A 1,125,499-nucleotide genomic window follows, 5' to 3' on the forward strand; every position below is an offset into this window, starting at 1 on the left:
CAGGAAGGAGTAACCCAGCTCTGGGCAACGCACCAACGATTCATACTCTGCTCACAGCGTGCTCATGGCTGAGTAGTCCCAACAGCCCACTGAACACTTAATTTCTCTCTTCATTGCTGCTCCTTCCTTCCACCCTGGCTCCTGGACAACGCTGCTTTTCCCCCACCTCTGTGTGACCTGACTTCACCTCTTGCTGCCACATCTCTCTGGCTTGCCCTCTGCCACAGCACTGACCCCACAGCAAGCAGCCATTCTTCTTTCCACCTCCCTTTCTCACCCAACAATGTGTATCCCACCCATCTTGCTATCTCATTTCAGGTTCTCCCTCTGTCTCCATCATTTTTGAGTAGATATCCATGCCTTTTCATACCTTTTCTGAAGTAGCAAGTGATATCTCCAAACTTACAAACATGGAAATTTGATGCTATCCCACTGCATTTCTTTGCAGGGTCATAGCCTGGACAGATCCTATGGCTGGGCAGTACAGATGGACTCCCCTGTGTCTAGTCTTCATACTACTTCTAGTAAGATAACCAGTCCATTACTTAGTTTGATTCTCCCAGAGGGACTACAAGAGCCATTAAAGTCTGGGGCTCCGTCGTTAGATGCACAACTGCAAGCAAAGTGGGACCAAGAAATCAACTCTAACTTACATTCATTCCCTCTCTGCCTCTGTACCTTCATTTACACATTCATAACCACAGCCGTTGCCCTCCGCTCCCCACTGCTTGGGCCAGCCTGTGCCCAGAGGCTACGAACAGCCACTTGGCATTTAGAAGCATTTGTGTAGGTAATATAGCTGCTTTCCCTTCGCCCAAGTCTGCGATGGGGTTTTTTTGAGAAGCACCAAGTGAACCGAAGCTTTAAAACATTTATTAGTCTCTGATGAAAATAGCAACACCTAAATGTTTGATAATTTTATTTTTAGATAGATGCCCTTTTTTTTTCCTCTCTGCTAATGCATACGTGTGTAAGGGAAGGACTTTGGTCAACAGCCTGATGTGCTCTTCTGCTACAGAGTTGTCTGGGATGCAGTTCTCAGCTCATTTGCTGATGTTTGGCAGTTCCTGACAAATCAAGGCAAGTGTGCCCAAGAAGTGAGAAAACAAGGCAGTGAAAATCAAGGAAATGCCATTTCTGTCTGTTTTATTTAGTTACTGGAAAATCACTGGCCCAGCATGCGGTTGAGAAGCGTGTTATATGTGTGCTGGCATATACCCGAGCCTGGCACCCTTCTGTTTGCAGCAGATTCCTTAAGGTTTGTTCTCAGTTGGCTTTTTTGTGACCAAAGCAAGGAAAGGGTAGATTTGTCCCAGATCAGCCACTCTCCAGCCTCAACCAAAGGAGGAGATAAGCATAAGGCAGGTCTTTATGCACCTGGAAAATTGGTCATGCAAGTAAATCAGCAAGTTAGGGGTAGGAAGGCAGAGAAGCAATGGGTTCATGTCTCAGGCCAGGCAGGGACACAGCTGTGGAGGCAGATGACACCAAAGCTTGTCCTCATGCCAAGAGGATCCTCCTGGTACCGTTGGGTAGCCAAGGCATCTGCACGTCACTGGGAGTGTTTTGGACACCACTGGGGCATTCCTGCCGTGTGCTGTTCCCATGTATCCAAGAAGCAGCATGGAGGCAGGGAAGAACACAGGATGTTTCTTGGTTTGTACGGCCTCTGACCGGGCACTGAGCAATCCCCACTGCCTCTGGGCAACAGGCTCGACAAAGGTGCTGGTACAGAAGAGAAAGACTGGGGATTACTGGTGGGTACCTGAGAACATTTCCCTCCTCTGTAGTGCAAAGGCATGTTTTCTTCCTTACCTAGCTAGAGTGTACAACAGAGGGACAGAAATGCCCCCACCAACTCCTGGGCCATCTCTTACCACGGTCATATTAGTGGGTACAGAAACAACAAACTCTCATCCTGGCCATATTAGCCAACCACTGGGTTCTACAGCTTCTCTGGTAAAACCAGTGATATTCAGGTGGTTGGTGACATGCTTGTAGCTGGACTAGCCCAGCTGACCGAGATGATTTGCAAGCTGTGCTGTAACTTGGATAGGTTACAGAAAAAGGGGTGGCACGTGTGCTGTCAGCATGAAGTGAAGGTAATAAGCGTACCTTACGGAGTGGTAAGGGTTGTGCAGGTAAGACGACTAGATGCTGGGTGGTTTTACTGACGTGGCCTCAACAGAGCGGAAAATGCCTCCTCCATGCAAAGCAGCAGCTTGTCGTTTGCTTTCTCGGGGTTACGCTGCTTACCGTGCAGCTCTGGTGGCTGCTGGGGCCGAAGGGGCATCCCAGAGGTGTCTCCTCTCCTCGGGCAAACTCAGGGAAAGCCCTTGGTGTGGTCACGAGGTGTCTGCAGTGCAGCAGTGTGGCAACACACCCGGGACACTGGCTGAAGTGTAATTTCATTGAAGGAGTCGTTTCTGGGGAAAAAAGTCAATATGGGGGCATGTTGAGCCATTTCACTTACCAGCTCACTTATCTCTTTCCAGCTTTTTGGAACAAATCCTTCTCCCTCACACAAGAGTGAATTTGAATTTACTCTTCAGAAACTTGTAGGTTCTCATTATTTTACATTTGAGAGATGTTTTCCATACTAATACTACAAAACCTGCCAGATCATTCCCTACTTCTCCTTACAGGGCAGAACTAGTGGTGCTGTCCACAAGACACGTTCGCTTGACACCTCCCACTGTAGATGCTCTTTGCGGTTGCTTAGAGCTGTCAAACTGATGAGCTGAAATTTTCTATGTCGTGGGCCAATCTCATGTGGTTTCTGGCCTTTCTGACCATGGGAGCACTTGAAACTTCGCGACGTTGAGAATTTTCTGTCTTTTATCCCAGGACATCGGGGTCTGAAGAGCCTCCTGATGCACAGGCAATCTATTTGGCCCCTTATGGACAGGATGTGTGCAGTACAGTAGAACATGTAGAGGGACATACAGGGAAACTGCAAGACTCCAGAATGCAGTTTTGGTCCTCTTTCCCTAGTTTTTGGAAGTAGGTTCCCATACAGGTAGAGAGATCCTGAAGGCAGTTGGTGGCCATTCCTTCTCAGGGAAGGAAGGAGTTTCCCAAAGGGCAGGTTATCATGTTCTTTAGTGGTTATGCTACCCTTCTTGAAGACAAGGATTAAATAGGATGATCTCTTGAACTGACCTAAAAGAGGAATTGCTTTTTCTCTAAAATGCACTCATTAGGCCATTAGCTGAGGATCGCTTCTGAAATACCAGTTAGTGGAAGTCTACTTCCTATAACAGGACCATACCCAAGACAGTAATTGAAGATGCCAGACTCAGGACTAGCAAGGAGGTCTTGAATCATTAAATCCAGGTGGTGCTATCAAAGGCAGTGTGTCACAGATGGCCTTTATCCGTCATGCTTTGCACATGGAGACACCCACGGCAGTGCTCTCCTCTCTCCTAACGTTGGCAATCGTCCTGCTTTGAACAGGAGGTTGGACTAGGTCCCTTCCAACCAACGCTTCTGTGATTCTGCTACCAGAATATATGCCCAAAAGAGTATACATGTTCTGAGTGATTCTGAACAGCAAGCAAAGTGGGAGATGCAAGACTCTGTTTCAGTGAAATATCCCTGCTACCTGCCCAAAAAGCAAATAAGAACATCGGTTCAGCTCAGCTGGTTCCAAAACTTTTAAAAACAAAAACTTATGGCAGGTCTAGAAAATAAGGGAAAGGTGGTAAAACAGTTCATTTGAAAATATAAGATGGTTCAGATTTCAGTTCTTCCAGGTCTCCCCAGCAAGCAGATTGCCCAGTGATGAAACCAGGATAGTTTTAAACAAAAGGCATGAGTGAAGCCACCCACTGTGAAGACAGTAAACCCAAGATTACTCAAATTAAAAAGGAGATAAACACTGCTGACCTGCATTCAGGCAAGCTACCCATCTGCAGAGAGCTGGGAAGTCTCTTTGGAAAGCAAAGACAGAAGCAGATTCGGTGTCATGGTGAAGCCTGCAGACTAGGACTTTATTAATGGTGAGAAATTATTGATAGCGCAGCCTCTTCGTACGGTCCCAGAGTTCTCTCCTCTATCAAAGATTATTCCAGTGACTGTTTTGCCATTGTTACTAATCGCTTGAAATTAGGTCCATGACATCATGTGGCAGTGAAGAGAAAAGCATATCACCAAACAAATGAGAATCCTTGAAGTGCTTGAAGTTGCTTCTTATCTTCACGGTTTGGATAACCTTTTGTGTAATAACCAACAATTTTAAATCTCTTGGTCATATCACCTCCTCAAAGAGATGGAAGACACTCTTTGAAATTACAGACCAGACTTCATACACACAAGAACTGATGTGGTGTCACACAGTAACAAAGAGCTAATGTCTCTTTGATAAAGCTGTCTTCACTGAGTTGGATTTTCTTGCTATGGTGTCAGGAATAGTTGATGAGACAGACGTGTTATTAAGTGGTAAAAATAAACAGATGGAAGAGACAAGTGAGAGATTTCAGCTATGACTTTCCAGAATGTTTCAGCAAAGAATAACCTCCTAATTTCCATTCCCTACCAGAGATTAAAAATATGAGATGCTTCCCCAAGTGTTGCATGGCCACAGATCCTGTGCACCAGTGGGGCACCCGCTGTAATGCTGGACCACGAGTCCCTTGGGCCAACAGCTTGTCCCTGCCTGACCAGGGGCCCATGAGATGGGACAGTTTGTGGGCCTGGAGAAGGGGTGATGGTCCTGACCCGATGCTACTCTGGATGCAAAGTCATCATCGTGGAGAGCATCGATGCCTGTCCACATGTGTGCTAAATGCCTTGGTTCCTGCTGGGCATCATGACCTGTTTTTGAGACCCCAGCCTCTATAGCCTTCCTCTTTCCTCACTCTCCCTCCCCCATCCACAGTGATCTCTTTTCTCAGATTTCTTTTTGCCTTACCCCCTCCTGCTGTGGAGGACGCAGCAGTCTGGCCAGGGCTGTGCCAGCACCCTGCCTGACCAGGGGAAGGACAGAAGATGACGGGCAGGCTGAAGATGTTTCATCCCCTGGGACTACTGCAATGGTCGGAGCGTCAGCGCCTGCACAGATGTGACGATGAAACAGTGTGAAGTGACAACGTTGTGAGAGTGGAGGAGCCTGCCTTTGCATCTGGGGTCCTTGACACAGCAGGGCATGACAGAAACTCCTCTTTTCTGTAGAGTCAATAGAAAAGAGGTGTTGCTCCCAGACCTCGCTCACCTGATGGACAGGACAATACATTACTTGAAAAGTAGAGGGCAGCTTCTGCTGTGTCACTGCAGCCATCTCCCGCCTGCCTGCCTTATTCTTCTGTGTTGCTTAATATCAATTATAAAATATTAAATCAGATAAATACCTTTGACCTTTCTGGATGATAAGAAAAGACATTGTTCTGCCTCCTAAAATGCCGATGTTTTCACTGGAAATGCTAATGGGATTATGTAAAGGTTATTTCAGCCTCCTCTCAAGTTTGGAGATGTGGCAAAACAATCATGATGCCCTTTGTTTATGCCTTTTTAATGACTGCTTTTACCTCCAGGTATCTGAGGCCTCTGCACCTTCTCAGGTGCTCACTAGGGAAACTTCCTGGGGAATATAAATGTGTCTGTGCTGTCACATTAGAGATCTGGAGGAGAGCCGGTGTGGTGAAGAGCTCTGGGAATCTGGCAAGGATCTTGCTTTACAGGAGAAAAGACATCCTGGGTATCTTCCTTGGAGGAGTCTGGGGTTGCAATCCAGGATAAGGCCTGCCTAAAGCTGGTGTCAAAGGACTCCAGGACATGCCTGAGAGGAGTCTTGGGTGGGTCCTGGAGCAAAAATCTTCCTTTACATGAGAAAAGACAACCCAGGAAGCTTCCTTGGGGGAGTCTAGTGCTGCTACCTGAGATCTCAGGTCCCTAAAGCAGAGTTGGAAGATACTGGGAGATGCCTGGGAGGAGTGTGGTGTGGATCTTGGAGGTAAACACATTCCCCAAAATTTAAAAAATATTTTAGGTGGCTTTCTTGGAGGAGTCTGGGGGTTGCTACCCAGGGTAAGGCTTGCCTAAAGCTGGGTTCAAAGGACTCCAGGACATGCCTGAGAGGAGCCTTGGGTGGGTCCTGGAGCAAAAACCTTGCTTTACAGGAGAAAACACATCCTGGGTATCTTCCTTGGAGGAGTCTGGGGCTGCTTCCTGGGATCTCATGTCCCTAAATCAAAGGACAGAAGAGAGCAGGAGATGCCTGGGAGTAGCCCTGGGTGGATCCTAGAGGTGAGATCTTGGGAGGTTTTGTGGTGTGAGTGTTGGGGAGCGTGCACACGTGGGCCCGACCTGCTCCTGCGGCATGTCTGCGCCGCCCCAGTGCACCCGCGGGGCTCTGTCTTCAGGTTTCCTTTCTTCGAGGCATCTGTGAGTCTGGGCCAGAATGTACGCGTGAGCGCGTGCAGTTCTCCTGATGAGCCGGTTGTGTGCGCGCGGTCCCTGCTTGCAGCCCCCAGGAGTTTCGCTGCGCCCTGCAGAAGTGATGAGCTGAGTAAGAAGCATAGTTCATGGGCCAGAGAAAGCTACAGAAATAACCATGATGCTCCACTTGCTCTGTGCTCTGGGAAGGTACTTCCAAAAGCATGTTTTCCTCTAATTTTTGGTTGTTATGGAGTTTTTGCCCAGGCCTTTGATTTTCACTAAGTCATTCCCTTGTGTCCCAAAACAGCCCCAGTGCTGTGCATGGGGCTGACGATGGCCTGACATAACCTCACTGCTTTCCAGAGGAAAGCAGAGCACCTAGGTAGACTGTCGTAATTTCTAACACCAGAAATATCAGTAAAGAATTGGTTCTCAGTGGGGAACCCCCCAACGTCCCCACCTCCACACGGACTGATAAATGCTTTTTTTTCAACTGGTACTGTCATGAGTCACAGACATCCTAGGCATCAGAATCACAGAATCATGGACTGGTTTGGGTTGGAAGGGATCTTTTAAAGATCATCTAGTCCAACAGGGACATCTTTCACCAGATCAGGTTGCTCAAAGCCCCGTCCAACCTGATCTTGAACATTTCCAGTGACGGGGCATCCATAACATCGCTGGGCAACCTCTTCTCATGTCTCACCACCATCATGCTAAAAAATTTCTTCCTTATATCCAATCTCAATCCACCCTCTTTCAGTTTAACACTGTTGCCCCTTGTCTAGTCACTACAGGTCTGGGTAAAAAAGTCATTATCCATCTTTCTTATAAGCCCCATTTATATATTGAAAGGATGCAGCCTGAGCAAGGTCTGTGAGCAGTCTTGCTTCAAGCAGGAGGTTGGCCTGGGGACCTCCAGGGGGTCCTTCTACCCTACGTCCTTCTAGAAGTCTATAAAAATTGCTGTGGAATTCTGTTTAGCTTCAGTCTTCTGCCTTTTCATGCTCTCCTGAGGTTTGTTTTTGATGAGGAAAAGATAAAACCAGAAATGTGGCCAACACAAGGACACTCGTCCCCGCTGAAGCTTCACATTGTCCTGAGTCATTTGCCCCCTTGGTGGCAGAGGACAGATGTGTGTGTAGACACGCTGGGGGCTGCCCAGAGTAGTAGGATGGGGATTCACATCTTTCCTAAAAAAATTCTTTTATAACCCTGGGAGAGGGAAATGGTATCTTGGGAATGATTTTTCTAAGCATAGCTTGATTGTGTTACAAGATTAAGTAATTTGAGAGGAACGGGAGGTGGTTCCTGGAGAGCAGAGGGGCACCCTAGCTAGGACAGCTGAGATTACATCTTTCACAGCTAATGGAGAGAGAAAAAGAGAAGGCAAGTTGTCACTGCCTTTTGAATGCAAAAGCATTTAGCCAAGAGCAGGGGCAGACAAAGGTGGTGCATCCCTGGTTTGGTGGAGATACAAATTACAAAACCTGTTACTGAAAGTTCTATTTCTCTTTTTCAAAGTTATTTTGTAGGTCTCCCTGGAGGATCACGCTTGAGAGGTCAGAGACAGGGCAGAGCAACTGCTTTGGGAGGACAGTGCTCTCATTGCTGATGGGGGGGGTTTCTCATGCACGTTGGCTATGCAAATTCATATTTTAGGTTTGGTTTTCTCACCCAGTTTCAGTGAGAGCGTTTGAATCCTCCCAGACTGGAGGATTTCACAGCGTGAGATGCACACAGTGGTTTGAGCATACCGTGGTGGGCAGTGGTCTTGGCCATGTCTGCAGGCCAGGATTCGCACATGGTGCTCTAGCACGGCATGCTCCCCGCGAGCTTGTTTTGGATGATCACTTCGGTAGCTTTTGAAGGGTGAAGAGGGAAAAGACTTGAGAGGATGGTTGCTTTTCCTATGTAAGTGGCATCTGTGCAATGTTTTTCTGGAGAGCTCACAGTCAAAGGTGCTATGGGATGAGCTGTGGAGGTTCAACAGAGGAGCTTGGCTTTTTTCCTCCCAGCAGTATCAGCTGGTCTAACGAGATTTATGCACTCTCTCTACAGCCCTTGCCAAGTTACACCCTTAGACCTCTGTTGCTACTGCTAAATTGATACCTTCATTTGCTACACTCTTCTCCAAAGTCCTACTGCTGCTGAGTTACTCTCATTCTTTCACTTTCTATATGTCTTTCAGGAGACTCCCTGGCATCTGTGCTAGAGAAAATCTGAAATTTAATACTAACACAATATTTTCAGTTTGGGGATCATCTTTGCCAGTGCACTGCTGGCTTAACAGAGCCAGTGGATTCCCTCCCGAGACTGCTGATACCCACTGCAGCCTCATGGGTGCCCATCTGCACTCACCCACCACGTCAACATCACTGATGGGGCTCCCCATGACACTGGCTGCACTGGGTCAGGTGCCCACAGTCTCCCTCTCCTGCAAGCCAGGGAGACACTGTACCCCCACTCTGGTGGCCAAAATCACAAGAAGCAGCAAGATGACCTACCGCTGTAACCATGGACCCAGCTCCAGACAGCTGCCTGGAGCAGCACTGTGGGCAGGGAACAGCCCCAGCCTGGGCTCACATTTCGGAGGATTTTGGATACAGAGATCTCTTCAGCTCTTTTGTGCATGTAAGCCTTGAATGAAGTGTCTGCTGCTTGTGAAATGGTAATGTCAAAGCTAATAGGTGAGATCTGATCTGGAGGGCCCAGTCTTGGCACTGATTTGGGACAATCCTGCTGAGGATGCAGTGGAGAGTGCCAAGAAGCATGCTGAAAAGTACAATCAATCTGGGAGGACAAATGGAAGGATCTTGGGCAGAAGAGAATATTTATGGAAAGCGTAAGATCAATCCTTCTAAGTGGTCTGCAGACTGCGTCTATCAGACTCTGGAGTTTCTCAGGTGATGGATGCTTATCACTCAGCGAGACAAAGCAAAAGCCTAATTAATGACCTTCCCTTTGACATCAGCCCAGTCAACCCAACTTCTCCAGCAGGAAATTAGGAAATGTGTTGCAAACTGCAGCAGTTTCCTTAAGGCAGTTTAAGCAGCTGGATCAGGACTATCTCAGACACAGAAGGTCCCTGTGCAGTTGGCAGAAGCGCAGCTCTTCCTGAAGTACTTGTGTGATGTGTGTCCTTCTCTGCTGGCCCTGGCTCTGCAGGGTCTGGCTCCAGAGCCGGGGTCTAAGCCTGTCTGTAGAGCAATGCAGTCAGGGTCTGGCTCCAGAGCCAGGGTCTAAGTCTGTCTGTAGAGCAATGCAGTCAGGGTCTGGCTCCAGAGCCAGGCTCTAAGCCTGTCTGTAGAGCAATGCAGTCAGGGTCTGGCTCCAGAGCCAGGCTCTAAGCCTGTCTGTAGAGCAATGCAGTCAGGGTCTGGCTCCAGAGCCAGGGTCTAAGCCTGTCTGTAGAGCAATGCAGTCAGGCTCTGGCTCCAGAGCCGGGGTCTAAGCCTGTCTGTAGAGCAATGCATTGCTCTTGCTCTCTGCCCTGGGAAGGCTGGTGGCCACTGAAGAGAAGCCTGGCTCTGAAAAGAGACCACCATCCAGTCCAGAGCCATGACACCATGCTTTGAGTGCAAGCATGTTTCGGGCATGATGTGCAGGTGCTGGTCCTGAACATGGGATCTGCAAGATCAAACCTTCTCTTGGAAAAGCACCTTAAAGTTGGGGGTTTGTAGGGGGTGGCGATAGCGGTGGCGTTAGAGAGCAACATGCTGATGCTCAGGAAGGACTCTGTCGAGCTTGGGCAGCATTGCCCTGGGGAAAGGGGATACAGGAATGGAAAGAACGGTTCACCAGAAACCCCTCGAGCCCAGTACATTGCCTCTAGCAATGGGACATGCCGAGGTGCTCCGGGAGAAGACAAGAGAAACCTGCTGCCTCCCACACAGGCCAATTTCTTTATTGCTCATTTCCTTCCTACCCCAAAGCTGTAGGTTATAATTTTACCCTGTCTATCCCATTGTAATTTTACTCTTTGTCTTCATCAGTGCTTTAACGAGCCCTACTCAGCCCTTTCATAGGAAGAGGTTTTTTAATCCACAATGCAATACGGCTGCTTATTCATTCCTGGCTCCTCTCCACTATTTTCTCTCACAGGAAACGCTTCTGCTTCCCAGTAGGGTGCAATAAGAGCGCTTAGCACATCTCTCTGCTGCACTGGTATGAGTCAATGCGAGTTCAACCTTTGGAAAATTGTTTCTTGAAGGCCAGAGACATTTGTTTGTCCTATACTTAAACGTCTTTCACTGACACATCAGAGCAACCACAGCCCATCACTTAGCATCCTGAGTGACAGCCCAGCGTAACCGAGGGCCCAATGAATGTCTAACAGGATAAAAAAGAACATGAAAATACCCTAATGTCCACAGTTAATGGGGTCAAAGGAGGCCTACTACGGAAAACGTCATTTTCAGATTACTTTTGACTGTGCTAGTACAGTGCTTTCTTACCATCACAGTCCCTGTTAGTGTTTTTAAGGCATAAAAAAAATTTCCTCCATAACAAATCTTACAATTATTTTTTTTTGAAAAGCCTGTTTGTCACAGTCCCTTATAGTTTCCTATCTTTCTTCATCTTCCTCCCAAAGCTTGGTTTGAACAAAATGTATTCAGTGTCCTGCACCTCTTATGAGGTGCTGTCCTGATACATGGTGTTACTTTTTTCCTCTCTCCACACCCCACTCATCTTTACAGAAAAATAATCAGATGAGATATCTTCTACTGTTAACCAAAACAATAAAAACATTAGTGCCTTTTTGTGCCAGAACCCTCCCATATTTTGTTGACTTGTAACCCAAATTTGCCAAGAGGGCACAAGCCTAAGAACCCTTGGCTTTGCAGCCCCTTCCCAAGGAGACGGGACAGTCGCAGGCCCTGCCGACAGCACTGCAGTTCCCGTGTCAGCGTGCAGGCTGCCACTCCTCAGTCACAGCCTGCCTCTGTGTTCAGGAGCTAGATCTTTTTTCCAGAGACATATGAGTGTGAAGGCAATTTATTACCAAAGGCAGAGTGGAGACCAGTTCTGCCTGCTCAGTGATATGATGCAGTGAAAGCCTTGGGACACACAGGACACACCACCAGTTGTCTCAGTTAAAGCCAGGTTTGAATTTAAGGACAAAGCAAGGTGAGAGAGGAAGGAATGATATAGTGTATAAATTCCCAAAGTCCTTCTCTCTCTAGGTATTAAAAACCAAAGGTCTGAAGAAGAGAGAGAAAGTCACTGGCAAGCAAAGATCAGCTTCTGGGAAACAGATTTTGCAACTAAAACTGCTTCTTGGGAGCTGCAGCACTGAGAGGTGTTGCTGAAGGCTGTGACCTCTCCAGGGGAGTAATTACTGCTGCTTAATACCAGCCTTCTCCTCCAGCTTTTTCTCAGTAAGGCCTACAGAGAAACACTGAACTATGTCCTATGTGGTATCAGTATGGGCTGCCCCAAGGAGAACTGGCTCTGCCCGTGCCACCTAACGTGGGACAGGTGATGCAGAAACTAAAGGCGATACAGGAGCCAAAGACAATGCAGAAATGAGAGACAATGCAGGAGGGAGAGAGGCTGCAGGAGGGAGAGAAGATGCAGGAGGGAAAGGAAGTTCAAGAGACAGAGGCGACGTAGGAGGCAGAGGTGATGCAGGAGGCAGAGGCACACGTGTGCCAGGCAGCACAAGCAGAGGGGTGAGGAAGAAAGCAAGATATGCTGCAGCTGCAGCAACTTGTCTGCATTTATCCCCCTTCTGCATAAACGTGGGATAGGTGAGCAGATGTGGGGGGCTCTGCCCTCACGTGTGAGATAATGTGAGACACAGAGATGAAGTAAGAGATTTACGTTGCTGAAATCCAAGCCAGATTGAAACTTCAGCAGTTTTTTTCCAAGATGGTGATCTTTCATTTGACTGAGAGCTTGGTGAAAGGAGTAACCAGGCAGTGAGAGACAGCAGAGTGCCGGGGAGCTCAGGGGAGACACCGGGGAGCTCAGGGGAGACACCGGGGAGACTCCCCACAGGTGCAAACCAGGTCCTAATGCAAACGCATGAGCCAAATCACATTCTGTGTTTCCGAGGGACTGTGCAGCCGTTCTGGTGTTCTGAACGGGTGACACGGAGCTGGCCCACTTTCTAGAAAGCAGAGTCAAGCACCAGGTTTTGGCTGTCTTACCCCCAGCGTCAGCGTGGCTGTGCAGTCAAGTTGTGTCCCTGGGAGAAGCGCGAAGTGAGCTGAATGAGTTGCACAGCAATTTAATATTTCCTGCTACAACAGAGACTATCCTGGCAAAGTGAACAGTCCATTTTAATATGTGAACTTAAATAATGGTGTGATAACAAATATTTGGAGACTAATGCTGTGATGAACAGAATTCATACATAAAATTTCCAGTGTAAAGGTTCAGCTGCGTTTATTGTGCTGAGAGAGAAAAAAGTAACATGCAACTCTGAAAACAAAAATCCACGGAGTTTTTAAGCTTCAAATGAGTGAAAAGATTTGGTTAATACTTTCCAGGGAAAAAAAAACAAAAACAAAACAAACAAAAAGAAAATATGATGTGGTGGAGATCAAACATGCAGGATTTTTTTCCTCATCTGTGGGATTCCTAGGAACTCGCAATGTTTGGAAAGCAAGAAGAAAAATCCTTTGGTTGCTAGCTATCCTCTTGTCCCTGGCTGTGAAGAAAAGCCTCCAGCCCAGATTGGGTACAGTTTAAAATCCGGCCATGCTCCTCAGCACGGGCTGTGGGACAAAGCCTCAACATGTGCCACTCTGCCTGGGGCTGGAACCGCCCAGCCTGCCGCCCAGCTGCAGATTAAATAGCTCAGATGCCTCACAGTCCCCTGCAACCTTTCCACTGCGCCCCAGGGAGGATCAGCAAGTCTCCTGTGAGCACCTGGGGAAGTGCCTGAGATCATTTCAATGCCAAGTAGCACAAAGATGGGTGCTCAAGTATGTATGGGCCAGGACAGAAATGGCACGGTCGGTGGGGCTGCGCACAAGACGCCCTCATTTCTGAGCTATTTTACTGTAGCACTGAAATTAGCTTCTGTACATGATTTCAGTCTTCGCATTTTACATATGAAAACTCTCCAGCCACTGGATGATGCCAGAAGTGTCAGATTCACTTCAATGCATTTTCAGAGAAAGCAAAAATCCTACACCTCGTTTCGGGGCTACACTGCACTTAATCCTTGTTAACACCTGGAAACATTCATACTTTCTCCTAAATGCCTCCCCGAGCTTTATGGGATAGTTCACTTGCAGTGCAATTTCATCTACTCATCTCTTCTTTCCTACCTTACCTTCAAACATGGTCGTGTTGACTGCCTGTTCCTCCTGTTGGGGGGGGAAAAAAAAAAAAAGGGAGTTTATTATAACCAAAGGCTATTGTAACATACAGACACATGCTCTGCTTCTCCAACAGATCCATCTCAGGAGGGTAAGGATGGAGCAGAAGGGCAGACTGCTATGGTTTCTGGAGGTATCTCTGGTGTAAACGTTTTACTATTAATTTTAATTGGAGAAAGTAATTGAAGAAAAGGTTTTATGCAGAAAGCCCAGGCTGGGACTGAGCCTGTCCACACTGCACCGCCCGTTCAGTGTGTTGGCCAAACTATGGGACAACACAACGGCTGAGCCAAGCCCACAGCATCCTGCTTGCCCCTCAGCTATGCCTGCAGCACAGGCCGACCTTGCGCCAGCATCTTGCCTGACTATCTCTCTTTTTAAGAATGCGCAAAGCAAGCGTTCTTGTTCTCCGTGAGGCTTTTCAAGATGCAGCTGCACTGAAATTGCTTGGAGGGTGCTACAGGTAGTTTAGGACAGAGAATCCTTGCAGAATTATTCTTCTAGCAGTTTTCTCAAGGTTTGGTTAAACTTTCTAGCAAAGTTCAGGAGAGTTTCCAGGAGCAACGTGGGCTGTGGCTTGATGCTGCTGGTCTTTCTGCCCCCGCAGCTCTCCCTCTGGCTGGCTCCCACCCGGGAGCCAACTACCCCAGTCTTCAATTTTGCCCAGCCCACTTGTGGGACTCTGTATAAGCTGATGAGGGAAGTCATGCAGTTTAATTTCTTCACTGAAGAGGTTTATAAAGCCTGGATCAGTTCTCTCTGGTTCACAGAGCCACAGTGACCCCCAGCCAGCCCAGTCCCAAGGCCAGGCCCGGGGCTGCAGTCACATGAAACGTTCCTTCAGCAGAACCATTTTGAGAAGGTTCTCTCGCCATAGCCTGGAGCGTGGGAGTGAGCCCATCCCCAGAGCCAGCTGGAGAAGAAGGGGGTCACTGTGAGGCCGGCTCACATGCGGCAGTCAGGTGCAGAGCCCCACAAGCGGTGGCGTTAGCGCTGCTCAGGCGAAGCAACACGAAGCCCAGGGCTTTGCGGCGTCTCCACTGCCAGCACAGAGTATTGCACAAAGCATCCCCGATTGCCCAGAGCACTGGAGCCTCGTGGGTGAAGAAAACTGGCTGGCTGGAAGTTATTCTCCGAGTAGTAAAATGGGTTTGCTACTGCGCTGGCGAAAGCCGATAGAGAAAACGTGCATCCTTGCCATTCCAGCAGGCTTTGACTACAACCTCCCCGCAAGGAATCAGTCTACCTCATCATGTCTCCAACTCTGCTGAATGTGAAGCAGAAGCATGGCAGGGCATGAAACAGTTCTTCTCTAGCAGGATTTTGCCAAATTAGGGTTCTTATTCCTATTCCCAAACTCGCTGGGATACACAGCTTTGTTCTCTTTGATTTGACGCAGGAATTTAAGATCAGGTCTCCATCACTGCAAGCGAGTACCACGACCACCGACTACCAGCTGCCTTGAGCACGGACGTGGAGTAAAGGCAAGTTTTTCCTGTTGATGGGGGATCAGTGGTTGTGCAGAGGGATCTTCTCGTCAAGAAGCAAAAAGGGGGAAAAAGATCTGTTTGGGGCAATGCAGAGGGCATGCCCTGGGAGTCAAAAAGCCAGAGTGAAAAGTGTAAATGGTTTTAAATGTATACAGATGACATCTGTGTAATTAATTACCCTGATTTAAGTTACACTGAGGGGTTTTTTTTTTGTGTGTGTAGATAACGCCAAAGGCTAAGCTGTTATCTTAGAGGAATGTTTGTGTCTGGAGATTCATTCTCACCCTGCCAATAATAAACCTTCCCCGGAGTTTCTGAAACATTAATTATCATTTTGTAACGTGCAAGTTTTGCAACCAGCTCAAGGTAATTCTCTGTAACACTGAGCTCTGACAGAAACAAATTAATCGCTGATTTGAAAACTGACAGTTGCCTAGGCATGAGCACTCAAGACTTTATTATGTTTGTTATGTATAAATAAAATGGGTCTCACCGTACTTGCCAGCCCGCCTGCCTACATACACCCTCCGCCATAGCTAGCACCTGGGAAGACCCAGTTTGCCCCAGCTAAAAAGCAAGCTCCAACAATCCCAAGCAGAAGGAAGAATTAAAAGTGAAGATCTCAGATGCAGCTGGACATTGCTGGAGAGTATTTCATCCAGGGGCCTCCAGGGCACAGGGGTTCCCACCGACACTGCTCCCCGCTCCGGCCTCGGCGTGTCCCAAGTGCAGGGGGCTGCTTTGTAACAGCATCTCCTTTAGATCCATGGCTTTTTTCTCTTCCACATCAAATCCTTTAGCTCAGATCACGAAACAAGCCTAAAGGGACAAATTTAAACCTAAAAAAAAAAAAAAAAAAAAAGGAGGAAGATTTTTTATTTCCAGATTTGTGAAGTTACCACATTGGACTAAAAATAAGAGAGAAATGTGATTTTTAGATCATACAGAAGAATATAGATTCTCCTTAGCCCTTTTCGTGTCTCTGCTGTATTGAGAAGGGGAATGCAGCTTCCCACCCAGCCACTCTAGGGCTGCCTCTCCTCCTTGGCCATCTGGGATGGAGCTAAATTCCCATTGGCATTATATCTCTTAATTAGCACAATCCTTCAAATTACGGTGGCTTTCCTGCAAGCCACAACTTGTTCAGGACTGTGGCAGATCTTTATAACTTGTGTAAGAAACATCAGCTCTCTTACTAGATACAACTTACAGCTGCTGAACAGCTTCTCAGAGAGATGTGCTAAAAATACAGGTGGTAACATTTGCAATATTGAAAGTGTTTTCTTAACTTCCTTTGCCCTTTTCTTGGTCTCAAGGGACTGGCTATCACCTCCAAAAGGAGAAAGGTGATCACAGCAAGTCAGAAATGAAGAAAGTGAAGCTATAAGTGTCAATAAAAAAAAAAGAGAAGAAATATTTTGCCCATGGGAGTGATGACAAGGAAAAAAAATGATTTAACGAGATGAGAAACAAATGTGGTATGAACAATGCTGTACCTCCAGTACCAGGTGTAGATGGTAAAAATGTCATGTCACAGGAAAGACAAACTCAAGAAAGACTTGTCTTCTATTACAGTGCGAGGGTGACTTATTCACAGCTGAACACAAAATGCTTCACAGAGCAGTTGAGGTCAGAAGATCCCTCCAGAGGTCATCTGGTCCAGCCTCAAGTAGGACCACCTAGAGCCCAGGAAATCCAGACAGCTTGTGAATCCCTCCAAGGATGGAGACTCCATAACCTTCCTGGGCAACCTGTGCCAGCGCTCGGTCACTCTCACAGTGAAAAAGGGTTTCCTGGTGTTCAGAGGGAACCTTCTGTGTTTCAGTTTGTGGCCACAGGCTCTGGACCTGGCTCTGGGCACCACTGGAAAGAGCCTGGCTCCGTCCTCTTCGCACCCTCCCTTCAGTTATTTACATGAGGAGATGCCCCTGAGCCTTCTCTTCCCCCGGACGGACAGTCCCAGCACTGACAGCCTTCCCTCACGCTTCCTTCTTCACCTTGGCGGCCCTTGGCCGGGCTCTCCGGGCTCTCTGATGGCGGTGAGCCAAGCACAGGATGGCATCGCCGCCGCTTCCAAATCCGTCACCGGCTGTGGAAAACGTTAAGCACAAACCACAATTACGTTTTTTTTTTTTTTTTTTAAACTGTAGGACTTGATAGCAGGCACCTGGGAATTTTATCAGCTAAGGAAGATGCTGAGCAATTAGCAGTCAATAAATACGAACGGTCTACCTCAGCTCCGGGAGCAAAAATGTGAGGGCATTTGTGAAAAGGAAGTGGCTGTTCCAGGTCACTCGTAGGGAAAATCACATCGGTGCTGATACGGGACACAACGAGCAAGCGGTAAAGAGGCACGAAGAGCCGCGAGCGCCTTTCTAGAAGACATGTTTGGGTGAGAAAACGTTAAAAAAGAAGCGCGGCACTTCCTAAGGCGGCGGGGCCCGCGGGACAGGCCCGTGAGGCGCCTCCTGCCAGGGCGGCAGGAGCCAGCCCTGAGGGGGAGGTGGGCACCGGCGCACACGCCCGGGCCGCCGCGGAGCCGCCGCGGGCGGGGGAGGCCGCGGCCGGGGCCCGGCGGGGCGGGGAGGCCGCGCCAGAGGCTCCAGGGGCCGCCGCGGGCCCGGCGCGGCGTTGGGAGGTGGGGGGGGGGCGGGGGGCGGTCCGCCGTGCCCCGGCCCGGCCCCGCCCCGCCCCCGGCCCCGCCCGCCGCCGCCATGTTGCGGCCGTTGGTGCCCGGTGCGGGGTGAGGCCTGCGCGGGGCCCCGGCGGCGGCGGGGCCCTCGGAGGAGCCGCCTGCGTGGGTGAGTGCCGCCCGGCCGGCCGGGCCTGGCCGCGCCGGGGCCCGCCCCTCCCGCTCGCCCTCCGCCCTCCCCGCGCCCTCCCGCCGGCCGGGCGGGTGCTGCCGCCCCGCGGGCAGGGCGGGCGGCCCCGCCACCGGCAGCCGGAGCCCCGCGCTCCCGCCCGCCCTGCCCGCCGCACCGGCTCTTCCGGCCCGCGGGGCGCCCGCCGCCGGCCCCCCCCCCCCCCCCCCCCCACCGCCGCCCTCCACCGGGCCCCGGCGGCGGCCCCGGGCACGGCTCCGGCTGCCGGCCCCGGCCCCCGCGGCGGCTCGGCCCGGCCCGGCCCAGCCCGGCCCGGCGGCGCCGGGACAAACTAACTTCAGCGGGGCTCGCCCACGTGCGGCCGGGGGCGGCGGGGCCGGGCCGGGCTGTCAGCGCGGGGCGAGGGGGCGGCGGGCCGGGGAGGCCCCCGGGCCTTTGTCTCGGGTGGGTCGCGCGTGGGGACGGCGTGGGCTGGGGGGGAGGGGGCGGCGGGGCTGCCACGGGCTGGGCCACCCCGGAGCCCCCGCACCCGCTCGCACCGTTCATCCGGGGCGCGCCGCGTTCCCGCACGGGCTTCCTGAAACTTTAACGGGTGTTAAAGCACTGGGTCCCGTCCGCCGTTTGAAGCCCCCGGTTTAATGCTCCACCGGCCGCGGTTTCCCCGTTCCCGTGCCCTCCCCGCAGCCCTGACAGCCGCTGCTCCCCTCGCTGCCGTGCCCGCTGCCGGTTGGGGTGCGCTCCCTCGGCCCCCCCCCGACACCCCCGAGCCTCCCCCGGGCAGGGGATCCCTGCCTGCCTCCTGCCTGCGCCCCTCCAGGACATGCCTGCCTCCTCTGCGCCCGTGAGAGCAGCCCTTGGCAGATGTTGTCCCTTGTACCGCACTCTTGTTTTGCAGGTTTACCAATATTTATTATTATTATTTTCCTTTATTATTTAACTTTGGTGTAACTGCGTGTTCATGCTTTCCTATTAGGTGGCAATCTTGAACCTTCTCCTTGAACAGCATGGTACGTGCTGGTTTGAAAGCTGCAGAGGAGCTGCTGCAGACCTCTGGAAGCCCCCAGGAATAGCGCTGCTCGCCAAAGGTTTGTCTGGTGCGTGTGTGGGACGCTGGGCCTGTGGTGCCTCTGCCTGGCTGCAGAGTTTTGAAGCTTAGCCGCAGCAGAAGGCCCTGGGCTTTCACATACTGCCTCAAGCGAGTTCACAGGGTTTTTTTGGATGGTTTGGAGTCTTCTAGGTTCCCTGGCTCATGGAAAAACGTCCTCTGGTGAGGTTGGTTTTGCGCATTGAAATACATGCGTTCTACTCTGTAAGTCCTTCTCTGCTTATTTTATTCACCTCTTCTATTGCTTTGCAAATCTCAACCCTATGTTTTCGTAGGCAAGTAGAGAGGAAAATTGGAGTCCGAGCTTGGGTTCCAAGGCAAGTCCTTTGCACAGGAAGGATGGAGTAAGGATGAAGGTCTTTATTTTCAGCTCTTCATGCAAGCTAGTTTCCAGGAGGCTTTGACATAATTTCCTTTAATACACTTTTTCTGTTTGTTATCTGAGAACAGAAATAAATGGTGTTCAGTCAAAATTTTAAATTTGTGTCATTTAAAAATCACTTCTATTGGCAAGATGCTTGGTCTTCTCTAGAATCTGGGTCCAATTTTGCTTTATTTTGAGAAATTGTAGCTTCGCGTATGACACGTTTAAGATGCAATTTTGTGGAGAAATACTTGAGTAGAGACTTGTGCTCTCATAATAGCAAAGAGCATAAACTAGTCTTTTATAGAACTCAAAGATGTACATGAAAGCTTCTGAAAATGCAAGGTTTCTTTCAAGAACAGCGTATTTTGTAATGCTGCAGATACCCTGGATTTATTTGGTCTTGTATTTTAAAACACTGCTGCCTCCGAAAATGTGGATAGGTGTTCAAGAGTGAGAACGGAAGAGTCAAGAGCGATTGGCAAGCTCATCTTTCTCTATATAAAACTTGAGCATTCCAAGTTGTGGATGAAATGTCTTCCTTGTGTGCCAGAAATTTTGGGAGCCGAGTAGTGCCTAGCTCTCTCCCAGCTGGCACAAGTTTTCCCACCCAAAGGAAGAGGAAGTTTCGGGTCCACGCTCTTTGCCAACTGCAGTAATCTGCGATGTTTCAGAAGCCCTTATCAAGTGCTGTGGCGATGTGAAGCGTATGGATAATCTTCTGGGCTTCCAGGGACTTAATGTGCAGCTGCTCTACCTTGCTGAGGGATGTGATTGTAAATTATTGTACAGCCCTCTGTGGACATTCATATTTGTGGTTTAATTTAAGAACAGGAACAAGTTTAAGCTAAACCACAGCGAGCCACTCTTCAACCGAGTAAATCTCCATGGAGTGTTTTGCAGGAGGTTAACCAAAACAACACCTCTAGGGCTTGTCTGTAGGCACGGCTGAACTGAAGCTCAAAGACCAGTACATCCTCTTGTTCTGTGCTGAAGTGATTTCTCCTGGCCCAGCTCTGTAAATTGTGCCCTATATCAGCAGTCTGGCAGGAGGGGTTGCGCTTTGCTTGGTTTTAACGTGACACTTGACAAACTTTTAAACTCAATTTGTAAAGGATGAAAGCAGCCTTAAATTGGTGGCCTTCTAGGAAGGTATCAGACAGCTTCTTTCTCTCCCTCTGCCTTGTCCCAGGGTGGTCCTCTCTGCCCGCACCTCTGCTCCCAGCTCTTCCCTCTGCTCCCGGGCTCTTGCCATCCTCTCCCTCGCTGGCCGCTGGCTTAGGCAGCGCTGATGCAGCCCAAGTCAAGTGAGCGTGGCAGGACTTACCTTGCCCGTGGGTGCTCCTTGCTGAGTAGGAACCGGTGCTCTGCTAGTTGAGTTGATGCTCTTTGGCTTTTTTTTCCCCTCCCCTGCATACAGCATGCATCAGTTCACATAAATTTGGGGTTTAAATAGAACATGTATTAAAAGAATGGCTTATTAAATATTTGGGAAGTCTATATATTGAACCAACGTGAAAATATTTTTTGATTAAATGGGAAAACCGGTATCCCTGACAGTAATGAGCACAAATGTTCAAGTAATTCTGTGCTGTCAGTTTTCATTATGCATCTCATCAGAGCTTGATTATTGCTGTCGTAGGTCTCCGTGGTGAGCGTCTAAGTCCCCACTTCCCTTCTGGAGGGCTTATAAAGAGAGAGCTGGCTGGAAACATCATTTCTTGTTACAATTTGGATATGATCCTTTATTCTGTCTTTGGGCAGTTTTGCCTCACATTGTTACCTAATTAAGGATTGCCCCTGTTTCAAATAAACCCTGCTTGGTTTACCATGCTTTGAGCTGTTGTATTGAAATATTTACTGAAGACTTCTATTATTTAAATTGCTCTGGGTAGGGAGTCATCTCACTTTTCAGGCCTGTTTCTCTTGGGTCACCTGTTTACTCCTGACTCTTTTCCTTGAAGAAGGACTGAATTCTTCAGATGTGACAACCTGTTGATAAATTGGCAGCGATTGTTGCCTATTAGCTCTAAAAAAACCCCAAAGAAACCCTGTACTAATGTACTTTTGAATCTTCTGTTGAGGCTCGTGACAACAGCTGTTTTTGGAGTACGATGCATCTGACAGGTTGTCCCCCTGCATGAGCTTGGTGTCATTTAAAAGGTTGTGTTTGAACCAGCTTTGTTCTTGGGGGACCCTGGGAGAAGGGGATGCTGTCTCCCACCATGTTGCTCGAAGCACCAGGAGCAGCTCGGCCCACAACCTGGAGAGCGTGGGTTGTGTTGCAGGGCAGGAGTGAACCACTCCTGTCCCTTGTCACCTGCCCCTGCCAGCTCAAACAGGATGGGACCTGAGCTTCTGCTGATTCTCCAGGGGCAACTAGGGCAGGAGAGGTCCCTTCCCCGTGATGCACTGCAAAATGGCACAGTTGTGTTGAAAGCTGTGTTGAAAAAGCTGGGTTAATATCTTTGCGTATAAACAGGCAATAGTTAAAATGGAAGCTGAAGTGTCTGCTGCGGATGTTTCTTACCTTCCTACCCTGCTGCATTAGCATTTTGGGCAGTTGTGGGTTTTGTCACATAAGATGTTTATGCAAATGAGTCTTACAAAGTTTGTCCTTGGGGGAGATGTACCTGACAAAGTATCTTTTTGCTTTTAATTGTAGCTTTCATCATGGGGGACATGAAAACCCCAGACTTTGATGACCTCTTGGCTGCTTTTGACATCCCTGATCCAACTAGCCTTGATGCCAAGGAGACCATCCCATCAACTGGGGAGGAGAATGAGAATCACCTGAAGTCATCGGGAATCTGCATAGATGAGAATGTGTCCTTATCCCACTCTTTGCCTCCCTCCGATGCTCCTGTTGTGAGTGTGATTGTGAAGAACACGAGTCGTCAGGAGTCCTTTGAAGCAGAAAAGGAGGGGAATCACCTCGGGACTGGTCTGCTACACAATGGGTTTCGTGGGTCCGATCTGCCATCGGAGGCTCACGCTTTAGTGCACAATTATGGCAAGTTTGAGTCAACTTTTATTAATGGTGACAGCTCAAGAAGTTACTCTGATAAACTGGACCAGTCCAAGTCGGAGCCTTTGCCAACATTTAGTCAGTTTAGCCCGATTTCCAGCCCTGAACCAGAGGACGCGTTCAAAGAGAACAGTATTGGTGATAAACCCAAACATGCCCAAACTCCGTATTTTCCACCGCCTTCAGTGTATATACCGACAGGAGCTTCAGTACTGGATCATCTTAGGAAGGTACCAGAGCCCGAATTAAGCATGTTTGATCAATACTGTAAAAAGGAACAAAAGATGGAAATCCACTGCCAGCCGGAGAATAGGCTGGAAATGAGCAGGAGAGAACAAGACAAAGCAGCAGAGAGGTTTGTGGATTCAAGCAAGGACTTGGTAGATACCAATAGCTTTCTGGGAGAAGGCTTGGTGTTTGGAGACCTCCCTCACAACAATTTAGGAGAAAGTAAGGGGTCTGTGCCCGAGCTGAACATGTCTTCATCGGTACCTCCTCGCCAGAGGTTAAAGCCAGCTCATTCAAAGTTGTCATCCTGCGTGGCGGCACTAGTAGCTCTTCAGGCCAAAAAGGTTGCGTGTATTCCAAAAGGCGATCAGCCAAATCTTACCAAGGAACCTGGTCCTTTCAAAGATGGGACGAAGGGAAGTCCAAAAATGCCCAAGTCGCCAAAGAGTCCCCGAAGCCCCTTAGAGGTGGTAAGGAAGGCCAGCAAGCAGCCTGAGAGTCCTCGAAGCGTGTGCAGCGACAGCAGTGGGAAAGGCTCTCCTTCCATGGCAGCTGGCTCTCCGCCAGCTATTCCCAAAGTTAGAATAAAGACTATCAAGACATCCTCTGGTGAAATTAAAAGAACTGTAACTAGGATTTTGCCAGAAAACGATGAGTTGGGCAAATCTTCGGAAGAGTCGCCTGTGGAAACCTCATCTGCTGAAGAGTTTATCAAATCTTTCCCATCACCTGACACTAGTGCGGTTATGGAAAGCGAGGCTAGCAAGAATTCAACCAAAAATGGGGCTGCTGTGGCTATCCAGCTGTCAAACGTAACAAGTCCTTACGCGGACGGTATGAAAGCAGATATTGTTGCAAACAGCACGTGTGCCGTGTCCTTATCTCCGCTGCCAAACTGCAGCGGCGGTGCCATAAAAGTAGGTGTGAAGAGACAGCAGCAGGGTATCGTGGTGCAGCCGTCCAACGTGACCAGCTCCAGCCTTCTTCCCAAAGCCGTGCACTTGGCAAATCTCAACTTAGTCCCGCACAGCGTTGCTGCTTCTGTCACGGCGAAGTCATCTGCACAGAGGCAGAATCAGCCTCAGGTGACACAGATGTCTGTGCCGCTGGTGCACCAAGTCAAGAAAGCTGCTCCCGTCGTCGTGGAGGCGTTTAATAAAGTACTACACAGTGCCAATCCAGTGCCAATATATACTCCAAACCTTAGCCCTCCGCCTGACACCAGTATTAATTTACCTGCCTCTGGGTATTGTTGCCTGGAATGTGGGGACTCGTTTGCCTTAGAGAAAAGCCTGACTCAACACTATAGTAGACGAAGTGTTCATATTGAAGTCATGTGCACTCAGTGTTCAACTATGCTACTTTTTTTTAATAAGTGTAGCTTGCTTAAACATGCAAGAGATCATAAGAGCAAAGGATTTATCATGCAGTGTTCTCAGCTGCTAATGAAACCAATTTCCTTAGACCAAATGTTTTCACCTTCTCCTACAAGCTCTTCAGCCTCTCTGGCTCCTCAGACTTTGCACTCGCCCTCTCCTTCACGCAAGCCCAGTGCTGCTTCAGGAGGTGGGGTAGGAATTTCTGCTAGCACTCAGCCAGCCTTGCCTCTCTATACAGACCCATTGAGACTAATCCGTCATGGACTTAAGTGTTTAGAGTGTAACAAGCAGGCGCAGGATTACGTTGCTTTAGCAGCTCATTACCAGAGAACCTCAGAAGATAACGAGAGACTGGTAAGTCGTCATTTTAATGTTATTAGTTAAATCTGAGTTTAAAGAGATTGTCCTCCAGGGGGGAAAAATAGGCATCGTAGTGGCAAATGAATCTCTTTGCCTTAAAAAGTGTTTGTGGGGAGGATTTGGGACAAGCATGAGCCCAGATGTGTGCGGGTGAAGAGATGTTCAGTGTTGTTTGCTTGCCCTCTTGTTTACCTTTTGCCAACAAAAAAAGGTTAGTAAGGAGACACTGGAGATCCTAGAGCATTGAAGGAAGGTGTTGGAGATCAAAGATCACTTGGATGAGGCGTGCAAGAGTGCTGTAGGGGAGGACCAGCGCAGCATTACCTGAAACAGGTTTTTGTGCTCTAAGCGTGGTTAGAGGAGATCTGACACAATTTAATTTTATCTTTCCTAGAACTTGTGCCAGAATTTTCCATGTAACACTTTGAACATTGGGTGCTGTTTTTACTGTTAGTGTGATAAAGTGTATATTGGGACAGGACTGGCTGAGAGGGAAGCAGTGCAGTATGTGGGGTGGAAGGCTATTTTTGGCTATTTTTGCCCTTTGGGTGGGAGAGGGACGAGTCAGTGCCATGTTTCCATAGGAGGGCTGAAGAATCTTGTTAGTGGCTTCCTGTCTTGCTCCAGTGCTTGCCCTGCTTGGATCTCCACTGCCTTCGCAGATCTCCCTCGTAGGTGCAGACAGGGGAGTCTGAATCCCCTTTGAAACCCCAGCTTAGGTTTCTGCTGCTGAAGAGGAGGAGATGCTCTTCGTTGGGTGCCAAGACCATATGCTTTGTTTATGTTTTTTATTTTTGAAGATACGGTCAATCCTGTTTAAGTATAAATCAACATGAAGTCGAACAGGAGGAGGAATCCTTATCTTGTTAGATGAGGTGAAAGCTTTCCACGTTGGTCTGGCTGCCAGCAGAGCTGGCAGGCTCCCAGGGCAGTCTCCTCCATAAGCTCCACGAACGAGGACTCCATGCCAACATGAGACGTTTGGGGAGATGACTGCCAGTCTCTGCCATGGCCATTGTAGTACCTGCACGCTCCAGAGCCTCCCTTTGCTTGTTAAATGGCTTGCAGGAGTATTGAGGTTGCTGTGGTGCAGTTTAGATGCTTTGTTAACTTTCTCTTAAATTCATCATCAGCAAAAAAAAAAAAAAAATAGATTATGCCTGAATGGTTTTTATGTCATGAAAAATGGTGAGGCCAGAAGGGATCAGCGCAGCCACGTAATCATGTTTCTTGCCTGAGGCAGACCAGTGAGCACTGCACTCTGTCAACACTGTAACTTATTTTTCAAGTATAATACATTTTTAGAAAATGTCAGCAGTCTGGAATTAAAACCTTCAGGTGAAAGGGGTACAGTGAGTGCTCCAAAGTGAGCTAAAATGTTAATCAGCTGCATTAAAAATGTATTTCCTATTTTTGTTGTGGGATTATCAATTCAAGAGCTCCTTAAAGAGAGAAGAAATGTCTGATAGTAAATATTTTTAGCTTGTAATGAAATAATTTATTCTGTACCTTAACCAAGAAAAGAGTTTAAGCCTCTTGCTTCAAGTTATGTCTGCTAGATGTGAGATTATTTTTGTATTTTTCTGAATAGAAGCATTGGAAAAACAGGAAAAAGAGGCAACATTAGAGCTTGTAAAACCACGTCCTCCCTGTTTGATCTTCCCATGTTTGTACTCAATGGGATGCATGCATTGCTCTGGGAGTCCTTTTCCACTGTATCTGCTGTCCTCCAGACTGCCCCGTGGTGCTCCATGCTGTTCCTGGAACATCTGTTTCAGCAAAGCTATTACATTTCTAAAGGAAATAAAGAGTTTGTGCCCATATGCCTGTAATTGTGTGCCTCCAGATTTAGCAGTAGCTAATGGAAACCATCCCTCTGCCTTCTAGCAGTACCCAGGGTATTTGGTGTCACTGGGCTGAGCGGCAAAAGGATGGGTGAAATCCAGTGGTCTCACGGGGTCCCTGCACAGATGGGTGCCGCAGTCCAAGGGAGAGGGCGTGCGTTGGAGTGTCTTGACATCGCGTGTCTCACTTGAGTAGCACACTGTGTAGCTCCCATCAGTAACGAGGCATGAGAAGCTGCAGGTTTTACATATCAGGGGCGTTACTGAACGCGAGTCTGATGTTAAGCATGGTGTGAGAAGGAGGTAGGTAAGGCTGTTGGAGTATGCATCATAAGCTCCTGAACAGGAAAACATCAACCGGCCGAACCCATTCTGAGAAGGTGCTGGTGGTATCCCTGACTTTGCATTAATGAAGCTAATTTCTTGGGTAGCTATTTCTATTTTGATGACAAAAAAGAGGAATGTTGGTAGAAGCTGGAGATGATCGAGTGATTTCACAAACCCTTTCTTAGGTGGTAGAAGCAGTTGAAAACTGGTTTCCATCTCCAGAGTTGACCAGGTCACTCATTTTTTTGGGGCAGTGATAGAAATGGCATTGCTGAGGAAGGCATTGATGTAACACACCTGTATGCAAAATTTGAGTCTTTCAGCGCCCCCAGTAATGGATCAAAACCACTGTGTCCACACAGCAAAAGGTGTTGATTTATATACTGGTATTTCTTATTTAAAAAAAGGGCACACGACCAGTAGCTGTGTACCTGTGCTTGATCCAGAGCGTGCTGCTGCTGCAGGACAGTCTGCCAGGATGCAGGGGTGGTATTAACAGTTGTGAGCAAGCTCAGACATGAACCATATCCCCAGATCTCAAGAGACTAATTATCTACTATTTATCATAATTTTGCACATTTGAGCAAAAACCAGTGTGTATTTCTTCCTCCGTACCTGATGTTTTTCTCACTGTACTGAAATACCGGTTTAGAAGCAACTGTATGGGGGGGGGGGGGGGGGGGAGAGATTGTTATAATTTCTTAAAGCTAACAAAAAATTGCACTCTAGTATTTTGGAAAATTTTTTTTAGTTTTTAATTTCTTACCCAATCCCAGAATTCAGACACAAAACTCTTTGCCATGCCTCCTTGAGAAAGTATGGGGTATCTTGATATTTTCTATATAAAGCTATGGCTTGACTTATGCCTTTTAAAGAGCCTCGAGAAGTAGCAGGGCAGGTCCCCACTGTATTATGGCCTAAACCTTATAATTTGTGACTATTCAGGTGCCTGGTACCAGGTTGTCCCAAAAAAGAGAGTTCTTGGGAAGGATAGGTGGATGTATAAGGGAAAGAGCATCTTTGGCTGGACCCGAAGGGTAAAATGATTTATCTGCAGCACCTGGATTTGTACTAGAAGAGGGAGACCCCTGACCTATGGAAGATAAGCTAGGTGGATTTTTGGTCTTAGAAGCTCTTCTGTTAAATGACATCAAATCTGGATTATTAACCATGAAATGCACATCTAACATGACCATAAGTTGAGAAACCGAGCAGGCTTTGAAGCGCTCAGTTACAGTGCTTTTAATTCAAACACCTTTTTAGACCTGATATGGAAGGGGTATGTCGCCTTGTTAAGAAGGAAGGGTTGTTCCAACAGGGTTGATGAAGGAAAGAAAGAGCAGGAAAAAGACTTATTTTTCAATATGATGTTTTCAGCTGTCCAGAAGCTGAAGAACAAGAAAACTGTGGTAAGAGGCAGGAATGATTGCATGGGAGAGGGGGAACAACCTAAGCTGACTGCTTCATGAGAAAATTTATCCTTAAGACTTTTCACTTTAGTTGGAATTTCTTACCATGACTTTGTGAATTACTTTGACATCTTCATGTTTCCCGTAGCTGTTTAAAAGGTGATTGTTGGTTTTGGTTTGTTTGTTCCAGTTGGTGGCTTGGGAAATACTTGGTCTTAAATTTCTGAATGGCCTTGGGTAAAGTCCATATTAATAGGACAGATAACGGGTAAATAACTTTCCTAGGTGTGGCCAAAATTAGAATGACGTGGCTGGGTCACAGTTGTTTTGGAGGAAGGAAGGAAGATACGGATGTGGTGTGGACAGCAGGGAAAGGAGGAGATTTGGAGCAAGTGAGAGGAAGAGATGGGAATGATACTGTGGTTGAGAAGGTAGAGTGGAAAGACCTATGGAAAAATGATTGAGATCTTGACCATAATATTACATTTTAGATTTGTGGCAGCTCCATGATTGCACTTGTTCAAAGTACAGCAGGGAAATCCTACCTGGATTATTTTTGTATTATTTTTATATAGAATATGCATAAGATGAAGACTGTTAATCTCAGCCAAATACCACGGTGGGATCTCTGTGGTTTACAGTGAGGATACAGGCTTTGCAAATTGTGAGCTAATGCACTTCAGAAATAGAAAGAACTGGATTTACTGGTTGTATGTTTTGAGTCGATCCTCCTAATGGATCACAGTTACTTTGGGTTTTTTTTTTTTTTAGAGACTAGTGAGGCCAATTTTGCAATTTTTGCAAGCTTGTGAATCACGTTGCTCGATGGGATCTGTTTACTGTGTTTTGATCACAGAACTGCAAGAGGAAAGCAGTATGTGAATTTGCATATCTGGTAGGTTGGATTTTGTTCAGACCAAAAGGTGTGTTGCATATAGGTATTGTCCAGATGTTCAGAAGGTAGTAGCAGATGTTCCGTGTAACTTCAGGTCTGTTTGGTTTGACTACAGTGGTTCTAGAGCAAGATTTTTTTGGGGGGGGGGAGGATAATTAAATAGATGTAGTTTATGCCAAATTAATCTGCTATACATCTTCTGTAATTCTTTTTGGAGTAGAGAAATGAGTAGATCCTAATCTCCTTGATGTTCAATGAGCTGGTTGTTAGAGTGCCATGTGGGGAATGGCTGTACTGGAGAAGTTGAATTGTGAGGTTGGAGCAGAACCAGGTAAAAGGGAGGTAACTGCAACTGGGAACAGGTTGCTTGTAAGACCTCCCAAGGGATGTCTTTAGCATACCTCTGCAGTTAATGTGTATATTAAGGACCTTGGAGGATGAATGTGTAGATAAAATTTGATGAACCAGCAGAGTAAGAAATCATGGAAGATTGGGAATGTTTTACAGGAGGACCTAGATGATCTTGGAGACCAAGTAGGAATGGGATGAAGCAACTGAAAAGCAGGATGCATGTGGTCACAAGAAGACTCTGAATGGCCAAGAAGACTCGTGCAGGGGATTTACGTTAACCTGCAGTACTAGCCAGGGTTGCATTAATACTCCCTGTGACTGCTAGAAATAACCAGGCTGGAGAAGTGTATTTTATTTATCAGGTATAAACTGGAGTAAGTGAGGGAAGAATAACCAGAGGAATGGAAAGGTGATCTTGTGAGGGGAAATTAAAAAACCTTGATGAGTTTAGCTTGGTGAAGACCTGGTAAATTAGGGTGGGTCTCTTTCAGTACTGAAGTAGACACAGTATTAAGGTGAGGATTGTAGCACTTTTTTTTCCACCAGAAGCTAGATCTGCAAAAGAAGTGTTTCCTGTACTTGCAGGGATTGCCCTGGATAGTTGGTCAGCATCAGACAGATTTTTGTGGCCTTTTCAGGGCTGGGCTCAAGTTACAGGAGATGGACAAAACCCATGCAGCTCCTGGTGCTTTTCCTTAAAGAGTGAGAGTGGATACACTTTGTATCTGCTGTGATGTTTATAGAAAAGAGCTTTTTAAATTTAGGGGCAACAATGATGCGAGAACAGACTGAAATAGATTTACACCAAAAATTAGAGGGCGGTCTGTAATCATCAGAGGAGTGAATTCTGGAAGAGGTTTGCAGCAGAAGTAATGAACAAAAGACACAAACTGGTTTTGAGATGGAGCTTATTTGTTTTTTTTTGGTAAGGCCAGACTAACGCACAGTAACATGTGCAAGAATTCAGAGTACTTCCTGACCCTCTTGGGCATAATTGTCCATCTACTGGTAACCAGAGATGTTTCATACTATTTTTTTTTTTTCCTTTTTTGACTTGACCACCCAAAATGCACCAAGGTAGCTAGGAACTTGAATAAAATACAAAATGTAAACTAAGGACCTCTAAATTTTCTTGCACCTTTGTGCCTTTGTTCTCTCCTCTCTCTTTTTCTTCTGTCATCCTTTATTTGTCCAATAAGAATTTTTCAATGAGTGGTGACGTATCCTGTTTATGCACCACCTACACTGGAGTTATTTAAAAGGAATTTTATTGCTGCCTTTTCTTTTTCTTCTTCCTTCCCCCTCTTAAATCAATGCTTTATAATTTATTGGCTAAAACTTGCCAGAAGCTAGTAGGACCACATGCTGTACTGGTAATTTCCCAGCAGCAAAGTAGCAAGCAAGAAAGACAGCAGCCATATCTTTACTGTTTTTTCTCTTCCTTCTCCCTGCCCTCCTCCCTTCCCTGCATGTTTTAATTTAGAAAACAAGAGGATTGAAAATCAACAAAAATTCCCTTGTCCCCATAAAGCACTGCTTTCTCCCTCTCCAAAACCAAGCGTGATTAATACAGTTCTTAGGTACTAGCAAGGACAGATTTTGTTTTATATGGAAATTTTCCCCCTGGATTTTGTAGAAGCAAAAGGGATGGAGGATGCTATGATGAAAGCATGTTGAGGGAATGGAGCTCCAGGCAGGGATTGCTGAGAGCGCAGACAAAGAGATGAGTGGCAGGATAGGAGCTAGAGCCTGCACCCTGAGGCCAAAACAGAGCATCTGGATGATGAGGAGGAGAGGCTAGGGAGGAAGAAAAGATAGGGTGTGGCTCCATAGTTTAAATCAGTGTGTGATCTGCTGCCACACCAGGCAACGACAATCCCACCCTTTCCTCCTCCCCCACCCACTCCTGCTCACCAGGCCCTGGTGGTCCTGCAGCCCCCGGGGGACTGGGACCAGTGGAGGAAGAGGGGAGTGAGCATGGGTGCACACTGGGGACGAGCATGGGTGCAAATTGGGGGCCAAGATATGGCTGAGAGCAAGGAGGGGACAGCTAGAGACAAAGGCAGAGTCTGTCTCAGGTAGGGTGAAAACTGAGGCTGGAAGCTGGTGTCTTCTAACACCAAGAGGAAGGCTCCTGCTCCCCTGTTCCTCTTCCTTGTGAGCACCAGTGATGCTGCCAAGGGCAACCTGGAGAATATCAGAGTTGACTGCAGAGCTCTGGGGGTGATGGGCAGGACCATGAGAGCCCAGGTAGTAGTCTGCTCAGTCCTGCCTGTGAGGGGAAACGGTGTGAGGAGGAGGTGGCCCTCTGAAGTGTCTAACGCTCATGCATGCAGCATGGGGAATAAACACAAGGAACTGGAGATCTGTGTGCTGTCATGGGACTCTGATCTTTTTGGCATCACAGCGAGGAGGTGGGAGGGCTCACATGACTGGAGTGTTGTGATGGAGGGACACAGGCTGTCTGGGAAGGACAGGCCAGGAAGACAAGGAGGGGGAGTTGTCCTTTATGTGAGGCAGCAGCTGGAGTGCCTGGAGCTCTGCCTGGGGGTGGGTGAGCAGCCCCCCGAGAGCTTATGGGTCAGGATGAAAGAGGTGGCCAGTGTGGGTGACATTGCAGTAGGTGTCTGCTATAGGCCACCTGACCAGGAAGAACAGGTGGAAGAGGCTGCCTGCAGACAGTTGGAAGCGGCCTCACATCCACAGACCCTGGTCCTCATGGGGGAGTTCAACCAGCCTGATAGGTGCTAGTGGGACATCCCAGCAGGGTGTAAACAGTCCAGGAGGTTCCTGGGCAGCATTGATAACAACTTCCTGAGCCAAGTGGTAGGGAAGCCAGTGAGGGGAGGTGCTCTGCTGGACCTCATACTTACCAACAAGGAAGGGCTCACTGGGGATGTGAAGGTCAAAGGCAGCCTTGGTAGAGTTCAGGGTCCTGAGGACAAAAATCAATATCACAGTACTGGACTTCAGGAGAGTAGACTTTGCTGGCCTCTTTAGGGATCTCCTTGAAGTAGTCCTGTGGGATAAGGCCCTGGAGGGAAGAGAAGTTCAAGAAGGGAGGTTGATATTCAAGGGCCATCTCCTTCAGGCTCAAGAGTGGTCCATCCCAACAAACAGCAAGTCATCCAAAAATGCCACGATGCCTGCATGGATGAACAAGGAGCTCTTGGCAAAAGTCAAACTTAAAAAAGGAGTGTACAGAAGGTGGAAACAGGGACAAGTAATCTGGGAGGAATGTGGAGGCACTATCTGAGTATACAGGGATGATGTAGAAAAGCCAAAGACTACCTGGAATTGAATCTGGTAAAGGACGTCAAAGGCAACAAGAGTTTAAGTAGATAAGTAGCAAAAGAAAGATTAAGGAAAATGTGGGCCCACTGCTGAATGGGGCAGGGGCCCTGGTGATGCAGGATGTGGAAGAGGCTGAGGTACTGAACACCACTTTTACCTCAGTCTTTACTAGTAAGACTGGCCTTCAGGAATCTAAGGACTTGGAGACCAGCAGGAAGGTCTGGAGCAAGATGTGTCCTTGGTAGAAGATGATCAGGTTAGGGAATACTTAACCTGGACATACACAAGTCCATGGATCCTCATGAGATACACCCATGAATGCAGAGGGGGCTGGCAGTGAGGCCACTCTTGATAATCTCTGAATGATTATGGTGATTAAGAGGTACCTGAGAACTGGAGGAAAGCAAATGTCACTCCTGTCTTTGAAAAGGGACTAGAAGGAGGATCCAGGGAAGTACAGGCTGCTCAGCTTCACCTTGTTCCCTGGGGGGGGGAGAAGAAGCAGCTAATCCTGGGAGCCATTTCCAGGCTTTTGAAAAACATGAAGGTGATCAGGTGTCCTGGTTTGAGCCCAGAGGGAAACTGAGCACCATGCAGCCATTCACTCACCCCTTCCCCCCGCCAGTGCTGGGAAGGAGAAAAATGAATCAAAAGTCTCAGGAATGGAGATAAAGACAGAGCAGGGTGGCTCACCCATTATGGTCACAGGCAAAAGCCAGGCTCCTTAGGGAAGAAAAAAGAACATCACTGTAATTCAAACACTAACAACAACAACACTTAACAGACGGAATGGGACAGTGAGAAGTGTTACCATTAAAAACACCTCCCCCCATCCCTCCCTTCTTCCCAGGCTCAGTTTTGTTCCCAATATTTCTATCTCCTCCCTCGGTGGGGCAGGGGATGGGGGGTGCAGTTAGTCTGCTACTTCTTCCTGCAAGGGAGAGGGGGAAGCACCCTTCTGCATTCTTCCCCCTGCTCCACGTGCCATCCCTCTCACAGGAGACAGTCCTCCACAAACTCTGCTGAGTCCTCCTGACAGGATGCATTCTCCACAGGATGCTCTGGCGTGCATCACCTCCATGTGTTGCAGTCCTCAGTGCCAAACTACAACAGCAGGGGCTGCTTCTTCCTACAGAGTCCTGGGGGTCCTCCGCAGGCAAATCTTTGTTCCTCTGGTGACCTCCGTGGTGGCAGGGGTGGCAGCCCTGCCATCTCACCACAGGGTACAGGGGGATTCTCCGCTCTGGTGCACCCCCCTTCCTCCTCCTTCCTTCCAGTGATCTCAGTGTTCACATAGGTGCCCTTTTTGTAACTCCTGCTCACAAATCCCAACCCCTTCTCAGGTTCCCCTTCTTAAAAATGGTATGGCAGAGGTGCAGCCACTGTTGCTAATTGGCTTGGCCTTGGCCAGAGGTGGGTCTCTTGTGAGCTTTCAAGAAGCTTCTTACAGGGGCCACCACTACAGCCCCCTCCCCTGCTACCAAAAACCCCATCCCACAAACCCAGCACATCAGATCACCAAGGGGAGGTCATGCTTGACCAAGCCAATAACGTTCTATGATGAAAGGATTGCCTTGGTAGATGAGGGTGGAGCAGTGGCTATTGTCTGCCTTGCCTCTGGTAAGGCTTTTGATGCTGTCTTCCATATGATCCTCACAGAGAAGCTGATGAAGTATGGGCTGGATGAGCAGACAGTGAGGTGGATTGAAAACTGGCTGAATGGTTGGGCCTGGAGGGTGGTGATCTGTGGTGTGAAGTCTAGTTGGAGGCCAGTAACTAATGGAGTACCCCAGGAGTCAATACTGGGTCCAGTCCCATTCAATATCTTCTTTAATGATCTGGATAACGGGGCAGAGTGTACCCTCAGTGATTTTGCAGATGATGCAAAACTGGGAGGAGTGGCTGATAAGACAGAGGGTCATGCTGACACCCAGAGTGACCTTGACAGGCTGGAGAAATGGGCCAACAGGATCCTCACAAAGTTTAACAAGGAGAAGTACAAGGTCCTTCCCGTGGGGAGGAGAAACCCCATGCACCAGTATATGCTGGGGGCAGCCGTGCTGGAAAGCAGGTTTGCAGGAAAGGCCCTTGGGGTCCTGGTGGACACCAGGCTGACCATGAGGCAGCAATATGCCCCCGCTGCAAGGAGGACCCTTGGTGTCCTGGCTTCATTAGGGGGAGCATTGCCAGCAGGTCAAGGGACATAATCCTTCCCCTTTACTCAGCACTGGTGAGGCCACAGCTGGAGAGCTGTGTCCTTTGCTGGGTTCCCCAGTACGAGAGAGTCATGGGCATACTGGAGATGGTCCAGCAAAGGGCCACAAAGATGATGAAAGAGCTGGACCATGTCACATTTGAGGAAAGGCTGAGAAAGCTGGAACTGTTCATCCCGGGGAAGAGAAGGCTCAGGGGCATCTCCTCAATGTCTATACATAACTGAAGGGAGGGTGCAAAGAGGACGGAGCCAGGCTCTTTCCAGTGGTGACCAGAGCCTGTGGCCACAAACTGAAACACAGAAGGTTCCCTCTGAACACCAGGAAACCCTTTTTCACTGTGAGGGTGACCGAGCGCTGGCACAGGTAGCCCAGGAAGGTTGTGGAGTCTCCATCCTTGGAGGGATTCACAAGCTGGACAAGCTTGGAGGGATTCATGTTCCTGGACAACTAGCTGGGGGGTTGGACCAGATGACCTCTGGAGCTCCTTTCCAATGTCAACCATTCTGTGACTGCCCCTTGGGTGGCAGGCACTCATTAGATTGGCATAAATCAGTCATGAAATCCCATGAAGCAAGAACCCACTGGTAATGGTGGGGCCTGGGAGAGGCTGTTGGGAGGGGTGAGTGGAGGAGTTTATATCTTCCTTCTGGAGCGGGAGCTGAAATCTTTTAGTGTTGTTTAGCAAATAAACAATTGGTCAAGTAAGAAGAGAATCAGTGAAAAGGCAAAGTGATGGGTGATGATCATAGCAAAATGGCATTTGAACGACTGTGGTACTGTCTTTGCTGGGATGCAAGGCACAAAGAAGTGCAGGGTGAGAAAAAGAGGCAGAGGTGGGAAGCTGTGAGATGGGCATCACCATTGACATGGGCAGAAACCAACCCTGCAGGGTGGAGGGAAGACCAGAGGGCTTTAACGTTGCCATCATAAGAAAGGAGAGGGGACATGTACTGTGTAGCCTTAGGGGCTACACCAGTGACTTGAAAGTGGGGATGTGAAAATGTGATGCAATCCAGTAAGTGATCATTTTAGCAACTGGGAGTTCAGATTTCAAGTTGCAATGCAAGAGGCAAAGAGGTTTGTTGATGGGTGTGGTGGGTTGACCTTGACTGGCCACCAGGTGCCCACCCAGCTGCTCTCACTCCCCCTCCTCAGTAGGCCCAGGGGAGAAAATAGGACAAAAAGCTTATGGGTTGAGATAAGGACAGGGAGATCACCAGTTACCATTGAGGCAAAACAGACTTGACTTGGGGAAATTAATTTAAATTATTGCCAACGAATTGTAGCAGAGTAGGATAATGAGAAATAAAAAGAAAGCTATATACACCTCCTCCCTCCCTTCTTCCTGGGCTCAACTTCACTCCTGACTCTTCTACCTCCTCCCCGCAAGTGGCACAGGGGAAGGGGGGTTGTGGTCAGTTTATAACACTTCATCTCTGCTGCTTCTTCCTCCTCACATTCTTCTCCTGCTCCAGCATGGAATCCCTCCCACAGGAGACCATCCTCCATGAACTGCTCCCGCGTGGGTCCTCTCCATGGGGTGCACTCCTTCAGGCACAGGCTGCTCCAGTGTGGGTCCCCCATGGGGCCACAGGACCTGCCAGAAAACCTGCTCCAGCGTGGGCTCCTCTCTCCATGGGGTCACGGGTCCTGCCAGGAGCCTGCTCCAGCGTGGGCTCCTCTCTCCATGGGGTCACAGGTCCTGCCAGGAGCCTGGTCCAGTGTGGGCTCCTCTCTCCATGGGGTCACGGGTCCTGCCAGGAGCCTGCTCCAGCGTGGGCTCCTCTCTCCATGGGGTCACGGGTCCTGCCAGGAGCCTGGTCCAATGTGGGCTCCTCTCTCCATGGGGTCACAGGACCTGCCAGGAGCCTGCTCCTGCGTGGGCTCTCCACTGGCTGCAGCCTCCTCCAGGGCACATCTGCTGTGGCCCTCCATGGGTTAGAGGGGGCCAACCTGTGTCACCATGGTATTGATGAGTCCGCAGGGGAACCTCTACTCGGCACCTGGAGCACCTCCTTCTTCACCAACCTTGGTGTTCGCAGGGCTGTTTCTCTCACGTCTTCTCACTCCTCTCCCAGCTGCTGCACAACACTTTTTACACTTTCTTCAATAAGTTGTCACAGAGTGCTACCCTCCCCACTGATGGGCTCAGCTTTGGCCAGCGGCAGGTCCATCTCGGAGTTGGCTGGAGCTGGCCCTGTCCCACACGGGTGCAGCTCGTTGTGACTTCTCACAGAGGCCACCCCTGCTACCAAAACCTTGCCATTTAAACCCAATACAGTGGCTCAGAAGGAAAGACGTGGAAACTGAAATTCTTGAGATTACAGCTGAGATCATAAAGGCAAAAGAGCTACAGACTGAGAAAACTGAGAATTAAGCTTATTTGATGCAGCATTGTCTAAGATCTGTGATGCTAGGGTATTTTTCCATTGCAATTCCACTTTGTTTACTAAAACTGTCAAGTTTCTAGGTCTACACTGACAGTTTAACCAGGGATTTTTCCACATACACAAAAATGTATTTTGTGTTTATTGAACAGCCTTGCTTTCCAGGGAATAATGTTTTAGTCCAATGCCTTATTTTATTGAAGCTTAAGCACCCTGGTGTCTTGGGATGATTTAGATGTTGGTCTTGGTGAAGGTCTGAGGAGGATGCTAGGTTTTGGAGTGTTGGGCAGTGAGCGAGGTGCAGGAATACAAATGAGAGTGAACAAGGTCAACAGGAGGAGGTGGGGTGCAGTGATGAGGCTGAGGATGAATAGATGTGATGGGGACAGGGGGAGTAAGCTGGGGGTAGCAGAAGAGTGGATGGATGGATGGATGGATGGATGGATGGATGGATGGATGGATGGATGGGTGGGTGGGTGGGTGGGTGGGTGGAAGAAGCTTTGTGTTGAAGGGTGTCTTGTGGTCATGGCCTTTAGGCTGAAGGCCAAGCAGACTCCCTCAGTGGCTTTGGCTCCTTAGGCTGACATCTTAAAATAGGCAACTATAACCAAAGAAATAAGAACATCTTTGCTGTGCTTGGGTATGACATTGTAAGAGTGTATAGGAGTTAATTAGGATAAAGTGTCTATGTTAGGGCCAGACTTGACACATGTTCTGTCACTAAAGCTTGAACACACTGGTTTTAGGGTATCGGTTGGGTTCTAGATTTTTCTTCTTCAAATTAATAATCCTGAGTTTTTGTTGTAGTGGGTTTTTATCTATAAATTGAACATGCTAATGGAATAATGCCTATTTTCTAAAGAGAGCCTGGGGAGGAGTGTAGTTTAGTTATCATGATGGCAGCAAAAGAAATTCTGTTTGCCACTTTTCCTCATCCTGGTAAAATTTTGTGTAGCAGCATTGTAAGCTGTATGGTTGAAATAAACCAAGTCAAAAATAATCCTCCAAGCATCTGGATCTTGACTGTAGCATGGCCCAGCAGTTGTACTGGTGGGAGGTGGGGAAGGGGAGCACGGAGTTGCAGAGATGAAGGTGTTCAGACCAGCTGCTACATGTGGGAGCATCTACACTGAAGGATGCAGGTTGCTGGCATCTATCCCAGTGAGGCAGTAAGTGAAAGCTAATGTGAAGTTAAAGGTTAACTTTAAGTAGTAATTTGCTGCTTTTTTTTTTTTTTTTTTTTAAATAGCAGAAGCATCCTGCTAATATCTAACTGCCTGCAGTCCTTTGGCTGCAGAAGTATCAGCTGCCCATGCAGCCCTGCCTAAAGTAGAAAAATTAAAGCTTGCAAAAGGCTGGATTTGGGAAGGACTGGGGCTTTGGGCAGTGGGGGATCTTTGGTTTGAATATGTAAAGGACAAGCGTTCTTTAAAACATTTACATTCCAAAAATATCATTTTTGTTCCCCTCTAACTGTTTCACTTTGAGTCCTTAGTAATTTATTTTTTTTAATTTAGAGATCGTTAGGCTTATGAATTTTTTTCACTTTCATAGCCCTGATCCCACGGCTTAGGGTGGGTGCAGCCCCATGTTTTTATCTGAAGCTACATAATGATCATATCAAGGCAGACTCTTGTAGTCTGGGGGTGTCTCTCAAATAAACATGAACTTTATCAACATCTCCATAACAGCAAAGAAACTCTAAACCCAATGTAAAGTTTCTTTGCTTGTGCTGAAGCCAGTTCCCTTTCCCCTTGCACATTGTGAGTAAGTGAAAGCGAAGAGTTTTGTGTCCCGAGTTAATCTTTCTGTGGTGCATTGGTGGGGATTGTGCCCTTGCTGCTCTCAGGATTTATCTGAGCAAGAAAATTGGCCACAGGAATTTTGCAGTGATGCTTGCATGTGAGAAGATGGGAGCTTGCTCTGACTCTCTGTTTTGGGTTGCTTTGCACTGCTGGTGGTTAGAAGAAAACATGCTCGTGAACGGATCAAATCTGACGCCAAGCTGTGGAGTCAATCCTGTCAGTGAAACAGAAAGGTTAATGGTGCTGCCTCTACACAGGCACTTCCCAGAGCAAAACTGTGTGTTAACTATAAATTTCCTGATTTGCAAACACCTCTGTGGCCACAGGGTTGGGTTTAATAGACGAACTTTTTTTGGAGCGGTATGTTTTTTCAACCTTCACTCTACTTCAGCGAGTATTTAAATTTTTTTTCCCCTTCTGAAGAAGCTAATAAGTAAAAATGGGAATAAAATCAAGTATTCTGAAGTGGCTGAGCTTCTGAGCATTTGTGTGTGTGTGAATGTGACTTCTGGAAGAAGAGCCCAAATGAAATGTGGCAGGCAAACTGGAATTAAAGAAAACTTGTAATAAATAACTCTTGATTAAAGTGTAGGTTATGGGAGTATATGAAAAACACAGACATTACACAACTCAAAATCATATCCTGGTAACATGCTTTAGAAATAACTAATGAATGTCTCAAACTGCTGCCAGACTTCTTTGAAAAGTCATGGAAAACTAGGAGAGAGATAAAAATGTGACATCTGGAACCAAGTTACAATTTCTCATACAGAGCAGAGGAGTTGCAAAAGAAAAAGCCGCTCCGTCTCCAAGATCAAGCCTTCGGTGGGGGAGACCACACGCGGCTGCCTGTTTGCTCCTGACAAATGCGGCGGCTCTCGGCATAACGTGGACGAGCAGCCCCTCCTGTAATACCCCTGGGCACGATTTCTGGCCTTGCATCTTCAGCAGGTGTTAAGAAAAGGATGAGCGTGAGCATAAAGATGCCAGTTATATTTTTTTACCGCCACTGAACCCTTTTCAGCTCTACTATATTCCGTGTTTGATTCAGTGGAAAAATACAACCTGCCATTTTATCACCCAGTCGCTCAGTCCTGTATTGTCTTTTTGCAGTTCCTCGTGGTCAGCCCTTATCTGTAACGTGCTGAGTTACTGGGTTACGATCATCAATCTTTGCCATTTCACTGCTTGTTTCCCTTTCCCAGATACTATTTTGAAGAGCCCAAATCCCAGCAGACCTTCTTCTGTCAAAGAACCAACTGTTTATTCCTTTCTATCCAAGCAAAAACCTTCCTCTCTTATGCTGTGTTTCCTTAAAATCCTTTAGTGAAGGGTGTCGCAAAACCATTTTGGAAATCCAGGTAGCCTGACCCATCTGCAGGTCAGATCTTCCTTATCTACACGCTGGTTGACTCCTCTGGAGAGCTCGGATGGGTTCATGAAGCAGGAAAAGAGTTGCCTTTTCCCAAGTCCAGAAGTAATGCTGGTTAAAGATGACAGTTTTCCTTATTCTTACTAATTTATCTTTGTGACTCACTGCTCTTCGTTTTGTCTGTTTACTCCCTGACTTCTTGACTCTTCCCACAAGACAATCTGAACTCAGAGACTTGGGCTGTGTTTTTGTCCCCTCCCTGCAGAGCGTGGTGGGAATCCTTCCAGCTTCTTCCCTGGCATCTGCAGACGCAATAAATTCATTTAGCCTTATCCTCGCCGAGTCTTGCTTTTTATTCCCATATTGTGTGTACGCGCTCTTTGGCAGGCTTCCTGCTCTTGTGGAGCCTGAAGAAGATAACCACTAGTTTTGATGCTTCTTGCTAGCTGTCCCCCAAACTTTTCCGGCTGATCTTAGCATTTTTGGACCCTGCTGAGCCAAAAAGAGGAAGGTGATGGGAGCTCACTGCTCCTCTGCTGTAGCCTGCACATCCCCAGGCAGTAGTGCCCAGGCATGGAGCCCATTAAATATCGGGTGATTTTGTCATGTTTTAGATCCAGCACAAGCGCACACAGCAGTGAAAATTCAGGTTTTTAACATGTGCTGATTGCCAGGGTGCCTTTGGGGGCAGTGGGTATGGCGTGCTGGGGAGGAAGAGGTCAGCCCCAAACTGCCTCTTTGCAGACTTAAAATCAAAACTAAATTGGCTTTGACAAGATAGGATCTGGAGAGAAAATGTTTCTCACTAAGCTGTGAGGGCAAAGGTGCTTTCAACTTGTGGTTGTGCTGAGTCTGCCTTAAATACTAGGTGGGATCAAAGCGAGAGGAGTCCTATTTGAACAATGCCAAGAAGTTAAAACTTCCCATTGCAAATCGAAACCCGGTTAGAGAAAAATGCCATAAAACACAATAAAACTGTCCTGAACATTAATTTCTTCTTGCAGGTCTTATTTGGAGATTTGAGAGAGCTTTGGAGAATTTAAGGTCCAGCTCAGCTCCTTGGAGAGAGTCCTGGGGGCTTTTCTATTTCCCATTCCCATTTCTATTTCACGGCTCAGACCATGGCTCATTAGCGCTGTTTTTCTTGGCTGAAATTAGGGGGCTTCTCCAGCATTTGGGGAAGGGCTGGAATACTCTTGAGGTTATTTGAATTGCATTTGGGTGCATACATGGGGGTCCTAAAATGCAGTTTTTTTCACCCGTTTCTCTCTTTTCTGGGGAAACCTTTTCTCCTCTAAACTTAAGCTGCAAAATATCTCAGATCATGTGTCCGAGGCTTTTGACGTGTTTGGCAATTTCTGCGTTTTCCTCCTTCGAGAGCCTAATTTTTTTATTCCCCTCTCCCCACATGAACCTTTTCAGGTTTGACATAGCTTTGCATGTTATTATAAATGATGCTTTCTATTACCTCCAGTGGTTTTGACAGTTCCCTGATGGATGTTATGTAGTAGAGCATCACAGAGATACTTCATGAAATAGCAATGATACAGAAAATGGAGTTGGCCCTTAATTTTTTTTTTTTTTTTTTTGGTCAGATTTAGAGGCTTCTGTCCTGGGTTTCTACCCTGGTTGCCAGCAGTGAAGTCTGCAGGACTAGGTTTGGTCCATCTGTGTGGGCACATGCTGTCTTAAAAGCTTTGTTTGACTATGTAGATGCACCCTCTGGTACAACCTCTGACCATCTTGTGAGCCCGGTAACCTTCTTTAACCCTAGTGGAAGAAATGAAGTAGTTAAACTACCTGATTTGATAATCCATAATTGTCTGCTTGCTTTAGTTCATTGTTAAGATAGAGTTTGGAGCAGAGGAGTAATTTTGCATGGGTTTATTAATGACAGAAGAGAGTTTGAGCCCTCAGAGGGCTCAAGGCTGGAGGGCTCATATCTACTCCAGCTCTACTCCTTCTTAGGTTTCAAGCAATTTGCATCCTACAAAGGATGAGTAGTTGCTCCTGGGCTTTGAAGGAATACAGAAGAGTCGGGACACCTGTGAAAGGGAGCAGAAGTTTGACAGCTGCTGAAACTGGGACAATACGTCCACATAAAAAACTTTACATGTCAAGTAAATGATGCTTCTGCAAAGCAGTATTGAGAGTGAGTGTGGCCCTTGTAAGGGTAGGGAAGAGAAATGCATTTCATAAAGAGTACAGAAACAGGGAGGGAAAGAGTCTTTGCCTAATTTCTAGTTATCAAGGAGTTTCTGTAAGGGTGTCATAGCACACGTGGTTTGTGGTTTTTGAAAGTTCAGATTTCATCTGGTCCAAAGAAATTTTGCAAGAGACACAACTATGGCTTTGGTGGGGAAGGACTGTACTGTGTTCAGCAGTAAGGGTTTCGAGTCGGGTTGTAACGGAGTTTTTCCTGCTTTTTTGGGGTGATTTTGGTGCAGGGTGGGGCCTCTCTGAGAAAAGTGCTTTCCTTCTCAAGTGCCTTAATGTGAAAATGAAAGCACTGACCAAAGAGAACATCTTCAGAGGTAAGAGATGAAAGATTTTAGGGTGAAAAAAAGAAATAAACCACATAGGACATGGTTTAAGAATGGATACTGTCCTTGGGGATTATGGAAGTTGTTAGGGTTGTTGTGGAAAAAGATGATAAGGAGGTTAGCTGAAGAGCTTCGTAGAGTTAATGGTAATACTGGAGAAATGTGCTGGGGCTTTCTCTAAACCTGAAAGTTTTCTAGGGAGAATTAGGGGGGGAAGAAAGCAAACAAAGAATAAGTAATTAACGTAACCTTTCTTTCATCAGACGTGTCAAGTGTGCCAGATGATGCTGCCCAACCAGTGCAGCTACTGTGCTCACCAGAGGATCCACGCTCACAAGTCTCCCTACTGCTGTCCAGAGTGCGGAGCTGTCTGCCGCTCTGCCTATTTCCAAACTCACGTCAAGGAGAACTGCCTGCATTACTCCCGCAAAGTTGGCTTCAGGTTTGTGCAGGGTCTGTGCCGAGATGGCGAGGATGGTAACCCCATGGCCGGTGTGGCCGAGGCAGGGAAACTGGGATTTAGATCTTTGGAAATGCGTCTGCCTTACAGCAGAAACGAAAGAGGATGTAGCCCGGGCCTGGCGTGGTTTTCTGCATGACAAAACACATTTGAAATGGGGAATTACTAAATGGATTTAAGAGGAGGTTTCTGAGAGCAGAAATGATTTTGAGGCAGCTTTAAGCTGAAGGACACTTGTGTTGAATTCAAGTTGCAAACAGGCATCTCTGGATTGATATTTACAGCAAATGGATTGCAGATCTTAATCTTCCAAATCTCTTTAAGGTTTGAACTTATATTTATGTCAGTTATAATGGACTGGGGGATGTGTGCCATCGTGAGACGCTCATAGATTATTTTCTTGTATGCCCCTACAACTCTCCAAACACTTCTCGTGAACTGAGACAGATGCAGAAAGGCTCCCAAGGTTCTGGATGTGGTGGTGTGTATGTGCATGCCTTGTCTTTTCTCCAACCAAACTGATTGCTTTAATAAAAGACATTGTTTTCCCTACAAGCCTTTCCTCCTTGGCATGTTTAGATCACCTCAGCTGCGGCACAGCCCTTAAGGCACGGATGATTTGCTTGGGAGATGAGAATAGGTGACTTCTTATGATTCCTTAAAGTTATGTTTTTTTCTCCAATTGATACTTTGAAATTTAAAATGAATAGGGCAGTTTCTGCTCTTGGAGCTGTTCTTTTAAGATGTCTGCAAATTCAGGAAGCCTCCACTGTGTGGTTTGTTCTGAAATCACACTTAGGTTTTCAAGGGCTTTTTCTTTCAACCATGAAGACAAGAGACACATAACAAACCAATTCTGAATTTAATTATATACAGATAAGGTTTTTTTATGTGGGATCTGATTTGAGGGAGCACAGCCCACAACAAAGAATTAATTCCGTTGCAAATTAAATGGCTGTGATACTCAGGCTGTTTGAAAATGAGTTCATGTGAGAGAAGGAGGAAAGCTGCTAAAAAAATATTTTCCCTGAGACGGAAAAACGGGAATGGAGTAGATGTCAGAAAACTAACCACGGGTTTGGTGCAGTTCTTTGGACTTCACTGGCACCTGAGAATCCCAAATGCAGCAGAACTTCATCACGCAGAGCCGCTTGTGCAGCATCCCCATCCTCATCGATTCCTTGATCAATAACGTGTCACAGGGTTACGCTGGCCTGAGCTGCGTTATATAGGAAGCTCAGTCTTTTAGCAGTGATCCAGTGCAAGTCCTTTCTCCTCTGTCTCCAACTGATGGGCTCACAGTGTACAACGGAGCTTGGTCCTGACTCTTTAAGTGTATGACCTGGCATTTTTTAAAAACATTATTCGTTCCAGATGTATTACAGTAATATCTTTATGATGCCTTAATCCTTGTCAGCAACGAGAGCTTCCATCCGTCTACAGATGTCATTAGCAAGTATCTGCTTTCCGTGCCAGGGGCATTAATGAAGATCTAAACCAAGACAGAGCTCAAGAATGATACGTACGGATTTTTTAGCTTTACCTGGCTTCTCTAGAAGCTAAATTTCTTTAACTTCTCCTCTAAATGGCATCTGCTCAAGCTCATCTGTGAAAACTGAGTCCACCAGACAGGTGAACTTCTGGCTGCGCTATCCTTGTTATCCTGCCTGGCTCTGCTGTGGGGTTGATGCCATTGGCATTGTTGAAAACAGAAGAAAAAAATCTTAGTTGCAGAACTGTATCTAGATAATCCATGGCATCTGCCCTGTGGTCACGTAGCGACTTTACTTCTTTTCTTTCACTTTTGTTACTTGCAGAGCTGAAAAGCTGACGAGTTCTTTTAAATCCTTCCCAGGATCAGCTTGACTTGCTGCTTCTCACTATATCCCTGTTTTTCTTGAATTTCTGATGCACAACTTTGGTTTTGTTTTTGTGACCAGTCCTTATCCTGTCTCCTTTTCTGGTAATACCCCAGCACATTCAATTAAGTTTGGAGTAAGATTGTTTTATTTGGGTTTTAGTCACGGCTAGTGGTTGCACTGAAAATGAGAAAGGTCTTCTGTAGTTAAAAATGAAAATCAACAGGCCTGTCCTAAAGGCTCCTTTCCACTTGGCTCCAAGTGTCACCTCCCCACCTTTTCCAAGCACCTTCCAGCTGTTCTCACTGATTTAGGACTTGTTTTCCTGCTCAGTGCCATCTGGAGAGTTGAGAGGCTGGAAGGTGAAGGCACAGGAAGCGTTCAGAGGGTTAAGGCAACATCTTCTAGCTTTATCTTCTCTCACAGGATGCTTTCCAAGACTTTTACGCCACCCCTCCTTGCCCTGAGGCTATCCAAGAGTCTTCTCTTGTAAGTTATTCCCCCATGCTGGGGAGATGATAGCAGAATTTACAATTTGCAGAAATTACGTGGCAGTGCTCTGACATCTTCCATCCACTTTGTTCTGCTAATTAGTTTACTTTATCAAGCTTTGTCCTTCTGGCACTGGGATTCTTGATTACAAAGTGTCTGTTGTTTAAACTTCCATTTACTGTAAATTAAATAAACTTGTGATCATTTGACCCTGAGTTACTACTTAGTTCATCCCTAATTCTAAATGAAGTACTTACCAAAACCGAGTGTAATGCAGAACCACCCCTTGTTAGCCCAGGGAGTGTTTGTGGAAGAAGCCCATCAGATATTCCTGGATGTCCCAGCCAGATCTTACTGTCAGGATTAGCATTTGTTCTTCCATTTATACTCGGGGAATGTATTCTTCCATAATAACACAGTTCCTGGTGTTACTATTCTAGAAGGTCTCTCTCCCTTTCTCACGTGAATGAGGATCAGGCAGAGCTACCCAAGCAGAATGTTTTCATGCTTCCCCAAAGATGACGCCAGCTGTTGTCACTGCTTCCCTCTCTAAATTTAAGAAAACAGCATTTCTGTGTATATTCTGAGGAGAGAGGGTTTGGCTCCTTTGGGCTGGCTTCTGTCTAATGATCTTTTGAAGTGTAACTTCAAAGCGTGGGCTTGTTTCCTAAACGCTGTTGGGAGGCTCGTTTGGAGGGGAGGATAATCTAGTGGCTTGTTTGTTTTTGATACGGGTTTGGAGCTCTTCCAGTTGCTCGATAGCTGGGGTCCATCTGCGACGGCAGAGCCCGTGCCGCAGCGCTGCCAAACGCACAAACCCTAATAGCACCGCAGGCCAACGGCAGATACCACAATGAAGGAAAAAATATATTTATAAGGCAGCTTAACTCCAGGCTCGCTGGCAGAAGTTATCCCTTGTATCTCCCTCATCCTACTAGCACAAGCGTTGGCCCCCTGGACAACCCAGCTGAGCTCCTCCACTGTAACAGTCCGTACGGGCAGCGCTGGCTTAAGCGGAGATCTGCCGTTAGTCATTTTGATTGAATCTTCTTAGGAGAGGCTATTCTGGTCCCGGATCAGCACAGGTGCTCCTGTGGGGATGGTAACCCCATGGCCGGTGTGGCCGAGGCAGGCGAGGGCAGGTGCCTGCGTCCTCACGTGCCCTCGTAGTGTCGGTGTGCGGCTGCTCTTGGAGCACAGCAGGCGGGTGGGTTCTCGGGAGAAGTATTAAAGTTAAATATAGAAGGCTGCCAGTTGTTGCCATCGTGGGGGAGTATCGGGCAAGGCGTATCACAAGTGTGTGTTAGGAGGAGGGGCAGGCTGGGACTGACGGAGGGATCCTGGCTCTCCCCCTGGCCCCAGCTCTATGTTTTCAGCTGCCGAGAAGAATCCTTTGACTCCATGTGCAACCTCTGCTTCTTTCTCTCTCTCCTCCTGGAGCATCCACCCGGCTCCCAGACAAGCACTTCCCAGGCAACACCTGTGTCTTAATGATTTTAATGAGCTTAATCAGTTCCTTGGGTGTTTCTGTTGCTGTTTTCAGTATCTTTGCTGTTGCTGTCATTATTTTCTAGTGCTTAGTGGAGTATAAGAAGCAGTTGTATAGGGTTACTGAAGATCTCCTAGCTGAATATTCTTTTTATTTTGTATTGGGGACTAACTGGTATTTATGCTGCTTATTGCTACCTAGACATCTCCTCAGATACTTTTACTTTAGTTCTTCACTTGTTCCTGTGGTGGAATTGGCTTTCACAGATGCAGGGCTGGCATTTTGCTGAACCACATCTTCCTTTATTCTTTCTCTGTTGTTTTAGTCTCTGAAAGCCTCTTTTATAGATCTTGTGTGCTTGTTGCCAACATCTGCCCAGAGAGGTTGTGGCTGCCCCCTCCCTGTAAGGGTTCAAGGCCAGGTTGGACGGGGCTTTGGGCAACCTGGGCTAGTGGAAGGTGGCCCTGCCCATGGCAGGGGATTGGAGCTGGATGATCTTTAAGGTCCCCTCCAACACAAACCATTCTGTGATTTGTTGATTCTGTGCAGTTGTGAGAACTGCCCAGCTTGTGAATTCCTGTATCATATTCCTCCTTGACTCTTCCATGTTGCTCCTGAAGAGACTAAATGAGGACCTGCGGTAGCGTGGTGCTTGCCTCCATCTGCGCCGCTTTGCGCGTGTGTTGGAAGCAACGCTGTGGCTGTAACTCGGCTCTTTGTGCACCCCCCAGGTGCATCCATTGTGGAGTTGTCTTCATGACCCTCGCCATGCTCAAAGTGCACGTCCACGAGAAACACTGCGAAGTCTTCCACAAGTGTTCTTTTTGCCCAATGGCCTTCAAGTCGGCCGACAGCACCACGGCTCACATGACCAGCCAGCACCCAGCAGAGTCTCACAAGACTACTCAGTAAGTATTTTGGGTTTATCTCTTCTTCTCCTTCGCAGGGTAGCTCCAGGATTCCCCCTTTCCCTCCCAATTTTTTTGTGGTTTTGGTTTCTGTCCTCGTATGAGAAGATCTGCTGGCAGGGGTCTGTTCCTAGCCGCAGCGTGTTCTCCTTGGTATGAACACAGTCTCCTGGGTAGGAGGAGAGGAGTTTGGGCAGGGAAGAGCTGAACATCCATGAAAGGAACTTAATTGTTGCCTCTTTGTCCGGCAGGACCCACAGTGGCACCTCTTGGTAGATGGCTTCAGGGCCACTGCTGCCTCTGGAACTCAAAAGGAAGAGGAGAGTTACACCATGCAGCATTGCCCCCAAAAATCACTAGAGAGACACCTCCTGTTTTTTCAACTCTGTAGCTTTCCCCTCCAAGACTTGAGCTAGTGCTGAAAATGTGTGCTTTAAGGGAGGAACTATGGAAGGTGGGATTGAAAGTAATGTGTAGCTAGCTAGTATACTTCGAGTTTGTTCCCATCTGTCTGCACTTACCGACACACATGCGTAGGTAGTTATGCATACGCACAGAAGTAAACTTATTTTTAGAAAGCTGTGGTATGTGCCTGAGGCATTTTGTTGTTCTTCCCAGTTGAGTTAATGGTCAGTTGTCCGCGTGGGTGTGTGTTGACAATGCACTGAGAGGGTAGCCCTCCTCGGAAGCCCATCCCTTTCTGAAGTTGCTGAGATAATTTTTTCCACTGTCTTCTTAAGATAACTAATCAAGAGACACTGAGTTTACTTTTTTAAATTGTTCCAGGGTGATCTACAAATGCTCTTGCGAGACGGTCTTTAACAAGAAGAAGCTGCTCCAAGAGCACTTCCAGCAGAACACCAACAAGTTGTTAGTGGGAGTGTTTAAGTGCCCACAGTGTCAGCTGGTGTATATGCAGAAGCAGCAGTTAATGCAGCACGTTAAGGTAGGTAACTCCCACCACTTACTGATACGACGTCCTGTGTTTTGAGTTCATCGAAAGTTTACATCAACTGTGTGAGGAAATTGGTTGAAGAAGTGGAAAGTTCTTGAGGAATGTATTAGCAGAAAAGTAGACTACAATGATTTACAGTATTATCTGGAAACATGAGTGGAGCATTTTGTGGTAGCTGGTAATAATGCAGGCAGTTACTCTCATCTATATTTAATTTAACCTGATGACAAAGGCTTGTTTTCTACAAAATCTTTCTGGGTTTTAACTGTTCTATATGAAACCCAAGGGAGTGATTAAACCAGGGTGGGAGCTTTATCTTTGGTTGGGGGACAGGGAGAAGTGTTCTCTGCTCTGTTACTCAATTTATATAACAAAAGCGGAATGTCCCTCTTTTGGGTGCTCACGTAGAGAGCTTTGGCCCCTTTGCAGCTGCCTGGGAGAGAGGCTGCATGGCATTTAACCTCCACTTGCCTGCAGAACCACACCAGATTGCAGAGGGGCGTGACAGAGACAGGAGTGATTGCCCTGGAGGTACCAGCCTTTGGGAGGTGGGGCCCCTCTCTTGGGTGTGTCCATGCTGGCACCACTCAGGCTGCTCCAGAAGAGGGTCTGAAATGGATAGTTGTGTGCAACCCCAAAACTTGGTGGAAATGGTGGTCTGGAGAGTGCTTTGAACCTGCCCTCCCTCAGTAATGCTCACGTTGCATTAAGCACTGCAATAATCTCACTGTCATTCATTGCTTACATCCATTTGATGGTGGTTTCTAGCAGGATGTGTGTGAGGACTTGCAGATCTGTTTATCCCATAAATGTGTGAGCACCTCAATTTTCTGTTGTTTTAGTCAGTGTGTTTCTATGTACAGTGTCTAACAACACTGCCACGGAAATCCTCTCAGATTTCTTGATAGCATTCTGAAGAAAGAGCTTGCAAAGTCTTATTTTCCTTTGATTAGAGAAAAAAGTGACATTTTTTTTTTAATCAGTGGCTTTATTTTGTTTATACTTACACTTAAAAAGCAAGAAGATTCATCAGCTCACTCCAAAAAGCAAAACCCATTCAAAATTACTTTTTTGCTCCCCCCCCCCATGCCTTTAACTTGCAAATCTGGAAATGCTTTGCATGCAATAATGAATTAAATTTTGAAGCCCTCCTGTGAAGTTGATGATTGCTAATCTTCCTGTATTATAGCTAGGAAAATAGAGTTGAGATTAAGGCTGGGACCTTCAAAGAGGCATTCAACCCCAATGCTAAAAGCAGGGCTTGAGTTGAGTTACACAATTTGTTGTAGCTCATTTGCAAATCCCACCCTCCAGGGACCTGCCTGCAGCAGTTTGTGCACCAGCACCCTGACATCTTTGCAACAAAACTTTTGTCTTTTAACAGCCAGGCTGTATTTGGCCATCAACAAGTCTTTGAGATGGTAATTAAAGAAGGCTCCTCTCCTATCAGATCCTGCTCCTTTATGGAATACAGAGTTTCCAGGAGGTGCTGTCTAATGTGTCCCTACATGAAAAATAAAGAAACAGTGTGCCTTATCATCTTTCTTGGCTTTCCGTTGTTAAAGCGTAAGAGTAGGAGTTAGGAGGTAGAGTAGGAGTTAGGAGGTCTGGTTCCTGTTAGTGATTCTGCAGAGAAGTCAGTTCATTTTTCTGTGCTCCTTCTTTTTCCCCCCCAGTGGTGTAATAACAGGAGAAATGGAGTAATGGATACTAATGTACTCTTTGCTCAGAAAACACTCTTGAGATTCCCAGATGGGGGAAAGGTGAACTGTTGGTGTTACCTTAAATAGCTGGCAGTGCTGTGGAGCAGCTGTCACTGCCCGGCCACTGCGTGGAAGAGCTTCTGCTGACATCAGCTGCATCAGGTGCAGAGCACACAGGCTTCTCAGATCAGACCTTGTGTTTTGAAGTTTGTTTGGTGTCTAACCCAAAGACTTCCAAAGGCCTGGGGCCTTCGTGTGTTGAAACTTTACCCGTTATTAATTACTGTGCACAATTAAACCTCTAAATTATCCTTTTGTGTGGATGAACTGTTGTTGTTCCTAGGGGAGTTTCTTGAGGTTTCTTTGGTATGTTGCTATTTTACTTGCTTTTGCTTTCCCACAGCTCTTCATTTCTGGATTATTTTCCTTATGTTCAATTTTCTTTGTTAAAATAACTTTTTGGGGGACTTTGGATTTTGGCCTGTTGAACAGCCAAAGAGCCTGGAGACGTATTCCTTGTAAGGCTGGTTTCTGGCTCTGTGCTTGCTTTTATGTGTCAGGAGCAAAGTTTTGAACCGTGAAAATGTAAATAGCAATAGACGGTGTGGAATTGAAGAAGGTAGGGCTGGAGAAACTGAGAGGTTGTCTCTTCCCATCCCTTGAGCAAAGATAAAGCAGCTTTGGAGCCCCCAAGATAATAGCAAACCTTTCATTCAGAGCTTACCAAATCTCGGTGTTTTTAGAGCTTAGGCTCTTGTAATAATGACAATTAACATTTCTCTTCCATTACATATTCCCTGTTTAACCAGAGTTCTCAGAGCTCACCCAGAATGTTAAAGAGGCAGCACCAAGGAGGTGCTGTTGTCATGCAGGAAACATAAATAAAAGCTTCATGTTTCTTGGGAAAATCTCTTGCTGGGGAAAGCACTGCAGCCAGCTTCAAGGGGAAATGGGAAGATGTGGGACCAAGCCATCAACATACTGTTTTGGGGGTGGGGAGCTTAAACTGCTTATTTAAATAATAGATGTTATTTATTTATAAATAAAGGTGTATAATACAAATTACATATAAATGTAATGTGTGATTCCATTATTATTGTTATCCAGGGTGTTCATGGAGTCCCCCAAAATCCTGAGGAGCTCTCCAACTTTCGACAGAAATCTGAGAAGGCATCAAGGAACCAGGTTCATATCCCACCAAAGGAGCTGTCGGTAGCCAACGGGACTTCCCACTCCCCTCTGCTGAGGAAGGACATGAGGGTGGAAGGACACAATCCCGAATCCAAGTCCAGACTGAGAAGAACTGGTTGGACTTGCAAGGAATGTTCACAGTGGATCCCCGATCGGGAAACCTATGTGTCCCACATGAAGAGAAGTCATGGAAGGGTAAGGACTCAGGTGAAACTCTTCGACTAGGTAACAAGATCTTTTTAGCAAAAGAGTCTGATAATCATTAATATTTGGGGCAAAAAGAAACCGAGAATCTATTTGACAGCTCACTGAGGAGTAAGCTCAGGGCCCGAACAAAAAAAAATGATGTAGCTGTTGTAAGCACACTTTCTGTCCTTGATCATACTCTACAACCTGCGTACCTCATCCTCTTTGCTGTTCCTTCTCCCCCTGCATCTAATGTCAGGCTGCTTCTTCGGCTCATCTGGGTAAGTGAATGGAAAGTCGTGTCTTCTCCAGTTGCTGGTTCAACACTCTGATCTAAACTATCTACACTCAGAATTACAGAGGGACATACAGTTCCTCTGCATGATGTACAGCATGCTTGGTAGATATCACTACATCTAACTGGGGAAGAGTAACAGACTTGCAGTGCGCAGAGCAATCGTTATAAGAACTGTAAATCTCAGTTTGGTTGGTTTCATCCAGCTCAAGCCTTGTGTTGTCTTGACCTACTTCTGTCAAGCTAATCCTTTCTCTTTGGCAGAACATAGGCCAAGATGCGTGCAGCCAGATTTCTTAGTACTTTGGCATCAGGACTTCTTGTTTGGTATAGTGAGTCACCCTTCTCGAGTCCCATGAGCAGAGGCTGTGGAAATCTGGATCATAGTCTGTGATTCCTTCTAGCTTGACTTGGGGAGTGCTGGATTGTCCTACTTGATAAGTATCAAGAGAAGAACATGGGGGCAGGGTGAGAATGCTGGAATTTCCCATTTGAATTCTATAGAAGTACGAAATTTGCCAAATATTTAAGTTCAATACATATATATATATTCATTAAACAATTCTAAGAAGATTTTAAATGGATTGCATGCAGATTATGCGAAGGACTGTAGGAAAAGGAGGAGGCTAGTTACGGGGCAGAGTTGCGTAGGGGGATGTGGATATCATACACGGATAACAAGTGGGACTCTGTGATGCTCTTTAACATCTTGCCCTTTTATTGTGCGGAATTATGAGGAGAGAGAATGGTAAGTGGACTTGTACTTCACCCTAGGGTCCTGCCTTCTTATGTGTGGCAGAAGGGGCCTTCCACTGAATTAATTCTGCAGAGGGTCCTGTAGTGAAATGAGCCCACAGAAGAAGCACCTAATGCAATTCCTATTTAAAAAAACCAAAAAACAAGCATGTGCTTTAACTAGTCCTGGTTTTTATAAGCTGGTATTAGCCAACTGTTGGTCTGAGTATGAGTGGGATCCCAAAGTCTCGGTGATCTTTATCAGTGGAAGAGGGGTTTTTTGCACCTGAGAGGTAAGGTCCAGATGAAGAGCATGGAAATGTTAGAATCCAGTCAGTGCCTTCCATCTCCCTGTTATTAAAAGATATTTCTGTTCTTCTGCTAGTCTATGAAGAGATATCCCTGTCGACAGTGTGAACGCTCATTTAATGCCTCCAACAGTCTGCGCAGACACATCCGCAATAATCACGACACAGCAAAGAAAGTTTATACTTGCTGGTACGTACTGAATGCCACTTTTCAAATTTGTTTTCAACGACAGGCTAATCCTTTGAGTTTGGAAGCCCTTTGTAATAGATCGTGTCTGCTCCTATCTACTCCAGGCTATAAGTTACTGAGGGAGAGTGAGAAGAAGAATATGTTAAACATGAGAGACTTGGTGGCTAAAATAAGTCCTTGCTTTTGACTGCACAATGCCCTTTGGAAACTTAGGGTAAGGTTTGATTTGAGATCTGCAGGTGCAAAATGAGAATTATATTGCGCACCCTTGTGGAACAGCCAATAAAATATTGGGCCAGTCTTTCGCTGCTTCGTGGTTGGTGTAATCGTGCATCGCTCTTGGGCCTTCCCCATGAAAAAATGGTACAAAAGGTGTGTAAAATCCTAATGAACCAGGGCACTTGATCTTGCCACCACTTTACACAGGCAGAACTGACTGCACAAGCCGCAGGGCAATGGAGAATTAAGCCTGCTGGATTTGCTTGGGAAGATGCACCTCAAAGTTGGAAAATGGATGAGGAGACTTCAGAGGAGCTTTGTGAATCAGCAGTGAATGAAAATCATTGCTGGTGAACATAATTCAACTGTGAATACAGTCTCAGTTCAGGACAAAGCCCAGTGCTTACAAAAGTGACTCCACAACCGCTGCGTCTCATCTGCTGTTGCAGAATAAGTTGTACACTGAGCAACCATGCAGACTTGCTTCCTGTCTCCTTCTGAGGCATCCTTCTGAAACAGAATTAAAGCACATTTGTGTTGGAAAGGAAGTTTGCAGTGATGTAGGTTGGGAGATTTTTTTTATTTAACTAAAATTTTGGTATAATGGAAGTGTTTCTGAAGCGTGTGCTGTCACTTTACTGCACTTAAGTTACTAAAAGCCTGTCTTGAAGAGTACCTCCCTCATGTACTTTATTTCCTTGGACTGCCTAGTAAGCCACAAGAGCTTTCAGTAAATGGATAAAGTATTGGCATCACCATGGGGGCCTGATAGGAATACATTCCTGATGCATTTTTCGGCCAGGACTTCTAAACTTTCCATTTCTTGTAACTGTGCTCTGTCTTGGAACCTCTGAAGATGAAATGTTGGCTCCCAGCATGTTTCATTCTGCTTGAAGTTTGTGGGTGATGGTCTTTGGAGTTACGTGATGGTCTTTGCAGTCAGGATATACCTGATTTGTATATATCTATTCTCTCTGGATCAGTTGTTTTCAAAGTGGAGTATATCAGAATCAAAATGAACATAAGGCCTAGCTGGGAAGAAGGATTTGTGTAGAAATACTTAACAACCTGGGAGGTGCCAGCCTACTGTACGCATGAGCTTGTACAGGCCCTGGAGTCCCCTTTTTCTATTACTTTTCAGAACAACACACAGTTGTGGATCCACAGTTTCACCCAAGAGTCCATCATCATGCCATGTTTACAGCAGAGAAGACAGCTAGAAATTCAAGTGAATTGTGGTTGTGTTTAATTCTCAAGCTTGTAGTTGCTCTTTTCAAAATCTGTTGATGAAGTCTTAATTGGACAGTGGTTGTGCTTTCTTTAATCATCGTAGTGGGAGACTTACTGAAATCACAGCACTCTTCAAATTAAACTTCTTCCTTGAAATATTTGTCCCGACATCTCCAACAGCTGCTCTTTGTTGGATCCAAGGCCTTCTGTTCAGTCTCCCCTTTGATCCCTCTTAGTTTGTCCAGAGTGCTGTTCCAAAAATCTCCTCCATGACTGCTTGCAAATCCTCCCATCCCTTTGAATTCCTCCTCGCCTCCGTTCTGCGCTCTGTAAGGCGTTACACGTCTGCTGCTCCTTTTCTTTTCCCTTGGTTGCTGGTATCTGTTTTCCTTCTTCCCACCAGGCAGTTTGTATCAGTCTCACCTATTACTCCCTTCAGGGGTTTTGACGCCTTAACTTCATGTCACCCTCTTCTCCTGCCTTTCCATGTGAAGCATGAGTAAAGTTTGTCATTGTCCTGACAGCTGAGTATTTTTGTGACTAGTATGCTGTCTGGTAGGTGATCCTCCCTCTGGCTTCTGACATTTCAAGCTGCAATTTCCCCTTCGCCCCCTGCCCTGCTTAGGTCTCTGCCTTCTGTTAAATCTGTAGGGAGAAACCAGTGATGGAGGACTTGCTTGAACACCCTCCTGCCAAGCTTGTCACTGGAGTAATTCAGGTTAGGAAAACATCTTTCCCTGCTCACATGAAAAGAGTTCTAAATTAGGACAAATTGCAAAGTATTCTGATGTTTTGTGTATTTTCTTTCATAATTCACTTGGTTATTGTTATGAGAACTTGCTCTTATTTTCCAAGTCTTAAGTACAAACTGTCTGGAACGCTTGATTTTCAACATGTTTATTTTTGATAAATGCCACTTAATAACCTCTCATCTTTCCTCCATGAGGGAGAAAAATTCCATCATTATTAAATATTGATTTATCATCTAAGTGGTTCCTGTTAAAAACCAGAAGTATTCAATGAGCACATCTGCATTTTCACATCATTACTGACTGTTTAATTTCCATCTAGTTACTGGAAGATCAGTAGGAATCTTCTCTCCTTTTAAAAGATGTCTTTGTTGCCCAAAGACACTTCTGTTCCTTTTTATCCCTTGCTGCCTACATTTCAACTGCAATTTGTGCATTTCAGAGAAGTCCAGTGTTACTCGCCTCATTGCTCGGGGGGATGTGTAGCTGATGGACCTTCCCTGTGTCGCGCTGGCAGGCAGCAGCAGAGTACAAAGTCAGTCTTGGGTGTCCCAGTTGCTAGCGGAGACCTCTGTGTGCCTCACCACGCTGCACGGGGTGCTGCGTGTGTCTGCAGGACCTGGTGCTTATTTCCAGTAGCCCTTAGTCATCTGGGGGGCACAGCGCCTTCACATCTCCTTTTGAAATGGCAGTACTGCTCTCTGGCAGCTCTTGATTCCTACCAAATTTTAACAGGAATGAGGCATTCACGAGCGCTTCTGCCTCGGTTATTGTTATTAAAGTTGAAATTGCAGCAGTTTTGTAAGAATTTTAAGCATGTTATGATACACGTGGTCCTGTGGATGTGATGGAACACTGGGTGCAGATCCCGGTTCTGCTGCAGGCCTCCTCGGAGTTACGCAGTCCTGAGGTCCCTCTGTGTATAGGTCTGTCTCTCATCTGAGAGTCATTTTTCTCCCATGCGTTTTCCACCTGGATTATTTATTTTGTACTTGTGTAGCATGTATCGTGCTGGGCCTGATCTCCACTAGTCCCTGTATTTATTTAGTGCTGTACTGTAAGACGTGCCCTACTTTCATTCACATTCCTGCTTACTGTGGTAAATTCTAAACTGTTCTAGATTTCTCTCTGGAGTGATGTTTTATTATTAAAACGATGATTTGCTGCATATTTTGGTAATCTAATAGTAAATTACTCCCCAGCTTCTGTCTCCAATGACACCTATTGGTTTGGCACCTAGCGAAGAGCTGTTCAGATGGAAACGGAACAGCTGGGCATTTCCTCTAATAAATTTTCTTCCTTTTTTTATTTCCAAGGTACTGCACAGATGAAAATCAGACATTTCCTCAGCCGTTCATGCTGGAGAATCACATCAGCCTTATGCACGGCATCAAAAACCCAGACTTATCCCAGATGGCCAAAGCAAAAGCTCCAGAGAGAGACACAGCAGAAGTAACCGATATATTTTCATTGAAAAATAAATGTACCTGGCGAGTAGTTGTTCACTTGGGGTGTTATGGGGTGTTCGCTGCCTTGCAGCAGTCAAGCCCTCTCGTCCCCATGGCAGATTTCCTTCCCCTCCTCTCAACTCCATCCAGTTTGCGTCTCTCTGGCAGCGTCAGGATAAGAACTGAAAGCGCAGCTGAGCTGCAGCAGCACCAGGGCAGCGTATCTTGCGTTTTTCAAGATACTCTTGAGCGTGTGGTCCCGTGTTTTACTGGCATTTTTTCAGTCTACTTTGTAACCAGGTCTAATTTAGGTTTGTTATTACCCTTGTTTTCCCCTGCCACTCTGTTCATGAGCCTGGCACATTTCTCCTCTTTCTCCCTTGTTTTTTCTGCTAGTGGCAAAAGATTCCTTTTTGGTTTTAAAATACTTCTTAGATCCACTGCCTACAAGAACTGCATTCTTCCTAAGCAGGACTGTGTAATTTTTTTCAGCAAATGTAATTGTTCAACCAATTTAATTTGGCTTGGTTTGGAGTGGAAGGTTGGCTGATGGGGCTTCTTTGCTCCATTTACTTTAAAAATAGACATAGTTTTTCCATATCACTGCAATTTATCATTCATCTGTACCCTAGCATTGAGGGATCGCAGGCAAGACTGACTCCTCTGTGTTTATGCTGTAAGGAAACCTGGGGTAACTCACAAGTGGCTGGTGGCTGCTTCCCCCAAGCAGAGCTGATGTGCCAGGGCACCCGGCTAAACGGGGTTAGATGGTGGCTTCACGTGGCTCCAGCTGGGTCTGCAAATACAAGCCTGTAAGCTGTATCCTAAATCCAGAGTGCTCAGTGTTGCTGGATAAGGAGGTAACAAAATCACATGAAGGGACATAGGCAAGTGAGCCATCCTCATGGGAGGAGAAGCACGCTGCGGGATTGTAAGACAGAGGGGATGAGTTAATGAGAGATGCCATGAAGAAAAAGCCTGAGTGGAGGGGAGAATGTTGAGAGTTAAATCTGAGATGCATTGTCTGGGCTAATGGCCATCCCCTTGTCCCTCAGCTGTCCCTGCTCTGGGGGCTCCTTCCCACACCAGCTCCACGTTTCTGCCCAGCCAACCCCTCGCAGGATGGCAGTTGAGATCCTGCATGTTGGGGCGAGGCGTTTGGGTACTGGTAGGAAAGGCAGTGCAAGAGAAGTGCCTAGGCATGGCTTTGGTTAGTTTGCATCACAATGCTGACGTGGATTCGCCCTGAGGTGTCTTCAGAGAGGTGTGTGGAATTTAGCACTTATTCTGGGCTCGAACAGTAAAGTAACTTTTTAATCTTATTTTTTTTAAGGCAAAATCTCCAAAGAGGATGGCAACGGATGAGCTGGGTCAGGCAGAGGCCGCTGCGGGTTCAGACACGCCGCCAGCCAAAAAACTGAGAGCGCACTGGAAATGCGCTAAATGCGGATTTGCGACAGACATCAGTACTGAGTTTCAGGAACACATACCTCGGCACAAGACAGACAGCTCCACCTACCAGTGCTTGTTCTGTGGCTTGTGCTACACCTCTCACATCTCTCTGAACAGACACCTCTTCATTGTTCATAAAGTAAAAGATGAGGAGGAGGAGGAAGAGGAGGAAGAGGAGGAGGAGGAAGACGAAAGGCAGAAATTACAAAGGATGAGTGAGAACGGACACGAGGGGTACAATGGTGACATGAACACTACGGCGGAAGAAGAAAACCTGAAATGCAAAGAGTGCAAAAGTGACTCAGCTCTTTGTGAACACAGTCAGACGTGTGGCATGGAGGGTCCCGGTAGCACCTCGCAGAACAATCATTCAAAGTCTCTTAAGACTTAAAAACAAAAAAACCCTTTAGGTTGGTCGGGGTTTTTTTGTTGGGGGGTTTTTACTCCAAATACAGGGTGGGGATGGGGCGAATCTTTGAAATACTCTGTTGATTTCTTGGGATGGACATTGCTTTCCGTTAACTTCTATTTGTAAGGGAAATTTAAAAAAAAAAAAACAAACCCTGCCATTGCATCCTAAGCACTAACTCTCTGCCAGACCAGAGAGGTGAAAAGGGAAAGCAGGGCGAAAATCCTCGCTGGAGCTTGTCCAACTCCTGAGGATCAAGGAGCACTTTCTGCAGCTGCAGTTTCCTTAAGATGAGCTCTCTTCCTTTGAGTGTGCACTGCCTCAGCCTCTGCCCGGAGCCCAGCCTTGCCTTCCCTGTCTTGCTTTCTTTCTCCTTCTATTTATGGCTTCTTTTTTCTCTTCCCATCCTGCCTTTGTTTTACTCATTTTAATTCATAACGCTGTCTCAGCAAAACACGCTTGTCAGGACCGTGCTGGCCGATCTGGGATCTTCTGCGTTACACGGGACGGGTTCAAGCTGTAAGTTGTGCTGATTTTTCTTTAATTGCCTGAATAACAACCTTATTTTCCAAAAGGCAATTTAATGAAATGTCTTGGACCTGAATCATCCTGTAAGAGAATTTTGTAGCTGCTGTCCTCTGGGGTGAGCACAGCTCAAAGTCACGTGCGGTGTGAGGGAGGTGCCCCTCGGGGGCTCGCTGGCTGCGCTTCCCGCCGCCGTCCCGCCTCGGTGGCTCATCCCGGCCGGGAGCTTGGGCAAGGCCGGCTGGTGGCAGGTTGGCACCATCCCCAGACGGGGAGAACGTGCCCCTGCCCGTGCACCAGCTGGAGCGGGGCCGTCGGCCGGGCGCCAGGGCTCCCTGCCCAGCTGCCTCGGCGCGGCCCGCGGAGGCGCTGGCAGGAGCGGGAACCCCCGTCCCGCCGCGGCCAGGGCTGAGCTCCTCCGCTGGCGCTGCTCCCGTCGCAGCTCGCCGTGACCCGTCGCCAGGGAGACGTTTCTTTCCGTGTAGTCATATTGACTCTCACCCTTCTCACTCGTTCCCCCATCACACATGCGCTTCGTGTAATATAATTATGTCCTATACCATTATTTTTTTTTATTCTGTTGAGCCAGAACCCTGCTCGTTATTGTTTACTATGACAATGTTTAAATAATTTAAGAACTATTTATCTTACTGCATTCGGATCGCTCACCTTCTTGTCTCGGCGTGTTTTGATACGAACAGTTTGGACTCTTTGTATTTTTTGATACGGTGTACGTTAGCCTAGGGGATGTTTTACCAGGTAGCCTACGTAGAGTTAAGGATAGCAGGGGGCACTCCCGAGCCATCACGTATCTATTTAACCCGCAGCGGCGTCTGTGCCTTGCTATGATGTTTACTTCCAAGTATTGCAAATAAAAGCATCCAAGGGGCCTGCCTGGGCGTCGTTCTTGGCCGGGGCCGCCATGGCGGGCGGGGCGCGGCCGGAAGCGGCGGTGACGCGCCGGAAGCGGAAGCGGGGCCGGGCGGGCGGAGGGGCCGCCGCGGTCGGGGCCGGCGATGCTGTCGCTGGACTTTCTGGACGATGTGAGGCGCATGAACAAGCGGCAGGTGCCGAACCGAGGCGGGGCGGGGGGCGGGGGGCGGATCGGAGCGGAGCGGATCGGGCCGGGTCTGCCCTGCCCGGCCCCGGGCCGCGGGGCCTGACCGCCCCCCTTCCCCCCCCCCCAGCTGTACTACCAGGTGCTGAACTTCGGCATGATCGTCTCGTCCGCCCTCATGATCTGGAAGGGGCTGATGGTGGTGACGGGCAGCGAGAGCCCCATCGTGGTGGTGCTGAGGTAAATCCCGCGGGGGGTGGGGAGGGAGGGGGGGGGGGCGGTGTGTGCAGACCGGAGCTGGTTCAGCGCTGGCGCCGCGGGGTGAGGCCCTGGGTGGGGGCTGCAGAGCCGCGGGCCCGGCCCGCAAAGGAGGGGGGTTACCGGGGGAATGGGGCGGCTGGAGGCTCCCTGGGAACAGGAGCCAGCAGTGTGCCCAGGTGGCCAAGAAGGCCAATGGCATCCTGGCTTGTGTCAGCCATAGCGTGGCCAGCAGGGACAGGGAAGGGATCTTACCCCTGTGCTCGGCATTGGTGAGGCCGCCCCTCGATGAGTGGGACCAGTTTTGGGCCCCTCACTCCAAAAAGGCCATTGAATGACTCGAGCGTGTCCAGAGAAGGGCAACGGAGCTGGTGCAGGGTCTGGAGCACAGGTCTGATGGGGAGCGGCTGAGGGAACTGGGGGGGTTTAGTCTGGAGAAGAGGAGGCTGAGGGGAGACCTCCTGGCCCTCTCCAACTCCCTGAAAGGAGGGTGCAGAGAGGGGGGATGAGTCTCTTGAGCCAAGGAACCAGCGGCAGGCCAAGAGGGAATGGCCTCAAGCTGCGCCAGGGCAGGGTCAGACTGGCTCTTAGGAAGGATTTCTTTGCAGAAGGGGTTGTTGGGCGTTGGAATGGGCTGCCCAGGGCAGGGGGGGAGTCCCCATCCCTGGAGGGGTTGAAGAGTCGGGTTGACCCAGCGCTGAGGGATCTGGTGGAGTTGAGAACGGTCAGGGTGAGGTTCATGGTTGAACTGGAGGAGCTTCAAGGGCTTTTCCAACCCAGATGATTCTGGGATTCTGTGAACGCGTGTTCTTGTGTGGTGCCGAGGGAAGGGGAAGCAGGTCTGGCAGCCTCAGGTAAAAGTAGCATCTTGCCCTAATGCTCCTGTCAGCTGGCTGGGTTGTACGGTAGAGAGGTGGGTCTGAGGAGGGGGAAAGTGGAGGAAGGACTTCAAAGAAATATGGCAAGAGCACAACCAGGTGTTTCTGGATCATACCAAAACTCCTGGAGGAATGCTCAGCGGTGTGGGTGAAAGGGCCTTGAAAAAGGAAGGTCTTGAAGCAGGGGGTGATGAGCCTGTTGCTTGAGGGGGATTTTCCCTGTATGAAAGCAATGTCTGTGGCAGAGCTCGTCTTCTCATCAGGGCTAATGGCACTTCCTGTAGTAGAAGTTGTGGTAGCAGAACATCGCGGCACACTGGTACCTCCCCGTGCCTGTCTGCGCATCTTGCTGCTGCTACAGAGATAGTTGAAGTATGTGGCGAGTCTTGGTTAGCAAAAAGGAAGTTGAAATCTTTGAGACGCCTGGGAATAAACTCATATAGTGAGAAGCTGTTGAGTTCTTTAAATGGGGGCTGGCTTGCTGAAATTCCCAGTGAGCTTTATTATGTGTTACATTACGTCCTGAAAAGCATCCACTAACTCTTCTTTCACAGCTGCTTGGTTTTTTCCTGGCCTTCTAGTAAGCTGTGACATGGCAGGGAAAAGAGGAGCCTTAGCTGTACTCTTTGGTACGAGCATTACCACTGTGTGACGGGCTATGTTTTAGGTGTTGCATGTTGCCCTCGCAGAAGTGCTGTGCAGTAGCTGCTCCCACCCTCCTCCTGCCTGGGACAAAGTCCCGTGGCTGAAGTTCCTGGGCAGCCGTCGGATGCTGGCGTGGATATTGCACAGGAGTTTGTTCTGTGGCCATGCTGGCCTTTCTAATTACCACACGCCATCTAACAAACTCCCTCCTGATGGCTCTGTGAAGTACAGGGGAGATGTTTCACGCTGTTCCTCCCAGTGAGTAAGACAGAGGCCATTAGGTCACATCAACGTGATCTTCTGTTCTGAATAGCAGCTTCTGCTCTGTCTCAAGATAAAACACGAATATAGCCGGTACTTAAAGTTCATCGCTGTGTTTTGTACTGCATTACTCGTTTGGAATTAAGAAGGTTAAGTATTTTGTAACAATTGCCATTTACAAGACAGGAGAAGAATAACTTGAATAGCAGTGCCTGAAATGAAATCATTAAGCAAAGCGATGAATCACAATAACAAATTTTTAGCACACCCGTCTGTCTGTTCCAGATGGGAATACAAGAGCCTGTATGTTTTCAGTGCTTTGTTCATGAGGATGATCTATCTACCTGCAAAAACTAAAAATGAATTAAATCTAAAAAGCTTCCCACCGCTGCAGTGCTGCCACTGTAGCCCTACCGATGAAGAGCTCGGAAGTTGAGAAGATGCTGCTTGTCATCAGGTTTGTTGTTCTTAAGAAAGCAGAATGCTGTCCCCATTTCGTGTGCTTTTAACCCCGGCTGCTGGCAGCGCTCTGTTCCCAGCTAATCTAAACTGCTGGTAGTGTGGTGATTGAAAATCTGACTGAATAGAGGTTAGACACCTGCCTGGTTTCCAGGGTGGTTTTCTTAGGAGCTCTTCATTGAGGTTCTTGTGAGATTTTTCTTAAAGGACTATAAACTCCAAAAAGCTGATTCTGAGTGTTTAAACACTGTTCAATTGCTCTTCTCTTTTTCAGTGGAAGCATGGAGCCTGCGTTTCACAGAGGAGATCTTCTGTTCCTCACAAACCGAATTGAAGATCCAATCAGAGTGGGAGAAATTGTGGTCTTTAGGATAGAAGGAAGGGAAATTCCTATAGTCCATCGTGTCCTGAAGATTCATGAGAAGTATGTCAAGAATTTGAGGGGTTGTACTGCAGATGTTTAGCTAAATTGTATTTTTCCCCGTCTCCTTGGGTAAATGAATGGGTGGGATGTCAGTAACAGATATCCAGGTGCTGCAGGATTTTCAGACGTGGGAATTTCAGACAGACAGAATCTGCCCTCCTTGGTTTACTTGTAAATACCATCCAGCAGAATGCACAAGCTGGGGAGTCTGTGCCAGCATCCTGGACTCCCCGTGTCACTTCGTGTCTCCTGTGCCATCGTTTCCATCCCACGCAGCTGTGTTACGTTGCTGTGTTCTCCTCTCTAGGTGTGGCTGCATTTGTGTGTGTGAAGTGACTCTTGTTTGTGGAGGTAGAACTTATGGAAGAAGGGTATTTTTTGTGTAGTGTGCATTATTTTAAAGCTTGTCTTTATGGTCCTGGTTCCTGCTCTCATGCAGAGGCAGGGTGTTTCTTCTCTTCTCTGTAGAAAGTTTTGTGTTATACTCGGAGTCTCTGTATGTGCTGTGCCCTCCGTGTACTGTTCATTCTCTAAACATTTAGCAGGTTGTGTGTCTGCAGGAATGAAGCGCAGTCACTCTGGATTGGTTGCTGAACAGGGCTTAGTTTCCCAAGCAAGGCTTCCTCTGCAGCTGTGAGCCTTCCTGTTTTGTGGACAGAACTGTGACTGCTCCAGGCTGGTCTGTGGTGATATGAGCCAGCCCCGTGAGGCTTCTGAGTGAGAACTAAGTCTTGAACTGAATCACTGGTTCTTCAGGTCAGCTCCGAGAGGGCAAGCGGTTGGATGGGGTCCTAGCATCTGTTTCTGCTGAGTATGAATGAAGTGGAGCTCTACCAGCACCCAGAGATCGGTTCCGAGGTTAGGTGAATCTATGTAGAGGTGGCATTTGAGGATTGCTGTAGTCAAGTGAGGTCGGTGGCATAGAGAGGGTCCCTTCCCCTAAGCGTTTGTAGCAGCCACAGCTGTTGGGACACAGACCGTTTGTCTGGCCCAATGCCAAGGCCGACCAGCTTTGTGCACAGAAATAGTCCAGAGGAAGTCCTGGCTATGAGAGGGTGGCACCTCTCCCAGCAGGCAGAGCAGATTGTTTGCTGTTCAGATTTATTACGCACCCAAAACTTTTAACAGTGTCAGTTTTCAAAGTACTGTTCTTTGATGCCACTAATTTAAAAATAAGATCAGTACACTTGACAAATTTGATATCTCACTTTTGCATGGGCACTTTCTGTGATGTCTTGGGAACTCTTTTAAGTGAAACATCACTTTCCTCCTCCCCTATTGCATGCTAAAGGCTCCAGTGCTGCTGTTTGGGCTGATTATTGAAGAGGCAAGAAAGGTCAGGGTCTTCTCTCTCTGCTCTCAGCCAGTGCATGGGAAGGAGAAGCAGAAATGTGTGTTCTGTGTGGCAGTTCATCTCCAGATATCACCCACCCCTCGTTTTTAGCCTGGCTCTATCTCAGTACTAGGTATTAAGGTAGCCAGCGCTTTTTTCTTAAAAAAAAAAAAAGTAACAAGACCACAGTGCCAACCCTAGATTCTGTGAAGTAGAGTCATTCTCCGGTATTTTAGGTTCCATTCAAATAAAATGACCAAACACAAACCTGATCTTTATGTTAGGAGAGATAAAACTGAAAAATCCATACCGTGACCTGAAGCTGTGCGCTGAAGGCAGGACTCGAGTATCAGTTGCTTCTTTCACTCTTCTTTAAAGAATATTTTTCTGGTACAGTTTTGGAATGAAAGAGTGTCTTCTGAATGGTTGGAGTTTCCCATTTCTTCATGTAGTTATGGACTGAATATGAAAACTGTGAAAAGTCTGTGAAAGCTGACAGCAGTGTCAAAATGAAGGAAAACAGAAACTGTGACTTTTTGGCAGCTCAGGTCCCAGTTCACATCAGTATTGTTTCAATGACAAGATGGTTTTTACTTGCTAGCCCTTTCTTCTTTGTTCAGAGCAAAATTGAGTTCACTCTTTGTCACTAAACACGAAGCCTGTGGTCAAAATTTACTTAGTGGTTTTGGTGCAGGACAACCAGACCAGATTTCATTCACCTTTCAGACAGCAGAGCAACTGTGCTGTGGGCTTCTCGCACCGCTTCGTGATAGAGCGTTGAATCTGCTCAATGCGATGGTGTGCTCCTACTCCATCACTCTTCAGAGCTGAAACTACATTATCTGCACCTTTGGGTATCTTCATCTTTATCCAGACTGTATCTCTAAGCTCCTAGAGTGTTTGTTTTCCCACACTATGACCCAAATGTCCTTTGAAGAAAGATCTTTTTTTCCCCTTTGTTTCCTTCCAAGCTTCTTCTGTCAAGTAACACGCGGTGGTGTTCAGGCACGGTGAGTACAGCATGAGCTCTGAGGACCTCCCGCCTGCTTTCCCCAGTTGCATCTGATCTGTCGTTTCTGTGAGGAAGCAGCGAGCGCTCTCCCGCTCAGCATCTGCCTTCAGACGCCGCAGGGAGGTGACGGTGGCCGACCGGTCCCTCCGGAGTGGCACCAACTGCTGCTTGGAATTCTGCGGGCGCTGCTGGCTGCCCCGCGAGCTGGATGGCAACGACTGGGAAAGGATGTGGAACGTGGTGTAGAAGCTAGGCCATAACAGCAGCTGTTTCCAGGTCATAGCAAAGGTTCATCTGCTCTGGGACCCTGTTTCTGGCAAGCGAACTAATTCATCTAAGCATGAATTAAACACTAGAGAGAGTATGTAGCAATAATTCCTCTGCTTTCTGCAAATCGCGCTTTCAAGCACAAAGTCACAGTTCTTTATTAATAGCCTCCTTTTTCTTTTTTACGTGGAGTATCTGGTCACTTTTTGAACTGGTACAAATTTTTGGCATCCAAAATATCCTTCCAGAGAGACGTGATTCAGTTTGCACTGTTGTTAGTTCTGCATAGCACCTTCCCTGTCTTGTTTTAACCTGTTACCTCTGAGTTTCATTTGATGCCTTCTAGGTTTGGTGTTGGAAGAGGCAGTGAAAAGCGGTTTGATTGTTGCTGTCTGCGTCATTTGTATTGAACTACCATCATATCTCCCATCAGTTCTGTCTTTTCCAGGCTGAAGAGTCCTGGTCTGTTGTTTCTTGTATGGAAGTGGTTCCAGACCTTGTTATCCGTTTCTGAACCTTTGCCAGTTCTTCTCTCCATTTCAAAAAAGGATGTAGGGGGTTCAGAACTGCAGAGATCATTCAAGATGTAGGCACATCGTGAGTTCATGCAGTATCATAATGGTATTGTTTGTTTTGTTCTGTCCCCCTTTCCTAATAATCTCTAAGTTCCAGCTTGCTTCTGACCACTACTGAGTAGAACTGTATGCTTTAACCCCCCAGTCTCCTTCTGGGTGGTAGTACAGAGCCCAGAACCCACCGTTTGTGTGTGAAGCAAGAGAAGCGTCAACATGAGAGAGGTTAAAAGCAAAGAGGCAATAGCTGCACCTTCGCTAGAGGTGGCTCATCCTGCTGGTTCTGTTCTTAAACTCTGCCAGAAAGCTTGGCTGGGGCCAGAATTCATTCTTTTGTTGGCAGTTATTTCCCAAACTGTCCGCTTTCCTCTCCATTTGACAGTTTCCCTTTTTCATCCTGCTTGAACATGTAGGACACGATTGCTTCTTAATATCTTTGTGTTAGTCTCCACACGCTTGTTCTAGAACAGCTTTTGATAAGTTCTTTTTCTCTGACTTACCAGGCTCTCTTGTCTTTCCAGGCAAAACGGTGACATCAAATTTTTGACAAAGGGAGACAATAACGCGGTTGATGACAGAGGGCTGTACAAACGAGGGCAGCACTGGTTGGAGAAAAAGGATGTAGTAGGACGAGCAAGAGGGTAAGTGGAGTTGAAAAAGATGTGGCTTCCGCACTGCCCTCCCCCATTGCCATCTGTTAATCCCCACCTCCTCTTGAACTCTCCCTGCTGGGTTTTTGTGACCTGCCTGAAAGCATTTCAAAAGGTACTGTGGAGAGTTAAAAACCAGAGGTAGTTCAGTTCTTAACTTGGCTTAAGCAAAGGTATCAAGCTGTGAGCTGCGTCCCGAGATTTTGCTGGTGGATGGACACCGGTGCAAAGGCAGTGCACGCTCAGGCGTGATCAGAATTTTCATGGAAATGACTCTGCAAGGCAGAGTCTTTGCAGGCAGGCGAGATCTGAGCAAGGCAGAGGCTGAAACACGCTCTAGGACTGGTTGTCACTCAGCCCCCACTGCCGTGGCTTCCCTGCTTGGGAGGAGAAGCCCTGGGTCTGCTGGCTGTAGCCATCAGCATGCTTGAGTGGCCCTCCCTCTGTACAAGTGCCAGGGCAGTGCTGCTCCCGTATGTGCCCTTGAATACTGTTTGTTTTAATAAAACCTTTATTCTTGTAGATTTGTGCCCTATATTGGAATAGTGACTATCTTAATGAACGATTATCCAAAATTTAAGGTAAGAGCTCTTCCATTTTCTGCCTGCTTCTCCCACCCCAGCTAAAATGATTTCATGAGAACTTTATATGCACAGGCAGAACCGTTTGGCCTGTGTGTTTGCTGTCGTTACTGCAGCTTTAGATGTGAATGTGCGCTCTTGGGCCTTGTCTTCTTTCTCTTACAGTATGCAGTCCTCTTTTTACTGGGTTTATTTGTGCTGGTCCATCGAGAGTAGCCTCTTGCACTGAAGTACGAGATGAAGGTGCCATGGATTTTTTTAGAGGAACGTTTTTGGTAGATGATGGTCCGATGTGCCAGGAGGAAGAAGAAAACATGCATTTCAAAGCTTCTTGCCAGTTTGGGTTTGTTTTGTTTTTTTACTGCGTAAGGGCAAATGTTTGTCACAGTATTTCCAATGGTTTGTCACATTTTAGCATTTTTAGTGACTTTTTATATTAAAAATTTAAGCCAAACTGTTCAGTGTTTGTATTTTGAAGCTGAGCTTCCTCTTGAAGTGCCTACAGGACTGTGTCCTCTAAGTCTGTGCCTCCGCTGGGCAAGCGTGACCTCTCCCTGTTCTGGCTGAACTGTCAAATGGTGAGCTGTGGAGGTGGTGTTTTTTCCGATAGAACTGGAATAAAGATTTTGCATCTTGCCCGATACGAGCCCTGCCACGTTCTTCGTTACTGCCCTGCAGAGTGCAGCCTCGTTGCCCAGTTTTCCTTAGGGGGTACCTGGGCTTTGCTGGTGCAAAACTCCTAGAACCTGTCCTCTCTCTACAGAACAATAGCAGCTGCTCCTCTCCTTTGTTTTTGGAGAGTAAGCAGTCCTGAGCTGTAGATCTGTTCAATATTTCTATGTTTCTGTAAATAACACTGAAATAATCTGCTTAAAGGCTACAGGGTGTTTTGGGCAGAAGATGGCAAAGGATTACTTTGTGCATAAGCTGTCATTGCGGCACTAGGTAACCAAAGATTTGAGATGAGAAATACCCCTAGCTGTTTGGCAGGGACATCTAGTAGGATGCAATAGTAAATTTTTTTTATTTTTGGAAACAGGGTTTAGGTCTCTGATGATCCCTGCAGCTGGGCGCATCTTACAGCTCACCTGAAAGCTACAGAAAGGCTGAGCCCCCATGGCCCTGAGGTCTGAAAGAAGAATCCACTTCATAGAATCATGGAATGGTTTGTGTTGGAAGGGACCTTAAAGATCATCCAGTTCCAACCCCCCTGCCATGGGCAGGGCCACCTTCCACTAGCCCAGGTTGCCCAAAGCCCCGTCCAACCTGGCCTTGAACCCTTCCAGGGAGGGGGCAGCCACAGCTTCTCTGGGAAACCTGTGCCAGTGTCTCACCACCCTCACAGGGAAGCATTCCTTCCCAATAGCTAATCTAAATCTACCCTCTTTCAGTTTAAAACTCTTACCCCTTGTCCTGTCACTACACTCCCCGATTGAGTCCCCATCCTGCAGTCCAGGGCAGTGAGCTTGCTGGGTGCCCTCTGTGCTGTCCTAAGGACCTTCAACTCCCCCATTTCATGGTCACCGCAGCCAAGGCTGCCCTTGAGCTTCACACTCTCCCTTGTTGGTGAGAATAAGGACCAGCACAGCCCCTCTCCTCATTGGCTTTTCTATCACTTGGAGGAGGAAGTTACCATCAACGCATTCCTGACCCTCTGGGATTGCTTGTGCCCTGCTGTGCTGTCCCTCCAACAGATATTGGTGTGGTTGAAGCCCCCCATGATGACCACGGCTGGTGAATATGGGGCTGCTCCTCTCTGTAGAGGGCCTTCAGTCTTCCTGGTTGGGTGGCTGGTAGCAGACCCCCACTATAATGTTTCCTGTTCCTGCCCTCCCTTTAATCCCGACCTGTGAGCCCTCGGTCGGCTCCTCACCCATCCCCAGGCAGAGCTCCCTGCACTCCAGCTGGTCACTGACACAGAGGGTGACCCCTGCTCCTCGTCTCCCCTGCCTGTCCTTCCCAAAGAGCCTGTGTCCTTCTACCCCAACACTCCAATCGTAGGAGCTGTCCCACCACATCTCCGTGATGCCAGTAAGATCGTAGCCCTGCGGGTGTGTGCACATCTCTACCTCCTCATGTTTATTCTCCGTGCTACGTGCATGTGCATGGAGGCATTGAAGTTGGGCTGTGATGGAGCTGACTCTCTAGCTGGAATTCCTTTGTGCTGCTCCTCAGGTGCTCTCCTGCTGCCCTGGGACCCCTCTCCGGGCTCTGGGCATCTATTGTTGCCACTGGTATCAAGCTGGTAGGGGTAGGATGGATTGCGGTTCCCTTCCCACAGCAACTTCAGTGTAAATCCCTCTTCACCAGCTTGGCAAGCCCGTGGCTGAAGATGCTCCTCCCCTTCTCTGACAGATGGGCCCCACCAGCCCCCAGCAGACTGGGTTTCTCAAAGCGAGTCCCATGGTCTAAGTAGCTGAACCCCGGCTGTGGCACCAGTCCCGTAACCAGCTGTTGATCTGCTGGATTCAACTGGCCCTTTCAGAGCCCTCACCTTTGACCTGGAGGACTCATGAAAAAGCTACCTGTGCTCCAGAGTCCCTTACTGCCACTGCCAGGGCTCTGGAATCATAGAATGATAGAATCATAAACTGGCAATGCTTCCTGATACTCCTCAGAGGGCTCCTGGCTGCATTGTTGCTGCCCACGTGAAACAGCAGCAGTGGGTAACAGTCAGTGGACTGCCCAGGCTCGGCAGCCCCTTGGGGACGTCCCTGACAGCAGCCCCTGGGAAGAGCACAGCTCGCTCTCGAGTGCGGCAGGTCAGCAGGTGGGTGGGTGCCTCTGCACCTCTCGGAAGAGTTGCCTACTGCTGTCACCCTTTGCCTTTTCTTGGTTGTGCTGGTTGTTACAGGGGAGCAGACCGGGCTGCGTTACTCAGCTCCAGCGTCAATCCTGATGGGACGGGTCTTTCCTCTTCAGTCTGCAAAGCACCGTTGTCCTGGTTTGAGCCCAGAGGGCAACTGAGCCCCACGCAGCCGCTTGCTCCCCCCCTTCCCCCCCAGTGCTGGGAAGGAGAAAGTGAAACAAATGGCTCAGGAATGGAGATGAGGATAGGGAGAGATGACTCACCCATCATGGTCATGGGCAGAAGGTGGACTCCTTAGGGGAAGAAAGGAACATAAATTTAATTTGGACACTAACAGCAACACTTAACAGAGCAGGACAGTGAGAAGCATTGCCACATCTTGAAAACACCTTCCCCCGTCCCGCCCTTCTTTCCAGGCTCCGTTTTGTTCCCAATATCTGCACCTCCTCTCCCGTGCCTGCGGTGCAGGGGGCAGGGAATGGGGGGATGTGGTCAGTCCCACCACTTCTTCCTCCTCGGGCTGGGCGGGGAACTCCTCTCATTCTTCCCTGCTCCAGCGTGGTTCCCCTCTCACAGGAGACAGTTCTCCACGAACCCTCTGTGACGTGAGTCTGTCCCATGGGCCGCAGGTTTCCCGAGCTGTTCCGGCGTGGGTCACCCCTGCGTGTTTCAGTCCTCCCAGTGCCGAACTACAGCAGCGGGGGCTTCTTCCCACAGAGTCCCGACCTCCTTCAGGTGCAGCCGCCCGCTCCAGCGCGGGGTCCTCCATGTGCTCCACTGGTGACCTCATGGTTAGCAGTGGGGGGTGGCCCTGCCGTCTCACCACAGGGGAGTCTCTTCTCCAGCAGAGCTTCCCCCCCTTCTCCTTCTTTGTTCCACTGCCCTCGGTGTTCACACATGTTCTTCTCACAGCTCCTTCTTACAACCCCAACTCCTCCTCCCAGGTTCCCCTTCTTAAATACGTTATCACAGAGGCTCAGCCACCGTCACTAATTGGCTCGGAGGTGGGTCCGACTTGGAGCCGGGGGAGCTCTGAGAAGGTCCTCACACCCCTCCCCTGCTACCAAAACCCCACCCCACACACAAACCCAGCGCAGCGGCAGAGCGGTTCTGCAAGGGCACCTCAGGCTTCGCGGGGAGTCTCCCTCCTGCATGTCTCTGCTGTTGTGAGATTCCATTCCTCTGCATTGTTGCCCCCCCTCCCCTCTGCGTGTGCCGGGGGGGAGTTTCTGGCTGTGTGCCCATGGGCTGTGGGTCCACTGCAGGCTGGGCTTGGAACCAGCTCTCTGACTCCTCCTCAGCCTTCTCACCTCCCCCGGCAGCTCAGCCGCCCGGGCACACCTTTCGCAGGCAGGTCTGCTGCCTGCCCCTGCCTAAAGAGAAAGGTCTGGGCATCTCCCGCAGCCTGGGGCCTGCACCGCAGCCTCTCCCCTCAGCAGCTCCGTCTGTGCAGAGGCATTGGCCACCGCTGGGGTGCTGGTGCAGACCCCAGCCAGAGCTGCAGCCTTTGCTCTCAGCGAGCGCCCGCCGTCCTGCCCGCAGGGTCAGGCAGGGTGAGAGCCCTCGGCCTGTGTGGATGGCACAGAACAGTGCCCTGGTGCTGGGTTATGCGAACTTCAAGCCTCTCCACTCAGCCAGTGCATTGTCCCTCCTTCCAAGAGCTGCCCTCCCACACAAACTGCCACACTGTGCCTTGTTTGCCCACCCTGGCCGCTGGCCATCCCTGGGGCTGCCCTTTGTGGGCGCAAGGGTGGCCACCATGACTTCTGGCCCTGCCCGCACCTTGTCAGCTTTGACTCTCATGAGAGCTGCCGGCTCCTGGTGGGTTCCCCAGCTCAGGAAACCTCCCCTCGCCCGCCGCGATCCCCCTCCGCTGCAGGACGGGCCTGCACTGGAGCTGGTCACCTTGGCAGCCTCGACTTGTCACCACATGCAGCAGCTTTTTTTCTAGGCTCCTCATTGGGGATAGTGATCCTGCTTGTGTAGGTGTGGTGGCAGAGGAGAGCCCAAGGAAGAGGTGCAAGGCAGAGACTCTGCAGTTACCAGCTTTGACATAAATTTGTGCCACCTGCACTGAGTGACCAGTATAACTCACCTCCGTGGTGTCTGTGCTGACTCCTGACAACGTTTGATGTCCCCTTGGCTGGGGCAGACCTTCACAAGAGCTGTCAGTGGTGCCGTTGCTGCCTCCATCCGAGGCTGCCTGACCCCTCTCCTGCAGCTCCCCTTGCTAGGACAGCTTCCCCCTGGCAGTGGGAGCCCATCTCCTCCCTGTCTTGTGCTCTCCTTTCAATCTTGCAAAACCTACAGACAATTCAAAGCTACTGTGTGTTACTCCAGGTGCATTTCACCACATCCTCTATTCCCTCTTCTTCACGGCTGCTCAGAGATTCCACAGCGACGGGGATCATTCAAGATGAGTGCTGCCATGCACACAGCTTGTGTGGGTAGAAGTGGTCAGGAAAGACAAGGACAAAACCCAACGGGGTGTTACGGTCTGTTTTCAGTTTCTTGCATATGTACCTCTTCAGGCTGCTCAGGCCTGTCCCGTCTATGGAGGTGAATTGTGCTCTTCGTTTTGTCCATGGGACCATTCTGCTTAATGCTCAGTAGCTGGGCTGACCTGCGGTATCCCAACACAAGCTGGTTTAACTGGGAGGTTTGTGCCCTGGGTAGGATGAAGCAAAAAATCATGTTATGTTTGGGGCACTGCAAAGAGTCTCTGAACAGGTCCAGCCCATAACACTGAGGCTTGGGCCTGTGGCTCTCTGAGTAATCATAACTTAGTAATAGAAAATGGTAATAAAATCCCTATCTCCCACTCCCAGTGCTGGAGCCCTTGTGAAGAGAATTTGGACACAGAGTTTCTCCAAAATGCTTGAGTCACGGATGAGATGTTTTGTCAAAAACCAAAGCGGGGCAGCAGTGAGGGAACACGAAATCTCTCCCTGAGAGCTGTCACCATGGAGCACTTTCCGGAGGACTTGGAGCAGCGTGTCTGCCTTTGCAGGTCGCGCTGAGGCTGAGTCTCTGTTCCCAGCTTTGCATTTAGCTTAAACTGGTTTTGTGCATAAATTGGTTTTTAACTTGGGCTCACATAAAGGGCTGAGTTGAGCTCTTCTGAAATCTGCTAATCAACACCTCCCAGGGAAAACTCGCGGAAAGTGCTGCTGTTGCTGTTCTCCAAGTCCTCTCACTTTCACACCCTTTGCAAAAATCTGAGCAAGCAGAAGCCGTTGTGTTACTGTCGCTGTGTTAATTTAACAAAAAAGGCTAAAATACAAAGGATTTATGATTATAGAGCAAGGGTTAGCTCTTAAAGAGCATCTGCTGAAACCCCAGTTCTGACAGAAAAGAAATGGTCATTCTGAGATGTTTGGCAGGAAGACCCGCCCGTCCTGCCCGTGGCAGCAGTGCCCACCAGCACTGGTGCTGGCGGCAGGTGTCGGCAGCCGGCGCGGCCGAGGACACACGCTCCCTGCCAACGTGGGTGCAAACCCACGCTGGGGCACTTGCAGGAAGGTGTGCTTTTCCCAGCCGTGCCCTCACATGATGCTACGTGAAGTAATTGAGCGGGAAGCGCTTAAAAAAATGCCAAGCGGTTGCACTAAAGGGTGGGATGAAGCCCGCTGCAGCCCAGCTTCAGTGGGTTGCTCTCTCCGGCGTTTGCAGATGCTTTAGGAACAGAGGCAATTGCCCTGAATCAGGGGCTGCGGTGTGAGATTTGGGAATTCATCTCTAGTGCCTGTGTTCTGCCTATTTTCAGCTCAGCGTAGCTGAGAACGTGGTTCTGTGTTATCTGCAGTCGTGAAATGAGGTGTTGGCTCTAATTAGAGCGAGGATAAATAAGCAGTTAATCCACTCACAGCTCGATCACCCGCCACCTCCCGCACTGCCTCCCACATCCCCTCCCGCATCCCTGTAACTGCCACAGTGGGAAGAGAGGGTGCTGGGCACAAGCTGGAAGCTGAGAACGTGGGGGCAGGATGACAATGAGTTGTTGCTGTCTCTGTCCCCGCCAGACTTATTCTGCTTTGCTGAGCAGAAAAGCTACAGAGCGTGCAGGATCTCTGGTTCAGCTGGGTGCTAATGCTGAAATGTTTGGTGAGCACTGCTGTGCTCCCACAGAGCCAGGGGTTTTGCTGTTAGAACTTGATGTGTCTTTGGTTTTTATTTCAGTTTTCTTCTTCTTTTTTTTTTTTTTTTTTTAAAAGGTGAAGCTGTCTGGCCAGCTCCAGCAAAGCCTTTGAGACTTGAGGCTTAGGAAAGTTGGAAATCTTTGTGTCACAACAGGAATGGGATTTGTTTGTAAAGTATGTGGGTGTTGAAAGGTCTGGTTTATAAAGGAAAAAAAAAAGAAGAAAGAAATCTGGCAGGGCTAAAATTGCTTCGGTCTCTGTTGTGGTTACAGCCAAACAGAGCAGGTTTTCTGGTAGGCAATTGCATTGCTTAATTACTGTTCAATCACATCCGCAGCTCAGGGCACGGATTCCTTCATCGGCAGGAGCTGCTTCACAGAGCAAAGCGATGCTGGGCTGCTTCTGATCGTTGTTAGAATTTTGTTGGATGACTCTTTTTTTCATATCGAAGCTAAATGCATAAGCAAAAGCACGATGGGTGGGAGGTGAGCTGTGAGGAGTAATGTGCTGGAAGTTGAAGCTCCTTGAGACAAAGGCTGTCTTTGCGTGTTTACGATGCTTGAATGCATGGTTGTCGGTTAATCAGTGATAAGCATCCAGATCTGACACTGCCTATTGCTTAGCAGTGGTTTCTAGGGCTTGGGTTTGTAAGTTGACCGGGTGCATGATTCCTATAATGAGACTGGGTAATCTCATGGTAGTTTTCCTGCCCTTAAAATCAGACCGGTCAACCTTATTTTTTCCAAGGAGAATCTGCAAGGTGAAGTCTTGTCCCTGCGTGGTCAGAAGACCACTTCCTGCTGGAGAAACGCATGAATGCAAACCCGGCGTGCAGCTCCCAAATGGGCCAAGAGGAGATGAGTGTTGGCTTAGTCAAAGCAAGTCACCTGGGGATCACGCCTGTGCTGGAGCAGGGGGAAGGCAAAGCAGATGTTCACGTACCGCAGGCTGGAGACCCACACGGTGCCAGTGACTCGGTGGCTGAATCAGATGAGGAATGTCCTGGTTCCAGTCCTCAGACTGCAGGGTGCACCTGGGTGATGCCAGAAGGGCACAGCCTTCACAGTGCCCGTCAGTGCCCGTCTCATTGCTGGCTGCTGGGAGAAGAGAAACAGCACCTACAATGTGTTTCGAGCCAATTGAATTGCTTCCTGCCCCTTTGACCTTCTCCCCTCCCCTTGTCACCTGGACCCTGGTGCTCCAGCTTGTGCAGCCGTCAGGAAGCCACAGGTCTCTGCAGAGAGAGCTCCGCCAGCCTGACGCGTGTTGGAGGCAGGAGGGGCACAGTGGCTTTCCTGGCAAACCTGCCGTGTTGTGTTGGATCCACTCAGCCGTAACTGGGGGGCTTCACTGCTGGTTGATAGTCTGCCCGGCAGTGAGGAACCCCTCTTCATGGTAGCAGCTTTTCTGCTGCTGTGTGCTCATCCCTGCTTAGTTTCTGTAAGAAACGCACCAGCTCTTTCATACAGAGTCCTGCTTCCCTGTGGAGCAGGGCCTGCCTACATGCTGAGTCCTGCTGCTTGAGCACATCGTGTGTTAAACCTGCTCCTGCCGATGGGGCAATTCATACACGTGTTCAGTTCCAGCAGCTCCTGTGAACGCTTGATCTAGCAGAGCTCCCTAAATCTTGGGGGAAATCAAATATCTCCACAGAGAAGAACACTCTGAATAGGGATGGACTAGAAATGCACCCTCTGTGATCCAGGACGGAGCAGACACACTCTCTGTCTCTTGCTCCCTCTGCCCAGCTCCTCAACTCTTCACTTTTTTGCTCCTTCTGCTTAATAATTTAAAAACCCTTCCTGGAGCTCTCTCTGCCAAGCAACTTGGTATCACCTTTCTTTTCCAATCTCTCCTTGCCCTGTAGAAACTATCCTTGCAAGGGTTTAAGTTCCCAGAGAGACAGAAGTAAAGATAATGTGCAGAAAATGAACTTCAATTTAATTTCTCTGAACCTCAATTCACTCAAACTGGGATGTCAGATTTCTGCCATGTAATTCTGGTCGGGACACTTCTGAGCCAGGCCTGGATTTGCCTGAAAGAAAACAAGATTTTGTTTTCTAAGTCTTCTTGCAGAGCAGTTATTTGTACTATGTCCAGTGGGCATGGGGCGAGTGGGAAACCTCAGGGAAAAACCACAACTCATTTATGGCTTAAATGAAAATTGAAAAAGAGTTGAAAACAAGATGTGTGAGATTTCAAGTTTTATCTTTTATAAACAACAGTTGTTGCCTGTGGACGAATGAATGTAACAGAGGGATTTAATCTTTGTAAACAAGAGACAAATGTATCAAAATAGACCCTCAGGCATATGGTAGGACTTTTAAATTTGACCTGGCTTTGGAGAAGCGGTGGAGAAGAGGCTGAAACAACTTATCTGCTACTAAGAGTTTTATTGGCACCGGGAGCTCTGTGAGAGACGAATAGGGGTATTTCAGACCTTTGCTCTTTGTATTTGTTTTTTATTAGAGGCATCGGTTGTGAGCACACATTTGCCAGCCCGGGTGGATATTTGCAGGGCCTGGGAGCGCCTGCACTGTGCTCCTGGAGCTCTGCGGGTCGGGGTCTCTCCCAGGCCAGCCCTCTGGGTCAATGCCAAGGTATCAAAGCGGAATTCAACAGAGAGGAAACAAAACGGACCCTGCTTTGAATGCTGTGAACCACGGTATTTCCAGGTCAGTCTGTTTTGTTTGTTCATTATTAGCTCAGCGTTAGCAAGGCCCTCTTAGCTGTGAAGTTTTTAGATACATTTATTTTGCATAGTTATAGCAAGGTCTTCCTGGTGAAATCTTGCTTTGTCTTTAGGTACATTTGGAGGATTTGCTAATAGTGCCCATTTCACAGGTCCGCTACTACTCGTATTAGCTCTACAGGGACAAGAGCTGCTCTTTGACAAGGAACAGGGCACCCCAGGTGTCCTGTTCTGCCATCAGCTCCTGGGCAGCAGCAGTGGAAGAACCTGCAGAAGAGATCAGTGACAAGACATCAACAACCCTCCAGGCCTGGGTGGAGCTGCCCACAGGCTCCAAAGGGACGCAAACCTGAAAGTGGTGACCTATTTGCCATGGCAAGCACCCGTTCTGTCAAGCCCACCGTGGCACCAAGGGGCAGAACGGTGCCTGAGGTGGAGACGCAGGGATCTGCAGGCTATAAACCAGACCTGTGGACTAGAAAGGAGCAGGGCTGCTTTAAAGAGTAGACTTGGAGCTTGTTGAAGGAGTTAAGGAGGTGTATGGGCAAGGGGAGCCCGCTGGGATCATCCCCCTGGATTTCCCAAACGTGTTTGGCAAGGTCCCTCAGCAAAGGCTCCTAAAGAAAGGAATCAGCCCTGGGATAGGAGGTGAGGTCCTTACAGGGAGAAATCATTTGCTAAAAGGTAAGGAACAAAAGGTAGGAGGCAACAATCTCTGCAGCAGAAAACACCGGGAAGCTGTGCAGGGACTGCATTCAGCATATTCAAAAATGATCCGCAAAAGCAGGCTAATATTGAAGTTTACTGCTGATACAAAGGATTGTGTGGATGAAGGCCAACTGTGGAAAGAGATTGGGCAATAAAAAAGATGAAATTCAAATGTACATAAATACAAAATGGTGCACAGGGGGAAAAAACAATTTTAACTCTATTTATAAAGCAACGGGTTCCGAGTTGAGTGTTACCATCTGGAACATCAGGGTTATAACGGATTGTGCTATGAAAATGTCAGTTTGGTGGTCAGTAGCCATCAAGAAAATAAATCGCGTGCAAGAATTACTAGGCAAAAACAGAGCAAAACAGACAATCGCTGCTTCCTCCAACTGGAGGCATCGGGGGAAACCAATGGGGCAAGCTAAGGATCCCTGGAGCTTTGCAGCTGATTTGGGTGAGAAGGGACGGTTCCTGGAGAGCGCGGATCTGTGCAGGGCTGCGGAGAGGTGGCTGCCGGCTGCGCTCACCCAGCCCCAGAGGGTTAATCCCACCGGGAGAGGGGATGGTTAGCTCTGTACAGACGCCTGCTCTGCCTGGAGGATGTAACCATTTATCAGAAGCGCAGCGTTGCTGAGTCACCTCTGCCTTTCCCAGGCTCCATCGCGAGGCCTTTGCAGGAAGCTGGTGGCTGACCGGCCCATCTGCTGCACCACACGCGGAAGCCGGTGCGCTGACCTTTGCCAGCAAACTCAATTTCTAAAATGGAATTTGTAATGCCTTTTTTGACGTATAAGCTGGGAAGCTTACCAGCTTCCTTTGGTGGCTGGTAACAGTTGGGAAAGTGAACCTGTGCTGAGCTGGAGAGAGCAACCAGTGGAGGAGAAGTGCAGTGACAATTCCTGCCCTGAATTCTGGAGGTCTCAGCAGGCACCAGACCAAAGCTGTCACATCAGCAGGCTCCAGCCTCCTCTGCCACCCAGCGCTGGCTCCCCCCTGCTTGGCAGATGGGTGTGCAGGCGCTGGGGGGCCCAGCCCTGCGTGCTGAAGTTGGAGGAAGGCAGAGGCAGAAAATCCGTCACCAACCCTGCCGGGCTGGTGACTGGGGATTGGAGTTCAGGTTGTGGTGCCTCTACCAGGAAGGGTCTGGGTGCCAGTTATTTTTCCCAAATTAGGAACAAGATGACCTTTTTGCGAAGAAGATACAGACTAAGAAATCCAGAGAAAACACGGTCTTTTGTTGCAGCCGCCTCTCAGGCTGCATTTGTTCGGACTCAGGGTGACAAGGGCAGCTCTCTTGCCTTCCCAGGGATGGAGGAATTTGGCCGCAGTGTGATCTGCCTGCTCTGGCTCTGTAGGACCGAGCTGCAGTCCTTGTCCCAGGTGCAGTGAAACACCCTCTGGACTGACCCCGCTTGCCTGCCCAGGGGCTGCTCAGCAACCACACCATGTTCACCAGAAAACTCACTTGGCTGTAATTACGCCACTGAAGAGGGTGAGCTGTGCTGAGCCTCCTGCTCAGGATCCATCCGTTGGTGTCTGGGACTAGTGTTTAATGAGACTGCTGCAGGGGATGAAATCGGTGTTCTCAAAGCCCTGCCTGGATTACAGCTGTGCAGTTTCCTTTAGCACCGATGCTGCTGCTCAGCGAGCGGTGAGCTCACGTACCTTTCACCAGTTGTTTTCCATAAAAACCCCACTGGCTGCCCTGAACTTCCAGCTTCCACCAAGTCCCTGAGCAGCTATTCCATTGCTCTTCCCAGGTTTGAAATCAGGGGTATGGGCTCAGACCTCCCACACATGCCCCATCTGGCCAAGCCAGCAATTAATCCAGCGTCCCCTCAGTTTCCAAGCACTTATAATGACACTGCAACAGGGCAGGAGCTCCCTGTTTTCCTTTTCCCAGCCTTTCCCAAGCCTGCCTTGCAGTCCCTCACCAGTACCACTGGGATCAGAATTACCTGTTCCTCCTCTTGAAGGCTGACTGAGGTAACCCGTGCAGCCTGCAGCCACCAGCTGGAAAAGAAGAAAGATGTGTGTCAGACCGTTTGTGTATCTAGTTAAAATCAGATCAGCACAAAAGTCTTCGCCCTGTTTGAAACGCTGTGCTGGTTCCCGCTGCTTGTCCCCCTCCCCAGGTCTGTCTGCCCCTCTTCAGTTAATCTCTGAGGAGCACTGTGCTGCCCTGAAGGAGCAGGATTTAACCCCCGTCATGCTTTGCTAGGTGCTGTAATTGCCCGGGGCTCTTTTCTCTGCCCTCTCTGTAATTGGTAACACTTTATCCCTGGCTTCATCCTCCATAATCCTACAGGTAACCCCTCCTCTCGCTCTTCCCTGCCTCTGGCTGCCTGTGTCCAAGGACACAGAGTCTATAGCCAGCACCAGGAAGCCAGCACCAGGACAGGCAGAGTTTGGACCCTGTCACAGAGAGAGGTTCCTCCCCAGCAGCACGCTGCAGCTGCCCGAACGAAGCCCTGGCATTTCTGGGAGAAAAGCAGCAGACAAGTTTGCCTGTGCCGTGGAGCCAGCAGCTCCAAAGCACCTGTGGAGGAATGCAGCTCAGCTTCCCAGATAATGCCCCTTCCCCAGCAAGAGGAGAAACCAGACTCATCTGTGCCAGTGCTGGGCAGTCACAAGCTCTTCCTTCACACCCAGCACCCTCCCTGGACCTCACATCCTCCTCCTCCTGCTGCTATCCTGACTACATCCCAAGCCTTCTCCAGGCACCCCAAATTTCCAGCACTTTCATCACCATGAGTGAATTTAAAACGGTTTTGAAAAAAAGGCTTGAGATGATGTCAGTCCATTTCAAGCCATGTTTTATCAGTACACAGCGACAGCGCAGCACGTTGGAGAAGGGACACGGGCTGCAAGAGGAAATAGATAAGAATATGTGTGTGTGTGTGTGTGTGTGTGTGTGTGTGCGTGCAGCTGGACCGGCTGACTTGATGGAGGAGATGAAGGTGACACGATGTGAGCGTGAGGGTCAGGGCCTCAGTGCTGCAAATGCCACGTCCGTGGTGGGCACGCCCAACAAGGCCATCTCCTCCAAAGACGAGCAGAGACGTGGGCCCAGCACTGCCCTGCTCGGCAGCGCTGCCGAACACAGCCAGGGAAGGAGCGTGGTGAGAAAGAGGAGCGAGATTCCCCGTTGCAGCCCAGGACCTCCGGCACCTGTAGGCACAAAGCTAGTGGAGGCAGCCACCCCCCTGATGGTGGTGGACCACCTAGAAGGCAATATTTCCTCGTCGGCCACACCAGTCACCACCGCACACCTCCCAGACGGTACGGGAGCACGTGCTGACCAGCCAGTGGCCACCCGAGGGGACGCACACACAGTTTGGAAGGATGCATGTCTGACTCAGGAGTTCTTTTTTAATTTCTTTCCTTCCCATAACCTTAGAGCAGTGTTGAATCTCCTCTAGCCCTTTTCTGTTGAACAGCGGTAAATGCTGAGGAGGGCATTGCTAATAAATCTGCCCTGTGCCAGTTCCCAGGAGAACTGGGTCATCTCAGTGGTTTCCTCCCCCACCAGCCAGCACCTCCTTGCAAAGTTATGGAGCTGTAAATCTGGCAGAAGCTGTCAGGGCCCTGAGGACACTAACAGGCCTTAATGGGTCTCACCTGGGGACTCCACCCTCCACCCCCATGAGCCCAGAGATGCGTTTAAGCTCAGCCCCAAGCCTTTAGTCTGTCATTGATTGATGTTGTAGGAGCATTGGTTTCCAGTGCCTGGCTGTGGACTGATGTGACCTGATATCAGACCAGTCTTATCACTACAGACCTGTCTGGACTGTGTCTGACCCTGGTTACCCCCACCAGACCTCATCCTGACCTGCAGCTTGTCCTGGGACCTGCCTCATCATGAACACGCTTGATGGGCTGGACTCTCTCTGAACTTGGTCACCATCTCTGAGTCTGTTCTGCTTACCTCTCAGGTACTGTGGCTCTTGAGAGAGCTGCATTGTTGGCCACCTGATCCTGGCTGGTCCCTAACCCTTCAGACCTGCTTCCTGGTAGTGGTCTGTGTATACAACATAAAATAGAGATAATTCAAAGCCCACCATGCTGGGCACGATTTCTGGGCACTCTTACTCATCTTTTCTTTAGCATTTCAGACACACAGGCCTGTCCTGCTGCAGTCCAATCCCTGAGAGCACCCCAGTATAAATGTGGAACCTGGAGGAGCCTGAAAGCCCCTATGGGATGCAGGCAGGTGATGAGAAGAAATAGAGCACAACCTGTGTCTCGGGGCCCTCAGATTAAATGCTTCCAGTTTTACATGGACTTTACTTCACTCAATCCCTGGGCATAAGAAGTTTGTGTCCCATGCCCCCACTATCTCTGTCTCTGGTATGGCTGGACATAGCTCCATCCCATTAATGGAAAAGGAAGAACTGATGGGGAATGTGATAATTGGTGGCAGGTTTGAGTGTAGTGATGGGGAAATAGTGGTCTGCAAGATCCTCAAGAGTGAAAAAGTGAGTAGTGATTCACAGACTGGTCTTCACCCTACAGGGAGCTGGTAACCTATCAGGGGTCCTGTGGGAGGCCACTCTGAAGAGTAAAAGAGCTCAGCAGAGCTGGCAGGTCTCTAAGGACAGGATCTTCCAAGTCCATCCCAATAATCAGGTACACAAGTAGAGGTACTGGGAGATGGGTTTGGCTAAACTGGGAATGAAACTCATGACTTGCTCCAGTGCGAAAAGGCGGTATGAAGGAGGTGGAAGCATGGACAGGCCATGAAGGAGAAATTTGGAAATGTTATCTGGGTTTGTAGGAACAACATTAGGAAAGCCAAAGCCCAGTTTGTTGAGATGTGCAAGGAACATCAGATCTTCTGTAACTATAGTTATACAAGTATTACTTTAGATATGGAAGATCTGATGTTCCTTGCACATCTCAACAAACTCCTTTAGTTGTAGAAGGCTGAAGAAGCGTTCACAAAGGCACCGCTGCAAATGATCGTTGACACAAAGCTGAGGGACTCCAATGCCTTTGCCTCAGTCTTCACCAACAAGGTTTCCCAGGCCACGTACCTGGAGGCAGGGTTCAAAAAGAGCAACCGGCTGTTGATGAGGGTCAGGGTGATTATTACTTGGAGAGCTGGGCCCATAACAATCTGCGAGCCCAGAGAGGCTGTGTCCAAGGGCGTTGGCTGATGTCCTTGCAAGGCCATGTGCAGCACCATGGGGGATGTTCTCAGGCAGAGGCAGAAGCAGGAGGTGGTGGTGGCCAAGAAGGCCAATGGCATCCTGGCTTGTGGCAGCAATAGCGTGGCCAGCAGGGACAGGGAAGGGATCTCACCCCTGTGCTCGGCACTGGTGAGGCCGCCCCTCGATGAGTGGGTTCAGTTTTGGGCCCCTCACTCCAAAAAGGCCATTGAATGACTCGAGCGTGTCCAGAGAAGGGCAACGGAGCTGGTGCAGGGTCTGGAGCACAGGTCTGATGGGGAGCGGCTGAGGGAACTGGGGGGGTTTAGTCTGGAGAAGAGGAGGCTGAGGGGAGACCTCATGGCCCTCTACAACTGCCTGAAAGGAGGGTGCAGAGAGGGGGGATGAGTCTCTTGAGCCAAGGAACCAGCGGCAGGCCAAGAGGGAATGGCCTCAAGCTGTGCCAGGGCAGGGTCAGACTGGCTCTTAGGAAGGATTTCTTTGCAGAAGGGGCTGTTGGGCGTTGGAATGGGCTGCCCAGGGCAGGGGGGGAGTCCCCATCCCTGGAGGGGTTGAAGAGTCGGGTTGACCCAGCGCTGAGGGATCTGGTGGAGTTGGGAACGGTCAGGGTGAGGTTCATGGTTGGGCTGGAGGAGCTTCAAGGGCTTTTCCAACCCAGATGATTCAGCGACAGGCAGCCCGGGCTGAGGGGGGCAAACCCTCCCCCATCGCCTCCCGTGATGGCGACCGCTGGGCGAGCGCAGAGCCCCGGGGTGGGGCGGCCCGTCCCGGGCGGAGGGAGCAGCGCGGGGCGCGGGCTGAGGGCGGGGGGGCTGAGGGGCGCGGGGGGGGGGGGGCGGGACGGGCCTTGGCCCCGCCCCCGCGGGCTATAAGGCGGGCGGTGGCGGCGGCGCGAGCGGGTCCCGCCGGGGCGGCCATGGCGGCGCTGCGCTGCCTCCTGCTGCTGCTGTGCGGCGCCGCGCTGGGGCCCGCCGTCCACCTCGACTTCGCCGAGCACCGCAGCCAGGCGGCCAAGATCAAGGTCAATCCCCGCGGCAACCTCTGGGCCACAGGTACCGGGGGAGGGGGGGACGGGGACGCGGCCGTGGGAGCGGGGCAGCGCAGGGCACGGCTCCCCGCGCCCCCGGCCCCTCCTCGGCACCCCCCGGCCTGCGGGGCAGGAGGAGAGCGGGGCAGGGCTGAGGCGACCTCCGCCCCTTGGTGACGGCTCCAGCATCTCCTCAGGCCCGGAGATCCCGGGGAAGTTTCCCCAAAGTCCCGTGCAGGACCTGGCATCTCCGGGTTTCTCCTCACTTTGTTGTACTCGGGTGGTTCAGGCGTGAGGTTCGCTCGGTGCGGCTCGTCGGCTGGTGTTGGCGTGAGGCGGCAGGTGACAGCCGCAGCCCCTGCCTCCCCCCCGGGGCTCGTGCGGACACACAAGGGCGTTGTGTTGCAGGTCACTTCATGGGGAAGAAGAGTGTCACGGGCTCCCCACACCTGGCGTCGCCGGAGGAGCCTGCGGTGCCGATGGTCTTCGGTCCTTCTCTCAGAGCCTTGCTGGAGGACATGATGGAACTGCTTACCCGTGAGCTCCTGAAAATCCTCTTGCGAGAGAGACTTTTGGATGAGAACCAAGGAAAATATGACCTCACTGACCAGGTGAATATTGACTAAGATGGAGGGAGATGCTCAGAGCAGGGAGGTGGTGGAGATGTTAATCTGCATCAGCCAACCTTGCTGGAGGCAGGAGCATCCGCATGGCTGCTAGAGGTGTATTCCCCCCCTTTCTGCTCCTTAAACTGCTTCTTTAAAACCATCCATAAAGGAGCAGAGGAGAAGTCTCCCTAGGCTTGTGTCTGGCTGGACAGTGGCTAATAGTCCCAAATACTTGGGAAGGGTGTGAGGACAAGCAAGGGATGCTGCGATGGAGCTGTGGCAGTGGTGATCTCCAGCCCAGGGATTGTTAGGAAGCATCTGGGTCTCCCTTGGCCAGATGCAGAAGAGGATGGCTGGCTACTGTGGCTGCAGTGAAAAAATGTCCCCTTTCCCAGCCACTCCAGGGCCAGGGAAATCCTTTCTCCCCTCTATTTCTGTAGAGAGAGGCCAAGAGGGACACAGCCCCGTGTGTGAAGGGGAAGGGAGGCTGTTCTGCAGAGGTCTTGGGCTTCTGATGCCCCCATCTTGGGTCTGTCATTGTGGTCGGGATCCCTCATCACTGAGGAGCGCGTAGCTTTGTTAGCGTGCCTTGCAGAGGGGGGGTGGGCGTTGTACTGCTGCAGAGCGGGTCTCGGGGAGCAGGCAGGAGCTCTGGTACTCCTGTTGTGCATCAGCAGATCCTCACGGTGTGGGTTTTGCCTCAGACCTCACCCAACTCTTGGTGGAAAACCTGCTCCTGGGAGCCATGCGCACACACAGATCCTCACACGGGACGTGGAGATGGAATTGCTTGGTCCGTGTGGCTCTGCTTGTCTGTTGCCTCATGCATGTTTCCCTGGTGTCTCGCCCTTTCTAGTCCCTGCAGGAAGTAACTGAGAGCCTAAAAGGGGTGAAATCCTCTTAGGCGGGTCCTACATGTGCTATCCCACCAAGCTGCTGTACTTGAGGAGCTATCGAGTCACGCTGCAACAGCTTCTATTATCCAGATTTAGGCAGTGCTTGCTCCCATTCTTTGCTTTTTTGGGGAAGCACAGGTGGAGCAGAGTTGCAGGGATGTGAGCCTGAGTGGCACTGATTGTTCAAGCACCTTCTTGACTTGGTTTCAGCAGACTAAGGTAAATTGAGGCTTTCCTAGAGAGCTGGTCCCGTCGGGAGAGAGGGCTTTCCACCATGAAGATACAGCTGGGCACGGCTGAAGACACCAGCTCACCCTGCTCCCCTTAAGATGCTGTGTGCTGTGACTGATGCACTGCTGCAGCTTTTGCTTCTTGGATGCAGCTGAAAGGGAGGAGAGGGCTGTGAAGGTTCTGAACCCTTTTCCCTCCTCCCTGAGCAGTCTTTGAGGAGAAGGGCATTTGCTGCATTACCTGCCTGAGATGATGGGAGAGCTGGTGGATGTGCTGCCCTGCCTCGTCCGCTGTGTTCGTGAGTGTGTGGTGTGAATGTGATCAAGTGATCCCTGTGGCTCTCCTCTGTCAGGTGAGTCGCACGGTCACTGCTCGCACTGCAGATGTGCTTGGGCAGAGGCTGCCCCGAGCACTGGTGCTGTCTTAGGCTGCCAGCTGGGTGCCGGTGCCCTGCCGACCCTGTCGGTGCCCATTCCCAGTGCTCAAAGGGTGGCACCCAGCACTGGACATCAGCCTTTGGCGTGTGTGTGCTGGCTATCAGCTCCACTGCAGGAGGGCGATTTGGCTGACAGTCAGGCAGATGCTGGCAGCTGCCTGCCTCCCTGCCCCGATGCCTCTCCAGCAGGAGCTGGGATGCCCTGCACAACTTAGGTGCCTCATGTGCAGCTGGTTCCTACCCCTCACCTTCTCCCCCCGAAGCCTCTCACCTCTCCTTGGCCAGTCCCCTGCTGTGCCAGCTGTCCTCTTGGTGGCAGCGGAGACCTTGCTGGGTGACGGGTCTGGTTCTGCTCTTCTGGCACCTCTGAGCACCTCATTAGAATCCACTCCTGCCTTCCTGCTCCTTTCTTCCACACCTGTCCCCCAGGGCATCCTTGCCTCTGAGCTGCTGGTTGATATTACAGGACTACTTCTCGCTGGTGCCTTTGAGTGCTGTGTTACACTTTTCTGTGGGACCTTACTTTTCTTGCTCTTGCTGGTGACACGGTGCCAGTGCAAATTCCTGCCGCCCTGACAGCTTTCTCCCTCAGTGTGACTGTTGTTGGACACCTGGGGTCAGCAGCCAGCCTGTGCTTGAGCTGATCTGTTCACCACCTACCTAACAAGCTCTTTAAAAGCTCTGCTCTGTGAAACTCTGTCCCCTGCTCAGGATCTGTCACTTGGATCTCAACTTGGTTTAGAAAAACACAGATGCTTCTCCCTTCCTCTGGCCCCCTGGTCAGCAAGGCAGGAGTTCATGCACTCTTTAAGTGTTGCTTTGCTCCAGCACATGTGCTGTGCTTCGTGGCAGGATAAGTATCGAGGGAACGTGGCTTTTATTGGGAAAACCCAATGGACGTTTCCTTTTCTGAGGGTGTCACTGATCATTCACAAACAGGTTCTTCCTTTCTGTGGGGCCCCTCTAAGCATTAAATAAATCCCAGGGCTTAGTCTTTTTGCTTGCTCTCCCTTCACATGGGTTAGCCCTGCCTGCTGCTGTTGCGTTTTGTCTCCAGATGTTTCTCATCCCTTTGCAAAACGGGAGCCCACATGCTGCTCTGTGCTTGTGATGGCAGAAGTTGCACGGAGCAGAATGGGTTTGCAAATGGGGATTTCTGTTTTGTCTTTTTAACCACGTGGCGGGCAGGGCTTGGCTCTCAGCACGCTGGGGCTTCATAGTGCCACCCTGTTGTTGTGTGTGACAAGGATTTGGCTGGCAGAGGAGGGTTGTCCCCATCCCTTGTCATCTTGGGTGTGTGGCAGCATTTCTCCAGGAGACAGGGTGAGACCATGTGTGTGGAGTGGATGGCTCCAGGGGTGTGGGGAGAGCCCTTCTGTGGGCAGGCAGATGCTGCCCTGCGTGGCCCTGGGACCTCTGGGCAGTATGCAATCCCACAGAATCCCTCCGTAACTCTTCCCTGCTTAGTTTTGTGTCTCTCTTTGCCTTCTCGCATAGCTCTCTGCTGAATCAGGCCCTGAGGCTGCTCTTGTTCCTCAACCCAGTGGCTGCTGTCTCAGTGGGCTGGTGAAGTTTGCCTCTGATGTCTGTCAGCTGTGGTCCAGCTGTTGGAGCACAGGATGGGAGGCAGGAGCCAAGCTCCCAGCTCTTTCCTTCTCATGTGCTGTCCCAAGCCACCCTGGAAAGTGCCATCATGGTCCAGCATGGGACATTTGTCTGGTCCTCTGCCCCGTGGTACCCAGCAGGGGATGGTGGAGGCTGTGTGTGGGACCCAGTGTCTCACTGTTATGCCTTTTCTTGTAGGAGACAGGGCTTTTAACAAAGGTGCTGGAGAAGTATTTTTCAAGCTGAAGAGACACAGCTGCGGAGGACGAGGTCTGCAGGCTCGGCCATGCATGGCAAACGGAGGAGAGCATCGTTCTTGTGGGTTCCTGTAGCAACATCACTTTTATTTATTCTTTCTGTAATATTGTTAATAGTGATCGCTTGTATGAAAAGCAGAGCCTCCCTGTATATTTCCTGTATGTTTTTTCTGTTTTCTTCATGTCTGATGTGCCCCTGTGAATAAAACTGGCTCTTTGCACACACTAGCTCCGACTTTTCTCTGGGGGTGTGAAGGCAGGAACCCCAGGGCTGGTGCAGAAAGAATGGGGAGTGGGAGCAGCATGGTGGGGGATGGAGATGAGCTCCTGGCTCTCAGCAGCCGGGGGGGATTGGATTCAGTCTCTGCAGCCTCTGCTCACTGGAGGAGACCCAAACTGCTGTGTGACAAAATTATAAGCTCACACAAAATTACCACCCACTACTGGAGCATATTAATAAAAGCATATTGCTCATGGCGTTGCTGGGATTTCTAGTTCAAGTAGGGTCCCTGCCTTGTGAGACCCCAGGGTTTGCTACAGGCTCATTAGCCTTGGCTGGACCTTCTGCTGTCCCTCAGGTGCAGGTGCTGACCATTAAACACTCAGCCTCTCCATGTGCGTGCTTTGGGATGATCACTTGGTGCACCTGCCCCTTGTGCACCTGGTTAAGCACTCCCATGGGCAGGGGTGTAGCCCTGGGGTCCTCCATTGTGCAGGACAGCTGGGGAAGGGGACAAGTGGAGGCTGCCCAAAATGGGCGGTGGAGCACAGCCCCGTGATCTGCAGGCTCTGGTTCTACACCTGAAAGTGCTACACCCTATGTCCCACAGCCACCCCTGGGGTGCCCCTGGCAGCAGATCCCAGAGTGATCCCATAAATGAAACCATGAGCTTTCCTTGCCACACTTCTGATCCCAGATTCAACCTTTGAGCTTCTGCAGGGAGGAGAGTCCATCTCCCAAGAGTGACAGGAGCACAGAGCCATGTCACACCAGGCCAAGGGACATTCCAGCACCTGAACATGCCGATGACCAGCAGAGGGGAGAAAGCCATGGTAGGAGACCTTCCCACCTTGCTCCCTCTCAACACCCGTGTGCGCTGTGATCAGCTGGATGACCTGCTCAGCCTGGTGGCAGAACTTAAAGAAGAGGTTGAAAGATTAAGAAGTATTAGGGAGTGTGAAAGGGAAATTGATTGGTGGAGTAGCACCTTAGCACCCCTGAAGCAACGGGAGTTAATGGAGGCTCCAAAAGAGGTACATGATCCCTCACCCTCCTGCTACCAGGCAGAAGGAGGGGACCTAAGAGATGGGGGAGGCTGGAAACAGGTCCCTGCTCAGGGAGGCAGGAAAATCCCCTCCCGACCTCCCTCACCTTCTGTGGTGCCCCTTCACAACAGATACGGGGCCCTGGAACTTTTGAATGAAGCAGAGAAGGATGAAGAAAATGAGTCAAACAAGGAAGAAGATCAAGGTCCACCAAGGCCAGGCTGCTCTAGACCAGGTATTAAAACCAATTCTAAAAGGAACCCCAGAAGGGTCATTGTAGTGGGTGACTCCATTCTGAGGGGTGTCGAAGGCCCCATATGCAGATTGGACCCACTTCACAGGGAAGTTGCTGCCTCCCTGGGGCCCGGGTCAAGGACCTCACGGCAAAACTCCCCGCTCTAGTGAGACCCAAGGACTACCACCCGCTCTTGATTTTTCAGGTAGGTAGCAACAATATTACCAGGAGAAGTCCTAAAGCGATGAAGAGAGATTTCAGGGCCTTGGGCAAACTGGTTAAGGGGTCGGGGGCACAAATTGTGTTCTCCTCCATCCCTTCAATTGTGGGGATGGATGAGGAAGATTACAGGAGAACTCAACAGATGAACTTGTGGCTCTGAGACTGGTGTTACCGGCGGGCTTTGGATTGTTCAGTCACGGGTTAGTACACTGGACACCAGAGCTTTTGGCATCAGATGGGATGTACCTGTCCCAGAGGGGGAAAGGATCTTGGGGCAGGAGTGAGCTGGGTCAGTGAGAGCTTTCAACTAGATTTGAAGGGGGAAAGGGGCAAAACTGGAACTCCCAGACATAAGCCCCAGGGTAGATTACCAGAGTTTGTGGGCTGGTGTGCCAGCAACAACCCTCACCCTGCCGTCTCAGTGGAGGCAAGGGATGGAGACATGCAGCACAACAAATATGCAAGGGATATTGATGGATCAGTAACCATGGTAACACCTGTGAAAGGTCAGGCTGGAATTAGGACCTTAAATGCAAAAAGGTGCTGGGAGCATCAGCCCATCTGAAGTGCGTGTATACTAATGCACACAGCACGGGTAACAAACAGGAGGAGCTTGAAGCCGTGATGCAACAGGAAAATTATGATGTTGTGGCTATCACAGAAACATGGTGGGATGTCTCCCATGACTGGAGTGTGCCAGCTGATGGCTACAAGCTCTTTCGGAGGGATAGACAAGGCAGGAGAGGTGGGGGGGTGGCGCTGTATGTTAGGGACTGTTAGGATTGCTTTGAGTACAAGTGTAGTGAAGAAAGGGTGGAGTGTCTTTGCGTTAGAATCAGGGGGAAGGACAACAGGGCAGATGTCGCTGTGGGAGTCTACTATAGGCCACCCACCCAGGACAGAGAGGTGGATTCTATAGGCACTTAGGAGAAATCTCACAATCTCTTGCCCTTGTTCTTGTGGGAGACTTTAACTTCCCAGACATCTGCTGGGAATACAACACAGCAGAGTGGAACCAGTCCCAGAGATTCCTGGAATGTGTGGCAGATAACTTCCTGACACAGCTGGTGAGGGAACTGACCAGAGAAGGTGTCCTGCTGGATCTCCTCTTTATGAACAGAGAAGCACTGGTGGATGATGTGGCGGTTGGAGGCCGACTAGGGCACAGCGATCATGAAATAATAGAGTTCTCTATTCTTAGAGAGGCCAGGAGAGGGGGCAGCAGAACTGACATCCTGGACTTCCAAAGGGCTGACTTTGTCTTGTTTAGGCAACTGCTTCACAGAATCCCTTGTGAGATAGTCCTGAAGGGTACAGAGGTCCAGGAAGGCTGGGCACTCTTTAAGAAGTAAGTGTTTATGGCTCAGGAGCAGGCGGTCCCCAGGTGCTGTAAGAGAAGCCGGCGACAGAGAAGACCACCCTGGCTGAACAGGGAGCTTTGGCTGCAACTCGGGGAGAAAAGGAGAGTTTACAGCCTTTGGAAGAAGGGGCTAGACACTCAGTGATTACAAAGATGCTGTGAGGCTATGCAGGGCAGAAATCAGGAGGTCTAAAGCCCAGCTAGAAATTAATCTGGCTTCAGCAATCAAGGATAACAAGAAATGTTTCTGTAAGTATGTCAACAGCAAAGAAAGACCAGGGAGAGTCTCCATCCCCTGCTAGATGCAGGAGGAAACATAGTGATGAGTGATGAGGAAAAGGCTGAGGTGCTTAATGCCTTCTTCGCCTCAGTCTCTAATAACAAGACTAGTTGTATTGAGGGAATCCAGCCCCCTCAGCCAGAAGACAGAGGCTGGGAGAAAAACCCCCCTGCAATCCAGGAGAGTCAGTGACCTACTGCATCACATAGACACACACAAGTCTATGGGACCGGATGGGATACACCCGAGGGTGCTGAAGGAGCTGGCTGGGGTGCTCGCCAAGCTGCTTTCCATCATTTCCCAGCAGTCCTGGCTGACCGGGGAGGTCCCGACAGATTGGAAATTGGCCAATGTGACGCCCATAGATAAGAAGGGTCGGAAGGATGATCTGGGAAATTACAGGCCTGTCAGCTTGACATCGGTGCTGACGGAGCAGCTCATCCTGAGTACCATCACACAACACGTGCGGGACAACCAGATGATCAGGCCCAGTCAGCATGGGTTTATGAAAGGCAGGTCCTGCTTGACAAACCTGATCTTCTACGACAGGGCGACCTGTTTATTGGATGAGGGAAAGCCTGTGGATGTTGTCTACCTTGACTTTAGTAAGGCCTTCGACACCGTTTCCCACAGCATTCTCCTGGTAAAACTGGCTGCTCGAGGATTGGATGATCGCACACTTTGCTGGATAAAAACTGGCTGGATGGCCGGGCCCAAAGAGTTGTGGTGAACGGAGTTAAATCCAGGTGGCGGCCGGTCACGAGTGGTGTCCCCCAGGGCTCGGTTTTGGGGCCACTCCTGTTTAACATCTTTCTTGATGATCTAGACGAGGGGATCGAGTGCACCCTCAGTAAGTTTGCAGACGACACCAAGTTGGGTGGGAGTGTTGATCTGCTCGAGGGTAGGGAGGCTCTGCAGAGAGACCTGGACAGGCTGGAGAGATGGGCTAAGGCCAACTGTAGGAGTTTCAATAAGGCCAAATGCCGGGTGCTACCCTTGGGCCACAACAACCCCCAGCAGCGCTACAGGCTTGGGGAGGAGTGGCTGGAGAGCTGCCAGTCAGAGAGGGACCTGGGGGTGTTGATTGACAGCCGGCTGAACAGGAGCCAGCAGTGTGCCCAGGTGGCCAAGAAGGCCAATGGCATCCTGGCTTATATCAGCACCAGCATGGCCAGCAGGGACAGGGAAGGGATCTTACCCCTGGACTCGGCACTGGTGAGGCCACACCTTGATGATGTCTGTGTTCAGTTTTGGGCCCCTCACTCCAAAAAGGCCATTGAATGACTCGAGCGTGTCCAGAGAAGGGCAACGGAGCTGGTGCAGGGTCTGGAGCACAGGTCTGATGGGGAGCGGCTGAGGGAACTGGGGGGGTTTAGTCTGGAGAAGAGGAGGCTGAGGGGAGACCTCCTGGCCCTCTGCAACTCCCTGAAAGGAGGGTGCAGAGAGGGGGGATGAGTCTCTTGAGCCAAGGAACCAGCGGCAGGACAAGAGGGAATGGCCTCAAGCTGCGCCAGGGCAGGGTCAGACTGGCTCTTAGGAAGGATTTCTTTGCAGAAGGGGTTGTTGGGCGTTGGAATGGGCTGCCCAGGGCAGGGGGGGAGTCCCCATCCCTGGAGGGGTTGAAGAGTCGGGTTGACCCAGCGCTGAGGGATCTGGTGGAGTTGGGAATGGTCAGGGTGAGGTTCATGGTTGAACTGGAGGATCTTCAAGGTATTTTTCCAACCAAGATGATTCTGTGATTCTATCACTTCAAGGATGACTTGGAGCCCAGATGGTGTTTATGAACGCATTGCTCCTGCAGGAACTTACTCATGAGCAGGGGAAAGGCAGTGGCAGCCCTAAACCTTTTTCTGGGGAGCTGCAGGAGAGAATGGCTGGTCTCCATCCCAGGGCAGATGTGGGACACACAGGCACAGATGCCCTGGCCCACTCCCATTATGTCACAGTGCTGCCTCCTGCCCAGCCCCAGGCCTGGGGATGCTTCTCAGAAGATGTCACAGGATGTCACTGGATGTCTCATGTCAGGTGAGAGCTGAAGCCACCAGTGTAGGGGAGAGCTGGGGACATCACAGGATCCCCAGGTCCTGCTTGGGGCTGGCTGTCAACTCTGGGAGGTGAAAAAGAGATAGGTGCTGCAGAAATGTCATGTGGTGGTGTCACCACTCCTTCTCTGAGCTTAACCTTGGGGTGCAGACCCTGTTGTGGGCACAACCAGCATTCACACTGCTCATGTTTGCAAAAAATGAGCCTGCAGGTTATTTGACCCCCAGATCACCTTTTATTAGCTGTAGCAAAGTCTTGGCTTAAAACTGATTATAAGCAAGAAAAATAATGACATAGCGTATCATGTCTGACACTGGAGCAGACCAGATGCCTCTCAGCCGGCAGTGTGATGGACTGGCAGCCTAATGGGATTCTTGATCTGATGTCATGTCATGGGGCCACCAGCTCACGTCCCACCCAGGCAAGCTCATGGGAGGGGGAGCAGGTTCCTGAACATCACAGCAGAAACCTGTCGTGAGATGCCTGGGTGAGATCCTCATTGTCCCACTCACCCAGCAAGAACCTGTCAACTGCTTGTCTGTCTGTCCCTCATCGTTACCTTATGGGTCGAGATAAAGATGGGGACGTCACTTGGTAATTACTGTCATGGGCTAAACAGACTTGACTCAAGGAATGTAACGTCATTTATTGTCAATTAATATAAAATAAATATTTGAGTACTGATTCAGGTTTTGGAAAAAAACAAAAACCCCAAGCATTTTCACACCCGGGGAAAGCACCTCTCCTCCCCTTTGCCAGGCTCAACATCGCTCCCAGCACCTCTCCTCCTCCTCCTCATTATCACTGCAGGTTACACTCAGTCCCCTTGGTGAAGCGGCAGGGGGATGCGGTCAGGTCATAGTGGTTTCCTCTCTGCTGCTCCTTCCTTCTTGCTTTTTCCCTGTGTTCCGCTGTGACTGCTCAATACGCACGTCTTCCTCTGGGGGTGTACCTGCTCTGTCATGGGCTCATCCACAGGCCGCAGTCCCTTTGGGGTTGTATATGCTCCAGCATGGGTCCTCCATGGGCAGCAGTCCATTGGAGGGGTGCCTGCTCCACCATGCAGCACCACTTCATCCTCCTCCTCTGAACTGCTATGTAGATCGCTGGAGAATTGTTGGGCCACCAAGCCACGTGTAGCTAAGAAGCAAGGTGCCCAGCACCTGCCTTGGACACCATCCTAGAAGCATAGGCTAACTCAGGGTGGAGAGAACCTCAGCAGACCTCTAGTCAAGCCATCTGCTCAAAGCAGAGTCAGCTCTGGGGTCAAACCAGGTTACTCAGGGCTTTGTTCCATCAGGTCTTGAAAACCTCCAGGTATGAAGGCTGAGTGACCTGCTCCATTGCTTGACTGGTCCAATGTTTCTCCTTCTCCCACACAAGCAACCACTCAAGCCCAAAACCCCCAATCCCACTTCAATTCAAATCACAAACTGAGAAAGTCAGAAAACTTTTGAGGAATGCCATTTTTGGGTAATTTGCCTGCTCAGTCCTGGCATCTGCCTTTCTAACATTTATCTGCTAGTGCATAGCATGCACAGTCTCTCAGCACAATGCCCTATCACTCATCAGGTCATATTCTTTGGGGGTTTCCAGGACCAAAGCTTTGTGTCCAGGTTAGGGAACGGAGCAAATTCTTCGTTTTTATTTTTCCAGCTCTGTGTTTTTTCCCCTTGCTGCTCTGGTTCAAGACTGCCCCTCCATGCCGCTGCTTGGACTCAAGAACTTGCTCACAGCAGAGCTTGCTGCTTCTGCACACCACAAGCAGAGATGCACGAGGCTACTGACGCAACTGAGGTCACTGGGACAACTTCCCTGGGGTGCACAGCCCACCGCAGAGCAGAACTGCAGCACAGACCCTCAGAAACTGTGACAGCTGGGACATCTGTGACAGCATGGACATCTGCAATCGTAGCTGGTCTCCTGGACTTCCTCCCACAACCTGTGGCCATGTATGACCCCATGGATGGCAAAAGGCTGTGAAGTGAGATAAATGGAGACAAACCACCTTCACCACTGCCATTTGTTTCTGTTTAGTTGTAGGACTGCCCCATGAAGAGGCGCTGGCTCAGAGGGATGTTTGTGAAAGTCCACTGCCACCACTTGGTGTCATTGGTGTCCCAGGCTTAGTGCAGTGCTCATGCTCATTCACACAGGACTGGCTCTCCTGCTACGCCCTCAGCAAAGACATCAGGCCCCAGGTTGGTGTGCTTCTTTCTCCAAGGTGTCTTGAGACCTCTCTTTCATAGGAGACCAACAAACCAGGCAATGAGGAAGGGAGAGAAAAAGGCAGAAAGGAAATCAGGTTGCCGTCAGGAAGCAAAACAATCTTGGTCTCCTAAACACCTTTGCCATCCCCCGTGCTCCTCCAGGGAAAGATCTTGTCCTGATATGAACAGCAAAACTTGACCTGACCAAGGTAAACCCAACCAGTACAGAGGCTGAGACAGCCTGAGGAAGCAGGTATCCAGAGCATGGCATCCCTATTGTCTTGAAAATGATTTCCAGGTCGCAGGGAGCAGGGCATCCTAGTGCAGAGGAGCCAAGGTTAAATGCAGTGTAGGGTTGCAAACCATCTGGATGCTCCATCATGGATGCAGAGGCCTTTTCTTCATGACAGGACCCAACAGCTCACTGCAAAGCACTGGCAGCATGGAGACTCTCTGGCAGTGTGGGAAGGATACCAATGACGCAAGGAGGATCTCATGTAATGGCAAACGGCAGACAGAAAGGATGTGCATTCTGAATCCAGCACTGGTGCCTTCAGAATAGGCCAGCCCCATCACAGGTGTTGAGCTTTCCTTGTCCAGCCTTTCCTTGTTCAGCCCTAGGGACTGAGAATGGGATCTCCTGGGAGCTGAAGAGAAGGGAGATCTAAGCCATGTACCAACTTCCCTCCTTCTCTCCTGTCCCAAGCATGGCAGAGGCACTTTGCAAAACATAGATATGGGACCATGTGGTGAACCATTTCATTGCATCAGGTCTTTGGCTTCCAGCTGAGGCCCCCAAAAAGGGAGCCAGCTAAATATGCAGGAACATGATCTGGTAGACAGTAAGAGACCTGACAGAGATCTGGAACCTCCATGGAAACCCCAGCAGTTCAGAAAATGGCTCCATCTCATCCTGGAGCTGGCAACAGCTTCTCAGTTTCACTTGGAAATGAGAGGGAGCCAGACTCCCCTGGTCACACCACACAGACCTTGTCATTCAGCCTGTTCCCACTGCTCCAGTCTTTATGGGAAACTCTTCTCCTTTGACCCTCTTTCTCAGCCCAGAAGATGCCTTTTGGAGTATGACATGATGCCAGTGTTGCTTGTCCCAAGCTAGATCTTCTCACAAGGGATGTTCTCACACTGGCCCAAGCAAATGCCTTGTTCTAGACTTGGGTGCATAAGCAACTACAACAAGGACATCATGGAACATGGTGTCTTGAAATCCTGCGATTTATCCTGCTGTGAATAACCCAGGGAAAGAGGTACAAGTGCTTGACTGTGTTGGGAGAATCATGGTTCTCTGCCTGCCCAGCCTGGGAGGACTCAGTGCTGTGCCTGACCCAAGGTTCCCTGTGTGACCTGCTCAGAAGGAGATATTCTTAGAGTGTGTGTGCACCAAATGCTGCTGCTTGAGGCTAGAGAGACAGATCATCCCAGCTACAGACCCACAAAGCCTTTTTTATGGGCTTCCTTTGCAGCACCTGTTCCTGGCAAACATGAGATGTTGGTCTTCAGTGGATTAAAATAGTTCTAGAGCAACAGGGACTAAACCAGCCATGGGGCTAGATGAGATTTCTTTTTCTATGACACTTTTTTTTCTACGACGATTTTTTTTCTATGACAGGGTGACCTGCTTATTGGATGAGGGAAAGCCTGTGGATGTTGTCTACCTTGACTTCAGTAAGGCCTTTGACACCATTTCCCACAGCATTCTCCTGGCAAAACTGGCTGCTTGAGGCTTGGACGGTCACACGCTTTGCTGGGTAAAAAACTGGCTGGATGGCCGGGCCCAAAGAGTTGTGGAGAATGGAGGTAAATCCAGTTGGCGGCCGGTCACGAGTGGTGTCCCCCAGGGCTCGGTTTTGGGGCCACTCCTGTTTAACATCTTTCTTGATGATCTAGACGAGGGGATCGAGTGCACCCTCAGTAAGTTTGCAGACGACACCAAGTTGGGTGGGAGTGTTGATCTGCTCGAGGGTAGGGAGGCTCTGCAGAGAGACCTGGACAGGCTGGAGCGATGGGCTGAGGCCAACTGGAGGAGCTTCACTAAGGCCAAATGCCGGGTGCTGCACTTGGGCCACAACAACCCCCAGCAGCGCTACAGGCTTGGGGAGGAGTGGCTGGAGAGCTGCCTGGCAGAGAGGGATCTGGGGGTGTTGATTGACAGCCGGCTGAACAGGAGCCAGCAGTGTGCCCAGGTGGCCAAGAAGGCCAATGGCATCCTGGCTTATATCAGCACCAGCATGGCCAGCAGGGACAGGGAAGGGATCTTACCCCTGGACTCGGCACTGGTGAGGCCACACCTTGATGTCTGTGTTCAGTTTTGGGCCCCTCACTCCAAAAAGGCCATTGAATGACTCGAGCGTGTCCAGAGAAGGGCAACGGAGCTGGTGCAGGGTCTGGAGCACAGGTCTGATGGGGAGCGGCTGAGGGAACTGGGGGGGTTTAGTCTGGAGAAGAGGAGGCTGAGGGGAGACCTCCTGGCCCTCTCCAACTCCCTGAAAGGAGGGTGCAGAGAGGGGGGATGAGTCTCTTGAGCCAAGGAACCAGCGGCAGGCCAAGAGGGAATGGCCTCAAGCTGCGCCAGGGCAGGGTCAGACTGGCTCTTAGGAAGGATTTCTTTGCAGAAGGGGTTGTTGGGCGTTGGAATGGGCTGCCCAGGGCAGGGGGGGAGTCCCCATCCCTGGAGGGGTTGAAGAGTCGGGTTGACATAGCGCTTAGGGATCTGGTGTAGTTGGGATCTGTCAGTGCTAGGTTAATGGTTGAACTGGATGATCTTCAAGGTCCTTTCCAACCTAGATGATTCTGTTCTGTTCTGTTCTGTTCTGTTCTGTTCTGTTCTGTTCTGAGAGCCCCCCTGTGACAGAACCCTCTACACGGAACTCCAAAAATCATCAGGGTGACAGCATGCAGGGAGGGGCAGTCTAGCACAACCTCACTTCCATTTTCTATTGGTTATGACACCTTTTTAAACTCCATATGGTGCTGAGAACCAGCCAAGGACTGTAATAGGAATAAGATATTAATATATTAATTGGTTCTTCAAGCTCGTGGTGTATAACATATAGTGAGCAGGCTAAATGTGACATAGCACGGGGAAATTGCTTTGCACTGGTAACAGCTCCTGCAGCACATGCTCCCACTGCGCTGCAGAGAGGAAGGTGCCATAAAGCAGCTGCTGCCAACCTTTGAACTCCCTGTACAAATCTGAGACTGTGCCAGGAGTTGTAGAGCTGGCAGAACTGCTGTGTAATTGATGGCTTTTATAAAATGATGTAGATCCGTACTGCAACACCGAGGTGTTTTCCCTGTGTGGGAAGCCAATCAAAGCAGTAATTCAGGCAAGTCCCCTTCCTGAAGCAGTAAGTGAGGTGGATACAGTAAGACCCCGTCCACTCCAGGTAGGATCTAGAAAGAGTGAGCTTAGGACACTTCTTTCTTTCCACTTCCAGCTCTCAGTGGTCTTGGCATCCCCCATCCTCTGATGTGCCAGGGAGGACCTTTGTCTCCAGGAGGAAATCTGTACCCGTTCCGGGTATTTTCAAGCCAAAACCTGTTGCACAAACTGGTCCAGGGTGGTGGCACAGATGAGGGAGCCACCAGCCTGCGTCATGCCCTCAGGGAGCAGCTCCAGCATGGAGTGGAGGGCAGCAACCTGCTCCAGGACCTGGATGCAAATGCCATGGGAAGGGAAGGGCTAAGACAGCTCCCAGCAGAGCAGGAGGGCTCATGGGAATACATATCTGGGACTTGGGCCAAGGTAGACTCTGTTCTTCTTGCCCGGGAACATCCAGGTGGCAGTGCTAGACCTCAGAGACCATGTCCTTTCATGAAGGGCCAGTTTCCCAGCTTCCTCACCTGCCATGTACCCTTTCTCTGGACGAATGGGAGACACATGCCATGAAAGGTTTTAGGGAACCAGCTCTGCTGGGAGGTCTGTGAGACTATGGTGGGAGGAACAGGGCCACCAGATTTGTATAAATGTTAGTGGGAGAACCCCTGAAGGCCTCTAGTTCAACCTCTCATGGCAGGACTGTCACCAACTGCTAGACACTATCCCAAGGTGATGCTTGGTGGGACAGGACCACTGGGTGGGAAGAACTCTGCACCCCAAACCACAAGCCCTTGTGACACCCAAAGCTGGTAGAGAACATCCACAGGAGACTCAGCCAACCTCAGATCTGCCTTGGATATCTTCCACCATAATGTTCGTCCTCCTGTTCCAAGATCTGCAAGCTCAGCCCCAGCAGAAGGTGGTCCAAGTCCAAGTGGGGTGACTCTGAGTTTATAAGAGGTCCTTGGAGGCTCTGGGACAGCAAGGGGGTCTTTCAAGATCAAAACCAGTTGGAAGGTGGTTCCACAAGCCCTACAAAAATCTGCGCTAGTTCCAGCTGGATTGAACCATTTGTTGCACATAACCTAAGGCAACCCCATCTCTGCTTGCACACTATCTTGACTCTATGAATTTTTTTTTTTTTTTAATATATTAAGCAAGCAGTTGATTGGAATTTCTCTTACGATATTTCTGCCCACGTGCTGCAAAGCAGCCCTCAGGTCTTTCCACTGCTTTTCAGACAGGTGCATGATTTCTTATTACACCACGTGCTTTCAACACTTTTGCCTGGATGGAAGAAACAGATATTCAAATGATCATCTGCCCACAGCCAGGATACAGGGTGCAGAGTGCTTCCATGTGCTCAGACACAGATCTGCATCACAGCCCAAGGTGGGGTAGCATGTTCTGTGCATAAATTTCAAGGCTGGCAGGGAAACACTAGACACAAGAGTTCCATGGAAAAATGTGTATCACTTTAATTAGGCCTCTAACAACAGGGATTATGAGAGAAAGCTTCGCTCTAAGCTGCAGCCTGGGATGAAAGCACTAATTACCACACAGTACATCATTAACAAGCCCCAGCAAAGTGTGGAAAAGCTCAACTTACTGATAGTTACGTCAAACTGGCAGGAATGGCTGTTATCTGCCGGCACAGGGTTCGCCAAGCTGTGATGACAAAATCCCTGATGAGGTGTGTCCCAAAGGCTAATGCACTTCCTGACACTCATGCTGGGGCAGCAGAGCACTGTCAGATGAGCGGGACCCTCAGGGATGAGGCTGGAGAGGCAATCTGGGAGCTGGCAACCCCCTTTGCTCTTTAGTGGAGTGGCAACATCTCTAACATACATGCAAGATGAGAAGTGATGTCCTCCTCTTCTCCGCTCTCCCAGGACATCAGGGTACCCTCTCAGACCCTCCCACACTCCCTCCCTTTATCCCTCTGCCCTAGCAGCTCTTGGAGAGCTGCAACACTGGGATCAGGGCAGCCTGGAAGGGCCACCCGGGGTCTGTGAAACAGAAGAGAAGGGCTGGACCTGCAGCCCCTCATCCAAGCTGGGCAATCCCAGCAAGGGGCATGATGCTTGGGAAGGAACAGGGACTGGCTCCAGCCCCAGCCCCACATCGGGGTGTCTCCTTCCCTACCACAGACACTGGTCTCAGTGTCCACAGAGTCAAACATGGGGTCTCTGGGCAGGATGGAGATATTCAGGAGGGAAATGGGGCAGCTGGGTTTCTGTCCCCCGGGTCTCTGAGAGCACATGGAAACCTGCAACAGCACTGACAGGAGCTGAAAGCCTGTTTGGGGCTGGGAGCAAAGGTGATGAAGCAGTCCCAAGTAAGATGCTCTTCCTGGCACGTGCCTCTGAAGGTCCAGGCCATAGGACACTTGTTCCTCTCCTACGAGATGGCTCTTGAAGGAGCAGAAGACTGAACACTCAACATGATTTCTGGAAAAGGACTTCCTTGAAGTGTGGCTGAAACCCCTCCTCTTTCAATTCCCACTAGGATGATGGGTGGCTCCTGCTGAGCTCTGCCTCCATCTCCTGGCAGCCCTTTCAGCTGATCCTGAGCTGTCTCCATTGTGAGATATGAAACCCAGCTCACTGGGCAGTGTAGTGGGCAGCAACACCTTCCCCTTCTCTTAAAATCTTGAAGTAACTTACAAGCAGAGCTGGAAAAATGATCCTTCTTGCAAATATATCTAGAATCAAACTGGCCACAGCACCATGAACCTCTCTGCTCAGCTAAGTGGAAACTGGCCAGAGGGAGTCCCTCCATCCTTCCTCCCGTCCCTCTCTGCAAGATGCTCCATCATGGGTCCTTCAGGTGTTGCAAAGGATCCTGAGCAAGGAGCTGCATCCAAGCATCAGGATGGGACACTGGACAGGCTCCGTCACAACAAAGCCCCAGCCTGACCCCAGCTGCACCGTCCTCCGTGCTGGGGACCAGGAGAGAGGAGCGATGGGGACAACCAGTGGGGCAGAGTGACAACTGGACACAAACACCATGTCTGTCCCAATGGCAGCAACGGGTCAGGCAGAAATCCTCTGAGCAAAGGGTGGCCTCTCGGGGCTCCAGTTCCATCCCCAAAACTGCCTCCCTGCCCGGGCATGTCCCCACGCCTTCCCCGCCTTGGTTCCCGGCACTGCAAGAGATGGAGGCTGATCCAACACTGTGTGGCTGCTTGTGCAAGAGGTGCTGCTCCCCTCGCCCCCACCTCCCTCCGGTGACCTGGATCGGGTGACTCATCTCTAATCTCCCCGTCCATCACTTGCAAGCGAGTGAAGCAGAAACTGCCCAATACAAGAGAGCTGCCCAAGCAAGGGCAGGGTGCTGACGATGGGAGCAGCGCCCTGAACGTGAGGCTGCAAGCTCCTGGTGAGTGAGAACAAGTCCCCAGACCTGTTCCCTGGAAACTGTCTGATGAACTACACACCTGTACTACCTGCAGAAATACCCAGAAAATTAAAAAGAGAGGGGAAAAATCCCAAACCCCTGTTATCATCATGGCCTCGGGCTTTCTGTAGCACCTCTTTGTGGATGCAGAGTGCTGGGTGAGGGGTAAATCCAGCAGTTTTCCCAGGTTTGCCACCCCACAACCCCATCAGCACCCCAGGGAAGTGGAGTATCCCACCACCACCATCACGCCCCGTTTCCATCACTGCTGGGGACAGATGAGGGAACCAGAGCAGCCCTGTGAGCTCCCACAATGTCCGTGTACACAAACACTGTGTTGCTGTTTTTAAACAACCCCTGGAGAGCGACTCAGTGTTCAGACTGGATAGCACCAGTCTGGGACTTGAGGGGAGATGGCAAAGTCTTTACCCAGAAATGCCTTTATTTCCTGCTGGGCATGAATTAAAACGTTTTTACCTCTCTTTGCCGTGGGGGTGGGAAGCACAGCTTTTCAGGGCACCCAGCCAGGCCATCCACTGGGATGCAGAAATACCTAGGGGATGGCAGTAGTTGTGGCAGCTTCAGAAGGAAGCCCCCAGATGTGGGTCAGGAGAGTGTTTCTGTCACACTGGGACCTCTCAGCATCAATTTAACCTTCTTCAGCCAACCAAAGTGCCAAAGATTGAGAGCAAACCCCAAAAGCTTGGATTACCATGTTCTCCACACCGTGACTCAGTAACCTGGGCAATTTTTCTCTGCATAACGGGGCTGGGAGCCCCTCAAGATCTGTGCCTCTCTGCTGGTCCCCCTCACCAGCCACTGTGTCACCTTGCCCAGTCACTGACAGGTGGGCCAAGACCTTCGCAGGGAACCTCCCTCAGGGGATGGAGTCAGGAGCAGGGTCAGCAGGGAGACCGCGCAGCCACAACCCACGCTAGATGACCTCAGCTGGATGCTTCACTGGGCAGCGCAGGTGAGAGCTTTGAAGCCCTCTTCTGCAATCCCCAGCAGGCTCCTGAGGAGCCTGGCAGCCCCAGGGTTTTCATGCCATAAGGAACAGCTGGACTTTTCACCGCTCTGCAGGAATAGTTGAGGAGAAGGCGGCAAAGCTCCACTGGGATCTCTCACCTCTGCAACACTGCACTGCATCGTGCCAGCCCGTAGCGCCCTTGCCTGCCCTGGGGCTCAGCAGGAGTGCCAGAGGAGGCCGATCAGCCGAGGGTAAGGCTGCACCATCCAGCCACCTCTGGAGGCGGGCACGGTAAAAAGCGCTGGGAGAAAGACAACCCTGACATGCTGGGCTGGCTTCTCGCTCACAGCCCAGGGAGGCAGCGCGGGAAGGGAGGCAGCATCCCGGATCACGCCGCAGCTCTGCACAGCAGCCAGCCCTCGGGACCAGCCACAGCGGAGGTAGGCTCAGCGTGGGGAAGGGGGCACGGGTGTTTCTGCAGCTGCTGCTGGGATGGTCCCCGCTCTCAGGGGATGCTGAGTAGCCCTTTCCTAGCAGGGAAGTATCTTGGCCAGTTGCTGTGGCAAAAAATCACGGCTGGCTTCCCAAGCGCGTTGCCTCCAGCGAGCTCCTGAGACAGAGTGTTGGCAGGTGGGGAGTGTCACCCTGCTATCAGGGACAGGCAGTTTCTGTCGCTTCTGGATCGCTCCTGTTTCCTTAGACAGCGAGGACTTACCTCTGTCTGGGGCTCAGCAAGGAGCAGTCCAACAGGGCGCAGCCCACCTTTGTGCGGTGAGTCAGCAAACACCCCGAGCACAACACCCGCGAGCAGGATCCAGGCTGTTTGATAAAGAGCTGAGCCAGGGAGGGTGAGAGCACAGGCAAGAGACCGGGGGTTGAGAACAGTCAGAGGAGGGGAGCGAGAGTTCCAGCGATGCATGCACATCTTTCTGTTGCATCTTGGGGACAATCTGAGCATTGCAGCGGGTGGCCTGGTGACTCCAAACCTGCTTTGCTCGGGGATGTACCCTAGGGAGATGGAGGGCTCCCATGGGAGATGCCTGAGCATACGCCCAGATGCGGGACTGCAATGTGCATGGGCACTGGGATACACGCACAGACGTGTCCGGGACAAGCAGCATGCTGGCAGGTGGGCAGGAGATGGCTCTGCAGAGAAGGCTGGATGGGGTGGAAATGCAGGGGTGATTTTCTCCCCAGTGTCTCTCTGGGTGCTGATTTTCAGCCTTCCTGGGCAGCAGGATGACGCTGTGGAATGGATCCTTCCCCTTCTACCCTGGTGCCAGTGAGTGCTTCCCCTTTGACACCACCCAGGCTGTCATCGTCTCTGTCGTCCTCTCCATATTGGCCACCTTCATCATCATCCTGCCGGGGATCCGGGGCAGGGGGGTAAGTGGAGAGGTTAGGGGACTTCAGCCCTCTGGTCCCTGTCCTGTGCATCCCACATGCCTCCTCCTTACCAGCCTCGACAACAGACTGGGGGGCAAACATGCCCACAGGTTCATGGCCAGGGCTCTGGGATCTCTAGCAAGCCATGGGGGTGAGCTCCAGCCTAACCCAGCATGTACCTCATGCTGGAGACAGCAAACTTCACCATCCCAAATTTACAAGGTGCCCAGATCTGAACTCAGCTGGATTTCGCTGTGAGCAAGCCCAAGTGATTTTGCAGGAGTGGAAAAACAGGGTGAGGCTCAAAGACCTCGTTCCACCTTCCTCAAAACCCCGATAAAAGAAAGAGGTGTGCACCATGCTTGCCCCAGCACTGCTCATGGGGCAGTGGCCAGCCAACCCTGCTGCAAGCCCACTGCTCACGTGCCGTGCGCTTGTCGCCTGCTTGGCTTTGCAGTGGGGCTGGCCAAGAGGCATCTCCCCTCCAGGGAACACACTGCAAACTCCTGGCCCCTGCTTTTGTCTCCAGCTATGGCCAGCTGCCAACATGTCCACTTGGATAAGTGTGGAAATTCCAGCTCAGAACTATTAAAGGGAGTGTCTCCATTCTCCTTCCCAGAAAGGGAACGGCACAGCTTTCCCAAATGGGCTGTTTTGACCTTCTTGCTCTGCCTGGATCCCCCTGCAGCCTCCCCCGCCCCATGGCAGAAATGCCTCAGCCATGTGTCCCCACCATGCCACCAGCCTGCAGAGCCCGTGGGGTGACTCCCCAGGGGAGGGACAGACCCATTTCTTACCAGTTGGCATTTCTAAATGTCATGCTTAGTGCTGAAGTCCCCATGCAAAGTCTGACTGAGACCTGTCCCCCCCTCCTCTGCTCACCCATTGCAGCAACTCTTCTGGTTCCTGAGGGTGGTGATGGGTCTCTTCGTGGGAGCAGTGGTCCTCAGTGAGTACCAGGATCCTGGATGGGAAGCTCAAGGATGCCCAAGACACAGGTGATGGAGGAGCAGGGCGAGGGAGAGTGAACAGACCAGCCAAGTGCCAAGTCCAGCCTGCAGGATGAGTTTATGGGGAAGGCCGACCCACATCTGTGTCTGGTACCTGGCTCCAGCAAGTTGTGGGCAGTGCAAGCACCCATCTGTCTCCTCTCTGAAGGCTGGAGGTCATACGCACAGACTACCTCCAGGGCAGTCACCAAAAGCCCACCGCCAACTGCCAGGGGACCTAGACAAATTGACAGGTTCTTAGAGGAGGACCAGTGCCTGGAGAGTTCCCACACATCAGTCCCACTGCCTCTAGGGCTAGGGACTGTGCTGGGTCTGGGGAGAAACCAACCCAAGTGCAGCTCTCAAGGACACGGGTCAGGATTGATGTTGGGGAAGGACATACAAGGCTTTTGCTCCATGGGTCTCACAAGCCAGTCCTTGCCCTTGGGATGGGGTAGACAATGCTCAGGCCGTGGTGACCATCATGGCAGATGCTTCCAGCACTGGATGTCTCACTGCCAGGCCATGACTAACCTTTGAAGTCTTCACAGCTGTACAGTTCACCAGGGACTGGGAGACAGGCTGGGTGACAGCAAAGACCTCCTACAAGTCCTTCAGTCATGCCGTGGTGAACGTGAATGTTGGGCTGCACATTGGCCTGGCAGGAGTGAACGTCACACTGGTGGGTGAGTGCATATCTCAACGGGAGGGGATTGGGTCCAAGTTTGGCAGCCGTGCACCCGGGTACTGGGGCTGTGGGCCCTCAAGCCCCCACACCAGGAAGTCTTGGAGCTGCCTCCAAGGCTGAGAAAGGTCCTTAGTCTTCATCATCTGTCAGGAAACCCAGTGAATCAGGTCAATGAGACCATCAACTACAATGAGCACTTTGCCTGGAGCTTCAAGGCAGACTACGACCGCAGCTATGGTGAAGGCCTGGAGAAGGGGCTGCCCAGCCCCATCCTCTATGTGGCGGAGAAGTTCACCACACAAAGCCCCTGCAGCATGCACATGCAGTACCGCATCTCCAGCCACTACACGTCCCTCACACTGTGGTAAGTTAGAGCAGGAGGCCAGCCCTATCTCTGCTCAGTGGGGAGGTGTAAAGAACCAGGTGGAGCAGAGGGAGCTTGATGGAGCCACCCTCTTCCCTGTAAGGCCATGCCAAAGCCTTGACTGGTCTCTGCCACCCACCCTTCTGCAGAACCAGGGATGCTCATGCTTACTGGCCTGCCCATCTCCCCAGAATCTTATTCTGTCTTCTCTGCCCTGAATTGCAAAACTGCAGTTGGAGAAAAATTATTCTTCATTTAAAGGAAAGGAGAGGCAACTGTGTGGGGCTTATGGTGCAAGGTCCTTTCCCAAGCGAGATGCAGACCCCCAATAAGACCAGCCACGGCAGGGTTCCTCTTGCATGCCAAAGAGGGCAGAAGACCTGCTGGTGGGGAGCAGGAGGGACCATCAAGATGGTGCTCAGAGGCTGTCTTGTGGTGTAAATCTGAGAGCCCTTGTGTGAGCTGTGATCGTGGAGTCTCAGAGCATCCCCATATGTCGCTGAGGTCATGGGAAAGACACTGCAGGGAAGAGTGAGTTTTGTGACTTCCCCTACTGATGTAGGTTCCAGGTCCCTGCTCATATCTCCTTTTTTATTTTCAGGAAAAATAACTAGCGCTGCCCAAACATTCCTGCTATTGAGAAGGAGTATTTCAAGGCAGGGATGTTGATGTAAACTTATTTTTTGTTATTATTCTTGGAATAAGAACAATTTGTTATGCTCATCTCCCCAGTGAGCTAAACCCAAACCCCATGCACAGGGTAGGGCTGGCAGCTGGGTCCACTCCAGGTGCTGAATCAGATGTGGGCACGGCTCATTGTGCAGTTCTCCAAACAAAGGTCTCCTTTGTTGCCATTCTCCCTTTGAACAGGTGGGAAGTGCCTGGGAACAGTTGTGGAGGACCATGAGAGTCAGCAAAAGAGTTAATTTGGAGGGACCTCCAGAGGTTACTACTGCAGTCCCCCACCCAGAGCAGGGCTGATGTCAAAGCTGTATCAAAGTGCTCGGGACTTTGTGAAGTTCAACACTGAATATCCCCAGGAGTGGAGATCCCTCTCCACCACTGCAGGACCTGCCCCACAGCTCCACTGTTCTTGCAGTTACAGAATTGTTTGGGTTGGAAGGGACATCCTGAGATCAGCCTGTCCAGCTAGAGCTCAAGCAAGGCCAGCTAGAGCAGGTTGCCCAGGGCTGCATCCCTCCATCAGGATGTGGAGAGGAGACCCTGAGAACAGGTTCCAAGCTTGGTTTTGTGGTCCTTTCACAGGATGGCCTTTTGCACGTGGCTCATTTCCATCCTATTGTTCTCCATGCCCATCCTGCTCTACGGTGGCTGCATGCTCCTGCTCACTGCCGTGCTGATGCTCTCCTCACTGCTCTTCTTCACTGCGAGGAACACTCTGAAGTGTCCCATCCTGTTTGGCCCAGCTTCCCTGAACACAGACTATGGTGGATCCTTTTGGCTGACATTAGCAACAGGTGAGTGCTCAGCTTGCTCCTGGGGCTTTTTTTCTCTATTCCTGCAGTGATGATCCTCAGTGATGCCCCAACAGCACCTCATCCCCTCTGTCTTCATGGCTGGTCACAGAAACCGTATTTTTTTCAATGACATACAGGAATTTAGCATAGCATCATCGAGACTGGGGGAAAAAGAGCTGAGCATCCAGGAGATCTGAATGGCCAAAGTTATCTGTGTGGAGGTGTGTCCAGAGGAGTGTCATGAAAGTAATGAATCACAGAGTCAGGGCAAGACCTGACCTGGAAGGACCCTCGGGGGTGTCTCTCCGAGCCCTTGCCCAGAGCAGGACTAACCTCAAAGCCACATCAGCCTTGTTCCGTCTGGTTGTGGATGTCCCCATGGCTAGAGATTCCCTCTTCCTTTCAGGACCTGTCCCACAGCTGTCCCACTCATGGGCAGCAATTATTTCTTTTTATCAAGCTGGAAGTTTCCTTGTTACAACTGTGCACCTCCAAGAAGAGACTGGCTCTTTTTCAGTAGCAGAAGATGGCAATTAGTTCCCCTATAGAATCCTCATTTTCCAGCTAAACAAGCCCAGCTCCTCCAGCCTTTACCCTCACATAGTGGGCTCCAGCCCCAATCTCTTGGCAATCTGCCCCAGTTCATTGACTCCTCTTTTGTACTGGGAAGCCCAAACGGATGGCAGAGTCCAGGTGTGGAAAGGGAAATAACACCTTCCCTTGACCTCCTGGGTGATGCCATGTGCCATTGGCCTCCAACCCCAGATCCGGGTCTGGATGGGGCTGGGACACAGCGGGCAGGAGGTGATAACGGGTGTCCCCACACTGTGTGTTGCAGGGCTGCTGTGCCTGCTGCTGGGTCTGGGCGTCATCATCCTGAACTCCACGCAGCCAGAGAAGCTGAAGCTTGTCTTTAACCTGGACGAGGGAAAGGAAGAAGAAGAGGAGAGGTGGGACAAGTCCTGCCTGCCAGCCGAGCCCAGCTCCTCTGCACAGGATGTGCTGATGGTCCCCCTGGGCGAGCTTTGTGAGGTGACAGCCACCCAGCTGTAAGGTGCTGGGAGGAGGCAGAGCAAAGCTTGAGGACACCCCTCCTGAATTCATGCTCCAGCCCAACCCCACCAGGAGCCCAGGTGGGAAGAGACATGACAAGAACCAGGTAACAAGAATATCCAAGTCTGGAAAGGTGTCTCAAATATGACAGTTTGCCCTCTTTTTTTTTTTTTTTTTTTTTCTTTCTGTTATTTTACTCACCAGAAGCTGTAAGAGCTTTTGGGGTGAGGAAAATCCATTGCCCCATCCTTGGCTGTCTGGTTACAGGTGCTGGGCTACTGCCTTTCCCCTGAGTCCACCCCCAACAAACCCTGAGTCCTCCCTAAAACACAGAGATTAAACCAGAACAAGCTGGAGAGAAACCAAATAACCACAGACGCATAGATATGAACCAAAGGAGAAGTAGACCCCCCACAGTGGCACCTCCACCCTGAAGGCCACCGAGAAGTCCCCTCTGCCCAGGGATGCATTTCTCATCAGCAACCAGGGAGAGCGAGTGGAGCTGTGCTCACCATGGTGCCCTGTATCCAGCACCTCTTCTTGGTCTGGGATACAGACCGAGTTGGCAAGGAAGCCCATGATTTAGTAGGATACTGGAGGTACCAGATCTTGGAGGCCTCCTGTATTTCAGACCCGTCTTGACACCCCACAGCTCAAGTTCAATGTAAGTCTGAGATGTCCTGGGCTGTACATTGGGCTCAAAACTGCACAGTCAGAGAGTTGGCTGGCAGGCTCCTGCTTCTTACAGTGCTTATAAAATCCCCAAACCACAGCTACCAGCCTGTGAGTTATTGGTGCTCTCACAGCCCTCTGAAAGAAAGACAAAACATTTCAGTGGGAGGGGAGGAGAAGATGGGAATGGAGGTGCTACCGTGCCCCAAAGAGAGGCTGTAATCAATTAGCAAGAGGTGAGCATCACACCCGGTCTGGGAGTCTTGGCTTCCTCCTGCTCAGCCGAGGAAACGCATGTGTCATGGGGCACGTAATGCTGACATCCTGCACACCCAAGGTGGGTGCAGCCGCCCACTCCGGGCTGCTAACAGCTAGCAGGTACCTTGCCCGTGCAGGGAGGGAGAGGAGGGAGTGCATTTCAGGTTTGCACCACTTTAACTCTGTGCGGGTTTTGTGACTTTTCTTTTTCTGTTTTGTGCTCACTTATTTTCCCCTCTATCTCAATAAAATAAGTTGGACCTGGTCTTTCTGTTGTCTGCTGATAGAGGCATCCCTCTGAGGGCTGTCAGGCTGGGGATGCTCAGAGGCAGAGGACCTCTTTTGTGGTCCTGTATGTGCTGTCTGAGCATGGCTAGTCAGCCCAGGGCAATAAAGGCAAGTAAACACACAGTAAATAGGGTATTGGAGCATCCCCAGGCAAATGAGCGGGGGGGATATGGGAGGACATTAGCTCCTGGAGTAACCCTGGGCATGTGGAACGCTTGATGGGAGCAATCCCCAGCCCAGCAGAGAGGTTTGCAGAGGGACCACCACAGCTCAGGCCCTCTGGGGAGGGGATGCTCAGACATGGCATCTTGCCCCATCCCACTCTGAATGGAAGAGCCTTCCGTGAGGACCTAGAGGACCCAACAGGCATTTAAAAACAGGTTGGAGCTGAACTCCTTGGGCTTGGGTGACCTCAGCGAGGATGTTCCCAATGGCATCTACCAGGAGATACTTCAGCCTACGGATGGACTAGGTCCCAGGTGCAACGAACCCCTTTTATTTACTGAATTGAAATTCAGATCTCATAAACCTCTGCCTTTCCCTGGTGTGTTCCCCCCTGCAGCCCAGCCTGGGGGGCAGGGGAGTGGGCAGCTCTGCTGCCTGCTAGATGGCATGGTGGCTGCATGCCCTGGTGAAATGACTGCCTCCAGGCATGGAGACCACGGTCCTCGCAGAGCCCCAGGCTGTGCTCTTCGAGACGCTTACGGTGTTTGCTCCATTGCTGGCACTGACTCTCTGGTTAGATGCCAGATTCCCTGGACAATGTGAGGCCAGAAAAAACCTGGGCTGAGAGCCAGGGACTTAATGGCAATTATTTTACATCTTGTTGCCCAACAACAGTCCCGTCCAGCCAGGAAACTGAGCTGGGAGCTGTGGTGGAGAGAGGAGGTAGGACCTGCAGCAGCACAACCCAGGGGCCATACAACCACAGCTCTTATAATGCTCTTATAGTGCATGCGAAGAAGCTGCTATGACAACATGTGAGGCAAAATAATCATCCCTGAGCAATGACCCTCCTGTGTGCACCTCCCTATGGTGGCAAGGGAAGAAGTCCTCCACCTGCAAGTCTCCTTGCAGGTGACCAGCCCCCGTGACACAGCCGGCCCCTGTTGTCCTGACTCCCTGCTCTGCATGAGATGCAATGAGTGTAGGGGTCTCTGCATGCCTCATCGTGTCATTGCCACTGCTCAGCTGGCCCCACACAAGGTCTGCTGCAGAAATCCCGTGTTTGCTAGGAAGTGGGCGAGACACACAGAGATCTGGTGTCTCTGTGCTTCAGATGGATTGAATTTTGTTTATGTCTTGTTTATTTGGGTTCACGCCCCTGTGTGCCTGATGCAACAGGCCAAAGTTTTTCTTCTGATGAGGATGCTGTTGGAGGGGGAATCATGCCTAAAAGCAGGTGAAAAGGCTGGAGAGTTCCAGATGTGGTGGCAGAAAGGATGGGAAACCCCCAAACCTCCTGTGTTTTCAGGCCATGGGATCTGTCCCACACCAGCCCAAATAACCTGTGGCTGGTTGTAGCATCTTCCCATGATCCCTCCAGACCTGACATGTCTGGATGCAGGAAAGGCTCGAGAAAGGATCCTCCATTTCCTGATGGAGTTTTGTTGGCTTAATCTTATGGCTTTTGTCCTGCTGCTCAGCTAGTCAAAGCCCTTTTGAGGCTCTCTTACATCCCTACAGCACGCTGTTCCCCATGACAAGGGTTTCTCAGTGACTCACCTTGACACATGCCAGCGAGCCCCATCCTTCCTTGGGGGCACCTCTGCCAGGGCAGCTTCCCCCGTGGGAAGGATGCTGCTGGTGGGGCTGGTGGGGCCTCGCAAGCAGATATGCCTCACAACCCCTTCTTAAGAAACCAGCCCCCCAGAATGCCCAAAGTGTTTCAAAGGAGTGGGTTTTTTAAATAAAGTTTTATTGAAAATAATAATACTTGTGCATACTAAATCACATTAGTGCAACACAAATATCATGTGAAAGAAATAAGTAACTTAACAGTGAGAGACTTTTCTCAGAAAGAAAAGAGCCAACATACTGAAATTATGTCCTTTACAATTAATTGGACTGAAGCTGCCCAGGTCTCCAGCATTCAGATATGGCTCCTTGTGCCAGCCCATGGAGACTTCATCAGGCCAGTGGGTTTGGTGCCAGAGCCCATCTTTGTTTTGTAATAATGGAACTTGACACACTTCATTTCTCACCTTGGACGGGTCTGACTTCTGGCCTTGGGCTTGCGTTTTGTGGTGAGCCCAGCCAGCCCAAGTGTGCTCCAGATGGATAGGGGTAACTTCATTCTTCCCTCTCCTTCCTTTCTTGTGGCATCTTTTTGGCCCTCACTAAGTTACAAGTTTAAAAGTGCCAGGGAGGGTGTGGTGATATGATTATTTTCAAACTTCATTGTACATTTACTCAGTTTATTTCTGGAGTGGCTTTTTTACTCTAGCTTGTGCAGCGTCCAGCCTGATGGAGTCTGGGTCTGAGCCCGGCTTTTCTAGGTACACCTCAAGGTCTACACTAAACCTCAGTGCTTGGGAAAGAAATGAGTGGGTTTAATCACTTTTGGATTAATGGATGTTCCCTGTGAGAAATCTCACCAGTGAGCTCAGTTTCTGGTGTGGGAGCTGGCCATCACTGCACTGAACTGTGCCAGGGCACGGAGCAGGAAGGGCATTTCTCCTGGGACAGAGATCCCCAGGTGGGTCACTGGAGCTGTGAGCTGCTCCAATTGCAGCCTGCCAGCTCTCTGCAAAGCCTGCCTTTTTCCAGAGGGCATGGTCAGGGAGATATGGTCTGCAAAGGTACTTCTCAGCAAGTACCCATCCCAACGTGGACTCGTGCACTCTTCAAAGGCAGTTGGACGGGGAAATGGGTCTCTGGGCACATCAAGAAGGATTCATGTTCTGCCCTTTCAGGTCCACCTTCGGGAAGGAGTGGGAAAACCTTTATTCTAGATGCTGTTGGGGTTGAGTTTAGAGGGCTGAGAAGGAGACAGTCCTTCATTCACAAAATGAGGGTTGATGTACACTTCAGTCATTTCCTGGTACTCCTCTGCTTTGTCCTCGCGGAGATCAAAGAAAGTTTTCAGTAGGTCCAAGTTGAAGTAGTGCAGTGCAACAACAGTGATCCCAGCCACAAAACAGAGCAAGCCTGGAAGACAACGTGCTCTCTGAGAGCATTCCTGTAAACACCAGCACACTTCCCACCCAGCACCACTCCCCAGATGGCCCCCTGACAGGAGACAATGCCTTCTCTACTCTATGAGGTGGCTTCAGCTGCTGTGTTGAGCATCTCAAAACACAGGCATGGGTCTTAAAACGCAAGCAAGTGATCCCCATCTTGCATTACTGCACCTCAGGGACTAAAAATCCCTCCACCACCCTTGAGATGGGGATGGTGTTCCCCCTTCTGCCAGTCCTCTCCACATCTCTACAAATTACGTGCTTTGCCGCGGCACAGGCCGGGGCTCTGGTGGGCTGCACTCCCTGTGCTCTCTCACCTCCATTTCTGGGGGGAAAACGCTGGGACTCTTGCACACCCAGAGGGACAAAGTAGTGTGGCCCAGTGTAGTGTCCTTACCAATTGCTAGTGTGAGCCAGAAAGATCCTCCATAGCCTGTGCGCAGGGTTGCAATCCCAAACTGAATCGGGCACATCGGGGAGTTCCTCACAGTGGAGAATGAGAGCAATGAAAAGATCATGAAGGCCCCTGTCACCAGGAGCATGTAGCCTCCATAGACTAGGACAGGCATGGAGAAGAGCATGTTGGAGATCAGCCAAGTGCAAAAGGCCACCCTGGAGACAAGAGAAGATGAACAGATGAGTTGTGCTAGTGCCATAGAATAGGATGCTCTATACGAGGATTTCCATGAGGGAGGAGAAATTTGGACTCCAGGTTGCATTGTATGAGGCCAAGAAGTGATCCCTAGCCTCGCAGGATGAGCAGGCGGATGTGCAATGCTTACACTGCTGCATCCAGAAGGTAGCAGCCCAGATTTCCTCTTTCCATTGCTCAGCCCATAGACCATACCAGCCTCAAGGAGGCCATGGCAGCCCACTCAGTGTATCTAGACCATCTCAGCTCCCTGCCCTTCTATGTGTGGGGCAGTGCAGACCCCAGAGAGCAGCACACAGGACTGGGATAATTCCAGAAGCGGGCATAAGTCATTAACAGCAGCTCTGGACTTGGTTGAGGAGCGGGGTGACAGGGGAAGCCTTCAGCTATGGCCAGGAGCTCTTGCTCCATGGCAGTGGCAGGCCCCTTTCCTAGCTTCTGCATCCCTGCTGTCAAACCCAGAGCAGGGGGAATAGCACTGCAATGACCCTTGCTCCCCACAACCCATGGTAGAGGGGACTGTCTCCTGACAGCTGTGGACCAGCTCTCCCTTGGCCCAAGTGAGCAGCAACATGTCGTTGCTCAGCAGATCCTGTTAAAGAGTCGAGATCGACCCCACAATAACGGCGTCATCAGCTTTTCCTCATCTGGTCCCACTCCCAGACATTAAATACCCTCCCAGATGGGGATGGAAGAGTTCTGCACGTGTCCATGGACCTCTCTGGGCCACCAAGGACAGCAGCTCCAACTCCCTCAGTGCGGATGGAGCCCTGCCATCATCACTGCATCACGGCAAGGATCTGCACCGCGTTCCCCTCTCCTGTGCCCAGCCCTGGTGGAGTTGACCAGAACCAGGACTTCCTATCTGCTCACCCCAAGGTACCTACGGGGCCACTGGTTTGACTGCAGACCCCTCCATGCACATGGCTTTCCTCCTGGCAGCATGCAATCACCATCCATCTCAGAAGAGCCCTTCCCACATCCTTGCATCTCTCCTGCCCTGCACCAGGAGAGGAGGCTCACCAGAGAGTGGCCGATGCGTAGTGGCTGGAGATGCGGTACTGCCTGTGCACGCCGCAGGGGCTTTGCTTGGTGAACTTCTCCGCCACATAGAGGATGGGGCTGGGCAGGCCCCTCTCCAGCCCTTCGCTGTAGCTGTGGTCGTAGTCTGCACCGAACCTCCAGGCAAAGTGCTCGTTGTAGTTGATGGTCTCGTTGATCTGACTCACCGGGTTTCCTGCCAGAGGGAGAAGACCAAGGTCCTGCTGTGTCCCAGCAGCCTGGGTGTTTCCAGCCAGGAGCACAGGCACCCCAGGGGCAGCAGGGTCCCCGGAGTCTCCATGCAGACCGAGGCCACCCACAGGGCTCTTGGAGACCTCCAGGGGCCATGGCCACTCCAGAGCTCCAGACAGGGATATCAGACTCACCCATGAGCGTGACGTTCACCCCCCCCAGGCCGACATGCAGCCCGATGTCCGCCTTCACCAGGGCACAGCTGAAGGACTTGTAGGAGGTGTTTGCCTTCACCCATCCGGTCTCCCAGTCCCCTGTGAACTGGACAGCTGCCAGCAAAAGTAAAGCTGGGGTTAAAGAGGGGCTGGTCTCAGGCTTTGCTGTGCTCAAGGTGGGGATCACAGGCAAGGGAGTGTAAGGAGGGCAGGAGAGCTGACTCAGCTACCAGGATGTGCCTCAACCAGCTCCCACGCCCTGGCAGAGCTCATGTCCTCCCCTTGCTGAGCATCCACTCCCTCGATTTGGGAGCAGGGGAGCTCAGATCCCTCCTCGGACACCCTCTCCAGGACTTCACTGCAAGCTCCCCACCACGGCAAGCACCGCAGCCCCTGGGGACGGGGCTTGGAAATGAGCCCATTCCTCAGCCTTGGGAACAGGGGTGAGTTTCATTCCAAATATTAAGCTCCCTAGATTGCACTATTTGTGAATAGTGAAGATTGCTGTCAAATGGAGGTGGTGAAGAGCGAGCTCTGACAGTCATTTCAGCCGGGGGAAAAAGAAAAATTTGAAGCATTTCTGGTGTATGTTTTTTAGAACAAAGTATCCTTTTCTGAAACACTTTCACCTTGCAATGGGCTTAATTTTCCAGCACTGAAATGAGCTGAAAGGGAAGGTGATGATTTAATCTCAGGCTGAACAAGAAAACCTGCCCCAAAATAAGTTCAGCTGCTGAATCAACTTGTGAGGGCACTGATCCAGTAGCAGCTCTGCAGGAACGTTTTCTAGCTGCAGGGTCGAGTGTGCCCTGCTGCTGCCAGACAGAAATCCTGATGTTGGCTTTAAAACAAGTAATTCCTCGTGTGTGCCCAAGCAGTACCCGGCTGCATCTTCGTAGCGAGGGCGGCGCTGGATGGCTCTCCAGCGCTGAGCCGGTTAAAGCTGTGGAGCAAGCCCTGACCTCCACCCTCTGCCATCTCCAGCCTGGCACCGTGTTTCTGTGCAGCTCTGGTGGCATCTCCCAGTGCCTGGACATCCCCAGGTGGAGGGTGACCACCGCATGCCGGGCTGGTCCATGTGTCAGCCAGCAGAGTCCCACGGCCTGGCTACCTACTTCTATTGCCTGGTCAAACTGGGAGCTGAATCATTTAGGTTGTGCTTCATCATCCCTCTCCAAGCAGTCTTGTAACCTGCCCTGTCCTCCACAGCAGGAGAGTTTCTTTGATTTAGGGTGCTCTCCCCATCTGGTATCTTCTTTCCCCTCAGTACATCTTTGGCTTACATGTCCTGTCACCCTCTCCGAGTTGGAAATCCCACAGTCTGGTTTCCACCACCATTTATTACAGAAGATTTCCTGGTTTCTACTAAATCAAATCCTCTCCTTCACCTCCTCCTGCCTTGCTCCTTGGAAGGTCTTTACACCCCCGCCCCAGTCTCTGTCTTGCTTGTGTTTTATTTCAACCTGCTCTCTCCCCATCACTACAAGGCTCCTCTCGTCCTCCAAACACACCTGGTCACAGTCTGAGCTGCCCAGTCCTGCTCCCTCAGCAGCGGGCAGCTCAGCGGGGCTTGCACGGTGTGGAAAAATAACGGTGAGGAGGATTGCAAACGTGCTCAAGTGACTTGTAGCTGTGGTGTAAAAAGCCACATATATCATACTAATTGTTGTTTAGCCTCATGAGCTGGAGCAGTAGAGAACCTGCATTTAGATAACACAGGCCTGTGATAGATTTAGAGGTTCCTGCCCTGCTGTGGGAAAGATCAAAGCACAGCGGTGAACTACACCCGCATGAATCCCTGAAATACAGGTGAGAACAGCAGGTTTGATGATCCTCTCGACCGAGCTCTGCAGTGCCCGCGGTCCCACTTGTGTGCTTCTGCCCGGGTGCTGCTTTGGGGATCCCTTGGCTCACGAGGTAACAAAAATAAATTTACTCTGTGGTTGTATTTGTGGTTTCGTGGTTGTTCCTGTGTCCCGCCCGTGTTGGCTCACACACACGGTCAGAGGACATGGGGCTGTGCAGCCCACCGGAGCTGGGCTGTTGGATCTCTACGGTGTAGTTGCAGCCAGCAAAGCTCCCCCTTGATTCAGAAGTGACCTTGGGCACCTTCGGGTGCTTTCACAGCCCCTGCGCCAGGGGTGCGGAAGCCCTCTTGGGAAGCTGTGTGCTTTGCAGAGCAGGGTAGACACTGCAAACCGCCTTGGCCAGGCCACGGGTGTGACCACCAGTTTGTGTCTCCCGGACACATACCCTGCCCCAGGGTTTAATCCTGCCCCCAGACCCACCCTCCAAGGGCTGCGCAGCACTTACCAACGATCACCACTCCCACGACAAGGCTGAGGAGAACCCGGAGAGTCCAGTACAGCCTCTGTGGGGAGAGAGGTGGGATATCAGGCAGGGAAGAACAGCCCTGACTGCCCTTCTGCCTCACCCCAAACCAGCCAGGAGTGTCCCAGCATCCAAAACGTGGGGAGCAGATGCTTATCCCTAGGGAGAGGGGTCACGCACCACCCGTCCACGGATGCCTGGAATGATGAGCAGGAAGCTGCAAGCGAATGTTAGGAAGACCACAATCACTATGATGGTGCTGACATCGAACACGAAGGCCTTCCTCTGCTGCGGGTAGAAGGGGTAGACGCTGTCAAAGAGAGTCATCCTGCACCTCCAGGAGCCTGCGGGAGAGAGGCAGTCACAGCGGGGACCCTGCACTGCCCTGCCCAGCTGCCTCGAGCCTGTGCTGGCCAGCCCCAGCTCAGCTCTGCAGTAACCAGCTGTGGGAGGTCCACCTCAAAACTTCCCAGAGGGACAAGGAAATGTGGCAGTGCAAGGAAATGGGCAGGGTGAAATACTGCCCAGCAGAGAAACACACCGCCCAAAAGCCCTCAGTGGAGGAGAGGAGGTGCCTGGGGCAGGGCTCTACCGGCCTGGAGGGATTGTGGCAGCCTGGGGAACCACCAGCCGCTGTCCTGCTGCAGCTCGAGGAGCAGCCCAAGTGCAGAAACCTGTTGAGCAGCTCCTCCCCAGACAGAGCCGGGTCTTTCCCTCCAGCAGATGCAGTCAGAGCTTTCCGCTTTGTGGCACACCCTTAGAGGAAGTCCATGAGCGGGCAAACACCGGCAGAGGCAGCCTTCCTCCAAAATGACAAGGAACCACTGAGAACACCAGTTTCACACTACCAGAATCACCCCCAGCCAGGAGCCACCATTACCGAGCAGGACAGAGCCCACCATCCCCATTTCCACCCCTCTCCTCAAAGAGAATTGTCCCCAGGAGTTGCAAAGCGCAGTCTGGGAAGGGAGGACTCTTCTTGCGCTTGGTCCAGAGGGGCCAGAAGCAACCAGCGGAGTTGGGAGGTGGGTCCAAGGAGCGCACGAACATCAGGAGCACAGCTCAAGGCTAAAGGACATTGAGTTACATGAGACAATGAAGTGTGTAATTCCCATAGATGGCTTCAAACTCCCACCGACACTTTAGTTCTAGCGGTTACAGAACTTCCCCATTCCTGGGTTAGATCTTTTCTACCAAAACTGATTACATGCTTAGTCCTTTTATTTTCCTTATTTAATAGCATCTCTGCATGTAACTACCGCAGGAAGCCTCCTAAAGTCAGGGAATGCCAGAGCTAATATGACTAAAAACCAAATACAATTTCATTCTGCCCCTGCATGGAGGAGTTGATTTTATTCTCATTTTCTGAAAACAGTATTAATCACATTTTTAGGTAAGATCCAACCCAGAACAATGCAGCCACAAAAAAGTGGGTTCCATATCCCTAGAAGTGGGTTAGAATTACAATAAGTATAATAAAACAGTTTACCTGGGCAGCTGAAATCACTTTTGAATGCATAAAGTGATATTTGGTTTCAGAATAATTCTCTGTCCAGTTCATTACAGCAAACAGTTTATCAGAGACTGTGAGTTTTTACAACTGGCTCACAACTGATCTGGACCTGACCTTATCTTGACTCTCTGCTCCAGACTAACAGAGTGATCATGTTTTGGGCTATTTTTCTGTGACTGTTTCGGGCTATTTCCCTGGAAAGCCAAGCCCAGGGAAGGGCAGCCCTCAAGCGCCGCTCCTGCTATGATTACCTGGCAAGCAGGAGCTGTAACGGATTCCCAACGCTACAATGTTGGCCTGAAGTCCAGTTGTGGGGTCCCCAGCCCAGCAAACATGCCCACAAAACAGTCTGAGCAGCTCTAAGAAGAAATAAATGAACAGTTTACCCTAGGACAAGTTAAATCTTGATCTCTTGAATTCCACTGGTTTCATTTTTTTGCCCAAATTTCTTACGAGATGCAATGAGGGAAGGAATGATTTTCAAGTCTGTATTCACTGAAACACAACTCTGCAGCTTAAACCAGATCAACAGTACATAACAATTGGAGACCCAGAACGTGCTGCCTTGTTAAACCTAAATTTAACTTTCAAACAGCATCAAGGGATGTTTGCATTTCCTCTACACTTTGCAACTTCTGGGAATAGTTTTATACAGAATTTCCAGAGCCACAGCTCTTTCTGTTGCTGTCCTCCCGATCTTTCCTGCTTGATTACCCCACACAGAAGACCAGCTCCTTGGCATTTCTGCAGCTTTGAAGTGGAAAACTGGTGCCTGTAGCTCAGGGAGGGAGAAACTGAAGTTGTTGCCCCTTGGAACGCACCCTGCGTGCAGAGGCATGGCTGTGGGCCTGGAGTCCCCGTGTGTGGAGAGGGAAAACACTAGAGACATCTTCAAGGAAGGATCAGTAATTTAGCAGAAATGGACAACTTATCGTTTTTTTTAAATATTCCGGACTGACACAGGAGAAAAGTGAAGGACGCAGAAAGTTTGCCCAAACCCCAGCAGTTTCTCCTTACAGACCCCCCCCTTTTTCCTGCCCCAGAATGTATAAAGCTGGAAATGACCTTTTGGAAGGGCCCAGCCCAACCCTCCCGGCAGCAGCAACCTGAGATGGGGCTGCTCAGGGCCGCAGGTCGGTATTTTCCATTGAAACAAGGGAAATCCTGTTCCCTGGAAACCGAACGAGCAGAGCTGAAATGCAGGGATGGGGAGGACTCCCTGCATTTTCCTCCCCCCCCTCCCGCCCCGGAAGATGGGGTAGGGCTGAACTGAAGATGGGGATGCATCGTGTCCCCCCCGCCCTCGCCGGGTCCCCTCCAGCGGGGGGGCGGGGGGGCCTTTCCCATCTACCTACCTCCCTCCCTCGCTACCCGGGGTGGCGGTGTCGGCAGCGGCGGGGCTCGGGCGGCTCCGTCCCGCACCGCGCTCTTATAGGCGGTGTCGGGCGCGGGGCCGTATGTAAGTGCCGGCGCCGCCCGCCCCCCCCGCACTGCCCGGCCCCGCCGCGCAGGTGAGCGCCGCTACCGCGGACACCCGCGTGTCCCCCGGGGGGGGGGGGGGCTGCGGGACCGGGGCCACGCGTGTCCCTCCTCCCCGCGCGTGGGGAATTGGGGGTCGGGCTCCGCGCGGGGGGGGGGCTGCGCCCGGCTGGTCCTGCCTGGGGGACAAGCGGGAGGGGACCACGCGTGGGGGGACGGGAGAGGTCGGGCCACTGGTTTCTTTACCTGCGTGATGGTCAGGGTGAGGCCGTGTGTCCCCGCACCGGCACGGGAACCAGGGTGCTGGGCTGCTTGTCACCCTGCCTGCCCGGGGGACAGGGCGCAGGGTGAGGTGGGGGTGCACGTCCCCATCTGCCACTGGTGTCCCTGCCTGCTTGGGGCACACACCTGCCTGCGGCACTGGGAGGTTGGGGCCACCCGTGTCCCTGCCTGCGTGGAGGACTAGAGGGTCTGAGTGATGGGTGAGGGCAGGGCGGGATGGGGTCATGGGATGTCTGGGTTCGGTTTTGGGCCCCTCACTCCAAAAAGGCCGTTGAATGACTCGAGCGTGTCCAGAGAAGGGCAACGAAGCTGGTGCAGGGTCTGGAGCACAGGTCTGATGGGGAGCGGCTGAGGGAACTGGGGGGGTTTAGTGTGGAGAAGAGGAGGCTGAGGGGAGACCTCATGGCCCTCTGCAACTCCCTGAAAGGAGGGTGCAGAGAGGGGGGATGAGTCTCTTGAGCCAAGGAACCAGCGGCAGGCCAAGAGGGAATGGCCTCAAGCTGCGCCAGGGCAGGGTCAGACTGGCTCTTAGGAAGGATTTCTTTGCAGAAGGGGTTGTTGGGCGTTGGAATGGGCTGCCCAGGGCAGGGGGGGAGTCCCCATCCCTGGAGGGGTTGAAGAGTCGGGTTGACCCCGCGCTGAGGGATCTGGTGGAGTTGGGAACGGTCAGGGTGAGGTTCATGGTTGGACTGGAGGAGCTTCAGGGTCTTTTCCAAACGAGGTGATTCTGTGATTCTGTGTCCTCACCTGCAGGGTGCGATGGAGTCACGCACATCCCTGCCTGTGGGGGAGCGGCGCCACAGAACAGAGCGGGCTGGGACTGTGCATGTCCCTGCCTGCATGGGCACAGGACACCGCGGGGACAGGCAGGGACCCCCTATGTCCCACCACGGGAGGGAGTCCCTGCTGAGCACTGTGGTGGCACTGGGGCATCTGGCCCCAGGGGTGTTCCCAGGTGGGAAAGCTGGAGACACCGGCTGGTCCCTGTGTGCGTGTTGTCCATAGCGTCTGCACAGGTTTGGGATTTTCTGGATGACATCCAAGGCTGGGGAGATGCAGCCTGTTCTGAAACCCCAGGGCTTGCTGGCTGGCGGGGCAGGTGGCAGTCCCCCAGTCTGTCCCACCAGCACTGGGGAGAGCTAGAAATAAGCTGTGACTAACAAGGACCATAGGGATTAGGCTCCAGGCTTCTCAAATGCCTTGAAACTGTTCTCTATTGCTATGGTCACACTAAGTGCTGCGGGGGGGCTGCCGCTCTCTCAGGATGCTGATGTGTCCCACAGTTCCAGCTGACATGTGACTCTGAGGAGAGCTCAGAGCTCACCTTAGGGGAGCCAAATCTGCTGAGATCCGGTGGAGCGGATGATCCTCACGCTGGGGAAGCCATGTGCTTGCACTCTCTGCCGCACAGTTTTTGGAGGGGTGTGAAACTCCAGGCCTTGATAGGGCACAGGGATCCTCTCTGATGGGAGAAGTCAAGGCTGGGGAAGCAGATGCTTGATTTCCCTAGGTGCAGAGGGAGGGAATGACTTTCCAAAGGTGGCACAGGGAATCTGTGGAAAAGCAGAGACTGGAGGGCTCATCAGACCTTACAAAATTCCCGGAAAGCTTGACAAGTCTGTGGAACTAATCCAAGTTTGCAAAGCTTTCCTCAGCAAGCTGCACCGTGGGCTTCCAAGGTCATTCTGGTTTCACTATGCCAAGGAACCCATCCGGGTGGTTTGCAGGATTTGGGAGGCAGGTGTGAGAGTAGGGGGCTCTTTCTGGAGAAGGCTGGCAACTGATCCTCAACACATGAGAGAGCACACTGGGGTGTGTGAAGCTGGAGCTCTCACCTGAAGCATGGGAAAGGAGCTTGTGGGACAGCTGAGTGCCACTCATGAGATGCCCATCTTCCTTGGGCATGAGGTCTCTAACCCAGATGTGCATGTTCCTCTTCTTGAGTGCACCCTGTAAGGACTGCTGTGACTCAGCCTTGCCTGTGAGGAGGTTCCCAGCAATAGCTGGAGAATGTTTGATAGTCAGGGGAGAAATGGTGTCAATGTCTTCTTATGCCTTTACAGACCAAGTTCTGCCAGGGAGAGCTGCTCCTGGGGACAGGAAATAATTTTTGAGGTTTGATGGAGAAAGACAAACTGCTAATGTGCCCAGTAACTTGTAGGAAGACATAAAGGCAGTGTAGAGGCATGAAAGAGAAGTTCCATGTTGGTGGATAAGGCCCTCAGAAGTCTGTGGTCCAACCTACTGCTTAGAGCAGGACAATCACTGCCACTGTATCACGCTGGCCATGGTTGAGGCTGGAAAGCCTCCAGACACCCCCCACAGCCTTGGATTGACTAGGTGGGCTTTCAGTGCTGGGCTATGGAGAGATGAAAAGTGCCTGAGAACTGGCATGGGTCAAGAACAGTTCCCATATCTGAGGAAATGGGAGGTTTGCTCAGCGACAGAAGGAAGTTTAAAACACATTTTCTGCTGGAGCCCAGTGGAAAGACCCAAGGGGAAGGGGGAGACATGCTGTGCTGTGACTGTGGGGATGTGCTTTGAGCCTTGGCTTTGCCCCATGTTTCCTGAATGATTTTGGTAAATCTTCTGCGGCACCTTCAGGCCTCAATGCAGCTCTGTACAGTCAGCAGGAGCTTAATCCAGCTGTGTCTGTGGGGACTCCCTCCCTGCAGTGTGGGAGGTCATGTGGACCTCTGTGCACAAGCAAACCACAACTGCTGCAGGCTGCTCAGGGTGTCTCCAGCCACGCAGCCCTCCACATTGGTTTCAGCAGCAAACAAGGCTGTTCCCATGGGGAGAGTCTCATGTGGTGATGGTGACCAGGCTCTGCCACTCCTGGCAGAGGTCCTAGGCATCTCCATGCTTCACCAGTTGGCCAAACTTTGGCGTTCCTCCTATGGGATGGGGCTCAGGGAGCCTCTGGTTCCCACCAGCTGCACCACCCAAATCTCATGTCCCCAAGACCATGCTCAGCAGAGGGCTGTGGGATGGAAGAGGTCTGGGGCCCCTTCCACGGGGACGTGCTCCAGGAGGATAGGGGTGGCACTGGGTGCCCAGGAACACCGCCCGATGCTGCTCTCAGCAGCTCTGAGGCTTTCAGCAGCCCCAGCTCCCACGCGCATGGAGGTGAGGCCAGATGCAATCAGTGCAGAGGTATTTCAACAGTGATTTATCGTTAAATCCATTTTATGGAAAGCTAACAAAGCAGTTTGCCTCTAATAACATTTGTAAAATCTATATTATGGAAAGCTAACAAAGCAGTTTGCCTGTCATAACTTTTTGTGAGATGTAGAGTGCAGGTGAGCTGCTGTGATGGAGGAGGAACGTGGAAATGTCACTTCTTGAGAAACAGCTTGCTTTCTAATGCAAAAGGCCAAAAGTACAGAAATCTCTGGTGGAAGGGAGTTGCTCACAACTTGGCAATCGGTTTTATGAATGCAATTAATGTGAGCACAAACAACAATATTTAAATCTCAAACCACTTCATTTGCCAAGTGCATAGCGTATCCAGTGACTCACATTTTACAGTTTGCGCTGCTGGTAGTTATAAGTGAAAAATCCCCACTGCAATTCCCAGTAAATAAAAAATAAAACCTACAGAGCTGCTGGCAATGTGTAAGCCTTTCTGAAACCGTAATTTCTTTAAGTTTTGATTAAAACAATGAAAAAAAGAAACTAAAAGCATCACTTTGGCTTGTGCCAGAGTGATGTAGGAAAAGCTGAAACCTGCGCATCGCCACATCTCTTGACAACACAGCTCCTTGGAAACAGTGCTGGTCTGGATACACACCCACAGTGCTTGGAACAAGGGACAAAGAGACACATTTAGTGGAAAAGCCCATCTTGGGGTTAAATCCAAGTTTGGCATTCCTGTGCATGGAAAGCCAGCGGCAGCACTGCAGCATTTATGTAGCCTTCACTGTTCATGGCTGGGAATCCCTCTCTTCAGTCAGGTGTTGGCTGGGGTTTTAAAGGTTCAGGTCCCACGGATGAAATTTGCTCTGGATCCAGGACCTTTGTGGAAAGTGAGATGGTAAAGCATCATGAGAAAGGCTGGTCATGAAGGAATGCCATCGAGTTGGCCCAGAGGTGACCAAGAGGTCCTGACCTGCAGCACTAGCACACTTTGGGATGCCTGACTGCATGCTGAGGCTGTTCCCATCGTGTTCCCAGCTGGGTTTTGCTTGGGAGGGACAACGCGCGAGCGGAGGAATTGCCAGCTGAAATGGGTCTGTTTCTGTAACAAAGAGCGTGTTTCTCTAACGGAGCTGGCACAGCTTAACGTCTGCCTGCCGTGGGTGATGAGTTGTGAACCTACGGCTGGGGAACCCCAAGGCAGGGGCACTGGTCCTGCTCCAGCTGAAAGGTCTTCTCCAGCCAGTTGGCACCTACTGGCAGAGCCTTCCCAGGGTGATGGGGTACCGCCTGCCCCCCGCCACCCTCCCACGGCCCAAACCAGGAGATACTGGTGATGGAGGATGAGGGCAGCGGGGTTTTACCAGGCAGCAGAAACCACAAGAGGGAGCTGAGATGATGGTCTGTGCCTGTTCCCAGCCTCCACGAGCAGCCCAGCTCCAGCTCCCTCCTTCTCCTCTCTGCTTGCAGGTCGCTGCTTCCGAAGACCCAGTGGCTGATGCAACCCGCAGAGATGATGTTGAGTTTGACTGAGGTTCTGCTGGTGACGTGGACCTTGGGGAGTAAGTATGGTTTCAGGGAAGGGGGTCCAGGGGGAGATCCTGGATAGTTTCTGCCCCTCAGAGGAATTTCCTCTAACTCATGGGGCATCATATCAGTGATGGGTGTGATTCAGTTTGCAATGAGATAAGAAAAAAAATGGAACAAAAGGTTGAATTTGAAAAGTCTGCAGGTTGGGAGACTCAGCTATTTATATGAACTGGAGGTTCTTGCTAGTATTATAATAAAAGCAATAAAAATTAACACAAAGTATACTTACTGACAAAGTCTGATGCTGATACACAATGCATGGAGCAGAGCATAACTCCAGTGTCAAGGCCTTTTCTGGACTCACACAGATATTGTGGGGGTCGAAAGCAAGGAGAGACTTCTTCTGATACAATGAGAGAGAAGGAGAAAATGAAAATCCTTTGGGAGTAGACTGGTGGGGGCCAGAAATTGATTTGGGGACATCAGGATCAGAAGCATGAATTTTTAATTTTAGACATTGCTTATCCCTCAAAAGGAGCGCAAAACTTGTCTAAAAAACTGTTTGCATATAAAGTTCCAGAAAGAATACAGGAAAATATCACAATATAAATATAATTCTGTAATGGAGATGCTTGTTTCATACATTTTCTCTTTTGCTGCTCACCAAGTGGGTTCGGTCTCTTCCAGGAGCCCAGGGGAGCATCTCCTGGGAGGTCCAGCGCTACGACGGCTGGTACAACAACCTGCTGCACCACAGCTGCGGCTCGGTGGGTGAGTGCCAGGCCTGGGGATGGGGATGGTGAGACGGGGCGAGCTGGCACTTTGGCACCTGGCTCACTTTACAACCCTCTCTGACTTGAGCCTGAACCAGGCAGGTGACCAGGCAATGCCACCTCCCGTGGCTCTGAGAAGTGGCTGTTTGCACTCAAGGTAGCTCCCCAGAGGCACCTAAGAGCCCCGTTAGATCAGTCTGGAGGGGTCAAGCAGCCCAGCTTTGTCTCCCATGTCCTGGCCTTGCCACTTTTACCTGCTGCCCAAGGACCATCTGCAGGTTGTGCTGGTGTTGGATCAGACCCAGAGCAGAACTGTGCCTTTGCAGTGCCATTCAAAATACCCAAGGTAGGGAGGGCCCAGCTCTTCCCAGCAGGCATTTCACTGATGGACAGGGATCCCAGAGCTGGGAAAAGGCATCTTTAGCCAAAATCAGCATGCAGTTCAAGCAGCATTCAACATAAGGCAGAGACAGAAGAGTTCATGGTCCAGGCATGCTGGACCTACTCCTTTTCCGGTCTGCAGAGGACAGATATTGCGCTGTCGGGCTGCTGTGCAGCATGTACTGGTCTGTACTGGGAGAGGCATGTGGGATTTCCCTGTGCCAGTGGTGACCTGCTTTCTTATGCCTACAACCAGCCCATGGGCCCACCCCCAGGAGATGTCCCCGAGCCAGGGACCAGGGCAGATCAGACAGGATCTTATCTAAAATATTAAAGATTATGAATCCTCCTATTTCCTGCAGCCCAGATCAGTCACCTACATGGTGACACACAGTGTGGTGGCAATTACACATCTTCCTCCGATTCCGAATGGCTCTCCAACATGACACGTGTGTCACCAGCCCTTTGGTTACACCAAAGCCTGTCAGGGACATCCAGTGGGTCCCTGGCAGACAATATCTCCCTCTTCCAGCACAGACAGATCAGATGTTAACATCTGGAAAATAAGAGGAAACTAAGCCTATAATTCAGGATCTCCCCTAGCTCTGGAGAGCTCCAGCAAATGAAGCCCACCACACTGGTGAAGAGCCTTTTGAAACAAGCTCACTCATCACTGAGAAATGACCTCCCACCTCCAGGCTTTTCAGTTATGGGACAGGCAGTGGGTGCAAAGTCAGGGTGTTTCTCCCTTGTGTCTCTGCCTCTCTGGCTGTTCCCTCTCCTGTTTCCTGCGGTGCTGGCAATCACCATGTTTGTGTAGGATTGCATAGTCAACATGGGCATCTTAACATCACCTCAGTTACCCACTGGAGCACACCACCCCAGACCTCCAGCAGGCAACGGGGAGGCACATGGACCAGAGAAGGACAACAGGAAGGGAACATGCCCATGGAGGATCCCTCCTAGTTTTACGAGGACTGATCCCAGTGTTGCAAGAAGTTTTGGGTGTTGGTACCAAAACTTGCATATTCTTGGCCACTATAAGCATCTATGCCATCCTCTTGCTCTCTTTTGGGACCCTCACACCCCACTATTGCTGTGTCTCCTGTCTGTTGGGTGTTGCTGGACCTCTGTCCTGTTGCTTTGGTGCTGCAGGTGCCAGGCTGCTGCGTCTCCTGCCAGCCAACTACGCGGACGGGGTCTACCAGGCGCTGCAGGAGCCCCGCGTGCCCAACGCTCGCCAGCTCAGCAACGCCGTGGCACGTGGACCCTCCGGGCTGCCCTCCCGCAGGAACACAACCGTGCTGGCTGTCTTCTTCGGTAAGAGCTGGGGCCTGGCACTGGGTGGAAAAATGTTGGTTTGAGTGGAAAATGTTGGTTTCTCACACTCCAAGGCCATGCGTTGAAGCACTCCTCAGCCACTGCTTCATATCAGACCCACACCTGAAAGATAAAGCCTTGAGTATTGCCATACCAAAGTACTGTCCAGACAAGAGAGATTGCATGAATTTTCAGTGACCTTTGGCAGTTGCCCCAAATGCTGATATTTGTCATTTGGGAACTTCCTCATTTGTTTTAGCGGTAGTTACCCTGTTGCAAAATGCCTGACAGATGCGATAAGAGCCGTGCCATGAGTGATTGCTGGGCAAAACTGCTGCAAGTCAGAGCAGTTTTTGCTGTCGCTCAGGAGCCTGGCAGGGTCTTGGATCTCCAAGCCCAGGGATGTCTGTCTCTGGGAAACACCCTTGGCTCATTGAGAAAACGGGCTGAACTTGTCAAAGTGGAGACAATTAGCTCCCCATACAGCTTAAGGTTCATACACATCCCCAGACACACAAACCAGGGTGCTCAGCCCCAAGATGGACCACAGGAGGGGCAGACACTAGTGCAGTATTTTTTAGCTTCTCCCTGGAGGCAGTTTTTCCCATCACATCAAAGCTCAAATGGGCCAACAGCAATGGCAACCACCAGGCTCAGCATCAGTAGCAACCCTTGGCCTTGAAGGCCACAGGCAAGGAGGAGCTCAGGGAAATAGTGGCTAAATGCAGAGCCTTGCTCCTGGTGAAGTGGTGGCCAGCTGATGGTCCAGCTGCCGGTACTCTCTGAACACTCACTGGCTGAGTTTCTCCACCCTGGTCCCTGAATGACCCTACCCTACTCATGAGGTCTGGCCAGAACCCCTGTTCCTGTGGACTGGAGCTCAGCACATCTGGGCTCCACCCCGAAGTGACTTTTTCAAAGTCATAGAGCAAACCAGCAGTGAAGACAGGAAGGAAACCACTCTCACTGCACAGGCTGGTCCCCTCAGCCCACCATAACATCCTGCTCCAGGTGCTGGTGGCAGTCCTGCCAGCTGCTGACCATGCTTGGGTCTTTGGCAGGTTTCCACGTGCTCTTGGACATCCTGGGGACAGAGAAACCTGGCTGCCCCGCCGAGTTCCTGAACATCCGCATCCCATCTGGAGACCCTGTGTTTGACCCTGCAGGCACTGGAGACGTGGTCCTGCCCTTCCAGCGCATCCACTGGGCAGCGGAGACGGGGCAGAGCCCCAACAGCCCCCGGGAACAGGTAGGTAGTGTTTCCTTTGCTCTTTGCCTTTCAGATAAATTCCTCTTCACCCAACATTGGGGTCTGTAGCAGCCAAGATAGTGTTTGCAAAAATAATAGGGGAGGAGCACCGTTTCCTTAAAAATTATACATCTCTCAAGTGTTTGAACCAACTGCAGATGAACCCAAAGCACAACCTCCAAGGTACTTACTGGTTCACACAGAGCAACATTTGTGGTTGCTCAAGGTCAGTGCTCTTCTTGGCCAAAGAAAATGTAATGACTCTAGATCTGCCTGTGTCATCTATTTTAATGCAAATTTTAGGATCTTGCATGGTTTATGGAGGGCAGAAGAGGAAAAGGTGAAGCAGGAGCAATTCACAGTCTTCCTTGGCTGCCAAAGTTTTTATCACTTCAGTCAAAATGAGCAGAGATAGGGCTGGTGAAACAAGTGATAACTGGAGCCTCTTTAGTGCAAGTGTAATGGATGTCCATAACCGACTTATACAATTGTGCCGCTCTAGAAGGTCAGGAATTACGACACATTTTTTTAGGCACCAACTCTTATCTTTAATAATGTATCACAAAACCGAACTGGTACTGTTATAAAGTTGTAAAGCTTCATTGACTTTCAGTCATTTTGAAAAAAATCCCTATTTTCCCCCAGTTTCTCTGAATTCTGCTGTGCTGAGGCTGGATGTGTTCCCAAGCCCATGTGCTGTTTCTTTCGTGCTGGAAAGCTTCCCAATCAAAATTGCTGCAGCAAAATACCCCCCTGAGCCTTTCACGTGACAAACCACGATGAGACCAGATTAACAAGTCATGGTTTTAGCAGCGTTTCAAACCTTAGAGAAATGAAAACTCCAGTGAGTTTTTGGACTAAAAAGGTGGTTTTCATGAAAACATTTGGCAGGGGAGATATTCAAGATGCTGCCAGGGCAGTGGGACTCCCTGCTCTGAGGACAGGACTCCCCAGAGGGGACAGCTCCAGTGTTTCCAGTTTCCCCAGAGATAGGTTTAGTCCCCTTCCAGCTTGGTCATGCCCACGTAGGAATTCACAGATGTCTGCTTCTGGGCATAACTGAAAATAATTGGGAAAAGAAACCCAAAATGTACTTTTGAAAAACCTGTACCTGGTCTTTTCCTGTACTTGGCACTAATTCCTGCAGTTTGCATAGAGATTGTTGGTGTATATATTTGCATCCTGATAGCTCTTGTTAAAACAGGGGATGGGGTGGCTGCTTTACAAGACCAAAAGGGACAGGTTGGGGCTTTTCACGCCTTTTTTTTTTTGCACCTTTCTGCTGAGACCCCAGTGCCAGTTAATGCCTGTTCCCTGTGCCTGCCCTAGACCAACGAAGTGACGGGCTGGCTGGACGGCAGCTCCATCTACGGCCCCTCGCACTCCTGGAGCGATGCCCTGAGGAGCTTCTCGGGGGGACAGCTGGCATCGGGGCCTGGCGGGCGCCTGCCAAGGGAGACAGATGGGAGGGTCCCCATGTGGAAGGCACTGGATCCATCCACAGGACAGGGCGGTCCCCAGGGAATCTACGGTAATGGTGGCATCCTCAATGGGTTTTCACCTGCTTGGCTCCATCCCTGACCATGAGCAGGAGAAGCAGGAGGTCCCTAGACCTGAGCCCAGAGGGGGCCACAGGAAAGGGCAGTGGGATGTGGTGGGTCAGGCATCCCGTGGGAGAACAGGCAGTTTCCCAACCCAAGGGGGTGGAAGACGTGAGACCCAGCGAAGACTTCCCAGCAAAGACAGGTGCCACATCCCCAGGAGGCAACGGGTCATTTCCCAGTCATCATGCAGAGACCAGCTGCTGGACCCTCTGATCTAAGGTGATCTCCTCTGGGGAAAGGGTCTGCTGCCAGTAAAAACCTGCTCATCTTGCTTTGAATTCCTCACCTACCCAACCACTGGTCTGTGCTGGGGGCCCGGTGTGCTTCTCACTAGCTCACACTGCCTGTCTCCCTGGGGAGGAAGGAAGGGAAAGGGGACGAGGGGATGCTGGGATGCAGGCACAGGGCTGGGTGTGCTCCTCCAGCCACAGGCAAAGCTAGACCCAGTGGTGGCATCCCCCACTGATGGTCCTGGTGGCTCTTGCAGACCTGGGGAGCGCCTGGGGGAACGAGAACCTCTTCCTGCAGGCTGAGAGCATCGCCTGGTTTCGGTACCACAACTACCTGGCTGCGGCACTGGCTCAGGCACACCCGACCTGGTCTGATGAGGACATCTTCCAGCATGCACGTAAGCGGGTCATCGCCACTTTCCAGGTGAGAGATGGGAACCCCAAGTCTCTGCCGGGACCTCTGACACCACAGGGCCAGTGTTGGCCCTGACCCAGCTTCCCTGTGCCCTAGAGCATCGTGCTGTACGAGTGGCTGCCGACCCTGCTGGGGACACGCATCCCGGAGTACAAAGGTGAGGGGCACGGCAGATGAGGGTGTGCAGGGAGCAGGGGTGGGGGGACCAGGGGAGCCAGGGGATGGGGCAGGAGGGGGACCTCAGTCCCCTTTCCCTCCAGCCTGGCTGCTGGACCATAGCTGCTGCCCCACAGGTTACCAGCAGCACCTGGACCCCAGCCTCTCACCAGAGTTCGTGGTGGCTGCAGGGCAATTTCTGGCCACCATGTTGCCGCCAGGCATTTACAAGAGGTAGGAGCAACACATCTGGAGCAGTGCTATGCCAGGGAAGGGGATGCCCAAGCTCGGGTGGTGGCCGGGGACAGTCCCTCTCCCTTCGCCGCATCCTGCCCCTCACTGGGACAGCCAAGCCCTGCCAGCTCCAGGCAGTCCTGACTGGGAGCTGTGGGTCCAGCTCTTCTCTGCTGTTCCAGAGGCCCCAAGTGCCAGTTCCAGAAAGTACCTGGCCCCAGCGGTTCATTCCCAGCGGTGCGGCTCTGCAACAGCTACTGGAGCAGACAGGTATGGGGAAGGGAATGCAGGGTCCTGAGGGCTGGCCAGGGGGGTTTCATTCCTCGCTTTATGTTATAGAGGACCCCACAGGGGTGTGAAAGGGGAATTGGGTGCAGAGCATGACAGCCAACCAAGGCAGGTGAGGTCCTCCCCATCCAGATATCCCCAGACGCTGCCTTCAGCTGCAGCAGGCTCAGACCTCAAGGTTGAGCTTACATAAAGAAAATGAGCCTGGAAGAAGTCCCTGGTCCCCTTATGGCTAGGGTCTGGACACCTATGGGCACCAGTTCAGGGGTGTGGGGCTGCCTCATGTCCTCAGTCCTGGGAGGAATCACCTATTCTTGCCATCTCCCCTCAGAGCACTGGGCTGAAGCAGGCAGAGGCTGTGGATGTGGACAACCTCCTGCTGGGGATGACCTCACAGATTGCAGAGCAGGAGGACAACATTGTGGTCGAAGATCTCCAAGGTCTGCACTTCCTTGCACGTCAGTGGGGAACCCTGTCTCCGGGGCTGCACAGGGGCCAAGGTGGGGAGGGAGGTCCCATCACCACCACCACCAGCACCCAACCACATGCTCAGACCAGCTTCAACCTTGTTAATGGAGATGCAGAGAAGCTGTAGGGCATGTTAAGCATGTCCGTGGGACTGTCCTGGCAAGGGCATAGAGATGATTTCCATGTTCAACATGGCCCATGGCAGAGGGATGAGGCCAGCCCAGCAGCTACTACAGTAGATGTTGCTCCTCCAGCTCTGCCTTGCCATCACCAGAGCTTTGAATCCACCCACAGATTACTGGTATGGGCCCCTGAAGTACTCCCGCACCGACTATGTGGCCAGCTGGCTTCAGCGTGGGCGAGACCTTGGCTTGCCAACCTATAACCAAGCCCGGGAGCGATTTGGGTTGGATCCTCTCCAGAACTGGTCAGACCTAGCCCCACACCTGGAGCAACAGGTAACAGGGAACTGGTCTAGGCACAGCAAATGTGTGTGTCAAAGGATGTTGGGGCAGTTCAGGCAGTTACTGGCTTCTCCAGCAACACAGGAAGAGGGACATCAGTGTGCATCCCGCCCTAGCTTATTTTCATGCCTGCAGGGCTGCTGCATTGGGTTAACTGTGTAATTACATGGCATGAATATCCTGCCCCAGTGTTGAGCTCCCATGCTGCAGGGTGCTCTGCTCCTCCTGGAGCTGAGATGCTCTGGGAGTAATGTTTAGTTGCTCAAGACCAAGCCATGAGCTCAAGGCTGTGTGGGGCCGAGCATCCTCCCAGCCCATGGATGTGTGATGCCTGGAAAATGCACATTCCTCACTCCTCCTGAAGCTTGCCAAGACTTTCTGATGCCCTGGCAGAATTTCCTCTGCTCACATGTGTGCTGTGGGGATTTCTGGCCAGGTTCTGGAGAAGATCGCTGCCCTGTATGCCAACAACACGGCAGGGCTGGAGCTGCTCCCTGGAGGCATGCTGGAGACTGACAGCTCCCTCTTCAGTGTCATCATCCTGGACCAGTTTGTGCGCCTGCGTGATGGCGACAGGTTTTGGTTTGAAAACACCAAGAATGGGTAAATGCCTCTTCCCCACCTGGCAGGCTGCTCACTGCTCTGCAAGTCCCAGTAAAACACAGAAACTGGGGCTGAAGAAAATAACATCCTTCAGCTTCCTCAGTTCCTAAAATGGTGCAGGGAGTGCAGCCCTCCTGCTGCTGGCCAGTGACACCTGGGGCCACCACTTGGCCCCACGTCTTTTTCCCCAGGCTGTTCACAGTGGAGGAAACCAGGGAGATCCGTAACACCACCTTCCACGATGTCCTGGCTGCCGTCACCTACGCAGACCCCACGGACCTCCAACCCCACGTATTCGTCTGGAGTGAGGGTGAGTGCTTCATGCAACAGCAGGGCGCAGGGAGCAAACAGCACCAGCAAGTTAGGGAGGAAAGCAGACCCATCTCAGTGACACAGCCAGTGACTCAGTGACACAGGGCTGGCAGTTTCTCAAGCCTGACACCTGCTATGCCTCTAAGCCAGCAAAATGTGTGCAAAATTCAGGGGTTGTTTGTAAGCAAGGTGGGCAGTGCTGATGTTGAAAGTGGGTTGAAGTCCAGGCATATGGAAGTCCTGGGGAGAGCTCAGGGCTTGTCTCCCAGCATGTTTTGGTTTCCCAGCAGGCTAAGGAGCAGCCTAGTCCTGTGCTGATATGCACCCCTCACCCTGGTGCCCTCCTGTGCTCTCCCTGAAATGAGCTTTCCTCTCCCTGCCAAGACCCAGAAAGAGTACTGCTGCCTTGCTCAGGGTGAGGTGTGGCCAAACACAGCACTATGCCTTTTCCTCTTGGGATCTTGCCACACTCTTCCCATTTACGGAAAGCATTTTATTTGGTGCATGTTCCAGCCCTTGCAAGGTGTTTTTGTTCCCTTGGCATACGCTCCATGCAATTGCACCAGGAGGACTCCCTGGGTTTGCATCATCCTGATGAACAGAGGCTCTAAGCCCCAATTTGCCATGGCCTGGGGTGCTTCTTGCTCAGCCCCTCCCATCGGGAGAGGTGATAGTGCTGAACTGCCAGAGCGCTGGAGTCCAGTTCTGCGCTTGGTTTGCTGTGGCAGGCAGAGGTTCAATCAAAAACCAAGGATTTTCCCCTAAGATCTGGAGTTTAACTTGAGCATCCCAGTTTTGCAGCGCTCCCTGGGTCACTCATCAGTGACCCACCAGCATCTTAATGCAGATGTTCCTGGGGACGATGGAGGTGAGATGGGTAAAAGGTCCATGACACCCACAGCCCATCTCCCCCCACGCAGGGGATCCATGCCCCCAGCCCCAGCAGCTGACAGCTCAACACCTGCCCAGCTGCACGCCCATGATGGTGCTGGACTACTTTGAAGGCAGCGGCGCAGGCTTCGGGATCATCATCGTTGTCCTCTGCTGTCTTCCTTTAGGTTTGCCACTCTATTTCTTTACCCATCTCCTCTTCTACCAGGGAAAGGGGCTGAATGCCCATGGACCAAGCACCTCCCAGCTGCTGAGTCTTGGTCACCCCCAAGGTCCTTGGGCACCAGGAGGGGGCAGGGCTTTCATGGAGCAGCCCTGCTTTAAATAAATCCATGCAGCATTGAATTGGGGGCGATGGGGAAGAAATAAACCCGTCTGCCCAGTCGCACAGGTGATGCTGCCAAAGTGGGAAGGAGTTTTGTGATACCTCATGCCTCCTTCTCCCATGTATCCCCAGTGACTCTGTTTGTTGCCTGGATTGTTGCCGTTTTCCGCAAGAGAGATTTCAAGAAGCTGCAGAAGAAGCAGAGCACCAGTGTGCGGAGAGAGGTGACCGGCGAGGCGATACACGGTGAGGTGGCACTGTCAGTCCTGCGATGGTGTCTGGTGATGCTGCTGGAGTCAGGGCACATACCGAGGCAGGGCTGGGCTTGAAGCTTATATCCAGGCTGGATGTAAGGAGAAACTGTTTCCCCAGGAGGATAGTCAAGCAGTGGAGCAGATAGCCCAGAGAGGTTGTGCAGTCTCCATCCTATCCAAGACCTGACCAGATAAAGCCTTGAGCAGACTGGCCTGACCCTGTAGCTGGTCCTACTTTGAGCAGGAGGTTGGGCAAGATACCCTTCCAACCCGAGTCATCCTATGACCCTCTAATTCCAACCCTCTCCAGTTCACACCTTACCCGAAGGAAACCTATGTAGGGCAATTGCACCAGTAGCTCCAGGACAGGGACTGTATCTCCTTGCTCTGGACACTGGAAAAATCCTACCTCCCTGCTCCATGGTCTGTACTCCTCTTGTCCCCATGCATTTGAGCTCTGAAGCTGGGAGATCATCGTTTTTCCCTTAACGTGTGTCTGGTCCTGAAATCACTCCCAAACTGCATCTCAGTGAAGGAGGTGCTGGGATGAATAGGAGCCCAGGTGTGCCTTTCCAGCTGAGTCCTGTGCTCTCACCCATCAGCCATGGAGTGGCACGGTCCCAAGACAGACAGCTCTCCCGTCTACATTCAGCTCCAAGCTGACAAAGTGCTCAAAGTGCTGGATGGGAGAGGGTCTGTTCTCCGGAGCATCAGCCTGAAAGCCCATCAAAGGGTGGAGGTGATCCTCTCCAGCAACAAAGGGAACAAAGCTCTGCTCCTGAAGAGCCCCAAAGAGTATGACCTGGTGAGTACCATGATGCCTGGGGTATGATACCTTCCCCTGGACCCTCCACAGTCCTCTGCCGCTGGTCACATACACCCTGCACCAGTCAGTCCTGGGCACTGGGAGCAGTGTAGGTCCCCGGAGGGTGGCTGTGGCCTCCTGAGAACCACCAGGTCCAGCTCATACCATGGAGCGACCACTGTGGTGAAGAGCAGAAGCACTTACGTCCCGTCTGAGCCTCTGCTGCTCACAGCCATTTGGTGGGGTCTTTTGCAGGTGCTGCTTTTCAGCGAGGAGGCAGAGAGGAGCAGCTTCATTGGGAAGCTGAGAGGCTACTTGGAGGAGAGCAGCCTTGATCTGCATATATCTGAGATGAAGGAGCAGAGCCTGATGAAATGGGCAGTCACCCAGGAGCAAAGAAAACAAATTCTGGAGACTTTCTTCAGGCACCTGTTTGCTCAGGTACATAGAGGTGTGGCAGGCTCTGATGCATGGAGGAAGGTATTTCTGTATTGATTAAGCAACGAATGTTGCTGCCATTGCTTTCCGTAAGAGCTGGTGAGCCATGCACAAGGAAGCTGCCCATACTTTCAGGACCAAGGGACATTTTCCCTTGCAGAAGACAAAGTTCTGCTGTGGTGATACAAGCGTCTAAAGTTGCAAAGAGACTTTTGGATGATGAAACTGAGGTCTCCATAGTGGTCACTGGTGTTTAGTGTGTAGAAGAGACAGAGGACTTCCCCACTGTGTAGGAGAGACATGGGACTTTCTCATTCACATTGTGTAGGAGAGACACGGGACTTCCCCATGGTATCTGCCATGAGTTTTGTGCCAGGGGAGCCGCCGGTCTTTGTGCAATAGGTCAGGCAAGTGAGCACCAGCCTTCTGCTCTGCCAGCACTCATGGGATTTCTTTTGTGGGACACAACCTGCAGGTGCTGGAAATCGACAGGTCCAATGCTGGAGAGCTCAACTTTGAATCTTCACAGAAGGCAAAGGAGTCTCTAACATGTGAACTGAGCAGGGCTGAGTTTGCCGAGGCCCTGGGGCTCAAAGCCCACTCCATGTTTGTGGACTCCATGTTCTCACTGGCCGACAAAGACGGCAATGGCTACATCTCCTTCCGGGAATTCCTGGACATCTTGGTGGTCTTCATGAAAGGTGGGAGCTGGAACTGGTTAGTGTCTTCATCTGTTGCCCTCAGTCCTGTTTCTAGGCTCTGGCAACGCCACCAGCAGAGTGAAGGACAAGATCCATCCAGCAGGTCAATCCGTAGACACTCCTACAGATTAAAATTCCTTTCACTTAGGACAGCTTCAACTTGAGTTATGGGGCAGTGACAATATAATTATATTTCCTGAAAGACTGTTCACGAGGGGAGCTATCTTTTGTCACGGTAGACAAGTCTGCCCTGTTTCCTGAACGGACGATGCATCCTGTCCTTGAGAGGTCACAGTAACTGTATCTGATTTCATATCTGATCCTCTCTAAATGACCACTGGAAAGGTGGATTCATAGATGGAGGTGGTGAACGTCAGATTCAATCAAAGCAGCTCCCAGAAGAATCATTCCTGTGTAAAAGCACATTTTGAGTTTGTAAAATAACGCACGAGAAAGAATGTGTATCTACCCGATTTTTCACCTTGCACTTGAGAAAGTCAAGTGGGAGGGCAGCACACTATTCACATTTAGTTGCTATTCAAGCGGTGATCAGCAGTGTGCTTTCAGTCTTTTCAGAGCTGAGTGAGGCTTCACTGTTGCAGGTCCAGACTCTCAAAGACAATGTTTGACAGCATCTTTGTTGATGAAAATAGGATCTTGTTCTTACTTCGCCTCTCTTCCTCCCCATCAGGGTCCCCGGAGGAGAAGTCCAAGGTGATGTTCAGGATGTATGACATAGATGAGAATGGGTTCCTCTCCAAGGAGGAGTTTCTGAGGATGCTCAGGTACTTTTCCTCACCTCTCTAGACGTTTTCACAATGTCTGTAAACACAGATGTGTTCAAAAGCAGCTCCCAGTTTCTATGCTTCAGTCCCCAGGTGTGTTATGTGAGAGCCTGTGAACTCAACACTCACAACCCATTTTCTCTCATGAAACTGGTCTGGGGCTCTGCTCTGTGTTATTTGAAGGACTCAATCTGTTGTCCTCTGAAGTTCCCATCTCCCCTTCTTGCTCCAGGTCCTTCATTGAGATCTCCAACAACTGCCTGTCAAGAGACCAGGCAGAGCAGGTGACCGAGTCCATGTTTCGGGCCTCAGGGTTTCAGGACAGGGATGAGCTGACATGGGAGGATTTCCACTACATGCTGCGGGACCATGACAGTGAGCTTCGTCTCACCCAGCTCTGCATCAAAGGTCAGTGGGCAGGAGCACGGGGTGACCCCAGGCCCTGCAGGGCTGGAGGCGATGGGCAGCACCCAATACGTAGCTCCCACATCTTGTCCCATCAATCTCTCCAACCCAACTGCAGTAATGGGACATCAGCTGTCGCTCCATGCGTGACAACTTTGGGTCAGCTCAGTCTTTTCCCACCACACTCCTGCCCAGGGGAGGTGCCTAAACCTTGTCCACTGCATCTCATACACACTGAATGGCTGTTTGTCCTTTTGGCTCCTCAAAGGTGTCCCCGAGGTGCTCAAGCAAAACCTGCACAACCGTGTCTCCTTCATAAAAAAGAAAGAGCTGAAAGGGTAAGCTCTCCTCCTTAGTCTTGCTGCTGCTCCTGTTTCTTCTTCTCCTGCCCCGATGCACATCCATTCTTCACCTCAGTCCCTCCAAGAAAAGCTCCTACTAGGTGTTCACACGCGCAGTGCTGAGGGAGGGCGATGACGGTGCTGGGACATGCCTGTTAGCAAGTTGGACGGTGCCGAGGGGCTGTTGCCCTCCTCTCCTGGCACCCAGGCAGGCAGAGCAGAGGAACCGCCTCCTGCAGAGCCCCTGTTGCATCCACCATGTGGGGATGGGAGTCCTGTCTTGGTTTTCAGAGGGGCAGATAATCTTGGGGTGAATCCAGCCTGTGTGCCATGCAACTAAAGTTAATGCAAGCAGGCTTGCAGGAAAGAGCTGGACACCTTCTCAGCTGAGCCCGAGATGGAAAGTGGGGAAAATTTTGGCAAGCCCTTCCTGCAAGTATATCTTTGAGCTAGACATAACTCTATTTCCAACAGAACCATCTCAGAGGAGGAGAAAGACCCAAACCTGGACACCACGAGCCATTACGTGGAGCGAGAAGGGCAGGAGCTGAGGAAGAGACCAGGCAGAAAGTCAGTATGCCCTCTCTCCAGACGTGCTTCTTGGGTTTGGGCTCAGCCTGTCTGATGTTTCTCATGTCTCTGTGTCAGACTGGGCACCCATCCAGTCAAACAGCACTGCTGCAAGGAGCCAGCACCCCCATGATGGGGTGCAACGTAGGGAGGGGATGAGAGGCTGTCCCTGCAGGAGATGCCCCAGCGCAGGCAGGCACGTGACAGCCTCTCACTGGCCGAGGAGCTACGGGAACAGCCCTGTCTTGGTGGGGACCGTGCTGTAGCTGAGGCTGGGTGATGTGCATCTATATAAAAAAAAAAAAAATGAAGTGGCCAACTCCAGAACCTGGGATAGTGATTTTTAGAGTGTGTGCCTTGCCCGCAGCAAGGGCCTTTGCCTGGCAGGTCCTGCCTGTGCTCCTCTGCCCCTTGGGACACTGCTCGCTCACCCCTGGGCTGCCTGCAAGAGCTGCAGGAGAACACTCTGGTCCTCACTGCTGTGGCAGCAGCAAGTATTTCTACAAGGAAGTTGTTAAGTGGCTGTTACGGCCAGAATATCCTGATTTGCCTTAATAGCTCTAACGACCTTCCCCTACCCCAGGATCAGTTTGGAGGATTGAATATTACTATGTAAATTATCTTTTACGGTTCTTATCTATGGTTACATTTATGAGTCATTATCTGCACATTTGTTATCAGCTTTCAAAAGCGTGTAGACTGTGGGATGACCTGAGATCAACCACTGACACTGTGCTCTGCAGGTCACTGCTGTCACTGGTGTGCAGAGGTGGTCACAAGTACAGGGAGGAAGACCCAAATCTGGGCATCACGGCCATATCTGGCCTGCTAAACCTCAAAATGACCCCAGCCCTCCTGTATTTGCCAGGGTGAATCAGTACCAGCTGCATTTGTACACTGAAGCGCAACGGAAGAAGTACCAGCGGAACAAAGTTCAGCAGAAGATCCAGGAGTTCAAGCGCTTTGTTGAGAATTACCGGCGCCATATCGTCTGTGTGGTCCTCTTCTCTGCCATCACCGCCGGCGTGTTCGTGGAGCGAGCCTACTGTGAGTGCCCATCCTGCCCTGCTCCCCAGACGTGGAGGGTGCGTGGGCTTGCCTCCTCAACGCTGCTGGTTGCGTGGGGCATGCTGGGGTGTGAAAGGTCTTGGTACAGCTTTGGGCAACAATGTTGGTCCTGCTCTGGAATAACTGAGGTTGGAAGGGACCTCTGGAGGGGTCTGGTCCAATGCCCTGCTCAGAGCAAGGCCAATATCAAAGCTGAATCAGGCTGCTGGAGGCCTTGTCTGGAGAAGGTTTGAAGGGCTCCAAGGTTGGAGATCCCACTGTCTCGTTGGGCCTGTGCTAGTTTTTGACAGTCCTCCCTGTGAAGAGTTTTTATTTTACATAAAACGTGAATTTCCTTCAGTGAAACTCATGCTGTTGCCTCTCATCCTTTCACTGTGCATCTCTGAGAAAGAGTTTGGCTCTTTCCCCTCTGTAACCCATTAAGTGGTTGCACACAGCCACAAGGTCTTCCCTCACCCATCTCCTCCAGCCTGAACAAGCCCATTTCCCTCAGCCTTTCCTCTACATGACATGCTCTAGCTTCCACCCATCCTGGTGGCCTCCACTGGACTCATTCCAGTTTGTTGATGCCTCTCATATTGGGATGCCCAACTGAGGACACAGTACCAAGGTGCAGTTTCACAGTGCCTGACAGAGGAGGACAATCCCCTCCCTTGACCTCCAAGAACACCATGTCACCCAGCAGCTCTGGGAGGGTCTGACACAGAGAATCCTGCCTCTGTCCCCACACAGCCCCATCCCTCGTGACCTTTTCTTGGTGCAGCCACACAGATAGCTGTTCCCTTGTTGCAGGAAGGGTCATGGCCCTCAGCGCTGGGCACGTTGACACCCTCTCCACTCTCTCTCCCCAGACTATGCCTTCGCATCCCCCAGCACTGGAATCGCACAGACCACCTTTGTGGGGATCATCATCTCCCGGGGATCAGCTGCCAGCATCTCCTTCATGTACTCCTACATCCTGCTTACCATGTGCCGCAACCTCATCACCGTCCTGCGGGAGACCTTCCTCAATCACTACATCCCCTTCGATGCTGCCGTGGACTTCCACCGCTGGGTTGCCATGGCAGCCCTGATTTTCTCAGGTAGGTGAGCTGCTGGGGCATGTGCTGCCAAGCAGGAGGACCAGCCCGTCATGGCACAGCAGGACCAGGCAGAAGCTTGAAGACCTGTATGGAGCCTGCAGACATAGAGACTTTGCACCAGAGAAGAGGAGGAATTGTGGGGTCCCTGGGAGCATCAGCAGCGTCTGCTGCATCTCCATCCACAGCAACAGTGATGCATTTCTCTCCCGGTTTCTGTCTCTTACAGTGCTCCACACTGCAGGTCACATAGTGAATGTATACATCTTCTCAGTCACGCCTCTCAGCGTGTTGTCCTGCCTCTTTCCCAGTGTCTTTGTGAATGATGGGTAGGTGCAACTTATAGCACAGTTCAGAGAGAGTGTCCTGGGCACAGACAGGAATGAAAGTGGAAACCAGGAGTTTGGTCTGGCTGCTCCATGGTGCAATCTCTTGTCCCTCTTCAGGTCACAACTCCCACAGAAGTATTACTGGTGGTTCTTCCAGACTATTCCAGGTGAGACCACCTGCATGCCTGTGCGCAGGACGGGCAGCCCTCTGCCCAGCCCAGGTGGAGCCTCTGTGAGGCTGCCCTGATGCCACCAGACCTCCTAACCCCTTCTCTCACAGGCATGACAGGAGTGCTGCTGCTCGTGATCCTGGCCGTGATGTATGTGTTTGCTACCCACCACTTCCGACACGTCAGCTTCCAGGGCTTCTGGATCACCCACCACCTCTACGTGCTGCTCTATGTCCTGGTAAAGCATTTGAGCTGGGATGGAGGGGTGGTGCCGATGCACTGCAAGCCTGTGGGTCAGAAATAGCTGGGGAGGTCCCACGGGAGGTGGTGGCTCCAATCCTGGCTCCCCACTGCTGCTGAGCTCCCACCAGAGCAGCCACAGGGGGATGGCTTGCCGTGCTGAGCACTGTGCTGATGAGGGCTGCTCCCTGCCCAGGTCATCATCCACGGCAGCTATGCGCTGATCCAGCAGCCCCGCTTCTACATCTACTTCATCATCCCGGCTCTCATCTACAGTGCGGATAAGCTGCTCAGCCTGAGCAGGAAGAAGGTGGAGATCAGCGTGGTGAAAGCCGAGCTCCTGCCCTCAGGTACCACAACACCCCTGGCCACACATCACCAGCTCAGCCCAGGTTCTTCGCAAGAGCATCGGGGGCTGCAGCAATGAAGTCCCCATCCCCATTCATTCCCCCCAAGGTGTCACCCACCTCCAGTTCCAGCGGCCGCAGGACTTTGACTACAAGTCCGGGCAGTGGGTGCGCATCGCCTGCGTGGCCCTGGGCACCACTGAGTACCACCCCTTCACCCTGACCTCGGCACCACATGAGGACACGCTGAGCCTGCACATCCGGGCCGTGGGGCCCTGGACCACCCGCCTGCGGGAGCTCTACTCCCCAGAGAGCCTGGCCCTCATCGGCAAGCTGCCCAAGGTGAGCCCTGTGCTGCTCCTCTGGATACAGGGACCGCCAAGCCCCAGAACATCTCAGCAATGGACTGTGCCCAGCCCGATGTGCTTCTCCAGCCTTGAAGGCAGCCAGGACCTGGGCACGTGGAGGCAGGAGATGTTCTGCTGATGGCTGGCTCCCTTTCAGCTCTATCTGGACGGCCCCTTCGGGGAAGGCCACCAGGAGTGGAACAAGTTCGAGGTGTCAGTGCTGGTGGGAGGAGGCATCGGTGTGACGCCCTTCGCATCCATCCTCAAGGACCTGGTCTTCAAGTCATCCATAAGCTCCAAGCTGCTCTGTAAGAAGGTAAGAGGAAGCATCTGAGAGACAAGAGCCCTCCTGAGATGCCTCCTGCTGCTGCTGGCCTCTTTGGGAGTAAAATCCTCTATGAGCCATCTGGGAAGGAGCCCCATGGACATGCATAAGGGTGCTGGCTGCACTCTGAACTTCATCCCCATGTGCCACAGATCTACTTCATCTGGGTGACACGCACGCAGCGGCAGTTTGAGTGGCTGGCAGACATCATCCGTGAGGTGGAGGAGGCAGACAGGAATGATTTAGTCTCCGTGCACATCTACATCACACAGCTGGCTGAGAAGTTCGATCTGCGTACCACCATGCTGGTGAGCCTGGCCACCCGCCGGGGAGGCTGCCACGCTGCGCTGGGCCATGCTGGGCCATCTGACGTGCACTCATCTCTCTTCCAGTACATCTGCGAGCGACACTTCCAGAAGGTGCTGAATAAGAGCCTGTTCACAGGGCTGCGCTCCATCACCCATTTTGGGCGTCCTCCCTTCGTACCCTTCTTCGACTCACTGCAGGAGGTGCACCCCGAGGTCAGTGCCTGGCTGGGGACAGGAGGAGAGGCACCCAGCAACCAGTGTGGAGGACTGGTCCCAGCCTGTCCTCGAGGCCCTGGAGACCTTGGTGGCATCCATACCAAGGGCAGGGCAGAAGGGGCATGAACCCCACTTTCCCTCCGGAGCCAGGATGAGCTGCAAGAGTCAGCAACACCCCACACCAGCCAAATACCCCCGGTACCGCAACACCCCGGTGGCAGCCACTGCCCGGAGCTGGTAGAGACGCTGGGGGATCCCATCCTTTCTCCATGGCCCCACCAGCTCCATGGGGAAGTGACAACCTCCCCAAAAGCCTCCTCAGCCTGGGACAGGCTGCTCAGCCAGCATCTGTGCCCAAAGCTACTGGAGGGCAAGGGTCCAAGGGGGGCTGGGCTAGGGGGGGCGGGGGGGAAAAGCTGGTACTGCTGGGTTTGACCCCTTTGGCTCCCTCCTTCCCCAGGTGCAGAAGATCGGGGTGTTCAGCTGTGGCCCACCTGGGATGACAAAGAGCGTGGAAAAGGCTTGTCAGCAACTGAACAAGAAAGACCAGACCTACTTTGCCCATCACTATGAGAATTTCTGACCCTACCCCGTGCCGTTTCACCCCTGGGCTGCAGCCTTCACGGGAAATGCGTGTGCAGCCCCAGCACCTGCACAGCAATGCTTCGTGTGGTCACGGGCCTGGGCTCCCACCACTACCGTTGGGCTGGCATGTCCCAATCCAGAAAACCCAGTGTTCGAGTTAAGCCTGGCTCTACCACCTTAATCCTGCAAGACAGAGCTCGTGCTCTGCTGAGTAGCTTGGGGAACGTCTCTGAAGAGCTTTGGGGAACAGCTTGGTGCCTGCACAACCTGAATTCACAGCACTTTGCCCCAAGACCCAGGTGGCACGCTTATGGGGTGAGGAGCCAGAGACTCCCCACCATCCCTCTCCTTGAAACAGGCTCAGCTTTCCTAACGCACTCATTTGTGTCTGCTTGTTAGCACTCCAAGCCTTCCCGGGTTTGCATCGGGCCTTAGTTGTGTTTGCATTGGCTTCTTTCATCAGCGTCACCATTCTTCGGTCATGGATCATTTGTGCTTGGTTTAACTAATGCCTGGCTTTGCATTGCTGGGCTGCTGCTCTCGCAGACTGTGATTTGAGTTTAAATAAAGCTGACTGAAGTTTTAAAACACTTTCTTGCCTCCTGTAGCTGGGTCTCGGGTACCTGGAGACTTGCAATACTGGTGGCAGAGTGCTGGCCTTGCTCCTCTTACAGAGTATTTACACCAGCCCCCAGGAAATGGGTTAAACAGGAGTGAGCTTCCCCTACGCTGGCAATGTACATGAGGTGGAGAAGGGGTTGCAGATCTGAGCCCAGGCACAGCCCCCCAGACTGTGTCCTACCAGACCCATCACCCCCAGCAACACCCCCCCAGTGGCAATGCCCCCAGCAAGACGTGGCACGGAAGCAAATTACAGCTGAGGAGCCCAAAGAGGCTTGAGTCGTGGGAATAGTTTCAGCCCTTGGGCTGTTAAACAAGCCCCCCTGGACCACAGGGAGTAGGTCTCCATTTCCCAGTAACAGCAGGGTCTTGCAATTGCCAGCAGCCCCCCAGCCATGCCCATAGGCCTTCCCCCAGCACTGGAGTCGGGGGCCAGGAGAGCCCCAGGGCTCAGCAAGAAGCCCCAGCTCACCCCCACGGCCGAAGGCTGGGCAGCCTTCCCCTCCCGTGGCCATCCCACCCCCTTCAGCACAGTGCACTTCAGCAGTTCCTGGATGGGCTCTGCTACCACCACATCTGATTACGGGGCCAGGCTCCCGGGCAGGTTTCACGCCGACACATTAACAACCTGGTTTACTCTGAGCAGTACTCTGCTTCTCTTTCTGGCTATGGAAAGTTCCCCTGGGTTATGTCTTAGCCCTGTAAAATACAGCATGGCCTTGCAGGCTTCTACCTCTGCCAAGATTAACTTGGCCACCTCTGCAATAAATACAAGCTTAAGATTTGCAAGCGGTTGGGTTGTTTAAGGTTCCACGGTCCTGTCACCACCAAGCTCACCCACAGCCTGCCAAGACCCAGCAGTGCAACGGCCCAGGGGTCTGCACAGTCCCCAGGGCCCAAAGTCACAGACCCCTTCAAACCACCCACCCAACACTTTAACGGACACAGACACATCAAGTAGGTGACATTTACTGAGAAAAGTTCAGTACCAGCCCAAGAAAGGGACTGACCTCTCAGTACGAAAATTAACATGACTGTAATCAGACCAGATTTTGTTATCTGCAACCTGCTACCTCGTTAGTACCTCATTCATGGCTCACAAACTCAGCAGGAAGGCCAGATATCCCCAAAAAATTACGATTCATTTGCAGTGGCAAAACCTTTGAGTGATGCTGTCCCCTTACTTCTCACCTGTGCTCCCCTCCATGCTAAAAGCGAGCTGTGCCCCAAAACAGCAGCCCCTCCGTGGGAGCGACATGAGGACAGGGTTCCCTGCGGTCCCAGCCACAGACAGGGCAGTTTCCCTGGGAGCACGCAGCAGCCTGCCCTGCGGTGGTCCTTCCGCCCCACTGGGAGCTGCTGGGGGGTCCCAGCTGGCCCCCAGACTAGCTTCTTCAGAAAAGCTCTGAGCTTTGGGTCCGCAGTGTGCTATTTGCAAAGAGCATGGAGAGAATTATCTGAATATGTAGATGCTTCCAGTAGAGGTGGGCTGGCCAGGCTTTGTTCCACAGGCTGTTACAGTCCCTGAGGGAGCGTGCCTGAGGGAAGGTGCGACTGGAGGGCTGAGTGTTCACCTAGAGCCACCCCACAGCCAGGGACTGCCACGCGGGAAGAGCTGCGGCAAGCAGAGCCCTGGGGCAGTGCTGGGGCAGGAAGGTGGAGTGCCAGCACCTCCATCCTCCCTTGCAGCTGGTGACACCCTCCCCCAAATCCCACGGCCACGCAGGCAGCTCTGCCTGGTGTGTGCATAGACACCCGGGTTCTTCTGCGTGTGGGGCCAGCCGGAGACGAGCCAGCTGTGTGAACCATCTCTAACCAAACAGCAATGTTTTGATTCAAACTATTCCCTATTGGTTCTCCATTTGTAGTTAATACCTGTTAATACTCTAATGGTGTATCCCTCAGTGCCACTCACCCTCATTATTGTTTGATTTTCTAGCTCTATTAGAAAGTGGTGCCTGCATAAGGTGACTGTGTAAACATGCAACAGCCATACATCAGCCTCCTGTGGCCTCACGCTTCACACCTCAGGCAGGCGGTGTAACGGGCGAGAGAGCCAGGCACTGCTGCATCTCAGGGGCTGTGGTCGCTGGGGTCACACTTCAGCATGACTTTGACCCCCTCACCCCTCTTGGTGGTCTCGAACGCCTCAAGAGCCTTTTCCAGGGGGAAGCGGTGCGTAACCAAGGGCTTGACATTGATCCGCTTGGATGCGAGCAGAGCAATTGCCACAGGCCACCTGCAAGGGAAACGGAGAGCGGGAGATGAGAGCAGTCACCAGTTTGGAGCCTCAAGGAAAGAGCACGGAGGAGCCTGGTTTCACTACAGTCATTTCCTTAGCCCAGGCAACCAAGGGGACTTTTGCCCACAAACAATCTTCTGGAGGGGGAACCTCAAGCACCAGGCATGGGAGATGCGACAACCCAACTGCTTTGGGCTGTCGAGCACCAAGGCAGGCACTGCTATACACATCAGTTAGTTGGCTGTGCTTCACCTGCAGAAGGCTGAGTAACAATCACAGGAAACAACTGTCCTTTTGAAGCAGCAAATGAAAAACAAAACTGCCACGCGCCGTTCTACTCTCGCCCGGCCTCCCTGCTTGCAGACTGATCACTGGTGGAGTTCAAACTCACAGACTCGGTGCAGGGAGAAGAAAAAGCCTCAGCCAGCTTCCAGTCTCTTTGGCAGAGACTCACTCATTTTGATTGCCTTGCTGCTCCATCTGAATGGGCCAAATTAGACTGATGGGGATACAAAGGGATGCAGCAGCTAATCCAATTCCCAAACTGCCTACTTAAAGACATTTCTCCTTTTAAGAAGGAGCTTGACTACATCTCATAAATTCTTCCTGGAAAACAATCTCTACAGACCGAGCAAAGATTCTTGCTCCACTAGCAGGAAACTACAGCTCTGAGAAGAGCAGGAACCAGGCTGTAAAGGTGCAGTGCTGGGTCTCAAGCCTTGTCCAAGGAGTACAGACCACAGAGAGGACAGCTGAGCTTCTCCTGCCTTCGGGGTAAGGCCAGCTTTCAGCACACTCACAGACCTGCCTGTCCACGAGCCATGCAGGTCAGCTCTCTGTAGAGAGCACATACACCCTCAGCCTGGCTCCAGATATATCTTCAGCTCCAGCAAAATGATGAAAACTAAACAAGGCTCTTGCTCATCCCAGCAGCCGCTGATCTCCAACAAAACTGACAATGTGATTTCCTTCCATGACGAGCAAGGAGAGCAGAGCTGGGCAGAGCTTGGCATAGGATGTAGCACTTGGGATTTTGACTCTTTGCTCAGAATTAAGATTCCCCATATCCTGTGCCTCAAAATGGACAATATAGCAGTTAGGAAGGCGGATGCCAGGAGGCAGTCAGCTTCTCACAAAGCAGTGTGCAGGGTCAGGGCCAGGCCATGCCGCTGCTTAAGAGATCTCCCAGCACAAAGGGTGGAAGCAGATAAAAGCTGTGTGTTCCTCCCTGCCATGCCGTGAGTCAGCACACTTGTGGACAAGCCAGTCTTTCCCAAAACACCCCAGCACCTGGACTTTCCCTTCTACAGGGCATAAGAGTTGAAGGCACAAATGTTAATTATGATTTTTCTTTCCATTTTGGCCTGCTTGCTTGCAGCAGAGTAAGGGTTTATTGTATCTCTTCCTTTCTTTGCACCAAATGCTGCATGAAATGGGACAGTGGGACAACCCAGCTGGGCTACTTTGTTGTTGTCAAGTTTGCACTGCAGGGCTCATCCAGGATCAAGGCATGAAACGCAGGACACATGGGTCAGACTGTCTGCACTGCAGCACTGGCATTTTGGAGTCACATAAGGTTTAACGAACTGTAAGGAAAACCAGACTTTTCCACGTCCTCTTTCCTTGTGGAAACCAAGAATTTCTTAAGGACAGACTCGGAGACACATCAGCCCATGCTGTACAAGACTCACGTGTTGCAGTAACGGAATATCCCCCGGATATCCACCTCCCGCACGGCGGCGTTCACGATGGGCACAGTGACCATGTCGGGCCCCAGCCCCACCAGCACCAAGGTCCCACCAGAACGAGTGGCCTGGAGAACAAACACATAAATATGTTCTATTTTGCAAATTACGGTCACCAGAGCCTGTGCAGCAGTCTGTAAAAACCATAAAGCCATACTTTACACACCAGGGCATGGCGGAGAAGCCAGGGGAGAGGCAGACTGCTGTCAGGAGCCCGTAAGTGTGAAACACACAATAAACAAGGCTTAAAAAGCAATCTTTCAAAAATCTCTGAAGGATTTTAGTATCTAAATCTCATTCTGAAAAATGATCGGCGCTTATGAGTACAAAAAGTACTTTTGGATTTCAATGGGAGAGATTTAAAACTAAGAGCCTGACACTCCACTGGAATTTCTCTTTTTGCAGCTTGTCCCGTTTGTCTTCTGTCCTTTCATTGTGAAACTCTGCACTACCTTCTGTTAAGTAGTTCATGACAGCAAAACATCCCCCCCTTAACTGCTTTCTTCACCTGTTAGAATTAATTTTCTTAATTATTCTCCTTATTTGGTCATAACTTCACCTTAATGGAAGATGCTGTCCTACTTGTACCAGCTCCCTGACACTGCTGTGTAGCCACGCCTGGGTTTTGGAGTCTTAATCTATTCTCTTGGTAAGTGGTAAAGCACCTGAGCATCAAATCAGACAATTATCCCCACGCTGCCTGCAAAGATGTTAACTCTTTAATTGTCTCTCTTAGTTTGTCATCTGACAAGCACCTTCTCTCCCTCACACCAAGCCCACTGAAATGAAGCACTATGGGAGTGAAAGAGCTGCCACTCACTGCGGCGTCCCAGAAACAGAAAAGCCAATGCCATCACTGCTCTACCCTGGGGATGAGTGATACTCACATAGATGCCAGCCTGGATGCAGGCTTGCACTCCTGTACACTCCACAGTTATCTCAGGCATGCAGCCAAGCAGACTTTCCACTTTGGAGGCCACCTCCTGTGGGGTCTCATTCTTCACCTGAATGGTGAAATCTGCCCCCATCTCCTTGGCTTTTTGCAGGCGAGAGGCAGATAAATCTGGGGAAAGACAAAACGAGTCAAGAACTGGAGCATTATGTGAAGCAGAAGGGGAGAAAGAACCTGAGTCTGCAATCTGCTTCCTACCCCCACCTGACATCTCAACAGAGCCACCTTGTTTGGTGGCCAGCTGTCAACTTCCCAGGAGAGAAGACAACACTTGTTACATGGTAGGACAATGTGGGAAACTGCAGCCTGCTAGTACCTTCTCAAGAATGTACGTAGACCACCCAAACCAAAGGGCTTCCCATCCCTGATGCCAGTGGGCCACCATCAAGGAGTCCCAATGGAAGCACAGATGTCTGGGGTCTGAACACGTGTTCACAGGGCAGCGCACAACCAGGAGAGCAACAGGTCTCTGTTCCCTCCCTCATATTCACACAGTGTTCGGAGAGGAGGCAGGGAGGAGACTGGATCACTTTTCTGGGTAGGCAGAGAAGGATGAGCGATGAGGACAACTTAAAGACACAGGAGATGCCAAAGGCTTTCCAGCTGCAGAAGAGGGTGTGCTTCACAGAATCACAGAATCATCTTGGTTGGAAAAGACCCTGAAGCTCCTCCAGTCCAACCATGAACCTCACCCTGACCGTTCCCAACTCCACCAGATCCCTCAGCGCTGGGTCAACCCGACTCTTCAACCCCTCCAGGGATGGGGACTCCCCCCCTGCCCTGGGCAGCCCATTCCAACGCCCAACAACCCCTTCTGCAAAGAAATCCTTCCTAAGAGCCAGTCTGACCCTGCCCTGGCGCAGCTTGAAGCCATTCCTTCTTGGCCTGCCGCTGGTTCCTTGGCTCAAGAGACTCATCCCCCCTCTCTGCACCCTCCTTTCAGGGAGTTGCAGAGGGCCATGAGGTCTCCCCTCAGCCTCCTCTTCTCCAGACTAAACCCCCCCAGTTCCCTCAGCCGCTCCCCATCAGACCTGTGCTCCAGACCCTGCACCAGCTCCGTTGCCCTTCTCTGGACACGCTCGAGTCATTCAATGGCCTTTTTGGAGTGAGGGGCACAAAACTGAACCCACTCATCGAGGGGCGGCCTCACCAGTGCCAAGCACTGGGGTAAGATCCCTTCCCTGTCCCTGCTGGCCACACTAGTGCTGATACAAGCCAGGATGCCATTGGCCTCCTTGGCCACCTGGGCACACTGCTGGCTCCTGTTCAGCCGGCTGTCAATCAACACCCCCAGGTCCCTCTCTGACTGGCAGCTCTCCAGCCACTCCTCCCCAAGCCTGTAGCGCTGCTGGGGGTTGTTATGGCCGAAGTGCAGAACCTGGCATTTGGCCTTATTGAAACTCCTCCAGTTGGCCTCAGCCCATCGCTCCAGCCTGGCCAGGTCTCTCTGTAGATCTCTCAAAGAGGTTAAAAGCATAAACTCACAGATGAAATCCACACCATGCAAAGCAATGTCTGAGTGAAGGAACAGCTGCCACTGCTAGACTTGAGAGGTGTCTTCTAAGACCATCAGTCTGTAGATCTCTGTTTCTCTTTGGTACTGCAGGAACACCAAGTGTATGCCAAGACAAACTAGAAGGCCAAGCTTAACTCCAAAGGGCAGGCACATCGATGCTGCAGTCAGGAACCAGAGCAGGAACAGCCATGGCCCAGCACTGGTGCGCTGCTGTCCCAACGCTGCAGAGCAGAAGAACCTCAGTGCAGGCAAAGACAAAAGGCAGCAGGAGGGAAGGACAGACAGGACAGTGCTGAGCTACAGCACTGTTTGAACAGTTTGAACAGCACCGTTGTGCCTTACCAAAGCTGCCACTGTCTAAGCCTGCACTACCCAGTGTCTCTCTGGCAATGACTCTTTCACGAAACAGCTTCACCAACTCATGCAGGACCTTAATCCACTAGTGAAAATGGACTGTAAAAAACCAAGTTATACACTCACTCAGCAAGTTAACTTAGGGATGGGCCTACAATGAGGCAAAAAAGCACCACTCACTTTTGCATTTTCCTTCCCTGGCTCTCAAGATTATTTCCTATTGCTCACACCCTCAAGGATACCTCTCAAAGGGCACTAGGCAGAGGCAAGGTTGCTCTGACCTTGCTCCCTGAAGGCCCAAAAATCACGTGGCTATGGACAGCACAGCACCAAGAAGCCTTTCTGACAGGAGACATCAGGCTCAGAGGATCGTTAAAGCGGCCAACTGACTTCTAATGGTACCAGATGAGAGCAGATCATGAGCTCTCTGAGGGCTTCCTCAATGAACCACCAGCAGATGCTTTCAGCTGAGTGAACTGCAGAATGCATTAGTTGTCAACACTAAGTGCGTCCCTGCTGTTACAGACCTCTCCCACCCTTTTACCCTCCTTGTAACAGCACTTGGAGGCTGCTGAGCATCTCTCAAGCAGTTTCTTCACAGATGAATAAGCAAGCAAGCCCATAAAAAAAAGGGAGTGGATCTGGTAATATGGTGGATCTCAGATACTCCATTAACAGAGCAACAAAGCTGGTGATCATAAATGTCTGTGAGGGCATGGCTGTACTCTGGTACTCTGTCCAGAGGGATCATGGAATCATAGAATGGTTTGGGTTGGAAGAGACCTTGGAGGACATCATTCAATTCCAGCCCCCCTGCCATGGGCAGGGACACCTTCCACTAGCCCAGGTTGCTCAAAGCCCCGTCCAACCTGGCCTTGAACCCTTCCAGGGAGGGGGCAGCCACAGCTTCTCTGGGCAACCTGTGCCAGTGTCTCACCACCCTCACAGTCAAGAATTTCTTCCTTATATCTAACCTAGATCTACCCTCTTTCAGTTTAAATCCATTACCCCTCATCCCTCGTAGACTCCCTGATCAAGAGTCCCTCCCCTCTTTCCTGTAGCCCCTTTAAGTCCTGGGAGGCCACTCTAAGGTTTCCCTGGAGCCTTCTCTTCTCCAGCTGAACCCCCCAACTCTCCCAGCCTGTCCCCATAAGGGAGGTGCTCCAGCCCCCTGATCGTCTTCATGGCCTCCTCTGGACCTCCTCGAGTAGGTCTGTCTCCTTCTTATGTTGGTGGCCCCAGAGCTGGACCCAGCACTGCTGGGGGGTCTCATAAGAGCAGAGTAGAGGGGGAGAATCCCCCCCCTCGCCCTGCTGGCCATGCTTCTCTGGATGCAGCCCAGGACACGGTTGGCTTTCTGGGCTTCAAGCACACACTGCTGACACATATTCAGTTCTCCATCTACTAATATCCCTGAGTCCTTCTCCTTGGGGCTGCTCTCAATCCACTCATCACCCAGCCTGGATTTGTGCTTGGGATTGCCCCAATCCATGTGCACTTGGCCTTGCTGAACTTCATGAGGTTTGCATGGGCCCACCTCTTGACAGCGCTGTAACTACCTTCTGAAGATCCATAAAATGTTTTGTACTGTGGTGTGAGCTGCCCTGGCAGGTAGCCACACTGTCTCTTCTCTTCCATGTCTCCTGGAAGGAAGCCACCCATCCCTCTCCAGGCACCACTGGTGACCAGGACATATCTGGAGATAAGGAGGTGGACAGCAGAGAAGAATGGCATTTCCCAGGCAGAAACAACCTCTTTGCCTTACACTGGTCTACAGGGGCCCGTGTGCTGGCACTGGAAAAGACATCTGGATCAAAGGTGGAAACTGAGCTGTAACCAAGGTTTCCTAGAGCCAAAACTGAGGGGTGAGCAATGTCTCCTGCCAGAGGTCTGAGGCTTGAAGACTCAGAAAATGATGCCTTTGCCAGGGGCATGCTCCTCTCCAGGACACACAGCACACCCATCCACCACAAAGAGGAAAATACCCCTCTCACCAGGGCACAGTCTTCAGAGAAGTCAGAGATGGGGGTGGGGGAAAATATCAAGGGAAAAGAGAAAGAGGATGAGGCCAGTGCTCCAACATGAGCTGTTCTGATTCAGTCCCAGCGCTGGGAGGAAGCCAGGCCAGAGGAGCTACTCTGCCTGTCACACAGCAAATGTGACATTACCTACTGCCAGGGCAGGTGATGGACGTGCCCCCACCAGCAGCGGGAGGGCTCAGGATGCCGAGTGCGGGCACACCCACCAAGGTGAGCACCCAGGAGACCTGTGGTGGGAGTTTCAAGAAGGGATAAAAAAGGGTAATAAAATGCAGATGAAGGAGGAAAAGCCAAGGCTTAAAAGTAAGGGCAGCATCACCCTCAAGCCTCGATGTGGGCTCTTGTTCCTGTGGCATTAGTCATGTCTCTCCCTCCCCAGCTCTCAGCACTGGGCCTCAGGCTGCGTGTAGTCATGCTTGACCCTCTGCTAGCTGAGCTGCACTCAGAGACCTCCCATGCAGCAAGAGCGTGGGCATGGGCACTTCTGAGGCACCTGAAGTGCTAAGAAACACTCCTGCCTGGCATGGCTGATGTCTCCCAAATCTCAGTGTACAGCAAGGAGATCACAGGGGCTCAACAGTGCTCCCAGCAACGGACCAAACTCCCCATGAAGTTGGGGATTCAGCCATTTATAGTATCTGCCCAGTCACTAACACATTTCATACCGTCTCTTTGGCAGAAATGCACCCAGAGGCAGTGTCCTGGAGCAACAGGCCCTGCCACTCAGTGCATTTCAAAGCTGCCATAAAAATCACTCTCAGGCAGCAAAAAAACCTTTCCTATAGTTGGCCTCTGGCTCGCTGACCTGCTCGGGAAGGAAGCCCTCGTGTCAGAGGCATACAGGACACAGCAGCAATACGTCAGACTGGGTCAGGCTGTGATAACATCTTGGGACACCTGGCCTAAGTGAATCACTGCTAAGCACTTGCTGAAGCTGACAGACCTGCAGGTTATCAAATGAGAAGGTTACTGTATTGTTTAGAGCTCCAGACACTTGTGAGTCTTGAGAAGGACCAAGTCATTTGGATTTTAAACCTTACTGTGGCTGAACCCCACACAACCCTTGGAAAACAATTAAAGGGTTGCAGCTTGCCTCTAGTCAGAAACTTGTTTTCACTTCCCAGCCATTGGAGCTAATTAAAATTGTGGCTGCCAGACTAAGAGTAGCCTGTTCTCATATCTCTGCTCCCACGGAAGTTATCAAATTACACTTAAGCTTCTCGTGATGCTTTATGAGCCAACTTAACAGGCAAATATTCTTGAAGCTCTCACACTTTCTATGTTGATCTTCTTTCACAAAGGAGTTGAACTCTGTCCAGTTATTCATCTTCCTTGACCTTGACTTCCAGGGTTTCTGGAGGCACTGGTACCCAGGACTTCAGATTTAGATAGCACAAGGGGAATGGTTTCACTTAAGCAGGAATTCCTAAGTGTACTTTTAGTGACAGACAGAGTAAGGCAGACAGCCATATGAATACCCAGGCTGTCACTTCACTTGCTGGGGAATAAGGCTGCTTTTTCACATGCCTCTAAGGAGAAAAGCAGCTTTTCAGAGCAACAGCAATGTTTGCAGCAAGGCAGAAGGACAGGAGAAGGTTGCCCATAAATATCAATCACACCCACTCAGCAGCGGAGTGGAGAAAGCCACAGCCATTAGGAAGAGTAGGTGAGGACCCACAAAACAAACCGATCTGCTGCACCCAACTGCAGTCCATTAAATACATCAACCCCCGCCCCCACAAGGGAGAGCACTAGTCTGCCAGGAACAAAGCAATTCAGGGAGAAGAGCAAAGGTTATGAGAAGCACTAATACCTTTTATCAGGCAAGCTGCTGTATCTGGGAGGAAAGGCAAGCTTTGGCACACAGGCCTTTGGAAGGGCAGGGCTGAGCATTAGTCTCTAGCTACAGAGCCAGCTGCTCGCTGCCCAGGAGTCCAGGGAAGGGACCCAACCCCTCGGCAGAGACGTAACTTCCCAAAATTCATTGACTCCAGGTGTGCCAAAGACACTCAGTGCAGAAGCTGTAGCAGGTGAGCTCTCCCCAGGTCAGGAAAAAGCTCTTCTAGATGTTTCTATATTTGTGTGCAGCTTGTCAAAACAAACATAAACATTTAAAGCCTTAAGTGCTGCGCAGACAAAGCTCTTCACAGAAAAACACATCATAAAAACTCCAGGCAATGAATTCAAAGAAGCTGGTAGCAAAGTACAAGAGGGCCTTTGTGGGCAGACAGTTGCCTCATAGGTGTTGGCTCCTAAAGTCTATGCAAAAAGCAGTTCCTTGAGAAGGGCAGCAAAATCCCCAGCGGCAACGAGCCAAACTAAATCCATTCCTCAGCTCATGTCACGTACAACTACTCGACTAGGGACAGCACCTCCATGGGTGTCTCTGAGCATCTCAGCCAAACAGCTCTAAGGTGGCAGATGTCTACAAGTCAGGATCATTACCTAGGTCAAGATGTAAAGATAAGAAGGGGTTAATTCCATGTAGCCAAGTTTGCTGACCCTACAATCCAGGTACCAAGAACTTCCTATGGCCACCTGGAGCCCTGTGGCACATGCTACACAGACCTGCTTGCCAAAGGACCCCAGGAGCAGTCTACAGGCAAAGGCAACATCAGCTCCCAGTGTTACTGGAAAGAACACACCCAGGCAGGACTCGGGATGGGGCGGCAGGTTGAACCAGCTGCCCCAGCCCCACCAACCCCTGCCAGCTCACCAAGCCCTTCCCCACCCAAGGACCTGGTCACCCACCAGTCCCTGCACCAGCTCAGCCCAGCAGCAAGGTTCCTCATACGTGATTCAAGAGACAGAGCTGTTTTTCCTGCTATAGCAACCGTCATCCTCAGATGACAACACTGCAAAATCTGAGGCCTGGACTGATCATGTCCACCAAGCACACGCCTCCAGGGTGGGGTCATCAGAACAAAAAATGACCTGGACTCGGGAGCAAGTGGATTTAGGGAGGAGAAGGCAAGAATCTGCCTTTGGTTTTGACATGAGCTACTACTAAAGGATGTTTCTGCCAAGGCAAGAGGGCGGGACCTGAATTTTGTCTCTCAGTCTGAAGATGGAAACACAGTAATCAGAGAGGTCAAAAATACACCTGGCCTGAAGTGTGGGAGGTGGAGTAACAGCCTTCTGAAGGGTCCAGGTTGGGGCCTTGGCCCAAAACCACTGCAGCAACCTGTGTTCGTTGTCTAGTTGTACCTGTAACTGGTCCTCCCAGCCATCACCACTCAGAAGGATCAAAGAGTAGAGCAGGAGCTGGAAACACCACTTCCAGGCCCTGTTCAAACCCCAGGTGGAAATTTCAACCAGTGAACATCCTGAGGTTACTCCAGCTCTCCGGTCTATGTGTAGCAAGCTACACATAGAAAAGCCTGAACCTCTGAGGAGAGGTGGAGGGAGCTGGGTTGGGTTAGCATGGCAAAGAGAAGGGGGGATCGAATGACTGTCTGCAACAACCAGAAGAGCAGCTGCAAAGATGAAGAAGACTCATTTCAGTCTTGCAGACAAAGGCGAAATACTCATAAATGACAGTTTGTGAGTGGACCCCAGAAAAAGCCTCTTCATTAAGAAATGGTGCAATCCTGGAGAAGGTACCCAGAAAGGTGGGATACCCATCCTCACAGGCTTTCCAGATGCAGCTAGACAAAAACAAGGCTGCAAGGAGCAGCTGAACTAGAAATGTCCAGGACAGTTATGTAAGGAAGGCCCATTTCCGAAATGCAGGGACTCTGAAAAGGCCATTTCAGTCATTGTGGATAATTGGTGGAAAATGAACCCCCCAGCAGAACAGCAGAAAGAAGGACAGCAAAGGAGGATTGGAGAGGCACAATGTGGCTGCACCCAGAAAGGACTGTGCAACCACTGTGTCCAGGCCACCACCTAGCACTACAAGAGGAAGGAAAAAAACCTGTCCAGAGCAAACCTCCAAGAATAGCTCCAAACAGGGTGTAAAACAGGCCGTGTTGCCTGGTCTGCATGCCTAGGTGAAGACGAGAAGCAGATACCAAGCTCTGTAAGCACTACAGGGAAGATGAAACCTTATCCTCAAGGCTTGATCTATGAGCCAAAGGCAAAACACAAAGCTGAGGTCAGAAGAGCTCAAAACGCACAAAAACAGAAAAAAAAAGAAAAGAAAACAGTGATCAGAGGCACCAGGAGCAAGTGGAGCTTCTGCATCTTGGTGCTTTGTCATACAGATGCATTGCCCCTTCCTAAAAGACCTGTTCAAAGTCTGAAAAAGGTCTCTAGGCTTGATCCAAGGACCACTCATTAGCCTCTGGTTTATTCTTTTCCAAGCTACTCCACCTGCACAACTTGGCTGTGCAAGGAAGCAGAAGTCACTACCCTGGTCTGCTAACCTAGCAGAGAAGCACCAGTTGCAACCTGCATCTTCTTATAGATCCCAATAAACGGGATCAAAGTCTTGTCCTGGGGAATGAGGTGTTTATTAGGATTCCCTCCAGACAGGCGCACACTACTACTCCATTCATGAACAGACTTTCCATTGTGCTTGGGCTGCCTTCCCCAACAGGTACCTTGAAGGAATAATCTGGACCTAGTCAAAGTGTTGTATCGTGGAAAATAGGCACACTCTTAAGGATTAAAAGGACTCACCTGTAATTACCACAGCCGCTGCACCCATCATCTTAGCAACAAGCACGTTAACAAGGCCAATTGGTCCTGGGTACAAAGGGGAGAAAGAGAATATATACAACTGCCAGACAGCACCGGCCACAGGCTCTGAGCATGCCCAGAGCTCAGCTTTAGCTCCTAAAGGAGGCTCCGACTGCATTTCCAGGGGGGCAGTTCTGGGATCACGGCATAACCACAATCCCAGGGTAGTGAGACCAGCTGCTGAGAGAGCAGCTACTGCTACATGAGGGGCTCTGCAAGGAGAACACCCCCCCTCCCTCTGCTCCCTCAAGCAGACAGGCTCAGCATGCCCAGACACCGCACTTGGCATTTGGGCTGCTCCAAATGCAGCACAGGGCAAGGCCAGCCTCAATCTCCCCCTCGGCATCCCTGTAACTCTGCCACGGCCTAGAAGCACAGCTTGCACCCTGCCCAGCCCCCTCCATGCGACAGCAGGCAGAGAACCCAAGAACTGAGTATGTTCACTGTACCAGAGCCGGACACAAAGACTTTGCTTCCCAGAGTGACTCCCGCTCTTTTGCAGGCATGGATTCCCACGGAAAGGGGCTCGATAAGGGCTCCTTCTTCAAAGGTGACATTATCTGGAAGCCTGCAAGAACCAGACACAAGCAACAGTCACCGAAGAAGTTTATAAGGGTGATGAGGAAATCCACGACACTCGAAGACCAAACATGGGTCTAAATCACAGTGGCAAAATATACTCTCACCCTCGGTCTGAGAAATGCAGGGCTGGAACCCATTTCAAGAGGTTATACTGCCTCTTTCCCTCCTCTGAAGCAGCATCAAGGGCACCTAAACCATCTACCAGTGAGGTTTGCCCAAGCACCAAACATAGGGACCCACAAAACTCCCCACATCATCTCTCCAGTACTTGCTGAGTCAACCTGAAAACTCACTTTGCCACTCCTTCCCTTTGGAATGAACCCCACAGCCGTGTATGCGTCACCATGAAAGCTGCCCTGTGGCTGAGACCCACCCCTGAGCTCCCAGACCCCTCATCTAGGTTGAATCATTCAGCTCCACGCTTTTAGAAAACATCTTGCTGCCAATGGTGGTGTCACATAAAGCAAAAGCAGCCAGATCCAGGCCTCCCCATCATGCGCTGGATGTCCTCCCCTGATGCACCAAGTGTTTCAACCAGTGGACTGGTCCCAGCACGCACCCTCCTAGTAGTCAGGGAAAATGTGTTCCGTGGGTATCAAACAGCTTTTGGACAGAAACAGCACTGTAATGCAGCTAGTGTAAGTGATGGAAAAAAGCAGAGGGGGGTGAAACCCTTCTGAACTACTGACAGAAATAAATCTCAGCCCCACAATGCAGCCCTCCAGAAAACCACCAGCGTGGGCTCTCACACAGAGGGTGCTGGGAGCTGTGTCTGCGAGGACTGTCTTTCTGACAGCCCTAGGAAGCGCATGGTCACATCTCAGCCAAGGCAACACGAAGCCAAAGTAATGGAAATGACACTTGTGGGAAGACAGCGGTAAGATATCTGTATGTCCCTTAACTCCAGGAGGCATTAAAAGGCTGACTCCAGGAGTTCAGTTGTCTCAGAGTTTGGCATCACATCTGCTCCTACTGGGTCTGGGCACTGTCCCCGTCAATGGGGAGGGCAGCTCTGCAGCATGATCCACCTCCATCAAATTACACAGAGCCTGTTTGCCAGCAGAAGGACAGACAATATCTGCCCAAACATGCGAGAGCCCACGAAGCTCAGCCATCATCTTTTTTTAGCAAATCTGTGCTGGCAGAGCAACTTCATGCCAGGGAATCTGCTCTGCATCAGATGGCCACAGCATTGCTGATCTGAAACTGGGAGCAGGCTTTGCATTTCAAAGCTCTAAAAAAAATAAAACAAACCAAAAACTTAGCCAAAGTAATATTTACTCAAATTGGAGAAAAAAGCGAAACCCTGGAAGAAGACAGCTACAAACCAGTGACTTCCTCCCATGCAAAAACTTGTGGTGTTGTCAGAAAATGTTATTTTAACACACAGCAAATCAGTGACAGTGGGTCTGGACAGTGAGAAATGAGTCCCATCCAGACCAGCATTTCATCCTGACAGCAGCTGCTTGGGATCTGTTTTGAAAGAAGCTTCCTGCCTGAGGACTCTCATGAGAAGAGCATTTAAGTGCCTCCTTCCGACTGATGTGATCCTGAACACCTCCTCTGCAGACACCAAAGGTCAAGCCCAAGGACGTTCCTGCTCATGGAAGTACCAGCTCCATACAGACTGAGAAAGAACAAGCTCCACAGGTAGACCAATCTCAGGGGGCCCCTACCTTAGACTATTTTTAACTCTTTGTATAAATACACATATGTGGGTATAACTTGCAGAGGTTTATTTGGGTTTCTAGCGTATTTGCCACAGTACTTAAGCACAGACTTGCTTTTAAATGTGTCAGTCCTGCCACAATTAAGAACTCACTCAAGTTGGCTAACTGGATATGAAAACAGATGTGTAATGCTGGCAGCTTAGTGGGGCCAGAGTCACACAGAAAAGCAGCTTAGCAGAGACACTGCTTTCTGTTCCTGTTCTAGGAAGTAGGATGATTTTGTTTCAAATGACAGAGCAAGGTGTCAGCAGCCAATGTGGTGTTTCCTGAAAAGCAGCAATAAAGCTAGCTCAGCTCCAAGAATCAAAGACATTCAGGCACTGTCCTAAGAAGGCAAGGATATAAAAAGACAGCAGAAAAGAAACCAAGAGCAGGGAGCAAATGGGAAAAGGAAAATATTTAAAGAGTAAAACAGTGGTGACAGCCCAGGAAACATGCAAGAAATGTTTATTTATGTCTGGCACCAGAGGTGCTAAACTACACCTGCCTGACAAACCCTCTGCAAAGTGGCTGCCATCCAAGCCTCATGCATGTCATTTATGGATCAAAAAGCAATAAAATCTGTTGTGTTCAAGTAAAGAGTGCTCATTGCAATACTCAAAAGGGCCAAGAGGCAATTGCTTCAGCTAATCCCCCCCAGGGAGTATGTATTTGTCTGCAAAGGAAGCACCGACTAACTTGTAGCAGTAGCTGGCACTGTGCTTGTAGTAGCGGCACAAGTTCCCGTTATCGGGAGGTGTCGCACAGAAGAAGATGGTTGGAGACAGGTTATAGCGGCCAGTTTTACAGAACTCATCCATTTCTCTTGGGACGCCAGGCTCGATGGCCACTCGATCACCTGCCAGGGTGAAAGCAGACTGGGTTACTTGGGAAGAAGGTGGGCACACAGGTATGAGTAGCACCAAACAACCACGGAAGACAGCATGAAACCCTGGCACAAGAGAAGCATGAGGGACATCTGCTAACTGAGAAAGATCACGCTGCACACACCAGGCAAGCTCTTAACACTTCCTCTGCAGCAGCCTCATCACCAAGAGCTTCACAGTTACTTGAAAAGAGCTGGTGCTTCAGAGGCACAGACACAGAGCAGATGGAAGCTCAGTCACATACAAACCTCTCTCCAGCTGCCTTGCACTCAACCTTAGCAGATGAAAAGGCAGCCCTCACCCCAGGCAATCACACAGTGACCAGACTTTTTTCTGTAGTATCTGTAGTAATAGGAAGAGGAAATAATTAGGACAAAGCAGGTGAGCTCTGCTGGCCACCAAGCTGCAAGCTGGAAAGGGCTGTTCCTTGGGAAGGAAGCTTATGGTGCAGAAGCACACTCAGGAGTCAGGCAGGACTTATCAGGGAACACAGACATTTTGATGCTGTGATGGAGTAGCTTAGACTGCTGGAAGAACACATGCTGCAAGACAAAGAGTAATTATTTAATCGCAATAATGAGGTAGGAGGGACTGAAGAAAATAACTGCAATACAACTTGCACGTACGCAAGGGACACAAGACGGCCCATTTTATTTGGCGGATGAAGCCAATCAAAGCTGAAGCTCTCCACCAACAGGCTTTCAATCAGACACGGTGACAAGCAGGAGGATGGATTGTAATAAATAACCATCTAGCCCACTGCACAGCCTCTGATATGGCCAACGAGGGATGTCTGGGGGTGAGAGGAGCAGGACAAGGAGGACAAGCACATAGTGAATGTTCTCCCAGCCTCCCATTACATTCAGCTGTGGGGCCTCCCAAGCTGCATGTGGTTTCTTTGTATTCAGTAATCCTCAACAATTTCTCCTTACCTTCCACCATGTAAACTTTTAGCACCCACATTATCCTTTGCGAAGGAGGCCTGCAGGTCTGCTACAACTTAGGTGAGTGCTGCACTTGGCTGCTGCTGTCCCTTGCTCTTGTATCGGAGGAACCAGAGAACAGACAACCTTTATGTGCCCTCCCCCTGCCCTCCACGAGCCTTCAGACCTGTGTCACGTGTCCTGGAGTTGTCTCTCCAGCTCCTAGCTCAAGTTCCTAAGTTAGTTATTCGTCATAGTGATGTCGCTCCACATCTCATCATCTCCTTGTCCTCTGAAACTTATTCTTTTGTCTCCCTTTGGAATGGAGGAGACCAGAACTGCATGCAGAGCTCCAGATGTGCACTGATGGCCTCTGACTGAGTCTCTGTCCCTTTCGTAACACTATTTTTCACCATTACTGAGCCAACATTCCCATGCACTGTGTCAGAGCCAAAGGTCTCACTCTTCAGCAGTGATGGTCAGCCCATCATATTAGATATGAAGCTGGTTTTGTTTCTTCTGTCGTGGACATCACTTTATGTTTATCTGCATTGAATCTCACCTGCATCTTATTGCCCAGGCACCCTTAAGGTCTCTGTGTAACTCTTGCTAGCTCTCCCATGTCCTCTCCACTCTGCCTAAGTTGCTATCATCAGCAAACTTTGCAAAATTCACCACTTGGCGCATTTTCTAGGACATTCATGAGCACAGCAAACTGTAGAGGTCACACCATGGGGCCTGGTACAGCTGCTCCAATGACCTCTCTCCACTGCAGGAGGCCATTTACTCCTTCAAGAATACACATAGTGAAGAAACATTAACAGCAGGTTGCTGGCAAGAGCAACATACGTGGTTTCTGAAGCTTTATCTAGCGTCTTCAAAAGGCACCTTGTACAAGCATACACTGCTCTGCATTAAAATATCCCAGGACAAAGCATACTTAACAAATACCATAAACTGCAGTGGCCAAGCTGGGTGATTAACAGCAGCACAGTGACCCTCTGAAGAAGGAGGTCACACTGTGCAATTCACAGCTCAGAACATCAGATACATTTACCTAACAAAAAACCAGCCTGTTATCAACACACTCTCAGGAACTGCCTAGCAGGAAAACAAATAAAAAGAGAGTTTTGATTCCAATTACCTGGTTTCAGATGAGTCACCCCTGATCCCACTTTGACGACAGTCCCAGAAGCTTCATGCCCCAACACCATGGGGTCCTTCACGACAAAATCCCCGATTCGACCATGCTGCCAGTAGTGGACGTCAGACCCGCAGATCCCAACAGAATGCATCCGCAGGAGGACCTCTGCCAGAAAAGGACGAAAGGTTCCTTGTAGAAAAATGTATCTTCTCGGGCACTGGGAGAGCAACACGAGTCACCCCACAACAAAGGCCAAGCCAGCATTGAAACATCCCAATTTTCTAGTGTTAAATAAATGTACCAGAACTGCACATGCGTGCATTAGGATGGATGGCTTATTTGTGAGACATCTGCTGAAATACAAAACTATACAAGGATTTATAAATCAGGAAAGCTTAAAATATGATAAGACCCCTGTCAACAAAAGCTAATACAGTCTAAAAGGGGCGTGACTATTACTGGAGCAAGAATAAAAGAGCAAGTCCATTTAATTTTTCCTTCTCCCTCAGCTACAGTTTCAGCCCTGGCGAGTTTGTGAATCAAATTTCTATCAGCCCATATGCCTAGCCCATTAATACTCAGACCTGCAATAAGACCACCTGACATGTCCCAAGAGCTGTTTAATGTGAAATACATGAACCGATGAAACAGGAAGCAAAAAAAGTCAGATAAAGGAGCGTATCTGTAACTGCTCCAGCTCTTCAAGTGGAAATGCAGCATTCTCTGTTTCAGCCACAAATTCTTTTCTGGGTTGTTTTATACTTTCTCAGAAATATTTTATCTCTTTACAATATCAAGGAGCTACAAAAGAGAATGAGAAAAGAAAGATTAGTAAAGAAAGCAGACAGAAGCAGTCATCTCTAGACCTACCATTGGGACCTGGTTCCGGGACTGGACGGTTTTCCTATGGACAAAAAGAAAAAAAAAAAGGCATTCAGCTGCTTGTGCATAGCCGTGGGAATACCTTGTGGAAAGTCAGCCCAGGATAGCTCAGGTAAATCTGTAAGCAGATCAGGTTTTTGGTTCTGGCTGCTCACTAAGACATTGCTGAGGAATGAGGAGGGATATAAATGTGCAGTCCACGCTTCCTCCCTAAGCTCACCTCATTTTGCCTCCACAATGTGGGCATCCGTTACGAGTGAGCACACAGCCAGCTTGTAAATGCACTCTCCAAATTATTTTGCAGTAATTTCCCCTTCCCTGCCCAGACAAGAGCCACATATTAAACTTTGCTGCCCTGGAATGGCCTCAAGTTTCAGCTGAATCCTTCATCCCACTCACTGGCTGACAAAAAAAATTCACCTTCTGTAACCAGGAAGATTCTGAATCACCTATTTCTATAAAGCATTAATATTGTAGTGTTTATATTATTATTATAAAAAATAGGAAATATTTTTACTACATAATATTAACTCAAGGTATAAATAAATTGTAAACATTACTGTAAATCACATTTAAAGTCACATCCCTTTGTAACTGGCACGACACCTGGGATGAATGATAAAACCAGAATTATAAAAGCAGTCACTTGGCCCCAAGTCACCCTTCCACCCAAAAGTTCTGCAGGCCTTTTGCCTTCACTGAACTCCCTCAGCTCCCTCAAAAGACAAAGGAACAATTTTGTTGGGTTTTACAACATGAAGACAGCACAATACCCACCTAGCACCCACCTCTAGGATCATGTCTCTAAGAAAAGCCCCATGAAAGTAGTTAGTGCTAACAAAGAACTCTTCATAATCCATCTGTTGTTCAAATTTGCATGCATCTTAGACCCCTTTACCCACAGCCCAAAACTGGGCATAAGACCTTTCACCAGACCTCCTATTCACACAGTTCCTTTTCAAAAATTTGGTGCATATACGTTAGCAAGCTCACGGTTGGTTATTTCTCCTTGCAAGAGCATCTTCAGTTAGCAAGAAAATTGATCTCTGGATCTGAGAGATGAGCAGCTGTTTTATAGCAGTCCTCCACACAATGAGCTTCACCAGTTAAAAGCTGCTGTGTAACAACAAGCATGAGATTTTTCTGCCCCCCTGCTGCAGAGAAAGAGGGGTATCCCTTCCTGCTTTTGGGGAGCACGGTTGTGTGTTTTATCTAACTAAACACATCCTCAATCCCAGCATATTCTTCAACTCATACTTTGTACTTCACCAATCTAAACATCACAAAAAGAGAAATTCTGGATACAAATTCTCAAAGCGTTGGTCTGTTAAAATACTTGCTGAATAATCAGTGCTGTAAGTGGGCAGGACAGCCCAAATTCTGTTGACTGGAGTGCAAACCAAAGTATAACTCAAACTGTACTCAAAAAGTACCGGAATTTTCAATGTTCAGAACTGTATCTGCATTTTTTCTATGTGGGGTGTTTGTTTCGTCCCACTAAGGACACAGCCCAGAGCATTACTTTTAAAAGAAGTTGATCTAGATGTAACCTCTTATATAGAAAATGTCCAGTAAGCATGCAATCTGGTAACATGTCAGGGGTACAGACCACCTCAGCTATCTCAAAGGGACTGAACAGAACAGTCCATGGTGAGAAATAAAGCAAGCCAACTTCTAGCTGAAAATGTTTATGTGGCATTCCTCAGTCCAGAAAAAAAACTTTTTTTTTTCAGTAACAGTTGTGCCAAAAAACAGGTATCTCGGTGGAAAGTGAATCCTCCAGCCTGACCTGTAGAAAACAGGGAGCGACCAAACTGTAAGACCCCAAACTATTTCAGGATGCACGTTCTGCTCGCTCTTCATAGTTCACTGAGAGGTTCAGAGACAGCAAGTGGTGTAACTGAGAATGTGAAGTAAATGCAGCAAATGCTTTCTGTGAAAGGAGACATACAAAGAGAGGATATTGTGCATGCATAAAAAGCAATAAATCCTCAATGGGCAGCAAATGGGAGCCTGTGGCAACCCCCTCAGAGTCAACAAAAATTAAGCCAACACATTTTTGCATAACACAGGTCAGCTATTGAAGTCATGGTGACTCCCCGTAGGAAACATGTCCACACGAATCAAGAAGAGTGTGGGAATTATGAGGGAAGATGATCTCACCTCACTTTAGGTATCAGTAACGCAGATACCAAGCTCAGAATTCACTGCCTAGACTCCTCACGTGATCAGCGGGGCAGAGCAATGAGTGCCATTCACATCGTGGCAAAGAAACTTTGGAGAAGCCCAGGAGGATGGCACCCCAAAGGGCTACCAGAAAGGCCAGGGGAGCACGGACAACCACCTCCCATGACTCCAGCAGTAGGAATACGCCAAGAAAAACTCACACACCTGCGTGTAACCCAGTTCAGAGACCAGCAACACAGACGGGATGAAGCCAGTATCCACCCTCACAAGTCTCATACACCCTTCCAAATGACAGAGTTTTGGAAATGTGTTCTTGAAGTAGAGGGGCCATCTCAATTCTCACTCACAGTGGTGATGCCTTTTATTTCTAGTAAGTCAGGCTGCACGTGCTTCTACTGAAACTGCAGTCAGACCAAAGGTGGCTGGGAGCCACACAGGAATTACCCACACGAACACTGCTTAGCCTTTGGCACCTGTCACTTGAGCTGTGCAGGAATGGTAAAAAATCAACTGCCTCCCTGATAATCATCCCCCAAATGAGCTGCTGCAGGTATCTACAGTCTGCGTGTTTGTGAGAGCCAGAACTGTTTGTACAGAAAACTGCCTGTCAATGTTTGTCCATGTAAATTATCCATCCCCTATCTGGCACTTGCCAAACTGGCAAGCATGAATCTCCAGCAATGACTCAGCACCAGAACATCAAGCATTCGGAGTCAGAGATGCAGAATCAGTCTGAAAATAAAGGCGCCCCCCTCCAGCACCAGCACAGGCGCCGCCCGGGCGGCTGCTCCCTTGGCGCCCTCCTTCCCGCTTCTCACTTGGGCTCCCAGGAGCCCCACGAAGCAGCACCTCACCCCCCATTTCTGCCCCCCGGGAAGGCCTTGCTCACGGGACTGCCTACCGAACGGCACCGCTCCTGTCCGCCGCTCCCGTCCCCTCCTGCCCCCGACGAGGGGCTCAGGCAGCCCTTAGCCACGGGGCAGCCCCGGGCTTTGGGGCTCTCCACGCCCCGCTTGCCCCACGGCTCAGCCCCCCCCCGAGCACGGGGGCTGCCGCTGCCCTTCCCCGCTCCCAGCCCGGGGCCAGTTCAGCTCACTGCCCCGGCACCGATCGGGGGGACGGCGTGGGGACGGGACGCCCCCCGGTGCCGGGGACTCGGCCCCAGCGGGCTCCCGGCGCGGCGGGGCGGCCCGACCTGGCTCCCCCCTCCCGGGCCCGGGCCGCGCTGCGGGGCCGTCCCCGCCGCCATCCGGCCCGGCCGCCGCCGCCGCCCCCCAGCGCCGCCGAGCGCGGCCCCGCTCCCGGCCCCCTCCGCCCGGCCCCCCGCCGAGCCGAGCCGCGGCGGCCCGGGGGCGGCCCCGCTCCCCCCGGCCCGTACCAGGCGCAGGTCCCCGGCTCGGTGCACCACCACGGCCAGGTTCTGCCCCGGCGCCGCCATGGCTCGGCGCGGCTGGGCTCGGCGCGGCGCCCGGGTCCAAGGGCCAGCGGCGGGGCCTCCCGCGGTGGGGCCGCCCCTCTACCCTCGGCCGCCCTCCGCGCCGGGCCCGGCGCCGCCCCCGCGGCACGGAGCGGGCGGGCCCAGACCCCGGCCGCGGCCGCCGACCCCCGGCCCCGCTCCCAGCGCCAGGCCGCAGGCCCCGGCTCGGCTGGGCCTACGCCGCGGGGCACCCAGGGCCCGCCAGGCCGCAGCGTCAGGCCCCCACAGCCCCGGCCCCGGTGTTTCAGAGCGCAACTGGGTGCCACTGGGCGCTGTCCCCTCTCACAGCATGGCCACCCGTGCTGCTGCCTCGGTGCGAAATGGCGTGCGAAACCATCGCTGGTGTGAAGCCGGCGGCAACACGGCGCCGTGCACTTGGACTAAAGTTCAAGAAAATGCAGGCCCGTGGGCTTGCCTGGACCCAACTGGGCACGGCATTGTTGGAACGCAGGTATCTCAGCTGTGAGATTGGCGTGTTGGGAAAAAAAAAAAAAGATTTCAGGGATTCTGGGTTTCAGGGATAAGAGGTTTTCCACCCAAAAAGAGTTGGCAAAGATCTCGAGAAAATTGGTCCCCTAAGACCAGTCTGAATCACAGAATCTCACAGAATCATCTCAGTTGGAAAAGACCCTGAAGCTCCTCCAGTCCAACCACGAACCTCACCCTGACCGTTCCCAACTCCACCAGATCCCTCAGCGCTGGGTCAACCCGACTCTTCAACCCCTCCAGGGATGGGGACTCCCCCCCTGCCCTGGGCAGCCCATTCCAACGCCCAACAACCCCTTCTGCAAAGAAATCCTTCCTAAGAGCCAGTCTGACCCTGCCCTGGCGCAGCTTGAGGCCATTCCCTCTTGGCCTGCCGCTGGTTCTTTGGCTCAAGAGACTCATCCCCCCTCTCTGCACCCTCCTTTCAGGGAGTTGGAGAGGGCCAGGAGGTCTCCCCTCAGCCTCCTCTTCTCCAGACTAAACCCCCCCCGTTCCCTCAGCCGCTCCCCATCAGACCTGTGCTCCAGACCCTGCACCAGCTCCGTTGCCCTTCTCTGGACACGCTCGAGTCATTCAATGGCCTTTTTGGAGTGAGGGGCACAAAACTGAACCCACTCATCGAGGGGCGGCCTCACCAGTGCCAAGCACTGGGGTAAGATCCCTTCCCTGTCCCTGCTGGCCACGCTATGGCTGATACAAGCCAGGATGCCATTGGCCTTCTTGGCCACCTGGGCACACTGCTGGCTCCTGTTCAGCTGGCTGGCAATCAAGCCCCCCAGTCCCTCTCTGACTGGCAGCTCTCCAGCCACTCCTGAAATCTGAAAGCTTTCCGAGCCTGACTTCCTTGGAAAAAGAGAAAATGTACAGGATATGTCATGCAAAGTTGCCAGAACCAGCTAAAAATAGCCTGACTTCTAGTATTACTGCTTCCTGCTGCTTGCATGAATGGGAGTATCTATGAATTTCCTTTCCTTCTTGCAAAAACGTCTCACCTTCCAGGCAGACGAGGGCTGACGCATTTCTTTTCTCCCTATCAGGGTCATTCCCCATAATGCTTATCTGAGTCCAAGTCGGTGGCCGTGAGCCACCCCTGTGGTTACTCTGAGGGCAGGGGAAGTGTGTGCAAGGGAAGCTGTGATGAAACACCTTACTCAGTGTTTACACAGCAACACAATTCCTGCTGCATCCACTGCCTCGGTGGATGAAGCAGGAATATTTACATTTCTGCAAATTACGGAAAGACGGGGAATGGCTGTCTCTTCCCAGACATGCTTGTTTTCTCGAGGCACCCATTTGTGCCTCTCCTTTTTAGGACGTGTTTGCAGTCAGTCTCCAAACTTGACTTGCCACGCAAATTGTCAGTGCTGTTCTGTCTGCATTCCAGTGTGGAAGGCGCTGTGAAATCCCACATCTCTACCAGCAAGATGCAGGCTGGCCCTCTGGCTCCTTAAACCTGAAGAAAAGCTGGAGGCACGTACTGAGGGCTCTGCTGAACCTGGGGCTCTCGCTGTAATAGCAGGTCTTTTGCTCCCCAAGCGCATTGCAAGTGTTGAGGGGTCCCCTGGGAGCCGTCACAGGAGTCGTCTTCAGCTTCTGCATCACTAAATCTCAGTCTCTTCCCCAATATTGCTGATTTTCAGATAAAACCCTGAACAAATGGAGTTGCCTAGAATTAAGCATGTCCAGGGATGCCCGGGATGCTGGCGGATTCCCATGCAGCCTTGTCCCTCCTTTTCTCAAGGGAAATTTCTCACAGGGTCAATGTTTGCCTTGGATAATTTCACTCCATTTGAAACTACATCCGTTTCTTGGGGCACAGGTGCAGACTGCTGTTGCAAAAGCAGTGCTGGTTCCTTGCATGCTGCAGCGCACACTGAGATTTCCTCTGTGTGCATCAAACTGACCAGCCCAATGGCAGCAGGTGTGTCGGGCAAGCCAAAAAAACGTGTGTTTCAATTGCCACAGGCTTTATCTTGCTGCGAAACTGGCTTCTGTGCTGCTTTGATCTGCTTTTGCACACCAGAAGAACCCAGCCTCTGGCTGCTGCTGTGCCCAGAGTGTCACTGCCTCGACAGGGTGGGGTGGCAGATTTTAAGTGCTTTGGTTCTGTCATCTTTTCTTCCAGGAGGAACCGATGGTGCCGGCTCTTCTCAAGGCACAATGACGCCCTCAGCCAACACGGCCCTGTGGCCAGACAGCCTCTGCTCCTGCCCTGCAGCGAGATGGGGAGGAAGGTGGTTTTTTGCCAGCGTTTGGGCAGGCAAGTGGCTTTTTGTTGGGGCAGGAAAACTGGTTCCTTCAGCTCTTCTGCTCCTCCCTGCCATGACTCTCAGCACTGTGTCTTTGGTTTCCTCCCTTTCTCTTTCCCACTTTCCTTCCGGATCAGATCCACTTCACATTTTCCATCTGTGTTTTCTCTGCCAGTATTTGCTGCCTGGCAGCTAGCTCCAGCGCGCAGACTGGGTCTGCTCTTGCTTCAAGATCACAAAGACTTCGCCAGCTGCTACAAGTCCTCTGAGATCCTCATTTAAAAGGAGTTTTGAATCTCTTGCCATGGTCCGTTTCTCTTTGTTTGCCTTCAGCACTGCCTGGCAAGCTCTTTTGTCTGCCAACCAAAGAAAACTCTAAAGAAAACATACTTAGGACTTAGTTGCACGTTCATTTCTTTTTCACTTATGCTTATGGGCATCCACCTTTTACTGACCACAGAGGTCATTCACATCCCTTCAAGCACTCAAAAGCAGTGCTATAAAGATCGTGTCATTACCATAAGTTGACCTTGCAAAACAATCCTTATTGCCAGAACAGGTTCACTTTGCACTAGCTCAACAAAAATGTATGTTTGCCTTTTTAGTCAATGATCAGGATCATTGTTGCCTCGCTAGGTATGAAGATAAGTGCTTTGTTGACATGACTATAACTCAGTTCGCTTATAGCAGTCAAACTGGGCATGTATTTTCCTTGTTTGCAAGTTATGAAACACCTCTGTGGACCATCTCGGGTGAGGAGAGGGGTGGCATGACCTCAGGGGGACTCATCCCCATGTCATGGAGGAGGAACTCCCCCAAAACAAAGGGCAACATTGCAGGTCGCACACCCGCCACTTCCCCATGGAGGGTGAGGGCAGTGTTTTGGACCCCAGGCTCCTTGCAGTGGTCCCTCAGCAGTCCCACGGGGTGGGGCAGCCTCGGGTGTAGTGTCGGCTTGGGGGCCCTGTGTGGAGCAGCCAGATATCTGCTGTAAGCATCAGATGTCAGTACAAGACTCTACCTGGTCCAAAATGTAACCAAAGGGCTGAAGTCCCTGTAGCCTGAGCCCAGCCTCTCCACCTTCATGAGATCTCCATCTCCATGCACAGCTCAAGCAGGACTTACGTTGGAGGCAGCTACTTCTATTCCCCTCCCTCTTATTTACCCCATAAAGGACTTCCATGTTTGCCTGGGAGGTTTGTCACCCTCAACAGTGTCCCTCTGAAGCTTCTTGCACATGCCAGTGTAGCAATTCTATTTGTGACCAACTAGATCAAATGTTTTCTCTCAAATTTATGCAGAAAATTCTAAGACGCTGTCCAGACCTACCAGCACCTTTGACAACAGTTAGAAAAAGAAATCAATTAAAATTCAAATAAAATTTGAATAAATCAGTAAGAACTTCTTTCTCCCAAAGAGAGGAGAGGCCGTAACAGCACCTTGACCATGAAGCCATCGTCCTGTGACAGCCAAATCAAAGTGAGCACGAGTGTTAGGGCTGCGTAAGGGAGGTCACAGCCACCAAACCTAGATTCAGATTAAGTCTGCAAATGAAGTTCAGTAATCCTAAAGAAGAGCTGCAAGTGTGGGCAATTATATTCTGAAATAATAATACTGGGTTGTATTTTTAAATATTAACTCCCTGCAGAGACAAGCCCTCAGATAATATTATCTTGAGAGGATTTGTTCCCAAAAAAGAGCTTCTGTTGCTGAATGTGCCAACAGGGATGCAGCTCAAAATATCTATCAACAATCTTTATTTTTAAATATTCACTCATACCCCAAAAAACAGTTCCTTTGCTGTTTTGGGTTTTTGACTGCACGACCACAGAACTCACCCCTGCTCTTTGTCCTCTGAGCACTTGACAAGATGCTCCACTGGGAAGATAGATAGAGGAATATATTGTGATCCAACATTTCCAACCACCCAGCCAGCTCGTGAGGGCAGGAGGAGGTCCTGGGAGCCTTTGTGGCTGCTGCTTATAAATTTTTTCAAAATTGTTCTGTTCTGGGTCAATGTATGTATGTACATGACACCACTCTGCCTTTTCTATGAATGCCATGATTTGATCAGTCAAGTGTTTCCTAAACCTATTTGCATAATTCGAGTTTATAATTTCCTCAGTAGCCATCCTCGGTCGCTGACTTCCTTGTCCACACCTGCTTGCATTCTTGCATGGTTATAAGACATCACACTTCACATCATGCCAGGAATTAATATTTAATGTAATTCTCCCCAGAAGAGTACAGCTCGGGGAATCACGTGAAATGTCCCTGTGAGACAATCATTTAGTGATCGTGTGTCAGCTTTTTAAGAGTATGAAGGCTTGTGCATTCCCCCTTCCTGGGAGAGGTGGCTGTACCCTTCATGTCAACCACTCAGGTCTGTCCTGTCCCCAAGCCTGTGGCAGCACCAGAAGTCCAGTGGCTGAACAGCCCCTCCGCACACTGTGTTTATTCTCAGAAATACGGAGCTTACAAACCACCTCTTTTGCAAACGAACTTTGTCCAAACATCAGCAGCAGATCTGGAACGTGTGTTGTGTGGCTGATGCTGGGACATGTGTCCACCTTTTTTTTTTTTGTGTGTGTGTGTGTGTCCTTTCCTGGAATATCCCGAGCCCACATACACAGTATGTGTCACCCAAGAGGCTTGGAGGCTGCACAGGGGCAGGGTACAAGCTGCCATGTCATCACCCAAGGCAGTTTGGTGGAGTTCAGGGTTTCGAGGCAAGGGCCCCAATCCAGAGAAACTCTGCTTTACTCCGTGACTAACTCCCACTTTGCATGCCCAGAAACATTCCTCTTCATCCAGATTTGCTAAGCCGTCAGACCGTGGCAGAGCTCTATAACTTTACATAAGTGCCTAGTGATTAAAGCACTGGCTCAAGTACGAGTATAGAGGGGACTGAACCCAAGGCTGATGGGAGCAGAGAGTCCTGCTCCCGAGAGCCTGTAAGGACAAACTATTCTCCCAGACATCCACGGTTATAAAACAGCTTTACAAGCAGCAAGATCTTCTGGCTAATGTATTTTGAAGTGTCCCATACTACTTCCTTCCTCTGACGTTGCCACCCCAAGAGCAGGTAAGTCCCACCCTAACATATCCATGCAACAGCATCATTCTGTTATCAGCGTTGCTGTGCCCCCATCCACTTGCTCTGATCCCCTTCTGTTTGAAGTACAATTTTACTGCCTTTATGGCCACTTTTCACTCAAGGAACTGCCAAATCTCCTCTGGTAGCTACCTCTCCAGCCATACTCCATTTGTGGGAGCCAAGCACTAGTATCAGTTCCCATGGCTAGTAGTGTGCCTGCGTGTGCTCGTGGTGCACATTGGTGGACTATAATCAGATCTGCTTCTTGGTCCAAACCAGCAGAACATGGCACTTGTGCAGCAGGTGTTTAATCAGGAGGCTTGCCTGGATTAACCGTTAATGTTTGATCCCCATATGTCACAGTCATGCAGTGCCCTACTGAAATTCCTGCCTGAATTCAAATCTGGAATAAACCCTGCACAGGTGAGCAAAAGACACCAACAGTCATGTTTAAATGCCCCTAAGAGCCCAATGTCCTTTGCCTATATTCTCTCTCTAGCTGTGGCTAATCTGCAATGCATCACAGCAGCAAAATAAAACCCAACTCCCTGACCCTTTCTGGCCTTACTCATGGAATTAACACAAGATAAGTGGGACAAAGAAACGCAGTCATCAGAACCTATCACCATATAATCACAGACAGATTTAACCTACAAGGACCTACTGGGGGTCTCTCATCCATCTCCTGGCCAAAGCAGGGTTAACTTCAAAGCCACATCAGGTTGCTTAGGCCTTGTCCAGCCTGGTGATGATGTTCTCATGGTTGGTGATCCCTTTTCAAATTTTTGGGCCTGTCCCACAGCTGCACCATGCTTATGGTGAGCAATTTTTTCTTTCCCTGGAATGTCCCAGCTGCATTTTGAGCTGTTGCCTCATGTCATTTCTCTGGGCAGCTCTGAGAAAAGTCTGAGTCTGTCTTCTCTATATCCTCCCTCTAGGTAACTGAAGACAGCAAGTATATTCCCTAGAAACCTCTTCTCCCATGAGACAAGTCCAGCTTGTTTAGCATCTCCTCAAATACCATGTATTCCAGTCTCAGCCATCTTAGTGACCCTCCACTGGACTTTGCCATCGAACAACCTTTCCAACACCCCTCTGGAAGGATATACTCAAAGTCCTGCTTCCACGAACATGGGTGAAACCAAGTGGTCAGTGATGTTACTTCCCCTCCATTGCAGTGTCCCTTTCTCCATGTACCACCCTGAAGCTATCTATCTGCATAAACGTGATTATCTTGATCATGTTTTTGGTTTTTCATTTGTTTTTTCTGCTACTTCTCACACACCATTTACTCCAGAATGGTTTAAGACCCAGCCATGTGGTACTCACGTTCAACCCCAGAGAAATGGCTTGGTCCAGACTCACCAGTGCAGTCAACAGCCTGTGTTTTGGGTTTCTAGTATTTCTATTTTTCCATAGGTAAGGACCATGACTTTTGATGAAGGAAGGACAGAGAAGCTGCCTGGATGCTTTTCAGAGCTTTTCCCAAGTTCATGATATAACCCTCTCTGAAATCATCATTAAGTCCTCATGGGCAGCTGGGCCCTGGTAGATCCATGTGGGACAGATGAGGCCAGTTTGGGAGGAGCTGGGGGACCAGCTGAAAGAGCAGAAAGTTCCCTGTGAGTGAAGCAGAGAAATGGGACAACAGAGCACAAAACAAGTGGGGCTTGGTGAGAGATGCAGATCGGTAACTGGAGAAGGACTAGCTACAAGGAGGCCTGAAAGCAGAGAGGAGACCCTGGATCATGGTGTGATGGAGACAGGGACAGTAGCGAGGAGCAGCAACAGAGCTTGGATCATGCATAAGGAAGCTACTACATTCTCCGCACAGGAATCGGGCCATGGTGAAGGTCCTCAGCAGGGATCAATACTCCAAGATAGGCTCTAGGTGATATGAGGTTTTTGCACTTTGTCTCTCTCTTGTGCTGGGTCATTCCCCAGGGTGTGTTTCCTGGAAGGGCCTGGCCTTTTTTAGCACTAGCAGCACGTGGTGGGAGGCAGTTGTTTGCTTTGTTTTGTAGCCATATCTAATCCATGCCTGTACCATCCACCACTAAGTTCAATGCCAGCAGCATGAAGTTCTGTAGATCCACATGTCTTTAAACACATCTCAAATAACTAAGCGGAATGAATCATAAACCGCACTCTCTCAACAGATGAGGAAACACAGGGAAACAAAAACATCAAGTGCAGCAAGGAAGCTGGGTACTAGTTTGCTGCCCTACCCCTTGAGGTTTGTTTGGGAAGTTAATAAAAATGTGTTGACATTCTTTCTTGTTAAACAAGGTGATGTATTTACAATAAATTCAACCACCCAGGGGTAGAAATGAATGCTAGATCTCACAGGGGGTTCAGTAACTTCCTCTTCTCTGATGTGGCATGGACCCCATTTCTGAGACAGATGTGAGCATGTATTGGCCTCAGTGGAATCTTGGCCCTTGGATAGCATTAATAGCCTATATGGGCAAAAGAGGTTTGAGACTTTAACAGAAGCGTCTTCGGGTATCTCTGGGTAAATGTCCAGGGGAAAGATGCTGAGAGAAGAAACAAGCTCTGCACCACGAGCAGGTGAGATGAATGCAAGTGGTCCATGCTGTGAATGTCCCCAGGAGCAGGGACTCGGGTACAGTAGGAGCAGGGACAGGGTCCTGAATGTCTCCTAGGTCCAGGGGAGATTGGTCGTCAGCGGGGTAGGATGCCAGTGACATAAAAATCTACCCAGACAGCAGGAGCCCTGCTTGGGAAGTAAAACCCAAAGACAGATGGAAGACATATTGTGAGTCCAGTGATAGCCTAGATAACTGCAGCATCCAGGTTCCTCCTTCCTCTGGCAGCACTAGACGCCTGGAGAGCTTGCCCAGTGTCACCTAAAAGGCCTTGGACAGCACGGCAGTCCCTTGTTCAGTGGTCTTCCCAGGTACATAGACACCCTAGCAGTGAAGTCTCCCAGGAGGGTTTTCCTCCTTGTTTAATCTCATCCTGAGTACATAGAGGTGTGACATTCTTGTCCTTCTCTGCTCTCCTCCCAAGGAGGGAAAACATTAACCAAACATTACGTACAGTAACCATCAGGGTGGATTGTGGCAGTGCTAGTCTGTGCTCCAAGCCAGATGGATGTCAAGAGCAATGAGCACCTCGTGACATACATTGCTGCAGAAAGTAACCAGAGATTGCTCTAAAATTAAACAACCATGGGAAAACCCTGGTGCCACCTTATATCTGGCTGATTGCTGTACAGAACTCCAGTTCCTAAAGCATCAGAAGGACTTGGAGGAACCTCTCCTACTGATGAGGATATCAGGATTTTCCTTTCCAAAGGCTGTGGATCTTCTAACAACAGATGTTTATGTGGTTCTTGCTTGCTGGCCAAACTGGTGATGACTTGAGGAGCACCTCTGCCAAGGGGAGGGAGCAACCCAGGGAGATCACAAAATCATTGCCCACCCTGAAAGCTTCACCCACAGAGGAAACACAGTTCTCATTCAGTCCATTCTTGGCCATTCCCATTTACAAGCTTGGGGTGATATCCTAGGGACCGGAATGGCCTTTCCTGTATACCTTTTGTAAAAGTAATGCATTGTTTCTGCCACCTTCTAATGGAAACACCTTAGAAAAAGCCGGCATTAGGTGGAACAAGCGCATAACAAAGACAGTATGTGAGAGTTCAGCAGCTTCTCACCTCCAGAGGTGTCCAGAGAAGAACGTGGGAACACTAGGAACATCCCACCCTTCCAGATCTCACCCTTGGAGAAGTTCTTTCCAGTCAACCCTAAATGTCCTTCTTGGCAACCTCCCCTTCTTCTGCAAGGCCTCTCTTTCCTCTCAACTCTCTTGCCCCTTTGGGGTCTTGTACAGAGTGACAGGCAGCCCTGTTCCTTGCCTGCAAGGCTAACACCCACACAGTAAACATCTCTCTTTGCAATCACCCACTCCCTCATTCCCCACTCCTGCCAGACTTCTCCCTTGGCTTGCCCATTTGGTTCCTCCTGGTCTTGTCACCTACAGACATTGGGTAGGCTTCCTGTCTCTGAAAGAGGTAGGGAGTCCCCAGATCTCGGTGTCTCTTTTATGGTACTCAGCATGGCTGAGGGCTACAAAAAACCTATGCTGTTTCAGTCTCGGGTGGTTCTTTAGCAGTCTGTAAGGACCACTGATTAAATTTTCTCCAAGTGTTGTTCAACAGTGTAATTTCAGACAGTTTTGGAGTATCTCCAGTTTCTGGAAACCACCCTGACAAGATGTTCTGACATTCCTAGTGTTCCCAAGTTCTTCTCTGGACACCTTTGGAGATGAGAAGTTGCTGAACTCTCACATATTGTCTTTGTTATGCATTTGTTCCATCTCATGCCGACTTTTTTCTAAGGTATTTGTATTAGGAAGTGGAGGAGCCTATGCATTACTTTTATGAAAGGTATGTAGGATTTGCATGCTGACTCTCACTGTGAGCAGCAGGAATGATCTGGAGCATCCTTTTGGTGCCAGGTATCTGTCTGGTTGGAAAGGCACACTGAGCTTGGCATGACCAGCCTACTGTCCATGTACAAATGGCATTCCTTCAGAAATGGAAAACCACCTGCTGAAGGAGGAGACTGAGCTGAAAAGCTGGCTTGAGTTGCGCTGGGGAGAAAGCTTAGCACACCAACACTGGGAGTGGGCTGGAGTCTGTCGAGCCACAGGCCAGAGATGTTGGGCTAGAATACAAGGTAGCTCTTCTGCACCCACCTGAAGACCAGTGGGACTTCAGTTGATGAATGCTCAGCTTTGTTCAGGATGTGGACTACAGACTTTATCCCAGTGGTGGAACAAACTCATGGGCTGTGACTTCTCTGCTGCTGCATGGCTGAACTGACCTGCACGTGCATGGTGATACATCCTACTTCAAAACTTGCTCTGGAGACCAGTCTAACAGCTCATCTGCAAGGCTTCCCCCAAACAGTTCTCAGCCCTGTGCGATTTGCTTGTTGTAATTTTGCACATCATGTTCTTTTTGGAAAGCACTGACTGGTTGGCTCCTTCCCTGGGGAGCAGCTGAGCCTGATTTGGGAGAAAGCCTGGGAGTAATTGCCACAACAAGGAGATGGGAAGCTGCATCTCCAGAAGAAGCTACAAGGAGGAGCAGGGAGCAGGACTGGGGTGATGGGGAAGGACCAATGGCCTCACATAGAGTCAAACTCAAAGCCACGGAGCTGACTAAACTCAAGTCTGGAAGCAAGGACACCTTGAAGGACACAATGGCAGTGGAAAATTTTTATAAACTTCTTGTTTTTCTATTGCAGCCCTGCTACTTTGAGTTCCTTTTAGTTGAAAAGCGATCTGTTCTAGTTTATACCTGGGTTTGTTATGCGAGCAGTCTTTGTGGGGTGTTGGGAGTCTGAGATCCATGCCAAGGGTTTGGATGGCTCAGGGTTGCAACATGTCCTGGCAAGACATAGAAGCCTGGGGCTGAGAAAGAAACAGGAGGATGCCTTGAGAAAGGCTACATCAGCCTTGTTTGGTGGATTGGTGACACAGGATGGCGGCTACTCTTTTAACCCTTGGCAGATGGCCATCCTTTACATCCCTGGGCTAAGGTAGAAAGAGGCCAGGAAGGCATCAAGTCTGGCCCTAACTTGCAGACTATAGATAATTAATTGGTCTTTAGGATGCTGAGTACAGGCTGTTCATGCCCTTCTCTCCAACATACCAGTTGGCTTACATACGAAATGTCAGAGTTGACTCACTTCTGCATTTTTTTCTCTTCCAAAGCTGTGATTGAGTTGGAATTTACTGGTCCTACTAGAGAAGCTGTTTTGTAATTGAGTGCTAAGCCTGACTCTTGCGAGGAGGTGCAGTCCCACAGCTGAGTCCATCGCTTCTGCTTATCGCCATCACATCTGCGTGCCCCAGCAAAGCAACCAGCAGTCATTACCTATTCCTCACATGCATGTTGGTGGATACAGCTGTTAAAAATGTAATCATCACTAACACGCTGGCAGCTGCCTGTGAAGCCTGAGCCGCCGGATGTCTTTGTTTACCTGCTCACCACAAAACAAACTTGACGGAGCACTTCAGCTCTTGCCTACAGTTTGCATTGCCAACTCATTTTGGCAGAGCCACATCACTTCTTCCCAAGACCTCCTCATTTCTGCACACAGGTGTCCTTAGGATGTTGGCCATGACCACTTCTGCCAACAATTCAGGGGAGAGAATTTATTTTTCTGACATTTTTGTCATTATGGTTTTTCAAAAGACTGGTTAAGAGTGTGCTTTTGGTTCCTTTGAACCGGGTATTTGCGAGTGGCTCTGTGCATCTAGCACTGTGATAAGTAGCCTCAGAGGCAGGGAAAATAATTACATTAAAAACTTTTTAAATGCAATTAGCTCAACCCAGAAATGGAGCAGCAAGTATGACATCACTAATTTTTGTATTTTCAGGTGCAAACCTGTTTCCCTCAGTTATGCATTTCTCTGTGAGGTGTTTTAGAACTGCACAAAAGCCATAATGGTGGTAGAGAAAATGTAATTTTAGACTTGAGTACAGTATGATTCAAATCTCAGCCAAACCGAGCACACAGCCACATTCCGCTGTCCTCCAAAGCCTTCGTGATACTGGCAATGGCTCCTTCCACACACTAATTTTGTCAGTTAGCTTTAAAAGCCTACAACAAGCCTCTGAAGGTATTGTAGTTTGTGTTTTTCTAACGTTGTTCCCCCATCCCTGCCAGGAACCCATTTGGTAAGGATGCCTGAGTACCCATCACCAGCTGAGGGGTGGGAGAAGATTTCAACAGGACGATAAAGATGATTTCACAGATGTTTGTTACCACGGGACCCAGCATTCAACAGCACAACCTTTTGTTTTCTGTCCAGGAACTTTAGCAGAGTGTTTTATACACAGATGCTTCTTGCCTGAGCCTTGGGGCAATTCTCTAGTTAACAAACGGAGTTTGCTGTACCAGCAAGAAGTCCTGCAGGATTAGTGTGCTTAGCACATGTGGAGACTCTGTGTCCCAGGCACAGCCTGGAGCACTGCTGACACCCATGAGAGCACCTAGCTGAAGTCCACATTGACATGGACATAACCAGGACTGTGTGTCTTAGCTGGGAAACAGCTGACAGAGAAGGGCAACCATGTGATTTTGGAGGAGCAAGACCAGGGAGAACCTCAGGTTGCAGAAGAGTTGCTGGGTTGGAAGAAAATAATTTCTCAGAGCTGTGAATCAGCCCGGGGCCCTCCCTCACTGCTGGAATACTCCAAAAGATGTCAGCTGAGGAAGATGAGAGGATCCCAGTGTTGCTGCGGGTAAGGATGACTCAAAAGGAAAGGCATGGTGTGGCTCCATGGGTGGAGGAGGGTGCTCCCCTCCACGGAGGCAGGAGAGGTACTTTTTGTTGCTACTGTGAGCTGGGCTGAGTTACTTGTTGTTTTCATTGAACTGAAGCAGAAAAGTTGCTGTGAGACACCTAATGAGCAAGGTGGCAGCTGGGAGGCAGCACAAACCTAACAAATATCTGCCATGCCCCATCCCCGTCCAAGTGCTTAACCTCTGTCAGGTCCCACCTCCTCTAGTCCTACAGCTCTTCTAAAACCTCCTGCTCCTGCAGGTTGCCACCAGTTGGTACTGGGATGAACACCTCCAGGGCAGAGGTCTCCCTCTGGTGCTTGAGCCTCACCCAGGAGGGTTGGTTCTGGTCTGCTGGGGCAAGCAAGGAGCAATGAGAGCAAGGCAAGGGGCAGCGTGAGTCACAGAGATGTACTGAATTGCCCGCAGCAGTCTGAGAGTGCTCATCTGTGGCAAATGAAACCCAGTCCTTTAGTTTTGCATTTTTTTCACACTGGAAAATATCTAGAGTGGCCACTTCTGAGTAAGTCAAGCCTGACCTAGGTCCTGTGCAATGTGCCTGACTCACCAGCTCAGCTTCTGCTCTCTGCTGGAGATCTTTGTGCAGTTATTAAGAGAAATTTGATCTAAACACATAATGGCACAGAGAGGGCTTTTTGTCCTAAAATGAGGAAAATACATTCTGTGTGTTTGTTTTTTCTGTATTCATCTTCTTATAAGATTATTGTCAGCGACCTTATTTAGAACTAAATTGTTCCTGTAGCATTTCCCTACCAAAATACATGTTTTCCTGCACGACAGTTTGTCGTTTGTTAGCCTGAGCTTTGCTTCCAACGGCCTCAGTCACGTAAGCATCAATGCTGGTATAAAGTCTGTATTTGCTCTTCCTTAGAAGAACATTTTCAAAATTATTTAAAACAGCTGACCATTTCTCACCACAAAGAGTTAACACACATTTTAATAGTGACTAGAAATATCCACAGTAGCAGGAGATCCTAGAAAAGGAATAAAAGAATGGGGTGCGGGTGACAGAGAGAAGGGAAATGGAAATCTGTCAGAAATCCACGGGAGGGAGGGGTACAGAGAGGTGGGTTGGAACAGAGCAGGTTGGTTTTGCCCGTGTTTACTCTAAGGCTCCGCTTTAAGCAGCAGCGGGATTTCAGTGGGCAAGTCAGGACATCTCAAGGTACCTCTCTAAGTAGAAACATAGACTGTCAAATGCTTTCTTGACACCAGTTGCATTTCTGAGGAGTGTCTGCCCTTGAAATCTGTTCCCAGGTAATCATGGCTTGCTGGGTTGACATGGAGCAGGTTTCCCCGACATTGTTCCTCTGTTCTTTCCGGGATGGTTTTGTGGACCGTCTTGTCCAAGGAAGGGCATGTACCCCTGCTCCATTATCTCAGGAAGGCAGATTTCTTCTGTCCTAGTATCTCTCCTTCACCACAGGCTCTGGAGAAGGTGTTCCTCACTAGTTCTTGGCAGTGCTCTGTCACTTGGGTTTTCTCCTGCAACTGTCCCAAAACGCTGCCTCACATCCTCCCTTGTCCATGCAAGAAGGTTATACTGGGAGAAAGAAACATGAATTTAAATGGAAGTAGTTATAACAATATTGTATTCCACAGCCCACTGCAAGAAGCATTAGATGTGGTGGCTCGGGGATGTTTTTACCCTGAACAGCTCAGCCCAGCTCTCCTCTTCCTGATCTTTACTTTGACTTTGGCCATTTCCTCTCTGTCCTTTGGATCTGAAAATGCTTCAGATCTAACATTCATGCCTAAGACTTTGCCCAGAAATGAAAGGTCCACAGCTCTGACTATCCCCACTCAGAAAAAAGTGACAAAACCCACCTTGTTTTTTCCAGGGCTCACCCAACACTGTCCTCTGTGAGTGTCACCAGTGTTTGCTTCCACTTTCTCGTTCAGGAACCTCCTGTGCATCGAAGCTTTACTCTGAACCAATACACAAACACACACCTCTGGGAGATTGCCTTTCTCTTAACTACACCGTGTTTTCTTTAGACACCCAAGGTTTACTTACTGGCTTTGGATTTGTGTCTGTGGTTTTAATAATTTTTTTTAAGAATAAAAACATTTTAAAAAGCTGTTAGCTTCCACTTTTCTTTTATATAGTGCTTTTTTTAAGGGCAGTTGTGACATGAAGCAAACACCAAGAAGTGCTTAAACACTGAGAAATGCTTAAATCCTCTGGAAAACATTGACTGTATTCACTGGCTACAATAAATCTAATCCCTAAAACAATAGGTGTTTTTTTGTTCTGAGCTAGAAACTTACTTTTTTTAAAGCAAGAATCAGTTCATCCACACGTATTAAGTGATAAATGACTTCTTACTGAATGTGGCCAGAGACACGTGCTCAGCCAGAGTTATCCCCTCTCCCACTCAATGTACCCATAAATTGCAAGAATTGGAGAAAGTTTGAGGGTTGAGGGAACTCTGGAGATCTTGGTTCACCAGGTGTGCACTGAAGGTCTCCAAGGATGGAGATACCCCTCCACTTCTCTGTCCCCTGCCCAGCAGCTCCCCCTCTCTCAATGTGATCTTTTTCCCTTGTGTCTGACTGGAATTACCCCCCTTTCCCAGGTCCTGTTCCCCAGCCACAGGACCTCTCCATCAGAAATAAAAAATAATAACTTTAAACTGTTAAATGTTAAGAAAGGATTTTTAGCCTTAGTTAAAGACTAAAATACTTTTTAAGGTTCCACCACTAGAATTTTTTACATATACTGGTTATAAGCTTTGCTGTGTCTGTTTAATAAAACCAAATCCATCACATGAATTCAGCACATCTTCCCAAGAGATGCCCTTGTAACCTTTCAACCTGTAACAAGGGCAAATTTTTCAGAACTATCATTTTGTCAAGAAAAGAAACCAAGACAACAGACACAGTGGTCCCTGGGATTTCCAGGTAAACCTTTTTTTATAAATATTAAGAAAACAGATCCATGTCAAAGCGCTCAGTTCAAGCCAAGAAAGGCTCATTGTGAGACGCATCTGCAGAAATAGTTACTGCGTTTCAGAAAGGTACTGGGACAGCCAGGCTGATCCACAAAAGACAAATATTTCTCTCCAATTCCCCCAAACTGCCCCAAAAGAGGCAACGCACTTACAGGTGGTAACTTCCATGGAAAAGCAGTAGTTCCTTACTGATTCCCAACCCACGTCTAAGTGCCTACACCAGAGGGGTAACCCAAAAATATGGGTATTTAATTAAACTTTAATCAAATTTTACCCTATTTGGTCCTCATCAGCATTTTGCTGTGCTCAGGACACAAATCCAAGGGCTGGTTCAGGAACAGAGTGGTCATGAGCTGTGGTCAGTGATTTGTTTGGGAGGGGTTTTCTTGCAGAAACCAGCCCCTGGGATTGGAGGTGCTCTTGCTAATTAGTATCCCTGTAAGGACTCAGCTGTGGGGCACAGGGGGGTGGTGGTGAGGCTAATAAATGCATTTGTTTCTAGAGGTACAACTTGCTCTGCTTTCAAAGACGTGTTTGTGGGTGAGAGCAGTTAGCATAGCTGGAAAAAAATACGCCATTACAGCTGCAGAAGCACTGCTGAATATTGTAACCATGGCATCAGACCCTTTCTGAGCCTGGGATGTATTTCTGAGAGCATGGCAGCTGGAAACTAGGCCAGGTAACGAGTCCCATTCCCAAAGGCCTCAGCTGCTTCGTCTGTGAAGCCCTCATCATGACTGGTCTTCATTCATCCAGGAGTGAGCCTGAAAACCAGTAGGTTTTTGTTGAGTAGTTTGGCCTCACAAAGCGGTGGAGAACTTCTGCGGGGTGATGGGTTCCCAGCAGCCAGTCAGGGAGCCGAAGTGTGTTTCCCCAGGTGGAGGTGACACCTGCTTCCCAAACCCATGGGCATCTCTTGGACAGTGCAAAGGCCACATGCTCACACCCCTGTGCTGCAACGTCTTGGAAAGGAAGACCTATCCCAAGGAACCATTTCCACCCAGGTCCCACTGCCTACTATTTACCCCTGTTTTTTTCAGGAAGTGGTCCTCTAGCACAGAAGCCATATTTCCTCATTGCAGTCAGGTCTGGGTTTGGAAAGCAAAAATGCTGGCTGCAGGTGACTGGCAGGAAGGCAGGTGAAGGCACAAAGTTTCCTGCAGTGCAAGGATGTCTTATCAGGTTGTCTGTCAACCCATCAGGGGCCCTCTCGAGCCAAGCACGCGGAAACAGTGCTGATTGCTGTTGACTTTGTCCAGCAATGGCACCCGTGGCTCAGACTGTCTGCATTAGCAGAGCCTGTTCCCGAGGCAAGGTGCTGGGCTGAATTGGTTGGCATCCACTGCACCAACAGGCACCTTATAAAATGCTACATGTGGCCACCCACCACTGCAGAGACCTCCTGGGAGCACTGACAGATGAACCAGCCCCTGGCCCCTGGCAGGGAGGAGGTGGAAGCTACTTGGTCTTCCTGGAGCTGGGTAGCAATGTTGCTTGTTGCTGGGGGAAGCAGGGCATGTTCCAGCTCAGGTGGAAAACAGGGACACTATGGACAGCTGACAGCCTCTCCCAGCCATTGGCAGGATTCAGGCTCTTCTGCCAAAACCCCTCTAAGCTCACGCATTCCTTTCAGCTTTCTCTCCCAGAAGGCCATATGCAAGTCATAGGCACCCTCAGCAGGTCTGCCAACAACACCGAGCTGTGTGGTGCGGTCACATGCTGGAGGGAAGGGATGTGCCATCCAGAGGGACCTGGACAGGCTGGAGAAGTGGGTCTGTGCAAACCTCATGGAGTTCAGCAAGGCCAAGGGCAAGGTCCTGCCCATGGGTCGGGGCAATCCCAAGCACAAATACAGGCTGGGCCATGAGTAGATTGAGAGCAGCCGCAAGGAGAAAGACCTGGGGGTGTTGGTTGATGAGAAGCTCAACATGACCCAGCAATGTGCACTCACAGCCCAGAAAGCCAACTGTACCCTGGGCTGCATCAAGAGCAGTGTGGCCAGCAGGTTGAGGGAGGGGATTCTCCCCCTCTGCTCCGCTCTCATGAGACCCCCCCTGCAGTGCTGTGGGGCCCCCAACATAAGAAAGACATGGACCTGCTCAAGTGGGTCCAGAGGAGACCACAAAGATGCTCGGGGGACTGGAGCACCTCCCTTATGGGGACAGGCTGAGAGAGTTGGGGGGTTCAGCTGGAGAAGAGAAGGCACCAGGGACACCTTAGAGCAGCCTCCCAGGACTTAAAGAGGACTACAGGAAAGGTGGGGAGGGACTTTTTACAAGGGCGTGTAGTGACAGGACAAGGGTTAATGGCTTTATACTGAAAGAGGGAAGATCTAGGTTAGATATAAGGAAGAAATTCTTTACTGTGTGGATGATGAGACACTGGCACAGGTTGCCCAGAGGAGCTGTGGCTGCCCCCTCCCTGGAAGGGTTCAAGGCCAGGTTGGACGGGGCTTTGAGCAACCTGGGCTAGTGGAAGGTGTCCCTGCCCATGGCAGGGGGGTTGGAACTGGATGATCTTTAAGGTCCCTTCCAACCCAAACTGTCTTATGATTCTATGATGCGATAAAGTCATGGCCACTGCTGCTGGTAGTGAGAACTCACAGTAACCTGAAAGTCAACGACAACCCTAAGATGTTTTCTCCATGCAGGCCAACTCTGTACCACTTCCAGAGAAGCAGCAGCAAGAGCTGTGTGCACAGCTTTTTCCCTGCTGCCTTGGGGGAACATCCAGAAAATAACAAGTACTTCCAGCACTTGTTACCAGTATCCATGATTTCCAAGTTGCCAACAGCCAGTGACGTGGACTGAGACCTTGCTCCTCATGACCCCCCAGCACCAGTCCCTAAGGCTGGTAGGCCCCATAAGACCCTCTCAGATCAGACCCTGTCTGCTTTCTGGTGGGGCTGGCAGATCTCCTGAGAAACTCCAGCACACCCTGCGTGAGCTCAGTTGGTGGTGGACAGAGGACTGTCTGTGCTGTCTTTGACAGCAGAGAAGGGAGGACAGCAGGTACCCACCTCATCAAGAGAGCAGGAGGGGTGCCATGCTGTCACCCTTGAGCAACCAACCCAGTCCTCAGCAGGATGCCCAGGACAGCAAGAGGATGAAGGGCAGATGAAAATACATCGACCGTGGTGCGGCATGCCGTGAAAGTCAGCAGTGGATGCACCAGCCATTTGGCTTTGGCACATTGGCGCACGCTAGCATCCTCCCTTTTCCTGTTGAAACACCAGTCCTGGGCGAGCAGCACAGAGATTTGGCCCCCAGGAAGGTTCAGGAGTTCCCACTCACTCCTGTGACCCAGAGGAGGATGAAAGGAGTGAGTCAATCACAATGAAGCCCAGCGGATGAAGCCCACCAGGTGAAGCCCAGCGGATGGAGCCCACCAGCATGCTTGCTCTGCCGTGACTAGAGAGCATGGGAAATGGAGGGAAGGGGAGAGCTGTGGGTTCCCGTAGCAGGACAAACACCCTGGAGACTCCAATCCTTCTGCATCACAGAGGAAAAGTTGGGATTTCTCCTGTTTTGAGTGCCCCGAACCAAGGGAGCAGGACAGTTTGGATGTGTTTGGAGACACTTCTAGGTTTTTATCAGGGGCTGGTCTTTCCCTGCTTTCCCTGTCCCAGGGGCCTGGGTTGCTGCAGCTGTTTTTTTCCTCTTGGTCTCTTGTCCAGCAGCTGTACAGTCTGTGCCTGGCCGAGCTCTGCAAGTCCAGTGGTTTGCATCTGCTCCCTCCAGGCACTCCGACTTGCTCAGCCCTTCCCGAGCTAATCTCCTGGTGCCATCTGCCGTCAGACTCAACACCATCGTCGGGTGGTGGGGATGCTCCCGGCCATCTCCATCCTCAACCTCACTTGCAAAAAGAGCTGGACCAGGTAGCCCACTGCCAAGCTCGGGTGACCCCCGTTGCCCCGTGCCTAGTAAAGAGCTGAATGTGTCATTGATATGTCATCACATAAGACTATTATATTTTCTTCTTTTTTAGTTAAATGTGTAATACCAGAAGCTATGCATTGGGAGAGGCACCCAGAAGAGGGAGGTCTCCAGCCTCAGGGGTTTCCCAGGCTCAGGTGGACCAAGTCACAACTGGCCTGAGTCAGTGCTGGTGTCGGTCCCACCACAGTCACGCTGGGCTATGGACACTGCCCCTCCCCACCCCGGCAAGAGCACTGAGATTCAGTCTATTTTTGGTAACAGTGCTATAGCTGACCAGAAAAGTAAAAAGATTTTCCTCTGTTAATACAGAGTTTCTTTGTCTGAAGTACCTACACTCTCCCCATCCTGAGGAGGAGAGGAAGGTGCAAGACAAAATCTATGTGTGTTTTCTCCACTGTCCCAATCTGCAGCCTCCTGTTCAGCTCCTGTTTGGGAAAGTGTCCTGGTGGCGTGTGCTCAGGTCTCGGATGCCATCTCCTGGCTTTCCCTCTGTACTGTGCGTTGCGTTGACGCGCTGTGACTCCACACAGACCCGCAGGACCTTTCCCATCACACTGTCAGAAATAACAGGTTCAGAGCGGCTTTTATTCTTCGAGGATCTGGCCCAATCCCACGTTATTTTTGAATCAGGATGGTGGTAACTCCTCTAATAACCTCCATCAACCGCTTGCTATTACAATATTACAGGCTTCTGTGCAGGATCCCATCGCAGCAGCACCTTGACTCCCAAAGCCCCTCTGGGCTGTGATCCATCGCTTTGGGGGTGGGTCCTGCTACCTCTCACCTTTCACCAGCAGTTATTGTGCAGGGTGTATTTTTGTCTCTACAAACTTGTATGGCCCCTGTGCACCTGTGTTTTTCTGTGCTCGCTGTTTGGGGTATTGGGATGCCACTTCCAAGTCTCTACAGAATTTGTGCTGGGTTGGGGAATAATTTAACAAGTGGGTGATTGGCAGGGGGATAGAAAAATGTTATTTTTTCATATCCAAACCTGGCAGGTAAGCAAAACTCATGAGAGGGGGCACTGTGCAATAAGGAAATGCAAGATAAGGAGCAGACAGCTCCCTGCTTGGCCTCCATCATTTCCTAGCTCTTTCTGCCCTCCTGGTGATGTTTCTGGCCTGGGTAAGCCTACTTACACACCCGCCAGCCAAGCCTGCCTCTTCCAGAGTTGTGCTACCAAGTTCATCCATCATCAAGCAGCTTGGCCATTCGTTTTGTTTGGCCACATGCCACGGCTGGGCTGGGGCTCCACGGAGCTGGTACATGTGATGCTCCCTGCCTGCAGCGGACCTGCTCCTCATCCCCACGGGGCTGGACCATGCACATTTGCCAGTGAAATCCCAGCAACATTACGTGGGCTGCAGCTTCTCGGAAGTCATTTGGGAGCAGTAGCTGCTAAAGCCTGATGCAGCATGGATCCGGGGCTATCTGAGACATCTCCTCATGGCTGTGGCCGTTGGTGTCTGCCCAATGGACAAACAACCGGGAGGATATCAGTGGTCTTCAAAAAGGTCTTCAACCATGAAAGACTTCAGCCTCAGCTCGGAGGGATGCCTTGGGGAAAGGAGATGATGGCAGAGGCTCTTCTCCCTGCGCTGCCAGTGCAGACCAGCAGATGGAAGTTTCTGGGGTTTGCAGGAGCCATTTCCATCCTTTGCAAAGCCATTTGAATCGCTCTTCATCTTATTCGCCATAGAAACGAGCTGACGGCACCAGCTTACACAACCCACACAGCTGAGCTGCATCCGGGTACCCTTCAATCATCAGCCAAGGTGTGCAGAACCACGAGGAGAGCATCAGCGCCGCGAGGCACTCCCGGCCTCGGAGACAGGAGCTCTGCAGTCTCTTGCGACCAGCAGGCCCCTGGATGAATGCAGGTGTTAAATGACCTGCCTCCTTTCCTACGTCTCTGGTTTTAAGCAGGGACTGAGTTTTGCATCTGGCCTCCCTGAAGACGCCCTGGCCTGCTGCAAGCGTGTCTCATCAGTTCAAATGGGGGCCCAAGCCAGCTCCACAGCAGCTTGTCCAGTGCGGCCATGCCAAGAGGCCTTTTTGCAGCAGAACAGCTGGATTTTCTGTTTCCAAAGTGCTCCTTGCTGCAGTGTCTGGACCACACGCTGTGGCAGAGCACAGCACTTTCAGGAGAAAATGGTCCAAAAGCTCTCAGATTGATTTATTTTTTGTCCCACCTTCAAAACAAGGAACAGAGAGGGGGAGTTTCCAGTAAAATTTAAACCGAAAGTGTACCAAAACCAGCTTTTTTCCCTATTCCTTCTTCTTCCAGCCTGAATGCCACCTCGTCTCTTCTCTGGCCTCTTTGTCCTGTGGCCACTGCCTGACAGGTCCAGGCAGGGACCAAAGGACCTGGGTGCCAGCAACCTGCACCCTTTTTCCTGGCGATGCCATCGGGCTGTGCCCCATCCCGAGCCACCCACCATCCTGGAGCTCCATCCCACCCACAGACCGGGGACATTCCCCGTCCCCAAATCGCTGCCCAGAGAGCCTCCCCTTGAGTAGGGCACAAGTGGGAGCAGCCTGGGAGGGGCAGGGGCATTGCACTCCTGCACGAGCAGACACAGGCGGACAGAGGCAGCCAGTGCACACGTGTGTGCACACACACCTTCGTCATGCTCACACCAGCCAGGGAGGGGGACTCCCAGGGACCCTCGGAGCAGACGTGACCTACTTTAGCTCCGAGGCGAGCCGTGTTGCATGGGTCCCAGTGTAAAAGCTTAATAGAGCCGGGAGTAAATTATTCATTGCCTGGCCATGTTAATGCATGTGCTAAAGGCTTTTTTTTAAAAAAAAAAAAATATCTCCTCTATAATTTAAAGCCTTGCACGCTCCCATCACCAGGCCCTGACTGCTCTTCTGGGTGTTTCTGCTTAGGTGAGCAGAGCTGCAAGATGAGGACAGACCCGGCAGGGGAGAGCCAGCCTGGCAGGAGCTGGGATGGAGCGAGGCAGGAGCTGGGATGGAGCGAGGCAGGAGCGAGCTTTGCCTGGACCACGGGCGGGGGGATCCCGTGGGGAAGGGGCTGGCAGTGCTGCTCTGGCTCAGGCAGCCTGCGGCCCCGCAGCGAGTCACTTCCCGGAGCGGCAGAGCTCAGCAGAGTCCATTCCCAGGCACAGTGGCCAGCAGGGCTATTTTTAGACCTGCCTTTTGCTTTTTCTTGTTTTTTTTTTTTTTTTCCCCCTGCTCCTCGCCTTTGCTCAGTACTGCCCTTAAAGCCCTGTGGAGAGAGGAAAATACTGATCCCTGGGGTGGGAAGCTGTGTGGGAGGGCTTTAGGAGCACCCCATCACAGAGACTTGCTGAGCCGAGCCATGGGGAGCCCTTTGGCACATCAGGGAGATGGCCCAGGACACCCCGCTTGGATTTCAGCAAGCTGCCTCCAGTGCATCTGCAGGCAGCCCCTGCTGTATCATCTTGCCAGGAAAAGCAGCCCCTGCCCCAGGGCTGCAGCTCCCACAGCTGCTTTAGCAGGTACAGATAAGGCCACAAAAAAGATGTCGGCAGCCCCAGCCAGGGTGCCTGGCCCACGAGGAGGAGCTGGGCAGGCACTGGGCCACGGTGCAGCTGCAGAGGACGTTTGCCTTCTATGGACATCTCTCCTCGCTGCGCCGCTGGCAGGGAGAAAGGAGAGGCCCTCAGGCACTGCAGGCATGGGGGGGGGAACAAAAAAACACACCCAAAAAAGCTCATGGTTGCCCTCTTTGAGGCCTCCAGAAGGTTCAGCATCAACAGCCCCTTCAACACGTGCCAGTGCAGGCAAGGACTTGCCCTTCTCCTATGGGGAGGAGATGCCCTAACCCCACTCACGATCCTCAGCAGCGCCACAGCCCAGCCTGCAGGGCAGGGCTGGGAGGGTGGGGGTCACACCAAGCCCAAAGCATCCCAACCCAGCCCCAGAAAAACAACAAAACAAACACAACTGACCACAGAAAAAGAGTCACAGCAGCCTCTGAGTATATTTTTTTTTTTTGGTTGCATTTCATATATTATCCAGTTTCACATTCTCATAGGATCAGCAATTATATAGCAACTTACTCTCAAATCTTTTAATACAAGCGAGACAGCCATGGTCGCATAATACTTAAAGCACTTCAATACCAAGCAAAAAGATGCTAAAACAAAAATTGCACAATTTCTTGTTTACTATGCCTGACTGAATCATTGTTACAGAAGACAACCCTTCTCTTTCAAGCTTTTAACTAAACCTTAACTTATCTTACAGGATTACAATTTCTCTTTAATAATAATAATAATTAATTGCACACAACACACAAGAAATTCTTTATGATGCATAAATATTTCCTTATTACACATGGTACAAAAATACTCGTACTTTTTTTTTGTTCGGTATTCCCATAAGGATGGCTGATTATTTGGCAGGACTGGATGCTCTCCAATCAGAAGGATGTGGAAACAAAAAAAAGAGGTTAGATATTTTACAGTCGTTCTATATATAGTCTGAAGAAGAAGAAAAAAAATAATATTAACCCTGACTTTAAAACCGGAGAAGAATGGATGAGAACAGAAACCCAGTGCATCGTACTTGGAAAAAAAAAAAAAACAACAAACCATTTTTCAAATTTTTCTGGTTGTACTGGGAAGGGGAGGGCAGAGGTGGGAGAAGGGGTGAGACAAGGACAGTTAGTATTTCTCAAAGCCAAGTCTTCACCAAAGCAAGATGAAAACCTTGATGGATCAATCCATTGGGCCAAGACCTGTTGCTAACGGTTACACAAACGCTAGAACAAACAAACTTACATTCGCACATACACAAGTTAAGTGTTTTAATTCATGCCAGAAAACATGCAAAACCCATTGCCTTTCATTTCCTTCAGCCGAGCCTCCGGGGCAGGGCAAGCCCAGGGAAGCCCAGGACCAAGACCCCCCGGCTGGGCTTCGGCACAGCTGGACAGCAAAGCTCAGTCGGGGAGGATGTCCTGGGGATGGAGGGAGGGACGGAGGGATGGACGGAGGGATGGACGAGTGGAGGCAGCCCACGGCCTGTAGCGAGGGGCCGCAGCGGCTTCACAGTCCGGGGAGGGGGAAACACGCAGGGGGTGGCCGCAAACCAAACCAAGAGGAGTCGGAGCGATCATCCCTGGCACATCCCTCCGCGGAGAGGCCGGGAGGAGGAACACAAGCTGAGGAGAGACGCTGCAGGAGAGGAGCGGCAGTGAGCGGGGCTGGCTGGATCCACTTCCCAAACAGCACCCGCAGCCCCTTCCCCACCCCAGGGCTTGGTGGGTCTCCCTGCTCCCACCAAGGTGGATTCGGCCCCATCACCCATCCATGTCACCCAACTGCATCCTTGGGCGGATGCAGGGGGCTGAGCCCGAGCTTCCATCCCTCCTCCCCAAGGACCCAGCTCCGAGAGTGATTAATTACTTACTAACAAACTAACAAAACTGACGAGACTTCCATCCTTGCTGAGTAGCTTCAGAGGGAGGATACCAGCGCATCTGGAAAAGAAAGCCACACCAGAGGTCCATGATCCAGGGTTATTTCAACCAGAGCCCAAACCTTCAGCTCCTTCAGGCAAGGTCCACTGAGTAAAGATGTCTCCAGCATGGGAAAGGAGGCTCCAGGATGAGCCCTAAACACTATTCAGGTAGCATCCCAACCTGGGGCTGCACCTTGCTGGCACTAACCCACATGTCAGCCCCACAGTGGCCAGCTCTGCTGGCTCATGCAAGGACAGGCTCTGGGACCCAGCCAGGCCCTCCTTTAAGGAGCACAGCAGGATCCCCCACATCTAAGAAGGAAGCTAGCACCCCATTTCAGAGCTTGCCTCAACATCTCAAGTACTTTCTGCCTATTGGCATAACCAGAACACAGCCCCCAAATTCACACTCATGCCTGTCCCAGCTCACTACAACACCAGTCAAGCTAGGAAAGCTCCTCACCACCAAGCTATCTATGACATTTACCACTGCAGAAGTGTGCGCGAGGAGGGGCTGTTCCCCCCCAGCATGCTCCCATTCCCCCACACACCCCAAGTTTACATCTTTCCCCCTATTAAGGCTCAGGCAGGGCAGAGGAGGCTCACTTAGGGCATGCAGCACCCCAAGGTGGTGGCCACTCTGCCCTCAGCCAGCAAAAGGAGGCATCTCAAGAGCACATATTTAAACCACACAACCTCTACATGACACACATGGGGTAAGAACTGGCTCATCCACCACAGAAGAGACCCATTAAGTTTTCTAAGCCACAACCCAGCCATCAGAAGAGGCTCCAGGCAAATCACATCATGGGAAGTACTTGATAGAGCTGCAAACCAGCAAAACTTGAGGGCTTCCGCAGGTCACCGCTGCCACATCTACTGTTCAGGCATGCTCCTTGCCAAGGAGGGACTGCTGCATGGGGACCCAATGAGCAGACATGGGAACAGTGCCTGAACAGACACCTTCCAGCCTGTCAGTAGACACAGCAAGCTGGCAACATCCAGTAGAATAGCATCAGACATCCAGATGCTCCCATTTGGTCTGCAAGACTGGTATGTCAGACTGAGCTGAGTTACCAGCTTCGTGCCCAAGAACAGTGGGAGATGAGCCTGTGCACTTGACTGAGCACAGATCCAGCAGCAGGAACAGCTCACAGAGCTCAGTCCTGCTGCTGTTTGCAAAGGGAGGTGAAACACAACAGCTATCCCCACTCTCCTCCCTCCCCAGCTGGTGGGAGGAGAGCACAGCCTCAGCAAGGACAGGCATCAAGAGCAGCAGATATGTTCAGGGCTCCGGATACCAGCAGAACAGTGGACTTTAAGATGGGTAGAAGAGGCAGAAAACCCCTTAGATCCAGCGTGACCTGTTCCCCTTGCCAGACCATCCTGGCACGGTTGTCCCCTTGCCTGAACAAGTCTGACTAGACGCTCCCCTTCCAAGCACATGGACAACTCTAGGGCTAGAGGAAATAAACAGTATTCCCAGACCAGCTCCAAGCCCCATGCGTGTCTCTGTCCCACTAAGAGGGACCCTTGGTCGAGAACAGGCAGACTTTCTTGAATCAAGGTCCCAAGTCAGTTGGGCAAAGGAAAAGTTGCAGCCACAGCCAAAGCATCTGGTTTGGCAGAGGCTTTACAGCTCATCTAACCCCTCCGTGGCTGTGTCCTGCAAGGGCAATCCTGCCAGCCTCTAACAGGGCTCTTGCCAGAGTCAGGTCTCCCCTGCAGGCTGTAAGCATGCAAGAGACATCAAGAAAGCCACTCTAGATTGAGATGAGAGCTGGCAACGAGGGGGAAACAGGAGCTGACTATTTTCTAACTACCTATCAGGCAGCACACTGCCCAACTGATGCCCTGGATGACACGTGCAATGCGAGTCTTGCTGCAAAGTTACCCAGGAGTGGAGATGTAGACCTGTGTCCCCAACCCCAGCTGCAAGAGACCTCCAGAAGCTGCACACAGGTCTTCAGAAGAGACAGAGCTGAAGACCAGGACACCCAGAGCCTCAGTGACAGCCCTTGGATTACTCTCCAAGCTAGGCACATCCTCAGTGGGTCCCTTCAAACCCTACCCACTTTACCCCCGTAAGAAGCAGAAGTCTGACACCCAATGGAGGTGTAAAGCCAGAGGCTTTGCATTCAATCCTTCATGCAGAGACATGCAGCAAACTGCCAAGACCTTGACACAGCTGCGTCATTTCAGGAGCTGGAGGGGACAATAAGCACATGCCTCCCAGAAAGCACAACTGCCTGTGATAGCCGAGTCCTCCCTCCACCAGCACAAGGGCTGCAATGCCAGTAACTGAACAGCCCCAGGCATGAGCTCAGGGACCTCAAGTACCTCTTGTGATGGCTTCTACAGGGAGAAGCCCTACAAGAGTTTGCAGAGGTTCTGTCCTAGCAGGATCTTCTTCTCATCAGCTCAGATCTGCTGGATCCCAGGCTCCTGTTCAGGCACCAGCACCACACTTGAAGTAGCTGTAGCCAGGTTGGTCTCCTGAGCTGGTCAGACTCCTTGCCAGACACCTTCACAAGGCAAGTGGGTGCCACCAAGTCAGCTCCCAGCTGGCCCCATAGCTTGCTCCATGACACAGCAGCCAGCTGTATCCCAGTCAGCCCAGCCTTGGGCAGAGGGAATCGAAGGTGTGGACATTACCAAGACCCTCCTCCCCATTGAGGGGTCCCATCTAGTGCCACGATCAAAGGGCTTAGTGCCACATACACAATGCCATCACTTCTCAGTTGGCCTGTGAAAGGGACCCAGCTCAGCTGCATCCTTGCTCCCCAGCCTGAGGCCACCACACTGCTCTGGAGCTCAGTTATCTCCTTGCACTGACACAGGCCACGGAAGGCTCCCAGCCTGGTTCAGGCAGTGGCATCACTGACACCTTATAGTGCCACCACAGCAGCTGCCAGTGCAAGGACGGGGGTTACTTGTGTCCTAGGCCCTGTCACCGGGAGGTGCTTGCTCAGCAGAGCTACATCTCAGCAGCCAGCAGTCCTCCCTGGCCAGTGTCTCCCACTCCAGCACCCCTCCCCTCGACAGCTGGAAGTAGTTTCCTCCTGCCCAGCAGCAACAGGAAACTCCCCCTGCGTTCACAAGGCTGTGAGTGCTTAACCCCAAGAGCTGCCTCCATCCCACGCGGGGCTCACCCAAGCAGCACGGCTGTATGTGAGCAGGCACAGCATCTGTGCACATGCAAGATGGCCATCCTTCACCCTGCCCCCCAAGCCTGGTGGCTCTTCATCCCCTCCTCAGAGGGTCTGAGCCAGCTTCTGCCCCACATGCACACCCCACCCCAAGCCTGGCCAGAGCCTCCAGCACCTCCAGTTTCAACAGAAATCCTGCTTTTGTCACAAAACACACACTGTTCATAGCTCTGGCACTAATAAACCTCCACTTCTGATGGACCACCTCTCCTTGCCTTCCTGCTGTGGGTCTCCGATGCTCATACATGCCAACCCAAGCAGCCTGACTCACAGCGGCCCCACCTGCCAGTAGCACAGCCCTGCAGCCGGCGGGGCTCAGCCTGGAGGCTGGCAGGAGCTCCTGCTGATGCGATGATCCTGGGTACAAGCCAAGGCTCTGACATGCTGGCAGGGTGAGCAAATGACCTGCCAGATCTTTCAGCCCACAGAAAGATTAAGGGCTTGATGGCATGAGACAAGAACACCCCCTTACTAGGAGGGATGGTTCTGAAACCAGCAGAAAGCACTGGAAGAACCAGACCAGAGGCAGCAGCTAGCCAAGAGGACATGCTCTTTAGGACAGTGGCACCTGCCAAGGCAGTTTTCTCTTCACATCCCTCAAAGTGTCTCAGGCACCTTGTTTTGCCAGGGAGTAGAGAGGCTTCCGGAGCCATCTGGAAAAGTAGACCAGCACCGCAAGAGACTGTAGGGTTGTCCCAAGAGGACTGCAACCTGGCAGGCCAAGCCAGAGCACTTCCCTGTTGGGAGCAAATTTCTTCAAGGGCTTTTGGAAGATCCATCATCTCTCAAAATACTACATCTGTCAAGGAGGAAGCTGAGAAAGAGTGAATTGAGACATCCAACACTGGGCAAAGAAAGCAGAGCAAGGGAGGCTTTTACTGGAAGAGATGCAGTTGTTTCTGGAGCTGCATTAGCTCACAGTTGGAAAGGAGTCTGGCCACACCACTGCAAACATCTCCTGCTCACCAGCCCGTAGGGATGAGACAGACACCACCAGCCAACCTCATGCTGCCACATTCAACATCTGTCCCAGAAAACAGCTGGAGAAGAGAAATATGTGTCTCTGCCTGCCACCTTCCAGAGACCAGGTGAAAGATCCAGAAGTGAAGAGCCTCTCCCTTGCTGCAGCACAAGACCAGCACTATCTAAAAATCACAAAGCAATGATACATGGGGCAGATAAAGCCTCATCAGAACTTCACTCTCCTTGTCAAGTCCTCCACTGTCTCTCCCAGTTACCCTCAGAATTTAAGTTTCCAATCTTGCCTACCATCTCCTTCAGCAGGAAAAAGAAGAAGGGAGGACTGAATACACAGATCCATCCTCAAGCCACCTTTAGCTCCTCCAATAGACTGCTTTTCCTCCTCAGTTCCTTCTAGGGCTGCTTATCTTTGCTCTGCAGTTAGCCCCAGCATCTTGTGGAGCTCAGGACTTTCCCTACAACTGGCACGGACCCAGCCACCTCCCCAGGTACCAGAAAGGCTCCCTGTGCAGACAGGAACAGAGCACTCCACTGTGCTCCTGGGAGCTGGTAGGACCCCAACCAACACATCCAAGAGCTGCATCTAGTTACCAGCTGCTGACATGCAGAGCGGCATCTTCAGTTGCACTGCTGAGATAGCCTCACCCTGGCAAGCCATGAGCACTTCATGGCCACTGCTTCCCCTAGGCTGCGGGTCACTGGGTGCAAGCCTTGGGCAGACTACTTTGGTGGCCAGCAAGAGCTGCTCTGCTCCAGCTGGAAACACAGCTGATGTCAACATGACCCAGGGCAGGCAAGGACAGCCTGCAAAGGTGCACCCACAAGGCACCAACATCATCCATTAGTGCTCTCTGGACACATACTTCCAGCCTCAGCAGCAGGCACTTCACTCAAGCCACCCACTTCCAGGGTCCTTCAGGGGCTGGTTGAGGAGATGAGCATCCAAACGCTTGCATGCTGTGTAAGACCCAAGCAGCTCAGCCCACCACCAAGGAAACCTTGCTGCAGTCGAATCAAGCACACACATCTCCCCAGGCAGCTATGGTGAGGGAGAGCTGGAGGATCAGCACCTCTTACACCATGTTGAGGAACATGCAGAAGACAGGCGCTGATCCACCCTGTTGCTTAGGAGTGTTTTAACAGGCATCCGTCCAATGCCCTGTACCCCTCTGTGCCTTGAGGCAGCTTATGCTACAGCTCACAGAGACATACCCATCTCACAGACCGCAGCAAACAAGCATTTCTCCTTTTCCAAGAGTGGAAGTGAGCTGTGCTGCTTTCCTGTGGCTTGAGGTAGCCAAGGAGAGCTAGTGCTGGCCTCAGGTCAGGAAGCCACTTCTGATGGCAGCTCAGTCCATTTCACTCACCAGGTGTGATTTAGCAAGAATGGCTGCTCAGCAGGTACCTGGAGGAGCTAAGAGCATCTCCCACCTGCTTTTCTCTGGTCAGGAGGAAATGGCTGGCTTGGGGAGAGCTTGCTCAGGGCCGCTTGGCCAGCTATGCCAGCACTAAGTCACTGGAGTTTAAGATGACACCATAACCATGAAGGTCTTGAGTGCTTCACACCTCTGGGAAGCGTGAAGATTGCCCAGACAAAAATAACCCTGGCAAGTCCCACACAACAGCCCCAACAAACAGGCAACAAGTTACTGGGCACAGAAAATCCATCACTCTCTGCAGCCTCCCATCCCAGGGAGGGTCTATCACAGCTTAAGTGCCACAACATGAAGTTCAGGAGATTTTGCAGATGGAACCGTGAAGTAAGTCCAGAGGTCAGTGGTACACAAAGGCAGGATCCCCATTGTCCAGCAGATCCACCACAGAGGCCATTGCTTGGTGCTCCAGGGCTCAGCCAGGCTGGTGGCACCCAGATGCGCCCACCCAAACAGCAGCATCTCAACAAGAAGCAGTACTCAAGGAGCACAGCACCTGAGCCCATCACAGAATCATCTTGGTTGGAAAAAGACCCTGAAGATCCTCCAGTCCAACCCTTAACCTCACACTCCACCAGATCCCTCAGCGCTGGGTCAACCCAGAGAGACCCTTAGGAATGTCACCTGAAACATCCCAGCAGATCTTCCCTACACTCCCAGGTCCCTAGAGCCAGCACCAGATCACAGCCACTGGGATGCGCCCTATGTCCATCCGTAACAGCGGCCACCACTCAGCAGAACCAGCTTGCTCCTGGCTGAACTGGTGTTCAGGCAGCAAACAAGAGGGAAAGGGGTATTTTTGAGCACTGACATCTCTTTCCATCAATGGGCTCTGCCTCAACTCAGTGCTGGGAAGCCTCAGGGTCCTGCTGGGTTCTTGTACCACCACATAGCCATGATCCAGGACTGCTCCTTCCACCCACCACTTGCTTGGACAGGTCCCAGTTTCAGGTGCCCACCTCCACCATCTCCTCAAAGCCTCCAGACAAGGCTGCTGCCAGCAGCAGCAACATGGATGCTCTGAGGGCACCTTGGGCATCCCACCCCCAAAAGGACTGGCATCTGTGAGTTTTCAGTCCATGAGCTTCTCCCTGCCTTGGAAGCATCTACCACAGTCTCCTGGGCTCTGGGTACACAACACATCAGCCTAGTATCCTACAAGGACCCTGTGGTAACCACCACAAGCCTCACCCATGTTCTTATGAAACAATCCTGTATCCAGCCCCTGCTTTCCAGGGCGAGTCCTGCCCATAGCAGAGTCCTGCCTGCAGGGGTGCTGCCACAGCAGGAAGCAACTCTTCTCAGAAGAGCTCCAGGAACACTGATAGCCTCTGGTGTCTCCTACTGCCCCCTCAGAGCCTGGCTTAGAGGCACTCCAAAACAAGTGGTTTCCCATCAGAGACGCAATGCAGCCCGACTCCATCACACAGGCAATAGATTAAACTGGTCCAAGCAGAACAAGACAAGCTGTATCATTGTCTCTGTGCTTGTGTCAAGCTTCCCCCATCCTCCCAGGACACCAACTCTGCACATCTTTGCACCTCACAGTCTTCCAAGGGAAAAGGCAGCCCTGGGCCCCCATCTTTGCCTCTTTCCCCAACATCACTACCACAGAGGAAAAAAGTCTACCCAGAACCACTGCAAGGAGCAGCGAGCCAAGACTTGGTTCCTTCAGTTAGAGCTGGCCACAGCAACCATCCTCCCTGCCAACCAGTCCCAGGCCAGGCCATCTTCCCTCTTCCCAAGCTCCCAGTTTCCTACACCACTCCCACCTCTCCCAGGCTGCCGATTCCCATTGTTACAGCTCACAAGACTGTGTCCTGCCTGTGATTTCAGGTTGCAAGAGAGAAGCCAAGCTCCAGGTAGGAACTTGCTCCGTTTCCAGTAACTGGAGAGGAAAGAGGTGAGATTAGACCCATGATTAAGGGCAGGGTCTGTCCCGCTATGCAATTCTGTAACAAAGTGACCGGCAAGTGCTGTTGTCTAACGTGCCCACTAGAATTTAGTCGTGTGCTATCACTATCACGTCACTCACCTCCCCCACCGTGTGCCAGGAGTGAGGTCAAGGTGTATTTCTGGTTGCCCTCGAAGGGTCGTGGTTGGGGAGAAACCAGGTTTCTTTCACATCGAGCAGCAGGGTTGTCTATGCCCTGGCTCAACCAGGCTGCTCCCCTCCCACCAGCAGGACTTGGCTGAGCCTGGCTCAGCTGGGAGGAGCTGATGTAAGATGGTGCCATGCTGTGTGCGCCATGTCATGTGCTGCCGAGTTGGAGATGTGGGTTAGAAAGAAGGCCTGGTATCTCATTCCCCAGGCTCTGGTGGGTGGGTAGCGTGAGGCCCATGCACTGGGTTGCCAAGGAGATACGGGCTACAGAGATGGGCAGAAGCTTGCAAATCCCATGGTGCACCTTGGAGGAGAGATGGTTACCTTACCAGTCTTTCCAGACGTGGCTGCCATCATGCTTAACACTTCTAGGAATGGAGCTGTAGAACAGCCACTCCACTAGCTGCAATAAGGCATCACTAGGGCGTCCCATCTCCAGGGACAGCTCTGAGCTTCAGGGCTAGCCTGCGCTGGCATCATGGCTGGAGTTCACTAGGGACATCAAAGGAGGGATTTGAGAGAGGGTGGGAGGGAGGGAAGGCACATGGGACAATCTTAAAGTCAGGGGAGTCCCCCACAGGTAGAGGCTCTTAGCAGTGCAGGGTCACAGTCACATCCACAGCAGCCTGGTGCCTGCTGGGAACATCACCACGGCACGGCGGCTCGGCAGCGCCGGGAGCAGCAGCCATCAGTCTCATCTGTGAGCAGCTTACCAACGGCTCCCAGCGTGCGAGCCAAGGCCAGGCCAGTCTCACACCATCTCCTGCCCCTCGTCACTGCTGCCAACCCTCTGGGCAGCTCTTCAGGAGGTTGCATAGGTGCATCACAGAGGGCAGCCACCTCCTCTCCCGCTCGCTACCAGACTTGAACACAGAGCTGCGAGAGGACGAGCACTTCAGGTTTAAATCTTGTGACGAGCTCAGTTCAGCTACAGCCTCCAACTTCAAGCCTGCTTCAGGACTGATTGCTACAGAGCTGCTACAGCTCTGGCCATCCCCATGAACATCCTCCAGCACACACCAGTCTTGGGAGAAAGACCTGCAGCTGTCCTGGAGAATAACCCATGTGCCCACCACCCCACCAGCAAGGCAAACCAGCCCCTACCAGTGAGAGCAGAGGGCTTAGCACACCAAGACTAAGGTTACAGCTTTTAGCCCAGTTTGTGAGCAAAAATCATCTCACTGACTCACTCCACCCTGCCTCGGCTCTGCAAGGAAGAGGGCTCCAACCTAGAGACCGGGCAGCTCAGAGCTGCCAGCCTGTGTAATGTTTAACCTCATAAAACTTTATTGGTAACATATACTGTGCCAGAATGTCTCCCTACGAGGTCACTACCAGCTCAAGCTCAACACAGCAAGGAGCAGCTGTAACTGCTCGGCCAGCCCAGCTGCTCTTTAGAAGAGAGCTGGGTCTGGCCACGGGCCTCGAGGGGCTACACTGGCTCCCTAAGGCTTAGGGGCATGCCACCACTTATGGACCTCCTTGGGCAGGAAGTCCTACCTATACAGGGCACTCCCTGGAGTCTCAGGGTCATTCTTCAGGCCAGAAGACCTCTTTGAAAGCTAGTAGCTTGCCAACTGGAGGGCAGGAACTAAGACCCCAGAGGGAAAAAGATCTGGCTGAAGGCCTCCTTGATCCCCTCCACTTTAGGAGAGCAGCATTTTTCCTCCCCCAGTGTGCACCATGAAGTTTTGGTGTCCAACACTTACACTCAGGGTCCCCATACAGTCACTGATGATCATCCTTGAAGGAACTGCAGTAATGGTTTCACCTCCCCTCAACCACCTCAGCCAGGCCAGAGGGGTTTTTTTCTGGTCCTCCCTGCCAGGGGCAATTCAACTGGCAACAGCCTTTGGCTCCACCACCCTACACACAAGGGGCAGGGCAAGGGACACATCTGCTCTCCTGGGTTACCCAGAAACAGAGCACACTCCTGTAGTTGTGGGCACCATCAATAACTTCCAGAGAACACCAGCAAGCACAACCCTCCCAGTGAAGGACCAGCCCGGCTCTAGAGGCCCTTGGAAGAACAAGCCAGTGCCTGGTCCTGCCCTGGGCCCCACGTACTTCTTGCCTACCATGCAGGAGCTTCGGCCCTGCTCACCTGTAGAAGGGCAAAAGCAGCAGAGGCCTGCAGGTGTGTGAGGGGCAGGACAGGCAAGTCTACACAGGCCAGGAGCTTCATCCCCTCCGCTGCCTCCATACTGCATCTGGGAAACATGCTTTCAGGAAGCAAGAGGATGCCAAAGGGCCAACTGAGCTGACCATCAGACAGGTGGACAAGGTGAGGGGACATAGCTCTTCTTCCTCTCAGTTTAAACAGGGAAGAGTGGAACTAAACACCATTCTTGGCAGGGTAGAGAGCAGAGGTTAAGCCCCAATGCTCCGAGATCTAAGCCCAGAGTCCCACTGCCCTAGTCCCCCAGGGCACTACTACAGTAACAGAGATGGAAGTGGGTAGAGCACAGCTGGCTGGTAACACCAAGCAGGGCAGGGACAGGGGCTCCAGCTTCTCCTGTAAAAGTGCTCCAATCCAAGCACCTTAACCTGGAATTATGACACTACTCTGTTTTGGCTTTCCCTTTGCATTTCCATGGTCTCAGGGACTTCATGCTCAGCAGGGTTGTTGGTCTCAGTACACTAAAGCATTCTCGTTTCAGACTAGTACAGGCAGCTGGTTGCACCACCACCAGCATTTCCAGAGGCTCGTGACCCCCTCTAGCCTGCATTCAGGGTGGCTAAAATACCACTGTCCCATCAGAGCTCCTTGCTGTAGCAAGGCTCTGGTCCTGCAGGAGATGAGTGATATCCTTCTCCAGCTTCAAAAGGATTTGAGTCACTTAGCCCAAGGGGGACCCAGCTGAGTCCCTCAGCTTTAGCACCAAGCTAAGCCTATTGCCTTCACTGCGATTTCAGGGAAGAAATTTCATAGCTATTTTACTTCCTGGCAGGTAGCATTTCCTCCCAGCAGTCCCACAACACAGTTCTCTGGCCACAGGGACCAGCAAAGCCAGCCAGAAGTTGAGCCCTGACTTTCTCCCACCTGCCTGCCTCTTGCAGGGTCAGAAATCATCGCCCAGCTCTGACTGCTCTCAGCCACAGAGACATCTCCCCTGCGGTTTGCTCAGGGCTGGGCGCCCTCCATGCACTTCAGCCAGGAGGAGGCTTTGCCCAACAGCCAAGGTGCAGAGGCCAGGGTCAAACCAGCCAAGCAGAGACCCACAAGAGCAACACTGGGGCAGGGGAGAGAGGAGAGCCCGGTTCCTGGCACAGGGAGCGACTCACCTGAGCGTGAAGAGCAGCAGCTGCCGCGGCAGCCGCTGGGTACGTGAAGGCGGCGTGGGGGATGGCAGGGGTGAGCTCCGTGGTGTACAGTGGGTAGGGAGCCCATGCTTCTGGGGATGCTGGAATAAGAGCTGCTCCAGTCAGGTCATCTAGACAGGAGGGGACAAGGTGACAGCATCTCAGTAACTGGTCCCAACAGCCTGCTTCAGGGACAGGCTCTGGATTTCCAACCCCAAACTAAAGCTTTGCACTGCCACCTCAGTGAGGTATAAAATATAGCACCCCTGCAGCATCTCTGGCCAGCTGCTCCTCTGGCCTCCCAGCCTCACCAAGAGAGGCCAGGAACATGCTCCATCTCTGCTCGGTGCCTCACCCAGGCTTTGGGCAGGCACCCACACAGCACAGGGCTGGTGCCACGGGATGGCAGGACAGAAGACAGGGCTCTCAGCACCACGTTACAGCCTGCCCAGCAAGCCTCAGCGAGGCTGCTCCTCCCACCAGGCTACGCTGAGGCTGCATGGCACAGGACTCATCCTTTCTGCTTCACACCTAGGGATGGTTTAAAGGACTTATGGTATCACTAGAGCTACCAAAACCAGCTCTGCTCTCCCAACACTTCTACTGTTGGCCACAAGCCTTACCATACAGCTGTTGTTCTCCTGCACCCATAACATGCTGGCCTTCCTGCACAAGGCAGACTTTAGCCACAGCATATGTGGGCATGGTTTCCTTTCCACCCTGGCAGCATTCACAGGGTTGGGCATCTCCCAGGTTGGACCAGCCACAACCTCAAAGTCCCTCCCAGCATACTCACAGGGGTCCCGTGCAATGAAGTGTGCGCCCAAGGCAGGGTGGATATTCGTGGGGTTTGGCGTGGCCATCAGCTTGCTCTTGGCCATCTTTGTGTTGGCTTTAGCAAACTCTAACCGCAAAGTCTGGGGGTTCTCTGGGTCGAAGCGGATGCCCTGTCACAGAAAAAAGCACAGGAATCTCTCAGAGGTAAGGTTTCCAGTCCAAGCACAGGCTGTATCTGTTCATGGAGTAAAGCCCAACTGGAGAACCAAGGCCATCACGCTGCAGTCACATGCCCAGATTTTTGTCACCTCACTGCAACGCTCAGGCTCCCACATGATTGTATTTCTATGTTTAGCTGGCCTAGGACTACTGCTTCCAACATGAGGGACACAGTTTTGCTCCTTACATGCAGTTCACCAACCAGCATAGCAGTGGCTACCAACACTGGTCAAGAAAGCTGTGTCTGCTGGAGCTGGGATAGCTCCCATCTGTGCTGCTGCTACAGCTACTGCCAGCCTGGGCAGAGACACTAGCACATGCCCCAGTGCCCAGGGCAAGGGCTACAGCAGGGCAGAACCAGATCAGCGTGTCTTGCCACCTAGATCCCACTAACTTCTGCAGGCCCACACGGGATGGAGATTGTTTTGGGTGTGTCTGCCACGTTGACCATCCTCAAATCTTTCTTGAGCTGCAGCAGTTTGGAAACGCTGTGAGTGCGCTCAAGAGCCTGCAGCAGACAGCCTTGGCCCTACCAGGAAACAGCAGCATGGGAAGGCTGGTCTCCTTCCTTCCCAAAGAAAGTACCTGCTGGCTGCAGAGGTCCTGGCAGGCCAGAGTCCAGGACAAGGACCTGCTCTGCTGAACTGCCACACACTTTTCATCAGGGCATTTGGTAAGTGAGGCTTTAACAAGGCCACTAGCACCAAGCAAGTCCTACAGCCACATGACAGAGCAGCTTTGCAATGACCCTGCTTCACTACCCACGTACCCTGGTGAGTTCAACCTAGAGCCTCAAAAAAATGATGCTAAAAACAAGTTGAGCTCCACATGCCTCATTAAAGCATTACAGGGTGTCAGCTGGGTATTGCCCTATGCCTGTATATGCCTGGGAACCACCTATGCCCCCAACACCTCTCCTCATCTGTTTGCTAAGGGTTGGTTCCACAGAGAAGACCTGCCTGCTTCAGGCACTCCAAGCCAAGCTCAAGACAAGCTAGGATGAGCCCCCACCTCAGTGCAGACAGCAGGAAGAAAAGGCTAGCTCTGGCCACACATTGACACACATAGTCCACGCTCAGTTGAGTGAAGTGGAGGATCTCTCAGTCCAACTCTTCCCCATATGGGGAAAGCACTTAGTGGATAAGGAATAGGATTCACCACATGGATCCTGTTACAAGAGGCCAACTGTTGAGTAATGAGGTGCGTGCCAACTTCAGAGAAGTAGCTTTTCTTTTCCTGCACCCTCAGAGCAGTCTTCAGTGGTCAGAAGCTACACCTACACTAAACGTGAGACAGTTTGCGTTTATTTTCTCAGGGTGATGTCAGCCTTAAACAGCTCTCCTGCTTCCCTGGTGGGATGCCACAGGACCAGTTTCCATACTCGAGGGCACAGCTGAGACACCCTGACCCTTCCTATGCTATGGACAAGCCAAGCATCACTACCCTACAGCTCCAGTTCTAGCTACAGAGGGCATATGGCGCCCAGCCCTCCCCAAGGCCTCCCAGCACATCAAGTACTCACATTCAAGGCGTTCTTTGCTGCTTCAGCGCCAGCCCGGCTGTCAAAGGTCACAAAACCAACTGGCTAAAAGAAATAAAGCCAATTTCAGTTTGGAAACCTCTTCCAGCTCCTCAGACTACCCGGCCACTCCCTCTGCCCCAGAGAACTTACAGCAAGCAGCAGACCATTTACAGCTGCAGAGGGTCTTCAAGCAGAGCTTGAAGGGTCTTAGGTCATCGGCCCAAGATTCCTGCTCTGTCTCTGCTGCCACCACACCAAAATGCTTTGGCATTCCTACCCATGGGGGCACTGCTCACCCTGGTAGTCCCCAGCAAGGGTATCCCTTGCCCACAAAGGGGAACTACTGCTTTGATTAGGATGGGACTGGGGAAGGTTTCTGGCAGCAGAGGATTTGAGGCTGAAGCATCAGGTCTCACCCAGCCCATATGGCCCCGGGCAGCAATAAGAGATGCACGCTGAGAGCTTGGGGCCATCATGACTGTGGGGGTGAGCAGAGCCCAGCTGTACAGGTGGTGCTGAACACAGACAATTCTTTACAGAGTGAAATGGTATCCGTGCCCCCCTCCCCTCTCAGAATGTCTGGTTATCTAGCAAAAGCCAAAAATACCCAAGCTGGAAGGAGGTACCTGCTTTGAAGTTAGCTTGATCAGTGACCCTTCATAACCCTGCAGAAGGGAAGAAAGCAAGTCAGTGTCAGGTTCCTGAAGGAGCCGAGCTACAACCAAGACGTGACGTGACAGCTCCAGGAGCTCCTATAGCACCAAACCCTCCACAAAGCAGGGTTTGCAGCAGGAGTAGGTACATTAACATTTCTCTTCTTTCCCACCAAAAGAGAAGACTGGGACTAAGGGCAGAGCAGGTATCTTAGCTAGTCTATTCCAGCCCTTTGGGAAGAAATCCCATTTTCTAGCTCTTCATCAAGCTATTAAGATGAGCATCCTGCCTGGCTGGTGCCTAGAGAGCACAGAGCACCCTGTGCTAGAAGGGTGCAAGCAAAGGAACCCCACTTCCCCCAGGGTCAGCCTATGTGGTGATCTAGTGAAAGATGGACAGTTAGGGGATCAGGACACATCCTCGAGGAAGGGCTGGTCCAGTGCGGCAGCAGGGCTGACCAAGGAGCCTCCATCAAGCTTGGAGACAGTGTGATTTCAAGAGCAGCTCCAGGGGGTTTACCCGGCTGAGCACAAGCCATGGGATACCATGCTGGTTTCACACCAGGTTCCCCAAGCTTTCACAGAAGGCCTACATTCCCACTTCATCCTTGATTCCCCTGACAGAGATCTTTGCTGCAAGGTTGGCCACAAGACAACATCTTTCCCACCAAAGACCAGATTTGAAGACCTTCTTACCTTGAATGGCCGGAAGAGTAGGTAGAGCTCTCTGGGCTTGATATCCACAGGAAGGCCGCTGACAAACAGCGTCCGTACCTAGGAGAAAGGTCAATGAGGTCTACTGAAAGGAGATGCTTAGTACCAAAGCAGGACTACAGAGCAGCACAGTTCAGAAGCTAGGTGCAATAAGAGTAGGACACCTTGCATCAAAGGTGGCCTTGCAGGCACTAACCCTTCCCTACATTAGAGGAGCATTGTCCAGGATAAAATACACCCAGTCCTTTCCTCCCTGCCACAAGGGATTTAGACCTTTACAAAAATCCAGTCTCTAGCAGAATAGTCTGGGTTTATTAGGGCATGGACACCAGCCCCACAGTCTGACTGGACCTTGATGACTAAAACTTGAAAAGACTGCCAGAAGACCATCCACTGACAAAAGCACTAACACAGAGTTTGACATACATCAAAGGTCCAGACGAAACCAGTACAAAACCCAGTTGTCTCTCTAGCTCTTCCTACAGATCATACACCAGATCTCCTTTCCTTAGCCTGTGCTGACACTTTACTTCAGCCGCTGATTCAAAGATATCCCTCAGTTTTGAGAAATACCTCACTGCTATACTTCTGCAAAAGCCCCAGAACATCATTTGGAGGATGATTTTTTTGGGTCCATCCCAGTTCCTTCACCAACACACATCAGAACCTTCAGAAACTGCTCCCAAACCAGCTCTTACAGTGTTTATTCTGTTGTGCCCAGCCAAAAGCCAGCTGTGCTGCACCAAGTCCATGTGGGCTGCTGTTCTTTCCAAGCTGCAGAAGTCACATACCAAGTCCAAATGCACTCAGCAGGCATAAGCAAAAATACAGTACCAGAGGAAGATTTCAGTATCGTATGTTGAAATTATCTATAATAGTTCACATGAATAGCCAGGAAGAAGAAACAGTGCTGAAGGCTCATGGCCTTGCTCAACAGTCAGGCCATCATGGCCACCTTCTCCCTGCACTGAAAGACATTGGCCAGCAGCCTATTTCCATAGGAAGAAGCATGATGAAGCTGCCAAGACTCTTGTAAATCAACACAGCAGAGTTCACCAAGACACTAGTCATCATTGACAAGGACCAGGAGACCACAAGCACAGCTCAGCCAGCACCAACAGATAGGCGAGGGAGGACAGAAGACCACAGGAACGAGGTGGAGCTCTGCGTTCCTCGCTTTTCACTGCATGGGGATGCCACCCACTGAGCCAGTCCCAAACAAGCCACAAGGTCATGGGACAGCACTGACACCCAAATGCTCAGAACATCACCAAACCAATGACACCAGATGCTTCTGAGCTGCAAAACATGCAGCAGGACCAGGAGCCAGAGCCCATCTTCTGGCCTGTTTCTAGTCTGGAGTGACCCGATTACATTCGCAGTGCAGAAGCACTCTGTCCCCACATCTTAGTTTTTGCTCAGCTGTTTCCCCTTCCCCAGACAAAGTGGGTTGTATCTTGTTAAACCTTGTTTGCCACCAAAGTGAGCATCACACCCTTGCCCTTCTCCTGAGCTGGAGACAGTGGCCACCTGAAAACACAGGAGCATACACCAGAGCTTCTGCACTCTGTGGGCAGCCAGATTCAGACTCCTCCAAGCATGGAAGTTCCTCCTATTTACAGGAGAAAACACATACCTCCTTGAGCTCCTGTGCCCAAGGCAGTCCTGCCAGGGCAGAGAGATACCCTTCATATCAGCCTTAGTGGGCTGCTACCACCCCCCATTAGCATGCAGAGCCCTCCTCCAGTCTGGCATCTCTCAAGACTGCTGCAGAACACAACCACTGAGCATCCTTCCCATCCCCTCCCCTGATCCCCCGGTATGGATGGCCCTACTACACACCCCAGCTTTTGCTTTGCCCTGCCTAGGGAAGCAGGGTGCTATCTGGAGCACTTCAGAAACACTTTCCATGCCCAGGCTCGGTCCTGCATCTCCCCACCCAGCCCTTCATTTGATGCTTCGATGCATCACTCCAGGGCCACCTCATGCCCAGACAGAGCAGGCAGTGGCACCGTCTCCCGGCTTGCTGGCTGCCTTGAAGACTTCGGCGCTTGCGCTTCAGCATGAGCTACGTGAAGCACATGCCGTGCATTCCCAGAAGACACACGGCCATCTCTTGCAGGGGAGGACTGTGCAGAGTGTGGTGGCACACATGTGCCTCAGCCATGTGAAAGCACCATCCCTTTTCAATATTTCAGGATCTGAGTGTGCTCAGACCCCAGAATGGATGTTTCTTCCAAGCAGATAGAAATCTGCATCCCTGTTGGGTCTCTAAATGGTCCCATGATGTGTCGCTCAGTAAGTCCTTGCGACAGGCGTGACAGAATGGAAGATGCGCAGTTGCTCAGGGAAGGGGAAGTCAGATACTCAGAGCCCTTACAACAGCCTGAACAGAGCAACGCAGGTGCCTAGGAAAGCTCTTTGTCAGAAGTAACAAGCTCCTAATGCCAGCCCCATAAGTTGCTGTCAAGGACAGGAGCAAGATTCTCTCACAGGCCAAAAGCTTCCCTTGGCCTCCAGGTCCAGTCTGTCACCACACGCGGCATTGGGAAGTGGATCCCAGCCAACTCACAGCACTCACCAAGGGCTGGCATTGCCCCAGAGAAAGCCTGGGTAATCCCAAATGCCACCAGCTAACATCTTCAAACAAGGTTTCCCCAAGGGTCTCAAAACAGACTAAGGAAGGTCCCTGCTCAGAAGAGCTTGTTAGAAGCAACGAGACCAAGCAGTTGGTTTTCTGAGAGCTGTGCAGTTCAGCACATCCATAGATGATCTAGAAAAGGGTAAGGGGACAGTGAGATCAAGTTATTCAGGGAAGGGAGGGTGAGGCTGGTGAGAGACCTAAGCAATACATTTGAGGGACAGAGTGAGGGAGATCGCTTCTGAGACCAGATGTAGATATGGGATCAGCAGCAATTGGAAACCAAAGGAGATCTGGGTTGTCCCACAGGAGAAAAGCAGGAGGCTACTTGGTAGGCCAAGCACTGTGGGCAGCCCTGGTCCAGCCGCCTCCTCCTGCTCCCAAGAAGAGGAAGCTGTAGATGATGGCAACAGGCTCTGGAAAAGCCCCTTCCAGTGGATTAACTGAACTGGGACTTCGCAGTCACCCGTTTGCAGCTCAAGTCCTAGCGGCCTCTCAAACCCCGCAGGACCACCCAGGGCTGATGAATCCAGGCTTCCAGCCCTTGCACACACATGACAAGACAGGGTAGGCTTCTGCTTAAATATATCTGCCCTGCTTCAGCTCCCTGCCACCAAACACCAGATCCATGTAGATATTCAATCTCCTCACCAGAGCAGCTGGAAAAGCCACAGGACAAAAAAAGAAAAACATCTATCCAGGGCTAGATCAGGAACTGCCTGGGCCAAACTGCATGTTCAGCAGGAGCTCAGAGAAGACACAGCAGAAGCAGATCTCCAGGAATACCTTGTTCTTATGCTCGCTCCTAGCCACTTGACATGAGATACCAGGTGAGAGCAACCCCATCTCACCCAGGACAACTGACCTTGACTGGGAACACACGGAGAGAAGCAGGGCAGTGGGGCAGGGAGCAGCTCTTACCAAGGACAGCCCAGCGAGGTCACGCTGCTGGAGGACCTGCAGAAAACATGTTCCCTTCCCCATCCCTGCCCCCTCTGGGGATGTCCCCTGTCCAAACACCCAGCAGAGATGGAGGAGAGCCATGGAAAAGAGGATTTGTGCCAGGAGGGACAAGACCATCTAGGCCATCTCTTTCAGAGGGAGGATCCCAGCATAGCTTCCCACATAGAAGGAGAGAAGGACAAGGACAAACCCATGTAGTGCTCAAGTCCTTGGTGGCTCTAAAGCAGTCCTTACCAGCTCTGTCTCCCAGAAGAGGCACACACCTAGTGTGAGCACAGCCAGGTACTTAGCACCAAGGCTTTAAAGAAGCCAAGCAGCAACACCTGCCTCTTCCTACCACACCTCCAGCACTGCCAGGTGGTCAACATAGGTCTTGCAACATCCACATCACCTGGCCATTTCTGCTTTTAAATAAGAGCTCTTGAAAGGAAGACCCAAGCGGAGCCAGACACTGCCCTGCAGCCCAGCAAGGGTCAAGTTATGTCTGAAATATTAGATGCAAAGGTACGAATACCCACCTTCAGTGAGGCTGCTCCAGAGCTGGGCTTTTGTTAAGAGACTGTTCCAAATCCTCCCAGAAACCAGCAAGGCTGACCATTCCCTTCTGCAAGATCAGCCCTTTAGCTGTGTTATCCACAGCCCTGCTTTTGCACAGCTGTGGCCACTCCAGCCCCTGGGGCCACAGTCCCAGCACCTAGAGCACACAAGGCTTTACCACCAGCAGTTAGGAGACATCAGAGGACAGCAACAGCAGGAGCGTGCTCTAGTGTCTCACCCACACCGTGCCACCCCCTCTCTCCAGGAAGCCACCCCGAGCTACATGCCTTTTTTTCCTGGAGACAAGCCATCTCCCACTTGTTCACACCAAGTAGCCCACCAAGCCTTCTTTCTAAGCCACCAGCAGAAGGGAGCCCCGCATCATCCTGCTGAGGACAGGGACGAGCTCTGCCGCAGCATCCCAAAGGCAGTCCCTGCTCCAGGCAGCCACCCTCAGGTCCCAGCAGCTCAGGCACATGGGCTACAGCTCTTCCCATGGGAGAGCATCCCAGGGGTGCCTCTCAGGCAGCCGGGGCCACCAGCAGAGCCGCAGCAGGGATACAGAGCCTTGGCCCCGGCCACCGCGATGTGGCTAGGGCCACTTGACGCGAGGCCGCTGGAATGCAGCGAGGCTGCTGGCTGCCCTGGGAGCCGGGACTTATAAGGCACGGCAGCGAAAGGCAGGGAAGCAGGCTTGCAAAACAGGGCTGCAGGGAGGGAATCGCTTGGGAGCCCAGCCACAGGGCTTAAAAACAGGACAGCACCCTCATCTTGCTGCCCCATATGGGACATGGGGCTGTCGGGTTCCTGCCACTGCACCGGGTGGACCCAGCCCTAGGCCAATTTTGCTCCTCAGCACATCAAACTCCCAGGAAACATAGGGGAGGGGAAAACTAGGGATGAGAGATGGCTGGTCTGTGCTAGGGAGAGCTCGGCAGGGAAGCAGGGCAGCCTCAACACCATGGAGCGTGGCTCCCAAGGGGAAGGGGCTTGCTAACAGGGTCCTTCACCACTCCATGCCTCAGTTTCCCCCCCCCACCAGGAGGGCTCAATAGCACAGACACTACAAGAGCTGGCTGCCTGCTTCCACTTCCAGCAGTGGCAGAGCTCTGATGTCCTCAGGCAGCTCATGGGGCTGGCAGGCAGGGTAGTACTGAGCCCCAGTGCAGGATCAGACCAGGAGCTGCTCCAGCCAGGAAGCCCAGAGCAGCCACAGGTGCACGGGGCATCCCCCTCACACGTGAAAGATGTTCCCCGATCCCCAGAGGGGAAAGAGGGCCTTAAACCTCCCCCAGCACGTGAAGCTATTAGGGCTTCAGGCATTTCCCTCTGAAACCAGCCTTTTGCATGAAAGGCACCCAAGGATCAACATCCTGCTTACCCGGAGGGAAGGAAGGCAGGCTGACCACAAGCAAGCCCAAGTGCACAAGCATTTTGTCCCCAAGGCTGGGGTGTTTCACATGTGACGCTGCTTATAGCTGGACCAGCCCCTCCCCGACATTGCTCTTCCCCAAGTCAGGCAGGGGGATGTCAACGGAGCTCAGCCACCCCTGTGGTCAGGGCAGGAAGGCATGAGAGAGAGGGGGAAGCAAGGAGAGGCACCAGCCCCTGCCTGGGGGAGCAGGAAGCACATGGGAGCCGATAAGTCCAGGCACAACGGGGCAGCACCCAAGAATAGTCCACAGCCCCAGCAGAGGAAGCGCTGCTGGTGCAGCTCTGCAATGAAGACCCCCCCCTGCTCCCTGCCTGTCCCCTGTGTCTCTGCAGGATCTCAGAAAAGGATGGCACCCAGGTGGGCTTGGGCCACAGCAGAGGTTCAAAGCTGTTGAAAGATTGCAACTCTCAAGAGATTACTGTCCCAACGGGGCCATTCCCCAGCTCAGGGAGATGCTGGTTGAGCATCCTGAGGATGCCATCGCAGCCTTCCACCGTGCCAAGAGGTCTGCAGAGCTAGAGAAGACACACACAAGTGTCACAGCGCATGTGCAGAAGGATGCTCACATCCACGCTTGCACTACCCAGCCCGCTGCTCCAGAGACCCAGCAGCACATCTGCCACCCTCTGATGTTTAGGGACCTACAGGGACCTTTCGCCACTGGCTGGAGCCATGGACCTTACCCACAGGGCCAGCTCTCACACTGGATCAGTCTGCTGCTGACCAGCTCCTCCTGCCCACACCCAGGCATTTGTTCTCCTGGCAGGAGACACAGAGATGAGACAAGTTCCTGCCAGCCTCTGCCCTGAGCAGAGGACAGTAGTCTGGATGCAGGATCCTCACAAGGTAGGTTCTCATGTCCTCAGGTCCTTAAGCAAGTACATCTGTGTTTGCTTCGTCCCACCACAAGGCAGTTCCTGAGCACTTTTCAGTCCTATGCCTCCTCTGCCCACAGAGCCAGGACACACCCAGAGAGGCACATAGATCTCTTCTTAAATCAACCCGATTCGGGGCAGCACACTAATGGCCACGCCACAGCCCCATGGAGCATCCCTGGTATCTCCACAACCCAACAAGCAGCAAGTTGTCCACAAAACCCAAGTGATGGTGAGCTGAAAGTTCACAGCAGCTCTCCACTGTTGACAGCAGTTATTGGAGGGTCACCCCAATCACAGGGAGACCTCTGAGGACACCAGTAGGATGACAAGCACTCACAGGACTAAGCCACCATTGCATCAGTCCAGCTCTTGGCAAGACAGGGCCACTAGGCACTGGGGAGGGGCTGTGCTACCCAAAAAATGGACCAGAAATGCCAACCCTAACCAGCGTCTGCACCACAGGGCACTCTCCCCACAAGACCCCAGGCAGGCACCCAGCCCATACAATATAGAGGGCAAGGCAGAGGTAAGGCCACAAGCCCAGGAGAGCCTGGGGAGCAGGGCAGAGGGCGTAGCAGGAATGGATACGACACACAGCCCAAGCTTTAAGGCCCCCCACTAGAAACATGTCCCAGACAGCTCCCTACCAGCACCCTACTGCAAGCAGGGGAACCCCGGGAGGTGAAGTTTCCTTCCCTCCTCCAGTACCTCCCGGAGGAGCTGGGTGCTTTCTCCAAGGCCACAGTTTGCTCTGCACTTCAAGCCACTACTATAGGTCACCCAGGGGAGTCACACTTTCAGATCAACACCGGCCTCCTGCCCTTGAGAGCAGACAGGAGGGACACACATCCCCAGGCCAACATCTTCTGACACAACCACATACCAAGACCTGACCCCACACTAATGCAAGAACTCATCACAACATCCTTTGCAGCACAGGAGGGAATGCACCATCCCAAACTAGGAGGTGCAACAGTTCTGTAGCCTCTCCTGGGCTATGCAGCAGGGCTGGAGATCCTCTGCATGGGTAGGACTGCCCTAGTGGGTCCTCAGGTGTCCAGCAACCACAGCCTGCAGCCAGGCAAGCTCGGGCTCAGTGATCAAGGAGATCAATGGGCAAGGCCAGCACACGCAGTCCCATGCAACTGTCCTCTAGAGAAACCCACCCCAGCAGCCACTGGGCTGGCTGGAGGCAGGATCTCATAACTCTGCTCTGCCACTCTGCCCTACCACAGGATAACAACCGGCCAGTTGGGCTCAAGACTGTTCCTTCACACAGGGCACGCAGCAGAGGTCAGTATCTTGTCCTTGCTTGTGGGACAATGTGCAGGAGATGATGTTCACTAGACAGATGGACAGAGCAAACCTCAGCACCATCCTTGCTCCCATCTCCAAGCAAGAGCCAGTGGGTGAGCCCTGGAGCCAAAGAAAGCCTCCCCACCCCAGACACACCAAGAAGAGCCCAGACCTTGTGTAAGCCTCGAGCTCCACACTCACCTGCCATCCAGCCATCATCCGAAGCATCCCAACACCCCTCGCTGTTGGGCTGAACTAAGGAGGGCAGCAGGCCCTGGGACAGGCAGCCTCTCAACCATGCCACGACCCTGCGGTGCAGCGGTCAAAGTGTCTTTGCCAAGCCTGCGGCATCCACTTCTGCCATGCCAAGGGCAGGGTCACCTGGCACACATCTCCTCCTGGTGCTGGTACCACTGCCTGCCCCAGGGTCCCTCCTCACCAGACGTGTCAGGCTGGCTCAGGATCGCAGTTACACCCACACACCTCAGCACAGCCCAGGTTCAGCAGCTCCAGCACCAGGGCCACGTCCCACCACCCCTCCCTCACTGGGTCCAACTTCACAGCACTGGGCACACAGGAGGAGTTCAGTTTCAGCTACTCCACGTGGAACACGGGTCTTTTAAAGTGCAGATGAATTCTTTCCACTTACAGCCTCTACCACATGAGCCATCCTCACGGCTGTTGCTGCAGAATGTACTTTCCTGCTCCAGGGGTGGACTGTGATGTACAGGCAGCCCTGGGAACACGCTTTTGAGACTGCTCACCTCCAAATCTGAGAAGGCTACTGGGTCCCAGCTAGTGCCTGGCACTCCTGGAGAGAAGGTGCTGAGCACCTCGCTTCCACACTCATGCCCTGGTGAGGCTTCAAGCCAAAGCCTTTACTTCAGGCACATGGAGGTCCAAGACAGGCAGAAGCATAGCTCCATGATCCAATTGGCCATGCCAAATTATGAAGACTTTGCTAAGACTAGCAAGCCCAAAGGATCTTCTGGCTCCAGAAGCCTTCCGTACCAGTTCCAGCAAGAGTCATACTTGACTTCCTACAGTGCCAGTTTCTCTAGCAGAGGCGTGAGGAAGGACAAAGCCTGAACCACTTCTAGCTACCTTCCAGACATCTCCAAGGGCATCCTTCCTACTTTGGTGAGGGGAAAGCAGAGTCCCCTGCTAGCACGGGAGCCTTTGTGTTTGGCCCTTCATAACTTCTGCAGTCTCCACCAGAAAGCCCTTCATTTTGAGGCCAAGTAGGGAAAGCTCTGCTCAGCAACTCCTCAGATTAGCCAGGGAGGAAGGCTCATTTCTGAAGTGGGGTCTTGTTTACTAGGCCAGCTACAGAGCCAGGTAGCAGAAGAAAGAACAGCTACCCCATCATGGGGACTAGCTGAGATATTGATGCTCAAAGCAACTTAGACTCATGTCTAAGAAGCTTAGATTTGAAAGAGCAAGAAAAGAGAAGGAAGCTCCTTTACAGGGTATTTACAGAGGTACCAGGACATGAGGAGATAACGGGGACATTCCCACATCCCCCCCCCAGTAAGAACAACTCATTGATAGATGAAGAGGAGGTCTGGGAACACACCACTTCCCAGAACCTCTGCATGCATGGCGACTTCAGGGTATTTGCTCAGCCAACAATCTGTCACTAACAGAAAGCTGCATCTAACATTGAAGGGACTTACGATGCATGAGAACAGCTCTGAAGCACCATCCTGGTTCAGCCAGACCGAGTACAAGAAGATTAGCAAGTGGTGACCATAACTACTACACCCTCAAGTTCTTTGTAGCAAAGAGCAGCATTGCAGAGTCATTTGACTTCAGAAATTACATTAACCTTATTTGTTTCAAGTCAGAGAGCTAGAATCCATGCATGCAAGAGGTATCTAGGTCCACTCAAGCAGAGATTACAGAAATCAAGAGATGCCTGGCACCAGTCCATGGAGCGCTACAGACATCCAGCACGTAACACAAGCTGCTCACCAGTGGCATTCCCAGGCAGTTCTGGCAGCCCCAGCATGCAACAGCTACGAAAGGCCAGGGATGAAGGACTCACTACCAAGGAGGCTGTCTGGGAGCCGAGAGCCTTCTGCCTCCCCTAACAGAGCATCTTCTAATTCTAACGGGTAACACCGCAGCCTTTCCATGGACCAACAGGGAAGATGATCCTCTCCTAGCAGAGCTTAGCCAGGTAGCTTCTCCTGGCCCTCATCTGGGCTCTGCCTACCCAGCACAATGTTTCCATGATTTCCATGTTCAGCAGTCCATGATGCTCAAGCTCTACCACGACAGCAGCAGCCACCACCCATGGAGCTGCAAGCAGCCCTCAAGACCAGCCAAGGGAAGGGAAGGGGCCAAGAGAACACATGGGATAACCACAGATTTCAGCCTCCTGCTTTTGGCATCTAGACAGTCAACTCCAGATTTCCCCCCACAGGCCTACAACTTCCCAGTGACCTCCTGGGAGAGCAAGGATGAACTTCCAGAGCAGAAGCAACACTTCTGCACCAGTCACCTAAGGCAGCAGGGTGAACACACGGCACCCTTACTGCAATACAGCCACAAACACAACACGCTGTGTCTTGTGGTAAGCAAGGAAGTTCCTCTGGCTGCTGGAGGAAGCTCTGCCTGCAACAGGGGTGTGCAGCACCTAGGCAGCTGCCTGTCTCACACCACCCCTCAGGAGCGCCGAGACATATGCCGTCACACGGATTGGCGGCTGCCTGGAAAACTAAACAGAAGATAGCAGCAAGTGGGGAGGGATCGAGTTTGGGGAGGTGTCTGGTGAGGAACAGCAGGGACTGACATTAGGCCCTGTTTGTTTAACATTCCCGTTAACGACCTCGAGAGGAGCGAGAGGCATTCCTGTCCTCCGCATGTCACCAGCAGGAAGCGGCTGCGAGATCCAGGGGCTTGCAGATAAGATAAAGGGAAAGGCTGAATTTGGGAGCTTCGCCCCACCATATCTGGGGCACAGGCACACGGTGCCCTTCTGCAAACGCTTGGGGAGGCGGTGAAGGAGGCTCACAGGGGGGAAAACGGAGGAGTGTCTGCAGTGCCAGGATCTGGCGGTGTTATCCGTGCAGTTTGGGAAGATATTCCAGCACACCCTCCTGCTTGCGTTGGGACTGAAGGATTCCACTTCACACTAAACGTATTTATTGATCTGTATCAAGGGGAGCTCTGGGCAAGAATTTAGGTGGGCTGTGGGATCAAGCCTCCCAGACCATGCCAGGACCCTGAACACAAGGTCACTCAGCTTCTTCTGCAGTGAGGAATGGCTCCTGGTCAGCCAGGAGGATGCACAGGAAAAACAAGCTTTCAGAGGGTTCCTGCGGGCACGGAGCAGCCACCACAGAGCCCAACCAAGAGCTCATCACCCACAGCATTATTTATGATGGATCCTGGCAGAGAGAGGGCAACCCCACCAGGGATGGGGACACCCCCCCCACCAGTCCCAGCCCACCACCTCCCAGACACCCTCAGTCACCTCCAGGGTAGTCAGTCCTTTGTTGCACCCCTGGGCGCAGGGTGACAAATGCTCCTGGCAAGGCTGCCGACCATCTAGCAGGGTAGACTGAACTGTCCCCCTCCCTGCACCCACCCGGAGGCAGCGTGACGGAGAGCAGGGGCCGCTTCTGTTCAACCCTTGCCCAGTTTCCCAGGGATGCAATCTTTAACTCGGTTTTCCAGCCACCAACGATCACTCCAGGGAGGACTGGCCTCCCCAAAGGGCTGGGATTTCCAGGCTCTCGAAACACAACAACTGCCAGCACCCACTTCGCCAAAGTACCACCCTGCAGCAGGGAACGGGCCGGCTCTGCCCCAGCACCAAGAGCTCACCCAGCCACCACTGGCAAGGCACCAGCCCAGCCGGAGCAACGCCACTGGAATGTGCCAAGCGGCATCGACCTCGGCGAGCTTTGCAGGCCAGTGAATAATTGGATCAAGGAGCCGCATTGAGTCTTCTGCGCACGCGTGCACAGCCCACGAAACCCCCTGGTACCGAGCCTCCCCACACCGGGGAAGCGGCACAGGGCCCCAGGTGCTCTGTCTCTCTGCCCACCCACACCAGTGCCACCCAGTGAGGTTGGTGTCACCAGCAGCATCGCATCTACATCCCATCGCATCACCTAAACCCTGCTCCACACAGGGGAGAGAAACGTTACGGCCGCCGCCTGCCAATCCATTCCACCCCATTACCCGGGTCCCCCCACGCCGGGGCTGAAGACGAGCAGGTACGATGGCCCCAAGACAGCTGGTGCACGGGGACCGTGCAGCCCCGGTGGTGGCGGAGCAAGCCAGGCGCCATGTTGCGGCGGCACGAGCGCACGGCGCGCCGGAGAAGGGCGAGGGGAGGGGGCAGAGCACCTCCCTGGTCCCGAGGGCCAGGCGTGGAGGACTGCAGCAAAATGCTACCAAGGCCGAGCGTTTTCCAGTGCCCTCTCCAAGATGGAGGGTGGCTGGCGACCCATCGCGCCAACGCCTGCTCGAGGAGTACGATGAGAGAGGCGCTGTGCTAGCAGCGATGCTGCTGCCCAGCCAGCAGCTCCGACAGCTGGAGGGCAAACGTGCAAGGCTGCAAGCTCAGCTTCGGCATGTGGCTACGGACAAGTGACCCTTGCAAGCCCTCCCAGTGCAGAGTCCAGCAGCATCCAGGCTCTGGCTTGCAATGGCCATCGAGGGAAAGGGGACTGCTAGCAGGGCAGCTCACAGCCCCCCAGCCCGGCTGCCAGCACATGGGGAGCAGGGCAAGGTCTCCACCACCGCGGTCCAAGCGTGTCCCCAACATGGGCAGAGCGGTGCCAGGATGCAGGAGCCTGGTGCCCTCCGGCCGCAGGGGCTTGGGGACAGGACACCATGCCCACAGGCACTGGCTAGGCTGGAGGGAGGGGGAGACCTGCCGGTCCCCTGCCCCGCGGGGCTACAGGGACACTGGGCTGACGAGGGGGCTCCCAGCCGGCAGCCGGGGCTCGCCCTGCCCGGCCGCCAGCCCCGATCCAGCCCCTACCCCCTCCCCGGGATGGCCCGGGGGGCTCCAGCCCCGAGAGCCGCTCCCAGCACCCAGCCCGGGGGGCTCCAGCCCCGGCTCCCCAGCTGCCTCCGTACTCCAGCTCCCGCGGCCCCGCCTCAGCTCCCCAGCCCGGGGCGGCCCCGGCGTCCCGCCTCCGGTTCCCCGACGACCCGGGGGGTCCAACCCCGAGGCCGCCTCCTCGGTTCCCCGACCACGGCACTGCCCTGCGCTCCGTCCCCGGTTCCCCGACGCCCCGGTGCCGCATCCCCACCGCCCCATCGCCAGTCCCCCGACACCACCGTGCTCCACCGCCGGTGCCCCGACGCCCCGGTGCTCCATCCCCGCCGTGCCCCATCCCCGGTTTCCCGCCCGGTGCCCACCTCCTCCTCGACGTTGCCGCTGCCGTTGGTGTGCTCGGTGTCCTTGTTGAGGTTGCTCATGGTGGGGTGCCGGGGTAGGGGGGCGGACGGGGCGGGGGGTTGTGCGGTTGCTCCGGAGCTCCGCGGGACCGGGCCGGGAGCAGGGGGCCGGTGCGGGGCCGGTGCGCGGGGGGGCGGTGCGGGGCGGTGCGGGGCGGCGCTGCCCTCCCGGCTCACATGCGGCGTCCCGGGACCGCGCCGCTGTTAAGGGCCGGGGCTGGGGCCGGGGCCGGAGCGGGGCCGAGCGGAGCGCAACGAGCCGCAGCTGCGGGGCCGACGCGCCCCAGCCCCCGCCGCCGCTCCCGGTGCCGCCGCCGCCGCGCACCGAGCAGCGGGGCCGGGACCCGCCCGCCCCCGCCCCGCCCGCCCGGGGCCGCCCCCGGGCCGCCCGCCGCCAATCCCGGCCCGGCCCGCCCCCCCCGGGGGGGTGCGGGGCTTTTTTTTTTTGTTGTTGTTGTTGGGCTCGAGTTATTTTAATTTATTTTTTTTCCCCTCCTTTCCACGAAAAACTTTCTCAACTTTGATGAACTTTCGGGCTTCGACTTTCTTAAAGGGCCCGCCGGCCTCTCCGCCCGCAGCGGGGCCGGGCTGCGCCCTCCGGGGCATCGCCGGGGCGGGGGGAGGATGTGGCTGAAGCCCGCGGGGGTCCGAGCGCCCCGGGACCGCAGCCCCCCAGCCCTGGGACGGCAACTCTGTAACCCGCCGATGAAAGCCCCGAGCCCCAGGAACAGCCGCCCCGGGAGCTCGGGACATGGCTCCTTAACCCCGGGACGGCGGCCCTGAGACCCCAAATCCCCCCCAACAGCAGCCGCCGGTTCCCGGGGGCCAACAGCCCAATTCCTCCTGCCAGAGCAGCCCCAGGTCCCCGCAGAGAGCCGGTGGGTGCCCGGATCACAGCCCCCATCTCAGGCCCGAGAGGAGGAGCGGGGCTGAGGCGTGATGACCATCGTCTTGCCCGCGCTGCTGACTAACCATCCTCATCCTCACAAAGCAGGCAGGGAGGCTGGCGCAGGTTGGAGCCAGGCTCTGGCAAGGTTCCTGGCTCCCCGATGCAGCGGTGTGCCAGCCCCCCCAGAGATCCCGACCGTGCCCAGGGAGCAGCCCGACACATTCCCATCTCCGCTACGGCAGCCGCAGAGGATGAAGAGGGTCCTGCCTTCTTCCAGGCCTTCATGCGAAAGGGCAGCACACACGTGCAACGGGAGCAGAAAATGGGGTATATGTGGCTTGTTCCTGCACGCTGCATTCCTGTGCGAGGCAGATGTGTCCCCCCAAGGGTTCGGGGTCAACCTGACAACTGGGAGATGTTGAGGGGATCTGAGCCACGTCAGCTTAACCAGCACTGCTTGTACCCCGTCCTCGCTGCTTCCTCGGCGCTGGGGCTGAGTGAAAGTGAGGGGAAACATCAGCCCTACCCTGCCCCGGTGCTCCCGTAGCCCCCCCAGGCTGCAGATGCGACGTGTGCTCCCCGTCCTGGGCTCGCCAGGGTTAGCCCTGGCTGGCCACGCTCCAGCACACCCCTGGCCTGTGTGGTCCCAACTGCACTGAATGTCACTTCAAAATCAATCTGAGCCCACGACTGGCTCTGAGTGACCGTTTGCTTTCAGCAGGAGCTCGGGGATAACGTTTTGCTCACGTGCATGTTGTGAAGAGGTGTGAGCCTGGCCAGCGGCAATCACAGCTGATTTCTCCACTGACACCTGGGTTTACCGCCCTGTTCAAGCCCCAGCCTCTGACTTGCTTTGCCACCTGGTTATGCAGAGGCACCGCATGAAAATTTAACCCTAAACTCAGGTGTCCCCATGCACCAGCATCGCCCAGCGCAACCCAAGGAGCTCCGGGTCCAGCAGCATCACTGAGGTGGTTCCCATAGCCAAGCAAGTGCCTGCGCAGCCGGGTGGGTTCATCGCAGGAGGTGTGTTGGAGGGGAGGAAACGTCCTCTGGGAGCGTCGGCTTTGCATCGCCGTGCTGTCTGGGTTGGGGCTTTTAGCAGCAGCAGCAGCAGCAGCTGTTTGCATGTGGCACCGTGAGTTTGTGTATCAAGTTCTCATACTGACAGTGGCAAAACAACTATTTCTTTTTGTAAGGCTGTGTAACAAGCTGCTAAGACAGAGAGCCCAATCCCTGCAAGAGGGGAGGAAAAAAACCCACTTTTTAATTTAAAAAAAAATAAATTTGCTTATTTACAATGTTGTCCTACAGGCTGATTTTTTGAGAGACTTTTCACACAAAGAATACACCCAGCCCTGCCGCGCCATAGTGAGAGCCCCCCGTTCCACCCACAGAGCTCGGCATGGATGGATCCTCAGCAGAGCAGGGACTTTCTCCAGTCTTCAGCGATGCTGCGCTTCACCATAACCTCATCCCCAGGGTAAGGCTGCGCAGGAATAACTCCCAGGATAGCATTGCCTGCCGTGCCGAAAAGACTCGAAGCAAGCCTGCCCTGACGAAGACCAGGAATATTTGCTTCCTGTGCTCATTAAGCAAAAACCAGCATAACCTCACAGAGTTTTCTCGGTGTTTAGGGTTTGTTTTTTTTCACTTTCTACAGACTTTGAGTCAGGAGACACGGAGCCTGCGGCAAGCCGGGGACACAAAAGGGTGGAAGTCAGAAGCAGCAGCGCGTTTTCATCAGACCCCCAAGGAAGCCGCGCCGCACGCACACACGGAGGAAACATGCCGCCTCTTCCACAGCAGGAAAAACACCCGCTGCAGGCGGAAGAGCTGCTGCGTCCATCACGCTGAGGCAATGACAGCGGGTCCACCACATTGCTGCCAGACTGATGGCCCGTAACCTGTGGCTTATACTGTAGGCAAGTTCATCGTGTTGCTGTTGGGCAAGAGAGAAGCATCCTCCTTGCACGACCCCCCCTCAGAGCTGTATGTGGTGGCAGCACCCTCTGTCCCAGCATCTTGTGGATTGTAAGTCCCTTTGATGGCCCCAAAAACATCACACCCAGGCAGCCTCTCCCCTCCCAAAGCATCGCGGCAAAGCAGCACGTGCTTCAGCTCATGGAGCCCTTGGTGGTCCAACCAACTGCACAGGGAGGAGATGTTCCCTGCCCCCAGGAGCTTACAAGGGTGAACCAAAGGGGGGACAAATGAAGCAGTCACTGCTGCCAACTTGTGCAGGTGAGCCAGTCCGCCAGAAAACTGTGATATCTCTGCATTGGTTTTGGCTGAGGATTTTTTCTTTGGGTAGATCTCCACCTGCACGTGGAGATGCTCAGCTTTAACTCTGTGATCTGAGACCACATCAGAACCAGTGCAGGGCCAGGGTGACACTCTGGTTTGGACCATGCTTATCCAAGTTTTACAGCAATGTATTTTTACACCAACACTTTTCTCCCTGAGGCATCTACCACCCAACAGCATCCACCTCTGCAGTCTAGCCAATGTCTGCATCAGAGGCCCTGTCCTTGCCACACCACCTCCACCGAGATGCACTCGTTAGAAGAGCAGAGGTGATGCTGTGACTATCCAGCCTGCACCCACCAACCTCTCCCATATCAGAGTGAAGAAGCTGGCAGTGACACCAAATCCACACTGATGAAAAGCACCTAAGTGAGACCAGAAAGTTACTCTTATGCCCAAGACTGCATGGTCTCCTGCAGTCACTTGACCATGTGCTTCATTTGCAGTGTTGTGACCTTCTTAGCTTGCGTGCAGCAAGCATGGGATAACTCAGCAGCAATACCCACCTAAAACCAACTGTGCTGCTGCAAGCATGTGGCAGGGCTCAGAAAGCAGCTTGCTGGGGTGGCCTCTAAGCCACAAGCCCCATCCAGGTCATTGCCAGCTAGAAAACAGCATCCTCATCTTCAGAGCAACTTCCAGGTCTCCTTCATGCTACTTCACACGCAGGGACGGGCAGCACGCACAGGGTGATACCTGTCCCTGGCTGCCCTGCCAAGGTGCTCCATAAAAGCAGCTCTAACCACACCATCCTCTTTGTAAATGATGGGAACTGCAATGCCTCACCAAGAAAAAGGAGTAACAGCTGTGAGCTGCTCACAGCCATCAAGCAGGTTACTGAAGTACTTGAGAGAGAAACAGGTTGTAATCAGCTGAGAAATCAAGCTGGGACTTGAAACAACAGCCACCTGTAGCCAATCTTGTGTTTTCACACAGTTTCTCAGCTTAACATTTTCCAAGGGCTCTTTTGAACAAGCAGGTCACCAGCTCAGGAGGTAGGATAGCCAGGAGCAGGGTCTGGCCCCTCAGACGCTGGTTATAGGTGATAACAGAGGGATGTCTCAGCCCAGCTGGGCTCCTGCATCCTGTATCTGCTGCCCATTCGTTTTGTGATCCCAGGACTCATTCACCCATCTGTAGAGAGACAATGAATTTCATTTTGGGGATCATGGTGGTTGTCACAGGAGGTACCTTGGGTCCCTGCTATCCCCAAGCCCATCACAGGCTGTGCCACGCTTTGGATGAGCTGCTAGGTTGTTTTGTTGTTTCTCACTGCTTATCTGGGACAACAGCTGAGCCTTGGCGTTTGTCCCAGGGCAGAGAGGACACTCCTGTGCCACTTCCAACATGTCTGAGGTATGGTGAAGGGACAATTTCCTCTGCTCGCCACTGGCGCCAACTTCTCCTGTCCTTGCCTGGGAAGCCCCACATCTCCCTGGAGCACGTCAGCTAGCACTGCTCTGCTGCTCTCCTCCCTGCTGCCCCGGAGACACCCCTGTACACCCCTCCATCCGTCCCAGCTGCTATCGCCTCATGCCCTTAGTTTTTCTGGTTAATTATTTTGGACTGGGATTTGCAGTGCTGGCTGGAAAGAGGCCACTAACCATGGGACGTGGAGAAACCCTGATTTCCAAGCAATCAGTGCAGACCAGCTGACCTCACTGTGCCACGGGACTGGCTGACACTGCTGCGGCGAGTGATGGGCACGTGCAAGCTGGGTGCTGGTGTCACCTTAAATGAGTTCTCAGAAACCTTTCTGGTCACAGGCAGAAGGATTTAGGGCTGAAATGCTGCTTTTGGCGTGGATCAGCATCCAAACATCTGAAGACTTGTTATAGCATCACACAGCGATGGTGGGACCTCTGCAGTCCCATCCAACAGGCTGCAGGGCTGTCACCAGCACTGGATCAGGTTGGTCCTGCCTTGAAAACCCCCAAGGATGGAGCAACCCCCCCTCTCCAGGTGTCTATCCCAATGCTGCAGCACCCTGCAGGGAAGAAGTCTTCCCTAACACCCAACCAGACCCTCCCAAGCCACCACCTGTGGCTGTTGCTCCACGTTATATCATCTGCCACTATCAAGGGAAGTGTAGCTCCACCATCTTTGTAACTACCCCTCTAGTAAGCTGCTAGTACACCTTCTTTTGACCTCATTTTGGCCTGAGTAAGCCAGCCCAGGTCCTTGGTGACCCCTCTCTGGCCCTTCTGTGGTTCCCTCACCTCCCAGTCCCCATCTCTGCCTTACCCAGCCATTCCTCCAGGCCCCACAACCTCCTTTGCCCCCAAACAGCAGGGTTGGCACTTGGCCAAGGGCAGGGTGAAGAGCAGCTTCCAACCCCTTCCATGTGTTGGACCAAATGCCACGTGGCTACACCGGTCCTAAGCACCACAAAGGTTCAGGTGGTGGAGGGCTGCTCCTGCCCAGTCATACCATTCAGATTCCTGCTGGTCCCAGTTCTTCTGCTGTATTTAACTGTGATAGCTGCAGGACACGTCACTTCTCCTGGGAGAAGGGGATGGGCAGCCCTGCAGCATGTGCATGTTGTGTGCAGGTAGAGGCAAGGTCATCGTAAGAGGCTTGAGGACTCCAGAATAACAGGAGGATGCTTGAAGGCAGGAGAGCAGCAGGTCGCCCCATGTAATGGCTGGAGCAACCCCTCAGGACATGCTCTCCATGCCCCAAATCGATCAGCGAGGCTCTGCTGGCCCACTCCCCTCTGAAACCCATGACATCCCCAGGATTGGTTGAGTAGCACCGCTAAAGGGCAGAGGATGAAAGCTGTAGCAGGAAAATTGGCACTGGGGCCCACTGATATTTGGGTGCCGAATGACAGGATGCGAATAGCACCATCCCAGGGGCTGCGCAGGACTTCGGGCGGCCCAGTGGATGCTGGGCAGAGACAAGGAGCTGGGGAATGGCAGGGCTCATCCAACATCACATGCCTGGAGTAGCTGCTTTGAGGACGGCAGTGAGCGCTTTCAAACTTTAATTCCTTTTCGTACGTCACCACTCGTCTTCTCCAGCTCTGCCTTCCCCCAGGAGGATGAGCTGAAGTTAACCGAGAAAGACAGGGGCTCGGAGGTGTGCGCAAATGTTTGCTCAGACGCATCGGATCGCTGCAAAGCTGCTTTTATGGGCATTTCAGAGCGGCTCCTGGCAGCGCTGCTGGAGCTGAGCTCTGAGGACACTCACTGTGCCCCGTGACGTGAACCCACCAAGTGGGCTTCAGACCAAAAAGGAGCAGGGAGAGCTCGTGTTTACAAAATTTGAATAAAAAAATGCCGCCAAACAGAAAAGCCTGTTTGGAGCCAGGAGCAGGAACAATAAACCCAAACGCTTTCCTCTGATGGTTTGCAGATGCAGCGTGACGGCAGCCTCCCGGTGGAAAAAGCACTGCTGCATGGAGGGCTTCTGCCGTTCATTCACCTAGGAAATGAAGGCAGTACTTTAGTCTGCCCCAAAACTCTTCATTTTTTTGCCTTGAAGATGAAATATGAAGAAAAAAAGGGCAGTGCTCCTCCTTGATTGTGCAGTGCTTAAAAAATGCACTGTTATCTCTTTAGTTTCATAATTAATGTGTCATTTGCACTGGATTGGGCATATTAATTATGGGGGAATAAACCAGTGTGAATCTATTATACAGGCATTTGTTAAAGGCCCCAGAGCGAGCCCAACCCTTTGCATGGGGTGGCTGCAAGCCTGGCTCCAGCACTCATCCTGCACTGAACCACTGCCCAAGGGGCACCAAGACTTGGCCCTTAACGGAGGCAGAAACCCGGCTTTGCCGAGCGGGGGGCGAGGGCTGTCTCAGCGCCGGGTCCATGTGATACACAGACACGTTTGAGCACCAGGGCTCTCCCTCCGTGTCCATCTCCTGTAGCTCCCTTCACCACCATTCAGCCAGGAGAGCAACTGAAGCCACCATGGTGCTCTCGGGGGCCAAAATTCTCACCCATGTGGCAGCTGGGCCTCACCAATGATATGATCAGTGTGATGCCTTGTCCACAGAGCTGCCCAGGTTGCTGCCGTCCCACGCAGGCCCTAACGGATGGATTTCTGCAGTTGGATCCGTCCCTCCTCATTTGAGCCATAGTGGGAGCTGCCCCACAGGCAGAGGGACAGGCTCTCAGCTCTGTGGGGGGAAAGGCTCCCCCCAGCCCCACTATCACTGCCTCCGTCAGCAAGCGCAGCTCTGCTGATGCGCCTGGCACTCGGCACCGACAAAGTGGCACCGACGGTCTCCAGATCTGCCCTGGAGGCAGGGAGAAGGCACGGCGCACTGTGGCAAGCCCTTGCCGGGCCGGATCCTGCCCCTTCCCACCCTCTGTGGTTGTTTGACTGAGGTTTTGACAGGGTGCTCAGTGAGAATATCAGCTTCAGTGCCCATGGGGGTGGCTGGAGCAGGAGGGACGGGACAAGGCTTGACCTTGACAGAGGATTAGTGCCCTCGGTGTCCTGAGCCCTCATGTGTTGTCCTACCCTCAGGACCTGGCCCAGGCGCCTCTGGGTGTCAGCAAACCCAGGTTGCCCAAGCAAGGATCCCTCGGCCAGGTGCTATCAAGTGGGGGAGCCATGTCCCATCCTGCTCAGCAGACCCACCTCTGACCTCTCCAGACCAGGATCTCTTCATCCTCTGCTACATTATCTTCATGCCTAATTAACAGACATTATAGATCATATGAAGGGCAGAAATGCTCCCAAACTTTGCCATTAAGCATCTAGACAGTCAAGAAGGAGGTGGGCAGCTTCGAGCCCTGCCACGTGATACGTTCCCTGGTCATCCCAGAAAGCATTACCCGAACTCTCCCAAGAGAAAAGGCGTCCCATTTTCATGAAAGTTACTAATGTCCAGCCCTTCTACACACTGGAGACCTTGTCAAATAAAACAAAAGGACTTGTTGTGGAGGAATCCTTGGCAACTCGACCAACATACACATGACCTTCCGACTTGGAAAACAGATGGCCAAAAACCCAAGCGAGCAATCCCCCTGCACGTGGCATGGCTCAGCTCCCCTGCCGCCGCTGCTGCCGGCGACAGGCCGTGATGCACTGCGGTTCCCAAAGCCTCACGAAGCAAGCCAGGGAGCGAGAGGGGACGTGCGGGATGAGCATCGCTCCAGCCTGGATGCGGCACTTTCTCTGTGGCAGCCACAAGCCTGGAAAAGCCCTTCATTGGCTCATTTATCATGTCCTTCCCCAGGACACTCCCTGCTCCCACGGGGTTCCCTCAGCCAGCCCTCTGCACTGGGGGTACACGTGTCCATGGATGGCTTCGAGGGAAGGGGAGAAGACTCCTTGCAGCCTCCTTCCTCCTCTCTACTGTCCTCCCTGCTGTGCTGAGCACTGTGGAGGGCAGCCTGGGACACCTCCATCATCAGACCCTGCGGGCTACTGCCCAGCACGGGGGACGGCCCAGCCTACCAAGCATGGCATGGAGAAGACCTCCCATCTCCTCTGGTCAAGGAGGACCCATGCCCCAGTCCTGAGGATGACAAGTCCTGGCCAAGGGTGCAACCAGCTCTGTAAAAGCACTTTGAAGGCTGCTCCTCGGTCATGTGGATAACGAGAGGGATTAGCAAATCAGGGGAGGATGAGAGCTAAATGAAGCGTCGCTTTTCAAGAGGCTGCTCCATCCATCCTGCTTGTCTTTGGGCAGAGAAGGGGAGGCAGAGGGCAGCGGCGGTGGGCAGGCTGAGCTCGGCAGCGCAGCTCTTGGTCGCTCCTGCCCTCCTGGAGCTGGGGGTACAAAGCCAACGCTCCGCAGCAGCACCCTTCCCGGTGCTGTCCCCATGCAGGGCATGCTCACCACAGCTCAGCCGGGCAAAGCCAAGGAGCCTGCCCAACCTGCAGGGTTTTTGAGGGCTCCTTGACTTGGCCAGAGGCTGGGGTTTCTGATGGGCACAGTTAGTGGCCCATCCCCATCCCCAAGGCACCCCAAGTCTCACTCCTCAGAGTTTCAAGCCTTGGCAGCAAACCAAAGTAATATATCTTCCCAATTCTCAGTCCCAGAAATGCCAGACTTGTTTAAACTGGACTGTTTAGATGAATTTGTGTATGTTGGTATGTTGGACACCCAGCATGAAAGACTTCAGCTCATGATTAAAGTTTGGCAAAGCCCTAAAACCACAGAAAACAAAGAGTTTTATCATGGGAAGCACTGGTCCCTGGGATGAGCTATAATTACTTCTGCTCTGCTTCGACCACAGTGCATAAGCACCACGGACCAACGGCAGCAAGGGCCAGTTTTCCAGAGCCGGCCGTTGCAGAACGCTCCGGCTGATGAGACGGGAGGGGATGCGCTGTGGTGCAAAGTGCCCGTGTCCCCACGACTGACACGCTGAGCTCACACCCGCAGTCTAGACATTTTCCCCCAAATCCCAAATTCCTGCAAAACCTCACTGCATCACTGACCATCACCAGCACAAACTTCCCAGGAAAAATTCATTTTCAGGAAGGGAATATGGCCTGGAAAATTCCAGTCTCGGTGGGGAACGACATGCAAGGGGCTGGGATGGAAACTTTTTTGCAACCTTAATTATTTCACCCCAAACGCCGGCAGCCCAGGCAGCGCCTCTCGCCCTGTAATCTCATTAGTCTCCTTGGGAACGCCTACTCCACGAGACCCCCTCTTGCCCTCTTATCACTCCCCGTGCACGCCCGCTCCCCCCCAGGCACTGAAAAGAGCTCCCCATGAAGCTCAGGGCTCTGGTGAGCCCCCCACGCACACGCCCTGCCAGGCAGGTCCCGGGAATGCCTGATTTATAGTCTTATGCCTTGTTCTGTTTACGCCAGGAGAGTTATTTAAAACGAGGAAAGCGAGAGGAGCCCGGGTTTTGTTTAAAAGTCCAGCGAGGAGATTTGCCTTAAATAGTCAAGAGCTGAGATTGGAGGGGAGGCCGCCCAGCAGCCTGGACCTCCAGGGTGGGAGCAGAGCTGGCACCCGCGGGGGGAGCTGGCTGGCTGGAGGCGAGGTGGCAGGAGTTTCCCGCTTAACCCTGGGGAGTTAAACCACCGCACAGGATTGCTCACAGCCCTGGCTTCGCATGACCCCTGGCACCGGAGACACATTTCAACTCCACGACATGAAACACACGAAACGGCAGTCTCAGGAAAAGCAGCACTGGTCCTTGCAAGCCAGCGTTCACTCTGAACCCTAATGATGGCGACCCAAAAAGCCGCTCCATGTCCAGAATTGGTGCAGCCACCCCAAAGGAAGCCATCTGCAGCCTGGCACAGCCCCAGCTCTGAACCCTCCAAGCAGCCCCCCTCCAGTCCTCCTGGCCTCCTCCTTAGAGGCAAGGATAAATGTGAAGCCATGCTGATGTAAGAGCCTCCCACGGGGGCACAACACGAGCTTGGTGTGCTCGGTGCTGAGCACAGATCTGATTGCTCTCTATAAATACATCCGGGGTCAACACCAGGGATGGGGAAGAGCTATTTAAACTCAAGGGGGATGCTGGCAAAAACAAAAGGCTATATATAAACTTTCCATGAGCAACGCCAGGCTGAAGGGAAGGTTTTAACTCCTGGAGCAGGGAGGTGGAGAAAGAGCCTCCCAGGGAGTGGGGTGAGGCAATGGGATGGGGCCAGACATGTTTCTCTGTGTCCCCAGGGTGGGAAACCCCAGTTTCCTCCTGTTCCCCATCTCTGAGACCAGCAAAATCAGCGGAGGGGTCTTGGCACCACAGTGATAGCTCCCAATGCCGCTCCAGGCAGCACAGCAAAGGGCAAGAAGCTCTTCAGATATTTTTCCACTTTCTTGACTTATTTGGTCAAAATTGCTGACAAATTAATCAGAATAATGAGTAACTTGGGTGCCTCGAAGCACTCGGCAGCGGCGGTCGAACGCTGAAAGGCAGAGCTGTTGTGCAAAACCTGGCACCCTTTGCTAATCCCTGCGTCGCTGCTAAGGCCTGCGCCCTGAATCATCCCTGTTCCTCCTGCTCATCCCTGCACCCCCACTAGGTCCTGCACCCACTGTTAGTGCCCACATCACCTGCCAACCCCTCACCCTTGCACCCTGCTTCTCCACAAATCCCTGCACCTGCACTCCCCACCCACTGCACCCAAACCCACCCTGGGCAGCACCCAGTGGGACAGGCAGAGCTGCCCCCACCTGCTCCCGGTGTCCCCATTGGGTCCATCTCCTGTATCCCTGAACACCAAGAGTTGCTCGTGGGAATGGCAAGAAATGCTGTGTTTGGGAGGGGTTGTGGAAACCGCGGGGAGAAGAGGAGGAGAAGAGGGCTGGGGGGGGCAGGGGGCAAGCTGGTGTCACGGCCCCAGTGAGCAGGCAGGCTTGTGGGACACCAACCTGCCATTTTTTCAGCTTATCTCAGAGGGATCTGGCCCGGGGACATCACCAGCTCCTGCAGAACAGCAGTACCATTCACAGGGCGGGGGATGAAATATTCAGAGAGGTTTAGAGCAATTCGGCATCTCCCATGGAGCATGCTGATGAATATTTCAGAGGAACAGGCACCCGAAGGAGGGCTGGGAGCCAGCTGAGCGCTTCACCAAACAGTCACCCTGTGACCGCAGAGGCCACGGTGTGGGCTGGCAGGGATGCTGCTGGGGATCGACTGGGAGCATCAGCCCACGCCAGCAGAGATGCCCAACAGAGCTCTGGGACAGCCTGAAAACAGTCAGTTGGAGCGGTGACCGAGGAGGGTGACTCTCCAGGAGGTGTCTGGTGTCTTCCCACTCTGCTCCCAGTGATGCGACAGCAGTGAGGGCTTGTTCCCATACACGTGTCCACTCATCCATCAGCTGTCCTGCATCACTTCAGAGTTGCTTCCCAGCAAATGCCGAGACAGACCCCATCTTCCCAGTTCCAGTTGTCCCCTGTCTCACTCATCCCCTACAAGCAGTGTGGTTGATCTCTTCCAGCACCAGCCCATGGTGATCTGGTCCTCTCTAGGCTGTAAGAGGAGGAAGCCAACCACAGAGATGGGGCTCTAGCATGTGAAGTAGGGGCTCTAGCATGAGGCTCATAAACATTTGTTACCATAAATTAAAACAGAGCTGCCCACATCTGCCACGCTCCCAAATCCCCTAAGCCGCAGCCCCGATAGCAGCCCCACTGGCGCCAGTGTTGCAACGACCAGGGGAGTGTGCAAAGTCACGTCCTGGGTGAAAAGTTCAGGTCCGAGCTGAGGGAGCAGAGTAAAGGCTGCGGGGTTTGAGATGCAACACCCAGGGATGCACGGGCACCCCGCTGTCCCCAGTCCAGCATGGAGCTGCAAGCCAACACCTGACTCTTTGCTTCCAGCGAAGCCAGCACAGGGCAGGACTCCCAGTGGGCTGGGAAGGGGCTTTAATTCCTGCTACATCCCCTGGATGTGGCAGCGGTGGGTCTGGGAGCCGGTGGAGCAGGGACGTGGCCAGCTGATGGGGAAGTTTGGGTAGCAGTAAGGAAGGCAGCACGGCTGTCAGCGGTGCTGTGGAGGGCTGAGCTGGCACTGGGGCCACATTCCCCAGGGACAGATAAAGCTACCGTAAAAGGGGAGACCTGTCACTTGGGCTGGCCTGGCTTGTCTCAGCACAGTGGGGAGAGTAGTGAACACTCAGCAAGCGAGTGCCACCGCAGCTCCGATGGCTGAGGGCCACCTTATCAGCGGCATACCATGGCCCCTGGTGCTCCCTGAGCGATGCTGGGGAAGGCACCGACCCACCGGGGCACCTCTGAGCTGCCACAGCCCGATCCCCACCATGATGGCAACCTGCAGCCGCACGCCCCGCTGGAGCCGTCACATCCCATGAGGCTCCGCCAGCTGCCAAGCCCCCACTCCACACACTGTCCCCCCGCTGCTGTGGCCCTTCGGCAGGAAGCTTGGCTCGTGGGGGAGCCCAGAGTTTCCAGGGGTACAGCCCGTGCCTGGCTCCCTCCATAACCCACGGGAGTGGGGCAAAGGGAAGGCAGGAGAGGGCAGCCCCCTCCAAAAGAGCAAGAAAGGCAACCCTCAGCACTGCCAGCTCGGAGCGGGGGCTCGGCAGGAGCTGCAAGGGGGCCACCGACTGCAACAGCTTTTGCTTACGATGGGCAAAATGCTCCAGATCCATAAGCAGGAAGAGGCTCTTTTGGAGTGAACTGCAAAATATTGTCTTTGCACAGCTCAACTCCCCCGTCCGTGCCTTTTCCTTGAAGTCTCAGCAGCTCTCAGGGAGAAGGTTTCCTTCCTCCTTACCCCTCCGCGAACCACAACGTTCCTCCCCGCAGCCAATTAGTGAGCCGGGGTCGGGGGTCAAGGGGCTTCCCGAGTTCACGGCGCTAATCACTGAACCGCTGCCGAGCAGAGCCAGCGTCAAGTGGCACATACCCAGCAGCCCCCCATGGTCATCCCTGGGACACCCTGGGGACAACCAAGTCCCACCCCGCAAGGTCTCCGAATTTCCCCCTTCGTCACCAATTGCCGGGTCCCCTGCTCTGCACCCGGCTCCCTGCTTCATTCCTCCCTGACAGCCTCCAGCTGCCGTCCCGGCCCCCACACATCTCTCTGCAGAGCCATCGCGGCTTCATCCCACCACTGGCATGTTTGCAGGCCTGGAGGAGGAGCCCATGTCTCTCCAGCCCTGTCTTGGCACAGCCACACTAGCCCAGGCAGCCCTGCTCCGTGCCAGCCCCATCGCCAGCCCCCCACCAGCCACCTCCTTTTCCTCCACAAGCCACGCTGCAGCGGGCCGGTGGCCGCTATCAAATATTCATGGCAGTGCGTGGTAAATAAGCATTATGAATTTATGACTTGCTGAATTAAACAGGCTCCATCTCAGGCCGGCTGCCGCTCGGTGAGGCGGAATCAACAGCGGCGTTGCTGGCACATGCAGCATCAAAGCCGACCGCATTCAAACCCAAACCAAGCCCGGGTGTTGGGAATACCCAGAGCGCTGCAGCCCCAGAGAGCTTGCGCCAGGACTCCTTCCCCTCCTGCAAATCCTCACTGCCCTCTGCATTTCAGGTCTCCCCAAGGCAGCTGATGAGGCAAACTTCCCCCTCCATGGAGCCGCAGTACCTCGGAGTAGAAAGGAGCAAGTGAATCAAGGCTCAGGTTCACTGGTTTAAACAATATTTAGTCCAGCACTATGGTTACGTGACTAACTGGGTTAATTAATAACACGGCAAGTGTTTGCCCGATGTGGGAAAGAAGCACAAAATGATTCTGCTCAGCATGAAGAGGCCAACGAAAAGTTGCCCGCGAAAGCCCCAGGCAGCAGCACCAATGCAGGGAAGGGGCGATGCCCTGCTCTGTCGGAAGAGGCTGGTTTTCCACGGCTGATCCAACACGCTGGGTGCAAGGAGAGGGTGGCACGGCTTGACATCCAAGCCCGGTCTCCTCTCTGGGAGGTGTTCAGGTGGTCTTGTGAACATCTTCATGAGAAGGGAGGTGTAGGGACAGGATGGGGGGAAAGAGACAGGATAAGCACTGCAGAAGCGAGGCACCACCCAGCCTGGGCCAGGGGTGTAAATGCCAAAGGAAAAGCTGGGGGGTGGGATTTCCAGGATCGGCATGACAGGGAGCACAGGGAAATATATAAAAAGTGGAGTGAAAGGCTCCCTGCCAGCGCCACCTCCCAAGGGAGCACCATTCAGGGCTGCCCCTGTGTAAGGATCAAGTTCAGAGGGGGAAACATTTTTGCCCAAGCGAATATGGCACTTCACACCTCCCTGCTGCACCGCAGGGCCAGGAAGAGCATCCAGCTGGCACCACCACACACTGGCCATTCAGCAAGGCCAAGGACGTTACCAGCACCACGTCCCCTGTGACATGGCGGCAGGGTGTCACCGGGCCTGGCTGGTCCTCACACTTGGCAGATGGGACCCCCACCCCTGCTGTGAATAAAGCAAATGATCTTCTCATGGCTCCCTCCTGGTGCCAGGCTGGGGCTGGCTCCCTGGCACTGGGCGCATCCTCCAAGGAGCAGCACTGCCAGGCCCTGGCCTGCCACCACGAAGGCACCACCCTGGAATTGCAAACCACCCCGTGCTTGGGCAATCTGCTTCCCAAATCATGCCCAGCACATCTTCTCTTCCTCAAACCATAACTGAGCCACTGAGGAGGACTGCTAACGGGGGCTGGCTGGCTGGGGCTGTGTGGATCAGTGTGACCCCCTTCCCGCCCTCTCTTCCTGCCCCCACTGGGTGTTCAGGGCTTCCCGGAGGGGCTCTGCCACCCAACGACAGCAGGAGCCAGGCACGCTCCTGGCACGCTTGGCTCGTCGCTCAGCCAGCCAGAGCCAGCTGGGCTCTTTCACCGCCACTGAATTCATCCCTGAAGACCCCCTCCTCGGCGCGGTCGGTTCCCATCGCCGGGCGATGCTTCGCTCCCACCCCCGCGTTTCCCCCAACGTCCCCCCGCACCTCCCCCGCCAGGACAGGACGTTCCCACGTGGTCACACGTGCTCCGGGCGGGCTGGGAGAGGCCGCGTTCACACGGGACGGCAGCGTGGCCGGAACCCCTGAGGATGCTCCAGCCTGGCTGCCTCCGGCCCCTCGCTGCTAGGGAAGAGCCGGCGGGCCTCGGCCTGGCCCCAGGGGTGGGCCTTGCTGTGCCCACCACAAGCCAGGCCCACGCACTGCAGCGGCATCCGCTCCTCTCCCCAGCCAGGCCGGGTGCTGGCGGGCACGTCAGCCAGCTGAGGATGGGTTCAGTGGGTCTGCACCCTGCTCACACCACGAAGGTGTTCTGGGGACTGCCAGGGTGGGGGAAGCAGCGGGGCAAGGGGGTGAGATGGGCAGGGGTGAGGGAAGGGATGGAGAGCAAGCTGTGGGGAGAGCCCCCATGTCTGCCAGCCAGGGCAAAGCCATCACTTTTTTTTTTTCCGCTGCTTCCTAATTATATTTTCCATTAGCCCTTTTGGGAGAAATCATAAGTCCAGCAGTGGGGGAAACAAAACATGGTATAAACCCTCCCCACGGGGAGCCCAGCACGGTCCTGGTATCACCCCCAGACTCCCCCTGTCCTGGGACCGCAGTGGTTTTGGGGTGCCAAGGAGGAGGTTGCAGTGACCGTGACAAACACCGTGGCGTGAGTCCATGTGCCAGACCTGGGGATGACGCTGTGAGGTTAAGCCACATCACTCCCTCCCCACTGCTGACAGCCAGGAGTGGCCAGACGATGAACAGATCCCAGCTCCCTTGCTGGATTCAGACCCAGAGAAGCCCAGGGAGCTTGAACACTAATTTATCGAGCTTCTGAGGCCACATAAAAAGCTTATTCCTGTGTGGCTGAGCTATTTAAAATCAAAGATGTTTCTGACCCTGAGTTCGTCCAGAGAACAGAGTCCCAAGAGCTTGAAATCCCCGCCGGCACAACGTTAAGAGGATGCGAGGCTCAGAGTTTATGGTATTGCAAAGCACAACTTGTGCTCAGGAGAAAAACGCTCGTTGTGAAAGAGTGACCCCAACCGTCACATTGGAAGGAAACCTCTGCTGCATCTCAGCCGGTGCGACCGCCAGTGGGCGAGAGCCAACATCTCCATGGTAAAGTGTAAAACCACTGCGGGGAGACACAAGACAGCAACAAGTGACAGGGTGTCGCAGGTGACACTCCAGCAGGAGTTTGCCTGGCGGGGCGGGGGGGAGTGAAGGAGGCTGGTGAGAAGAACCTGGTTTTGCATTAAAACATTTGAAAATATATTCAAGCCCCCGAAATTTCAGGTGTTAGCAGGTGGGATTTAAATGCATCGATCTCTCCAATTCCACCGCCAGCAGCACTGAGACACACCACTCTTCCTGATGTCACCTTCCTGGGACCAGGAACCCTCCTCATCCACACCTGCCATCCGTGTCCCTACAAGGCCATGGGAAGATCACACAGGAGTTGACATAAACCCCATCAAATGGAGGAAAATGCAATCACTAGTGGGAATGTAGGGGACAGAGGACCAAGGCAGGGACAAAAGACCAGGTCATGGATGGGGTGACAAGTGACAGACAAGGGCTGCCTGGAGTTGGGGCGCAGAGGGAGCTGGGCGGCCGTAGGGTGAAGATGAGGCAGGGGTTTGGTCCCGGGGACCCCCCACCCTGCGCCGTTCCCCTCCGGCAGTAGGGCAGACAGGGTGCAGCCCCCTCAGCAACACTCACACCTGGATTCACTCCATCGCAGCCCAGTTTGGACACCTTCAGCGACCGACACAAGCTGGGGAATTACCAAGCAGACTGGGAGCGCTGCAAAATAATCAACTCACCAAGCACCTGGAAATGCACCCCACACCCCGGACGGCGTCGCGTGTGCGAGAGCACACCGCCATCCCGTGGCTGCACAGCCCGGGGGGCTGATGGAGAGGCACAACCACAGCTTCGGGACAGAAAGTTACTATTTTTTCACTGACATCGATAGAAATTTCTACCCAAAAACTCACTCTGCATTTTGCCTTTGCTTCACCCCCCTGTTGCTGTTCCCTTTGGCTACCAAGCAATTCCACACTCCTGTCTTGAATAAACCACCCTCCCTGCGTGCATCCAGCCCCGCTGCAACAGAAGTGAGCTGGAAACGCACCGAGCAAAACAGCCAGGTGGCTGAGCTGAATATCCCCTAAAAACACCACAGGGCCATGGGGGGAAGCAGGCCCAACAAGGCTGCGCTCGGGGAGAAGGACAGGGCACTGCTGTGCCCATGTTCCCAGGGCTCTTTCGGCAGGATTATGGCCCCAGCAAGTCCTGGGAGAGATCCGGGGGATGAGGAACTCCAAAACATGCCATTTTTCGATCAATTGAAATCAGAATTTGGCAAAGTTTTAAAAATGCTTAAAAAAAACGCTGGCAGAGCGGCACTTTAATATTACCCAAGTACTCAGAGGTTTTAGCATTCAGAAGAGGCTCCTCATTTAATAAAAAGGAGGAAAATATTAAAAGGCACATGAGACATTTCAGCTGGTCCATAATAACCTGCCCCTTTGCCCGGCTCCATGCAGCGCCCAGCGCCTGCTCCAACAGGGGGTACGGCTGGTGGGAGCGCCGGCTGAGATGGGAACAGGGTGAAGAAGGGTGCTGGGCACCCACACTTTGGTGAGGCGCACGTGGGGTGAGAGCATGGGAACACGCGCAGGGGATGCATCCACGCAGGACGCCGGCCGGCGAGGGGCCACGTGGCCGAGCTGGTGGCGCGTGTACCCTGCGCACCCCAGCTCCCCGTGTCGTTTGACGCTTCCTCGCCCAGCGGAGAGGAGGCAGCGTGCCACGGTGCTGCTCCTGGCCCCCGCAGTGGCTCAGCCTCCTGTCCTCAGGCCGGTTCCCACGACCCGCTGCACTTCCTGCGGCTGGCGGCCGCTGGCTGGCTCTGGGACGTGGTGGCGGAAGCGCTGCGATTCGGGTGGAAGGAGAGGCCGAAAGCCAGCCCCAGCCTGGGAACAGCCTCTGCACGGCGTTCCCCCTGGCCATGACACCCAGGGTGGGATCTGCTCACAGCCAGGAACCGCGTCTGCCTGCCACCCAGCTGGTCTGTGGATGCCCCAGGAGAGCAAGTCTCAGGAAATTTGGTCTCAGGTGATTTCTCCTCAATGTCCAGAGCAGGGCTGAGCCCCAAGCAGAGCTGTTATACGACATTTTGCAAAATGCCCAGGGTTGGCTCCAACCCAAAACCACTTCCTCTCACTCCAAAGGGCTGGCCGGGAGGCAGATGTCAGTGCTGCTGGTCTTGCAGTGGTTCCCATCCCTTCTTCCAGGGAGGAGGCATGGAGCAAGGATGCTTTCAGGCTCCTCCCTTGCACACAGCACCAGAGCTGCCAGTGGCATCTATCTCAGGTACATTGCATAGTACCCATCACACACATGGTGAGGCAGAGCCAACTGAAAACTCAAATCCAAAGGATCCCAGCGCCAGTTTTCCTTGGAGAGGCTTCACGAGTGCCCTCCACAGGACAGCATGCTCTCCTACCAGCTACTGTGGTCTGCAGTCAGGCTGCCATTGGGTGCAAGACCCTAAACCTATGGGTGAGCTCCAGCATCACGTGTACACTCAGCTTTTGGTACCTTACTTGGGAACACCCTCCATGCAGGTAGCTCGAGAAGCTTTTTATCAGTGTTTCAAGGGACTACAGTGGTCTGCTTATGAATCCCTTACTCGGCTGTTTGATGGGCATTTTCTCGAGCTCCTTCCTGCAAAACATTTAGACCTTTCCTGAGTTTGGGCTCACTTGGCAGCTGGAATGCCCCAGGGAGGGCAGGCTGCCCCTGTACACGAAGATACCAGCATTACAGCCCAGCTGTGTCCCTGGTTGGGGTCTCCTGAAGGAGAGAGGTCTCTGGAAATATTTTCAGCTGTGGGCTCTTGAAGAAAAAGGCACTGAGTTCTCAGGGACTCCTCTTGGTGGCCGACGCACCAGGATGAATCCAGCTGGAGTCACCTGCAACACAAAGGTGTTTCTGACACACATCACAAGCAAAGCTGTGCAGAGCCCAGGGAGGCCCTTTTCCTGTTTCCCCCTTGTTTCTTTCCTCTCTCCATTCTTCGTGCAAATCTGAGTTCAAATAACACTTCCCTGGAACAAGGAGAACTGCAAGGTAATCGGTATGAAAAAGTTTCACATCTGGACGTGTTCCGAGCTGACAAACCCTCACCCTATTTTCCATTGCTGTTATAACAATGCTGGAAAACACACCCTTGCAGCAAACCCACCAGTGAGCGCACTCACACGAAACAGGGCAGGTGCTGCCCGTCAGGCAGACACAGGCAGAGGAGCAGAGAATGTCACTTCAGGCACCCACGAACGCTCATGGGTGCTCTGTGAACAAAAGAAAAGTACTGGAGATCCTCCTCTCCCACCTTGTGGGTGCCGAAACCTTTCCAGCTGTGTTCCCTGCTCCCACGTGGGTGCACATCCCACCCAGCTTGCTACGGATGTGGAGTGACAAATCCCAAAAGGGTTTGCAGTCTTCTTTGCAAGATAAAAAATGAGCCATTCATCATCTATCTTAAAAGGAAATTGCACGAGAAACACAGACTTTACTTCCTTTCTACCAGTTTGCTACCAGTTACAGGTGATCTAAGACTGGAGCTTTTGAGTCTTTTATGAAGATAGTGCAGACCTTGGTCGTAAAGGAGCTCACATTTTTCTCATTCTTATCACAAACTGCCCTGCATCCACTAAGTTAAATTTTCAACTCCTCCAGAATCCAAGACGTTTCTCCCCCTCCACGTGTCCAAGCAGTGATTTCTGGGGTTGATTCAAATAAAGAATGTAATTTTACAAGAGTAAATTAAATTGCACCTAAAAAAACCCCCCAGAACACAGTAACACCAGGGAAAGGTGTATTTGGCGGGTTTGAAACAACCAATAGAAAGCAAAGGATTGCAAGTTTATATCATATGAAGCAATTTAGCTATCCATACTGTGAATAAATAATTGACCTGCACCATGTGGAAAAATACCCATTAGACCATAAAGCACAAATTTCTAGGAGACGAGCACCTATATATACATACATATACATACCACAAAACTGTCCAGAGAAGAGTTTTACCGGTATTTGGAAAATATAAAGGAGCTCACATCCAGAAAATCAGTAGCTGGAGGGTTAGCAGCACCCTGGTTTGCAGTTAACACGCTCCAGCTGCAGAGAGGAGCCAGAAACCATGCTTCGGCTCCCAGGCTGTGAGCAAGGCAGGCAGCTCTGTGAAAAAAACCTTCTTCCACCAGTTCTTTGCCTCCATTTGCAAATGATCTGGAGGGCTAACACCCAGCCAGCCTCAGCAGGGAGCCCCCAGCAATTTCACTGAGCCTGCAAATTCCTGTGGGGCCGCAAAAACATGAGCTTTATGAATCCAACTGCACAGGAACAGAAACACACCAAGCAGAAGCCTCACATGCACAGAAAACCACGAAAGAGAAGAATCCAAGCACGCAGGTTTGGGGTTTTTGCAGGGAGTGCACCCCCAAGCCCAGGCAGTGAAGTCCATGCTTGCATGTGTGACATGGAAAGAGAGGAACATTACCTTTTTCCAGAGGATGGGACAGAGGCAAGTTCAGCTTCTAGAAATAGCTGGATACCAGACCTCAACTGAAGCTCCTGAGCAATCCAGTGCATTAAAACAGGCCTGGACACATTATTATGGGGGGGTGTAGAATTGAGAAAAACAAAATTATTAAAGCAAATGGAGGAGGTGTTTTGCCTGGACAGGTCCTCGAGCTTCTCAGCTCTTTGTTTCCAACAGCTTCAAGAGGTGTCAGCAAACAAGGCACTCCACAGCCAGGAGCAAATCCTTGGTCCTGAACCACCTGCGCTGCCCTGGGGAAACTGGGCAGCATCCCTGAGACCTGTCCCCAAACACTAACACGCAGGCACCACTGGAGGACGGGACCAAAACCCGGGTGTCAGACCCACGGGACCCACTCCTAGGCTCAGTCTGCTTAAATCTGTGCTGCTAACATGATGGGAGAGCAAGTGCTGCCGGTGTCACCTCACCACTGCACACCCACTGCTTAGGGAGTTTTGAGACAGTGCTTTAAGGATCTCAGATCTGCAGGGACTCCAGATGTCCCTTCCTAGATTTCTTAGTTTATGGTATAGTCATAAGGCAAATGATACACAACAAGCTCCTCCAAGACACAATTCTGAATTCTTGTCATGTGAAATTTCTAAGAAGCCTTACTCAGATACTGAGAAATGCCATGAGCAGATGCAAGGCTTTAATTTTTAGATTGTCTTTGCAACGTGCGGTCAGCTTGTGGTCTTAAAAATGCAACTCCCAGATGCCTTTCGGATTTTTGGCTGGACTAGCGGTGGCTCCCATCATCATCATGCCTTTTCACGCCAACACACTGCTCAGACATCCTTTTCCACAACCTCATTTCCATTCATGGGAAGGTATCCTGAACCACCAAAACCACACAGAAAAGTAAAACCAGCTTCCAAGCAAGTCCTGTTGCACAGAGGCAGTAGACGGGCCTGATTTTGGCTAAGTTCAGGCAGCTCTATTAAAAACACCTCCAGCTCCATTCATCCCATCTTCACACAGCATCCAAGACAAGACACCTTGAAGGTACCTGTTTTTCTCCAGGGACAACAAGCAGAGCTGCCTGATCCTGGTTCACATGCAGATGACTAAAGAGAGGTAAAACGAAGCCTGCCATGCCTGTCTTAAATGAACAAGGGAGCAGAGATGTGCCAGAAAAGATGAGCTCATTGAAAAAATAACTGAAAGAGCTTTTATAAAAATCAATACAAAGACCTAGCTGGATTCAGATGTGCAACATGCCAGCAGCAAGACACCTCCTCACCACCTGTGTGCTTTCCTGTGTGGTCCTTTTTACCAATTTGTCCTCAGATTTTCCTCTTTTTTGTGTCTTGGTGCCACCCACCAGACCCTGCACTCAGAGGCTTTGGCTGTGTCCCGGCACGCAACCTACTCCATGAGCAGCCAAGGAAAAGAGCTCCAGGCACAAAGGAGCAAGGATCACGCAGAGAAGCAGCTTCCCTCAGGGGCAACAGAAGCAGGGAAACACAGGAGCATTTATTTTGACCAAGAAAGAGGTGACCTCCGGAGCTAACCTCTGCTGGGAGAGCGCTGCTCCCACAGGTGCGCGTTGCTGCCAGCTCTCGGCTGACACACGCTCAAGCTGGGAGCCACATGCCTGAACCTCACACCTACACGTTCCCATCTTTGCTTTAGGCTTTGTACTTCATGGCTTACTTTTTCCATAACGCCCCCGTTCCCAGGTTCTGTTATGCCAGGAGATCACGGGTGGAGGGACGCCTTTCTTCTAGTGTTTGCCAGTAAAACCCCTGCCTGCCTCTCCAGGGCAGCCCATCCCGACACTCTGTACTTGGAGGGACAGCAGGTTTGTTAGGGACTTGCTCTGGCATGTCTTTCACAGTAGCATCTCTCCCCATGCCCATCCCATCATCCCACAAGAGCCTTCTCTAGTGTCTGCAAAGCACTGGCGCTGGCCCAGAGCATCGGCCCAGAGGACCAGGCTCACCGGGGACACGCAAGCCCATCACAGACCCACCCTGTGGTGTCCCATCACCAGCTCTCATCCCCCTGACACCATCCAGCTCCTCATCCCACCCCAACACACCCCAAATTCATGCTGCATGAGAACACCTTTGAGCACATTCCACTGGCATGAAGAGGGACAATGCCTCCTCCTCAGAGCACAGCAGAGGGAAGTCATCACTTGCCATGATTTCTACATTTTTTTCTTCTGCCCACACCCTGGTTCAAGGCCTTGGACGTGCCAGTTATCACCCAAGCTAAGCTTGACGCTCTGCATGCTTTGAAACAAGACGTTCCTTGACCTGCTTTTCTCTCATCACTAATTCACACCTAGCAGATTTCCAACTCAGTTCATGCGTGAACTCTGTGCTGGCACCACTTAACAGCTAAATAACAAATTCTGACACAGCTCATTAAAAAAGAAAGCCATTGATGTTCAGCAACGTGCCTTAACTCTGACCCCCAGCTCCAGGCAGGCCTGCCAAGAAATCAACTTGTCCCATTGGAAATATAAAGGAACAGCAGCAAACTGTATCAGCGCAGCTTGGAAGGAACCTCTTCTTTTTCTTACAGATAGGAAGCAGATAGGAGACACGGGTTAGTGACACTAAACAGTTCAACAGTCTGAACAATTAAAATCCACCTCTGAATGGACACTTGCATGAAAACCTCAAGACATGATTCCAGCCTCGTGGCTGCACAGATGGACTGGCTTTAGGGAATTTATCCACGGCTCACCTAGAAACACAGGGAGCCAAAATCCCAGGAACACTCCTGGTGCTGCTGTGGTTGTAACACGATAGAGACATGTCGGCACAGGAAGACCAAACTGGCAGCTGAGCTGGGAGGACCAAGGTATGAAAACAAAATTCCCTGGCAGTGTTCGTTTTTATTTTTCCCCTAGCAAAATAAGATGCTCACGTTAAGAACAAAAAAAGAGCAGTCACAGAACAGGGGATGAAAAGGCTGCTGTCGAAAACATAATCACATTCCTGGATACACGTATAGCTCTACAAAGCTCTGAATGACACATTTCTAAAGATGTTTTTAAATAACTACTGGGTATTAATTACAAATAGCTACCAACCTTTTTCTATCCTCATTTTGAAACCTCTGTTTGGAAGTGTTTTCCACTAGGCAACACCTTTCAAACACAGCCAGTTACGCAGCGCTGCTGTAGGTACTGAGGAACTGCACCTGAGGCTCTGGCTGGACGTGGCAGCCATCGCGCACCCGACGCTGGCTGCGCTTCACTCCGACGGGAGGCACAGCGAGGGACAGGCGAGGTGCTCGCGGGGGGAACAGGCACAGGGAAGGGCAACAGCCCACCGCTTCCTGGGTACAGCCGCCTCTGCGATAGCGCCGTTCTCCTTATCTGAGTGGCCGCATCACTGTGAAGTCTGCGAGAGACCCTGTGACTGCATTGCCATGGAGCCAGCCGAGCGGGTGAACTCGCTTCTGGCCGTTTCTCACACGAGGCAAAGACAGCGCGGCCAGGACTGCAGCCAAGGAAGAGCACAGAGCAAAGGTTCAAGAGATGGCCTGTCCCATGGGGACCCTGCTCTCCTCCACAGCCCCCAACATCTGGGCAGCATCTCTGCTGTCAGTCCCGTGCGCAAGAAGGCTGTGACCGAGTGGTTGTCCTCCTGTCATCTTGTCCTTGCCTGCCTCCATCCAGCGCCTTCCATCTTGATGTCAGGCAGCTCCAGGACACTGGGGCTACCTGCCTAGCCCCAGCCCCAGCCCACAAGCAGTCACCAGCTCTGGGCGCAGATGAGCTCTGGGTCTCCATTCCCCAGTTGGGGAAAAACGTATCGCTTCTCTCTGTTGTTTGTCCTGATGTATTGTTTAAGAGCTATATAGTCCACAATTAATCACAATAATTAATGAGAATAATTAAGGAGATGCAACTACTGTTTGCAAGCCTCCAAAATAGAAAGGTTGCAAACGTCATCTGTTCCGCATCTAGAATTTGGGATAATTAATCCTGAAACACAGTGTGACAAACAGCTAAGCTATTGAGAGGTGCCTGTCCTACATCAGACTGGTTGTAGCAAAAAAACCCTGTACAAAAACATGGCCCAACAGCACTTTTCCTTGCCAAAACCCCAGGCAGGGCAATAAAACCATTTCCAGGCCAGGAGAGGACATAGCAGAAATGATTTTGAAAGGAACAACGCAGCGCTGGCAGAACTGGAGCACAGCAGAAACAATTAGTGCTCTGCTGGGCTGCCACTTGGGGTACCAGGCTAAAATCACACGCAGAGCTCTTGGAGCTGGGAAGCTGCCTGCAAATGGTTCTTATTTGAGAAATAAAAAAGGACAGAAGAGTGACAGTGCAACAGAGAGAAGGGTGGCAGTGCCCAGCAGAGCCTCACTGCTTATAGCAAGGGCAGCAAACGAGGGATGGCAGAAACACCCTCCCGTGCAGGTAAGAAAGAGTCCGAGCAGGGTCTTTCGTTGTGCTGTAAAACATCTGCCTAACTGGGAGGTGTGGGGCCTGCGGGTGCTTACCAGGGCTCAGGGAGGGCAGGGGCAGCATGGAGCTGCCAGAGCCCAACCATGCCCACAGCCTGCCCAGAATATCCCACAGCAGCTCCCTGCACGGGGAGCGGCCTCGCATGGCCAAGAAAGGCAAAAAAAGTACCCGCTGGACTCCGCTGGCAGCATCACCCCAACAAACGGTGACACTGTGACCTGGCTGTCATGCCCAGCCTCACACAGCATCTCCGCGCCACCCCAAAACTGCGGCGCAAGGGCACTTCTCACTGCCGAAACCCCAGGCAGGGCAGTAACGATGAGCCCTGGTTTCACTGAGCAGGATTAGTCCTCCCTCCTCAGCACACGGGGGACTGACACTGAGGCACAGAGCAAGCAACATGACAGGTGCTCCCAGGGTTCAGTGACGAGACAGGGAATGCCAGTGATAGGCTCTTTGGCTTCGAGCCCTTTGGCTATCAGGATGTCTCTCAGAGTACCCACCACCCTCCCCAACAGGGGCACGCGGGCAGACACCTGAACCAGCGGCACCTCAACAAAGCATTTGAGAGCTGCAAGCAGTGGCCAGAGACCTTGTGCTTTGCAAACTTCCCTCAGCACAGATGGGGACACAGAGCAACACGCAATAAAAAAGAAAAAAACTTTCCCGGGGGGATACAAAAATAATACCGTGTACATTCCAGCTTCCCGAACAACAATCGCCTGAGAAGCCAGCACTGTGGGAAAGTCTCAGCTCGCTTTTCCTGGGTATTATAAATAGAATTACGGCTGCAAGCAGGGCTTTAAACACGGAGGAAGGGGGAAAAGGCCATTTAACGGGCTCTGTTTGAACTCAGGCTCTGGCCAGCATCCAGCTTTCTGCAGAACAGCTGGTCACTTCCTGCTGAGCGAAGGCCAGCATCGCCGCACTGGGAACCAGGAAGCGCAGGCCAAGGGCTGCCTGTCAGATCCCACAGCCTGTGAGCCTGGCAGGGGCACTGCACCTTGGGCTGCCATTAAGTCACTCGGGAGCCTGCTCCGCTCCCACCTGCGGCCAGGCCTGTGTTCTCCCATGTGTTGCAAACACCAGCGGATGGAGAGTGTGAGACCAGGCAAGTAGGTGTGAGACTTCCCCAGAAGTCCAGCCTGCAGGGCTTGAATCCAAAGGGTTTTGAGAGCTTTCCCTTCCAGCTGCTTGGTTTCTGACCCCATGTGAAGGCTCAGCACCTACCAAGCTCAGTGGGGTGGAACCCCCCAGTTTACTCACGCTGCCTGGCTCTCCATGTGGGTGACTGCTGCTGCTTTTCCCTCACGGGTAAGGGAGCCGCTGCAGAGCGCTGGCACGGGCTGCTCCACATCCTGTTATCCACATATTCATTCCTCTCTTCCTTATTCTAGCTCCTGCTCATTCAGGTTATGGGCCTGCAGTTCCCCAGGACACCTTTTAAGCACTAGCATCATCCTTTAAGCAGGGTATCACACAGCAGAGCCCAGCAGTTCATTACTTAGTGTCGCTGCTCCCTGTCCTCTTCTCCCACCCCCTACAACAGGCGCCAAAACGCCCCTTCAGCCTGAGGGCCCCGGCCTCTTCCACTGGGACAAAACAACGCAGACGCGCTTCAGTTTCCCTCCCGGCCCTGGCCGCAGGCTGCCGGCCCCCTCCGGCGCGGTGCTGGCCATGAGGGGAGTGGGGCGGCCCGGCAGGGAGCGGCGCTGGCCGGGAGGGGAGCGGGGCGCTGCGCGGGCCCCTCAGGGAAGCGGCGCCCGGCCTGGGGAAGCGCGCGCAGCGACGCGCTGACGTCACGGGGCGAGACGGGGCAGCGCCGTGCGCCTGCGCGGGAGGGGGGGGCGTGGCGCGGCGCGCGCCTTTGTTTGGGGCGGTGGTTTCCCAGGGTGCCGCGCGCGGGGGGCGCGGGGGGGCGGGGCCGGGCGCGGGCCCGCGGGGTCAGTCGGAGCGCGGCGGCGAGCGAGGGCGGCGGCGCCGAGCGGAGCGGAGCGGCTGGACGGAGCGACCGACGGACAGAGCCGAGCCGGAGCGAAGCCGAGCCGAGGATGATAAACACCCAGGACAGGTGAGGGGACGGCGCGGTCCCCACCTCCCCCCCCTCCCTCCCCGCACTGCCAGGCCCCCCCCGCCGCGGCCTTCCTCGCTCCTCAGACCGGTGGTGGCCGGGCCTGGGGCGCGGGCGGGCGCTGAGGCGGTGGCAGCTCTCCGCCTTTCCCGAGTGAAAATCCCCCTCGGGGCGACGCTTGTCTGGGGGAGAGACCCCCGGGCGGGTGTCCTGGGTCTCGGGGGGTGGGGAGGCATCTCGGCAGCCAGTGTCTGAGCACCCTTTTGCTAATAAGCCTTCAGCGCCGCGGAGGGCTCGCCCCCTCCCTTCCCGCAGTCCCCACGCATCTCTAAGGAAAGGTGATTTTTCCTGGCAGGTTGGTTATCAGCAGACAGGAACTTACTCGATTTGTGGGTATTTTTCTCAGCTGGCCGTGTGTCTGTCCCTTGTTTAGAGTACCAAAAGCGTCGTTTCCAGAGCCTCTATCGTACCGTGTAGATAAGCACCCAGAGGATCTGTCTTGAACAGCCGTGTTTCTTGGCAGCTGGATGTATGGTAGATACTTGAGCTATTCTGTGCTCATCAGATGGTTATTTAGAAGTTGCTCCTCAAATCAGGTTCCTTAATATACGGCTTGCAACGGCTGGCAGTGTAACATCTTCTTATTATGGACTAAACACAACTGCATCTTCAGTTTGCAAAGGGACAAAAAAGAAAACAAACCAAAAAAACTTCATTTCTGTAATGTCAAGGGAGCTGCGTGGATCCTTCCATCTGGTCTAAGTTCAATGCAAATAAAACCACTGAAAAACAAGCGAGCGTGCAGCTTTTAGACCCCAAGGTGCTGGTTGTTGCCGTGGCCTGAAAGCAGTGCTGGCCTGGGGCTTCAGGTGTTGGAGAGCAGCTGTGATGGGGTTCAGAAGTTGCCAAGTTGTCCTTTGTGCTTCCCAGGGACAGGGCATGGGGTTGAGATCACTGGAAGCTTAGCAAGTTAAAATTATACCCGCTGGTTGAAAACGTACGCCTGCTTCCAGCTCCCGTTTCAGGCAGGACTTGGTCAGGAAGCTTTTGCTTGGGAGTTCCTTCAGGGAAGGGCCCTTGGTAATCTAAATGCGTCTTAATCTAAACCAAGCTGCTGGAAAACAGCTTCTCAAAAGAGAAGGGAGCACAGTCCTAATTTTTAAACTGTAAACAGGCCTCAGGGAGCAGAGTTGCAGTGGGCTGCTTGTGCGCAGATGCATGAAGGGATCAGACTGTTGGGTGCTTGCATGAACTTCTTCCCAGGGTGCTAACGCGCATCTGGAGGAAGCAAAACCTCTTTTAATCTGTGCCCCCCGCACGCACACACTGGTTGCTGCTGCGAAGTTTTGGGGGAGGATCGCAGTGGCGTGCAGGTCTGCGCTAGGCGAAGCGCCAGTGCCGCAGGCAGGGCTCAGCAGCTGAAGGGGTCTTGTGTTTTGACTTCTGCATGTGCCAGAGGAAGCAAAACTGGGAAATGTCTTGAACTGCTTTGCATGAAAACTACGGCCTTTTTTTTTTTTTTTTTTTTTTTTTCCCACAACTACACTTCATTATCCAGCTTCTTGATGCCTTGGCCGCAAGTTGGAGTGAGCTATCAATAGTACATTGTTGACTGTGGGGTGAGGGAGGAGGGAAGGGAATAACAAAGCTGCCAACAGCTTTCTGGGGGTGGGGAACAGCACAGCAAAGTGCTTTGTCATGCCTCTCGACATCCACTACTACTGAATACACACTGGTCCATTGATAGCCCCAGTCATGCTGTGAGGAGGGACTGTATTAACACAAAATGCCACTGAGCATGTGTGCAAAAGAGTTTGCCCTGAAACATCTTCAGTGCAACTGCTTAATATCTTTTCCTAGTGTGTTTAAACAGCCTTTTCTCCAAGCACTGCCTGCTGTAGGCCACGGCACACAGGAACGCTGCTGAAGAGCCCAGTCTAGTGAACCTGGAGGAGGAGGAAATATGTGAAGGAAGAATATTTGTGTTTCCTGTAGAAAGATTATTTTGGTATGAGGTGGCAAGCCAAGTTCTTTGCAAGTTCTGCCTGTGTCATAACTGCGTTTGTGAGTTATTTTTTGGCATACAGAAATGCCAAATTTCAGTAGGTTGTTTGCAGTCTGGTATATGTTCCAGCATACTGTATAGGCGGTTCAGGTGATTCTGATAGTACAGCTTGGTACTTGGTCGTTGGATACTTAAGCCTGTCTCCCTCGTGGAGGGGGATTAGAGGGGAAAAACACTGTCTCAGGAACAGCTCAAGAGAGAAGCTTTAGGACAGACAGTAAGTTGTTGATACACGGTCAGAGTCTGTCCATTAGAGCCTCGTTCCCGCTCCGTGTGCTTACTGAAAACCCTCACACTCACCTTTATTTCGGAGGTGTTTGCACTGGTGTGTTTCATGATGGGAACACTGAGGAACGACTGTTTTCTCTGCGTTGCTTTTGCAGGCTTTGTTAGAGGAATACTGCTGCTGTGCCGTGCCTCAGCAAAGAGCTTTTGTGGTACTGATAAAGGAAGTGATGCTCCAGAAGTAAAATAATTTGCTTTCATAAACTTCCTAAAAGCTAGAGCAGATATTAAAGCCTGCTTTCAAAGTGATCCTGAAAGACCACGTGTAGGGCATCCAAACAAACTTAGGAACTGCAAGGGAAACTTATTTTCTTGCTCTTAAAAGTAGATCCATTGGGTGAACTTGTAATTTTTAGGGTTGCAGTGAAGGACACTTGTATGATGTTTCATTTGCATGTGAAAATGTCAACTCAGACGTTGCAGAACATGTTGAAAATATCTGAAGAACCAGCCCTTTCACTCCTCCTCGTTTTGAAAATGTGAAACTTAAACCTCCTCCTTCTGGGTCCTGTTGATCTATTTGTAGATATTTGTCTATAGAAAATGTGTGCTCATCTGGTCATGCATTTCCAGCCATCTGCTATTGGCAGTCTTCCAGGCGTCCCTTATTAGCATGAGGTTGCTCAGCACTCTCTCCGGGTTCTTGGCTGCAAAGCCCCTCCTCCATTTCTAACAAAACACTGCCAGTTTCTGATATGACTTGGGCAGAGAGTGTTTTGATGTAAATGTCCGGGCACTAAAGCCCTGATAGCTGCCTCTGACATGCTGTGGAGGAGCAGGGAAATGAGTGGCTTGGGGTTATGAGGAGCTGTAGCATCCGAAACGTGATCCCTGCTAATGTAACCTGGTGTTCTCTCTCTTTTTCTTGCAGTAGTATTTTACCTTTGAGTAACTGTCCCCAGCTGCAGTGCTGCAGGCACATTGTTCCAGGGCCTCTGTGGTGCTCCTGATGCCCCTCACCCACTGTCGAAGATCCCCGGTGGGCGAGGGGGTAGCAGGGATCCTTCTCTTTCAGCTCTGATATATAAGGTGAGAAAGATCTGACATCTAAATAATAACCTGTACCCATGTTGCAACTGTGTTCGGTTCCTCTCAGTCTGATGGGAATAAATGCAAATAACTCCAAGGTAATAAGTGGGAGGACAGTTAATTTGTCAGTGACTCTGTTGGCAGACCGCTGGGCTGCACACAGTGCTCTCCTGCTTAAATATCACCTGCTTATTAAGAAACGAGGGACCTTTTCTCAGAGGTGTGCAGCAACTAATTCACTAGCCCTGTTCCCAGCGGCCTGTTTCAGCTATTGTATGCAGAGCCAGCGTTATCAAAACATGAAACAACTTCTTAAATGTCTTGCAAAAAGAGGAACCAGGAAGTAGAAAGGTGAAATGCAGAGAGAATGCTTGATAAGCTCCTTCCTGTGCCCTAGTCCGGAAGGTAAAGCTGTGGGGGCCTGGGAGCTGCCTGAACCACTGCACAGAGTAACTCCTGACTTCACAGAAGGGCAAGGCAGCCGTCCACCTCGCAGACCAGAACGTTTCTAGAACATGTGCACAGGGTGAGGCAAGATCAGGAAGGCTTTGTATTCGCAGACTTGCTTAGGAGCACGTGGATCTGTAGCTCTCGTTTTTTGGCCCTCTTCGTTCTACGGGACCTTTGCTTTCAGATGAGGAGACCTGGCTGTTCCTGGCTGTAGAGCAGTTGGCACTTGTACAGCTTTGTGTTGTGTTACGGTGGCACACATCTGTCTCCCTTCTGGGACAGGGGCTGCTTTTCCACGTGCCGGGGAGCAAAGTGCTATCAGATGAGGTAGCCTAAAATTTATGCTCAGCTTGCAAATTTGGCTGTTCAGACAGGGGTGTTGTCATAGGTGTTAGACTTGATTTTTAATTACCCTGTGGGAGGCACACAGACTTTGTGATGAAAAGATACAGGCCCTTTTGGGTCACAGCTACCAAAGCCTCCTCTTGAAATTCATGAGAGAGTTGCAGACCTCATGGCTGCTTTCAGAGGAGTTTTCTTTAATGGAGCCTTGGTGAATTTTTAGCACGTGCCTCGCCCACCCACCTTGTGAATAAATGTCAACCTCTGTAGACTCTTAATAATAATGTAACACCAGCTTAGTGCTATTGAGTTGAATTGTCACAGATGTTGGAGGGGTATGAAATCCAGAGAAGCAGCAGAGCACAACAGGCTTCCTGTCAGATAAAGAAGATACATAAATAGCTTCAAGAGGGCTCAGGACGAATAATGAATTCCCTCTGGGTGGGAGGGGATGACAAATAGGGGACTCTGCAACTTAAACTCCTGCAGGCCAGCTTTGCCAAGCCTTGCATATACATGAGGCGAGGTCCAAAGGCAGAAAATGGGCTCAGCGTGGAGGAGATGCTGGTGGAAAGAATCAGTTTGGAGACTTTGAAGTGTTTGATTTCGGTATGGCCTTGAATTTGCACAGAAGCTTTTGGCAGTGGTGTGTAGGCAGGGGCTGCTGCCTGTGGGGATGTCATTTAGATAGCTGCATCCCAGAAATAAGGATGTAATTTTTCCTGGCTTTATTGCTGACAAAACCTAGCAGAATCTGTCAGAAAATCAGTCCCTTCTGCAACATAGCTCATCCCAGACCAGAGTGGGCTGTGTTGCCCAGTGGTTTAAAGTCAAACCTTGGATGGGGGTTACTGGGACTCTCTGCACCCCTCAGTCACCCCTCAATCTAGCGGTGCTGTAGTTAGGCACCAGGCTGAGCTTTCAGCCAGCAAGCTTCAGCGTGACCTGGAAAGGCATCTGGACCCAAAAGCTTAAATCCTTTTCCAGCTGTATCAGCTGTTCTAGTTCAAGGGATGACCTTTCTGAACGAGCCTGCCTCCTTTGGAGCATACAGCGCTCATACACAACAGCGCTATAAATTAAGCAGCTGGGCCTCCGTATAGTTGTTGGTATTTTTGTGTTAAGAGACTTAATACTCGGCCCTTCCTCGGGGGAGCTTTACTTGAGCTGGGAATGCAGTAGTGATCGGCGTCGGTGCCGCACGGCCGGGATGGGCTTTGTGTGAACGGACGTGCTCTGGCTAGCAAACTTGGCAGGAAGCTGCAGGTGTAGCACATGCCAACAGTAGGCTGCTTACATGGGTTTCTCCAGTCCTGGCTGTGGTAGATCATAACATCCTTTCTCCTTACGCTGCCAGCACGTAGGGGCCTCCCCCCGTCCTTCTCGGGACATCTGAGGAGCGTGGCTGGGTTGGAAAATCTTGTGCTCGATGAATTGTAACCAAGTGGAAGCTGGTCCTTGCAGCTTTGCTTCACTGAAATGGAGCCGAGGGCTGGAGAGCCGGTGGTTTAGGCAGCTGTGTATAAAAGATAGTCTGGTGGGGTTGTTTCTTTGCCCACGGTAGCGTGGCGGGGGGATTTTGCAGGGGTGAACTAAAACCGAACATTTGTTGCGTAAACAGGATTTTGCTTTGAGCAGCTTCCAAAGAATTCTGGGCTGCTGCTTCACAGGAACAGCTTCTCTCCCCGGCATCTTGCTGTCTCTATTTTGATGCCTAGAAATAAAATATCAGCTACCCAAGACAGGCTGTGTAAACGTAATTCCCTCTGAACCGGGGGAACTGGTTCTGTTAATCCCTGCAGTTGTGCTGCCTTTGGTTCATGGACTGTCGCATTACGGGGCTTTTAAGTAGAAAAACCTTGTGAGGTTTGGAGTGCAGAGCATAACTTTTGGTGACAGAAGGGCTAAGCCAGAAGGCTCGGAAAGCTTTTCCCCTCCTATTGCAGGCTCCTGCCAGTCTTCCTGCACAAATGCATGTGTGTGCCTCCCCCTCCAATGTGTCAATCCCTGCCTGCTTTTCTCGACTTCCTCACCCTGTTTTTGTTTTCGTGAAGTATAAGAAAAGAAGCATCTGTGAGCTTCTCTTGAGAGAAGGATCTTTTCTGAAACAGAGACGCTTTCTGCACAGGAACAACAACTGTAAAAGGCTCCTATAAAGTCACTGGTGAAGGATGTGCATAGAATCCCCTTGGTTTTGGTTTTTTTTAAATACACCTCTGTAGCACAGAGCGCTCTCTAGGCTCAGATCTGACTCCTGCCGCGGTGGCTTTACCAGCAGCAGTCTGACTTCACTTGAAGAGCAGCTGTCAGTGGGTTTCTTGGTGCGCTTGGCTTAAAACTCGTAAAACCCAACAGCGGGCACAGCCACGAAAACTTCTTTCAAACTCATTGAATAAACTTATTTCCTACAGGATATTTATTGTGGCGAAGTGTAAACTTGTTTTTCAGCTAAGCTTTGAGGGCTTTAAACAAACGGCAGCTTCCTCTGCTGCCTCTGAAGCCAGGCAGTTCCTAATTTGCATGCGGCGTTACTTTGAGCCGGCGTTAACATATTCGATGGAGGCTTCTTTGTCACAACAAGAGGGATCTATTTTAATACATGTGGTAATAGGAATTAAAGCACTGGGACACAGGCTTGAGGAGCCTGGAAAGGTTCTCAGTGATGTTTTTGCTGAACCACTCACTGGTCTTTTTAGCAATGTTTACACCTTCGTAGCTCAAAACACCTGCAAGAAAATATCTGCTTGAAAAGCAGAGATACTGAGGAGTCTTCCACCCTCTTACTGGGCACTCTTGGCTGCTGATGTGTTTGTACTGCCCATCTTTTAAATGTTTCTTCACTGCAGATCCAAACTGGACTGAGTTTTCTTTGCTGTACTGGCTTGCTGTGTGTGTTACGGTCAGAGATGAGTATATGTCGCTACAAAGCATTTATTAAACCTTGTCTGGTGAGGTGCTTGTCCTTCTGCAGCAATGTCACTTGTTCCGTTGTCAGTCCAGCTGATCAACAGATCAAAGCTCCTAATGAGCTGCTGAATTAATCGCCCTGTTAAAATAAAATGCCTGGAGACTGGACAGTCGCTCACCTAATGCCCTGATGGAGTAAACCACCTCCCACCCCACCCGTTGGTGTTGTTTTGGGGGGGGCACATGGCTTTCCCAGGCACTGCCATGACTCGGGAACAGAGCAGACATGATTTCCAATATCTGCTTTACTTCTGCCCTTCAGAGCTCTGCAGGTCACTTTCTAAACGAGGGAGTCAGGATGCATGAGCCTGAAACCAAGCAGATGGGAACAGTTCAGCTTCCACTGCCATTGACAACGTTAACTCAGGAACCTAATGAATTTCTTCGTCGTTTCATTGGGGCTTTTTGCAGTGAAATGTGGAAATCATTACAGGGCAAGCCAACTGCCTGCAAAAATTGTCAGGAGAAGGAATGGAGTTTTAACCACGAAATTGTTTTCTAGGAACTGCTGAGCTTAATCTGAGGCGGTCTGCATGCTTGGCATTCTAGTTAGAGCAGTATTGGAGAGGGACGTGTACATTTGTGGTCTCTGGAAAAGACCTCCTTGCAATCTTCAGATCTGTGTAGCTTCTGTCTGTTGTGGAATTCTCCCTGCGCTGTGTATTTTCCTCCCTTCTACCAGGAGGCAAACCGTTTGCCAATACCAGTTGGTTGTAAAAACTGGGAAAGCAATTTGTGGTCATCCCTTAAACAAAAAGACTGTGTTGGGGATTGGGGAGACAACGAAATTGGTCAGACTGCAGCAGCAGATGCTCTACCAGCTTGTCGGTTCACGTTGCCTTCTTTGAAGGGTAGTTCACGAACCGCCCGTCAAAGATGTGGCTGGGATCTGCGGTGGATGAATGGACTCTCACTACCCAGAAATTTAATATAATGTAAATATGCAAAACTGCATTCCCTTGAACAGGAAAACATGACTAGAAAAATCACTCTGAGGTCTGAGCACTCACTGTGGCGTGTCCCTGAGCCAGTGAAAAGGGAAGGGGGAAAAATATAGTAAAACTATAATACCATTTATTTTGCATTTGCTCTCTCTAGTTATACTCCCCTGGCTGTTTTTATGTAGGACTTTACCTCTTTGTTCGTTATTTTTTGTATTGGGTTAGAATAAAAGCAAGGAATTACAGGTAGTTCAGAACAATAGCTCTTAACCACTTAAACACTTGTTTAGAGCGCTGAGACTCGAGTGTGAGTGTGCAGCTGACTGTGCATACTTTGACGAGCTGTGGTGAGTCTCGTGGTGGTGAATTTTAGTGATGGGCTGAAATTCTGGACACACACTGTCTGTAAGGGCTGCTCCTTTGTCAGGAGGGTGCTCCCATTGGAAACATAGTCCCTCTGCGTGCTCATTTAAGCACGATCTCTTACATTTTTGGCCTACAATCTCATGGATAGTTTTCTTTAACCCTAAAGCATGTTTCATGAGCTCTCCTCCCTCCCTTGCACAGGACGAGAAGATCACTGTTAACCAAGATGTCCCAGTGCACGAAGGGAAGCCTCATATTGTCCACTTCCAGTACAAGGTCACAGAGGTGAAGACCTCCTCCTGGGATGCAGTGCTCTCTAATCAGAGCCTCTTTGTGGAAATCCCTGATGGATTATTAGCTGATGGAAGCAAAGAAGGGTAAGTTCACGATCCCAGAGCTGTGTCCGTGGCTCCCCAGGGAGCAAGACTTTGCATACATGGGTGATGCTGTGTGTGTGGGGAGAATGGGCTGTATGTGTGGCAGCTGTGTCTGCTCCTGGTTTGTGTGTCTGAAGTATGTGCTTGCTCCCTTGCCTTCAGAGAACTGTATTCCTGTTAGTCTTCCATATATATATATATATTTTTTTTTTTTTCCCCCCCTGGTGATCATTTCAGATAGGTAACTGGTTTTTTGAGTCCCTATGCTAATGCAAAATAAGCAATAAATGAGCAGAGTGATTCTTTGCATACTTTGGTATGGAAAATCTACAAGCCTTTCTCTGATTTTTTTAAAATTTTTTTCTGCTGGCCACTTGGCAAGCATGTTTTGGCAGGCGTTTTCCTCTCTTTCAGGGGAGAAAAACCTCCATTATATTGATGTGCTCCTTCTCATCAGTAGGTGGATCTACTCTTGGAGCACTGCCACGCAGGCGCTGGGCTCTGCCAGAATCTCTGATTTTTCTCTGTTGGCAGAATACGGTAGTGTTTTGTCCAGACAGCTCTGCTCTGGGAAGTTTTGTGTAAACGCAGCTTCCAGAGCAGCTACTTCCTGCCAAGTGCTTTGCCAGAGATCTCCGCTGGCGGGGAGTGCTGTAGCGTAGATGTGGCTTTACTGGATTCCTCTGCAGAGCTCTCTGAAGTCCTCCTAAATCTCCAAGTAGGCTTCATCCATGACACAAGCTAATTAAGAAAAAAACCTCATTAGGCACCTTCAGTAAGTGCCAGTATTCTTGCTGTCTCACACTCTGAGTCCAGATAAGTGTGTGTGTAATTTCTTCAGTTGGCCCGTAAATCTTTTAGCTGTCCAAGTGCCTGCTCTCTTGGGAGTGGGTTCCTCTGGGAGGGTATTTATAACGCCTGTGTCATTGTGACTTAAAAGTGCAATTTTGTCAGATTATTTTTAGCTAGGTAAAACAGCCTAGTAGAGGCTATAATTAAAATAGTTCATTACCATATTAACAAAACCCTTGCAAATTTAATCTCCCTCGCTGCACTCTGGTCTCACTGACTGTTGAATTAGATGCTGGCTGAAGCCCTGTTTGTCACTGCTCTAGCAGCCTGCGTTGTAAATGGTTATGAGGCCAGCAGTGGCTCCGCCGTGCAGATCCCCGGGGCTCAGAGAAGGGTTAATGCAGCGCTGCTTCCATCAGGAGGTGGCAGAAATAATTTAGTCGGAAAGGCAGGAAGCGTGGGCTCGGGGTGCATCAGCTGTGCCATCCAGCTGATGTGTTCAGGAAACAGCTTTGCCTGTGCACTTGCTCCTTCAGTGGTGTTTTTCTCTTCTCTTCTCTTCTACCTGGCGTGAGCTCTTTCCTTTTTTCTTCCCCTTCCCATAAAGTGCAAAACTTACAGACCCCCTCGTGTACGTTGCCTGCAGAGGGGACGTAGCCTGGCTCCGAGCAGCTGCAGTATTCGGCTTCCTGCGTGCGAAGGCTCCTGTACAGATGGGCGGGTGCTGGGGCTGGGTGTTCGTGCACACCCGCACACGGGGGCCGAGGACAGTGCCTTGGTGTGAGCACAGCTCTTCCTCTGCAGGGCTGGATAGCGAGGCAGGAAGCCCATTGTTTCAGCACCCATTGTTCGCTGGAAGGGGTCTGTAAACAAGTAATCCTTCTGCCTGAAAACATCCAAACAATTGATAATGCTCAGAGGCTTCCTCAGGACAGGACTTCCTATAGCTGATGTTCTTTTTGTCTTCCTCCTCCTTGGCAGGTTATCAGCACTGTTGGAGTTTGCTGAAGAAAAAATGAAAGTAAACTACGTCTTTATTTGCTTCAGAAAAAGCAGAGAAGATAGAGGTGAGAACTGACCCCCGCTGTCAGGTTTGCTCCCTAGATCTAAGACAGTGCTGCTGAACAAAAATCTGGTAAACCCAAGGCAAGGCTCGGCAGGACGCTTCCTATTGCAGTAATTGTTACATGCATAATTCTCATGGTGCTCTTACAAATTAGAAATAGTTTCTTGTGGAGGAAATAAGCCCTTTCTTGAGACTAAGGGAGAGGGAGTATTTTGGTTTCTCCAGCAGATATGCTTTGCTGTCCTGCTGTTAAATTATTACCGGTACTCTCAAGCAGAAAGCTGCTTCTGGATTACTTGGAGTATTTTCTTGTCTAGAAATTGGTTAATACTTCCCCTTTGGTAAGGAGTGAAGGTCTCCATTTGGCACCAGGCTTCTGTCATTTGGAAAGAGAAACCAGGGAGTTGTTGTTACATGGGAAATGAACACTTGTAGCTTGTTGCCCTGATGCTCATCTGCTTTTTAAAGATCTCCTGGCACTGTTGCCCTTCCTAGACTTACAGGTAATCCTGACCCTGGCTATAGATGCTTATGGCTTAAGGGGGCTGCATTAGGGTCTAAAGATAGAAGTGCTGGATGAGTGGTTACAGCACGGAAGTTTGAGATTTGTGGTGAGGTACCAAGCTATGGATGTGTCACTTTAAATCTTACTAGACGCAGGCCATGGCAGGAGTAATTCAAACCTTAATTCTAATTTTACTCTGCTGCTTCACAAGCTGCACTGTCTTCTCTGAAACGAAGCACGTTATTAGAGCTAAGCTGTGCTGAGCCCAGGAAGATGTCATTCCATGTTAGGATGCCAAGACTAATTTTCAGATTAAGTTCTTGCTATAATGTCACCACTACCACAGGTTTGCATAGGTGACCTCTGCGGTGGCTGGTTATGGGAGACATCTCATACTGGGTTTTGTTTTCAAAAAACGGGCTATGCATTGCTCTTGGGCTTGGCTTATTTGTTTGAGTTCTGGAGTGCTCCAGATCCTGGGTCCTTGTCTACGCAGTTGAAACGCAGTGCTGTCTTGAAAATACCCAGGAGCTCCTCTGCACGACCCTTCCGTGGCTTGAAGTTGGTCGTCAGCGGGTGCTGTAGAGACGAGATGCTGCACCAGCGTTAACTCGTGGGCCACAGGGAAGCGATTGCTTTGGTAACAGGCGAGCATGCACCCAGTCACTGCATCGTATAACCTTGTCTGACTGAGACAAGGTGTGGGGGCGCTTCTGGCCTGACCCTGCTCTGAATTGCTGTGCATAACCCGTGGTGCCTTTCCTGGGGGGCGGCACCAAGCTGTGCTGAGCTGGCTGGAGTTTCCGCCGAGCTCCAGGTCCTCCTCATGGAGACAGCAAATGTCTACCTAGACCCTGAGTAAGTAAATTCCTGTTAGGTGCTGCCTGACTCATTTTCAGGGCTCAAAGGGTGCTGGGACCCACCAAAGTACAGAATAAAAACTTTGAGGGGCTGCGGGATGGCTGTGTGCATCCTGGGAAAGCGGGTCAGTGCGGCTGGTGCCAGTAGGTGACCAACCATGGCTGTTACTCGGAGGGGATGGAAGAGACGTTGCAGGATAAACATGGACAAACCTGCTCTGCTGCACAACTAAAATCCCCTTCGTGCTTAGGAGCAGCCGTGATGAATGCAGGAAGAGACAAAAGCTCCTATTCCAGAGGGCTGTCACGTTCAAATGGTTTCTTTCTGTGCAGGAAGCTCTGGATGCACTCGCAGAGGGTGTTCAGTGCACTTTGATATTTGTGGCTTCTAGGGTGGTGCAGGTAAAGAGGGTTATTGCTGGTGGTAACGGATTTCCTTCTCTTTGGTAGCTCCACTCCTGAAGACATTCAGCTTCTTGGGCTTTGAAATCGTGAGGCCTGGTCACCCCTCTGTCCCGTCGCGGCCAGACGTGATGTTCATGGTGTACCCCCTGGATCAGAACTCTTCCTCTGATGAAGAATAGCTGCAGCGGGGGACTCCAGTGTGACCTGAAAATGCTGTTGAGGGGAGAGAGGGTTACATCTCCTTTCTTGAGGAAAGGGAAAACAAGCTTCTGTTGGACTGAAACTGCATTTCTCATTGTTAGATTGGCCTGTGTATCCTCAGAGTTGACTATCTCATTGAAATGTGTTGCCTAGAGAACTATATATACACACATGTAATCACCAAATAGTAAATGGAAGATGTTTATGAACTGGCATAGGAGCTCTTTACGTGCAGCTGTGTGGTGTGGTAGCCTAGGGGCGCTCGGTGCCCGGGCCGTGCGTGGGGGAGCACAGCGGTAGATGCAGTATCAACTCCTTGACTTCTCTAAGCCCGTGTTGGTCCCTTCCCGATCGCCCGATGTGCGCTCAGCTGACAGACTACCTTTTGATTTTTCACTCAAGACTCTTAAGTAGAAGGCATGTTTTGGGTGTTAGGCACATGGAGGAGACGTGCTCGAGTTTAACCTTTTAACACTACATTAAACCCCCCCTGCGTCTCTGCTTTGGGGCGACCGATGCTGTTTTAACTGGTCTAACCTTTTTTTTTTTTTTAAAACTTCTTGCTCTTCCAGCTTTTGTTTTAAGCAGTCTTAACTCTGTTCAATGTTACCACTGCACTATCACAGCATTCAATAAAAGGGGCATTCAGATGAACTTCACACAGCTGGGGCTGCTTATTTGAAAGGAACAGAGCCTCTGGTGGGCCTCCTGTAGTGCTGCGATGGTTTCAGAGTGTTCGGAGCAAGACCTCTGCTCTGGGGGAGCGTTTCCTCACCTGCCTCTGGTGTGATGGTTGTGATGGGCCAAAGAGCCAGAAGAGCTCACGCCTTTATCCTCTGCCCCGGGACGGGTACAGACCAGGCCTGTGGCTGTCACTCTGTTCTTCCTCCTTGCCTTTCCAAAGAGATGATCTCACAACACCGAGCTAACGGCTGTATCCAAACCAAAGGGGGCTGCGTGTGGGGGCAGGCGTGGACGGCGGCTCCCCCGGTCCTGGGGGGATGCTCTCCCTGGCTGGGGCCTTCCCTGGGCTGGAGGGATGGGGCCACAGTGCCAGCGGTTGCTCCCGTTTCACCCCTGGCCCTTCTAAGGTTGGAGAATGAGGTTGTGCTCTTGTCTTTGTGCCATGTGGATGTAACCTGGCTGGCTTTTGTTGAAAGGCCAAACGAGAAGGGTGTATTTATAACCTGTGCCCCGGAGGAGTGCTGTGAGCTCTCTTCCTGGCCTGGCTGCTTGCGTGTGGAATTGTCCTTGTGTGCTTTGTTGTGCTCTCGCCCTTCTGTGGAGGATTTTGTTAAAAGCTGAAGCCGAGCCATTCCATAAACGTCATGGTCAGTGTTTTCTGTTTGGGAAGAGAGGTGGGGCTGGGATACAAGTTTGTGTGAATAAATCATCTTAAAGTTTGTGTCTCTTTTTCCCTCCTTCCCCTCCAATTAATGAAAGGGCTGCTGGCTCTGCTCCTCCTTCAGCAGGGCATCAACTCCTAAGTCTGCTTTAAAATCAGGGGCTGGGGTGTGCTGATGGGAACATCCCTGCCCTAGCTTTTACTGGGGGGCCGTCAGCCCCTCCAGCTCTGCAACAGGCACTGCCCTGCCTGTCCTTGCTCCAGGTGTGGTGTGAAGACAAAAGAGACTTTGCAGCTCTTCCCTGGTAGAACCAACGCTAATTTCTAGCTCTGGCTTTTGAAAGGCCAAGTTTTATCCCTTCTTGGGGCTGGGCTGCCTCCAGGGTGTTTCTGCACACTCCAGGGCCCTGCTGCCACCCCCTGGTGCTCTTCTGGCACATTCCTCATGGGATGTGGTGGGAACCACTTTGGTCCTTCCTTACTGGTAAAATTTAGTGGTGAAGTGCAAGGTTCTTATCATGGGAGCTTGGAGGGAGGATGATCTGAGCTCTACAGTTACGAGGCTGTGCTAGTGCCTGTGCTTTTCTGACAAGTGCCAAATATTTTCCTGCCCTGGCTTAAAGAAGCGTGGTCAAGTGTAGAGGTTTCAGATCACTGAGTGGCTTCAGAAACACCCCCCTGAAAATCTGAAAGGTGCTGCTGATTTCCCTGGGTGCTGCACAGGCCACCTTCAGTGCGAAGCTGGAGGAGCTGAGCTCTGCCCGGTGGCACACCAGGCCCCCAGCAGAGCGGGGCTGGCCCCTGGCAGGCTGTGGGGCAGCTGCCCCTTGCTGGGGGCCAGGGGTTCAAGGCTGGGGGGGTTCTGACCCCCGCTGTCAGGGCAGAGCTGGCGGCAGAGCGGAGGGGCCGCATCCAGGCGCGCAGGGCCTGTGAGCAAGAAGGGTGCTGGGGGGCAGGACCTGCTGCCCCGCTGGGCCACCCCACCACAGCCTCAGTGGCCACCGACCAGTGAGCCATCAGGAGCAGCACGTCTGCTTAAGTCCTCTCAGATGGCCCAGAAAGGGGGGGGGGGGGGGGGGGGGGGGATATGACCCTCTTCCCCCACCAAAAATCACTGGCCACAGCTTTTGGGGACAAAGGACCAGAATTCGGGGGAGCAGGAAGAAAAAGCCACCCTCACAGGTTTGTGATTGTCTCTTAAAAAGATTTATTCTCTCTCCTTGCCCAAATGTACAAAGGCAAGAAGAGTACAGTTTGTATATATATATATTTATATATATATATATAAAAAAACAAGGAACTTGGTAATAATGTACACTTTACAGAAGGGCAGAATCAGGAAGACTGAAATGAAACCCAACACAGCAACGTCAATGGAAACAAGAGCTATAAACACCAACGGTTTGAGGCCCTGGCCGGCCGCCCGCGGGGCCCGGTGGGCAGGGGCTGGGGAGGGGGACCCCAGGGGCAGGCACCCCCCGGGCAGGGGAGCAGCACCACTGCGGGGGGCCGGGGCGCCAGCCCCACGGGCAAGACCTGACCAGGAAAACCCAGAAAACATCAAACCTCAACTCTATTCTGCATAAACCGTTGTTTCATTTAACACCTAAAGGGAGACTCAACTGGGACCCAAGGTGGGGGGCAGCCCTCCCTGACCCCCTTCAACTGCCAGCAAGGCCTGTGGCACCCCCCCAGCACCCCCCGCCCAGCCCCGACACCCTCCTCTGCACCTCTGGAGCTGCCGGTGGGCCCCGGCTGTGCCGTGAGACGGGCTCTGCTGGACCGGCCGAGGCTGGAGGTAGGAGCAGCCAGCAGGACGCTCCGCCGTGGGTGGGAAGTGGGGCTCCCCCCTGTCACCCTGACCCCTCTGTCCCCAGCCTGGCAGCTGCACGGGGCTCCCTAACGGGCGCGGGGTGGGCTGAGCCACTGCTCGGCCTCGTCCCCCCCGTGTCCCCGAGGAGCATCGGGCCACATGGCCCCATCTCCTTGCAAAGACAACGAAGAGTGGAAGAAAAATGAGTCGAACAACGAGAGCAGGCTGGGGCCACCGCGCTGCTGGCACCCCAGCTGGGGCCAAGACCAGCGAACGCCTCCTCTCCAACTGGGTAAAGTGGGATGGGGGGGGCAGGGGGGGCAGGAATGGGGAAAGAAAACAAAACCCAAAACAACAGCTTTCAAACAATTGCTTTTTACAGTATGTACAGAGCCCGGCAGGCAGAGCATCCCGGTACAGCGGCCCCTCGGGGCCGGGGGCAACACGGACACACCCCCCCCCCCACACCCCCCCCCCAAGACCGACGGCCCTCCCGTACTCCCCGGCCGGGCGGAGGGGAGAGGGCCGGGGCAGCCCGGATGCTGCGGGGCCGAGGTAGAGCATCGGCCTGGGGAGAGCTGCTCTGGGGCTGGGGGAGCAGAGGACCAGAAAGCCCCTGTCCTCGGGCACTGGGGAGCAGCCGGGAGCGGGGACCAGCTTCCTCTGGGGCCTGGTGCCCCGAGCCCCGGCCTGAGGCTGAGGGGGGGACCAGCACAGCCCCAAGCACCTCTGGCAGAGCCCAAGTGCGCTTGTTCCTCGCTGGGCTCTGCCCACGGCCTGCGGAAGCCGCTTTAAAAGCAGAATGTGGATGCGAAGGGGAGCCACAGCCCTCACCGCCCCCCCTCCGAGCGGGATGCACTACCCCGAGGTTTGGGGAGCACCTGCCGGGGTGGGGGAGCAGAGGAAAGGCCGGGGGTTTGCAGAGTCACAGCTCAAAAACCAACTCAAAAGCCACGGGCATGAGCCCCAGGCAGGTCTGGCCCACGCAAGGCACCGGGGAGGAACCCTGGCAGCTGGCTGGGTGATGGGCACAGCCCCCAGTGCTGCGTCCGGCTGCCCCCAGCCCCCCGCGGGGCAGAGGCCGCTTTGCCAGGGCCAAGAGCGGCCCCCACCCCCCCCAACTCACCGCTCCGGCCATCGGCCACGTGCCAGCAGCTCCTGCCCACACAGGCCCAGAGCGGCGGGTGCCGTGGGGCGCAGGATCGGCCATGGGGCTCAGAGAGGGTGCTCCCCCACATGCAGCCCATCCCCGTGCCCCACAGCCCCCTCTGGCCAGGCTGACACCCACCCCCCAGGCTGGCGCCAGCCCCCCAGCACCCGCCTTGGCGCCGCGTGAGCCAGCCCTTCCTTTCCTGAGACTGCGGCTCCACGGCAGGCTCGGCCCTGCGCTTCGAGCCCCAGTGAGGAGCGGGCAGGAGGCAGCGTCCCTGCCTGCCCCCAGTCCCGTGGCGCTCAGCCCCATCGTGAAGCAGCAGCTCGCAGAGACATGGCGGGATCCCAAATCCATCAAGAAACCTCAGTGCTTCCGTTTCCTCTTCATATGCACCAGGCAGGCGAGTCACCTCCATCCCGAGCGCCGGTGCCCAGTAGAATAAATATTTCCGCAGGTACCAGCTCGCCCACTCACCAAAGGGGAGGGTGTAGAGGGGGGAGTCAGCGTGTGTCCGACGGGGTGGGGAGAAGACAGAGTCTGCCTCAGATCACGGCAGGAACGTCAAGCAGAACAATTAACACCATTCAACTGATGTCTAAAAGGAGTCTCCAGCACTTCCCCATGTGAGCCAGTCACATGTCTCGTACAGCCCAGGCGTCCCGGCGCGTCACGTCCTGCCACAACCCAAGGTCAAGTCAGCTCCCGCCAACGGCAGCCCCGTGAGCCAACCCCAAACCCTCTGCCCTCACGGCACCCATCCCAGCCAGCCCAGTTGCCCCCGGGTGACGAGGAGAGCCTTACCGTTCTCACCTCCGGGGAGGTGGGTATAGGGAGGGAGCGGAGCCTTGCTGGCTGGCAACGATGGCTGTGGAGGAGAGACCTGCGGAGGAGAAGCAGCGTCAGGAGCTGGAAAGCGCCTGATTCAGTCCAAGCAAAGGGCTCACGCTGCCCAAAGGTGGCTACAGCCCCTTCTGGGCTCCCCAAGCCCTGCCCGGGCCCCGGCTGGGCTCTCACCTGTTGCATAGGGCAGGTTGTACTGCGCCGGCAGCAGCGAGTACCCGAGGTGGTGGTGGTGGTGGTGCGTCGAGAGCAGGCGCTGAGACGGCGAGGTGCGGGGCCGCTCCGCACTCCTCTCCCCCCCGCCGGCTCCCCCAACGCTGCTGCAGCTCCCGCCGCCTCCCACCACCCCGCAGCCGCTGCGGTCCCGCTCCTGAGACGTCTTCTCGCTTATCTGGGGAGGAGAAAGCAGACGCATGCTGAGGGATGCTACCAGCTACCCGGGGGGTGCAGGGCAGCATCAGACCTGTGCCGGACGCTCGAGGCTGCCCCATCAGGATGATATCCCCCCCCCCCGCCTTTGTCCAAAGGCTCCCCACGACGCTGCTGGGAGATGACGGGCTGGCTGGTGACCAGCCCAAAAGCGGTGGGGAGGATGCAGGTCCTGTTTGAGGGCAGCTCTTTCCTCACTGTGCCAAAGCTCCACCTCCCAGCTCGGCCCAGGAGGAGCTCGTGACCCTACATGCTGCTGTGGGATGTGGACAGTCCCTGCAGCCCACCCACCAGCTCCAGGGCTGACGACAAGCGTCCCCCGGTCGCTGCAGGGCCTGGAGGAGTCCCAGTGCTTCTCTGGGCCAGCCCTGCCCACGGGTTCAGCTTGTCCATCCCAAAGGGGTTGTGTTGTAGGATTACTCCACGGCCCCGGGTCTCCTACAGCAGCAGGAATGGCAAAAACCCACGGCAGGCAGAGTTGCTCCAGGCTGGTTATAGGATCCAGGGACCGTCCCAAAGCTCATGCACAGAGCTGGGCAAAGCCAGCGCCTGCCTGACCCTCACCGTGGGTGATTTGCTCTTGTAGTGGCTGGCGTGCTGCTGCAGGATGTCCAGGGCCTTGGACTCTGAGCTGGATTTACAACTCACGCTGGGGCTGGCTCGGGACTTGTCGCTGTCGTCGCTCCCGGACGCCTTGCTCCCGTACGGGGAGAAGGAATAGCTGGAGGGTAGGTATGATCCTGGGGGACAGAAAAAGCAGTCAGGGCAAGAGGAGTCTTCAGGCGGCACAGTGGGAGCCCGCAGGGCCGCCACATGCGAGAGGATGTCCCCCAGCCGTCCCCGGCTCCGGGAGCAGGGACAGCCAGGGAAGGGATGTCCCCGAGAAGACCCCAGCTTCCTACCTGGGTAATTCTGCATCATGACGGTGGGCATGGCCCGGTAGCTGGGGTGGTTGGGGTCGTACGACTGGCTGTAGGAGTAGCCGTGCATGTAGGGGATGTAGGACTGATGCTGCGTGAGGGGTGAAGACACGGGGACGTGGACGCTGGGTCTGGGGTCCTTCCCCACCATGCGAGCCTCCTCAGTGGGGGTCAGTTTGCACTCGGAGCTGGTGCTCTCCTTCCCGTCGTCCTTGGATGTGGCTTCTTTGCTTCGATTTCTTTCTTCCTTCAACTTTCGGTCCCTCTCCTCTTTCCACCGCTCATCCTCTGTCTTGATGTCCGAGTACTTCGCCGGGTACACGTAGGTCCACATCCGGGGCTCAGCTTCCTGCAAGAACCAGCCAACTGTCAGAGCAGCTGCCTCCCCCCAGCCCCGCCTGTCCCAAACCCAGGCTGGATTTGGAGGAGACCAGCAAACCCCCACTCCCCTTCCCTGGGCTTTCCTTGGCCCGTCAGTGCCCTCCCAGCCCCATCCTTTTGCTGGCCCCAAGGGAACCTCACGGAGTCCCATCACAAGCAGAGGACAATGCATGTTCCCTGAGGTGATGGCCCCAGCAAACGCCTCCAGCAAAGCCACGGTGAGGGGCTTCCTCTAGGAGAAAGTCCTCTGCCGGGCTGGCGGGCAGCGCCGAGCCGTCATTACCTGTCTGTACCAGAGCACAGGGTCCACCTCCGCTTGCCGGCCACACTCGGAGCCAGCCTTTGTCTCAGTGGTCTCCTTCCCGAGGTGGCTGGCCTCACTCAGCTTCACCTTGAGCCCCTCGGCGACCTGGCTGCCAGACAGCTTGGATGAGTCCTCCAGCTTGGGGATGATGACGGATTTGGCCATGTCAGGACCTCCCTGCTCCTTGGCCTTGCTCAGCCCCGACTTGACAAGGTCCGTGAGGCTCGGGGCTTTGGTTAGCGTTGGGGGCATGGGTGGCTTTTGCTTCCACTCCTCTTTGAGTGCCGCCTCCCTCTCCTTCAAGCCCAGCTCTGCCTTCTTCTCCAGCCCTCGCTGCTGCTGCTGCTCCAGGCTCTGCCGCTGCTTCTGCTGCTCCTCGTACTGCTGGCGGTAGGCAGGGTTGGTGCTCAGCAGGTGAGCGTGGTAGCCCTGCTCATTGTAGCCGTAGGGGGGCACATAGGCGTACTGGTTGTAGTAGAGGGACTGCATGTACATGTTGGGACGCTGCTGGATGACCGAGGGCTGCTGGCTGGAGCCACCGAGCTCTGCCTTCTTCTCTTCGCAGCCTTCACTCTTCACCTTCACCTCTGGGTTCTCCTGCTCCTCATCCTTCTTCAGCTTCAAGGCCTGTGTCTCAGCCGTGGCCTGGCCGCCGGGGTTCAAGGGCCCCGGGCTTGCCTGGGGGTAGCCAGGGGAATAGTAGGTTTCAAAGCCTTGGTAGTAGGGAGACTCTTTGCTCTGTGGTTGCGGGGGGAAAAGAGCTTTTTTGGCGCCTTCCTTGACCAGCTGCTCCGGATCCTTCGCCTTCACGCTCTCCAGCTTGCCCTCCCCATCCTCCCCGGCGTCGGAGATGTCTGAGTAGGCCGGGCTGTTGGTCTTCACCGAGCTCGCCTCTGCCCCATTCTGGGTGACGACGTGCAGCGGGGTCATGGGTTGGGCTGCGTTGGTGTTCTCCAGCCTGCTGGCACCACCGATGGAGGGGCTTGGGGCGTTGTCAGTGAAGCTGTAGATCTTATCTGCCTCGGCCTTGATGCTGGCGAGCCGGCTCTGGTGGGGGTCAGATGAGCCGTTCAGCAGCCCCTCACCTTTCATCCCCAGGTCGCTCGATTCCCCCCGGAAAGGGCTCTTGCCTTCCTCCGCTCTGCAGGCTTTGCCAGGAGTCAAAGGGTTTTCTACCTCCTTGGGCTCCTTCTTCTTCTTGTCCTTTTTCTTCTTCTCCTTGGAAGGGGTGAGGGCAGGGTTGACTGCGAAGGGCTCTCCCATCACCGTAGGCTTAGGCTGGATGGGTTTGAGCTGAGGGCTGTTGGACATGGTCTGGACCACGGTGGTAGCGAGGCCCGTGGAGGAACCGGGGCTGGCTGTGGTGAGGGTGGCTGTCTGGAAGGTGTAGATCGGCTGGGGAGGGATGGCTGGCGCAATGGGTCTGGCAGACTTCAAGCTTTTGGAAGGGATCTTCTCCGGCTTAGCACCAGATGCCTTCTTTAACTTGTCCTTATCAACACATCGCTTCTCCAGAGAGTCAAAGCCATCGTTACTCGTCTCATCGGCCACCGAGGGACCATCCTCAGAGCCATCATTGGACAGAGCACCCGGGTCAGTGTCTCCTTCCCCACCCAGCTTCTTCTTGCAGGGGACCTTGGCGCTGAACTTGCTGGACGGGGAGGGACTGTGGGGCTCCATCAAGCGCACCTTGGGGGTGGCCGAGCGAGCCGGCGAGAGCGAGCCCTTCTGAGAGACGGCGGCACCGTTGCAGTTCCCGATGTCTGCGTGCAGGGAGGGCTCCTCACCATACTCGCTGTCCACATCTGCCTCCAGCTTGCTGTCGTCATCTGTGTGCGCGTGGGCCTGGTGGTACTTCAGCCCGTTGATGTGCTTGTACTTCTTGTTACAGTTGGGGTGGGGACAGTCGATGAGAATGGGAGAAGGGCAGTTTCGGTCGAGAACAGCCGGCTCCACCTTGACGGCGGCGGGCGGCACGGCTGCCGAGCCCATCGAGTTCGTGCGGATGCGTTTGCTGCCCTTGGAGTCCTCCGAGCTGGAGTTCAGCTCCATGTCGGAGAGAGGTTTGCTCTTCCGCTTGGTGACGGAGGAGGGACTGGCCTTCACGTCCTCTGCCGTGCCGCCGGGCGGCGTGCGGTGGTCCGAGGAGTTCTGGCTTCCCCGGCGCCCTTTGCTGTTGGCTCCTGCCCGGGTCTTGCTGCTGTTGCTGGTCCCTTTGCTGTCCGAGGCGGCAGCGGTCTCATTGACGGGCGTGTTGCTGTTGGGCCGCATGCGTTTGCCCCTGCCCCGGCCGTTGCGCATCTCCAGGTCACTGGTGGGAGAGTCGCAGAACCTGCCAGGAGGAGGACAAGGAAGTTTTAACGGAGAGGTGGCCGTGCCGGACTATGCCACCCCCCCTGCACGGTGGGGACCCCCTGCTTCCCCTCGCTATCAATCCTGCAGGCTCATCCCTCCAACTGACCAGTAAAGAGGGAGCAGAGAGCTCCGTTAGCAAACGCTCAACTGTCTCCAGGACAAGGGAGCCTGTGACCACGGGGGCAACGAGCCGCAGGAGCAGCTCGGTTGGGCAAGGAGGAGATGCCAACCTGCGCCAGGCAGCCCTGTGGGTGCAGGGCAAAGTGTGCTGGGTGCCACGGGGGCTGTATGTGGCTGGGTTTGCCCTCTGCACTGGGCAAAGGGGCTGAGACAGCGGTGCTGGCCCCCCCCGCCCGCTTACCGGGGAGGCGCCCAGTCGTGCTGCGTGCAGTCGAGCAGCGTCCCCACGTACGTCTTGTTCCTCCAGGTGACGTTGACCACCAGCATACCTGTAGGGTGAGGGGAGAGGGTCAGACAGTGCCAGGTATGACCCCACGGTGCCTCGCCCTGCCCTGGGCATCAGGGCAAAGGGGGATCTGCCCCTCGAGATAGGCAGGAGGAAGAGCTCAGCTCTAGGGCTGGATGAAGCGGTCTCAGGCTCTTGGGAGAGGTGAGACCCCAGCCTCTGGGTGGGAGTGCCACCAAGATGGGAGCTGGAGACCCCCAGCTCATCCCCTCTCTTGGCATGGCTCTGGCTGGTGTCCACCCAACCTCTCCTCCTTGAGCTGCTCAGGACTCTTCCCGATTTTCATAGGGATGCTAAAACCAGCAACCCCCGAAGGGCTGCAGGATTTGGGGAGGTCTGAAGATCCACACTGGTTCCACACGTGCTGGGGTAGGATAGGAAAGGTGATCTCTGGGCAGCGAGGGCTGGGAAACCCCAATGAAAACGCAGACAGCCCTCAGCAAGGCTGTGGACCCCAACAGGGAGCTGCAGACCCCCCAGCAGGGCTCTGACCCCCCATGCACGGCCATGAATCCCGTTGGCCTTCCCGAAAAGACTGTTACTGCCACTAGATGGCAAGCTGAGCCCAGCATCCCCGCGCAGGCGACCACCCCTGGCAGAAAAACCCAACCTTGGGGGAACAACCCTCATCCCCCTGCTTTGCTTCGCTGCCGCCCCCCCGGGACACCCCTCAGCCCTGTATCTCTGCCTGGAGAACCACCCACCGGGCCACATCTCCTCCCATCACGGAGCAAAGACGCTGAGCGTTTGGAAAGCCTGGGGGTTTCAGCTTTTTCACACCCATTCAAGAAGAGAAGCAGCCTGGCTCACACCCACGCCAAGGACCTTCAGCATCTCTTCTTAAAGGTGGAGGGATCTTTTGCAGCATCACTCAGCTTTGTGGATATTCCCTCCCCACCATGGACCACTCTGATTACTGCAGAACTAATGTGACCAGGAGCAGAGTCCGTTGTGCTGAGCACATTTATCTGAGCAAGGTAAAACTCAGGAGATAGGAAACTCGTTTGCAAGGGTTGATGAGCGTGGCGAGATATACAGCCACAGAGCCCGGGAGATGGATGGAGCTGAGGGAGCCCAGAGCAGCTGTGCCTGAAGCATGTTTATAAATCTCAGCCCGTATGCCCTGTTGTGCTGTGCCAGCAGCCAGCTGCAGGCCTCGAGGGGATAATATATGGAGCAGAGGTCCAACACATGGGTCTCCTTCAGAAAGAGAAATTAAATGCAGGTCTTCTCTTCCTCCTCCTCCTGGAAAATGTTGGGTGCTCCGGTGGGAGCAGGTCATGGGAAGACACAGTGCTGGCACACGGCTAAGAGCTACAGCTAGCTCATCCTGGTGAGCAGGAGAGGCTGGGTCCTGCCTCCAGAGGAAGGTGCTGGGGACCTGCCTTAACACGGACACGGCCAGGACACGATGCTGGAGACGACACGGGGTAGAAACAAGCAGTGAAACCAACTGCTGGGAGCCCACAGCCCCACACAGGGAGAGATCGGTGGGAAAGAAGGGGATGCTGATCCCAGGCATCCGAAGGAGGGCACGCGGAGGGGGGTCTTCTACCTCCATTCCTCCGAATGCAGCTTTTTCAGGCAGGCAGGAGCCTGTCCCCACCTCCCTTAAAACACAGGGAAGCTGCCAGCCCACCCAAACCCACCATCCCCAGGACACCTCGGCAGAGCTGCTGCAGGATGCTCTCAGGAGCTGCAGAAGGACCAAGCAGCTGCTGGGGGACCAGCAGCCCTAACCCAGACCCCGTCCCTCGCAGCAGCTCCCTCTGCCCTCCCTGTCGCACAGCCAGCGCCGGTTCAATCCCTCTTTGAAGCTGGCAAAGACCGTGTGCACCACTGGAAGTTAATTGCACGACAAGCCACCAGAGTCTCTTGTGCCTCCCGGGGCCAGTGTGTGATATTAGAAAGGACGTGCTGGCATTTTTTTTTTCTCCCCACCACCACGATCACAGGAGAGAGATGAAAGAGGAAGGGGAGAAGCAAGCCAGCACACAGCCGTCCCTCCCTTCCCTGTTGGAGCATCAACCCTCCAACACACACCAGCCTATATTTAACCCGCTGCAACCAATCATACCAAATCCCCTCCTAATCCTCCAACAATAACCCAGGACAATTTAAACCCCGGGGATAGATCCTAAGCAGCTTTTTTCACCCGCCGTGTCCCCCTCCCACGGCAGGATGACGAGCAGGCACGGGCAGGGCAAGGGCAGGCAGCGAGGAGGCAATGCCCTCACGTCCCCGAGGCAGGAGATGCTCACGCACAAAGAGCTGGCAGCGATGCTCTTGCAGGAGGAATCCCACTCGGGTAACTCCAGTCCCACCTGGTTTCATTTTTCACCTTTGAAGTTTTTAAGCAATCAATACCACCCGAATCTGGGTGCAAACCGCTCAGCATCCCAGCCACCAAGTGTTCACGCCACCGCAGAGTCGTACCCCAGCAGGAAAAATTAACGGTGGGTTGACAGTGCCAGATTGCCGTCTAGGAAGGCAACGTACAAGATAATCCTGTAAAAACGGATAAAGAGATGACGGGAGCAGGGGGATGCCAAAAGACACCACCTGGTTCTTGTAGGGGCCCTGCATGGGTGCTCTGTAGCAGCAGAGCTGAGGTTCAGTGGGTGCACCCAGCTGGTGGGGATGTGGGATGGACACGGACAACACTGCATGGAGTCCTCCATCCCAACACAGCCCGAAATTAGACCAGACGAAGCCTTTCTGATGGATAGTCCCTGATGGGGCACAGCAATTCCACGTCTGCTTGCAGACCAGGGCTGTAGGCACCAGAAGCCATCACACTGGGGAGAAACACGCCCCAGGTCCCTAAAGGCATGAAGCCCCCAAGTCCAACCAAGAACATCTCCAAACCCTACCGAGAAACCAGCGTGCCAGCCACCATGGTGAGCAGGGATGCTCTCAGACCCATGCATGACCACTTCACTGCAGGGCTCAACATCACCCAAACATGATGCTACTGAGCTGCCTCCAGCAAAGCCAGGCCCTCAAGCATTGTCGGGACTGCTAGAGTGCTTGGAGGAGCATCCCCAGCCTGTGGGGAGCAAGGAGATGTTGCCTTAGCGGCTGTCCTCTCCAACTGCAGAGCTCTGCTAGCCTTCCACTAACTTTGGGGTGCAGGGGACCTCTGCAAGGCAATGGGACAACAGCTGATGGCATTTCCCACCCCAGGAAGAGGTAGTTTGCCTGCAGGCCTGTAGATCACCTCAGATTCAAGGTTGGTGTAACCCCACATCCCAGCCAGTTTGCACTGGTCCTGCTCCAGGGCACCATCACACCTCCAGCACCTGGAGGCCTTCAGGGTCCTTCTTCCATGAATTCCTCCTCCAGCTGCATGACATTTGGGGTGCTCTGGCTTTGGGATGCCCCTCTTTCCATTAATTCCTCCTCCAGCTGCATCACCTTCTGGGAGGTCCCAGCTTTCACATGCATCTCTGCTCATGAATTGCTCCTCCAGCTACACCACCTTCAAGATGCCCCTTCTTCAAATCATTTCCCCTCCAGCTGCATTGCTTTTGGGATGCTCCAGCTTTGCCATAAGCCCTGCTCTTGTGGAGGAAGCCTGGCCTTTAGAACACAACACCCAAAGCTGTTGCATGGCTGTTGTGCAACAGCTTTGGCTGCTGCTGCCAGGAGAGCAGAGGACACCACAGGGCAGGGGAGGGCCAGCACAAGGGCCACCTCACCCAGCAAGGAGAGAGCACTCAGCAATCACCATCACAGGAAAAACCAAAGCGACTTGGGGAAAATTAATTTAATTTATTGCCAATCAAATCAGAGTAGGATAATGAGAAATAAAAAGAAAGCTATAAACACCTTCCCCTCACACCACACCCACCCTGCTTCTTCCCAGGCTCAACTTCACTCCTGATTTCTCCATCTCTGTCCCTCAGCAGTGCAGGGGGATGGGAAAGGGGGGTTGTGGTGAGTTCATCACACATTGTCTCTGCTGCTTCTTCCCCCTCACACTCTTCCCCTGCTCCAGTGTGGAGTCCCACCCACAGGAGACCATCCTCCATTAACAGCTCCAACGTGGGTCCTTACCCCGGGCTGCAGGTCTTCATGAACTGCTCCCGTGTGGGTCCTCTCCATGGGGTGCACTCCTTCAGGCACAGGCTGCTCCAGCGTGGGTCCCCCATGGGGCCACAGGACCTGCCAGAAAACCTGCTCCAGCGTGGGCTCCTCTCTCCATGGGGTCACAGGTCCTGCCAGCAGCCTGCTCCAGCGTGGGCTCCTCTCTCCATGGGGTCACGGGTCCTGCCAGGAGCCTGCTCCAGCGTGGGGTCATCCACAGGGCACCTCCCCCTGCTCTGGTGTGGGGTCCTCCCTGGCCTGCAGGTGCAGATCTGCTCCCCCGTGGACCTCCCTGGGCTGCAGGGGCACAGCCTGCCTCACCACGGTCTTCACCACGGGCTGCAGGGGAACCTCTGCTCCCATGCCTGGAGCACATCCTCCCCCTGCTTCTTCACTGACCTTGGTGTCTGCAGAGTTGTTTCTCTCACGTATCCTCACTCCTCTGTTCAGCTGCAGTCGCGCAGGTTTTTTCCCCTCTTAAACTTGTTATCACAGAGGCACTACCAGCGTTGCTGATGGGCTCAGCCTTGGCTAGTGGTGGGTTCATCTTGGAGCAGCTCTGTTGGACATGGGGGCAGCTTCTGCTGTCTTCTCACAGAGAAGCCTCCTCTACCAAAACCTTGCCATGCAAACCCAGCAGGGTCAGAGGGAGATAGGGTCATTCCGTTAAACCACGCAGGGATGGATGACTGTCCCCGGCCAAGGGACAGGAGGGCTACGAGAGAGGCCTCAGATGCTGGAGCACGGAAAAAGCAGCAGGAAAACCTTCAGCTTGGGTCACAGCACAGGACAAGGAGCCAGCCAGGGTGTGTCTGTGGGTCTCAGCGACCAAAGTGTCTGTGGGAAGTCACACCACTTGTCGCTGGTCCCATGGGATGGGCATTTAGTTCAGCAGGACCTGCTGAACACACAAAAACCCGCTGCCACGCTCCTGCCCAAACCCCGCAGCAAGTGTCCACCTTTGGTAACAGTGATGATGTGACTGTGAGCAAGGTCCTGACATCATCCTGCAAGAGGACGGCCCATCCCACTGCAACCCACACTGGCCAGCACCTGCGTGGGACTGGGGGCCACAGCTCCCTCTCCATGGCCTGAAGATGTCTCCAGGATTTTAGGGACCTTGGTGCCTCTCAAGGCTTGGCAGGGCGGGCAGAGCACAGTTCCAGCACCAAGCCCCCGGAGCCACCTGCAAACAGCCCAGACCTCCATCCTCATGTTCCCTGGAGAAGGGAGGCAGAGGAATCAAAACCAATTTAGCTCCCAGGAAAGCGTGGCAGAGCAGCTTGCAGCTTGAGAGCCTCCTTGTAAACAAGTCCTTTAATCCAGCGCTCAGCAGCTAAAGCAGAGCCCCAGCTGGTATTACCTGGGGCAGCTACAGACATGCCTTAGGGAGATGGACGTGAACAATAGTCCTGTTTGGAGCAGAATATTGCTTACCTACTGATAAAATACTCCGTACAAAGCTGACAGATGCTTTGAGAGCAGTAAGCAATGCATTAGCTCTCCTCCAGGTCCCCGCACTAAGCCAGCAGACATTAGACATGAAGTGGTGGCACTGGGGGAGCACCAGGAACGACGCACAATAAAACTTTGCTTCTCAACAGCAACACACAAGCAGCCATTGTGCTCGGGGGGTTTGCAGCCATTGGTGAAACAAATGGATGGGGAGGCTGCAAACACCAGCAGCCCAAAACACCTGCGACCCTCGTGGCACCAGAGACGAGATGCCCCGTCACCGAGTGGTGCCACATGATGCTCCCACCCAGAGCAAGCGGCTGGATTGCTGAAGATGAGAGCGGTCACAGCCACGTTGTCACAGCCTTAGAGGTTTCAGAGGAGCACATTGAGCCCGCACATCAGTTCAGCAACCTTGGAGGGGATTTACAACCCTTCATTACTTTGGGAAATGCCATTAAAGCAAACGAGAAATCCATATTCCCGCTCCTCACCCTTGCTGCATCAGCCTTAAAAACTCACCTCCTGTTTCTGGGTTCAAGTACACACAGCTAAGATGACTGGAGTGTAATTATAGGGATGGTGTAGCCCCGCTCTGAAGCCCCAAAGCCCACCCATAGGCAGTGCAATCTTGGCACATCCCCCTTTTAAAACATCCCCAGAGTCAAAAAGGCTGTTGGTAATGGCAAGGCAGCATGTTCAACATGCAAAACCATCAAATTTGGGGTCAGGCTTCCTCACGGTTACAGTAAAACCCTTCAGTCTTTGTCCTCACCTTCCAATCCTTCCCCATCCTCTCCCAATTTATTGCCTCTCTCCTGCTCCAAGCAAGGACACATCCACGCTGGCATCTGCAGACCCTGAGGACACTCACGCTCCATCACACCCCCAAGAGATGTTTACAAAAGTCCGATCCAAGCACCCAGAGTGTGCAAAGCTTGGCCATGGGCAACCTGCCGCCGCCATCCCAGCACAGAGCTGGAGGAAGGGACGCGGAGAAAGTTTGCTGCCATATTCTTGGTGCTGCCACACCACGATCCTCGTTGCTTGGAGGTTTTGCACATCAGATGCCAGCTTGTTCTGGCTGTGACCAGCACTGGTGTGGTGCTGGGACCCAGTCTGCTGGCTGCAAGCAGAGGTGAGGAGGTGACGTGCTCCAAGCTAGGTGATACCAGCTCCACTGAGGCGGGGTCAAGGATACCCAGCAGATAACAAGGCAGCGAACAAGAGCGATGCTTTCCAGTGTAATTAGATCAGTTAATAGTTCCTGCAGATCAAAATCACACCTAACAGAATTATGGGAACTGCCAAGACAGCTGCTCCCCACCAAAGGCGTTTCAATAAAACACATCCCTGCACAAGATGGGCTCGGCAAAGGGACGGCGTCACCAACACGGCCACAGGAGAGCGTGTACGACCAGTGCCCACCACCAGCAAGACCAGACCTCAGCCCAACACCAGCCTGGAGCAGCAGCGGAGCAGACGGACCAAAAGCCCGGAGCCAGATGTTTGGAGTCCACCAGGATGCCTTTGGCAGTGACCATGGTCTTGCAGCAGGTTTTCTAGTGCGGGGAGAGGACAAAGCTAGTGTTCAAGGCAAGAGGGACATTGTGGGGCGCCTCGAAGTTTCGTGCTCCCATCTCAGATGGGTCAGCTCCGGCTTGTCCTTCCGAGGTCACTCCAGCATTGCTGGACTTTGGCGTTGGGAGCCTTTCTCCCTGATTTTGCAGCCCCACAGCCAACCCAAAAGCCATTTTCTACAAAAAAGGAGCTCTGGTCGAAGAACCACATTGCCTTCCTCTACTCAACCCCTTCCAGAGGCATTCGAGGCAGACAGGCATCTCCAACAAGCCATGGGCTTCTTTAGGTTGAACAAGATGGTAAATAGCAACTGCCTGAGCCCAAATACACTTTTGCCGGCGTGTGCAGAGCAACACAGATGCCCTTGGCTCAGGGGCACAGGCCATTACCGTGCAGTTGGCAGAAGAGCAACTTGCAAAAAGGTCCACATCGGAGCAATGACTATGGGAGTCTAAGGGGTACATCCGACACAAATCCAATTTTCAAGAAGGTACCACGATGTCGAGAAGAGATGCCTGTCTCCTGAGAGGCTCGGTGGGAACCACTCACAATGCTGGCTGGTGGCAGGGGGCTCGCAGACACCCTGAAGTGCCCACAGCATCCCACTCAGGGAACTGGGACATAAGTGGGAGCAACCATAATTCTGCACCTCCCCATGCCAACTGCTCCCAGAGATTCAGGGATGACACCCCTGGGAAGAAAGCAGCTGCTGCAGTTGAGCCAGCAAGCTCCTCTCCACCACTGGAGAGAAAGCTTGATGCAAGCCAAAAGCTGCTCCTACTGCCCTGGGGTCTCTCTGAGTGGTCCCGAGAGGCTGCAGCATCACAAGGAGCAGGGGAAGAGATGTATTCCTCTGGGTGAGGGTGCCGAGATCCCTCTGGAGATCCTGGGGATAGCCTCCAGGCACACAGTCTGAAAGCACCTCATTCCGCTTTGCAGACATGCCCTTGGTGGAGCTTTCTCCACCATATCCTTCGGGCAAGGGGATACATTTCACAAGCTCCAGCTTTGGACAGCCAGGTCCAGCATCTCCTCCAGCATTGCCCTTGACTCTCACCATTAACAACAGGAAGGCAGGAGAGAGATGCCAGGCAGGAAATAGGGATGGTTTCACCCTGACCTTCCACTCGAGGACGAGAGATGCCACTACAACAGCAGCCAGCACACGCAGCAGACCAGAAGCAACCAAAGGTAACGGCAGGGCTTGTCTTCTGCTGGGCTGGCCGTAAAAGTCATTGCTCCCGACAGCGGCAACCAAGCAGCAGCCGGTGGAGAAGGATCTTTGCACGAGTTCATTGAATTACTGCAGACTAAAAATAGCCAGGCTGTGGGAAATGGTAGGGTGCCTCCGAGGCAGGCTTCAAAACGGTGGCTGTGGAAGTGAGGGGTAATGCAGACGGACAGGCAGATGGGCTGCAGAGCTTCACGGTGGGGTGAGGAGCAGGAGAAAAGGGAGGGGAAACCAGAAACTCCTCCCACATCACTGCCTCAACCGGGAATTGGGCAGGGGGAGGATGTTTTTGCGCTCTCTGCCTCTGGGATGCTCTGTTCATTCCTCCTCGTGCAGCCACGTGGGCTCCTCTGCCCACCATGAGCCTCTTCTCCTCATTTCCACACAAGAAACCAACCCTACAAGGTCCGAGCTCTCATCAGCTTTGCTGCTGCCCATGGGGGTCTCTAGCAGTCCTGGGATTTTCAGCAAACTCTGCAGCTCTGGGGTTTTTGGGCTGAGGGAAATCACACCAAAACGGCACACTGGTAGGGATAGGGAGGTGGTGGGGGTCTTAGCGTGCAGCCCAAGAAGTGAGGGGTGCTGATGTTCCTCTGCACTGCTGCATGTTCCAGCACTCAGCCTGGCCGTGCCTCAGTTTCCCTAGCTGAAGGTATTACATCTTGAGAAGTGATCAGGCTCTCTGCAGACACCAAACAAGCAGTGCCAGTGTGCTGGCAGCTCAGCAGAAGACCTTCCACAGGTTTCCTCTGAGCAGATCCCCCCTGAAGATCCCCCAGCCCTGGGGTGTGCAGAGCAGGGCTCCTAACACTCCTGCTTTGTGTTTCCTTGTCCCCACCTGCAAGCCTAGCTTGAAGGAGAGGATACTCAGGCCCGATTTTACAACATCTCCTGCCTTGGAGCAGCAGAAAAAAAAATGCTTTTCCTCTCTGTACCTGCACGTGCTGCTCTGTGTCCCTGGAAAAGATCTGTCTGCCTCAATCCAGGTAAGTTTTTCCATACAGAACAGACGGTGAAGCAGAGGGCAGAGGAGTGTGGAGGTCCCCATCCCAGGCTAGTACATCCCAGTCTCCTCCAGCACAGTCCATGCACTCCTCTCTTCCCAAACAGCTCAGGTCACGACGCTTTTCCCAACGGCAACAATTTCAGTGCTCACCACCTCCACATCAGGGTCATCACAGCACTCAGTCCTGCAGCAACCACAGTTTCAAAACCAGTTTCCCAGTAGGGAGAGGAAAGGCAAACTTGGCCCATTCCCATCTTCCCAAAGCATGGGGCGAGAAGGGAACCCTCCTGGTAGCAGCTCATGGGAATGCAGGTTTCAGCCCAAGCTTCTATCGGAGACAACGACGACAGTCGCAGTGAGGAGTGGCCCAGGGATAAAGGCGAACAGCTTCATTCTCTGCACACGACGGCGATGGAAGAGCAGGAACGGATGGTCCAAAAGGAGCTCCTGGGTACCCAGCGGAGATGAACCATGAACTGGCCTCCACCACCGCTGCTCCTTCTCACCTTTGTGCTTCTGGGCTCTGTTTCTGTTTCCAGACCCCAGCTGAAGCCAGACACAAATATTAGGAGCTCACCCCAAGCCTCCCGAAGCAGAAACCTCCAGCATCCCAACAAGGCTGGAGGGAAGGCCAGGTTCCAGCACTCACCATGGTCCACTGAGCCACCTATTCATCCCTGCATTACTTGGCAGAGCCCCAACAGCAACGAAAACCCATCAAAGGACCTGGGAAAGCTAACCAAGCTGTGCACAGATGAGACGAGCTCCAGCAGAAAAAAAAGATTCGATTGGCTTGGCAAGAGAGACGAGAGCCTGATCTCCCGCCGAGTCGATTTTGAAAGCTCCGCTGGGGTTTTTTAATCCAGCAGGAGATTTCTGCCGCCTCCCAGGGTTTGAGCGTTTTTGTGACAGACCTGCGGGTTGCCAAGCAGAAACGAAGTCAACTCCATCAAGTTCCCATGCAGGCTGGCACGGCCTTTCCTCTGGCACCTCCAGAAAAAGTTAGCTCTTGCAGAAAGGCAGAGAAATGGCAGCTTAGATTTTCACCCACTGTCTGGGCAAGGGGATACCACAATGCACCGGGCTGATGCAAGTTTCGGCCCATTACTCCCTTTGCTGGACAGATTAAGGGCTGCTCCCACACAGCTCCTCTGTCCTGACCACCCAGATGGTGGGGGGAAAGCCCAGCAGGTGCCAACAAGCAACACAGCAGGGACATGGGAAGGAAGGAATTGCTCCAAAATGACATTGCAGGAGAGCAAAAAGCTCTCTGGTGACACTTACCGTCCTCTGTTTCTTGCCAGACAATGCCCTCCAGGTTCACGCTGGTCCCAGGCTCGCAGGGGCCCAGGCACTCGGGCTCAGTGGCCAGGGCCACGTCGCAGGTGTTCACTCCCACCGAACGGGTGCGTACCATGATCTGCTCACAAGGCGACGAGATGTCGTTGTTGACAACGGGGACAAGGAGGTGCAATGGCAACACAGCAGGCGTAGAGACTGGAGACTCCATCTGTGGGGAAGGAGAAACATGCCGGTCACCGTCGGGAATAAGGAAGGAGAGCAAGTATCAACAGGCATCTACGTTCCTGGAGAACCTCAATCCCAAGGCTGACACCTTCTCAGTGCCTGTGCCAGCAGGCAGTTCGAGTCCCACACCCCATCAGAGGACAAGGATCTCGCAGATCTCTCCCACCCTGGCGTGCCCATACCCACGTAACCCTGAAGAGCCAGCACTTTGTAGTCATATAGATCACACCCAAAAGTCTCTCCACAGGAGACATCTGCTCTCCTGCTTGAAAGAGTTTGTGCCAAGTTCCTTCCCCGACGGCTTTTGCAGGTGTAATCATCCCCAGTGAGGATGCCTTTTGGCTATTGCTCAGATGTTAACGAAGTCAATGACTTTGGACCTGATGGCTCATTAGAAGAAAAAAAAAAATTACAGGCTTCTGCTCAACAGGCAGGACAGGACAAACAAGCAGCGGTCTCCCTCCAGCACCCATAAAAACCAACATCCTCCTCCTCCCAAATCTACACTGTGACCACCTGAAGACGCAGGCATTCAGATCAGGTCCCTCTTCCCTGTGCAAGTATCCACTTCAGAGCCTGATCTGGCTGATGGCTGAGCCAACTGCACCAGCCATCGTGCTCTCCTTGCGTGTGGAAACCACATCTCACAGCCAGAGCCAGGCTTGGAAAGCCAACAAGCCAACACGCCAAGTGAAACCGCGGCCAAGTCACCCTGCTGCTGACAAGCCAAGGTCCTTGGCCGCTCTGCCACGCTAGCAGATTACAGCAGTGTTAGAAGGATGGCTGACGGGCTCATTTTGCTGCTGGGAAGGGTAGGGTGGAGACCTCCCTGTCCTTCAGGGTTCATCAGCCAAGCCAGCTGCAGTCATCCCCTCGCCTTGGCTCACAAGGAGTTGCAGTAGTTTTGGGGCCAGCTGCTCATCCTCTGTTCAGACCTCCTCTCTTTAAGGTTTATAATCTTGATAAGATACTGAGCAACCTCAAAAGAGAAGCAGACTGAGGAAACTAATGAAATCATCAGTGAGCGCTGAGCTGGGTTTCGGTTTCAAGCAGGAGAAGATCCCTCTAGAGCATTCAGCACTACACTGAAAGAAGTCCTTCTGAGCCTCTGCTGAGGAGAGATGATCATAACCCTGGAGAGGCCAAGTTTGCTGGTCACCAAGAGTGGACATAAGACACCAGCCTGAGACCACTTCCAACCCCACTGCTCACTCTCCTCGGCCAATACTGCTGACAGCCACCAAACGGTCAGACTCCCACCCTGAACTACCATCCTGGTCCTGACCAGCTGCCAAAATTATCTGCTCCCTCTCTTGCCCACGTGCAAAATAAATAACTCCAGCAGAAGCTTGCATGTCCAACCTCACCTGCCCCATGCAATACGGTGCCCACAACCACAGCAAGTGGCTGAAGCATCCCATCTCCCCATCAACTCGTGACTCCACAAAGCCTCTCCACATCCTCAGTGACACAAACACCATCCACAAGTGGAGAAGGTCCAAGAGGCAAATCTCTAGGCAGAAGAGCAAAGAGAAGGACATCATATTCACCCTGCAGCTTCTGCCTGCTCCCACAGGGGTGGCTGCAAGCAGAGAACATGAACATGACCCCCTGTGGAAAAGAGATCTTCTGGCTCTGCCAGGGCAAGGGGAACTGCTCTTCCAGCAGGAGAACACAAAGCACGTGCTGCCTGTGTGCCTGCAGCCCTCTCCTTGTCCCCCTGCATTCGTCCTCTTTCTGGACAGCTCATCAGAGCACATCCACCCCACTGAGCACTAAAGATGGCTTGGAGGTCTCGAGCAGCAGTGGCTGAAGCACAAGGTCGCCTTTGCTGGCAGCACAAGTGCTCCACAGCTCTTTTCCCCAGGCACCGCCTCCAACCTCCCACCAGCAGGATCAGCATTCCCCCAGTGCCCATCCCCAGCTCTCCACTGCCACCCGCCTCCAAGGCTGCCCCACGGCCACATCCCATGGGATTTGAGAACGATGGGTTTGGCATTAAAAAACCCTGCAAGCCTGTCAGAGAGGAGGGCTGTACTCCTGCAGACAAATCACCCCCCCCAAAACACAGCAACATCATCCTGCGCATCTCAGCGGATCCAGGGCAAGAAAGATGCTCAAAGGAAGCATGAGGCTCCTTTGAAGGGCTCAAGAAAACAAACCGCTCCTCAACGCCACGTTTTGCAAACCAAAAGCAAGTCTCCAGCAGTGAAACAGCCAGAGAGGAACGAGGCAGGGCTGCCTGACTTTGGTGAGCAGCAGCAAAAGCCCAGGCAGTGACGGGGAGCACTTGCCCCCATCGCCCCGGGAGCAGCGGCTGCGTGTGCATGCCGAAGAACCTGTGGGTTTTGAAACCGTTCAGCTTCCCTCCACTTTGCGACAGAAACCACAGTGCAGCACAAGAGCGTTTAATTACAGTTCCAGCTCCGCTAATTATCGCCCGGTCACATTCGTAATCTGCATTATGCCACGGTGCATAATAAGCAGCTCGCTGAGATCTCTCTAATAAGCGAGGCGGCTTGATGGGATTTCATATTTCACCCTGCACTGGAACAAGCAGAGCCTCGTTTAGCAACCGTGGGGAGACAAGGCGTCTCTCCTGCTCCCCTGCCCAAAGCTCAAGAGCAAAATAAAAAGGCCCAGGGTGGCTCTCCAAGGGTGAGGGCAAGAACAGAGCTGCCTCACCAGCACACATCCGAAAAAAGCTGAAAGCCACGCCGGGGAAGAGACAGATAGATCAATCCCTGAATTCATCCCCCCCTGCCTGGGTCTTATCTCCCGGTGCCACAGCTTTTCATCCTGCTTTATCGAGCAAGGTCAGGAGATTCACCCGCTGGTGGCTGCAGGACGGCTGGGGGGAGCCGAGGCAGCCCTGGGTACCGCAGGGCGGCTCTGCCGGCCACGCTCACCCACAGCAGGCACCCAGCTCCCTCCACCAGGCCAGAAGCCAGGGGAGATGCTGGCACTGGGGCCGCTGGGCAGCACTCACACCCTCAAGCAGCAGCTTTCGCATCTCCTCCAGCTAGCAAGGCTGAGCAAGCGGAGATCTCCAGCTCCCCAAAGCAAGCCCTGCACCCTCCTGGCTTCCAGCTCCAACCCACGTCACCCCCCCGAGCAAATCACTTAACGCTTCTGGGCCCTAAATCCCCTTTGCAGAAAGAAAATTTGTTTCTCCTTCCTGGCCCGGTAGGCTCTAAGATTAAATGCTGGCAAGTGCAAACGCAGCTGCTACATGCTCGCTGCTGGAGGGAGCTTGTTATGTCTCCAGCAACCCCTCTGCAAGAGTTACATGGGGTGAAGCTTCCCTGTACCAGCGCTGGCCATCCACATCCGCCCGCCGCTGCCTCCCCTAATGAAAGCCCTTTGTGTTTCTCGCGGAGGCTTTCCCATCACGAGGAACGTGCTTTCACCACCGCCGAGGACAGAAGTGGAACGGAGCCAAGCCCAGGCGGCGGCGGCCAGCACAAGCGCTGCTCGATGGGGAAAAAGCAAATCCACCGAGAGTCCGGGGCGATGCCGACGGCGCCAGGCGATGCCGGTCCTGGGGAAAGGGCTCCAGGGGGGGATTACTAAAACCTACCCCCCGTCATAGCCCTCACTCGAAGGTGGGATGGGGTCCCACGTAAAGGGAAGCACGGCAGCGGGTGCCGACCTGGGGAGATGCACACAAAGCAGCTCCTGCCATCTTAGAGCTTGCCAGCGCGGCTTCGTTAACATCAGTCACCGTTAAAGGGACTTCACAGCAGCAATTAGCTAACAGGAGAAAGAGAAGAGGGCACAACAAACATAAAAACACTACTAATTTTGATGCCGGCCCCTAAAACACCCAGACCACCTACTCATATTTATAAGTATTTTGGTTTTCTGCCAATAACCAAAGTCAACCAGGTAAGAAAAGTGCATTTCTGAGCAATAAAAGCCATCAGGGATGCCAAAAACCCAGAGAAGAGCAACCAGCAGAGATATCTGTGGTGCGTCTGCAAGGACAGAGAGGGTGAGAACAACCACGTGGTGTAGAGCGCCCACAGAGGTACACCCCGTTTGTCAGCAAGGAGCTTGCAGTGGCCAGTGTGAAATAGCTGATACATCTGAGACAGTGCTAGGCTTCCAGTGTATCCCCACCTCAACGAGCTACGCAGTGCAGTGGCCCATTTTTCTCATCTAGAAGGGTCCTTGAACTCCTGCAAACACAGATAAACAACAAAAGCCAAGGAGAGGCCTCATTACTGGTCACAAACTCTTAGCTGCCGTGTGCCAGGGGGCAAAACATGGACCAAAGCTGCTCCATCACAGAAGTATTTCTCAAGGCTGCAGCCAACACTTCCCAAGTCACTGCACGGCTCAGCCCAACGTTTGGGAGCTTTGATGTCGTCACTCCTGTCCTGCTCGGTCACCACATCTTCAACAGCTTTACTTTTTCAGAGTAGGACCTGGGAACATGAGCTTCCAATTCCTTGAAGAGAGACAACCAGGGAGCACATCCATCCAGTTGATGACCATCTTTGGTGGGCATCTCCAAACCTCAGAACCACAGCACCCGCGGTGCCTCTCTCCCACCACTGGTGACCTCAGCAAGGATTTCAAAGAGGAACAGAAGTCTTCTCCAATCTGACCCCCAAAGCTGAGTATGCAGAGCCTGAAGACAAATCCCTTTGTTGGCACCAGTGCCCACCACGCCTACGATTCAATCTTGAATCTACTTGCAAGCATTGCTCAAGAAGCCCCACCAGACTCTCCCAGAGCTCCCAGTCATGTCCCCCAGTGACAACATCCTGATACACTGGAGGTACACCACCCCAGACAGCGTGGAGGAGGCTCCAGAAGACCCCCTCCCCAAGTAGCACAGGTGGCAATGAACCCTGACTGTTTGCTGACTGGATTTGCCTGGACCCCAGCAAGAAAGTAGCCAACAAGAGCTTCCAACGAACACCCACATGCAGGGAAATAATGGTGGCACAAGCATCAGGCCCAAGGATGGAACTGGGAATGTGGTTTGGGGCACCAATCGTGACACTGTTGCCTGTTGCTCTTCCCTCTTGCTAGCTGGAGGCTGAGGTTGCTGACATCAAGATGTGAAAAAAAAATAATAAATGTTTTAGAAGAAAGTTTCCCTTCTCTGGAAAAACGCCAGCTTAAATAAACGATTTCTACGGCCCATGGGAACAGACTCAGGGAGGACACTGAGTTTCTTAGTCGGCAAATGTGAGCCCACAGGACATCAGGGCAGCTGGTCCAAGAAAAAATGATCGTCATTTTCCAAGCCCTCTTTAGCAAGGAGCAGTAAATGCTGCAACGAGGAAGGATTAACGCCTCCACATGCCGCAGAGTGAAGCAGGCTCAGCACTGCGCTCCCCGAATTTGCGCTGCAAAGAGGACAAGTGAGCATGGGACCTTGTGGCCAGTGCCACCACCAGAAGAGCCAGGCAATTTGGATGGGAACTAAGGATTTTTGAGGAGCAGTGGCCCCAATTTCCCTCCTCAGATGATGCAGTTTGTCCTTGGGAGCCAGCAGGTAAAGCCAGCCCCAGGCTGCAGGGAGGGAGATGGTGAGTGCACGCCCAGATGGTCTGGACTGGCTATGCCACCCAGGCCTCTCACCGTCCCCCTGAAACCAAACCAGGAGAGGCCAATTCTCCCCCACGCTCCTTGGCAGTTGTCCCCGCTGCTTCTCGCCGTCTGCTCTCACCCTCCCCAGACACCTGCTTGAGATTCACGGCATCTCCCAGCCACGAGGTTGTTGATGGCACGGTGTGACAAGAAGGTTCTGCCTACAAAAGACTCCCTGCACATCCTCTCCGGGCCGTGCCAAGCACCCACATCCCAGCTCTAAGTTTCAGCTGTCCCCTGCATGAAGGGGCTTTGCCTCCATCCATGCAAACCCCTTCCCTGGCCAGCAAGTTCCCGCACAACAGCACGAGATGGTGGCCAAATGGTCAACACAACACAGCATGCCAGCTGGGGCCGGCGCACAAGTTTTAAACTCAGACTCATCTTTATCTGGCCATTTTGGGGAGGAGCTGGCTGGGGAAGTCTGCTCTGGCTGCACATGAGCAGGCCATAAGAACCAAAGCCTGGACGAGGACTCCTGCACGAGGCTCACAGCCCCACCACCTGCACCACTGGTCACAGTTAAGAGCCCATCTGGTAACGCCAGAGGTACAACCTCCCACTGTGCCAGTGATGAGGGACTGATCCAGACACCCAGGTGTGATCCACAGTCATAGGCGTATCAACCCTGGCCACACTGCTAGAGAAATGCAAATATTACCCAGCACGACCTCCAACGAGCTTTCTCTCACCAGCAGAGAGGGGAGTAAAATCCCTGCTTGAACACAACCAGTCTTATCTCAGTGCTTGCAGCATTTCGAGATCAAGAGGAGGCAGACACCACAGAGGCACAGTCTTGCATATTACCACGTCTTCAATAAAGCCAGGAATAGTATCCAAGACAGACGTGCTGGCACCAAGTCACCTGCTCCAACCACTTACAAGACTATCGGATCTGCACTAGGAAGGGAAAAAAAAAAAGGTGTCTCCGGTAGGAGAGAGGTAGCGAAGAGCAGCGATGAAAGGGGACAGTTGACATGAGCGAGACACATGGGAAAGCAGAAATCCAAGCTGGGATCTCCGTGCATAGGTGCCACCAGTCGATTGAGGACATGATGTTGGGGTCTCAGTTCACCTACTGCCAATATCCCACAGAGCAGCTCGCCTCCTTTATTGAACTAAAATGCGCAGCAGCTTGATTGGTGGTGAAAAGGGGAAAGATCCCATGCGGAACAGCACTAGGGATGTGTCTGGGTCAAGGGAGGGCAGAGACGGCTGGAAACACGGAGCCCGACCACAGACGGCTGCAAGCATCCTTCGCGTTGACCAGCCCAGCCTTTGGCCCCTTCTTCAGCACCACTGCTGCCATGCAGATGCTGCTCCTGGTCAACAGAATCATCCTCACCTCCGGCAGTCCTGTCTTCAGAGCTTTCTTCCTCAGACAGCAAGCAGCTTTGCACTGGGAACCTATGTTTCACATTAAGCCCCCCCATCCCATGCCGACCTTCCTGTCAACATGGCCAACACCACTGATGCGTGTTGACTTCTTACATTGCTGCTCTGCCTCCAGCAGGCCCTGCACTGCCGACACCACTCACATGTCCTTCAAGCCAGGATGCTAAGTGGAAGAACCACCATGGGGCAAAGTCTTCCTTTTATTTATTTTCTTTCCTCCAGACCCACCAAAATAACCACACAACTACACCAAAGCAGCAAAAGGATCCTTCCCCACCACGGGAGTCATAGCAGGCCCATTTCCTGGGGACCTTCTCAACCCCTGGTACAGCCCAGTTCTTCAGTACCTCCCTTCAGAGATGTGTATGTCATCTTCTTTTCGCTTTCTGGGCTGGAGGCCATCATCTGTTCCTCAGGAACTGGCTCCTCAGCAAGGTCCCAGCCCTGCACCCAACCCTCTTGCAGAACACAGCTCTTCAAGCCCCTGAAACCCCTCCCAACTTACAATGTCCATTTACACCAGGCTCTACCAGTTGCCATTCCCCGGCCACTGTCAACCAACCACCCCCACATTCATTTTCTGGTCTGTTCCCAGTAAAAGACGTTCATGTAGGACAACCAGAAGCAAGAGGACTACAGTGACAGTGAGGCAGACATATTTTCTGCTTTGGACCATGTGAAATTCATGCCCAAATCCAAGCGGTGCTCAAATGGCCACCGTTAACACTAGCACTCTTTGACCAGCACATTAGAGCAGGCAAAGGAGCAACATAAAAGGTTTCACGAGCACCTCAGTGCATCAATCTCCCGGAAGGAGGATATAAATCCAGGAGGCCTTTCACGAACCACTTGCCATGATGTGATGCAGCTCCAGCCACTGTTAAAAGCCTGCTGATAACCACTGGCTACATAAAACCCGGCCAAAGGATACGGAGGTTGCAAACATCCAAGCTAGAGACAACTTTAAAACCCAAAACCGCAAAGCAGGCAAGGGAAATCACATTAAAAAGCAGCAACTTTGTGGCAAGTTGCTTTAACCCTGACAACTCCCAGGTGGGCAACAAGACCTACGGGGTCTGACTTGTGCTACAGAGGCACCCTGGCTGGGACCCTGAGCACCAGGGCCACAGGTTCATCCAAGGAATGACCCATCGCCCAAGCAGCTCTAGGACAGAGCTTGGCATCTCCATTTAGGTAGATCAACAGGTCTGCCCTGCCAGTAAGCATGGGTAATCCTGTAACTCCCAGGAGACTATAAAGCAAGCAGTTAATCTAATCTCTGTTTTTAAGGAGAATGATCTTCTAATTGAACTGAAGTTCCTACTGCAAGGATTGCCACGGCTATGCCAGGTACACAGCAGCATGAGCCCTAGACAGCAGGTTCCCACCGCAGTTAGAGGTCCCCACGCAAACACCCTGGCCAGGTCCGTCTCGGAGGATACCCAACTCCTACACCACCTTCAAAGAGGTCAGCAAAACATGGTACTCCCAATATGCTGGGCACTATAAAAGAGCTGAAAACAGGCCCTCTGGAGATGAGGAGAAACCAAGAGTCACCAACAAACCAAGTACCACAAGCCAAGGTAGATGCTTGGTAGGTCAGGGCTGAGCGCAAGAAGGTGGTGCAGCAGCTCTGATGTCAGTTAGAAAATGGCACAACTCCACCTGCCTGGTTCAACCTTTTCTTCATTTTTTTCACCCTGTTTTTCTCCATTTCAATCTTTCAAGTCTAAACCTCTAACACCCGGATGCTGTGGCTGCTGGGCCCCCAGCAATTCACACCAGGGCATGGCCACACAAGTACACACACCTACATGCAACCTTGGAGCATTAATAATTAAATCATTTAATTAACAATGCCCATCCAGGCACAATGTCTTGCACAAATTTCTTATCTTTGGAAAGCTACAGTATATAAGTCAACCAGAGGGGAGACAGCTCAGGATTTACTAACAATTTCAGTATAAAATTAGTCTCTAGTAAATGTAGAAAGGAGATGGATCCAAGACTTGCAGCAAAAATGAGCCAGGCTCAGACGTGCCTCATCTAGGACGGGTTTTTTCTGCTTGCTGGGCACATGGTCCTGGGACCTTTCTCCCCATCCATCCCAGTAGCCAGAGCAACTGCACTGCTAGTGCCCATTCCCAGGTGAGAAGGGACAAAGCCCAGCCCACAAGCCACCGCAACCACTCTGCTGTTGCTGCCGAGCCAAAGGACCCACGATGGACAACACAACTGCGTGAAGATGCAGTTTTATTGCACTGCTAAAAAACCAATTTTTACATCTGGTAAAGCCCAAGAGATGATGTGAAAAAAGGCCCTCGTGTTTTCAGACAAGAGCCTAGAAAGAACAGATGGAGTGTGGGGTAAAGATGGGCTTGACTTGCAGGTGTATTCTCAGCCAAGCTGTAAATGTGACATGTGGACAGCTGTACTTTCCACAACAGCCAGAACTACAGCATCGGGTTGTGTCTCCCAACATCAAGGGCTGCAAGTGGGTCCAAAAGCAAGTGTCAGTCACACTTGGAGTCACCGTGCAAGAAATGCTTTGGGAGCACAGAGTTACAGACATACATAAATCACTCAAGCATTACCCCAAGGTGGTCCTTCCAGTGATCTAGAAGGGGATCATCTCCAAGATGCCACCTTAGCATCACTGAATGATGTGGGATGGAAGGGACCTTGAAAGATTATCTAGTCCAACCCCACCGCCATGGGCAGGGACATCTTTCACTAAATCAGGTTGCTCAAAGCCCCGTCCAACCTGACCTTGAACACTTCCAATGATGGGGCATCTACAACTTCTCTGGGCAACCTCTTCCACTGTCTCACCACCCTCATCATAAAAAATCTGTTACATCCAATCTAAATCTACCCTCTTGGTCTTCATCTGTGCAACATGGCCTAGAGGTTCCTCTAAACACAGAGATGGCACAGAGGTGCAAAGCAGTGTCACCGAGCTGGCTCGGCTATGCTTGTCCTATTTTCCATAACCAATGGAAAACCAGGTATTAATGATGTGATACCAGCTTGCAAGAGACCCAGAGGCAGAGCCAGGAGCAGCAAACAGTACTTCACTCAGCCACGTCTACACCAAACCGTCCTTGACTCTCAACTCCAATTCAGTTGGGGGACAGTATCAGAGAAGGGAGAATTTAATAGTTTTTCCCTGATGGCTCTTCTCAGAGCAGCGATTGCACTCAGCTCTGGATACCTCATGACTGAAAAGGACATAGACAAATTGGAGGAAGTTCAGAGAAAATAACGAGGCTGAAGGGACTGGTTTGGAAAAAGAGATTAAAAAAACTAAATATGGATGACTTGGTTCAGTGACAGCTATGTGGGGACAGTCATAATCTACAAACACATGGGGGATGAAAACAAAGCGAGAGAGAAGAATTATGCAAGGTGATGCAGGGGGTGACAGCAAGAAGGAGTGGGATGAATCAAGGATAGGAACATTTAAGAAGGACGCTGGCCACAGCTTCCTGACAGTGAAATTATTCTTAAACACACCAATATTTTCCAAGTGGGAAAATCCTTCATCCTTCCACTGCTCTCCTCCTTCCCCCTTTCCCATGTCCCTCCATCAGTCCCACAAGGCACCCACATCACTCCCCACGGCACCCCCTCAGCACCCAAGTGCTGCTGACACCCCCCCATGCCAGGCTCCAAATCGCCAGCGGTCACATTCATGGTACTCCCAAGGCACAGCAGCAGTGCTCATCCTTTCACAGAGAGCCAGTTTTGGACCTGCCCAAGTTCAGACGAGGCACCAACAAATCTCAGGCTGGCCAAATTTTAGCAGGGTTATCTTCTCTTGAGGTTCTTCCACATTGCAACCATAACAACAAGCATCGCTGTGATGAGAGCGCAGCTTCAGCACAGAAGTCCACCTCTATGGCCGAACTAGGAGGCCCATGGCCAAGCAGATAAGAAAAAAGTCCTTCTCTCATCGCATTGGTCTACCTACAAACGGCAGCTGGTGAGCTGGAGTATTTTCTAAGCAGTTCTTCTACACAAGAAACCCAATAGTCCATGGCTACAAACAACATTCGGTCCCAAAGGTTTTGTGGACTCTTGTCTCCAAGGCATGAGAAGCCACACTGCGCGCTCAGCGCTTGTACGTGTAAAATCTACTTGGGGAAGGGGTGGGAGGTCAGAAGACAACACAAGGTCGCTGCAAAGCGTGGTGCATCTCCTGAGCCACCCACACAGCTCCCGGAGGAGATCTAGCACTGAGAGAGCATCGCTTTGAGGGCACCAGGGGACCACACACAGCTTTGACACTTGCCTTGGTGTCACGCTGAGAAGTGTCACGTCTCATTCCCCTGTCCAGACCATGGGGTGCACGCAGCTATGGATCTGGGGGAAAAGAAGCAAATCCATTCACCGGGCACTGCATTTGGTGACGCCGCACCTCCACCACAGAAGTGGCAGCATTTTCCACACACATTGCAGCCCGGTATTCGTGGCTCCTGGAGAGGCTCAATTCCAGGGCGAGACACACGTATTTCAGAAGCGATAAGCAGCAAAGTCTAGGAGGAGTTTCAGATCTATTTATCCCTCAGGCAAGAGGAGACATCTTCCTTCCATCTATTTAATATTAAAGACCTATTTTGGTATGATTTTCACGTCCCAGCCCCTGCAGGCTGCACATTTAGGAAGCTGCCCGCTTGGCTCTCATCTCCTCCTCTTTGTAGGTTTTGCTCAAGTTGCCAGGAGAGATCCTGGTGGTTTCCTGACACAAAGCCAGCTCTGTCCAACAGCCTGATGGGGAGGTTACAGGAGGGGAGTGAGCAAGAAATAAGCCCAATCACATGATATACGAGGATGTGGGTGAGCAAGAGGAGGGTATCACCGTGCATGTCCCATACCACGTGGCCGCAGAGTAGGGACGAGCTGCCCTTTGGGGACTCACATCTGGAAGAGCAGCTCCCAGCGTCGTTGTCAAAGAAATGCCTCTGTCTTACTGGCACACAGGATGGAAACCTCACGCTAAAATGGGGGATGACAAGCATCTTCACCTTCTGTGCTGGGTCGCAACGACTGCATCTCCCTCCACTTCCCAAATCCCAGTAAATTTTTTCAAACGTGCTATTTTTAAAGCAGCACAAGCCAATACTCCTGTGCTGGCTGATACACACTGTGCTCTCCCCAGTCCCTCGAGCAATGGCTTGCACCCATGTCCATCAGCTGTCAGGAACACACAGACATCGGTGCCTGCGGGACGCAGCAGTTTCAACAGAAAGTGTTTCAAGCCAATTCCCAAGGTTTTCTTAATTATTGAAATCAAGCTGCTGTCTCTCTAACCCCCAAGCTGAACGGTGCCCAGTGGCACACACCGACCCCAAAGCAGCACAGCGTGTGCTTGTATTGCCATGAAATCTCTACTGATGAGTCGCAAGCGGAGGAGGTACGAGCTTTGCACGTGAACCCACCGGCTCCCATCACCTACCATCACTGTGGATTTTAATTCCAGCCTTGGAGATGAAAAGCAGCTCTCCCTTCTTCAGCTCAAATGCTTCTCGGTGCCTTTGGTCTGATCAAAAGCATTTGCCAGGAGGAGGGTGAGCTGAGCTAGGTTCTGCCCCAGAAACACAGGCTTTGATGCGCCAGGGGGAACATCCCACTCTGAGCCTGGCTTTGCCAATGAACCCTCCTGCAGCACAAGTCTCATTTGCACCCACTGGGATCGATAACCGCAGCTTTGCTCAGAGTTGCAGCATTCAACACTGCCCAATTTTAACACCCCGAGCACAACTGTGTCGAGCGAGGCACCTCTGCTCCCACCAACCTCCCTGTGCAGCAGGAGCGTAGCCCCAGGCACTCATCCCGGGTCCTGTTTCTCCTGCACTGCCCTTGACAAAAAAACACCCTTGTGTCAACTGCGGTGCCTTGCAAATCCCATGCCGTCGGCGCTGCCGCGAGCTGGTGCCCCGGATGCTGGACGCAGCTGCGCTGCGATGCCTGAAGGTCTCACCCGGCAGGTTTTGTGCTGACAACCGACAGCCGCCGGCAGTCGAGCAGCACAACCGCAGAGGATCGATCGCTCGCGGGGAAGCTGAGCAGTCGGGGAGAAGAGGAGACGAGCTAGACCATAACTCATCACCTGCAGGCTACCTACCAGCGGAGAGCGGTGGAGCCAGGCTGGGGGCTTTCAGCACATCTAAGGGAACAGAGCTTCGTGATTTGCATCACAGGACTATGCCGCCCGCAGACATGCTCCTCCTTGAGAGCACTTGATGTAAAAATAGAAAAATAGCTTCAAGTGGCTGCTTCATCAGCTCCTCTGGACCATAGCGAGGGGAAGAGCTTGTATCTGAAATCCAAATAAGCCCCCACCGAAGGGGGATGCCGACACCACCCAGGGCTGAAGCTTTCTTCCAGCCCAATTAAGCTCCAGGAAGGTTTTTAGCCTCCAACCTCACGTTTCTCAGGCTGCACGCAGGGATACCCACGGGTCACCGAATTCCTGCTAACGAGAAATCGCTCCCCTTCGCCACGAAACAAAGCACAACGCTTGTTTGCAAATGAGACAGAAAACAGTCGCCACCGAAAAAAACACCATCCGATGCCAGCAGCTGCTGCGCCTCCTTCCACCCAGCAGCACCTTTTGCACGCACGTGTGCAAAAATGAGATGCTGTGGCTGGTGGGCCCATGGACCAGGGCAGCAGCGGGGCTGAGAGCCAGCCAACGTTACGTTCAACCAACATGCTGGATTTTTAGCTAGCATCCCTAAAATAAAGCAAAGATGCTTTATCACACCATCTCTCTTGAAAGATAGACCCACTGTAAGCAAGCCCAGATCTTCACTGATTTTATTCCCCGCCCCATGGAAATTTCATTGATTCTTCAAATTAACAGCCAGCTAAGGCAGAGCAATTCAAATGTCGTGAAAAAGAGCGGAATAATAATAAATACATGTATTTTAGCACCAAGGACACCATGCTCGAGGCACCGCTGCCCCAAGCTTGGACACCCATCATTAAAAATTAACCATTCCCCTGGGGCTGAGAGTGATCACGTGCTCTCAGCCAACACAGGCAGCCCATGGAGGAGAACATGAATCCTGTTTGGAAAGACACAGCAGAGTTGTAAGCCAGAGCCTGGAGGTTTTTTTATGTCCAGCAAGGGGGGCATAAATAGAGGGAGCCCTTGGCAGGAACAGGGAGTGCCAACACTGCACCCCAGGCACCCCCGTTGGCCTGGGAAAGCAGCTGTGGGCTCAGCAAGGGAAGCCCATGGCGGCCACTGAGCACCCCAATGCCTGTACTCAGAGGCTCCCAGCAGCAGAGATCTCTTCCCGGGTAAAAAAAGTCAACAAGGAGCAAGCTCTGGGGCTAATTACCTGCTAGCTGCGTATTTCCACCTCCTTCATCCTCCCCCTCCTGCCACGAGAGGTGGGAAGGGATCAGGGAGCTCTTTATCTGCTCCCCAGGGCTTTCCACACCCAACAGTTGGCTTCGAGGAATGATTAAAAAGTTGTCTTGCCCAAGACATGCTCAAGGTTCACAGCTGGACTCCACCAAGGGTTCAGAGCTGGCCTGGAGCCCACAGGTGGGCAACATGTGCTGTTCGAGTCATCCTTCTGGTCACTTCTGTGAAAAGGATGTCCTTATTATACAGGGAACCCACTACCCTACAGCATCACATTTCCAGGCTCCTTGTGAAGTCAGTCCCACAGCGTTTCTTGGCCTTTGATTCCTAATTAGGGACTTTTTTTTCAAGTCAAGGTTCCTGGGGAGGAAAAAAACCCAAAATACAAAAGCAAGGCAAGTGGGATAAGGCAGGATACCAGAGTCCCTCCCAAAAACATCACTGTCACATGCCTGTCCTGGATCGGTGTCATGACTCAACGGCACCCCCTAAGAGAGGACTCCACATTACCAACGGGACAGTCTTCCAGACCCTACACTGGAAGCTACAGGACTACCACAACAGTTGACCAACAGCTCTACTTCAGCCTGAAGAAGCAGAAATGCATTTCTGCCTGTAATAAACCCATCTGACCTTTAATCACACCATCTCTCTTGAAAACACAGAGGTGGCGTGTCTGCACACACTTACCTACTCTTGCCTTGTACCTGATGGAAAGGAAAAACAGCTTTTTATTGACAATAATCCTATGAGACATTATTTGGATTGAGGGAGAAGGTCCCCAACGTGCCAACTAGCGGATCCAGGATGTCAGGGTGTGCTAATGGGCTGCTTGTCTGCAGATGGCAGGGCTGCCCCAGGCCAGGGCTATGAAGCAAGGCACTAGCCAGGGACACCCTGGGAGCGGGCAGGAAGGTGGGCACAAAGGCTAGAAGCAAGCAGATGGCTGTTTGTGGCAACCCCTGTGCCCAGAGTGGTGTGGGCAGCAAAAGCCCTCCTTGCTCTCACTACCCATCACTTTGGGTCTCTGCCAACATCTGCACCTGTCTGAATACCACCAAGTTCTTCTCTACAGCAGACATCGCGGCCGTGTGCCCTCAACAACATCACAGAGCTCATGCGGGGACAACCAAGGAGCTCCCCAAGAGCATCCAACACAATGTAGCCCAGTGGCACAACTCAAGGACACAGTCCCTGGCCAAGCCAACCCACTCCCACCAAGAAAGCAGAGACACATGGGCAAAAAAAGAGTTGGAAAGCAAAGTACAACAGTTCAGACAAGCCATGCTGGCCCAGATCTGAAGCCAGGAGTACCTCTGCTCAAGGGATCAAACGTGCACTGATGCAGAGGCTGCCAGGAAAGGAGAGGGGCATGGCCGATATGTCAGATCCCAGAGAAGTTTCTTGGCCATGGAGACTAAAGACAAAAAGGTGGTGTTTGAAGGGCAGTGCCTCAGAGAAGAAAGTTGATGGCTGCAGGGATGAAAGCCTTACCAAAGCTGCATGGGGACTAGGAAAGGACCAGGGGCTGGGAGGGCTCCAACAGGATTAAAGAGTTAAAACATGGTAAAAAGCCAAGAAAGTACTCCCTTCATGTGGAGGAACACCACCACAGACACAATGAAGAAGGGGATCTGAAGAACATCCTTGAATAAGCTAACAGTAGGAACACAAATAAGGATGTAAAAAAGCAAAAGTGACACACCAAAGCCAACAGGCAGCGCTGGAGGAGCAGCACCAACTTCCAGAAGGAGCAAGTGAAGAGACCAGAAGACATACAAGGTTTCAAAGACAGAGAGGAGAGCACCCAGTTGGAGACACATCAGAGGACACTGCCTTGGGCAGAGCTATGCAAGCAGGGAGAGATGTGGGATGAAGACTAGTAGAGAAAAAAAGCCTTTCTCCATTATATTAACAACGTCCCTTCCCACCCAGAGCGGAGCAAATGTCTTCTGTGCCCTCTCTGGCCTCCATACCACCAGCCTCTGCAGCTGCCGTCCTCAGAGATTACTGATCCAGGGTCCTTTCCTTTAGCTGAGCATCTCCCACGGTCCATAGCTGTCACTCCTCTTCCCTTGAAAGCCAAGAGACCGCAACTCATCAGTCATCTAGCTGTAGCTGCCGCACAAATGATCCCCAGCCCCACAAGATGTGCTACCAATCAGTCATCACCACCTCAGCCTGGCAGCTACGGGACAGCCTGGAGCAGAGGCACGAGGAAGAGCACGGCCAGCCCTGGCTCTGCCAGCAAGGCACTGACCCATGCAAACCTCATGCAAGGCATTAACTGAAGGCTACAGAAAGCCACTCTAGAGCTGGAAACACAAGACGCAGAGGAGTCCCTATTTATGCTGCCTTGGGAGTGTTTCCACCAGCTACTGCGGCTATGTCCTACTCTTCTACTAAAACCCACGCTGCCCAACCGCTCGCCCATTCTTCACGAGCGCCGCCTTGGCCCACCCAGCACTACGAGCTTTCCAGTCTGGATACAGCCACGCTGGGACAACCAGTGCCGTTAGTCCTCCTGGAGGCCAGGCCCAGCTTGGGGTTTCAGCTCCAGCATTTCACAACTGTACCAAGGCTGTGAGAGCACGTGCGCCACGGCTGGAGAGCAGGAGGATGCTCTGGAGCATGGAGATCACCCAAAGAAACCAACATGGAAGGCTCCCCACCTCCTGCTTCCCCCACATCGCTCTTCCTCAACCTGGGAGGCTTTGCCCAGCACTTGATCAAGCTGACAGCATTGCACTTGCAAACCAAACCCTGGTCCCCAAGCAAAGGAAAAAACACATTTGCCGTTTGACATCAGCTGCAAGAAGCCAGACGGTCTCTGCTCTAGCCTGTTCACATCCTCAGGAGCGTCAAGAGTCAAAGAGCCACCTTCTCAGACCAGGACAGACATCCCTGCTCCAGCACTAGCTCAGCCACTTCCCCGTCTCCGGGGACCACACGGCTGTGGCCCAACGCTGCGGGCATGAGCCAGCCAACGCGGGGACCTGAGTTGTTTTTCCAAGCCAGCAGCTCCCACCTCCTCGCACGCAGGCAGAGGAAGACCTCAGAGGAGAGAGGCGAGTGCAGAGGCTGCAGACACATCTTGTTTTAATTGCATCAGCAACCGCTAAGCAATTAATGGCAGGGAAGAGGAGGAGGAACAGGGCACTGGGAGAGAGAGAAAGGGATGCGGCAAGCAAGGGGAAACAATTTACTCTTTCCCCAAGGAGAGGGGCACTATTTACAGCTGCAGCTGCGGTAGCCTCACCCACTGCATCCCACTCCTTAGAGCATCTCTTGCGCTGCACCCAGACCACTAACGTGCCTTGCTTTGTGCTTTAAGCCCCAGCATCCTTTTCCTGAAGTCATCTCTTAGCCCCAAACAGAGGTCTGACCCCTCCATGTGCACAAATCCTCCTGCATGTCCCAAGAGCCACAACCATGGCAAAACCCCAGGCTGGCAAACACCACCAACAAGGTCAAGCAGGGACTGGAGATGGAGTCTCCCACCACCACGCTGGGGCTCTGGTCTGCAAAGGCGCCGGCTCCCACCCAAAGCACAGCCCAGTCCTTGTCATCATCCCCAGCCCATCCCACCGACCGCAGCAAGCAGGAGAGCAAAGCTCATCCCTGGGAGACATCGTCCTTCAAAGCCTCTGTGACTTGATCCCAGAGATCACAGCTCCCCAAACACAGCCTGGAAAGCAGAGGCGCTGGGACACCAGAAAAGCATCATCACCAAAAAGCAGCAAACCAAGTGCCAGGATCCGTGACCAGCTTTGATGCATCTTTAGCCACAAGAAGCAGATGCTTAAGGAAAAGGCTGAACACAGCAGCACTGACAGCTGGAGCAAAAACCTTGAAGGAAGGGGAAATCAAGCAGGAGCTGCTGGTCTGATCCCAGCTGGAAAAGCCTGCCCTGAAAGGAAGGCAGACAAATGAGGAAAGCATCCATGGGAATTGTCCACCAACCAGTTTGCAGCCTTCTCACCTAACACTCCTCTTCATCACGTCTGGCAGCCCAGCCCGGTACCACTGCCTGCTCCAGGATGGTAAAGTCAGGCAGCGGTGGTCCCCCGTGCTCAGCAGAGCGCAGGCAGGCTGGCAGCTCTGCTCGCCTCTGCTCCTGCTGTTGGAATAAAGCGCTACAGCAATTTTTTGCTCTGTTTAGTGAGTGTCAGGGGCTGCCAGCAATCGCAAAGCTCAGGGCCTGACCGTGCCCCCACCAAGCAATTCCTGCTGCGGTTCATCCAGAGACAGAAAACAGCTTTCGGCTCATTAACAAGCCTGTGCTGAGATCAGGGGATTCATTCCCCTCTGCTCCCTACAACAGACAGGACAGCCTGAGACACCCCAAAACTCAGCACTGGTAACTCATCAAGCACGGAGCCAAGCAAAGCCCCTGGCCAGATCCCAAGCCCTCCTCCTGCTTGTTAGCAAACCTGCTGGTGGCTTCAAAAATCCAACGAGCTGGGCTCCGAATTCAGGTACGTTTGGAGGAAAGGCACAAGGCGCTCCGTGCTGGAAAGCCACTGGCTCGAGCGGGGAGCTGGCAGGAAAGGCTCAGCTGGCAGCAGAGGCTTCTCTCCGAGGATACCCACGGGAACTGCCTGCTTGGCACCCCCAAAGGAGACACCATAACATTTCACTGCATTGATTTCACTGTTTCTAGAAAAAGGATCAGAAGCACAGACCCTATTTCCAGCAGGCAGTTGCTCCGGGGATGGTTCGTGACCGATCGCAGCAGATTAGTGGAGACCTGGTGCAGTTTAACCCCTACGAGCTGGAAAACTGACACACCCCAAGGCTGAGCGCCGGGCAACTACTCGAAATCCAAGCTTTGCTACAGCAAAACCATCCTTCACCCATCAATCCTTGGCTTTTAAAGATATAGGCTGTTGGTCGGGGTTGGGCAGCAGTCCCGGTGTCCGTAAGGAGACGTCCTCCCTGTCGCAAGGAGCGTAGGCAGAGGGGTGAGCCATGCCTCCAGCCTGCAGTTTAATCAGAGTTACTTTCTCTGCTCGTCCCTTGAGAAACCACGTTAAAAGAGGAGAGGGGACTGGAAGGGGAGCCTGCCCTGCCTCCTTGCCCCAGGCAGACTCCGATCGCAGGCAGCACAGCGAGGAGCGATCGGTAGCTTCACGGCGGATATTGAATTTGCCAAGAAGCAGGAGAGAGGCGCGAAGCACCGGCAGCAGCAGGCAGTGATTTATAAAGCTGACGTGCCTTTCCAGGTCACATATCGATAGGAGCCTCGCCTCCTCTGCGGGCGGGGAGCCAGGCCGATTATCTGTCATATGCTGCAAGACATGGTGCCAACAGCCAAGGCAAGATCACCCAGCTTGTTTGCAAAAAAAAAAAAAAAAAAAAAAGAAAAAAGAGAGAAAAAGAACCACGCAGATGCAGGCAACCGGCTTTTGTTCAAGCCCATGCTTGCCGGTGGTAGGTGAGCAAGCACATCAGCCTGCGTGAAAGCATGTAACGCCTGGAGGCTGATCCTCCCTTGAGCTCCTGGAAAGAGTGATGGCAACCAGCAGCAGGCAGGAGCATTGCTCATGGGAGCAGCTCTGCAGCTGCCCAACACCTGCCCGTGGGTGTTCTCCCACCTCGACTCACCCCAAATTCGGCCCCGGGGTTTTCATGGCATTACAGGCTTCGGAGGCAGAGCTGGCTGCTCCGTGAATCCTGCCGCTGGCACGACGCTGCCTGAACACGGAGCTACGAGGGCCCTTCTCCTGCGCTGCCGGGCGAGCAGCACACAACAAAACAGCCTGTGCAAACAGAGGGTTTTCACAGGCCCCTTCTCACAAGCCACATGGCTTTTGCAGTTAGCCCGTGCTAACAAGCACACTGTTGTGCTTTTTTTTAAAAATCAATTTTAAGAAATCGTTTTTTCAGAAATTCAAATTTAGTACGGTATTTCCTCCAAATCCCATTTCCTCTGCCAGACCCGAGGGATAAGCTGAGAACCACCTGCACCCAAATCAGCTGAGAGTCGCCAGGCTGAACCATCACAGCTTGAAGGACACAAGCTTCTGGAGCTGCTGGCTCCCAACGCCGTATTAACCTTTTTTTCCTTCCTTCTGTTTTACTGAGTAATCCCCAGACACAGCCACTCTGCGGCAAGATGTCATTTCATGTTCCTCTGGGAGTCTTGGAGACTTTCCTCCCCCTGGGATCAAGAGTGGGAAAGGTTTGCGGTGCTTGTTTGACAGCTCTGAAAAGCAAGTGCAATGCAAATCCCAACACTTCCAAAGTGTATTTCAGCCCATTTTAAGAGAGAAACCAAATTACTTGGGAGAGAAACTCAAGACATGCACGTTGAGGCTTTAAGAAGCACTCACCAATTCTTTGCTCCCTTGGGTTCCGCCAAATGCCTTACAGGATACTGATTTTCCTAGGAGAGGATATTCAGAGGGCATCCAAAAGAAAACAAGCAACAGCTGAAGCACCTAACCTCATCACGATGAAAATAGAGCCCAAAACAATGATACAACCTTGTGTTTTGAAGGAATAAACAAATCTGGAAGAGCCAAACTGTCAATGCACCATCATCATCGCTCAGAGTGAAACAGCTAACACAAAGATTTATGGGTTTGGTGAGCATGCCTACAGAAAAAGCTTTATTCTAGTTTTTTAGCCCATTTTGGCCCCACCAGCTGCGTGTGCAGCCCACACAGACCAGCGGCAAGGCCAACACCCACTGCCTGCAGGACAGGAGGCTCCTCGGAGAGGCGAGACCTCAGCCATGTTGAATTGAAGCAACAAATCTTCACCTGCAACTTCAAACAACATGACACACGAGGAACCTGTCATTAGATAATTAAGAACCTGAATATTTTTCCACCTATGATATATCACTGCAGGTCACGCACAAGAGCCACCCACTGTTCCACAGCGATGGTGGCCAAAAATGGGACCGGGAGCTGATGATCTGCGAACAAAAATAAAACCTTGGGATTGTGAGCCAGGCTCTGTCCCAGCCGAGCTTGCGTGCTAGAAGTTTAAGAAGGGGGTTGTTTGCTGACAGCTTAAAGGATTTAAGGGAAGGATTAAACATGGCTTTGCTGATGAGGGAACTGGTGGCAAACTCAGAGCAATCCCATGACCACAGGGAGAAGCTGGAAGAGGACAGGGAAAGGGGGGATGAGCCTATGATGGCAAAAACCACAGGAACAGTTTGCTCTGCATAGCGAACTCAACCAGGAGCTGCTCTTCCCAGCATTAACAACCTTCGTTTGCTGCCCGCTAAATACGGGACAGCCAGCTCCGGAGTGCCACCTTCACAGCGCTGGGGAACCAAAAGCACCCAGGTGCTGTACAAGCGAGAACACTGCAGACCTCAGTTGTGAGTAAAGGCACCCAAAAAGAAGAGTGGGGCCTGGGGGGGAAGGACATGGTGGCTGGAGTCCTGCTCTGGAGGTGGGGTAGGAGGGAAATCCTGCTACAGAGCAGCAGGCAGCAAGGAACTGTAGACTGGCAGCACCAGCTGATCCAGGAAAGCTTCACGTTTGTTGTTTAAGAGCTCCATGAAGTGTTTACAGCCAAATCAGGCTTATACACAGGTGGACATAGCAGATAAAAGCAGGAGGCAGCAGATCTGCTCCACATCAGCAGAGGAACGCGCAACTGGAGGGGTTTGTTCCAGCAAGCACAGGATGCTGGTCACCAGGAACATACGTAGACAGATCGATAGACTTGTCTGGCAAGCTGGAGCCCAGTGACAAGGGCATGCTCCAGCTGGGAGCAGCTAATCCACCCTCTCAACCCACTCCAGCTGCTCGGCAAACAAGCATGGTCCCCTTAAGAGAAAGCACAATCAGCACAGATTTAGCTGGAAGAGGGTGGGGATATTGCTGAGCTCCAAGCCATGGTCTGAACCTTATCTGCTGCTTTAATACCTATCAGTGTTGATACAGATTAAAGGATTAGTCAGGATTACTGAAGGCAACCCCCCTCGCCTCAGGCAGCGAGGATGGGCATGGGTGCGGTGCAGCTCTGGCATTCCCCTCTTGTGCCCACAGCCCTCTGTGCTGCGCCCTTGGGAGAGAAGGAGCCTACGGAAAGCATGGCGAGGAGGCTCCCCGTGAGCAACGGCAGCCTTGAGACATCAACCCATCCACAAGGGAGTGACACTGGGCTCTCTGGGAAGAAAACGAAGCCTCGCCAGCCAGAATCCCAGCAGGAGTCAGGTTTATTGTCCCTATGGTTGCCTACCAACACAGACCACATTCAGCAAGTCTTCATGGACCAGCAACACCACCAGAAGAAACCATCCCACCACACTCCATCCACAGCTGCCCATTCCTACGCTGGCCCAAAGCCCTCTTTCACCAACACAAGCATTTGTGCCGCACTGGGAAACCGCCTGGTTAAAACCTGCCTTTGATGTTGCTCAGCATAGCTTTCAGTGGGATCATTTCCCAGTTCCCCACATGGTTGCACAAACCCTTGAGCATCAGTGTGGGAAGAGGTGGCCAGGAGCAGGCAGGACACCTCCTGGTGTAGCAGCAAAGCTCCAATGACCACGCAAGTAGGCAGGAAAGTTCCTGCGCCCAAGCTTAGGCTGAACACGAACTGTGTGTGGGGAAGCTCTCCTCTGAGATCTCCCATCTTCTAAGAGATCATAACCAAATATCTGTTGTCTCCTGTAACCTGTCTGGGCTGAAAGCAGTTCAGGACAACAGGCAAAACTGGAGAATCCAAAGCAGAACAATATGCCAGCATTGCCTCTTGTTCCCATGCACCCCGCTCCCTTCTCCAGGCAGGAGCCATCAAGAGGAAGACCATGGCCGTGGTCTGCCCCTGGGCAGCGGGGAGCACGGCAGGACCTCACAGCTCAGCCAGTCATCCCGAACAACCTGACTCTTAAAGGAAAAAGGCGCAAGAAAATACAAACTTTCTTTTTGGGACTATTTAGCTGGTCAGCACAGCTGCGGTTTACCAAATGTCATAAAATGAAGCTTTGCTTGTCCAGGGCACTGGTTGCTACTCTTCACAGCCAGCTTAGGAGAGAGGAACATCTTGAGATGGCGGCAGGCTTTGGCGTGCGCCCACATCCTGACACTGCTGCTTTCACATGCGAGTTGGCCTTGGTGGGAGACCCTGCCAGTAAGGAACTACCGGGGCAGGTGAATCAGGTTGAGGTTGGGAGGGACCTCTGGGGGTCATCTGGTCCAACCCCCTGCTCGAGCAGATCGCCCTGCTCTAGGGAGTGTTCTACATAGCTGGCCTGCCTCCTTCACCAGTGACTCCCAATCCAACGCCTCCACAAAAAATCTGCATGCTGAGTGCCGTCGCAAGCATGGGAGGCTCTCAAAGCACCTTCCGTCCAAACGGCTTTGCAAGTCACATACTGCTGAGACCAAAGGGGAACCAAACCTGGCTCCTCCACTTCCCTTGTTTCCCCCAGAAGGGTAACAGGAAGGAACGGCAGAGGCGCTGAAGCAGTCAGCGACAAGAAGCCAGGCTTAGACACCGGGGCAAAGACCTGCAGAGTAAGAGACCGCTGTTCTGGAACGGTCACCTTCCAGAGCCAAGCTTAACTCCCCCAGGTAGCACACTCACATCCACGTGCCAGCATCCCACATTCCGCTGCGGTTCAAGGATGATCCTTTAGATCAAGCTGCAAGCCCAAGGCAGTCCCCCTATCCCCCCACAAAAAAGCAGCTCCTCTGCAAGGTAAAGCCCAGGCAGCTCTGCTCCAGCAGCCAGCTTCTTCCCAGAAAAATACCATCAGGCTGCAAACGGCCCAGAAAGGCACGTGAAGCCCCGACCAGATACTGCTAATGCGCTCATGAAAAACATACACAGATAAAAGACTCCTCTCCCACACACAGAGAGGGACCAAAATCTTCACCAAACGCTTCACTCAAAAATACACACAGCATGATCACCTCTCGGTAAGAAACAAGATGAAGAACTGCAGTATTGGACATTCATATAATATTTTAAAAAAGGCTAACGAGCAACCCTAAGCTGAGATTTTAATTTAGAAAAAGCAAGCAGCGTTCGCCCCACTGGGAACACACCAGCTGCAGAAGCTGCACCGGGCACCCGGGTGACCGCCTGCCAATAGCAATAAATCTGACACTGGAACAGTGTTACAGGCCGGCGCCAGGACAGGTCAATTAAGCCCCTACAAATTCTTGGCCCAGATGGAAGAGCGGCTGCTCTCAGCCCCACTGGGTTACAAGCCAGCTGGAAGCCTCCAGTGAGCCTCCAGAGCCAGGCTCCCCATCCTGCCCCACTCCCCATAACCCCGGGCAGGAGCCAGTGTGGCTCCTGGCCAGCACGGATGCGTTCAGCCATCCTGGGACTTCGAGGAGCTCTACGGGCAGAGCCACCAAGCCTGATGGTGCTTTCCAGAGTTCAGGCTTCTAGAGCCAAAAGAAGCCCCTGAGAAGGAACACGCTGTCCCACCGATATGACCTCCTCCAAGTTAGTATCAAAACTGTTTATGGAGTCCAGGCTATTAGTCGTGACTTTAATCCTCTGTTCACTGGCAGTGGTGTCATCCCCTGGTTGCACTCACCTTTCACTCCTGCTCCCTCCAAAGCCGCTGGTGTTTTAAAGGAACTCAAGCAGTGGCATGCTTAAGGCCTGGTTTTGCATATTACTCAACCGGACATGACAGCCACCATGCTCTCACCAGGAAAGTCCCACCTACAAAACATGAACCCTAAGGCTTTAGAGGATATGCCAGCCACCAGACAAGAGGTTCAGAAGAAAGTCCTCCTACAAGCATGCTTTTCTTAATAGGGCCTTAAGAGTTGTCTGTATTCAGTTAATTGTGAATTAACCAAGCTGACCCAATACAACCATCCTGGGTCCTTTGGGAGAGGCACGGTACAGCACAAAGCCAGGACTGGGTCCCGTGCAAGCCAGGGGAGCACATTAAGCTTCCTCCAGTACATCTAACTCTGTCCCCTACGAAGCAGATGGCATCAAAAACATATTTTGCTTCATGGCCACGCAACTTTGGAGAACACATGCCGCGTATACCTACAGGTCTCATCAAGGAAGAAGTGTAGCTCCTTTTTACTGCGCAAGTTGTCAAACAAAGTCAGAGCATACGGACGTGTGATTTTTAGCGAAAACACTGCCAGAAGGAGCATGACGAAGGGGGCAGAGTTAAGGCTGCTGCACTCAGCTTAGCTCTGCACTTCCCAGGTGCTGAGAGCCAAACACTCAACTCCAGTGCTGCACCAACCTACTTTTCAGATGGCTCTTCACACAATACCTTAAAGATCATCCATATCACGTTGTCACCATTGCATCCTCAACACCTAAAGCTATGCCAGCTATGGGGCTTGTTACACCAGCTTGTTGCAAATCAGATGTCAGCCTGAAGGAGCAAAACCAATTCATGGGGGGGACGAGGAAGATGGATGCGTGCATCAGCAGGTGCCAGGCTGCTCCCATCAACCCAACCACACGCATGCAGATCCCCCCTCTCAAGAATACGGTCACCTCAACCACAATTGCCTGAAATGTCCCTCACCACAACTGGATCATCTCACACAGCACATGACAAACTCAAACACTCTTGCAGAAAATTTGTAGTCCTATAACCCCCAGCAGGAACAACCAGCTGGAGCATTTGGGGGTTTCCTAGGGTTGTTCATTGTGCTCACCCACAAATTGTTTTATAGGAGAAAGTCTCGAGAGCAATGCTTAGTCTCAAAGATTATTTTTGGCAGCTTTATCAGAACAGTTCTCACTCCCTTAACCTCTTTCTTGGATGAAAGCACGTTTAGGAAAACAGTCCAGATGTTGGAATATCAGTAAAACAAAAAGCAATGGTACAACACAGTTTTGAAGAGCCCTTCACAAATAAACACAACTCTGGGGGGTTTATGCTCAGCAGCACCAGGCCCGCACTCATAAACCAAAACTACATGCTCACCTCGCCTGGAATCAGAAAGTAAACACTAGTTTGGATTACCCATCTGCAGCACATGACACAAGAACCGCTCCTGCAGCTCTCCTTCCCCTAAATGGTCAAGCTACTTGTACCACTCAATGGATTTTTAATCAAATTTTCCAAAATAACAGTTCACAGAAGGAGTTACAACTGAGCCAAAACCCAAAATGAGAAACTTGAGCTGAGATGTTATGGGAAACTCACCACCAGCTTAAGCAAGGGTCTAGAGAGCTGAGATTAATCTCCCATCACAGCAACAAGTTTGTCCAAGCAAGGAGACACCCCTCACACATGCCTCAGTTTGAACCTGGACATCACCCATGAGGGCTTTGAACGTCACAGCAGCATTTCTCACTCCCAACAGCATTTACCATTACCATCAACAACTTAGCACCACAGCATCATAGAATGGTTTGGGTTGGATGGGGCCCTAAAGATCATCCAGTTCCAACCCCCCTGCCATGGGCAGGGACACCTTCCACTAGCCCAGGTTGCCCAAAGCCCCGTCCAACCTGGCCTTGAACCCTTCCAGGGAGGGGGCAGCCACAGCTTCTCTGGGCAACCTGTGCCAGTGCCTCACCACCCTCATCATAAAAACATTTCTTCCTTATTTTCAATCTAAATCTACCCTCTTTCAGTTTAAAACTGTTGCTCCTTGTCCTGTTACCACAGATCTTGGTAAAAAGTCTCTCTCCATATTTCTCATAAACTCCCTTTATATACTGAAAAGCTCCAGTAAGGTCTCCCCAGAGCCTCTCCAACTGAACAACCCCAACTCTCTCAGCCTTTCTCTACAGGAGGTGTTCTAGCCCTCGGACCATTTTCACAGCCCTTCTCTGGACCTGCTCTAACAGGTCCGTAACCTTCTTGCACTGGGGACCTCAGAGCTGAACACAGTACTCCATGGGAGGTCTCATGGAAGCGGAATTGAGGGGGAGAATCACCTCCCTCCACCTGCCAGATACGCATCTTTGGATGCGGCCCAGGATATGACCGGCTTTCTGGGCTGCGAGTGCACACTGCCGCGTCACATCGCATTTGTCACCCACCAGTATCCCCAGGTCTTTCTCTGCAGGGCTGCTCCCAATCCATTCACCCCCCAGTCTGTAGCGATAGTGGAGATTGCCCCAATCAAGGTGCAGGGCCTCACACCTGGCCTTGTTGAACTTCATGAGGTTCACATGGGCCCACTCCTCGAGCCTGTCAAGGTCAACTTCTTGACAAAATCCAACTGTATCACACTACTGCCCCAATTTGCAAGGGCACTATTATATAAATTAAGCAACCTTCTCCTCCTGAGCCACGCTGGCCATCTCCAGCAGGTCTGGGACAACTTTCATCAACTGCTCCCAGAGGACTCTGCCTCATTTCCAGCTGACAGCAAGTCTCCAGCACATTGAAGGCAGCTTATTTTCTCCCTCCTCTCACCCAGCCCGGTGGGGCAGGAACACTAATGTGATCCCATTAAATGAGCCAGAAGAAACCCAACCCACTTGAGCATCAGCCCCATCTCTGCCCTTTCCATTCATCAGCAATCTCAGTGTGAAGCATGGCTGTCAGAAGATTTCTTGGGTTTCCTTAAGTTCTTCTGCCAAGTTCTGATTAAAATCCTCCTAAGTGGTTTTCTCTTTATTCAATTTCCTCGAACTGAGAAGTAAAGCGGACCCGAGAGCGGCACAGAGTGCTGGAGCTAATAGCCACTGACACAGTCAGGCCAACCGAGTCTCCCACACCTCAATGGGAAATTGAAAGCGATTCTCTTCCCATCTCTCATATCAGAACATCAGCTCCCAGAGGAGACTGGGTTTTAATGGCCTTACTCATTGGCAGGAGGCTGGAATCGCTCAGTTGATGTGGGCTGCCAAGACACCTCTCGCCAGGCGCTGCTTTAGTGCCACGTTTGAAATGGGTTGACCAGGGAGGATGGTTCCCAAAGGCTTTTGGGCAATGCACAACAGCAGAGCAGTGGGTAAGGAGCAAAGCACAGCACCATAACACAGGTCTCTATGCCCAGAAATGTTCAATTTACCAAAACCCCAGTCCCCGCCCCAACTCAACATGGTACCTTTCATTACAGTGGCTTCGAAGAGGAGACAACCTCTCATCACGGGCTCCTTGTGGTACCAGCTTGGGATCTGTACCAAATCAGGTCCCTGCCTTGCCCAGAAAGTCTGGCTGCTTTGGTGGCCTGGAGGATGAAGCCATTGGTTTCTTGCCCAGAAACAACAGGCACCTGCAAGTCTGGTCGCTCTTGTTCCTGTGGCCGAAGGCTGGAGACCATCGGGACACCGCGAAGATGTGGTGCATCTCACCCGTCCTTTTCTCCCAGCCAAGAGTGGCCAAGGAGAGCCCCTTCTGCAGCAAGGCAGATTCATTTGACCCTAAGGGCTCAAGCACACTGGGAGCATTGGATATGGAAGCAGTGCAATGGGAACCCCAAAACAGCCTCCGTTCACACAAAAAAAACCAGAACTGGATCTGGCACTGCCCTCTCCACCATGTCTTCCACCTTTGAAGGGCCCCACAGAGGGAGGTGCTCCTGCCAGGAGCCAAGGCACTACTGTTGAGTACACAGCCTGGAAATCCCCAAATTTCCATTTTTTTTTAACACCATGCACCTCCTCACGCCCTTGGGGGAACAGGTAAACACGGAACCTACTTACAGAGACCATGTGGACAGGACACAAGCTGGTCCAAGCTACCATTAGCTACCATTGAGTTATCTATCACGGAGAACACTGACAGCTCCTGTTTTCTTAGTCTGTAAGATGGAGCAGAGAGGAGCACAGGCTGTGAGCCCCTCAAAAGCAGGGCCTTTTCCTGGGTCGTGGCTCCTCCACAAACCAACCAGGCAGCGATTCAGCAAAGCCATGGCACATTCAGCCACCCTCACACTGAAGGGGGGTTTCATGTGCAGCCTTTGCTTTTTCGATGCAAGATCCAGTCCCTGCATAGCACGGCCTGAGAGCTGAACCACCCGCTCTCCCCACTAGCAAGGGGCTTTAACTCTTCCCCCAGGTCAGGGCAGCTAAGAAATGCTCTGCTCGTGGCCATAGGGTTTCTACCAAAAAGCTGGTTTCCTTCAAAGGGACATTCAAAGCTCAGCCTCTCCAGCTCCCTTCACCCTGTACACAAAGCAGAGTATTAATAGCCAGCCTGGAAGACCATAAAACACTAAATACCTAAAGAGTTCCTGTACCTTGAAATGTTAATGCTAAGCAAAAAAAGAAACCTTCCTGTTAACAAACTGCTCGGCTCTGTGATATATATACACAGTTGCCTTCCTCCCCTCCAAGCCACAGAACAGCAAACAGCACTTGAAACCCTAAAACGTCGCTCTACTTACAAGGCATCCTATAGATCTGTTCGTCTCCCCAACGCCCGGACGGGAGAGGCTTTGCCAGCACACGCCAGCTCTTCTTGATGACTTAGTTACCACCTCAAAGAGCTGACTGGCGCCCAGCCATCCTCCCCTTACAGGATCCTTTTCAGCCTTCGAAAGCAATCTCCCCCGGCCCCCAAGCACACGTGGCCCAGCCCCGGCTCTTTCCTGTTCTTCCAAGCCTCCCCTCCCCACTCGACTGCTGGAGCTCAGCTCTAGCACTGATGTCTCCCCCCTTCTCTCCCATGGCTTTGCTCCCTTCTCCTTACAAAGGGCCTCTCTCACCTATGCTGTGGCAGGTCAAAGGGACACGGGAGCGGAGACCTGGGGCTGTGTGTCCTGCCGGGGAGGGTGGGTCGGGATCCTAAGCTGGCAGGGCAGCACCAGCTGGAAATACTTGCTAGAGCTGGTATAGTCACATTAGCCACGGCTCTTGCCATGCACCGTGCTCAGCGTAGGACCACGAGGACGTTGCAGCCCCTTCGCCACACCACACTGGTGATGCGGCATCCTGGCACCGACGCCACCTTTAGCAGTACCGATTATTTCTGGGATGCCCTCTCCAGGGAACAAGCTCCTTTCAGACAACACACCTCATTCCTCCACTCGCCACCATCCACTGACAAGCTGCCAGGCAGATGCCGCTCTCCCTCCTCCAGCCTGGCCAGCAACAGGCTTGAACCCAGGACCAAGCCCCAGCTCTGGGGTCCTCTTTCAAGGGCTGAGCCCAGGGGTGGTGGCCACCAGCCCTATGGCATGCAGTTCACTCCAGAAGAAGCCACATCCATCTGTTAAACAGATGAGCAGGGCCGTTCCCAGCGCAGGAGGCAGCGTACCTGCATCCCAATGACTGCAGGGAGGGATTGGGGGGGCAGGCAGGGGGAGTCTGGGAACAGCATTCGTTTGCATAGCACCTGGGGAAAAAAATCACAACATTGCATTTACATAGCTAATTGGGGGAGCGAGCTTCCTGGAATTAAATTACTTTCTGGCTTGGGGGGAAAAAAAAAAAACCAAAACCCACACCACCACAAGCACAGGATTTGTAGCTGTAATGGTGCCTTCTCTACCCGGAGCTCTCAGGTGCTCTCCCCGACAGAGTCCATGCTCATGCCTAACAGGGGAGCATCCAATCCACGCGGAGGACACAGGAAACTGAGGCACGGAGACTCCAGTGTTCGCATCAAGAAAGGGCAGCCAAGAGCCCTGACTGGATGAAAAGCACTTTTGAGTTGTATCACATCCCATCCCCTTGATGGGACGTAAAATGTGGCGACCTCCATACTGCAACCAGAATTAAACCTTAAGCCTGCAAAGCAGGCGTGCCCTCTGCATTATTCATCACGACACGCTTCACAAGACCCCAAGTGAACAAGGGCCAGGCAATATTTTAAAATAAATCTAGACACTTACCGAGTTTTAAACCAATTTCAGTGTCAAGCACAGGGGAAACATCAGCAGATATAAGCAAGGGCCATTATCACTCCGTATAAAAGCTTTGTGGTTAACATCCTCCTGCAAAGGGATTTACCCCATCCACGGCGTGCTGGGATGGAGCCGGCACTGTTCAGCCAGCCGGGGACAAGGCTGGGGACACGGGAGGAGGAGAGATGGACAGCACGGGCACCACGTGTGCCCTGGGTTGAACGCTGATGGCCAAAGTTACCGCGAGCCCTGCAAGAGGCTGGCGGCCAGCAGAGCCCCTGACCTCTTACACCACAGCATCACCCCGGCAAAGTCCTCATCCCCAGCCCCAGGCAGCACCACCGCTGCCCGCGATCCTGTCCACCCCACCAGCACGGCGTGCCCACTCGCCCGCCCATGCCAGCCCGCAACCTGAGCTCACCCTAGAAAACCCTGAGCGCGTTTATTTACATCAGATCAGTTCCCTGATCTGGTCCGTGGGCAGGAATGAGTAACAGGGACAGGAATATCTCGAGCAGATGTTGTCACCAAATACAACATATCTTCAGGCTCCTGGTAGCTTTAAATCATTTCGGAGCCTGGCGATTTCTTTCCAGCCCTTGGCTGCTCTCTCCAGCTCTCCAACTCCAGCTGCTGGCTCAACATCTACGAGACCTGGGGTGGCTTTCCTCCTGTGGCCCAGTGAGGTCTCAAGTTCCAGGCACTGATCACCATGAGGTAGGAACGTCACAAGAAGTCACCCAAAAAAGTCCACTGCCATCACCAGCTGCCTTTTATCCTGCACAGGGATGGCGCCTGCCATCAGCTCTTAATATCTGGGTGCCCTCTTGCCCAGCCCATCTCTGAGGTTGCCTATACACAAGGACTCACAGGGAAGACAGAATTCACAGCTACACCCCAAAGAGCAACACAGCACCGTGCCTGCACAGCACACACTGGGAAAGCAGTGGCACAGAAGACACCATGCCTGCAGAAAACAGGGAAAAGGCGTCAAATCCCCAACAAGCCAGCCTTTAAAAACAGAGGAAGGGAAAAGCAGCCAGCGCTTTGCTCCACAGCCCTTTCCAGCAGCCTCCCTGGCTGCTGGCTGGAGGAGCAGCTTTGCTCATTAGCAGGTTATTCCTGGCACACTCCCCCTGCATCAGCTCCCCGGCAGGGCCGTGGGAGCAGCTCGCCGGGTTTTGAAGCCTTCGGGGTCGCACGGCACTCGAGACGCGCGAATTTTCCTTTAAAGAAATCTCACTCAGGCAGATAAATGGTGCTGGGTAACTGGGGTCATTAGGCTAATAAGCAGCCACCGCCAGCCTGGAAGCAAAGCAACAAACACCAGAGAGTCTACCCGAGGCAGTTAGCCTCAAAATCTGACCCATCTCAAGTAGTTACTGTCTCCATCGGAGAAGAAATCGGGTCCATGAGTCAGCAGGATCAATCACCCGCCGGCCTTTTCATCAAAATCTCTAATCAAAGCGTCGGGGGAGCGGATTTGCAGCTCGCTCACGCCAAGGAAGCAGTGCAAGGACCCCGTCGAGAAGAAGCCATCCCCCCTCTGCCAGCCTCCTCATTAGCGCATTGTCATTCTACTCTCGCGCTTCGGAAATGGGGAGATGTTTTCTCCGCTTTCCCAGCGCGGCTCCATTTCCTACCACCATGTCCTTGACGGGGAGCCACAGGTCCTGCTTCCCACTCTGGCAGAGACGGGGCTGCGTTTCGGCACGACAAGCTATTAAACAGGATACAGCAATGCTGATGGGTCAGGCATCAGAACTAACTCGCCCCTTAACTAGTCCTTCCTAACACTGCCAGCCAGGAAAGCAAACAGGGAGAGATGCAATTTTTCCTTTATAAAACCTTCAGAGGTGGGATCAGCTGAAACTCCCAGCCTGCTACATCTAGCGGTTATAAAAAAAAAAAAAAAAAGCCCACATATAAATAACCTCTCAGCAGGAGCCAAAACTCAAAGACTAACCCCATGGTTTTAAGTGAACGAGGCCAATTTCCTCCTTTGTAGCTCTTGACACATGTTGGCTGCGTGCCCCCTTCTTGCCTTGTTCCTAGAGCAGAAGGCTCCGGGCAGCGGGTCCGGGGACGATAAGGAAACGAGTGGTGTAATTCCCAAGGCCTCCCAACACAGGCCTGTCAGCAGCTCTGGAGGCGGCCGATTCCAGCATGGCTGGAGAAAAGAAACCACGGTGAGAGGAGCAGGCAAGAGCCAGTAGCTGCCTGCGACCCCCTGCCACTTCCTCGAGCTGCCAGTGTCGCTCTGGCTGCTGTTCCCCAAAAAGAGCCGAGCCCTGTGGAGCCAGGGGTGGGAAACAGCGCTGGGATGGCAGGAAAAAGGCTTCTGCCAAGGGTTTTCAGTATGAGCAGGTCCCTTACCCCAAGTGCTGGGCTTCCCACATGCCCTAAAAATCTCTGCAGAAAACGAAGGAAAAGGTTAACACCAGCTCTGAAGGGATGGATAGAGTGAGGTTTGGAGGGGCTGTAAAGCAAAAACAGTTTTCACCTGAATGCCTCCATTGGGAGTTTCTCTGCCCGAACTCTGGCCCCAAGACAAGGAAACTCACGATGGGCACTACCCATCATATCTGGGTCAAAATCACCAGCACATCTTTGAAGCACAAGGCTGGGACCAGCCCGCAACCCCCATCCTGGCTTTGCCCCACATCAAGCAACTGCTTCCCAAACCACCATCTCGAATGCAGATGAGCCCTCTTCATCCTCACCTCAATGGGGATCTCAGGGCAGAGCAGCTTGCGTTTTGCCAAAGCCTCGCATCAAATGTCTTGACATTTGGGGTGGGAAAAGCTGGTTTTTGGTGTGTTGAGTTTTTCTGCAAGCACAGAAAGCGCTCGGCACACAGGGCTCACACCCTCAGTGCAGCAGCTCCCCGCTCCCATGCCGTTCCTCGGGGAGCTCGGTGGTCAAACCACATTTGAACTGTTTTGTACAGGAACAAGGCACAAAGAGCTGCCAGCGGAGGGTGAGATCAAGTCCCAAAAGGAAGCTCAGCAACATCAATCAGCTGTGCTGCTGTACTGGTGCCACCATTAGCTCGCAAAGGAGAAGAGGACAAGCACTAAGGGACAGCAAGAAGCTGGCGATGGCTGGGATACCACCACAGAAGAGGCCACAGCAGAGCTGGAGCCCTTTATACCCACCAGCAGGATGATGTAAATCAGTAGCACAGGATTAGCAGCCACATCTCCAGGGTTAGTGGCCACATCTCCACAGCCATGTCCACAAGCAGGTTGGAGGCAAGCTCACGGTGGTCTCCACGCTCTACACAGAGCATCACTCTCTGAGGTGCAAAGCTGGAAGCAAATGTAATAGCCACCATACAGCAATGTCCCTAGGAGAGTCTATGGCCACCTCCTGTTGGGCTTGGACCTAGCAGAGCCCACCTCTCTGATCTCACCTCTTCAACCTGCAGTCATCCAAGCGCCCCTTCACCCCAACCCTCGCCACTCCATCCACCACCAAACCTCATCTCTCCCACTAAAAATTACTAAAAAAAAAAAAAAGGCAGCCATGCTTTGATTCCACATAAAGAATTCATGGGTGGGGGATGTTCTACATCCCAGTCAGGCTGGGACAGTCACAACTGCAGGAACAGTGCTAAAGATACCATGCAGGTCTGCCTCTCCGGGTTATGGGGAAGAAGGTCTGCACGGATGACAGCAAACTGCTGGACAGGACAGCAGCAGCAGGGAAGACCCAGGTATGTATTTTTGGAGAGTATTTCTTTTCTGGCAGCTGCTCCTTCCATCCACTACCATCTGACCTCCCAGCCACTGCTCAAGCACCACCCCCAACACCACACTGTCCTCCCACAGAACCCGAAGAATATTTTCACACCAGCTTTGGGGCCCATCCGCTGCCATGTCCCCCACCTTACAATGTCCCCTCACCATCAGGTCACCCATAGCAGGGGATCTCTGCTCGGAGCACAAGCAGGGCATAACCACCCTGTGCTTGGGGGGGAAAACTCAGGGCAAAAAACGCACCGGTGGCTTCTACCCCTTCTCCCACAGAGGGACACAACCAAATCCACCTTCCTCGCTGCCTGAAACCGCAGCGCACGTGACCCAGAGAGGCTTTTCAGGAGAGCCGAGTCTCCAGCGGCTTCTGTTTGCCTTTCTCTTGTTTGCAGCAGCGTCGCATCTGGACGCTCGTCAGAAAAGGAGGAAAAAAAAAAAAAAAAAATAAAACCGCCCTCCTCCTGCTGAACAACCTCTCAATCAAAACAAAGCCGGAGTGGCAGCCAAGAGCTGGGAGGCTCTTTTGTTTAATGCTTAACATCCCCCGGCCGGGCCAGCCCGCCCCAGCACGCCGAGGAGTGGGGTGCAGGGGCGATGGCACGGGCAGCGAGCCGGGGTGGAAGATGGCAAGGAAGCGCCCGCCGCCCCGGCGAACGGACCCCGGGGCCAGCTCGGCCACACGAAAGCAGCCAGTGGGGCAGACAGCGAAAACGGGCTTCCCAAGCCTGGCCGGCGCTTCTCCTCCGTGCACGGCCATTTTGCTGAGCATGGCTGGCTGCTCGCTGAGAGCAGCCGCTCCCTCCCCAACGTCGGTGCCTCCCCCCCACCAAACCCCAGCTCAGCTCTGGCCATCCCCACTGACCCGTGGCTTGCTGGCTACCGAGTCAGGGACAGACCTCATTGCTGGTCCACATGCTCTGGGCACAGGCTCATTTCTCTCCCTGCTGCAAGCTCTCACTCCTGTCCCCCCAAATATCTTTTGGGGCTCCAGCAGCACAGGCTGGTGCAAGGAGCTGCCCAGGCACCGAACCACAGCCCAAGGCAAACCTGTGCTGGGTGCTCAGTCCACCCCAGAGACCCTGAAAGGTCTCAGCACCGTTATCGCCAACAGGTTTCATCATGATCAGCCCCATCCCTGGTGAATTGATGACTCGTGTCCCAACACACCAGTGGCATCAGGTTCGAGGAGGGTCCATAACAAGCCAGGGCATGCTGCAACAGAAGGCTGGATACAGCCAAGATATGCACCTAGAAAAAGGGCATTTGGGATATTTGGTTCCCAAGGCTTCACCCCGGGAAGCAGCAACCAGAGGAGCCATGGGGTCACACCAGCAAAACACGTCCCCATCGAGCCCACGGGCCACGCGCACAGGCTCCGTCGCTGCGATGTCAGACATGGGAACAAGGGTGATCTTGCCTGTGGACACTGCGCCAGCTCGAGCACCGGCTGATGTGAAAGGGTGTCTGAAAAAACCCAAAGCAAAGCTCTTTCCTACATCCAGCAAGGAGTGGAGGGCTGCAAGCCCCTACAGTGAGATATTTAAAGAGCACAAAAGCAGAAGGAGGGGCAAACGGCAAGGTGACTGTGGCACTGAAGCGCCTCGTCAAGGAAAAATACTCGCTACTGAAGTGCTCTTTAATCCAGCCAAGGAGATACAACAAAACCTCCTGGCTGGAGGCTGACTGCTCAACGTGCACGTATGTACAGGGAGGTCATCTACCCCAGGCTGCAGCCAGCAGGGCTGGTGGGAGGGAGAGACGGTCTCTATTTCTTCATCCCCAGACGGAGACCAGCCTCCCTGCCCGAAACAGAAGCGGGAGCAGCACAGGGTTAAGCAAAGGACAAGCTGCTGGAGACCAAAGTCTGGGTTGAGTCACGTTGTGGTCGTTCCTGTTTCAGTCTGAGCAAGTTTCTCCCTTCCCAGGCAGGGTTTGTCCCCAGGCCTGCAGGACCCCGTCGCCTTCGTCCCACCGATGCACTACCCAGAGGAGCCGCCCTCCCACAGCCACCACTACCCCTGCTCTTTGCTTGCCCTTCAGACTCCACATGCCATTTCTGGGGCATCTCTGCAGCTTTCAGGAGACAGGAAGAGCTCAAAGCCATGCCCACCTCCATCTCATCCCCTCCAGCCTCCACTCTGCCCCAGCCATCAGCCCATCCTCAGGCTCTTCCTCCAGAAATAAAATTTCTTTCCCACCCCTCACCATGCAGACCCCTTTCTTCTCCTTGCCCACGGCTTTCTCGACCCAAAGGAAGCCATCTAGCTGCCCCCAGGAGGCTGACGAAACGCAGCCGATATTTCCTCCCGACCGCAAACGCAACATGTTTTCCTGCAGATCCAGACCTTAAATCACTTCTCAAAACAGGGCTTAACCCTCCAGGCCGAGCCTTCATCAATGTGGCTTGTATCTGAATCTGCACAAATAAAATGGCAGAACCGTCCTCATGGGGTATCTGTACAGAGATGACAGAATGGTTTGGGTTGGAGAGGACCTTAGAGACCATCTAATCCAACTCCTCTGCCATGGGCAGGGACATCTCCCACTAGATCAGGTTGCTGAAAGCCCCGTCCAACCTGGCCTTGAACACTTCCTATCATGGGGCATCCACAACATCTCTGAACCACCTGTTCCAATGTCTCACCACCCTCATCGTAAAACATTTCTTAATATGGTCAGTCTAAACCTACCCTCTTCCAGTTTAAAGCCATTGTCCCTGTCCTGTCACCACAGGCCCTGGTAAAAAGTCTGTCTCCATTTATCTTGTAAGCCCCCTTTATATATTGAAAGGCTGACACAGGGTCTTCCTGGAGCCGTCTCCTCTCCAGGCTGCACAACTGCACCTCCCTCAGCCTCTCCAGAGCAGAGGTGTTCCAGCCCTCGGACTATTTCATGGCCTTCCACCAGACCCACTCAAGCAGGTCTGTGTCCTTCTCATGCTGGGGACCCCAGAGCTGGACACAGTGCTCCAGGGGGGCCTCACCAGAGCAGAGCAGAGGGAGAGCATCACCTCCCTCAACCTGCTGGCCACACTTCTTTTTATGCAGCCCAGGATGCGATCGGCTTTCTAGGCTGTGAGTGCAGTGCCAGCTAATTTGTTCAATTTGTCACCCAGGTCCTTCTCTGCAGGGCTGCTCTCAATCCATTCCCCCTCTGTACTGATAGCAGGGATTGCCCTGACCCAGGTGCAGGGCCTTGCACATTGATCTTCATGAGGTTCACATGGACCCACTCCTCCAGCCTGCCAAGGTCCATGATGTTTGGGCCCCTGTCTTCATAATCCTCACCTCGCTTTGGCATTTCTACCTGCAGTGGGTTTCTTCAGCCGCATCAGTGAAAGAACTAAATCTTTAATAGTAAAAATACAGGGAAAGCCATGCAGGGTATGACCAAAGATCCCGCCAGCTCCCACGCTGGCTTTGACAGCGGCCAGCAGCAGATGGCTATGAAGGAACATAACAGCCAAGCATGTTGAGATATTTCCCAAACCAATTCCCAAGCTCCAACCATCCTCGGGCTTTTCCCAAGCCAAAATACGTTGCCCTGTACACCCCACTGATGGGCTCCTCCTCCACAAACCCACCCAGGTGCCCCAGAGCACTGGTGAACTTTCAGCATCCACAGCTTTTTGCAGCAGCATTCAAGTCCATCATTGAAAAGAGCATCTGCTCCTCTTCTGGATTCATTCACTCTGCTGCCAGAAAGGACAAGGAAACAACACGTTGTCTCCACATCACTTTGTAATTTTACAGGCTTCAGTTGCCTGCCCCAGGAGTCTTCCTCTGGAACGAGGGAAGCACCGACCTACTTAGCAGCTCTTCTCACAGTCATCCCATGGCTGACCATCCCCACCACCCTTCTTATATGCTCTATCTTTTTGTGTATGGGAAAAAAAAAAAAATCTCCAACATCTCACCGGTCTCAGCAACTCCCCCAACATCCCTTCCCAATGCCCAGCACCGTGATCCCCACACCAAAGTGACAACCTTCCTGGGGAGCCACTGGCCGCAAACACAGCGACACACACCCCGACACCCACCCAGCCGCCCTCCCAGCACCCCAGCACGTGTTGACAACAATCGGGCTGAGCCACCCCAAACACACCCGCTCACGATGCTCACCCTATGCACAGCAAACGTGCGGCTTCACAGGCACGGACCAGCGACACAACGCATGCACGAGTGCGGAGGAGCTTCTGCTCCAAGCACGAAGAACTCCACGCACTCCAAGTCTTCCCCCATCCGCCCACAGAAATCACATCAGCTGCTGCGATTACCAAGGAACAAGCTAACCGAGCTGCCGCTCCAGCGGCCGTATCCAGAAACGACTGCGCAGCCACCCAGAGCCAAACGTCACTTGGATGGACAGACAGCCATTTGTTGGCAGGCTTTTTGTGACCCCCAGGGACCTCAAAGAGCAGCTTCTCTGGCTCAGCATCACTGCTGCATGTTAGCGGAGGAGCCACACGTAAAAAAAATCACCCACAGCAACTCATCGGCCCGAGGCTGATCGTCACCACAAGTGGGACAAAGCCCACGTACCAACAGCAGACCAAGAAACGAGGCGGTAACTCCTGTCAACCCTGCACCTTGTGCTTGCCTGAGCACCCACACAGATCCCACATTTACCAACACGTTAAGGTCTCCTTCTCTGCATATGATGCAACCAGAGAGAAATAAATTCCTCCGGGAGCTGCAAGGAGCTTTGACACACAAGGTGAAGCCACCAGGAAGCAGAGCACAGCAGCCAAAAGGCACTGCCCTGTCCTGTTGGGAGCTGGAGCAGGCACAGGACCGGGACATAACCTTCACCGCCAGCCCAGGCTCCTTCCGCAGAGCAACAGGAGCCAGAGCGGCTTGGCCCTGCTCGGCACAGCTGAGCACTGAAGAAACCAAATCCCCAAGGGTACGATGGCACTCTGACGCACAGCGACTGCGGGCAATTTGCGGGTGCACAGTTCCCAGAAGCCAGGCACGGCTTGACTGGTGCCCTCCCATCACCACATCCAGACCCTGGGACGTCACACGGCCAAACCACCTTTCCCACCAGAACCAGGAGGCACCAGCCATACGTCAGTGCTGGCCCCCAACAGTCCAAGACACACAGTCCCACCGTAAGCTCCCGCTCCCTCGTCACCCACAGCGGCACGTCCCGGCACAGGAGCAACTGTCATAGCCACCTCCACCCACACCCCGACACTGTTCTTACCTTCTCCGACTTCACCTTTTTCAGCTGCCGACACTCACTTTCCCCATCCTCCAGCTCCGACTTAACTCCCAAGGGATTGAGCGCAGCTCCCGTGTCAATAGCTATACTCCCAAGCTGCTCGGCAGCAGCAGGCTCTGTCCCCTGGCCCCCATCATACTGTCCCACCCTCACTGCCAGGGCCAGGGGCTGCAGCACGCTGGGCTCCTTCTCCGCCGCAGCCCCTGCACCCTCACTCCTTTCCTTCTTGCTCTTGGATGAGCCACCCTCCTTCTCCTTCTTGGAGCCGGCCACGCTGCGAGATGCCTTGGCCGATTTCTCTGAGCCCTTGGGGGTGACGGCGGGCACCAAGCCACCCGAGTTCGCACCGTCCCCAGAGCGTCCTTGAGCCTCCTTCTTGCCACCAGCTCCCTCGCTGGGAGTGAACAAGGAGGTCCCCGGGGTTGGCTTGCCACTGTCCTTCACACTCTTGCTCCTTTTCGACTTGGATTTACCCTCCTTGCCCTGCGGGCCCGGCACCGGGCTCACAAACTTGATGTTATCCGGTAGGGTTGCCACTGCGTTGGGTGCCGGGAGCCCCACCTCTTTGGAGCCCGACATTTCCAATTTCTGCTGATCCTTCTCCAAATCAGCGTCCAGGTCAATGATGAGATTCCCTACACCAATGTCCCACTCATCCCCGCTGTCATACGTCTCAACCGGGTTTGCATCGATTCCTTTCCCTCCGGAAGCTCCGCTGCTCAAGGACATCTTAGAGTTAACGGCCCCTCACGGTTCAAGGCTCTTCCCTGCCTCCACGCCCTGGGGGTCACCTACGTCCTCGGGGGGCTTCCAGCGGTGGTCGGGGTCTGCCCAGGTGACGGCATCGCTGCTGGAAGGGAGAGCAAAGACAACAGGGTTACACAAGAAGAGCCCCGGAGCAGGCTGATCTGCCTTCACCGGCAGCCACACGTGCAGGCAGGAAAGGTCCTGGGCAGGGTGAAAGCGCCCAACCTCCCAAATCCCCCGTCACACGACGCAAGGCAGCATCCTCCTGCCACCCCCACCAGGCTGGGGGCTGCCCCTCAGCTGTCCCTGCAGCAGCAGCCATCTGGCACCAGTCCCTCGATCAATACCAGCCCTGGCAGGTCACGGCTCTCGGCTCCAACAAGACATTACTCACACGTTTCCCTGCTCGCCATTTCCCTCTGAATTATCGAGCGCTGCCCCTGGGAGGGAGGATTGATTCCTCTCCTGCTGATGCCACCCGGGGGGAGGGCTCCTCTCCACACCAGCCTCGCTGCAAGGGACGAGAGCCACTCCCCGGGGAAGTCAAGTGCCTCAGCGGGAAATAAATCCCAAGCTTCAGAGCGCCTGTGACACTTGGGACACGTCAGAGCGGTTGCCGAAGGCCAAATCGCAGCAGGAAGCGCAGGGTTTCCATCCCGCACCTCCAGGCAGCGCAACACGGCACCCGGCTTTAGGACGTTAAACCACCATCACCTCCAGCATGATGAGCTGCACAGCAGGCTTCGAATGATGGCAAACAGAGACACAGCGGCACAGGAACCCGGTCTTAACTGAGAAGAGGGGGGATCAGCCCTCCCTGGCCACGCTGTGGCCAACCCCAGCTAGCCCAAAATTTCTCCTCCCAACTTCTCAGCCCCTGGCTCTCCCTGTTCTCAGATGCATTGTACGCTGCCATGTCCCCAGAGGCAGCGACAGGGGGAGGAAAACAAACAACAACACAAAAAAAAAAAAAAAAACAGAAAAAAAAAAAAGAGACACCCACGCGAAACCTGAAAAAGCACCGGAGTCACTGGCTGAGATTAGCTCGTGGCAATTACACTGACGAGACATAATTAACACATGAAACAGCTTCTTCCCAGCAGCCACCCGGCCAGCTACTTGGCCCCAGCCGCCATCGCTTAAGAAAGCCTTGACCACCCATTTGGACGAAGCTCCTCTCCAGCAGCACTGTCCTCCCCTTGCCCGCCACCCTCTGGGCCTGACGGCTCCTGGTACTATTTAAGAGCAACACTTCAAAAACAGGTGACTTAAAGAGAAATGAGAAGGGAAGGGAAAAAAAAACAACCACCCCACACACGCACAAATTTCTTCAAACCCCAGCAGGCAGGAGCCTGGAAAGCAGCTTCATGGTGCGTTTCCAGAGATGCAAACACTGTAAAAATGCCAGGGATTCTTTCATCAGACAGGCTGCCGCAGCCAGACCATTTTCCATCTGCTCCCCACAGCATCCTCGGCTCTGTACAGCTAATAATCCGCTCTCTGACAGGTCATTACGGAGATTTTTAACCCCAGGAGCCGGGGGCTAGCATGCAAACTGGAAATGAAAAGCACTGACCTCTCATTTCAGCGGCAGAGAAAGTGCCGAATCAGGAGATCACTTTGTGCACAGGAGTCGCTAACAGCTTCCCAAAGCCGCCCTGCGCGTTTCTATCATCGCCGCCTCCTCTTCCTCCTCCTGACCCAGCACCCACTTCCCAGCACCAAACCGGGGCGTCCAGCCTGACCCCACCGACCTGCCTCTCCAGAGCCTCTCTCAGAACCACCGATGGGGCCAGCAATCAGCGGCGATCGGTAGCGACCATCTCATCTCTGCACGGCGCAGACCTCCCTGGCCAGCAAGCGTTGCTACCGCCAGCTCCCTTTGTGCCGTGGATCCTTTGTCCAGATGGGCAAAACCAGTAACAAGGTGGATAAACTAGATTTTTAGCTGGTAGCAGCCCCTTCCCTGCCCAAAGTTGAGGCACAGCGTCCAGTCACAACCCGCTGGACAGGGCTCGGGGACACGGCGCTGCTGCACAGGACCAACACACATGAGCTACCAGGAGAGGAGAAGGCTCAGCCTCCAACTCCAAGAGCTGCCCGCTCAAGGTTGGAGCACGTGAAGGGCCACGGCCAGCTCAGATCAGAGGGACACACAGACGAGGACCTGGCCCCGCAGTTGCAGGGAGGCAACGGACACTCCGCAGGGTTGTACTGTGACAGGCAGAGCATCACCCGCTCCACGCAACGCCTCCATGATGCTGGCTTGGCTGGCTCTCAGCTCACACTGGGGAACTCGCCTTGCTGTTTTCAGTGTGCATATATACATGCACACACACATATAAATAAATATTATTTATATATATGAAATAAGGAGAGCAGATGAGCAGGACTTTGGTCTGAAACTATGCAAACAGCGGCAGCGTTTGCCAATTCCTACCACAACAAAAGGAAGAAGGAGCCCAGAAGTCCGCTGGGTCCCTGGCGATTAGAGAGCCAGGAACAATCAAAGGGTTAGAAAACAACAGGAGAAAAAACATCCACCCAATGGAGGAGGCGTCGAGGGAGCCTGAGCTCTGCTAATGCAGAGGGAAGGGAACCGCAAACAGGACAGACGAGAACATGCTGGATTTGCAAGAGCAGACGAAAGGCACGTCGCGCCAAGAGTGAGACAGGGAGGTCGAGACGTGCCACCGCAGGAAGAGGGACCAGGGCAGCGACCGGCCCTTTCCAGCCCGGGGCTGCAGGACGCTGGTACACGTTCTGGGGGGGGTCCCCCGCATGTCAACCATTACACGTGGCTCTACAGCACCTCCTGAAGCTCAAACACCCCCTCCCTGAAACACCCATCTCAATTCCCCACGTCTCTTCTCCAGTGAGCCACACTCACTGGCTCAACCTCTGCAGCTGGAGGAGGGTTTTGGGTGCCTCTCCCAAGCAAGACACCCAGGGACCCCTGACCTGCCATACTGTGGCAGATGGGAACCCCTGGCTACTGCAGCCCATGGTCCAGAGGGGGAGGTCCCTTTCCCACCACCCGGTTTGCCCAAGCTGGAAAAGCGCCGGGTGCTATCCAGATCCTCCCCACTCTCCTGCCGGGGGGGTGTAACGCCACCACAAATCACAGCATCTCAGAAAACAGACCGAGGAGATTGATTCAGCTATAAACGTGTCCTTCCTCTTACCTCCTGCCATCGCGGGATTGATCCCCGCGCAACATGAAAAGCATGTGCTCACTTGTTGGCCTGGAGACCTGCCAACAAAGCGTTTTAAGAGCAGTCCTGGAGCGCAGATCCTACAAGGAGACAGCTTTCTGCTTGGGAATGCTGCACACACACAGCACCAGACATGAATAATTCAGCTCCATTAGGTGCCGAGACCTCTACAATCCGCATCTACGGGCTGGGACAGAGCCAACCATATTAAGAGACAAACCTGAAAGTTCACTTTCAGAGCTGCAAACACACCTAGAGAAAGCTATTCAAACAGAATAGCTCGCCTTCAAAAAAGGGAGCGAGGAAACCGCATGAGCCCCCGGCTCTTTGTGCTAAAACATGTGCAAGATGCTCGGCAGCAAACCCACCGAGCCCGCGCCTCTCCAGCTTTCTCTGCTGGTTACTGGAGGCCGAGAAACCAAAGCGGGGAAGGACTGAACGCCCAAGGGCGGCGAGATGCAGGAGAAAGTTCTTCTCCTGGCAGCAACCAGCCCACACATAGGGAGACTGTCTCATACCCATGTGCTCCAGCCTGCAGCGCTCCAGGATCAGCCTCTGGTGGCTTCCAGACATGACCGACTGCAATTTTCACCCTGATTAACTTTCAGGAATGCCCGCAAGAAGGAGCTGCAAAGACGACACGGTGGGGCGGGGGGGGGAAATCTCCAGGACACGGCGTTTCCTCTGGCAGGGTACAAGGCAGGGAGCAGAGGGTTTCAACGAGATGCTTGCGCAGGCTGGGAGCAACCCTGGGCAGCAAACAGACCCCTCTGCTCCCTCCCAGGGGGAGGCAAAGGCAGCACTGGCAGTCGGGGAGAGCATCCATGGAAGAGATGCTGGCCCCCCCAACTAGCCAAGACCCCGAAGGGCTCCCCACAAGCCCCCAGCCCCACTCTGCCAAGGCAGCGGCACGAGGGGCCGCAGTGCCGAGGCCCTTCCTCCCGCCACTGGCAGCCAGCCGACAGCTCTCCCCATACGCTGCCTCCGCACAAGATCCCTTTTTGTTTCCTTTTACGACTAAAGAAACTCGGGGCGGGGGGGGGGGGGGGGGAAACACGCCTGCCTTTCCCGAGCTGCCGCACTCGCTCCCCTACCACCGCATTTGTAATCCCCCAGCTGGGCTTGTTTGGGTTGGATTTTTGTTAAGTAACTCCCATGTCTTTTCTGCAGATTTCTTTTTAAGATGTTCCCCTCTCTCCCCGCCCCCTCTCTCTAGAGATGGGGGAGAAAAAAAAAAAAAAAAAAGAGGAAAAAAAGAGAAATGTTGAACGCGAGCCAGCTGGCACGCACAAGAGGAGACGGAGAAATCTGCACAAAGGAGCTTCCTCACTCACTTGCTGCTTTCAGCTCAAGAAATCACGCAGGGGAGGAGGGTTTGCTCTCCCCCATACATCAGTCAAGCCATAGCAGACAAAGGAGATTTACCATGACACCCTCCAGAACTGCCACCCAACGGGGGCAGGATCCCTCAATCGCCTTCACCCGGCAGGAGTCCGAGCTGTTGCAAAACACGCCGAAGCGCAGGGCTTCAAAACAAGCTGTTCAATGTGGAATTAAGCAAGATTTTGAATGGAGGAGCTGTGCTCCCGCCTCCTCGCTCACACAAGGCGCTGGGAGAACTTCGGTGGCTCTCGAGGCTGAGCGGGACGGCGCCGGCGAGCTGCCAGGAGGGAGAAGGCTGAACCCAATTTGAATAAAATGGAGCCACCCTTCTTTTTTTAATATGGAGGTGCACCCCGCCAAGACTACATCTTCCAGCATGCACTGCAGCTGGAGCGCCCGGAGAGACGTCGAGAAACTTATGCCGGGACTCCAAGTTTCCATAGGCTGAGGCTTGACACTGGAGATGAACCTGACACAGGGCAGCGCTCAAGTCATGAGTCATTTGTTGGCATTCTTGAGAAAAGCCTGAAATATTTCAGTCCAGGCATTACAAAAGCAGGACAGACGAGGTCACTGGAAGTGGCTGGAGATGGAGGAATATAGGAGAGGTGAGCAAAGACCTCTTCCGTGTAGGGATGGACAGGCAATCACCCTACCTGGAGCAAAGCTCAGGAGATTTAGCAGTCAAAACACCAACCTGCTACCAAATACACACTCAGGTGTCAACCACACATTCAACATCGGTCAAAAGATGCAGCTCAGATCAAAATTCAACCTCACATCCACCCCCATCCGCCCATGGCCTTAAAACACGACCTTTACAGCAACACTCAGCAAGGCTACTGCGCACAAAGAAGTCCAGCAAAACTGTCAATACAAGATAAGTGCGCTCTGTGCCAGATCTCAACCTGGCTGTGTTTGAAGAAAACACTTCACCAGATTAGCCAAGACCCAGTGTTAGCTTCTTATTGACACTTCTTTATCCTCAACACCAAAGAGGACTTGAGGAGAAGCTCCATCTAGGGCTGAAAAACCCAACGTTCTTGAACACAGCTCGATGGCAAAGCCACCCTCGCCAGACCCCCTCACTTCCCTCAACTCCCAACAAGCCAAACACGTCACCGATACACGAGGCACACAAAAAGGGGGAAAACAAAAAGGAGGAAATGTTTCCGGCCTTCCAGTATGTTGCGAAAGGGGGAAAACTAGAACAAGTTCCTCTTTAATCCTTCCATCACTCTTGGAAGTGTCATCACCAGAGTCCCAATTTTTCATGTGTTCGTGCCTCGAGAGCCCACAGTTCTTCAGATTTACAATTATTTGGTTTTAATGTCTCTCAGCCCTTGCATTTTTTCCAAGCTGCCTGCCTCTGCACTGAATAAAACACAACCCACATTTCCACCACCAATACACAAGGAAGTCCAGAGCTTCATATTTCAAGAAAACTAACAGCAAGAGAAGCATCACTCAAAAGCATGGTCCTCAGCTCAAGCAGGAGGCACATCAATACCTACAGACCCACATGAAGGCACCAAATGTCACTTTATTTCATTCCTGTGAAGGACAGCAGGCAGACATCACCCGGTACGCTTGCCTGCTCTCCACCGACTCGCACTGCTAGAGTCACTCCTCTGGTGGGAAGCTGAGCAAACACCACTGTTACACACAAGCACGAACGCATGTGTCAACACGATACAAGTCACAGAACTGTAGAGCAGACCAGGTTGGAAGAGACCTTGAAAGGTCACCTGGTCCAACCTTTTGTGGGAAAGGGAACCCAGATAAAGTTATCTACCACCCTGTCCAGTCGCATCTTGAAGATCTCCAGCGATGTAAACTCTACCAAGTCCCTGAGGAGGTTGTTTCAGTGAATGATTGTTCTCACCGTAAAAAATTTCTTTCTTATGTTGAAATTAAACCTCTCCCAGTGCAACTTGTATCCGTTGCCCCTTGACTTCTCCAGGTGGCTCCTCGTGAACAGAGCGCCTTCACCCTCTTTGTATTCGCCCTTTAAGTCCAGCGACTTGGCTGTGTGCGTGTCCCTCCTACGGAGAGCTGACGGACCTCCTGCGAGGCAGGAGCCAGGTTTGCAGGAAAGGTCACAGTGGTGGGATAAAGCAACATCACGGACTGGAGGAGCGTCAGGCACAGCTAGGGCAGACGAGAGCTGTGCCAGCACTTCATTACAGCTCTCACGGCACTGTCCTGTGCGAGGCACGTCTCCTTCCCAAGCCTCTGCCATGGAGATGAGCAGGTAGCAGCAAGGCTCAGGCTTGGCTCTTCCTCTGGACCATTGCCTGCTCATCCAAAAACACCAGGCTAGACTTCTTCCAGCAAGCATGACCTTGCAGACTTCAAAATCTCTGACAGCTGAAAATGGCCAAGAGCTTTCTCAGCAAGCCCAGCACTCAGATCCACATCCATAAACATAAACTAGTGCCCAGCACTCTTAACATTCAGCTGTGCTGGGAAAGAGGAATTGAAAAAACCCATGTGCATGGGAGAAAGAGCATTTGGTGGATAAAATAATGCAGCCAGCTTCCTTCCTGCAAGCTCAACTCTCAGATCTATCCTGAATTAGGGACGCCCAACCGGGATTTACCCCTCACCGTTGTGTCTGCACGCTGGAAGACACCACCGTGTAATTGCTGTGCCCAGACCTGCACATGACGGTTTAACAATAACTAGAAACACAGCCCCATCTTCACCCCAAACCTGCATCCCACGATCCCCACATGTCATCCTGCGTGACTGCAGGTGTCACAGCATCACCAGCACACGGCACCCAGCGGGGCCTGGCAGGCACAGGCAGGAGCGGAGAGGCATCACCGCGGGGTTCGGCTGTTGGAGGCTGACACATGGACCGTTGGCAGCTACACAGTGGCAAAAGCAAAAAGCAACCCTGTGAGCAATAACCAGCCAGGGTTAACTCAGAAGCGCTTCAGATGAGCGTAAGCTAGACAAGCCGGCGCGCTACAGCTCATCAGAGGCGCTGCCGGCAGCACCGGACACGGCCCCGGCACTCTCCTACCACCGCAAAGCCCATTCTTGTTGAACCCAGCCAGCCATGCTGCTACTGGCTGTTGCCAAAAATAACATTAAACACTCAAAATGGGACATCTGAGCAAATCTGTTTGGCACTGAGCTCTGCATCGCAATGCTTCCCACAGGGACAAACCTGGGGGCTGACTGTCCCTCAAGCAGAGAGCTGGTTTCCACCAGGGAAATGGAGCAGCTGTGTGGATTTAAACCCGGTCTGGTTACACCCTTGCTAACCCCAGTGCAGAAGTGAACTGATTTACAACAAGCTTAAAGTTATCTGAATCAGTGGCCCGTCCTCACACCCAGCCTAGAAGGGGGTAGAGAGCACATAACAATAACCAAAAAGGCTTACAAATTCCAGATAAAGCCTCGCGCAGGCTGGACGATTGCCAGCAGCCTGAGAAAGTCAGCAGTGAGAGGAAGCAGCAAGATGGATGTGACCAGGAAAGATCCCCGAAGCATCAGTCATGGAGATGAGAAGCAAGAAGAGCTGGTGAAGACCAAAGACAACCAACGGGCATAAATAACCACTGGCGTAAGTGCTGGAAAAAAAAGAGCTCACCCTTTTCCCCCTGCTTGCCCAACGCCATCAGCAGGGCTGCAGAAAGGCACCCGCAGTTCTGGCAGCAGGCTGAGCTCCTGGGCATTAGTGTGAGCAGAGCGGGCGCCTCCGAACCAGCCATGTGCACCTTTTCCTTACGGGGCTTTGGAGGCAGCGAGGCTCCTCGCCTCGCTCCCAGCCACCCTGGTATCCCTGCTGTCCCCCAGCCCCATGGTGGTCCCAGTCCAGTTGCAGCCACACGGTTTCCAGTGAGGATGACCCTCCACAGAGGTACAGCAGGACACAGAAACCACCAGCTGCGTGGCAGAAGCAGGGAGGGCTCCGTGCTGAAGTCAACGTCTTGTTTCTGTCTTCTCCACCTGAAGGAAGAGCGCCAGTGATCCCAGCTGAGGGATGCCCAGCTGAACAGCATCTCCCAGCCACAGCCCTGCCTCGACAGGAGAGTACCACACAGCAGCACAACTTGCAGAGGCCAGACAGACGGTCACTTGCTCGCTCCCAGGGAAGGGACAGCTTCTGGGCTTTATTTTTTCTTTTAGGAGAAGAGCACACAGGCAGCCTTGGCTGTTTCCCAGGCTTCAAAAGAGGACGAACATCTCTCGGCCGCTCCAAAAATGAAGGAGTAGCCACTTCACCTATTAATGCCTTTAATTCCCTTCATTCAATAACCAATTAGGGCACCTTGGCTACAGGAGCTAAGGCTTCATTTGCAGCAGAGGTCTGTACGTGCAGCTGTAATCTCTCTTGCTGTCAAACCATCAGCCTGGCAACACTTTGGGAAAAACCAACCAGACTGTGAAGTAAAGGAGGAGGGAAGGTGTACACAGACAGGGACAAATGCAAGTAGAACAAGTACCATGCCAAGAAATCCTTTTTTTTTTTTTTTTTCCCCTGGGAGGGATAATAAATAGGTGTATTTCACAGATTAATAAAGCACATTTGCAAAGCTATGATATACATCAGAAAGTTGCTAATTTACGCTAATGACCCATTGCAAATTGCCAAATTTTGTGAATTAGCCAGCATATAAAGGAATACAATAAAAACCAGCAAGAACCATGCATCAAAGTGTACTTGGCTTATTTTGGTAGTCGTAGTTCACTTCTAATTACTTGTGGTGATAGGTACAGAGGAAAGGTACAGATTAGACGTGAAACCCCAAAAAAATAAACAGAAAATCTTCAGGACAAGAAACTTCACCATGGCATCAGCTACTAAATCTTTGGGGAAGGAGCAGTAATTCTCCTGGAGATTAGTAAGACTCTACCTCTTCAATTGAATTGATGGCGGTTAACGTTAGCTAAGTCATTACACACCTCATTTTCACTCCTTTAAAAGCTGCAAAGCAGATTCCTCCCGAGCTGCCCTTTCCACCACTGGAGAAGCACCAGATAACTCCGAGCCAAATCTTTGGACTCACTTGAGTCACGAACCGTCTGTTTGATCAAAACCACAAATGGGCTCAGCAAATTTATTAAAATCATTCCCAAACCGCCTTGTTTTGTTATCAATACATCAGCGTCGCCACGCAAAGAGACGAGATGTCACACGTGATGTAGCACTGTACAAAGATATCATCAGAAGAGTGGCCGAGCGGGCCCAGGAACAGCTCTGAGGGAAAATCTGATGCCACAAAACCTTCCTGTGTCCGCGATGTGCTTGGGGAAGGAGCAGCATAAAGGGACAACATTAGCTTTCCTTTTTCTTTCTTTTCTTCCCCATAAACAAGGAAATTAACTGTAGAAATTGATCATTTAATGTTTAAATACAAAATATCAAGATTGTCCTGAAATCATCCTTATTCATGCACAAAAATGCCCCCGCATCCTTTGATACCCCCTCTCTACACACGCACCCCCCTCACACAACATCTGAGCTGACGCTTAAGCAGCTACGTCAGTTATTTTGTGCATGTGAAGGACACTCAGCTGCAGCAAAAGCAAAACAACCTCTTGGTTTCATCTCAAAAACTGATTTTTCACCAAAACCCAGAAGTGAAATAGGTGTTTGCTTTAAAGAAATTATATAATTTAAAAAAAAAAAATTAAAATTCACACAAGCAACTAGAGTCACAGAGCAAGTTTCGCAGACAGGCAGCCATTCCCTATTTTCTCTACAGTAGGATTGTCAGAGCAAAACCCTACTCCTTCCTCTGAAACACGTCACACCACAAGGCACCCATCCTCGTCAGCAGGAAAACGCATTTTCAATGCAACTGAGTGGCAAAAGAAGCCACATCCCAGTGGGATCTTTTTTTCTTCTCTCCTCCAAAACCAAGCAGCACCCCTTCCTCATCTGAGCCAACCTGGCATGGGGACGTGGAGCAGACCAGCTGCTGCCAGGGTGGCCAAAGCTCCAGTTCACTAGCTATGCGCAGTCACTGACGAGCTCCCAGGGCAGCCGCGTGCTCCGAGCCACCTTAGCTACCTACCCTTGATCTTACACAAGGCCCTTCACACCCAGATGAGCTCCCCAACATACCCCCTACATCCCCAAAACCCTGCTGGAGTCAGACGCCCTCATGCAATGGCTTCATCCTCCCTCCAGCCACTACCACCGCAGCACAAGCATCCAAATTATGACTTTCCCGAATAAGTGGGCAAGGGGAAGGGACCATACCCAGAGAGCCCACAAGCGCTTGACCTGTGCCCACAAAGCATCAGAAGAGACATCACAGAGAACTGCAGACAGCCCAGGCCACCTCCAGCTGCTTTGGGGACTTCAGTGCTTCCCAAAAAAAACCTCTCCACAAACCACCATCAGCTGCGAAGAAATACAGAGCGGGTTTGGGAACAGACCTGCGACTCTCACAACCCAGAGGTTGGGGAAACATCAGTCCGTATTCTGCAGCACGCCTGCAAAGATAAACACAGACCTCACCTTGAACTCGCTGGGAAGCCACCCCATCTCCTGCAGGCTACCTAAAGCCCATCCGCTCGGTGTGCAGAAGCAACCGAGCACGGTTAAACTGTCACCAGCCCCTGGCAAGGTCACCTGTGGCCTCACCTCCTTTCGGTAGGGAGCCAGCACGTGACGTGCTCCCTGCGAGCATCTGCCCGCTCGCTGCCTGCCCCCGGCAGGTCCCTGTCGCCGGCCAGAAGCAGCGGTGTCAACACTCAAAGGGCATAGCTGTGCACGCACGCTGTCACACATCCCCGAAACAACATACCTGGGACCATAAATACCATCTTATTTACATAATACTCTGGATAAAAGGGACAAAGAGGCTTATTGCATTACATCTGGGACTAGTATTGCATCAGCGCCCAGACGCCCTAATCCAAATCGGAGTCCTGCCATGCTGGGTGCAGCAGGTCGGCGGCAAGGTGCATCCTCACTCCCAGCCCACCCAAGGTTGACAGCAACACGATACAGCCCAGCTCTTCCCCTTCCCTTAACCAGCAAGCAGAGGAAGATCCCTTTTCAGGCAGCACGCCCCCAGGAAATACCAAATAAATCGCTATGAGGCACGACTGGTCCCTAACCACCTTTCTATTGTGGCTGAGCCTCAGGAATGTGATCCCAGAGGTGGGTCTCCAACCTCTGTCACGGTGGGGACACCGACTTTGTTTCAGTAGGGATGCCTGTGTGGAAGCGCTAGAAAGACGAGGCAGCTTCTGGTTTTCTTTCATTTATGCAATTAAAATTAAAAAGATATTGTAAATATAATCTGGAGGCAAATCTCGACTCAACGTGGCCCGGTTCTCAAAGAGAATAAACCAGACAGAGCAAACTCTGGTCCTTCCTTCTTGTTCATACATAATAAAGATACACAAGCTGTTAGGTAGCTCCAACACAGCGTGAGAACCCCTTAACTGCCTTTACACTTTGCAAGCCCTTTCTTCCTGAAAAAGGCAGGTTTTCAGCTAGCCTAACGATTTAAAGGGAAAAAGCTTTAGAGGCAGCAGAAGCAGACGCCATGCCTGCCGACGTCCAACAAGTCGGGTGCAGCGAGCGCGAGGGGACTTTGCAACCTTCCAAGTGCAGAGGGGGAGAGATTATTTGCAGTTGCCACCCAGCCCACAGCATGGAGCTACAGATGGACGAACGTCCCTTATTTGCAGCAGCTTCTCCCCCCCGCCCCCCCCAAAAAATAACACCATTTTCGGCACGCGCAGAGGACACCACGATAGGATAACACGTGTATTAAGAGACACCTACGTGTGTATACGTGCACACACCAGCCCCCCTGGCTAGCGAGCAGCCTAATGGCAACTCACACAGACCCTCCACTGGAAACCAAGTCCAAGTGCCCAGCTTGAAAAAAGGAAAAAAAAAAAATACCCCGTGTCCTGGCCATACTCAATTACAGATCATTACAATTTGCTTGATAATTAATTTCCTCTGGTGGCTCTAACTGGCTTGCAGCCCTTGTCCTGAACACAAGGCCAGTTTAGGTGAAACATTAAATCCTTGTCCTTTTGCACCACCGAGACGGCCGCGCTCCCGGTGCTGCGCACGTCTCCCTCCCTACCCCGCAGCCAGAGGAAAAAACCTTGCTGGATGAACGAGGGCATAAAAGGGCAAAGATTTTTGTTTCAAGACCAAAACGGCTTCAAAATAATAAATTATAAATTATTTCTGGTCAAGAGCTAATCAATAAAATAAGCTGACTGGATTTTTCGAGTGCTGTGCGTGTGCGGTCGTGTACTGCCAACAAAGAGCTAGAAATGTGCAGCATAATCCGATGCCGGAGTCATTGCACAAAGCGTGGAAATAGGTTTTCCTGAGGATGTCCAGGCGAGGAAGGCTGCAAGCACCCGCGCCGCCCCTGCGCGCGCCGGAGCCCGAAAGCCAGCCCTGATGCTGGCATCCTTAATTCTTCTGGAGGGGGGAGAAAGGGCCCGTGAGCTCTTTGGTGTGCGCCACAAAAAACGTGCGTGTCTAACACCTCCTCCAAGGGAAAGGGCCTTCCCAGAAAGGGGGGAAAAAAGGAAAGAGGGAGAAAAAAAAAAGAAAAAAAAAAAAAGGGCTGCTGGGAGATGGAGAGGAGCCAAGTCTGGCAGACCAGACCTGAACCTGTGACCTTCCCCGTGTACACAACGGGCGGGAGAGCTCCACGGCAGGAGCCGTCCTCCCGCACCCACCCGCAGCCTTTACGGGACGCCTCGCCTCGGCCACAGCCACGTTGTCACTGGCGGTGCCACCCCCGGGACCGGCCCCACGCACGAGCAGGGCCCCGAATCGGCCTCGTCCTGCGGCACCGGGTCATCGTCGCGCAGGGGCCCCGTGGGCCCTCTCCAAAGGGCGGCTGAGGGGGGCTGGGGCCCGGGCTCTCGCTCTTTGACCCCCCCAAAAAAGCACCCGGACAACTCGTGCTCGCTAAATGCCTTTGGGAAAATTTAAACCTTCTGTGGTTTGTGCTGAGAACCCCCCCCGCGAGGCGCCACAGCCCCCCAGGCCGGCACCCCGGAAGGGCTGGGCTGCGGCAATCAAAGGGGAACAGCCCTCCCGGGGCCCCTCCGCTCCCCGAATCCCCCAAACCCTCCCCTGAGACCCGGGGGGGTAAAACGGAGAGAGCCCCCACCCCGGGGACAGAGGTGCCCCCTCGGGAACCGCATCCCCGCGTCCTGCCACCACCCACGGCCCGGCCGCATCGCGTCCCCCCCAGCCCGGACCCTCACCCCAAAACCTGCCCGGACGGTGACCCCACACACGGGGGATCCCCCCCCCCCCGCTCCCCGCAGCCGTGCGGGCTCCATGACGCCCCCCCACGCTCCCGTGGCGTTGGGACACGCGGGGAAGCAGCTCCCAATCCCTCCATGGGGAGGGTTCCGCACCCCACACACACGGTGAACCCCCCAACACACAGCCCAGTGGGGAAAGGGGGGGGCACGGCTGGGGACGGGGGGGGGAACCCCGGCCCAACGGCCCCATGGGTGCCCCCGGGTCCCCTCCGGCCCCACAGCCGCGGAGAAGGTGACCCCCACGGTCGCAAGGGGTGACCCCGCACCCCGGGAGGGGGAGCACCCGACCCCCACAGAGCCCGACCTCCGAGGGCGGGGGTCACGGGAATCACACACCCTGTCCCAACGGTCACGGAGGGACGTCCCCGGAGCACGGCGACGGCGTCCAGCCGCGGGAGAGGGCCTAAACCGGGCGGGGGGCTCAAAGGCCGGGGGAGGGGAGGCGAGGGGATGTCCCGGCACCAACGGCCGCGGGGGAAGGCCCCGACAGTCACCGCGGGGGGAGCCCGGGCCACGCCGGTCGCGGGGGGGGGCGGTTGGAGGGAACGACGACCGGGGCCCAACGGTCACCGGGGGAGGGCCGGGGCCAGGCCCAACGGCCGCGGAGGCTCCCTAACCGACACCTCCCCCCCACACACACCCCCCACCCCCCCCCCGCCGCGACGCCGCGGGGCCGGGCCGGGCCCGCACTCACCCGGCTCCGCTCCCGTCCCGGGCGGCCCTAAGTCTCCTCCATGGGGCCGCCTGGCCGCTCCGCCGGCAGCTAGGGGCCGGCCGCCGGGGCCGCCATGCCACCCGCGCCTGTGGGCCGCGCCGCGCCGCACCGCGCAGGCCGCGCCGGTGTCCGCCTGGCGGGGCGGGGCGGGGCGGGGCGGGGCGGGCGCTCGGCTCGGCAAGGCTCGGCAAGGCTCGGCCAGGCTCGGCCAGGTTCGGCAAGGCTCGGCTCGGCAAGGCTCGGCTCGGCAGCCCGGAGCCGGAACCCCACCGGCAGCCGGAGCGGGGCGGCGCGGGCGCCAGGCAAAACCCGGAAGGCGGAGCGGGGAGCGGGAGGGCGGAGAGCGCCGCCCCCGGCCGGGCGGAAGAGCCGGCACAAAGCGGGCGCGGGGGCCCCGAAAACGCGGAGACCGGATCGCGAGCGGAGCCCGGAGCGGAGCCATTCCCCGCCCCAGCGGCACCTCGGAGAGGGGGGAAGGGCGCCCTTTCGGGGGGTTTTACACGCCGGGGGGGGGGCGTGTGAGCCCGGCACGGTGCCCTCATGGCTGCGCTATCGAGGGTGCAGCTCACGGAGCCGGCCCAGAACCCCTCAGGCTGGCTTCTGGGCTGGGTACTGCTCTGAAAGACCCGCCGGGAGCAGGCAGGAGGGGTTCACCACCCAGGTTCATCCACCCCAAAAACGCACAACACCGTGCCCCACGCAGTCATTTTTCCTCCCCAAACAGGTTTCTGGCACTGGACAGAAGGAGCATCTTCCTTCCCAAAAGCACCAGGATCCCCAGCCCTCCTCGTCCCAGGAGGTGGTACATCCCCCAAAACCCTCCTCTCCAGACCCCGAAGTCTCAGCGCCAGGCCCGCGCTGGCTGACCAGGAAATTCTGGCTCATCTCAGCAGAGGGTGGCCCAGCCTTGGCCCCAGGACACCCCAAAACCCGTCCAGCGCAGGAGCAGCTGTCCCTGAGCAAGGCGAACCGGCGCAGCAATCTGTGCCGATGGAAGATGGGGCGCACAATCCACATCAGCACCCGGCAGCGCCGAGCTCAGAGCTGGGCCGTGGTCCTGCAGCGGAAGTGATGGAGCAGGGACCACCACCTCCATCCGCCCACCCGGGCTCTGGCGTGGGACCCAGAGAGCTGCCACCGTCCCGGGGCAAGGCGGGTCTCCTCCTCCAGCATGGTCTCAGGAGAACACCAAAGGACACGCTGATTTCTTCCAATGCTTTTCACCCCCAAACAAGGACAATGCGAGACCCAAACCCCTGGTGAAGGAGGTGGGATGCCGTGAAGGGCTGGGTTTGGGTGCCATTACCCTGTTTCTCTGGATTTTGCGGCTGGGGCAGGTGGGAGGGGAGCCAGAAGAGGTTTAAAGCAGTAGGAAAAGAGGGATGAGAAGAGCATTCATTTAGCCCGAAAGAGATAAAGAAGAGAAATTCTTCCTTATCAAGATAAGAGAAACTGTGCTCGCATGGCACAAACCCAATGCTGGTGGGCCTAAAGACAACCTATATGAACAAATTCAGGTTGGTTTTTACTGAAATTTTTTAAAGGATTGGGTAAAAGGTATTCTGGGCATTTGGTGTTGATTTTCAGCACATCCCAGACTAGGAATGATGCTCTCAAGGGTGGGAAAACCAGCTTCTTCCCGGAATGCAGAACAGACCAGGTCAGTGCATCAGTCTGCTCGTTCCCTGGCAAAATCATAAATTATGTCATTAATACAGGAGGAACATAAGAACACTGCCGGGCAACATGGCTCCATCATAAACGATCTCAGCATCCCTCCCATGGCGTGTTTTGCCACGACCATGAGCGGTGCCCGTGACCCAGCCTGCCCAGGGCCGCTGGAGCCTCAGTGCCGGAGCCGCCAGCCCCACGGAACTCAACAGATTTTACTGATGACAGTGGAGAACGTGGAATCCTTGGGAATGGAACCTCAGGTGACATGCAATGTGAGCGATACAAAGGACAAGGAGTGACAAAGCAGCTGCCACTTGCATGGAGGTGGATGCAGGAAATGGATCTGGTTTAATATGAAGCCAAACCATGGGCTTGTGTTAACAGCCAGGCTTAGGTAGGGCGTGGGTGCCCCGTCCTGGGAAGCAGCACACTGAGATGGGGATTTGACAGGCAGGTCGTGAGCCCCATGCTCCCCTTGTCCCTCAGGGGTGGTACAAGATCCCACTCTGTCACAGCTTTGTCCGACGGTGCTGCGCTCCTGGGATAAGGAGCTGGAAACCCTGGGGCTGCAGCCAGGGTGCAACCCCTGGGTGCTGAGCACGTCCTCCCTGGGTGCTCGGTGTCCCGAGCATCCTGCTCATCCCAGACCATGCCGCTGAGGTGCAGGGCAGGGCAGCAGATACGCCAGTGGTGTTTTATGAAAGATGCCCGCCCTGTAACCAGATGCTCCTTCCCCGTGCACCCATTCTCTGCCCGGAAGAGCATCTCCCCCACCTTGGTCCCACAGCGGCTGCCTTGGACCGGCCGCTCAAGGGCCGAACCCTTCCACCCCTAGGAGAGATGCTCCAGGGAGCTGCAGGCAGCTCAAGCAAACCAACCCCAGTGTCCTGCCTCTCCCCACCGGCCACCACAGCCAAGTCCTCTCCTGCCGCCTCCTCCCCATGGCACCAGGACCCCGGGATGCCACCCCAAACCCCTTGTCCCTCTCCAGCTGTGCTCTTACGGGCATTGCAGACATCTCCCCTCGCTCTCGAGGCACATCCACCCAAGAGGAGGACCTCCATGATATGAGAAAGATGTGCAGGGAAGGCACCAGGAGTCCCAGCACACAGCTGATTAGAACCATACTGGTGGGACACAAGGGACAGGCTGGTGGATGGGGGGATGCAGCCAGAGGAGGGAGGAAGCAGCAGAAACCCACCTCCCTCTGCCACAGCAAAGAGCAGCTCCCATGCCAGCACCTCTGTGCCAAGCCCAGGCAGCTCAGAGCTGAAACACCCGCAAGGGTTTTCCAAAAGAGGAATGACACAGGTGGGCGTTGAATCCAGATCCACCATCTCCAGCATCTCAGAGATCCCACAGAGAGCAAAGGGAGCCAGAAGACAACTCGGGGGCAAACAGCAGTGCCAGTGGGATGATTTTCCAGTGCTGCAGCATCCAGTGGCTGAGTTTCAGGGGGTGCAGGCAGCTGGCACTAAGACTTCACACCCTCCTCCTCCTCTCTGATGGAGTAGTGACAGGAACTGAGGCAGAGGGCTGGGATAACCTGCAACCAGTGACTGCGCCAAGCAGCTGAGCTGGCAGCCCTGCTCTGCTGCCCGTTGCGTCCCCAGGGAGGAGGAGGAGGGATGCCAGCAGTGCTCAGGGGTTGCTCTGTCCCCTCTGGAGCAGGGTGGGCTCTGGGAAATGAGGAGGAGCACTCAGACCACGGGCGAGGCAGAGCCTGGAGCAACGTGGCACGAAAGGCTCACAGCCCAGTGAACACGAATGCGTAATGAGCAGAGACACAGCAATGTGGGGAGATGCTGAATATGAAGGATTAAAGAAAAAGGAGAAATTAATCTTATTCATAAGGCAGAGCGGGTTTTTAACTCATGCACACAGCTGCTGGAGGGGGAGGTCAGCTTTTGCAGGGTGGCTGCTGCTTTGATACAAATGAGGAGAGAGGGCGGTAAGGCCTGGCGCTTGCCGGCGGTGCCAGGAGCTGTAAGGGCGCGCTCCTGGGAGCACAGAGCCCCCCTCTCACCCCGAGTCCCCTGCTTCCCCCAGCACACGTGCAGCAGGGCTCAGGCTCTCCGGCTGGTGGGAGCCATCCTCCCCGGCCCCACGGTTTCTCACCCTTCTCCTGTGAGGCTGGCGCCGTGATGTGTCTGACCCCACCCAGCCAAAAGACCTCGAGGCACATTTTGGGGACGAGACGCTGCCAAAGCCAGGAGCTACCTCCTGGCTGCCGAGATGGAGGGAGCTGGGCTGGCCGCTGCTGCGAGCTCCCCTCGCCCATCCTGGGAGCTCACAGGAGATGTGGAGATGCCAGCACATAGCTGAATCCCATCCCATCAAGCTCCATCTCCCACCCACCCTTGTCCGCAGCACACGACTTCCCAGGAAGCTTGTTGGGCAAGAGCGCAGTGAAAACATGTCTCTTTTAATGCTGGAATACAATGGATAAAGCAATACCTAAAAGCACTCTGGGATCCGTCTTGCACTTGCTTTCCAGAGTCGAGGACCATCCTGGCACCCTTCGGTGGCAGTCGGGTGCTGCGTGGGAACGAGGCGCTGCTCCCCCGTGGCTCACCCCATCGCTTTCTGCTTCATTAACCCCTTCTTTGCTCCCTGATGGATCTTTACATCCAGCTTCCCTGTAAAGAGGGGATTAAAAAAAAAAACACAACACAACAAACCCTCATCACTCTTTATATTTAAATACTATTTGCAATGCAAATCAGCTGGAGGCAGCAAGGTCTCCTAGTTAGTGTGTTCCTGTCACATTCAATTATCGTGCTTGAGGAGCCAGGCGTTTCCAGCCACCGTGGCTTCCCTCTGCGGGCACGACACTGGGGAGCCAGGGGCAAGCATGCCCAACGCAGCATGGGAAAATTCAGCAAAAAGGAGAGTAAATTAACATCCAGCACTCACCCACCACTACCAAGGGGGACACCGATCCCTTTGCTCGCCCCCAGGATGTGTGTCAACACGTTTGAAGGAGGTGGGGGACCGTCAAGCACCATGCTGGGGATGTGTTTCTCCACAGCGTGGTGGAAAGTCGGGCTTGGGGACAATAAGCCCTCAGCCTGGGGATGATGGTGCAGCAGGACACACAATGCGATGGGGACCAACCACTCTGTGCTGCCAAGGGCCAGGGTGGTGGCCTCCAAGGCCACCAGCTGGGAGGGCCGTGCTGCCTTTGCCAGCAGGCAGCACCTCGGGGAGCCCAGGTGCCTGCAGCCGGCTGATCCAGCAGGACCCAGAGCAAATCCTGCCTCCCCTTGTCCTTCACAGCCCTCGGTGGCTTTGCTGCCAGCTCGGCTTTCCCACCTGGGAGAGAAGCAGGGCACCAGAACATGGGATTTGGGCAACTTCTGCAGAAGAAGCCAAAAGTCAGCATGGCCAGCAAGTTGGGAGGGCTGCCTCAGAGGAGCATCCCCATCCCCCTCTTCCTGCCATAAAAAAACAAGGATGCTCCTGCCTTCCCAGACAAAGCTCCTTCCTCCAAAAGGGAGAGGAAGAAAGGGAAGGTGATCTTAAGCAAGGCAGCACAGAAGAGCCACCCTCCTGGAGAGGCTCTGCCATCAGCCAGAGCCGGTCACCTCCTCTAATGCCACATCTCCCTGGGAACTCACCTCCCTGCTCCTGCTCCCCTGCATCCTCCCATCCTCAAAATTCCAGCCTCATGCTGTCTCTGTCTGTAGCTGGGACGGGGCTCCCATGCGTTGCAGAAGCCAGCAGCAAAAACTGCAGACCCTATTCTGCACTGGGCAGGGTGGCCTCAGTCCCTGGGGAGCATCCCCTGCGTCCCTCGGGAGGGACATAGGGGTCCACTGCAGTCACACCATCAGGAGAGGGGGCAAATGGGTCAGTTTGATCCCAAGGAGATGGACAGACAAAGCCCGTCCCAGCGAAATCCCAGTGAGGAGGATGGACCCAGAGTTGGTGGCACTTCAGCCGGGTGCCTCAGCACCATCCCTCTGGGGAATCAAGCCCAGCGTCACCCCAGGGGTGAAGCACAGCCCACATGGTCCCTGGAGAGCTGTGCTGCTCCAACCCAGCTGCAGCACACAGCAGATCTCATCCCTGGAGGGGACAAGATCCACCAGGCTCCAAACTGGTCCCCCTTTGGCCACTGCTCCAAAAAATGCCAGTAAAAAGCCCATGTGCTGCGAGAAGCAGGCGCTTGCCCAGAGAAAATGGCTCCAAACCAGCCAGAGGCCATTGCCTTCTCTTCAAACCAAGAAAACTTCTCAATTTCAGCTCAATGAAGAGTCTAACAATGCTTTTCCCAAGAGAGGCTTCGCTCAGGATATTCCACCAGGACAACACAGCCTCCCTGAAACCCATCCTCCTCCTTCAGCTTGAGTTCTGGGCCAGACTTGCTCCTGTCTGAGCTTGAGAGGGAAGTTCAATGCACCGAAACCGTAACATGTAAAAAAAAAAAAAAAATTGAGCAAGGGTTTGCAAATCACCATGCCATAGATCCGCGAACTGAAACGTGGCTACGGTCAGGTTGAAATTGGGAGCAGGAAGCAAACGTTGCTGATGTCTCGGTGCAGCATTTGCCAACCTGCAGCCCACGGGACACAAAAGGCCATCTGCAAAACTCTTCCACCATCACAAATGAGAAAATTAAAACTGAGGCCAAGCAAAAGGGCAAAATAGGTCATTACTTAGAGCATCTTTTTTCAGGGTGTTCACACCCTGAGCCGCAGACTTTGGAAGATGGTCTCCTACAAGGTCTGGAGATCTACCATCCCCTCTGCCTGTCCACGTGGGAGAAAACTCTCCCCACCTGCCTAAGGATGGGGAAGAAGCCCCCTCCTTGCAACGGCTGGAAACAGCAATGGGCACCCAACAAGGCTGAGCCAGCATGTCCAGAAGCAGCGTGTCGGACCACCATGTCACCAAGCCGTGGGGTTTTTGGCAGGAGAAAGGCAGTGAGCTCACACTCACTCCATGCTCTGGTCTCCCACCTCCCAGGCTGTGTCACCTCTAGGGCTGTAAGCTTCATATTTAACATGTCTGCCTGCTCCTCCTGGACCTCAAAAGTGATCAGGAGGCTCCTCTGCCCTATCAACTGGTAAACATAAAACATCACGTAGGTAACCTTTAGGAAAAGGCTAAAAACAAGGCAACAGCCCCAGGGTCCCCTTCTCTTTCCACTCAGTGATTTAAGGACTTCTGTCTTGCACTGCAACATGTACCTTTGCCCGCTCCTCCACGCTCTTCCAGCCATCGGCTGCTGAAGGGAAGATTCTGCACGATGCTCAAGGGAGGCTTCAGGGAAGCTTCACCCAGATTCAAGGAAATCTCCCGTGAGAACCACCACTGAGCTTTGTCCTCACGCGCTAAAACTAAGCAGGGATGTGTTTGGGGAGACCCATGCTCCCAGATGCAACACACAGGGCCCATCCCTTCCACACAAACAATAACCCTGGCAGCAAAAATAGAGCTATGTTACTTTTTTTTTTTTCTCCCATCCCCAGGCTGCTAGAAACAACTAATTTGCAATGGAGAAGCATTCGGATGTCATCGCGGCAAGGTCCATGCTGTCATCTGGCAAGGAAAACCACTCTGGCTTGGCTTCCCAACAAGACAAACTGGCATTTTGTCATGGCTTGAGCCAGGCTTCAAGAAGACCGGAGCAGCCGGTGAGCTCAGGTGGGGACATGAGCCGGCACCTTCCCCCTGCTCTGCTTCCAGCTTGGAGAATTAAGCTTTTGACTGCCTCAGATGTAATGCCAGCTCCTATTAAAACAGCGCCTTACCCCGATGAAAGGTCAAAGGCTTCCCTGCTCCTTCCCTAGGCTGTCACAAATATCACCCAGACGGACGATGTCCCCTCCAGGAGGGGAACGTGCAACTCCACAGCCTCCCTCACTGCTGCTCTCATGACAGCTCCTGTCGGGATGGAGGGCAGGAAAGGCAGGGCCAGCAGCAGGAGCGGGCAGCACAGGCAGCCGCCAGCACAGCCGGCTTCCTTCCAGGCTGTTAGACTGATCCTTCTCCAAGCAGGAAAGTGTCACAACACAAAGGAGACGATGTGACAGATGGGAGGGGACCAGCAGCACCTGCCCCCGGTGAGGCAGACGCGCAGCAGCCGGCCGCCCTGCACTCACACCGCATGGCAGCTTCCCCTTCAGCCACCATCGGCGGCCAGATGGAGGCAGATGTGGCCGTGAAGGGGCATGAGAGAGCCTGTACCAGAGCAAGGAAAGGTTAAAACAAGAGAAAAAAAAAAAAAAAAGAAAAGATGCAGCGGCTGCTCCAGCACGCAACAGCAACGGGGCTGTTCTACCGCAGCAAAGACGTTTGCAGCCTAAAGAACTCGGCACAGCCCTGCCTGCTCACCGGTGAGCTGGGAAAGACCCATCCCTGGGGGAGGACGGTGCCGCCAGCAAGATCCAAGTGCTGCAGCTCTCCAAGCATCGTCTGTCGCCATCGGCTGAACGCACCTCCCAGATGTTGCCACAAAAGGCAGGGAACAAACCAAATCGTTTTGCCCTGCTCAGGACCCCAGCAGGGCAGGAATATCCCCAACACCCAGGGAGAGAGTGAAGCCGTGGGAGAACGGTGCTTCTCTGAGCAGAGAGGGGGGAAAAAAAAAAACCTTCAAAAACAACAAAACAACCCTACACTGTGCTTCAAAAGCCCTTATTAACCAGTCCTGAGAAATCCTGCTGCTCCTGCGCCGCTAGATAACTACTCCCGGGGAACCACACTGCAAACGAGAAAGAAAACCCAGTCGTCAGCTCTGCTAAACAAACAGCCAAGACTATTTCTGCTTATGCTGCTTTTAGCCCGTCAAATTAATTTTTCACATCCCCTGAAAGCATGTACGGTGCCTTCCCCAGGCTGTGTGGTGGGGAGGCTGCTAATAAGGACGGAGCTGACTGCAGGCTCCCCAGCTGCTGCATCCCTCCTCCATCCTTTTTACAGCAGTGGGCAGGAATAACTGGCAGCCTGCGGAGGGGCTGGTGGCTCATAAAAGGGACTAACGATGCTGGCAAGTGGAGCGCGGACAGATGCTGCAGCGATTCCCTGCAAGCTCTGCCAGGACATCCCATCCTGCCGGCCTGTGGATGAAGAACATCCATCTGGCCCTGCAGCTCTTGCTGCTTCAAGCCCTCACTGTCCTCATGGGTGAGAGGGTAATTTTGAACCGCAGGCAAGGAGCTAGCACGGATCCGCCTGAGCGTCGCCGCACCGGCTCGTATCCTGACCCAGGCTGATGCCAGAAGCGGATCAGCTGCAGACACGAGCACTCTTTGACTCTCGAGTGTTTGCAGAGGCAGGAAGAGGCATGTATTTGGAAGGAAGCAACATCTGGGGAAAGGGGAACTGAAGACAAAAAAAATATTACAGATGTATTCAAGTCATTAAACAAACACCTACAGATCAAAGAGCACAGGGCAAAGGTTGCGAACTCATATGGCAAAGGCAGGCAGAGGTGGTGATGAGAGCAGGCACGAAAGGCCAAGGGGGGCATCTGTGGAAACTTTACTACTTACAGATTTTGGGTTTTCCTTTGATGGGAAACTTCACAATCATCTCCTGGGGATTAGTGCAGATAAAGACAAATGGAGACCCGGACTCCTGGCTCAGATCCGGATACTGCAAAACACAGACACACACACACAAAACAGAGTCAGACCGACTGCCGCGGGTGTGAAAAGAGCTCGGCGGTCAGGAGCAGGGAAATCATTATTTAAGAGATGGGTTATATCTAGGCTGTAGCAGCTCAGACTAAACCAGCTTGAGAACTTTTAATGAAAAAAACCCACAAACTTGCAGGTTTGGGTCTTAATCAGTGAGCCCCTCGCTAAGCCTCTTCTCACTGCACCTCTGCCAGTGCTTGCCCCCTTTTTGGACCTGCTCACCCAGCCGCTTTCCCGTGCACTCCCTAACCCTTGTCAGCCCCCTTTAGCACCAACCTGTGTCTTGCCACCTAAAAGGCATGGTTTCACTTGGCTTAAGCTGATCTAAAGTGGGGGGTGTCAATAGAGAGGTGGTCCGGGGCCCTGCCCTCCCAAGCTTGCCTGCTCACTGCCTGCTTTGCACTGGGGCAAGCATCGATTTTCAGCCAGATGCATTCCTGGATTCGACTGACTGGGGACGCAGTTACCCCGCTAAACCCCAACCAGTCACATGCAGCACACCAGCACCTCAACCCAAACAGCTTGACAAAACCAGTGAGATGATGACCACCCCTTCTACTGACGCAGCTGTCCCAGCTATGGATACATCCCCATCTCTTCCCCACAAAGCTCAGTTCAAACACAAGGGCTTTAAGATTTGGAGAGCGCGCACCGTCCTGCCGTGGGACACGGCAGCTCTTAAGATTCATCTGTGTCTAAAGGGTGAGCAGTAGAAAAAATGCTCGCAACACACCAAGTCAATGGCTCAGAGAAGCTGGCCGTGTCCATGCAGGGCTGGCTCCACACACGGAGTCTACAGAGAGATTTCACAGCGATAAAGACATGAGGGAATTTTATAGGAAGAGTATAAACAGATTGTTTCTCTCATTAACCATGGGGGGAAAAAAGAAGAAAAAAAAAAAAAAAAAACCACAGTGAGGGAAGTGCACTGAGGTCCTGTCTGGATGCAGCTCAGCCTCAGCACTGTTCAGAATTGAAACGCAAAGCAGTAATAAAAAATGTATATACCAACCATCACTTCAGATTCCCCATTAGCTGCAGACCTCGTGCTGACAGGCGCAGAGGCGAGGGCATGCCACAAAGGTGCTCCAGCCCAGGAAACCCTGTTCAAACAGACTGCGGAAGCAGTTTTCCTTCCATGGGAAAACTGCCGCCTTCTTTTTTTTTTTTTTCTCCCTCGCCTTCCTCGAGCAGATCCGTCAAGGCTGCTGTAGGGGACAGGATGCCAGACCAGATGGAGCAGCGTGTCCTGGCAAATCCCCCATTTGTTACTAACAAATGACTCCTAGGCTGAGTGTTTGAAAAGCTCTCACCGACCTGCCAAGATGAGTTTGGATTTGCCCTGGAACAGCTGGGCACAGAGAGGGAAGCAGGGAGCAACCCGCTCTCCCTGTGCTGTAGTGGGGTTTGGCAGCGTTGCCAGCGGTTAGGGGAGATTTACAGAAGCCCGACACTGGGATTGGATCAACTAGGGAAAGCGTTTCCAGCCCCTCTCATTTTACAACAGCGTGTAAGAGCTGTTCACTGAGCAAGAGAGCGATGTACGTGCACTTAGCTGCTCTGTACAACACCCGCGCTCGGGGAGGAAGAGCTGCACTGATCTGCATCGCACGCGGATGCCCTGCTGTACCGATCCGGGGTTGGACAGGTTTCTTCCTCTTTTATTTTTTGGCTGAGCCACGTTACTTGACTTGCTTCCACTGCTCCATGCCGATGCCAAGGATTTTCATTTCCCATCTGCAGGGAAGGAGGATCTTGGAAGGTTAGAAAAAGCCAATGTGAATATCCCCGGCCAACGCCTGGTGAGTGCGAAATGCTGGCGCCGCTTTACTGCTCTCGGCAATATGCGGGTGAGTGGTGGCCCCTCCGTAGCCAGAGGACCTGACATACCCAGCAGGTCTCACACTCACACGGCCTCCGAAGGTCACACCACGAAGCGGTAGGGCGTAAGCCACCCTCCAAACCTGGTCGCAGAGGTGGCCTATCCCCACTCTACTACATGTGGTTCAGCCACTGGCTTCTCCAGCCAGGTTGTGTGTCGGGGACCAGTGTGCCACAGAGGTCTTGCTGCCTGGAGTAGTGCTGCTTCCCAAATCTCCTCAGCCACCATCTCTGAGGTGGACCTGGACATCACCACGTCCCCCCTCACTCACCTCACAGCCCCCCTGCCAGGGAATACCACACAGGCTACCGTAACAGGCACCCTGGCATCAGCAGTGAAAGCAACAGCCAGGTTGGTTTCTCCACTGACAGCTTTCATCCAAAACCAGGATCAACCCTTCAGCTCCAAAAGCTTCCAGCTCAATCTGATCCCAAGGCCGAGGCGGATGCCACAGCTGCGACTTGGGTTTACGCTTTTACACCGCAGCCTTTCATTTTCACTCCCAGGGTACGTTTCTGAACGTGTGCCAAATCTGTTCGTGTCCTGCATTTTAAAAGCCTTGATCCTTCCTCTGGCATCTCACTCCCAGGAGGCAGGGAAGGAGCCCCTCATGAACCACTACATTTAAGGCTTGCTATTGTACCTACCCCGGAAACCTCTTATCCCATCCTGGTGAACAACAAAAGCAGAATATTCCTGGCTGCTGGAGCCGAGAAAAGCCGTAACCCTTTCCTCTGCCCAGGGACAGATGCTCCCAGGTGGAGAAGATGAGCTGAACTCCCACAAGATGCTGAGCTGGCCAGGCTCACCCTTTCCCCCGGCCCTTACACAAGTCAATTCAACTCATTCGTCCTGCAGAAATGTAGGCAGCTTTTGGGTAAATTCAGTTTTCTGCTGGGTTAATGAGCTGAACTGCTCAAAGAAGGGTCCAGCGAAGTGGGTGACTGGCAGGAGTGCGTGGCCGGGGGCTGGCAGGAACCGAGACTCCTCTTAGAGAGCAGCAAGAGGTTAGATGTGCCCGCTGCATCTCTTGAAACCACTGTCTGCAAACTGAAGGGAGAAACAACCAGATATGCTTTTGCCACACAACACTCAGTAGGACCAAGAGCACAGCCTCTCCCCAGTGCACCTGTAACTAGCTGCCGATATTTAATGTGTGCAGAAACCACCTCCATGGGCCTCATTCCCTAGAGGTCACTGGAGCTGTTACTATTTCCTACCCCCTAAACAGCACTTGCTCTCGACATCACGCACGCTCACCATGAGCGACGTCGCCCATAGACACCTACCAACTGTATCTATGCTATCTCACCTGGTCATCAGCAGGATCGAGACAGACAGAGTGGCTGAACGGCAGCACTCCTCTGCCTCTACAGCTCTTTCTGCAGCTTAGCTCAGCGCTAGCATATCGGCACCTACCTGCCCTGCGCCAGAGATGCCTCTCCTATTGGCAACGACTCAGCTGACTGACGCCCTCAGCGGAGACGCTGCCACCAAGACACCAAATACATTTGCCTCCGTGACATTTTCCAAAGCTGCCCAAGCGTCTAACAAGTAAAAAATGTTTCTGCTGTAAGAGGTCAGTCGAGTCATTCTCCAGTCTGCAATGCAGTAAGTTTAGGAGATGGAGAACAAATTTACTCCTAACTACTCCACCCCACAGACAGCAGCCACTGCCCATCAGCACTTCAGCAAACCTAAGACTTGTAGTAAAAGCCCGAAGGTCACCTCTAGTGTGCCAGAGAGAGAAGACAGAGCATATGCCCAGTAAGGAGGATCTGCAATAACAGTTTTTTAGCTAAAAGGTCAGCTTAGAGGGAAACCACACTCCCTCTCTACCAGAGACCAAGAATCAAACCCAGCCAGGAGTCTGATGGGGGAACGTTCCTTCTTAATTTCAACAGTACTCATTGTTATAATCTTGAGTGTGTAAATAAGACAGGTGCCAGTCCTCCAGACTTTGACACTGCCTCTAGTGGGAATCAACTCAACATTTAGGATAAGGTGGCTAAAAAGGCCCTCTACAACAAATACAGTCCAGAGGCTAGGTTGTCCCTCAAGAAGGAGAGAACCCACCCCCTCCAATCCTGCAGATGAGCAGGAAAGCTCAAAAGAGAGGGGTTATGCAATGTAACTACAGTGTAAAAAAAATGATTCAGCCTCCTTTCAGACCTTCTGCCACCTCGTAGCGGGCGTGCAACAAGGCAGTTGGGAGGACGGTGGGCTCCGTGGGCTGTGAACAGCCGGCACGGCTTACCAACTGCTGCTCGAGCCCACTGCTTTGCACAGTCAAAAACCCCACGTACACTCTTCTCCATACACCGGTGTCCGCGCAACCACCACCCTCCTCGCTTGTCCCATCTCTGCGACCACACAGGTTGGGCTTCAGTTTGCTGCTAACAGGTTTGTAAGATTCTATCTGTGAAGAGATTAGCAGGGGAAAGAAAAAAAAGCAGATCTCAAGGCAGCTTAATACATGCAGGAAGAGCTCGAGGTTAAATGTAGCGTCCGAGTACAAGCTGGAAGAGGGAGCTGAGCACTGGGCTCCTCCTAAAACTGGCCACCAGATTCACCCTCTTGCTGGAGTCAGCACTTTGAATATCTATTAAGCGGCTATCAAATGTCCCCAACGGCCACCCCAATCAAGCTGCAAGCAGGGATAATTGCTAATGAATGTTCCCTACACTTTGTTTTCGCCATCCCTCGTCTCCCATCACCAGCTCGTCACCACCAGAAATAGCAGCAGGGCTGCCAGCCTCCCCACTCTGCAGCCCACAGCAAAAGAGCAAAGGAGGGGACAAGCCAGCTTGGAGCCAGCAGACACCAACCCACCTTCTCTGACATTTGAGGGAAAAAAAAAAAATCCTGCTAATTTTTTTTTTCCCCACACCAATCTGTTAAAATAAAAAATTTTTTCCCTGATTTGGGTAAAGCCTGCAGTGGGATGCAGGGGCTGTGCTGGCTTGCCCAGCATCACTGGTAACAATGGGGGTTCGGGACCCTTAGCTCATCCCAATTCCATCTCAGCAGTGGAAAAAAAAAAAACCACAGAGAAGGGCTGTCCCGAGCCCCTCGATTTCTTCACCTCTCCCTGATGAGCTGCGTTTGCTTGAGCCCGAGAGTCGTGAACTGAACGCAGGGGAATCGAAAGAGCCGCAGGAAAATGTGCCAGGGGGGAGTCAAACCATCACTAACAAGATGAGCTCTGCTCCGGTGCATCTGAGGAAGGAACAAAGGCACCGCGTGCAACGGAGCATTGGCTCCGCGCAGCACAAAGCCAAAACGCTCCCCGGCAGCTTCGTTAGCGACATTTCAAGAGCATCTTTCGCTCTCATTAAGGTCTCCAGACACAAAAGAAGACATGAAAACGCAGCACAAGAGACCAAATGCTAAAGCCGGGTGGGAATAGCCCCGGCATTTTACACGTGCTGGCCTACAGAGCCCTGCAATGCAGCCTGAGCTCTCCTCCGCTCCTCTTGCCCATGGAGCACGCGAGCGCACGGCCCCAGCGCGCACCCCGGTTAGCTGGAGCGCGGCGGAGAATTGCACGCTGGAACCTGTAGTCCTTTGGCAGGTCACTGCCATCCTCTCCATCTTACAGCTGCCGGGGGGTGGCCTTGGGGCACTGGCACCACACAGTGAGGAGGTGGTTGAGATGTTCTGCAAGGTTAATAATGGAAAGGGTTGAATCATTTTCCTGGCGTGCCTCCGTGGTGAACAACAGGGGAAATACAGCTTGCTCTGCCAGGCAGCGCCGGGCCAGGACACCAGCTCCAGCCTTCATTTCCCTGCTGCTCTCCGAGAGCTTCGAAATAAAAGAGGCAGCACTGGAAAGCAACGCTGTCTGGAAAGAATAAAAGCAAGTGGAGCCCATGTGTTGGCAAGAGACCTCACCGTAAAATGCATTCAAAGGGAAAAAAAATAATCTTGGCGGAGATGGCGTCCCCTCCAAAAGAGCAGGGCTGCTGTAACCAGCAGTGGCCATAAATCAACTTTCCCCAGCAGGCAAAAACATGCACTGGGCTCTTCCCCAGGCGTTACGAGTAGTCCCTTGGCCATGTGCAAGGGAAAGGAGTGGGATGCGAGGCATCCCCCTGGGAGCTGGGCACAACTTCCTCACCCTGTTTTCTTGGTGATTTGTGGGAAAGGCGGATCCGCTCTTCTTTCATGCCTCATAAGCTTCATAGCTGTCAGACTAACGTAACAGGTAATTAACTACTAAACAGCCATTTTCTCCTCCTCTCCGGAGGGATCACCATCCAGCTAGAAAATGTTTCTTTAGTGGTTTGCAAAAGGGAAAAGAAAGTCGTTTCTGGCAAGTGACACAGGTGCCGCAGCCAAAGAGGGCATTCACAGCAATGCCTGCAACACAGACTCATGGATGCAGGAGAAATGGAGCCATCAAAAATGAGAGAGATTATGCTTATCCGGTTGTGGGTGCAGCAAACTCCCCGATCCCAGTTCGGGCGCCACCAGCAGTAACACTGGTTCCCGCCCACAGGTGCCCCATAGTCCTGCACAGGTACAGCTGCAGCCAGAGATTCGGTGCTTGAAGCTCAGTTGTAAGCTCTTTGGTCCGTCTGCAGGTTGGAGTTACTTAACATGAAGAGGAAAAAAACCAAACCCCATCCTTCTCACAGCCTGCAGGAGCAGCCTTCAGGAACCCGAGCTGCATCCGTCCTTGTCGTTTTTCCAAGGAGAGCGGTGTTGAAGCATCATTTCCCCGAAGTCTGTTGTTCTAACAGCGGTAGTCTCCACCGCCTCGTTACAAGGACATTCACTTTTGGGGATTACCTAGCCAATTTTCCCAACCCAGCCTTCACCCTGAAGTGCTCCAGGGCACATTCACCCAAAGGTGACACCCAGCTGGCAACAGGAGCCATCGCCTGAGCCAGGAGATCCAGGTTTGCCGCTGCTCTGTGTCACCTTCTCCTGACTCAGACCTCCAGTTCTGGAAAGAGCTTGCAGAGCACCAAGCACTTCACTTCGAGATTTGATCTCCCTCATGACACAGTCTTGTATCACACTTTCATCTGACAGCACATTTTCAAGCATCATCTTTTAAGGACCCATTCCCTCTGCTTTAGCACAGGCAAACCAGCCTTTGGCCCATGAGAAACAAAATTTTCCTAAACAGAAACCCCAAAGCAGATCCAACTTTCTAGAAATGCCAAATTTTCTAGCCTGAGGCAGAAACATCCAGTACTGCAACCTTGTGAACATGCACCCAAGGAACTCTACAGACTGCCCTTGGCCATGGAAGACCACATGGATGCAGAGAAGCCACTCCGCAGAGGCTGGGTTAGAAAAGACATACACATCAATGTTCAACCCAAATCAACAGAACAGGCAAAAAGAAAAAAAAGCAGGATCGCAAAGAAACACAAACAAAAGCCGGCAGCCAAACTTTTGTTTGAAAGCCTGTCAGGTCTAGACTGCAACGTGTGAGGAAGGAACAGCTCAAAACCACAGCTGCTAATGGTTATGGATTTGGCAATCAAAATGTCTTTGTTAAAAAAAAAAAAAAAAAAGTTAACTGCCTTACTATTGAGGTTACAAACCGCAGCCTTGATGCATTGTTGCAGTCAACATCCTCCCTGCTGCTTTTGAGAGCTTACATCTGCTGCTGGCAGATCATGTGCTGGCATAGGCTCCCTTCGCGAGGATGCGCAAGGAATTTTGCTAGCCTGCCTTCCTTTCCCCTTCTTCCCACAGCGATGCCTGTCAGTCCTTGCCTGCTCCGTCCCTCACATGCTTAGCTGGTACGCAACCAGATCCAGACGCAACAGGCTGGGATCGCCGCAGGATCCTTCCCCCAGCCGGTCGGATCCCTCCAGTGGGTGTTCTCCGCCTCCCAGCCTCGAGCCCAGCTCTCCTCGTGTTCCTACACCACAAGCTGTACTTTGATTCAAAGGGCAGTGGAAGCAATTAAAACATAGTAAGTAATAACAGGACTTTGAAATGTAGATTTAATATTCAAACTTGCGCTGGTGCACTCAGATTTTAAAAGGCTGAGCAGTCTGCCAGGGCTCCAGTCTGCAGGGAGACCTGGAGGAGTCAGCGGTGCCGGCAAACACTGGGCACACTGCACCCCCCCCCCCCCCCCCGCTCTCCCTGAACCGGCATCACAGGACCTACAGCCACCAACACCCTTCTGCAGCTCAAACCCCAGCCTGAGAAAACACCCGCCCATGGTAAACCCTACAAGAAGGGCTTGAGATGTTTACAGACTGCCTGACGACCGTCGAGGGGAAACTGGGTGGACTTGGAAAAATATTCGGTAGTGTACTAGGCTCAGCTGAAAGGGCCATTTTCATCCTCCTGTGCCAAGGGACAGCGGAGGCAGGACTAGCCTCAGCTGCAGCGCAGCCCCACCACCCGCGCTGCCGGACGAGACCTGGCACGGAGGAGGAAAGAGGCGATGGGGAGGAGGAGACGAGGGGAAACCAGGGCACCTGCTGCCGGCTCAAGCAGCTCACAGTGCCTGCACCCTGCTAGATACAGCCAGGCAGCTTCAACCAGCATCGTAAAGTCCTTTCATAAAGCAGAACTGCAAAGCAAAGGGGTAAAACAGCACAGCTGAGTGCAGCAGGTGACAGAGATCAGCTGAACTTTGAAGAAAACCTAACTTTGGTGAACACAGCCCTGCACAGATAAGGCATCCGCATCCCTGCCCTGGTTTACTTCAGCAGCCACCACTCCCCGCGCTGACCCTTGCTGCTACTCCCCGAGGAGGTGTGACGCCGGCAGCTGCTTCCAGCTATTGATTCAATTCCACCAACGTGATGGGATTTCTCACGGCCCAACGCGCGGCAGAACCAGAATACGCATCTGAGCGACCGGTCTGTTCAGGGTTATGAAATCCATGACACGCTGATGAAAGCTTAAGCAAGCATAGTCCTTGGGTGCTTGTACATCTACCGCGGTGGTTATATTCTGTAGCTGCCAGCTCCCCCGTCATTTGGGGTCACCACCTAAAGGGTGGTCATGGCTCAACCTGGTGGAGCTACAACCAGACAGCGAGGGTGTGGGGCACCTGAGCAGCAGCCAGGCTTGGGGTCAGTTTTATCTAACACTTGGTTTTAGGATTAAATAAAAACCAAACACCAAGAAGGCGGCAAGTATCAGTGACCACATCTGAAAGAAGAAAAAAAAAAACCAGATCACTGACTAGTTTGCTGAAATGGTAGCAGAGGCTAAGTCCACAGTCATCATTAATTAAGTCATATGCTTCAGCCTTGGCTTCGTTTTTTCCCCAGGGTCTAGGAAACCAGAGGAGAGGGCAAGCTAGCCTCTATCATTCGATTTCTTTGGCATGTTAATGCATTCCTAAATTAATCATCATCAAGTGACAATCTCTCCTTCATCTTAACAGACTGAGCAGTGGCCTCAGTAAACCTGCTGGCTTATGCAAGGCAGCTGGAGCCTTAGAAGAGTCTCTGATGAAAACCAAAGCACTTCGCATAAGGAAAAACTCCCCCATCTCTTACCGTCTATAATCCAAACCAGCTGCATGCCTGCTCTGCTCTGCTCCTAGAACCACGAACCAGGGGGGCTTTATGTGGTGAGAAACTGAATAAAGAGATGCATCACCCATAGGTCCCTGCAAGTCAGGCTAATGCCTAATACCATTTGATCTGGCATCAGGCTACACACAAAAGACAAATTCACCTTAGGAGAATTCAGGGACCTGTAAAGTTCAAAGGCCTTTCGTCGTTTGCAATCATTAACAGCCACCTAGATTGCTGCAGAAGGGAGTATATCTGATCTAGCCTTCAAAACCCTGCTAAAAATCATTCATCAGCAGAGGTGCAATAACTAAGCCTCAGGAATGAGAAGGCAAATATCCTGTTGGTGGGGGGTGAGCGAAGGTGCCAGGACAGCCACAGCACCACACAAACAAGCATTTGTCTCACTCAGAGCCTACATTAGGAAACCTTTACTTCAGGGAGAAGGTCCTCGTAAAAAGTCTCTACGTATTTATACTGTTCTTCGAAGTACACGTCAATGTATATGTTTGCATTTCTCCCTCTCATTAACTTCTTTCTTAGAAAAATATTACCAGCGGACTATTGTTCCTTTATTCGGAGATAATCTAAACAGGCACCTTCTGGAGTCTAAATATAGAAAATTTCTACCCTTCTTCTTCACTCCCATTTGAGAATTTAAAGCAAGTCCTGTATGCTTGGCACCTGAGTCTCATTTTTTTTGCTGTTATTTTCACAGGGGAGGGAAGAGGAGGACAAGAGATTAAAGGCAAATTTCCTGAGAGGGAAAGATGGAGCCTATTTAAATGATAGTTGCAATCTCGTGGCACAAAAATAGCTCAGACGTGTTCCCTTGTGCAGATTTAGGACACTAAGTGATCACCTAGAAATGAAAAATAAACACTTTACTCCCGTCAAACATAATTACCCAATATTTCAGCCCAAGATAATAGCTACATCTAGATATCGGCATGTGTGCGCGCTTGCATTCAAAATAAGTCCAAACACACCTATCAACTACTAAAATAGCAGCAGCGGAAATGTTCTTTTTCCAGTTAAAGTAATAGTCTCTCAGATCAAAGTCATTAGCAAAATGAACATGGACTTCAGAGCACATTAAAACAGCATAAATGTAAATAGTTCCCTGCTTGCTTTAGACTCTTGCCAAGCCCTGCCTGCACCATCCCATGTTTCCCCAGCGAGCGCTGCTGAAGTCACCGACACCTCATGCAGGAAAAGAAAGGCAACTCCTTTCTCTGTTCAAGGTGTCGGTGACGTCAACCCCGGAGCAAGGAAAAGCTGTCGTCAACGCTCAGATCTCCATGGGGGGAAAAAAAGTTTCCAGGTCACCTTTAGCGCCGAAAAGCGTAACAAAGGGATCATTCTGGTCTCAACCAAGGCTTTTTGGGTGGCTGCCATGAAGAGAAGGAAACGAGCCCAGAATGCGCTCTGAGGAGGTGCAAGATGTGCAAAGCTCAACTGGAAATACTGAGATTTAAGAGCCACACGGAGGGATCTCCTGGCACCGGCCAACCGCCCGGCCTCAGCAGCCGGGCTCAATTCAGAAAGCAGCTTTTGCTTCAGTCCCCTGTGAACAGAGCAGGTGACACTCGATACCTGGAGTGGACTTTCCTACCTGACAATAACTCGTGCTCCTAGAGCAGCTTCAATCCAAAGCTCACAGTAAAATTAGGTGTAAATAACCTCTGACAGGGAAGCACAGCTTTATTTTCCACATGGGAAAGAGACCCAAAGGACCAGATTTAACTAGTTCATGCAGTAAGTAGCACAACTGGGATTAGGGCAATGTCATCTGACGTGATGCTGATTTTAATCACAAGGACATCTCTTCTCTGCTCTTCCTCTGCTCCCTGCCAGCTACTGCGTACAAGATCCTGTTCTGTCATCACTTCTCACATGGCCCTGAAGATTTGCAAACCACGTCAACGTCAGTCAGTCTTCAGATACTGTACGTAGGGCAGAGCTGCACGACTGACCCCTCTGAAGGGGTTACGCAAGGCCAGACTTACGTGTCCGGTAATAACACGGATAAATAACCAGTCCCTAATAATAACGGGGGCAGGGACTTGGTCTGAGTCCACCGGTGTAGCATCCAGCGAAATGGGGCATTGTTACTTGATTTTGGTTTTTGAGCATGTGTAAAAAAAAAAAAAATTAAATGAGGATAACGATAGAAAAATACCAGCAGGGTGCCACTAACATCTTCATTAGAAACCTGAGAAAGGATGCAAACAGCAAGGAAATTAAATCTGCAGATGGTACTAAATAGGGAGTGGGTGACAGCATCAAAAGGACCGAGTAATAATAGAAAATTTTCAGTAGGGACAGACTGGGAAGAGTCTCCCCTGCCTCTGGGAACGAATGGGCACAAGAGTCAAAGCAAACTTCCGTTGCTGCTGAAAAAGGCAGGACCACCATCAAAAGATGATAGACAGGGAACTATTTCACCTTCAGGTGGTGGGTATAATCTGCAAATGTGGCTTGCCCTGCACTTGTGAAATTATTTCTTTCAGAAAATACAAAGCTTTAAATACGAGTTGGCGAAGAGGAGAGTTATGAGTCAAAGCACACCACCTGGAAAGAGCTCCATGGTGGCTTAATCTCCGAGAAGTCTCTGCTGCCGCATCACATTACCTTGCTTGCTAACCTATCACAGATCCTTAGGAAAATATTCAATGTTTTTTGCATGCCATAAGTGGCAAAAACACATCGTCTTCCTTTCGCTCTCTCCCTGAAGCTAGGAGGAGTCTTTGTACACTGAGAAATGGCTGGATTACACTGCTGACAAGTGGCTTTGGTGCTGGTTGTTGATGAACCTGGGCTGAATCATCAGTGTGAGCAACAGGGATTTCCTACTCCCAGCGAGATCCAACTCGGATTTCTGAGCTGGCGCTGCACACTTCTTCATCTTGCTAGCATTCGCAATTAAATTAATCTCAGCTTCCTTCAGATGCACTTACTGCTCATGATAGTCCACAACAACATACATTTCCTCATAAACCAACTTCAGAAAGATGCTCAGGTCTCTGTATTCAATCTTAACAAGCTAGGGAAATGAACGCTGCATAAAGCGATCCTGGGGAAAAAAAAATGGACAAAACCACTGTAAAAAGGCAACAAATTCAGAATTATAAATAGTTTATAATATGGGACCAGCAAAAAGCCAGTGAAATATAAGTGGGGAAGTGCCATGGCATTGAGAAGAGAGGTAAATCTCCCACCAGCAGGTCTGGTAACAGTGCTCCTGGAATACACTACTCTTCCTCCAGTGCCTCTGTGGCCAAGCAGTGCCAGCAATCTGGGAGGAATTTATAGAGAACATAGCTAATTGTGAGGCTCCTCTATGGGAAGATTAAATGCTAGTTACCTACAGCACACTCTCCAGATTGTAAGAAGCTGTCACAGCTGTTCTACCAATGCCTGAAGAACATATCCACAAAGAAAGGGAAGGAATTGTTAGAGTGAGAAAAGTACTTGTGAGAGACCTGGATGTATTGTTCCACCACTGTTACAGAGAGCAGAAGAAGGATGAGAATCTTCATTTAAGACCAAAGTGCAAATTAGTGGATGCTGCAGAAGAAAAACCCTACACTGGCCCCAGTGTCCTTTCCTCTTCTCTCTCCCAAGGCTTGCTCCCGTACAAGGCCAAATGCGCCTGCAGATTTCATTATATTCCAGTCCCAAAGCTCCCTCTGCTGCTCGTACGCCAACCTCTCCCACTTCCGCCCACGATGAAGAGACACAACCTCATCAGAAATACTCCCTTCGTCTCTAGTTTCTAGACATCTCTGCTAAAAAATCTCACAGGGTTGGGGAAAACCAGAAAAGCACTTCATGAGAAACAGCCCCCAGCGGCCAATGCCCCTCAAACTCTTCCTGGCAAGAAGATGCCCATCAGTCTGGTGTGTCCTCTTCCTCCATCCCAAGGAATCCGTTTAGTCTGTCTCACAAGATGGTCTCGGTTCACTATCAAGCCCTACGTGGTCTGGTGATTACCATCAGACCAAACCTGACTTGTACAAGGGGCAGTGGAGTGCACAGGCATGAAATGGTATCAGGAACAGCTGTGCCACGCTTCGTACTAAGTGCAGACTTTGTAAGTTAATAAAACACATCCCAAGGAAAGCTGCTGCTCTGGATTTTGGGCATGGAGTCAGTCACAGCATCACAGACTCAGACCTCAGCAGGTCTCTATTCCAACCTCCCGATCAAAGCAGGGTCAGCACTGAATTCAGGCGAGGTTGCTCATGACTTTGTCCTGTCGGGTCTTGGAAACCTTCATGGGTGGAGACTGCACAAGCCCTCTGGGCAATGCCTACTCCAGTGCTTGGCTGTCCTCATGGGTAATTTTTTTTCTTAAGTCACATCAACCATTCCCCTTTCAATTTATGACACTTGTCTCTCATCCTCCTGCCGTGTACGTCAGCAAAGAGCCTGGCTCTGTCTCTATAATCTCCTTGCAGGAAGTGGAAGGTCTCTCTTCTTCGCTGCCTCTCTTCAGAGGGCACATGCTCTAGTCCACAACCATCTCGGTGGCCTCCACTGGACTCCAGTTTATCAACATCCTTTTTGTGACCACAGTATTCCAGATGTGGCTTAACCAATGCTGAGCAAAGAGGAATAATCACTTCTGCTGGCCATACTGGGCCACCATGCCGCCAGTCCTCCTTGATGCCAGGCCTGACGTGCAGCTCGCTGGCTGCCAAGGTCCCCAGTGCCTCTTCAGCAGAGCTGCTCCCCAGCACTGACGTGGGGGGTGAGTCCACCCCAGGTGTGGGGTTTGGCATTGGGCCTTCAGGAGTATCACGCCAGCCCTTTCCTCCAGCCTGCCGAGTCTCCTCTGAATGGCAGCCCTGCCACAGAGCACAGCCACTGCTCCCCCCAAGAGCAGCATTCAGAAACAAACTGTGGGGCACTCCATCTCCCCCTCCAGGTCATTGCTAAACGTATTAAACAGGAGAAGTTCGAGGAAAAAGCCCTGAGGAGCACCACCTGTAACCAGCCTCCAAGGAGATTATGAGGCAACCACCACTGCACTTTGAAGCCCGATGACCCAGCCAGGTGTCAACACTAGAAGTCCACCAGACTATAATGACTCATCTTGAATACATGCATGCTGTAGGAGACCAGGCTAAAAGCCTTGCTAAATACAAAGTAAAAGATATTCACCACTCTAACTGTTAGATCATAGAAGGTAAACGGGTTAGTCAAGTGTGATTTTATCCCCAGGTAAATCCACACTGGCTCTTCCCAATGTCCTTCTCCTCCACATGCCCAAAACTGGCTTCCAGGAGGAATCGCTCTATGAATTTCCCAGTGACCAAAGGGGAGCTGACTGGCCTGAAGTATCCAGGATCATCCTTCCTTCCCTTTTTAAAGATGGATGTAATAGTCACCTTTCTACAGTTATCAGGGTTCTCTCCTGATCTCCATAACCTTTCCAAGGTCAGAGTGGCCTCACAAAGACATCTGCCAACACTCTCAGCACATTTGGATGCACACCATCAGCACCCATGGACTTGTATGGGTTGAGATTTCTCAAAAGACTCCTGACTCCCTTCACTACAGGTTGTCCCTCCCCTCCTTGAACTCTGCTTCTAGGCACAAGATCTCTGGGATATCTTGCTGGTGAAGCCTAAGGTGAAGAAGGCCTCAGTATCTCAAACTTATCTGTGTCCCTGGCCACCAAATCACCTGCCTCATTCAGAAAAAGGCCACTTAAACATCCCTGACTCCCTTGGGAGTCTTGATCCACCGTAATCTCCAGATGTCCCTCCCTCCCTATATCTAGGGGGTCTGGTAATCCTCTCTGTAGGGTCTCTGTGAAGACCCTGTGGCTCTCCTGTCCATCCTCTCTGGTGGGAGGGTGCTCACCTCCCACAGCTCCTTCTCCTGGTGACTCAGTGCCCCAGCCAGAGCACAACTCTCAGCAGTGAGGCTACTGTGTCCTCCAGCTCCAGGAAAAAGCACCAGCAGCTACAGATCTAGATGCCTCTGTCTGGGCCAAGCTGCCCTCTCTTATAGCAGGGTAGTTGATCCTGCTAGCACCACAGGGCCAGGGACAAGGTCCCATGGCACATCATCACCATTGCAGCAGAGTTTTCTATGTTTCCACGCTGTCTTGTGTTTCCAGGCCTCTTCATGTCTTCTGCCACACAAATCACTGCAATAACTGCAAAAAGCTGGCTGTGCTCAGGGAGTTGTTTACTGTACTCCTAAAGCAGCCAAACAGGTACTGGACCCTTCCTAATCCAGAGTCCTCCCTGAGATCAGCATAGTTATACCCAGAGGTAGCAAAAAATTGCTGCCTGGCTGGGAAAAACTTGGAGCAACTCTTTCTACTACAACCCCGTGAAGTTTCTTTAAGAGAAACAATCAGTGCTTTTGAAGCCACATTCAGGTAAGATGTAAGCTCCCAAGTTTGCCAAATAAGGATGAAATCCAGAAATGCAAGATTAATGCATTGTAGGTTCCTGTCTTCCACAGTCCAGCACAGCCACAGCATCCTGATGCACATCCATCAGCAAGGGAAGCAACGACTGTCATGAGCCCTTGCAGCATGGTCTCTCTAGCTAGTGCCGGTTTAATTAAACAGGCGTGAGTCCTTACTGAAAAGAGTTTCAGAGTATGTGAGAAACTAGTTTCAATCAAACTACCTCACTGCCAGAGAGGCTGATGGTGGATTTAGTCAGTATTAGTCCACTGCTCCCTTCCACCACTGCTGAAATGAGTTTTCTCAGTACGTTCTCCTTCTAGCTGTACAACACCGTGTAGCAGTTGTGTCTCTCAACACAGTTTAAAATCTCCATTCAATGTCTTCTCCAGAGCATCTCAGAGAGGCGGGTTACACCACTTTAAACCTCTGCTGGCTAATGTAAGCTTGTAAAAGTTTATTTGCTGTACTCACCTGCTCATTAAATTGTTTTTGCGATAAACAATCGGTCACATCCACGCAGCCTAGGAGGCATCCCGAGGGATAATCGCTTGGAAATTCCACATCTGCATCAAAAGAAATAACTCTTCAGGGAGCCCACATCTCCACACACATAGCTGGGCTCTTCTAACCCCCAGGTGCCCTTCCCTCTCCTCCATGCACTTCTACTTTTTGAGACACAAGAAAACATACAGCAATTTTAACACCCTGTTGTTTTTTCCAGCTCAGGATTTTCATCACGACAGGACTAAGTTTGGGAGATATAATTATATATACGCGTTTCCCTGCTTAGCTTCTGACAGAGGAACACATAGTGCAGGAAGAGCTCCCTGCCCTGATGCGGGAGCAGACAATCCTGCTGTATGATACTTAAGGTGGGTGACGTGCAGAAACACTGCACAAAGAGGTGTGCAGTGCAGCCACCAGCATCCTCCTACCCACAGGAGAGCATAACATCTTCTGGAGAACCTGCAGCTTTCCAATCCTGATTTCCACAAGGTCAGAATACATGAAAAGCCTTTAACATCACTGTAAACAGACTGAAGCACAAGTCACTTCACACGCACGCATGCACACACTCAATAGCTTGTTGCTTGAGCTAAGAATAAAATAGTCCTTTGCTGTCAAAAGCTATCACAGAAGTCAGGTACAATGCGACAGCATTTGTGCTTGGAGTACGTGACCAGCTAAAGGATGGAGTTAAAATCTGCCACCGTACCCGTTCAGCTGACGAAATGCAGAAAGGAAGAAGAGAATTTCAAGAACAGAAGGTTAAAAAGCGAAGCAGTAATAACTGCTCAGCAGAGAGGGCTTTCTGACACTGCTCATTACGTGGCTCAATGTACCAAATAATACAAAGATCCAAGGAGAGAAGTTCACCTTTTCGGAGCAGCATTCTGTAGGTGGTCTCCAGTTCAGAGATTTCCTGAGGGGAAGGTCTTTTAGCAGTAGCTGCAATCCATAACCGCCCTCTATGAGATGTGTACCAGGTCCTGCCCTCCACCCTAGAGAGCAGAGGAGAACTTAGGACTTAAATTTCAGCAGAAATCATCCACACAGACAGATTTTTCAATCGAATGTTTCGCTATGCAATTCCTGCTGCTAAGCTTCGCCCTGGCTATTTAAACTCAAGCAACGTGTCAGCACTACAGAGAAGAGGTGAGATGGGCAAGAAATAATGCCACAAGCCGAGCATGTCCTCACTGCTCTAGATCAACAGCAAAGAAGGACATCAATTCCCTGCAGTATGCCAGACATGGGCGTAGGACACTCTGCTCATACAATTCCCTTACGAGCTCAGAAAGTTACGCACAGTAAGCATGCAATCTAGGGAGCAATAACGGAGCACACATCTGTACCAAGTGGTCATTAGCTGCAGCTCTCGGGGATCCCAGAATGGGCACTAGGCATCAACGCTGCAGCTGTATCGCAGTGGCTGACAGCACCCCCAGACCACCTGGATGCAGAAGTCGGGCACATTAAGATTTACAGCATCTTTAGCTTGGGAAGTGAAAAAGCTTTGCTCTCTAAAATGAAAAATTATGTGAAGGAAAGGGGAAAAAAGGGCTAAAGAAGATTATTTGATCTATATTAATGGTAGGAAAGGTGAATTAACACGCCAGGGATGCTGGGCTGAAGGAGCCTCTCTTTGTAACCTGATTCCTAGCCCAGAAGGGGAAAGTAGTGGCACGGGTGTATGCATGTGGTTGTTTTTTTTAAACACAGCCTGGTGCCACTGTTGGCTTCTTTATGATGGACAAGACAACCAGAAGTACATATTTCACATTTTCAGCTTATTTGCCTTTCAAATTCCAGAAAGGTACACCCCAACTATAGTGTAGAAATCTCAGTCTCTCTCTAAATTTACCCACTATAAAGAAACTTATACCTTCCAGGTTAGCTACTCTCATGAAAAATGGATTCATCGGCTTCTCAAACCATCAGTACACTGGATGAGGAAGCATGGTTTCCAAACCTGGACCTATCGGTCACTGTAAAAAAGCAAGCGAGTCCACAGAGGTCCTCTGAGGAACACAACTTCCCATCCCACCTACGAAGCAAGAGCTGGTCAGGATACATCACAGTTCAAGCCACCCCTTTACCTTTTGATTCCTCTTATGAGCAAGGAAGCCCAAGGCTGGTGCATGCTGAGGCACCAACCATCATCTGAGATCTCCTGCAGCTCTCGATCCTGAATCCGCAGCCTGTTCCGCTCCAAGCCAGACTCATTTCCAGTGTCCATGGAATGGATGGCTTTCCTGTGCGGGAGCAAACCAGTTTGGTCCACCCACTTCAGTGATCAAAAGAAACAAGAAAACAGTTAGCACCTCTCTAGGAAACAACGCAAAGTGCAGATCCTATTTGAAGTTCTTCTTCGTGTAAGGCCAGAGGTACTACTCTTATTGGGATCACCCTTCCTTCCTTGCAAACTCACTGCGCTTACTTGCCACACTTTGGCAGTAGAAAAAGCAAGGTCGTGCTCCACTCTGTGCAGCTTTTCCTTTCTATGCATCACAGCTAAACTATGGATTTAAAGATTAAATCTATCTGCTGGTATCTCAGACCATTCACAGGAAGATACAATTTTCAAAGCATGTTCACAGCCATCAACTCCCAAAACGGGGAATCGTCCAACCTCCAAATGCTTAGTGTGCACCAAGAACACCACGATTAAAGTGGAATTACAGGGTAGAGATTATGCCCTTTGGAAACTGGAAATCTGGCAGAAAAGGCTTCACAGAAAGTGACCCAACCTTAGGCTGACTCTCAGAAATTCTTCCACATTCCTGAAAAGGAGGTAGGAGACTAAAACTCACATCAACAAAACCTACCAAGAGCAGGGAAGAGGGCAGGGTATTGGCAAACCTTCCCTGTCCCCAACTCAGATGGCTAATGAAGATCTCTCAGACCAGGGGAGGAAAGAGGAAATACAAATGGGCCAGAATTTACAATTCTTAAACTTAACTCTCCCAAAGTTAGTCATGGAATAAATCACTGAACCCATACTGACCAAAGGAGCAGGCTGAAGAAGACGGGGATTCACTAAAACACCAGAACTCAGAGTCATCTTTGCTTCCAGGCTCCCAGCTGGCTTGCTCAGTGTGCCACAATTAATGGCTTCGATGGTTTCATCCAGTCTGTAAGCACAAACAAGGGGCTTTAAAATTCCCTGCTTCCCCCTGGCAACATCTCCCTTCTTCCTGCACAAACGCTTCTGACCCAAAGCATTTTTCTACCACCTCCCCTAACTAAATGATTTCCTTGCTTGGTCTGATTTGTAGTTCGAACAGTCGCTCTTCTGTACCGCAGAAGCTCGGCTTGGTTTGAATTTGAGATGAACTGGTTCTGTTGAGATAGGTCTTCTACAGCATCTCTTTCCAGGGCAGCTTTATCTTTAACAGACATGCCAGCTATTGAAACCTCATGCAGGCCTCACTCAGCTGGGCTCAGGAGAGGGTCTCAGCAGAGCTGCGCTTAAAGAGATGATATGCTGCAAGCCAAAAAGACCCTCAAGGAAGAAAAGGACACAAAACTTGCATCCTAGTGTCAGAGGTGCCCTTCAAGGGATCGGCTTGCTCAGCTTTCCTTACGCTTGCTCTTCCAGGTTCAGCCAGACCACTATCCATAACGATTTTCACCTCCCTGCTCTCAGGCATGCCTTCGCGCCGCCAGTTCCCACTCACTTGCTGTGGTATTCAGCCATGCTGTTGTCTTCCTCCAGGATCTGCCTGCCAGCAAAGTCGATGGTGATTTTTTTAGCAAGCCGAGAGGCGTGACGCAGCTCCCGCAGTTCCTGCTCTCTCTTCTGGAGGGCTTCCCTTTCCTGCTTGGAGAGCCACTGGTTGGAGTCTGTGGCAAAGTAATCTGATTCATCATCAATGACCTGGGTTCGACGCACACTGGTGAGAAACAATCACAGTGGTAGAGGATGAGCACAGTGAGACAGTGACACAGCACTGCCTGCCCCACACCTGCCTTCCTCAAACCTGCCTTCCTACCGGCTCCTTTCTGCTCTCTCTAGAGTGCCAGACTGTCAGGGACACAAACCAAGGACATCCAAACAGGACCCATTTGAGGGGTTCACCCTGGTTCCACCAAATGCCAACCTTAAGGTGTCTGTAGCTACAGCCCAGGTTTTAGAAGGAACTCCCTAACATTTCTGTTCAAGGCAGCTTAGCCTGACAGATAATCTCACAGCCAGTATCTTACCTTGTCCTGTCAAATTCCAACAACTTGTCTTTGTGTTTCACAGCCATCTCCAGGCCTGCTTTAAGTCTAGCTTCTTGTCGAGGCAGTAAGTCTTTGCTTATGGCATCCAAATTCCCTGAACTTTCAGCACCTGAGATAGAAAACAAATCACAGCTCAGTAGTCAGTTGTTTAAAGCCCAGTCTCGGTGGGCCTGGCTGCAGAAATGCCCCCTAAACAAATGCCATTCCAGGAGCTAAAAGAAGAACTTTGCACCAAGATCAGCGCCTTTCCAAACCAGGTTCAAGTCCCAATTTTCCCCCTAGCCCCTTTCACAGACTCCTTCCTCCCAAGAGGAGGAAGCATTTAAATACCACAGTGACAACATCTAGGTAGTGTTTAGAGAGAAGGTCTTTGTCTTTGGTTCTCCTTCACCCTTCCCTAACAATCTGGGCAGTCTAAATTCTGCCCATCACCAGCCACAGGCCTTGAGTCCCCTCCTAAAAGCCAAATTCTCTCCTAAGTGTTGTCACCTCCACAAAGAGACTCCTGGTCATGACAGATCGCTGACAATTGCACTGACAATTGCACTGACAGAGCAAGCCTTCTGTCTGCTGCTGTATGAGCCTCTCGCAAATGAAATCCTCCCCCAACACACCTCAGCAGGTTTTTCAGACCAGTTGTTGTTAGTGATGGAGAAATCTATTCCCAGCAACGATCTCTTCTTTCCTACCATCTCTGGCAAGGGGCCAAAACCCAAACAAACAAACAAAAGGGAACCAAAAAAAAAAAAAAGTTTTCTTTTTCAGCTTTCACCTACACAGATAATGCACAAAGCAAGACCTGGCAGGGGCAGAAAGGAAGACCAATAAAATGGGTAAGAAAAGGGGATCCTGGAGTACATCAGGATCTCTACGGGAAGATTATAAACAGATCGAATCTGTGATCAGCTGTTATTCTCAAGGACTTACAGGACCTCCTGCCATCTCAGCAGCTCTAAAGAGAAGTTGACACTGAGACCCAGAGTAAATATTTCCCCAGCAAAGTGTATTTTTCAACCAAGAACACTGTGACCTTGGCTGTATTTCAGCTAAACTCAGACAAACATCCCCACAATGCACAGGTCTTCGCTGGGAGACTGGGTATTATTTCCTCTTGCTTTCCTTGGCTCTGTTCCTATTTTTAGCTCCCAAGATAAGTGTTAGACAAGAAGAGTCATTAGAAAATATTAACCACCACCTCTCTAGACCTAGCAAATCAGATAGCAGCACTTCATCTTCCACAGCACACATTCCACATGAGACTTATCCTAATTTTCAAGGACTGCTGCAATGGTCCAGTTCATGTGATGGATTCAGGAATGCCTAACGAGCAGCCTTGGGGCCTCTGGGTAAGGACATTACACACTGCCATTTGACACTCACAGTTATCACCTCTGTTGAAGTCCAGAAATGCTGCCGAGTGCTTGCAGAGAGGACACAAGGAGCCAACTTCCCAGCAATTCTTTTAATGCCCACCACAGACACCGTGCAGCAATGAGCACAAGTGGCTCAGTAAAGCCTGAAGTAAATAAAGTTCACAAATCGTCCTGGTAATTTACATCCCAGAGAAACATTCAGGTGTCAGCTCCTGAGAATTACCTTTAGACTTTGCCAGCAACATTTTATAATTTGGTCGAATGGACCTAGACAATTTACACACGAGGACACACACACTCTCATTCCTACACAACATCAAGGCAAGTGTAGGACAGTGAGGCAGAGGAAGGCTCCTGCTGCTGCATAACTGATTGGATTCATTATATTACAGGTACATAATTGCTACTGACCAGCCATGAGCTTCTTCAGCAACTTCTGGCTCTTGTTTGAGTCCCGTTGAAGAATGTCCTGTTCTTCTTTAGTGCACACCTAAGGGAAAAAAAGAAAATTAAGACTTAGGAAGGACGTCACAAGCTTGACCAGCTTCAGAGCTTTGGACAACAGCTCAGGGTAAGCCATTCAAAATGGCCAACATAGTCCACACCTCGTTCCCTTCAGTGCTATTTACACAGGGAGAATCCTAGTTCTTTGCTAAAAGCAATTCATGAGAAACATATAGCTTGGTCTTCCTTGGTTCTGTGGGTGGGCACACTGCTAGGTGATCTCAAAGGACAAGAAATGCACTCAGAACCTCCCCAAGCAGATGAACACACAGGTCCTCTATCTTGGTTGGCCACCTGGAGCTAAACAGATCTTTAAAAATAGCAACCAATCTGGTTTAAAACATTTTCTTTACCCCAACAATATTCCCCTCTCTCCTGAAGTTAACCTTACATAATCTGCTGTCATTAACTTGCCCCCTTTCTCCAAAAGGCACCCTTTCAACCAAACACAGGGTGTAACAGGTTCCCTAAATGATGCATACTGCACGAGTGTTGAAGAAAAGTCAGCACCCTGGCCCTGGCCACATCTCCCGTCCCTTACAAGGCTACCAGGGCTGGGCCCAGGATGGGGCTGAAGCCTTGCACACGTTTTGCACACTACAGTGATGCACAGGACAGCCACAGGTGACTGTCACAAATCAGGCAAGCTCTGAAGTGATGTAAATTATGAGGGAAACCTCTTCGCTCTCCGATGCAGCACATCATAAAAGAAACACAAAGTGACTTGAAGCCACAGCAGTTCTCCTTCCCCTAAAAGGAGATAGTACAGGTTCTTTCCTGCCCAGCTTTAGAGCTTGGAGAACTTTGCTAGAGGAACTTTGATCTGAGAGGCTGATTCAGCCCCGTGCCATTTCAAAGCCCTGAGCAAACTACGCCACATTCAAGCACAGCAAATAAAAACCACCTCGTTACTAACCAGAGCACCACAGAACAAGCAGGGTCCAGAGCCCTCCTGCTCGCAGACAATGCGCCCACAAACCAAGCAGTTGTTGATGAGCTTGTGCTTCTGGCCCAGGCACTCACAGGCATGACGCCCAGGGATCAAGACGGCCAGCTTGTCTTGCCCCTCCTTGGTATACAGGCTGACATATTTGGGCTTCTTCTTAGAGGAATTGCTACTGCTGCTGACTCCACTGCTGCTCTCCTGTGCCTGAGAAGCAAAAAAATAAACTGTATTCACAGTGCAATACCAGCGGCAGAGAGAAAGCACCCACCCTTGAACAGGCTGGGGAGACTCAGACAAGTGTTATTCTGCTTAACTGGAATGAAACTTGGACCAGACCCCAGATTCAATGGGAAGACAAGCTTTGGCCTGCCAGAAAAGGTCCAAGGAATCTAAACAAAGCAAGGACATAAGGATGTTGCTGATCCAGTTGATGTTGGCTGTCACTGAAAGGTAAAACTGCTTGGGTCTAGACAGCAGGTGTGCTGTCAGTCCTCCGGACCTGCAATATCAACTCACAGGTATTTAGCAGCTTTGACCAGCAGCTCAGCTACTCCCGGATTTATTTTCAAGGGCTGTTTAGATAATAGCAATGCCCTATTTGTGACCGTGAAGTTCTGTGCATGCCTATCCCCAGAAACAGAGCTGCTGGTGGCAGCAGGACCTCTTCATTCACAGCCAGTTCACCACCCAGCATTTTTTACATTTTCCACCTGGCACTGCCACCTGAGCAGAGGTTTTTCATGCACTGCGTGTTCAAGTATTCAGCTGTAATGTAAATTCTCCTCCTCATTTCATGACTTGGCATCAGTGATTCTGTGATTTGCCTCTCCGAGTTTCAATCAGGGACTGCATTTGATCAGGCTTTGGGTCAGGGACTAAGCTTTGGGTCAGGCTGAGGTAGAGAAACCCTGATCAGAAACAAAGCACGATATTTTAGATGATAGCTGGCTTAATAATCTAATAGTGGAGTTCTCTGTTTTCTCGCTCAGACCTTACACCTTGATCAAAGAAACAAAGGGTTCCTCCTCCCACCCGACATCTCCTGCAGGTACCGGATGAGAAGTGAATTGTTGAGAAGTTAATTGCAGGAATTAATTACAGCACAGAAATCATTCCAAGGGAACGGAACAAAGCCAACTGCTACCACTTCTCTGGCAATACTCAAAACCAGATGCTTTGGGAAGCACACACAACACACTCCAGGCACAAACCTGTCTCCTAACACTAGATGAGACTGGTTTCAGCCATGAACTGCACGCCAGCCATGACCGAGAAAGACTAGGACTTATTACCCTTATCTATTCCAGCAAGCAGCACTCCAACATAAACGCACTCTCTGGCCTTTAGCTGTCCTATCTGTGACACACTTGAAAATCCTCTTGCAGCGCAAGCACAGCTTTTCTTTGCCTCTCCTCTCCACAGTCTCTCTCAACAATAGAAGAGAGGATTTCTCAGAAACCCTTTCCCAGAAAGCCTGTTTTCATCCACCACAGAACAACTCGCTTTCTCTGCCTGCTGCACGCTAGAGAACCACCCCTGCTCCCTGACCCACACCTCAGCTAGCACTGCTTCTACGTCCCACATCCTCCCACGCTGCTTTTCGCAGTGACGGTCCATGCTGCGGCTTTAGGACACCTCTTGTCTTGACTCTTTCCACCTGCTCTCAATAGAAGCAGGCTACTGGTTTAGTGACAAGTGGATGCAGCATTTCCAGTTCCTCCAGTTCTGCCCAACTGGCTTTACTGTCACTGCCAGATCCAAACACTACTGCCATGAAAAAAACAAAACAAAACAAAAACAGATAAAGCAACCTTGGTTAAGGAAAGCTTGGCAGAGCTTCCTCAGGGTTTTTTAATTAAGTTAGAAGATAACTACAAGGAAATAGAACATTAGTGTCCATTTTTAACCCTCCAGTTCAAAAAATGTGGTTTTTTGTCTTACAAACAAAGACTTCTACAAACACTTTAAGTATTTGCAGCCTCCCCGCTACAAAAATTTCAATTTAAAAACATAAATTTAAGTTCCACTATTAATTCAGGTGCAACCGTGACTCTCAGGATTTGAATGTTGCTCAGTCAGGGTTGCACCTGGATAAATCATGGAATTTAATTTTGGGAGGGGCAACGTGCTCTGTGTTTACAGGATGAAGGACTCCACTGCAAGTCTAACGATGCAAGTCAAGTGCTGCACATCCACACACTTATTTCTGTGGAGCACACTCTTGCACTCAGACAGCAATAGAGCGTCTGCTGTATTCGATGCAACCTGGGACTGCAGCTGCACACCTGGATCCGTACCTAAGGAAGGACCTTGGGTTCCCAGCAAGTAGCTCTGAGGCAAAACCCACTACACCGGAAATAAAATCCAGAAATTCAGCCTAGGCAATTAACACTTAACAGCAAAGATCATCATATCTGATGCAATGACTGTGGGAAATGGTTCTGCTGCAAGAAGTTAGTTAACTATCACAGAGAAAGGCAACTGCTGCTTGACAATACCAGGATTTCTTGGTTTTTAGTGTTTCTATGCAGTTTCTTTCATTGCAGCTCAGGCTGTTTATGAATACTGCAAAACAACATCTCCACAAAAATCAGACATCTCAATTTCAACACTAAAGGTGCAGGAGTGGAGCTGAACAGCAGAGGGAACTGGCCAAACCATAGCTGCTGCTCAGTGGAAGGCACTCACTACAGCTCTCAGATTCCTCTGTCTAGGAAGCCCAAGGGTTCCTCTCTGAAGCAGCCTGAAATATTTCAGTTGCCAATTAAAGTTTTACTCAGCGTGACTGGGAAGTTTTAAATACAGCAAAAAGGAATGTTCTACCCACTTGGTAGCTTCCTCAATTCTTCAACCTTCACATCTCTGCTTTAAAGAATACTTTATATTACTAATTACAGCATCTACTTCCATCGTCCACTCTCTCATCTGGGCTTCTTTGAGGGGGATTAAAATCCATTTTGACATGATCACTACCAGATGACTATTTTACTCTCCGTTAACGAAATACAACACTCTCCACAAATATATACAATCGTTCTTCCCATCCTCATATTCTTTGCCCCACAGCAGTGAGACTCCCAGCAGGACACACAGGTTACAAGCCCAGCCTGTCCAAACCCACAGACAGCTTTGAACAGTCAACACACAGAAAGAGTTACCCCTCTCATGGCAACTGGGTAACCGTACAACCCGCTGACAGTGCGCCTGCAGTGTGGGACCCTCACCCACCCCAACACCTGCCAAAGTATTTGCTCCGGTTATAGCTTGTGGCTGCCACGCTGCATGCTATCTAGGAGTGCACAAAGACACACAAACGTGTATCTCACAGAAGCTGTGCTGTAGATAAGACAACAGGGGGTTCGCAGGGGGAGGCCAGCATTTCTTAGACCCTGTGACATAGCTGGGAAACACAAACATGCTTTCAGGTACATAGTTCCCTTCGTCAGGGCTCTGATAACAAAAGATTCGTTATTTCTGAGTGCTTATTCCCGCTTTCCAATCACATCTTTTGTTAGTTTGATATGACCTTTCCCCACGACGCAGGTTCAAAGCATGCCCTCAGCGCCCGCTGACACACAGCCTGCCCTCGCACACCAGGCACACTCACCTTGGCCAGGTCCAGGGGGGTTTTCACTTCCTCTACGTGTGCGCTTGGCTCAGCATACGCGGGTGTCTCCTGCTTGTTCCTTCCTTTGCGTTTACCCTTTTTTGCTTGGTCTCCAACCCGAGGCGCTTCTGAAGTCTCTGGAAGTGTGCGTAAGCAAAAAGAAAGGCTGGGTAACTACCAACAAGAGAAAGATGTCCCTGAACTCCTCTAGGTGAATGAAAACAGGCTTTACGCTGTCACGACGAACAGAAACAGGAACAGACATGGGCATTCGTCACACGTAATTGTTTACAACAGAATAACTGAGACAACCTAATTTGGGACTTTAATTCCTTCCTTGCCATACCACTCACCGTCCTTCTTCCGATATGCTGGCAAAGGCTCAGACAGCAGCTGGGAGGATTTCCGCCACCTGGCCAACAGTTCTTCCACAAACTGACTCTTCTTGCCATCAGTCCCCTGAATGAGGTCAACAACATACTCCCGGATCTCATCCTCATTTGTTATTGACAAGATGTACCTGCGAAAGGACAGGATAGAGAAAAATGGGTAAGGGGGCTTCTGTCCTGAGGAAACCTATCATCTAATCGCACACATATGCAATTTATCTCTCCTCTTCATATCAGGCTTCTACAGAGACTATGGTAAGAAATGGGCTTATAAGTCAGATTTTGAGACAGACACTTTGGGAAATCCCCTGTGGCTGTTTCAGTGAAAAAAACCACAAGGCAACTTATCTTTCTCCCCCTGTTCCAGCACAAAGTGACATCCCCCCTAACCCTTCTGCCAAACACTAAAAATTTCACCCCCCGAGACTCCAGTTCCCACCAAATCACACTAAAAAAATCTAACCATAAACCAACAAGCTCCTGCTTAAACATAAGGAGACAGCAGCGTGCCCTTCCTCACCTGCCCACGAGGACCCCACACCCCTCCCCGCCGCCTCGCGGCCCCCGGCCCCCTCACGAGGCGCCCACCTGTGGGACAACCCCGGGCGCAGATCGCCGGGTCCCCCGAGAGTGGCTTTGAAAGCACCATCTGCCCTGTGTGTTGGCCCGTGGGGCAGAGATGGACCCGGAGGCGACGCGAGGGGCCACCGCGGCCTGTCTCAGGGACCCGCTAGGCCCCGGCAGGGGGTACGGCCCCGTCCCACCCCCCCGCCCCGCTCACCTCACCACCTCCTCGCCCACATCCAGCCCGAAGTCTCCACGCAGGTGCTGGACGCACCAGGCCAGGAGCGGGCTGGGCGCCGCCATTTGCCGCGCGGGGGAAGGGAAGTGGCGCCGCACCGGCCCAACGCCGTGTGTGTGTCCCCGGGAACGCGGCCGCGGCGCCACCGTTCCGGGCCCCGGCTCTCCGCACGAGGAGAGCCTCATCCCTCAGAGCGCTCCTAACTCCTCGCAAACCTGACCGTACCTGCGGACTATTTAACAAGAGGGAAGCTTTCCTCACCCACAGGCAGATTCGCTGCCTCCCCGAATCTCTTCTCCACCAGCCCACGTCCCTGTGCCACAGCAGGTGGTCGCAGGGCTCTGCCAAAGCAACACCCAGCTCCGAATCCCGCTCCCGACCCTCGGCTCCCCGGTGGGACGCATCTGCGGAGCCAGCTCTGCTCTTGCTCGAAAGCTCTGCTGAAGGCAAAGGCCAGAAACTGTGTAAATTTGCATGAAAGAAAAAGTGCAGCTCACCAGTCTACATGGGCTTGTAGGGAGAGGAGGGAATATTTAGGGTTAGGCTTAAGGTGTGATAGTCTACTCTTGAAAAACCAAAACCACATCCCAAACAAAGTAAAAACATACTATTCTTAGCTCACGTTTCACATGTGCCAGCACCACAAGACAGAAGGGAATGGAGAATTAGGCCATCATTTAAAAAAAAGAAGCCAGCACTAAAAGCCTGATGAAGCAAACACACATTAGGATGAACATTAAAAGATAAAGAGAGCGATAACTGTTGGAAAGGGAGAGGATGTATTTGGGACCAACAGCCGCTGAGACATTGGACACGCTGGACAACTGATGGTGTGATTTCCTGCAAAAAATACGGCTCTGGCTGGGTGTCAGAGAGTGACAAAGCTGCCAGGCTAAAGCACAGCGAGGCCTCGACTGCCTGCACAGCTCCCGTCACATTCGCAGGGTGCAGCTGCCACCAAGGAGCCTCATACTGGGGAGTCTGTTGATTTAATTTGTCATAACGTGCTCTTTCGCTGAAATCGAGGGTGCCTGGCCTTCCTCCCCATGTGCTGCTTAGCTAAACCTTCATACAGCAAGACTTCACTTGCACGTCAGAGGGAGCTCCAGGCATAGGCTGGAGGCACGAGATCACAAACGGGCCCATCCCTGCACTGCCGGTGTCCGGGCTCCGTGCCTACCTGGGCTCCCGAGCTGCCTCTGTGTCCCTCCTGGCTTGCTGCCTTGTTCCCCGGGGACCTGGACCTTGCTCCCCAGGGACCTGGATTACTTTCTGGCACTGCCTGTCCATTGGTGTGTCACCACAGTGCTTGCCCAGTCCTGCAGTGCGTTTGATTCAGGAACAGATCTTGCTGGAAAAGACCACAAAGAAACATCATTTTTCAACCAGAGCAATTCTCCAACCCTGCTCCCTGTGACTTTACACTGAACCCACCTGAACTTACACTGGTGCAGGAAAAAAAAGTGTCTTGGACCAAAATGTGACATACTGCAGGTCTTTCCGTGCTCCAGCCATTGTGACTCACCCACATGGTTTTAAAAATGCTGTAGGTGGACAGCAAACCGTTGGGAGCCAAGGCTTCATCTCTGCTAGCACCTGGGAAGGGAACAAACTTCCCTCTCTCAGAAAGGCTTGGTGGTGTCGGCAGCGCTGCCCTCAGCTGAGCACAGCCATCACAACTTGCCACAGCAGGGAGCCGCATCACTCTTCCTCCTCTCCCCTCCAGGACTGCTGCGGTATCAACAGGGGGGAGTGCCAGTGCTGGGCTGTGGGTACCAGCCCCTGCAACGAGGTGGGCAGCAGCGAGGGAGCAGCGGGCAGCGAGAGCCCCGCTGCCATGGAGGGACCTGGGGGGTGTTGATTGCCAGCCGGCTGAACAGGAGCCAGCAGTGTGCCCAGGTGGCCAAGAAGGCCAATGGCATCCTGGCTTGTATCAGCCATAGCGTGACCAGCAGGGACAGGGAAGGGATCTTACCCCTGTGCTCGGCACTGGTGAGGCCGGACCTCGATGAGTGGGTCCAGTTTTGGGCCCCTCACTCCAAAAAGGCCATTGAATGACTCGAGCGTGTCCAGAGAAGGGCAACGGAGCTGGTGCAGGGTCTGGAGCACAGGTCTGATGGGGAGCGGCTGAGGGAACTGGGGGGGTTTAGTCTGGAGAAGAGGAGGCTGAGGGGAGACCTCCTGGCCCTCTCCAACTCCCTGGAAGGAGGATGCAGAGAGAGGGGATGAGTCTCTTGAGCCAAGGAACCAGTGCCAGGCCAAGAGGGAATGGCCTCAAGCTGCGCCAGGGGAGGTTTAGACTGGATATTAGGAAAAATTTCTTCACCAAAAAGGTTGACAGGGACTGGAACAGGCTGCCCAGGGAAGTGGTTGAGTCACCATCCCTGGAGGTATTTAAAAGATGCGATGCTTAGGGACGTGGTTTGGTGGTCAACTTGTCAATGTTAGGTTAACAGTTGGACTTGATGATCTTAAAGGTCTTTTCCAACCTGAACGATTCCATGATTCAATGTTCTTGGTCTATGTTAAAGTCAAAGGCATCCCTCATCAGCAGAACAAGTAGATATCCTTTGAACAAGGGTGTCCCGGAGCCATTAGACCTTGAAGATACAGTGCCATCTGAGAAAGCAAACTCAAGGTCCATGTATCCTTAGCTGAGCTACCCTCATCATAATACTAAAAATCATGCCTATAAGTCAAGAAGATCTTTGCCCAGGTGAAGACCCTTCCCCTGAGCATGCATAGTAGTAGAAGTATGGTGTCAGAACTGTTATAATTGTATGTAAATTTCTAACCAATCGTAGAGAGGATGGACTTGGAAAATCACTAACCCTGCAAGTTTTGTGTATAAATATAGCGCAAAATGTCACCTTAGTGGGCTTGGTTTGTGGGAAACCACTGAACATCTAGGCTTGCGCAACCCTAAAATAAATAAGCAATATCTCTCCCGAGTGTGTGATTATAGAACTATTGCACATCAGGTGACAAATCCACTTTTCAGACAACACCCTCACACCAGTCACCTCAGAGCTGCTCCCCTCAGCCCGCTCCCATCAGCTGCCACTGAGTGCCAGTGGCCATGGCTCCCTCGGGGTATCTGTCGTGGATGCACGGGGCCACTGAAGGCTGCACGGCCATGGGCCCCGCCCCAGCTCACCTCCCCAGGCTGGTCAGCCCTTCGGCCCCAGCACTGCTCCCCAGGAAGGAGGTGGCACACGGATATGCCGGGCCTCCCCTCCACAGAATCCCAGAATCATCTGGGTTGGAAAAGACCCTGAAGCTCCTCCAGTCCAACCATGAACCTCACCCTGACCGTTCCCAACTCCACCAGATCCCTCAGCGCTGGGTCAACCCGACTCTTCAACCCCTCCAGGGATGGGGACTCCCCCCCTGCCCTGGGCAGCCCATTCCAACGCCCAACAACCCCTTCTGCAAAGAAATACTTCCTAAGTATAAGGTCTAAACCTTCCCTGGAGCAGCTTGAGGACATTCCCTCTTGGCCTATCACTTGTTACTTGGTTCAAGAGACTCCTCCCCCCTCTCTGCACCCTCCTTTCAGGGAGTTGGAGAGGGCCAGGAGGTCTCCCCTCAGCCTCCTCTTCTCCAGACTAAACCCCCCCAGTTCCCTCAGCCGCTCCCCATCAGACCTGTGCTCCAGACCCTGCACCAGCTCCGTTGCCCTCCTCTGGACACACTCCAGCACCTCGATGTGTTTCTTGACCTAAGCTTAACACTGCTACATTGTTCTCAAAGTTTAACCTTCAACAAGGGGAGAGACCCGGAGGGGACCCGCGCTGAGGAGACACTGAGGTGCGGGCGGCGGCCCCGCCGGCCCTGAGGGGAGCGGCGCGGGCGGGCACGCGGGCGCCCCGTCGCGCTCCCATTGGCGGGCGCTGGCCAATCGCGTTTCGCCGCGGCCTCCCCGCGCGGGCCGGGCGGTGCCGGGGGCGGGATGGTGCGGACGAAGGCGGGGGGCGGCGGCTGCCGCAAAGGTGCGGGCCGGGCGGGGCTGGGCTGGGCTGAGGGGGAGATGGGGCTGGGAGGCTGCTCTGTGTGGCCGCCGCTCACCGCTTCGCTCTCCCCGCAGTGCTGGTCGCCCGCGCTCCCCGGAAGGTGCTGGGCTCCAGCAGCCTCAACGCGGGACCGTCGCCGGCCGCTAAGAAAGGTGAGAGCGGGGCGCGGCCGGGGCTCCCCTCCTCCTCCTCCTCCTCCTCCTGCGGCGGGGCTGACGGCCGCTCTCCCCGCAGGCGAGGCCCGCCGTGGCGGGGGGAACCCGGTGTGCGTGAGGCCTGTCCCCGCCTGGCAGAGGGGCATCGGCGAGTTCCTGCGGCTGCCGCAGGAGAACCGGGCGCCCGGCGGAGAGGCGGCGGGGAGCAGCGGCCTGGGCCCGGCCGCTAAAAAGTAGGTGTCAGCCCCCCGGGGCTCGGGGGCGGGTGGGGCAACCCCCGTTTGTCTCAGCCCCACCCGGGAACCGCCGGGGCTTTCTCAGGGGGGTATTTAGTCGTGGGTTTGCTCTCCACCGCGGAGACAGCGCTGCAAGGCCCCACAAACCCGAACTGCATCGAGGGGGGGGGTGAAGGAGGTGCAGAAGTGTCGTACCTTGGGGTAACGGACAGGGAAGGGGCGCTCGGTGCATCAGAGAGGCAAAATGCAACATGAACCTTTTCTGTACGCTTGAGGAGTTTCAGCGGTCGGCTGTAGCCCGGCTCTCCAGACACGCTGCCTGAACTTAATGTTCACTTCCTTCTAAAAAAAAAAAATAAATTAAAAAGCTGTTTGAGCTAAAACTGCCCGCAGAGCAGCAGCGATGCATGCAGCTGTCCTCACTGCTGTGGGTGCTCCGTGGCGTTACTTTCTGCCAGTCAGAGAGGGACCTCGGGGGGGTGATTGCCAGCCGTCTGAACAGGAGCCAGCAGTGTGCCCAGGTGGCCAAGAAGGCCAATGGCATCCTGGCTTGTATCAGCCATAGTGTGGCCAGCAGGGACAGGGAAGGGATCTTACCCCAGTGCTTGGCACTGGTGAGGCCACACCTTGATGATGTCTGTGTTCAGTTTTGGGCCCCTCACTCCAAAAAGGCCATTGAATGACTCGAGCGTGTCCAGAGAAGGGCAACGGAGCTGGTGCAGGGTCTGGAGCACAGGTCTGATGGGGAGCGGCTGAGGGAACTGGGGGGGTTTAGTCTGGAGAAGAGGAGGCTGAGGGGAGACCTCCTGGCCCTCTCCAACTCCCTGGAAGGAGGGTGCAGAGAGGGGGGATGAGTCTCTTGAGCCAAGGAACCAGCGGCAGGCCAAGAGGGAATGGCCTCAAGCTGCGCCAGGGCAGGGTCAGACTGGCTCTTAGGAAGGATTTCTTTGCAGAAGGGGTTGTTGGGCGTTGGAATGGGCTGCCCAGGGCAGGGGGGGAGTCCCCATCCCTGGAGGGGTTGAAGAGTCGGGTTGACCCAGCGCTGAGGGATCTGGTGGAGTTGGGAACGGTCAGGGTGAGGTTCATGGTTGGACTGGAGGATCTTCAAGGGCTTTCCAACCGAGATGATTCTGGGATTCTGCTTTAAAGCATGTGCTGGTGGTGTCAAGTGTGGTCTGTGGGGTGATGCTGAACAGCAGAATCCCTGGCACTTTCAAACCGTGCCGATTGCAGCATGCCTGGCTGCCTGCGAGGGGTGCGCTGAGGCCTGTCAGTGCCACCTTGGATGAAGCAAGTATGTGACTAGTTTTCCTCTGTGACTGCTTTGAAACTACAATTTCTTTTTGAAGGAGCAAGCAACCACTAAGAAGTTGATGGCATGTCTCTTAACCTTCGTATCTTCATTGAAATAGTGTTTCTCAGCAAATTCTGGTAAAACGCAGCATCTGTCTCCACTGCATCATGAGGGTTTTCTAAAAATGGGTGGAGTAATTGGTAGCTCAGGCAAATTCTCTGTGCTCAGACATACTTTTTTTGCGTGTGACACTGTGGTTGTCAGCTCTGTCTCAGAAAATCTTCGGAGACTGCTAGTGACTTCTGTACATCAGAAATTGAATTGCTCTACCAAGCTGACACTTCAAAGATTAACTTGTAGGCTGCGCTACTGACTAAAATTGTAGCAGTGTGAAACATTGCCTTACAGACACTCTGTTCTCCAATGCCAAGGGTGGTTTTTTTTTTCACCAAATATAGATAATCCTAAACTGTCTGGGGGGTACCTATAAGAATTACTCCTGCATTCTTGAAGGACAAGCAAACCAAGACTTTTAAACACACCCTACCTCCTGGAGAAACAAAAGACATGCACTCTAGTGCTGTAAAACTTTCATCTCTTCCATTTGGCATTTGGTTGAGTAAGGACCAGGCAGTGATAACCCTGCAGAGAACACACAGCATCATCATATAAAACAATTTACAGCTTCCCAGTATGTTTTGGAAGAAGCAAGAGTTGTACTTGCTTAACTGTGCAAGTGGGTTTTTTTCAGTCATGCGGCTAAGTTAGCCAGGTTGGAACTCGGGCATGAAACAAGAGTTAAATTTTCAGCTTCCGAGAGATGGTGTGGAACCTGCATGTGGCCCCCTGGGTTGAGAAGGAGGTGCAGAGAATGCCTGAGGATGTAGCGGTGTGTGATGTTTTCTGCACTGAAGTAGGCTTTCCCATTTGAAAGTTAGGTGTGTGCTCTTTAATCTGGGCTTCTAGCACTTAGGACTGATACAAGCTACTTTATCCTAATGTGTCAAGGTGCAGCCCGGGGCTAATTAAAGTCATTTAGGTCACCCAGCCTCCAAGAAAAGGGCTTTGTTAGACTTTCAAACAGGAGTTGTTTGAGTTCTGCTAACTCTTTTGAATTGATAATGGCTTTTACAGAGCTTGCCCCCTGCCACCAGATCCTGCAGAAGATGGCAAGTCCTCTGAAGAAGAGTAGACATGATCTGACTCCAACTTTAATGATAAACCACGTGTCTCCTATACTTGAGCTGGCTTTTGTATATTTGTATAGTTTTTTACAGTTTGCTATGCATTATGTTCAGCTCTTCTACAGAGTTTGAGAGACTGCAAGAGCATTGTGAAGAAATAAATACTTACTTTTTGAAGCTTAGCATTCGGTATAAATTACTGTTTTAACTTTTATCTTGGTTTCCTTGAGTTCCTCAGTGACTCCTGCGTACCGTGCAGCTGTTAGCTTTTGATTGCCTTGTGCTTGTCTGAGACTTGCGTGATCATGCTTGTTCTGCAGGATCCTCAGTTTTCTAATAGACTGAAGCATCTTGAAAATACATCCGTGTCATGTCTTTATTGAAGTAAAAGCTTTTAATGATGACCACTTTGCCCGAAGATGGGAAAGCTGGATTTGAAAAGACACTGGTGAGGTGGAAGGGCAGGTGTCACTTGCTACGATTTAGAGGTGAAGTTTAATTAAAGCAAACTGTGTTGTTCTAATGAATCAAGACCCTGAAAGCCTGGGGAGCAATAAACTGCTAAAAACAAAACTTGTTACTGTGAAGGGCCTGAGGCTGTCACACAACTTTTGGGGTAACTTATACGAAAGAGTGGGGTCTTGTGGAAAAGAAATGATGGGTCTTACTCTCAGGGGTTCTGCTTCTGCTCTTCCTTAGAAGCACCACAAATGATAAAGTATAGTTGAGCTGATGAAAAGGTGAGTGCACATGAGGAGAATTTAGAGGCAGCTGTAGAAGCTCAGCCTGGTGGGAAAGTGGTGAACACTGTCTAAAAGCCTCTTCCTAAAAACGCTACAAATAAGAAGGCGGGTTGTTACAGGAAAGCAGTTAAAGTTGTTTGAGAAGTAGCAAATGAAGATTTCTTTTTAACAGAAATTTTAAAAAAAAATGATGTAAATTAAGGGGAATGAGCTTGTGATGATGTGCTGTACAAACTACAGACTTCTTTGACATCCCACAAAATAACAAAAAAACTTGTTTTCTGATTATTTTTTAGTGAACTGAAGCACAGTGCTAGTAAGGTAACACACCGAACAGGCTGTTCTGTAAGTAGCTGCATAAGATCTTATCTGCGTTCTCTGTTGCAAACCATTGGGTACCCGTGTCAGACAGGAAAGGGCTCAGCTAGCACTCTGCTAGCAGGTGTTTTCTTGGTGCAGAGAGGCCAGGAAGATCGTAATGATCTTAGTAACTTCGTTAGTTATCTCAGCCTTTCTGGCAAAGGACAAATTCTCAGCATGCAGAAATGCTCTCCTACCCCTTCGTTAGCCTGAATGAAGTACTCCTGGTGCAGTTAAGGGCTCGTTTGTGTGAGGACAGGGGCTGGCATAGTTCTGATGCTCACACTGAGAGCAGGGGTGGGCATTCCCAAGTGGGGAATCCCAGCTATGGCAGAGTGGTGCCTGTGCTTCTTCAGGTCCTGCGGCTACAGAGGCACCGTGGGTGGCTCTTTCCTTTGCCATTTGACCTGCCAAACTAACTGTAGTCCTCAATCACAGTTTCTCCTCTAAAATTGCCTGGGAGCCAGCAAAACCTGCTGCACTTTTGTCAGAGCATCACATCACATCACCTGCATCAACTCCTGTGCTAGTTGAGTTCATCAGCCCCCTGAGAGACACGCAGCTGCAAGCTGGGAAAGGGAGAAGGACTAAGAGCTACTCTTGAAAAAATTAAATCAAGGCTGCTCTCCCAGGCCAATGGTCAAGGAACGCTGCTGGTGAAGACCTTAACAAAGAGTCTCTGGATCGCTCTGATGTATGTGTCATTAAAAAGTTGAAACCTGGTGGAGCAGGAACATAAGAGGCTGTGGAAGGATGCGGTGTGCACACTGTGCACAAAAGAAGCTCGGGGTCAAATAGTTGCTTATCCGGTACACATCCACCCTGCTGTAAAATCTCATAAAAGAGCAAAATTTGGTGTTAAGGAACTGCTTTTGCTCCTAATAAATAAGTATGCTTGCTCTGCACAAGTAAAAGAAAACCCTCATGTTTACATCAGGAACTGCAATCTTAAAGCTAAGGCCCAGATTTCTTTCATGTAGTGGTTTCTGGGCAAAATTCTTGAAAAGGTGTTTGCTTGGGTGCATTCCCATCCCAGTGGGAGAGTACCTCTGGGTGTGGGAGCGGGGATGCTGCGCTGGGGCAGCTGCTTTAGCTCCAGCCGTGCCCCTGCTGCTAACTTTTGAGCTCAGCTTTGTAGGAGAAGCTGTAACAGCATCCAGCTATTCTGAAAATGAGAAAAAAAACTCTTAAGAGGGAGAGAGTGCTAAAGTAAAAGAGGTCCAGGCAACTAGAAAATAAAATTTGTAGATAAGACCCCAAAGACTTGTAGAAGGTTTCCAGACCCAAAAGCTTGCCTGTTTTGTTTTTTTTTTTTTTTTCCCCAGCTATCATTGTTCTGATTAAAAAAAGTTCTTATTAAAACAGTGCTGTGTTTTGCGGGTCTGTAGGTGTTTGATTGCTTGGGGAGCTATACCTGCTCCATGCCACCCCAAATATATTGCTGAACAATTTGTGGCTACAAATGCTTTAATCCAGCAATATTCTTAATGGCAAAATTTAACATGGTAAAGAAGGGTCATGTATGGTGTTGAAAATAAACTTAAGACAAGGATAAACTGGTTGTATCACTGTACTCGGTGTAATATTGCACCACATAACAGAGGTTTTCCCCATGCCATGGGATTTCTAGAGTCTTAAGGCAAAAGGTATAGTCTGAAGAACCTCTTAAGGGGAACAATCAGCTGGAAATTCAGTCGGTTATTATTACTACAAAGCAGTTTCATTTTTTGGCTCATTTTTTAAATTTAAAAAATTATTTGCTAAGGATGCTATTTTGGTTAAATCTGTATGAATACCACAACTCCCTGATTTTTTTAAGGGGGGGGGGGGGCAAGAGGGGAATAGAAAACCAGTTAAAGCCCAGTGCTTGTGAATGACTTCTGTAACTAGGATTTTAAATTTAATTTATAAAATAGAGAACGGGAACAAGCTGCAACCTGCCAGCAAAAGTAAGACCCACCACTGTGACCCTGCACTGACCAATTTATTAATCTCAATTTACAAACACACTTGCAAGCATCCACTTAAAAAAAATTAAATACCCAGAGCTGACAATAGATGTCAGCAGCATCTCCAGCTACCAAACGCTGGACTGTGCCTGGGATCGGGGCAACACTCCTTCTGCCTTCTTCCAGTTTGTTTATTTAGGTAACATGCAGGGAATATATAAGGGTATGGATGAGGGACTGAAATTGCTTGTTATTTCCTGAGAGTCAGTGTTATCTTGCCAGGTAATGGTCTCCCCAGGAAAATGTCATCAGCAAAATCACCCACTGTTTCACTGGCTAAATCACTGTGGCTTGTTCAAACCCAGTGCTGGAGGGGCAGGGACAGGCAGTGAGGGAAACCTGTTCCCCTCAACAGATTTTTTTTTTTCCCCATCTTCAACATATGGAGTTTTCTGCAGACAGTCCAAAATAATTTTCTGACCCTTGACCTCGAGAATGACGCAGCCCTGAGAGCACTAATGAGTGTTAAACTGTCCTCAACAGCCTTGGCTGGGACCCCCACCCACACCTGAAAGGTTCAGGAGCATCTTCTGACCCAGGCTGGGGGCACCTGGACCTTTCCTGGGGGATGTTGGATGGACCTACTTTGCAAGCAGTTCATTGCTGGTCCCGACAACTTGATGGCTCTTGGTCTATCAAGCCAACCCAGGGCAGCAGAAGCAAGGTTTCTCTTCTGGGAAAAGGGCTGGTTCCCCACAGAATGGCCAAAACGCCCCTTCTCCCTCTGTGCTGGGGCTTGGACTGAGCTGCTGCTGGATGGGCAGTGATGTTGGGGGTTGGAAGGGGGAAAAGGGTGAGGGGTGGCTTGGGGGAAGAGCAGGCAAGGGGGATGTGGAGATGGGGTGACAGCACAGGGGCTTCACTGCTGGCATGACCAGCTGCGTGTCTCAGGAGGTGCTCCTGGGTGCTCCACAAACAACTGCAAAATGAGCACAAACAGGGTGTTTAGGAGAGGAGATGATAGTGTTTAGAAGATAAGAAATCCTAAGGGTCTAATATGTTCAATTTTAAATCTTAGGGGACAAAATGATCTTTGTCTGGGCAAGCTAGCGTGGTGGGATCGACCACATCCTTCTCCATCCCCATCACCTAAGGCTTTTCCCTCTTCACAGCATGGGCTAGTCACAAAGTCCTGCTGCTCCAGAGCGTTTTCAGGCTTTTCCCAGCAGAGTCCTTCTGCTCTCGTGTCCAAAACAGGACAGACCAAACGTTGGCTCCAGCTCGGCTGGGCTGGATCTCCTCCTCCTCTCCCACAGCCGGGGCCGCGCGGGGGGCAGCTGGCCGGCGGGGAGAGCAGATGTCCCTGCTACGGGGACGCAGGCGGGGGGGGAGAGGGAACAGGCCATCAGCTGTCGGGTTGTTGCCCTCTCGCCCTGCCGTGGGAAATCCAACGTGAAACCTCAGGGACCTCATCCCCCATATGAGGGGTTTTCATCTCTTTTTCTGACTTTCAAGGCTTTTCCTAAAAAAAGAGACTACTGTTACCAGACTCTGCTGCACCATGGTATGTATGATATCCCTTTAATGTTGCTGGCTTTTTTACTTCCCACTCCTTGAAATAAAGCCTCCCTGCTGTGGATGCTGCAGTTTTGAGTTGCTGCTTGCTTATGCTAAGGGAGTTGCACAGGATGCCCTCTTGCACAGGAGCGCTGTTAATTTCAGTAAACGCCAAGCCTGTTTGCATATATTCCTGCTCTGGATTGAATGATTACAGGGGTTGTTTCCGTCGGAAGAGAGAAGGACGAGACCCTGGAACCTTCTCGCTCTATGTGGTTGCTCCTTTGCTCTCACTCTCCTGCCAAAAAATGCTGTTTTAATCTTTGTTTTTTCTTTGACTTTCTCTTTGCATGCTCACAGCCAGCATTACCCAAAGGGATACGAGGTCCCCCCTGCCCACGCTGCTCCAGCGCTTGTGCTGGGGTGGTGCCTCCCTGTGCCTGATCCTGAACAGGAGCTTCATTGTCCTTCCTGCTGCCCCGGACAAAGGGGTATTGTCCTGCCCACCAGCTCCAGCCGTCCTCCCCAAGGCAACGAGCCGGTTCATCCCAACCGGAGATGCTGCAGCAGTTTCAAGAATAAAAGCAGGATGTTTCCTTTCTGTTAATAATAAGGTGCTTGGGAATCGGTCCGGCTTCTCACCTGTCTTGGTCGAGGATGAGGAGATGAGTATCGGTTGGTAAAACCTCCAGTGGGGCAGTTTTTGGGTCACTGCAAGCTCCCTTCACCCACATATGTCTTTCAACATGCGGGCCAGTCTTCTGATAAGCTCCCAGGGGATTATCACCGGGCTAATGAGAATCAGCATGTTCAATATGACTTACCAAAAGAATTACTCAGACTGAAATTGTTTGATGTTAAACAAATATTCAGAATTAAGATACTCGCGAATGGTTCAGAGCAGAAATGGGGAAAATTCGGATGATGGTAGAATTTCTGTGTGAACGATGAAGCGTATTTCAAAATGTAGGCAGGGATGCGGCTGCCCCTGAGCCCTCCGGGGATGTGTGTCCTGCCCCAAAATAACATAAGCTGCTTCATACCATCTTCTCCTTATGGCACTTGAAAAATGGGAGTGCTGAATCTTAAGGATGCAAAACTGGTTAATCCCCAGTGCCTCTTCCTTTTATCAAAGATGGGGTGACACTAATATTATTTTTTTTCATTAGTAATATCACAAAGAGACAAACAGTGCAAAATAAGCTCATCCCAGAGCAGAGGCTCGGGGTAGTGTTAGACGTGGTGATGCCACGACAGGCTGGATTAAGGCTTCTTTTTTTTTTTAATGTTAATATCGCTGACTTAAAACTTTTGTAAAACTGTTGTAACTGAGTTGGCAGACTGCACATATGTAATAGAAGAACGAGTAAGCAAAACACCAAAAATGAAGCATTAGCAAGTTTTACTAAACCTGGGATTTATTTTCTGCTTAATTATCACACCAGGGGAAAATTTACATGTCCAGCCTTGGGAATATGAGGTAGCGGGGAAAAGATATAATTTTAACACCTATGGATCTAAACAGATTTTCCAGGTGATTTTTCAAAATTCATCCTTGAATTGCCTTGTCCTTGGCAGGGGCCATGCGCTGACAACTTGTGACTGAGTGGCTAACGAGATGGTCCCACGGGCTCGGGGGCCGGCAAGCCGCAGGCTGGGGATGAAGGTTTTTCTCACGGTGTTTTTTTTTAACCATTTTCAAGGCGTATTGCAATTAAAAAGAAAATAATCTGGAAAATGTCAAGTTCTTTCCAGAGGCGGCCAGGGAGCATCCCAGCGACGATCCCTGGCGGGTTTTTGCTGCTGACCCGTCACGCTTCCTCCCAGCTACTGAAAGCTGGGGTATTATGGGCTTTTAGCAGGACTTGAGGTGTTTCAGGAGCCGCGTTTTCCGCCTGAAGTGCTTTGAATCACAGAATCATCTAGGTTGGAAGGAACCTTGAAGATCATCTAGTCCAACCGTTAATCATCTAGTCCAACGTTGCTCGTTACAAATAACCCTTGGAGGTGCTGCAGGCAGAGGAGATTCGAGGCAACAATCAGTTCATGGCTAAGTTTAAGATCTCTGTTTTATCACCTAGCTTTCTCTGTGTATTTTTCCCTTTTTATAAGCAGGTTTTCCCCTCTCAGTCGCGGCGGCTTTTTGCAGGGCGGGGAGGAGCGGGAGGCACCGGCGCTGCGGCGAGGCGGGCTGCTGAGCCCCAGGCACGGCCCTGCTGGCTGACTCCCCCGCCAGCCCCGGCGGGGCCCGCTCCTGCGGAGGGGCCGTGGCCTCTGCCCCGCCGAGGCCTGGCCGCCGCCGCGCCGGGCGCCGCTTCCGCCTGGCAACGGAACGCGGTTGCTAGGGCGAACCCGCCGTCGCGGCGACCCGGAAGCGGTTGCGGGCGGCGCGGGCGCGCTGCTGCCATAGGGCGGTGCTCGCTGAGGGGCGGGGCCAGGGGGGGAGCGCTTCCGGGTCGGGGCCCTCCCCGTCGAGCGCGGCGGAGGGAGGAGCCGCGGCGGGGCGCGGGGAGAGCAGTGGCGGGGCTCGGCCCGGCCCAGCCCAGCCCGGCCCAGCCCAACCCAGCCCAGCCCAGCTCCCTCGCTCGCTCGCCCGGGGAGCCCAGCGCCGCCGGAGCCAGGTACGGGCGCGGGGGGCGGCGGGGCCGCCGTGGCGGCGGGGCCTGGGCGGTGGCGGGGGCGGTCGCTTCGCTCCGCGGCGCGGCCCAGCCGCCTTCCCGGGGCCGCGCCTCCCGCGGTGGCGGAGGAGGAGGAGGCGGCTCCGCGGGGCTCGCTGCTTCAGCTCTCCCCAGCGGGAGGGGGAGCGGCCGCGGGTTTCCCGGTGTGAAAAGCTCCAGGCGGGTGGAGGAGCCGTGCGGGGCGGGGGGACAGACCGGCCACCCCCGGCGGCGAGGGAGGGCAGCGGCCGGCGCTGGGGGCCGCGAGGGGTTCCTCACAATGGCCCGAGAGACCCCTGAGGGAGCCCGGTTGTTGGCCGAGCTGAGCTCCAGGAGGTGCCTGGGGGGGTCCCGCTTCGCCCCGGGGCGTGGGTGAGGGGAACCGGCCCGGTGAGGGGTGCGGTGACCCTGCACCACCTCCGTCACGGGCGGCTTTCTCCCCTGCGTGTTGTCTGATAGCAGCGAATCCATCAGAAAGGTGGGCTTCGGAAGGGGTGGGCACACGTCAGGGGGTTCGTCCGGACAAGCCTCTCCCGTGGGCTGTGGGGCAGCGCACCTGCCGAAGGAGCAGCTGGAGGTGGCTTGGGACCTCTTTTTCTAAACCTGATTGTGTTCCCAGTTCTGAGGGAAACAAAGCACTCTGTGTGCCTGTAAGTGTATTTGCAACTTCTTTGTGTGAAAAAGTTGAGTATTTCACCTATATCTGGGAAATGAATATTCCTCCCCATGTCTGGGAAAGATATATATGTGCTCCTTGGCACGGTGTTAAACTTTACGGGCTGGGGTTCACTGTCTTGTCCAAATTGCTTGTGAAATTGTCGTCTGCTCTTCCCAATCTATTTCACTGCTGGTGACCGTCCTCTTTGGCCTTTCTCAACAGTGATTTGACTTTTCAGTTTGTAGCAAGTGTCCAAGCTTGCGGTCAGCCATTAATACCTGCTGCCTCCTGTGTCCTGACTTCATGTGAGATTTTCAAGCTTCCCCCTTTGTTGTTATCAGTCTCACAGTGGCCTGCTCGAAGTCACACTGTCATGGGTGTGATCTCAGACTTGATTTTTTTTTTTTTTTTTATCAGTGACCTAATGCATATGTGTAACGAGCTTATGCTGCCACTCCCCAAGTTCTTCAGGACTCGCCTTTTCCTTCTCTCGGCTCCCCAGCTACTGGCTTTGATTTTCCTAAATAAACCATCTTCTGTGCATCCCCAGTTTAATGCTGCGTTGGTAACTCAGACTCTGTCAACCCGCTGGGAGAGGACGATGGGTGAACTGAGAAGCATGAGCTTTGTTCCCATTGAGAAGCCCTTATCAAATATTAGCAGCGCTTTCCCACAGATGCATTCCAAAAAATACAAAGAGCGCCTTTGAGTTATGAGTTTGGGGAGATTGCTTTCTTCGGGCTGCGAAAGCCGTGGAGGATTCCTCGCTGCCTGCCAGTTGCTGAAGTTTTGGAAGTGTTGCCTATGCGGTGAAACTTTACTGATAGGAGAATTTGGGTTTTACTACGTTGCTGTTGTAGAGAGATGCCCAGAGTTGTCGTCTTCATGTGGAGGCTGACTGACACTAGGGCTCTTTGAGTCAGGGATGAGCTAGAGATGCTGCCAGTGATAAATATCAGCAAGAGTTCTTGTACAGGGAAGGTGACTGCCAGCAAGGTGTGACCAGATAAGGAAGAATCTGGAATTTAAATATCGTAGTGTTTAGGGAAAAAAAAAACAAACTATTTTTTAAAAAAAAAAATGCACTTAGAAAGCATGGAAGATGATGGTGAGAAATGGCCAGGCCAGTCTCAGTTCTCCACGTTAAGTACGTGCAGCCAGTGCAGTGGTACCCTGGTACAGTTGATATCGTAACCTTTTGGCAAAAATATTGCTGACTAATGAAATTTTAGACTATCTGGTAAAAGCAGTGCTTTACACTGATGCCTTGCATAAGTACCTAAACTTTGTTTAGATACAAGTGTTTCTTCAAACGTTGCCTGCCCTGAAATTGCATTTTCTGGACTCAGCAAAGTGTCCAGCTGGTGCCTTTTTTATTTTTGAACAGCTGTTGGGCTGCGAGAAAGACAAGGCACAGCTCTCCGCTTTATGAGTCTATAGCAGTGTATTTTCAACTGCTGGGCTAATGTCCTTGTTAGTTTAGGCCAATCTGGGCTTCTTGCTGTGTTTTTCGTGTGGAAAGCTCTTCTGTTATCCTCTGGCCATGACGGTTGGAAGCTTGCACCAGATTCTCACAATAACTTTATTTGTGGCTGGTACGTACCTATCTGTGTTTGTGCCAGTGCTGTCTCTTATAAAAACAGCTCTTCTCTCCTTCAGTGCTTTCAGAAAGCACGCAACTCTTGGCTTCTTATTTTCAAACCACACACACCAAGCTTGCAGTTGCTCTTTTCCAGGTTCTCTGTCGATCTCTTCTGTGTGCGTGTTTGCTTAAAGCTAATCCCTGAACGCCCCTGACTGGAGCAGGGCACAGAATGGCAGGGCAGGTCTTTCTGGGATGCTGTGTGGTGTCATAGGTAATTTCTTTGTGCCGGTATCCTTCAGGTCTGAATCAGATTGATGGCTCACAGGTCACAGTGACAAGCTAATACCTTGTGCGTCTTTTTGCTTGGATTAGAGAGCTTTCCACTTCATAGTACCATTTCTTGTGAAGTCTGAAGTGTATGACCTTGCCTCATTCCAGTCCATCTATATTAATCTTCTATAGGAGTTTTTATGCTGTTCCAGTTCTCTGTATCGACAACAATTTGACTTTCCATGGCAAAGTCGCTGATGGGAAAATATTCTGGTGGGATTGATCAAGCAGGCAGATTCACAGACCTCCACTGCGACCGGAGTTGTGAGCTGGGTGCGACCACAAGCGCAACCTAGTCCACAGCTTCCTTACTCTGAGATTGCCCCCTTTTTGTGGTTTTTAAACCAATTTCCAGCTCTTCTGAGGCAATCAGCTGCTGCGTATTTTCAGGTTAACAGATGAAATCCTGTATAATGCCTTAAAAAGTGCTACCAGATGAGACCAGGAATCCATCTGGCCCAGTACCCTGCTCACTAGTAACCAGTAGCAGATGCCTGGGGAGGGGAGTACACAAAATACAGCAGATCTAATCTGGGGAAATACTGCTTTGTTTTTCTCTCTCTAGCAGTTTACAATCTCCTTGAGCCAGGTGTTTGAATTTAGTAACCTTCACACTTCTCTTCCAGAGATTTGTCCTCTCACTTTGAACCATCGTGGTATTCGCTGCCTTGCACAGAGAGTCACAAAGCGGGACACTAAGTGTTAGGCTACTTGTTACGTGGCCTACAGATGAGGAAGAGACAGAAAACAAGAACTGGGGATGTCCAAAAAAACTAGAAAGAAACAAATTCAGGGCTCTGTTACAGCCCTGGTGTCCTGTTCCCCAGTGTTGGCTTAAGTTCAGTCTGTCGTATTTTTTTAACTTGAAGTTACGGTGGTTGTTCCTGATGTGCTGCACTTTGAATTGTATCACCCACTCATATCATGAGATTTTACTGCAATTCCTTAGAGTCATTGCTCTTATTTACTGATCATGTTGAATTATTCAGAGTAGCAAATGTTGTCATCTTAGTACTGCCTTCTCTTGCACAGCTCAATATAGTTGAGCAGAACAGAATCCTTTGGTGAGTCCCCTCCACTACAAAACTGACTGGTGATGCCTTTCTTCCCCCTTCCTTATCTTTTTTTTAACCAGTTATTTTTCCTTTTATCCTATAGAGGTTTGTTCTACAAGAGCTTTGAAGGATCTTGTCATGTAGTATACTTCATTGAAAAAATCAAGCATATCAGCTGCCTTTTCCTTGTTCACATGCTCTGTCTCCTGCAAAAGGAAGAAGGAAAAAAACCAACAAACAACACAACCTCCAACTGACTCCCAAGACATGACTTCATTTTATAAAATATAATTAGCCCTGGGTCCATTTAGTCCGTTCCTTAGGACAACTCTCATTTGCCCGCCATGGCTGCCTGATTTGTGGTTGCTCAGATGCCTCGGAATTGTTCTGTGAAAGCTGGTGCAAGTGTCTTTCAGGTGCCGTCGTGCAGCTTTAGCCAAGAAACTATGCACGGGACTTCCCCATCGTCCTCCTTCGTGACTTTGTGTGTAAAGTGAGGTTGTTGCTATCTCCTTGTCTTCTGAGTGGTCCTTTGCCACCCAAAGCCTTATTTGCTTGGTTTGCCTTACTGGGGTCAAGCAGGGAGAGTAGACATGGCCAAGCTCAGCACGCTGGATGTAAAACACAGTTTTAACTTTTGGGAGACGCTGTCTAATGCATGGTTTATTAGTGGGTTAAATAATCAACTTTTTACCTTTTTAATTTTTTAAAATAAAACCTTACAAATTTTTATTTCATTTCCTCCTTGGACATTTTGCCTTGCTATACTGACTGGATTGGCTTCTGCGACTTCTGTGGCACAGTCAGATTGCATGGTAGGGCCTCACACCAATACTCCAGCTGCCGTTCAAGGTGAGGGCAGGAATTGCTGCTTCTCTTATCCACTTCTGGGGAGGAGCCACTTTATGCTATTTAAGAACTTAGTCTTGGCATTATATATTGACCTGACACTTGTGCAGTTTATGCGGAAGCATTTGAAGTTTCTGTTTAATGCCATGTTTCCTGCTTTGTACAACCCTCTGGTGATAGTGTGACAGCCACTATTGCTGCTTGGGTGGCTGAGACTATATTTTTCTGGTTTAAGCTTGCAATTCTGATTTAAAGGGTTTTTCTTCCTGACACAATAAACTTAGATTAATCTTAGGTGGTGTGTACTAAAGAAGGCTTAGATCCTGTAAAAGCTTGCTTAGTGCTTGTATATTTTGAACGTCTCTTTGACTTGTCTGCCCTCCGCTGTGTTTTGAATGAACCCACTACAGTCATATTATCATTTTAAAAACAGACATTTGAGTTTCTCCATCTTACTTCTAGACCTCCAGCATTCATGTAGAAATACATTTGTGCCTTGGTTTTGTCTTTCCATCCTATTGTACTTGATTATTTTTTTTTCTAGCTTTCTTTTACATGGCTAATTCTTGTTCCATCTGTAGGGTTTTTGAGGAGATGAAGTTCTTATGAATCAGCTTATTGCCCCCAAAAGCTGCATCATCCTTAGATGCATGCTCCTCTATCTGCTGGCTTTCTGTGCTCTTGTTCTGAAGTGTCAGAGGAGCCTTTGATCTTGGTTGCAAGTGCCAGTGCTGTGTTGGTTAATTCAGTCCTCATTCTTGTACAGGCGTCAGAAACTTCTCAGTTTCTGATGAGTCCAAGCCTGAGTGTGGGAGCAATTCTTTGAGATGCTGTCACACAACTCTTGGTCATTGCCTTACTCTTCTCAACCTGAATTTTGCCTCCAGAAGCTTCCCTCTATCATTTGCTAGCTGTATCTTTGTGGACCACGGGCCGCAGCTCTTTCCCAATGTTATTTAGTAGTGTGTTTCTACACAAACAGGTAGTCACTGAAGTTATGTCCTTTGGAGTCCAGCAGAGTTCCTGGTTTTGATGAAATTATGGCAGTGGTCGCCTTGACCTGCAGAGAGAGCTGAGACAACTGAAGGCTTCAGTCAACAGTGGTAGAAATGCCAGTGTGGAAAGCATGGTCTGCAGGATGTAAAGGAATTGTCTCGAAGGAGGTGATTCTCCCCCTCTACTCTGCTCTTGTGAGACCACACCCAAAGCACTACATCCAGCTCTGGGTCCCCAGTGCGAGGAAGATGTGGACCTGTTAGAGCGGGTCCGGAGAAGGCCACAAAAATGGTCAGAGGGCTGGAACACCTCTGCTATGGAGAAAGGCTGAGAAAGTTGGGGCTGTGCAGCCTGGAGAAGAGAAGGCTCTGGGGAGACCTTTCAATACATAAAGGTGGCCTTTCAATACATAAAGGGGGCTTATAAAAAGATGTAGAGAGACTTTTTAACAAGGCATGTAGTGGTACGACAAGGGACAACAGTTTTAAGCTGAAAGAGGGCAGGTTTAGATTGGATAGAAGGAAGAAATGCTTTGTGATGAGGGTGGTGAGACATCGGAACAAGTTGTCCAGAGAAGCTGTGGATACCCCCTCCCTGGGAATGTTCAAGGCCAGGTTGGAGGGGGCTTTGAACAACCTGGTCTAGTGGAAGATGTCCCTGCCCATAGCAGGGGGGCTGGAACTAGATGGTCTTTGAAGTTCCAAGCCAAACCGTTCTGTGATTCTACAGAGAGGTAGAACCTCAGACTTGTGCCTGCTTCATCTCTGTATTGAATCCTCCTAGACCTTTCTTTTTTTACTCCTACTTTTTTAACTCCTTGCTAAAACACCTATTTGACTTCTGGTTCATCAGACACTACCTACCTTTTAAAAGACCACTTATTTCTACAAGTTGGCAAAACCCAATTGCAATCAGTGTGAGATTACCACCATTTTCTCCCGGCTTTTCGTACATATTCCTTCCCATAAGATCTATTTGGAGCAGCTCATCTTCTGAAATGAGTATGTGTCTGTTACCTGTCTGAATCCTCTGTTTTGGTTTGCTCGCCTGTGAGCAAATCTCTTCCGGATAATAACTTAATAGCCTGAAGAGTTGACAGCAATTCTACCCTGAAGATTAGCCTGACAGTTTCTGCTTTGTGGAAGACAATTGACTAGCTTGGATTTGCTACTCCTAGCATTTAATGTGGGAATTGGGGATATTCAGTGGTGAGATGGGAAAACACTTTTCCTGTCTGCCTCTGCTATCCTGCTCCTTTTTTTTTTTTTTTTTCCTCCTTATGATTATATTATGACATTCCTTTAGGCTGGGAGAATTGCGGCTGTTTACAAAGAAGTGAAGGTTTCTTTGCAGTCCTGAATCTGCTGTCTTTTTTTTCTGAAGCTGTCATGTTTCTATAGTCTTCTAAGATGAGTTGGCCATATTGCACATGGTACATTAGAGGAGGCCACATCATTTATTAAATATCCTGAGTAGCTGCTGTCTTATATATGTGTTTTAATGTTTATTGATGAGTTCATGCAGTTTGTGATGATGCTAAGAAAACTCTGGAATACCTGCTTTCTCTAGCACTACTCCTTTTTTCCAGCCCACAAGGAATTGCTTTGCTTCAGTTCTGAAGTTAGGTTATGTTGTAGGAGAAACCTACTTGAACTCTGTGAAGCCAACCAGTCTGAAGTATGTGTTTCTTGAAGCTATTTAAGTTGCAAAATACGATCACTTCCATCTTAGTGATTTGCTACGAAGCTCAGTTCATAATTTCACTTGTCTAACGTAGCAGAAAATCTTGGGTGCTTATGATGTTTTAATCTGCATGTATTTTTCCTTAAATACTTATCTTTGTCACATCTGTAATTAGGGTAATATTTTATTTGTAGAAATAACAAACCAAACTCGGAGTTCCTTTGCTAGCTGCTGTACATTAATTTCCGAGCTATAAGTCAGAGGATAGATTCAGATGCAGTTGTTTTTCTTCCTTCACATTAATGGAGAGCACACTACGGGAAAAACTAACTTGAAGGAAATCTGTCTGCATCTGTGTAGTCTTCCTCATAGCAAGGAGGGGCATGTGAATTGAGTTATTACTACTCTTGGATAAAATTCTTTAGGCGGGTTTCTGAAGAGTAGCAATTTCAAGCATCTCAGACTTAGGGGGTCTTCAGACTTTCAGTCCTTATGACTCAATTTCTTGTAGATCTGCTTATTTAGGTCTATTAAAACAAATGAGAGGAAGTCCTCTAAAATACAGCTTATAATACTGTTCCATTGACAGTGCCAGTTCTGGCAAGTGTAATGAAAGAATTTGGCTGCTCTTAAGTTTGGTACAAGCTGCTTAATTGTAAGTCCTGTAGTAACCCCATATTGGCTAGTCTGGCTGTCCTTAGGTACCTTGTAACTGTCTTTCTTTGTAACGTGCAAGGCTAGTTTCTACAGCTTGTTTTTATTTCCTAGATCTTAAAAGAACAAGTTTCAATGAACAAATGAAACTTAAGAAGCTGTAACATCTTATTTTAATGAAGCAGAGACCGCATACTTTGTAGTTGTCTCTTTTCAAGTCCAAGTTAGACTTCAAAGGTCTCACCTTTAGGAGGCTCATGAAGACTTGTTCTAGCTGTCACTTTTTGGCAGGGCTACAGTGACAAGTAACAACACTGGTTTGCACTGGGAGGGATTGAGGCAACATGTGCTTTATGTAACTTCTTTGATGGAAATAAACATTTCCAAAATACATGCTATGTGTGCATCCACCAGGTAGTGAGGTTCTTCCCCCACCCTGAAAAATGCTTGCTGCATGGTTGCAGTCCCATTTTGCTAGCCACAGACTACCTCAGCTGGCTTGGCATCAGTGCTAGGTTAGATGGTTTGAAGGCCCTTGGGTTCCCTGAATGATGATCCTGCAGCTGAGATCAGGCCTGCAGCCACTTCTGCATCTGATACTGCTTCCCAGCTGTCCCCTGTTTGGAAAGGTTTTGACAGGTTTCTAATTCTGAAAAAGCTCTATGCAGTGTTGGCAGCACTAAGGCTTCAGTTTTACTGGTGATAGATGCAACACCAGTGATGGTAAATCATAGTTAGGCTGTGCTCTGCTTCTGTGGGAAGAGTATCTCTGCTGAAATTTATGTTATTCAGTGGTTAAGATCCAAAGCTGGTATTAGGCTCCAAACCAATAAGCAGTCCTTTGTTTTTGTCTAGATTTACTGGATACAGCACTAGTACTCAGTGTTTTTTATAATTTCTAAATGTTAGTTATTGTGCGTGCCAGAGTGCCTTCACTTGTCAAGATCTATGATTGAGAGCCTGGTGTTTTGGAACCACTTGTTCTGTTCTTTTTGGTCTCTGCAGAAAACAGTGCTTCGGCATTAAGGAGACGATGTGATGGAAGAGAGGGGTTTGGGGGTAACTTGTTGGCTGCTGTGGTGATAGCTCAGGGTTTTAGCTCACAGCACAGAGGTGGAGGGACTTGAGGGTCTCTTGGCATCCTCCTGGCTGGGGTTGCTGCAGGGACAGGTTCGCCTGTAAGAGCAGCTATGTGCAGGGTGACCGCTGGAAGTTCAGGCAGCCTTCTGTGTTACCGTCTGTTTGCAGAGACTTGAGGGGATGGAGTGTGACTTACAGTTGTCTAGTTGGACCATATATACTCAACATCTAGTGCAAGAAACCCTGCGCTCATTTGGACTTGGTGCAGTCATTTTAGTAATCCTGTCTTTGTCTGCGTGATTGAGTTAACGCTCCTATTTGGGTTTCTTGCACCAAAATAGGTTCTTCGGGATCTCTGAAGACCTGCAGGGCTGAGGCAAATAGCGTCAATATTCCCAAGCAATGTTGATATTCCCCAGCGTTGTCTTGAAACCAAATTCTTTACCTTTTTTTTTTTTTTTCTCTACTGGTAGATTCTGTTGAGAGCTTGCAGGGATCCTGGATGTTGAGCGCTGTGGTCCTTCTGTGGGCTTGTGGCTGATACTGTTCCTGAGACCCAACACAGCTGAAGAATCTGAATCATCAGCATCTTTCTGGCTTGGAAAATTATTAAATGTTTGACAAAGCTGTTCACTGTGACACCTTTTGTAAACCAGGGCTTGTCTTCACAAACTGTTCAATCAGTCTCTGCTAACATTTACAAAAGCTTGGAATAATCCCTGTGTTCTCGTTGATCCGCTCTTCTATAGCATGTTATAGCTGTAGCATGAGGCGTGTTAGAGTAGGAAATATGCTTGCTAAGGAGGTGTTCTAAAATACATTTGTGCTGAAACCCCATCTGTTAAATCTTCTTGAGCTTCTCTCTTACTTTGACATTGAACGTAGTAATAGTTTACACCACTCGAGCAAACCAGCCTTAAAACAGTATCGCGGTGTCCTGGTGCTAGTTTTGTAACACGTCTCCTCTTTGATGAATTGAGATCGGGCTCCCTGTTAATAGCTTTGAGATCACTTGCAATTAAATGGAGTCAAGTCTTCTAAGCGATTTACCCTTGGACCCCTGCTCAACACCAGTGTCTGAGCTTCCCATAACTAACAGACTTGCCTGAGGCACAGGTGGCTAAATTTAGTCTTCTAGCAAGCTTGGTATGACCTTGCATTGCAAGGACTTTCTCTACTTCTATCTATATCAAAATGTAAAGGCTGCTTTTCTGTGGTGGACAGAGCTTTGAGGCTTGGTGATGCTGAGAAGCTTTTTGTGTTGGATTATCGGCTGACACTTCCAGTACCACTGTTGGCAGTGATTAACTCCATATCTGAATGCAGTTCAAAAGGTCTACAAGTGATCTACTGGTACAAAGCGGTCCTCACCGGTGGGTATTAGGGCTTCAAAGAAGACAGATGCAACTTGGTGCATAGAGCAGATTACTTGGTAATGAACATTTCTAATTGACAGCCACACTGAAGATTAGGGATTGAAAGCGGAAGTTGAATCAAAGTGGCTTCATACAGATGCAATTTCCTAACTGTGTGAATGGTAATGTTTGCCTTCGAGGTAAAATTAAGTTTATCTGTGCAAAATAGCGCTTTACTCCAGCTTCTGGGAGAAGTTTTTAGTGTGTGTGAGAGACAGCGCACAGAGGTGGACGGTTCTGGCATCTGCTTTATTGCGTGGGTTTGCCTCCTTGTGTGAAGTGAGACTTATCCTCCGTGTTCAACTTTAACAGCTTTTCGTTAAGGCTGCTTCTAATTAAATACATTATTCATCCTACGAGCATAATGAAGAAGATGCCTTCAATGTGTAATCAGGCTTCTGGAGCTCTTCTGCCATCCTTGAAAAACACCAGTCTTCTCTGAAGTTGGTAGCACACTACCAGCTGAATGGGGAAAGTTGCTGCTGGGAAGTCGAACAGGATTTTCAAGTGTCTGCTGTGCTTGCTTATGTTTCGGAGTGCAGTGAGTGGTGTGGTTTTTTTGGCTTGTGAAAGAAACTCTTTTGCAGGTGAGTGGGCAAAACCCTTATTGTTTGGCATGGACATGGCTTGGGACTGTCGGGATTTATCTCCCTGGCATTGACTTGGTTATTGTTGGCATGCTGGTCTCTTGCTTGCCACAGGTAGTATGCATTGTTATTTTATTTTTTGGAGGGCTGAAATATTAATCTGATTGAGGACTAGGGTCGTTGAGTAATACGCTGAGTGAATTTCAGTAGGTGAGTGTGTGACTACATCTGTTGCGTTACGTGTCTCTGGTTGTTGCATCTTCAGCAGAGTTGGAAAACATACAGAGAAGGACAGCTGAGTTGAAGGCAGAGGAGCAGCTGCCTATCCTAGGAAGTCTAAAATGGCTGAGGCTCTTAGCATTGGAAGGATTTCTTTTAAAAGTAGGCAACAAACTTTTGGATCTTGTTCTAGGAGTTTGTGGAAGCTGATGGTTTAGATGCATTCAAAAAGTGGTTAGACAAAAAAACAAGTCTGTAAAATGAATGTTGGTAGGACTAGGCAGTTGTGTCCATACTGTTGTCTGTAATCCAGTGGTTGGGGATGCTCAAGCAGGCTGCAGAAGCTTACTGCTCCCTGTAGCATCTGCCATCATTGTGGACAGAATAGCAGGAGAACACTTCTCATTTCAATTATTCCAACTTTGAGTCCCCTGCTTTTCCAGAATATTGGGGCAGCGTGGGGAGGCAGTACTTCTGAAGAGCTCTGGAAGATGGCTTGCAGATACTTATAGGAGGGGAAACCTCAAGCTGTTTCTCAGCATACTGTACATACCTACGGGTCTCCCATGCTGTACATAATCAAAGGAGATTTGCTGTACAACACACTGTAGTTTATGTGTAAAAGTGTTTCAAGGTGGGATAGGTAGAAACTGAAACCAGGTGAATAAAAAATTAGAAATAAGGGATGAAGAAAATAATTGAACATGAAGTTTTTGGTCCCTTTAAAAAGGAAAAAAATTCTTGAAATTCCACCTTTTTATGCAGAAAGTGGGAGGAGGTGATCATAAGGCTTCTCTTCAGCTTTCCTAGTGTGGGATCATGACCGGCAGGCAGCCGGGCGTTCCTTGCAGGCGGTGATCGGCTGATAGCCCAGAACGGGGCAGGGACAACGAGTGAAACATGCACATATTAATGTCCTTCTCTGTGTCATACTAATTACCTGAAGTATATATAGTGACGATTGCAACGCGTCCCTGGTACTGTTTTACCTGTGTTTGTGTCATGGCTGACCAACTGTGGATTGCTTTTTTAGCTTCGTAGCTTGCTGATCCATGCCTGCTAAAAATCTAGTTTTAATCAGAAATTGGACTGTTAAACCAATGGTCTTTTTAGCACTGTTGAGGAGCTGTTCATGTAGTTTTATACCTAAACATGAAACTTGGTGTTTTAATACCTTGCCTGGTATTGAAATGTCCTGTTGTGGAGTGTTAAAACCCTGTAAGGCTGTGGTGGTAAGTGCTGTGCCCAAAAGGGGGGGGGTTTAGTCCTGCCTTTCCTATAAACTGCTGCTGGTGCTCATCAAACCTGTTGCTGAGCTGCCCTAAGTCTCTAACCTGGCACAAAGCTTTCCAGGTATTGTTGGGTTGGTTTTCTTCTGGTGCTGTAATGAATTAGACTTATTCACAGATGGGTCTGATAAGTGCAGGCAGGGGAGAAACTGGCAAGAATTCCTGATGGGGATTGCTCCAGCTATTTGGTTGCTCCATCTTATGGAGAACACTCCTGGGTTTTCCTTCCAAGATACTGTTTCACCGTGGTGCAAGGTCTAGACTGCAAGCGTCTTCCCAACTTTTAGGGCACGTATGGATTTTTGGTCTCTCCTAAATAGGATTTGCACATGGGGGAGGAGAATCAAGAGAACTTCAAAGAACCTGAAGTCTACAAAACCTCTTGAGGAACAGCAGAGGCCTTGATGAATGGAGACTAGCCTGCTTTTCTTGGAAAGTGTCACTTCTCTTTGGAGGGCTAGTGGTGTCACCTGAGTATGTGGCAAGCTTTCTGAATCTGTCAGGTAGGGAAAAAGGATCCCAAATATCTGCGTTTGGGTTATTGGCTTGTGCTTAGTCTTGAGGAGGGGTTTCAGCTGAGCAGGCTATTCTAAAGAGCATTAAATTAAGAGTCTGTTAATGATTTAGTAAACCAATGTAGTAAGTGGGGGAGTGTTGAGCAAATAATCTCTGCTGGGAGAGGTGAGTGCTCTAACAGAGCTTGGTTACTTTTTTGTTCAGAAGCATATGTGAAGAACTGAAGAAGCTCATCTTCAGATGTGAATCAAAGGGATCTTGCAAGAAAACTCCTTGGACTAGATGGGATTCTTTTTTTAAAGTGTTACTGCATGATGATCCAGATTGGTATTGACACCTGGGAGTGTGAACTCTACTGTGTTTAAGGAGACAAATGTCACAGAATCACAGAATCATCTAGGTTGGAAAAGACCTTAAAGATCATCTAGTCCAACCATTAACCTCACACTGACCGTCCCATATGTTATTTGGGATGACTTCTTTTAGACTTGACTTAAGAGGAGTTTACCTCTCTTCCCAGAGGGACTGGGACTGGAAACATTTCTTGTGCAAATGCTAGAAGAATATCAACTGTGTGACTCATGTAACCCCTAAAGGGATCCTTGGAAAAGAAGAAAAAAAAATCCTAAATATGAGCAAAGCACACCATGACAGTAGTAATACGCAGCGTGTGATCCAAGTACTGTGCACTTTGGAGGAAGATGCACAGTGGGCGAGTGCTGTGTAGAGGTGCTGAAGATGGATTGTGATCACAGCGTTCCTTAAAGCCTCTTTTGATAAGATAGTGAGAGTTCAAAATCTCACTTTTAAATATTTATCATAACTATTTAATCAAGGCGGATGCTCTGTTTCGGTGGTCCTCTCTGAAGACGTGACACCCAAACTGTTACTCAGCACTGTTTTGTTGGGTACCCTCTGCTCTTGTTTCAGGGGAAGCTGAAAAGGAAGCTCCATTTCTTTGCAGTAAAAAAGAGTAAAAAGCAGATGTTTCACGTTAAGACGTGTGCTTGTTTTTCCCAGAGCTACATGCTATCTTTCTTCCAGGCTACTGTTTCTTGCAGTTTCTGCAGCTGTTGAGGGGGGGAAAGGTTAAATCATCTGGAAATGAAAAGTAAAATACTCCTTGGGTGGGCTTTCCCAGTTTGAGTTTCAAGCTTTGGAGGCTGTATCAAAGAGGTCAGGGTTTCAGGAGCGGAGGCTAGCATCAAAAAGATAAAATATAGTTATCTTTGTGAGCATCCTTGGCAGGGCCGTAACATCTCTGTGCACTCAGGCTTGAGATGTCATTGAACCACATAATATTGAATGATTGCTTGCTGCTGGAAACATGTAGTCTAGCTCCATGTTTGAAATACCTCAAGTAAGTATAGACAGTGAAAACTTCAGATATCATGAAATTTAATCTAGAGTAAGCAGGACTCTGTTCTGGATGAGTCAAAAGACTTGAATTTCATTTCATGATATTAACGTGTTGCGAGTAGACTATCTGAACTTGCCTGCGTGTTTTCTCTAAATTTTGTAGTCTCTTTGTGTTATTTGAGACACTGTTCTGTTCCCTTTCATCACAAAGATCGTTGGCATCAGTTTTGAAGTCTTCAATATTTTGCTGTTAACAAAATGTAGGCTTCCTGTTATGCATTAGAAGTACATGCGGGTTTCAGCAGCTTTCTGGGAATACCAAACCTTCACACACGCCGAGATCGCAGTCAGGCACACAGCTAGATAACTCAAAAAATGCTGTTTGCTGGCTTACTTTTGTAAATGCAAAATTGAGATCTAGACCTGCTTGCAGCATTCTCTTGCTACATTTGAAATGTGTGGGCTACTCGTGAGTTAAGGGAATTGAGAGATGTCAAATGGTTTTTGCAAGCAGCAGTACTTTTTTGTGGTTGTTTTTTTTTTTTTTAACCTAGGTGTCAGACGATAAATAGTGTTCTGAGCAGTGCCCAAGTACAGTGTCAGAATAAAAGCTGACTCTCTTTATCTCCAGTTGAGCAGAATGAATGTAGATGTCAGCTTTGGGGTGTATTCAGGGAGAGATTCGCAAATGACGGAGTCCAAGCGGGAGCTTTGCTTCTAGTGCAGTCGTTAAGGCATTCAGCTTCCTGTCCAACTCTCTCCCAGGTGTTGAATGTATTTGTTTTTGTCAAAAAGACAGCAAAATCTACCCAGCAAGGTATGACTTTTCCCCATTTGACACTGCTACTTTCCATGTTTTGAGGGCAGGCAGCCTTAATGTGTAGTTCAGGTTCTTTCTGCTTCACTGCTGCTCTGCTGTCCACTAGACATAGGTTTTAATACCTCCTGATAGCTGGCAAATAATACTGCTTATTTATTCACAGCTGATTGCCACATAATGCTGCTTATTTAGTCTGTGCAATCAAAGTTAGTCTCTTTCCTTTCTGACAAGAAGTGGTTATTTATATCTAGCTAACATTAAGGGGTCAGCAGTGGGTTAGGTCAGGCTAACAAAATCATCAGTGGTGGATGTGGGAAAAGGGTCCACTACTTCTGCTGTGAGATTCAGGGAGGATCAGGTGGAGCTAACAGCTCGGGTTCCAAAGAAGCAGGAGGATGTTTTTCAGGCAGTGAATAGTAGACTTGTTGAACTAGCCAAGGGCTATTGTGGCTACAAAAAGTTTGGGTGAGTTTGGAGAGGAACTGGACATCCTTGTGAAGAGGCTGCACCGAATATTCCTGAACACCCAGAAGCCCAAACTGACTTGGGAAGGCCCGCAAGTAAAACCCACTGGAGGTGGAAAAGTGCATGGAGAAGTTATGTATGCTTACCCTCTTCTTTCCCTTTCCCAGACATCAGCTTGTGGCTGCTATTTCAAGCTGGAGGTTAAGCTAGATGGGTCATATTCTTCGGTTGACCTCTTTGGCTCTCGGAGAACACGGCTGTGTGTTTTGCTGCTGTCCTTTGAGTGGTATCTGTTAATGATTTCTGTAAGCAACCAGAGCAGTAGGTGGATGGAGATGCAGGTGCTGTGTTCTAGCTGCTCTTGTCTGATTGAACTTAAACACAGGGACTCACTCCTTCCTCTTACTTCCATAAAACTTGCAGCTTAAGTTCTCTGGACTTCCTGAACTGTCATACTGGTATCTCACTGAACGTACTACCTGGGGAGTCTCTCAAAATGTTACTACCTCTTGAAATTTTGAAACTGTCTTAATATTTTGGGGTTTGGTTTTGCTGTTCAAAGTGTTCCAGGTTTTCTTTTCATAGCTCTGGCTAAAGGTCTGTGTGAGAGGAGAACAAAATACTGAGCTGTGAAATGAAACTGATGAACATGGTGTTTACCCTGAGATTGCATGCTTCTGTCCTTCAGAAAAATGATGCCCCCTAAGAGGGAACGCAAGCTTTTTTCTAGACAAGGCTTTTGAATGCTTATGTATTTGACTTGAAAGAGAAATATGTTTAAAGTTTTATGCCAAAACTGGCACTGTTGAGGCTTCCTGAATAGGCTTTCCTGCACAATAGAAACGGTCTACAGAGACCTTATTTTTTCCATACGGGTGTGGAATGCTTTGGTTGAAAACCTACTCGCCTGAACGTACACTGATCCAGGACTGATGGGTTGCTTTTCCAATAAGGCACTTGTTTCTGGAAACTACACATTCTGTGCACTGCTAAGCAAAGTTCTTGTTGCTTGAGCTCGACGTGAGTGCTGGAGCATTGTGTTTGCTCTTGAGGTTTTGTTCCATCATCTAATGCTGTTGGGAGCTGTCTTACCTTTTTTGTCATGCTGAACGGTCTGAAGACTTTGAAGTAGGGCAGTGTCCATTAGGTTGGAATTTTAATATTGTTCTCGTGCTTTAATTTGTTAAGACTGTGAATACCTCAAGCCCACAGGTGACAAGCTTTTTTTTAAGCACTACCCGGAGTTTTGTGCTGCTAACTGGTAACAAAATAATAATGAGCTGAAGTACAAAAGATCCAAAAACTGTGTACCAGCTTCCTAAGAGAACTCGTAAGGAATGGGTTTGTAGAGTCATCTTCCCTGCTGTGGCAGAAGCGATGCCCTCCTCTGGGAGCTGAAAAGTGTCTGTGGTATACCCCAAACTTTCAAGTGCTGCACCTCAGAAATTGCCTCTTGCTTCAGGCTGGCACAGATTTCCCCAGCCCCCAGTGGATATGAAAGACCTAGTTGTGTACTCTAAGGTAGCAAATATAATCTCTTCACAAACTGCCTTCAGGGACATTAGTTCTTACTCTGAAAAAGCTTCTCATCTGCTCCTTGCTTTGAAAAGTAATGCGGAAAAACATCTAGCAAGGCTTAAAGCTTCTGGTGTAGCCTTGTTCTCTCTCGGTGACAGTTGGAAGAGGTTTTGGGGGTCTGTGGGGCTTCTCCAGCCAATGTGATGGTGTTTATCTGAACTATCGTGGCCTCTGAGGGCTGAACAGAAATGCTTCTTGTTGGCAGTGTGCTGAGAGGAGGTGACTCTGCCGCGGTTATGTTGAGTGATGCAGAGGAGCATGTCCTGAATACAGGTGCGTGGGACCTGTGCCCAGCTCCACACCCCCAAATGCTTCACGTCCTTCTGGTTTTGGCACTCTGTAAAATAAATAACTCTTCTTCCTGCAGCAAGTCGTCCGGCAGGAAGCAGAGCATCCTCATCAAAGGATTCTACCTTACTTCTGTGTGGTCATACGAAGCCAAGGTCTATTAAGTTCAAGCTGAGATGTGTGTCTCCAAGCCTAAGGCCTAGCTAGTGCCATCAAGGAGATGTCACAGGAAATGGGCTCAGTGTCTGGAGGTGCTAATTAAACACAAAAAAAGTTTAACTATCTGTCAAAAGCTAGAAAGGGTCCCTCTTGCTGTTCATGGTTTCAGACTGTCTCTTTGATTGTCACTTTTCTTTCTGTAGCAGCTCTTTCAGCTGCCTTAGTCTTCCCTTCACAAAGGGACATGGTCCCCTGGGTTCTGCATAATGTTAGGCTTTGGACAGCGAGGCTGTCTGGAAAAGGAAAGACTGGAGCTTGTCACCATGATAAACTAGTGTTCCAACCAGGTCATCCGCATAGTCTCGCTTGTTAACCATTGCTTTTTGTTGCTGCGAGAGGTGGCTTTCTGTATCATGCCATGCTTGCAGCTAGATGAGGTTCCTGGCTTCTCAGCCGGGTTTAACGTGTGCTGCAGTCATGAGCTGAATCCTTTTGTTATTTTGGGCTCCTCTGTGCTTTGCTTAAGCAGTTTTGCTACTGGGCAGGATTTCTGGGTGAGCCCAGCACCATTGATGTATGGTCAGGGAAAAGATGGAAACTGAGCTCTGCCTTTTGAACCTCAGGTGCTCTCAAGACGCTGGAGTCCTATCTATGTGAACATGGGGAGACTTGTGTTTGCTGTGCTGCAGGTTGAAAGATCTGTTAGTAAATGTCTTGTTTGAGGTGGGGATGAGTTTTTGTCACCTGGCCTTGTCACTAGGTAGTGGCAGAGGCTGACCAGTGCAGAGGATTTTCTCATCTTACACTTTGACTCCTCTATAATGTGCCTGTCATCTTGTTCTTCGAGCAGAACATGAATAATATCTAACCCCTGATTTGAACCTGAACCTTAGGATAGCATGAGATGATTTATTTACTTTTATTCCTAAAGTAAATCATTGTACCATGGAGTGGGTTATAAATAGAATCTTCTGTTTAGCTTCCTTGTCCAGAGTTGCCACCTCTTATAAAGGTTGGTGTTTATGTAAAGAAACTGAGGCAGTTTCTGACCAATGAACCCAATTTGGAATTCTTACACACAACTTTTGTTTTTCCTTCTAAGTTTAACTGGGGCATGTTCAAAGTGTCAAAAGAGCAAGCCTCACTGGGTTAAAGGGTGTTCAGCACTTAAACATGTGGACTGTCATGTTAATGGGATACTTCTATTCTTTGCCCCAGAGTGCTTTTAGGGTTGTGATGTTAAGTAACTAAATAAAGCTGCAGTCCTTTTCCTGTGAATATAGGTGCTTGTGTTTTCCCTTTCTTGTAGGGCTTAGTTTGGTACAAGTTTGGCTGGTTCTTCCTGGCTGCAGCCTTTGACCCGGTCAAATAACTTGGGACAACTTCAGCATCAAGTAGAACAAAAGCTTGCCTTAAATGCTTTGCAATAAACTTAATATTGGGGGATATATCCAACTACCTAATGCCTTTTCATTTTAGAAGAATGGGTGTCACTCACCACTTGCATGCTGAAGCCACGGAGTGGTGGTGTGTGTTCCTCACCCCAGTGGTTGGCTTCATTCAAGAATTGTTGCTGGATAATTGTAGACAAGGATTAATTAATGACAGCTGTTGTGAGCTTGTGGAGACTTCTGAAGTCTCATACAATGCCATTGAGCAATCCTCCTAGCTTCTTGAGGACAGAAATCATGAATGACTTTGGAAGAGCACGTATGTGACTTGGACTGGACGGACAACAAGCTTACGAAAGTACAGGGCAGAGGTAGACCAAATTCCTGCGTGCTTCAGTCAAAGCAGCGTCTCTTGGCAGCGCAGTGATGGTGACTTCATTCGATCTTGCACTTGATGTTGGAGAAAGCAAAAATGCTCTCTGGTACAGGCTTTCCTTCTGTGGCCAGGCTAAAGAGTGACCATTTTTCCCCCCATGCGCTGACAGAACAAGCAGTTTGACAGGTTAGTGTGGACCCTTAAACTTCTAACCTTGCTGTAATAGTTAGGCAAATAAGGATAAAAGTGCTGGCTTAGGCATAGACTTTGAATGCCCATTAGACACTGGGGAGCCTGATCGCTTATAGCCCCTGTCAGAGCATCACGTGTAAGGGAGGGTCTAATGTGGTTTTTCAGTGTGTCAGAAGAACCTGTCTTCTAGATGACAGGCAGAGCTTCTCAGAACCTAAAGTTGCTTTTTAAAGTTTTAATTTTTGTTAGAACAATGCGTGTGTTTTCTTCTGAAGGAAGTTTAAATGCTCAAGTTTTGAATCCAAAACAGAACAGTGTGTCTCTGGTCACCCTGGGCAGTTTTCCAGGAATAGTTTCATTTTGGTTTGACTTTCACATCCCTGTTCCAGCACATGCCCCCTCAGAAATCCGTGTTTGGGCCCTGTGCTGCTCTATGGGCTGCGTGCTTTGGAGAGTGTTATTTAAGGGGCGAAAAAAGCACAAACCAAAAAAACCCTTGTGTTTACTTCTGACCAAAGTGCCTGGAGCGTCCCAGGGGATGGAGCCAGCCCGGGGGATGCTGCATCATGGGAGTTCAGGTTTGGGAACCTGTGGGGTTCCCCGAGGTGGGGAAACACTGATTACAAAAAACAAACCCCAAAGTTACTGAAGAACCAGAAACATCTATATTTTAAGAAAATGCTTAACACTTCAGATCTTCTGAACTAAAATTCATGTTATTGCATGGAAAGCTATTAGTTTGCCCTGACTAGGGGTAAGGAGAAATACTAGATTTTCCTATAAGAGAAGGTGTTTGGCTCTGTTTCATCCACAGTATACTTGGAAGCTGGTATATTAAACCAAAAACTGCAAACAATGTTGTTTGGGTTTTTTTTTTTTTGTAGAATAAAGCAAGATTAGAAGTTGCTGGTATGAACTGTTGCATTTCTAAAAATGTTGTTCTCTTCCAGATTCGCTACAGATATGACTGGCTGGCTTCTCTGCTGCTCCTGTGCCCCAGCACTTGCTACCCCATGACTTCAGATAACAAACATAAGTGAGTTACAAAACGTGTGGTGAGTATCACGTGCCTTTGATTTTTCTGGAGCATCTTAGCATGCAACTCAAATATTCCTTCCTAAAAAACCCCAAAACAACCATATATAAGTGAAGATGCTATAAAATCCTGTAACTTATAACCAGGGTACGTGAAATATCTGTGAAGCCTGTGGAAGGATGCTTGAAGACCCAAATGAATAAGAATTGAACAAGTCTCCTTATTTCCATTTTTTTTTTTCTCTCAATTTTGTCAGCATTTTTCACCTGAAGGAACTTCTCTGGGAACCTGCATCCCTTATCTACTCTTCCTGGTTTTATTTTTAGAAATACACATGTTGAGCTGAGAGGTAGGTAGCTGCAATGCTGCTTGTCAGTGATGAATATCTCCAACAAGGAAATTGGGTAGGATTAAAGTAGTCAGGGAGAGTCCAAAGTCTTTTATGGTGAACTGAAGCTTCTCTAAAAGTGCTTTAACTTTGTTACCGGGAGGAGGGTTGATGTGCTCTGTATGTAAGCGTTTGTTCCAGTGTGACAAGTAAAATATGGGCTGGGTTGCCTATTCTATTACAACTGACCTATGAAACGAGCAGAAAATTCAAAGCTGGAGGTGTTGGGAAGATTTTCCTCTCCAGAACAAAAAAATCAAAGGGTATAAGGTTTGTAGGTGAGAGTGTTTGACTGACTGCAGTGTGGATACATACCATGATTTCGTGAAACAGGCGATAGTGATGAAAATAAACAAAAAAGCAAGTGTTTTGATTTGATAAAAGTGATGACCTTGAGAGCAGTGCAAGCCTCTGCTTGGCAGGAGGGTTCTTTGGGTGTACATAATGAGTACTGCAGGAGTGAAACTGGCACTAAATTTTCCTTTCTGAACTTCTGAAAAAACATATATATATATAATGACAAACTATATTTCTGTTTGAACATAAGCCAGGGCAGACTAAGTGATACTGATTAAGTAGTTGAGGCGTTTAGTTTAAGGCCATAATTGTGTACCATCCTTTGGGAATACTGTTTCTACTTTTGAACAAAATGACATGACAAAACAAATTCTTTCTAAATTGTAATTTCCATTTTGCATTTTGTATGTAGAAAGCTTAATGAGCTCTTGCCTTTTGATAATTTCAGCTGGAGGGGGGGGCAGATGGATGGGCAATGGTTTCATCCTTTCAGTAGCTTCTAGCCTGGAGGAGAAATCTGTTTTCAATTTTGCTTGATATGGTGTATCAAATTATTTTGCAGTTTCATCCCCTAAAACTGGCTTATCATTTTTTGGTGCCAGTAGTAGGAGTACCATTAATTGTTTGAAAAGTCTTTAGTTTAAGCAATTCAGACTGGTGCAGTACAGTGCTTTTAATACCTTCGTATGAGTCCAACAGAGACTGTAGTCATCTGACTATGCTTCATTTTATATAGGTTTGTCTTAAAGATAAGCTCCTGAAGAGTCTGAAGCTTTGTTGATGTGATGTTATGGAGGGTTTCTTTTGTGACTGAAGTCACTGGCTTGTTTTTCTTCATCCTACCTCTAAGATGTCTGGGATCTTGGGAACTTTTTAATTAATCAGATCAACCCATTTCCATGGTGTTTGGGATCATAGCGTGCTTTTTCACTTGTGTGAAGGTTCTACCTGGTTCACAATGTCTAATTTTTTCCCCCCTTTGCTTTCTGTTCAGCCACTTACATGCAAGGATGTGGATTCTTAGCACAGACTGCTAGGCAGCATGAATGCTAAATGATACAACGAGGAGACCCATCAGGTCCTTTTTTTTTAATACAGTAGAAGTTGATAATGCATTACTGAAATTCTTTATCAATTCCGGGACACTGAAAAGTGCTTCTGTCTCAGCCATGGATCTTGCTCCCAAGCTGCCTATACTTGTATCCCATTTCTGCCTGCTTTTATCTTTCTGTATATTTAAAATTAATATTTAAAGAAGTTCTGGTTTTCCCATTTCATACCTTCTACTTGCCCATACTCCTCTACAAGCTAGCACCCTGACTCATGTCATTACTCGTTCAAGGAGCATTGACATCTTCATCTGAGTGTTCCCTGCCTCAGGATCCCCAAGCAGAGGTGTGCTGGCCTGTCGTCTTCTCAGCTCCGGTGAAGCCAGTGCCAGGTGCTTCCACTCCTGCCTTTGTGCTCTGGAAACAGGCATTGTCCATGTGAGTGAGGAGTTAGCTCTTGACTCTGCTGTGTCGACCTCCAGTGTGCTTGGTGAGCCGTGTCCAGCTTGAAAAATCTGACTTTAGGGGCAGATTTTTTCCTGGATGGTGTAAATGAACAAGAACATCAGCGGCTGCTGGTTAATTGGTTAAATTCCTGGCTTAAACAGCTGCTCACATGGTACATCTCCCCTGTGCTTACTAAGTGGTGTGTTGCAGTGGCTTTCTGCATAGTGGCAGATCCAGCACATAGCAGTATGGGATGGACCTGGACCAGTGGTAGCTTGCACAGGAGAATGCTGTGCTGACCAAACATTTGGGGTTGACTGCAGAGTGGAATTCTCCAGGTGGTGCTGAAGGAAGCTAGCTGGAACCAAAGTCTTGGAGCCTATGTCAAAAAAGAGGGAGACAGCGGTGAAAGCCGTAGGTGCCTCCGCTGGTTTTTGGCTGCGTATTGAGAGCAGTCCTGATGATGTGTGGTAGCTAAAATATCCTTCTGTATGCAAAGCTTTCTAGTTGTATTAGTCATCCATCAGGCTTCTGGATTATTTAAGTGCTGAAGCTCTCCTCAAAGAACAGCAATATCTATTTGTAGAAAGGTACATAATGTGAAGTGCAATTCCAGTATATTAGAGCTACGCTGCTTGTGATGTTCTTGGGAATGCTGCTTCTCCTGTTGTGGGACTTCATGGTCTGTAAAGCCCCTATCAAAGATCTGTAATCTTATAAGGCTTCTAGTTGGACTTAGGGACTTGAATGGTGATGCCATTAGAGCTTCTTCTCAACGTTTTTCCACAAAATCACTCCTCCTGTTCAGTGCAGTGTAGCACTAAACCCCGAGGAAAAGGGGACAGTGACCAAAAAGGTCTTCTGTAGCATTAAGGAAAAATATTCTTCCCTTAGGTATGGGGGGTGCCATAGCTCAAATAGTTAATGACCAAAGCCATGTTCTATAGCACTTTAACTTGTACTGACTTGATCCAAGTCTGAAAATGCCTAGAGCTGAACTGGTTCATTTTTAAGTTGTAATTCATCTGTGTCTGCTGTTTACGGAAAATCTTCAGGACAGCTGCTAGCTAGAAGGTTAATTACAGCATGATTATATTCTCATAAACTTAGAGAGAAGTCAAATCTTCGTGGCTTTTGTAATGTGTATGGATTAACTCCGTTGTATTCTAACCCAAAAATTAAACGTGGGGTTTCATGTAATGTTTGAGATTCATAGACTGGCAAAACGCTTGTTCTTGCTTATGCAGTCTGGCTTTTATGTAACTCATTATTTTTGCTCAAATGTTGCAGATAGTCTGTTTCCTCTAGCAACAGCCACCAGATGTTTAGCTGAACAAGACTTAATTCTTTAACATTGACCTGTAAGAAATGTGTGAAGGCGAACACGGGGGTGGAACAATTGTATGTCAGCATGATTTCCATTTCCTTACAAAAAACCCAGTGCAAGCCTTGCAGTTTCATTTGAGCAATGATGGATCTTTTTTTTTTTTCTTTTTTTTTGTGGTATGCTATGAGGCCTTCTCCATGGTTTTAATGTTTCCATGAATGTACTGTTGGGGGGGTGGTGGTGGTGGTGTTGGGATCAAGCTGACTTACAAGAATCAGCATTACTTGGGCAATTAGCACTTTATGGGCTAAGTTTATCTGGCAGATGTGCCACTGTGCTGATCCTGCTATGGATTCTGGTTGTCAGCTAGGCTTCTTACCTACCTGTAGGTCTTCTGTGAGCAACCCTTCTGCTTTGCTAGAATGACTCTATTTTGTATTTCCATGGGAAACCAACTCCTGTCTTGGTTTTTCAGCTGGGTGAAAACAGTGCTACTGGGGGACATGGAGTGAGTAGTCCTGATGGTGACTGCTAGGAAGTCCAAGCAGCTCTTGTCTCTGAATCATCCCCATTTTAGGGCTTCAAGTAGCACTGTCCTTCTAAGACTGCACAGGGACTCTTCTGCTAGGGGTGAATGGTCTGGTACCTGTTTTTTTGGGTCTGCAGAGACTAGATAAATCAAAATAGAGCTGTACCATTTCCCTTCCCCACAAGGACATGTTGCTCCAGATCCCATTGTGCTTCCCCTTGTTGTGCAGTTTGGACATGAAGGTGTGTGTACTGGACAGCCAAGGTGGCTGTAATGGTGGTCTCCTGGCAGGACCTTCAGTCAGTCTCTGAACAGCGTGGTTGGTGCAGGTATGATGCAGCTTTTAATCTGAATGCATGAAAAGCTGCACAGATAATCTTCAAGAATAAATTTATTGGTCTTTAACTGGGGTTACTGGTGATAGGTCTGTACTCAAGAAGTATGGATTGCGTAGAGACGTGTGGCTCTGCAAATGACTTCAAGGTTTCAGAGGTCAAAGTATCTGCTGGTTTAGGTTAGAGATGCTTCTGGTGGAAATAGTACTTACCTAGTGCTGGAAATGCTTTGGGACACAGTGCAGATGCTCCAGCCTTCACAGTTATGTTCGCCTTTTTTTTGGTGCTTTTTCAAAAGTTCTAGATGTCTTCCCACAAAATTATGACATTTCTTAAGCAGGAGGTATCTTGCATGTCCTTCTAGTAAGGTGTGAGACTGGCACTCAAAGTAGTATCTAAAACTCCTTTCCCTTTGTGCTGCTTGCATCAGGTTTGTATTTTCAATAATTTTCAAAACTAGTATGTGGGGTTAAGGTAAGACCTTGCTGAAGTGAGCTCATGGGCCACGTACTCACTGGCCACTGGCTGGGTTTTACTGCGTTTACTGGCTGTTGTCATCCTTGCACAACAAGTTGCATTTATTTCTCCTTTTTAAGTACATGCTAGATAATTCCTTTTCAAAATGCTACCAAATTATTTTGCTTACTAAATATCTGCCAGTTTTGAAATTCAGCGTTTCCTATCCTGTTTTCTCGTGGTGGGATGGGGGAGGGAGGCTGTGCTACATCCCAGTGTTTCAAAAACATGTGAGGGTGGAAGATGTGACTGCAGTTTCAGTGAAAGCTGTTGCTACTGCAGTTAACACAAATGAAAGCCTTTATGTTCTTGGCATTCTGCTAGTATACAAGATGAAAAGAGCTACTGAAAATTACCAAATAACAGGGGAAGCAGAACTCCTCAAGTGCATGCATTTATGTTGAGGTGTTAGAATAATCATAAATGTCCAGTGGTCTGCAAGATTCTTAGCTGTCCATCTAATGGAACAATTGTGTGTGACAACCTGCTGCTGCTGAAAAGGATGGTACCATCTACCTGTACCTTTCTTTGGGCTGTCTCTGAGGCTTTTTTAACCTCTTGGTAGGGATTCAGCTCAGGAACCTGATGGAAAGCTGTATAGTTCTGGAGTTGGCTCTCTGAGAGGTCATCAGAGCTGGTGAAATAGAGAGACTTCAGGGCGTTTGATGGATGGAGGAGCAGGAAGGTGCCTTTTAGGGTAGCTAGATGTTAAACAGGTTAAGCCATCTGATGTGTACGTACCAGGCATGGCTGTTCTGGTAACCTAGGGGCTACTCAGCTCTTTTAATCAGCTCATCTCTGTCTCCTTCAGCCCCTGGGAGGAACCTAAAGCTTTGATTCCCACTCTGTCCTTCCTTGTAGCTAGGACATGGGCAAAGTAGGAAGCTGGGAACAGGCAAGGTCAGAATGAGCTGCATGGGAGTAGGGAGGTGGTAGTACCCTCAGGCACTGCTCTGCTCTGCCTGGACCCATCTCTGGGGATACAAAGGATACATCTCTCCCTTCTACTACCCAGCACCAGAGTTGGGGGTACTTGGACTTGGTGCTTCCCGTTGCTTGCCTGTCTTGTACTTCCCGGGTTGTAGCACGCCAGTGTGCTGCTGGTACCGTTTGTGAAGCTGTCTTGTACCTTATGGGCACGGTGTTGCCCCTGCAGTTGAAGAGCTGTGACCCTGGCTGCCAACTCTGGGAGGCTCCTTTGGGCTGGAGCTTTGTCTTTGCTTAATTTCAGTTTTTAGCCTGTGTCAGCCTGGCTGCTAAACTAAGGCTGTTATAGTCTAGACTAATCGTGGTCTGTTACATCCCTGGGGATGGGGTGGAGGAGTCTGAACCTCTCTGTGATGTGGAAGCAGCGTTTCAGACTTGTGGGGTGCTGTAGAGGACTTGTGGAGCCTTTTGGGATTCATCTGAAGGTAGCTGCTAGGAAGAGCATGGGAAGTGGATGGAAGATGTTTCTGGGTTAAACTGATGGCTGTCTGAGAAAACAGCAAGAAGACCTTACTTCCCTTGGGTCATGAGAAATCTGGAGGTAAATGCTTAATTGTTTCACTTGTAAGGTTTCAGAGGTTTTTCTCATGACCTTGAACCCTCTTTCTTTGCTTCAGCACTTGCAGCTGATTGAATATTAAACATGTCACCGTGTATCTGAGCTACTATAAGATCAAAACCAGAAGCAGAGTACATATGGAGCTTTGACTCGCACCCAAACTCTGTGGTTGTGCTGTCGTAAATAGATCTGTGAAAGCTGTTTTTGAGCGGTGCATGGATGCTTAGTCTCACTGATTGCTTTCCTGGGAAGAAAAACACCACCAGGAAAACTAAAGCTTATGAGCTGGTATGATATGTATCACATCACCACATAGGTCAGGTATAAATTGCTTTCTTATATGTATACATGAATTGGAAAAATTCTCGTACAGTATAACTGACCTTTCCTTAAAACAACCTAAACCCCCCCTGCAAACATGCACCTACCACAGTGATCCCGGGAATAATTCCTGTAAAAGGCTGTAAAATCTTAATCCTTTTATTTTCTCAGCATGCGAGGTCAGCATGACCTCGGAGAGGTCAGAGGATATGTGGGTACTGTACCTATATTTGGTAGCATTTCAGGGGAAACCAGAAGGGTATGAGCAGTAACTAAGCTAACTCCTATGTGGTTGAATTAGTGATGAACAGCCCCCTAATGAGCAGTTGTTTGTTGGCTGCTGTAACTCAGATCAACTGCTCCTGGGAGTGGCATCTTTCCTTTCAGAAATCCTTTGGTGTGAGAGGTCCCGGATTGTACTCTGCTGCATTTGCCCGTGTGCCCTGTGGAAGAAGAGCAGATAAGCTTCAGAAAGGGGCTATCCTACTCGCTTCCTAGCCAGCTGACAGGTAATGGTAAGCAATTTCTAAAGGCAAACGCATACCTGGTTGCTGCCATCTTCTCTTCTGCAAGCAGAGTTGGAGTAAACCACTTTAGAGAGTGCAGGTAACGAAGCGAGGTCCCCTGGGGAGGTTGTGGCAGCTGTTGGACATCTGACTGGTACTTTATAGATGTGGTCAAGCAATGATCCATCACAAACAAGGGTTGCACTATATTTAGATAGGCTGTCCCCTGTTCATGTGCAGCTTCACCTTGTCCTGAGACACATTCTGCAGAGGGATGATGGCCAGGCCACCACGGTTGGAGTTTATTTTCCATTTTAATGTTGAGTTTTCAGATGCTGGGAAGTCCAATCCTTAGCATTTCCTTTAAAAGGCAGCAGATATCAGATTGTCCTCAGTGTCCTTCTCTCCTAAACTTCTTCTCCAGCTGAATAAGAATCAAATCTGTACAGTTTCTGTGACACAACAATATTCTTCCAGTTCTTGTTCTCTCACATACCAATGGAAATGCCACTTAAAAAAATGAAACCCTTTCTGATGTAGGTGTTGGCCACAGTGAAACTGTATCAAGTTTCACTTTTTCTGGGATGCTGTCTTTGGGGACATAGTGCTGGCCCTGTGAACAAGGATGCTGGTTAACCTCAGATGAAGGTTCCCATCTGAGGTAAAGATGATGAACCATCTTCAAAAAAGATGAGATACCTTGCTTGATGCAAGCTGCAGAGCACTGTTCTGTGAGCTGTGGGTACCAGAAGGCTACACAGATCCAGAAGGAAGGACAAGTTAATTCAAGTGGGGAAAATCAGTCCAGCGTCGTGGCGCTGGTATCACTGCAGGTCGTGAAATGGTCTTCAAGTCTTTAGCTCTGCTATAGAGCGTTGCTGTGTATTTGCTGTGCTCCTGTGGTCTTGGCTAGATGTTGCTACCAGCCACCTAAGATGGGGTATGGTGCCGAACGTGCCCTTTGTGCATCTTGGTGTGCTTGCTCATGCTCTGATTGTACCTGCACTTTCATGGCATGAATTTCTTCTGAAAAATCTGAAATGTCCTTGTGCCACCTGCCGGTTTTCACAGTCTGCCTGAGAAGACTAAGCTGGAAATAGCATGCATTTTCTTTTGCATGTGGTGATTCAAAGGGATATTTTGTAGCTGAATACAGAGCCATTTTCAGGTTTCAAACCACAAAAGATGACTCTTCAAAAGTGCCTGATGTACAGGCAAATACTGGGCATTGTATATAGATGCTATCAAGAGGTGCTGTCTTTCCTTGTGGAAGAACTGCCTTGTAGGCTGAAGAATTGGGCTTGGTTTTTCAGCTTTCTCAAGGTTATATTGTTTGCATGAAAGGAGAACAGGCACTGTAATGAAGTAATAAACCTTGAAAACATAGTTTTAAGATGGTGCCTAAAGGTGATCTGTAGCTGGAGGCAAGGCTTCAGTGAAGTATTCTTAGAGGCTCAGCCTTTGTTTAAGTGAAAGTTTGGCAGGGGGAAGGATTTGGGTGGGAGGTTGGTGCCTTTCAGAGGACAGAAAGGTGCTTGGTAGCGTGAGTACTCTGATTGTCCCATGGTGGTGAGTCTCTGCATGGGACAATAACCCCACTTCTTGTTTTAGATCATGATATTAAAACCGATAGGGTGGAATAAGGTGTCATCTCTCTGCTCAACAAGATTGGTGCTTGTGAAATAAATGCTAAAGCTCAGCATGAAGAAATCTGCCAGCCGTAACTAGTCCAAGGCCATGTGTTGCAGAGCAAAGGAATGTTATTATCAGGATATGCTTTCCTTGGCTACAAATCTCCATGAGTACCTGTGTTGCTTCTCTATTTTAAAAGATAAACTTAACTCTTAAGTCTAGATGAGTGTGAAAGTAGAACAAACAGCTTTCTCCTCCAGCTTCAGGAACCAAGGACTTGCTCTGATCATCACTTTTTGCTTACTGTTTGTTTCTTTGCTGGGTGTTGGCTTCAGTTTCTCCTCATTGGTAACCCAGGGGAAGCAATAAGGTGTCTTCTGATCTCTTTGCACCACGCTCATCTAAGTTACCTTAATCTTATCACGGACTTGTTTTGGTTCTTGTGAAATCTTTAGCCTTCTCTTTGTAGTGTCACTAATTTTTAAGTCATTATAGGATGGAAAATACAGTAGCACGGAGCTGCGCTTACTATAGCTGCTTCTGTCTTCGTCCTTCCTTAAACCTTCATTTATGTACTTGGTAGCCAGCTTCAGTTTGAAATATCTGCCAAGTACTCACTTTCACTTGTTGACTAGCAAGCAAGCTTATATGGTTACCAGGGTGTTTATTTTATACATGAAGAACAGCAAAGCTAGCTGGGTCTGTGTGCTTTGGAAGGAAGGTTGCACCCATCAGGACCTCTTAGCTGAAATACCCATGCTTTGCCCCAAGGTCTCTTGAATTCTGATCCTCTAGCAGAGGGAGTAAATGACTTCAAGAACAGCTCAGGAAATGTGGTTTCAGTGTTTGGATAATCCAGTATCTAATAAGACCCAAGTTGTGAAGCTTTTCACATGAACAGGATGAGCGACTCTTCTGTGTGCATTCTTTTGTGTTACACTGCATAACTGAGCTTGTGCTTCATTATTTTCCTCAGTGAGGGAACACGTGTGGATTGCTCTCCTCTGGCTTTATCATAATAGCTGGAGAAATTTAAGGTCTTTAAATTCTTTGTCGAATGGGATTGAAACACATGAATGGGTTAGAAGCTTGTGAAACAGGGATACCAACACAGCTAATGCCAACATGTAAGTCTAATTAGAAGGAATGGAGCAAGATATTTCTTTTTAACTACAAGACTTTACTCTTGTTCATACTAGGTGGTATTTATAGTTTTAATGGTATGTGCCTTGCCTTTCCTTCCTAACAGATTGCTGGACCGCAACTGGGTGGAAGATTTGTTTGTTTTGGCACAATATTTGCTTTACATAGGCATGTCTCAAGTTTACAGCAAACAGAGGAGCCAGGCCATGAACTGTGCAAAGTCCTTAACGCGAGGGAAAGAAGTAGGAAAAGTTGTTGTGTAAAATTATCTCTCTGAAATGGAAACATCTCCTCAGCTTATTTCCCCTGCTAGCTTGCATGCTGTTTCCTTAAGCTGACGTTGCTCCATCAAATGCAACGTGAGCTTGAACACTTGTGTCAGTGCTGCTTGTTCCTCCTGCTCTCAGTCATTGCTTGAAACTGAACGTGCTGCGGGTCGGGCATCCAGTATCCTTGGGTTGGGTGCTGAATAACTTCAGTGGGGATCCTCTTCTGGCACTGGGGAGTTCAGATCTGAATGGAAGTAATTCAATGGCCAGATGACCTGGCAAAAAGGTAGCTGAGGTGTTTGCTTACTACCAAAGTACTCTTTCTTGCCCTGAGAAATAAGTATCAGGTGGTGGGACGGTGCTGAGATGCACATAAGGGGTTATCGGTAGCAGTGACAGAGATTGGCGTGAATTAAATCCACTGCCATGACCTTAGCGCAGTGGTAGCACTGAATACATCTGGCTTTGATAATGAAAATAAACGTGCTGCGGAAGCTGGAGCTATTGTTTGCAGCTGAAAAATGGAGCTGCTTAGCAAGCTGCAGAGTCACCAGGTGGTCCTGCTGTGTGGGACTGGGTCTGGGCTCTTGGTCTGGGGACACTGTTGCTGCCTGCCTTCAGGCAGCCGTTTTGTGGAGGCAGAGGACTGTCTGTTTTTTTCTTGGCGTGCAGGGATTTTGTAGCTCGTCAGATGTTCTTGCTGGTGTTAACACTCTCTCACATCTTGGGCATCCTCTCCATCACCTGCCACAAAGGTGGGGTGATGTCTGGCCACCTGTATTTGTGAACCCACGTTCAGGATAAGAGTGTGGATGAGGAAGGGGTGGTGATGCCTTGTAACCAGACTGATCCTTTGCAAATTTAAATCGGGCCGATTACTGTGTACTGAAGGGGGGAAATTTGATGAGCTTGATGGTGTGTGAAGGCAAGGATGGGTACAGTCAAAAGAAACCTCCAGAGCTTATCTCAAGACTGTGAGAAACCAGAGAGTATCTGTTGCCATCTCTTACGCTGCTTGTGCCACCCAGACATGTCCCAGCGTACTGGATGGTTTTACACAGGATGCCACTGTGGAGAGACTGCCTCTCCTGATGCTTCTCTACGTGACGCAGTGCATGGACCTCATCTCGGCAAGCAGCGTGAGTGATTTTGACAAAGAAGCTGCATCTCGTGAAGCACGGGTAGAAAAATGACAGACATGGGACAGCGCTTGCTAATAAATCTGAAAAAAGCTAAACCACCCATCCAGCACGTGAAGATTTTTAGGGCACTGTCCACTTGCTACCTTCAGATTTGAGGAGAAAAACCCCACAAGACCAACCAACAACAGAAGCCTTCAATTATTACAATTTTTTTAATCCATGTAGCTTGCTCTCTGGAGTATCGATGGCTTCTGCTTGGCTTTACACTGCAGGCTGGTGATAGGGGCTACTTCCTTACCATAGCGAGGAAATGACTAGGCACAAACATTTACTTTCTGTGAACAAACGTGACTGTCTAACTGTGTATCTTGAGATTATTATGCCTAATTGCTCTGCTGAGGAAGTGCAGGTTTTCATGGAGTTTCTGATGTTTGTGTGGGTGTAGCCTATCTTGCCACTTGCGGGCACAGAACGAAACCAGTAACCAAGCCTGTATCCTGCACCACGGAGGAGGCAGCTCGTAGCTGCTAGCAAAAGGAGTGACCTTTGCTTTGTTTAGAAATAAATAAATAAAAATTCAAAAAGGCAAGAGACAGGATTATTTCATAAAACTATCACAGAGCTCCTAAGCATTTGTTGGCCTTCCTGTAAAGGGGGCTGTACTTCTCCAGCAGGTATTTTGCTTGGTCTGCATGTAATTCTTGGCGTTTTTCAGTTGTGTAGGCTATCCAGATCAATCTCTTCTGACAGCTGAACTGCTTCATAAGGACACACAGTTGGGAGGTCTGAAAAAAGGGAATCTTAAATCTCAGAGAGAAAGGAAAAGGTTGTTCTTTATATGCTATAACGATGCTAACCTGTAGTATAGGTGGGGGGGGTCTGACAGCTTGTTTTGGGGCTGTAGTACAGCTGCAGTGCTGACTTCAGGGGAGTTTTTATAATCTCGTAATGGGAAGGGAAGACAAATCACTGCAGCAGATTTCAGGCTTGGAGTGTAACAGTGCCTTAAATATTAAGCTCTGTCAGTTTTTAACGGAAGTGAGCTATACCAGTAAAAACCTTACCCTACAAAAAAGAGGGGTGGGAGAGAATGAGGCAATGGCAGGGAATCAGGGTGCTGGCAGCTGCTGCTGCCCCTTCTTGGTAGCAGCTTTGAGATTTGTTTGCTTAGGCTGAAGCAACGTATTTATTTAGCCCAAGCGAGTAGGATTTATTACTCAGGAGTCTTGGTTCTTACTTCTACAGCTACCTCGTGCTCTTTAACCTCTGCACGTGGTTGCAAGGTTTGTCATCCCTGTTTGACAGCAACTTGCCTCCAAATAAACAGCATGTTAAAGGCTGGGGGGAGGTTTCTCTCTGTTTATGGGTCTCTAGTACATAGTTTCCTCTTCGAGACATAGTTTAGTTGCGAGTAAAATATGTAGGTAATGTCAGTTGAATTCCTGCCAAATGTTTAATTATATGAAGTGACAGCATGGTCTGATCCTCTTGTCCCATGACTGCCTGAAAAGGTACTATCTTCAAGTAAGGAGAAGGTGAAGTTCAGGCATTAAAATGAAAACACGTATATATTAAATCACTAAGTGTAAAGTTTTCTTACGTTTCCTCTTAATACGCTACTTGTCTTTCTTTTAGCATCACCATTACTGTTTAATCTTTTTAAGAGATGCTGATACTCCAGCTCACCATCTCTTACATCACTGTGTTTCCATTTTATTAACCAGCTCTTACGAGGAGTTTCTGGTGATGAGCAACCTGGAGACAGGGGCCAAGTCAAGTCTGTTGGGCAACATCGAGAGTCTGTGGGACGGAGTCATGCGAACTTGGCAGGGTTGTCTGCTTCCCCATTTTCTGTGGGGCATATGGGCTTTACCTGCCAGTCCAGGTCTTACAGTTTAGCTACACAGACTTCACAGAGTATACTTGTGACTTTTACCCACGTAAATTTGTTCTTGGTCATGTTCCCTTATAGGTTTCTCTTTTTGTCCGCTCTTCATATGAAGCTGTGCAGTGGTAAACAACAACTTTTTCCATTTCTGTGGTGCTGAATACGTCCCCACAGTAGGACATGGATGTGCATAGTCTTACAGCCAAATTTGCTTTGGCTGATTGCTGGTATTCATCCCTGCAGGACATGCCTCAGCTGGGATCAATCTTGCCTGATTTATGGCATGTTGGCACTCAGTGCCTAAACCCTTGCACTGAATTAGGTACTTGCATAAAGCTCCCTTTCTGAAGGCACCTATTTCGGATGTACCTTCAGAATTTCCTTTTGTGTGGAAATGGTATTTTCTCTAAGGCTTTGCTGCTTTGTGTAGTGGACACTTGGACACTTAGGGCATCTTTACACCTGTATTCAGGGCTCAGTGCTGTGAGAGGCCAGACCAGTTTTCCTCTGTCTCCTGAGCCATCAGGTGCAAATGCTCAGCAGCATCAACATGATGTTTTCCACTGACAAGTTAGAGCACATGTTCTCTTCCCTGTCTAGCAGTCTGTTGATCTTTGCAGCTATGTACTGGACATGGTTTTATCTATAATTAATACCAAGCAGAGGGTGCACTGCCGCTTCAGACTGCTAGCAAGCATCATCCAGGTCTCTTAACCTGGTTTCAGAGGCTAAGGTCCTGAATCTGGCCAGTGGTGTCTGAAGCTCATTTTAGGAGCTGATATGAGCCTTGACAGAGGTTTAGTGTCCCTCTGATCTGAGGCAACTAAGAAACTGTTCTACTTGTCCTCAGCTTTTTGAGGCATCCTGGGTATTGGTTGGGACAGAGAAGAGGCAACCTCTTCCCATCAGGTAGCTGCAAGCCAAGTCTGGGGACCTGGACCTCTTCTCAAGTTGGGGTATAGAAAGCCTACATCTGAATCTCACTTCATTGCTGTTTTGTAATGACACTTCTTATTGATACTGGGTGGTACTCAACACGAATGTGTTCTTCCACAGGGGAAGCGCTTACCTGATGAGTGCCTGTGATCATCTTGACACATGGCCAAATGCTTCTTTGCACCTCTTTGAATTAGTCAGGGCTGCCTATCATCTCAAGGTGGGTTTCACTAACGCAGCTTCTACCTACCCCTTGCTATCAAGGGGTCTTCAGTTTTCTTTGAGTCTGTCTCCTCAAGTTCACGAGAAATCTTCTTCTAGTAAGAGGCTTTTCCCTGCTCCACGCACACACACACACAGTGTGAAAGCTCTGTTGGCTCTGAACTTGATACTTGCATTCCTTTGTGAAAGTAGAAAAAAGCACTTCATGGTTTGGATATTGCAAAGGGGGTTTTTTTGTGTTTAACCGCCAAATTTACCAGTCTTTTCAAGCTCTCTGAGCCTGTCTGCAATTCATCCTCCAGGCTGCTTTTCCTTGCCAGGCAGTGCACAGATAAAACAGTCGTAGACGGTTGAGGTGCATCTGTGTTAAATTATGCTATAAATCTGCAAAAGTGATGTTGCTGCCAGTAATCCAAGCCTGCTCCAGAGTCCAAGCCATGGTGGTGGTCTTGTCGAGGACTTTGCTCATCATTGATACCAGTAACTGCAAACTGCATCCATCAACCACCATGTGCACCTGAATCTGCCTGATGTGGGTTATTCCTTGAAGATGCACATGGCTGTCGAGAAGTCTTCTCTTCTCTTGGTGGGCTTTGCCCCTTTCTTCTTCAAATCCCTTGCCTGAAAGGAAGAGGGTGGTGGAGGTGTATCTGCAGCTTTCGTTTTGCTGTTAAGCAACCTGATATTTTAATGTGGAAAAAAATACAGGTATTTGTGATGCCTGGATATCAGAGAAGAGAACGTCTGCAGGGTTCTCATCCTGCCCTGGGTCTGTTGCAGACCCTTTGCTACTGCCAGGTTTTTTCTCATTTCCTCTGTAGCATCCTCATAAATATCTATTGCTGCTGGAACCTGGCCTTACGCAGCCTATTTTGCAAGCAGCAACGGTATCCTAAACGTCATTCTTTTTGCCAGTCTTTGAGAAGCCTTTCAAACTGGATTTTAAAACTGGGGTCGGTTACTGTAATATCAGGAGATGGATCTCCAAAACTTTGTTGGTGTCGTGGTTCCCTCCCGGGCGGCGGCACAGCAGGGGCTGCAGGACTCCTGGGGCTGCTGAGGATGCAGCGCTGGGGCTGGTGGTGTGCAGACAGCTGTGTGTGGGCTGAACACCTGCGTTGTTTGGAGGTGCTTGCTGCTGACAAATGGGGATTTGGCACTCTGTCAGGCTTTTAGGCAGAGGGATATGTGTCTGACTTCTGCAGCAAGCCTCAGAAGATAGAGGGGAGCTGATCTGGCAGTTGCTCTTCAGTCTTTTCTCTTCTCAGACTAAAAAAAAAAAAAAACCTAAAATATGCAGAGCTCAGGTTTCATTAGGGGATTTTTTTTTCACTTTATTCAAGTATTCAACTACTCATTTAGCTGTTCCAGCATAATCCAACTCTTCGTAAAAAGCACTAACCCTCTTTTTCTGACAAATTATGGTCTGTAGTGCTTTGTTACATACACAGGAATATGCATACATGGCTGCTGACGTGTGTTTGACTTGAACTTGAGTGGGGAAGAGAAGTCAATGAATCTAGCTTGCATCACATAAACCACTTCCCTGAAAAATGGTCTATTCTTTGTTTTGACTCTCTTCGTGTGGAAGAACTAAATTACTAACTAAATTACTTTTTCCCTCCCTAGCATTCTTGGCTTTCATGCTGAGCTTGTATAGAGGGTACTGAGAACAAAGTTCAGGAATGAATTTACAGAACGGGTGTTTGGATCGCTCTTGGTGAAATGATCAACCGAGACTCATTTGGAAAAGTAACTTGTGAACACGTTTAGTTGAGGATTATACAATTAATGTGTTTTAGCATGTTCACAAGGTCTCCAAGGAAAAGTCTTCATGGAAGTTCACTTCCCTAGGATGGAAAATGGTATGAGTTCATCTGGGTTCATCCCTTTCTGTAAAACATGTAATTGTAGGATGTCAACTTGACAGTCCTGTACATTCATGCGTAACAAATGAGTGTAGTGATCCGCAGTTGTCCATCCTTCTCCCTTCCCAGCAATTTAGACTTAAATACTGTTTGTATGCCTCATCTTGTAAGGCATTTTTTCCGCCTGTGAAGCGCTGAACAAAACTAACTGCACAAGCTGAAGATTAAATTGTTGGGTCAAATGATTCAACAGAAGCAACTTGTAATGTTTAAAAGGCATTGGTAGCCTTCAAGGTTGGAAAGAATCTCCCAAGTGTGGGACATCTGATGTGACATGCACCTGCTTGCCATAGTCTGCAGCCAGTTTTGTCAATGCTGTTACCAGCTTTAAACTGCAACAGAGAATTTTGACCTACTTTTTCAGTTTTTCTGTTGTTTTGCACAACATTGAGGACACTGAAACCAGGTCAGTCTAGTGCTGTTTGGGAAAGCACAGATAAATGCGGATCTCCTCTGTGTGGAGGTATTGCTGGGATACAGGCAGGTGGTTGAAATACACTCCCCTAATAGGAGGCTTATTGGAGGAGTATATCCTAGTAGAAGACCCTCTAGGTAACCAGAAAGCTCTTGAGTGGGAGAGAAAAAGGCAAAAAGAAAGTATATTTCTCATGGTTGAGTGGAGAAGGCCTTCAACCTCTGCATCCTCCCTTCCTACTAACTTGTGTAGATAGCTGAGCACCAGAGCAGGATCTTTTTCTAGGTCAGACCAAGATAGGATATTTAGTTATCTGTTGATTTTTCTCCTTAGGAACAGGGCAGATCTCATAACTCTCTTTTCTCATTAGTAGAACAGCAACTTTGCCAGAAGTGAGTAATGGGCTGGCTTTGGAAAAAGAAATTTTTGTTGGGACAGTTGGAAGGTAGCATTGGGCAAAAGCAGGACAAGAAGTGGAATGTCATGGAAGGGAAGAGATGAAGTGGTGGGATGAGAAGGCATGAAGGGACCTGAAGCCAATGGAGATGTGTGTTCACGTAGAAGAGAGCAAAGCTGTCAGTGGAAGGTTTACTAATCACTTTTTAATATAGGAAGGGCATTGATGCCTAGGAAGCTGTTAATGTATGCAGTGAAGCAGAGGACACAAACCCAGCTTGTTCCTCTAAACTTAAGGGTGTAAGCTAATAAAATGAGTTGGCAGATGCTGAGAACATGAGTGAACACATCATATATGTCGTGGTTTCAAAATATTCCTCGTTACCTGCATCCTGGCTGCTATACCCTTTCCAGAGGGTGAACCATTTGTCCCAATCTGTGGCAAAGCAAGCAAAGTTTTCTGCTGCTGAAGGCTTTACTTTTTACACAAAATGGGGGTGGAAGCTGGTGATCTCATATCCGTGTGTTTATAACATGTCAGTTGTGAGCCCTGGAGGATTTTATAGTCTTTGAAGTCATGTGGAAAGTAGCAGATCTTGTCTGGAAAGCACTCTCCAGATCAAGAGACTTACCAAAAATATTACACAGGCGTGTGGGGTGAATGTTGGAAAATCCAGTGAGAAGGCATGTGCCTTGTCCTAAAGCAATGATCTTGGAGTTGCTTTGAGTAATTGAGTTCCTGTTTCTGTAGAGAGCGGGATGAGATCACTCATCCCAACAGAAAATAGGGCTTTCTTGAAGGTCTGTTCTTAGAAGAAAAACAAGGAATTGTAGGGCTGAACTACTAGTGCTTGTTAGGGTGTTGATCCATCTGCCAAGCATTTGCAGTTTGATTTCTGGCATCTATTGACTCTTTTATGAATCAAAACCACACACAGACCTGGATCAGGTCTGCTTGATTTGATTTGAAGAAAGGGGGATTCATTTGAAATTTCAGTTTGGCCAGATTTTCTGAAATTGTGCCACAAACTAAGCCTTTGACAGCTCTTGTTCTTATCTTGGAAGGGTCTCCACAGTATCTCAAGTAGGCCAGAGGAATTTTCAGTGCAAGGGGAAGCGAGCTTTTCCTTTGAAGGGTAGGAATAAGGATCACTTTGGCTTCTTCACACCAGTCTCTTGTTTGTGTTGTCCTTTACTACTGCTGCTTTCAAACTTAAGGACTTCATTGAGAAAACTGGATGGCTGTGAGCAATGTCTCTGTGCCGTAACGAGTGCTTGGTAAGCAATAAACCTTCATTCACTCTAGACTGTGCTACTGATCACAACATGAACAGCAGCTGCCTTCAACACCACCTAGAAGCTGGTTTGTAGCTCTGCCACTGTGGTTTGATTGATGGAGGGAGGTCGTGATTTAGATCTTGGGTCCTAAGTGTTTTGAAGTGTGTAGGATAGAAAGTTGGGTGTTTTTACTTAGTTAACTGTGCTTTAAGTAATTTCCTTTCGAGCCTGTATCTTTCATTAAATAACTGTTCCTGTGTCTCCAACTATATTGTAGTGAAATGAATATTGGAATTGGACTGAGTCACCATTAGAAAAATATCTTCATGCAGCTTTGTTTAAATACAAGTAACTTTCAGGAACAATCTTGCTGAGTGGGTGGAAAGGTAGGAAGGAAAATCATTATGAAAAAGTTTGAATCGTGGCAGGAAATAGTTCTGGCATTCTGAGTTGTCTTTAAATATTAATATGACTGACTTCAAATTACAGTCTAGTCTTCATTCTTCTGCCACTTCACTTCCAAAGCCAAACACTTTGTTAGTTCTCAAAAGCCATATTTGGTGCCATATTTACTACAGTTGTTTTTAGTACGTAGTAACAATAGCGAAAGACCTTTTTGCGATTTGGTGTACTGATGGCTGGGATCTGCTTGTAGGGTTGGCTGTAATAAAGAGGTTATGAAACGCTTGGTTCATTCATTCATTGCTGATCTGAATTCCTGTTTGCAGGCAGCTTTCAGCTGAGAGAGAGGATGTTTAGTGTTTGCAGACTGTCAGGCGTGACCTTTCCATCCTTCTCCCTGGGGAGACCTTATACAGATGGGGAACGGGGGAAGGATGGAGGCGTAGTAACTTTATAACTGTTAACATCTTATTTCACTAGCCAGAAAATGTGTGGTGGAGCTCCGTACTTAATCTGCCTGAGAAGAATGGAGTTGCTTGTCCCATCTGAGATGCACTGAGCAAGATGTTGTGTCAAACCAAGCGGTATATTTCTGATGTTGGATCTGAAACTTGGCACACGGGGCTTGAGCAGAGTTCAGACTTCAGTCTGGAGGAGGAGGAAGCTGTATCAAGGCTCAGGAGGGCTTGTGCTCGCAAGAGGCTTGAGCAGCCCTTAGAGGAATGATGTACTTGTGGCATTGAGTACTGACGGAGGACCGCCTGCCCTGCAATCGCTGAAGATCAAGGCCAACTCATATCAACCATTTGAAACATGTTAAGTTGTGCGCCTTTACCCTTTGGTGGCTTTCCACCCCATTTTATCATAGCTGGTAAAACGCTTTTTATAATGATGGTGTCTGTGCCAGCAGGTAGCCAAACAACTTTGCAAAGATCTGCACCTAGGCATCAGGTTCTGCTGCAAAACAACCTCACTATCTGGATCCATCTACTCTACAGGTCAAAAGCTGGTAGTACTTCATGGCAGAAGGATGGTTAAATGGCTTCTGGAATCAGGCAGGAAAACGTTGTAGTGTGTTCTTAAAACAGCCTGTCTCTTCCCAGTCCACCTCATGTTCATCAGGGTTGTTTAGAAACTTTCTGGTGGTTTTAGCTTATATTGACTTTTCTTACGCTCTCCACTGGCCATGTTAGTGTTGGGTGAATGAGAGAAAAAAAAAAAACAACTGTTTGCAACTTCATAAAAATTATATCATTCTTCCTTCCTGTGCTGTAATAGGTCCCCATCACACAGATTTTGTGTCTTTTAGCCCTTCTTCCATGTAGTCCTTCATAGTATTATCTCCTCAGTCTTCAGAGCTGTGCTGCTCTTCCTGTCTCATACAATGCTGTGCATTGTTTTTTCCAAGTGTAAACTAGGCAGGGTTTGTGCTCTTGCTAGAGACTTCTTTCTGTAACCCTTTTGTGAGGTCTGTAGTTGTAGCCCATGGATTATCCAACCATGATGAAAATAATGATTTTGGTCTCCAGGGGAAACAAATCCTCCTCTCTGGCTTTGGTGGATCAACTGTGTTTTCCAAAGTGCTACTTTTTTTTATTCATAGAATTCCTCTCTTCTGCTTATCTTTCTTAGTGATCCAGCCCCAGAAGCACTCCATCATCATCCTCACATTTGATTTCTCTTCAGCAATAAACTTTCTTAGTGTCAATGACTGTCCTTTTTTTACGTTGTTTGTTTTGAAGCAAGTCTCTCCTCCCAGGACAGGTTGGGGTGGGGTCCAATCAAAGTGTCATTGCTTCTGCAAGCTGGTTTCACAAAGCAAATACAACTGTGCTTGCATCTACGCAGACGGCGTACTCACCCCCTCAGAATGAATGCTGCCGCTGAAAGTATGTTGGGATGTCTGTGATGAAAAACCAGTTCATCCTGTTTGCCTGTAGCGGATGCTTCCTGCTTATCCATATTCAGTTTTAAGTATTAAATCTTGAATTAATTTGAGCTACAATTAAAGCTTGGTAATACTAAATATTGAATTTCTTGTATGTGAACATCTCTGACTTTTCTGTCACTAGCTAGGCCAGCGGTGCTTAATCATGAATGTCATTTCACACATTATTTAGTACCACACAGGGAGCTTGACACATCAGCTTCTGGGTCGGTATGGCCAAACGGGTAGTATGGATGTGATACAGTGGTTCTCAGATGACCTGATGATTTTCAGACCCCCTGGATTTGATGCAAACGTGCTCTATGATGTTTTCTGCAGAGATCCACCTTTGTGTAGAGCTACGAGAATTCATCTGCTTTTCACTCTAGAAAAGAGGGCTGCTGAGTCAGGGGCTAGGTGAAATATCCTGTGGGTTGTAGCCTGTGCAACGTGAGCTCGGTTCTAAACATTAGTATAAACTTGTTAAAGATAGGTGGTTTTGTGGGATCGTTATGTTGCATGAAGCATCCATTCATGTGTATGTTCTTTACACTATTATTAGTTCCTCAGGGTCTTCCTAATACACTGTGGAGAGACACAGATCCTTCCTGTGAAGGTGTAGTCTGTTTAGAGTCCTGCAAACTCCCTGTCTGATATAGAAGCCTGCAATAATATATGAACAAAAGCAGTGGAAATTAATTGCAAAGTGGTGTTAAAGTTATACATTCTCTGTATTTAATCGTTGCTTTTTTTGCAGATGTATTTTTAAAAAAATATCTAGAGGGGAAGTTCAAGCTGGGGAGAACTGTGCCCTCTTTTGTGCAAACACACAGAACTGCAAATGGAAATGGATAGAAAGGTCAGAGTTGTGCTGAAGACTAGTTCAGTGTTCAGAAAGTGAAATTTCCAACTGGTAGCTACCTGCATTTTCTGGACCTGGTGTGAATGACTTCTGCCTTGTATACAGATGCCTTAGATCAAAACAAAAGTTTTCAGAAATGAAAGTATACCACAGTTGAAGGCTAGGGAAAGCGTGCTCATATTTCAAAAGGGCTAATGCTTTTGTTCCGTGCCACTGGTTTGTGGATAGGTAATAATTCTTGTCTTTTATTTTTGGATACCTGGGAGTAGGTAGGTTAGCTTCCCCTACAAATGTATTGCTACAGGAGGACTGAGCCAATTGCCTTAGTAACTTTTGAACCTGTGTAAATGTGGTTGTTTCTGAGCGTATCTGATAGTGTTCGATCACTGATGTCCTTCCACACTGACTTGTTTAGGTGGTTTCATTTAACACATCTCTGCTGACTTTGGAGGTATTTGTGAACTTCCATGCAAACATTGAAACTTCTGCGTGGATGCCTACGGCTGAAATACGACGCAAACCTTCTTTCTAAAATTATTCAGGCACTCTTTACATCTGAAAAATTACGAAGGCAACAGTGTCCCCTGAAGGAGTACAGTCCAGTACGTATAGGTCCTGGGATGTGGGGGATAGCTCCAGGTATGTTTATTGTAGTTCTTGCTTAAGAACTGCGCCACAAGCATCTCTGGAGTGTCCACATCTGCTGCCTAATACCGGTTCCCGATGCAACATCTGTACAGACAAAGCGTGCTGCGACCTTTCCCTTTATCCTGCTGATTGCTTGGGAAGTGAGGGGAAGCTCCCCCCCATCACTGGTGCCTCTGCACTGCCCCGTCAGGCCACCATGCTCTGTTGCTACAGAGTCTTCAGAGTTTCATGTCTGAGCGGTAGAATTTTTTCCTGACCGCAATGGGGCCGAGCTGAATCATCGGGCTGCACAACAATCTGGTATGAGTTCATGTCCTAGGAAAGGTCTCATGGTGAGATGTCAGTCTTCCTTGCGCTCCCTGGACTGCACTTGTGGAGCAAGAGCACCTGTGTCCGAACGGCTCCCACCTTTCTTTTTTGGGCTGGTCCCGTGGGCACAGAGGAACCTCTTGGCCTGCAGGGGTTGAGCAGCATCTATTTCTTGTCCTCTTTTGACAGAGTTGGCAGACTGACGCTTGTGAGATGCACCAGTGCGCTGTCTGGAGTAGCCCAGAGTTGCCGCCCTTGGGGTTACGGTGGTGACAAGTTTGGACATGCGGGAGGAAGGTGTACTTCAGTTTCTGTGGGAGAACTGTCAGGCTTTTGTTTGCCACTCATGAGTGCAGGCTGCTGGAGAAGATCTTGGCCCTTGAGTCCCTCACCCAATTCCAATAGAACGTCTGTTTTTATAAACCTCATTTTTTTGGCAACTGAATCACGTTAGCAACGTGAACTGTATGTTGATACAGCTTTCAGGAAATTCCTGGCTTTTTTTTAAATAATAAATCTTGCTTTGGCTACTAATTTTGGTCACTTCTGTAAGACAACAGTTTCAATTAGCAAATATATCTGAGGTCAACTTTAAAATACGTAAAATGAAGGAGAATTTGAATTTGTAAGTGCTTCAATATTTTCTTCCCTTGGCACCTTTGATTTGCCACTTTTTATTTTTTGTCTGGCTTTTGTGCAGTACTCAATGAATGTATGAAGTGAGAAGAAAACAGACTTTGCACTTCCCAGTCGCTTTAAAGATGGGACGTGATCTCCTTGCAGTTTCCACCTGATGTGCTGGTGTAACCGAAATTGCTTTTGTTAGTAAGTGCAGCGTGAGTCCTGATAACTCCAGTGGCAAGCAGTGGATGGGTAGCACTTACATCTCTCTGATGTCAGGGCTTTTTATCAGGAAATTGTTAAGAAAATGGTAAAGTTCCCATATAGCTTTCTTTGAGGCTACGAAAGCTCTGGATGTTGGTCCTGTTGTACGTTTCTTGCTTGTATTTTAAAATAATGATTTTTATTTCATTATATCCTTTTTCTTTTCCCCAGGTAAGAAACCAAAAGCAACCTGCCTTTATTGAGTTCTCAACAACATAATTGACCCCTTGGTACATTATCAAGATGCGTTAGGAAACTGGATACAGTGCCAAAAGAACCCCAAGCGTTTCCATGACTCTCTTGGACCCTGACTCGGATACTTTTGGATATATATTTCTATTCTAAGGAGAAGAGTGCGTACTCCAATTCCCTTCTGCCAGCTTGCTGGCAGAGATATTTCACTAAGATCATGGACCATCCTAATAGGGAAAAGGATGAAAGGCAGCGGACGACAAAAGGAATGCCGGGAAGGAGCGGGCACGGTTCTCGACCAAGTTCATCAGCGTCTTCTGGCGTTCTTATGGTGGGACCCAACTTCAGAGTTGGCAAGAAGATTGGGTGTGGGAACTTTGGAGAACTCAGACTAGGTAAGTAGTAACTGTTTTAGTGGCCTGCATTATCCAGATTAGCATTTCACCACTGGAATATAAATACATAAAAACTTACCCTGGCTTGAGAAACGCGCGTGCTTGTCTTGTTTCCCAAGCGTTGAGCTGCCTTACCTGAAGCTTCTGACTCAGAAGATGTAACTGTTAACATTATTTTTATTTGCATAAAGTCAAAGTGAATACACCGGAGAGGCCAAAGATGCAAATTTTGAACAATCCCAACAGTGAAGACTGTTCTCAGCACTGAATGTCTGGCCGAAGGTGAAAAAATCTTAACTGTCTGGATTGCTAAATCTCGCTCTCAATTTTTTGTTCATAAGCTAGGGCGCCCTATTAAAGTAATGGGTGAGACTCTTTCCCAGCACTCGGCGACATCTTCTCTATTCCATGTCCCTCACTAACCTCAGTGCCCTAGTTTCAGTCCCATCACCTGCTCCCTGATCTGTCCCATGTGTTTGACTCGCTGGCTGGCGAAGAGCGGGGTGTGCCCACTGGCCATCTGGCTGCTGCCTCTCAGCCACTGAACTGGCCCGGCAGCCCCTGATTTTTCGTGGTCCGTTGGTCTTCTAACCACATGTCTTGCAGCTGGTTGCCCAAACAGATGGCTACGCTAATGCATTGTTTGCTTAGGATGACTTAAGAGCCCAGTGCAATGTTCTGCAGTGCGTTGGGCTCTTAAGTCATCCTAAACAAACAATGGCTGTTTTATAAATGAGCTGGGGGAAGCAGCCGGTGTCTTTAATTACATGCCCCTGAGCTCCCTATACGTGGTTTTGGTGTGGTTGCTGTAGATCAGAAGCAGTACCTTGTGATGGTCTCGATCCTGACTTACTTAAAACAGTTGTATTTCTCCACTACTGCTGAATGAGTTGAACTGCTGTGGTAGTGAACTTGAGGGTGCTCAAAACAGGTTGGCTGACATAAATATCATTTGCCCCCAGATTGGTATGTATTTAGAATTGAAATTAAAATCATTTGTGAATCAGGCACAAGGGATGATAATCAATTGGGAAATTGCTTCAGGTAACCAAAGGGTTATAACACCTAACTAGTGATAGTATCTTTGTAGATCTGTGTAATCTTAGATTAATCTATGTAATTTCATTCTAAGGTTTGGTTACTGTATCTATATGATGTGCCACTAGTCAACAGTGTGAAGATAAACCAGCTTGCTTATAATCTGTCTCAGTAAACAAGTAGTTTGGTTTCAGCATTACATCAGATAAGTTATATTGATTTGCAGGAACAGAGATAATGCTCCAAAGGTGGAGAGAAACCAAGGGCAGGGACCAAAACTCCCACCTTCACGAACACGAGCACATGAGCGTAGTTGGCAGCTGAAGATAAGTTTGGATCCTTACAGTAACATAACATGAATAGCTGTATGGCATTTTCAAAGGCCTCCCGACAGCAAATGTCGTGATAGCAAGATCATGGAGATGTTGAATTGCTTTGTAATCCAAGCTCTTCTTTGAGGTTCAGCAGCTGTAGTGGATCCCTCCAGGTATACAGCTCTTGCACTTATTCAGCTGGTTCCCAAATGCTGATCCTGTTTCCATGGTGGTTCTTTTTCACATTTCAAAATTGTAGTGGTATTGGATTTCTGACTAATGTATTGTTTCGAAGCACAGGCTTTACACAAGAGATTTCACTGCTGAAAAGGTCAGTTTGTAGAGAAATTCAGTTTTAACTATGGAAACAGCAACACTTGTTAATTGAGGGCCTCTTTTTTTTTTTTTTTGGTACACTGGTAAATGTTTTGCTAATATTGGTTAATACAGCACGCTGTATTTGGGCAATGAGCCATATGTACTGATAACAGCAATTAGGTGTAAGGTCCTAATAGAAGCTGTATTATTGTTGCTTTTTGCCAGTCACTGTAGCTTTAAGAACTCCTGTTTGCTCAAATATCAGATATTTCTATTGCACAGATGTGATGCTAATTATCGCTGGGGGGAAGGAGAAGCAGCATGTCTGAAATACGAGCAAACAAGTCTCTGATAACAGTTTTGTCCTGAAAAGATGAATGGCATGCATGCCCTCTGCTTTTTGGCTTTTCTTATGTGGTTTTGGAGAAGTTAAGCACTAGTGAATGCTTTAAGTAACAGAGGAAGAACAAAGTCACGCACTGATAAACAAGGTGGAAAATATATTTTTTTTCCAATTCCCCAAAGAATTTATCTTTTTTTCAGGTGTTGTGTTTTCACTCTAAGCTGCTCTTGAATTGCACTCCAGTGCCAGACAGAGGACTGATTGTTCAGGGAGGAGATGGCATGTACGCACGGAAGCTGTTTTCTGCAAATATCAAGCTCACTGCTTAGGGTTGATCTTTCTTGCTGCAAATACAGATAGCCCCGGGGATATTACTCTTTTTGAAGCACGTGTGAGCAGCTCAGTTGGATTCCAGCCCGAAGAGGAGCTGAAATGGGAAGATGAACACAAAACTCAGCGTCTGGCCCAGAGTAATAAGATGAAACAGGGTTAACAGATTACTATTTCTTTGGACAGGTTGCAGATTGTGTTCTGTAAGAGTTTTGGTTTCCAAAGTGGCTGAACCCACTAGCAGGGGTATGGTACCAGCAAAGAGCAGGGGGTCTTGCTTGCTGTCCCTGGGCTGGACTCTGCATGCTTATGGGGTTTCATTGCCTTTCGTGCAGTGCCAAGCCCTGTCCTGCAGCTCCCAGTTACCTGCCAAGTCAATTCTCAAGCTGCCTTAGGAGCTGGAGCACGCCTGAAGTTTTATAGTGTGACTTCTGCCATGACGAGGTCCTACATCTTCACCCCAAGCTGATAGGAGAACCAGCATTACGTAAAACAGACTGAGAAACAGGCTCACTGAGCTGTAAAATCGTGTAATGTCAGTAGGTGCTCACTGCTCAGGAAGAATGGGATTTAACCTGTTAAAGCTAGTGCTGTGATAGCCACGGCTGTAAACTTCCCTGTAGAAAAGATATCGCCACCTGAGCCTACGTATTGTCTGCTTATATCAATTCATGGACTTACCTACTGGGTATTTCTCGTATTTACCTGAAATCCTGAACCATGAGCCATGTTAGAGATAAACAAGCCTCTTCAAATGTCTCATTTTTCCCATTTTGGCACCCTTATTTAGTCAAGCAATTAAATAAGTACTAATGTAAAATCATTCCAGTTTCAGTAGGTTGGAGGGTTTTCTAAAAGAAGCGTTAAGTTCTGGAGAGAGCAGGGCCTTATTTTAATGCAGAGCTGTAGACTGGAGTCCAAATCTTTCTGCTCTAATGCAAATATTATCTGGCATTTTAAAAACTGTGTTTATCATTTAAAAATGACAATTAATGCACCTTTTCTCCCTGCTTAGAGGGGAAAAAACCATGATAGGAGGGCTAGATCCTGTACGTTGCTTGTATCCTCCCTTTGTAGGCTACTTGAACAAAAGGGATTTTCGGAGAAGTCTGTGCTTTCACGTGCTACCCAAAGAAATTGCATAGTGTCCAGAAGTCAGCGTGATTGACACAGAGGTCTCACGAAGATTCAGTGCATCTCGGCAGTGAGCACAAGCCCCAAACTAGAAGAAAAGCTGCTTATTTGTATGTTGCCGAGTCACAGCAGGTTGATCAGATCTGGGGAGGTGTCTCCCAAAAATGAGAACCACCCAGCTGTGTCCCAGGCTGCAGTTTGAAGCCAGGAGCTCTGCTTTAAAACAAGTACAACAACAACAAAGATAATATCTGATATTGGGGCTAGTATTGTTTCTGCTTCCCAAATAACAAAATCATCATGTGAATACTGAACTAGAATCATGCTAGATGTAGAGGGTATGGGTAAGAGTAGATCCTGTGTAGGATCCACACTAGGAGCCCTTATTTGGAGACACGGGCTCTAGAAGGGACAGCAAATCTGGCACTACAAAATCGATGTGAACTCTGTTTCATCTGCCCATGGGATTTAGTCTCTGCAGATGCCATGCTGTCTGGGGGGAGCTCTGCTTGGTCTTTAGGAGGACTAGGTGGATGTTTGCTCCATTACCCAGCCCTGATCTGTCATCAGAATGGATCTTCTGTATAGTGACAAGCTAGAAGGAAGGGTCAAAGCATTTTTGATTTGTGTCGTTCATGAGAGGCTTGTACTTGTGCCTCTTAACTTTGACCTGTGGGAATAGTGCACGCGAGAGATTGATCCGTTTGAGCTCCTCTGCTGGCCTGCAATCTGTCTATATATTCGACACATCTTACTGCAAGGCCTTGAGAAATCCACTCTGTTAGGTTTCCCACGTGAATGCTGGTGACTTAATGCATCGCTTCTCATTTAGAATATGTAGTTCATAATTGTCAGTGGAACTACCCAAAACTGAGGCATGGACTTAATCACTGCTCCATCAAAAGCTTTGCCTGAACTTGAAAGGCTTTTGTTAACACACTTATATCATCTCAGCTGTATTACAGATCTTTTGTCGTACTAAGATAAGATGCAGCTTCTATTCATGGCTTATTTTACTGGGCAGATTCACTTTCTCCTGTGAGTAGTACTGCCTCTACTCTTCCATTTTAACATCAGTGCTATCTTGTAGAAAGAGGAAGAAGAAACCATTACATCTTGGACACTGTGATAGCAAAACCAAGGGGTAGATCTCAGTCTGGAGCAAGCCAATGGAGAGAGTCAGCACATCTTGTGCTGGAGCTTTAGGAAGCATTTGGAGTTCAGAAGCTGGACCCATTTGCACCCCCTTATGTTCAGAGTGTCCCCATAGTGCGTGCTCTGAAGGGGATGAACTGGAGGATTAATTAGTTCATTTACCTTTGGCTGCTGGCCTGATGTCTCAGGCTAGTGTTAAGCTAATCCCAGTTTTTTAACTGAGGAATTTAATTACCAAAATTGTCTTCTATCTAGACCTTAGCCTTATGAACCAGACCATAACAGAACCATAGAATCATAGAATATCAGGTTGGAAGGGACCTCAAGGATCATCTGGTCCAACCTTTCTTGGCAAAAGCATGGTCTAGACAAGCTGGCCCAGCACCCTGTCCAACTGAATCTTAAAAGTCTCCAGTGCTGGGGAATCCACCACTTCCCTGGGGAGATTACTCCCGTGGCTGATTGTTCTCATTGTGAAAACTTTTCCTCTTGTGTCCAATTGGAATCTCCCCAGGAGTAACTTGTACCCATTAGCCCTTGTCTTTTTTGTGTGACTCCTTGTAAAAAGGAGTCTTCATCTTCTTTGTAGCCCCCCTTTAAATACTGAAACATGGTGATAAGGTCTTCCTTAATCCTTCTTTTCTTAAGGCTGAACAAACTCAATTCTCTCAGCCTTTCTTCACATGACAGGCTTCCCAGTCGCTTGATCATCTTTGTGGCCATCTTCTGGACCTTCTCCAGCCTCTCCACATCTTGTTGTTGTCCACCAGGATGCCCAGGTCCCTTTCCATAGAGCTGCTCCCTAGCCAGGTAGATCCCAGCCTGTGCTGCACTCCTGGATCATGTTTTCCCAAGTGCACTTGTCCTTGAACTTCATAAGGTTCTTTTTAGCCAGCCTAGCCAGGTCTTCCAGCAAGGTGGGTCTCCCTTCCAAAGTGTCCACTTCCCCACTCAGTTTGGTATCACCAGCAAATTTTGTCAGGGTACACTTGATCCCATCATCCAGATCACTGATGAAGATATTAAACAGTGTTGGACCCAATATTGATCCCTGGGGGACCCCACTTGTGACAGGTTGCCAGTCTGAAAAGGAGCTATTTCCCACCACCCTCTGGGTGCGGCCTGTCAGCCGGCTCCCCACCCACCACACAGACCACTTGTCTAGACCATAATGCACCAATTTCTCCAGGAGGAAGCTGTGGAGAACCACGTCGACAGCCTTGGAGAAATCCGGGTTGACAATGTCCACTGCTCGCCCCACATCAGCTGAGCAGGTTACTTTGTCATGGAGAGCAATCAGGCTTGACAGGCACGATTGGCCCTTGGTGAATCTGTGCTGGCTTTTCCCAGGCATGTGCTTTGTTTGACTTGTGATAACTCCCAGGAGGATTCGTTCCATAACTTTCCCAGGGATTGAAGTAAAAGCAATGGGGCCTATAATTTCCTGGATCCTCCTTTAAGCCCTTCTTGTAGATGGGGGTGACATTAGTCGTCTTTCAGTCTTCTGGGACATCCCTCGATCTCCATGACTTCTCAAAGATTATGGAGAGCAGCCTCACGCCATCAGCCAGCTCTCTTTAACACCCTCGGGTGGACAACATTGGGGACTATCAATTTGTAGGGGTTAAGCTCCTCTAATAGGCTGGATTATGGCTCCACATATATGTAGGGTCTTTGCAATGTCCTCCTCTGCCTTGAGAGAAGCTTGGAAGAGCACTGTTTCCCCAATATTATCCTGCATTGGTGATAGAGCCCAAGCATTGCTAGAAGGTCTGTGGGTCATTGTTCCCTGGATGGATTTATGCCCCTGCACATTGAGCTCAAAAACTACCTTGAAATGGTGCATCTCCAAGATTGTGATGGAGGTCGTGGGATCTGTAGGGGATGGCGTTCCCATGCCTCCCTCCTTGGGTTTTTTGCTGTTTAAAGAATCAGACTTTCTCACGTATTTGGGCTGGAGCTTCCCTTAGCCTGGCTCAGTGTTCTCAAACTGAGCATCCTGATAGGAGCTCAGTCCCTACCAAGAGGTGGGGAAGAGGAAGTGTCAGTGGGTGAGCTACAGCTGGAGTTGCTGATATGACTTATTTGCTGGTAGCTAATACAGAGCAGATGCTATAAGTGTATTTAGGCTGCCTTCCCTTAATGTCCTTGCGTGTTCTCCCCCACCAGCCGTTAGATAGCATCAGGCTGGAGCCCTTATCCGTCTCAGAGGGTGAAGCAGTTTATCCTGCCACCTGCTTTTCCACTGATTTGGCCTTCCTGCTTTGAAGCCGCTTTCCAATGTCTGAGTGTGCCTGATGCAACTGCAAAACCTGCTTTCTACCCTTCGTTTCCAGCCTGGATATAATAGCTTTTATTAAAAGACCTGAAGAAATAGATTCAAGCAGCCCTGTGTTGTGAGGGTTAATGCTGAAGCTCAGCTTAACACAGCTGCTCGCATAAAACACTTCCTCTTAAGTATATTTAACCTCAGATTTAAATGCCTGCCCTGTGTTAAACAGCATTGCCAGTTACCGTTACAGGTTGAAGCTTTCCATAAATTTTTTTTTTGAATGTTAAAGCAATCCATTGTGTGGAGGACCTGGACTGGGAGTGCCAGATACAAAATTTGGAGGCCAGAGCTACACCAAGCAATGTAGCTGGGATGGTATCAAAAGAAGTTGAATGCAGAAAATATGAAGCTGTTATAAAGTAAAATAAATAAATGGGGCATTTCACCTGATAAATATTTCAGGATTTCAAGATGACTGTCTTCTCTCACATTTGTAATGTCTTTAATTTCATTGAGTCTTCCAGTGCTGTTGCTGCATGCAAAGGTGAATGCAAGGGATGACAGGGCATGTTTTATAATGGTGTCATGTAGACACGCTAATGCTGCCCGAACGTCTGCTTGCTCTGAAGTATGTCACTCCCCATCCTGGACTTTCTCAATAGCTGGTCTGTTCTAAGCATCAATATCTGTTACAGGAATTGGAAAGTAAAGGTATAATAGAGCTGGGCAAAGCTGACGCTACAAACAAGCGCTGATAACTTCCCGTATAGATTGCTATTGAATTTTGGAGCTAGGCAGTCACTCGGCGAAAGCAGGACTTGTGCTGTAGGGTGCTAGCAATGATGAACAAAGGAGGTCAGCACGTCCCTGTATAAAACCATGGGGAGCTTTGTGCAGTGGAGGCTGCCATCCTCAAATGATATAGTGGCACTAGAGGAGGTCAGAAAGGTAGCAGAGATGTCAGGATGATGGGACAGATGAGGTACAAGGACCAGCTGAGCATCCTTCCCCAGTGATATCTCTTCCAGGAGAGTTCGCTGTCAATCATGAGCAATGTGAAGAAGGTGAAGGGGGAGTGATTGCTCAAGTTACCTAGCAGAGGAACTGGAGGACACTGAATGATAACTGGCAGCTTCAGAACGCGGAGAGAGATGCTCCTTGACGCATGTAGCTGTGCATGTCTGCCACAGATCGCTAGGGAGGCCAAGAGCTTCGTCCAAACACCAGACAGGTTCCTGGAGAAAAAATTCACCTCCAGCTGTAGCACACACGGGTACCAGCGCTGGCTCAGAGTGGTGGAGCTGCAGTGTACTGGCAGCTGGCTCTTGCCCTTCGTGCTTGCCAGAGCTGGTATCAGATTAGGCACTGCTGCATGTTTTGGGGTCCTGATAATGGGGTTTGTTATTTTAGTGTATTTTTTAACATCGTTGGTACCATATTGCAACTGAGAGCTATTGGCCTTATTAGATTACGAGGATTGCCTTTGTGCTGCTGGCATACAGAAGGCATTTTATACATGCTGCCTGCCTGTTCATAGAGGAAGAAATAAAAGCTGTATGTTGGCACAAAGGTTATTTTCATATATCTCCTTGCAGTAGTCGCTGTGATAGGTAGCACAATTAAGCTAGTGAAACTCCCTATAGAGCATAGGATAAAATTGTTCTGTGTCCAGCAGATTCAAGACATTTCTGAAAGAAATGGTGCTCTGAATCTTCATTTTTTTGTTCCCCAGACTTTTTTTGGCATGGTGTGGATAGCAAAACCGAATGTGTCTGGGATACCTCCTCAAACACTTGCATTGAATAGAAGCGCTACCATAAAACATGATTACCTTATGCTGAATAGAAGATAGTGTTTGCCTGCCCCAGTGAACTGCTGCAACTTATTATTTTGAGGCTTACACTTTGTTAAATGAATGAACTTCGGTGGGGAATTGAGAAGAGACAGCTCTTTGCCATCAGTGACGCTCTTGTGCGTTGTATTTCTAGCTGCAAGTGTTGAATGGGGAACTAAAAGATGTTTTCTTTTTCCTTTGCAGGTAAAAATCTCTACACCAATGAATATGTAGCGATCAAACTGGTAAGTAGAAGCTTCAAAAATCAGACAAAAAGCAACTTTCTCACTTTGGGCTTAATGCTGCTCTCACCCTCAGCTAGAATAACTTATTTAAACTAAGATAAATTCTTGAGAACACTAAAAACAAGGAAGGAACCCCTCCCTCCACCTGCGGAACACTTTTAGTACCGAAGAGGTCTGTAGATGTCTTATACTAGCGTGTGAGCCTTGTTCCTCATTCCAGGCTGGCTGCCAGGTCCCAGGGAACAGCGGGGATTGCAGGGTTGCCGCCTCTTCCCACTCCCTGGGTTGAGCCTTTCTGTTCAGGACGCCATCGATTCTCCAGCCCCTCACCTCTCTCCGGATGGGCTGTTGTCAGAGCATTTGGTTAGAAGTGTGGCACTGTGCAGCCCGCTGCTTCACGGTTTTGGAGTTATGAGGCAGGAAAGAGGGTATTTTAATGGTTAAAATTCCCTTGGGGGAGAACTACACAGCTCGGTCTGGTACGATGCTGAGACTGCAGGTGCAACAGGCAAAACAAGATCCGATCCAGCGAAGGTCAGTCTTTCCTCTAGCTTACTTGGGTGACTGAGGATATATAACCACAGCACCTTCAGAACTGTTTTCTCCTTTTACATCCTAGGATGATAAAAATGAATCGTCTTACCAAAGCATTGCAGGAGTTGTGTTAAAAAACCCAAGCCCCAACAGAAGCGAACTTCAGAACTTACGCAAGCGGTTTCATTCACAGCTCTGGTGTTACAAGCCTTCCTACCAGTTACCAGGTTATTTTCTGCCCTTCAGTCCATGTAGCCCTCCCCAGGTGCACGCAATGACAGCTTCCATGTTTCTTATACCTGGACCAGCGAGTGGTCCAGATCAAAAGTTTTCTTCTGAAGACTGCTTCAGGGCATGAAGGCACTGTGGTCAATGGTGGTTTGAAGTAGGAGTCCAGACGATGGGGAAGCTCTCTAACTTGTAGCTCTTTCAGATTTATAAAATCATGGCCCAGTAGTTTGTGTTTATGCCTTAACTTTTCCTATCTGTAAACTAAGCCTTTCATTAGTCTCTTGGGGTTTTCAAATTTGATGTCTTCAGCTGATGTGCTCTTTTCTCACCAGTATGCTCTTTAATCACAGATCCAAACCCTAGAATCTGAAGTTAGAGTTGTAATGCTAATTTGATATTAGCAGCAAACACACCCGTTTGGCCAGCTGATGTTGTCTGCCAAAATGACAGGAGTCATTCAGATTACAGAAGATCAAGGTGGACTTGGTACATTAATTCTGATCACATTCAAGTGCCACAGATTTTATATCTCTAGTATTCTCCTTATATGATGCATAGTAGATGAAAAATAATTAGGGCTTTGCAGGAGGGCCTTGTTTTCAAGCCTGTTAGCAAATGTCAGAAGATATTGCCTAAAATAAACAAACACACACCTGCAATTGGAGTTTAGGATGTCCTTGATATAGATCCACATCAGGAAGGAGGTCTGGTGCTTGTTGAGGAGCTCACTTTTTAGACAGATCTGACAATAGAAAATGCACTGTGTACACAGATGAGGTATTTTATTGAATCGATAACGTTTCTGATTTGCTTTCAAAGATAATCCCACAAAGTTACAGCATCGGAAGGCCTAAGGAAGTAAATAATACAGGAAAAACACAGCTGTATTAGTCCAGAGAATGCTTGTTTCTCTCAAAACAGTGCCTGCAGTGACACCTCCCAGTAACCTGAAACCTTTCAATAGCCACACGGCAGAGCTGAACGGCGTTACCTTCATTGCTACCTTAACCTTACTTATTTTTTCCCGTCACGTTCTTTCTTTCTTCCTCCCCCCAAATATCTGAGTGTTAAAGCAGTTACTCTGCAACACGCTCTAGTTTTATTTGCCCTGCTGTGATTCATGATTAAAAATCTGCTCCTTCATCTTTGAAGGACTGGAATTGCCATCCAGGCATTCGCATAACTGCTCTGTGTTTGAGAAGTTTAATGATGGAGCGGTAGAAGAGATGGGGGTTTTTTGGTCTCCTAACCTTAGACCATATTCCCCAAGAGTAAGAATTACTCAGTTTTCTCAGCAGCAAATATGCTTCTCTGTACTTAAATATAATTTTCTTTATCCTTCAAATAATTTGCAGGCTAGTGGTAGAGTAGCTGTTTTTAGTGTACTTGAAGGCAACATTTTCTTTTATCTGCATTGTTAGACCAAGTCAAAACTTGAAGTCATTCTAGCTGTGTGAGATAGTCTTCTGCAACTGCAACCCTGCTGTCTCAGCTATTTGTGCCTCCTGTCAGGACGTTAAAGCTGGAAAATGAGAGAATTGTGTGATGGATGCCAAAGAGCTGATCAGAAAGTGCTGTGAAATTCAGTGCTAATGTCTCCTGGTTTCTTTTTGGGGGTGAGGGTTGGAAGATTGCTGGCAGTGGAGAATAGTGCCTGTGTTCTGACTTGTGTCGTGTCACCATTTAGCTCCTTGTCCTGCTCTTCAGCTGAACATTATTTGGTTAAGGGCACCTAGTTCATGGAGGAGTTTCTCTTCTGAAATGCCTTAGCCATATTTACTGGTTTAATTTTCTGAGGGTTTTTAATGCTGAATTGCACATAGTAGGTATTTCTTCCCTGCGTGAAACCAGCCTGTTGACATACAGATGTAGTCTGAGTGCAGGTACCAAGCTGCACCCTCTAGTAGTGATCATGATGCCGTTGGTTCAAGCTGTGGATTTTGTACGTTAGGCAGTAGCAATTCAGTTATTTTCACTACAAACACAACATCTGCCAGCATCCTTAAGCCTTTGGCCTACAGGACAACCATCTGTTCTGGTATGATCTTCTTGGAAGCTGCCACTACTTTGGCAAATGTCCAGAGCTCAGGCTCCAGCAGCTCCTGATGCAGAAGTGACTTGGGCTTACTTTCCCTGATTTTGTCACGAGCAGCCTCACGTTGTGATACGTTAATCCTTCTACCTTTATCCGAATAGTTTATTTGGATAAATAAACTATTCACTGAGCAGCCTGAGTTCCTGTTGCCCTAAATCCCTTTTCTGTGCAGGTGTCTAAAGACTCCCTCAAGCCACCATCAATTACCTTAATTTAAATGTGGCTTATATAACAGACTTGGTTTTGTGATGCTTTATATTTGCCTTCAGTACAGGTTCAGTTTTGCCTTCAGAATATTTTTCACCATTGTTTTCTAAGTAGTTGGTCATATTTGATTTTTGAAGCTTTCAAATATCAGGAAGTTGAGAAGCAACCGGGAACATTTTTCCCCTTGCTGACAAATGGATGAGATGACTTGAGCTGGTGATGAACAGCTTGGCTGGACGTTGAAATACCTGAATGCCTGTACAAAAATTGTTCTTGCAGCTTAAAAAGAAGTCTTTAATGTGGAGTTTATAGCAAATGTGGACATTAGTCTTACAGTACAGACCAGAGGTGAAACAAGACAAAGTGGATCAGTGTCCTCCCACACAGGCAGAAGAGCTATTCCACTGTATCGAAGATGTTGGCTCAAACTCTTGTCTACGTCCAAGATGTTCTTACTCCGACTCATAGGAACTGATGTGAAACACAAAATAACTTTTTTTGTGTTGATCTTGGGGGGCTCCTTTATGGGCAAACTTCTAGATAATGAGCTCATCAAATAGAGGGCTCTTTGGCAAGTTTTTGAAATTCAGACTAGTTTTGGTGCATGCTGCAATTTCCACGTAGTTTTGAGCGTGGAACGTTTCTTTTCTCAAAAGCAAGGAAATAAGCAACGTCCACATAACAATCAAGACCAGTATTAACTTCTATTTCAACGATGTCTGGGCAGTAGGTGAATCTGCATTACTGCCTGTCCCAAGTGCACAGTTTTATTGAGCGTAATTACTCAAGTCTCTTAATCCTCTCTACGTTAACTCTAGATTTTTAGAAGCTTTGTAATATTGCATGTTAACGCTTTTGTGGATCACAGGCATTAAGTTTTGTGCATAAAGTGCAGGTGAGTAACAGTTGAGAAATATAATGTGTGGGGTGCATTGCAGACTTAACCTTTTTTAAATTCTGTGTATAAAAATAGAATATTCTTCAGTGTGGTGAGGTATTTGAGTGACACCTGCTACTGAAGGGGGAGACTTCTTCCTGTGTTTTTACCAGGTATCTGGCTGCACTGTAGTGCTTGCAAGCAAGATTGTATGTTTATACAACTGTGGTCTGACTTAAAACACAGGTATATGACTCAACATTTTTCCAAAATATAGGCTAGTGACCAACAAAAATACCGTGGGCAACCACAGTCCACAAAGTGAACTTGAGACTGGATCCTTTGCAACCCTGACTTTCCTCCTACCAATGTCAAGGACCAGGAGCTTTGTTGAACAATTCTTGAATTTTACTGCCGTGAATGAGCTTTGTCTTTAAATGAGGAAGTTAATTCTCTTGCAGAGTGCAAGTCTTATTGCTTTTTGTTCTCTACTTATTTAAATGACGTCTAACGGTATAGTCTGTTGTTAGACCTTCAGTCTCGGGTGTTTTATCTTGAAACCTGAAGCATTATGTACAGTCATAAATCTTCAAGCATAGGATAGAACTTTTCTCAGTCAAACTGATTTTAACCAATTTTGTTTTTCTGTTTTAGGAACCAATAAAATCACGTGCACCACAGCTTCATTTAGAATACAGGTTTTATAAACAACTTGGAAGTGCAGGTGAGTAAACCCGCCTTAAGCTTATAGAAGGTTTGTGATTTCTTTATTAAGTCGAACATCACCATCATATTTGTTGTGCAACTCTTACTTGAACTTACTGATCTGGGCAAATTCTTTTATCGTCGCACAAGTTTTGAAAAAGGTTGGGTCAGAATAACATCATAATCATACTGGGTAATTATGTGGACCTAGAAACTGGAGTTAGTGAGGATTGACTAACGTGGGAAATACCTGTGTAAGTGTGTTTGTAAAACATAGGAACCTTTGATGGAGGGAAAGTTATGTATAGAATGACAGAGTTCAAAAAGGTGATATAGTCTTAAAATCTAGGAAACTGTGTAAGAAGCATAGAGCTTTTCTAATAAAAACCTGAAATACTGTTTTCATTGATACTTACACTCGTAAGAGTGTCCAAAAGCCCATGAGCTCAGTATCCTCTGTGTGACGGCAGTCTACAGCAAGTACGAGAAGAATATCACAGGGTAAGCTAAAGGTGGTTTTTAATTATTTTTTTATTTTTTCTGGCAAGCTCTCTGATTTCACTAATATGGGGCTTGAGCTTGTGTCTAATAGTGGATTTGGATTTTAGTTCCCTGCATTTACGGTTGCTTTTTAAATCTATGTAGACTTCTAGCATGTGCTGTTTCCCATGCCAAGGATTTCCCCAGCCTTGACTACCCACTGCATGAGGAAGTCTCTCTGAAGCAAAGACCTTCTCTGCTCCTTCTGTGCCTTGATCATATATTGACCTTGGGCTTTGGCAGTTTTCCTACGTTACTGTAAATTTTTTTACACGTCCTTCTGATTTTATTTTTCCTGTTTTCCCTGGATGGACCTAGCCTCTACTAGCAGAGGATATTACCAAAATGCTAAGTTGAGCAGAGTGGAAGATACATCTGCTCTGAGCTCATAATATGCCGTACCTGAGCAGTCGTCCTGCGTTTTTCCTTTTTGCTTGTTCTAACTAATTTTTCTGATAGGTTTCCTTAATTTTGTGTAGCACATCCTCTGGAGGCTGGGTGCTATTGCACTCTACGTTTTGTGGCTTTGCTCCTTACAGGATGCAAAATCTGGGATGTGGGAACCAAGTTAGTTGTCGCTACTGGAAACACTAAAATATTCTTGGGGTTTTTTTTTTTTGAACAGAACTTGTCCACTGAAATAAGGTGCTCTTTTCTCTGTATTTTGTATTCTGGCAATAGCATCTGGTACTGTGCACAAAGCTCCTGATAGGTTAATGTCATCACTTAACTCCAGTTACCCGTGCTTTTGAGACTTAAGGCATTTCTGCTGAAGCCTGTGTAGTAAATAAATCAAATGTAGGTTCACAGAATATGACACTTAATTCTGCCTCTCGTTCCCCACTTGAGTTCAGTTGGCGCTTGCCACCTCTGTGATAACCCAGAGAATGTCTCTCACCACACGTGAATGAATCCCAATCTGCTTTTTCTATACCCGTCAGCTTTCTACCACTCTTTAAAGGTGTTATTGAGGAATTTTAAGACTGATCAAATGTTGGGGGCTTGGCTTTGTTTTGGTTAGATTAAATATTTTAAACATTTTTTTCTCATGTTCCTAATGAATCTAAACTTTTCATCCTACAACACTTACCCACGCAGGGCATTTCTGCCCGGTCTGACACTGTGCACACTAATGGACGTATTTTTGAGTATGCTGCCATCAAACATGGAGATCCCGCCTTCCTGATTTCTCTTCCCCTCATTCTAGGGGAGGCCCGACTGTCATCTCAAGCCTTTTTGCCAGTATTTGTCAAGAGACTGATGAGAAGCCTCATGAACAACATGGCTTTTATTTCTGTCTCTGTGTGAGGCATGGCAAACCCCGCTCTGATAATCTGTTGAACGCTATTAGAAGCTCTTGTGCTGCAGTTTTGCTAAAACAACTGAAAATAGGCCAGGAGCTCGGGTGGAGGATGTGAGCCACATCTCTGGTTGCTTCATGAAACTTGGAAGCTGAACAAAATAAATTCTGGTGGAGTCAGACTGCCAGGACCAGGGAGCCTTAACTTGGTGTCTGCATGCCACGCTGAGAATTAGGAGAAGACCGTCTGTCTTAAAACAGATTGGTGCTAAATATGTGCTTACTTTGGGGAAATAGATGGGTCCGTTCTCAATGATGTTTTTAATGCCAGGCTCCCCTTAATGGTCCTTGCTTAAAAACTTCAACTGCTCAGACAGCCTTGAACTTCCAGTAAGCAGGACTTGTTATTTGAAATTATCATAGACTCGCCAAAAAGTGTCCAAACCCATGGTGTGTATGACTCAGATGAGAACAACAGTAGTGTTGCATGTGACATACTGTTCAATAAATTAGCCAATTAATCTTGCCAAATAACGTGGCTGACTGCAAACCTCCCACCGCTAGCCTAAAAAGTAAGACTGGTGAAAGCCTTGCTGTGACACTGCAGTAGCAGCGTGGTCCTCTTGTTAGTGCTGCGTTCAATTGCATGTACAACCAGATGGTCTCAGTGAGCAGCGCCTCTATGAGAAGTCAGAATTGTCACTGCCTGCAGCATTTGGAGAAAAATGGGGTTTTTTTCCTAATGAGAAGGATTTTAATGGTGATTTCCTTCTTCCTGGATGTTCAGAATAAAGAATTTTAAAGTATATTACTCTTGGATACTAATCATTGAAGAACTTCGGTTGGCAGGGACCATGGATCAAGTAGGAACCTTCTTGTAGGATGCCTTTGTGTGTGTCAAAAAGTGTATTTCATCTCTGGTATGTGACTGGATGTGTCCTCATGAGGTTAGGACTAGCATGCTAGCATAGCCAAGCCTGAAAGGAAGTATTTTGTGGCAGTTGACGTGCCAGAAGAATGGTCTTGGATGTTAAAGACTGCAGAAAGCTTGGTCATGACTTGCTTGCAACATACCAGATCAAAAAGCGTAACCTCCAAACTCGGGAGCTTAAAAAGACGTTTCATGCGTGTTTATCAAACCCTCTGTGGAAGCCCAACCAGTGTTGTTAAGGGAGCATGAAGTGCTCGATCACACTGGTGGGATAAGTGCTACTTCTGGAGAGAAATTTGCCACTAGCTCTGTAATGCCAGAGCCTGGTCCGGCAGTGTATTACACAGAATACTTCTAGAATAATTCTACAGTTCAGTGCCTGAAGGATGTATGTTGGTATTTATGACCTTCTTTACTTGTTGCCATCATCAAAAACTAGTGAAATCAGTCTTTTGGTTTTAAGCTCTTCAGTCTAGTGTTGCATTTTCCTTGGTGTAGTTGAACAGAGTAGCAAATAACCCAATAATCCATGGCTCTGCCAAAAGTTTATTCCTGGGATGAGCTTGTTTGAGATGTTCCCACGTGAACAGGGGAGGCAGCACGGTTGTGTGATAGCTGCCTCTTCCTTTTGCAGCTACTCTGTGGCTTCCTGTGGCACATGCTCTATCAGCATCGATGTTTAAAGACTTTCTGACAAGGCACCAAAGTTGCATGTTACCTCCCATCAGCACCAGCTTCTTTATCTGCCGCGTGATTCAGCTGAAGATCACTAGTCAGCTTGAATTAGCTGAGGAGAAGACTGGATTTCTTCTGTCTCCATACATCTTAAGACATTTCACACTAGATTAAGATATACTGGAGCAGTGGAAAGTTTGATAAAGGGATGTAAACTGTATGAACGAGGCTCTTTGTGGTGCTTCTCAGAATACCAGTGGATATATCAAACAGATTCTGAAGTAGCTAACCAAGATAGTCCTGGTCAGAAGAACCAACTAACAGGCATTTCTGATGCGCTTCTGCAAGAATTGATGCTATCTCTGATGTTTCAATGCCTCCCTGCAGTAAGAGAAACTAATAGCTCCCCTATAGTTTCCCACCTTGCCCCTCTAAATGCAGGGATGTTTGCTTATAGAAATGTGTTTTCATAATTCTTCCTTGAACTTTTCTACCCACCCAGAAGAAGAGGCAAGGACCTGCTGCACAGTGACCATCTGCTGGTTTCTTCTGTCTCACTGTGGAATTAAATATTTAATAACCTAAAATAGTGTATGACCACTTTACCTTAATGTAGTCAGTGAAACAAAAAAAAAAAGCTAACCGTAGGCATGGAGTCAAAGACCTGATGGTCAGTCCGTATGGTGTCTCAGGAAATGACAAGAACTCCTTTAGGTTTTAGGTAGTCTGGGATATGATCCGTTTACTGACCAGTTGGAGCAGTTTTAACAATCTCCATGCAAACTAGTTGTGTTACTGCCATCGATCCCGTAAGATGCCAGTGTCATACTGAACCGTTTCATGGTTCTCTTTGTTGTAAAATCCATGTGAGCATGCACGAACATCCTGACATCGAGGATTCATCCTGGCCTGGGCTGTCCCCAGGATCTTGCTTTACTAGAGGTGGCATAGTAAGTCCTGATTTTTTTTTTTTTTTTTTTTTTCTTGCTGGATAGCACCTACCTGTTTAGGAACACAAGTAGCAGGGGTTATCCAGAAGAAGTCAAGTGTGATGAGTATTCCCCAAAATTAGGCTCGTGCTCTATGGCCATCTTTGAGGACTGGCTGTTCCAGGTGTTCCCCTCCTCCTCAGGGCTGGTTTCCCCAGTTGCTGGTCTTCCTCTCGCTCTGAGGCTTAGTACAGCTACTTAAATCTGCTGCTTCCATACCTCAGCGACAAGAGGAGCTTCCCCTCCAACTTGATGCTTTTACATCTCCTAGGGCTGCCAGAAGCAGTTCAAGTCTCCAGCATGTTTCCAGTGTTGGATCAGTCACTTGAGCATATCATTTGTCTCCTGTACTTGAAGTTTGTGGAGTAAAGGCTTGGTTTCTTAGCATTCATAAAAAATCTGGAATAATCAGGCCCTACAGCTTTGCATGATGATGAGTGGAGGAGCTCCATCCTCACCGCTGGCTGACATTTGAGTGTCTGGTTCCCCATAAGTATTGGGGTGGAGAAGCTGGTCTTGCCAGAGCAAAACTGAGTTACGTTGACCATGGTCAAACAGACCCAGCTCCTAGCACCTGAGATGGTTGCATTTCCTGAGCAGTGTACAAAAAGGGGCCAAGCTTTTGCTTTGCTCAAACTGCCCCCTGCTCACCCAGCCGCATCCCAGGACCCTCCTACTTGGTTTGGGGTGAATAAAGCAGTTCACACAGCTTGCAGGAGCCCTGCCAGGCCTGCTGGGCCACCTTCAGCAGCTGGGTCGTGCTAGTGGCACATTAAGGTCTTAACAATTGCGTTGGCTTTGTCTTGTGAGCTCTTTTTGCTTATTGACCTGGTTTGAGGACCTTCAGCAGGAATGATTGTCTTGTTTTAAGGCTGATTCCAGATTCTCACCTTTCCTTCAAGTTAAACTCTCCTACAGACTTCACAGGGGAAACATCTCTTCCAGGGTTTCTATTGGGAACATCTTTTATCAGCAAGCAGTGCCTGTATTTCCCAGTCTCTGTTTCTCACTCCTCAGCAGCCTTTGACTTGAGCTGCTCTTTCCCATGTGTAATGTGGACATACAGGAGTACACGGCCATGCTTTTATCTTGGCCCATCCCATCATTTGTATTTTTGACTGCAATCTGCTGCAGCTCCTACACCTCCTTTTGCATACACTGGTATTTCCAACCAGCTAGTTTGGGTTGCACATGCACTGTTGGCTAACTGCTCTGATCAGGATCTGGGCTGGCACTGAGGGTTGTGTGCAGTGCTGCTCAAGCCTGTAGCGTGAAAGGTGGATCCTGCTGCTCTCAGCTCTAGTAGAAAACACTTTAAATGGATTTTAAATTTGTGAAGCCTTTTAAACTTAAGACACTGCCATGTGTCCTGCTGTAGGAACCTCTGTATCCTTACTCAGTGCCATAAGCACATCTCTCAGCTGCGAAGTGTTTAACATCCCTTTGCCAAAGGGAAGCTGAAGATGCTGTTCATGAACACTTCTAGAAAGCTGTTGTGTTCCAGGGAAGAGAAGTGTGACGGAGCTGTCTGCACGCCAGGGTGCTGGGCTGTCCTGTCTCCTGGACACGGCAGCAGAGCCCACGGAGCCCCTCCACATCACTTACTGGGTCCTGCTGGCACCTGCCTCTGCAGCCGTAAAGGTGATGCTTCTCCTCGTCCAGCTGCTGTCGTATCCGATGGAGCTCACACATCTGTGTCTGCAAAGCCTCCCAATGGAAATGCAAGCCAAATGCTGAGACTTTAAGGCGAGCTTTGTCCGAAAGCTGCTTTTCTCTCCAGCTATGCTGGTGGGAGGGGGAAAAAAAAAAACAAACGACTTATCTCTTTCTATAAGCCTTGTTTTGCTGGGAAGGTGAGGCAAACATGTCTGCTGCATTGATGTATACTTTCAAAGCTTTAACTGTGGGGTTTTTTTTCCCAAAGTATGTTTGTCCCCTGAACTCTAAGCCCTTTCTCGAGGTCAGGGAGCCCACTGCTGCATGACACTTACTGTATGACTCTGAGCCCAGTTCCCCTCTCTCAGGACATGACCATGGCTGAAAAACATCTCCACGCACTCAGGAAACTGCTCTTTAATCTTGTGCTTCCACGCAAATAAATAATTCACCATGGTCCTGGGAAGTATTGACTTTCCAGCAGTGACCAGTAGATGTACAGGAATTAATTTATTTTTTTTTGTTACTACATTTCAAAGCATTTCTGGCATCTCTCCCCTGTGGTTGTTAATGCCACAGGTAATGCCTTCCCTGTAAGCTTTGCCTTTGGAAGGTAGAATGGAGTACTGCTTATTTTCAGGTTTCTTTTGACTGCGTTGAGCTGATGATCAGGTTCCTGCATAGTGACAGCTTCTGCCTGTGCGCATGGTGTGAAGAAGTCATGCATTTTTGATTCAGTAGTAGTTTATTTTTATATCAGCTGGCAGATGAGTCACACCTTCCCCCACTCCTTCGCAGTCCCACCTTGGCACATGTGATTCATAGCAGTCCGGTGTCAACACGCATTGAGTTTCATACAATGGCTCTGCAGCCACTGCTCATCCCCAGGACAGGTGGGTGACATCGGCAAATGGATGTCAAACGTAACGAGCCTCTGTGGTGTCGTGGTGGAAAGCAGGAGAGGAGTCTGATATGCTGGAGAATCCCAGGAAATTGAGATGATCTCTGCTCTCCCCAGCCCACGCAATAGCTGAGTCATCGCAGAATATCCTGAGTCAGGGAGGGGTATGTCGTTACATATAGAATATAGATGGATTCTGTGGTTTTGTTTTAATTCTTGCTCTGTAAACAAGTTCACCTCTAATGAAGTATGGAGTCTGTGTGTTTACTTTTGGACCTCTTTCTGTTGCACAACTCACTGGAGTGAAGCAGTCTGTTTACTTGTCAGGAGGTAGGACCAAAGAAGATGAAGGTGGTATAAATAACCGAGCTTTTACATAGTCTAGTCAATATTTGCATATATATTTTTCAATGTAGCTGAGCTGTCAGCTACTCCATACTGTGTATTAAGTTAGCTTTTTGGGATTGCCTACATTGAGCACACTTTTCTCATTCTGTGTTACTCTTGCTTTACTCATGACCTGCTGCACGCTTTACGTACCGGCGTCCTTTATAAAGAAATTCTTTCCATGCAGGTTGCACAATGCTGTCATTCACGTAGCAATTAGGTAGGGGTCATTTGGGTAAGACTTGTTACACAGGTGGATGTAAACAAGTCACTGTGGTGGAGCATGCTGCCAATACCAGCTGTTTCACCAGGAACTCGCTGTGCGCAAAGCTTTTCCCCAAGGGAGCTGCAGTAACTCGAGGCCACATAAGTGAGGGTTAATGCAAGACGTCTACGCCCCTGCTTAATTACGGAGTGCGAACATACACATTAGCCATTGCTGTGGTCGCTTTAATCTTCAGAAATCTCATTCATATTTGCCACCTTGATGGAAACATTGGTGTGGCCAAGAGTTGAGCCAGCAGATCGCCCCACACGGCAAGGTGCTGATTTGGGGCAGGAGAGAGCTGCTGGGTGGGGATCGCCCCTCTGCACCCTGAAGTGGGCTCGTGCTGGCGTGTAGCTGACATGTGGCCATCACCTGAAGCACGTTTGTGTCCTGCTTCATTGTAGGGAAGGGTTTGTTCATAGCTGTCGCACTACGACGCTCTGGATGAGCACTGCAGCCTCCTCCTTTGAATTATTTGGAAATGCTTTAGACTGTAAGTGTTCAGTTACTGTAAGTATGACTTACCTGTGCAAGATGATACAAAACTAACATCCATTTTCACAGAAGGCAACCTTTGGGTCACATCTCGTGTTTAATCATTTCCCTACTTCAGATCCCTGCGATAGACCCTAGTGCTCATTTCAAGCCGTTGGGTTAATTTTCTGTCAGCGAGGAAAAACTTTTCTCCCTTCATTCTCAAATCTTGCAAAGAAACGTGCCGTTGGCGATAGGTTTGAGATGCCTCAGCAGGGAGACGTGGTTTCATTCATCTGAAAATGGCCTTTTTAAACAAAAAGTGCAACACATGTAGAGTTCCCTCATGCTCAGCTGCACCCTTAAAGAATGGTGATCAGCAGCTTCATTATAAAGTCAGGGTAGTCCAACGAACTTTTGAACTTGAGGGATCTCTGACTTCAGAGCTTTTGAATTGCAAAATAAAATGTAGTGGATTACTGTAACACACCCAGTAAAAGCCTGCCTGCTTTCAAAGCTGGCTTGCTGTTGATCTCTGGAGAATAATATTTTACTATTTAAAAATACTTGGGGTTTTTTTAATGTGGCAGTTCCCTTGTTAGGACGGGCTTCCTGAATGTGCACATTTCAGCATCTCTTTTAACATCAGAAGTTTTGACTTCCTTGGGCTAAATTTAGGCTTTGTCAATTGGAAGCTATCAGATGCTTTTAAAGCAAGGCCATTAATACTTGAATATGAGATTAGGGCAGTTTCCTTTTTATATTTCAAAAAGTCTTCATACATCTCTTACTCTTCCGGTATTCATTGCAGTAACCACAAATCAAAACCCAGCAACACCGGGCAGCGTGCAGAGGGGAATAGCAGGATGCTGGGAAGCTGAAAAATGCCTTTCCAGCAGATACTTCTCCTTGAAGTCTGACGTGCCGTGCTATGGTGGTTATAATTCTCTCACAGTTGGACTTATCTGAATCATCCCAGATGCCTTGTTGGGTTCTTCTGATAGCAATGTCTACTAAGAGCGGGTTGTGTGATGTGCTGCTGGCCCAGAGGCCAGAGGGACAGGCCATTTAATCATGAAGGTCTCTGTGCTGCTTCTGGGGTTTTCTAGTGAGCTGAAATCTCTCTCGTGCTTGCTAGCAGCCCGGGTTGTGCTTGGGACCTTGAGTGCCTCAGCCATTTGAGTGAGGAGGTGAAAATACTCAATGTTTGAGGATAACCTTTGGAATTTATATTTACAGTGAATGGAAAACCCAGTTTGGCAATTAGGGCCATGATAATTAATAAGGATGGAGCAACCGGTTAGCCTTGCTGTCCTGCTTGTCCCCCTTTCCTAGCCCTCCTATGAAAATTTTTTTAAGCTGTTGGGATGCTGCACTTAAAAACTAATTGAGGTCTAGAGCTATAAAAGTCAATTCCTTTTCTGGAGGGCTGATGTGTCGGGTGTTGAGTACTGCTTCAATTCAAACAAAGCTGACTCCCTTTTGGAAGGTGGGTGCCTGATTTAGTGAGATCCCTTTAATCTGTTTGTGCCCCCTAAGCACGGGGAGCATCCTGTGAATGCTGAAGATTTTTAAGGTGCTCCTCACCTTAAAGAGAGAAATATTTGAGCTGTGCCAGGGAGGTTTGATGCAGGTGAAGTTCTGGTAGGTAGGGCTGTCCACCTCCCAGACAGGCTGTTAAATGGGTTTGGAGTTTACATTTCTGAGCTGTGCTCTGCCTGCTATTCCAAAGCTTCTTCCCATCTCTAAAAGATAAGCCATAGACTCTGCCCCTGAACCTGTAATGAATCCAGCTATGCCAGAACTTTTCAGCAAGCTCTGCCCTGGGTGAAGCCTTGCAGTTTTGTAATAATTTTTCTGTCTGAAAGTGGCAGTTTTTTCTTCAAAACTCCATTCCTACCTGCTCATATTCAGCTATCTTAAGGCAAAACAAAGAGATGGTATCTGGACATTGTATCTTATGTAGTGCCTCTGAACTTCTGTTTTGCAGGAGGTTCTCCTGTGATAAGAGGGAGTGGGAGATTTTCCATCAGGCTGGAACGACTGTGTGGGTAACACTTTCCTACTAATCTGAAAAATCCCCTTTTCCCTCAAAAACTGCAGTAGTTACAGGACTGATGAATGCCAGTCTCTTGTTGTGGAGAGTTTACATGTGCTTGACTCAGCATCCATCACTTACTAGTTTGATGCTATTGCAGGAGCAAATGTCCACCTTGTGGCTTTTTAATGAGTCCTCCTGTTGGGTCCTGCACAGATGCTAAAGCAGCTTGGATGGCAGCACAAAGCATTCCTGCTATCAAGCCACCCTCCCAGTAAGACCAGCATGAGAGTTGTGGGGCCGAGCTGCACCCACAGCTCTGCAAGCAGGTCTCAGTACACCTGGAGGATGGCACGTAGGGTTGTGCTGCCAGAAATGCCAGCTGGATTGTCCCACCATGGTCTGGTGTGCAGAAGCTGGCCAGCTTCAGCTGCCTGAGCGTGGCCAAGCATCATCTTACTCCTGAGCACCCAAAGCAGAGGCCGCGTGTTTGATACCATTGTCTACTTTATCTGGCTAAATTGGACCAGTCTGATCTGTCATCCAAGACCCAATTGCTGTTGGATCAATGATGAATACTGCCTGTGCCTGCCAGTTTTGCCTTATGTTGCTGTGCCATCCTGGTTAGAATGACTCCTGGTCACTGCACAGAGATGTGGGTTGTAGCTGAGCTGTAATTCAAGCTGTCATATTCCCTCTGCATTGTCATCGTGGCAGTTTCACCCTATTTTGCAGCTGGCCAGCACACTGTAAGCTTAAAGTATCACTTAACTCGTGCTATAGATTTTTGGCGTGTGGATGGGGAGGAAGTAGGGAGCCGGTAAAAGCTCTGCCTCCAGCCGACAGTCTCCAATGGAGACGAGCTGATGAAGGGCAGGGGCCACCTGGGACTTGGTGTGATCAAATCAAAATGTTTCTCTGGACAGCAGAGGAGCGATTCAGCAGAAGTCTTATTCTTGCTGCTTTCTTAGCATTTTTCATCTGCCAAGAAGTAGCCTCTTCCTTGGCAGTGCTTCTGGAGTTAAATTTGTGTGCTGCTGAGCACTCTCCTGCAGCCGAGAAGTTCTGTTGATTTTTCTTAAGCTTCCTGTAGATTATACCTGTAATGTAATTAATGCGCATAACGTGTTCTCAAAAAAAAAAAAAAAGCGATCACAGAGCATACCCTTAGTCATCTCAACTTCTCTGTTACCTGCTTAAAATAGAGCAGCCAAAACCTGCTACTTAATTCCCTTCCAGCAGGCAGAGCTGGCCCAATGCAAGAACTGCACAGCCAAGGAAAGTTGAACGGGAAACAATTTCTCTTTGATATTAACCAGCAGAACCAAGTTGGCCATCACGGATGTGGTCTGGCTTTGCACTGACTGGCAAAACCCACCTGGCGCAGCGACCTGCCGCGTAGCAGAAGCAGGAGGCCACGTCTTCCTCGCGAGATGCGTCCCCCAGGAGCCGGGATCCCAGCTGCGGAGGCTGCCGATAGCGCCTGGCTGGTTGAGCAGCGTGGAGCTCCGCGCGCGGAGCGGCGTCTACCCTCAGACTGCGAAGCCGGGCTTGGAGGTGGAAAAGCAGCCTGAGGAGCTGGTTCATGATGTGGCTGCGTTTTAATTACGCAAGAGCTTTTTGGGTAAATCCCGTTGCTTTCAATAGGCTGCTCTAACCCCTCACTTAACCCTCAAGAAGTTAAAAAAACTGCAGTACCGCAGCTTCTCACAGCTTTCAGCAAAAACACAGGCTCTGCAGAGTGCACAAAGAAACCCAGAAAGCAAACCAGGAATAATTACATGAAACAAAACCTTTTGATATTTTCTTCTACCCTCGTGCTTGTATCACAGGTGTGGGTAAAGGTAGATAGTTAAGCTAGAACTTAAGCTACAACTTCCTGGAGTGGTTTAAAATAACTCTTCTAAAATGATAAAAAAAAAATAAACTAAAATTTAGACTGGCTGTTAGGAAGTATTTCTTTGCAGAAGGGGTTGTTGGGCGTTGGAATGGGCTGCCCAGGGCAGGGGGGGAGTCCCCATCCCTGGAGGGGTTGAAGAGTCGGGTTGACCCAGCGCTGAGGGACCTGGTGGAGTTGGGAACGGTCAGGGTGAGGTTCATGGTTGGACTGGAGGAGCTTCAAGGGCTTTTCCAACCGAGATGATTCTGGGATTCTGTGATACACTGTTTTGTTCTTTCTCTTAAGGTGTTGTCTTATGTGTCAGCTGCCATTGTCACTGGGACAAGAGATTGTTGTAAAGGGCGTGTTGATATAAAATCCAACAATAACGTGGAGATTTGAGTGCAGTCATTTCCCTTGAGCCCTAGAAATGTGAATATAGTCTCCCAAAACTTGCCAAAAAAGCAGTTTATTGTGTTGTGTTTTATTCTTTTGTCTTTGTCAATAATTGAAACAATTTCACTTGGTTGTAGTTTACTCACTACAGCTAAAAAAATTGCCTGTGAATGGGTGTTTCTGGGTAAATTTCCCAGATTTTAAAAGTCTTCCTGCAACTTTGCCTTTCCTGCTAGGACTGATTCTCCTCCCAGTCTTTTTTTATTTTTGTGACTACAAATGTGAACGTCCTCTTGGTACCCTCTCTGAAACTGCTTCTTTCTTTGTGTATGTGAAGAGTTGTTTAACAGTCAAGCCATGATATCAGGAAAACAGCTTGTACAACTCAAGGAAAATGAAATGCCACCCCGTTTTAATAACACAACGATCGTGAAAATTGTTTTTCTGCAACTGAAGTAAAAATCAAATGGTTTGGATTTTTACCAGCAGCAAGAACAAATATGTTCTTCCTTCTGTCCTTCCCATATCTGTTTTTCTTCTATTCCTTTTCCTGTACCTTTTTTTTGTAGATTCAAATACTAACAAGCTACTCAAAACACAGCAGGCATTCAATACATCCTGCATATCCTGAGAAGATGCCCAAAATATGTTGGGTTTCTGGAGTGAAGCTGGAGTCCTGGAGTCTGTGTGGAAGCCACGCTTCACTTGCAGACTCGTTGGAGGTAACAGTAGCTCTGTCTACTCATGACTTGTACACAACTGTTGTACGTTGTGTGCTGAGTGTCATCTCTTCCCATTAATAGCTTGGCTTGCTCTTCAGTCATCCAGGGAGAAGGTATTGATCCAACTTGTGACATTCTCCCTTGCTTTATTTCCAAGTACCTCTTGGTTTCAGAGAGCGTTTGAGCTGTGCCTCTTCCACATCCATCCAAGGGCAGGGGAAGCACCGTGCTCTGCCTCTCTTCTCCCTCTTGGCAGCCGCTCTGCACCCTTCTCACCTGCTGATGGGCTTAAGTGGAAAGTCCTGCTGCAGCTACTTCTGCTGGGCAGTGATGCTGGAGCATTTAGCATTTGCTAGAAGGGAGATGATTCATTGCCCAACCGAAACAGGAAAAAGATGTTGTGAAAAGCTGGCAGCGGAGAGCCAAGTGTCTGGCAGCAGTTGGAGCAAACGGAGCAGGAGGATGTTCAGGGGGAGCGTGAATAAGAGGAGCTCATAATGACGCTGTAAAGGGGCTGCTGAGATACCATCTGGAATAGGATGAGCAGTTACAGAGGAGATATCTAGATTAAATGGGACTGGGAGCAGAGAAAGCCAGCATAACGGCCGGTCAAGGTTTGAGGAGGTGGCTTATCTAGTGGCTGCTGTGGCAGCTTGCCCTGCTGCTTTCTGTGCTGGGCTTTGGGCAGGCGAGAGGAGCAGCTGGGACTGGTTCTTGCTAAGTGATGCTCTGCTGAGTGCCCCTTCTCCCAGAGGAGTCAAAGCCAACAGTGCCCCAGCTGCCTCCCAGGAGCATTGCGGGGAAGCGGGCAGGACGTGGTGGGATGCTGCCAGATGCTCTGGACAGGTCCAGCTGCTCTTCACCCTCTCCAGATGAGTGAGAGAGAACGAAAGATAAATCGTGGGCTCTCAAACCACAGTATCAAAGCTCAGGAGAGCAAGGAAATTATTCAGGAGCTTTACAGTCATCAACCAGGCTGAAAACAGTCATGATTCCCAAGCAGGTTTGTCATCTCCGTCATGTCTATCAGAGCGGTGGGAAGGGAGCTGCCGCAGCGCCTACCGTCCTCCGACTGCAGTCACTGCTGATTCACAGCGCTGCTCTAGCCCCGCGTCTGTACGTTGATGTTTTTGTGCGTGTGTTGGATCAGCTTACTATTTTTAGGTTGCTTCCCTAATCTGATGCCAGTTCAAGGTTTGTAAAGGCTTGAAGTGGTTGGCAAGATTGTGGCGGACCCTTGTGCCATCACCTCTATTTCCAGCTGCAACACCAGCCCCAAGTGAGTTGGTGCTAGAGTCGGAAATCGCCTTTTCTGCTCGTTTTTCTTCACATCCCAGCTGCTGGGTGTTTTCTTATAGCAAACAGGAGAAAATATTCTCAGTGACCCAAAATCTCTGTCCTTCCCCAAACTCCTCCAGTTAAGGTTGAAGGTGAAGGGCTGTATTGAAAAGCTTTTGCAGTCCTACTTTGAAATCAGACATCTCTGAAACGTGTGCAATCAAATATTTTAAAGACCTTTAGGATAACTTTATTCCAAGTAACAAGCCTACCTTAACTTTTCTCCCCTCTTTCTATTTTTGAAGCAGATTATTCAGAAACCTGAAGGTCAGAACAAGCTTTTTTAATTCCAGCTCATAGACATAACCTGTTAACCAACGTACTCAAGTAGATTTAAACCCACTATCACAGGGAGTGTTTTAAGAGGTTAAAAGATGAGATTTTGGCCCAGTCGATGTTGATAGCAAAGCTTCTATTTCAGCCAGGATTTTATTCCGATTTGAAAATTAAGAGAAGGGTGGATCCTCATTAGAGTAATCAGCTTAAATGGGTTGACTACTCTAAAGCAATTTGTTTAATTTGTTTGGAACATGTTTAATTTTAGCGATAGATGTTCAGCTCTTGCACAGTTGCTATTTATGCTGTTTATCGTGTAATTTTGTGTTCTGTGATTTGTAAAAATAAAGTTTCTGCTCTGAATAAGAATTTTGTGACAATCTACGTTCCATTCATCAGTGCTGCTTTAAAATCACACAGAACTTTTTGAGGACTAATGCTGCTGTGATGTTTCTGCATCCATTTCTGTGTTCTTGCTGCTCACGTAGAGTGTGTTTTTGCATCGAGCATCAGCTGTTTGTTTGACGTTGGGTTGCTCCCCGCTCCCCCTGTCTCTAGGTATCTAATTTGGGGATCCTCAGGTGCATTCCCCCACTGCAGTAGACCTCAGCTTTGAAGTCTACATGAAGAGAGGTTATGAAATTCTTCCGTAATTCTTCTTGAAATTGAAGATGTCAGCTTCTCTTTATTTGGCCACACCACATCTAAGGGCAGTGGAAACCGATCTCCCATGGGAGCAAAAAAAAAAAAAGGTGATTCAGAAGCTACCAGTATCGTTCACTTTTCACAAGTTGCAGTTGTCTCCTGGCAATTTGATGTACGGGCACTTGGCTTTTGTGCCTCCGCTGATGTAGGTGCCACGGGTAGCTTCCTGCACTTGCTACCTCGTCTCTTTTTGGGTGTATTTTGGGCTGCTTGCTGTTGCACCAGGTTTATTCATAGCCTCTCATGATGCTCATATACAGAGCATCAGTACGTATTCTCTGCCACAGCAGATGGTTTCCGCTTTCCATGCCTTCCACGTGGGGCAGATGCTGCAAAATCAGATTTCCCTTGGGCATAACCTTTGATTGGCATCTCTCTGCCGGTCGCCATTTCATAGCCGGTCCTGGAAATGGCTTTAGACTCTCTTGTATGACTTGTATGTCTGATGCCCGGACTAACGTGGCTTGTTGGAGTATGCTGGATGTCTGACGAGTTATTAGGGCCGTTAGTCATGCTGTAAAGCATGTGGCAGCAAGACAGCACCACTTGAATCAGTGAGGATGCTTGATCTTGCCATGGAAATTTGCTGAAAGGTGTAGTTTTTGGTGTTAATCCAGCTCAAATGAAGCTCTCTGGAAGAGCAGCAGTCCTGCTGTTTGTTACTCTTCCAGTTCTTGCATTTAAGCTTAAGCAAACGCCAAGCTTTTTTTGGGTTGATTTGACTTATTGCTCAGCCACATGAGCACAGGGAGGTATTGGGACAGGTGAGGATGGGACAGTCCCTTTTGGTGGCAGCCCGCAGGAGCAGTGAGAGTTTTAGCATCTTGGGAAACCTGAGGCCAGAGTCGTGTGGCTGCTCAGGAGTGTGGTGGAAGCAAAGTCTGAGTTTTTGGCTTTGATGTCTGCATTTGCTCTCGTTCCAGCCACGATGCTTTAATCTCTGAAATGCTATGCTAGATTTTCGCTGTGCTCAGCTTGAATTTTTTCCAAGGCATCACACTGCTGAAATAGCAGAATTTGCCTGTGGATTCCAGTGCAGTGATCAGTCTGTGTTTATTGGGGTGATAAACTTTCCACCAGAGCGAGGGTGGAGCAGGGCCTTTTACATATAGTCAAGCCAAATCGCTCAGCAGCAAGACCAAAGCTGTTAAGCAAATGGAGATTTCTGCTTGCAGCAGCCTCCACTATAATAGGCTGCTTTTTCTCCAAAGGAGAACCTGCACGTGTTGTGCCTGGGTTTTCTTCCCTTAATGTGGTGTTCTTGTTTAATGCCATGGAGCAATTCCTTGTTTATGTGCGGTTTTGTACATCAGTTGTGTTAAGCTGATCATGGTTTGTATTTCAAGTGTCGAGTTGTACCTTTGAATCTCAAGACGAGACCTCTGCTCTGCCTGTTGCTTTTCATCCTGTACTCTTGCAATCCAGAACTGCTCATCTAGGACAGACCGTTTCACAGCACCATGGCTTTGTTTGACCTTTTCAGTCCTCTGCCAACACAATTGCTCGCCATTAAAAACCTCAAGTTCGACTGCCCAGACAAAAGGTATTTTTTCCTCAATTAACCTCTTTTGTTGGCAATGTCCTTCTTAAGTATTTATAGATCTACTGGTGATATTTGTGGAGTTCCTGTGGTTCACCGTGGCAATGGACTCAGTGGCACCAGGACACATTGCTTGTTGCTGAAGTAGAGCCAAGCTACATCATGAATTATGCAGGCTGGCTGTGATTAAATAAAATTTTATGCAGATTTTCTTAGGCTGCCCTTTTTACTGTTCATAAGAAGAATGGGTCCAGAGATGCCTGTGCCTGAAGTTTGCAGAGAACCACCGTGAAATCATCTATCCTCATCTTCCTGCTTGGATCCTGCAGACAACAGGCATCCTTTAATATTTACATCAAGCTTACAACTTCTCTTTCAAGCTTTTCCCCTCGCTGAAAAGATGCTAAATGTTGACTTGTGTTCGAGTGAGCTGAGGGTGCATTACCCCGTGTCCCTCATAACTTTATTTCAGTAACTAATGTGGAGCTGAGGAGCCCTGGCTTGGGCTGGGAGGCTCCACAGGGCTTGTCAGCAATGCTCCCTTAGGTCCAGGATACATGATTGATGCAGCCTGGGTCTGAAAATTAGATATATGTTACAGCATTCTTATTCTAGCAAAGCCAGTAGGTAAGCTGTTGACTGCAGAGCTTGGCAGCTGAAAACCCTCAGAGAAAAATCGAACCCTAAAAATGTGCCTGAAACTAATAACGTCTTCTGTAGGCTGGCACTTAGGATGCTTTTTCTAATGTTCTTTGCTACGGCTTCACCTTGTAGGAGCTCCCACCAAGAGGAGAGCCTTCCTGAGGTTTAAAGTTGAGAAGAGTACTCCAAGCTCTTGGCTTGTAAGGCCTTGAGTGGGTAAAGCTAACTGAAGGAGTTGGGACCCCAGAGAGCACTAAATAGTTGTGTTGCTTTCTTCCCTACATGAAATCCCCATTTTTTGAGTCTGGCTGCAATTTATCTTCCTGGTTCTTAATGCCCAGTAGGAATTTAATTTTAATTGCAATGCTCTCTCTTTACCAAGTAAGACTGTAAATGTACTCCTTTCCCCTTGCTCTGGGAATGAGATTCTTCACCTTCCTTAAGAGCCTTTCTGCAATTTTATTCTCCTGTATACCTTAATTAGCACATTCCTAATCCGAGCGGTTTCCTTCCTGATTTGCACTTTTCAAGACTGTTATCCTGATGTAGAAATAGTGGTAGAAGTACTTACTGTACATATATCTTGAATTTATAATGGTCGCAGTTTTAAACTTTTCATTGAATATTCTGTTACTCTCTTCTTCTGTATTATTCTTCTATTATTCTGTAAAAAGTAGAGATGACGATCTTGGTATTAGAGGTAATTATGTAGGTAAGTCCTCGTCAGATTTTACTGAAAACTCAGCGGCTCACCATGAGTTACTTCAGGAGCTTTTGCCATTATTCAAGCATTCAGCACTAAGCTGATGGCATTAAATTATCATTTATGTTGATTTGGGGATATTTGAAAATGTTTTGGAGCTGCCTGGATCACATCCCATCATTGTTTGGCTTTCGGAATTGCTTCGGCATCAAACCATCCTGTTTTCTTAGAGGACTTAATTACTGTTAATGCTTCCTAAAACACGAAGCTCTGTTAGGAGCAGTAGCGTCCCAAGACCGGGTTGGGTAAATGTTTTACATAGGATGGAAAACTCTGGTTAGACTGGGAATTCCTGCAATACTCTGTAATATCTCATTAATGCATCCTGATGACTGATACCTAATATGATTCCCCAAGCATGTGAGTTAACGAGATTAAAACCACCCTACGGTAATCTTTGTCAAGCTGCATTTTGTTCTTTTTGAGTAATACATGGCAGCATAAATTCTGTAATATTTAAGCTTTAGTAATCTCAGCGCCAAGTTTATTGGATTGCTGGCAAGTTGATGACTGCCATTGGGCAGATTAACAAGGCTTTCCTAAATCTGTAGTAGGACATAAAGTTATTGTGTTGCTGACACACTCCAGCCTTAGTGTATCCCTGTTCTACTGCCTTGACCTGGGCTGGGTCAGGCTGCCTGAGCACCTCACGGAGCAGGTACAAAACCATGCAGTTACACAAGCAGTGTAATTCTGGTGTCTCGATAATTAGTGAAGTTTTTCTCTATTTTTAATATTATCTTTTCTGTAAATATAGGTGTGTGTGTATGTATTTACTTAAAACACACTGTAAAATTTGTAATCAGTGTTCTTTCAGGTCCCATGCTGTATAACTTACAGACCTCCATGTGACTTTGAAAAAAAAGCTGCATACACAGTAGTGCTCCCCACGGTGAGCCTTTACACTGAATAGCAGGATGTTGTATCTTTGTGTATTCAAGCAAAGATTTTGTTTTGACATAGGACAAATCCCCATATTTCAAAACAAAATCCCTTCCATTGTGTTTTGGAACTGCTTACAAGATGTAGACTGGAAATACATTTTTTTTTAAAAAAATGTTGCGCAGCTTGATACTGATGCTGGGACACTGAGTGCCTGTGCTAGATGCTGATTAGAAAAATTTGCAGTTAGCCCTGAACTGAATTCTTCCCTGTATGGGCTGGTCTGATTTTTCTTTTTGACTAAAAGGTAATTCAGGGACCGCTGTGCAGCTCAGCGAGTGTTCAGACACCGAGGCTGGGGTTTTTTCCCTTCTGGTGCCTTTCAGAAAGCTAATCCACGCAAAAAGCCACTGTCAGCTGAGTATAAATACTGTGTACTCTTGCTGAGAAATCTGTTGCTGAGTTGTTAGGTGGGAAGGGTAGGCTCTGGCTCCTACCAGTTGGGTGTTGAGAGTTTTGTGTGTGATTTACACACATATGCTTAATGACTATGATTGCTTGTATTTACATGGTGATGGGTCAAAACTTAAATATTTGCTCTTTTTTAAAATAAAACCTTTTTTTCCCCCCCTTTCTCATGAGTATAATGAGAGTAAACTTTGTGTAAGGTTGTGCTGAAAAACAATGGCTGTGTATTATCTTGGCTGAAAAAGCAGCCCTTTTTTGGACATGCCTCATTTTCTCCAAGCACTATGATCTTCCGAACTGCTCAGATGAGTGCCAGCCCATGTTTGGGGTTGTACTCTGCCTGGTGTTTAGTGCAACGTAGGGAACTCCGTGTCTTGTTCCCTAAGTCCAAGCATTTAAGCTGCCAAAGCTAGACGCTTTCATGTGGTCGTGTTATTGCTTTGAAATCCATTTGTCTATTCAAGGGTGTAGCTGAGCAAAGCCTGCACTGATTTGGCCTTTGGTTCATTCACAGTGCGTGCTGAAACTTATTTACTTGCTGGGCAAGATCAAACAGAAAGGACACTTGAGAGGTAAAAATAAAGGCTCTGCCCAGCGAAAGATGTACATGCAGGAGGAAGGGTATTAACATTGTCCTGTTGACTGATTTCAATTCTTTTTCATATTCTTCCAGCTGAAGGGCTTCCCCAGGTGTATTACTTTGGACCGTGTGGAAAGTACAACGCCATGGTACTAGAGCTGCTTGGTCCTAGCTTGGAAGATTTATTTGACCTCTGTGATAGGACGTTCACTTTGAAGACGGTATTAATGATAGCCATCCAGCTGGTGAGTAACAGCAGGCAGGGCTCTGCCCGGCCACCTCCACGATGCCAACTTGTGTTTGTGTCAGTTAGCTGAAGGATGGGGTTGGTACAGTGCAAGGTTCAGGAGTGTCTGTTGGTTGGAGGGAGAATCTCCTTCCATCACAGAATCACAGAATAGTTTGGGTTGGAAGGGACCTTCAAAGATCTAGTCCAACCCCCCTGGCATGGGCAGGGACATCTTTCACCAGATCAGGTTGCTCAAAGCCCCGTCCAACCTGACCTTGAACACTTGCAGTCATGGGGCATCCATAACATCTCTGGGCAACCTCTTCCAGTGTCTCACCACCCTCATCATGAAGAATTTCTTCCTTATGTCCAACTTAAACCTACCCTCTTTCAGTTTAAAAATGTTGCCCCTTGTTCTGTCCCTACAGACCTTGGCAAAAAGTCTCTCTCCATCTTTCTTATAAAAGAAATCTTCTCAGGTTTGAGAAAAACTCTTGGTTATGAAGGGAAGGTCAAATTATGCTGATGAGCAAACTTGCTCCTTGTGTAGCAGAACCGGTGAAGCTGGATTCCTATGGACTTGTGTCCTGTGTCCCCTACACGCCCCTGCCCCAGTATCTACCTCGGCTCCTTCCCTCTGTTTGGACATCCCCCAGAACATCTCATCTCTTACCTGCTCCATGGGACACAGGGAGCACAGCACCTTCCCACACTCCTACCAGTTTTACTGGTTCAGTGCTACCAGGCTGCTCATAGACTGAAACCTCTCAGAGCGATGGGAGCTGAGCTCTCCTTAGTCAAAATACCATCATTCCAGGTCTCTACCTTGGTTAAATTTGGTTAAAATTGACCAAGGGGTTTAAATGTCTAACAGTTGGAAAATAATAGACCTATGGGCAGCATCACAGAGCCCCTAATTTACCTGAAAAGGAAAGGAAACTAAGTTGAAAGCGGTAGCTTGGGTTTGTGTTAAAAGTGAACAACATGAAAACTGAACGTACTAAATATGGTAAGTGAATTTCCACAAGTCGGTAGGGCCAATCAGTTATCATTTTAGTTTGGCTTTCTGGTTTTCAACCTGTGGTCTGCAGATACCCAGGTGGCACAGTAGAGGTGGGACTGTATATTCACATTAACAAATCTGTGGGTAGAAGTGTTGAAGGAAAGAGAAGATGGTGAGGTAGTGAGGAACTCAATCCTTTCTAAATAACCTGAAGTTTGCCACAGCAGAATCTCAAATGGAAAATTGAGGTCACAGATGCAGAAGTTTGAACAGTGCCTGCCTGGTATTGGGTTCCTGAAGTTGTCCTGTGGCTGAGCGGTGTAGTTTTGTTGGCTTTGGGTGTTCCTTCGTCAGTGGAAAACCATTTTATAGTATTGCTTTTGATTAAATCAAGTGTGCAACAGATGGCAAAGCCTTGGATATAGCTTGTGTGACCTTTTGATTGTAAAGGTGTAAAATGTAAAGATGTAAATTTATTCCCATGTGACTGCTGGGGAAATCAAGATTGTCACAGCAGTGTCCGTCTGCCTTTTGCCAAGGTTGCAGATTAGCTCTGTACTTGGACGGTCTTCCCTGGCATCATCTGCTGATCTTGTGATCTCAGCCGGCCTGCCAACTCCTCTAGACACTGGTACCAGTTTGAAAAACAGATGCTTAGGGACACCAAAAGCAGTCACAAATGGAGGAGTTGGTGTTCTCCAAAAGCAGCAGGCAGTGCTACTCCTTTTTCCACGGGGAGATGTTTTAGGATCTTTCTAGTCTTCTCAGGAGGATTACATGAGTTACCAGCTTGGAGCATATACATTTAAGGAGACAGATTTAGCATCTTCAGGTGTGCCCCATCTCCTTCCCTGGGAGGTTTCCTGGGAAAAGGGCTCACCTGGCCTTTGGAGACGTGTTTTCGGAAGGGGCTGGCACTTACAGCTCAACTGAGTGAAAACCCTTCACTCAGCCACAAGGCTTTTGGGGAAATTGTCTTGGATTTATCGTAGTTCCTACACTAAATCATTGCAGTCGCTCCAGTGTGAGAGACACATCAGAGAAGGAAAGTCAGACTGTCAAATTCAGTGGGTTCGCCTCCATAAATAATGTTTTGCTCTTGCTTTTGACCAGCCCAGCCTTCTTAAGCTGCTGTAATTCTAACTGGTGTGAGGAGACGTAAGACTTCACTGCCAGAATCCAGTGCGTTGCATGAGCAGTGTTTCTCTCCTCTGATGCTTGACACGCCTGCTAACAAAGCCTGATATCCAGGGAGACTTCCAAAAATGTGAATGGCCTGATGCCACCCAGACAGCAGAGAGGAGCTTCCTGCTCCGATGTAGGGAGGGAAGGACAGCTCAGCACGTTGCAGAAAACTGCTACTCTGGTTTGGTTCTCACCAAAATGTCATCAAATTATATGTTTTTTAAGCCCAGGAAGACCACCCAAAGGTAAAGCAGTACTACTTGTGTGGGAGGCCCCTCTGCAGCGTGGAGCTCGGGGAGCATCCAGGAGATGACCCTGATGCTGGGAGTCACCTTTGCATTGCCTCTCCTGCCCTGGGCTTGATCCTCTCCAGAGGGGGGAGAAGGAAGCGTCTGCCATGGATGTCTCTGCACTTGGAGCAGCAACGCCGGCAGCCTGCGTGCCCTGAGCTGGTGGGATATTAAGTGTCCACCCCTTTGTCCCCTGGATCTTTCTCCCCTCACTTGCATGTAATGATCCACATGTCTTTAGAAGCATCCAGTCTCTTCTCTGACGTTTCCGTGGTTCCTTGCCGTTGCCTGCTGCAGGCTCAGCCCAACAGCAGCCAGCTGCTGCTTTCAAGGTCCCACTTAGCTGCCTTCTCCCCCCTCTCCCTCCTTAAGTCTGACCGCTGCTGCAGCACATCTCCAACACATCTACATGTGCTAAAACTAGGCAGGAACTTTGGATGCAGTGTGGTGGCACTTGATCTCCTTTTTTTGTGTCCAGTGGTCATTTTTTACCAGAGGCATCCCTGAAAGATGTTTTTTAATAAGCATACATGCTTGGCTGGTCTTACTTAGCTTGACAGGCAGCAGCATCTCAGGACTGGGGTGGATCCTTCAACTCTACAGACATTAGAAGAAAGAGAAGCCCTCTAGGAGAAACAAATATCATTGTTCTAAGGAGGGTCACTTGTGATTATGGGAATTTAAACGTGGTTTTGCATCAAGACTCTCCTGGCTGAGGGAGATAGAGACTGGACGATAATGAGACTTCAAGAAGGAGAACCTGTTTTGGAATCTTTTCAGATGAGATGACACAGTAGGAAGGTTTGCCTCGGCAGGGGGATGAGCCACACAGCCCTCAGGTTTGTTACTAGGCTTGCATGTTCTTCTGGTAAGCGTGACTTGTGTTCAGAGCTCTGGGAGCAGCTTATCAAACACAGCTTCTGTCGAATCAGAAACACTATTGCTCTGATGCACCATTTTATACCTCTTGGTGAAAACCTGCATTGAAGGAGTCCTCTGTTTTCCTTCCCTGGTAGAAGTTTTCCAGCTCCATCACTGCTGTAACTTGTGCATCTCCGATGCTTCACGTTGCTCTACTAAGAGCATCAAACTGGAACTGCTTCCTCCATCCTCCACGTGCAGCTGAATAGATCAAGTGGTTGATGTTCCTGAATGAAGCAAAGCTTGGCAGTTAAAAATGTGTTCACTGACATCAGTCCCTAAAGCCCATAAATCAAAAGTCGTCTTAGGGGTTTGCGGAGCTGACTTGGTGTTTGGGCTGGGGGAGAATGGGGTTTTATTCTAGCTTCAATTTTTCACTCTTGGCCAGGTCCAGCATGGGCAACGCTCATTGACAACTCAGTGTTGTCAGGATTAAATGTTGTTTTCACCCTTGCTTAAGTGCTTGCTGTCAGACACGAGGTCCGTTATGCGAGGCAGCATGCAAATACTTCTGGCTGCGATCTGGACCGAGTCATGGTGAGAAGTTTTTTGGCTGGTGACCGTCAAAATCATCTTGCATAAAAGACACCAAAGCAGCCTTTAAACAGGAGAAATTTTTTATCTTTGCTGATCTGTTCTATATTCAAACAGGTGATGTGTGGAATAGGGGCTCAAATTTACCAGGAGGGTCTAGAGATGGGATTGCTGTCAAGATCAGATCTTTAAGAGTTACCTTTTGGGGGGAAGAGGTTTTATTACACTTGCTTCCTTGGCAGGAGAAAAGAAAATAAAAGTGTGAGTTTCTTGGCATCTGGTTAATTGTCACAAATATCCTCTCATTCCTCAGCTGCAGCACAGGGGTCCTGCTGTGTGCCAGGGGATGCTCTCCCCTCCTAGGAGTTTCACTGACACCTGAAATGGAGATTTGTGGCTCTGAAGATGGACTCGGCAGGCCATGGCCATGGAAATCCTGCTCTAATGCTCAAACAGAGTCTCCCATCCGCCCCTAGTTTTCCCGTGCACTATGATAAAATACCATAGTCTGTTCTTACTCCTGTTAAAATAACAGAGCAGATGTTAACACCGCTTCACAGTCACTGTTTTTCCAGTGTAAAAGCAATTTCAATAGTTAGTCCCAGCTCCTTGCAGTGGTTTCTCTGTCCATAGAAGAATTAATGCACAGACATTAGAGCCTGTAGTTCAGACACAAAGGAGTGGGCACCGTGTCTCTGCATCCAGCACATTTCTGGAGTGGGAACTCCTCTTCTTCGTCTGTGCAGTGGGTTTGAGTCAGGCCAAGGTCATGCTGCACCAGTGCTGTTCATTTCTTCTTGGGCAGCAAGCCTGGAAGGGCAGCGCAGCACAGTCACCAGCTCCCCATCACTAGCAGCCACAAGCAGGGTGAGTGTCTTGTCAGGGTGAATAAAGCATGGAGGCTACTCCAGGAAATGTCTTTCTTGCTTGGAGTGCATCTTTCAGCCATCGTTGGCTGTGCACAGCTCTCCAGCAGCACATCAGGAAGCGTCCAGGCAGGTGGAAGTAAAGAAGAAGGAATATGAAAGACCCAGCAGTATCTGTGTGGGGGGGGGAAGCAAAAAAGGCAGGTAAATAAGTATCTCTAAGTGCTGCTGGAGTGTATCAGTTCATCGGACATCTCAGCTGTCCAAAGTTGTTGTCCAGGCCAATGCAACTCACTGTGAGTTTTTAAGGAACAAAAAAAATACGCTTTTTTCAGGTTGTGTAATTGCTGTTGACCATTTCAACAACTGAGCTTCTCTGGTAGCACAGACAAATCAAATGAGTCAGGCTCTGTTTGAAAGCTTGTTATGTGTGGAGAGGCAAGGAAATGCTTTGTTCCAGTTTTAAGGGTTGCATCTTAATTTGAATTGCCTCCCGACATACCTTTTTGTATTCCAACCTGCTGCTGTGTCCTGCAGGTGACTCAAAGCGTGAAGAATGGCTGAAGTGCAGAGCATCTGCTCTGTTCTGCATCATCCTGGAATTGATTAGAAATAATGGCTGTTCGCCGTGAAACCCATTTTCTCAGCGCATTGAAATAAATCACTACTCAGAGGGCAGGGGAACAGCAACACGTGCCGAAGAGCCTCTTAGCAAGTCCTGGTTTTTAAGACTGATTCACCTGCAGTCGGTTTTTCCTGTCTACTGCCCTCCCTGTACAGCATTTTTTATTTTATAAGGAGTGCTGCCCCCTCCTGCCTGTTACTTCTTTCTGAGTGGTGGAAATGCAGCAGGTTTTCTTTAAAAATAAGGGTATCTGATAAACCTCTGGGAGCGGGATGGGGTGATCACACACATACGGAGCTTTCAGGCAGGTGTAAATCCAAGATCTGAGGAGAAAGAGAGATCTGGGTTTGCCAGCTGAGAATGCATTTGGATTCAGAGCAAGAAACCGAAGAGCAGCCGGGGTCTATCAGCCCAACAGTGCTCGCGGTCGAAGGACTGACATGGGGCAGCTCTTCAGCGGGGGGTGAAGCTGGCTCAGTGATCCAGAGCTGCCCGGCCAGTACCGACCCAGTGCAGAGCTGCTCAGGAAGTGGGGGGGTCCCTGCAGGGAGCTGCCTGGGGGCGACCAGCCGGTGCCTCTCACGGGAGATGTCCCCCGGTTCTGATAGCATCACGGTGTGACGTCCACCACAACGGCGCGGCAGTGACCTCTGCGGACTGACGCTCGTTAGTGCAAATTTTGGAGTCTGCGAGAGCTTTGCAATGCTTTCTTAGTGTTGCGAGCCTGCATGCAGACGGGTAGATTCAAATGGCCTTTTCAAAGAAGCATCTTGTTTAAAAAAGCCACCATGCCCTACAGCGGGCAGGGCAGCTGCGGACCAGGACAGCCATAAATGGGAATTCACATGTTTTCATTTAAAAACCTAAAAAGGAAATGAAAAAGTAATAAATTAAATGAAGTTGTGAGTTATTTCCAAGTGGAATAATCTAATAAGTTAGGGACTCAAAGGAGAACTGCTTGGTGACCTATTCAAACTTCACCTGCAATATATTTAGTTTCAAAAGCAATATTAATGATGAGCATCTGAATAAGGTGCGTTGTTGGAGGGGAAATGTCCCTCCATCACCTTGGAAGTGGGGTTCCTGCCCTTTTACCTTCCCTTCTCAGTCATACTGCTGGAACAAAGTTGGTCAAAACCTGAGAGATATTCCAGCTATTCCTAGTTGACAGCCAATGAGATTATTATTTTTAGTCAGTATTGAGGATCATAAGGCTTCCGCCTGCCCAAAAATCCCCCTCCATGAAGAATCTGGCGTGTCTAAGACAACATATGGGTCGAGGGAGGAAGGTGGTAAGACACAGAGCAACAAGGGAAGGCTGTGGGCAAGGGAAGAGCTCTGGGTAACCAGTTTAGTATGTTTAAGATCAATACAAAAAGGCTGCCGCAATTCCCCGTGGCATCCTTCCAAGAGCTGTGTCCCAGTGGTAACGTTTCAGAAACAGCCTTTGCAATTTCTGTAGGAATAAAGTCAGGGAGCACAGTACAGTAGCCGCAGAAAGGAGGGGGTGACAAATTCCTCTTCCAACTCCGCATCGGAGGACATGACCCAGCTCCGATCATAACTGCTGCCTTAGTTCACTCCATCTGTTGTTGCGTTTCTCGTAGAGTAGCTGAAATCTGAGATGACACTGAGCCGAGGCTCGGTGATGGGCTAACAAAACCTTGCTGCTTTGCTAGCCAGGAGAACGCGGTAGCCGGTCTGCTCTCAAATAACTTTTGCCTCATCATTTTGCAGATATCTCGGATGGAGTACGTGCATTCGAAGAACCTCATCTACCGAGATGTCAAGCCAGAAAACTTCCTTATCGGCCGGCAAGGCAATAAGAAGGAGCATGTCATTCACATCATAGACTTTGGATTGGCGAAGGAGTACATTGACCCGGAAACCAAAAAACACATACCTTACAGGGAACACAAGAGCTTAACTGGAACGGCGAGATACATGTCCATCAACACGCATCTTGGCAAAGGTCTGTGTGGGTGGTGGGAGCTTGCCATGCCGAGCCCTGTAGACCTCCGATGGTAGCTTCTCTTACGGCTCTCTTTGCCCTTCGAGCTATTTGTAAACCTCCTAATGCCGTGGTGCTGTTTACAGTTGGCTCCTTTTTTTTTTCCCCTTTTGAGGAATTGAGACAGCTGAAATGTTGGAAGCCTCATAATTATAGTTTTTATTAGAAACTAAATAACTGGTAACAATCCTGCACTGATAACAGTCAAGTAGGCGGGTAGTAATCGCCGCACTAGATGGCGACCAAATAGATTTTTATAGCACAGCTCTGTACAGGTACCTTCCAGTTTCAGGTGTTAGAGTTGGATGTTCCCTGACCTAATAATTGGTAGGAGAAAATGAATGATTTAACTAATTTTAAGCCTGGCTTTCATCTCCTCTCCTCACTGCCTTCTTTCATACCAGAAGATTACATTTCTGTAGCTGAAAGGCAAAAAACCTTATTAAATGTTTATATTCACTTAAACTCATAAGCGCCTAAGATAATGGAGTATTCTTTGAGTAGCCTCCCAGCTATGAGATCAAGGCATTGCTGGCTTTTGTGTCTCTTGGAGAGCTTGCTGTCTTTGGGGAGTAAGGAGAGATGAGCCCAACTTCTAATTTTGGAAAACCTGGTGAAGACTCAGGAAGGGATGGAGGAATGAGAAGCTGCAGTGGGAGCAGGCTCGGGAACTGCTGGTGCTGGGGATGCTCTCTGTGGGTGGATGTGGAAAGAAGATCCACTTGTGTTTGAAGTACACCACATGCCTTCTTTAAGACCCTTTTCCCTGCAGGTTTTGCAGCCTATGCTGCAGCTCCTGTCGGGGAAGAGGTGATTCTGGGCAGGTATTTGAGGAGGGAAATGTTGGTTACTAGCGGGCGGGGCCCTGTACTGCCCAGAAGGGTTTCATGGGGCTGATGCTTTGCTGGTGAGGCCAGCCCAGGTGGGCTTGGTCCCTTCACTTCCCAGGACTAAGCAAAGTGAAGGAGTCTGATTGCAATTTTTCTGAAAGATGAGTGCGCTCAATCATCTTTCCAAGAAGTTCATCTGCATCGTTGCACTGAATTACCCAAGACATCCTCTTTTTCCTTTTTACAGCTGCATCAGGGCAACCCACAGGAACTGTCATCTCAATTTCCTTCTGAGGAAGTGTTCTCACCCCCAGCATCTTCTGAGGGTTAAATTTGCTGATGCTTTTGAAGGAGACTCATGCTGGGCAAAGCGCTGCCTTTTTCTGCTCTTGCAGATGATGCAGCATCAGGGACAGCTCACGCACAGTTTGTTGTGGCGTGTGGGCTGCATGACTAGATCTGCTCTGGATTGCAGCTTTAGAGCACGTTATCTGCCTGCAGGTGGAGGTTTGGAGGAGAGGAGGTCTCATCAAATTGGTCTGCAAGCTCGGTGAACCCAAGTCTGCATGAAGCAGCCTAGCAGAGCAGCAGTCCAGTGCTGTTGTGCTCCATATTTGTTGTTCTGTCTTACATCCTCCCTTGGGATTTTTTGATACATTTTGGTAGATTATTTTAAGGATGCTTTTTCCTTTGGCTTGAGGCCCCTTTTTCCCCCCTCATTTATAATCATAACATCTGCATGGCAACAGCAGCAAGTGTTTCACAAGGAAAAGCAGTGCTAGAAGGAGCTATTTTTGATCTGCTCTGATGTGATGAGCTGCAGAAGCAGTTGGGAAAGGATTGGCACTGTGCAACATGGTAGTTCCCTGCAGCTGGTTACAAGCGTCCCCTGCCTGTTCCTGCATAGTTTAGAGGAAATAACATATTCCAGCCCCACACAGCAGGTGCACTATGGGTGCTGGCAGTCCAGAGAAGAACTGGGGAACTGCTTTATTCCTCTGCAATTAATACTTCCACCTCTTACCCGGTCTACCTAAGACTGGGCAGTATGTCTTAGAGCTCCTGTGTTCTCATGCCTTCTAGCTGATCTTTGTCTATTTTATAGGTTTTTGTAACAGGTTCCAGGTATTTTTGCACAAGGTCAGAGCTACAGACAGCAAGTGAGCTTCTCTGTGATAACTTTATCTCAGAAATATGTGTGGCTGCTGATCAGATTTCAGATCCGTTTTTGCAGCTACAGCAATAATTTGTCATCTCTTCTGTTCTAGAGCAAAGTCGTCGAGACGACTTGGAAGCCCTCGGCCATATGTTTATGTATTTCCTCCGAGGCAGTCTGCCCTGGCAAGGATTGAAGGTAGGTTTGAGCTTTAGGTTTTGCCCTTTGCAACTTTGTCTGGTCTCTGCCCAAATGAGAATCTGGTGGGGGAAACATTTGCAAAATCCAGCCAGAAACGCTGTCCTTTCCTTTGTGTCCTTGAAGTCTAACGACAAGGCGTTAGTTTTACCTACAAGGAAGATTTTAAGATAGAAATATGTTACCTGTCACTTCAAGTTACCACTAGCTTAGCTGAATTGGTACGGGTCCGGAGAGAAGACCTAGCAGTGGCAGATGAGCAGCTGGGACAGGGACAGCAATGAGAGAGCTGTTGAGCTGTTGGAGCAGCTTTGCCCTAACATGAAGCTGCCCTGAGCTGGAGTGTGGCTGGGACACGGGGGTTGTTTATGAAATTCCAGTTTCAGCACACAGTCCCGCAGCTGCATCTGTGAAACGTGTTTTATAATGGGAGGAGGGTGATGGTTTTAGAGATGCAGATGGGCTTCAGCTTGAAAAACTGGTGTTCTGGCAGAAGTATTGAGCTTGGCTTTCCTCCAGTGACACTGGACACTCAGTGCTTAGAAGTTTATGAAATGTCATGTACAATGTGGAGGGCTACAAGCAACTGAGTTACGGCAACTGCAGCTAACATTCGTCAGCTGAATTAACTAGCAAGTTGTTTGCTGGCTCTGAGGCTGTCGGTAGCTGCATCTTCACTTCTCCATCACTTCCCTGATGATTAAGCTACTGTGTTCAACTTTGGAATTGCAGTGAGTGAAGGGATCGAATTTGATCGGATTAGGAGGTTTATTAATGACGACAGTAACTCCTGTTAGACCTGTTGGTACTGTTGGAAAAAGGAGACGAGCTTACGGGCTTGCACGCTGCTCGGCAGAGTGCTGCTGTGGTCAGGGGAGTGGCTTGTGTGATAGACCTTGTTAAACTGTTCTGTCACCATCTATCCAGAGTTAGTCTCAGCTTAGCCTTATCAGACATGTGACAGAAATGTTGGTGACAACTCAAAAGCAAAGAAAGGGTTTTTCAAGCATGAAAGTGATTGTGAAAGAAGTCAGAATCTCTCGGACTTTTAGATTCACACCTCTGTCAGTGTGTGTTATTCTATTACATGTTTTGTTTCTGGCTTAATTGAACTCTTCTGCTTTAAATTAATCCTGTATATTATTCTAGAGTAATTCCAGGTTTATTATTCTAGAGTAATTCCAGGTTTAGACAAAAATCTACAAAATTTCCTCAGTTCAGTGCTGAACTTGATAAGAATTAGTTGACTGCTCTTGAAGTTCTGCATTTTTTAAGCTCCAGAACAAACATATAGCTTGATCTAGAATATGGCATCTTCACTGTTCTGGGTTTCCTCAGCTTACACTTTTGGTCTATACTGTCGGTGCTCAAGTCTTGAGAGAACATCTTACAACGCTAATATGCTGCTGACAGGTCTAATTGTCATATTTTGAAATGGAGGCAATAAACCCCTTCTCATGGTGCTGACTGGAGCAGAATTCTCTGCTTCAAGAGGGATTTAGGTGGGAAATCTAACTGAAAATTGTTTCATTTTTCTTGATGACCAGTCAGTGTTTCTAAGTGATAGACACTTTGGGGGTGAAAGGAGAGGCAGTATGGGAGTAGCATGGGATTTGGGAGAAGTGTGACTGATGTAAACTAGTTATCTATGTGGTGCCATTCTATTACAGTAAACCCCAAATTGCCATTGCAATTTATCTGCTTTCACAGTTGTTTATGAAGGCATCTTGGTTGCCAATGACTCTCAGCCTAGGACAGGATGCTGATGTGCAATCATAATATATGCAGCTTTGTTTTCTTGTCCCATGAAAGGCTCACTGTACAGTCCTCAGGGCTGGGCTGGTAAGAAATTAGCTTTATAGACACTAACAAGTGTCCTTCATTCATGTACTGGAGATGTTTTGAATGTGTCCCCGGATATTCTTTGCCCATAGCACGTAAAATATATAGTGAGAATTACAACAGGGTAAGGCAGCATTCCTACTAGTGTAGCCTAGGATGCCGTTCAGTTACAAGTTAACATCTTCTGATACCACCCAGAATCGGTATTAAATACCTTGTTTTTCTTCCCATACAGCATGTCGTTTATCACATGGTTGAACTCTTTCTCCACAACTGTTTTGTCTTTGTGCGCTACAGGCTGACACCTTAAAAGAGAGGTATCAGAAGATTGGGGACACAAAGAGAAACACTCCGGTTGAAGTTCTCTGTGAGAACTTTCCAGGTAAAGCCCTGATGGGACCATTTGAGTGCAGTTGAACGTATCTTGTTGAATATGATGGTTCTGAGCTCCTCTGACGGAAAGTATTTGGATGATGTGTATCCATTATGTTGTTCCTCAAGCTGGCAGACAACTGGAGCTGCTGCTATAAATTAGTGGGGCTTGAGAGCTTGTGGCTGTGGGTTAAGATGAGCACAAGTCTTCTCATCAAGGAGGCTGCACAGTGCTCAAATGCCTCGTGTTCCTGCTTTGCTTCCTTCCAAAAGAGGGCCTTGTTATTTTCCCTCTCCCAAATGACCAAATGACCATGTTGGATCTACTGAGTGAATTCTTTCCCAAATGGAAGATTTTACAGGTGTTAAAACTGTAGGTGGCCAGCTTAGAAAATGAGATGATGTGTCTGTCATTGAATTCCACCTTCTGACAACAGTTTTAAGGAGAGTGTTATTGAAGATGTTTTTCTAGCTAAGCCCAGCACCTATTCTGCAGTTAAACAAAAGTCTGCCTTGGAGCTAGGAGAGCAGAGTATAAAGTTCAAGCCCTCCCCAGGTACCCTGTGGCCTTCACAGGGTGGTTTTGTGTTTTGTCTAGGAAGCAGGAATCCTGACGGCAGGGAGAGCACCCAGGTCCCCACGATTAGCCCCGTTCCTGTAGGAGCTGTTGTGTCACATGGCTCTTTCTCAGTGTGAGGAGCAGCAAGCCTAGAAGGGGATCGTAGTTCACTCAAGTCATGCTAATTCCCCCGATGTATTTGCATCCAAAATCCACCCAGTTCCAAGCAGAACAGATTGAGGTTGGCTGTTCTCATCTTTTTCACCAGTACTCCTTCCTCAGAGCTCGGTCACACCTGCAGGTCTGGGCTGAAGGGAGAAGAGAGACCTTATTTCTATTCCTTGCTCACCTGAAACCTGTTGGTCCTCCACCTTTCAGAGATACTAGCAGGAAGAGGGGATTACCTTTCTTCTCCATTTTTTTCCTCTTACCTCCATGTGACATGCAAGCTGCAAGCCACAGACAGAGTTAAGTATCGATAAGCAATGCTGTTCTTATTTTTGTTAGCTGAAGGCAAAAACCATGCTGGTTATACCAGCTGTACTGCAGTGCACAGACCCGCACCTCGTACTGAGCTCTGCTCAAACGTCCTACCTTGGCTTAGGTGTGAGCCAAGGGAGAGCTGGGAAGGGGCAGAGCATGAGTTACCCAGGGTTCAGTTCTCTGTGCATGCAAAGTACGACCCAGATGCAGGAAAGCAATTAATTAGCTTAACACTGTGTATGCCAGGTAAATTAATGATGTAGCCTCCCCTTTGAAGTCTTGTTTTGAATATTCAAGGCTATGACTGACGTACTGATGCTGGGCAGCACAGTGCTCTGGGCAGCCAGACCCTCGTTGTTGCTGGAGCTCGGGGGTGCCACGGGGTGCCCACCAACATCTGCTTTCCTCCCCAGATGAAGTTGCTGTGGCTGTTAAATGTCAGTGTGAGCAGATGTACTCATGAGCATCCTGTTGGCAGGTTCAGTGAGTTGGCATTTATTGCACAGTGTGTTTCAGTGTTTGTTTTTATATAAATGTATAGAATAAAACCAGCTGTGGAACTCAGATTTGAGGTGGAGCAGCAGCTCTCTGGAACAGAGGTGGAACTTCCATCTTTGCTTGAAAAGTGTGTAAATCGATGTGCATTGTGGACTATTACTAAAACCCACTACTTTTATAGGAAAAGCCAGAGGTAGCACCAGCAGCCCAGACAATTCTCTCACAGCGTGATGCTCAATGCTAAAACACAGACCTTGTTTATAACAACTCATTCAGAAGATTCAGAATAAAAGCTGACTATTATTATTAGACTTTGGGCAGGGCAGGAGAGCTCTGGAAAGCTGAGTGAGATTCATCCAGCAATAAAGGACTGTTGAGTAGGTCACTGAGGGTGAAGACATTTTGGATATTCTCAGCTTCTGCAATCCGCACAGCTCAGCTGAACTTAGCGGTGCCTGGACAACTCATGTCACTGGTGATCTGGCCCTCAGCCCAACTTTAAGCACCAACTTTGAGCCTAGTGCCATGGGAAAGCCTCATTGGAGTTAATTGGAAAGCATATTTCCAGTGTGTGTGTCAGCTCCGAGAGGCTTGTAAGTGATGGAGCTCATGCGTGAGCAGAACTGACGCTGCTGCTTTTTTCCCCTTTTCCAACAGAGGAGATGGCCACGTACCTCCGTTACGTTCGGCGATTAGACTTCTTTGAGAGACCAGACTACGATTATTTACGAACCATCTTCACAGAGCTGTTTGAAAAGAAAGGCTACACCTTTGACTACGCCTATGACTGGGTCGGGAGGCCAATTGTAAGTTGTCCCTGCGAAATGCAGTGCCTTGCCTTCCAGGTGCTTTTTGTTCCTGATAATCCCAATTAATACCAGTGAGTTTAGGATCAAATCTTTCACTCTGTTCTCTACCTAACGTGGGCTCAACACAGTGAGATGTCCTGACATTTTGTTCAGGGGGTTCTTGCAGTGCCTTGAAGTTTCCCTTCCCTTCCCACCTCTTCAGGCTTGCCCTGGTGGGGCATTAAAACCTGATTTTCCCACTTGTGTCCTCTAGTCTAGCACAGGATTTGAGACCAGTATCTAAAGACATCCATCTTAAAGCAGGAGAGCATACTTGCTACCTCAGCACTGAATGGTGGAAGACCTCTATAATGGTCGAGTTCTCATCGAGACTTAGGGGACATCTAGGCAGGGCTCTGATGGGTGCTCAGTGAATAGTAACAGTAAACTAGTTCTGACTCAGAAGATCTTGGGGCTTACACTACTCCAGAGGCTGAACCAGCTCTTTACAGCACGTGGCAGGGAGACGTGAGTAACCAAGCTCCGTTTAGCCGGTCCGTGACACCAGATGGACCATAATCGTGATCCTGTTGCATCACTGCTATTGTCAAAAGCCATTTAAACTCAAGAAGACCTTGGCCAAAAGAGTGTCATGGGGAAATCTGATAGAAAAGTCTAAAGCTCTTCTGCTGGCTGTCAGTGGTGTTTTGTGTCGTTCTGCTGATAACCTTCTTGCTGACGTCCAGTCACCACACACCAGCAGTGGCAAAGGCGTCTGTAAATTAATTGTCACTGGTGCCAGATCAAATGCATTTAGTGCTAAACTTGGTACTGTCAACGATGATTTACCGTCCCAACTATATTTAGCATTACCAACGTTTACTGTGCCCCAAACAGTTCATCTTCATAAGAAATCATTCCCTTTGTGAATCATGATTTTTCTCCTCATTTTTGTTTAATTACAAAGGCAATTGTTAAAAAGCACCTTGTAAGACAAGCATGCTATTGCTGACAACTGCAGTGGTTGCTATGGAGATTTTGATGTTGTGAGCAGGGATTATGACTTTGGTGAGAACAGAGCAGATGAAGCTTTAATTTTAACACATCCTGTTTCTATGCGAGCGTGATTTTTAAAAGTGGCAAGACAATGAGATGAGGAAAACAAATGGGTATATTTTCAGTTGTTAATAATCATATGTGAGGCACTTTAGGTGTGGTCTGACACCGATACAGATACCTAACTATATCTTTTTAATTTTATACAAGATGTTTGGTGCTGGTGTCCAGCATCAAATCGCATGTCCATCAAATCACGGGGATTTTATAGCCCTGGCTGTAATTTTCCTTGGTTATTGTCAGTACCTTTGGGCAGCATTTTGATATTTTCCTGCTTGTACCCGATGGGAGCCAGCCTGACAAGTTAGGTTTGTGTGTGCATGTGTTGAGAGAGAGAGCAGCATCCTCAGCATCGGCTTCATGCTAACGAATGCCTTGTTTTCCAGCCTACTCCAGTGGGATCTGTTCACGTAGATTCTGGGACATCTGCAGTAACGAGAGACAGCCACATCCATAGGGATCGGCCATCGCAGCAGGCCCTTCGCAATCAGGTGTGTTGCTCACAACCGCTTTGGCAGTGCCACGTTATTTGGCACCTCTCTGAATTCTTCTGGGACTGGAGAAGCAGAAGCCATGTGCCGTTAGAGGTGGCTGGGGCTGGTTCTTGACTTGGTCATGGCAAGCACAATTCCTGCTTAATTTAGAGACTGTGATTGGAGCAGAATTTTCTCAAAGCAACAGGTTGCTGAAATACTGTATCAGCCAGCACAATTCCTTGGGTTTGTGAACCAAGTGGAGTACAAATTGGAATGGGTCACTTTTCTGTAGTTTGTGGGTAAGCTGTTTAAGTCAGCTCTCCAGCCTGGTCAGACTACCTGACCTACCTGCCCAACAATGTTCTTTCGGGTGCTTTTACTCATAGCACATGGACCGTGGAGTAGACCAACAGGTTGTGGCGATGGCAGCCTGCCCCCAGGTGCCCTCTTCCCATGGAGCGTGCGGCTGCGATGAGGATGTGCACGTCCCACGTTCACACTATATATCCTTCTCGGGCCGTCCAGTTCGCAGCATGAGTGTTGCAGAGCGTAAAGGGCTGCCAGGGCAGGGTCCCTCGGAGGGGCTGGGCATCATGGTCCAGATGAACTGCCAGTTTTTGAATTTGAATTTCCTCATTTTTTTCCTTCCTAGTTGTAGTATTTTGTTGGTGTTTAGAGTTTGGATTTTCTGTATTAACAGAACTGATCAGAAGTTCAGTAGATCTCCAACTGCCGGCTCCTAGCTAGAGCTGTTGGTGCTCTTACTTCCCAGTGAGTGGTTCTGGGCTCGCTTTGCTCCTCTAACCGCTGTGTGCTGTTCTAGCTCCTTGTCTGCCGTCTCTGCTCCCACTCAGCTGGGTGCAGAATCGAGTGTGAGATGTAATAACCTGTCTGGGCTCGGCTTTCCTCATTCTGTGCAGCTGGGCTCTGAATGGTAGAGCAGCTAACGTAGACTAGAACACCCCTCAAGCCATCAGCTACAATCAGGATGAATACCCCTCGTTAGAAGTGTTGCTTGTAGGAAGCTGGATTGTTTGAAGCATGTGTGCAGTACTGTATTTATGCATGCTGATTAGTGTGGACTGGTTTGTGAGTACTAGTAAAATAATCTGCTTTAATATATTGCCTGATTAATGCATTAACCCCCGTTTTTTGGGTGGCAGTCTCTAGTTGTCTGCTTTGACAACAGACCTTCACGCTGTGTACGTATGAGGCATCTTGTTTCCTTGAACGGACAATGACGCCTGGCTTCATTTTCAAGCATGTTAGTTCACAAATTACAGTACATAGCCCAAAAATCCTGTCCTAGTCCCAAAATATGATGCAGGCAGCCTTCAGTCCTTGTTCTTCTGAGCCTCGCAGATAGTCTTGATGCTGTATTGCATAGCAGCTTTTGTCATTTTTTTCACCTAAACATTACTTAGGATACTGAATTATTATCCCATTATGCAGCGAAAATCAGTTTCTTCTCACCAAAACATAAACAACTCTCTTCCGAGGGATGTTCCTTTTAACTATTGAACAAACAATTTCTCTGAAGGAAAAAGTAGAAAAAATAAACGTCTAGAGCAGTGAATTGAAGGCAGAGTTTTGGGTCAAGTGACTGCCTTGATCTCCAGATTTAATTGTCTTCTTTTTGTTCCTGAGTGTAACAACTGCAGATTCTCTTTTATAATATTTGGGTTCCCAGTAAAGATGCTGATGAGAGAGTGATCTCCTTTTTGTAGTCTTTTCCTCTAGGAAGTGAAGATACTTAACTGTCAAAGATGGGTGAGCCCCTCCCCCTCTGTCTTTAGGTGCCAGTCTTGTCATTTGGTAGCTGGTAGGAAGGGGCTGAGTGTTAATGGGAACTTGATGCTCTCAGATTTCACGGGCATTGCTTCCTCAGTGTCACTGCTTGGGTTGCATTGGGCGGCTCAACTCAAGCCTACTTCAAAACTAGTTTATCACATACTTGGCTGTAGAGCTCAAAGAGAAAAATCTGTCTTGTGGCTACTGGAGCCTTTCCTAGAAATTGCTTCCAGGCTCCTAGGCAGGAGGTTGCTTCTCACGTTGATGTAGCATGGTACTACTTCATCGCCTGGGCTATGACCTGATGGCACAGTGCTTTGGAAGGAGCACTGCTCGAGATCTGTCTTCTACTAACTTAAATTCTCCAGTTGTTCATCATCTTGTGACTTGCAGCCATTAAAAAAAATATTCTAAGGGAAGTGCTTCTCCGTTGCCAGTCACCAAGTACAAAAAGTGTAAGCAGTGTCTTAGGCTGATGGGAGGAACATGTAGTAAGATTGAATAGGACAAGCCTGGACAAGACCACCTCTAAGGGAGATACTACCTATGAACTGGATTTGGTGGCTGCTTGGAGGGAGGAGCAGCACCATGGGTCACTCCGGGAGGGAGTCAGAGGTCACGTGCAAAGGTAACAATAGCAAATGTTGTATCAAATGCCAGGAGACTTTCTTTTTTTATTCTCCTACTTTTTGCTCATGCTCTAGTTGAGTGACAATTTACTAGTTAGTGTTGCAGTTCATTCAGAGGCTTCTGGAGTCTTTCTCTGCTTGCAGTCTTTTTTTTTTTTTTCTTTTCCTTTTTTTACAGTGGCACTGAGCCCTGTGGCTTCTTTTCCTCTGACCAGGGCTTGGACTCATCATCCATGGCTTCAGGGAGTAACACAACAAAGTAGTGCTGGGGAAAGGCAGGGCCTGTGCACCTCTCTTTGGTTAGCTACTTCAGCTTCACTGCTGATAACCTGGTGGTTATTCACTTGAGCCTCTTGTTTCCTGGTGAGGTCCGTGACGTCTCTGTTCAGCATCCCTCCTGCCAGCTGCGGGGACTCTGCTGCTCTGCCCTCTCTTCTTTCAAATTTGTGCTTCAGCTTTGAAACATTTGCTTAAATTTTTATACAGCATCTAGGGAAACACCTTTTAAAAGTGTCCCATCAGTCACTTCAGGCTTGGCTATGTCCTCTGCTGTTGGCCTGAGGCCAACACAGATCTACCTGTTTGTCCTACACCTCCCAGTTTTGGGAAGTGTTCCTCCAGCTGGTTGGTTGGGTTGAGGTGCTGAGATCCTTGTGGGTCCTAGGTGAATGCTGGATGTTTTGTCATGAAAGCTGGGTGACCTGTAAGGAGCTTCACATGCAAGTGCAAAATGGTTCTTCTAATAAAACAAGTACAATTCTAATAATTTAATTGCCTGAGGTTTGCATCTGTTGGGGATAAAGAAGAAACTGTTAGCAAAAGTTTCTTATCTACTTTTCTGCAGAAAACCAAAAAGCCACCAACCCTCTCTTCAGTCAAGCAGGTGTGGTGGATGTTTCCTTCTGCACTGTACAGGTGAATCAGTGTGTGGAACTGGCTTTTGGTAAAATAAAACGTGGCTTTGTTTTATGTCGCAAATTTGAGTTAAAAAAATATGTATTTTAGGGAGGTCGAACTTGTGTATCCAACTTGCTGCCATGCCAAGTGCTCTGGTGTGTGTGACCTGACAGACGTAGTTAAACATACTGTCAGTGTGTTTATTTCTGTGCTGAAACCCATGGAAATGAAGCCATGTAAAGAAATAACTTCCTGACTAGATCTGAGCTTTCTCTTCGTTTAGCAGCTAGAGGAGAAGAAATCCACTCCTGCAGTGGATTACTGCAGACACCGCTGAAGTAAAGTATGAGGTGCACTTGGTAAAGAGAAATTTTAGCCCAGCTAAAAGTTTAAAATGCCTTGCTTTTTGCAAAGACACTAACTCACTAACAAACACCCTTTTATTTCTTCCCCTCATTCACCTTTTGCCCTCTCTTCTATTTCTCTCGTGCTTCTGAACCTTGTGAGCAGGCGTCATCAGATCGCCGAGGGGAGTGGGAGATCCAGCCAAGCCGGCAGACAAATACCTCGTACTTGACATCTCATTTGGCTGCAGATCGGCACGGAGGATCAGTACAGGTACCTCTTCCTCCTGATGTGAGAATTTGTGTTAAATCCCCTGAATTCTCCTCGAACTGCAGTAACATCATGGGCGGGAGAGCAGTTTTACAGCGGGTTTGGTCCTGTCCCGTACGTAACGCTCAAGCCATGAGCGTTTTGTGGGACCCAAGCTGTGATGGCCAACATTGTTGCTGTTACTGCTTCAATGAAGCTTTTCCTCTGAGAGCTATTTTGAACTCAGATTTGTCAAATTGAACGCAGAAAGGAGTGTATATTAGCAGGTCTGGTCTATAAAGCACCATTCTATCCCCACCTTGGGGATGCTCTTAAGTAGTAAGAGGCAGCTGAAATAAGGTCTGTTGCATATAAACCCCATAATGTTAGGAAAATAGTTCAGGCTTGATAGATGAGGTTCTGGTTGAATTCCTGCTACTTAATGGAAATCTGGGGGTGTCAGCCCAGAGAAATGGATGGTGGATGGCTGGTGCACGTAGGCTGCATAGCAACTTCTCCCTCCGAGTGGAGGGGAGACACGTTGAACAGTCACTGCAGTTCCAGGGTGTGGTGACCGTGTTCACTTGCTCCCCAGCACATTAGCATTTTAGTTTTGGATCCAGCAGCAAGACCAGCACCAGTGTAAGGGCATGGTGGCTGCAGGTTGGGTCTCTGGGTGACTGCATTGTGGAAGGTGGATGAGTAGAGGCTGCGCGACAGCGCCAGGCAGCATTAAAGGTGGCATTGCAGCTAGAGTTTTAAATTCCTGAAAAGCCTGCTTCTGTTTATGAAACCATACCTGCCTCTGGTTGTCACTTAGGCTCGCTAAGGGAGTTTCTTGCGCTACTGCCAGAGTAAGACGGCTGGACGTGCTCGAGGGAAGATGCAAGAGTCATTCGAGCAAACAAGAACTGTCTAATATTGCTGGCGAGGTGAACTCTTTGGCAGAGGTTTGCCTGCGAGAGCTGGCTCTAGTGCCAGACACAAAACTTTGAAAATTGGCTCTGGTGAAATGGGAATTAGTGCCTGGAGCAGGACAGAGCTGAGCTGAGACAGACAGTGCAGGCTGCCCCTAAGTGAAATACAGATTAGCTTGAAATTTTTACTTATTCCTAATACTTGGTTGGATTCAATTATTTTTGCCTTGATTAGCCACATTCCTATTTTCATTTAAAGCTATTTTACGGAGCAGCAGAGAAACTGAAAGATAAGGAGGAAGTAATGTATGTGTAGCTCTGATGTCAGATGCGAGCAGGCAGTAAACTGGAGCAGCCTTCAAGGCCAGGTTGGACAGGGCTCTGAGCAACCTGATCTAGTGGAAGATGTCCCTGCCCATGGCAGAGGCATTGGACTAGATGATCTGTAAAGGCCCTTCCCGACCCAAACCTTTCTGTGATTCTATGAATTCAGCTCTCAGTAAGTACAGAATAGGTGTTTGTATTCATATTTTTTTTGTCAGGGGAATAGTTTCCTTGCACAAAGCCAGCATGAGCTGTGTCTCCCCACGAACAGTGCTCTGTCAGAGTAACTACAGCAGTAAGGCAGTCCTAGTCCTAATTTGACTGGGAGGGTTGCCTACCTAAGCAGTTTACAAGCCTGTATGTGCCACTGTAAGCATTAAAATTCTACTTATCTGCAGCCAAGAACAGGAAATCTTCTGCTGTGCATGGCTGCTGGGCTGCAGATGCTTAAATTGTTTCTCAACAGATGTTCAGCTCATGCTGAACCCTTGGGAGGTCAGTAGCTTCAAGTGGCCATTTCCTTTAAGGCAACGGTTGAATTTGCCACATCAGAATGAAGTGATGGCATGTAAAAAAGAGGAGGAAAATCAAAGCCTTTTGTAAAATGAAATTTGACAGGTATCTGAAGAAACTGTGGGAAGATCACTGGGATAGCACGATTAAGTGCTAGCATTTTGCAAAGTTGTGTGGGAGGTGTGGGGGTCCGGAGAACCTGGGTGGGCTGTGAAGAGAACCCAAGGGGTTGTTACTCGAGGAGAGCTCTGGAAACCACATGAGCTAAGTCCTGACCTATCTGGGCAGAGATGGGCCACAGGGCTTGATCTGCAGAAACAGCAGGTGCTCGTAGAACTTAAGTATTCAAAATGATCACAGATAGATGCACTTAATAGCAAGGGGACATCTGCTTCCGTGGCTTCCTTCTCTTCATCTCTGGCGGTTAGGTCATCCAGAGCCACCAGGAATACTGGGTAGCACCTCACCCCCCCCCAATGGGAGATACCTCCTTTTACCTTGTAGAAAGGTGAAGAGGTGGAGCGGGAGAGGAACCACGCGTCGTTACAGCTCTGCACCCAGGAGCAGCTCTGGGTGATCACAGCGACATGCAGGAGCCTGTCCTACCTTCCAGGTGGAGTGCGCAAGGGCCGGCCGAACTTCGGTCCCATACAGGCTTCTTGGCAGTTATTGTGGTGACAGAGCAATGATGAATTATCCAGAAAATGATGTGCTGTCCTGGCAAACGCAGAGCTGCTGGCAGCTGCAGATCTGGATGGTCATCCATATAATGGAAATGCCCAAGTAAGGCCTGACATCATCTGTGAAGCAAAAAGAGATGAGAGACCGTATCAGTAGCTTTTGGGTGAGGATATGGTTCCAGAAGCTGGCTGTGTAAGGAGTGAGACTCTGGTGGCTCTGGAGTGACTTCTTCCCTTGGTACTGGACTGAGTTGCTTGCCTGTAAAAGCATCAGCAGAAAACAATCAACATAATAGAGTTTATGTGTGTGTGTAGGGCTGTCAGTAGTCTGCTCACTGGTGGCTGTGCCTCCCAAAGCAGCATAGCCTCCCAAAGACACAAGGCCTGTGCTGGGCACAGCAGTGTGAATTGGTGGACACAGACGCAGTCCCCTGCCTGCTGTTCTCCTTGGGATAAACCAGGCTGGTCCCTCCAGACCAGGCACACATTCAAAGGCATTCAAGGGATCTGACAGCCTGCTAAGAGGGTGCAAAGAGGCAGGACCAAACAGAAGTTACTGGGTAGATTTCCCAGTCCCTCAGCATCCCTTGCCCAGGTGGGTGGAGACGCATCACGTGCAAGGGGGCTTGGTTAATGGGGTGTTCCTTTGTTTTTCAGGTGGTTAGCTCGACCAACGGGGAGCTGAACGTGGATGACCCGACGGGGGCACACTCCAACGCGCCCATAACAGCGCAGGCAGAGGTGGAGGTGGTGGAGGAAGCTAAGTACGTTTGCTTTACAAACAGGCTTTCCACTGGTGTGGTTGTTAATCCTCCTCCTGGGAAATGAGTGGGGATGTTTACCCATGATGAAGTACTCGATGCTCGTATCACATGCCCTTTTTCTTGCATATTGCTGCTTTTGTGCATGGTGCCTTCAGTGCTGCTGCTGCCGCTGCTTCTTTTTTACACTTGTCATGGCTGGAGAACGTAACTCGTACTCAGAGCATGTATTGCAAGATAGACAGTAGCACAAATACCACAGTAACATGAATTGATTTCAGGAATCCCCGTGAGCATCCCCTGTTCCAAAAGGAGAACGCGCTGTACTCTCGTGCTGAGCGTGTAGGAGTAGCTTGAGCACAGCTCGATGAAAAGAGTGTTGGTCTGAAAGTGAACACTATTTCTGGCTGCAAGAAGTGAATGCCAGATATCCAGAACGGTCCTAAAGAAACTCTTGCAGGGACAGGTAGTTCTCTCCATGAATTCTCTTGGTCTAGCCCAACGAAAGCTGAGTGAGAGAAACCAGAAACAGGTCTCCTGCTTGTGGGAATCACCGCGCTCCCTCTGAGCTGACCTCTCCTCTGTAGCTTGTGGTCAAGAGTGAGAACTGATGTACAAAGTTGCTGCTTTGACCATTTTGGCCTCCCTTTGCACACGTGCTGCATCTGGCACCATCATGTCACCTTTTGCATGATCCTCGACATGGGACCTTCTCGCTGCCTCTGAACTAGACCAGGACCCCAGCAGGTCACAGTGTAATCCTGACACTCCCCAGACGAGGAGTAAAGCAGCCCCGGGGCTGCCTTTGAACCGGTCGGTGCTGTGACATTGCCCAACTGCCTGGTTGTAATTAGACTGGATGACAGTGGTGCTGCTTGTCCCACGCTGTTTGTCTCAGCCTTTGTGAGAACCTCCGTTAGGAGGGTGAAGAGGAAAACTGGCAGGCATGAGGAAGGGTGTGTTGATGGGAAAGGTCCCTAGATACACGTCAGGCTGAAGCCAGTGCCGGTTGTCCCGAAGGTCTTCTGCTGTCTATGCCTCTGTCCCTCAGGACACACTTCTGCGTGATCTTTCTCGCTGGTGGCTGGCCTGGGCGTGATCCTGGCAGCAACATGCCTGAGCAACAGATAGACTTTCTCCTCCCAGCCAAAGGAGCGAACCTTGGTTTTGATACAGGCTCCTCATAAAGTACAGCGGGGTGGGGGAGATCTTGAGGTGCAACTTGCAGAGTGGGCAATATTCCTCTTAGATATGGGTAGTGTGGCCTGCAGAGACCACCAGTTTGGCATCACAGGCTCTGTCTTGGTCAGAGTGAAGTGGGTCCCCTCCCCGGGCACGTGGCTTGGGGTTGCTCCTAGGATGGGGCAGATTGTCACCCTTAATGGTCCTCGATACAGCAACCCCGTGCAAGGAAGAGTCAGCTTTTAAGATGACACCACCTTCAGCCTGTGTTTCTGCAGCACCTTGCTGAGCAAGGCCAGAGTCCAGACCCCACCCCCACGTACAGGGGAGACGTCAAGACAGGGGAAAAGGAGCACACAAGGAACGCGCTGCCTGAGCCGTGTCTTGCGACGCGTGGAACGGTTCTGCCTCCCTCCAGCCCTTGTTTGTGTGGTCCCAAATTGGTTTTGGAGGTGCTGGGAAGCAGAGCGCCAGCTGCTTTGCACTCACAGGTTTGGGGTATCTTGTAATTCCCAGGTGTAGTCCGCTTCGTTCCTCTTGCCACAGGGAGGGCTGGCTTCATCTTCCCTTGCATCTGTGATCATAAATCCCCTCAGTTTTATGAGGAGGGCAACGGACTTTTGGATTCTGCTCTGCAGTAAAGTTGGCCAGAAAGAGCTAGAAGGAGCTGGAGCTGGGGCTCAGTGTTTCAAGACGAGATGCAATAGCAGAAAGGTCTTTCCCTGGCACTCCTGGCAGGCAGAGGGGCTGTGCAAATGCTTCTGCTTTGGGTTACGCTGGAGACAAGCTCCTGATCCCGGCTGTGGGTTTCGCTGAAGGGCAGGTCCCAGGTGTAGATCCATGATGTGGCCCTTCTGCTGCTGGAGCTGCAGGGGACAAGAGCAGATTCCTGTCCTGGTGGCCCTGAGCCCCTTTCTGATCCCAGCCCCAGATAGGAACCTCATGGGACCAGTGCCTTCATGGGAAACAGGGGGTGTTTGTCAGAGGCCTCAAGAGCCTGGAAAACGTGGCAGTTCTCAGCGGCACCATGGCGAGGGCAGAGGTGGTATGAGGGCTGGGGGCGGGCGGCGGGCAGGCATGGTGTGTGTCTGCCAGTCTGCACTGCATGTTTGCATGGCTGCAGTGACATGCTTTCATCCCACCTCTGTGAACTAATTGCTCTTTCTTCCTTTCTGTGTTTTTTCTCTACACTCTCTGTAGCTGCCTGAAAATGCTCAACTTGTGGTGAGTCCCTCTCTCCAGTCCACATGCAAGGGGGAGCGGACCAGACTAGACTGGGGTTGGCAAAATCAAACTGATCAAACCCTAAAAAGGCACAAAGTCAAAGCCAACCCAGAGCTGTTTTGATTTTAGGACCGTGCTGAGGACCACATGCAATATTGGGGAGGGTGTGGGCTATGTCTGAGCGGCCGCATGAGGCCAAGCAATTCGGCTGATCCTCTGAACTGATGGATCCAAAAGATGGATTTTAATCCTTTTCTATTCGGCTTACCATCTCCCCCAAACTGTTACGTCCCTGAGCAGATGATGTCTAATGGAGTTGGGCAGAGTCGGGACCAGGCTTGCCAAGCATCTTGCAGGAATTCCTCACGCAGATGGTTACGAAGGGAAAAGCCTGTGCTGGGTATCGAGGGGAAGGGGCCAGTCGCTTCCTTGGAGAGTCTCCTCTGAAGAAGCACGGGCCAGGGCCTGTATTGTTAGAGAGGATGGAAAGATGTGGCCGTGGAGTCCTCGTTAGTGACAGAGCCCCAGCTACAGCCCCTGCTTGGAGAGGGTGGATGTGAGATGGCTCCTTTCCAGAAACCCTGCAGCTGTCAGTTGAGGGTGCGGGTGAACTGGCTTCTCTGGGAGAGAAGGAGTGGAAGGGTTGGGATTAGCATCGGTCCAAGCCCAGCTCAGGAGTATGATGGTTTTATCAGGGTCTTGAAGCTGTAGTGTCCTGGTCTCAAGTTGTCCCACAGAGGTGTTCCCTCCCTCCCTTGCCCCTTGGGGAAACCACGTACCCAGTAAGTGGAGGAGCAAGCAGAGGCTCGGATGAGGAGTTTTTAGGTCCCAGGGAGGGCTGCTGGGTGGGAATCGCTACAGAGTGAGGTGACAAAGCCCGTGTGCGGCGAGGAATGTCCTTGCTGGATGGGAGACTGACCGCCTCTGCCCTGCTCTCCATAGGCATTGCCTCCAATACCTCTGGCATCTCTGGCTTCTCTGTATGTCGTAGTCTGGGGCTGTTCTCTTGGGCATTGTCTGCATGCAGAGAGATCACGTTCTGTAATTGTCAGCCTGCCTTATTCTTTTGTTTTCGTGTTTTGCCTCTGCCTGTCTGAACTGCCAGGCCTTCCTTTCCTGAACCCTTCCCTGGACCTTTGAGTAAGAGCCTAAAAAGACAGTTACAAGGAAATACAGCCAGAAGTCAGTCAGCTCCCTTTGTTCGGTGCCCAAGGAAACAAGTGCTGCTCAGCCCTCTTCTTCCCTTACCCGCTGCATGCAAAATCGTAACTCATGCATTTTCCATCCTCTCTCCCCATAACGTACTCTCCCTTACTCACCATTGCCCGAGTCATGAAGGAAGGTGGCTGCTGTGGGAGAGAAATACTGCGACAGGTTAAAGCAGGAGAGGGTGGCAGGTGGCCCGGGACAATAAAATGCAAGACCAGTCCTGAGGTGGGGGGGTTAAAAGTGCCAGCCATGCGCAGGAACGTGGGTTGGGTGGTGCTTCAGACTGCACGCTGCAAACGTCAGGCTAGGTGGGTAGTGGTGGAGTCGTCACAGGTCGCTCTGAGCCTGTGTTCCTGCAAGGACAAGTGCTTTGTGTTTTGTCTCATCTCACCTCTAAACCGGGCCTGTTTAGGAACCTAAAGACAAATCATGGGTGTTAAACTTCCCTTGGCCCTTAGTCCACGCAGGCCAGAGGAACGTGTGGTGGGCGGTGGCCCTCCTCTTGCTGCGGCTGTTTGAGCTCTCCATGTCGTAGAGGGTGTTGGTCTCCCCAGCAGACGATCTGTGCTCGGCTCACGGGGCGGGGGTGGTCACCCATCGCTTACGCACCCCGTAGTAAGGCTCTTGCATCCAGGGGCAAGCACCTCCTGGGGTGCAAGTGAGAACGAATCTGTTCCTCTAGCTCTGAGAGGATAGAAATGTAACGCTGACGTTTCAGAGCCTTGAAGGACCCAACCGAAAATACTTTGGAGAAGTTGTTACAGTGCTTTTGAACACTTTTGGTCTGGCTGTTGGTAAAAGATGCTTGTAGGAAAAAATGGTCTTTGCATACTCACATCTGCTCTTGCTGCTTAGCCAGGCATCCCTTCCACCAGCCTGAAAAAGTAGCCTTTCAGCATCACCTGGGCTTCTCCGGAGATGGCTGTCACGGCAGGAGAAAGACACGTAGCTCAGGAGCAGAACTCGCACAGAACAAACACCTTTCTTCTGTGCAGAGAATTCCTGACAGCGGGCTGAGGATAGAAAGGTAGATAGGCCTTAAACGCCGAGTAATTCTGTAGGAAGCCAGCAGGACTAGAAAACTTTGGGCGACTGCTTTCAGTGCATCCCACAAGTGAAACCACCACTCTTCACGGTTCAGCTGCGATGGGCGTTTTTCTCCCCACCTCAGCCTCCACTCTCCATCCTTCTTGCTTCCCCTAATCCCTGGGCGCTGTGCACCTCCCTCGCATCGGATGGGGGAAGAAGCAGGGGTTCTGCATACCGGCACTGAATGATTTATTCAAGGTGGAAGCTCTGGTTATCATGAAAGGTTCAGTAAAGAAACCTGGTCCCTGAGCCGAGATCTCTTTGGAACTTGTCTTTTTAGTGAACGGTGGTGAAAACCGTGTGTCTCGTAGCTGGGAAGAGCAGCCAGGGCTCGCCGTCCCAGTCCGCTTCCTCCGGGGTTCGGACAGAGGGAGCGGAGCATCTGGATCCTTGTACTGCTTTCCCAGATGGGATGGCTCCTCCGTTCCTGCCCCAGTCGAGCCTCGGGAGGGAGACAGCCTGGTGCTCTGGGGCTGCTCCCCGCTGTCACCCGGAGCCTTTGGGCTTTGGGCCCCCCCAGCGTGTGGCTAACTTGCCTTTGCTGCTCTGCCAGTCCGGGCTGGTGGTGGCAACCGTCCACCAGCACCTGCCGACCGTGCCGAGGGACAGCGGGTCTGCCGGGGCCTTGGGCCAGGCACACGGAGGTGCTGTTGCATGCGGCTGAGCGGAGGGAAGCCTGGGATGGGGGGGGATCTCCCCGGGGTGCTGGGTGCGGGGCTAACTTGCCTTGTCCTTTGTGCCCCAGGTGCTGCTGCTTCTTTAAGAGGAAACGGAAGAAGACGGCTCAGCGTCACAAGTGACCGGTGCCTCCTGGGCCTTGCAGGAACCACCGCGCCTGCAGCTCCTGCCCTGTCTCACTGGAAGGGGCTTCTCTTTAGGGGGGAGGAGGAGGCATAGGAGGAAGAGAGAAAAAAAAAAAAAAAAAAAAGTGACATTTTAAACCAAAAAGAGAAGAAAACGTTCCAAAACAAACCACTCTGGGGTGGATCTGCTGAATGGTCTCCCTCGTTCACTCCAAGCCTGAAGCTCCTTTTGGGACCAGGACTGTGGCTGGCTCAGGTCTTGGTCGCCCTGGGAGGGGGGCTGGCTGGCTGACCCTCCTTCCCGTTGTTTACGGCGAAGGCATCGTTCACGCAAACCTGAGGACTGTGCTTAGTTCCTGCTCACTTTCCTCCCCTCGTCCCCTGCGCTCTCTGCTCCTCCGTCCTCCTCCCTCCTTAATTAAGCGGAGAAATACCATAGGCTTGATTGGCTGTCGAGAGGGCAGGAGGATGCAGTGCAGGCAGGAGAGTTGTGTGGGAGAAGGGCCTGACTGCTGCAGCAGTGAGAGACAGGTTCCCTTTGCGGCTCCTTGGGAACAGTTACACTGTAATGTGCAAGCTGTGAGAAATTTGCAATCTACTGTTCCAGTTAGGTTTTTTTCCCGGCTCCCTTGACACACTTCCCTCCTCTGACGGTAACAGAGCAATGTGGATTGTTTTAAAGAAGCTGACGTCGTTGCACTTTTTATTATTTTTAGCATTTACAGATGCACATTGTATCTGTGGATCTCTGCGTGGCCGCGCGGTGCCAGCGCAGACAGACATTCAGCTGGGAAGATGGTGGGGTGCAAAGAATGCCCTCGAGTGGGGATGTCGACGACATCCGCACGACCCTCGTGCCAGTCTGGGGTTCCCGACACCCACCTTGGGCCACATGCTGAGGAAAGCATACTTGAATTTTCAATCACCCTTTCTAGCTGCCGGTGAATGTCCCTACCATGGTTTCCTACACGGTGCCTGACCCAGCTGGCCAAGGAGACGCAAGGCTGTAGCCCGGCATTGGCGGGGAGAGCAGCATCAGCTTTGCTGAGCTGGAGGAGTTTGCGCTGGCTTAGGAGGTAGATCTGGATTCAGGTAACTGGGAGGCAGCTGTTTCCCAAAGCATTTCTCGCTGTGGGCAACCGGGCAGCCTTCTCGCATCCCTCCGGCAGGGTGGTTGTGAACACGTACCTTCTGCGAGAAAACGTTAGCAGGAGCAAAGCTTCCCCGGCGAGGGAGAGGATACTTCACTGCCTTAACACTGATTTCATCTCCAGATGGTCAGATAGGTTTGACTGGAATAGCCTTCACGTCCTCTCTGCGAGCGTGGGTCTGGGGCACGTGGGACGCCATCCCACCTCACAGGAGAAGCCACGGTTCTCGTGCACCGCTTTTGAGCCAAACCAATAGCGAGCAAAGGGCTTGGGGCACTTTGCACGTGTGTGAAAAAAAAAAAATCTTGCAGCCTGCTGCAGCGTAGGAGAAGGCCTAGGCTGCCTGGAGGTTACCGTAGATGTGGCAGGGCTGCGGGAGAACTCGAGCAGCTTTTGGGGAGGTTGTGAATAGGTTCCTTGTACTTTGGCTTTCCACGTGTGACACCTGACCAGGCTGGGACTGTTCACTTGAGGGACTTCGGTTGTCATAAACTCGGGCCTGGCTCACCCCAAAAATCCCAGAGAGCACCAAGGGAAGAAAGGAAGAGACTAGATCTCATTATCTTTTATTATTTTAATGATGATCTGCGTAGCTTGGAGTTTGTGGAGTGGCACTCCCGGGAGGTTTGATTCCCCTGGCTGGGCAGGAGCAGGTTAAAGGGCAGGAGATCATCCTGGGCAGGGAGCTTCTGGGCTTGCTCTCCGCGCATCCCTGCGGCAGGGTGGAAAAGCCTTGCTCCCTTGCCAGGATCCCCCTGGGCCATCTCTTCGCCATTCTCCGCTGCGCTCTCTCCATGCCTTACCCCGAGGAGCGCGGCTCGGAGGCGCAGAGCTCTCCGCTCATGCACCCACCAGGAGATGCGTGCACCCCGCTTCTCGTTCCACAAAGCGCTTTCCTCGAGCCGTACCGTGGGCTGGGGCTTCGCCCGCTCGTCCCCTCCTGCCAGAGGGAGGACGGGGACCGTGGCCACGTTCCACCCTTCTCTTTCCGAACTCCTCCGCTGCCAGTGGCTCCCAGAAGCCCGGTGTCTCTGGCGCAGGCGTACCCCTCTCTGCTGTAGGAAACCATGGTTTGGCGTCTTGGGAGGGGGGGAAAGGGGCACAGGCGCTCCCCAGGGGCGGTCCTGCCCGCTGCAGATGGAACCGGGCCCTGAGATGCTTCTGTTGCTGCCCTCCCAAGCCCCACTAAGTGCCTGTCACCAGAACTTGATTCCTTCTGCATCTCCTGCCGTGTTTGGTCATTCCTCGCTGCCTCCGGTCAAGGAGCAGCTTGTAGTTGCAGCATATGTAAGTGTTTGCAGGGTGAGGGAGGGCGGGGGGGAAAAGGGGCCATCTCAACAGTTTTTGTTCTTAAATGTTTTGTTTTGTTTTGTTTTTTTTTTAAAGTGAATGTATTTGATTGTTTAGAAACTTTCCTGACCTTGTTTTTAAGTGGGTTGGTTTGAAAGCTGTTTCACGGTGACCCACTACAGCTTCTCTCTGGAGATACGATGTTCTTTTAATCCTACGATGATGTGTTTGTAGGGGAGGACTGTCCCCCCACGGCATGCTGGTAATGCTCACTTGTACCAAGCCCTCTTGCACTATAATCGTACGTTGGACTCTTCAAAAGGGCAAATATGTGGGGTGGCTTTTTTTTTTAGAAAAAAAAAAAAAAAAAAAGGAAAATAAAACAGGTTAACAGCAAGTCCTGTGCTTGAGGAAACCGCTGTCCCCAGGGAGCTCGGAGGTGACTAGGAGACACAAGCCAGACTGAGCCAGCCATGCTGTGGTAGGAAGCAGGGCATTAAGCCTACCTGGGCCAACTCTCCTCTCCTCGATGGAGGCCGTTAGCAGCTGGGAGACCCCAGGGGCGTGAGGGGAGGGCACTCGGGCCCGCGGCGGGGGCACCAGCGCCGCGCTGGCCTCCCCGATGTAGCTCTCCCACGGTGTGGCCCACCAGCGTTGCGATGCAGTCTTCTGAGGTATCAAGTGAGATGATTTTTTTTTTTTTCAATAAAACATTGCACTGCTGCATTGTTCTCCATGAATAGATGTATTTATTACCTCTCCCTGACCACATCGTTTGTATTTTTCTTTCCTTTGCTTCTGTTGGGCACTCCTGGTAGCCCTCCTCTCCTGGAGAAGCTCAGAGCCCTCCTTTGAGGGGACAGTGCACAGTGTGGCGTCTTACAGGACCTTCTCAACACTTTGTGCTCCACAGCCATGAATGGTTCAGCCCCACAGAGCTTGGCCAAGGCATTATGACACCAATTTCTCTTCTCCCTGTGGCTGTATGTTCCCGCTTCAAGCCTGGGAAGCAGAATGGCTAAACTGTTGATTACTTGGGCCATAAAGCTGTGAACCACCCCAAGACGTGCTATCATGTCTCTGGAATAGCATCTACAGCTGGTGCTGTGGGCATCAAGCGTCCCTTCCCCAAGTGGAAGGGCACTGTGTACGCCCATCTGCTGGCCGAGGGCCTTGGGCTCCAGCTGAAGTCACCACCAGCCCAGTCCCTCGGCACACGCTGTGCTGGCAGCTGTGCCTGCGGGGGAAAGGTGACAATGACACAGGCCCAACTCTTGCTGCCTCGAGTGCCACCTTCCTCTGCACCTGTCCGCTTGCCAGGATCTTGCGTAGAAAGGAGAAGCGCTGTGCCGCTCCCGTGGAGTCGACCACCAGGATTGGGGTGTTTCCCAGCATACAAATAGCTGCTGCTTATTTCTTCTCAGTACAGAGAAAAACGTTAAGGAGGTGGCACCTATTTGCCAAACGTGGCATCTTCCAGAAGCAGCTTTCACTGCATCTAGACAGGGAGAGGACCTGCAGCGTGACTCCCGCCCTTAGAAACTGCTTCACGCTGTCTGTTGGCACGTTTTTCCTCATTTCCCAGCCTTTAACTTAGTATTTTTAGCATGAACTTTCATTTCCCCTACCTAAAAATTACTCTTGGGACAGCTGTGCTCTGAGGAGGATAAACCTCAAGCTTTCTTTCCCTGGCCCTTGGAAACACGCATCCCCCCCAGGCTCTTCCTTTAGAGGTCTGTATGCTGGGCGATTAACGCTGACCAACATCGATTTGTGTAGCCGTTAAAAAAAATCATAATTCCCCCCTGTGCACCCAACTGCAGGATTTCTGAGGGGCCGTGCTGAGCTAGACATCAGCGACGCTGCAAACGCTTCCGGGTGCTTCCAGGCCGGCCACAGCGGGGACTGAAGGGAACTTGCGGCCTCTCTCCTCACAGCCGTTCTCAAGGGCTCCATCCCCGCCGCGGGGCCCGCTCCGAGGCCCGGTCCGCGGCAGGGCCGCCATAGGCCGCGTCCCGCCGGTCGCTGTGTCGCCGCCCCACCCCGCGCCCCCTCAGCGCCCCCTCAGCGCCCCGAGCAGCTGTGCCCGCCCCCCGCGGGCCGCCGGCCGCGCCCATTGGCCAGCGCGATCCAGGAGGCCCCGCCCGTCTTCCGCGGCGGCCAATCAGAAGCGCGCATCCGCGCTCCTGATTGGCCGCGCCGCTGCTGCCGAGCTAGGGGCAACGTGGCAGCCGCCCGGCGGTTCGCGCCGGCACCGCCCCCGCTCGGCCGGAAGGTGCCTCCTCCCCCCCCCACCCACCCCCCTTCTCCGCCGCCGTTGGTCGCGCCCGGGCGGCCTGAGCGGGCGGGCGGGGAGCGCGGCGCGGCGCGTACCACTACGCGGGGCGGCGGGGGGGCGCGGCGGGCGGAGCCGGATGCAGGCGGCGCGGAGGGCGCTGTGGCCGGGCTGCGAGCGGCGCAGGATGAAGGTTCTGGTGGCGGCGGCGGCGCTGGGCGCCGCCCTCCTGCTCCTGCTGCCCGCCGCCTCGCGGGCCGACGAGCGCAAGAAGGGACCCAAGGTCACCGCCAAGGTCGGGGCGGGGGGGGACCCGGCGAGGACGGACGGGGCGGGCCCGGCTGGGGCGGGGGAGGCCCGGGGTGAAGGTCTGGGGGAGAGGGGCCTGGGGGGTGCAGGGGGGGGAAGCCCGACCCAGCGAGGTTGGGCCCGGTTGGTCTGGGTGAGGCGCGGAGGTGGGCGGGCCCAGCAGGGTGGGGGCTCCGCTGATGCCCCTCTAACCTCCCTCCACCCCCCCAAGGTGTTCTTCGACCTGCGGATCGGTGAGGAGGATGTGGGCCGCGTCGTCATCGGGCTCTTTGGCAAGACAGTGCCCAAGACAGTGGAGAACTTTGTGGCACTGGCCACCGGAGAGGTGAGGGGCCAGCAGCTGCCAGGCTGGGCCTCCCCCAGCCCCCTGGGATGCTCCTGCTTGCTGCCCTGGGGCAGAGCTGGACGGAGGGAGCTCCGGGCCGTCCCTTTGCCTCATTCCGTTCTCTCCCTCCCCGCCCCCAGAAAGGATTCGGCTTCAAGGGCAGCAAGTTCCATCGTGTGATCAAGGACTTCATGATCCAGGGAGGAGACTTCACCCGTGGAGATGGCACTGGAGGTAAATTGCCCCACGCCAGCCCGAGGATGCAGCTGCTGACGTGAAGCGAGACGCAGGCCGTGGTCCCGACCGACTGCCTGGCTATGCCTGGGGACCAGTGTGGGGCTGGAGCGTGGTGCCACAGTGGTCAGGAGTGGGCACGCAGCTCCTAGAGACCTGGCCTCGAAGCAGAGCCGGGTGCTGGGGAGGGATGGGCGCAGTGAGGCTTGGCTGGCTGGTACCTGAACGTTCCCCGTGGAACTGTGCCCTCTGCCATGGGAGGACCAGAAACTCCTCAGTAAGAAAACTTCCCTCTGCAGCAGCTGGTGCCTCTGCCAGGTGTCCTGGCTGCCAGGACATATTTAGTCCGGTAGCAGCAGAGTTCAGACCTTGCACCAGCACTTAGCAAACATTAGTTAAGTCGATGATATTGGCATTTGGGCTTGTAAGCTCTTATCAGGTCTGGTCTCTCACAGCCTCCTGCTCCAGTCCCCTGGGGGCATGATCCCTCCTGCCAAGCTCCTTTTAGCTCCCTCCAGGAGCAGGTAGCTCACGGTTCCCTGCTGTGCTGGTAGTTAGTTCCCCCCTCCAGATGTGCTCATTCACCTCACCCAGCCCGTGGAGAGCGCCACCATCATCACCCCTACCCTGACATATTTCCAGGAGAGCAACACAGCCTTTTTCCACCCCCCGCTTAGGAAAAAGTATCTATGGGGACCGCTTCCCCGATGAGAACTTCAAGCTGAAGCACTATGGCCCTGGCTGGGTGAGCATGGCCAACGCCGGCAAGGACACCAACGGTTCCCAGTTCTTCATCACCACGGTGAAGACGCCGTGGCTGGACGGCAAGCACGTGGTGTTTGGCAAAGTGCTGGAGGGCATGGTAAGGGGGTGATGGGTGCTAAAGGGGTGATGCCCAGGGGGAGAGCGGGACCGGGCAGATGCTGCCTTGGCAACTGGCTGGGGGCGGGGCGCTGTGGAGAAATGGGCTGGGAGGTGCCTTCTGGGACAGGGATTGCACTGAGGTGGCTCTGCCCATGCCCAGCGTTGCCCCACTCTCGTGCCTCTGCTTTCCCCAGGACGTGGTGAGGAAGGTGGAGAACACGAAGACAGACAGCCGGGACAAGCCCCTGAAGGACGTCGCCATCGCTGACTGCGGCACCATCGAGGTGGAGAAGCCGTTCGCCATCGCCAAAGAGTAACCCACCCTCCCGGCCCCGCCACACGGCGCGGGGCCCTGCGCTCCGCGAGGGACCCGACCACAAGGGCTGTGACCCCGGGGCTGCCCTGCTCCCCCTCCGTGTGCTTCCCCGTCGTCCCGGGGCGGGTGAGCAGCAGCAGAGCCGCGGTGCCCCACAGCCTGGCCCCCGCCTTCGCCCGGCCGCCTCCCGGCCGGCCAGCAGGCACGACAGGGCACTGGCTCCTCTGCCCATCACTTTTGTAAGAAGCACATGCACCAATAAATGTGACCAATGTGTTTTTTAAAAGAGTTGCCTCTCTCCTGCCCTCAGAGGGGTGCAGATCACTTAGTGTCCCTCAGCCGGGTGCATCCCTCAACCCTTCAACTTCCTTCCTTCACCTTTCATCAAGCCCAGCGAGGCGCCGCGGTTGGGCCTGGATTTGCTTTGCAGAATGACGGAGCTCAGTGATCCTTTGCCAATCCAGCCCAAGTGATTTATTGCACTGAAGCCCAGATGCTGAGGGGTTTCCAAGCACAGCTGAGGGTCCAAAGGCTCCTGCCGCAACCCTGAAGCATGAGGGCAGAAGGCAGAGCTCCTGCTCTCCCAACAAAGGCACTTTGGATGCTGATGGGGGAGCAGCGCTGGCTGGGGGAGCAGCTGTGGCTCCCACTTGTACCCCTTGGCTTCTCCCACCCACTTTTCCTGCCCCATCCCAGTGGGGAGGAGTTATTTTTACCGCCGGGATCCTTTCTGCTGCCCGGCCGCTCACCACTGTGGCCCTGGGTGCTGGGTGGGTGCACAGGAGTCCGTCAGGCCGGGGGCTTGGGGCGCTGCCTGGCTGGGGGTGCAGCTTGGGATGTAGAGGCCCTGCAGCACCCCGCTGAGGACGGTGTTGGGGAGCAGGTCTGTGAGGAAAGGCGGGAGCTGGAGCAGCTTTGTTTCCCTCCCAGGCCCCATTAAAGGAAAAACACGTTTTGGGGGCCCAAAAGAGCCTCTTCCCCGGGAGGCTTTGGGACCCGTGGTCCCGCTCCTTACCCGTGCCCGGTGGCTGCACGTACGGGTCCCTGCAGAAGCCGATGACAGGGCGCTGGGAGGGCAGGCGGCCGGTGCTGCCACGGCAGAGGGGACCTCAGTGCCCACCGAAGCCTCCCCCTTTCACCACGCGTGACCCGGCCACGTACCAGCCCCCTGCCCGTCCCCATCGTCCCCAACCCCTTGTCTTGGGGTGCTTAACACGGGTGAGGGGGACCATCCCAGCAGCGCTGTCTGCTGCTCATCTACTCACGGGGGGCTGCTGGCCTTGGGGTCCTGCTGGCAACACCGCACCTTCAGGAAGTCCAGCACGTCCTGGGGCAGCTCCTTGTTGTGGTACAAGACACCCTGCCACGCACTCGGGGGGGTTAGCACCCCCCCCCCCCCAAAAAAAAAACCAAACAACAACAAACCAAACCCCCCAAAGCCACCGGTGGGCAGCATCTTACCCGGATGTAAAGCTCCAGGCCCTGCCGGCGCTGCTCCAGCACTTTGGGCATCCAGTTGGGGACACGGCGCGGGGGGAAGTTGGGGACCTTGCAGGTCTTCTTGATCTAAGGTAGAGCATGGGGGGACGTCGTGTCAGGATGGACCAGGGAGGACGAGGCTGGTCCTCCCGGCTCCGGGGAGCTGGTGTCCCCTTCCCCGTGTCCCCCCGTGGTGCTGGGGCTCTCACCCGCTTGTGCAGCGCCTGGAACTCGCTGTAGCGCTTCGCCACCGTGTGCCGCCGGCCATTGCACAGCACCTCCACCCGGAACACCTGTGCTGGGATCAGCCTCATCGGCCTCCAACTCACACACCCCTCCTACACTCCCGCAGCCTGGGGAGGGCATGTGGGGTCCTCCACCCCCACCCCATCATCCAGGAAAGGCAGAGACCCCCAACCTCTAGGGTAGACAGAGACACCCCCTACCCACCCAACCCCCTGGGGCTGATGACACCGTGGGGAACAGGCAGGACCCCAGGAGCAGATGGGACACACAAACCCCCCCACCTGCCCCAGAGCAGAAGCAAGCAGGTACCTCCAACCCCCAGCCGGGGCCTCTGGGGCAATCGGGGGACCTTCAACCCCCTGGGGAGGGCAGGGACACCGGGGAGGGGCACATGGGGACCTCCAGCCTCTGGGGCAGGGGGAGACAACCCACCCTTCCCCAAGGCAGGTGAGGACCTCCTGGGGACAGTAATGGACCACCACCACCCCCACACACACATCATCAGCCCCCAGAGTGGGACAGGGACGTCCACCCCCCCCTGGGGCAGGCAGGGGACCACCCCCCCCCCCCACCCCCCCCCCCACCCCCACCCCCCCCCTTCCCCCTGGGGCAGAGGGAACCCTCAGACCAGGGATACACCACCCCATCCCCCTAAACCCCCATTCTTCAGGGGCAGTGAGGGTCCCCAGCCAGGGACATGCCATGCTTTCAATGGCAGAGGGTCCCCCTAAGGCAGGTGGGACACCCTGGGGATGACAAAGATCCCCAACACCCTGGGGACAGAGGAGACACCCCCCCCCCACCACCCCCCCCCCCCACCCCCCCCCCCACCCCCTCCCCCCTCCCCCCCCACCCCACCCCCCCCCGGCCCCCTCTCAAGGACAGAGGGTGTCCCTGGCACCCCAGGGCAAGCAGAGAACCTCCACCCCCGGGGCAGGTGAGGACACCCACCCCCACCCCCCACCCCCACCCCGGGGACCTCAAACCCCTGGTGCAAGTGGAGACAATGCCCATCCCTGCGGGCAAGGGGGTGGGGGTGGGGGGGGGGGTGGGGGGGGGGGGGTGTGTGGAGGTCCCTGAGTGCCCCCCCCCCCCCCCCACTGGGACCACTACTGCCTGGGGCAGGTGGGGACGTCCCACACACACACACACACACACACACACACACACACACACCCCCCGAGTGGGGACCCCCTGCTCCCCGGGCCAGGGTCACCCCTCCTTTCAAAGGCAGAGGGTTCCCAGGCAGGGACCTCCAGCCCCGCGGGTGGGACAGGGACCTCCACACACCCCATCCCCCCCACTTCCCAGGGGGGAAGGTGGGGGCACCCCGGGGCAGGCAGGGATCCCCAACCCGCCGGTGCCAGAGGGGATCCCCAAGTCCAGGGACACCCCCCACCCCCCTTCAAAGGTAGAGGAGCTGGGACAGGCAGGAACCATCAGCCCCCAAGAAACTTGGTGGGACCCTGGGGCAGACAGGGACCCCCCACACACCCCTCTGGGGCCAGAGGGGACCCCCCCCAGGGTAGAGGAACCCCTCCACTTTCAAGGGCAGAGGGTGCCCCCGGCAGGGACCCTCCCAGGGCCAGAGACCTCCAGCCCCTGGGGCATGTGGGGTCCCCGGGGACACTTGGGGACCTCCAATCCCCGGGGCAGATGGAGACATACGCCCCTCGCGGGCAGACGGGACCCCTGGGAGCAGGCTGGGACAGAGGGGGGCAGGCAGAGCCCCCCAACCCCTGGGGCAGGTGGAGGCACCCCCCGAGCAGGCAGAGACCCCCGGGGACAGGCAGGGACCCCCCCTCCAACCCCTCAGGGAGAGTGGGAGCACCCCCTCCCCCGGGCAGGCAGGGCGCCTTGGGGACAGCCAGGGACCTTCACCCCCTGCAGCAAAGGGGATCTCCCCCCCCCCCCGCCCCGCTCCAGAGACACCCCCTCCAGCCCCAGGGGCGCCCCTCACCGTGTGAGCCTTGTCGGGGCTGCGCGCCGCCGCCTGGGGCTCCGCCGCGGGGATGGAGACGGCGATCATCGCCCGGGGCCGCCGCCGCCGCCGCCCGGGGCCGCCGGGGGGAGCGGGGGCGGCCGCGGGGCTTTGCGCTCCCGCAGCCTCCGGGGAAGGGCTCCGGCACCGGGGGCAGCCCCGCTCCGGGCCACCCGCCGCCCCTCGGCACCCAGCGGGTGACACGGGGGACCCCAAAGCCAGGCTGAGAGCGCCCCGAAGAAGGGTCCTGCAGCCCCCAGGGCCAAACGCCGCAACGGCTGGAGGCGGGGGAAGGGGGTTGGAGCCTGGAGGTACCGCAGGGACCAGGTTCTACAGGGACAAGGGGAAAGGAAAGTGGGAAGTCAGCACAAGCTGCCTTTTCCTTTTTTGCAGGCAGAAGGGGTATCGGTTTTGATGAAATCCCGAGCGGGGGCCCTGGGGGGGGTGGGGGGTTGAAGGAGCAAGAACTGCCCCTTGGCCACAGGGGGGAAGGAGCATCACAGCCCCCAGAGGCTCCACGCTGGCTTCTTGGGGGCCAGGTCCCCCCACGAACCCACGCCGAGGGGCCACTACCCTTGAGCTACTGAGCTCAGATCCTAAAAACAGCCAAAGCTTAATCAGGAGCCCGGACAGGTGGCTGGGGCCGTGCCCAAGGTCACCCCCGTCCCGTCACAACAAGGCAGGAGGCTCCACCGCCTCCGCCAGACCCTGCAGCCGTTACCCCTCCCCGCCCCGGCCCACGAACAGACACAGGCTGTTTGCCCTGATAGAAGTTTTATTACAGAATTTTAATGGCACTGCAGGAGTAAGATAGTGATTAGAGCCCTAAAACCCAGCCTGAAAAATATACATTTTACATATATTGTTAACCCCCTGCTGCAGGTCTGGTCTCGAAGCAGGAAACTAGTTTCTCTTCAGTAAGAAAATATATGTTGCTAAATGAAAAATATACAGTTAGAAGAGTTACTGGCTTGCAAGCTGCTCGTCTGGGGGTTAAACCTCTACCAGCTCCAGAGTGTTTAACTAGGGTTTGTTCACGTGTAAAAGAGGAAGAGGTATAGTGTATATAAAAAAAAAAAAAAAAAAAAAAAAAAGGCAAACTTCAGGTACACTCGTTTGCTCAGTCCGATTAAGAAATGGCCTTGGCTTCGGGTAGGAACGCTTCCCAGTACTTCACCAGCTGCAGAGAGGAGAGAGGGAGAGAGTCAGGAGCCTGCAGGCACTTTGCCAGCACAGTTCAAGCCTGGAGCAAGTTGAGAAGCATCTGGGGGGGGGGCAGAAGTCCCTCCACAGGGCACAGCCCCCCCTAAAAAGGCATCAAGGGGGATGCAAGGCTTCGATTTTGCCCTGCCCCAGCCTGTGGGGGCTCATCCCTCCCGCACCCGGGGAGCAGGACGCACCCACAGCGGGGGGTCACACTTGGCGGCAGGAGCTCGCACTGCTGAGCTTCCAGAGGTAAAACCATGGCAGGGGTTGGGGCTACTCACCTGTTGCTGAGAGTTTAATAACGTCTCAAGGTATTTAGTGACGTGGTTTCTGAAGTCCTTGGATTTCTCCTTCTGCAAGAGATGGCCACAGGAGTGAGTACAAGGCTGAATGAACCACCAAGACCCTCCAGCTTTTGGCGGGGGGGAAGGAGAAGCCATCAGGATTTTCCTGTTCCTCCTGGGGCCCCACGAAGAGACCAGCGCAAGGGCCTGAAACGCTGAGGATGAAGCTTGTCTCTGCTCCCAGCCTGATGGCTCTGAGGATCTTCGCCCACCCACCTTCATTTTAACGGGGACACTTCTCTGCATAGAAGCCCCCTCTTAGCCAAAAGACATCAGCGATGCCCCAACTCACACATGTCCAGATTTACAAATATTGCCAACTGCTGTACTGGGAGCGAGGTCAGGAGCCCGGGAGACCCTTGGCTAGCCCAGGCGACCCTTGGCTAGCCCAGGCTGGTGTTCCCAGCCAAGGCACATCAAGGCCAACCAGCTGGAGGGCCGCACGCCGAGGGCTGGGCCAAACGTACCTCAAACCGTATCACTTCCTTGCGGATGACGGCAGAAATCCGCTCAAAGTCCCTTTCGTACTGTGTCACACGAGACTCCCACTGTGGAGAGAGGAAGCGTGCTGTTTCCAGGGGAGGGGAGGGGAGGGGAGGAAGCTCTTGCTGTCCTCTCCAAGCAGTTTTGTAGCCACGACTGTTCATGTGAGAGGCACTGCTGGAGCACAGCCTGGCATTTCTGGTCCTCCCTGCTTGCTGTAAGCTCAGCAAGGAAGCCACGGGAGGTGGGACCATGAGCAGCTCCTCCTGCAGCATCAGTGGCTTCCCACAGGGCTTGCTCAAGGCTGGCTTATCCCTTGAGGCAAGCTTGGCAATAGATACCCCTCCCTTCAGCTCAGAAGATCCCCTTCTCAAAAGGTTCCCTTCTCACTGCTCAGCAGCTGAGTACGGAGGGAAGGAGCCAAGCAGACGCCAGCGCTCCTCACTCCCTACCTCTGAGATCTCCTCTTTGGCCTGCTGCAGCTTGTCGGGTTTGTTGGCCCAGAGCAGCCTGGCCTCCATCTCCCTCTTCTTCTGCAGCATGGTCTGTGCGTCCTGCCACCGCTGCCAGGTCTTCATGCGCTGGTCGAAGGCTCCCTGAAAGGAAGGAGGAGAGACTGAGCGCTGCTCTGCCACCACACCGGCAGCAGCAAGGCAGCTGCAAGGGGCTCTGCTGACAGTGACAACCTTTGGCACAGGGGACATCTGCTAACGGCAGAGCTGCCTCACCGGTGAGCTCCTGGACCCCTCTCAGCGTAGCCAAAGCGGAGCCAGAACATGGGCTGCTCTAAGGAGCCCAGGTTCAACATCAACCAACTCACACTTCAGGAGCAGCTCTGGGGCCTCCCTCCATAGAGGGCTGGCAGCGCAGGGTTTGCCCACCTGCTCTAGGGTTTGGCAGGGGAGAAAAGCTCCAGCTATGCTCACGGTTCAGCGTGAGCCCGGACAGGCCTGAGGACACCCACTGAACTGGCAGTGGCCCAGGCACAGCATCCAGCCCAGCCCCAAGCTCAGCACCGGCCCACTTCAGTCCTGCTGTCCAAGCGGCCGGGGCAGAGAGCTGCCTTTGCCCGTCCCACACTGGATCTCCAGAAGCCAGATGATTTTAGCAGGCCTGCAAATCACCAGCCCAAGCAAGGAAGACTCCGTTAGGCTTCTGAACACGTCCAAGCCAGACTGTGGGAAAGAGCTAGAAAAGCAGAAAGTGGTGTCTGATAGCCTGGTCAGAAGGACAGAGCAGGCCAGAGACAGGCCTCAGACTTTAGTCTGAGGCAACACTAGGGCTCCTTACCACAACATCCCAGAGAAGTCTTATTACCTCCAGCACTACCAGAGATCTTGGTCCTGCTCTGGAGCACCCACCACACCTCCCAGCACAGACTGGCAGACCAGGAAGCCTCACGCCTACTCACCAGGCTGTGTTCTGGCCTCTAGCCTCCAGAAATGACTGCTCAGAGGCCAGACATTTGGGGCACAAACGAGTCAGCCTGCCAGATTTACACCTTACTTGGGACTTGCTTCTTTGGGTCTCCAGCAAGGAGGCACCAGGCAGGCTGCAAGGACTCGAAGACTCAAGCCCTTCCCCAGTAGGTGCTTGACAGATTTATTTGCAACACGCAGATCACAGGTTATCAGCTCACAGCCTTCGCAGCGGCCGCAGCCTTCACCTGCAAGCCATGAACTTGCTCCACATCCCCCCTGGAGAACAGCAGCGCAGCCAGGCCTCACCTACCCCGCTTTTCCAATCTAACCACTCCAACATGTGCCCCTCTGGACAAGCAGCAAGCTTGCCCTCTGCCTGGAGACGTCAGAGGCAATGCCACGCCCTGTGCTTGAATTTAGGTGGCCAGCTGCTTCCTGGCACACCTAAGCCTAAGATTGGTACTAGGACCAATAGCCTAGAGCTTGCCCCAAAGGCGTGCTTACCCTTACAACTGAGAGAAGGCGGATGTAGTCTCCCAGGAGCTCGGCCAGGAGGAAGAAGTCATTGTTAGCCTGTTCCTGGTGCAGCTGTTCAATCTTCTCTTCCACCTCAGCCAGCTGGGACAGCGCCCGGGACAGGGCCGTGTTGTCCTCTGAGCTCCCCAGCATGGCCAGGCTCTTTGCAAACTGGGCTGTGTTCAATGCTAGCTCTAGTGAATGGAATGAGAGAGTCAACCGAGGGGCCTCACAACACCGGGTGCTCTGCAAGTAAAGCCCCAGCCTAGAGTTCGGCCCAAAGAGCTGCTTTTCTGTAGCCCCAGGAGACATCAGCTGGAAAAGCCAGCACTGTCTCAGCCCGAGCTGGCAGCTTCTGCAGCACGGTGGGAGGAGGGCTAGGCAACTCCAGCCAGGGAGAAGGGAAGCAGCGGAGTGAGAGGACAGGCACAGCTTTGCAGGAGTCAGCCAAAACATGCAGGGGAAGAAAACCACCCCTGCTCCCTGCCAGAGGACAGCTCAGAATTGGTAATAAGATAGCTCTGCTGAGGTTTGCTACGGCAGCCTTTGTCCAGCAGGACGCTGGGTCACTTCAACACCATCATCCTACGCTTGTAGGGCCGGACAGAAGAGGTGGGATTACTGTTTTACTTCTGTCTCCCATGATGAAGAGACTGAGAGTCCGTTACAGTAAAGAAGCAGGGTCACATCTTCTCAGAAGTGCCTCCCAGGACACCTGCGCACTGGTGACCTCCAGTCAGGCACCGCACAAGCCTTAACTGCTACGGGTCAAGCTACAGAGCGAGCGGTACCGAGCTTGTTACCTTTCCTGTGGTTCACTAGAGTTTCCACGACAGCATGCAACTTCCGTAGCCTCTGGTCCTCACACTCCACCTCCTGCAGCTTCTCCTCGAACCACTGAAACGGGTAAACCCCGAGCTGATTCCCACAGACGGCATCGCTGCAGGGCTGCGGAGCTTTCCTTGCATCTCGCACCCAAAAGCTTGAGCTGGGGACAGCACACAGCTCCGGAGCGAGGACGAGGACAGCCCAGAGGTGTCCTGATACTTACAATGTCCGATTCGTTCATCTTGATGGTCATTTTACTGACAGCATCCGTAGCTTTGTTGAACATCTTCAGTATTCCTGCTCCACTCAGGGTCTGGGTGCCTACTGCTCTTGGTAGCTATAAAGAAACAGACAAGTTTGCTTTGCCAGGAGATAAAAGCACCACAGTGGCATCGTTCTCCCTTGTGGGTCCCTTGACAGGTGGGTTTCTCTGCACACAGCAACCCACACACCACAGCTACAGCAAAGGATTAGCCAGACAGTGCCTGAGCGGTGGCATACACACACATGTACAGTATTTCCAATAATGGGACCGCAGTGATTTTCAAACAAATAAGGAGTTCCTAAACCTTACACTGAATCTTGGGGCCCACTGTTCTGCTTGGCCAAGGTAACAGAGATCTGTAAGAACCAGCCACGCTACTTGAATCGCTGAACTGAGGGCTGCCCAAGCTGCCACAGGTCACACAGGCACGCAGAAGTGCTTCGGAGCATCTCTCCAAAAGCCAGGAGCAGGTCACACTGCTGGGGGACACTAGAGCAGAGCGGTGCTTTGATGGTGGGAAATACTCTACACCAGCCACAGCTATTTTCCAGACAGAGTTGCATCTGCTCAGCAGCAAAGTGAGGTGTTTCCATGATGCCTGCTCCTACCTCAGAGCCCTCCAGCACAGCATTAGTGCTGGAATCACTCACACTAGGGTTTTCCCCAGGGCTCAGCCTCTCTAAGAATGACTCCTCCACATCAGGTGCACAGTTGGGCACGGTCACACTCTCCTTGGAGGAGCAGGGACCTCATCAGCCACATATTCAGTACAGAGCCAGCTCTCCCTTAACATCTGAGCATCAGATCAAGCCAGCATGGGACCTCCCTCACCTCCAAACAGCAGGCTACACTCCTGTCATGGATTTTGGAGAACAAAGGCTACCTGTGCTCATAATGCGTGCCCCCACCATGATGTATGCAAGCTAGGTCAGAGCCCTTTAGGAGTGTACAGTGCTTAGACAAGCACTGACACAGAAGAAAGAGTTCTGTTGTATTGAGATTGCATGGCAAGGTTTTGGTAGAAGGTGGGCTAGAGGGGTGACTCCTGAGAGAAGCTGCTAGAAGCTTCCCCCATATCCGAGAATGCCAATGCCAGCTGGCTCCAAGACAGACCCACTGCTGGCCAAGGCCGAGCCCAGCAGCGACAGTGGTAGCACCTCTGTGATAACATATTTAAGGCGGCAAAAAAAGTCGCTGCAGAACAGCAACTGCAGCTGGAGAGAGGAGTGAGAATATGCGAGAGAAACAACTCTGCAGACACCAAGGTCAGTGAAGAAGTTTGTGGAGGACTGTCTCCCGTGGGAGGGACCCCACGCTGGAGCAGGGGAAGAGTGTGAGGAGCCCTCCCCCTGAGGAGGAAGGAGCGGCAGAAACAATGGGTGATGGACTGACCACAACCCCCATCCCCTGCCCCCTGCGCTCTGGAAAGGGAGGAGGGACAGAAATCAGGAGCAAAGCTGAGCCCGGCAAGAAGGGAGGGGAGAGGTGGGAGAGGTGTTTTAAGATTTATTTTTATTTTCTCATTACCCTACTCTGATTTGATTCGCAATAAATTAAATTAATTTTCCCCAAGTTGAGTCTATTTTGCCCGTGACAGTAATTGCTGAGTGACCTCCCTTGTCCTCATCTTGAGCCACGAACCTTTGGTTGTATTTTCTCTCTCCCTTGTCCAGCTGAGGAGGGGAGTGACAGAGCAGCTTTGGTGGGCACTTGGCATCCAGCCAGGGTCAACCCACCACAGCTGTTCTCATCGTTAGTTAAGAGCTCTTACAGGGTTCTGCTGCTTCTTGCTGAGCTCTGAGGCGCCACACCTCGCTAACTGCCTGTGTACAGTTTCCTTCTGCGCTTCCAGGGTACTTGTAGCTACGTTATTGCACACTACTGACCTCCTCCTTTTCCAAGAACTCCCTGACGTCTGGGTCCTGCAGCATTGTTGGATGGCTGACCACTCTCCGTAGGTACCTGTGGAGAGGAACACAACAGGAGTTACTGTGGTTGTAGCAAATCTGGCCTCCAAGCCATCACAGCGAGCTGCAACACACTTGTTATTTACTCTGAAATGGCAGTTCAGTAGCTGGAATTCAGGCCCAACAAGCTGTTGTCATTCACACGCCAAGAGTCCTAGCTCCCTGTGGACCTTAGTGAGACTGACCTGCAAGACCAGACCTGCCAGACCTTTGATTAATACTTGCTATAGCAAGAAAGTTAGTTGATTCTCCAAGTGACCAAGATCCAGCCTTACATCTTTAACAATGACACTTTAACGTATCTTTCAGAGGATGAGGCTGGAGGGGATCAGCATCCCAGTGCTAACTGCAAGTCACCACAGGTAGCAGACCAAAGGCCACTTGTGGCTGCCTAGTCAGGGTGCAAGTCAGAGATCGAGTTGCTTCTCACCTGATCTGCACTGTTTGCACAAGTACCTAACATCATATTTTTGGGCTCCTGAGACAGCTCAGTTTTCTCCCTGCCTTGTCAGTGGAGTTTGGCCAGATTTGGACCAAACACCAGCAGAGGTTTTTGAAGCAGGAGATTGTATTACAGAATCAAAGCAACTCCCTGCAGTTGCAACTCTTCAGCAGCCTCCAGGTTTGCTGCAGACCTAGAAGCAGACTGCTTTTCTCATGTAGGGAGGAGAGTGCAGCCAGTCTGACCTTTCAGAGGTCCCTTGCTTGGTTCAGGCACGAGGGGATAGCTGTTGGGGTCTGTACCTCTCTAGAGCAGCCCGTCTTTTTTCTAGGAACTCTGCAGAGGAGGAGTCTTCTTTCCCAACTTTCACTTTGGTCATTCCTAGCACAGAAGGAAGATGCAATTAATGAGCGGCTTCAAACTCATCAGACAGCGTAGTGTGGTTTGTGACAATGTACAGACTATCAGGGTGACAGCAGAGGAGAGGCGTTTTACAACAGGAATTAGACCTTGCATCAGCGAGAACTACTTGGAAATTTAAAATCTGCTTATACCTAACATCTAGCAGCAGTTGACATTCAGAAAAGACGCAAAGCAATGCCAGGCAGGACTGGAAGGGTTACAGGTTCCTCAAGTGAACGGCAATTCAGTGACAGCACAGAGGACGAGGTTTTACTCTACATCAAGCAGATGTGGAGGCATCTGCGAACTCAAACAAGGCTTTAGACCCAGAGCTCCAAGTACAGAACCAGAGTTTTGCCTATGTCACAGAACCCAGATTATTTTCCATGCCTGCTTCCCATGGCTGCTCTGCAGTTTCCCTCTCAGCTTTGAGACTGCAGGCAGGCCTGTCCTTCGGGCACAAAGCTCGCCGTCAGAAGGACCAGCTCCAGCGCTCTGAACCTCCACCACTCACCTATGAGACTCTTCTCAGGCGGTGGAGGAACGATGAACCCATTTTGGGCATGCTTCTCCGACAACTTCTCATAGAGACCCAGAAAGTCACTGAACCTCCTTTTCACTGAAAACTGCTTGCTCCTGAACATTGGCATGCTTGTCTGGGGGAAGAGACGAGACTCAGATCAGACTCACCCAGGGAAGCTTGCCCCTGCACGCACAGCCTTGCTAGCTCTATCTGCTGTCACTTCTGGGGATGAAGTAGGACAGCTTGAGCTCTGCAAGATATGAGGAATGAATAGAGCAAGCTTTAGCCTAGGTTTTCAGCAACTTACCTCCTAACAGTTCTCCTTGGACCAAGCAGTAGTACTGATGCCACTAAACAACAGAGCAGCTGTTACTGCAGCTGCAGGCTGCTTGGTAAGCCCTGCCTGCTGCCTAATCCCATCATCCCTGCTCCACACAGGAACAGGGACTGCTGTCAGGTCACACTTAAGACTATAGGGGCTGCCAGTGGCTTTTGACTGTGTTTGCAGAGTGGAGGCTAACAAGTCCCCTAGTCCCCTTCACACACCATCAGCTTCAGACCACAAGATGCCTGTAGTCCAGCAGCCACTGTACAGACAGCTAGGAACAACTTTTTGCAGAGCTCAGAGCAGTACCCCAAAGCTCCAAGCAGGGCAGCAGCTGCAGAAGGCTCGTTTTCTTGCTCTTTTCTAGCCCAGGAGAGCAGGTCCTGACATGACACAAGCTACAGCAGCAGCTCTTCAGTGAGAGCCAAGTTCCGGTCAGCTTAATTTGATGCGACTGTCGGCACAAAATCTCTAGCAACAGCCCCAGTGTCTAGGGCTCTCCCTAACAGATGCCATTCCTGCTGCTCACTCCAACATTGAGCATCAGTATCAGCCAGGATTGCAAAGAGGTAAATGTCTGGAAAAAAAAGACAGTCTCCTTTCAGACAGATTCAAAACCTATTTCTCAGCTGGGCTCATCCTTTGATCTGTAGGGGTGAGCTGTAACTCCTGAATCCATGTAACAAGGCATTTAGGCTTCCTGTCTATTTAGGGCACTGCTGGCTTGGCTAAGAGCAGACAGTCCAGCTGCCTTCAAGCATGGAAAAATAATGGCACCCCCCTCTCAGGAGCGACGAGTCAGACATACCTGTGTTGACACTTTGTAGGCTACATACGCATTCATGCCATCCCCTAGGGAAAACAGAAACAAGGCATCAGTGTCACAAGATCAGCACTCTCCACGATCACCTGAATGCAAAGCACAAGGCTCTGGCAATCTCCTGCCCTTTGCCTGCCTCAGTGGTTCCAATCTTCGGCCTGATGAAGCCCCGAATCTTCAGGCAGAACCACAGGCAGCAGCTCACTGCGGGACCCTGGATTCCTGCCCACTAGGCATTTCCCCAACCTGACTGCTTAGCCCTCCTTTTCCTTCCTATGGCAGCCAACACTGACAATCAAGCGCTTGTTACACCGACAGCGTTTGGGCTGACTCCACGCATCTGCTCAGCACGCAACAATTCGGTGGCTGTACAGCACATGAAGCAGTCTATTCAGAGGATGCAAGTCAGACAGCCCCTGGCTGCCTGTGGTTGGATTCTGAAACATCACGGGCAGTTTTCTCCAGCTAACACAGAAATCCCCTTGTTTACCTGGTAGTTCAACTGAAGGGCATCCTCAGAGGTCTGATGCTACCCCCAATATACCTCCGATTTACAAGTCAGTGCACCTCCCAGCTCCAGAGCTCACAAGCCACAGAGCGAGAACAAGCTGCCACTCACGAGGCTGCTCCGCTGGCTGGGATCAGATGTTACCGTGGGTTCTCTGCCCCCCAGGACTGCCACGTAGCTGGCCAAGTTCCTCTGATCCCCACTTTCATCAGAGAGAAACCCTCTTGCTTCTCAGTTTGAAGCCAGAGCGGCTTCCCTGGCAAGCACAGCTGCTAGGGAAAGGTGCCAGAGCATGGAATAATACACTCAGTTTTAGGTTAAGGCAGTTTTACCTCCCCCTTGCCAGCCTACACAGGACAGTGCTGACTGGCAGTCAAGTCAAGTTGGTCACCACAGTTCCAGACACCAAGCTCTGCTACATCACATTTCCCCCTCCCAGAACACCCACTCCTTGCTGTCTGCCTTTGAAGCCCCTGGCCTTCCAGAACCTGCTTCTGTCTCGCTCGTTTGGGACCTAGGCATTTTGCTTTGTGTAGCTTCATTACTTCGAGATGTTGGAAGAAGTCTTGGAGAAGTTACTCCAGGATCAAGTTTGCGCTTGCAGAGACAGCTCAAAAGCTGGAGCTGTGGCACATGAAGGTGCCAGCTGCATTCAGTCCTACTGCCAAGCCAAGCTTGTCTAACTGTGTTTCACTGCGCAGCAGGACAGGACATTAACTCACCAACTTTCTCTGGGTCACTCACTCCTACAGTCAGCTCAAATTTGTCCTCCTGTTCCTCTTCTTCCAGCTGTTTGGATGAAGCACACAAGGACAGCAAGTTAAAACTAGAAAGCCAGGCTTCAAACCACCCCAAACTGTGAAGTCCCATACACTGCGGTGAGCTTGTCACACTGCCCGGGCGTCTTTGGCACCTCAGTCTGGCCACGGCCATTCTATAAAGCCCTCGAGCTTCTCACTTGTGTCCAGGCTACATGTCCCAAGGATCCCAAACTGGATTTGTCCTTACTACACCGCTATCTGCTCAGACTGCTCAGCCCCAAGGTGAAACTCTGCTGAGTCCAGCCTCAGCTCTGCACAAGATAGCTCCCTTTGGGCTCTTTTACATCATAACTTCAGTTCTCATCCGAAACAGCGTAAGATACTGAACCTGTGCAGAAGGTAAGCTGTACTGTGTAGGCACACAGAGATGGATAGCAACAGGCAGACTCCGTCTGAACAGGTCTTGTCATATCCTGCTTTGCTAAAGGCCGGTGGGCAGCTGTACCAGCACTACTGCCTCTGACAGACCACAGAGGCTTCAGGCTTGCTTAGCAAGCATTGCAGTGCCTCGTTAGTGGAATGCTGCTAAAGGACTGGGCGAAGCACAGCTGAGACTGGCCTCAAATGGCCTTTGGTATATGAACCTGAAGGTGACAGCTTATCAGTTCACTGATCAGCTCAGCATCCTGGCCTAGTTCTGCATTGCTCCTTCACTTAAGCCAGTCTGAAGCCAGACTGAGACACTACTCCTGATGGCACTATGGAGTCCATCCTCATGAGCTCAGCGGGGCTTGGGGCAGAAAAGGAGCACTTTCCTTGTCTCCAAGATAGTTTGTCTCTCTACAGGAGAAAACCCAGATTTAGGCCAAGTACCACCTCATTAACTGGGCTTGGCAACCAGACTACAAGTTCCACTTAAGGTCCTTGTGCTCTCATGTCACCTGGGAGACTGTTTCTTCTAAAAACATGGACAAAAGCAGCTATACCACTTGCCCCATCTGCGACAATACAGCGTTCTAGAGGTCCGAGTCAGAGCTCGGATGCTCAGGACCAGATCAGCTGCTTGCTATTTCAGCTTTGGAAGCAGTCTGCACCACAACACAAGCAAGAATTCCATCAGGCTGATCTGAACCCCACTTCAGCGGTATCAGTCCCAGACTGATGGCCTGAGATACAAGCCAGGGCATCCAACATGGCAATTACATTAATTGCATAATTTAAGATGCATGTTTACAACTAAGTAAACAGACAGGTTCCTGCCAATTACAGTCTGAAACCAGCAGGGCAAGTTGGAAAGCTCAGAGCAATTCTCACCTCCTCATAGCTCTTTGGAGGGTTTCTAGAAGAAGAGCTTGCAGCTACTTCTAACGAGGGGGCAGGATTGGATGCTTTGGACAGTTCCTTCTTCTGGCTGTTTTGCGTGCTGTCTAGAGACAACTCTACAGTAGCATCTGTCAAGAGAAGTTCGCAAGGGTCAGCGTCTCTACTTTGGGTTTCCGGAAAGGTAATTTCAATATTCTCAGAGAAGTTCATAGGCTCTAGGGAGCAACAATAGTCTTAACTAGCAAAAAAAAAAAAATCCATAGGCACGACACCTGTAAGCATTGGGAAGAGCATGACTCAATGCATCTTCACTGCACTAAGAGCATTTGATCAATCCTGCTGGAGAACATTAAGTTAATCCAATGAACTTCTTGTTCTAGAAGGAGCCAGGCATCACCTCCTTGCTGTATGCCAGAGGAGCTGCACCCTAGAACAGCTAAAGGCAAGCTGGACTTTTTTTACACAGCACGTAGGACAGCCTAGAAAGCAGGCTCCTTCCCAGTACACTTCACCACTCAGAGGAAGTAAAAACTTCCATCTGTTAGCAGGTGTCTCCAGAATTGACTCTGAGATGCCTCTGCCAGAGGTGTCCCGCCACACCAGAGCTGGGGAAGGCCTGACCCTCCTCATTTTCCTCTGCTGAGGGGTGTTATCTTTCCTGTTCCTTGGCAACAGCCACATCTCTACTAGAGATGCTTCCTCCACCTGCATGGAGGGAGAAGGTAGAGAACAAAAGTCTTTTAACTCTGAGAAGACACTCACCACCTTACAGTTTAAGGCAACAAAACTAAAGCAAACCCCATTTTAATCCTCTTCAGCTTCCAAACAGTTAATCCTGCTGCATGATTATGCTACTCCGACCTTCCCAAAAACACCACCAGAGCTTAGTGCTTTCAGAGCAGGCTGGAACACAAGTTTGAGATAAGGGCCTGTGATAGTCCAGAAATACCCATGACCTGCATGTCATGCTTAAAACCAGATCACTCCAGGCTTAGAGTTCAGAAAGCCCCAGTAAACACCCAGCAGATACAGACCCACCTGCAAATAAGTCCTGATCATCTTGCTCTACACGAACCCCATTCTCTTTGGAGGTGCTGCTCACAGGGAGAAGAGATTCCCTTTTCAGTGCCACGGGCTTGCTCTGTAAGAGAATTAAAGACACATAAACAAGAGGTCATTTACACTGAGGGATGGAGGCTGGAGGACCAAACAGCTCACCTTCCTAGCTGCTGCCACACAGGGTCACTACCGTGTGAGCAGAGTGGCCGGAGGACAGCACAGACTGCTTCCCTTGCACCCACCCCTGAGCATTATGACCTCTGCCAGCAAGGCTGTACTGAGGCATCTGAGCCGTTAGGGACACCAAGTGTCATGCGAAACTTCAGAGCTGGTTTCGACCCCGATTTTTAGGAGAACGGGAGCAGCTATCAGGTCACTGGGATGTGCCAGCCCACTGGCCAATCGTCACAACCCCAGTCCTTCCACTACAGGTGTCAGGAGCAGTAGGCAGTCGAGTACACGAAGAGCTCCTGTTTACAATGCCCGTAACACACCCAGCCATGCCATTTCCAGGTAGTGACTTGCACACCAGCACTAACACCACCTCAAGGTAGGTGGGCAGCACTAGAGAGCCTCCTGTGCTTAACCGTAGTGAGCTGAGCACGCTGCTGACAGGAGGTCCCTTGGGAAAGCCAAACTGTCACCGCCGGCGGCAGAGACCTGCGGTGATTTGCTTGCCCGAAGGCAAGATGCCAGGGACCACGGGAGCCTTGTCAGCAGCTTAACTTGTGCTAGCAGTTCAACTGCTACCACGAGCCAAGCTGTCCTTCCCCAGAGGGCTGGTTAGGGCCTGCACGAAGGCAGCCAGGCCGTGCTTCAACACAGCAGCTCACTTCCAAGTGGTGCCAGAGGAGCTCACGGACTCCGCTGCCCCGGCACTGCTGGGAGCCGGCTTCATGGAGCCGCACCGTCCCCTCCTACAACACTGCTCACAGCAGAGGCAAGGCTGTCACAGCTGGACTAAAGCCAGCCATGGCTCTCTGTGTTTTGCAAAGTGACTCTGGCAAAGTCTTGCACACCATGCTTTGTGACCCAAAGCTCACGCTCACTACGTACAGCTTAGCTGGGACAAGCCAGCCCTGAGCCCCAGGGCCGGGACTTACAACACAGCTGATCCTGTCACAGCAAACAGCCCCTTGGGCATGCAGCTTCGCTGACAGGGACCGTCCTGGCCACTGGGGCCAGGCTGGGGGACAAGGTGAAAGCCCACTCGAGAGCTTGTACGCCAACCAGTCTACCCCTCCACAAGGCAAAACTATTTCTGCATCTCTGCTGCAGGCAAGCGCTACAGACGCTGGTATCACGAATCCTCCCTCATTTTGCAGGCAGACAAGCAAGTACAAGTTATTCCAAGCAAGAATTGGACAGCAAGTGCTATTCTTTAACGTCTTAGCGGAGAACAGAACAGGTCTTTGACAACCAGTAAATGGAGCACTATTAACAGCGACTCCGAACCAACAGGCTCCTTGTTACTTTCTTCAGCAAGGAAACATCATCAGTTCGCACTGCTCCTGAAGGAGCACAGAGAGCAGTGCCAATGCAGCTCCTCTTCGAGGTAGGCTCAAGTCTTTGGGTACGTAAAACACCAGTGCCATTTGAGTCCTCCCATATTTTAGGATGTTTTCCTGGAGGAGAAAGCTGGGACTGCTCCCAGCTTGGATCACAACGGTTATAGGCATGAGCTAGTGAGATATTTGCTAGTGATGGAGGGTGGGGAGCAGAGCCACCCACGCCAAACATCACACCCAGATCCACCACAGGGTCCTTCAGACTGGTGCCCAAGTCAACAAAAGTACTACCACCACAGGGACTTCGTCCAGTCAGTGCCCAAGCCAACAAGAGGGCGACCACCACCAGCGACCTATGTTAGGGACATTTGTAGCGCATCTCACTCAGATCCCCTGTTTCTGCAGGAGCTCTTCAAGCTGGTAAGCAAACCCCACTCTAGATGGACAAGGTAAGGTGGCCTCTGAAGTTTCCCTAATGAGTCTCCCAGCTCCCAAACGCAGAAAAGGGCTATGTGCTTTTCTACCGTGACCAGTTCTCACTCTGCCTTAAATTTAGTTTCTAAGACTATGAAAGTACCACGTCATGTTCCTACTTCTCCATCTGCTACTGCAGAAGAGCCACGGCCTCTTTTAGATCAGCCCATGACACAACACCCGCCATCTCAGAGGCCTGATTTAGCACACCCCAACCATCACGTGTGCAGGCAGAAGCTGCCTAGGTCCCCCAGCGAAAGCCTGATGCTTACTACAGGAAAGCAGGCCTTGTGTCAGAAGAGCTGGCCCTTGAGGACAGTCCTAGAGAGGACTGTGGTCGCACAGGGATCCAAACTTCATCAACTGATGAGGTCCAGCTCCAGTTACATTTGTGTCTGATCCAAACACTCCTTTGCTGGGTACTCTATGACGGCTAAGCGCTGTCAAGCCACCTGAACGCCAGCAGCTGGGTAGATTTGCCTCGCCAGCCCGACTCCCCTGCTTCACAGAAAGTGTTTTGCTAAGGCTCAAGGGCAGACAGACAAGCAAAGCCACTGGGTCGCAAAGAAGAGACAAGTATTAGTTATAACAGTTGCTTCAACAACACTAAGCACCTGATAAGCTGCTTTAGCTTAAGAGACTCCAGTTTTGGCGAAGGGTCGCTTTATTTGCATGAAAGCTTGCGGCAGTTGGCACTCATCTGTTTTCATAGGCTGTCTCTACCACAAAGCAACTAGCCACCTACTACATCTTCCATTTCTTCAACAAAGAAAGGTCCCGAGAAGTTCAAGACCATCACCAAACCCTGGTGCCAGCCAGAGGTACCAGCATCTTCTTGCAAGACCAGGGTTGCACTTTCCCATGTTATTTTCAAAACATATGACCTTGTTGCTCTGTTTTGTCCAGACCAATACAAGAGTTTCATCCTCACAGGCTCACATGGGGCAAAATCTACCCACAACTCCCCAAATCTGCCTTGTTCCCTGCTGCTAAGCCACCAGCAGAAGACAGCCTGCTGCTGAGCAAGCAGGGCTCAAGGACATCAGGGCAGCACCAGGGCAGGAGCTCCACCAGAAGTGGGGCAGAGACAGGCAGAGACAACTCCAGCTTTGTGCCGGTAGCAGGAGAAGCTTGGCCAGGCCAGCTCCGTTCCCAGCAGCAGGCGGGTTCACGTGTTTGTGGCCATGGTCGTCTGCTCAAGGCCTGCCTGAGCCCAGCCATGTTTTCATCAGGGCTGGGAAACTGCAGACAGGTGAAGGTTTCTGGAGAGCTTCCTGCCAGAAACACCAACTCCTGCCCTGCGGGCAGGAGCAGGCAGGCTGGAAAAAGCCTGGGTGAGGCAGGCAAAGGCCACGGTGTCAGCCCTCGCAGGGATCAACATGACCAGCCTCAGCTCACAGAGCTTAGGAAATCAACCCTAGTACCTGCAGCATTCAAGCAACCAGACTGCTGGAGGAGGCAGCCTCTGCGATCCCTCTACCAGAGATCCTCGCTCGGTGCAGACACCAAGCGCAAGAACTTGAGGCCAGCGGCTGACTGGGGAAGGATTCAGCTTAGGAAAACTCCAGCCAGTGTTTTAACTCCCCTCCTGTCTGCTGGTCACTGTCTGGAGCAAACACCAGCGCAGCTGGCCAAAGCTGGTATGAGTTAATGCCAACAGCCTTCAGCAACCAGGGATTCATGCACAGGACACTATTAGAAACAAGGAGCTGAAACCCTTCACCATTCACACCTCCACCTTCAGCAGGGAATTTATGCAGCAACACAGTGACCTGGTTTGCTGAACAAGTATCATCAAACCTTTCCAGACCATCCTGCAGCCAACTGTGCCAGTACAAGGCAAGGGAGGACACCAAAGCATTGGTGAGCCTCCTCACCATGAGTGGGAGACATCAGATACCTCCTGTCATCTCACCCCGCTGCAGAGAGAGGTTCATCTCCCAGTACCCAACTGAAGGCAGCAACCACCACGTCATCCTCACCAGGACCCTCTGGATGGTGAAGGGACAAGAGCTGATGCTGGGAGAAGGAAGATGTGGCTTTTCCCTGTGAAGGCTCACAAGCTGTGCAGCAAAGACACTGAGCTGTGGCTGCCACCAGGTTTTAAACCAGCGAGACAACCCGCTCATGAGTTACTCTGACCCTGCTGTGGGAGGGTGTCAAGCAGCAGGCAGTTGCCCCCAGAGCTGTGCCCAAGCCACGCAGGGACATCTTCACACTGACGGGGTCCTTTGAGACGCTTGGGTTCTGCAAGAATTGACAGGTTATAACCCCGGGGAAACAGAGACCGGCCTGGCACAAGCCGTTTCACAATCCCGCAGCCAAGGGAGCCGCCTGCTCCCCGGGGACCTGCTCCCTGACCCCTGGGCACCCACCTGGCCCCCACGGCACCCCTTCACAGCCACCCAAGTCGCTTAAGGGGCTCTCGGGGAGGGAGGGGATGCCAGGCTCCCTGCAGGAGCAAGAGCCCAGGAGCATCACACATACCTCTTTTTATTTTGGGGACTTCTCTTTCCTTTTAACCAAACCCAGAGGATGCCACACCGCTGCCTGCAGGCACCGGGCCGCCCCTCAGCGAAGAGCCCACCTGCAGGCACCGCCGGGCCCGGCCCCGCAGCTCCTCCCTCACAGCCGAGCCGGGCCGGGCCGGGCCGGGCCTACCCCCCGTGCGTTACCCCCCCCCGCCTTCCCCGTCCGCGGCCCGCACTCACGGTGCCGGTGAAGATGTCCTCGCCCTCCGTGTCGCTGTCGGCCGCCCCCGGCGCATCACTGTCGCCGCCGTGGGGCTCGGGGAAGGGCGGGGGGAGGCGCTCGGCCGGGGAGGGGGAGCGGGAGCCGCAGGCGCCGCCCGACGCCATGTCCGCGCTGCCGCTGCCGCCGCCCCCGCTTCCGCCTGCGACAGCCGCGCCGGAAACCGCCGCCGCCGCCTTAACCCGCGGGGCGGGGCCGGGGAGGCGGGCGGCCTCCGGATTGGGCGGTGCTTCCGACTGCCCCGCCCTCCCCGATACGTGGAGCCAATGAGCGCCCCCGGTTTTCTCCGCTGGCAGGCGTCTCTCCGTCCCCATGGAAACGGCCACGAGCTCGGCGGCGGGGCGGGGCGGCTCTCCGGGCCGTACCATTGCACAGGCGGAGGGGGGAGTGGGGGTGGCCCCTGGGCGAGCCCAGGCCTGAGGGAGCTTGGGGGGGCGGCGGAGGCCTCTGCGAGGGGAGGGCGTCAAGGACGGGTGCCCTCACGTAGTCCCCTCAGGGACTAAGCTGGCCATGGTCCCCTCAGTGCCTCGAGAGAGGCGGCTGTAGTCCCCTCAGTACCCCAGTGGAGATAGTCCTGGTCCTCTCAGTGCCCCAGCTGAGACCCCATGGTCCACTCAGCTGAGGGGCCCCAACCGAGACCCGGTGTCCCAGCTCAGATGGCCACCAACTCCTCAGTGCCCTGATCCAGACACCATGGATGCCCCAACCAAGATGGCCACAGCCACCCTCCCTGGGATCCCCAGACTCCAAGGCAGCTGTGGTCCCCCTCAAGCGCCCTGACCAAGATGGCCAGAGTTCCCTCAACACCTCGAACAGGACAGCCGCCACCCCTTCCACACCCTGACCAGGATGGCCACTTGTTCAGCTCCAGGATTTTCAGGAGCAGCCCAGGAGAGGTGACACTGCCACAAACAACTTCAATCCCTCCTTCTCCCCAACTTTGACTCCTCTCCTAAATGTCCAGTAACAACTCTTGTGCAAACCTGAACTATTCCCATGCAGCCCAGGATGAATCCCATACCCTGACGACATCCCAGGATGAGCCCCGTATCCCTGAGACAGTGACAGCCCGCAGTCCAGTCGCTCACTCATGGTGATGGGTCTCCACCACTCCATGGGGCTGGTGGTTCTTTCAGGACAGTGCCAGGAGGAGCTGGGCAGGGCAGTAGGTAAAGCAGAGCCAGGTGAGACACCCCGGACTTCCATCAGCTTTGGGTTAAGGGAGAAGATCCCAATGTGAATAAACCAGACAAGGCCCCTGACCTGCCTGACACCCCTCAGCTGAATTAACTCACCAGGTGGTGCCCCAGGGAGAGGGTCTCCTTCTCCAGGTGGGAAGCACCAAGGGGAGCCACTGGGTGCTGCAGATCCCCTCGGTTGCGGAAGAGTAACCAAGAGACAGATTTTCCTTCTTTTGGCTCATCTGTTTCCTGCAAAGCAGCAAAGTCTAGTAGAGACCCCCAACCCTTCGACATTGGAGCAGTTGGTTTCATACATGATTGCAACCACACTGCACTTCCTTCCTTCATCCACGCTGGCTCTCAGGCAAGGAGCACTTGTGCTAGGCCTGCACTCTGCTCCGTCACAAACTGAAAACATAACACAGCTTATCTTTATCTTGAAGGACTCGCTGGTGTCCTCTCTTCCTACAAATCAGTGAGCAGCTGCTAGTTCTCTTCTATCTGAAATTGTTTCTAAGTTTGTAGAGGCAAGGTGCATCCTTTGGCTTGCAGGTGGGTCACCATGCAGGTCTCATCCCAGATTGCCTCAGTGAATTTGAAACTATGGGTTTCACCCTGCTGACAACCTGCCAGGGTCACTCTTTTGAAGTGACATAGCAGTGGATGAACACAGCTGTCCCAAAGAAGAGCTTTTCAGCAAGAAAGTGAGAAGTAAATGGAGAAGGTTTTGAACCTGCTTTTGGCAAAACCAGTCTTGAGGGCAGAGAAAAGGCCGAGGCTGTAGGACACCAAAGTGAGCAGGACAGGCATCAGGATGCCAAAAGGCAGTGCCAGAATGATCCTGGAGCTCCTTCCAGCGGGACCTCACACCATTTTAGATGATCAAGAGCCTACACCCTGCCTCCAGCACGAAGGGCAGGAGTGCCCTCTAGGTCCTGCAGCGCATCTGCGGCACTTCTTGTCTCTGTACAGCAGTATTCAGGCATCTCAGTTGCTACTCTGAAGTGTGTGTCAGAAGCCAAGATGTGAGCTGTCTTGATAAGCAGCAGAGATAAATCCCGCCCAACAGTTTAAAGGAATAGTTTCATCTACTTTCATCTACACAGGGTTGGAGCTTGGGCACAAGCTATCAGCCTGCAGATGAGACAACTTTCTGGTACAAATCTCTTCTGAATATACACCAGGCTTTGGGTGTCAAGTTCAGACCTCTGGATGGACAGACATCCAGGTGCTTAAGCAGAGGTGTCCTAGGCTCAGATGTCCCATCGGGTTAGGGGAAATCCCACTATATTCACCATACTAGTCAGGCAGGAGCCACAAAGATTTCTACAGTGACACCAGACGTTACACCGAGGCACACCCCCCCTCAGCCCTAGACGCAGAAGTGAGGGTCAGCTTGGGGTAGTCATGGTCAAAGCGGCTCAAGGTTCCAAAGGAACTTCATCATGATTATGTCTGCAAGCCTTTAGACTAATTACCCTTTGAGAGCTCAGCAGAGAGAAGATGTGCTTTATTACCCACCCCTGTGTGCTCACAATACTCCGTATCATACTCCATATCCTTCCCATGCACACCCAGATGTGCCCTTCCACATACACAGATCTTTCCCTTCCCCTCAGGGCAAGCTCCAACTCCTTCCCCACCATATCCCTTTTCTTCCAGCCCATTCCCCTCCCCGGGGGCTCAATTCCCCTCTGTCCCCAGACAGATGGATCCTCTGATCCCCTCCACTCCCTTCTGAGCACATTGCCTTCTCCTCCATCCCCCTTTAACCTCCTTCTGGGTCCTCTGTGCATCCCTCTCTGCTTCTCCTTCCCTTTACTGCGCACTTGGATCCCCACCATCCCCAACCAGGGGTCTCCATGCCCAGGTGATGTCTCCATGATCCCTATGCTTACAGCAAAAGCTGCCCACAGGAGTCAGAGAAGCTCATTAATCACCTTTTTATTTTACTTCAAGTGCTGTACACAAAAGTCACTCACCCCCAAGTGCTCCCAGTGCCCCTGTGCAGACCCCGCCTTGACACTTGGCATGATCCAGTGCTCACTGCTGCTGGGTACAAGGCCAAAATAAGTTACCAGCCTCCCTGTGCTGTGCTCCCAGGCACCAGGGCAGGTCAGCATCCGCCCTCGAGCGCCGGCCCTGCCAGTGCCCGGTTCACCCAGAGTGCCCTGCACCAGGGTAAGTGTTCGCTTTGAAACTCAAAGTCACAGCGTCAGGCCCTGCCCGTTCCCGGCTCCCGTCCCCGGCTCCCAGGGCTCAGCACGGCATGGCAGCCTCCGACAGCAGCGGGGAGCACCTGCAGGGACAGGAGGAAGTTGGAGCATCAGTTTGTCACACACACACACTGCTGGCAGCTGCCTGGAGCCTGCCTGCCCAACCACCCCAGCGTGCCCCAGAGCTGCTGGCTAAATTGCTGGGAGGGTTCCCTCAAGCTTAGCACCCCCCCCAACTTTGTTTCATCCCACGGGGACGTGCCATCAAGGTGTGGTGAACCTGACTGCAAATGCAAAACCCAGCATCAGCCAGGATGGTCCCAGGATCGCTAAAAACAGGAGCAAAGCCACAAGGATCAGCTCAGCCCTATAGAGGTTGAGAGACTTGTGTCCAATGTGGTCCCCAAGAGGACAGAAGCAGTGAGCCTCCGATGTCATCTGTGGCATCTGAGGCATCCCTGGCTGCAGCAGGGAGCCATGCCAGGCAATACTCACTCCATCTTGGCTTCCAGATGGTGGACGGTCTGCTTGTCCAGGTAGCGGCAGAAGAGCGAGAGAAGGTTGCTAGGCAAGAAGAGAGGCTCCACCAGCAAGGCCCTGGGCACTTGTGACAGCTCCCGAGCGACCAGGAACACCATGTCTGTCCTGGGGGCATCAACACAGGGGGTGAGCGCCCCACCAGCCGGCAAACCCCAAAGCCCGTTGTTTGCACAGCCCCTCACCACATCTCGAAGTCCCCACCGCGCGGCTCCAGCGGCACATCAGAGGACAGCAGCCTCTCACCGTGGCTCAGCAGGGAGTAGAGCAAGGAGATCCCAAACTGTGGGGAAGCAGCAGGAGGAGTGTCATGGCTGGTGGCGGTGGCACCCCGAGGCCCCCCTCCTTGGGGCCACCTACCTGATTCTTCAAGGCCATGGTGAGGGGCAGTTCAGGGGACTCAGGCAGAGGCCTGGTCATCTCCTGCAGGACCTCGATGAGTTTGCTGAAGGTCATCCTGCCCACCACCTCGTTCAATGGGCTGTAGAGCAGGGAGAGAGACTGGGCAGGGCAGAGGGGAGAGCAGGGATCTGAGACTGTTTGACCCACCACGGCCACAGCCCCATCCCTGAGCCCCATCCCAACACCTGGTGGGGGGGACACAAGGGTCAATGCTGTACCACCCTGGGGGGACACTGCCAGCAGGACCTGCTTTAACCCCTCCTGGAGACCTTTTTCCACCTCCTTAGGGAAGGAACAAGGCTCCTGCCTCATGTCAACCCCACTAGCTGCCTGGCCATGCTGGGACCCAGCAAGATGGGTCCCCCCCATTGCCCAGGGTGGACCCCCTGCAAGAGCAACAGGGAAGGGAGGCAGCCTGGGATGCCCCTGCCCTGGCTGGAGGTGCTCGCCTCGTCCAGCACATCTTTCTTCATGAGGAAGGGCAGGTGGTGGGTGATGGTCAGCAGGATCTTCTCCGCTTGCTCTTGGGTCAGGTGGGGCAGCAGCCGCGCTGTGAGCTTCTTGCCTTTCTGCACACACAGCAGTTGCAGGAATTCATCCTCTGCCTCCCTGGGGACAAAGGTTCCCCATTGACACAGGCCCTCAGGGACCTGCGGCATCTCTGCCTATTCAGAAGGACCAGCATCAGCTCTAGTGGAGGACGAGGCTCATGGGTAGGGTCAGCACAGGCCATGGTGACACATAGAAGACAGGATCACCCAGATCACCATCACCCAGAACTACTCCTCTGTGACCATCTGAGCCCTGCAAGGACCAGGACATGCTCCCCACTCCCCTCTCCCCATGACAAACTCACTCGTTGCTGCTGCAAGCCCTGATTTTCAAGGCTTGGTAGATACGCTCCACTTCTTGGCTCTTCTGCACCTGACAGCAGGGCTGCTGCTCCTCCAGGGCCAGGGACATCTTCCGCTGCATCTCCTCCACTTCCAGCAGCTGTAGGAAGAGCTGGAGAAATTGCACAGGGGGGCAGCTTGAAGCATCCTCTACCAATTGATTGTGCAGGACCCCTGCCCAGATAGATGTCCCCTCCCAGAGCTCCTTGGATGAAAGCTGAGTGTCTGCGTCATCCTGCCCTGCCCCGAAATTGCAGCTTGCTCACCTTCTCAATCCTGTGCAGCGCCCGAAGCCGGTGGCTCCCCGCAGCCTTCAGGAGGGGACAAATGAAGGCACAACAGTTACAGTCGGCACCAGACACCACTGCTGGCAGAGTGCTGGGCCAGCTGCTCCCTGGGGATCAGAGGATACAGAGCAACCCCAAAGGGAGGCCACGGCCAGCTCTGACTGCCCAGAGCCCCATCCCACCCCTTAGCAGAGGACAAGCTGCCACTGCTGAGGTGGCACCTGCTCCAACTGCGTGCCCTGTCCTGCAGCACGGGGCAGCAACCATACTTGGTCACAGCAGCTCCTAAAGCTGCTCCAGGGCCTGGGGAAAGCTCAGAGTGGCATCTCTGGGCATCCAGAGCACCAACCAGCCCAGCTTCCCCTCATCTACCTCCTCCACGAGGGCATGGTGCACAGCATCAATGGCCCGGCGAGGGCTGTAGCAAGTGGACACCGCGACCTGTCCCAGCGAGCCCGCGATGCGCACCACTGGGAGAGAGATGGGATATGGTGAGACCACGTCCTGTGAGCCCTTGCTTGGCCCCCCACCGCCCACCCCTGCCCCTCACCAGAGTTGTATGTCTCCACTTTCTGGATGAAGGGCGTGACCAGCTTGGGGGGCTCCTGCTTGTTGCGCCCACCAAGCAGCTCCTCCTCAGCCTGTCTGCGCTCCAGCCGGTGGTAGTATGTCTGTAACAACAGGCGTAGCCAGGAGGGGAGGCACCACCAGCCCTGGCACCCTCCAGCTCCCAAAGAGATGAAGTCCCAAGCCCCGAGGAGCAGAATAAGCCACCGGTGCTGCCAGCAGGAGCTCACCTGGTAGTAGTAGTCATCATCCATGTTCTCACTCTGCAGCTGGATCATCTCCACCTTGACAACCCAGTCCTTCTCCTTGGAAGTCATCAGCCCAGCATAAGGGTCCACTTTAGGAGACCACAGCTTCTTGGGGGAGATGCTGGCACAGGAGAGGATCGCAGCCTGCTGTGATGGCCCTGAGCCCCCCACCACCCTGCAGCTCCCCAGGGACCCCCTTACCTCTGCGCCTGCCCGCCTTGCTGCTGCCTCTGGGTCAGGATCCGCTGGTGCTGGGGGTGCAGCTGGGTCATGTGGCTGGGCAGGCTGCAAAGGAGACCAGACGGGGGTCAGGGGGCTCAGCACCCACACTAGAGCCATCCCCAGAGGGGGGACACCCCATCAGCTGCTTGGTGGGGCTCCTCCGGTCCCACCTGGGCACCCCACTCGCCATCCTGCTACCTGAGGTTCAGCTGGCCACTGGCCGACGGACTGAAGAAGAGAGCAGGGTCCAAAGAGGGAGACATGGGACCGAAGTGCGTGGCAAGAGACCGTGGCGGGCTGCTGATACTGGGTGACACGGGCTGGAAAGAGCTCGGAGACGCGTACCCTGTGGTCTGGAGAGGGAGAGAGAAGCGATCAAGTGTCTGAGCCCTCCAAGGGTCCCAGAGGTGTCTGACAGCTCTGTGCTGGCTTCTGGCTCCCATCGTCACAGGCCACCCTCTCCCTGCATGGAGGGGACACATAGGACACCACGGCAAGGTGATAGCCCCCAGGATATAGCTGAGCAAGACAGGGGACCCGGGTGTCACCAGGGACTGTGTGCCCCAGGTCCATCACCAGTGCTGCAGCAGGACACCAAGCACAACACCATGCCCAGTGCAGGTCCTGTGGGGACATCAGGACAAATGGGTTTATGAAGCAACAGCTACACCAGTGACTCCACTTTCCCCGATGGCAAGACACCAGAGACGGGTGCTCAGGACTAGATACAGCTGAAAAGTCTGTCCCGGATGGCAGAGCTTTGGGGAGGCACCGTCCCTATTCCCTGCTGCTTCAGGGCCACCTCAGAGGGGACACATCAGTGGCTTGCAGCCCACTGCATTACCTGGTTAGAAGCGAAGAACAGAGAGGGTCTGTGAGCCGGTGTGAAGGGCCGAGGGGAGCATGGGGAGCGAGGCATCAGAGGAGGCTGCTGCAGGGCAGGAGACAGGAGGGGATGCTGAAACAAGCCTGTTCTTAAGTCTGCACCTCTGGGAAGGGCAGGGCAGAGAAACAGGAGATGCAAGAGCCCCCTGAAAACCATTACCTGCTGGAGAAAGCGCTGGGGGAAGGACTTGGGAGACATCAGTCTTAAGTCAGGGCGCTTGAGCCGGGGAGACCCTCCGTAGCCCCTCTGCACAGTGGGGCCAAGGAAGTCAAGGGCCACATTGGGGGATGGTGGGGGCCCCTCCAGAACCTGGAGGATGGCTTTATCCTGCAGGAGGAGGCAGCAGAAGATTGGAACGGGGCCCAGCTGAGATCAGTTTAGTTCCCCCAGCATCAGGCAGCTCACCAAAACCTTTGGTGATTGCTCAAGCAGACCATGCACCTGCCAGGCTCCCATCCTGGCAGTGTGCAACAGCAGGGGATCCATGGGGACACCCAGCATGGGGGTCCCAGCCCCCAGACTCAACAGCTTTGCCTTCAAACCCAGGCTCTGCTTTAGGGTGGGCACCTCCACCCACAGCCTTATCACCCAAGAGACACATCTGTGCACCTCCAGACCCACGATGAGGCTTCGGAGGTCCCCCAGTCACCCCAAATCACCCGCATAACCCTTGGCCCAGGGTACTGGGGAGCCCTCAGCTGCTCCCCGAGGGCCTGGCTGGGGATACCCACCTCCAGCATGTGGTGGGGTGGGATGCTGCCAGGGCAGGACCCCCACACCACAGGATCCATCGCCAGCTGGAAAACAGTGAGGTGGTCAGCGCAGGGAAGGAGGACAGGAGAAGGGAGGCAAGGGACACTACAGGAACCACGCAGCCTCATTATGGGATGGGAGGGAACATTTTTACCACATCCTCTTTGCCAAACTCTGCCCAGCAAGCACCAATCCTGCTGTCCAGCACCGCTGAGTCCTGGCTCTGCAAGCAAAGAAGAGGTTACAGGGACATACCCAGCCCTGGCATGGCAGATCTTCCTTCTTTATGCAGGTACCCTCCACGGGGCAGGACCCACAGGGGTGAGGATGGAGGGGAGAACAGTGGGTCCCTGCAAGCCCCTCTGCCCACCAGCCAGGCGTGGGTCCCCTCCCTCTCCGCTCACACGTCACCTCCAGTGTGGGTTTGCTCTGCACAGCTCTCATCACCGCTGGGTCTCCCAGGTCATTGGGCTCCTCACAGGACTCCTGGTCTTCCTCAGTCCCCAGCTCCTCCTCCTCTTCCTCCAACTCAGCCTCCAGCTCCATCCCACCGTCCTCCTGGGGCTCTCCCAGCTCCTCAAGCTGCTCAGCCACTTGGAGCCCCAGTTCATCCCCGGCCTCGATCTCCTCTACCACCGCTTTGGCCAGTTCAGGGCTCGTCTCTGGAGGCATCAAGGGTTTTGCGGCATCCTCCTCAGTGGAGTCTCGGTCTTGGAGGGGGGAAGCAGAGCACGTCAGGGTGGGTGAGAGCCTGGGCAGTGCCCACCGGGGTTCCTGCTCCCAACCCAGCTCCTCACCAGGCAGGAGGACACCTTCTTCACCCCCACACCTCCATCCTCCTCACCCCACTGGGTGCTGACTAATCTCCCCAACACTGGAGCTCCCCTGAGATCTTACCTAATCCAAAGGTCATCTCGTTATACAGGTCAAGCTCTTCATCCTCCTCAGCCATCTCCTCCAGCAGAGGCACATCTTCCACCAGCAGGTAGTCCTCAAGGATCTGGAGTCAAAGCAGCAGGTTCTCACTAAGGGATAGGTAACCCTAACATGCTCTCAAAGTGGGGGGCACCCAGCCTCCCCCACCCCCCGCCCCGCTGGTGGTGCTGGGCAGCCCTCAGGGCTCACAGCTGCTCCACAATTAGAAAGGGAAGAGTGAGAGCCACTGGCACTGCCAGCGAGGGCATGACCCATGGGCTCAACACAGGGTAGGAGCCCACTGAAGCCTGCCGGGACCATGGCTGCAGCCACCCGGAGGTGACTCCTGCCAGTGCAGGGAATGCCGGCACAGAACAGCACCAGCGTGGCCAGCACTGAGGAACACCATTAGGCTTCAGAGTGAACACCCCACTACCGGGGCATAAAGAGTACCAGAGCACAAGGCAGGGAAGAGCACCCCACCAGCACCTCCAGGTCAGCATCTTTACCGGTACCGACCGCTCCGGAGAGAGCCAGAACCGAGAGAGGTAGCCCCGGGGAAACCGGCACCGAAGGGGAGAGGGGGGGGGGGGGGTGACCCAGGGAAGCGGGAGAGGAGACAGCCCCAGGGACAGAGCAGCACAGCAGGGCGGGCACTCACAATCGGCTCGCCACCCTCCGCCATACCGCGGTACCACCCGCCCGCCCGCGTCCCTCTACGGGGCCGGGCTGCCCCCGCCGCCGCCTTTTACGGACCGCCGCCGCCGCTCCGGCGGCACCGCGCCGCTGCGCACGCGCCTGCCGTACAGCATGGCGGCGCCCAGCTGCGTTCTGCGCCTGCGCAGTCGCTTCTCCCCGCCCCCCATGCCAGGCCACGCCCACCTGGCCCGGCCCGCCGCCGGTACGTGGAGCAGGGATGGGTTTGAGGTTTCATGACCCCACCCGCGAAAAGGGGGTGTAAAACTGCAAACACCTGGGTCTTTCGGGGCACAGAAAACCCCAGCCCGGCTTTTTCCACTGCTCTCATCACTCCCTGCCAGTGATGGTGGTTTCTGAACTGATACTTCTCTGAGCAGTCGTGGAAAACCAGCAGGATGTGGTGGATCCGGCTGGAAGTGCGCCTCGGACATCTACGGCAGTAGATTTGAAAGCACAGGGAGGCAAAACTAAGGTGAAGCCGCTGTAAATCTCTGCATCTCGCAAAGCGCAGCAGGCTGCCCTCATCCCCCTGAATGCTGGGAGCCCCTCGGTCACGTCAGGCCTCACCCACTCCTTAAATATTTCTCTCTGCTAATAAAACCAGAAGTGCCCTAAAAGAGGAAGATTTGGCTGCTCTAAGCAAAACAGTACGGACTGTAGAAACATCACGTGGAAGAACCTCGTGGTTCAGCTTCTCTTTATGGAGAAAGTCTGTCAAGCATTGCTGGTTACAGCAGAGTCATCTCCAGGGTTTCCTGTCCCAAAGGGCAGAACCCGGATGTCAGCACAAAGGATCCATGTCCTGCAATCAGCTATTTGTGTAATTAATCCTCCTCAAGCCAAGGGGATCGCTCACCTGAGTGGAGCCAGACTAGTCTGAGGGTCGGGCAGTGCCCCCCGATGCCAGCACAGCTGCTGATGCAGCAGTCAGGGCTTATTTCTGTGAGAGCCCTGAGATCCCTGATAAGGCTCTGGCAGCAGCTGTGTCCCCTTATCTCACAGTGAAAACACTCAACAGCAGCTGCACGGCCACCAGTGCTGCTCACCAGGCAGCCAGCAAAGGGAGCACGAGCTCGTCTCAGAGCTGGTCTGGTGGGGAGTGATAATGAGTATTTGCAGGTTTTTTGTTTTGCTCAGTGTCTACTGATTTACCTTCTGCCTTTGTGTGGGGGATGTTCTCCGTACATGTTTTACTGATTTAAGTTAGGTCTTTAAATGGGATGTATTAAGAAGGCAAGTCTTAAAGAGACCCAGTTAGAGGAGCTCTGTGATACTGCTGTTTTCTCTCCACTAGTAGTGACTTTCCTTTCTTTTCTGTTCTTAACTTTTTAATACTTACACAGCTGGATGGAAAACAATATATGTGTACCTGCTTCCCAGCCTGAAACAGTGACTGAAGCAGTACATGACCTGTAAATTACAAGCAGACAAGCTCCTAGGTGCATAAAATATCTGCCTGCTCTTTAACAATGGTTCATTTCCCTTTTTTAACCTTGGTTTTCTTAATGCTGCTCTTCAAAGCTGCCCTACATCTCTCCCCCAAGCAGCATTATGGGGCCGTTTGGAGGTGCAGCCAGCCTAGCTGGGCTATAGTGCTTAGTTGTTTTCAGAGGAGGCGCCAGAAAACCTGTATCTTTGACCTTTGGGTTCTTGTGTTTGACATCACGGAGCCTGTGCTGCACTCGAATGGCAGAGACAGTCCATCCCCCAGCCACCAGACAGAGATGCTGATGCCCAGGCTTTGACAGAAAGCACGCCAAGGTTCAAGAAGGAAGGCAGCCAGGCTGTACCAGTGTTGGCTGTTGGTGTAATACCGGCCCTGGTTGCGAAATCCTCCACGAGAGGTGTTTTTTTTGGTGAGAAACAGGAGCCTGGTGAGCACCGGTACCACCTCATGCCTTTGACGCCTCCATCCCTGAGGTGAAGGCCAAGGGCCGGAGAGGCCCCGGGACAGGGCAGGCCGCGCCTGGGGCACCACCGCAGCAGCAGCAGCAGCCCCTCTCGCGGCCGGGCTGCCGGCGAGCCCCCGGCTGTTGTGGCGCCGGGCAGAGCCGCGGCTGGGCCCAGCGGGGCGGCTCCGGGCCCGCCGAGCGCCGGGCGGTGCCCCGGGCCTGAAGGGAAAGCGAAAGCGAAAGCGAAGCGGCCCGCGCTGGGCGGGCTCGGATAACCTCTCAGCTTCCTCCCGGCCTGGAGACTGATGACGCGTCGGCAGCTCCGCAGCGCGATTGGCCGCGCGCGGCAGAGGCTATAAAAGGCGACGGGCGAGGGGGGCGGGCTAGTCCGTGAGGGGAGCGGAGCGGGTGGCAGCTATGGAGCTGGTGCTGAAGGCGGGCGTCCTGGTGCTCATCGCCCTGCTCGGCCTGGGGAAGGCGGATGGTGAGTGCTGGAGGCGGCGTCAAGGGCACCGCTGGGGCTGGGGGGGGGTCTGGTACAGATTGGGGGCGGGGGGGCAGGTGCTGGGGGGGGCCTGGTGCCAGTTACGGGGGGGGAGGGCGCGGGAGGGGCTGTGAGGGACCCGGTACGGTGGGGAGCGGGTGCTGTGAGGGGCCCGGTACCGGTTACCGGAGGGGCCGTGAGGGGCCCGGTACGGTGGGGAGCGGGTGCTGTGAGGGGCCCGGTACCGGGGAGGGGGCGGTGGGGCTCTCTTACCCGCGTGAGCCGGGCGGGAGGTGCGGTGAGGGGCCCGGTGTCGGTGGCTACTCCGAGGCGGTGCCCGCTGCAGCCCTGCTTCTCACTACCCCCTTACACTCCTCTCCAGAGACCAGCTCTCCGCCGAAGGTGGAGGTGTACTCCCGCAAACATGCCTCAAGCGGAGAGGAAAACGTCCTCAACTGCTTCGTGAGTGGTTTCCACCCTCCGAAGATCGATATCACCCTCCTCAAGAACGGGGAGCCCATGACCGGGGTGCAGTACGCGGACATGTCCTTCAACGACAAGTGGCTTTTCCAGCGCCTGGTGTATGCGCCGTTCACCCCCCAGAAGGGCGACGTCTACGTTTGCAGGGTGGCCCATTCTGCCTTCAGAGAGCCGCAGTCTTTCCGTTGGGGTATTGTTTGCCTTCCTCTTCAAGCTTTGCTTGGTGGTTCATGTGCCGAAGCCAGAGCTCGTTAATTTATGTCCACGGTGTCTCTGTTCCTCTTCTTAGGAAGAGGGGTGCTGTAATGGGGTAGATTTTGAAGGCCTTGTGCAATAGATGGAAAATTAACTTGGTTTCAGCTGGGCTGTGTGTGCCTGTGAAAGTTTGTTAGTAGCAGGCAGGGAAGACTCCTGTTGGTATTATCAATATTTGGCTATTATTGCCTAACAACTCTTAGGGGAGCACTCTGATCTCTTTCTAGGTGAACTTGCCTAGAAAGAGATGGGTCATGCAGTGATTTTTGGCTTTATATTTGGTGAATATGAAGAAGGATGTAGCTAGCAGTGGGGACTGATCACAGTGACCCAGCCTGCTACAGCAAGCACACAGCCAAGCAGGGGCCGCTCTCTGGTTACTGCAGTTTCTCTGCTGTTTTTAGTGGGGGTGGGCTCGTGGTGATGGGAGAGAAGGGGTTCTGTTTGCCCCGAAGCCTAATGCTCTGCTCTTCTTTCTTGCAGATGCAGACATGTAAGCTGTGTCTGAGGTAATCATGGTGAGTTAATGCTGATGCTCTGTGCTGGTAAGGGGAACGTGGACCACTCTCTGTAGGGAGGAAGTGTGTAGCTTGCAGAGCTGAGGAACAAAAGCAACCACTCCCCCTCCAAAAAAAACCCAAGTGTTGCCGCTGATTGGGAGCGAGGCTGTTCCCACACCCTTTCTACCCACTGTTTTGGCCAGTTCTTAGCCATACCTTGCCTACAGGAGTCTCCTTTGCTCAAAAGAAAGGAGCTCCTTGGAGCAAAACTTCCTGGTGTGTCTTTGGAACTCTGCCAGGAACTCTGTTCAGAGTTGTCGCGTGCCCTCTAGTGCTTCCCCAGACCACCCGGTGCTGTCGTCTGCCTGGTGAGAAGGAAGTTGCTGTACCTGGAAATCCCCCGGACGTGGGGGGAGGCAGACTGGTTACCCTGTGGCAGGCAGCATGTCGGCTTGGTAATGTGGGATTTGAGGCGAATCAGTGCCTTGCTGCCAAAGCAGAAAGCAGTCTTGGTTTTATTCACTGGTGTGTCACAGTCTGAGGGCTCCAGGTTCTTCACGTTATCTGGACATAACTGAGCCGGATTTAGCAGTCGGGTAAAAACTAGTTTAACACTTGATAGGGAAAAGAAAACTGCAACTATGTCAGCTAGGTCACATGTCTTCAGTGCGGGTTGAAATGGCTTCGTTATGTGCCCAGGCAGAGGCTGGATAATTATTAACTGTGCCCAGACAAGCTTTGCCAAGATCTCGCTTGAAATGCCCCGTACGTGGTGGAATGTTGGCGTGAGGGTCGCTGGTGGCGAGGGGTGCCAGGCTTGGTTGGAGGTGGGGTTCTGGGGACAAGGATTTACTGAGCTGGGGCGGAGGAGTTGAGAGCAGGATAAAGGGGGAATATCTGTGCAGCTGGTGCTTGGGGTGGGGAGCAAGGATTATTTTGGCAGAGGATTTCTTGTTGAACTCTGAACCCCTGCCAAGCAGTTTCTGCAGGATTTTTATCTAAATGTAATTGAAAGGTGGTCTGTCAGCCTGCAGCTGGGACTCTGCAGTTGGAGTTCCCTTGTGGAAAACACTTTTTTCCCTAAAATAATTACAGTTGAAGGTGTGAACACTGACTGATGTCAATCTCCTCTCCCCCATGCAGGTTTGAAAAATTCTGCCTTGCAAGCCAAAATCTTCTTGAGCTTCTCTCCTTTACATCCTGCCTCTGGATATGAAGAACAGCAATTGTGTATTAACAAGGAATTCTGCAGTGAAGCTTGTTGTCAATGCATCATTTATCCACAGCAGCACGCGAGCACATATTTATAAATATCCACATTACTGATTAAAAAAAAAATTGTAGCTCTTCAGTGCTCTGAAATGTATGAGATTTTTGCCTTTAATAAAATTGGAGGACCTTAGTGGGGTCCTTAAAATGTTTCTTTGGAGTCATATGGCAACTTGAGCTGATTTCGTGGGCTCCGATGGCTGTTGGGTTGTGGGTGGATCTGGAGCATGGTGGCACTGTGCTCAGCTGCGCTTTTTTATCCCACTGAGAAAGTGCAGGAATGCTTTTCCATTTAAAAAAAAGAGAATTAAAGGTTTATCGGGTTTATGTGGGATCTGCCTGGCCCCAGGCTCTGAAGGGAAGGCACAAGGTTAAACAAAGGGACAAAGTAACCCTGGGGACACTGGGTCTGATCCTGAAGCTGGATGAGAGGAAAAAGGAGCGATGGGCAGGACGTGGTGTCGCTCCAAGGGGGAGAGCTCCAGCTGATGCTTCCTGCCGGTGTGTGGTGTGAAGCTGGGCCGAGGGGAAACAGACGTGTGGGTGTCAGTGACCTTCACTTCTGGTTTTCTCTTCCGTAAGTAGCTGACCCCACAGAGAAGCCCTGTTGGGGTCTGGTCTTCCGCTGTACCTTGGGGGTTTGGTGACACTGCCCAAAAATGGTGCTGCTTGGTAGATCCATCAGCCTGCTTTTATTCGATGAAGAAATCGGTGTGATTGCTTGATGCATGTTGGATCGAGGAGGATCTAATCGTTGTGGATCTTGTGTATATGAACAAGGATTCCTGGCAACCCAGTGGGTGTGAGATCACACACCTCCTCTTGGGTACATTCAGATTTGGTGTGACAATGCACTTGAGATTTTGGGGGATCTCAGCTTGTTTCATCGCTTTTTCCATTATAACCGCGTTTTCTGTTAAGGATTAGGAAAATCCAAACTTGCAGTTCCCATACCCGGGTTGGAGGTTGCTGGGGTGAAGGGACTAGTTATGGGGGTCCCTTTGTGCTCATCAGAGGAGCATTCAAACCGGGAGAGGCGGGGATGTTGTGGCTGGGTGGTGATGCAGAGCGCCCATCCCCCAGCGGGGGACAGCAGGGCTCGCCCGGCCGCGCTGCTCAGCCTGCTGTGAGAGCCCGAGGGGGCTTGAGCTGTGGACCACGTCCTGGCCACCTCTGAATCACAAAGAGCCACCAAAGTGCCTACCACCACCTCGACTTCACTTTTCCTGTCCTCGGGAACATTGGAGAGTAAAGGCTGGGTGCGTCACAGCAACAGGAGAACTTCATCCTAATTAGGACACAAGCGGAGTCGACTGCAGCAGCTGAAGGCGCAGTGGCACAGGCAACATGGGGTGACCACATCTCCAAAGGAAACGTATATCGTGTTCCCTCACTGGGGAAGTCTTTGCCCCGATTGCATCTGTGGGATTTTTGTGGTCTTACTTAGGAAATATTTTGACAGTTTACTCAAAAATCCCCCCCTCCGGAGACAACAATGCATGCCAATCCCAGAGGCTGGCTAATATTGATTAACATCGGAATTTCAGGAGTGTATCTAGAAAAAAACTGTTTTATCAGGCATCCTTGAGGTCCAGCTTGGGGGGTCTAAAGGTACCCAGGGTGCAGCTGCACTGCTGCTGCTGGCTTTTCAGCAGAAGTTCCCAGGGGTTGGGGGTGTTGAGGGATATCTTGGCAAATTTGCAGCATGAAACAGGCCTCGTTTGTGCTTTATGAGCCACAAGTAAACTATTTCCTGAGTCAGCCAAATGAGGGTAATTTTAGGAGAGTGACTCTTTAGGAGAACAACTTAGAAGAACTTTTTTGAAGACCAATTTCTTCAACGTCACATCTCTTTGGATTTTTTTAAAGCTTCAGCAGTATGGTAGGGAGAAAAGCTGAAGGAATGGGTGCAAGAGGAGGGAAAAAATCATTCAAGACAGACAGCTGAATACAGATGTCCTCCTAGAAAAGTGAAACAAAATGAAAAGCGTCCCATCCAGTCCCAGCTCTGCTACCACAGCTCCAGCTCTGTGGGAATGGATTTGCCATCTGTTCCCTCTCCAGCAAGCAAACCACAGCGAGGTGGGTAAAGGCAGATATCCACAGCGTGGTTTTGTCGAAACCTTCATGCAGTGTCTGCAAGAGGAAGGCTGCACTGCCCCAGGCCAGTCCTGGCTAGTTGACACAGGCTGGCCTGTTTCAGCTCAACTGAGCCAGGCCTACCTGTACCACACAGCAATTAAATGTGGCCTAATGCCTCTCCTTAATCTTTTTCTCCTTTACTTTGATAAATCACCACGCCCTTTGTGGGAAGAAGAGTGCAAGCAGAAATAATTCTTCAGCTTGTGTAAAAACTTGATTAGAAATGTGTAAGAATCAAAGACCAGGGGGTTCTGTATCACTTTTCAGTACTTCTGACACTTGACTTTTTGGGGCATGTTCAGCTTCTCTTAGGTATATGCACTAGTAAATCTTTTTTCCTGGGATGTGCAGATAATCTGAGAGTGGAGGAGACCAGGTTGAGCCTTCACACAGCTGTCTCACCTGCGTGTCCTGCTGGGCTGGACTTGCCCCATATTCACCAGGTTTGGTGGTCACACACTGCCTGGCAGGATGGTTTGTTCCCTCGCAGCACAAAGCACGCGCCGTCTGAAGGGGACAGGGTCTGATGCAGCCGACAGCATGTGAGGACACGAAATCCAGGCAAGGAGATGCCGTCATCTTCTCACTACCTTCTCTTTTGCCACCACCTACAGAGAAAATGAATACAGAGCGTCTCCAGGGAAGCTCGCTCCCCCCATGGGACAGAGGGGAGGAGTGCAGACTGGACAGTGAAGGAGGCCACAGTGTGAAGGCTTTTGCCTCACCTTTCTGCAGAAGCTGGAAGATTCAGATGGCGCAGGAGTGGAGAGGACCGAGGCCGTCGGACACTGCTCGGCTCTGCCACTGCCTTCTCCTCGGCAAGTCAGCCACAGACGCTGCCTCCTCCATGCCCTCAGCTTGTCCTGTCCCCTTTCCAGGAGTGACACAAGTTGGTCAGAGCTGTGGAGGGTTTCTAGAGGAGGCTGAGCATCAACGTGCCCCAGACACCAGCGCTGAAATCGCGGCGCAGCCTGGCCCCGCTGTGCATCGGTCACCTGCGGACATTTTGGGGTGCTCAGCCGAGCGCAGGCAGGCACGGGGCGGGGGCCGGGAGCCCTCATGGCGGGCGGTTTGAGACCTGCACGGCTTCGCTTGCCGCTGCCTGGACCACTCGGGGCGGGGGGGAGGCGGTTGGCAGCCAGACCTGGAAACGGCCGCTGCCCCTCGGGGCTCAGCGCCCGCAGGATCTTCCCGCCGCCCCCTCAGGGTCTTCCCGCCGCCCCTCAGGGCTCCTCCCGCCGCCCCCTCAGGATCTTCCCGCCGTCCCTCAGGGCTCCTCCCGGCACCGCCACCTCAGGGCTTCTCCTCCTCCTCCTCCCGCCGCCGCCGCTTCCCGCCGCGATGTTCCGGGGCCACCGCGCCTGGTTCTCGCAGAGCGTCAGCCCGGGCCCGCGGGAGCTGTGGGGTGAGGCTCTGGGGCAGGGAGCAGACAGACGGCCTCGGTGGGGCCGAGCCCCAGCACAGCCCCGTCACCCCGCAGTGGGGCACAGCAATGGCGGCACAGCCCCGCCACCCCTCGGCGGGGCAGAGCAGGGGTTTGGCAGCCCCCCGCCCCGTGTTGGGGCAGGCCATGGTGCCCCCACCCTTGGGAAGAGCCCAGAAAAGTCCTCGGTGAGGCAGCGGGAGACCCACAGCCATGGGGGGCCCATCACAGCTCCCACTTCAGGGCCCGGCGCCGCGGCCCCACAGCCAGCCTGGGCAGCTGTCCCCATCCCAGGCCACCCAGAGGTGGGGACCCGGTGGGGCATCCACCTTCCTCCTCACCCCGCTCTTCCCCCCACAGCGGCCGGCGGCGGGGCGCTGGCCCACTGGCGGGACGCCGGCTACCTCTTCAGCAGCGATGCCGCCCACCCGGACACCCGCAGGTGGGCCGTGTCCCCCGGCCACCGACCCTCACGTCACCCCCACACTGGCAGCCCTGTTTCACACTCGCGTTGAGCCCTCTTCACGCAATGGCTGCAGAGAGCGAAAGATCAGCGAAGGCATAGATAACAGTTTTAATGTATTTAATGTATTTAATGGATGCCAACATCCTTTAAAAGGCACTTTTGAAGTGCCTGGTACAGGTCTGCTGGGGTTTTACTGCTTAGTGGAGTCTGAAAACTCACACCCGTGCTAAACTGTAGCTAGACAAAACGGAAAACGGCTGCAAAAACCATCCACGTTGGCTTAAGTCCGATGTAAATTAAACTAATTGCACTGTATTTCTTGCTACATTTAAATTGATCTACTGGAAAACTCAGGGTCTAAAATAGAGGTAACACCATCCCCATGGAAGGAATCAGGTGCTAAAAAGTCAACATGAGTTAACTCTGAAAGCAAGCATGGAGGTAAAAATGGCTGGAAAAGGGCTGAATTGCTATTTTCCTTCTGCTTGCTTAATATAAAAAATATCAGAGATCTCAAGAACAAATATAAGAAAAAGCTATTCAGAGTCTTCCTCCAGCTAGTGAATATATATATTCAATGTCATGTAAATGTATTTATGTGAAAGGGAACTGCAATATTTTCTCACAATGCTCTGCAGCAGGTTTTGCTAGGCTGAACTAAGCAGCTTCTTTTAACACAATTGCTTAAAACTGGCTTAGATTTTTTTTTAATCCTTCAGCCACCCACTCCAGCTGTGGAAGGGGAATCCCAAGAAACTTGGAGTAACGACCTTCCTTCCGACATAGCATCCTGCTGGACTGGGTTGTTCCCCCAGGGGGAATTACATATATAAAATGTATATATATATTCAATGTTCTTGGGAAAAATGCAGTCATTATCCATACCCTGAAACCCGGCAAACAATATTTAATTCCCCTCTAAGGAGGACGGTGAGTGCTTGAGCATCCTCTACCCACCCTTCCTTGCTCAGTTGTAATGATGCTGGTTTGGGGACTGCACCGTGAGCCTGAGCAGGGACCAGCGGGGTTAAGAATAAATAAATAAAAATCACTTTTTCCCCCTCCCTGACGAACCAGTCTCATCTCAAGAGCAGAGTGTGCAGCGGTGCCATTTAGTCCCTAAAAATGTGTGTTTACCTGGTGTCCAGTGTTCTTCCTCCAGGCTGTTCTCAGGAGGTGCCAGCAGCCAGGACTGTAACAGGACATTGCTTGTAGAGTCTCATAGTTAGAAAATTAGAGAAAATTAGGTGCTTTTGGCAAAAACATCGGAGCAGGCCAGTTTTAATGACAATACCCCTCTACACTTTTTGTTTTTTTCAGGTTTACCTTTAGAAACCAGCTGTCTTTTTGTCTTCCAGAATACACGAGAGCCTCGATTACTTGGAGGGCAGAGCCACTGTCTTTCACTCCCGTTACCTCTCTGCGTGGGCGAGCACTGGTGCAGGAGTGAACCCGTCGGTGTTTCTGGGCCACTTCGTCCTGCCACCTGCCTGCTTGCAAGAAGGTCAGGGAAAAAAAAAAACATCAGTTTTGCTCCCCTAGGGGTGCTCCCATGAGTGCAGCCTTTTGGGGGTGCAAACCAGAACCTCCAATTATTTCTGCTCTAGGGAATTCTAGGGAATTTCCTTCTGCTGGGAGCAATTCTTCCTCCCCGGAGACAGAGGATGCTCCGTCTATTATATTCTCCATCTATTATCATAGAATTGTAGAATCACAGCGTGGTTTGGGTTGGAAGGAACCTTAAAGATCATCCAGTTCCACACCCTGCCATGGGCAGGGACACCTTCCACTAGCCCAGGTTGCCCAAAGCCCTGTCCAACCTGGCCTTGAATACTGCCAGGGAGGGGGCAGCCACAGCTCCTCTGGGCACAGGGAAGAATTTCTTCCTTAGATCTAATCTAAATCTTCCCTCTTTCAGTTTAAATCCATTACCCCTCATCCCATCCCTACACTCCCTGATCAAGAGGCCCTCCCCACCTTTCCTGTAGCCCCTTTAAGTCCTGGGAGGCTGCTCTAAGGTCTCCCCGGAGCCTTTTCTTCTCCAGCTGAACCCCCCCAACTCTCTCAGCCTGTCCTCACCGGGGAGGTGCTCCAGCCCCCTGAGCATCTTTGTGGCCTCCTCTGGACCTGCTTGAGCAGGTCCATGTCCCTCTTATGTTGGTGCCCCCAGAGCTGGACACAGCACTGCAGGGGGGGTCTCACGAGGGCAGAGTAGAGGGGGAGAATCCCCTCCCTTGACCTGCTGCCCACACTTCTCTGGATGCAGCCCAGGGTACCGTTGGCTTTCTGGGCTGTGAGCACACATTGCTGGCTCACAGTCAGTTTTCCATCCACTAATCCCCCCAAGTCCTTCTCCTTGGGGCTGCTCTCCAGCCACTCATGGCCCAGCCTGGATTTGTGCTTGGGATTGCCCCGACCCATGGGCAGGACCTTGCACTTGGCCTTGCTGAACTCCATGAGGTTTGTCCCACTTCTCCAGCCTGTCCAGGTCCCTCTGGATGGATCCAGCGTGTGACCGCACCACACAGCTCGGTGTCACTGTTGAACTTGCTGAGGGTGCACTCGATCCCACTGTCCAGGTCACCAACAAAGATGTTAAACTGTGCCAGTCCCCACCGTGGCCCCTGAGGAGGCCGCTCGTCACCGCTCTCCAGCTGGACATGGAGCCCTCGCACTGCATTAGTGAGCAGCACCACGCAGCGAGCTCCTGCCAGGGCCCCGTGTGCCTTCGCTGGCACCTGCGAGGGGCAGGGGCTTGCACAGGCACTGACTGCTGCAGTCTCACCCTTTGATACTCTCTCAGTCATTTATTTTTTTGTTCATGGCAGAAATCAGAAGGAAAATCGGTAGTTTTATTTGGGAGCAGACGGGTGATTCACTTGCAGAACAGGTAAGATGAGAAATTTATACTACAGCAGGTGTAGCTTAAAAAAATATCAGTTGTATGAACTTCAGGGAGCCTGGTTTTCATCCCAGCCCCGCAGCCCAAATATGGGATTAAATCTTGTGCTTGCTGCACTGTGTCACTCCCAGTGTGACACCCCAGCGGGACAGCACTGGATTGGGCGTGGGACACGCGGAGGGGTTTTCTCCCTCCCTCAGACGGACGTCCAGTGTCCCTGGCACACCCTCCGGGGATGCTGATCGCTGAGGCCTGAGCTCAGACCTTTCATGGGGCATTTCCCTTCCCCACGCAGCTCCGAGACACTGCCCGCTCTCTTCTCACAGCAACTTCTCGGTACTTTTGAAGTGAGAGTGGGATTAGATTTAAAATTGTATTCTAAATTATGCTTGAAATCGCAAATCCTAAAAATACCGTTCTCTTGGACCACGTCTCTAGTGTTTCGCAGGGTACCCAGGACAGTTTTAACTCAACTCTGTGTTTATACTCGCAGCCCAACAAAAATCTGACGGATGAACCGGAGGCGTCGAGAGAAGGCTGTGAGGAAGAAGCGGAGGAGGATGTGCTAGACCTGGCTGAAAGGTATTTCCCTGACCTTGGGGGTAGGATTTGAACACATCCCCTAAACTTCAAGAGGTCCCCAAAGCACAGGAAATAATGCACAGGTATTTCCCCCCCGCCCCACCATACAGCAGCGAAGAAGAAACAGGCTCTAGAGCACCTGCCCAGGGGGAATTTCCATACCGTGCCCTCCAGGAATACCCGATGAATAACATGGTGACAGGTAACGTTTGGTGTCGGTAGATTTTTAAGGAGTGGGAAATATTCCTGAAAACGATTGTGGATGAAGCAGGGACCCGCCGTGTGCTCCTCGCTTCCTCCTGGTACTTACAGCATTTTGCTGAGGGTGTGACTGGAATGGCTCCCTTCCTTCCGCACTCTGCGCTTCCCACTGCCCTGGTTTGGTGGGAGGAGAGGGCAGCTCCCCTGGGTGAGAGCCACGCTTTCTCTTCGCAGGCTACCCCTCTGCTCGTGACATGAAGAAATACACCGGGGAGCTCCGCGATTTCATCCCCGGCACCTTGGGCTACACCGTGTATTGGATTCAGAACGAAATTAACATTTACTCCAACGCAAAGACTAGAATGAAGAGAAAATTCTAAGTAACAAGTGGCCGCTCGCATCAACCCCTTAAATAAGAGCTGCCAGAGCGCTATCGGTCGTGTTTGGAAATTCAGTCCCGTGGTTAAGATGCTGGGATGCCTCCTTGCTCGCTCTCTTCTACAGATTGATGGTTATTTTACCCGTCAGTTGGTGTTCTCCTCGTGTTTTAGTTAAATAGCGCAGAGATGGGTGGTATCGAGCTGCAAATTCTGAGTTAAAATCTCCACAGTACGCGGGAGATTTATAAATTATCCCTGCTTGGCTTATCCACGGCAGCTCAGCCAGTTCAATGTATAGTTAAATACCTGGCTACGCTTACTGTAAACATCTTTAAAAAACTATTTAAAACAAATTTCACAGCAAACTTAAATATAGACTTTTTCCCCAAAACACAAATCCTTTTGTCTTTTTCTTTGTGCCGGGGGTTTTAAGGAGTGGCTGTGAGCAGCAGCTTTCCCTGGGGGGACGCAGCCAGGTGTCCTGGCAGGGAGCAGTCACCCCACGGCACAGCCACACCCACCACGCTCACTGGTGGGACCCGGGTGGGACCCAGAGCCTCTGTACAAGAGGAGAGTTTTGGGAGGTGAACCCCAAAACTCTTCCATGCCTGTTGCACCCTGGGGAAATCGCTGGGTGGAGCATCTGAAGGACAGCACAAGCCTCACCAGGGCCTGTCTCCACACGGGAGCTTCCACCCCCACACACAGCTCAGCCCAGCTCACTCCCCTCAAAGAAAACCAGTGACAAGACTTTCATTTAAGCACTTAAAAGCGACCAACGCGGTTATAAAAAGCAACTTTTATTCTGGCACAGCACGGCCCCCAAGCTGCCCGCTCGGAGGAGGCACCGAGCGGAGGGGCTGCGGCACGCGCCAAGGAGCCCCCACCCTCATCCTCTCCCACCGCCCTGCCAACAGGAGAGCCTGTACAGCAACAGCTTTACCCCCCAAACAGCCAGGAAAGAACTCAAAAAGATGCCAGCAAAGCTGTTGACTCCTCCTCACCCTCTGAAGCCTCGGACAACTGTATCTGGGCCGCGGCACCCGAGGATCCCCCCCTCCTCCTCCCTGGCAACACAAGCTTCCAAAGACCAGCCTTGAGGTGGTTTCCCCACGTTTATTGGAAAAGTGACATACAGCGACCGACTCAGAGCGCTCCTCGGGGCGTTTTGAAGTTCATCCCCACCGTGGGCTGCGTCACCTGCAGGTTGGACAGGCTGCCGAAGTCCTGGAAAACAGTGCGGGGTGGGGATGGGTCACAGCGCCCTGCCCCGCCGAGGTGGGGGAGCTCCCTCCCGGGGGCAGTGGCAAGCGCAGACCCATCCCAGGGTGGGTTCCCGGCTCCAGAAAGAAGGGGAGACCCCCGCCCTGCTCCGGAGAGCGGCTCATCGGTCCTACCCACATTCACCTCCACGCAGCGAGTCAGCACCCTAGGGTGCTGCGGGAGGCGGGGAGGGTCCTAGCTAGCAGGGTGCCGGGCAAGGCCACCGTGCCAAGCTCCTCCCAAGCACCCTACGGGAATGAACCCGCCCGCAGGCCCCAGGGAGGAGGGGGAGGGACCCCCACCACCCGCCGAAGCCTTCAGCCGCCACCATCGAGCCCCTCGGGGCAGCGGGAGCGCTGCTGGGGCTGTGCCACCAGCCTGGCAGGGTTAACGCGGGCAGGGGCCACTCACCAGGAGCTTCAGCATTTCCTTCGTGTCTGGGTCCACCTCGATGATCTCCTGGTCGAGGGCAGAGACCTGGGGACGGAGGAGAGACAGACGTGGTCTGATGAGGCCCCGCAGCCACGTCCCTGCTGCCACCGGGGTGTCCCCGCACACCCGCTCCCGTCCCATCCCGTCCCACCACTGCCCGTTGTGGGGAAGGGCTCCGGCAAAGAATGAGCCAGGAGGACCCCAACAGAGACCAGCCCTCCTGCCAAAACACCGCGAGAGGCCCCGCACAGGGAGAAGAGCTCGTTTTAGGGGAAGCCTTTGGAAACCTGAGACCTAACCAGCTCCACACCAAGGCTGCCGAGAGTCCCTGAGGCTGGAGCCCGGCCACCGCAGCGCCAGACAGCAATGCTGAGCGACCGCCTGCACTGTCCCACCCCCAGGACCTGCGGTCTCCTGCTCTTGAACCCCAGAGCCACCCCCTCCAACCCTCTCTGGACCCCAAACCTTGATCTCCACGTGCTTCCTTCCCCAAGAGACTACATCACACCAGCTATTTTTGTAAGAAACCACAAATAACGCTGGTTTAGCTGACACTGAATCAACAGCTACGGCACGGATGCTCCTTCCCTGCTTGGGGTCCCTCCAGGGGTGACCTCTCCCACCAGCGCCACCTCATCCTGCCTCCAAAACTCGGCTGGAAGGTCACTACGTAAAACACACACACAGTTGCCCGAGCTGGTTCCTGCGAGCCCCCGACACCAGCCGTGTGGGTCAGCACCGTGCCGACACCTGAAATCTGGGGCGCTGAAGCATCCAGAGAGGGTCTGCAAGGAGCTGCTTGTGTTTCACACGTCATTTCAAACCGTCGGGAGCGAGGGAGTCAAACCAAGCCCTGGTCTCTTGTGGAGAGCCGTGTCGCCTCACCCTGGGCTACCAAACCAAGGAGCCAAAGCAGGCAGGAGACTCCCGAGGCAGATCCCCAAGTCGGGGGGACAGCACCACCCCACCGTATCGCACTGTCACAGCTCCCGTGACATCCTACCATCGTACCTCTTCCTCCCAAATCCTCACTAAAATAACTTTCATGTAACCAAACCATCGACCACTTGGGAGAGCAGAGGTAACAGAGCCGAGCGGTTTTTGTCCAGCACAGAAACCAGAAGCTGATCACAGAGATCCGCAAGGGGGGCAACACGCACCGTGTCTGAAGGCTACAGGGTTTGGGGGTGACGGGATGGAGCCCATCAAACACGGGAAAGGCTTTCGGAGCTCCTCTCCCTGCACTATCAACAACTGGGTGAGACCTCAACCCCCTGCAAACGCAGGTTTAAGGCAAGAGGAGGTTTCACCAATTCCCTCTCTTCAGCAGCATCTGCTTTACAGCAGGTTTCGAGCCACTCTGAAATATCCTCCTGCATTCCACCACGTTGGTTTTTTTCCTCATGGAAAGTCGAGGATGGGTAAACATCTGCTGACCAGCAGCAGTCGAAACACAAGAAGTCAGGTGCCCTTCCCAGCCCCGACACCAGGCCAAAATCCGCCTCCAGTCCTCCCAGACCCAAACCCTCCTCAGCTCCTCCTGGCTGAGGTTTTGTTTTAAAGAAATTTGGGGCCACTAACGGAGAAGATGCCCCGAGGCAGGACGGACAGATGCCGAAGAGGGGGCCCTCGAGCGCAGCCAGAGCCTCACCTCGGGGACGTAGTTGTCCCTCCTCTCCCTCTCCTCCTCCTGCAGTTTGATGGAGATGCCTCGGACGGGTCCCCTCTGGATACGCTTCATCAGGTGGGTGACATACCTGCGGGGACACAGCACGGTCCAGGGCTCCCCCACGCCCGCGTCTCCCCCCTCCGCCCTCCCGCTCCCCACATCGCCTCGTCCCCCAGCGCTGGGGGACGCCGGGGACGGAGCCGTGTCCGACAGCGACAGGGTTTGGGGAGGAGGGGACGCGCCCCCCCAAACACGGGACAGCTCTCGGCGTTCCTCTCCCTGCACTATCGATGACCGGGCCACGGGCGGGGCCGCGATCACTTTCGAATGCAGGTGCCGCGGAACTCCCGCCCGAGCCCCCGCCCCGCCTCACCCCGCGATCTTGTTGCGCAGCTTCTTGCTGGGGATGATGGCGATCTCCTCGCACACGCGCTTGTTGGTGTGGAAGTCGTTCCCCAGGCGGGTGTAGTACTTCTCGATGATCACCCGCGCGGCCTTCTTCACCGTCTTCGTCCGGACGCGTCCCTGGGCGGGGTGGACGCCAAGGAAACACCGGTGAGGCCTCCGCCGGGCCCGGCCTCCCGCGGCCCCTCAGCCCAGCCCCGGGCCCCCCTCCCCCGGCCCGGCGCTCCCTCCTCAGGGCCTCCCCCGGGCCGGCTCCCGCCGCAGCCCCTCGCCCCGCTCCTCCTCGCCCCCCGGAGCCCCTCAGCGCCCCGGGGGGGAGCGGCCCGGCGGCGGATGCCGGCGGATGGCGGCGGGTGGCGGGCGCGGCCGGTACCCACCATGTCGGCGGCGGCCGCGGCAGGAGCGCAAAGGACGGCGGGAGGCGCGCGGGGCCGCCGGGAGCTCGCGGCGCCCACAGCGCCCCCTGGCGGCTGGGAGGGCGCCGGCAGCCGCTCCGGGGGCGGGGCTCCCCCGGGTCCTAGAGCCCGCTGGCCCCCGCAGGGCCGGCTCCTCCGCTGGCCCGGGGCTACCCGGTCCTCAGCGCCCCTCTGCTCCCCTGAGCAGCCAAGGAGACAGCTCTGGGGTGAGCACCAGCTGCTCGCACCTGGGGCGGCGATGGAAGAGGTCACAGAGCGCCCGCAGCCTCCCACCAGCCCTGGGAGCATCCTCCAGCCCCCGAAAGAGGAGGGGTGGCCGTGCCGGGGGGGGTTGCAGAGTTACCCCGTGCAGGAGATGGAGGGGGGCATGAGGAAGGAGGACAAATCTCCCCCTCCAGGTACACGGGGCACCCAAGGGTGTCCACCATGGACAGCCCCACTGCACCCCACATCCTGCAGCCAGCCCCCCAGACCACCCCCCCTCTGCCCAGGAGGGTGGGAGTACTGAGGGTGGTGTGGGACAGTCCAATTAGCCTCATTAACTTGCTGCTCTAAGTAGGGGAGCTCCAGCTGGAGCCTGGCTGCTGCTGCTGAGGGTCCCAGAGGTACCTGCCGAAGGAGCCACTGGTAATTGGTATCTAAAAACACATCTCCCAGCAGAGCCCTCCCCCCAGCATCCCTACGCTCCCCCCGCCACCAGCTCCCAGCTCTTTCACCACCCAGAGCTGAGGAGGAGACACCACAGCCCAGGGGGTTGGAGAGATCTCTCACAAACCACACAAGCAAAGAGCACAAGAGGGTGTTTTTTGCTGCAACGTGTTTATTATGTGCCAAAAACTACACCACAGCTTACTCCACGCGTCTGTAGGAGAGTGCAGTCTTGCCTGCATATACTACAATGAGGTAGAGACTTCACACACAGCTTCACAAAACCCCACAAAGAGCAGCTGGGATATGCAACAATGCAACATCAGCTCAGCAGGAAAAAAAAAATAAAGAGGGAGAAATTATGACACTGGTTCTTTGGCACACAGCTTCCAATAGAGGGGAAAGTAAAAAAAAAAAGTTCTCAAATCCCAGCAGCAGCATTTCAGTCGACTGCACCATAACTCCGTACATTTCATAAAGGAAAGGAAAAGTACTTGTCCCCTCTAAGAGAAAGGGCTCCTATGAACCTTCATCTGTCCACCGAAATGCAGCCCTTTTTTAGCTAGTTACAAAAGAAAAGTTAAGTCCTGTGACTTTGTGTGATTAAAAACCTCTATCAACCCCCCTTAAGTGCAACTTAAAAAAGTGCAACAAACTATTTAAAACTATATACAGCAGCTCAGAGATCGTTTATCCGGTCCAGTTTCAAATCCAAAAAAAGCCCGTCCTGTTCTGTTGCAAACCCCTCGATTTACAACTTTCCACCAGCAGCCCCCAGACACAAATTGCAATAATGTTAAAAGCTGCCAGGAAAGAAAATCTCTCGTTTCAAACGACTTAAAAACTGTTTAAGAGTGTAAAAAGGAACTGGTAAAAACCCTCGAGCGTAAAATATGAAATATGATTTGGTTTAAATGAAGAGCAAAGTCTCCTTGTTGTTACAGTAAAAAACGCCAGCTGAACATTCAGTTTTTTATGCCGTTCAGATGGGGGTTAAATGAATGGAAAGGCACTGTATGGCAACTGCAAAAAAATGGAGCCAATGAGACCTGCATTATTACCATCAGTATTGCAAGGAATGTAAAAAAGCGCCTTTAATAAATAAAAAACCTAGGTGAAGGCATCTGCATAAACACCTTCTCAACACGTGGCCCTTTTTTTTTTTTTGCTTCTCGTCAGCAAACTAGGAACCAAAGTCTGGGAACTGCAGAATTGCTTGAGGGGCGCTCCCCCCCCCTCAAAAAACCCCCAAACAAAACCCGACAAAATTCACTGTGCATTAGTGCAGAAACAAAAAGACCAGCAAGTGCAAACGTGAATGTAAGATTTTTTTTTTCCCCATTAGTCCTCAGGAAGCACGTTCCCAGCCTGGGTCTGGCACCAGCAGGCACGCTCGTGCGCTCTCCACTTGGCAGGTTAACAAAAGGACTTTCTCCTGCGCCCGCAGCAGCCCCCGAGCCTCGGCGGCCTCTTTAGCTGGAGTCTCTGTTCTTCTGGTTGCGCATCAGCGGGCGGTGGTGACGCAGGACCTCCATGGAGTGCTGCCAGTGCCAGCAGGAGCGACAGAAGTACTTGAAGCAGATCTGCGGGGAGAGCAGAGGGGCAGCGCGGTGGGGCAGCGCGGTGGGGCAGGGGTGTCCGGGCGAGGCAAACAGAGCCCGGCCCGCCGGCCAAGTGCCATCCCCTCCCTCCCTCCCTCCCGGTTCCACAGCCCACACCAGCACAGGGATCTTTGAAGCAGAGGGAGGGAATTCCAGCAATGCTGCCGGAGGGTGTGTTGTGCTGAGCTTCCAGACTGGCCCCTTTTAAATAGATTTGAAAAATCCAGATCTGGGCACTGGCCAGCAGTGGCAGGCAGGGGCTGCGGCAGCTCTGCCCGAGCCGCGGGCAGGGATGGGGCAGCCGCCGGGCTCTCCCCGCGCTCCCGCTGCCCCCTCTGCCGCGCAGCGGAGCGTGCTGCTGCTCGCCTCCCACCTAGAGCCCGCGGGAAGCCGCCGGAGCCCGGCCCAGCTCCTCTGTCGGCAGCACGCAGAGGTCAGCCAGGGTCCCCCTACATTTCGGGCAGCCCCAGGACCGACCACAGGGTGACGGCACTCCCACTTCCAGCTTGTCACAGCTCGCAGAGCGGTGGCCTCCCCTCGGGGCACACGGTTCTGGTGGCTCTGGCACAGCACCAGCAGAGCCAGGGCATCCCCGGCTTGAAGCAGGCTGGAGAGCTGCCTTCGCCTCCTGCTGCGCACCCGCCCCGCCCGAGGGCTGCGCCTCCTCCGAAAGAAGGGCCCAGCTGGGGCTCTTGTGAGAACGCTGCGTCCGCCCCGCTGGGCAGGGGACAACAGGCACCCCCAGACACTACAGCGAACGCTGCCGCGTGCAGGGGAGCCTGCTGCTCCCCGAGGAAACCCCCCGAGCACGGCGGGCAGGAGCAAGCCTTACCTGGTCTCTGCAGAAGAAAGGGCCAGGCTGGGCGCTGCAGACTTGGCACATGGAGTCCTCCAGGTACGGGTCAATCTGAACCTGCAGCAGAGCCAGGCAGTGGGCACAGAGTGGTGCTGGGGGCGACTGCCCACTCCCTGGGTGGCCTCAGCAGCACCGATCCACTGCCCTAGGTACCCCAAATCCCCCACCAGCACCCCTCACAGCCGGTGGAGCAGCACTTCACCACCTCCCTCTGCCTCCGCGGGGATATGGGGCAGGCCGTGCAGGTCACGGTGCTCCCAGCAATACCACCCAACAGGCACAGATTCAGCTCCACTCACCTTTTTAGTAAACTTGGTAGTTTTGATTTCCACAAACGCAGCAGTCACCGCCTTCAGATAGCTGCGCTGGTTGTTAAAGGTGACACGGCCAGACCCTGGAATGAGCCAGACCACGAGTGTTAGACTGACCCAGCACCTGCAGTAGGAACCGATGGAGGCCGAGGGAGCTGCTGCCAGCACCACCCCTTCCCCCGGTGCCGTTCAGTCACTGGCAAGGAAGCAGCTTTTGCAGGGAGACCGTATCCAAGGCCTGACGGCTCTGCCTGCCTCCTTCCCCAGGCAGTAACAAAAGCACAGCAGGCAGCTGAGAGCAGAAAGGCTCTTCCATGGACACCTCCAGGCGGGTTAAGACGGGAGCTTGAGGGCAGCAGCGCTCCCAGGAGGACCGGCAGCAGCCGGGCAGACAGAGGGAGGCTGCCAGGGCACTGCTGAGGGCAGCGCAGCAGTGGGCTCCACGCCTGCACCTGAAATAAGCCAGTGCCGAGACAGCTCAGCAGCTTTTATTTTAAGCCTCCCACTCATCCCGGAGCCTTGCATTTTGCAGCTTCATTGCCAGTCAGCAGCATTCCTGCACCACTCGTTTCCAGCCAAGTTTTGTTAAGCTCCAGAAAAACATCTGTGCTTACCTACGAGTTTCTTTTCTCGGTGTAAGAGGAGCTTTGGGTGTTACAAGACTGTCCAGCACTCTGGCAGATCGCTAAAGCTCAGCTCACCACTGGCAGTCGCAGTGCAAAGCACTACCCAGAACCCACCCACTCATCTCCTGTGGCATCACACGGGACACAGGCTGGAGGGCCTGGATCTCGTTTGGGGTTACGCTGCGTACAGGGATTGCAGCTGCACTCAGGGGATCCTCCTCCTTCTAAGAGGGTCAGTTCCATCTCCTAGTGGGAAGCCCCTGAAAGCCATCTGGGCAGTTGACCCCTATCAGCTGGTCTCAAAGGCAGCTGCTCACAACTAGTCAGACACTGATTCCTCAGTCCATGAGCAGGATCATCCTCGACCCGAGATGATTCAGCACAAGGCAGGTTACACACAATGGTCTTCCCTTGAGGCGCCTTCTGCCAAGCAAGCCTGAGGCAGCATCTCAGCACAGGAGATGCTTCAGTCAACACAAACAAAATTAGGGTACAGTTTAGTTACTGAAATTGAGTTTATATTGCTGCAACTTTAACACAACTTCAAGGGTGGAAGCATCAGTGCTCTTGGGAGCCAGAGATCTCACCTACTTGAGGGAGCAACCCGGGCTCTGCATGAAGCCCCAGGAGGTGTTAAGGTCATGCTCTAGGACCTCACGGTACCAGCACACCAAACTGCCCCATACAAGGCTTCATCCGTGGTCACACTAAGGATTTGCTTGGAGCCTCATACTTCCATTCCAACTCCTTGGGACTGTTCCCCCAAGGCCATTTCAGTGGTAAAGCACTGCAGCACCACAGGCATGTCCCAAGCCTGGACTAGAAAAGCCTAAAAGCTGTCCAAGACAGCGACGAGCAGACAACAGCTCTGCACTACCAAACTCTGACATTGTTCCTTCCTGGCAACACACAGGAGATTCCCTGTCCCTTCTGAAGTACATGATTTGCTACAGCCTGAGTCTGGAACACTGGTGCTCCTGCTCAAGCTGTAGGGTTTTCCCACACAGACCAATAACCTCAGTGCTGTTCCCCAGCCCATGACACCACCAGGGAGATACAGGGGACACGTGTCATGACATGTGATGTCTCAGCACCCCATTCCCCTTGGGGAGGCCGTCTCAGCAGGGCACAGGGCTGCTCTGTGTTACTGCAGGGGCTGCGCTCACACACACACAGCCCTGTCTGGGAGGTGGGACCTCAGAGGCTCCATCCTTTCCACCTGCAAGAGCACTGCCTGAGCAGAGGTCATGGTTCAGGGCAGCAGCTTCAACTGTGGGCAGCTGGCTTGCAGGTTGTGGTCTCGGCCCCAGGAAGGGAGTGCTGTTCAGGAGTCACAGAATCATCTCTGTTGGAAAAGACCCTGAAGCTCCTCCAGTCCAACCATGAACCTCACCCTGACCGTTCCCAACTCCACCAGATCCCTCAGCGCTGGGTCAACCCGACTCTTCAACCCCTCCAGGGATGGGGACTCCCCCCCTGCCCTGGGCAGCCCATTCCAACGCCCAACAACCCCTTCTGCAAAGAAATCCTTCCTAAGAGCCAGTCTGACCCTGCCCTGGCGCAGCCTGAGGCCATTCCCTCTTGTCCTGGCGCTTGTTCCTTGGTTACACATCTCCAGCACCTCTCTGACCCTAGGAAAGCTGATGCCCTGAGCTGTGGCCATGGCGTCCCCCACAGACCCACTCAGATGAGGGGAAGCCTCTCCACTTGTGCTACCAGCCGCCTTGGAAGCCCAAAGTGACAGTGCCCTGAAGGGGGGCCAAACAGCACAGTGAGGACAGGATGCTGCCCACAAGTGCTGGTCAGCTGAGCTGCCCACGGCCCTGTCCTGTTCCTGCTGCCCACCAGGAACGGCCAACAGTCAGTGGGGCTGAATTTGCCCTGGCAGGCAGCAGAAGCCAGGGTAAGACCCACAACCGTCTCTGCTCTAGGGATGGAAGAGCAGCTAAAACAGCATCTAACAACCATTAACAACTTTAGCAATGCCTAAGGAGACATTAAAGACCTTGAGCTGCACTGGAATGATCTAGGACCTCCCAGTTCCCAGGCACATTGGCTCTGCCAGCCCTCTCCAAGGCCTGTCTTGCCTCCCCACGGCCAGGAGGTGAGGAGCATCACCCGTGGGAGAGGCTGGGGGGACATCTGCTCCCAGAGCAGGCAGAGGCAGAGCCTGGCACTTTGGGCAGTATTCCCCACTGAGGGACCAAGCAAAGAGCAGTGCTGCAGCCTCCTCAGAGCATGCTATGAGTGACTACTGATCCTGACAGGATCACCACTTACCGATGGGATACTTGTGCTTGTCCGTGTCGATGCCAGCATAGATCACCCCTCCAAACAGGTCACACATGACAGCTGCCAGGGCCTCTGCATTCAGCATCCCATGCAAAGCCCCCACAAACACTGTCTTGCTGGGATCAAGCCGCTGCGAGGGACTGCGCACAAAGTTGCTGTCTGCCAGCACCCATGGGATCACCTGCACCTGAAACCACACACAAGCGGGTTGGGTCAGCCAAGGGCCTGCAAAGCCACAGGCCGTGCTGCTCCAAAGTACCCTCGGCTCACAGCAGAAGCCATCCCAGACCCTCAGACTTTACCCACAACCTGAAAATGTTGCTTTGTTATTGCTGCTCAAGGGTCCACATCCAGGGCACTACAGCCCTGGAGCTGCAGCCTTGCTCCAGACACCCCACGAGGCGCGTTCAGGGGAACAGAGACAACTGCCATGCCACTCTGCTTCCAGCCAAACTGGAATCCAGAACACTGGTCCCTTGGAACTGGCAGCCAGGAAACAATCCATGCATGAGTGGGTGTCACCTACTGCCTGCACCTGTGTTTACAGCCCCATCAGATGCCTCCCTGCACAGAGGGCTGTTATCGGAGGAGATCAACGAAACAACCCACCCACTGCCAATTTCGACAGGAGCTTCCATCTGCTAGACAGCTGATATAGGGCTCTGAAGAGGAGAAACTTCTGCCACAGCTAAATCACCACGCATGAAAGTGCTGCCAACAGCCAGACACCAGGAGCACTGTCTGGAGCGCAATTAGTTTGTGCCCGTCTAGATAAGAGCTGAATCTCAATTTTTTTAACTCCACAGACTCACAGTTGTACCTCATCTATAGCTAAGTTCCCCTTTATGGGAAGGCCAACCTGAACCTCTGGCAGCTGCAGAACCTCCACCTCCAGAGCACAGGTCAGCCAGCCAAGGCTGTTGTTGGGGAGCAGCTGCAGTTACCAAAACATCTGCCTGCCGTGAGCATGAAAGCCATTCATTCTGCAAGCAGATGAGGTCTAATAAAGCACCAAAGGGATCAAAGTCTGTCTCTGCAAGCAAAGGTGTGCTGGAAGAAGTATGAAGCGGGAAAATCCCTGTTTCTGTGCTCCTCTCCAGCTAACTAAAGCTGCTCAGCTTCATGACACCAGGGTCAGGAACAGATTCAGGAGCTCCAGGTCAGTTTGACACAAGCTGTTGTGAAGGACACAAACACTGGTGTGACACTTCCCCCTACTTGCCTGCATCCAGCCCTACTGCGGGAACACATCAATCAAAGATGGCCACGAGCCACTCTGCCTTCTGCTGCTGTTTTAGCCCTGCTTTCCTGGAGCACAGTAACGGTGTGCACCCCCTTGTCTCCAAGGATCTCATCAGCAGCCCCTGCTGTCATCTGCAGGGCTACTCTCATGGGTCTCCTCACCTCTTTGCAGCGCATCCTGCGGCTGGACATCTTGAAGTAGTACTCACTAAGCCCATCAGGGCTCAGCAGGTCCTGGGAGCATGCCTGGAGCAGAGCACGCACAGATTTCTCTGACTCAAACACCAGGTAGACATATCCTTTAGAGGTGAAGGGAAAGAAGCAGTTGTTAGAACTGTAGTGGAGGAGAAACAGATCATCCCAATTTGCAGACACCCTCAAAATCATTCTCAGATGCCACCCAAAGTATCTGCTCTGCATCTCCCTTGCTGACCCCAACCCCTTGTAGGGGAGGGCAGTGATTTGCAGCACCTGCCCCAGCAGACTCTATACACAGGATCTGCCCATGACACACAGAGCCCGGCCAAGCTGGGAAAGAGCCCAAACTCAGCACAGCACGAGGGGGCAGGTTGCCCGTGTCCACACTGTCCCCCGTGCACGCCTAGATGTGACAAGTGGGCACCACCAGCTTGGTCTGCAGGGAAACAGACTCTGCTTCACATTTAAGATGTCTTGGCCCAGAAATACAAGTTCAGGGCTTATAAAATCACTTCCATCAGTGCCAGCAGCCTGCATCTTGCATTGCTGTGGTGATGGAACGAGGCCATTGGGCACCACTGAGCCTACAAACTAGCCACTCCTTACCCCGTAGCTCGTTACTGCTTACACAACACATCAGCCCAGCTACTTCAGACAGGATTATGCCCCAGGCACTGCTCAGCTCACCAGTCCCCGCAGCCTGCCAGCCTGCCGCAGACCCACATTTGGATTCACCGCATGCACTTTACGCCAAGGGTGCATGTACTTCGGGTGCTCACGCTGGCAGCGGGGACTGGTGGCTATTGCCCAGAGCGAGACAGCCCCACGGGGGGCTCCAGAAGCACCAGAGCGCGTTTCCCCCCCATCCCACGCCTCTGCCCAGCCCTGCTAGGGATGGGTAGGGATGCCAGGTTCAAGGTGACAGTGCTCTGCAACCCTGGTGCTGACCCAAGTGAGAGCGGGACATTTACCCTAGGGTGCTCTGTACCATCCAGTCACCAGCATGCAGCCGTACCATCCCAGCATCCGTGCTGTAACATAGCATGGGAAAAAACGTAACCCTACCGTGTCGCTATTACCTTTAGGCATATTACCTTTGGGAGGGCAGCGTGGGTGTTTGCCATCCTTACCAGGCCACTCCACACTCAGTGAGCCAAAAACACGGAAGGTGTTGATCAGTCCAGCTACAGACAGAAGGAGAGAAGTCAGCATCTCCCAAAAAAGCTCCATCCTACGCCCCCGTGATGTCAAAACCCAAGGCCTCAGTGCGGGGCCAGGGACTGCTCACCTTCCGTAATGTCCCATGGGACTCCTCCCAGGAACACTTTGCAGGAGTAGACGGGGTTCTTGTAGTTTCGGGGAGGCAGCTGCCCGCTCCAGGTACAGGTTGCTTCATTCACAGCTTGGACAAGAACAAGCAACGCTCAGTACAGGACCGTTTACTTCCCACTCCCACAGGTCTCCAAGCAAATCCCCATATTCCACAACCGTAGGTTCACCAGAGCTGCAGCAGCAACAGGCAGCTGCCCAGACAGTCTGCCTGTTTTTGTCAGCAGGTAGACCCAGAGTCTGGCTTGCCCATGGAGAAAGGTCTGATGTGCTGCAAACTCGTGTCCAGACACATTACCTGCATTACCTATGTACCCCCCAAGAAGCACAGGACCATCACCACACACTGAAGCCTGCTGAGACCCACCATCCAGCTTACCTGCTGCTTGCCTGTGAAGCCTGGCTTCTCTTTCAATACTGAAAGGGTCTTCTGGAGAGTCCAGAAGATCCCAGGAAGGCCACGCGGATGCTCCAGGCCATCTTTTTGATGCACTAGCTGGGGAGGAAGTTACTGCAGCCAGGGCAGCTTGATCTTGATCCAGTCGGGACCCCACTCCCATCTTTAGGGGGTCTCTTGACACCCCGCTAAGGGGCAGGAAGGGCAGAGGGGGGGAGATGCGAAGGCTTGACTGCAAGAGAAAATCCACATTAAAATCCAGCTTCTGAGTAAGAGCACATAATACTGGAGGTCACGTACCTCATTGCTGCAGAAGCAGCTCTGTGATCTCCTGTTCTCTTGAGACCCTCTGAGGTCTGGCAGAGGCAGGAAAGCAGCCACCTCACCTGTCCCAGCAGCCTAATGGGATCACAGTTTCCCTGGGAAAGGCCTGCCCCTGCAGCCATTTTCCACTGAACCCATGCCAAATTATCAGCAGCAGGGATTGCTAAGCAGGAGGTACCCTGCAGACCACAAAGCCAACAGCTCCCCTGGCCTGCACAGCCTCAAGGACAGCCACCACCCCCAGGGAGCACCAACCACCCCAGGAGGAGCCTCATGTTTTGCTCCAGGCAGCACCCATGAGCTCTGCAGGCAGCCAGCTGGCTCTCGCCCTCTGCAGACCAGCTCCCAGGCCTGCCTGACCAGGGTGGGGACTCAGCTGGCTGCAGACCCAACCGCTCACAGGTTTAACATGCCTCTCCCAGAGTGGAAGGAGTAAAAGCACGGATTAATAAAACAGCAGGGATGTGAGACACTGTGCAGCTCAGTGCCAGCCGCTCTGCGGATCTAGCTGTGCGCTGCTGCGGCACTGCCGCCCACGCCGAGGCCATGCTGGGGAAGGCCTGACCTTCACAAACAAGGCCAGCACAAAGCTCTGCCACCCCACACCGCCTGCCATCGTCAGAGCCCAGGGTGCTGCAGCTGCTTACGGCACCCCTGCTCGAGCTCCCGATTCTCCAGGGTGGATCATAGGAGAATCAACTCTCTAGCAAGCCAGCTGTGTCCTTCACGCCCACCCCAACGTGGGGGTCAAGGCCACAGCCACACCACAGCAGAGCCAGGAGCAGGCCAGCCCTGGCTTTAGGCTCCGGTCCCAAGGTTGAGCCATGCAGCAGCACCCACAGAGCTGGCTGGAGCCAGGCTGCCCTGCTGGCACCCAGAGCTGCTGCTCACACTGCAACGCAGACCCAGTAGCACAGACTGGGTCAGCAAGACAGACACTCGCCTCGCTCACTGGCTTCCAAATTTAGCTATGCTTTAGGGAACGGGAGCAGGCTAGACCCAGTTTGCTCTAGAAGAAACGGCCCTGAGATGGGGAAGTGCAGTCAGCAAACAGGGAGGGCAGCGAAAGGCAGGGAGAGGAGCTCCTAAGAAGCCCAGGCTGAGGCCTGGAGGCAACTGTGCTGATCAACCATGTCCCTGCTGGGATCAGGGCACAGACACGCTCCTGCCACACACCAGCTCGAGCACTCAGATCCCTCTGGGAGTTACTCTAACCCATTAAGGCTGCAAGGATAAAGCCAAGACGCCAAAACATTATTTAGAAGAACAAACATATAAGGATACTGCTAGTTTGTGCTGAAGGACAACTGCATGAGCAGCCCTTCTTCCAAACCTTGGGCTGCAGGAGAACCTCTGTCAGTATGGGCATGACAGCTCTCTACCACTCCCCTTCCTGAGAGGCAGGGGCTGTGCCTTGCAGCATCCCCCCAGCTCTCCCATGCTCCCCAGAAACACAGCAAGACACCAGGAACCACAGAGTGGGTGCAAGACCCAAACTTACAATCAAGTCTGAGAGGTGGTCAGAGCCAGAGCTGAACCCACTGGTGTCCGAGTCCGAGGGGCTGCTGGAGCGGGAGTCCAGGAGGGAGCGGGAGTCCAGGCGGGAGTTCCTCAGGGTTGGTGTGGAAAACTTTTCTGACAGGTCTGAACCAATGGGGTCTAGAGGTAGGAAACCCAGCGGGGGCTTCCCCAGGACATTCCCAAGAGGGTTACTCAGCATGCTGAGAACTGCAATAGAGAAAGAGCCTGTCAGTACTGCAGCATGACACACCTCCTTCCCTCCCAGCTCTCATGGCAGAGACCCAGGAGGGTACTGGGCTCCTGTCAGCCCACAAACAGCTTGTCCAGGAGGTGGCACGTCTGGCAGGTACCAACCCTCTGCACAGCTCCAGAAAGGCTGCACGCTCTTTGCCATCAGTTGCAGCGCAGTGCCACGCAGCTGGAACCAACGGCGCCAGCCTCATGTTGCCAACAAACACCAGGGTGGGTTCCTCTCCCGAGGCTGAGATCAGCCAGGAGAACCCACTTCACCTGGGAGCAGAACTGGAGACCCCACATGCTGGTTACAGACCTCATACAGGTGTTCCAGACAGGCCCTCCACCCAGCTCATGCTGTTACACTGGCATTTCTTGCTGCTTGTGCTGGAGCAAGCTGGGGCCCAGGGGTCAGCTACCCACGCAGTTTTAGCGACAGTGGGTACAGACTGGGCCCACAGCCAGTGTTTGCTGCACACACCAATGGCCAGGCTGAGAGGAGCAAGGCCTGACCCATTAGCAGGCATTTGCAGGCTCAGAGGTGGGACACCACACACGTCAGCCCCAACAGGAGCTGGCTACAGGCAGCCAGCAACGTGCCAGTCTGGCCTGCTGACAAAGGAGGTGCTTCACAGGCAGCAGTGAGCACTGTCCCCGGTACACGTTCACAACAAGCCTGTCTGGTCAGGCCTTTGCCCGAGAGCCGACAGACAAGTACACGCCAGACTGCTTCCCTCGCACAGCAGCAGGTTTTCCTCCCACTGAGGAGAATCAAGGCAAGCAAATTCCTCCCTAAAAACAGAGCCAGCCCCCCCACCCCGTCCCCAGCAGAACACCAGGCTGAGGGGTCATAAGTGCCATCCTGCACCGTGGGTCAGTGGTGTGGGGCCAGCTGCCACCCAGAATGAGAGGAAACACAGGGCAGGCTTGGCCACACAGGATCCCACGGGGGCACAACACCAACCAGTTCTATTCAAAAGGAGCAAGTCTCAGCAAGCTGAATGTGTCCCCAAACCAAATGAAAAGAGCAAAGCATTCAGAAATGGTTTTAATTATTCAGAGGCTGCAAAACAAGGCAGCTTGCCCTGAAGCTTTCAGTTTTTAGCAAAGCAAGTCTGGGGTCCACTTGATATCCTCCAGCCCTACCTGATCACAACCAGCTAGGACCACAAGGTTTTTAACCCAGATTTTCAGTAGCTCTTGTGCAGAAGAGGATTAATAATCCAAAACACTGTCCAAACTAGGTGAGTAAAAAAATGCCATCAAGCTCAAGCACACTATAGTCAGACACCGGTACCAACTCTGTGTAAGTGTCAGAGAAAGCTGCTGAGCATGCCTGAAGCAAGATGCTGGGATATACCTGTCCCAAGCAGCGTTATCTAGTGGCACACCTGCAGGGAGCTGGCATCTCTAGCCTCACACCACCAACAGGAACCCCAGTCAGGTACAGTTGTGTCCTTTACTTGAAGCATCTTCCTCAACCCGAGGCAGAGCTGGTCTGCAGGAGCCCTCAGCGACAGTCACAGCACCTTCCCACATATGTAGAGCTTCATCCCTGGGAGTTTCCCCAGCAGAGGTGCAGACCCATTTTGACTGCAACATGGACTACAAACTCACCTCTGACCACACTTGGAAAGGGACCTCCTGCCCTTTGAATATCTGCTTGGCTCTCCGACAGCAGCACCTGGGCTTACACCCAACCCCGCAGCCACAGAAAAACCTCCCTGGCCTGGCAGTACTTACCCTGGGCAGAGCTCGAGCGGCACCAGCCCCGCTAGCGGCAGTGGGTAGCCGAGGGAAAGCTGCCGCAGACGGCTCGAGCCGGGGAGGAGACTGCTCCCTCCTAGTCACAGCACAGAGCAGGGCAGAGCATCTCCCAGCCCAGGCAAGCTGCACTACGCTGGTTTGCCGACTTCTCTGAAGCCACGTGATGTGTTTAAAAATACAGCCAGTGTATTGTTCAAGGGAGACAGCTGAATTTGTTAAACAGGCTCAAAAATCTGATTAGTCACTAAACAGTACAAGAGTCAAAGCAAAGCAGCTGATCCCATGGCCCAAGCCTCACTGCCGACAAACGCTCCAGCGCTGACGCCCTCCTCTGCCATCGAGCACGGTGGGTTTGTAACGCCGGGCAGCGAGCAGCCCTGTGCTGACCCCATGTGCACAGTGTTTAGAGACCTGGAGCAGCAAATGCCACAGATTCCTGCCAGGCAATGCTGTCCTGCATCCCATCTCCTGGTTATTGGAAATACTGGACCAGAACTCCGTTTGGGATGCATCAGCAAGGGTTCAGGGGCCCATCAGGAGTTCCCAAAGGCATTACAGGGTCCAACTGCTCTGCCCCATGTATTTTATCCTCATCTCTACCACCACTCTGGCTTGCTACTGCTTACACATTTGCTCCCAAGATTGCTTAGCTCTCCCCACAGCTAGAAAACCAGTAAGGCCAGTATGAGTGCATTCAAGTAGTAGGATTACTGGCCTCTAAAGGGACCTACTGTCTGGGCATCCAAGTTTCAGCACCTACCACCAAGAAAAATCCTGCTGGCTACAACTGACCCACTCCTAACCTCACGTCCTGGAAGTGCTGACATCCTGCTGTTAACGCAGACGGATTTCATCCACTCCAGAAGCTTTGACAGGTCTGCACAGGCAGCACTGTTACACGCTCTGCAGGCTACACTGAGCTTGTGGGAGACCCCACATCACCCCAGTGGGTCTGATTCAGCTTCACTTGGTACCTACAGCCACTCACAGGGACACTGGGAGGAAGAGCCATGAGCCACGCTCAGCGTTTCCTCCTTTATGCTTAGCGATCAGGTTGTGTCCCCCAAAGCCAGCCTCTGCAGGTCGCCTAGGAAACATCAGCATAAGAGACCACATCTTACTTCTCACCCCCCCAACCTGAAGCCATCCTGCTCCAACTCCCTGCCTGCAGGGTTACCCATCGAACCCCCTCCTGGGGGATGGGGCACAAAAGCCTGACACAGGTTGCCCACCTTAAAAAGCCCTCAAGTCATTGGGGCCACTCAGTAAAACGACAGTCTTCCAGGGAAGTTAACCTTGTCTCCCCTCCCAAGCAGACAGCTTGCAGAAGAGAAAAAAAACATTTCCAGCACACATGCAAGATGCATCAGCAATTTCTGGTGTCAAGAGCATCCCTGAAGAGGCTGAAGTGAAGCGGCAAACACCAGGTAACTACTCAGACTAAGAAAAAACCCTAAGTGCAAACGACTAAGTATTGTCTACATCTACGGGGGAAATTTTAACTGAAGGGTCAACGTGTTTCCCATTCATCTGCTCATACACAGCAGCTCTGCTGTCCAGAGCACAGCAGTTTGCAGAGAGCTTCTGGAACTTTTCATGCCTCCGCTTGGAGCTGCAAGAGAGGCACATGCCAACACTCCTCTGCAGGGGACAGCAAAAAAGGTAGCTTTTAATAGAAACTCAGCTCTGACTTTTGACTCACTGCTGCAGCTTTAATGACTGGATTCAGAGCCAGTGTGCTCCATCCCTAAGCACGTCAGCCAAACGCTGACAGATTTAAGAGCTCTGTGGAGCAGTCTCGATACCAGCGTGGCACTCTTCCAGATCACGGGCACTCAGGTCACTCTAGAGAATGAACATTTTACGAACCACTCCTCCTTAGTTGAGCTTCCCCTAGTAAATGCTATCAGGACAACTGTGTTGTAATACATCCTCTTAATTCCTGCATCATCCTGGGGCCCCTAAAGATACCGTGGGGAGCACACACAAGCATCTTGGACCTATCACACCCAAGCCAGACACTTCACAACAGAAGTATGCAGAGCTATGCTGAGCCCACTGTGGTGGTTTCACAGGGTGGCTAGTTTCAACTCTTCAGGCCAAGTCCATCCTGCAGACCACAAATTATCTTTTAAATCTGGTTACCAACCACTGAGCTACCACATTTAACATGAACTTACCTAATCTCAAGCAGATCACTCCATCAGCACAAGCTGCGATTCACAGCACACACCTTGGGAAAGGCACCCCAACAAGATGCCCAACACCCAACCCAACCGGCCTCAGAATAGTTTTTACTCTTCTGTGTGCTGGTTAGGCTTGCAATTTAGGATTTTCAGCACCTGCCCAGGACCTTGAAGCATGTAGCTTTCTTCCCTGCATACTATAATTTCCAGCCATTTAAGAATTAGACCTTCCTGGTAGCTTTGACCAAGCCCATTTTGTAAGAGATGGATGTAAAGATGAGCCCTAAGGAGCCAGGCTTACCAATGTTGGCAGCTCAGGGAAGGGCTCTGGGTAAATAAACCACCTCACCACTATGCTGTTGACAAATGACACTTTAATGCCTTGAGTAAGACCTTAAGATAAGAAAAGTGCTACACAGAACATCCACTGAATTTATTCCTGACAGCCAGAGTCAACAAAAAGCTCTGCCACCATGCAGCTCTGCTCTGAACAAGTACTTCTGCTTTAGCTTGGGTCTGTGGGAGACCACCCAGCAGAACAGGCCAAGAGCACATCAGCAGACCAGTGCTTGTGCTCTTCACTCCTTGGTGCGTCAGTTTTAGTCAAGTCACCTGGAAACCAAGTCTCACCCAGTGCAAACCTCTCACCTTACAGCTGTCCAGGTCCTTCTGCTCAAGATCATTCCCCACACTAAGAACATCAGTGGAAGCTTCCCCATAGAGGAAAACAGCATTTGCCATAGGGTGACAGGCACCACTGGCTCTTCACAAGCCTGACAGCACAGGTAACTGTCTGCGTGGACAAAAGAAACTCGCGTTGAGCAGAACCAGCACGCCAGGCCCCAGACTCTGACATTACTGGCGATGTCTGACACCTGCATGCTTAACATGCAGACAGTTCGACACCGCATTTGGCAGTGGCACTCAGTGCTAGATGAGCACATGCATGCACTTTGTGAAGTCATGTTCCAGCCTTTAAAAAAAGCCTATTTAGAAGGGACCAGGACTTGTCTGAGCAGGTCTACAGTGCTGAGGCCTTCTGAGGGTCATGTTTGCTGGCTAGCACCACCAGCAAGTTTAGACAGAGGGACATTTCAAACTCCAGAGAGGAGATACCAGAAGTTTGTCTGCTGAGAGATTACTCAGCACAGGAGGGATAGCAGACTGTGAAGACCTCCCTTTCATCCACCAACTACTACTTACACTGGAAGTCCACCCTTCTGCCCTGATCTCCTTGCCCTTACCAAGAGAAGCAGGACAGAAGAGATGGGTTTCAGTGCCACGGTGCTTCTCCTTCCACTTGGAGACACCTGCCGTGCCGAGAGGCCGCAGAGCTATATGAACATTTGGGGCAGGGTGGCGGAGGAGGGAAGCAGCGTGACCGAGGCCCTGGAGACTGAACACAGTGCAGTTTCTTTTGTCATTCATCAAATGAGCTTGTAAAGAAAAAAAGGCTGATGTCCTAAACAATAGCCTGCTGCAGTTCCAGAAAAACAGCTCGTCTGCAGTTTTTACCGCCCAGCCAGACTCTACCCTGGTGGGGTGGGAGCAGGCTGAATGTTTTAGTCAGCCAAAAAGCAGCACCTCCTACAGACACTAAGCAACTTCATGGCAAGAGAAACATTTGCATGTCTGAAAGGCAAATGGGCACCTTAACCACCTCCTACAGCTACAGTTAACATCTCTGTAGTTACAGCAGTGACACAGTCAGACAAGCTGCCAGAGTGAGTTTTCCCCCTCCATCACACACAAGCACCGAGCTGTTTAAAGCATGACCCGCTCACCGCAGGGGAAGGGGTGATCAATACTCCAGACTAATCTTAAGTGAAGTTTTAGCACTTCAGGCCTGCAGCCAGGGGACCTCACACTGCCTATGAGGAGCCAGCACGCCTGCAGCCGCAGCACGGGGAGGGCAGGGGACACCAACTGAACCAAGCCCAGCAGAAGCTGCGATGACAGACGTAAGGCTGCAGCACATGGTACAGGAACAGGCTTTGCATGGCACAGGGAAAGCAGACATTGGATTCCCCCTTCTATTCACTCCTTAACAGGGAGCTACAGGGAACAGGCAGGCTCTTATAGGTGCCTAAACAAACAGGGAAAAGCTGCAGCAAGAGAAGTGGCACAAATAATTTCTCTTAAGTAGAGCAGCCATGGGACAGGGCCCAGAGAGGTGGAAGGCACTCAGAGCTCATCTGAGAAGCAGGTTGGATACCTCCAGAGGTCCTGTCCAGCTGAAGTCTTGCCGATTTGATTAAGATTCCCATTACTCCAATGGAGAAAAGTCACTGCTATTACGAGAAAAGCCACCTGAAGTCAGATGCATGCACCCTCTCCAGAGCTGTACATCACAACAGAAGTCTCGATCATCTTGAGCCAACTGCCAACTTTCAAGAAAAGCAGCTCCCAGAACTGCAGATGTGATCAAACCAGCAGTAACCATAATCTAAATAGGAACTATGGCACAGCCCTTTTTGTTTCTGAACTACAAAAGAGGAACCTCTGCCCTGACAGATTCTCCATTTGGGGCGAAGAAGAACTGAGGATATTCGGGCAGCTATTTCTGGTTTGCTAAGAAGGGGGCAGGGAAATAAAAAAGGCAGCATGATCCCACAGCTGAACCACAGAATTAGAGTCAGGACACCTGAGGTCTATTCTTGGTTCTGGCACTAACATGGTAAGTCACTTCCCCAGCATGCCCTGAAAAATGGAAGCAGCAGTAGAACTAGGAACACGGAGAAGCTTATTGCAATTAACATTTGAGAGCACAGGTCCTCCTCCTGTGCTGAGAGTGGGACCTGGCTGACAACAAGCCTCACTGTTTCTTGAGGCAGGGAATTTACTGCTGCATTTCTAGGAAGGGAAAAGATGCCCAAGGTAAATTTCAAATCAGTAAAGACAGCTAAAACACAATTCAGGATTAGAAGTGCACAGATAATTGCATTCACTAAACAGACTGCCACAACTGTGTTTGTCTTTAAAAAAGATCAGAACATTGAAATACAGCAGGTTTTAACATGTATCAGTCCCAGAGAGATTTAAAAGCCAACATATCCAGGTCAAATTCCGCACAACAAGATTTAGCTTTGCAAGCCTCAAGAACAGACACTTCTATATTTAAGTACCAAACTCCTCTCAATTATCTGCTGCAACATCCAGGGTGCAAACTCTGCAGCATGTGTTACTTTACATGCTAACAAGGATGAGTGACTCATTTTCACTGCTCAGCTGCATCACAGTTTGTGGGGTGTCAAGTCTATCAGGATACCACCTTTAGGGGAAGGTATGGGACAGGCTTTAGTCCCAAATGCAATCTTATTTGCAAAATGGCACACAAGCCTCACTAAGGCATTCAGCTGGCATAAAGCCTCTTACTTCATCACTAGGTTGGCACAACCAGCATCACCAGTGATGCTTGCAGGTTCCCTGTTACCTTCCAGAGGCCTGCACGCCTCAGGTACAGAATCAGAGCTTCAGGGGTTTGCTTTACCTTCCCTCTGCACTCTTGGAGAGAAAACAAGCCAGAGGGGCAAGGAGGGAAGCCGGGCATTTATCTGTGCCATCTCAAACTGATGGTGGCTGCTGCTGTGTCTGAGTGGCCTGTGAGCTGGCCGTAGCACAGACATCACCTGTGATTCAGCTGTTTTGTCAGTGCCTAAGGGACCACGCACAAGGCGAGTGAGCCAGGAGACATGGGATACAAGGTGCCGAGGTGAACGATGCAGCACAGGCTGGAAACACCCTGCCCAGGGCCGCTGCCCTCAGCCCCAGCCTCTGGATGTTAATTCAACGCCACAGCGGTGGCACACAGCATCTGTGCAGTGACAGCTAGAGGACCACAGCACCTTTTGGAAGCAGATCATTTCAGAGCCAGCTCAGTGGAGGTGCCCATTTAAACAGGCCTTGATCTGGGAACACTGAGGCAGCCCATGAATTAGTTTCTACAGCCCCCTTGGGCTATGCTACTTTTGCCACCCTCCAGCTGCTTTCCTATCCTCTAGCTGCTTTCCTATCCTGCTTTGAGGAGGAGGTTGGACTAGATGACCTCAAGAGGTCCCTTCCAACCTGAATTACCCTACCACCCTAAAAAGACAACCTGTCAAGAGCACTGCAGAGGGCTTAAGAGGTCCTCTTACAGCAGTCCCACATGCAGTCACCACATGAGAAGTCAGCTAGAAGGATTTCAGCTGTACAGACAGACCAAAGACTTTTTGCTGGCTTGCTGGCCTTACCCCTAGAGTCACCACAATGGCAGGTCATCCCACAACACCACACTACACAGCCTGGTTACCAGGGCAGCACACTCTGCTCAGGCACAACACAGCACCAGGGACAAACTCAAGTCTAAGGCAGGAGCAGATGCTGAACTCAGAGCCTGTCCCACCAGAGCTGGGGAAGAGCAGTCATCACTCCTACCTTTTGCTACAGGCAGCCCCAGCACGCTGGGAGAGCAGCTCCCAAAGCCATGCAGAAGTCCAGGCAGTTCCCCTACCCAGCTTCAGGTGGAAGCACTCAGACCTGCACATGCTGTAGGGTTTGTAATGAAGGCACTGAACCAAAGACACATTCAGGGCCTCTTCTAGAGAACTACCATATTACCACTGATCAAGCTGCCACAGACAAAGCCTTCCAAGTCTGCTCTGCCCAGCCAGCACCCCATCCACTGCTTAGACAACAAGCAGCGCAAGGGCTGGAGGAAAACCTACCCACCCCATCTCTCATTTGACTGGCACAATTCTGGGGATGAACTTTACCCCAGGCCAGAGCTTGCACAAACTTAAAACACCCTGCCGCTATCTCCAGTATTCATCACAATGGGGAAAAAAGCCTAAGCTACTAACCACCTGGGGCAGCTGAGAGCCACCCAACGGCAGCTCCGACGATCAACTCCAAGAGAACATGCTTGTCAAGACTCACTTCAGGAGCTAGCCAAGAGAACGTACTTCAGGCTACAACTTGAGTCAAAAAGCTTATAGGCAAGCTCCATGAGACCAAAGTATTTGTACACACCAACATCACCAGGCAGTGGAGCACCACTCATTATGTCTCTGAAGGGTAGAGATCTGCCAGTGCCAGAGCATCTTCTTCACTTCATCTCTAACACCTTTGAGCAGGATCAGATGCTTGAGAAGTCTGTGCCTTCCTTGCACCCACACTTGTCTGCCATTACCTCCAGAGAGCACACAGGCAGCAGCAACAGCCCCTCAGGGTTGCTCCAGAGGCTGCAATAAAGCATCTGTCCCTGACAGAAGTCAAGGGGAGGGTTTTGGGTGGTACATGCCCACTCCTGCAAGCCATTCCCAGCACAAGACTGAAGGCTGCCCTGACCCACTTCCATTCTAGCTGGACACAAGCAGAGATGCTGGTTAGGTTCCTGTTCCAGTTACTCACCTATTTGCACCTTCTATTTCACAGCATCAGCACAAATAAAAATAAATCTGTTTAGGAGAAGCTGCTCAAATGGAAGCTTTAAGAGGTGGATTAAGAGCAACTTCCATTATAAACTAATTACAAACTCAGTTTTGATAGTTGTTTTACTTATTTGATACATGTTTTATTCTGTAAAGGATTAAATACTGCTGCCACGTGAGCAGTCTGCAGCTATTAAACACTCCCTACTTTCTACTCCACAGCATGGCTGGCTCCAGCCAGCAGTTGAGAAATCAGCCCACAGAGCGTGAGCAGCCCTTACAGAAACATGTGCAAGAAACAAGTGTCCATTAAGCATCCACACCAAGTGCATCCTCAGAAAAGCCCTACATGAGCTAAGACAGCATGGGGAAAGCTTTTAGTAAGGCCATCTCAGGTACTCCTGAAGCACAACCGCCAAGCAGCAGACCATGCAAGTCAAGCCAGCTCCCAGCTTTGTTTCCTTAGAGGATTATTATAATTAACCTCCACACAGAAGGCACCACCACCATATTTGTGCTTCCACTACTAAGCCCTGAACAGCAGGCAGGCTGCTCCAGAAGGACCGGGGCTTAACGCACAGCTGCTAGGAAAGCCTGTCTTCCTCTCAAGACAATGAAGGACACCGAGAACATGGGGATTCAGGATCCCCACCACCAGCAAGTCTTTGGTCAGCTGCCTGCCAGAGTCTCAGGTACAGGTCTGAGGCCAGCAAGAGGTGGTCTTGCCTCCTTGCTCCAGCATATGCAGCCATACCATCAGAAGTATGAAGGAACCTTTTATTGAGTTTTCTAGGCAGACTTGGGATTAAATCTGAGCCAGTCTCAGGTTAAAGCGCTCACTCCCTAGAACTGAAGCTCCCATTTCACTAGAGAGCAGAATAAAATCCTTCTTGGATACCCTGGTGACACCTATAGTTAACCAGATACCAAGCTCTCCTCTATCAGAATGAGCCTCTGAAACCTTCCTCTAGCATGAGGAAAATGGTTTTCACGCAGTCAAGCAGGAATATACAGGAGTTGAGGGCACACCTAGGCAGCGACTGCCTTCTGAAGTCACTTCTCCAAGAGACAGCAGGTAAAAGAGCAGGAGGAGACCCGTACATGTAGAGGGCCACAAGGGAGAGCACTATGGAGGAGGCACTGTGCACCATGCTGCAGCAAAGGTTAGCCTAGCAGCAAATTAAACAGCCAGAGATCTGGGGGACTTCCCTCACCCAAATCCTCTGCCCATCTAGGGTCTTCTTCAAGCTCTGCACCTGAACACTCAAACCAACAGCTCAAAGAAGGCCAGTGATTGCTGTGTTGTACTTATTAGCAACAACCACCCCCAGACTGATTAGCAACTCTACCACTTGCAGGGATTTCTCAGGTGCCTGCCACCACATACACAGCATTTCTGGGGACAGCCTGAAAACAGTCAGTCCTGGGGGAGCAGCTTACGAGTCCCTCCTGCTGTTATCGAGAAGAAAGGCTAGGAGTCCATGACAACAGCCGTGTTTCCTTCTGTGCGACAGGTCTTTTCTTTAATCCTTCAGAGACGAGGTTTTACCTTGAAGACTTCAGAGTGATTTGTACTCAGAGGCCTCAGCTATCTGCCAGGCAACACACAGACTGCCTGCAGTTCTAGCCTAGCAGATTTTAAGCAACTACAGATAACCAACATGTTCAAGATTATTGCAGAAAGAAGTTGCTGTGCTCTGGGAAGCAGGAGAACTGGAAAGATTCAGCAGCACTTCCCTACCACAGGCCATTTCTCCAGCACCAGAGCAACTGCAGCCGTAACTTTGCAGGCTAGAGAATAAGACAGCAGCAACCACCCCAGAGAGGGCATGGATGAGGCTGGAGCTGCAGTCTCAAGAGCAGACAGATCCAAGGAAAAGCTCAAATCTGTTGCTGCACCAGCAGCTTTGGGATCACACAACAAGAAGAGGCAGATACAGCAAGGCAGATACAGAAAGAGCTCACCTGCTGAGGCTGGGCTCACCTAGAGAGTCCAACATCCTCTCTGGAAGGAGAGCTGATGCTTTTGAAAACACCCTTGCAGGTCAGCATTGCAAACTTAGTGTTAACAGACTGGTTTTAGGATGATTTCCCAGTGGAGAAGTCTGCTGTCCCACATAGGGACAGCCTCCCAATGTAGGGCAGGACAGACCAGCCAGACCAAGCAGCTGGCACACAGGCTAAAAACCAGCCAGGGAGACCCAAAATCTGCACACAGATCTGCTTGTGTACTGCTGTCACCCGTTCTCCAGGCAAAAATTGGATCAAGACCCCATTTGCTTGTGCTCCTTGAGGAATACAGCAGTGAAGGTAAAGGATACCATCAAGGGCAGTCCCATCTCACTATCTCTTAACCCCTCCTTGCCTCTGTAGAGCGATGAACTCTAAGGTCTTAATGCAAGCATCCGCCTAGTACGAGGTTACTTTAAAGAAGGGGAAATGCTACCTCAAGAAATACAGCTAGGGATGGCAGGACTGGAAGTGTTCAAGGCCAGTTTCCTGCAAAAGCCCCTCCCCAGGCCACAGAGCAGGTTTCTGGGACTTGCTGAAGTATTTCCAGCCTGACAGATCTAGTGGCAGCAGTGGCTTTGAGATGCCTTTCCTGCTATGAGACAGCAGTTCAATCCTACAGCCAATAAATGCAGGCAGCTCGAGCCTGCAAGCAGCTGCTGCCTCCCGGAAAGGCTCTCTCCAGACACCAGCTTCAGGGACTGGCAGCGCATCTGGCACACTCTCAAGGGCTAAGCACACATCCACAGTGCCTTAGGGCACTGGACCCAGAAGGAGAACTTGTTACAGATAGCCTTGTCTGGGTGCAAGGGGTTCAGCAGCCCTTCAGGAAGAAGGACATAGGCAGGATCGGAGTGTACAAACCAGCCTCGCTGCTCTGTGGCCTCCTCCGGCACGGCCCCAGCTGGCAGCAGGCACCTGATCCCACTGCACCACACTGCGCTGTGACACCGCCCTGGGAGCACAAGGTGACACCAGGAGGGTTTTCAGCCAAAGGTCCTTCCCAGGCTGAGAAAGCTCCACACTGGCAGGTTCTACGCAGGCAGGAGCTGAGGTCCCAGCTTATCAGTACTCAAGCACAGGCACTGCAGGGGACCACATCAGCAATATTTTTAGCTTGATTGTTAGGTTTTTTTGCATTTCCACCCTTCCAGCCACCTCCCCGTGGGTCTGTGCAGCTGAGTCACTGCTGGAACCTTCCAAACGCTTGGGCGCCAGCAGCACAACAGCTCTGCTTGGCAGCACCATCCCTCAGCCCCTAGAGATAGTCCAGCACTGATGCAGCCTCACCTGCTCTCAGGACACCCTGATGGAGACCCCAGTCCGTGGGGCTAGGCCAGCTGCAGCCTTCCAGGCCTCAGCACTGGCCACTGGGAACATCTGGACACAGCAGCATCCTCTCCACGTCCTCCATCTTTCCATCACAGCACAGCTAGGACACCTGGAAGCACTGGCATCTGCCAGCTCCTCAGATCTGTACAGCTTTCAGACATGGCAACACTCTTCTGCCACCCAGAGAGGAGTGTTTCACAGCCTTTCAAAAGACATTCCTGAAGTACAAGATCTGCCCTCCCAAGAAGCTCCACACTGCCACTTCAGGGCCCTTATGAAGGAGGAAAAGATAAGGCTCTGCAGACATGGGAGGCATGGATAGGCTGAAGCAATACAAGAGCTGTGTAGAGATACCAGCCTTTCACTTCTCCAGCCAGCATACACCATCCCCACAGCTCTTGGAGCAGGAGAGTAACAGCAAGACCAAGGAGCTCTCCTGGCCCAGCTGCCACACACCTGGGAAGGAAGGGTGGGACTGAGAAGGAGAAAGTGGTCTCAGGACCATGACACTCCCCCATCATACAGCACTAGACCCTCTGCAAGGCCTCTGGAGGCCAGAAGCTCCTCTGTGGAAGCAGCACAGCTGCATTTGGGCTGGTTTTACACCCCAGCCATCCTCCCTTTGTGTACTTAAGGGAATACCAGGAGTGAGGAAACAGGCCTCTGCAGACATCATTGGGTGCCATCTTCCAGCAACTGTTACCACAAGTTGTCACAAACACCCACTGGGTGCAGATCATCTGAGCCCAGGGTAGTGCCCAGGGTTAGACCCTTTCTAGCACTCTTCCCAGGCCTCTGCGGCAGGCAGGAGCTCCAGCACAATGCACTGCAGTCAGTGGGGGCCCCTGACACCAGATACACCCTCTGCGAGCAGGGAGGTCACCAGAGCACCTTCAAATCATCTCCAGATGAACCTCCCTCTTGAAACCAAAGGCCCCTCCACCCTTGACAGCAAACCCCTCCCACCACCATGGTCCACTTGGCCCCACCACCCAACCTGCAAGGTGCAAAGCCTGGCACAGGCTTGTTCGAGCGTTGCTCCCTGCCTGCCCGGGCGCTGCAGACGTCCCCGCCTCTGCCAAGACAGCCTGGCAGGAAGCTGGCCAAGAGAGCACTGGAGACAGCTACAGTGGATCAGGTGGGACATCCGCACCGAGCAGCCGCCTCAGCGTGCGACAGCCCTTGTTCTGCAGCGCCATTGTGCACCGAGCCCTGGGTGTTGTGGTTAACAGCAGCAGCACCATTCGGCATGGATGTTGCCCGCTTTAAAACGTACTCTTTACAGTAAAAATCCTACAACACAGGTTCAGTGCCCTATAGTCTGCTAACAGCCATAAGGGGCTCAGCGAACAGCTCTCAGGCACCTGTCCCACCCACTGCACACAAGTTACTTTCATTTCTCCCTCCTCCTTCAAGGTTTCAGCTGGCAACAAAAGGAGGACAGATACTGAGTATGTGGTATTCCCTGGTTTATCAGGGGAAGCCCATAGGACCATGTGCTGAGCAGAGCAAGGCTTAATAAAGCTACCGCAGCCTGACTGCAAGCAGACCCTAAGTGCCTGTGCTGGGGCCCACATGCAAGCTTGCACACCAAGTCTTGCAGAAATTAGATGCAGAAACTAGAGTGAGCCGTGCTGATGAAGCTGTCATTTCAAACTCCACTACCCCACAAGTGATTTTTTTTTTTAATTGGTTTTACAACCCATGCAACAACATTCAGGGCTGTGTCCCTGCTCTTCCTATCCCAAGGGTAGCATCCCCTGGACGTGAGATGTGGTTGACAGCACCCCCTTGCACCTCCAACCATCTACGTGGGCAAATCACACTGCCCAGGCCACCCCAGAAACTATCTACATTCCTGTCAGCACCAACTTTACGCCTGGGGCCTCCTGTGTCACCCAAGTCTGCGCAGAGATGCACTACCCTTTTAACAAAGCAGCAGCGTGCTGCTATAAAGGGATGAGTTTCTGTAGCAACCAGGCTGAACTTGTACAAACTCTGCCAAAGCACTAGATCTTTCCATGGACTGATACTTGAACGAACACACCACCATTTGTGAAGCTGATTTTTACAGCCCTCAAAGGCTGGGAAACAAACTCTTCCCTCTGTTTTATCCCCCTGCTCCATCACCAGGCTGAGAAGATGCGTTAAGTTTGTGCACGCAGCACCCCTTTCTCCTCCTGCGATTTTACAGAGAAGGCTGGTGCCTCTGGAAGAGTTAACTGAACCCTGCATCACTCCAGGGGAAGCACCCAGCACCCCAAAACCTCCCCTTCTGATCCCAGCTGCAAAACCAGACTGGAGATGATTGAGGGGGAAGGGCAAACCAGCCAGCAGTGCGTGGCTGCAAGCCCACACCCTGCTAATCACGTAGGTTTGCGCTGGACCAAAAGAGTTAAAGCAAGAAGCCATTCCGCTGCATCTCCTCCAACCCACTGCTAGGCACAGACCGCTATTTCTAGTTGAACGTGGGAGTGGAGAAGGATCCCTCCAAGTCTTCCACCCAGCCTGCGAGCTGCCGGCTGAAGTTGTTAGTCAGGTGCCGGCTGCGCCTACCACACCCCACAGGCAGAGTTCAGCAGGCAGCGCAGCCGTAGCACAGGAGCAAGTGGTGCTGCCTGGACTTTTGCAGTTGGGCAGGGGGGTCCCTCTGCCAGCATACACCCCCCAGCCTGCAGAGCTACCTGCCACCAGGGATTTTCTCAGGCTGCTGGAACGAAGTTCAGCCTCACTCCCACCCAGCATGTTCAGCCTCCTGACACCACACCCCCCACCCACTCCCTCCAAACACAGGGAGAGGATTTCTACTCTCTCAGGGAGGTTGTTCCTCCACCAGCGGTACAGCACTGAGCAAAACAAAGTCTGGGCACTTCTTGTCTGCAGTGAACTGACAGCAGAGCAGAGGGGGCTGTGGCACAGCCAGCCACAGCCTCCCCAACTCAACTGCCATATTACACAAGCATTACAGGTCAAGAAGCCCCCATCAGTAACTGCCAGCACCCCGTTACACAAGCAAATCGCTCCGCATTAGCTTGAAAACAGCCAAAAATAAAAGGAATCCAACAACTGTTGCTGCGTGTGTCAGCAGACTCACCGGACTGTGTGCTGGTTTGTGCTGCAGCATCAGAGTCCTGGGTGCTCCAGGGTCTGTCCCACCCTGTCAGGTTGAGGGACTGCAGGCCAAGGCACAGATCGTTGGTGTCTGGGAGGCCACGGGAAGACTCTTGTGTGGACGTGGGGAAAAGCATCCTGCTTGCCACCGCTTCTTCAGAGTCCTGGAAGTCTGCTCAGATTGAGAACAAACAGAAGCTTGAGAGTTCAGGGCTGCTTTTTTCTTTTTAAAGAAGGAGTTTTCCAAAGCGTTAAACCCCGAGCGAGGTCTCGTGGTGCTCTGAAGCCACGGCTTCTGCAACTAGCAGTTGCACCCCAAAAGGGAGGGCTACCATATGTCCAGAAACCAGCCCCCCACCCCCCTCAGCCCCTCCACCTTCCTATCCCGTCTGCATTACTGACTGGGTCAGCATGTGACCAGGCTGCTGATGCTTACTGTGCTGACTGTGACGTCACTCAGCCATGCAAGAGAACTGCATCAGCTCTTACAAAATAAAGGTAAGAAGAAAGGATAAGATTCCCCCAAAAGACAAGACAGCAGGCAGGAAGAGAGGTGCAGCTCCAGTGAATCAAGGGAGACAGGCAGCACAAAAGCAGGGCTCCACAATACGGCACGGCAGACGACAGGCTCGAGGCAGCAATCCCCCCAGCAACGATGATAGCAGCAGCAGCGACAGAGCAGACAGTTAGTTTTAGTGCTACCCAGCTCTCCTGTCCCCGCCTCCCTCCACCCACAAAACCCAAAAACACTTTAGTCCTGGACAGACTCCAGCTGCTGGCTCCAATTCAGAGCCCAATGCAAAGCTTCGCAATTCTGCTAGCATAATCTATTTGGTTCAACTTGGCCACTGTGCCTCACTGACTCTGCATTGTTTACCACTGAGTAACAAGGATAACCTTCAACCCCACCGCTACCCAGAGAGAAGCCCATTATCCTGGGTCCAGCCCGAGCGGGCACATCATGCTGGTACAGGAAGAGGAGGACCAGCCAGAGCGCAGGACCCATTTCACATCAGGAATTTTTCATGGCCTGTTTACCTTCCACTCGCCTGGTTGTCCCCCCTCTTTCCCAGCCCTCCCCTCCCCTGCGGGGTGTTCACAAGCCTACGGTACTGGAGACACCAGATTCTTGCCTCGGTTTAAGCCTGTGCCAACAGCCTAAGGAAACGCAGCAGGTTCATAGTCTGAGAATTCCAGTTTAATGCAGGGATCTGGGGGCTGATGAAACCACAAGATGCTCAGCTGTGTTACCCAAAATCTGAGTCAGAGGGCATTTATAAGCCAGCTACCAAGCAGCAGCAGCTGTCTCCTCCTCCCCCTGCCCCCACACCCTCCCACTGTGCCATCAGATGTACACCTCGCACACACCACTCCCGGCTCTTCAGCAGGGTGCTGCAGTGACTCCAGCCTGTCACGTTATCCCTCACGTGCAGCCCTGGCCATCCCAGACAGCCTGACAGCGTTCCTGGCCTCCTTTTCCACTTCCACGGCCACATCCCATACCACTCAGTTGCCCGTGACCTAGCCAAGCCCTGGCAAGGGCTGGTGGCAGTTGGGTACCCTACATGAGACACAGGCCACTGCTGCCACCAGAGGTGGGTCCCTCACCTTCACCCCACGGCAATTTGGGGAGCACCAACATTCCCAGATCACAGCAAGGGGGCTGAAGCACTGCAGCCGGGATGAGAGCAGCTAAAACCGTACCTGCTGGCAACGTGCCACCTTCCCCCTTCCCAGCTGCAGCCTCCTCCACAGCACTTCACCAGGATAGCATCCACCACAGCTTTTTTTTCTACTCCCCTAGTAGTACTAGTACAAGCTGTAGTGCCAATTCAGTCACATTACTATCAAGCACCTGTAACAGCATCAAATATTCCTCCAAAAGCATCACGCTGCATCTTCAGCAGAGTATTTTACTCCATTAATTCTTCCAGTATAGTTTTCAGATTGCTTGTTTTGGACAGGCCCTAAAAACATTTATAATGCAGCTGTAGGGAGGAGAGAATAAAGGCACATTGCTCAGACAACTCAGTTCCCACAGCAACCATAACTTGCCCATATGAATATGTAACATTTCTGCATTTATGAAAATGCAGAAGTGCTGTGCTCTAGCCCAGTCTCCTACTACCTTCCCTTTGGGGACCAGGATCTTGCTAGGTTTTAACACCATCTTCAAGATTAATTCCCACCAAGCTTCATCTTCTGGGGAGCAAGGACACAGAGTATCAACAGACAGCAGAACTTGAATCCCACCCAGATCCCACCTTGGATGAAACCCACCACTAAAGAAATAAGGAAAACAGGGAACAAATTTATCAGCGACAGGAAGCGCTCACTCCACAGCATCCAGCACCATTTTCCCTAGCCATCTACATTTTTCAGGAAATAAACTGTTTTGTTTAATTGAACCCAATCAGATTCAAGTTCAAGAGATCTATGTTTCCCTCTGATGACTTCAATCTACATTAAAGACAAGCTCCCTGCAATTCAGTTATGGGTATAACTGCTGAGGCACAGAGTAGAATTCGCTTAGATAACCAGCATTTTTTAATTAGACCTTTTCCCATCCGAAGCAAACAGACAGTACAACCCTGCTTCCTCTTTAACACTCCCAGTCATGCTGAAAGATGGGTACAGGTCATCAAGGAAAACCACCAACTTAAAAAACAGAATTTAAATGGATTTCTGGAATAGTTATTTTCAAATTCAGAGCCTGGAAATTTGTTACAAAGCAATCAATTGTTGATGGCAGGCAGAACTAATAGGATACTGGGGCAGGAAGAATTAATTTCCTACAGAAATTCAGTCTAAAGAGTCATAACCTCAAGTTATTCACAAGTAAATGTCTACTAAATATTAAATAATTTCACTTTGCAACGTGACACAGCCCAACCCAGCCCAAATGCTTCACTGCAGACTTTCCCAAGCCCCAAGAACCACCACGAGTCTTTCCAACCTGGATTTTTCCCTGGAGTTGCCACTGGAAGCCAACCATCCTGGCAGAGGGAGCTGTGTTCTGTTGGGCTCATGCCCGAGCGTCTGGGAGAGACTGAGCTCCCGCCTCCTGAGCCGGTTAGGTTTGATTTCAACAGCATCATGAGAAGAAAGTCCTTAGTAAAACACTCCCATGCCAGTGTCAGAGCAGGCAGCTCTCCTGGATGATGTCCTCCTGTCTGTCCAGGAGATCCCTGGAGCCAGGGTGCACTGCAGCACAGGCTCAACAACTTTCCACCCCACCACCTGGACAGCAAGCTGCATTTTTCAGACTTCAAATGTTAGCACCGCATTTAAGACATTTCAAAGGCTTCTTAAAGGTAAGCATCTCCACACAGTTCAGCCCTTAACCTGCAGTTAAACTCTGCCAGCCCAGACAGCTTACACAAGCTGCAGCCCCAGTCACTTGACCCCACCCAGCACTCCCTCCTCACTTACACCAGTTTAGGCAGATGAGTTTCCACCCAGGAAGCTGGGCTGGGAAGCTGATCTGGTTAAAACCAAGACACAGGGAGTTAGTTTTAAGCCTGGCTCATTCCCCTGATCTGGTATGCAGCGTGGCTGCACCAACCAGGCATTTGAAACAGGAAAATATTTAGAAAATTACAGCCTAAGCCTGTGTGGAAAAGGCAAGCAGGGACTGGCACCAGGAGCTGTGATCCACAGGCAGTTTGTGGCAGGCGGGTTAAGGTAGCATGGGGAGAGCTGAGCATGATTCAGTCCCCGTCCCGTAGCAACGGCATCTCTTTGCCAGACTTAGTCTTGAAAGGTAACACTTCATTCAAGCACAATGATGTTCAGATGTTTGAGTCTTCCAGACCTAGACCACTGCAAAGCCAGCTAAAAATCCAGCAAATGGGTTAAGCTTGAAAAGTGAGAAAATCCAGAGAAAGGTCACAACAGAATAAGTAAGCAAACACGAGCCAAACAAGCTAGATCCCACTCCTACCACCTCTGCCGTCACAAAGAGGTCTCCCTTTGCTCCCAGATGGTAATTTCTAGCAGAACCTGAGCATTGGGGAGGCCCCTCTACAAAAAGAGGCCCAAGTGTACAGATCAGGGGAAGCATAAGCACAACTCAGCTGTAAGCTCTGTTCACTGACAGAACCAGACTCACCTCTGTGTGCAACCTACCTTGTGGACTGGAGCTCTGACCAAGGCTGAACTTCCAAACCAAATCTGGAGAAGCAAGGGGCAAGGCCAGCATTTCTGCAGCCCTGGGATCACAAATGGGAAGGCAGCTCACAGCAAAAGCATTGGTTTGCCTCACACCTCTTTACACCTCCAGTTTTAAAGGCTAGAAATTGCATCCCTGAAAATTAAGCTTCTCAAATACATTTTGCACACAAGACAAACAAATCTCAAGTGAAAGCTTTTCGAGGATGAGCCAACTGTATTCCTAAAGTACACTGGGGATCATCAGGGGCTTAGGAAAGCTCTTGTTAGGCATAAACCTACTAGTTACAAGAGGTTTTCCTGATACATAACTAAGCATCTTCCCTGTAATCGGAAAAATTCCTCAAGTGGAGACGTTTGCTGCTGCATGACCTGTTTCACAGCCAGATGAAGGAGTCTGCCTTATTCCAACAACCACAAACACTTGAACAGCTGGCAAGCAACTATTTAAGAAACTAACAGAGAGGGCATTGCAACTAGTCTTGCTGCTCTACCTACCTCTTCCAAGAGTAATAGTGAGAGACTGCCACAGGATTACAGCACCAAAGCCAGAATGACAGAGTACATCAGGAAACCTGCTGGATCTTCAGCAACACCATCCAATTTGCAACAGCTCAAGGCCAAGTCCCTGCTCTCTGCCGAAGAACACCATGAGCTGGTCCCATTCGCAGATGTGATGAAGAAACCGATTTACTAGAACTACCTTCCAGTACAGAAAAGCATTGTGCCCACGTAGGCAAAGACCTGTTAACGTGACACTTGAAATATAAAGGTCAAAACCAAAAGCAGTAGGTGCACACTTCTTTTGGGGCACAGGTGTTGAATTTCACTATTCTGGATGCATGTACCTGGCATACAGCACTTATGTGGGACAAGCTCCAGGTGAGCTCCTGCTAACACACAGCCTTGCTGTGCCTCAGGCACCCTGTTAACCCCATGCACTCCAGGCAAGCAGCACTACATTTTGGGTCTCTGCATCTTACAGCATTTTGTGCCCTCGTCCAAGACCACACACACCTGGTCAGCTGCATCTAGCCCTGTCTTGGCATGTTTCCTCATGGCTGCAGGGCAGTGAAGAACAGAGGAATTTACATTACAGTACCAGAGAGGACTTTTCGGGTGGCTAAACAAGTGATAGGTCATTAATTGACTGCAGTTGAGAGCAAACAGGAAGCCAGTTTAGTCATCAGCTAGTCTGGGTTTTCATTTGTCCTTCAGTTTTCCTTAAATAAAGCAGCCACGGAGAATCATTAGGACCTGATGGGCCACAACTAACAGCCATTACACTGAACTTGGCACCTTAAGCCACTCCCACACACAGGAAGTCATTTAAGCATCTCCCATTTCTTCACACAATGGACTGTCAACTTGTAGCAAAATAATGGCTGCTTTGTCTCAGTTAAATGAGCAGAGCTTAATGAAAAAGAAATCAATGCTGCTGGGACATTTGGGGTACCTAAAATCCTTTTAAATCCATTTGTTTTAAGCCAGCATTGCCTTCGGTTGAAGCCAGTCAGCTTAGCCAGGTGAGTAAATGAGCATGCAAGAGCCGAAGAGGGAGCTTTAGTCACTGTTCTACTTAAGCTGGAGGTTGTGCCTACAGAACAGGATGATGATTTCAAAAGCTGGTTTAGGTTTTTTAACCAAATCTGGTAGCAGCACCTTCCACCCAGCAAGGCCCAGCTTTAGAGCCTGGCAAACAAACCACCTGCTACCTTAAGAAACTGGCTTTGCTCACATTCTTATTCAGACTGGTGATGAACACGCAGATCAGCTTTAAATTTGGGAGCTGAGAACCACATGCCCTGTGAAGCAGTTGCCCAAGGACAGGCTGCACTCCAGCAGCACTGGCACAAGTGGAGCTGGTAGATGTTGACTACTGCCTCTATCATGGCCACATTCTCTCTCCCATCTCCAAACACCACACTAAAAGCCTCTAAAGCTTAATGTCTGCGCTATACAGAACCTTGCTGAGGAAGTTTTGCCGTTCTCCAGGGAGGAGTGAATCAGCCTGAAAGGCAGGTGTTTTGAAGCACCATCCAATCCTGTCCCAGAAGCTACCAGACAGGTTCTACAATTACAGCTTTCACCACACTGCTCCACTGTCCCTTCAGTTTGGGCTAGCAACCTATGCCTAGTGCTTGGGGAACTCCTGGAGCAAGCACCCATGAACCACTGCGGTGGCCAGGCTGGGCCTGACAACTCAGATCGTTTTGACGAGGCAACTAAGTTCACCAAGGATTATCATTAACTGCAAACTGATCTTTACAGAGATTTAACATTAGGTATGGCAAGCTAAATCTCCAGTGGCAGTCCCTTCTGTCACACAGCTCTGCCCAGATCTGGATAACTCTCCAACTGTGTCAGAGCCAGGACTGCTGAATAAGCTCGTTCTCTCACATTGCTCAGCCTGCTGCTGTACTGATCTCTTCTTCCCAGTACCGCCTTGCTGCGCACCTCATCGCATCGAGTAAGGTGTCTCCACACGTGTTTCCCCAATAGCATTAGTGAAAGGTCACAAACTTCTGCCGTCCCTTCTCCACCACGTGTAATCCTCTTAATGCTGAAAGGAGCTTCTTAAACACAAGTCCAATCCAGGATAAATTTAGTTTGACCTGAGGAAGACAACTGAAAAGCTTGAGGGACCATGAATAGATTAAAGTACAAGTATTTCCCTTGCTGGAATAAAATCTCTTCCCCCAGCTCTCCCACCAAAAGAGTTTAAGATGTAGAAAAGACAGTCCTTTCACCTGTTAGAGCCAATACATTAAGGGTGGATCTCCAGGCTCATAAAGACCACCCAAACTATGAGTTTCATGATAATACAGCCTAACTACAAGTTGTTCCTGCACCAAGTAAAAAACACCAGAAGCTCATGAATTCTTCGCAAGTGATTTAACTAGGAGCAGTGACAAGACAGCACATGGGATCAAGGGTCTCTACTCCACTGGTCACCTACCCAGAAGCCAGGCTTACTGAACACAAGACACTGATCCTGCAGAGCCTTGTCTTGTTCACTCAAAGGCATGGCAAACAGCTCCAACAGCCAGCTTCAGGCTCTAGACCATCTGCCCAGCACAGGGAGCAGTTAGCTGCTTTCTATTCTGAATTTTAGTAATCAGCTGCTCAGCCTCACAGCCAGCAGGTATGAATTTCTGCAAGAGACAGCCACAACCTAGGCCAGGGTCCAAGTGCTGAAGCACCTCCCCATTTGCCAATCACAGCTGTCCTAGGATTCACGTCCTTGCTGACAGTGCCAACTTTTTCATGGAGAAGATGCTCATTAGCAACACATTAAACAACAGAAGCAGCTCATGCACTTTTCTGATCCAGAGACAGAAGGAAGCTTGCAGAACTGCTGCATTTGGGCCCTCATTACCTAGTGAGAGGTCCTGACTCTGACACTAACAAAACAAGACTGGGACTGCAAGTAGACTAATAACTCTGAACTGCCTATGCACGGGCAGATGCTGACTCATCTCCATATTTACAGCTGATAACTGCTGGCCTGGCCAGGGTAGCTCAGGTCGTATCCATTACCAGTCTCTTATACAACCCAGAGGCACCTCCAGAAAGATCACATGCTTCCATTAGCCTAAATGGTCAGGGCACCCAAGGTAGCCACTTTCTAGCCCTCACTCAGCAGTGCCCAGCATCCTTGGGGAAGCGAGCAAACCCTGCCCTCATGCCACCACAAGCATTTGTGCCACCACACGAGGTATTTGATACAAACTAAAAGCCTCCTGTCAGGTTAACTAATGCTGAGCAGGGACTCCGTGCTGCACAGGCGGCTGTGCCAGCAACCAGCACCCACATGTGAGACTGGCCTCAACGGCTACACCAGGAACAAGAAAAGCTGCTTAGGATGTCCCAAAAAGCACAACTCTGGTTGGCCTGCAGCAGAAGTAATGCTTACTAGAGGAAGTCTCCTTTTTTACATGGAAGTCCCACTGTACTTGTCCTACAAGGTCTTCCATAGCAGTTACTCAGCAATAGCCTGAGACACAAGCACAGTTTAACACCACTGAAGGGAAATTCACCCAGTTCCCAATCAAGGCACCACCTCTCAGCAGCTCCACACCAGGCAACACACCCTCTGCTCCAGATATCCACAAGAAATACCACAGTAACTGACAGACCAAGCAGAGATTTACATGCAGTAGGTCAGTAAGCAGGTTCATTTCATTGCCAGATGAATACCCCAGTCCCTCAGAGAAGCACTTTAAAAATCTAGAAGACAGTGCTGCAAATTAAAATTGATGTGCCATCTCTAAGCCCAGACCTAAAACCAGAACTAACCCACATCTTCACAGGATGGATCTGCTCTAGTGGGCAGGGACAGTTGCTTTGTCAACTAAGTTAACTTTGGCAAGGAAGCTGAAACTTAATTAGGCAACATTCCCATTCCAAATTAGAAATGGAATATGAAGGGCTATAGCTAAGATTTCAACAAGGCAGCCAGAAACAACTCTTTCATGAACTCATTGTAAGGAAATAAAGAAAATACTTAGGTTTATTTCTCCCTTACGCTTCCAGTGCATCAAGATCAGATAACTATCACTGTGCCAAGGGACAAAAAAGTCTAAACAGCTCAGTACAACAGCACATCTCTAAAAACGCACCACTAACCACACCACTGACCTGAATTAGTTAATATTCACTACGCAACTGCTCAGGAGTAGCCAGCATATCCGTTTTACTAGGCACGTTTCAAGCAATGCTGGCTATAGATCCGTACCTCGAAGCAAACGATTCACTTCCTCTGGTATTTCTGCAGCGCCAGCACAGGATCACATGGCCAGATCAGCCCCTGCTCCACAGTGCTAAGCCCTTCAAATACCCAGGAGATTAAGCTGCACTGGAAGTCATCTGGTAGCAGTCATTTTGCTAGTCCAGAACAAAGTTGGACTGCACAAGCATCAAACAGACCCACAGGATGCCCAGACACCCATCCGCAGCTTTTTTTATAGCCATTTGATTAAAACTCATCAGATTATCCATGAGCACAAGACAACCCTGTCTCCAAGTGACTGCAGAGAAAGCTTCTCTGCCTACAGGAGCCTGCAAGGTCACCAGCTGGTAAGGTTTTTCCCTTTACTTCCCACTTTGTTTTGGGACAAGTCCAGAGGGTCAGTTTGTTTCCAATAATGGCCGATGTGTTTATTGACCCTATAATTCAGAGGCTGGAGGAACAGCAGCAATCTTTCAAGTGCCCAAATCCTTGGCACAAGTACCATTGCACAGAAGTGCACTGGCAAGAGGAACATCAGGCACCCGGCAGGTACATTTACTAGCAGATCTTGCCTACTGTAAAGGGACAAAAGCATGTCCTTCACTTACATAAAAGTAAGATTGGACCCAACACTCTTTGCTTTGGCACGGAGCCTTCTGTTTTGAGGCAGATCAAGTGCAAAATGGCAGAATGTGCCCACTCCCCTCAGCCTACAGGAACCAAGAATTTGCAGCACTGATTTCATAATCCCAAGTTTGCTCTGCAAGAAAGTCTTCACCTACCTGTACTGCTTTGGTGTGCTCTTAAATACACAACTAACTGACCCTTAGCAGACACGACTATTCAAAATTCTTTTGCATTTTTAACATATGCAGCAGATCAGCCATACTAATCACCAATAGATTAATCCTGCCTCCAGGAGAGGCAGACTGTAAAGGAGTCTGCTGAAACAATCTACACCAGAAGCTGGCAGGTCAGGCAGTGAGAGCTCACGTCTGCCCACAGAGTGAGCCACAGCATCACAGGGATAAGCAAGCCTTCCCTGGCAACTCCACGTTGCCAGGGAACACCCGGGTTATCCATTTCAGGCACACAAATGAAGACCCTGGTACCAAAACAGCACTAACCCTGACTCTAAGCATCTCTGATGACCAGCCACCACACCACCAAGGATTACCACCACCACACATTTGCCAGGTCCCACCAAGCAACTCTGCCCTTCCACCAGCCCCAGATCCTCAAGCTCACCTCGAACCCAGCCAAACACATCACCTGGCAGGATGTCACGTTTGCTTTTTGTGACAGGCGTGGTGCAGACTCCACTGAAATCCAAAGAGTTGTCCAACATTGCATTTATTCGGCGGAAAATATCTGCATTGCTGCAAGTGGAAAGTGCAGGGGCATCTGGGCTATCCCAGCAGTCTTTTGTGCTCCTCCCAGTATCTTCTTTCTGGTAAAAAGAAGAAGTATTAGTGTCAAGCGGGCTAGTACTCACTGCTTGGCTTTCAACACATTGTGGAAAGTCTGGATTGCCTCCAATACTCACATTAGCTTTAGCTCCAGGTCTTAGCAACACTCAAGTACAGTTCTTGGCATTAAAGAAACAGTTAAGCAAACAGGTCAACAATTTGTCAGCACAGCACATAAGACCAGGACTGCCCCTGTCACAAACTGGTACCAGCACCCCACAGTTGGGATGAGGTTTAGACTAACAGCCACAGCACTCAAACTATTTTGGTTGCTAACACAAGCTCCCTGCTGCTTTTCTTCAGCACATCACAAGACTAAAGCAGAGATCTGACTAACAAGGGCATTGCATCTTCTGCCCAGAATCAGCCTCCTGACACTGGGGGACAAGTGAGTTGCTCATGGTCAAGGCAGCCACCACGAGAAACCTCCTGTGCATGGCAGAAGGGAGTAAGGCTCACCTCACCACCCACGGTTGGGAGCTCTGAACATCTTGGAACAGCTCAACTCAGCCACACAATCACTTCAGAAAACAGGCTTGCAGAAAAAACATGGCTTCCCAGCTAATCAAACAGAGCCCCAAATCCTGAGGTCGCCCTTGGAAAGGCAGAGAATCAAATCCTGATCTTTCCTTTAGGTAGCAACTCCTGGCTAGAAAGGGAGGTTACCCCAAACCAACTCTGCTTTAGCACAGCACTCCACGGGCATTGATTTACCAGCATCAATGTTTTAGGACCAGGGACCACCTTAAACAAGCCAAAGGTCTTGTAAAGCTTCCTCTGCATTAAAAAAGATCAAACCCCTCCTGCTTCCTGATGCTGGTCCAGAGAACTGGTGAGAGCAGCTGAGCTTCCCCCAGCTCTACTTGCAAGCCACTTTCACATCCAGGCTTGTTTCGATGCAGCTGCACAACATTCAAGCCTCTACCAATCTAGAAGCCACTAAGCTTAATCTCTAACCAGCATTCCTGGACTGAGGACAGGTCTTCCTGCCACCCAAAAGCCACTGCAGCAGAACTCTGCTCCTGAACATGCTGAGCAAACGGTATTGCTATCAATTAAGACCCACATTAAAGAAAAGAGCAGGAAGGCACAACCTCGCCAGTCTTGGCCTCCAGAGCAGAATCCTTGCCATTAAGCAAATCGAGTTAGAGCCAAATTCAAAGACTGAATTGCAGCAAGGCTGGCAAACAAGCCCCTGCTACTCCAGGACACAGAAGCCTATAGCTCTAAATTGGGCCATTTGTACTTGTCAAGGAGACATTTAATACCATCCACCTTCTGGATGCATTCCCACAAGAGTTTTGGGCCTGACTTCCCCCACATTACCCCTCCTGCTTCACTCACTAGCAGGCCTGGAGCGCCGAGCTGGTTTTACTTTCAAATCATCCCTTACTGATCTTTCCAGTATGTGGCCTGTGGCAGAAGGCAGGCCTAAACTGAATTTCACACGGACACAGGAACTTTATCCCAGCGGGAGCAGGGGACTTGCATTTCCCCCCTCACCCTGTCATTAGGAGCAGTTTTACTGCTGCAACATACAATCCGGTGGTTTTCTCCACAGATGACAGCTTCCCCCCCACCATTTAGCTAAAAGCAAGGGAAACTGTCCTGGAAGCAGCAGGAATAAGCTACCGAGTTGTCAACTGGCACAACACCTCCAGGCAGGACCTGAACAATCGATTCAAGATTTCAGACTGTTTAAGGCTATTGGCATCTATTCAGCGCTGGGGTCCGGGATATTTGTCTACTGAAAGGCTCAGCCCACCGCCATATAAGGTCCTGGGGCTCTACAGGCACAATGCAGGAGCATTTACAAGCCAAGAGTGAAACAGGTAGGGCTGAAAGCGAGCTTCAGGCAAGGGGAAGCAGGCAGAGCAAGCTTTAAGTCATCTTTATAAAAAGCAGCTGAGGAGTACAGAAGCTCAATTTAAGAAAGTATTGCCAGTCATCTTTAATAAAAAGAAGTGCCGCATCAGGCTGCTTTGGCACAAGTGTGAAACTCCATATTCTACTCCTGTTACTGCTAAAGAACCACTTACAGCAGGAGGAAAAAGCTTTTCCCTAGGAATTTGTGCTAGCAAGACAAAAATAAACCCAAGCAGCAAACCAAACGCCTGACCCATTCCTGCTCATTTAGTATCTGATGCTTCCCACAACTGGCAGCACCAGTCCTGCTATAAACAAGAAAACAGAAAACAGTAAGAGTACAGCCAAGCATTTCCACAAAAATTCCTTCCACTTACAGAGCTGTTAACCTTAAGACTGTCAAGGATATCCTAGAGACACCGCAAGCATCCTGGATACAGGAGCTGGCATCCAACCCCTTGTAGGAAGCAGCTCATGCCTCTATACCTTCCTCCAGTAAAGCTCACCTTCCCTAAGCTCGAGATATTCCTTTGAGAAGAGCTCTGCAGGTCTCCAAAGCACGCAGGGCCCAAACCCTTCAGCAGCCTGGATAGTCCAGTGGAAAGAGTTTGCAAACATGTAGCTGGAGAACACGCCCATATCTTTTAGTCTCGGAGTAAATACCAAAGCACAGGGAAATACCATGCCTGAGGCTGCATCCTCCAGAACCTGCTCTGCTCGCACATCCCCAAGCCAAGACAAGCAAAGGAGCACTCGAGCCCAGCTAGGATTAGCTTTCAGTGCTCCATCGCAAAGGATTTTGCAATAGTTAAACACATACTGCCTGTTCAGGCTTCTCTGGAAGTCCTCCACACAGCAACAACTCCAGCTACAGCCCACACTCAGAGCTGCTGATCCCTCCCCTCTGCTTCCACCGAGGCACCAGTCCAGGAGCACTGGTGGGTCCTTCTTCCACAGGCCCCAGCAGTGACCTGGCACACCGTGTGAAACACCGGGGTGTAACCAGTGAGCCAACAATGGCCGTTCTCAGCTGGTCCCGCCTGCTGCGGCACACAGTGCCAATCCAGAGGACGACACACCATTTTATCAGTGCAGCCACTGGATGAACAAGTCGATACAGAAGCACAATCCAGCTGACAGGTCATTTAAAGTCACCAGGAGTCTAGCAGCCTTTCCTGATGCCTGGTGAGACACCCAGCCTCCATTTAAGCGCTGAGAACTTCTAGAGATCTTCCTAGATCAGAAACAAATGAAAAGGGCAATTCAGTTCCCTGCAGCAGGCACGCAGTGCCACAGAGCAAACGACTTAGAGGTTTCAGGTTAAATCATTGTGGTAGATCTGGAACACAGACCCAAGAAGCATCGCACACAAAGACACTGCAAAGTGAATCTCAGACAGGAGTACAGTCCATCGTATCCTGGCTCAGCAAAACCCTTAGCCAAAAACCCGTGTCCAAGCATGAAGATATATCCCCAGCATGCTCTGAAGTCTCAAGGAGGGCACAATTCGGCTCCAGGCACCTCCAACACTCCAAACAAAACAGAGTGAGAAAAGGAGTACCAGGCTTGATTTGAAATCAGGAGGAGTTTCCACTCCCTCAGAGTAGCAGAAAGACAACCAGTGAGCCTTACCACCATGGTAGAGAGCTCTTGTTTGCTGGCTCTGCATCAAGAAGCCGGCAGCTGAAGCACAGCAGCTGTCAGGTCTCTGGAGTTCCCATCCCATCAACCCCATGGCTGCAGTTTACCTGCAGGAGGTCCTGCTCCAGAAACACATGCACAACCTGCAGCAGCTCAGTCAGAACAACAACATGCACTTGCGCAGCAAAAGCCACCAAAGATGTCCAAGGTAAGTGGAAATGAAGGCACCTCGACAGCCCCGAGACAGACACGCCTGCAGGAAACCTACAGATAATGAAATCCCACGGCTAGGCAGAACCCGCAGCATCACAACAGCACTGGCACAGGATTAGGATATCCTAATCCTTAGGGAAGTCATTAAACACAGCTCGGCTGCCACTATGGCCAAGATGTGCATTAGCTCCTGGGGACGCTCTGGAGCAGACAAGGCTCATCCACCTCAGCTACAATTCAGCCTTTGCTTTTTATGTCCTTCGCAGAAATCCCACTGGGGCAGCGCCGTGCTGATGCCTGAAGGGGTTCTCAGCACTGTAGCTACAGCCAAGAGGGCCTGGAATCCTGAGACAAAATTTAAGATGCTGTTAAAAGGGTGTCAGTCTCAACATAATCAAGAGAAGATGGCTCCAGACTTTGATCAAAGGCAGCTCAAAGTTCTTTTTTGATGGCATGTTTTGCTTCCCAAGCTAAAGTCAGCTACACCAATGTAAAGCACAGTATTGGTGTAACTGTTCCTACCAAGCAACACCACTAACAAAGCAACAAGCTCACACACCCAACTCATCCCAAACAGCGTTAGGCTAGGCTGCATCAGCTCTCTCACCATGAGCAAGGCTGAGCTTAAGCAGCTCGCCCAGGGTTTACTGTGTAGAGAGGGTCTTGAACACACCCGGCTGGAATCAAAACTGGAAGGGATTTTGATGGTGTTATTTTACAGGGGAGCGCTGACTTCAGAACAACACCAATTTTGCCAAAATTCCTGTTTTTAAAGAAATTTCCCTGTCGAGGCACCTACTTTTTTTTTTTTTGAAACAAAACATTTTGAAGCTCTCACTCAAGCAGCTTTGGAAACAAGCAATATCACAGCCGCCTGTATGAGCACATTATCAAAGCAGAATAAGGTTTTAATTGGTTTAGGGAGATTGTTCCAGTTGAGATAAACTGCAGCAAAGCAACAGGATCCTGAAACTCCTCACAAAACAAAGTTCCCACCCCTTGCACCACTCCACTGGAGCCCCTCACCAATGCTCCAGCTGCCAGCACACATGGCTAGCCAGTCACAAAAGCAGCGGTAATGAGCATTAATTGGTTTTAGCTGGGGAATACTGAAGGGTAAAAGAACTTGTTTTTCAGACTTGTCTCTTGCCTTTGCCCATATACCATAGTTAGGGACGAAGTCTCCTAGGTCACTAACAAAAGCCAGTCTTGCTACAGGGAGCTTGCAGTCACCTGGTTTAAGAGTAAAATAGCAACTCCCTTCACTTTGGACGCTAAAAAAAAGTTTAGAAGCACTCAGAACTACTACTTGCTACCAGACAAGACCCAGTCAAGTCAAAACACACCCCACCCCCATGAACCAGAACTCAGCACCTCCAGCTCAACTTCACCCCCCAAATAACCTGGGATGAGGGCAACCACAGGCACCGCTTCCTCACTGGACTGGGACCACTGAGTTTCCTCCAGCAATGGCTTCGCACCCAAAGGAAGCGCAGGTCAGTGGATGAGTTCCCTGAGGTGAAGCTCCCTCAGAGCGCCTCGTTCCCTCGGGGGCGGGGGCAGCCGCTGGGCCTCAGGGCTTCACTTAGCAGCAGGGTCCAGCCTCTCCACGCTCGGGGTCCCCCCCCGAGGACGGGCCCCTGAGAGGAGGAGGGGATCCCGTCCCCGCTCCGCTGCCACGCACGGGAAAAGGGCGGGAAATTGCCTCAGCGCCGCTTCCCACCCCCCCCCTTCCCCCTCCTCCGTCACCTACCGCCGCGCGCCGCCAACGTGTGAAGTCACGTGACGGGTGGGCGGCCTTAAAGGGACCGCGCGCGCCGCCTCTCTCCTCCTCCCTCGGCTCCGTGAGGCGCCGGGCCCGCCGGCACGTGTCCCTCCCGCCCGCTTCCCCCCTCCCCTCACCGGCGGGAAGGCCATGGGCGGCGCTGCAGGGGCGGGCGGATCCCGGAGAGGAGGGAAACGACAGCAGCAGGCAGCCCTGCCCGCCCCGCCGGCTTTTATGGGCCGCCGCCCCGACGGGGGGAGGTGGGGGGGGTGAGGGGGGGAGCGGCGGAGGGGATGGGCCGGGGCGCATGCGCGCGGCGCCCGCCCGCCGCGTGGCGCCCCCCCTTACTCCTCCCCTATCCCGGCGTGCCCCGCGCGGGGCGGGGGGTGCGCGCTGCTTCCCGCTCCGAGGCGGCGCCTCTCCCGCTCCTCACGACGCCCGGCAGCGGCTTGGGCCCCCCCTGGGCTGCCTCAGCGCGGGCAGCTCTCCACACGCAGGCTGGGGTGCTCGCTGTGCCCCGTGTGAGGGGAGTGGGACCCCCAAGGGGTTAAAGCAGCCCCCCCACACCCCCCCCCCGAAACGGGGTGGTAGCGGCAGCCGGCTCCCGGCCTCGGGGTGAGCACCGGGGCTCCCCGATCGCTGTGGAAATGCGTTTTCCCTGCAGGAGCAAATGCTTGACGCCCAGCGGTTGGTGGTGCTGCAGCTCTGGCCAGCGTTTCCTCACCCGTCAAAAAACATAAGAGGTGATTTTATCCCATCTCCTACCCACTTGCCGGAAAAAAGCAGAAAGCCCCTCACCCTTTTTGCAGCAGCAGGAGGGGTTGGAATTGAGGCAATTCGGGGTTCAGACCTTCCCGTGCGTCCTTTGCTCATCCTCTCCCTCCAGTGCTGGGCCTGGCTCCCTGCTGGGCTGCAGCTTTGGAAGGGGAGAGCCAGGCTCTCTTAAATCCCACCCAACCCGTGCTGGGAGGAGAGATCTTGATAAAGAGTCAAATTTCCTTTTTTTTTTTTTTTTTTTTTTTTTTTCCAGTTTGGAGATGAAAAGCCTCCTAGAGCTGGCCCCAGGAATCCCTCCAGTGACACTGCAGAATAGACCCGGCCCTGACGTAGCAGGTATTTCTGCGGTCAAAGCACGAGCAATTCTGCTTTGAATAAATAGCTGGAAACCTCCCAGGACTCCTCAGATCCCGAGTCAGGACGGAACACTTCCTGCCCTCCGCCAAGCCCCAGGGAGCTTTACCCCCACCCTGTCAGTGCCGGGTTTTCTCCAAGAGCCAGCAGCCACCTGATTCAAGCAGTGCCATTCCTGGTGGCCTAAGGGATGGCTGGTCCCCTGATGTCCCCTGCTGCTGCCCCGGAGAGGCTGGCAGAGCCCAGCGTGGGGGCAGTTTGGGGCTGATCTGGCTGCTGTGCACACAAAGCAGAGGAGGGGAAGGGTGCGGGTTCAAGAAGAGCTTTATTGGGAGATCCTGGCCATAATAAATAGGGGTTACACTAGGTGACGGTGGTGAGGGGCTGGAGGCACGCTGTGTTCCCGAGGGGGCTGGAGCCCCCGCCGCCCCTCTGAGCGTGACGTCGCCCTGCATCCCATCCGCCCCGTCCCACTCTTTCCTCCCAGCGGCGAAGCTGGCCCAGGGGTTGCTGCCTGCCGCCCCTCTGGGGATTGGGGCAGGGAATAACCTGGCAGAAATTGGGGCAGAGAGCGTTTCAGGGAGGGGGGTGGGAGGGCAGGGCTGTGGGTGTCGTGGGGCCCAGCCGTCACTGCGCCAGGGCCTGGACGATGTCCTTCACCAGCATGGTGCCGATAACCATCTTCTCGCTGTTGACGGTCAGCTGGGCCGCGGCACCCTCCCGTCGCTCCAGGGTGATGAGCACCAGGCTCCCGCTTGTCACTGTCTTAGCTGCGAACCTGCCCACGGGCAAACACGGGGCTTCAGGGCGAGCTGTCCTCCTGTCACCCTCCCATCCCCCAGGATGATCCAGCAGGGACTGGGGAGGCGTCTGCCACCCGTGGCCACCATCACACGTGGGTTCACACAGGCTCCTTGTCCTAAAGTGTTCCCACTGTGATTCAGGTGGGAATGAAGAGGTGACACAGCGCCTGCCTGGTCCTGCTGTGGGGATCCGGCTACCTGTACTCGTTGTCGGCACCGCAGGGCACGCGGCCCACATTGGCAGCCGAGGTCACTTGCTGGACGATGGCGTGGTCGCTCCGGCATTTCTCAGGCAGCGTCACCTTCTCTGTGATCTCGCTCATGCCCGTCAGCTTCCCTGGAGCAGGCAGCAGAGGAACCTGCCTGTCTCTGACCACGCACCCAGCCGCCGTGTCCCTGCTGGGCCCTGTTTTGCCATCCCCAAACCAAGCCCCTCCAGCTGCCAGCACCCTGCCTCTAGGTCCCCCACGACATCCTGAACTGGCTGCCCTGCTTGCTCCTCTCCAGCCCAGCAGAGACAGATTCAGGAAAATCCTTCTTCCACAAGCCTTCCTGGGCTTGTCCCTGTGTCCCTGCAGGGTGGCAGCAGCCACATCCCTGGGAATGGGCTCCTCCAGTGAGCAACAGCGATGGGGCCGGGTGCTGCAGGACACTGAGCACCCCCTGCTCCGCACAGACCCCCATCCACAGGGCCAGGGTGGGGATGCTGCTGTTTCAGGAGCACGGGGACGTGAGGACAGGGTGTCCCCATCTCTCACCAGACATGGTGGCTGGAAGTGCTAGGGGTGGCACGAGCCCTCCCTGCTGTGCAGAGACCCGGTGGGGCCACCCTGGCGCCAGGATGGTCACCCCAACCCACAGGTTGCGGGGCGTAGGAGGGGGGTGAGGGGAGCAGAGCTAGTCTAGGGGCCTGCCGAGTAGCCACTTACCCTCGCCCAGCCGCGCGAGGTGCTCTAGGGCCACGGCGAGGGCGGCAGAGGGGACAAAATGGGGGGTGAGCGTCGGTGCTGGGGCGGTGGGTGCCCGCGCACCGCCCTGTCCCCATCCCTGTCCCCCACTCACCCTGCTCCTTCTTGAACTCGTTCTCGCTCATGAAGACGGGGGCCATGAGCTCCCCCACGGGTGGCTGGATGGAGACGTAGAAGTGGCGGGTGTGGGTGCTGGGGAGACAGGTGGGTGAGGGGGGTACATGCTCAAAATGTCCCCCCCCACTGTGTCCCAATTCCTGTCCCTGCCATAGGCTGGAGGGAAACTGAGGCACAAAAGGCCTCAGGAATAGGAGGAACCTGTCAGGCTGGACCTGGGGCTGCTGCCTCCTCCTTGTCCCCTGCAGGGAGCCCAGTGCCTTTCCTGCTGTCCCCTGACCACCTCATGCCCACCCCAGTGTCCCCCCTCCCCTGGAAGGACCCTGGTGCCTGTCCTGGTGTCCCCAATCCTCTGGAGGGACCCTGCCCCACTGTCCCCTGGGGCACCCCATCCTCCATCCTCTGGAAGGATGTTGGTGGCTGTCTGGCTGTCTTCAGTGCCCTAGGGCACCCCATACTGTGTCCTGCTGTCCCTTGTCCCCTGGGGTACCCCATGCCCTGTCTGACTGTCACTTGTCCCCTGCTGCTCCATGTCTTTTGGCGGGATGTCGGTGCCCATCCCACTTTCCCCATCCCCTAGGGCACCCATGCCCTGCCCTCCTGTCCCCCATCCCTGGAGCACCCCACGCTGCCCCCATCCCCTGGGACACCCGTCCTGTCCTGCCCGCTGCCCGCCACCGGGCACTCACCACAGCTGGAAGTTGGCCGCCTGGGTGGAGTCGCAAAAGTCGATGCCCATCACCACGCTGGCCGTGTCCCCAGGTGCCAGGCGCTCTGAAACCACAGGGCTGCCACCGTGTCCCATGTCCCCTCCACCAGCCAACCCCTGTCCCTGTCCCCCCTCGCAGCATCACAGCCGTGCCATGCCACGCTGTGCCATACCAATCTCGGGGAACTCCTGGATCCTCATGCCGGAGAGTGGCTTGGGCTCGCTGACCCGCAGGCTCTTCACCTCAGCGTCAGTGTTGTTGGAGATCTGGATCTGGACGGCCACCATGTGGGGGTCCCCCGGGAAGGGTCGGCGGCTGAAGCAGTACTCGACCGAGAGCCCCTCACCCGCCATGCGGTGCAGCAGCTCGTAGGTCCTCACCGCACCAAACGCTGGGCTCAGCAGCTGCAAGGGACCGAGGGACTGGTGTGGGCTGCCCACCCATTCCCTGCAGCCCCTGCTGGAGGCAGGAGTCCTGGGAGCCCCCCAGGAAGGGTGTGGGGGACACTTACGGCGGGTGCCAGGGAGGTGTCGGTGAGCGTGAGTCCCTCCAGGTCGGTCACCAGGCTGGTGGAGACGATGCTGCTGGAGGGGACGGGCTGGGGAGGAGGCGGGGTGACTGCGGGTTGGGGAGAAAAGAGTTAACAGAGCTCTGACAAGCCACAGCCCCATGGGGACAATCCCAGTGGCATAGCCCCATGGGCCAGCCCTGGTGGCACACCTGCATGGGGACAACCCTGTAGGCACAACCGCGTGGGCACGACAGTCCTGTGGGCACAGCGCCAACAGGGACAGCCCCGCTGGCACAGCCACCTGTCCCACAGCCAGCCTCTGGGGACAAGGACTGCTCACCCCACCCGTCCCCATCCCTGCTCAGCAAGTCCCAAAGGACCTGCGGGGCCCTGACCCCACTGGGGCGAATTCCTGTGCCTCAGTTTCCCCAGCACCACCACAATGGCCATCCCCTGCCTGCCCCGGGCAGCCACTCACAGTCATCCAGGTCGAGCAGGGAGATCTCCTTGGGGCCAGCCCTGCTGCTGGGGGGCTGCAAGAGGACAGAGAGATTGGGGGGGGTGTGTGTGAATGGGGGATCTGGGGGTCCCCACACTGCCCCCCAGCTCAGCCCGGCCTCACCGCCTTCCTCCGCTTGGCCTCTGTCTCAGACCCAGAGTCGGAGCCTGAGGAGCTGCTCTCAGAGGCGCTGGCCTCCTCTGATGAGGTCTCGGCACGGCCCTTCCTCCCCTGCGGTGCCTTCTTCTTCTTGGCCTTCTTTGCCCCCTCCTCCTCCTCTTCTTCCTCACTGGGGCTGCGGGGACAGCCCAGCTCAGGGGGGGCTGGGGTGCGGGTTCGGGCAGGGACTCCCCGCCTTCCCAGGGGGTACCTGCCCGCGCTCCCTGGGGCTGCCTTCTGGGACCCTTCCTTCTCCTTCCTCTTCGGCCTCTTCTCCTCCTCCTCCTCCTTGTCCTCTGACTGCTCCCCACTGCCTTCCTCCTCATCTTCCTCCTCCTCTTCCTCGCTGCCAGAGCTGGAGCTGCCGGAGCTGCTGCTGCTGCCGCTCTCCTCGCTGACAGACTCGGGCTCTGTGGGGGGGTCACAGCTCAGCCCTGCTGCTTGCGTCCCCCCCATGGCTCCTGGCTGCATCCCACCACATCCCCCCATGGCTCTCTGCTGCATCCCGCTGCATCCCCCCATCCTGCTGCATCCCGCTGCATCCCCCCATCCTCCCACTGCATCCCCACACCTGCTGTTGCATCCCCACTGCATTCTCCCATTGCATCCTGCTGCACCCCTGTGTCCCTTCACTGCACCCCCACTGCATCCCTGCATCCTTCTGCTGCAGCCCTGTGCCTCCCTCACTGCATTTCAATCCTCTACTGCATCTCCACATCCACTGCCTCCCTCTTCATCCTGCTGCATCCCTCCCACTGCACCCTTGTATCCTCCCACTGCATCCCCACATCCTCCTACTGCATCCTGCTTCATCCCAGCACCCTCTGCGGCCTCCCACTGCATCCCCACACCCTCCCACTGCATCCCCGCATCCCTCTACTGCATGCCCACTGCACCCCCGCATCTTCCCACTGCATCACACTGTATCCCCAGAACCCCCACTACATCCCTGCTTCCCCCCACTGCATCCCCGCATCCCCCTACCACGTCCCTCCATGTCCCCTGCCACGTCCCCACCAAGATGGGATGTCCCCACTGCAGTGTCCCCTGCCTGATGCCCCACTGTGGTGGTCCCTGCCTCGTGCCCCCCATGGTGTCCCTTGTCTGATGCCCCATCATGGTGGCTCCTGCCCCATGCCCCATTGTGGTGGCACCTGCCTGATGTCCCTGCCACAGTTGCCCCCGCCCCATGCCCTTCCGTGCCACCAGGTCCTCACCGCTGTCCGCCGACTCCGTGGGCCCCGATTCACCCTCCGAGTCGGAGTAGAAAGGTTTCTCCACCTTCTCCTTCCTCTTCTCCCGGCTGGTGCACTTGGTCCACTCAGGAACCTGCTGGCACAGTGTTGATGGAGTGGGGCCATCACCCATGGGTGGGGCGCCCAAACGGCAGCGCTTGCCCCGCTCCTGTCCCCAGGCGGGTGCGTAGGCCCCAGAGAGGGGACATGGGGCAACTGGGCAGCACCTGGGCACCTTCACGACCTTGAGACGATGCCCCCACCTTGGCCCTGCCATGCACGTGAGCACCCCAGGGTGCTCCACGCACCTCCACGTTCCTCACGGAGGGGTCAGGGGCCTCGTCTGGCCAGTCTGGCAGCTCCTGGTAGCCCACAGCCTTGGCGTTGAGCAGGTGGGACAGGGAGCCCAGCTGGAAATGGTCCCGATCTACAGCGAAGTGAGAGGTGGCAGCAGCTCAGGGACAGCCATGCAGCATCATGGTGACAGCTGGCCCTGTGTCCCCATGCCCTGTGATCAGGGGTGGGTACCTTTGAAGGAGGACTCCAAGATGGGAGCGGGTTTTTGGGCCAGGAAGAGCTTCTTGGCATACTTGTTGAGGGCCCCGCTCTTCTCAGTGGGCACAATGAGCTGGCGGATGAAGCGAGCCCGGTCACGGATGTCGTAATTCTGGTCATACTTTGCCAAGTTGAGGACGTACTGGGTCAGCAGCTTGCTCTGCGCCAGAGGACATGCTCAGGGCCAGGCTCTCTCTCCCCAGTGGGGAAACTGAGGCGTGCCGTTGGGCCACATCCCTGGTACCTGCTTGGAGTTGGTCAGGTAGAGCTTAGCTGCCAGATTGATGACCTGCAACTTGACGATGTCCTCCTCGTTGGTAAAGGACTTGGCCATCTTGCGCAGCACGTCGGGTGCGATCTTGGGCACGTGCTCACAGTACTCGCCGATGAGCCACAAGATGCTGGCCCGTGCCATCGGCACCTGCAAAATGCCCCCGGGCACATGGCACCGCTGCCACTCCCCTGGTCCTGTGGGCCATGCAATGCCCCCACCCACCTGGATGTTGTCAGTGAGCTTGGCCATGTGCTTAATGATCTCGCTGTGCTGGGCCGGCTGCATCTGCAGCAGCTTTTTGATGACCACCACAGATTCGGCCACTACCAGCTCTGCGGGCAGAGACCCGGACCCAGTGAGGTCCTGCCCTGAGAGTGCTGGAGCCCCCATTTCACCCCTCACCACATGCACTCACCATCCCGGTTGGAGAGGAGCTGGACCAGGCCATTGAGACAGGTGTCCCGCACCTTCCCAATGTTGGTGGCACAGCGCCCAATGGCTTGGATGGTGGCCGCCACGAAGTCCTTGTCCATGCTGCGGATGTAGGTCTGCGCAAGCATGGGGGACACACACGACATGTCACCCACATGCCAGTGCTGGCCATCCCCCCTTGTGGTGGTCACACATTGGGGCTCTTTGGAGCCACCCATGGGGTTGGCATGGCCTCAGCCTACTCCTCCTGGGGGAGCTCTCCTCCATCCCCTCCGTGGTGGTGTTTTGGCACCCAGAGCCACCCTGGTGGCCTCAGTATGGCCATGGCATACCTGGAACTCCCGCAGGATGGTGGAGATGTTGGTCTCGTTGGCCAGGTTGGTGAGGACCTCCAGCTGTGGGAAAGAGGAAGAGATGGGTAGCATGGGGGCATGGTGCCAGCACACAGGGTCCTTGCTGTCCTCCTGTCCCCAGGGCATGGAGGACAGCTGCCCCACAGGGAAGGGCTCCATGAAGCCCCAAAGCCACCAGTGATGGGTTCTGCTGGGTGTTTCCAGCTCACCTTGAGGATCTTGATCTGCGTGGGGTCCGTGGAGCGAATGTAGAAGCTCTTCAGGTAGGGCTCAAACATCCCCTGCATGCAGAGCCAGCGGTGTTAGTGCCACCCCTGTCCCCCCTCTTTGGCAAGGCCACCCGCAGGCAGCTGGCCCTGGTGACGCTGTTGGCTAGCCCTCATTCTGCTCCTGAGTCAACAGGGCCAATTCCTCCCACACTGAGCCTGAGACTTACCCGCCGTTTGATGGACATGGTGGCCACATTCTGCAGCACGACATACTGCACCTCGCTGTGGAAACAAAGAGGGGACGACCATCAGCGGGCAGGGCTGACCCCCCCAGCAGGTCCCTGTGAAGATGGAGCAGGACCCACCACCAGGCTGGTGCCACCACAGTGCTGCCACACCAGGCTGGGCCAAAAAGCCCTCTTTTTTGGCAGTTCACCCCAATCCAACATTGACTTTTTGGGGGTCTCTCCCAGGGTCTTGGGGCTGCCCATGGGTCCTACCAACCAGGGTGGCAGGGTAGGGGACCACCGCAACCCAGGTGCCACAGACCTGTGACTCCGCAGGAGCCGCACCAGCGCCTTGGCGATGACACCAACCTCCGCCTTGGGGGCCAGATGGAAGTAGAGCTGCGCCACGGCCATCACCACCTGTGGGGACACACCCGAGCATCATCCAGTGGGCGCGGGGACACCCCAAGGGATGACTGTGTCCCCCAGTGTCCCACCCAGCAGCACCTAGAGGAAGCCCATCCCTGGGGATACCCATCCCTGGCTGTTCCTCAAGCACCCCGGTGGCTCCTTGGCTGGTGGGGACATCACGAGCCCAGGCTGATGGACACCACCGGTGGCCTCCAGGGATGGACAAGGCTGGGGCAGGGGGCTCACCGCGGCATTGCGGCTCTGCAGCAGGGGCTTGGTGTTGCGCAGGAGCAGGCGGTGGTCGGGGTCCATGACGTAGGGCTTGCGCTTGGCCAACGAGGCCGCCTCTGCCTTGGCGTCCTTGGCATCCTCGTCCTCGGAGCCGTAGAAAGCCTTCTCAGCACTCTCCTCCAGTAAGGACTCCTGCCAGTAGGTGGGACGCCTTGCACCCCCCAGCAGCACCTCTCCTTCACCTCACCTCCCTGAGGGCTCTCAGGGCACCCCAAGGCTCCTGGGGCACCCCGAGGCGCCCACACTCACATTCTGGTTGGGGCTGAGGAACTGGGTGCGGGCGTAGCGGGTCAGCATGTTGATGATGACCACCTGCCCCCACTCCTCCACATCAATGAGCAGGTTGCAGAGCTTGCGGTAGTTCTTGTGGATGAGGTCGATGCGCTCCGGGCAGACCTCCTCGAATGCCATCACCACGCTGCCGGCCACCAGCTGGGGAGGGAAAGCCTGGGGTGACTCACCAAGGTGCTGGCATCTTCATCATGATGCTGGCTTGATGGGGATGGTGGCATCCCTGTGAGGATGCTGGTTTGGTGGGGATGGTGGCATCTCCATGAGGATGCCAGCTCAGTGAGAATGGCTGCATCCCTGCGAGGAAGCTGGGTTGTCAGGGATGGCTGCATCCCTGCGAGGATGCCACCTCAGCGGGGAGAGTGGCATCCCTGTGAGGATGCTGGTTTGGTGGAGATGGTGGCTTCCTCGTGGGGATGCAGGTTCAGTGAAGATGGTGGCCTCCCCACGAGGATGTTGGTCTGCTGGGGACAGCAGCATCCCCACAAGGACGCCAGCTCTTCAGGGATGGCTGCATCCTCATGAAGACACCAATTTGGTGGGGGGGGACATCTGCATCCCCGTGAGGATGCCGGCTAAGTGGGGATGGTGATGTCCCCAGATTTAGGGGCAGGGGAGACACGGTGCCCTGCTCACCGTGGTCTTGTCCGCCAGCAGCTTCTCGATCACTTCGATGAGCTGGTCCTTCTGGTCCGAGTCGAGGCTGCGAGGGAAGAGCAGGGCAGGTATGGCCGGACCAAACTCTCCCCCATCCCTGCCTGTGCCTGCCTGCACCAAGCAGCTGAGACCCCAGCACTGGCCCCTTATTGGTACCTCCAAAATTTAGCAGCTGACCCCCCCATTACCTGTACAGCTTGGGGATGGCATGAGCGGCTGTCTTGCGCACATACGGGGACATGTCCGAGGCAGCCTCCTTGATGGCCAACATCATGATGGGCACGATGATGGGCACACGGATGCTGGAGAGGACCCGCAGGGCGCTGGCACGGATCAGCTGGTTGGGGTCCTGTGGGGACATGCGGGGGGCTGCAGCACAGCCGTGGGGGGCTCACTGCTCCCCCAGACCCTCCCTGGGTCCCCAAACCAGCCCACCTTGAGTCCTCGCTGGAAGGTGGAGATGGAGAGCAGGGCCAGGTCCTGCTGCTCCTCTGCGTAGCGCACCAGGTAGACGTACACCAGCTTCTTCACCTATGGATGAAGGTGGTAGAGCCACCTCAGAGCCCCCCCAAAACGCAACCCATCCCCAAAACCCTCCTTCAGGAGAGGCACCAGACCCTGGGGACACCCATGGGTGCCACCAGGACCATCCAAGACCTTCCTCACCTCGATGTTCTTGCAGGCAACATTTTTCACCACGGCTGGGAAGAGGTCGGAGGCGTTTTTACCCCGGGCGATCATCTAGGGGGCAAAGGAACAGCATGACACCGGGCGGGCAGCTCGGCACAGCTCGGCACAGCACGTCATGACACGGCACGGCTCAGCGCAGCACGGCTCGGCACCGGGCCCTGCCGGTGGCAACAACACCCACCGCCACGATCCTCTTCATAGCCTCCAGCTTCAGCGAATCCTTGTTGCTATCGAGCATCTCCTTGAGGTCATCATGCCTGTACCACATCGTGGGGAAAAAAAAATCCCATTTTCCATTTTTAGCCATTTTTAACCATTTTTAGTCTTTTTTACTGCTCCCAGCCTGCCATCAGGCTGGCAACCCAACCCTTCACCATGCAATATTTATGGGGACAGGAGTTGGGTTACACAGGTGAAAGAGGAGCCAGAGGGACCAGCGTGGTGCTGGAACCCATCTCTGTCTCCATCCTGGGTGCTGGGATGAGGACCCTGTCCCATCCTGGCTGTGGTTGTCACCCCAGGATGTCCTCAAATCGCTTCCCAGGCAGCAGGTGCCCATCACCGGCTCCATCCAGACACCAGCCCAGCTTGGCTGTGTCCCTTGTCCCCTCATGGGCATGGTGCCGTAGATGTGCCAGTGCGCCCCGATGCAGAGCCCTTCCCCGGTCCCCTCCCTGGGCTGGGAAAACGCCACCAGCCTTTTATAAGGCTGGTTGTCACCACCGTCCACTTTTCTAAGGATTTCTGTCCCTACCAAACCGGGGGGACCTGCAAGGCTGCATCCACCCACAGCAGCTGGGGGTGGCACCTGTGGGACGATGCTCGGCCCAAGCCACCATCACCAGAGGGTCCTGGGGGGCTCCTTGGAGGGGTCTTACCGCGGTGGTGGCCCAGTGCCGGTGGCCACCGTGGGCTTGGGGTTGGCGAGCGGCCGCAGCTCGTCAGCTCGCAGGGCGCTGTAGCAGGCGGGTTGTCCAGCCTCGGTGGCCAGCACCGGGCTTGTCACCTCCTCGGCCGTGTCACCACCCGCCGTTTTTTTCGGCCGCCCGGCTGGCCCCGCTGGTAGCTGCCGCAGCAGCTTCTGCACCGGCGGCAGGGACAACATGGCTTTGGCTGGGGGTGGTGGCCCTGGGGACAGTGGCAGGGCTGTGGCCCCGCTCCTCCTCCCAGCACCACCGGCTGAAACCTGATGCTGTTGTTGGGGTTGGGTTGCAGCTGCAATTGGAACGCCCTTCCCGGTGGACAAGGCCACCCCAGGGTGTCACATCCCAAGTGACACCTGTCCTGCAGCTGGGGCCTGGGGACATTGCAGGGAGCTCCTTCCCTGGGTGCTTTGAGTGGCTCAGTCCTGGCCAGGGACCCCATGTCATGATGGGACACCCACCTGGGTGGTGGGGTGGCAGGATGGGACACCTGTGGGTGTCCCACCAGGGTGGCGGGGTGCCACATGGGGGGCATTTCTCTTGTCCTATGTGCCACACACAGCTCATGGGGACGGAGACAGATCTGGTGTGGCCTCAAGGAGATGGGCTCCAGGGCAGGGCAGCACGCAGGTGATGGGGACACTGCCAGGGGGTCAGGGATGGGGGGACACTGCCTGCATGGGGGACACCGCCAGACAGCGGGGATTGGGGGACACTGCCAGCATGGGGGACAGTGCCAGGGGGTCAGAGATGGGGGCACCTGGCCAGACTGAGGGACACTGCCGGAGGGCAGGGATGGGGGTACACTGCCAGAGTGGGGGACACTGACGGCAGGTCACTGAGGGGACCTGGCCAGACTGGGGGACAGGGCTAAGGTGGTCAGGGCTAAGGGACGCTGCCAGACTGGGGGACAGTGCCAGTGGGACAGAGTGGGGGGGACACTGCCAGACTGGGGGACACTGACAGTGAGGGTCAGGGTCGGGGGACACTGCCACAGTTGGGGACAGGAACACTGCCAGGCTGGAGGACACTGCCAGACTGGGGGACATTTGCTGGGTGGCACCCGGCCAAACTGAGGGACAGTGCCAGGGGTTCATGGAAGGGGGGGACACTGTGAGATGGGGACGCTGCCAGCGGGTCATGGGTGGGGAACACTGCCAGACTGGGGGATGCTGCCAGGGGGTCAGGGAGGGGGGGACGCTGTGAGATGGGGACACTGCCATGGATGGGGGACACATCCAGAGTGGTGGACACTGCCAGGGTGTCAGGGGACACTGTCATACTTGGGGACACTGCCAGGGGGTCAGGGAGGGGGGACACATCCTGACTAGGGCAGACTGCTCACAGGACAGGGCTGGGGGCACACTGCCAGACTGGGGGAAGGTGGTAGCAAGTCAAGGAGAGGGGACACATCCAGACGGGGGGACACTGCCAGGGGGTCAGGACTGTGGGGTCACTGCCTGAGTGGGGGACACTGCCAGGGGGTCAGGGAGGGGAGGGGAGGACACTTCCTGAGTGGGGGACACTGCCATGGGGCCAGAGACAGGGGATACATCCGGACTGGGGGACACTGCTGGGGGGGGCGGGACTGGGTTGGGGGATACTGCCAGAGTGGGGGGACAGTGCATCAGGGCTGGGGGGACACTGCCAGATTTGGGGATGCTGCCGAGGGGTGGGGGGGGTGCCACTGCCAGAGAGGGAGGGGGGCACTGCTACAGCATTAGGGAGGGGTGCAGGGATGGGGGACACTGGCAGTGAGTCAGGGAGTGGGGACACTGCCAGACGGGGGACACTGCCAGCAGGTCAGGGTGGGGGGGACACATCCAGCATGGAGGACACTGCCAGGACACTGGGGGGACAAAGGGGCCCGACGTTCCTGCAGTTCTGGGGACCCCCCCGTTCCTCTGTGTCCCTGTCCCTCCTCACTCCAGCAGCCTCTCCCAGCCAGGGGTGACATTTTTCAGCTCCCCCCCTGCTGGGGACCTGGATGGGGGAGGTGCTGTCACCTGGGGACACCTGCGAGAGCCGGCGGGAGCCAGCAGAGCCCGAGGAGGGACACTGTGCCCGGGGTGCCCCCAGCCCAGGGGTGGGGGGTGCAGTGGGGGTCCCCGTGCATCCCCCCCCCCGCCACACTGTCTCCAAACGCCCGTATTTTTCCCCCGAAACCCTCCCCGGCCTTTGCAACCTGCAGCGGTGGCGGCATGACCGCGTCCCCTGTCCCCATCCCCGTCCTCACCCTCCTCCCCGTCCTCATCCTCCTCCCCATCCCCACCCCAGGGGCCGTGGCGAGCCCCCACTCAGGTACCACGTCCCCCGCAGGGTCGGCGGCCAAGGCCCGCGGTGGCGACCACCCGGCCGGGCTCGGCTATTGTCCCCAGTGCCCCCGCATTGTCCCCACCTCTTGTAGTCGGAGGAGAAGATGCCGCCGCTGGCGGGGTCGTGGCCGTACTCGGGCTCCCCCAGGCTGGAGGAGCCCCCCTTCTCCTCGCCGTAGGCCGGGCTGGCGGCCATGGCGGCGGGTGCGGGGGGATGCGGCCGGTTGGGATGCCGGGACTGATGTCACCGGCGTGCGGGGCCGGACCGCCCGGCGCTCCCCGGCCGCGGGGCGCGGGGGCTCCGCCCGGGCGGGGAGCCCCTCCCGACACCCCCAGAAGGGGTCCGCAGCCCCGCAGCCCCCCGCCCTGTGCACGGGTTCGGTGCCAGGCAGCGCTGCAATGGGTGTGATTTGGGCTAGGACGGTGTTTGGGACGCGCTCATGCGGTGTTACCTACAGCTCAGAGCCCGTAGAGCGTGATGGTTGTGTAATTACACATCTGTGCGTTCGGTTACACTGTACCGCATTAAAACAGTTTATATCATATTACATCATATTTTATTACTATTTCATCAATACATTACAGAGTATATGGATTATAGTATATGCATATATATCTGTATATATGTACGCAGTATATATATTTTATATATATTATAGTATTATATATGTATTATATTAGGTATATATTATAATACATATTATATCATATATTATATTGTATTATGTCGTACACTATTGTACATTTGCCATATTGTACATTGTACATCTGGCCAGCAGGGACAGGGAAGGGATCTTACCCCTGTACTCGGCACTGGTGAGGCCGCACCTCGATGACTGGGTTCAGTTTTGGGCCCCTCACTCCAAAAAGGCCATTGAATGACTCGAGCGTGTCCAGAGAAGGGCAACGGAGCTGGTGCAGGGTCTGGAGCACAGGTCTGATGGGGAGCGGCTGAGGGAACTGGGGGGGTTTAGTGTGGAGAAGAGGAGGCTGAGGGGAGACCTCCTGGCCCTCTGCAACTCCCTGAAAGGAGGGTGCAGAGAGGGGGGATGAGTCTCTTGAGCCAAGTAACAAGTGATAGGACAAGAGGGAATGGCCTCAAGTTGCACCAGGGAAGGTTTAGACTAGATGTCAGGAAGTATTTCTTTACAGAACGGGTTATTAGGCAGTGGAATGGGCTGCCCAGGGAGGTGGTGGAGTCCCCATCCCTGGAGGTGTTTAAGAGTAGGGTCGACATGGCGCTGAGAGATATGGTGTAGATGGGAACTGGCAGTGTTAGGTTAATGCTTGGACTAGATGATCTTCAAGGTCCTTTCCAACCTATTTGATTCTGTGATTTATTGTATTAAATACTATATATTATATGCTACATGCTATATACTATGTACCATATATTGTATGTTGTTACAGATTATATTAATTATATGATATTATATATTATATATACTCTATATTCAATCATGCTACATTATACATAATCCATTCTACATTCTATAGCATATATATATGCTATATGTCATATATGTTATGCATGTTATGTATTATACTACATATAGTACATTGCAGATTATATTTCATTATATCCTCTATAGTCTACTCTGTATTCTATATTTGTTCATATTATATCATGTACTCTACAATACACGTTATATAGCATATGGTATACTGTATATGATGTGTTATGTATGGGATCATATTAAATAATATTATTTATTATTATTATAGACACTACTATAAACATTAATAATAATAAAATATAACAACAACAACAACAATAATAATAATTTTCATCGCAGGTAATTATTGATATTGGCAGATATTTCAGTGATTACGTTTCTTTGCAGCTCGCAAGCTCCAAGGCAGTGGTTGCCAGTCAGGCAGCTCTCACCCCGTCCCGCAGCAGTGAGGCACAGAGGGAAAACGGGCACGTTTCAGGCAGGAAAAAATAATGAAGCATCTAACAAATGGATGGCAATTAAGCTCCAGCAAGTGGAAAGGACCTACACCCCCCAAAAAAACGTCGTTCCCTGGGGTGAGGCGTTGGAGTGTGCGGGGCGACAGTGGAGCTCCTCTGTGGGTCGGGGGGATCGTCCCTGGCGGGAGGCGGTGGCCGCCGACCCTCATATCACGTCTGTCAAACGTCTGGTGTCCATGGGGAAGAGCACGATGTCCCTGGGCTGCAACTCGCCCTCCGACACCTCCGTGAAGACTCACCCATGGACAGCAACTCCCTTAAACAGCAGAAACAGGAGCGTCAAATTCTGCCTCAGCTAACGGTGCCGGGGAGGGAAGGTGAGGAGGCAGCAGAACCAGCCCCATCACCCCCCAACACCCCCCGAGCCCCCACGCTGCCAGTGGAGGTCTTGCCAAGCTCCTACTTACATATCGGCTTAATGTCTGCAAGGAGAGAGGAACAGAAATGTGGTGTCAGCGCTGTGCTCGTGCCGTGCTGCCCATGTGCGGAGGACAGGGTCCCACCCTGCCATCACACCCTGCCCGTGATGGCTCCTGTCAAGCCCAAGGGCTTGGCTCGGGCAGAAGTCACCCGTCCTTCCGAACTTCTCTGAGCTGGGGACATCCCAGGACAAGCCCCTTCATTGCCTCAGCCCCGTCCCGGAGTGACGGTGGTGCAGGCAGCTGCCTGCAAAGGGGTGTGAAGGTGGGAGCATCCTTACCTGGCCCATTAGCAGTGATGTCCCTGGGACAGAGCTGGGCTGCCGGCACCTCCACCAAGGGCTGTGGGAAATGCAGCTGGGATGGCTCCTGCCGGGGTCAGCCCTGACCTCACATCATTCCTGACGCACTTGAGAGGCAGGGAAAGGCTGAAAGCAAAACCAAAAGCAGCACAAAGTCCAGGAAAACCCCAGATGGGTTTTTGCACCTCTTAAAGCTGGGGTTAATTTGCTAATTCCACCTGAAATGTTAAGTTTGGGAACTGAGGGAGGTGAGGGGGGAGATGCTGGAAATGCTCTTGAGGCAGAGGAGCTGCAGGACATCTCCAAAAGTGTGTGTCATGCTGCGACCTCCCACCCACCTGCAGGAGTCCTTCCTCCAGCCCCAGCCTGGACCCAGGATTGACCCCTGCGGTCCACCACCCGTGACTGGCCTCCAACCAGAGGTGGTCCAGCCCTTTGGCCAGTTATAAACCAGCAGCTCAGAGAGTATTTATTGTGATGGTTGAAATTTGTCACCGGCAACGAAAGAGGCATCTGTTTATCTCAGGAGGCCACAGGAAGCAAAGAGTGGCTACACCGTTTGAGGGACGCAGGCAGGCAGGGTGGGGGGTGGGTGGGGCTGACATTGCTTACTGGTGGCTTCGGGGAAAGGAGCTTCTGGGAAAAGGAAAATGAAAGTGAAAACAACACAAATCAAACAGGCTTGGGACAGGCTCTTGGTGCAACCGTTAAGCGTTTATTGCCGCACAAGAGGGATGCCAAAGGTGTCGGTGCAACGCTGGTCCCCCGGCGAAGGATGACCCAGCCCTGCGCGTCCCCCGGGCACATCACCGCCTGAATCACTGCAGCGCTGGGGACACCTGGGAGAGAAGCTGGGCTGTGGTGACGCTCGGCCGGAGCGGGCGTCGGGGTGCCCCGGAGTGCTGGCACCCGCTATGGCGGTGGCACCCACCATGGCGCCGGCAAATTGTCCCAGGCCCAGCAGGGAGAGGGCGAAGTGGACGCAGTTGCAGGTGACGGCGTCGTACTCCAGCGCCTGGTCCATGGCCGCCCGGATGCGGCGCTGCAGGGCGGCTGCGTCCAGCCCTCCCTTCCTGCGCAGCATCTTGGCCGGGCCCCGCGTCCGCAGGAGGTAGCTCTTGCCGTGCTTGGCCACGATCCCTGATGGGGACGTCCCTGAGCTGCCTGCGGGGTGGAGGGGACGCTGTACCCGATCTCCCTTCCACGGGGATGCCCGCGCAGCGTAACCACCCCCTGGGGCTCACCTTCCAGGTGGATGATCTCCCCGTCACCGCAGTAGATGCCGGCGTGGGTGCCCCACCAGCCGGGACCGCCTGAGGCCAGCGGGAAGAGGAAGAGATCGCCGGGCTGGGGCTCAGCCGCCCCATTGGGGACCACGTTGAAGTGCTGGCCCAGCAGCCCCTCGCAGAGGAAGAACGCCGCCGTGCTCGCTGCCCCGGCCACCGCCTGGGGACCCATCTGTGTTTTAGGGCCAGTGGTGCCCCGGGGACACCGGCAGCATCACTGACCCACTGGCTCATGCCCCATGCCCGGTGGCTTGGGCACAGCTTGATTCTCCATGGATGGGGAAACCCTCTGAGAAGGGGACATCTCCTCTAGGTGCTGAGCACCCACGGGTGCTGAGGAAAAGGCAGCGTGTGCCGGATTTGGCCCTGCTGGGCCACGGGTGAGATGGGTGGTGCAGGGCGCAGAGGAGATGCCAGCACATACCTGCCTGGAGCTGCTCACCTGGAGGGATAAAGAGCCGGCGTCAGCCCTGGTGGCGTTGGGGAGATGGGACCCAAGGCACCGGTGTCATGGCTCAGCCCCTGCCCGAACTGCTGCCATCCGCCTGCTGGAGCCCCTGGCATGGATCCCTGTGTCAGCACTCCCAAACCTGTCGCACTCAGGAGCCCAGCCATCGCCAGAGCTGTTGAAATGGCCTGTCCGGGGGACACAGGGTCTGCACCAGGGTGCTCACCTGTGGGGAGAGGGGACAGAGCCAGCCTGGGACCCACCCTCTGCTGGCACCCATCCCCTGCTGGCACCCGCCCCTGCTGGCACTCACCCCTGGTAGCACCCACCCTGGTACCAGCCCATCCCCTGCTGGCACCCACCCTTGCCAGCACCCACCCTTGCTAGGACCCTGCCACGCTAGCATCCACCCTTGCTAACACCCCCCTTTTCCAGCACCCCCCCTTTCTAGCACCCATCCCCAGCCCACTGCAGCCTCCCAGCACCCGCACACCCCCAGCACCCCCAGACTCAGCACTGGGCAGGTCCCAACCATGGGGTCCATGGGCACTGGGTGCCACCGCAGTGGGGTGGGGCCACCTGGGTGCGGGTGTCCTCAGTGCTGGCTCCCCCTTTACCTGTGTGAGGAGGTTCATCTGCAAGGAGAAAACACGATGTCCAGAGAGGGCCGTGCCTGGTCCCACCTCGGGGACCTCTCTGTCCCCACATTGTTGTGGTGCCACGTTGCCATGCTGAATCTCAAGCGCCTTGGGCACTGTGCCAGCTGCTGTGTCAGCTATTGGTGGGACAGGCGGGTGGCCGAAAACACCGGTGGGCGGTGACACGGCCGAGGAGGTGACAAGCCCGGTGCTGGCCACCGAGGCTGGACAACCTGCCTGCTACAGCGCCCTGCGAGCTGATGAGCTGTGGCCGCTCGCCAACCCCAAGCCCACGGTGGCCACCGGCACGGGGCCACTGCAATGGTAAGACCCCTCCAAGGAGCCCCCCAGGACCCTCTGGTGACAGTGGCTCTGGCCAAGCATCGTCCCACAGGTGCCACCCCCAGCTGCTGTGCGTGGATGCAGCCTTGCACATCCCCTGCTTCAGTGGGGATGGATGTCCCTTAGAAAAGGGGTTGGTCGTGGCATTTTTGCAGCCCAGGGAGGGGACCAGGGAAGGGCTCTGTGTCTTGTCCCAACTGATATGGCATCTTTGTGGTGTTGCAGCCGTCCCTGCAGGGCTGGCATCCTTGTGGGGATGCCACTGTGCCCACTGATCCAGCATCCACGCAGGGATGCAGCTGTCCCCAGAGCCAGTGTCCTCATGCGGATGTCACTGTCCCCACCAAACCAGCATCCTCACAGGGCTGCCACCATCCCCATCAAGCCAGCATCATGATGAAGATGCCAGCACCTTGGTGAGTCACCCCAGGCTTTCCCTCCCCAGCTGGTGGCCGGCAGCGTGGTGATGGCATTCGAGGAGGTCTGCCCGGAGCGCATCGACCTCATCCACAAGAACTACCGCAAGCTCTGCAACCTGCTCATTGATGTGGAGGAGTGGGGGCAGGTGGTCATCATCAACATGCTGACCCACTACGCACGCACCCAGTTCCTCAGCCCCAACCAGAGTGTGAGTGTGGGTGCCTTGGGGTGCCCCAGGAGCCTCGGGGTGCCATGGGAGCCGTGGTTTGGGCCAGGGGGTGGGGTGAAGAAGGGTGCTGCTGGTGGCTGCAAGGCGTCCCACCTGCTGTTAGGAGTCCTTACTGGAGGTGAGCACCAAGAAGGCTTTCTACAGCTCCGAGGAGGAGGATGCCAAGGTGGAGGCAGCCTCGTTGGCCAAGCAGACCCAGACCACCGCCTACTCCTGTGCAACACCGAGCACCTGCTGCAGAGCCGCAATGCCGCAGTGAGCCCCCACCCCCAGCCCTGTCCATCCCTGGAGGCCACCGGTGGTGTCCATCAGCCTGGGCTCGTGATGTCCCCACCAGCCAAGGAGCCACCGGGGTGCCTGAGGAACAGCCAGGGATGGGCATCCCCAGGGATGGGCTTCCTCTAGGTGCTGCCGGGTGGGACACTGGGGGACACAGCTGTCCCTCGGGGTGTCCCCACGCCCACCGGATGACGCGCGGGTGTGTCCCCACAGGTGGTGATGGCTGTGGCGCAGCTCCACTTCCACCTGGCACCCAAGGCTCCTAGTAGGGCCTGTGACCCTGTGGAGAGGAGCTCATGCTGGAGCAGTTTGTGAAGAACTGCAGCCCCTGGGAAGGACCCACATTGGAGAAGTGGGTGGAGGACAGTCTCCCGTGGGTGGGAGCCCAGGCTGGAGCAGGGGAAGAGTGTGAGGAGGAAGAAGCAGCAGAGACAACGTGTGATGAACCGACCACAACCCCCATTCCCCATCCCCCTGCGCTGCTCAGGGGGAGGAGGTGGAGTAACTGGGAGTGAAGTTGATCCCAGGATGAAGGGAGGGGTGGGGGGAAGGTGTTTTGAGATTTGTTCTTATTTGTCATTATCCTACTCTGATTTGATTGGCAATAAATGAAATTAATTTCCCTGAGTTGAGTCTGGTTTGCCCGTGACAGCAATCGCTGAGTGACCTCCCTGTCCTTATCTCGACCCACGAGCCTTTCATCACAGTTTCCTCCTCTCTCCTTGTCCCGCTGAGGAGGGGGAATGACAGAGCTGCTGGGTGGGTATCTGGCAGCAGACCAAGGTCAACCCACCACAACTCTATTCTGGTGCATGTTGTCAGATATGTGACATATATATGATGCATTCAGTATTGTATTCTATTATTTAACCTTATTGTAGTTATTTCTGTTGTTATTATGATTCTTTACAGGTAATTATAGATATTGGCAGATAGTTCAGTGATTAGGTTTCTTTGCAGCTCGCAAGCTCCAAGACAGTGGTTACCAGTCAGGCAGCTCTCGCCCCGTCCCGCAGCAGTGAGGCACAGAGGGAAAACGGGCACATATCAAGCAGAAGAAATTAATAAAGCATCTAACAAATGGACGGCAATTAAGCTCCAGCAAGCAGAAGGGACCCATCCCCCCCAAAAACAGGTCCTGCCCTGGGGCGAGGCGTTGGGGTACGCGGGTCAGCGCCGAGGCTCCTCTGTGGGTCGGGGGGGATTGTCCTCGGTGGGAGGCAGCGGCCGCAACCCCTCATATCACCTGGTGTCACTGCAACGCCGAGGGGAGGGGATGGGCTGCAGGTGGCCTGGAAAGCAGGGGACATTCCCCCGACCCCCTGCCCTTCCCTTCCCTCCCCATGTGGCTGGGTCCCCCACCAGTGCTGGCAGCCAGAGCCCAGCCCTCCTGGGGACCCCAAAGGCCTCCCAGAACCCCAGCCCCCTTTGGAGTTCCTAGCCCTCTCTGGGGACCCCGCAGGGTTCCCAGGGACCCCAGCCCTATCTGGGGGCTCCAGCTGTCCCAGAGACCCCAACCCTCCCGAGGATCCTAGCCCGTTTTGGGGACCCCAGCCCTCCCAGGGAACCCAGCCCTCCCAGACCCCACAGCCCTCTTAGAGCACCCCAGCCCTCCTGGGGACCCCACAGACCTCATGGGAACCGCAACCCTCCTGGGGATGCCTCCCTCCCAGGGATCCCACTGCCCTCTTGGGGACCCCACAGTCCTCCCAGGACCCCACAGTCCTCCCAGAGGAACCCATCCCTCTTTGGGCACCCCAGCCCTATGGTGACTCAGCCCTCCCTTGGATCCCAGAACCCCCACGGGGACCCAACCATCCTGAGCACTCCAGCCCTCCTGGGGACCCACAGCCCTCCCAGTTACCCCAGCCCGCTTGGTGACCAGAGCCCTCCTGAAGACCCCAGCCTTCCTAAGGACCCCAGTCCTCTTGGGCACCCCAACTTTCATGGAGATCCCAGTCCTCTTGGGGACCTTGCATCCCTCCCAGGGACCCCACCCCTCTGGGAGACACCAGCCCTTTTTGGGGACCCCACAACCTTCCCAGGGACCCCACAGCCCTGCTGGGGAGGGCTGATGCTGGGGATACTCACAGCCCCACAGACACCTTCTGTTTCAATTTGGACCTGCAAAGGAAAGCTGTCCATGCATGGGGGGCTTGGCTGTCCCCACTGCTGTCCCCACCGCCCATGGGCCAGCCCCAGGGGAATGGGGTCAGGATGCAAACGCAGGGCTGGCTGTGGGTGCAGGAGCCATCCCACCGTGGCCGCGATACCCAGCTCTGTGCTCACCAGTTCTTTGTAGAAGGGCACCAAGTCCAGAAGGTGGAGGGCAAAGTGGATGCAGTTGTTCTTGCAGAAGTCATACTTGGCTTCGCTGTTCATCGCCTCTCTGACTTTACTATAGAAGTAATTGAGGTTAATCCTGCCGTTTTTCCGGTAAATCCAGCATTTCCCTCTCTTCTTTTTCATGGCTTTGAAGCCTTCCTTGGTGATCTGACCATCGCTCTTCTTACTCTCTGTATCTGGAAAACCGAGATTCGCCCATTGCCCTGGTGCAGCTGCCTTTCAGCCACTGCCAGGTCCCAAAGGTGAGCAGGGGTCGGGTGCTTACTCTGGAAGTGTATGACCTCTCCTTTCCCACAGTAGACAGCCGCGTGTTTGAAACTTCTGCTGGCACCAGAGCTGGTGTCCATGGGGAAGAGCACGATGTCCCCAGGCTGCAACTCACTCTCCTGCACCTCCCTGAAGACCTCCCCATACCAATCAACACTCTTGAACAGCAGAAACTCGATCGTCTCCTTCAACCTTTCCTAACGGTGCCGGGGAGGGAAGGTGAGGAGGCAGCAGAACCAGCCCCATCACCCCCCAACACCCCCCGAGCCCCCACGCTGCCAGTGGAGGTCTCGCCAAGCTCCTACTTACAAAGCTGCTTGATGTCTGCAAGGAGAGAGGAACAGAAATGTGGGGTCAGCGCTGTGCTCGTGCCGTGCTGCCCATGTGCGGAGGACAGGGTCCCACCCTGCCATCACACCCTGCCCGTGATGGCTCCTGTCAAGCCCAAGGGCTTGGCTCGGGCAGAAGTCACCCGTCCTTCCGAACTTCTCTGAGTTGGGGACATCCCAGGACAAGCCCCTTCATTGCCTCAGCCCCGTCCTGGAGTGACGGTGGTGCAGGCAGCTGCCTGCAAAGGGGTGTGAAGGTGGGAGCATCCTTACCTGGCCCATTAGCAGTGATGTCCCTGGGACAGAGCTGGGCTGCCGGCACCTCCACCAAGGGCTGTGGGAAATGCAGCTGGGATGGCTCCTGCCGGGGTCAGCCCTGACCTCACATCCTTCCTGATGCACTTGAGAGGCAGGGAAAGGCTGAAAGCAAAACCAAAAGCAGCACAAAGTCCAGGAAATCCCCAGATGGGTTTTTGCACGCCTTAAAGCTGGGGTGAATTTGCTAATTCCACCTGAAATGTTAAGTTTGGGAACTGAGGGAGGTGAGGGGGGAGATGCTGGAAATGCTCTTGAGGCAGAGGAGCTGCAGGACATCTCCAAAAGTGTGTGTCATGCTGCGACCTCCCACCCACCTGCAGGAGTCCTTCCTCCAGCCCCAGCCTGGACCCAGGATTGACCCCTGCGGTCCACCACCCGTGACTGGCCTCCAACCAGAGCTGGTCCAGCCCTTTGGCCAGTTATAAACCAGCAGCTCAGAGAGTATTTATTGTGATGGTTGAAATTTGTCACCGGCAACGAAAGAGGCATCTGTTTATCTCAGGAGGCCACAGGAAGCAAAGAGTGGCTGCACCGTTTGAGGGACGCAGGCAGGCAGGGTGGGGGGTGGGTGGGGCTGACATTGCTTACTGGTGGCTTCGGGGAAAGGAGCTTCTGGGAAAAGGAAAATGAAAGTGAAAACAACACAAATCAAACAGGCTTGGGACAGGCTCTTGGTGCAACCGTTAAGCGTTTATTGCCGCACAAGAGGGATGCCAAAGGTGTCGGTGCAACGCTGGTCCCTTGGCGAAGGATGACCCAGCCCTGCGCGTCCCCCGGGCACATCACCGCCTGAATCACTGCAGCGCTGGGGACACCTGGGAGAGAAGCTGGGCTGTGGTGACGCTCGGCCGGAGCGGGCGTCGGGGTGCCCCGGAGTGCTGGCACCCGCTATGGCGGTGGCACCCACCATGGCGCCGGCAAATTGTCCCAGGCCCAGCAGGGAGAGGGCGAAGTGGACGCAGTTGCAGGTGACAGCGTCGTACTCCAGCGCCTGGTCCATGGCCGCCCGGATGCGGCGCTGCAGGGCGGCTGCGTCCAGCCCTCCCTTCCTGCGCAGCACCTTGGCCGGGCCCCGCGTCCGCAGGAGGTAGCTCTTGCTGTGCTTGGCCACGATCCCTGATGGGGATGTCCCTGAGCTGCCTGCGGGGTGGAGGGGACGCTGTACCCGATCTCCCTTCCACGGGGACGCCCTCGCACCGTAACCACCCCCTGGGGCTCACCTTCCAGGTGGATGATCTCCCCGTCACCGCAGTAGATGCCGGCGTGGGTGCCCCACCAGCTGGGACCGCCTGAGGCCAGCGGGAAGAGGAAGAGATCGCCGGGCTGGGGCTCAGCCGCCCCATTGGGGACCACGTTGAAGTGCTGGCCCAGCAGCCCCTCGCAGAGGAAGAACGCCGCCGTGCTCGCTGCCCCGGCCACCGCCTGGGGACCCATCTGTGTTTTAGGGCCAGCGGTGCCCCGGGGACACCGGCAGCATCACTGACCCGCTGGCTCATGCCCTATGCCCGGTGGCTTGGGCACAGCTTGATTCTCCATGGATGGGGAAACCCTCTGAGAAGGGGACATCTCCTCTAGGTGCTGAGCACCCACGGGTGCTGAGGAAAAGGCAGCGTGTGCCGGATTTGGCCCTGCTGGGCCAGGGGTGAGATGGGTGATGCGGGGCACAGAGGGGACGCCAGCACGTACCTGCCTGGAGCTGCTCACCTGGAGGGACAAAGAGCCGGCGTCAGCCCTGGTGGCGTTGGGGAGATGGGACCCAAGGCACCAGTGTCATGGCTCAGCCCATGCCTGGACTGCTGCCATCCCCCTGCCCGAGCCCCTGGCTGGGGTCCCTGTGTCAGCACTCCCAAACCTGTCGCACCCAGGAGCCCAGCCATCGCCAGAGCTGTTGAAATGGCCTGTCCGGGGGACACAGGGTCTGCACCAGGGTGCTCACCTGTGGGGAGAGGGGACAGAGCCAGCCTGGGACCCACCCTCTGCTGGCACCCATCCCCTGCTGGCACCTGCCCCTGCTGGCACTCACCCCTGGTAGCACCCACCCTGGTACCAGCCCATCCCCTGCTGGCACCCACCCCTGCTGGCACCCACCCTTGCCAGCACCCACCCTTGCTAGGACCCTGCCACGCTAGCATCCACCCTTGCTAACACCCCCCTTTTCCAGCACCCCCCCTTTTTAGCACCCCCCCTTTCTAGCACCCATCCCCAGCCCACTGCATCTTCCCAGCACCCCCACTCCCCCGGCACCCCCAGACTCAGCACTGGGCAGGTCCCAGCCATGCATTCCATGTGCGCCGGTTGCTACCGCAGTGGGGTGGGGCCACCTGGGTGCGGGTGTCCTCAGTGCTGGCTCCCCCTTTACCTGTGTGAGGAGGTTCATCTGCAAGGAGAAAACACAATGTCCAGAGAGCTGGGGACATTGGGCTGTGCCCAGCCCCACCTCGGGGACCTCTCTGTCCCCAAACGGTTGCAGTGTCGCATTGCTCTGCTGAAACCCAAGCCACGGCCTCGGGCACTGTGCCAGCCCTGCTGCTTGTGCTGTGCCCAGCTCCCTCACCTTGGGGATGCCTCCGGGGTCCCCTCACTCCACTGTGCTCCCCAAGCAGCTTCTGCTCCACAGGTGGCCGTGGGGTAGGACCTAAACCCACCCCAGCAAGCACTGCGGTGGCTTTTGGCACCCACACATCCTCTGGTGTCAGGGAATGTGCCCGGACCACACCGACCGGCCCTGCCGTGGCACTGAGCCCATTCTGCAGGGCCAGTCCCAGGGGGACAAACACAATCTAGTGTGACATTTCATCAATGAACCCCTTGGGTGACCTCAAAGAAATCACAAAACGGCCCTATGTCCACAATGTGCTGATAGCCATTGGCCACCAGGCTGGTGTCAAAACACCTTTTGGTGCCAAAAGGTCTCTTGCCCTGTCGGTGGCCCAAGGGACTGTCACCAACCTCTCTGCAGCCCTGTGTCCCTGGGGCAGTACATGCCTGGGGTCAGCTCCAGAGCTACATTAAACTTTAATCCTTGCATGGGAAGGGCAGCGGGGGGAGGGAGGGCGGTCAGCAAAGGCTTTAGCAGGGCTTGGGGCAGGTGACGTGGGAGCTGTCACCCTCTGTCATCAGGCAACCTCCACAGCATCATTTATCAGTGAGCCTCTAATAAACAAGCGCTAATTACAGCTGAAACTGGAGCCTTGTCTGGATGAGGCTCAGTGCAGGGCAGCTGCATTAACCCTTCCCAGCCACCTCCAGTCCCACAGCCACCTTGTACTGTCCCAGACCTTCGTGTCTTCTTCTGGTTGCTCTTGTCCCCTTCTATTCCCCACCATGCTCTCCTGGTCCCTGTTGTCCCATCCTGATGTACCCTCTGGTTCTCACCACCCCCTTCTGGTCCCTAGTGTCCCCTCCTAGTCTCCACCATCCCCTCCTGGCTCACTAGATGCTTCTGGGCTCCATCATCATCTCCTGGTCCTCATCATCCCTCTAGGTTCCCTTGGCCCTTCTTTGTCAGCACTATCCTCTCATAGTCCCCATCATCCCCTCCCAGTTCCTATCCTACCCTCCTGATCCCTATCTTCCCCTCCTGGTCCCCATCAGCCCATCCCAGTCCTCACTATCCCCTCATGATCCCCATCTGTCACTGCCCCCTCCTGATTCCCATCACACGCTCTTGGACCCCATCATCCCCATGTGGTCCCTATTGTCCTCTCCTGCTTTACATAATTCCCTCCTGGTCCCTGCTGTCACCTCCTGATCTGCACCATCCATCATTGTCTCCTACTCACTATAAAAACATCCAGGTTCCCATTGTCCCCTTGTCCCCTTCTGATCCTCATAATCCCCTCTCAGTCCCCATCATCTTCTCCTGGTCCCCATCATCCCCTCCTGATTCTTGTCCTCTCCTAGTCCCCACCATCTCTTCCTGGTCTCCATCATCCCCTTCTGGTTCCCAATCATCCTTGTCTCCATCATCTCCTCCTCAATCCAAATCATTCCATCCTGGTCTCCACCATCTCCTCCTAGTCCCCATCACCCACTCCTGATCCTTGTTGTCCCCTCCTGGTCCCCATTGACTCCTCCTGGTCTCCATCATCCCCTCCTTGTCCCCACTATCTCCCCTTGATCCCTGTTGTCTCCTCCTGGTCCCCACCATCTCCTCCTGGTCCCCATCATCCCTTCCTGGTCCCCATCATCCCTTCCTGGTCTCCACCATCCCCTCCTGGTCCCACCACCTCATGTCATCACTGGCAAGATCAGGGCTGCCAGGACAATGGTGCCTCCCTGGGGCACATGATGTCCCCAACTGAGCTGTCTCCTGGCCAGGGCACATCCGCCAGCTCCCCAGGGCTGGTGGGATTAGGGCGGTTGGAGCCTTGGGGCTGCTCCTGACCACAGGCTTCAAGCCCATCACCAGCATCTTTGGGTAATTAGTAAATTAGTAATTAAATGCTCTCTGTCTGCTGGTGGGGGGAAGGGGGGCAGATCCCAAGGTTTTAGGCTGGGTAATCCTGTGGCATCTGCCCCAGCGTCTGTCACTGAGCCGAGTCACGACCCCGCCGCGGGCTTTAATGTTTGCTCCTTCACCCCCACCCCACCACCTGCAGCACCTCAGCCGTGGCATTGGGCCTGCTCAGGGCACTTCCCAAAAATGGGCGAGGTCGAGTCACCCTGGGTGCCTGGGTTGGGTGCTCATGGGGTGCTCAGCCCCAGGAGGGTGATGGGGTGCTGCTCCATGGGGACCCCACCCTGGGGACAACACCCAGCTGGGTGTAATGGAGAAATGGGGTGGGAAACCGTATTTTTGTAATTAATTGCTTTCCTGGGCATGCTGATGATTGGCCAGCAGCAGATGGTTGGCCTGGCTAATCCCCCTCCCAAATCCCTGCTCTGGAGCTGGCTTTTACCCGATGGTGAGGAGGGGACGGGCAAATTAGCCCACTCAGTGTGTATCGCCATGCTGGCCACTCCCCAGCATCCCCTGGCACCGGGCGCCCAGGTGCCCGTGTCACCTATGGGTGGGCTGGCACCCTGGGGTGCGGGTGCTCCCAGTGCCCCCAGATTGGGCACCAGGGGTTGTTTCACTCATGGGTGAAGCTCTGCTGAAGGGTCTGGAGGTACCTAAGCTGCGGGCAAGGGACGGGCAGGGCGAGGTGACAGCTTGCTCCTGCCGCATTAGCCCAGCGTCATAATTCTGCTGAGGGAGGAGGATGGCCGCTGCTGCAGATGGCGGCTGTCAGAGATCTGGGTCAGGGTGGGGGCCTGCTGCGGGATGGGGGGCTGTGGGTTGGGACAGGCCACCCCGGGGGAGACAGGAGGTCCTGGGGGTGAAGGGGTGCTGCAGGCAGGGGGGATGGAGCCATGCTGTGGGTAAGATAATGGAGCCATGCTGCAGGCAAGGATGTTGGAGCCATGCTGCAGGCAGGGGAGGATGGTAGAGATATGTTGCAAGCTGGGTGATGGAGCCATGCTGGAGGCAGGATGATAGAGGCATGCTGCAGGCAGGGGAGGATGGAGTGACGCTGCAGGCAGAGGAGGGTGGAAGCAGGTGGTAGGCAGGATGATGGAGCAGTGCTGCAGGCAGCGGGGATGGAGCCACGCATCAGGCAGGATGATGATGCCATGCAGCAGGCAGGGATGATGGAGGGGTGACCCCCAGCCCTCGGATCCACTGATGTCACTGTCGCCAGCCCTCAGCCAGGGACCTGCTGCCAGCGCCTGTCCCCTGGGACAACTCCTCCAGAGCCACAGATGGCAGCAACACCCCTGGGGCTGCAGGCTGAACCCCCCCTCCTCCCGGGAGGGACATAAAGGGCTGGGGACCCCCCCCGGACACAGCCTGGCCCATCCCTGGATACAACCCAGGCCAGGTGACGGTGGCCACCCACCATCCTCCTGAGCTGGGCAGGGGGGGTTTAGCGGCTAAAGCCCTCAAATCCCAAATTGTGCTGCCCTGTCATGGTGAGGGTTTAGCAGCAGTTGCGTAACCCCGGGGGCCACCTGGCCCCCACCCGCTGCAGTGTCAGCAGCCCCGGCCTGACACCTCCGGGGGCCCCCACATTCCCCTGGGAGGGGAACCTGAGGCATGAAGGAGCCCCACCGAGCATCCCTCCTCCCCTTGCCATCAGGGCTGGTAATTAATTGCTTGGGGGCAGGGAAATTACCCCCCTTAATTACCACTTTTCGTTATTCCCCTCTAACCGCCTTAGTGAAGAGCTTATGTGCTTATAGGACCTGGTGGGTCTCAAGGTGGGGGACACATATGGGGGTCCCTACTTCAAGCCCCATCTCCCACCTCCACTGCAATCTCAGCCTTGCAATGCTGGGGGTGGGGTACAGGCGGTGACAGGGTGACACCCCCATGGTGGCCTGCGGCAGCGCGCCAGGGGCAGGGAGTAGGCTTGGGTGTCGTGGGGTTTAGGGTTACAGGGCTGGGGCTCAGCACCTTTTTAATTCTTCATCGCGTGGCTGATTGATCCCCCCCCCGCCCTGCGCAGACACTAAAGATTAAGAGGGTGACAAAGAGGCGGCTGCTTACACAGCGCCTGCCACTAAGCTGCCTTGAAGAGAGCAAGGCAAGAGCCCTGCTGCCCGCAGAGCTGCTGGAGCACCCACCACCTCACCAGACCCCGGGACACCCACTGCGGTGGATCCAGAGGGAGGGGAGAGGGAAAGGTTGGGAACGTCGGGTACGGGATGTCTGCGTCACCAGCGGGGTCGGTGGTGAGCGCCGGGCTGGATGATAGCCCCACGGGTAAGAGTGGTGTTCTGCTTGAGTGGGTGCGACATGGTGGGATTGCCGTTGCCGGTGGGGTCTTTCTCTGGGATGGCTGGGTCCCCATTGTGGTCATTCTCCAAGATGTTTGGGGGGGTCTTCATTATGGTTCTTCTCTGGGATACTCAGCGTCCCCATCATGGTCCATCTCCAAGATGCCTGGGGTCCCCCATAATAGTTATTCTCCAAGATGCCCAAGGTCCTCAACACGGCCTTCTGGATGCCTTTGGTCCCCGTTATGGTCCTTTTCCAAGATACTTGGGGGTCCCCTATCATGATCCTTCTCCAAGATGCCCAGGGTCCCCATCACAGTCCTCCAGGATGGCTGAGGTCCCCATCGCGGTCCGTCGCCAAGACACCCAGAGTACCCATCATGGTTCTTCTCTGGGATGTTAGGGGTCCCCATCATGGTCCTTCTCCAGAATGGCTGGGGTCCCCATCATGGTTCTTCTCCTGGATGCCCAGCGTCCCCACTGTGGTCCTTCTCCAAGACACCTGGGGTCGCCCTCGTGGTCCTCCAGGGTGGCTGGGGTCCCCATCGTGGTGCTTCTTTGGAATGCCTGGGGGTCCTCAGCTTGATAGCTTCTCCAAGATGCTGGCGGTCCCCATCATGGTCCTCCTCTGGTCTGGGGATGCCTGCAGTCCCCAGCCCCAACCCTCCTCAATGCCCTTGGTCCCCAGCCCTTCTCCAGGGTCACCATGCTCCGCTGCTGTGACCCTTCTCTGGGATGCTCATGGCCTCTTACTGGGATGCCCAGTGTCCCCAGCTGTGGTCCTTCTGCAGGACACCTCTGGTCCCTGGTTGTGTCTCTTCTCCGGGATGCCGCAGAGTCCCTCACTGGGACACCTGGTGTTACCATCCCTAGGGATGCCATTTCATCTCTGCCTTTTTTTTTAAAAGTCCTATGAGAGGTCAACCTGCTGCATCCCAGGTGCTGAGGCATGGGGAGATGCTGAACCCCATGTGCAATCCCTGGAGTCCCTGAGGTGTCCCCATCCATGTGGGGGTGGGAGCCACCCCATCACCAGGATGTTGGGGGCATCAGGGGCTGGTGGGAGGGACAAGGGACATCAGGGTGTCCCAAGTCACCCTGAATGTGGTGGCTCCACTCCCGCAGGGCTGAGCCCAGCCCCCGGCAAGGCGCTGAGCCCCGTGCTGCTGTGCAAGGTGTGTGGGGACACCAGCAGCGGGAAGCACTATGGCATCTATGCCTGCAACGGCTGCAGTGGCTTCTTCAAGCGCAGTGTCCGCAGGAAGCTCATCTACAGGTGGGAATGGGGGGTGGGGGGTGGGGTGTCCCCTGGGGGCAGGGAGTGGGGGGGCAGGCAGCTGGCAGGACAGGGACCTTCGGGATGGACACCCAGCGGGGCAGGGACTAGGAGGACAGATACCCAGTGGGGTAGGGACCCATGGGATAGACACCCAGTAGGGCAGGGACCCAGCAGATGGGCACCCAGAGGGACAAGGACCCAGGGGATGGGGACCCAGAGGGACAGGGACCCAGGGGACGGGGACCCAGAAGGACAGGGACCCAGGGGATGGAGACCCAGCAGGGTAGGAACCCCAGGGCATGGACACCCAGTAGGGGCATGGATCAGGGATACAGGCACCCAAGGGGGTAGGGACCAGGGGAACATGAACCCAGTGGGAGAGGGGCCCAGGGGATGGGGACCCAGATGGGCAGGGTCCCAGCGGGAAGGACACCCAGCAGGGCAGGGACTAGGGGACAGGCAGCCAGTGGGGCAGGGACCCCAGGAGATGGACACCCAGTGGGATACGGACCAGGGGGACATGAACCCAGCAGGACAGGGAGCCAGGGGATGGGGCACCCAGCAGGGCAGGGACCCCAGGGGACAGACATCCAGTAGGGCAGGGACTAGGGGAACAGGTACCCAGTAGGGTAGGGTCCCACAGGATGGACACCCAGCAGGGCAGGGTCCCCAGGACATGGGCAACAAGTGGGGCAGGGACCCAGGGGGACTTGAACCCAGCAGGGCAGGGACCAGGGGACAGGCACCTGACCGGGCAGGGGCCTGGAGGGGGTGGATTCAGGGCACCTTCATGGGGCCAGGACACCCATCAAGGCAGGGTATTCACTGGGGCAGGGCACCCTTGGAGGGGGGACAGGGCACCCACTGAGAACACGGTATTCATTGGAACAGGGCATCTGTTGGGGACAGGGTGGGCACCTACTGAGGGGGGACAAGACACCCAAAAAGGAAAAAGCACCCCCAGGACATGGCATCCAGGGGGGCAGGACACCCCTCGGGGGCAGGGCCAGGGCCAGGGGCCACCCCAGGGGCTGCAGCCGGGTGCCACCTCTCCCCATAGGTGCCAGGCGGGGACAGGGCTGTGCCCAGTGGACAAGGCGCACCGCAACCAGTGCCAGGCCTGCCGGCTCAAGAAGTGCCTGCAAGCCGGCATGAACAAGGATGGTGAGATGGGTGGGGGGGACACATGGTGACGGATGGCGGGGGGGTGACAGCGGGGTGGCCGGTGCTGATGCCACCTTGTCCCTGCAGCCGTTCAGAACGAGCGCCAGCCCCGCAGCACAGCCCAGGTCCGGCTGGACAGCATCGAGCTGGACACTGAGCTGCCCCCCGAACACGTGGCCACCACCCGTGAGGTCCCCCCGACCCCCTGCCCGGCTCCCCGTGGTTCCGGTGCCACTGTCGCTGTCACCCCGGGTCCCCAAGCACCCACGCCGCCCACCAATCATCGCTTCATGGCCAGCCTGATGACGGCTGAGACCTGCGCCAAGCTGGAGCCCGAGGACGGTGGGTGGCCACCGGTGGGGAGGGGATAGGCAGGGGGCTGTCCCCACAGTGGGGTGACCACCAGCCTCCCCTTCTGTCCCTGCAGCCGATGAGACAGTGGACGTGACGGGCAGCGAGCCAGAGCGGGCAGCCGGCGAGTACCAGGTGGCACCATACCCAGCGGCGAGCCCCGAAAACGTCTATGAGACCTCGGCGCGTCTCCTCTTCATGGCTGTGAAATGGGCCAAAAATCTGCCCGTCTTCTCCAACCTGCCCTTCCGTGACCAGGTGGGGTTGGGGACACCCATGGGGCATTGGGACCCCCCCTATGGGGCAACGGGGACCCCAAAAAATGTAGGCAACCAGTGCGATCAGGATGGCTGGAGCACCCCCACAACATTCACCGCACGGTCTTGGGGTCCCCCCCCCCAGAAGATGTTCTTCAGCCCAACCAGCTGTGGTGGCTGCAGGTGCTGGAGGCTTTGGGGGTGACAGGGGTTTTGGGGCTCCCTCCCCCCTCTCCCCAGGTGATCCTGCTGGAGGAAGCATGGAGCGAGCTGTTCCTGCTCTGTGCCATCCAGTGGTCCATGCCCCTGGAGAGCTGCCCGCTGCTGGCTGTCCCCGAGCCGGCCACCGGCAAGCTGCTGCCGGCCACCCTGGACATCCGGGCGCTGCAGGAGACCCTCAGCCGCTTCAAGGCTTTGGCTGTCGACCCCACCGAATTCGCCTGCATGAAGGCTGTGGTGCTCTTCAAACCAGGTGAGTGGGCCCACCAGCACCCACTGCTGCCCGTCCCCATGTCCCCAACCCAACCTGTCACCCCCTTGTCCCTGCAGAGACCCGTGGCCTAAAGGACCCTGAGCAGGTGGAGAACTTGCAGGACCAGTCGCAGGTGATGCTGGGCCAGCACAACCGTTCTCACTACCCTGGGCAACCCGTCAGGTACTGCTGTCCCCACGTCCCCAAGGGTGACACCAGGGGTGGGGACACCCACCCATGGCCACCACTCTGTCCCCCAGGTTCGGGAAGCTGTTGCTGCTCCTCCCGGCGCTGCGCTTCATCTCCTCTGAGCGTGTGGAGCTGCTCTTCTTCCGCCGCACCATTGGTAACACCCCCATGGAGAAGCTGCTGTGCGACATGTTCAAGAACTGAACCCCCTCACCCCAATGTCACCCGGCTTGTTTGTCACCTTGCTTTGGCACCCTGTCACCCCTACCCAGGGTCTCCTCGCCCTGGGATGCTGCAGGGGGTGAAGGTGCCCGTGGTCCCGTCTCCAGGGTGGTGGCCAGGACTATGGGGTGGTGCTGGTAGCTGGGACATGGGAGCAGCTTCCCTGGGGATGTCCCCAGGTGAGTGCCAGATGCACCGGGAGCACCTCATTGGGGTGGGTGCCTCGATAGGTGCCACTGTCCCAAACGCTGGAGGAACCCACGGACACAGGCGAGGCGCCCTTGCTGGGGCACTGGCACCCATGGGGACCCACTGCCACCCAGGGGTGTCACCAGCCTCGGGGTGACACCTGCCTGGGGATGATGCCAACCTGGGGCATGACACCAGCCCAGGGGTGACACAGGCCAAGGGTGATACCAGCCTGGGGGTGACACTGGCCACAGGGGTGATGCCATCCTGGGGTTGGCACTGGCCAGGGGTGACACAGGCCCAGGTGACCCCAGCCCAGGGGCATGACCCCAGCCCAGGGGTGACACTGGCTGGGGGGTGACGCCATCCCAGGGCTGTGTGCCCCCTGCAGCCACAATCACTGCCCCTCACTCACAGGCCCCGCCCCCCCCCCCCCCCAGATGTCAGCTCCATGATCCCAGGGGACACGCGGTGACAGAGCCTTGTCCCCGTGTCCTGGGAGATCCCAATCCCCCACCCCCCCGATTTTATACTCCGAATAAAGAGGGCTTTTGCAGACAGCCTCCTTGTGTCACTGACTCGGGGTCCCCATCCTCGGATGGGGGTGGCAGTGGGGGGGCACAGGCTGAATATTAATAATCTGAATATAAATAAACTGAAAATAAATAAATAAGGTAACTGTACGTAAAATGAGTAGAAATAATAGGAATGAATTGGAATTAAAATTAATAGAAATAATGTGAATATAAATGAAAGGAAAATAATCTGAATATAAAGATATCAAAAATAAATTATCTGAATAATTTGAATAGAAATAATCTGAACATAATCTGACTATAAATGAGATGAAAATAGATAATCTGAATAGAAATAATCTGTATCTAAATAAAAGGAATGAAATAATCTGAATGAATTAATCTGCACGGAAAGGAGCTGGAAGCACAGCCCCCGCCCCCAGGGAGCCGCCCGTACCCCCCCAGCATCAAACACAGCACCCGAGGCCAGGCGCTCCTCGTTACAGCTCTTTAATTAGCGCGGGGTCAGGGGTTTGCCAAGCCGCTTTGTACAGCCAGGGGAGGATCTGAGGAAAAATCCACAAATTGCACTTTATATATATATATATACCACAGTCTGATGGCAGAAAGAAAAAATACCCCCAAACCCCCTGAAAACCCAACAGTAATTTGGGGGTTCGAGAAGCGGCAGCGTCCCCCAGCTGCGGGGCATGAGAAATTCTTCGCCTTTGTAGAATTACACTTTTATTTCTCTTTTTTTTTTTTTTTTTTTTTTCCTTTTTTAAACAATTTCTAGCGTGGCTGACACAGGATAATATATCCTCTTACAATACAGACTTTGTTTTTAATTTACACGCAGCAGACTTATAAATTACTTTAAAAAATTTCCATTAAAAATAATAATAATTAACAGCACGCAGCCCCTCTCCTTTCCAGTAGTAAGTACATTCATGCCGCTTCGGAAAACCCCATGTTTTGCCCCAAAATCCGGCCCTTTGTCAGAGCTGCGGGAGGTGCCAGGGGGATGCACTGGCTGGGGACCCTGGAACACCCCATTGCTCCCCCGATTCCTGGGGGGGTCCAGTGCTGACTGCTAGCTCAGCTCCTGCTGGGATCTTATACATATATATGCATATATTTCTTTTGTATATTTTTTCTTTATATATATATACACACACACACACACACACAAATATATATATAAAGAAATATATTTTCTATATATATTCTATATATATTTTATACAGTTATAGACATAAAGAAATAGAGAGAAAATATATAAACATATATTCTTTATATATGGTATATATATTTCTGATATATTTCTTTATATATAGAGAAATATACTCCATATAAAGAAATATAGACATATAAAGAAACATATATTTCTTTATACATATAGAAGAAATACATAAAAAATATAAAGAAATATACATTCTTTATATACAGTGTATTTCTTACGTATGTCTTTATATATATAAATATATAAAGAAATATGTATTCTTTGTATATAGAATACATTATATATTTCTTTATATAGAAATATACTAAAATATATAAAGAAATATGTATTCTTTATATATAGTATATCCCATATATATTTCTTTATATATAAAAGCATTATATATAAAAGAAATATAAAATATATAAAGAAACATTTATTCTTTATATACTTTTAGTTATACAGAGAATATATTTTTTATATTTTCTTTATATATAGAATATATATTATTTTAAATATATTTCCTTTATATATATAAAAAAAATATATATATAAGGGAAATATATATCTCTCAAAAGAAATACACACACATATATAGACACGTATCTGGAGGTGCTGCCTAAGCCAGACCCGCCGTCCCTGCTGCTCTTGTGCCACAAGGGCGAGAAAACTGAGGATGAGGAGGGAGCCCTTCCACCCACGCCCAGGGGCCTCCTTGCCTGGAGCCTGGCCACTTTGAGGGGAATTCCTGGGGTTTTAGACAAAGCGGCTCGAAAATGGCTAGTTTTGGCGCAGAGCACTGGGGATGCTCCTGTTACATCCAGCTCCGGGGAGGTTAGGGGTGACTCCCCAGAGCTTCCCCTTTGGTGGCCACCACCTGCCTTCCCAGCGCATCCTGGCATCCCGGGTCGGTCCCCAAATCCTATTTTCCCCTCTGGGGATGGCAAAATCCCATTTTCCCCCCCAATCATCCCCCCTGGGGGATGATTGACTTGGTCTGGCTCCGCTCCCGGGATGCAGCGCCAAGGTGGATGTTGTTCCCGCACCCCCACTCTCCCTGCGGCACCTATCGCCTTCCCCCATTGAAAAAAGTTAAAAAAAAAAAAAAAATTTAAAAACATAAAACAAAATAAAAATAAAACCCCAATAAATAAACCATCCCTCAAAAGAAACGGCCCTGTGGGCAGGGGGAGAGGGGACCGAAGGGCAGCTTGGCTAAACCTGGGAATGCAGGGATGCCTGGGAAAACACAAAATGCTCAGGAAAATTCAATTTTTTGGTATTTTCCCCCTTTTTGTGGCATTTTGGGAAAGGACAAGCCTCCACCTGCAATGCACAGCCCCTGTGAAAGGACAGATCCAGCCTTTATTGATCTAATTAGCACTCCGGGGCTCCTAATTTCACCTTTCCAGAGGTTTTCCAGTGCCCAGAGTTTCTCCGGGCACCACCGAGGGTGATGATGACACAGGAAGGATTAAGAGCTGAGTCGTTACCTGCGTTGCTAATTAGTCCTATCATGGGCACTGCTTTTAAATCATGCTAATTATACCTCCAGGCATTCCTTGTTCAAAAATAAAACTCAATGTATAGAGCAAGGCGGTAGCGGCAAGTGATGGATGGTGACACCGGTGGTGACACCGGCAGGACGGCTCAGCCTATCGCTTCCCTCCTCCTCGGCCAAAAAAATAATAATAATTATAAAAAAAAAAAAGTTCTGTCTGGGGAAAAATATTAAAAAAAAATAATATATATATTTACAACAAACTCCAGTAACCGGCATATAAACAAATATAGCTTCAAGTAGTCCTTGATTATTATTATTATTTTTTAATACTGATGGTCTCCAAAAAGAGAGGAAAGGTGGTTAGGTCATGTTAAAAAAAAAAAAAAAAGGTGATTTTTTGGCAGATTTTAACGCTTTTCCATGCGCTTGGCATTGGCGTGGATGAGGTGGTTAAAGCACGGAGGGCTTGGCTGGCTGGAGTGGAGCCGGCGCCGGCTCAGGATGCTCCCACAGGATTTTTACGCTTGGTTTTCTCCTACCGACAGGCGACGGCAATTCGGCACGAGGATTTGGCGGCGTGATGCTCCGAGATGCAGGATGCTCTGAGGGGAAGGGCGCAGAAGCTGGCCAGTGCCCCTCCATCCCCGGTCCAACCCCCCCAACCCATTAAGGCCACCGTTAAAACCATCCCCCACCGGCCTTTTTAATTAAGAATTCATCCTCCTGGCATTAACGAGGAAGCCATTGGGAGCACTGTCGGTGCTGGCGACAGGGAGGATGCTCCGGCGCGCGACGCAGCCCCGGGGTGGAGCATCTCAGACCATGAACTCGTTGCTCCCCAGGAGGACGAGGGGTTGGGCAGTGGCGCAGTCGGCCTCGGGGTTTCGCTTGCGTCCCCCCCCCACCCCCCCATCTGGGGGCTCTTTGGTTTTTGGGGGGGAAGTTTTCACGCTCTTCAGTTTCTGTTTGCCTTTCTCCGGGTTGAACGTCCCGCGGGTGGTGAACTGAGGCCGGTCCTCAGGATAACGGAGAGGTCCCACGAAGCCCTCAGGGCTTGCCCGGGTTTCGGGGGGCTCGCCGGACCCCCCTGCTCGGTAGAAAGGCGATTTGGAGTACATCTGGAAGCGCTTCCGGGGCAGGTGGGGCAAGCAGGAGGTGGACGATTGGGAGGAGGAGGAGGAGGAGATGGAGGCATCGGCTGGGTCCGCCGGGTCTGGCCGCATCCTGGGGTGCCTTCGCAGCCGGCTCGGCCCCTCCGCCTTGGCAGGGCGCAGGGAGGTAAGTGCTACGCTTCTCTCTAGGTGGGGGAAGGACGACCAGAGGATTAACACCCCGAAACCACCCAACACCTTGGTGCCGCTCCCCGGGGACATCCACCACTGAGGCAGGATGTTCCCAGCATCTCGCTGCAGGTAGCATCACCCAGGATGACGTAGCAGCACTGGAGGAGCACTCACCCCCCCATCAAACCTTTGATGCTACAAACCACCTCCCCAGGCCCATGTGTTTTAACCCTTAATTCCCCTCTTTACAACCATTTAAATTGCTATAGATCAAGAGCTATCAAAAAACCTGAGCAACCTGATGGAGTTGAAGATGTCCCTGCTCATTCCAGGGGGGTTGGACTAGATGATCTTTGAAGGTCCCTTCCAACCCAAACCATTCTATGATAAACCCAAGAACACCTGGATTTACCCGAACGATCGGAGATGGCTCCTTCGGAGTCAAAGTTCAAATTTTCAGAGCTGTCAGCAGTGCCGATGGAGGCTTCGGACTCGAGGGTTTCGTCATCGGAGGCGCGGGGCTCCAGTGTCAGCATCTCAAATGTCAGCTCCTCCCTGCCGAAACCAACCCAGTGCCATTGACCCAACGGAACCAAAAAGGTGGGGAGGAGAAGAAAGGGATGCATGTACGCCAAGATAACACGGAGGGATGGAGTCCTCCAGGTCACCCTGTGAGCAGCACATCAACGATGTGATGTCAAGCAACATCCACAGGTAACCTATAGCTGGGGGATGTGGATTAAACTCACTTTTCCTTCTGCAGGCTCTCAATCTGCTCAGTCAGCACCTTCTCCTCTTGCTGCATGGCCACTTGCTGCTGCTCCGTCACCTCCATCTCCATGGCTTCCTCGCTGCTCATGGTCTCCTCGGGGACATCCGTCACCGAGGGCAAGCGCACGGCAACGGGAGATGTCGGGCTGGGGTAGGCGCCGCGTCGCACACGTCCTTTGCCCTGAAGAGAGACAACGGTGTCACCACCACCGGCCAAGGTGATTTTGCAAACATCTCAGGTGCCAACCACACTGCTCTCCCAAGGAGTGAAGAAGATGGCCCTGGCCATCAGTGCTCAGTGTGCTGCTGGCGGTCGCACCCAGGACCCTCGAAAATCTCATCCCAGGCAGGGAGAGGTACCAGAAGGGCTCAACACGTTGGAGGGGGTGAGGATGGAGGTGGTGAGGATGGTGTTGATGGACCAGCTACCAGATGATGGGCCAGCTGATGGACCAAGCGCAACTTGGACTTCCAAGCAAGCCCGGCTGGTGGCAGGATGAGTTTCCGCAAAGCCCACAGCCCATGATGGGAAGCGTGATCTGTCAGGTGTCGCTGGCTTTGGGTGGGAGCATCACCAGGGCTTTGATTTCAGGGCACCTGGCTCCCGCTTTATCATTAGAGAGCGTCTTGCATCCTGCCCTCACCCACCCTTGGTATCTCCCGAGCATCACAAGGGTCTCCACTGACTCCTTTTGCAAATGGTAACTCACACCTAATCACACTGTCCATGCTCTGATATCATGCACAGGAGATCCAGAAACCAAGACCACCTCCCATGGTCCATTATAAGACAATAGATGTTAATTTTTGTGCCTGCAGTCAAATGGGGAGATTTAATGCAGCTCTGAAGAACCACCTGGGTATTTTAATATTAAAACTGACACCGAAAAAGGACTCATATGGGGGTAGTACATATGGAGGAATATTATATATGCAGCTGTTTTAATCTTTTGAGGACCAGCTCTACAGATCTACTCAACAGAGTGGAAATAAAAGATGGAGTTTTGGGTATGAGGGACACCATGGACATTAAAAAGCTTTTATCTTAACCGTTATTCATAACCAGACACATCTCATCTTCTAAATTCAGGATCCTGAACTAACCAGGATTTAGGAGATGTCAACAAGCCTGAGTCATGCCCATCACTTGCTGCCCTCCTCCTGACAACCATCACCCAGGATGAACCTGCACCTCCTTGCGGTTGAAGAGTTTGTTGCAACACAGCTTTTCTCCCCATAAGTCTATTTAAACCCTGCAGCTGGGGCATCCCAGGGTCTTCCTGATAACCGACGTGCCCAGAACAGGTTTGCAGGGTAAGGGAGCCTCCTTTTTTTCCTTTAGAAGTGAGATTTGCTCCATTTTACCCCTTTCATCCTTTAACATCAGAGACCTTTCTCTGGCAGCAAAGAACCCAGCGTTCTTCTGATGACACTTTCTCACGTGGGCTCCTGAGCTGAAGCGCAGCTACCTGAATCCTATTAGCCAAAACCCCTGAGATCCCAAAGATCCCACCGGCTCGTGGACTTAAGCCTCTGTGAAACGGCTTGCTTGCAAAACAGCATCAGGGGAGCAGAGCTCAAATTTTGCTCTTCTCCATCTCCTGACCCTCATGGATGCTGGAGGATAGGGAGAAGCATCATGGGCTGAACCTGGTAGGAGGGAAACAGCCCCACAATCATCCCCAAAAACCTGGAGGCACTTTTCTCACCCGTTGCGGTCTCGCTGGGAACTCAAACTCAAGCTGGGATGGAACTGGGGAGTATAGGGATTGCTGGACTCCTCCCAGTTCAGACCCAGCTGTCCTCACCTCGCGTTCAAGGTGGGGGCAGTGCTCCTCCTCCAAGAAGGTGGAGGAGACCTTTGATGCCTCGTGGTCTCTAAGGCATCTGAGCTGGGGGTTTTATCCACCATCTCAAGATACAGCAGCACTGTGAAAGCAACTTGATGCTGAAATGCATCCTGAGCAAGCAGAAATTGAGGAGGGAAAGAAAGGGATGAGTCAAGCAAAGCAAAGAAAGAGGGAAGCACAGGATGGAAGAAGAAAATAAAGTAGAAAAAAATTAAGTAGGAAAGAGAAAAGGGGTGGAAAGAGGTTTTGAGAGGAGCTGTTTGCAGGGATGGCCAAGCACTGGCCGTCCTGAACTCCTGCTGCCCGAGGGACCTGAGGGAGAAACGGTGTCCCTGACGAGTGGTGTCCGCTCAGGGACTGGACGGGCAACATCACGGACAATGGCCGGTGGGACGGGGCTGGAATGAGCGGCGGTGACACACAACGGAGGGACGCGGAGGCTGGCGCAGGGCGCGCCGCAGTTAATACATACCGGGATTGAACTGCGGGTTATGCTCATAAATCTAACTGCAATTAGTACGGGTTTCTGGATTAGAGAGGAGATGAAAAGGAAAGCAGAAGGTTAGAGTGCACATGCCGCCGCCCCTCCAAAAAACCCGTTTTTGATCATTTTTATGTGTGGTTTGTTTTTTGTTTTTTGGGGTTTTTTTGTTTGTTTTTTTTTTAACTGGGATGAGCAGGGCGGCTCTGCAGCACCAGCCCTACAACCTTGGGCAGTCCCTGCTTGGAACTCATCCCAAAAAAAGCAGGAGCAACATGTCCCTGAGGACCACAACGGGCAGGTCCAAGCAGAGGGGCCGCTCAGCTCCTTAGCCCAAGCCTGGGATGACCATGCTATGCCAAGTCCATCCCTCTCCTGCAGCCCAACAAGCCAAGCACAGTGTGAATCCACAGCCCGCCGGCCCCCCAGGAAGCATGGAAGCTCAATGAGATGGGTTTGAGGCTCCCAAAAAGGTGGTGCGGGAGCAGGGAAACCCTTTGGGGAGCTCATTTTGCGTTCAGATAATGCAACTGAGCATGAAAAAGGATGGTCCAGGTCTCCCATGGGGTGACATCAAGCTGGTCAATGAAAGGCTTGACTCAACCCAGGACCAAACAAACTCAAATGAAGGTGGAAACGTTGACCAGGAGCATCTGAGCTGGAGTGACCATGTTTCCACAGACCATTCCCACCTCTTCATGTTTTGGTATGACTCCCTGCAAAGGCGAGGAGCCACCACGGGGCTGAGGTGTCCCTGTCCTGGGGGAGATGGTGTGGGAGGTTGCGAGGGGTTTGGGAGGCTGGGGTAAGCAGGAGAAGATAAAGTAGAGTTGCTTCAGGGGCAAGGAGAGGACAGGAGGGGACAGAGACGGCTTTGGCATCTCACCATCGATCTGCGGATCAAGGAGAGGCGGCTCTTGGCTTTGTTCTCTGCAAACTCCAGGCTGTTGATGTCCTTGAGACGAGCCTTGTATTTGTTCATCTGCTCGACGACGATTAATTCTACACAACTAAGGGGAGAAAAAACCCAGAAGAAGACAAAATGGGAGGATGAAACAATTTGATCTGAGCTGTCTCTGTCTTGCCTGAAGATCTGCCCTGATGCAAAGGCACAGAGGGAGAAAGCTCCAGTGGGAACCCAAAAGGTGGTGGAAATTCCCCTACAAAGAGTAATAACGGGCTGTAGATGGATCGAGGAACTTGGACTAGAAAAATTAAAGACATCCAAGGATCTCACCGGAGAAATTTTCCCCTTTGAAAGAGTGATCAAGGAGATACAAAAACCTGGGGAAGGCAGGTTGCTACCAACTCGCCTGCACACGGTAATGCTGCAACAAGCTTGTTTAGCTGAGCTGACTGTTTAATGCTGTCAGGAGTGTGTTTGGGGAAAAAAAATAATCATTTCTGCATAATAAAATTAGAGGATGTGCTATGCTAAAGTCTAAGGGAGAAGCTACGAAGAAATCCTGTTGAAAGACAAGTGCTCCTACTAGCTGGGTCTCAAAGAATGTTCTGGTCTTCCACAATTTTAATACTTACTGGGGGTAAAACCACCTCTTTCAGAAGCCCAGCCCTTCACTGGATGGTTTCCATTATTATCATTGTCTCCATTATCTATTTTTAAATCTATTTAATATGAGCCACCTGAATTTGGGCAAGTGCTTCATTTTTTCTCTGTAAAACCTTTGCAATTATGTCAAATACCTTAAAGAGATCTAAGTACACACTATTCATATTGCTGCAGACCAAACAAGCTCACCTCCTCAGATAAAACTCACAAAATTAAGTAAGAATGAAGATCTGCTTGCCACAAATGGGATTAACTGTAAAACCACGTCAGCACAGGCTCCACCTTTTCCTGCTGAGATGTGTCGGGCAGGAGTGCAAGTTAATCTGCTCTTATGGATCCTTCATCACTTTAAAATCCCCATTCAACAACCTCCTTGGGATTGAGAGAATATGAAATACCTTCATGAAGGTGCATTGAATACGTGTTTATAATTTCCATGCTAAAGCACTCTATTCTTGAGCCATTTGACCGCACTAAGGGTTATCAGGTGTGAGTGGTGACATGGTAATGGTTATGGAGCTGGATCATCCAGCACCACGTTCTTACGTGGTTGTTTTACTGATGTCCTGAACACTCTGCAGCGGGTCCGTTGTATCGGGGCAGCGGAGGATACAGGGAGCAAAGACGATGGCCAAGGCATTGGCTGACATGCGATTGGTCTCTTCTTGGAGGGCAATCCTAACAAAATAGGGATTAAGAGAGAAGTCAGAGGTGAAGGCACCTCCTCTACACCTCGCCACGGATGAATAGGAGACGACATTCCTATAGTGCAATCTAGCTCTGCTAGCAAGCACGCTCCTCTGCCCTTGTCTTTGCTCTGCTCGATGGAGAAAGCCAAACCTGAAGACATCTCAGGTGTTCCCAAGGCAGGCAAAGAACTGGTATTTTCCACCCAAAAAACCTGTCCCTGCAGTGGTGAGAGGCACCATGGACCCACAGGCACCACGAGTGACCAGAGAACTGTGGAGGTTGCTCATTGATACAAGCATCATTTGCAGAAACAGCTCTGCGGCCACCTCCTGGAAGACATGGTGGACCTGAAAGCTCTTCCCTTTCCCTTGCCCACCTGCTTTCAGTCTCAGCTATTTTGGTACGAAGGATGCCTGAGCGTCCTCCCCTTGCCCTTTGCCCAAAGCTGCCCTGGCCCAACATACCTCACCAAGTGGAAGATGAGACGCTCCAAGGTGCTGAGATGGGTGCGGGAGAGCTGGTCGATGACTGAATACACTCCCCGCACTGTCTCCTTCCTCTCCTGGAGGCCTGTGGAAAAAGCACCAGCATTTAGGGACGGCTTCTACTTCTTCCTCCTATTTAAAACCATACCTTCTTAATGCTTACTTACTTTTACTACTTAAAAGATGGATCTTCTGGCTAACGGTTTGGGCTCAAATCTGCTGAACTGTGACGCAAATGTGCGCCACCACAGGGCGAGACTGAACTGCCCGTGGCTTTGCATAAAAAACCCCTTATAGCCAAAACATCAGGCTTTGAAACCATAATTTAGCAAAAACAGCTGCTTTGGGCCCAAAGAGTAAATAAAAAGTTCAGCACTAAAAGTTGCCACCGTTTCCCTCCGCCAAGGGAATAGGATAGTGAAGGAGACTCCTTACCCATCGCCCGCAGAAACTCCTCGTAGAGCTCAAAGGTCATGAGAGGGTTGGGCAGATCTCGGAGCCACTGCTTGAACACACTGGCGATGACGTGGATGTTATAGTCATCTAAATTCACATTATCAATGTCTGAGTTTGGCAGCAGGTTGAGGTAAAAAGAAAAAACCAAGAGGCAACGGTCAGTGTGAAGCCATTAGTGACGCCAGAGGGTTGGACTAGATGACCTTTAAAGGTCCTTTCCAACCTAAACCATTCTATGATAAGGTACTCCTCTGTGAGAGAAAATGTTCATGTGCCACCCCAAAACCACACTGCGTTTAACGGCAAGAAATCCAGCACCTGATGTCAGCTCCACATGTTAAAACTAGAGAAAAATGCATTTTCCAGGGCAAGTAATCTTAGGTGGGACCAGGATTTCTTTTCTTGCTGGCATCAATTTTTACAGTGTAAGCAAGGCTGTGCTTTCACTCAACTAGAATTAATTTCTCATGTATTGCACCCAAAAAAGCATGAGTTGGTGACTTGAGCTTTGGTTGGAGATGTGAAAGCATCACTTGCACAGCCTACCGTTGGGGAAGGCAGGACTGCTCCCTTGTTTCACCCCAATGAAGCATCCCACCTTCCTTACATCCAACCTTGCTGTTGCAGAGATTTTTCTCCCTGTGGGGTGGGTTTTTTTTTTCATTCCTTTACCTGTATCAAGTCCTTGTCGCAGCTCCTTAATCTTGTTGGTGGACCCTGATTTTCTGTAAATACCCTCTGTGTACAGCCCGTGCATTTCGATGTAGTTGATGAGCTTCTCCACCAGCACGGGCACTGCTCGCTCCTCGCTGGTCAACCGGGAGAGCTCCACACCGAACTGCCGAGATGAGAGTTCAGGATCATACTGAAGAGGAAAAGGAAAAAAAGGTTTTTAAAATCCTTTTAGGAAGCAATGCTGGTGCAGTTCAGACTGCTATTCAGACTTCTTCAGCTGATCCAGGTGATGTGCAAGTTAGTCTAACGAATGAGGACAGGACAGCCAGCAAAGTACATCTTGCAATGCTAAATCAGTCTCTGGACCAATTATGACCTGAAGTCATAAAAGTTTGGATTTTCTTTCTTTAACCATCCCACTGTGGTTATATTCTCAGCCTGGCAGAGCCAACGCAGCTGGGCATGGTCCTCCTGCACCTCATGCTCTTCCGGCATGATCTCCAGGGATAATTTCACTTCACAAAGAGGATGCACAAAGCAGAACAGGAAAATTTGATTCTCAGGTACTTAGATCAACTCGCAGCATTGGCAATGACAAAATGTCTGTGAACAAACATGATGCCAAAATAAGAGCATGAAAAAAAAATCTACATCTGTCAGGAAAAACCCTTTTGCTGGCTGCAAACACTCACTGGAGATTTGATATCTAACAAATTCAAACGTCAGCAAAGTCCTCCTGCACAGAAGATTCCGGGTGGGAAAAGTCAAAAGACCCAGTAAAATTTTGACACAAATGCCTGGCCCCGGCAAAAGGAACATGAGATGGCACATGCTGCAACCCAGTCATCAGCAAGATGGTGGTGACCATGACCCAGGACACAGCTCCCCTTATAACCACTCCTGCTTCTTTGCTTTTCCCATTCAATGTCATCCTTTCATCGATCTTCTCAACCTTATGAGAAGATGTGGGGAAGATGCCCATGTTGTTTCATACTCTAGGGAAAAAAACACTCAGGAACTTCAATGGTTGGACTGGATGATCTTCAAGGTCTTTTCCAACCTAGACAATTCTGTGATTCTGTCCCAGCTACCAGTTGAAATTCATCACCTGCTGTTCAACCAGCCTGCTTGGCTGCCAAAACCATCAGCAAATGCGATGCCACAAAACCCATGTTTGGTCCTCTAAGATGAGGACCAAGCGTGGGTGAAAGCAATTCTATGGCCAATCAAGAGAGATAAGCTTGGTGTTCGCTCAAGTTCACAATAGATCTGGAGAAACAGATCCAGTCTGGGACAAGGGTAACAGTTACAAAATCAACCGTAGCCAGAAAATAAAGACCTCTTCCTCAAAAACATAATAGATGGTTTGATGGTGGCTCCCCATTGCTGAAAACAACCCTAAAAACGTTAACCCACCCAGCACAGACAAGCCAGAGGCTTCCTAGAGAAGGTCCTCCAACTGCCCAAGTGGAAAGCTACCATGGAGAAACGATGAACTCGCTTCCTTGGGTACAGCACAAAAACTTCATTGTGCAGAGAAACCCCAAGAAATGAGAAGGCTCCAAACATCTCTGAGCTTCTCTGAAAAATAATCATCAGAGATCTCATTGAACTTCCCAGATTTTAGAGCAGAAACTCATATGAGGCGTTCTCAGCTCTTGCAGAAATACTGCTAGAAAGGGAAAGAGTGCAGCAAAAATACTATATATATTCAAAATACAATTATATTAAAAAAAAAAATATCTTCAATGTATATATTCTGATTATTTCTTGGGAAAAATGTAATCATGCAGCTTTACAGAGGCTGTGTATTATAGAGGTTGTTCTTCCTCAAGAAGCTTCCCAGGGAGCTGATAAAGCTTTGCACATGTTATTATCCTGGCTTGTTTTGGGCAAAAAATAAACTATTTAAAAGAAAAAACACCAAATCTTGATGATTCCCTGTTAGACGGGGTGAACGGCTGCATTCCTTCACTGTCCTCCATACCCTTAAACCCAGCAAACAATATTTAATTCCCCTCTAAGGAGGACGGTGAGTGCTTGAGCATCCTCCACTCACCCTTCCTCGCTCAGCTGTAATGATGCTGCTGTTTGGGAAATGCACCATGAGCCTGAGCAGGGACCAGTGGGGTTAAGAATAACCCTTATTTCCAAGAATAACCCTACATTTAAGAATAACCCCACATTTCCAAGTCCTTAAAAACTATAAAATGAGGCTGCTTTCTATTATTCTGTGTGGTTACAAGGCAGGGAACATCACTGCGACGTCTGCTGCATGACCAGGCAGATAAATAGTGATGCATCGCTGTGTTATCCCAAAATACATGCAAACACCGAAGCACTGGTTGGAGACACCTCCAGGGATCTCTGGTCCAAGCTCCTTCTCAAAAGAGAGTTATTTCCAGCATTATATCAAGCTCTGTGCCTGCAAACATTTTTTTATACAAGTTTGGGATCACCGTCTGAAAGGTATTTAATGAAAGAAAAAGAATGAGACACATTTACCTTTTTGGAGCACTTGGTCGTGGTTTTAAGACAGCACTTCTTGTGACAAGCATATTTACATACTGCAACAAAGAAAAACAGTATTTAACAATGCAGTAAATCAGATCACTGGAGAAATATGAATTAAGCAGCTCCTCACAGGACTAGCGTGTCAAAAACACGTTGAGTTTGCAGTTTCCAGGGGCCAAGTCTATATTAGGTCGACTCAAACAGAAAAAAAAATGAAGCCTTTTATTTTAAAGGTCTCAGATTTAAGTCCCTGAAACATTAAAAAAACCCCTGATAGATCAACTTGGAAAATAATCCGTAAGTCACACTGAGCCATCAGACATGAACACCCTCTAAGAGGTTCAAAATAGCACCTAATCTGTATTATTCCTGCACTGGATATCAGCCTGAAATACTCCAGGGTTGACACAATCAAAGAAATGTTGGAAAAAACCAAAGCGATGGATCAACCTTTCCCATCAGTCCTCCTCCATTTTCCTGATCTCCCCAAAAATTCATGTGCCTGGAGGTCTAACAGGCTAAGCCAAATGAATTCACCGTGGTCATGAGACCCACATAGGGCACGTTTGCCATACCCAACTTACCATCCTTCTTACCGTAACACTTAAATATGGTTCCATTCTATGGGATGTCCACACGGCCTTATGGGATAAGATGTGTAACGCAAAGCTCTCACGCACAAAACAAACTGTGCCACAAGGACTGGAACGACTGCTGGGATGGAATCACTAGTTGACTTTAGAAACCCACCCCAAAAGCTCTTCTAATGTTAAAAAACCCAGTTATTTGAGAGTGGGGTTGCAGGAAACAGCAGCAAACAGCTTTCAAAATCCGAAACCTCATCACTGTGATACAAGCACATGAAAAAAGACCAAAGAGAGCATGCTTACATTTACAAACAGAAGCCCTGTCCATTATCCAGATCAAGGAGGAACAATATTCACAGTAGGTGGGGATGCTGTACTGGGTCGCCTTAAAAATGTGTCCATTGTGCTCTTCCACCTGCAACAACAGAAGTTGGGTGGTGAGAAAAAGTAAATGGGTGCTTAGTCTGCTGCAAAACGGAGAGCTCTCCAACTTTTAGGTGTTATTTGCTTTTATTTGCTATTTTTGTTTCCTTTTCAGGCCAGTAACCCCACAGCCAACCCAAACAGACATCCAGCCTGTATGGGAACCAAACCATCACGAAGCAGGTTAGAAACTGTGTTTGACTGAGGTTGGCTGGTCAACTTATCCATGTTAAGAAGGTCTTGTATGCATCCATGGCCCCTTTTTGCTCTGCACCTGCATCCTTCCTAGTACTATCATACCCTTTAGGAAAAAAAGGAGATGTAATCTCCTACACCTCTGATATTAGAGATGTAAACCACACACTATAAGTTTATGCAGAAACCCAGAACAACACTTCCTGTTTCGCTCTTAGTTCTTCTATAATAACCCTTGACATTACATTTACTGTCTTGACTGATCTGGGACATGATCCTTGATCAAGCAAACCAAATCCACCTCGTCCATCTTCCTGGCATGTCCTTTCAAGGCTGCAAGTTCATTACAGTGTGATGTTCAGATCTCGGGTCTCTTACTGCTCGTCATTCTGGCCACAAGAACATTAATTATTTAATGCGCAGGCACAGAGTGCTCAACTCACCACATCTGTTTCTTTTTTTCTTCTCTTTTTCCGTTCTGTTTTTGGCACCTAGTATTAGAAAGAGATTTAAGTGTATTTATGGGCAATTTCCCCATGTAAAGCATACAAAGGGCTCATATCTAACGTTGCCTACTGCTTTCCAGCCCCATCCTCTGGTGCACCTGCAGCCCCAGGAGAGTCACTCTCCTATGGACCACCCTGTTTTCAGGAATCTCCTGGACAACTGTCCTCATCTTCATCTCAGAGTTGAGATTAGCTGCTGCTCTAACTCCAAGTCCAGCATCAGTGACCTAAAGCTCTCCCATCTCGTGCAAGACACCCAAGGAATACATGGCACAGCACTGCAGCCAGAGCTGATGCTCAGCCTGCTCCAAATAAAACCTTTCTGGAGAGAAGGCTGGGAAGGACTCAGAGCAGAAGAGCCAGAAGGTAGGATATTTGTACAATAAACTCCATCTCTCAAGCCCAGCCTGAGACCCCGTGGTTGTCCTCACAGACAATATGGAACAGAAAGCAAGGAGATCAGATTTGTGAAAGGCACACTGCAAGCTCTGACTGCTCTAAAAACTTTACCTACCCCGAGGTCAGCCACTGCCCATGTCCCATTCCCCTGCAACCCAACTGATGTGAATTATGTGGTCACTTTGGAAGAGGTCAAGAGACTAAGAAACCTTGTATCTCTTTCGTTTTCCTTCAAGGATTGCATAAAACCCCAAAATCTAAAAACAAAGCACCAGGAACTGCCTTTCCAACCATCCACAGATGGCTGCAGCTTTGCCCTGAAGACAGCATCTACGCATTGGCATTGGCCAAGGCCCAGCTCAGCCCAGATGTGAACTGGGGTTTGCTGAGCCCAGTGAAACACAACCAATGAATCACGCCTTGCATGCTGGCTTATGTTGTCCACCTCAGCTTAAATCTGAGGAGAATACAGCAGAGGTTGCCATGTGTCTACAGAGAGCACAACCCCATGGAAAGAGAGTTCACAAATCTTCAAGGGTCTTAAGAAAAGTGTCAACTACCTTCACCGCAGTGTAGTCCAGGGGTTTGTACTCTATCATATATTCATCCAGGAAGACTTTGAAGGTATTGACCCAGACTTTAACTGGAGACTCACTCCAGTCTCTCTGTTCAAGCCTCATGGTCTTCTCCAGAATCTGCTCGAATAAGGCGTAGAGGTCCTTATAGCGGATGCTTTTCCCATCATCCATCTTTTAAGGAAACAGAAGCAAAAAGAAAAGCAATTTTTATACACCCCAGACTGCCTTTTCTGCTCCAATTATTTCAGCCTGACCGCCTTCCAACTGCCCAGGGAAAGTCCAGACATGATTAAAAGAAGGAAAAAAGCACCATCTAATAGAGAGTTGTTTCATGACCTTCGGTGGGGTGGCTTCTCAGTGCGCAGAGCAGGAGAATGTTAAGTCTTAGAGGGAACTTTTTGTACAATCTCACCAATAAAATAGCTTTTTTTGATCACTGTGATCATAAGCTGTAACAATCATGGCTCAGATTCAGAAGTAGCAGAAGAGCAGAGCTCTGTGTTGTTCACACGTCTCCAGCACTTGCAAAGTAACAAAGGTTTCCAGGCACTTTGGGTGGCAAATAGGAGCTTATTGACTTTCTGTCATCTCCCATTTGACTGGGAGCACGCCGTAACAAGGAGATCAGAAATCACCACTCAATGTATATTGAGAGCTGGCTAATGAGAAAGAGTTAGTCCAAATTTACAGCTCATGAGACTGAATAGAAAGGAAGAGCATCCATCCTTTGGGATGAGCAGACCAGGAATGGAAGGCTCGGCAATGTGTCCACCACCAGGAGAACCCAGAGCATCTCTGGATGTTTCTCCTGGAGGTGGAAGTTCTCACCTGTCATCCAGTCACTTACCGCCAATGCCGAGGAGTAAAAGCTGAAGATGTTTTGTCGGAATTCCTTCAGCGCTTTCTTGAACACGACATCCACCAGTGTGTCCTTCTTGCTGTCCTCGTTATCCAGTTCATTCATCTGGGAAACCAAAGGGGTTTATGCACCCATGCCACTTTTGCTACGGCAGAGCACTGTGTGAGATGAAGCAGCACTAACGAGCAGCTGCTCCACAGTGGGCAGATGATGTTTCTCCTGCATGAAAACTCGAAACACGAGGATTTCCCTGCAGCCTTCAACTTCTGCCCTCCTAGGTCACCTATTTCTGATGACACCAGGGGCAGCTCAAAGCAATGGAAGCACTGAAGCTGCTGCGCTCATGCAGAAGGACTGCACGGTCCATGCACAGCGTGCCCATCTTGTCTCCCAGACCTGCCCTGGTGCATGCTGTGCACCCTTAGATGAATTATTAGTATTGCTACTGCTGCCCCCAGGATAATTTTGACTTTCTTGCCTCTGTCTGCTCTTCGAGCTCTCTAATGATTTAGCTGGAGCAGTGAGGACAGGAGTTACCTTTTTCAGGAGAAACTCATCCATGCTCTTCAAGTCGCTAGCGCTGGTTATGATCTGCAGCGAGTCGTTCTGCCACTGCACGGGCTCCAGAGCCACGTTGCTGATCTTGACACTGCGCTTGCGTTTCACTTTGGGAGAAGGTTCCTTGTTCTCCTTAAACTCCCGCCGGTAGATACCGGACAGCTCAGGACTCCGTGGCGGGGTCAGGTGGTGAGGACCCAACTCTATGGGTAATAATTAAGAAGGGGGAAAGAGATTGAAGAGCAGATGAAAAAATAATTTTGCCAGTAAAACAGGGAGATGGGCATCAGAATAAAACTGTGAAGGAGAAAAACACTGTGTGGTACTCATAGGAAGATTAAATTTCACTTCTCCCTTGATTATTTCGTCCATCAAGAGGGAAAACATCTATCCATGTCCAGATGGCTGCTGGAAGGATTAGTGAAATTTCTTGAGACCTGTTTTGGATCCCACTCTTCAACCTACTTGCCACTGGTTTGGGTTGACGCCGTCCATGAATTCGAGAGACATGAACCAGCACGGACATTCAATTTGTGCAGCTTCCCAACCCGTTTTCCCACAGCAGCCTCAGCTAGACCACACTATCGTACACAACCCTCCCTTACATATACCTTAACCCTACGGATAAGCCAGCCTTCCTCGGTTCTGTGTCTTTACCCAAGCACCTATATATTGGGCTATGCTTGGCTGTAGTGTAGAGCCAGATTTATACTCGCTTTTCCCTCTGCAATGACAGCAAATGCAATTTCTCAGCTCTGTACAACACCGGCACCATGCCACCCCACCACTTACCTTCACCAAGCTGCAAGCCAGAAATCACCTCCCTGCCGGGGGTTTCTTGCTCTGCGTACAGCTCCAGCAGCTCAGACTGGGTAGCAAGCTTCTCCCGTGGGGTCTTCTTCTCCCCCTGCTTTCCCTTCACCCAGAACCTCATCTTGGCTCGCTGAGGCCTGGAAATAAGTTGTGGAAAGAGGAACCATCTTAACTAGGAAAATGTCCTTTGACCCAAAACTATCCTGAATCTCCTGGGTCTTCATGGTGTTTGAGGGGGAGTTAAATCCACACAACTTCTACCAGGGAACCCAGGCTATTCGTCCTCAGGAAAGGCAAGAAACTTAAGTTTCATGCATGCAAGTGGGTGGTTTGGGGTGGGATGTCTGGCCCATGTTATCAAAACTTTATTGCAATATGAGCAGGACTCCTCTTCTAATTGGGCATGTCCACAGTCATGTAGGAAAGCTGGGACAAGTAACCCACATGCTGGCTTTGGTTGGTGGAGCTCCAGAGGAGCTGGGCTGGTTCAGCAAGGAGATGATAGCAAGAAGGACATAGGGGGGACTCACGTTCCATCTCCAGTCATGTTTCCTACCTCCCGTCCGGAGCCAGGCTCTTCTGTGCGGCCGCCAGCTTCCCAATCTCTCCCTGAGACATGGTTTTGTGCAGTTTCGTTTGGCCTTCCCCAGAGGTGAATCGCTGCACTGTCTGTAACAATTCCAAGCATGGAGCATTTAAAAATGAAACAGCTCTTGGGATGCCAGCTGATTTTTTTTTTTTTTCCCCTAGCAAAAATTAGATATATCATCTGTTATGTCTTTATTTCTATCTGCCTACAGGTGAAAACCTGCAGTCTTGTTGAGCGAGCTACAACTAGAGAAATATTTTAACAACAGCTAAAAAGGAAAGGCATTTCCCTTGCTCCAACTCTACATTGAGGTCCAACCTTCTTCCTCCTTGAGCAACCAATGATGAAAATCAGTGTGCACCAAGCCATGGGTCCTCCTCATTCAGCCTGCATAACTGCTCCATGGTCTGGGCAGCCCAGCTCTCCCTCCCAGAAGAGCCATGTTAGCCACGACAAAGTGATCTGTGGTGTTCCTGGCACCAAATGAACTTTCAACCACATGGATCTGTCCCAGCAGAGCTTTCTCCTCCAACTCTTGTTGAGGACTTTACAGAAAAGAAAACCAAAGCCTGTGCCAAGGACACGTCAGAATAAACCCTTTATAAATAAGAGATTTTGCAGCTTTAATACAAAGGATCTCTGCTTTCGCCACCATTTAAAACACCCTGGGAGCATTTTATGGGTGAAATGAATTTGGAATAATTCAACTTAACGGGATTCTGTGAAGTAGCCCAGAAACAGTCTTGCTCTATTTAAGATAAAATAGCAATTTTTGTTCTTTTTCCCAATTGCAGCTGTGATTTTGGAGTTGGACTCCTGAAGGAGAGACTTTCAGCATGAGGAAAGCAGGGAACCAGGTTGTATGAAAGGATTCAGGAGACAAAAGTCAAATATCTCCTGTAGCTTTCCCATCACCTAAATGTCTCAGCTGAATGCACTGTGGTTTTAAGCCTTTATTTTTATTCTATTAAAAATATTTAAAATAAAATTATATAAAATATGGGCTTCAGGGGAGTCACATTTACCATATATACTCTTCTTCAATGTTTTATTTTTCACCCCTGGACTAAGCTCTCTACCAGCCAGGAGATGGCAGCACATAAGGCAAAATTGCCACTGGGAAAGAAAGAAACTGCCTAAACCATCAAAGGGTTTCTTGTTCCTGTTGCTCTTACATTTAGGTGATGATCACACATAAATTACAGATGGATACTGGGAAAAAAACACAACCTCAAAAACCATAAAAGTGATTTCCATCCAGCCCAAACTTACTACTTGCTTTTAAAAACGACTTATTAAAATATTTGCCCCATGATATAGTTTTGTTCTTGAGTAATTTCAACCTTTTAATCACTTCCAGTCCTTTGTTTGTTTCTTTAAAAATTATTTTGTGGGGGAATTTACTCCCTTTTTTACTGTTTCAAAGCCATTTAAAGCACATTGGTACGTGCTGACCGTGGCAGGCAGGCTAAGGGGGTCGCCAGAGCAATGCAGAGGTTGCCACGTACACTTTCTTTTTTAAATATATGTATCATATCTACTGCACAAACAATTCTAGTGTACAGATTTTGCAGTAGAGCAAAGCAAGTGAAACCCTGGCTCATGCAGAAGACTGAGTCAAAAACCAGAAGAAGGATTTTCTACCATTATTATCACCACCTCTCTGCTCTGCCCCAATTCTTGATCTACTACCATTCAGCGTTTCCTCTGCTATCACAGCAACCTCTCCAGTTTTTAAAAGTAAGGACTAAAAGGCATTTTTGGCACAAGATCCTTCTGTTTGAGGGACTCCTCCAAGAAGCTCCGAAGGGGAAGATCCTCGTCTGGATGGGAAACCATCTCAGATGTCAAGACGAGCCTCTGCACGAGAAAAATCCCCTGCCAGGGAACACCACAAAGCATCACATGTGGGCAAATGGCAATAGCCGGGGCTCTGGAGTTGTCTCCTGGATGAAGAGGGGACCAAATATTTTTCCTGTATTTCACCCACCCATGCTGTCAAGAGATAACTATGGCCAAATGACTGGTCCCAGCAGGCAGCAGTGCTACGTGCTGCACTGAAGAGCTTCTTGAATTTCCTCTGAATGGCTTAGGACAAGAGATCTTCCTTCATTGCTGGCTCTTCAGGCGTACTTAGGATCAGCTGGTGGCAGATACTTGGACTGATGCTTGTCAATTCACGGCTATAATACAGATGTTGGAACAAAATGACCGCTCTGTTACCCAGGTCTGTCTCTCTAAGAGCCTCTGCTGAAGGAGGGCATATTCAGAAGGTATTTCTGGTGTTGTTTGTCTAACCAAGGCTTTCCATGTATCTGCTGCAGGAAAGCTCTCCCGGCTTAGGTGCAAAACTGACCACAGCCAGGAGCTATTCCTCCCACTTGTATTTGTCTCCCCACAAGGTAGGCTAATCCTTGGCTATTTGCTAGCCAAAAAAATCAAGTGAACTTTGAAGGCTTGGTCTTGTCAGGAAGCCCTTTAGCCTTAAAGGCACCTTGGAGTCAACTGTACCTTCAGCAGCCACCTTATACACTGGGGCACCTTGGGTTTCAGCTCTTGCTGAAGATGCTCTTGGTCTTTGCTGCTCTAGGATACCCCTGACTTAGGTCAGGAGCATTGTTTTCTGGTGGACCTGACCTCTACTTACTAGCTGGTGACACACAATCATTGACTTGAGAGTCAAGAAACCAAACAGTCAGGTTCACACCAGTGCAGCTGGTGAGCCATCACATGATCAACTTCACAAGGTCGCACGTGATCTCTCTTTTGTCTAGCCAGCAGCCCTTGGCTGCTGAGCAGCACATCAAAAGAGGCTTTTTTGGAAAGTCGTAGCTGGGGGCAGAAGCTGTATGAATAAGCTATTCACTGGCACGGAAACCAGCTTGCACATGGCGGCTGCCTGACTCGTCTTCATGTGAACATCACAAGACACAACGGATGTGTCTGCATAGACATCAACCTACTTGAGTTTGTACCCAAACCAATATGCACCAGCATTGCTCTATCTTAGGCTGCTCCATCGTCTGCAACATCCAGCCGGGCTCTGCTAATAAATATGAATAAGCAGTCCCTAAATTTTGTTACTTGTGGCAATCCTGACCCAGAAAAGCCACAAGCCAAAGGGCTGGTCCCAAACCTGCAATACAGAATACAGATGGAAACACTGTACATGTTGTGAGTACACACAGATGTAGGGTATCACTGAGCACACGACTTCATGGGTAGCATTTTCTAGAAAGCAGAACTCAACTGCACAAGAGGTGAAAGTGCTGACCACCAGTTAGAGCTAGTGATGGAGAGCAGAGAAGAGAGATACAGGAGAGACGAGAGACAGTTGGCACCTACTACTACTCGCATGCGGTGAGAGCTGTTAAACCAGGTGAGCAGAGTCCTGAGAAGCACTTCTAAAGAGTGGAATGAGCCAGGTCCCTCCCAAGGATGGAGCTTGCCAAGCACCAGCTCAGTACCATCCGGTAGCATCCCAGTAGGAAAGATTTCTATGGCTGAAATACCCCTAACACTTTGTAAAGAAGGTAGCCTCCAGGAACACAGCATGGCATGCCGGGTATGGTGCAGCCCCTCAGCCAGGGCTTTTGCCAGGCTATGTAAAAATACTACATTTTACTACATAAAATTCTCCCTTTCCTGATCTACAAGGAGGGAGATGCGTGAAGATGCAGCCAAGCGATCTCAGTTCATAGAGCCGTATCTTTCAATCAGGATTCAAGTATTCCTGGCTCAAAACCCTTGGAAATTTATCAAGATCAACCTTAAAAATTAATGGAATTTGTAAATCTCTACCCTAGCGTCCAGTGAGGAAATTATCCTGGGAAAAATTTATCCTTTATAGTATAAGCTGCTAACAGATAAGTCACGAAAAGCCCTCCTTGGCCATCTGTCTTTCTTGGAAAAGCAGATTTTAGGATTGCATGAAGCATTTGCTGGACCCACAGCAACACTATAGCACAAAATAAATCACTGACTTCAGCTTTCATGCTTTTCTTTGGTTTTATACTCAGCTCCACATCCAGGACCGTAGCTGGAGGAGACGAGCAAGGCAGATTTACTCAACGCTCTACCTGAACTCTTACACAGGAGACAATTCCTGGTGTTTATTCACACTTCGACAGGAACAGCTCCATCACCTCAAGAAAAAAATATGATTGGGTGGGAAGCTGTTGGCCTTTTCCCTCCTGAAATCTCTCAGTTTGTGATTTTTCCGAAAGCAGCTTATCCGGGTAGGAGATTAAGCCTGAGATGCAAATGCTCTGCAGCACAGGCTCACATAGCACGGTGCTGCAGCCAAGGGACACCAGTTACTGTGCTTGAGAGAGCCACCGAGGTCATTATTTTTTTTTAAAAAACCCACTATTTCACTCTCACTATATTTTTATTGCCCAATTTACATGCTTTTGCTTTCTCTGCCATCTGCCAGCATTGCTCTGATAATTGAGGAGTGAATAATCATCGGATGCTGTGGCTAAGAATACAAAATCAAAAGTAATAGGAGGTGCAAGATTTATACCATTTTCTTTGTTGTCTGTTGCTTTTTGAACAATATTTGCTTTGATCTTTTCTATGGATGTGTGTAGATAATTTTTAGAGCAAAAGGGTCCTAGGGGGACTTTGCTATTTGGATTAAAAACCAAAAAAAAAAAAGTTAGCTGTGCCATACAAGTTGCAGTGCTCCAGGAAAGCTATGGAAACTGCAGTTGATATCGAATCAAGCCAGAAAACATCCCCCTGGCCAAGAAATACAAATGATTTCCCCATTTCGCATCCGTTTCTGCTGTGTTCGCTGAATTTACCCATCTACAGCATCCTTGGAAGTGGGAGAAGCAGCGGTGGGGGGATCAGTGCAGCTAAGGTTAGCAAAGAAAGGCTCCCGCAGCTCCGCTCGCTCCCTTGTTTCATTTCCCCCACCACATTGGAAAAAATTACCATTTCGGAGTCACTGTAACAGGCCTGCCCCAGCCGGGCTGCAGGCACTGCCTCGGGATGAGGAGGTTGGTCAGAGGAGAGAAGGAACTCAAAATTGCCATCGTAATCATCTTCCTCCGTATCCCCCTCCCCATCAGCAAAAGTACCTCTAGTCAAGAAATCGGATCGCGTCCGCGCCATGCGGGCTTTCTTTTTATGGGTCGGTCTGGGAACCTGCTTGACCAAATGATAAAACAAAACAAAACAAAAAGTTTTTTAAAATAAAAAGGAGATTCTACTGATGTTTGGCATCATAGTGTAGCTCAAGTACAGCCTTAAGATACCTCTGAGTGACCACCCCATGGAGGGGACACAATATTATATCTAGTGCAAAAAAAAAAAGACCGGGAAAAACAAAAACCAAGACAGCAGGGTGAAAATGGACAATCATGGATGTTACTCAAAGGTACGTTAAACCAAAGCAAGACAAGACTGTGTTGGACAGTGTTTGCCATCAGGACCACAAGATCCTTTTTATCCAGAGCTGCTATGAATTAATGTTACAGGGGCTTTTTATTTTCAAGAGAAAGTGTGAAGGCTGCCGTACCGTGATATCCCCCTTCCCTATGTCTAGCAGCCCTTGTACTTTACAGTTCACTACTTTGAAGCTTTTGAGGGAAAACTGGCAGAATAAGGGGTTTTCCCCCTCCCTTGTTCAATTAAAAGAGAAAATAAGCAAGCCACAACTTACCTCTCCTCTGCCAGACCCCGGCATCTTAAATGGCTTCCTAGCTAGTTCACCCTTGGAAAGGCATTGATGATTTGCTTCTCTGCTGAAACACAACAGAACACGAATGTCTCATCTTCTCCCAAAAGCCTTCACACCCTGCCAGCCCGGCTCGCAGGAGCATACAAGTGCACAGCCCAAGCAATCAAGACCAAATTGCAAGTTTGAGTTCATGGGGTTTCAGAATCACTTTGGAGTCTTCAGGATTTGAGTTAATAACAAAGGACAAGAAGGTACAAAGTTGTGCTTGCCAACTCCACCTGTCACCTGTGGATGGTACCTTTTCACTTCTGGATTCTCAAATGTGATTGTTCTATTGCAGAATGAAAAGTAAAATACAGGAATTTCTATTATTTTTTTTCCCTGTTGCTTGTTCTGTGCATGAATCAGGAAAAGGAAAGAAATTTTTTTTTGGGGGGGGGGGGGAAGACTATTCGCAGATACCCACTTCCAAACCAATTCTCCAGGACCTCTTGCAGATTTTCACACGAACTGATTCAGAAGGGAAGTATCCTCACTTTGCATCTAACATAGCATTAAAAAATACACCCACTTAAGTTGCTTTTTGCTCAGCTCACTCTTTCTACCATCACTTCCAAATAAAACCCTCACCGTACCCACGCGTGAGGGGTGCCGCTGGCTCTATCAGAGGGTCAAAGGGCTGGTTTTTTATTGATTTCTCCTTTTCCCCATCACTTGTGTCTGGACTTAGTTAAAGAACCTGCACAAATTAAACAGGAATCTCCTGTCACAGCAGCACCTAAACCACAAGACTACTACACTTGGAGGTACCTTGAGTTATCAACAGCAAACATTCACTCATAGCTTTTGTCTTGGAAAGGGTGCAGCAGGATTTGGGAGGGGTTTATGACCTTTTTGAGCTAAATGGCCAAAACCTCTGCAAAATTAATCAAGGCAGCTTAAGTGACACAATAGAGTGGGAGCGAGTGTTGTCCCAAGATGCAGTCTCTGGGCCCTGTGCTGGAGCAGCCCATCATTTAAGCAATGCAGCAGAGCTGAACAACTGCTAAGCCCGTTACACGTGTAATTATACATGTAAGGGATACGCTGTCAAAAGTGCGTTTGCATCCCAAACAAACTCTCTCAGGACAGCAGCTGTTTTTTCATCTGCAGTGGTAAGACTGTCCGAATGGCTTTGCTGGCTGTGTTAATTATATAGTAAACAAGAAAAATCCTGAAATTTTCTGCCCTATCTAGTCATTTCTACTCTGACCACCCAAAAATCCCAAGAATTTTTTCTTCATCCTTTACCTTGAGAAATAAACTCCTATCACCGTCCATCTAGGGTAAATGAAAGCAGTGTTGACCCTCTTTTTATTAACTCCCTTCACCTGCTGATGTCCGTGATTATCTCCCATGGCTTACATAATGCCCATCACATAAGAGACCAAGAAATCTTATTTCCAGTTCTTTTTCCTTTCCCTCTGATCTCTGCCTGCTCATTGTTAGACCAAGAAACTCGTCTTTGGTTCACTAGGGGTTTTGTACAGTCTTGGGAAACAACATGCTGGACCATTTGTATAAAGCCTACGGAGCATTTGTAAAACACCTACAGAGAAAGCACACCATCTTTTTACTCACTGGAGGCCGAAGGGATTGTCTTTCGGTGTGAAGAACATAGCGCTTGCCCTCGTCTCCTCGGTGGCCTGGTTGGACATTCGGGGTTGTCGGAGACGCTCTGTCCTTGAGAAGTGGCTGCCTGGGAGGTCCCTGGGGTCCAGAGCTGGTCTGGAATGGCACCGGGATTCCAGCACCGATCCCAATTGACCTTCTCTTCGCTCCATGAACATGCTGACAGGTCTGTCTTTGGGGGCACTGTGGGCTGGAGAGCTTCCCCTGGTCCCAACGGTGAGACCTTTAATGTCAACCGATGAGGTTGGAGTCACACCTGTGGTGGGGCCATGCTCCCCTCTGCTCTGGGGGTGCAGGATGAGGACTGACTGAGGCCGGCTGTCTGCTTTTTTGGTTGGTTTGAGGGAGGGGTCCTTCATTCTGCTCTGCTCAGCCCTCTGCAAAGCCTCCACCTTCCCCTGCTGCTCGAAGGCTTTGCGTTGTCTCTCCAGAATTTCCTTCTGCTGACGGATCTGCTCCATCATCTCCCTCTCATTCTGCAGCTGAAGCTGCTTTTGCCGTTCCTCCTTCTCCACGTTGAGCTTTTCCAGTCTCTTGATGACCGAGTCTGGAGAATGGGCCTGTGTCGCAGTCACCGTCCCACGCTCCTCTCTCTTGGTAGAGGACTTCTCTTCCTCCACTCCCAAGGCTCTGCCCTGGTCTGGCTCAGAGTCCTTCCTGACCTCAGAGAACGTAACTGTCCTCTCCTCTCTTTCCACTGCTTTGTTCTTCAGGTTATTCTCCACCAGCTTCACCTTCATGTTGTCTTGTGGTGGAATGTAGAAAGTAGGTAGGTTGCTGGAAAGGAAGCTTTCTCTTGGATGTGCCTCATATATAACATTCTGGGGGTCACAGATCACATGCTCCTTCATGGTGAGGTTATCAGGCAGCTCCGAGTCTGAAGGCATCCTTCTACAAGCAGGTAAATTGCTGTTCACATCTGCCGCACAGAAAGACTTCTCCTGCACATGAGCCTGGGGACTGCTAGGCAAAGAGTCAGTGGAAAACGACTGTGCATCTTGCTCATCTAAAACTAAGGAAACAAGTTTATTACTTGGGGTATCTTCACAGCTTAACATCTCAAAGCTCCCTTGAGAGCTTTCACTCTCTGGGGTTCCCTGAGGGGAATGAAGTGCCTCAGATACAAGCTCAGTGGACCACCGCCGCTCTTCTGAAGGTGACAGTCCGCCCGTGGACCGGACCTTGAGCAGCTCCAAGCTAAATTTTGCCTGTTCCAGTTCACGCATCCTCCGGCTTTCTCTTTTTGCACGAACCACTTTTTTCTGGTTGAGATCCTCCAGCGACTTGGGTCTCTCTCTCACAGCGACCTCCTCTTCGGTGTCCATCCCGCTCTGGCTACTGGCTCTCTCATGCTTTTTGTACAACAAATTTGCAGAAGCATCCACTGGGTCCATGTGATTCACCCGATTATTTTCCATCAGCAATTTATGTTCTTCTATAGCTCTCACTCGCTCTTCAAATGAGCTGTCCTCCCACTTCGATGGGTCGGAGCCCTTAATTTCCAAAGCATCATCTGCCTCCAGTCCATTCTCTTTTCTAACTGACAGGCCGTTCTCCAGCTGCATCTCTTTTAATCGCTGCTCTTTCAAAGCTCTAAACCTGCAAGAAAGCAGAAAACAAGCATATTGCACTCCCGTGCCCACTTATGTCCCTTCAAGGCACCTCACCACTGTTGGCACCTCAAGCAACCCTCCTTGCACATCTGGTGCGAGGCAATGCGAGTGCACATTCAGTTTTCAACCTTCCCCTCTTAGCCCATCTCTCCCACTCAAGGACTGCCCCCATGCACCTGATGCACTCCTCTCGTGCTGATGGCAGCAGCTCCAGCCTCCATCCCTGGTCTAGCTCATTTGTAAGCTGACGGAGCCAGAAGAGCTTAACCCATTGCACCCCCTTGGCTTCTGCATCTTCACCATGCTGCCTGGGCTGCCTCTGGTACAGGTAGCAGGGAGTCGCACCCCATGCCAAGAGTTCTTTGCAGCTCCCAAGTCTTCCACCCTATGTCAGGGTGCTCCACACCTTGCAGGCATGGAGATTCACCTCTGTGCATTCACCTCTGGAGAATGAACCAAGACCTGCCCTGTGTCCAGCAAGCCAAGGCATGGCTGGAAACCCTCTCCCCTTTGCAGCAGCTGGCTCCAGTATCTCCTGTCCCTGCAAGACAGTGCAGCAACCAGATCGGTGAGGCAATCTGAGTTAAAAATAGGCTACTTAAACTGGTTGCTGCCAAGGGGAAAAAAAACCCTTGCAAGTATTTATGGCTTCAGCTTTCCACTGCCTACGTGCTCCAACCTGAAATAGGCTCAGCTTATTCTAAGAGTAGAACACGCAGCTAAATAAACTCCTCTGTTAGAAAGCATGGACAAACGAAGGATCAGGGCAGGTCAGGACAGGGTCATGGATCCTACGAAGGGACACCACCCTCTGTAAGTCACCGCAGTCCGAGCAGTGCTCAAAAGCACATCAACCACCTCCCTCCCCAGTGAGCACGATCAGAAAATATTTTCTTTTTTTTAACCGAGGCAAATGGGATTACCTTTGTCGTGCTAAGTATCCTCTGCATGCCGCTTGCAAGCAGATGACTTTGCTTCGTCTGGCTGCGTATGACCGCTTTGCACGGTGTCCTCGCCAGGCTGCTTGGATGCTGGTGGCCGCGCTGTGCCGCCGCTTGGCGTACTCCCGCCAGCAGCTCTGGATGAGATGGGCTGCAAACTGCATCTGCAGGAACCTCCGCCTCTCCATGAAGCCACGCCAGTGCGTCTGGAGAACGACGGCGGCTTTGCCGAGGACAAGAGGGTCCGGGGATGGTTTGCCTTGCTTTCGGCTCCGGTAACTACGCCAAAATCTCTGTAAAAACAGCACGTGGTTCCTTGTAAAGGGTGTTGTGTGGGGATGGGAGAGCACCTGCCTTCATGCAACCTTTCCAGCTCTGTCTTCCCCTTTCCCAAGTTATTATGGCACTAGGAGTCAAATCCTGATTGTAAGCTCCTTCCTTGGAGAGGGGACCTGATTTTACCCATCAGCTGTATCTGTAGGATTCATGGACTGTAATTTGCGATGAAATCAGGCACCATCACCTACCTGTATGATCACTGCAGCTTGCCTTAAGCTCAGGAACTGCCTCCTGCAGAGCATGCTGCGGAACCAGCGCTGCAGCAGCGTGATCCGGCGCAGCACCTCCTGATGGAGCAGGTCCTGCAGAAGCTGCCGCTCCCGCTCCTTCACGAAAACCTGGCCAAAAAAACCCCAAAAACTCTAGCACGGAAACTTTCCAAGACCACAAGACAAATGATTTCATCTTCCTGGTTTCTGCATCCTGGATGCCCAGAAGAAAGTTCAGCAGCTGATTTTAGTTAGGCCACCTCTAACAGGTTCCTGCAGTCTCATTTACAGCCTGTGGCTGTCCAAGCTCTGAATTACAGAGCTTCTGTGTTTCCTTCAGGGGAAGCAAAATGGTAGCTATCATATCAAGCTGTGTCTACACACAGACACAGTATTTTCAAGGTTGCCTCATTACAGTCAGACCTGTGACTTGGTTAACACAAAACAACGACGTTCTTTGCTATTTTGTGTTAATAATATTCAAAGCTTCATTTAAGCCATTGGCTTCTGGCAAACAGAAGAAAATCAGTTTCATTAATTAAAAACATACATAAAGATGTTAATTTACCATTACAGAAATGCAGGCAAATGTTATATCTGTATCTTAACCATAAGTCAGAGCTGAGGATAAACGTTTACCATTGTTCTTCCCACTTGGTAATTGTCTGGATCGAGTTTTATTTTATGGAAGAAATCATGGATATTGTGCTTAGACGGGCTGATTCCTTGTGGCAGAAGCACATGGAAATGGTTCACAAAATCCTGAGAAGGAAAAAAAGAAACACCAAGATTTGGTTAGATGGGTCCCACTGTGCCCCTTCCTTCCATAAATAATAGATTTGCTCCACTGGCCACATGAAACGGGATCTGTTGAGTGAGCAGGAGGACAGATAACATTTTATGGACTGAGGAACACCAAGTTGTGTCCACCATTTGTGGTTTGATGGGGAACACATCAAAGCAGGGACCCAGCAACGTTCAGATGTCTTTCAGCGTGGGAGAAGAGGTTCTGCAGAACCCATGAGGTCATCTTGAGCTAAAAATGCTCTAAATCCTCAGCAAGGACCACTGTGGAAGGAGCTTACCAGCATCTGCAAAGCATCTCTGAGATGCTCCATTGGTTACTGCTGTGAGGACTCAAAGAGCGGAGGAGGTGTGAGAGGAGAGATCCTCCAAGGTAAGGTTGGGATCCATGCTCATGGCAAAAAAAAAAAAAAAAAAAAAAAAAGGAGCAGTTTTCCTTTTCTATACAGCTGCTGCTGGACACGACATCTGGTCCAAAGCAGCTGACAGTAGGAAACAAATCAGCATCAGCAAAGCATGAAAGGACTGACATGTGTGCAAAATCTGACAAACACACGAAAAAGAAGAAAACAGGAAAAGCTGGATAACTCCTGAGTGGTTCAGAGGGTGGCAGTCACCCTCCCGATGGGTTGCAGCCAGCACTGACACAACGGGGCGAACGCCATTCCCAGGTGATTCCAAAACACGCAGAAGAGCATGTGCAAATTGGATTTTTTTTTTTTTTTTCCAAAAGCGAGTCCATGTTACAAAAAATATACTTCTTTTGTTCAAAACCCATGATGTTATCTGCAGAGGGGCTTGTAGCCTTCACCTAGGTCTAGACCAGCTTGCTAGAAATCAGCAGCACAGCAGAGGACCACTTCATGCCAGACACCAGCTCCTTACATCCACTGCCTTGCATGAGCTATGAATTTAATTCATTACCTTGTTAAAAAAACGAGCTAGCAACATTCAGACAACTCTGATAATGATGCTCAAGTGGCAAAAGATGGAAGATGTTTTACTCAACCTGGAAGGAGTATTTGCAGCTGTATCCCGACTGGCGAATGCGAACGGTCTCCAGCATCCCCGTGTATCGCAGCTGCCTGAGCACCAGGCTGTCGTTGAACCGCAGGGGCAACTGGAAGGGGAACAACAGGCCAACGATGAGCAAATATTTCCTTTAACTGAAGCTTTTAAGCGCGCGGATGGGTAAACTGATTCAGTAGATGTAGCACATCTGCATGACATGCATGTTGGCAACAGTGCTAGGGGTGGGAGAGAACGCAGGTCCCCAGGAATCATGTTAATCCCACCAGGGCTGAATCCTGCTTGCTTCCAAGCAGCCATCAGATGGAGACTTTCAAACAGCTAACTAGATGTATAAAGCTATAAAGAAGGTTTTTTGAAGCCCCCAAACTGAATAAGACATGCTAAAGGCACAGCTAATGGGTAAAGATTGTGAGCAGCTAAATAATCTCCTAGGCATAAAGCTCATCTTTAAATGTCTGGATAAAACTCCAAAGGATTAACCCACAAGAAAACATCACTACTGCAACCTTCATTTTAAACCAAGGGTCCTTAGCCCAGGAGACAGATGGTTAAAGTCAAATTCAAGAAATATGATGCATCAGTGAGTCAGCGTGAATAATATAACCTATTCCAAAAGTATCTGCTTTTACCTATAAAAACTTTATTTTAAAGAAGCTTTAGGGCTCAGTGAACAAGAAGGGCTCAGAAGCCCAAGTGAATCCACGTCTCTGTAAATCTCTATTACGGGTGGCAGGAGCTTCAAAGGAGTCAAATTCATTTATTAAAACCAACACATTTTTCATATAAATTAAAACCATATATTCTTCATATACGTGTTCCTAGAATTACAAGAAGAGCCGGTGCAGTTTATCAACAGCAACAGCCAAGTGATAACATCCATGCTTCCCACTGCTCATACGCAACTATCTTCTAAATCCAACTCAATTTGGGGCTTTCTTTTATTTTTAACCTCCTGTATAAATTTATAAAATATCTCCAAGATGATTTTTAGCAGCACCACTTTCACGGGATGGGATCTACCTTTTCAGCATTGGATCGAATGCACTTGACAAAATAAGGTTCTGCTTGGCCAAGGGTCTCCATCAGCTTGTTGAGCGATGCCTGCAACAGAGAAGACATCTTTAGTTGGAAAATAGAGAAAAGACCTCGATGAATAATGAAAATACAAGCTCTTAAATCAGAAAACAAAAAAATTGGAATAAATGATCAGTAAACCAAGCAGATGGGAAATTGTTCCCCAAAATGAATGTTTCAGCCCAAGCAACCTGGCTGGTTTTATCCTTGCATCCAACAAATTAGCTAGAGATAAATATAATTTTGGGTTGTATTTTGAGATCCCCATTTTGACCTTTTCCCATCAGCTATTGGAGCTCAAAGTCACATCCTGCTCTGCACCAACAAGCCTCTTCTAGATGTGAGTGGGAGCTCCAAAACAAGGATTTACACCTTGCACCAAACAATCACTAACCCTCTTTAAATACAAATAAAATTTTCCTTTATCAAAAGTGACTCCACGCAGCATTGATTCCTGATTTTTAATTGTCAAAACTTTATTGCTGGCCTAAAAATGAATTTTCTTAATGACAGTTTTGCAAAGGGAAGATCTGGAATTTGCAATGATTTTTGAAGCCTGTGAACCCTGAATGGGTTGTTTTTAGAGGAGAATGGCTTCAATACTGGCATATTCCTGGCCATATTCCTCTGCTGAAATGCACAGTTGTGATCACTGAGAACTGAGGGTTTTCCAGGTTCCCGTTTTATATTTCCGCTTATTTCCACATCATTATTAAAAGTTTAGCCCCCAAAAATGAATTTATATTGGCATCGCTGCTACGCCCAACTGCTCCATCAGGACATCATGCTGAGTTTTTCCTCCACCTCACAAATCTTTGACTCTTTTGCGACGAAGTACAAGCTCTTTGAACAAAAACATACTGAAAATCAGAGCGTGCTGAGTCAGTCTGCAGCTGGCTGGGCTCCTCGACTGCATTTTTTTTTTTGCTGTGCCCTATAAATGCTTTGAATATCTCTAATTGCTGAGCACATTACTGACATGGTATTAGTAACGTGCTCCAGGGTTGATTAATCCTGATTTTAATAGCATTTAAAACTCAGTTGTGTAAAAGATATTCTGTTGCATATTTACTATAAACAGAGTTATAAATTTTTGAATATATGTGTTAATAAAACAGCGTGATAGAAAGAAGCATTTTGCCTACAGATCTGCTTGCAGGAAGCCTTTTCTTCTCCTTCTGATCATTTTAAAAGACATCTTTTTGGGAAGCCTTTCATGTTTAGAAAAATTTATCTACATCCAGGATCTGGGGAAGAGTAAGGGATAGATCCCATGCACGTGTGATGCAGCTGCGTTGTGTGTGTGTTAACTGCATGCAGATGTCACCGTCGTTCCCATCCCAGGAAGCAGCAGGAACTCCATGACGTGGCAGACCTCCACTGGCATGCTCCTGGTTTTCTTAAAAGTAGACTGAAATCACTCTTTTTTTACAAAAAGGAGATATCAATCATCAATGATGCCACAGCATCCCACTGTGCCCCGCACCAGGCTGGTGGGAGGGAAGGGGGGGGACATGGTCACATGGGATGTGACCCCTTTGCCAAAGAGCCCTGCCGAAAGCCCAGCAAGCAAAGCACTCCTGGCACTAGAATTTGTGGAAATTGGGTCGTACTGGGACTGCCAGCCCCGCAGGAGGGGATATTTCCATTTCATCAGCGGCCAGCGACATCCAGCCCATGGCACGGCAGACGGTCCAGGCACCCTCTGCCATCTGGTGTGAGCTTTGGGCATCGGGAATCCGGTCCCCGGATTAACCCCGTGCCTTGTTCCTTTGTCCCTCTGCCTGCAAAACTTCCCAGCCACCCTCTCTTTCCCCACCTCTACTCGGTCTTTCAAGGTGCAAGGAATCATTTCAGCACCGCCCCGTGGTAGCCAGGGCAGCATCCTTTTCTCTAGGGTACCACCTGCATGCAGGATAAAAGGGGAGGCTATAAATTGCTGTGCTGCAGTTTAGGTACCAGCAGTTTAGTTTTCAACTGTGAAAGGCATCGCTGCTTACAGCATCCTCTAATACAGCTATTTTGCCTATACATTACCATAAGTATAGGCATGGTTAAAATCAATAGGAGACAGAGCAGCTGCAAGCCCAGTGTTCAGGCATTAGCCACAAGGCAGCATTTATCAGCAACAACCCCCCCCCCCCAAACCCCGTGATAGGAAACATTTGTATTTCCTGCCTGTGACCCAGTTCCATGGGCTGCAATTTTATTAGCCTGCTCTTGATAAAAAAGTGATCTCACTGGCTTGCACCAGGCTGCTCTCTCGAGAAAATGCTTCTCTCTTACAAGTGTTAAATGGAATTAGGGCTGGAGTGCCCAGCATTTGTCTAAGAGGAGAAGCAGACAGTCATACCAGAGCTGCCTCTGACTTAAATATGTTTGTATTTATTTAAATAAAAAAAGGTTGTGTTGTAGGCTCAGCTCCTACATTGTCAGATCATCACTAGGGAACATCAGAAAGCATAAGGAAACAGGTACTGGAATGATCTGCTTTGCTGCAGAGGGGCAGGGAAGAAACCTTCATGACTTTTAGTGGTCTTTTATTTGTATGCACTGTAAAAAGATATATAAAAATCTCAATCACGCACCCTGAGGCTTTTCAGAGTTTCGTTTGAAGGATGAATAGGTTTTGGGGAGGCATTTCACTCCAAGACATCCCTGTTTCAACCCCCCTGTGGTATCGTATGAATTAAACCTCTGCAGAAGTGCATTTTAATCAGCATACGAGACTAGACTGAGCTTAATATATATGGATACACAGATGTGCATTCTGCAAATTATATATACATAGATTTATATATGTGTGTGTGCATGTATATATTTAATTACTTAATCTTACCCAGATCTACACATGGAAACTTACTAAAAATGACCCACATCTCAAAAAAAAAAAAAAAAAAATCAAACAAAATTACAAGTCAAAACCAAGCCAGACTTGCTTAGAAACCAATTTTTAACTGAAAAGCTGCTTTCTAATATTACCACCTGCTTGTGCACGTGTCTGGTAGCAGTTTCCAAGCCCTGATGCACATATTGGAGGATTATTTTCACTGCAGCTCTTCCTAGGGATGGCTGGCTGGCACACAGTGCCGACAACACAACAAATGCTGTATTGATCCCTCCTCTGAATTCCTCTGCCTGCCTGGGGATAATGCAGCAATGATTTGACCTTTCCGCCCCTATTAAAATTCACATTCTGGCTGGCTTGAAAACAGATTGAAATTCAGATGCTGAATGCAAGTAAAAAGACTGAAAAAATGTCATTTTGGGATTTTGCGGTTCCTGGATTCAGCGGAGAAAGTGCCATGGTGCGATGACTTGGAAAGTGAGGTACAAGAGGACCAAGATGCACCAACATCTCTGCTCGGCAGCTCACCCTCACATCCCATCTTGCTCCACTGCATCCCGCCCCCCCCCCAAGTATCCACCATCGCTCTTGTTTCTCTCCATTTACACCATTTAGATACCTGTAAGGTGTCTCCCAGCTTACCCAAGCCACGTCCTCAGCTAAATTCATGTGCTAAATAGTGGTGAGGATGGGACAGGACTGTGCCTGTAAGTGTCCTCCTAGGCACCCTGGGGACCCAGAGTGGGTATTTGCTTTTAATTCTCCTCTCTGTATCAAAGGCAAAGGATTACCTGGAACTGGGCACTGATGCTGGGTGGTTTTTTCTTCTTGTGGAGATGGAGGAGAGATTTGGTGATGCGGTCGTGCAGTGTCAGGTTGGTTAGGTGCTTGAGGGACTTCACGTCCAGCATGTGCTGTGGAAAGAGAGACTCCCTTTATTCTTGATAAATACAAGAATAACTAGATCTTATCATCATGGTATCTCCTACATCTCTCTTTATACCTTCTGCAGGGCTTCCTTAGGTGGCCACCCTACTTAATCTCAACGGGAAACACCAAGGCATGGCTTGAAATGTAGTTCTTCTCTATTGGCCAGAGCCAGATCCCCAGACCACATTCCTCAGAGCTCCTCTGAAGACTTGTCAAAGGTATCTTTGACCACGGGAAATGTGGCTCTCCTACCCACTAAGGGTTGCAGACAGACAATTCACTGTTAATGAGCAGTTCACTGATTAACTGTATCTGGGCCTCTTCAGGTGTAATGTACATGCAGAGAGGAGTAAAACCAGATTTTGCTCCTCCTGGTTCTCCTTCCCAATCAATGACACAGCACCAGCAAGGACCACATCAAGCATTATTCTTCTAGATACAACAGATCTCTTGGCATCTCTTAAAATATATTGAATACAGACAAGATGGAAGAAAACTGAATATATAAGCCTGTTGTCTCATCAGGCACCAGCCCTCTTGCATAACTCACCTACCCACTCATTTTAGTTTACAGATTTAATTATCAAATTTCACCAGCACATAGGTACTCCTTCCCAGGAGGAGGAAAAAAGGAGCCAGAGCAGGCCCAAGAAAGGAGGATGCAAGTGCTCACACAGCACTCTCCCAGCACAAATCAGGGCTGAAATCCTTCGGTTTTATATAAATGAAAAAGCCCTGAACAGAGCTGAGTTGACCAAGGTCTTGGTGTAGACACAAGTGGTCTTCCTCACATCCACGGACCAGCAAGGTAAAAATGCTGCTTCTTGCTCACCTTTGGGAGATTTGGTTTGGCTTTGAAGTTCTTATTTCGCCTGGGGAGATAATAAATGGCTCAGGTTAATCTAGGTGTGGAATTGCAGAATGGAGTAGTTTATGAAACAAGCCCTTCCAAATCCCCTTTAGCATCTGCTTCCTATAACCTGCACTGAAACTGGGTGGCTTCTGCATGCTGCACACTAGTTCTACAAATTTAGTGGCACAAGTTTGAGAGAAAGGTATCTAATTAAGGGGAATCATTATATTGGAAATGATGGGGATGATGGTAACTTGGGTAGAGCAAGGCAGTGGTGTCGTGAAACAACTGACCACCATCCTGCTTCCTCGTACCCCTTGTTAGCTCCAGTCACCCTGGTGATGTTCTCTGAACCTTCTAATGAGGTTGCAGTGTGAATCATCAACATCATTTCCTCACCTAATTTGTAATGGAAACTTTGATATCATGTTAAAAAATGTGACTGCATTACATCGCTGTCATATCTTGAGACTGGTTTGACCAGCAGATTCATTCCTTCTCTCTCTTCCTCATGTCTGTCATTACAAATGAATGATAAGAGTTAAGCAAATCAGAGGCGTAAAACATACTGGGGTCGCTTTGACCCAACCATGAAACGTCTCCAAGTCTATTTGAAACCCTGAAATTTTTATATTCTGGATATTTACATTCTTCTAACTACCCATGCTGCCCATTATGCTCCAGGAATAAAGCCAAAATCCCCTCCTTTTGCACTGACATGAGGATGCCGTGGGCCCTCTCCAGCAGTTTGCTGTTGGTCGCATTGACGAATATCCCATCTTTGTCTAGGAAGGTGCCAGGGCTGGTGAGCCTGCTGTGCCGCATCCCCATCCGTCCGTTCCAGCCAACCGCGTAGGCATCGCTGCAACACCAAACACCACGCAGCGTTAGGAAGACAGAAATAAAACCTGGTTCTATGACAACATAAAAAAATAAGATTATAAAATAATCCGTTGGTAGAAAACGAGAGTCACCACTTTATTCTTTTCACCATTCGTTCACTCCCATGGGATGAGTTTATGATGCCAGACAGCACATGAAGCAATTGATTGCTTAAGCACCTTTTAAAAATCAAATATCGGTAAAAGGATCAAACTATCAGCAGGAGAATAACAGCTTCCAGCTCTTCCAGACAAGGCTTAGGTCTGTGGATACCCCAGTGGTCTGAAGGATATGAGACTATGACCTCTCCATCAGCCTTGCCATCGTTAATAGAGTCACTACTTCAGATGATGCTGGTACTGACTCTGTCTTCTCTAATTCATGCAACTGGTTTATTAGAAAAAGAAAAAGCAAGTATTATTTGCAATAAACTATTTGTCACAAAGGATGCCAGCCCCAGCTGGACTGATGGGCTGGCCCAGAATCACTTGCTGGGACCTGATCACAAATCACTCACCCAATTTGGTTCTCCAGAAACGTTCAATTGGCTGCAGAAGGACTGAAGGGAATGGTGAGGGGAACCAAAATCCTCCCTTGGAGGAAGGGAAGCAGGTACTCCACAAAATTTCACATCAGGGCAAATAATTTCCAGAGCTGAGGAGCCTTCCTATGGTGTCTGTCTACGCAAAGCCTCTCCTGGGCTGCACCCAACTGCAATACTTTTGGTTTGGTGGTGGGGTTTTGGTGGTTTGGTTTTTGTTTTGTTTTGTTTTTAAATTTTAAATTCTCTATTAACCTTGCAGAAAGCATTATATGAAATAAAGGTGATCTAAAGAAGGATGTGGGGTCTGCAAACACCATCCCTCCCTGTACTCCTTCCCTGAGTTATCTCAGACAGGAGGAAAAGGAATAGGAGGAGACTCAATGCAGCACCAGTCTTCTGGTCATGAGGATGCTGAAGGACATGGAGGTTTAAATGGGGCCTCCGGCACCAGTCACGTCTGAGGTCTAACAACAAGGCAGCCCTTTGCCTTAAAGTCTTGGTTTGGAGGAAGGACAAATATCAAGTGCTGAATAGAAATTAAAAAATAAAGCATGTAAAGCTGTTCATTCAGCCAGCTCAAAGCCTGGAGCCAGATCCCTGGAGCAACGTGACACTGGAGTGCAAGTCACCTTGCTGCCTTGCCGCAGTGCTTTGCAAATTCCTTCCTAGCCCCATTAAATCAGCATTTTGACATGTACCGCTGTTAAAAGAAAGGATGAATCACAGCAAAGTAAACTCCTGGCTGAGTGCTCCAGGACCTGCTTTTTCTAAGCAGCCCATTCAATTCAGGGAAGGCCAGAAAGAAGCTTTAATGTTCAGGTGATCTCTCCTGACCACCTTCTTTCTCTTTACAGCTAAGGTCCCGTTCATTAAAAACCTCCTATTTGCAGGAGGGAAAAAAAAAATTACCAGTTGATGGGTACCACTAAACCTCAATGGCTACTTTCAGGACCTACAACCCATCATTAATCCTGGCTGACCTCAATGCACTCTCAGGCTGTGGATATAGGGACTCTGACTAGAGAATAGAATACCCTAGAAATTCCCATGTGGTTTTGAAAAAAAAAAAAAAAAAGAGAGATAAAACAACAGGTCTGTTTCTTAAGGATGCTTTAGGATGGATACATGCATATGGTGACCGACACAGCCTTTTTGGTACTTGGGAGGTCAATCATCTCACCAAGCCCACACAACCATTTCAAGACAGACTGATCAACACCCGCTTTCCTGCACGCCGCTTAGACATCACCGTACATAAAACAGTTTCATCAATGAACATAAACCAGCAGGAAAACAGACTGCCCAAGTGGTTTTGGTTAGCAATGGCATGGCTTTCATTACTCAACGGCCGGTGAAGGCACTTCCAAGGCACGCTGGCTTCCCGATGTTCTGCTGAAGCTGGGTTCCCCCGCCCCCAGCATGTGCAAACCACCCGTCCGCTCTCTTCTGAGATCAGAGGATAGCGCTTGGCTCGCTAAACCCTCCGCAATGACTTCCTGCGTGATGTCATGCCTCAAATTTGCTTTTAGAAGCAAGCCCCGGGCTATCCTGTGAGTTGGATGTACAACGCAGACTTATCAGAGACCGCATGATCATGAGATGGCTTTGAAAGCAAATTCCTGTTTAATTTAGCTCTGTAAATTGCTTGCCAGTCTATCTGCTGGAAAGTTGTTAAAGTAAATCTCTCTTCTATACATGTTACATTCACCCTTGTATTTACCCCTTCTTGCTCAACAAGTGCAATTTAACTGAAATACCAACATTTATCAAGTGTGATATAACTCTTCAGATCAAAATCATGACTCTTCAGATTACAATCACCTGCCTAGTCCAAAAGCACAGGCTGGATTTTAGAGATCTTATGAGAGACCCAGTTCGTGCTCTCAGAAGGAAGGGGCACAGATGACATTTGGGGACCCATCACTGATGATGCCCAAGAGAAGCAAAGATCATGGACCGTGCTACCGAGGCACCGCACCAGGAGGAACATAGGAGTTAGGACAGCTTTGAAAGTACATTTTCTGCAAATATATCAGTAAAAGGAATAAACCATCTGTCTTGACCCTATTGTTGGGATACAACTGCTGAGGATGATGGAAGGAAGACACAGTAGTTGCTACCTTTGATCCTGGCTGTTTAAGGGCACTTGCCTGCTATGCTGGCTTAGGTTAAACCAAATAAATAGACCTGACCACAGGCTGAACTCCACAGTAAACAAATATAGCCCCCTCGTTGCCTGGGACAGGTGGAGTTTCCCTGCCCCTTGCTGAGATAATTGAGATGTTTTGCATAAAAACGCCAGCAGCCTAAGCTGCTGCACCAGTGTGCCTCCAAAGCTGGACCTGTACGGTCAAGAAAAGCCCCATCCCACTTCACAGATGTCCTTCACACACCAACATCAGATTTGAAGGTGTGTTAGAGAAACTGCAGAACTTCTCTTATCTACATGTGAATATCTCCACAGGGACAAAGTTTCACATTACATCACGTTTAGGGAAACCTGCGCAACCAGAGATGCTAGAAACAGTGAACGTCACCTCTGGAGACACCGACCTTCTCTGCCTCAACCAGGTACCTACTATCATTGTAACCCAATGCATTAGAGACATAGCAGCTATAGCATTAGGAAAAAGGAGGGGTGGGAAAGACTGATGTGAGGACAAGCAGGGTTGCATCATCTTCCCACGATAAGGTGAGACTGTTTGCACGAGCTGGATTTCTGCCCAGGCTCAAGAAGTGGCACAAATTTATGAATCCAATCCAACAATTTTATGCAAATCACCTCTTCTCCAACCAGTGAAAATAAGCCAACTTGTAGTCATATGAGAATATTCAGTTCTCCTTCAGCAGGGTACCACCACTGCTCTCAAAAAGAAGAAATTTGGGGCAAGAGGGATATTCTAGTCTTGATGACAATCAGGGGGCATATGGTGAACAAAGCCAGATAATAAAAGCCACTTTTGTTCCCCCTGAAAAAAAGGAACAATGTATATCTAATTTCTGTCTTGGTTATTTAGCATTAAAGCCAGTAAAAAAAAGAGGTTTAATAATGTGTCTGGAGGATATTTTAATTTGTGTGGAAGGGAAGCCCACTGAGATGCAAGGACCATTATAGGGGTTTGATGGACACATTTCATGAGACAGTCTCAGACTCCTCTCAATTTGTTCTGGACTTCTTGTGAAACTCAGAGCAGCCACGAAGTTACACCTGGATGTCTGCAGTTCTAGGCAATCATTTTAGGACCTGAGGATGCTCTGATCATATCTTTCTCCAGCATACACACACATCTACTCAGAGGGAAGCAGAGAGGCACTGTACCCCTTTAGAGGTGGTATTTGGGTAATCGGGTGTCTGCAGAGGGATAGATAGCACAAGAGTAACTGCGGAAAAGGAGGAGGATCAGTGCCCAGATATCCCTTTGAAATTAAGACATTTTGCTTCACAAGCAACTTAATTCAGGAATGGATTTGGAAAACTTTTGCAGAAGAGGCACAGATCTGCATCTTAAAGTGTAGACCTGACTCTCAAGCAAAAAGGTCTCACTAAGCAGTTGCTTGAATGGCCAGAACCTTCAAGGAAGGATTAGAAAATAAAACTGTATATATAAACTGTAAAAATTGAACTTACTTCCAGTTAAGATGCTTTTTCCCTTAAAAATAAGCAAACATTTGACAAGGTACCAACTCAAGCCCATGACTACCCAGGTTCTCCACGCTCAGAGGCACCTAGAGCCACCATCACACTGCTTGCGTGCAGTTCTGCACCCAAACACATCATCCTTCTTTTTCCCCTCCACAAAAATCATCAGTAAATTTTTATTTCCTTGATATTGGCACATTCATTAATTTTTTTGCAAGCTTCTTACCATCTTGTACACCACACCACCTACAATTGCTGTCTTTTGATGGAGGAAAGTTGTTTTCCCTGCCTGCCTGTCAGGTAAGGATATTTATATATGATCACATAGCAGAGAAAGAATGAAGAGAAGACAAAATTAATAAGCAAACTGGGAGAAACAGTAATACAGTCATTTATAACAACAGACAGTGCTCTCCCATCCCAGATTTCCTTGTTGTGCCAACGTAAAAGCAAGAGACTTACCGCTGGGTCCTCTCGTTGATGGTGTTGACTCCCTGGAGATCTGAGAGTGGTGTCCGCGGGCTCTTCCGAGTAATACCTAAAGCAGCACATGAAAAAAGAAGTTTCTACCTGGCTCTTCACCAAAAGGCAATTAGCACAGCCATAGCTTAGCATTGACTACAGTGAGGAGGAGCATGTACATGTCATGGCACATGCTGGGCATACAAGGGTGCCAAGGATACCGACATACCCATCGTCTACTAAGTTCTACCTCTCTGCTGCAAAGTCATCACCCTTATGAGTAACACTGTTTGCTCAAGCCTACTAATTCCCCTCCCACACATGCACGTTGTAGTAGGGACACGTTGTCCCAGCTAGTAAGCAAATGGAGTGAAAGAAGAAGTTGCTGTGATGGAGGGGACCAGCCACCCATGTCCTGCATGTCCAAAATATGGCGAAACTCTCTGCTGTGCGTGGGACAACTCAGTTGGTTGCATGGACAAAACACCCAGACATCAGTAGGGTGTTTGGAAAAATGGTCATTTATACCTTGCACACTTCTTCCCTTCCTACAGATACATGGAGAGGGTCATGTATATCAAGTAGTAGATACTGCACAGGGCTTTATTGCCTATTGAACCTATATGCTTTGACAGGGGTAGTTTTAGAGCAATTTATATTTAATAAATAGCCAAGGAAGTTATCACGCATAGTTACAAAACCAGATGTTTCAAGCTGTTATCTTCCCCAACGTAGAAATGTTTTGTAACCAAGCATTCAGGAAGACAGAAGGCAATTTTTGTAGACAACAAAATACTTTTTGAGTCACTAAACTACAGATATTTAAAGACCTGATAAGCTTGAATTTGACATGAAAACAGCCGAGCAATTTTTTAACTGTCTCGAAATCGCTGCTGTGAGACAGGAAACATTGCAGCGCTCACTTGAACATGGGGAAAATGTGTATTCTCTTACCCTGAGACTTCTGCAGTGGAAAAAAAATGAAAAAAACCCCCTCTCTAAGAGGTCTAAAATATAGTTTGTAACAGAATAGCAAGAAGCAATAGCATATTCACTCCTCCTGACATATATAATTTTCCTGTTTAATACAGCCCAGCTGCAGAGCTAAAATGTATCATAAGGATCTTCTAATTCTGCAGATGAACGCAAAGCAAATATGCAGAGGTCTGAGCTCATCCTGCTGACCTGCCATTCCTCAGACCCTGAAATTTCTAAGGAGAAGATGAACTCCCAACAAACCTCCGCAGGTGTCACCCCTTTAATGGGACATCTACTGTCCTCCTCTACCTCTTGAGATATAACAACAGCTTGTCTCGAAACATTGGGCAGGAGAAGCCTGAAAAGGCTGATGGTTCACTTGTTTAAGTTATTAAATCTGAAGGTGTAAGTGTCCAAATATCCTAGAAATATGAGCAAAAGAAAAATTCAGGAATGTGTTGCCACGGGTCATCTTTGATCCTGCCTGTGCTCCAAGGCAGGACCAGATCACTCCTGTTGAGAAGGTTTTGCAATCTCCAACTCTGGAGATTTTCGAGAAGCAAGCCAGATAATCTAACCAAGTGCTTATCTATGCCTAGAATCCAAAACTCTCTTTTTAATCTCCCTTGTTGCCATTTAAGCCATTTTTTGTTGGCTTAACAAAACAGAACACTCGCAGGAGTGTTCTTTCACCTCTTTCAAGACTGGCATTTCTGTGCTAAAAGGTGCTTGTTTAAACCCAGAAACTCAATTGGAAGGGGTGGGGGAAATGACAATAATCAGGAATCTGCTTAAAATACTGCATCAGTATTTTTTGTAGCTAGTTTTACACTAAGAAAGCACCTAATATCTAGCTGTGTCTATTTTTTATATAGCATATATGCCTGGATACTTTCCCATTAAGACGCATAAGGCTTCTCTAACCTAAAGCATTTCATTTTGCTTTGAGTGGTGACCAGCTGCAGTATTAGTGAAAAATGGGCTTTCACTGGTACTTCAAAGATTATTTTTTTTTAGTCCATGCCCTTCTTTTTGGAGCAAACTCTGTCTTCCTTCACTATGGTGCCCAAGCTGCGTTAAAAAGGATTGCTTTAAGACATACTCCCCCAAAAAGGACTTTTCTACATTGTGCCATCACTTGACTCTTAAAAGAAGAAAACCACACGTGCCAAATCCAAATAAAAGTTTTCATATTGATGTAGCCCCTTTTCTGGGAAACAGAGCGAGGTTTTTTAGAAATGAAAGGCAAAAAGGTTTTAGATTTAACCTGATGAGTTGCACGTGGCTTTGAGAATTCTGTTAGTGAATATGGGGTATTAAATTGTACATATTAATAGACTGCAAGCCAAGGAACAGTGGTATGAGTGGAAACCACTCATTCCCTACACTCAGCTCAGATGCAGGCTGATCTATTTTACATTTCAGGAATAAAATTATTCTGATTTTTTAAGCTCATTCCCTTTTCTTCAGCTGTGGTGTTTCAGAAAGACAGACTGATCTGCCTAACAGGTATTTCCCCTCATTGAGAACTTTGGATAATCCCAGTCCACTTCCTACTCACAAACATCAACCAGCAGAGCTTCGGTCTTGAACTGAGAGATGTCTAAACCCAGTGCCTTGCTCTTGTGAGAGACCATAAATTGATTGATAGACTCAAAGACACCAACGAGGTGGCCGAGATGGGAAGGGAAGGGCAATCAGTTGGCTACACAAGCTGAATACCAAGTGACCTAAAGGGAATCTCAATATATTAATCAAATCAATTAGTTTTCTCTCTTTGTGTGTAGCTGGAACTAATCGCACAATTCAAGACAAGAAGATGATCTATTTGGTCCCTCTCTCAAGGATGACATGGATGTAACCTCATCTGACTTCTGGGAAAAGCCGAGTTCCTGTGGCCAACCTCAGTCTAAGCATCCTCTCCTGCAGGGCCCACAAGCCCACTAAATTCAGGACCCCAAAATTCTACACACTCCAACCCTGGATTAGCCTGCCAAAGAATTGAAGCCTGGGGAAGCAGCTTGCAGGAGCACACCTCATGGGAAGATGCAAATGATTTCTGAACGAAGAACGTGAATAACTCGTTTGTCAGGTTGGGTGCTCTCGGCCAATTCACAAACTATGTCAATGTTACGCTCTGATCCATGTGTTGATTTTATCCTAAGAGAGACCAAACTGTGTGGACTGGTCTATAAGAAGTGAGGTTTTAACATGTTGAGCTCAACACTGAGCTCAACTTTACTGCTTCACATTAAATTAAAGCTCTGTTTCTAAGAGTCGCTTTGAGTTTTATGAATTTCCCTTTTCACACCTAAGCAACTGCAAATTGAACCCCCAAAACTTCCCACGTTGCTGACCTACCGTAGAAATTAAAAATTAATTTAAATTAATTAATTGCAATTAAAATTACTTTACTGAAAATCACCTTTCTTTTCAATAGTTTCTTAGTAGTATCAGTAAGGTCACTTAGCACAACGCCTCTTGAGAAAACCCATTGCTGTGTTTGCCTTACTGCTTTACATTTCCTTGTCGCAAGAGTGGGAACTTGTAGGAAAACACAAGGTACTCTAAATTAAGAATTAAAGTCTAAATTAAGAATTAAAACACCTTCGCTCCCCCGATGCTACATGCTGCATGAAGCATGGAAATCTGATATAAGGTATCTAGCAGTAAAAGCATATTTGTGAAGATTTAACGTGCAACTACTGTACTTACCGTGCTCAGCTCTGCAATAAAACCTGTGCGGCTTGCATTTATGCCTAAGTTCCATGATGTTTAAGTTAGCAACTAGGGCTGAGGATTTGCCCTTGCAGGCTGCATGGAGCAGCGCTCTATTTCTGTAAGCTTTAACATGCAACATGAAGAGAATAATGGCAGAAAATTGATATATCTAAAGATATGAGCACCAAATATGTATATATATTTTATATATATATATAAAATATAGTACTGCAGGCAAGAGTTTCTGTGTTATCATGCAGGATGAGTTTATTATGTGACAGAGGAGTGAAGAGGAAGAAATGGAGACCAAGTGCATCTTTATTCAACTCATTCTGTAAAATAACATTGCTAAATGCTTTAGTTTTAAGTAAAAGCCCTCAGAGGCAGCATTTTCACAAGCTATAGTTATTTTTGAAGCCCAATGAAATCCAAATAAAGCCAAATTCCAGCTCTATCAGCCTTATATTAGGAATATTCTGACTGGACCTGCGCTGCTTTGAACTTATTATCACACATGTAATTATGTAATAACAACAATAAAGCACATGAAAAACACTCCTAACATCAGCATCCCAACTTAACGTCAGCAAGAAAATGTGGAACCACCAACAAAATAATGCCATATCTCAAGAGACGTGGGTTTGAATTTGATTTTGCTCTTCAAACTCTGCCTAATAATTTCCCGATAGGATCAGAATTACTATAGGGCAGCCGGTTTGATCCTGGAAGGCTCCTTGAGTGTTTGGGTTTTTGGTTGGTGTTTTTTTTGGGTTTGTTTGTTTGGGGTTTTTTTTAACCCTTTCTATCCTGAATGCACCTGGTTTCCATTTCTTGTCATGTGAGTGTCATATGAGAGGGAAGGGCAGGTGGTGGAGCCTTACTGTACTTCTCCTCCTTGCATCTCTGCAGGATCTCTAAGCTCCTCTGATGAACTGGGTGATGGAGAAAGCTAAAACTATCCACACTTTTCAAAACCGCACATGGCACTGCATCATCATGCCCTTGGGAAGCAAAATAAAAACAAAACAAAAAAAATGGAGAGAAGAGAAAGATTATATAAGCAGAAATCAGGGGAGGGTAAAGAACAAGCCCGAAGGACGCGAGAGCTCAAGGGTCACGCATTTTTCGTGCTTGACATAATTTAACCTCGGTTTCCTCCGGACACTGTGACGTGGCACAGGAGCGATGGGCTGGACTGTGTCCCAACCTCACTTACAATCCTTATTAGCCAGAGCATAATCACTTTATAATAATTCAAAGATTATTTGGGCAAAAATCAGATGATTAGATAAATCTTTACTTTTATTAACTGCTTCTTAAAATCCTCTGCCGGGCGTTACCCGCAATTCCCTGCACAGATGCTCCTAGACGTGGCCACCTTGAATTCTCATCTTGCATCCCAATGCCACACTTTGCTCAGATATTGGCAATTAGAAGGAAAAATAGAAATTATTTGTTTCAAACAAGGGTTCTGTATTCCTCAACGGCAGAGGACACAGAGTCTGGAGTTAGGTAGGATGGGTTTGAGGTCAATAGCTGGAAGAAACCATTGTTGCGTGGCCAAGAGGACTTCTGATGGCCCAGCTCTGACCACAGGGTGGAGGAGAGGTGACACTCTGCGCAAACAGGGAGCATCTCTCCATCATCAAGTGGCCAAGTCAAGGGATACATCATGCTCCCGTTGAGGCATGACGAGGTCACCGAGGATTTACCTTGTGTCAGCACATACAGAAGCATTTCATACCAATGCATTAAATCATCAGAAAGGACTGATCTGAACTTTTCAGAGGAACATTGTCAAGGGGTGTCTTCCTCACATTAAAACCACTTCACGCTGCTAGGTGAGACCTCAAAGACCAATATTTTGGCTGCTATCACTTTTATTTGGCAAATACAGGATTCAGGGTTTTTTTATCCTTTTTGGGGATGGGGGGCAGGTGGTGTTGGTTTTTTGGTGCCCAGCTTCAGGAATAAATCTGCAGAAGTCAGCAGGATTGTTTTGGAGAAGGCATTATTGCGTAGGTCAGCTGAACGGGCACTAATCTAAGGAGCAACCCTTGTTGGCCAAATGCAAATGCAGAGCTCATTGAGGGACCATGAACTCTTTGTCAGAGAGAGGATTTAGGTTTGTGTCCAGCAAAACCAAGATGAGAAAGTGGAGAGTCTCAAGAGCCTGGTTTATATGAACAGCACCAGTTCTTCTGTCAAGTTTTCACTAACAAAGAATTCGGGTTTTTTGTGTAGTAAATTCATATCAATGATACAGCAAAAAATGTCAATCACCCAAATATCTTTCCTAAAAAGCTTGATAATGTTCCTTTATTCAAAGTTCACTAACAAATCTAGTTCAAACTTGTAGTTCATTTGGACCATCTCAATCCTCCCTGATAAACTCAAAAACAATAAAAAAAATCAAATTATTGAAGTCCACCCTTCAGCTAATTGCAGCTCGCCAGATCCTGGCGTGTTTCATCCCAGGAAGGTTGGCAGCACCGTAAGACATATCTTACAGTGAAGAGAAAGCTACCCAACAAAATTCACAACGACACTGTTTTGCTACTCTTCACCTCCAGGTTAATGAGGACAATCGCACAGTCACTAAAAGCTGCACTACAAGGATATTAGGAGCACAAAAAAAGGAGAGTCCCCAAAGTCAGCAGGAAAAAATGCTGATTATCCTTACAGAAGCATCTGTAGCACTGGTTGGCACTGCTGGCATGGAGAAGTTAACCAAAAGGATGATGCAAAAAGAAAGCGGAGCAAAATTTTGCAGAGCTGCTTATACAGAGACTGGAGATTTTTCATTAAAATCCCTGTTGAGTATTGCAAGCCTGACTCGGACAGGCCTTCAGACAGGTAAAAGCAAGAGATTCATTTGGGGTTAAGTCAAAAGAGTGCGAAGAGCCTTAAATTAAAAAAAAGCATGCTTCAGATCTTTTCCTACTCACTAATTACAACTGCCCAGTGGATGGTAGCAGCGGCAGACAGGACCTCAGAAACCCAGAATGGGGCAGCACGCCTTTTTAAAAATTATATACAAATATTAAGCGTGCACACTTGGATGAACATATGTGTGTGAAGTTATTCTCAGCTAATCTGCCATAATTTTATCAAAAGCTCCACATCCGTGAATGGTGAGGCATTCAAATCAGGCTAATTAAAGCCAGCAAGGTTTGCTATAAAAATAAAATAAACTTAAAACACATGCTGTCTTTGGTTGTCTGCTTCTGTCTATTTAGATGGGGTAATTTTAGTGATTCTCTAAAAATCCACAAATCCCTTCTGCCATTGATGCAAAGCATCAGTTCAGGGCTTTCCTGCGTTATTTCAGGGAGCAGGAGGGACCACCAGCATCTGGCAGTGGATGCTGCACCAGCTCACCCCACCGTCCAGACACCGGCCAAGACTTCTGCTCAGGTCCACCTCTTCTACAGCCATCTGCTTTGTGGTGCTTTGGCAAGATGGATGGGATTTTGGAGAAGGACAACTGAATGGGAGATGGGCACGAGGTCTCACCAACAAAAGCGTGAAAACACTGCTACGGGTATCACCTTGCTAAACGCTACCTGGGCAGAAGTCATGCTAGGAGGTGATGGGTACCTCTCCAAAGAGGACAGAGGCAGCTGAATGTGAGTGGTCCCAGCTCTGCCATCACTTGTAGGGCAAGCTTTCCTGACAGATAAGGTGTATCTCAATATGGGAATGAGGTTTCGGTAATCTCCTGCCACTAGTTCTGCCTGTGTAATGGTGACTTTCTCATTACATTTTCCCAATTCAGGCTGAAGATGCACATAGAAATTCAGGGTATAAATGATCTGAGGATTTTTGGGAAGATTAAGACAAACTTTAGCCAGCTTTCTGAGGGGTTTTGGGTTTTTGCTTCTTTGTTTGTTTTTTGTTTTTGACTCAATACACAGAGGTTATGAAGTACAAAGCCATTTGAAAGCAGGCTAAAGGATACCAGATAAAAGAGCAGCACCGTGTGCTAGAAGAGGTTTAGAAATTCAGCTGTTATCATGTATTGGTTAGTTTTGGTATGGAAAGAAAAGGCGATGCAAGAACTGAGTCTCAGAATTGTCTGAAAACCTCCTGGACTTTATTTTATACTGAGAGAGAGAGAGAGAGAGAGAGAGAGAAGCAAGTTATTGCCACAAACTCAAGACTGAAAAGCTGAAAACTATCTAGTGAGGAGATGAGCATGGCAGGCACGACCAATTGCTAGAGACACAGAAAGCGAAGCAGGGCTTGAAATTAGCTGGTACTTCCCAAGACTGAACGTATTTTTATTACCTCCTTGACTAGCTTGCTTTAGTTCAGCCTGGCTTTTACGCAAGATGAAAAGGCGATGCTAGGAAAATGCAAATACAGACTTTGGAAGCCAACTCTTTCAAGTAATGTTTCTCCCAGTGTGAAATGTCTTTGACATCTACCTCTCAGTGTTACGAAACAACGCTGTCTATAAACGCTGCCTTGATGTGCCAGATAGACCCAGGTTCAGGAGAAACATCTTTTCTCTTATACTGCATCCAAGCGGTTCGAGAGGAAGAGCCTCAAGAGCTGAAAGCTGATTTCTGCCTTCTGCTCTTCTTGGGATGATGTTATTCACCCCGAACAAGAAGATTATTCTTTCCGCTTGTACAGTTTCCATATCTACATTACTTGTTCCAGGCTTTGTGGCTCTCCTTGATGCACATCTCTCCAACTAAAAAAAAAAATTCATGGTGCGGCTCCATGCTTAATTTTAACTCAGATGACATTTTCCCTGCTGAGACTCTAATTTCATCATGAATTTCAAGCCCTCTTGTGCCCAGAAATGAATAGTAATGGCTTGTACCCGTCTTTCCAAAATTGCTTTATGCAGAGAAATGGTCTAAAAGCACAGCTAGGTATTGCCTGCCACAGCATGATGATGCACCATTACCTTCCTTTAATTTAATGCCCCCCCGTTCGGCATGAGGTGGTTCTGGATGACTGTGAAGCAATGAATTTTGCTAGACAAGAGACACGCTCTCTTGCAGCTTAAAGGGTGAACAGCTTGAAAAATTATAGGGAAGAATTATTGCCTTTTTCTGTTTCCAGATCAAGAATTCCTAGCAAAAATAATTTGCCTTATTGGCTGAATGATATTTAAGTCTCTGAATCATTCAGGTTTTCCTATGCATGCATCCTACAAAAAGGAAAAGTTAAAGCAGCAGTAAAGTGAAAATCTTTTCTTACGATGTATTAAAATCCAAATGTACCTTTAAATGTAACTTTTGCATAGCAAAAATCTACACACTATTTAAATGAGCTTTTTAATAGATTAATAGCTCCTAATAAGTCAGGCTACTTAAAATACTGTAGTAATATGTTAGATTTAAATCGTTGGTGAAAAACAAGTGCTAGGATTAGGATATTGGCACACGTACCAGTTTTCTTCTCCACATATCGTTTTCCAGCCTCCCTAAAAGCCACCATCGCCCTGAAAAACCCCCGCAGGACTGCCCAGCGGAAGACGGCCACCGGGTCGATCCCGATCATCCCGCAGATAAAGGCGTTTTTGCTGCTTCGCAGGAGAGCTACAATGTCTGGGCGCATATGATCTGTGTTTTTCTCACGGAAATCCTAGGGAAAGAGAAAAAGGAGTGGGAGAAAAGAGGAAAATAAACAACATCTACAAGATATGCTGGGTAAGATCTGCCAGACTATCCCTGGGACAGCACAGCTATTGAATCCTGCTTCTACCTTTTTTTTTCTGCCCCCATATTAGACACCTCTTTATGTCCAGAATATAAATGTTTCACCCCAAAGCACTGCTCTCTGAAGCATCTCAAAGCTGATGCTGAAGTTTGTCATGTGCATTTATTACATCAGAAACACAATTACAAATTTGCAGTCATAAATCCCGAGGCTGTTTCTTGTACAGGCTCACCTGCCCGACAGAATTGCTTCTGATAATAATTGGTATGAATATAAATAGGGTCAACTTTGAAATAATTTCCACAGGATTTTAAAAAGTACCTGCAACAGTGAGATGCTGAGACCTATGCTCATGTGACTTGTATTAAAAAATGGCTAATGATGAAAAAAACCATTGTGTTTTCCACACAAACCAAGCCCAGAAAGGCTCCCAAACACCCAATTCCAGCTCATTGGTGGGACGTAGCATTAACCTCAGTGCGCATCCCTAAATTCTTCCCCAAAATGCAGAATATGCAGAGCTTGAAACATGGAGGAGAACAGGAAGACACAATCCCCAGCACCTTCTCCTTTCAGCCAAGCTTTTCACCAAACACTTCTCTCTTAACCCTCGGGTCTCTTCTCTAGCCAAGTCCTCTCCAAAACAACTCTGTGAGCCTTTGGGGCTCTCCTTCCCCATTACAGCTAGATGATTTAAATGAAAACAACTGCTGGGGAACAGCTGGGTGACAGACCTTCACTCCGTACTTCACTTTGCCCGCGTAGTGTTTGATGATGAAAGCCGGTTCCATGACTGCTGGAAATTCAATGTACGAGTTCCCTTCGTGTTGACGCTTAAACTTGTCCAGCAGCGTCTGGTTTGTGGCTTGAGGAAAACTGAGTGGAAAGAATTAAAAAGATGATAGCTGTAAACCCAGTGAAAAAAGCTTTTCAACTTCTTTCTTGATCACAAATGGAAAAAGAGAGATATTCTGAGCTTCCACTTCTGTGCCTGCAGACACTAAGGGAGCACTGTTTTGTGTGCTGTCGTGTGGTTATGTACAAATACAAGGTATAGCTGGTGTCTGAAGAACTCTTAACTGATTTAGTAATGGTCTGAAATCAGCCATAAAAGCACAAATACATTTATTTTATTGTGGTATACTGCATTGTAAGCCCATCGCATGGAAATTTTTCAGGGTAGCTGCATTTATCTGAAACCCCAAGTTTCTGTCATTGGTGTTGAGCCTTAGACTGCTCCTATATCTAGGGTGTATTCACACATTTAGGAAATATTGAGCTGTTTAGCCTACAAATCTCATTTAAATTTCAGGAGTTACTTGATTGATCCTGTCATAGAAGAGAGGAAGAAAAAGGACAGAGCGCTTGAGCAGAGCCTCTTGGTAAGAGCAAGCCAATCTTCCATCCTCAAACTTCATGTAAATCTGCAGCTTGGGGGTATATTTCACAATTTTACCTAATTTAAGCTGTTTTAGCCTGGTACAGTATCACTGAGACAGCGTCACTGCTGTCTGTCTGGTCAACGAGACAAGAAACAGATGAGAAACCTGCAAGCAAATGGTGGGAGGAGACCTCGTGCCCTGGACCAGAGCCGTGCGGATCCGAGGCGACGCCAGCAAAACCGCCTGGCCTTTCCCTGCCCTTTCCACGGAGAAAACTGGCACGTGCGTCTGATAGGAGATCCCTTACGCTGCGTTTCCTTCTGAGTTTCCACCCAAAGGCAGACCCAGAAGCCACACACTCATAACTTCTCCTGAGACATGCCAGATGGATATAACCAAGGACGCAAATCTGAGCTGCATCTCTGATGCCCAGGAAACTCTGTGGAAGAGCAGCCCCTACGTACAAGTGCCCTCAGCTCACTCTGGCTTAATTATTAAAAGTAAATTGATAAATCCACCTTACATCTCAATAACAGCACCCACACAACCTGCTTTAACTCATGCACTTGGATTCTCCCTTCACTCAGCTCAACTTCAAGCATCTTCCCACATTACGCCACAAGAGACAGGAGGAAAACGAGGAGAGAAGCAAAGGAAACCTTTGCTCTTCCTTTTAACAGAAGAAATTATTGAAACAGAATTTTAATTATTATTAGTTAAGGCTTTTTGCTCAGCTTGCTGATTCTCCACTGTTTGCCTTACCACCTCGGAAACGAAACTAGAGACGTAAGACAAATCAGCTCAGCGAGCTATTAGCATCTTTCTGGGAAGAGTCACAAGAGGTAAGACTTAAGGATAAACACTTTTAAAGTGGAAAAATAAATATAATTAGCAAACCCAACAGTTTCCTACTCACTTGCTTTCCTCATCCAGCAGATGGAGCAGGCCCGTCGGCTTCTTACTGATCAGGTTGATGCAGCTGGAGTTGTCTATGTAGTCGATGTTGTGCCAGCTGATTCCTTCTGCTCTATATTCCTCCTAAAAAACCCCCAGATATTGTAACCATATTGGGTGCAAGCAAAAAAAACAATGGTGAAATTCAAAGGGTTTTGTGGAAACTGATGCACCATTTACCCAAATGAACATCTCTTCTGTTAATATGCCACCAATATTTTTTTTTTTGATGCAAAAGAAAATGATAAAGAATCACTTGAACAACCTAAACCGCAGGGAACCACACAATATTTCACAATTTCAAGTGCACCAGACTTTTGCCCAGGCGTAGGTTAGCTATGTGGCAGACCATGGCTACTGAGGATGTGCGGTGTATCACGCATCGTTGCTTCGTGCTTTCCCTTTCCTGGCTTGCTGTTAAAGCATTATACAATGTATTTGCATCAACTAATACTTGATATTTAGTTGCCAGAATAAAATGGTGGTACAAAATATTCATTTAATTACACAGAAAAAGCAGTATAGCTCCCTTTCCTGCTTCACTGGACTCTTCTGTATCTCACAATATTAATGGCAGGTGCTGTGAGGGCTAACAAAGATACCACCAGCTAGAAGAAATCACTGCTCCAACACCTGCAGAGTCACGACCCTTTACAGTAAAAGTGAGGATCTGTCCCCAATTTCACGCTGAGGAAAGAAAAGCTATTTATTTTCCACCAAAATAACTCCAACCCTTGCTCTTTTATAAAGGTTATCTCCTCCGAGATAGATTTTCAACTGTATCACTTTGAAAAGTCGTCTGTAGAAATTATTTTAGGGCATCTGGAAGAAAGTAGAGTTTAAAAATCATAATTTTTATCATATGCTTTTAAGATTTGTGACTCGCTCCTGGAACAGCAATATTGGGAGTGCACCTTACTCTTACTTACTTACTGAACCGAGCTGCAGTTTTACTTCTCTATCATAAGATATTTTGATGGCAGAATTGAAGAAAAAAAGGAAAAAAATCCTCAAAATTGCACTTATATGCTGCACCTTTATAACAATCCAATCAATTTTTATTGCTGTTTCTGCTTTTATTTTTAATACGCGCAAAAAACTTTTAAAAACATACGTTTTTCCGACTCTCCAATGTATCCTCATCCAAACTGAACATGAACTCTACATATATTATTTTCAGAATTAAAGACCCTGACGTGCTTTGAGACAACTTACAAGGAAATTTTTGCTAAAAAACTACAAAGTCCTGAATTCATTGTCTGAGACATGATAGACCTTTACACCAATGATACATACTCTATGTATATGTGTGCAGGTGTAGAAGGAGTTTTTAACAGCCCTAAGGCCTTTTGGATTCAAAACATAATATATCCCATTGGAAAAAAAAAAAAATCTTAAAAATTAGGAAAAACTCCACATTATAAATTTGATATTTTCTTTTAATTTTTTCTTAGGTTCCTGCAGAGCAACCAGGACACAGCAGGCATGTAGAATAACATTCACAAGTCCCTGCTAAACTATAGGCATTTAAAAATCATATATTTGACTAAGATTCATTGCATTTTTAGTGCAAATCAGGAAAAAAGCTTCTATATGGCAATCTGTAGAAGACTGCATATTTCTTGAGCAAGCGTGAGCTTCTCCTGAGTGATTTAAAAGAGAGAGATGTCGATGTGTGCAGCAGTAATGGGAGTCAGCACCATTTATCAACCAGCCGTTTAATCGGATGCAGGGTCCATTAGTCCCAGCTTTGCCCACTCAGGACTGGTCCTGAGCACCCAGAGAGCAATAAACCTTGTCATGATGATAAAAGAAGAGCCTTATTTTAGTGCTGATGGGTGGCTGGTGCATGTTATTTGGCTTATGTATTTATAATCATGACTCTTTGTTGAACTACTTGTATAGGTGCTTCACATGGTTCCCCCCCCCCTCCAACCCCATTATCTAGAATTTTAAGTCTGCATATATATAAACCAGGCACACACCTTCACTCTGCTCTAGAAGCCCTCTAGACATCCATAGCTCCACATGGGATATTAGGCAGCTGCACAGTGAACATTTCTATGAAACTATTCTGACCACACTAAAAACTTCTACTACTCCAAATATCATTGTGAAATAACTAATCAGCGATGCCAACTGTTGGTTGGGTTTTTTTTTGTTTTTTTTTTTTTTTTTTTAAATATACTCCAGTAAATGACCATAAAAGACCAGAGTTCAAGGTCTCTTCTTCTTTAGGCTCATTTTCAGCTCTGCCACAGATGGTGCAATGACCTGAGGCCAGTCATCATGTACCTCCAGGCCTCAGTTTCTTCAGCTGCAGTTTTGGCTAATTTTCCCTGCTTTGCTCTTCTTTTTCCTTTGGGGTGGGTCAGAAACACTCGATCCCAGGCTGCAGGATTGTTTCCCACCTCTGTCTGTACACTGCTGTCTCCTTTCCATCCCCAGTGCAACCTCCTGCTGTACTGGCCAAATACGAAGAGGAATTAAAGTCCTCAACTAATAGCTTTTTCTACAATAATTTAAATATACACTCTCATTTCAAGACAGGTGGGTATGCAGGAACTATTCCAGAGCAATTGCTCCAAAACTTAAATGGAAAAAAAATTCTCCCCCGCCTTTTTTTTTTTTTCCCCTAGCATTTTTCCTGTTATTGGTTTGATTGCCTTCAGAATCACAGCCCAGAAGAAATAACTATGGCTTTGTGACTGACTGATACAATTGGGTGTTTGCTGGTCTGCAGAACACTGTGCAAATTGACCACATAAAGGCAGAAGTTTTAGGGTAAAATCATTGTTGTCCATATTTATAAGTTAAACTTACTCAATTAAGTTTCAGTTGTTAATCTTCTGTATGAGTCGTATATGATTTCTATATGATCTTCTTTCTACAGAATTCGGGAGATATCCTTAAAACCTACCTCCAAAATATTCCTTCCCTTCTGAGTACAACAATAAAGTTTCTGCCATCCTTTGATGGATGCAGGGCCATTGCAGAGCACTTGAATATTAAGGAGTTAGATCTAAACAACATGAGGTTTTCATTTAACAAACATACAGTCAAGATGAAGACAATACAAAATACTTACAGCCCGTTCCAACATAAAACCCCTCAAACTGGAGGTTATTTTAAAATCAGCTTAAATTTATACCTTGACTTAAAACTGAGTTATGTTTAGGGGAACATTCAAGTGTCTTATTCCTAGAAGACCATCTTTACATCAAGAACCAAACTGTTAACATGACCAGTATCTGCAAAAGTTTCTAGTGCAGTAAAGTCCAGAGAGTCCTATTTTTGGCATACTTACTCCCAACAAAAATGCACAAATTTACTCCTCCCATCCCTGGATAGCTGAGACCTGGTCTGCTGGAAGGTGAAGCAATGGAAGTTCACCAGAGAGGAGAGCACTCAGCTCTCAAACTTGGCAAAAGGAATTGAGCAAAGAACCAAAAAAAGACAGGATTTTTATAGGCCAGCAGCTTCATATTTTCATTTAATTATTGGGTGAGATGCTACTGATTGCTCTCCAGGTGACCTATATAGCCACCACGAGTAGATTAATGCTTCCCAATTGTGCATTTAGAAACAATTCTGCTGTCCTGACCGTGATGACGTTGGCAGTACGTCAACACTGGCACTGCACGTCACCGAAGGGACTTGTTCTGATGGCACGATCACACCCACTTCCCAAACGCTGTCACCCAAATCAGAACAGGGTTGTGTTGCCGTAGCTGCATCGGCACCCTCGCTGCAGCAGCCAGGTCATCAAAATTGAATAATGTGGATTTGGCCTCTGACTCAGCTGAAGCTCAGGAGAGAAGGGGGTTAGTGACTTCATCTTGCCTCTCTTTAGGAGGAAAAAACCTCCATATAGATCACAGAATCACAGAATCATCTAGGTTGGAAAGGACCTTGAAGATCATCCAGTCCAACCGTTAACCCAGCACTGACAGTTTCCAACTCCACCAGATCCCTCAGCGCTGGGTCAACCCGACTCTTAAACCCCTCCAGGGATGGGGACTCCCCCCCTGCCCTGGGCAGCCCATTCCAACGCCCAACAGCCCCTTCTGCAAAGAAATCCTTCCTAAGAGCCAGTCTGACCCTGCCCTGGCGCAGCTTGAGGCCATTCCCTCTTGCCCTATAGCTGGTTCCTTGGCTCAAGAGACTCATCCCCCCTCTCTGCACCCTCCTTTCAGGGAGTTGGAGAGGGCCATGAGGTCTCCCCTCAGCCTCCTCTTCTCCACACTAAACCCCCCCAGTTCCCTCAGCCGCTCCCCATCAGACCTGTGCTCCAGACCCTGCACCAGCTCCGTTGCCCTTCTCTGGACACGCTCGAGTCATTCAATGTCTGTTTGTAGGATATGTACTTCATTACTGCATTCGATATTTAGAAAGATGTGGCTAAGCAGGGAGGTGGCTCATAAAAAAATGCACCATAGTATGAGTTTTTCTTGTTTGAAAGGGATGCTTTCCAGAGCTTAAAATGCTCAGACTAATCTGAATAAAACACAACTTGTGATGTTCAAACATAAAAAAAGACACAAAATGCAGATACAGACTTTGAAATGCATATATACTCAGAATATGAGCATAAATCTTTACTGAATGTCACACAGCGTTATCTGAGGCATATCACCATGTAAAATTTGGGTACCATATAAACAGAATGTGACAGAATATCCAACATTTTTATATATGAATATTAAAGGAACTCCAGTAAAGAGATAAGCACTGTTAAAGAGAAACCCTGCCTGCCTACAACTGACCCCAGAGTACAAACACTGCTTATACCACTCAGAATAATGAATTTAAGATTAAAATATGCATGTTGAGCATCAGGAAAACCTTCCCAACAGGGATGCAAGTCTTGATGAAAACCCTACTGCTAGGAAGAGAAAACATCCCTAATTTTATAGTTGAATGTGTAGAGAAACAAGTCCTATTATCTTTACAGGAGCATTGGACCATTCTGTTATCAGGACCTTATTTCAATGCTGAGCCAAACAGAAACATGCTCTAATCTGCAGCAGAATTAAAGGTTTATGTATCTTGAGTGGGAGAAAATACCCACAAGCGCAGCAGCATCTTGGAGGTGCTGGAAAACATCTCTACACATCCACACATGCTCTATTATAAACTACTCCATATCCAGCCATGGCTGACAGTAAGTAAAATCAAATGCTAAAAAGCATAATTAGAGGAGAAAGCGTTAAATTTTATTTTTAAGCTCATCGTCTAGAGTATCGTGCTCACTGGGGGCTATTGCTCCCAAAATCATATTGTAAAATTAAGAGGTGGTTGGAGGGAGTGATCAGGAGCTTGAAAAATTTAGGAGGAGAGGAGCATGGAAACCAAAGAAGAAATGAAACAGGAGAGATGCGATAAAAATACAAAATAAGAACCATAATGTTTCCCATCTGTCTTAAAGCACAAAACTGAGGGATTAGTAAATTCAAATCAAAAGGCAGTGAAAAAAAATCCGGCCTCAATGTAAAGGTGTGGGTTTTTCCATGATATATGAAATTTGTTGCCCTATGACAGGCTATCAAAGGTAAAAAATTTGCCATGGTTTAAAGAGGTCTGGAGGGTGTGGGGCATCCATCCACACAGCCTGCAAGCCAAGAGCCATGAAAACCTCAGCATTTCAGTGCCCAGGAGGCAGACATCTCATACTGTAGGGATATTGCCATTAGTCACAGTGAAAATTAAGAAGCATCCCCAAAAAATAACATTTAAAACCCAAAGACAGGGATGATGCTCTCTCCTCTTTCCTGGGGATGAGGCAAGGCTGATGGGAAAAAGAGCAGTAAAACGCAGCATGCAGTGCTGTTTCAGGTTTTATCAAGTCCAGCTTGGAAATTAGAGCATATTAAAAAGAAAACATAAACCAAAATGATTAATTATTTGAATGGAACTGTGTACAAGGGAAGTATAGCATTTTCTGTGTTCTGTTTCAGAAATGCTCAAGTAAATCACAAGAGCAGAGGAAAACCCAATCAGCTCATTCACCTCTTACCAGACAGAGCTAAATAAGCCCCAGGAGTTTATCTGCCCGAGCCTTTCATTGCTGAGGCATAGGAAAACCTTGTTTACACAATGAAAATTCCCAAAATAAAGTGGGAAATCAACTGAAAAATTCCTTTCTTCCATTCCTTAGCTCCATGTGGGAACACTTCCCATCACGTTCCCATCATAAAAACTCAAGTAATCCAGAGCCATGTGCTCCAATGCGATCGATAGGCAGATACTTTTGGATGTCTAAATATATATATATTTTGCCTAAAAATTCATGACTAAACAGAAGGGTGTGAAATTCCTCTCCTTTTGATTCTAACACTGTCTGCTTCAGGCAGCGTCTGCAAAGTAAGAAACTAGTAATTAAACTCCCTTCCACGTCTCTCTCCATTCCTAACTGACTTTGCCAGTTTAAAATAATCTCAAAATATTCTTAAAAAATATTACAATGACACCCACAAAAAATATAAACCTTTGCAAATACAGGCTTGGAGCCACTAAACAAGTGTATAAATTGTTTATGTCTTGATTGCTTACCTGGTAACAAGGTGCCATCAAACTAGAAGATGCTGATGGACAAGAAGGTATGAAAAATGCCTCGAAAAGCTCAGTTCAAAAATTAGAAACAAAGCCATATTTTGCAAACTATATTGAAAATTTTCCAGGAAAGAACAGAATATTTAATGTTTTAAACATTACATTAAAATAAGTCATTGTTATATGATAAACTAAAGGAGATAAACTTGGTAAAAGCTCCTTTCTGGATACATTTGTATACATTTGTATCCTAAAATCCATCTTGGGGAGCTTGGGAAAGCTTTTCCAAGGCTGGAAATGGCAGCGAGGCATGGGGGAATCTCTCCACCCAGGAATGAATCCATCCCACGGAGGATTAACCGCTTGTTCAGCAGGCAGGCATCGCGAGCCAGTCCCAGCAGCTTCATCCCACCATAATTTGATAATTAAAAGGAACTTAATATGATAAATCCTTGAGATGGGAAAACCTTATTATTAGAGAGCTCCTGAATGAACGAGACCAGTGTCTGGTTTGGTGCTGGTGCTTATGTGCTGCAGACGAAGCGGATGCCTCGAGTTCCTGACATCCCTCCAGAAGAGGATGCCGAGGCTGACGATGCCGATGTTTTCAATTTATGACCAAGGATTTTTATGTTTGTTCTCAATTTAAGTAGAAAAGGAATTTATACATGTAGTCATATATAAAAAAATACATATTTTTAAATAATGTGCCACAGACACAGTATATATAAATATGTATCCACATGCTCTATAAATACACAATCTATAAACAGGTTTATAAGCTGCTCTATTTTAATGACACCATCTGGCAATGCAGGGGTTCTGATAAACAGCCTTCCCCTGTATTTCTTCTGCCGGCCTGTTTTAAGCTGCAAACCCCTTACAGAGCATTGGCAGATGGCTTTGAAGCAAAGGTGCTCCTTGAGATGGTCTTCTCCTTTGAAATGACCATTTCAGCAGCTCCTCAGTCAATTTGGTTTTGAGGCTGATCTGGTTTGATTCCCACTGACAACTTCCCATCTGCTTTACGTACACAGTCTGAGACTTTAATTTATTGTAATTTGGATTGTCCAGCATTAAAGAAAGTGTTCTAAAATAGCAGGTTCAGCCCAAGGTTTCATGCACGTGGCCATATGAGCTATGCCAGCTCTGCAGCATCCATCTCTGAGCTCAAATCAGCTCCCTACGCTTCAGTGGCAACAGCAGGTTTCCATCATAAATTATATTTTGCTCTCAAAATGGGGAAAATTGGTTTTGCATGATTCAGCTGGCAAAACACCATGAACTCCTTCGCTCCCTTTGCAGGAGCATCCTTCTTCCCAACCTGCTCTTACAAGAGCCAGGAGAAGCATGAGCCTAAACATGCTGCGTGATCTGCTGGCAGATTAATTTCTTTAATTTCTTGCTATGCAAATTAAAGAGGAAAAGAAATATATATATTGATGCAGTCCTTGCAAGATGTATCAGGCTTAGCAAATGTGAACGGGACCTCCACAGTGGTCATGGTCAACACCAGACTGGTCGTTCAGGTTAAATGTCTTCTTCACCTTTCAGTCCCAATTAAAACTTGTGTCTCTAAATACACTTGCTCCAGATTCCTCTCTCACACTTACAGTGGGCTCATAGTACTCCCTGTTTCATATATATACACACACATATATATAGTTGTCTTATGCTACCCCTATAAAATATTGTTACCATGCCAAAACAACTGCCCAGGAATTTTGCACGTAACAAGTGAATGAGCCATGGTCAGGATGGACCATCCAGTTCTGCCTCAATATGATGTTCTTCCAGATGGGTTGAAGTATTTTAGAGAATTTCAGAGGTTTCTCGTTCATCTTCTTGCTTAAAAAGAAGGGAGCTCACACTGCATAATGTTGTCCTATGAAAATCCACCAATGTGCATTGAGGTCCTCTATTTTTAAAGAAAACCTGTTGATCACAAGTATTGCTAGTGCTTTTTTTCCTGAAATAACCAAAGATTTCACTCTGTCATTACCTAATTTAGCTCAAAGATATAGGGAATGTGCAAGAATTTGCCCATGACTGTAGTTCTGGACTATGACCCTAAGAGACCAGTATAGAAGCATCCTAGATCATCCTAGAGCACACCTAGTGCTCTCCAAAGCAGAGTGTGCATTGGGGTGTGGGAAGAAAATTATGCTGTGCCATTAATAAATAAAAATTGGTGTTTATTTCATCTTCATCGCATCCTTTTTTAATTTCTATTTTTTGAGGGGGTTTCATAACATACATAATATTAGCACGTGTATATAATTTGAAAATAAATAAATATACATGTATTGGACTGCATCTCAGGAGCAGGTGCCAGAGGAAGGTCAGGTTCAGTGTTCCCAGGACAAACCTGACCCCAGGGTGCAGGGCTCCAGCTGATTTAGGGGGACAGGACTGTCCCCTGGTACAGTCCATACTCACATATATTTAGCCAATATATTTGAGTAGGAACCACAGTCAGTAGAAAACATCATCTAACTGGAAAAAGTCAAGGAACCATCTCAGAGAAGAGGAAAAAAGGGCCCAAGAGATGATGACTTGGGAGAGGGATAACAGTACCTGGAGCAAGGCATCTGCAACTTGGAGAGCTCCAGGAAGGAGCGTGGGATGAGGGATAGAAAAGGGGATTTGAGCGGAGGAATTGAGGCAGTTTGGGGAGGACACAGCACTGCTGCAAGCAGAGCCCTGGGATGTGCTTGGATGCTGTATGGGATACCTGGTGACGTTCCCCTTCGCTTGTCTGGCTCACAAAAAACATCAACAAAGGACAAGACATGGGGGCAGCACTGAGATAATCTCTTTATCAATATAACCTTTGCTTTTGCTTGCTGCAAGAGACTTAATTTCTAAAGCAGCACACATTCCAAAGTCACTATTGCAAGATTGTCCCACGTAGGTGACAAGCAGAAGGGACCATGACCGTCGCAGTCCTCCTCCCTAACAGCTATGTTTCCAACACACACAGCAACACCAAACCCTCTTCAGATCATCTGCAGCACAAACCACCTCCAACCCCACACTTCACTAAGGAAAGGACTATGTGGAACCCGCTGACCAAAAGCCACGTGCAGTATAAAGTGGTGATGACCACGTTGAACCCGCCTGTTCATCTCACTAGATTTTTGCCCAAATAGTTCTTCTCTAGCACGACTGTGTTTGCTTTTAATTTTTTTATTAAAAAAAAAAAAAAACAAGCGTGGACTTTCTGTTGTCCATCTCTGAAATCAATTCTGCTTTTTTCTCTTTCTTGTAGGCAAAATATGAGCTTGAACCTTAAAATTACACATTACCCAACCCAACCTCGGTGCATTTATCTCAAGAGTTTTATACGCTGTCAACCAAAATGATGATATTTTCACAAACACTGGGCTTCACAGATACAGTACTTCTCTGCACTGGGCTTAAATTAAAGGTCAGGAAATCAAACAACAAAAAAAAAAGCAACCCAAACCTGTTTCTTTCAAATACCTAATTTTAACGTAGACAAGATATAGAAAACTGCTGCATCTTTTACACGAACACATCTCACCAGGAAAGCTTTCTAGAGTATTTTCTGGTGATATTTTAAGCACGTTTTCTAATTTGTCTACCTAGGGTACTGTTACACAGAGTTAAGAATACTACTTCTGGGGTTTCATATATTATATATGGCAGGAGAGGTTGGAACTAGATGGTTCTTTAAGGTCCCTTCCAACTTAAACTATTCTATGATATTACTGTATATATACATATTATAATGTATTATGATACATTCTATGAAATAACGTATCATAGAATATTACATTTTATCTATATATTATGAACATTCATTATCTGGAAAAATCCAGGAACATGGGGGTAGCAAAAGAAGCCTCTCTGGACCCAGCCCTGGCCATGAAGCACCCCAGGAGGGGAGGGACCCAAGCCAATGCTTTGGGGAACTGATGATGACCAGAGCCGTGTTTTATTTCAATCCTTCTTTTTTTTTTTCCCAAATGTGAGTTACATACGATGGCGTATTGCCAAATAATAAATCAATAACTTGTGCAGCTTGTTATTTCTCCACGTGTCATATGGCACACAGCTGACGGCAGCATTTTTCAGAGGGCATCCGCTCTCCCATCTCCAATGAAAACAGAAATTTGAACCGAGCCTCCCAGTCCCCAACAACTGACTTCTGATGGTTGGGCTTTTGTCTTCAGAGGCAATGAAGAGGCATTTACACCTAACCAGAGTGATGAGATACAGAAAAGACCCTTACTGGAAAGAAGAGAAAAAGTGCTCCAAGCAGTATGAGAAAGACCCTTTTTCATAATTTATTTTAAATTTATTTAAATTTTCGTATATTACTTTCTCTAAACGACATGGAAGGCTGCTGGGAGACAGAGCAGCATGGCCTGAGAAACCCTGCATAGCCAAGATGCTTTAAAATATTGCAGGCATAGCAGCCATTTCACAGACACCTATCACTGCGTCCTGTGACAAGTCAAAGCTTTTTTTAATTAATTCACTCCCAGTGCAATGAACAAATTGTTATAATGTTCATGATTTAGTCCAGACTGTCAGATTTCTCTACTTATTACACAGGACCAGTAAAACGTACAGATGTCCCCAAATATTCACGGAGCTTTAGATGGCTCAGCAAACATTTCATAGGATGTGTTACCTTTATGAAATGAAGTTTTTCTATCTGAGCAGGCCGAGGATTGGCAGCTGGGACATCAAGCTCACCAGGGACCCCACCAGAAAACAGACTTTGCTCAACCCCTGAGCTCATGCCATTTGATTGCTTTTCACATAATGTATTCTTTTTTCCAGTCTTAATCTCAGTTACTCATCTTTTTTTTTTTTAAACAATAAAAGGATGTCCTTGAAATTAAGGTTCGGTGAGTAAGCAAAAGGTAGAAAATGGGGTTGAAAAGAACTTAAACAGCAATGGCTGTGGGATGGAAAGCTACGGGACGACTTCTCTACCTTTGCAATGTATCAGCTGAAACAGGGAAAGGTGGGTGGGGTGGGGGTGACTGAAAAGCTGAGTATCGGATGAGCCTGAGCAGGGATGGGGGAAGATTGGTGAGGTCAAAGATGACAAAATTTGGAGAATAGGATACATCAAGAAATAAAAAACTTGTATTCTTGGCCCTCAAACTGTCAAAGATCTGGAAACTTGGAGGAAACTCCTATCATGAGTGCTATGTTACTGGTGACTTCCAAACAACATCTTCATACACAGCAATTTTTTCGTGCAATGTCCAAAAAAAACCAAACAAAAGGCAAGTTGCAATACAAAATTGCTATTTTCCTCTCCCAGATGCACCTGGGTGTTATCTGACATCGTGACAGCTCTGGGCTTGTCTGCTCTGCAGAGGAGGCCACTCAAGGAGGCCACGGGGATGGAGCAGCTGCCAGGGAACAGAGAACCGCCAAGGTGTGATGCTCTGATAGCGCCTAATGAGACCAAGAGCTATGGGCACATCTCGCCTGAGTCACCAGCCCGAGGAAGGAATGAAACCATGCTGTCTGGAAGGCCTAAACACGTCTGCACTTTGTGTGGAGCCTGGTGAAGGACACTCCATCCTCCTGCCACCCAGAGCAAGCACCGCATCAGGCAGCAGCTGCAGCCACCAGCTGCAGCCCCTCATCCAACCTCCACCCCATAAACCTGTGAGATACATTGGGAGAAGAAAACCACTCTTGTTACGTGACAGGGCAGGCTGTATTTAAGTTACGTTTCATGCAATAGCAAACTTTTTAGATTAATAAATAGATCATTATGAGTCCAGATCCAAGAGTTTGCCTATACAGATAGAGCAGGATTTATGAGCCTGGGCTTTACCACCTGGTTAGGGTTTGTCTTTCCTGTACTCTCCCATCATCTGCTAAAGCATATTCCCATGTATCATGAATCATCACTAAAGCTTCCTTAACGATCCAGAATAGTTGGTTTAAAAAGAAAGTGGTAAAGAAATATCAATAACTGTCTTTATCCAAGACAGTACTCTAACATTTACCATTTTTTGCCTTCTCCTCCTATTTTACTACGAACAGAGGGCAGAGATGCGTTATCCTTATTCTCACGGTTGGTTTAAAGAGAGGAGGTTGCTATTGCAAAGACCTTTGCAGACTCTCGGGACGCAGCACAACAGCAGCTGTATTTATAGGAGGCATCAGGCTGAAGCCAGACTGCCCGAAGATGCCTCAGTCGGTTGTTTGCAAACCACTGGAAATAGAGTTGTCTTCAGACAGAAGGTTTAAAAACAGATTTGCAAGGCTCACTGTATTAGATTTCACCAAAGAAAAAAAAAGAAAAGAATGGTTAAAATAATCCCACGCTTCTGTTGGATGACTTTGTTGTAAGTATTTTGGTTTCCATAACATCAGCAGTATGCCACAGCATCAATTACATCATGGCTAAATACCCTTCTTCTACACAAATTCTATTATGATTTTAAGAAAAATCCTTAGTGAATATTTAAATTTGTTGTTTCATTTAGCAGAAGTGCCCAAATATCTCAGCAATCTGTCTTCAGCCTCCTGTAAGCTTTGGAGATACAAGAAGTCTGTCTCTGGATGCAGGGAAGGGCCCCTCCAACTTCAGGTACCCATCACCAATAACCTCACTTGTTTTTCAGCTATCAAGACCTCAAATAAACCCTCGTAAAGCCACAAATATCTCTGATAAATTCACAATTCAAAGTAATATAACTATCTTGATGTCTTGAAACACAGTATTAACTACCTAGTCTTCGTCTGTAGACTGGCAACTATCATTAAAAAGGCAGGGTAATCTTTTGGCCAGCCAGGAAGGAACGATATTCTGAAGACCCAAGATCTGAATATGTATCATCAGTTTTCCTTCCATCAAATCCACTCCTCCACATGCAGCACATAATTCCAAGAAGAGGAAAAGAAAATGATGAAGCCATACGAATAATTCACCCAAGAATAAGCACTCACGCAGCTGTACAGTTATTTATATTTATAAAAAGCAAACTATGTAGAGATGACCGTATTTCCCATCAGCAGAACTCGCAGTGCTTCAGCCCTAGACAGATGACGTGCTCCAGCATTAAGAACTGGAACAAGCCCTTTGCAATCAGATGCCTCCACAACTGCTCCTCTCATCCATACAGCAAATACTGACTCTAATGACTTCATGTGCTTGACAGATTTATAGGAGAAAGCTAATTAGGTCACTGGTTCTAAGCTGGTCCAAGGAGAATTACAGATTGCTGCAATCAGGAAGTCTGCATATACCCTGGGCTCAGGGAGGAACACTGACCTGCTAAGAAATCCCAGCCCGAGCACCAGAATTCCCTCATGCATGACGGCATCTCGGCTCACTCCTGCGAAGCTGGTGGAGGCTGCCGAAACCCAAGTGCCCTGAAATCCCACCTCACCGAGGTATCACCTCTCTCCAGCTTTCAGGAAGGGTCCTCCCTCCCCAGGTCTTTTCTAGAAAGTGTATCAGTTACCTTTATAGGAAAATATAGCTATGTTGGATTTGCAATAGTTTTTTAGTTTGCCTTTTTATAGTGCATAATGGTAAAATAGACCCGTTCTTAGAAATACAGACAGGTAAAACAGACAGGTTTTCCCACTAACTTCTTAGGGCATTTTTTGAGTAGGGTACATTGGCATACAAAGACCAGTTAAATAACTGAAATAAAATGGGTCTGAGCAGCTTTGCTCCACTTTCTTGACCAAAAAAAGAAGTTACCAGAGAAGCATCCAACTCCAGAGCAAACATCCCCCAAATGATCCACTCAGGCCTATAATACTTATTTTTGACCATCCTCATATTCAAGGAGACTTCTCTTTCTGACTTTTCAGATCTCTTATAACACTGTAGAAGCCCAAAATGAAACTATCTCAGGGTTTCTGGGAAGGGCTGGTTTAATTCTTTGATCTCAGCTGGACTCAGGCTGCAGAGCACAGCTCATCACATGCTAGCTCTACCGAAACTAATGATAAGGAGGATTTCCTTTGACCTCACCCAGAGAAGAATTTCACCTGAAGGGAGGGCATGCAGACTGGCATTAAAAAAAAAAAAAAAAGTCAATTTGAAAGTCTATAACATATTTACAGTATTATAGAGCCCAATTATATGTTGTGCATTCATGAAACAACATGTACTTTAGCAGTTTTCTTGTCCTGCTTGTTATTAAATAACAAATGGTGTTTGGAGAAGCCTCCTCCCATCCTAATTAATAGACTATGCCATCTTGTCGTGTATGTTACCTGCTAAATTATGGCCTGTATTTTTGTTATCTCTCTTACAGCACATTAATTTGAGGCTGGAAAGCAACACTCAGTCTCAGAAAACCTAAAGCAAAGCTTAAAGTTCAACCTTTCCTAATCTGCCATGGCTATTGAAGGTCGTAAGGACCTCAAGTCTGACCTTGCAGAACATGTATGAGAGTGACATTTCCCCTCCCTCCCCACAAATTAACACTGGAAAGCAAAAAACCACCAGAAGATAGGGGTGGCATTTTCAACAGATGTCAAAAAATAACTTTTATGTGATATTAATGACACGACAAGAAGCCCAGGCAAAGGCAAGAAAGAAATTGCTCATGGATGAGCCCTCTGAGCATATATCAAAGAGACAAAAGAGCAATGGTTAAGGTCTTCATGGTGTTTGAGGATACTTGTATCCCCCAAAATATTTATTTAAAACCAGCAAATCTCTGGCTGGATTTTATTTTACAGGTAGCAGTAAGTCATATGGTAAATTAGAAGTTAAATTTGAATAATTCAGTGTACACTCCTTAACATAAAAGAATTAAAGGGGCAATTTAAGAACTTTATCAGCGCCACAAACTCGTGTCAACACTCACTGACATCGGTGAGTAAATATTTCCAGACCTACCTGTTCAAGTTTAAAGATGTGTTGGTTAAAGTAGTGCTGCAAGCGCTCATTGGCGAAGTTAATGCAGAATTGTTCAAAACTATTGTTTTCATAGTCTTCAAACCCAAAAATATCAAGTACTCCAATGGATAAAGTCTGCAAGGAAAGTAAGAATGAGGATTAGAATAAAATCACATGAAGTAAATGGATTTTTTGTACTCAGTACATAATCAAAAGCATACAAACAGAATTAAATATACTTAATAGCAGGACTTTTAATTTTTACTGGAATTGTTGATATTATGCCATCTGGAAGACTTCACCTACATCAGAGAGACAACATGTAACTTCAGATATCTGGAAAAATAGCCTTTTTCTAAAAGAAAAGTCCTTTTAGAGTTGGGTTTTTTTTTTAAATTTATAGACAAATTACCATTTTTGAAGAAACCTGAACCCAGTTCCAAGTTATTCTATTGGATCTAACACAGTATTTATCCTTTGAGGGGAAAAAACAGGGATAGGGTTGGGAAAAAAAAGCTTACACCGTGAAGACAGCCCACAGAAACATGCCTACAAGGTGAATACAGGATGTCTAAGCAAACATGCTCCAGCTGCCAGTCTTCTAAAGAAACACCTGCGTGGGATTTGCATGGAAATAATCCATTGCAAGGAAGGAAAATAAGTCTGGTCAGAAGTAAAATAGTATCAAATATAAAATATCCACCTTGCATATCAGATGGATCAGATGAATGTCTCCCACTAAGAAGCGTAACCCAGATGGACTGATTTTTGGAGATGTTGAGTCACTGTACAGCCGTAACACAGAAAGAGTAATGTTGCTGAAAAAGAGGGCTCAGATCCACCCCCTGAGTCAGGTTCCTTCATAGTTAAAAACTTTGGCAACAGAGCTGTTAGGCAAATAAAACAAAAGCTCCTTCTCTAACCTAATGACCCAGGAGTGTGCTTTCCCTGCCTTCTGCACCCTTTGAAGACTCGGCTACTGCTTGCTTTGAACGAAGGTCTCTGGCCAGGGAAGGGAACCAAGCCTCATTTCCCATGGATACTGTCCCAGGGCCCCGCACTCTGGCACAGCCATCCCAGCCCCTGCCACCAGGACACAAGAAATGCTCTACAGGAGCAACTCAACACTCCTCCCAGCCCAGCATCTCCAACCACGGCAGCAGGACATCTCATCCTGGTGTGATGGATGCAATCCTCCTGTTGGAATGAACTGCACTTTGGTCTGGGCAGATGCTCAGCAAACCGAAGTTAATCAAAGACCAAAGGTTTAACCAAAGTTAATCCTATTGTGTGAGGCTATCAGTGAGAATTCAGCACTAAAACCCCAAAAAAACCCGGTTTGGCTGGAGACTGGGCTGATAAGCGGCCAAAACTGCATTAACACAATAGAAAATCTGACTACAAATCAACCGCTTTACACTATAAACATCGTCAGGGTCCATTGAGCTCTCCCTCCATGGCACCTGGCTGCACAGCGATCTCCCCTTGACTAGGGACACCTCTCAAGGTTACTCCTTGAGGCCGAGAGATCCCTCACTTGACACCAGGCATCAATGGCTGGGTAAGTGACATTTTTTGCATGCATGTAACATTTAAGATACATATAGTAAGCTTAAGTGATAATCTTTGCATCCCATACTAACTTTAAGTGTAGTAAATAGTAGAGTATTGACCGCCAATCCATCTGTACTTATGAAATATTTTACATACCTAGCTTTACTGGTTAGCACTCAATAAACTAACTGCTAACTCAGATCTGAGTCATCTCTGACTCTTCTCCTGCAACACCTGGGTATGTCAGTATGGCTCTTCTGTGGTTCATCACCCTTTTCTACCAGCACCCACAATTTTGGGATGAGGGAGATGGCACCTCTGTGCTCCCTTTAGTTCATGGGTAAAGAGGTACCCATCCTTTTTTTCCTTTAACCCACGGACACTATGATCCCTCACAGCCTCTCAGGCCAACTTTTAGAAGTTCACGACAGAGAAGTGTTTTCTTTTACTAAATCCATACCCCATAACATATATAGCAGGATTTGGTGAGCTACAGTTCTAAAATGCCTTTTTTCAACCACTTTGATGATTCAATGAACCTGAACTGTATCCCACCCCAGGCTTTTCTCCAAACTGAAGAGTCAAAGCCTGTTTGGTCTCTCCTCTAACAACAACCTCTTGAGACGCTCATCAAGACGTGGGTGCACCACGTTTTCTATGTTGGCAAAACAAGGTCAACACTGCTGCGAATTCACAGCTTGCTTTGCAACCTCCTGGCTCCCTCTCTCCTCCCAAACCAAGCCTGCTCCCCCACTACCAGCCAGGCAAGGGGCAGCAGTGGACCCCTGGCCATGCGTATGTTGGCCTGCAAGCAAGTGCAACCCATCACTCCCTGGCTCAGACTATCCTTCCTTCCCTTAATGGAAGTAGAAATGTGGCCCTTTCTCCTCCACGTAGGCACTGGTTTTCATAAAACTTGAGCCCTCTGCCTATTGGATGAATTTGGTAAACCCAGAGGAAGAGGGACATGGGGTTGTGACAGGAGATAAACATCATCAACACAGGGAGCCTGGGTGAAAAACAAGCTTAAGTAGGTATCATTTCTGCTGCAGCTTCCAAACCTGTATATGACTGTTCTGTTAAGCAAGTAATTAATAATTAGTTACAAATAAAACTCAAGAGTGTGTCCACCTAGCAAGCCTGTTGTCATCAGAAATGGGGTGAAGAGCCTGAAGGACACGTGCATGGAGAGCTCCACCAGCAGTTCATTAGTGGACCATGCTTGGGGGACTAACCAAAGTCATTTCACTTATACATGGGCTCTGTTCATATGAGACAATTAATTAAATAAAAATATTAAGAAAGGTAAAAGCATTAGCACTGGTCAAATGAACCAAACCTCAAGCAGGGAGGAGAAACACCTCCTCTGCTCCACCTCAGAAGAATCTGAGAGCTGCCAGGCACACTGGTTTTAATTTTATTGGTCTTATCTGCACTCTGGATTTCATAAGACTACCTTCCAAAGACTATCCTAACTCCACTGCCAGAAATATAAAACAGACTATCCAGAAGCCTCTACTGCAGCTCGTCGCCTTCAACAGATCACATAATGTAGGAGGAAAATACCCCTGTGCTCAGCTCCTGACCGGGAAACACCTAAGGCTGGAACAGACACAGCTGCTGTGGGCAGAAGCTTTGTATATGGACTTTGGCTACTGGAATAAGTGAAATCACAATTAAAAAAGCATATAAGGACAACAATAAGACTCTAACCCATTTTTCCAAGAGGTCTTTTACTACCTTATCCTTCATCCAGGCTTTTGCCCCTATTCCAGGGCCAGTCAGACTCTACGCCCTCACCCCCAGCCATGCCATGACAAGGATGACTACTGAAGGTCCTTGGCCAGCTTCCCAGGAGTTTGCATCACTTGGCAAAATGCCCATGAGAAACAGCCGTTTGACCAGAAGATGGAAATTGGGAAGCCACTGGACCAAGGCCTGGGCCTGGCAGAGGGATCCTCTCTCACTCGCTGCTTTCCAAGTCAAGCATCCTTCTCCTGCTCGTCCCAATGAACCCTTTTGTTCACAGATATACTCATTAAACGGCAGCCTAACAAGCAGAAATCTTCTTAACCTCTTTTTGAAAATAGATTTCAGTAAGAATTCTTCTTAAAGTCTTTGTATAATTAGCAGCTCATATTTTATCTATATTATACATGGAAAAAGTGATGATGGAAACAGGACAAAGTGACTTTTTCTTATCCACGACACCAATGCTCCATTCGCATTGCCCTTGCGTAAGCAAATCCCAACCCCAACCACTCCACCGCCATGCAAGCTTCTCCCTACGACCCACAAGAGCTCCCTAAAACTACCCTAGATAAAAGTCTCTATTGCACTTCATAAAAACAAGACTTAGAAGATAAAATGCTCACACTTCCAGAATCCTTATGGAATTACAGACATCAGCTTTCACAAGTGCCATACTGATGCTCTGTGGAAATAGTTAAGGCCCTGCCACAAGTGAACACTGTAAACTGAACAAGGTTTTCAAGCTTTCACAAACATAATTTAATATGAAATAGCTGAGTACAAAAAAACCTTCCCTCTTTTTCAATGCTAGTTCATTTATTGTGTTGAAACTGCTAGAAAATACATTTTAATGTGTGCGTGTAAATACATTTATAAAGCAAAATAGAAGAGTTATATATAGAAAAAAAAGGGCTACTTCAGTTATAAAGAAATCCTATTAAAATATTATAGTTTGAAGTTGTCTTTTTATAATTCTTTTGCTGACACCCAAAATTAAACAAGCTCAGAAAGATAACACAGAACTAAAAATAAAAATAATGTGTATTTATCAAAATCACTGCAGGTATCAAACCACACGTACAAGACGAGCATGCTTAATTCTGCCATGGTTGTTACAGAGGGAAAACCAGCATTTTTCTCACATCACTGATTATGTGGATAACTCCCGAACACCTCCAGAATATAAATTTTAAGATGTGGGTTTTTTTTTTTTACAGTTTCACACCAGAGAAATTAGGGCAGAGCTCTGTGGTGAATCAGGTCGTTTGGCCTCTGTTGCAGGAGGCAGCACTGCAGACTTCCCCCCCAAAAAGAGGTCAATGTGTGTAAGTTGGTAAAACTTTTAAATATGAGAAATTGGGAATTTATGTCTATTTTTCTGCTTTCTGGCCAAAAAACTCTCATGGTACCTACGCAAAAGGGTTAGATCTTTTTTTTCCATTATAAAGAAGCACAAATCTACTTTCTTATAGCAAGGTGAAAAAAAAATTATTTCCATTGAGATATGTGTGAATGAAATTATTTCGTTAAACTGCCCGACAAAAACATGTAATCTGGCTGTTTTTAAGATTAACTTTGCAGTCCAATATTTAAAGAAAATAATCAAAGGCATTTTACATTTACAAATCTCATTCTTCAGTTTCAAACTGACACTTTGAATGAGGGCCATAAGGAAATCATGCAAAGATATAATATAATTGAGACCTCAACTAGCCAAGTCTAGTTTATGTGTTAATGTTGTTCCTTTATAAAAGCTAACATTTAAAATTAACAAGTGTGCAGCACGGACAAGCCTGCAGCAGACAACTCTATTACTGAGTATATAAAATCTATAGTGAAATTCCTGTAACTAAAAGTGTACGTCTACAAGGATTTTTAAAATTTGAGTGAACCCTGGGTTAGTAAGCACTTTCTGGTTGAGATGATAAAAACTGACCTCATGCTTTTCTAAAAATGTCACAGCCGTAACATTTAAACACCGAGCATGACTTTTAAGGGGTTTGGCAAACAACGGTCTTGAAGCTATGACGTGCTCTCCAATTCCCAAAGCACCAATAAATATTGGAGCTGATTTATGTCACCCCGAATGCACGCTGGTGATGTCATTCTATCACAGAGGCATATTTTGGCAATCACAAATAGGTTTGCTTAAAATTCTGGGGAAAAATACTTTTTATTATTATTTTTAAATTTTTTACCTGTTTAAAATTTTTAATTTATTTTTTTTTTACAATATTCCAAAGCCAATACTGTAAAAAACCCCCAAACCAAGCCAAAAAGCCATCACCACTAAATCTAAAAGGACTATTCCGAACTACATCCCCATAATATACATGATGACCTATTATATAAAGTGAAAGGCAGTGATTTGCTACAAATTTGGAAGTTGGGACCTAAAAATAATGAACAGATGGGCATTAAACCTGCTGCGTGTTCAGCAATTCTTCCTCTGTTTCAGGTCAGATAGCCAAGAATTAACTAGATGATTAAATCTAAACGAATTTTCTACATGGTCATGAATTCTTTATGAATTCAACCATGAATTTTCTTCATGGTCATTCATTTAAATGAACTTTCTTCATGGCCATAAATTCACATTCACCATCATCCATACATACGCAGCACCTCATCTGAAAACAACAGCAGGGTTATTTAGGAAGAAATTAAGACACTTCACAAGAACCAAATGGGAAAAGCTTAAAAAAAAACCTTGGATGAAATGCCTTTGTTCCACCACGATATACCCTATATCATCATTTTAAGCAACGAGACGGACTTCCAACAATTCTTAACCTAATTTATGGAAGGGGAATTAAATAATAGACTCTCTGAGGTTTAGTAATCTAGTTCTCAAGAGGAGAAAAAGTCTCCAACCTCATTAATAAAGGTCAAATTTCAGGCAGTTTGTAGGGGATCATGAGAACATATAAAAAAGGTAAAAGCAATAGAGAGAAGACCAAGGAAAATGGAGTCGGAGTGAAACGGATACACAGCAGCACTGCTACGAGCATAAAACAAGCCGTATCAAATAACTTATTCACAACTCGGCTCAGAAATAACATGCTACGAATCCTGTCAGCAAGCAAGATAAGCCAAATCCCACTGTGTTTTCCCGAAATAATTCACTGTACATTTAACTAAATTTGGATATCAAAGGTCTGATTTACATCTTCCAAATACTTGCTTGAAAAACAGTGGAAGAACGACAGCCGGGTGTTTATTTTTTTTTAACCCAGCTTCATCTTTTGATCTTGTCCTTACTGCTAACATCAAATAAACACACATATTGGGATATGAAAATTGTCTCCATTCCCATTGTCCCAGGCTCTCCTAGGGTTTGGACTTTGTTAGGATCTAGGTTTTCTTCCCACCTATCACCACACCACCTAGTCCACCAGCAATTAAATAGGCTAAACTAGCTATAAACAGCCTCCTCACCAAATACTGTCTGCACCAATGAATATTATATCCACCACTGGTTTGGTTGAGCATGAGTTTTGGTCTACATGGTCGTCCTAGGTGGCTGGGGCAATGCTGCTCAGCCCCAGCAAAAGGACTTTGCTGGACGCAGAGATGGCTGCACGTGTTTCAACAGCACGCGGATCGGAGAGCAAATCCGGCTTTTGTGTGCGTGCCATATGTGCACCTATAAGTATTTGTTGTCTTCTGCAACCTCCAACCTTCACGTCAAAACCCTGAGTCACCCCAACCAGGTGAATGGTAGCTCTGGTCAAGCCAATTTCTGTAAAAGCTACAAGCTCTCCACGAGTGTTTTTATAGGACAACTGTGTATGACCACTGAAATCAAAATTTACACTCATAAAGAGATATACTTTCATATTCATTTTTCTCATCAACTTCAGAAGCAGTTCTCCTCCCATATACACTCTGAATTCAGATGGTTTTAGGTCTTACTTTACCTCTGCATAACATGACTGCCATACAAAAAAGCCCTCTGACAAAAATCCATCATCTGACAACCTTCTGAACCTTCACAACCTGTAGGATTATTTCAAAATGGATCTTAAAAGTCAGAGGAATATTGGTGGCAAGCATGGGCTGGATTAAGCCAGGACATTTGCTGCAGGGTGAGTTGCATATTGCTCACCCACTGCAAACTCAGGAGTCAGTAACCTTTCACAGTGAGGTGTGAGACTGTATTTTTTTTTCATAAATCAGAGACTCAGGGTGTTTAGGAGATTTTTTTTGAGGGAGCTGGTAGATGCCATCAAGTAGATGTCATCCAAGCGCTGAGAACTTGCTTTGCAGCGAGGACCTACTCCCAAGGTCTGGAGATGCCCCTGCTCCCAGTCCACCTTCCAGTTACTCATTGGGGTTGCCCAACCTCAAGACCACATATAGGAGATTAAGAAAAACCTATATCCTCATCTGGGGTTTCTCCAAGCCCAAGATGAAAAGGATTTCAAGAGGATTGTGAAGTGGTAGGAAAAACCAAATTAATTGGCATCACCTCGGTTCCTCCAGGGCAGAGAAGCGTGGTAATTGCTGGCTGGTGTCTCAGCGGCAGCCGCAGAGCCCAGGATGCCCTCGGCCACTTGCTGGCAGTGACGCTATTCCTTGAGGGCAAAAGAGCAGTTATTCCCGGGCCTGCCTGGTCCAGGCAGGCACCTCTCCTCCCTCTGTGCTGGAAGGACCCAAGTCGGGGGCTAAAAAAAGGGGTGAGGAGGTGACGCTGTAGAACAACTTGAGAGAAAAATGGCTAGTCAATGTTTAATGAAGCTGCTCTCTGCAGCTCTGTGCAATGCACATAAACTCTCTCTTTAACCTCTCTACTCATAAAACAGGCATGATTCATGCATTTTCATGATTTCTGGGGACTCATGAAAATCAATCAGTGATCATAGAGGACTCTGAAGATAAATCTGATTACACTTCTGTCTCTAGAAGTAGATATTTCTTGGTATTTTGTGCACTACCTTCCTGTTTCAGAAAACCTGGCCCACGTACAGCCCAGGACTGCCTCGCTGGATCTCGCTGCCGGTACGAGCCTGCACGTTCCTGCAGCTCCGGGTCCTGGGCGTTTGCCAGCGTAGGCGGATCTGCTCTTGCGCAAGGGCAACACCGCTCCCAGCGCGCGGCACTGGCTGCCTGACCTGGATTTTATGGCTACAAGGTGCGATTTTGAGCAAAAAAACCCCAAACAACGAGTCAGAAAACTGGGAATTGGGAATTCATGAGATGATATAGGGAGACAGGCAAGAGGAGGGTGGTTACGCTGCACAGGAGTCTTGGCTGGAGGAAGCAGAGGGTTAATATGCAGCAGGAGTGCTGGAATACAGCATGAATTTGGGCTGTTCTGGCTCTTACCTGCTGCAATTTGAGGTTGGGAACCAAAGTTTAATGGCCCATAAACACCTACTGTTGTGCCTTGTTATTACAGACAGGCTAAGCAAGCAATAGTATCCCAGTCTGATTTTGTATTTACATATTACAGAACAGATAATACAATAAATTGGATCATTTAAAAAAAAATTATTTAGTATTTGAGATGCGTTTCCTTCTCAGAACAAATCCACCTTTTCTGTTTCACCAAATACACCTACAGTGTTGAGTTTGTTTTTTTTTTCTGACAGCCTAGACAAAACTTTTGATGACTTGGAAAAAAAATCATGAGAGAACACAACATTTTTGGTAAAATATTAAACAGAGGGAGAGGAAGCATGTGCAGTCAGAAGACATGCTGGATGTTACCCGCTTTAACAACCTTTCTTGTCAGAAAAGCATATTACCAAATTTTATATGCATGTATTTATTTCCAGTCTGTAATTACACTCTGCAAGCATTTCTATGGAGTTAAATAAAGGACCAGCTACACTGCAAGCCTCTGCAACTTCGGCCCTACAGCATAATTCAAACATAATGTTAGTGCTTAGCAAAACAATCCTCCTTTTGGCAGCTGCAGCTTCAGCTTGGATGTACAACCCCCCAAAAAACCCCACAGCTGCTGGCCCATGCCCAAAATTTCCAAGCCAAGGGTAGCTGGTGAGCTGCAAGCCCGTGTGTGCATGGACACATCCGTGCACCCGTGCTTTCTGGGGTCAGCATCCCCCTGCCACGACAAGCACAGATGAATACACGAGACGTTCTGGAGAGGATGTTCTGGGTCGTGGCATCCAGCTCCTGCTATCGCAGGAAATGTCATGTCATGTCATCCCTTCCATCAGTGCTTTGGGAAAACGGTCCAGCACCACGCTGGCTTTGCTCTTCCTGGTGCAACCTTTTTTTCCCCAATCTCGCTTTCCTGCTCTTTATAGATGTGCTATATCAGTACCTATCGACACCACAAGCTTGTTCACCTTTTCTAATTATTTTTATGGAGCAACTTCATCAAAACACCTTGCGTTAGCAAGATTTCCCTTTTTTCCCCTCAATTATATAAGGTCCTATAGTTTTACACACAAGGAGGAAAATTGGCATGGCTCCTGGAGGGGGTGAGGGCACAGGCTTTTGTGGCTACAACAAAACCTCTTTCCCTGCCACGTTGAGGATATATTATTCGAGGTGCTTCACTCTTTCTGGCTCAGCAAATGCCACATAAAATAACAATGTACTCAGTCTAAAATATTAACCGAGGAAAAACTAACTTTATGTTAAGCAACGTGCTGCTAGGAGCTTGGGTAATGTTTTATCCACTAGTTACCTATTTTAAAAACACAAGAGTGTAGCCAAAAGAGCTGTCGAGACGTTACCTTGGTGCTTTCCTCCATGTCCTTTGAATTGAGGAGTGCATGGTTAATTCTGAACACTATCCAGTCGAACAAGGCGCTGTACAAAGATTTAGCCATGGAGTTTCGCACGGTCACAGCCTGAAAGAGAAAAGAAAAAAGTTGATTGGAAATGATTCCTGCTTTGCACTAAAATGGGTTTATGCTTCCCAAGCTTCCACGTCCGACAGTCATATTTCTCCCTTGTCAAAGCTTTTGTCTACTATTTTAATTTACACCGCATACGCCAATGGTCCTGACGCCATCAGGAGTTAGTTGCAATCCCAGGGCCATAAGATGTGCCCCCTGACTTTGGCTTGGTTTTCTTTGGTGCATTCAAGTGAGATCGCACCATAAATCCCATCACTGGCAGAGAAAGGAAAAAGATTTTTAAAAAATAAATATATATATATATAAAAAATATACATCAAGATCCTTGAAGAGTTTACTTGGGGAGAAGGAAAGAGGAGGGTGGATATTGCACAGCAATGATAGCAAGTGATGTGAAAGCACACGCTGGGGCAGGCAGTGCCTGGTACCAGAAGAAGGGTTACAAAAGGAGAGGCTAAAACCGCTATAGTAAATCTTTGAGTGTTACTGAAAACTTGAAGTTTTCCAGGTACTGCCAACGGGAGCTACAAATCACAGCAGGCAGATTCACTGCTCCTCCAGCACTTCTCCTAGAAAGAGGAGTAATACCTCTAAAGAAGGGCCATCCCCACCATGGTGCTCTCAGCCATGGTGCAAAGAGATTTTGCTCGATTAACAGTGATGAAAACCAAGATCAAAGCAGGATACAAGGGCTGCACTTTCCTAAAGACACACGCATTGGGACAGACACCTACACACATAACTGTAAAGCAGTAATTCATATTTAAGGACTATCTTTGTTCTTGCTGCTTGTCATTCCTCCTTGGTTTAAATTACTACCTTGAGTGCTATCACAGTGCTTTGGTACACACTAATCACCTAAAATCTTATTATACCAGCTGTGACTGTTAAATTTTGTTGAATTTTAGCCACTGTAGAAGAATAAGCAGGGAAACAGAAGGTTCACGCATAATTATTTCAATAAAGCCTTGAACTATAACAAATGGGCAGCTTGTCACACATTGCCTTGAAATCCTTCTGACCAACCTTCCCTTTCACAGAATCACAGAATCACAGAATCATCTCGGTTGGAAAGGACCTTGAAGATCATCTAGTCCAAGCATTAACCTAACACTGACAGTTTCCAACTACACCATATCTCTCAGCGCTATGTCGACCCTACTCTTAAACCCCTCCAGGGATGGGGACTCCACCACCTCCCTGGACAGCCCATTCCAACGCCCAACAACCCCTTCTGCAAAGAAATGCCTCCTAATATCTAGTCTAAACCTTCCCTGGTGCAACTTGAGGCCATTCCCTCTTGTCTTATCACTCATTACTTGGTTAAAGAGACTCATCCCCCCTCTCTGCACCCTCCTTTCAGGGAGCTGGAGAGGGCCAGGAGGTCTCCCCTCAGCCTCCTCTTCTCCACACTAAACCCCCCCAGTTCCCTCAGCCGCTCCCCATCAGACCTGTGCTCCAGACCCTGCACCAGCTCCGTTGCCCTTCTCTGGACACGCTCGAGTCATTCAATGGCCTTTTTGGAGTGAGGGGCCCAAAACTGAACCCAGTCATCGAGGGGCGGCCTCACCAGTGCCGAGCACAGGGGTAAGATCCCTTCCCTGTCCCTGCTGGCCATGCTAGTGCTGATACAAGCCAGGATGCCATTGGCCTTCTTGGCCACCTGGGCACACTGCTGGCTCCTGTTCAGCCAGTACATCATCTTTAAGGTACATCATCTGAGTGGCCTTATTTCACTGACCCCAAGCAAAAGAATAAAGCTCACACAGCATCATTTGTCTTCTATTAGCTTGTTGCCACCTCTTTTTCCTTTAATTTTTGATAGCGTCTTTTAGTGTGATCATGTGCTGTTCTGCCAATGTTTTGCACTTAATATGCAATTAATCTGGTACATGGCCTTGCTTTCTCTCCCTCTCAAGCTGGAACAGGAGAAGGCAGTAACATGGTCCACGACTGAGGATGTTCACAGCTCACAGTGTACATAAGCCTTCGTACTGCTGCTAACCATTGCAAAATATCAAAACAATTAACAAGGAATTACTTGCTTGCCCAAAGAAAGCATTGCTACAAACAAAAAACAAGTGTATGATGAAAAAATACGAGCAACAGGACCAAAAGGATTTGTTGTAGCGCTTTTAAAGACTGAGTGTGAGCTCTTGAAATGTCTGAACAAGTTTTGGAAAGCAGCTGACATTTAGAAACACAAACAGGTCTAGTTTCCAGTAACCGTTTTTTCTTCCCTTTACTGAAGAAAAGGTTTTGGGGAGGTTTTTTTTTTCCCCTGTTTTTATTACAAGCAACATGGGTTGTTGATGTTTTTATTTTTTACATTTTCCCAAAATGGGGGGAAATATTTCAGTGATTAATAGAAAATTTCAAGACCAGTTCTCTAACCCCACGCTCCATCTCTGCTTATTTGGATAAAACCAGAAAACAATCAGTGCCACTGTTACACCAGAAAAATCAGTCTCTGGGGAAAGATGAAGGCCAAGACCCAGGAATGTTTCTCGCTGCTGTAATGCTTTGTCCTAGCATAAACCAGCCCAATTAAGTGCCACAAGGGTGTGCAATTAAAAATGGAAAGCCAACAAAGAATGGCATCGTTTCCCCTATACAGTCATACATGGGTTTATATTACAATACTTTTATTTCCCCCTTTTATTAGACGTTATAGGGGATGTGCAGGACTTCACTGCTGAATTTTCCTCTTTTTTTCTAAAATAGATAAGGATATCATTAAGTCTGTACCACCCCAGCATTGCCCAGTTTTCTCCAGGGATGTGCAGGGTGTGCTATAAGCCATTGCTCTTCTTCCCGAGATGGGCTTGGCTACATGGCAAGCTGGGAAGCCCACAGAGAGCTGCTTTCCTTGCTACACTTGGGACCCAAAAATCTAATCAACAGCCCAGATCTCAAATTCTTCAGTAGTTATTTTTAGAAGCAAAGGCTGTATCGTAAGAACTGGTAGGAAACTCCTGGCAAAGCAATGTATAGAGAATACGGGGGGGTGGAGCACACATACATATGGATCTCATTTGCAAATATGTTGGCTCCTTATAAGCCAATTTCTTCTCTCTGTTGTACCGACAAATCCAGATAATTCCTTGACAGACGCTCCTTCGTAGCAGACTTCACCCCACACGCTCCCCCAGATGATGAAATGCAGTGGGGCTGAAACTGGGACGCTCTCTTTGCCTCATGGTACACGCAGTCTCCTCCTGGTAGGATTTCTATCACACACAGCGCAAGCAAATCTGGTTTTGGATACACAAGTTGGTCCAGTGCTGCTGGGTGCTATGGGGTTCCACCAAAACGGGTTCTCCAAGCTCACCACCTGATGCTGTGATGGACCTGCTTGTGGGGAGCCACGTCCACCAGCACTGGGAATGAAGTCCACGATACCAAACGTCCCTGGTTCCCAAACCAGCAGCAGCTTTCTAAAATGAGATCTTTTTAATTGGCTTGAAGAGTTGAAGACAGCACTTTGCCTTCATGCAACATCCATTTATAAGATACCAGCAGAGACATCAATCTATTTTATATGACTCAAGTTTTTAGGCTTTTTTTTTTTTTTCCATTTCAATAAAGCATTTATTCTATTCATCCTAGATGACATTATAAAGCCCCTCACTATCCTAAATAGATATCAAACTACCTAATTTGAGCACCACTGGGGAATATTATTTCTTTTCAAATTAAGGAGCTGCTGTGATTTCAAGAGCATGATTTTGCATTTCTCCCCAAACTGTTGGAATAGCCCCCTTCCAAAACAAGTTTTGAACTTTTATTTTTAATTTCAGCCATTCGCTTTGAATCACCATATGTCACCAGGCAGATGGTTTAAATACCACTAGTCCATAAAACCCTTGTAATAAAAAAATAAATAAAAGGAAACCTGTACAGCAGTTTGTCCCCTTAAATATGTGTTGCTCTTATTTTCTCTGTTCAACAGGGTAAAGCTGTGGAGGAGTGGCAGGGTAAAGGATGCCCAGCCTGCCCAACCATCCCTCCTGTTCACATCACGACCTGGTGTGCAACATTCACAATATTCTTGTAATTACAGGCTTGGTATTCAAGAAAGGATTGCACTATGCGCTTACATCCACTCCTGTGCAGCAGAGCATTTAAAATAAGCACTTAAACATTTGTTCTTGTATTAAAGGGGGTATTTATTTATTCCTGTATTTATTATCCTACATATATTAAAATTGAATGTTCTCTGAAATATATAGCATATAGTACATATGGCTTTGTCTTCAGGTAGTCACCTACAGCTCCTTGTCTCTTCTGCAAGTCTCGTTACGTGACATTTAGGCAGTTCTGGAACACCGTGGCACTTATCAAACCCTTTTTATTTCACTCACAAAGCAAAATAAAAATAGCTCCAGCGACACCAAAACAAATTTCTCAGGGATCAAAGCAGGCGCAGCATCTTGCACACACGCAAAAATATTGCTGATGCGAAAACAAGATAGATCAAACGCACTTTAACTCAGCGGTTCAGGAAATAAGCTGAAGACAACGTTTTAATCAATAGATTTCCTACGTCTCAGTCTAGCAAGGAGATATATTTTATTTATTATATGCTCAAAGTGCCACTTATTTGGGTTGGCCAACTTTTGCTAAGATCCTGTTGTAAGATATTTGGGTTTCTTCATAAGATTGCATTGCCAAATTAATTTGCCTTTAAGTTTTCAAGATAGGCATCAGATTCAGGCTACCTTAAAAACAGATAAGACTTTTGGAAATATCTTCTGCCAAAAGGAACAAGGGGAAGACAGACTTAAGAATTAAAATCTCTCTTTGAAGTGTTTTGGAGCGAGGACTTGCAGTTTCGGCAGTGACAGCCTGTGTTTTAGAGGCAGCAAAAGATATAATCTAAGAAAACCAAATTTGCTCAAATTAAAAGCCTCTGTAAAACACATTTGTATGCATTCACTAGATTCTTAATTCTTAAGATTACAAACTCTCTAAACATATATGAGCACATCTTCCATCTGCTGCCATCCCTACAGCATCCTGCCAGGGTCCTGACCCCAGGGTCAGGATTTCTTACTCCTGCTACTCTGCACTCAGCTGAGATTTGAAACTTTGAGTAAAGGTCTTTTTCTGCTGGCATTATTCAAAATATTTGCTGGTACTCAGATAATCCTGGGAAAGCAAAAGGGTTATAATCCCTCAAATTTATAAATGGAAAAAGAAAGGAATCAATAAAAAAAAAAAAAAAAAAGAAGAGGCATTAACACTCTAAATAGTATGTCTGCTTTAAAAAAAAATATAGAAAATTAAATTTGTTTTTCCCTTCCTCTAAAATAGTGATGCTGGTTGCAATCAAATTCCAAAAACCAATGTTTTTTAACTATAACTGGGTTTTAATTATGATGAAACTTGAATTTTATAGGCTTCTTTGTTATAACAATACCATCTTTGCATTAGACAGACCCATACTTTCTTCTCCCACAGAACCAATGACTCACGAAAGGCAAAAACCAGAAAAAAGCTGTATGTGATGATGTAAAAGGGTGGTATTTTAATATACTGTTTGTTTTGGTTTTTTTCACTGCTTCTGTTGGCTGCCATCAAAGTCTGTGAAGGGGGCTGTACGGCAAGAGCCAGTATAGATCTTAGGAAAGAAACAAAATCATATTTTTAATAAATGCTAGAATAATGGTTTCTTTTACCTTGCTACATATTCAGAAGCCACAACAGCTTACACTTATAGATAACCAAGATTAAAGCATCCTTTTCACTTCCCAAAACCCTGGTTAAACCAGCTTTACACTCACCCTGCCGCAATTTGCTTTTTTTTTTAAAAAAAAAAATATCTAAGGGAGAAATTTCATGCTACAAGCTGCCAGTTGAACTTTATGGCTTTAAATATTGAGAACAAAGGACAGCCACAAACGTAGTGCTTCACAAGCAGATGGGCCCCTTTGCTGTACAGCTTGTGCACTGGATGTACAGGCTCTGAAAAACTCAGAACAAATTCTTCTTACTTCCAATTTGTTTTCAGACCTCAGGTCTTTCCCCTGCATGGCTCCCTGGACTTCTTGCAGATGCAGGGCTGCCAGAAATAGTAAAATTCAGGCTGCGTGGGCACTGCAATGTCACAAATAGACTAGACTCTGGACTTGGTCCTGGAGCCAAAACCAGGAGAAATCTCCAGCTCGTTGACCCCAATATAGTATTAAGGCACTGGCTGTTTTAGGGGCAACATCAGCATTTAAGATAGGCATATCTACCAGTGTGTCATCTAATGGGGAACCTTCTACCCCCAAAAAACATCTTGAATTGAGCACAGGCTGGTCTCTCACAACTGAGCTGAGCTCAGTCCACTTTTTATTTACATTGCTGGATGGGTTTGGTGCTCAGTGAAGGCTGAGGTTCAGGTACCCTTACCAAACACAGCTCTTGATTTCATCTTCTTGACACAGCCTAGTAGAGAAGACACACCAAGCTCTGCCCTGCTTTTGGACTCTCATCTCCTTGTAAAACCAAACGACTTTGCAAGGCGCATGGAGAAGAGCTGCCCATGTCCCACCAGACAGGTCTTCATTCTGCTGACTCCACCTCCTTCCCCTCCAGTGTGGCTGCAGACCCTGAAGCCCTGCAGACCCTGAATCTGCCCTGCTGGCAGTTGCCCATTTTTGCAGGATCTGCTGGGATAAGAAGTTCCCCAGCGTGAAGCCTGCAATCCTTATTGGATTCAGTGTTTATATTGTTGATTATTGTTAATATATGTGCAAGAACAACAGTTCAATTCTACCAAAAAACCCTCAAATACTTACAAGTTTTTCAGACTAAAGGAGAATAAATAAAGCCTGGGGATAGAGGGTGGGTAGAAACAATGCTAAAGGGCTTTGAAAGGCAAAGAGCATCAGTTTATTGTGCATAATTGCAGCAATATCCCAGTGATTGCACATCCCAGGTAGCAGAAGACAACCAGACCCTGCTGAAGAGAAAACCATCAAGATGCTGCTGGAAGCTATGTGGTTTTCATCAAACACTTCCACAGCCAAGACAAGCATTTTCTGGAGTGTGGACCCCATTAACTCCAGTGAGATCCAGAGGGATACTGAAATGCAAAAGCCAGATCCTCTCCCCAATTGCTCCATCCAAACCAAACCAACCATAGACCGTATTTGGAACAGCAACCAGCCTCTGACATTCAACTTTAAACGATTTTGACCCAAACAAAAACATAGCATGAAGGGCTCTTGTAACCAGCATAAACACTTCCACCAACATTTTGTTTAAAAAAAGCCTGCATAAAATAAATACCCGTTTCTGTGTGTTGCATCACTCAACACAGACACTTAGAAAATTAGAAGACAGTAGCAAAGCAAAGCAGAGCTCATGCCTTCTGTTATGACTTAGGAAGAGCACTATATTGATGCACTGTTTAATTCCGGGTGAGAAATTATTTCCAAGTGGGAATTTAAGAGACAGCTACAGATCTCTAAAGACTTTAAACCTCTTGGCTCCTTGAGAGGTCTGTCCATCTTCCCTCACCACTAATGCAAAGGACGAGATAGACTGATCCTGGGCAAACAGAACAGAAAGGCTGGGTGATGGATATTTGGGTACTGGCAGCTCTTATGACCAGTTCAACAAAAAAGCAATAAATATTACATTTTAACAGCCACTGAGTTTGCTCAGGAGGGATACTGAGCATCACTCCATCGCTCCCACCTCCTGAGCGTAGGAGGCACCACGTGCTCCTCTCTAGAAAAGTGAGGCAGGAAAACCCAAAGACCATTTTGAACAGCAAAAAAGCCCTTTAACGCGTGTATATTGGAAGGCAGCAATCTATTTTGGGTCACTATTGTAAAAAATGCAGTTTTTGAAGGGTGCATGCACCCAGAGCTGAGTTTTTGGACCCCAGTTCCTAAGTACAGACTCAGTTAATGAGAAGTAGACTTAAAAAGTAGAACTGGAGAGTAAACGTAAGCACCAAATAGAATTAAAGCCCTAATGAGGGTTAAAACCCAGTAGAGTTTATTAACTGTGACAGCGTGCAACCCTTATCCCATTTCTTCAGCATTATGCAAATCTATGAAACATCCATAAAGACACGCTGAACGATTCAGTCGGTCAACATGATTTTATTACACCTGCAACAATTTTTGGTCAACATAACGCTGTTAAATCCCAATTTTTCACCAGGGGATAATGTAGACGTGGGAGCAAGGTCAGTGCACACACTCCAGATTTTCTAAAAGCTCTGACTACTTGAAAACGGGATGTTTAAATGACATTTCTCAGGCACAATTCTGGAAAATTCGTTGGATCTAGAAGAGAAGACTTGTCGGAAGACAACGATGACTTGTTGCCTTGTTGGTAGCCTCGAAGACAACTTCTTGCCTTGTTGGTCATAGTCCTTTCTTTCTCCAGGTTTTTAGCATTTTCCCCTAGAGACCACGTCTGTGTTTATCTCATGATTGACATCAACAACATTATTCAGTCCCACTGCACAAACCCATTTCCAGTGCCTGTGTTCCCTACAAATACAAAATTCCCACCCATCCCCTCAAAAATATTTACAAGCAGCTCTCCTTGTAAACTTCCCAATAAGAACCTGCAATAGTCTCCAAAAATTTATTTCTTAAAACAGGAATGATCCTGATACAGTCATAGAAACTACCTATGGATTTTTCCTCTCCTAGTGACCCAACAGCTCTTCCGTAACACGTACATAAACACACACGTGCGCGGGTGTTTCCTGCCCTCTAGGAAGAAAACAAGCAATGCACACTCTCCTTTCAGACCTGTATCAACAAATACTTACACAAAACAATTAGAGTAATTCCAGGACGACAAGTAACATTTCTTTCTGAGTGTGAAGTTTGCAAGACTTGACATAAAACATGAAGACAGGAGTAAAGTTATTTAAGTGAAGCCAGGCACCACAAAATACTTTACATTTTCTGCTTGTGTATAATAGAAACAGAGATTCCTCTTCTCTTCAGGAAATAAGATATGAACACAGGAAGAAAGGAAATATCCCCTTCTCCCTTAGGGCCTTTGATAGACTTCCTATAATTTCTATAGAAGGATGAAAGGTGCTTCCAATGAAATATTCAGGGGAAAAAAAAAAAGCACCACTAGGATTCTTCCTCTTCAGGAAATCCCTCCAAAAATCAAATCTGCATACATATTTTTAGTGGCTCTATGGGGGCTTTGTTTGTTTGTTTTTCTTTTAATACGTGGAATACATTTTCAGTGCATTACCCAGTGAAACAATTGGCATTTCTGCTCACAGGGATTTGGCACTAAATCCCAGGAACCCGTTGATATCCTACCAAGAAAATAATTTAGTGAGCTATTATCATACACAGGATTTGATTTTTGTTATCGTTTGATGTTTTATAATCCTTATCAGCCATTCCCATTTCCCCCCCATTTATTGTTTAAGGTGAAATTTGGCTTCATGGTTACATTTGTACTTACTGTAACACAAATGTCTTATTCCAAGATGACTCAGAGGAAAAACCCCATTTTAATACCTACTGAATTTTGCCCATGGCATTCACCTAACATTTTCTGATGATGCCTTCCTCCTTCAATCACTTCTGCGGGTTTGAGCGATATATATAATTTTCAAAGGAAGGGGGCGGGGGGGGGAAATGTACTTGTTTTCTCATTTGACTCAAAGTATCTATTCAACAAAATTACACTCCATGCACGAGTAAAAGATGAAATAAATCAGTTTCTATTCTAAAGAAATCCACATTTATCTCTTTTTCTTAAAAAAAAAAAAATAATAGCAATGCTTAGCCAGGGTGAAGAGCTACCCCACTACCAGGAATGGGATTTATCTGAGATTAGAACAAGCAAAACCAAGAGCAATTCAAGGTCTCCTAATACACTTGATTTGTATCTCATAAAGGGGCCTAATGAACAGGAATAGAAGGCAATCCTCTGTTCTCACTAAGTCTTGGACATGCAGTCAATAGAGAACAGCACATGTAGGCATCTTGGTGGTGGTATCTCTGCAGCAATCGTGAATTACATGAGTAAATAAAACAGACTCAAAATATACTTCTGTAGGGCTTAGGGGTGCCTAATAACAGTGCTAGCATCAGGGAAGTAGCTACTAAAATACTATTAAAATCCAATTTTTATCTCTGATACCGTTACTGCTCCGTGAAGGCTGAAAAAAACCCCACATGCAAGGTGGCTTCAGCTTGGGTTTGTAGTTGAGGGATGGCTTGCTGGGTCTGCAACTCCTGTTCTGAGATGGAGTAACATCTAAGGGAGGGAGAGACGTGTAGCTGTGAAGCAGAACTAAATTAGCAAAGGAGCAGAAAACAAGGAGGATGGTGCTGAAGTATAGTAGCACTGCATACAAAACCTGCCAGCACACTGCACCCTCTCTACGGCTCACAACCAAAGCTGGGAGAACATTTCTGGATTTGAAAAAAAGAGCTGAAAAACTATAAATGGCTGAAATTAGGCAAGGTCTAAACTCCTCTTTTTGTCCAAATGCAGGTTTTAGCGTCTCACTCTTATCTCACATGAGGTTCAGCCTATTCAGTGGGTCCCAAGTCACACGTGTGTGCGCACAGAGAATTATGGTTTCCTGCTGTTCTGCTCACTTTCTATTTATGACCAAATACATCGTGCGTCTGGTTTACATTCACAGCCGTGTCCTGCGGCAGGAGATAGATTAAGTAGCTTTTGTGGTTCCCCTTTGGGTCACGGGACATAGGTTGAGACAGGCAGGCTTAGCTTTTTTTTTTGTTTTTTTTAAACAGAGGCTTAACACCCAGAGGAAAGTACTCTTGAAGGATATCAGACTCTAGCTTAATCCCTATCTTGGCATCAAGGAGTATTATATCATACTCGGGCTGGATAAGTATGATGTAATTTTCCATACTCGTATTTTATCTTAGCATCATATTAAAATCCTGCCATTCTGGTGTTTGTTTTTCCTAAGAGAACTCAAATCGTTAATGCATTGTGCTGACTCCAGCCTGCAAAAGGATTTTTTTATTATTTTTATGTGTGATTAAGGAGGAGGAAAAATATCTTTGAAAGCATCATTGGAAGAAGACAAGTGAAAAATGCAAGAATCTAACTACACAAAAAAAAAAAAAAAAAAGGAAAAGTTCATTTAAAAATGCTATAAACTTTCCTGCAAAGGCTCAATTTCATGTTTTATTTCTATAAATGTACCTACAAACTATATACTTAAAAAAACCAACAAACCCAAACACCTCTAAGCCTTGCACTACCCCAACTGCTGGGTCCTGCCTTCCCGGCCGGCTGCCATGTCCCGGCAGAAACCTTCTACTATCACTCTTGAGCGGGAGGCAGCGGGGTGTCCTGCCAATGGATTTTATCCAAGAGATGCAAGTGTCAATGATGTTTTCCAGGACTTCTGGGTGGATTTCACAATGAGAAAAAATAGACTGGAATGTCATTACAATACAATACTGAATCATTCTCCAATACAACACTGAAACAAGAAGGCATTGCATAATTTTTTCACAAAATCAGTTATAAAGTTCTTAGATTCAGAAATTCTTTTTTGGTACTAGTTTCCAACTTTACCTATCAAACAACTTGATTTTGTAAATTCTTCTTGTGCTCTCCCTTCTCTAGTACCAGTTTTACTGCACCTTCCATGACCACTTTCCTTGGACCAATTTCCCAATACCTTCACAATCACCTTCCTTGGACAAAGATCCATCTCCAACCTGTCAGTCTACATTACTCAGAGGTATTTTTAGGGGTTCTCCCAAACCATGCCAACACCCTTCCCAAAAAATCCCAACCACAATGGAAGAAGTCAAATCAATGGGTTTGCCCAGTGAGACAATCTTCCTGCGTCAATACCTCATCAGGTTGACAAGGCAGTCCTTCAGAGCTACTAGCTTACTCTAGGAAATAAGAAACCGTTAATCATTAACTGTTTTTTAAAATATCATGAAAAATATTTTAATATTGCACTAATTTCATCATGGGTTAACGTCTTCATCCCTACACTGCTCCCTATCTCACATACATTCCCACTGAAACAGTTCATGCTGTTCCTGTGCTAACAAACTCTCGAGGAATATCATGGCAAGTGTCAGCATGCTCCTGCAGCCTGCCCTTTCCTTACTTATCCTCCTATCGTTAGATGGATGAAAATGGGGAAAACAAAGTGGAAAAATCTAAAATGAGAATGCTTTCTGTGGGTGTCAAGGACCCTCCTATTGTATCTCAGCTGGTGGTAGGCAGGACTTGGAAGAGGACAGATGGGAGACCTGTCATCCCCATCACAGCCTGCTTGCTAATTATTTTTAGAGACGTTTTGCAAGTCCCTGTCTATAATATTGTCATATTGTAGCAGAATATCTGTGATATGCTGTGGACAGGCTTTTCAGAAAAAGCACCCAGGTTACAGTCAAAACCAAACTAAACCAACAAAACTCTTGTTAGCGATTTTCTGAAAGTCTCAACTGTGGAGTCATCATCTTCCTAAAAAGACTTCACCCTTCTGATTTGGACAGCGTGGTTAGAAAACGTCATCTGCAACAAATCAGGAGGAAAGAAAAAAAACCAAAAACCAAACCACCCTCTCTTCCTGAAATAAAACTCTTCCAGAAAACAAGCCTGTGGTTCTCGCTTCTTCCCATGGAGGAAAGGATGAGGGAAGAGACGCATGGAGCAGCTCTACTGAAAGGTGCTCACATAGAGCAATCATGAGCCCACCATAAAGAGCTGCAGAAGAACAGAGTCACCAGAGCCAAATTGGAAGGGTTCCACTGATGGCAAAGGTTTCAAACACCTTTTTCAAAGAAAAAAGTGTTTTTCTCCACTTATGTTCATCCAGAGTCTGTCCTATCAAAAACATGGACTGAGATCCCATTCAGTCTGTGTTTTCACAGTGAAACTGGTATATAACTGAATTAATAGTGGCACAGGAAGTAGATGTGTGATCTGACCTGAGGAGGAACTTGTAGGCTACGTTTAGGGAAATTTGCTCACCACTTTACAGGCACAGCGTACCAGCATTTCTACCATGAAGTCCAGTGCATTGCTAAAAATAGCACTTGAGCTTTTATAAACCAAATCCTGGCTTTCTGTTGGCCCTTCTCAAGCAGAAAACACTATCGTAGAAAATCTTCTTCTGCCAGTATATCATCACCTTCACTATAGGCTTTTTTTTCTTGGCAAGCTTCCTCAAAGAGAAATTATTTCTCATCACACCTCAGCTGCTACAGCTGCAGAGGGAAAGTCTGTGCAACAGACCCTGTCCAGCCATGGAGCTTCTACATCTCCTCCTCCACCAAGCATTGATAAACAGCCTTAGGCTGAGAAGAAATAAATCTAAATTTATTCAGATTGGGATTATATAGAAAAATCTCATATTCTAAGCAACTGTACCAAAATTATACCCCCCATGGGAAGAGCTGACTTGCTAACCCAGGAATGGTTCGTTTCCGTTCCTATAAGATTTTCCACATGAGCCTAGCCTAATGTAAGTGACAAAAGGGACTCTGTGAAATTAAAGCATCTTTTCAGTAAGCAGAAGTAATTAAAAGAAGCCTTTAAAGAGTCAAGAATGGATTTGATGACAGAAAGGGCAGCTGGAGTGGGGAGGTTGGCTACAGGCAGAGCAGTCCATGCAAAATCAGCATTTTCCTTCTTAAGGTTCTTATTTTGGACTTTGCTCAGAAATCTTGAAATCTGAATGTGTTCCTCCTTTTTTCCAGACATTAGTGCCAAGTGAGTAGCATGAACACAGCTAACACACAAGAATTTCCATGTGGCACAGAGCACAAGGGTGACCAAACCAGCTTTTACGCGTAAGCGCTGGGTTCAGATGTATGTTGTCAACCATGAATTTCTGCAGGTTTGGGAGATCCTCCTAGACACGAGCTCCGTTCAGCCAGATTGCAGCATCTTCTCCCATGAAGTGCTTCGTGGGAACGTTAGGGTGTATAATCATATCACAATGTGAAAAAAACATGAAAAAAGGTTAAAAAAAAGACCCAATGTCAGTGGACTTGGTCTTCCTAATAAAGGAAGGATGCTGCATCCCGTGAATACACACACGCAGGACACCAGTCTGATAAAACCACTAGTCTCATCTAATCCGTATTCTGTCGCCACACACAGCTGTTCCTTGCATTTTGAAGAGAAAAATGAGAAACCTAATCCCATGAAAAAGCTTCTTTTGAAGTCCTACACTGACAGATTGCTCTCATGTCCTGAAGCAGAGACGCTTGCTTCACTCTTAAAAGCTTTGTGAGGTTTGAGTTTTATTCTATTAATGTTTTTCTGTTAATTCTGAATACACTCATCAACGTACTAGGTCTTCAAAGGAATCCTGCTAAGCTCCTGATGCTAATAACCTGTGGTGACAATGAGTCTCCTAAGCTAATGGGGTTTGGTATAAGTAGGTGCTTCCAGCAGTTTTGCTACTTTCTATTCCATTAAGTGTCCCTGTCCTCATACTTCAGGACTGAGAATTTTCATTCTACTTTCTTCACACAATTAATTATTTTGTCTCCTTCCCACTTTTTCTCCTCTAATATTTTCAGTCTGTCAAATGCTCATGATTAGTTGTAACTATGATCTTTTCCTTTGTCTTTTTTTTTTGTTGTTGGTTTTTTGTTGGTTGCCTTTTTTTTTTTTTTTTTTTTTAACATCTTAGGGAACGTTATGCCATTTGGCCCTGGAACTCCATTCCTTTTCTCTTTATAATGGTCTGAAAAAGGCATTAGACAGTACCACTGCTAGTACATAAGCTAATGAAACATCGCTCAGCTCTTTGCTGTAATGAAATACTTTTTTCCCCTCATTAAGGTCTGCTCTGCATTAAGGTCTGCTCTATCTTGTGTCTCTGCCAATTAACTGTTACCATGCTGAAAATTAAATGCCCTCCCCAAGCTTAGGCCACAAACACCATGCAGTTTATCGTCTGAAATAACCATCTTGTGATGATTATTCATGAACAGGCCAAGTGTCTTGTATTCATCAGCAAGAAATTCATCTCAGGTAAAGAAGATCAGGGTGAAGTGATACTCTATGACATGAAAAAAAAAAAAAAAAATCTAATGGCTTCATGCCATCAGAAGGAAGAGAAGTGCCTGCCCCATCGCTCCTGGGCAAAGATTCCCTCCTCTCCCCCTTTCTCCACCCAGCACAACACTGGTGTTTACTAGACTTCTACTGAACTTAGCAAAAGGACACAAACTCAGCTCTCCTTCCACTCCAAGGACTTTCTCTAGGTTACCTAATTGAGTCAGCACAGACCCAGGGATGACGAACATGTGAGACAATACAAGGACAGAGCAGGGCTGCACAGCCCTCGGCAAAGGCAGACAGAAAACCCGGACTGTCTTCTCTTGCTTTATTGTCACACTGAAAACACGGTTGAATGATTATTACCCTCTGCTTTTTTTCTGCACATAGTGGATTTTCAAGAGAATTAATATTTTGGTTAGCAAATCTGACCTGAACTGCATAAGCGCTTCTCTAAGTAATCACTAGCTGATTTCACATGGACCTATCGCTATACATATTTATGCAGAATAAAAAGCATTTCACAGATTCAGTTGTAGTTTGGGTGCTCTGCACACCATCACAGAACAGTTTGATGGTGTCCTTCCCCAGCCACGTAACTATCTGTATGTAACACTCATTTGCTAAACAGCAAATAGCCATGTAAGCACAGATGTGACGGCAGATCATAGCCTATAAAAACTTGCAAAAAAAATTTTTCAAAATGTCTCGGCATTACGTAGAGTTTTAGCAGACCCCAAGAACTAGGGACACTTAGGGCAGTGCAGAGGGACTTAAAAAAAACCCCAAATGTTTGTATGTCAGGTCTTGCTGTGACAATACAGAAGAGTGCCATAGGGGCAGGAAACAGCATACCTTTTTTTTGTGCTCCACAACATCTGCTTGCAGGGACCTTCCTGGACATACAAGTCAGTCCCTTTCAGTCCCTCTGGTTTTTAAGGTAGCCATTTTCCACTTACAATTATGAATACACATTATGTTAAATACAAGACATATTTATGGTGACACTCATCACATCAAACAACCAGCTCCTAACAGCTTTCCAAAATTAAAGAAGGGAAGAATCAGGTCACTTGTTGCCCAAGAAGTTGTCTCACATCTTTTATTTCCCTTCTGTTGGGCAATTTCACATCAGACTTCTTCTGAAAGTGTGAATTAATTCATTAACTAACCCTTAGGGATAAAACGTCCTTGGTCACTAATGGCTGAAAATTAGAAAGGTCTGTTAAAACAAAGTCTTTTTGCAAAGTTATTCACTTGAGAAATACCAACAGAACTAAATGAATTAAAAGCATCATGGAAAAATCAGTTTTCTGGAGCGATGTAAAAGAGGATACACTAACAGAGTATTTACTTTGATAACGATTTCTTCATCTGATAAAGAACACAGAAAAAAAATGCAGAGACTGGTGAAAAACAGAGAACCAGGTGACAGACACCAGCCTGATAAGCAGAACAAATGGGATGGAAACAAGTTGGGGATGGTTGAGTCGCTCAGAAACAACACTTGTCTCCAGTGAGGTGGAAAGGGGGAGTGAGAATCACCAGTTAAGATGTTGAATGGATTTGAGAGAGGTATATGACTGTAGTAGTCAAGGCATAAACTAATGGCCTTGAAGCCTTGCAGCAGACTGAGATGGAAAAAACCTGAATTCTTTGAATTATTTAGATAGAAGCAGGAAGACAGACGTGGCCCAGAAGGGCAGTTCCTTGCACAGATTATGCTTGAGATGATGCTCAGATTACAAGCAGGATCAAGAGAAAGATTTTTAACAACCCCCAAGTTCCCCACAAAGATTTGATTAAAGTCCTCTACTCCTGCATTGGCTGCATGTTTCCTAACAAACATCAGACAAGCCGCTTCATCTTTAGTGCGCCTGTTTTTTTTCTTTTAAATACCTGAATTGTGGCTTATGAAACTTTCCTACCTCAGTAGGAGGACTGCAAAAATGCACGTAATAATATATGAAAAAAATGCCCAGAGTCTGGAGCTGAGGGGCACTTGGGGAAAGACAACAGCAACTCTCAGCATGAGTTATTATTCTGCTACCATTAAAATCCCATTTTTCCATATTTCACGTGTGACTGCTATGTTTTACCTCCTTAGGAAGAAGAATACTGTGGCTCCAGAGAGATGCCCAATGTTCAAGACAGACCTGAATCAAAATACTCTAATCATCCCAGTCACCACTGATGGCTCTCTTGCTCCCATAGTCAAATCTTCTCTTTTCAAAGGGTCATAACCACTGCATTTTATTTGTTAAATGAAGTGGAATTGGCAGGCTTGCTGTTACCAAATACTGCCCTCACCCTGCACGGATACACTGGGATTTCTCTGGAAATCCATTAACTGCTGCTAGCTCCATTAATACACCATCTCGCTCCTGATAAAGACATTGGCAGCTGTTTTGGACAACTAACCAAGACCTCTGAACACAAGTGCAGCCTTTCATGTCTGTGCAGCCTTTTTTCTAAGTTTATGCAGAGCATAAAGCTTCTAAACCTTAGCACTAGAGCAAATTATGCAGTCGTTTCAAACACTGCATTAAAATACCATCCAGCTACTATAAAAGGAAAAATGAATGGTTCCAGGAGGCAGCTCTGCGGCAGACAAGCCAGCGTGGCTCTGAAGATAAGAGGCAGCTGCCAGAGGTAAATATAAGCATTATTTATGGATGTGGTGTCCTTGCTCATTTAAATTTTGACAAGCACTGGAGATGCAGACCGAGAGCGGATACGCAGGTCTCGCCGCAGGGCTGCAGACGCGTGGGGTCTACAATCAAGCCCATGTTTGCCATCGGTGTCGCAGCAAGAAGAGGTTGCAACTACAAAGCAGTGTTGATTTTTACCTTCAAAACCAGGCCTCTCCTTGACTGCCTCTCCTTAATTTCAGAAATACCAGTAGCTCCAGCGACATGGGGCCATACTCAAATGTTAATACCGTGGTCAGACACAACCTCTTAAAAATAAACCATGATTTGCTGAACAATCAAAAAAAACCTGATGGCACATTACACTTTGCAGGGTCTTCTTGAGAACCAGATGCTCATTCCATAACCCTTGTAACGCCCTGAGGACCGGCACTGACTACACACCAAGAAACAACAGATCACACCTTGAAATGGCAGCTCAGTTCACAACAGTTTGTCTGTTCTTGGCTACGGCTCTGCTTGAGCAGGTGCTGCTATCACACATCTTGTACCCTTCCTGGGTGAAATAAAGTAAAATGAAATCTGTATGTTCTGGGAAGAACTTGCTCAGCTGAAGATGGTGGCACTGGCAACTGCTGGTACACAGGAGGCAGTGCTTTTGCTTTGCTGGAGTCCTACCTTCTTGCTGGACTTCAGCATAACATTTTAACCCATTAAATCACATTTTAACCCATGAAATGATTTAGATCCTCCAAGGCCATCCAGCAGAACAGTTGTATGCAGGCAAGACTCAAAAAGTCTTGACTTATTAAAAGAAACACAGAGCTGACAAAGCCACCATTTCTGCCTAACTTAAAAATGGCACGTGATTCATGGGGGCAAAGCCATCAAGAGAAGTCTGAAGTAAAGAAGTACAACATGAATAAACAGAGAGGAGATGTTGCTAATTGCAGCTATCTCCTTCAACACCGTAGGCTTCAGGTTGCTGGGATGTCTGTCTGCAAGTTGTCCCCACAAGGACATTTTGCAGTACCTTTTATCCAAGCATCAAAATGTACCAGAATAAAACGTCTAGTTTTACATAAATTACTGCAGAGATGAACAGAACTAATCCAGGAAGAGGGTCTGATATAAATTTATAACTGTCATGAAGGAGGATGTTTCAAACGAGGAGTTGCCAAATGCTCCAAAAAAAAAAAAAAAAAAAAAAAAGCCCCAAACCACAGGACAGTGTTTCTAATCAGCGTACAACAACAATGCAGTGAGCAAGCATGCAGACAGAGAGGAATGCGGCATCACTGCAAATCCAACAAAGGCATCCTCTCCATGTGCTTGTGGGGCTACAGCTCAGGAAAATGCTATAATAAAGTCCAATCTCAGCTCTGATGCCTCCAAACCTCTGAAGGAAAAGATTACTCCAGGCCACCTGCATCTCCTCTGCCCATTCAAGACTATTAAGGGGGGTGACAGGCAGGGCCCTGAGGTTACAGATCTCATAGGAGCCAGGCTGTGATCACAGAATGATCACATCAGCATTAGCCATTTTATGGAAAGTATTTCTGCATCGAGTTGTCATCCACATAAATTTCAACACTGTTTGATGAAAGGGATCAGCAACCATCAGCCCCTGTGCAGAGCACAGAAAGTGAAACAACGCCTGAACCCCTACAGGCAAGTCCAACCACCCGTACTAAATACAATATGTGTCTCTTTAGTAGATGGAGTAGATGCACGTAGAAACCTCATCAAAGCTCAAGAACCCATCCCAAATGTAAGATCTCAAAGTTTTTTACATAAGAATGTCTATTTCAAATTAAAGCTCCATACTTCTAACTCCTCACTAATAACCCCAAATTCAAAAAGAGGTTAGAAGACAACCAAGAAACCCAGGTCTGTAAGTGCCTCATCCACAGAGCCATCAGGAGACACACAATCTCCTCAACAACACACTCTCCTGCTATCCTGAGCCATCTCAGCAGTGATGCTGGAAGTAGAAGCCCAATGCTACTTACTCCCACTGCACCCATAGAGCCTAATCATTTACTATTTCTACTCACAGTTGAGACAACAGGTTTCAGAACCAAGCAAAATTTCTTAGAATTCCTTCTTTTGCCGAGTTTTTGCTCTTCTTTTAATAACTGCTACACTGTGCAGGCTGCCTATATGATATTGTTCAAAGTCTTGGAAGGCACTTGGTAGATCCAAGCTGCTCTTCTTGATGGTATAGAAAAGCAAGCACATGCTAAAAATGACATTTTTACAATCCTTTGAGAGCCACTGCAGTACAGTCTTTTCCAGACAAACTCCTCTGAAACTTTAAGTGTATCAAACAAGCTATGCAAAAAACACCAAGCATTTCAGCATCTGAAGAATAAAGTGGCTGCTACATACATCCTCTATCAGGAAAGGCAGCTGCCTATGAGTTATAGGAGTTGTGGTGGGACAGTCATGTCTGAAAATCCTCAAAACCTCAATCACTCCATCCGTTTGAGCCACTTATAATGCTCTTTTGTAAAACACAGAAGAATAACCAGCTCATTGGTTCCCAACAGTGCCAACAGTCCAATTAGTCATGAGTGGGATTATCAGACACCAGTATTCTTTGTAAAGTCCCAAAATGTCAAATGAATCCCACTCTTTCTTCCCAATTCAGATGGATCTGAATCCAAGTCACCTCTCCTATTCCTCAAGCCAGAGGAAGACCACAAGACCTCTTATCATGGTGAGGTTCCAGTTAGAGCACCCCAAATTCTGCTCTAGTATGCCAAGCATGAGCAAATCGGTAGTGAACTTGCTACCAGAGAGAAGTCATTGTCTGATAAAATTTGGTAATCAGGATGCTTGTAAGGACAGTGAATAAAAAGCACAGGTGGTGCCTGTCTTAACACAATTCACAGCTTCTTACAAAATGATTTCGTCATGGAGATTACATCAACCTTCCCACCAGAGCCTCGTGCTCCTTTGTCTTCCCCCGCAATCACCACACCCTGATCTTTCATTTCTTGTACTACATATCGGTGACAAACCTTTGTAAGGGAATATTTCAGGTTCGTGAACAGAGACACCACCAAAAACATTTTGGAAAGCACTTGAGAAACTCATGCTCAGCCATTTTACTGATCTCAACAGAAGAAGCATCTAGGCAAAACTGTTTCAAGCTGTTTCAATACAAAACCTGGTGGCCCAGGTTAAAATATTAGAAGAAACACTTCAACCTGCCAAGTTTTGCAGCAAGCTGGTTGAAGGCACATTGCTGCACGTTGTTCCATCATCACAGCTGTTGGGAAGTAACCTCCAGTAGAAGGGTGATTATAGTTATGTTTTAAACTTGTCTAGCTACTGCTTAAGTCTGTGCCTAAGACACAGGAAAAAAGTACAAATACCACATCCATTATGTGTCCATCACAAAGACACAGTAAGAGCATTTGTGTGCCCTTTGTTAGCGGAAATTCAAGCCTTGCACAAAGGCAACACTTAACTTCTAAAGATTAAAGCTCAGTAACAGTTACCAAGCTTAAACACACAATCTCAAAAGGGGAGAAAAGATTTTTTGTTTGTTTGTTTGAAAAAAAAGGAATTGAAATTGAAAGCTGACTTAATGACAACACATCATGTGCTTATTTTTTTGCAACACAGACTGCTCTCAGAGACTTTACTCAAGATATTGCAAACTCTCATACAACCAGGGGTAACTGAGGGACCAAGTGGGGGGCAGTGCCATGCTCAACATTCTTAAACTGGAAGGTGATACAAGAACACTAGATGAAGAAACAGCCAGCAGAATAGAGCTTACATACTTTGGAGAATATAAGAAGAAAACAGAGGTGCTTCTGTTTACCGGCCGCAGAATATAGTTCAAAATTCCTGGAAACCATATACTTAGAAAAAAACCCACGTTTGCTGACATGGTAATCTTAAGACAGACCATAATAGAGAAGTTAAACACATCATGCAGTGTCAGCCCCACAGTCAGTAGCGGTGGCGGCTACACTCATGTTTGAGAGCAGCTGATGGAGTTGTGAATGCTCCAAAGCATCACGCAAGGACCCAGGTTGCGAAAGTTCTGAAGAAAAGAGAAGAAGAATCTCCTGCAGAGGATCTCCAGCTCCTACCACACAAGAACCATGACTAACATAGGCACTTCGGACCCCACCAAAAATTTTCTGGAAGTCTTAGTTCACCACTCCACTGTGGGATGAATCAGTGCTACAGTTTAAGGAACGACATATGAAGACTACTACGTGTATCATATACACTCAGCAATGCACAATTCTGCTTTGGAGAACACTTAAACAACCGTAAGTCATGAAAACAGTTAAAGACTGTCACAGAATAAAGTGCAAACCTGCTTTCCCGAAACCGTGTAGAAAGTAAAGTCATACAGATTAGATTAGCTTCTCCTACACTGTTTTTACATAAAAACTGAAAGAAGCTCTATCAGAGCTGAGTGTACATATCAAAGAACTGAAAACCATCCCAAGAGTTGCTCTTTTAACAATAAGTATCGTGTACAGACCTCTGCTAGTTTGTACGGTAAGATCAGCTTCTCTCCTACTGTCACCGTCTTTCTGGTAACAAGGGCCTCAAACAGCATCTCTTCTTTCACCTAAAACAAAAATCTTGATGTTAATGATTATTCTAGAACTATATTTTTTTAATTAAAACTTACAAGTGTAAACATTTTGGTAAATTTAAAATTTTTATATGGAATTTTAAAGAAATCTAAACCACTTTTGCCAGCCCCTGCAGAGTTAATATTCAATGCCCAAGAGCAAGCTAACATTGGGAGGAGACAACTCAGCACATAAATTCAGCATCAGAAATCAGACACCACGGTATTCAAGGGAACCTGATTTTCCGCATTTAGTCATCACATTTCTAGCAATTTCCCATTGGTTTCCTTCGTTCCCAGTGCAGCTCCTCCCTCTCACACGTTTTGTTGGCAAAATAAGTCAACTTTCTAGTGTTGTCAAGATGACATCAGACAAATTACAAATAAGAAAAACTGTGTCATCAGTTTAAGATATATCCAAGTGGAAGGGTTTTTTGGTGTTTTTCAGGGTGGGGAAGAATTAGAAGGAGAAAGAAACCTTTTAAGCACCTGGTATTTACTCTGCTATTCACACCTGGTATTTACTCCCTAAAGATGCCAGTTCTCTGCAAGGTGACAATCTCTAATCAGCTGTAACAGAAACCAGTTTGCAGAAAAAAAATCAATTGTGTAAACACAAGACACTTTGGCAACTAGGCAAACAGTGCTGACAAATAAAGCAGTACTTGCCAGGAATTGTTGTGAGAAAGCCTCTTTTGTGAGCAGTTTCAAGTCCCTCTTATTTTGATATCCCCTGGAGAAATTCAGAAGCGTGACCTCTCTGCCAGAATAGATGGTGATAGGCTTATATATAAGTTAGACCTAAATACTTTAAGTTGTTGACTGCTCTTTGCTAAATTTGTGTCAAAAAAAGAAATTTTTAGTCTGTGTGAAAATCTTTGAGCCCAGGCTTAGTAGCTACAGATTGATACAGAGATGTTGTTGCTTGAGAAGCCGCACTGAAACCTATACAGTCTGCTTACCCTAACTGAAGGACTCCATGCAGACACCAGACATGCTCAGAACATCTCTGATGAAGACTAAAAGCACCAAATCCACATTTCTGAAGCCATCCAAGACCGTATCTTTATCCCAGGTAAACTATTTACAATTTGAACGGATGATAAGAAACTTCATGGTTTATGTGCTTTGACTTATGGGTTTAATCCAGTAATTAGTACGAAGAGCAATGCAAACAAGCCAGTGGAACTTAAGAAACGTCCCTAACCATCATCATGGTGTTGTTCTGTACAACACACTACTTTCTACCATCATGGGAGTCTCCCTGATAAACTTCAGTGCATTTTTATATAACTGACTTTTCCTGCAACAACCACTGACTAGAACTTGTTGCTGTGACACGGAAAGCAGAAACCATCAAGTCACCTGTATATGACCATCACCTACCAGCAAGGTCTACGTCACTAGAAATCAAACATCAACACCTTGAGGTTTGTTCATTAGTTCTCAGTGATACTCTAGAGACCCCAGTTCCTATGACCTGGTTTTACCTTTCAAAATCAAGAGGGGGGGAAAAAAAATTCTTCTGGTTCACCCGGAAATAAATCCACAGCAAGTTTCGACATTTGGTTTCTATTCCTCTACATTCAGCCAAATGGTGATTTTTTTTTAAATTTCAGCTCTGCAGGCAAAACGCAGACACTTTTCCAGAAGCTTGTGACTGCGGGACCATCAGTTGCTCACACCCAGTTGCACAGCTTGGAGCAAAAGTGAGTTATACACCGAACTTTACCCCGCTTCAGGGATGCTGCAAACCTGCAGCCAGCATGCTGGCTTTTTTTAATTATCAAAGGCAACAAGGCAGAGGGGTATCAGATGGTTACTAATCAAAACAGCCCAATGTAATATTCCTAAACAACCTAAATGCTTCCAAATCCCAGATTTGTCAGCAAACACAGGGATTGTAAATAGTTTAAACAACTACCCATGCCATCCGTCAGCATCTCCATCTAATGTTCACCCTGGTTTGCTTCTCCATCTGCTCTCCCGCTGGATGAGACCTGCAGATGTGCATCCTTCATCTCCAGACCTGCTGCCAACTGACCCAGAGGGACTGCATCAAATCATCTTCTCATACAAAAACATACTTGGCAAGGACAGGAACGTAATCCCTGCATCTCCCTGGGTCTCTGCCGGCAATTACCACCCAGTGGAGCTTGGTCTTGATTGCTTCATCGCCTCTGAGAGCCAACACCACAGGTACAGCTAAATTATCCTAATTTTCATTTAAGGTCACAGCTTGAAGGTAGCTGACTCCTGATGCCAATGAGCAGCCACAGGAGCTTTCTAAAGATAAACTCAGTGCATGCCGATGACTAAGGACACCTGGTGCATGGAGATACTTGCAGCTTCCCCATCGCGTACATCCTATGCTTCCTCCTCCAGTAACCATGATACACTAAAATAGAGACAAAACCCATCCCAGCAGATTAGCAAAGAGGAGAACACAACTTATTTCTTTATTTTGCACCCTGGGAGTTACACTTCTAAATTATGTTTGATGGATCTTTGCTTTCCAGTGCTAAAGGACAAGTCCTGCTCTTCCTCTTAAAAAAAAAGCTACACGGCCCTTAGGAGTTTATATCTTAATTACAGGGACAAAACACAGATTTAAGACTTCACTGCCACATACGAGTCAAACCAACGCTGAGACGGCTGGACGACTAGAGCTCTAAAACTCAGTGAAGGATGACCGGCAACGCTGCCACAGCTATAAATGTCAGTGGAGTGCGGCGGGGAGCAGACAGTCAGCGGGCTCCCACAAGGGCTGGGCTGGAGCCAAGGCAGGCGGAGATTGCTTCTCCAGTAATGCTGGAGTATTATGTTATAGCAGCTGAAGAAAAATGAACCATTTCCAACCTGAGTGCAAGAAAACATCACTTTTTTTCTCTCTTTCCATATTTGAGAAAGGGATTGAGCGCTCATTCAAAAGCTGCCTGGTATGGAGTAACAGAAACTAAATTCAGATTTCTATCAGTTCTTCTTGAAAAAGATCTGAACCTTTTCTTCAGACCTTCTTTCAAACAACCAGAAAGTTATCTGCTTTGAGTTCTGGCTTGGAGCTTTGCATCTGATGACAATGTCCCTGCTCATTGCAGGGGGGTTGGACTAGATGAACTTTGGAGGTCCCTTCCAACCCAAACCATTCTGCGATCCCCAAAACTTCATCCGGAAAATGAATCCAGAAAAGAAGACTGGATGCAAGCACTGGCTGCCTCATTATCCTTTTGGTCCCCAATTACTTTCCAAGATGTTGATCACATGAGGAGTACATCTGTGGAATCCCTCTGGGAAGCTGAAGATCATTTTTTAGTAGAAAAATAACTTGAGCACATAAATCTCCCATGGAGGTTGACATTAACTTGAAAAGCTATCGCCATCAATGCAAAAAGAGCTCTGGCAAAACTAATTTAGGACACTTGATAACTTACATTTACCTTTATTTGCACTGAGGCTGGTTACCTAAGCCTAAAAACTGAATATAAAGCTGCTCCATTGAGTGAAGACAGAGCTTGCCTTCCTTACTCAATGCTCCATCCATGGAAATCATTTCCAGTATTAGTAAATGTACACAATTAAAATGCTCCTGCTCTTCTAATGGGAAAAAAAATAATCTCTCTTAGGGTCAACTGACACTAGTTAATTCCTAATAGATAGGTTTTGTTAATAAGCCCACAAATAAGCCTTTCCGGGCCTTTCCCCAGAAACACAAAAGTTCTCCCCAGTTTTACACAATCCTCTATGATTTCTGCAGAGGACCCATGATATTTGCAGCGCTTGCACAGGGCTCCACGTCTGCTCGATCCATCAGGCAGCCTTGACATCATGCTACAGCACGGCATTTCAGCAAAGTTTAAACAAAGGCCATGAAAAACCTGCCAAAAGCCTCACATAATCCACATGCTATGTCTATTCTTGAAAAAAAAAAAAAAAAAAAAAAAGGAATCAGGGTCTTACTGTAAATGAAACAACGGTCTGCAGAGTCTGGCCAAAATCCTATATTGCAGTTTGTTTTTTCAACAAATGCTCGTCTGCATGTTTTAATAAACCAAAGACATATTGGACAGGGTCATTGGTATCTAAGAAAAATCAAATCCATTGGCAGATTTATCATCTCCTCCCAGATTCCTTCAAAAAAGATCTGCATCTTAGCTGTATATTAGCTTCATTTTATAGGGACACAAATCTTGTTATACAGAGGAAGGATAGTTGTTTGGTGTTGTTGCATTAACTGCTGCAGCAGGGAAATTCCCGCAGTTGTCCTTAGAGGCTCAGAGGCTCCAGTGTAAACCAGCTAGCTCACAATCATTTGGGCCAGACTTTCCTTTGGAGGGGGAAAACACCTTAAGTTTTGCATAAATTTTTCATTTCAGACAGACTGTTAGTTCCCCTCCTCCCCATAAAGGCTCTGCAGGAGGAGCTCTGCATCCCCTCTTCTCGGCTGCCCTCAGAGATGGCCAGTTCAGCTCCTGCTTCTCAAAGCCTTTCCACCAAGTCCAGATGGATTTTTTTTTTTTTCTTCTCTTTTCTGTGTCAAATCATTGACTGAACAAACCCAGCGGGCCATTTAAGGAAAAAACCCCAAACTAAAACACCCCCCCAAAGTATCAGATCACTGCAGAGCTGACTTCTTCCATCATTTTGCTACGCTGAAGACTGTCCTGCCAAGCACCCAGTGGCTGTATGAGAAGTCAAACTATTTGTCAACTCATGTTATTTTTATTCTGAGATGATTTTTCAGTCTTAGAGAGTAATGTCAAGATCTAGAGGGGATTAATAACTTTTTCAAGCCAATTCATATTTTCAGCAACAATGGCATGAAAAGCAAAACTGTATACTGTTCAGTGACCACAAAAAAAACCAAAGTAATAAAAATAATTACCCAAATGAGACAAAATACAAAGTGTCAAATGTTTCAAGCAATGTTTTTGGTCTCTGGCTGAGAAGAATTCACTACACTTAAATTGGAGAGTTGTAAGTAGCTAACTAAGGAATAAAGTGCAATGGATGCTCTTTGTAATTATGTTTCTTCTGATCCCTTTAGTCCTCCCTTTTGGTCAAATCTGAATAAACATTACAAGATCTATTCAGGTCTGCAAAGAAACAGAAAACAAGCATTTCAGAAAAAGAAATCAAGCCTTTCTGAAAATGGGGTTATTGGCTTTTTTTTGGTTGATCAGGGAGTGGGTCTATCGGAAAGTTTGCACTTGGAAACAACCCATGTCTCTAATTCCATGGATAAATTACCATATAAATGCAACTTTAAGGACAAGCAACACCACTTACTCAAACCCAGCAGTGTTTTTCACAAGATCATACCTGAGGTCTGCAGTGTCCTGACCTAATTAACAAGCATTTTATGCTGTATACAGTCATTTAGCTTGCAAAAGAACTACCAAGATGAACAGAAATCTATCACTTTGCATATATATATATTTATTTTTATTTTTTAACACGGTGTTGACACTAGCTGCAAGTGAGCATGGTATCCATGCTCTGTGCTGTACCAGACTATGGCACTAAGCCACTGTTGGATCTATACGGCTAAACTGGTGCATCATTTCACATGTACATGTGCAAAAAATAACCCGATACCGTACAGCACGCAGATGTTGCAGAAGAGTTCGTTTGCAGAAGAAAGCCAGGGCAAAGACCCAAAGCCTGGAACTTTTTCAGATCTCTAAGTCCTTCTCTTACTCAAAGCTTTTTTAAAAGACAATTATTTCTTAAATGACTTGGCACTCTCACTATGGCCGTTTTTAACAGGGTAAGATCAACAACATTCTCCTCCAAACTCATATTTTCCTTCTGTTTATTTCTACAGTCTCCAAGGCCAAGATGCAAAGAGCATCCAGCTGTTTATACCCATATTTTACAGAAGCCTTCCCCTCCCTAAATTTAAAGCTTTAATGAAGTGCTATGAAAATCTGTGAGAGCCAATACCCGAGTTCTTTAAGTGGTGAGATAGCCCAACCGTTATTTAAGAGAAGGAAAGGGAAGAGCATCATGTGTGTACAAAACGATGAGTTATTTTCTGATGCTATCATAAAATCAGCAAAAATCAACCTTCCACACCATCCAGCGAGTACAAAGGAATAAAGATAATAGCTGTTTTAACCAACTCCAAGTATAACATTTCGGTATCCTTTGGAATTACAAGTGGTTTAGAGCATTTCAAAAGGGAGACAGCAAGGAGAGCTTCTGGCCACCTACATCCTCACCTTGAATGGATAAGGCAAGCACAGGATAAGTTGGCTCACTGAAATGAAGACTTTCTCATGGACAAGTAATGCCACAACTTCATAACCTGCTTGGGCTAACAAAGCAGCTCTCCTAAGAAGTTATTTAGTGCTTTTTCACTGATTTACAGAATTGGATATGGCCCTGGGCCCCTCGGGCGGAGACCTACAAACCCTTCCTAAATGATATTGGCACAGCAGTGACTCAGAGGACAAAGTGCTTTTGGTAAAGGGTCTTAAACAGCAAACAGCATCAACAGGTTCACAAAAGAACTAGGTAAATGCATGGATAATAGGTCCATAAATAGGTACTAAAAGGCTGAGATGCACCCTCCAGCATCTCCAATACAACCTTTGTGAATGCTGGCGGGGTAACCACAGAGAGCAAAACACAGCAAGTGAGCTCTGTACCTCCTCCAGACACCACCTGAACCAGAAGAGTGGGCTGATGGTCTCACAATTGCTTTCTTATACTAATAGTGGAACAGATTTCAGGAGCATCAGGGAACTTTGGTGAGGGAGCTGACAGCTGGCAACTCAAGAAACTACTGTGTTGAATGGCAGGTTTGCTTTCCACCTAGAACTGGTTTGCAATCTTTCAGATTTTAATCACATAAACTGTATTTTTGGTCAATTAAACCTGAAGCTTCAAGAATAGGGGAAAAAAAAACCCCTACATTAAAAACCCCATTTAAAAAAAATCTTTATAACTTTTCACTGGCAAACATGAACAGCCCATATGAACAGTAACACAAAAGAACTTACTCTTTAGTGAAACTGGAAATAAATTCTATTATAAACCAGAGGTGGCTCATTAGGTGTGAACATTACAGGACAGAAAGCAAAGGCTTACCTCCAGCAGGTCTGACACAATCGGTAGTATTTCAGGGTTACAAATATCGATGGAGTCATCCCGGTAAGTCTTCTTTTTGTAACGGATATTACCCAGATGTAGTATTGCCGACAAGAGAGAGAAAATTCTGAAGAAAATGAAGAGAATTCATTTTCACTGGGTTGGTTTTTCTTAAAGCTAACAAAAAAGAAACCACATCCCCAAACATCCAAGGGCTATCTTGGTATTTGACTCATTCCTCTGATTTTCAATCCAGAGCAGTTTATGTCCCAAATCTCCAAATGTTTCCTCAGAAATGATGCTCAAATGAAGCATCCAATTTGCCTCATGTAAAAAATATTTTCACTTAGTCGAGTATCAAACTTGCATTGGCATGGCTTTCTTGAAAATTATTTAACATGTCAATCCCCTGGTTATAAAATGGCACCCAATATTATAAGAAAAAAGTAAATCCTCAAGTACTCTAGATATCCAGATTAAATATCTAGCATGCAATTGCCTAAATTAAGGGGGAGACTCAACTCAGCCATGCAGGTGATCCTTCTTAGTCCCCTGGCACATATATTTATTACCTTCTACGATCTAGTCCCAAGCAGGAAGCCTATACAAAAAAGCATAAATGCTTTTATAATATATAAGCATGCTGAGACAGAGAAAAGGTGTTACACGTCAAGTAAATTTATCCAGCCTTTTTTTTTTTTTTTTTTTTTAAATTTGGACATTAAGTTATATCCTCACTCCTTCAAAAAAATAGTTCTTTGAGACGATCCAGTCATGGCTGACTTGAGCTATAAACTCTGTCCCTATTTCTACACTCTCTGGGGAGCTAAAAATGGATAAAATCAAATTTGATTCCTAGCCATGTCACCAGGTTGTCTGGACAACACACCTTCACTTCCAAGCCAGTTCTTATGTCTAAAATAGGGATGCTGATTCCTTATCATGAATTACAGGGATGCAATTACAAAAGTTTCTCTTCTGTAACTGTTTCCACAAAGCTGAAACGCCATGTTTTGCTATAATCAATTATTTATAAGAATATAGTAATACTTAAAATGTCCTTCTTTTTTAGACTCAGCTGAAGTGGTTACTTATTCGTGTTACACCTGTATAACACCAAGCAGAATAAATTTACTCATGTAGCGAAGAATCCACTATATTTTTTGACAAGCAAAATTCACTAGGAGAAATACAAGAACTTGGGTGCCAAGAACAGTTATTGCACAGTAAAATTTTCTGTAACATCCAACTCTGCTCAGTCTCAAGACTTTCTGATTGCTTTACTCTGTCAGTTTAACCCCCTCACTGTACCCTAAACAGGCTTTAGAAAAACCTTGTCACTGAAACCTGATTCTTGAAAGATAAGGAAGCACGCTGACATATATTTATACTAGAAGTAGGTATACTTGGGTTTATCCATGTGTGTGGAACAGATACAGCAAAAGCAGTCTTCACTTCATAACTGATTTGTTACAGTCATTTACCCAAGGTGATGAATAGGGTTTTAAGTGCCATTAGTACAAAGCAGTAATTTTCTATTCCCGCGTAAACCCCCAGGATTTCAGACAGAAAAGAATGACGTTCATTAAATTATTGTTTGAACATTTTGACTTGAAAAAGCACAAGATTTCTCATTTTCTTCCATGTGCTTTTCAACAATAGTTGTGATGTCAAAATCATTCTTACTTCCAGGTCATTTTTTTATGTACATGTATTTCTATGCCTGTTACTAACCTTAGTAACATATTTGTCAAATTCATTCAAACCTACTCAAGAGTTTCATGACAACAATCAACACGAGAGGAATTATTTTGTGGTTTTGGTTGAAGACGACCCATATATGAAGCATATAACTCCTTGCTGTCAGTGGAAGGTGGTATTGCAATCCAGCTGAGAGGTCCAGTTTTTCAACCAGCACTTTCAGTGAATTAGTGAATGAAGGCCACTAGGAAATGAGTCTACAGAACTGGCAATTGCATGCAAAGGATTAAATATGATGACTAATAATCAGGATTTCTCATTAAACCAGGATCTGAATTCATGACATGCAGAGTAAGCCATGGCTATTCATGAATGGCTGAAAAATACTTCAAGGTGCTAACTTCCTGACAACGCTCCACTTGCACAAAGAGAATCATTAACTATACTAATGACGGGCATATTTTGTTTATATCTTCAAATGTTGTTTGCTCCTTTATTGCATGAATGGTCAAGTGTCATTATTCATAGAATGGTTTGGGTGGGAGGGGACCTTTAAATATCACCTAGTCCAACCCCCCTGGCATGGGCAGGGACATCTTTCACTAGATCGAGTTGTTCAAAGCCCCATCCAACCTGCTCTTGAACATTTCCAATGATGGGGCATCCACAACCTCTCTGGGCAACCTCCTCCCAGTGTCTCACCAATTACTCCTTCTCACCAGCCTGATATGTTATGTAGAACACAACAGTCACGTTAGCTCAAGTCAGGTGAATTATCTCACTGATTACAGAGGTTATATTAAATAATATAATCTTCAAGCTATTAATATGGAAAATAAACTCACTGTCTGCGAGTCTTGGGAAGAAACCCCACCATCTCCATGGCTAGCTGTAACCGCTCAAAGTCATGCTTCAAGTCCTCCCCTTCCACGGAAAAGCAATCCTGTTGGGTTCAAACAGAAAGATTAAGCATTGAAAGAAATTAAGATCAGAACACATCCAGATGGCCACGTCAACACCTCATAAATATCATTTAGTGATCTCCATGCCTTTTGTCAGCAACAAGAACATTTCCAGTCTGGCCCTGGGAAATAAGATATTCAGGAGGCCATACCAACACTGTGGGGAATAACTGTGGCTGATTACCCCCAACACCCAGTCCAGGGACAGGGGGATTCACAGCACCATAGCAGATGCAGCAAGAAACACACATGCAATACAATAAAAGACCGGGATTAGCAAGGCAGAAATTTTCTTCTTAAATATTAGAAAGAGTACACACAATTAGAAGTTTGATTTTTTAAAATATTCTTTTTTAAAGCCTGGGTTTTTGTTTTGCTGTTGTTTTGTTTGGGTTTTTTTAAATCAAGTTGTTTAGAGAATCTGCTTCTAGAAGGACTTTATGGAAAAGCTAACCAGAGTGCAAATTTGAATACAATAATTATTTATTGTATACACAAACACTCCCCTCTGTACTGTGTTTTTATCCAGCGTGGTGAGATGGTCTTTCAAAGGACACTACATCTCCACCACAAACACCTTGGTTTGAATAACCTGGGCCTCAGAGAGAACTACATTAGTATACCTTTTCCAAAATAACATTTTTGGCTAATTTTTCCTGGAGATACATCCTTATTTCCTAGACTTAACCTCTAACACAAGAGGCGAGTCGCATCGTTCTAACAGTAGGGCAAGAGTTTGTCAATGTGGGACTATTAGCATATGAAAAGAATGTGAATTAACAACGAGATGAAATATGTTACACATTTACAGACAGTTTATTCCACATTAAGTCCTGGTCCATCAGGAGTGCCTATAACTAAAGAGGAAGAATTCAGTTTTAAAATAGAATTCACATAATTTCATGTAAAATATCAGTGGATTAAATCCTGCATAGGAAAGGGAAAGCTTTAAATGTATTTTTCACTAACTTTATTCTAACTACCAAGAAGTTTTCTAAAACTGTGAGCATTGAGAGAATTTGAAATCCACTACATTTTATATTTCCTGGAGGTTAATGTGTCTGAACAGTCTAGTTTTTCAGACACTCCCCAACCTGACAGTAGTCATTGATACTTTCAGGGAAGCCCAGTGACATTCTGGATCCAACTAATATTGTCCTGCATCAATATTTAGGGAACATAAATGCTCCTTAAATGAGTATAAAAGTTATTAATGCCAAGTTCCTTCTGCTTTGGTTTACCGTGGGCCCCACATGGATTATCAATTATTCTCTCTCACTTCACAGTCCATATTTAATACTTTTTCCCACTGCTGCCTATAAAAATTCCCAGTCTCCAAATCAGAATTAGTTTATTGTGCATCACACAATATAGTGTTATCTTAAACCTTAAAATATTTACTAACACTTAAATAGAGACTTATTACAAATTAATCCAGGTATGTTAATTAAAAACTATAGCTGCAGTTGCAGTGAGAATTAATTAAGCAGCTGTATCCACATAGTTTCCTTTGGTCCTTTGTCTGTAAATCATATTTATCACGTGAACAAGTATGCACAAACTTTTACACAAATAACTCTGAAAGTCTGCACTAAACAGGGTTACATGAATACTACAGTGAGCATCATTACCAAGTAGTCACAGGATGATGACTGTTACCTGAAAAGACCCTCATGCTCAATTATAGTACATAAAATAAATAGTAAATACAGCATATATAGACTGAAGTTATTGCATGGTATCAGCTTTGTGTCTTACAGCACCTATCCACATTTAAAGCCTCACAACTGTGTCAGTGATATGTTCTTCATCCCACTCCGTAGCATCATTACAGCAATAGCTACTGATTATAAGGGGAAATTACTATTTAAGGTATTTATTTCAACACAGGAGACTACTCGCACACAACTGCCCTAGCCCCTTGACTAAAAGCTACAGAAGTTCAACTGGACAAGAAAATAATTTTTTTTTTTTATCAATGGTCTTCAGGGACAACAACTTAATACTGCATGGACAAAAAGAGAATTTAGAGACGTTGAACAGTAAGACCATTTAAATCAATGAAAATAAGAGTTTTAAATTTAACAAGAAAATAATACACCTGCTTGTTCTTAGGAAATACTCATGTAAGTGTGACCTTTCACCTTTTATTAAGAGACGATTGAAAATTACCCTTTTTAAGAGATGTAGAAGGTATTTGTATATATTATCCAAAGGAATGCAAAAAAGACATCTACACTATATATCAGTAAGATCAGCAGGCATCAGCAATACAAATATTTACACCACAAAATAGCAGAATAAAAAGTTGTCCCTTCTAAACTCAAACCTTGGCCAACCGGCTTCCTCAGCCACTACAAATACACTGAGAAGAACCCAGAGAAGTTTTCACACCCACTATAGTGGGATTTGGAGTCTGCAGGACAATAATATACCCACAAATTCTGCAAATAAGTCTTTTTTAAAACTTTTTTAGAAGATACCAAGTGGAACTTTTAGTGGTGCTCCGTATTCCAGGAGACAATTTCATTTCATGGCATCATTCATCCAAAACTAAGTCACGAGTCAATGGCAAAATACCACGGACAACTCAGAAGTAGCACAATCTATGCCAAAAGCAATTTAATTAACAATTTACATAACAATTGCCAAACTCATTAATCCGCATGGAAAAGCCTTTTGCAAATTATCTACTTAAAAGAGGATGCTCTGTAGTGTTTCAGCTCTGCACTGTTTCCTAATGGGTGATAAATGGAAGATTATTAAAAAAAGGAGTTTTCTTGATATTAGGGCAGAGAAGCATTACATAGTCCATGCTCACAGACCAAACTCATCACTAATATTCTGCCAGGGCAATTAGTTTCCCAGCAAAAGCCAGTCCCCTGTTTACTATCATCACACTGAAGCAATCCATGGATTTTCATAGAAAGTTTAAAAAAATAGTGTTTCTTTATAAACGAGGCCATGGTTATGGGGAGAGGTCCAGGGTATGCTTAGGAATGAATCATCAACTGAAGCAAAGATGTGATTTACCATGGAAAACACAGAAAATTATCCCAAGCAAAATAAAATATCACATAAACAGCCGAATTGTAATGGCACACAGTTTTGCTATGCAAAATAAAGACATGTAACATGGTAGACCCCAAACTGGCACGGCACTGTTGGCCCCTCCAGGAGAAGGTATTAAATTTGGGGTCTGTTTTAATTTTAATTCCTCCAGTAAATTGTCCTAACCCACTCCTGAGGCAATTAAAGGTCTTTGCAACTTACTGAAGTGTACGAAGGTATATAGAAAAGCATCTGTTCTTTACTTCCTGCTCTTGTAGGACCTCTAAGGATGCTGATGTATTAAGGATGCCAATACAATATTCAACATTTTTAAACCTTGGGGGGTTAGACTCCCTTTCCCTCCTCTCCTCCTAAGGATTTTGCAGCAGAATCTTGCTGTTAAGATGCTTATTTAGCCTGAGTGAAACCCAGCTCCTTCACAGATTACCTCTTACTCTTCCAAGATGCACCAGCTAGAGTTCAGCAACCATTAAGGACACGGCAAAATGAGCAGAAACAACATGCAGCTGATCCAAAACATGCTTCCCCGTGCAAGACAAAACCAAAGAGACCATCACGGGACACACAGACACCCAAAGCACATCGCCAACTGAAGCCACCGCCTCCGACTCGGTTGCACAGGAGCAGCCAGGTAAGGGGGAGAAGCTTCACCGTTCCCGTTTTTGGTTCGATCCATTTGGAAAGGATGATCGTGTCAGCAGAACTATTTTAGGAGAAGGAATTGTTTGTGCATTTTGAAGAATATCAGGATTTGTTTCTCTCACAGATGGCTGAGGGGGATGTTTTTGGGTTGTTTTCCCTTGGAAACTGGAGAGCAGATACACTGCTAGAACCATCATCACGTACTGATGCATCTCTTAGGGCTTCAAGAGACTGATTTGCAGTTTTATCGGAAAGAAATTCCAATTTTCACATTGCTGCTCTATCACAATTTCCACAAATCATCATGTATTACATCAGGAAGGAAAAAAAAAATCCCTCAGTTTGCTAAAACCAGATGACCGTATCCAACTGTTGAAGAAGCTTTCCAGATGGAAGGAACCAGGAAAGGGCAAGGGAAAAAACATCTGTATTCTCATAAGCCAATACACAAGCGACATGACTGCAGGGCAGAGGAAGGGAGAGGATAATTAATAGGTTAAACTTAATTTGACTTTGATTTCTGCTCAGGTCTTGGTGCACCTAACAAATTCAAGTGAGCAGCAGCCCTGCACCAGCAACACAGAAGACATGGGTACTTGTACTGACCGGCTCAGAGTCATAGCAATAATCATCCCAGCTCTGTCTGAGGGGTTTCTTTGTCATCTGAAAGCAAGGCAGACCGGGTTAAGTAGTGTTCAGACCAAAAATAGCTCCCACTACCTGCTCTTTAACCAGGGCAACAACGTGGACTTTCCAAGTAAAATAATTGTTATTATTCTGCGAAGTCATTCCTTACTTTTTTTGGTAGGATTTATAATGCTTTTGCAATCATGGTGCTCTGATTCCTGCTCACAGTGTTTTCAAGACGGTGAGGACCTCTCATGCAATAAGCTTAATGGATTTTAAGATCTTTTATTTTTCTCTACGGTTGGAGAAACCTTTGGTTTACTTAGATCTGAAGAGCTATTGATGGAAAATCACACTGAAGAGCAGATTTTTTGTTTCTGCTCTTAACCTCTGCTCTAGACACATATATGCTGCAAAAGTGCAATTCTCGGATGAATTAGAAAGCAAGATTTGAAAGCTTTTTAGGAATTTGTATCTTTTTCCAGTCAGAAAGGGAGTTGAGAGAAGTCAAAGCACAAGTCAGCGACCAGTCCCAAGAGGGAGACACACATGGCACCAGAGCTCCTGATGAACTTAAAATAAGGATCTAAACCTGAAAATCACTAGTTTCAAAATGGATAAATGTGAATTACCAGCGCAGAAAATATTCAGCAAGTTGCAGGGTATGCAATGGTAGGTATACCTGCCACTGGTATGAGATATGGAAAAGTCATCCAAACTCAGGGGAGTTAAGTAAATCTGCTTTTAAAAAAATTTTTTTTTTTTAAACCTCCTCCCTGCATTTACAGATCAACAAAATAACAGCACATGTTGGTGAACTATCTGAATAGATTATTTCTCATCTGCAATGCAAAATGCACGTTTGTTTTGCATAACACAACGTGAGCTGAGGAACCTGGGAGAATGAAAATAATGCTTGACTCAAGGACTGAGTCAGTCCTTAAGGGGTCTGGTTCAATATTTTATAGCTTTTCAATTTTAATATTTTAGTTAAACACTTTGGCTAATTGCTGAGCTCATTCCTTTTCCTTTGAAAGGGATTTCTCTAGGACACATTTAAGAAGCTACTGTAAATGCTCAAGGGTCATTTTATAATTTTTCCCCTTTTATGTTTCCAAAATTTCTTTTGCCATTCCTCCACTACCTCTTTTTCCTTTTTTTTCCCTAAAATTTCAGACTGTCACTATTGTCCGTACACTGTGTTCAGGCAAGTCCAGAGTCTGCTTCCCCGTTCCACTGGACTAACCTCAGCATCATTCTCCAGCCTACTTGTCCACAGCATCCTAATTTAGGTTAAAACAAATGTTTCAACCTAAATTATTGCATTCCTACTAGTTCTATACACTACATGCCACTGGATTTATAATTTTAGTTTAAATATTAACACCCTTGAATGGCTATTTAAAAAAAGGACTGTAATTAAAGCAACGTTTTCAACTAACATAAAACTACCGTATTGCCCAACAGAACCTGTGAATCTGACAAAACATTCGATCCAAATGATCTCAGCAGCACAGATGCTCATGAAGATCACACCAGGTTCTCCAACTATCACCTGAGGCATAAAGACAGCAAAAAGCCTTCAGCTTTTACTGTGTTACTCATCTGTGCGAGTTTCCTGATCCTGCTAAGAGTGGGAGTCATTAATATTACAATAGGTTTGGGCTTTGATAGCCCACTTTAAAAAGATCTTTGAAAAGCCCCAGGTAATTGAGACTTATTCCAGAGTTAAATTATATTTCTAGAAAGACTAAAGGCTATTTGGGTTGCACTGTGCATACACATTTCTCTTCAGCTTAGGGATTAAATCACTCTTTGTGGCTAATTGTGTTTCATCTCCAAGAAAATTGCAATTAGTTAAAACCAACATATAACCTAACTACTCTTCCACATAGTCCTACTCCTTTTCTTCTTTTTTTTTTTTTTGAGCAAAAAGCAGCAAAGTCCCTGTTCACAAGCATCAGCAGACAACTGCATCTTAAATACCTGAAATAAATCAGATTTTCCAAAGTATGAGTTTATTTCGCCATGAATATCTCACTCATTTATAATTCACACATTTTCAATGGTTGCTGTGATTTTATTTATATTAAATTTATTTATATTAAATTTATTATATTGTTAAATACAAACAATCAAGCCAGCCATGAAGCTACAGAATTAGGACTACCTCATGCAAGATGTTATATCCTGAAGAGGTACTAGTATCACACATTTTCCTCTTTTCTTCAACTCAGCAGACAGAAGTTAATGAGTAAATGACATTCACACAGATAACAGGTAAATTATTACTATTTCATCACAGGTAGGGGACAAAAATGGAAAACTGATTTTTCTTTTTTTTTTTTTTTTTTCATAATATTAGGTGTTCAGATTGCCAGTGCAGAATTATTTCCAATGATGGAAGGCTGCCTATAGAGCATTAAGACAACCCATTTTTATTACTCCATATATTTTCTTTATTAGCATTAAATACCAGCAGTAGAAGAGGCAAGACCATGCATTGTATTCCTGTATAGTATTCCCACCTGGTTGAGATAATGATATTCTTCAGGCTGCTTCAGATGAAATGCTGATCTCTCTTCCTCACTCGCTCCTGCCAGGAGGTAATAAAACACATGGTAGTTCCTGGTGACAAATTAAAAAAAAGATGTTAGACTTCAAAATGAACAGCATCATTAATCAGAGAAGCATATGTAAAACTCATAACCTGATTTTCCAGCTTCCAAACTCAGACCTGAACACTCGTACACACTTTGCAGTCATATGAAATATTAAAGTAATGGAGAATGAGATACCTCTTTTCCATCCAAGGATATCCACTGCCCTAGAATAGACTTAAAGAATTCCTAGGCAGCATTGTCATGTTTTCATTCAGAAACATGTGCAATGCCTACATATTTATTAGAATCAAAACAACATATTTGCCCGCAATGCAGAACTTACTATTATTTTTAATACCTTATTGCCATTTAAAACATAGTGATTTTGCAGTTGCAGTTCTGTAAGACAGAACGAAAAAATCTTTCAACTTTGATGGCTACTCAAATATTCAAAATACTTGAATATTACTAACACTAAAAACACCCCAAGTGACACTCATCTGTTTTGCTTCAAGACAGCTCTAACATGGATTAACTCTGAGAGCGTAGCAATATTTCTAAAATTAAAACTTCGCTTTTATGTTGGATGTTTTCCAAGAGGAACCAAGTTAAATCATCTTGCAACACCCAAAACTACATTTGTCAAGGCTGTTTAACTTCAGAATCAGCCCATGAGCACTCAGGAAAAATTCTCACATAATGCATCTTAAAAGGGAAACACAGACAGAAGTGCTAAGAGTTGAAAGACAACTCGAAGCAGCAAATTTATTTAAAATCAGAGTAATTACTGAGAGAGGAGCATGTAATAAATAATATGTTGCAATTAGGAAAGAATAGTTTTCTTAAATTTGTTGTCTATATAATTTTAGCTTTTTCTAAAGGCCCTTCTGATGGCTTCAACGTGTTAAGAACTGTAACACAGAACTAAAAAACCATCTTCCCCCCACCTCAAATTAGATATTAAACAGCTTACAAGCTGCACAAGAAAACAAACGGTATGTAATAATTCATGTGACATGAATCGTTTTCCCTGGGTAGTACATTCCTCCCTAAACAGTAAAATATAAAATGCATCATTTATCTTTGAAGCACAGAGCTAAAAGCGTGAAAATCCTGGTCCCCCCATGCCAGCTCAAACAGGGTTTGAAGCTATCTGTGCCACGCTATCAGCACATATAGAAGTCCAAACCAACCCTACAAGCAACATATAGGCACCTACCGTTCATTGTGCTCCTGATAGACTAGTCTTGATTTCTCTAGGAGGTACTTTTCAACATAAGCTCTAGAAGGAAAAAAATGAAAGTGTTATTCATTGACCCAATATTCAACTTAAACGAACACAGCTTTACAGGGACTTTTCAGTCTTACTACGCACAAAAAAAAGTTTCAGTCTTGTTTCACTTAGTTATATAAATTTCTTCCTAAGCAGAACAAGCCCAATATTATGTTTGGCTTTTGAGGTTTTTTTGGTTTGATACAGAGCCAACACTAACTTGGATATGAAAAACACGATCTCAGATGCGTTAGCCTATGGGCAGGGAGCACGGGGGAAAATTTTGACAGCAGTGAAGAATCTCAGATACTAATTTAATCCAAAGCCAGCAAAATAAAAGTGCTTGTAGACGAAGATCTGTGCACACAAGAAACATAACTGGGTGCAAAAGTTTGCAAGGTCATATTTAGCTGCAGAATCGGTCCTCAAATCACTATTACCTCTTCCAGAAAAGCGACTTCCCAACAAAAACTTGGAGTATTAACTTGTGGCTATCGTCAAAAAATAAACAATTGCAAAAGCTCCTTATTGGAGTTTACATTTTATCCTAAGTGCCTCCATAATAAACATGTTTAATTTACATATTAAATACTTTTTACAAGCTTATAGAGCTGAAACAAGCTTCAACAGGTTTTTTCTTCCAAACAATACTAACCAGTAATCACAGGGATTTAGAAACCGGAGTTATAATTGGCAGTTTTGATGATGTAGCTGTGTTTTTCCAGCTACAGACATCCAGTGACATGGCACCGACATTAGCAGCCACGTATGAATCAGGAAATCCAATGAACCTTGGGTATGGTAGGACAAGGAGGTGCCTCTATGCTCGCTTCTCCACCAGAGCCTCCAGATGGGGACAGACCTATTTATTACTTGCATCTCAGTAATCCTCCCCTCCTTTCACTAAAAAAATCAAGTAAAATAAATCATTTAGACATGCTGCAGAGGTTTCGTGACAACTCTTATGGGCAGCTCTTAGGAGAGGCTACTGGAAATGGCATATGCAATCCCCAGCTGGATGATCTTTCTGCATAGGAGGAGTAAAGACAGACAGACAGCAAAAGCAGTATTATTCCTCTGTATGATATGCACCAAAAAGGTTTATTTTTGTTTATTCCCTGCAAGGAAGCCGAGAATGGTCTATGGATATTCCTCACTGACAGGGGGTTTTTTGTATTCCCTTTCTAACCCAAACCCAATTTTTCCTTTCCAAGCCAAACCATAAATCCACTGCAGGCTTGGCGAACAGAGGAGTGAAAAAGGTATCAAAGTGTCCCAGATCCCACTCCCACCCCCGGGTAGTAGCTCAGCATGCTGCTGTATGACAACCTGGATCACGTCCACTGCCCTTGACGTCTCATCCCTTCCCCTGTGATTTCTGCTCTTGTTATAAACACACACCCCTAAATTACTCTTATTCAATTATTTTGGTTGGAAAGGTCTTCCTGAGGTCATCTAGTTCAAACCACTATTTAAATCAGGGCAATTTTTCTAAACATTTTTTTTTAAACTGTTTTGTAGATGCAACTAAAATGCTGCTTTGGTAAAATACTTCTTGCTTGGTGCAAAGGTCGTAACAAAGACATAACCCAAGAAGAACACATGTCCCCTCTTGTAACAGGATAGTGAAAAGGAAAACCAATCTAAGTATAATAAAAGTAGACATCTCCAAATGTTTTCTTTTTATCTACTGTTGTCAATTATGTTAAATCTACCTTTAAGAGTAAAGAAAAGGAGTTCTAAGAGTATGATTTCCTGCAAAATATTCATTTAAGCACGCTGCAGAGTCTGTACTTAGCATACCAGGTAACATCAGCTGAAATCTGAGACTGAATTTCATATACAAACACCAACATGCAAAACACCCAAGCACAGCATGTTTGAAAGTGCCAACTCATGGCATTTGAGATACAGCCTCACGCCATTGCACAGATTTACCATTATACCAGGGCACTGTTGTTTTTAATTAAAATGTCTCCTATCTGGCTCTTCTGCAATTTTATGGAGCATGTCAGATGTTGAAGCTTTTGATCATCTTATGAGGACTGAACAGGTTGCAAAGACCTTCCTCCACTACTCGCTTATCATCGAACAGGACATAATAAATTCATAAAGCCTTATGGGAATGCACTTAACTGTAGCCATTGCTCATGATCCATCAATTTTAAAGACATCTTCAAAGACTTCATTTCATGGGGCGCGGTTGGCTGCTACTAAATCTCTTGGCTATTACACCTCTTAAGTTTAAATACACTTCAAGTTTTGGGTCATTACATGCATAGGGTTTGTAAGCAAATATCCAACTGCTATTTTCAGCCTTTGACCAGAGCAAAATTCTGATTCGGGGCTGTAAGTTACAGTCACATTAACAAAGCAAATAATATGCAGAATAGAGGATGATAATTGACTTGGGTTGTGCTTAAAATCTATGCAATTTTTAAAAAAAATAAAATGGTGATCTTCCTTGTCAAACTATGGAAAAAAATTGTGGCCTCATATGCCAGGAACAGCTCACAGGGTTTTTTTAAATATCTCTTTATTTTCATTGGGGCAGCACTACAGGCTTATAGCAAAGCACAGTCACATCACCCCGTGCAACTGAAGACCAAGAAAGTGCATTTTTTTTTTTAAAGAGAGAAAATTCCTCTTATTTTATGAACTACAGTATACAAATAAAATGTTACTTGCACCTATCTGCAAAGTATGAATAGAGGCCACTTCCACAGAGCTGACATAGCATGCCAAGAAGTTAAGGCATTTGTTGCAGTCTTGTTACCCTGTATTTCTGGAGGTATTAAAAAAAAATGAGGCTTATCCTTTTAAGAGAACTGTTCACCAGAATTAAAGAAGAAAAAAAAAAGAAAAAGAACATCAGATTTGACGTAGGATGAAAAAAACAGCAGGAAGGTACACAGAGTACCCAAGCTCATTTGAAAAATTAATGGAAGCTATTTGTGTGATACTGTTCTGCTGGAAAATAAGAAAGAAAAAAAAATTTAAAAGCAATTCACTAAAATAACAACAAAGTCCCAGCAAGAGATCTTTTAGCTAGCTGCAGAAGTTATACAACCCCTGGAATGCCACTTCTACTCTTTGCTTTTCCAACTGAGTTAATGAACCTGGACAAAAAGTGGAGTTAACGAAGCCCTGCTCATCTAGAGCTAGCTTGAGTCACTTTGTGATGACCTGATGCCGTGTAAATTGTCTAAAGCCAAAGAGAAAGCCAGGCTTAGGTAAGCCCACCCAGAAGGTTTCATCCGTAGACTTCCAACCATGCAGCACTTCTGCTGCAGCCCTCCCCAGGAGAAGGAAGGTTTGAGTCACAGCTGTTATGTCCCATGAGCTTTGTGTAGCAGAAGAGATGTTGAATTAAACTGTGGAGAACCACAATGGAGACAAGCATCTCCTTGCAATGGCCCGGGGGTAAAAAAGAGGCCCTAACTGGTCAAGGGCTGGGTTAAAGAAAGACTTCAGGGTAGAGACAGAAGCATATGGGGAATTAGACAGATATCAGGAAGAGTCTGGCTCCACCACCTCTGTAACACCCATCAGGCAGCTGGAGATTAAATCCCCCCTTTGAGTTTCTCTTCCTGAGACTGAGCAAAGCCAGGTCCCTCAGCCTCTACTTCCTATCATATGCTCCAGTCCCCTAACCCATCCTAGCTAAAATGTTTCTCTTTCCTGCCTTAACTGCTGTCTTAGGAGGAAAAGTTCCACCTCAGCTTAATTATAAAGTCAACATCATGATTAAGGACAGCTCAGCTGGCTTGAAACCAGCTCAGGTGTATCCATGCTTCAATATGCAGCTCAGATTGCCAACATTTTCATACCAATGGATTTAAATAGGCTAAAACCACATATTCACACACACCCCCCCTCCATTTCAGGTAATATACTGGCCAAAAATAGTAACCTTCTTTTTCGTGTACCCCCTACAACAGCCTATTTAGTCTCCTTGTGCAGGTAAGAGTAAGTACAGCATCTTCAACCCGATTCCCACTTACCCTCGCACGGTGCCTGTCTCCTGATAATTCACTTGAATAAATTTGCCAAATCGACTCGAGTTGTTGTTATGTGCCGTTTTTGCATTTCCAAAAGCCTGTGAAAAGAGAGAGATGCCATCATTGCCTTTGAAAAGCCACCACCTTACCTTATTTATATGCACGTCACTAACAACTTAACTTTAGGGATTTTGCCATCATTGTGTAATTAATAAAAAGCATATGGTGAAAGTTAGTTGAATGGTCTACAAAATAATACGACGAGCTTCTGGGAACCATATTCATTTTCAATTTGGTATTCATGAAGGGCATATAAACACTGTTTAAAAATAAAGCGTTAGCTGTACAGGAGAGATTTAATATTTGAAGTTATTATAGTCTATATTAAGGCTGTGCTTTATTCATTTAAATAAATATAAAAGTACACTGCTCCAACAAGACTCTAAATTTTAATGTTAGAGGAAGCTGCTTTTTAATTATATATGGAATTAGGGGGAAAAAAATGCTTTGAAGGCTACTCAGATGTTAGACAATGTCATATATGTCACCGGCATAACCCAGAGTATTTTCAGCATTTCAGACACTGTTGTTTCGATTTGCTGCTGTTGTTTTTTTCAAAATCAAAATGCCTTTAAGCCTTTATTATGCAAAGCTTTTATTAAAGCCTTGCCTTACCGAGGCACCTAATACAGAGAGTCATTTATTGCCATTTAAAAGAAATCTCTGAACAGAAGAAACTTGTAAGAACTGCAGCTCAGCCTCATGGAAAACTGGTACATTCAATTGTGCCTAAATCACCTTAATAACAATCTGGCCCACAGTGACAGAATCTGTCAAGCTGCCAGGTCCAATTAATGTTTCATTTATTAAACCAGTGTTGATAATCATTCACCTTTTCTTCTAAGGCAAACTTATTTAAGGTAATTATACACAAGATAATGTCTAAGTGTTGTTTGTGTATGGACACTGAATTACAATTACAAATACAATTTGTGCTGAGGTTTAACATCAGAGCTCAGCTCTGAGCTCCCGATAGATTTATTCCCTGCTCAGCTATTTATTAGAAAAGATTTAAAAGGCTTTACATCTATAATATGAAACTTTTCAAATGACCTTCTCAGATTTAACTTTACAACTAACAGCAAAAAATAAGGGCCAAATTAAATGAAACCTTGGTGAAAAGGCATTCAACACCTTCAGCACCTGCGTGATGCATGCTCTCATGTCTGCTTTTATCTTCCCAGGCAGATTTATTTAGCAATCTGGATAGATTTAATGATTTAAGAACCGAAGGGGGTTTGCTAACAGAATAACGATGTGATTTTTTCCCTCCTATTTGAATACAAGGATCTGTTTAAACTCAGGCTGTTGCATACGAATTCACTTTAGTTGACTAAAACAAGTTCTGGAATAGCCGAAACCTGCAGAGCAAGCAGATTATACTTGAGAGATTTATTTCAGACACACAGCTAAGGAACGCTCCCTTACAGAAGTTTCACATCTTTTCAGGCTGCTCACATTTGTTTTCTGCTTATTCCCCCCCAAAATCCTCCCCACATCCAGCATCCCTCCTCCACCCCACCCTTCAGAGGGTGTCAAAGATGCCCACACCTCCAGGTGAGCACTGAAGCCCCCAAAACTCACCTGGCAACAAAAATCCAGGCATCCTTTCCCCAAAAATAGGCATTTTGGCATTAAAAGACACGATGCTATTTAACATTTCCGGAGGATTTACCTGTCCTCCTCCAGGTATTTCAGTGAGCAGAGACACAGCAAGAAGCTTATAAGCACAAGCTAGTGCATCGCCATATATTTAGATATTTGTTTCAAATTATATTAATTACATTATGAGCATTTCCCTGCAATAGGATTGACTGTAATCTAAGATATCATGTTAAGATAAATTTTCTATATAGCTGAAGTTGCTCACTTAAGAACAAATGAGCCAGCAACAATATGAACTTGAACAGACCAAATGGAAGGCAGCCCTGTTTTAATCACCTTTTCATATAATTTAATAAAGAATTTAAGCAAAAAACACTATTAAAAGGATTTTCTGGTTCTGTTCCCTGTGCTTATACCTTAAAGTAATAGCTCACGGAGACAAATAAGGTCTATTTATTAGGATTTCTTTGGGAAGAGCCTTACCCAGGAATAAGTATTTTATATTCTGTAACAAGGAACATTTAGAGTCAGGAAAAAACATTTTAAATATAGGAGTGGGAAACCGTGAGAGTCCTCTTTTTTTATGAGTTTTTTTTCTGGATTAACATGCCAGACCACATTATATTTTATAACCCAAACGCCTACAGAAATCATAACCCATAATATACCTCTTTCATGCATTTTTCTTTATTGCTGGTGTAAATGAGAAAGCTCTTTGGATCACATCTTGTTAAAACTTAAGGCTGACTCTATGGCAAAGGCACGCTGGTGAAGGGCCAACAAGTAGCTAAAGAAACGCCTGATGTCTAACTTGAGACAACTTAATACATTTTTGTTTGGTTTACTCACCGTGTTTCTTTAACAGAACTATTGGGCTACAAAAAAAGAGTGCTATTAATTCAATTTATGCATGCCTAATCTATATATACTTGAACAGGACACCACGTCCTGCTGCAACCAGGGCATAATATAATAGCTCAGCCTCGGAAAACACAAAATGAGTTATCCCCAAAACAAATTATCTTCTGTTCTTATTATTTCCCTTTACTGACTCATTGATTCGAAGCTGCTGAACAGCTCAACGGGCAAAACTCTGTAACAGCATTCCTAAAATTCTCAGGGACACCAAAGCTTTTACTGGCCAGGGCTCAACATTTTGAAGGAAACAAAATTCAATACGGTCCTCTGTAGGAGCCGAGCATCCCTCTGGACCCAGTGCTGGTGATTCAACAGTTTAGAGAAGGCAGAGAAATGAGCAGCTCCATTCCTCCTGCCTCCTACAACCCTCCTGCACAAAGAGATGCTTATCATGGATGGCAGGGAAAAAAATATTAATAATTAACAGTTTCATGGCTAAATACTTCAACGTTCCTCCTCGCCTGATCCCAAAGGACAGTGGTCTTTTCATTTTGGACTGAATATTAATGCAATCTGGATTACAGATTAGGGATTACAGCCAGAATAAGGATTATTTTACTGTCTTTTCTGAAATAAGGTTATTTTCCAAACGCCTGCATCTAGGAAAACACTGTAGTGGCTTGTTCTCATATGGCAATGGCAATAAAATGCTGTTGTACAGATAATCCTGACTGAATGCCATCCCCATATAGAATATTCCCACATAGAATAACAGTTTCTGTGGTGAAAGCACTAGTGGAAGTATGTGCCTTTGGTGGCGTATTTAAGGTTCCCAGTGTGGCCTTTCTCAAAGGAGCCTCTAGGACTCACCCTTAGAGGGAAAAATAAATACATCATTTTATCTTTTCTATATAGAACGATAAATGTATTAATAGACAAGAGTTTTTAAATGGTTTCCCATCTACTTGACACATAAATTTCAGTTTTTAGAAAGCCATACCATGAATATACCAGAAGAAAAGCAAGCCAACTGCCTAAATCTCAATATGGGCTATGCCATTGTGGAATAGTTATATTAGTAGTTATATTCCATCGTGGGGCCCTGAAGGGACTGGGAGCAAGATTTAGTCATGCTCATTTATGTTCGGGACAAGAAATAGCTTAATATCAGACAAGAGACTGCTGGAAGACTCATATTCCCTGGTTTACCGTGAATTTCGGAATTCATGAATCAAATGTATTCATAAAGTATGAATGACTTGTAACTGTATAAGCAAGGTGGAAACTCAAAGTGTCAGCCAGCAATATAGTAGCCAGGGAAATAAAACACATGTCTGAACTTACGTAACTAAAGAGAATATTTGTGAATTAAGACCTTTGCATATATAGGTGCTGGTAACGGACAAGGGGGGTGCAGAGTCCATACGATGCCCAAAGAGCCCAAGCCCTAATGCACGGGGACTGCACTAAAGAAGACAGCATAGGAAAAGTCTATTTACCATCAAATAACATCAACACAAGGCCAGGGCCAGAGCTAGACAGACACAGCACAAACAATGTAACAGCAAGGTTCAACGCACATGTCAGATGTGCATTTGCATACTTTAGCTATAGCTTCTGTTAGAGAAGCCCAGCGCATGCTTCCACAAAGAGTGGGGGTTTTAAACATCACCTATAATTTATTTCCAGATTTGAAGGCTATTTTTCCCAATATGCTATACATTATGTTTGGGGGAAAAAAAAAAAAATCACAAATACCTTTATTAAAAAAAAAAAAAAAAACACACAGGAAAAAAATAACATATTGAAATTTTGTAATTTCAATGTCTTTTTTATGTGACCAGGGCATTCACTGGCTTTTACAGTTATTCTCTGCAGTTATGAATTCCTTTCTGCATCTTGAAACATAAACAGCTGCATGATAAAGATCATTTTTGCTTGTTTTCCTTCAAACTGTAACCAAGCTCCCAGCACTCTTCTTGTCCTGTTCTATTGCTTTTTAACAGAAATATATTGAGTTATGGCCAGAACATAAAATGCATCTAGACTACTTAAATTAGAGCCTTGCTAAATCCCTTCTCATTATTGCTTCTGCCCTGGGAAATACTTCTTTTAAATCTGCAGCTCACCGCCTGATAAAACCTATCAACCTGTAATTGTACTGCTAAAACTATACCCCTTTGACGTATCTCCCCCAACTTTCAGTTTCCGTAAGGAGCCCTAAAGGTCAGCTCTATGCAGCAGAGACCACAACACCTAAATAACTATCAAAGCCAGAAAGTATGAGCTACAGCTTGCATTCTTGCAAAGTAAAATAGCATTTATGTGAGTCCTTCAAGGCGTTGTTCTGCGTGGCCAAGTAATAATATTGAATATCTAGTTTATTGCAATTAAATATGAGTTCAAGTGCTGACACCTTGTTCTTTAATGCTCTTGGTTGTGGCTAGATGTTCCATGCTGCCTAATGAAACCATCAATGCTTTTATGGTAAAAAGCAAAACCCACGAGGTATTTATAGCATTCGCACTGCAGAGCTCTCACCAAGAACGACCTGCAACCCTGAACTGCCAAACAACTGACCTTTAAAATCTTTTAAAGATTTCTCTCTCGTTATTCCATTTTTTTTCAACAGGCCACCGGAGAACACTGCAGAGCCAAAACCCAATTTTCTATTTCAAACCACAAAGGCGACAAAGCAATTTAAACACAAGGTCCTATAATGACAAAATACTTTTTTGCGTTTTAATTAACAAATTGATAATGTTTTTCTCCAATATTTTTAGAGAAAATTTCTCCTGGCTGTTGACACGAGCACAAGACTTTGAATGGCAAGTAGGAGTTTGAAAAGACTACACATGCACATATATATCTAAAATCTCCAAGTCTCTCACACATATCAGGATTTATATACAGCTTAGACCAATTCACAACACATTTTAAGGTATTCATCCTCAACATACCCCCCCATTTCGTTGATAACCCCCATGACATCTCCTGGTTGTCAATACCTACAGAAGGTTGCGTGAAATAAAACAACTCAGTATTTTTAAAAGAAAGTATTTGCAAAGTTCCAGCTGCTGCTGTACCGCAAGAAAAAAAACAATAATAAAAATTAATAAATAATACTAGATCTATGTTTGCCTTCCTTGCAATACAAGTCTGATGCAGGTAAAAAAAGAAAGGAAAAGCACTCAAACCTCTGCAAGCCCTGCCACAGCTGTTCAAAGGTGCTGGTCACTTGATCCACGGTGGGAATCCAACTCCTTGTCAAGCCAAGGAACAGCAACTGCTCTTGGGGAAGACCCTGAGCCCACCTGACCTGCTTTGAGCTCGGATAGACCAGAGGTCCTCTGGAGGTCCATGCCAACTTCAATTATTATTCAGTTTTCAAGTATCTAGCCATCTTTCTCACTATTCTGGTGCAGAGAGAGCAGGGACATGAAAGTCATGTCTCAACACATTGCCTAAAACAAAATCCAAACCTATACTAGTCTTTGACAGCAAACCACAGCAAAACATCTCTTCAGTGGTGTTTGCTTTCATGTAGTGTCTCCTATTAGTGTGATTTTTTGCTTGCAAGCTTCTCAAAACCATGTAGTTTTCTGTTTCTTCCCATAAAATTAGTACTGCGATTTTTTTAAGCGGGCATATGTCGTGGTTTAAGCCCAGAGGGCAACTGAGCACCATGCAGCCATTCACTCACCCCTTTGCCCCCAGTGCTGGGAAGGAGAAAAATGAATCAAAAAGGCTCAGGAATGGAGATAAGGACAGAGCAGGGTGCCTCACCCATTTAACAGTCACAGCCAAGAGACAGATTTGTTAGGGGAAGAAAAAAAGTAAGAACATCACTGTAATTCAAACACTAACAAAACCAACACTTAACAGACAGAATGGGACAGTGAGAAGAGTTATCTTAAAACACCTCCCCTCACCCCTTCCTTCTTTCCACCTTTGTTCCCAATATTTCTACCTCCTCCCCCCACAGCACTGCTTCTTCCTGCAAGGGAGAGGGGAAGCACCCTTCTGCATTCTTCCCCCTGCTCCACGTGCCATCCCTCTCACAGGAGACAGTCCTCCACAAACTCTCTCTGCCGCGCGTCCTCCCCACGGGGTCCATTCTTGTTGAGATGCTCCAGCCTGGGTCACCCCCACGTGTTGCAGTCCTCCCAGTGCCCAACTACAACAGCGGGGATTCTTCTTCCTGTAGGGTCCCGGGGGTCCTCCACAGGCTGCAGGTGAATCTCTGCTCCACCAGTGACCTCCATGGGTGGCAGGAGGGCAGCCCTGTCATCTCACCAGGGGATACAGGGGGGTGTCTGCTCCGGCACACCCCCCACTTCTTTCTCCTTCCTTCCACTGACCTCGGTGTTTGCACAGGTGTTCCCCTTGTAACTCCTCCTCAAAGTCCCAACCTCCTCTCAGGTTCCCCTTCTTAAATACGTTATCACAGAAGCTCAGCCACCATCACTAATTGGCTCAGCCTTGGCCAGAGGTGGGTCTGTTCTGGAGCCAGGGGAGCTTTCAAGAAGCTTCTCACAGGGGCCACCTCTGTAGTCCCCTCCCCTGCTACCAAAAACCCCGCCACACAAGCCCAGCCCAGCATAGCAATCAAAAGATGCAACCCTGTCCTCTCCTTGCTTTTCATTCCACATCAAAGAAACTTTCAAAGACATGACCTGCAAACACTTCAGACGGGGAAAGTTCAAAGGACAAAGACACCCGGTGAGTGCGGATGAGACCCTTCCTCTCCCTCCTGTCCATATGGACCTTATGGAGAACAGGTCCATATGGACAGGCTTGCAGAGACTGCCCGAGGGTCCAAAACCATATTTAAGTGGTCTCCCCACTCCAAACAAATGTACCATTTGTTGCATTTATGAAGGTTAAAAAACTCCTCAATCCTACTGTCAACGATGGCACACCTTTCACTACATAGAATTAAACTCAGCAGTATTTTTCCAATAGAAAGCACATCAAATACTTCATTTCATAATTACAATTACTGGATGGCAGCCAAGTGAGTTGTACCATATTAACTGACATTCCTTCTTATAACTTAACTTATGTATAAAATACTACTCTCATGATACAGGCTATGAAATATCTTTTTTCTTTTTTTTCTTTTTTTTTTTTGTTATAGATCATTTATGCCAACTAAAAATATCTTATCATTTGCACAAAATCTACCTGGCCACAGCAAAACTGAGACTATTCAAGGGCAGCAATTCCCCCCTCTGCTGAATCAAATTGCCATCCTGGGACAGAGCAATTAACCAACAAATCTTTTGCAGCAATTAGGCTTAAAATACAGGGTAAGTTAAGACAGCTTGTCTTTGTGCACTTGTTCACACTGCCTAATTCAAATATGGGTGAAAATTACTTCTAATGGGAGAACATTGATTTGGAGAAGGTTTGGGGGTCAATTTAATTGAATAAAAGAATTGCTGGTGTATGTAATGGAAATATCAAGCGTACCATTAAATACACTTATAGAGTAAGATACCCTAGATAAAGTACTATAAAAGTCATTACAACACACACTTGTTTGGGAGATTTAAAGCTCTGCTGATGCAGAGGTTCTATCAGCTATGTAAAAAATAGGATTTAGTATCTGCATTCCTGGCAACATCCTTCAACATTGGCAGAATATTCCTTCTTTTCCCATACTTAAGCACAGGATCAGCCCATTTCAGCTTCTTCCTTTTAAGCAACGCTCCAGAAAAAAAAAAAAAAGAATTACCATGTAACCATGATGCGACAAAATAAAACCCCAAAACCAAACCAAAGCATCCTACTCTTCCTGAACAGGGACAGTTTTCCTATGCAAGTGCCGTAGAAAGAAAAAAAACCCAGCTAAGCTGACAGACTGTAGTCGGCAAACACCGGTATGGATGGATCCTGGAGGCAGGGGCTGCCAAATCCGTAAGGTCTGGCTCACATCCCTAGTCCTCTGCTCATACTTTTTTTTTTTTTTATGTGTAGGGTGGACGGCCCTGGGAAGAGCAGCCAAACGCACATGTGTTCCAGCAAACTCACACACATCAGCCAACAAACGTTTTGCTGGAAAAAAAAGTCTTCAGCACCAGTTCAGTTTCGGATTTACAGAACTATCCCAAAATGAAGTTGGGAAGCTCAGTGTTATTACAGTGGTGTCTCCAACCCAGGGGATGCTTACAACTCCCAACAGTTATAATCTGCAGCCAAAGAACAAACTTTACTACATCAGATACAGATAGCAAGTGTCTGACAGGTCCCAGGACCAAGCAAAATCTCCTTAACTGGTGCCTCAAATTATTTTTTTTCATACCGATAGAGATATAAAATAATCACAAAGCAATAAAATGACCAGTTGAAAATAAGTCATGTCTTAAAGAGGAGACTTTATGCTCCCCCAGTAGGCAATACAAGTACCATAAGCGAGCACTACAGCAGAAACAAAATGGAATATTGACAGATTAAAAAACCCTTAATATTTAAAGTGACTATCATATCGGTTATATTATACATTATGACATCAAGTTATACCATGATTTCCTCACCTTCCATAATCCCTTTTTGTAGCACTGGATTAAGTACAGCAATGCATCAAAACCAGCTGATACTGCAATTAATACTTCTCTGTAATTGCTAGAAATAACTCGAGTGTGTCAGAACCGCAGCCGATTTCCTTTAAATAAAGACTTATTGCCCTTGAGCTGAGCAGATGACAACATACACAGCACCCTTTTTCTCAAGGTTGAGCCTTTTGATTCTCCAAAGCTGTTGACCACTCATGTCTCACCTGCTGTGAAGCCACTGTTAATGGCTTCTCCAGTTCCAAAACCAGACAAACATCCACGTGTTTCAGTGCCTTGAAGAAGACAGGGGTAAAGTGCTGCCTCCAAAGCATCTCCCATAACTTCTTAGTGCACCAGGCATTACAGACAGCTGTAGAATGGCAGTGCCCAGCCACAGCTTCACATCCTTCCAAAAGTAATGGGGTTTGGGTCTTTTTGGCCAGAAGTGTGTTGTCTTCACTGAATCACAGAATCATCTCGGTTGGAAAGGACCTTGAAGATCATCTAGTGCAACCTAGCACTGACAGTTCCCAAATCCACGAGATCCCTCAGCGCTATGTTGACCCGACTCTTCAACCCCTCCAGGGATGGAGACTCGCCCCCTGCCCTGGGCAGCCCATTCCAACGCCCAACAACCCCTTCTGCAAAGAAATACTTCCTAAGAGCCAGTCTGACCCTGCCCTGGCGCAGCTTGAGGCCATTCCCTCTTGTCCTATTGCTTGTTCCTTGGCTCAAGAGACTCATCCCCCCTCTCTGCACCCTCCTTTCAGGGAGTTGGAGAGGGCCAGGAGGTCTCCCCTCAGCCTCCTCTTCTCCAGACTAAACGTCCCCAGTTCCCTCAGCCGTTCCTTGTACAACATGTGCTCCAGACCCTGCACCAGCTTCGTTGCCCTAATGTCTTGGAAACATTGATGTTTCAAATGATACAACACACAACATCCCAAACCCAGTGCTGTTTTTTAAGACATAGTTTCATTATGCAAAAACATTCAAGCAGGAGACTAGATTCCCTTAGGACAACATTGTAGGGCACATGTTTTGCCATACGCAACCTCCACTGTTGCTTTTTGATGGCTCTAGTAGCACTCGGAAGCACTTGCTGAAGCTGTGACTCACTTATTTTAAGAGCTGGTGATGACAGGTTGGTATTGCTGAAGGCTCGCCCAAGCCCAGGCTGCAGCTCTTGCTGCACCACCGTTTGCTTCGGGTGGTGGAGCTGTGGACCTTCAGCGCAAGGGTAGGTCTGGAAACAAGCCATTAAAGTTTGGGGAGATCTTCTTGTAGAGGAGCATCTCCAACACAGCAACAACCTCAGCTGGAGCCAAGAGCCAGCCTAGCATAAAAGCGAAACATCACTCATCGACAGCAGTCTCATCCCTTGGAGAGGCATCTTCACCAGCTTCCATCCCCCATCAGCCTCTAATTTAGGGAGAGGGACCTGGTCTGGTGTACAACCCTTGGACACCCTCCAGCCCCTGGAGGAGGCCTCTCAGAGTCCCTTCCAAACCCCCCCCCTCTTTTTTTTTCTCTTTTTTCTTTTGAATATAATGATTCTAGATGGGGCAATAAATGTTTAGAAACAAAGTTTCAACTTCCCACTGCATACTTGGATAGCCCAACAAATACAAAAAAAAATTGAAGCATTCACTGCTCTGGACTCAATACAAGTTTTCCTGCAGTTTGTCACCAAAATCAATGCCACAAACAAAAAGGCAGGAGAAAGTGTCCCTACCGTAACGCCTCCCATCTGGAACCTCTTAGCAGAGGCACAGAGCCCTCATGTATATTTTACGCACATATTTTTTCCTGCTTTTCCCAAGAGAAATATGTGTAATGAAGAAAAACAAAAACACGTTAGCAGCAACAAAAACATACCACTGTAATACGAGACCCAGTTTGGCTTCTGCCTGTGTTATCCTTCCTCTCAGACCTCAGCTACTTTCTACTAGTTACAGACAAAAAATAATACACACCCTCCCCTCAAAAAAAAAAAAAAAAATCAGAGCTCTGCCATTAAATCAACACAATAAAAACCACATTTGTTTTCTGCCATGTAAACTATCACACGAGTAAGGACAAGGTTAAACTTGAATATACACGTCTCCAGCCCTTCCCTGCTTTTCTGCAGGATTATATAAATAATCTACAACTCTTCTTGATGCAATTCCAAAATTTCAAGCACTACTAAGCTGCAGCATCAAATTTCCATGCATTGTACACAGTTAAGATTACTCACTTACACCACAGCAACTCTGCAGGGCTGATGTTTTTCAGCACTTGCAACGTTTCAGTAGTCATAAGCAGTCTGATCAATCCATAAAAATGTCTTTTCCCCTTTTTAGGGGAAAATGAGAGCTTAAAAATGCTTATTATTAAGTACCTGGAATGGACCACAACACCTGCAAGAGCCAGACCGAGGCACTGAAAAAAAATAGTTATCTCATTGGACCAATGCGTAGCATAAAAAAAAAAAAAAAAAAAATCTTATCAGTGACCAGAATATTTGATAAGCACCAGGAAGAACAATGACTGGCACTGATTATTTTGAGGGAGCAAAAGAGAAGTCTCAAAAATCAATGTATTCCTATCAGGCATTTGTCATAGGAGAGGATGCCACTGCTTGAACATGTATTTTCAGCCATTCAGTAAAGCAAAATAGGACGATTTAAGAGGTACCGCTTGTCACCTTTCCAAAGGTATTAAATGTGGGTATTTTTGAGGTGATGGAGAAGTTTGCTATAAACTGAAAAAGGTTACTAAGCCGGGGGTAAATATGACACCATACCATCCGCTGTCTACAACGAAAGGAACAGCTGCAACACGAGCGCAAACCAGCCGATGCCCCGTGGCACGAGTCTGGCATGGTGTTTTAATTCAGTTTGTCATGCAAGAGGTCTCCATACAGAGAATGAGTTCTCACTGCAAAGCCCACCCTGTTAAAATCACCTATTTAGCTTTGCACAGTATTCTCCAATACTGCCAAGAATGGTATTTCCAAGAATAGTCTTTGGGTTTCCTTTTTATTAAAAAAAAAAAAAATCCAACAAAAAAGAAAGCCCTGAATGAATAAAATTAAGGGAAATGTGCTGAGATTTTGTACTCCAACTTTCCACACAGCAGAAAACACTGTGCAAAACCAAGGCAGACATTTTTCTGTTGTCCACCTTTTCCTGGCCCAGCTTTGAAAAATGCTGAGTGGTTGGGACAGTGTGTTGGGAGTGTGTTCCCCTGCTTTCCGGAAAGGGCAGGATTCAAACCAAGCCCACCCTTGGCGTGCCCGCGCGGATGTGCTGGCTGGCGTAGCGAGGATGCAGAGACCTTGCGGCTCCTTCTCCTCGCATGAGGATGAGCAGCAGCTCTTCATTGTCCTTCCTGGCCAAGGAAGAGAGATCATGAAATGGAGACTCAAAAGCGCCTTCATTCTGTTCAATTTTTTCATGTATGCATTAAGAAATGTAGCTTGAGGCCGTATACCTGTCATTAATGGGCAGGATTGTTAACAACATTCAAGTATTAGTTTTTATGGTTGCTGCATACATCCAATATCACTGCAAGACTTCAAGTACTCAGACACAAAGGAGTAAAAAGGTGGCCAAGAAGGCCCATGGCATCCTGGCCTGTATCAGCACTAGCGTGGCCAGCAGGGACAGGGAAGGGATCTTACCCCTGTGCTCAGCACTGGTGAGGCTGCCCCTCGATGAGTGGGTTCAGTTTTGGGCCCCTCACTCCAAAAAGGCCATTGAATGGCCCGAGCGTGTCCAGAGAAGGGCAACGGAGCTGGTGCAGGGTCTGGAGCACAGGTCTGATGGGGAGCGGCTGAGGGAACTGGGGGGGTTTAGTCTGGAGAAGAGGAGGCTGAGGGGAGACCTCCTGGCCCTCTCCAACTCCCTGAAAGGAGGGTGCAGAGAGGGGGGATGAGTCTCTTGAACCAAGTAATGAGTGATAAGACAAGAGGGAATGGCCTCAAGTTGCACCAGGGAAGGTTTAGACTAGATATTAGGAAGCATTTCTTTACAGAATGGGTTGTTAGGCATTGGAATGGGCTGTCCAGGGAGGTGGTGGAGTCCCCATCCCTGGAGGTGTTCAAGAGTTGGGTTGACATAGCGCTGAGGGATCTGGTGTAGTTGGAAACTGTCAGTGTTAGGTTAATGCTTGGACTAGATGATCTTCAAGGTCCTTTCCAACCGAGATGATTCTGTGATTCTGTGAAAAAGCCTGCACAAACCACACACTTTGCCTTGGAGATTTGACCCAAAATGGAGCAAACCAGAGGAACGAATGCAGTACCAATTTTTAGAGTTGCATCTAAGAGCCACTGAACCTCCTTCTGGGATCTCCCTCCATCAGTTGCAATACAAATATGTCAAATTTTGTAGCAAATGAAGCCGGGGTCGTCCCAGATGTGAGTTCACTTTGCTGCACAAATGAGCCCATCTCCAGAGCTCCACGCAGCAGGGAAGCAGGAGGAGGATGCTGTGTCGCTGAGGGTGCCTAAGAACTGCAGTGCAAATTAAGTCTCCAAAAGTATTTAATAGCATTGAACTTCAATCTCTTTAGTCTTTGTATGTAACGTTTTGGGAAACAACAACTTCTTAAACCTTTTTACTTTTCAGAAGAATACAGCAAACGCTAGAATAACATGTATGTGCAGTACTGCATTTAAACTCTAAGATATTCAGAAAAAAGGTGTGTGTTCGATGAACAGATGGTGACCTGCTCAGAATAAACGAGCGATGTTCTGTTTGCTGCACTGGGAGCTGTGCACAAGTATTTCATGCTATGACTCTGCACAGCTGATAGGAGAAATGCAGAAGATAACACTTGGGAAATTCCCAAGGGCATTGCTTGCCAGAGCAAACAGTGACAGCAGACTTTGTCTTCCAATTAATTTCATGCAAATAAGCAATGCTTTGTTAGAATACACGCTCATTAAATTCTCTCTTCTGTTTTCCTGAAGCGGTGGTTTCCAGTAGACAGATACTGTACATCTAATTTTTTTTTAACATCTTTTCTGTTTAATTGCCACCACACAGCCTGATAAAGCCTTTCTGATTGCTCCCCACTCTGAAGATATTCAGGCACCATGCTCCCTCTTCATTGTAATTAAACAAACTGTGTACAGCTCCCCTTGTAAGAAACCTGCAAGCTCTACAACAGTAAAGTTGGGACCAGCATTTCTTCCTTCAGGCTTTGAAGAAACACTACAGTGTGTTTAAGCCTTTTGGTAATTCTTCTGTAACTAAATATATAGTAAATAAATGAAAATCACAGCCTGTTGCTGGTATAGTAGCTGTGACAAAATACAGATAGAAGCGAGAAATTTTGTAGACAGAGGTAATAGTATCTTTAACCAGACTAACTGGAATAGCTGGAAAACCCAACAAGATTTTGAGTACATGTCTTTTGCCACGCTGAGACAAACTGCAAAGCTCAAGTACAAATTCAGAGCATTTTTTCTGAGTTTAGCAAGAGATTCATCAGTTGAACCAACCCAATGGGGGAAAAGGATCTTTAACCAGAGGAGCACAGGGATGTGAAAAAGGAAGGGGAAAAACAAGTACTCCCTGTGCTGAGCAGCAATATATAATTTACAACCTACATAAAACCACATTTTCATCTATTATTTGGAAGTGGGTGGTGACCTAACAGGCAGCAACACATCAGAATAAAGAGTGGGTCATTACTAGTTACGCTTGGTTTGTAAAAATTAACTGAGAACCAGCATTTGCAAGAAAAGGAGCTGATGGCACTCCTGCACTTGCTCCCGGGGTGGGGATGGACCACCGGAGCATCCCTCTCTGCAGGACCAAGGGCAGAAGAGCGATGTCCAAAGGCACAACCCCAGCTTCCCAGCTATGTCCCATATAACCCATACGTGATATAGAGCTTCCAGAGGGTGAACATGACTTAATGATGTCTGATCCAAGACATAATTTTTGTGTTCTCAGTAAAGAACACAAGACAAGAACACACCCAAACACATAGGTTTGATGTCTTGAATCTCCCTTCAATAAGGCAGAACTACTGAGATGACTGTTTATATTATTTTAATCAGAGTGTGTATAAGTGGAGGCATCCATCTCAGTGGGGGAAAAAAAAGGGTGGAGGGTATCTTAGATCCAGTTCTCACTGTCTTCATTGCATATTATCCACTTCCAAAACCTTTACTCCATGCATAGAGCTATAAAGTTACCGCCGACAGACAGCAATTCGCATTATACACCACCCAAATCTGAAGCTGCTGAAAACACCAAGGAGATGACTGCTCAAGTGGTCAGAGTATAGTCAGAGTATAGTCAAAATGTCTCAACACAGTGCTTGAAGAGATTTTGAAAGATTTTATGTGGATAAAGCTGAGAGATACCTCCCTTAAATAATTAAGAATGCATCATCCTGAAAAAGGGGTTAAAGCAAGGAGCCTGGCCACTCCAGTTCATTTGGGATGATGTGAATTTTTTTTTTTTTAAGCTGCTTATTATTCTGTTTCCTTTTTGTATAAAAAGATGCATGCAGGACGTAGCAGAAATTGCTGGAGCACATCTATTTATCCCAAATGGGAAAGGTGGGGATGCTGCTTCTGCTTGTTCACTCTAAGCAGCTTTATAAAACCCCAAACAAAAATATAATTAGTGGTAGCTAAGGAGGGGGTTGTTTGCATCTTTAGAGAGGGTATTAAATGTATTTCTTTAATTTTTTAACATAGTATTTTACTTGCTGATTCAATAAACTCATGTGAAAACAGCATTTCTTCTCTAAATAGCTCTGCCTGCAGTTCAGGAAGAGGAGGAGGAATGGAAAAGGAAGCTAAAAAACTGACAGAAAGAAAAAATACAGAAAGAAACCTTTCTTTCTCTTGCTGAGCCTCATCCTCTTGTTTATAACTCCCAAAGAGAACAGCAGCACAATTGTCCTACCTTGTGCTGGCCGGATTTCAGCAGGAAGGCTTTGGTCACCCGGCCTCCGGCATCCGATACGCAAGGCTATTACCCTGGTCATCTCTTTTTTTCTGCTGTATCTTCCCCGTCTCTCTCTTTGGATGACATCCAGGCAGACGGGAACTACTGAAAATTCATCAGCTGCCTAGTCTAAAGTCACTGTAATAATTAAAACCTGGATGGAAATTGAAACAAGGGATGGAAAAAAAAAAAATCCCACGCTATCAGGTTCTGTACAAAAGAAGAGTAAAAAAGGATGGAATTGGTGCTAAGGAATTCCAAAATCAAATTTTGAAGATAAACAGTGCTGAGCATCAACATCACCTGAAGAGGTTTCCATCTATACTCTGCTGCTGCCTGGGACGTGTGGCATAAATACATGGGGGACCCTATTCTCAAGAGGGAAGATCCTGAGCCAGTCTAAAAACATACGGTTTGGGGTTATTACCACATTTGCAATCCTTCCAGTGCCACTTCAGAAAACAAATGCATCAAAGATAACTCATGTAATAAGTAGCAAAAGGTAGGAAAACCTTCACGTTGAATTATCAACACGTTTAAGTATCAACTCACTGAACTGTTCACCTTTCGCATCCTCTTAACCACGTTCCTGGCATTGGTACACAGCAAGATGCACAAAATGAAACTGAGCTGATTCGGATGGTGAGGAATAGGATGGGAGCGAAAAATAAAATGCCTCTGTAATTTCTTTTGAAAACGCTGTCAGCAATTGCAAGCGCTCTACCCCAATCACGCATCCTTTTCTGAAGAAATTTTGCTCTTAAGCAAAATGAAGTGTAGATCTGGCAGTCTGAGGGGAAGTCAAATCAAGCGTGGTTTGAATCAAGTCAAATGAATGGAAGCGCAGCATTTTCTCTCAAAGTATCAAATTTTTTGAATTATCAGCTGAAAGCTAGAAACTTAATTAAACTGTGGAAAAATTAGCGCTTAAGATCTTTTGATGTGATAACCATAAAGCAGTTTAAACATTACGAATATTACAATAAACCATTAAACTCAAAATGCAAACTTATGGCTCCTGTAGACTTCAATACTTGCTCGCACAGATCCTTTATGCCTCAAGCTAGCTGATAACACAACCTAGTTACTCAAAAATAATCTTCTCCCAGCTACATTTCTCTTGCCGAACAGATGTGATTAATATGGAAAACCAGATATATTTTCCTTACTCATAATTATATCTTAATGAAGCTTTCACAGCAACAAAAAACCCGAGAGGGCAGGAGCAGATGATCTAATGATCTGCAAGGGTTTTGCGACCTAAATTGAAAAAAATTTGTAAATATTCCTCGAGTTCAGTTCAATACTGTTTGTAGCAAGACAAACACTCCATTTGCAGGCCGTCAAGCCCTCGATAAGAGCTTACAGACTTCTTTAAAAGCATGACGATCAATAAAGTGCAATTTAAAAACTTAGTCAAGGGGGGCTGCTAATGTGAGGGAGATTAAGCAGACACTGACCTACGCTACTTCTAAACTTTAAAATTAGCCTAAATGACAACCTTAATCAGAGTTAGAGGAGCAGATAGAAAGTAATATATTTTTATTTCATATTTATACATCTCATGTATATATTTATCTTATATTTATATCTCATACGTTATATTTATTTTCTATACATATTTTCTGTATTATATATTTATTTTGTATCAATACACCTAGTACTTGACAATTTAGGAACTGCATCTTTGTTGCAGGCTAACGCGATGCAGATATTGCTGCCTGCTTAACCCTTGAGCAGTCGGTCCCACTGAAACAAGGCTCTTACGACCAGCAACACGGCCTCTGTGCTTCAGCACTCCGCTGAGACATCAGCTGGGGGATGCACCAAAATTCAGCGTAATTCAACTCACATTATTTATCATTTCAGACCCTTGTAAGGGAAAACACGGTGCTCTGACCTCGTTAAACTAATTGTGCTGTCCATCAGATGATGCATTTACTCGAGCCTGCAAGTCAGCATCCACTCTGTCAATAACCCAGGCTGATAAATTTAATAACCCCACTTGAAAACCAGGCTAACATCAATATGTTGGGGTTTTTTAAAGCATTATGTTTTCTCCCAGTTTTACTGAAATTATTTGGCTTTCCTGTAGCAGATGAAAACCAGATGTTATAGAGGAGGGAAGGGTTGAACAAACCAGAAAGAAAAACCAAGACAGCAACAGGCAGGTCACACCCATTCATTACCCATATATTTCCCTTCTGCCATGAGGCTATTTATATTGCATCTCTATTATTACAAATATTATAATTGTGATGTAATTCTAGAAACCACAGTTTTCTCCTTTGCAGCCCAAAGTAGAAAAGCAGCACGTGAGTCGAAAAGCTCCGGCAAAGTTTCTTTGTGCTGCGTAAGCACTTTGGAGAGCTTTGCTCCCATCTTGCAGCATCAATGCCAATATTATGGTTTGTAATCCCTCCTGAAGCAGCCCAAACCCAGGATTAATCCAGGTTTACCAGCTCTTGGATGCCCACTTGTTGCACTGAGAGTATTAAAAAAGAAAAGGAGTCTGTGTAGATGAACACAAGGCAATTTAGGAAGTATCACCGCGTGTATCACCGGCAAAATTAAACACGCATCCTCATTTATGTGATTTGCAGCAGAAGTGGAGGAGCAGGACTGGAGTTATTTATCATTTCAAGCAGCAGCGTGATGCAAATAAAGGGGAGTAAGAGTAAATCATGGGTGATTTGAGAACTGACTTGCCGTATGTATGGGCAAAAGAAATGGCAGATGACCTGCCTTGTTGAATTTTTAGGCATACTGCACAAGCAAGGAAAGGTCTTTGAAGGTCTTTGCACTCTCCACAACATTATTTTTTTTTCTCCATTTAATGCTAATCTAAAACTTCTGGCAATAGAGTATTCTGATTTAAAGCAAACATACGGTGGCAATTAAGAGAGGATGCAGGAACAGGTTACTTTTTGCTTCAATCTGCAGAAAAAGAAAAGGAAGGGGGAAAATAAGCCTTGTTGTGCTCCAGTTGCCACACAAAAATCACTGCCCAGTCCAGGTTTGTAGATGGACAACCTATATGCTGACAGCACTGCTCCAAGGACCACACTGAGAATTAGAGATCATCAGCCCAGTACTGACCAGCTGCTGTTTTGGGGGATTCACAACAACTCCTTTAAAACTGACTTAATACATATAATTTTGAGTTAGCTTTGACATCCTTTTCAACTCCCAATTATATACCTATGTACTGGAGTAGCATCTCCAGTTACTCAACAGGGCCATTTGTACCCAACAAGCAATAAATAACACACCTCACCTCTTCATTAACAGATGCGATAATTAAAATATTGGACAAATTTCCATTACTAACTACAGTCCAAAATATTTTAAGTATTCATCACGGATATGCTCTTCCATAGCAAAAAACTTGTATTATCACATGCATTCTTCTGAAGATTGAGAATTAAGTTAAAATAATGCTTTTCACAAGGAGGATGCTAAACTTCATGCCAAGCCACGATCCAGAGAAAAGCGGGGTTTTACTTGATTCATTATTTTGGGCTTCTATATGATACCTGCAATGCAGATTTTTTTGTGTATATATATTATTATATATTATAATATTATTATTCTAGGTATTATTTTGGACTTCTCTACGACACTTGCAATGCAGATTTGTGTGTGCGTGTGTGTGTAGATGTGTACACACACATGTAATCTTCCAACACCTGCAAAATACCACCACGAGATTTCCTCTAACTGCTATTGGGAGAAATGAAAAATAGTTACTCGTTATAATTTTTCCTGGAAAGCACATCCTGCTGCGTAGCAGGTCAGCTCTGTCCTGCGCACGCAGCAGAGCGGTGCGTGCAGTTACGGCCGCTCCTCTGCTTGCTGCTGCCATCGCCACGCCTGCAATTAGCAGAGAGGCTTTCTACAGGGTGATTGCATACATTCATCCAGTTCTGATTAACATCTCCTGGAAAAAATGTGATGGAGAGGGAATCGAGTGATCCAGAACACGAAGGCTAAAAGAAAAAAAGAGCAACAAAATGCCAAAAAAAAAAATATTTCAGGTTGGGTTTGGCAGCATGCTGGGATTAGATCACTGTGAATCCCAGCTTAAATAAAGCTCAAACATGAATTTCCTGACTAAGGTAAAAAAGCCTGGCTCAAATTTATGAACTGCTGGCAAGGTTACCTCTATCCCAGAGGCCTCCAAATACCAAGAAAACTCTGGCCCAGAAATGCAGAGTACAGCCTGATAATTCAAATACATTCCTCTGAGCATCACCAGTTCTGCAGCCGTAGCCTAGGCAATAAAGAAATAAACTCCAATACTTCCAACTTCACATTTTTCAGAGCCTTAAATTAAACTGTAGAAGTGTATTTCTAAAGCTTGCAAAGTTTATTTTCGATGAAGAAGTGGATATAAGCCTTGTAGAGAAGTTTGTTTTAAGGACGCAACCCCAAATCTTCCCCAGCTCCACCAGATACAGTCCACTCTACCTCTATTCTGTGAGCAAAACAAAAACCAGAATTTTTTACTCTTTAGGAAAATCTTCTGGATCTCCTTAATTACAGGATAATTCAATTTCACAATGACATTTGTAAGATAAGAAGAAAACTCCCAACTGAACCCCACACTTTCCCATAGGACAGACTCAGCACTACCCCTTACACCTACCAGTCTGTATTTAAAATATTCCAAATTCAGAGAAAACAGTAATTCCTAAAAAAATATTTCATATTATTAAATCTGCTTGGTCTCTTCTTTTTTCTCCCTCTTTTTTTTTTTTTTTTTCCCCTTCTTTTTTGTTTCTTCTCCAAGCACATCAGATGCTTTGCTTAAGTCCAGCAAGATTAGATCTGCTCTGCATTGGAAAACACTCGAGCATCACATATTCGGGACGCAGCTCCCACTCCAACCCACCCTGCCAAACCTTTGCTCTCCAAACCTGCCATTTCTCCAAACAATTTCCTCAATGATAAAGCAGATGAAAGTTTTAACATTTTACCCTTACCTTGGATGCAAGCATTTTTATCCACAGGCTTTCATTCTCCTTTGGCATCCCTCACACAGCAGCTTGTCCAAGATTTTTCTCCCAATTAAAAGCCATAAGTAAATCTGCCTACTCTGGGATAACCAGTAAATCTCTGATCCCTACCACAACCTTCTTGCGTAGGAATCCCATTTCTCTGTTCCTATTCCCTCCTATCAAACACAAGGATATTACAGATCTGGAAAACGCTGGCAAAGAAGTAAGATTTTTTTATTGCATTACGGCCAGAAATTGCTGAACTTTTCTTTTTTTTTTTTTCTTTTTTCTTTTCTTGTTTTAATTTTAAAAAGTCAGACTCATGCCCAGCACTTTTTGGTACACATGCTCCTTTTTCAGAGATGTGTGTTCTCCTCCTTCAAAACCTCACTTTCCTGGAAGTGGTAATGAGGGAAGTGGGCAGTTTTAAAGAGAGTTTCTTATTCTAAAAAGGTCTTTTTAAAAAGTATTTCTTTTTTTTCCCCCCTCAAAATTCATATTTTCTTAGTGTGTTGCATTAGCATTTAAGTATTTTAATAGGAACTTCTCAGTAACTGCTACATTACATCCTGCTACCAGTCTGCCCATAAGAGCATGGACTGGTCCACATCAAATTAACGATCCTGCTAAATGCAAAAGCATTAAATATGTCCAGTAATGCTTAAAAATAGAAATAATCACAATTACTCAGACCCCTACTTCTTTTATAGTGGATTATATGGTTTCCTGGTACCTTTTATAATGGAAATAACTGAGACAATTTGCTTTCATGACTATAAATAATGGTTTTCCATAACTGCCAACCATCCTGATTTGGCTTGTGCTGTGCTAAATTTTGAATTGTTTTGATTCTTAAACAATACTGTACCACCTCCTCTTCTATTCTGGCTTTACTTATGGGTGTTGGTCAGGTCAGGACTCCTGAAAACAGAAACATATCCTTTCAAAAATGCTCCACTCTTACAGCAGAGATTTGCCACAGCTGACAAGCACCAGTGTAGGCAGCTATAGAACATAGACACCATTCATTTTATCAATGGTGTCATTAAGACCTAGCAAAAACTTGAGCTTTCACGTAGCCATAAGATGCATTTTTATGAAAATCCTTAGTGGGTTAGCAGCAAGTGGTAGAGCCATCCAGGTGTAAGCCAAAAAGCAAGCAGCATGCTTTTTGGTGCTGTCTGGAACAAAGATAACTTACAGCGGTCATCACAAGTTTCATGTAGTCAAGCTGCCCCCCAAAAAACACATCCAGATTTATTAGACAGAAATCACCACCAATTTAGGAGATTCCTGAGCCACAGATGACTGAAAGCAGTGGGACTGGCAGGGCAGCATCACCCTGCCTTGCTTAACATCCTCCCAGGGGTGGGATGAAGGATGAGGTGAAGCCTTCATCTGGCTGAGCGCAGCCATCCTTGTGCGCAGAGGAGGACCACCTCACTCTCCAAGGCTCTTCTCTACAAAAGAGAGGTGGTGTTACCTACATTGGGAAGCTTTACAGTAGCAAGCAGTGATGCATATCGAGCACCAATCATCCCAAGTGATAAATCTTCCTTAATTTGTTGCTCACGCTGATGCAAAATGGACATCTTTTTTTCTTTTTTTGAATGCTTTATATGTCCTAAAATAAATGATCTGCAAAATAGCTGTGCTGTTTTAAACTCAATGGAAAGAAGTCAGTCTTAAAATTCAGCTTGTCCTTTCATATTCTTTACTTCAGCCTTTGCCCATAAAAGTCCAAATCCCCAATCACCGTGACAAAGCCAAAGGCTCAACTGTCTGCACAACGTTTATCCCTCACCCATCTTAATTAAACGAATAAAAGTGCAGCAATCAGCTGTTGCAGTTAACACAGATCCTTTCTGCAAACACGGGAAACAATGATTGTATTTGCCTACCTCAAATTGTCGCCGTGAGCTTCAGTAAGACTTGTGCAATATGGGTTTGGGGAAGGATTACTCCATCACCCGATGCCACATACTCTACTAACTTAACTTCTATATAATATTTAACCTTAGAGGCTGAACAAATTGATCATCGTTCTGGAGCAGCTATCTGCCTATGCTTTGCTATATTGCCTTACTTTTTTTAGTTGATTTCTGTTGAATTTGGCAAAGCTATTTGGTCAAAGCAGAAGGCACTTGGTTAAGCTTCTTTATATCTGGCAGACATTAGGACCACAAAGAAACGCAATCTTCTCCAAGCTGTAGAAGGGATGGTCAACACTGCTCATCTCAGCAATTCTTGGGTTTGGACATCTGTGTTGATACAACCCTAAACGATGATCGCTGTTCACACCAATGCTCATGCTCTACCTGCTGTCATCAATGAACGTGTTGACTTCTCTCTTCTTATAGGAAGCATATGGAAAAATAAGGTGTATACATTGCATTGCCACAGTGCCTTAGTTGGCTCAGGAGGTCTTCAAAGGGAACCTCTTGACCCTCCCACTAAAGCAACTTCAGTTTCTATGCCCCAAAACTGCTGCAATTCAAACTAAATCCTGGTTGTAGGCAACTGAGGTCTTCTGCTGCAGGACCAGATGGGAGCTCACCCACAGCAAGACCCTGGAGGTGCACATGTGGCCTCGGCACTGGCTGCTTCCCTGCACACAATGGCTCCTTGCTGTGCAGAACTGCTTGCTAACACATATATAGGGTGTATATGCACATACATAATGTACGCATATCTTTAATTCCCATCAAGGACAGCTAGGTACTTCAGTCCCTTTACAAATACAATGCTTACAGATCCATCCAGACTCATACAGGAAAACAGAGAAGACACAGGAGCAAGCACCAGCCACATGCACCGACTCCAGAAGTAATCTCTTCTTTTAGATTTATGTATATACCAACAGTCACCAGAGACATTAGAGGGAAAAAACCCATTAACTTTTTCTCTGTCTCTCCACTGTATAAAATAAGTGACAATAACAATTCCTGTGCTATAAAGCATAATTTCTGTGTTATAAATAAGAAGAGAACACATCTTGCATTGAAGACACTGAGAACAGATTCAGAAAATTTTATTTGCTGCCTTGGGAAACAACTTGTTCAAACTCCCAGAGCTCAATAAGACACCATCTCCTTGTCCCTGAGCAGAAGAGAGGGTATTGCTCCTTGGGCACCAAACCAAAATGCTCTCACCAGAGATGTTCAGTGGACAGCACTCACGTTTTGTGGCTGGAAAAGCCACGGGGATAGCAGAAACCGTTAAAAAGCCAAAATTTGTCAACTGCTACCACCAGAGCTGGGTGTAGTCCCTCTCCTACAAAGGCTCCTTGTTCTCAGGCTCTTCTGTTCCCCACCAAGGGCGACCATGCTGCAGCACTGCACCTATCTGGCATCCATCCAGCACCCAAGCCCAGCGCATAAAATCCGATACGGGTTTCCCAGCCACGAAAAATGTCAAAAGGGTCTCAGTAAACGGTCAAAAAACCAAAATCTGTATTTTGACTGGGAGACAGGAGAGACAGGGAAAGAAACAAAATCCCTACTAGAGCATTAATTTCTCATTCAGTGACTAGAAAAATACAGTGGTATATTAACTATGCACATTAGGGGTAAAAAGTCTGTGCCTCTTATCAATATTCAGTCCTCATGGAAGCCTTAGTAGACAGTAGCAGCACAATCTTTAATCAAAAACATTACGTCAGAGTGCTACATTATCATTACACTATTTGATAAATATATCTAGTGAAAAATTAAACAAAAAGCTTTCAGAAAAGAGGTCCTTCCTTCATGCTTTATAAAATGTGCACCTTGATATTCAAGTTTTTAAAAAGAGCATACTACAAAATCAAACAACAGATACACTGGTGCAATAAGTCAGTGGAAGATTAAAAAAACAATGGTATTAAGAAAGTAATTTCTTCTCTAATACTTTATAATGCTGAGCAGCATCTGAGTTCACAATGATTGTATGCAAGCATAAATGCATGGCCCCTGCTTGGGTCAGGCTCAATACAACATTATATTATATATAGACATCTATAGAGATAAATATCTATAAAATCTAGATATCAAGATACCCAGTTATCTAGGGGTCCGTAAAGTCTGGATCTCTCAAGATCCAGATATCTACAAAACCAAGATCTCCAGATTCTAGATATCTAGATCTAGATTTTGTAGATCTCTAGATATAGATCAATAGAGGAAAAAGTGAAACCCTAAAAGATCAGTGAAAGAAAACTAAAGAAAGGGACAAAAATGGAAAAGTATGAATGAGAACAAATAGCAAAACAAAACAACTCCCCCAAAAAAAGATGGCAAGGAGGGAGGGGAAAAAAGATGGGATGATTGGATGTGTAGGTTCAATAAAATGCTCCTTGTAAGGCAAGTGCTTCACCCAGCAAAGGCAAGGTTTTATTTAGCATTTCCCTGCTGGAAACAAAATAGCTGCTAATTCTTAAGGGTGCAGAAAAGTGCAGCTTTGCATAAACCTGCTTTAATAGACAATCCATTTTCCTGCAGTCATCCCAGGTCAGAAATCACAATTTTTGTCACTCAAGCATAATAAACTGGACTTTAGGGGAATGAAATGTTTGCTGAAGATGGCTAATAATGAAAAATAATAATATTAAACTCAGCTACCGATGCAGCCAATCTGGATATTGCAGAAAGACTCTACAGTGAAAATATTGAATAATTCAGCATCAGAGAAACGGATGAACAAGACACTACTTGATACAGAGCCTGAAACTGTAAAATATCGCCAGCTGAAGAATAACAGCATTTTGAAAGGGCTGGTGAAAAGCATTTGGTGCATGAGCCTTGCTGTATGACTCCTTTGTGTCACTGCTGCCGGCGGAGGCCTGCACAAATTCTTCCCACATTAGGCATCATCTGTATAATCTCTGTGCACTGCTCCCTCTCTAACCTTTCCATGCACTGGGGAGGGAAGAATGCAAGGCGAAAAAATCCTGGCTGCTGCATTAAACACCTACCCCAAACTTAGACCACACAGGAGATCAATAACAATTGTATATATTGTAGGTTAAAAATGATCAAAAGCCAGTAATGAGTAGAACAACCAGTACTCCCTCTCCCCTTCATATAACCCATTTTTCAGATATAAAACCTCTAGAGCCACATGACACAACCGAATTACTTCCAAATCAGTGTATTGGAAACTGAACATCATGAACTAAATCAGATAATTTTTGGTTTTTAAAGTCCGTTTTAATGAAAATTTGGTTACCTCTCATTAATACTGTTTCAAGTAGGAAGAAAAAAATGTGAATATATTCAGATTTTACCTCCTATTAATAATGTTCCAAATAGGGGTAGGGAAAAGAGAATATACTCAAAGTTTACTTCACATTAGTATTGTTCCAAGTAAAAATATGAGTATGTTGGATTTGACAATGCCTTTTCTCACAGGGCAATGACTGCACCATAAGTTACTGTATAGAAACAGCATTGCCTTACCCTGGCTAAGCACTGCAGGAGTTAACAGGGTGGGATCTGCCAGCAGAGCTGGGTCCTACCTGGGATTACTACAGGTCTTGCACACATCCTGCCAAATTTCTTGGGAGAAGCAGTGGAGGATGGATGCATATTTAGCTTTAGCACCTCTGCATTGTCTGATGCCACTCAAATATACTGAAAGTCCAGGACATGCTCGATTCTTCTAGTTAATTGATTTTTATTTTTTTTTTAAACTCTGCTCAATAGCTCTTTGTTTTACTCTGGAAACGTTCAGCAGCATCCACTGAAATTTTGGCAGTGCAGTATCATTTTCACTCACACCTAACAGCGGCCAGCTCTTCAGCTGCTGTTGCAGGAGCTTAATTCAGCTCGGTAAAAGGAGGGAAGGAGGCTGTACGTTACCAGGGCAAAGTCTATAAAATAAAACTCAATATCTTTCAGTTGCTGCTTACATTTTCCTTTAACAATCAGGATTATAAAAAAAAAAAAAAAGAAAAATAACAGCTTTTAGACTTCTCGACCTTAAGATTGAAGCTATAACTTCCCCATACAAGCAAAACACATATGTTGCGTAATATTGCTCCAGAAATTAAAAGGCAATTCCACCACTACAAAAAGGCTAGTTTTTTCAAAAGCAATTCAAGCAATCAACTCTTTTTTTTCAGGCATAGATGCTGCAGATGCACATCAACTGTGAAGGACAGCAACAGCTACCCTCTGCCACCAGCAGCGTTCCTCAGCCTGTCACAGAAACATTTCTTTTTGCTATTTTTTTTTTATAGCAATTGAGAAATCCCCACTGGGACGTTTGAAGATGCATGTAAACAGCTGCTTAGAAAACATGTCTGGTTTTTGTAGTTGCCATCGCAGTACTTCTTATGACAAACGAGATGTTGAGAAAGTTACAGGTGATAAAATGATCTGGTGCAGACTCCTTTAGATCTGGGCTCATCCGATACCTGTCTGGGGACCTTTGGGCATATGTGAGCCAGGGAGAAATTTGCTACTTCTGCGTTTTTGCTGAGAATTGAAAAAAGAAATGTAACATGATGTTATAAATTAACTTGCATTCGAACCTCCCCAGGAAAGCCAGAGCATGCTCTATGTTTCACTTTGAACCAAACAGAGGAGGATGCTCATGTGCTGTATCACACACCAGCGCAGGGTGATGATTCCGGGGAGGGCTGGCAAGCAGCACACCAACATCCCACCTCTAAAGGTTTAAGCCTATGAAAACAAGCTGGGCCTCCAATATGAAGTTCATCTGGATGTTTCTAGCTAATTTAAGTAAAGAGAAAACACAGTCTTAAAACAGTGTTCTAAGTTCATGTGAACAAGTTACCTAACCTATGGGGTAAAATAGCCCTGTGGCTAAGCCACAGTTCTCCAGATAGTCCACTAATGGAATCACAGAGGATGGTTTGGGTTGGAAGGGACCTTTAAAGATCCAAGCCCCCTACCATGGGCAGGGACACCTTCTACCAGATCAGATTGTTCAACTTGTTCAAGGTCAGGTTAAAAATTTCCAGTGACAGGGCGTCCACAACTTCTCTCCTCTTCCAGTGTCCCACTACCCTCAATTGGAAATGATGTGATAATGACATTTTGGGGTTTTTTAGAGCAAACCTTTAATTGTGGATTTTGGAGTTAGAAGTGAAGTAGAAACGCTTCAAGGTCTGCAAAAGTTGCCTATAGGAAGCTCCTCCTATTCCACTCTTGAAAAAAAAAAAATGCAACTGTTGGAGTAAAGCATTTGCCTGACCAGCACGCTTCCTCAGTGCTTTCCTAGATAATACCAGGGTTAGCATCTAAATGAAAAAACAAACTACCTACATGGCAGCAAAGATATGCACTCTGGGGCCCTGATGAAGCATCAAGTTGAGCATAATGAAATTTTGATCTGAAATATTGCATGAAGTGTATCAGAAACAGAACTGAATTGCAGAACGTGCAACTCTTCCTCTGGTAACTACATAAAATGATTGAATTTGAGAACCTCAGTCTTGAAACTAAATAGCCAGAACACAAAATTTTGATAAGCTCAGCTCTACATATACCCTGCTGAAATCTTCTGGGGGGGGGGGAAAGAAGTGCTTTATAAGAAAATGGGGAAAATACAGAAAAAAAATATCAAGAAAATCACCTTTTTAAATCAATTGGAACCTTGTTATTAGAAAAATAAGTACAGTATTTATGTAATATTTATCACAAATAAGTAATATGTAAATATTTTATAATATCATTTACCACAAAACAAAAAAGGCATATTGCAACCACTCCAAGCAGCACTGCTACAAAAAAAGCCGGCGTATTAAATCACACTGTAGGAGAAAGAAAATCCACAGGACTTAAGTCAAATACACTTTAAAAGGACATGCTCAGTCTTAGTGCACACCTCTAACTGCAGTCGCTGCTACATACAACTACCAGATGATATTACTACGTTCAGATGGCAGAAACAGCTTGCCTTGACAGCTGTCCCCAAAAGTGCATACAAGGCTCACAGGAATCTTGTGCAACAAACAAATCAAAAAAAAACCAAACCAAAACAAAAAAAACCCCCAAAAAATCACAAACAATAGCCTGAGGCTATTCAAAAAAGATCAATCAGGGAAACAGCAAAGGTGCATTAAAAAAAAAAAAAAAAAATCTTAATTTTTCTCCACTTCCACTCCTGCCATGCAAGCACGACTGCAAAGGCATTCCCAGGAACGGGTGGGTTCGGGTCAAAGGCTTGTGCTACCTGAGATGCTTTGCAAGCAGGGAAAGAAAAAGAGGTTCACAAATCTGCGTAAACTCTCATTTGCTGTGTCCCGTTCCCTAAATCAGAAGTCACAGCACAAAGAGGTATGTCACTGCCTCCTAAAAGACAAGCCTGAGCTGAATATAATTTAATTTTAAACAAGTGAAAACAAGGGGATCAAAGAAGGTATCTGGAGGAGGGGAGAAGAATGAAGAAAGAGAGGAAAAAAAAATGCACAAATTTGGCATCTAAACTTAGAGAGAAGTGAAAAAGTGTATTTCAACCACAAATGCAAGGAATCAAAAGGTCAAATCTGCAGACGGGTGGCAGGGTAACACAACCCTTTGCCATATACCCCCTTTTGAGGAAATTTCAAGAAGGGAAGGCAAAGCAGCAGTATGCACATTTTATCTTTAAGCCTGCGTGATTTGTGACTATTTGGGACTGGTGCTGGCAGAGCAGAAGAAATTCTGCATTACCCTCACTTTCTCCAAGAGACCTGGAGGCAGCTGGAGAAGCACAACAGCGGCTGACCAGCTGCTAGAGCAAAGGAATGCAAACTTCTGTTCCAAAAGCAAAAAAAAAAAAGAAAAGAAAAGAAAAGAAAAGAAAAGAAAAGAAAAGAAAAGAAAAGAAAAGAAAAGAAAAGAAAAGAAAAGAAAAGAAAAGAAAAGAAAAGAAAAGAAAAGAAAAGAAAAGAAAAGAAAAGAAAAGAAAAGAAAAGAAAAGAAAAGAAAAGAAAAGAAAAGAAAAGAAAAGAAAAGAAAAGAAAAGAAAAGAAAAGAAAAGAAAAGAAAAAAGATATGATTCAGTTTTGGGTTTTTTTTTCCTTAAAAACAGCTGCAGATCTTGCGAAAGGAAAGCAAAGAGGCTTAGTGTATCCCTCCCCTATACCTAATCCCAACACACGCAACAGCACCCAGGGAGAAGTGGCCGTCCCCAGAGCAGCATTACCCGTAAACCCTTTGTGTGCTGCCCTCCACCCAAGAGCCAGGCAAGTACCCTTAAACTTTAGATCCTGAAACACAGGGGTAACAACAGGGATTCTGATAACCAGGGATCTTCAGCTGACACCATCCTGAAATCGCTTGCACTCTCTCTCCCCGTTTGATAGCGTAAAATAACAGCAAGCAGAGAAAGAAAAGCAAAGAAATGTGCAGCTCATGGGTATCCTCTATTTTTTGCCTCTGCACACAAGCTTGTTTGACTATAAGCAGTGACTGTAAGTCTGTATTGGGGGGTGGGAGAGGGAAAGGTTTAATCTTTCAAGTAGCTGGAACAGTTCATTTAAGGGCTGAGTGATGCTCAGCCAGTTTTGCAACTGGACTGTTTTACCTATTCCTGAAAAAGGCAGAATTTAGGAAAAAAGCAATTCCCAAAACCTTCTTTTACCTTCTCTTTCATGGAGATCTCTCTTCTTCACCTCTGGACACCTAAGCTAGACAGAGATGCTCTCTCTGACACTACTTAAGAGAACTATAAAGTGGACCTTGATCCAACAAGATACGCTAAAAAGCATATCAAAAACCAAAGAGGCATGCCAATGTTTCAAATAAATAACAGGATTGGAGGTGGAATGCAATAGTTTTCAGACCAGTTTTCTTAAATTAATGTGGTCACCTCATTGGGTCACCACAGTAACAACCATTAACTGCAGACTAACAGACCTGGTCTGACACCTTCTCATCAACTGCAGCAAGAAACAGTTCCCTCATCTCTTGCACAACAGGAGAAACACTGGTGAGTGCAAGAACAGGGAGTCCACTTGGGTGCTTTGAAAGTATTAACACACAGTTTCATGCAGACTGTCAAAAAAAAAAAGCCTTTTTAATTTCTTTACCTTCAGTTTGTTACATAGCTTTTCTGCTTTTCAGGGCAAAGCCCATCCTGAATGACTTTAATCATTTGATAACTCCAGATTAAATGAGCTCAGATGATTCTATCTGACGTGAAAACAGAAAAAAAAAAACTTGCTGGCTTTGCAAAACGAAGCTGTTCACTTATCCTTAGCCGAGACATCCATGAGCACTAGTACTTCCTCTGATTCTTAGTCTTCTGTCCAAGTCCTCAGACCAAGTCCTCAGACTCGTTAATGGAATATAGACACAAAGAGCAGGTATCTACAACTGCCAAAAAAACCTTTTCAAAATAGGAAACAAATCCCCCCAAATCCATGAGTTATACTATCCTTTAGTTGAAGCCACTTTCTATTTAAAAGAAGAAAACACAGCCATCGAGTCACCTCTCTGTACCACAACTTCAGATAAGAGCAACGGCACGGCTGAAGCTGATGCTCACGTCACATGTGCAGACAGGCTTTGACAAACAAAACTCTTTAACAAGCAAAACTGGCCATTCTAAGGAAAACCATTTCAAAGACTTACAGGGCAAACTCAAAGCAAATTAATTCATGAATGCTTGCATTCCTCTTTAGAGTTTCATACCTGCAGTGTTAATGATGCAGTTCATCTAATCTCCTTTCATACACAGGAAGAGTCCTCATAAAGTAACTAATTGCACCAGGCAAATAAAGTACTCAGGATTAGAAAATAAAATTTCGACGATGAAAGTTACCTTTGATCTCTTCCCCAGCTCAATGAAGCCGAGTGCACAGGAACTCCATAAATACAACACTATCAATATACTGTGTGCAATGAACTCTCTTTTCAATGTACTATCAAGAAAGGCTACCAATAATTCAAGAAAGGCTTTTTCATTTCCATTTTCTAACTGAAAAATCTCCAAGATATATCAGTATTGAAAAACACTTGAGTGAAAACAGAGCATTAATAAATTTGTCAGAAAGTCATTTGCTGTACTTTTATTTTCCCTTTTTCTCTTAGGCCCGTAGGATTCTATAGGCAGAAACACATTGTTAATACTGTTGTAACTTTATTATCAGTGTTTATCAGATAAACCCAGACTAGTATAATAAAACCCCAACTACTTGGGGTTTTGGGGGTTTTTTTGCACCGTTAAAAAGTTTCCACGCTACTATTGCTTTCATCTTACCTCGAGCACTGGTCCAGCTCCAAGAATAATCTGTTCTACTCCACTGGCAAATCCCTTCTGGCTGAGGGCGGTGAGGTGATGAATCAGAAAGTTGGTGCTCTGCGTCTTTCCCGACCCGCTCTCTCCCGAAATCACGATGCACTGGTTCTTCCTCCGCTGAAGCATGGCGTGGTAAGCCACGTCTGCCACAGCATAAATATGGGGCTCCAGCTTTCCCAGCTGATGGTTATCATACATCTTGACATACTTGGGGTTATAAATAGGTAGAAACTTGAACGGATTAATAACAATGAGGATGCTGCCTACATAGGTGTAGATTTTTTCTTGCTTGAAGCGGTTTCTGAGATTTTCCAGGAGCGTTTTCTCATTCAAGTCCGGCAGGCTGCACAAGTCATCATAGTCCTTCTGCTGTGGCTGGGGAAGGAAGCCACGCTCCACCATCCTGCGACGCTCCTCCGTCACCCGCAGCCAGGACTGGAGGCTCCCGTAGTGAATGGACCCGTCCAGGTTCTTCTCCCGCAGGAGGAAGCGATAATCCTCGCCGCTGATGCGGTTCTCCAGGGCCATGCGAGGCCACAGCATCATGCGCTGGACTGGGCAGTCCGTAGGGTTGAGGATCCATTCCTCCCCACCAAACTCCTTCACCTCGGCAAGGACGTAACATTTTGTTTTCTCGAGCTGAAGTTTATTAATGAGTGAATCAATCACCTCGGCAGCTGTGGAAGTTTTCCTGGCGGTGATGGGGCAATAGATAGTCCCTTCTGCAATGCTCCCGGGGTATATGTGCAGCGTGTACTCACTATCCTCAAAGCGTCGTCTTCCTCCAACATCATTTACACTCATATTGGATCCTTTCCCATCAGTACCTGTGCTGCATAGTCAGGACCGTCCTATATCTTGTCAGGTCATCATGTTAGAAATGCTAAAAAAAACCAAACCAAAACAAAAATAGATTAGGTGTTTTATCTTGGCAGGGATCCTTGAAAACCAGTTGATGTGCACTATGAGATGCAATGGAGCAACTCAAGTGGCAATACCAATTGCCTTAAACAAGGCAAATGATGATTCCCAACCAACATCTGAAAAGAGAGCAGGGTTTTCACACACCAAAGCTGTAATAAATAAGTGTTTAACACACAAACACTACTCACACCTCAGGCCCCTCTCTACTCAGACATAACTACCCACAGCACCTCAAGCTTTTGCTAATTTTTCCCTGACTGAATCAGCAAAGATTCAAAAAGACCCTCTGATTTTCAGTGTATTTTACAGAGAATAAAATCAGTATTTTGTGAGCAACATACCAGACAGCCTACTGAATCAATAGCGGCATTCTTCTCATGTGAAAAGTTGCTACAGCCTTATTGCTTAATATTACCAAATGACTTATTTAAGAGTTAGTGTCTCTATTTCCATGTTTGCATACTTCATGCCAACTTTTAGGGAAAGCATCATTCAGCTAACCATGACTTTGGAAAACACCCCTTGACTTTCCCAACACTGACCTACCCATACATATAAATTCCTAGACGTTGTTAGAGAACTAAAACTTTTGAGATTTTGAGCAGTTGCATAAAATGCTAACTTAAAAAAAAACACTTTAAAATATCACCTTAAAGGCATACTCCAACCAAAAGGAAAATGCCACCTTTGTCATAGAATTGTAGAATTGTTTAGGTTGGAAAAGATCTTTAAGATCATCAAGTCCAACTGTTACCCTAACACTGCCAAGTCCACCAATAAACCATGTCCCTAAGTGCTGCATCTACATGCCTTTTAAATACCCCCCAGGGATGGTGACTCCACCACTTCCCCGGGCAGCCTGTTCCAATGCTTGACAACCCTTTTGGTGAAGACATTTTTCCTAACATCCAATCTAAACCTCCCCTGGCACGACTTGAGGCCATTTTCTCTTGTCAGTTCAAAGGCCTTCCTGAGCAACATTCAAAATTACTCTTGAAAGACAATGATTTGCCTAGTATCAAGGTCAAAAAAAATTTGATTACTCAGTGGTCACAAGCTCCAAGTTCTCTCACATTGTAAAGGGACACACGACTACCACAGCAGCGCCCATCCAAGAGTACACACTGCCGATAGGCCTGATACTTTGCTCCAACACTCCTGGGATGAGGACCTTGTATTGACTCAATTCACCTCTTCCTACAGCTGCTCCAAAATCCAGACTGTGGGAAGAATCATCAGCTTCTCAGGGGTGTGTGGTACACAACAAGCTCAAATTTTAGCTGCTAAGATAAAATGACCATCGCCTTCCCCTGTGGACCTGGTCCTTGCCCTAGTTTCATTATCCCACAGTCCTGTGCCAGTGAACTGTAGAAAAACTCCTTTCTCCTCCTGTCCAGGAGATTTTCAACCCATTGGGATTCAAACAGTAGCACTTTTCCACCCACCAAGTCAACCTTTTTCAGTGATGTCCGTATCTGACATCAGATATGAAGTATTACAGCCAACTCATTCATACAGTCTCACTTTCGGTTTCTCTTGTATTCTTAAACACCACAGAACACAGATCTCCAGCGCTGAAACATCAACTGCACAGCCAATTTTTCAAACTTAATCACTACAAGACGACAACATCCCACAACCAGCCCCAAATGAAAGCAGTTCCAGAGTTAACGGTCCTCAGTTCTCCAGCAATTGGTTCTAACAAACTCAGAACTCCCCTTCAAGATGTTAAGAGTTATTCCAACATAAAGACCAAAGGTAACTATGAAGAAATGCAGAGGACCCTCGGAGCCGGGATCTGGGCAATGAAATGGCAGGTGACATTTAATACAGGTAAAAGTTTATGGGATGCACATCCTAATGTTACGTACAACGTTGAGCTTTTCCTTGAGCACTGCCCCATGAGGAAGACCTCATGACTATGACAGTTCCTCAACGGCGTCAACAAAATGCTCAAGAATGGTCAAAAAAAACTGAGGTGAAAACCCATGTCAGGTTTAGGGAGCTCCTGAGCTTCAGATATTTCATGTCAGGAAGAATATTCCGAGGAAGCATTTCACATGGTTACCCTGTCCTTGCGCTCCTCCTCAAGTACCCAGATCCAAGACCTTCAGTCCAAGCACAGCCACCCTCACCTTCTACATCAATGCAGGGCTGGGATTTGGAGATTTGTTTCATTTACTACAAAATTTCTGAGCTCCTCAAATGAAAAGCATTATTTTATGTTGCATTGTTTCTCGCTCTAATATTTCATTAAGTATATTATCCCCAGCCACACGCTATTCAAAGCAAAGAAATTAATATGTCACAGTGAAATACATCTGGCAGGAATTCACGGCGCATTGCTTGGTAGAAGGACATATATTATATACCGGGAAGCACTCCAGCTGCTTTCCTATAGCTTTATTATAGGCACAGATGCAACAGGGATGATGTCAGTTAAGTGCTGGGTTGGGCTTTCTTTGTCTGGCTCTATGACTCCAGCAGCAACTTTTCTTCAAGAAGGGAAAAAAACCCCACCATGCTTAAGCTAGATAATTCCTTATGAAGATTTTACTTCAAAGCTTATGACAAGAGGACTGGCTATTTTCATTCAAGTTATCAGAGCGTATCGAAGACTGCTGACTCACGCGAGAACTGCAAACAGGACTTTAAGTTGGTTACCTTGAGCAAACCAACCTCCTCTGCTACCTCCTTCCTCCTGTCAGATACATGCAAGATCAATAAATCCTCTATAAAGCATCACGCCACTCTACCACACCTACCCAAAAGCTTTCCTCCCTTCTCTATAGAAGCTTATTCTGCATGGACTCAGGAGAATAACAAACATCTGTGTCTTCTGTATCCAAACAACTTGAATTCAGCAGAATTGCGACCCAGGCATGAACCCCATGGAGATGCTAAAAGTCCCAGTAACTCTGGGAACGCAGAAGAGCCAAGCCCCCCCCTAAACCACTCAAATGCCAGAAGCTTCCACTAATGACTAAGAAATTTAGCGAGGTCAGAAAGCAAAGAGGTGTTAATTTGAGCCTTATAAATCACAGGAGGCATGCCACAGGATTTGTTTTTAATAACGCTAACCATGTCTTGGAGTATTATGTTAGGTCAAAGAAACATTAATGAAGATAATTGCTTGTGGTCTCCCAACCGCTGATGCACATGAGCCTGGCTCTGCTCAACATCAAACACGCCTCTTGCAGACAGTCAGTTTCCAAAGTATTTTGGTGAAAATATTGCAATGAAATATGCGTAATTAGGTAATTATGGGAAAGGTTCTCCTAATGACAACTGTTCAAGCAGGCTGTCGTATTAGACTTTATATTGCTTCTAAAATTAACAATGTTTTTGTGTTCGGACACAAAAAATTAAATAGGAACATGAAAAGAACAAAACAGAGTAAGTATTTTGCAACCCACAAATACTTGCTCTATGTGCTATTTTAATTAAAGACATCTTGCGTTGCTATGTGTTTAAATGAGAAGATATAATCGAAGTCCCTTATATAGGCTTATGGAAAAGAAAAGCTAGTATCTTACTGAAAGGGGATGCTTGTCTCTGTACCCAAAGAAGTGGCAGATTACAAGATGACCTGACTCCACCACCAAGCTATCGCTCAGCTGCTTCGCTCATGGACTGCCTTTGGCAAGGATGAAGGCGGCAGTAACAGGATGCTGATCCCACGGGAGATGGAAACCCAGAGGATACATCAGACCTCAGAGGTCAGAAATAATTGCAAGCTCCCGTGAACGCTCCAGCCAAAATTTATAGACTATGCATGTCTGTGAAAGGAAGAATTTATGACATTTTAAGCCAATATACTTTCAGCCTAATATTTTCTATATCCTTTTCCATTTTCTACTTTTGAATGAAGATTTTTACTCAAATTGACCCTGCAGGTTTATTTTGCTCAATTTTACTGTCATAACATGATTCTATCTGCAAAGTAAAAAGCATGATCTCCAAACAAACACGAGATTACAAATTAAGCCTTGTGTTGTCCTACATAACAAAATAGACTAATATTTCTAAGTAGCTCAGAGACCCTTATAAAAATCTCAGTAATAATCTGATTACCAGCAGGTTGACAGAAAAAATACTGAAATTATGACGGTCAACTAGGCTTTGTGCATACACTAAACTTGTAAATAGTGGTTTACCTTTACATTATATGCAATCTTACTAGTTGACCACAGTTTAATATACATAAACACTGGTAGCAAATGTGCTTTCTCAAATTAAACATATATACTATCACATATAGTGAGAGCTCTTGCATTGGGGGCTGCAATTTTTAGCAAGCGTTATTCTGTAAGGAATATCAAACAAATGAGGATGCTCCAACTACCTTCAGAAAGGTAACTGAAATGGAGGGTTTCAGCCATGCCGTTTATTTTCCCATTCAGAAAGAACAATCTCAGTATTTTCATTTTCAGGGACAGTGTAAGCAACACATGGCAAAAATCCAAAATAAACCGTCCACCGGAAGCATCAGTACCCATCATAAATAATCTGTGACAGCTAAAGCCTGAAATCACAGAGTTTGCCAAATATTGGATGATTTGGAAAAAACAGAGATTAGTGTCAGTGTTGAAGCAGATAAAGCGGCTGTTCTGGAAGCAAAGTTCACTTTGTTTATTATAACATCCCATAACCCAGACAAGGGGCTACAAAAATAACAAAACTTTCTCCCCGTTCCCAATCCTCAGGCAATCATAATAGGCTTGGTCGCTCAAGACAGCCTGGATTTATCTGTCCACAGGTATGTCAAAATGCATACCGTGTGGGGCAGAAATTCCTGAAATAGATAAATTTTAAAAATCTGATAAAGAAACTGGCAATTTAAACATACTTCGCTGCTTAATCTGAATATATCGGCACATGAGCTCTCCAAATTTCTCTCCTGCAGCAGCAAATAGTGCTGCTGGTACCCAAAATAACACCCCTACGACATCAAAACTGATGCCATACTCACAGGCAGAAAAGCCCATGTATATGCTCAACATCTTGGTTATTATTGCACAGTTTTAAATGTCAGTTCATTTGATAGTCTGTATAATACGTAACTCTCTCCTTGTTATCACCTTTCTCTTCTGTACTCACCATGGTTTTCTCTTCCCACTGTTTCCTAATTGGAGAGATTCATCATTATCGTCATTTAATCATCAGTGTTGGTCTGTCTCAAAGAACCTTGCAGTGCAAGTGCAGGAGGTGGTGCTACCTAAAAATGCAGCTTTATGGACCCAAGTATTGGTACAGGGAAGGCAGAAGGTGCAAAGGGGACTGTTTTGCAGTAAAACTGAATGAAAAATTTCTGTAAAATTAGTCTTGCCCGGAAGAATGAAACCTCTAATGCAGGAAAAGTGAGATCTGCAAGTATTATAGTGATCATAGAGTGGTTTGGGCTTGAAGAGACCTTTAGAGGTCATCTAGTCCAACAGTCCTGTAATGAGTGGGGACATCTTCAACTAGATTTGCAATTGCAATTCAAATTTACTTCTTCAAAAGGGATGATAACCTTGGACGTGGAAAAAAACTCCACCAGCACTCCAAGATTATCCATATACAAAAAAAGGTCTTTTGGATAAATCTCAGAGGAGTTTATTTGGACTGAAGCACCTAAGCAAGATGCCAGTGCAGTGAGACAACCTAAATTAGAACAGAAGCAGAGCAGAGACACACTTGCAGAGGCTCAGCAGCAACAGAAGTCCCTGCAGGACCTGGCACGATGGGGTGCCAAGGCACAACCGAAATGCAACCCCTGTGGGCACCAAACCACCCATCTCCTGTGACAGCAAGGACAAGCGTGCAACGGCAGTAGCATCCCAACTACACATTCTACCGCTCTGGTGGATTCTTTCCTCTCCCCTTAAAATTTTCCATTTGGTCCCAATTCTGTAATCAAGAATTCTTCTCCCTTGCTAAATCCATTTCATCTTGCTCAGAGTTCAAAGCAAATGTGGGTGAACCTGAAAATCTGGTGTCCCTTCACTTCCTGCAAACCCAAATGATTTTGTAGATAAACCTTCTTGAAATCCCAGGTCCAAGTTGGATTCATAAACTGGTTTTTGTCTGTTATTGTCATGAGTCATAATAAAAGGAGGAACCAAACTTGGTCAGTGTTAACCACCATGCCTCTGGTAGTGGGAAGTATTTCTGCAAGGAGAGGTGATCCCATACTGTCATGCCTGTACAGCCAGAGATGTCTTCTCAGCCTTTGAGAAGGATTCCCAGAATATAAAGGAATAAGTTGCAAATACACAGCTCAAACTATGTAAATCATTCCCAAAGATGTATAGCTGCCCACACTAAGTGTAACCTAAAATAGGTTGCAAACATTTTCTAAGCTGTTCCTAAGCTCACCAGCTTCTCCTGTGGCTTGAAAAACTGAGAAAAGTCTTATCAGGCTCTTTTATCCTGATTTTTCATTTTTATTCAGCACTTGAAGCAAGCCTATCAGCTTCCTGTCTAGTCACTTCTATACTAGAGGATGAGACTTGCATTTCAGCTTGTCACCTGGAAGCTTCTTGCTGGACAATGGAGGTGATCTTCTCTTTCAGAAATGGGCTCTGTTTACCCACACTTTGATCTGACATTTCTTGCTATTTAAGAAACCCATGGACACATAAAGCACTTCAGTAGATGATAATTCCTCCCAGAGCCTTGAATTACCCCATGCCTTGAGGTTTTAATATTCCCCTGTGGTCCAACAACCACTCAATGGTTCCTCTCCTGGCAGCTGGAAGACGGGCAAGGATGCTGCTACTCGTTCAGACCTTTTAGATGACCTTTTAGCTGAGACACAATGAAAATGGGAAGAAAAAAAACAAAACAAAAAATTACAGGAAATGCTGTTGCAAAATTAATTACTCCTAGAAGCCGTTGCAAACAGTTCTGATGCACACGGAACTGAATTAGGATGTGAATAACACCACGATCACGTACTCTTCCCTGAAAGGTCAAAGCACCTTCTGTGCAGGGAATGAATCAGCGTCCGAGGAATTAATCAGGGCTATGCAGTGAAAAAAGCTCTTGTCTGCAGGAATTCTGCCTTGCTGGCTGGAGGTGCTACTGTAGGCATGGACGAGGGGAAAAAAAAAAAAGAAAATTTAAAAAAAAAAAAAAAGAAGGACTACAGTAAGGTGAGGTCTTCTCATTGAGCCAGATGAATGGAAGAAGTGACTTCCATCTTCACTTCCATCACAGCACTTCTGTGTGATGCCGAGAGACCCCAAAAAATGGTGCAAACAAAATCTTGCCCTGGAATGTTCCTCTTTCTTGAGCTCCCAGTTTGAGTCACTACATCTTGATTTCTGGAAGCGCTACCATGCTCCCAAAATGTGCATCCTACAGATAAAGAGTGGCAGTGGGGTTAAACTATTAAAATAATCAGCTTTCTTCATGGTACTCACTGAACAGTCAGCGCTTGGAAGTTAATTCTCTCTGTGTACTGGAGCTTCACTGATGAAATGACGTCGGAGTAAGCAAGGATGCAAGAAATGCTGCGTACTTAGCAAAAACGCAGCATCATTAAAAGCTTCGTTCTGACAAATAAGGACTGATAACGAAGACTGTATCAGCCACCGTGCCCTCTAGCTGCTCCCCTGGCTTTTTTTGCCAGAAACAAAAAAAATAATATAAAAAAATACAATTTAAAAAAAAAAAAATCAAAGGAAATTGCTGAATCATCTGTCAGGCTGCAAGGGTGGCACTTGTTTACCTTAAACCTGCTGTTCTCATTTTCCCTATGTGGCTAACAAGAACTGTAAGCTGAGTGGCAAGGACTAACAAAACCCCAGAAACTAAGGAAGTGTTTTGTGTGTCCCAAGTGTTTGGAGACTTTCGGGGGGACGAATCATTGCTATAGGTTGTTTTGCTTCTTCTAATGACTAATTAAGTAGCCACTGGCCAGAGGCATGACAACCCTGTTGCAAATACAAGATAATGTCATTTATAAAAGTGGCAAAATTACATTTACAGCACCTTCAAGTTTTGCCAGATTAACTCCTGGCTCGAATATCAATGTCTGACAGAGCATCCCTCACCAATACAGCAATTCTGTTCATGTGAACAGCCAAAATCTGATTACCCAGCTTTGCTGGTTGGATTTGCTCCTTACAGGTTTACTCAGAGCAGTTCAGCCTCTGGAAACCCAACTGGAAACAAATCTGGAGTTGATATCCTGAAAGCATAGATCACTGTCAAATACCACGTTAATACAAGTGCAGAGAAGAGCCAGCTCGCAGGGAGATGGCTGTGTAAACCGTAAATGGACATAAGATCTTCCTGTTATCTGAAGAAGCACATGCCTAGCTATTTATAATTTTGTTTGCAGCCAAAAATTTCACATATAGAGCCTGAAAAAGCCCAGTGTTTACAATAAAAATCTTCTTGAACCTGTTAAAAATGAAGGATATTAACTGCTAGAGCAGAGAGACACTGCCAAGGACTCCAGAAGTTCACACTGAGGAGCATCCCACCAGCCCCAAAATAGACGCAGAAAATACCTTTTTCAGAGCCCAGGAATTACACCAGTGTTAAGGACAAGATGCTTCTATCCTAGAAGAGCTCAGGAGCTTCAGAGAACAAAACCCGGGGCAATGTGGGCATCCATCCACTCCTAATCCAGCCCTGAAGGCACTGGCAGTAGGAGAAACCTGACTACAACTGTGAGGAAAAGGATGCACGTTGAAGGATGCAGCGCGGCACTCCAGTACCACTTACAGCTTCAACAAGCATCACACCTGAAATAACAGCTGAACAAAAAGATACTTGCCTTTCCAGAAACACTAAGTATTACACAAATACATTGCACTAGCACCTAAAGGCCGCTGTATCGCTGCATTAGAAAATTTCTAAAGATAAGGGAAATAAATGGCAACTTATTAAAAAAAAATTGCATTTTTATGTGCTATCATCAAGAAATAATCTCACATTGCAATTTTATCGTAATGTGAGAGTATTTTTAATATTAATATATATCAATTGATATCTATTGATATACTGATATGTATCAATATATAAGTATATGGATTCTTTTGAAGGGTCTTGTTTGGTTAGAGAACCATGCCATTCAGCAGATCCTCAGTCTGGAGGTCTCCTTCCTCAGGAAAGTCAACCCACTTCCAGCACAAGCCGAGACAAGCCAATGCTTCTTAGCCTTGCTTATCATGGAGCCCACACACCCATCAAAACAAACATTAACCCACTTTGGAAGTGAGAATACCTGTGCTGTATTTCCCTAAAAAAACCCCAAATTAGGGACAATTTGCATAACTGAATGTCACCACATTATTTTTGAATACTGAGTCAAATAATATCTTCATAATTTCAGATGTTTTCCTGTAGTCTTAAGAGCTTCAAAGTTATGTGGAAGAAGTGAATACAGCTTAGGTGCAAAGTCAAATTTAAGTGCAATAGTGCTAGAAGAAGATATAATAATGTTGTTACTGATGTTCTCTCTTTCCTCATTTTATGGAGGATTATGGACGGCAACCGATAGTGAGAAAGGCATGATTTTAAAGCCGTTTCACAGAAAACTCTTTTTGGCAAAGAATCTGCTTCAAATAAAATTTTCTAGTATTCCCAACACAATTTTATTACATTTTACAAAAATTATTACCCGTCTGCTCCCGACGATCAATCAACACAAAAAGCTGAGCTTTCTCTTCTGCCAAAAAGACATTTCCAACTTTCCTACTAATAGGATATATATTCCTCAAGATTAAAATGAACAATAAAAAGCAACTCAGGCTGGTCAGAAGCCAAATACCATTTTTCAAACATTTTAGGTAAAGCATACCTTTTAATGAACAAGAGTTTAAACAGATAATTCTCCAACTTTTCTGCTCTGTCTTGTATTCTTTAAGCAACACTACGATTCAGCTATTCTCAAGCATCTGAATATGAATAAAATTATTTTCAGAAGTCCCTATTGTTATAGTACCACATGCACCTACCCCTGCAGATGCTGGCACCTGCCAGATGTGGTTTCTTCTGCTAGAAGTCTTATTTCTGAAACACAAATCACCAAGGCTTCCACACAAGCTCATCCTCGTTCTTTTAAAACCCTCCTTAAATGAAGGCGACCCTCAGCTAACTGCAAAACGCGTGTGAGCTTTGTCCTCCGGTTTGCCACTTCTGCTTGCACCTCCTTCCCGTTTTCCATCTGCAGATGAAATCATTTCCCCAAAGAGAATCATCTTTTCTGCAATAAATGAAAGTCAGCCCTCAACAGCAATAACTGCAGCTTTGTCAGGGGAAAAAAAAAAAAAAAAAAAAGCAGCTGCTCATGACTAGATTTAGGTTCATACTAAGTAAGAGGTAATGCCATGTGTTACCCGTCTCCTCTAAATTCAGCATCTGAAACAGCTTAATGTGTCACTTAACCTATATATTTTAGAAATTTGATCTGTATAGGCAGACCGTACAGGTAGCTTCCACTCCTCTAAACTGAGCACTTAAAAATCCTACAAAAGTAGTGTTTCTTTTCAGTGCAGAACTACACAAAAGCTTGTAGCACTGACCTGAAAGCATCCTTCTGCTCCCCAGTCCACGCAGCTGCCAGGTACTCGATCCCGTTATCCACAGACTGCAAGGCAATGCATACCTGCTACCAACCTATACATTTTCTGTATAGCCTAGCTAGCACAAAGAACAGATCTTAAAGCATTCAGAAATGTGCCAAAGGAAAAAGAATATTAAAACTGTACTGCCAGATCTGCTTAGTTACCTTACAAAGAAAAAAAAAAAAACCCAAAGCCCAAACACACACCAAACAGGATGAGTCATATTTTAAACAAGACTTCCAACAACTAGTTTATGGAAAAAAAAAAAAAAGGTCTTTTTCTTCTGAAGGCCATGTTTATAAAAAATATTCATCCCACAGATTATGATAATTTACAAGCAAGGGCACAAATAGGATGATGCACTTAAACTAACCACAAAACAATATATTCAATCTCAAAATTAAGCTGTCAGGTAAGTGCCACAACACAAGAGTGGCTTTTAAACTCAAAGAAGAGTGTTCTGAATGCGTCAGGACATGAAACCAAAACCGAAAGCCTTCTTACAATCCAAGAAGTACTGAAAAATCCCTTGAATTATAGATGACAGCTTCACTAAAAATAGTTATTGTCAGCTACCTGAAAACACAAGTTTTGCAGTTCTTTGAAAACATTAATATCGAAAAGAGAAGAAAAAAAAAAAAGGGGGGGAAGCTATTCAAGTATTTAATAATGCATGTCATCAAAATATTTCAAGGCTGATATTTCACTAATTAATATTGATATTCTAAAACTGAAGGGACAGCTTGTCTGAAATACCACCAGTATTATATTCCAGTATATATTATACTTTCCAGCACTGTTAGCACAGTTAGTACTTTTAGCATGGGTTTCCACACTGCAGCTTGTCTTTTTGTCCACTTAGCCCTAACAGGCACAAAGGTTCCTATGCAAATCTTATTTTTTCCCAAGATTTTATCTTGTTTCTGAATTCTGTAGTTGCAGCTCTCACAAGGACACAGAGCTACAATCAGCGGCTACTTTAATTGTTCGTGATATACTTGAAATAAGCTGTGGATTTCATGTGAAGGACTAAGAAAACTAAATGCTATCCTGGCATCACTCTCAACATTTTAAATAGGGAAGGCAAGAACTGGATGGACTATGAAGATGAGGTTATTTTGGGGAATTAGAGATCCTTTTAATAAACAGAGGTGCAGTATGGCAATGTGGAAAAAGTTTCCACCTCCGCTGCTCGTTTAGGAGCAAACATACAGGAGGAAGTCAAGCTGCATTTTGAAAAATGGATCTCAGACACTAATTAATTAACTAACGAGGTTGCTATCCTCTGCAAGATGGAAAGTACTGTTACCAAGACCCGCTTTATATTTGTTCAGTTACGAGCCTTGGAATATCATAGGAAAGACTGCTTTATTTTTTAAAAAAATAGCAACAAACTGAGAAAATTCCTACATGTGGATGGTGATTGTTTTCACAGGCAAAGTACTATGGATGGCCAGTGAGAGATCAGTGCTAGCATCCAAACCCAACATGTATACAAGACAAACACTCGACCAAGAGAGGACTAGACCTTTCAACGGGTCTATGGGAACTACAAGACCTGGTTGAGCTAAATTCAACTTCTCCTTAAGGTTAACCAGTTTTTCTTGATGGAGCAGATATACTGACTGAAATCTACAGAAATTCAGCAATGTTCAGTGACCGGTACCAGGGAATCGATGCATCCATTAGGGATGCTATAATTCACCTTTTTGAAATGAAACAAGCAGTAAATGATCAAGGATCTACAGCAGACGCAGTGACACAGCACACTGCCATAATAAACTTGTATTTTAGGGTGCCTCTGATATCCTCTGGGTTATTTAAAGCTCGTTTATGAGGGTTCATACACCTTTCACTAATTGTACATCACCGATAAGGATTAGGAAAAAAGCATCCTGATTTCCAAACCTGCCAAGCAGGTAACTCCGTAGGGCCACCCAACATGAAGCAGGACAAGCAGCACCTACAGACAAGGATTAAGGTGGCACTGGGGACAAAGATATTCATGGACTTTGCATTTCATTTGAATCTTTCCAACTTTGGGCAAAAGCTAGAAGACCACAGCAGCTTGGATCATAATTCAATTCTTGAACTCGGGTAGAAGCTTCCACCTTAACTGGCCAAGCTAGAGCTCAACACAAAATAGGGTAGCAGAGGAATGTAGCTGTTGAGGAAATAAAATTCAAAAGCACATTCTGGAAAACAACTTTTTTTTAAAAAAAAATCATTATATTAGTCTAATAAGGTAAGAATTAAGCCAATCAAGGTAACAGCCTGAATCTCATTATATTGTCTGAGAAAAACCATCTCCTCTGGAGGTTGGAGATCTGGTCTCTTTGGAGATCAAGCAGCAAAAATAGGAATATTCACAAGACTAGCAGTGGAATGATTTAATGATTTCAGTGCTTCAGTGGGCACAAATTAAAACTGAGCATATTCAAACTAACACAATGTATTTGTTTTTTTCTCTTCTGTTCAGAGTGTTTTGTACTTCCATGTGTCCTCCCTTGCCTTTAGAAGGACTATTTTTCCAACCAGAATAAAAAGGGGGGGGGGGGGGGGGGGGCGGTGGGTGGGTGAGCTTCCCACTTTTTTCCATTGGCAGGAATGATTTTTCATTAGGATAGAGCACTGCTATGAAAAAGAAATTCTGACCTGGTCCATCCTCAAAAAGTAAAGATTAAAACAAATGGTTCTTAAGCACACAGCTCAAGCAGTCTGCACTGATAGAGGTCAAGCATCCTCAGATGGTGTAAGAAATTAGATGACAGAGATTGAAGCAGCAAAGTACTAAACATCTCAAAGATAATTCCACATCCCAAGTAGAAACATCAGGTGGAGAAAGAGAAGCTCTTTTAAGCCAGGTCTGCAAAACCGCTTCTTCGACATCTGTTTGTGCATTTACTGCAGGGCAGCTCACAAAGCAGCTCTGGTGACGGCATTTGCCCTAATTGCAGTCAGCAGATAATCACACTTATCCTGAAATGGGGTGCCAAATGCAGTAGGAGAAAAATCTCTCATCCACCTTGTATATTCATTTCCTTTGATACCTGCCATAAATCTGAAGCCTCTCCCCTAATATATTTTGGGTTTGAACATTTCTAAGGTGATTCTTCTAATTATTCAAGGATTATTAGCTTCAGTTGCAGGGTTATTCCCAGAGAAAGTCATCGGACCCTCTCACCTTTTACTTTCTACCACGTGCCAATCTGTCTCTCCCAGTTTTTCTTTTCTATGTTCAAGGGGAAGAAAAGGCACCTCTTCCACACAAAACATTCAGTGATGTCTGTATCTCGATATGGAAAAGCATTCATTCCACCTGACACAGGAGATGAAATACAGACATCCCTCCAAAAACTGCAGTACAGATGGGTTTTAAGCCTTTTCCTTTGTAAAGGGTATTAGCAGTATATTTTAGGTAATTTCTTTGCTAGTGTAAAAATGCCATCAGTAACAGAAAAAGAAAATTCTGCTTTTAACAAAACTGCAGTGAAGAACTGATTATAAAGATAAGGATTAAGTTTCTTGAAGATTTTTTTAGCTATTATTATGACTTTTAAATTAGAGAGCAGCCAAATAGCTTCCACAAGATTGAAACGATTTCTAGATCCTGTTTTCTATCTCCAAATGTCCTAGGAGAAGGGCTTGTTACAGCCAGCAAGGTTGTAATAACATTCACCTGTTTGTGTAGAGGACCTTTCATTTGATTCGACCCCTATAAACAAATTATTTCCACAAGCAGACCACAGTATCCAAAATGCTGCCCCAACTCTTAATATTATATCGGGTAAGCTGAACATCAATGTATAGTGATGAGAAACATGAGCACACAGTAGGCTTTACTAAGACCATGAGCCCATTCAAAACCAAACAAGGACCACTGTGCATCTCTCCATCCCAGCATACCTCCCCAAGCTCACAGCCTGGAATGGACACAAAGCAGGACCTGTATTTAAAACAACACACACCACCAGCCTGGCATCCCTGTCCTTGGAAGGGGACAGGACACGGCCAAGGTCAGCTGCGTGTTATCTGAAGAAACTGAAATGCAATGCTGAGTACAGTTGAACAGGCTCAGATAACACAGCTGGTTTCATTTCTACCTTTTATTTACATGAAGGACAGCGGAGATGGGAACTACAGGAACTCCACAATATCCAGATCTAAATAGTTTTCCACGAGCACATCATCACCTAGAAAATATATGGCATTTTCCCTGATAGTAGAACCTGATTTAAAAGAACCAAATACCAGTCATAAAAAAGAAACCATACTTTTGCTACTTTAAAATATGATGTAAGATCACAAACCTCTCCCTAAAGTCACCAGACCTCAATGAAAAAACACCCAAGATCCTACGTAAAAAAATTACACCGATTACTTTTCTCAAGTTACTAAATTTTTTATTCATATTCAGTAACATTGCAAATATTTCAGCTGAAATATTCTCAGTCTTGTGCATTCATCTTGTCTATCTTTTCCATACTCAAAGGATTTCAAAACGCTCATCTGCCCAACCAAACCAACATAGATAGCAGTTTCACAAGAATTGTTTTCTTTAAAAGCAGAAGTTAGGTGAGGGCGACCATAAACCATTTGAACCGACTGCTTTCAGATTACTACGAATTATTCAGATGGCACAAGGCCAGCACAACTCTCCACATCAGAAAAAGAGGTTGGGTAAATCCAATAATGAGCATTTAAAAAGACAAGTCAACAAAATTAGTTCGATTTTCTCACTAGAGGCAAAGCAAGGTCATTATGAAACAGGGAGGGGGAGGATGAAGCGAGGATCCAGCAATAAAATAAAGTAATAATAAAAAAAAAAATCAGATTATTTAACCTATTGGTTTTTGCAATTACTTGCACTCCATTTCACCAACAGAATTAGAAATGTTGGGACAGTGGTGCTGGCCACAACAGGCAGCTGCCCGGGGTCATAACATACAAGCCATCCTCTCTACCATCGCCCTGCAGCGATAACGGGTCCATCCCGGAGCAGATGCTACCTCTCAGCTCTCATCAGGCACACAAAGATATGGCGCTTGTCTGATGCACTAAGAGCTCCCAAGATTAGCTGCTGGCACCAACACAGACAGAAGAAGGTGCAGGTGTGTTACTCCTGCAAATTTCAAAATGCACTAAGCAAAAATTTAAAATGCGCTAAAAAGGAAATTATGAGACGCATTGATCTCCCACAGAAAGGGTTTTGGGACTCATCTTAGTTGATCAGACGAATGTCAAGTTATTGCTAATCAACGTGCATTGTTCGGAGAGAACCAAAATAGATCTTATTTCTTTACTGTCACTGACGTTTACACACTGTCTGTATTTTATTTTTTTTGAGAGAGAGATAAGATGATATGAAACGTTGCTCTTTCTGTTCATAACTGTCCTGTTCTCATGCATTCCCCACCTATAAAATGTTGTCCCCGATATACCAAGTCTGCCTAGACTGCGTGCACAGGAATCACAGACCATGATTTGGATCAGAAACGTGAGATTTAGCTGACTTTTCAGGATAGAAAACTTGTTTCCCATCTTATCCTACCTTTCCATCCTCAGCCCAAAAGTCACTTTCTGCAGAGGAAAGCATTTTAACCACCTTAGAATTGTTATCCTTATCTATACCTTGGCTGCAGGCACAGAGTAACCTAAAGTTTCACAGATATTTAAGGGCATTGATGTTTTTAAGCTGTTAGTATCTGGCATCTGACAGACACATAGGAATCCATTTGTTTATTCTTGGCTGTCTTCATTGACTTTACACTTGAGCCTCATGGATTTTCCACTTTTCTTGAGCCTTTCCAATCAAGTCTGTGCTGAAACTCATCATCAATTTGACTTAAACAAGCATCCTTAACACTAATCTACAAAGAACTGATCAGGTTTGAATGGATTTTTAAAAGAATGAGGGGTTTTGTTGTTGCCTTTTTTAAAACATGTTTCTCTGAAACAGAGGTTTGGGGATTTTTTTTTTTTTTTTAAATGAAGAGTAAAACACAAGACCAAGTTATTCTATTCATCCTCATAGTCCATAACTTGTTGTTTTGGGATTTCCCTCCCCTCATCAAAAGTCACCCGAGGCTTTCAGGTTTTCATGAGGAAGGTACCTCCTGCATCTCCATCTTCCAAACCGCTACCACTAAAGGGATTCCCCAATCTAATAATCTAACCTGTTCACATTCCTCTTTGGAAGTCTCCCTTATCCCTGTACCACTTAGATCCCAGCCACAGTCCTGAAATCAACTGGATAGAGGTTTCAGCTTCAACAACCTAAAATGCAGCAATGGATTTGATAGAATTGTCGCTCCCAGTGATTATATACCAATTTCTTTTTAATTGCTCAATTTACTTTCTAACAACAATTATTAGCAGCCATATTTTCATAGCATTTCAAGATTCTTCTCTAAGACCATACATTCATTATTGATAATAAAGGACATTAACTTCTACAAAAGCGGTAAAAATAAGTCTGCTATGGGAAAATAAGTGTTCTCTTCATCAAGTTAAAATTTAACTGAGCAAATACCAACTTCTCTAAGCAATTAAAAAAACATACTGGCATTCTGGTTTGAATTCTATCAGGCTCCGCTCATCATTAAAAAAAAAAATAATCAAATTTTAATTAAAAAAACCAAACCCCGAGGAAGCGCGCACAAGGAAGAGGAAATTTCCCAGCCTAAGCTACCAAATAATCCAACTGAATAATTTTTCTTCCAAACTTCAGCGACATCTTTAGTTTAGGGACAACCTGTTCACCTCTAACACAAACCACTTTAAAGAAACTACTATATTTGTTTAAAGAAAGTTTCAACATATTTAGTACCATCCAGATGCTGTTAAATTTGTCAACTTCAGGACATTGCTCCAGTGATTTAGGTAAATCAGTGAAGCCTCAGCAGCAGTTCATAATTGCAGATGAGTTTATTCTGCAGGCAGCCATCATGATTTGTTAGATAGAAAAAAAATCATATCCTTCCCAAAAGAGTTTGGGCTTTCTCAGAGTACATAATTCAGTTTTATCATTTACACTTACAGTTAGCTATGGCAATCTAAGCAGGAAAGATTCTGCTCTGCCTCGACCCTTTAAATTCACTGCAATACTTACAGCTACTGCGTAAACTCCTACCTTACCCAATAATTAATGTTACAGAAATAGCGGTTTAGAAGTTGCTCTTCCAGGAAACATCCTATTAGTGGGCTGGAGAGTTAAATAAGTCTAATAAACACTTGCAGAGCGACTGCATGATCTCCTTGTCCTCATGTCCAAGGTGTCATCCTTCCTGGCTCCTCTAAAAGACAGCAGGAGATAGCACCTTCAGAAAACAGAAGCAAACTCAGAGCTTCTCTGAGAACACGTATGCCTGCCTCTGCTACCTGAAAAACAGAGTACATATTGGCATCATACGGTAAAGTCAAATATAAAAGCATAATTGTCCTTCCAAAACGCCTTAGAGAACATATGGTATGGAAATGAAACTGCCTTAAATCTATTAACACAGCTATGTGATGAGATCAACAGAAGGGAGCGTGAAAAAAAAAGTTTAAAAATACATTCAGTGTAGGATCACACAACTGAAGTACATTCATCATCCGGATAATGTAATGACACTAGGAAATGAGCTAAGTAAATCCAAGATTGAAGTTTCATTTTCTGAAGTGCATCTGTTTGGCTCGTATCACCCTGAACCTCATCATTTAGCAATGCTGGTTTTCATCTCGGATGCAAAGATGCAAGAACATAAATCAAAAAGTCTTCCTTGACAAGCAGCCATGAAAAACACGCTTCTAATTTGTTTTCATAAATAAATACTCTGGTCCTTGCCACAGCCCTCCATGCAAATATGCAATGGGTGACATCTCGTTTCAGGCTGACCCTTACTAGTTTGCCAGGTTTTGGGTTTTTTGGTGAAAGAGTGTCAATCTTCACTAGGGAAAGTTAAACCATCTGTTTTTTCACTGAAGCAGATGAGAAGCACTGGATCAAGCCAACTAAATCAAGGGGGACAGCACACTCCTGCAGAGGAGGTAACATCCCCCACTACGCTCCTTCCCTGGAATCATCTGGCCATTGCTTTCTGTGATTGGAAATGAGGAAAGCTAAACCTGACTAAAACTGAGTGGCTTACCATGGAGCCAATCATGGAGTCAACTGAAAACACTTCTAGGGATGGAAAGTATTTTTTACATTTCATGCGTCAACAGTACAAGCAACTGGCCAAAACTCTGGCTGAACATGTCACAGTGGGAATCTGACTTTGAATCAGGCAGGTAGAAAAGGGCTTGAGTCCATCCAAATGAGTCAAGTGGAGGCCCATCACACCAACCACCAGAAAATCTGTTAGGTTGAGAGACATACAAAGCAACTGATGCAGAGGTCTGGGGAAATTTCCAAAGGAAAGCACGCATTCGCTTGTCGGTCTTCTCCACGCCCAAGGACTCTGGTCACCAGTTCAGTTTTAAGATGCATGACACAGGCAGAAGATTATTAGACCAAGACCAACCAGAAGATGTTAGGAAGTTTTAGTCCCATGAGTTCTGCTGGCAAATATCCACGGGAGCACGGATGAGAAAACCGAGGAAGACCCAGACAAACAGCAGCTTTCAAAATTAATATATGGATATTTTATGATCCATTCCAATCAAATTTTGAATTACCTCCACCAAAATTACCTAAGTTGATGACTACTTTCTATATCATGCAACTTGACTTCAACATACTGATCTGGTTACTGATTTTGTCAAACTACAGACTCTGCTACCTCACGCTCCCATCTCTCACGGTACCCCCTTATCTCCCCAAGGTTTTGTAGGTCCCTTCACCCTACACCACAGCTAGAACAAACCAAAGCATCATTATACGCCCACGCAAAGAACAATTAAATCAGATGAATATCAAAGCCACCAAATGGTGGCACTAGGGCATTTAAAATATGAATTAGGAGAAATATAAAGCAGACAAGGTTAGCTAATGAGTTTACATAGAAATATGATGAAGTGGCAATAGTTTACTGATCTCCCGTAACACGATGAAGAACTTCAAAGATCTTTTTCAGATTCATCTTGAGCTAGCTTGCTATGCTTTGCAAAGTTAACAAGGGGGTTCTCTCCAAGGGGTGTCCTGGTATTATTTTGCAAAGGATTCCCCCGTAACATAAAGCTGTGACAGGAATTCTGCATAAAGACAGGAAGAAACCTTCTCTGTCTCCAATGCCCGCCATCTCTACCCTAGTGCTACCCCTCTCATCAGCTGCAGGATCACCGCTGGAAGCAGTTCTCTCCACACTCTCCCCCCAGAAAAGCCAGAAACTCCATGTCACAACCACCAGCACCCTGGGAAGTTATAAAGATACTTTAGAAATACCTCATTTAACATGATTTTTATCTTCTCTTGTGCCTACGGTTTCCAAGCCTGAACAGAAGTACATAAATAACAGCCACCAGCCCCACAACACCAACCAACTTCCGACACTGATACCGTATCTCGCTCAAGCTCTGAGGCTCAGCGCAGCTCAACTTGCTCGTTATGTTCCATGGCAGAAGATGCTCAACCTCCGGGACCCCTCCGCTCAGGAGTGGGACAGACAAGTGGTCTTATTTGCAAAGGCAACAATCTGCTTCTGGCCCCTGTCGTCATCCTCCTCCTCCTCACCAGGTCGCTGGACCGCGTAGGCGCCGAGGGAACAGGCTGCACATATTTCAGCCATAGTGCTGGAAGCCCTGAGCTGACGCGGGAACTGCCCACGGACACCAGATTCTTTATGCATTTTCTGCGTGCATGCTGTAGGCAGCACCAGAAATACCCTTCACGTGGAAAAATGGGAAAATATTTTATTTCTGTGATAGGGAAGAAGCCATCTAGCTAAATCTAGCTTTGTTCAGGGACAGGAGTGCCCACTCTCTGCAATAGAAGTAATTCAGGAACGCCGATAAGTCTGTTTTCTGTGCATAAATAACCTACGTTCAAGCTCAACAGCTTTATCTCAGTGAAGTATAAAGCCCTTGGTGGCAATACCCTAATATTTGTCTACTCTCTTATCAAACAGGAGGCTTATTACAAAGGCTAATTCAAGCAGAGATTAGATTTTACGTACGAAGGAACAGACAATAGCATCAGATATTCTTCAAACACCAGTAAATAAGATTAATACAAGTGTCACTGCTGCAGGTTTTCAGCTCGACAATGCCTTAAACAAAAACACACCCCCAGTACCTCCAAACTAATCTTCCCAAATGCTTCATCATATTTCATTGCATAGACTTCACCTCACTTCTCTTGGCCAACAGCAACTACAAATAGTCTGCAGGAAGCCACTAATTTCCTGAAGAGAGGGTTAACTGAGAATCATAGGAAATGGAGAAAATTAAAGCTGCGTGTAACATCTTGACTAGGCTAACCATAGTGTAGGAGCAAAAAATAAAATTGTTCGGAGCACTAAGTATGATCAGAAATATAGACCCATGCAAATTAAGTAAGACTATTAAAATCATTAACACAGACTTAACAAAGAATTACCTCCCTCAGCACACTCGCCTAGAGAAAGCCACTTCCCATGCTTGGGTACAGTTTTCACATGTAACTACCTAAAGGTGACGATCTAAAATCTTAATTAGAAATAAAGGCAACTTAGTTGTAAGATATACCAAGCACCTCACAGATCACAATAGCTTGCAATTAAGTGCTCTCACCTAAAGGATTAATTCAAAAAACTGAACAGCAAAAAAGAACTTGGCAACGCAGTGAAATTTCACTTGCTCAACACTTGTGCTGACAAATCAGAGGCACACAAAAAATCAACTTGTTGCTCTGCGGAAAACAATCCGAAAGAAAAATGTAAAGCTTTGATGACTTAAGGGGAAAAAAAAAAAAGTAGGAACCTTGGTTTTTAAATGTCTTAAATTGTCACAAAACATTGTGCCACCAAAAGAGAGGAGGGAATGCACAGACCAATGCATAAACACCAGCTGAAAAAAATAAGAAAAATTGCTTAAATAAGTATTATAGCAGCCCTCCAAAACTCCAGGGATTGCACAATATAGATGCAGAATAAGGAGATGATATGAAAACCATAACAACTCTGCGCTGCAGACTGTCACACACATAAAATAACCAAGAAGTGGGTGAAGGAACCAAACAGGTATGCGATGTGGCTGCAAAAGAGGAACTAGAGTGATACGGTGTTTAAATAAAAATTGAGGGAGCTAAATCCAACAGAGACAGGAAAAAAAGGGAGGAAAAAAAAGGTAGAAGTCCCTTCTCAGGTGCTTATCTCAGCCAGGGGAGCAGCTTCCCTCTGATCAGGGAAAGGCAATCTTACCCTGCCCCAACCTGTCAGGACATTGCAGCAAAAATCATTATTTTTAAAAGACAAAACTGCTCTTCTTTTGCATCCTAATACATCCTTACTGAATTAACTTTGCATTTTTTATCTGTACCTCTAAGGCTCTTCCTCGTGTATAACTTAAGATCACTATCAAGAGGTTGACTCCTCTGCCAGCTCAGGATGCCAATCTCCATTTCCAACTCATTAAGAAAAAAAAAAGCAAAACACCACTTTCATGATTTTCCAAGACTCTCCCATCACACATTTAAAAGGGGCAGCCTCTAAATATTTATACATCCTTTTCATATTCTCTCAAGCTTTTCTCTCCCTTACATGACACCTATAAAACAGAAATATCCCACAGTCAAGGCTGTAGGTGTGGCAAGACCCTGCACTAACCTATAGCTTTTTGTCACCCTCTCTGCTAGACCCTATGGATCCATCTTAAATGCAAAAGTTGTTGGCAACTTCTGCAAGAGACCTGGGGCTGTAACTAGGGCACACAGGCAATACAATAAACAAGTAGATCAAGCCTAAAACTACAATATAATACTGTAAACCATATATAAAATAATACTAGAAACTTACAAAACACTGGCAATGTGTTTCTAGTTGAAAAAAATCCCTAAAAACAAGAGTAGAGCTCACAATGAGGAGGTTCTTGCATCAAGTCACCGGTGACATAACCTGCAGATGGATGTCCTCTCCTAGGTCCAGCTGTGTCTTTAGGATGGCGGCACCATCCTAAACTCCTCCTGGTGTAACCACTCACACTCCTTGCCCTGAATAAATAACCTTCTGAAAAAAAGTTACTCTTTCAAAGGTTTAAAGCTAACTTGATTTAACCAAAAATGAGGGAGAAGCATTTTTACTGTTAGTTTTTACCAGGAGAACGAAGAAGAGGAGGGCAGGAGTCTCTGCTAGCATCACAGCCCTGGGCAAAGCACACTTCTACCTATACACACAGGAAAACTAAAACTGAAACTTCCCTTCCTAGCCTAAGAATTTCCTGACACACTAAAACCCTACATATCAGCTCTACAAAAGAAACTACAAAGTGAAAAAACTGTTCTGATGATTGCATCGTTGCTCTCAAAGGGCCTTTTCCAACCCATTCCCAGCTGGGCAAGACCCTTTGGACAAGTACATGTCTTGCTCAAAGCAGCAAGAAGAAACCCTTCTCACCCTCAGGATGAATGAATTGAGTTTGTCACAAATTCCCTCGAGATTTGGGTGCATCCCACCATCTTCCATGCAACTAGAGATCCCAGGACCAGAAAAACAGCCCTCACTCACGCAAGGTCCTAGTTCAGCTCTGGTTTGAAAGCATGGGCTGCTCCTTTGATGCCCTGCCAGAAGTGGCCTCCAGCGAGGAAGCCCAGGATGAGTCACGCCACCGGCTGAAGGAACTTGCCAATCTAGATTGAAAAGCACAGTTGAAACTTGGGATTTTTCTCCCTGCTCTGCCATCTCCATTTCTGCACATCAACTCTCGGTAATTGCATGCTGCCGGGCAGGCGGTCCGGCAAATGAGAAGCAAAAATACACAGCAGAAAGGCTTTTTTCCTAAAAGGAGAAAAACTAAGACAAAGGGGTGTTAAGGGACTGAAAGGATCATCTGGTAAGAGCACCTTAAAAGCTTTTTTTTTTTTTTTTGAACTGACTTGCATGAATTCCAGTTGGCATAGGGGTTTATTGCTTTCCACACCTGCAGAGCTATGAGCCAAGAGCTTGTACTCTTTCTGCATCACCCCTTTAAAAACTGTGTCCTCTAATCTGAGTTAGCTCATACATAAATCCGGGGGGGGGGGGGGGGGGGGGGGAAGCCAACACCTTTTAAACTCATAAAACAGCCTCAAGAAAAAGAAGTTTAGCCCCAGTTTACTCTCCAACTAGGGATAAAATACATTCAAATAGATTCATCTTACATTTACATAAGATGCAGGGGGCAAAGTAATCTTTTTATGACTATGTAACATCTTGAGTATTAAAGACTTAAAATTATCACACAATTCCTTTTTCATAGAAAATCCATTTTACTCAATGGTTGGGGCCAACGCATTTCTTTGCTTCATTCACTATCACAACCTACCGCTATTCAAAACCATATTAAAGAGGAAAAATTGTAATATCTCCTGTCTTTTCAGTTCAATTCGGCAATTCTGGTAATAAAACTACTAATTCAACATGTTCTTTACTTAAACCGAAACTGCAAGCCAACCTTGCTCTGCACAGGAGCATTTGGAATCTCACTCCATGCCTCTTTATTGCTTTTTTTTAATCTATCCAGCCCAACCACTAATTTAAAGGAAACTGTGCTGGATGCTCTAATTGACCCCGTTCTCTTCCTTCCCCAGTTTGTCTCTATAATTAGCCCTTCCCAGCTCAGCCTAGCAAAGGGAATCAGAAACAAGACCTTTCCGAGCCACACCCTGCAGACCACAGCAACTGCCTCGTATTGTTTTTGCCCAAAAAAATCAACATATGCTGCAGCATTAACTGCTCCAGGACAAAAATAAAATTTAAAAAAAAGGAAAAAAGCACAAGCAAATGTGTATTCACCATTTTCAGGCGTGTTACAGTGAACGATGCAGCAACCCAAATGAAAATTCACCTGCAACCCTAATCCCTTGGGTATACTTTGTAACATGAGCAAAATACTTGTTTTCCTCAAAATAATACAAAGTTGCACAGCTGTCCACACTAAATTCACTTGCACTGCTGCGTATCTCAGCACACACACACGAAACGCGAGGAAGAATTCAGTTCTGTACTAAGGCACCAGAAGGACCCACACCTTGTTTCTTGAGAAATTAGAAGGCATGTAGAGAATGAGGAAAAGAAATGCATTAAAAAAAATAGATTTATCAGCAAGCAAACACCACCAAAGAAAATTTACTTCCCTAGTTGCCTTTACAATAGGCAAATATTCCTACCAGGTGACCAGTTGTGGTTATTTTTAGGTACTTGGGGAAAAAATGAAAACAAACAAAAGAAACAAACAACAGCAACAAAAAAACCCCTAAACCCTCAAACACCCTAAAAGCAGTTTAGGTCCGGATTTGCAGAGCTGCTGAGCACTGGAAGGTGTAGAACAAAACAGCAGTCCTCAGCGACGCCAGCAGAAACACACGGGTGATCTCAAAGCCTTTAGGTCTAACCCACGCTCTCTGTGCCACCATGGCACCTTCTGTCCTGGTCTTCACAGAAGGGTGATAATACAGCCTAACGCAACGATCCAAAACTAAACCAGAGGAATTTTTTTGGTTCATTTTGAGCTTCGTTTCCATCCATTTCACTTCTCCCACCTCTCAAGTTCCAAGAGCACCTACCTCAAGAGGCTGTTCCTGAGGAAGGTGCCCACCAGGAGAAGCACCCCAAAGTCCACAAAGCACGATACTGGTGTGCACCAAGTCCCTAACTCGCTATTTCCTGCTCAACTTCCACACTTGACTTTGCAGCTTTACAATTATTTTGCACCCACAAAGCTTTTTTGCTGCACCGAGCTTAGAAACCAAAATAGTTGTATTTTTTGATGATTAATTAGCATTACCAGCTGCGACTGAAGTGGTCCTCTTCAAATGCGTCAGCAGCCATTCACTAAATATTGTCCTGACGTTTCAGAGCTATAGCTCCCTGAAGCACACAAATACACATACTTCCCTAACGACCAGGAATTTCAACATTTATACATTTAGAAAATTAAATTGCAGCTGGCAGGGGCCTCAGTAGTAACAGCAGCATCTGAACCTGCAATGATCCTTCACCTAAGGAAAATTGTTCAAGTTTTTTGAATACTTGTCCCCTCCACCCCCTGAAGAGCATACCTGAAAGAAAAGTATGTAGATTAATGCTCCCAGAAAACCTAAACAGCAGCAAAGAAAGTCGATCCAGTCCTACAAAAAAACCCCAACCTTTCTCAATGCTGATGATAGTTCATGCTCAAGTGAAAATAACTCATAACACAGAAAAACTGCATCTAAAGCATTTTAAACCCATGTCTGCACGTTTTAATTTCAATTTTTTTTTTTTTTTGCTTGAAAGAGGAGATATTCTCTGAAGGATTTCATTTTTACTAAAAAATAAACACAAGAGAGAAGATTGTAATCTCCCCACCGCACAGCTTGAATCACAAATATCAGACACTGAGCTACTTTTAGACTGAGTTTTTAAATGAGTTTTGTGAGCAGTTGAAAATGGTTTGTATTTAGCACTGGAGATCTCACACTGGGGCCATTCGCTAGACTACAACAACTGCATAAAACTTCTCATTCAGCTTTTACTCCTCAAGTTTCACATCTTCCTGAACAAAACAAAAATGAAAGCAGTGTTCACGTAGGACAGCTGCACCGCAGAGAAGTAAACCAGAGAAGGAAACCCCTAATGTTGCTAAAAACCCAGCCAGCAAGCGCTGTGGGTGAGATTCACACCTTCCTTCAACAAGAAGAAAATACAGGAAAATATTCAGGCAGGGTTTTTTTCCCCTCGTTTCAGTCTTCAGATCTTATTTGTTTCCAACAAAGACTTTTAGGTGGGAGGATAAATTCTCAATACTGCAGACACGGACTTTGGTGCTTACTTTTTTCTCTATTTCACTATCCTTACCCCATTTGCTGGAGGTGTGGGGTTTTATTAATTTATTTTTTTTTTCTCCTCATATTTGTTGTATTGCTCACTGCAGACAAATAGCAACAGCTCTAGAGAGGTAGTTAAATCACATAAATGGAGGGAGAGGAATAGAAAGAGAACATATAGTACAGCTGAACTCAGAAACAATACATTTGAAGGCAGGCCTGCAGCTCCCCTCCTGTAATTAAAAAGGGATTTGAGCCTGAAACAATGCCCTTGAGTCCATGTCTCTTCCACAGACATGGTAGGGCAAGTGATGGGCAACTGCTGCTAAGTCATCTTTCTTGGCAATTTATTTCTTAGAGGTACCATTTCAGCCTTAGAAGAAGAAATATTACTGCTAATATTTATTAATGCTAATAAATTCGTTAATCAAATCATTGCAGATGGCAGTGAAATCAGAGATGTATTTGGAGAAGTGCAACGACTCTTCAAAACAGGTCCTGCGCTTTGACAAGTCAAGATGCACTTGGCAACCACTAAAGTTGAACAAGGTTACGCAGTGAGCAGAAAAAGGATTTTTTTCTTTATGAAAATCATACCTGCAGACTCCTCGGTTGCTTTTGGTTAGTTCATTCTGTTCATAGCTGAGGAATACTCTTAAGATTCCTCGTTATCTGCTGCAGGCACCTCAAACCTGACCTCTGCTCTGCATTGTCCTCCTATCTCCTCACTTACCTTCCAGGCACTGTGAAGTGCCTCCGGATAAGATTATCCGAGGTGATGGCCACAGCAAACGAGCCTGCTCTTCTGACATGAAACGCAAGTGCCTGCCTGTGCAGATTATTTATGCAACGGTCTTGCCGTGAAGGATGAAACGCATAGCGCGTGCCCTTGTTGCTCACCGAGACGTTTCGCCTCACTTTGCAAATGAGGTGGCCCAAATCCAGACCGAGTCGCCTGTCCACTGCATCTCTCTCCAGCAAGCCCTTTCCGCTGCAGGGCTGTATCTTTATCTTCTGATTAAAAGAAGCAGAAGAAGCAGTGGCTCTGCTTTTAGACAATAACTGTCCAAGTCCCTTCTTCTAGCAGGAGTTGCTCAGCCATCCTTACCACCACCACCAGCAATAAAACCCACATAATTATCCCCTGTTTGTTGAGTAATTGGTGAATTAAGGAGCAGGGACTGGCTCTCCTGCACTTACATTTCTCAAAGAAACCTCCAGAAGGGTTATTTACCAACATAACCTTCCTCTTCCAAAAAAAAAAAAAAAAAATAAATTCCAAAATCTTAAAAAGTTGGTTGACATTGTTTTAATCAAGCGCTACGTTTCCTAATGACCTACTGCCTTTATTTATTTATTTATTTATTGCCTAATGGGACCACATTCCTTAACAATTAAATCATTTATTAATTCCTCCCGGGGGAGGTTGTCTAAGAACTGTTAGGTTGGTTTATGCTTGTTGGGTGCATAGGACAAGTACTGTCAAAGTAAAAATGCCAGTGTTTTTGAGAATTTTATTTCGGTCTACATATTTATGTAAAGTATGAAAAGACAGTAGACTCACGGAAGTCTTCTAAAGTAAATATTTTCAGTTAACTTGCTTTAAGTTCATCCCTCAAAATCAACCATGTAGATGTCGAATACAATAAAAGAATTCTTGGCGGTCTATCAAAAACATTCATAGTCTGGGTTGGTTTTAAAGCTCAGGTTTTTCAAAGATATATCTACACAGAGTTAGACACTCCACTTCCACTAATGCTCAATTATGATATATCATATCCAGGATCGTATACCTTTGTAAAGGTCATGCTTCACAGAAGATAAAAGAATTTTGATTAAAAAACAGCACAGAGGCTGTCAGATTATTAATGTTTGATGGCTAAAAACCCTAAACAGGCATCTGAAGGTGGTAACTGAAGTAGCAGCAGGAGAAAAATTGGTATTTACATACCCAGTATGCTCAGTTAAATCCTAACTAAATAGTTAACTATCAAAAAAATAAAAGTATTGAATAGTGGCCCGTTCCACACCAAATGCAGTATTTCCATGCGTTACAATTTGTGTATTTTAAAACATATTTTTTCTTTGCTGTTGCTTGCAGTATTAAAGCAGGACAGACCACTGTTCTACTCCCCATTAGTCCTAACAGGTATTTGCAGTAATTCCTATGAGTTGTAGGATGGGAACCAAGACAATTTCTCTAAGAAAAGTCAAGGACCCAGTCTGAACCACTGAAAATACCAGGGTTGAAAGGGCCAGATCCAGCCCTCCCCTCAAGGGCGATCAACCTACACCTACAGCCAGCCTATTGCTAGGGACCTTCACACCAACATGGATTTCATAAGCCTTCTCTGGGACCTGGAAGAGACGTTTTAAATGTACACCAGAACCCAATGGAGACATGAAGGAAGACCATGGAATAGTTACACCAGCATCTCGCTTTAGGTCAGGTGCATAAGCTGCAAAAAAAAGCAGTACAATGCAGTAGCTGTGAGAGATGAGAACTTGGATGAGATGCAGCTGGCTGAGCCTCCCCGTGCACTTATCTCACATCAATAGCGAGAGGATGCAACTAAGGGGACCCTGCCAATATTCCTGAGGGAGGATGGAGAGCCACATCTGGAAGGGTCCAAGTGCAGTCCAGCTCGTATCCAAGTACTTTACATAGAGAGAGCACAAGTGATCTATACCCCAACTTGGACATATTGTACAACTGGCCACAGAAGAGCAGGATAATGTGCTGCCTCACCAGCTCGCACAGCTCCTATCCTCCTTCTCTTTCATTACAGCACTGTGTGACAAGACTACAAATTTCTCGAGGCAAGGAAAATAAAGCTTCATCCCTCTTTTCAGCTCTTGGGCACCGAGGTCAGTTTGTACACAGGGACAACGTGCTTGAGCTGGGGCAAGAAACGGACCCAGCCCCACCACTGTCCTACCCCCGAGGATCCTCAGCGCACCACAGGTTTTCCACTCATCTCCCTTGATGGATGGCTTGGCAGGAGACCTAGCTCCATCTCTTCACGAGGCTCTTGGAGAAACCCTGAAAAAGGCTGACAAGAAATATCAACAGAGCCTGAAACAGCAACATAGAGCTTCATTTCACAGACCCAGTGCCAAGTCATGCCTTGGCACAGTGCGAACAGCCAAAGGCATATAGAACCCTACGCAAGAAAGAGATGCCTCATCCCGCTCCATGCCCAAACAGAAACCACAACGCAAGATTTTAATGGCAGGAGGAAATCTGGGGAGTAACAATATTCCTTAAATCAACAGGGTTTTATTCATTTCATTTTGCCTAGAAAAATGGCACATGACCATTTCACCTCCAAGGAGTTTCCATCAAAACAGTGCAGAGCCGGCCACCTGCCAGCTTTGGGCCGATTACCAGCAAATCAACCCGGGTGAGAAGTATCCCCATTCCCAGCCCAAGATTAATTTCAGCCAGGTCAGATCCTGCTGCTAGATTAGCTTAATGAAATCATGGAAATGCAGCATGAAGTGGCAGTTTAACACACGTGCAAGTGGAAGGCTGTGCTCCCCGAACAAGGACTGCCATGGATCACATATAACCTTATTCTCCTTGGACACTTTCCACCCAACGCAGCTCAAACCACTCCCCTTCTCTTCTAGCAACCTGCAAAACACAGGGAGAAGACGACCAATGTGAGACATCTAAAGCCATGAGGAACCCAGTCTGACCTTGCAGCTGACCCTGCTGGGAGCAGGATTTTTGACCAAGAGACCTCCTGAGGTCTCTGCTGACCTAAGCAATCCTACGGTCCTCCATCAGAGGAAAACAATGGAAAAAAGAAAAAACAAACACTAGAAGAAGCAATACACAACTGGGTAGCATTAAAATCAAGGGGGTTTTGTTAAAAATAAAATGCATTTGTGGCAAAGACACACAGCTCTCACTTCACCTATAAGACTTTTCCATAGGTACCCGTTATAGGATTCCTCCCCACAGAAAAAAAAAAACGCTACCATGATGACTAGCAGAGCTGTAACTCTTGCTAATGTTTTAAAAACAGATACAAAAATTAGTTTAATTCTAAAAGATACCCTTCAATATGCTTCCCTTCTGAATTTTGATATTTTCTGAGGTCATATGGCTTTCTGAGTTTGTTTTTAAACGTTTAATTCCAAGATACAGAAGACATTGATGCAATCACAGGAGTGAAACATATATCCCACCGTGGCATTCGACCTGTCAGACATGGTAGCAAGATTAATATTAAAGAGACACATAGAAAAAACAAAGACTATTCCATTTCCCTTTTTTCCTGTTATTATCCATTATCTGGCAAGAGTTTCATGTGTTTGGTTTATATAGTCTCAACCCTGAACACCTGTGCCTTCATGCATACACCCAAAGCCTATGGAAAAATTTGGTCTGTGTAAAAGAAAAATTAAGGACCATAAAAATAATCTCATTTCTGATGATCTATAGACATCCCATCAGCAGCACTTCATCCTTATAATTCAAATAAGAAACCCACGCCTAAACTTTGTGATAATCCCAGCCATCTAACCTTAAAACACAGTGTAATGTTTTTGCAGTAGGAAGCCCAAACAACTAAGGAGCTTCTTCCCTGAGCAAGGAACTACCCAGACACAACCAAAACCTCCAACGATACTGCTGTTGTCCAACGGAATGCTAGAGAAAGTCTCGAATTTGCAAACTTAAGCAGCAATGCTTTAAATATTTATGCTCGTGTTTACTTTTTGGAGAAGAGAGAAATGCCGTTCACTCAAGAGGAAGTTAAGCAAATGTAGGCACGCAGGACCCGAGCCTGAGAAAATAAGACGCTCTTTTTAACCTCAATACAAAAAAAAAAAGCCCGTCTCCAGGACCAGGCTGGGAGCTTCACAAACTACAGGCAACATGACAGCAAAACAGCCCACCTAAAACCAACCAAGTTCCTTCGCATAGATGGCAGTTCTTCTCAGGCACTCGGTCTGCCTTCGTACTTCTCAAGTATTTTGCATGCAAGTGGGACTGCAATCCCATTTTATTTATAAACCAGTGGGACGCAGGAATTTCTGAAATCGAGTTTGACCAGCTAAGACACTTCAAGCAGCTCAACGACTTTGTTTTCTCCCTAATAAAGGTATTTTTAAAGGAATTACGTTCAAAAACTGCACGGTTTGGAGTGAGAACTAGAATTTGGAAGAAAATGGCCATGCTATGCCCACCAAAACCAACCACCCCAAGCGGCTTTAGAAACTCTCAGATCACATCCATTCACTCAACTCAAGGTATTTAAGGCTTCAGGACGATGTGCTGTGCTTGGTCCCAAGGCTGTAACGGTGAACCCCAGTCTTCCTCACCAGCTGCCCAGTGATGCCAAGCTGAAAAACCAGTGGAGGGACCAGCACCATCCCTGTGCTCCCAGTACTCCCCCTGTTGACTTGCGGGGGATGCAGAGGAGCAATCCATCCATCTGGGGCTGGATACCGTCCTTCCAGAAATCAAGCGGTGTACATGGGTGATTAGAATTTCTAGTACAGCCCTACCTCGAAACAAGCTAAATTAAGGTTGTGCAGGTAACCTCAGGTTTCACGTTTCCCAAGTGCCTGACCTCACATGCTTCACATTCTCAGAGGTTTTCTTGCAAACATGATGAACGCTCACTAAAATCACCATGAACATCCTAGATAAAAACAATTTAGGCATAAAACACTTAGATGGTTAGATTTTCCTAGCGAAGGATACCAAAGGTTTGCCAGCCTGAGTTTTAGATAGCATGTACGAGTGCCAGTGTTTGTGAAAGATAGTGCAACAGCAGATGTCACGTCAGCCATTTGATACCTTTAAATCTTAAAATGCAGCTTCCCCACCCCAAAAAAAAGAAAAAAGGTAAAAACGTGAACTTTATAAATCATAACTAGAGCTGCAGATGCACAGAAGAAATAACTCTGAGGCATGTTCTGCAAAACTGAGCCTACATTTTAGTACATTTTTAAAAATAAAAGAGAATTGGGGAATTCAAATAAAGCTTTTTTTCAGATTTTTCAGGAGCGCTACCGATGGACCATAGGCCTTTCAATAAAGATGAAACACCTCTAAAGCCATCCTGATTTATATACTGATCGCAATAAATAAATATATCTAAAGTTGCATCATCACTGATAGCCCAGGAAACAAAAGCTTAATAGTCGTGTGCCACGGCTGCTGAATTACCTTCCCTAGCATCAGCAGCCGGACCGACAGCTTCCAAAACAGTCTCTGGGATGAAAAATCACAGCCAGGAGCGAGAGCAAAGGCTGGGAAAGCCTTCATAAGGGAAAAACGCAAAGAAAATCTGAATTTTTTAAAATTTTTAAAAATGAGAAAAGTCACTGAAATGGATGAGTTTACTCAAAAATTCAGGGGAAATTGTCATTATGGCATGACTCCACGACGAAGGGCTGAAGAGAAGATGCTCTTCAGTGATAACGCAGCCTGTCTGACCCCAGCCGGACTTTGCTGGCGCCCGTGGTTAAGCTCAGCTCAGTAAGGTCGTGCTTAAGCATTCACAGCCCATCACCACCGCATCCGTGCGCATCTCGTCAGGAGAGTCCCATGTCATTTCCTAACTCTCTCCTGGGAAAAGAGTCGGGAAAATGCTCGAGCCGGCCCAAAACCCATTTCTGCAACTAACAATCTATTTATGAAGCGATTTGTTAAAGCGCTTCATTACCAATTTAGCAAAACACCAAGCTCCTTTTTTCCTCCCCGTAGCAGCGATCTCCTCCTTCCTTTGCCGCTACGTGATTATTTTTTTATACGCCGATGGGCAGGGTAACGTGCACTGCAGCAAGGGATGTGAAAGCCATGATTTCTGCTGAGCTCACGCTCCTGACTTTATTAATCTCAGCTTGATTTCAGGATATGAAAACGTAAATGGAGGAGGATCTATAAGCAGAAGGGCGGCAAAACGCCCGGTTCTGAACTTACAGCAGGTCTTACCGCGAGTCACGTCGGAGGATTTTGGAGGGGGGTGGGGGGGGAGGGATAAAGCAAAGGCTGTTTCAGCTACATTTAGGAAAATTCCAGAAAGAAATATCGATTATTTCAACCTTCGGAGGAGCAGTGCTCCCGTAAAGGTCCGGCATGTTGGGGAGCAAGCTGCCATGGAGTCCAATACTGCGTTAAAAACCAGAAATATCTCGTCTGGACGGGGTGGGAATCATTAACGCTGCTCTCGTAACGGGCTGCTCCTCTGCCAGAGGACGGGGAGAACCGTGACCCGGTGCCGTCGCAGTGCTCGGCGTCGGGGCTGTTTCCTCACTCGGTGCAGTGGCGGGGGGGGGGGGGGAGGGTTGCGGGGCTACCTCCAGCCCACGGACCCACTGGTGACACTGGAAACACTAAGGGAGATAAAACACCCCTCCCCTCCAGGCTGGGTTTTTTATGTCTTGCCTGTCCAACCCAGCCCAAAAATGGGTGTAAACGGCAGCGTAGTGGCGTCGGGGGATTGAAAACGCGGAGCCCCGCTGGCACCCTCAGCATTCCCACGCGTGGGGGAGCCCCCGCGGGGCCCGCCCGGGAGGGAGCCGGCCCGCACCTTGCGCCCGCAGCGTCCCCCGAGGGGCTCGGTCACGCGTGGGGGCGAAGCTCGAGTGGGCCCAGCCATCTTTACCCGCTGCGGGAGCCCCCACGCCACCGGAGGGACTCGCCCTCCTCCGCCGAACAAAGGCTCCCGCCGGCTCCGCGGCGGCACCGGGCGATGCTCCGCCGCGCCAAAGGGGCTCGCCTCACGCTGAGCGCGGGACGGCGCCGACCCCAGCGCCGGCGCCGCTCCCACCTCACACGCACCCGGAGGCCCCCGCCCCGCTCCCACTGCCCCGCCGCCGCTCACCTGGGTGTCGGGGCGCGGCGCATCCCTCGCCCGCCGCCGCCGCTGAGGGGGGCTCCCGCGGGGCGCTGCTGAGGGGGCCGGGGCGGGGAGGGGCGGGGGGAGCAGGGGAGCGATCGGGCGCTCCCGCCGCCGCCGCCCGGGCGCTGCCCGACTGCCCGCGCGCGCCTCCCGCGCGCACCCGCCGCCGCCCGCGCGCCGCCGGCAGGGGGGGGGGGGGGGGGGGGGGCGGGCGGAGGGGGGAGGGAGGTGCGCGCTCCGCTCCGCCCCTCGCCCCGCCCCTCGCCCCGCCCTTCTGGCCCCGCCCCCTCCCGCTCCTTCCGCGCCTGCGCATACTGTGCGGCCGCTGAGGCGTTACGACGCGGCGCTGCCAGCTTTACGGCAGCGCTCAGCAACCGGCCGGTGCCGGCGTCGCGGAGGGTGAGCGGGCTATGAGGCGGCAGGTGAGCGGCGGCGCGGGGAGGGCCCGGCCCGGGTCGGGTGGCGTTGCCATGGCAACAGCGGTGTCGGTGGGGTCTCGGCAGTGGTTGCCGTGCCCGGTGGGTGCGCAAGCCGTAGCCGTTGGGGGTCCGTGCCGGCCTCCACCGGGCCCGGAGGCTTCAGAGCGCGTTTTGAGGGGAAAATGGTTAAAATCGTTAGACGTAGAGCCGCGTTACCGGCACCGGGTGTCGAGCCGGAGCTGCCCGCCATGGCTTGGCCTTGGGTGGGCTCGCAGGGAGCGGTGCTACCGGGTGGTCCCGGGCCAGGCCCTGCTCCCCACCCCGGCCTTGCCCCTGCCCCCGGGCCCGGCCCGAGCCTCGCCAGCCCAGGTAAACCCTCTCCTCTCCCCTTAATTCTCATTTATTTATCCGTAGAACTGGCAGCGGGACGAGCGAGCTCTTCCCTGGGGGGCTGCTCCCATGCTCTGACCCCGACCGGCACCGACTGCCGCCGCCGGGACCGGCGAGGCTCAGGGTCAGGCAAGCTGCTCCTCCGTGCCGCGGGTCGCGTCTCCACAGGGACAACGCGACCCTGACCAAATTCCTGCGACCTTCAGGTGTTTCGGGCAAATGATATTCCCTCCCAGCTCTTCCCACGACCTTCTTGAATATAAACTTTCTCAAAGCAGGTGAATGCAATCCATCGATGTCCGGTTTAACATCGTTTCGCTGAGCCGAGCTGAGGGGTTTCCCATTGCTACTCCTGGGAGTCCCGATGGCGTCTCTCATCCTCAGGTGTTCAGGCCGCCGGGGTTTTTTTCTTGTTAAACTTAATGCTTTGACCAACCCCATCCTGGGGAGCAGAACACATTTGATTTAGTAGCGTTTGGTGGAGCTCCTCCGGCTTTTAGTTTACTGCCCCGTGAGATGTTGTGAAACAAAGCAGGGTTCTGGAGTTTGGTTGTGTAGAGCAGCTGCACGTGTCTGATGCGGGGGATTTGTCAGGAACAGAAAGGTTTGGGCATTGTCTGCGCATACAGAAATTATGAATGTTTTCTTCTGAGTCTGGCATTCCGGGCCTATTGAACTTGCAAAGGCTCTGTTCTCATATCATACAGGAATTATATCTCATATCGTATAGGAATCTATAGGCTGCAAAGAGATTGCTTATATTTAACACAAGAATAGATGAGCACACTTCTTTTCTGGCTTAGTTGTTTAATTTTGCTTGAGCTTCTTCTCTGGCTCTGTTAGGAGGCAGCTGAGTACAGAGGCTCAGTCGCTGGTAGCCCAGCTCACACTGATAAATAGAAATTGATGTTCCTTGTCTGATCTTGCTACCATTAACAACAACTGCTGTTAAGAGCATTGACATGGTGTCTAAAAACTGTATTTTCAGTAAAAGTGAATGGTCTGGTGATTCAATCGTGGGGCCTTTTACTCTTGATCATTCCAAAGACCTCAGCCAAGCTGCCAAAAACTTTTCTGTCCCTCCTACTCTTCCCTGGTAAAGTCTGAATAATTTGTCTTTCAGGTGGCTTTTACCTCCATATTCTTTGAATTTTGTACAGGAGTTTAGTGACATGACGCCTTAAAATATTCACTCTGGATGTTCTTAGTACCTTTAATTTATTAAAGTAGACTTTAGGAATCTGATTCATCTTTAATTCATGCTCTCTTTGCTCCATCACTGCCTATTTACGCTCAATTACTAGGGAGTTTCATTCTCTGGCTCTCAAGTGCTGCCTTCAGAGTGCAAGGCAACAATTACACGCAGAAGGTAGCTGTCTTTAATGTTGTGAAAATAATAGGTTTGGGGGTTTTTTGTCAAGTATTACAAAATGCATGCTTTGCCTCGCATCCCGGACACAAAGGATCCCAGCAGTTTATGGATCAAACTTGCACTAACGACGGCAGCTTATTTGTTAAATTGTTATAACTTAGAGATGAGACAAACTTGACTTCTTGCCATATTGATGCAAGACAGCACTGTTTTCAAATCTGTAAATGAAATGGGCGGTTTCATCTTGCTTGGCTTGATGACATTTTTATTGAAACGCTCCTTTTTCTCTCCCCGGTGTGCTCATCTTTCCACTTGAAACGGGGCAGATGAATATCCCTCCGAGAAGCTGAGGATTACACAGAGTTTGCACAAATTCCAACCACTAATATGCAAATAAAATGAACGAGCAAGACACTTATTGGCAACCTCCAGCAAATGTTCCAGGCCTGCGTCAGTATTTATTCCTATTTTTATGAAAACTTCTGAACAAAGTGTGCCTGAGCCTTCAGGAAGCAAGTCCTGGCTGTGTGTGGGCAGAGCTGCTTGTGATCTGCGACTGCATTTCCATACCCCTTAATGTCAGGGCTGCTCAGATCCACAGCTCGGCTTCCCTGCAGATTCATCTTTTGCTTTAACGGGGAGGTTCTCCCGAACAGAACAACCTCTCTGATGGCTTTTCACAGCTCCACTACGCGTTTTTGGTCCTCCTTTTTTGCCTTAAGTGGCTCTGAAAGGCGTCAGAGCCTACAAAGGGTTTTCCTTTAAGCTGTGTGCTGCACGCAGTGAGTCATCCTGCAGGACTCACAAGCAGTTTCACAAATACCAGATGGTAGTAAAATTAAAAGTAGTAGCTAGTGGCAATTAAGCATTTGCTATAACCATTCTCCTTTCCTGACTGTAGGAAGCTGCCAAATGTCTTTTTTTTTTTTTTTTTTCCTAACTTGACTGAAAAAAAACCAAGCTATGTTTCTGCAGAGTGGAAAATTAACAGAATACAAGACCTTCCTTCCCTAGCCCGTAATCCCATTTGGAGTTGAGTGGAAAGCTATTTGCTGTATTTCGTGCATCTCTGGGAGAAGATGAAGCAGAAAAAACACGCAGTAAAGGAAAATTTGGGGCATTGTATGGGCACATGCAAAAAGTATTTCAGCAGTGACCCTGTTAAACCCACAAACTGTTCGCTTCTAAGCTTGCAGGATGTACAGCTCTTTAAAAACAAGACTACGTTCAGGCGTGCTACGGAGTCACTGGGACTTAGTTTGGATTTTTTGTTTTGTTTTTATACTGCAGGCTGTTGCAAAGGATTTGCTCCACAAACTTGGAAATAGTTTGAGTTCATTAACGTAGGAAGCGTGTCCAAATACCATTGTGTTTGGCTCAGTATAAATAACAATGACTGCTCCCCTTCCTTTTCAGTGACTCTTGCTGCTTGGCATCTTTTGGATCTATCAGCAATACACAAATAGTTATTAGCTTTCTCAAGCCCCAGATACGCTACCTCGGCCCTTCCTTCCGATGTATTACACATGCAGCATGCTTCATCCATTCTGTTATTTACAAGTCACATGTGATGTGACCTTGCCAAGATTTTTTGGAGATAAATCTCTCTTAATTTATGCATACCTGGCCAGGAAGGACTTTTTCATGATTCGTGTCGCAATAAGAAGCACAAATCTACTTCTTCCTATCATGTAAACAACACACATGATTTTTTATTTCCCCCAATCATAATGGATAATTAGTGTCTTCTTTATAGTGAATCATATTAAAATTATTGTTATTAGTTTTTGCACTGTGCTTTAAGAAATCCTAAGATGTTTTCATGCTGGGACAGATGAGGAAAGGGTGAGGTCAAACCAGCCCCACGTCACCGCTGCCCCCAGCTGTGGCATTTCTAGCCCTGTTCTGGCAAGGAGAGAAGCATCGGGGGCTGATGGTGCATCGCAGCAGCTGAGGAGCCCAGGACAGGGGATGCAAGAGCAGAGGGGAAACCAGGGTGGATATAGGGGGTTTAAATCAACAGTTTCTCTTAGGAAGATCTCCTCCTAAATCCTAGTCTGGTGCCAGTGGGTATTTCATGTTGTTTGTTGAGTAACACCTCCTAGCGTGCTGTGCAGCCTCTTAAAACACACTTTAATCCCCCCGGGACGGGAGGGCAGCTAATGCAACAGCTTCTGAAAAGGAATGACACGACTGGTAGAAAGACCAGAATTAGTGGATACATGGATAACCTGATAAACAGAAAGGAGTCAGGAGAAGTCTTGCCTGGAAGACCTGTTGGAAGTCCCTTGAGTACGTCCTCAAACGCATGGGTGGGGAGAACAAGGTACTTCAGTCTACTTGAATTTCCAGGCGCCTTTTTAAGGATAAGCAGCCTCTATTTGTGGAAAGCAAGCACAGATTAAGAGGGAAGAACATAACCTGGACAAATAGCAGAGTAAAAGATTGGAAAGAGTGGGTTGGCGTGACCAGTTACTTCTGTTCACAGGTGAATGTCACCAGTGGAAGCCTGCAGGGATCTTCACCCCTCAGCGTACCCACGAGTGCTTTCTCCTTTTGTGAGCAAAATTTTGGCAAGTTAAAACCCAAGCTAAAAAATTACAGCTATTTTGTGGATCATCCAGCTTCGGTGGTACTTGAGTTATTGAAATCTCTACCAGCTAGGCAGAGAGTTGTCCTAAAGATTCCCACGGTAGGGAACTGGTTTGTTTGTGATCTTGTTTTGCTTTGTTTCTCCTTACTCATCGCCGCCTTGCCTCCTGTGCTGGTGGGCCAGCAGGTTTTCCTGGAACAGGTCATGCGTCTGGCACCAAGCTGTGGCACTATCTGCTAGGCAAAAGGGACCATATGCCTGTCAGACAGCCCCAGAAAGACTTTTGTTTAAGGAATCCCAGTGATGCAAAGAATTACAGTGATTGTCACTGTGCAGGTGAAACACTGAAACACCAAAACACCAACCGACTTCTAGATCACGTATGGTTTCTGTGCAAAGCACAGAACTGAAGGAGTGCTGCAGATCCCAAGCTGGAACTGCTTTGAAATCACTTTGCTTTGAGGTTAAGATCATAACGATGAAATGTTTATCTGATTGGAGCCACGCACTGCTCCTGGAGCAGCAGAAGAGCCCGGCTCAGCCCATCACACGCTGCAGATGAGGAGCTGCGTGTCCTCCGTCTGCTCATCTGCTGGTCCTTCAAATATCTGTCTGGGAAACCTGGGCTTTTGCTCACTGCTTTTTCCTTGCTGAGAAGGAACTCGAAATGTTTGTTGCGCTGTATCTTGTCCCAGGTGTGATCTAATTCCTTAATTCATCTTTCCTTTCTATGTTTCAGCTTTCAAAGTTTCCTGGAGTGCCGCAGCCCCGACCTGCTCAGGATGGACCCTGTTGTTCTCAGTTACATGGACAGTTTGCTGAGGCAGTCGGACGTTGCCTTGCTGGAGCCCCCAAACTGGCTTAACGATCACATCATTGGGTTTGCCTTCGAGTACTTCGCCAACCACCAGTTCCAAGAATTTAGCGATCAGGTTTGTTTTATCAGCCCCGAAGTGGCTCAGTTCATTAAATGTGCCCTTAGTCAGGAAGAAATAGCCATATTCCTTCAACCGCTGGACCTTCTCCACAAGAAGCTGGTGTTCTTGCCTATCAATGATAACTCCAACCAGGTCGCTGGGGGCACCCACTGGAGCTTACTGGTTTATTTCAGGGACAAAAAGTGCTTTGCCCATTATGATTCCCACAGTAAATGCAACTCTGTCCATGCCAAGCAAGTGGCGGGGAAGCTGGAGGCCTTCTTGGGCAAAAGAGGGGGCAAAGCAACCTTTGTGGAGGAGAAGGCGCCTGCCCAGCAGAACAGCTATGACTGTGGGATGTACGTGATCTGCAACGCGGAGGCTCTGTGTCAGGGATACTTCAGGGGCCGGCCGGAGCCATTGCTGCAGCTCCTCACCCCCTCCTACGTCACGCAGAAGAGATCGGAGTGGAAAGCTCTCATCACCAAACTGGCACAGAAGTGAGCAAGGTGCAGGTCCAGCCCCCCCCAAAAAGCTGCCTTCCCCACCTGTGAGGCAGCACCCCCAGTGCCTGAGGGAGATGCCCATGCGCAGGATTGTCCCAAAGAAGAAGAATGTAACCCCTCCAGCATGGCTACACCCCCCAAACACCCCGTTCCCTCCTGGAAAAGCCTTAGTCCCCTCTGGAAATCACTAGCCTTTGAACTTCTAAAGAGAAAAGTCACTTTGCTTTCAAAGAAATCCTCCTCTCCATGGTGAATTTTTACGCTAATTGCTGTGGCAAAATGGGTTGCTAAAGAGACTTCTCTGCCTTTGCCCAGCAAGCAACCCACCCTTGTTAGGTGGCTGTAATTGGCTACAGGCATTGCTGTTCCAAGCCAGGTTTAGCGAATGCCCTTTAAAACCAACCCCAAAATGCTTTATCATGGCTATTTCTAATTTGTGCCTCCTGCTAGTGGTATTGGAGCAGTCTAGGCTTTTACCAGCAAGGATTTTTACCCCTGAAAACCTGACGTTGGGATGTCGATGTGAAAAGATGAAACGCCAAAGGAAATGCTACAATTAATTAAAGAATGGAGAAAAAAAAAAAAATCCATTTTCTTCAGATGGGTGATCCTAGGCTGTATGGCGATAGCTCTTTTTTTTTTTTTTTTTTTGTCCCCCACCCTTGCTTGCTCTTATTACAAATTAAAACCTGACCCTGAACTGCTGGAAGATTAACAGGAAGCTGAGAAACCCAATCCTAGGAAAGGAAACTTAATTGAGATGAAAAGCAACACTCACTCTTTGAAGGTTTTGAGGGTTTTTTTCATTACAATTTTAGGTCACCTCCATTTGGGGAGGGTTCGTCAGCGTTCCCCAACCCTCGTTAGCGTTCACTGTACTTGGAGCATACGAGGCAGTCGCTGCTTCCTCTAGCACAAAACCAGTTCTGTTACTCAAGATAAAAAAACCACACCAGGGAGAACAAAAGGACAGAGTTTGAGGTATAAAAGCCAAAGATAACTGCGGTCTCCTTGAAGCCCAAGAAGTCCTTAATACACTTCTAATTGAAACTCTTTTCCTCCTGTGCTGGATGATGGCTGGGATCTCGGAGCAGATCCTCTCATTAAAAAACAGGCTTAGCAGTGGGGAAGATAAAAATTAAAATGAGATGTCGTTGCAGGATAAGGAATAATCTCTAACCTCATGAGAAGCAAAGAGCAGGTTGCTCAGGTGGTGTCTAGCAGAGCAACCACACCCCAGCGCACCACCTGGATCAGGGAAATCCAGGTTAAATATAACCCTCAGGAAAGGAAAGGGGGAAGGATTATTTTTAACCTGGAGCTCTTCACCCATCACCACCAGCCCAGCCCCACCGGTGTGTGTACCAGCACAGCACCGAGGTGATGAACTGCAGGAAGGGCTTCAACTTCCCTGGTTGCTAAGAGAAAGGTAAGTAACCGCAGCCCAGGCTCTTCCAAAACACCCAAGCATACACATACCGGCAGCAGTGGGGCAAAACGGGGGCTGGGGACGTTCCCCTCCTGCCAGGGCCTCCCTCCAGCACCAGCCCTCCCTGGAAAACCCCTTCCACCACTCAGATGGAGCTGAAAACCCAAGAGATGGTTGAAACAGGATTGAGCCGCTCACCAAGGGGATTCACTTTGGACTCCGTGGGGCTTTGCCGGAGCAACATCACTGCCGCTCTGGAATAAAACTCAAACCAAACCGGGCGCTTGCCAGCATCATCCCATCTTTTTTTGGGTACCTGTTGAGAAGCGGTGGCTCCTGCTGCCTCGCCGTGTCTTGTGCAGCAGCATCACGGCCACGGTGGTTGTGACTCGCAGGCCACCGCGCCCTGCAGCAGGTGGAACCGAGCAGAAATGGGCCTTAGAGAGCCAGTGAGCCCGGGGACAACTCCCGCCACGCCTTGTGTGATAGCAAGGCGGCTGTAGAAGCTGATTTAATCTCCTAATCCTGTTTTTAGGGGTTGATTTGGGCTGGGGAGGAGCACAGGTAGGAAGGCAGGATGGTGGGTGCAACTGGGGGAGCAGCAGGGGGACATGAGGGCAGGGGCTGTGCTTGTCTGGTGGGTGCCCTGTGCTCCTTGTCCCTGTCCCCAAGGGACAGGGCAGTGCTGCCAGAGCCAGCAAGGTGAGCACCCAGGGGACGTTTCCTGCACCCAAGGCTTTTACGTGGCATTTCTTTACACAAAGAAAAGCAAATAAGCTCAAGCAGGGCGTCACCAGGAGAGCAAACAGGCACTGACCAGGCAGGCAAACAGCAGCTGGAAAACAAAACTGGAGCCTTGCAACTGGCTCCCAGCAGCAGGGACACCCCCAAACCACACCAGGGGTGCGTCCCAGGGCTCCTCCAAATCTCCTCCACGTCAGCCAACTGCACCCATGGGTTGTCCCACCGCTGGTTTTAACCAAAGAGCCCCAAGAAGAGCCAAGGTGGCCATCACCTCCATCACACACCTGGCCCGGGCACTGGGGACAAGGGACCTCATGTACTTGCTTTGTATCAGGTGTTGCGGAGCACCCAAAAACCACCAGGCTGGGCACACAAGACCAAAAAAACCCCAGTCCTAAATCGCTAAACCTCATTTTTGGGGCCGTAAGTCCCACTTTGAGGTTGAACCCATTGAGCACCTATTTGTTTTTAGAAAAAAAACACCCCCAAACTCCTTCAAATCCATTTGAGCCGCCGCACCAGGAAAATGAGCTGGGTGAGGCCCCAGCGGGGACAGGGTGGCAGCAGGATGGCACCTTTCATCTGCCAGGTCACCCGCAAAAGCAAAGGCTCTGACAGCCCCGTAACACCAGGGCTTTGATGAAGCAGCTTCAACAGTTTAGCCAGAAACGTGGCCGAACAATGGACCACCCCAGGGTGCTAAATCTCCTGAAAAAATGAGGTGACACCACCCTAGTCCCCACTTTGCCAACACCGCCTCCGCTGTGGCTTTCAAGTTGGGCCATTTTCATGCGTTTTGCTGCGTGGGCCAGGCTAGCAGGGAGGATTTGGGTTACAGATGCTCAGGGGGGAGGAGGAGGAGGAGAAAGGCTCACCCCGTCCACCCCAGCAGGATGGAGCATCCGCTGTCCCCAGGTTGGCCCTGCCACCAGCTCGAGTGTCACATCGCACGGTCTCTGCTGCCATCTAGTGAAAAAACTTCCCCATCCCCTACACCCGGAGCATCCCTGGCCCTGGGTGTCCCCTAAAAGCCACGCTGGCCCCCCCCGGCCCCAGTCAGGGCTGCACCCCCAGCTTGGTATCCCCAAGCCTGCACGACGACAGGGCTGTCCCCCTGTAATCCACGTTCTGAGGACGCAGCCAGCGAAGGGGCACTGGGACAGCGCAGATTCTGGGGTACCCCGTTTTGGGGCTCGCAGCCTGGCACTGCTGCAAGGATGCTGGCAGCAGACAGCGACATGCTAGAAAATCCTGGTTTTATTTTCATTTAAAAGCCGTTCCGAGCCCGGAGCGAGCAGCAAGCTCGCTTCTCCAGGGCACAGGGATTTGGCCCCATCAGCACTTGTAGTTCCCAAAAAATAGGAAAGAAAAACAAAAGGAATCACACAGGTATCACCTGCTGCCCCAGCGTGCTCCCAGGGGAGGCTGCAGGACAAATCCTGCAGGACAAATCCTGCAGCACTCGGCTCCGCACGGTGATGGGGTTAACACGAACCAGGGCACAGTCACGCTGCCATCCAGGAGGGTCACTGGTGCCAGCCGCGGGCTCCTTTCAGGACATCTTAACGAGGTGAGCGGTGCTAACGAAGCCTTGGTCCGGCACCGTTGCCAGATGCGGTCCCCAGCAAGGACACCTGGTCTGGGGGACCCTAAAGTGCTTTGCAGGACACAAACACACACATGCACACCCCAAGGTGGCCCTGTGCTCCAAGAGGGAAGGGCTGGGGGCCGCTAAGGAGCCCAGCAGAACTGGGGGGGGCCCTGGATTGTACCCCCACCGTTGGGTGCTGGGATAGATGATGCCCCACAGGACCAGTGGCCCCTTTCTCCCAGTCCCTGCAGCCCCCCAGGTTGGGGCCATTCCTCTGGCCGCAGCCCCGGGGGTACCGAGACGGGGACGAACAGGCGGGTTCAGCCCAGAGCCGCTGCCGACTTCACCCAGAGCAGCAGCAGCAACTCGTGCACATTTTTTGGGGGTTCCCGGTGAGCCTAAGGTCATCTTTTCATAAGAAAAACCCAAGTCTGGAATAAAAACCGGCACCCATTTTAGCAGCAAGTCCTAAGGGGAAGTCCAACCGCTCGGCAGCCCCGAGCCATCGTCTGGTGCTACGGCGCAGCAGCATCCCGGGGAGAAAACAGGTTTCCAGTGGGACGGGGAGTTGGCACCGGTGGCCGTGAGCTGGCCAGGTAGTCCCACCGGGAACGGGTGCCAGTAGGAAGAGAGAAGATAGTTGGTCCCATTTTACTGGCCGAGGGAAAGCCGGGCCATGCGCAATAGCCACGGCCAGGAGGACGTCACACCGGGATCCGTACACAGGGTGCCACCGTCTCGGCCTCTGTCCTCAGCCAGCGCTGGGGTAACGGTCACCTGCAAGCAGAGAGTGGGGTGACAGGGCGAGTGGCCACAGAGGCAGCGTACCCCAGCCTGGTGCCCAGGCCCCCCCGATGTCCCCAAGCCAGGGGAACCCACGCCTGTCCATCCCTTGCTGATGCCAACAGTTGCATTAGCCCCAGGGCATAGCCCAGCTCCACTGAGATGCCCCAGTGCTTCCTGCAACTGGGGAACCAGCCCCAAACCTTTTGCCAAGGGCTGAAAGTCACAGGGACAGCAGACCTTACCCCGATGGCTCAAACCAGCAGTTGATGGGATCATCTACTGCATAGGGACGGCCCCTTGGAGTCTGCCCTCAAGCCATCCCAACGGCAGGCACAGGATAAGGGACAGAGCGTCCCTGGGACATGTCACGGAGCCATCGCTCTTTACACACATCCCTCAGGTCCTTCACTCACGGTGTGACCCACCAGCAAAAGTGTCCCCAAGGGTCCCTCACCTCCTGTGCCCACGGGAGAGGTAGTCCCGGTTCAGAGAGCAGAGCTGCTGCTCCAGACGGAAGATGCGAAACGCCAGGTACGACGAGGACACGACCAGGAGGCAGATGCTGGAAGCAGAGGAACAAGCACAAGCGTGGTTGAGACGGACGTTCCTGGCGTACCCCTGGCCTCCCCACACCGCGGCCACCCTCGGCACACTTACAGTACAATGAAGATCTTCAGGAGCTGGTAGTCGGAGGGTCTCAGCTCCGCCACGCAGCTCTGCTCCACCTCCAGCTCCTCCTCAGTGTTTATTGCACTTTCTGAAATGCAAGCCCAAAGTCAGCAGCACGGCAACACTGGGCAGATTCTTGTGCTCCTCTGGCAACTAGGAGCCTTCAAGCATCATATATTCCTCCCTCGTGGGCTAATGCTGCCTGCACGGTGTTACAGGCACACGCTGAGGGCTCAGACCCCGCAGCCAGGAGACCCCATCCCATCCCCAGGACCCCATCACCAACTCCCAGCCTCAACCCTGCTCGTCTGCAAGGCAGAAATCCCCTCCACGAGTGGACAAGGGATGAACATGTATTTACAGAGGTTTACACCCAGCACCACGTGCAGGTCAGGGCATAAACCCATGTCGCTGGGTCGGACGCAGCCCTCACCCGAAACCAGGGGCTCCTCAGAGGTGAAGGAGCTCTCCTTGGCATTCAGGCTGCTGACAGAGGTCCGGTGGATGCACTGGTAGTCGGTGTCTGGCAGTGACAGTGACAGCGAGGCAGGTGACACCTTCCTCCACTTGCCCTCGGGGACGATCACCTCCTGCAGGAACAGCCCTGGGTGAGCGGTGCCACCAGCAGCGGTTTCTCCCATGAAACCAGCAGTGCCGAGGACACGGTGGGGCCAGATTCAGCCTTGAATCCTACGGCATCTCCATCGAGCACCAGCACAGCCAAAACATCATCCTCAGGGGGTGCTGGTCCTCCACGATGACCCCGTGGGGACACCAGTTCCTACTGCCATAGGAAGGACCTGCCCATGAGAGGGTATCCTCTACCTGAGTGCCCCCAGGACTGGAGCTGCTGAAGGGCCACATCCCTCAGAAGCACCACGAGATGCTGCCAGCCTGGATCGCTCCTGATCCAGCCCTTGAAAAGTGCCTTCAACCCCTGCCATGCCACCAGACCATGGGGGACATCCCACTTGTCACCTCCTGGTCCAGTGTGCATGGCCACTGGCCCACAAGGGCCACCCCAATTGTCACCTCCTGCACCCAACCTGATGACAGGGCCACCAGCCCACAGAGGACACCCTGCTCAGTGTCCCCGTACAGCCCAGCACGGCCACACACCAACGGCTTCGTGATGGAGCCGAGACAGGGATGGGCATGTTTCAGAGAGGACACATCCTGCCGCTGGGGACACAGCCACTGCGGGCAGAGCCAAGCCCTGCCGTGCTCCAAAGGTGGCAGGAATCAGCCCCTCGTGCCCCCTCGGTCACACACGGTTCAGCAGGCTATTCCCTCTCCAACCTCCCGGCTACGAGCCGTCCCACTCATCCCACAGGTTTCTGGATAATTCAACCACATTTCCAGCCCATTATCCATGTTCACGGCTACAAACAGCATCAGCTGGTGGGCGCAGAGCTCTGAAGTTTTTCCACCTATAAATGGACCCCCAAGACCAACTGGCCGAGCCATCAGCTTGTGCTCAGCCCCAGATTTTCCAAATCATCCTCTTGACCCGTCCATTTCTGCCAAGTCAGGGTATGAGGATCCCAGAGGACGAGCTAGGAAGGGGACGGCCGCATCCTCACGCAACCTTTGTTGGCAGCAAGGGGAAAGGACCGACTGCGCCCTGCCAGCGGCTGCCGGCCAAACCTCAGCACACCGGGAAGGCATTAAACACCCCGAGGGGAACAGGCGGACGCTCTCCTGCCCGCAGCGTGAGTTCACGAGGGTCCTTCCCTCTCCCAGAGCTGCCCTGACCCTCACCAGCGACACGGCGTCAGGCTCCTCTGTCAGCTCCTTCAAACTCAAGCTCTTCTTACTGGAAACCTGGAGGGGAGAAAGAAATGGGTGTTATAGTGCCACCTCTCCCTGCTTCAACCTGAGCCAGAAAATTTCATTTTGACTTTTCTGATGAGTCTACAAAGAGCAGCTGCTTAAAACTTGCAAGCACAGGGATCTTGGGGACGAAGAACAGCATCTGGCCGAGGATGGGGCACTGCATCACTGCTTCCCATCACCAAAAACCTTACAGGGCCATGGCTGAGCCGAGGGCTCCTGTGCCAGCCTCAGCTCCTGGCAGAAGGGATAAACCATCAGGGGGGGAAATAAAGGGAATATCTGGGCAGAGCCCAGCACGTTTCAAAGAATAAATTCCACAGTTTAGCAATGGGACTGAGTCACCCAAATTGCCGTCCCAGTACAGCTGGCAGACACCCTTCTGGGTGGGGAAGGGCTTCGGCACCACTTCCCACGTGCTTCAAAGGCAGGGAGAAGAAGAGGTCCCCACAATCCTCCTCTCCAGCTCAAGGGCTGATGGATGTCTTCCCCACTTAAGACTTTATAGTTCAAATGTTTTTTTGACTTTGTACCATTTTTCCTCCCCCTAAAACTTGAGATCTGGGGAAAAGGCAGCAATCTGCAGAGTGGCAGAACTAGTATTACTACCAGATTATAAATAATTCATATACACGCCCTGGGAGAGAGCAGAAACTCCGGGCTCTGCTTCCGTCATCCATGTCCCAGAAAAGGCCAGCAGTGGCTCCCGGGGACAGGACATGCCCAGGGCACGGCTCCTGCCCTTCTTCCCATCCCTTGCTGCGGAGCGAGGATGCTGGGAAGAGGCAGCAGGGCACCAGGGAGGGCTTGGGGAACAGTCCAAAGCCTTCGAGGCGGTGAAGAGCTCTGCTCCCCGAAACGCAGCCCGGGGGGTGAGCGCAGAGCCCTGCGGCCATCAAAACGCCATCTGACGCGGGGTGGAGGGTACCTGCAGGTGTGTGCAGACTCTCCTCAGGACATCGTAGACGCTGTCGCGGGAGATGAGGGACACGAAGATGTACTGTGAGAGAACGAGAGAAGCTGCTGGGAGAGGCTCCCCCCCATCCCGAGTGCAGTTCTCCACAGGCAGGGGACAGGCAGAGACGTCCTGCCCTTGAATCTCCCCTCCTTCGGGCGGGCACCACATCCCCCGCTGCAGGCATCTCCCTGCAGAGTTTCCCTGCTGTTATTTTTGCAGCCTGCTAACACCTGGACCTGGATTTTTTTGGGGCGTTTTGCTCAGCTGTTGTTCCCACGAGGCCTCCTGTGCTCAGCCCAGAGGGATGCAGCAGCAAACGGGGCCGGGAGCAACAGAAAACATCCCCACGGATCGGGGCAGCGCTCGCCTTGCCCGATGCAGAGCCTACGCGACGCACAGAGCCACCAGATCGCTTCGAACGCCCGAATCCCGCCTTGTGCCACCCCCTCCCAAAATCCCGCAGGAATAACCCCCTCCCAGGCAAGGCACGCTGCTGCCAGCAGCCCCCCGGGCAGGCGAGGACTCAGACGCACCGAGCAGGACTACGTCGGCTCACTGCGGCCGACAACGTGATTTAAAAGCTGGAAATTCAGCCCCTTAACCAAGTTTTGTGCCAGCTTGGGTTGAACACTGGCCCAAACCCTTCCCCTGCTTGCGTTAAAGGAGTTTAAAGGTTTTATTTGAGCCTGGCAGGGATTTGTCAGGCTCGGCCGAATTTCACTTGGGCTTTGCTTCACCCAGAAACAAAGTGAAATTCAGAAAGCAAAGCAAAGCCGCGGTGTTTGCCCCGGCTGGCTGCCAGCACAGGGAGCAGTGCTCGCCTCCCAGCCGGCCCACCCTTTCAGCCAGGGATAGGAATCGCTTCGTTCCCTGCTCTCAAACCGCCGGCGTTACCTTTCTGCTGGCGTTGGTGGTGATGGCCAAGCCGTTGGGCAGCAGCCGAGCGGTCTTGTGCTTTTTTATCAGCTGTACGGAGACCACCGGGATGACAACCTGGAGGGCAAAAAGACACGGGGACGGGCAGGGACGGGCACAGCACGAGCTCAGGGAGCTTCTTTTGCAAGGCAGAGATTTAACACGCATCGTAATTATGCCCCAAGCAGGGCAGTGACGCGGGATTCAGCACTTCCCAGAGACAGCTTGGCTTTTATTAAAGGCCACGGCACCCCCCCACCATTAATCTTAACTCAGAGGTGGTTTCTACTTAATCAAAACAGCGAGGACACAGGGAAAACACCGTCCAGTGAGTCTCTCTAAGACCCATCACAAGAGCCCCCCTGCAAGCTCGGGGAGTGCTAAAAATAAGGCAGGATGTAATTTATGGCAGGATAACTTCATTGAAACCCTGTATTTCCATCAGACATTTGTTTAAAGTGGCTGATATAAATAATTCAGTTCTTCAGCCCAGTTTTAAAGGAAGTTGTCTCTCCCCGAGATCCCCATCAGCCCCAAGACTAACGGGGAAACATCAGATTGTAAATCAAGAAGAAAAGCCAAGAGAGATTCAAATCTGCACCACCCCCACCACCCCCCCCCCAGCCCTTTGATCTTCCTCCAAACGCTGTTGCAGCTTGTAGGAGGTTTTGCATCAGGGAATTTTAAACCAAACCAATATTTGGTTTCCCCAGGCAGATGCTGCAGGTGATGAGAGGGGAAAGCACAGCTGTGCTCCCCTTCGCATCGGAGGCTTTTGACAGCGATTTTGGTGGTATTTGGGTGCGGGAGGGGTTAAGCCTGGGCTACAACCGGGGTGAGCTGGCCCCCGTTACCTTGATGTCCTTCCCGAAAAGGTTTGCGTAGAAGCAGAGCCAGTTGGGGGAGATGTAAAGCCTTCCCTGGATGAGGATGTCTCTCTGGAGCGCGCAGGAGCAAACTGCAACGCAGAGAGAGGGGCATGGCAGACCGCGTGCCAGATCCTGCCGCCCCCGTGCCCATCCCTTGCCATGCCACCCACCTTTCAGCACGCTCTCCTCCGTCGGGATGTCCTTGAACAGCTTGTGGTACTGGGAGTTGTACTTGCTAGCGGCCTGAAAATAAGCAGAGTAAAGTTATCCAGTGACCTTGCTGATAAAGAGACCCCAAAAAAAATAAAAAAAACCAAACCACCCTCCTGCAAAAAAATCTTCCTCTCTCCGCACCCGGGACGGGCGCAGGGGGGTCCCACCGGGCTGGGGACAGTGGAGACGAAGGGCTAGAGGAGGGTCGGACGATCCAGCAGCCAGCAAACGCTGTGCCATCCTCCCAAACAAACATTTCTCCCAATATCTAAGGAGGCTGCTGAGCCTCTGCGAGGAGCCGGTTTTCTTCCGGGCTCGTCCGCAGGCAATTTATTTTGCCCAGCGGTTTCTCTCCTCCTCCTCAAGCTCTTCCCTTATTCGGGGCACGGTGACAACACTTGCTTTGCACCCATCGCGCCGCGCCATCCAGCTATTTATATTCCCGGTGCCTCTTCAAAGCCTGCCAGCAGCCACGGAGGAAGGCTCAGCAGGTTCGCCTTTAAATAATTCTGTATATAAGTTAAAGGCTCCGAAGCAGGTCAGCGCTTTGCATTAAATCTGCTCAATTAGTCCTGTAAGGCAGCGCAGGCAGATTTGTGCCCCCTGCCCCGGAGAAGGCAGCGCCCCGGACCTCGGGGTGCTCCCCAGGGACGCGGCTGTCCCTGTGGTGGTGACGGCTGCCCCCCGAAATCCAAGGGACGAGATGCTTCGCCAGGATGCGGAGAGGTCCAGCACAGCTCGAAGGGCCCCGGGGCAGCGAGGCTGGTTTGCAGGCAGCACTGCAGCAGAGCCCTCCTGCCCGCAGTGACAAGGTCACCTTTGCTCCATGCACCTTGTCACCGGATGAGCTGGGCCCTAAGAGGATCAAGGCTCAGCATCACCTGGGGTTGGCTTAGACACCTCCCGGAGAGATGCCGGGATGCTGGCGGGTGTCGGTGGGAGCGTTTCAGGGGAACACAGGGAGATATGGGGGGACACAGAGGGGATTGTGGCATCGCCTCCAAGCCACCTCCGGGCTGTCTTGGCCTGCAGGTCAATAAACACCCCCTGGTCCCAGTACAAACCTGTTGCCATCTAGTAACCCCCCCCCAGACGCCTCTGAATAATCAGCAAAATGGTTTTTTCCTCTATCTTTTTCATGGAGAAAGGCAAAATGCCTTCTCCCTCTGCTCCTTCCTCTTCCAAAACATCTCTTATTTGTAGATGGACCCAAAAGCTCTACTTTGGGCACGATTTGAAGAACCAGAAAGGTGCAAACGGATGGGAACTGAGCTGCCTGCAGTCAAGATTTCCACTTTCTCCTTTGCTCTGGATGGAAAATCCCAAAAAAGCGTTTGCAAGGTGGATCACGGGCCACACAAAACTGTCATCAGGTCCCCTGAAAATACAGGCAGGGGCCTGTGCCCTACACCAGGAGCGGCTGCAGCTTCGCCTCCGGCTCCCACAGCCCACATTTGAGACCCCAGGCAGGCTCCTCTGTGGCAAACGGCCAAAGTCAGGCTACAACAAACCAGCCCATTTGCTCATGAAGCCGAAGACTTACCACTTCCCGGTGGCATTTCTTGATGTCTTCATCCTTCAGGGCTTCATTCAAGTGGAGGCTGGAAGGAAAAATAATAATAATCAGGTAAGTGAAGAGCCCCAGGTCTCTCACCTGCTGCCCAAAACACGTGCTGCAAGAAGAGACACGGGCAAGACACGGAGGACAGAAGAGAGACCCCAGGAAGCCACATTTCAGATGTCTCGGTGATTTATCACAGCATCGAGCGTTGCTGATGTTAAAGAACGACTGCTGAAGGCTGATCTCTGGCATCGGGCTGACGGCGAGCCGACGGAGGCACCAGCACCGGGGTGCCTGTGCCCAAAACACACCCCAGTGTGGGGGGGAAGGAGCCCAGAGCTGCCCCCGGTAGCAGCCTGGGACACGTTAGGAGCTGGCGATGGGCAGCTTTGGCCAGATCAAGGTTTCTCCAGGGAAAGCACAAATGGGAATTTGGGAACGCACCCGGGTGGGAGGACGGACTCGACTCTGGCCGTGCCAGGGGCATCCGTCACACAGATGAAGGGAGAAACCACAGACAGTTAAATCCTCCCAACAGCCTCAGCAGTAGGAACACCGGTCCCCTTCCCCAAACCCCTCTCCCCTCCCTGCTTTTACAGACCCAATATTTGAGGGGGAAAACAAAGAGAGGACCCTCTGTGCCCACCCGTAGCTGGTGGGTTGCATTCGGGGGCTCGGAGGCAGCAGGGATGCTGCAGGAGGTCACAACAGGAGGAAAAAAGAGCAAATACTCCACCGTAGATCCCGGGACGCTGCCCCTCACCTGCCATCGAGGGAATCCAAACTCTTTTCCTTGTGGGATGCCTCCAGTTTCTCACGGCTGTGCATGGGCTCGGGGCTCTTCAGGGGAGCTGCTTTTTCATGCATCGGCTTGGTGCTGCAAGGAGAAGCCTGTTAGCCCCCGAGGGGAAGGCAAAGAAGGGAGAGACACGTTTTAGAGCCTTAAATCTGTTCCCTTCAATCCCAGTCTGCACAGAGACGTTAGTATTTCTGCCGCTCAAGGACAGCTAGAATATTTCTGCTACTTCTCAAGTCACATGGAAAAAAAAAAAAAGGGCATTTCTTGCCAGGAACTCCCTGGTGCTCGCAACCAAGTGGCCAAGGAGCGGCAGCTCCCTCCCCGCTGCCTCAGATAACACCCTCCAAAGTGGAGCCTCTCCTCCTCAAAAGATGGAAGTTGGGATGGGAAAAATCGCAGGTCTACGAAACTCCCTGGGGCGATGCAGATTTCAGCCAGCGAGGGCCAGGGTCTGCTCCTCCAGGTCAGCAAAACACCATCTTCCCAGGGCAGAGCCCTGGCTGAGGGCACCACCTCCCTCCTTCAATCACTCCCCTCTCGTTAAAGCCTGTTATTTACTATCATGAGTTTTATCAGAGGCGCTTATCGGCCGCCACAGGTAAAGTAAACACGCTCCCAGTACCACGCAGGGAAGGTTATCACCCAACAGGCCAGAAAGGTGACGCTCCCGCCCTCAGCAAACCACAACCGGAGATTGATGTGCCGCGGTGCTTCTGGCACCGAGAGCCAAAGCGGGGCGCGATCCCACGCCGGAGCAGCAATCCGGGGGCTCCGCCGGCACGGCAGAGCCAGCAAACAGCCACCGGCCCGACGGGGAGGAAATGACTGCGGGGAAAGGAGCCCTGCTGAATGGGCAGGGGATGATGGCAGAGCAGGTGGGCGACAGGCAGGACGGCAGCGGGCAGGATGAGCGCCCGCAGGCAGGATGAGCGCGGAGCTGGAGCGCATCCCAGTGCCCGCAGGGATGATGCTGTGGCAGTGCGGCAGAGCCCAGGCGGAGAAGCCATATCCAACTGCTTCCTACGTACAGACAGGGGCTCTTTTACTGCCAGTACTTCCCTAGACACACCCTGCTCCTGCTCTGAGGGGCTCATCCGAAGGGAAACCCATTGAAATAATCCCCCACAGACTCAGGGAGAGCCAGGACAGGGCTGCCACACTCCCACAGCCGGCCCCAAACAGCTTGAGAGTCAAAACCGCGTGAGCCCGTGTCCCCGCAGCCTCAGGAGTCCAAATGAAACTGCCCCGATGCAATGGGGCAGGGCTGAATCCTGGCCAGAGGCACAGGGGATGCTCCCCAAAGATGCAGCATGTACGTGGGGCTGCAGGAAAACCAAACACGAGTCACCTGTGCCGTGCGGTTAGGACGAGGCCGGGAACCAGCTCCTGGATCCCCGCTGCTGGCGTTTGCAAAGTAAACGAGCTGCTTGCATGGCCCCAAAGCCCGAGCATTGCGGGGACGGGATCAACACACCCAGGTTGTGGGGTTTTTTTTAGAAGCTCAGGTTAAAGGATGTATCTGGAAACAAAGGGAGACTCTACCGACAAGAAGCACCAAAATAACATCCCTTGGCATTGCACCAAAAGGCTTTTTCCCTGCCTGATTCCCTGTACACCCCGTGCCACAAACACCCTCTGCCAGGCGATGCCATGCTGCCCTGAAGCTGAAACTCGTGCTGGAAAAGGGGCTCTGACCCACTCTGGAGCCTCCCCCTCCAGAGCTCAGCCCGCTCCAGCTTCCCCCACGTCATCCCTTAAATCCCCAAGCAGTTGCACCACTTAATCCGGGTGAGCGGATTTAGCCCTAACTGGGGCTGACGCCAAGGGGCACCGCGCAAGGGACAGGGAGAGGCACCCCCTGCTTGGGGCGAGGGCATCGAGAAAGCCCCCCCGAGGTCACCAAACACACAGAAATCCCCTAAAACAAGAAGAGACAGAGGCTGGAGAGCACTTGGAAATGCTGCTTGGTCCTGTCCTGCTTTTCCCCCTCTTATGGTTCCCACCAGGGGCACGTCCCGGGTCAGATGGTTCCCAGACACAGCGCTGGCACCAGGCTGCTCCGGGGAGGGTCTGGGGGCTGCGAAGAGCATCCTCAGCCCCAACAGACATCGCAGCAGCTGCCTCATCTCCCCTCTCCAGAACTGGCTCTGTCCTGGTTCCCAGACGTGGCAGGGATGGAGATACAGGGTTCGGGATGAGGTTGGGCTCCAGGCGCAGCTAACAGAGAGGTTTCCTTGCCAAGAGCCACTTCCAGCACCGGCAACAGGGAGGAAAACACTTTCTAGCAGCTCATGCCATCACCCTCCTCAAGGACTGTCTTTAGCAGGAAGCTGCTCCGGCAAGAAAATCACCAACCTGAGTGTCCCAAGCTACAAGCAGAACAAGAACAGTCGGAGCATGGAGCCCTGAGAGGAGGCAGCGCAGGCAGGTGCAGGAGTTCCCAGCAAAAGGAGAACTTTGCTGTCGACCTGCCGGACCCACCGTACCGAGGCGGACACCCCTTCCCTGCCCACCGCTCCGAGATCCCCGGTTTGCCTCCTGGGCCATGGCTGTGCCAGGCAAAGCCTGTTGCTTCTCCCTCCCCGCGGCTCGGGATCTCCCTTCCCTTACGCAGCACTGGGATCTGGCCTGGAAGCCGTCCGGTCCGGCGGGAGCCCCTCCGACAGCGCTTGATTTTCACCGGATCCTTTCCTTGCTGCTGGCACAAGCGAGAGGGAAGCTCACGGCGGAAGCAGGAGAGAGCGAGCCAGGGATTTCGTCTCCCGAAAAAAAAAAAAAAAAAAAAAAACAACAAAACGAGGATCAGAGCCGGAGGGAGGCACTTGCAGCTGGGCTGCCTCGGCCCGAGCGAGCCCGGGCGGGATCCGGCGAGCTGCCCTTGTTCCCGGCTTTCAAGGTCATTTCAATCCCGTGTGTTGGCTGCTGGAGCGGAGCCACCGCCGAGGATGCTGGAGGGGAACGGCCGGTGCCGAGCGGCGCTGTCAGGAGAGAAGCAGGAGGTCAGGGAGAGGAGGGACAGACCGAGCCCTGCGTGTCCCCCCCCGGGTCCCCGCGCCGCGGGCGGCCTCCCTCGATGCCCCCCCCGGGGTCCCTCCCGCGCCGGGAGCCGCCTGTCCCCGGGGCCACCCGCCCGGCCGACGGGAGAGCCGAGGCCTCGCTCCCAGCAGGTCCCGGGCTCGCTCCCAGCACCCGCGATACTGGTTCTCACTGGGAGCCGCTCTCAGAGCCCCGCGCCACGGAGGGAGCCCGGCCTCGCTCCCCTCACGGCGCCGGTGGGACAATGACGTGCCGGGAGAGCTCGGCCGCCGCCCAGCACCGAGCCACGCCGGGGGCCGCGGCGAGGAGCGGCCGGGACAGCCCCCGGGGCCGGTCCGCAGCCTCCGCTCGGGCTCGGAGCCCGCCTCTCCCCTCCCGCTCAGCACTGGCGGCTCCCGGGCCGGGCAGCGGCGGGACCCCCCGCGCCGGTCCGTCCCCTCAGCGGGGGCGGGAAAAAAACCCCTCGGTGTTTCCGCGCTCCCCTCAGAGCGCGACGCCGCCGCCGGCGCTCGGCCAGGGCCAGGCCGAAGGCCGGCACCGGGCTCCCCGGCGGCCACAGGGCCGCGCCCCGCGGCTGCCGGCCGACCCCCGGGACCCCCGCGGCCCCCGCAGCGCCGCCCCCCCCCGCTCGCCCCGTACCTGCGCGGCGGCCCCGCGCTGCCCGGCGCCGTCATGCCCCGCGCGCCCAACCTCCTCGCGGCGGCCCGGCGCCCGCCCATTGGCCACCCGCCGCTACGCCCCGCCCCCAGCGCGCGCCCCCATTGGTCGGTACCGCCCGCCGCCGCTGCCCCGCCCACCAGCGGAGGGGGCGGAGCTTAGCCGCGTACCCTCCCCTTAAAGGGCCGCGGCCCCGCGCTGCTGCCACCCCACCCCCCGCGAGACACCCCGACCCCTCCCCAAAGATCAGGGCAGGCTGGTGGGTGCTTCAGCTTCTCTTTATTGATGGAGAGTTGTGCTCTGCCCCACCCCGGGACGGGGGGGGGGTTCGGGGGCAGGGGGGTGTGCACACACAACTAACACACAGACGACGCTGCCAGGGGAGCACGGGAAGCTCTGAGCACGGAGGGGGAGCCAACCCCCTTCTACCCCCACCCCTGGAAACAAAACCCGCGTAGAGGGGGGCTGGAGTCACCCGGGATTTGGTCTCTGGGGAGGCCGGGAGAGGGTCTGGGTGCACAGGAGGGAGGGAGGGAGGAGCAGCTTCCCTGGAGTGAGGAGGGGTCCAGCAGAACCGTTGACCACACATCCCCTCTCCCCTTCCCCTTCCCCCCAACTCCGGGCAGGGAAAGGGACATTTCACACCCTGAGGACAGTCACTAAGCTAAGAGGAGTCCCAGCAGCATGCAGGAACCTCCGACGCTGACTCCGACATACATCGGGGCAGGACTTCACTACGGGGAGAGGTTTTTAAAAAAACTAAACACTTCAAGTATATATATTTTTTTTTTTTTTAGTGATTTAAGGTCTCTTCCCCCTGCTGCTGCTGCACTGGGTGGTGTTTAGCAACCTACATCCACTCTAGGGACCAGGAGAACAGCGCAAGCGACGGCTGGTCTAAGGCGAGGGGAGAGGGGAGCGGAGGGGAGGGGGAAGGAAGGGGGGTGCTGGGTGGAGGGGGGCCTTCAGGGCACGGGCACCACGCGCATGGTGTTGGTGTAGCCAGAGCCGGGGCGCCAGCCCGTCAGCACGATGACCAGGTCGCCGCTCTTGAAGAAGCCACGTGCTTTACCTAGGAGAGAAGAGAGGGAGGTGTCAGAGCTCGTGTCCCCCTGTCAGCCTGCCGCAGGCTGCTCACCCCCACCCCACATCACTGTGCTGCGGGGAGTAGCCTGGCCCACACGGCCGCGGCTCTGGGGGGGTATCGGGACCCCGAGCCCCTGCTGCCCACCCATCGCCTCTGCTTTGGGCTCCTCTGTGACATAGAGCTTGAAATTCAACAGCACGGCCTTTAGAAAGGGGCTGGAAAAGGGAGTCGTCCCCCTCTGGGCTCCTCTTGTCTCTCAGGAGTGACGAGCATCGCGGTTCAAGCATTTATCAAATTAAAACCAACCTGGTTTTCTGCTGGAACCTATTTTCAAGCAGCTGTGACAAACACACTGGCCCCATTTCCCAAGCAGATGCGGTTGTGCTTATGCAACCGCCATCCCCCGTTTCCCAAGCGGATACCGTTACCCCCCAGCAGCCAGTTCCTCCCCCTGAGCCACCGGTAACACCAAAAGCACCACCTGAGGTGCTCAGAGCCACCACGTCCCACCGGGCGCTTCCCCGGGTGAGGCCGGAGCGGTGTCACTCACCAACATTCATGCCCAGGTTGACACGGAGGTCCACGTCCTCCGCCCAGGCATCGTGGGCTGGTTCTTTGCACAGGACGGGGAAGACGCCCCGGTAGAGGTGGGCCTGACGCGCCGTCTGGTCGTTACGGGTCACGGCGATGATGGGAGCCCGCGGGCGGTACCGTGACACCAGGTGGGCTGACCTAGAAGGAAAAGCGGGCGCGAGGTGAAGCACCATGTTACAGGCAGAGGACGCCTGTGTACAGCCGAAGGCAGCACAAGCAGCGGCGAGGTTCGCCCGTCACCCTGGAGGGCCCCGCAGAACCCCTGGAGGCACCGAGAGGGCGACTGCGGGAGAGGCTGGCAAGAGCCAAGCTCGCCAAGGAGCTCGCCGCTCTGCTGGATTCCCAGTTAGGCAACTGGGCGGACCACCACCAAAGGCCGTCCCTTGGCGACAGTCCCTACTCCAGTCTCGTGGTGAAAATCACCTCGACTCCGAGTTTAGGAAGTGCCATCTGTGTGTTTTGGGCCCGAAAACAAGCCTTTATTTGTCTCTGTTGCTATGTTAAGGTGGCGAGGTGCCATTTATTCTGGCCTCTGCAAGCAGCCCTTGGCATCTCAACGGGGGTCCCTGCAAGTTCCCTCTGTTCTGAGGAGCTCCCGGTTTATGGGATGGAAAGAGTCCGCGCCAGCAGCGCTACCCAAAGCTTGCCAAGGAGGAAGCCATTTGCCTCCCAGCCACGTTCACCTGCTGGAGCCAGCAAACAGGCCAGTTCCTCCTCACAGAGCTCTGCTCTTGCACCCAACAGGAAGAAAATGCAACCGAGGCCAAAATTGATACTGGGAAGTTGAGCAGAGAGTCCTTAAAATGCCTTAAAAATAGCAAGTGGCACACCCTGGGTGGGGACTACGGCTTCCCTTTCCCTGGGCACGGCTTAGAGAGCATCTGCAAATAAATGGAGATTAAAACTGCAAGGCCACAGCATTACAGCTCCATCTTTCCGACAAGCATGCCAGTACCTCCACTAGCTTTTGCAGCCTTGTTTAGTGGAGCCAAGCTCAGCGATACTCCGATTCAAAGATTGCTGCTTAAAGCAGGCAGTAGCAGTCTGCTCAAAGCACCCAAACACACGTGCCAGCTCTCAGACAATCCTTCCCACGCTCTTCAAGAAGCCTCCCGGTAGCTCTAGGAGATCCAGGTACTCAAAGGCTGTAACAGAATCCACAGCTAAAAATATTCAAATATCAGAGTTCAAATCTCTTTAAAAAGGTCAAGTGTAAGACTGGAACCTTTTACAAAGAAACATTAGAAGCACGAGGGTATCCAGAAACTCAGTGCTTATAGTCATTCCTCATCTCTGCAGAAAGAGGCTGCTCCAAATCATTTTAAGCTGTAAATTTAGGTGAAGGTTTCACCGAAGGTCCAAATCTTCAGATTCTGCCCAGCGCACATCACATCTCTGTTGCTGCACTATTTCTCTGGTCTGAATCCAGTGCAAGAAAATCAGATTTTCTTCCAGAAAGCAGTCTGAGACTTATGGTCGGATGCGCTTTGAGAGTGGGCAGCCTAGTTCCTCTAGATGGAAAAGCTGATCCACAAGGCTTCAGCTCCCTTTCCACAACTGGAAGAGTCTCTACTCAGCAGTTGTCACCATCGCTGGACAGAAATCCCAAGCTAGATTATTTCCAGCATGTCTGCACTGCTGTCTCTCACCAGCAGCCAAGGCACTGAGCTCACCTGAGTGCAGGCAGCACTTGGCTGCGGTGTGCCTGCCTGTTCAGCGAGATTACTCGCAGGCCGGCCTAAGGAAGGCTGTAAGAGGAGATTTCCAGCACTTTCAGTTTCCCTGCCTAACAATTCTAGGCTAAGCAGGCCTTCTTCGCCCCTTGGGCTTAGGCAAGCAGGGCTGATGCCTGAAAGGTTCAGCAAGGGATGCCACTATGAAAGGCCAAGGCCTTGATTTTAAAAAAAAGATTCTGCATCCACTGAACTTCTACCTTACTGTTACATCGAGGATTTCTTGCCAAGACGTTTGAATCGAAGCTGCAACACTCATTTTCCCTTGACTCTTCCAGCCAGCGCTGCTGGCAGAGATGCCATTCACAACAGCAAGGGGAGGCAGGGCAGGGTGCTGCTGCCACGCTGGCAGAGGCAGGCTGAGGAAGTCAGAGGTTACGGGTGTGCAGATGTTCGAGATGTCTGCCCATCTCCCAAGGAACCAGCACTGCAGGCAGGCAGCCTGGGCTCTCAGTCGCTGCCAAAACCTGGGCTTCACCATACAGCTCTTTGCGGGTCTCCTTCCCCTACCCTGTCAGGAAGTGGGGCTTGACCTGAGGGAACCTGGCACCTCCTACCTTCCAGACTTGGTGAGGACAATAATGGCCCCGCTGCAGCACTTGAAGGACGCTTCCACAGCGCCAACAGCGGCCGCCTCCGTGGGATCACAGTTCAGGGAAGTCAGACGACGCAGTTCCTCAAACAACTGCCTGTGAAAGATGGCGGCTTCGGCCTCCCGGGCAATCTATAAAGCAACGTGCATTCGGGAAGACAAACACTCACATCAGTCGCTCGGGGCAGCACGGGGTAAGGCAAGGTGCTCTATCAGCAAGGTGTCACACAAATACCATCAGCTTTTGACATTAAGTTACCAATTAGCAAGCCCATTTAGTTCAACAGGTCGGGGTGATGGCCGCAACGCTGAGCCACCCGAACAGCACGGACTTCTAGAGGAACCATTCCACTCTCAAGGTTTCTGTTCTGAGCTGGTGGCACCTGCTGAGTCACCTCACCTTGCTGAGCCCACACTCAGGTGACATTCATGCCAACTGCCAGGCACTCTCGCTCTGCTTCTGCCTACCTGGAATCCCTCCCTGCCACAGAGAAGTCAACTCAGACCGCAGCAGTTATGCAAGGCTGATACCGTAGCAGCAAGCTGCTTGCTAAATATTTGCAGTGTTAGGACGGAGCGTGTTTTTACTCATGGAAAAAACTGGCACCAAGCCCCCTCTCTGAGCCCTACCTGCCAGACTCAGTCAGAACTATCAGGGCTGGAGCTAAGCACTTAAAAGAGGCCTCCACTGCGCCTACTGCCATGGCATCGGCAGGGTCCCTGTTGTTAACATTGAGGCGGAAAATTTCTTCAAACAGCTGACGATGAAACATTGCAGCCTCAGCCTCACGAGCGATCTGCAGGCCCGAGTAACAGGGAAGGAGGAGAAAAGAGGAAAGAAGGAAAGATATACCAGAGTAACATGAGATCACGTCAATTTGCTTAATTGTCATAGTAACGCATGCAAGAGGATATTAAAGGTCAGGCTGTGAAACTCTTTGGCTCTCAGGTTGTGAATTTGTTGAAGGCAACTCAGTGTAAGGAGTCGCTGTCACAGTGGCTGCTCCACCACGCCGGTCAGCTGCCGAGCCCTGGTCACTGGGCAGGCATTCAGGAGGTGGCATCCTTCCTATATATTTTGGAGTCCCTTCAGAGCAGCCAGATGCAGATTGCTTTTCAAGGACCACAGCAATCCGGCTCAGTCAGGCCACATTTTGTTGCTGCTGCTCATTGACCTGAGAGCCAATGAAGTTTCACCTCCAAGTGCTGTACCAACTTCCCTTTTGGTAATAGAGAAATAAATAGGAACAAGCCTTCCTTGTAGGGTTGTCACAACATGTATGTTGGGGTGTTTGTACGGTGCCAGACTTGGACAGATGAGAGATGCAGAGGCACAACTGAGGGCTTTCTGTTCAGTCTAAGCATTTGCAACATGTTCAGTAATCTATTCATCCCAGCACGCTGGGAATCACTCACGTTTAAAGACAATCCTCATCTCAGACGGCTGCATTAGCCCATGACAACCCGATAAAGAAGGCTTGCAGAGACCAGAAAAGCATGCAAAGGTTGATCATCTTTTCAAGGACAACTTCATTCAGTTACTCCAGAAAGTGAGCAGACACTACACAAAGCATGATGAGTTGATGTTTAAGCGGAGAATGAAGTGCCCTGATCGTGAAAACTTTGTAGTTAGACCCCTTCCAAGTAAGAATTTTACTACTCTAGTGTTAATGAATTATTTTATGTGATGCTAGGAATTATCTCTCTTCTGCAGATACCGGTTTAAGCCAAAGTAGTTAAGAACCTTATGTCTAAAAGTAACAGGACAGATGTGACAAGCCGGAACAGCATTCCAGTGCCAACTCCGGTCCTAAAGCAGTCAGTTTTGTTACTGCTGGCTTTATGCTTGCCGTTAGATAAAATGGAAGCATTCGTCTCAAAACACTTACTCCAAACACAAGAGCTGACAGCCGGGCAGTTTATCTTCAGCTCCTGGTCCAAAGGCAGGCAGCTCTGCACAACACGCAGAGTGAACCTGAGTTTAGAGGAAAGCCTGCACTCCCCAGTTGTAAGAGAATATGTGTTTGCACGTGCCTGCTTTGACAGCAGAAGGGCACAGCAATTCTTAACGTCACAGCTAGCTTTACTCACACGGAAATGACTAGAAGGTTTCCAGTTGGTACACGGGTGGAGGTACCAAGGTGAAGGTGGAAGAAAGGAAAACGGAGCAGCTATTTAAACCTTGGTCCCATTAGGCAGCATGGCCAGGGCAGCATTTGAAGACAACTGTGGATCATGGACTGGAATTGGAGGGAAGCGCACTCCCACGAGCAGGAACCAGCCTGGCTAATAGCTGGAAGCTTGCCACTAAACGCGAGGCACACGGTGTTTTGTCACAGAGATGCCAGCTACTGAAGAGCAAGCCCGTTTCTATAAGGCTAGCTGGAAAGGGAAACCACTGCGGGGTCCCAGCAAAGCTGCTGGGACAGGCCAGGGATAGACAGGTCAAATCTTTTAGAGAGGTGCAAGGATACTCCACAGCACGGACCTGATCGCTCTCAGCATCACAGCCCATGTCTGCACCTCGCTACAGAGGGAGCTTTACTTGGAATAATCCTCAGCAGCACTGGATAAACGAATATATAAACCCAAACTGACACTAATTTCAGGCCTGGGAATGCACACAGGAGCTGTAATTTACCAGAGGTAAGGTGCTCTCTCCCTGCTATGACCGCTTGGGCACTTCAGATGGAAATACTCAACTGCTCTGGCCATGCTGCAGATTTTCAGACCGTAGTTATTCAGGGTGCTATCGCTGGGTGGGGCTTCTCTCGACTAACACCAAGTGAATTAGCTCAGATGAAAGATCCTGACTGCAGGCAGACGTGCTCCTACCATCAGAGTTGGCACCTTGCTGCCTGTGCCATGTTATGTTAAATAAAGTGAATCTGGTTTTGCTCCTCTGCACAGAGGGTTAAAACCTTCAGTGTTTCTCCAGAGGCCTGGCAGAGTGAACACCACTATTCCCAGGTGTGCAGGAAGAGGGAAGCACATGCAATGGATCCTGAGCTCAGGCTACAGGTACGATACAACCTGCCTAATTCTTCAAGGATTAATGCCAGAATGGAAACCCAGGTGTAACGTTTGCTGCAGCAAGTTTCCAACTCTTCGTAGGAAGTCAGCCCTTTTGATTTAGGGGGTGAAAACTGAGGAAGAACCTTTTAGGTGCACCGTTAGTGTCCAGCCTGTAAACCAGCAGTCACAGTCCAGCAATCAAGTCATATTTCACATTTGCCACGTGCAAAAAACACCACTCCGTATTGACCAGATAAAGGTAAGAGATATTTACATAACACACTGCAAACAAACACCAGCTGAGTTGATTAATCTATATAACCTAAACTGCAAATAAAACTGGTGAGAGTTAAAACTGTTAAGTTATCACTGGTGTGATTCACAGCACTGGTAACTGGGGAGAAGCAACACTCGTAGATACTTGGCATCAGGCCTTTTATCAGCTGCAACACGAGCTGGGTGAACTTGAAGCAGAGCAGAGGTTTCTGGCAGTTCAGGCATGTAAAAATATGGTGCTGTCAGTACTCGTGCAACAAACACCCCCAACATCAAGCGCATCAAGTGCTCAATGCTACAGCGCTGTAAATCAGACTCACAAGCCTCCCCCACCCCCCCACAGAGGAGTCAGTCGATACCTTTCATTATCTAGAGATAAACTGCTTAAGCAGCTCCTTGACCTTGGAGAAGTTTAAGGCATTTAATATGCCAAAACGAATGGGGCGTTTTGAGAAACTCGTACCAAGGTAACAGCAAAAAACTCTTTACCCTGGCCTAAACAAAAATTGATGAGAAATCGGAATTTTTAGATCAGAGGACTGCAGAGCAGTTCTCAGCTCTGCCCAACAATACTTTAGAGCACACAAAGTGAGGTTTCGGGCCCCAAGGCCCATGCTAGGTAAAGAAACACCCACCGTGGCAGTGCGAACAAAGAAATCACTACTTTGGACTGCTAGGTGCTGCCACCTAGCACCAGGCACACTTAGATCTGGAGGTGCCTGGCTCAGATGGAAGATGCAGGGCAAGAGAGCACTGCTACCTTCACCTGCGGACTGCTCTGCCCTCCCCGAGCAAAGGCCGTACTCACAGCGTGCTGCATGCGCACAGCCTCGAGCGGGTAGTCTCCCTTGGCAGTCTCTCCGGAGAGCATGATGCAGTCTGCTCCATCCAGGACGGCATTAGCAACATCGCTGCCCTCAGCGCGGGTCGGGCGAGGTTTCTTGATCATGCTTTCCAACATCTGGAAGAGAACAAGTTCAAAGGAATCAAGACACTGCAGAAGGAACCAGCTGCTTTTTCACTAGTGCACTTCAGTATACTTTAAACACAGGGCAGAAGACAGGATGCAGCCTAAGGAGTCTGGGAGAAGTTTCCCCCTGGGTACAGGACAGGGAGGCCTGGTCCCTAACCAGCTTTCAATTAAAGCATCTACTAGCAGGAAAAACAACCCATTTCATTTTGTACCTGTTCTCCAGATTTACTCCTTTTCCAGGGAGATTATACCCACATACTATCACAGACACAATATTCCAACTTCCCAATTTAACTTCTCAGCACAGGGCTTAGTCCAAGGAACTCTGAGCTCTTCAGAGTACTGTTAGACATCTTTATGGAAAGCTCAAATCCTCAGCTTTCCCCCCACTGCAGCTCACCACAGGGCAAACATCACTCATTTCCTCATGAAACACTGCCTGAGGCAGCACTTCAGTTGCATTTCAGTAGCAGTACAGGAAGAGGAAGGAGCATATACCACTGCAAATTCAGATCCTTGTCTGATGACTCCTGTCTAGCACCAGCTTTTGCTTCCACAGCCTGTGCAGAGAGCAAGCACAGCCAGGAAACCAGTCCTCCCAGTGCCTGAGGACCATCCACACACAGTCCCTACAGGAAACAGGGAAGCTAAACATCAGCCCTCCCTCCCTCCCTAGCAGCCCCCAGAATAATGAGATGGAACTTCTACTCAGTTCCTTCTGATGCTGCAGTGTGGGCACTCCTTGTAAGGTACCTGGGAACCTTACCAAGTCTTCTGTTAGACACAGGTGTGCTGCTGCAAAATGCCAAGGCAAAAGCATAGGTGATTTTTTCCCAGAATTTCTTTAGTCAGCCCAAAAGGCTCATACTGCATGAAGTTTTGAGGAATAAAACCTTCAGCAGCTGCACAAGAGGTCCTGTAACCTTACTGGGGAAGATCCAAACACATCTTTTAAAAAGCACCTCAAGATGAGCTATTCAGCTATGAACAAAACCTCTCTGCTCTTCGCATCTCACTGCAGCGAACGCCATCAAGCCATGACAGCTCCTGACGTTCACACCCTGCCAGGCTCCGGCAGTTACGAGCTAGCGTAGCGTTTCCAGTACCTGAGTGGCACAGATGATGGGTTTGCCAGCCCTGTTGCAGCGCCCAATCATCATCTTCTGAGCGAGGAAGACTTTTTCAGCGGGGATCTCAATTCCCAGGTCACCACGGGCCACCATAATGCCATCACTGGCCTCCATGATCTCATCAAACCTGACCACAAGAGAAGAGGTTTGTTACCCGAGTTGTTCTGCAAAGCACCTTCCTGTCTGTTGCCCTCCCTCTCTGAAAGAGAGCGTTGCTCTGAAGCACGATACGCAGCTACACTGTCGGCACACGCCCTTTCCAGGTGCCATTTTGGTATCCTCTAATGTCACAGTAGGAGGAAAAAACCCAAGACCAAGTCACTGCACATATAAAGTGCTATATAAAGCTTTCTAAAGCAATACAAAGACAGATTGTATGAGCATGAGTTGATCCCAGATATTTTTAGTCTGATAGTTTGTCACAGACGTGGTGATTCCCATACATTAGCTGGCTGATTTGCATCCAGAACAGCAAGTTTGCTGAAGTTTGAACACACACTCACTACGACTACCACAGATTTTTCAGGGATGCGGGGTGACTGTGACACTGTCCCCATGAGCTCAGGATGTGTGACAGTTACACAACCCACTACTCATACCGCAGCTGTGTCAAGTCCCACGCACACGGCATTAAGTGACAGCCTGCATTACCACCCAGTTACTCGGACTAGTAAGTTTGCTGCTGCTGGCAAGCCAGAGATGAGGAGTCCTGACTACAGCCTGAAGGGGCCATGCTCTTCTGTTGATACAGGGTGACAAACCTGCAATGCCACCTGCACAAAGCTCACCTGCGCACACCCTCGTGATTCTCAATCTTGCTAATGATCTTGATGTTCTTTCCCTTTTCCCCTAGCACCTTCCTGACAGCATGGACATCAGAAGCTTTGCGGATGAAGGAAGCAAACACCATATCCACATTCTGCTCCACACCAAATTTTAGGTCCTGAATGTCCTTTTCAGAGACCGCAGGCAGGTCGACTGCGGCGCCAGGCAGGTTCACTCCCTTCTTGCTGCCGAGCATGCCGCCGTTCTCGATCTCCGTCATGACGTAGTCCTTGCCTGAAACAGATGTGTTCCCACAGTCAGTGTTTACCAGCAAGCTCCCCGCCGCCAGCTCCCACACCACCTCCCCGCCTGAGAACAGCAGTGCCAACAGCAACCGCACATGATAAAAAGCACATCACCACTCTCTTCAGAGGATTTATGTAACACACAAGCTTGCAATTTACCCACGGGAGCAGAGCAGACAGGTTTAAAACCACTTCTGCGCTGCTCTCCTACAAGACACCATTTGTTCAGCGCAGGAGGTTGGGAGTCCCTCCCCCAAAAAAGCTACCAGGTTGCATTTCTGCACACAGGAGCCCTCCCTGTAATACCAAACCAAGCACCCCAAAAGCCTCACCTCGGTCTCCCTACGCCCTCTGGGATTAGAGGCAATACCTTGAGGCTAAAGCAGTCTAGGCACCACTATAAAGGGAGTATTGTGGAACTAACCTTGCCCCTACATTACCAGTTAAAGCTAGTTCTGTCTCTAACCACAAAACTCGGGGTTTATACTGTAAAACTAGTTAATTCCTGCATTAAAAACATGAATTAGCCTGGCTAAAGTATGAGTTAGCTAAACAGGCTTTGATCCTGAGCGCTGGTATGTCCCTGCCACACATTTACCTTTGAAGAGGGGGTTTAGATGACAGTCTAGTGAAACCTAGCTGAAGTTAAGTTTTTGGAAACTTGCTACACTTGAAGTAGAGAAAGCTTTGCTCCAGGTCTCACTACAGCATTAAGAACCACATATTCCTTTTTTAATACAGAACTGCAAGCTAAAAACCAGTTATTGGAGGGAAATCACAAATACATCCTGAGGAAAGAACAAACAGGCATAGCTGGAATGGTTGTTACCCACCTTTCTCCTTAACCAGCAAGGAAATCAGACCGTCATCCACGTAGATTTTGCTGCCAACTTCTACAACCTTGGTGAGATTCTTGTAGTCCACCCACAGCACGTTCTCATCGCACTTCTCCATGAAAGCATCATCCAGGGTCACTTTGAGCGGTGCACCTTTCTTGAGCTCCACTTCTGCAGTGCCACTCTGCGTGTCAAAACATGCATTTCAGCAAAACCAGTAAAAACCAGCACACAACCACCTCCCAGCTTGCAGCAGCTCATCCCAATTTTTAGTAGTTGGCTCATTACTTCGAGACATTTTTTGGCTGGAAAAGGCCACAAGCATAATATGGGATCTAGACTCACACACTGAAAAAAAGCAGGAGGAAAAAAAAAAAAGAGCAACTTACTCCCTTAATGAGTCCAGTTCTGATTTCAGGTCCCTTGGTATCCAGTGCAATAGCCACAGGTCTGTAAGTGATGGGATCAGAGGCAAAGCTCTCTGTAGCTTCTCGCACGTTCTTGATTGTGCCCTCATGATACTGGCAAGGAAAAAGAAATGGAAACGTTCAGGCCATTTCTACTCCGCCGCTTATTAAAAAGATCACTACGCACTCCAGACACTGCCCAAGCTGACAGCTCTGCTCTCACATTATGCTCAATTTCAGTTCTAGCTTGAGAATTTAATTCAGACAGAGCTTTCAAAAAAAGCAGAGTGTGAGGATACAAAGGCCTTCCCCACACGGAAGTGGAGTCTGGCAGTTATCTGGCTGTGCCTTCAGCGCCCCCAGTTCTAATTCCAGAAGGACAACTCAAGGAGACAGCCCAGGCACTTGGCCAAAGTGATTTCAGGACACACGCTTGCCGTTTGAAGATGGCCCACCAACCAACAGGCCTTTCGGAAGAGCATTTCCGACAGCTTTGCTGAACACCTCCCTATTCAACATGGCAGAGCATCGGCAGCACTGGCAACTGGACAATTATGTGTGTAGAAAGACTCCTGAATGCCAGAAGAAGGTCACAGCTAAGCAACTGTCACACACGCCTGTCCTCCTCTGCCCTTCAGAGCACGGAAGGGAAGATGCCATTCTCTGCACTGCCAACTCCCCCACAGACTTCCAGCCTGACCCCTTTTATCGGTCCCGCAGGTGAGCAGATGGATAAGCTTTTTTATAACTCTTTGGCTAAGAGGACGTTATCCATTTAAGTATTTACATTTTATTTCAAGAGCCAAAGCAATCACAGCCAAAGTTGACAACTCCAGCACCACGCACCTGGCTTCCAAACCTTCACATGTGCAAGAGCATTTGGTTCATGCTGCCAGTTTCAGGACAGACAGTTCTGTGGAGAAGCTCCATCCCAACTACCTCCAATGAGCCTCAGATGACCAGTAGATCAGTTTACTTTACTTGCTTAAACAACATTAAGAGATAACCCTGACTGCACATTGTGTAACACCTGACAGACTTTTGTAGATAAGAAATACCCTTTCCCCTCTCTGCCACGGACTGGCAGCGTTTGACCTGACTCACCTGGAAACACCCGGCTCCCCCAACCCTCCTCGACACGAGCCCCACACGCCGACTTCCATATCGTGAGGACGATAATCCAGTGCCAGGAAGGTGGGGCCGGAAAAAGCTGTGCTAAAGTTCATGTGCATGCCCACAGCCAGAGATACACGGCAACTGCTAACTCTTTAGAGCAGGAAAAATTGTTTAGTTTATTGATTGAGCGTGCAAGCTGAGACTGAGAAGGTCCCGACCCTTCCATGCACTCCCAACCCAGATGGATGCAGTACAGAAAACCTGCCCAAACGGTGCTACTGTGTTTATCTGGTCCCAGTCACCTGGGATTTTTCCTTTTTAGTTTGATAGCAGGGACTAACTGGCTCCTAGGGAGTCTGACTTCCTGAAGAGTTACGTATGCAGAACAGGAATGCAGACAGAGCTGAAAGTAAAAGCATTTTTTTTTTCCTATATAAAAGGGTGGCAGCCAGGTGCTAAAGCACCTCTGTTAAAGTTGAAGCCCTGTTAAATGCTTTGGGGTGGACACAAGAACCAAAGCACTCGTGACAGATGAAAACTCTTTGTGGCTTCACTGGAAACTGGAGTGTTTGGGAGGAACCAGGAGGGGACTCAAACTTAAGATTGGTCATGGCCAACAGTCAAACTCAACAGGAGATGGCAGCAAGACCAGACTCTGCTGTAATCCAACCTCATGGAATGTGCAATTAGACCTCACCCAAAGCAGAAAGCCACAGTGCCTGTCCCTGACCTCAGCTAACAAGTACAAAAACCACAGCAGCAGCTCTTCTGGGCAGTAATGGTGTGAAAACTCCCTGTTTCAGCCGGGCCACCAACTCCCTGATGAGCCACCCAGCCGCAGGATTTGACTACTGAGAGGCAGTTATTCCACACTACCCTCTCTTCAGGCAGATTTTGCTAACTGCAGCCTATGCACCGACACTACCCCAGGGTGTTTAGTCAAGGTCTGACGGTTGTCCACAGTTAAGCATCAGACCTTTCGATTTTGACAGCGCCCTGTGGCCTTTAAAGGCCACGAGGGCGAGAGGCCAAGCTGTTACGCACCGCGAGGCTCACGGTTCAGTAAGTAAAGCCACCTACAGCTGCTACTGGGTACCGTCTGACATTTTGAAAGCTGGAGGGCAGCCAGGGTAAAAAAAAAAGAAAAAAAAAACAACTCAGCAGGAAGGGTCAGGGTGGCATTCTGGGCAACCTGGAATGGGATCCTCAGCTCCTCCAGTATTGCTGAGGATCTCATCTATTTATATCAAGAAGGGCCTGTCTGCCACAAACCGTGTTGATTTCTTTTGACCTTAAGCTCACCACACCAGCTCCCAAGTACCGTGGTGCTAACATCATGACTGCCAGGAACACAACCGGAGCAGCTGGCAAAGCCAAGCAAACCCAGGAGTTCATTTCTTTCAACTAGGCACAGTAATTACTTCAAATCACTAACAGTTTTCTTCAGAGACAAGGTTATTCATTGATCGCCTGCTCACAAAACCCCCAGCAATGAAACAAGAAGCGAGACGAGCAACCGATAGCTGTGTACACCTGCAGAGGTGCACAGCAAAACAGGGACAAATGTTCTCAGCTTCTACTATTAACTGAGAAGCAGCAGCTTTGTACAGCAAACAGCAGGGTGCGAGGAAGAACTGAAGGATTTCATGGCAAGCAGTTGGCACAAGTGTCAAATATCAGTTACCTGGCTCCCTGGTACAGAGGGGGGTGTGGAACCAACTTAAACTGCTTTCAAAATGGCTCAGAAAGCACAATTAAATGTTATCAGCGATTACTCAGGCTCAATATGTACAACCAGCATGCCTCCCCCAAAAGCAGAGCTAAGTTTCGCCTTCCCACACCAAGGTTGGTCTGGACTAAGCTGGATTTCCCTCTTTCATGAGAGACAGGGTCAGCAGACACACACACACGGCCTGATCGGGGCCGTATCAGCTCAGACCCCACCCTTACCTCGTGGGTGCCGTGAGAGAAGTTGAGGCGGGCAACGTTCATTCCAGATTTAATCATTTCCTTCAGCTTCTCGACTGAGCGGGAGGCTGGGCCTAAGAGGAAGAAACAGTTTGAATATTAACTTTGTAAAAATAATGAGATAACCCACACATGCCAGGCTGTTTCATGTGGAAAAGGGAAGGCATAATGGATACAGACTTGCTCAGCGCTGAAGCAGCTCATCTCTATGGCAGCAAAGATTGTTCTAACTTGCCTTGCAGAGCACGGCAGAACCTAAGCAGTTCTGATTTCCCCAGCTACTGGATTCACTCCTAGCAATAACATGGGTTAGGCAGACATGGGAAAGTCGTATTCTTTCAACACACAAGTTCAGCCCTGGCAAGGGATGAAAGACAAAGCCTTCTCACTATTTCCCCTAAGAAGTTTCACCAACACAGGGGTTCACAGCTGCAATTCTCCCCTATCTAGGAATCGCCTACCAATGGTGCAGATGATGCCAGTGTTTCTCGCAATGGTTGGCTCCGAGTCGATGTCCAAGCGGCACATGTGCTCCAAGAAGGTGTCCGCCATGGCAGCGTGCAGCTGCTGGGTCTGTATGAAAGCAGTCCCCGCATCGTGGTGCTTTGACATTGTTGCTGTAATCTTCTGCCTAGAAGAGAGGAAAGCGGTGCCAGGTTTAGGAATCACCCCGACTTGCTCATCAAGCAGAGACACCAACACACCCACGTGATGAATATGGAGGTAACAAGAAAGCTGCTACTGGGTCAAACTATCTTTATGTTCCTACTTGAGTCTTAGATACAGGCAAGACACACTTCTATTTTCATGTCATCCCCCACATACACCACCCAAAGCTCACCTGCCTTCTATGCAGATGTTCCCTTCATAGCTTCTCTTCATTGCCAGTCTTCCCTTGGAGCTACACAACGCAACAAAATTCAAGCACTTGAGTGCACAGGCAGAGATTCTGCCTCCTCCCTCCCAGCTCTTGAGTCATTTCTCCTACCGGCCTCGACTGCATCTCCCATCGCAACTGGGGACCGGGGCAGCTCGGCGCTAGCGTGACTGCAGACATGCTCTTACACGGGCAATCTTCTGCCAAGAAGCACCTAATCACGGCAAAGTCCGCCTAAGCTTAAAGCCCATTTTTCAAGGCTGTACAAGCAAGTAGACTTCAGCTGATGAAACACACCACATGTAAAAGACTAAAGATTTCTTTAATACGCTCAAGATCCCTCTTCCAACTGAAGATGCTGCGGGTCTCCCCTGTCCACTGCATTCTCTCTCACCCAGGGCGGCAAAAAAACACCACAAGGCTTAAAACTGGTTATTTTTTCAAAGTTTGCATAAAAAAAACCACCTCTCTGAACTCAGGCTGCTTGCCTCTACAGGTCTAGAGCATCCCCACAACAGCAGGAACAGACCGCAATCCCAAGAGGAAGCTGAACTGAAGCTTAACTGTCCACTGGGATGGGAGGACACTCATTTCCCAGCAGCGCTGGTGCCCCCGGGCATTTCTAATTGCGAACCTCAAGCCGCACTGCAATACTTTTCTCATGTAGCAATGGCAGCTAAAAGCTGTTTGTCCTCTTCAACCTGCCCAGGCTAGATTGCCAGCATTCAAAAAGCCTCCAGTAAGAGGGTGATGTAAAGTGGGGGCTACTGGCATGGGCAGATCACTAGTTTTGACTTCAAACTTCATCCCCTGGGCACACAGGGGATATTCAAAGCAGGCAGCTCTTTCAGCATAAGCTGCCTTCACCTGTGAGATACGCCTTTAACATGGTGCTCATAGAAACGTGGGCTGCTGCTCAGCTAAGGCAGGGACAGAGCTGGGCTTTTGTTCTGCCTGCCCCAAGCAGACAAAAGAATAACCCACCAACCAAACAATAAATCACAAAATGGTGTTAGCTGCACACAGCAGCTAGCTCAGTGTATTCAGATTTGAAACAGAGGTACTAATAAACCCAAAAGCTTTGTCAAAGCTAGCGGGGCTGACCAGAACGAAGCCGTGCCTCTAAGGAAGAGGCAGGCAGATCCCCTGCCAGGCTGCCATGTGCCTGCCCGGTGCCGCAGAGGCCCCGTTTGCGCCAACGCTCCTCCTCTCAGCCGCTTCTGCCCCGCAGACCTTCCCCACGTACGTGCAGATCGTGCAGAGTCTCTCACAGGCAGCCCTGACTCACCATCGCCTCGCTCCCATGAGGCATAAACGAGTCAGGCCAGCGAAAACCATAATTTGTCCTGGCAAAGGCTCCTTTCCCTCAGCCCTGCCAGAAGCTGCTGATTCACCGGAGTCAGTACAACAAGGTCTGCCCACATAAAAAGCCCAACAAAGTTCCATTATTATAGGAAAACCCGCTGGTCAGACCTGAAACATTGTGTTTCAGCCCTCTAACACTTGCTGCTGCATCCTCTGACACCTGCAGAGCAGCACCCGCTTCTCTAGATGCCAAAAAAAATAGAAGCTTTTGCTGGGAAATCGCCTCCACAAACATGGGCGAGCGGGTCTGCGCAGCTTCTGGGAACGAGAGGAATATGAAACAACGGGATCCCGAGACAGAAACTGCGTCCAGAGCATGACTTGGAAGTTTTTAAAAATAGGCAGATGAGTTCTCCCTATCTCATGGAAATCCCCCACCCACTCAAGTCATTTGCAAATATAATTTTAAACCCCCTAAAGTCTTAATAAATACATAAAGAAAACTTTAAGTTCCCAGTCAGAATCCCCTTCACAAGATTTTCCAGCAGTTCAGTGAGCTCAGAAAAATTAATCAGAGATACCATTACCTTGCCCAGCGGTGAGGGCAGCCAAAAAGTATCCCAAATACCCATCTGCCTGCAGCACTGTGCCCCACTACCAACAAGCTTCACTTTCTAATACTTCCTCCTGCCTCCCATCAGCATGTATTTACAAAGCATCGACTGAATTCTACTGGAAGGCTCAGTCTTACAAACGCAAGAGGAATGTCTGGCATTTCCCACTACTCCAGACTTGCTTTTTTTAAAATCAAACAGAAGAGCAAAGACTTCAAGGACACCTGAAAACACAGAGCACTCAGTCTGGGCTGAGCGAGGAAGGGGGGTAAAGCAATACCCTACAAAGCCTGAATGTTTCCAGCACTGGAAAAAAATCTGCATTCCTTCCTCAAGGAACAACGATTAAATCCCCAGATTTATTACTTGGGCTGCCTGTGCTTCAGGCAGAGCATCCAGAAGATGTCTGGTATCTCCCCAGCTCTTGAATATTCTAGAAAGAGCCGTTTGAGGTCAGGACAACCGGTTCTGCAGTAGTGAGGTGACTAACTCCAGCCAGCTCATCCTGCGGTGGGCTGAGAGAAACCCTAAATCCACGGCACCTCCGGATCTGCCCTCCGGGAGGGAGAAAGGAAAAGCAGCACCAAGCCCCACCCTGCAATCCCCACCCTGGGCCAAGTCTTTGCTGTTATCCATGACAAAGGAAAGTGGAAACTGCAGAGACCTAGCAGGGACAGTCCCCAGGCACCACCGGTGTTAACCACCACCATGCCAGACAAAGATGTTTTACTGCCTGTAAAAGTTGCAGACAGGCAGCAGGGAGGCTCATGGTGGGTGACGATTCGGATTTTATTGCTCAGCCTCACTTACACAACCTCACCGACGTTGCAGAACAAGGCTGCTCATGCCCAGTGTCCCTGGCCAGAGGCAGAAATGGTTTGAGTTAGCAAGGGCAGGGTTATGAAACCGTCCAGGACTTGAGATTCACAAAAAAAAAGCCTAGAAAAACATCAGCTTTATTCATTCCAGAAGCTAAAGGCACTCAACAACAAAAAATCCAGCTCTGCGCCAAATACAGCCTGTCATCCCCTCTTCCAGAGAGGGAGGACAACACGTTCTTCCCCGGGGGGCTGTTGCAGGAGGTGGCGTCGCGCCGTTACGCAAGTAACAAGATGGCCACCTCAAAATGCCATCCCTTTTCTGCAAAGCTGGACAGGACCCAGAGGCCACCACCTGCTCCCAGCTGGCGTATGCTCTCCCCAGCAGCAGGCCGCGGGAGGACAGACCCACAGCTCTGCAACGGAGATGCCTCTCCAGCTTTTTGGCAAACGAATTATGGGGTCTGGGGAGGTCAGGCCAGCCCGCAGGGCTCTGGGCGACATCAGAGCTTTCCCTGCGTGCAGATGGATTAGCCTTGCCTTAGCCGAGCCTGCCCTCCCTGGAGGACAAAGGCGTACAGGAGGCTTAACAAAAAAAAATAAGCGAGACAAGGCGACAAGCATCAGATATTTGGCGACCAGAAAGACTTGTCTCCAGGGGATTTGTAGTGCGGGCACACCTACTGATTTGACCTTGCAGCGTGTTGCTCTTACAGAGGACCAGGAGCCTTTCAGCCTGGCCCCACACCAGCAGAAACCACCTACCTGTCTTCAAGGAAACTGTAAAAATCTTTTTTTTACATTCTAAAAGAAAGTTCTGGGGTTATTTTTTTTTTTTTTACGTTTAAACGTAACTCTAGGGAGAAGTATAGATCCCTCTGCTGCATCCCCAGCTCCAGGATGGAGACTGGCTGCGCATCCAGGCGCGGGCGGCAGCAACGAGGTACTGCAGCCCCATTCCCTACGTGCCACCCATCACCCTGCGCTGCAGCCGCCCCGCACCATCTCCCCCCTTGGGGCGGGGGGGGTAAAGGCCAAGCACGAGGTCCGGCCAGCCTGGGAAAGGCTTTGTTTCTATCAAATTAAATTAGCAACTCGGTGTGCGAAAAGGGAGTTAACGCCGGTGTTGGATCGCTCCAGCTAACGCCAATAAATTAAAGTTTTCATAATATTTACAGCTTTGGGCAGATAACGAAGTAGGCAGTCAGGAAAAACGCAGACTGCTCAAGCGAGGGGCTCGGAGGCTGCTGCCTCCGCCAGCTCATTAGTTAGTGAAAGTGAAGTTTCTCGGAAGGGTTTTGCAGGCAAGAGTCCCGCTTCAAGCACGTGGCTCGCAGCAGAGCTTCCTGCCTGGGCAGGAGAGGCCTTTCTTAATCTGGGGACGGTTTGGAAACGAGCTGGCATCAGCATGACCCATTAGGCCATCAAACTTTAACTCCTCTAAAATAACACGAATTCTGCTTTATAAATGGGATGCCGGGCATAAAATTATGTGCTTCGGACTGAATTGTTTTTAATTAAGCACTCCTGGTTGCACAACAAGCCCTCGAGTTTCCCTGGAGCTATCTGGTAACCAAAAACCTCTTTGCCATCCAACCTTTAGGCCGAGGCAAGTCAGGATTAGCAAAAGCCCTTCGCAGGAGCAGGAAGCTGCTAGAAAGTTAAGCCATTAACATCACAAAAACCTCCCCGAAACACTGATTTCTGTTAACCCGGACCTCCCCGATAACTATTTGTCTTATCAGAACAAAGCAGGTTTTTAGAGACTATCGTCTACTTTTATTAATCTGAGGAGACAGTCGGGAGGTTGCCATTGTCCGCCGACAAAAGCACTATTCATGCCCAGCTAGCCCTGCAAAGAGGGTTTAAACACGTTTCAAAGGTTTTCACAGTTCAAGGGACCGTCCAAATCAATTGGACGTGTTTAGGCAGGCATAATTACGGGAGAAGATTAATTCAGAAGGGGCCTTCTCTTCCTGCGGGGGAGGGGGGGGGAATAAAGAGGCTGCAGCATCACTGCCGAGTTTAGTGAGCCGTGCGCTGATTTAAGCTGATGCCCTTCAGAGCACCGCCGCGGCTCTTACGTGGGTGCAGGCACAGGGGGGGGGCAGGCAAAGCGCTTCGCTCCGTCTCCATCTGACTCAGCCTCCCAGAAGACTCCGGTCCAACCCCAGCCATCAGGAAACGGGACGACATGTTGCAACCCGGGCCCCGCGCTCCGTTTTACCGCACGGCGGCAGGGCACACGCGTCTCCCACTCACCCGAGCCGAGCCTCACAGACCGACACCCCCCCACACCCCCTCCCCAGCCGAGAGCGGCGGGGCCGGCGGGCGGCAGCAGCCCGGACGCTCCGGGCGGGGCTGGGCGGGACGGCGCCGCGCCACGTGCTCGGCACCGCGAGCCCCCCACACGCGCGCACCGCCACCTTCCCAGGGGGCACCGCGGCCGCGCCCCCCCCTCCTCAGCCCCTGAACCGCCGCCTGAGGGAGACCCTGGCCCGACGGCGGGAACGGGGATGATGATGGCGGCGGGTGCGGCGGCGGGTACCGCTGCTCGCTCGCCGCCGCCCGCTGGCCCGCAGGCCGCCGTTACCTGCCGCCGCCCAGTATCGCCCCCAGCCCGTCCTCTTCAAGAACCGCCGCTCCTCTGCGCGCCGCCCCGCCGCCCCGCCAAGGTGATCCCGGCCGGCCGAAGCACCGCCTCCCTCGCGTCCCCCCCCCCCCTCCGCGGATCCCTCCGCCGCCCGCCCCACCAGGGAGGGGTGGGTGTGGGAGGAGGCGGGGCGCCGGGACTCCTTTCACCGGCGGACGCACAAAGCGCGGAGGGAGGCGCTGCAACGCAGCACACGCCCAACTGACCAATGAGGCGGCGGCGCAGCCGCCGTGCACGCAGCTGGAGAGTGGCCACCGCCTTAAAGGGGCCGCGCCGAGCCGAGCCTCCTGCCGCTGTTCTTAAAGGCGCCGCGCCTCCCACAACTCCCACCGCCCCCAGCCGCTCCGGGGCGCTGGTGGGCCCCAAGGACTGGGGTCGGGGGCCCAGTCTCCGGGGCGGGCAGCGGTGCTGGGCGTTTTGGTGTGGTGTTGGAGGGTCCTGAGCCTCTAACTGCCCCCCCCCCCCCCCCTCGGGATGCTGGGGACGTTGGGGACCCAACGTGGATGCTCTGGAGTGGGACCGTGGGGAGACCGTGCTGGGGACATGGGGGACCCTGTGATGGGGCACTGGAGCTGTGTGGGGTCCCAACATGGGCACCCTGTGCCAGATCCACGGGGACCCTGGGCTGGGGACACGGGGGACCCCATGCTGGAGATGTTGGGGACCCTGTCCCAGGACCCCGGGGACCTTTTGCAGGGGACATTGGGGACCCATTACAGCTGCTCCGCACTGGGACCGTGGTGACACTGGGGACACACCACGCAGACCCTGTGTTGGGCTGTGGAGACACCGTGCCAGCCATGGGGGGACCCAAGGTTGCCACCCTGTGCTGGGACCGTGGGGACCCTGCCCTGGGGACACTGGGGACCCTGTCCTAGGCTGTGGGGTCACCGTGCCAGCCATATGGGGACCCAAGATGGCCACCCTGTGCCGGGGACTGGGGGGACCCTGAGCTGGGGCCTCGAGGACTCTGTACTGGGGACAGTGGGGACACTGTGGGGACACCCAACATGGCCACCTCATGGGGGACCTTATGCTGAGGACTGTGGGGACCCTGAGCTGGGGCTACGGGGACCATGGGGGTCCTGTACTGGGGACACTGGGGAGCCCCACTGGCCTCCTGTGTCCCCATTATGGCCACCCCGATTCCGGGGGTCCCAGTTCCCTGCTGGGGGGTACCAGGGGGTGTCAGGGGGTACCGAGGGTACCGTGGGGTGTGGGGGTCCCCACGGGTGACGTCAGCGGCAGCGTTGCCGGGTGACGGCGGTGGCGCCGGGGCCCGCGGTGGGGCCTGACGTCAAGGCCCGATGGCCGCCCGCCCGCCCGGCAGCATGGAGGCGGTGGCAGGCCCGGCCGGCCGCCGCTGAGATGGTGAGGGGGGTCCCACCGGCCGGGGGGGACGCGGGGGGCACGGGGACACCCCCCACACGGCCCGGCAGAGCGAGCAGGCCGCGGGGATGGGGGGGCCCGGGGAGGGCGGTGGGACGGGGCCTGCTCGGCGCGGGAGGCGAGAGGGGGGGCTGGGCCCCGGCATCCCCGTGTGTCCCTGTGTCCCCCGGCATGGCAGGGGGATGGGGCTGACGGGGGAGGACCCCCCCCTCGCGACTGGCTGGGGCCCCCCCGGCGGCTCCGTGTGCAGCCCCCACCCACTGCCACCATCCTGCTCCCCCCATCTCGCTGTTCCCCAATCCCGCTGTCCCCAACCTGCCCCCCCCAATCTGCTCCCCCATCCCACTCCCCCCGACCTGCTCCTCCATCCTGCTGCCCCCCATCCCACTGCCCCCCAAATTGCTCCTCCCACCCTACTGCCCCCATCCTACTCCCCCCAACCTGCTACCCCCATCCTACTGCCCCCGCCCTGCTGCCCCCAACCTGCTCCCCATCCCACTCACCCCCAAACTGCTCCCTCCAAATCATTCTCCCCAACCCGCTCCCCACAACCAGCTCCCCCAACCTGCTGCCCCCCAACCTGCTGCTTCCAATCTGCTCCCCAGAACCTGCTCCCCCCAGCCCTCTCCCCCCAACTCACTCCCCCTAATCTGCTCCCCCAACCCACTCCCCCCAATCCACCCCCAACCCTCTCCCCCATCCCCTTTCCCCCCAGTCCACCCCCTAACCCTCTCCCCTATAACCTGCTACCTCCAACCCTCTCCCCCCATCCCTGCTGCCCCCCAAACTTCTGCCCCTCCTAATCCGCTTCCCCCCAACCCTCTGCCCCCCAGGACCTCAAGGGCCAGTACTGGACGGACGATGACTCTGACGGGGACAATGAGTCCGAGGAGTTCCTCTATGGCGTCCAGGTAAGCGCCATGGGTACTGGGTCCCATGGGTGCCATGGGGGGGCTCAGGGACCCCCAGCCTGAGCCCAATCCTGAGCACGGGGCTGCAGGGAGGCTCTGGGTCTGACGGTGCCGGGGGGTGCTGTGCTGCAGGGGACCTGTGCCGCCGACCTGTACCGTCACCCACAGCTGGACGCCGACATCGAGGCTGTGAAGGAGATCTACAGCGAGAATGCCGTGGCCGTCAGGTGGGTGCACCCGCCGCCTGCCAGCCCCTGCACCCAGCTGCGCCATCCCTGGGCACCCAACTGTGCTGTACCCAGACACCCAGCCATGGCATCCCTGGGCCACCCAACCGTGGCATCCCCAGGGCACCCAGCTGTGTCATCCCCAGGGCACCCCGTTGTGGCATCCCTGGGCCACCCGGCCGTGGCATCCCCAGGGCACCTGGCTGTGGCATCCCCAGGGCACCCGGCTGTGGCATCCCAGTCTCAGGGGTGCACACACTTGATGCACGGGGAGCCCCACGTGCCCGTCACCGCCACACGAGCCTGCCCGCCTTGACACGGTGCGCAGGGGACAGCGGTTCCGACACCGTGCCAGCCTCACCCTGCCTCGTGTCTTCGCAGGGAGTATGGAACCATCGACGACGTGGACATTGACCTCCACGTGAACATCAGCTTCCTCGATGTGAGTCCCTGGGGTGCCCCCGCCAGCACTGGTATATGGGAAGGTCCCCAAATTTCCCTTCCCAGCTGGGGGTCCCCACGGCTGGGCCAAATCGTGGCTCTCCCTTGGCAGGAGGAGGTGGCAACGGCGTGGAAGGTGCTGCGGACGGAGCCCATCGTCCTCCGCCTGCGCTTCTCCCTCTCCCAGTACCTCGATGGCCCTGGTGAGTGGGGACGGGCAGGACGTGGTGTCCCCCTGTGCCCTCAGGATGGGCACAGCGGTGGCACTGATGGCTTGTCTTCCCCTCTCTCCACTCAGAACCGTCCATCGAGGTTTTCCAGCCGTCCAACAAGGAGGGCTTCGGGCTGGGTCTGCAGCTGAAGAAGTAAGAGCCAAAACGCGGTGGGCATCCAAGGTGGTGGGTGGGGTGGTCCAAGGGTTTTTCCCCAAAACCAGCCAGGTGCCACATGTCCCCACGCCACCACCTTTTATCTGCCACAAAACCCCGTGATGGGCTCGCCACTGGCTTTGCGTGGGGAAGAGGAGAAGCTGGGTGGCTCAGACCACCCAACCACCAGGCTCAGAGGGCACCGAAGCACCCATGGGTGCTGGCACCCCGCTCGGGCACCCATGCCACCTCTCTGCCAGGATCCTGGGCATGTTCACATCCCAGCAATGGAAACATCTCAGCAACGATTTCCTGAAGACCCAGCAGGAGAAGCGGCACAGTTGGTTCAAGACGAGCGGCACCATCAAGAAGTTTCGTGCTGGCCTCAGCATCTTCTCCCCCATCCCCAAGTAAGACCCTGACAGTGTCCCCAAGGGACCAACCCTCTGTCCCCTCACCCTGGGTGGCCAGAGACCTGGCACCATGCCTCAATTTCCCTACTCGCCCCTCGGATGTTGCTGCTCCCCACCAGAGCCCAAGGAGGTAGAGGTTGCTCCCCAAAACCAGCCAAAGGGGTGAACTCAGCTCTGGGTGACAGAGGAGTAGGGGACGGTGACAAACCGGGGAGCTCAGGGGGATTCTGTGCCCGCAGGTCTCCCAGCTTCCCCGTCATCCAAGATTCAGTGCTCAAGGGCAAACTGGGCATCCCCGAGGCTCGTGTCAACCGTCTGATGAACCGCTCCGTCTCCTGTACGGTGAAGAACCCCAAGGTGGAGGTTTTCGGCTACCCCCCCGCCAGCACCCAGGCAGGTGTCGCCCCCTTCAACATCCTGGTGGGTGCCTCCCCGCCTCGGGGTTTGCTTTCCTCTCCTTTCCCTTCCCAGATTCCTGGGGGCTGTTTGGGGGTCGGATCACTTGTCGTGGGGTGGTGGGACCCCCTTGGTTTGGGGGGAGCCCCTGCAGGGTTTCTCCCCTGCGCCTTGTCCCCAGCACCCTTGGGTGCTCGTGGGCGAGCTGGGACACCGGCCATGGGGTCCTGCAGGGTTTTACCCCCCTCTTGGTGCCACGTCCCTGCTGTGGCTGCGTCCCCAGGAGGGTGTTGGCATGTCAGGGGTCCCGCTGTGCCAGGGTGGTGTTCGGGGCTGCCGGTGCCGTGCAGAGGTGGGGGTGCGTGGGGGGAAGGGGATAACGCAGCTGGCTCTGCTCCGGCTCCGTCGCAGGTTGGCGGCCACTGCAAGAACGTCCCAACGCTGGAGTACGGCTTCCTCGTCCAGGTGAGTGTCCTGCATCCTGCTCAGCCCCATCCTGCTGCCCAGAGCATCCTTCCCAGAGCATCCTTCCCATGGCTCCACCTCCCTCTCAGCCCTGTCCCACTTCCCAGAGCATCATTTCTGCTGCCCCGTGTCCCACTCATCCCCATCCTGCTGCCTGGAGCATCCTTCCCGCTGCCCCACATCCCTCTCAGCCCTGTTGCACTTCCCAGAGCATTTCTGCTGCCCCACGTCCCACTCATCCCCATCCTGCTTCCCAGAGCATCCTTCCCACTGCCCCATGTCCCACTTATCCCCATCCCGCTGCCTGGAGCATCCTTCCTATGGCCCCACATCCCTCTCAGCCCTATCCCACTTCCCAGAGCATCCTTCCTGCTGCCCCACATCCCTCTCAGCCCCATCCCACTTCCCAGAGCATCCTTCCCACTGCCCCATGTCCCTCTCAGCCCCATCCTGCTTCCCAGAGCATCCTTCCCACTGCCCTATGTCCCACTCATCCCCATCCCACTGCCTGGAGAATCCTTCCTGTGGCCCCACATCCCTCTCAGCTCCATCCCACTTCCCAGAGCATCCTTCCCATGGCCCCACAACATCCCTCTCAGCCCCATCCCACTTCCCAGAGCATCCTTCCTGCTGCCCCACGTCCCTCTCAGCCCCATCCCACTGCCTGGAGCATCCTCCTGAGCGCGGTGGCCACCGTGGGGGCTGACTCCCACCATCCTGCCCCTCAGATCATGAAGTACGCGGAGCAGCGGATCCCGACGCTCAATGAGTACTGCGTGGTGTGCGACGAGCAGCACGTCTTCCAGAACGGCTCCATGCTCAAGGTGTGGTGACGGGGAGCAGGCAGCTATGGGGCTGTCACCTCGTGTCACTGTCCCTGACCCACCCCATGGCTCCTGTCCCCTCTGCAGCCGGCGGTGTGCACCCGGGAGCTCTGCGTCTTCTCCTTCTACACCCTGGGCGTCATGTCGGGCGCGGCGGAGGAGGTGGCCACGGGTGCTGAGGTAGGAGCGCACGCGGCGGGGTGACCCCGCCGTCCCCTTGGGGTGCCGTCCCTTCACCCCACGCTCTGTCCCCAAGGTGGTGGACCTGCTGGTGGCCATGTGTCGTGCTGCCCTGGAGTCCCCTCGCAAGAGCATCATCTTCGAGCCTTACCCTTCCGTGGTGGACCCCAACGACCCCAAAACACTTGCCTTCAACCCCAAGGTAAGCTCTGGGGGGCAACACTCCCCCATGCTGCGGGGTGATGGGGCCAGGGGGAGCCCCGAGGCCCCTCTGATGGCCACCTCTTCCCTGCCCCACCTGTAGAAGAAGAACTACGAGCGGCTGCAGAAGGCCCTGGACAGCGTGATGTCCATCCGGGAGATGACCCAGGTACACCGGCGTGGCCCCACCTGAGACCCCCCCTCCCCACTGCAGGATCTTTCGCCGGGGGGTGGAATTTTGGCACCGATCTCCATCTGCCCACAGTTGGGTGGGTGCCAGGGGTCCCCCCAACACCCCCTCTCACCTCTGCCAGGGGTCCTATCTGGAGATCAAGAAGCAGATGGACAAGCTGGACCCGCTGGCCCATCCCCTCCTGCAGTGGTAAGGCCAAGTGTGCTGCGGCCCCATCCCCCTGCCCCATGTCCCCTCCCTGCTGCCCCATGTCCCCTCCCCGCTGCCCCACGTCCCCTCCCCACTGCCCCACGTCCCCCAGGACAGGGCATTGGGGGTGGGGGGCAGGCAGGGATCCCCGGCACAACCCCATTGGCCCCTTCCTCCTGGGGGGTCATGACCATCCACTGGCTTCAGGGCAGGCTCTGTTGGGGCTCCTGGCTTGGCCTCACTCCCAGGGAAGCATGGGGCCACCCTGTCTGACCTTCCTCCACCTCCTCCTCCTCCTCTTCCTCTTCCTCCTCTTCTTCCTCCTCTTCCTCCTCCTCCTTCTCCTCCTTCTCCTCCTTCTCCTCCTTCTCCTCCTCTTCCTCTTCTTCCTCTTCTTCCTCCTCTTCCTCCTTCTCCTCTTCTTCCTCCTCTTCCTCCTTCTCCTCTTCTTGCTCCTCTTCCTCCTCTTCCTCCTCTTCCTCCTCCTCCTCCTCCTTCTCCTCTTCCTCCTCCTCCTCCTCCTCCTCCTTCTCCTCTTCCTCCTCCTCCTCCTCTTCCGTCTCCTCCTTCTCCTCCTCTTCCTCCTCCTACTCCTCCTTCTCCTCCTCTTACTCCTTCTCCTCCTCTTCCCAAGGATAATCTCCAGCAACAGATCCCACATCGTCAAGCTGCCTCTCAGCAGGGTAAGGGGCCTGGCCAGGCTCCAGGCGGGGTGTGGGTGCGGTGTGTGGGATGGAGGGTCTGGAATGGGGAATGTGGGCTGTGGGGTGTGGGATGGGGGATGTAGGATACGGGATACAGGATGCAGGCTATAGGATATGGGATGCAGGTTTTGGGGTGCGGGACATGGGGTATGGGATTGGGGTGTGGGATGTAGGATATGGGATGCGGGATGTAGGGTGTGGGTTGTGGGGTGTAGGGTATGGGATGCAGGACACGGTATGGGGTACAGGCTGTGGGCTGGAGGATGCGGGTTGTGGGGTGAGGAAGAGTATGGGGTGGGTGATAGAAGGGTCTGGGATGTAGGATGCAGCCTTTGGGATGGGCTCTGCAGCCTGTGAGACGTGGGGGGCGGGATATGGCGTATAGGATGGAGGGTATTTGATGGGGGCTGGGGGATGCCACGGGCCCTCCTGGTGAGCTCAGGCCAGCCAAAGCTGGGACGGACAAGGGGCCGGGCTGCCGTGCCTGATCTCTGTCTGTCTGTCTGCCTGTCCATCCTCTCTCCCTGCCGGCTCTGCCTTTGCTCTTCCCTTTCCCCTGGTAGCAGCTGAAGTTCATGCACACCTCCCACCAGTTCCTCCTGCTCAGCAGCCCCCCGGCCAAGGAAGCCCGGTTCCGCACTGCCAAGAAACTCTACGGCAGCACCTTCGCTTTCCAGTGAGTTGCTGGGGGGCAGCGGGAGCCCCCCAAAGCGGGCGCCGTGGGGCGGCTGCCGTGGGGCTGACGGCAGGGGGGGTGTTGTTTTTTTCCAGTGGCTCTCACATTGAGAACTGGCACTCCATCCTCCGCAACGGGCTGGTCAACGCTTCCTACACCAAACTGCAGGTAACGCTCCCCCGCGCCCGACACCCCTCCCCGGGGCAGGCAGGCAGGCAGGGAGGGATGCAGGCAGGCTGCCTGCAGAGGCCAGGCTGCCTCCGCCACCGTGCCCGAGCCATCGGGGTGATCCTGCCTCGCTCACCCTGGTGTTTTCCTGCAAGCTGCATGGAGCAGCCTATGGCAAGGGCATCTATCTGAGCCCCATCTCCAGTATTTCCTTTGGATACTCAGGTAAGAGGCTGCCTGCGCTGCCCAGTCCTGCCTGCGCTCCCACCCCTGCTCCCTGCATGGGCCTGGGGATGTCGGGAACGTGCTGCCTGGAGGAGCCGGGCGGGAGCAAGCAGCATCCTGCGTCTGTCCCACCTGTACCGGCCTCTTCCCAGCCAAGCTGGGGCTTTTCGATGCACCGGGGAATTAAAACCCCACCATTTTCTAGGCTCTGAAAGTGGCTGCGCCCACTTCTGGGGGGTTCCCAGGGTTCAACTGCAGGGCGGGAGCACCCAGCGTGGCCGTCCCTGTCTGTGGCATGCGTCCCCTGCGTCACCCCAGGGGTGTTCTCTGCCCGGGAGTGACAGCCACCGCCTCGCTTCTCTGCAGGGATGGGGAAAGGGCAGCACCGGATGCCTTCCAAGGATGAGCTGGTGCAGAGGTACAACCGGATGAACACCATCCCCCAGGTGACGGGCCGGGGGACACCGTGGGAGGATGGGGACGGGGACACGGCACCCAGGGGTGCTGGGGCTGGACTGTGCCGAGCCCGGTCGGGGAGGGTAACGCCGCTGCTCTCCCCACAGACCCGCTCCATCCAGTCCCGCTTCCTCCAGAGCCGCAACCTGAACTGCATCGCGCTTTGCGAAGGTGTGTGGGGACACGGGGAGGGGTTGGGGGGACAACGGGAGGGGACGGGCAGCACCCACAGCCCTGCCTCACTGGGCGGGTGGAGGAGGGAGGGAGGGTCCCCACGGCAGGCTGCGCCCAGCGTGGACCCCGCTCCGATAGCCCCTTCCCCCCGCAGTCATCACCTCCAAGGACCTGCAGAAACACGGCAACATCTGGGTCTGCCCCGTCTCGGACCATGTCTGCACCCGCTTCTTCTTTGTGTGAGTCCTGGGCTGCGCCCACCTCGCCAGCACCCATGGGACACCCCCCCCGGGACACCCCGTCACCCCCTTCTTCTCCCCTTCCAGGTACGAAGACGGCCAAGTGGGAGACGCCAATATCAATACTCAGGACCCCAAAATCCAGAAGGAGATCATGCGTGTGATCGGGACTCAGGTGTACACAAACTGAGTGGCAGCGGGGACCTCCCCGGGACCCTCCTGGGCGCCGAGCGGAGACCCCGGGTGAGGCCGGGGAAGGACGAGCGGGTTTGGAGCCTCCCGGGCAGGGCCGAGACGGGGGCTGACGCCGGCGGCTCCACCCTGTACATAAGGTGTCAAGCATCCAGCGAGCACCTGGAGGGTTTAGCGGTCCCTTGTCCCCTCCCCGTCCCGTCCCCCAGCGTCCCCGACCCTGTGGCAGCGTGGAGAAGGAGCTGCGGGGGCTGGTGGGGCCGGTGGCCGCCCCTCCTGGCGTTGGCAGTGACGGTGTTTTTATCGACGACGAGAAACTGAAGCAAAAAAAAAAACCCACCAAAACAAACCCAAAAAACGCAGGAAAAAAAAAAAAAAAAAGAGAAAAGGAATCTGTGTCAGTGTAATTAAAAGTATTTAAACAGCCTGGGGGAGTGGGGAGGGGATGGGATTGCGGGAAAAGGGTGGTAGGGAATCGATGGGGCTTTGGGAAGGGGACGGGCTGTGGGGAGGGGATCGCACCCCCATCACACCGTGGCAAAGGGATGGTGCTACGGAGCAGGGCCCACGCCACGGAGGAGGGAACGTGCCTCAGGGCTGGGACCACACCGGGGACACAGGCCCACACCGCGGGGACGGGACCCCGCCGGGAGCGGTGCCACGGCAGAGCCTCGCGCTTCGCTTCGGCCCAAGGTGTCCCAGTAATTACGCGGCCACGGAGTCGGTGCCGGCACGGCCACGTCCTTCCCAAAGGAGAACCCATGGGAGAAACCCCGGAAGCTGCCGGGTCTCAGTGCAGGGACCCCGGGAGGTGGCGGGGGGCTGGCAGAGGTACCGGGGTACCGAGGTTCCCCATGGTCCTGGGGCTCTCTGGGTCAGTCGCAGCACCACGAGGCCACGGCCATGAAATATCAGCCCTTAAGATACAGCAGCCCAAAGCCTCCTGGGGACACCAGCCAGTCCTGTGGGGACACAGGGGTCCCTTGCCAGGGGTTCAAGGGTCTCAGGGATTTAAAATAATACCCCACTCCAGCCCTTCGCCACCCCACTGGAGATGTGGGGGTTGGTTTCAACCAGGATTATATTAAAAAAATTAAGCATCATCTTTAAAATATCTTGGTTTAGGTACGGTCACCAGGTGAGACCTGACGAGCTTGTCACACCGGTGGGTGCACTCTCAGCGTCACCTCTGCAGTGTCCCCTGCCCTCAGGGGGTGACAGAGGGACCCCAACATCTACCCGCCACCGCTCATCCCGCACCAGCTGCTCGGTGTCCCCAAAGGCCACCCAAACCCGGGCAGGGGGGACACTGCGCAGGTGGCTGTTCCCTCATCACCTGCCCTGCTGCCCACCCCATTTTTTTTTTTGCTTAAATTTGTGGGTTTTGGGGTTTTTTCCCCCTTAAATAAAAAATAAATCGAGCCACTTTCCCCTGGCCCCGCCGTCGCACGCCTGCAGGTGTGGCCATGAGAGGACAGCCCGGGGGACACGCCAACATCTGCCACGAGCTCCCCCATCGCTCGGAAAGGACGGCGAAACCGCAGGGGCTGGGTCCTGCCCCCCTCCCCTCCGCAGCCGGGGTGAATTCCTCCAGAAAATGGTAATTCCTGGGGGAAAAAAAAAAGCAAATAAAAAGAGAGGCCCATGCTCCTCTCCCAGCATCACCGAATTCCCGGCGGATGCTTCGGCGTCAAACTGGTCACAAAGGGGTCCCCAGCGGCGGCGGCTCAGGGGAATTTGGGTGGTGGGACGCGGCAGCGGTTGCTCCAAAGAACCAACCAAGGTGACGATTTTGACAAAATAAGTTTATTTCGCTTCGCTTCGTTTCTGCCGAAACCTCACATTTTATTTTTCTTTTTTTTTTTTTTTTTTTTGGCTGAAAAAAAAAAAACCCAAAATCCCCAAAAACCAACTGAAAAAGCAAAGAACCGCATCACTTCGCCCTCTCCCAGAGGCAACCGAGGGGCTTTTTCAACCAGCTGGACCCCCCCCGCCACTGGCTCCCGCCTGAGGCGCGGGGCTGGGGGAGCCACCGCAGCCCCCTCAAACCCCTCCCCTGCACCCCCCCATTCCCAGGAACGAATCAGCCCCCCGAAACCAAGCCCTTGAGCCCTGCCAATCGGCCCCCTGAAACTGAGCCCTCTAGGAAATGCTCGCAGCTCTTAACGCCCGAGGTTTTTCTCAACCTTCTTAATTTCTGGTTGTTTGTTTTTTTTCTTCTTCTTTCCTGTTTTTTGTTTTTTTGTGTGTTTTGTTTTTTTTTAAATTAATTTATTTATAGATATATTTAAAAAAAGCAATAGTCCTTTGGTCCCTAAACTCTAAGGAATGATATGACTCTGAAACAAGTAATCTTATGTCCCTGTGCCAGTGACAAGCAGGGGGAAGCGCGTGTCCCGCCGCCCTGCTCCATGGGATATATATATATATATACTTATTTATATATATCTTCTATAAGTCCAACATCCTTTGATCCTTTTTTTTTTTTTCCCCGACGTGGGGAAAAAGCAAATCTTGCCGTTTTTCTCTTTTCCAAACAAGCATCCTCCAGGTGAAGCGCCCGAGGCTGGTCCCGTCCCACCAGCTTTGGTTTAAGAATCCATTTGGAGCCTCTTTTCCTCGTTTCTCCTGGGAAATCGGTAGCAGCAAATGAGTGCTTTAAAACAAAACAAAAAAAAAAACAAAAAAAAAAAACAAAGGTAGATCGTATCCCGGCTGACCGGGGCCGTCGCCCTTTCACTCGGTGAGGGATTCGGTGAGTCCCGGCGGCCGGCCGGCAGCAAATCTCAGCCCCGGCGCCGCATCGCTCTCCTCCTTCCTGGTCTTCCTCACTCTCTTGTTCCCGTTAAGTAACAAACAAGAACGGTTTGGGACAAAAAAAAAAAAAAAAAAAAAAAAATCAAAAAAGGAAAGAAAAGTTATGACCAGAATGGCTCTCTTCTTTGCCGTTTTCTCCACCACCTCCTCCTCTTCTTCATCTTCTTCCTCCTCCTCCGGGATGTGTTGCAAAGAAAGAGTTACAGGTTTGGATACTGCACTTGGGGAAGGGGAAAGTCGTCAGACACCGCGGGACGCCCAACCTGCAAAACAGCGAAGGGGCCGTTAGCCCGTGTCCTGGGGGACGCAGGAAGGACAGACGGAGAGAGGGACGGACAGAGGGACCCAAATCCTAGTCTGAAACACACACCCAGACGGTCCCAGGTGCAGAGCCCCCCCCCACCTCCACTTGACATTTTTTGGGAAAACACGGCACTTGTGATGCTTTAGGTGAGCCGAGCCCCACTGCCAGCTCCCCTGGGGCATCGCAGGGGGGTGCAGCAGGGCCAGGCCCCCCCCAGCCCCCCCATACCTCTCCGCAGGGCCAGGGTGAGCAGGGGTCAGTAGGGTCTGTTGGCATCTTTCGGCCGCTTTAGCTGGACTTTTAGCCTCTTCATGCCGATCTGGAAGCCGTTCATGGCCTGAATGGCTGCCTGAGCGCTCGTCGGATTGTCAAAACTGACGAAACCTGGGGGCGAGGGACGAGGTGACAGAGGAGTTTGTCACCGTAAACATCACAGGTTGCTGCTTTACTTCAACCGAGGCGCGGAAATCCCGTGGGATGCTCCTGTGGGCAGCCTCAGGTGGAGCCCCAGGTGGCGGGGCTGGGAGAGGAGGATGGTGGGGGGACAGCGCAGCCCCGCAGTGCAGGACACGAGGTGATGGGCTGATGGCATCTTTGGGGACACCCGGGTCTGCAGGGACACTGGGGTAAGGGGCCACAGGGACACTGGAATGATCTCTGGGCACAGTAAGGGGATGGGATTTGTGGGGACACTGGGGTGACAGGGTCTACCAAAGTGATGGGGACTGCAGGGACACCAAGGGGACGGGGTCTGTGGGGACACCTGGGTGACAGGGTCTGCAAAGACACTGAGGTGACGGGGCCTCCAAAGACACTGGGGTGACAGGGTCTATGGGGACACCAGGGTGAGCAGGTCTGGGGGACACCAGGGTGACATGAGCTACAGGGACACTGTGGTGACATGTCTGCAGGCCAGAGCATGCTGGTGGCAGTGGTGGCATCCAGCCACATGAGCAGTCGTGGCAGTGGCGAGCGGTGGCCCTGGCAGGCACACGGGCAGCTGCATGGGGCTGAGGACACGGGGACAGCATAAGAGGGGACAGCAGCAGGGTATGTCCTTCTGTCCTGGCACAGTACGGGACAAAAAACTGCCCTTTGGCCCCAGGACAGACAGACGTGCTGCTCCTGCCATTGTGAGGCTTTGGTCACTCGGTGGTGCTGCCCGAGCCAGACCCCCGAGCTGGGATGTCGGGGAGAGCTGCCCACCGGGACTCACCAAAGCATTTACTCTGGTTGGTGGCACGGTCCACAAAGACTTTGGCAGAGATGACATTGCCAAAAGGCAAGAACATCTGCGTGAGCTCCGCGTCCCCGAACTCCTGGGGCAGGTGATAAATAAACAGGTTACAGCCTTCAGGACCTGGGTGACACACAAAGGACAGCCACACGTCAGCCGCGAGGCGGGGGTCACCCCGGGGGGGTATGAGGGGGGTGGGGAGCGAGGAGCCACCGGCCCCACGGCGGGGGGTGCCCCCCCCCAACCCCTCACCTTCTCGCTGCTGCTGCGGGATGATGGGCGCTTGCTGGGGAAAGGCTTGGCTGATGGGCGCGTAGGCGGTGGGATACGCTGCTGGAAGAGAGAAACGTGGAGCTGAGACCCCCCACAGCCACCCCAACCCCGGGAAGGGCTGGGGACGGGGATGTCCCCCAATACCACCCTCGATGGAGGTGGCCCTCCTGCCCCAGCGCTGCCGGCTCTGCCCTTCCCACCCCTGCACACATGGCCCCAGCCGCCCGGCACGCCAGGGATGTGGGAATGGCTCTCCCAGGAGGAACGTTGGTGGCAGCAGTAATATGGCCTCAAGGTTGAGGAAAGCCAGCGCTTTTGGTTGAAAAAAACCCAACAATTCAGGGTCCAAAACTTGATTTTCTGTTGAAAATCTGAAAATTGCTGTTAGTGGCCCTAATTAAATGACTGCCAGGCTCGACACACTTCCACAGGATGCTTTGAGTCCCTTCTCTCTGCCGCCCAGCTCCTTGGCCATCAGATTCAGCCACGCCATTAACATCCAAGGATTTGGGATGTCTTGGTGCCTCCGTGGCCATCTCTTACGAGCAGGCTGGCGTGTTGGCAGGATCCGGCATGGAGCGGGCTCTCCATCGCTGCCCAAACCTCGCTCCCTCCCCTAGCTCTCCCTCACAGAGTTATCTCAGCCCCACGGGCATTAAAATTCACTTTCTCCATCCACAATTTGCACAGAGGACCATGTCAGGAGCACATCCGTGTTGCTGGGGATGAGGGGATGGTGCTCTGAGTCAGCGTCAACCCCATCGCTGCCCCGGAGCTCCTGCCAGGGCACGGCACCCCGTGCTCACCACTAATCCATGCCCAAGCACGCTGCCCCAGGCCTGTGGTTCAACCCCAAGGTGATGGTAACCCCCCAAAAAATAAAGGTGAGGAGCAAGGAGGGGAGAGAGGGAAGAAGTGCAAAGCAAAGGTTGAGACCTGCATAGTGCTGCATGCCTGCGTAGGCTTGCTGGAGGGGATCTGCCACCGTGGGGCTTTGAGCTGGGGAGAGAGAAGAAAGGAGAAGGAAGAGAGAATAAGCAAGAGAAACCCAGGGACAGGCAGCTCCCACGCGAGGGGGCTCTCGGAGGGGCAGGGCAGGACCGAGAGCATCGTCCCGCTCGCACAGGCAGCGACGCCACCGGAGCGGGGATTTCAGTGGGGATCGGTGCACAGCTGGTTCATCCAGCGCGGTCCTGGGGTGGGGAGCACCCCCCGGCGTGAGCTGAGCACGTGTCCCCCACCCTGGGGGGTGCAGTGGAGCCCCCGGCAGGCCGCGAGGGGGGTTCTCACCTGGGTAGGGGTGGATGCCGTTGGTGTAGATGGTCTCCGAGGCGGGCTGCCCGTTGGTCTGCGGTGGCAGCGGGCTGAAGCCGTTGACCCCGATCGGCGTGGCGATGCTGGGCACGGGCGCCGTGCTGATGCCAGGGGGGGTGCTTGTACCTGCGAGAGGGAGGCGTCAGCACCGGCAGCGCCGCCCCCCCCGGAGCTTGCTGAGCAGGATGGGGGGCAAACAGAGGGGGGTCGTACCTGAAGAGGGGGTGAGGGGGGCGGCCACCAGCCCGCTGACATTGAAGGCGGCCATTTGCTGCATCTGGGCGGCGGCGATGGCGGCCATGGGGTTCAGGCAGGTCCCCTGAGCAGCTGCCATCAGGGCCGCCTGCTGCTGCATGATCTTAAGGAAAGAAAGGGGGGAAAAGGGGAAAGCGCGAGAGAGGCAGAGAGAAGTGGGGAGCAGGGGAGAATAAATTAACATCCCCCCTTTGCACCTATGCACAGGGACTCGGAGGGATAAACGCCACCCACTGCTGGACCCAGGGACAGGAGGAGGTCTGGGTGATGCTAAAAAAGGTCCGCTGCACCCTACATCCATGCCACCCTCACCCCGGGGAGTGAAGCCCTCTGTTGTGCCCCAAAACGGGGATACACCAACCCTGACAGTCATCCGCACCCACTGGCACTGGGACAATCCCACACAGGCTTTCACGGGCAAAACCAGCCCCCCCCCATCCCATGGGGTTCCCCAAAAACCCCCAGGTCCCGGCCGGTGCCAAGCTCCTACCGCTTGCGTATAGGCCCCGTAGGCGCCGAACTGGATGGTCATGGGATTGAAGATGCCCAGCTGCCCCGCCATCTGATGCATCCGCCGCAGGGTCCTCTCCTTGTCCGTGTCCGCAAACTTCACCACCAGGCTGGACGAGGCGCCCTGAGGCGGGGGGAAGATTGGGCTGATGGTGGGACCCCGGCAACGCCCCTGAAATGTCTTCCTGCTCCAGGCTGCTTGCAGCAGCCGCCGCGTCCTCGGCCCCGGGGATGCTGCCCGGCTTGGCAGCAGCAACCAGCGATCGATGCGAGGTTTAATTATAGCTGGTTTTGCTCCCCGGCGGCAGCTCCCTGACCTCCGTTTCCTTTTTCCTCTCCTCGTTCACAGTTTTGACCTTCGGCGTTAATTAAACAGCCCCTTTCTCCAGCGTGGAGGGAATTAGCCCTGCGCGCGCACCCCCCGGGGCTCAGCGCCCAGGCAAGGATGAACCTTGGGGTGATCCGGCCAACAAATTGCCGGTCTGTAGGATTTTGATCCAATTAAAGAGAGGATCAAATTAGCTGGTGATTGGATTACGCAGGCAGCATGGGGTCGAACGGGGCAGGGCGAGAGCCTGGCACTTACCGGCATGGTTTGGCTGCCGTGCAGGCTGTTGATGGCAGCCTGCGCCTCGGCGTGGCTGCCGTACTTCACAAAGGCACAACCTAAGGGCAGAGAGGGACATGGGAGAGGTTGGATTTGGCCGCTGCGGGACCCAGCGCGGCCTGGCCGGTGGCTCCCACCCTCCCTGGGTGCCAGCAGCCCACAGGGTGCTCACCCAGCTCCCCGCGCCCACCTTTGCTGGCTCCGTCAGGCCCTCGGAGGATAGTGCACTCCTCAATCTGGCCGAAGGGCTCGAAGAGGCGCCGGACGTCATCCTCGCTCTGCTGCTTCCCCAGCATGCCCACAAAGAGCTTCCTGTCTTCTAAAAACAAAACCAAGCCTGTCGGAGAGCAGGATGTCACTCACCGTCCCATCCCCTCATCCCTGGTTTGCAAACGGCGTGCCGGGGGGAAAAAGAGCCAGGTAACACCAGAGCCTGGGGAGGGAGCGACGCCAAGCTGGTGGCGAAGCCACAGTGTTTATCACTTCCATCCTACAAAACGCTCGGGGTGGTAAAATCTCTCCTGCAGTGCTGAGGGGTGAAGCTGGGAAGGGCTCCCACTCCAGGGACCGGGGCTGGGGCTTTTCCCAGGGATGGAGGAGCCGGCTCCCCTGGCACCGATGTGGGATGTGGCTGGGAAACAAAGAGCCCGCAAAACAGCGGCGATCGCCTGCGTACGATTGACTCGCAGAATAACCCGCAGCCTCCGGCCATGCCCAGGGGACATAAATAACCCAAACACGAGAGAAGGGAGAGTAAATAATGAGAATTTCATTATTATTACCAGCATCTGTCTTGCGCGGCCGCGCGCTCCCGCCGCGCGCTAATGGCATTTGACAAAGAAAATAAGGTGCCCTGTCAAGAGCGTTGCCGGGGAAATAAATAAATAATGGCAGGAGACGATTAATGCTCTGTCCGTTAAGGTACCAAGAAAATTAGTTAAGGGAATAGGGCTTGTGTGTTGTCTAGTTAAACATAAACCATCTCCCAGCGAACGCGGCCGGGGGCAGCGGGCTTGGCGGCCCAGCATCGCCTCCTGGGCGAGGGGGCCGGAGCCGGGCGCCTGAGCTCGCCCATCGATTTTTAATCCTTCACCAATTACGCTTGGTAAGTGGGTAATTTATTTGGCAGGTTCCTTCGGGACGTGCCGGGACCAGCTTGCGGCACGTTTAATAACACGTTTTGAGTCAGGGGTTATCCACCCCAGCCGTCCTGCCGAGGGCACGCGGCCCCACGCGAGCGTCCCGGTGTCCCAGCGTGCCCAGCACTTGCTCGCAGCACCAGGAATGTCGGAGGGTTTTGATCCAGTTCTTGTAATTTTGCCCAAATGATCAACTCAGCCTGGAAATGCTGCAGCTGCAAACGCCCATGGAGATTTTGGGGGGGTGGGGGGGGGGTGGCAGTTTCTGTTCAAGAGGGGCTCAGGCCATGCACCCCAACTCTGCCGGGCTCCCCACAGGCAGCTGCGGGCAGGTAATTAGGTTGCTTGACAAACGAAGGGGTTGTCGGAGAGGGGCTCCCTGCCTGGGACGATGTCAGGGTGCTCGTGGTACGACACCAGGATGTCCTCAGCATGATGTCAGGACATTCTCAGCATGACGTCAGGACAGTCCCCCCAGCTGGCCAGGGAGGGAGAGCCGAGCTCGCCTCTGCTCTGCGCTCGGGTTGGGATGCCACCGGCAAAGGCAGCTCCCTTCGCGGGTTTCTCTGCAAACAAACCTCCTGGCGGCAGCCCCCGCGATGCCACCGTGTCCCTCATCACCTCCAGGTGGCCCTGCGCCCCCCCTGCCCACACCAAGCAGCTGGGGAAGGGGGGACCTACCTCCTCGGCCCTCGCTGTCGGCCGGCTTCACCTGGATGGGGCGGTTCATCTGCAACACACAAGCGGGAGCGGGCAGTCAGAAGCGGTGCCGTGCCCCCCCCAGCCCTTTCCATGGGGAACAGCAGGATTTGGCCCCAGTCTGGCGCAGGGAGCAGGGGAGGGACCTGCAAGAACAGCGCCGGGGCTCGTGGCCATGCTGAACTGGGGATGCCACGGGCGGGGAGCGACGCTACGGCCCTGGGGACGGGTACCCGGTGCCGCAGGCGCCCGCCGGGCCGCCGGTGCCAGCCTTGGCCGCCTGCCCGCTTTCCTCGACTGCAAAGGACTGCAGAGGCGGCAGCAGCGCCCGGCCGGCCCTGGCCCCTTCGGCAGCACCGCCACCGCTCTCCTTTTCCCAATTCTCACCCAATTTCAGCCTCCTCTCATGCGTCGCTGCCGCGTGTACCCGCAAGCACGACACGCGTGTGCAGTGGGACACATCGGGACAGCGCACACGTCCCTGGCCCGCTGCCCCACGGAGCCATTTCTCCTCCTCTCTCCCCCTCCTTTTTCCCCTCTTTTAGCAGAAAAATGCTACAATTACGGCCGTTTCCACGGCAACAAGCGTGCTTCCCCCGCGATGCTGCAGAGCCCGAGCCATGTGCTCGATGGGGTCGTCACGGCAACGGCGGGATGTCACGCATGACGGGGCAGGTGTGCGCGCACACATACACGGCTCGGGCACGCACACACGCGTGCTGCTGTCACACCCACGCGGCTGTGTACCCCCACCCCTGGAGGGGGTCCCCAAATTTAGGGGCTGGGTGGGGGCAGCAGCAGGCCCCCCCTCCCCTTACCCCCCTCCCCGCCTCAGGGTGAGGAAGAGGATGGTTAAAGGAAGAAGAGGAGGGAGGTTTCCACAGCAACCGCCTCGTCTCCAGGGAAACGCGGGGAGAAATGTCAGCGCTGAGCTGGGGATGCTCCAGGGAGGGGACCGGGTCCCCAGAAGCCGTGGGGTGGCACCAAGGGACACAGAGCCACCCAGGCTGCCCTCGTGTCACTGGTCCCCCAAACATCCACCCCAAGCTGAGCACTGGGGCAGGATCCGGCTCACTCCAAACCCTGTGACAGCCCGGAGACCAGTGGGACCAACACCCCCCTCATCCCTGCCAAGTCCAGGGGGGGAGAAGCCCATTTTTGGGGGGGTGGGGGGGCTGCCCCCCCTCCTCTGACCCATCAGTCCCATTTACCAGCGCAATGGCCTTTGATGGAATAAATTTCCCGTGCCCGCTGCTGTATGCTTAATGTAATAAACCCAGCGAGTATGATTTAGAATAACATTTACGGAGCCGCAGAGTGTCATTTTGATGTGTCTCCCGTCTCCGCTCGCCGGTTATTAAACTGTATTGATTCTCCGGGAGCGGCTGATGTTTATAAATGTCAGGCCTCAGGGACCAGCTAACCTACCCCAGGGCTGCCGCACCGCGCCGGGGAGAAACCGCCCCGGCCTGTGGACACCCCCAAAAGGGGGTTTTGGCACCCCTGGCATCGCCCCATGCCCACCCCGGGGTGCACTGGTGGCTGAAGCACCCAAACCTCCCCCTGTGCCTGGCTGACCAGCGCCCATCTGTCCGTCTGTCCCCACAGCACCCCTGCACCGTGCCCACACAGTCACCCAGCCACCCGCTGCTGCCCAAAAGCCCTCCAGCCATTCCCCGACACCCAAACAACCACCCAGCCATCTCCCCCGGCTCCTGACACCCCCCAACACCCATCTGTCCATTCACCCATCCCTGATGCACACAAACACCCATTACCCCCCAGGATTCACCCATCAATTCATTCACCCATCCATCCCCCAACACCCATCCCCATAACACCCATCCATCCCCACAGCACCCATCCATATCCCAACACCCATATATCCCCCACCCATCCCCGTAGCACCCTCACACCTGCCCATCTATCCCCCATCTCCCTATTTCTCACCTTTCCACCCCCATAGCACCCATCCCTCCACCCCACAGCACCCCCACATGCACCCATCCATCACCCAACTCCCACCCATCTCCCCCCTGTCCTCGCACACCCCAAGAACACGCTGACACACCCAGGGTCACCAGAGACCCTGTCTGGGGTGTCCCAGCACCCACCACTCCCGTCACCCATGGGTGCCCCGCAGAGCCCCAGCTACAGCACCCAACGGCCAAACCACCAGCATGCCACAGCCCGAGGGGGTCACCACCGGTTGCTAAACCACCGTCTGAGCCCTTGGGCATTGTCACCCACCCAAATTCAGAGCCCCCCAACAGCCTGGGCACCGGGGAGAGCCAGCCCATGGTGAATCCCTGCAGTGGGACCTGCCCCGTGGGACAGGGTCACTTCTGGTCCTCACTCCTTCCTCAGTGTCACCCTCCTCCTCCTCCTCCTCGTGCCCAGCAGCCGGAGGATCTGGCAGGCCACCACGCATCCGAATGAGCTGAGACGGAGGCGTTGGGTGATGCTGAAGCAGCTGGCGCCTGTGGGAGCCTGGTGCCCGCGTCACCCTGGGGGCCCCCAGGCAGCCAACACCCGGAACACGGAGACAGGCGCTCGGGTACAGGCAGCCACCCATCATAGGAACACCCTGCCGTTGTGAGAACACCCTGGGGGTGACCTCACAGCGAGGGGACACAGCCCGCCTGGGGACAGTCGCACAACCCTGCACAGGTGCATGACCATCCTAGCACACCCCCACGCACAACCGCACATCCCCTCCAGCTGCACTCCCACTCCCGCACACCTCTGAGCACAACCGCAGACCCACAGACAGCACCCTCCATGCACATCCACCCACCCACAGCTACACGCTTGCCTCAGCAACCCCCCTGCACAGCCGCACGCTTGCACCCACGCACAACCGTACATCCGTCCTAGCATGACTGCACACCCACGTGCAGCCACACACCCACCCCAACCCAGCCCCGGGTACACCCGCACACCCCAAGCACACGAGCACCCACCCACCCACCCACGGCCGCACACCCACACAACACCCACAGCGCGCTCCTCGCAGCTGTGGATCCCGCACACCCGCAGGCGCACACACCCCGGGGTGCACAGCCGGCTCCACCATCCACGCCGGACAGGGACACAACACCCCTCGCCTCAGTTTCCCCACGGCGGCAGCGGGACCCCCGGCAGGACCCCCAGCAGCCCTCTGCAGACACACGGACCCCCAGTGCTGGGCACCACCCCGGATGGACACCAGCAGCACCCACACCCCAGCCTCACAACCACCCACCCCACGCCTGAGCCCTGTGTACACCCGGCCAGCTCCCCCAGCGGGCACCCACAACGCCCATGCAACACCCATATGCACACATGCACTCTCTGCTCCCTGCTCACACCCGGCATGCGCACACACGCACGTGCACACGCTCACACACCCACCATTGCCACCCCCCAGGCCCACATACACCCACATCCGATCACCACGCGCACAATCGCTGGGTGCAAAGACACCCTTAGCACCTGCTTACACACGCACACACATGCTTGCACACCCACCAACACCCACTTGTGCACACCCCAGGGGCGAAACCGTACCCCCACCAATGCACACACACCCCCCTGCGCCATCTGGGGGTACAACACTCCCCCCAGCACATCCCCTTGCACACCTGCAACCACACACACAACACCAACACACAGACACACAACCCAGGCTGGAGAAATACACCCTCCAGCCAACACACAAGCCCATCCCTGGGTGCAGATACACCCTCTTCACCAACACAGGCGTGCACACACTCCATCCCTGCCAGCAAATACACCCCGCTCATCAACAACCCCCCCACCACACACCATTCCTGGGTGCAGATACACACTCCTCACCAACACCCACGCTCACACACAGCATCCCTGCGTGCAGATACACCCTCTTCACCAACACCCCCCTGCCAACACCCTCCCTATCCCTAGATGCAGATACACCCTTCTCGTCAACACACACACACACTCACAACCCCCATCCCTGCGTGCAAATACACCCTCATCACCAACAACCACCCCACCAACACAGGCACCCCATCCCTGGGTGCAGACAGACCCTCCTCACCAACACCCACACACCCCATCCGTAGGTGCAGACGCACCCTCCTCACCAACACAGACATTCACACCCCCCCTTCCTCCTGGGTGCAAATACACCCTCCTCACCAACACCCTTCCATCCCCACGCCTGGGTGCAGATACACCCTGCTCACCAACACCCCCCATCCCTGGGTGCAGGTACACCCTGCTCACGAACACCCCCCATCCCTGGGCGCAGATACACCCTCCTCACCAACACCCCCCATCCCTGGGTGCAGGTACACCCTCCTCACCAACACCCCCCATCCCTGGGCGCAGATACACCCTCCTCACCAACACCCCCCATCCCTGGGCGCAGATACACCCTGCTCACCAACACCCCCCATCCCTGGGTGCAGGTACACCCTCCTCACCAACAGCCCCCATCCCTGGGTGCAGATACACCCTCCTCACCAACACCCCCCATCTCTGGGCGCAGATACACCCCCCCCGCCAACCCCCCCGCGGCCCTGGGAGCTGATACATCCCCCCTCCGCCATCACTCCGCCACCTCCGCCCCTGCGTGCAACCCCCCCCCCGGGTGCAGGCACCCCCCACCCGCGGGTGCGGATGCCCCAGCGCACGCAGAGCCTCCCGCGTCGGGCCGAGCCGGGCCGGGCCGGGCCGAGCCGAGCCGGCGGCAGACAAAGGCGGGGCCCTACCTCGATGCAGAGGATCTTGGACCCGGCGGGCACCCACAGCACGGGCGGCCGCGGCCCGGGAGCCGGCACCTGCGGCAGCTGCATGGCCCGGCCCGGCCCGGCCCGGCTCGGCTCGGTTTGGGCCGGCCCGACCCGGCTCCACCCGAGGCGGCTGGGCTCGGTCCGGCCCGCTCGGGCTCGGCTCGGCTCGGCTCGGCTCGGCTGGGCTCGGCTCGGCTCGGCTCGCACAGCGGTGCGCGGGAGGCGGGGCGGGGGGAGGGGCGGCCGCAGCCCCGCCGAGCCGGGCCGAGCCGGGCCGGGCCGAGCCGAGGGGCGGGGCTGCGGGGAGACACGGCCCCAGGGACACGCCCCCAGGGACACGCCCCCGCGCCGCGCCGGGGCGGGGCCTGGCCGGGGAGGGGGGACCCGGGGGCGCGGAGCGCGGGGGGGGGGGGGGGGGGGCGGAGCTACAGGGGTGTACACAGCTATAGGGGGTGTGAGCATCTATAGGGGTGTGAGCAGCTACAGGGGTGTGAGCATCTATAGGGGGTGTGAGCATCTATAGGGGTGTGAGCAGCTACAGGGGTGTGAGCATCTATAGGGGGTGTGAGCAGCTATAGGGGGTGTGAGCAGCTATAGGGGGTGTGAGCATCTATAGGGGTGTGAGCAGCTATAGGGGGTGTGAGCATCTATAGGGGGTGTGAGCAGCTATAGGGGGTGTGAGCAGAGCTATAGGGGGTGTGCACAGCTGTAGGGGTGTGAGAACAGCTATAGGGGTGTGAGCATCTATAGGGGGTGTGAGCAGCTATAGGGGGTGTGAGCAGAGCTATAGGGGGTGTGCACAGCTGTAGGGGTGTGAGAACAGCTATAGGGGTGTGAGCATCTATAGGGGGTGTGAGCAGCTATAGGGGGTGTGAGCAGCTACAGGGGTGTGAGCATCTATAGGGGTGTGAGCAGCTATAGGGGGTGTGAGCATCTATAGGGGTGTGAGCAGCTACAGGGGTGTGAGCATCTATAGGGGGTGTGAGCATCTATAGGGGGTGTGAGCAGCTACAGGGGTGTGAGCAGCTATAGGGGGTGTGAGCATCTATAGGGGGTGTGAGCAGCTACAGGCGTGTGAGCATCTATAGGGGGTGTGAGCAGCTATAGGGGGTGTGAGCAGCTATAGGGGTGTGAGAACAGCTATAAGGTGTGTACACAGCTATAGGGGTGTGAGCAGCTATAGGGGTGTGAGAACAGCTATAAGGAGTGTACGCAGCTATAGGGCTGTGAGTACAGCTATAGGGGTGTGAGCACAACTATAGGGGGTGTGAGCAGCTACAGGGGGTGTGAGCAGCTATAGGGGTGTGCACAGCTACAGAGGTGTGAGCAGCTATAGGGGGTGTGAACAGCTATGGGGGTGTGAGCATCTATAGGGGGTGTGAGCAGCTATAGGGGGTGTGAGCAGCTATAGGGGTGTGAGCAGAGCTATAGGGGGTGTGCACAGCTATAGGGGTGTGAGAACAGCTATAAGGAATGTACACAGCTGTAGGGGGTGTGAGCAGCTATAGGGGTGTGAGCAGCTATAAGGAGTGTACGCAGCTATAGGGCTGTGAGAACAGCTATAGGGGTATAAGAACAGCTATAAGGAGTGTACACAGCTATAGGGGTGTGAGTACAGCTATAGGGGTGTGAGTACAGCTATAGGGGTGTGAGCACAACTATAGGGGGTGTGAGCAGCTATAGGGGGTGTGAGCAGCTATAGGGGTGTGCACAGCTACAGAGGTGTGAGCAGCTATAGGGGGTGTGAACAGCTATGGGGGTGTGAGCAGCTATAGGGGGTGTGCACAGCTGTAGGGGTGTGAGAACAGCTATAGGGGTGTGAGCAGCTATAGGGGTGTGAGCAGAGCTATAGGGGGTGTGCACAGCTATAGGGGTGTGAGAACAGCTATAAGGAATGTACACAGCTATAGGGGGTGTGAGCAGCTATAGGGGTGTGAGCAGCTATAAGGAGTGTACGCAGCTATAGGGCTGTGAGAACAGCTATAGGGGTATAAGAGCAGCTATAAGGAGTGTACACAGCTATAGGGGTGTGAGAACAGCTATAGGGGGTGTGAGCAGCTATAGGGGTGTGAGAACAGCTATAAGGTGTGTACACAGCTATAGGGGGTGTGAGCAGCTATAGGGGTGTGAGAACAGCTATAAGGAGTGTACGCAGCTATAGGGGTGTGAGCAGCTATAGGGGTGTGAGAACAGCTATAGGGGGTGTGAGCAGCTATAGGGGGTGTGAGCACAGCTATAAGGAGTGTACACAGCTATAGGGGTGTTCACAGCTATAGGGGTGTAAGAACAGCTATAAGGAGTGTATACAGCTATAGGGGTGTGAGAACAGCTATAGGGGTGTGAGCAGCTATAGGGGATGTGAGCAGCTATAGGGGGTGTGATCACAGCTATAGGGGTGTGAGCAGCTATAGGGGGTGTGATCACAGCTATAAGGAGTGTACACAGCTATAGGGGTGTTCACAGCTATAGGGCTGACACAGCTATAGGGGTGTGAGAACAGCTATAGGGATTGTGAGCAGCTATAGGGGGTGTGAGCACAGCTATAGGGGGTGTGAGCACAGCTATAAGGAGTGTGCACAGTTATAGAGGTGTGCACAGCTATAGGGGGTGGCACAGCCATAGGGGGTGTGAGAACAGCTACAGGGGTGTGCACAGCTATAGGGGTGTGAGCACAGCTATAGGAGTGTGAGCAGCTATACGGGGTGGCACAACTTTAGGGGGTGTGAGAACATTTATATGGGGTGTGCTTAGCTACAGGAGGTGTGAGCAGCTATAGGGGGTGAGCGAAGCTATAGGGGGTGTGAGCACAGCTATAGGGGGTGTGCACAAGCACGGAGGGGTATGCATAGGCGTGGAGGGGTGTGCACAGCTGCAGGAGGACGTGTGAAAGCACAGAGGGGTGTGCACAGGCCCAGGAGGGTGTGATATTGCCTGGAGGGGTGAGCACAAGCACAGCGGGGTGAGCACACGGCGGTGTGAGCACACGGCGGCGTGAGCACAAGCACAGAGGGGTGCACACCCAGCCAAACGCCCTGGCAGACGCACACCCACGCCCCGCTGCGTGCACACGCGCACAGAGGGGTGTGCACAGACGTGTGCACAAGGAGGGGTGCGTGCCCGCAGGCCCACGTGCAAACATGTGCTCACACGTGCACCCCTGTGCTCACCCCCGTGCCAGGGTGCAGGCTGAGAAGTGAGCAGCTACAGCAGCCATACACCTCGCACACGCGTGTGTACACACCGGGGTGTGCGGCCTGACCCCGCACCTCCTTTAGGCTGCCAAAGTGGGCTGTTCACTCTTAAACCTACTGATGCACAGCACCGCAGCGGCTCAGGAAGCCACGTCCCCGTGAACCTCGTCCCCCTCCATCAGCTCCGCGCACCCGAGGCAGGGATTGATATTTACGGGCCCCGGCACTTTCCCCAGCCAACCAGCGGCCCTATTGATTTTTATTTAGGCGAATAATTAAATATTTATTTTCACTTTGTTAAGCTCGGGAGGTCGGAGCCCACAGAAAGCGCAACAGCACGCGGGCAGCAGGAAAATCGATGCCTCGGTTTGCGGCCGCTGGAAGCGGCTCCCGCACCCTGGGTAGGTGTCAGTGTCCCCCACCCCAGCTCACCCCGACCCCCCCCAGGGTCACTTACCCCCGGCAGCGTCTTCTGCTCGTGCAGGGCGCTCTGCGCCTTCAGGGCCGAGTCGCGGGCGCAGTAGGTGAGGAAGGCACAGCCTGCGGAGACGGGGAGACGGGGTCAGTGTCCGGCCCGGCACCGCCGCAAAGCCCTGGGCACCCGGAGAGCTGGCAGCGCTGGGTGTCTCAGCACCCTGGCACCCAGCACCCCGGCATCCAGCACCCTGGCACCCAGGCGGGCACCGCCGCCAGCGGGGCCAGAGTTCAGCCCCAAAACAGGGTGGGAGATCTCGGTACAAAAGAGCAGCGGGATGAAGGAGCAAGGCAAGAGCAGGCAGCGAGCCTGGCAGCGCGCGGGCAGCAGCGCCCGGCTCCAGGGAAAGCCACCGCCGAAGCCCTCTGGGAAGCAAATCTCCAGGCGTCGAGGCCAAGCATCCCGGCTTGCTGCCACGCTTCTCCCGGCCCCGAGCATCCTCCTCGGGATGAGACTCGCGCGGCCAAGGCGCTCCGGCTCCTCCGACATCGCGGCGCTTCGGGAATCGGGAATCCGCCTGGGGTGAGGTTTTCCCACGCTGACTCACGCTGCCAAGCCGCTCGCTCGCCCGGGGCTGGCGGCAAGGAGCGAGCCCCGGGGACGGGGTCTGGTCCTCTCCCCTCCATCTCTCCCGTTCCCGAGGGAGCATCCCAGGTCCCCGTGCCGCCGCCACGCCACTCCCTCCCTGAGGGCTCCCCCCCAGTTTGCTGGGGTCACATCCAAAAGCGTCTGAAAGTGATATTAAAACAGCAGCAAAACAGTTTCCCTTCAACAAAGTAAATATTTAATGAATAAAATTGACATTGATGCATTTTTAATATTGGCACAATTAAATCCGCCAGCTGATTAAGTATTAATAACTCTTAATAAGTACAATCAGCGTGCCTGGGAGGAGAGGGAGCGTGGCAGCGGGGCAGGGGGACACCGAGGGCTGGGGTCCTTCACCCACCTCAGGGTGCTGGGGACATCTGCCCTCGCGGGGAGCAAGGAGAGATCCCCCCCAGTTAAATATTATCCCACTGCGGGTGGAAAGGGGAGGTCAGCGCAGCGGCTCACGTCAGTCCCGGTGCCATTTCCAGTGTTTACCATCCGTAATCATGTTGGCTTCCTCCTCTTCGCTCTTTTTTCCCCTGTTGGTTTTTTTTTTTTTTTTTACCCTTTTCCCCTGCAGGCAACAACGTCGACAGTGCCCAGGCGTTCTGGAGAAGTTCGGAGGGCTGGAGCGGGAGCGATCCCGCTCCGGAGGCTGGCCGGGGGGAAGGATGCCATTCAAATTAGAGGAGCGTCCGCAATTAAATCACACGTCTGGGCCGCAGCAGTTGAAGCTCGCGCTGGAGGAAGAGCCGAGGGGGCCCGGTAAGGTGCAAATCCCATTGTTGGGGGCACACAAGCAGCTTTGGAGGTGCCTGGAGACATTTTGGTGGCCGCGGTGCCGAGATCGATGGAGTCTTGGTGGCTGCCCCACGGCGGCATCCGCAAGCGCCAAGTTTTGGCTTCCCAGAAAGTCGCGGCGAAGCGGGAGCTGCCCGTGGCACGGGGGCTCGACGGCGGCGTGCGGGGGAACGTGAGATCCCGTCCGGGTGACACCCGGGCTGCCCTGAGCCTGCTCCGGCGCCACAGAGCCCCAGCTCAGGGGTGGGGGGTTCCATGAAGACGCTGGCGCTGCACGCGTGAGCCCCTCGGCGCGTCACTGCTCGGGGTGCTGGGTGCTCTGCACCCTGTGCTGGGATGCCGGCCAGGCATGGCGCAGGCAGGGAGCAGGCAGGTGGGTGCCCCCATCTGCGGTGGGTGCCCGTATCCCAGGTGGGTGCCCCCATCCGCAGTGGGTGCCCGTATCCCAGGTGGGTGCCCGTATCGCAGGTGGGTGCCCCCATCCGTGGTGGGTGCCCGTATCCCAGGTGGGTGCCCCCATCCGCGGTGGGTGCCTGTATCCCAGGTGGGTGCCCCCATCCCAGGGGTGCCCAAAACTCACACGTAGGTGCTCCAATGCCAGACAGGTGCCCCCAAGGGGTGCCCTAAACACCATTGGGGTGCTCCCAGCCATGGGGTGCTCTGACCCCAGGGGTGCCCCCAAGCCAGACAGCAGCTCCCAGCCCCTGGTTGGCACCCTAACCCCAGATGGGTGCCCCCATCTCAAGCAGGTGACCCCATCGCAGAGGTAACTCCACCTTAGATGGGTGCCTCTCCTTCAGGCGTACCCCAATCTTAGGGGGGTCACATACCAGGGTGCCCCCACCTCAGGGGTACCTTTACCTCAGGGGTGCCTCCAGCTGAGGGGTGCCCCATACCAGAGTGACCATACCAGGGTGCCCCATACCAGGGTGCCCCACCTCAGGGGTGCCCTACCTCAGGGTGCTCCACCTCAAGGGTGCCCCCAACTCAGGGCTACCTCCACCTCAGGGGTGCCCCACCTCAGGGTGCTCCACCTCAAGGGTGTCCCTAACTCAGGGCTACCTCCACCTCAGGGGTGCCCCCACCTCAGAGGTGCCCCATACCAGGGTGCCCCAGCTCAGGGGTACTTCCAGATCACGGGTGCCCCATCTCAGGGAGTCCCACCTCAGGGGTACCCCCACCTCAGAGGTGCCCCATACCAGGGTGCCCCACCTCAGGGGTACTTCCAGATCACGGGTGCCCCATCTCAGGGAGTCCCACCTCAGGGGTACCCCTACCCCAGGGTGTCCCACCTCAGGGGTTCCCCACCTCAGGGGTGCCCCACACCCGGGTGCCCCACCTCAGGGCGTCCCACCTGAGGAGTCCCCCCCCCCCCCGCCCCGGGGTGTCCCCCCCCCGGCCGCCGCGCCTGCTCGGGCCCCCCGTACCTTTGTGCATGCCGGTGAAGCGATCCTTGAGCACGGTGAGCTCGTAGATGCGGCCGAACTCCTCGAAGAGAGGCTTGAGGTCGCTCTCCTCCAGGTTCCGCGGGATCTGCCCCACGAAGAGCTTGATGGCGTCGTGATCCTTCATGGCGATGGCGCCGGGCGGGCGGCTCAGCCCGTTCACCCGGCCGCTGTTCGCGGTGCTGAACGCCGCCCCCGCCTCCGCCGCCGCCGCCACGCCGCTGCCCGCCGCGGCCATGGCCCGCTCCGCCGCCGCCGCCGCCGCCGCCGCTGCGGGAGGCGCCCGCCGCCCCGCCCCGCCCCGCCCCGCCCCGCTCCGGCACCGCTCGGCACCGCTCGGCACCGCTCGGCTCGGCCCGGGCCTCCCCGCTGCCGGCCGCCCCCCCCCCCTTCCTCCTCCTCCTCCTCCTCCTCCTCCTTCTCCTCCTCCTCCTCCTCCTCCTCCCCGCCCGCGCGCGCGGCCGCCAGCGGGCTGGTGACGTCACCTGCCGGCCCCGGCGAGACGCACGGCATTAGCATAATGAGGGAGCGGCGGCCAATCAGGAGCGGAGGCTGCCAGCGGCGCGGGGGGCCCCGGCTCCGCCCACTGCTGCCCCCTGCCGGCCTGACCCCCCGCCCCTTCAGCCCCAGCACCCTCCGCCTCCCTCACCCCCTCCGGCACCCCCCCGGCACCCCCCCTCACCCACCCTCCATCACAGGGCTGAGCAGCCTCCTGCCTTCACCCCTGCGACCCTCAGTAGGTTCCAGAGTTAACGCCCCACTCTTCCCCACCAGCCACTACCTTAGAGTGGCATTTAAATACACAGAAAAGGCTCCAAACGGACGATTTTGCCACTTGGCTGCATTTTTCACCTCGACAGACCCCCTTGGGGCTGCCCCGGATGGGGGGAGGGGAGCACCTCCTTCCTGCACCCCGCACCACCCCGAAAAATCTGTAATTACACCGAACAGCTTTAAGGCTTGGCGTGGTCGTTAATTAATTACTCCCAGAGCAGCAGCTGGGCCAGGGGTGCCCGGCTTCCCCACCACGCTGCCAGGCGTGCGCAGGTGCGTGCAAGCGTGTGTGAGCACGGGGGTGCGTGTGCAAGCGTGTGCACGTGTGTTGCAAGCACATGCCTGTGCGCGTGCGCGCCTGTGCAAGTCTACGCAAGCACGTGCACGTTTGTGCGTGTGCAAGTGTGCGCACGTGTTCAAGTGCATGCAAGCACGCGTGCAAGCGCGTGTGCGCATGCTGCAAGGGCGCGCACGCGCGTGCAAGTACACGCAAGAGCGTGCTCAGGCAGCTTCCCGGCCACGTTGCGAGCCCTGTGCGACGGCGCGTGAGCATGTGCGAGCCTTTGCACGCGCGTGCAAGCGAGCAGGTGTCCGCCGGAGCGCACACATGTGCATGCGTGTGCACGGGCACGTGTGTTCGTGAGCGCGCCTGGGCGCACACGCAGCCGCGAGTACGTGTGTGCAAGCGCGTGCAAACACATGCGAGCGTGTCCCAATAAAACCCTCCGGCTGGGGACGGCGCCCCGGGTGGGCACCCATGGGTGGGTTTCGGAGGCGCGGAGCGTAATCCTGCCGAAATCTGGCAGCTCGGCGGCTGTTCTTCGCCGCCGCCTGGGTTTATTTTTAAACCCGTTGGCCCCGAGTGATTCACACGCTGCCTGTTCTCCGCTGCTCCCCGGCAAGTTTTACGCGACCAAAATAGATGTTCTGGAAGGAACGGGCCGCGCGGCGAGGCCGCGGCCGGGGAAAGCGAGGTGCTCCCTCCCCGCCGACGGGGAGCCTGGCCTTTGCAAGGGTGAAAACATTGCCAAGCTACCCCCTAGATGGTGGTTTTGGGGAGATGCTGGCGCAGGATCCCCCAGGAAGTGAGACCATGGGGTGGTAATTTAACCAGGATCATAAATACCAGGCTTTAGCAGAAGGCGCAGGGTTGGGGGGTCCCCCCATGCCAGTCCCGCCGGCGCTAGAGCCCCCCAGGCCCGGCACCAGGCAAGGAGGGAGTCAGGCAGGGTGAGGGCAGGGCCATGGGATGGGGTGGGGCGGGGAAGAACCTGCAGCACACACCGAGCAGCACCCAGGGAGCAGAACATCCTCCCCAGGGCCAGGCTCCCCTCGGCCCCAGCCCTGCCAGGTGACAAAAGACACCACTTTACACCACCTTGGGGGAAAAAAAAAGGGAAAAAAGCAGCTTTTAAAAATTGGAGGAGATAATAACCCCTTTCCTCTGTGCCTGCCACCTGCTCAGGGCCCGAAGCACTGCAGCCAAGCGGCAAACTATGGCTTCTGGGCTGTCCTTGCCCCGGCGCAGCTGCGGGAAGAGCCAGGCAGAAGCGGCCACGCAGAGACGGAGCAGACGCCCAGGCCTAAGGCGCTGGAGGCCACCGGCATGGGCCAGAAGCTGGCCACCGTCTTGGTGCTGTAGAGCAACGCTTCCCAAAGCCAGGCCTAAGAGCTGCCGTGGGGACACTGGGTGGCAGCAGCGGGGCCTGGGGGCAGAGCGCAGCATGTCCCCACAGGGAGGAGAAGCCTCGGTTAGCGGTTGGTGGTGCCAGGTGGGGCGGGGAGGACGGGGCGCTGCTGGACCTCACAGCACACCAAAGCCCAGCGAAAGGACGCCTTGAGCACGAGACCAGGACAGCATTCGCGACCGAACCAACAGAGAAAAGGGGCACAAGTTTCCCGTGGAGGCTTGGAGGAAGCAGAGGAGCATCTTCCTCCATGACACAGGGCCCTTCCCATCCCACCCTCTGTAGGGGGAAAAAAATATCCATCTTTCCCCAAATCTGGCTGAATTTCCTTGCTCTGGGGTGGTTGGGCTTCACAGTCTTTTTCCCCTCTCCTTTAAGATGTATCACTTCAGGGGAGCGCTGCTCCTCTTTCACAAGAGGGTAAAGACATGCAAGACCTGACCATTTTCGAATATTTTTAATCCATTTTAATTTTAAATTTTTAATTTAAAGTTCAATAGTAAAAGGTTTCCAGCCATAACAGATCTCACTCATTTAAGATCAAGTCACAGGTCCAACAGTCCCAGCAGCCAGGATTTCTCCTCAAGAGATTCCCTGCCTTGAGCTGACCGCGGTTTCCCACACGGCTACCCCAGTCCTCAAAGGACAAGACCCACGACTGTCCCGGCTCCGTGGGACAGCAGCACCACCAGTCTCTTCTCCGAGAGAAACACTATCCAAACCCAATCCCTCTGGCCATGGGAGGGTGGGAGCTGAGCTCCCCAGCCTGAGGACAACCGAGCAGGAGGGGGACGGGTGAGTTGGCGAAACCCTGAGCAGAGGTGACAGCTCACTGAAGCGCTGAGCAGCGACACTGTAGTATCCGTGCACCGCTCGGCAGGTTTGCAGGGTCTCCTCGGAGAGGCTTTGGCGTGTCTTCATCTCAGGAGGAGCTGGCAGCAGACAGGTTTGGGGCAGCAGCGGCGGTGGCTCACAGGCAAGGCTCCTGCTGGGCCCTAGGCAGAGAGAGGAGACAGACACAAGAACAGGAGCCAACGCCACAACATTGGCCACTGGGGTGTGGAAGGCCACGGTGTCCTGGCACAGACAGTCCCCTGTGTGCGTGCAGATGGTAGAAGGTCAAGGTGAAAAAATGGGGGTAGCCCACACGTTCTCTCTGCAGGGATGGAGTCTGTGACAGCAGCAGAGGCTAAACACAGTTTATCCAGCTGAGGGGTACCCTGCAAGCGCCAGAGCCACCGGGATGATGCTCCTCCACCGGCATCGCTGGAGCAAACCCTACCCAGCTCCTGCCAACAATAACCCTCACACGGTCTCCCAAGACCCAGCTGAGCATGAAAAGGCACCTTTTTCCTCTTTGGGGTCATTTATTTATAGATTTAAAGAAATCAAAATAGAAAAAGAGACGAAGAGTGCACACTAAGGAAAAAAAAAAAAAAGTTCATTGCAACAAAGCAAGAGCAGAAGCTGGGGGTGGGAAGGGTCCCTCTGCCAAGCCAGCAGCTTTTGAGGGAGAGAGGGATCGTTCCTCCTGCGTGCACAGTGACCGAGGGCTGCGGGACTCTCCCTTCAAAACCCGCCAAATTCATTTTCACAGTATCCTACGAAGAGAGGCTGCGCCTGGACACCACGCCTGGGAAGAGAGCAGAGAGATGGCATTACACAGAGGGCACAGGCAGGGCTGAGCGGTGCGAGCAGCATCAGCGTCCTGTCTCAGGCGTGACAAGGAGGGAGCATTTTTTATTCTGCACTTATAGACTCAGTTTTTTGCTCCCACGTGGGAGCACGGGGCAAGGGCAGGTTTCCTGGGGAAGCTGGTGCTGCAGGAGGGGTGGCAAGAGCTGACGGGTCCCCCTTCCTCAGCACAAAGCCCTCTCCTCGACAGAGCCACCAGCCCACGCCGGCAGCAGGGGCTCTCTTCCAGCACTGCACAAAGCAAGCTCTGCCCACGCGCAGGCAGCAGAAAGGCTGGGGATTTTCAACAGGAACAAGGGTCATTCTGCACCAGGGAAAGCCCACTTCACCCTCGCTGCCCTCCCCGGGGTTGAACCCAGGAGAGGGTGGCCTTTGGGCTGTCCCCATGAGCCAGCATCCGGCTGCGAGGAGGGACGTTACCCGAGAAGCTTGCAGCGGAAGTCGGCCAGCCGCACGTAGGCATCCTGCAGGTCCCGGACGGTCGCGTTACTCCAGAGTCTCTCAGCTACGGCCCCAGCTCTCGGCCTTGAGGAACGAGGGACACAGGTGGTCAGGACAGGGGACAGTTCGAAGGCTTCTCCCACAAAGCCCTGAGCTCCAAAACGCTTTCCTGACCAAGCACACAAAGGCACACGGCTTCTGTACATCAACAGATCCACTCCTGGACACATGTGGATTGGGAGCAGACCGGGGTGACAGGACAGAGACTGGCATTAGACACGTACCAGTTGCAGCAGCAGGTTGTACAGAGCACGTTACAGTCTTAAAAACCCTCATTTAAGCTTCAGTGAAGCCGTTACTAGCAGAGAGGCGCTGCCAGGGCACAGGGACAAAGCACCACGCGCAGCCCGAGCCCACAGCGTTTGGCACCCGCCACTCAGTGGCGAAGGACGGGCCCGAGCCCTGCCCCGCACGCCTCGAGCTCACCTCCCCACCATCTCGCTTACCAGAGCCTGGGGGCCAGGTTAGTGACGTCCACGTATTCACCCCACATGCACGCCTCTCCGCCGATCACCCGATCCTTCTGCTCGGAGCTGCCTGCCAGAGGACACAGCGCTCAGCTGAAGGGGTGTTGTAAGATAACGGGGTGACTTATTGCCCTGCCCACAGAGGCGCCTGTAACAGCAGTGAGTGGCTCAGCTACGGAGGCAATAACTTGCCCTTCTGGAAGCCCCCGCTTCAAACCCCAGGCTGGGGGAGAGCAGAGTTGTTTTCTGCCAGCAGCAAGGGAATGGGATGTAGCACAGGAACCAAGGACATGGTCACTAAAGCACCCTCACACCGGCTGTGAGAATGTTATTAGTAAGACAGCCAGCCCTGGTGCTACCTCTGAGGGACAAGTCAGCTGCCATATGGGAAGGGGACACAAGTAACACACCTTCAAACTTCAAGGGCTCCACCTGGTAGGCTGCCATCCAGTCCTGCCCGTAAGAGATGCGGTTGAGGTACCAGGGGGCTGAGAGCAGAGCCCGGTAGCCAGCCTTGGTGACATTGGCCATCTCCTCCGTGTATGGCGTGGGGTTCTCCTTCCACACATGGATGATGGTGTCTGGCCTCACCTGAGGAGCACACATGAACCCCATGTGTGGGATCAATGTGGCAACAAGAGCACTATATTGCCCCCACAAGCAGAGTGCCCTGACCCATCCGCAGCTTTGAACACCCCCAAAGGGAAACTGAGGCAGACTTTGGCTTGGCTTTTGAGCCACTTCCCATCTGGTTTGCAGAAGCAACAGAGGGAGGGATAAGGCCATTTGCAGAGTGTCCTGGGCAGAATTAAAACCTACCTCTTGCAGGTGTTTATACAAGAACCTGTAGAGAAGAGACCGTTGACAGCAGTGTGACAAAGCCACCAGGAGGGCAGCTCACTGGCAGCACCATCTCAGGATCAACCCCAGTCCCAGGACAGAGTTCCAGCACAGGAACTGTTCACCCCAGCACAGGCAACGGCGTTAGGGAAAGGAGGAAGCTCTCACCTTCACTGCGTTGTCAAACACCTCCTGCCACACGATATAACCTTTGCCGAGGGAAGAGACGATGTCCAGAAGCCTGGAGTGGACAGAAGACTGAGTTTTGGGTCATCCTAGCTACACTCCCCTCTCTTTGCTGGCTGCATACAGCCAAAGCAGCCACACCATATTCCCAACAGGCGCAGCAGGACGTGAAGCTACTTCTGAAGGAGAAGGGAGAAAGCACAGTCCCTTACAGGGCTTCTTTCTCCTCAGCCTCAGGCTTTTTTGTGGTCAACCCCAATAAAACATGGCTAAGCTACTCCCTTTGGGGTCAGGGAGACATGCCCGAACCGGCAGGCTCCTGAAAACGACATCTGGTGACCCCGGAGCAGCAGAAGACATTTGTGCTGGTCACATACTGCAGCTGCAGGCCCACGATGTAACTGTCCTTACCTCTGGATGTAGAATGACTCTAATTTTTTGTAATCTTCACCAAAGCCCATCTCCTTCATGAAAGCACGAATGTTTGGATTGGATTTCCTGTGTACCAAAGAGAAAAGAATAAAAGCACTGCAACCCGAGCTCTGGACTAAGGCCAAGACATGGCCAAGTCCATCCCAGGCTGACCCAGCCATTCCAAGAGCTGTGGGTGCACCGGCACCAGTGGCTTCCCACAACCAGCGTCACCATGAGCACAGAAACACCAACACACAGAGCTTGGGGGAGCAGGACACCAAAGATCTGCAGATGATCGTGACCAAAAAGCAATGGGCTGGGACTCCAGTCCCAGACACTTCTCCCCAGCCCCCATCCAGACCGATCCCAGACTCACCAGCACGTGAAGTCCACCTCATCACCACCAAGGTGAAGAAAGAAGTCTGGGAACACAGCGCTGACCTCTTGAAACAAACTGGTCACAAACTGGTAGGTGCTGTTAAGGATGGGGTTGATGGGCCCATAGGTCCCAGAAGGATCCTTGCCCAAATAGCAGGGGGTCAGGAGGCCCGGAGCACCTGGGTCATAACACAGGGCAGTGAGGAAGGGGCTAAACATGGCCGTATGGCCCCATACAACCCCCCAGACCCCCTTCAGCACGGCTCAGTGCCTGCCATGGAAGCGGAAAACGCAGGCACTGTGCCCGAAGAACAATCACAGCAGCAGAAACATGATCTCTGGCTCACGAAGCCTGATCTGACAGGGAAGGATCGGTGTTCTGCGCTCATCTTATGCTCCCCCCACGCACATCCACTTGTGCTCCCCCACACACATCCACTTGTGCTCCCCCACGCACATCCACTTGTCCTCCCCCACGCACATCCACTGCCACCCCAAACATGCACCCCCGGGGTGAGATCAGAGCTCGAGCCTTTTAGGCTGGACACCTTTTTCGCCCCCCTGCAACAACTACTCTGAGGATGGAACACAAACACACCAAGTCCTTGCAGGATGCTACAGTTTCTACCCTTCCCAGGTCTCCCCTTGGTATTTCTCCCCACTGCCTTTTTGGGAACATTCCTAAGGGAAACCACGCAGAGAGCTGTTGGGGAAAGGTAATGCCGATGCAGTCCCCAGCACCCACTCCCAGCTCCACGCACCCGCCGCAGACACGGAAGGAGGGGCAGCCCTAGTTTTGGTTGCAACTACATGCACAGCGTGTACCCCAGTGTGGGCCACGGCATTTGGAGGCAGGGGAAGGAGAGAGCAAGACAAAGTAACGTTTTCCTGGAGCTTCTCATGCTTCCAGACATGGAAGAGGAGACACTTGCAGTCCTTAGAGCAGGGAGAAGCATGTCAGGACTGGGGCATAGCTGAGCAGAGCGAGGAAGCTTGGGCAGCTGTACCCCCAGTTAAACCCAAGATCCTTGCATATCCATGACGTTGGTTTTGGCAGAGCAGATGTTCCTATCAAAAAATCACCCAGCTTGGACCCAAGAAGAGATGGAAATGTCTTCCCTTCGGATTTTGTTCCAGAAGTTGGACCACTGGGTCCTACTTCCCTCAGACAATGGTTTGCTCCTTCTCAAAGCCAGCCTGCGGGGCCCGGCTTTCGGGATCCAGGTTGCACATTCCCTTCTTCCCCCTCCTTGGTGCAACTACAACTCTCCTCACAGCAGCAGCAGGCAGGGTCTGCTCCCCACCTGGACCCCAAGAAAGGGTGTGCCCGGGAGTGTCGAACTCTGCAACCACTCTGATGCCACGCAGCCGGGCGTACTCGATCACCGTCTGCACGTCACTGGCTGTGTAGACGTGGGTCATGGCATGGAAGGCTCCCTGGGGGGACACGGGAAATCTCAGCGCCTTGCTCAGGATCTGCTCGCCCTGGGCTGGGCACTGCACGGTGATGGGGGTGGGTTACCTGCTTGCTGAGCTCTGGGAAGGTCAAGCTCTCATAGGGGAAAGATGGGTCGTCCACAATGTGCCAGTGAAACACATTGAACTTGTTGTAGGCCATAACATCCTGTGAAGGAACAGGAACAAAGATGAACATGCCCTGTCCCTTCTGAAAGGTCACCCAGCTTGCCACAGAAAGGGGACAAAGTCCCTGTGCTCCACAAGGACAAGGCAGAGTCCCTAAATGCTCCTCAGTATCCAGGAGGGATTCAGACACCTCTCTTCAAACACACGAGCACCACAAAGAGCTGCAGAGGGCCAGCAGTACTTCTGCTCACAATAAAATCTCTGTTCTCCCTATAACTGAGCCAGTGGTGGGGACCTGGAAGTTTAATTCTGCTTGGGATGAACACAGAACCACCACCCCCTTTTGTCTAATGTGGCTGGGAAGAAGTCAGTGTTTCCCCTTGCCTCAGAAAAAATCCGGCCTCGGGAAGTAATCTGGATTGCAGGAATCCAAGATACCTCGGGAAGCTGAAAAATCACCCAAACGAGGGAGCTGTGAGTTACACTAGGAACAAACACAGCCATGGGCACTGGGAAGGACCTACAGCACAGAAGCATTTTCCCATGATGCATGTCTGTATATTAAGAATTGAGGTCATGCTGTCATCCCACCCCAGCCTGCCACATCTAGGGACAAGCAAGCTGGTTTTGTTCAAAAAGCCTGGGTTTGACAAGCTCTTCCTTGAGACGTAGATGCAGTGGCCTAGGCATTAGACAGCTCCCAGGATATTTGGAAAGGAGCAAAACCCCAGAGAGCCCTCCAGGCTACTCAGGGAGCCCTCAGCTGTCACAGAGGAAGGGACACTTTGTCTCCCAGCACAGGCATCCTACCAGAGTTTCCAGGATGGCTTTCAGAGGCAGGTAGTGACGAGAGGTGTCCAGCAACAGTCCCCGATGAGGGAAGCGGGGAAAGTCCACGATTTCTGTCTTGTTGATGTAGTACTGCACACAGAGAACATGAGGAAGAAGTGAGCAGGGCTTCAGGCAACACAGCCATGAGCAGGAGACAATCAGGGTCACCTTTGTCCCCAGGACTGGCGGGATGAGGAGGGGTACCCTCACTGCCCAGAGCGCAAGCTAGCCAGAAAGAGCTGCAAAGCTTTACCCACTCAGAAGGCTGGATTCATGAATCCCTACTTGGCCTTTGGCAAGGCTGTGCTGCGCCGCTGGTACCCTCCTCATCCCGAGCATCCCAGCAATCCTCAGCCTGTCCCCATGGAGGCAGGAGCATTACAGAGAGCTGACTGACCCCAGGAGATGAGGCCAGGACTCACCATGCCATTCTCGTCTCTCCCTACAAGCTGGCTGAAAGTTTCCAGGCCTGCAAGAAAACCACACACAGTTCCTTTCTCAGCACAGATTCCCCCAAAGGAACAGAGCTCAATTAACAAATAAGTCTATGAAAAGAGAGAGGCACAGAGAGACATTCCCATAGGCCTGAGGCAGGGAGAGCGGGAATGCCCCACAGAAAGCACACCTCACCTCTGAGAGCTCCCCAGACAGCATCGGCGGAGAGCAGCAGGGAGCCTTCCGAAACAGACAGCTTATCTGAAACACAGCATCAGAGGGGCCGGCGCTGGCATTAGGTCCCACGCTCCATCACACACTGCTGCAGGGCTGCAGCAGCACCAGGCAGAAGTTTTGATACAGGACTGCACCCTGGGATCCCAAAAACTGATTTTGGGGTTTCTTTTTTTCTTTTAAACCTCTCCCACTGCTTCATCAGCACCCTCAGGTAAGTCGCTCCCTCCCTGCCCATTTCTCAATAATACCATGAGGACTGCTGCCTCCCTGGAATCGGGGGTAAGTGCTGCACAGTGCTATTTCCAACTGATGGGCACAGAAACAGCTGCACTCCTGCTCCCGTCACTCCCTCCCACTCCCAACCCCGATACTCACAGCTCTCCTTGGAGTCTAGGCTGGGAAACCCATCACAGCCCGGTGTGGCAACGAAGACAAGGAGCTGAGTGCAGGGCGTGCCCCAGGGTTGCTCGTTCTCTGCAAGGGACACAGACCACAGACATCAACCCCATCCTGGCTCTTTTTCCTGCTTCCAGGCCACTGCCGTCCTCCCAGACCAGCTAACAGTGGAGGCGCAGGAGTACACGGGCAGAAAGGGGCATCCCCTCCTTCACCCCAGAGCAGGGACTTTTTTCAACTCAGGCAACCAGAAGGACATGAGCTGACCCCAACTTTCAGTGTGGAGAAGGTCTGATGGTGAGGCAGCCCCCAGGGAAGGCTTTGCAGTGGAAGCTTAAAGGAGCACACCACAGAAGAGAGACATCAGAGCATGGTCTAGCAGCAGCCCCCAAGGCTTCCTGCACACTGGCCCCTGCTCTAAACAACAGCCGTGACTACTCAAATCTGCTCCAAAGGGGTGAAAAGCTTCATGTTTCCAAACTCTTCCAGCACTAGGGAAAAAAGCACAAACCCAGGAGCTCTGCCACCCTACCTGTACTTCTTAGAAAGGGCAAAGAAACCTGGTAAAAAAGGGTGAAGAATGAATCCAAACATACTGAAGAGTCAGGCTGAGTTAGAGGCCACCAGAAGGCCTCGCCCACACAGAAAGGCTCCCGACGACCTCACTTTCTGCAGAGCAGGTCCCAGACACAGCGGCTGGAAAAATAGACCCAGTCACGTTCAGACCCCAAGCAGGAGCTCTGGCCACGCTTCTCTATCTGAAGGAGCACTTCCTGGGATGCACAGGCCCGAGTTCTCACTGGAATCGCTCCTCCAACTCCAAAGGGAGGTGTTCAGCCTTTGCTGAGATGCACGGGTCTACTCACAGCAGTCTCTGGCCAAGAGGAACGAGGGTTAGTGGGGTGGGACCCTGCTAATCACAGCCAGGGTCCATGCCTGCACCCCTCCAGCATTCCCAGGAACAGCCCATGCTCAGTATAGTCACTAAAAAATAAAAAGCTTGGCTTTGAGTGAAGCTGGCCAGAAGCCAGGCACCAAGCAGACTTCAGAGAGACCGTGGCACCACCGGCGTTTGGGGGAAACGTAGAGAGCCCATGCTCCAAAGCTTGCAGGAGCCAGAACCCCCAAATTTTCTCCATGACGGAATGGCGAAACCTCCACAGAAAGAAGAGAAACGGCTTGAAGATAGCCCTCTGGTTTGAGCTTTCCTCTCTGTTACAGACGAGCCGGTAGCCAAGGCAACCTCGCAGATGTGCAAGCTGGCACGGCAGCACAGCAAGACCTGCTCCCTCTGCTCAGCGAGACGGCAGCTCACCAGGGACAGCCACTCGCAAGCCTGGGGACACGGGAAATACTCATTCTGTTGAGAAGCCTCGACAGAACTGGTCCCACCACCACACACCACGTTTAAACCCACCCAGGGAGACACTGTCAAACCCAAACCCAGTCTCTTGGGCCAAGGAGCAGGCAAGCACCACCACTACCACACCTAGAAGGCACTGCAGATGGGCGCAGCAGGGATCAGTGACCCATCAACCACAAAGGCTGAAGTTCACGGTTCAAAAGAGCACTCTGAAGGCACAAGTCAGGTTAATTACAGTCATGGACTGGAAGACAAGGACACTAATGCAATGACTGCGGCAGGTTAGCACCAGTGAGACACCAGGGATGGAGAGTCCTGGCTTGAGCTCCACGCAGGGTCCTGGGTCTCAGACTGGTTTCAGAGAGGCTCAGCTTAAGGACAACAGACAAGGGACGAGCAGCAAGGGAAATCCCAATTAGAGAGAAGGAAAAAAAAAAATTCTTCACCTTGAGGGTGGTCAAACACTTCAGCAAGGACTATTCTCCATCCTCAGAAATACCACAATTTCAGCTGGACACAGCTCTGAGAAACTTGACCCAACCGCAAAGTTGGCTCCAACTCCAGGTTTGGCCCTATTTTGAGCAGGAGCTTGACCAAAGACCCCCATAAGTCCCTCCTAACTTAAATCAGCCTGTTTTCACGCTTGAAGTCCAGGATGAATGCAGAGTTTGGACATAATCTTGCTTGCTTATTAAACTGACAGAGTAGCTTTCTGAAACAGGCAGAAAATGGTTTCTGCTGTTTATTTTCTCTATTAAGAGAAACTATGTCCTTCCATTCAGGGTTTCCATTGCCAGTTCTTCCTAACAACCCATGTAATAAAAAAAAAAAAAAAAGGAAGACAAAAAGGGGAAAGAGCCTAAAGCCTTAAAATTAATTGTGTAGTTTGAGTGTCATAAAGCAGGGCATACGGAACGCAGTGAGTATGAGCTCGATCTCATGATTACACGAAGTTGCTCCGAGTGATGCAATGGTCATACTTCCCCTCTGAGAGGAACTGGAAAATGTGAATAATTACATCAGCTGGTTTTAGTTCCTAGCAGTAAAAAATGAAACAAGAGGAGTCTTCTTCAGCTCCCGTATCAAGATTTATTTCTACTGCTACTTACAAGAGTTGAAGAAATAAAGTAAGCCAAACGGTTCTTCTCAGCGTTTCAAACTTGCCTTTGTCAAAGCACGATGCGCCCGAGATGAAGCAGAGCGGCTTCTGCTTTGATCAGCAGCGACAGAGTTCACGCTGACATTTAAAACACTCGGAGGCAGAGTTACTAGCTCTTTTTGATGAATGAAGCATTTCATATTCCCCAGATATAGCGCTTCAGGCTGCTGCAGACCCACGCAGGCACTGAGCATCCGTGCACACTGGCTCCCCAGCCTGTGAACACAGCCAGGGAATTTCCTGCATTTTATCCCAGACATACAACGGGTGCTATCACGAAGAAGTCCGGGGGCAAGAAACTTTTATAACCTGTCCCAAGTCAAGCCCAGGCTCTCAAAGCTTTTGCCTTTCCTCATCTTACCCTAGAATTTCAGGATGAATCCAAGAGCTACTACCTCTCTGCCAGAGAAGCCATGCTGCCTCAGGACACTGAGCAGCTCAACTTTGGCAGCGAGTGTCCCATGGCACGGTAAGAAACACACATGAAGCAACAATAGTCTCTTCAAGGTAAAGCTTCACACTGGACACTAAGAACCGCTAGAAACGGGAAAAGCCAAGACTTGCAAAAAGCGCTGAAACTGGAGCAATTGCAACACCAGCAACAGCTCTCCCTGCAGTCACAAGGAAGCAAACCAAAGTGCTGGTGAGCTGAAACACGATCTGAAGATAAAAAATGAGATGGAAAGAGCAAACTCTTGATAGCAAGAGCCTAACTCCTTGAAGGAAACACAAGACTGTGCCAAACAGGATTAGATTTTATTTTAAAACGTGCGTGCCGCAGGCATTGCCCTCCACAGACAAACGCAACGCTGCCCTTGGCTACCAGCCTCGATTCAAGCCACTGCACCATCAGGCCACAGCCACCATCTCCCCTCGCCACCAGTCCCTGCTGAACTGAGGAAATAAGGGGGTTAAAAAACAGATCGCCACACAAAACCCGTGATTTGAGCGCCCAAATACACGAGGGTTTGGTTTGGGGGTTTTGTTTTAAAGAATAAAGCCTCACATGAAAGGGTCAACCGCCCTTCCAGCAGCCCCTCGTCCCCGCGTGGGGAGGCCGCCGAGCCCCCCCGCCCCGCCGGCAGCCCCCGCCCCGCCTCACCGGTCGGGCGGGCGGCGGCGAAGAGCAGCGCCCAGTACCGCTGGAAGGCCGCCTCCAGCACGGCGCAGCCCGGCCCCACGGCGGAGCCGGCGGCGTAGGTGAAGCGGAAACGGCGGGGAGGCAGCGGGCAGCGGCCGCCGCCCGGCGGGGAGCGCTCGGCCTGGGGCTGCGGCCACACGGCGACCACCGGCCCCGCCGCCGCCACCAGCAGCGACAGCAGCCGCAGCAGCGCCCGCCCCGCCGCCATGTCGCGCCCCGCAGCCTGAGGGAGGGGGCGGCGCCGCCCGCCGCGGGAGGGACGCCCGCGAAATGGCAGCTCGGCCCCGCGGGGCCGGGCCGGGCCGGGCCGCCGGACCCGCCTCCCGCCATCGGGCCGCAGGCGCCCTCACAGCCCCCTCAGGCGGCGGCGGCGCCCCCCGCCCTCACCGCAAGGCCTTTGCCCCAGCAGGCGCTTCTTTACTTTTGAAGAAATGCACAAAACCCTCAAGCTTCCCGTCGAGGGTCATTTCTTCCCCAGCACTCAAAACTTAGAGCCTCTCCGCCACGCTCCCTGACCCCAGAGGATGCCCTTGGGGACTCCCAGCAGCCTGATTTGGGGTTTGAGGAGAAGATCAATGATTCAAAACACGTATTTCACCTGCACCGCTTTCCAGCTGTGCGACTGAACGTGCACATGCTTTGGAAACACCTTGGGTTTTGACATCTTACGTTGGTGCCGTGCATTTTTATGAATAATGCTGGATGTAAATCAGCCGTTTGCACAGGTTTCCAGGGGTATTATATTGGTGGTGGGTGAAATACTGGTTGAATTGTACAAAAAAGGGGCTTTAACCCACGGAGGAGCCTAACAGTGAAGTGTTGCAGAGATGCTTTTCACGCAGGGTTTGGCTTTTGCAAGGAAATCCTCAACCTCAGATGAACCCTTTATTTTGCCTCCTCCCTCCCAGCTCTGCATTCCTCCGCAATCCCCAAGGCAAATAAAGATCCTTAAGCCCAGGTCTTACCCATCTCATTGCCAGCACAACCCTACCAGCTTCTATACAGGAACCAACTCCAAATTATTAAAAAACAGCTGTCCCAGCCCTCCTGAGCAAGCAGTGAAGCCACCGGAAAACTCCAAGCTATCAGGAGTGCTGGGAGACAGGCCACAGGTGTGGGGAGCAAGCAGGAAATTAAAAAAATGCCATGGGAAAAAGCATGACAAGGGAGGTGGCCCCATCCCGCTAGCACAAGATGAAAAACTACTTTGCATGAGCAGGACACAACCATGGAAAGGTCTGGTGGGGAATTTAACGGATTGTCCTTCACGTGAGCAGCATAGAGAGAACCACGGTCAACAGAAAAAAAGCTTTTGGCAGAAAAACCCTCAAGGAACTTGCTGTCCAAGGTTACAAAAGCACCAGCACAAAGTTGGGGACTGATGGTGAAAGGAGAAGAGCTGGGAGGATGGGGGGGAGTTTCAGCAGGGCTGGAGAGGAGGGTTGGAGTGAGGTGCTCACCAGGATTGAGGGAGCCTGTGATGTACCAGTGAAGGTTTTGGGTATATCGTGGAGGTGGAGAAGTTGTGGGGATGCCAGGCAGCAGGAAGGGATCACAGTTACGTTTGGGTCTAAATGGGATTGTGGGAATTTTGTGAGATTGGTGAAAATGATAGGGGATCTCAAGTGAGGGAAGGCAGCGAGGGGGCTAAGGGTCACCTGTAGATAAGAGAGCTGGGCTCCATCAGGAATGGAGCCAAAGAGAGCCAGATGGTGTTGCCATGAGCTTAACACCTACACAGCACTGCATCCTTCTTCTACAACCCTGTAGAACAGTGAAGGCCACCCATTGGCCTAAGGGAAGGTGAGCCAGGAACCAAGGACAGGCACAACATGGGCTAGGCAACAACCTTCCCAGCTGGGTGCAGCCCCACAGCCAGGCGAGCAGAGCATGGAGTGGCAGCAGTGGGGCCCATCAATAGTCTAGGTGTGACCTGGCAAAAGCACAGCACCAAGGTAAGTCCAAGATCAATCTGGGAAAGCCTAGGAGCAGATGCACCTACAGGAGAGCTCAGAAAAACAGTGATTGCCCAGAACTCAGCTTAAATGGAGCTCCTGGAGCAATGGGTCACAGGTAGAGGTCCCAGACAAGGCTGACTGGGGCAATTAAAGACCGTTGGTGGCTTCAGGTTCCTGACAATCCTCACCTGTCCCTTGTTTTTGCTACGGAGAGGTGGCGGGACCCCAGTTCAGCACGATGGCATGTGCCAGGCTGCTTCCTCATGATTCTTCCAGCTCCAGCGCCATTACTCCAGGATGTTGGCCCTTCTCTGGCTCCGTCCACATCACAGGGCAAGAAGGGACGTGGAAAAGAACACCTATATTCCAACCTTTGTTGGACCTCTGGGAAAATGGCCCCTGCCATTCTTTATGATCAGGTTTCCCTCCACTGGTCTCAAGGCTGTTGCTGGTCTACGTGAAGTCTCCGCAGTCTTGAGCGGGGTTTGTTGCTTTCTCAGTGCAAACCTCCAAAACACCAGCTGTTGCCACCACTCTTCTGACAACACTGATGATTCCACTATCTCTGGTCTTTTCCTCAAGTAGTTTCACTCTATTAAAATTGCAGGGGAAGAAATAAAACAACCAAGGCAGTTTGTTGCTGTTTTGCATCAGGCAATGTCAGCAGCATCGGCAGGGCTGTGCTTCCCAGCGTGTGAGACTGAAATGCAAAGGTGCCCTGGCCTGAAGTGAATCCTTATTTCAGTCTGGGGAGGGTGGCCTGTTCGCCACACTTATGTAAAGCATTGTGATCATAGCTTTCAGTTAAAATATTCAAGCCTTTCTATAGATTCTGTTGTTGTTACTATTTTAAGGGACCTGATGTCTCTGGGGGATGACTCAGAGAAGTTCATCTGTAGCTGGCCAGCATTAATCTAGACTAACAGTCTGATTCGGGAATGCATCTTTACGTAAGAAAACTGCTTAAGCACGTGTTTAACTTTGGAACTTGGCTAAAAGAGACTGGTTTACATGCTGCCCTGCGTCGGGCGTGGAGCAGCAGTAGCCAGAAGTTGCTGATGCTCTTCAGTAGCTCTTCAATAGACCAGCTCGTGGTCTCAGAGCATATCTCCAGGGCGATACGTTCATCTGGGAAGGTTGGTCTCTCCAGGCTAGTTCAGCAAAGAACAAACACGGAGACACAAGGTTCAGAGCTTACCTGTCCTCCTGCTCTGCACCTTCGCTTGCCCTAACCCAGGCTACCAGCGCCACAGCAGGGATGTACCGGCTCAAAGGCACTTTAATGTCAGTGCATGGGGCTAAGCTGGGGGCTGAGAACATCACACTGCCCCAGCCAGGTGAGACCCATTGTGGAGGTACCTGCAAACCCCTCATCGCCTCTTTCACTGCAAGAGCTGGAAGCCGAGTTGCTGGGGGACTCTGCAGAAAACTCTGCTGCACCAGGACTCTGCTGGATTACCTGCTTACAACCAATAATGAATTTGGTAGAAATCCAAATTCATTGTTCTGACATAAATTGTTATAAAATCTGGCTGGTGTCACACTTGGGTTTTTCTGGTTTGTTTGCCTTTGGGGCATGAAGGTGGCCTTTGGTCTGTCAGTGCAGTTCCTTGTTCCACAGCATTTTTTTAAGGTATAAACCTATTTATTATGCTGCCTAATTCCCTGTAACGTTGGCTGCTTCTGCATTTAATTAGGAGGGTGTTTTGCATACAGATTCCTCCGCTGGTGAGAAGCATATGAGCCGATGAAAGGTGGACGGAGGAAGCCATTCATGAAAACCTTCACAGAGTGTGAGTTTTCTGTTTGCTTTGCTCTTCGAGCCAAACACTGTCTAAGCACACTCACTCCTGAATGAACCCAGCTTCCAGGTCAATGGACCTGCTAGAGGTATGGCTAGAAGGCGGCTTTGGAAAACGCAGATCATCTTCTGGAAACACCTGCAACTGCCTCTAGACCTCTGACTTGAATTTTGACATCTCAGAGGCTTTCTGGGCAAACTTACTCTCTCCATTGGCTTGTTTACCACCCCCCTTCATCCTTGGTAAAATAATTATGGTATTTGGATTGCAATCACGAGGGTTGCAGCCATGCGTTTGTTGAAGTGACCTTATTTGTGGTGGTGGTCCAGGGGGAATAAGTCAGCATGTGCCAGGTCTTTGCAGATGTGGACCCTCCTGTTGCACATCTTCATATCTCAGGGATGATAGTGCTTAGCACAGTGTCATGCAGGCACTGGCAGGGAGCAAGCTATCTCCACAAGTTGATGCTGATCTATCTGCTGTTCCAGCTCGTAGCTGCTCTGCAGATGGAGCATACGCTCCACTGAGGTGGGATGATAAGGACATGTTTCCTCCTTCGGGGTGACATGGCTCTTCTCAGAGTGACTCCCCTGAAGTTTGCTGTGGGCATGGGCACACCAAGCAGCAATGGCAGGCCACCAGCCTTGCTGTGCTGTGACCTGAGCTGGGGCTTTCTACCAATACCAAACTGAGTGAGAACAGGTGAGTCTCCCAGCCTCTCTCCCCCCTCTGCCAGAGATACCTTTCTCCCAGAGAGTGATGGGGGGCAAGCAGTGTCCCTCTGAGCCCCTACACTGCGGACTGTGTGCTGGAGAGGACAAGGTACCAGCACCCGTTTTGTCAAGCAGAGGGGTTCTCACATCTAAACACCCAGCAGAAGCCAGGAGAGACGATTGTTGGAGCTTTGTCACATGCACAAAGAAGATCCTAAACAAGAGGTGACCCTAAATCCACATCCAGGGTATTTTCACCAGCCAAATCCTTCACTTACAGCTCAGCCCATGAGGAACATCCGTGCTTTTGGGGGCTGAAGCAGGCTGGTGTATGGCAGGCTGCTTTCAGAGCCACAAGCACGTATCCCAGTGCTTTTCAAAGCACAAGATGACTCATTTTCATATCTCTACATTTCCACCTTGACCACCGCGTGTCACACTAGATGCTGCCATCGAACAGTTTAGCAGATGCATGTGGTAAATGAATTTCTCAGCACAGATGGAGTTGAGCAGAAGGGACCTCTTCAGATGGGAGAGCACATGTAAGGGGAGCGAGGCCTGGGAGATTCAGAGCGAGCAGGCAGGAGTGGGTCCTAGTGAAGAGGAATATTTCAACAATTCCGAAGTTAAAAGAAGAGTTTTAGTCAAAAAGCTTGAGGTGAGATGTGTTAATCAGTCTGGAGGATTTGGATTCCTGACTCAAGCTCAGCCTGGTGGTATTTGCGCTATTGATATTATTTGCAAAGCCCTTTTTCCTCTGGATTATCTCCAGCGCGCACAGCTTTGGGGTGGCTGAACAATCAGCAGTGATCCGAGGGGCATCTCAGCCCATGCTCACGGTCAAGGTTGTTAATGGGCGTGCAGGCAGCCAGAATCAGACCCAAGGCATGGAGAAACCTCCTGGATTTCCCTTTACCCAGTGCAGGAGCTCCATGTGTCTCTGGTGATGGAGAAGAAGGGCTTTTTCCAGAGATCCCTTCTGGCTCAAGGAGCAGTGGAGCAGGAGGGAGGCTGGGTGAGATGAGAGGTTTACCCCGAATCCGCAAGTGAGCCTCCCAGGGCAGGAGCCTGGGGGTGGTTGTGGCGTGGGGCACCAGCACTTTCACAGCATTTTGGTATCGTGAAACGGGGCTTGTCACGGGGAGATGCTGCGAGTTATTGCGGAGGCTGAGTATTTGTGGCTGCCGTCCCTGGCTGCTCTCAGTCACGGCCGTGTGGCTGAGCTGGAATCAATCAGAGCCCGTGGATGTGCAGTGACAAACTCCTCGTGCACAGAGGCCCTGCTCCGTAAATCCCATAAGCATGTGCTTAACTTCATGGAGCAAGGTGATTGCAATGCAATATTTTATTCTTGTCAGCTTCAGCATTAACAGTCACTAGAATCACTTGGGTAATTAAGCTCTTGCAAGAATAAAATGAAAAAGCGCCAGGTGCCTATGGAGAACTAAATCATTTTTCAAAGTGGGTAGAAGAGCGGTTCTCAGCTTTCCGCGGTAGCTGGTCCGAAAATCCCCAGAGGCAGCGCAGATCCCCTCAGGATGAGCTGAAAGCAGCAGCCCTGCTGTTATCAGGTACCTTTTGCCAACCATCATCTACAAGGAGCTGGTGCGTGCCTACACGGTTGGGTCAGAAACTTTGTAATGAAAGGAAGACCTTTTGCAAAAGGCATGGCTAAAATTTCATACGAAAGAGTATTTTTGAGAAGTATTTGTGTTTTAATCAGCAGAGAAGTGCTGATCCCTGATTTACTATGGGAAAAGAGAAGGCTGGGAGCGTTGGAGAACTGCTTTCCCATGTCTGCGGACGGCACGATCCCATCGCTGTTTATGTGTGCTTATGACTGGGGTTATACAAGAAAGAGAAACGGTCGGGTGCCCAAGGAGCTTTAAATGTGTTTCTAAATGGCTGTGCTCCGTGCTGCTGAAGGATGGCTCTTCCCCCTGGGTGTTGGAGGGCTGTGCGAGGCGATGGCTTTAGCTCGGTGTGTAACGGCTCATCTCGCCCGGCTTCGCGCCGAGGCTCCGGGAGCTCTGCAGCCTCGGCAGGGGCCAGGAGAGGGCAGCGGGGAGGCGCTCGGATACCCGCGGCGGGGATGCTGGGGGGTACCCGGGGAATGGCCGGTCCCTGCCCGTACCCCGGCACCGCCACAGCCAGCCCGGGGCCGGCGGGGGGTTCCCGGGCAGCCCGAGGCGAAAAACTCGTTACCAAACACAGTGATAAGCCCGTCCCGCAGGGGAAGGTCAGCTCGGCGAAGGGCTGGACCCGGTTTTGCGGCCAAGCGCAGGCTCTGGGAAGCTGCAAAGCTCCGATAAAGCAAAACCCCGCTGGCCGGTCAACGCCTTTCTCGGCTCTGTGGGGTCCGGTGGGCAGATGTGCTGCCCCACGCCGGCTCCTGGCGAGGAGCTGCGCAGGAGCTGGGCAGGGCTGCGAGCACAGAGCCCCAGCGGGTGACACACCGTCCCCCTCTGGGACAAAGCATAGGGTGAGGGCCTGGGGTGACCAGCTGAGCCCCCGAGGCTTGACGTGTGAGGTGGGACCAGCCTGGCAAGTGTCCAGCTGGTAAGTCCAGAGCTGAACAAAGCCGGGGCTATTTATATTTATGTAGGGCAGGGTGATTAATGCCCGGGCCTTTGCCATTCCAAATAAGTAGGGTAATTAGGGGACTGGTTTTATTTACTAGGTAGCTTGGCATGAGGCAACGTGCGTGCCCAGTCTACACCCCCCTGTGCTGCTCCTGACCCGGGCAGAGCAGAGCTCGGGGGCCACAGGCTGTCCCCACCTGCACGATGGGGATGGCTTTGCATGACAACAGTTTGGGGAGGACAGTGGGAAGTCACGACTGTAGTGAGCTCGATGGAAGCGGCTGTAATGCTCTGAAACACCCAGAGCTGATTTTCAGATCTGCTTGTGTGTCTGAAGATGCAGACTGGCACCCAGCGAGGTTTCTAGAGACATCTACCCAGGACATGGGACACTTAATCTGCTTGGATCCCCAAGGGCACCTGCTTGCATCACCCTGAGCTTAAACCCCTGTCACTGCGGCCATCATTACGCTTTCTGTGCTCCAGCAGAAAATAAACACCCTTTTGGAGGTGGCTTCTAATTTTCTTTCACGAGGTATTTGTATTGAAACAGGAGCAGGAAGCAGGACCCTGGGTGCTGCACAAACACAAAGTGCCATGGTGACTCCTGCCCCAAAGAGCTGATGAAACTCGTCACACCTACACCACATACCACCGGGCTGAGTCTCCCCCACCTTCCGGACGCGGGGGAACCTTCATCCGGGCGGAGTGGGTGAATAATGTCACCACATCAGAACGGCCCCACTTCACCCAGGGAAGAAATGATTCCCCGGGGCGCAAGGAAGTGGAAGATTAGTGCCCTGGTGTAAAGGAAGTTGCCCTGGAGCCCTCTGGGGGCTATGCTGGCTTCTTGCATCTGCCATGAACAGCAGCAGAGGGTTTGGTAGCAGCTGGCTCTCCTCTGGGCCAGGCTGCTGCCTTGTTTCCAAGCCAACCAGAGTCCCTTGCACTCCCCAAACGGCTGCAAACAATAAGCCTGGCTCGCCTTCCCCGTACCAGGCCGAGCATGGCTGATACTGGAAGCAGATCTGCCCTGGCCATGCTGCAAAGATGGCAGGGAAAGCTGAGGCAAAGGGTGCTCAACCGCTGCAGCACTCTGACATCCACCCTGCCCTTCGCCGGCGGCTCAGCGTCCAAGCGACAGGCCCTGGCAGGGATGAGGCCGCCTGGGAATGGCGCTGGCCTCGCATTCCTCATCTGCCCGGAGTGCTTGCCAACGCCGGCTTGGCCCCAGCCGCCTGCAGGAGGGAAAAAGATCTGTCCGTGGTCCAGCAATAAAGACACTCGTGTATTCTTCCCCCCTGCAAAATGCCAAATTAACAGAGAACAGAGGGAATCAAGCCTGGCACCAGTGTGAAAAAGGGTATTATTATTATCTCCGCTGACCAGAAGGCTGAGCTGGAGTATGGAGATGCCACCCGGCACAGCTGGGGTCCCACCCAGGGGTGGCAGGCATACGTTTATCCCATGGTTTCACATGACCTTCTGCCTGGTCTCAGTGCAATTTTATTCTGATTTTTGAAACAGAACAACCTATTTTCCCTCACATTTCCCTCACAAGTTGCTCCCCGCAGGCGCTGCACCTCTCTTTACGCAATGGCAGCGCTGAGGGCCTTCCTATTGCGCTCGGCTGACAGAACACCTCAGGAAGGCCCCGCGCCCCCACCTCCACCACACGTGCTCGCCACCCCGCGGCTCCCAGACCCGGGCCGGGAGCGAGGGAAGCCGGTAACCGCCACCCCGCCTCCCCGCTCCGCCCGCCGCGCTCAGCATGGCGCCGCGCCACACTCAAGATGGCGCCGGCGGAGGGCGGGCTCAGGGGGGGTGTGTAGGGGGGTGTGGCGCGCACTCAAGATGGCTCCCGGCGCGGCGAAGGGGAGATGGCGGCCGCCGCGCAGGCGCGGCGCGGTGCGTCACGCGGCGCGGCGTGACGTGCCGTGCGTGCGCGGCGCGCGGTGACGGAGCGGGTCGGCCGCGTCCCTTTGTTGGCGGCGGTTGAGGCGCGGCGGGGCCGGGGCCAACGCCGGAGGTGGGGGGGCGGCGGCGGGCGCCAGGCAGGCCGGCGGGGTGGGGGGGGGCTGCGGGAGCCGCCGCCGTTTCTTCACCGCCTCGCCATGGACTCGGACGAGGGTTACAACTACGAGTTCGACGAGGACGAGGAGTGCAGCGAGGACAGCGGCGCGGAGGAGGACGAGGAGGACGAGGAGGAGGACGAGCCCGACGATAACCTGGACCTGGGCGAGGTGGAGCTGGTGGAGCCCGGGCTGCGCGTCGGCGGAGAGCGCGACGGGCTGTTAGGCAGTGAAACGGGAGGGCTGGGCCCCGGCGGCGGCGGTGGTGGAGGCGGCCTGGGCGGCGGGCCGGGCCCCGGAGGCGGCGGTGGGCCCGAGCAGGAGGAGGATTATCGCTACGAGGTGCTGACGGCCGAGCAGATCCTGCAGCACATGGTGGAGTGCATCCGCGAGGTCAACGAGGTTATTCAGGTGCGACCCCCCGCGAGCGGGACCGGGGTGGGGGGGGGGGGAAACGACCAGGAGGGGGAGGCGGGGCGGGCCGCGCCGCCAACGGCCCTCGCCTGAGAGGCGCCGGGCCCGGCCCTCCCGCGTCCCAGATCCCCCTCACACGCGCCGGGGGAGTTCCTACCCCACCCCCCGGGGGGAGAAGGGGGCTCCTCGGCACCCCCTTCCTCTGGGCAGGCCGCTCGGGGCAGGCCAGGAGCTCGCTTTCTGCCGTGGAGGCGTCGGGAACGAGGCCCTTGGCTTTAAAAAGGCTCCTCTTTCTTTGTGTGGTTTCCAGCCGGTGGGCTGTAATGTATATTTTGCTTTCCCCACCCCCCTCCGCCTTCACCCTGGCTTGGGGGCTTTTAGCCCCTACAGTCCCTTCAGTAAGCCGGTGAGTCGATGGCAAGCTCTGGAATTTGAGGACAGGCAGCCAGGAACCGCTCTGGTTTTGTTGCCTTCTCCCTTCCCCCCTTCCACATTCAAACACACTCCTGCTCATGGGGTTGAACCGTGTCGTGTTTATTTCCAGCATAAACTAGGAGAGATGTGAGCAATCGCTTCCAAACGTCAACTTTTTCACCCCGTTTTTAAGCACGCTGCTTTAAAATTAAAATCGAGTTCAAAATAACATATACTGTCTTCAGGTGAAATACCTAAGTCATATCTGTTGGCTCTTGAGGTTTTGGAAGAAAAATTCAAGCCACTGAAGCTGTCTGGTATCCCTTTCTAAATGCTTATGGCAAGGTTTTGCTCCAGCTCACCATAAAGTTTCTGATGCTGTTCACTTTTTCTGCAGGTGACCAGAGTGCATGGGTTTTCTTTTGTTCCCGTTTATTCGATATTCAGAGTTAGAGCGAGTAAATAGAAAATGCTTCTCGTTTTCCAGTATGTAAACAGGAACAGTGTGAGAAAGTGAAATCTCTGGATATTTAATATTCAAAGATACAGTGCCCAGAAAGCAGTTGTTTTGCTAGTTGTATATGCTTCCAGTGTTGGTAAATCTGTCTAAATATGAGATGCTTCAGTGAATGCTTTTGCCCAACTATTCTGTGCTCTACAATGGCTCTAATAGCAGCTTTAAAATGTTGCTTTATGTGCTATAAATTCACTGTAGTTTATATGTAGCTTGATGCAAACAACTGTAAAAGTATTTGCGTACTAAATTAGTAAATGACATTTCTTAAGTCAAATTAAAGTTTATAACTTTAATAATAGTACTGTGCATGTGAAGCTGAATAAAGGAGTCTGTCTAGATTAGCTGATTAGCCTGCAGTTAAGGAAGATCTCATGGTTAGGTATGGGTGTTTCTTTGCTACCAGTTATCGATCCTAATATAGGGAGGGAAACAAATGGCAAGTAGACATGCAAACAACTTAAAGTTTTTACTCTTTGAAATAGCAATTAAAATGGTGAGTGTATTTAATGACCAAGACTATGAAAATCATGACCCATACTGAACAGATCCTATCATTTGTATTATCTTTGCATAAGCAAAGTGGTGGAAAAGTTCCTGCCAGTGAGGAGTAGTGAGTATGCCTGCTTGTGCCTTTTCCAGACCCGGCCAGCGTGGTGGACTCACGTACATGTTCTTCATGAACTGATTTCTTAGAGAAGGTCCTGATTTCTGGTCTGTGCGGTTTTTTTCCCCCTTATACTGCTTTTGAGCTGTGTGACTTGTGTGCTTCACCTCAGAGTTGCAGAACTAGTGGAGAGAAGTCAGTATAGGCAGAGACGCCCTTCTCCTGCTCCAGTACCCGGGGTGGCGGTGGGAGGCCTGACCCTGCGATGGACTTGGCTGCCTTGGGCTCTGCAGAAGCCTTGCAAACTGCCTACACAGAACCACAGTGACGGCTGCTTATGCTTCAGTTATTTGTGTTAGGTTTGCAGTAGTTATTCTCGGTGTAACAGAGCAGAGTGCAGAAAGCCGTTTGTTTAGAATGTCATGGGTAAACTTTTAAGCCCTGGAATGTATCAGAAGAGGGTAGAAAAACGTTCAGTTGCTCTGAATGACTTTTAAATGCCAGCTTAGTGCCCTTAGATTTCTAGTCTGTTCAGAGGTAAGTGAACCAAATTCAGTTGATGCTTCAGTATTTGCTCATCCTCTCTTCTGTTGCTGGTGGTGGTGGTGAAATCTTCCAGGGCTCTGTTCTGTTTATTTCCTTGCTTTTGGCGCTCAACCAGGATTGCTGCTGCTGCTTTTCTGGTTCAGTAAACCTTTTCTGGAGTCACATTGGCTCAGGATCCTGCTGCGGATCCTCGGTTGCAGTGCTGTGATTCACTTGTTCCAGTCAAGTACTGGATGGCTGTGGTCTCTGCATCTACATTGGGTTCTTGATATCAAGTGATCACGGTTGCAGTTATGTTTTGTAGAGCTTGGGAACTTACTGATTCAGGTGGGGATGTAATGCAGAGGTGTCCCATAGCTGGAAACTTCAGCTGCAGGTCTTGTGCCCTCTAATCAGTGAAGGTACTGGTTTCTTCTGATCAGGAGTAAGGTATAAATAGGATTTTGTTTTTCAGTTGATCATCTTTGCAGCTGCAGTGGAAGGAAAAGGTATCAGTGAGCCATGAAGTATCTGCAAGGGGGTATCTGAGCCATGGTAGGTATAACTGTCTGTATTTAACAGCCTTTATTAGCTGATAGTACTAATAGTTGGAGGGACTGAATTAAATATATTCTCTCATCCATTTAGTAACTTCCAAATACAAGCTGTATAAGAAAAACATGAACTTCTCGGGACAAGGATTTGATCTGATGAAGACTTTGCAGAAGTAAAAGCTAATTTTTGGTAAAATTCCTGATTACAGAGGCTGTAATTCACACCATAGTGTGTAATGGGCTCTTGAAGACAACTGCTGGTGCCGAGCTGTTGGCCTTCTAAGACCACTGAAATTGCAGTGAACTAGGGAGGTTTCAGAATGACTCAAATATTCAGAATACTTTGCATTTGCTCTTTCTTGTCTGAGCATAAGTGGGATTTCAGGTGTTGAATGATGATTTTTGCACAGTATTTGGCAGTTATGCTTATGATCTGATTTGACTCCATGTGTCGCACAACAGGAATTCCCCTTCCTCTCCAAGTGCAAAAATGGGGGTATGAATAAGCCCCTTAACCTTGTGCTGTCTATTGGCTGAGACTTTTAAACCCCACCTCAGATCAGAGTATCACTTTCATTATACCACTATGATTACATGGAGCAGAGAGTCATTTGACGTGTTATTTTGAATTTTAGTTGTCAAAGTAAACAGGCGGATTTCTGGTGGTTTTCCAGCCGCTGGCAGAACAGCTTACCTAACAACTGCAAAAACCCAGACATAGAGGTGGTGTTGAACAAAAAGGCTTTCTCCTCTCAAAGGCGTTTTCCCACAGTTGAACGTCTTCCTCGTATTCTTACTCTCTGAACTTTTGTCCAAATAATTTGTTGCCACTGTTAATGTCTTTTTATATATCAGACTGCTATTTCCATCTTTGCTCTAGATTTTCTGAAAATAAACTTGAAAAAGAAAACTAGAATAGCATGTTTATTTCTACTCTGAATAGAGCACGTGATGATCTGTGTCTCTGTAGTCTTCCTCGGCCCAGTGTTCTCCTTGCCTCGTTGCAAGCTTGTGCAATTTCAGTATTTCTGAGGTGGGTTTGTTTCCCCATTTTGGTCCCCTTTTTTCTGGAGCATTCCAAGTGATGTCACTGACCATATTCATTCTTGCTGGACTTGGTAATGGTGAGGTGTTGAAAATACTGTGATGAAGCTCCGAGGTGGCTGATATTTAAAACAAAGGGCAGAAAAGGGAGTTGAGCCTCTTCTTTTTTTTTTTTTTTTTTCTTCCCCCCCCCCTCACTCCACAGCAGGGAGCAGGATCCTGGATGTGGCCGGTTGTTGTGCCTGACCCGCCGCGTGGTTGTGAGCATGTCGAGCTTCAAACCTGGGCTTTCTCTGGGAGGAGATGGCATCACTGGATCCAACAGAAGTTAGCCTAGCTGAAAAATACCTTTTCTTTTTACTATAGGCTTTAAAATAAGGTTCTTCAGAACAGGTAACGTGTAACATCAGAGCATTTGTAACAAATACTGGTTTCTCATTTACGATGAAGCTGGATGAGTTCTTTGGAAGTAAGGTCAGGTCCCTACTGGATAAAAGCTTTGCCATTAAAAGAAGCCAAAACCTCAGGGCACTCCTAAGTTACAAAGCCATGTTTGTTAAATTTATTCCAGAAGGGCTTTTTCGAGAGGCCAGCAGAGTTGAGGCGGTGCAGATATCCCCCAGAATGCTGCAGCCCTGTGGTTAAATAGAGCTCTGTTACGGCAAGTGCGAACCCATTGTTGCTTGGCAAAAGGGGTCTTGTTAAACAGTGGCTTTACTTGCTTGGACAAACCGTGCTGATTTGCAGTTGTAACTTAGGAAATTTCCCCGATGCCGGTGTAATTCAGTGCTGTGGGCAGTACATTCCAAATAGGTTGTCCAAAATAGGCATGACTTGCCAGTGAGCAACAGGAGTCGCTGCTGTTGTACAGGGTCGTGCTTAAAACTGTATTTAATGTTAGAGATGACATCTTGAAAACTAGGGAGCACTTGAAGCTGCTTGACAAGCATTAGGTAGGAGTCTGTGGGTGGAAGCACTTCAGGCTGATGCTGCTTGCGTTTGGGTCCGCTTGCACAAGGTGAATTTGCAAGCCTCTAACTTCTCTTATTGTGTGGTTAGTTCTTTGATAATAAAATTCTTTTGGGGGCCCTAAATGTTATGATGCTGGAAGGAAATACTTTGTTAAACTCCATGTTTCTGTCATGTGGCATTTATAAGGTGTTTCATTATAGTAGGAATGCATTTAATATTTCCAAGGAATGGAGTAAACTTCATTGTGACAAAGAATTCCGGAGATCTGGCTGCAAAGGTTTTGGAAATGACATGGTATCTGTTTCCTGGCTGCCAAGACATGTAATTCTGAATAGAATTATTTTTTTTTTTTAGAATTACTTTACATTTCAGCATTACCAGGTAGAAAAGTCTTGTTTTATCTGTTAAGTCTCCAGAGTAATTTAAACTTTGTACTTAAATGACCCATTTGCTTAGTGCTTTAGATTTCCGTTTCTGTTAGGCCAGATGTAAATCTCATGGCTGGCCATGAGTAAAAAATTAGATGCTGGTTTCTTTTGTCTCAGTGTAATTTTGCAAAAATCACAACAAGGCAGCCTTCTCTCAGGGACCTTGTAGATGCAGATGGGGACTAGCTTGTACTGGGGATGTTTTCAAAGTGAAACCGAAAACACTCTTTGTTTTTAGCTACTTTTAAACATTTGTTTCTAAAAGCGAAAAACAAACAGTAAATACAGTTATTGCTATTCCCTGTGGGTTTAATTTTAGTGAGCAGGACTGTACTTGCCATGCAAACTAGAAGTGTTATTTCTGCTATAAATTGGTGTGCCATGGAGAAGTCATAATTGAGACTGCAGCATTCCCGGTCCTTGATGTGAAACAATAGGTATTTCAGAGTGTTAAAGAATAATTAAAAATGAAACTATAGCTTATACTTTTATACTTACACCAAGCTCAAACTCCTTAGTTTTACCCTTGCATGAGTTAAGTTCGTAATGGGAAATAAACCCCAAACCTCTGATGCTCTTTGTGTTCCTGTGATGTTACATGGAAGTGTAGGTCAGTCATGTGTCTATTAAAAAATATTTCACTTTTTTTGCTTAGTGCTGTTTGGCAGGCAACATTAAATTTAGGAGCTTGGTGCACAGAATTTCAGTTCAACACTCTCTGCTTCTTGTGATTAAAACTGAGACCGGAAGACTTCAACATTTGTTTGAAGTGATGCAGTTAACTCATCAATTCAAAGTAGCTCCCTGTACAGCACCTCCCCAAGTGTCCTTGGCACCTGTTGAGTTGTTTTTAATTTCCTATTTTGAAAATATCTCTTCCCTGCTTAGGAAAGTCCTTTTTGAATGGTCAGTAACTGGGGAAAGAGTCCAGAATTTATCACGAGAGCTGTGATTTTTTTTTTTTTTTTTTTTTTTTTTTCCACGGCAGGTAACTGTGAAGGCTGACAGTCCTCTCTGTGTAGTTCAGTCCATAACTTACCTGTTCAGGGTCATGCTTCCAGTCCTCTGGACTTCTGTTACTTTTGAAGTTAGAGGGATCTGAAAATATTGCAAGGGATGTTTTCTCTTGTTTGTGGCTGGCTATGCTGTATTATTGGCAGCTGTAAAGAGTGTTTGGAGGCTTTTACGTGTATACAAGCATATAATGCTGCTAAATTTCATAAAGTCATTCAGTAGCTTCAGCAATTGCAAGAAAATTGCAGCCTCGTTTAGTGTAAAACACACACGGAGCTACTCAGTAATGCCAAATGGTGCATTTGAGTGCAGCCCAGAATACAGATGCTGCGTGTTTGAGCGAAGACTGCTGAGCCCATGTAGGATATCAGTGCAGGAGGCTCCAGCATGATGAAGTGGTGACCGGCTCTGCGTGAGCTGGAGGGGAAAAAAAAAAAGACTTTTAAATTTGATAATGAAAATTCTGATAATATTTCAATATCTTCACCATCCCAGGTGTTTGCTGTTGGAAGTGTTGAAAACCTTGAGTTTGGCCTGTATTTGATTTCTTAGCTTGCTTTTAGCTTTTGATCTTGAGCTGTGATGGAAATACTGTTAAAATGAATGCTTTGAGAACTGCTTCCTCAGTAGTTGAGTTTCACATGTAACTTAGTTTGGTAGTGTTTGTACTTCACAAGTTGGTGCCTTTTTAGAATTTGAAACGTCCGTATAACTACAGACACTCTTCCAAAAGAGGTCCCTTGTTTACACGGCGTAGCAATGCTGAGTAATTATTTTTGGTATTCAGAGTAGTTCACTGTGGTGAGTGTTTGAACCACTGTGTGTATGTAACGCTCAAATATAACTATCTGCATCAAGTCTTTTGCCTGTTTTTAGAGACTGAGAACTTTTGCCAAATGTCAGGAATAATTTCAGATGCCAAGTGTTATGTAGATAACTTTCAACAGTATCTAAGTCACTCGGAACAAGCTAATAAGCCATTTAAATACTTTTCAAAAAAACGTGCTTCTTCCCGTTGTAGTTTAGCTGCCTGCTTCTGGATGTGTTGGCTTGCCTTGTGCAAGTGTCTTGGCAATTGTGGTGCATCTGGCATTGCCAGTGGTCTTGCCAGCTCTTTTGGGCAACATTTTAGAGCTGGTGGGGCACCTAGCTGGTAGGCCTTGCCACTGCCTAGTAAAGAAGAAAAAAAGAAAGAACTGGCTGAGGGACATGTGAACTCCTTTGGTGTCCTTGTGTTGGAGAAGCGTGGAGCCCAGACAGCTGAAGAGGGCAAGCACTGCTTCTCTGTGACCGTGTTATGGTGCATGCCTCTCCTTGTTGCCAGGCTCTGGCATGCCTGTGTGACAGCAAAAGGTTGTAGTCCTCTGCGGATATATTGGGGAGGGGAACTCCTCCTGCTGCTGGGGACAGGGGAGCAATTGGGAGCCCTGTGAGCAGGTGGTTCTTGACCATAATCTAAGAGTAACTGGACCTGTGTGCCACCTACTTAAAACTCAGCTTCTTGGCCTTCTCCTGAGCTACTGATGGTTTCTAGGTGGTGCTCACTTACTCATGCTGGCACGTTAAGTTCCTTCCTCCCAACCTTTTCTAAAGCATTCTTGGGTTTGTATCTTCTTCAGTTAAAACTTTTTACATCCCAGAGCACCATGTGGCACCTCTCATTTCCAGGGACAAGCAGTGCAAGGATCCTGTCTTGGCCATCTGCTTCAAAATCAGGTCTTATGGGAAAGCACTTGTGGCTGAAATGCAAAGCGGTGAAAGAGAAAAGGCCTTTCTTATGAGTTACTCGATTTTGTGCTTGACTTCCTGGTCTGAGGCACCCTCCATGTTCTGGGACACCATGAGCATGCCTTTTCCTCTGGGGAGGGTGCATTTTAATTCACAAAAGATCAAGCTTTGATTGCTTTGTGATTTGAGGAATTTGGGAGCTGGAGGGAGATAATTCCCAACGTTGGAAATTAAAAGCTTGGATATTTGCTTATTGCCTTTACAGCCCTTCAGAAAAATTGTCTGTGCTTGATGGAGTAAAGCTTTGTGTGTTATTTCACCGGATGAGGGATGCAGACTCTGAACTCTGTTTTCCAGTGGATAAGCAGGATAGAATAGGATGCTCAGAAGGATTCTGCTTGGGCACCGTTAAAATCCTCTTGGAGAACGCACATTAAAATCATAGAACCAGAAGAATACGTATAATTGCACCTGAAAATAGTCAACTGGCAAAATAACATGACTTCTTGGGGTGTTAGTTCAAAGATATATTTTTTAAAAATTTAATATCTGCCTACTCCTATTAAGGAGAAAGTATGAAGAGACTTTTTTCCAAGATAAATGAAAATTTTAAGAGATTCTGAAGGCTTCTGCTTCCTGTCTGGTATTAGTAAGCTAAGTCAATCTCTGAAGGAGTGTGAGTAAGCTATGTGAGTGAGTGTACTACCCTGGCAAAGTGCGTTTGACCCGTTTACATTGGCAAAACTTTTTCAGAGCCACAGAGGAAGTAGCTGGTATTTGAAGAACCCCATTAAACAAAAATCACAGCAGGACATACTTGATTTTTACCATTCCTATGCTGCTTTGATGTGTGTGTGGAAGCTGGTGAGCTGGTGAAATAGTTACTGCACAGTGAAGTACTTCACTCTGGGTAACTTCCTTTCAGGTTTTTCTTTGGTTTTCCGAGCTAAGGCAATATAGGCTGTTGTTGGTAGGGCTCCCATTGCTGCTTGGCTTGAAACACCAACAAACTCAAGCTGTTCTGGTGCTTTGAGTTTCTTTGAGTATCCAATACTCATCCCAAGCAGTGCTTTTGGAGATGCAGGGGTGTATGGACTTGCACCTGCAGCCTGAAATAGGGACATGGTTACATGTATGTTGCTCTTGGCTTAGGCAGTTCCCATTCCCTCTCTGCATGGGTACAGCTCTTTGCAGGGCTAGATAATGGATGGGATCAGTGAACTCTCTGATTAAACGTGCCTCCTCTCTACTCTTATCAATCAGCCCACTGTTTGACCCTGAGAGCAGTTGCTTTGCTCCGTTTGCCAGAAGTGATGGTGGTTGAATTGCTGAACTCTACTGCCAGCAAAAGAAATGCACGTGTATCTACACCTGAAAACAACATTTTTGTGGCCTGTTTTGGGTGCACATATAATTAGTGGTGCGTATTTAACTTTTGAAAGAGCTCCGGATAGTTTTTCAAAACTTTGATCCTCTCTGCAGCTGATAAGTTTGGATTGTGTGTGTTCTTGTGTAACAAAATACAAACACAATCAGCATTCCTTTGTCTGGCGGATAGAAATACAGAGAGGGATTAGGGGAAAACAGGAGAATTCACATGAGTAAACAGTGTCCCTTGCAATGAGCTTTCCTGTGTGGGAAGAATAATTTAAGAATAAGTTAACTCTTAAATAATCGACATCCCAGTCAAGCTCAGGGATCTGAGAAATAGGGAGGTGGAAGAAATGGTTTGGAAAGAGGAGTAGTTAAGGACCTTTTCTGGGAAGAAGGGAGAATGTGTGGGAGAGCCATATCTTGGGGGGGTGTGTGTGTGTAACCGAGGGAGGAACCTCCCAAGGCCTCACCTACTGCAGAGGAGATGCTCAGAAGTGACAGAACTTTGCTGATTAGCGTATGTTAAAACTAGGCTGAACAGCAACTTTTTAATAAAAAAAAGACAGGAAGAAGAACACTTCCAACACTTAGTTAGCAGCTTCATTTCTCTTCTGGGAGCTCTGACAAGCTCTCGGTGAAGAGAGTAAGTGAAGAATGAGGCTTGTCATTCTGCTTTCCTCTTCACCTGAATAAGTGATCCCAGTAGGTGCTGTGAATGTCAAGGTTGGTTTTGTGTGAAGTGGAAGGTCTTTGGGGTAAAATCACACCTAGTATGCATACACAAAAATAAAGTAACAATTTCTGAGTACTAAGAAGATCTGATGAACAAAGGTATCCAACATCTTTCTTTTGGTAGTTAGTAGTACTTCTGTGATGACCAGAAGGCTATCTGAGAAAATTGAGGTGATAATTCTTTAATTTATACATATTTTATATATGCATTAGCGTGTTCTGTAATAACCATTCTCTTTATTTTAATTGGTAAAATGATGAGTTTGAAGCTTCCGTATTTGTATTATTAAGAGAGCTGAAACTAATACTTGAAAATGTACTCTGCTGTATTTTTTATGTTGGATGATGGCAGTTGATAGTAAATGCAAGTGTAGTTCTGTATGACAGCAAAGATCAAGTATAACATGATAAAGGTCTTGGACTATTGTGGGTTAGAAACGTAAGATACTTTGCCTTCAATTGGGAATTCTTTATTGAGGTACTGGCAATGGGTTCGCAGATTGTATGATGCTTGAGAAACTGGTAAAATGCTTCTTGGCTGGCTTTAGTAATTTCAGGATCTGTCATCTACTTTGTGCCGTTACTGTTGGGGAGCTACCTTCCCATCTCTGATGCTTACTTTTTAGCTGGGGTGATAGCTTCTAGGAGGGGAACATAGTGCAAAGACTTGGAGTTGTCTGTAGGGATGCCTGGGATGGCTGATACTGAAACTGTCTGGAGGGAGGGTGCTTGGAGATGTTTGGGATCTCTCTCGTTCTCATGTACCACGGTGTAATTCCCCTGACTGGTGTCCTGCTATCACTTGCCAGGGTATCTGCAGGCAGGCAGCGCTGTGATTTGGAAGAGGCTGGGTGCCAGCCTTTTCAGTACACTTAATTATCTGCTAGTCGTTAGTGTAATTATTCATATTGCTAGCCTTCACATCAGTTATAAAGCAGGACTGATTGTGTGGGATTTTTCTCTTGCAGAAGCCCAGGGTCTGATGATAGATAATAATATTTTAACAGAAAAGGAACAAGGGATATCCTTGTCAGATAGTGCACAGTCCATCAAATACAAAATTGCACATCCAGGTTAGTTTCCTCTTCCCTACCGAAAGGGAGGTGCTCCAGGTGCTTTGGAGGGTCTGCACATACTTGCTGGTTTAAATCAACTGCTTTAGAAACACTTCTGATTAAATGAGTGCCAGTTTGTGCAGAGGTAAGTCTTCAAAGCCCTGAAAAGAGAAAATGGTGAAAAAGTTGGAGGTTTCCTGTTCTCCCCCACTGCTGTATGACTTGTTTTGTTATTTCTGTATTGAATCCCAACAGAGTATTTTTCTCTTAACTCAAGAGAGCTCAGGTAGTTGGTTAAAAATACCTGCAGCAGTTAGAGACTGCCATTACAACTTTAGGTGTATCTTGTTAAAGGATGGGAATGAGAATGAACAAGAGAATTGCTAAACTCTTCATGTTTCCAGAATATTTCTTCAAAGGTGGCTTCTGCAGAGCCCTTGGCAGAAAAAGTTTTGGGGCGTAAACAGGCAAAATTATTTCTTGTAGCGGAAATCCCAGCTCAAAAAATAGAATGTTGCCAGGGTTCTGTTTTGTTGGCTGTAAAACTAAGACTAAATGAGCAGAGTATGGTAAATAAACTGCAAAGTCATCATTAAAAAATGGTTTGAGCTAGAAGGGGCTTGTTGGGAAAAGAATGCTGGCAGATTTTCCTAGTGCAGATGGAGATTCTGCCAGCAGAAAAAAGTGCTTTTGCAGGTATAGCTGCTTTTGTGCAGGGAAGTGATAAAAGCTATAACCACATCTGCTCTGGGGCTTTTGCCAATGTAAAGATGTTGCCAAAGATTACATCCCCAAGACACTGCTGCATTGGCAATGATTTCCTGGGCCTGTATAGTTTGAGTGTTAAGATGGCTAAATTTTTTTTTTTTAACTTGATTGAGAGTTGTAGACTAAGTCATAGGCATCACCGGATTTACTGCCTATTTGTCAAGGTGACATCGTGTGTACAAAACATATTTTGCCAGTGAATACTTCAAAGGGTTAAGCTCTTCCTGTTCTGTATTGCATTGCAATTTGGCAAGACATCTGTCTTTCTGCTGAATGATGCAGAGGTGATACATGGGCAAGGTCTGCTGTCGGAAAATGAGAAGGTGGCGGTCAGAACTGGGATCCCGGTGTGGAGCTGGATAGCTTAGTGGGTGTTAAATCTACACTGAGGGGTGACTGACTGCTGTGGTACAGCGTGGTGCACCCGAGCGCTTCCTTTAGCCAGGTGTGTGCGACGGTAAACAAGTCTAGGGCCTTTGTGCAGTGATGGGGAGATGAAGTCAGCTTAAGGGAGGTGTTTTTTTTCCTCTCCTAAAGTACTATAGAGTGTGTTGCTGCATTGATGAGTGGGTAAAACTTCCTCTCGGTCCAAAACTTCCTCTCTGAAGCGTGTCAGAGCTTGTAAAGTTTGTAAAAGTGGGTGCTGCTTTGAGGATGGGACAGAAACAGAAGCAATAAGGGACAGAGAAGTGAAGAGAAATACCTAGTGCTTGGATGCTCACCTAACTGAGGCCTGGAGGAGAAAGATAAGATGAAAGAATGTTAAGGATTTTTTCTCCATAAAAATTCTCTAAAGTGCCTCTGGCTAAAAATTCTTCAGCTAAGCCTGTGTTTCTCATCAGTCCCATTGTCTCTGAAGGGGTTAAGAGTTGCAGGCCACCAGTGATGGTGTATCAAAATATATTTGAGCCAACCTGGCCATTGCCACGAGAGAACTTTGAGATGGCTTTTGTTTAGTTGCCGTGGTAGATCTCTAACTTACTGATTTTTGTGGGTGCTACTTAATTGTGCTTATGGAAGGAGTTACCATGCCTTACCATTTTCTTCTCCCTGTCTGTATATTTGTTGGAAAATGTTAATGATAATGTTCTGAAGTGGAATTAAGGATTCAGGACAGAGGCTGCACAGGCATGTTATGAAGATTTTTGCATAGTGAGTATTTCCTCCCAAGTACCTGCGAGTCTGAGAGCTCTGACTTCTGCTGCACGAGGTAGCCTGTCCTTTTGCTCTCGTTCTTGTCAGAAGAGGAGAACGCTGTGTAATCAAGCACTGCAATAACTGCTGGGTGAGAAGAACCATGTGTTTGTGCTGGCAGTGCACTTTGGGGTAAAGTGCTGTTCTCAGTCAGAGGTTATCCTGGAAACAACTGATTTTGAGGAATCAACTCAATGGCAGTTGTCTTGAGGTGATGTACAGTTTGGCTTGATTATATCTTTCCTCTGTGATAAGCAACTCATCTGTTTGTGCGTAAGCAAACTGTGATAGAATAGATGTTCTCCATTACTGCCCAGGAACAAAAGCAGGTGGGAGACAGGTCACCCAACAACTTGAGATTTAACCAGCATTGGAGAAACATGTTTATGCTGAACATCCTCGGGGTCTGATCCTCTGGTTGCACTCTCTAAAGAGAGGGCACCCTTTCTTTAGTCATATCTGGAAGGACCTTTTGAGACCAGGAGAAAGGCAATTTGGGAGACCTTTGCAGAGAACTTATAAAATTTAATCCAAATAATCAGTTAGTTGTTTTCTTGGCACACATTTGACCCTACAGACAGACCTGCTATGGAAAAAGATCACGTTATTGGGAATTTACCCTTCCCAAGTATTGCTGTGATGTTGGGTGTCAGAAAAATATTCTTATCCTCTCAGTTTGCCTCATTTCTTCTACATGCTTCAAGTATGTCATGGTTTCATTATTTGTTCATGTTACCCTAGGAAAAAAATAGTCTTTTGACATCACAGAATGCTTACAGGATACTCTTCTAGGAAGGACTTTGCAGGTGTGGTTTTTTTAAGTGAAATGGACATTTTTCGGTCAGGTACTGTTCTGTTACAGCAGATCTTTGAAGCGTGATAACAGATCCTCAGGAATGAAGGGATGGTTTGGCCTTTTTGCAGAGGACATGCAGTATGCTGTTGTATATTGTTCTGTAAGATACTTTCTGTAAAAGCACCAGCAAAAAAGCACATTCTCAAGACCATTCTGTGTGGCTGTAAGACTTGTGCAGTACAGATTTCTTATTAAGGTCAAGTACAACTTCTGAGACCTTCACAGGTCTTCTAATAGCATCCTCCTAAGACTTACTGCCCATCCAGTGCCTTTAGACCAGGTGATGCCTTTGAACATGCTTAAAGCAGCAGAAGTGATGTTCTGTTATCTTAAGGGCATGTAAAATCCATGAAGTCCCAGGTACTGCTGACCAGTAAGCCGCTCACTGGCCAGGGTTGAAATGACCTGTTCTTGATGTTCTGTGACTGCTAGAAACAGGAGCTAGCAGAGACAGCGGTTCTGCTGCCTGATGGGGAGGAACAGTGGCAGTTTTCAACAGACACACCGAACCTGTGAAATGGGTACAGCCCTACGGGTGAGTCTGGCTCTGCACCAGAATCTGGCAATGCACAATGCTGACTATGGTGAAAGAATGAAATTAATTTAACTGATGTGTATTTGAGTGAGGAAAAAGAAGCAGGGGACACTGTTTTTTTGAGACACGTTAAGATTTCTACAAAATGATTTAAAGGAAAATGCAATGGTACAGTTCCTCTTTCAGCTTTATTCCTTTACTGTCTGTTTCTGCCTGCGAACAGGACAGTTTCTGTAGCTCACATTGGCAGACCTGTACTTGCCCAGAGATATACAGTTCATTCAGATGTTGAGTCACTGAAGACAGCATTCCCCTGAAACCCAAATGTGGTGCTTTGGGTTGTTTTCCTTTTATCAGCGTGATGGGTAGCTGACCTGACGTATGCCATTTCTAGTCTTTCCAACACTGACCAATAGAAAACCTTAAAAAAAAAAAGTGTATTTCTGTCTTGCCAGGCTCATGATGTGGTTATGTTGAGGACACATCTTTGTATCTGTGGGAATACTGCCAAAATCTTATGTTTGGTAGCCCCTAGACACTGTAATGATGACACAGACAGGGCTAGGTCCTGCTCTTAGTAGCTGGACTGCACTCCTGGGCAGCCACTTCCCTCAAGATCTGTCTTGCAAATGGAGAAAGCTTTTGGAAGAAAGATGTCAAACTGTTGCATTTTTCTTCAAGATGAGAAACTATTTCTGCATCTGAGATGTAAACTGAAGTTGCGGGTGGGATAATGGAGGAGAAAAGTGGGACTTCTGGCTGTAACTTGCATCAAACCCCAATATGCTTTAAGGTCTTTGGGACAAGAAGATTTGGGGAGTCTGAGATGGGAAAGACTCAACTTTGCTGGGCCAAACACATGGCTCTCAGCAGACTGATTTCAGAAACAAATTTCTTGGAAGCAAGTCCCTGTTGTCTGAGTTGTGCCAACTCAGTTGTCTGGCCACACAGTGATCCTGCTCTGGGTTAAAATAAACCAGTGACCCCCTAAACCTGGCTCAGTTCCTCTGTCTGGTTCACTTGTAGTTGTGCAAGCAGTCGGGCTCCCATCACAGAGTGGTCAGCGGCAGGCCCAGTAGCCAGCGATTGCACGAGCTTTTGTTGCTGCTGAAATAAATACTTTCTGAGCTCTTTCTTCTTGGTCTGGTCATGATGGGATGCAGATTTTTTGGAGTAGGCTCTGAAGAGCACATTTTACTGCCCTGCCAAGTTACTGCCCTATTTCAAAGTTAAAATAATAATCCAAGTAGCTGTTACTTTATCTTGTAGACAGGAATAGAGCTGGTGCATGGCTAAGCCATTCTGGGTTTCTGGAGTCTTTCTTGGTGTTTCTAAAATCTTGTGCAAGAGATGTCATACCTGGTGCTGACCAACTTGTGCTAAGCTGAGGTATTTTGGTACATGTTGTCCAGTCATTAAACTCCTCCTTCATTCAGTGTCATTGTTTCTTTCTGTGGCGAAATGTGTCATTGCATTCCTCTTGAACAAACATAGTGTATTTTCCTCAAGCCTGGCATTAGTGAGTTGTTACATTGGTTTCAGACAAGAATTGAAACCATACCCATGTGTCTTTTCCAGTCTTGTAGAGACTGTTGGTCTGAGAGACCGTGCAGGATTGAAAGTACCGCTTGTGCCATTGAGGATGCTTGTGAACTGGAGAAAACCAACATTTTCCTGTTTGATGGAGCTGTGTCTGTTTGTGGTACATGCATAGGAACAGTGCAGTAACTGGCAGGTCAAAATGAAGTGTAGTGGGGTGAGAACTTTTATAGGGTTGGAGTCATGTACAATAGAAGGGGAAAAATGGAGCCTGGGGGTGTGGAAGAGCAGTGATGTATGACATCAAGAGGGAAGGGGGCTGAAATATGCTTTGTCAACACCATTTCTGTAAGTAGTATTCTATGGATGAGCAGGGAAGGTGACTACATATTGTTTGTGACTGGGACACAGAGGTCTGTTACTGCTTTTTCTAAAGAACCATCTGTTTCATTGATTTCTCATCCTACCGGAAGCATTGTGAGGCACTGGATGTTGACTGAAGGTTTGGCATGAGGGGGAAATTGGTGATTACCTGGGACCCAGACTCTACCTGGATGAACCTGCAGATCCTTTACATTCAGGGTAGCCAAAACTCTTTGGGGGCTTTTGGTATCACCTTGTCCACAGCCTAGCTGCAGTGCTGTGTGCTGTCTTCTTCCTCCGCAATGGGACATATTAAGGAGCTACTGAAATAGTAAACTGGAAGAATTATATGGAAATGATGCCATCACCTTCTCCTACTCTCTTAAGGCAAGTCTTTGCAAATTCATGAGTGGGAGGCAATGGGTTGAATAAACCCATTCTGAAACGTACTCTGGCACCCATGTGCTCCCACTCCAGTTCTCTCTCAGTACGTCAGCTATAGTCGCTCAGGAGCAACTCTGGAAACTATAGCTGTAGCTCATGTTGGTTATACAAATTTGCTGAGCTTTTGCTCATATGTTGGGATTTCTTGCGGTGGGAGACACCAGGAGGAGAGAAATACTTTGGATGGTACTGCCTTTGTTAGCAGTAAAACAACAGTACTTCTTAATCTAAAAGAATTAAAAGTGAGAAATGCATTGTGAAAGCATGTACGTTTGGAGACCTCTTGTTCCATAGTCCATAACAAGTGTACTGTTGCATAACTTGCTCAAACTCACAGGGCCTCTGTACCTGTAGTTTTTTGCTCTTTAAAGGGTTGGTTTTACACTTCAGAACTGTAGCAGAAGGAAGTAGAAGCCAAAATGTTCTTCAAATTAAATATATAAAACAAGGGTTAACATCTCTCTGTATCCTGTCGTCAAACCACAGATCTCCTGGTATGGAAGCAAGTGTAGCTGGAAAATACCTTCCCTGATTGGAAAATACCTGCCCCTGTGCAGTTTTTAATTTGTGTTGAGTTGGTGGTGGAGTTTCTGCGGTCATCTGAGAGCCAGCACTGCCCAGCACACTTGAGCAGCATGACAAATCATAGAATCATATCGCAGAATGGTTTGTGTTGGAAGGGACCTTAAAGATAATCCAGTTCCAACCCCCCTGCCATGGGCAGGGACACCTTCCACTAGCCCAGGTTGCTCAAAGCCCCGTCCAACCTGGCCTTGAACCCTTCCAGGGAGGGGGCAGCCACAGCTTCTCTGGGCAACCTGTGCCAGTGTCTCACCACCTTCACAGTCAAGAATTTCTTTCTTATATTTAATCTAAATCTTCCCTCTTTCAGTATAAAGCCATTAACCCTTGTCCTGTCACTACATGCCCTTGTAAAAAGTCCCTCCCCACCTTTCCTGTAGCCCCTTTAAGTCCTGGGAGGCCGCTAGAAGGTCTCCCTGAAGCCTTTTCTTCTCCAGCTGAACACCCCTAACTCTCTCAGCCTGTCCTTATAAGGGAGGTGCTCCCGCCCCCCCCAAGCATCCTTGTGGCCTCCTCTGGACCTGCTCAAGCAGGTCCATGTCTTTATTACACTAGGGGCCCCAGAGCTGGACACAGCACTGCAGGGGGGATCTCATGAGAGCGGGGTAGAGGGGGAGAATCCCCTCCCGGTACCTGCTGCCCACACTTCTCTGGATGCAGCCCAGGGTACCGTTGGCTTTCTGGGCTGTGAGCGCACGTTGCTGGCTCATGGTCAGTTTTCCATCCACTAATCCCCCCAAGTCCTTCTCCTCGGGGCTGCTCTCAATCCACTTCTCGCCCAGCCTGTATTTGTGCTTAGGATTGCCCCGACCCATGGGCAGGACCTTGCACTCGGCCTTGCTGAACCCCATGAGGTTTGCACGTCCCACCTCTCCAGCCTGTCCAGGTCCCTCTGGATGGATCTCTTCCCTCCAGCGTGTGACCGCACCACACAGCTCGGTGTCGTTGTTGAACTTGCTGAGGGTGCACTCGATCCCACTGTCCATGTTGCCAACAAAGATGTTAAACAGTGCCGGTCCTAACCCCCGAGGATGCTACTTGTCACTGCTCTCCACTTGGACATGGAGCCACTGACTACAACTCTTTGAGTGCGACCATCCAGCCAATTCCTTACCCACCGAGTGGCCCATCCATCAAATCCATGTCTCTCCAATTTAGAGACAAGGGTGTCATGTGGGACAGTGTCAGAAGCTTTGCCCAAGTCCAGGTGGATGATGTCAGTTGCTCTTCCCTTGTTCACCAACACTGTAACCCCATTGTAGAAGGCCACCGGACTTGTCAGGCACGATTTACCCTTAGTGAAGCCATGTTGGCTGTCACCAGTCACCTCCTTATTTTCCATGTACCTTAGCATAGTTTCCAGGAGGATCCGCTCCATGATCTTGCTGGGCACAGAGGTGAGACTGGCTGTAGTTCCCCAAGTCTTCCTTTTTTCCTTTTCTAAAAATGGGGGTTATATTCCCCTTTTCCAATCAGGGGGGATTTCACTGTACAGCCCCGACTTCTCAAATGTGATGGATAGTGGCTTAGCCACTTCATCTGCCAGTTCCCTCAGGACCCGTGGATACATCTCATCAGGTCCTTCCCTTTAATCCCGACCCGTGAGCCCTCGGTCGGCTCCTCACCCATCCCCAGGCAGAGCTCCCTGCACTCCAGCTGGTCACTGACACAGAGGGTGACCCCTGCTCCTCGTCTCCCCTGCCTGTCCTTCCCAAAGAGCCTGTGTCCTTCCACCCCAACACTCCAATCGTAGGAGCTGTCCCACCACATCTCCCTGATGCCAGTAAGATCGTAGCCCTGCGGGTGTGTGCACATCTCTACCTCCTCATGTTTATTCTCCGTGCATGTGCATGGAGGCATTGAAGTTGGGCTGTGATGGAGCTGACTCTCTAGCTGGAATTCCTTTGTGCTGCTCCTCAGGTGCTCTCCTGCTGCCCTGGGACCCCTCTCCGGGCTCTGGGCATCTATTGTTGCCACTGGCATCAAGCTGGTAGCAGTGGGATAGATTGTGGTTCCACTCCCCATCCATCCGATTTTTTTTTTTAGAAGCATTACAGTGTAAATTCAGTTTTTGCATTTCCAAATTTGCTACTTCATCTGGAGTTGCTGGTTTAGTATTTTTTTTCTGATTTTAAAAGCTTTGTTAGACAATGGGTCTTTGTTGCGGCTCCTAATCATTAACCTGAAAACTTTCCAGAAGGCTCAGAGAAAATGTAAAGCAGCTGACTGCTTCGTTTCTGTCTCTTGAACCAATTAACTGAAGTAATAGAGTTTTCCCCAAAGTTGCTTTTTTTATTATCTTCCTCTGCTAAAAGAGTGTATGCTCATCAGAGCTAGAAACAAGCAGTAAAGTGCATATAGGTTACTACAAACTGAGATCATAATATCAAGCTGCCATTTGGTGCCATCATGTAGTGGCACTAATTCAGTAATTCTGTAAAACTTAATTTCCAAAATTAAGAGATGATGTGTGAAGGGAAGTTAATGAGATGAAGAAAGATGTAGGAAGCTAAGGAGATGATCACCATCGAAGCTGAAACTTATGTATGTGTTAATGGGAAGTTACAGTGAGGTGGTAAATGCCAGCTGGAGGACAGCAGTTGACAGCAGAGACTGGCAGTGTCACAGGGAAGTAGCCTGACTTCACGTGGAGTTGCTTGGAAATGCCAGAAGCAGGAAATAGGTAATTTTGGGGGGTGATTCAGGGGTGGGTGATTTGAAAAAGTCACTTAGTGGGGCTGTAGAATGCAAAGACATTGGTGAGTGCATGGAGATTGAATACTACTGATTTTGTTGTTGTTATTTATAACAGGTGTGTGGAAGATGAGAAGTATCTCAGATCCACCTGTGTGTTGTACTGGCCCCATAAACTGTGAGATGGCTAATGGCAGAAACGGTGGTGTGATTCTCTGCCAAGCCTCAGGGGATGGCAGAGGAGGAGAATATGGATGGGTAGTGGCAGACTGATGTGTTCAGCTGCTGTCCTCATCTTCTCACAGCAGCCCTCTTATGTTCTGTCTGTAATAGAGCCAGGGAATATTACATTACGTGAAAGTTTTCCAGCAGCTTCTCCGAGTGCTCAGTTGGTGGTGTTTAAAAACTAGCAAGTTCGAGGATACCCTCTTTAGGAGATCACGTCCTGGAAGTGCTCAGCACTTAGACCTCATCTTTTACATTCAGTTCCCAGGAATTTTATTACGCTGCTAGAAACAAGTTTTTGTGCTTGTAAGACTGTCTCCTGAAAGAATAGATGTGAATGGACTTTCACAAACGAAGGTGTCTCAATGCACTTGCAAAACAATGCAAGCCTTACGATGACAGTCTTACTGTAATGTGATTCAGGCAAAAAGCTTATTTAAAACACTTTCTAATCTGTGTGTTTCTGTCTAAGGTTACCTGCATGGGGCTGGAAAAGATGCAAGTGAAGAGCAGTGGTGTTCAGAGAGAGTAGATGACCTAGTTATTGCAGAATTTCAGGCTGGTGTCCACTTTGTTATTACCTGACGAAGGAAGCAGCTGTATGGTGCCCGGTCTGTTGTGTTGGTTGCCCTTGTTCTGTGCTGTGGGTGGTGAAAGGGCTGTTGTCCTTCAGAAAGGAGTGTCAGTGTGCAAACCTGTTGGGTTTTGAAGTAATTGAAGACTTACGGGGAGGTTTCTGCTCCTGCTTGGTGGTGACATTTAATGCAGTTGAGTATTGCCTGTTTGTATCGGTCTTGAGGCTGCCTGCACCCCACCTCCATGACCTAGTCATCTGGAGAGCACTGGGGAAAAACATGTGACGTATCTGATGATGCTGGTCTCCAGACCATCAGTGAGAGCTATACCTGAGTCAAGCAAAAAGTCTCTTAATTTATCAAGCAGTCTTTTAAGCCTTCTCATGGTGAGGTTGCTCTTATTCTACCTGCTAACATAAAGTGTAACATTTTGATTATTTTCTTAATGCTTCCTTCCATGGCACAGTGTGCATGGTGACAAACTTTGAGATGCTGTTTGATCCTGCACGTGTTTGGAGGGCAGCTGGAATTTCCACTTGGTGCTCTACTATTGGCAAAGGCTGGGTTTTTGTCTGATTAAATACTTACAGTGGGGGGGTGACATGCTGTCCCTAGATGCCACTTTACTGGAGCAGATGTTTGTGCTGCTTGGTTTGTCAGGCGTTAGCTTCTACGCTGGTCTTTAGACAGCCCTCTGCTCCTCCACCTGTGTGTGCGATACGTCACCACCAAGCAAAACTCTTACTCTTTGTCAACTGATGTGAAACTAGTTGGTTTCCTTCTGCTGGGGAATTTAAATATGGTCTTGTGTCACGCACCTGTAGACTATATCTGTGGATGTTGCTGAGGTTTGAACCATTTACAGATGTCTGAGGCTTGGGCAAAGCCAGTGTTTCTGGAGTGTCCGCTTTCATTCACGAGTGAGGATTGTGTAGAAAACTGAACTGGAAGTGGTATCAAACTCGTATCGCTGTACGAGTGTGGAAAAGCTTCTGCTATTGGGATATAGATGCTGCAGTTGGGATGAAAACTGTTGAAATGCAAAAGCTGCCATGTTTAGAAAACAAAACCAGCCATGAAATGGAAAGAAACAAAATAATTTATCAATACCATGTCTCAAGGAGGTGGGAAAGGATTTTGCTGGAGAACTGAGCTTGAGTTGTTCTTCAATGGCTTTTATCTGCAGTGAATGCTGAAATCGAAACAGGAGCTTCCTCCTATCGTGTGATGAGAAGCTGAACTCTAAAATATGCTTTTCTTGGTAATAACTGCAAGAATTAACTGCGCAGCTCATCTTGATGGATGAAAACATGAATGGATCAAGTACTGCAAACAGTCATTCAGCAAATTGTGCTGCTTCGAAATTCTGATTTAAGCTAATGTCCTAATAATCTTTAATTTATAATTCATTTATGCATTTAAGTGCATCCAGGTTCCTCTTTCCAATTCATACTTTCTTATTTTGACAGGAAAAAGAAGTCAACTCAGATATTAGTGACCAAGCTTCCAGTTCAATTAAATTCTATTAAATGAAGGGGGTTTATTTCAAATAATAATAATGCTTCTTTGGAGAAGTCCAGACCTTTGCAGGGTTTCCCATCCCTGTATCTCCCATTTGCACTGGTGTACCCAGGCATGGCAACATTGATAATGACAGTAAATGTAAATACTTCCAGTGAAAAGCAGTGAAGTGGGATCTGTTTGAAGCACTTCTGGGACTTGGCTGCTTTGTTAGCCTTAAAAAAAAAAAAAATCACTGCTGAAGGACTGACTGTGTTTCTCTTTGGGCAGAGCTTTATTATGAATGTTTTGTTAGCGAGATAGTTGTGGCAGGGAGTCTTTTAAAGTGCCCTGAGAATTTCAACAAAATGGCTGCTTTCCTCGGGTTTCGTTCCTATCTGGATATCAACAGGCTTGCTGCCCTGAGCTCTAGGCAATCTTCCTCGGCTTCAACATGTAAAATTTAATAGGTGGCTGTTGCAAATTAGATCTGCTGTTTCAGCTTTCATCAAACCATGTTTGGAGGAAAACAGAGTGTTTGAACGTGTTTGCTTTTCCCATGCTTGCTGTCTGTTTCTGGCTGCTTTACTTACTGAAATTTTTCTTTGTAAACAGAAAATACCCTTTGTAAAAGCACGCTTCTCCCTGCTGCAGCTTCAAGCCTGAGCAGTAATCCCCTGTCTGAGCAGCATCGTTAGCTTGTTCATAACTAATCTTTATGGTGTAAGTCATAGGCAGTAATCCTGTGTGCCAAATGAGAAGCCCGTCCAGTTTCAGAACAGAAACTCTAATACCAGTGCTGTGTAATCTAGTGTTGTTTAAATATTCTGTTAATTTTCACAGTGCTAGAGTGAGTGTCCAAAGTGATTGCTGATAAGAGGTTGAGAGAGGGCTGTAGCAGAACTAGTGTCAAAACAGGGGCTGAAGCATCAAATTAGTTTGGTGGTGTTTTAACCCCATATGACCAAGTTACAGCACGTAGCTGCTCTGCAGCAGCTAACCTCTTGTTGTGATAGATGCTGTGATTTATTCCTCCAAAGCTGCTCCCAGGTAATGGCGAGGTAAGTGTGTGCATGCAAGCAATTAATGCGGAGCAGCTGTTACCCGGTACCTTGTTGGTGTGCCTTGCCTTAAATTAGAACAGTCCTTAATGCCAGAGGTTTTTGCATTTGTATTTAACTGTGGTTTACATTATGCAAACCAAGCCTCTTAGCACTGCCTCCCTCCCTGTCTTCAGTCCTCCCTGTGTAATGCCGGCTCAGGTTGTATTGCTGTCCCCACTGCATACGAGCAAGGGCACAGCTGTCTTAATCCTTGCTTATGTATCTGTGAAACAACTAGTTAAGTTTTAAATACTAGATCTTGGATGTGGCAAGCAGAGAAAGCAGACAGCCCAGCTATTTCTGGTAGGAGCTTGTCATGCTGCTGGTGTTTCTTTTTTTTTTTTTTTTTTTGGTAAATTAACATGATGAACAAATACTGCTGTAGCTAGAGGAAGCTAAAGCCCAAGAAGCCAGTAAAAGCTACCCCTCATGCAGTATTTGTGTTATAATACACCAAGCCAACAGTGCTGGTCTCCGGAGTATAATCCGAAATAACGTGCTGTTTCGTACACTGCCGTCGCAGTGGGAAAACAACTTTCTTTTTGTGATGCTGGGATACCTGGGGGGGTCTGATCGAGGGAAACTTGTTCTGGAAAGCTGCAGTGCTGCTTTGGGAAAATGGAGAAGCTGCAGATGACATGAGACTCTCTTGTTCTTCATGACCACGTGTCCTCTGGTGAGCAGTTATTTGCTGGATTTGCCTTGTCACACTTGATAATCACTGCAGACCACTTTAGTTCCTTATTAATATGACATAACTTATCCTTCAGTGCAGGGGGAACCTGTCTGTCTTCTTTAAAAAGAAAAGTCAGCCAGAGACCACTACCTCAGTTGCCTCTTAGCCTATTAAGTGATTAATAGGTATTCTCAGAACCCTTAATACAGTGGCTGAGTGGGCTGCTGTAGCAGAAGGTAGGACAAGACTTTAGGCTAATTTAAATCTGTCTTAATGCTCTTGCTTGAAAAATAAAGAAAATACTATTTCTTTGTACATCTGGCAGATCTCTGGGGCTGAGTGAAGAATCCTTGTATTTGAGAAGAGCTTCATGCTTTACCGTCTGAAACTCATTTGTAACTCTAGAGCATGGCAGGGCTGAGGGGCTCGAGTAATGTGCTTTATAAATGTGAGAGTGCTGGAAGGATTACACAGAGAAACTACACCTGCTATCTGCCTGATACGTTTAGCAGATTTCCTGGTTTGAGGCAAGACTTGTCCTAGACCATGGAAATTTTTTAAAAAGTTGTACTGACTATAGGAGCTGGTATCATAACCAAGATTATCTAGAGATAAGATCAGTTTGTTTACTAAAGTATATTTTCATTCTTGATTAAGGTGCTCTAGGAAGCCGTGTTTAAGTGAGCTATTAAGAGCTCCTTTACGTATTGCTACATAATACAGATAGTATTACAGAAAAAGGTGTTCTGGAGACCCAAATACAAAGTAGCCTAGAAAGATCAAAAACTACAGCTCTGAAAGAGGCTGCAGTTCTCCTCCCTGAAGCCGGAGTAGCCTTTTGGTGAAGAGACCCTTAAATTCCCATACAGCTGCTTGGTCACAGGACTGACTTGAAACAGTTCAACTGCTTGTTCCCCTCTGTCTGCAGTGCTGGCACAGGGTCCGTGCTGCTGCGTGCTGGGCTGGATCAGGGATTGATGATGCTGAAAAGCCTTTTCTTAATTTTTTTTTTCCCCCTTCCCCCTTCTTCTCTTTAAATGGGGTTCCATGCTGGTTTAGCATGATTCCCATGTGCTGCAGCAGCTTGAGCAGTGTTGACCAGGCAGAGCACTTGTCAGCCCTGCTGCCAGGGCAAAAGGCGAGGACGCAGCTCCCTAGGAGGTACAAACTGTGCAAAGACCATCCTGTTGCCTGAAGAGCCTCTCACCGTTGCCTCAGGGTATATGTACTCAGAGTATCTGCATTGCATTTGCAGGGCAAGGTGTATCAGCTTGCTGCTTTGGCTGAGAGCTACGAAGAGAGGGGAAAACAAGTCCACCAGAGCAGCAAGCTAGTCTAGCTTGTCCCAGAGCTGCACCGTCTCTACTTTGACACAAGGAAATGGGTAAATCTGCCCAAAAGCCGGATCGCCCCCTTAGCAGGCAGCTGCAGCACTGCAATCTTGCATGCTGAAGGTTGGGGTGCTGCCTCGCTGCTTGGCAGTGACCAGTCACCCATGGTTGTCAGCCAAGCACCTCATTGTGTTATTACAGTTAGGAGCTTGGATCCATATTGCCGGGAGACTTGTTCAAAGGACTGGGGCCTCATTTTCACAATACAGAGCATTTGGCAACACTGGTTTCTAGTTTTTCTGCCCCATACCGTGTAGCAGATTTGCCTTCCCAACTGTTTATGGGGCTCCACATGGACTGGATCAGGGATCTGGTCTACCCTTCCTAAAGCTGCTTTTGTTCACATGGGCTTTTTAAGTAGGAAAAATTTCTTAATTTGGCTTTAAACAAGCTGTGCTGGCATTAATAAGAGTAAGAACACACTGCAGAGGGAGAGGAGTGTCACTTTTTATAGTATAAACCACAAGACTGGTTCTTTGTACTTAGATTTTGACCCTAGGGCTTTATTTCAGTGAATGTTTTGTTGGTGTTGCTGCTGCACTGCTTGTCCCCTCCTGCCCTCTCCCTTGTGCTAATGCAGCTGTTTGTGTGGTCAGGCAATCAGATTGGGGAACCGATTCAGTGAAAAAACAACTTAAGGGAAAAGAAGAGAAAATATCCATTTCCAAGCTGGTAATTCGCAGCATTGCAGCATAAGATGGCTGTACTAGCATGGACGGGTGAGCGCAGGACATGCAAGTGTGCAGCTGAGGGTAAGGATGGGGTGGGATCGCTGCTTTGGGTGGCAGCACTGGCTTTTGGCAGCTTCAAGTTGTAGCTCTAGCCTGCGGGCTCAGAAAATCACATTGCTAGTTTATGTCCTACTTTTCAACAGCTTCAGAGTGTCCATTGAAAATTTGCCCTAAGGCAAGCTTCCATTTTGGTGTCAAATGGCAAAGTACACTTAGCTGCTCTCAGGATGCTCGCTGTTGTCTCCACTGCATGTAAATGGTCCTCGAACTGAGCTGAGGTAGTTTGAATTTAGGGAGCTAAAACATGATTCTGGGGCGTAACAGAAGCCATATGATTTGTTATGTTTCTCATATGACCAAAGCTTGGCTGATGATACAGATTAAGTTGGAAGAAAAACTTGTGTACAAGTGAAAACCAGCTTTTATTTCTGGTTTTATATGACCTTTCTAGGCTATTTCTTTCCATAGTTGTATAACTGCATAGTATTTTCTGTATCTTGGGGTGCTCTGGGAACATCTGGAGATTTCAAAGGACATTGTCATCTTACACTGGTAGCCAGTTACTTTCTGGGAGAGTTTTCAGCCCAGGTATTTTGGTGGTCGGGGTTGGGACAAACAAGGAATATTCTTGTTCTGCAAATAGTGTGGAAGCTTGTGGCAAAAATGGGTAGGATGGATGGCAGTTAGCCCTTCCTGCACTTTACGAACATCCTGGGTTTACGTTGTGTAAGCGTGCTGGACGTGGAGATGTTGGCACATGGGCATCTTTTGTGGTAGCAGTAACTAACCTGTTCCTTAAGCCTTTGACCGTATTCCCATTTTATGTAGTCTTTTTGCTTTATAGAGGTTTTTCTTTTTTAATTTTTCTGTCAAGTCGAACTATTTTCCAGTATATGTTAGTTAACATGTATAGTCTGCATAGATTATGTTAACAGACACACCAATTTCTCCATTTGCCTATTCAAAACTCTCCTTGGTGTTCTCATAACAGTATACCAACTGGGTCAAGCAATTCATTATTTATTATTTTTCTTTTCTTTCTCTAGAATCCAGCGACTATCACTCGAATACTGCTTAGCCATTTCAACTGGGATAAAGAGAAGCTGATGGAGAGGTAAGCAGCCATTTTAGCATGCAGTTGAATTTCTCTTCAGACCTGCAAGAAATGTTTATTACCGGATTAATGTGAGAATGGATGAATGCACGGTATGTGGCAGGAGAATCTCTTGTGTAAGCTCTAAATATTCGCCCTTTAGCAGCCCTTGCCAGCTGAGAGTGACTTCTTGTTTTAATATCATTAATACCTAGTAGACTTCAGAGAAGTTTTAGAAGTTTGCTGCCCGTTGGAGGAAGGGGTGCCTTCCAGTTTGAACACATACAGGCACAGCGTTTTCACAGGCTCTGGGAAAAGCAAGCAGGAACAGGTTGCTGTTATCAGGCAGCTGTTTTGGACTTGGGTTTATTTGCTCTTGCATGTCATGCTAGCATGCGTGTTCCTGACATGTTTATTTGTTAGTCTTGCTGAGACTAAATTGTTCCTGACTGATAAAGGGTGCTGGTAAAGTGCATCTGTGTTGTCTTCATCTTTGCAGCTCTAGATTTTTTTTTTTTAGTATGTAAGCAATGGCTTGAATTTTTCCTCTCCCTCCCCCTTGGAGCAGAGCATTTTATGGTTATTTCTCATCTTTGATTCCCAGCTCTTGTAGAATGTTGCTGGTAAAGGTACTTTTTATAGTTTATTAATATACAGTGGAGGTCAAATCCAGCTACAGGGCTAATGCACTTGTTTCTTTTCAATGCCAGTGTTGCTGTTGAAGAGAGCGTGAGGGAGCTGGAGAATTCAGTTTACTTGTGGAAGCTGGGGGGAGAATTAGGGTGGACCAGAAGGAGCCCTAATGGCAGTACAGGGACTTACTGGTTGTTAGGGCCTTTACTGGTCTTAAGGAGTGTTGAGACAGAAATGGGTGGGTGGGGGGTGAGGGTAGGACTCAGGGCCTGGTAGGATTGTTTGTTTCACTTTCTTTCAATTACCGTTTCCTTTGCCTGATGATCAGGGAATGAGAAGATAGGATGCTTTGTAGTCTGCAAAAAGCAGAAGCAATTATTGGTAGTACTGTTGGATTGATAAATGCCACTTAACAGCCTGTAGGTGCTGTGTGCTGGGCCCGTGCAGTTTGGTACTCTCACGCAGGGTACAAGTGTGGAAGAGCAACAGATTCTCAGTCAGCTAGTAGATAGGTTTGGAGTTTAAACATTTCTGCTGTCCCGGAATAATGGATTTAGGACATCTTTAGCCCCATTTGTGTAACGTTTTCAGTTAGTGATAGTGCTCAGGTATCTCTCAGGTTTTGTTTGGCCTAGATTTTTTTTTTTGAAGTTATTGTATTTTTTAAAGCTTTCTAGCCTTTCCTTTATTTTCCTGAGATTGACCTCTTAGTTAATGTTGGAAGTATGAAAGCTTTGTGTTACAAATATAGTCACATTAAGGCTATTTAAATCTGACTACAACTGTTAAGCATTCTGATTTAGTTCCTTCTCTATAATGTGTGTCTGTCACTTCTTTGTATTTGAGTTTCTTGTGCTGGTTCTTTAGGTCAGGCTGAAGCTCACTCTCCTTGGCTACCTACATCTCACTTTGAGATACCTCTACATAAGTGTACTGAAATGTTACCCCTTTATTCAATAGGATTTTTTTCCCTTCTCACTGAAATCTTGTTTTTAAGGCTGCCATCAATTAAAAATAAAATGGGACTGTAGGTGTTTTCAAAGGGGGGAGTGTCAGCCACTTGTATGTGAGGTGTTATTGTTAAGGCTTTTACAGTTTCCAACCAAAACACTTTAAGTACGTGTAAATATTTAGAAAGTCCACAGGTAAACATTTACTCTTGGTACATATTCATTAAAATACTTATCTTAATTCTATAGGATTACCCCTGTGAGTAATACAATACATGACCCTTGCTTATGAAGACCTATTGCACACTAGTCACGGTTTTGGTGCTGATTGGTGTCCTGATGTATTAGAATAACACTAAAACATTTTCTCTCAAGTAGCTGGTGCTGCTTTCTGTCACTTCTTCACCAAATAGCTTCCACGGAGCCCTTTGCAGCTTTCTGCTGACAGTCAGCTGTGTTAAAGCAGGAGTGTGAGGCTGGGAGCTGGCTCATGGTGTTCAGGAGGTTTTTGTGATTGCTGTGGTAATAGGCAAAGGCAAGGTGGGAGGCAGGTGGTCGCTTCAGTAGTTAGGATGCAAAACAATCAGTTTGGAATAGCGATGGAGCTGGAAATGATGCCATGAGCTAGCTACACATCACATCTTTTTGCTAAAATAGAGGTGGGTCTCATTTAGACAAACATGACAAGCTGATTAAGCCCAAATTTAGACTTGGTTATTCTTCTGAAACAGAGATCACTTTTGAGACTTGCTTGGCTTTGTGTGTGTCCAGCCAATCTTATTGCATCATTGTGCTGGTATAAATAAGCTGAAAAATTCTGGGAAGCATTCATGGCGAGGTGGAGAGGCATGCTCTAATCAGGCAGAAAAATAAACTCAAACACTACTTTTTTTTTTAAGGGAAAACCCCCAAAATTTACATTTTACTTTAAAGTAACACTATCCATTCACTGTGTCTTCAATGTCTGACAAAAAAAAAATGTCTTGTGTCTGAAATCTCCAGCTCGCTAATAGCTAAACTTGTGTGCTGGCTTGCCTGTTGGTGTGCACTCATTGCTGTGCAGGCTAAACCCAGGCAGAGCCTCACCTGGGGCTGGAGCATCTGCTCGTGCTGGGGAGCCAGCAGGTAACTGCTGCTATTGCACTTCTCACTGGCGCCAAGCAAAAGCACTTACACTAAGTGAATCCATGTTCTGCAACAGTGTTGGAGACTTACATAGATTTTTTTTTTTTTTTTTTTTCTTGGGGGACTCTTTAAACAGTTGAACTGGTATAAATTTGGCTTCTTTTACTCTTAATAATCATTAGCAAGACTTCCCAGGAAATTCCTGTTGTTGCCTGCAGTCTGAGTGGGTTTAATGCTTGTGAGGATGTAATGTTTGGGTGCACTTTTCGGTGCTTGATTTCACACCAAGTCAGAGCTTGAACTCAGTTGCTTAATGGTGTGTGTTTACAACCCCTAGCCAGTGTCTATTTTACCTTAGTTCATCATGAGTCAGCATGACGTAACAGGCAGCCTTATCAAACTTTGCCTGTAGTAAAGCAGATAAACGAAATGGCTTCTTTTTTGGTGAGTGTGGTGAGGTCTGAGCTCGTGAGATGAAAATGTCAGTGTTTTGAAACATGAAAACCTCTTCATCACTTTATTGTATTGTTATGTGTATTTTTAATAAGCAGGTTATTATTGTCTGTGCCAGCTTTGTCATGGAGTAATTGCATGGTGTTATTAAAAGGGCAGATATGTTACAGGTATTTATTCCACTTACAGTGAAGTAATAGCCACAATTGAAAAACTGGCCTATCCCACTGGTAAAGCACTAATTACTTGACGTGTCCAAAAGCAAAATTGGTGTTTTGGGGTAGATTTGTTTGTAGGATGAAAGTGGGTAGCAGAGGAAGTACTCGAGTTCAGCTTTTGATGTGCTGCACATACTTTAGAGAGTAAAGATGTTAAATACTGTGTTTTCCTCTGTCTCACAAGCTTGGTTAATAGAGACAGGAGACTAGCAGGTGCAGATTGACCAAGTAACCTCAGAAATAAGTGAAGGAAGTGCTTTAACTTATAACTTTATCTGGATTACCTTCCAATTTTATTATGGCTGATAGCGTCCATCCCTCCTGAGGGGAATTTTGGGGATGAACCTCCTCATGATGAAGAGACTAAAATGCAACTCTCCTGCTTTATGTGCCTTCCCCTGGTCTCTTTTTTAAAAAAAAAAAAAAAAAGAAAAGTGTTTCAAGGTGTAGTCAAAGGCCTGACTTAATCCCTGGAGGTACAGACATAGGTTTTGCAGTCCCTCATCGGTGCTTATCTTGGTGGCCGCATGTCTCTGTTCCCTTTGAGCAGAGGACAGATGCCAGGATGGCCCTGGTGGCTTGGCTGCTAGCCCAGATTGCCTCTTCCCCTTGCATTCAGGGTTTGACTCTTCTCTGTAGGTACCTGGCCGTCTGCTTTCCTTTGGGCAAATAAGTACTTCACACTATTCAGTAGAGGCTGAACAGGTGAAAAATTGTGTATGGCAGGCGTTTTGGTATGAAGATATCTTTTTACTGCGAGTATACTGATTCTCTGATGTTCACAATGTATCACTGAGGTAAATATCCCAAAGTGTGTGCTAGAAGCATTTTCTTTGAGTGAAAAGGCTTTTTTATCTTTGATACTACCTTGGATAGGATTTTATTATGTCTAGAAAATTGTGATTAGGCAGTTACCAATAGCAGGAGGAAATTTTGTAGAAATAAAAGAAGCTGACAGCTTGATCCCTCTGCCAAAAAGGCTTGATACTATTACGGACTTGGTAAGCAGTGGAAAAATTATAGAAAAACTTGAAAACAATTTACTGGTATGTCTATTCATTTTAAAGTAGCAGAGAAAACAGCTTTGTGATGAAGAGAATGAATTTTCAAAAACTAATAGAACCAGCTGATGAAGTCAGCTACAGTCAGCAAAGAGCCTGATGTTGGTTGGTTGGACCATAACATTTCTCAAGTATCAGAAGTGCTAGAGTTACTGAATACCTCATTGCAAAGGGAGAAGAGCCAGGGGATTGAAAAGGCTGTTAAAGGTGCTGTGCTCCTTCCTCAGATGAAACTAAGGACCGAGCTGCCAAGAAGCAACCCTTTCAATTTGAGAAAAATCAAAAATCCTGGAGTTGTGAAGGAGGAGGGGGTTAAAGGACTTGTCCCATGTTTCACAGCAGAGATGATAGCATGCAACTATATTATGTAAAATATGGGGCATACATTGGGTTCAGCTCTTGGTATGGTGTGTGTAGAGTTAATTTGCTCAAGAGGGAAGTAGGAGACTAGATGGAACCTGTTAGTAAGTCCCTTATCAGTTAATTTTGTGATGAATGTTTGTTAGTGTTAATGAATGACTTGGCACAAATCTGTTTGGAGGCATTTGGTTTGGAGGAGGATCCAGCTGTCATACTGGGAAAAAAAACAGACAGCTGGGAAGATCCTAGCAGTGAAAGTCGTACAAAGTGTCACGATAGGTCTCCCCAACACAGAGATGGAAAAGAATATAGGATTTCTAGTAGAGAGTAAAATGGAGCTGCTAACATGACAGAGCTCCGGAGAAAGGTAGACATCATTGTTTGGTATGCATTAGATGAGATCTGCAGGAGAAATACAGGTGAAATCGTGTGAGATCACGGTGAAACCTTAACTGGGATTGCATTTGTTTTGGCCTCCTTGGGTTCAAGGAGGATGAATGGAAGTGAAAGCCAGTGATTGAGAAGGTTTGCTGGGACAGGGAAGTAGAGAAATGTCATGTGAGAAACCTACCTGCTTTGTTGAGAGGTTGTTACAGCTCCTGCCTGTGAATCCTTCAACCAAAGGACATGGGAAGGGCAAAGGGAGATCTGCTTAAATGGATGGTCTGTGTTGATGCTTGAACAAGTGGAAAAAGGCATGGTAATTGGAATTAAGATCTGTTCCTAACAGTTGAAGGAACTGGAACAGGCTTCTTGACTGGGCCCTTAGTGTGTTTGCATAAGGAGTGGTAGTTAGAGGGGTGTTGGACTTTACTCTGGAGTATCCATTGGAACTCTGTATTTTTGGGGAGACCTAGGTTTTCTTCTGCATTTTGTAGAGTTCTTATTATTGCCCAGTGACAGCATGATTTTGAGTGAGACACATAGGTGCAAATAGTTGTGGAAATTACTTGCTTGGTGCACCCTGGCACAGCAAAGCAAGCAAATGTATTAAAAGAAAACATCATGGGGAAGGAGGAGTGCCCTTTTTCTCCTTAACACTGGTGACATTCACAAGTGGTAATCCCAAAGAGCAGAGTGAATATTGTAAGAATTAAGAGCGCAGCAGAGTTAAAAAGGTAAAATTCAGCCTTTTTTCTTAGATTTATGTTTTTGCATGGCCCTGGCTGAGTTTCTCAGCTGCCTCATTTGCTTTGCCTATGGAAGTGTAGGAGAGACCAGGCACTTAACACAGAAATTATTTGATATGGGCTGTGGCTGTTGTACCAAAATACAAGCACCTGCATGCTTTGCAGGTAACAGTGCTTTAGAAATGTTTAAATTGGCTAAAGACACTGATCTGTGCATCCTGCTTGAGTTTCCTTTATCACTAGCCTTTAGCCCTGAGAAACAGACTATGTCAAATCACTTATTTTCTATCTGTTACTGGGACCCTACTGAAAGCCTCAAAGGAAATGGTTGTTCTGAATTAGTTACTCATTGATATTTAGAGGGAATTGGTAATTCCAGGTGAAAAGCAGTTGTTAGTGACTTTCTGTCCGTGTATCTTGGCGTAGGGCAGTGGGTGTCATGGCTCAGAAGAGTAGCTTTTGCAGAGATTTTGTAAAAATAGAACTGCCTGTTGTAAGTGTAAAGTCAAGTTTCTGATGTGGATATGCACCCTTAAAGAGCCCACCATTACAACCATCTCTGGGATTTCCATAAGCATTTAGCTGACCACAAATGCCAGTATTAAAGTTGCATCATAGCATTTGTCTTCAAAACTATTTTCTTTGCAAACATCACACCCAACTGTTTGTCTGCTCTTCTCAAATGGAGGATGTCTTACACTGATCATGCTGCATGTAAGAACAGTTGGAAGGCTGGAGACCTTTTGTGGAGTTAATATTTATCCATGACTCTTTAATAAACAAATACTGCCTATAATGGGACCGCACTGAATTCACTTGCTAAAATTTTCTAGATATAAGTAATCCTGAAGGCAAACAAAACTTGGTTGAGTTAAATCCCTGAGCTAACATTGAAGAACAGTGGCAAAGCCTCGTGTGTGCTGCGATGCCAGAATTCGCCACTACCTTCAAAATTCAGTGTCTTGAAAATTAAGATCTGAAGTGTGTGAACTGCATCAAGAAACATATGAACCAGCAGTGAGATTAACCCTTTTTAATTGTAAGTAAAGTCTTGTTGGTAGGTGGTGCTGCAAGAGAGTTGCTCTGGATTTGGAACTTTTTGGGAATACTGTGGGATAAGATGACCTAGCCAGAGGCATTTTGGTCAGGTGTTGTATACCAGGCCTAGTCCCACATTTTTGAGACACACCTAGTAACTTCTTTCCCCAGCATAAAGCCTTGGTTCTCTTCTATCTGTTGGTAGACAGCAGATTCTTTTTTTGGTCTGGTTTGTGATGAGTTTAGATATGTGCCTTGTAAAGACTCTTTTAACTGAAGTCTTGCCTGTGTGCTTAGCTACGGGGACTACAGTTGTCTGCCTGTAGTCATGGGGGGGCGGTGCTAGATAGGTGCCACCTTATTTGGATTTAACTTGATAATGATGATGGGAGGGAATGACTTGTTTACTGGATTTGAATGGGGGATGTATGCGCAGGTAAGGTTAGCTGGTTAAGGATCAGATTTGATTAGTTCTTTGCAGCTGCTGCAGGGTGGAGAAAGGTATGTGGTGTCTTGATACTGGGAAGAGGCTGACCTGCCTACTACTGATTCTTTCAAATCTAGTCCTCCTCACCAAGTTAAAAAGCTTTCTGTAAGCCTGTAAACCAAACCAGTATTTATTTTCCTTAAGGGAATAGGAAATAGAAAGAAAATGTTCTTTCATCTCCCCCCAACAAATTCTGCATCCTCCTTTCCATGAGATACCTAATATTTGGAAGCATAGTAAACCTGGAATTGTATTTTCTTAGGAGGTTTTTTAAAATAGGTCAGCTGGAGACAAAAGGTACTCAAATGGCTAGGATTTTGGCCTGAGATACGGACTGCGCAGGCTTTGGACATGGACAAGGTATTTAGTGTGAAATTGGAGACTAGCCTAGCTGGAGATCACAGTCCAGACCTAGCAGCCGTTCCCAAACTCTGGAGTTGACTGAAGTGTGTGAAAGGCAGTCCTGCAGTTGCCTTAGTTGGAGATCGGTGACCATGCATAAGTGTTTGATCAGCTGAACCAGGTGTCTGACTCTACTGACGCATTTCTTCTTAGATCAGAGAAGGAAGTGCCAAAACTGAAGTCAAGACCTCTTTGGGGCACACAATGTAGACTGAGTACATGGAGGAAAACACCAAGTACAGGAACTAGGGACCTGTTGAATCACAAACTGTGACTGATTGCTGCTTCCTGCCTCCCCTTTAACGCTTTAGTGATTAGAATATTAGGAAAAAATGCAAGGCTTATGCTGAAAAGAGAATTTGATTGAACTTGGGGCCATCAAACCTGTGCTTTAGGAAGGTGTCCTGATGTGAAGTAGGATACTCTTGCTCTAGTTTCCTGTCCTGGAGTTTTAATGCAAAGCAATCACTGTGGAGTATCATGGATTACTTGAAATGCAGCTGAAGAATTGAAGGTACCTGAATTTTCAAGAGTGTCCAATTCAAGCCAGAATCTCTGAAGGGATGTCGTTGATTAATATCCACCTCTCTGGTCAGGGCTGTGTTGTGTTCTATTAATGAAGAGTTTATTAAAAGTAGTGGGTGTGTGAGTGTTTTGAAATATTAAAACCGACTTTGTACATTTAACTCCCAAATAAAATTCGAAAAAAGACTAATGCGGAAGGTAGGTAAATTTTCATTCTCTTGTATGTGTTACGCAGGTACTTTGATGGCAACTTGGAGAAGCTCTTTGCAGAGTGTCACGTAATTAATCCAAGTAAAAAGTCTCGAACGCGCCAGATGAACACAAGGTCGTCGGCCCAGGATATGCCTTGTCAGATCTGCTATCTGAACTACCCAAACTCGGTGAGTACCTGGCAACCAGGTGGTATCTGACCAGTAACTCCCCAGATTTTGCTGTCTGAAACTTAACATTTTTGGGCAAAAGTCTGTAAGGATTTCTCCAAGAGTATTTTTAAAAAGCCTTTGAAATGAAGCTGAGATTTCACTTTTTTCATTGAATCTTCTAATCTGTACTATATACATTAAAACCCAGTGTTTCTTAATGCAATTAACCTTATGTCGTGAGTGCTGCAGCTGATCCAAGTAATGCAGTGGGGACCACAGAGTTATGTAGTGCTTTGTGTTCTCTTTAATTCTTACTGTGTCGTTTGACAAACTTACTTTCCTTGAACAAACCTCAGACAGTATTAGTTTCCCCCAAATGGGATTGCATTTCAAATGAAACTTATTATCCCTTCTGCAAAAACCTTTTGAGGGTGCTGGGGTCTGGGCAGCCGAAGAGTAAAGTTCTTCAGAAGAAAGCAAGCAGGAGATTAAGTGATTTTTACAAAGGTCAGATACCAATTTAGACATACATATAAATGGTACATGAAAGAAGAAATATGTGGAAAGCATGACGAGCAAAGGGATTTACTTAAATAGAATGACAAGACTGGAAATAGCTTATAAAAGTAGTAAATAATGATGCAAAGTAGTCAAGCTAGAAAGCCTAGAATAAAACTGAGTAGGAGTTAGAAGTAGAAGTTGTGCTGTTCGGAGAACACAACCAATGTGGATATCTTTGGATCTTTATAACGTTTCTGCAATACCTTCTTAATTGGAGACGATTAGGTAAATTGCTTGCTGGGGCTCTAAATTAGTCTTTTTTTAAAATTGGTTTTGTGGTAAGATTGGTGATGGTGCTTCTTTTTTTTGTAGCTATTGACAAATACTAAACTTTCCCAGACATTGATCAGAGATCCAGGCTTTTGCTGTGTTTTGGACAAGTTTGCTGTGACTTTGCAGGGGCAGGACATAAAGGTGGGGGATCCTGGAAGAGAATGAGATTAGCGGAAAAGCTCAAATATGAAAGTTAATCCGTGGCTTTGCCGAAAGGCAGGGTGCTGACATACGTGAGGAACTCTTCCTTGATTAGAACCTGCCGTTCCTGATGGAGCTGTCCTGACCCTCCAAAACGCTGTAACGTCTGCCTGACCTTTAAGGAGCAGAGCAGCCCTTACGTAAGGCTTCCGCTCTTGCTCTGGGTGTGTTTTATGAGCCTCCTTTTCAGCAAGAATGGAAACCATTATGAGCTTTGGGGTTTGAGTAGCCCTGAATAAAGTACTCTTGCTGGTGTATTCTGGCTGCAAGCCTTTGCCTTGCTTTGGAGCAGGCGGAGCAGAGCAAAGCCCAGTTTCAGGCTGCTGAGATTCTCAGTGTTAATATGGCTATTGCTCATGAGCCAATAACCACAAGACTTCGTGCATCTCCTTTTAAGCCTTGTGTGCACTGACTTCCTTTTTAGAGAATAACTGCAAAGGAGAATTGTTGCTTGCTTTGTGTTAAGAGGTGCCTTGAAAAGAAAGACAAGCTTGAGAAATTTGTTTGGCCCTCTACCTTATGCTAAAATCCTGTTGTTTAATCACCACAACTTTCCATGTTTAGGTAGTAAGGAAATAATTTTGATTTTAGGCTATGCAACATTTTTAATGAAAACAGGAGAAGGATTGAGGGGGGGAAAAATGGGAGGAGACATCTTTAGCATCTTAATGTCCATCTCCAGAAAAGCTCCTCTTGGAAACTTCAAATTTAGAGTTCATGTTTTTAATATATTATTCTTCCCTTTTTAATGTAGTTGCTGTGCTGGGTGGTAACAATATGCCCAGTGCTCACAACTGACAGGCCTTTCCTCTGGCTTCTGGGGGTGGAAATGACATCTGCTGCCTGGGAAGTAGCTTTCTGACTACTGGAAAGATCTGCACAAAGCACACTAATACTTCCTGGTTTTGTAGTTTGAATAGCACATTAAAAATAGTAGTGGCCCTGTTGTTAGAAGAGCAGTTTCTTAGCTGGAGCAGTCGGATGTTGCAGGTGAGCAGGGGTGTCCCTATACTGTTGGTGTTGATTAAGTCAGGAGACAGCAGAGGGGAACCTTTGTTTCTTTGTCATACATAAGAGTTGGAGCATATAGGAAAACTAATAATTATTACTTATTCTGTAAAAGGCTGTAGTGTCTCTGTCTAAAGTGACCGTAAGCCATCTGGTTTGAAATCTGTTTTGAAGCTGTTTTGGTCAGTGTGAATTATAAATTCTAGAATAAGTTATGTTCAATACCTAACCTAAAATCTCAGCTTTTAAATCCTCTTGCAATGGTCAGCTTTTTTTTTTTTTCCCCCGGAAAAAGCTGTATTTTCTTTTCTGAGAACCCCTTTCAGCCTATGGAAAGCTGAGAGTTTGGAGTTGTGCCTGTTAAATTTTACAATGTATAGCTATTATAAGAATGTAAGAGTCTTCAATATTCACCTGCTCATGGGGTCATTGCAAGTGGTATTTGTCTGCCTTTTACAGCACATATAAAGGAAATACAAAGTCTTTATAGTTCTTCAGTCATCTCCAAAGAACTGTGATTTGAGGTTTTGGGAAGCACCTGCAAAAGGAGACGTTTGATGCTCTCATGGCAGCCTGCACCCTGTTGGTTTGAAAACCTAAGGGAGATATTTTAGTCCCTCTGTGTCCCCATGAACCAGTGTCAAGTCCCAGTAGTTATTTCGGGCAAAACCCTTACTGGTGACAACAGGAATCGAGAGGGTCATGGCTTTGCCTACCTCTTCTCTTGCATCTCACCCTTCAGGTCCCATCTGAGAGCAAGGCTGCCAGGGTGGGGGTGTCTGGGGAACTCTGCTGTTGTCCAAACCATGTGTTTGTTCTAAGGACACACAGATGACTTAGTTTGCTGGTGCTATCATCATTACTGAAGTAAAGAAGGCCTGAGTGAGGCTGTCACGGTAAACACATCTTGGAGCAGCTGATCCCATCTTTGATCAGTTTGATGCTACCAGAAGAGCAGGGACAGGTATCGAATGGCAGCATGCTGCTGCTAGCACTTGGCTTTGCCAGAGATGTAGGTGATGGGTACAGATAGGGTGAAAGTAGAGCTGTCCCCTGTGATAACGTGTTGTTTCAGAAGTCTTACCCGTTGCACTTGATGGTTTTATGTCGACCTTTTTGCCTGCTCCCTTGACATCTGCTGTCAGCTTAGCCAAAAATAATTGGGAACTCCCTCAAAGTAAAGAAACGAGTTGAAAGATGCTCTGAATTCTTTGCAGCCTGGGAGGAAGCATGGTGGCTGTCTTCTACGTGGGCATTTAGCAAATCTTTTCACTGCCTGAAATAAGTGAAGTGGGTCTTAAATGAAGATGTGCTTACCTATGTTCTATAGTGCTTCCCTGTGTGTTCTTGCTGCAGGAGTATTTAGGTTTGTTAAGGGATGATCTCCTTGTCCATGCTTCCTTCCCATCACATGTGGAGGAGCCATAATTCTGGGAAAAGTCAGTGCTGTCTTCAGGCTGTGTGCTTTTTGGCATCCTGAAAGTTACAGATGTTGGGGCTTTTGTATCATAACCCTGCATCTCCAGGGAATGTCACTCGGCCACAGTAGCATCTGTGGAGGTACCTTGTTAGCTGGCCCAGTAATGGTTCAAAAACTGGAAGGTGTACCTGGGCACCTCATAGCTGTCAGCTTCCTGTCTCCTTGAGCCATGGTGCTGACAGGACACACCACTCTGATTTTTTTTGTTTTGTTTTTTGTTTTGTTCCAAAACAACAAAAGGTTTGGGTGGGTATCTCTGTTTTTACCTGGAATGAAGTGAGATGCTCAGCTTGCTTCTTTCTTGACTGGTCAGGTCAGATTTAACCCATCTTGCTGCTGGTGGTGGTAAGTGCTCTGGCAGGGCTGTGGGAATGGCAGACAGTTGAGCTCACTGGCTGCAACATCACAGTGCATTTCCAAGCCTCAGTTTCAAACCTGTGCCCTCGTTGACGGCAGGAGTGCCAGACGAGTGTGAATCACAAAATGGTGAGGCCGTGGGAAGAACATGCTAAAAAACCACCTTCCCTGTGCAATCCCAGTGCTGTAGCATTGAAAAATGAGTGTAACCTAGCTAATACATCTGTGTCGGATGAACAAAATGGTTGTAATCTTGAGTCTTGAGGAAACAGTTTGGAAGAACATTGTTTTCTTGAAATGGACTCCCTCCTTTTCTTAATTAACAGCATCTGCTGCTGTTTTGGGCTGTTCTGCAGAGGATACCAGGTTTCTTTAATTTGTGGAATTTCATACAAGTTGATGGTATCTCAGGGTGGAGCTCTTCTTTTATCTTATTGTCTGAGCATAAGATGGTCTGAAAAGCAGAACCATCAAATAGTAATCTGCACAGTGGTATGAGTGAACTGTTTTAAATATAGTTTGTCCTTGCCCCTGGCTCTGGATATAAAATAACTTTAAGATGACCTGAGAAAAGTAACTTAATTTCAGTCTTTCCTCAGCAGTGTTTGCTTCTCCACCCCTTGTGTAACCATTCAGTCCCAGATGGTATCTTGACGTACTCTGTGTAGATGATGCATACACAGATGAAGTTGTCCTTGTTGCTGTCTGCAACAGCTAATCATTATTGAATTTTATTTAGTAATTTACACCTGCCAATTAGAATCTTTAGTGTCTTCATCTGATGAGCATCTGGGTTTCAGGGAGAAGTTTACCAGGCAAGTTGGCAAACTGTGCGTATGCCTTAAAAGTGTAAGTGCACACAATTCTTTCTATTTCTGTGGTTTAGTGCTCACCCGGTAACGCAGACTGCTTGCTGATCACTTACTGTTTCCTATACAAGAGGGAGCTAAATTAGTGCCTGTGCATAGCTGGTGTGCATATTCTGGGACTTCTGGGCAGCACCCACACGTGGTAGCAAGCCAAGTGGAAAAACAGGAGGAAAGAAGACTCTATATCATCTTATAACTGTGACCTGTTTGGTGGTGTTGCATTTATTTTACTCATTTGCAAGAGTAAAACAGAGGGGAGCCATGCTATGCTCTGTATATTACTCCTAAAACAAGGATCATTTTAAATGAGCAGGCAGGATGGAAATGTCAGCCACACCTTTCCTTGCTGCTAGGGTTGGGGATTAAAGTCTGGCTTTGAAAGCATGACTAAAGCTGCATTGGCAATGTTCTGTACTGGTGATGATGCAAAATAAATAGTAGCGTCTCGAGTTTGGTGTGGGGGATGAGCGATGAGATAAACTGCACAGCACCAAGAAGGGCTAAATGATCGAGTGAATCCATATGATAAAATGATCCAATGTCTTGTTCTTTGTTGTTGCAGTACTTTACTGGCCTAGAGTGTGGACACAAGTTCTGTATGCAGTGCTGGAGTGAATATTTAACTACCAAAATAATGGAGGAAGGCATGGGACAGGTAAAATGTCAACTCGCCTATCTCATGACTTATTTCTGGAAATCCTGTGTATTGAAGAGAAGTGAAGAAAGGGGAGAATTCTTCCCCACTAAAGTTTAAAAAAATGCAAAAGAAACAACAAAGAAAACCCAAACCCCAAAGCTTCGAGGGCTGCAGTCTTTGCCACGGGTGAAGCTGGAGGGAACTACGTGGAGTTAGTGCAGGCGTCTTTGCTCTGCGTGGGAGGAATCGTGCTGTGCACAGTGGCACATCTGGGAGGGGATGATAGAGCCAATGTACTATTTTTGCTGTGGATTGTAGTGAAGTCTGTTGCCTTGGAATTCTCTGTGATGCAAAAACAGGATAAACACTGTTCCTTTTATGACCTTTTTGTTTTTTTCAGACCATTTCATGCCCTGCTCATGGCTGTGATATCTTAGTTGATGACAATACAGTTATGTAAGTATGATGAGTTGCTACCTCTTTGGCTTTCCTCTCTTTTTCCATTTTGTTGTTACTTATGTACTATTCAGATGTACTGGCTTATAGAAAACTGCATAGAGGCTTTAAGGCAGCAGAGAGGTTGGTCTTGTACAGTCTATTTGGATACCAGTATGCCTCTTAACTTCCTGTTTAGCTCTGAAAAACCCATGTCACAGTACTTGGAGGAAAGATTCCTTGACCAGTTTGGTCAGGATGACAGCAGAATAAACACCAGGCAGTCTTTCCAAACCCTATTTAACTGCTTTGTGCATTTTGTTTCCTTTGATTTATGTAGGAATTTGGGACTTCCTACCTAGGTCAACCCACTGGTTCACCAAGTCCTATAGCTATGGTTACTATGTGAGTCAGAGGAAGGTCCTGTGTACAGTCTGATGTAGGGTGTGTTTTATGCCTCCTGATAGGAAGCAGTTGACCCTCAAACATAAGACTTGATTAAGCTGGTATGTCAGCCTGTGTCACTTTGCTTATTAAGTTGTCTGGCTGTAAGATGACTGCTTGTACATGGTGGAGCAGTGAATTCCATGGGCTTCCTTCTCTCTTATATTGGGAGATGCTATTGCATGAGTAATATCCTTCATAATTCTGAACCTTGATTAAGTTCATTTTAATTTTCATGCTAAAAAGTGTCTAAATAGAAGCTTATTCTGTTACCTTTTTCCTTCCTTCCTGAAGTCTGACTCACTCTTTGATATTAATTTGCTGGTTTTTATATCAGTTGCTTTCAGACTGGTGATTTCCCATATCCCTCTGCATTACTGGCTCTATGTTAGTCATGAAGTGTAGGCTGGGTAGAAGTGGAAGTAGCTGAAATGTTTTCATGCCCTGTTGAGGGGCGGTTTATGGAGTTCAGTGGGTGGAAGCTGAACTGAAGTTGGCATAACATCTTGAGTGTCTTGATTGAGATTTTTGTTTACTGAAGTCTGAACTCAACTTGTGGTGGTGTGCACTCTTAGCAGGAAATTTCTTGAGTGTGTTCTTGATTGCAACAGTTCAAAGAAGCTGTTCAAATAGTGCATGTAAAGTAGACTAGCAGCGGAGGCTGTGGTGGTAGAGCAGCAAGGAAAGGATGGAACAAGAGGAGAACAGTGCTGGCTCTTGTTGCTGTGGCTTCTGTTGCTATCGTTTGATAGGTAGGTCTGACTATCTCTGTTTCACTTCATGGCTTTTATAGCATGGAAAACCATGACACTGGGGTGAATCTGTGCAGGCTTCAACTCCTACCGTGTGCTGTGGGATTCCCCCTTGCCTAGAAATGACAGAGATATCTGGGGTCTATGATAGCAAAATGGCATCTTGGTGGTAAAGCGAACAAGCTTCCTTTGTGTAATAAAACTATAAGTGTTTTGTGGAGGTAAAAATCCACCTTTCCCTGATCTTATGGGGATACCTGGAATGTTTGGGAGTGGGAGGTGCAGTTTTTTGCAAAAGCCTAATGCTTTCTTTTAAAAGCAAAAATGGACAACTGTGGCAATCCTATGAAATGACATGAATAAAAATGTAAGTAAGACCAGCTGGAATCTGCAACCCCTCCCATGTCCTTAATTACTCTCTTTTTGGGTCTTTTTCTTTTTACAAAGTCTCCAGCTCCAGGTTTCCAGGCTATAGGAACCTGAAATTAATGTGCAATGTATAGAGGCATCAGTTTCTTTATCCATCAGAAAATCAAAGTACATAGGTTGTTATTAATTTGCACCCTTCTTATTACTTGCCCTCAGCAAGGTAGTTTGTCTCCAAGTTGAATTATCTCCATACGAGTCCAAATTTAGCAATTCAGATGTTTTTCCTGGATTTATGAGTACTTAGCTACCTTATTGTCCATTTTCCTTGTTACTTAAGTAGGAAGGTTGAAGAGAGGGACCCCTTCAGTTCTTTCAAGACCTTCAAAGTGGCTGAAGGTAATCTGTTTCTATCCCTTGTTCACCCTTGCTAATGCTGCTGGTAATTGCTTTAACCTACATGTGAAGTTGTTGGTTTCATTAATAAGCAAGGCAGGCTGCCTTTATCACTGGTGTGTCTAATGGCCGCTGCTCGTGGGTGCAGCAGTCTGGTAGTAACCTCTCAAAATCAACCCACTCGGTGGGAATGGATGGATTTTGGGTTCCTGTATGGAACTCTCATGGAGTGCTGCCTCATTTTTAATCTTCCTTTGCATAATTGCAAATACCACTGCTGCTGCATCATGTCAGAACGTGCTATGGTCTTGGAGTAATTCCTGCGGGAGGGCGTTTGACCTCTCACATCATGTGGATTTTGCTGATTCCACCGATTGGTGTCTTTGAGGAGTTTGCAATATCAAAATGGAACACAAGTGTAAATTTTGTGGTCTGATAAAGGATTGCTGACATCTTTGGATGAATTTTGGAGATTGTGTATTTCTGAACTGAGCTGCCAGAAGAGATCAAGGGTTAAGGGTTTTTTGCAAGCAGTTTGCTTTTCCAACTTGGCTTCTTCAGTGTGGTTGCTTCTTTTATAGCTTGGATCACAGAGGAAAGTATGGTTTATGGGCCCTGGGAATGGGTTTCATCTCTTAATTGGTCTAGTTTCATTTATTGTTTGTCAAAACCCAGTAACATTCAGAGCAAAGTTTTTGAAGGTCCTGACCTGAGTGGTGCTGTGGAAGTGCTGTCAAATCTAGAGCAGGCGAGGTTGCTAACGGAGTGATTAGAGGCAGTGTGGTAAGCAAAAGACAGTGGATTACATATTCAGTGTGCTCTGGTTAGTTATGGCATTACTCTTCATTTAAATTCCAGTTCCTGATATATACCTATAATACAATAAATTTTTCAAGTGATATTTATTATGTCTAGAAGCCTAGGTATGGAGTAACAAAGTGAAATTTATAATTCATATTATAAATTCAAATTGTTTTTTCATTCTTCAGTAAGTTTCACTCCAAAATCACAGGCTTGCCATGGACATGGGCCTGATGAGATGCTTTGTCAGCTGATTTGTTTCATTTTAGCACTGGGAATTTGACTGCCACGTGCTATGTTTATGTAATAACTAGCACGTCCTTTGGTGAGGAGCTCCCCAGACTGCTGAGGGCTAGAGTTTGCGCAACATCGCATCGTCACATGCGCTGGTCTTTAATGAATGTTGGCATGATAATGTGCAGGAGTACACCTGATTTTGGCTGCACCCTAAAATGGATAATCTATTAATTTCAATATTTATACATGATATGGCCTGTATAAAGCTATTTCATGGAATGATTTAAAACAGAAATACCTCAAAGTGCATATTAGTCCAGATTTATATTTTTATATATGCAGAAGACACTTCAGCCATAACTGAAAGAGGTCTACCAAAGTTATAAACTGCACAACAGTTGTTCTGGAGTTTTTTAAAGGGATTTACTACAAAATGTGCGTGTTTAATGTAAATTAACTGATGAAATTGTGTGCTTTATTTGTTGGACTCTTCAGGAAAGGGTTTTTAAATAAAAATCCCCACGCCCGGAGGTTCAGTTCTTTTGAACTACATGAGCTTTCTGTATAATTCTGAAGCTAATATTAGAAGTTAAATACTATATTTGTAGTTTTTGTAATATAATAAATGATCTAACAAATAAATGGAGAACAAGTAAGTAAGAAAAAGTATATGCAAGTGTAGAAGGAGCAATCAAAACTGTCTATCTTAACTTAGTGGCTATGTATGGAAAAAAAGATTTTTCTACTACAATAACTTTTCTGTGTATCTTCCCTTTTCACAGGCGTCTGATCACAGATTCCAAGGTTAAATTAAAGTACCAGCATTTAATAACCAATAGTTTTGTAGAGGTGAGTTTTTTATTAGAAATTTTTAATGGCTTCTACATTGGTTTTGTCTCACGTATGTACCAAACCAGGGAAGTGAGGCTTGTTTATAACTGTAGAGCAGGGTTTTTCACTTAGTCTCTAATCAAGTGTGACTACAAGTTTGAAGGGGTTTTTTTATAGCCCTTTTAGCTACAGGTATAGTTGTAGGAAAATAGTAATAAAAATCTGCGGAACAAAAAACCTAGAGATAGAGCAAGCAGTTGTAGGTAAAGAGAATGCAAGAGCTGTTCAATATATAGGTTCTGAGGAGACTTAATATATATAGTTCTTGACTGTTACCTGAGATACTTCAGATTGAAAACCAGGAAGTCTTGTAAACAAGAACATGCCTTAAACATTTGCCATTTGAAGTAAAGCTGCAAAATACTAATAACTCTGCAACTTTAAAATTGAAATAAACTTGGAGAAAGGTGCTTTGGAAGATTTTTCTGCTGTCCCAATTTCCCAGTTGTATGTGTTCAGATTCACTGCAGAGCCCAGTATGTATATTGTTAACTGGGGTCAAGTTTTCAGTCCTTGTTTGAAGTGATGTATGCAGCAGGTTGGTTGGGTTTTTTGTTTTTGTTTTTTTTTTTTTTTTTTCTTTTTAAATGCAACGCTGGAGCTAAGCATGTGTTGCGGACTGAAAGACTGACAAAAGTAGCAATGCAGACCCGTATCTGGCTGCAGTACAGCAGGAACAGGTGATGAGGTGGTGTTCAAGGAGCGTTAGAAAGTGGTGCTTGTAAAAAGCAACAGTGTGGCGTTTGTAAAGCATTTTCAGAAAGACTGTTGCAGTGGTGGAACACAGGTGGGAGCTGCGAACAACTTGACATGCTTTTTTCCGTGGAAAGCCTTATAGCTTCATATTCTTCAAGTATTTTCTCTGGGTGAGCTATGAGGTCAGCAGAAGTATTTATGCTCCTCATTTTTCAGAAGAGGCTATTTGACAGTGAAGAGTTGACTTTATCGTATTCCTGCTTTCTTTCAGTAGAAAGAAAGTAAATGCTTAGATTGAGGAGAGAGCGCTCTTACTGCAGAGGACTGGTAAGACAGGAAGGAGTGTGACTGAAGGTCATGGTTGAAAGGATAAAAAAGGGATGAAGGGCAGGTAGCATCCTTGTGCAGCATCCTTTTTCCAGTATGTTGGTTTTTTTGCTTTATTTCTTAGTGTAATCGACTGTTAAAATGGTGTCCTGCCCCAGATTGCCACCACGTTGTTAAAGTCCAATATCCTGATGCTAAACCTGTTCGCTGCAAATGTGGACGTCAGTTTTGGTAAGAACTATCAAGTAAAAGACGCTGATACTGCTTTTTACTTACTACCTTAAGAGTCTTTAGTACGTATTGTGTAAGTCTTTATATTGGGATGTGGTTTAGATGTTGGGAGAAGCGTGGGGTAGGCTTCAAGTGGGAAGCTGGTTGCAAAGCCCATTACTATGTAGTTGTTGCTCTCTCTGTCTTGCCCTTCCTTTGACATGGAGGCAGATGCAGCTTTCACCAAGATGACCTTCTGTTGAGTGGTTTCAGATTAGGTGAGGTTCTTGACTGCAGGCACTGTAGAGAATCAAAACGTATGGAGAGAGATACCGCTCTGAAAGGGCCATGTGGGGCTTTGAGCCTTGGAGGGGTTCTTGACATGTATAATTTTTTCCTTAGGACTGGCTTTGGTCTTTCAGCAGAACGACCCAGAAGAAAAATTCCAGGTGTTAACCTAGTTAAAGTATAATCATCTGCCCTATTTGATTATTTTCCCCTTTCTTTTACTTACAGCTTTAACTGTGGTGAGAACTGGCATGATCCTGTTAAATGCAAGGTGAGCTCATCAAAGTTGTTTTCTAAATGCATGACCTGAAAAAGTTTAAAGTCAATTTATGTGCAAGACTTAGAAATGAAGCACAAGCTTTGAGGCTGTTCACATCAAGAAGCATAGTAGTTCACCTGTTTAGATGATAACGTGAGAAGAATCGGTGAAATAGCGCTGGATGCCTTCAGGATGCCTCAAAGTTGGACTTGTGAAGGAACAGTGCCTCAGCCAGATGGCGAAATGCCTGGAGGAGGAGGCTGTTACAGCTGTGACCCTCTGAAGAGGAATGAAGGTGCTTCAGGAGCGAATGCTTCACTTGACAAGCATTCCTGTACTAGGCGTTTCTGTAGGTGTTCGGTGCTTCGTCGGGCTTGTGATTTGTTGTACTGAAGGAATTAATTTGGTCCTGGGACCTGCTGCTGTGCAGCAAACTCTAGAACTGTTCATGGAGCTGTTGAATGCTGTAATGAAGCCTGGGGTCCTGTGGCCTGTGCAGAACTCGGGGACAGCTATGTTTCATGCCTTGGGGACAGAGCAGTCTGTGTTCCTAGTGATAAATGCAAAAAAAAAAAACTTCCTTGGGGAGAGGGGAGGGAAACCTCGCTGAAGGTTTAGCATGGTTTAGCTGGTCTTTCCAGGCTAGATGTGGTCAGTTTATTATCTAACAGGTGGAAACAAGCTTTTGCTTTTGTTACGTGCATTCATTTGATAAAGCCATTGCAAGTCTAAGGAAAAACTTGGCTTGACATAAAGCTGGGCATCACAGAGGGTCTGACTGCAGTTTTGGCACATCACTGTTACAATGTCCATATTATTTGGGAGTCCCATGTGAAGTTTATGTTGATTGAACTAAGAACTTAAGAACTGCAAAGTCATTGCTGAAGTGTTTGTGCTGAGTGATTGTGCTCACTGGATCAGGATGGTGCTGCAGGAAATGTCTGCAACTTAAATTAGTTGTTGTTTGCACTGCTTTCCAACACCAACACCCCCCCCATATTCCCGTGAGATTGTATGTATCTTACCTTAATGTAAGCAGCTGTCTTGGGAACATTTACAATTCCTCTATTTAAATATAACTTGTTTCTTCATTTTTCTAACAGTGGTTAAAGAAATGGATTAAAAAGTGTGATGATGACAGTGAAACTTCTAATTGGATTGCAGCAAACACAAAGGTGAGGGTTTTTCTCATATTTTATATAGACTTATCAGATGAAAAAGAAAGCCCAATTTCTCTGTACTAGGATTATTTTTCTGTTGCATGTCATTAGTTAAGAGCAAGCCTTAAAATCCACAGTACACTGAAGTACTCTTGTTTGAAGAGCAAATAGGTGTTACTGCCTTCAATCAGGTGAGGTTCTTTGGGTTAAGTGGATTTGGCTCTTGGAAGAAAGAGTTAATTGGGGACCCAAAGGAAGCTCAGGTTTTAAGTCTGGGCTCCTGTCTGGCACTGATGACTTCCCTAAGCAAATCTGTGCCTCACTCCAAGCGTGTGAAACATGTTAACACCACCCGTGGCTTGATTTGGCTGTGATAATTTACATCTGCCTTTAAATCCCCTGGGTTGGCCTCTTGAGGAGTTGTTCATTTCCGCTGGGCAGGATTCCAGATAGAGACTGGCAGAACAGCTGTTAAGATTTTATTATGTAAATGTCTTCGTTTTAGCTAGCTCAACTTTGCCTGAAACTTCAGCATTTGTTCAGTTTGGGATGAATTAAAACAAAGGTTGGCATGGTGGCGAGAAAACAAAAGCAGCAGATGCCATGGGGGGGAGTTAGGAGCAGACCTGGGTCTCATGACTGCTGAGCCAGGAGGGTGGAAGAAGGTGGGGAGGGTGTGAGGAAATGGCTGCTTTGTTTTCTTAGCTCTGTTGTGTAACTGGTTAATGGTATTGTTTGCAGCAGTGGCTGCTTCTTTCTGGGGCTGGCTGTGTGTTTTTCATTGAACTGGAATGTTGCATTATGGTGAAAGCAGAAACACCCATGAAGCTGAAATGCATAGTTAAAATCAGGCTGAAATTGGGCAGTCTCGGCTGCTTCTTCCTTATTTGTGGGCCGAGGCTTGTGTGGTCCCTGCTTGGAGGCTGAACGTTGCTCAATAAAGTGAACTTGGCTTTCTCTGGGGTGGGTGTGTTCAGAGATGCATTGTGACTCCAGAACTGAACGAGATTTGTTCCAAGTTTGCTTGGTCTTCAGGTATTGCTTGTATTAAACCTGAGGAAGAGTAGCCAAATAGCTTGGAAAGAGCTGAGTGTAAGCACATGCAAAGCAGCTTGTAGCCTTGGGTATCAAATATTTGGGATGTCAGAATGGCCGCAGCCCTATTTTGCCTGTGACAAAGCCCTCAGGAGCAGATGAGGAGCTGCTCCTGCCCTTCGGGGGTGTGATCTTGGCGATGGCCTTTGGGTTCCCCATCTTCTACCCGCCCCTCCTTTGGCATGTGTTGCTAAAGACCAGGATCTGAGCTCTCCTTGCTGGGTTTTGTTACAATCAAATGTTAAGCTTTCCCTTACTGGATTCTGTGCCCATTGAAAAGGCTGAAATGGTATACGCCTGTGTATGTAGATGAAACGTGAATAAAGTGCCACCACCAATGCTGGCTACTGGAAATAGGAAGCTACTCTTCCTGTCTGAAAAGGAGACAACGTCTGCTTCTGCAGCTTGCTTGCCCAAAGACTTAAGCATAGACAGAATTATTGTGAAGAGAGAAATTTATTATTTTTTTTTTAACCAGGATCTAGACTTTGGCTGGTAGGAGCCATGCTAGTGGTTGGGCTGATGTTTAAAGCATAGCTCAGAATGTCAGAAATAGTATTGAATGGCTGGAGTAAGAAGACTTTATTTTTTTTTTTGGTGGGAAACACCCATCCAGAGGTGAGGTGGTGAAATGAATATGGCCAAGCCATGCTGGCATCAGCCCAGCTTATCTGTTAGTTCCTGTAGTCTGGTGTCAGCAGCAGAAGAGCCGTTGTCCTTGAACATCACTGTCTAAGCTACTTCCTCTAATACCATACGAGACGCTCCTACAGCAAGAAAATACTTTGGAGCCCAGGCTGTACAGCAGTAACAGGAAGAAAAATAACATCAGGGTAATTACACCAGACACTTGAGCAAGCCAACTGTCCTGGAGTCTTATGGTATCCATATCAATTGAATTAACTGAAGGACAATATTGCAATTCTTCTCTCTCCAAACTGACGCTAGATTCAATTGAAGGGAAAGTTGGCAGGAAACGTAACCCACCCCTCATAATGATCTCTGCCTTCTTGTGGGCAGCAAGATGTGGAAGGTGATAATTTCACACTGCTGTAATGATGAAGCGTGAGCAGCACTGGCTGCTGGAACATGTGCAATCGGAGCTTTGCAGCCTCCGGAGAACCGGATCGGCCCAGAGCTGTGGGGCTGCCAGCCACCACCTCCTCTTGTCTGATTTGCCCGTTGGCCCTTGGCCAAAGGCACGGAGAAACCCAAGTGCCTGTCTGACAGTGACACAGTCCTGCTGCTGTTCAGAGAGGAACCAAGTAAACTCTTTTCCTGCTGTAGCGTGAAGCTGTAGCGATACACTGGGAAAGGATTGCACAGCTGGAGTGCGCACACATCTGCCCTTACTCTCTGTGCTATTTCTAGCAGGAAAACAGGGCACTTGTGTTTGGGGAGGGATGTCTTGTGCCTTCACAGCTGTTCGCTTCAGCGACTGCAAGTCAGAGCCTAAACTCTGTGTCGAATTTCTTCATTTTGAAGAGCATAGAAGGGAATCAGATCAGGTACCATCAGATGCAAAACTCCCTATTTTCAGTGGAAAAAACGCTCCGAGTAATTAAATTGCTACTATGGTCTCCAGTGTTGTTTCTAGCTTTCCAAAAGTGCTTTCTCAAGTCCTCCAAGCATGATGCTGAGCTGCAGTCCTGTCCCATGTGGTCTCCATTCAGGGAAGAAAACTTCCTGTCTTAACAAGATGAAGGTATAAGGGAAAAATACCATACCTCCTGCAACGTGGGCTTGAAAACTGGGTAATCCTTCGCAACAGGAGACTGAGATACATTTGTTCCAGCTTGCTCTGGGAGACAGAATAGGAAAGGAAAATGAGGCAATTGTTGTATGAGAGAATAGAAACGTGAAACCCAGCTGAATTTGTTTCTGTACACAAACTGGAGTGATGTGATGTGTTTTTTGATGAATTATGTAGAATGGTCCAAATGAAAAATGAGATTTGAGTAGCAAGTTCTGTGGTTTCCTATATATATATATTTTTTTTTTACATTCATTTATTTGCACTTACGAGACCTGTACTAAATTCTTTCTACTTATACAAAAGATACAGCCTTTGCAGCAGAGTGTGCTGGAGTAGATGGCCTTTTACTTAAACTAAGCTACTTTCACATATGAGTTCAGCTTAACTAATTTAAATTTAAGATAAAGTAATACAAGGTCTTTATCAAGCCTTTAATTCTCAGCCTTCTTGTGGAGAAGGGCTGAACAGTCCAATGTTTTGCACTCTTCTTTTTTCAGTTTGTTGTACAAACTCCGTTCCTAAGTAGTCCCTTTCTTGAATTAAACGAGGCAAGTTTCAGATGTTGGAAATAAAGAAACGACACAGATCCATTACTTTTGTTAAGTGGACATTCAAAGGAGTAAGAAATATAGAAAATTTGGATTTGTACATTTATTGTGGGCTCTTAAGGTGTATCAGGACTGTCTGAAAGGATCCTGAAAGAAAGAGAGGGGAAACTGGTTTCAAACCTGACTTCCAGTGATGTTAATCTTTCTGCATCTTAGAATGCTAAAGAACAACAGATGCTAACGGTGCTGATCTTCACCCAAGGCACTCTTGGGGGTTTTTTTGTTGAAGTTAAATTGGTGTTAATGAAAGTTGTTCATCTGATACTAAAAATGCCGCTGCCTCACTGCTTTTGGCTCCTGGCATGTCACCATCTCGTTATCTTCTGGGCTAGACAGGGCTTGAATGCCTGATTTTCTTCCTCCAAAAAAGCTATTGGCCGTTTTTCTCCTTTAAGCGAGATAAAATGGCACAAACCCAGTTCTGTTCTTTTTCAGGTCACTTTTTAATGTCTGAACATGTGCTCCCTCTGTACTTTCTGGAAGTCCTACATTTGTTCTAACGCGTGGAGGTTCTGGCAGCCTGCTAGATCCTCCCCGAGCCCCAGCATCGAACTTTACTCTTTCATTTCTCACCAGCGCAGTTTCGTGCCAGAGCTGTGAACAGCATCTTTCCTAAGATGTCAAAGTGCCATCTCTTCCTCTCAGATGAGCAAGTGTTTAAAATACCCTGCTTTGCTCAATGACTCTAGGTGTTGTCATGGTGTACTATTTTGCGCTAACCATAATTAAGTTCAGTGTTCTTGGATTTTGTTGAAATGCATTTAGAAATCCCTGTGGTGTTTGAGGATTTTTTTTTTTTTATAGCATGGGTTTATGGGTGAAAGTGTCACTGTGAACGTGGCTGGGAGGCTGATGTACACCAGTTGCCTCCAGGAGTTCCCAGAGAGGACTAATCTGTTTCACCTGCCCTGAAATATGAAATATGTTTCTAGTCAGCCTCCTGTTCATAAAACAGCAGCTGAGGTTTATGGTGTTTTATGTACACGCAGCCTTTTACGACAAAGCAGGGATTGTTCTCCTTTGCCAGGTTTGCCCAGGCTTTTGTTTCAAAGTGCAGCATGTAAGCACAACACCGAATTGTTTAGAGTGGAACAATGTTAATGAGGTCACTTCTGCATTGTGGCATGACAGATAACGTGCAGAATAATCTACCGGTTTAGTAATTTGATTTGCTGGCTATTATGTTGTTGCGTAGCCGTAATTCTAAATAAGATCTTCCTTCCCTATCCTCCTTAATCTATAAACCTCTCCCACTCATTGCGTTGGTGGCTTGAGTAGTTGCTGCTTTTTTCTTTCCGCTGGTGTTCAGCATTTCTTTAGTATGTTCTTTTCATGGCTTTTCCTTAATTTTTAATAATATTCAACCTTTACACTTTTACACAACTTCATGGATCTGTATAGCTTACTGTGTAATCTGTCTTCCCTGTGCTTTGCTTGACAGGCATATAAAGGCTTTAAAAGGATGGCATTCCCTGTAATAAAAGGGCTGTAATTAGGGTCTTTTTGTTCTAATTTGCATCACAGGGCTAGAAGCCCTAAGCGCCATGTGGTATTGAGACACTGAAGAGCTTGGTCTCATCCTCAAAGACAGGAGAGCAGAATTTCAGTGCTCCTAATTGAGCCGAGCTGCAGATGAAGGTGGCCCCACATCCTCGTGGTGTGGACGTGCCCCACTGCACCTCTCCCAGCTTCGTAGGTTACCTGGGAACTCTTTTCTCTCTTCTTCCAGTTGTGGGATTTTCCTAAGCAGGAGTGATTGCTGCAGCTGCTTGGATTAGCTGCATCTTCCATCGCGGCACACAGATGTCGGCGTCTCATCAGATGAGAGGCGTTTGGAAGAAACTGCATCGCTCTGCGACCACCATCTTCTCTTGAAAAACCACTCGTCGTTGTGTGCCCCAGGGCCAGCGTTTGAGTGACAGGGGAGCTGTGTCGTGATGTGTCGGGGTGCAGTGCCACTGTTCATATGTGTTAGCACAGTGCACTCTGGCTGATGAGCACGTTGAGCAGCAGTTGTGGAGGATATCAATGGGATAAACCTGAATTTGGGTCCTGAGGTGTTGGTGCAGGATTGGAAGAGGGAGGAGAGCTGCCTGGAAAAAGAAAATAGATACTGCTCTGGGTACTGCGCTCAAGGGAGAGACCATTTTTGACTGAAGTTCACAGAACTGCATTGACTAATTGGGAACAAACTTACGTGGCTGAGTACCCATCCTGTGGACACCCAAGAGGACACGTTAATGTTGTCCCCCCAAGAGGGCCAGCAAGGGAGCTACTGTGCTTCGTTCACTCTGTAGTAAGTTACTCTGTTGTAGGATAAACACAGGTGATGGGGAGGAAGACAGGTCTGGAAAAATCCCCATATGTGCTTGCTTGCTGCTGGAACCCATCGGAGTAACAACCAGCCCAAAAAAACCTGAACCAAACCAAATAAGCAGTGAGCTAGCATGTCGTGTACTGACAGAACATGAGGATGGGATGAGAGGTGCAACTGCATAAAGAAACATTCATTGGAGCTACTGGAGTAGTTCGCCAAATCTGGGGAATCTTTTTATTTACAAGACAAACCTGGTGTCCTGGTTTAAACCTGACTGGCCGGTGGCCAAACACCATGCAGCCGCTTGCTCACCCTCCCCTGGCCTGGGGCTGGGGGAGAAAATGGAAGGGGTAAAGGTTGAGATCTCAGTCATAAGTTGAGATAAAACCAGTTTAATAACTGTAGTAAAATAAAACAATAACAGAAAGTACAAATGGGTAATGTGCAATGCGATTGCTCACCACCTGCTGACTGATACCCAGCCCGTTCCCGGCTAGCGATCCCAAAAGTATCAACATCCTGCAATTGCAATCCTGGAAGCGAGAGAGAACCTGCCTCCTTTATATACTGAGCATGGCGTTACATGATATGGAATATTTAATTGGTTAATCTGGGTCTGATGCTCTGGCCATGCTTCCTCCCAGCTTCTTGTACACCTGTGTACGGGCAGGACATGGGGAGTTGGAAAGTCCTTGATCTCTTGGCAACAAGTGAAAACATCAGTGTATTATCAGCATTCTTCTCATACCAAATCCCATACTGAATCCAAACCACAGTACTAGTCTAGCTACGAAGACGAAAAATTAACTCTACCCCAGCTGAAACCTGGCCTTCTGGGTACAAACTGAGCATTGTTGTCTTACTCAGGCCAAGGCCTGGTTGTGACCTGTCGATGGGAAGGGAATGCTGCCCCTTCCTGGCTGAACAGGAGGGCAGTACTCCAAACAAGTGCTGTAATAGCATCTCCTTTCAAAGGAATGGCTCCGGAAAACCTTGCTGGTTGTGTGGGATGTTGCCTGTTTCTGTCCAGTCCTTAATCCTTTCCCTTCAGGATCAGGACGTAGGACCAAAGCAGGACTTTGAAGAGGAAGAAATGATGGCAGTACTCAAGCAGAATGCTCTGCCAGTTGCTGGGGAGACCAGAATCATGAAATTATTTAGGTTGGAAAGGAATGTAGTGTTGTGCAGCCCTGCAGCTCGAAGCAACGATAGCCTCAAAGTTAGGGAAAGCTGCTGTAATGAGCCTTATTTTTCATCAGTGCTCAGGTCTGCAAAGTTGCAATCATCGGGAAGCAAAACTAACTGAAAGCAGTTTAATAATGTTGGCCTAAAAGAAGTTGCAGTCCCTCGTGTCTTCCCCCTTGTCTCTTTTTTCCCTTGTAACCTGCTTTCCCTTCCTGCAGACATCCTGCCCTGCCGCGGGAAGCACCACGTCTGACATCTGGAGACCGCATTGGTCTTCTGCACCTCCTGAGCAATCTTCTGCGTACTTGGTCTGCAAATTCTCCTGTCTCTTACAATACAAATAGGCAAACTCATATGAAAATGTTGTAGTAGTTGGGACACTTGGAGTGAATGTACAAGAACGTGTTGGATTGTGTCCTATATAAAAGTTACAGACTGATTCAACATGTTAGATTCTTCCTTTATTGAGAGTTCATCTGAATGCCAGACTAGGAAATGGTTGCTCTGGTTAATAAGCAGTAAAGATGTGTTCCTAACTGAGGAGGGAATTTTACACACTTCTGGCCCAAAAGCTGCAGCTGATTTTACATGAGTGTCGATTACTTGTTTGGATGTGTTATTGCCTTCCAGATAAAACTGGCTCCTGCAAAAACTTCATAAATGCTGGTGTGGTTGTGTGATGAGCTGGACTGAGGAAGTGATCCAGGCTAAAATTTTTTTGGTTTTATTTTGTTTTTTTTTTTCCTCTGAACTTGCTGCTTGATTTTAACCTGGTGTGTTCCTTGGCCCAGCTCTTGTGCAGCTGCATTGTGTCCTGACACAAGAGAAGTGTCACAGGGACAGGAGCAAGTGGCAGAAGAGAGTTGAACTGGCTTCCTTTGCTCATAGAGGCAGCTTAGTATGTTCTTGCAACCTCGGTTTTGTGTACTCATTGGGATAGTACAGAAATAATCTTTCATGCTCTACATGAGTTGAATATCATTTTAGGAAGCGGCCATATGCTGCTGATACATGAGAATGATATTGGTGTTACAAAAAAAACAACCTATTCCCCAAAGATTTCCTGGTGCAGTGCTGCTCTTTGATATCCTCATATTTGTCAAAGACCTCACACCTGAAAGGGAAAAGCCCCATGTGGGCTTTTGTAGAAAAGTCTTCAGTGAGGTGTCACATGAAGGGGGAAAAAAGGGACCTGATGGGAAATGTGGAAATGCCCCAGGAGGAGAAGTGTCTTTTTAGCTGACAGGAGCTTCTTTGAAGCGCGCTAGATTCTTGCTGCATGTTTTCAGATATTTTTTTGGATGGCATTTTACAACTGCAGGTGTCTTGGATTGATAACAGCATGATACTGGCTCACTGTTAGGCTTTTTCAGTTTGAGTGCTGAAGTGGACCAAACACTTGATGGTGAGGAAAGCCAGATGCTTTCCCCTGGGCTGTTACAGCCCATCACTACTGCTGTGATTTTGGAGAAGGTCATGAAATTACCCATCCAGTGTACCACTGTGATAGCAACATAGATAAAACGCGTTATTCCTTGGGGTTTTTTGCTATCTAGCTCCTCCAACTTTGGAAATATTTTAGGGCCTGACTCGGAAGAGGGTCTCTGATCAAAGGGAAGCAGTAAACCACGTATTTCACTTGATGTGCTGTCTCTTACTGCCATGGGAACCCTTCTAACTTGTCGTCAGGGCTGTTGTGGGCTCTGTGCTCTCCCTGCTAATGGTGCTCTCTGTCCGGTGAACAGGAATGCCCGAAATGCCACGTCACCATCGAGAAGGACGGGGGCTGCAACCACATGGTCTGTCGGAACCAGAACTGCAAAGCCGAGTTCTGCTGGGTGTGCCTGGGCCCCTGGGAGCCCCATGGATCTGCCTGGTGAGTTCAGGAGCGTGCCTTGCTGGAAGGTGAAGAAGCCGTGATGCAAACGGCATTGATTTTGGACTGAAATCTGTGGAATCGATGTCCCTGTTACAGGTACAACTGTAATCGCTACAATGAGGATGATGCAAAGGCAGCAAGGGATGCACAGGAGGTGAGTCCATAACCTTTGGTGGTAAGGGAGCTCACCAACCCTGGGGCGTGCTTTCTGTAAACCTATAAATCAGCTCTGAAGAATTTCCTGGATTTGGGCACAAATTCAAAAGACAGTTAAATTCCCCCGCAGCTTTTGGACTCTTGCTTTGTGCCAGAAAAAAAATGTTCAAAGCCACTTTAACCCAATTTGAAGAACATGTTAACTCAGTTGTTATCTGTCATGCTGCCTTGCCTGTTTTATAGCAGCTCTTCACTTGAAGTCATCATAACGCCGTGGGTCTGGGACAACAAGCCTCACATCCTTTATGAAATGCTCTTTACTGCAAAGTTCTTAATGTGAATCCTGAGGTGTTTAAACACAGCAGACCTTTTGAATGTAAATAAAATAGACTGCTGTCGTTCCAATAGCTATATTTGGAGGCTTGACATAGAAGAAGTTGCAGGTGAAGTTGCAGCTACATTAAACTGTTTTGTGAATATGGGTAGAGCCTAAACCCTTCTGAATGAGGAGGGATTGCATGCTGTGTGCTGCAGCTTGCAGAACTCCATTTCCTGCATCTCCGTCAAAGTGCTGTCATAGCCAAGAACCAAAGTATTTCCTGCAGATAGGAATGGCTTTGGCTGATACATGCTACGTTTGTGCTTCCACAACATACAAGTTTAACCATGCTCGTGTTGTCATTTTTTTACAGTTGATGTCAGTGAGAAGAAAATAAGGTTAATGGCTGTGTATTGAGTCATCTTGGTTCTCTTCTACTACTTAGCACATGGTGTCTTTTCCCGCTTTATAATCAGTGTGGCCTAGGCAACCTAAGGTTGCCCTCTTAACACAAGCACAGTAATTATTTAATTAGAATTCCTTATTAGCAAAAAATTTAAAAAAACCCACCCCCTGCTTCTCACTTGTTTGTCATGACACTGGAAGCATTTAAGTCCTGTAACTTGAATTCAGAGGCTGAAATTCAAAACTTACCAGGCTTTAGCAATGCGATTCTAATTACTTTCAAGGTTGGGAGTGAGGATGTCACAGCTGTGCTAGGAAGTCCCCTGCATGACAGCGAACTGCCGTGGGTCTGGCCTCTTAACCCGGACGTTGTGTGGAAATAACAGTGCCACACAAAGCGGCGCCATCAAAGTCTGGCCAACGGGAGAGGAGAGGAAACACTCTTGGAAAGGAAGCTTGTTCTCAGGATCAGGAAGAGCCTCCTGAAGGCTTTATTTCTCCTGTAGCCATTACTTTGTTTTAACTATTTGTTTTCTTTTTCCCTAATGGGAATTAACACAGCGATCCAGAGCAGCCCTGCAGAGGTACCTGTTCTACTGCAACCGCTATATGAACCACATGCAGAGCCTGCGCTTTGAGCACAAGCTCTATGCTCAGGTGAAGCAGAAAATGGAGGAGATGCAGCAGCACAACATGTCGTGGATCGAGGTGCAGTTCCTGAAGAAAGCAGTCGACGTCCTCTGCCAGTGTCGTGCCACACTCATGTACACTTACGTCTTTGCCTTCTACCTCAAAAAGAATAATCAGTCCATTATCTTTGAGGTAGGAGAAAACATGGTTGTCAAGGGTTCAGCTTACAAAGCTAAGCGAAATAGAGATTTAATGCTTGGAGAAGCTCTTATCCCCAGTTTTACTAAGTGAGTCTGTCTTAATATTCTGTTGCGCAAAAGTTAGAGGCCCTGCTGGGCCTCATGTAGCATTGTCTGCTGGAGGACAAAGTTACAAGGTGCTGCCCTCTAAAACAGGAAAGGGAGCAATGTTCTGTCTTGAACTGGCAAAGAAGGCCTTAAATCTGGGATTTTGACTTTCCCTGGTGTGGCTTTTTTCCAAGGGCACTACCATTAAAATTGCACTACCGTTAAAATTGTCCAGTCTGCTTCACAAGTGACACTGTATTGACTGATGATGATTTAGAGCAGTCCTTTGCTGGTCTTTGTGCAGAACTGAAGCAGAATGCTTCCCTGCTGCATGCTCAGCAAAGGGTGCACAGAACTACTGAGCAGTAGCGAAAGCTGTGCTCTGATGCTGCTGTGCGTGTACCAGGAGTCAGTAAAGGCTCTGCCAATGATGGTAAAAAAAAATAGAGACAAGGGGCAGAATGGGAGATGAATTGTCTTGTACCGCACTGTACCACTAGTAAGGAAAGGATTTTTTTTTTTAGGCTTGCCAGAATATTGCAGATTGAGGGAGACGTAAGACTTGCGGGTAGATTCTTTTATGATCAAATGAAGAAATTTCAGCTTTTTCAACCTTGATGCTCAGAGCAGATTACTAGAGTGTCACACAGTGCATATCTAATCCTGCTTTTTTTCAGCACTGATTTCAGATGAAGAAAAAAATATCTTCCTCCTTTCCCCCAAAATACTCCTTTTTTCTTTTTTTTTTTTCTTTCTTTGTCTTTGCAGAATAACCAAGCAGACTTAGAGAATGCTACAGAGGTGCTTTCTGGGTACCTTGAGAGAGATATATCCCAAGATTCGCTGCAAGACATAAAGCAGAAAGTACAGGATAAGTACAGGTTTGTTTTTAAATAATTCTCCATCTCAAAGCTGCCCGAGTACCTGTATTGCCATCCTGTGTGACAAGTAGTGGCACGTGTACTTGCCAAGCTACAGTTTTCTCCAGAGTCATGTCCCTGGGAAGCTGTTTGCTGTTGGCCTTCTGCCATACATTGTGATGATCAGCTGGTCCCTGGGCATCTGAGAACAGCAGCGGCGGTGTCCCGCGCCAGCCCCTGACAACATCAGCGGTGAAGCCCTCACACATATGCTGGCAGCATGTTTTTGTGCCCCTGATGTGACCAGCTCTCAGGGGAGGTGGCAGCCTGCAGGGAGAGACTCCCAACTCTGCCTTGCATCTGCTCTGCTGAGCAGTAGCTAGAAGATTCAATCCAGTAATGAAAAAATCTTGTGGCCAAAAGCAATGGCTGTTCTGCACGGAAGGAGCATGTGGGAATGGCCAGGACCAAGGTGGGACCTGCATAGCGAAGGCCAAAGAACAGGGAGTGGCTTTGTTGTTCCAAGCTGACAGCTTTGGCCCAGGATGAGTTTCCATAAGAGAGCAATCAGCTCTTTTATTTATCTGTTGGGTCCATTTGTGCAAAAAGTGGGTGTAGTAAAGCTGTCCTTGAAGAAGAGGGAGAGAGCAACCTGCCCAGGCAGGGAGGAGAGCCGAAGGACCAGGGTCCAGGTGACATAAATGCCAGTGCTTTTTACAGTCCCAGGGGAATGGCTTCTGCACAGTGGAAAAATACAAAGCTGTAAATGCAGATGAGTCACAGGATTATGGCTTGCATTTTTGAGGCATTTTGCCAAAGTTACCGAATTTGTTATGCCTAGCTTGGAGCAGGGGGAAGCCGAAGTAGGGTGAGCCGTAGTGACGCAGGGACTCTGGGCAGTGGAAGTAACCATTAAGCTTTGGTGGGCCTGTGGCCTGTTCTGCCGTAGTCTGGCAGCACTGCTGGGGCTGAACAAGATTTGCCAGACCTTCTCTTTTGAGACATTTTGTAACTTAGGCTTTAAGACCACCTTTAAGTTGGTATCTTGGCTCAAGCTGCCTGTTCACTTAAGCCCTCTGCAATTGGATGCTCTTCTAGGGATGGTAACAGCTATCCAGAAGAAATTAAAACCTAATATAGCCTCAATTGCCTGGAAACATAGTATCCCAAACCTGCCTTCATGTTTCTGGGAAGAAAGTATGCATCTGTCAAGCCCACGCAGGTCCCTAATTAACTAGTTCAGTCATGTCTTAAGTCCTGCACGGTGCTCTTTGTGTACTGGTTCCAGCGCACTGATGCAAGACTGGGGCCAAGGATGTTATCAAGGTGGGTTTAAAGAGCTCTGGGAAACTGCAAGAACTGACCTCCTAGCTAATTTGGTTTCAGCTGTTTTGATCTCTTAATTTGCAAAGACATTTCTAGAAAACAGGATTAAACCCCCACCACCAGCAGCAAAATAACTGAAGTTGGGAAAGCAAGAACTGTGAATGTTTGCTATCACATGCTTCCGAAAATCAATGGGACATTGTGTACGATGATTTCTGTTGCAACAGCTGATAGCAGGGAGAAGAGCCAGAACAGTTTTATTCAGATAAATCTGTTGGTCTGATCAGATACTGAATGGTAGCAGCATAAGAGCTGCGGGTTAAGGTGAGGAATTTCTGCCTACGTGTTGGCATGCCTTGTGATCCAGGATAGCTTTCTGCTCAGGTCTCCTGCTGGGACACTCCTCCTGTGCACCTCACTTTAGCGAGCAGAGGGATGTTTGGCCACTGCCGAGCAAGCCAGGTTCCCAGCTGCCAGAGCCCCTCAGATGCCGTCCTGGCCGCTGCACGTGCCCGGAAACTGAACTGCAGAAATCCCAGCAGGAACCAGTAACTCAGCAGTCAGCTCCTGGGTTCCTGTTTCTCACGTTACAGCGCACTACTGCGGGCTGGGTGCTGCTGAACCACGGACCGGCAACACAGCTGCACCTGGGGCCTTGGGAGCTCTTAGGCTTGTCCCTCATGTGCCTAAAGATGATGTAGACTTCAGCATCGCCGCTGGAAGGGGTTTAATCCAGAAATGCCTGCTGCTTATTTATAATTTACTCTTGGAACCTGAATACTTTAAATGTTTCTCTGCTTTTTATCTTTTTAGTTGGGTAACGCACCCGAAATGAACATGGCATCTTTTGATATGTTCCTATGATATCACTTTTCCTCAGTATCATTGATCCTGGTAGGACTGTGCCTAACTCTGGGATCAGTTTTATTTGCAGCTTTGTCTGTTTAAATGAGCGTAGGTGGGAAGATTCTGCAGGGTGTAGTGCCCCTCTGAGACCCAGGAGTTGCAATGCGAGGTAAAACTTGCACTCCAACCAGACCACTAACCCTTTTTTGTAGCCAGTGTGACTGCTTCCATCTCCACTGGGATTTTGGAGGGGAGTAAAACCGGGTCAGCGCTCCCGAGGCTTTGCCCAGCTAGCTCCTGGATTTTTGTTGTCCTGATAACGGCTCAGAGTAGGCACCAGCCCGTGTTTGAGGAGAGCTCCGTCCCATTTCGGGTGTCACTGCTGACCCGTACTCTGGCTTTTGCAGATTGCAGCCGCTGCTTCTTCCCTTTTCTGTTATTAAAGGAGGTTTCTCAGCTGTAGGGGCTTTGGGGATACTTTTGCATGGGAAACTCTAAATTTGCATGCTGTTTTTTCAGCCGGGGACCTGGAGTGGAGTGACTGGAGTAACTGAAGTCTTAATTAGAGCTGTTAACAGGCTACAAATACAAAGTCCCTTCTCGGGGGAATCTCCTCTTTCGGAAGTGAGGCTTAATGTAGGTTTGCGTTACGCGATGCTGGGGATGAGCCGTGGTTCCTAACCTGCCTCTTCTGTGCTGTTCCTCTTTGGTGCAGATACTGCGAGAGTCGACGAAGGGTTTTGTTGCAGCACGTGCATGAAGGCTACGAGAAGGACCTGTGGGAGTACATTGAGGACTGAGACTGGCCCCGCATTAAAACGAACTCTGAAACCTTTACCATCTAGAGTGCTCATGCGATTCAAATCAAACACACACAAGGCGCTACCTACGCCTGTTACACCGCTGGTCTGTAGTACCGGGATTCTGTTTTGTTAACAGAAAATTTAAGTAAATTATATTGTAATAAAAAAAAAAAACAAAAACAAAGGTAGATAAACCATTGTACAACAGTATTCTAGGCGGCCAATAAGTGTGACAGACGCACTAAAAAAAAAAAAACCCTCCAACTTTAACTTGTAACGTAGCTTCATTCTCCAAGCCGACTCCTTTTTCTTTTCTATCTTTCTTTTCCTGTGTGTAGTACAGATGAAATTTAAACCAGTTTCTTGACACTGCTTTTCATGTCCAAACCAGCCATTTTGATGTACTTTGGTAAGGGGGGATGGCTCTCCCGCCCCCCTCCTCCTCTCTGACACCCAGGTACACGGATGAATGTCGATTGGCTCATTGTAAAGATGATTCTTGGGGAGGGGAGGAGGGGGGGTACACAGCAAGGAAAAAAAAAAAAACTTTGTATATGACTTTTAAAACAAAAAGAGGACAACACAGTATTTTTCAAAGTTGTATATAGCGCATATGCATGGACAAAGAGCAAGCGTGGCACGTGTTTGCATAATGTTTAATTACAAAAAAATATTTATTCTTTAAAAATCTTCAAGATTATGTCTATTTGCTGTGCATTTTCTTTCAGTTTGATTTTTTTTTTTGTTTTTGTTTTGTTTTGTTTTCCCTGGGATGGGGTGGGGGAAGCGTGTGCTGGTGTAGTGAATAATTTTTTTTTTTTTTTTTTGGAAGGCTTTTACCAGAGAAGTTGGGTTTCTCCTCTTCCTGCAATTCCTTTACATCCACGGCCTCCACGGTTTGTGTGTGTATCCATTGCTGGCGACAGACCCGTCCCCTCGCGCGCAGCTCCTGACGCTCGGTAACCCCGTGTGCATTGCCCTAGTGACCAGTGCACACTGTGATTCAGGATGCTTTGCCCCCCCCTTTTTTTTTTATTTTTTTCTTGGCCCTGGATTGATACCTGCCCAAATCCAACTCTGCTGTTCCCATCCATGTATGCAGGACACGCGCTCTGAACCCAGAGGAGGGGGGTGGGTGTGTGTGTGTGTGTGTGTGTATTTAGTTTTATTTTTAATTCCGAGGCAGGAAAAGGAGAGGGGTGTTTTACACCACTTCTCAAAAGACTTATGGAAAGATTTCAGCTGTGGATCTCCTCTCCCTCCCCCTTTCATCTGTCAAATGGACCGTTCCTTGATGTTTAAGTTTCACTTACATTATAACAAGTCGTAACATTGAAAAGGAAAGATGATGGAATTGTCTTTGTGTTTGTTTTGGGCTCAATTACTGGGCATACTGTCCTGGCAAATATTTAACACTCCATCTAGTGCAGTAGAAGTTGAAATCAGTGGGGTATTTTTCAGTTAAAAGGGGAAAGAACTAATGAGTTAGCTACTGAGTCCATTTTTATGATTTCTGTAACAAGAGCTATGTTAAAGTAAACAATTGGTGGTGGTTTTATTAAATTTACTCCTGTATAGGAATTCCTTCTGTGGTATTTTTCGCCAGGCTAGTGTCCTCAAAGCTTTCTGCCAATCTGCCAGCTTCAAGGGGGAATAAATTTGGAAAGGGGTGAATTAAAAAAGGCAGATTACAGGCAGGTCTGTAATACGAAATGTTGTTTCCAGCAGCCACCTGAGTCACTTTGGCTCCCTCACGGATCAATACCAACACTTTCAGCGATGTAGTTTTGTCCCTCTGTGCTTGTTTTCCCCTTCAGCTCTCCCTAGGATGGCTTATTTGCCTCTGGGAATCACACGTGAGAGTATCTACACTGCAGCTGGTTTCCCTCTTGTTTTTCCTGCCGCTGCCTGTGAGGGGTGGGACGGAGCAGGGCTGCAGCTTGTCAGTCTCTACCTGCAGGTGCTGGCTACTTAGGCTTCCCTTTGGCTCACAGAAATTCCCTGTCCCTGTATTAAAATGCTTTTGAAAGCCATCTGCTCTGCTGGAGCGTGGTGGGCTGGGCATCTGGAAGCGTGAAGTCTTACCTGGCATTGGGTTTTCACTCCGTGTTCCCCAAACTGAATATACAAAGGACGTGGAGAGGCTCTAACCCAAAGGAAACCTGGTCCGTGGTGTCTTCAATCTCCATGGCTGTTGGCAAACCTTAAGAACGATAATTAAGACCCTGTTCTGTGGGAGCAATCTGCTGCTGTTCCTCTCCAGCTTTCAAGCACTCCCACAGGAATTGTAATCTGTAACAACACCGTCCCTGCTCACGCTGCCTGCAGCCACTTCCGTGGAAAATACAAAGAAGAAAAAAAACCCCATCCCTGCCTCCACCCTCCTGCTGGTCTGTAGCTTTCTGAGGGGGGTTAGGGGAGCCCAGCCTGCCTGAGGAGAGAGCCGGGGCCGGCGGCCGCGCCGAGGCCTCCTCAGGCCCCTCAGCCGGGGCCTCCCTCCATCGCGGCCTTGTTCCATCTCACACCGCGGGGGAGCCGAACACACCCTTCCTAATAAACTTATATTTTTTTATTTCATCAGTTACTTTGGTGTTTTTCATGGGCGAATGTCGGACGGACGGGCCGGGGCTGAGTCCAGCAGCGCCCTGAGTCCTCCCGCCGCCACCGCCGCCTTCCCGTCAGGCGCTGCGCGGCGCGTCTCTAAGGGCTGTCCCGGAAGTGCTTCCGGGTCGGCCGGTAACCGTGGTAACGGGCGCTGCTTCCCGCTGCCGGAGCCATGGCGGAGCCGCAGGCCGCACCGGTGAGGGGCCTCCAGGGCCCGCCCGGCCCCCGCCAGTGCTGCGGGGGCTACGGTGGGGCGGCTGGGGCTGGGGAGGCGAGGGGAGGCCGGGGCGGCGGCGGGAGTGAGTTTTGAATCTTTGCACACTTGGTCTGGAGCACACGTCGGACGAGGAGCGGCTGAGGGAGCTGGGGGGGTTTAGTCTGGAAAAGAGGAGGCTGAGGGAGACCTCATGGCCCTCTACAACTCCCTGAAAGGAGGGTGCAGAGAGGGGGGATGAGTCTCTTGAACCAAGTAATGAGTGATAGGACAAGAGGGAATGGCCTCAAGTTGCGCCAGGGAAGGTTTAGACTAGATATTAGGAAACATTTCTTTCCAGAACGGGTAGTCAGGCGTTGGAATGGGCTGCCCAGAGAGGTGGTGGAGTCCCCATCCCTGGAGGGGTTTAAGAGTAGGGTCGACATAGCACTGAGGGATCTGGTGTAGTTGAGAACTGTCAATGTTAGGTTAATGGTTGGACTGGATGATCTTCAAGGTCTTTTCCAACCTAAATGATTCTGTGATTCTGTGGTAGTGAAAATGTAACGGCAGTTCAGCCTTATTCTGACTTTTATCGGGGTCTAGTGAAACCTAAACCTTTCTCAACGTCCATCACAGATCACTCTTCCCCCTGGGTTTGATGCTCCTGCAAAATTGCTCTCGAGCAGGCTGTGTCGTGCAACCTGATTTCTTATTGTTAGGTGCTCTTAAGGAAAATAAATGGACTTGGAATAAGGCAAAAAAAAAATCGTCTTATGGATAGGTATCAGATTAAAAGGTGAAAAGCAGAAAGAAGGAATAAATGCTCTTTTTTTGTGGTGGAGGGTGGTCATTAATGAAGCCCTGCAGGGATCTGTTCCAGGCCTGTGTTGTTCAGTGTATGTAGAAATAATCTGAACAAAAGGATGGCTAGAAAATTATTAAGGTGAGGAGAAAATATGAGAAACTACAAGAAAGTCTTTACAGCGCTGAGTGATAGGACTTAGAATTGGAATGATGTGTACCGATTAAAAAAAATTGCAAATATATAAAAAAAATGAGGGCCTTTGTGCTGGTTAGTGCTGCTTAGGAACGAGTGCTTGGAGTTGGGTAATTCTGTGAAAATATCAACTCAGCTTTTCACAACAGGAATCAGAAAAGTGAATGTTAGAAAATTTTAAGAAACAAACCTGGTAAGAGCCTACATCTGGGTTATTTTCCATGTCTCGGATACCGTGCTTAGGATCTCTGATCCTCCCCATCTCCGGTAGAAGAGCGTAGAGCTAGAAGGTGTTTCCAAACCATCACAAGGAACAAGGGCAGACTGAATTACCACTTCAAAAAGGTGTTTATTAAGGAGAGGGGAGGCGACACATATAAAATCTAGAAAATCCTCTGTTATGTCTGGGGAAGAGGAGCGAGGAATGTCTTTTCCCCAAGAAACTGGAAGTCGAAAGAAAAAATGCTTCCCTGTGTAATCATGTTTCTCTTCTGTGAAGGCTTGTTTTTTGATGCAAAGTAAGAAAAAAGTATAGAATGCATTTATTTTCCATGGACTCGGTACCTGCTTGTATGTGAGCTCTGGGCAGTATTTGCAGGTTGAGGTTTGTTGCCCGCCCTGTGATGGGACTCACTGTGCTCACGCGCCTGCTGACTGTGATGGTTCCCCAGGAACGGCTTTGTTCTAATTAACTTTCTAAACGTTTTATAATAAATGTTTTTGACATTTTCCTGGGTGATCTCTAATTAGCATCTTAAATGCTCGAGTTTTGTTGTTTTACAAGGTAAGGATCACTTTCTAGAATCCTAATAAATAGCACTGAGCTTATGGAACAGGAATGCACTGTAAAATGAGTGGGTTTATTTAATCTACATGGTGAATAGAAATCTCTACCTAGCTGTGGCCAGGGAAGAGCAGCGCTTGGCAGGGCAGAGTTTGTCTAGCAGCAGTGATGCTATTTTTACGCCCTCTTTTGGGATTTGCCAGTTGTCCTTTCTGATTATTTTCTGGGACAGATCTTCAAGAAACCTTGCCTGGTGTATTTAATACTCCTCTTTTCTCTCTTTTCAGGTTTCTTCATTGCCAGCAGCTACAGAACATCCAAAACCCCATACTAAAAAAGGTTTGTTTGAAGATATGATTGTATTTCTTGGGCAGGTTGATTTTAAGATTTCTTTTATAGTGTGTGCAGCTGTCTGGTAAGAAATAAGTGTCCACTGGGAAGAGACAAGACTATCTAGACTGTAAGCTGCTGAGTACAAGTATGTTTCTCTAGGGTCTGTATGATCACTAGCTCAGTGCTGTTGCTGGCTGACTTACTGTATCTACAGCCTGTATCATGTTTGCTTGTAATCTAAGAGACTGTTGATTTTATTGTGTACATACTTGTTGGGCTGCTAATGACTTCGGTATTCATTTATCTTCTTAAATAACAAGAGGGGTTTGTTCATTTTGGGTTCTTTAGAATAATGTCGTGCTGTAGAAATGATCTTGGGAAACTAACATTGTGTCTCGTTGACTCTTCATGTCGCATTTTCTAAATTTTGAAGTAACAGGGATGTGCAAGTGAGATCAAAGCTGTCAGGTTGTAACTGGTTTTAATTATTGGTTGGTTGGTTTGTTTTTTTTGTCATACTGAGAGTTAATTAACTCAGTCTGAACTCTTGCTTTGAAATCTTGATTGAATATGAACTGGAACAGGAACAATTTCAGTTATCAGTTCAAAAGGTTTGACTAAAGCCTGATGTTTTCTGAGGGGTCCGGTAAAGCCTGCAGCACAATTTGATGTCACAGCCTCTCCTCTCCCCTTTTCCCTCGCTCTTGTGATGTGTGACTTATCCCGGCATGCGCAATGAACGTTTCCTTCTCTGTGGTGCTGAGCTGGGCTCACGTTCCTAGTATGGATCTGTTCACTGTAGAGACTTTTGCGCCTACCTAAGGTGAGGTTTGGGGGTTTTTTTGTGGATTTTCCTTTCTTAAGTGCCCATCAGTTCAGATTATAATTAAGAGTGAACTCTGCAGTGTTGCTAGAGCCCCAATATACTTATAGTGTCAGTCAGGAGGAGTCCTCCTTTTCCCTTACCTTTTAATTCAGGGAAGCTCAGTTGGAGCACTGTACTTGGGATGTTTTCTACCCTGGAAGTGTGATGTGCCTGTCTTCGGGAGGAAATCTTTGATATTTCTAAATTCCTTCTCATGGAGACTGCCTTGGTGATAATGCTGGCATTAAAAAGGAGCTTGTTTGGCAACCGGGTACTACGTCGTAGTTTCTGCCTAAAGATGAAGTTCTTCATCTTGCATGTAGGCCTCGGGAAGCTGGAAGAGCCACTTTGCTTTTCTTTTGGGGAGGTCAGGCTAACATCACGTAGTCCCGATTCCTGGCAGCAGAATTCCAGCACTTGGGCAGATCATGGCTGTCCTGGAGACGGTGCTTGATGTTTCACTAGTCCTACAGCTGTTGGCTTGCACAATCCAAGGCTCTTTTGTACCTTGCCCAGAGCTGAGAGGAAGACATTGCTATTGCTTCAGGCCTGTGTGCAAGTAAAAATGAAACTAAAATTTACTTTTATCTTGGCTGTCAACTCTTTTAGAGCAAGGATTGCTGTTACTTGGAACCAATTAGCATGGCTTCCGTGGAGGCACTGCTTCACTCCTTAGTGAGATGGTTCATCTCCATCCTTTTCTATAAAGATTATGACTCTGATCTCCTCCTCATCCTCAGTAACACCCACCTTGTTCTGCCTCATCGAGCAAGTCCCATCTATGATATTTGCGCTGTTTTTACAGGACAGTGTACGTTTGTAGTTCTCTAAATAAAATATCTGTAGAGGGATCAGGCTGATGGTGTTTGCCAAGAGGTGGACTATCACTCCCCAGCACTCTTTCCTGGCGGGCTGAGGTCTATTAAATCAACTCTGCATAATTCATGAGCGACGGGAATAGCTGAAAAAGAAAGATGGGGCCATCAGCCTTACAAAGAAGCTGTGAAGGTGTGCTGAATAGAAGCTGTCCTGCCTCTGTCAGCTTGCTTCTTAAACTGTCTGTCAAGTACCTTCCTGCTTTTAAGTGTGCCCGATTTAATATTGATTGTTTGGGAGAATGAACTGTGACAGTTGCAGCTTTCTTAATGGGATTGCTTCTCCAGATCCCGCCTGCTGTTTGATAAAGGGCTGCTTGTTTGTGGCTGCCTAGGAGGAGTTTTCTCTGCTGCTCAGCATTTTGCATTAACAGCCCTGAAACCAAGCTGGATGCTTCTTTAAAAAGGGCCACCAATGCTTCTTCAGGTTTTAAGGCTGCAAGCCCAAGGATGGGCAAAGGCCATGCGAAAGAATTGGTCTGTCTCCATCACCAGCCAATGCTCCTTCTACCTCCTTCCTTCATTGGGTGTTGGTGTTCGCCCAGCTGCATACTAGAGGGGAGAAAGTAGTAAATGAAATCTAGTTACTTGTGGCTCTGGATTTCCCTTTGATACCAATACGACCCTTGACTCAAAATTATCTATGGTGAAGAAAAAAAATAATCTAGCCTGTGACTTTTGTACTTCTGTTTTCTGTCTCTTAAGGTAAATGGAGGCATCTCCAGTACCTGGCACTTCAGGTAGTTCTGAAATGAAACGCCTTGGAAACCTTAGTGCTTTGCCATTTAGTATTTGACTGTGTTGCCTTTACTGCAGTGGGCAAAAGCTGATTTGTGCTGCCTGATCGTTAATCTCTAGGAAATGAGGGCAGCAAAAAGATTTGTAATAGGGAGTGATATAACAGTGTCCTTTGTGCGTGGGTCTGATGTCGGGGGCACGTAAGAGAGAAGGGGAAAGAACGAAGGTGATGTTGTATATGCTGTTGTGGAGTCAGGCAGGAAAGAATAGCATCTTTTTCCCATGACAGGTTTGGGGTTTTTTTTAATAGGGTTTTTGTAGACCATCTTAATGAAGTATCTCATCCTATTTCAGTTTGGCTGAGGAGAATTATGGTGAATTTTAAGGAGCCAGGCAAATCTACATCAGTTCTGTTTGAATAGAAGAGTGCCGGTAAACTTATTTTCAACTGACATTTTTAAACACTGAATGGTAACTTTCTGTTGCAGCAACTTGCCTTTTGATATTTCCATTGTATTTTCAAGTAGGATGCAAGAGAGATATTGTAACGAACATTAGCGCAAGCTGGTCTATGAAATACAGAGACCATATGGTGTAATATGGTCTCCTGTGAACAGTTCGGTGTGGATAAAATTTGTGCCCAAATAGAGCATGTATTACAATAACTAAACAATGTTGTTGTACACGAATGAAGTAGAGTATGACCAAGTCATCGCTGAAGTCCTAACTTTAATCATCGCAGTGCCTGGATTCAGATTGTAACAGCTTGCCTGTGTTTGTACTGAGTAGAAATAAGGTAGTAAATGTATGTTTCTGCGAATGTGATCTCAAATTTGCAAAAAATCATTTGAATGACAAAACACACGTGTGGGTTTTGTTGCTTAACCAGAAGCAACACCAGAAAACTGCATTTCCAGTCTGAGCTGTGGTGCAGATGAGAATACGTTGAATACTGTCGAACTGTACATCCCGAGAGTCGAGTGGCTTCCCCTCACTCTTGGGTTGCCTTCCTCCTGTGGATGCTCCTTTGATCCTGTCTGTGAGATAAGAAAGAATGGAAACCTAGAACTAGTGTTTAGCAACCTGATTTTATGGCTGATAAACAAGAATAACTTTGAGGCAAGAGGCAGAATTTGCTCTTGACTTAGTTGCTGTCAAGGTTGATCTGTCACGTGGCTTTTAGGTTGCGAAAGCCCGAAAGGTTGGGATTTAAGAGAGTCTGTCTTGCAGGCAGGTCAGCCCAAAGGGAAGACAATGAGATTCAACAAGCGTATAGAGGGTCTGAAGCAGATTGTGGTGGTGGTGGGGAAAGGCGTCATACACAACAATCAGGTTAGAAATATCTAACATCTACATCTAGCAATCTAAATTAAAGGGACCAGTGGAAGGCAAGCTCCTCGGAGTATCTTGTAGCTACACTTGGTGACAATCATTACTCAGCAGCTGACATGTTAGTAGCTAAAACCATTCATTATTTTGTCCTTTACCCCCCGTGGGGAGAGCTGCTCTGAAAATCAATTCCCTTTGTTGCTACATCAAGATCCATAACTCTTCCCATGTTGATATTTTGTCCCCAAGCAATTGATGGTAGAATAAAGGGAGCTCTGTTCCTTGAAGCGATGTAGAGTTAATATCAGCCTGCTGAGATGGCATTTTAATCTCCCTGCTGCATTTTAAATTAATCAGATATTTTCCTAAATGCTTTACTGGTTTTGAACTGAGATAGGCTGACTCCCATCTTTCCACTTTCCTTTTGCCACACAGGCCAATCAATTCATTTTATAGTATCTGATAGTACTCTAGCAGAGAAGCACTTTAACCAGCTTGTATTGTTGATTTTTATGGAACATAACTTGAATTTATTTCCCTTTATCCTGGAAAAAAAATTTAGAAAGGAAGTTCTGGGCTCATGTTAGTCTAATAACAGTTCAGAGGTTAATGGAACAATTTTAAATGCATTTGGATTTCTACACAAATATTAGACCTCAGATTTTCTGAGATACAGTGATGGCTTTTTAATAACAGGGTAGAATCCTAAATATGTATATACTATAATAAATACACTGAAGCAAAATAAAGTAGATTTCACTTGAGTCTCTGGGAAGAACTTGCGCTAGAAATCCATTAGACTGTGAAGGAGAACTCTGAATTGTTCCCAACCACCTCTATGTTTACCCGAGGAAGGGTCAGGTAGATAATTTTCAAAGCTAAAATCTTCCTCTTGTAAATTTTAAAAATATTAACAGGGATTAAGTGTTCTCCCCAGTCCTGGGCACTGGGATATTTTTTTGGATGCTTTCTAGGTATGTTTTTTTCTAGGGTTTGAAGCAAGGAATTCTGCCTTGGATTAACTGTGACCTTTGGCAAAGCACTTTGACTTTTGTTTCTTTCCATTTATCAACCACAAGATGGGTCTAATATTCAGTGACAGTTTTTGGATGCTGCAGGCTTTCAGTTAACAAAACATCTGGAGACATTAAATGAAAAATATCGTATAAATGGATATATTGCAATGCACTACTTGGCCTGTTTGAGTGCTGCCGAAGATAGTACTGAAAGGTGCAGGCGAGATGTGTGGGAGAAATTTTAGCGTACCCTGTGGTCAGGTCTGCCTGCTGGGCATTTTAACATGCTCAACGCTTCACGTTAGAGCACTTCTATAAAGTAAACCAGGTGCCTGGAGGTTTCAAGGTTTGTGAGTCTTCATCTTTTTTTTTTTTTTAAGGTGAGTTCCACTTCTGTCTTGTATAATTACAAGCATAACTAGCAGAAATGTCTTGTAAGGCCATTGTGGGTCACTGAAAGGGAGGAAATGAAGTTCTCTCCGCTTTTATTACATTCTCCTTTTCAGAGACAAAGTAAGTTGCTGACCCAAGATGAAAACAGCTGATGAAGTAGATTTATCAGTGATAAACACACAAGTGCTCGGTGTCCCTGTGCAAAGTTTGATTAGATTGGCTATTGCAGATAAATTAAATAATAGAAATAGGGAAGTGTGTAATGTAAATGTGTGTTTTAAAGCTGTGGTTGTATCCTGTTCTTAAACTCCGCGGTAATGAGGGTGGTGTTCTTTGTGGCTCAAAGTTACCACACTTTTACCACACAGAAACCTGAGGCTTGGATAGATAACAACGACGCAGTATTTTGCATCTTACCAGGGTAGTTTCTTTTGTTTAATTGAATTTTGAAATTTCTCAAGTAGTTTCTTGTCCAGCTAAATCCCATGTCAGTATTTAGCTCAAATACTGGTAGTGGCATCCTTTTCATGTGGGTGCTCATCTTTGAAGCCAAGGGTAGTCAGTGGGTTCTGATAAAAAATAATTGCACATGCTGATGTGATGGGCAGTAAAGCTCACTTTTTCTGATATTGACTTTGGTTAGGAAGTGCTCATGACAATAAGCAGTCTCAAAATGTGGCTGTGCAGAAGTAGATCAATCTCTCGGGGTGGTTCCCGCTCACACAGATGAACCAGTGGTGATCCTTCCTGCTCCTGCAGGTATTTTAAGGGATCCTGTAAGTATTTTAATGGCTTGAGCACTCTGAAGAGCAGGAACTTTTTAGTACCCCAAGGAGTTGATTCTGTGCACTTGCAGCACTGATCACTTCTGAATTCCTGATACATTTTCTTAATCAATATAAATCCATTCTTTGAGCCAGCTTCAAAGCTGCCTTTGAACTTGTAAGAGTGAAGCTGCCTGAGAAATCCAGATAAAAACAAACCCCCTTGAGTTAAATTAATTAATACTTTAAAGTGTGTCAAAAAGAAAAGACATTAGTGGAAATGTCATGGCTGTGGGGGAGCAAATGCAGTTCCTGTGTATGTACCTGCCAGTTGGTTTCCATTTGGCTATGTGCAAGTCAAGGTCTTTTAGTCTATTTGAACCTACAACCTTGTGGGAAGAGTAACACAGATTAGTTGGTAATTACATCATTGTTTTATATAAGAGAATTTGATATTTTCATTTCTTCGCAATAAGTGGGTAGTAGTGCTGTGTGTATTTTGTTCAGGATCTGATACAGCTGTTAGTTTTGAGTAGTGAGATTAAAAAACGAGTTATCATTTTTGAGTAATTAAATGGTATAATATACTTCATCCTCTTCTCCCCAGAATAGCAGCCCAGTAAGCCCTGCACCACAAAGAACTGGTAGTATTTAAGTCTGAATGTGCTAGCACAGCTCTGCCCTCTTGTGTGTGTACCTTAATATCCGTGATTACAGGAACAGGGGATTCTTTGCAGACAGCATAGCAGGTGTGTTTTTGTGACAAGACTGGTATCACTGTAAAATTTTAGTGCTAACTTTTAAATGAGAAGATTCATAGTTTCAGTTCTAGCTTTATGTCTTTTGGCAGTTGACAACCTACTTCATTTCCTCTCTGTAAAGAGGAAAATCTGTATCTGCTTCTTAAGCCTCTTGCAAACCTAATTAGGCAATGAAAAGTGCCATAAAAATGCCACCTCTTGTAGAAGGCAAGTGTAATCTGAGTGTCTTTAGATAATTTGATAATTAAGAAATATATTACACTGGGTTAGAATCAGGAAGAGGGTGAAGTACAATAGCTCTGCTTTAGAGGATCTAACTACAACTGCAACATATTACTTTAGGATCCCATTTAAATTGGTAAATTTATTTTTTGAAGTTCCCTTGAAAGTCCTAGACAAATTTCTTTTGAATTTTAAAGCATTCAACTTCATGTTTGTCTGTTGGTGTGCTGCTTACAGATAAAATGGCATCTCCTATGGCGAATTTAAAAATAATTTAATAAAAATAGTAACAAATTTAGGAAGGGTGGGATTCATCTTTCTGAATTGAGATATCTCTGATGTAGAACAAGTCTCAGCAGATCACCTGTGCTCTGCATTTAGTCAGTGCTAAAGCCCATCTGATGCCATCTGACCTCTCCCAGCAACCTTTTTGGGATGCAGTGAATCGCTCCCTGAGGATGTGTGTTCCTCTCTTTACTTCAAAGGCAGCCCAAGGCAAGTAACTCAGATGTCTTAATTTTCAGACACTTAAGTTAAAGGAGATGCATCCCACTCAAGAATGGCAGAAGTAATGTTGTCTGTGCAACTTGAATTTGAGCCTTTGAGTCTTGAGTGAAATAATTATACGTTGGCTTTAGTGCAGCTCTCCAACATCATCCGTTGCACAGGAATGATGGGACTCGCTGGGAAAAGGAACAGGTCACTGAGGGCTTTTTAAATAAAAGATATCTCCGTTATTCAGTGCGTAGCCAGTTGTCGTGTTTATCTTCAGCTATCAAATCCCATCGATAAATTCCCTCGTGCTGCAAGGTATTTCTGTGTCCTACTCAAACCGTGCATTATATGTTAAAGTCTCTTAAGCGACAATACTTGCTTGCCAAGAAATTTTGTGTTCCCCAGTGCTCGAGGTCTTGCTGTTTCAGAGTTAACGAGCACAGACACTGCAACAATTCCATGGCCAGAGCAGGGCTGCTGCCCATCCCGCTTGCTGGAGCGAGCGCTGGCTGGCAGATACCAGCTCTCACGCCTCTCAAGCTGTACAGCCAGAAACGATGGATGGGCATAGAGTGGCTGCCTTCGGGAAGCCTGGTTGGGTGATTTTTCCAGATTTGTAACAGAAATCGGAGTGAGGTTTCTTGTCTCATGAGCAGCTTTACAGCATCTTAATGAAGAGTCTGTTCATTCACTCCTTTCAGGGTCTGTCCCCTTTGCTGCAGACGTTTTAAGCTGCGTAACAGATGCTGCAAAAGTCCTGTGATCTAGTCACGGTTTTATTAATATTTCTCAAAGTTCATTCACTGTCTGACCTTGATTCATTTTTATATTCGTCGTCATTAGGAGGCAAGGCACCCAGTGAAAATACTGGTGTGTTCCTATAATTGTGGATGTGCTTGTGTGATCAAAGACTGTATCGTTAAGATATTTGCGCAGTAGGGAGGAGTGAAGGCTGCACAGGCAAATATTCATACTGGGACAGACATCCGACCGTGGAAAACTTCATCCTGAGGCAACGAGTCTGGAAGAAGTTTGCACATTCCAAAAATAGGGTCTTGTAGTAGGGAGTGCTGAACCATTTGCAAGACCGACTTCTATATTTTTTTAATATATATATTCTTCTAATATAATATGCTTCTAATATAATATTCTTCTTTGGCAGTGGATGAAATGAGGACAGGTTCTAGATGTTACTCCCTATCGAGTGGGAAGTTTCAGAGACTGTCAGGGCTGAGTTGTGGTCCTCTCCCTGTTATAATTTTATTTTGCTTTTTAACAGGAAAGCTTTTTCTTACAAATGCCCTATAATGATTTTAGTTTCGATTTATGGGTAAAATACCTCATGATGTAGACAGAAAAAGACTAAGCATAAGAATTTAACCCAAAGGAAGGATTAGACTGGAAATCCCAAAACTACTGTGCTCCTGATACTGGAATTAATGCGAAGCTGGTTACCCAGGTTATTTTGGGAATGCCTGCAGCCAGTGTTGCTTCGTTTGCGGGGGGAAAATGTCTTCCATCCCTGCTTTGCTGTGGGAGGAGACAGTGAGTAGTCACCAGTTAATACCTCAGACCTCCTGTGCTATTTATAAGCCATTTTATTCAGAAGCCTTCTGTGATGGTGTACTCTATCTCCCTTATTTAGGAACGGCATTAGCAAATAGACACTCGGAAGGAGCTCAGCCTCCTTCTTGCCTACAGAGCACAAGGATGAAGCAGAAAAAAAATTGTTTAAATGGAGAAAATAACAGTTGGGGTGCTATGCCAGGTGTTGGATCCTTGAGTATCTCCAAGCGTAGTGTCTGCATCCTCAGGGATGTGAGAACGGTTGTGCGAATCAGCCTGTGTTTTTTTTTTTTTTTCTAGATTAGCTTGTGTTTAAAAGCAAAAATAGCAAAAGCTCTTTCAGATCGTTCTGTTCAGAGCACGTGTCTCTGCTCAGCAGTCAGTGCTGATGGTCAAAATTGGCTCATGCAGAGGAAACAAGACTTTCAGTTTTGATTTTTTAAGCAGATGAAGAAGATTGTCCTTTTTCAAATTCCTTTTTAAAGTACTCATTTATTATGAATTTTCACCCCAGTGTTACTTGTTTGAATTGTATTTTAGACTTGAATCAAGCAATATTAGTCCTGAATCAAATTTTTTGTGTAGTAATGATCAGGCTAATATACTTGTGCTAATGTATGTAGTTCCCCCATCTCTTGTCAAACAGAGTCAGGATTGCAGAGTGGTATCTTGCCAGCCGCGTACTACTAACGGAGATTTCCCAGTAACCAGACTGGTTCTGCCACTGGGACCCTCGCTGTGGTGCTGGGAAGTCCAGGGGGTGTCACAAGTGTGGATTTATTTATAGATCTTCCCACTTTACCTTAAGGTTAAACGTGAGCAGCACATATTAGAAGACATTTATGTTGAATAATCAGCATAGGTATTTGTCTTTTAAATAAAAACATTTTTATTCGGAGTAACTCAGAACTTTAAATGCCTTAAATCAGAAAACCCACTGAAGTCTGAGCTAGCAACTCTTTAAGATTTATGCACTGTAAACTACCAATAGAAAATTCCCTTTTTTTTTTCTTCACCCTAGTGTATAAATCAGCTTTAAGATACAATTTTTATCTCTTCCATATAGTTTTGGCTAATTTTCCTGCAGGGGGAGGTGTAGAGTCAGAAATGTTGCTTTTTTGTTTAAACCTGCTGCTGTTTTTCAGCCTCTTTCCAGTTTTCTCTGTGCATTGTGAAGCTATTAATACTCGATAGTAAGATCACAGCTATGAATTATGGCTTTCTTGCGAGGACCAGAATTGTATATGATGGGTTTTATTAACCCCAGCTGACGGTAAATAACGAGGAACCATACGGGTTTATTGTTTGATTTAAAGGTGTTCCAGCAGCAATTTGCAAAAGGGAAAACAGGGGGAAGGGGATTAAACAGAAAGAATGGCTGCAACAGAAGGCTCTCTCCTTTTTTCTGTTGTTTATATCCATTTTACAGGTATTTGTGTACACAAACACCTGTATTCTTACATATGTATGCATGTACTCACACACCATGAGTGAAATAGAGCGTGTACAACCTCCTCTGGGTGGTGGTTTTTGGAGTAATTTTTCATCATTACTGAGTTTTGAATACATTATGTCTCCATTTTCAAACTCCAAGGATGGATCTGGATATCAGAAGACCGATGTTCCTGTACTAGTTTTCTTTCAACGCTCTAAAGTATTTATATTGCTACACTCTCAATAAAAGCCTTTGAGTGTCTGAGTAAGGAAGAGGATTTCTTGTTCAATTTGTCTGTGCACCAGCCTAGCTAGGAATTTGTAGGATGCTGCTCTGATATCAAGGCAGTCTGTTATTTTTAAATCTAAACCCCTTGCTATTAGAACTTAAAAATGCTCCCTATCTGTTATTCATACCTTATTTTGGAAAATACAATTCCCTGGCAGTGGTACGTTGTTTTATAGTAGTTGAGTTTGTGCCTTATTATTTTAATATTATTTTTGTTTAGAAGGTACTCATTCCCTCTCTGTCACCAGTTTTACAAACAGTAGCGTAATTCCTCGCACTAGCAGTTTGTGGAGCTCAAGGCAAAAAGGAGATATGCACAGCTGGTTTCATCCTTGCCTTTCCCTCCCTATCAATGTTTATTTAACACAGCTGTGAGAGCACCGAGCTTCATTTTGGGCTGTAACCACAGCTATGCCCAACAGTAAACCTTTCCCGAGCTCTGCAAGTGGAAATAATTGTAACCCTGGCAATAATGTCAGCAAATGTCTTCAGGAGACTGAGCTGGGAATTGAGGGATGGGGTGGATGTTGGTCCTGAAAGACTTTCATGTGTTGCCTCTCAGATTTGGATGCTCTCCTGCAGCGGGAAGTGAATTGTCTTTATGCTGTTGTGAGCTTGCTGTTAAGCCGATGACTGGAATGACTTTAAAATGGGAAATTAATCTCAAATGGAAAAGATCAATGCTGCTTTTGTGTGTTAGAGTGAGCCTTGCCCAGTGATGGGAGATGATAACCTCGCTTCCTCGTGGCTTCGCCACAGCAAAGCTTCCTGCTTTGATTTCTTCAGAGCAAGACGCACTTTATCAAATTCTGCTTTGGTGCAACTGTCTTCATAGCAAAATGTTACAACAGAGACTTGAGTCACTGCCTCTGTGTTTATTAATTTTAAAAATACCTGTGTGCCTGAATGCTGTTGTGCAACATGCAATTTTTAATTAGAATCTGGAAAGGGACAGTTGAGTCAGGACCCAGATTAGGCCTTTTGAATAATCTTACCCATATATGTGGTACCTACCGCAAGGGATCCAGACTGTAGCTCGTGAGGCTACTGCAGAATAAAAAAAGTTAAAAATAATTATTTCTCTGAAGATTTTCTGTCCTCTCCTTGTGCTGTATGTTATGTGTGGTTTAGGTTATTATGGATTTTGGTCTGGTAACAGGTTCTTCTTTGTGTCTTCTTGAGTCTTTTGCTTCTCTGCTTCTCCTCCAGGCTCTTCTTGCTGCTCTTGTTCAGTTTGCTGCAGGTTGGGTTGCAAAGCTGGAGGGACGGGGAGTGAACTGGGGCTCAGACTCTTTTCAATAAAACGGAGTGGAAGAAAGGCTGGGCTCTGATCTGTTTTTTTTAGTCTGATGAGACTGAAATGCGTTCTTGAGCTCCTTCTCCACCTCAAAGAGCCGTAGCTGTTCTGTGCTTTTCACAGGAAGGGTGATAGGGTGCTCCAGGCAGCTGACAGTTTGCACGCTGGAGAAAATAAGGTGAAAAGCTGCCTTATGGCTACAGTTGTGCAGTTCTGTAGAAATCCACTTTAGTCTGCCTGTGCCCACAACAAAAGTGGTCTCTGCACCTGGCAATTTCTTTAAAAGGACGACTGGTGCTTTAGCAATTGTTCCGATAGGGGCCTTCTGGGGCTTTTTTTTCCTCCTCTCTACAGCAATTTCAAAACCTTTTTATTAAATCTAAAACCCACTGTTTGATAGTTCATATCTAAGCTATAATTAACCCAATATGAAGATGCAAGCACAAAATAATTTCCTAGGGAGGTTTACACAAAAGGGAGTAACTCTGATTATTATTTTTTTTTCTGGTCCTTTGAGGAAAATCTATAAGAGGATGAATAAAGCGAAGAGTGATGATAGTGCAGCACAGATACAAACCTGATGATCTTACTCTGATTCTGTCGGGGTTTCCACTCCAGTGGCTTCCTTAAAGGAGCATTGTCAGAAAGAAAAATCACATTGCTAGAAGTGGGTTGTGCAATCAATCACTGGCCACCGAGAAAGTGGGGGATCAGATGGATTCCCTTTTGAATTCAATCAAAACACACTTCAAAGAAACTAGCATGTCTCTTGGCTGAGGTATTTAATCATATATTTGGTGCTTGGCTCCCTGTCACAGTTGCTTAATGAGACTAGACTTTTGTAATCCCAGAAAAGAAAGGCCAAAAGATAATTATGCAAGTTATAAACTCTTCACTGTAGGTACCAACGTTTTGGATAATTGCGTTTTCTTGGGCTGGCCCTTGAGCAGATTGATTTACAGAAAATAATGGCTTTTTTTTTTCATTGCTAGAATGGTATAAACTACTATTGTCTAACCTGTAGTCCCTGCATCCCTGCAGTGCCTGGATTTTTGCAAGGATTCTGCGAAAGGTGACAAAGAAAAGCGTGTCTTCATATGATCCACAGCAGTTACATATGAGAAACTTCTGAAGGTCCATGTATTGAAGAAGGTGGAAAATTGCAATGTAGACAGCCTGAGGAACTTGATGAATGTGCTCAGCTCCTCCTGGCAAGGCCAAATTCAGCAGCCTTTCTCTGTGCAGAAACCTTCTGAGTGACTGGTTGCGGCAGTATGTGTTCCCAGCTCTAATTAGTGTGAGATTGCAAACCATTATATGCCATATGGAGCCTCCAGTGTTCCCGATCATCCTTGTACTTGAGAAGACTGTGGTGTGCTGCCGGTGCTTCTTTCTGTTCTTTTGCCCCTCATAGCAGCCCCCATGGCCAGATCCAGGCATATATCGCTGTTCAGGCCAATGCAGCAAGAGCTGAGCGACACACATCATCTGTGTGTGGGGTTTTTTAGGTATTCTGTGGGTAATTATTAAACTTGGAAAAAATACACGGTTAGGACCAGCAGTGATTGAATTGTGTCCTTTCAGAAAGGCACAGAATGTTTTCTTCTCTTTCTCTGGAGCTAGAGTCCCAAATAGCCAGGGATTTGTGTTTCCCTTTCCTTCAGAAAAATGCAGTGACCCTTTGCACTGGGATAGCCCTTATCAGCAGGATGGGGGAGCAAACCGAAGGGAGATGAATGCACCAGAAGTAGGTATCTCACCGCTTTTGTGGAAAAACAGAAATGCAGATTAAGATGGTTGTGACTCTGGAGAGGTGTATAAATATTTTGCATTACTTCTTTCTGCACCTGAATATAGACTCTGGTACTAATCCTTTACTTCCCACAGCCCTTTTTTGGGGGACCAGACATGTTCCTGTGTCAAATTTATTAATTTTCTCACAATTTCTATGCCCTTCCTCTCTTCTTAGTCCTCTGTGGGATCCACACCAGATCTGGTTCATGGTGTTTATGTTGGATTTCTTCAGAGAAGGGATCAAACTGTTCACATTTACTTTCTGGAGTAGACTCAGTGCATCAACTTTCTTCTATGAAACTTTGTGTTTGTTTTGTATTCAGATGTAAGATTCACTTACATCTATGAATCAATCTAGGCATCTTTTTGAAAGACATCAGAATTGTTTGCCTTTTTTCAATTTGCTTGTCTTAGGGAAAAAGAAAAGAAAAAAGGAGAGCAATGTGCCCTCAGTCATGTTTGTTGCTATTTCCAAATGAGTTTTAGGAGTGTAAAAACTTCATGTGTTTTCCCAATTCCATAGTTATCCTTAGCTCAGTGTATTGCTGGGGGAAGCAAAACTGTTTTATCTCGGCAGATGTGAACGCTGTTCACTTCTGTGTCTCATGGTGTGTTTTGATTTCTCAGTTTTCTCTCCAGCTCAGCTCTTTTAGGTAACTCCTCTGGGTTTTTGCAGTCTTGGACCCAGAAGGCAGGTGGTGTCTGTTTTACCCTTTTCTTTTTCAGCCTGATACTCTGCTCAGCACTCACTCTGATGTTCAGCATTTCTTCCTTCCCAACCCTGTTCTCAGCAGGCGTTTCCATAGCGTGGGAGTGGAGTATAATGTCCCTCTGGTCTTAAAAGTGTGAAAAAGCTTTTTCCTTCAGGAATTAAAACAACTGATCTTCCATCCGCTCGCTGATGTACTGTCTTCTTAGCTTAGCCCAAAACATTTGTGTAGGCTCTAACATAATTTAGCCTTTCCCATCTCAGCTGGTAACACACCCCAGCCAGCTAGCTTTAACATTTAGTGGGACTATTTCTTTTTAACCTCCCACTTCAGATGGTAGGAGAGACCGGGTGGGGTATGTCTGGAGTGTCTTCTGATTAATCCCTATTTAAGGCAGTTTTCAATGTATATAATGATGCAGGATTTTGTCATTTTGAGCTGCATTAGTAGTCACAAAATGGCAAAGTATACTTTAGTTTTGTCCGTAACTGAAATCTTTATGGTTAAATAAAGTTTGCAATGTCTGCTCTTAAATCCGTACTTACAAAAGAAGGTAAGAAGTGCCCAGGTGTATCAGACATGTGTCTGGGTCTGTATTTTGTATTGGATAATGGCACCAGGAGACACTATGCAGGAAGAGCACGCAAGTCTGGCAGCTTTCCGCAGCACATTTCTGGCATCCTCAAGTGCTGTGTTTCTTGGAAGAGAAAGTTCTGTCAAACTCTGGCACCAATAATAACTTACATAAGGAAGTCATTACAAATCTATTAATGAATTAGGTAGCCCCTCAGCAGGCTTCAGACCAGCGGCCCTCCAGACTGTTTATGAAATAGCGTTTTTTCAATCAATTTGTACCTATTTAGGCAGCCTCTAAAGTCTTCCCTTCGTGGTTTCACTGTAAGAAGGATGAATGAAAAACATGAAGTCATCAGAAATCAATTAATCTGATCTGGGAACACACGTATTAAAATGCCTTGCTTACAAAGATCCAGGTGTCACACAGCAGAGCACAATTTGAGAACATTTGGATCCCTGATCTGTGCATTGCTGTTAAGCTTGGCTTATTTGGATTACTTTTTTGTTTGGGCTGTGATTTTTTCTATTTGTTTTTAGGGTAGTTGAACCTTCTTTATAAGGTATTTGACTTTAAATTGCTGGTGTGCACACTTAAATCTCAGCTCTAGTATAAATCTGGCTGAATATTCTGGAAAATCTGAAAAAAGCCCAACAACAAAACCAGAATGGCGTTACAAAATTTTTTCCACCTTCAACAGCTGAAGAAATTCTACTTGTTTTTAAGTGCTCTCAGTGATACTAGACTTGGTGTGAATTGTGGGGGAGAGCCTGGTATGCTTGAGGGATGTGTTTGCTACTAGCCGCAGGTGCAGCCCCTGCGTGATTAAAGCTCTACATTCTAGAAGATAATAACACTTTGCACCGATAACGTCTCCTGACATGATTCAGTCCTTCTGGCTGCAGAGTTTCTTCTTTCTTACATCTGATCACGACCCATGCTGCCGGCTGGCAGGGGGGACTGCAGACCACTTCAAAGAATGCCTTCTGCTCTGGGTGCTGGAAGCTTGAGCCTGCATCTCCATCAGTGGTGTGGGTCCGTGCCGTGCTCCGCGGGGCTGGGGGAAGGTGGCCTAGTGCTGGATCGCCCTCGCCATTGCCCCAGCTCCGGCGACAGTCCTTGCCTTGATTTGCTTCTGCACTTCTGTCATAATATTGACTTGCAAACAGACAGCTTTTTTGCCAGTTGCTATGGTTACCTCTCAGCTCCCCCATCTGAACTGTAGAAACGAGTAACAAGCAATACATTTCAAGCCTTAATGAAATGCACAGCAGTGTGTTAAACTTTTAAACCCAACATGAATATCACTAAGCAACATCCATTCGTGATTTGCCATAATTACTGCTGCAAGCTCCTTACGATTGAAATGCTGGAGCACAAATCTTTCTCCTCCGCTGCATCAAATACTTTTTTCTGCCAGTAGCTTCACAGTTTCTCAGACTTGTGATGTTTCATAGTCCCTTCACAGTTTCAAAGAACTAAGTTTGACCTCTTTAAATTATTCATACCTTCAGATAGGCAACATCTCCAAAATCTCCTTTTGTGTGTATCGCCCGTTTCCTTCTCATTCACTCCCAGAAATTTATTTTAAAGACCTTTGATTCTTCTGCCCTAGTTCCAAAATGTGAATCCAACTAATTTCCTCCGAGATGCTTCATGCATATTTGGAAGAACCAATTCCACCAAACCAGCATTAATGTTGAATTAAAATGTGTGTGTAGTTGGTGCTTGGAGCTGTTTGCTCCAGTAGCAGCACCAGAAGCCTTTTGAGGTGATAGTTTTCTGCTAAGAGGTCATGTTTAGTGTCTATCTTGAACAAGGCATTTTATCCATCAGTTTGAGAAGTAAAATAAAACTGGACACTGTTTATATGTCCACACTCCAGGTTTCAAGTCAAATGATTAATTGCACCACCTGGTGCAATTGCAGTTCTTGAATTAGTTGCATTGTGCTTGCAGATGGGGTGGTTCAGAATAGCTCTCGTGCTGTGGCCAGGTTCTCTGTTGATCAGTCTGATTTCCTGTATTTTGTTAATATTTTACATTTACAGCACCAGAGTTACCAATCCTAGAGAGGAAAAACTGGTTGATCTATCTCCTGTATGTTCGCAGAGACTACGACGAGTGTAAGGTAAGAGCTGCTTTGGGGACTTTGCATTAGAAAGTATTTTACTGACGTTATGAAACAATAATTTTCATACCACTTGCCAAACAACCCTCTTTCCTCACTTCTTTTGGAATAAGGAGACCAAGAGAAAATACAAGTAAAATAACGTTCTCAAATCCTTGGCTACCTTGAGGATGCATGCGTGCAGTTCTCTGGAGTAATCTGTGAGCTCAGTATGTCTTTGGGAGTGGAAAAATTGAAAGAACTGCAAACCTCTCTTGTTCCAAGTGATGAATAGGGTCTTCCAAACTGATAATAATGCAGTTCCATAGTTCAGGTCTCTCGACAGTACTACAGAGACACTATGAAAAACACTTCAATTGAGTAAAACATTACTACCAAGTCTAAAAAAAAAAAAGATCTTGGTTACCTTTGAACAAAATTCTTTCCTTTTACACATGATACATTGCACCCTTTAATTTCTCCTTGGTTTGGTGGGTAGCTTGGAAGTGGTTGTTTTTTTGGGATTATTATGGTAAGTGAACTAAGGAATGACAAATTATTATTAAACAGTGTGTTTTGCTGATAAAATAAACACAAACTGTTGATGTGCCAGTGGGCAGGAGGAGTGGAATAACAGTTGCCTGTTTCTGTCATGGACAAAGAAGATCTGAAAAGACACTTTTGCTTCTGGAACACCAGGCTTGGTCAGGACTTGTCTCTCTCTGCTGTAGAGCTCCTGGGGGTGCTTAGGAAAGGGGCAGACTGGAGGAAATTAATTTAGCTCTTAATTAACAGAGCTGGAGGGTTGTATCATCAGAAGAGCAATTTCCTCTCAGATCTTGGTTTAAATAAACAAAAGTTGGACTAGCGATCTAAATAGAAAATTGTTTCCCTTTTTTGTTGATCTGACTGCATTTTTTTGGTTTCTGGTTGCGTACGTTTACTGTTTCTGTGATGTGATGTGGAATCACAGAATGCAGAAAACATGTACGGCTCAGGAAAGCAGAGAAAATAGCCAAGTGGGTGATATAATTGCAACATTGACTTCTCGATGTCTTCATCAGTCATGGAAGTAAGCAAAATACGGGGAAAAAAATCGGGAGAAGGCAGCTAATACTCTTTTGCTTGGCAAGCCAGCTTTGCAGTAGCAAAGCCTTTCCTCAGGGCTCACAAAGCAGGGTTTTTGCAGTAAAGTTGGAAGAGTTTGGCACCAGACCATAGTAGATTAAATGATCTTCCATCCTTTCACCCAGGTGTGATGGATGTGTGCACAGAGGCCTGGATTTGCCCCAGGAAAATAAGAACCTCAGCATGCTGGGATGCTTCATCGGTCATAGGCACGTCCAAAAGGCAATTCAGATCCTAGGCGGGCCGAGCTGCCCTCTGGTAGTCTCAGTCTCTCGCCGCTGGTGTTAGGTGAGGTTGCAGATCTAATCTGGATGCTCTGGGTGCTTGCCCTTATACGTGGTAAGCACAGACATTCCCAAACATGCTATTTGGGGCTAAAAACGAAAGAGGTATCGACAGTATCTCCAATGGCTTAAACTGCTGTTAACTCCTAGATTTCAGTATAGTTTGGGCATTTGTTAAAGCCCATTAATTTTGAGACTCAGCTAAGAAACAAGTGACCTGTGATGCTATTAATTTTGGTCTGAAACTTGCTAGACCCTGTTTCCCACTCAGTGCTTTGAAATGCTTCCTAACACAGTTTTTAAAACTCCCATATTTTTCAATGACTTAAAAGGCCAAGAAAAAACTGTTTGTTTACCAACACTGGCTCTCCAAAGTGAAGGCATTAAATTGATTTTAACCCTTACGGTGCCACTCCTGCGTGTATTTTGGTGTTGCCAAGCTTTTGACAAATTTTGCTGCTCATTACAGTGAGAGATTAATAATGATGGCTGTTTGATTCTCCTCTCCTACCCAGCGAGATGCAAGGCAGACATCCCCCTGAGCCTGCGGCTGCGCCATCCCCTGCGATGGCACAGGCAGAGAGGAGTGGGGGGAGAGGAGGGACAGGCCCTGCTAAGCAGCAATCAGCACTCAGCTCTCGCCCTTCACATGCAAAGCTAATAAACTGTTTTCTGCTTGCAGCATCAACTCCAGCCCTGCCCCCTAACCGTTTTTTCACAACAGAAATCTTCTGCTTCTGTTATGTGTGAGGAAGGAATTATTAAAATTACCAGATGCTTTTAATTAATTAAAATAGCTCATGCTGGTTGGTCTCCTGCCAGTATGTCTAAATTCTGTCGGCGAGTTAAATAAACTTGTGAGGAAAAACTGGGATTACAGATCGTATTTCTCAGCTCAAGGCCTTTTGCTATGGGATTTTTTAGGGTTTATAGAATTAATCAGATCTCTCTAAAAGATAGCTCTCTATTGCCCTCTCTTGCTCTAAGAAACTGGTTTTATGTAGGTGGAGCAACATAGAGTATCTGTATTCAGCTCCTTGGTTATCTCAGAGTTGAATGTCCTGTAATAATATACTTTGTAAAGAGTAAAATACAGAGATATTAGCAGATACAGATGAGGGGAAGAGCAGCCTAGACTTTTTCTTCCCTTTCCTTCCTCTCTTTAGTTTTCTTTTTATGAGCGAGGATTCTCAATAATAACCCTCCTTTCCTTCACTCCACTTTCCTTCTGTGTGCTATATTTGAGGTTCAGTTTTCCTCCTTGTTTTCAGGGCCTTCACTTACATTTGTCTCAGAGGCAGGAGATGCTGGTGCTGTTCATACACTTGACAGAAGTGCCAGATAAGCACCAGGTTATTGCTAGCCCAGAAATCTTTCTTTCCCGCTTTGTCTCTTCCACTTCCAAGCAAAAGAGGAGTCTTAGAGCAGAAATGATGCTCTTGGTTCGTAGCCAGAGTGCTCATCTTCCCAAAGGTCATTCTTTTTGACCAGTTTTATAATTCTGGATCACGTATGACTATGGAATATAGCCAAACTGCACCCGCACCCCAAACTGTCAGCTGTACCAGTGCAGCCAGCAATAATTTACATTTTCATCAGGTTTTTTTTTCCCTTCTTTTTTCCCATGTACTCGTCATTTGTTCATTTGGCTTTCATTGACTCAGGTGCAGTTGTTCCAATTCAATTTATTTCTTCACAAATGGCCTAGAGTAGATACCCTTATCAGCAGAGGATGCTTTCAGAGATTCCTTGTGGCATTTTCCCTAGGTAATATCTAATTATCTTTGGTAATAGGAATGAACAGAGAAAACTAAAAGGGCTACAGTATTCCTGGAACAACGCTCTTCACACACAGTGATGAGCTTGCACTCTTCTGTGCCCTCGTTGTTGTCCCAGCCACAGTCCAGTGCCTTTGTTATACATGAGGTTGTGGTTTCTGTAACTGAAACCAACTCTCTGTCATTAGCTATGTTAAAATGATGGAAGTTTACAACTTTTATAGGATTTTAATATAGTATATTTCAGCATCTAGCTACAGATTCTGTATTAATATTGACTTTTCCAAGCACAAATTCTGATTAAACGAATTTTGTAGTTCTCATGTCTTGTGTGATATCACTGTTACCATCATATAAGGAAGAACTGTGTCCATCAACATGTTGCACGATGTTTAAATTCACGTTGGTTTAGTGCATTCTGCAATAAGCACAGATACAGCACAGCTATATGTAGCACATATAAAAAATTCTCCAAATCAAGGTTGCAGAATGTATTTGGTCAGTCAGAAATCAATTTTCTTTTATAGAGATTGCCTTTATTGAAAGATTTGAAGGGTTTATATTCTTCTGAAAGCTGCCACACCGCAGTTTAGTAACGGGGTAATAGTGAACCAGGTAACAGGCTTTTTGGTGAGGGGGACTGCGTTTGGTGTGTACTCTCTGCACTTTGTCATTTCAGGCAGTCATCAAAGAGCAGCTCCAGGAGTCTCATGGGCTGTGTGAATATGCAGTTTATGTTCAAGGTATGTTGCAAGAGGCCTCTGAAAATCTTAATTTTGCTAAAGCAAGTTACTTCTGATTTGAGATACAGTGAACAGTAAGAAGGGGAACAGGTGATGGAAGCATATAAAATTCATATGTAAAAAATATTTAGCTTTTTTTTCTGCTTGCTAGGTCTAGTTTTGAAGTTTGGGATTTTCACATGAAATGGGCGGATTAGATTTTCTGTTTTCTCCGTATCGAGGAGTCTGTCATCGATTCCTCCTTGGACAATGGGCTCTTGGCCTTGCTGTTGGTGTGCGCTTGGGTTGTGTGTTTGATTGTATTACAGATGCATGTTTTCTGTTACAGTTACCTGCCTCAGGTGATTGTTGTCTTACTGTTCGCTTTAAGGATGATATTCCTCTTCCCGTCTTGCCTTCTGTCCCCTAAAAATTGTGCCCCAAAACTTGGTGTTACAATTCAAAGTGCCGTGGTGGGGGACAGCTGAAATTTGTTGGCCAAGGACATACTGCAGCCTGTTGAGGAGAAGAGAAATCCAGACTGCATCTTAACGAGCAATTGGCCAGGGTTTAAAGCTGCCTTTGTTCTGAAAAACAGAAACTTTTCCAGGCATGCACGAGTCCTTTGCATGCGCTGTCATTCTGCCCTCAGACTTCTGCCTGAGGTTGCTGCAGGAGGGGGAGACCACATGAGCTTTGTTACTGTACTCCCCCTTCTTTCCCTGCTGTCAGAGAGGCACATTTTTCCTGCAGATAATGGACTAATTTGCCTGCTATATTTTGTTTTACAGCTTTGATATTTCGCTTGGAGGGGAAAATTCAAGAATCTCTTGAACTTTTTCAGACATGTTCCATTCTGAACCCTCGAAGCGCTGACAACCTCAAGCAGGTGGCACGATCTCTGTGAGTGGTGTTTTATTGTTTCTCTTTGATGTGCCACCCAGGACCTTGCATGTTTTGTTTTTCTCCCAGGCATCAATTGAAATCCTAGGCTGCTTAATTCCAAACATGCTTCCTCCTTATCAACACTTGAGTTGGCTTCCAGAAGCATGGGCTACCCTGGAAAGCTGAATCTCTGTTATCTGCCTGGCTGCTATTGTATTTTCTTTTTTTTTTTTTTTTTTGTGCTTTAAACAAGAGAGGTAACATACTGATTTCTAGGTCCAGAGCTAAGGGTGCTGACCAGAGCTGTGTAAACTTGCCCTGCAGACCCCTTTCTGTCTCTGAATGTCTGGTTAGATCACCTGTCTTTTTCCTTTGAGACAAAGGCAGACTGCAGAGCCTGTGAATTCATTCCTTGCATCTCCAGTAACGTCAGGGAGTGCCTCAGCATCTCGCAGGATTGATGTCCTTGGCCCTGAAAGGGAGGAGTGCTCAAATTCTAATATTGCTGAGATTGTAAACTTCTCAGGGCTGCTCATGCAGGCCTCTGGAGAACTAGCAAGTAGCATCATTTCTCACTGGCAAAGGTGATAGTGGTTTCACAGTAGGGTTTCAAAGCAAGAAAAATTTAAAATTGAAATGCTTTTGCAGGTTTCTTTTGGGGAAGCACAAGGCAGCCATTGAAGTGTACAATGAAGCAGCTAAACTTGATGAAAAGGACTGGGTAAGTGTTTCAGTGAGTTGCAGCTTATTGTAGTATGCAGATGTTTCTGCAGTTTTATGAAGACAGCTGGAAACTTGTTCCAAGCAGAGGTGAGCTCACGCTGCCTGGAATCTGAGCAGCTGAGGAGCTGCAGGGCTGAGAGGCATCGCCTTTTAGCACAGGCTCACAAGCACGGATGAGCCTGTGCAGCGTCTGGTTTAGATCACAGGAGCAAGGCATCATTTCTATGTGCAAAATCCCACACCTTGTCTTGGGGCACAGAGAATCGAGCAACATGTTTGAGCTTTGCAAAGTATCAGTATTAACATATGTACATTAAGGAAAGTATGAGAAATAGCTCCCTGTTTGGAAACCCTAGCTACATTAAAACTTGCTTGAGTACTTGGGGAACCTTTTCTAATGCAAAACACCATTGAAAAAGATCACCCTCAAACTGGCTGAGAGGGTTACTTGTTACCTACAAACGTAGGCTGATAGCTACAGGAGCAATAATTAAATTAGCTCTTCTATATAAGTCGTCAAAAAGCGAAGGAAGAGTGTTGCAAAGGGAAACGTGTGACAGTGGGTGAGAGGAGAGAGGACTTGGCTTGCAATTAGTTGTGGGCAGCCTTCTGCCAGTGACTCTTTTACCTGCAGAAGTGTTGTTTCTAAGATAGACTTGCTACATGTCATCTCATTCCCTAAGACATCAGGCACTCCCTGCCTTTAGCCATACTTTTGACACTCAGTATGTCTAAAATTCAGGCTTGATACAAAAATATGTTTGATATTATTCAACTTATCCTGTTCCAGACAACTCAGAAACCTTTTATACCGTGGGTATTCTTTCAAGTCTGCATTCTCTTAGCTAACCAAGCTACATGCAGTATGTGCTTGGCATGCCTATAACCCTATTTACAACCACAGCAGGCAAACTTCAGTGGGTATTTTGATTAGTTATTTCACATACCTGGCTCAGAACTAGAAGTAGAGCCAGCCTGTGCTCTTCCCTTGCACTGCCTCATTCTGCAAGCTGCAGTAACCAGGAGTTACTGATTCATTACTGTTCTCCACAGCTGGAGAGACTGTGTGGAAGAAAATATCTTTCTAAGAGGGTTAATGGGGAAATAAGAGAGTTTCCTTTTAAAGGTCAAGGCTGTCTAAACTGATGAAGCAGTGAAATGCTCACCAGAATAGAAATGAGGAACTGTTGGACCTTGCTTTTCAGCTCCCCAAGATGTGCCAGGGTGGGGAAGGTAGCAAGTAGCTTGTCTGTTAAACTGTTGGTGATGAATTAGAGGCATGATTGTTCTCTACAGTGTCACCAGAGTGTTTAGGATCCCTAAGTGATCTTCCTACTCTGTTGCAAAATTGTTTAAGATGCCAGAGGGATATCAGCCCTTCTGGTGCTTGACTTCTGTTTTGGGAAATCAGGCACATCTTCAGATTTTGTCCAGCTGGGTGCAGCATTGTGCACGTCCTAATAACCGTAGAGCTAGATTGAGAGCCACCCATAAGGGCAACTTATTACCTTCAGAGATCTTGCTGGGAACTGAGTCACATTTCAGTGATGAAGCCAGTCTGTTTCTTGTTCTCTGAAGAGACCATTGTCATTTCTGTGTTTTTTGTCTCGGTGGCCTGTAGTCTTTTGTGTACAATCACACTTAAGCTCTGTAGGTTCCTGAAGTAATGTGAATTTATAGGTTTACTTGATCTACAAAGCAAGAAGGGTGTGGGCAGGCACAGGGGTCTTCCCATCCAGGTCAGTGGTGACTGTTATCACTGGCAGATTATGTAGTGTGTATTTCGTACTTCATGCTGGTTTGGTTTTGTTTGTGTTTTTTTTTTTTTCCTACAGGAGATCAGCCACAACCTGGGTGTGTGCTACATGTACCTGAAACACTTCAACAAGGTAATGCAAATGCTTGTCTTATCTACCTGACAAATGGGAAGCAGAGTTCACAGAAATTTCACTTTCTTTGGTAGCTGGAAGAGGATCATTTACAGTGATAGGTATCAAGGAAGTTTTTTGCTTCAGCATTTGTTTCTGGGAGAAAAAGTCTGTGAGCTGTGTCTGTTTTCATTTGCATGTTGAATTGCTTTGAGTCAGCTGCAAGTTAGTGAAGTTGGGTAAGAGTGAAATGGAGGTTAGCCTTGTTGCAGGTCAGGAAACTTTTTCTGAACTAGGATTTTTCAGAAAGCGTTTCTGGTTTTAAAGGGAATGTTTGAGAAACCTCAGAGAGCTACCTCAAACTAGACAGAAAAGCAGCTGTGCTCCAACAAGAGCTGCTTCTGTTTCCCAGCCTTTTAAAACCAGGACCATAAACACTGCTGGTTTTGTGAGGAGCAGCAATCCGTAGAGCATGCCAGTTCCATCTTCTTGAAGAAAGAGAAGTGTGATGGTAAAGACCCAAACCATTTCCCCAGCATACAGCTCAAACTGCTGCACCTCGTGCAGAGAGTTTCTGAAGAAAACTTGTTGCCCCTTGGGTCTGGCAGGATTCAGAGAGAACAGTTACGGGGTTGATTTGCTGGAGGTGCAGCAGGAACCTTTTTTCCTCTATGGAAAGGATTTGCTCCTGTGTCTGAAGCTCCTTTTGTACCAAGCCTGGAGCAAAAATCACAAAAGAGCATAGCTGCAGTGTGGGCAGCACTAACTTTATTAGCTTTGTACCTAATAAAGAACTTACTGGAAGCTTGAAACCGAGTTTTGTTCCCAGGTCTGAGCACACCATTCCCAGCTCCTCTCTTCTTAACCCTCCCCTAGGTGCTCGTGGTGAGCACTGAGCTATCTCTGATCCTGTGGGGATCAGGGATTACTTTGTAAGGGAAAAAACAGCATTTAGAAACCTTTTGTTCCTAATTTGGCCCAACTGCTCTCTGCGGCTCTTTCTGGTGGAGTGCTGTGGCCCTTGCAGCAAACCCCTGCTGCCTTCGCTGTTTGAGGCATCGCTGTAGAGCAGGAAGCTCTGGAATACAGGTTCATACTTGGGATTTGTTGTCTGCACTAACACATTCCAAACTGGGACCTGCTGACATCTCATCTGAGATGGACCGGTCACCCTGGGCAACAATACTTCCATGAGGACATCTAAAATATAATGAAGCCTTTGGGGACGACTGTCTCTTCAGTAGGTGCTGGTAACAAATATCCCGTATTGCAGAGTCCCATTACTGTGTCAGCATTTTTCTTTCTAATATATCACATGTTCAGAGACAGCAAACATATTTTGCTGTCCTGCTGGCTAGGCCTGAGGAAGTAAGAGGAAGACGTGCTTCAAAGTGTCTCCTGTTGGAGGGGATCGGTGTGTGCCTGACAAGAGCTGATACGCTCCTCTTGTTTACTTGGCAGTCCATGCTCATTGCTGGAATAAGCATTTTAGTGAAGAATAAACTGTCATGTCCCTGCTAACCTAACAAATCTGGAGATTCCCTCGAACCAAACAAATTCAAATACAGCAACAGGCCCATGCTCCTCTCCTCCTTGGGAGGTCATTGCCTCTTGTCTTGGCTTGAAGCATGCTGCGTTGCCTTTTTCTGTCCCTAAAAACATGTGGCTCTCGATGCAGGACTTGTTTCAACAATTAGCTGGGCTGGGTTTTGCTAGCAGGGTTCTCTGAGCTCAGGGTGTGTAGACTGTTCTCTTTCACCAGCTGCTGGGGATTGCTTTTGGGCTATTGCTTCACTGAGGTCTCTGTAATCACTTTTTTTTTTTTTAATTCTCTGTGGTTGTGTGTTTAGGCACGAGACCAGCTAAACAATGCCCTGGAGCTCAACAGACATGATCTGACTTACATGATGCTGGGGAAAATTCACCTATTGGAGGGGGAGATGGATAAAGCCATTGAAATCTATAAGAAAGCCGTAGAGTAAGAATATATCCTTTTTTCTATCTATCCATGTCCCATCCTCTGCCAGGAGCTATTTGATTGGTGTCCCAGATCTGAATTGAGGACATGATTAAAAAGCTAATGGTAATTATAGTGTCTCTGTGCAAAGCTGGCACTTTCAAGCTCTTCAGCTGTCTCTGCTCTCAGTTGTAGTCCTCCTCCTGCTGACACTGTGTCGGGGAAGAAGGTAGATGTTTGAAGGTCTGCCAAAAAAAGTGGAAAAACAAATGGACAGAGATGCCTGTGAGCAGACCTATCCAAAGCTGACTTCATAAATCCCAAAGGTTTATCTACCAAAAAGATCTAACCCCGGGTGTCTCTCTAACCCTGATCATCTGTCAAAAATCAGTCGCTGGGTTTCACATACTGTTTTCACTTGGAGTGATTTGTGTTTGAAAGCATGTGAGTAGGCAGGCTAGAGATGGGTTGGTGCACAGTGAGTTTCTCCCACCCTGTCACTGTTTCTCAGTACTGATCTATCTTGTTTTAGGGCATTCCTGATTTACCAGTGCTTTTAAAATGTAGTTTTGTAATGGAGGCAAACACCAAAGAAAAGCAAGAGCATTTCGGAAGCCACTGGAGGATCTGCCTTTTGTACTGGTTCTTTTCACATACTCTTTCCTTACATGTTTGCTTTTGGCTGCTGTCTGACAGTATATTGGGTTGGGCAGACATTTGGACTAATCTAGAATGTTTATTACGTAAATAATCTTTGCTAAGCATCTTACCGGGTTTACATATCTATGTCTGTGCTCCCCTGCCCTCCCTTCTTCCTCCCTTCTGGTTGAGTTTTTTTGGTTCTCATCTACCTATTACATTTTGCCTGCTGTTACCAGCTCCAGGATAGTCTGTCCTTGCTCCGTGTTTATATACCATCAGGCACAGGTGGTTTTGTTCTGGCTGAGGTTTAAAGGTGCCAATGTGAGTGTGCATATTAGATTTCTTAAGTCTTGTTAGCAGGGAATTGAAAATTTACTTCTGTTAAGGTGAGTGAGGCCACAAATGCAGTGTCTCTGCTTTTTCTTTTTTGTTGTTGTTTTAATCCTATTTATGTCTTCAAAAGCTACTGGGAATTGGAATGCTTTTAAAAGGGTTCATAACATTACTGCGTGGACCTCATGCTAGCAGTGAAGGATCGGGAGTCGCATACAATAATTGAAAGCCCTTGAGACATATTTTTTCAAGTTCCTCTGTGCTGAATGGAGGAACTTGAAAGCCCTTGGGACATATTTTTTCAAGTTCCCCTGTGCTGAATGGAGTGGTGTATGGCCAGGGATACATTAACAGGTAGTGTCTGTCTGAGCACGCTGGTCTGTGGGCTGAAGTGTGGCACAAAGCCACGGTGAGCAGTCCACAGCTGGTCTGCAAAACTAGGTTTGTAATCTTTTCACAGGGTGAATGAAAAGTCTGATGATGAGTGTGTGCAGGATCCATCAGAAATGCTGAGGATTGCCTGTCCTACATGGCCCAAGAGGCTTGGGATGGATTTACAGGGTGGTTTATGGGAGATGATGGAAAATCCCATTTTGTATTTCCAGGTCACCGATGCAGACTCACTTTGAAGCTTAACAAAACCACATTATCTTATTATGCATCCAGATCTATTTCACAGAGCTATGTTGTCTTCCCATTTTATCTGGAGGACATTTTGAAAGCTTAGGTGTAATATTGTTCAAAGAAAGTCCCCGTGGTGGCAGTTGTTCTAGTATTTGCATTTAATAAGAACAGTTAATTTCCTAGAGTGATACTAGTGAAATGTAGCATCATAATTCCATGTTCTGTTTTTACTTTGTTTTAGAAGGGCTAATAAGAAATACAGCTCTCTGGCTTTTGTATTGCAGGTTTTCTCCAGAAAACACAGACCTCCTTACAACACTGGGGTTACTTTACTTGCAGGTACTGAAGACTGTTAGCTATGACGTGAACCTAATTATTTTCAACATGATCAAGGTTTTTTTTAATAGAGTTAATTTCTATCCACCTTCCTGTGACTTGCACATGTTTCTCTAAAGACTGCGTTTAACATGACAGAGCTTGCTTTGCTGTATCTTCTTTTTTCCTTTTGCTGCTAAAAGCAAGTTGTTTTCCTGGACCTGAGCCAGAGCAGGAGTTCTGTTTGGCAGCTGCCCTAATTCTGTTATAAATCCTCCAAGTATAACAAAACATGACTAGTTATTACCTTGTTTCTGGAGCAGGAGTCTAACAAGTTATTCTCCTACAAAAGCAGCCATGAAATTGTTAGTGTTAATGCACCATAGAAGAAAATCGGAATCGATTAAAATAACAAAGACATGCTTATCTTTAAATATGTCTGTAAAATGTATGGGAAGGACTGTCTGATTATTTCAAAAGTAAGCTTCCCAAAGAGTGAGCAAGCAAAGAAGAATAAGCAGTAGTGCCTGAAAGGATTGGTGGGCTAGAAAACTTGCATCAAGTGCTGATTTGGAAGGATCCTGAAGCATTTCCCTAATCGTTTAGATGCTTGGGAACAAAACGTAGATCTTGAAAACAATTGCCCTGCTGTAGAGGTAGGGAAATTCAATAGGACCCTTGGACGTCTTAAGTGGGTATGTGTGGATTTAGAAGGGAGTATGATGTGGGAGGGGGGATCTGTAAGATAGAAGTAGTGCGAGTATAACATTCACCCTGTGAATTTAGCCCCTGGGTCTCTGTCCTGTGATTCATTTGTTCGGTTTATCATGTCTCTGGATACGTACTCACCTTCAGGAGTTTTAAAGATGCTTCTACAGCTTTCCCACTTGCTATTAATTACAGAAGGTGCTGGACTCTGATTCATCAGTATAATTGCCAAAGTGACAGATGGGCTTCTCATCAGTTTTTGTGATCAAAAGAGGACACCAGTATCCAGAATTTCATCCTGTTAGAACCGGTACAATTCTGGCACAGCTCAATTGAAAATGATAGGATTTAAGTGATTCTAAGCAGTCATGTGCTTATATATGGACACAGTCATGCCCCCTGACACTGGCAGTCCTTTAAAAGACAAGGGAAGACTCTCATGTGAAAAGAATGCCCTGGGGAGCGAGGAAGCTGTGGTGAGGGAATCGAGGATGTGCAGAGTAGCAATTTGTAGCCTCTTTTCTGGAAGATAGGAAGGAGCAGAGGACTATCAACCCAGAGCTCACTCCTGTATAGAAAAGTCAGAGCACAAACTATGTGGAAACCTTTGTTTTGGTCAGAACAGTGAATCCAGCCCAGCAAAATAGATTTTTAGAACCTGTTTTGTAAATAATCAGACAAGAATATGTGTGTGTAATGGGAACGCTGTAAAATTCACTTTTCTGAATATTTGACTGAGCCAGAAATTGTAGTGCCCAAAAACCATGTGTTGTCCTTCTTAACCCCCCTTATTCCTGAATTTCTGATGCTTGTTTACTTCTTTTCCCAGCTTGGGGATTATCAGAAGGCTTTTGAACACCTTGGAAACGCGCTTACTTACGACCCAGGCAACTACAAGGTATCATGAGGAGTGGAAATGAACCGGCTGAATGATGATGAGACTGACACCTCTTAAAGCTAATTCCAGTATCTGAGCTTTGCCATCTATATCCACGGTATATCCAGCCTGGAGAGGCTGAAAAGGATCATGCCCAGAAAGCTTTCTCTGAAATACATTTCTGGGACCTTTCCCTGGGGAGAGAGTTGGATATGTGTGGAGGTAGGGAAAGGGGAGGAGGCAGAATATGGGATGTTAAATTGATCCCTTTGGTTTTTAATCTGAAGTTGCACCAAAACCAGGTGGCATTAACAAATGGCATTTACTTTGAAAGGAGGGTCATCTAGACATTGTTTCAGAAATCCTAAGGGCTGTGCCCGGGTCCCTCTGACTCCTAGGCACGGAGCACAGGTACAAGTGATAGTGCATTCTATTATTCTCCCATCTGCTAATAACCCTCTCTGTGCTTCCAGCTGTTGTATACAAATGTGACTTTTCCTTGGCTCTGGTCTGGAGAGCCGAGCTTGGCATCTAGATTTCATTCCTGATTGTGAAACTGCTTCCCTTTTTAGGCATGTTACTTCATTCCTCTCTGCCTCTTTCTTCCTTCAGTACGATGTTGACGATGTAGATTATTGAAATGTGTAGTTGACAAATTATATATGAATGCAAGCCGAATGTTATTGTGAAAACACCTTTACACATACAAATTTTACCTTTACACATACAAATTTTACCTTTACACATACAAATTTTACGTGTCACTGTGAAATATTATAAAGGACTTAACTAGTGTGGTTTAAATATAGTGTGTTGTAAGCACTTGCTTTTTTTTCCCCATGCATATTTCCATTAATTTGCAGTATCAACCAGTCGGTGTGAACTAGGCTAGCTTTGCTGCATATGTCTTGCTTGAGTATGTTTTACTCTCCACTTAACTTGCACCAGAACTATTTCTATCTGTGCTTGTTGGTAGAAAGAATCTATTAGTATATAGATCCTCTCAGAGACTCAGACTCTAGGAGATACTATTGTCACCCCAAAACATACCCTAAACACTTGTCACGTTGCAATATTTCCAAGATAGTTATGATCAAGATAGTGCAGGAAGAAGCGGACCTGAGTCCGTTCTTTACCTGTCTTCTGCTATATGTTGGGAGATTCTAGAGTTCCCATCTGCTCCTCACTGTTGGTCTTGGCAGCCCCTAGAAGAAAACACCTGAAAAAGTTAAGTAGTTGCTGTTGAGATGCCTTTAGTTGATTCATGTTGTCCTGCTGTCTTCTTGCTATATTTGGGAAAATGCAGTTCCTCAGCTGGTCACTCTTGTCTTCTCTCAAAGGCTACCTTGGCAGCTGGCAGCATGATGCAGGCCCATGGAGATTTTGACGTTGCCCTCTCCAAATACAGGGTGGTGGCCAGCACAGCACCTGAAAGCCCCCCGCTGTGGAACAACATTGGGATGTGCTTCTTCGGGAAGAAGAAATATGTAGCAGTAAGTCTCTGGTTTCCTTTCTTTTTTCATCTGTAGTTAACTTCCTGCAAGATCAAGATTCCTCTTGTGGCAGAGACAGGAGGTCTGTTCTGGGTGGGCTATGTTACAACAGCACATTTATCCCTTTTTTGAAGGCTATCAGTTGCCTGAAGCGGGCAAACTACTTGGCTCCCTTTGACTGGAAGATTTTGTACAATTTGGGGTTAGTTCACCTCACGATGCAGCAGTATGCGTCTGCTTTCCACTTCCTCAGTGCTGCCATCAACTTCCAGCCCAAGATGGGAGAGCTCTATATGCTTCTTGCAGGTAGGCAACGCTCCATTATCCAGCAGCACTGTATATCTATATATCACTGTTTATTGAGGAGCGATTGAAGGAGCTGGGACTGTTTAGTTTGAGGAGGAGAAGGCTGAGGGGAGACCTCATCACTCTCTACAGCTCCCTGAAAGGACGTTGTGGAGAGGTTGGTGCTGGTCTCTTCTCCCAGGGAATTAGTGACAGAACAAGAGGGAACGGCTTGAAACTGCAACAGGGGAGGTTCAGACTGGACATTAGGAAAAAATTTTTCACAGAAAGAGTGGTCAGACAGTGGAATAGGCTGCCCAGGGAGGGGGTGGAGTCCCCATCCCTGGGTGTGTTTAAGGGTCGTTTGGATGAGATGTTGGGGCATGTGGTGTAGGGGAGAACTTTGTAGAGTAGGGCTGATGGTTGGACTCCATGATCCCGAGGGGCTTTTCCAACCTGAATGATTCTGTGATTCTATGATATCCAGCTTAGGGGATGCAACATTATAGAGATAGAAAGTTTGGGCTGAAGTAAAAAAATATTGGATAAAGGCTATACAAAGAAGCTGTTCCCCAGGAGGTCACTGACAGGTATAAAGTCTGAATAGTCTGTTCTCTCTCTGTGGTGAATAGGAAGGTTAAATTGCAGTCAGATCCAGATTAAACATTAGAAAAAATGTTCTACATGTAAGAGTGTGGGTTTGGGTTGCCTAATTAGTTGATGTGGATTTCCAGCACTGGACATTTTTGGGATCAAGCGAGACAACTATTTGTCAGAAGTGACATTAGTAAGGTTAATCCTGGCAGCAGTCCAGGCAACCCTGCTAGCACCTATTTATTTTACGATGTAATGTCATTCAGAATTATCCTAAAAATGAAGTCCTTGTGAAGCTTCAACTTGCGTGCGTACATTTTGCTTTGGTACAGTTGCTCTGACAAACCTTGAAGACATTGAGAATGCAAAACGTTCCTATGAGCAAGCTGTGGCACTGGACAAGTAAGTCTTAATCATAGCTGTCAGCTTTTTCATTGCGTTGCTTTGCCTCCCTGCACCTGGTTTTCTTTGTATGCGTTGTCCCTTGGTCTACTTTGACCCTAAATGGTTTGCAGTAGGGAAACATTTTTATTCCTGCAGCTGTGCAAGTGACAGCTTTAAAACCTTTTTTTTTAAAAAAAAAAAAAACCACTTTTTTTTTTTTTTTTCAAATTCAGGTCAGCTCTGAGAAACGAAAGGGAAATTTTGTTTCAGACCAACCCAGAGCTGGTTTTTATTTTGCTGTTTAGTTTGTGAGTCAGTGGTGATGACTTTGGATTCCAGTCCTCTTTTCAGTGAACATTTATACACAGTGGAGCAGATTCAATAGAAATAAAACAGTCATCCCAGAATATTTTGTAACCCAAAGTTCGAGCACTCTGCAGAGCAGTGAGAAGCTTGGGATAAAGCCTGTTCTGAATTGGGCAGAGGGAAGATTTTAGCAGGGAGAATGTGGGCAAGAAGTAGTAAAAGCATGTGAAAGGGCAGCAGTGTAGTCCTTTCTCCTCCATTTTGTTAACAATGTCTATGTTTGCAATCTAGCTCTTAAAATCAGAGCCCTTGGTTTCAGAAATGATAAGGTGAACCTTCCAGTGTTTCATCATTTCAGGCTGAAAAACAGATTTGTCTCAAATTTATTAATAGTTTTGCCTCTCTCCCCAATTTCCTGTGAATATTTGCATACTTAGAGCAACCAGCACCGTGCTCCTGAGCCCAGGAGTCTGTGAGCCGGCGAGGGAGCTGTGGCAAAAGCACTCGTTCATCCGCAGTGGCCACCACAAGGTGGCATGAGAAGATACCGGTTCCTTTTCCTCTGTCCTCTAACCAAACTGCGCTGGCCAGGCTTAATTTTGGGAATTCTGGAAGTTCCTAAGCCCATTATAAAGGGCAGCAGGTTTCAAAAAATAGTGTTTGACACTGTAGTGCCATTCTCTTTGCGAAGAGGTGCTGTAAACGCTCTCAGATGTTCCTGGGAGCTGCGTGGCTTGCACGCATGCCAGAGCTCTTGAATCAGTTAGCACACATATGGCACTGAAGTTCTTCAAGCTTATGCATCAACAGAATTACAAAGCAGGTTTAAATACTACTTCCACATCTGTATCAAACATCAGTAGGTCTGTGCAACCTCCTTAGAGGAACCGAACTTACCCCTGTGCTCAGCACTGGTGAGGCTGCCCCTCGATGAGTGGGTTCAGTTTTGGGCCCCTCACTCCAAAAAGGCCATTGAATGACTCGAGCGTGTCCAGAGAAGGGCAACGGAGCTGGTGCAGGGTCTGGAGCACAGGTCTGATGGGGAGCGGCTGAGGGAACTGGGGGGGTTTAGTCTGGAGAAGAGGAGGCTGAGGGGAGACCTCCTGGCCCTCTACAACTCCCTGAAAGGAGGGTGCAGAGAGGGGGGAGGAGTCTCTTGAGCCAAGGAACCAGCGGCAGGACAAGAGGGAATGGCCTCAAGCTGCGCCAGGGCAGGGTCAGACTGGCTCTTAGGAAGGATTTCTTTGCAGAAGGGGTTGTTGGGCGTTGGAATGGGCTGCCCAGGGCAGGGGGGGAGTCCCCATCCCTGGAGGGGTTGAAGAGTCGGGTTGACCCAGCGCTGAGGGATCTGGTGGAGTTGGGAACGGTCAGGGTGAGGTTCATGGTTGGACTGGAGGAGCTTCAAGGGCTTTTCCAACCGAGATGATTCTGTGATTCTGTGAAACTAGGGTCAAAGGTTTGTAAATACATTGCTGTGCGAGAGCGTTTTGCAATTACGCCTCGATCATTCCTACCAACATCGCTAAGTGCAGTCAACTCCTTTGCCTGGCTTTCCTAATCACCCTTCCATGCCTAACAAAGCAGTACAGGACCTTAAAGATTGCTTAGTCATGAGTTTGTGTGTTTGGTCAAAGAGAAGGAATAGAAATTTAGCTCTACAACTTTGCCTAAGTATTTGGCACTACTGGGATGCTACAGCTGTATAGTCTTACCGGGAAAATAAAACCTCATCAAAGCAAAACTGAATGCCAACTGCCAGGGACTGCTGGGAGGAATATCCAGACTTTGTTAGGCTTGTTCAGCTGACATGCTGTATATTTTACACAGTTATTGTGTGGCTGAATCCATGTCCCCACAGGCTTTCTTTGCTGGCATATTATGAAGTGTTTGGCTGGGATGAAGAGAGCCGTGTTTGTTTCCATTGCCATCAATACTTTTATAGCAGCGCTGTGACATTTGGCCTGGGTGCTGTTCTGGGGCCTGAAATGGAGAGCCTCTTGGAAAAATCTTTAAAAAAAGGTGTTTCTTCTTAGTACTGGTTCTAGCTCATAGCAGTCCTTTTTTTCTGTGGTTATTTAGCCATTGATTTCTTTCTAAATGTCATACTGCTTCTCAGCTCTTGAAGTGAATTGGCCTCATAAGGTTCAATTAATTTGAAAATTGGCTGTTCCCAAATCTGTCTGATCTCTTCAGTGTTTTGTTGTGTAGGTTTGGGTTTTTGTATTTTCTTTTTTGGCTTTTTTTTGCGGGGGGAGGGGGAAAAGAAGGTGGGGTTTTGATTATTTATTTTTTCATGCATTACTTCCTTTGCTTTGACAAAGACCGTGAGGGGGGGGGGGGGGCGGGTTGTGGCGGGGTCAGTGTTCCAGTTTCTCAGTTAAAGGAAAACCAATGGTTATAAATGCTTTCAGATTTCTACTAATAGTCTTCTTTCTTGCAGTGCTGTCATGTAACTTACCAAGGATGGATAGTCATGGACCGCAGATGACACTTTCTATTTATTGATCAGAGCTAGCAGGAGCCTTCCTTTCTGCGCTTTTCACAAAGGATGCTCTCTCTGTCTTGGCCCCCCAGGCGCGGGTGCTAGAGTCCTTGGATGGCTCCCGTTATCCCTGCCACACTCCAGGAGAGGGCACCAGTCCCTCGCTCACATTTATTGAGCAAACTACAAAGCATCTTTCACTGACCTGTGTGCAGTGATAAATGTATGCGGCTCCTCTGCAGGGAGCTGTGGTTAGACAGTGCTTTGCCATGCACCCCTCGACAGCGTGTCCCCTGTGCTGGGCAAATGCAACCTCTGCTCTTCCAGGTCTCATCCTGCAGCCTAAATGAGCTGAGCGTCTGCATGAGCTCTCGTGCTGGGGCTGGTGACCCTCTGGCGTTTCATTTCTTTGTCAGATAATATGTATGCATTTTGCTTCTCCAAAAGAAGGGTGGAATTCAGACTGCTAAAGAATGGTCAGAGCAGTTTATGAGTGTGGCTTGTCAAGCAATTAGGGAAGGATCAGCTATCGGAGAGCTTCACTTACCAATTACAGAGCCAAGGCAGTCAGCTCACTCTTTCCCTCTGGTTTAGTTTGCTCACACTCCTGGCTATGCCAGAAGAAAAGTTGCTGTTCTGGGCTAATGTACCCTAGTGAAGAAAACGGATACTGTGGAAAATGAGAATCTATGGAGCAATTCTGCCTTTTTGAAATCTTCATGTGCTGTTCTGCATCAGGAAGGGAGGCAGGACTGCACAGGGTAACAGTGTTCTCTGTGGTGCTGGTCTCCTCTTCCAGTCCTTCCTTACTAGGTTATCGCCTGCTGCTTCTCTGTAACAGTCCATGCAATTAGGTATGTGTTTACTGGGTGAACGAGAGAGGGGAGGTGAGGAAAACAAAATGTAAAAAGCATGTTCTGTAGCATGTTGGGTTGTAAAATACAATCAACAAGCGTGAGTCTGTTCCACTGCCCTGTCCTGTGACAAGCTACTCTCCTACAAACTGGGAGAGCTGGGAGAGCCTGAGGTAAGTCAGAGCAGAGATCAGCTCTCGCAGGATGATGAAAGCCTCCATCACTGCTCTACCTGCCCCCAGCAGCAAGAGGCTGGGAGACCAGGAACAGACTAAAGACAGTCCTGAGATGGTCCCCAAGTGCAAAGAATTGCCTCTTGCAGGGGGTGAGGCGATCAGCGGAGTTGTCTGTATTGTCACTGACACTGGGAGACTTGGCTGAGCCCAGGCACCGGGTCTCTCGCCAAGCTCGTGGGACTCTATCATGTTCCCAAAGGACTCTGGCTGTGCAGCCCCTCATCTGCTTCGGGGTCAGAGTACCCCATGGCTTGGCTGTGCCAGACAGTCGGGTATCTCTGGCTTTGCTGCCCGGGCACTTCTTAGCGTTATTCAAGTCAGGATAAGTGTTCCCACGGTGAATGCGCTGCGTCCTGTGTGTTTGCTGCAGGTGCAACCCCCTCGTCAACCTGAACTATGCTGTGCTGCTGTATAACCAGGGTGACAAGAAGGGAGCCCTCTGCCAGTACCAGGAGATGGAGAAGAAGATTAATGCAGTGAAGGAGAGCAGTACTCTTGACTTTGACCCTGAGGTATGTGCCTAACAGCTGTCAGTGGAAACTAAGTAGCCATGCTAAGACTGGCAACAAACAAGGAGGAAATTTGACTTTGGAGTCCAATTATTAGAAAGATTCTGCTTATGAGATTTTCTGAGTAGAGCAGCCACCTGCTGAGAGCTGCTTGCTTCATTTCTGCTCTTTGAAGCCCAGTTCTTCAATCAATACACAGCAAGACAAGATTCCCTCTTAATTAAGGGAATGAATTAGCAGAGATGTTTCCCTCGAGCACCAAAGCAGTATCCAGCTCTGCACAGCTCTCACTTTTGGAGGGTTTTTTGTGTTGTTGACTTTATTGTTGTCTGAAGTGTTCCTGTTTACATTGGCCTTCTCTTTTTGCTTCTTGAGAAGATGGTGGAGGTTGCCCAGAAGATGGGAGCTGCCCTGCAGATGGGGGAGAGCCTGGTCTGGACTAAGCCTTCTAAAGAGTCTAAATCCAAGCAGAGAGCTGCTCTGTCAGGGAAATCCTCCAGCACTCAGCAGCCTTTGGGCTCTAACCAGGCCCTGGGTCAAGCCATGTCTTCAGCTGCAGGGTATGGGAAAACCATGCAGCTTCCCCCAGGTACCTCTCTTCTGCTTCTCTTTAAAGTAGAACTGTGGGAGGGGAGAAGAGAAATCTCTCTTGAGTTACAGCGTGTGTTTAGGAAGGTATTGACTTGCTTACACAGATGATGTCAATACTTGGTGATAACTTTCCCAGATTGCTGAGTGAAGGAAGATACTTTCTGTGGTGCATTATACTATTCTACTTTTGCAGGGATGTGGAAAGCCAGTAGTTTCCCTTCCTGTCTGAGCCACGATGGGCAAGACTCCATTAGCATGGGATTGAGATCTTGCTCTGGAAGCTCCTTTGGAAGAGCCCAGGAGCTGATGTGCACAGATGGGGGAAATGATGGACAATTTTCTGAAGCGCTTTATCATTTCTGTTACAAAGCTACCTGCAACTGGATTGCTTTGAAGCTGTCCATCCCCGTCCCTCCTTGCAAATGTGGCTGGATTACCTTTTAGTGTGGGCCACTGGACTGAGGGTTGCTCAGGAGATGGCATCAGCCTCAGAGGGCTTACACCGATACCTGTACGTGCTGCTTCTTGCTGGGGCTGGGTAGGAGCATCTCCTGAGCCGCCGTTTATAGCCTGACCTCCTCTCACCCCTTGGCTTTTGAGGAGGAATGCTCTAGAGGTATTGCTCATCGTGGTGATTTTCTGTCACTCTTGGTCTTGGTGCCTGTAGACTGAACCAGGAGAGAGGTTGGGCAATCCAGGCCTCTTTCTTTGCCACCCCCAAGGACCTGTTCCATTTCTCATGCATGGAATAAACTTTCCATGCAGGAAAGACTTAGCCAGAAAAGCTGAAAAATAAAACAGGAGTTTAGGGTTTACCTGAAGGACTTTATTATCCATATCAAAGAAGGGAGCTGGTTCATAACAGCAGTTGTTAAATCTAAGTGTGGAAACAGCTTCAGCATGGAAATGTCCTGTTTTGATTTTATTCTAGTAGCTACTTTAACTGCCTGGAAACTCTCCCCGAGTTTGCTAAAACTCTGAACTGAAAACGATACTGTGGTTTTGGCTCCAGCTTGAGTATAAACCAGCTTCAGTGGAACTGTTTTCCCTTCCAAAGCATGAGTTAATTCCTGGGTTTGTACTGACTTCTCACAGCAGCCCAGCTGAATGAGATACTGTACCTTAGCTTCCCTTCAGCAGAACTCTGGGTACTGTAAGATTTCTGGCTGGATAACTCACAAAAGAGTTGAGGGCTATTGATAAGCTAATGCTAGACAGAAGAAATCTGAGAGTAATTAACAGCTGTGATTATTCTGCATCTCCACACTGCCTGGAAGGGCAAAAAGAATAGACAAAACACACATACTTGTACAGTAACTGTAGCTGTGTTCTCTCCCCAGGTGCTGGAGCATCAGCTCCACTTGCAAAGCCTCCCTCACTGCCTTTGGAACCAGAACCAGGTTCAGAAATGAGCCCCGAGGAGCCCTCAGCACCTACAGGGGCCGAGGAACAGAGGAAAGAAAAGCGGAAGAGCCGGCAGGCAGCAGACTAGGATGGACTCTGGTCAGGACAGGCGGGTGCAGGAGCATCTCCAGAGCTGCCTGCTGACCTGTGGGGAAAAGGACCTGCTGTTTCCCCCGACCCACGGTGGCTTCACCCCACTGTCAGTTAGTCTAAATGCAGCTGTTTTCTGTTAATGATTTTAGCACGCAGTCTCTACCTTGTCCCAAGGAGGCGTTGCAGCAATCAGGAGAGGTTTCTGCGTAGCTACTGTTAGTGTGGTCACACCAGCGACGGGAGGATGGAGATCCATCTCCTCACAGGGCTGGCAGTCCTCCGTGCTTGGGCGTGAGTCCTCCAGAAGGATGCTGAGGCATCCAGTATGTTTAGAAAAGCCAGCAGGAGTGACTTAGCATCCCAGACCCCAAAGAGGATCAAACCCTTCCAGTGGCTGAACCTGTAAGCAGCTGAGGAAGCCCTACACAGGCTGTGAGAGCAGCGTAAGGTGCTCAGAGAGGGGGTGAAGGTAGCACAGCTCACCAGGGCAAGTGCAGAGCAGTAAGCCAGGCTCAGGACTTAGCACAGCCTGGCTTACTGTGAAACGGGGGCTTGTCGCACCCTGTTTCACAAGGGCAAGACTTTGTAAATGCTTTCTCGAGGCTGAAAAAAGGAAGCTGAAACAGCTGGGAGTGGGTATTCCTGAGCAGGGTGATGTGATGGTCACGGGGTGCGAGAGGCACTTTAAGGTCCTTAGTGCTGACAGTGGTGGAACACAGGAGAGCTGCGTAGTAGAGGTGAGCTGGTTTGTCTGGGGGCCATCGCGCCGTTAACACGCAGCCTGGCGGAGGATGGATGGCCAAAGCAGACCTGCTGGGCTAACAGCACTTTCTCTTGAGGGCTATTCACCTTCTGATCCCAGGATCACTCTTTGTCTTTCACAAAATCACAGAATCATCTCGGTTGGAAAAGCCCTTGAAGCTCCTCCAGTCCAACCATGAACCTCACCCTGACCGTTCCCAACTCCACCAGATCCCTCAGCGCTGGGTCAACCCGACTCTTCAACCCCTCCAGGGATGGGGACTCCCCCCCTGCCCTGGGCAGCCCATTCCAACGCCCAACAACCCCTTCTGCAAAGAAATCCTTCCTAAGTATAAGGTCTAAACCTTCCCTGGCGCAGCTTGAGGACATTCCTTCTTGTCCTATCACTTGTTACTTGGCTCAAGAGACTCATCCCCCCTCTCTGCACCCTCCTTTCAGGGAGTTGCAGAGGGCCATGAGGTCTCCCCTCAGCCTCCTCTTCTCCAGACTAAACCCCCCCAGTTCCCTCAGCCGCTCCCCATCAGACCTGTGCTCCAGACCCTGCACCAGCTCCGTTGCCCTTCTCTGGACACGCTCGAGTCATTCAATGGCCTTTTTGGAGTGAGGGGCCCAAAACTGAACCCACTCATCAAACACAGTAATTTTCTTGAATCCAACCTGGTTTTAAGCATAAGCTTCCTTGTGGTAGCTAAGAAAGTTGCAGAGCTGGCCCACAGGAGGGCAAGTGCTCAGAGGCTGGCTGTTCTGGAAGCAGGCTAGCTGCAGCAGCAAAGTAGTCTGCCAAATTCCTAATTGTTTGCTGAGAAACGGGGTAAATGAGCTCTGCTCATGTGACTGGAGTTCTTCCTTGAGAATCTGTATTGCCCAGCATGGGGGAAAAGATCGGTTTGCAGGAAAACAAAGAGCAGGCCTTTTCGGAAAAGACGATATGGTCAGCCTCAGTGCTAAATTTAAATTGTGTTAGTATGACCGCAGCCATGCTCTGAATACTTCAGTTACACCCTCCTTACAGCTGCATTTTTGGAGAAATTATTTATGGTAGCTGCAAGGTGGCAAAGCAGCCCGTTGGTGAGCAGAGCAAGGAATTTTAATGCCCACGTGATCCTGGAGATGCTTTGTAAATGTTTCTGTTCTTGAACAGCAAAATCCTAGTCTTCCTTTTCTCTGCTACTATGAGTTTGTTTCCTCTGGGATTTATCCAGAGCTCAAAACAGCAGCTTTTGGGAACTAAAGGTGCGACATCATACTTTACAGAAGAACCAGTAACGGGGTTAAGAATCATTTTTCTCCTGCTCCCCTCTGTGTACTGAGAAGCCCACCAAGCCAACACAGCCGTGCAACTTTCGATCGGAGTTTTCCAGACAGAATGTGTAGCGCTTCCTCAGTAAAACTGAAGCTTCAGGGTTCAGTGTATTTGCTGGTTAAGCCACCCAGCTTTTTAAAATATATTTCCTGCTTTTAGTTCTGCAGTGCTGCGTGGTATCACTCCATAGTTAACAAGTCCAAGGGAGGAAGGTTAATAATGGAAACTTCTCTCTCTCAAGAACCTAAAAGCAGCGTGACCAAGGCTCTGGATACATGAACATCCTTCAGTTGTGCTTCGTGGTTAGCTGCTGTTATCCAAACTGACATTAATGCATCTTTAGAGCACACCCAGGAACTAAAGTGCTGTCCTACTCCTGGGGGGGGACACTGAATGAGTAGGAACCCTTCCCTTTCTCCTCTGTTTTGATTGCCAGAACTGTTTGCTTATCTCAAATGTGACTTTTTTTTTTTTTTTTCCAGCTGTCCTCTAGTGCTGGGTTTTGTATCGGTACAGCTTCAGGGTAGCACTCCTGTAAGGATTCCCTCATGCTAGGAGTTGAAGAAAACAGAGGCTCTTTTGTGGAGCACTGGCACATTTAAACAAACCAGACAAGAAGCAGTGTAAATCAGGTACAGTGCAGTGATTTTTATTCACATTAAACTTTTTACACTGAACGTTACTGCAGCGTAACAGAGTACCTGTGAAGAAGAGGTTAAGATCACAGATCAAGGGCAGGCAGGGTATGGGAACTTTACCTCACCCCCAAAACTGGAGTTTGACAGTTTTTTCCAACAGCAGTTGATTGCTGTTATCTTTTAGTCTCATCAGGAAGGCTTTCAAGCACCAATACAAGGAACAGTGCCCAGAACAGCGTGGTTACAGGTAGGTGAGCACCAGCATCGCTCCTGCAGGAAGGTTTTCCCTCTATCTGCTAATGACCCTTTGTTTTAATTTTGCTAGCTGCCTTCCCCTGCCTTCTGCTTATTGTAAAAAAAAGACTGTAGCGTTATCAGACTCGTTTGCTGTACTCAATAGACGGGGAGCAGCCCTTGTCCCACCGCTAGAGCCCACCTCAGACACAAAGATCTCTCTCCTCTCACCCAGTCCCACTGGTGCGACCTTCTTGGCTGTTAGGATGCTTTCACAGGGAAAATGTTACACATAATAATGTTATTTGTATTAATAAATGTTAATACATAGGGTATACTACATTTGGAGGTACTGTAAAGGTATTTAAAATAAATACATATTTTGTGAAAAGCTTATGCAGATGATTAACCAATTCTCCTTCTGTGAAAAGGAGCGGTAGCACCTTGTTACTTTCTGGATTTGAACAGAGCAGAAGGGTGCTTCATGGCTAAGGAAGCATTTTAAAATCTGTAATTACAGTTGGATAATAAATAGAACTGCAATTCCCGGTCCTGTCCCCTCTCCTCCCCCTGGGTATTGTGATGATGGCACATCCAGTAAATTCACAGTATCTTTATGGAGAGCTTTTTTTATGCTATCTAATGATGAGAATGAGGCTGGACTGTTCTTTCAGCTGGAATTAAGCAAGGGATTTTTTTCAGGACTGTACTAGGTCATTTAGGGATTTTGGAAATCACACCTTATGTTCCAAAACCTGTTTCTGGCATCAGCCATAATTCTAATCCTCTCCTTCCCCCTCCATAATTGAAATTTTAAGATGGAAAAGAATAATGAGTTTAATTTCTAGGGAAGTAGAAACCATCTGCTTTAGGACGTTTTTTCCCCCCCTTTTTAGAAAAAGGTGTATCATGAAGCAGGTTAAATGATACAGCTTACAAGTTAGACTGCAGTTTGACTTCCTCACAGGAAAGAAACTAGAAGACACTCAAACAGCAATGCCTGGGCAGCAGGACCTTGTTTCAGCCAAGCGTAACGATCTATCCGTCCAGCAACGTGTATTCAACCCAGACAAACTGGGTCCTGAGGTCCCTGAGACAACTGGATGCTGATTTCTGATACAGGCAGCGTTAGAGTGTTCTTGCCCTGCTCCTGTGTACAACCTTGTGTGCCCAGCCGTGGTCACTGACCGGCAGCGTTGAGCAAGGGGGACCTTGGGTCCTACTCAACATCCTGTTCTTGCCCAAGATGTAGACTTCCCCCTTGGGAAGGGGGTTTCAGCTGCCAAAGCCTCTTCTACAGAGACAGACAAGCCTCAGTGCTGAATGAAGAAAACCAAACTTTACTAAAATAATAAGCTCCACGCAGAAATGCACTACAAAAAAAAGAGCACCTATTACAACAAGTAGTTCATCTGCCAAGATTGTTTTATATAATAGAAAACACAGTTCTGCTACAAGGAAAGCTTTAGCACTCTCTCAAACCAAGCTGCACAAAGAAATCAGTGGTTTTTAATGAAAGACACAGGTGAGACTTGAACCCAGTTTTACCCAGGCTGCACTAAGGAGCAGCTTTCCTGAGAAATTCACAGGGGAGGTTTTCAGGGTTTTTTTTTTTTTGTTTCCCCACTTGCATTTTAATGAGTTCATTACCCCTTAGCTGCCAGCATTTGTATTTTTCAGCTGCTATGAGATCTTCTCAGCCAAGGCTGGTACCAGGCTCAGCTTTCAGAGTGACAGGGACCTGTTTGGAACAGGGGCCTTTCCAAGCGTCCGGCGCAGAAGGTAACGGCCATGCATGCTATTTCCAACCTGCACTGGTTTCCTTTGCTGAGAGAACATCCTCCCACAAGAGTCTGGATCAGTAACTCCCTGAGAATTCAGCCTAGTTGGCGCTTAGGATCCACCTGAGATATTATACAAGAAACTGCTCCATCTGTTACAGAAGAGAACTTTGTCTGACACCTCTGAACAGACAAGAGAACAATCATTTCTGGCTCCAAGATCAAGTTTTAGTGAAGGGTTTAATCAGACCCAGTATTGCTGAAGCAGACAGCAGTGATGAGAGCAGGCCAAGGGATATGCTACGCAAAAAAAGTCTTGCAAATAGGTTTCCTTTGCCCCTTATCACTCAAACTTTAAAAACAAAGAGCAAAGACAACATTTAATATTCTCATTTCTCTCTCTTCATTCTTCTTGAATGAAGAATGTGAGACAGTCTTTGTTGTGGCGTCTGTTCTAGCTGGTTTTAACCAATGAGTGTCTACACATATAATTTTTTTTTTTAAACACGAGACCACCACTTTGGTATGATCACAGGTTTAAAACTTAACTCTATGCTTTTACCAAAACATTAATTGCACTAGAGAAGAGCAAAATTAATATGGCTTGAAACAAACTTTCACATTCAAATACTGATTTAATGCAGGACATAAGAACAATCCAACTAAAGCCATAAAAATATAAATTCATTACTCTCCTCCATTTTTCTACTGTTCTTCCAAATGTTCTCAAAGACTTGATGAGTTTCCTTACACCAGAAATAGGAAGGCAGCACACTGTGTGACAGTACTTGACAGCGCTGCTTCAGAACAGATTGCTCCAAGCACGTGTATCAGCAGCCAGTGCCAGATACCAACGCAGAGACAGTTTAGCTGCTCCCTCCTTGACGACAGCATCGGTTTTCACCCTAAGCTGCAAGCTCCAAAAAAGTGCCCAAATAGCACAGAGGTTTAAACAACTTCTAGGGTAACTGGAAAGAGTTATGTTGCCTTGTACAATTCTTGTAAAAACTATCCAAGTATTCATTTTAACTTTTTTCACAGGATGTGGTTGGAAAGGTCACCCTGTGGCACACAGTTCCTGATAATTCAGTACATCATTACAGAACAACAAGTAAAAAAAAAGCCAACCACAAGTAGCATCAGTGGATTTCACAGTTAAAAAATCTGGTTTTTATTGCTAACCGTCGTTGGGAAGCGTACTGCAGAGGGGGCTACAAAAAGCAACCCCTACCTTAGGCTAACTAGTCTTAAATGAACTTGGGCAGAAGAGAACTGATGGCAAATACATAAAATACAAACACACTGCTGACGGTTCTCCATTAGGCTTTGGAAACGGACCTAGTGCTCTGCTGCTGTACAAGCTTTGCATTCCAGTAGCTGAGAAGTGGAGCCGGGCTCTAAAGCAACGTCTAACATGGGTCAAAGCAGCTGATAAGGTCTTTGCTAGAGGCAATGCTTAAAGGTTAGGGAAGAAAATTTCAGCACCAGTTCTGAAAAAGAAATCCATGAAAAAAAAAGCAAACTTAACTGGATCTCCTATCACAACAGCAGATAACCAAGAAACACAGGAGTAGAGAAAATCCTTAGCAATGCTGAGAAACTCCCCTGGAGAGGAAAAAAAGAAAAGTGAAGAGCCTTTAAACTGGAAAGAGTTGGATTTGGGATTGGCTCTTCCACGGCCAGGTAGGCATCGCACATCATGGGCACAGCAGTGGAAGAACACAACCTTTCAATGTCTGCCTGCGCTTCACCATCTCAGATAACCCACCGCTTGACCTTCAGGAGCAATGTACACAAAAGAGATGAGGCACTGCTCATTTTTGATCAAGGGTAAGACAAAAAAACCAAAACCAACGTGGCCACACTGGCTGCACAGAAGTGGAAGTATCAGCGTGCACAGGTTTTATCATCTCGGGAGCCGCTAGCTTACTGTCACAGTGATGAGCTCATCTATTGCCTCTTCAGCAAACTATGTGTGAATAAACATTTCCAGTGGAAATGTTCAGGAGCACGAGGCTAGCTGAGGTGTGAGTCATCCATCACTGGATTTCAAGGTATGAGTAACACACGAGAAGAAACGGAGTTTGTAGAGACAGGATGAGGGGAAAGCAGAGGCCGTTTCAAGCCTGGTTTTGAAGCTTTGGTATTTTTGCAACTTTTCTGTTTCTTCATGGTGAAGAGAGATCCAGATTTTTATAATCCATGAGATAAATTCATTTAAAAAAAATCTCTCACCTACCAAGGACTTTTGTATTTTACAAAAAAACCAAACAACAAAACCCACAATCAATAGAAATTTCAGTAGTTTTTTTTCCCCCTATACAGGCCAAAAGAGCCCCACTAGTTATTTCCATTTCCGTTGTTCAGCAAGGTCTGTTAAAGACAAAGCAGCTTTTCTTTGTTGTCACTGTTGTAGCTGTGCAGAGATGTGAGACAGCCTACATGTGCAGGAGAAGGACTGCAAGAGCCTCGGCAACCCTTTCTGTAAGTAAGTTGGGCAGGCAGAGGGAAGTTAAGCGCATCATGTTCACAGCATGTGAAACACGAAGTGAAGACAGGCTGCCAGGTCCCACTATTCAATTTTTTATTACCATATAGATTGTTTCAAAACTTACTCAGGGATACCAACAGTATATCTAATCATGATTAACAGGTCACGCTTGTTAAGAATTAGCCTTGGTAAGTGAAAGTGGTGACCAGGCGAGCTCTATATGCCTGCTCAAAGCAGATCTATAGATAGAGCAGCAGTTCAGCCATCATCAGCTACTGTCATTTGAGAAGTGAGTCACGGTGCCAGGCATACACAGCGCACCGACAACAGGCCAAAGAAGAAACATTACCTGGTGAGAAAGAACAGGAAGGAGGAGTTAATAATAATAATTAAGAGTTTAGCTTCTAGGCCCAGATGAATTCTAAGCAATAAATCCCTTTTCCATACTTGTTTACAGCATTTATTTATTCAAAGTAGTATTTTAAAAAAAAAAAAAAAAAAGGTAATTTAGGCCTGTAACACTCCTGTTAAACGCAAGCGTAACTTAACCCTTGGACAAGCTCTGTTAGTGCAGTTATGTGATTTTACACGGCCATAAGGCAATGCCAGTCCAATCAGCCTCGCATCCCTGCAAATGTTTTTGGAAGAGAGAAGTGAAATACTGCAGCAGGACGGTTGCCGCTGACAGCTTGTGTGTATTTAGTTTTGTTTTGTTTCCAACTCGAGCATCCACACAGCTTGGCCCAATGTCAGGAAAGCGGGACCAGGCGTAAGCAAAGGATCAGTTCTCCAGCTGGCAGGACGCGTGGCCTTTGGTGGTCCGAGGGGTGGTGTGCCAGAAGGCTACGATCAGAAGTTGCAAAATAACCTTGCTAATGGCCTCAGACTTTTTAAACAGCTGAAAGGAGAATTTTTTAATTTATTTTTTCTGTAGGAAGACTAAACCGGAATTCTAAGCCTTATGCTATCATTTATCAACAATAATAAAAAAAATCTGAATAGAAATACTCCCAGTCTTAAGAAGATCCTGCACTGAGATAAAATGCTGAGACTCAACAGAAGATGGGGATGGGATAAGCTGCAGGAAGACCCAGCACTGACTGCATTTCTCCTCCAGTACAACACAGAAGACTTTGCTCAGAGAGAAAGCAAAAGTTAAATAAACAATGACAGACAGCATTGTGTGTGAAGTCAGTACAAGTTACAACAGCTGTCAATTTTTATCTTTCCAGTGCACTCACGATGGCATTTTCCAGCAGGAGAACATCACTGACAGCCATATGACAGCGTTACTGAAACGGATCACTCCAGCCTAAGTGACACAGACTCTCCTCCCCTCCATTCAGACACAAAGACTGACCTAAAGCAACCTCCTACAAATCCTGGTACAGCGCAGGCTCACATAGACATGCTGACTGCATTTCATCCAGTTATACTGAAAAAAACGTGTATGATAGCAATGCAAATACACTTGGACTTCTTGGAAGTAGAGACAAAACCATGCTGGAAAGAGACAAAAAAATGCTGGTGCTATGCAATCTATAGTGTGCAACTATGAAGAGGAAAAAAGCATAAGCAAAGTATTTAACAAGGACACATGATTCCACTTTTTTAATTTCAAAGGCTGTCCAGAGCACAGAAACTATCAGTGGCCTAGTCAAAGAAAAAAAAAAAAACCAGCATCAAACCCTAAGAAAGCCCTCCTCACTTCAGTCTTACCTGGAAAACGCTGTTGCAGCTTTTGAGTCTCCAGAAGGACCTTCCCTAATGTATTAGCCCTGCTGAATGGAGGGCAGGGAAACTGAGGGAAACTGCACAACCATTCTCAAACAGAAAATTAGTCTCCAGCACTCAACAGCTTTCCTGTAAAATAACAGATACAAGCACCTGCTGTTAGCAAAGAACACTAGCTGTGAGCCCCCCCCGGCTGGAACTTGGGGTATTTAGTGTACAGCGAACACAGGTAATGTTTTGTGGTTTACCTGGCAAGAAAATAAAGCTCTCTCCCCAAATATAAACCCCAATTATCTTCTAGTTGCCCAAAAACTAAGCACAGGCTACCAGGGCTCAGTTGAATACCTCCAGTCACAGAAACAACAGATACCCAAAATAATCTACGCAGCCTTGAGTCAGGTTTTCTCTGTGATTTCAGGAGGAGGTACCACGTGCATCACATTTTGGGACTCTGGCTCCCTGCAATGCTGGGGACACCGAGGCTGAGAGGTAATTTATCAGTAAAAGATTTCATCATCACACCAAGCAAGCGGAAGGTTTGCTCTTGCCACGTAGCAATGTGCTGAGAAGAGATAATGCAAGAGCCTTTTATTTTTAATTGATCAGAGGCAACCCAGGGCCGAGCACTGCGGTGCTCTCCCTGGGATCCACACGCAGGAAGTTCTCCTGGCTGCTGTACTTTCCAGCACTAACAGACAAGACCCATTCAGAGTTACAAACAGCAAACCTACGCCAAACGGGGATTTTGATACTCGTTTCCCTCCCCGCACGCTTAAGACAAAGCAAAGCCAACTTTCACATTGAATACTAAAACGTCTGCACCTAAAACGTGAAGCGTTCGAGTCACTGCCAAGTGACTGGAATGTATCTGACAGTTTATACCTGGAATTATTCTTTGGCTCTTTTTCAGTTATACCCAGAAAACACACCACACCCTGATTCTGTTCCTATACCACCACTGGCTGAAATCCTAATCCATGGCTCCTCAGACACCATACAGTATTGGAGAAAAAGGAGGGTTTTAGTTTTCTATTGAGGATATACTTCTGAGTACAGCAGTCCTTCAGCTGAAATAGCATCCCCAAGTCCCACGGTCCGGACAGGATCTTTACAGACCAGAACAGGAGTGAAGTGGAACGAGATGCCTTCTCTGTGCCAATGCACCACTGGCTCATCTGGATTTAAAGAGATTTTGGAAGGTGCCTCTATCTGGGAGGTCACAAACTCCAAAGGAGCTTTAAGAAAGACTTTGCTGGTATCGATGGTTTCGGTCGCGCAGGCCTGAGTCCCCGCTGCTCGGGCGCCGGCAGCCACAGCTGCCACCTGGTTGCCCCAGTACCCGTCCACCGTGACAAGGATGTGATAGGCCAGGGTGTGGAAGTGGACGCGTGTCAGGTCAGAGGCCCGCTCCGCCGTCTTCCCGTGCTCCTTCAGGATCCAGAAGAGGATGTCGCTGACTACACCCACGTCGGGAACTCCGCTCCAGGAAGCGAGGGCGGCGTGGGGACCAGAGGCAGACTGCGTGAGGAACAGCAGCTCCTGCTCGTTCAGCCCAATGGAGTTCACCAGGGGAAAGACCTGCTAACAGGAACACAGAAACAACAGTTTTTCCTTCAGAGAGAGAATCAGACCTCGGTCTTCCTCATTCAGGGTACTGTTTTTACAACACGGTGTTACTGGCTCTGTGGCCAGCGCGCTCAGCAGAAGGGAGCAGCCAGTTTCCTGGAGAGATGCAGCCCCAGGTCACTGCACGAGCTTCCCCATTCTACAAGTCTGCAAGAATTACTTAGCCAAGAAAACATTTCACTCCAAAGGTGCATGCTTATTTTGTGCAATTAGTTTTCTAGACACACACTTTGACAATAAAGGGTAAGAAAACATCAAATCCACATGAAACGCTCATAACACTGAGATTAGAGCTGTGTCAAGCTAAACAAGGAACCATCATGATCTGCAGGAAAGAAATTCTGCAAAGAAATCAAGGGGTTTTTTTAAATTATAAACTGAGCTCGAATTCAAATCCTTTTTTTTTTTTTTTTCTAGAAATCCGCAAGCCTGCTAAATCCAAACCAGCCAAAGTTCCTTGTATCTGTGGAGTTGTAAGTATTCTCCTAGGTCACCCGCCCGTGACTGCAAAGAATCTGTGTATCAGAGCATAGAGCCAACTGTGTTGCACAGTATTTTTACTGAATACAGTTGCTGAATAAACTCAGATCTGCAAAAAATCCCTACTCCTTGCTGAAGACTGTCTGAGGGCACTGCAAGATACCCCCTAAATGAAACTTCCCAGAGAGACCTTTCTAAAAGGAATGCTCTCTCTGAGCTAAAGAAAACAAATCTGTCCTCTGCTAAGCCACAAGTCATTACAGTTCTCCTTCGCTGCACAGAGGAGACTCTGCTAAGCTCAGCAGTGAAAACAGAAGCGTTCGGATGCAATAGCAGACATTAAACCCATGTTCTCAATTCATCTTCAAATGGATAGCCCTAATTTTAAGTCTTCACTTCCATATTCATCTACCAGTCTGTGCATTGTGATACTGAAGAAAAGGAAAGAGTGTGTCCCTCCATTTTCATTACCTGATGTATAATGTTGCTCATAAAATCTTGGTCAGTCATACTGGCCAACTCCAGATGTATGGGAATGTCGGTGGGGATATCAGAGATGGAGGCCACAGCCTACAGGGGTACAGAAGAATAAAACCACCCTAAAACACATATTCATAAAGAACAAAGGGGTTTTGACTCAGAGATATACATTCTTTAATCTTCTTGTATATGGATTTAAACACAATTCCAAATGAGATGTCTGACAAGTGCCAGAATGTACTGCTAAGGGGAAGAAATACAAACAACTTCAGTTTTCAGAATCCCAGAGCAGGAAAACTGTATCTAACCCTAATATGCACCCAACGCAGCACTTTTCTAATGGACTAATTCAGAAACCTCACAAATCTGAAGCAGCTGTAGAACAGCTGATCCTAGAACAGAATAAAAAAAAAAAGAAAAAGGCTAGCGCATTGCATCAGAAAGGGCACTCAGCTGTAAGACAGGCAATGACCTGTAAATAAAAAGAAAACTTGGCATAGCTCCTTTGGGCTCAGATGAGAAAGCTGCCTCTTGGTTTATCTAACATAGGTGCTGCTTAAAGAATGCGAGTCTTGACTATAACCTTGATCATCTTAGTATCTGGGATAGAAAAAGTGTAATTTAGCCACTAGATAAGCTCCCGGAACCATCTCAAGGTACTCCAGCCAGACAACCAGACCATACCTTTTTTTTCCCTAGACAACCCACTGAATCTATGAAACATTAGTGTTACAGGATTAGCCTTTTGCCATTCCCACAGTTCACATTCTTCTTTTAGCATGCAATACTGAAAGGATTTGTGGGAGATCTGAAGACACAGCCTACTTACAGTTTAAACCTGGAAAACCAAGACTTTGCCATGAAGCCTTTGTTGGAATGGAAATTAAGGAGACACTGGTGTTCAAGTATCTTACCTCCATAAGCCGTCTCTGTCGCATGTCCTTGCTCTGGCCTTCCATCATGTGAAGTCCAGAAAGTACCACAAGATCTGGCTGAAATTCATCCAAGCTGGACACAAACACTTCCAGCATATTTAAGGCGCCATTTGATAGGTCATGGGAGAAGATGAAGCGGTTGGCATTGGGTGCTCTCACTTGTCCCCACTCTTCACCTAGGGTGAAACAAATAGAAGCAAGTTAACTCAGACGAGAAGCAAATCAAAGCGCGTATCTGGAGATTGTTTTGGATTCCTGCTGGAATCCAAAGGCACAATTTCACAACGTGACTGTGCCCAATTAACAGCTACTGCCAGCCAGATGAGAAATCTCGCTCTTTTTCTCATTCATCCTCTTCGTTCACTCCCTCTGCCTCGTTTAGATGCTTGTCTGATCAGAAGGAAAATTCAATACTTGGTTGGTTTTGCAAGCTTCGTGATGTTTTAATCAGTTGTATTAGTTTAGCATGCAATTAGGTGAGTGTCACAGCCAGCTCAAGCCAAACATTTGGAGCGTACAGGCTATGCAAAGAGAGGGGAGACCTTCCCCTTCTGGCAGCCACCAGCTGTTAGCTCAACTATTATGAAGATACACCCTAAAAACTCTCATGGCTCTTACTGTTCCTGACTGCGCAGCTCTCAGGAATGATCTGCAGAACAGAGCTGCATCAGTGCTGTATGTGTAAACTGTTTTATTCCTGGATAAGATCACAAATTAAAGGGGCTCCATCTCCAGGACACCGAGCCATGAGAAAACAGCGTAACGACAGCGAGCCTAGAGAGGATACAAATTACACAAGCCACAGTCCAACTGGCCAACCCTCTGCCAGCTCTCCCCATCTGTACATGCATCTTTGTTCAGGCAGCAGGCAGCTCCTGTGCCAGTTATGGTAACTGGACAGAAAGATATGGAAGGGAATAAATAAACACAGGTCACAAAGGGCAGCTTGAACAGAAAGCCACAAGAAGTTTTGAGGCTATTATAGGCAGAATCTCCACCTTAGAACCAGCCTGCACACTTCTTCGCTTGGCCCTCCCAGACTGTATACTGGATACACTATGGAGAATATGACCAGCATTTGTGGAAAAGCCGCTAAACCAGCATCAACAGCCGTCAGTGCTGCCTCCTCTTAAGAAAAGTCTCACGACAAAGTTCTGTCTAGGACAAAGATCCCCAGAGTTGCATCAGGAGGGCAGTTCTCACCCGAGAACAAAGATGCTGAGAAAAGGAGACATCATATACTAACGTATCATCTAATTGGGATGCTTCCAGGAGCAAGAAGACTAAGATTTACTTAAAGATTAGTGTATTTTCCATAAGCTACTGTGCTACAGTGTTTGTCAGTTATAGTAACCTTGTTTCAGCCAGGAGTCCATCAGAGTGGATGCTTTGGGTGCTGCTCCACATTAGTTTTGCTGCAGAAAAAGTTTAATTAAGGTGGTTCTTGCCTTCCCTCCTTGCCAAATACTCCCTCTTCTGTCACACCAATGTAACTCTCTCTGAAGCTAGATTTGGAGACAGGACGAGTGAAATGATTCAGGTTGAGAACAGCAAGAAAATACATGCAGATTTCTTGTCGCCATCATTAGGGTTACCCTGAATTTCATCTGCATGTGGTTAAATGGTACCTTTTTGTTTTCAGAGAACGTTACTTGACTATTTTAGCATTCAAACAGCTTTAGAATTACACCCATCAGGTCTGCCTAGGCTATGCATTACAACAAAATGAAAAGTCCACGCGGTTTCTATAGGCTACAGCATACAAGAACACAGAACCAAAGGGATGGCAAGACAGCACGAGTCAGTATTTACAGTAACTGTATCACAAAGGGAAAAAGTTTCAGAAGACTTTTAGAAGTCTGTTCACCTACCACAGCTCCCTGAAGTGCATGGAATTACCAGATTAGCCCAGTGACAGCTGCCAATACTGATAATTTACACAGTCCTTCTGGAATTAACTGATTCAAAAACCAACAGCTTTATAGCCAGGAATATCTTAGTGATGCTCAGGCTTCCCATCTAACATTCAGCCTTTGGCAAGGTACCTGCTTGATACTCCAAGATAAGATGGAATTCATCTCTTTCTTGCATGGATTCAGGTGGCACAACCACATTGTCATCAAGTAGTTCATGGAGTTTAGGACCAACTGGGCCACAAAGGAGGATCTAGAAAACAAGAAAAAACAGTCAAGGTTTCCCTGCCATGTCCTTTGCCACCATTTCAGTGCATTTAAGCATCACCTAGACAATTGATATAAAAAAATATTAATAAAATTTTTAAAAATCACCTATGCTTTTCAACTTGTAAGGCCAACCATATGCTCTGCCATAACCTAAGAAATAACTGCCAGATCCCCAAAATCTACAGGGAAATAACGTGAATTTCATTAAAGACAAGCGAATAGCATGAAATTTTTGGAACGCATACCTTCAGGTCTGGATTGGTAGCGAGCTTCTGACCAATGAGAGCAGCATTTCCTCCTACATAAAGCTGTAAAACAAACAGAGGCAGGTATGGGCATTCCCTTGCTTCGATAGCTTTATACATGCTTAGTCTTCAGTACAGATTTTAGCATTTTAGAAAAGGGTCTAGCAGTATAGAAGTTAGTAAAGCTTATCGGGGCTGAAGGCAGAACTATTTTTCAGTTCTCTGTGAGATCTCAACAAGCTGAGTGTTCTCTGACTTTTTAAAATCTAAATATTCACATTCGGGTAACAGCCCTGTAAAAATCCATTCAATCATAACATAAACAGCCCCTACTTCTGTGCAACTTCTCTCTGGCAGTTGGTAACTTGTGGTTTTCTAGCACAGCTGACAAGCAATCATATAAAAACTGCAACAGTACTTGCTCCAGTTTGAAGTCAAGGTTAAACCTGCTACCTGTGCCCACATGAAGTGAGCGGAAGCATGAAAGTTTCTTCAGGTAAGAAAGGTCAAACTTTCAAGTAAGAAAACTCTGTTGTGAGCTCTGAAACCAAAAAATATAGATTGTCATGAGGGTCGCAGAGGTGACAGAAAACAGGTTATAGAAGGATACAGCTAGTAATCAGATGATTGCAGAAGGCCAGTGTAGCAAACATGGTGAGAAATAAGTCCACACAGGAGAGTCTTGACCAACAAAGGGCATTTAGAGTTCTTCCTCATTTTCAAAAGCAGCCGTCGAACTGCACAGAAGGCAGCACTAAGCAGTCTAGAAATTAGCTCACTGCCAAGCAAGGTATCAAGCTAGATTCTGAAGACCCATTACAAATGAGAGCAACAAAACTTTGTTTTTGGAAAGGGAGGTGTCAGAAAAAATATTTCTTTTCATTACTCCTAGAGAGAATTTAAATCCTGTGTTAAGTAGCTGAAGCTGACTGTTTACAACTCCTAATGCTTGGATCTATTTCCTCACTACCCTCCTCATTACAAGATGTTAGAGCCTCTTTTACAGCATCAGCCCCATCTGGCTCCCATATAACAGTATCCTTAGAGGCATCTTTGATGTTTCAGTTTTGGGAAAGTAAGCAGGGGACAGACCATTTAAAACCCCACTACTTGCAGCAGGTGCAGAGTTCCATGGAAAGTCACAAACACACTCAAGCTATACCATAAGTTTCTTTCCTAAACGATTTGCACTCTCACTAGACAGAGAACAAGAGTCACCAACGATGCAGAAAATAAGAAACATACTTCTCAAAGCTGATCTTCAGGTGGAAGACATACCTGTGCACCAGGGTACTCGGAGGCTGTCTGTGCAATGTGATGGAAAGACTCGGCGTCGCTGAAGAAGCGCTCGGCGGCTGCCCCTTTTTCCATGAAGTGAGTGAACGCCTCTTTCAGGTCCTGTCTGGAGTTCAAGACCGCATGATTTTTGCCGTCCCCAGGTTCAAGACCGAGCGCCTCTAACAACTTCACGCCGGACAGAACCACGTCTACGCAGGCGTTGACGCTGGAAGAGCGAGGGAAAACGCATACTGGGAAAACCACGCGTACCTCGGGGCACTTGCGAGACAATGCAACGAGATCACTTCCCAGCCAGCGATGCTTGCTGTTCAAAGCCCTCATGCTAAGGGGCAAAACAACCAACCAAGTGAAAAAAACCACAAAGGCATATGAATTTCCTGAAATTCTCTACTAAAGCGTTCTCCTTTTGACATGCTTTTATCGCGCTCCAGCACTGCAGAGGACACAGGGATTTCTAACATTCTGCTGAATTAAAACAAGAAAGAGGAAGCTGCGTGGTCCAAAGGTGGCTGCCTCTGTTCCAGTACATGTTGTACCTCATTTGCTGCCTTAGGCTTGCTCAAAAAGGAATAGGCACAATAATAGCACTTTTAATTTTTAATTCTTAAAATAAAGAAGCTTTAAAAAAATACATATTTTGGATTTAAAATGTACATGCAATTCAAAACTGTTAAAAACAAAGCTGGAAGTATCGAAGTCTACTAGATACTACTCTTGAGTTTCTACTACTTGAATAATGACCAAAACCACCCACCCAAAGACCCCACACATAGGCTGGTTCTGCTTCTAGAGTCAAGAGAGCAATTTGTCAGTTGAAATATTTGAAAACCGCAGTTTCAAAAGGACAATCCTGAATTTCCAGAAATAGCACGCCACCTTCTCCCAAACAGTGGAAGCAGGAGAAAAATCCTGCAATAGTGAGGAAGTGGTAGGAACCATTTCAGCAGATCTAGACTTTATGTAAAGTCTAACCTGCAGCTGAAATCTTCCAGTCCCATTTCTTATCAACTACCTCAATTTAACCACAGTGTAATTTAGAGAACAGGAAAATTTCTGGGCTAGAACAAGGCCCCCAGGAAGAAAGTAAGTTTACAAACACTTGCCCTTGCTTCTACTCCCTGGTTTCAGAGATACACCAATATATACCAAATATTTACTGAGATGATACCAGCAATTACTAAAGCACCTTCTGGAACTGCTGTCAAGTGCAGTTTCTGTTCCTCTGCCCCATGCTTCCCTGACAGGGATCCAAAAGATCTATAAAACTTGCAGGATCTCTAACTTACTCTGCGTCTACCCACACGACACTCCAAATGCCAGTGCCTGCTTACATCTCAGCGTAAAACGCGCAGCCATTTAGTATTCCTCCTTGTCAGTGACCTTTCACATATCATTTGGGCTGCAACACATGAAGGCTGCATCATACAAAATAAAGGACGTTAAAATCCCCTGAGGTTTTTCAGTACACGAGGTAACCAGCTCAGAATTCCTCTGTATTGTGCATCATCTCATACACTAAGGAGAGAAAAATCCCCTCGCGCAGCAGAGAGAAGAAAACCAAGGAAACAATAAGCACAAGCAGCATTTAAGGCCCAAACTCACTGTGGCAAGAGGTCAGCAATTTTATATTTTAACGAATCATTAAAGATGCAAGGGGACATAAACCAAGTCACAGTTCTTTCAAGTGAGACACCTCTAATAATCTTCCAACTGTCTTCTCCCTCCCTGGCATTCCTCTGCTAACACACCTCATGCTTTTAATAAACTCCCTTAACAGCAGGGGTATGCTACTAATGAACTGCCTTTACTGTTGAACTTTGAGTTTGGTGTGTGTATATATATATTTTTTTTTTATATATATATATATATTCAGTTGCTTTAAACCAAAGAAGAAAGCAAGGAACAAACTGAAGACACCAAGACTCTTTTTCAGCAAAGGCATGGCATAAGGGAAGACTAAATGAGGCACTGGAAAACCTATTTTGTCATATATTCACTGGAGAAAGTCTGCATCAGCCGTAAGGCAAGAGCAAGATAGACTCCAACACTGAATCAGCAACCCAGCCATTGAGGTAGATTAACTTCTTCCAACATGTCAAGGCCAAATCTTCTAGTCGAAGTCAAGTTATCCTGTCATGTCCTTATATTTAAAAGAAAGTGAGCCAAGCGCTATATATAATGGCAAGATTAATGACCAGACTTAAAACCGGCTTTTAAGATCAATGTGATATTCCTGAACTTTCCCCTCATCTTCTTTCCAGTTTAAAAAGAGAAAGGGTGTTAGATTTCCCTGTGCACGCACAGGCATCTTCAAAGTCTCTTGCCTTCTCCTCTCTCTTCCCTCCTTCATCTCTCTCCTTTGCATCTCTGCCTTGGCTGGGTTAGTGAAGGCTTCGCTCACTTCTCCACTTCATAAACTTGTCTCTCGTACCTGTTTATTGCTGGACCATGCTCCCCAGTTGCTCCTTCCTGGGGATGGGCCAGCAGCTCCAAATCCCTCAGACTCCGTATATAAATTTGTTTTACAGGCAAGCCAGCTGGGGATAAGGTCTCCAGAGACAGGCTTGCCAACCAGGTCTGAACCATGCAGCACACTTAAATCAGCAATACCTGAGTTTTCTGGACCATTAATCCCCTCAGCCGAGGTCCACCTCTGACTAAGCAACGCAGCGGGCAGGTGCCCACATGCGCCAGCAGCTCTCTCGAGGAAATGCCCCTCCCTGGGAAACTACAGGCCCGGAAAATTAACAGAGAGGTTTAAGGAACTGGCAGGAGCTCCAGTGAGCGCCCAGCCACGTTGTCACGAGGTCTCACAGCACGACACCACCTCGTGCTCCACGACGAGCCTCACCTCCTGCCTGCCTGCAGTGCAGGCAGCTGCCGGTCCCGAGGAGCGGAGGCCTCTCCCCAGGTCTCTGCTGGGCAGCACCAACCCCGACCCCCAGCAACTGCCGGCGCAGCTCTGAACCTCGCCGTAGCTCAGGGAGGCGGGAGAGCCTCACCCACAGGCGAGGCCCAGCCACATCCACACGCAGCCGGGTACAGGAGCCGGGGGGATGCACCCCAGGCCCAGGGGAAGGGGCGCCCGACCCGCCGCTGCCCGCCCAGCCCCGCCGCCAGGGGCGCTCTGTCCCGCCCCGCCGCCCGCGGCCGGCACCTACCCGACGGCGACGCGCGCCCATCCCCGGGCCGGGCGGACGATGGCCGCCTGCCAGGCCGCCACCATGCGGCCCTCGAGGGAGCGGGCGCGGCGCAGCCCCCCCAGCAGCGAGGCGGAGAGGTGCCGCAGTGCCGAGTGGGGCAGCTCGGGGCCCAGGAGGCAGAGGTAGCCCAGCGCCAGGGCCAGCAGGCCCACGCACACCGGCCTCTGCCACATCGCGGCGCGGCCGCTCCGCTCCCCTCCGCGCCGGCCCCTCCTCCTCCCCGCCACGGCTGAGGAGGGACGCGAGCGGCGGGGGCCTCCTTACGCCGCCTCCGTAGCGCCCCGCCCCCGCCGGCCGCCAGCTGTCGTAAAGCCGCTTCGGGAATCGAGGCGGGCCCTGCGCGAACGGCGCGGCCGCTCCCCCAGCGCAACTTACGTACCTCTGGGAGGTACGGCTGCGCCGCCTGCGTAACTCAGCTACGGGAATAAGGCGGCAGGCGGAGGCTGCGAGAGTGCGGCGGCGCCTCGTGAGGGGCGATGGCGGGGGAGCGGCGCCGTCACCGGTGTCGCCGTGCCCCGGGGTCTCCGCCGGACGGTGCGGCCCGGCAGAGCCTGGCCCCGGGCCCTCAGGCAGCGGGGAGCCGGTGCTGGGGCTAGCAGCCCGCAGGGAGCCTGCCCTGGTGCTGCTTCAGGCTGGGCCTGCCTCGGGGCTTGGCCCTCACCGTGTTACCAGCACGGAGCTGACGCCCATCTGCGGCCATCGCTCCTGTACGTGGTACTGCATCACCCTCCCCTCCCTTGGGTTCTTCCTCACGGTGCCTCTTTTCCTCTGTCCTTTGTTGCCCAGCACCTTTGTGGGTCTGCACGTTGTGTTTCCGCTGTCTGCCCCAAGCAGCCCAGTGCCTGGCACTGGCGTCCTCCAGCTCCTGTGCCCTCTCTCACACCAATGCCTTTGTTTAAACAGCTCATGTCCAGCAAACCAGTCACTGACCTGAAGCTAATCACTGCCCTAGCGCATATTCTTTCTTCCTCTGTAGCATGGCCTCTCTTCTCAGCCTCTTTCGTGCCTTCTCCAGAGTGAGTTAACTTCACCAGATCCCTGCTCACACTCCTGAGGCAGCCTGTGCTGGGAGCAGTGGGAGAGAGCATCCTTTGTTTCATCCCATCACAGAGGTGGTGTAGCAAGTCAAACCGGAGGTTTCCCTTTATAATGAAAGGGAGTTTTTCTGGGCTTCTTTAGAAATCATAGAAATGTTAACTCTAAGACTTATGACAAAATTTGCAAGAGTTTGACAACTGTGCGCCACAGTGCGTTGGCTGAGGCAGCTGATAATTTTCTTATTCAGTTCAGTGTTGTGAGTGATTGTCATCTCCTTTGACTCTGACAAAACAAACAGTAAAGGAGATGGGATAGTGGAAGGCTTTTTGTTGATTTTTTTTTTGGTGTTCGGTCGACTTCTCATCTACAGCAGCCGTTCTCGTGAGTTCATGACTGGCCCTCAGGGGTCATTTGGCTGCCCATCAGGTTCCCTTCCTTTCTAGTCCTTACGAAAAAGGATTTCCTCATTTATTTATTATTTTCTGTTCCTGTGAAGTTGCTCCTCGGATCGAGCCAAGACCGAGGGTGCAAAGGTGGGCAGGACAGGCAGACCATGGGGACTGGAATTGCTAGGGAAGGAGAGAGTGAGGAAAAGCCTCCTCACCTGGCACACACGGGTGGTGTGCAGGGGCATTGACCGGTTTTATGAGCCTAAAGCGTTATGATAATGTAATGATCTTTAAGAACAGAATCCTGAAAGCAAACCAGAGGCCTAGCCACCTTCCCTGTTCTTCAAGAAATCCTTCAAACAGTTCTTTCTCCTCAACTACCTGCTTAAGTGCCCTGTGAAAGAGTGATTATCTTCATCCTCTCTCAAACCTACTATCAGCCCACCGGAGTTGGTCTGCTAATATGTAATCCCCTTTTTCCTTTGCTCAGGTGGTCTTTGGGTTTTGTCAGTAGGCTTTTTCATTTGAAGAAATTTACTCTTTTCCCCTTCAGCACTTTTCCTGCTGACGTTTGATCTATATGTGATTATGAAATCTCACTTGCTTCCATACTCTTGAACTCCCTGGGGTATCAGCCTGCGAGGCTCTCGCAGTTATAAACAACCCTCCAGTTCAAGGAGGCAACGCTACGCTGTGTGCAAACAGAGCAAATACCGGCCAGACCCCCTCGCTGCTCACTACAATCAGGTCTTCACCTGTGGGAGCGTGTGTATTTATAGCCTTGTCACAGAACATCATAATTAGACGTGCCCATAAGGCAGCCACAACCCATAGTGTTGCCACAGCTTGGGGACCCCGTTATTAGTACTGTGTCATCAGAGGGTTAGGCTGCAAGGAGATAACCTATCTAATACAGCAATACTTTGGGGAATTAAGCCATGATTCCATTTTGGGGTGATTAGTTTTTCATCTGAAGCTAATGCAGTGTTCTGCATTGTTGCCCTGAAGACTGAAGTTGTCTTTTTTCACTCCCAGAACAGGTACAGTTTCCACATCAACAAAATTGAAGCTGCTCGGGAGGAACCACTGCTATTTGGTCTCCGTAAACTGCTGGTGTTCAATCTCCATGAACAGTTTTGTCGGTGGACTTGAATGAGACTGCAGAGGTAATTGAAAGATTTGTTTTATGATCTTCATTCCTGCCAACAAAAATAAAAGGTTTAGAAAAAGAAAAGAGGTTCCCTCAGAGAACCTGTTCGGTTAAAGAGCTAAACAGTGATTTCTTGGTTGACATTTGTTTTAAGCCAGTGCAAATCTAGATTTGCCTGAAACAGCCAGATTAAAACTGTCAGCTAAGAACTGAAGTTCAGCTCCTTATTTCCTTCCTGTGAGCCACCCAGCGCTCCACAAATTTTAGTTAGAGGTAACAGAGAGGGAGGCAGGGCTGTTGGATTCATAGGAGTTGACTCGGGCTGAGTAAAAGGTATTAATTAAATACCTGTTTAATTATGGAAATAGCAAGCTGATTGCTTCTGGTTCAGTGCTGTGTGTCATTTCAACGATAACGATGCACTGATTTAAAGAGTTCTCACTGGAATACTTTTAGTAAAAGCATAGGAAGAGAAAGATAGGAGTTAGTGGATTTTAGAATGGAGTTAAATCAAAACTTAATGTCAACAGTTTGCCTGCATTTCTTCTCCCTGGTTATATGAAGTTCTTTGTATAAGAAATCCTTTTCTTGACACTGTTTCATGGTATGAGCTGCTTGTGACTGGGGGGGGAGGCAGTAGAGGGACAGCAGTTTTAATCAGTCTTCAGTTATTGGAAAAGGAACTTGTTCCCTTTAGCAAAAAAAAAAAAAAAAGGAAAAAAGGGGAAAAAAAGACTTTACAGGAGGCAGACAAAAGATGTGTTTTCTTGCTTGTTTGAAAATTAGCTATGGAGAGTTGCACACATGGTACATGCTCTCAGCAGCCACTCAGCTGACAAACCTTTACGTGTGAGCTTTTTAATGACCTTACTGAGTTTGCTTTTCTGACCACAGCCTCGATTTTGAGAAATGGGGGGTTCGCCAGATGCTTATTAAGCAGAAGGCAAGAGGAAGGGGGATGAAGATGGGCAAGGGGAAGAAATAGCAGGGGGGGTGTGTGTGTGAAATCCAAAGCTTCCAGTTCCCAAAGGAGCTATGAAGACCTGTTTTTTTAGTTTGAACTCACAAGCTTAAAGCAATTGTCTTTACTCCTTGTTCTGTTCAATTTGCATATTCAAATGAACTCATTCCCTTTGACCTACTTTGGCCAGCTTAAATTGTAGGCCTGTGCACAATGCGGAAGGGGGAGGAGTTTCTCTCGAACTATGAATTCCTTTATAGTTGCTGGGATCGGTCATGCGTATCTGTAATGCCTGGGATGAATCTTTAGCTGTAGCTAATAAACATTAGGCAGTACTCAGGGCAGGATTTGCATTGCAGATGCTTGCAGTCCCGTTACCTCCTGTCCTGTCCAACACTCCCATCGTATTACTGCTTCTTGCTGCGTTCCCCAGGCTTCATGAAGTCAATTATTCAGGTTTTGTGTGTCCAGCTCACTCATCTATGTGTCATCATGCCTTCTCTGCTGTCAGACCTCTCCCTGAAATCCTATAGCTTCCCGCTCCCTGAAATCCCACATCCTCCTGCCTTTGATTACGGGCCTCGTTTAATCTGAATTAGAAACTCTTTACAGTGGGAACTGTATATCAGTCTGTATACATGAAATTAATACACATACACATTTCTGCTGCTTGACCCGTGACATTTAATGAGAGCCAACAGCAGAATACATGGGTGTGAGTGGTCGCTGCTGGCATGCCTTCACTGGGGGAGGAGTAGGAAAAAGTGGAAGGTAGGCTTTTTGGATGGATCCGAATAAAGGCCTGGAAAATTCAGAAGATGAAAGTTTGTGCTGAGCCATGCAGATGAGCAGAGGAACTCTAATTAAAATACAGACTCTGTGTTGTTCTCAGAAACTGGGCAACATTCCTCATCTGAGCTCTGCCAGCATATCTCAATCCTGGACTTCAGCACCCACTGCTGCTCTGCTCCGTAAAACACCCACTCAGCTTGGCCAGCGCATCTCAATCTTGATCTGTAACACCTCGTGCTGTTCCAATTCTGGGCCCTTTTTGAGCAGAAAATGCCATCTCTCTACTAAATTGTGCCAAATTGCTTAGTTTTGGCCGCAGAACTCATTTTCACTTGTCACCTAACAGGATACCTAGAGACTTTCATCTAGCACTGTCAGCAACAGAGGAAAAAGAACATGCGAATACCCAGCCCCCTGCTAAGTCCCCTAATTATATAGTGATGTGTTAATAACAAACACACTTTCATGTCTTGGCAGTTGCAAAACACTCCTCGGTAGTGCAGTGCTTCAGAAGTAGAATCACACAGGAAAGATGCAAGTCCCAGTTTAAATTACTTAATTAGTATCAGCATAGTCTGTACTCAGAGTTTGGAAGAAATGCCTAGTATGAAGCTGTCAGAGGCCAGTTGTTTGGATGTTCTGCAGAATCTGAACCACCACATTGGAGAGATTTGCTGTTGCAGAAGTGAGTGTTTCTGCACAGAGAATCTCTTTTCCCTCCCACCCTGCCTCATGACTATAAATCTGCCTTCCTTGGAGGCCTTGCCATCTTCCATTTTTTTGAGAACTCAGCAGTGGGGGGTGGAACGGCTTCCATCTTGGCTGAGACACCAGGACTGGATCCAAAATTATGTATTTCTTTCAATTTGAGCCAAATTGCTGGATTTTGCTGTGCTGATCGTTCACACCCGGTGGTGATCAGCCCAGCTTCCAGGAGAACACAGAGGAACTGGAGCAAGTCTGAACCACCACGCGTGCTGGTGAACACCCTGAGCAGTCAGGGTTCATGGCAGTGACTGCCTGAGCTCAGGAACAATCGCCTTGTTTCTGGGGCAAATGTTTCAGATCAACAGAGATGGAAGAACTGAAAACTTTGTGGGAAGAAGACAGGTTAGGAAATTATCATCAAGAAGCGAGAAAACTTTGGTATGTCTTGACTGCATTTCCATTCTTGTTCCTGTGAGACTCGAAGTACAGCTGCGCCAACTGCAACGCTGTCGGGTGCGGAGAGCTGCAGAACAGGCCAGCTAAACCCCTATTCATCTGTCAGGTTTGGCCCTGTAAACAGTCATGTGAGAGTTATTAGATATATTACAGGTGGTGTTGTATACTGCCCAGAAGAAAGGATGGGTATGTATCCTGTATGAGCGGTGCATATGGACAGAGCAATGCTTTAAGCACTTGCCTGTATTCTCAACTTCTTTGCCAAGATAGAAGATGAATGACAGATGCCCAATCTTATCTTTGGAAAGGAACTCTGAAAACAAAACTCTCAAAACATTCTTTAGTCCCCCAAGTCCATCCAATTTACATACTCATTGGTGAGTGTGGATTGTATCTTGCAATACATGCTGTGGATTCTTTATTACGTAGGTTATAATTTCCATTCACATCATTTCAGCACTAACAGCAGTGCTGGTGTCATTGGTAGTGAATGTGCCTTGAAATGTTTGGTGACCGCTGAATCTGACCTCAGTAGGGCGCTGCTAAAACGTCATCACTACCTCTTCATATACCTCAAACTAACAAATTGGCAGAATACAACCCCATCAGCAAAATGATATGTCAGAAGTGTGACACTTATCTTTATTATCGTTTAGGAAAACTCCTAAAAGCTGGATCTTTGAGAAGCTTTGGATTTGCAGCCCTTTAGGGTGTCATTGAAGCCCCTACTGCAGCAGAAGACTGTGGAAGAAAGATTTAGGCAGACCTGGAGGGACTAAAATAGAGAAGCCAAAGTATTTGCTGTCCTTTAGGTGTGTCTGCTTGAGGTGCTGTACAGGGGGGCCTGTTGAGGCTACTTTGCCAATGGGCAGGATAGCCTTAGGTCAGATTCCTGCGAGCATGAGGGAGGGAAAAGGCATAATCTCAGGTTGAGAGTCACACAGCTTTACCAGCAAAAATACGCTCTTGCTAGCATTGTTGTATGAAAATAGCTGGGTGTTTTTCGGTTTCTTATTCAGCATGTATTGCATGTGTGTCTGCAATAGCCACAGCCTGCATCTTGGGCACAGGATATATCTTTGTGGGGAGTGGTTCTCTCCCGCTGGCTCGGCTGCCATTTTGCCATTCCAATCATAAACACAACTATGGAAGAACTGCGTTGGGTGGGGATGACATGAGGTGATGGTTACATCAGCTACCCTCTGCTCATCCACGTAGATCCTGCCTTACAGCCTGTCCCTGGGCTGGCCCTTACCACACAGAGTCTGCTTAATCAGAACAGCCCCAGGGCTACCTTTGCTCCACCCTCCTTAGCCCAGTTTCTTCCTTAGCACCTTCCAGTAAGACGAGCGCAGACTATGCTACAGCTCAAAGAACAGGAGCTCAAGACTGTAGCAATCAGGTGTATGGTTCTGCTTTCTCACGGGTGGCTGATCTGCTGACTGATAGGATGTGCCTTATGCAATATCGTAAGCTAGGCATATTTTAACACGCTAACTGAAGCCCCAAATCAGATTTTGCAATAAATTTGTGTATTGGTCTACTGAGAGGCAGTTGTTCCAGAATTTCACTGGTGAGACTGCCAAAACTGTTTGTGTATTTTGTAGTTTGTATTGTAAACTACTCGCGTGCATCCCCATGTCATATATTAATCAACACAACACAGAAATAGTGATGCCTAGCAAAGCTGTCTTCCATAGACCCATCTGCAGAGGTTTTAGCCACAGAACTTGATTTGACAAAGTTGTCCCTGGTATTTTCCTCCTGTGTGAATGACAGGAGGCATAAGACGTGGAGTGTTTGGTATAAAATGAAGCCAGTGGTAGTAGTTGTGCCTGCATATGGAACCAGATCTATCTTAATTGGCGGAAGAGGTTTCTAACCTCTTCCACAAAAAGGCAATGAGCAGTGAAGTAGAAACTTCTTTAGAAGAAACATGGCTGAGAAAAGTGATACACAATCAGAACACCCAGAAAATGTTTTAGAAAACAAAGAGGAGGTGAAGAAGCAAGGGAGTGGTGAAACTGACTGTATGGGGAAGGGCTTGAACAAGATTTTAGGGAAAATACCTTATGCTCTGGAAATAAAACCATAAAGCACTGGAAATCACAGAAATCCAGAACACAATCTGTCCTGTTATAAATATTATTTGAGGTCTGTTTTAACTTATGTATAGAGACATGTAGATTCGGGTTGACATAGTGCTGAGGGATCTGGTGGAGTTGGGAACAGTCAGTGTGAGGTTCATGGTTGGACTGGAGGAGCTTCAAGGTCTCTGCCAACCGAGATGTTTCTGTGATACTGCTGAGGCTCTGTGAGTGTGAAATACCTTTTTCCTTTGTAGCTTTGTGGCACCTGTAAGTCTTGTGAAAGTCTGTAAACCTCTAGGCTAGGTAATGTGTATGACAAGAAGAGGTAGCTAACCAAAAGAGATTGAACTGAAACCCAGGTAGATTCCCAAGGAAAACGCTTTGTGGTCATATGGGTGACTCTCAGGCTCCAGAGACTTCCTTTTGAAATTCTGCCTACAATTTATGCTGTCTTCATTCTATGAGCTCAGAGATTATGCTTCATTAATGCTGCAGGATTGAATGCTTTCCTGCAGTATCTTCAGGCTAATTTGGGTGATGGGGTGGTTGTTCTCACTGCCTTAGAGCAAAGCACATCTCTCTTGCAGAAGTGGCTGTTCTGCCCATAGCACTGATGGCCCACAACGTAGTGCTCTGGAAGATGAGGTCCAGTAGGCAAATGGGCTACAGAGAAGAGAGAAGGCACTAAAAGCCTCTCCCTGATGGACTCTTCCTCTTTCATCTTTACAAAAGTATAGTAGAAAGCAAACCCACCCTTTTCTACCTCTGCTGCTTTCTGGATTTCAGAAATGACTGCTGTGAAATTTCTCTTCTCAGCAGTGGCCAAGACAGATTATCCTGTCACTTTATTCTTTCCTGTTTTGCCTCTAGCTGAAACATCATGCATGCAGAAGATGACCTCAACAGCGAATGATGACTCCATCTGCTGTCTAGAGGAGGTCATTCATCTCTGAAGATGACTTAGACTTTTCAGTAACCTGCTCCTGAGAAAGTCAACTGCTAAACCCTCTTTGACAGAGCACTCACTTTAGCCAAACACAGGCATACAAGGACAATTTTGGTTGCCCATCAACCTCAAAAACTATACGGTATAAAAAATGTCCAGGTGTCCTGGTTTAACCAGGATAGGGTTAAGTTTCCCCAGCAGTGGGGGGGGAGCTCTAGCCGGGTTATTCAGATACCATGCGGAAGTCACATCCTGGCAGGTCACATTTTTCCGGGCGCGGGAGCGCGGTGCACTCGTGGTTTTGTACATCGTGCTTCCCACTGCTGTATTTGGTAGCTATTTTGCCCTGTTAATTGCTATCACTATTACTGTTATTGTTATTGTTGTTGTTGGTTGTGTTGCTATTGCGTTGTTGTATTAAACCTTTCCTTATTTCAGTCTTGGGGCTTTGTATTTCACTCCCTTTGTGAGGGAGGGGCAGCGGCCGCGTGGTCTCAGACCCCGGCAGGGGCTAAACCACCACACCAGGGAAGAGCAACAAGGATGATTGTTGGCTTGGACCTGCTTTTGTACAAGAAGTTGAATTAACAGGAACCCTTCAGCCTTGAGCAGAGGTGCTGCAGAGCAATGCCATGGAGGGCTATGAAATCCTCCGCGTCTAGAGGGTGACCAGTGAATGATGGCTTGCTGTCCCCTTCCCAGGCGTCACACTCTTCGCTGCTGTCAGAGATGAGATAATGGGCTGCGTGGGTCTGTAGTCTGACGTGCCATGACTGTCTTATGTTCTGCTCTGGAGACGAGAGGTGTTACTGAGCGTGGTTTCTACTTCAAGTGCAGTCCTGAGATGCCAAACAGAGAGGTGTGTGAGGAAACCCTTCCAAAAAAGAGCTCCCTTACGGGAAAGGAGCTGATAACTCGATTTAGCACTTAGCTGGCAGCCAAAGGTGAGAAAGACAGGTCTGGGCAGCTGCACAGGACACTCAGCTGGGAAAGGCCACAGCTATGCGCTAAGCACCTGATGACCAGACTTGGAGATTATTAAAGTAGATGAGCCTGACTGAGGCCGTGCTACCAGATGAGAAGCAGGAGCCCGAGGACAGCTGGGTTTTCCGTGGCAGTGTATGTTACTGTCTCAGTCAAGTTCAGCCTGAGACACAGGTGCTGAGATGCTTCTCGCTGTTAGGCTCTTGAGCTTTCGGCTGGGCACCCGTCCAGCCATCCGTCACTCCTTGGATCTTGTCCATGGGAAACTAAATGTGATCTGAGAGTTGCCACCGCAGCAGAGATATCAAACAGACACCTGGCATTTAGTACAAACTGAGGTAAATTCAGTCTGAAAATAGAAAAGGGTTGTGCCTTGACTGCCCGGCAAGTGAGCCTGTGGTGGGGCTTCTGGCTGCTCCCTGAAGGCTGGGGTCATGGCCCTGTAGATCAGCTCCAAACAAAAGGTAGAACCAAATGTTTGGGTGTAACTGTAGAAAAATAGATGTGGGACAGCTCAGAACCTCAGATAGATTGAAAGCCAAGGCAGGGGCTTTTCTTTTTTCCAGCATGATTTGATCACACGACTAACAGCTGAGTGAGCTCTTCTGTTCTTTGTGGTACGACTGACAGATAATGTAGGGGGAGGCGAGACTGGCTTTGTTTTCAACTGTGAAATCCATGAAAGGATATGTTCTTTGTGAATTAATTATTTTGGGGAAAATGGAGTTTAACTATTTGACAAAAGATTCATTTCCACCCACTTCCCAGCTGGCACTCTAGCGCAGCTTAACCATGGACTGTCAGATCCCCATCAGCCTTCAACGTTTCAACGGAAATAGCAGCTTTTGCCTGGCGGGACAGTGAGTAACAGTTGTGAGCCCCGTGCTGCTCATGGCTGACAGGTAAGAGAGTACCAGGGCGAGTGCCAGGTTCCACCCTGCTTCAGACAGGGCTGGTTGGTGCTGCATGTCCTGTTCAGCAGACACTATGAACAGGAGCTAAACTTGAATCCCTCTGAGCAGGGATTTAGGTTCATTTCCCAGGCCAGCAGAAGCCTTCAGGAATTTTCCCCTCGACCTTTTTGTAAGATGAGGGGAGTGATGCTATCCTTCACCCCAAGGGAAGGATTTCCCATTCAGATTATTCAGTATGTCAGCGGCACCGCAAGCCACGTCAATACGACGCGCAGGAGTCGGTGTAGTACCCGGTGATGTTCTGCAGACAGGTGCAGAGACGTCTTCAAGACAGAAGCTGCGGCAGATCATAATCACAAACTCATTAGTCTGCTAACAAGAGCTGGGGGAATAAACCTAAAATGAAATTCTAGTTTGCTGTAATAGCATGCGGCAGACACCTGCTGGCTTCCTGAGGCGGGGACTTGGCCCTGGGAAGGTGTGTGCTGCCTACCCACTGATAATAAGCAGCTCAGAGACCATTTGGATGTGTAAACTCCAGGTTCCTTCCAAACCTTTCCAGTATTTGCAAACCTTTAGTTAGCCCTACCAAAGTGACAACAGTTACAGAGACATTTACATCAACGTGATGCACCTGGCCCACAGCAGGTCTTACACCTCAATGCACACTACAGCGAGACAAACTGAGAGGTGATGGTGTCATCTGTGGCCAGTAAATGGAGTGGCAGGAGAGCGATGGCTTTCCTCTTCAGGTCACCACTATCAACAGAGCAAAGATACCCCTAAATAGCACAGAAATGTTTTGCAATTGTGATCTCACGTGAAAAGTTCAAACTATATTTCAAGGACAGAAGGTCTTATAAGAAGAAGGAGATCAAATCCCCAAGGAGAAGTTGTAAAATGCCTGTATTAGTGCCCCCAGAATGCCTTCTGCTTATTTTGCTGAAACATCATGCTGCAGCTTATATCTGTGTGACAAGAAAAGGACACAAGTGTACACAGTTGGGACCCTGAGCAGCCTTGCAGATCACAAATACAGCAAGGGAACAGTAAAATGAGATCTTTATTCTGAGTAAAAGATAATGCAGAAAAAGAGAGCATCAACCAAACTGTGTGCCCGCTTTGGGTGCAGTTGGGAGGAATCTGAGAACAAACTGTGCAAGACAGATTTACAATTGCAAATATTTGCTTCTCTGTCAAGACTGAGGAGCACCAGATAAGTCCCACTTACTGCCTACAGATACTTAAACAAATAAGAGAGTGCAGCCCCCTGGAAAGACTGACCTGGGAGTTGCAGCAGAAGGCTCTGATGAGGTGGTTTTGAGAGGGGGAAAGAGTTGGAGGACAAAGCAAGGAAAAGGACCTGTGTATCTCAGACAAGACTGACATAAGCCCAGTGAATCTACATCTGTTCCTCTCTTCAGCTACCTAAAGCAGAAAATACTTTTTTAAGATTTCTTTTGTCAGTTCTGTGCATTTTGTTTTTCATCTGCAGTGTCACCCTAGAGGCATAAACTGTAAACTTGAGTACCTGAAAAGCTGGGACTCTGCAAGTATCCTCACGTTCCTGGGATTCACTTCTTTGATGGAATAACAGCCGGTCTGTGCTTTGGAGGGAAGCTGTGGGCAGCAGTGGAAGAGGCAGTTTTGGAGCCTATCCAGATCAAAGTGACTGAGTAGGTGGGTGTGCTGGTGGTGGCTCAGCTGGGAGAGCTCTGTCAGGACAGCGTCACCACTGCCCTCCTGAAGTTAATGCCATGGTAGTACCAGTCAGCAGCTGGGATGACCACCGCTCTCTTAAACACCTCTGCAGGAGACAGAGTGAGTGTAGGGGAGTCTTTGGGACTGTCACAGGTGGACGTGGCAGCCTGGCACAATGCTTGATGTCAGGGGGTGTGTATACATTCAGTGACAGAGTCACAGGCATGTGGGCCTTGCCCGTGTCTCCTTTGGGCAATATGGACTTGTCCTGTTCCTCAGCCTGGAGCCCCAAAAGGGGAATTTACTCACTTTTTGGTATCTGTATGCACTGAAGCTGATGCTCTCAATGTTACCACAGCCAGCAGTGGCGGAAGAACCAAGACAAAGGGGAAAAGTGCTAAGAAAAAACAAAGCCTCCTATCACTGGCACACAACAGACCACCTGGAACTATCACCAGGAGATCCTGTCAGTTTTTTGGTTTTTGTGGCTAAATCACGAACCTGGAAGCCAGCAGAATCTGTTGAGCAGGTAAATTCTTGCTCATACAGCCTAGCAGTAGAGAGTCATATATTTCACTGAAACCACAAATACATAGACTCCCTGCAAGTGTAAGACGAATGAGTCTCAGAGGACAGTGAAATACGCAGTCTCCTGGGGCTTGCGCAGCAGCACGCAAGAGGAACGTAGGCTTACCAGCCTGCCGCAGAGCATGGAACAGACTCCCAGCCCCACTGCAACCCCGTGTAAGCCAACCTCCTGTCAGCACAAGACTGGCTTGCGCTTACCCGCACAGCACGCACAAGAGTGTTCACAACGGCAGGAAGGGAAGGAACAATCTTCCCAAGCCTGGAGAAAATCCCTTCGGTACCAAACCAGCTGAGTTCAGGTGCTGTGCAAAACAAGGCTGGTGTTGCAGGGGATGGCTTGGCTCTGCTGGGTGTGTAACAGGACAGATCTGTAAGAAAACATATAACGTGATATAAGAGACGTGATGTTTATTTTTGCTATTTGAGATGAATGTGGCAGGAAGAAATATTACAAAAAACCATTTTCCAGCAGCAGGTGCTGGCAGATGAGCCAGGGTAAGGCCCGAGGGCACACCTGGGGAGAGCAGTGCTGGGACACAGCACAGGGCTGCTGCTTCTTGCTCATAGGGAGCCCTGGGCTTCTCGTTTTCTTTCAGGCCAAATGAAATGCTCTGGCCAATCAAAATCGCCTTTTATTTCATTTGTGATTTCTTTTGCTGACTTTGTTCCAGCAACCATAGTATGGTGCTGAGTGTCATGTGGGTGTAGCTGGGTCTGGCTCTGCTGCTGGCATCTCCTGCAGACCCTTGCACTGAGGAAGGGCAGAAGTGTTTCCCCTTTTCTAGTGTTTTCATGGCAGCCAGGAAACCTTTGCTTTCTGGGGGTGGTGTTCCCCGTGGAGGAAGGCTAACTTCTCCAACACAGCGCTCTCCTGACACCATGGAAGCACTCAGCCAGGCCCGTCATCTCAGGCAGTGTTTAATGTCCAGCCTCTTCTTTGTGCCTAGTGGAGGGGCCAGAGCCCTTTCTGCATCTCCTGGGGATGGGACACCTTGTTTTCACCCACCTGGGAAGTAAAATGACAGCTGTAGATGAGCTCTATATAGTCTATCTATGTAACATATCTATTCATGAAGCTCCTTTATTCATATCCTTGGCTCCCAGCAACAGGAGCAGTAACTTGTCCTTTAAAATAATAATCCCAAGCAAGCCAAGCAAAGTCCCTGCAGGGACAAGACTTGTCATTGCTTTGCCTTTGGCTTCGCAAAAGATCTCTCGTATTTCTTCTCCTGAAGTGTGTTATGCTCCTGCCCTGATGGGCTGAGGGGTAAGGTCCCGGGGCAGGTTGGTCTTCGGTGTGGGCACGGAGGTGCCTGGGGCACAGTGCTCGGGGCAGCGTGAGACAGGGGCCAGGGGCTGAGAGAGGCTTTATAAATCCTCGATGAAGATGGTACAGGAACACCGGTGAGTTCTTCAGGCTGCACAGTACACTGCGGGATGCAGTGATGAGGTGATGAGCGGGGACCGGCGTTCGACAGAGGGATAATGACTTCACTCCACGCTCTGGCGGATGCCGAACTCTGGCCCCCAGCAAAGCCTTTATCTGAAGCGCCCAGCAGTTGACAGAAAGCAGTAGGCAGGCGAAGGTTTCTGCCTCTGTTGCCAGAATGCCTCGGCTCAAGGTGCGTAGGAACTACGGCTGTTTTGGGCGCTGCCGGGATTAGTGCTTGTGAAACGCCAGCTCCGCACGTGGGGCGATGCCTGGCTGCCCGCGGCCCTGGCAGGAGGCTGGGACGGCCAGCCTGGCGGGCAGGGCGGCACCCCGAAGGCAAAGGGTAGCCCGGGCCGTACCCCGGTGCTGGCAGCGGCGGAGCCGGGCGAGCCCGCGGGAGAGGGCGCTGCGCACCCGCGCTGGCGGCTCCGCCGGCCCCCGAGCTGCCCAGCCGCGCTGCAGACAATGCGCCCGGCAAAGCGGACAATAACAGGCAGGAAACGGGCGGCGGGGGCTTCACCTCCAAGCTGAGAGATTTCATTCCTTTGGAGGGGGGAAAAACGGTGCTGCTGGAAACTTGACGCGAAACAGCCCGAGAGGGGAGGGAACAGAGCATCACTGTCCTCTTGTGCGGAGCAAGGAGCCTGGGATTCGCCAGATTACATTTAGCGTGGAGGTCTCTTTGCCTTGAAGGGTGTTTTTGCTGGATTAACATGCTTTCGAGTTCAGCTGCTGCTCACCCACCACAAAAGGGTGGTGGGTTTTGCTTCATACAATCAGATATTTTTTCCACTTTTTGTTCAGTTTTTGTTGTGCCTGCAAAATATCCAGTCCTGAAGGTTGTCAGGAGGAAGGGGCTTTAGAAATGGTCCAAATCTACATTGGAAAAGGTGTATCATGTCACAGGCATTTTTTCTCTTCCCATTTCCATGGAAACATGCTAGCATGGACTTCAGTGGTGTCAGGCAGAGCAGCCTGGCCCTCCAGCCTGGCAGGATCTAGTGGACTCTCTCCAGGAGGAGCTGCTGGCAGCAGCACACAGAAATGTGTCTAGATCTGGTCAGGTTTGGAGAGACCGGGTACCCTGGTCCTTTAGGAAAACAGCACTTGATATATGGCATCAGAAACAACAGCCGAGACAAACATTTGACTCCCAACTTTCCCCTTCCCATCCTACCCTTCCACATCCCGTTGCCCCGTCCAGTCCCACTGAGAAAACAGTGTACACCACAGGCTACAATTTTTAATTTCCTGGGGGGTGGAGGGGGTGGAGAGCACATCTTATGGTGTCTGACAGGCTTTTTTGTTCTGCGTCAGTCCTTTTATTAACCCCCTGCTAGATCATTCACTCTCTCTGCTTAGCTGCCCCCGCTGCGTTAGTGATGAGAGTGTTTGTAACAGCAGGTCTGCCTTGGGAGATTATGGGGATCCTGTGGACAGGGAGCAGTGGGTTGGTTGGTGTGTGCACACAGATTGCTAGCTGCAGCTTTGCCTCCATCTGCCCTCTCTGCTAGCCTAGATACCTTTTATTATCCCTGCAGCGACAGCAGTTGCATGTCTGACCCCCCTACAGCCACCCCGGATCTCCCCGTTGGCGGATTTGATGTCCCAGCCGTGAAGGCGGTGGCGGGCAGGCTGCAGGGAGGCCGGCGGGAGGCGGCGTGTTGTGGACGGATAGGAAGAAGGTTAAGGCATGAGCATCATCCACTATCCCGCTCTTTTCACCATCCTTCAGCTTCGCCTGGCCCCTTTTAATTACCGTACATCTTAGGCAGAAACAAGTGTTCCCACTCAATAATCTTGTCCGTTTCCCCTTCTGTATTTAGGCCCTCAGCTCCGTAAAACATTTGTCCCAGACATGGGACTGAAGAATTTATGGGAGCAATCTAGATCTCTCTGGCCAGCTGTTTCCTTTTCCTTTTGGATCAGACTGCTGTTGGTGGTTGATTATTCAAACAAATTAATTTGGGATGCGCACACAAGTTCTAATTAGCTGCAATTATTCACTTACCTCCTCCCCGCTTCCCTCCCACATTGCTAGAAATTCAAAAATATCACCCTAACACAGTGTGCCCTCCAATAATTATCCCCTGGGCCAATCCTGAACCTCTCAATCTACGATCAATACTTTCATCTGTCAGCCACAATTAATTAAATGGAATCCCACTTTCAGGGCTTTGATTCATATCACCCCAGAACAGTTTACTGGGTATTATAATCCAGACGTGATTCTAATACTGTCCTCAAGTGAAAGGGAGGGGCTGATGGATACATCAAAACCCAACTTCATTAAACAGCCAAGTGATACGGGGACTCGTCATTGTAAGGCAAGTGATAAGTAGGTGGGGCCGTATTCTTCTCTAGAGCCTGGCTGCTTCATATGGAGAAATAACACTGCTGAAATCAAAGATGGGAGCAAGGGTATTATTCTGGGTGGGGAAGGGGAGCAGAGTTAGGCCCAGCACGATCATTTTGTGTCACACCGTCTGCACGGGTGTGTTCTGTTCTACAGAGCCTTCTGGCTTTGGCCAGTGGTTACAATTTAGAATTTGATATGGTTCTGAACAGTACTTCAGTACCCAAAGGCTGTTCTGAGCTTCCTGCCTCAGGTCTGTGGTGCTCCAAGCCAGAACGCCAGAGATACTATAACAAAGCTCTTAGAAACAATAAAATTGTTTTACTTGAGAGTCTTCTGATGCTTTTAATAACCCTCTATTCTATACATGCAGTGATAAAAGCAAAGAGGGGTGTCAGGCCAAGCCATGACTGGCAAAGCAGGGACTGGATCCAAGATTCATGGCTCCTGACTCTTCTCTGTCTTCCTCAAGCAGGAAAGGAGGTCACATCTAAAAGGGGTGATTTGAATCTGTTCCAGGTCTTAAACCTGAGAGCCTGTACCCTTTTTGCTGATGCTGACCATGTGTCCCAGCCAGACAGCATCCTCTCCTAGGACTTCTGCCTTCGTATTCTTTTTTAACTCTGATTCACAGTCAGGTTTTCTCTTTCCTGGTTGCCTGATCCTCTCACCTTCACCCTCAGGACTTCAGAAGTCTCAGATCCAACATCTAGGGTCTGAGGGCAGCTGCTGTTATCCACAAAGGGCAGGCAGCTCAGCAAATCTTCAGGCAATGAGACAGTGATTTCCAACTTCAAGCCACCTGGAATAAAGTGGAGCTGATGATGTTGCAGAGAGTCATGACCCCAGGACTGGGAACAGCAAATCTAACTATGTTTGAGCTCTCCAGCAGTCCTCAGTGTCCAATTTCATCAGTGCAACTATCTGGGGGTTTCCAGGGCATCTTCCAAATGATAGATGTGTTTTGTTTTCTGCCCTTGTAGGACAAATGACTTTAGAGCTGCAATCAGAGGGGGATAGGCAAGTTGTGTAGGTCAGCTCAGGGTTTGTGCTGTGTGTGTTAGAGTGTGCTGTGTACAGCACAAGCAGGAGCTTGTTCCCAGTGCTGGAAATATTACACTTGGCCTTCCCAGCAAAATTTACACCTCAGTGGTACGTAACGGAGGGAGGAAACAGCAGGTATGTAAAACCTTCCACTCTGCCCGTGTCCACATTCAGCAGGGGCTGGAGCCCAGAACCGCAGGAGCGTTGCTTGAGGGAGCTGCAGAGCTGCCCACAGCCTGGAGAGGCACGCTTCGCACAGCTGCTTGAATTTGAAAGTTCATTCCAGTTCAGTGAGGCAAGTGGTGCTTTCACGCTTGCTGTCCGCACAGGGTTCTAGTATTTGAGCTGTACCAGCATGCCTGTTTGCATCCAGAAATGATTAAAGCTGGAACATTTGCTAGGCAAATTTTGTAAGTTTGATAGGACAGTCAATTAGGGAAGAGAAATGATAGCACGCAGTGTGCTGGTTGCCGGGTCTGCCTCACTGACAGAGCTCACTGTGGCTTTGCAGGGAGGAAAAACAAAGATGTGAAACTTGCAAAATAAATCATTGGTTAAGATTTTGCTGCCTGGCTGTTTCCAAAACCCCATTCTTGCCTTTTGCTGAAGGATCAGAATGATACCCAGGCTGTTACTTTATCTGCACTTTAAGCTTCAGCTTGTAATTAGCAAAATCTCTGTGATCAGAATGATTTTAGGTACATGCAAGCCAAAAAATGCGAATATTTCTGCTACCCACCTAAGCAAATTGAGTGGTGGGGTTTGTAATAGAGCAATAAAACACAGTGCCTTTGTGGGTGAAAAGTGTTAGCCTTAGGTTCATTGGAAGACAGAGGAACAAAGACTGCTTTGCTTTCATCAACCACTTGAGAAGTACAGACCTCCCACCATACTCGTGGGGTGAAAGACTCTGCTGGTGAGTCTTTATTACCAGTAGAAAATGAAAATTATACACAAAATATAGACGAGAAAATTTGTATCTCTGCATTTGAGTGCTGTGCTGGGTATGACATCACTGTTAGCCAATCAGCAAGCTCCCTTTGTGTCTGGCTTTCTAATAAAAGCCACTTCATCAGAGTAATTTGCAATAATAATTTATTCACCTTCTAGGAACACCACCACCTGACTCTCTTAACAGCCGAAGAGAGCGAGCATGCAAAGGTCTCAAGCCCTAGACACTAGAGCTGTGCCCTGAACGAGTGCATCTCCAACGCTGACTTGATAAATTGAGTTGTGTTCAAGTTGCAGATAATATAAGTGATCACTCGTGTTAATTAATAATTACCCTATGGTTGAGCACCCCTAAAGGCGCTCAGCGCTGCAGGCACCCAGAGCAGAAGATGGTCTCTGGGACAGCAGGAAAACAGGCTCTGTTTGGAAGTGTGGCACTGCGGCCATATAATCGGGCTCAGCAACCCCGGGCAGGGTGTGGTGGGTTCACGTTGCTCCACAGCGGTGTACGGAGACAAGGTGCTGCTTTGAATGGAAACTGGGAAGAATTTGGCCTTTCTGATTTAGGATTTGCCTTAATGAGGGGCAGGGAACCCCGCACTGGAGGCACAGAGAGAGACAGAGACACCAAAGTGTTGTGTGCAGTTCAGTTGCCTGGTGCGAAGGAGGAGAGGATCTGAACACACAAGAATGTCATGAGTATGGCCTCTGGCAGTTGTGTCACTCAGTTCAGCTCAGAGAAACCTTCTTTCCAGGCTGGGATATCTCAAAGCTCTTCTGTGGTATCAAACATGGCATCCAGTCTTACGCAGAATGAGTAATAGCTCTGTGAATGCATGAGCAAAGGTTCAGGGCCCCAGCATGGAGATGCTGAGGAGTGAGGACAGACCACACTAAAAGGAAAATCACAAGAAAATGTGAGCAAGGTCCTGCAGTACTCTTGCTTAGAGCAAGGTCCCCCAGTACTCTAGGGCTGAGTAAGCCTATTGCACCGGAGACATGGGGGCTGCTTGTCCTGCATTTCTGTAGAAGGAGCTTCACCATGCCAGTACGTTGTGTGGGAGGCTCTTTCAAAGCTATCTTGGCCAGAGCCATGCTGTATAACTGCTTGTGAAGAGCGTATAGGATGTAGGTTTTGCAGGTGTGAATTCCCCTGATCAGGCTCTGCAGAGACAGTGCTGGATTTAGAAGCAGAGCACAGAGGCACTGAACAGAGACCAAAACATGAAGACAACCAAAATAAGAGATCACTTCCACCCTAAATAATTTGTTTTATTTTACAGTGAGAGAAAGCAGCAGAGCTGGGAACAGCAAGCAGATGTCCTGAGTCAGCCCAAGAAGCTCCAGACAGACACAACCATTAGCACACTGAAACAGGTAATGGAGATCTCAATTGAAAATGCAGCTAGGTTAAAAAAACCCAACAGTTGTTAGGTGGCAGAGTGAAGGGGGTATTCTCACAGTGTGCAGGCAACAGCCCTTCTCTCTGGCTGAGTTGTCAGCATTCCTGCATCAGGGTCACCAGAGTGTCTACACAGCCTTTGCAGATTTTGAAATTAAAACCCCTAAATCCAGGTAATTCAACCAGTGGAGTTAATTTGCTCTGCAAAGCCTTCTGCAAGTGCATTCAAGTAGGCTTTCTGTCAGGGGTTTCTCCAGGAGTTTACCCTCGCCCTGTGTGCTGCATTGATCTGGGAGAGCAGGACAGCTCCACATGATGAATAACCTACCTCTCAGCTGTTCCTTAATGAAGTGTTTAGCCAGCAGTCCATCCTGTGCTCATGGGGTCTATTATGATGCAGCTTGGAGGAGCTGCTTGAGGAGGTACAACCTTGTTAGCTTCTTGGAAGGCTACTGAGGACCAGATCCTGTGCTTGTACGGCTGCTGGAGCGGTGGGGAGCACGAGGAGCCACAAGCAGTGTAAATGAGGGTTAGGGGCAAATATGAACCCCTGGAGTTCCAAAGTAAAGCTGCTCTAAATATGCTCTACTTGGATGTGTTACCCTCTGTGTGATAGCAAGCCTGAAGGGCCTGAAATGTCTTCAGTAAGAGTCGGAGGCGTAGGGCCCCTTTCTGAATCCAGGCTTTCCAGATGTGCCATTCCAGTCCCTCCCTGGGGTTGAGGTATTTCATTGGGTGTTTCCAGGGCCATCTGTAGCAACCCGGGGACCCTGGCTGCAGCACGGCATGGGCACAGCAGACTGGCAATGAGGTGTATCCCTGTTGATGTGCTGTGGAGACCCTCACACCAGCCAGATCAGCGCTGCGACAAGCAGTCACGCTGATTTGGTGACTATGGGGACTTCGGAATGCTGGAGGTGCCCTTCCAACTGCATGGCAGGCCCTAGCCCATACTCACATACTGTAAAGCAGCACTGGGGCTTTGGGAACTGTTTTACTGTTTGGATTTCACCCATTTATTTGGTTGGATTGCACTCATCCTGTCTAAAACAGTGATCCAGGATGGAGAAGCAAAGCATAGGTACCTGGGGAGAGAGGGGGGCTGCGGTACTACATCCAGCTTCTGTCTGTAGGACCCTTTCAAGTGTTGTTTATTGGTTTACTTTGAAACTACATCCTTGGCCTCAAATGAGTGCAATCAAAGGTGACAGAACTCCAGAGCAGAAGAGTTTATAACATATTTTCTAAGAATTGCTTGTCATATCTGAAGGGAAAATGGAAGGGTAACATAAACACACACAAAGCCTGGGGATAATGGCTATTACTGTGCAGAGACAGTGATCTCAGAGTCCGGAGTGATCTGATGAAGTCTTGTAGCAGAAATTTGGACAAAGCTGTGCTTTGCAGGCTCAATTCTCTTTGTAAATGAAGCTGCGTAAAAAAATCTCCGAATTGCTGGTGCAGGTAAGCAGGCAGTCTGGAGAGACCAGGCCACCTTGTCCTGACTGTAACTCTGCATTTCATGGAGCCTGGCTTTCAGCAAACCTCTGCTACTCATCCCCTGGAACCGGCTCATGTAACTTTGCCTATGGGGTTTGTTCCAGAAAGAGATGTTAACGCTGCTCACCCCATCACGCCACCGCAGAGGACCTGTCAGTCAGCGAGGGACATTTTCTGAGGAGTTTACATTTAGTGGCTTGCAAGGCAGGGAGAGAGACAATCACTTTTTGGCATGGTTCATTTATGAATCAGGGCCGTATAATATTGTGCTTCCATAGGGGTTTGTGTACCTTAAACCCAAAAGCAGTTCACCTTTGTTGTGCATTATGCAGACAGAAACAGAATAATGTCTAGACCACTTACTTAAGGGTTAAGTGTCTCACTTGCTCTTCTTCAATGACTTGGCCAGGCATTTCCAGATTGTAGAACATCTGACTCGTTATTATCCTCAGATTAGGCAGCAGCAAAGTTGCTTAAACCTGGTTTAAGTGCCAGAATAGGCCCTCTTAATACAGCCGTTCTGTTCTTGTGACCCTTGTCCCACTGGTCCGTTCCCAGCCCCCCCTTCCTCTCACTCTGCCTGAGGCTCGCTGGACTTGCTAAGAGCCTCTCTGAGGAGAGAAATGGATCCTCTTTTTTTCAGAATCTCTTTGTTGTCTTGAGCTCTCAGGGTGACTGCCTAACACCTGCAAAAACCCCACATCCCTCTGTAAATGGCATGAATCCCTTCCTGACAAATGAGAGGCCATTGCCGGTGACAAGGTAACCTGGACATTCTCTGCATGCTACCTTATGCTTTCCAGCCAGTGCTCTCAGGTAAATGGGCGATTTCAAAACGCAGCATCTGGCCAGCTGGCTCTGTAATCTAGGGTCAACTGTGACTTTTAGGATCCCACTGCTCCTGCCCCTGCACATCACAAACATGAGCTCTGTCTCTTCCAGTGCCTGGGTAGCAGCTGAGTAATGCTGGGTAGGCTCAGTTTCCCAGCACAACTCCCCGCCAGCTACAGCTGTGTACAGTTGCCTCTTCCACTCTATGGCTACGGACAAGGTGTTTTGCCCTCACTTAGGGTTTGGGGGTGACCTTGTAGCTGTCTCTGGGAGGGCTTCACTGCCCCTCCCTGCAATATAGCTGCCAAAAGCTCAATTGAGAACACGGCCCCTAACCGCTGGAAGGCTTCTCTTCTCCACGGGGAAGCCCTACCCTCCAGCTGAGGTCTCTGCAGCTGCAAGAGCCAGGTCTGGGCCCACACTCGCAAGCAGCTCCAGGGAAACTGAGGCAGAAACTCACCCTCAGAGAACCAGGACCCAGGAGCTTCCTGAGCCCTTTCTAGGTTTCTTATCTGTAGCTGGTATGACACATTCACCCCCAAGGAACAGATTGGCCTTTCCATCTGCTTACAGAGTAGGACAGGGTTGCCCCTGCATTGATGTACCTAAGGCTGTGCCTGTCCTGCCTGACAATCTTCAAGTACTGCCTGCTCCATCCTTGGCCATTCGCCCAGCCCTCCTCTTTTCCTCCTCTGCATTCCCTCTCTGGGTGACCTTATTTACAAATTTTGCATATATAATCTCCTGCTGATGACTCACAGAGTGATTGCTTTTCTCCTAGCCTGTCCTGCACTGTCCAAATTAATTTGCAGTCTGTCTTTCTGACAGCACTTCATGGACACCCACCTACTGGCTTCAGCTCAACACAATCAAAGCAGATTTTTAAATCTTCTTGTTCTTGCTCTTCTTTGCTACCTTTCTTGGTATCTCTTTCTTATCATCTGCTCAACCCCTTGGTCCTCTTTGACTTGACCTCTCTCTAAATGCCCATATCTGGGCCCTGCTGAAAACGAGCCGGTTCTTCCTGAAGAATATCTCTAAGATCCAACTGTCTACCCAGCTGAAATCCCTTTGGGATGCCCAGGTTTTCTGAGCAATCAGATTTCTACCACACTTATCACTTCTGTGCAGAGTACCACACACCCTTATCATCGAGATTTTCAGTTGGGAACCTCTGACAGTGCAATGTTAAAGGGTCCTGCAGAGCGTGTCTCACCAATCCGGTAATCATCTCCCTCACATGAGTGCTAAAGTGTGTGTGTCTTCAGCAGACAGTCTATTCTGGCCCTGCTCCACCTAACCATCTCATAAAAATTTTCCACTACAGAGATGCTGAGTCCTGCCCATCTGCCAGCCATGCCAGTTCCAACATGCCACTGTACGTTTCTCCCAGGTTACTCGCTCTGCACCGGAGGAGCAACCTGTAAACACTAACAAAGCATTTTCTCCTTCTTCCAGATCCCTCCTAAAAACTACTGTGCTACACTGCCTACCGACAGCAGCGTACTTGATGCCTGCAACTGCTACCCAGCATCTGCCTTCATGCCTGTTAGTGCTCCTTCGCCTGCGTACGGTGTCTTTGTGGCCTCTAAGCGTGTCCTTGGGATGCACGTACACTTCTGAGCGTGGGACTGTCCCTCTGCAGCATTCCTGCAGCGTGCTCAGTGAGATGAGACCATTATACAGTCTATAATGAGGGAGGAAAGTGTAATCATTTGGAAGCCTAAATTATTAAGTCGGGTCATTTTGGTTTCTGGGAGCAGAGAACACAAGATTGGTTTCAGGGCTTGCAAATCTGTGTAAGCTTCCGTTTCCCAGGCACATTGCTGTTGTGTTGCCTCTGTCAAATGTAGCAACTTTGGCTCTCCTCCCACAGATTATCTGGGCATGTAAATGACCTAAGACAGATACACTGTCATTTTCTCATGCTGTGATTTTACTTACACCCCCCTGTGGTACATGACAATAAAATTACCCCTCTTGTTCCTTTCCCACAGACAATCTTGCAGGCTTGTCAGTCAGCATCACGTGCACAGTCCTCCATCAATTGCTTTTGGGACCTAGGGGGTGGTTTGGGAAAGATCTGTTGTGCTGTAATTCACCCCTGTTTGCCTTTAGGAGAAGGATTCTGGTTTCCATGCTGTTTCCTCCTGTGCCCGCATGGCTCTTTGATCACAATTTGACTCCTCAGGCCTTCAGAATTACAGCTACTTTGTAAGGTTTGCCCATAATCTTAGTGACATGTTGTTTCCTGTCAAGCTCCGGACTTTACTTGCTCCCAACTTGTGATTAACTGCTATTTCTGATGGACTCTGTGATTCTGCTGTTGCTGCAGACTTCCTGTTTCTTACGTGGATTTAAGTGCTATCTGGGTCTAAAATACTCCTCACCTTCTCTGTTGCTGTCATCTGACCTTCCACATTTTCACTTTAAACTAAGAAGATTTCAATACTGAATCCACTTCTCTCACTCTCATTTTTGTCCCCGCCGACCCTTCTGCACAACATACGACCAGACCTGCGCCAGTGACTGGGGTGCAGAGCCTGCAAGAGCCTGCTGCGCTCACCAGCTCTTGTTAACAAGGTTCCTGTCTTGAGAACACAAGCAACAGAGCTCTGACACGCCAGCAAGGTCTATGTCAAATAAAATCCTTATGCTTTCTCCTCTTCCTCCCCAAAAGACTTTATACATACACTGAAGTGTACAATCTCAGGGCTGAGTTTGAGCTGGTCGAGCCAGGATCAGAATTGCTTCCAGGCAGGAAGCTTTTTAATCAAATGTTTTTCTTCTTCCCGTTTATTATGCAGGATTTCAGAGTTGGCTGCCAGCTGCAAGCCAATGGCTGTGTTCTACTTCCCGGGGCAGACCCTAATGGTGAGACCCCCCCTGCTTTTGAGCAATGCCAGTGAGCTGTGGAACTGCTCCAGGAATCCTTCTCTGTAGGAAAACCGTGCATGGTGCAAGTGATGGGCTTAGCGAGTGGATGTGGATAGCAGTTACTGAGCATTTCAGTCTGTTCCGTAGATATGCTAGTTCAGCCTTGAGGAGGGTTTTTTAGAAAAAAGGCAAGCAAGGAGGAGGACAGCGCAAGGGCAGTGATTTCCAGCCCTCGGGCAGTGGATGACTTCTATAGACACAAACTTTTTTCAGTGGGCTCAAAGCCACTGTGCACAGGCCACGTCTAGATCAGGTAAGTTTTTAGAGGCCCGAAAGGTCTGAGCATCTAACCTCTGGAGAGAGGGAAGGGAGAGCAGCCAAGGAAGGCTGAGGAGGACAGATTGCCCAAAGTATTGTTTGAAGAAGTTGGGTGTACGCTGACCTGCAGAGGATGGTAAGCGTTGTGAAGGACAGGTTTTTACATGCTTTTACTTTGAAGCTCTTTCTCTCAGAATATACAAGATCTGCTTTACGAATACTGTGTGACCACTACATACCCTACCAAGCTCCTAGCAGGCAGAACCACCATGAGGTCTTGGGAACTGGGCCTAAAAAATGTAATGGCTTGCAGATTAAAATTACAAGATGATGCACTTCTCAAGAGTGAAGGCCTTAGAGGAGAAGGTGTCTGGCTGTGCAGAAAGCTTCCTCATCACAGGATGCAGCTCTCTTCTTGCACTGCCTGCCCCAGAGAAGTGATTGTTCAGGTTTATTTTCCCACCTGGGTGTATGGAGCCAGCGTTGAATGCTGGAGCTTGGTGTTCCACTCCCCTCCTGCTCTCTGGCAGAGAGGGAAAAGCTCTGAGGGAGGAGTACACCAAGCTTGTCCTAAAAGCAGTAACTAAATAAGATTGCTGTCGGCAGCTCTCAGACTGAGAGCTCCAGCCAGTCGTGTTGGTGTGTAAAAGGAGTGATTACCTGTGCTTCGACTTTGGAACCAGAGCATCCAGCTGAGGTCTTTATTCAGGAGCAAGCTCTCAGACCTTTGCAGGGAGCTGTTGAACTCTCTTCATCCATCCCAGGTCTGGCAGATGGATCAAAGCCCACTCTGCCAGCAGATATCCCCTGCATGCTGAAGAAATGAAGCGCAAGTTCATCTTGCTTTTAACGTGGGGGTTCTGCCTCCGCATTCACGAAGGAAATGACTTCCATTTTTCTGTAATATTTTTTGTATTTTATAATATCAGTAGTGACCTCCTGGTCAGACGTTTCAGGAAATTTAATGACCAGCTGTGAGAAGGGACCTTGGCTTCACCTATCTTCCAGGCTTGGATAAGCTGCCAAACTCATTACTGGCACGTGCAGCAGCACTAATGTTACCTGGGGGTTAGCAAGGCAAAGTTTTCCTAGATACTTCTTCTCCTGCCTGAATTCTGGGCAAATAGGGATCACAAATCCCTATTTGTACAAGCAGAAAATGTCATTATTCTGTTCAATTATAATCCAAAACTTAAAAATTAATTGAGGCAGGTATTAAATTAAGCAGGTTTTGCTTGAGTAAATATTTTCCATTTTGGAGCCTAATCTATTCACTTAATAATCTAAAGCAATTTTATTAATTTTTTTTTTTGGTTTGCAAAAAAATAATAATGTCTGTTCCATTAGGAGCTGTCGCTGGCTTAAGAGGATTTTACTCCCATTTTATGGTTTGGTTCAAAGAAAATTTATTCTTGCAATAGGTTTAATGATTCTTAGCTAACGTTGTCTTCCCAGCTGCAGTTGGACTGTAATAAAAAAACCTTTGGCTTTTGTTAGACTTGCACATTCTGGCTGCCAATAATGATTAATCTTTCCCCCTACAAGATCATCTTATTACTTGGGTTTGACTTAGGAGCTGCCGTTCCCTCCGGAGCTTGGTAAGGGCTTTCTCCCAGAGCAGCTCTGATGCAGCGCAGGTGTGACCTGCAGTGCCTCCCTTTGTAGTCTGTCTTTGCCCCTTAATTGCTGATCCGTGGCACTCTGCTTTCTAAGCTCCTCTGTACAGGAATGCTATTTTGGGGGATGACGGAGAATTAATTGCAAGAGGAATTCCTGAATGCTTCCATGCATGGGAGGGCCCTCGGCATCCCTGGCTGCCCAGCAGGGAGGATTGTCTAGACAGACTGCTTGGTGCAGGGCTGAGGGGGTGGAGGGCAGGCTCCCACTCTTCCCTGACCTTGGGCAAGCCGCAGAGGGCACCAATCCCCACCCAAATAAACAGGCAGCTATCTATGCCGCTGCCACATTTCAGCTGTGCTTAGAAGCCCTTTCCCTCAGGGCAGCAGCCCCACAGCTCTCAGCGGGTCAGACCCTATCCCAGCCATCCTGGTGCAGAATATCCTCCTCATCTTGTCAAGGCGTTTCTGTGTTGGTCCCCTCTCGATACACAGGGAGGGATGGGAATGCACCCCCGAGGTGTGGGAGGAAGCTGAGAGCATACGGCTGGTCTAGGTAGATGTCTGCGAAAGCATTACAGCGGATGATTTTGGGGCATCGCCAAACATATGGGACTGGAGCTTCATGCTGAGCAAATTTGTGATTTAATTCATGGCCATCTTGGCAGTGTTTTAATGGTTCATAGTAATAAAAACCCTGGGAACAGGAAGAGAAGAGATGCTTAACCGATTTAAGAGAGACCTTTGCCATTAACAGGACACACATGCTTTCTGATCGGCTTGTTGCATCAGGCATAAGTGAATTTGTGGTAGATGAATTTGCTGTACTGTCTCTCCGCCTTTGTGGGATCTTTTGGGCGAGACGATCACACCAGAGATGTTGCATAAAGGAATCTCTTCCCCCTGCCTGTGCTCTGAAAGGCGGCTGATTCTAGGGTAGAACTGGCAGCTGATGGTGTGAAGAGAAGTGATCCGCAGTACCCACAATTAAAACCGAGGTGGAAAATGCACGAGACATTTGGGCTAGCATCTGGAGTTCCTTTTAGAAAGTCTTTGCAAACAAACGTGAGTAGTCAGGGCTGTTGTTTTACATCCATCAGAGCCCCGCTGCATACTGAAGAAAAGACTCATTTTGGACAATGGTTGGTAGCAGTAAGAGCTGCAGAACTGGTGCTAACACAGCCTCGCTCTAAGCACAGACAAAGACAAACTATGTTCAACATCGTTTCAGAAACCAAGGTTAAGTGTTGGGCTGGTTCAAGCAGGTTTTATGAGCAGCCTTAACATAACAAGCCCATATGGGTGCAAGGGGGGGAGCATAAATGCTTTTTGGAAAGGAGAATTGCTTCACTTTCCAATTTTTAAAGGCTTATGATAAATCATAGCCTGAACACTCAAAACCAGAAGCTCCAATGGCTTTACTGCCCGTTTCACAGTGAAATAATGGGTGTGGAGGTGAGATGGCACTGCTGGGGGAGACACAGCTGGGCACTGGTGCACACTGAGTCACCAGAAGGAAGCCGAAAGATGCTAGCATGAATTTCAAGCTGTGCCTACCTACCTCCACAGTGGGTTTCTCGAGGCTTGAGGAGCACTGGGGTATCCCTATGGGTTGATGCTCCTCTGAAAGGACTTGTATCTGAAGGTCCTTTGTCACTGAAACTGAGCCATATGGGGCCAAGCAAAACTATCTGCAAAACTCTGGTCAAATTCAGGAGGTGGTTTCAGCTAGGGAAAACCATCCAGCACTTGTGTGGGATTAGAGCTTCAGTCCTTTCTGACTTTTTTAAAAACAAAATTACCCAAGTTTTCATTTTGAAGAGCCATTTTGTTCAGAAATTTAGGTGGCTGACATTTTTTTAACTGCACCAAAAAAAAGCTTCTGAAACCAAAACCCAACAAATTTTCTTTTGGGTTGGCCAGTCTGTGCAGTTGGCTCTGAAAAATGTTTTTAGATTTGGGTCTTCTTGCTTCAGCAAAGGAACCTGACAATCTTTTTTTATGGGCTGGCCTGACAATTTTTGTTTATTTTTTTTTCCCCGCATTTTTTTCTTTTAGTTCAGTCTTTGAGAAGTCCTCCAGATTTCTCTGACATTCCTGCTGCCTGAGATGTTCAGCTCTGTTGGGAGACCCCTCCATCCTCTTTCTGGTCAGGAAAGGGACACAACTGGGCCCTGGAAGACCGACTGGGTGGAGAGCGAAGGCAGGACTGGCTCAGAGAGTGGACTCCTGGCGCTGTGGTTGAGTGTAAATGTGGACGAACATCACTTCTCCCCTGCTGATGGCACAAAGCAGTTTCCTTGCCTCTCTCTGCCCTTCAACACCAAATGGGTGAGTTTGCCCGCTTTCTTTTTTTTTTAATCATTGTACCTGTATTCCTTTCCAACTACTGGATCAGGGTTGCCATATCATGTGTAGGGAGTATGTTTTCACTGTCCTTGCTGTTCCAGCTGGCTGCCCATCCCTATGTGCCCCTCTCTGATGCTATTTCTGGGCTCAGAGCACTTATCACCTCCCTTGAGTGAAATCCATATTTTCTCACGTCCTGCTCAGCCATTCAAGTAACGTAAGGAGCCCCTTCTACTGTGAGCGGGTTTGTGAGTGTGAAATGGACTGATAAAGGCTGTGGTTTACTTTTAACCCTTCTATTTCTTCCACCAAAGCCTTTCATGCCCCGGATTGAGCCCCCAGACTGGCTTGGGCAGTCATGCTGGATCAGCAGCCCACGGTTGTCCTGGGGGGATGCAGTAGCTGGGGTCACGGGTGTTTCAGCCGAGCTCCCTTGTGCTGTAGTGACGCATTGCTGTGTGCACAGGCACTGCAAAGAGGCTTCCACGGGCAGGAAACAGGGCAGATTAGAGGCACACTGAGGCTTTTATGTTATGCCAGGACTTCAAAATGTTCTTGCTGGTATTTCTCAGGCCTCATTTTAACCACTCTTAACACATGTATATAATACAGCAGGAGGCTGGCCTCTGTGAGCCACACGCTGCATCTTCATGCGATGAGAGTCACAAGACACTTCACATGCATGGAAGAGCCAAGGGGCTCCCGGGGAGGTTCAGGACTGGCTCCTTCAGGTCTGCTTCCTCTAGCAGCAGGGAGTCAGCTCACCCAGCAGCCCCTGGCCAGCCCCGCCACCCCAGGAACCACTCTGGAGCCTGAGGTTGGCTGTCCCTGGTGCAGCTGACATGCTGCTTTGCACCCTAAGGACGTGCCACCTCCCTTGGAGTGTGCTCAGGGAGGCAGTGCTGAGGTAGCCAGAGGTCCTGGCAGGCTGGGGGAGTGGGTGGTGCTGGGATTTTGCTGCCTCTTCTTTTCCCTCATACGTTTGCACCCTTTCCAGACTTGCGTCAGCTCCACTCCCACAGGAGCACTGGGAAGAACATGCTCCAGCTGCTGTTCCTCCATGGTTTCTCCCCAGCAATGTAAACAGTTTACAGGGGACTTTGTAAACAGCAGCTTTGTTTAGGATACTGTCTGCATTCCCGCCTCAGCATTTCCTTATTCAGCAGCACAGGGGGAACGCTGACCTGCCGGCTGGAGGCCAGCAACTTGCATTGTTGGAGGGGAAGATGGTGATGACTGAGAGGAAGGAGTTGTGTACACTCCTGCATTCCCTGTGAGCCTGGAGGATTTGGGGGATCACACCAGGGTCACACGCATACACTGTGACTGCATGGAAATAGTTCTGCATCCAGCAGAGAGGAAAGTGGCATGGGATGCAGCTGCTGCCGAGCCCTTTGCAGGATGCTGTTGCGTGAGAGAACAAAGTGTACGTGAACAGAGAGCTTGCTTAGGCAGTGCCCAGGGCACGGGGAGATAGATGAGAAATCTTCAAAGATAGGAGCTTCATTTCAGAAAAGCACTGCCTATTTCACAAGTCTCAGAAAGTCAGTGACTCCCTGGGGAAGTTGATGGTCCACCCAGGGAAAGGAGGCTGTTAAATCAAACTGGCCTTCATCCTGTGGGAGTAACATCTGAAGGTATCTGTTCTCCCTTCAGAGCTCCTCACACAGGGGTTCAGCCTGTGCTCATCAGTAGGAGGTCAGCTTCCCTCTGCCACCCCTTGACCTTTGTAAATGAGCAGAGAATGGAGAGGGCAATTTCTACCTGAGCTTCTGCATCTGCCACAGAAGCTTTTTCAAACTTGAGCTGTACTTAACTCCCAGATAACCATTAAAGCTCAGACGCACATACTAAAGACATAAACAGTCGCAGAAGTGGATGAGGGGAGCTTGAAATGGAGGTTGATATGCCAAAAAGGGGGTCTAGGGGTGGGGGAGCAGCAAACAGAAATGTTTAGAAGCAGTCAGGAGCTGCTGGGTGAGTTCGGTGATGTCTAGTGCAGCTGTGGGTGAGTTCAGCCTTCTAGTAAAACACTGCTTTCTGCAGTGTAGCTGTGAGGCAGGTACTCAAACACAACTTTCAGGAAGCACCTAGCGATGGTCAACAGACACTATAGAGGAGGGAACAAAGCCTGAATGTTGCAGTACACTTATTGTCTGTTTATTTTTTGATTTTCTGTTGTTGTGCTTAAGCCTGAGCAGCTTAAATCTGTGATGGGCCCTCGAGCCACTACTTCTGTACTCAAACATTCCCTGCTGACAGGAGGGATAACTGTTGCAGGCCGGCCTGGCTGCCCTATGCTGGGCTGTCAGGAGCTGACAGCAGATTGTTCTGCTGTTTGTTTGCTCCTGTTCCCTGCCAACCACAAGTCTGGGTCTTGAATTTAAACATCCTGAATAGAAAGGACGAGATCTCCAAATGACACCTCTGGTTCATTGCCAGGGAAGTCTTGCATCCAGAAGACACAAACAGCTCGACAAAGCCAAACATGGGGAGAAGCAATCTGACCCCATTTTCCACAGCACTGGCTTCCCAAGTATGTGGCTGCTGGTTGCAATTCAGAGATGGTCTCCACCTCCTCTGTTAGTGTGACCATGTGAGTGGCTAGTGACCCACTCTGGCCACATCCACATGTTCACCATTATTAGGAAGAAAAGACCAGCAAGTTCTTCCTGCTTCCCTCAGAGGCATGGACATATGGCACAGACCCAGCCTGGCCCAGGAACAGTCGGGACGGCTGAATTTTGGACGTCTCTGGATGTTTTAAATACCACATAAAAACCCTGTTTTCCTTTGGGGGATGTGGATAGTTGAGTGTTGTCCAGCAGAATCCTGTTGACTTTCTGGTGAGCTTTAACTGTAAATATTTGAACAAAAAATTATCTCATCTTAACCTTAGCAAAATTTAATCCTTCTGTACGTAACAAAATCTAACTTAAGTCACAAGTGAAAATGTGAGTGGTAGTTTCAGGTGATTCCCCAGTGGATGTTGGTCCACATCAGTGCTGAAACCAGTGTGTTGCCCATCACGGATAGCAATCTGTTCAGCAGGAAGGGCTGAAAGAGCAGCTGGGATTGCTGGGTAGGGTGGAGGTGCATTGGCCGAGTTTAATATGGTCCAGAACAGGGAATCAGGAGGGCTTCAGGTTGTGATGGATGACTGAAATGGAAGGTGGAAGGCACAGGGCTGTCAGGAGAGTTGCTAGTTCTCAAATATTTCAGTTTCATTGCAGGGTCTGGAGTTTGCCTGTAGTTTGGGACCAGATTTGCTATAAACCCCAAAGCTCAAGCAGATTTTCAGCTCTGTTTTAGGTAAAACCCCCCTCTGCTCAGCTCGCTGACCTGCACTGTTCCCTGTTGGGAGGACAGTGGATATTCTAGGAAGGGCTCAGTTCAATCCTTCCTTCTCTTGGACTCTCACATTTGTCATGGTGAAGAGGAGGCAAGAAGCTCTCTGGGAACCTCTGCCATTCCTCCACCTCCTGTCTGCCTAATTCATTCCTGGAGAACTCTGCTGTGACCTAGGATAGGGGTGCTGAACTCCCAGAAGGCAGAGCTGAGTCTGAGGAAAGGGAGAAGAGTACAAATTACTGAGGAGAGGCTGAGCAGATGTGTGGGTGGAGGGAGACCGTACCAATACCAAAAGCAGAAGAGGGAAGAACAAAATGGCCTTGGGGCCCATGAGGAGAGAGAGTGCTCCCACAGCCCCAGAGGACCATCCCGGAGATTCAAATACTCCCAAGCAGACCCAAACATGCAATGAGGTCCTCATAAAAACATCTTCCTTAAGTAAGAAGTTGGAGCAGGCTAGGGTTCCTCAGAGCCAGCAGCATCAGCGGTGCAGGAGGTGAGCAGGGGAAGGGACGACAGGTCAGGAGCAAGGGGCAGAGCCAGCTGCCGGGGCAGCAGGTCAGGACCAGGGCACTGGCAGAAAGTCTCTGTGGTTCTGCTCAGAAAATATATTTAAAGCATTGATGTTTCCAAATGAGAAGGAGCTGACAGCTGCCCCCTGCAGCCCTCAAGTGCCTTGAAATCCCACCTTCCTTTACAATAAACAGGTGCCTCTCTCAGTTGAGTGGAAACATCTGAAAGCTCCCAACACTCACCCCAGATTCACCCTGCTCGAGACACCCAAGCAGGCAGGTCTGTTCCTTTTGTACCCAGTCCCTCTTCCAAAGGGAGCGAGCGCAGGACGTTGTTGGGCTGTGTTTTGCCGTGGGCTGAACTGTGTCTGGGAGCCCACTGGGGAGGGAGGTGCTCTTCCGTGGTCCAGCTCAGCCCTGCTCCCTGTTTCAGGCCTTGGCTTCAGCACAGGGACTGGCTCCTGCTGTGTCTTGTGTTCTTGCTGTTCCCTCTGAGAGAGGATTTGCCTCCTGAAGCAGCAGAGTGCCCTTAGCAGCAAGGCTCAGGCCTTATGATAAGGTGTTGCACGCAGGTCTTGAGGCTCCTGGGCACATCCTCTACCTCCCTGGGTGCTGCATGGGCTCAGCTGATTGTTTGCTCGTCTTTTTTTTTGGAAGGGAGGGCAGCTGATTTTGCTGTGGCCAGTTGGTAGCTCTGTGACACTGCCGGAGCTTGGCAGCGTCACAAACCCACTGCTGATTGTCCCTTCTGCTGTGGGAGCGAGAGAGGCTGTGCCAGAGCACCCTGTACAAACTGGTGTGAAAGGAAGGATGTACAACCACACTCCTAGTGTTTATTATCTTTTTTTACATAGGGAGGAGGCAGGTGAAAGATGAGGGCAAAGCCTCTTGGGATCCAGGCACCTTCCACCACAGACAAGGCCCTGCTGCCTGAGTACCCAAGGCGGGCAGTGCCGCAGTGGCAGAAGGTCCCTGTCTCTCGAACCGCAGAGGGGATGAGCAGAGGTTCACAGACCAGGACCAAGCGAGGCTGAAGAGCAGCCCTGAAAAACACTGGGTCAGAGCAGTGCCCCCAGCTGTGCGGTCCTGCTGTCAGGTGGCAGAGCACAGGCACAGAGAGCATCCTGGTCCCAGCCATGCCTCCTCCCTTGCCGGTCAGAGCTAACTCTGCCGATCCTTGTGCTGCAGGGACACCAGCGAGGGAGCATGTCTTGTGCCCAGAGCAGTGCCCATGCACTGAGCCCTGCAGGTTTTGTCTTCAGGCCCTGTGACTTCAGCCTGATGAGAGATTATGAAGTTAGAGCTGGGAGCAGGCTTGCAAGATGGCAAGTGCTGTCTAATTGATAGGGAAGATGACTGTTAATAAACTGGGCATGATAACACTTTACAGGAGTGGAAAGGGCTGATGAATGTAGAGCCACTCAACGACCTGTGAGTACCTCAAGTGCTGTTACCTTCACGGAGTGTTTCCAAGTGGGTTTGGTTCTCACTCCCAGCCTGCCCCATGTGAGGGGCTTGGAGCTCATCGTGTGTGTGCAGGCGGGCTGGTGTCGGGGGCTCCAGCAAGCTGTAACAATTCCCATTTAGGTTTGACCTTTTGCTGGATATTAAAGCCTTGCTGTGGTTCAGTGAGATGAACGCTGCAGCAAACACAATTCCTCAAGATGAAATATCTCTCCAGTGGGTAATTCCAGCCTCATTTGAGGGTTGTTGTATTTTTTTTTTTCTTTCCCGCTGAATCATTTATTCCTGGTGTCAGGAAGGTGCAGAATGACTTTCCCCACTGGCTTTCAGAGCTTCATTGATTCTTCAACTCCCACTCCTGCAAATCTGCTGGAACAGCAGCCCTTTGCCTCTCCAATTTTCCCAGGAGGGGGTGGGGAAGGGGAGGGTCTCAGGACTGGGGGAGCTCTTCAGTGAACCCATTCACAGTCTGGGGGAGATGCCATCATATTTTAAGCTCTGTAGTCCAGAGGCAGTGTCTTTTGATTTGTAGGTTTTTTGCCTTAAATGCCTTCTCAGCACTCGGCTGTCTGCATGGTGAAGGGGGGAATAGGACACATTAAAACTGCTGGTGAACACAAGTTTTGTGCTGGAAGGATGGGGAGTGGGGCACGATCCCACGTCTTGGGTCACCCTGAACACCATTTGGACACTGACACAGGTCACCAAAGGCAGGGCAGGTCCCTGCTTGACGGAGCAGTTTTCAGAGAAAAAAGGAGCAGGATGCATTACAGCAACTCCCCCAGAACAGGGAAATAATGACAGATCAATGGTAGTAAGGGGAGCGGTGAGCAGGATCATCTGCTACAGTCGGTGTGTATGTGAGTATATATGTGCGTGCAGCACCTATGGGAATTCTTGAGATTGTACAGAGCGCCGGAGACCTTTGGCCCTTCCTGCTTTCTGGTTCACTGTTGCAACTTAACTCCTTTGCTCATGACGGGTATGAATCTGGTCCTTTCAGCAAGGAAAGCAATCTACTCCCAAAATATGTGTAGTGAACAAATTAAATCATTGCTGTCTGCCAGACAGGAGTGACTGAACCCAGGCCTCTGCCTGTCATCATCAATCTATTTGCAGTCCCGTATCTGAGTTCACACTTCATGTTCTGCAGTGCAGCTCCCTTCTCTGGGCTCCTGGGAGACATGGAAATGCTCTTCTTCCCGTGCGGGGGGAGGTGGAAGGAGAAGAGGCAATGGTGTGAGACCTGGAGAAAACAGGGTCCCAGAGCCCCGTAAGAGGTTGGGAACCCAACCCAAGAAGTACCATCACATCACTCTGTGATCTCTTCTGTGTACGGGAGCCAGCCTAAGCCAGCGTTGCTCTGTGCTTTGGTGGGGCGCTGAGGGAGCTGAGGGAGCCGGGTGGGTGTGAGGCGCAGAGCTCCAGCAGAGGAGCAGCTGGAGCCGGACAGCCGCCGCATGGACCCCGGCCTTTCAGCAGGGCTCAATGGATGCCTTGTGTCCAGCAAAGCTTGTCACCAGGCGCTTGCTACCAAGCTCTATAGCTTTGATTTAAGGAGTTTTAAGCAGTCTGACCATGCCCATTAGCGCTCACAGGATTCCCCTGCCAAGTAGCTGTAAATGTTGCCATTCCTTCTGTGCTTGGCCCAGTTTCTCCTGTTTATTATCCTAAATGTGCCCAGGACATGACCCTGCTCCCCCTCCTCAGCACTCACTCGAATTCCATTTATTTTCTACTTCTTCTTATGAACCATTGGAACATAAGTACCATTCAAAGGACAGAAAAATAAAGGGAGGTGGTTGTTCACAGAGATGCTGTGCCCTCCTTGGGATCAGGCACAGTGCTCTGGCATCAGTGTCGGATGGGCTCAGACAGCCATAAGAACAGTAAGAAATGCAAAGAGGTGCTGCCGGGTGGCTGCAGGGGAGCTGGGGGTTGGAAAGCGATGGAGGATGCTCAGTGCTGGCAGATATTTAAGTTGCTCTTTATTGCAGTGCTACACAGGAACAAAAAAGATCAATATTTATTAGTTGCAGAAAGCATAATTTTGCATGAAAAGCATCGATCAGTGTGTCAGCCGAGACAATGTCATTACATCTTCTTTATGATTTGGTCAACATCCCTATGTGAATAAGGACATTGTTCCCTTAGATGGATAGAGCCGGGGGGGGTGTGTGTGAAGGAAGAGTTTAGTACAGTGCTGTGATTAGAGGGGAGCAAAGCAGGGGCTGCAGTAGTGTTTGGTGCCACAGGATGGGTTTAGGGGCTCTGGCTTTGGCTCTGGTTCTCTACCTCATCGTTCTGTGGGGTCAGTTTGCCACTGGGGTCTAAGTACTACCAAGCAAAATTCGCTGCTTCAGAGTTAGGTCCTAACTTTTCAGTCTTTTTTCCCCGTGAAATAAGCTGCTTGCCCACTGGGGTCAGGGTGAAACCTCCCCCCCATAAGGTAGTATTGCACAATTATGGGCTTTATGGGATGTTTATATAAGGCAACCCAGCGTATGTGGTGAGGATGCCTGTCAGTCCCAACTCTCCTCCAGTCATTCTGGTGCACAGTGACTGACTCCAGCCCAACCTGACCTGTGGGTGGAGGTGTCCAGGGTCAGACCACAGGCCTGAGGACCACATGCAGCTGCCAAAGCTGTTTGTTCAACCCGAGCAGCGAGTTTGGCAGCTGGTCAGCCAGTCTGTGTGGGCAGGCTGGTGGAGCACGCATGGTGTGGGGAGCCTTGGACCTGCCAGGCGGGCTGGCTCTCACCCGGCCGGCTGGGCAGGGGATGTGGGAAAGGGCTGTGGGCACTGCCGTGCAGAGCTGGGAATGGCAGAGGCATGGAGGAGCTCTGGAGTGGCCTTCAGTGGGATGGAGAGTTGTTCAAGAGGATCTGGTGGGAAGTAGGAAGATGAGGAAGGTGGAAGTCGTTGCAGCTGGACACAGAGCCAAAGGGAAGAGGCTTCTGGAGCTCCAGCCAGCTGCTGCTAAAACCTCTCCTTGCTGTGGGTCCAGCAGGCAGGGCCAGCCGCGGTACAGAGGGGTTATAGCCCTCCCCACCTCTGCGTGACGGGCAGCCTGTGCCTGAGCATGTGGCAGCAGCAAGATCCCCTTATGCCTCTGCAAAAGCAGTTCAAAGCCTGCCATTTCCAGCACTGCGCTAGCCCCAGCAGAGATACAGGAGCACAAAGAGAGGGCATGGAAACAGCAGGCCCTGTGGTTTTACAGAACGCCTGAGTCAGGACTCCTGGGTCAGGATTCCCAGCAGTGCCGTTGACTCCCTTAGGGCAAGCCACAAGTCAACCGCACGCACTGCAATTGCAGAACTCGGCTTCCACTTAGACACCAAAATAATCAGCTCAACAAAAGCTGCTTGCTGCAGTCACTGGGGGCATAGTGACTTTTCAGAAAAGTCCTGCTGTAAAAGTCATGATCGGAGCAAGCAGTTCCTCCAATCTCCAGCCCCGTGCTGGCTGTAAGCCAGGAAAGCGTGCCCCTGGCTGGGTAAAAAGATCCTGACCAGTTCACAGGCTGGCTGTGAGTCTTAATCTAGGTGTTTGTAGATAAAAGGTGTTGTCAAATGAAGATGAGTGGCTCTGTCTGGCTATCTGAATGATGAATGAGGTGTTGTTCCATACAAGCAGAAGGGACCTCCATGTGCATCCTAAAATACAGTTTTTAAGACAGCTGTTTCTGCTTCCACAGCCTGCCTAACCTGACAGACAGCCCTTTTGTCAGTGAGAGAGGCCGTTGAAGAGGTGGTACAGTCAGAAGGCTTGGTTTAAAGGACAGAGGTGCCTGCAACCCACCTGCATTATAGCTGCTGCTGCAGAGATCTGTGGATCTGGTATCCCCAGCATAGGAGGCAGGAGGCTGAGGGATCTCTTGACTGTAGGAGCTCAGGACTGCAGCATGCTCTCCCCATTAGGGTTCGGCATCAAATCGTTGATCCCCAGAGAGTGTGGGGTGACTGTAGGTAGCGTAGGTGAGACAGTGAGCCTGGGTAGGGCCTAAGGGTTGTGTTGCATCAAGAAGCATTGGGAAGAAACGAGTTTTCAGCCCCACTTTTGCTCAGCCAGTTGCAGTGCACAGAGCAGGCAGCTTTGCCGCATGGAGTCTCAGTGAGAGACCCATTAATTTTGTATTAGGACATAAAAACTGTTTGAGCTGAACAGACCAATAGTCCTTCCAGCCCAGTATCCTGTCTCCACCAGAAGCCAAGGCCGGATGCCTTAAAGGAAAGCATAAAAATCCCATAATGCCCATAATTGTGCAATACTACTCTATGGGGGGAGATTTCCCCCTGACCCCAGCTGGCAGGCAGCTTATACCCTGAAGCAGGAGAATCAATAGCTGTTATGATTTTCATTTGAGCTAGTGTCACTGCAATGCTGTTCTTATTCACATAAATGTCTGATTCTGTTGTGAAACTCTCTAATGCTGTTTGTTATACTGCTCTTCTGATATCCTGGTGAGGAGCTGATGTTGTCAGATATGGTGTTCAGGGTAGGTCCTGGATGACCTACCACAGGCTGCTCTTAGGAGAGGAGAAGAGGAACTTAGCCCCTTCCCCACCACCCCAGCCAGTCCCTGCCCCTTCTTGTGCTCTTTATTTAAATTAACTCTGCACGGCCCTGCTGTAGAGTGACCATGGTGGGGAGGAGCAGCACTGACCATTCCCATGTCTGTATTGGTTTTTGGCTCAGGTGTTGCTCTACAAGCAGCCGTTTCTTCACCTCTGGAATATTTTCTGGATATTCATTAGAGAGGGATTGTGGGGCTAATAGGAGACTGGTTGATCTATGGCCAGGTGTAACCTTCGCACCACTACTTTCTTGTCTGGCAGTACCCTGTCAATCCTTTTTTCCTTGGAGATCCCAGCCAAACCTCTTGCTGTTAGTGCCAGGTGAAGCCTTCTGGGGAGCTGAGCAAGCAGTGTATGACAGAGGCTGGAGCAATTGGAGACCAGGACTTACTGGAGACAGGCTTACTGTGATGTTTGGGAGGAGAGCTTGGCATGACTTCAACTCTCATGAAAACTTTTGGTTAGATTTTCACTGAGTAAAAACTTAGATTTTCGCCCAGGAAAGAAGACCCACTTCCAACTAGCCATCTTTAGGGTGAGATAGCCAGCCCAGAGACTGCCTCTTCCACTTCTCCAGCTTCCCCCAGCCCCCACCAGCCCTGAGTATGGGAGAAATTAAAAAGAAGACTACCCATGAAGGAGCGGCAAAGGTGTGTTTGCCTGCTAGCAAAACAGGAGAGGGGAATGAAGGCAGGAGAGCAGGTCTCGTCATGTAGAACGGGGAGGAGGTGACACAGCCTGTGATAATTGAACCATTAAATCTAGCAAAGGCACCGACACACAATGTGGCTCAGGGAAACAAACGTTCTGTAGTAACAGTAACTCTCCAATAGCAAGCAATAATAAGTATCTGCAATCATTTTTCTGCTGATCCAGTGCTTAATCCTATTGTTCAGACTTCAGGTCGAATTGTCCTCAAACCACGGTGCAGAGGCCAGATAGGTTTAGAGAGATGTGCAGGCATGACTGAGGGGAAATTTTGGGTCAGAAATCCATTTGTAAATGTCTCTCAAATGTCTGCTCTTGTTTCCTGTGCCTCCTCTCTGCCAGCTCTTCCATCTCCAGAAATCTCTGCATCGGAGGGAACTATTTCAGTCCTCATGGTCAAGCCCCCTTTATTCTGCCCCTCATCTCCCAGCGAGTCTCACTCGCCAACTACAAAGAATGCCAGAACTGCCTGAGACGGTCGCAAAATTGGCTGAAAATCCTTACAGTTTACAAATCTGGCTTTAACTCTTTTTATTTATTGTAAGTCTGGAGAGGAGGGGTTTAATCCTTCAGCTGCATTCTCAGACTTCTCAGCTGTGAGAGCTAAGAGTGCCATTTTTGCAGTAACAAAAGTAGAATTTTTCATGCAGACACAGGGCCCCAGAAGCCGGGGATTGAAGAACAACACCCTGTTTCTGAAAGCTTCACAGTAAAGTCCAGGCTTTGGGTGGTTTGGGGCTTCCAGGGCCGATACTCATCTGGACGATATCTTTATGGGTTCTTAATTCACTGACTCTAATCCTGTGCAGCATATCAGACCCCGCTGGTTTGTTGTTCATACTGTAAAGTACAGGCACAAGGTTTGACCAGGGCTGCTTAGATCTGGCGTTGGGTTTGTGGCACTGGGTGCCCCTGGCCAGAGGCAAAGCCTCGGTCCCATGTTTGGTGACCAGGTCCCGTCTGGCACCGGTGTGCTCAGAGTGTGAATGTGCTTATTGCTGGGGTGCTGGCAGGAGTCCTGGAGCTCCAGGCAGTCTTAATCTGGGATTAAAAGCAAAGACAATGAGAATTTTACCTCTCTACTGGCTTGGGTTTTTCAGCTCTTTTCAGCTGGGTAGAGGACATGGAACGGCAGAAAAACCCTTTCTCAATCCCACGTCTGGCCAGGCAGGAGATTGCCTAATGCTGCGGATGTTCCAGCTGTGCTGCCCAAGTGCAGATGACTTTGCTGGGTGTTGATTCTGTCTTGGTTTACTCTGGGCTTTGGGCTACCAGGCTGTGGCAGAAAAATAACTTACTAGTGTTAACCATGTACTTTCTTGGCCTGACAGCCGCATGACACCCAGCACTGACCAGAGCTGGTAAGAGGTGTCTCTTTTTCCTGAGTGCAGATACACTTTAGAGCTAGTGATTCAGCATTCAGATGCTATTTCTCCCACAGCAGCATCCTTCCTGAATAGCTCAGTGCTCCTGTATCGGAGTGAATGATGCTAGTGTGCGAGAACACCTACTATATTTTTACTATCACTTGAATGATGGGATGTCCCTCCTTTCCTCAGCAGGTATAGTCCCAGCTCACTGTTCCTGTATTGCTTCTGAATCAGCTTCACCACTTTGCTTGCTCAATCACATAGGTCCTCATAACAGGACAGGAGTGCGACCCTCCACTGGGCAGGAAGGGGTTGAATTGGGACAGAAAAAGATGCCAGACTGTGTGACACGGGTATTGTGGGGGCTGGGCATGATGTGTGGCTGGATCATGAAAAGTTCTTGACTCCCTGTAACTCATTCCCTCCCTGGGGCCATCTGAGCTTGGTTATGACTTTCCAGAGATGTCTAGAAAGGGGAGGTGCCTGGGATTTGTTTTCCTCTTCTTTCCCTCTGATGCCTCTTCCCTAATCGTGGGAGACTTCTGCAGCTTGGGGTTGACCTTCTCTGCTTGGGCTGGACCAATGCTCCCTTGGTGAGTAGGTATTAATGGCAGGGGAGGGCAGGGCCTGTGATAACTCAGTCTGGCAGCCCCAGCCCCGTCAGCACCGATGTGATGGAATAGTCTTTGGAGACTCAAAGAGCTTCAGTCAGCTCTTCTTTCTGAAAAGGGTTGTCGTAAAAGGACTAAAGTAACCATAAAGTCCTGAAAACCTGGAGAAGGGGATGGAAATTGAGACATAAGAAGGTAAGACGGTTTAAGAAAAAGGTTAAGGTGATCCTTATCCCTGTAATCAGTGCTGGTGTTAGTAAATCTGGACTTGATCCTGCTCTTCCTACCAATGAAACTCCTGCTGGTGTCTGTGTCTGAAGGTGCTGGAGTAGTAAAATGTGTGCGCTGAGAGCAGCGAGGCCCCAAACGTTGCTGTTACACATGCTCAGCCTGCTGAGGAACCCCTTTGGAGGAGAGGGCTGTCTGGGCAGTGCAGATGGCAGTGTCATTTGGGCTCACAGCCTTGTGACACCTGCCTGGCTTCAGAGCTCGTCCCTGCAGCTGCAGGCGAGCGCTGTCCTCTCCCAGGCACCCCAGACCCCAGGACTCGTGGTTCTTCCTTTGGGCGGGTGTGACTGGGCAAAGACTTGCTAGCAGCAGTGTGGTTTCATTTCAGCAGAGGAATTAAAGAAGGGTTTTCCCTTGTGCCAAAGATTTATACACAACTGTCTCAACCAGACCATCCCACCACTTCTCTGAGCCGCAGGCAGACTTTTGAGAGCTGGTTGCAGGACAGTTTCCTGCAGCTTAAGATGCTGCCCTTTAGCAGTTAATTGGGCTTTGGTTTCCCCAAGTTCAGACCTTGGACTTTGTGGCCAAAGCACAGCATGGAGCATGTTCTGCGGTGGCGTGGGGTGAATGCAGAAACCTCATTCTTTGTTCTTTCAGCGATGGTGGTGGTGATGTCAAGGTACCATCCTATTCCCTGCATATGGTTTTCATCACCCTCCTATTAAGCTAAGCCAGCTTGTTAACACAGCACACATCCCAGGACCCAGATTTGTAAAACAGATCAGCTGCTCTTGCTGCAACATGCAGTGGCAAGGAGCAGTGGTGTGTTGCAAAGTGATTATTTCCTCATGTCATATCAGCCTGAAATTATGCCAGGACACTTTAGGGTAGGAAGTACCTTTAGTTTGTGAGCAGAGTTGCTGTTTATCTCTGTTTCTCCTATTCCTATATTCCCTACACAGTGATGAGACAACTTGGTGTCCAGGAAGGTTACCCCAGCACCTGGCCCCCGCAGCTCTGCGCCAGGACACCTTGTCATCACTGTGCATCTGGAGGTTGGTGATCTGTGACTGCTTCACACACATGCATGCTCTGAGGTGCATTAGAGGGGTCTCGGCTGCCTGTGTCACTGCCATATCCTGCCTGCTCTGCCAGCCCTGGTTCCCCAGGCTGGTAGGGCTTTGCTGCAGGGCTGGGAAGGTGGAAGCCAGGACTGGCAGCTGGCTGGGCAAGGGAACCACTTCAGTCATTGCACTGGAGTTGGCCCCAGTTAAATATTTTCTGCCACTGATTCTTACCAGTCTTGTGGCATCCCCAGATGAGGCACAGGGGATTACAAAACAGTCAGCTTTCATTTAAAGCCTGACCTTGGCATCAGGCTGTTAGCATGGCAAGGAACAGAGATGAGTTAGCTGGCAGCCTGCCTGTGTGTGGCAAGGGCTCTTTAAAGCCTCAAAGGATGCATTAGTTTGATGTCAGAGGCTTTGTCTGTGGCATTCCCCGGAATAATCATCCTCCCTCTGTGTGTGTGTGTGTACATGTATCTCCTGCCTGTCTGCATCTCTGATGCTCCCCCATCCTGTGTCCGAAGAGCTCAGCTAGGCAGCATGGATAACTCCAGTGAGACAGATGGAGATGGATCCAGGCCTCTGTGGGGACAGCTGCGTCCCTGACAGTCCCCTCTGGTCGTGCACCTGTTAGGAACTATACTTAGCATGGGAAAACTTTCCAGAAAAGAGAAACCAGGGGAGAAGCGGGGAGGCAGAAAGGCTGGGAATTTAGCCTCATTCTCTCCAGCACGTCCTGAAGCTCCAAAAATGCCTCTCAGTAATAGCATCCAAAAATGACAATCAGGTGAAAAGCAGGCAGTGTACCAAGGCATGCTGGCACTGTTCGGAGACAGCCTGAGCGAGTGACGGCTTCATAACTCCTGGGTGAAATGCCAGGAAGCCTGGTGTGTTTGTCCTGACAGGCCCCAGCGGTCCAGATCACTCGGCAACTGCCATATGGGAACTCTGGTAGATACTGAGTGAGGCACGTGCTGGAGGGGGTCACAGGTTGAGCCTTCACTGTTCCGAGATGCGAGGCAGTGCAGACGCCCGTGTCCATCACATATCACCCAGGACTACTGCGGTACCTCTAATGCTCCCCAGTGCAAGCAGCCCCTGTTCCTAGCGCGCTTGGCAAGCTGTCTGCCTGTGCTCCAACCCGTCTGCCACACTTACAGCCATCCCCCCGCCTGCCCATCACCCCTGTGTGGAGCTGCCTACCCCTAGAGCTCCTGTGGAATGAATGGGGGAGGAAATCCTCCTCCTTTTGGTGCTATGCAAGCTTCTCTGTGAGAAGATGGGAGGCTTTTCATCTCTTCTTTTTATAAATGAAGAACCTGAAGTTAGGTGCCGATGTTCTGATGGTAATTAAATGTGCCTTTCCCCCTGCTGCCCCCTTTCTTGCAGCAGGGGCTCCCTGGGAGACTTGCAAGGAGGCAGACTGAGCCGTGCTCTCTTGCCTGAGCAGAGGCAGCAGATCCAGGTAGGTTTAGAGACCATATTTTCTTTTATATTCTTTTCCTTTGGTAAGTGATAAGCTGCATTTTCACCACACAAGACTCCCATTGGCACAGGAGGTGCCCAGCGACCGTCTCTGCACCTGCAGTGGCTGCAACCTCTCTAAACCACTCCTCATTTTCCTCCCTGGGGAGGAACTCCTGAGCTCCCTCTCTGGAGAGAGTCCCCTGCCCAGGGCTCCAGCTGGTGAAGAGTGAAACTCTACCAGTGCTTCGGAACTGCAGGAAGCTTCGAATGAATGAGAATCCAGCAGCTCTCAAATGCCTCCCGAGCCGTCTGGCAGCAGGGCCCAGCTCCCGGCGCTGCTAACAGGTGGCATTGCCTCCCTGGAAGGACAGTGCTTCGCTTTCAGCTGCCCTCCCCCTGTGCCCACCCACACGCCCTCTCTGATACCTGCATGCCGCTCGTGCAGTCAGTGTTTCAGTATTTACGGCCACCTGGGCTGTTGCTTAGCGGGGGGATTTGCTGTACTTAGATGAAAAACGCAACAGGAACTTTAAACTGTTCCGTGGCTAAACTGAGTTCAGTTTTCCAGTCCCTGCAGCTCTCAGTTATCCTCCTCTGCCCTGTTGCCGTGCCCTCTTAGCAAGAAGCAAGAAAACTATTATGTTGCATTTAGGACCCACTGAGCACTATGGATTTTACTAAACATCTCCCCCTGAACGATGTTCTTAGTGTTTCCCCAGCCTCAGGGGGAGGATGTGGGTGTGAAACCAAGAAAGGAAGAGGGAATACAGCGTATCGTGAGGATATCCGCAACATCCCCACCTGATAGGGTAAATCCATAATATTCCTGTCTGCCTAATCTGGATTTTTGTGGCACTGGAACAATTTGTGTTCACACACCTGTGCAGCATCTTGCCATTTCCAGATGCTCAAGACCTGCTGGTACCGGTGCCTGCTGTGCCAGTTCTGATGCCACTAGATTGGTTTCTGTGCCATCAGAGGTGGGGAAATGCTTGTCTCCTTTCAGTGGCCACTTGCAGCTTTTTCCTCTTAAGACTGGGAGAATCCTTCACATTTCCCAATGTTTCTATGTGGCGTTAGAAAGTGATACATAGAGAGACTCACACCTATTTCTACTTGGGAGCAGGAGAAACTGGAGGTTGTTCCTAATCTCAGTTATGGAGATGGATTGAATGAAACTGGTAAGCGCAGGATAACTGGGTAACCCGTGTGTTAGTTGCAGGGTGCTTAATCTCTCTATGCCATGGAGGCTTTCCTGGAACCAGAGGCACTAACCGACATAAATTCCTTCTGTCAATGTGCTTTATTGGACTACATCAAAGTGGAATCGATAAAGAGTTAAAAAAAAAAACCCAAAACGGGCTTACTAAGCCAGACCAAGTCATAAACAGATTAGAGTGCTGTGGAGGTCAGGTTTCAGCTGGCATTCCTGAAAATAGGGGGGTTCTGGTGTTTTTGGAGGGTGATTCATTGCACTGGAATATTTCAGGGGAGGAGAATCGTACAGGAGTTGTTAACACCGCTGCAAAGAGAGGGGTTCCTTGTGTGTCAGGTTTCTGCCTCCAAGTTTGCTGTCACAGATTTGTACTGATATAATTTATATCAGTATAAGTTATCTGTTTCCAGTTAACCTAGATGAAAGCCTCAATGTGGTTATTGCATTCTAAGGTTGCTGGAACTTGTTAATAATTTAGAATAATAAAGTCAGTCAAATTAATTCACTCCTAAAATTGAGTTTATTTGCATTGGCTTGTCTTTTTTTTTGGTAACAGATCTCTCTGTGGGCATATGTTTGTGTAAGCTTTTTGTATGTGCTTGTGGGTGTTTGTGTGCATACGTAATTTCCTTCATCATCTTACAACCAAGAGAAGCTGTGCTGGATTTAAATGTTGTACAAGAAAAATAGTTTCTCCCTGCCTGTGAATATATTCAGTGAAGGTCCACCCCAAAGTGAAGCTGAATAGCTAAGATATAAATCCATGGGAAAAAAAAATGGAGTTTGTAATGGAAATGCTCCCTTGTTTTAAATTATAGCTGGGCATATGTGAAGCTGAAATTCATGCTGCAGCATCCAGACGGTGCCTCAAGCTGGCCACACATTCCCAGAAATAAAGAAAAATACCAGAGCCTACCTGTAAAATGACCTTTCTCCTAACACCGACTTGCAGCTCAGAAGCTTTTGTGCTGTAAGAGGCAGGGTAAGATACATGAAGTGACAGATTGCTGCTGACAGTGAAAGGCTCTTTCAGCTGCATTTCTCTACAGCCACAGTGATATATCCAGGGGCTTGTTAGAGGAACAACAGCACCAGCCAATAACCAGTTGGTCTAAGCCCTAGAGATAGACCGTATGTCCCACACTCTGTTTCCTAATCTGCCAATGTAGAGTAAATTCAGCTGCCATATCACTTCTCTCCCTGCATGTTATATAGCAAAGAAATGCACCTGTGTATTTATCTGTCTATGGCAATGCCTATATCTATAAATAACAATGTTTGTATCTGTGCATGCGTGTGTGTGCATATTTATGTGTCTATGTATTTATTATGGGTGAGGCTGGTTGCAGAGCAGTCCAGAAAATGGAAATCCTTTTGTGCAAATCATGCTTTCTTGGAGGAAAGGAGAGTCAGCAGACCAGGGGTGATGAATTGGCCCTCAACCGCGATGACAATTTTTTTTAAAAGGCAAAACGATTTCAGGGAAAGGGTCTCCAAAAAAAGTCCAGTTTCAGGAGGTAGCTCAATTGAATTTCTGGTTCCTGGCTGCCTGCCTGGAGGGCCTCTTGTCACTTCTACTTTCTTCCAACAAGGCAGAAGGCGGAATTGACAGCAGCCTTCTCGCCAGGCTGTTAGAGAAGCAGGGAAGCCAGATGCTTTGCCTCCCTGCTCCCTCCCCCTTCTGCGGCCCGAGAGCCAGAGAGTTAAGTTGCTTAACTTTTCCATCGTTGCTCTCCAGTGTTCCTGGTCTGACCCAGCGGGGATCCTCAGGAATGAGATAATGCCTGGTAGTCGGCAGAGTCAGCGCGTGTGCACAAAGGGGTTCCTCGCTTTTGAGGGCCAGGAGTGTGCGTGTCACACAAAGTATCACTATGCTTTTGTACAGAAAAGTAAAATTATACTTTTGTATAGTTTATGTAGAGAGGCACAGTGGTGGAAATGGGCTGATAGATGAGCCTCTGCCCTAGAGTAAAACCAGGGCAAATAGTTGTATAATATGATTTCAGAGCTTCCATTCCAAACCCACTTCTAAACTCACTCTCAGCCTATGCTATTTGTGTAACTGCATATAGGGTGCATTGTAGGTGATAGCTAAAATATTCTTAAGATTTCTGCTTCAAGGACGGTATGCTCAGCCCCTCTCTTTTCTTCTTTGTATAGGATTATTGCCTTTAAATGTTAAGAAATAGAAGAAGGTTTCAGTTGCTGTTGAATTAACATTTCTGTATGCATCATTTAACTAGATAATTTGCTGACTCTAAAATTTTTGTGTAATCAAATTGGTTGGCTGTTTTAACATTCTTAAGTGGTAGTTAAAATGATGTGGAGAATGGACCCGTTTCTTTAGATTGAGGGCAGTAGAAGGGTAAGGTTCTCTAACATGGTTTTTTGAGACAGGACCTGCTCCGAGTCAGGGGTTGTGCATTTCCAGCACACACGACCCAGAGTTCTTGCCCTCCCTTTCCAGTCTGGTGACAACGACAAAATGGGGTGACAAATTGGTAGCGGATGGCCAGGAAATGACACCCTCTCCCTCCCCAAGCTCATCTCATCGCAAAAAGCTCCGTACACCAGTTAAGATGAGAACCCCCCTTCTCTGCTAAGCTCATCTGTATTGAAACTGGCTGTCTGTGGGCGAATGTCTCTGCAACCTGTTGGCTCTGCTGGGGGCCATCCAGACGTCTTGAAAAACAGTGAAATCGTAGGGTTTCATTAAAATACACACTGTCCTTTTCTCCTCCTCTGTGCTGCTTTATGTCTTCCCTATACCCAGAAGTTATATCACTGTCTATCCAGTGTGTGCTTGTACACTCCCTCCTTCTGCCACTGGTCTCTCGGTCCCTCTGCCACCTTCCCCAGGCGGGGAGAATCATGATGGAGCAGGCGTTCCTCCTCGTTTGGCATGCACCACTGCCTGTGCCAGCTCAGGCAGGAGTGAACATCAGCCTAGGGCAAACCACGAACATTTGTAGCCTGCAGCAAGGCAAAAACTGTTGCCCAGAAGAGCCTTTGGAAATATTTTAATTACCCCTGGTTGAACTGGCAATCAACTAACTGGAGGTAAAGATCACAAGTGGAGACAAAGTCTAAGGGGAATTTTATGCTTGGAGTCAAATTTCAGCAACATTTTTGAAGCATTTCTAATTGGAATGGTTTAACAGCCATCAGCAAACATCCCCAAATCAAAACACTTCTGATGTACATGGAAAGCAAATCACAGTCGTGCAGCTCTAGCACAGTATTGTGAGATGGATGAACACGGGGCTTATAAAAGAACCAGCTTAACCACCGACGTCTTTCTGAGCAGCCGTATAGTCAGAAGACTTCTTTAATGGACTGTGAATCAAAAAATGAAATTTATTTTTTTGTTTCTCCAGACTTTCTAGTGAAAGAAGAGCTTGCATCTGCCCGACTGCTTTCAGATCAAGTCATCTTTGCCAGCCAAAGCAGATTCTTCCCGCCTGCTTCCAAGAGGCATGAGCTTAAACAACTGGTCTCAGAGTGGGGTGTCTCTACAGTCTTAGCCATGAAGAGAGGTGATTATTCCTCCCTGATAATTCAGTTTCCCATAAGGAAATTATCACACACGGAGAGGCGTGCACCTTCGTCTGTTGTGTCGACATGCACTGCTAGAAAGATTTATTTCAGTAATAAGGTCTTTGCAGTGAAACTTAACAAAAATGAGGGGGCAAGTTTATTAATTATATATTTTACAGTTAATGAAAGATAATATTTAACAGAAGTAATTGCAGGCATCTGCCTTGATGGCACAATTCATTTTCAGTAATAAATGGTTTGTGTGTCCCTTTGTTGGACTGATCAGTTACAGAGACAAATCCTGCCTTGTGCTAAGCCCCTCTTATCTCTTTCCATTTGCAGAAGATGAAATGTTCTCCTGTTCAGCGTATATGGAAGAGACTGGAGCTGAACTGCTATCTCCATAGCAGTAAAACTACAGTGAAATCTGAATTCTTTGTTCATGTTTCATTGCCTGCTTTGAGGAAAACAGTGATCATGAGATCAGACATCAGCCTCAGGGTGAGTATAGATACCACCCACACCAGCTCTTCCAACAGACAGCAATCTGTATCTGGTTCTCTCCATTCTTGTCTGTCCCTTGCAGCCCCGCTGCAGGCTCCGGTAGGCGTAAAAGCCTTGTTCTACAGGACTCAGGTATTTCACCCCTCAAGCTGCTTCTAAGCAGCCTCCTCCACTTCTGCTGAAATACCATGTGGGAGCACTTGTCACTCATCTCAGCTTGTGTTCAAGCCATTTTCAAAACCTGGTCATGGATATACATTAGCTGTCCGTGTAGTAACTTGACAGGTTGTCGGAGCATATGCCCCTTTGGTATCTGATACAAAGGGTGGCTTGTAAGCCCTGACATTTGTAGAGTGGGCAGGTTTATTCTGCAGTATCACTGGTAATTTTTCTATGCTCCTAACACCTTTCAAGCAGGTTGGTAGATTCTACCTCATGTAGGTGTCCATCTCTCACTGTCTTCCTGCTACCTGAGGTACACTACAGAGCCTGTGGCACACAGTTGAGTGATTTTTATTCCCTCCACTTGAGGGAAGTATCTTACAACAATTTAAACTGGTCCACTGTGATTGACTCATGCCACCTATTTTTGAAATGCAGCCAACAAGGCAAGAGAAGGTTTAGAAAAGTTAACAGCATCCAGATCAATTTGGGACAGGAAGTAAAACCAAAAGTTGGATAAAACAACATAAACAGACAAACCCAGCATGCCCGCTAAACACAGAGCCATCCTGTGACGGTGTGACATACCTTCTTGGTTCATTTTTTTTTTTGCTTTAAAAACTGTTGGTGCAGTTGGTGGCTTCTCCCCATGGGGTTCACTGCAAATGAACTGTGACGGGTGAAGTCATTAGCTCTAATAGCTATGCACACCTCAAGACAACAGTCCTTCATACGTAAGAGGTTGATGGGAACTTTTCAAGGAGGTGTTTATCTAACTGTGTGCCACAGGGATCAGGATTAGGGCCAGTCTTCTGTAGTGTCTTCATTAATGAGCTGAAAGAGGGGGTAAACAGCATGTTAATGACATCTAGGATGAAACAAAGAGAGAACAATGCAAAGGGCCAGGGGAGGGCACCGGTGCCAACCCCCCAGAGGTGAGTGGGGCTGGGTGGTATCTGCCATGGGCTTTCAGTCTGCCTTCACCTTGCCCTGATTTTGTAAGTAAAACGCAGAGACGTGGGGCTGAGTCTGGGCAATCAGAGCAGTGGCTTGGAGTGTTTGCAAGGGCATTTTTACGCTATAGAATTGGCTACTCTGCTTTAAAACACAGGTTTTCTGCAGACACAGCTTGTAAATATTTAAATGCATGAGTAGCGGGACCAGCAAGTCTGGGTGGAGATTTGCAAGCATGGAAGAGAAGCAGAGTGTGTGTGAGTTGCTTGTCTCTTTCTCACGTGTCTGCACTCGTATGTGCACATCTTCCAATACCTTCCAGAGAGATTTTCATCCGAAGAGCTCTGACAGCCTTTCAGGCATCAATCACACAAACGCCGCAATAACCCTGCAAGGTCAGGAAGTGTTATCAGATGGGGGAGAAGTCTGTGTCTCTGCGCTGTTCCTCAGAGGAACAATTTGCGCCTGAACAAGGAGGGGTGAACAGAGGGCTAGTGACTCCTGCAAGCGTGTGCATTTGCTGCAATCAGAGCTTTCCTGATTCCTAGAGCCAGGGATGGGAGCCAGGTCTCCTGAACCCCTGTTCTCCTCCTTGACCACTAGAAACACTTCCTCCCCACAGAAACCTCAGCATGAAACCACCCACAGGAGAACGGCTTTGTTGTTTGGCAGGGAGAGCACAGGCTCTGCTCTACCCAATCCGCAGGCGCATTTTTGGGGTTACGTGTTTACTAAAATCTTGGCTTTGCTGGTCTGGAGAGAATAAAAGTTGATTGTTCACCAGCCAGGGACCGGCGTCTCCCTGCCTGTACGTGTAAATATCTCTGTACAGCCATACCAGGCCATAGGGAATGTTTGTGGTGCAGCAGCCTGCTTGTATTAGAAGCCTTGTCTCTCTTCTGTGGTAAACACATCTCTTGTTACCTGTTCTCACTGAAGCTTTTCTGGCTTCTCCAATCCTTTACTTGGCCACTTTGGCTTCAGGGCCTCGTCATAGCTGGATTGCTTTATTTATTCAATAATAAAACTTAAAGAACTGGTTGTTTCCCAGATTGCTCTGTCCAAGGCAGTGGCTGTCTCTGAGGAGCCAGGTCATGATGAGGTTAGTGTGGAGGGAAGCACGGCTGCTTGGTGAGCCTCAGCTCTGCCAACCCCACTGTTCCTTCTGCCTCTCAGCCTTCTCCCAGTGACCCCCATCCTCCTGAACTGGCAGGAAAGTTTATGATGCTGTGCAGGCTGTCCAGACCTTCCCAATCCCATCTCTCTCAGCATGTGGCAGGGATCACGTAAAAGGGAGTTCAAAGCCCAAGTCTACAAACAGGACAATATGACAGTAGAGAGAAAATGACAGAAGACAAAGAGTGGGCCTTCCATCAGTTATTTCTCCTGCGCAGGTCCCTGCTAGGTGTCACAGCATGTGCTTGCTGTCTCTCACCCGCTCCCTGGGCCCACATCTGAGAGTGGCAGCTCAGCACACAGAGGATCTCCCAGAACCTGGGTTTGGCTGTGCACATCTGGGCTCGTGGGGCAGAACAGAGCCTCCCTGCACGGCGCTGCTGGTGCGTTCGGTCCCAGTGGGAGTCCAGCATGAGAGTCTCATGTCGTATTTGTGAAACTGGATTGCTTGTCCTGTTCTCCAAGCCAGTGTAGCACACGATAATACTGAGATTGTGCAAGGAGAACCAAAATGGGAGAGAACTGAGCATCATGGAGAGGAGAGACCGGCAGTGAGCAGGCAGCAAGCAGGCAGCAGAGGGAAGTGGGGATGGTTATGGAAGTGAACTCTTGATTGGAGATATCAGGAAGATAAGAAGGAGGAAAAGACCTTACTCTGACCAAAGTAAAGGGAAAGACTGGGTGAGGCTGAAGAGCTTCAGTGGCCTAAAGTTCCATCTTCTATGAGGGACAGTGGCATCCTACCCATAGGGGTTAGCAGTGTTGTCTGTTTATTCGCATGACTGGGAAGCAACTGCACTCTTTTGGATGATGGATTAGTAAGTGTTTTAAAACAAAAGTCGGAGGTCTGTGCTCTGGATACCCAACCTGAGACATCTGCTGCTCCTAATCTGAAGGCAATCAGCTCCTGTCTGGTGTGGGAAAGGGTTCCCCACCCCCGACTTCACACATGGTAATGACAGGTCTAATGAGCCATTTTGCTGCTTCAGGAGACTTGATTTTATTCAGCTTCCTAAAATCTTGAGTTCTGCGTTCTCTGCATGACAGCACTGCTTTGAGTCAGTCGAACTGGTTCGTCACTAATGCTTTCCTGTCTGTCGGTTTTACAGCTGGATAACGAAACCCACTTCCCATCACTCTCTGACCTTGGTTTTGTGGAGTGTTCAGGTGCATCTTAAAGACTGCATGTTTCAAGAGGCAGGAGTCTGTCACACCTGCAGCTCTGTACCTTGGATGGTTCCTTTCCCTGAAGGTTTGGCCCTTCCCTCAGGAGGAAGTCTGTATCTTCACAGTGTTTCTGACCATAGAACTGCTAACACTGAGATTGTTTTGCACAGCAGCAGCAGAATGAAGAAAGCAGAGGCAATCAGGACCCAAAATAATTATGTTTATCATCTATAATCATCACACAAGGTCTAACTGCACATAAGCACCTCTAGCGGGCTGCTTTCAGGAACACAGAATGCAGGCAGTATGGTTAGAGGATTCACTGATTATTTGAAAGGATACTAGCTAGCCACTGAACAGTGCAGCAGGGGATTCTCTGCACTGCAAGCACATCTATTTATTACATATGTGGAAAACAAGGGCATATCTAGTGCTGAACCCACCTCTGTGTGTGCATTAATGGGTGTAGTTTCCAGAGTCAGGCTGCGGAAATAACAACTCAGCCTCCTTCTGACTGCTCCCTGGGGTTTGGAAGGTATAATCTGGAAGAGCCTACAGCTGCTCAAACCCCTCTCCATGGAAGGGATTATTCCAAGGGAACTCTCTGATGTTTCCCCTTGTGGCTCTGTCTGCTCCTCCCTGGTTTCATGCCAGTCCTGAAATACATAACTTTGAACAAAGACTAGGACTGAGTTCCCCACTGGCAGAACTATCCTCCGCCACACTGCTGCACAGTCTGAGGGTGCTGAGCAGACATGTCCAAGCAAATTCAACTGATCTCTGTTCAGAAAAGGCCCCTGAAAATATTTGCAATCAACAAAAACCAACATTCTTCAACACATATCCTTGCAGCTTAGTCCTTTTTCTCCTAGTGCTGTACTGTTAGGGAGAGCCAAGCTTTGGAGCAAGGGAGAAGGGACCAGAGAAAGTCTTGGCCAAAACGAGTACAGTCAGTTGCTGCATTTAGCCATTTGGTGGAAGGTCTAGTAGCAATCTGCTTGGAAGTAAAGGTCTTAAAACTGAGAGCACAGGAGGAATTAAACCCAGATATGTATGTGTAGTGGAATTAGTTGGAATCCCATCAAAAGCCTGTGACACTTCATCTCTTCAACAAAACATCTGAGTTGCTGCACATTTACTTACTCTGATGTTCTGGGTTATAAAGTGGCTTTCTAAACCCCTTGGTTTCCATGATGGTCTCCAGATGAGGATGTAAAATCCCTCCTGACAGGACGGCAGTCCTGAGGTGTCTCTGTGTAAAGGGGGGATATTTCTCATCCTCTCAGTATCTGTCAATGGGAACTGGTGTTTCTCCTGCAGACACCATCCCACTGCCAAGATCTCTGCTTTAGCAAGGCTCTTACGAACTACTTTCAAACCTGGAAGGGGTTTTTTTTAGAGCCAAACATTGATGTAAGTGCATTTTTACTAAAATCCAAATGCAAACCAATCAGTATTTTACTTCAGCACTTCAATTTTCCTGCAGCTTGTCTTTCCAGGGGCACCCTCTCGTTCTGGCTTATCTGCAACTGTGGGAATGCCGTCAAGACAGGAGCCATTCTGTATCTAAAGGGCAACCAGTTTAGGGACCGAGCCAGATACTTCTGTTGTGTGGGTATCTCTTGCCAGTGAGCCGAGGAGGAGAGCTGAACTCTGTGGTGTGCTCCATGCCTGGTCAGAAGAGCCCTGCTGTTAACTATGCAAGTGAGATTCTGCCCGCTGTTTCAGGGATGTATAATCCTACAATCAGAGGATAATGGTGGGTGAAAGGAGACCCAAGGAGTCTTCAGTCCAGGTCCCTGCTCAAGGCACAGCCAGCTTCAAAGTGAGGCCCAGTTGGTCTGGACCTCATCCAGTCAGCTTTTGTATATCTTCAGGGACAGGGATTCCTCCTCCTCTCTGGGCCCCTGTCCAGGATAATTGGGGTTTTCCTGGCGCTGAGTGCTCAGTAACTAAGTGTGAAATCTTGTCCAAAATATTTGCCCTTTTCTGTGCTAGGATAGGTTCTGCTTGCAAAGCAGGTTTATCACTAACTTAACACCTGCCAAACTTCCCCTTTGCTCTTTAAAGCTCCTTCAACCTCTTCCTTGGACTTTTCCAAGTGCAGAAAGGACAATGCTCACTCCCATCCCAGTGTGTGTGTGTACCCAGGGTGGCTGTTCTGTTACTGACACAGAGGGCCTGGGGACAGCCTTGACCATTGGATCCCCTGGTCCAGCGGGTGAAAGGAAGACAAGACTGTGGGAGTCAGCCAGGAACTTCTGTTGTAGCTGTAGAGCCTGGAGGAGGATAGTGAAGAGAAGGAGATTTAGAAAGTCATGACCCTGGGTGGGTAGCAGAGTTGCTTTGATGGTATGTTTGCCTATGTTTTGCATTGATGAGTAGAAGTAGAATCATCTTCTGAAACAGATTTTGGTGTGGGATCTCCTTGGCTGAGGATGGAGGCTGGCTCCTGTGGGTCACCCCCCAGGGCTGAAGGCTGCTGCTTGCTGGTGGGGCAAAACCTCTGGACCTTTATTGCTTCAGCTCAGCCAGCCTAGGAAACGAATGGGATCTGTATATCAAGGGGCTTGTATATCCCTCCCATGGTCCTTGGGAGGGGGAAATGAAACAGAAGACGAAGACGCTGAACCAGGGATGCAGCTTGGGGAGCTCCTGTTGTAGACCCTTGGCATGAGAGCAGTCTGGAACTATGCGAGGTAAAATGAGACTTGTCCCAGAGAGCTCCCTCACACCAAAGTGTGAGACTGGTGGAGGTGAACAGAGGAGCAGTGAAGCGATACTGACTGTGATCTTGGTGCTGCACTCTCAAACTTGCTGTAGGAATCAGAGCGAAAGAAGATTTTGAAGACAAGTAAGGGGCTTTGTGGGTGTTTTTCCCTTCTAGAAGCATGAATAAAGAAAAGCATGACAGTGCTTCCTTGAAAATCTGGTGGGTGGACTGGTGCTACGAACTGATAGAAGATGGGGGCTGATTCCTTCATGATGAATGAAAGATGACAGATGGGGAAAGGCAAGGAAAGGCCTTCAGCACTAGTATAATTAACTTACTTACTTCTGAGAACATTGGGGTGGGCTTTTTTCCTAATATGAAAGAGAAAAGAGAGGATATTTGTCTGAGAGTAATGGGATAATGGGAACTGTGGAGGTGAATTTGGTTGGTCCTCTGTTCCTGAGACACCTGAAGCACAGACCCTGTACCAGCTTCAAGAGCAGAGACAGAGGATGGCCTCCCTTTTAGAGGGATGGTCTTAGAGAGGGTGGGCTGCCTGGGAATGGTCTACCTCCTTCTAGCGTCATCAGTGGCCCCGAGCTCTTGTTTTGGAAGGGAGGTGAACAGCCAATCCCCCTTCAGCCCAATAATGACTTCACACCCCTACTTTTTCCCTGCAAGCCTTTTCTCTTGGACACTAATGAGTCTGAGCCTACTTCATTGTGCTTCAGTAATTGTGCTTTTAATTATGCTCTGTGTCTTTGACCATCTGTTGTGCTCTTTTCAGAATCTGTTTCAGTTCTGATATCCCCTTTGAGATGAAGGGACCACAAGTGCACACGGTATCCAAGGTGTGGATGAGTCATAGATTTTTCTGTTCTGTTCTCTTTTTTTCTTTCCAAATGATTCATACAACTTGATCTGTTTCTTGATGGTTACTGAGCATTAAACTGACATTTTCATGGAACTGACAGCTTTATGTGGAAAAATGAGGGCCTACCAAGAGGAGTGAAAATTATGTCTGTTGGAGAGGAGAATCCTGATCTTTTCAAGACAAGATTGTTTGGACAGGGAATATCACAGGAGTCTGAAGGGAGAGGTTACAGCAGCTCCCAGCATGGAGGCCACCTGGGAGAGAGGCCAGCATGAAGTTGATGGTGTCAGGAAGATGCTGTAACTTGCTGATAGACATAAAAGACCAAGCATGGCAGACCTCCTCTTTGAGCAAGACTGCAGGAGAGAGGAAAATCAAGCCAGGAGAGGGAGCTGGATAGGCTCCAGCTGGAATAGAGGAGATGAAGAGAAGCAAAATGAAAGGTTAATGAGTGAGAGAGGTTTTTAGGAAGACAGAGCAACTGCAAGTTTGGGCAGGGAATGCACAGCAACATCTGTGAGGGGGTTACATTCAGGGGTTGCAATAAAATGGACTGCACAGAAGGAGCAGCAGCATCCCTGGGTGCCGAGTTAGGCTTGTGAATCAGATGGTCCTGCTTGCCCAGGCCTGGGAGTCCGAGAGGGAAGATGTGGCCCCTAGAGGTTCTTGGAGGGTGAGAGCTGTGGAGAAAAACACAGCATTTGGTGGATGAAAGGAACAGGCTTCATGTCCACATATTTGGTGTGTAGGATAAGCGTAGCTGGAACAGAGGGCTGAAGTCTGCAGGAACAGTGGCTAGAGCTGGAGGAAGACCAGGAGGTGATAACCTGCAAGTGGTCTGTTCTACTTTTTAGGATAAGGAAATAAAATTATGGGCTGGGACAACTGTTCATGTGGTTCTGGCACCTTTTGGCTGTGTATGGGGCACCTTTTCCCTTCACAGGGAGAACCTAAGTCCATGTGGCTTCCTTTTTATCATGCCAGCCCTTGCTCTGGATCCTTTCTCCTGGTGTGCAGGGGTGTTCCGGCCTGTCCCACTGCTGCCAGTGAGATACTGTGCTATCTCAGGCTCACCCAGGAATACCTTGTTCTCAGCAAAGTAACCTCTTCGTCTGCACTCTTTGCCATCCAGAGCTCTGTTATTGATTTAGCCTATGAATCCAGCCCCAAAATCCAACAGCATGCCTTCAGCCCAGCACTAGCTTTGTGTCACTGCTGTGCATGTTCTCTGCACCTCCTCCACACTGCAGTTGTGGCTTTGATTTGGCTTTGTGTGTGGTAGGATGTGGGCAGAATGGGTATTCATATATGGTGCCACACCCTCAGTACCCTTAGAAAAGTCTTATTCCATCCCAGGCCATGGAGATTATCCCTTGACCTCTGGCAGCTGCTCCTTGTCTAGTCTTCTGAGCGTCTTTTAAAGATATCTTGGACTGCCTTGATGTGATTTCCTAACGCCCTTTTTGACCTTCCTCTCTCCCCTGGGCCTGACAACTTGGTGCTTAGATGTCACCCATCATCACTGCTCCCTACACGAGCAGTGAAAAGAACCACCTGATTTTTTTGCTTTGCTGTCTCTGTTCCAGCTCTCATGCACCTTTCATCTCCAGCTTCCTACTGCGGGAAAGAATTGTGGTATTTGGCCTCATGGTTATCAGCCCAGCAAAACTGTCTATTAGCCAGAAAGCAGGAATCACACCTAACTGAAGTAACCAAATCTAATTCCCATTGACAGGAGAAAATTTCCGTTGCCCTCTGCTAGTCCTGTCTGAAAGGGAGAGCAGCTTCTGGGATGGAAGAATAAAATGATGTACAGAAGCAGTGTTACCTAGCTGAGATTACATGGGGTCCATGGTAAATCTAGGATTACCAGGAAGATTAACTGATATAACTGATTAACTGATATAACTGCATCGGTTAGTTACTCAAGCTAAGACATCAGAGATGATTTGGGAACCCTGGCTTCTTGGAGGGGTTTCAGACTAGATCCTCCTCCATATTCGGTGCCGTAGCTGACCCCCTGGCTAGATGCCTGTGCCCTGCTCAATCCCAACCCCCTTCTGACCCCTCCAAACAGAATGTCTTGGTGCTCAGCTGGCAGCATGTTCTGGTTTAGTTGGGCTCTCTTGTTTTCTAGGCAGAGATATGAGTTGCCAGGTCTGAGTCTCCAGGAGTGCTGTCAACTGTACACTGATGTGCAAGGCCTTTCTCTGTCATCCTTCTACTCTTGCTGTTTTCTTATGCATGGAGGATGGTGAGCATAAATAGCTCACCAAATTACTTAAGGGGCTCTCTCTCTTATTCCTGTATTCTGCAGGCAGGTTCCTTTCCAATATAATCCTGTACCTGCAGGGTTAGGTTCCAAGCATCAGTCATGTGAGAGGACTGTAAATGAGGTTCCTTAAAAAACTTGTTCTATTTTGCCTAAGGCCATAATGGGGAAACTGCTGTGTTTCCATTAAATCCCCTTTGTATCAATCTGTAGAGCTCGGCTGTGGGCATTAGGTGCCGGGATCCCAATAGGCCACTAATTAATTACCAACCCCACATTCTTTATTGGCAATGCAGGGGCCTTCCGGCACCGCCTCTTGATAGTTAATTAGGGTGAAAGCCAAGGAGAGGCTCTGTTTCAGTGGTGATCAGTTAACGTTCCCTCTGGCTTTATTCCTTGCAGACACTTCTTGGCATTGTGAGGGGAAGCCAAGATTGAACATATGGCTTATTGTGGAGCTCTGACCTTCCCAGAGTGGGCTGGAATTTCCTTCAAGTGCCACTCAAAAGCCTACCTGATGCCATGGAAAGCCTCCGTGTCATTTCTGGGAAAATAAACCCACAGGCAAAGTACCAGTAGTTGCTGTGCTCTCATGTTCTTCCTTACTATACAGCATGGACAGCTGAGCAACTTTTGATGGGGCAGTAGGAGAAGACCACCTATGAAGTCTTCTTTGCAGGGCTCAATGCTCAAAGGTGGTAAACAGCAGCATAGCTCCGTGGATGCTCTGTGGTGGGGGCCTGCTGGCCATGGGTGCCCCTTCCATGGCTCTGTGAATCCGGGGGACTGCAAGATAACCGATACCTGAGGACACACTTCTACAAGCCACACACGCAGTCTGTTGGGATCTTACCTGTCATCAAACAAAAAAGCATGCTTGGGGTGAAGCACAGTAGTTCAGAAACTGTCCAGTCATTCTGGTCATGAAATCTGTGGCTGGCTGGCCTGAGAGAGACCTTGGATAAGCAAAATCCAACTGTTCACAGGGGCTTGCCAAGATCTGGGTGGGAAAAACCTTCCTTTGAAGAGGATTTCCCGTCTTCTCCCAAGGAGTCCCCAGCTGCTGATCTTTGTTGCCGTGGCCTCGTGTCTGGGATTTGCTTTTCTCAAGACCTTGAAACCCATTCCCTTCCCCAACTCCTTGCGGAGTTTGTTGCGGCCTGTCTCCAGTAATGCAGCTGTTCGTTCCTTCTCTGGAATTTGCTCTGCACAGAAAAGGTTTCTACTTTATTGCCTTTTGCTCTGCAGCAACCTAATTAGTTAACTTTCTATTGCAGCCTCTTCCTACAGCACTTGCCAAAGAGCTCATCAAAGCCTCCTTGCCCTGACGCTGGGGGAGGTGGATTATTAGTCTCTCTGTGTTCAAGGTTAGAGGAGATGTTTCCTTCTCTTGTGAACTGGCAACTCTTCCAGACAAATCTTTAGCCTCTCCATTCAAGATCAAAACTGCGGGCAGCTGGGAGGACATTAGAGTAATGCTCATTCAAAGGCAGTGCTTTGTTTCCTTTAAGTGACTGTCAGCCCTGCCTCTGATGTGCTGAAAACAAACTGACTTCACCCCGCTGCTTCACACCTTGGGCCTGAGAGGAGGAGAGCAGCCTGTCTGGGAAGTGGCTGTTCTCACTAGTGACATGTGGCCTTGTCCTGGGAACCCTGGGCACCCATGTTCCTCCTGCCCTACCCAGCAGGAGGCTGGTGGGACCTTTGCTGGGTCATCTCTGTCTGTGCCTGCCTGGACAAGGGGCAGCTCGCAGTTCTTCCTGTGCCTGGTGTCATGCAAGTGTCAGCCTCGGCTTTAGGGAGGATAAATGTCGAAAGGAAAAGGCTTTGGCAGCTGAGGTTGGTTTGTTCCTTTGGAAGCTCCCCAGGCTGTGACCCGACCTCATGGAAAGCGTTGGCGTAGTGACCTGGGACGTGCGGGAATGCCAGAGGATGAACATGTCCTGTAAGGCTCGATCACTCTACTGATCTTGTTTCTTTTGCTTTTACCCTCAGCTTCTGCTGCTATGAAGGTGTCTGATGGGTGAGTGTTTCCACAGAGTGGACTTTACAAAAGATTCCTCCAGGTTGCACTGGAATGTCACATACTTAATTCTTGGCATAACTGGATCTGTTCCATCTTGGGGTGATTGGAGGAGTGTCTGGTCTCCCTCCTACCTTGATGAAATAAGGCTCATAAATAGACATATTCCTCTTGTGGCAGGGAGACTGATGCACATATCAGGTGCCACAGGCTAATGTAGACAAAATATATCACCACTGGCTGTGATTTCCCAAATATGTGATGTCCTAGAGATGTGATAGTGTGCTGAGCAGGAGCGATAAGTGAGAGAGCAGGAGAGCCTGGGTAAATACCCGTGTCCTGCACTCAGATTTCACGTGCGTGTGCCTGCGCTGCGTGTGGACAACAGCTGCTCAGGCCTGACTTTGCCGGCGTCCCGAGCTGTACGGAGCCCTGCAGCAACAGGAATCCAGCATCTAGGAATGAGTGTCAGACCGGCCCCAGGCACAGCCACCCTTCTCTGGAGGCCTTGTATGAGGGCAACATGGTGCAGAGCTGTGTATGGGACCAGGACCAACAGTGGGTCTAAACCCCCTTGGCCACCCAGTGACTCCGCTCCAGGAAATCATTTTTGAGTAAGGAAAGCAAGGGCAGGATTTGCAATGATGACTAAGGAGGGGGAACTAGAAATCGAGCAGGAGATGTTGGAAGGGTGTTGGAAGTTGCTGTCAAAGTCAGGGTAGCTGGATCTGACTGGTGCTGGGAAAGAGATCAGAGATGACTAGGGCAGAAGACAGGTTAGGTGGTTAGAGTCATCCCAGCCCTTCCTTACTTGAGCATCTCTGCCCACTGCCTCTTTCTCCCCCAGCAACACCATCCCAGGACCTACAGGGCTGTTCTGCCAAGAGGCTCCTGTACTGTTGCAGTCCTTTGGCTGGAGAGCAGCACACGGCTCCCTCCATCACAGCCTGCACTCGTAGGGCTGTGTGTATCTGTCGGTCTGTTGGTACTCGGCACGTGCCTCTGCTCCTGGGCAGCAGCTGGTAAATCCATTTGCTCAGCAGGTGCGTTCTTGCATTCTCTGGAAGAATAGGCTTTTTGGAAGAGAGGGGAAAGAGAACAGAGGAAAAACTGGAGAGGGGGGCAGGAAGGAATAAAGCGAAGTAGAAGAGAGAGAGAAAAGTCAGCAAATGACTGGAAAAATTAGAGATGGAGTGTGGAAAGGACTGCGTGTCCCCAGTTGCTTTGAGCACTCAGCAGATCCTGTGGTGTGCCTGCTTTATTACTGACAGAGTTCTCCCTTCTGTCGGCTTGTTTCCTAATTGCTGGTCTTGTAAACTGCTTGATTTATGGCTCTGTTCATCAGTACTGGCCCTCGGGTATAACATGCTTTTCCTTCCAGGCTGGGAAGTGAATAACAAATTAACAGCCCGCCTTAGGTTCAATAAGAAGCTGAGCATTCAGGGATATTTATTGTGATGCACGTGCCAAATCTAACTGCTTAATTTTTACTTCTCATTCATGGAGGGTATTCAGCGACTCCTTCCCCAGGGCAGCAGCTGCGTTGTGGATGCGTGGTGCCTTTGAAGTGTCCCACAAGAGAAGCCACCAAGGAATGGTTTCGCTGCTGGTTTGTACAGAGAACTCAATCTGTTTCCTCGCAGCTTGCTCTGAAGCTGACATTGTGTGCCGTACGCGTTCGTCTCGGACAAACTTCCTGTCAGTACAGCCGAGGGATGAAGATCAAGTCAGAGAACAGCCCTGCTGAGCCGGAACCATGACCCCCGGTGTGCAAGCAGCCTTCAAGCCAGCCCCTGGCTGTCATCCCCGTGTTCAGTCCTGAGAAGAGGTTTGTCCTAGACCCTGGAGTAGTGTCCTTTGAGTCAGTGCAACTTTAATCATTTACTGAGCAAACCGAGTACCCCTGCTCCCACAGTCCTTGATGGCAGTCCAGTGCCTTCCACACTGCTCTGATCCACGTGGCTACATGGTCGCACCATGATGCACCAGGTTTATGGAGCACCCAAGCCTTGGTATAATAAGGTTTGTCCATCCCTGCCACCCCAGAAGGTTGTGAGGATGGGAGCTCCCTTGGGTTTAGAGCACGTGGCTGTTCTCCTTAACCAGTTCACAGGACTATGGCCAGGAATTAATGTCATGTTGATACAGTAACTCTGTAGCACCACAGACATGCTGCAGCAGAGACTTCATGAGACAGAAGATGCTTGTAAAACAAAACCTTTGCGAAGGAAGAAAACTCTTGTAAAGAACAGAAACTACTGTAGAAGTGTGGGAGCTGTTCTGCAATATAACAATCTGCAGGTACTAGTTCCGGGCTTGCAGGTCTCGAGCAGATAAAGTTTAAGCTGACAAGTGCCCTCGGGACATAGCAGCTCTCTGCTGTCCTGCCCTTGAACAGCCTCTTAGGATGCTGTTGCTATCTCTGAGTTGCTTCATGGCTGCAGCAGGTAAATCTGATACGCCTGAAAAGGGGAGTTCAAGGAAACGTCTTTGTGCCCTCTGCATGCTCCTATAGGAACGGGGCATTCAACTCTGCATCACATGAGGCTGTGAGTGAAGGAGAGAGCTTGGAAAGTCAAGTAGAGCATTAATATAAGGCCTGGAGCCCCTCAGGTGCTGTAAAAACTCATTTAGAGGGAGAGTAGCTGTATGTCGTATCCAACAGGATCCCTGATGTGACCTTCGTCTTTTATTTAAAATCCATGAGTTCTCACCTGACTGCCTCCTCCCAAATAACCTAGCAAGCCTGTAACAAAACAGCAGGTCTTGGAGTGCAAAGCACGAGGACGGGACTGCAGCATTCTTCATGGGACACGGGCAGCCACGTACTATGGCTGTAGTCATTTGATTTCCTCGTGCCATATAGTCAAGGATCCAAGAGCACGAGGATAGAAGATCAAAAGAGCTTCTCGCTTGCATTTCACATGTCCTATCGCTGAGAGTATTAACTACTAATTACTAAACTAATCTGAATATAGACTCAAAGTTCAGGTGTTACCACTTAGTGATAAAAAAGCTTGAACTGCTTTTGGTAGTGTGTGTGAGCGTGCTCACACCCATGCAGAATGTCTGTCATATTTCTTAAACTGCATGACAGGCAAGATGGTTCAGATACAATAAATGCAGGAGGTTCAAGGTCCTGGCCGTATCTTGCATCTGGCTGATCAGCCACTTGAGGCTGCGAGCCAGCAGCCGAGATCAAAGGAGCAATAGTCTGGGATCCATGTTCAGGGTGGGCAGAGGAGATGCCTGCACCCTTCTCCTCCTCCCATGCAAAGGTTGGAGTAGTTTCTCAGCTTGGGACCAAATCACCTCCTTTCTGGATGCTGCTGTGGGTGGCAGCACAGCACAGACAGCTTCTCTTTGGTCATATTCCTACTGTTCACACTGCACAAGGGGCTTTAAATGGGATCAAAGTGAAATATTCCTCTTTAAACTCTCTATTCACATGGCAAGATCGTCTGTGTCACCTGTGACCTGTTCCTGCCTGGCTGCTGGTATGGATGTAAGCACTACAGCGTTCAATCACCTTCCGGACAATTGAACAGGAGCTGTTCCAAACACCATCGTTTTCCCTCTCCCCTGTCTGTGAGTAGGAATTATCTTGAGCAGGTCATAGCAGTGTGTGTAATAATGACTGTATCAGTGAACATAGTCCCCGTTGCCTGGATGCAGGTAAAAAAAAAAAAGGCTGATGGTAGGAAGGGGATATCTTACAGCTGAAGATGTGATAGATGAGCGTCTGTTCCATCTTTAGAATCCTTTTTTTTTTTTTTTAAAGTTACGATATTTCAGCTAAAGGTTACTGCCCCTCTGCTGTCAGGTCTCTTCCTGCAGCTCAGGTAAGTAACTCTGTTCATGCTTCTGTTCTGTACAAAAAGTAAAACAGGTTTGTGTGAAATCCCTGCTGACACATTCTTCTTGTTCTGAATATGATGATGTCGGGGATCTGACAGGATCTGGCTTCACTGTGCATGTCCTGTGGTCACAACAGTCTTCCCCATGACCCTCCCAGCCTCAGCGGGCACTTCTGTCCATCCAGTCGGCTGTAGCTGGCATGAAAGGATGGAGTTGGTGGGGTTTTTGGGGGGGTGAGCCCCCTGGGTTTGTGTGTAAACCTCAGGAACAGTGTTGATTTTCAGGTCAGAGATCACAACCAGGACTCTGCACTGGACAGAAGAGGCTTCTGGACGTTGTACCAGTGGGGCAAAGAGGCTGTCGTCCTAGCTGAGCGCTGTAACAAACGGCTGGTGTCAGAGCTGTGGGGCTGATCTGGCCAGGCCTGCACCTGGGTAGAGAGCAGGCTGCACACATCATTTTGGTGGCTGTCGGGCACCAAAGACCTGGGCCAAATGCACTTCCCTTCCCGCTTCCGAGGTTCATGATGAGTTTCATTAGAGAGTGAATTCAGCCTTGAGGGTTCCTGTGGTGAGGGAATAAGGATTGTCACAGCCTTCCTCATCAAGCTGCAGCCTCCAGTGACTTTATAGCTCCAGGATGTCTTTGCCCTGTGGCTCCGTTGTATCACCCAGCAGTACAAGACTGCCCTAAAGAGCACAAAGTGACTCCCTCTAAAACTGGCCTTGGCTAAGGTACGTTTGACATAGGTCTGCATTGGGAATGCTCATGAGGAGCAAGCTGCGCTGTGGCTGTCTTCTAAAACCTGTGGGGACCGTGGATGTGAAATGGGAAACACCAGTGGTACACCCACTAATTACTCATTCACCCCCAATACATCCATCCCTCCCACAGAGGGACGAGGAGGCAGAAGCAAAGCGTTTATAGACACTTAGGGTATGGAAAAAGAGCTCATCTTGACTGAACTGGGTTAGGGAGTGTTCACAAGCGTACCCCAGCTGGCAGATCTGCGCAGGGGTGGTCTCATGGAGCGGGACGGTGACAAGGCGTGAGAAGCAGTCTCAGCTAGAGCTGGCACAGCTGCAGCCGAGCTGTGATTTTTCTGCTTGTTTGCCCCGCAGTGCACTCTTCCCTTGGCAGCGGCTGGGAGCCTACCCACAGGTTCGCTTGCAAGCTAGAGGGAGAATCTGGTGGCAGCCCCCACAAACATTTGGGTGTTTTCCAGATCTCTCCTACTCTCTGTAGCAGCTCTCAACTTGCTTGAAGTCAAGGACACACATTAACTTGCTGTCTGTCTTTCTCTCCCCCACACAGCGCATTAGCTATGCTCTGGCTCTTCGGTCTGACAGAGATGTGCTCTGCTTAGGCAGGAAGTGCAGGTTACCCGCAGGGTGATGGGAGCCTTCTCTGGCCTTTTAGGTGATAGAAATATTTATCCATTTTCAGTTCTCTTGAGTCAAGTGGGGGATGCTGCACTGCTGAGCTTGATCTGAGCATCCTGCCTCCAGATCCTTGGATCATCCCCACTGCTGGGAAGGGAGAGCTGCTCTCGCTCTGCATGTGCTCACCTCCCTCTCTTGCAGGCTAGACCACAGATCAGCTGAAGCCTGGTAAGCTGTAGCTGACCCTTAGCTCAGACAGCCCAGGGTCCTGCTTTTAGTTTCAAGACTCAGTCCCTAAAACCAACCAACCCAGCAGTGGTTGCACAGAAGCAAAGGCAAAAGTTGTAGCCCTCCTGACAGACCAAAGCTCTTGGGCTAGCAAGAGCTCTGCTGCCTCCAGGGCTAGCTAGGACCATCCCACCTCTTCTTCCTGACAAGTCTGGTGTGCAAGGAGACACAGGGCAGGGAGTGATCTGTAATAATCCATTCTCTTTGGTGACCATCCACCAGCTCCTGCTGGAAGACATCGCCCTGAGCATGGCAGAGCTCTGCAAGCTCCAGGTGGGGAAGAGACAACCCCTTGCCAACGGGCATCACTGCTGCACAGATGTAAAGCTCTGGCAAGGCAGACGCGGGGAAAGGGAAGTGACTTTTGTCTCTTGGTTACTTTGTTCATTGTTTAAGTAATGGGTGGAAGAAAGACTGCCGACTAAGTTAGGAAGTTATTGTTTAGTTGAGGGCTTATTTGTCTTTTGGGGAAGAAGACTGTGTTTGCCTTTAGGGGGGATATTGTGCAACAGCAGTTCATTTTAATTAGTTGCTGTTTCTTTACCTTGGCTTCATTTAACCAGAGAAGAAATTTCTGAAAGAATTTTAAAAAGAGAGGAAGAAAAAACCCCCCAAAACAAAGCCCAAATTTGGGCTAGGATCTGGGATCTGTTCTTCCAGTTTATCCCTGATGTGTACCCACTTAACAAGAAAAGCTTTTACCATAGAGGCAGAGGATGTGCCTCATTGCTTTCCCTCTCTTTCTAGCCTCTCCATTCACTTTAGGGAATGAATGAGGGAAGTCTCTGTATCTCTGTGGTGGGATTAATGGCAGTATGGAGATGAGCTGAATGTATAATGGCCCATTTCCCAGGAGAAGAGGCCTGTACCAGCAGCAGTTTGGCCCAGATGTCTGTGAGGGCTGTATCTTTTTCTCTTTTATGAGAGCACCTGGTAATTTTCTTCTTTCAGTTCTTCTGCCCTTGAGGTTGGGTTGCATCAGATGCTCCCCAAGCTGCGGAGAGAGGCAGGCTGCTGAGCAGAGGGATGTGTCATGTAATTGACTGTTGCTGTGAGGGTATTTAGGCACCTGTTTATCTGACTTTAGTGAGAATTAGGAATTAAAGAGGAGTTGAGTCCAAGACATAGGATTTTTCCCTGCCCTCCCTTCATATCCATCCTCTTTTATATCCATTTTCCTCTCTCGAAGCCTCATGGGGAGGGAGCAGGAGGAGAATTCCCCTCTCTGTTCTCCCACCTGTGTCTCCAGGTTGCAGCTGCCCACAAGGTTGGGGCAGCGTTGGGGGCCCTTTCAACTCTGGCTCTGCCTCATCACCACTTCTTCCCCCCTGAGCTGGAAGGTGACAGTCATGACAACAGCCAGAGAGCAGGGACAGGCAGCTGGGGTTTGGCAAGTTATAGGTCAGGGAAGGGTTTGCTTTTGTGTAGGCCATAAGGAAAGGAGCCCTCCTGGTACAAAGAGAGTTAAAAATGTCTCCATCAAAGCACTCCCGGCTGCCCAGAGCTCTCCAGAGCGTATTTTCAGGCTGGCGGCACTTGCTGGCAGCCTGTTGCCCTCGGAGCAGAGCTGGGTGCCTTCTGTCTCCTTTATTCTCTCCAAGGGCACCTCCCTGCTGTTCGGGTCTGAGTGAGCCGGGGGTCACTCCCACTTCAAGCCTTTTTTTTTCCTTTCCCTTTCCAGCTCCTTAAACAACAAAGGTGTTGAGGGAATTTATACCTCTGCCTGGTAACAAGACAGATCAGTGAAACGCTGTCACAGTTTTGTGAGGGCTCCATAGATTTTTATAGCTTTTCAGTCCTTGGGTTCCCAACCTTCCTTTGGCTTGTAAATTGCCCACAAAATGCAGACACAGCTCCTATTCTGTGAGTTCCTTTGATGATTTTATTTATATCTCTTGCTTTGTCTTGTCTTTTATTACAGGGTGACTGCAATTAATTATTATCCCATCAGCTTCTATTTAGCCTGACAGTACAATACAACACGCAGTGTCCAACCTTCCCCTGCCTCTGTGTGCACGAGCGGGCAGCTATTCTCGAGAAGAACAAAGGCACTGGCAGCTTTAGAAAGGGACATGCTGCTAAAAGGCAGCTTAAGAGAGTTCAATAGCACCAGCAGAGCACAGTTGCAATATGGCTAAAGTGACCAGACACCCCAATTTCGTTGTGATGCTCCTGATTTTATCTTCTCATCCAAAGTGTATTATAGACTGTCACTCTTCGAGCAGGCATAGGCTTGTGGTTAGAGGAGAGACAGGGCTCTTGTGTCTTTTTCCCACATCTCTGATTGACCAGATCTTTTCATGTCTTACCCCCTCTATGAAATAGAAATTGCACCTGCGAGATACGTATAACAGTCCCTGCTTGTTCAGGGTGGGCAGAGCCTCAGTGGGAAGACGGGAGGTGCACATACCGAAGAGAGATGAGCAGCAGACCAGAGCGATCATAAATCTAGAGGAAGCTTGCCCGGGGAGCAGACTGAAGGAACTGGCAGTGTTTGGGCAGGAGACAACTTAGAGGACACCTGGTGATGCTCTGGCAAAGAGGGAGGGACAGATCTGTTATTCACATCTGCAAGGTAGTGGGAGGGCGAGAATGGACTTAACGTACAACAAGGGATGTTCAACTTAGACGCTGGGAAAGTGGTAAGAATAGTAATGGTGTGAGCAGATATCCTGGGCTGGAGGGGAGAGCCTCCAGTGTTGGAGCTTCTTAGGAGCAGTTTTGGATACGTGTCTCTTTTGTTCTTGAGTGTATGTGTCAGAAAGAGGTGCTTCTGGGCACAACTCTGTAGAAATAATAATGACTGAAGACCTCAAGAGCAAGCGTGTGTTAGACAGGAAAATGTTTGATGGTCATTTCAGGACTCATTTCCTATCCAGTCTTTAACACTGGGTTCTGTACAGGGAATATCAATTTTCTCTACTGGCCATTCTGTCACTAGAAAGACAGCAAAGCTGTTTTCACTCTTCACTTTTTCTTCACATCTTGCAAAAATGTTTATTTGCCCTACAGGCCCATGGATGGCACGACGCTGCTGCTGAGCAGTGCCGGTGATGAGATAAAGATGTTTTGACAAGATCCAGTGCCAGGTGAGTGGAAGCTGCTGTTAAACCAATTGTTTGTTCACTCCTGCTTATTTCTCTCATTGTCTCATTTGTTCATTTACACCTGATCTTGGCAGCCTTTGGCAGTGTAGCTCTCAGTGTGACCTCCCCAGACCAGCTAATGACAATGGAGCAGAGCCTCTGGGCCAATGTCCTTGTGAAAAAGTTCCTGTGGTCCTTCTACACCAGTGTCCTGTCCTCTTCTCCCGAGCAGAGTCCACTCCATGCTTCAGAGGAAGCTGCAGGATTGGACTACGATGCCATAAATTCAGAGGGATGTTTCTTGCTTCTGTCCTTCACAAATGACATGTGCTCACTAGCCCACATGGCTACCAGCCATTAGCTGGTTTAAGTTTTTCAATCCAAGCGAATGTAGCTGTGGGGCTCTGTGGGAAATGAAGGGCATGTCTGGGCAGGGAGGACAGGCAGACTGAGCTGGCTCTGCCATTGCTGTGGCTGGAGTGGAAGTGCCAAGAACTGCAGGGCTGAGACACTGAGTTGGCTGGTAGAAAACTGGCTCAAGTTGAGGACTGTCTAGGTTCACCCCACTTAATTAGCCTTTCTGAGAGAGCAGAGTGACTGGCTTGGGTGCAGTTCTGCTCAGGTGTGCTAACCTGCTCCTGAGAGTGAGCTGGGATGGTCTTGCAACCCTGTCTTGTGTTGTGAGAATTTAGGTCAGCTCTGCATTGCTTCAGGTCTCTCTCTCTCCCATGCTTAGAAGATGAAGCTAAAGGTAAGAGCAGTAACTCCATGTCTGATTCCAGGTCTCCCAGTCGAAAACCTCAATCAGGTGGTCAAGTGAGCTCTTCTTCCACCTCCACCCCAGCTGCATCCCAGCTGCATTTCTACTGAATCTGTGATTGCTGTGATAAAATTGTAACTAAATTCTGTCAGCTCTGAAGCATGAACTATGAGGGTTGGTCTTTACCTCAGACATGTAATTACCTGTCTACAAATCTATGAAAATGTACAAGGAAAAAAAAAGAGGGAAAAGCAAGATCTCTGTCAAGTGAGAGAAAGGCTATCATTTCCCCCATTATTTTTTGTTTGTTTTCCTCCATTCACGGCAGTACATAGCTGTGCTTAATCCAGCTAGGAACCTGCTCCAGAGATCAGTCTGCCTGATAAGCTACCTTGTCACTACTGACCCTCAAATCTATATAAGGACATAGGACTTTATTTTTGAAAACCCTGGGAAAATTCTCAAATCTGCAAGATCTTAAATCTGTTTCCCTGCATAAGAAAAACATCTTTATGGTGACTGAATCCTGAATTGCAATCAGAATGGCAGTACTATTTGTTAAATGCAAGTTACTTAAATAATTCATTTTTCTTACTAATTATACAGTACGTGGTTAGCTTCAATGATCACATGTAATTAAAAGAGAGCGGTTTCTGCAGCACTGTCATGATTTTGATGGTGCTGATTGAGAAGAGACTAAGATTTCCTGGTAGTCTACAGATTATGTGTTAATTAAGGGGTTTACATGGAGTGGCATGTGTATCCTGTGCTTGGAGACATACCTTGAACATAGGCAATATCTCCTTATTTCCTAGAGGTCCTTAGATTTGGCTGAGGTCCCAGCTTATCAAAGCCTCTGCTTAATTTTAAATACGTGCTTAAAGCATTTGGAAGTCAATGATGCTTAAGTATGTGCTTCAGATTTAGTTACACACTTGAGAATTTTGCTGAATCGAGGCCACTGGCCGGCTGGGGATGAAACCTCACTGGTACCTGTTCTTGCCCAAGGACATGTCTTATCCCCTTGATTAACCCATCCAACATAGCAGGCTTGAAACGCCTTGGTGACTGTCATGGTTAGCTTTATTTCTTTTTAAAAACAATAGGCAAACCCCTAAGAGCTTGAAAAGCTTTTTCCCCAAGAAACTAAATGACAGTATATGTAGGAGGAAAAAAATATTATCTCTGGCTATATTATTTTACCATGCCAACCTGTGGGGAAGCCTTACAGAAGATTACTGTGTAGTGGAAAAGGCTTGGTTTTCCGTGCATGCTTTAATGACTGGACCTTTGTTCTACCTTTTAACTGTGACCATTTAATAACTACTTGACTCACTTTGCCCTCAGCAGGATGTTGCATGTAGCTTCACTGTGTTGAAGAACACAGCTGAAATTAAAAATGTAATTTAACGAATCGGTTGGTAACAGACAGATTACCCAGTAGCCTGCCTGTGGAGCGGACCTTCGTGTAAGCATCCTTCTATACAAGAATGCTTCATAGACAAAAATTAACTTACAGGTGTTATGCAGTATGTTCCCAGGTCATGACCTCTGCAGTCTTTAAATCCTGTGTGAAAAATCTCTTACTGAATGTTTAGCCACCAGCAAAATGAAAGGAAGTTCTCTAACAAAAAGAGTTGGGAAGTGGGTTTAGGTGTCTTTGCAGTGGATCCTGGGAAATACATGAGTTGGTCTCTTCTCTGAAGAGTTCAGGATTTAAACATACAAGTCAGACTCGAGATGGGAGGGGAAGGCAGCTCCGAGAGGAAGGTGACATGCCTAAAGGTGGCACAAGAGGACAGTAGCAGAGCTGGAATTATACCCCAGGCTCCCAGTGCAGCGCCTGTGCACTGTGTCAGCAGGAATCCTTGCAGGCTTTGACTGCTGCTCCTTGAGGTCTGGGACCTGCATTCAGACATGGGCAAACCCTATATGGAAGGACATTATTATCTACAAGCCATCACGGTGGGTAGAGAAACTGTAGGAAGCAATTCTGTATACCCAGAAAAATTGAGGAGGCCTCCTGAGCTCTTCAGCTCGAGTGAGGAGGTACCTGGAGGAGGCAGGTGGCTGACAGCCATGGACTGGGGGCAGAGTGATCAAGAAAAAAAAGAGAAAGCATGTTTTGACTGAATATATCAGTGGATTTCAGATCTCTGGGCTTCAGCTCAGTTCTTGCAAGGAAATCTTTCCTACTGAAAAACCCAAGCTAGCAAATTCGCCCAAAGCCCTGTTTCATTGGAGAGAGATCTCTCAACATGATTAATGTCCATCTAGTCTACAGGTCCCAACCAGACAGTGGAGCAAGGGAAATGAAGGTTTCAGTTTGAGAGAAAATTCTCAGTTGCCCTGAGGGAAGAACAACAGGTCTTTCTGCCTGGTCTCTGAAAACAAATTCATTGGACCTGACTCTCCTGTCAGGCAGGGATAGGACAAGAAGTAATGGATTTGGATTGCGGTGGGAAAGATTTAGTTTACATGTTAGGAAATTCTTCCTGTAGTGAGGATAGCTTAGCCATGCAATAGCTTTTTTTAGGGTTTTTTTAAGTGGTTTTATTAGATGTGGTGGAAGGTGACGTTGCTGTCTATGGTTGGAAGCTACCAAGGTAGACCTTAGTGTTGTTCCTGCTCCACACTCTCTCTTACCCAACGTCCATAGAAAATCAGATCAGATGACATCCTATTTTGAGTGTCTCATGTCAGGCTTAATTCTTTGTGCTGTGTCTTTTTGTGAAAAGACTCAAGTGTCCTTGACTGTAGCAGCCCTCTCTGGAGAGATAATTCTTTCGTACCTCTACTTGTACCTGTACCCTCTGGCTCTCTCTTAGTCTGGCCCATGCCCAAAATGATGCAAAAATGTGTACACTCCATCACAACAGAAACAGCAACAGGAGGCAAAGATTCAAGATGAATATTTTTCTTATGAAATCTTCATTTACAGTTAGTTTGCGGCTGTTTTTTTAGAAATAATAAATTTACTGTAATAGGAGTGAGTCAGCATGGATATATTGCAGGTAAATCATGTCAGACTAATTTGATCACTTATGCTAATGAAATAACTATCAGTCTAGATAGCATAAATCTATCTGGTTGTCCAGAAGGTTTTAAGAAAATTTTGTGTGATGGATTATAGTACAAACTCCCTAAACGTAGGTTAAAATAATCTATTATTGAAAAGGGGAAAATAATGGCAAGAAGGCAGAGTCATGGCTTGGAGCTAAGGGTGAGTGTCAATGACGAGGTGACTGAGGAGCAGATCTTCTGCTGCGGCTCTTTAATATTTTTATTAAAGATTTACGCAACACCGCGGCATGTAGGATCATTAAATTTGCAGATGATACAGAGCTAAAGGGATCAGGCAAAAGACCTACTGGTCTTTCTTTGCAGAGAAATTGCTTTTTGGCAGTATAATCTTGATAAATTATGTAAAGAGACTCAAAACTACAATATGATCTTGACTGGACCAAGATGCTCCATGGCAGTTACAGTACCTTTAACAGAGAATTAGAGAACTGGAATCTTTTCAGTGGAGATGGGGGGGTTTATATCATAACGTGAGGTCGAGGTGTGGGGGTGAAAGGAATCACCAGCAGGAGGAAGGAGAGAGATTTTTTTCCTCCGTTTTTTAATTTTTTGAGTCCTTAATACACTCTCACCATAAACATTTGCACAGCAGTGTTTGATAGAAAGTACTGGGGGTGGTCATGTTTTATTATTGTATATAAAATACATATTCTGTTTGTAGCTGATGTAGCAATTACGTCTGAGAGGACTTGTATTTATGTCTCTGAGGACTTCCCTGTTGCTGACTACCTGCAGTGGAAGGAGGAGGAGCTGGGTAGGAACAAAACATTCTTGTTCTCCTGTGTTCACACGCTAAGTTAACTGGGAGCAGACACTACACTTCTAGCTCCTATCCTACGGCAGTACACAGCAATGGTGAAGTGTAGCCATATCCCAGCCACTTTTAGCTGTGTAAATATTACTCCTATCGTACCTATCATCTGAGCTACCGGACTTCACGTTCATGTGGGTTTCTGGTTTTAGACGTTCTTCATTACACAACGTCTGGGCAACATCTTGCCAGTCCAGGCAAGAAAGGCACTTCCTCGGCTTCAGCCTGCTCCCATCGGGTGTGAGACAGCTGAGCTGTCCAGCGGGCAACACTCGATGCTTCCCGGCACATTTTCTACCAATTTTAATTTAAGAGTGATGTGATGACTGTGCTGCTCCAGTGACAGTGCTACACATGCTCTTCTTTCTGCCCCTCTGGGAAAAAAAATGTTCAATCTTTGGAAAATGTACTATAACTAGTGGCTGATTTGTCGCATGAGATTCTGAGTAGGGGAAGAGTGAAAATAACAGGGGAGTGTTTTTTCCTCTATTTTGGTCTCTGATTTAAATCGGCTTCTGAGGCAGCATTCATTTCTGGGAGAAGAGTGATGCTTTTGGATTGAGATTTCTGCAACAGAAGCAATGTTCTGGGGTAGCAAACCCCAGTATTTCAGAGTTAGTGTAGATGTTTAAAGGCAGCCAGTTACACTGACAGTATACCCAGATGCCATGTTCCTGATTTCTCTGCTGCCGAGAAGCTGAATTGCAAATCTTCAGACATCTTTTATCATTAACAGAAGGGCAAAAAAATTAAAATAAATCTGTTAGATAAATCAAAGATAGACCTGAAGAAGAAATATGAAATCCCTGTGTAGTAGGTATAACTCATTCTTACTGCCAGTTCAAAATCAACCATAGCAGGAGAATTTCATGATACCACTGTTTAATGAAATTAGACTTGACACTAGCCAGTTACCTTTTATTTTGGTTGGTTAGGATTTGCAATTGTTTGACACTCATTAGAAATCACAGAAACCTGTTTTAAGGGCAGGCAAATTAAGATTCCCTCTTGCCATACGAGATTACTCATCACACCACAGCTACACGCTAATTGGAAAATAACTGTTGAATGAGCAGGTCTTACACAAGCTGTCATCTGAGCATGTCAGGTACCAGAGGTGATCTCGCAAAGAATTTGGTCATGCATGCAACAGCTAAGAAAAAACTTTTGCAGGAAATTAAGGCTACAATAACTTACCAGATGCAAAAATAATTATTAATCCTTAATGATCCTGGTAATTTCTTTCTGGGAATTTACCTGACCTTCTGTTTACTTCAGTGCCTCCAGCGTGAGAACACATGATTCCTTACCTGAACTTCAGCCCTGGCTTTTTTTAATTCAGAGCTTGCCAGTGAGTTAGAGAAACCCTAGGATTTTCTGGGCCAAGCCAGGCTTCCGGGGAAAAGACCTCTGAAGGCTACACTCAAAAGACAACAGGGCAAGCTGCTAGCTCCAAGCCATACCACCTTCCATCTCCTGCTAAAGGCAAATCTTGTTTAGCTAAACCAGAACACAGTGGAACGGGGGAGAATTTTAGCTAATTCTTGCAAAAAGGCTGCGTACTGCAAAGGGTTGTCCAGGAAGCATTGTGAGGTCTGGCAGGGAGATAAGCAGATGCAGAGAGAGGCTTCTTAGTGCTTATGCCTGCATTAGCAAGCAGCAGGGTGCAGTAGAAGCAGATCTGGTGAGTGAAACATTTGGTGCTGGTGTGCTATGTATGTTTTGGGGGATTTACCTGGGTAAGTCTGATCTGGCCCCATGGCTTGGAACATTCAATAGCAGCTGGGTGGATTTTTGGAGCTTGTTTTGTCATTTAGTCCACTTGTCCATCATCTTTGTTGGCAACATGGACACTGGGACCGAGTGCACCCTCAGCAGGTTCACTGACAACACCGAGCTGTGTGGTGCGGTCACACGCTGGATCCATCCAGAGGGACCTGGACAGGCTGGAGAGGTGGGACAAACCTCATGGAGTTCAGCAAGGCCAAGGGCAAGGTCCTGCCCATGGATTGGGGCAATCCCAAGCACAAATCCAGGCTGGGCCATGAGTGGCTGGAGAGCAGCCCCAAGGAGAAGGACTTGGGGGGATTAATGGATGGAAAACTGACTGTGAGCCAGAAGCGTGCGCTCACAGCCCAGAAAGCCAACGGTACCCTGGGCTGCATCCAGAGAAGTGTGGGCAGCAGGTCAAGGGAGGGGATTCTCCCCCTCTACTCTGCCCTCGTGAGACCCCCCCTGCAGTGCTGTGTCAAGCTCTGGGGGCATCAACATAAGAGGGACATGAACCTGCTCGAGCAGGTCCAGAGGAGGCCATGAAGATACTCAGGGGGCTGGAGCACCTCCCTTATGGGGCAGGCTGAGAGAGTTGGGGGTGTTCAGCCTGGAGAATAGGAGGCTCCAGGGAGACCTTCTAGCGGCCTCCCAGGACTTAAAGGGGCTACAGGAAAGCTGGGGAGGGACTCTTGATCAGGGAGTGTAGGGGTAGGATGAAGGGTAACAGTTTTAAATTGAAAGAGTACCCTCTAGGTTAGATATAAGGAAGAAATTCTTTACTGTGTGGATGATGAGACACTGGCACAGGTTGCCCAGAGAAGCTGTGGCTGCCCCCTACCTGGAAGGGTTCAAGGCCAGGTTGGACGGGGCTTTGAGCAACCTGGGCTAGTGGAAGGTGTCCCTGCCCATGGCAGGGGGGTTGGAGCTAGATGGTCTTTAAGGTCCCTTCCAACACAAACCATTCTATGATTCTATGATTAGTTTTGTCTGAAAGGAATCCAGTTCTGCAGTGTGGACCTAAAGTGGGGAAAGTCAGGAGTCACCTCAAAATGGCTGTCCTGCTCCAAAATAAAATAAACGCCGATACAGCTGTAGAAGAATCTGCAGGAACCTGGTTAAACTGGCCTCTCATTCCCACAAATAGCTAATGAAAGTTAATCTGAACATGCACAGCCTATTTTATTGTTTTTATAACATATTCACTTTGAAATGCTTTTGTTCCAGGGAAGCAATACTTTGCAATCAGGAAGTTGCTTGTTTTGGGATTAGCATTGCTGTTGCCCCCGGGGGAAGGGATGGCACTGTCTGGACAGACTTTGGATCTTCCAGAGAAACTTTCATCTGGTACTCCACCCGAGATTCAGTCTACAAGTGGAAAAGTTGCCTGGTTCCCACTGATGACTTTGGATTTAGGAGGCAAGAGACGGTGTGCTGTGTGGGGCACAGCATCAGATGAGAAGTGTAGTTCACCCACTATCTGTGACATGACTTTCCAGCCTCAGTTAGGCAGGAAGATATACAGGTAAGATTAGCTTTATCAGTTTATTCTTTGCAATGCATTCAGTTTTTTATCAGAAAAATACACTCCTCGTATCACACTGCCCAAGTCTCTGTGTTCCCCGTGTATTCCAACAGAGGATGAATTTTCACTTCTGACAGTTCAGCTTGCAAATCCAAGGGAGAGATGGAAAAAAGACCCTTCTGCGTCAGTGTGATGATTGATCACTTTTTATTTTTCCTCAGGTGCCAGGTCTGGATTTGAAATAGAAAAGTAGGATACTATTTTATGGAGTTACTTTAGGAGGGGGCCCTGAACGAGGAATGTAGAGTGCTGTAAGACGGGGCTGGAGAGATCAGACAGGAACCAGGAGAACAAAAGCCGCCACTGTTAGAGATCTGGGAGTTGGTGTTGGATGAAGCGGGGCCTCCCGCTGTTCGCTGCTCACTGTTGCTGTGGCCAGGCTGGCATCACTGTGCAAGGGGAAATGCAGGCGAAGAGCTAATCTATCGAAACAGAAGGACAGACTTAGCTTGAGAAGATGAGCATGCTGAGCTGGTTTCTGCTCTGTTACACCCTGAAACCT

The 1,125,499-nt window shown here is 49.4% G+C and overlaps 37 protein-coding genes, 5 long non-coding RNA genes and 2 other non-coding genes across 124 annotated transcripts; 18 read left to right on the top strand and 26 right to left on the bottom strand.

Annotated features, from left to right (window-relative positions):
• Window positions 1-15,632: 15,632 nt before the first annotated feature.
• On the bottom strand, window positions 15,633-17,657 carry LOC141948184 (uncharacterized). Its single transcript, XR_012630384.1, has 3 exons — window positions 17,432-17,657; window positions 16,696-17,288; window positions 15,633-16,038 (listed from the first exon to the last, which is right to left on the bottom strand). It is a non-coding gene; the product is annotated as an uncharacterized LOC141948184 (long non-coding RNA).
• A 250-nt stretch (window positions 17,658-17,907) lies between these two features.
• On the top strand, window positions 17,908-60,622 carry ZNF592 (zinc finger protein 592). Of its 7 annotated transcripts, none has more exons than XM_074880887.1 (10): window positions 17,908-18,000; window positions 18,995-19,106; window positions 22,156-24,479; window positions 43,192-43,370; window positions 47,960-48,136; window positions 48,923-49,082; window positions 51,902-52,180; window positions 53,587-53,699; window positions 57,214-57,349; window positions 58,679-60,622. In XM_074880887.1, the coding sequence occupies exons 3-10, from the start codon at window positions 22,164-22,166 to the stop codon at window positions 59,186-59,188; spliced, it is 3,870 nt and encodes a 1,289-aa protein (XP_074736988.1). In that variant the 5' UTR covers window positions 17,908-18,000; window positions 18,995-19,106; window positions 22,156-22,163; the 3' UTR covers window positions 59,189-60,622. The 7 variants fall into 7 exon arrangements, with proteins under 7 accessions (XP_074736988.1, XP_074736989.1, XP_074736990.1 ...); XM_074880888.1 differs by lacking the exon at window positions 17,908-18,000 and adding an exon at window positions 18,365-18,465; XM_074880889.1 differs by lacking the exon at window positions 17,908-18,000 and adding an exon at window positions 18,366-18,465 and having other exon boundaries at window positions 18,995-19,115.
• An 81-nt stretch (window positions 60,623-60,703) lies between these two features.
• SEC11A (SEC11 homolog A, signal peptidase complex subunit) lies at window positions 60,704-68,582 on the top strand. 4 transcript variants are annotated; one of them, XM_074880401.1, is made up of 7 exons: window positions 60,704-60,798; window positions 60,919-61,028; window positions 63,564-63,713; window positions 66,759-66,911; window positions 67,419-67,538; window positions 68,071-68,128; window positions 68,294-68,582. In XM_074880401.1, exons 1-7 carry the CDS (start codon window positions 60,748-60,750, stop codon window positions 68,342-68,344), a joined length of 693 nt encoding a protein of 230 aa, XP_074736502.1. In that variant the 5' UTR covers window positions 60,704-60,747; the 3' UTR covers window positions 68,345-68,582. The 4 variants fall into 4 exon arrangements, with proteins under 4 accessions (XP_074736502.1, XP_074736503.1, XP_074736504.1 ...); XM_074880402.1 differs by having other exon boundaries at window positions 66,774-66,911; XM_074880403.1 differs by lacking the exon at window positions 66,759-66,911.
• A 15,986-nt stretch (window positions 68,583-84,568) lies between these two features.
• Window positions 84,569-88,941, top strand: NMB (neuromedin B). Its single transcript, XM_074880541.1, has 3 exons — window positions 84,569-84,705; window positions 85,089-85,291; window positions 88,655-88,941. Exons 1-3 carry the CDS (start codon window positions 84,570-84,572, stop codon window positions 88,700-88,702), a joined length of 387 nt encoding a protein of 128 aa, XP_074736642.1. The 5' UTR covers window position 84,569; the 3' UTR covers window positions 88,703-88,941.
• Window positions 88,942-105,274: 16,333 nt separating this feature from the next.
• Window positions 105,275-110,354, top strand: LOC141948222 (dual oxidase maturation factor 1-like). The gene is made up of 6 exons (XM_074880412.1): window positions 105,275-105,421; window positions 106,313-106,370; window positions 106,962-107,096; window positions 107,249-107,462; window positions 108,729-108,940; window positions 109,779-110,354. The coding sequence occupies exons 1-6, from the start codon at window positions 105,275-105,277 to the stop codon at window positions 109,991-109,993; spliced, it is 981 nt and encodes a 326-aa protein (XP_074736513.1). The 3' UTR covers window positions 109,994-110,354.
• A 3,807-nt stretch (window positions 110,355-114,161) lies between these two features.
• DUOXA2 (dual oxidase maturation factor 2) lies at window positions 114,162-119,151 on the bottom strand. Its single transcript, XM_074880421.1, has 6 exons — window positions 119,005-119,151; window positions 118,807-118,864; window positions 116,473-116,607; window positions 116,069-116,282; window positions 114,791-115,005; window positions 114,162-114,361 (listed from the first exon to the last, which is right to left on the bottom strand). The coding sequence occupies exons 1-6, from the start codon at window positions 119,149-119,151 to the stop codon at window positions 114,162-114,164; spliced, it is 969 nt and encodes a 322-aa protein (XP_074736522.1).
• A 7,598-nt stretch (window positions 119,152-126,749) lies between these two features.
• DUOX2 (dual oxidase 2) lies at window positions 126,750-146,293 on the top strand. The gene is made up of 33 exons (XM_074880109.1): window positions 126,750-126,798; window positions 127,454-127,537; window positions 129,076-129,240; window positions 130,302-130,489; window positions 131,819-132,020; window positions 132,581-132,747; window positions 132,835-132,895; window positions 133,032-133,128; window positions 133,311-133,398; window positions 133,748-133,856; window positions 134,179-134,342; window positions 134,785-134,951; window positions 135,143-135,261; window positions 136,184-136,321; window positions 136,612-136,725; window positions 137,336-137,538; window positions 137,794-137,979; window positions 138,452-138,677; window positions 139,369-139,462; window positions 139,695-139,870; window positions 140,136-140,196; window positions 140,683-140,778; window positions 141,647-141,825; window positions 142,698-142,928; window positions 143,155-143,254; window positions 143,372-143,421; window positions 143,535-143,662; window positions 143,861-144,014; window positions 144,121-144,353; window positions 144,516-144,674; window positions 144,836-144,991; window positions 145,076-145,204; window positions 145,668-146,293. The coding sequence occupies exons 1-33, from the start codon at window positions 126,750-126,752 to the stop codon at window positions 145,788-145,790; spliced, it is 4,596 nt and encodes a 1,531-aa protein (XP_074736210.1). The 3' UTR covers window positions 145,791-146,293.
• Window positions 146,294-147,366: 1,073 nt separating this feature from the next.
• On the bottom strand, window positions 147,367-169,759 carry SORD (sorbitol dehydrogenase). 3 transcript variants are annotated; one of them, XM_074880613.1, is made up of 9 exons: window positions 169,637-169,759; window positions 166,060-166,093; window positions 165,190-165,354; window positions 162,935-163,094; window positions 160,394-160,512; window positions 159,885-159,950; window positions 151,288-151,463; window positions 150,347-150,468; window positions 147,367-148,652 (listed from the first exon to the last, which is right to left on the bottom strand). In XM_074880613.1, the coding sequence occupies exons 1-9, from the start codon at window positions 169,694-169,696 to the stop codon at window positions 148,487-148,489; spliced, it is 1,068 nt and encodes a 355-aa protein (XP_074736714.1). In that variant the 5' UTR covers window positions 169,697-169,759; the 3' UTR covers window positions 147,367-148,486. The 3 variants fall into 3 exon arrangements, with proteins under 3 accessions (XP_074736714.1, XP_074736716.1, XP_074736715.1); XM_074880615.1 differs by lacking the exon at window positions 169,637-169,759 and adding an exon at window positions 167,917-167,949; XM_074880614.1 differs by lacking the exon at window positions 169,637-169,759 and adding an exon at window positions 166,292-166,333.
• Window positions 169,760-193,753: 23,994 nt separating this feature from the next.
• RBPMS2 (RNA binding protein, mRNA processing factor 2) lies at window positions 193,754-223,660 on the bottom strand. Of its 2 annotated transcripts, XR_012630400.1 has the most exons (9): window positions 223,313-223,660; window positions 210,160-210,237; window positions 209,437-209,475; window positions 208,811-208,873; window positions 207,089-207,239; window positions 206,275-206,423; window positions 203,319-203,481; window positions 195,212-195,281; window positions 193,754-194,976 (listed from the first exon to the last, which is right to left on the bottom strand). XR_012630400.1 is itself a non-coding variant. In XM_074880437.1 (8 exons), the coding sequence occupies exons 1-7, from the start codon at window positions 223,370-223,372 to the stop codon at window positions 195,219-195,221; spliced, it is 603 nt and encodes a 200-aa protein (XP_074736538.1). In that variant the 5' UTR covers window positions 223,373-223,659; the 3' UTR covers window positions 193,754-194,976; window positions 195,212-195,218. The 2 variants fall into 2 exon arrangements, 1 of the variants encoding a protein (XP_074736538.1); XM_074880437.1 differs by lacking the exon at window positions 203,319-203,481 and having other exon boundaries at window positions 223,313-223,659.
• A 17,683-nt stretch (window positions 223,661-241,343) lies between these two features.
• Window positions 241,344-250,663, bottom strand: LOC141948394 (uncharacterized). Its single transcript, XR_012630452.1, has 2 exons — window positions 250,227-250,663; window positions 241,344-242,888 (listed from the first exon to the last, which is right to left on the bottom strand). It is a non-coding gene; the product is annotated as an uncharacterized LOC141948394 (long non-coding RNA).
• A 228-nt stretch (window positions 250,664-250,891) lies between these two features.
• On the top strand, window positions 250,892-265,085 carry OAZ2 (ornithine decarboxylase antizyme 2). Its single transcript, XM_074880439.1, is given in 6 exon segments — window positions 250,892-251,031; window positions 254,253-254,328; window positions 254,330-254,410; window positions 259,678-259,853; window positions 261,627-261,712; window positions 263,527-265,085. Coding segments are annotated over 6 exon segments (573 nt in total). The 5' UTR covers window positions 250,892-251,011; the 3' UTR covers window positions 263,661-265,085.
• A 1,125-nt stretch (window positions 265,086-266,210) lies between these two features.
• ZNF609 (zinc finger protein 609) lies at window positions 266,211-340,140 on the bottom strand. Of its 3 annotated transcripts, none has more exons than XM_074880948.1 (10): window positions 339,999-340,140; window positions 324,651-325,518; window positions 284,335-284,560; window positions 273,584-273,671; window positions 270,847-273,199; window positions 270,165-270,531; window positions 269,827-270,002; window positions 269,008-269,224; window positions 268,795-268,873; window positions 266,211-268,667 (listed from the first exon to the last, which is right to left on the bottom strand). In XM_074880948.1, the coding sequence occupies exons 2-9, from the start codon at window positions 325,395-325,397 to the stop codon at window positions 268,800-268,802; spliced, it is 4,248 nt and encodes a 1,415-aa protein (XP_074737049.1). In that variant the 5' UTR covers window positions 325,398-325,518; window positions 339,999-340,140; the 3' UTR covers window positions 266,211-268,667; window positions 268,795-268,799. The 3 variants fall into 3 exon arrangements, with proteins under 3 accessions (XP_074737049.1, XP_074737050.1, XP_074737051.1); XM_074880949.1 differs by having other exon boundaries at window positions 324,651-325,515; window positions 339,999-340,134; XM_074880950.1 differs by lacking the exon at window positions 324,651-325,518 and having other exon boundaries at window positions 339,999-340,123.
• A 3,957-nt stretch (window positions 340,141-344,097) lies between these two features.
• On the bottom strand, window positions 344,098-377,634 carry TRIP4 (thyroid hormone receptor interactor 4). Its single transcript, XM_074880431.1, has 13 exons — window positions 377,497-377,634; window positions 376,680-376,846; window positions 376,327-376,463; window positions 372,690-372,923; window positions 371,681-371,759; window positions 369,876-370,005; window positions 369,350-369,565; window positions 368,677-368,803; window positions 367,769-367,956; window positions 366,546-366,670; window positions 365,640-365,731; window positions 349,196-349,298; window positions 344,098-344,332 (listed from the first exon to the last, which is right to left on the bottom strand). The coding sequence occupies exons 1-13, from the start codon at window positions 377,580-377,582 to the stop codon at window positions 344,265-344,267; spliced, it is 1,752 nt and encodes a 583-aa protein (XP_074736532.1). The 5' UTR covers window positions 377,583-377,634; the 3' UTR covers window positions 344,098-344,264.
• A 3,824-nt stretch (window positions 377,635-381,458) lies between these two features.
• On the top strand, window positions 381,459-384,759 carry PCLAF (PCNA clamp associated factor). Its single transcript, XM_074880440.1, has 4 exons — window positions 381,459-381,509; window positions 381,605-381,682; window positions 381,765-381,918; window positions 384,350-384,759. The coding sequence occupies exons 1-4, from the start codon at window positions 381,470-381,472 to the stop codon at window positions 384,405-384,407; spliced, it is 330 nt and encodes a 109-aa protein (XP_074736541.1). The 5' UTR covers window positions 381,459-381,469; the 3' UTR covers window positions 384,408-384,759.
• A 6,739-nt stretch (window positions 384,760-391,498) lies between these two features.
• On the top strand, window positions 391,499-502,129 carry CSNK1G1 (casein kinase 1 gamma 1). Of its 3 annotated transcripts, XM_074880434.1 has the most exons (15): window positions 391,499-391,629; window positions 412,160-412,264; window positions 435,960-436,375; window positions 445,318-445,358; window positions 449,957-450,026; window positions 470,451-470,602; window positions 477,748-477,982; window positions 480,120-480,205; window positions 482,345-482,429; window positions 484,617-484,765; window positions 486,250-486,354; window positions 490,167-490,274; window positions 493,342-493,448; window positions 495,828-495,851; window positions 498,895-502,129. In XM_074880434.1, exons 3-15 carry the CDS (start codon window positions 436,198-436,200, stop codon window positions 498,947-498,949), a joined length of 1,395 nt encoding a protein of 464 aa, XP_074736535.1. In that variant the 5' UTR covers window positions 391,499-391,629; window positions 412,160-412,264; window positions 435,960-436,197; the 3' UTR covers window positions 498,950-502,129. The 3 variants fall into 3 exon arrangements, with proteins under 3 accessions (XP_074736535.1, XP_074736536.1, XP_074736537.1); XM_074880435.1 differs by lacking the exon at window positions 495,828-495,851; XM_074880436.1 differs by lacking the exons at window positions 495,828-495,851; window positions 498,895-502,129 and adding an exon at window positions 489,604-489,674.
• A 1,632-nt stretch (window positions 502,130-503,761) lies between these two features.
• PPIB (peptidylprolyl isomerase B) lies at window positions 503,762-506,002 on the top strand. Its single transcript, XM_074880537.1, has 5 exons — window positions 503,762-503,963; window positions 504,189-504,302; window positions 504,443-504,536; window positions 505,214-505,398; window positions 505,595-506,002. The coding sequence occupies exons 1-5, from the start codon at window positions 503,808-503,810 to the stop codon at window positions 505,715-505,717; spliced, it is 672 nt and encodes a 223-aa protein (XP_074736638.1). The 5' UTR covers window positions 503,762-503,807; the 3' UTR covers window positions 505,718-506,002.
• A 165-nt stretch (window positions 506,003-506,167) lies between these two features.
• Window positions 506,168-509,881, bottom strand: SNX22 (sorting nexin 22). 3 transcript variants are annotated; one of them, XM_074880539.1, is made up of 6 exons: window positions 509,402-509,881; window positions 507,405-507,488; window positions 507,178-507,282; window positions 506,982-507,055; window positions 506,732-506,805; window positions 506,168-506,601 (listed from the first exon to the last, which is right to left on the bottom strand). In XM_074880539.1, the coding sequence occupies exons 1-6, from the start codon at window positions 509,468-509,470 to the stop codon at window positions 506,462-506,464; spliced, it is 546 nt and encodes a 181-aa protein (XP_074736640.1). In that variant the 5' UTR covers window positions 509,471-509,881; the 3' UTR covers window positions 506,168-506,461. The 3 variants fall into 3 exon arrangements, with proteins under 3 accessions (XP_074736640.1, XP_074736639.1, XP_074736641.1); XM_074880538.1 differs by having other exon boundaries at window positions 506,982-507,076; window positions 509,402-509,874; XM_074880540.1 differs by lacking the exon at window positions 507,405-507,488 and having other exon boundaries at window positions 506,982-507,076; window positions 509,402-509,878.
• A 298-nt stretch (window positions 509,882-510,179) lies between these two features.
• Window positions 510,180-527,485, bottom strand: SNX1 (sorting nexin 1). Its single transcript, XM_074880433.1, has 15 exons — window positions 527,309-527,485; window positions 522,595-522,697; window positions 521,548-521,684; window positions 520,195-520,261; window positions 518,953-518,996; window positions 517,811-517,952; window positions 517,197-517,275; window positions 516,372-516,447; window positions 514,444-514,557; window positions 514,196-514,289; window positions 513,381-513,586; window positions 511,908-512,051; window positions 511,440-511,520; window positions 510,910-510,981; window positions 510,180-510,602 (listed from the first exon to the last, which is right to left on the bottom strand). The coding sequence occupies exons 1-15, from the start codon at window positions 527,453-527,455 to the stop codon at window positions 510,552-510,554; spliced, it is 1,557 nt and encodes a 518-aa protein (XP_074736534.1). The 5' UTR covers window positions 527,456-527,485; the 3' UTR covers window positions 510,180-510,551.
• Window positions 527,486-530,448: 2,963 nt separating this feature from the next.
• Window positions 530,449-539,915, bottom strand: PATL2 (PAT1 homolog 2). 9 transcript variants are annotated; one of them, XM_074880444.1, is made up of 20 exons: window positions 539,804-539,915; window positions 537,429-537,585; window positions 536,438-536,540; window positions 535,952-536,250; window positions 535,695-535,763; window positions 535,519-535,584; window positions 534,947-535,114; window positions 534,746-534,859; window positions 534,100-534,254; window positions 533,881-533,964; window positions 533,662-533,800; window positions 533,415-533,535; window positions 533,237-533,334; window positions 532,844-532,888; window positions 532,541-532,689; window positions 532,134-532,293; window positions 531,643-531,783; window positions 531,468-531,565; window positions 531,241-531,390; window positions 530,449-530,828 (listed from the first exon to the last, which is right to left on the bottom strand). In XM_074880444.1, the coding sequence occupies exons 2-20, from the start codon at window positions 537,480-537,482 to the stop codon at window positions 530,789-530,791; spliced, it is 2,253 nt and encodes a 750-aa protein (XP_074736545.1). In that variant the 5' UTR covers window positions 537,483-537,585; window positions 539,804-539,915; the 3' UTR covers window positions 530,449-530,788. The 9 variants fall into 9 exon arrangements, with proteins under 9 accessions (XP_074736545.1, XP_074736546.1, XP_074736547.1 ...); XM_074880445.1 differs by lacking the exon at window positions 539,804-539,915 and adding an exon at window positions 538,011-538,118 and having other exon boundaries at window positions 535,698-535,763; XM_074880446.1 differs by lacking the exon at window positions 539,804-539,915 and adding an exon at window positions 538,011-538,118 and having other exon boundaries at window positions 532,541-532,677.
• B2M (beta-2-microglobulin) lies at window positions 539,384-542,186 on the top strand. Of its 2 annotated transcripts, none has more exons than XM_074880452.1 (4): window positions 539,384-539,530; window positions 539,913-540,200; window positions 540,749-540,783; window positions 541,909-542,186. In XM_074880452.1, exons 1-3 carry the CDS (start codon window positions 539,464-539,466, stop codon window positions 540,760-540,762), a joined length of 369 nt encoding a protein of 122 aa, XP_074736553.1. In that variant the 5' UTR covers window positions 539,384-539,463; the 3' UTR covers window positions 540,763-540,783; window positions 541,909-542,186. The 2 variants fall into 2 exon arrangements, with proteins under 2 accessions (XP_074736553.1, XP_074736554.1); XM_074880453.1 differs by having other exon boundaries at window positions 540,749-540,774.
• Window positions 542,187-543,693: 1,507 nt separating this feature from the next.
• Window positions 543,694-547,479, bottom strand: LOC141948244 (uncharacterized). Its single transcript, XR_012630401.1, has 4 exons — window positions 547,392-547,479; window positions 547,203-547,283; window positions 544,902-545,171; window positions 543,694-544,784 (listed from the first exon to the last, which is right to left on the bottom strand). It is a non-coding gene; the product is annotated as an uncharacterized LOC141948244 (long non-coding RNA).
• Window positions 545,379-551,194, top strand: TERB2 (telomere repeat binding bouquet formation protein 2). Its single transcript, XM_074880454.1, has 6 exons — window positions 545,379-546,041; window positions 547,424-547,569; window positions 548,894-548,955; window positions 549,461-549,549; window positions 549,660-549,751; window positions 549,985-551,194. The coding sequence occupies exons 1-6, from the start codon at window positions 545,518-545,520 to the stop codon at window positions 550,128-550,130; spliced, it is 1,059 nt and encodes a 352-aa protein (XP_074736555.1). The 5' UTR covers window positions 545,379-545,517; the 3' UTR covers window positions 550,131-551,194.
• Window positions 551,195-551,226: 32 nt separating this feature from the next.
• Window positions 551,227-554,341, bottom strand: RPS17 (ribosomal protein S17). Its single transcript, XM_074880450.1, has 5 exons — window positions 554,277-554,341; window positions 553,868-554,019; window positions 553,477-553,582; window positions 551,805-551,870; window positions 551,227-551,357 (listed from the first exon to the last, which is right to left on the bottom strand). Exons 1-5 carry the CDS (start codon window positions 554,277-554,279, stop codon window positions 551,277-551,279), a joined length of 408 nt encoding a protein of 135 aa, XP_074736551.1. The 5' UTR covers window positions 554,280-554,341; the 3' UTR covers window positions 551,227-551,276.
• On the bottom strand, window positions 552,988-553,113 carry LOC141948525 (small nucleolar RNA SNORA71). The gene has a single exon (XR_012630500.1). It is a non-coding gene; the product is annotated as a small nucleolar RNA SNORA71 (small nucleolar RNA).
• On the bottom strand, window positions 553,698-553,829 carry LOC141948520 (small nucleolar RNA SNORA71). Its single transcript, XR_012630495.1, has one exon. It is a non-coding gene; the product is annotated as a small nucleolar RNA SNORA71 (small nucleolar RNA).
• A 774-nt stretch (window positions 554,342-555,115) lies between the features above and the next one.
• Window positions 555,116-597,782, bottom strand: CPEB1 (cytoplasmic polyadenylation element binding protein 1). Of its 3 annotated transcripts, none has more exons than XM_074880125.1 (12): window positions 597,705-597,782; window positions 591,886-592,063; window positions 581,695-581,883; window positions 565,641-565,867; window positions 563,798-564,047; window positions 563,378-563,491; window positions 563,184-563,273; window positions 562,054-562,190; window positions 560,638-560,836; window positions 557,720-557,814; window positions 557,397-557,477; window positions 555,116-556,546 (listed from the first exon to the last, which is right to left on the bottom strand). In XM_074880125.1, exons 1-12 carry the CDS (start codon window positions 597,717-597,719, stop codon window positions 556,436-556,438), a joined length of 1,686 nt encoding a protein of 561 aa, XP_074736226.1. In that variant the 5' UTR covers window positions 597,720-597,782; the 3' UTR covers window positions 555,116-556,435. The 3 variants fall into 3 exon arrangements, with proteins under 3 accessions (XP_074736226.1, XP_074736225.1, XP_074736227.1); XM_074880124.1 differs by having other exon boundaries at window positions 563,169-563,273; XM_074880126.1 differs by lacking the exon at window positions 597,705-597,782 and adding an exon at window positions 597,556-597,631 and having other exon boundaries at window positions 563,169-563,273.
• A 1,222-nt stretch (window positions 597,783-599,004) lies between these two features.
• On the bottom strand, window positions 599,005-611,714 carry AP3B2 (adaptor related protein complex 3 subunit beta 2). 5 transcript variants are annotated; one of them, XM_074880488.1, is made up of 28 exons: window positions 611,412-611,714; window positions 608,272-608,347; window positions 608,067-608,141; window positions 607,836-607,931; window positions 607,589-607,749; window positions 607,380-607,446; window positions 606,702-606,884; window positions 606,408-606,584; window positions 606,073-606,170; window positions 605,751-605,805; window positions 605,524-605,595; window positions 605,294-605,356; window positions 604,945-605,077; window positions 604,752-604,861; window positions 604,500-604,676; window positions 604,229-604,415; window positions 604,009-604,127; window positions 603,683-603,794; window positions 602,677-602,875; window positions 602,430-602,601; window positions 602,286-602,340; window positions 601,808-601,914; window positions 601,469-601,700; window positions 601,276-601,360; window positions 600,564-600,661; window positions 600,431-600,454; window positions 599,700-599,838; window positions 599,005-599,476 (listed from the first exon to the last, which is right to left on the bottom strand). In XM_074880488.1, exons 1-28 carry the CDS (start codon window positions 611,522-611,524, stop codon window positions 599,326-599,328), a joined length of 3,336 nt encoding a protein of 1,111 aa, XP_074736589.1. In that variant the 5' UTR covers window positions 611,525-611,714; the 3' UTR covers window positions 599,005-599,325. The 5 variants fall into 5 exon arrangements, with proteins under 5 accessions (XP_074736589.1, XP_074736587.1, XP_074736586.1 ...); XM_074880486.1 differs by having other exon boundaries at window positions 602,433-602,601; window positions 603,964-604,127; XM_074880485.1 differs by having other exon boundaries at window positions 603,964-604,127.
• A 1,384-nt stretch (window positions 611,715-613,098) lies between these two features.
• LOC141948193 (uncharacterized) lies at window positions 613,099-614,630 on the bottom strand. Its single transcript, XR_012630387.1, has 3 exons — window positions 614,004-614,630; window positions 613,711-613,820; window positions 613,099-613,559 (listed from the first exon to the last, which is right to left on the bottom strand). It is a non-coding gene; the product is annotated as an uncharacterized LOC141948193 (long non-coding RNA).
• Window positions 614,631-614,717: 87 nt separating this feature from the next.
• Window positions 614,718-615,501, bottom strand: LOC141948191 (uncharacterized). 3 transcript variants are annotated; one of them, XM_074880354.1, is made up of 3 exons: window positions 615,269-615,501; window positions 614,956-615,188; window positions 614,718-614,863 (listed from the first exon to the last, which is right to left on the bottom strand). In XM_074880354.1, the coding sequence occupies exons 1-3, from the start codon at window positions 615,480-615,482 to the stop codon at window positions 614,843-614,845; spliced, it is 468 nt and encodes a 155-aa protein (XP_074736455.1). In that variant the 5' UTR covers window positions 615,483-615,501; the 3' UTR covers window positions 614,718-614,842. The 3 variants fall into 3 exon arrangements, with proteins under 3 accessions (XP_074736455.1, XP_074736454.1, XP_074736453.1); XM_074880353.1 differs by having other exon boundaries at window positions 614,718-614,880; XM_074880352.1 differs by having other exon boundaries at window positions 614,718-615,188.
• A 1,101-nt stretch (window positions 615,502-616,602) lies between these two features.
• Window positions 616,603-618,290, top strand: LOC141948192 (AP-3 complex subunit beta-2-like). 3 transcript variants are annotated; one of them, XM_074880356.1, is made up of 4 exons: window positions 616,603-616,720; window positions 617,184-617,366; window positions 617,491-617,642; window positions 617,880-618,290. In XM_074880356.1, exons 1-4 carry the CDS (start codon window positions 616,718-616,720, stop codon window positions 617,884-617,886), a joined length of 345 nt encoding a protein of 114 aa, XP_074736457.1. In that variant the 5' UTR covers window positions 616,603-616,717; the 3' UTR covers window positions 617,887-618,290. The 3 variants fall into 3 exon arrangements, with proteins under 3 accessions (XP_074736457.1, XP_074736458.1, XP_074736456.1); XM_074880357.1 differs by lacking the exon at window positions 617,491-617,642; XM_074880355.1 differs by having other exon boundaries at window positions 617,184-618,290.
• A 214-nt stretch (window positions 618,291-618,504) lies between these two features.
• LOC141948189 (uncharacterized) lies at window positions 618,505-621,444 on the bottom strand. Of its 4 annotated transcripts, none has more exons than XM_074880346.1 (6): window positions 620,882-621,202; window positions 620,589-620,603; window positions 620,278-620,476; window positions 619,956-620,182; window positions 619,758-619,790; window positions 618,505-618,921 (listed from the first exon to the last, which is right to left on the bottom strand). In XM_074880346.1, the coding sequence occupies exons 1-6, from the start codon at window positions 621,200-621,202 to the stop codon at window positions 618,919-618,921; spliced, it is 798 nt and encodes a 265-aa protein (XP_074736447.1). In that variant the 3' UTR covers window positions 618,505-618,918. The 4 variants fall into 4 exon arrangements, with proteins under 4 accessions (XP_074736447.1, XP_074736448.1, XP_074736450.1 ...); XM_074880347.1 differs by having other exon boundaries at window positions 619,758-619,803; window positions 619,956-620,188; XM_074880349.1 differs by having other exon boundaries at window positions 619,956-620,188; window positions 620,882-620,995.
• A 153-nt stretch (window positions 621,445-621,597) lies between these two features.
• On the bottom strand, window positions 621,598-623,038 carry LOC141948190 (uncharacterized). Its single transcript, XM_074880351.1, has 4 exons — window positions 622,788-623,038; window positions 622,613-622,630; window positions 622,147-622,348; window positions 621,598-622,066 (listed from the first exon to the last, which is right to left on the bottom strand). The coding sequence occupies exons 1-4, from the start codon at window positions 622,914-622,916 to the stop codon at window positions 621,618-621,620; spliced, it is 798 nt and encodes a 265-aa protein (XP_074736452.1). The 5' UTR covers window positions 622,917-623,038; the 3' UTR covers window positions 621,598-621,617.
• A 4,492-nt stretch (window positions 623,039-627,530) lies between these two features.
• On the top strand, window positions 627,531-632,222 carry NR2E3 (nuclear receptor subfamily 2 group E member 3). Its single transcript, XM_074880222.1, has 8 exons — window positions 627,531-627,674; window positions 628,814-628,964; window positions 630,028-630,131; window positions 630,219-630,473; window positions 630,559-630,740; window positions 630,980-631,211; window positions 631,289-631,394; window positions 631,472-632,222. Exons 1-8 carry the CDS (start codon window positions 627,617-627,619, stop codon window positions 631,602-631,604), a joined length of 1,221 nt encoding a protein of 406 aa, XP_074736323.1. The 5' UTR covers window positions 627,531-627,616; the 3' UTR covers window positions 631,605-632,222.
• Window positions 632,223-633,938: 1,716 nt separating this feature from the next.
• On the bottom strand, window positions 633,939-824,038 carry MYO9A (myosin IXA). 9 transcript variants are annotated; one of them, XM_074880270.1, is made up of 44 exons: window positions 823,902-824,038; window positions 788,626-789,547; window positions 756,403-756,497; window positions 752,345-752,407; window positions 751,051-751,150; window positions 748,502-748,558; window positions 744,065-744,162; window positions 741,519-741,645; window positions 734,331-734,420; window positions 712,017-712,133; window positions 702,001-702,135; window positions 686,542-686,663; window positions 684,978-685,119; window positions 683,973-684,168; window positions 679,446-679,565; window positions 674,866-674,941; window positions 670,056-670,199; window positions 669,317-669,356; window positions 668,346-668,468; window positions 664,653-664,733; window positions 663,610-663,720; window positions 662,436-662,558; window positions 661,776-661,925; window positions 661,231-661,541; window positions 658,644-660,293; window positions 657,006-657,084; window positions 656,276-656,488; window positions 651,302-651,414; window positions 650,725-650,882; window positions 649,912-650,135; window positions 649,363-649,479; window positions 648,498-648,686; window positions 647,476-647,523; window positions 646,718-646,829; window positions 645,819-645,880; window positions 643,311-643,503; window positions 642,618-642,746; window positions 642,162-642,267; window positions 641,554-641,685; window positions 640,324-640,447; window positions 639,429-639,482; window positions 637,085-637,287; window positions 636,748-636,890; window positions 633,939-636,349 (listed from the first exon to the last, which is right to left on the bottom strand). In XM_074880270.1, exons 2-44 carry the CDS (start codon window positions 789,466-789,468, stop codon window positions 635,868-635,870), a joined length of 7,995 nt encoding a protein of 2,664 aa, XP_074736371.1. In that variant the 5' UTR covers window positions 789,469-789,547; window positions 823,902-824,038; the 3' UTR covers window positions 633,939-635,867. The 9 variants fall into 9 exon arrangements, with proteins under 9 accessions (XP_074736371.1, XP_074736370.1, XP_074736369.1 ...); XM_074880269.1 differs by having other exon boundaries at window positions 656,276-656,491; XM_074880268.1 differs by having other exon boundaries at window positions 657,006-657,087.
• Window positions 824,039-824,246: 208 nt separating this feature from the next.
• SENP8 (SUMO peptidase family member, NEDD8 specific) lies at window positions 824,247-831,940 on the top strand. 4 transcript variants are annotated; one of them, XM_074880266.1, is made up of 4 exons: window positions 824,274-824,341; window positions 824,753-825,006; window positions 828,589-828,792; window positions 829,433-831,940. In XM_074880266.1, the coding sequence occupies exon 4, from the start codon at window positions 829,476-829,478 to the stop codon at window positions 830,112-830,114; it is 639 nt and encodes a 212-aa protein (XP_074736367.1). In that variant the 5' UTR covers window positions 824,274-824,341; window positions 824,753-825,006; window positions 828,589-828,792; window positions 829,433-829,475; the 3' UTR covers window positions 830,115-831,940. The 4 variants fall into 4 exon arrangements, with proteins under 4 accessions (XP_074736366.1, XP_074736367.1, XP_074736364.1 ...); XM_074880263.1 differs by lacking the exon at window positions 828,589-828,792; XM_074880265.1 differs by lacking the exons at window positions 824,753-825,006; window positions 828,589-828,792 and having other exon boundaries at window positions 824,247-824,341; window positions 829,433-831,939.
• A 1,588-nt stretch (window positions 831,941-833,528) lies between these two features.
• GRAMD2A (GRAM domain containing 2A) lies at window positions 833,529-846,235 on the bottom strand. Of its 6 annotated transcripts, none has more exons than XM_074880258.1 (13): window positions 846,159-846,235; window positions 845,094-845,461; window positions 842,448-842,561; window positions 841,667-841,724; window positions 840,081-840,153; window positions 839,896-839,999; window positions 839,021-839,119; window positions 838,097-838,168; window positions 837,097-837,159; window positions 835,769-835,925; window positions 835,324-835,423; window positions 835,121-835,228; window positions 833,529-834,657 (listed from the first exon to the last, which is right to left on the bottom strand). In XM_074880258.1, exons 3-13 carry the CDS (start codon window positions 842,549-842,551, stop codon window positions 834,654-834,656), a joined length of 942 nt encoding a protein of 313 aa, XP_074736359.1. In that variant the 5' UTR covers window positions 842,552-842,561; window positions 845,094-845,461; window positions 846,159-846,235; the 3' UTR covers window positions 833,529-834,653. The 6 variants fall into 6 exon arrangements, with proteins under 6 accessions (XP_074736359.1, XP_074736358.1, XP_074736361.1 ...); XM_074880257.1 differs by having other exon boundaries at window positions 842,448-842,575; XM_074880260.1 differs by lacking the exon at window positions 846,159-846,235 and adding an exon at window positions 845,692-846,046 and having other exon boundaries at window positions 842,448-842,575.
• Window positions 846,236-846,436: 201 nt separating this feature from the next.
• PKM (pyruvate kinase M1/2) lies at window positions 846,437-867,333 on the bottom strand. 2 transcript variants are annotated; one of them, XM_074879990.1, is made up of 11 exons: window positions 867,181-867,333; window positions 861,435-861,604; window positions 860,956-861,047; window positions 857,872-858,003; window positions 857,480-857,666; window positions 856,365-856,635; window positions 855,553-855,703; window positions 854,282-854,434; window positions 850,813-850,979; window positions 847,814-847,995; window positions 846,437-847,248 (listed from the first exon to the last, which is right to left on the bottom strand). In XM_074879990.1, the coding sequence occupies exons 2-11, from the start codon at window positions 861,583-861,585 to the stop codon at window positions 847,142-847,144; spliced, it is 1,593 nt and encodes a 530-aa protein (XP_074736091.1). In that variant the 5' UTR covers window positions 861,586-861,604; window positions 867,181-867,333; the 3' UTR covers window positions 846,437-847,141. The 2 variants fall into 2 exon arrangements, with proteins under 2 accessions (XP_074736091.1, XP_074736090.1); XM_074879989.1 differs by lacking the exons at window positions 850,813-850,979; window positions 867,181-867,333 and adding an exon at window positions 850,148-850,314.
• A 1,189-nt stretch (window positions 867,334-868,522) lies between these two features.
• Window positions 868,523-876,686, top strand: PARP6 (poly(ADP-ribose) polymerase family member 6). Of its 5 annotated transcripts, none has more exons than XM_074880854.1 (22): window positions 868,523-868,611; window positions 869,463-869,540; window positions 869,673-869,767; window positions 870,149-870,209; window positions 870,321-870,411; window positions 870,507-870,573; window positions 870,837-870,986; window positions 871,229-871,382; window positions 871,797-871,850; window positions 872,579-872,674; window positions 872,762-872,854; window positions 872,931-873,056; window positions 873,159-873,224; window positions 873,370-873,437; window positions 874,072-874,120; window positions 874,708-874,817; window positions 874,913-874,985; window positions 875,141-875,210; window positions 875,577-875,656; window positions 875,774-875,837; window positions 875,995-876,079; window positions 876,167-876,686. In XM_074880854.1, the coding sequence occupies exons 1-22, from the start codon at window positions 868,609-868,611 to the stop codon at window positions 876,267-876,269; spliced, it is 1,836 nt and encodes a 611-aa protein (XP_074736955.1). In that variant the 5' UTR covers window positions 868,523-868,608; the 3' UTR covers window positions 876,270-876,686. The 5 variants fall into 5 exon arrangements, 4 of the variants coding, with proteins under 4 accessions (XP_074736955.1, XP_074736954.1, XP_074736953.1 ...); XM_074880853.1 differs by having other exon boundaries at window positions 874,705-874,817; window positions 876,167-876,685; XM_074880852.1 differs by having other exon boundaries at window positions 871,229-871,409; window positions 876,167-876,684.
• Window positions 876,687-878,055: 1,369 nt separating this feature from the next.
• On the bottom strand, window positions 878,056-896,939 carry CELF6 (CUGBP Elav-like family member 6). 9 transcript variants are annotated; one of them, XM_074880859.1, is made up of 13 exons: window positions 896,669-896,939; window positions 893,832-893,914; window positions 885,409-885,457; window positions 883,779-883,904; window positions 883,568-883,647; window positions 882,962-883,105; window positions 882,430-882,574; window positions 882,193-882,342; window positions 881,839-881,901; window positions 880,882-880,962; window positions 880,609-880,752; window positions 879,621-879,776; window positions 878,056-879,351 (listed from the first exon to the last, which is right to left on the bottom strand). In XM_074880859.1, the coding sequence occupies exons 1-12, from the start codon at window positions 896,922-896,924 to the stop codon at window positions 879,649-879,651; spliced, it is 1,449 nt and encodes a 482-aa protein (XP_074736960.1). In that variant the 5' UTR covers window positions 896,925-896,939; the 3' UTR covers window positions 878,056-879,351; window positions 879,621-879,648. The 9 variants fall into 9 exon arrangements, with proteins under 9 accessions (XP_074736960.1, XP_074736959.1, XP_074736958.1 ...); XM_074880858.1 differs by having other exon boundaries at window positions 880,882-880,959; window positions 883,779-883,907; XM_074880857.1 differs by having other exon boundaries at window positions 883,779-883,907.
• Window positions 896,940-899,589: 2,650 nt separating this feature from the next.
• HEXA (hexosaminidase subunit alpha) lies at window positions 899,590-911,009 on the bottom strand. 2 transcript variants are annotated; one of them, XM_074880865.1, is made up of 14 exons: window positions 910,737-911,009; window positions 907,092-907,190; window positions 906,675-906,740; window positions 906,467-906,513; window positions 906,024-906,134; window positions 905,152-905,253; window positions 904,934-905,066; window positions 903,628-903,808; window positions 903,249-903,335; window positions 902,820-902,892; window positions 902,222-902,402; window positions 901,791-901,881; window positions 901,264-901,368; window positions 899,590-900,781 (listed from the first exon to the last, which is right to left on the bottom strand). In XM_074880865.1, the coding sequence occupies exons 1-14, from the start codon at window positions 910,981-910,983 to the stop codon at window positions 900,718-900,720; spliced, it is 1,587 nt and encodes a 528-aa protein (XP_074736966.1). In that variant the 5' UTR covers window positions 910,984-911,009; the 3' UTR covers window positions 899,590-900,717. The 2 variants fall into 2 exon arrangements, with proteins under 2 accessions (XP_074736966.1, XP_074736967.1); XM_074880866.1 differs by lacking the exon at window positions 910,737-911,009 and adding an exon at window positions 907,774-909,301.
• Window positions 911,010-919,884: 8,875 nt separating this feature from the next.
• ARIH1 (ariadne RBR E3 ubiquitin protein ligase 1) lies at window positions 919,885-984,110 on the top strand. Its single transcript, XM_074879971.1, has 14 exons — window positions 919,885-920,313; window positions 947,500-947,567; window positions 956,164-956,308; window positions 961,602-961,694; window positions 962,077-962,132; window positions 965,890-965,956; window positions 967,146-967,252; window positions 967,748-967,790; window positions 968,882-968,953; window positions 977,645-977,775; window positions 977,875-977,932; window positions 979,220-979,480; window positions 980,344-980,456; window positions 983,323-984,110. Exons 1-14 carry the CDS (start codon window positions 919,945-919,947, stop codon window positions 983,405-983,407), a joined length of 1,668 nt encoding a protein of 555 aa, XP_074736072.1. The 5' UTR covers window positions 919,885-919,944; the 3' UTR covers window positions 983,408-984,110.
• A 1,996-nt stretch (window positions 984,111-986,106) lies between these two features.
• On the top strand, window positions 986,107-1,039,155 carry BBS4 (Bardet-Biedl syndrome 4). 6 transcript variants are annotated; one of them, XR_012630347.1, is made up of 17 exons: window positions 986,107-986,210; window positions 988,279-988,330; window positions 1,005,497-1,005,576; window positions 1,009,425-1,009,488; window positions 1,010,259-1,010,370; window positions 1,011,001-1,011,073; window positions 1,012,911-1,012,964; window positions 1,014,794-1,014,921; window positions 1,016,784-1,016,838; window positions 1,018,352-1,018,420; window positions 1,019,740-1,019,892; window positions 1,020,027-1,020,198; window positions 1,021,104-1,021,173; window positions 1,025,404-1,025,545; window positions 1,025,921-1,026,131; window positions 1,027,474-1,030,327; window positions 1,038,617-1,039,155. XR_012630347.1 is itself a non-coding variant. In XM_074879972.1 (16 exons), exons 1-16 carry the CDS (start codon window positions 986,187-986,189, stop codon window positions 1,027,623-1,027,625), a joined length of 1,611 nt encoding a protein of 536 aa, XP_074736073.1. In that variant the 5' UTR covers window positions 986,107-986,186; the 3' UTR covers window positions 1,027,626-1,030,963. The 6 variants fall into 6 exon arrangements, 2 of the variants coding, with proteins under 2 accessions (XP_074736073.1, XP_074736074.1); XR_012630346.1 differs by lacking the exon at window positions 1,038,617-1,039,155 and adding an exon at window positions 1,033,390-1,033,427; XR_012630348.1 differs by lacking the exon at window positions 1,038,617-1,039,155 and having other exon boundaries at window positions 1,027,474-1,030,092; window positions 1,030,178-1,030,963.
• Window positions 1,030,324-1,047,292, bottom strand: ADPGK (ADP dependent glucokinase). Of its 6 annotated transcripts, XR_012630350.1 has the most exons (8): window positions 1,046,983-1,047,291; window positions 1,043,801-1,044,026; window positions 1,042,523-1,042,585; window positions 1,042,140-1,042,260; window positions 1,040,074-1,040,270; window positions 1,039,151-1,039,249; window positions 1,036,559-1,038,154; window positions 1,030,324-1,035,188 (listed from the first exon to the last, which is right to left on the bottom strand). XR_012630350.1 is itself a non-coding variant. In XM_074879976.1 (7 exons), the coding sequence occupies exons 1-7, from the start codon at window positions 1,047,195-1,047,197 to the stop codon at window positions 1,037,603-1,037,605; spliced, it is 1,470 nt and encodes a 489-aa protein (XP_074736077.1). In that variant the 5' UTR covers window positions 1,047,198-1,047,292; the 3' UTR covers window positions 1,030,324-1,037,602. The 6 variants fall into 6 exon arrangements, 5 of the variants coding, with proteins under 5 accessions (XP_074736077.1, XP_074736075.1, XP_074736078.1 ...); XM_074879976.1 differs by having other exon boundaries at window positions 1,030,324-1,038,151; window positions 1,046,983-1,047,292; XM_074879974.1 differs by having other exon boundaries at window positions 1,030,324-1,038,154.
• A 49,110-nt stretch (window positions 1,047,293-1,096,402) lies between these two features.
• LOC141948278 (uncharacterized) lies at window positions 1,096,403-1,116,938 on the top strand. The gene is made up of 3 exons (XR_012630425.1): window positions 1,096,403-1,096,527; window positions 1,096,871-1,097,029; window positions 1,116,914-1,116,938. It is a non-coding gene; the product is annotated as an uncharacterized LOC141948278 (long non-coding RNA).
• The last annotated feature ends 8,561 nt before the right edge of the window (window positions 1,116,939-1,125,499 follow it).

This window comes from Strix uralensis, chromosome 11 (genome assembly GCF_047716275.1).
Source record: "Strix uralensis isolate ZFMK-TIS-50842 chromosome 11, bStrUra1, whole genome shotgun sequence".
Taxonomy (NCBI): Eukaryota; Metazoa; Chordata; class Aves; order Strigiformes; family Strigidae; genus Strix; species Strix uralensis.

Coding starts and splice junctions, on each gene's coding strand:
- LOC141948191 (XM_074880352.1), bottom strand. CDS start 615,482: ATGGGTCCCCAGGCGGTGGCCGGGGCAGCGAGCACGGCGGCGTTCTTC. Junction 615,189..615,268: donor GGAGATCATCCACCTGGAAG/GTGAGCCCCAGG, acceptor TCCACCCCGCAG/GCAGCTCAGGGACGTCCCCA.
- LOC141948190 (XM_074880351.1), bottom strand. CDS start 622,916: ATGGGTGCCAGCAGAGGGTGGGTCCCAGGCTGGCTCTGTCCCCTCTCC. Junction 622,067..622,146: donor GGAGATCATCCACCTGGAAG/GTGAGCCCCAGG, acceptor TCCACCCCGCAG/GCAGCTCAGGGACATCCCCA.
- DUOX2 (XM_074880109.1), top strand. CDS start 126,750: ATGATGTTGAGTTTGACTGAGGTTCTGCTGGTGACGTGGACCTTGGGG. Junction 143,663..143,860: donor ACGTGCTGCTCTATGTCCTG/GTAAAGCATTTG, acceptor CTCCCTGCCCAG/GTCATCATCCACGGCAGCTA. Junction 145,205..145,667: donor TGCAGGAGGTGCACCCCGAG/GTCAGTGCCTGG, acceptor CTCCTTCCCCAG/GTGCAGAAGATCGGGGTGTT.
- CELF6 (XM_074880855.1), bottom strand. CDS start 896,924: ATGGCCGCGGCGGGCAGCGGCGTGGCGGCGGCGGCGGAGGCGGGGGCG. Junction 883,926..885,408: donor CGACAGCGAGGGCCGAGGAG/GTAGGTCCCCCC, acceptor GCTCTCCGACAG/GCTTGGTTTTGTTTTTAGAA. Junction 880,963..881,838: donor AGGCATGCAGCACTATGCAG/GTCTCAACCTTT, acceptor TCTCTCTTCCAG/CAGCGTATCCCACCGCCTAC.
- RBPMS2 (XM_074880437.1), bottom strand. CDS start 223,372: ATGAGCAACCTCAACAAGGACACCGAGCACACCAACGGCAGCGGCAAC. Junction 209,476..210,159: donor TACTCTTCCGGCCATTCAAG/GTAAGAAGGTCT, acceptor TCCCTTCTGCAG/GGTTATGAAGGGTCACTGAT. Junction 208,874..209,436: donor TCAAGCTAACTTCAAAGCAG/GTACCTCCTTCC, acceptor TATTTCTTTTAG/CCAGTTGGTTTTGTGACCTT.
- PPIB (XM_074880537.1), top strand. CDS start 503,808: ATGCAGGCGGCGCGGAGGGCGCTGTGGCCGGGCTGCGAGCGGCGCAGG. Junction 503,964..504,188: donor GACCCAAGGTCACCGCCAAG/GTCGGGGCGGGG, acceptor CACCCCCCCAAG/GTGTTCTTCGACCTGCGGAT. Junction 505,399..505,594: donor GCAAAGTGCTGGAGGGCATG/GTAAGGGGGTGA, acceptor TGCTTTCCCCAG/GACGTGGTGAGGAAGGTGGA.
- SORD (XM_074880613.1), bottom strand. CDS start 169,696: ATGGCGGCGCCGGGGCAGAACCTGGCCGTGGTGGTGCACCGAGCCGGG. Junction 165,355..166,059: donor CCCGGAACCAGGTCCCAATG/GTAGGTCTAGAG, acceptor CTTTTCTGGCAG/AGGTCCTCCTGCGGATGCAT. Junction 151,464..159,884: donor AGCGGCTGTGGTAATTACAG/GTGAGTCCTTTT, acceptor GTCTTTCCCCAG/ATTTATCTGCCTCTCGCCTG.
- PCLAF (XM_074880440.1), top strand. CDS start 381,470: ATGGTGCGGACGAAGGCGGGGGGCGGCGGCTGCCGCAAAG. Junction 381,510..381,604: donor GGGCGGCGGCTGCCGCAAAG/GTGCGGGCCGGG, acceptor CTCTCCCCGCAG/TGCTGGTCGCCCGCGCTCCC. Junction 381,683..381,764: donor GTCGCCGGCCGCTAAGAAAG/GTGAGAGCGGGG, acceptor CTCTCCCCGCAG/GCGAGGCCCGCCGTGGCGGG.
- PATL2 (XM_074880441.1), bottom strand. CDS start 537,140: ATGGCGGAGGGTGGCGAGCCGATT. Junction 533,801..533,880: donor CAAGGCGGGCAGGCGCAGAG/GTAAGGGGGTCC, acceptor CTCCTGTGCCAG/CATCTCCCCCAAGAAGCTGT. Junction 530,829..531,240: donor CATCTGGAAGCCAAGATGGA/GTGAGTATTGCC, acceptor CTGTCCCTGCAG/GTGCTCCCCGCTGCTGTCGG.
- ZNF592 (XM_074880885.1), top strand. CDS start 18,842: ATGCCTGCCTCCTCTGCGCCCGTGAGAGCAGCCCTTGGCAGATGTTGT. Junction 18,917..18,994: donor ACCGCACTCTTGTTTTGCAG/GTTTACCAATAT, acceptor CTTTCCTATTAG/GTGGCAATCTTGAACCTTCT. Junction 24,480..43,191: donor CAGAAGATAACGAGAGACTG/GTAAGTCGTCAT, acceptor TTCTTTCATCAG/ACGTGTCAAGTGTGCCAGAT.
- SNX1 (XM_074880433.1), bottom strand. CDS start 527,455: ATGGCGTCGGGCGGCGCCTGCGGCTCCCGCTCCCCCTCCCCGGCCGAG. Junction 512,052..513,380: donor GCCTTCTCTCAGTTGTAAGG/GTAAGCACGCCT, acceptor CCTTCCTTTCAG/GGAGCCTTCGACCAGCGCAT. Junction 510,982..511,439: donor AGGAAGTGATACGGTTTGAG/GTACGTTTGGCC, acceptor CATCTCTTGCAG/AAGGAGAAATCCAAGGACTT.
- GRAMD2A (XM_074880258.1), bottom strand. CDS start 842,551: ATGCATGAAAAAGCAGCTCCCCTGAAGAGCCCCGAGCCCATGCACAGC. Junction 840,000..840,080: donor GGAGGAGAGCGTGCTGAAAG/GTGGGTGGCATG, acceptor TCTGCGTTGCAG/TTTGCTCCTGCGCGCTCCAG. Junction 839,120..839,895: donor TTTTCGGGAAGGACATCAAG/GTAACGGGGGCC, acceptor TTTGCCCTCCAG/GTTGTCATCCCGGTGGTCTC.
- NR2E3 (XM_074880222.1), top strand. CDS start 627,617: ATGTCTGCGTCACCAGCGGGGTCGGTGGTGAGCGCCGGGCTGGATGAT. Junction 628,965..630,027: donor CGCAGGAAGCTCATCTACAG/GTGGGAATGGGG, acceptor CTCTCCCCATAG/GTGCCAGGCGGGGACAGGGC. Junction 631,212..631,288: donor TGTGGTGCTCTTCAAACCAG/GTGAGTGGGCCC, acceptor TTGTCCCTGCAG/AGACCCGTGGCCTAAAGGAC.
- MYO9A (XM_074880267.1), bottom strand. CDS start 789,468: ATGAGTGTAAATGATGTTGGAGGAAGACGACGCTTTGAGGATAGTGAG. Junction 656,492..657,005: donor CGGGGTCTGGCAGAGGAGAG/GTAAGTTGTGGC, acceptor CATTTGGTCAAG/CAGGTTCCCAGACCGACCCA. Junction 643,504..645,818: donor CGACCAAGTGCTCCAAAAAG/GTAAATGTGTCT, acceptor TTTCCTCTTCAG/TATGATCCTGAACTCTCATC.
- NMB (XM_074880541.1), top strand. CDS start 84,570: ATGGCGGCGCTGCGCTGCCTCCTGCTGCTGCTGTGCGGCGCCGCGCTG. Junction 84,706..85,088: donor CGGCAACCTCTGGGCCACAG/GTACCGGGGGAG, acceptor GTTGTGTTGCAG/GTCACTTCATGGGGAAGAAG. Junction 85,292..88,654: donor AATATGACCTCACTGACCAG/GTGAATATTGAC, acceptor CTTTTCTTGTAG/GAGACAGGGCTTTTAACAAA.
- LOC141948222 (XM_074880412.1), top strand. CDS start 105,275: ATGACGCTGTGGAATGGATCCTTCCCCTTCTACCCTGGTGCCAGTGAG. Junction 107,463..108,728: donor TACACGTCCCTCACACTGTG/GTAAGTTAGAGC, acceptor GTCCTTTCACAG/GATGGCCTTTTGCACGTGGC. Junction 108,941..109,778: donor TTGGCTGACATTAGCAACAG/GTGAGTGCTCAG, acceptor TGTGTGTTGCAG/GGCTGCTGTGCCTGCTGCTG.
- RPS17 (XM_074880450.1), bottom strand. Junction 553,583..553,867: donor CTGCGCAACAAGATCGCGGG/GTGAGGCGGGGC, acceptor GTGTCCCCGCAG/GTATGTCACCCACCTGATGA. Junction 551,871..553,476: donor GGGACAACTACGTCCCCGAG/GTGAGGCTCTGG, acceptor CTCCGTCCCCAG/GTCTCTGCCCTCGACCAGGA.
- AP3B2 (XM_074880485.1), bottom strand. CDS start 611,524: ATGGCCGCCAGCCCGGCCTACGGCGAGGAGAAGGGGGGCTCCTCCAGC. Junction 605,078..605,293: donor CCATCCTGCGGGAGTTCCAG/GTATGCCATGGC, acceptor ATGCTTGCGCAG/ACCTACATCCGCAGCATGGA. Junction 600,455..600,563: donor CGAGTTCAAGAAGGAGCAGG/GTGAGTGGGGGA, acceptor CCGTGGCCCTAG/AGCACCTCGCGCGGCTGGGC.
- TERB2 (XM_074880454.1), top strand. CDS start 545,518: ATGTTCCGGGGCCACCGCGCCTGGTTCTCGCAGAGCGTCAGCCCGGGC. Junction 546,042..547,423: donor GCCCACCCGGACACCCGCAG/GTGGGCCGTGTC, acceptor TTTGTCTTCCAG/AATACACGAGAGCCTCGATT. Junction 549,752..549,984: donor GATGAATAACATGGTGACAG/GTAACGTTTGGT, acceptor TTCTCTTCGCAG/GCTACCCCTCTGCTCGTGAC.
- BBS4 (XM_074879972.1), top strand. CDS start 986,187: ATGGCGGAGCCGCAGGCCGCACCG. Junction 1,018,421..1,019,739: donor ACGACCCAGGCAACTACAAG/GTATCATGAGGA, acceptor CTTCTCTCAAAG/GCTACCTTGGCAGCTGGCAG. Junction 1,019,893..1,020,026: donor GGAAGAAGAAATATGTAGCA/GTAAGTCTCTGG, acceptor CCTTTTTTGAAG/GCTATCAGTTGCCTGAAGCG.
- SENP8 (XM_074880263.1), top strand. CDS start 824,948: ATGATATTCCCTCCCAGCTCTTCCCACGACCTTCTTGAATATAAACTT. Junction 825,007..829,432: donor TATAAACTTTCTCAAAGCAG/GTGAATGCAATC, acceptor TCTATGTTTCAG/CTTTCAAAGTTTCCTGGAGT.
- PKM (XM_074879990.1), bottom strand. CDS start 861,585: ATGTCAAAGCACCACGATGCGGGGACTGCTTTCATACAGACCCAGCAG. Junction 858,004..860,955: donor TCTCTCACGGCACCCACGAG/GTAAGGGTGGGG, acceptor TTTCCTTGCCAG/TATCATGAGGGCACAATCAA. Junction 850,980..854,281: donor CTGTGCGCATGCAGCACGCT/GTGAGTACGGCC, acceptor TCGGGCCTGCAG/ATCGCTCGTGAGGCTGAGGC.
- SEC11A (XM_074880401.1), top strand. CDS start 60,748: ATGCTGTCGCTGGACTTTCTGGACGATGTGAGGCGCATGAACAAGCGG. Junction 63,714..66,758: donor GTCCTGAAGATTCATGAGAA/GTATGTCAAGAA, acceptor ATCTCCCATCAG/TTCTGTCTTTTCCAGGCTGA. Junction 68,129..68,293: donor ACGATTATCCAAAATTTAAG/GTAAGAGCTCTT, acceptor TTTCTCTTACAG/TATGCAGTCCTCTTTTTACT.
- TRIP4 (XM_074880431.1), bottom strand. CDS start 377,582: ATGGCGGCGCCCAGCCCGCTCCTGGCCTGGTGCGTCCAGCACCTGCGT. Junction 370,006..371,680: donor GCTGAAGAAGCTCATGGCTG/GTCAGTAGCAAT, acceptor TTTCTATCTCAG/GTGCTGAAAGTTCAGGGAAT. Junction 349,299..365,639: donor AAAAACAATTTAATGAGCAG/GTGAGTACAGCA, acceptor TGTGTTTTGCAG/TATCCGGATCTGAGCCAGGA.
- PARP6 (XM_074880851.1), top strand. Junction 870,412..870,506: donor CCAGTACCTCGATGGCCCTG/GTGAGTGGGGAC, acceptor CTCTCCACTCAG/AACCGTCCATCGAGGTTTTC. Junction 874,986..875,140: donor CTTCCTACACCAAACTGCAG/GTAACGCTCCCC, acceptor TTTTCCTGCAAG/CTGCATGGAGCAGCCTATGG.
- CPEB1 (XM_074880124.1), bottom strand. Junction 565,868..581,694: donor ACAAACCAGCACACAGTCCG/GTGAGTCTGCTG, acceptor TCTCTATTGCAG/TTCTCAGCATGCTGAGTAAC. Junction 563,492..563,797: donor GCTTCACAGGCAAGCAGCAG/GTAAGCTGGATG, acceptor TTCTTGTCCAAG/CTGTGAATGAAGCAACCTGT.
- HEXA (XM_074880865.1), bottom strand. CDS start 910,983: ATGGCGGCGGGGCGGGCGCTGCTGCGGCTGCTGTCGCTGCTGGTGGCG. Junction 907,191..910,736: donor CGCCGCCGCCCGCCCGACCG/GTGAGGCGGGGC, acceptor TGTCCCTTGCAG/AGAACGAGCAACCCTGGGGC. Junction 906,741..907,091: donor CCTAGACTCCAAGGAGAGCT/GTGAGTATCGGG, acceptor GCTGTGTTTCAG/ATAAGCTGTCTGTTTCGGAA.
- CSNK1G1 (XM_074880434.1), top strand. CDS start 436,198: ATGGACCATCCTAATAGGGAAAAGGATGAAAGGCAGCGGACGACAAAA. Junction 450,027..470,450: donor TAAACAACTTGGAAGTGCAG/GTGAGTAAACCC, acceptor ATATTCTTCCAG/CTGAAGGGCTTCCCCAGGTG. Junction 495,852..498,894: donor CTGAAAATGCTCAACTTGTG/GTGAGTCCCTCT, acceptor TTTGTGCCCCAG/GTGCTGCTGCTTCTTTAAGA.
- ZNF609 (XM_074880948.1), bottom strand. CDS start 325,397: ATGTCCTTGAGCAGCGGAGCTTCCGGAGGGAAAGGAATCGATGCAAAC. Junction 273,672..284,334: donor CTGGCAAGAAACAGAGGACG/GTAAGTGTCACC, acceptor CTCACCCTACAG/GTATGCTGGTGGTCAACGTC. Junction 269,225..269,826: donor ACAAGAGCAAATCACCCACG/GTGAGGGTCAGG, acceptor TCTCCTCCCCAG/ATAAGCGAGAAGACGTCTCA.
- DUOXA2 (XM_074880421.1), bottom strand. CDS start 119,151: ATGACTCTCTTTGACAGCGTCTACCCCTTCTACCCGCAGCAGAGGAAG. Junction 118,865..119,004: donor CAGGCATCCGTGGACGGGTG/GTGCGTGACCCC, acceptor CTCTCCCCACAG/AGGCTGTACTGGACTCTCCG. Junction 116,608..118,806: donor CGTGGGAGTGGTGATCGTTG/GTAAGTGCTGCG, acceptor TTTTGCTGGCAG/CTGTCCAGTTCACAGGGGAC.
- B2M (XM_074880452.1), top strand. CDS start 539,464: ATGGAGCTGGTGCTGAAGGCGGGCGTCCTGGTGCTCATCGCCCTGCTC. Junction 539,531..539,912: donor CGGCCTGGGGAAGGCGGATG/GTGAGTGCTGGA, acceptor ACTCCTCTCCAG/AGACCAGCTCTCCGCCGAAG.
- ADPGK (XM_074879974.1), bottom strand. CDS start 1,047,197: ATGTGGCAGAGGCCGGTGTGCGTGGGCCTGCTGGCCCTGGCGCTGGGC. Junction 1,040,271..1,042,139: donor TATCTTGGAGTATCAAGCAG/GTACCTTGCCAA, acceptor GTTTCACCCTAG/GTGAAGAGTGGGGACAAGTG. Junction 1,038,155..1,039,150: donor TGAGCAACATTATACATCAG/GTAATGAAAATG, acceptor TGTTCCTGTTAG/CAGGTCTTTCCCCTGGTGAA.
- LOC141948189 (XM_074880346.1), bottom strand. CDS start 621,202: ATGTCCTGCAGCTCCTCTGCCTCAAGAGCATTTCCAGCATCTCCCCCC. Junction 620,183..620,277: donor AGAGGTCATACACTTCCAGA/GTAAGCACCCGA, acceptor TTCCAGATACAG/AGAGTAAGAAGAGCGATGGT. Junction 619,791..619,955: donor TGCCCTTCTACAAAGAACTG/GTGAGCACAGAG, acceptor TTTCCTTTGCAG/GTCCAAATTGAAACAGAAGG.
- ARIH1 (XM_074879971.1), top strand. CDS start 919,945: ATGGACTCGGACGAGGGTTACAACTACGAGTTCGACGAGGACGAGGAG. Junction 977,933..979,219: donor CAGCAAGGGATGCACAGGAG/GTGAGTCCATAA, acceptor GAATTAACACAG/CGATCCAGAGCAGCCCTGCA. Junction 979,481..980,343: donor ATCAGTCCATTATCTTTGAG/GTAGGAGAAAAC, acceptor TTGTCTTTGCAG/AATAACCAAGCAGACTTAGA.
- SNX22 (XM_074880538.1), bottom strand. CDS start 509,470: ATGATCGCCGTCTCCATCCCCGCGGCGGAGCCCCAGGCGGCGGCGCGC. Junction 507,283..507,404: donor TCCAGGCGCTGCACAAGCGG/GTGAGAGCCCCA, acceptor GCTCTACCTTAG/ATCAAGAAGACCTGCAAGGT. Junction 506,602..506,731: donor CGTGCAGCCACCGGGCACGG/GTAAGGAGCGGG, acceptor CTTTCCTCACAG/ACCTGCTCCCCAACACCGTC.